Source organism: Pleurodeles waltl, chromosome 4_2 (genome assembly GCF_031143425.1).
Source record: "Pleurodeles waltl isolate 20211129_DDA chromosome 4_2, aPleWal1.hap1.20221129, whole genome shotgun sequence".
In the NCBI taxonomy this organism is placed as follows: Eukaryota; Metazoa; Chordata; class Amphibia; order Caudata; family Salamandridae; genus Pleurodeles; species Pleurodeles waltl.
In genome coordinates, this window is record NC_090443.1 from 403,308,003 (window position 1) to 404,461,435 (window position 1,153,433).

General features: G+C 43.9%; 2 protein-coding genes across 2 annotated transcripts; one reads left to right on the forward strand and one right to left on the reverse strand.

The window, feature by feature from the left end:
- Window positions 1–26,865: 26,865 nt before the first annotated feature.
- TNR (tenascin R) lies at window positions 26,866–874,321 on the forward strand. Its single transcript, XM_069231566.1, has 24 exons — window positions 26,866–27,072; window positions 260,979–261,073; window positions 522,398–522,503; window positions 626,238–626,797; window positions 630,324–630,800; window positions 662,599–662,862; window positions 680,859–680,974; window positions 681,560–681,710; window positions 745,068–745,337; window positions 753,271–753,456; window positions 770,482–770,571; window positions 772,608–772,871; window positions 790,306–790,572; window positions 792,048–792,167; window positions 800,592–800,735; window positions 801,636–801,755; window positions 812,053–812,196; window positions 820,256–820,386; window positions 829,192–829,330; window positions 846,704–846,855; window positions 852,152–852,248; window positions 853,383–853,544; window positions 857,652–857,815; window positions 869,496–874,321. The coding sequence occupies exons 4-24, from the start codon at window positions 626,299–626,301 to the stop codon at window positions 869,613–869,615; spliced, it is 4,077 nt and encodes a 1,358-aa protein (XP_069087667.1). The 5' UTR covers window positions 26,866–27,072; window positions 260,979–261,073; window positions 522,398–522,503; window positions 626,238–626,298; the 3' UTR covers window positions 869,616–874,321.
- LOC138293875 (uncharacterized) lies at window positions 149,462–149,968 on the reverse strand. The gene has a single exon (XM_069233174.1). It carries the CDS (start codon window positions 149,966–149,968, stop codon window positions 149,462–149,464), a length of 507 nt encoding a protein of 168 aa, XP_069089275.1.
- Window positions 874,322–1,153,433: the final 279,112 nt, after the last annotated feature.

Consider the following 1,153,433-nt stretch of genomic DNA (forward strand, 5'->3'; position numbering starts at 1 on the left):
GTGACAAAGTTAACCCTGTTGAGGGGAATAAAAGGAATATTCTTGAGCAGTGAGGTTGCATAATCTCCATGCGTCAACTAAAGAATTCTGGGAAATTATGAAGTGGAATTGCTTATGAGATTTATGTAGAAGAAAACAAAATTGAGACTTTCAGGTCAATAAAAAGGGTCCATTATCTGATTACAATCACCATCAAAAAAACAACTAATCTTTATACTACAAACATTTCTCAGTAATAGTAGGCCAAAACAAAAAATCCAGTTGAGTCCGACCATATACATTAGGAACAGTTAGCGGAATATCATTAATAACAAACTTTACAATCAGCCATCTACCTTCAGAATCATTTTCTTGAGACACAACAACACAATTTAAACTTTTGTGACAAAAAATAACTACTCCATTCTTTTTAGTAACAGTAGGAGAGACAAAGACTGATACCACCCAATTACGTTTCAGTTGTAATGCCTCATTTTCTGTAAGGTGAGTTTCTTGTAGAAGTACTAAATCTGGGTTATAAGAGGAAAAATGAGATAATATTTTCTGCCTTTTCACAGGATTAACAAAACCTTTCACATTCCAAGATATCATCCTGAATATAACCAACAAGAAATAAATATAAAACAACACAATCATTAATAATGCATGACTTGTAAATGAAGACAAAAAGACTTTCAGGTATAAGGAAAAGAAAAAAGGGAGAAAAAACACAGGAAATAGGAAAAAGACAAAAGAAAAAGGAAGGAAAAAGGGGTGAGGAATCAAGTGCAGAAAAAGATGACAGTACATCTCAGGTGTCGATTGATCAACGTAACTTAATAGGAAACAAGAAGTAATCAGGGCATGGCAACACACAGGAGACAGCACAACCAACACAAAGGAGCGGGTCACACCGGAACTTCACATGAGAACAAACGGGAAACGGAGCTATGGATGACTACGACGATTCTGTAAAGAGATTAAAGAAATATGGATTAAACCAGCAATAAACATTAATATATATTCATTTATGTCATATGAATCAAAAGCAAAAACATTTGGAGTGAATTTTTAATTTATCCTGAAGAGGAGGAGCCAGCAACATCCATCAAATCATTTGAGTGCCAATGAATACATTTTCTGAGGTCTGCAGGATCTTCTAAAGAGAATGTGTTATTCTGGACTGTAACTTCGAAAGTGCAAGGATAAAACAAACCATATCTTGCATCCAGAGAACGTAATGCAGGACAAAGTTCAAGGAAGACTTTTCTTCATTTAGTATTAGTTGTAGACACATCATGGGTCAAAAATAGTTTTGCACCAGACCATATAAGTTGTTTTTTTTGTTTTGGCTGCATTTAAAACTTGTAAAAGATCCTTGAACTTCAGAAACAAAATTATTACTCCTCGGGGTTTTGTTGGTGCAGAAATAGAAGGAAGACGGGGTCCCAGTCTATGGGCTTGCTGGATATTTAAGGTAGAAGATGAAGGTAAATCCAACAATTATGAAGTGAAGAAAGCAACTAGATCTCTACCCTCAATACCTTCTGGAAGACCATATAGGTGTAGGTTTTTACGCCTATTCCTGTTTTCAAGATCTTCAGCTTGTTTCTTTAGCATTGAAACATCCTTCTCAAGAGAAGCAATTTTAGAAGCGGACTCCTGTAAGGTGCTGACATTGTGTTCAACCAAGCTTATTCTAAATTCCGAGGAAGACCACTTATCATCAATATTTTGAATGTGAGCATTGGTTTCCTCAATAAATGGTCTCAAGGCTCTAATTTCCTCCAAGACAGTATCAGGAGAAACAGGAGATGTAGACTTCAAAGGGGAAGGAGGATCCTCCTTATGTCTTTTATTTGCCGAAGATGACAATGACGACTTCAAGGGTAGAAGGGTAGACGACACTTGACGAGTGGAGCTAAATTGAGCCATATCAACAGGAGATATTGAAGCTTCCATCAAAGGAAACATGAAAAACTGATCCGAGATAAAGGTAGTATTTGAAGAAGGTTTCATAGACTGCAAAAAGTTCCTGCTCTTTCCCATATTTGCCAAATTTGAGGAAAAGTCTGAAGATGCGAAAGACGAGCCAACAAGACCCCAAACTTAGTACTGAGAAAAAAATGACTGAAGTTCAACTAAAATAGTGATTCCTCAAACCTTCAAAGAGTACTTCCAAGTGAGACTGAGTATAAAGCGTGCGGGTTTCAAATATCTATTATAATTTCCCCAAAAAATGAAAGGGTTATAAAAATTGATGACAAACATGAGCAAAATGACCTTTCATGGTAATGAGAATTGAAGGAACAGCGCGCTGAAAAAAACCAAAATGGCGGCTGTGATAATTTTAGTCAGCAAAACTGCATTTTGAAAGTAATCAGTACCTTAAAAGGGATTAGACTCACACACATCCATCCCAGGCAGCTTCTGCCACAAAAGTGGTTTAAAAGAGTGATTCCATAATTGGCTATTTTGACTCTAGAAAAAGCTGCCGAAGCTCTGGTGCGGCGCAGAGCGCCGAGGTCAGGTGGCCATCTTAGGTGGCGCCCTAGCCACGCCCCTACTTTAACAGTTTTGAATGGCTATTTCTCCCTACCATGAAATGGTGGCAGATCCTACAAGATGGGAACAAGAGACGTAGGGGGTTATTCTAACTTTGGAGGAGGTGTTAATCCGTCCCAAAAGTGACGGAAAAGTGACGGATTTACCACCAGCCGTATTACGAGTCCATTATATCCTATGGAACTCGTAATACGGCTGGTGGTATATCCGTCACTTTACCGTCACTTTTGGGACGGATTAACACTCCTCCAAAGTTAGAATAACCCCCATAATGTGAACAGAATATAAGCAGCTATATTAGTTGTGTTTAACCTATAACATTTTATTTTCACACTCCATGTTTTTAGTGACTGTAATACGGGAAATGCAACCATGTAACAAGTCAAGCACGAAATGCCAAGGTTTGTTTCACTGGAAGAGCTTGATTATTTCAGAATGATTTATCTCTTTTCAGATCTTCCTTTACCAACTTCAGAAGTTTTCACACTGTGCCAGGAGGGTTAAAAATCTGTGAATTAAACAATGGACACCGATGGATTCAGCACGTAGTGCTATCTACCTAATGTGGTGTGCCCAACCATGGTACAATGTAATATTATTCACACTCAATACAGAACAAGGGAGGCAGAAAAGAAGGGTGGATGGTTCATTAAGACCAATGTAGAAAGCTGCCTTACAGTAGCACCACAAATGGCCGCAAGAGGGAAACAGATTGCAAAAAGTGACCCAGAAAATTGTTTTTTATGCTGGGGAACGTGGACAGCCCAAATGGCAAAATATAATTTTGACTATTGTTCCTAAAATTGTTGCGGTGGAATGGGAAAGCAAAGATATCACTCCTACACAAATGCTTAAATATGAGGAAAGAACAACAAGGTCCTTGCGCCCTATTCAGCAGCATGGCATTGCAAATATGACACCAGTTCAAGGGAAAAATACATGTTACTAAATTACACAGATCTTCAATACTCGTCGACATGTGCTTTAACCTATGCTCATGTAAAAAATTATCAAAATTAATGTTTAAGGCAGATCATCCTTATCCGATCAAAGCAACAAATACAAACTTAAAATAGAATTGATAAATACTTGTTTCTTTCTGTTTCAAAAGATCTCTTTAAGAGATTTTTTGTTATTTGCATTTTCCTGTTCTTTTTATTTTATTCTTTTTCAATCAGTTCATTATTTCATGTCAAAACATAGCCATCGGTCTACTTTCCGAGTTAGTCTACCGCTGCATAATCATTTTCAAACATATGCAGCCAGCACAGGAACATATGTAGCACAGTCATTTTTCGCATCACTTCGATACTTTTTCGGTGCTGCGAGGAATCATAAATCAAAGTCGTAGTGAAGTTAGTAATACATTCCTCTTCTTTGTAACGTCTTACAAATGAGATTACCCAGTACCTAACACTGATTATCTTCCCTTCAGGTGGAACTGTACCATTTCTAAAGTATATTTTAGTATTTTGAAACCCGTAATGATTCAATCAGTCTGTTTTGCGCAATGCTTGGTAAACTAAGACGGTATAAACCTAAAAGAAACACATTCAATGCTGTGCCTTTGAAATTAATATTAACATAAAAACACTCTCCGGTTTTGTATTGAAATCATTAAACTGGAAAAAAAGGTTCCCATCGTATGAAATGGAACTTGGCTGCCTTATAAAATCTAGTGATTTTCATTTTTTATGATGAAATAAAGGATCGTTTTATAATAATATACTAAAGAAGAAGAATAGAATAGGTAACCATAAATCACACAATATAAACGAGTGACAACCCGGAGCTAACTAAGGGTGGCCTAGTCTGCTTAAAAATGAAATAGCATTTACATTTTACTTCATTTATGTACTTATAGTTTAATATGCCGAGAACGAGGCCCTGGTCATTAGAGCGCCTTAAAAGAGCAAAACACACGAAATCATATTGTGTCGAAACAGTTACAAAAGATAACTAGTCAGCTAAGGTACTTTACAAATTTCACGGTGTAAACTGTGGCTTCTACCACAGTTCTACGGCTGGATGGGAAGTACTGGCTTTTGTTAAAGAGCATAGGGACAGCCATTTTCTGACACAAAATATGTTTTTTTAGAGCTTCAAAGGCTGAATGCCTCGTTAGATTGCGACTCCCCTTCAAACTCCTGTTAATGAATTGGTCGGAGTTTTCCAACTTCTCACAGTTTTCCACTTTCAATGATCAGCTCGTTTGCCCTGGGTGAAAAGGCCCAGTAAATACCAAGCAATGAAGAGTTTGGTGTGGAAACTCCCCAAATCTGCATGTTATATCTCACTGCAATAGTGAATACTTGTAATAGTCGCTGTTTATTGCACCTGTTAAATTCTGAACCCCAGGCCGTCAATATTTAAAGAGTGTGCTAAATAAGAACTTGATCTCTGCGGCTCTCCGAGTCGAGGCTGACAAGGTAGCGGTTTGTTAAATGTCAGTGTCTGGTATGCCATGCTTGGCTCCTCAGAAGGTAGAGAGAAAGAGGTGGATAAACTGGAACCTAGTTGGTCCCTGAAGGGCCTGCAGGGTCATGTGAGAGGGGGCTCAGTGGAGCTAGCTGGACTGGCATCCATGGTACCCAATAAGACAGGGTAGCAGGTGCTGAAAGGGGTTGCTCCTAAGTGCCGTGAGCAGCACCAAGGGATGATATGAACAGCATTGAGAGCTGTGGATGAGCTCAACACAAGCAGAACAGAGCAACCTTCCTACGTTTTGGCTTGACACCCAGGAAATTCTGGGATGAGCCTGACACGAAGACTGTAATCAACATGTTGACCAACTATCAGCTTGGGTACGAGGGAGTAGTGAAGGAAAAGTCAAGATCCTTCTTTCCAACATTCAGCGGGTCAGAGGTGTCAGAACTGTCTGCCTTCGCAAACGTTTTATAGCAGGGGTAGTACAGAGAGTCAGGAACTCTTAAGCAATGAAGTCCTGAGTAGATGGACCACCAGCTGTCAGCTACGATCTGGAAATGCCAAAATCATTGGGAACGCACCAAGGATTCTGATGTGGGTTCCAGTCCTCCAAGGTTCTGGCAGATAATCAAGATGAATGGTGATACCTGCTCATGGGTCCAGTCCTGCTCTGGTGTTAGAGCATCCACCCAACAAGACTTCTCATTGTGGTCAACCACAGAGTAGACTAGGCTGAGAGTGGTGCTTCTTTTTGCCAGAGTTTTATCTGGTGACTAGCTTTGAGGAGAGACGTGGAGAATTGTGACTGTGTCAGAATATTGGGGGTAAGGAGTCTTCTTCTGCTTCCTCTTATGACAAGGTGTCTTCTTCACTGACTCAGTTGCCTCTTGCACCCAGGGCAAGCCTCAACCCCAAGTGAGACAAAGAGTTAGATGGGTCTTGTCAGACTGAGAATGCATCAGACCACACCCAGAGGAGGAATTAAGCTCTGCTTCTGATGGCAGCAGACAGAGTCATGGATAGGGCTTTGCTTGATTTCCTGGTTCAATGAGTTAGCAGACCCATTCATAGAAGGAGAGACTGACGCAGTCCCATGATACAATGGCAGGGAAGGAATTCCACATTCAGATAGGGCATGGAATTCAAATGATGGAAATAGTAAAGGATTGGTCTCCAAAGGTCTCTTGGCTGCTTGGAGTTTAGCCCCTTTTATTTTGGCCTTGAGATCTGGATACAACTGGACTAGGTAGTCAGGTACTAGTGTGGAAGTGGCTGTGCAACCAGTTACTTTCTCCATCCTCCCAATTGCTTACACTACTTGTGTCAGTTCAGTAAGAGTGACCTTCTAATGTTGGAATCTTTGATGAAATGGAATGCTACCAAAGAAACAGCGATTCATGCCACATTTGCTGTTCAAGCCCTGTACTCACCTTTGACTGGCTTAATGATGAAATACAAGGTCCCATGCAGGCTAGGTTAGCCATTCATATGTGCATCCCAGATGATTCAGGCATGAGCTCTTATCTATGGTCACACACAGCCGTAGACGTGCACCAGATGATTGCTCTACAACCAGAAGCACAGGTAATGCAGCTCAGCTGCTGCAAATGTTGGGTGACATGACATAAATGGCTTGAATCCAGAGCATTAGTGCCTAATCTACTTGAGTTTCAACAAGATGAGAATAGAGAGTAAGAAACAGCAAAATAAGTGGGCCTCTGCTTAGAAAGTTGCTACCTGTGAGTGAAACATTTTGTGATCCATACCGATGGGGATACAATCAGGCAATGGAAAGACTGCACACTCAAATGTAAGGTTCATTAATCCACAGAAGGAAAATTCCCATACTGTGATATAGAAGAGATTGTCAGAGAAGGGCTAGCAAAGACATCTGCAGAGAATGAAGTAAAAGTCAGGACTGAGACGACCAGGAGACTCGAAAAAAGAGATAATAACACACACAGTGATACAGGTTACTGCAGGACCCATCACTAAAGACAAATATTTCTGTGTTATGAGAACCCTAACCTGTGAGGGACCAATGAAGTAACCAAACAAAGAAATACAGAGTACTAAGGAACAGCCAGGAACAGTTTCATGTGTGAGGGCTATTCCCTTGCAGACACAGCTCATATGCCTTCCCATTTTGGGAGTTCCTCACAGTTGTGAAATGAAGGATGTTCAACAAAATTGTGGGAGAATGATGGTGCAGACAGATTATTCTGAACAATGAAGATAAGATGAACAAGAATAGACAAGGTCACAAGAAGCAACCAGTGCCAGTCAAGTGACAAGGAGAGTCAGAAGCAGCCAAATTCAATATGACATCCAATTCAAAGTTCAACAGGTCATGGACAGGTCGCATCAAACCTAACAGAGCACAAAACCCAAGGAAGAAATGAGAGAAAGGTCATGACTGTTTCTTTTATCTCTTTTTTGGTGTTTGTGACACAAAAACACATTGAAACAGTTCAGGGGGATAGCACATATCCTATACAGTGCACAGTACAAACATTCACTTTGTGCATACATGTGGTGTCGTGAAAACTCTCAATCCTCCATCTTCACGGCCACCTCCCATGCATGTATTATGACAAGAGCTGTGATAACTTTGGCAGGGGCAGGACACAGAAAAGCAAAAGATCAGAGAAAGAGGGTAACCATCCCGCCATATGCCAACCGATGGAGGGTGGATCTCAGCGGACTGAGAGCCCCTTACAGAGGTGTATGCATGGAGAGATATGCACAGCAAGGAAATGCGTAGATCACAGTTAGAAACCCTAGTCCTTAGGAAGAACCCTATTGTCATTCCTTCCCAGTGGCCTTTCATCATCCTTGTGTCAGGCTCTTACCTTTTCACAGGAGTGGAATGGGCACAAAGAGAATTTCCTGCAAGTCTGACAGACCGTGAAGTCAATCAAGCCTGACTCACCGGGACGAAGGGATGAAGGCTGGACAATGTGAACTCTAGAATGTCACCTGGCGACATTAGATTCTTGCCTTCTCAGTGTCTACAGAAAAACAATAACAACTATTTAGTACTCAATAACCTAAAAAGTGAGTAGCATAAAAGATGACCCAATTCCCAATTACATAATATGCATTCCTCCTAGTAGTGAGCTGGGTATGTGTCAGGTTGTTTTCAGAGTTTTCTATATTTGCAAGAGAGAACTAGAATAGTTATGTGAGGGAATGTTGCTACAAACATGTATCCACTAGTATACAGCGAACAAGCCCTTCCAACACTCACCTATGTCTTAAGAGTGTGAAATATCATCAATTCTGGTTCTTAAATCAGAATTGTCTTCTGGAATGTAGAAGGTTAATATTGTTATATGTTGTATAATGCCACATATTTCATTCTTCGTCTTTCCTTGTTACATAATCAACCCTTTATATATATCAGATTTGCCTCAGTTTTTAACGCCCAAATAATAATTCAATACTATGGCCTTATGTTCAGGATTTCTGAAATCAATTGCTCCAATCAAGCTTTTTTAAGTCTTCATTTCATGCCATTGTTCGAGCTGCATATCCAGTCAAATTCCAGATGAGTCATTAATTGTGTAGCGAAGCGCTTACTGCCTGATAAAGGAGGTGAGCAGATTGCTGCTAACTTGTCCTTACTATTGCAGGAAGACAAGACTCTGCCAAGCACACCATGAAGAGGCGAAGAGTCCGACAAACCCGATGCCCAGGACATACTTGCGACAACTCCAGGAAGAACAAGCAGAGCCTAGGGACTGTGGAAAGTGGAAGACAGATGCCAGAGATGGACGCCGACAGGAGCGGTAAGTAGAAGAACACAGGTGTGTGATCAGGTAAGCAGGATTCCAGGAACTTGGGAGCAGCAGGAATGTAGCAGCCATACAGGATGATGAGCAGTCATCTAGGTGCAGTGCGCAGCCTTAAAGGTTATGCACTCCACCCCTTAAAGGAGCTGCTATAATCAGGATGCCCAACCCACTGTGTGTCTGACAGTACACCGCCCTAAGGTTCTCCCCTCAAGTTTAGATTTGTCTGGATAATGCTGAGGAAACATCCATCCCAAGCAGGGGGTGTCTACATGACATGCAGGCTCCGGGTGTGGTCTTCTGGTCTATAACCTTTCCAGTGAATCAAAACATACAGTCTGTGGTGTATTTGTTTTGATTCCAACATTGCCCCAACCTCATGAAACATGGGTGTACCCGCAACTGTGGAGGGAGCTCCTCTTTCATGGCTACATTATTGATTTTCTGGACCACCAGCTATGGGCCTATATACCTGGGCTGGAATTTCCGTGGCCCCTTTATATTGAGGTGTTATGTGGAAAGCCATACTTGATCTCCAATCTTATATACAGAGCTTTCCCCACGATGTACATCAGCGGTTTGTTTATGCATTAGTTTTCCCTGCTCTAATTTGGTTTGTGCTGTTTGCTGAATTGTTCTTAGCTGTTCTATTTAGTCTGAAAGTGCAGGGACCTCTATGGTACTGGATGTCTCTAACATGAGGAAATGAGGATGCAGACCATAATTGCACTGGAATGGGTTGACCTTTGTAGAGATATATTGTGCATTGTTATATGTGAACTCACAGCCCACAGAAAATTGTCCAAGTCTGCCGTATCATTTAACACTTGACACTGAATATATTGTACTAGGCACTTATTCACTCTCTCTGTTTGACCATCTGGGATGGTAGCCAGTAGATAAATGATCCTCTATTTGCAACACCTTACACAAGGCTCTCCAAAATTTTGAGACAAACTGGGGATCCCTGATCAGACATGACTATTGATGGTAACCCGTGCAAACGTACAACAGAGTGCAAAAAGGTTTTTGCAAGCATTTCAGAAGTAGGCAACCCTGGCAACGGTGTAAAGTGAGCCATTTTAGTCAGCATATCAACTGTAACTACTGTTGTATATCCCACTTTTGTCTTTGGTAAATCTGTTATGAAATCCATGTAGAGTGTATGCAAAGGGTGTGGAGGAATGGACAATGGATGTAACAATCGAGCCGGTGCGTGGTGTATGTCTTTGTTCTGAGCCCAAATGGTACAGCTACGCACAATTGCTTGGTGTCAGATGCAAGTGTGGGCCACCAGAAATGGTGGCGATCTAACTCAATAGTCTTTTTCTCCCATGGATGACCTGCTAGTAACTGTGTTTGACACCAGTGCAATGCCTGTTGTAAATCTGTTGTGGGTACAAATAAGCCATTCTGTATGGAGTACACATCATTAATTAACTTGATGTCTTGCCCTCGTATCATATCCTCTGCTTCTCTGGAACACTGTGCTGCAGCTACTTCATTCAAAAAGGTATTTTCTGACACTGTAGCTTCTAGGATACGGTCTGGGGATATTATTGAAGGGGATTCTGTTTTGTGCTCTTCAACTCCTTGTCGTATTTGTGACAAGGCATTGGCCTTCCCATGTTGTCTGCCAGATTTAAACTATTGCAAAATCATAAGCAGTAAAAAAGTGAGTCCATCTTAACTGTCTCATGGATAGGGCTTTGGCTGCTTTTAGAAAAGTTTAGTTCCTGTGATCTGTAATTACTGCGACTGCATGTAGAGCACCCATTAAATAATGTTGCCATTCCTCAAATCACTTTTAAATGGCCAATAGTTCTGTGTCTCCTACTGAGTAATTAACTTCTGCTGGATTACGTTTAATAGAATAGTAAGCTACAGGGTGAAGCTGGCCAGTTTCTTTGTTTCTCTGAGACAATACCCCTTTTACTACAGCATGAGATGCATCTGCTTCTTCTATAATAGGTTGGGAAGTGTCAGAATGTTGCAAAACTGGGGCTGTAACAAAAGCCTCTTTTAACTGTTGTAATACTCGCTCCACTGCCTCAGCCCAGTGAAATGCCTTCCCTTTGTTTTAGCAGCTGAGTTATATGGGTCCCCACCAAAGAGAAATGATCTATAAACCACTGGTAAAACTTGGCAAACCCTAGAAAACGTTGGACTTCCTTCACAGTTTTTGGAGACTGCCACTGTAAAATAGCCTTAATGTTAACGGGATACATACTAATTCCTTGTGAAGATAGAACATATCCCAAAAAGGAAACCTTAGTTACATGAAACTCACGTTTCTCCAGTTTGACATAGAGTTTGTTCCTCCATAGTTTCTGTAGGACACCTCTCACATGTTTCTGATGTTCTGTTATCAAAGGAAAGTAGATTAAGATATTGTCAAGATAAAACGCTACACATACATCCAGGAAATCCCTCAGGACTTCATTTATGAAGTATTGAGAGATTGCTGGGGCATTACACAATCGAAACCGCATTACCAGATAATCATATAAGCTGGATTTGGTTCAGAAGGCAGTCTTCCACTATTTCCCTCTCTCACTTGCACCAGATGATAGCTCCCCCCATAGATCTAATTTGGTAAACACTTGTGCATCCTTTACTTGAGCCAGTAAATTGGAGATAGAGGTAAAGGGTAGCAGTTCTTAACAGTGACATCATTAAGGGCGCTGTTGTCTGTGCAGGTGATCAACTCTCCCCCTTTCTTTGGTACAAAAAATAAAGAATAAGAGGCTAGAGAGTGGGGGGCCTGATTTTTTTAAAAAATATGTTTTTATTGCTGTATCCGCCAATTGGCAACATTCAAATAAAGTACAGTTGGTTACATTATGTTTCAGCGTACATTATACATAGTAATTATTTAGTTTGCACTTTCTACAAGTTCTATGTAAACACCCTGTCTCCCAACGGGGTACGACCGAGTGTACTTTTATGGTACGTAGTTGATTCGCCATGTGCAAGGTTATTAAAGAAACCAAGAGATATAGGAAGAAGATCTAAAGATAAGAGCTAGAGCGGTTAAGGTGAGCGCAGGCGGGGGGGGGAGCGGAGAGGAGGCAGAGAGAGCCAGGTGCCAGGGGGAGTGCAGCAACCATGTCCGGCCCCGTGGCATGTCCACATTCCAACCCAAGTATCACCGCCGCTCCCGCGCTCAACGGGACCACTTGGAGATAGCAGGGGTCCAGCCCGCGCTCGAAATGAGGGCGGCAGCGCAGGGACAGCAGACCGAGAGGGGGAGAACGGCGGCACCCCACACACACAGGGTCCATATCGTGCCTGTGCGTTCCAGCCCCCCAGCGATGCATCTTAGTGGGGGGCCTGATAAACCCTAAACATAGCGTTTCATCAAGATATTCTCTTAGATGGATGCTTTCTTTTTCAATTAGTGCATAGATCCTGCTACAAGGAAAATGTGCCCCTGGAATTAAATTAACCTGACAATCATTTCAGTGATGCAGGAGAAGAGTAGTAGCCTTATGTTTATCAAAAATATCAACTAGATCCTAATAGCATGGAGGAATCAGAGGACCAGCTGCCTCCAGGGATATTGCTGCAGTCTTTTCTTGACCTATGCTATGGACCTCTTTCATGCAGCATTTTTTGTAAAAGGAAGAGCAAAAGGTAACAGTACAACTCTTCCATTCAATTGTTGGATTGTGAGCCTTTAACCATGGTATTCCCTGGAAGTGCGGCTTGAATCAAATCAAAGTGTATGGACTCCTTGTGGTTTTCCTGTATGGTCAGCCTAATGGCAATGGTAGTCTGTGTTATAGGACCAGATTTTAATGCATTACCATCAATGGTCTTGGCGACGTCTACCTGACTTTTCTGTTCCCATGGAATACCACAGAGGAAAGCAAAGGCTTGAGCTATAAAGTTCCCGGGAGCCCCAGAATCTACAAGTAACTTGAAATCTACTGAGCCCCAATTCCAGGTCAAATGTACAGTCAAAAAGCAAATGATAGTACTGTTGTATACAAGATGTTTGAGCTAGGGTTTTTGAGGCTAAATCAATCTGTACTGCCGAAACACTTGCCCCCACAGATTTTGGTTGCCTTAGTTTCCCCATCGCACCTTTTACTTGGGTTTAACAGAACAATCATGTAAAAATGGCCTTTGTTGCCACAATACAGACAAGGTTTCAAAGCCCTACGTCTTTGTTGTTCATCTTCACTCAGTGGTCCTCTAAGGATCCCTATCTGCATGGACTCAGGTTCTTCAGTATTTTCTGGTTCTGATCTTTTTTCCCTGTAAACCACCAACTTAGGGGCAGATTTATGGAAAGTGGTGCTGCACCAAGTGCAGTGCCATTTTGCCTGCGCCCCTTAGTGCCCCCCTACCGGCACCATATGTGCGCCATTTTAAAAATATGGCGCAACATGGCGCAGGGTAGGGGGAAATAGTGTCATTTTTCATACGCTATTGATGTTCTCTGCAAGATTAGCGCTAAAATATTGGTGCTACTCCTACAGAGTATACAAGGGCCCATTGTAAATAATGGAAGCCTCCTTTTAATGCCTGCTCTGAGCAAGCGTTAAATATGCAGCACAAAATGACACAAGGAAATCTCTTAGATTTCTTTACGCCATTTTTTCGGCCCCCCCTAATGGGGTAATGCCCCCTTTGCATAGATTATACCTGGTGCAGGCCTAATGTAGGGCAACGGATTACAAAGTGGTGCAATGCATTCATTGCGCCAATTTGTAAATTTGACTCTAGGATTGTGGCCTCGTTGGGCCATATAAGCATAAGAAAAATGACTCTAATGTGGTGCAAGGTGGCGCTTATAAATATGCCCCTTAGTCCTTTCTCTCATCTATGTTCCATTAGACGATGGTCTAATTTCACTTCTAGGTCTACCAACTGACTACAGTTTTCTGGAGTGTCAACTACTTGAGCTAGTAAATCTTTCAATTTGTCCCTGTAACCCCCTATAAAACAAGAAACTTCTTTTACACTCTGGCCAACTAGACTCTGCTATTAATCTATTGAATGTAGTTATGTATGTCAATGGATCCTTGTTTCCCTGCACAAATTCAACAAGCCAATGTCTACAGATTGCATAAATGTGTGGTGATCAAACAGTCTTTTTAATTCCATCTTAAAGGCAGAATAATTGGATAGAACTGGATCGTCTCTCTCAACTAAGGATATTGACCATGTAGCAGCTGTACCACCCAAATAAGACAATATAAAAGCAACCTTAGATTAGTCATCAGGGAAACAGGCAGACTTACACATAAAGCTTAATTGATACTGATTAATGAAAGTTGCAAACTTGGTAGAGTCACTGAAAAAGCGTTCAGGAGGGACCAAGGGAATAGCAGGCAGCGTAGTGACCAGGATTACAGAAGCTCCTATTCCCGAACTAGGACTGACTGTAGCATACTGTGCAAAACTATCAGTGGATTTCCCACCCTGGTCTACGCCTGTAGAGCTGGGAGTACTGTCTGATATACTCCCCTCTCTGTGCAAGTACCTGTGTCTCTTTTTGAAGATTGCCAATCATATGAGCCAAATCTGCTATGGTGTCCTCATTTGCATCCATTTCAGTCAGGCGAAAACGTCAACATTGGCTCGTCGTTCTGTCAGGCTCTTACCTCGGCACAAAGAGAATTCCCTGAAAGCCTGACAGACCGTGAAGTCGATCAAGTCTGACTCACCGGGATGAAGGGATGAAGGCTGGGTAATGTGAACTCCAGTTTGTCACCTGACGACTTTGGATTCTTGCATTCTCAGTGTCTACAGAAAAACAATAAGAAGACAAGGAAGGGACAGGGTGATTAGTGGTCCAGTGTACAGACTCTCTAAATGCACGTAGAAAACAAAAAAGTACACTCTTCCAGAACACAAAGACAGGGGGGCCATGCTCTCAGGAGAAAGAGCCCTCACACACCCAAATGGGTGTCATGCTTCATCATCGGGGTGCTCCTCGTCAGACCAGCACTGCAATGTCTGACGGGCTCCCCGAAAGGGGGCTCTTTGCCAGAGTTCTTTTGTGTGGCTGCCGCAATTTAAATATAATGAACAATGCCCATTGGCAGACACTAATAGGAGAGAAAGAGATAATAAAATTGACTCAACACCTACAGTGACAACACAATTTTAATCGACTAAAGTAAGGTGTAGGCCAAGATTAAAAATAGACCAAAAGTGAAATATGAGTAGTCATGCTCAATCACTTTCAACAAGGAATACAAAAGAGGTCAAAAAAAGTTTAAAGAACCTCTAAAAAAGGGGTCAACATGTTTCACGTCTAGTGGTCCAGCCGGACCCATCGATGCTTCATCAGAACCAGGAATTACTTCTCCTATCACCAAATAATTTTTTTTTGATAATATGGTAATCCTAATAGATACATTCAAAGAAAGTCACTTACTTAAGAAAACTGTGTGTCTGGTCAAAAGTCAACAATGTTGGTCGCCCTGTAAAACAAGGGTTGTTAGATAACTAGTCACAAGTACTAATATATAAACCATGGTGATTACCCAAAATGTGGTAACTCATGTGGGTGAGTGCTCGCAGATGAAACGAACTTGTGATAATGGCAATCCCCAATTAAGAAATGAGGCTCCTTGGGACAGCACACGCCATGGCTGGATGCTGTTACTATCTGGAACAATAATAACATAGCACATAATGTCGAGAAACGATTGCTCAAATCAAACTGTAAGGGCTGTGTGTAACATAAAGTGCGACAAAAAAGCATCAAATTAACAGTACAAGCGACTCCATGTAATGCATTATAGAAAGGGGAAACCAGTCAAAAATATAGATTACTCCCTATATATAACATAACTCTCAACTAAGGTGTAGTCAGAGAATCACTCATCAAACGGGGTGGCATTAAAAGCACCATGTGATTGCAATTCTACAATCCATCGGTATACATATAACGTAGAACGGAGGGCTAAGTCTGTCGCTCAAGTTAGAAAGCCCCTCATCAACATGGTCAGGTACAGTGGAACAAGCGATGTAACTGAAAGGGACCAATGGCCCCGTGGGGCCTCGCAAAATAAATCCCTAGATATGCATGATTACGCACAGCCGAACTCAATGCTGCTTGAAATCCAGCAAGCCAAACGAGTCTAATGGCCGCTGTTAATCATAAAACAATGATTTCAGTGGAAATGTAAGAAGTACTTACAAACAAAGCTGCTAGAAGGAACAGTATCAAGGAAATAATGAAAAGAGTACTGTTACAAAGACACATTTGTCCAAGGAATCTCGACGTTCAAACCTCGTAGGTTAGTCCCCACTCTAAAGACCCAACGTTGTTCTATCCTAAATAGTGAACGTGGGATGTTAAATTGGATTCTTGGTGCGTTCAGAACGACCCACCATAAATCAGCTGGACTATGGGCTTTTTCCACAAAATGTGCACACAGTTTGGTGGTAAGGCGTGCACATCTTATGTTACTTCGATGCTCATTGATGCATATTTTCACTGGTCTGGTGGTCATGCCAATGTACCGGAGCTCACAAGGACACGTGATCATATAAATGCAGTTCCTGGTATTGCAAATAGTATGTTTAGTAAGACGCCATCGGCCGATGGGGTCTAGATCTAATGCCTGCAGTTTTTTTGTCAGGGGACAGACGTTACATAGGCCACAAGGGTAATGACCAACCACTGGTGGAAGACTCCACAAAATCGTTTGTGCAGAGTTATCCCCAGTAACCAGAGGACGGGTATGGACCACCTTGTCTTTAATGGTAGCAGTGCGCTTGAATGCAATAACAGGTTTGGGTAATGGGGTGTCGCCACTCTCAAGAATAGACCATCTTTTCGTATTCAATTTTTTTGTGTCATTAGATAGCGGGGTATACGTTGACACACAAGTCAAACGAGTCTGTAAGACCCTGTTCGTTGAAGCCAAAAGAGCCTCCCGGTGGTTATTTTTAGCCCTCTTATGGGCTTGATTAATGATTTTGGGGGGGTAGTGGCGTTCAGACAGTTTTTCTTGGTGGTCAATTGCCTGCGTCTCAAAATCTCGTGCTGAACGGCAGTTACGTCTTATACGTAAAAACTGACCGAAGGGCAAGTTATCACATAAACTTTTAGGGTGATGACTGTCAGAAAGAAGTAAACTGTTACGATCAGTTGGTTTATGATAAGTACAAGTGGATAATTTACCATTGTTAATACTGATCATAAGGTCAAGGAAGGGTAACTCTGTAGAAGACACTGCAGAAGTAAATTTCAAATAGGGATCAAGAGTGTTGATTGATTCAGTAAAGAGTTCCACCTCAATAAGTGGTCCCTGCCATACAATAAGAACATCATCAATATATCATCGCCAGAGCCCGATGTTCCTCTGAAAGGGGTTAATGGGAGACAGTATGAACTGTTTTTCAAAATCATACATGTAAAGTAAGGCTGAGGTCGGCGCAAATGTACTGCCCATTGAAGTTCCACAAATCTGATGGAAGAGCTTATCCTCAAACTGAAAGAAATTCTTCGTCATAGCAAGGGTTGCACAATGCATGATGAAAGGGATAGGGGCGGATAATGGGGCAGAACTCTCACGGAGAGCTGCTTCCACTACTTGCAGGGTAGCTTCCTGCGGTATGCTGGTGTACAACACCTCAACATCGAGGGTAATCAATCCATAGACATCCCCAGTGCTGTTAATCGACTCTATCAAGTACAGAACGTCTTTTGTGTCTTGCAAGTATGTGGAGGATCCCCTCACTATCGGTTGTAGAAAATGATCGCAAAATTTAGAAAGTGGTTCTAAAACAGAGCCGATCCCTGATACAATAGGTCTACCAGGTGGAGGCACTATCCCCTTGTGGATCTTGGGTAAACAATAAAAGTATGGGATACGTGGGTGGATAGTGTCTAGGAATTCTGCTTCTTTGTCAGAAATCCAAGAATTGTCTCGGACTTCCTCAATCATACTCCTGATCTGCATCTGGAGTCTCGGTGTAGGATCCATCATTATTTCAGCATAGTAAGTAGAGTCACTTAGTGAGCATAAGCATTCACGTCTGTAGTCATCTGTGTCCATGATGACTGTAGCCCCTCCCTTATCAGCCTGTTTAATTACTATAATCGAGTCAGTACTCAGAGTCTTCAGTGCAGATTTCTCTTTGGTGGAGATATTAATGTAAGGCTGTTTGGGTCGTAGTTTATTCAAATCAGACAAAACTGCCTTCTCAAAGGTTAGGACTTCACATGGTGTAGAGAAAGGAGGAGGGACGAAGGAAGATGGTCTTTTCAAACCAGAATCTGCAGGTAGATCCTCAGCCGTTTGTCTTTGAAAAAGAAAAATAACCGGATCTTCCTAAAAAATTGAGAGAGCTCACAGTTGAGACGGAAGAAGTCCTCCGTTGGGGTTGGTACGAAACATGTGGAGAACATTAGTTTCGTCTTCTGTGAGATGTTGGTTGGACAAATTGACCACTAAGTTCTCTGAGGTGGAGTCTTTCCTTGGCTCCTGGTCACCATCCGTGGTTCCTCCCTGGCCCATTGTACATGTCTTTTGTTTTCTACAGAAAAACAATAATAACTATTTAGTACTCAATAACCTAAAAGTGAGTAGAAATAAAGATGACCAATTCCCAATTATGTAATATTTATTTCTCCTAGTAGTGAGCTGGTTATGTGTCAGGTTGTTTTTAGAGTTCGCCATGTCTGCAAGAGAGAACTAGAATTGTTCTGTGAGGGAATACTGCTATGAACATGTATCAACTGATATTCAGTGAACAATCCCTTCCAACACTCACCTATGTTTTAACAGTATGAAATATCTACAATTCTGGTTCCTGAAATACAATTATCTTTTGGAATGTAAGAGGTTAATAGTCTTATACGTTGTATATTGTCACATAGTTCATTCCAATTCTTTCCATGTTACATGATCAATCCTTTATATGTATCAGATTTGCCTCAGTTTTAATGCCCAAATAATAATTCAATATTCTAGCCTTATTTTCAGGATTACTGCGATCAATTGCTCCAAACAAGCTCTTCAAAGTCCTCACTTCATGCCATTGTTCGAGCTACGTATCCAGTCAAACTTCAGATAAGTCATTAATTGCAAAGCGCTTACAGCACAATAGAGAAGGCAAACAGATTGCCGCTTACCTGTTGTCCTTACTATTGCTGGAGGACGAACCTTAACCAAGCACACCATGAAGAGGCGAAGAGTCAGACGAATCCAATGCCCAGGATGTACAGCAGAGCCTCGGGACCGCGGAGAGTGGAAGTAGGATGCCAGAGATAGACGCTGACAGGTGCTTTAAGTAGAAGAACGCAGGTGCGTGATCAGGTAAGCAGGATTCCAGGAACTTGGGAGCAGCAAGAACATGGCAGATGTACAGAATGACGAGCAGTCATTCGAGTGCAGTGCGCAGTCTTTAAGATTACATGCTCCACCCCTTAAAGGAGCTGCTTCAATCGGGATGCTGCACCTCCACGTGCCCAATACCTTGGCCTCCATACTTAAGATATATCTGTCCCAAATCATGGACTGTTGGAAATGGCCCTTTCTGCAGGGTTATCCCCAAACTTTTTGCCTTTCTCCTATTTTCTGACCCTCTATTTTTGGCTTTAGGACGCTGGGCAGTTTACCATTGCTAATCAGTGCTCAGGTGCATGTGCTCTCTCCCCTAAAATTTGGTATGATTGGCTTACACCTGTTTGGTATATTTAATTTACCTAGAAGTCCCTTGTTGAGTGGTAAGCCATATACCCAGGGCCTGTAAATTAAATGCTACTAGGGGGGCTGCAGCGCTGAATGCGCCACCCACAGAAGTAGCCTTTCAAACTTATCTCAAGCCTGCCACTGCAGTACCTGCGTTCGCAGTTTACTGCCACATTGACTTGTCAATTCAAACTTCTTGCCAAGGCCTAAACTCCCTTGTTACTAGACCTAAGTAGGTAGCCCTATGTGCTGTGTGCCGTGTATGTAAAAGGTAGGACGTGTACTGTGATGTTTTACATGTCCTAGTAGTAACAAACAGCCTATTTCCTTTCTCACTACTGTGAGGCCTGCTCCTCTCATAGGATAGCATTGGGAATTCCCTTATATATGGTTGAGGGGTAATTTCTGATCTAAAAAGAGTAGTGTGGGCATGTTTGGTATGTTTGGAATGGTAGTAAAAATCCTGCTTATTGGTGTAGTTGGATTTTACATTACTATTTTAGGAATTCCGCTTTCAGGAAATGGGCATTTCTCTGTGCTTATAACACTAGTGTTTTGCAGCCTGACTCCAATCCATGTCTAAGGCAGAGTGACAGCTACACTTTATACATACTTTCCAGTCAGCCACAACACAGAAGGGGCTGGGTGCGACAGAAGAGGCATTTGCATCCATCTGCATACTGATTGTCATCCTGGGCTGGGGAGAGGAAGGGCTGTTCACACCTTGAATGTCAACAGGCTGTGCCCTGTCATCACACAAATGGCTGATTTACTCCCTACTGATGGGTGGAGCCAGGGCTGGGTTGAAGGGGCTAAGTTACACTTGAAAGAGTTCCTTTGAAGTCACTCCTTGAACAAAGACGTTTGGGAGTATAATTACAGGGGCTCTGACCTCTTGATGAGAGAGCACTTTTGGAACTGGGACTTAAACTCTTTCAGAAGGACTGCTGTGCTTCACCAAAGGACTCATCTGGACTGCTCTTCTGTTGTTGCCCTGCTACCTGCTGGGTGGCAGAAAGGACGTTTGATTGCTTTTCTGCTTGTTGCCGTGCTGCCAGCTGCTCCCTGTCTTGGACTCAACTGTCCCTGTGGCTAAGAGGAACAGCCACTATTTGCTTTGGTGACCTGGCCTACTGCACCTCTAGTGCCCCCATCCAAGTGTGCTCCAAGGACTTGGCGGCCTGCCTTGTATCTTTTTTGGATGATGCATGGGGAGTTCGCCCTTGGCCCGTTGACTGCCTCATCAGTTGCAGCGTGTGGAGAGCACTCTATATCTCTAGGTGAGCTCTGTTTGTTAATCTGCGGTGCGTGGAGAATGCTCTGTCTCTCTTAGTGTGTGGAGAGTGCTTAATGTGGGCACTGCGCTGCTCCGAGGAGCACAGTGGCCTGCTCTCAGGCTGGTGTGCCCTTGTAGCCTGCACTTCAGTCTGACCAGGGCGAGGAGAGAGATTCAGCATCACCAGGTGACGTGCCTCCGCAGCAACCAAGAAGGGAGAGCAACAAGACTGACATTCTGCAGGTGCGGGTCATGTGTGCAAGACCCGTCAACCCTGAAGTTGTGGGTTCCAGCCGCCACCTGCATTGTGGTGGACTGTGCAGTGTCATGGCTGCCGCTCTGCAGGTGAGGGTCCTATGAGTGCTGGCGCCTCCGAGGACCCTGGTTCCCTGCTCACCTTCCTCGTGCGGTCCATGCCAAGGGCTGATATCCTAGTTAGCGCCCAGCCCCAAGGATACTGCTGTGTTGAGACCGATCATTCCGCTCTCACCCTCCACGTCTCCTGGGCCGGTTGGAAAAACCCCTGAGTTAGTTACATTCCCGAGCCGGCAAGGCTGCTTTGAAGCCTCGAGTGTTGAGCATTACATAAACCTGCTGATAGGAGCGCAGGGCTCCCGGTGCTCAAGTGGACTTGCCACTTTGGTTCTGTTCATGGCTACATTTTTGGTGGGCATGTACATGTTCGGGTCTGATGTTTTTATGTGTTCCATTCTAACTAACCTGTGACATTTTATGCCCCAAGTTTTGTGGATACATCCAATGTCCTTCTTTAGAGGTACCTACCTTGGAAAGTCACTGGGGGTTACTTACCTGCATAGTTCCCACAGTATTGATAGCTTCATGTGGTTCTCAAGGTTACCAGATTGTACATGTGCTATTCTCTAAATATATGGGCCATTACATGCACTACTGTGTGATATGTGTTTTTACCTTGCATTGTTTCTTATCATGAGTACTATCTGAATGACGTCATAATGTGTATCATTTGGACTTTTTGCAGTATCAGGATAACAAGTACCTCTTTGCAGCAATTGCATGTGATGCACAGTATCTAGGATTTATAATGTTCTTGGTCCACGAGATATATTTACAATATAACACCTATATTTTGTATATAATCCTGTGTGGGGTCTCTTTTGTGGTGCAGTTATTGTGTCACTGGCATGAGTGTGTCGCGCAAATGCTTTACACATGACCTCTGTGTATAAGCGTGTCTGCCAGCTCTGGTTCAAGCTACCAGGGCGTGAGCACAGGTTATCTTTGGTGTGCAACTTACTTGCTCTGACTAGAGTGGTGGGTTCTCCTGGCTTAGGTAGATACTCTGGCCAACCAGAAAACCCAGTCCTATCACCAGTGCCATGCTGGCCTTCCATGCCATTGCTGTCTGTCTCATAAAGACAACCGAGGCCAGTGCGGTAAACATGTCAGTGTGCCTTTCTCCCTTGGTTGTGGAGCGTGTGCCTAATATACAATATTCTTGAGTGAGAGGCAGAATTCTTTCTGTTACCTCCACCAGTGTTTCTCCAACTACACTGCACACCTCTCGTAGCATGGGGCAAGCCCTCATCATGTGATGGAAGTCTGAGGGTTGTGCATGGCAGTTGGGCATTCTGGTGAAGCCCCCACTAACATCCTGTGTATTCTCTGTGGTGTCAGGTAGGTTTGGTGTACGTAATCGAAAAAAATGTATAGCAGGATTACATATTCCTGTAAATCCCCTTCACATGTGTCATGGCAGCGCCCATTGTTTGTCAGTAAGATTGTTGCCCTGTACTGCCGACCATTTAGCCCTCGCCAGTAACACCACCCCGCAATGCTATCGCTTAGCGTGACCTCTCTGCTAACATCCCCAGGGTGATCGGGACCTGTAGCGGGAGCGATGTCCTCGGCTCAGTCCCCTTCATAGCACTTTGACCGCCCATCAGATGGCGTTATAGCCTAGGAAGCATCCCATTGAGATTCTGTGTCATCTCAGAAGGCTTGAAAAGATGGTAGAAGCCTCTCCTGATATAAATCCTCAGCCTGCAACAACGAGCCCGCCATACCTGCCACTTACCAAATCGGCACCTGGGGTGCAAACAGTGGGTATTCTTCTCTACCCCTGATATATTTCTGCCATCATGTGTGTGCTACTCTCATCATTCAGCTCTCATAATGGGCCAGGTGGGCATTGCACCATAGCCAAGTCAACATCCGCTCTCCTCCGGAGTGTGTGATGCATCACATTCTTTACTTTGAAAGGTGCCGTCCCCAACCACTGCATCAGCCACTGCAGCTGAGCTGCTATGTAGTATTACTCATAATCTGGGGCTCCCAGACCCCACTCCTCTATGGCACATAGGGGGTTATTACAACTTTGGAGGAGGTGTTAATTCGTCCCAAAAGTGACGGTAAAGTGACGGATATACCACCAGCCGTATTACGAGTCCATTATATCCTATGGAACTCGTAATACGGCTGGTGGTATATCCGTCACTTTACCGTCACTTTTGGGATGGATTAAAACCTCCTCCAAAGTTGTAATAACCCCCATTGTGTTGTTGGTAGCGCTATTCTCTATCTACCTCACCCCATCAAACCATACAGCATCCAATTCAACCCCTTGAAGAAGGATCCCGGCACCAGCAGGGGCAGATCTGAAAATAGGTATGGTAAACTTACATCTTTGGAATTGCCACATGACCCACTGGGGATAAGGGGAGCGACAGCCAGAAAGGGAGGGAACCGCAAGCCAATGTCACTGCCTTATCCAGGTTCCTGCATATTTAATCTGCATCAAGGTAATATATATTCACCCATAGGTATTTGATCATGTCAACCAGCCACTCCAGGCATGTGGGCATCATGTTTCTATGCCTTTGGTCCTCCATTCGCCCAAGTAGGAATAAACAGGAGTTGAACCAGTTTATGCGCAGTCCTGATAGGTCCCCAAATCTGTCTAGCATGGACACAATAGCCTCCAAGGATACTCTGGAATCACACAAGCGGATCAGGGCATCGTCTGCACATTAAGACTCAATATGCCATTCCTCAGCTGCGACCACTACCCACGTCTCCGCTTGAGTGCAGAGCCAGCCCACTAAGGGAGTCATAGCAAGTGCAAATATTAGCAGTGACAATGGGCATCCCTGCCTTGTGCCCCAACGTATTTCAAAGTTGTCTGATATATAGGTCCTAGTTTTGGCTTGTGCCGTCAGGTTGCTGTATAGGTTCTCTGTGCATCTCCGAAAGCTCAGGCCCATCCTCTGTCGCACCAGCACCCCAAGTAGGTATCTTCAGGGTGTTGCATGCCTTCTCTATATAGATGTGGGACCAGATTTATCAATGGTCTTGCGTTGCCCTGCTCCCTGCAAGGGAATGCAGAGTGGTGAAAAAAAAAAACTAAAATTTGACTTATCCAGCCATGCAAAGCCATCTTGCGTGGCCCTGCATGGCTGGATAAATCTAGAGCAAGGCAATGCAAATCACTGCCTTGCATTACGGTGCGGCAGGGAGGTCTTCCATGGATAGAGCATGGGAGTTCCCATGCATCCACCCATGGATTTTGGCGCATTCCCAGATTTACCATTATGGTAGACCTGGTAATACATCAAATTGATACGCCTCCCCAGGTGAGGCATAACGAAGAGAAAAACCTTAATTGTGCCTTGTTTTTTCTTCTTTCTAGGTGTGCTGCAGAAAAGGCCTCTCAAGATTGTGCATGAAGGTGTTTCTGCATTGGTGCTAGGCAGCCAAAAGTGCACCAACACTGGAAAAGGACAGGAATGCACCATATAGTGGTAAATATGATACATTCCTGCCCTTTAATGCAGAGCTGCGTGATGCGTAAAATAATGATAAACGTATGCCACAATGCAAAGTATCATATTACCCAGTTGACTGTCTATAACAGAAAGCCCCCCTCAGCAGTCAAGCAGATGCCAATGACTAGCTATGTTATATCAACTCTGGGTCCCCCCTTCACCAACCAGTCAGGCCCCTTTGTTATCTCAGCATTCCATTCTTGCTGGAATATAAAGAAAATACAAAAGTAGTCAATTAATTTAGCTCCAATAAATACTATTGCTTACTGAATTATGCCAAAAGACCATCAAAATAATGCTAGAAGTATTAAAACAAAACTGTGCTTCTAACAGCAAATTCACGCCCACTGACCACACTTACATAAAATATCTATCTATTTTTATTATTTTTCATTACATAAAACCAAATAGTCCAATATTCCAACTGCTTCTGTTCAGTTAACATTTCCCTTTTTGACTAATACCAAATCAAAATATAATGCAAGGAATTCTGTAATCCCTGTATAAACTTCAGTCTCCAGTTTCTTTATAACTGGTGACTCGTTACACACCAAGTCGCCGATTATAAAGAAAAGGCCTCAGAACTAGACTGTTACAGTCGAGTTCTGTTGTCACAATGCCTGCTGCCAGAGCCAGCAGCCCATGTGACAGGCAGATCAGGTTATGGAGCATAATTGAAGCAGCTGTTTAGCAAGGAAAACGGGAACATTGTTTTTCCTCCTTTTGCTCTTTTTGAATAGTTAACAATGCTAAGAAGAGAGAATATATTTATTTTTTGCACTTCTCAGATAGAGGAAAGCTAGAATCTATCTGCATGTTTCTACTCGGAGGTACTGCAGCTTTTAAAAAAATATATATATATGTCTACCTCTAACAAATATCTAACAGGTTTTTAATTTGTTTAATTTTGCACTAGAGGTTTTATTTGTATTCTTCATATTTGCAAACATGCACGCTCTTTCTTATGAAACAGCTACACACCAAGGTTTTAAGTGGTTTGTGGATAAGGTGACGGTGTGGCCATGTACTATGTGGGATAAAGTACCCCCTGAGCTGTATAATAAGGATTTTGCAAGTCAGCTCGGAGTTCCACAACCTTATGAAGCAACCCAGCCTTCAGCCTCGTTCCTCCATATTGTTATGGAACTCCAATGTGACTTGTAATAGCCTTATAATGTACTGCAGGGGGTACCTTATTCCCTATATATCAATTGCATTATTTTGAATTGGGTGGATGCTGGATTTTGAGCAGATATTCTATCCACTCTGTTTATAGTAAATAGAGAGGCCCAATGCACTCTAACTAAAATAGATGGAACATCTGCCACTATTTGGCAGATATCTTCATCCGCCAAACACCAAAGAAAAACTCAAAGACTTATTAAAGATAGGGGCAGTAGATTCCTGTGAATTAGATGCCTATGATGCCATTTTGGGTTCTGTTGACAATAGAAGAAAGTGACCATTGAGCTTGTGGCTTATAATTAGGAAGCATGAATTATGTGATTCTTTGGCCATGACTGCACATTGAAAGGCCCTTTGCAAAAGTTGCCTGGTCTCTTTTCAATTGCTTATTGGTGTATGTAGGCATTAAACTAGTACTAATGGGGTGAAACCTATAACCAGTATTAACGTGTAAAAATGACAAAATAATGAGGTAATACTATCACAAAATGTGCTGCATTACGCCACATAATTTTCCTTTTCTTGCTGCATGATTTAGTTAACCCTGCCACAAAATTTGGTCCTGCCACATAATTTGGTCCTCTCCCTTTCACGTATTGCCAGTGGCCCTGCTTATAATGTCACCCGGACTTTCCAAAGGCCACTGCATAGACGTGAAATTAACCATAATTGTGTCCTCTATGTATTGTGGTCTGTCTTATTCCATTGTAGTTCATCCTGACACACCATATCGCAGTGCATTGATTATATATTCACAAGCCATGGTCCAATCTGCCTGAGAGTGAAATAAAGAATTGTATTCGTGCTGCAGGAGAAATTTTTCCTTGGTGCACCAGCACAGCCCCCATGAGCACCGCTCTATATTTCAGTGATGAACAGTGGGGCTCTCGGTGGGGCACAGGACTTGCTGCACATCCCTAACCCCAGGACGGGGGGGGGCCTGCCGCAGGTGCACTTGCCGCAGTAGTTCCATCTTCATCTGCCACCTGGTTCCACTAGGGGGCAACCTGCCTGGGGAAACAACAATCTGGTAGAGAGGAGATGCGCGAGAGCATTAAGGGGAGGGAAGGAGGGGGGTGGGAGAGCCAAGCTATTGCAGGTTTCTAAACAGTCAATAACCGGCAGAGCTCCAGGCTGGAGGCACACACATGCTGAGAGGCAGAGAGGAGGGAACATGCAGCGCCTCCAGTGAGCAGCTCACAGCAGCAGCCCCGGGACCAGCAGCTGCGGCACAGCCTTCACCCTGCCTGCACATTTTGGGTCTTGCCTGAAAGGAGCTGGTTGTTGGTGGGAGAGTGTTCCCAGCTTGGCACAGCACCGAAGCCCTGGGTAGCCGAACCCAGCAGGAGAACTCCTGTACCTCCACCCCTCGTGAGGTAAGTCATGGGGCTGAGTTGTGCCTGACCCTCACATGTAATGTCATTCTATGTTGTGCCAGGGTGTGGCATGCAAAGCTATGCCATGTTTACTGTTATTTCACGCAGTGCTCTGCTATACTGTTACATTGTCTCTGTAAAGAGACGGGATGGCACTGGGATACCTCTGGAGCTCAGCGGGAGTAGTGTGAGGATAGTAGGCAAAGGGCATGTAGGGACTGGGGCAGCGTAGGGGGAATTTGGAGTCTTTGTTGTGCTTATTTTTCATATAGTGCTGCGAGCAGCTAGCATCTGTTCTGCGGCGTTCAACGCTGACGGGTGCCAACGCGAGTGACTGAGTTACTTTTTTATCGAGTGCACGTAGTGAGCCAAATTGCTTCAAGGCGCTTGAAAGTTTAATGCTTGTGAAAGGTGACAGATGCGGCGCGCTGAAGGGCGAGGTTTTCCGTCTATTCTCGTGGCCCTTATTCACACTCTCCACTGCCTTCAGACTGCCGGGACGGGTCCCCCGGGCTCCCCAAACTCTGTAGGTGTGTGTTTTTCCAGGTCCCTCACTCAGTCCATTTGCCTCCAAACTCCTCACGGTCCCTGCGTATGTGGCCCGAGGCCCTCCCACTCCTGTGCGCCCCAAGCTCCTCACACAGTCTGCCCTCATACCACTTGCTCAGTGAGTTAAGTGGAATGGTACATTTTTGGGGGCGGGCGGTCCAAAAGAGGTGCGGTGAAAAATGCACAGCTAGTTCTTTTGCAAGAGAGTAGTTATGGGGGTGCCCTCGAGTATGTGAATTAAAATCCTGTGCTTGTCAGAGTTTGTCAATTGACTGGTACTTGGGGTCTTATTTGTGTTTTCTACTAAAGCTTTAAAATACATCACAGAACAATCTACGCACAAGTATAAGATATGCCAAACCTTCTGGCTTTATTGTGAGCTCTGATTTTTTTCAGCATTAGAAAAGGTATCCTCTCCCATTGTCCACATCACTTTGCCCTGCAATCTCCCTCCCTGCTTTAGTCACTCCGGTCCCTTTTCCCCATATCTTTCTGAAGTTCCTCCATCTGCATGCCTCACACTTTATTTCCTAACTCTGTTGTTGTCTAGTGTTTTCACTCAGTCCTGCATGCACTTGCTTATCTCGCCTCCACTTTACCATCTCTTCGTAGTCGAACACAATTAAAAGTTGCATTTTCTTTTCTGTAGGGACTGTCAGTATTTCGGAAGCTGTGTACCTCCTTCACAGACTTTCCCATAGAATTGTAATGACATTTGACGCATACATGGCCACTGCTCTGTGAACTCTGCAGAGGGAAAGAATTGAATGAGCATGAGATCAGAACTCCTTTGTGAAAGTGACAGAAACTCTCAATTATTTCATCTTCTACTTCAAAGTTCTCAAGCGTGCCTCTTAGGAACACTTATCCACTCCTTGAACTCACCAGGCGCCTGGAGGCGAGGCAGTTTGCAGTATGCGATATAAAAGACTCCTATGTTGCGTGAAAAACAAAACTACCAGATCTGGGAAAAGAAAATACGCCTACGAAAAGGGCCCGATGCTCCATGCAGTATGAAGTGAAACTTGTGAAAACTAACATGGGCTGCATTACCGACTTTACATTGAGGGTTCTTTGCACACACGGTCCAAGCTCCTCAAATTGTTCTTGTACCCCCAAAACCCTCACTTTGTCTGTTACTATGCGTCTTTCACTTTCAGTTCAGTACCCCTGAACCCCTGGAATCGTCAGTTCAAAGCCTTAAGTCCCTATACTGCGAGGTCCTCTGCTACGAACCCCTCATCCTGACGGATACTGTGCCTTCAGCCCCTCACGCTGTCAGTCCCTGTGCCCCAAAACCCTCCCATTATAAGTGCGTTTGATCCTAAGCCTCTCACACTCAGTTCTTGCACACCTAAGCCCGTCACACTGTCATGTCAATGCTTGCCTAGGGGTCTCAGTCGTCTGGTGGCGGGACCAAAGGGGTGGGGTGAGACGGACCCTGTGCTGAAGACCGGCCAGTTGAGATTTTTGCATCGGCAGGTAGGGAGAAGCCTTGCCGGGGTGATCCGGGCACCGCTAAAGCCTGGCTGGGTAGATCCGTGCAATGCCGTCGTTTTGCCGTGGCTCAGTTCATCACCTTGGAGAGCGGCCGGCGCTGGCGCTCGTTCTGTGTCTGGTGGACAACAGCAGGGCGGGGAGGGGTCCTGCCACATGACATCAGAGACATCTCCCCTCCGGGGTGGCACGGTGCTGTGGCTGGGGTGCAGGGCTTATGGCTTCAGTAACAATACGACACGGGGATATGGTGGCATGTAACCAGCTCTCCAAATAGCGCCTGTTGCCACAGTCTTGGAGGATGTTGGCGCTCTACGCAGCACGTGTTACAAGCACCCAGGTTAGTGCTAGTGAGACATATCTCGGACCCGGAACGATGAGTCCACCGAGCTGTGCTTCAGATGCAGGATACTCGCAGTCTGTGCGCTGCTGCATGAACCCCCTCAGATATCCCGCCGGTGAGGGGGCAGGCGCGCGCCGATGGTAACCGCGAGGCGTATGCGGAGGGGCTGCGGGCTGCAGAAATTGTTGGGGCGGGTAGTGCGGCAGGCGTGGTCTGTGGCAGAGGAACTCGAGAGGTGACAGCGATGTCAGGGGATGCAGGATTCATGCGACTGGGCAGGGGCGATTTCCAGGAAGAAAGGGAGAAGGCAATCAGGGTACACGGGAGAGACCTGCAGGGGGAACAGGAGGAGCCGCGGGGCAGGATACACGGGAGAGATATGTAGAGACATTAACAGCAGCCGAGAGGCAGGGTGCACGGGAGAGATCTCAAGGGAGATAAGGTACAGCATGGGGCAGGGTCCAGGGAGAGATCAGAAGGAGCTTAATCGCAGCCGAGAGACAGTGTCCAGGGAGCGATCTGAAGAGATCCGAAGGGAGAGCAGGGCAAGATGCATGGAAGGGACATTAATAGCAGCCCCGTTATAGTGTGCACCGAAGAGATATCAAGGGAGAATTATAGCAGCCGAGAAGCGGGGTCTACAGAAGGGATTTTAAGGAAGATCACGTGTATCCGAGGGGCTGGGAGAGAGCAGGAGAAGCCGAGGAGCAGGATACAAGGGAGAGATCTGTGGCGAGATTAACAGCAGCCGAGATGTCGGATGAACAGAAAAGATCTTAAGGGAGATAAGGCACAGCAGAGGGGCAGGGTGCACGGGAGAGATCTGGAGGGATGGCAAGAGAAGCGAGAGGCGGGGTGCACGGGAGAGATCTGTGATGAGAGGCAGCCTACATCCCGGGTGCTGGTGCCTTCTTCAACCCTGTATAACTGCAGATTAATAGCAGCCGAGGGGGCAGGGTGCATCCAAGAGGCCCTAAGGGAGCCCAGCAGCAGCCGTGAAGCTGCTCACACCTCTAGAGATACCTAGTTATGAGGTAGCTCTGAGGATGTGGCGGAAGGCAGCTGGATTAGTGAACAGCTGGAGCGTGCCATGCGAAACAAGACGGGTCTCAGTAGCTGAAGACCGTGGAAACAAGACTTGGATTCTAATCCTGACTTACTCACTAAGGCCCATATTTATACTTTTTTAGTGCCGCATTTGCGTCATTCTTTGATGCAATAGCGGCGCAAACTTACAAAATGCAATTGAATTTTGTAAGTTTGCGCCGCTTTTGCGTCAAATATGGGCCTAAATCACAATTGTGTGATACTGGGCAGATCTTTTTACACTCCGCTTTATTTCTCAAATGCCAAGTAAATGGACAATTAGAAGGCTGAATCTCCTAGAAGCGGTCACCCTTCCGACACTACACAAATCTCCTTCCACCAGGAGTGGCTGGCAAGCATAAGAGGAAGAGCTGAATTCTTGAAAGAAAGGTGGCCATTTGGTATAGGCATGAGGACAGGCCACCAGGTCCAGGTGTAGTTGGACATAAAGATGATGAATGTAGGATTTCACATGTTTGGTGATATCAGTGAAGAGGTTTGAACTAGTAGCCAAGTCAACAAATTTATAAACATTACACTTTACTTCTGATCACCCATACCCAGGGCCACTGAAATAATGGAATTTTTAGGCTGCAATGTTTTCCAGATAAATATGGATGTTTCGTATTTACCACATAATCCATCATCTGCTGCATAGTTTGCAGATTTAAGCAAAAAACAATTAGCTAAAACTGATCAGAAGTCACTCAAAACAGCAACGTGTTGCACCGCAGAGTTGACTGGTCACCTTCTTGTTGTTTATTTCTGGTTTTAAGTGTTAACATGGCACTAATTGGATGAAACCTTTGCCCAGAAGACGTTGACGTGTAAAAATGCCAAAATAACGTGGTAATACTATCACAAAATGTGGCACATGATACCGCATAATTTCCCTTTTCTGGACATAATTTAGTGCTCTCCTGACACATACATCCCTCTGTTTCCTTGGTCCTTGTGTCTTCACCTGAGATACCGGCAGGTGTCGAAAGCAGGTTAAACATTTAGAATAAAAGATAGGGGAACCTGATTTTAGGGTTTGGAAGATTTGGTTACACTGTTGTTATAGAAAGTACAAAGCTGCAGGACGTTTTGAGAGACAGGTTGTGACAAATAACGTACTTGCAATAAGTTTGCAATGTTTAGGTTTGTCTTTATGAGTGCTACCTCTGATTTAATATGCCAAATCCTTTTGAAGATATAAGAATAAAGGACCAGGGAATGGTACCCAGGACTGGCTGCTTTGTAATTGGCTGAGCAAGGGGTTCATGTAAGCTTTACTACTCAAGAATGGACTTTTGCTTCCGCACAATATCCATCATGTGGCATCTGTTGTTTTAATTGGTTTGGTGCTGATAGAAACTAAGGCCCATATTTATACTTTTTTAGTGCCCTATTTGCGCCGCTTTTTGACGCAAAAACGACACAAACTTACAAAATACAATTGTATTTTGCAAGTTTACGCCGTTTTTGCGCCAAAAATTTATGCAAATGCGGCACTAAAAAAGTATAAATATGGGCCCAAGTTGTGTTTTTACGCCAATGTGCTTGCCCACCCATTGTAACATGCCACGCATTTTGAAGATCGTGTGCACCCACATTACAAAGATTTGTTGCATGTGAATTAAGGCAAACGATAAAAACGCTTAATCGCCCACCAAAGTGAATCAATGTGAACATGTCGCTTACTTTGTTGCAAAATGGAAAAACACAGTTTTTCTTTTGAAAGTGGCAGGGTAGGTTATATAAAAGTGGGCACAATGTAAACACCAATATATGTTTGGTGTAGAAAGTACAATTTGGTGCAGTGTTTATATGCAAATTCACAATGCCCTGGGGTTTGGAGTAGTATAACATATGTAGGGGCAAATGTTAAGAAAAATGGTGCTGCACACAGTGCAGCACCACTTTTCTTGCACCCCCTAACACCACCATGTTTGCGCCGTATTTAAAATTCAGTGCACCATGGTGGAAGTTAGGGGACTAGCGTCATCATGTTTCACTCTAGTCTGGAACTTTGTAGATGAGCCTCAAAAATATTGATGCTAATCCTGCAAAGCCCATTGTAATCAATGGAAGCCTCTTTTAAATGCCTGCTCTGAGCAGGCGTTAAAAGTGCTGAAAAATATTACTCAAAGAAATCTCTTAGATTTCCTTGCACCATTTGGTTCCTCCTACCCCATGGGGGAGCATCCGCTTTGCATACATTATGCGAGAGGCAGGCATAATATAGCACAGGGGGTTACAAAACAGTACAATGCATGCATTGTGTCACTTTGTAAATATGGCACGGGGATTTTGGCTTCATTGGACCACATTAGCATTAAAAAAACGATGCTAATGTGCCACAAGGATGCATTAGGTGCTCTTAAATATGCCCCATAGAGTGATAGACACTGAACAAGTATTTTATCACAGCACTACCGCCCACACTGCAGGAAGCCATGTGTTTCACACTACCGTTCTAATGCTGGCACTATTAACAATCCATGCTAATGTTATTATGCATACTGCAGCTGTGCAACTCTTTTATTTTAGCCTGCTTAAACGTTTATTCCTCCAAAAATATGAATTGCTTAGTTCCTGCCAAAATTATAGGTTAAATAATTATTCGTTTACACTTTTCCTGCCCCCCCAAATGTCCTTTTTCTTTTTTTGAGGGTTTTTTAGAGCGTTGATGATCTATGAAGAATCACGTACTTAACAAATTAACAATTAATTCAGTAATTCATTCATTATTGCTCCATGCTATTCTACCTTTGGAATGGCTTCTGACCTATTTGAAATTCTGACCTGATCCAAGCACTATGATTGTCAGACCACATTCAGCTTTGTTTATTCCTGACAGACGGAAATCAACAGGTGCAATGCATAGGCTGTGACTTTAACTTTGGACCAATAGTTGTAATAAATAAATGATCCTAAAGAGGACATTGTGCATAGAAAAACAATGGACAATGAACTGCATGCCTAATTTAGGAAAAAAAAAAAGTTTTTGTGACAACAGAGACAGTAAGGTCTCGCATTTGAAGACCTAGCAGTTCCCCACAGAGAAATTACACAAGGTAACATGGTCTCTGTCCCTAATTTAAGAAAACTTTCTTCTGGATCAAAAAGATGCCAGTGGCATCTATTAAAATTACCAGGAGATTCCCGGTATTACCAGTTAGCGGCCAGTTTTACCACAGTATCACCTGGTAATACCAGAGATAAACTCATAATGGTGTGGAGTGGATAAAATGTTGGGTAAGCCAATTACTGGCCATTGTTAACTCTCCACTTACTCACTGTGCACTTCTTAATCAAGGGGACATTTGATGAAGTAATTTGGCTTCTGAGTTCGTTGAGATGGTTCAAGAGAGTCACGCTTTGGCTTGCAAAAAACACAAATGCTGATGTTATGCGCCATATCGCCTTTTTGTGGATGTGAAATTGACTTTAATGTTATTTCACCACTGGTATGAATTTGGCCCTGTGAAATGAAAATGAGGAAATATTTCAGAGCTTAGTGCACCCATTTCATCGACTCAAGGATATTTATGGTGATTGCTGTGCTTATTCCATCCAATTGGATTTAGCGATGGGGAGCGCTGATGATGATGAGATGGAGGCAATATTCATTGATGGAGAGGACTGAGCGGGCTTTTGACGAATTATGGAGACCTCTTCAGATTTGTCAATGTGTAGTGTCACTCTACTGCAGTTTTTACATTTTCTTTGATGTGGTGTAATCTTTTGCAAATATTGAAATGTATCCCTCCCATGCTGCATGTACGCATTCAGCTATATGAGTGACTTGTTATGTGATAGCCTTGAAATGCGAACTAAATGTTGGGCTTGTGTGAAAATAATCAAAATAATGTTGCGTTTTTAAAGTAATATGGAAGGTTAGTGCCATAGTCTTAATTCAAGGAATCAGGAAGGATAACATTTTATTCTCCAAAACTGGAGTAGTCAATACAGAAATACTGCCAGCATTGAAAGATTTTGTTTGCATTTACATGCCCAGGTTTAGTAGAGTGTTGGTGATTGTTCGCAGTGAGCTCACTGCCTACAGTTGGTGATCACCCTCACAAGCATAGGTAATGGGTATTCACCAATATGTTTCATGCACATTGTACCGTTATTACAATTCCACACCCAGAGATGCTTCATACTTGTGCTGGAGCATTTTTGTATGCTCTAATTAGAGACTGATGAACCTTTGGATCCATGCATAGAGCACACCCAGGATGCCACCATGGGGTAGCCAAAATGCCTAAAAATGTCAAGTCAGATTAGCATAAGACAAACCAAATACTCAATATTCACAACAGAAGAATTTGATGTTCTGAGAATAAGCACTGGTCAAAACTTTTACACATTAATCAAATTAAAATCATCTTACTAAATTAGCTATGGGCAATCTGGATTTCTCCTTTAATACCTAAATCAATGCAAAAATAATTCTAACTAGAAAATACGAGGGCAAAAGACAAAAAAAATAAAACAGGACAAAAATGGTTTAAAAATTAGAATGGGGAAATGAAAAAGAAATGGAAGGTGTCAGCATTTCAGAAGCTCGGACAAGAGTCTTTTTAGAGAACCAAGTGTAAGCCTAAGCCACACCCAGCAAAGCACTGGGAAAATGAAGGGGAAAATCAGAGCTCTGTACCGCTCAAAGTCCAAGGAAATCTGCTCTCTATCGATTAGTGAACACCCTAGTTAGAACTGTAAATTCAGTTAGGAAATGTCTCTTTCGATCACACCACTTCGGGTTTGATCTGCTCCCTTCACACGGTGGAACTTGCAACAATACGGTACATTCCCAAGACATTCTTGGGGAGGTTGCTGTCCTTGGTCTCCTGTACATCTTTTGCAACAAGTATGAATAGTGGCAGTCTTCAAATTCTCGGTCTCTCCATGTACCTTCCCAAGGTTGTTTTCTCAGACTCTCTATGAATAATACAATGGCACATCTATTCCCAAAATAACAACTCATGTGAAAACACCTGCAATGAAATGACACATTAGTAGAAATGAAAAAAAGTTTCTCACATTAGGAAAATTCAGGCCTAGTAGAATCAAACTAAAGCAATACTTCAATACCACATTTTAATTCACATTGTTCTATGCATGTTGACTTTTGCATTATATAGTGCCACTTACATTCTCATTTAAGCTACATGTTACAGTTAATACAAACAAAAAGGGACAGTTAACACATGTAAATGAACATGATGGAGAACTACATTTCTCAACATTAATCAACAACATTAGTACACATGTTATAAAAATCAATGTTATTTTAATGATAAACATTCTCTAATAACACGAGGATAGTTATAAAATCAAAATAAATGATGACATTTTAATTAATATATTTATACCACACAATACATTTTCTCTAACACTTTAGTGAATGCACTTCATTAGTGAGTTTAAGTGCACCACTTTACATTAGACTAGAATAAGTTCACACATTAAGTTTTTGTTACGGTCACATATAGATCGACATTGTGACATAAAGGGTGACAGCCAATCCTCCGCTGCACCACTGGAGAATTTCATTGCCTTCTCCTGTAATTCATTGAGAAATTCAAAAATGTCAAAATCTTTCTTCAACTATGGAAGAGTGAGAGCAAATTTCTCACGTTTTTTTCCCACAAGCATTTGAGGAACTTGCTCCCTCTGTATATTCCCTGTTCGTTGATGGATTAGTTCCCTACTTCCCCCTCTTCAGTAGAATTACTAACTCCTGATAAATCTGACTCAGTGCCTGGTAATTTTATAGTTTCTAGACTACATTTTCAAATGTCGAAATCTCTTACTCCTTGACAATGATTGCACCAGAATAGGCTGAGGTATTTACTGTCGCCAGTAAATACTGATACCCCTGGGTGCAGAAGTTACCAAGACAGGTAAATACATCATATTCTGAGTTTTCTTAAAAACTAGGAATTACTTTCAGTAGTGACTCGAGGGGCGCTGAAGCGGCAGGGCGGTGCGCAGGGGGATGGGGGTCGGGGGAGGGAAGGGAATAAACATAAACATTTATTTAATTTAATAAAAAAAAAAAACACTTACCTTCCCTCGCTGCTCCTCTGTCCCCCGTCGCTGCTGCAGGCACAGGCTCCCAGCCTGCTCTGATGCCAATCCTGACGATGCTAAGAGCAGTGTCAGGATTGGCTGGGAGTGTCCAGCCAGGGCGCTCCCAGGCAGACTGGGAGCCTGTGCAGGCTCTCTCAAGCCCGACAAATGTGTTGCCTGGCTTGAGAGAGTCTACTGAGCATGTGTGTTTGGCCGGCCCGAGACAGTCGGCCAAACATACATGTGCAGTCCCCTCACTGCTCTTCATCCCTGTGGCCCCATCCCTTTTACCAGAATACGATCATAAACAAAGTTTATGAACGTTTACTGGAAAAAGTTTTGCAGCTGTCGCTGCTGGTGGGGAGGAGATGCTCCTTCGCCCAAACGGAGGAGCCGCCACTGATAACTTGCAGAATTGGTGCTTATGCACCAAATCCCGAATGTCTTAGCTTTTACTATCATTTTTGCCATGGTATATTTCAGCAGGTTTAAACTGCCAAAATGTACCTGGAGAAATTACCACACAACTCATAATTCTGATTCCTGTGCAAACGTCTGAACTGAACGGCTTCCTCATAAAGCATTGCCCTGGTATTGTAATTTAATTATTTGGAAGTAACCCATCGGGTCTCTTAAGAGGCAGCCACCTGCCAGAGGTGCACTCATGTATATTAACCATTAGCTCCCAGAACATATTTAAACAAAACCCAAGGCCACGCGGCATTGTTTTTCCATTCTGCCCCTCATTCTGCAGGTCCAGCTCCCATTAGTAAAGAAAGTTAGGGTATCTACCAACCACATCAAAGTACAAAAATATATAATTAGAAAACAACAGCAGAGCCCAGAGCAGAATGAGAGAAGATCAACTCTATCAGAAAAGCAGGGTTTCTGGTATGCAGCACCAAGGTGAAAGAGTAAAATAGATCAAGGATGCCTTTATTTTTTTTTAACAATTTCGATCCTTGAACGCAGCCTCTTACCTGAGCATGACGAATCGAGGGCAGGATTGGCACACTGCCTCATGTCGTGTCACAGTACCAACCAGTGTAGGAAGTTCTGGGACTTGCACTCGTTGATAGGACCTGGATGCCCCCAGTAGGGCCTCGTCCTCAACACCTGCCAAATATAAACCGACAAAGTCTGATTGTCTTTGGCATTGGGAACATTTATTATCAGATGATACTCATTTAGTACACACTTTGCAGGATTAATTAAATCATATAATAACTCATAAAAAACACAGCACATAACCTGTAAATCAAAATTATCAATCAGTCATCATTTTTTACACCCAATCAGGGATCCGGCCTTGTCCTGAACCATTGTTGGACCACACAGGTGATCCGTACCTGACCTGCTTCCTTGGGGGGCGGTTCCAACACCTCACTGTACCATGTCATCGTGCTCCAGGTTCTGCCCCCCAAACACCAATCCTCCATGGGGTGCAACGGGGTGGCCAGGAGCGGGAGCCCTATGCCCACCCCAGCAATCTGGGCCCCCTGGCCCCCAAGCTGGTGTATACATCTGTCGGTTGGTTCAGGACTGCAGGATCCTACTTTCGTTGTTATCCAGAGTACCCTGCCTTGGGCACCCCTCAGTTGCTTAGGGTGCATTTAGTATCTCATGTCACACCATGAGGGTGACCAGGGGCCCAGAGGTCCTTCGCCCTCCCCACCCCTGAACAAACAGTGAGCGAAGGCCCATATGTCCTCGATGAACCGATCTGTGCCCACATCCGATAAATACACCCCATCCTTATGGACCATGTCTGTGCCTTTGAGCAGTTTATGTGGGATATTCCATAAACGCTCCGGTCCCGGGCAACACCTCGCCAGTTCAGAGTTAAGACACCGCACAAACACATTCATTGGCCTATATTTTTTCTCTTGACCCCAGCTACGTCGGAGTACCATGTGCAACCATGCAATGGCGATGTTTGGAAATTCTTTGGACAGCTGTGATATTTCTGCTAAGTTTGCTTCTCTGGGTGCCTTGCGTCCCAGTCGAACAAGGTCATCTACTCCAATATGTAACACAATGAGGTCTGGAAACTGGAGTCCCTTGCACCCTCCCGCCATTCCTACGAGTTGTTTTAGCTGAGTAATTCTCCGACCGTCTATCCCACACCACTGGAAGGACATGTCATCAAATGACTCCGGTTTAGGCCTACGCAGCAGTTGTAACCTGAAGCCCACCGGATAAAGGAGTTCCCGAGCACCCACACCACATGTGGTGCCATGCTACTGAAACACAAGAAAACAGTGTGAGTGGGTTGTAAAGGCATGAGGCATAAGCACAACAAATGTAATATGTATTATTGCAAATCCGGCTGAATGTACCGCTTAAAGCAACCGGCGGACCATCGGCCAATCATTTTCACTTCCTCTGAGGACATGACAGCCTCTTCCAACCCGGTTGCTGCCCCTATGCAAAAAGAATGCAGCGAACAGCCCAGCGGGTCCACACCAGCTGCATCTAAAGCGTCAATCATTACTGCAGAAAATTTATACCAAGACAGGCATTCTCTGCCCTTGTGAATGAATAATGATGGGGCACCAGTGGCTCGGCGGACCGCCAGATATGACCCCAAGTGATCAAGTGGACATAAGGGGGAACCCGAAGCGACCCTTTCCCCTCCTAATCGGTTTTGGACCTATGCAACCAAATTGTTAGCCACCCTGAACCAATGCGTACATCAGCCAACTGCAGACCCCTGGTGAAATCGCTCTTGGATGAACCCACTAGCTCGCCCACCCGGAATGCACCATAAAAGGCTATAGTGAATGCTGGCGTGAATAATGTCACTTCAAATGAAGAAGTGCAAACTTTATCAAGACAGGACAAGAGGATACCTAAAACGTGGAGCAAAAGAGGGCATCTTCTGTCCTTCCGAGGGCCCTTCAGGTGAGCCCAACTAGCCACTACTCTTTTAATGACAAAAGAGTTTATTTGTGCCTCTCTGACCTGCAATTTTGCAGAAAAACGGATAGCAGCTAGCTGAGCCCTTGCACAGGAAACTGGTTTGCCTAACTCCCTAAGGTTCCCTAAGAAGAGAAAAATGGCCTCAGTTGAAAACCAGCTAGGCACATGAATAGTGCTCAAGAATGTTCTATACTCATGAAATGACTTTTCATATACCCTCCTAGTCCGACTCGCTAAAGATGCTGCAACTAATTCTGAGAGGGCGGGACTCCAATCTGCCACAGATATGCTGGAAACTTCATCATCTTCTCTGCCGTTTGCTGATGGTGCCTCTGAAAATCCTGCATCAATGAGTGAGACAAAGCATCAGATCAGCTGCATTGTTATGAATGCCTGGGACATGTCTTGCCCGGAATGTAATGTTGAACTGCAAACACAATAAAACCAAATGTTTCAACAACCTAAGGACCAAACCTACAAGAAGCGCCTTGCCTATTGATAGCCTTGACTACTGCCATGTTACTGATCTGTCTTTGAAAGCCAGGGCCTCTACTGTGACCGCCACCACAATGGGGAACAACTCCAAAAAAGGCACATTCTTTGTAATGCCCTGGGCATGCAACTCGGTTGGCCAATCCCCACTGCCCAATATGGCCCCAAAACCTACGCTCCCAGCAGCATCGGTGAACAGACGCAAAGGCGCACTGGATACAGGGCAGTTAGGCCATAAGATCACACTATTAAAATGTGCCAGAAAAGATGCCCAGATGTGTAGATTGTCCTTTACCTCAGAGGAAAGCCTCATGTAGTGATGTTTCTCCTTCAGATCAGACATTGCCCTAGCAATGGACAGTGGGAAAGGGCTAGCCATGGGGATAATTCTCAAGGCAAAGTTGAGCTGGCCCACCAAAACTTGAAGCTGGTGCAATGTGACTTTTTTCTGTGTTAAAACTGTGTCAATAGATTATCTAAGTGCCTTTATCTTATCTAGCGGGAGGCAACACTCACCAGCTACTGTGTCTATCTCGATGCTGAGAAACATCAGGCAGGTCACGGGGCCCACGTTTTTTTCAGTGGCAATGGGAACACCAAATTCCTCAAACATAGTCATCAATGCTCGTAAGGCCCACTGGCACCTCCTAGAACCGGAAGGACCCAAGACCAGGAAATCGTCAAGGTAATGAATGACGTCTTTATGGCCTGTGCGCATAGTGAAAATACACTACAGCATGGAGCTGAACTGCTCAAAATAGATACAGGACACGCTACATCCCATGGGTATGCACTTATAATAAAATTACCCTGCAAATTGGAAGCCCAGTAAATGATATTCATCAGGGTGCACAGGCAAAAGCCGGAAAGCAGATTCTATGTCTGTTTTCACTAAGAGGGCCCCCCGGCCAAGTCTGCGCAACCTCTCCAGATCATGGTCAACTGGTGCATAACGAACCAAACATAGCTGAGGGTCGATGGCCTTGTTGACAGAAGAACCGTGGGGGCTGAGAGGTTATGGATCAACCTGAACTGTCCCGGCTCCTTCTTGAGGACTACTCCCAAGGGGGAGCACACAAAGTCGCCCAGTGGTGGGGAATGGGAGGGACCCGCTATTCTTCCCAACAACCTCTCTTTCTCTACCTTCTTGACCACTACCTCCAGATGCCTCCGGGCTGACAATAAATTACTGCAATGCGGAATGGGGTCAAGGGCTGGGATCCTGAAACCAGCAGAAAAACCTTTGAACAATAACTCTGCTATGTCTTTTTGGGGGTATGACTGTAACCATGGAAGGATTCCTGAAAACAGTACTGGTGTGGTCAACGCATCTTCAGTTTGAAGGCTTACTCCCTTCTTTACCCTTCTCTTTGGGCTTCTTATTGCATTTGAGCTCTGGGTGGGATGCATGCCAGGAAAAGGAGCAATTATGCTTAAACTTGCAAGACCCCACAGGGCAAGAGCACACGTTCCTCTTGAATGCCCAGCAGTAGCCTTTTTTGTCCCCCGACTTTTGGTGCCGAAAAGGCTGTTTCCCCGTTATCTTGTTGTTCACACATTCCAACCAAACATTCCCTTCAGTCTAGTCCCAGCCTATGTCTGGATCCTCAACTTTCGCCCATCTGAAGTCCCTATCATACTCCAACCAAGCATTACCCCCATAAAGGTGATGCGCTTTCGTTACCTTACAGTAGTAAAATATCATTGATGGTGCCAACTCTGGTATCTTTTCCAGCATAACAGTCATGTACACGTTAAAACCAAACAGCCAATTTGTAATACTTTCTTCCATCTTAGTTTTTTTATCATTTGATGATGAACCCTTACCCTCCTCATCCTTCTGGTCCACTTCCCTCCTCTTTGCCCTAATGAGCAAAAAAAATCCACAAATTCCCCCTTCCAGATCCTGTCTTTCACATCTGAGGGGACATGGGATGACAACTTCCCCTGCCAGGATAATAATGTATTTTGACCCCCGGCTCTCCAAAAACACGCGCTCCCTGTCGCGCTTGCAGTGGTTTCAGTGGCCTTACCTGTTGCCGCTTCCAATTCAGCAGGGGACTTCAGACTCATAGGTGGAGGCCACTTTGGCTCTTATCTTTGTTAACTTTGCCTGCCACCCCGGGAAGACGCAACGCCACCACGGCATTGATCTGCCGCTTGAGCTCTACCAGTGGATTCTGCACTGAATCTGCGGGGGCCGAGGGGGCGGGAGGTAGTACCGGGGTGGAAAGGCCCTTTATTGAAGGTAGTTGCGGGGTAGCTGATATTAACACTTGTGCTGTTCCATCTTTCACCTGAGAAGTAACTGTTACATGAAGGGGTGTTAAACCCTGACTTGGAGTGACAACTGGCTGTGATGAGGGCACTTGCAATTGATCCTGAGCTGGATGGGGCAGTTGAACTAGGGGTGTGGCAAGCCCAGGCTAAGGAGAAGAAAGCGACCCAGAATAAACCCCAGGAGTTTTTGCTGCCAATGCTGCTATCGCCTGCCAGATATCCCCCACTATCGTTGTGAGACCCAGGGCATCTGCTGTCGGTGTAACCCTGACTTTTGACTGAGATGCTGATAAGCTGGGGTTACCTGGAGAGATATTACTAGTGAACTGAGAAGAACCCCCCCTTCCCTGAGCCCCGATGACGGAGACGGCGTGAGCGCCACTACGGCCGCTGCCACAGGTGGCAGCGCTTCAGAGGGACATACAGTGGGCTGCTGCGCCGAGCCCCGGGCCCTTCCCACTGAGTTAGTTGGGGCCTGTTTCTTAGCCCTGCGTTTGACTGGGAGGAAGGCGGAGCGGGGGGACATGGGATCGTCTGGGACCGTCCCCAGCCACCTTGGCCTCCTCCTTGTCTGATTCTGAATCCAAACTCTCGGCCCTGCCATCCCCTAACTTTGCCAGGACTACCCTCAATAAGTGCGACAGCTCGGGATCCTTACCCTACCTTTGCTTGAAGCCATGACCAGTTTAAGATGAGAGACACACTCCAACAAACAATTAACAGTAAACAACTTCAAAAACGATTTTTGTCTTTTTTTAAAGGTTTATCACCAGGTGAAGTTTGAACCCTAGACACAAGCAATGTTGAAAGCCAAGCAATGTTAATCCAAGCAGCTAACCACTAGACCAAGCACTGTATTCAAATGTAATATAAGGGCATTGTCACCAAAAGCCAGCCCAAAATTAAACATTCATAACCACAAGATCGCCCCCACCCTCCAAATTCCCAGACTTACCCAAATCCCAGCGAGCGTTCCTGGGCCCGGGCTGGGGCCAACGATGGTTGCGGATCCAATAAATGACTTGCTCCACCCTGTCACGTCAAAGAAGGCAGGCCAGTGCCAAGTGGGAAATAATCTGGAGGAAAATTAACACTTTGCCTGTAGGCCTGTGAAAGGTTAAGAAAAGGGGAGGTGTCGGGTGTTGGGTCAACCCAGGCTCGCAGGATTAAAAGCAGGCGATGGGTGAGCATAAAAAAGTATGGGATTGAGTTTATGTGGCGCCTCGTTCTTAGTGTGTGGTACGAATTGGGCAAGAGATTCTTTAACTGGTGTGGGTGACTTCTCATGAAATCTAGTTTAATTCAAAATGTTATTTAAAATAGGACAGCAGCACAGCAGACTCAGAAATGAAAACCACGCGGGAAGTATGGTACATGAACTTAGAACTATTACATTGGAAGTGATGTAGAACATCATAAATCAGATTTTTTCCCTGTCTTGATAAGAAGATTTGCATGATGTTTTCTTAAAAAAAAAACAGAATACATTCAGAAAATGTCTTCAACCCTGTCACCATCACCCGCTCACAAACTATAATCAGTCATGCAATGGGTACTGTCATATTTCCAGCCAATTTCATGGGGGTTTTTTTTCATTTTTTTTTACATCAATGCAAAATGAATCTTTCCACGTGTATCAAAATTGGCAATATAGCATTGGCATGATATTTGTTGAGAAAATCCTGACTATAAAAGGCTCCACGATAAAATAGACCTACTCTAGCCTACTTAAAATAATTACTACTCTCCACCTGCAGTTAGGCTTCAAAGACCCTTGGCATACCTAAATATATTTTAGTTTCATAAATAGAATTGAGATTCATTCTGAATTCCACATCCTATTTCACAGACATTTGACAGCTGGAAGATCTGGATTAGACATTGCACTCAGAATAGTGGAACATCTACAGTATGGTAAATGTACACTTTTGGAAATACATGGTCAGGAGCAGTAAAGGGGTATCATAGAAGCTGGGGCATGGTGGCCTTGGGAAATGCACAGACCATCTACAGACTCATAGGGGCATATTTAGGCGCCCCTATCACCACCAGGGCGTCACTGTTTGTGACGCCCCGTTGGTGCTATGCCCTGCGCCGTATTTACAAGGTGACGTTAAGCACTTTTTGTGGCTTAACGCCACCTTGTAAATACGGCCCCTTCCCATGCAGCCCTTTGCGTGAAAGGGGTGTGCAATGGGTGTTGCTGTGGGTATGCCACAGCAACACCCATTGCATTGTGATGCTGCCACAGATTTCTGAACTTTTGTAAACCTGAGGCAGCGCCAAAATCTAACGCCAACCAAGGGATGGCCTTGCCAAGGCGCAACAAGGGGGAATACGTTTATTCCTCCTTGTTTTTTGCTTTTCTATGTGTCCTGCATTCTGCAGCATGCATAGAAAGAGCAAAATGCCAGACATGTCTGTATATGTGTGGGAAGGTGTCTCTTCCTGCACATAAACAATAATTTCAAAATGACGCTTTGGCACTTCTGTGTGTGCTGCATTATGCAGCACACACACAAGTGCCAAATACCCATTAGTGATTGTTAACGTGCAGGAAGGGACACCTTCTCACACCTAAACAATCAAACCCCTCAACGCTGGCATCCTTGCATGATGGTTCAAGGATGCCTGCGTTGGCAGCTAAATTTAGCAGCAGTCCAGGGAACAAGACAGCGGTACACCGTATTTAATTAAATATGGCGCATCCCTGAATTGTGAAAATGACGGAGTGCATTGCTGACAAATTTGGTGCAGTGTCGCGTCTCACTTAATCATGCAGATTTTCACCGTAAAATAAAATGTACATGCTAAAATATTGACAAGTACTTCTCGAAATTTAGAAGTCACAAACTTCCAGGAACACTCATGGGAATGTTTTCAGTTCCTCCAAAATGTTTCAATCTACTTGAAGCATACAATTTAAAACTATAGGAGGATATTTCTGATTTTTAACGCTATGTTTTCAGAATCTGGTCCATAATATTGGCTAGCACACGACCAATAGGAACTTTCACTTAAAGTCAGCGTCTCCAACTTGTTCACCTCTCACATCGGCCCCAATTCCGATAGGTGTGGTACTAGCTACTATGGCATTGAATTCAGAGTTTTACCATCATTTAATGTATGTCCTTGCAATTTTCTCCAAGTAACTTTCTGCAGCTCAAACCCGCTGATATGTACCAGGGAAAAATGTCCATTAAATAATGATAAATGCACACAACTGTGCATTAAATATCAAAGTATGCATGTTATTTCCTATTAACCGAGTGGCAACTTGGAATAGATGGCATTCACCGCACACAGTAAATATCTCACCCTGTATTGTTGGTATTAACTGGTTGAAGTAAATACCCCACTTTCAATATGAAAATTGGTCTGTAATTCCACTAATCAATAAGAATCAATTGAATGACTTTCCTCTTTTATTTCAACTCTGTTCTGCATATTAGTGCTTTGTGGTGGCTAGATGAGAGCATACAATTCAAAATAAATTATATCAATAAAGATATAACTTGTTAAAATGATGGATGTAAAATATGCCCTGTGCTTAAAATATTTTGAAAGCAAACAAAATTATCCTTCAAATATATTGATATGCTTTGTACATCCCTTTCTGGTGTTCTTTTTCCATCTCACAAGATAAAACAGTTTACCAATGCATCATCACTGTAAATGATTAAATCATCAGTTAAAGTCCGAACAACCTCTTGAAATTATGTGTCAGAACAAATTGATAAAATGATGGTGCACCTTAACCTTTAAACTTTTTAGTTTTTCTAACCATTATATTGATTTTAAGAGTTATATGCCATTAAATTTGCATTCGAAATACTGACCAACAAAAATAGTGCATCAAGCATTTTGCCTACAACTACATAATCAACGTAGCCAAATATTTCCTATTCTTACGTCCACATTCAATTACTGAGACCCATCTTGTGATGTCATAACAAGGTCAATATAGCAGAAGTGATATATTTAAGGCTGATATTTCGTCTCTGATATATTGGATAATGCCAGTCCCCTTTCTAGCCTGTTACACATAGTTGCTTACGATCAACTGGAGAAGGACTTGATAAATTAGAAATGTCTCTTTTTCTTCTATGTTACTATTGATGGTGTGCTCCCTGAGGGAAACACCCGCAACAACGACTACGAAACTACGAAGTCGTGAAAAACAAAAGTGAAACAATGCTTTTGTTTTCCACGACTTCCTGGTTTTGGTACCTTAACCACGCATGTCTGAACCACGTACATGCGTGGTTAAGGTACAGAAGAAGGGAGTCGAAGTCGACGCGGTGAAGGAGGAGGTAAGTTGGGCTGGGTCTGGGGCTGTTTTTTTTGGGGTGGTGGGGTTGGGTGGGGGCTCGGGGTGATTAAGGTTTAGGGGCGGGGTCAGGGTTTAGGTTTAAGGGGTGGTTGGGGGTTGGGGTGTTTAGGTTTATGGGGCGGGGTGGGGACTCAGGTTCTTTTTAGTTTTTGGGGTGGGGTCGGGGACTGAGGGTGTTTGGGTTTAGGAGGGAGGGGGGGTCAGGGTTTAGGTTTAAGGGGTGGGTTGGGGTGTTTAGGTTTTAGGGGCGGGGACTCTGGGTATTTTTAGTTTTTGAGGTGAGGTGGGGGCAGGGGGTAATTAGGGTTTAGGGGGGCAACGGGGTCAGGGTTTAGGTTTAAGGGGTGAGTTGGGGGTTGGGGTGTTTAGGTTTTAGGGACGGGGTGGAGACTCGGGGTATTTTTAGTTTTTGGGGTGGGGGGCTGGGGGTGATTAGGGTTTGGGGGAGGGGGGACAGGGCTTAGGTTTAAGGGGTGGGTTGGGGGTTGGGGTGGTTTAGGTTTTAAGGGAGGGGGGACGGGGTTCTGGTAATTTTGGGGGTGGGGGGTTGGGGTAGTTGTGGGGATGGGTGGGTCGTGGTAATTTTTGGGAGTGGGGGTTAGGGGGGAAGCATGCTGGAACCGTGCATGCTGATTGCTAATGCCTTTACAAGGAATGCGTTTACAGCGGTAAAATCGTTGTAAACGCATTGGTGGTAAAGGCATTAGTGATTAGAACGAGGTCGTTGTTCCAACCTCATTTTTGAGCCACGGGTGCTTGAACCACCTGTGGTTCTGACATATAACCGCTCCCTGAATATCAAAGCTAGAATATCGTGGTTTGGAACAGAAATATTCAGGACAAAATATTGAAACTGAAGTATCGAATGGTAAGTAAGTAAAGATTTTCTATACCTAACTCCACTGTTATGTACCTTGACGCTATATATATATATATATATATATATATATATATATATATCAATACCCAACTGCACATCTACATACTTAAAGATCTTCAAGGTACGCAGATGTAGAGTTAGAAATAGGAATAGTAAATCTATACTTCCTCTATATGCAGTTAACTTTCAAGATTTTAGTTCTCGATATTCTATCCATGATATTCCTCTATCGCAACATTTATATGTTTGATTTTCAGCACTACAGTCACTATTGACATATAGCTACTCACTAATAATTTCTTACTAATATTCACCATTGTTGTTAATCTTTAAATAAATTACTTTTTATATTGTATGAGCCATTCAGTTAGTTATACATAGAAACGAGCAATCTATTTGGAATGTGATTTTTTGTTTTGAGTATGTAATCTACTCGGAAGATTGATTCATTTCCTTTTTCTAGCAATAAAAGAAAATTGGGTGAACCACAGGAAGAATGAAGGCTCTCTTTTAATGATGAACTCCATTTTGTGTTGGATAAACATCTAAAAATGTGTACAGATTTTTTGTCAATGTATGTGGATGTAACAAACTTGGGCCGGAGTTCCTTGGCAGAACAAACATATGGTTAGGAAATCATTTATCTTATGAACAGAATCCCAGTTACAACCTGTTAAAAATTAATGTAAGAAAATAGCTGGAGAATGAGTGGATCAATCAATGATTTTAGATAAGGGCTCGGGTCAGTACCGGAAACAGTTTTCAGACTTACCAGAAAGTGTTCTCCAACTGTAAAAACTACACAAAATTTGGCGAGAGTTTTTTTAATGTACATTCACAGGCTGTCAATCTATAGCATTCACACACACACACACATAACTATATTCACCCTAGAAAGGTTTTAACAGTTTTGTATCTGCCATTTTTACATAAAGGGTAGCTGTCTGGTACATAAATCAGGTGAGTGTTCTAAAGCTTTTCAGCCAATAAGAAAATAACTTGGTGTCTTTTTTTACTTTTCCTTCTCATTCATTGTGAGTGCCATGAAATCAGACAAACACCAAATCTCAAACAACAATTTCCTATTACCGTCTGGTAACAACATTTCCCCTGGCTGCTTTTTCGTCTGAGTTTCCAGGTAAACACAGAATAATGAGCTTGTATCGCTAATTCTTGAAAGTCGACTTTTTTGATCCTGGCGCATATTCTAGGTTCCTCAAGATACCTCACAGTTCCGGGCTCCTGGGGAAAATTCATGAAGATAGCACTCCTACCCTGTGCATGCTGTTTTGCCTTCCCATTAAATTCAATCCTTTCTTTAAAATGTGCCACCATGTAGATTAAACTCTCCATTATGAGGAGCCTACCAACTTAGGATCCCATTTGATTATTTCTGTACTCGCAGGAGTTCCCAAGAGCCATTCCTCTAATCTTGTTAACACTTGAGGCTATTGTTTATATACCAACCCATTCTAGAATGTTCTTCTCTACAGAAGGTGACTTAAGCCAATGTATTTGGATTATCCGGTTAATCCCCGCCTTGCTTACTCTGAATTTTGAGTTTAGTCCTGGCCTTGTTACATGCTGAAATCTGAAATAAGGTTTTTTATTGTAAGTTATGTTTTTACTGGAAAGCTTTATCCATGTTCCCTCCCCCTTAAATAGGCACTTTTGTTTCCAGCTATGAATAACATATCTGGATCTCCCCGACCCATCTAGTTTCAGATCAAATTAGCTTCTTCCAGTATTTGCAAATCTCTTGGAGGCAGCAGTAGCTCCTCAACTTTGGTTTTCCTCTGGGTGAGGGAGCCTGTAGGAGGACAGCTATGGAATCTGATCTTCCACATTTTTGGAGTCCCTGTATTTGGCGGTTGGGTGCAATGGAGGCACAGCCCTAATACTGCTGGACCAGTCAGCGGAGCTCAGCACCATTGCAACTAATTTTTGCTTCGTCATTTTAGCTGCATCTTTCTCAGCGGAAGAGTCCTTGACTTGCTCTGGTACCTCCTGAAGATCTTTGTCATGTCTCCAAATGACATCCACTGACTTGAAGGGCTCCAGTTAGCTCCTTTCAGTCTTGTTGCTCTATCTAGAGTCTTTAGCATGCTTCTCGGATTTTATGGATTGTACTTCTATGTGTAGAGTGATAATGCCCATAATCTGGTCAGATTGAGAGGGGAGGCTGGGTACATCACCATCTCTATTTCATAAATGTATAAGGGGTATTCAGAACTCACTGGGTGTTCATTGGCACAAAGTAATTGATGACAAAATCAAAGTCATGGAGCTGGGATGGGATAAAAAGAACACCTTCGCTGTCTAGTGGATCACAAAAACGTGCCCATGACACCACCTAACTGAAGTAGTAAAAGATCTTGGCTATAAAATCTATGTTGACCTCTTTCTCCACTTCCACATCACCCTAATCACCTCCTCTTGTAATTGCTGAAAACGTTTATGATCCGTGGCCGTAGATTACTGCATCTATAGCATTAGTCAGATTCAGGTTGGATTGTGGCAATTCCTTGTTAATTGGGTTCAAAAAGAGGTTGTTTATGCCCCTGATGTTATAGAGTACAGATGCTTGCCTCCTTACATGAGCCTGAAGGTGTGAACCCATTTCTTCACTGCATTGGCTTCCAAGGGGGACACATAGGTCACTTTATGATGCCATGTGTGCTACAAAAATCCATACATGGGAAGACACCTAATTCTATCCGGAGTAAATTGGCACCATAGCACACAACTATTTGCACAGCTCTTTGTCTCTGAGCCTGTTTTATAGTCCTCGGTCCTAACAGCAGTGCAAGGGTGGTCGCAACCTTGTGGATCTCACTCACTTGCAAGATGTATTTGGTGTGGCCGCCTCCAATTTAGCAAAAATATGAAAACCTGTTTTTTGCTCTCATCAACAAGCTTGATATTAAGATGGGTGGAGCAATATGCCCGGGTGTTATACCACTCCACCCAATTATAACCAGCCCTGAGTTCCTGCATCCAGATTTCTTGGCTGCGGGAACATTGAACCCGATTGTATTGGCTGAAAAACAGGCATGTAAAATCACATGAGGTTTAGGCTACAAGCGTAGGCCGGCCTCAGTCCCTGGTCCCTTTACCGACATAATCCCATGAAACGAAGGGAGAATGGAACACTCCCTCTTGCCAACCAACAACCTCTGCTGTCCCTTGCACCTTCCCTACCTCTTCATTCCCCGCCCCTGCCCCTTAATGGACTCTCACTTCCATTTAACACTTTCGTTGAGTAGGTGCTAAATGGAAGCCATTTGTCCGCTGAATGGAGACAACACATATAGATTAGGACACAGTAATTCTGGGTCCACATATTACTTCCCATTCCAGGGGCAAATTCTTGTAATAGCTGGATTTATGTCTGGAGATACCACCCACAAACAATATTTCTGGGCATATGGTATTCTGGCACATTACCACCTCGTAAAGTAGGGCTAAAACATTTGTGTAAATTCTGTACAACAGAGGAAGGTGGGGTTAGGGAAATTCTAGGTGAATTTCTGCTTTTGAAGGAAGCACTTATATTTATGACTTTGAAGAAGAAGTGATTGACCAAGAAACTGAATAACGACAATTGCCGGTTGCTAGAAAAACTGCAATATAAATACCTAGTTTAAAAAAAAACATTAGTAGCTTATCAGGTTTCCACACCCTTATGGTGTTTGCAGATAAGGGAACCTGGACACAATGAGACCAAGTGATTTGTACTTGTACAGAAGAAGGCAATGTGGGCTCGGAAATAAGGCTTCCTGGCTTGACCAGCAGGGTCGGCTTTAGTGGTGGTGGCCCCCAGTGCGACAGTCTTTTTTGACACCCCACCCCCTCACCTCATGACCACCTCTTAAGATTCCCTCACTGCCACCCGTCAAATGTGCCCCTCATCTCCCCATAGCCCCCCTTTAACATACATTCATTTGTTTGGAAGAGCTCGTAAAAGCTGGCTTTACTAATCCACTCAGCTATCCTTATAAAATAAAGTTCTGTTCTTTGCAGCAGGTACATTAACTCTCTGTGTTATTTTATGGTGAGTCAAAGCTGCCACTAGACAACACTCCCATCTCTCTCCCTAGCAGCAACATTAATCACAAGAGGTATCTTGACATTTTAATTGCTTCTTGAAGGCTGGACGCACAAGAAACTTTTCAGTAGGTGCTTTTAAATCACAAGTTTCATAGGTTATTGCTAAACACAGCGCACCCCTGAGGTCAGTGCCCCCCAATCCATGTCAGCACCCGGTGCAGCCGCACCGCTCGCACCATCCTAAAGCGGCCCTATTTACAGCTGACATCAGAGCGTGTTTAACTACAGTAGGGAAGGTTTCTCTTCTCTGTCTGTACTGTGGCATGTGGGCTAGGTCCAGGTACAGCAGTTGCCCACAGTCCAGCAGCCCGCTGGCCAGGAGGCACCGAAAAACTTGTAGCCTCTCTGAGTGGTATCCCTCCTGTGCATACTGCTCCGACAGACTTGTAATGCCAGACTCAGTGCCTCTGGAAATACATTTTGAAGGAGCTGTAGGTCACACAATAGGGACCATTACTACAATTATAGAAGTTAATCATTTCTGGCACGACAGATGCTATCGCCTGGAGCTTTGATGCAATGGTCTGTATGGTCCAGATTATTGCTTGCCTTAGGTTTGCGAAGTCTTGACTCGGGATAGACACATTTTAGACATTGGTGGTTCACATTTATGGATCATTACGATAAGGAAATAGCAATACTGGAGAGAGAAGTTAAAGGATGGAAAATGGTGAGTGTTTGGGAGCCAGTTAGGGAATGGTGAGATGTGATGATGGTAGTTTATGAAACATGAAGGCGAGGTTTTTGTAGTGATGGCTTGTTGGGTTTTACTAGATTTAGGGATAGTAGAATTAGGAGGGCATTATGGACATGATGTGCTACATCCAGTTCAAAAGATTGCGTTTAAGGAAATCTATAATATTGGTAATTTTGTGGTACTGTTTAATGGCTGTATGATATCTAAGCTGTTTGTTTTTCTACATAAAAGAGAAAAATACATTTAGGGTGTAAACAAAATGGAGTGATATGGGTATTTGTGGATAAAATGTGTGTTATGGCCATGCACCAGTCCTACTCATGTTTCTATTGACTCTATACCTCTGTTTGGAGACTGGACACTTCTGAGAGTAATGCCACAGTCAACACAACACAGGATAGGTTTAAGTGTATATAGATGGGGGCAACCAGTCTTGTATATATCTACTGCGCAACCCTAGCATTGCATCACTGTTCACTGAGCTAGATCAGGGGATAATTTAAGACAGTGGTCTTCAAACTATTTAATGCTGCGCCCCCACGTGAAAAAAATAATCGAGGCCCCGTCAAAATTTATCACAATTATTTTATTAAACTGGCAATGTTTAAATATGTCTAGACTTATTTAAACATTGCATCTAAGTTCTGTTACCGATTTAAAATTGCAATCAAATATGCGATTGCCAGACTTATTATTATGGTCAGGCAAGCTTTACGAACATGTAAAAGGATCCACAGTATGATTATTAGAAACAGGGGTGAGGGGGTTGAAGAATATTTGGAGTTCCTTCCCCTTTGACACCTTCTCCCAGCCAGGATATAAATGACAAAAGATGAAAGTGAAGGCCCATTACAGAGCGGCTAACTGCCGCTCACTAAAATAAAACACTGGTACAAGTATAACGCTTCTTTTGGCCAGAGCATGGAGAGCACCCCCCTCCCCCCCAGTTTGAAGACCCCTAATTAAAGATCACATATATCAAGCGAGAAAGGGGAAAGTGGCATTTTTTTTGGGTGGTGTTATTATGCATCACGTTTGCTAGTTAATATAGTGCAGTGTCCTGTCAACCCAGTTCGGGCCTCTCTGGCTTAGTTAGGAACCAAGAGGCTTCTTTACGATATAGGTTGGGGGTGCTGTTTGAAAAATCTACTTAAAACATCAGGCTTTCCCACATTTCTCAAATGCATGAGCGATATGGGAAAACCTGAAGTTCGGGTGGTGGTTGTTACCTATTTTGAGCATATAGTTGAATTAGCCTGGCTACCTTCATATTTTTTGTTTGCCCTGATTTCCACTCTGGTAAAGTCCTGGCACAGTATGTTGTGTTCACTTGCACAATAGGTTTCTGCATTTCCCACTTCCTGCTTGTAAAAGTGAATGTGGTTTGAAACATATTGCTGCTGATGCTTTGTGGCACCTCCGGAGCTTACTTGATCGTGTCCCAAAGCAGCTACCGTGGAGCACGGGAAGAATTTAGCCATCCAAGAAAATTGACCAGTGGTGTAGAACAGTCAACTTCATAATACGTTTTCAGGATCACCATAGACCATGTAAATAAACCCCTTTAGGTTCCTTGTATTTAAATTTATGTTGAGTGAATATTCTGAAAATCTGGCATGGATCCAGTCCTTCAGGGCCTATATTGAACATCCCTGCTCTATGTAGGACACATGTTGCTCATAACTACCTTGTGCTTTCAGTCTCCCAGAATGATGATGGCGGCTTCTTCACTGGAAAGGGCTGTAGGGTTTCAGATGGCAGAGGCGAGCCCCAGGTAGGCTTCTTGGCAACGCCCCATCATCACAACCTCATCCGCCCTCGGTGTTATCTCGGAATGAGTCCTGGCACTCTGGGAAGCACGTTCCTCGGGTTTCTCGGGGCCCTTTAATGCACTGGCAGTAATTCAGCTGTCATCTCCGCGGCGCGACCATGGCAATTTGAACAGCAGAGAGCAGCGCGTCGCCCTCCCAGCGTTAAACAGGTGGCGGCGGGCCCTGGCACCGACCACTGCATTTAAGCAGTTACCAAAGGAAAGATAAGGCGGCGCCGCGCAGTGTCTCCAAGAGCTGGAGCAGAAATAAATACGCTCCGTGATACATCTAAACACTCGCTAAATACCGCAGACCTATCCTCAATAAGCCGAATCACCCAACAGGATCCAGAGGAGTCCGCCAGGAAGTAATGCAGATGGCCTGGAACACTCAGAAGAATATTCAAAAGTGAACATGCTTGTCCATCCCATTGAAACTCAAGCTAAAACTGAAGTATATAGAGAATGCTGGAACTTTTACTGAGAAGCTGAAATACTCATAGAAATCTGGACAGTTCATAAAAGAATTTAAATATGCTTTCTGAGACTGATACATACTCATAGCAACTCGAATTATACCCTTAACATACATATTACATTCACAACAACTGAAACATTCGAAAGAACTGTAATTCACTTACAGGAAATGACCTATATCCAAAGAACTGAAATATGCACTTTACATATAATTTCCCTCATATATCTGGAAATGCAGTCACAGGCACTGTTAATTTAGTAACAACTGAAATATACGTTTTTCACATAAATTACACCTATAGATCTAGAAGTATACTCACGGGAACTGACATATACAAAACAGAATCTGAAATATACAATTAACATATAAATTACACTCATGGATCTGGAAATGAACTCAGAAACTGTTATGTAGTCAAATAATATGAAATATACACTTAACATTCATATTTACACTCACAGGAACGGAAATATACTCTTAGCATATAAACTACACTCACAGATACGAAAATACATTCTCAGGAACAGATTTATGTTCGCGTGAATTAAACAAATATAATTCAAGTCAAGTTGCATTTGTGAAGCGCGGCTTGTCACCCGTGAGGGTATCCAGGCGCTTGCTGTGGGACTAATTCGAACAGCCCGGTCTTTAATCTCATTAGCATAAGAAACATTCACAAGAGCTGAATGCACTCACAGGAACCAAACTATATTCACCACAATTAAAATACACAAACGGAATTTGAAATGTATTCTCAGCAAATTTATTAAACTGACTGAAACATCAACACACATTGAGTAACTGAAATGTCCTCACCGAAAATCAAATATTTCCGCAGAAACAGATACAGATAAAGTACAATCGTTCAAACACAAATCTGTCCAAATGACACATGTAGGAACTTATGTACATCAAATCAGCTGAAACTCATTCTAAGAAGCTCAACCACATGCTCAGAAACCTTGCATAAATAAACACTTGGAAACAGAATGATGTGCTCTGAGCCATTAAATGTTACCTCAGAAACTTAATAGCATAATAAGGGTCTAAATAAATATTTGGTAACTGAAATGCCGTCATAAAAATTTAAATGCACACACATAAAAAAGCAAAATGCACCACTGAATTTGAACTACAGCAACAACATTAAACAGAGTTGTAAATATACTCACAAGGTTAGGCAATAGAAGGCTAGCCTCAAATTAAGGGAAATATACTGAGGGGTATATTTATACTCTGTTTGCGCCGAATGTGCGTCAAAAATTTTGACCCACATTCGGCGCAAACCTTGCCCCATATTTAAACTCTGACGCCCGACCCCGCGGACGTCAAAATTCCACAGTGTTTGGATGCGGGAAACTGCCTTGTGTTGATAACATGCAAGGTAGACGTTCCAGCCCCAAAAATGACTTTAAGGCCTGTGCGCCTTATTTATACTCCTGCAGTATTTTGACGCACAGGAAGGGGTGGGCCTTAAAAAACAGCGCACAGCCTGATGTGCGCCGTTTTTTAACGCCTAGGTCAGGGCAGGCGTTAAGGGACCTGTGGGCTCGGAAGGAGTCCAGTGGTGCCCTCTCCTGCCCCCAGGGACACCCCTGCCACCCTCGCCTACCCATGGAGGACACCCAAGGATGGGGGGGCCCATCCCAGGTAAGTACAGGTAAGTTGAGGTAAGTATTTTTTAAACTTTTTTAAAGTGGCATACGGTGGCCTAATGTAGATTTTCCTAGTAAGTTATGACGGAAAGTCTTAATTTTATTAAAGACACGGAGGCGAATATTATGCTTCTCTATCTTGCTTTAATTTAACAACAGCAGTCAAGAAACTACGACTCCCATGAGGCTTGAAAACAGAGAAAGCCAATGGGAAAACAAAACGTAATAACTAACGCAACAATGAACATGTCAGAACATACGTAATCACTAAGCTTGACTGCGACCAACCCTCTTTCTTGATGCAAGAAGGTTACTCAGTATGAGAAAACAACGGAAAAATAGTCAGAACAATTGCAACTGCTAAAATTAGAGAACAAAGTTCTTGTATAAAGTTCAGGTAACAGTGGAATGAAGGAGAAATCCGGAGAGCAATAGGAAGACTCTGCTGGAACGAAGCTACTTGTCCAGAAGAAACGTCTGACACTTGTAAAACCATGGTCCGATCAGGTAGAAGGTTGAGATGTCGTGGAAGTTGCTGTGAGGGAGGGAAAGAAAAAGTCAAAATCAGGAGATTTTCCTTCCTGAGATGAGATAATACTCGCCTCCGTGTCTTTAATAAATTGAAGACTTTCCGTCATAACTTACTAGGAAAATCTACATTTTATGTCAAGACCGGAGGCTCGTATTATGCTTTTTTAAAGCATGTTTATCACCACTGAAGTTGCAGTATGTACAGGCTTACAATAAAATGTTCTGAAAACATTATCGTTACACCAATCGGCCGATCTCAGAATGTCTTCCAATCTGGAGCCAACCCAGAAAGCCATGGAAGCCATAGCTCCTGTAGAAGAGTGAGCCCCAAAAACAGAAGTACCTATACCCGCTAATGACATTACCCAGTGAACCCATCTGGCAAGAGTTGCCGAAGACACAGGCTTATGGGGTTTGCAAAAGGAAATAAGAAACTGGGAAAGAGAAGACGTTCTGAGATCAGCCGTGCGTTCTTCATAACATTAAAGACATTGTCCTACGCATAATTTGGGCTGATTGGGAAAATAAGGATAAAAAACTGTATGCAAATTAGTTTTGGTACGTTTATTAATGGAAAATATAACCCCGTAGGCGCAAATTGTCGAGAGGTAACATCTAAAGCTTTAACATCAGATAACCGTTTAATGCAAACTAGACAAAGCAACATAGTGAGCTTGGCAAAAAGCATTTTCAAAGAAATCTCAGAATTATCTTGCCACTATAAGAACAAATTCAATACGACATTGACATCCCAAATCTTAGAATATTTAGGCAGCGGAGGAATGGAAAATGTTACTCCCTTCAACAGACGGCAAAGTAGAGGGTGTTCTCCCACCGGCTTCCCATTGACATGAGCGTGATGAATAGAAACAGTGGATCTATACAAATTGATTGTCCTGTATGACTTACCTGCGCTAGCTTGCGCAGCCAAGAAATTAATTACATAATTTATATCTGTTTAAACTGGATTGAGGTCCCTTCCCACACACCAGCTTGGCCAAAGAGACCAGGCGGAATTGTATGCCTTCCTGGTACCTGGAGCCCAGGCCTTGCTGATGAGGTCCACAGCTACTTCCGAAATTGGGATGGAAGGTCGGGAAGTCCCAACACTTTCCAAGACGAAAGACTGAGTGAATTGTTTGGTGACTAGGGGGTGCGGGTTCCCAAGAGGGTACCGCCGAAGGGAAGGGAAAAGAGGAAGAAGAATGGGGAACTCGATTGACAATTCCAAGAGCGGGGGAAACCAAATCTGTGATTGCGAAAAGGGCACCACCAGCACTATGGTTGCCTTCTGGCATCTGACCTGGGCCAAGACCCTGGTGATCATTATGAATGGAGGAAAGGCATAATTGATTGCTTTGGACCAGTCCTGAAGGAAAGCGTTGGAGGCTAATGGTGAAGGATCCGGGCGCCAGCTGAAAAAGAGGGGTAGCTGAGATTTGAGGCGGGAAGCGAAGAGGTCTATGCCAAAAGGACCCCATTTGTGAAGAATAGAACGGAAAACCAAGGGATGGAGCTTCCAATCGCTGTAATCTCTAAGGAAACGTGAGTGCCAATCCGCTGTTTGGTTGAGAGACCCTGGAAGATATTCTGCCGAAAGAGATATCTCGTTGAGAAGGCAAAACTCCCTTAGGCTTTTTGCCAGGTCTGCTAACGGTTTTGATCTGGTTCCTCCTAGATGGTTTATGTAACGGACAGCTGAAACATTGTCCATGCGGAGGAGGATGGTACACTGCACCCTGTCCTTTGCCAGGCTTTTGATTGCAAAGGAGCCCGCAAGCATCTATAAATAATTGATGTGCAATTTGGACTCCTCTAATGACCATGTACCTCCAGTCGAGATTGGACCACAGCGGGCGCCCCAACCCGTCAGGCTTGCATCGGACTCTAACACAAGATCGGGGGCTGATGGAAAAATAGCCCTGCCATTCCAGGCGTCTAAATGGTCTATCCGCCACTGAAGTTCTAGACGAGATTCCTGATCGAGAATAATCATCTCCGAATAGGAAAATCCTCTTCAGAGATGACAGATTTTGAGCCTCTGAAGCGCCCGGTAATGCAGCAGACCCGGAAAAATGGCCTGAATCAAGGCAAACAGAAGGCCTGCTATCCTGGTCAGAGCGCTGAGAGAAATCTGAGATCTGCGGAGTGTTTTCAGAATCTCCGCCTTGATGGTATGTACTTTTTGTTGAGTAAGATGGAGTGTGGAGGAAGAGGAATCTGTCTCGAACCCTAAGAAATCGATCCTTTGAGATGGGAGAGTGTTTGACTTTTCGTTGTTGAGTAAAAAGCCTAGTTGGGAAAGGAGGGAGCAAGTTATTTGTAAGTGAGATAGAAGAGTGGAGCGGTCCTGATGTAATATAAGAATGTTGTCCAAATAAATCAACAATCTGATGCCCAAAGATCTGAGATGAGCTGTGACCGGTTTCATTAACTTGGTGAAACACCAAGGTGCTGAAGACAGGCCGAACAGAAGAGAAGAAAACTGGTACGTCTGACCTAGCCATTGGAACTGTAAATACTTCCTGTGAGTTGGATGAATGGGGACTGAAAGGTACGCGTCCTGAAGGTCCAGACGGACCATAAAGTCGAAGGGAAGAAGAAAGTCCCTTAGATGTAGAATGGTCTCCATTTCGAAATGCCGATATACGACAAACTGGTTGAAATTTCTGAGGTTTATGACTGGTCTGAATTTCTTGTTTTTCTTCTGAACCAAGAAGAAAGAACTGAGAAAACCGGAGGGATCTAGGTGGGATATTTGAATGGCTTGTTTTGTAAGAAGGGATTCGACTTCCTCTGAGATCAGAGCGGACATTTCTCCAGACAAATGTGAAGGAGGGGGAGCGTAAACCTGGTATGGATCTGAATAGAATTCTATCTGGTAGCCTACGACTGTGTCGAGGACCCATGGATCTGTAGTGAGAGTGCTCCTTTTGTGAATGAAATAACAAAGCAGACCCCCAACTGGAGGAAGGCCAGAAACAGGGCTTACCTTGATTGTTGTTGGAGCGGAAACCACTTTGCCCATGACCCCTGTAGCCTCTGCCTCTTTGGGGGTAGAACTGGGGTTTGAAGGATTGAGTCCCGTAGGAAGAGTATGATGAAGAGTATGAGGAGCCTCTGTTTCCTTGGAAGGATTGGCCGGTAGAGTGGCTCCTGCCTGTACCAGCCCTGGCAAAAACCTGTTGGTTGAAGACCTTTTTGATGTTTTGCTGTGCCTTGTCAATGGAGGCAAACGTGGAAACAAACTTTCCTAGATCCTTGATAAAAGAATCGCCGAACAGGCGTCCTTCAGCCTTATTTCCGGGATCCATGGTAGCCAGATTAGACAATTTGCGGTCTAATTTAAGGAGTAACCCTTTTCTTCTTTTGTGAATAATAGAGGCATTTGCATTCCCTAAGAGACAAAAGGCTCTTTGGGTCCATAAGGAAAGTTCCGCCGGATCAATTTCTGCATTGTCCATTTTCGCAGATTCTGCCAGATCCAAAATATGGGCCATTGGCCCGACCAAATCCAGAAGTTTTTCCTGGCAATTTGACCAGGCCTTGTCTACCCCTTTCCGAGGGTCTTTTCCAAATTTGGAGAAAAAGGTAAGGAGGGGTTGATCGATAGTTGGAGTTGAAGTGATACTGGAAAAAAGGGACAGTCTGGGACACTCTGATCTTAATTTGGCTCTCGTTTGCTTATCCAGGGGAGCCTTAACCTGGAAGCAATGTATTTGCCAACATGGGATGAAGGGGTCCATTCTGTGGAATTGGGGTGGTGAAGGAGGGAGGGATCGAACATGGGGTTACCATCCGAATCCAGAACAGTTTTGGCCAAAAAGGGGTCAGAAAGCTCCAATTTAGGCTTTTTTTAAGGGGAAGCCTGGATGGCGAAACCCAAATATCCGAGACGTCATCCGCCTCATCCGCATCACCGACATCATCGCCGGTACCTGAGATGTGAGAAATCACAATCTGTTTAGGCGCAGAGACAGTATGCTTTGTCTTAGTTTTACACTTCCCATAAACACCTTTTGAATTCCCCTCCTGAGTTGGAGGCCTGGGAGAAAACACGTCCTCAGTCAAGGGTGAAGAAACTTCACCAGTCAAAAATGCGCCATCGGATGGATTTTGCGTAGACAAATCCTTAAATTTTCTTTTTCTGCTATCCCCCGCAGAATGGGCCAGAAAGGATTTGTAGACCATGTTATGGACAGTGGTCTCAATATTTCTTTGACATTTTTGTCATGGTGGCTGAAACAGCCTTAGCCACAGCCTCATTAATGAAGGCTCCAATCTCATTGGAATCAGGTAAGGCAGAAGAATCCTGGCGTTCCATTTTCAGTAGGGAACAAGCAGCCCAGCAAAGTCAATGAATAGAAAAAACCCCGGACTGAAGGGGTTAAATAAATCAGGAAAAATGAAGGATAACCAACTAAGTACACGCCCCCAAGGCGTGACTGTTCAATTTGGAAGAGTCTCGGGGCGGAGAACTGATCCAGAAGAGTAGCGTGGGCTGGGAGGAACAGCCGAGGTACCCGGAGCCGAGGAAACGCGAGCGGCGAGCTGAGGGAGCAAAGCCTGGTAAACAGCACGCTGAAAGAATGTTGAACAAAGGCAGTTAGAAATGCCTCAGGCGGCGCGCAATGCGGGCGCCTTATTTAAAGAATGACGTTAGTCGGCGCTGTGGACTGGTCTGGGTCAAAAAAAAATATTCAAACCAGGCAGCGCCGGCATGGGGGAAAATGAGGGTTGTTCGTCAAAAAATGGTGCAAGTCAGATTTGAGGCAAAAATCATGCCTCAAACCAGACTTGCGCCATTTGTTTGACGCACAACCCCCATTGAAATGACTCCTGTCTTAGCAAAGACAGGAGTCATGCCCCCTTGCCCAATGGCCATGCCCAGGGGTCTTCTCAAACCGGATACGCGCCTTTTTTTGACGCAATAGCAAAATGTGCAAAGGAGCCCCAAAATGGATTCCAGAAGCCATGAGAGACCCCAGGAAGACTACAACCGACCAGGAACAATGAACAGGAACCAAGATCACAATGTGCAACTAATAGGAAGTCAGGAACATCACATTACAAATGCCACAACACAGACACACTAATTGTACAATATGTCATTGCAGAGGAGGATGGCTCTCCTGGTGATATACCTGTCCTGGACTTCCCTGATGACATGGATGACGAGCTGACAAACATTAGCCAGCAGACCCTCCAAGATGTCCTTGGAACCCTCCAGACCCCCACCTTCAGTCGCAAGGAGGAGCACAGAAGTAGCAGCCATCACAGAGGACCCCCCCACCACCCCAATAGTACGACCTGCCAGCTCCAACCCAGCTGAGGTCTCTGAGGACACTGGTACCACCTTTGAGAGGACTGTAGTTGGAGTACAACGGAAGCTGGCCAAGGAGGTGCGGTGGGGATGCAAAATATGGCAGCCAGCCTTGAGGGGATGCGTTCGTGCATGATGTCATCGGCAGAACAGGCAGCAGCCATGCAAGCGCTAACATCCATCCTGCAAGGACTACAACAAAGTGTAATGGAATTCACCACCGCAGTAAGGGAATTGCCACAACACCTGGCACCCCAAACCTTTCACTGTGTGCACAAATGCAATCATGACCACCTCAAGACCAACCTGGCTGCCTTCCACAGTGATGTAGCTGCTATACTCAAGAACCAACAGCTCCTCCTTGCTGCAATAATGCCCTTAATAGCCCCACAGTTGGCAGCTACATTAATTTCTGACTCCATGTCTTCAAACACTGAAGTGTGTGTTGCCCCTTCAAACCCACCACCACCAAGGGCAGAGGAGACGACACACACATCAGAAGATGAAGACATGGAACAGATCACCTTCACCTGTAGGAGCACACGGTAGCACAAGTCCATGCCACATGGGCGCAGATATCCTAGGTCCTGTGCTTGTTAACATGCCAGTCTTGCAACAGCTGTTCACATGCACTGTTCTCCAGCACACTGTTTACCTTGACACTATGCTCTGTGATTGTCTCTCACTACCTCATTGGCAATTCATGTTCATCTGCACTTTATAACACTTCACCCCAGCATGTCCAATGACATGTCCCATTGCACTTGTGTAGCATCACAATAGAAGGCGTCACACAAATGGACTCACAATCCTGGACTATGTAATTATTGCACTACAGCACTTTCAAATAAATAGCACTTATACAACCACTTTGTCTCTGTGTAATGTGACACATCAACTGTGTAGGAAATTAGTGATGTATGTCACATGTCAATGGCCATAGAATGTCAATACAACTGCGTTGAAAGATTGTGGGCTGATAACTATGCACTGGGTTCCGGATTGTATCATCATCTGCGCTTCCTGAGGCTTATTTCTGAAGTAAATTGAAAGCTAACAGTATAATGCTGTGTTGGACTGAAAAAGTCTGCTTCAAGGTATGTATAAGCTGAAAATCAATGTGTCCAAAATTCCCTTCGAGACAATCTTTATGTATATGACATCTGACTATAAAATTTCATCACACACACACACCATACAGCAGGAATGGATGTGTACGAGTGTATAGACAATTATGTAACCTGGGAGTACAATGTAAGAAATGATAGGTGTGAGTTATGTATACAATACTACATAAGATTATAACATCATTCAGCTTTTCAGGGTTCACATGAACATCAGGCTGCAGGCAGACGTACCACAGTGCCCAAGATTCCAAATCAGGTCTCAAACGATGACAGATTTAAAACACACAGCCAAACTTCACAACACATTGGGAAGCATAGTAACCTTGAGTTGTGGGTGCAATGGATGGCAGATGCATTGAGAAGTAGCTTTGGTGTAGCTGCCAATGTGACTGCACATTAGGAATTGTGAATAACCATGTCAATAATGGGATTCGGATGCAGGATGGTACACAAATGCAAATACTAAATTGACACTGTTCACCCATGCCAAGGCCCTGATCCCCAAGCATATGACACATACTGTAAAGGAGTACCTAAATATTTATTTAACAGTAAAAAAGGATAATAAAACAAGGAGAAACACCTTAACTAACCTGACCTATCCTAACTACACATTACCCACAACTGGCCCTAACTACCCTAATCTAAACTTACAGATCACATTTAACTAAATACTCTGAACATCAACCCCCCACACCTCTTATGTGACGGGACACATGTAGGACAACATATACTAACCTAAGCACATATTATCTTATCCTAAACAAATATATTTTTTTTGGCATTTATTTTTTATATTTATATATTTTTTAATGTTTTTTTTTTTATACACATAAACCCCAACATCATCTACCACCCACCCACCAAAAACACATGTAATAATATAAACCCCTCCACCCCCCAACCCACTTATACTAACTAATCTAACAGCCTACTCTAACCTAACACTAAGCCCCCTAAACCCACTAAAATAAGAACCAGGAAAGGGAAGGGAGGGGAGGGAATCATGGCTGCGGGTCCAAAAGTCACAAATTTGCCTTCCGCAGGATCTTCTTTATACCCCGCAGTCTCCTGCTATTGCGGGACACCTCCTGCTGCAGCCTGTCCATCCTGTGCAACATCCGTTGCATGTCACGTCTCATAGCTTGGAATTTGGCATTGTCTATCACTGCAGCTCGGGTTGTCTGTGTGCCACTAGTGGATGGTACTGCTGGTGCTGGTGCCGTGCTTGGAGGGGGAGGTGCAGGAGCTGCTGTCTGTGGGCCTGGAGCTGATGAGGTTCACAGACCTGCAACAGTGGCTGTCATTCTTTGTGTGACTGTGGTCTGAGCGGTTGTGCTGGTGGTGGTAGCTGTTGTGGGCAAGGATGGCACCCCTTGGGCAAATGCCCTCCAGACCCCTGTGGCTCTCTCATGGCGATAACACCGTGCCATATTGCGGAACTCAGACTCCACATCTAGTATGTGGCTGTAACGCCTCTCCCACCTCTGGAATTCCCTGATCTCATCGGCATTCATGTTGACAGCTGTAAAAATAGAGAAAGCCAAACATTAGTGATATCATTGTGTGATACATCTACAGATGATATTCTAAAACTTCCTCTAAATTAGCTTAAACAGTCCAAATCACAGTACAGATCATAGAATGTCCCTGAGGAATGACAGGCCAATGCAGCCTGCACATCTACTATCTAACAGCACAGCAATGCTCAAAAAGGTGTGTACCTACTTAAATGATCTGTGCATCATTGTACTGCCATTAGTCACATAACAAATGCTGTAAGTACTCCACATGTGACAGGCCAACTAATGACTATCTTCTGGATGACAATCAAGGCCCACAAGATCTGTGATTTGTAAATGGAATTTCCTGGACGGTATGCAGTTGCTAATCATGAGGGGGTATCCTAGGTTGGAACAAATGAATGTTGGAATTACATGTCTGTCCTCTACACTGGGATCCTCACACCAATGTACACATATTTCATAACCCTCACCCTGTGCCTCAGGGGGTGATGGACATGCAACACATACTTTCAAACATCAAGGACAGCCAGGAAGCTTTGGACAGCTGTCCATGGGTTTAGTCAGTCCACCACAGGTAAGGAGGGCTGCCAACTAGGATTGACTCAAACACTGGACAATCACATTCACATTTATGTTCCTAATTACGGACAATTGTCAACATCATTTGATCTCATTAACACCTTTACAAAAACAAGCACATAGATGCAAGCACCCATCTGAGCTTGAGATGCATGCACACCTATGACATTCTACTCAAGTGCCACATAAATGTAGCACGACATGTGGAGCTAGATGCTGCTAGGAAGTCAAATATACAGTCCTACATGTACATTAGTTAACAGGGAGGCTCTAGTCTGTGGGTAATACTTCGGCATCACTGGTCTGTGTGAATCAGGGTATGACTTGCTGACTAAATCATGAAAATGGCCACCACCAAATTTATCATTGGCATAAATGTAGCAACATATATCACCCTGTTCACCTGCCCATGCCTATAGCGCAGCACTAGAATCGCAAAATATAACTCTCTGCCACTGATTGTCCAACTCAAACATGGAACAAAATGTCAAACTCCAGGCAAGTCACATATCAGATCATGTGCCAGCATATCATACCTTGCAATGTGCCCAACACACAGGAGTCAATCACACAACAGCTGCAAACACAATACAGAACTAAAATATCAACACTTACTGGATATGTCTGGGTCTGCAAATCAAGCCACTTCTCCAATTGTGTAGGGGGCTGGTCCACCTGTAAAACATGGAAGGGTGAAATGTGCTCAATGTCTGCTCACTGTACAAAACTTGGAACAACAAATCACTGTGTGCGACATTTTATATGATAGAGCAGCACCTCAGGCATGTACACACCCCAACACAGATACTACTGCAAACATGTATTGACCCTGTCACTCCAGTGAGTGATAGACACACATATGCACACATGCACTGGCCCTAACAATCATGTGGTGCCAAACATGATTACTCAATGTTGTGCAGAATTATTTCTATAGGGTACTCCATTTCTTCATTTGTTGTTATGAGAGACATGCAAAGCCACATTCCAGGTGCACTGTAATACCAGTCACTCAGGTATTGTGGCTTGTGCATCAAGGGACAAAAAGTTACTGTGTGATGCTCATGTGGGTTGAGTTTAGTTCAGGAATTATTCTGCTTTCTATGGTCCATTATATGTGTGCCTGTGTTGTATGTAGGTGACAAATGCCACATTGGCAGTGTACCCAGAGCCTTATATGACCCCTATGACACCATAATGGCAGGGATCCTGTGTGTTACTTGATGACAATGTTACGTTAAACATGGATTGGCCATTTATCTAAATCAAAACAACAAAGAAATATATGCTGACAGTGTCTAATTTGATAATCCGTGACAGAATGCATGGGCACAGGTGTAGTCATTGCACCTGAAATGTGTTACTCAGGGCCCTGTGTACCTATATCAGGTATTGTAGATCACAGTTTGCCACATTCATCATCTTACATTTGCCAAGTTGGGTGATCAGTGGTTATACAACGAACTGACACTGTCCCCTAATTGAAACATGGTTTAGCAAATGTCCTACTGTGGCAATCTTGATGAGGTAGATCTCAATTTGTATGCACCTTGGGAATGGCAGCAGTCACAGGAATGCTAGTCTGCTGATCTTAGCATATACCCATGTCTGTGATAGCCTTCATACTGAGAAGTTAACAGTTGTACATATGCTGCACTAGATCAGCAGGGGTGTACCAAACGTAAAACTAGCAAACTATTTTGTCACTTTAAATGTATGACGGAAGCGGTCAAAGGTCCCTTGCACAACATCATGCAAATAAATAATTTGTGACCATGCATTCACAAAGTTCAGGGATCCCATGATGACCCATTAACTTATAAAAATTGCTTGGCTATAAAGTTACACAGATGGCAAATGCATCAGCTCTATACCAGCAATTGTGCCCAAGGCAAAATAAAACGCACAGGAACCATGAACATAGGGCCAGATTATATATATTTTTTTTATGTGTAGCATTTGCTTCATGTTTTTACGCTACAGCTATGGAAAGTGGCACCAAACATTTAGATATTATCAAGTGTGCATTACTTTGGCATCCATAATTAATTGAAATGCCGCACAAACCAAGTCAAAATATCAGCCTAAGATATTACCAGAGGTTAGAAAGATCTTTGTTCGTATGGCAATGAATACAGTTCAGACATGTATTCAAAATAATTGAGGACTACATTCATTCCTTGTATTAGCATGTGAAATACATCTCATTCCTGGTACACTCACGGGCCATGAATAATACATTTGTTTGTGCAGCATTACCATCATCTATTGACGTCAAAGCAGCACCAATTTACAAGATCAAGTTGTCTTTTGTAAGTTTGTGCAGCTTTTGCGTCAACAAATGACGATAATGCGTAGCAAATATTGTATAAATCAGGGCCACTGTATGTTCAACTTGCATTCCACATGTCCACAACCATTGCATGCAGCATGTCACCAAACTTGCTACTGTCACTACAGAGCATTTTACTGTACACATGAGTACTCACCAACAGGGCCACCAATCACCACACCCAGGTGGGCCAGCAGGTCTTGCCCTCTGGCCACAAGGTCAGCCCAGCGATGTTTGAGTTGGTGGTCGTTGCGCTGTCTGTTGAACACTCTCTTTAGGTGGAACAGCACCTTGGACCACCTGAGCCTCCTCACCTCGGTGTGATACCCCTGTATCACCCTGTCAAAATCCTCTAACATCAGGGGGAGGAAGTGGCACACCAGCCAAATGAAAGCCCCCAGCTCCTCCTCACCCATTATCCCCAGACGTGGCCTTCCCAACTTCACAAAAATAATAGGGATAGGAAAGGGAAAAGAGGGAAATACAGGGAAAGGAGTTATGAAAGTGAAATTTAAAGAACCCACAAACAGCCCAACAATACCCCAACTAACAATACTCACTACACACTCCCAACAGTACAAATACAAACTTAGACACAACAAATGACAAAAACACACTTACACTGATTTACAGAGACAATTACAAACACAACAGATGACAACTGAAATGGAACAGAAGAGCCAAAAGCACAATTTAGACAGCCACAACTCTATACACAGCCACACAGTCGAGAAGAATCACAGACTGCAAAGTGAAAGTGAAAGTACACCCACTGTACTATTTCTATAAACAGGATATCCTATTACATCACTTACTGTCTCAAATACAGTGTGTTTTTATTAAGATGCTTGTAATTTTATGACGCTTACGGGCTTTGCGTAAATATTTCTTCACGCATATGTTTAAAAATACCCCCGCATTCAAGGATCAATATATTTTTCATGGAAAATCAATTTCATGGGGTGCAGTGTTAAAATTAACGCTAGGGACCAATGGATGTATAATGGTTGTGAGTGTCATTTTTTAACGCATATGCGTCTTTTATGACGCTTTGCCGTCAAAATATCTGTCTTTCACAGTGTTTGTGTCATTTTTCACATTTTTAACATACATGAAGGCTATAACTACACAAAGATAGGCTGTTAGGGCCTGCTGTGTGTGTTCTAGTGTTTGGGCACATGTGGCAGACCACACTACTACGGACCATAATACTCATGTTGTTGTGCCGGATAAGCACTCTTAACTGACACAACAGCAACCCAAACATTTGGAATTAAAATTGGTATTCCCTAGTTTGAGCAGGTGGTGCATCAATAGAGAATAGCAAGGCTACGCAACTTAAATTATTCAGTCATGGCCTGTGTGTTTATGTCTGTGAATTGGCTATTTCAATTGTTGTTGGGTCTCTGTGTGAACGTCACAAGACGTGTTTTGCATAATGTGCTTGTATGCATGTGTTGTTATTGTGGATAACCATCAGATGCCATTCATTGAGGTACATCAGTCATGATATGTGTTTATCATATCTGTTGTGTCTTATGCTGTGTGAACTTCCCTGACTTTGGGGACCAAACATCTCCCATGACAAACTGTACACAGGATTGATAGAGGACGGTTGATAATGGCAATTTTACAAATGTAAGCCATCACATGTAATGGAATGGTGGATACCACGTTCTGGTCACTTGTGTTTATACTACCCATGAGTCCATCAGTTGAACATACTAGGTAGGTACAGTGTTTGTGACACAGAGTCTTAAATCCACTCCAAAAAAGTTATGGTACACCACAGTTTGAGTCATGTAAATGACCTATGTTTCTCCTGTGGCTGTGGAGGACCAGCAGACCTGCTTCATGTGTTCACATATTTCCAGTGTTTCAGTGCACTAAGGTGTCCAGTTCAAGTGTGTGGCCATGTGTACCCTGTGTCAGTATTGGCATCCATGTTGTCGCAGTTACGTGCAGGTGTAGTCATGAGTCTGTGGAGCCATTCCCTTATTAACAGAGTATCCTTCAAAGCAGATTTGAGCTAAAGTCAAAGAACAACTAACAACACACATGGGGATAGTCCAGCTATGGCACTGCAGAACTCTAATAAGGCTGACGACAGGGCAACCTTGGTGTGCTTAAAAACATTATGGATCAGTAATAGGAAACAGACAGCTTTCATCACATCATTTGGACACTAGGTGGCCTCTAAAATTCCCACTGCAACAGGGAACATCAGTGCCTCTGTGCTGATTAATCTCACAGCTAGTCACCACGCCAGCACCATCAAAAGGTGGCGGCAGAAGTGAATCTGCGTGTGGACCGTCAGGGCACAAACATGTTTTGTCCTTACATGCACATTGGCAACCCTTGTTTCTTGTGCTGGAGGCACCGTACCGATTCCATGCAGACAGCCATAACACACTGTCACTGTTTGGCACTAGTGAATACATGCGAAAGCAGACAAGGGAAGGGGGCTGGATTAGGCAATTTGAATACATGTCCCAGAACAGAATACGATAAGGAAACTGATTAAACTATACTATATAATTGAGGATGCATCATATACCTACCAGACACAATACCCCAGGAGGAAAGAGAGGGCATGGAAAGCAACTATGAGACAAATGTAGCCACAGGGAACCTCTATGGTTAATGCAAAGACAGGAACCAGTCGAGCTAACAGGATGCAGGCTCTGTCAGGAACTAACATGAACATGGCAAATACACAGTGAGCAGACTCTAACTATGAGAAAAGCTGGAGCAACACTGTGGGAACTAAATCTTTTTTTGTGCTGTGGTCTGCAACTTTACACAATCCCCCAACGGCTCTGTTACACAAGTGATTTGTACACCTGTGCACAACAAGGAGATTCAGAAAATGGCAGCTTCTAAGCAGTTCCAGGCAGCAGCAATGGCAGGGCAGGTTCAATTTGGCTGATCTGCATGGAAGTGCTCACAGGTGTGTGCAGCTTCAGTCTCTCACAAGTCCAGGATTTGAGAATCAAGTTCAAAGGACCAACTAGGCCTTTCACATGGAAAGCAATGGACAGCTGATTACAGGTCCTACCGACTACCAGGCAGTGCATTATCGGACCCTGAAGTCCATGCAGACTGATGAACTATGACTATGGCATGCCATACTGAAGAGGGAAGCACACAGGAGTCAGAATGCGAGTCTGGGTGTGTGTAGATGAAGATTCTCAGGGTACAGATAGTCCATTTACAGGGCCCCCTACAGAATGGTGGCCAGAGACTGAAAACATGGCAGTGGCAGGACTTATTACCTGGGATGGACTGCGCAGGGCATGTCTTGTGAGCAATGCTTGTCATCTCTGGGGCACTCATGCTATCCATTTTCTGCTTAGATAGACTCCTTGTCACACATGCTCCTTGCAAAGATAGATGATATCACACTTACTGCTGTCAAGGGTCTGGTCATACATTCCTGTTAGCAATGCAATAGCTCATGTATGAGACACTTTTTTTCCTTATGATTGATGGTGTCTTAGTTGTGTGTCATGTGCTGCAATGGACCATGTTGGCAACATGGATGTGTGTCATAACTGTGGTCGTCTGATATTGCCCTTCACATGTGAAATAGACAGGATATATGTCATTTGCACTGTGTGTGATGTTGGCTGTTCATTCATAACCATCAAATGTGTGGCTTTTTCAGTATCCTAATCAGTATTTCTGCAAGGCTCCATGAGGCTAAACTCTGATTATGATTCCTAGGGATTATGTGATGCATACAAATTACCCAGAGCATGATTGAGTGATGAAGGTAGGTGTTTAATGACATATGATAACAAAGTGGTGATGGTGACTATAGTTAAAAGAAGTTTTGTACAATGTGTTGTCTCTGACGCAATCCTGCTGCAGTGTTGGATGGTCCCCCTCATTTTCACAAACAGCATCCTCCTACTCTTCCTCTTCAGGCATTTGTGGGTCTGGTTCATAGAGGGGAATGTTCCTCCTTACCCAAAGGTTGTGCAGGATGGCACAGGTCAAAATGATCTTGCAGACCATTTCAGGTGAATATAGGAAGCTGCCTCCGGTGATCTTGAGGCACCGGAATCTGGACTTCAGGATGGCAAAAGTCCTCTCTACTATGGTGCGTGTCCTCCGATGTGCCTCATTATAGGCACGCTCTGATCCTGTGCTTGGGTTTGCAAATGGGGTCATGATCCATGGCTGGATCCCGTAACCCTGATCAGCTGAAAGAGTAAATGAGTGTAAATATTTGGATGTAGCTTGCACCTTGATTATCACTTTGCATGGCAGTTGTTATGTTGTGTCGTCTGTGACTCATCTGTGTTTGTGTTATTGTATGGGATCCTAGGCTTCTAGGTTGTTCTTTCTGCATTGGGTTGTTTAATTATCAAAACTGGTGTTTGGCTTATTGACCTAATATCATGTGCCTTCACTGGAGGTGATATGATACTTCCCCACACACAATAGATTCCACTGTGGTGGTAACACGGTTAAACTATGTGGCCTGAACATCCCATCCAATTCAACATATGTAATAGCATGTGATAAACAACAGTGAGGACCTTTGATTTGGCTAGGTGACAATGTACAACACATCTCCATAAGTTGGCAGCACTAAAGTGTTCAAAATTGACAATGTACAAATATCCCCTATGTGACAAGTTATAGGCAAACCTATTTTTGTGCCCTCACCGAGTTGGCTCATGTGCAAACGTGTACCTGCACTACTGAACCTGCTCCAGGTAAGCTGGCTAACTTGGTTGTGGGGGTGAATATTTAAGTGTCAGAAGGTCTATGTGCCTGTTCATCTTTTATGTATATGTGTAATTGTTTCAATCCGTATGTGTAGAAGTGTGCACTTTGCATTATTGTCACATCAATATGTGTTCATAGCACAGTCCACTTCCTTATTGCTAGCGGGCAATGTCACCCCAGGAGTGATGTGAGATGTTGGTACTGCCTTAATAATTCTATGTTACCTTCATTTGAGTCAGCATCATCATGCTATGTGTCTCATGGTGTTTGACCTGCAGCGAAACACATTACACACCCCTTACGCAGTATGTATTGCTTGGAAGGGTGTGTAATTGAGTGTTATAGATGTGATATTGGAAGATTCATCTACTAAGTTGTACTGCCAGTTAAGGCCATGTCATTGTCACTGTGTGGTTTTAAATTGGTCCCTTATGTCTCTGGAGTGGCATCTGTTGTTATTTGCATCTGTCATTTGTCCATAGGTGTGTATCCCATTGGGTCAGGATATCAAACATGACTAGCAGTGTCACAACCTCAGTGTCTTCCCAGCCACGTGTCAATGTAGTGGTGTATGTGTTGTGTGTCCTACAGGGTTTCTGTGCAGTGTGTATATAACTAGGTTTCTGTACTTACCAACAAGTAGGCCATTTCAATATCGTCCATCATGGAAGTGTTGATTGATGGTGCTGTGGCAGAAGATGAATTAATCATGTACACTCCCAGGATACTTTGCCACAATGTTGGTGATCAATCGCCGGTGATCCACAATGGCCTGCACTCTGATGGAGTGTGTGTGCTTCCTGTTGCGGTATAGATGCTCGATTGCAGCAGGTGGCACAATCCGTACATGTGTGCAGTCAATGGCACCAAGCACGTGTGGGAAGCCATTGATTTGATAGAAGCCCTGTTTGGTCTCCTACTCCTTCTGCTGTGTGTTTGGGAAGCTGATGTGGCGGGTGTGAGGGAGATGATGGCATCTAGTGCCTTGGGAAGGAAGGCAGAGAATGAGGGCTGTGAGATCCCGGCTACCAGGGCACCAGTGGTTTGAAAAGAGCCACTTGCCAACATGTGCAGGACAGCTAGCAGCTTGGTCTCTGGTGGAATGATGTGGGGTGTCTGCAAGCTGGGTGCCAACTGTGGCTCAATTTGGTGCAGCAGCTGCCGTATAGCTTGCCAGTTTAGTCTGTACCTCTAGATGATGTCATGTTCCCTGAGGCCCTGAAGGGTTGTCCTGGTCCTGAATATCCTCTCCTGCCTTCGGCGTTGCCTTTGGGGTCCCTGTTGGTGTGGTGGAAGCTGCTGCTGTTGCTCCTGTGCTCTGCGTCTTCGTGCATGCTGGATGAATAGCACCTCCATGTCTTCCTTTTTGAGCTCTGATGTTGCTTCTGTGGGTTTTCCTTAAGTACTGGCGTGTTTGCCCCATTTTAACGCCTGCCCTGACCCAGGCGTTAAATTTTAACGCAAATCGGGATGTGCGCCATTTTCCAGCTCTGCCTCCTAGCTGTGCGCCATTTTTGCGCAGTTGGATAAATATGGTGCATGGGTGTTTAAGTAATTTTTGGGACGGGAACGCCTACCTTGCATCTCATTAACGCAAGGTGGTTTCACGCATCCAGAAAATGACGCACAATGGGATATTTTGACGTTAGGCAGGTCTAGCATCAAAGTATAAATATGATGTTAGCTTTCCACCGAATGTGCATAAAAAAATGATGCAAATCCGGCGCAAGCAGAGTATAAATATGGGCCAAAGTTTTTGGAACTGAAAAGGGCTTCCTCTGTGTCTTCTTGCCGAAAGGGGTGAGGAAGGCAGTTCCTGATGGTGGAGCCACCAATGTTGCTGCCCAGGGGAAGACAGCTCTGGCGGCGATGGTGCGTTCAGAAACGGTGTCAAGGTGGGTGACCAACAATTTCACGTTTCGCTAAACTGCAGGGTTGCCAGGGATATTGGCCTCAAAATAAATCAATGAAATATATATATATAGCACAGAAGCTCCCTCAAAGAACAGTCCTCGGGGACGATTTATGGAAAGTGGCACTTCACTGTGTGCAGCCCCACTTTCCCTGCGCCCCTTAGCACCCATCTACCACCACCATGTGTGCGCCGTATTTAAAATACAGAGCACCATGTCGCAGGGTAGGGGGCAATAGCGTAATTTTTCATGATGCTATTGATGTACTCTGCAGGAGTAGTGCCAAAATATTATTAGTACATAGGGCCCCTGTCTAAAGAATTATTGCATGCATTGCCCCACCCTGTAAATAAGGCGCGGGGATTTTGGCCTCGTTGGGCCACATTAATTGTCAAAAACAATTACATTAATGTGGCGCAAGGTGGCGTTAGGGCATTATAAATATGCCCCAAGTGCTTTAGTAAGGAACATAGCATGCAAGTTATGGTTCTATCTAGAGTGGGCTTTGGTTTTTCCTATTTCACACAAAATATTCTTTTTATGCCTAACTATGAGACAGGCATGTTATGCCTAACCTGCCTAAGGTTTAGTTGCTGTTTACTGAATCACAATATTGTTTCATTGTTTTTTTACTGAAACCACTTGTTTGAGTAAATAGGCTGGGGGGTTAGGGGAAATAGGTCGGGGGAGGAAGGGTGCACTCCTCCTCCCCTTTAAAAAAATCAGCCAAATCCTGGCATTCCCATCACTTTCTAGGCTGATGGACAATGTGTTTTCATTACAATTGCACTTTGAAAAATGATCTGAAATTCTTGATGGAGGTGAATGCATCGTTGATTTATTGAAGTGACATCTATTCTGTAGTGACTGTCCAAGATGAGTGAGTTCTTTCTTGTGGTCTAATGGTTTAAGGGCAAAGTCCACTGTTCTCCCTTTTAATTGCTGCTGAGTATGCAAAGGCACCAAATCCCCTACAAGCTGTGCTCATTTGGCCCCGCCCCGCCACATTAGGAGTAAGCAATGGAGCTGGCTCCGGGTGAGTTGAGCAGAGGGCCTGGCTGCGCACTGTCTGGCATTTCTGGCCCGTGGGAGGTTTGCTGTACGTATGCTAATACAACATTACTTTACTTTACAAAACCTTAGAAAGTCACTGAAAAACACAAAGGTTGAATTAATGTTATAGTTAGGTGTGATAAAAGATCTGCTTTTGTTTAAAACAAACCTTAGAAATTGACTGAAAAAAACAAAGGTTCAAGTAACACTTTAGTTAGGTGAATATGTCAGTGACATCATTAATGTTTCAAACAAAAAAAAATACAGAAATTCACAAAGTTATAGTTAGCAGACCTAACTATACCTTGCACACGACCATGTACTGCTTATGACGTCACACATTACATCACTCACAACATGTTCAATGGCATCTTTTATGACATCCCTGATGACATCTCAAATGGTGATATTGATGGCATCACTGACCCCTAGCATGTGTGTTTACCAATGCTTAAGATGAATGGTTTATATATTTTCCCTAATGGAGTCTCAATTTCCTTAGTGTCTTTCACACTTATTATCACCAAAGGGCTCTGATACAGGGGTGTACTGCAGGCACCTGTAGTGCCGCAGGGCCCCAATCATTCAGGGTGCCCCCATTCAGACCAAGGCCAATCAGTATCTATGAGATACTTCACTCTGCAGAGGTATTCCATTATGCTACTGCTACAATACCCTCAAGGTTTTGAATGTGCCACATAAATATACACAACACGGTGTCCCACTGCCTTCCTTTAGGGTTCCAGAGCTCTCACGTTCAGGAGACTCCCAGTGACGTCTCACACACATCCCTGCACCATCCCCCACCCCTGGAGCTTGCTCAGCTAGTTCTCTTTCATTAGGCAAAGAGGCAGTGCGGGTGGAGTCTGAGCAGCTAATCTCCTAAGTGAGTAACAGCTCTCTCTGGCAGAGGCCTGAGCAGGACCTGCAAATGAGCATGGATGACAGGGATCTGAGGGAATGGAGGAGGAGGGAGCGGGAGGATAGAGTGAAGGCACTGATTGAGCAAAGAGGGTCACAAGAGAGCGAGGGAAATGAGGCAGGAGGGAATGAGAGAGAGAAAGAAATAGTGGGAAGAGGGCACAAAATCAGCAGAGGACAGCGACTGGGAGAGAAATAGAAACAATACATTGAGGTGAAAGAGGGCACAGAAGCAGCAGAGATGGGGGTGAACACAAAGCAGAGAGGAGAGGGCACTGGGTGGAGCGTGAGGTGAGAGAAATACAGAAAAGCGGGGTCACAGAAACAGCAGTGATGATATGGCTGGAGAGAGTCAGAGAGAGAGGGAGAGAAGGCAAAAAACAGGGAGGGAGGGTACAGAAACAGAGCGATCTCGGAACTAGTGTGAATAATAGTGAAGTAGCATTTCTAACAGTTCTTTCCTCAAAGATTGATGCCACATTGACCACAATCTGTGTCTTTGTATAGAAGGCATATTGGCGTAAATGCCCGACTTCACTATTATTGAAGTGGCGGGCCATATATTTTAAGAACTCAAGGAGGATTAACTTCCCCTGTGAATGTATCTGACTGGGATAATAGTCCATGGGCATTGGAATTTGTTCAGATTAAGGTGAAATGTATTGCAAAGAGTGACCATTTGATCTCTGGTTTAATGTTTGAGCCTCTTGATTTTGGTGAATAAGGAATAAGAAATAGAAACTCCTTTTTGGAGCTCTAATATTTATGTATAAGTCCCTACAAGGAACTTCTCATGTTACCTGTTGGTTTTTAATGTTTTTTATTCTGATCATTTGCGGGAGAATGTATTTACTGTCTTGTCCTGAAGAAGATGGCAATGATCTGTAAACTCCACTGAAACGCATCAACATATTTTGTGTCCTGAGTCTGTCTAACATTATGATGCAGTAGATGATAAATTTCATGTAACATCATGGGGCACATTTAAGATACCCTAGCGCTATAGTTACAAGGAGGTGTAATGCCACTTTTGTGTTGTTACACCTCCTTGTAAATATGGGCCCCTCTGATGAAGTTTTCTGCATCAGAGGGGCGTGCAATGGGTGGTTCTGTGGGCGTGCCACAGCAACACCCATTACATTTTGATGCTGCTTCAGATTTATCAGATTTCGTAAACCTGAGGCATCTCCAAAATCTAACACCACCCCAGGGGTGGCATTAGCAAGGCGCAACGAGGAGGAATACTTTTATTCCTCCTCGTTTTTTTCTTTTTCTATGTGTGCTGCGTTGTGCAGCACGCATAGAAAGAGCAAAATGCCAGACATGATTGTTTATGTGCAGGAAGGTGTCCCTTGCTGCACATAAACAATCATTTCAAAATGATGCTTCGGCACGTCTGTGTATGCTGCATTTTGCAGCACACACAGAAATACCAAATCGCCATTAGTGATTGTTTATGTGCAGGAAGGGACACCTTCTCACACCTAAACAATCAAATCCCACAACACTGGCATCCTTGCATGATGGTGCAAGGATGTCTACATTGACGCAGGCAGCTTAATTTAGCACCAGGGCAGGGGACAACATAGGGGTGCGCATTATTTAATTAAATACGGCGCATCCCTGCGTTGCGAAAATGACGGAGTGCGGCGCTGCAAATTTTGGCACACCATTGCGCACTGTCATTTTCTTTTAAATATGGGCCCATGTATCTTATTCAATGATTATAACAGATTAGTATCATTTGAATGGACAACTGTTAACTGTCTTATTTGTTTCTCCCTTTTCACCTTCTTAGTTTCCTAAGTAATTTGTTATATTTTTGTGCCATATTGTGGGGGTATGTTTTTATTCTACTATTTGAACATTTGTTGTGCCAAGTGTTTTTAACCTTTTCTGTGTTGAGAAGACTATTTAATTTATGTTGATATACATTTTTATGATTGATTTGTAATTGGGTACAGCATCTAGGAACACGCCATTAAAACTGTGCATTTTTATACTGTTATGGTACTGGTTTTGTCTGTAGACACTGAGTTGTGATGTAAGCCTAATGGATGTCTGAATAAGCACTTGAGGAATATAAGAGTGTAGACTATTGTTTTCAAGGGAAAAATTATATTTTATTGTTTAAGACGGTGCTCAATCCCCTTTGTTTGTGGGGCCCTTCTCTTTTGTTTCAATGGTTCCTGGTCCTGGCTCCAGACTAACTACAGATGGTATGCAGCCCTTTGTGTGGAGTAGATAGTGACATCTGGCTTCATCATATCATCCTTCTGTGAATTCAGACCCAAAATATTGTGCTTTACTCTCAAGATGTGTGTTTAATGCAGGCACCATCTTGGTTTCTAATCTACGGTGTTCAATCACAGTTTCTACTTCTTGAATTGCTACCTTCCATATTAGATGCAATACTGCATTTAAGACCCACAGAACATTTACAGCAGGGGTCTACAACTTTTCTTTAAGAATAGCTACTTATGTTCAAAAGCTACTGATATTATTAGTGGTGTAATAGTGTCTACATCAGACTAAATCACATTAGAGGCCCCCATATCCAAGATAACCAGCAGTTATTACCTCAGTGCATTGGGCATGGTTGTCAGCAGTAATGTAAAAAAGTTGCTTTGTTGATATGCAATGCCTCTACATTGGTAATACAGAACAGCTGCAGCTGGAATGTCTTTGGCATCAAGGTAATAATATTACTAATGCTCACATCTTCGTCTCCAATATATACCTTACAATTTCGACATACTTATATTAATTTGACAAAGCAAAAGCTTATATTTTAATATTGTGGTCTGCACTCTTGGGAGCTACTTATAAATAGCTGGAGAGCTGCCAGTACTCCAGGTACTTCTTCGTTGCAGAAGCCTAGTTTACACCATTTTCTAGCTTTGGTTTTCAGATCTGGACAGAATACTCCAGACAAGATTTGAAGACCCTTGACACGATTCACCGAATGTGGCTTACAGAGTTGGACACAATATTGCATATAGGACCTCCAGTATTACATGCTATTCCAGATGCAACCTCTAGAATTAGACATAATGCTGCACATGTGAACTGCAGAATAGACTCACTATTGCATTATCTGTTGAAAATGTGGTGCCTGAGGTTATGTTTCTTCTATAGTGCCATGAAACAATTGCATCAATGCACTAAGAAATAACATACCATAATACTGCGGATGTGACTTCTAGAACTGGGCACTGTACTGCAGATTAGAATTGCAATACCTTTACACAGTATTCCAAGCACAGACTCCAAAGTCTAATACTGCGAAGAGTAAATGTAGAATATTACAAAATATTTCAGGACAGTATATAGTGGTGCTCCTGTGCAGAATATTGTTCATAGAAACTGGAGATGTAAAACCCCAAAATGGGAACAATATTCTAGCTGTGTCCTCTTGAACTGGACTCAGTACCTTATATGTGTTCTCCACAATAGGGATAACACTCTGGGTATTACCTCCTGAACTGGATGTGGTGTTCAAGAAATGTCATCCAGATTCAGACTCAATACTCTGGCTGTGTCCATCAGAATCAGGATCAGAACTGTGGACGCAGCTTCCTAAACTGGACATAGGGGCTCATTCTGAGCCCGGCGGGCGGCGGGAGCCGCCCGCCTGGAGGGAGCCGCCAAATGGCCGCTCCGCGGTCGAAAGACCGCGGAGGCCATTCTGGCTTTCCCGCTGGGCTGGCGGGCGACCGCCAGAGGGCCGCCCGCCAGCCCAGCGGGAAACCCCTCCCCACGAGGAAGCCGGCTCCGAATGGAGCCGGCGGAGTGGGTATGTGCGACGGGTGCAGTGGCACCCGTCGCCTATTTCAGTGTCTGCACAGCAGACACTGAAATACAAAGTGGGGCCCTCTTACGGGGGCCCCTGCAGTGCCCATGCCATTGGCATGGGCACTGCAGGGGCCCCCAGGGGCCCCACGACACCCCTCACCGCCATCCTGTTCCTGGCGGTCGGAGCCACCAGGAACAGGATGGCGGTGAGGGGGTCGGAATCCCCCATGGCGGCGCAGCAAGCTGCGCCGCCATGGGGGATTCCCAGGGAAGCGGAAAACCAGCGGGAGACCGCCGGTTTTCCTTGTCTGACCGCGGCCAAACCGCCGCGGTCAGAATGCCCTGCAGGGCACCGCCAGCCTGTTGGCGGTGCTCCCGCATCTCCGGCCCCGGCGGTCCTTGACCGCTGGGGTCGGAATGACCCCCATAGTGTTCCAAATCTGGCTTGAATAATGCTCAAGTTGTGTCCACGAGAACTTGACACAATTCTTCGACACAAGCTTCACTAGTAATGTGTAGACAGTAACACAAGTTCACTTTCACTGTTAAATAGAACAGATGTTCTCTTGCACCTTTTGGAATCGGCTGAGACGGCAACCCATTCGAGAAGCTGCATAATGGCACATAACAGAAGAAGAAGGTGGATGTATGGATGCCACAAAGAGCCACAAAAAAGAGGACAATGCCTTGCAGCACAATAATCCTCCAAGATGAATTGTAGAGCTAGCAAACACTGCTCTGAAAGCATAGCCCAAAGGCAAAGAGTTTATGAAAAAGGGGATACAGGGAGCAACAAAATCTGCAGCAGGGACTGAAGAAGAGCTGACACAGGAAGAAAGGGCAAAGTCACAGGGTTAAAAAAGAAAATTTGTATATGCAGAAGCCACCATTCAATATGTTGGGTAGCCAGTTGAACTGCTGCTTGATATATACTTTGCGTGATCATCCAATTTAAACGGAAAGGAAGTCCAAAACCATAATAATGTAATGGATGATCATAAGCTGCCATATTGGAATGGAAAACGCCTGTGGAACAGGCCCAGCCCATTAACCTGATTACCTGCTCCCAGAAGCCAGACTGTGATCACAGATATCAATGCTCAAAGAACTGAACACGTTGCTACCCGACGAGGGACCATGCAGCTGTGCATCAGGGCACCACAAGCAACTGGTGACATCACAGAAAGCCAGAAAAACAGGAGCCATTGTAGATCTGTGCCAAGCAGCCAACTGATGCAGGAGCTGCAAACAATACCAATATATTAAGGGAGCAGGGGCAGCTTCTCCGCAATGGCGAAGGAGCATCACCCCAGTGGCTAAGAGCCAGCAGCTGAAAAATAAAACTATATTTTACGATTGTTTTATATTTTCGCTGCTGGCTCAGCCAGCATGTGCAGGGAGGGGCTGGGCTCGGCCATGGGACAGGGGAGGAGGAGTGGATTGCACTTAAATGTGCACTTAGGTGTCTTCAACCCAGCTGTGTTGCACAGCCGGGTTGGAGAACCTACACAGACTGCACTGTCTGAGTGGCAGAAGAAGAAACTCAGACCAATCCTGGGACTGCTCTCATGCTAGGTACAGCATGACAGCAGCGCCAGGATTGCATGAGGAGCCTGTGCTGGTGTCCCAGGACTCCTGGGACACCATCAGGAGGGAAAAGGAGCGAGGTGGCCGGTGGCGGCAGCACAGGTACGTTTCTTTTTATTATTATTTTATTTCCCCCATCCCTCCACCCGCCCCTCTCCTTCAGATTTGCGGCAGCCATCTCTACAAGGGAGGTTCAAAATCAGGATTCGTGCCTCACTCTGTGCCAACAGTTAAGTGATTGTGTGGCTGCCGTGTGATGACGCAAAGCTGTGCCAATATTAAGTACTTGCGGGCACAACAGCTAAAGCTCTCACTGAACTCACAATTCCTCTTGTTTTCTCAAGCAACCTTTCAAACTTATATACTGGCTTGGAGGTCATCAGTTATGGTGAGACACCGTGCATATTCATATGGTGGAACCAAGATAGCTGTGTAGCATTGCACTAGCCCATCAGGCACTCTGACACTGCCACATAGGCCAGCTTGGAGGGACCACTGAGTGGGGCAGTATTTTATTCCAAACTTCATATACTAAGGCCACTTTTTCTATTCATCAGAGAAAATGTGATGCATCAAGGCGGATTTCCTTGCTTGCTAATTGGCAGATCAGATTCTTATGCGCCAGTGTCACGTTCCAGGTGTTCCCAGTGAGAGATTTTCATGCACCAGGGACACTTTCTTGGTTTTCATGAACCAGCGTCAAGTCCTTAGCACATGAGAGAGGGATTCACATGCATCAGGACCACCTATGTGGTTTGCTGGGGAAGGGATTGTCTTGCAGATGTAAAACATTCCAGGTTTTTTCATTAACAAAGAAATTATGTTTTTTGTCTGAAGGGGGCCGTGTTGGCCTTGAAATAGAGACCCAGTCATCCCTTGAGCTAGTTTTGAGATTAACCAAAACAAAACCTAAATCTACAGCAAACAATTGCCCAGCTACTAACACCCCAATGAAGAAATAGACTCAGTAGAAAACAAGCATTGGCAATGTAATGGGTCTTGCATTTGCTCGACTTACAGCTATTAGCATTGTAAAGTCCTAACCAGACTTTATTGCCACATAAAATGAAAATTAACAGCAATACAGTTTTACATAAGCAAGTCGATTTAAAGCGCCACACCATGGGCGTGAAGGTGCACACAAAATGAAACAGAAGTTAGCTTGCAATCAAACGTATTGGCAAATGTGCAGCGAGATTGTGCAGCGTAGGAAATAAAAAGAAAAAGAGGTCCAGAAACGATGCTGAAAACATTGAGCCTTGTATGTTTTCAGTAGTTGACCGGTGCCCCCGAGGAGGGCTAACCACTGGAAAAGGCATGACGCATGCATGCCTTTCACAAATAAAATCAAGCGATTTTTGAAAAGCAAGCCCATGACCAATGAAACTGATGGGCATGTGGTGGGCATAGTTAAAAGCCCACAGAGAGATTACAGCAGGCCAGAGCGCATGCGCGCTGAACCCTAAAGAGCCATAAACCCCAGGAACTATCTTGATTAAGTTTGTTTTGTTTGTTTAATAGTCTCTGCACAAGATCATTGAGTCTAAGCACTTCTCAGGAAGAGGCAATGGTGCGTGTAATTACAGCACTACCTATGAGGTGAATACATATTTCTGTTTGTGGGGCATTGTCAAGTTCTGATCTGTTACAAGTTTACAGGAGTTTCTCTTATTACAATGCATGTCTGCTAGTAGTGGATACTTAGCTCTCAAACCAACATCATCACATACCTCTTAACTTAACACTCAACTAGATTTAATCGACTAAGTCCACCAGAATACAAATGTAATTTAACTGCCTATGTTTTTGCCTGAAGTGGCCAAATTCTTTGCTGAATATAACTGTTATTCTTACTAGACCGCAGTACAACATGGTACATACTTGCCTGCATGACCACTAGCAAAACTGCTTGCATGACCAGTCTGCATAACTGCCTGCATGCCCTTGTTTATTATGCTTAAGCATCCTTTCTTCCTTTTCACCTTATAGCATGAATAGGTATAGCACCATATATAGGATAAGAGCACAAATCTGGTCCTCACACACAAAATCAATACCACTCATAGGCCCACATGTCAGACACAACTTTCCATTCATTGCATTTCTGATGAGTAGCATGGACCCTGTCTACAGAGCACTTCAGTGCCTCTACAGAGCAACGAAGCACTAGATTACATTAAATCACTGTACAATACAATGAACTTTGATGTAATGGTTTAAGTGTATTGGACAACAAACAGTCCTTTGTAGTGCAATTATAGTATCACAAAACATACTACAAACTGCAAGTCACAAACTAGGTGCAGAATTTTACACCTCTTCATTACCCATACCTTTGTGTGTGGAGTTCTGCACACGTAATTATAGGTTTTAGTAGTAAAAGTGGGGAGGACATAGAGGAGTGGCTTAAAGAAGAGACTGACTTATTATAAGAGGGGGTCGCCTATGGAGGAGTTCAAGAGGTTTAGGGAGATTCAGGTAGGGGTTTGGGGAGGGACGTCATTCATCCACACAAAAGTAAGTCCATTACAATACTCATAGGGTGGAGAGAATAAACTTACTCTAAAGTATAGACTTACTTAAACGGCCTTAAATGTCCAAAATGTATAGCAGAACAAAGTCTCACTTCCCTAAATTCTGGGCTATGAATTGACATTTAAATATTTGCTTGATGATGGGCGTCATTGGGTGCCTGCGAAGTCTGTGGTGAACGGAGTTGTTTGTGCAATTGACCTGAAAGTCACACAACACCTAGAGGAGGCCTATTCCATTTGTTTAAATTCACAGCTCTTTACAATTTGAGCAGAAGCAGGAGCAGTATCATGTGAAAATCCACGTACGTGTAGCAGAAACCTGTCTGGGAAGCAATAGAATTCTGAACAGTGAGCAACCAAAAAGGGTAGAATTCAGATAATTTACACTGAGGTGGGTTAAAGTACGTTGTATTTTGGAGGCTTTACTCTCTTACAGGAAATATAGACAGAAATTGTAGAAGATTAGTCAGGGAGATTTATTTTCCCCCTTCACATGTACTGAAATGGGAGTCAGCTTCAGGTGGTAGAAAGCTAAATTAAAGCCATTTTTAGGTCGAGCCTAGACAGCGCTTGCACTGTCTTCAATATCTGTTGTATACAGTTTGTGGGGTAAGATTCCGCCCATTGTCTTTTTATTTGTTACTATGATTGTCTTCCAAAAAGTATTACTTGTTATTGGTTAATGTCCCCTTTTTCTCTCTCCTTACCGTCATTTGTTTCGACCCACGGAGCAGTGCCTTTCTCAATTGCAGGAGGGTTTGGGCAGCTGGGCAGTTTTGATGTCTAGGGGGGTGGCGTTTCAGGTCCTTGGACCTTAGAGGGAGATGGTCTCCCTTTCATTTTTCTTCCTTCTTGTATGTCTTTGTCTCTAGCAGATGATGCCCTGGCTTCTGTGCACCACTGTGCTCCTGAGGCGGTTACTTCTTTGGTCAGGTACTTTTAGGAGTTGAGCCTGATGGCCTTGTAGGTGACAAGGCTGATGTTGTAGATAATACAGAGCTGGAGGGCGAGCCAATTAAATTCCTTCTGTGCTGAGTTTCTGACATGCTCCAGAGCCTGGTCGTCCTCCACCAGAATTGTTGCACACAATGACCAGGATCCATGAATGAAACCACAATCAGGTGTGGAACTGCCTATGTGGCATTTGAGCAACTGACTGTGGGCTGCAGGCCAGCTGGTTAATTTCTGGCATAGAAAGGTACAAGGATTCTGTGCCAATGGAGTTCTGAAAGAATACCAGAGGGTGCAGCGCACCATTTTTTCTCATATGCAGAAACACCATTTGATGCTGCTGAGAAGTAAGGCAGAAGTATTGAAATATTTCTTGAGTTCCTCTTCAGAACTGTCTGTAAAACGTATGACCTTTTAGCCTATATATTGGGAAAACTGTGCTCTAAAATTAGTAGAGACGTCACAGTTTTACAAATGTTGTTCAAATATAGTCCTTGCGTGTGCTGTGGGTGAAAGAAAACATTCCTGGGGTTTAGTAATTGTTTAAAAGCCAATTTCGACTACCCATTCCTACATCCATGACGAGTGATTATCCTTCTAAAACTTGAAGAAAATGCCCTTAACGCCTACTCCCTCAATACTGCTAGCCACCACATCTCTGCAGACATTGTAAACCCAAGATACACAGCTTTGGACTTTGTAGTTGTAAGCACATCAATGGCAGAAGTCTAAAATCTAGATATTAGGGCTCTCCAGTCTATAACCCTGAATTTTATACCTCTACTTTCTCTCCCTAAACTCCATTTTGTATATACTTTTCTTGCTATACTATGTTGGTTTGAGTGAGCCTGGACTCTGGGGACCACACACACTGATGCCAGGCTCCACTTTGCCAGTCCAAGCACGGAGTTCTTGAATTAGTGAGAAGTAACAAGGCCGGATCTTCGTTGTGTGGTGCAAATCGATATTCAGAGCAACCGCAGTGTGTTTGAACACAGTCGTGCTCAGTGAAGTGCTCACAATCCCAGCCTTTGTGTGCAGTGATCAGAAACATGAGGTTTAACCAGTCATTTTGTCAATAACCGTGTTGCGCCTTGGTGGCAGGAGATGTAACCAGTCAAGCATCAAAAGTGCCTAGCACGGACGCTGATTAACTAGTATGCCAGGGATAGTGGGAGTGATGTCGTACTACATGCAATTATTAAGAAAGCAGAAAAACTGAAATTGTAGAAGAATAGTCAGGGAGATTTATTTCCCCTCCTTCACTTGTACTGAAATGGGAATCAACTTCAGGTGGCAGACAGCTAAATTAAAGCCATTTTTAGGTCGAACCTAGCGCTTGTGCTGTCTTCGATATCTGTTGTATACAGTTTGTGGGGAAATATTCCTCCCATTGTCTTTTTATTTGTTTCTATGATTGTCTTTCAAAAAGTGTAGCTTGTTATTGGTTAATGTCCCCTTTTTCTCTCTCCTTATCGTTTCCTCCCACAGATCAGGGCCTAACTTCTTGGTATCTTTCCGCTCTTGTTTGTATATGTTTGTTTTAGGGACTTCTTTTTCCCTTTCTGCATGTCTTGCCTTTGTCCACGATTTGTTTGCAGTTGCTTAACATTGATACTTGCCTTTGTTTGGTGACCCATATTTGATTGCTATTTTCTTACAGCTTATCAGCACGGCACCCGCTTCATGGCCACCGTGCTTTAGGTTTCACTATGATGGCTGCACGCCTAACTCTTGGCTACAAAGGCGTTGTGCTTCATGTTGTTTTCAAAATGTCTATCGTACGGCTTGCGGCCCTAAGTCACGCCCACTCACTTGGCAGTTTGCACACCGTACTGCACCTACGTCTCAGAAGGAGCCCCTCGATTGAATTATAGATTGAATTGTAGATTGTCGTACACAAGAACATTGCTTTCGTAGAAAACTTGCTTATTATTGATACTTGCCCTTGTTTGCTGACAGAACTAATTTAATGTGAATGATGATAATATATCATTGACAATGGCATCTAACTGCTTTCTCACTGTTACAAACTTGGAAAATGCTTCCCTGGAAGATGGACTTTTCATTGTCTACCGCTATGACATCTGGCCAGGAAACAATTTGCTGCTCAGTTCCGGGCCCTTTTCTTCTCAGAACTAGAGGAAGGTCTTGCAACTGGGGACCACCTGCTTCCCCTGCCAGTTACAGATGGCTGTGGCCTCAGGCTCTGGTGTGCACTGAGGATGCCCTGGCTGCCTTGCCAGGCGCCCGCATGTCCGGCCCAGTCCTGTACCCTGCACACCCTCGTCGTGCAGGAAGGTGAGAGCTGGATTGTAACAGCTGGCGGGGTGGCCTCCTTGCACATTCCTCTAAACATAGTGCTCTCATTGGCAAGCCTTTTCAGTGCAATCTGTTTAAAAGACAGTGATCTGGGGAGCAAACCCCACCCTTTTTGCTTTGTGTGTGTTTTGTAAGACTTGACTTGGCATTTGGTCTTAGCTACGTTATACTGCCTCAATGCATATTGCCTTCATGCTTTTCTCACTATGGGTCAGATGTAGGAAAAAGCCATATTGCGACTTGCAATTTGCGAGTCCGTGCGACTCGCAAATTGCAATTAGCAATTTGGTATGCAGAAAGGTGTCTCAGACACCTTCTGCAACTCGCAATGGGGTCGCAAAGACCCACCTCATTAATATTAATGAGGTGGGTCGCATTTTGCGACCCCATTGCGAGTATGAGCACTCACGGGGATGGTAGCCTGCTGGAGTCAGCAGACCACCATGTCCGTGACTGCTTTTTAATAAAACAGTTTTTTTTTTTCTATCTGCAGCCCGTTTTCCTTAAAGGACCACTACCAGCTCTGAAAAATTATTTTTGTGTCCATTCACAAAGGGGAAGGGGTCCCATGGGGACCCCTTCCCGTTTGCGACTGGGTTACCATCCACTTCAAGTGGATGGTAACTGCGATTCCATTTGCGACCGCTTTCGCGGTCGCAAATGAAATTGAATCGCATTGCGACTCGCAAATAGGAAGGGAACACCCCTTCATATTTGCGAGTCGGAAATGCATTTTGCGAGTCGGATCCGACTCGCAAAATACATTTCTGCATAGCAAAGAGGCTTTTGCGCCTCGCAAACGGCGTTTTTTGCTGTTTGCGAGGCGCAAACACTTTGCTACATCTGGCCCTATATGTCGCTTGAAGTGTGGAAAATACAGATCAGAAGCCCGATACGTCGTGTTTTTGATTAACAGGGTCTAATTTGTACTTGACGTACAGCTGTGTTTACTTGACGGGTTAGCAACCTGTGAAATTGCAGGCCTGTCTGCTTGCACTTCAATCCAGGTTTTGTCGCGCTGTGTTGTCTTTATTTCATCCTGAGCGTACAAGTGTGTGCAGAACGGTACTGGCAGAACATAGCACTAACGTGTCCTCGTGCTCTGCTGTCCTAAGTTAAGACCAGCCGCGAACAGGGAACTTCACCGTGTCTTGTCCCCAAGGTGGACTGAGCCACCGTGGCCCAGTCCCACAATGGGAGTGCCCCTCTTAGATGAGCACAGATGGCACATCTATTTAGTGCCTATGCTCCCCTGGTACCCCAGGGCAGTTTACACTGCGAGCAGAGGCCTATAATGTTGGCATGAGGTTTCAGGGCTCCAAAGTCCTCCACATTTCTTTCTCTGGTCGATGGCAGGAAGGGGTGCTTGCTCTTGGCCCAGCAATATGTGCAGCTACCAGGCTGGCGACTGTACTGCCTCAGAGGGTATGCTTTGGTGCTCTGTCTGGTCTGCTGTTACATGGCTGTGGTTTACATTCCTGTAGGTAGCAGGACCTTTTTCTCCTCCTTACATCACTGCACACTCCCTTTCGCACATTGCCCCTGGTGGAGGTGGGGCTCGACGATTTCTGGTGAAAATAGCTTCTGATGCGCCCTTCACTATTCTGCTTGGATAGTTGTTAGTGGCACAGCCTTGGCTTAGTCCTCCAGCTTCACTCTGCAAACACGGCTGAATGTTTTACAGCTGACCCCGGGCATTTTGCAGTCACTTTACCTCGATATCTGTATCCGCCATGTGTAAGCTTGTTGACGAACCATGAACTGAATGAAGAACGTAGTGGGTTCTTAATTAAGTCCCTATCTTATTACACTAGAACTCTGTCTGGTGGGATGGGCAGATATTACTGTCACAAGACATTCATAGCTCGGTACTCCTCTGTTTTGCTTTAGAAGCTGCTTTTATAAAAAAACATTTCAGATAGAAATAGAAACGCAAAGTTTGATTTTGGATGTGATTATAAAATAGCATCCTGTGTATCTTGGAATGGAACAACATGTTTGCATTGCATTTTTTTTTATCTTTGAGCTGTAGTGTTTTGTGGCGCGTGCAAATGAACAAAATGCAGACCATGCCTTTATAATAAACAAAGCATTTATTAACCATCTCTTTAGATAACCTTTATTTCTTTAACTCATATTTCTTGGTTATTTCAGCCATCTGTCTGCAAATCTCCAGACGCAGTTACTAAATTAACTTCATAGTGAGAGTGAACTGTTTCTTTTCACCACTGTATAGCGCCTCTTTCAGCCTTCACATCTTTACTTTGGAGGTGAGGCTGTCCATCTTCTGTGTCAGAGTGTGCTTTTTGTTTTAAAGTGCCACTTTACTCCTGCTCCATTCTAAACGGTACAGCTATCAAACAATATAATTACACAACACACCACATACGTCCAATCCACACCACAGAATTCCACATCATGCCACAAAATTAAACATCACACCACATTATTAAACTCCACTACATACCACTTCACAATACAAAATACCATTCCACATAATTACACTTCATGACACACAATCCCACTTCACATAATTCCTGTACACTCAATACCACATAATTACTATCCACATAATTCCACTGCACACCATGGCACATAATCCCACTACACAAATCCACTCCACACCACACAATTCCACCACACACAATTCCACAGCTCACAATTCCAATCCAACCCACATAATTCCACTCCACACCACAAACTTCCACTCCAAAGCAAAACACATGGGTAAAAGTCAGTGTCATTTACAACCCCAACAGCTGTAAATCTAGCTCTAACTCTCACAAATGCGAGACGTATTACATTGCAAATGCTTGTTGCCTTTGTAATGGAACTCTCCGACTAAATCGCGCCTGTTGACATTTATGTGTCTAGCACCCTTTGACCATTGATGAGAACGCAGGTTTGAACCCTTCACTTGTCTTTAGCCGGGCGCTAATGTCTTCTTCCTCGTGGGGAGCCTTGGGAAAGAGCGGGCAATTTAAACCTTATAGCTCTATTAACTTTTTGTAAATAGTTCATAACTTCTGTGTTCATGACCCCTGAGTTCAGGAGCAGCAAGGTCATCAGCGGCTTCCTTTGCCTACATCGTGTCAGCGAGAGCCAGGGGGATGTTCATCTGAGCTTCTGCAGCCTCCCAGGGACTATTAAATGTCATCGACAGAAATCCACCGGCAGTGAAAATTCACTGAAACCAGCACTCCATCCTGTAAAGAAATTTGTTTTTTGTTTTATTTCTGCTCATCTTACATTCCAGTAGTTTGCTACAAATAAAAGAGGGTTTTGGAGAGTTGCAATTTTTTTTCTTGAATTTAGCATTTCGGTGTAAAAGTGTGCAGTTTTGTAAAGTCGATCGGTTTTATGCTTTCCCAGCAGTGACATAAAAGTTATACCTTTTGTGACAAATTTTATCGAAAAAGTAGACATTTTCCACATACATTTTCCAATATGCATGAAAAAAAAAGCGAAAGGTGAACTTGCTGTGAAAAATGTAGCATTAATTTGCCATTGTGACAGGGTTTGATATGAATGAAAATTATCTTGCAATGCACAGAAAAGCTGCTTGGTGAAGGCAATCATACATCAGCAAACTTTGCGAAAAGCGGATATCAGAAATTTCGCAAAACGTTTGCAGTGTAACAAAGCATTTGCACACCTGTTGATTAAAACCACATTTTCTTCCTTTTTTGTATTTTCACAATGTGTATATGTTTGACCTGAATTGAGCTCTAATCAAACTCCACAGAGTGCAAAGGCCTTGCTTGCTCCTTAACAAATGTGATAGATATCATGTCTGCCTTAATAGAAGTGTATTACCTCCTCATCTGTCTTCCTCATCTCATTCCTTACTGAGGATATGACTATGACGCAGAGTAATACAAATTACTGGTATGTAATCTGAGCGTTATATCCTATAGCACATGTAATAAGGCAGCATGATATCTGTCATGTTTGTGACTAAATATCTATCTGCCAGATTCCCAATCAGGTCTGTACTCCAGACTTTTATCAGACAGCTTGCCAAGTACTCAGCTGAAGTCCAAAACGCAGGAGATAAATGGTTGTTTTTATAACTAGTACTCTGTCCAATAAACGCAATTTCCAAAAGTAACACATTTACTCAAATCAAATCAGGTATATCTTTATTCGGCCAATAAATATGACCATAAAAGCTCAATAAAAATCTAAAATACATGTAACCATCAAAGATATTTTAAACAGTTAAAAAATCATCACTAAAGCCATCCAATCAAAAGGTAAAATTCCTAAGCAGCGAAAAATTGAGAAATTTAAAATGTTAACATATTTCAACCAATGATCAATTGAAGTGCGTAAGATCTTCTCAGGGTAATAGCAACAACAATGAACTTGAGAACAGCAGTACATATTTTGATAGAAGAGAGGGATTGGAGGTAATTAAGTCCATCTTTATAAGAAGTGAAGTGTCTTGTTAAAAGAATTGGGTGCAGGAAGTGCAGGAGTGTGTTCGGAAAGAATCGTATAGTGTGCAAAAGAGCATGAAGGGCGGGGTGGATTGGCAGTAACAGCTTCACAAGGGCAACACGGGAGGGAGGTGTGCCAAGAGCATGCTGTGGGACAAGGCAATAAAAAATGGACAGTATTTAGAGGCAGATTTAAGAGCCCCTAGCGCCTCCGTGAGCCACATTGGTGTCATATTTGTTACGCTAATCTGGCCCAACGATGCCAAAATTGCTGCACCAACGGCCAGATGTATCAAAGGGTTTTACCCATTCTATGTCTATGGGAAAATGTTTTGGTACATATGGCCCCAAATGTACAAAGTGGCACAATACATGTATTGCACCACTTTGTAACTCCAGGCATAATGTATGCAAGGAGGGCGTTCTCCCATTATATATAAGAGATTTCTTTGCTTCATTTTTCTTGGCACTTTTCACGCTTGCTCAGAGCAGGCGTTAAAAGGAGGCACACCATTGTTTACAATGGACCCCAATGGGCTTTGCAGGATTAGCATCAACATTTTTGATTCTTATCCTACGAAGATCCGAACTAGCGTCAAAAAGTTTGACGCTAGTTCCTTAACTACTGCCATGGTGCGCCGTAACTTAGAAACGGCGCACACATGGTAGTGTTAGAGGGGGCGCTAAGGGGCGCAAGAAAAGTGACGCTGCACCGGGTGCAGGGCCATTTTTCTTAAATCTGGCCCTTAGTCTTAGCCTGGTAAAATAGAATTTATGCTGAGGGTTGATTATCCAGGTTAGATGTGGTTCCATACCCACAGTTGTAAATATTTGCATATACCTGGTTACTGATGGCATATCCAGGAAGCTTACGAGTCTAGACCCCTCAATATAAGACTCATAAGCCTCTTTAAACATTTTGGATTTGGAGCCAATAATAACTGGATTATCAAATAAATGTCTTCAACTCAGGCTGTAGAAGTTGCTTTTTATATAAACCAGCCATGTGATAGCTGGCATGTTTTCCAGGCTTATGCAATCTGCAAGCACCTGCCTTGAAAAGTTTGCATTTGGTGTGATCGATATTTTTAACCATAGGAGGAGAGGTGCCATGATAATTTGGTCCTCTATAAAATGTAGTCCTAGTTCCAAATGTGCAATGAAAGTTGCAGTGGCTCAAGAAATAGCCAAGAGCCTGCACAAAAACTATTTTCTACTGACTGGAGTTTCCCTATAGCAGGATAATCCCAGACTCCGGCTCCATAAGTGCCCACTGCCAAACATTTGCTTTTTTTTAAAGCTGAACCATCTCCCGTACCAGCTTTTGACCCAGCCTTTTTGCAAATCTGAAGATGGCTTTACCCGCTGCCTCCATTGATTGTGCCCTATGAGTCAATAACCTATTTCAGCGCCCATTTGTGTCCAATAAAATGCCTAAAAAAATAAAAATAAAAAATAGTAGCTACTTTAGCAATAGGCCTCCCTTCAATACATTTGTTTTGATTTAGTACTTTTAGGGCCATATGACATAATAAAGGGTTTTTGTTGGTTCATCTTTAGTTTGAGATTGGACATGAACTCATTAAAACCATTTAATAGCTTTTGTAGTCTGTTTGCTGCATTCACTAAAAAAAAACACACATCGTCTGTGTACAGCAAAACCAGAACTACCTGGGTGCCAATTCTAGGGACATCTTCACTACATGCTCTTAAGGCTGTTTCAAGGGAATTTATATACATTAAAAAAGGAAGGGAGCTAACATACAGCCCTGCCCAACCACCTTGGCCACCCTTACTGGTGCTGTGTGCGTTCACCAGTTTGTGAGTAAAGCACTCTAATTGAGGAGTCCCTTTGTAGGGGCCTGATAAGATCCAATAATAGGGTTTTGATACCAGCCTGTGTCATCAGCTTCCACAGCATTTCCCTATCCACCAGGTCAAAAGCACAGAAGAGGTCCATAATAGCCATATGCAAAACCCCTCTCCTGGCTTTGAAATATTTACCCAGGATGAGAGTGAGATTTAAGGCCTGCTCTACTGTGCCTAGATCTGGACGAAAACTGTAATTAAACTGGACTAAAAAAGGAGTTGGCCTCAGACTAGGGGCCAGATGTAGCAAAGGTTTTTACCCATTCTGTGTCAATGGGAAAAAGTGTTTGTACATATGGCCCTAGGATTCTAATTTGCCCAGGATAATACAGCCTAAAATCTTTGCTGCCTAATAGATCAGCGAGATTGTACGGTAGCCTGCAGGAGACTTCTGATCTTCTTTTTTATAATGGGAACTATTATGGATTCTCTCCACGAGGCGATCAGACTGCCCTTTAGTGACACCCTCAACACATTCATGACCAAGGGGGCCCAAAACTCTATATTTGTTTTGAACAGATCACATGGGACCCCATCAGGCCCAGGGGCCTTTTCATTTATAGTACTTATAATAACTTTGGTTACAGACAGTAAGTCTTTAAGAACAGCTATCCAATCTTCCTCCATGGGAAAGAGATCAAGTCTATTTTCTGTACCATCTGTGCCCTCCCTGTTATCTGCACTGAAAACAGAAGAAAAATAATTGACCCACTCTTGTGCCGGAATGTGGCAGGCCACCTCTGTAGGGTGATTGTCTGAGAAAAAAGGGTGATTAACTATTTTCTAGAATAATCTAGGGTTTTTCAGCTGGGCTGCTTTAGATAAATCCTCCCAAGCACTCCTCCTTATATTATCTTTCCTATAGGGCTTCTTTATAGTTTAACCGTGTAGCTTTGATATCAGTAGTGTTACGAGGAGTGGAGTTTGTGGCCGCCTTTAGGGCTTTTACGGCTGTGGTGCACTCATGGCCAAGCCATGAGTGGCCAGCTCCCTCCCTAAAAGATTTATCTAAAACAAGCCCATTTGATATAGCTCTTGAGATCCCCATGAAGTTTCCAAAATATTTGCAGCATCATCCACATAAAAGAGACAACCCATGACCTCTTTACAATGCGTAGTAACCAGATTATTAAAAAATGTATTTGGATCAATGGAGCTCCACTTTAAGCGACCCCCTTGTTCGCCGAATAACTAACAGGGCGTGTGATCTTAGTGGATTTACTTTCGGGCCAGATGGATTGAAGTGTTAAAATTAAAGAGTTATGACCACTGAATGGAAGTGAACACACCTCTTAATCTGAGAGGTGCTGAACCAAGTCCCTCGTTAATAGTACAAAATCGATCATAATGCTCTTGTCTCTGCCTGTAAATGTGGGTGGATTTTCTTTGCTACTGCCCTGGATATCAGACGAGAAAGTTAGGTTTAGTGGTAAGATCGATTTGTTAAGTGCATCACCATATGTCGAGTGTGTGAAATGACCTGTGTCAGCATCTTGTATATTAGTAAAGCCACATACCCGATCCTCATCACAGGGGCATTTAGAAATGTTAAAATCACCCCCCGATATGACTGATGTGTAAATACTACCCCTACCAACACACTCTGAGATTAGTTTGCCTAGCTCTTCAATTATAAATATTGGATGTGCCGAGAAGAAGTTAAAAACATTTACTCAATTTGTTTTTTCTCATGTTTCTTACATCGGGATTACTGTCTTCAGCACAACCACAGTAATAATTTCATTAAAGCCAGAAAGAGAAATTTATGAGCAAGAAGCCACTTCATTTCAATTTATGAAATATTAATTTCTGAAATAATTGGTCTTGAAACTTGAATCCCACTGGAGAGTTGTCTGCTTAAACTACTTGGCTTTGGACATTGATAAAAATGAATACCTACATTTTAGGCGACATCTTTTTTAAATCTAAGTTTTGGTACACCCCTACCGTAATATGGGTTGTGTTTCACAATTTCAATGTCGATACACAGTAATATTGATTTTTTCAATATTGACTACCACTTTATTGTTAAGTATACATAAAGAAGTATAGAGTTACTATTCTCATCACCATGCCTTTTACCTTCATGATACAGTGGTAGCCGATAATGTGGGGTCTAAGTTATTTCTGGTGAATATTTCAACAACAATATGGCGACCTCCGGCCGTGACGTCATATGCCATTCCTTCCTCCACTGATGAGTCCTACTTGTCAGGTGCTCAGGAAAATTGCTCTGGGTCTTTAAAGCTCTACCACGCAGATGGATACGACGTCCAAGCCACGTCTGTGAGGCGGCCATGTATCCTCGTGCTGTGCTGCACAGATTGCTGTACTAACAGGCACTAAAGCATTATGTATGCATATTTCACTGGTTACAAAGCAACACTTCTTCACCTGTTTGATGAGCTCCAAGCAAAGAGAAACATGCATTAGGATTTTTATTGAAGTAAATGAAATATGACGGAAATATTGATTACTTGAACAACTGCAGCGTCCATAATAATTTCACATATGAGAATTTTGAATACTGAAGCCTGGAATTGGAATGAAGTGTGAAAAAGGCAACTACAAAACCCACAATGCAATGAGAGACTAGACAATAATGTGATATGAAAGTCAAGGTACCCATTGCTTGGAACTGATGGAGGATTGTGGGAGCGGAACCGCAGATGACATTTTGGAGCCCCGTCTCTAAAACCCTGGGTCTGGTGAATGGCAAACACGACTCACGGGTTGTGCATGACTCGGAGCTGCAACCATTTTTAATGCCAAGGAAGCAGCAAGGGAGGGAGTTTTGTTTTCAAATCCGACTAAAATATTTGTTTACAACACAATGGTCGAATTATTTTGGCTAAAGATGCCAGTTTTAAAGAGAAACTCATGACTTATTGTGATACTTTGGGGTTAGGCACAGTAAACAGGGGCATAATTTATCTGCAGCAGTAAATCCCCCATGCACCTATAAGAAAATTGTGTTTTGTTCCCTCAAGGCCATTCAGCCCTGAAACCAGACCACTATACTTCACACTTCGAGTTACCAATCCTGGTGCTGAGATATCACTGCAAATGAGCGCGCTGAAGGGAAACAAGACAACAGTTCCCAGAATTCATTGGTTTGTTAAGTCAAAGCTGAGGCCCCCTGGTGACATGGGTCACGTTTCAGAGCTCAGTCTAATCCAGTGGAATTGTTTGATGCTGCGGCCATTACGTTTACAATATCATTATTATTGATTTGCTGCCTTTGCCAATTAATGCTTCACCATCTGCATAATCTGCAGATTTCAATAAAAAACGTTTCTCTCTCAAAAGGGCTGAACGTTTATCGTGAGTTCTGCTTATGGATTTTAATACAGCTTTTGACACTTTTCACATGGGCTAAAAACTGCTTTACGTTGTACAGTTCTGCTGGTGAGTGCTGTTTTCAGGCATCAAAGCAGAGAAAATGTCACCCAGATGTTGTTAATATCTGAATTGGGAAAGCACCTTTGTCTACAACTGGAAGCAAAGCCCCTACATACTTAAGTATCTTCCAACCATGGTGGAAAGAATTCCTCCATTAGTATTAAAATGGTTTGTTTCACAGCCAATGCCTACTCAAGGCTACTTCTTATTGTTTTCAAATAACAGCTAGAATAATAACCTGTATTTTATGGAAGAGTTCATGTGACAGATTTGCCATCTCCAGCCACTATAAATAACAGATGCTACTGTTATCCAAATCAATGGTACACTATTAACCTTCCTCAGAAAGTTGGAAAGCAGAGTTGCCCTTGCAGGGAATCAAATTCAGACCCCACAAGGCGGAGCAGAATCCTGCACTGAGCTTTTAACTCACTGAGCCAGCTAGCATCTTTCATAAATGAAGTCGTGTCGAGTAGCAGCTATTTCAGGAGAGTTCCAAGCGTTTTGCGTCACTACCTTAGGGCTGGTGTCTTGAATCTTACAGTACCTCTCGGTGAGACACAGTACACAATAAATAAGTAATGCATAGTAGTGTTCCCAGGCTGTTTCTTGTTCGTAAAACGTGCTGTTAGAAGTCCCAGCTTGTAAAAGGACCTGATATTGAGCTCTGGGCGACAGGTTTTTAATACATAGATGCACAGAATAAAACGTCTCTTATGAGAATATGCATTGTTATTCTGGAAGGAACAGCAAAAGATTACAAAAATCCCTTTCTTGGGATCCACGCAAAAGAAAATCTTAATTGGTGGCAAATCGCATTTTAAACACTATTTGGCGAATATGCATCAATTCGTGTCCTAAAAAAAACTCAATTTATCCTACTACATCAGTATCCATTTTTTATCTATACCTACCTGTTCTAAAATACAGTAAATGTGGCCATAATGGTTAGATAGTACTGCAGAATGCTCAACAAATTGTAACTTCAACAACAAAATGTGACACATAACTTAGTTTTTTGCCCCATTATTCTGCTAACCACATAACAAGCCACACAATTTGACCCTGCATTGACAAATTATTCCAGTAGACACAGTGTTGCTCTTGCAGGGACAGTGCAAAGAAAGGGGTCAGGAACTGCGCCGTTTGAATCACACCTTTCACTATTCCTAGTGTCCCACAGCAAAGGGTGTTTGATTTGGGTATGGCCAGACATGGCTCCTGTGCTCACTGTGCCACTGGATCCAAGCTACACCCGATTAACAAGCCACAGTCATGGGATCACGGTCTTGGGTTGCTTGTGTTCTGGTTCAGGGAGGATCTGGTGTGGTAGTTCATGCTAGACTTTATCTATTGAAGCAGGGTCTAGACTGATTTGTGTATGTCTGGGGCCAAACGTACGTGGCATGGTGAGCAAAAATATGATGTGTTGGAATGCTACCCCAGGAAATGCCAGTCGCTAGCATTATTGAAAGCATTATTCCCATTACCTTTTGTTTGTTTGATGTAATGCCCTAAGTGGCAAGGGTTTATGTCCAGATGTGGGCCCTGTGCTTACTGTGCTACTCGAAACATTGTACATCTGACTGATCAGCCCCAATCAGGGCAAAACCAGTCTTGGGTTGCTTGTGTTCCAGTTCAGAGAGGACCTGGCTCGGTGGTTGAGACTGGACTGTTCCTATAGGCGCATGGTCAAGAATAATTTGCATATCGCTGTGTCCAAATCTAGGTGGCATGGTGTGCAAAAGAACAATGGGTGGAATGCTAACACAAGCGATTGACAGCAGTTGAATTATTGCAAGCATCCCTGACATCACGTTTTGTGCGTTCAAAGGCATGTGACACAGTATCAAGTGATAAAATATAGACCTTCAACAATAGTAGTGTTATGTATCTGTATATTATCAGGAGTTACTGTTATTAAGTAATATATATATATATATTTATATATATATATATATATATATATATATATATATATATATATATATATTGCCAATATGTAGTTATAGTTAGGACCATGTTTTCGCAGAAAAATGTTTTTTGACATGCCTAGATCTTTGGCACCGTTTGACGAATCTTCATGAAATTTTTAAAAAAGAAGGTGTTGCAGTGATCCTTGTTGCGCATGGAAAGTTTCTGGGTGATCAGTCAAGCAGGGGCCGAGAAAACAGGGTGGGGGGGTCAAAAACATTGCATTTCCCATGTCAATTCCCATAGGACCTTTAGACAAGTCTACAGCCCGAACCACTGGACGGAATTACACCAAATTTGGCAGAAAGCTAGCTTTCTGTACACAGATTATTCTTTTGCTTATTTGGTGTAAATCTGTTTAATACTTTTTGAGAAATTTAGGGAAAACCAAATTTGTATCTCTGGCCCGAAGTATTTGCAAACAAAGACGAGTTCATGCAGGGAAATGCACAGCTTTGATTGTCTGCCAACACTTCAAAACAGGAAGTGTTGGCAGTCATTTTGGGACTCGGTTTCAGCCGAGTTCCAGTAGATAAGTAAAAAACATTAAAATAAAAGGGGCCAGGGTAGGGTCAACCTGACCCCTTAGCTCTGGTGGGGGACTCCCAGAGCAAAAAGCATTGTTTGAAATTATTTTTTGCGATGCAGGGAACAGGGATGAAATGCTTCAGCCAGCAGCGAGCAGCAGTTAAAGCAGCCCCCTGCTTGCTGAAACAATGGCACCATGAGGGAAGCCTAAAGGCTTTTCCTGCGGTGCCATATAGCCTGTAAGGGAAGTTTGTGTAACATAAAAAATAATAAAAAATAAATAAATGCATAAATAAATGGTGAACGTGGGGAGCCCATGAGGGCTCCCTCTCAGTCCCAGATAGCCCATAAAGGACAAAAAAAAAAAATCAACAAAAAAAAGACAATAGCTCAGTGTGAATGTTGCAAATCTTCCCACTGAGGGTTGAGGGTTCCAGTCCAGCTTCCCTCCTGTTTTTCAAAAACAGGAAATGTTTATGGCTCATACTGAAAGGTAACCTAACACTTTTTAAAAAACAAAGACATTTTTCTTTTTACATTTTCGAGAAATATCTCCTTGCAGGTATGCCAATTATCAAAGTCTAAAATCCTTTGGCCCAAATTTTAAAAAAAGTGACGTTGCAATTAAATGCAGAGCCACTTTTCGTGCGCCACTTAGAGCTTCCCTACCCCCACCATGTGTGCACTGTATTTAATATATGGCACACTATGGCGCAGGGTAGGGGTAATAGTGTCAAAATTTTTGACGCAATCGATGTACTGTGCAGGATTAACACCAAAACTTTGGCACAAATCCTGCAGAGAACATAGGGGCCCATTGAAAACATAGCATGCCCCCTTTTAATGCCTGCTCTGTGCAGGCATTAAAATAGCTGCTAAAAATGGTGCGTGGAATCTGCTAGATTCCACTGCACCATTTTTGTGGTCCTCCTAACGTTGGGAACGCCCCCTGGCATACGTTATGCCTGGTGCAGGCATAATGTAGTGCAAGGGGATAGAATGCATTGCGACACTTTATAACTATGGCGCTGTGAATTTGGCCTTGTTCGGCCACATTAGCATCATAAAAAAATCACGCTAATGTGGCGCAAGGAGGTGCTAGGCCCTCTTAAATTTGGGCCTACCTCTCCCTCTCACTCTCCTTCTCTCACTCTCTATCCATTTCTTTCAATCTTTTACCCCCTCAAACACTTATGCACCCACTCTCAGACCCACTCAGACACTCACGCACCCACTCACAGACCCACCCAGTCAGTTACGCACCCACTCAAACTGTTACAAACCCACACACAGACCCACTGACACCCTCATGCACCCACTCACAGACCTGCACACATATTGCCAAAAGGCCATGCACAGCATAGGATTGGGTGCCTAGGGGGGTTGGCCACTTGAACTGACTGCAAGCCAGCCCTTGCAGGCAATCCCTACTGTGCACGGGTGAAGGCCGTGCAAGGTGCAAGTCTGGGTGCTTAAAGGGGGTTGTGTGGCCAACCGCTGCCAAGCACGGCCAAAGGCCATGTGCGGTGGTGGTTAGAATAATGTATAATAATGAAAATTACTATAGGGGGTTGGCCCTGTGGCCAACCGTTGCTACGCATGGCCAAAGGCCCTGCACGGCTGTGGTTGGAATAACATATAGTAATGAAAATTCCTATACGTTAAAAAACATAGAAATTCACTGAAAAAAATCCAAAGGTTACTGGGACATTATAGTTAGGTTCTAAATCTACTCATACAAAACCATAGAAATTCAGCTATTACAGTTCTTTTAAGTAACTATAACTCAAGCCCTGAAGTAACTATAACTTGTGCCTTCGCCATGCACAGCTAAATAATCCACATATTATATCATTGAAGAAATTTTCTATCCCATGTCTCAATCCAATCCACCATTGTAGCATGGGGTCATCTGGTAGCCTTATGGCAGTATTATTGCATGTCAGGTTGAAAGATTAATACAGGGAGCAGATGGGGCAAGAAAATAACAGTATTTAGTTATATAAAGAAATTGTAGAGTATGATTATTAGATGGCTGCATGTTACCATTAATGCGATGTTCCACTCCTGGGCTTTTCATTTTGAAAATCATTTTTTACAGGTTTATAAGTTCGATTAGATTAACTGAAAGTGACTTCCAATACAATTCCCAGAATGCATTAGGTTGTTAACAAAAAAGACAGGGCTGGGGCACCGTGTCCTTGGTGACTATACTTGAAAGGGTCTGAAGGTAAGTTTACAAAAGACTGTGTTAGTAGTCTCATGGTTAAGGCTCTCTTTGCAAGCTTTCATTGATCTATGTGGTAGCTGATGAAATGGAAAGACAGAGAGAAGACCTAATGTTTTTGCAATGAGGGTAGAGCTAAAATAACAAAGAGTAAGAGGAAAGCCAACTATGTGTGTGCGGCATGGGACCTATGTACAAAGAGGAGCTGAAAATAGACACTATGGCCCTCATTCTGACCTTGGCGGTCTTTTCGCAAGACCGCCGAGTTACCGCCGCGGTGAAGACCGCCGACCGCGGCGGTATGCCGCTGTGCGCATTCTGACCGCTGGGAGCGTTCCGCCGGAAAACCGCCAGCAGCCACACTGGCGGTCGGCGGGAAAGTGGAGACTGGTCAACCTCCACCGCCACGCCAGCAGAACACCGCCCACAGAATTACGACCCACATTTCTGTGTGGCGGTCTTCTGTTGGCGGTCTTCTGTTGGCGGTCACCTCCCCATGGCTCCTGTCACCTCCCGGAGGACCAACGCACAAGGTAAGTTGATCGTCCGTGAGGGGAGGGGGTGGGGGGGTGTTGTGTGATGTGTGCGTGCATGGGGGTGTGCGTGGGAGTGTGTAGAGGGGGTGTGTGAGTGCGTGCATGCGGGCGGGGAGTGCTGCTGTGCCTATGGGCAATGTGTGTAGTTCGGCGGGTGCGCATGTCGGCATGTATGTGTGCGGGTATGTGTCCCCGTTGTGTATGTGTGTGTGTAGGGGGTGTGTATATGTGCATGTAGGGGGTGTGTGCATGTCGGGGTGCGTGTATGTGCATGTCGGGGTGGGGGTGGGGAGGGGGTTCGTACCACCTCTGGGGGGTGGCAGGGGGGTGGAGGGTGTGGGGGGAGGACTCGGGGGGGCAGTGGGGGGTGGGGGAGACCCCTATCAGTGCCAGGGAAGGAATTCCCTGGCCCGATAGTGCCTACCGCCATGGTTCGCATGGCGGTTCCCGACCGCCAGAAACCGCGGCGGTAAGCAGGGTCATGATACCGTTGGCGGTCTTGGGTCGACCACCGGACCGGAGTGCGCAGACTCCAGCCCGTCGGTCATGACCGCCGTGGCTGTCGGAGTGGGGAAGTGGCGGTCGGTCGCGGCGGTGACCGCCGCGGTCAGAATGCCATTTTTAATACCGCCGGTCTGTTCGCGGTCCGACCGCCGTCTCTCCGCCGACCGCCAAGGTCAGAATGAGGGCCTATGTCTGTATGTGTGATTAAACTTGCCACCTCACTCCATGTCCATAGGGGTCAGCCTAACGTCATGCATCTTTACCCCTATGATGCAGGGCCAGGTTACTTTGTTAGGTCTCGCTGATGGCAGTGCATGCTTTGTCGTTGCAAAATCTGTTGTTTTCTGTACAGTGGTCTTAGAGGCTGTCCATTGCTTTGCATTGGTTGACTTCATTTTCTCTCTTATTTTCTTGCTTCTTATTGGTCAATTCCTGTGGGCATCCTTCCTGTTTGTGTGTTTGATTCTTCCCTGGAGCATGGATACATGGATACATTACTTGTGTCCTTTCCCTGCTCATTTTGTTAGGCGCTACTTTTTTCTTTGTGTTTAAGCACTCTACTAGAGTTTGTTTTTTTCAGCAGACGCCATCGTGTACCTCTGCGCCCCAATGATCCACCCACCCTCATTTGTCCATGCTGCTGCTTGCCACCCACCCTCCCTTCTTTCCTCTATCCCTGGTGTTGCTTCTTAGCCAACACTCGTCTATGTTGCTGTTCACCCCAACTGGCTCTCCTGCCTCTTCGTTGCTGCTTGCCCCAACCTCGGTCTCTCCCTCCCTTGTCTATCTTGCAGGTTGATTTGCCCCTCACCCTCCATAGCTCATCTGTGTTGCTCCATGCCCCCACCCCTTTAAAAAACTGTTATGATGCAGACACTGCTGACTGTGTCATAGGATTGTATCCTTCCGCCAGCAATTTAAAAAAGGTGCTATGTTGCAGGCAGTGCTGGCTGCATCGTAACACTTTTTAAAACTTTCAGCCATGTTGCATTGCAGCCGCACTGTTGTACAATATGAGTAAACATTGACAAAACTAAAAGCTTTCGCTTTGTAGGGAAGACCTATTGGCTTTCCCAATCCTTGTTTATGGTGCCACCGGCTATGTCCCTATTTGGTTTGCCAGAAGTACAAGACTGGACCGTGAAAAAGAAATGTGACAATGCAGTTGTGACCATTGTATTTCCCTAATGTTTTTTAGGTAACAGCGGGTAAGCACAAATCTGCTGCCAGGGTTACAGCTGTCCTTTCTACAGGTGAAAGTTGGTAAAACATTTTTGCAGAAAGCCATAACGATGCCAACATGTTTTGTTAAGAGGCCTCGCACTTACCTATATGCTTATTTATTGCTGTGGTTGGGCAGCAACATATTAATCTGCCTGCTGTATCAAACATCCATGCACTTGTGTGGTCTGTTGGAATTCTAGAGGAATGGAGAATGATAGGATGATTAAGAAGGGTGTGACTTTTCTTGAATTTAGGGGTGGCTGGAGTGTTCACTCTCACTTTGGTTTGTACTGTGAACCGCCATCTTGAGCTGTTGGGTAAAGTACCCAGGAGATATTACGGGTTTGCAAATTGTCCACATTGTGAAGTATCTGTGGGATGGCCCAAGGGCTGGGGTGAAATTGGGGTGCCACTGGGACAGAAAATATGCCTATCAGAAGGAGAAAGTGACTTCCATTAGTGATTCAGGTAGCTGAAAAAGTGTACCACATCAAATCGGGGCAGTTTTTAACTTGTACAGACATGCAACATAGGTGTTTTGCAATGGGTTAGGACATTGCATGTGTCTTTGCTTGCTGCAGGCAATGTTTGTGGTAATATTATGAAAATGAACACTATAAATGGGCTCACTAGACCATAAAACAGGCCCACAAAAATAGAATTAACACAGCCCACGCACATTGACTTGTCTGACCAGCCCTTCTAGGAATGCTTGATTTTGCCTTATAGGCCAATCCAACCTTCTCATAGACGCCAACCAGTGCTTAATTTGTAAATAAAAACATGCTGGTGCCTAAAGCTCTCCTCTGAAACACTTGACTGCTGTAATTAAATGTGCCAGCATGAGGCAGTGTAATCCTGAAGCCATCTCGGGCCTCTTTAATCCATTTACAGCCATGCCGTGCCCCTTCAGCTCACTCTTGCAGCTTTCTGCTTCGCCCTTTGTGACGCTTTTTCGTTTTTCTCTTTCTCTGTCTTTCCCATATGTGTGTTTTTGCTGGCAGTAAATGCTTGAGGCAGAAAAATACGTGCTGGCCCGCAAAAATAAGTGCTGGTGCCCTGCACTGGAAACCACCAGCTCGAATTAAGCACTGGCGCCAACCCTCCTTTGAAAAAGTTTTACCTGGATGCTGATCAGACCCCGGGCTATTTTAAATCCCGATCGGACAGCTGCCCTAAGGGGCCAACACAAGCAGCAACAGGAGGGTGCAAGATTGCAAAAAAGGAACTAAAACTGATTTTATTAGTCTGGGAGGGCCTAAATGATAAACTTTCATTTTGCTTGTTCTGGAGCTACAGATGACACGGGGTAGTCAGCAAAATCCAACTGTATGACGTGAAGGCATTATAAATAATGCAGATGGCAGCAAAGAAACAGGTTGCTCAAAAGTCTGTAACTCACATAGGGCACAATGTTCGCTGTGGCCAGATACAATTCATGAATTTAGTCATTTTCTTTTATATCTCTGGAGGCACAGAGCATTATAAAACAGCCGCAAGGTGCAATGCTGGCAAAAAAACATCTAAATAATCTATAAATAAATAATGTATGCTTTTCCCTGAGTCTCGGAAAATGCTGAAAAAACTAGATTTAATACACTCCCAACAGGAAAACTGTTATTACTAGAAGGAGGCAGAAGGAAGAGAAGTTAGTAACCGTGCCTTGCAGTATGCAGGAATCAAAGGGTATTATTTATGAATGCACCAAAAGTTAGAGCCAATACAAAGAGTTTGTCCTCAGCTTTCCACAAATATATACAAAATACATTTGCCTCTCCACTTAGTTTATGACCCTTATCAAGATGCTTAACCTTGTTTCTAAGGGAGATGCACACATTTTTCTTTAGAAAAAGTAAAAAGGGCCTATTTTAATAGCATCGCAGGACTTTATCACCAATCGTGCTATTCGAGATACCTTGATAACAGTGTGGACTAATGTGTATGTTAATGTTTTATTTTGTAGTTTTTTATAGTGAGGACATGACCTAAAGACGCCAGCCTGACTTAGAAATGTGAGGTTATATATCTATGTTCTAAGTCAAGCAACAAGAAGCACAAGACACTCCTTTGGATTGAATGGTAATGTTAGAAATGGGGTCTTTTGTTCACAGTCAGCTTACCCCCTGTCCAAGCAAGACCCTCACTCTAGTCAGGGTAAAGGAGAATCACCCTCAGTTAACCCCCGCTCACCCCCTTGGTAGCTTGGCACGAGCAGGCAGGAGTAACTTCAGAAGCAATGTGTAAAGTATTTGTATCTTACATACACATATTCACTCACACGCATACATACACACATTCACTCACACGCATACATACATGCATTCACTCACATACATATATGCAGGCATTCACACACACAGACAACACCCACTCACACACGCACACACAACACCCCCCAACCTCCCACCCCCCCTCTCGGACGATTGACTTACCTTGTCCGGCGGGGAACGATAACAGGCGCTTCCACCTCCGGCAGTGCTCAGCCATCAGTACACCGCCAGGCCGTATTGCATGTCATAATTCGGCTGATGGAGTCCTTTTGGCGGGGCAGGGCCGGTGGTGGAACTGCCTGTGCACCTCCGACTGCCAGCACGACTACTGGATGATGTCTGCCAAATTGTGGCAGAAATCCTTCAGTACTCGTAACATGGTGGTTGGAGGAGCACAGGCAGTTCCACCACCGTCTTCTGGCATCTGTGGCTTCGGCGGTCTTGAGAAAAGACCACCAAAGTCATAATGAGGGCCTTAATCCTTAGAAAACAGTGAGAATGCTGTTGTTACACAAAGTACCTGGTTAGCGTAAAAATTAAAGGCGCACAGACCAGCGTGCGTCGGAAAAGGGAAGCGATGCGTCGATTCCTCACTCGCAAGTTAGGCTGTGCATCGATTCCTTCTCCGGTCGGTTCAGTGGGTCATCATTTTTCTCCCTCGCAAGAGAGCGATGCGTCGATTTCTGGATGGGGCACCTCGGATCTCCCCAGTCGGGTTGACTTGGACACCCAGGGAAGATGCATGGAAAATCTGGTCGCACCGTATGAGAAAAACGTGCTGCGTGGGGTTTGCAGCATTATTAGCCTCCGTAAGCGGGTGTTGCGCATCGTTTCTCCAGCCGCGATGCGTTGATCTCCCTGCAGCGATGCAGGTGAAGCGTTGATTTCAGCCGCGAAGCCACGGCGCTTCGTTTATCAGCCGCGTTGCAGAGGGTGCATCGAAACTTTTCCTGCACAGCGTATTGTGCGTGGATTTTCAGTTCTTGTCTGCCAACTTCACCTTTCAAGGGCCCAGGGACTGGATAGGGCACTACTTGGCAGGGCAGGAGTCTCAGTAGAGAGTCAGGTGCTGGCAAGGGAAGTCTTTGATGGCCCTGAGACTTCAACAACAGGAGGCAAGCTCAGTTCAAGCCCTTGGAGATTCTTCTCATGCAGGAATGCACAACAAAATCCAGTCTTTGTCCCCTTTCACAGGCAGAAGCAGCAACTGCAGGATAGCCCAACAAAGCACAGTCACAGGTAGGGGCAGCACTTCTCAGCTCCTCGGCTCTTCTCCTTGGCAGAGGTTCCTCTGGATTCCAGAAGTGATCTAATTGTCAGTGGTTTTGGGTCCACTACTTAAACCCCTTTCTGCCTTTGAAGTAGGCAAACTTCAAAGGAAAGTCTCTCTTGTTTGTAAGATCCTGCCTTGCCCAGGCCAGGCCCCAGACACATACCAGGGGATGGAGACTGCATTGTATGAGGGCAGGCACAGCCCTTTCAGGCATGAATGACCACTCCTCCTTTCCCTCCCAGCACAGATGGCTCATCAGGATATGCAGGCTACACCTCAGCTCCCTTTGTGTCACTTTCTAGAGGAGAGGTGCAAACAGCCCAACTGTCAAACTGACCCAGACAGGGAATCCACAAACAGGCAGAGTCACAGAATGGTTTAAGCTAGAAAATGCCTACTTTCTAAAAGTGGCATTTTCAAACACATGGGCAGTCATTCTGACCGCGGCGGTCGGCGGTCGCCGCCCGCAAAGCGGTTCACGCCGAAAGACCGCTCCGCGGTCAAAAGACCGCGGCGGCCATTCCGCCTTTCCCGCTGGGCCGGCGGGCGACCGCCAGAAGACCGCCGGCCGGCCCAGCGGGAAAGCCCCTTCAACAATGAAGCCGGCTCGGAATGGAGCCGGCGGAGTTGCAGGGGTGCGACGGGTGCAGTGGCACCCGTCGCGATTTTCACTGTCTGCAAAGCAGACAGTGAAAATCTTTGTGGGGCCCTGTTAGGGGCCCCCTGCACTGCCCATGCCAGTGGCATGGGCAGTGCAGGGGCCCCCAGGGGCCCCACGGCACCTGTTCCCGCCATCCTGGTTCTGGCAGTGGACACCGCCAGAAACAGGCTGGCGGGAAGGCGGTCGGAATCCCCATGGCGGTGCTGCAAGCAGCGCCGCCATGGCGGATTCCCTGGGCCAGTGGGAAACCGGCGCGAAACCGCCGGCTCCCCTTTTCTGACCGCGGCTTTACCGCCGCGGTCAGAATCGCCAAGGAAGCACCGCCAGCCTGTTGGCGGTGCTTCCGCCGCCCTCCGCCATGGCGGTCATGGACCGCCAGGGTCAGAATGACCCCCATAGTCTAGAAACAACCTTTACCAAAAGATGTATTTTTTAATTGTGAGCTCAGAGACCCTAAACTCCACAGTTCTACCTGCTCCCAAAGGGAATCTGCACTTTAATCATATTTAAAGGCAGCCTCCATGTTAACCTTTGAGAGAGATATGCCTTGCACAGTGAAACATGAATGTGGCAGTATTTCACTGTTAGGACATATAAAACACATTAGTATATTCCTACCTCAAACATATTCTGCACCCTACCCATGGGGCTACCTAGGGCCTACCTTAGGGGTACCTTAAATGTATGAAAAGGGAAGGTTTAGGCCTGGCAAGTGGGTACACTTGCCAAGTTGAACTGGCAGTTTCAAACTGCACAAACAGATACTGCAGTGGCAGGTCTGAGCCATGTTTGCAGGGCTACTCAAGTGGGTGGCGCAACCAGTGCTGCAAGGCCACTGGTAGCATTTGATTTACAGGCCCTGGGCACCTCTAGTGCACTGTACTAGGGACTTACTGGTAAATCAAATATGCCAATCATGGAAAGCCAATTACACATACATTTTACATAGGAGCACTTGCACTTTGGCACTGGATAGCAGTGGTAAAGTGCCCAGAGTATCAAAAACAGCAAAAACAGAGTCCAGCACAAGTCACCAACCTGGGAAACAGAGACAAAAATTTAGGTCTGCCAAGTCTAACAGGTAACGATTAACAAATAACCAAAATGATTAAATCAGATTTTTACAAAATATTGACAAGTTAGCAATGCAGGGAAAGAAAAATAGACAGAATATGGTGTGGCCACAATATTGTGGGTGAAATATCGACCTGCACCAATTTTGAGTCTACTGTATTGATTTTCACAGTGATTATCAAAGCTAGAAAATCGAGGTATACACAAATCAAGGAAAAAATGTCAAATCCAAAATATCAAAAAGCAAGTAAGTGCAGATGTTCTATACCTAACTTCACATGAACGTACCGTGATGCTATATATATCTTCAAGGTACGTAGATGTGGTATTAGGAATAGTCAATATATATATATATATATATATATATATATATATATATATATATATATATATATATACTTCAGTTACCACTCAATATTTGGTTTTCAATATTTTGTCCATGATATTCTTGTATATGGATATTCTTAGTCCGGTGGCATAACGAAACTTGAGGGGACCCCCTGCAAAATACATGGAGAGGCCCCCCCTCTGAACTCACTCAGGAGCTCTCAGGCCAGGGTAATCTGCCGAGGAGGGCCTCTGGAGCTCAGGGCCCCCTTACCCCGCAGGGGCTGCGGGGGCCTTTACTATGCCACTGTCTTAGCCTTGATATTTAGCAGTACAATCTTGTCAAACTGAGTAGATGTGGAGCTAGGAATAGTAAATACATGCTTCCCTTTATAAACTATCCTTGATAATATAGTGATAGTCAATACAGTGGACCCGATACGGTTGCAGGTGGAAATTGTTGTAGTCGCTATTGTGACACATTACCCAAAATATACATAATTACTACAGAATAACATGAGAGTAGGCTGGAATTAAATAAATATGTAAATCAGCATTGATATCTAAACTGAGTCAATAGTCAGATGAGAAAGACAGAAGGAGAAGAAAGAAAGGTGCAGTGAGTAAAAGAAGAGAAGGAAAGTGAGGAGGCAGGCTAAGTCAGATTTAGAATGTTGAGGATGAAAATGGGAACTAAAGAAATAAGAACCTTCAATTCAGTGGTCCACTTTATGCTGGATCATGGACAGGGATGGTTGGCAGTCCTTGCATGTTTCATGGTATGAGTAGCATCTGCCTAGTCATACCTTTACATAGACATGCCCAAAGGTTCATATATATAATTGATTTTAACTTAAGGACTTTTAATGGTTTACTTACAATTGATGAACATGACCTAAACACAGTAGACTGGAGTGCTGCCAGCAGATGTTTCCAAGAAATAAGAATTGATTCAAGCACTTCCATCCATTTCTTGTTTCTTGACTCACATAAGTTTCACCAAGAGGGTGTGAGAGAAGCATGTACTGGCAAGCATTCCTCCACCATCTGTGGACAAACAGCACATTACAGATGATGAAAAACGTGGTTGAATGGTTCTGGTTCTGAACAAAAGAACTGAGACCTAGAAATGCAGTTGGGTTTGCAGAATTCTGATTGGTTCAAAGTTGATTTTCATATGGTGGCTCGCCTTCTGTAATGGCAAGGACAAATTAAAAAGATCTAAGGAAGCTATCCTGAGAAATTTCCAGTGGAAAATAAATTTTGGCTTAAGGATTTCCATCCATAAATTTTTAAAGACTGGACTTTCAGTCAGCCTTGGCTGTCTCACCAGATTATACATAATTTACATACATAGAGGTATTTTGGTCGGAAGGCTTCATCCATTGGTTTGTTGAATTGCCAGTCACATTTTGCTTCCACCCACCAAAGCATACACCATGGGGCAGTGGGTCACTTTGCCCATTGGCTTACTTCACTTTAGGTTATTGGACAAAACTTATGCATGTTGTTCAGATTCACTTAAAAATAGTTCCTTTTAATTCAGGAGAAAGTTTTTAAAAAATTGTTTTTTTTTAAATTTTATTTTTGTACATTTAAAAATAGTTGTTTGTTTTGCTTGCAGTTTGAGTGTCCAATGAGATAACTTTTTATTTGTTGTCTCACTATTAAATGTGTTGTTTTAAAGAGTTTAAGTGACATTGTGACTTTATATTTTCCTGTAATAATAGACCATCATTGGATGATGATTTCTCCTTGTCACCTTCAGAAAAAACAAGCACTGTCAAAGCCAATAGGTCTTGCCTAGGAGACATGTCCTTGGCAAAGATTTTTTGCCATGCTGTATAGCAGCACAACTGTTATATATCATGGCTGAAAATAATGAAAAAAGTGCTAGGACATGCTTGTCACTTCATTTTGCAGGTGTGTGCACAAATTAATGCGTAAGCCAATGAGGCAACCACTTTTTTTTCTTTTTCTTTATCAATCTGAGATGGATTAGCAAATAAGAACATTTTCAAAATGCGCTTTTCTGATTTTGCACGAATGCACTTTTTTTTTTATATTGTGCTAATGTGTTTTATGAAAAAAGAGGGGCAGTTTGGGGTTGGGAGCGGCTGGGGGAAAGTGCAACACACAGGGAGGGAGGATGGTAGTGAAGCATGTCATTGGGGCAGAGAGGGACAAGCAAAAAACAACAATGGGGAAGCACACAGAGGATGGGGGTTGGGTTGACGAGAATGAAGAAGCGCACAGACAATGAAGGGTGGACGGGGGTAATGGGGAAATAAATGTACAATGGATGGGGAAGCACATGGATAATGAGGGGGAGGAAGAATGGCAATGGAAGGTGAGTGAGGAGTAAATAAGAAACAGTAGATATGGCGCTGTGCTGCTATCTTCGGTTCATGCAATGCAGACGTTTTGTGTGCTGTGCTGCATCATGTGACATTTTAGTAAACACAAGCCAGCTTTTTTTCTATGACTGCTTCAGTCTGTAGGATGTAACACACAAAAAAACTCTGAAATATCTGTTTGGAGAGTTATAAGACCTAAAAATGTAGGTGTGCCCCTTTAAGGAAATTACCTTCACTATTTTCTGAAATTGGAAGTTGTTGTCATCAGTGGTGAGCCCTGCAAGTGGATTGTTGTGTATACCCGACAGGGGAACCAAAAGCAGCATTGGCAAAAGGACTTAAACCAGCCTCCATCTTTCCACTTATGGCGCAACCTCTCTTTCCATTCATTCCTTCTCTTTCTACTTCTCTCCTCACTCTCTTTTCTCCCCCTCTACTTTCCCTATATTTTCCCCTCCACAGGCGCTGGAACGAGGGGTACAGGGGTGATGTTGCATGCTGGAGTTCAGAAGGTGAATGAGCAATGAAGATGCCTTTAAATTTTGTGTTTATCTTGTCACATTTGCTATGTGTTCAGAGACAAGTGTCAAACATCAGGGATGTCTTCTGGCAAATTGCTGCTTATTTGGAAACTGGTATTTACTTTTATTTCTCTGACTGCAGAAGTGAGACACTTTTGTAAAAGTGACCTAGATTCTGGGACACAGGAAGTGAAAGGAAAGGCTGCAGGATGTTCATTATTCTCCAACACACACCAACATACACATATTTCAAAATATATGAGGAATTAGGAAAAAACAAATGAAGCACGTTTTTTGTACTTCTGAAGTGTTCTGGAAACAAACAATTTAATAAGATCAAAACTAATCAAGTCACTTTACTTGATGATGTACAAATGATAAATATTTGCTGAAACACAATTTTCACACATTATCATTTGTGTGCTATATCATTTTATAGGTTAAACTGCATGTCTATGCAAACTTAGTGGCAATTTCAACAGAAATGTGCACTTTGTAAATTACAGTGCGCTACCACACCAGTGCTCCTAAATTCACCCCGGGCTACATACCACACCCTTACCACTTTGCTGATGAATGGGCGTGGCACATTTGCTACACTTGGATCTTTCAAAAGCCCTATAACTTTGAAAATTATTCCAACACTACTGTCCCCATACCTCTCCTCTCTCTTTTAAAGCCTCCCCGTTCCTGCCTAACTTCAGGCAGCTGGGAAAAGAAGCCCTGTCTTGGAGTTCTACACTTACCTATATAAACTCATCTTCTCAGTATTTTTGACACAATATTCTAGTACTACTATATTCTTCAGTCGCTATTAAGGTGGAATACCTTTTCAGGTTATGTCTGGTAACTGTTTCACTACCTAAACTAGTCGTCTTCTAGCTGCAAAATATCTTTGGTCCTGTTTTACACTTTTTGACTCTGGTAACGTGTCCACCATTGGAAAATAGTATTTAATACTGAAAAGGATTTCTTCATTATTCTGATCGTGCAAGGGAGCACACCTATTAAATGTAAATACCACACGGAAACCACATAGAAGACGCTGGTGTCTTAAGGAAAAAATACATTTTCAGTCACAAATTCTCTCTGGAACTCCAAACAGCTAATGTTAGCAGAAGGTAAACATGTCAACTCCTGTTGCATGCTTCGGAATAACATCATTCTTTGAAACAATGGAAAAATCTGTAACCTTTGCACTTCATTCACTGTTCTTTGTGATAAACACTATGGTGAAAAAAGCTCCCTTTTTAGGGTCGAGCCTGCGTTGCATGTGCTCGTGCATGCGTATCGCAGCAAGACTCTTTTGTATTTAGAAAAGGGCTCGGAGCCCTGTCAACTTCACGTCAGTGTTTTTTATTGGTTCGTGGGCTTCCCTAATAAAATCTGCTTGCTTTCATTAGTCGAAGGCACCCATATGTCATGCCTTTTCCGGTCGCAAGCCCTCTTGGAGCGCAGTGACCAAGTACAGAAAACATGCGAGGCTTGCTGTTTTCCATCGGGCTCGTGGACTTTTTTTTCTCTAATTTACGAGCGCTATCTCGCTTGGCAGAAGTCGAGCGCTTTACATACTTGATTTCACTTTTTCGGGTTGTGTACATTAATGCACTTTTGCCCGACAGGTGAAAAGTCGGGTTAAGAGTTTACAACGTGATCAGCTCTAACATGAGCAAACGCGAGAACTGTTGCATTGTAAATGCTTGTTTTACCTGCATCCTCTCCTCCAGCCGCTCCTTTTAAAGTGAGGTGTTTGAAGGGTGTGAAGTCAGTTGTTTCAACAAACCACTTTTCTTCATGATGACACAAATTATACGTATCGTCGCTACTGCAAAAATGCCGCGCCAGATTTATAAAAGTGGTACAATGCATGCAATGAGCCACTTAATAATCCCTGTGCCAGGTATAATGTATGCAAGGGGACGGTCCCCCATTAGGGTGGTCGAAAAAATGGCCTAAAAGATTTCTTTGCATTATTTTTTGTTGGCATTTTTAAAGCCTGCTCAGAGCAGGCATCATAAGGAGGCACACCATTTTTTATAATGGGCTCCTATGTACTGTTCACGGTTAGCGCTAAAATGTTGGTGCTAACTCCGAACAGTACATCAATAGCGTAAAAAATTATGCAGCTATTGCCCCCTAGCCTGCGCCATGGTGCATCGTATTTTAAATATGGCGCACACATGGTGGAGGTAGTGGGGCGCAAAGGGGTGCAAGGAAAGTGGCGCTGCCCTGGGTGCAGTGTCACTTTTCTTAAATCTGCCCCTATGTACAATAAGAAGAAAAAGGCAAGGAGAGCTAAGATATGCTGAAATGCAAATATGTGTGTATACATCCTGACCCATGCCTACAAGGCCTACACGATGCCGGACCAGCCTACCTCAACCACAGACTCACCTTCTACACTCCCACCAGATAACTCCGCTCCGCCAACCAGGCCCTCACCAAAGCCCCCGCATCCGAAGCACCACAGCCAGAGGTAGATCCTTCTCCCACATCGCCACCAAGGCCTGGAACACCCTCCCCATCCACCTCAGGTGATCTCCCACCCCATCTCAGTTCAGGAAGGACCTCAAGGCCTGGCTCTTCGACTGATCCTCATAACTCCCCCCCCTTTTCCTCCCCAGCGCTTTGAGACCCTCACGGGTGAATAGCCACTCCCTACAAGTCTCTGATTGATTGATTGATTGATCCTGATACACTGTTTGACTAATAGTTCAAATCATTTGATTCACTATTGGGTGGACAGTAGGTTGGCAATACCACTTCACCAAATCACTTTAATGAACAGCGACAACTGTGCAGTAAATATGGAAGCAATGCTCCTCTCTAACCCCCTTTTCTAGACCAATGAGCACATTTCTAGAAATGCAGATTTGCATTGTTTGTGTATTTATTTGCACTTTAATTTGTACATATGCCTCTGGTAAAAGCATCTAATGGAGTTAACTCTCCCCAAACATTTGCATCATTCTTGAACTCTTCCAATGTCGATAATGTAAATGCAATTGAGTTAGGTGATGTGTTACAGCTGTATTTACAGCGCTACAAAACCACAAGCCTGTGGTAGTCAACGCTTATATGAAAGTATAGTTATAATATAATGTGTAACAAAGGGCATCTAGTCCTACACGTGTTATACCAGACTACTTTGTAGATTCATCACAGAAACCCTAGGTAGACCTAATTCCACACCCTAAAATACACAATTTTTCATAGAGATTCATTGAGCAGTCTTTTAGTTTAATTTCTACGAATTAAGGGGCTAATTTACAAAGAAACGACGCAGCGTGGCACTGCAAGCCAGCTTGCTGCGCCGTGCTGCATCATTTTGAAAGCGTTGTATTTACAGAAATACAATGAATCCCTGTACTTTCCCTTGCGCTGGTGCACAACCTGCTGCCTCTGGCCAATGCACACACCCTTGCGCCATGGTGCAAAGGGTGTCTGTTTTGCAGGGATGATTGTTTATGGTCAGAAAGGAACACCTTTCTGCACATAAACAGCCATAAACGGAATTTTTCTCTTTCTATGTGTGCTGCAGAATTCAGCACACATAGAAAGAGGACACATGGGGAGAAATAATGTTATTTCTCCCTGTTGCGCCACTTTAACTCCACCTCTGAGGTGGTGTAGGAGTCTGATGCATTTGCAGCCTTGTAAATCTGGGAATGTGCAACATTCCATTGGTCTTGCATGGGAGTGCGTGAAAGGGGGCATATTTACAAGGCCATGAAAAGCCATGCAAGTTGGCTTTGCACGGCCTTGTAAACATGTACAGGCACACTGCGCCACTGGAGCAACAAAAAAAATGACGTTGCAGTGGTGCAGTGTGCCGCTAAGGGCTTGTAAATGAGGCCCTGAATTTCTTGAATGCTGTGATATCAGTCTTTCTTTAGTGGCAATTACTCTTTGTCTCGCTCCACAATGATGCAGGAAAAGGGGCGTCGTTCATCACCAGCATTCCTAAAGTTCACAAAGGAACTAATGCTTGCCTTTCAAGAAGCACCTCATCGCCAAACAGATCCACCACTTAGTTTTTGTTTCTGTTAGTCTTGCTATTGAATTAGCTATTCCCCTCTAGACAGCTGAGCATGATCTCGAACCGTTCCCCTGTACTTAGTCCCATACACTTGTTGTATAGTGCCTTGTACCTTCCAAATAAGATTGATACTATACACCTATAAAAGGAATGCCCTAGTGCTTCAGCTGTACACAACTTTCAATTTGGAGGAAAAAATATTAAACAAAACTTGTGCAAAAACATATGTGCCAACCTAAGTAAAAAAATCTTTGGTGGTCATTACGACATTGGCAATGAGTGATAAAGTGGCAGAAATACCACCAACAGGATGGCGGTAATTACTGCCAAATTAAGACCATGGCGGTGATAACTCCCATAGACAGCCAATGTACCACACCATCCGCCAATGCGTTAACACCACGCACCACGGCGGTAGCCATCAACAGCCAGGCGGAAGACAAGGTGCCGCCCACCATATCATGACACTGCAATCCACCATGATTTCCAGGGCGGAACCAATGCCATCAAAAGCCTGGCGGAAACACTGCAAAGACGACAAAAGACTCACCATCAGAGACACAGAAAAGAACAACACCGCCATGGAACCGGAACTGCAATTCTTCCCGATGCTCTTATACACCATGCTCCACCTGGAACACCAATGCAGACGAAGACGACGACGGTGAGTACAGCCGCCTAGCACACAAGGGAGGGAGGGAGGAAAAGGAGAATGACACAGAAACGCACGACACACACCAGACACACACACACCATACACACAACCAGCTGCAGACGTAAACAAATTTGCACATGACACACGGCATAATAATACAAGGACTACAGTACAGAAGTACGGAAAATGTATTTGCAAGGGAAAAGCCACCACAAAAACCAATTGGAAAAAACAAAGAGATATGTGCAATTGTCCACAATGGGCCAATGCACATTCCAAAGTACTAAGGGCTCACATGGCCACAGGGCACAGTCCCAGGCCCAACTTGTTTCCTGACAACATCCTCACAAAACTGAGCAGGGGCAGTATTATTGAAGTGGGAAGCCACCGCAGGGGGAAGGGGGGTGGAGGCACCTCAGCCGAAGTCGGGAACTTGCCCACTGGTGCTGAAAGGGGCTCCATGCCCATTTGCCAATGATGGGGACTACAAGGTCCCAGTCTCTGAGGTGGGGGACATGCCCACTGGTTCTGGAGGGAGCTCCATGCCCATTTCCCAATGCTGGGGAGTGAAAGGTCACAGTCTCTGAGGTCGGGGACTTAGCCAATTGTTCTGGAGGGGGCTCCTTGTACAGCAGTCCTTGGAGGGTGGCCTACATGTCTGCTGCTGGAGGTGGGGGCTGCACCATCAGAGCTGGAGGTGAGGGCTCCGTGACCACTGGTGGTGGTGGTGTTGGTACCCTGCCAGCCTCTGCTGGAGGTGAGGGCTGCAAAGTCTCAGCTGGTGAAGGTGCCTCCTGGGCATCCTCTACAGGAGGTGAGGGCTGCTGTGTCTCAGCTGTGGAAGGTGCCTTCTGGGCAGCCTCTGCTGGAGGCGAGGGCTGCTGTGTCTCAGCAGGGGGTGAGGGCTCAGTAACCACTGGTGGTGGTGGTGTTGGTACCCTGCCAGCATCTGCAGGAGATGAGGGCTGCTGTGTCTCAGCAGGGAAAGGGGCCTCCTGGGCAGCCTCTGTTGGAGGTGAGGGTTGTTGTGTCTCAGCTGGAGGTGAGGTCTTCTTCCCTTTCATGGCAGGAGGTGAGGGCTTCTTTCCTTTCATGGCAGGAGGTGAAGGCTTCTTCCCTTTCATGGCAAGAGGTGAGGGCTTCTTCCCTTTCATGGCAAGAGGTGAGGGCCTCTTCCTTTTCATGGCAGGAAGTGAGGGCTTTTGCCCTTTCATGGCAAGAGATGAGGGCTTCTTCCCTTTCCTGGCAGGAGGTGATGATTCCTTCCCCTTCCTGGCTGGTGGAGTGGGATCCTTACTCTTCCTGGCTGGTGGAGTGGACTTCTTCGCTGTCTTGCCTCCACGACACAGGAGGTGCCTCCACTGTCCCCATTGGCTGAGGTGCTGGGCTGGGTCGTTGGGACCCTGCTCTTACAGGCAGGACGGGGTGAGGAGGGGGAGGGAAGAAGTCAAGTTGGGCAAGGGAAAGCTTCTTAGGGACAGTGGGGCGGGATGAGAGAGGAGGAATAGGAATGGGAGTGCAGGTTGAGGGAGTGGTTGTTGGAGGAGTACGTCTGCTGGACTTGGGTGCAGGTGCATGGGCAGTGTGTTGATGTGAGGTGGATGGCTGTTGGGTGCCTGAGTGCCTGCGTTTGTGTCCTTTAGATGGGGGAGACAGACAGGGTGGGAGAGGACACAGGGGAGGCGTGGATGGATGTTGTGGAGGTCTCTGCCAGTGAGGTGTGTGTGCTGCTTGGTGTGGTGATGCTGGTGGTGGCTGTTGAAGCAGTGCATGCAGATGTGAGTGTGGACGTGACTGTGAGGGAGATGAAGGAGGAGGGGGAGACAGTGGAGGCAGTGCATGTGGTGGTGTGTGCAACTGTCTGGTGTTTGGGTGAGTGCTTGTGGACTTAAGTGTGGTACCTCTGTTTGACTCAGCCACTCTTGCGTGTTGTCTTGTGTGCATGCTCGTCTGTATGTGTGCATGGGATGGGTTGGGGTTGAGGAGACTGGGACTGGGAAGTGGTAGTTGGAGGGGGGACGGTAGGAACAGGGACAATGGCTGCCATCAGAGAGGAGGCCAGAGCCTGAATTGATCTCTGTTGGGCTGCCAATCCACTGTGGACGCCCTCCAGGAATGCATTGCATTGCTGCATCTAGAATGCCAGCCCCTGGATGGCATTCACAATGGTTGACTGCCCTACGGAGATGGATCTCAGGAGGTCAATAGCCTACTCACTCAGTGCAGCAGGGCTCACTGGGGCAGGGCCTGAGGTGCCTGGGGCGAAAGAGATGCCCACCCTCCGGGGTGAGCAGGCATTGGCAACTTGCTGAGGGGCTTACTGGGAGGGCGGTGCTGATATGGGGTGGCGGCTGTACCTGCAGCTGTGGTGGTCACAGAGGTGTCCGCCACCACCCGGGAGCTTCCACTGGTGGAGGTATCTGAGTCAGTGTTGTCACCTCCTGTCTCTGCTGTGGTTCTCCCCTCACCCTCCGTCCCACTTGTTCCCTCAGCGCCAGTGGACTCTGCCTCCTGGGTCCTGTGGGATGCAGCTCCCTCTGTCGCCGGTGCCCCTGCTCCTCCACCAGATGATGCTAATGTACACATGGACAGGATGAGAGAAGAAAAAAGGGGGGGGAGAGAGAGAGAAAGGGAACACAGGGTCAATTACAACACCAACACCACAGTTGCCATGCACAACACCTTCACACACAGGGATCAGGATTGAGCACTATGCATTGCACTGGCATTGATTTGTCTAGATGCCACAGCAGGATGACGGCCAAACACCGCCAACTGCACACCTCATGGGGCCCACAAAGCCCTGACTGACATGGAACGCAAACGAGCTAGGTTACCTGCATTTGCCATACACCCATTACCCTTGAGCTGGATCACGCTGCAATGTCTGGCCTGGCATTAAGGGGCACCCACTAACTCACACACACCACCAGGATCCCATGCCACCTATCAATTATTGTAGTAACGCCCACTGTACTCACCCCCTTGTGGCTGGTGTGATGCCCTCAAACGCCCATCCAGCTCTGGGTAGGCCACTGCCAGTATGCAGGCCACCATGGGGGTCAGGTTCCAACAGGCACCCCTTCCTTGTTGGGAGGCCATCCCCAGCTGGGCCTCCATGGTCTTCTGGGCCCAGCATTTCAGGTCCTCCCACCGTTTCCTGCAGTGGGTGCTCCGCCTGCTGTAGACCCCCAGGGTCCACACGTCCTTGGCGATGGCGCAATGGCACGTCACAATCCCTTCTTTTGATGGGCGCGGACCTGCAAAGGGAATGCAGACAGGAGGACACCATTACACATACAATCCAGCCTGTCACACATGTGGCCCAACAATCTTGTTTCCATCACCATTGACACACACACCATCCGCCACCCACCATGCACACTACCACCAGACATTCCCCCGATGACACGATGCTTGCACAAACATCTCCATGCATCTTTCCCACATGCATCGTGCCCAGGGTGTACTCACCTGTTGGTCTGGAGGCACATACAGAAGTCCATACTGGGGTAGGACCCCATCCACCAGTCGCTTCAACTCCTCCGAAGTGAAGGTAGGGTCCCTTTCCCCTGTTACACGGGCCATGGTAAGTTCCAGACACAGGTCACAGCAGCACATGCAGTGTAGGTTTTGTCCTGTGGAAAGTCAGGAAACAAGTGAGGATTTAGATAGGGAAAGGCAGTCACGTCTGCGGCGGTGTACACCGTCACCGCCGGCGCTGATCCCCATTGGCCACTGTACTCCATAGAGTCCCATATTAGCCAATGAGGAATTGCACAGCTGTGCAAGACTGCTGCGATGCCCAACATCAGTGGAGTTACCTCACTTCCACCTGTGCCAAGATACAGGGCAGGCGGACGCCATTTCAAGGTGGTGGACAACGATCAGATAAACCATAACTGCATCATTGCCTAAAATTGCACATACATTGCCATTCTCACTGCCCCATCACATTGATGCTGTATGTACACTAAGGTTGTGGTTCCATTGTTCAAATTGTGACAGCCTAGTCACTCTTGTGTCCCTTAGATACCTACCGCTGCGGATGTATAGGAGGAGGAGACAAACCCCAGTGTACAAACTCCTTGTGGACTTGGCTACACTGGAGGACAGACACATTATACTGACCTATAGACTGGACAGGGCCACAGTCACAGAGCAGTGTGCCCAATTGGAGCCTGGCCTGATATCAGTCATCCGTCATCCCACTGGGATCCCCCCCTCTTGTACAAGTAATATCAGTGCTTCATTTCCAGGCAACTGACTCTTTCCCAGTGACAGTGGGCTTGGCAGCAGGAATGTCACAGCCAATATTCTCAATCGTGATGGCAAGGGTTTTATCCGCCCTGGTGAAACACATGTGCAGCTACATTGTTTTCCTTCAGGTGGAAGATTTGGCCACTGTAAAGGCAGTGTTCTATTTAATGGGGCATATGCCCAATATTATTGGGCGATTGACTGTACACATATTGCATTCGTCCCCACGCCAGAATGAACAGGTGTTCAGGGATCTGAAGTGTTTCCACTCAATGAATGTGAAAATGATGTGCCTGGCGGACCAGTACATCCCCCACATCACTGCCAAGCATCCTGGGTTGGTGCATGAGGCCTTTGCCCTGAGGAATAGCAGCATCCCAAATGTGATGGCCCAATGACAGAGGCACAGGGTGTGGCTAATAGGTGAGCCAGAGACCCCACTCACTGTATGTCAGTATATGCCTTCAGGTGTTATCCCCATAGCACTGTGTTAGGCTAATGTGTCCCTCAATACTTGCAGGTGACTCTGGCTACCCAAACCTATCATGCCTGCTGACCCCTGTGAGAAATGCCAGGACAGGGGCTGAGAACCATTATAATGAGGCACATGGGTGAACCAGGCGAATAATCGAAAGGACCTTCGGCCGCCTGAAGGCCAGGTTCAGATGCCTCCATCTGACAGGTGGATCCCTGTGCTACTCACCCGGGAAAGTCTGCCAGATAGTAGTGCCATGCTGCATGTTACACAACCGTGCACTCAGATGACATGTGCCTTTTCTGCAGGAGGAGGAGACTGAAGATGCCCCTGTGGCAGCAGTGGACCCCGAGTAAAGTGAGGATGAGGAGGCAGAGGAAGAGGATCTGGACAACAGAACATCAGTTATACGTCAATACTTCCAATGACACAGGTGAGACAGTGGAACTGATCATTGCTCTGACTATTGATTTCATCTGTGTGACTGTAGCATGATGGCATTCGCTTCCTTTGCATCTCAACTTACTGTCACCTATGGCTTGTCATTTTACAGATGTTGGTGATATGACAACAGTGTCCTGATGTGATTACTACAGACAATTACAGGTCATTAATTGTATGCTATCACAGTGTTCATATCATTTGCACCTGATTCGACTGTTCCCCTGAATGCACATTCTCAACACATAAAATACTATCAGTCAAGTTGTGTTCCAGGGTATTTATTGTAGTGCTATAAAATTGAGAGTAAAGTGCAATGGAATGTGATGATGGTAAAGGAAGATCCAGGGTATTGTTCCAGTCTGTTTGTAGCACAGGTGCAGTGTCCAAGGGGCCATGGGAAGGGGAGCAAAGCTAGTTAAAAGTGGACAAGGTTACTTGGTGGTACACAAGGGGGAAAATCAGGAGAGTCTAATTTCCTGGCAGTGGTTTTGGTCTTGGCAAGTGTCTCTGGCTTCTGTCTGGGTCGCAGGGAACGTTTACGGGGTGGTTCACCTTCACTAGGGGGTGGGGTGCTGGTGGCTTGTTGGTCCTGTGGCGGGGCATCCTGCCCACTAGCTGCAGTGGAAGTGGTGGGCTGGTCAATAGACTGGCTAGTGGTAGGGGCCCGCTTGTGTGCTGCCGATTCTCTCATGATGTTAGCCATGTCTGCCAGCAACCCTGCTATGGAGATCATGGTGGTGTTGAGAGCCTGCAAGTCCTCTCTGATCTCCTGATGGTGTTCCTCCTGCAGGTGCTTGTTTTCCTGCATGTTGTCAAGGTTCTGGCCCATCGTGTCCTGGGATTGTTGGTAGACACCCAGGATCTTGGTGAGTGCCTCCTCAAGAGTCAGTTCCCTGGGCCTGTCCTCCCCCTGGCGCACAGCGGTCCTCCCAGTGTCCCTGTTCCCCTGTGCCTCTGTCCCCTGAACGGTGTGCCCACTGCCACTGATCCCAGGTCCCTGATTGTCTTGGGTGTGAGGTGTGAATTGGGGTCCCTGTACAGGTGGGCACACTGATGATTGACGTGTCCTGGGAAATGAGGTGTGGGGACGCTGGGTGGGTGCTGTGGTGTTGGAAACTGATGGACTGATGGGGGAGGCTCTGTGGTGGACTGTGAGTGGGATGGGGTGACAGACTGTCCAGCGGTCCCTGATGGGCCAGGTTGTTGATCCAGATCCTGAAGTCCAGAGACACTGTCATCACTGGGGGCATCTTCTGTTGGGTGACTGATTTGTTGTGGCACCTCCTCCCCTCTGACATTGGCTGGGGCACCTGCGGGGATGTAAGTGATGTATTATGCTTCATGCCTGTGACATATTGTACATCAATAGCTTCCCCTCTAGCCTTACTGTTGCCCTGCCAGTTTGGTTTGTGTATGTTGATGTATTTCGAGATTGTTAGTTCCCCTATGGTGTGCATGCTTTAGTGATGGGTGTCCATGCAGGGCTGAGAGGGCTGTCCATGCATTGGTATTGCATGCAGGGCTTGGAATTGGGGTTAGTCATATGTGTAGGTGCAGTGTGCGGGATGGAGTGGAATGATGGGAGTGAGGGTGTGAGATGGCAAGCAGGTATGGGGGTGGATAAGTAACAAATATTGACTCACCAGAGTCCAGTCCTCTGGCAACTCCAGTGAGTCCCTCAGGATGCAGTGAGCTGTGGGGGAGGAGGTGGGGGTCCACCGCCAGTCCTCTGTATGGCGAGCTGGTGCCTTGCTGCTATGGAACGTACCTTCACCTGTAGGTCATTCCACCTCTTCCTGATGTCGTCCCTTGTTCTTGGATGCTGTCCCACGGCGTTCACCCTGTCCACTATGCTCTACCATAGCTCCATCTTCCTGGCAATTGATATTTGCTGTACCTGTACTCCAAACAGCTGTGGCTCTACTCTGACTATTTCCTCCAGCATGACCCTCAACTCCTCATTTGTGAAACAGGGGTGCCTTTGTGGGGACATGGGTGTGGTGTGTATAAGTGTGTGGGTATTGGGTACTGTGGTTGGGTGTGCGTAGTGGGGTGCATGAGGGATGTATGGGTGTATGTGGAGTGTGTGTCTAGTTGTCGCAGTGGTCTTCGTGTCAGTCTGGTGGAAATGATTTGTATTCATAAAGGGTTGTGGGTGATGTGAGTGCGTGTTTTATAGTGCTGTGGGTGGGTGGGTGTGGTGTGTGTATGAGTGTAAGGTGTGTGTTTCTGGTATTGGCCAATGTTGTGCAGTTTAGTATTTGGGTGTCCATTCTGAGTGCACCAGTGTGTACCGCCAATGGTTTACCGCCGTTGAATGTCCGCTGTGGTGATTCGTGGGTCATGATGTAGTGGGCATTGTTTTGTTGGCGTAACGGTATGGTGCTGGCGCTGACACTTTAACACTGACCTTTGGGCTGGCGGATTTGTGTATGTGGCAGTATTCTGTTGGATTGGTGTGTGCGTGTGTGTCTTAACATGGCGAACGGATATTCGCCAGCTCGGCGGTATGTTGGCAGCCGTCACTGTGGTGGTAAGTGGAATTTACCACCAATGTCATAATGAGTGCCTTTTTGCCTTTAACTGTACACCTGAATGCTGTTTTGTAATATAATTTTTAATAAACTACCTGTCTACATTCCCAAACTTTTGACTTCTGTGGACCCTCACTTTATCAATACTGGAACCCAGGGACACTCATTGAATCATTATTTGAATCCGGGACCCCCCGGGTCATTACTGAAAACTGGGAACCTAATCTATTAATATTATTAAATTTTCTAAGCAGTCGCGGACCCCCTGGGCAGGCTTTGCAGACCCCCAAGGGTCCCCGGGCCACAGGCTGAGAACCAATGGTCTACTGTGTCCACAATATTGTGCGCTGAATACAGGTCGAATGAATTGATTCGAGTATATCCAACTTCAGGTCACACACTCACAATTATAATGCTGACAAATAATACTCTTTGTTCAAGATACGTGGCATTTTTAACTGCACATGATAATGCTCTATTAGCTGACAAAATAATCTAATAGAGTTTATTTACCCCACTTTAGGATTAAGAAACTACACTTGACATCTTCTAACTGTAGAGCCTGTAGACAGTCACCCAGACCTTTTTTCTAGGTCTGAATGAAATTTGAATTATACATCCTTTTTGCAAAATTGATGAAATTTTTCAAAATTAAGCATTAGGTAATTTCACTTACTTATTTGTTTCTTTTTTACTGGAGTGAGCACATTGTGTTAAAAAGTCTCTCAAGATGCCAGGGGAATATTGGTTTTCACAGAAAATGTCTTGCTGAGAGACATTTTCTACTCAAGCCAGCACCCTGCCTATGTATCACAATATTTCTTTACTCAGGTAAAACAAGGCAAGCGAGACAAGGGCAAATTACATTTTGCATTGAAAGTATAATTTTGTGAAATTTTCATGAAATGTCACTAAAATTGGTAATAAAATATAATGCTATATCTCCCAGCCCTAGTATTTCATATCAGTTTTTTCCAATTTTACCCAGATTATGCTATATCAACCTGTGAAACCGATGATGTGCCATATTCCATCTCTACAAAAGAAGTATGGTAGCCTTTATAAAGCAACTCTAAAGACATGATACAACACGATAAGAGGAAATGAAGGGTAGTTTTTCTGGCATAAGTGTTTCAGGAGTGACCCACGCTCTCATCAGGTTATGCAGAGGACGCTGATTGAGTGGTATTTTGCCATGACTGTGCGGTTCTCTCGTATAAGTAGATCTTAAGGTATGCAGAATTCGTTTAATCTGAATGCCTTCTACCAGGTACTCTTTCTACCCTATAATTTCGACCAGTACTCATTTGTGTAGTTAATGTATCTGGATGCATAATTTCGAACCTGCTAACAATATAATCAGTGACATATACAGGCCCCATTGTCTTGTTTTTAGATTAAATATTTGAGGACATATGTTGAACTAATATTTTTTTCTACTTCCAGAACTTTAAGAGAAGCAAATGTATTTAAAAATGAATTCCAATTGCTAGAAATCTTGACTTAGGTCGAAATCTGTATGTTTTTGTACCCTAGATACGTTTAGATTTCCTATAACTTAAAGAGGTGTTGCCATTTCTGTGATTTCAAGGATGCTATATTTCCAGTCTTTACCAGTCAACGCTCATTTCCTTCAGGATCACTAAACATTGAGGGGGTCATTCTAACTCTGGCGGGCGGCGGAGGCCGCCCGCCAGAGTTCCCGACAGAACACCGCTCCGCGGTCTGAAGACCGCCCCGGTGATTCTGTGTTTCCCGCTGGGCTGGTGGGCGACCGCCAGAAGGCCGCCCGCCAGCCCAGCGGGAAACCCCTTCCCACGAGGAAGCCGGCTCCGAATGGAGCCGGCGGAGTGGGAAGGTGCGACGGGTGCAGTTGCACCCGTCGCGAATTTCAGTGTCTGCTAAGCAGACACTGAAATTCTTTGTGGGGCCCTCTTATGGGGGCCCCTGCAGTGCCCATGCCATTGGCATGGGCACTGCAGGGGCCCCCAGGGGCCCCACGACACCCCATACCGCCATCCTGTTCCTGGCAGGCGAACCGCCAGGAACAGGATGGCGGTATGGGGTGTCAGAATCCCCATGGCGGCGCAGCAATCTGCGCCGCCATGGAGGATTCCTGAGGGCAGCGGAAAACCGGCGGGAGACCGCCGGTTTTCCCTTTCTGACCGCGGCCAAACCGCCGCGGTCAGAATGCCCTTGAGAGCACCGCCAGCCTGTTGGCGGTGCTCTCGTGGTCGTTGACCCTCAGAATGACCCCCTGAGTGTTTCTTTACATAATTATGCGCTCAAAGTAATAATGGTTACAATTTCCAACCAGTATTTTAGTCGTTAGTAAATAATTGAATGCCCTGACCTATGTATTAATATCTTAGTTTGTTAAATTTCAATTCAAAGTGGGATGCATTTTGACCTACTTCATGAATATTAATAAGGCAGGTTGCAAATTGTGACTTACTCCGATTGGAGGCCTTCACTGGAGTGGTGGCCTGCTAGGATCAACAGACCACCTTGTCTTTGACTGTCTTTCAATAAAGTAAGCTTTTTAAATGCTGTCCATTTTCCTTAAAGGAAATGGTGCTGTGCTTAAAAAGAAAATTTTACTTTTTATGAAAATTTGTTTGAAAATCGGCAGTGGTGTAGGGCTAACAAACTTTTTTTACATTGACCAACAGGAAGTCGGTTAATTTGGCAATGTTTTGTAACCAGATTTCGTCCACAAAACACTGGTACATCTAATACCAAATTGTTTTTTGAAGAGATGCCTACAACATATCCCTTCCAAATCGTTATTTGGTATGGAGTTTCAAAGCCATTTTTTGAGTCTGTAAAAATTAACTGACTCCTAAAATGACTTTAGTATACAGTAAAACATGTTTTTGCAGTCACAACCAACGATGCAGACTGACTGCAACCGTAAAAACGTTTTAGTACATCTGGTCATACGCTCTCAGGAGATCTTTAAGTTGATGTGGGGAGAAATTGACAAATTATACATTTCCGTGAACTTGACGGTCCTCTCTCAACTTCCTCTCTTTGATTTCCCAGCAGATCAATGGTGTCGGATTTCTGTTCAAGTTAAATAACATTGACAGAAGTATAGGCTTGAGAATGATCAAGAGTAATTGCCCCTTTTGCCTTATGTGCTAACACGAGGGGCCTGATGTACCAAACGATTTTACGGTTGCGAAGGTCAAATGTGAGTCTTTGCAGCTGCAAAATAGCTTTTTAAATGTACAAAACCCAAATTGTGATTCTGTAACATGTTAGTGAAGCACAATTTGGGTTTTAGAATAAACATAGAATGGGTGTTTGGAAGGGCGTGTAAAGGGTGCCCCTTCTGAATACTGATACTTTCGATTATGTGTTGTTTTGTCACCAAAAACCAGTTTCAAAACATTAATATTTTACCACCAAATCGAAATTGGTAGTAACCATTTGCAGACTGAATAGGGTCCTGGGAGCACTGCCTGCTAATAAAAACGTTTATAAAAGTATTTGTTCACTTGCATTCCATTTTCCTATGAGGAAAATAGGCTTCATTTAAAAAAAGAGATTGCTTTATTTAAAAGCAATCAAAGGCAAGGTGGGCTGCTAAACCTAGCAGGCCACCATGCCTGTGACTGTAACCAGTCGTAGAGGGTCCCAATTTGTGACAGAATTCCTGAATATCAATAAGGTAGGTCGCCTTGAGAACCACTACGAGCTAGTATTTTCTAAACTAACCCATTAATACATAAGTTTGGTTCACAAAATACAGATGCATGTGGTAGAAGTTGGTGTGCAAATTGCACCCAATTTTACTGAATCTATTTAGTAGATTCCTAATAAGAAATCACAAATTCCTATTTGATGAAATTTACAATTTTTTAATTGGAATTGTAGTACATCCGGCCCTAGGTGAGGTACACATGCAAGCGATTTGCAGGATTTCCTTGTAGCAATTTTGCTATTCATACTTAAAGTGATTGTGTTGCAACTTCTTGGATTAGCTAACGGGAAATATGCTCAGCTGCTGCCATTGTCAAAACCATAAATTCTCTGGAAGGATAGTGTACACTTTGTCTTTTATGCAGTGGAACTGGAATGTAACATTGATTTTACTTGTCGCTTTAACTGCCCTTGGCCAACATAATTGATTGGGTCGTCGATTACTAATTTTGTCTGGGTAATCTCATCAGGAATCAATTAGAGCATGCAAAGTAATCAGCAGAAATAAAGACTGCTGAGGGCACCAGGTCCAGCACAGGAGATGGCAACGTGACAGGGAAGCCACCCAGGCAGAATCCTGGCCGGCATAGAGGAGAGAGAACAGAGACCAGTAAACTACAAGCATCAGCAACAAGCATTGGAAAAGCCAAAAGGTCTCACCCACGCAAGAGTTATTGGCTTAGTCAATGTATTTTAGCCTCATTGTAGAGCAGCAGAGCTGAAGGTCTGCATGGCTGAAAATTATCCAAAAAACACACTATAACACAGCCAGTGCTGGTTGCGTCATAGCACTTTGTTTTCTTATGGCGGGTGGGCAACAGGGGATAGGGAATGGGAAACACTGTCTTCAAGAGGAAGGGCGTCAGGGACAGTGCAACAGGGTGAAAAAACACAGTGACGTGGCAAGTGCTGGCTTTATCCTAGCAGCTTCTGAGGGGGGTGGGTAACACAAGCAATGAGAGGGTACATGGTGGGACTGGAAGAAGCAACAAGGACAAGAGGGGTGTAACAGGGGGAAGAAGCAACATGGAAAACTGGGATGTGGTGAGAAAAATTTGAACATGGACAATTTCGGGTGGAAGCAGAAAGAAACAATACTGATAGGGGTTGTGGATGGGCGATGCAGCACAGACAAAGAGACTTAGGAGGGAAAAAGCAATGTGCACAAGGACAACATGAAGAAACATTTTTTTAAAGTACCTCAATCACAATGTGTTCAGTGGAGGTACATCAATCAAGATGAAGCAATCAGCGCTTGGTCCATGCTCCAGCCAAAACAGGAGAAGTGAACTTGGCACATGCAGGCCAATTAGAAGGCATCAAATAAGAGTGACAATGAAGCCAACGAATGGTAAGCAATGGGTGGGGTATAGTCACTTGTTTGTATACAATATCTATCACAAGTGAGAATGTATTTGGCAAATGCACTGCCACAGGTGAGACAGATAAAGTCCCTTTCTCAGAAAGGAGTTTCCTGCACAGAGTTCTACTGGAGAAAACAATGTGGTGTATGGAGCAGTGATATTAGACTTTTTTGCCTAGCTCCACTAAATGTTTGCTCAGTATTTGTTAGAAACTGGGTTTCTGATTGGCAGAGGTGTGCACCATGTCCAAGCAAGAAATACAATCTTAGTCAGGGGAAGGCAGATATACACCATAAAATAACCTTTGCTGACCATCTGGTAGCTTGGCACAGAGCAGGCAGGCTTAATTTAGGGGGCAATGTGTAAAGTATTTGTGCAACACTTAAAACAGTAAAACTGTGAAAACACCACACCACAATAAAAGACACCTGGTTAGAAAAATAGAGTCTAATTTTATGAGTAAAACAAGACCCAAATGGCAAAAATCCAATAAGTAGAAGTCGAGGCATGAAGTTTAAGATAAAAATTTGTTATAGTTCTTAGAAGGATAAAGCCCCAACCAGGGCTACCTGGTGGTGTTAGACCCGGTGAAATCCAAACGTTCAGGCTGACTGCAATGGAGTGTGGGTTGGATACAGTCCCAGACAAGTCCCACTGAAGAGTAAACTTCTCAAAGTTGAGCCAAGAGTTCCGCCCATGGGGAAGAAGTTTGGGGGGTGCAAGGGGAGCATTGTTGACAGTATTCTGCTGGTGCGAGGTGGCAGCCGGAAGCCGTGGGCGGGAGGACTGGAGCCTCGAGGTTGTAACCAGCGATGTTTGCTGTGTGAAGAGATGATTCCGGTGCCAGCTGGCCTGTTCGGGAAGAACTCAAAAGCTTGCTTTCAGGAGCCACAAAACCACTTTCAAGGTCCCAGGATTGGAGGGGAGTCTCCTGGGGGTCAGGAGCTGGTTGAAGACGGGCCCAGGAGGTATAGCAGTGGTGTTGGAAGTCTTTTGTGTCCCTGAGTCTTCAAAAGAACAGGAGGGACGCCAGCAAGCCTTTGGAGTCACTCTGGTTCTTGGTTGGAAAGATTCAGGTTCAATCCTTCTCACCACCATTCAAGGAGGGTAGCCGGTAGGAGATCAGCACAGCAAGCAGGAGTCCAGCACAGTCCAGGAGAGTGACAATCCTTTTATCAGCACAGCAGTCCTTCCTCCTGGCAGAGTATCCATAGGTCAAGAAGTATACTTATGTGGTAGGGTCAGAAGTCCAGTTTTTATACCCAGTGGTGCCTTTGAAGTGGGGGTTACTTCAAAGAGAGACTTTTGAAGTGCACAAAGTCCCTGCCCCTCATGCCCTGGCTCCAGACACCCTACAGGGGGCTATGCAGTCCTTTGTTGGTGCTCAGGATCGATGTGTGAGCTAAATTGTGATTCCAGAGACACCAAACTCAGGGGTACCATCTCCTCTCGATTGGAAATTACACTTAGAAAATGTAATAAGGCATCCCCAATGTTAACCTATGGGAGAAATAGGTCTTGCAGTAGTGAAAAACGAATTTAAGAGTTTTTCAGTAACTTGACATGTACAATTTAATAGGTACATGCCCAACTTTTAAAATACATCACACCCTGCCCTGGGAGCTATCCTTGGCCTTCCTTAGGGGTGACATATGTATTCAAAAAGGAGGTTTGGGCATGGCAAGAGGGTTAACTTTCCAGGTCGACATTGCAGTTTAAAACTGCACACACAGACTCTGCAATGGCAGAACTGAGTCATGTGTAAAGGGCTACTTAAGTGGGTGTCACAATCAGTGCTGCAGGCCCACTGATAGCAATTCATTTACCAGCCCTGGGCACATGTAGTGCACTTTACAGGGGACTTATAGGTAAATTAAAAATGCCAATTCTCTATAAGCCAATCGTGATATGTCATACGGAAAGAGCACATGCACTTTTGTGCTAGTCAGAGGGGGTACAGTGCCCAAAGTTCTAAAGCTAGCAAAAAAGAAGTCAGCAAACAGGAGGCCAGAAGGTTAAAAAGTCAGGGCAAACCACTCCAAGGACGCCAGGTCTAACTGTTTTTATTTTACTTTTTGGTTTTGGTTTTTTTCCCAACTGATGTTTATGTTGTGTCTGTGCACAGTTTTGGGTTATGTGTATCACAAAGTATGGAATTTATTGTCCAAATTACATTCGTAGGTGAGAGTTGCAGCTGTTTTAAAGAACAATCTCTGTAAGTTGAGCAGTGGTTTGGGACTCATCCATGGAATATGTAACCTATTTCCCAAAATTTATTTGTCGGATCATTTACAGCAAGGTTGATTTCATATATCAAAGTTGAACGTGCAGATGTCTAACTCAGCCAACAACACAGTTCCACTGCCTCATTTAGACGTGGGGGTCTGGTGAATTTCAATGGCCGAGCCTCAGATGGCTCTCCCATTGGAAACTCATTGGCAGTGGCTCCTGCAAAACAGGGATGTTTTATCACTTTGCAACCACTCTGCTTTATGGTTGAGAACAGGAAAATAAATATTTAAGAGGCCCATCGTAAAAAAGTGGGCCTTTCAAGAGCTGCTTTCCCCTACCATACATCATTGCGACCTAAGGTTAGCACAGTGCCTTGTGATATGGACACACATGTCTAGTGGAGCCCCGTGAAAGAAGGAACACAGTGTCCCTAAAACACCGACCTCTTATAAACAATTTAGGCAATTTCCCTTCTGTGTACCGCTTGTCCTAAGATGATATTTCTGCTGGATTTATCCTGTATGAAAACCTAAGCCCTACTTTTCTCACTCTTCAAGCTGTCAGTCCTAGGAGTGGGAGAGCCTGAGGTCTAAGCTTCATCATATCACTCCCCAGCTGCACCTACAATATCACACAGAGAAATATAGGTGAGTTAAAGAAAAGTACAGGGCGTTCTCAAGAATTTCAAATAGCCAAGAGCAAAGCTCTTGATTTTTTAAATGATTTTTTAGAGTTTTCCAAGGCACATGGACATATTGATATAGCAAAAATTGCTATATTTGAAAAGTACAGAGATGTGCATAGACACAGAACATTAAAAGATAGTGTTTACATAGCAGACTGCACACAGCGATGAAACATCTGTTACAAAAAGAGAAAGAAAAGAAGATGCCAACTGCTGTGTGCAACCTCCACAGCATAAATTGTTGAAAGAGGGGTAGGTATGGAGACAGACTAAGGGGCATATTTACAAGGAAGTGGTGCGGCGCTGCACCAAAATTGGCGGTGCCACACTGCGTCATTTCAGAAACACAGGGATGCGCCATATTTACATAAATACGGCACACCTGTGTTTCCCCTAGCGCTGGTGCCAACTTTAGCAGCTAGGCGCCAATGTAGGCATCCTTTCACCATAATGCAAGGGTGCCTGTGTTACAGGGATGATTTTTTTATGTGCAGGAAGCTGCCCCTTCCTGCACATATATAAACAATAATTGTGATTTGTTACTTTTATGCAGAATGCAGCACAAATAGAAGTAGCAAGACTTCATTATTTAAGGATTGTTTATGTGACACCTTCCTGCACATAGACAATCAGTAATGGCCTTTTAAGAAAGCAAAAACGAGGATAAATTAAAGCATTTCTCCTCGCTGCGCCATGCCAAAACCACCCCTGGGGTAGCGTTAGTTTTTGGGACTGCCTCAGATTTATGTTTCCTTGTAAATCTGGGGCAGTGTCAAAAAGCAATGGGTGTTGCATGGGTATGCCCACAGGAACACCCATTTCACACCCTTCAGCTGCAGGAAACTGCGTCAGGGAGGCCCATACTTACAAGGCGGCGCTAAGCCACAAAAAGTGGCTTAACTCCGCCTTGTAAATATGGCGCATGGCACAGCGCCACCGGAGCGTCACAAAAAGTGATGCTCTGATGGTGCTTGGGGCTTGTAAATATGCCCCTTAATGTATTTGTATCTGCATAGAACAGGCAAGGGTAAAGGTGATGCGAATGTTGCAGAAGAATTTGCAGGAACGGGGAGGGAGGGTGGGCTTGTTGCAGACCTATGGGATTTAGGGTACTTAAGGAGCAAGAGGGAGAGTGTACAGGGGGTGCAAACATGATTAATTCTAAGGTATAAGGGGACAGGCAATGTAAGTTCTGAAGGGTGGCGTGTCAGTATGGTTTGGTCACTGAGAGGGGCTGTCCTGAGACATTAGGCCAAGGAATTGTGTTAATAGTGTGTCCCACTCCAGGGGGAATGTGGTGTGCTTCTTCATAGTGGAGGGCAGTTCCCTCAGCAGTCCCCCATTTATGTACTGTGCCCAGCCAAGCTAACAATGGTGGAGCAGATGGGGCCCTCAATTGCACTGTAAGCGTCCTCTTAGTCAGCAGTAGAGGCAGGCCAGCGAAGCTTGTGCTGACAGTATGACTCTTTCTGTGCTTGAAGACACTCAGAGCACAGGCCTCCCATGAATATATCTCAGTGAGTTCAGTGACCTCTCAGAGAATATTGTAAATGTCCTGCCAGTAGGTGATCAGGGCAGGACAACAGCATATGGTGGAGGTACTCCTCCCCTGAGTTGCATCGGGGGCAACATAGTTCGACTGTTGGGAAATAGCATTTGAGTTAGGCTGGGGTTAAGTAAGGGCAGTGGAGGATGTGGAACTGAATATTTTTGAAGCTGGCATTTCTTGAGACAGTGTGGGGGAATTCCAAAGCCTGATCCCACCACCACGCCCGCTGACATTGGCATTCAAGGCCACTAGTTGGTGGAGGGGCCCCTCCTTTAAACATGTGGAATGTCCATACCTCATGCATGATGTGGGAGCCAGCCTTGTCAGATTCAAGTCACGCCGCCTCCCACATCACTCTCAGTATGGAAGGCAGAGAGTGTTCTGGGTGGTGGGGTCGCAAGTCGAGTTTCAAGCCTCCAGTGTGCGGGCTGACCCCTGACGTGTGCTGCACTGTCTCCTGGTGCCGACAGCCAGTGCCGGGGATGCCGCTCCTAGAACAACATATGGTGACATGGAGGCCTTCAGGCGGGCCGCCACACTGCAAGGCCGCTGCAGGGCCTCCAGCCCAATATTGAGGAGTGCAGATGGGGTTGTGTTCCGATCCCAGCCCTGGGGGCCCCCTGCAAGAATGCCATGTCAGTCCAGGGAGACCTTGTGGGTTGGTGTGGCGATCAGGGGAGTGCCACACCCCGAGGCAGGATGTGCACTGACATTTTGCAGGTCCACTGGTCCAGCTGAAGTGCTGTGTGTTTGATATGTCGCACCCCAAGTATAAAATGTCTGTCTGGAGCACCGGGCCTCAGGTCCAGGGTGAAGAGTCCACACTTCTGCAGGTGGTTGCGAGCATGGCCGTGAGGTGATGCATGAACTGCCTATGAGCCCTTTGCCTGGCTGCTGAAGCGGCACACCTCCAAGTCAGCTTCCAAGGATTTATGAGACTGGAAGGCTGTTGAGCAGTGAAATAACAGGCGTCGCTACACCATAGTTCTCTAGTGACGTATTGGTGGCACAGATTCCGGGACCAGGGTGTCAATTTGGCTGAGATGCAGGATGGATGGTACGCAGCACCATTAAAGCATGTTCACCATCTATGGCCTCTTGGCCATGCCCCCTAGATTTCTCTATGATGATACTTAGCCCCAGATTACGACAAAGTGGCGCAGCTCTGGCCTGCGCCAAAAATAGCAGTGCCTTGCTGCGCCACTTGCGTCCGATCTACAGGAATGTGGCGTACCGCTGTGTTTCCCCCTGCACCATTGCTGAATTAAGATGTCTGCCCCAATGCAGGTATCCTTGTACCATAGTGCAAGGGTGTCTGCGTTGAGGGAATAGATTGTTTATGTGCAGGAAGATGTCACTTCCTGCACATAAACAATCTACAGTGGTGATTTGACACTTCTATGTGTGCTGCGAAGAACCAAAGCGTCATTTCGAAATGATTGTTTATGGGCAGGAAGGAACATCAGAATGCAGCACACACATAGAAAGAGCAAAAACGTATTCCTCCTCTTTAAGCAATGCTAGCGCCGTCCCTGGGGTGGCTTTAGTGGATTACTGCCGCCTTGTAAATATGGTGCAGTGAAAAGCACCACTGCTTTGTGATGCTCCAGTGGCACTAGGGCCTTGTACATCTGGGCCTTAGATTGCTAATTTTTTCTTTGTTCACATTGTCCTAAACAACTTTGGGTCCCATGCTCACTGAAAAGAAATAAATTGGTACAATGGCTGTGAATAAACAGTGACCATTGTTACATCACAGCAGTGGAAAACACGCTTTGTTTTTCACTGCTGCAACTCAAGTGCAGTGTATAGCAGCATTTTGAAACGTCTGTTAGAAATAGAGAATGGACATAGGACCCATGTGTAGCACATTTTTTGATGGGTTGTATTGTCCTTTCCTTCTCTCCTGATTGATGCAAACGATTCCTCCCTAGTCTGAAATGAGGGTTCCTTGGGCATGCAGCTGTTTGGAGTGCTTGTCCAGTGTATGCATTTGTGACTGCTCTCACAGTGTGGAAGGCAGAGGCTTAGAGCTTGTGAGGACAAAGGTGTATGGACTTCAAGGTATGGAGGCCAAGTGAACCTGCAAGGGCCCAAGAAAGGGTCAGAAATGCGCAACTGCTCTTTGCCAAGTGCACACGGAGCTTGAAAGTACACCTGAGCAGACAGCTATGGAAGGAGCTGTGACATCCAGCTTCATTGGAGTGGATGAAAGTGACCTGCATCTGTTAGGAAGAATGGTACTTCCACCCAAGAACCTGAACTTAGTGAATTCTACAGGACTATGGGCCGGATGTGCAAAGCATTTTTTAGGCCCATTGGGAAGTTTGCGACCAGAAAAATGCTTTTTTCTATGTACCAAGCAAAACGTGACTCAGTAACTTGTTTACCAAATTGCATTTTGCGGTTCAATATTAGGAAGCGGCTTGTTTATGGCATCCCTTTCTAATACTGAATGGTACTGGCATGTAGGAATGTTTGCAACCGTGAATGGGGTTGCAAAACATTCGCAATTTCCATCAACTTCAAGTTGGTGGTAACACATCCGGCCCCTACTATGACACGGAGAGCGTATGCAGTGCTGTCCCCCCAGGCCACATCATTCTTTTAACTGTGAAGCCCTCCCTGGCCACCTTTCATCACCACTCCCTTGCTCACATTTAACCAGTGCTTAATTTGTAAATACAAACGTGCCGGTGCCCAAAGCCTTTCCCTTAAACAAGTGGCTGCTGCAATTAAATGTGCAAACACACATCTCGGGCCTCTTCAATCCATTTAAAGCCACTCCCTGCCCCTTCAGCTCACTCTTGCAGCTTTCTGCTTTCTGCCATTGTGACGCTTTTTTGTTTTTCTCTTCCTTCGTCTTTCCCATATGTGTCTTTTGCGCACAGTAAATGCTTGAGGCAGAAAAATAAGTGCTGGACCCCAAAATACGTGCTGGTGCTCCGCATCGGAAATAACAAGCACAAATTAAGCACTGCATTTAACACCATCGCTGAGCATGTGTTAATTATGAGCACTAATTCCCCCTTTATTAGGAACTCCGTGTGGAACTTCACCTGGCAAATCGAGGTATATACAGTTCCATGGGAATTCATTCCGAACATGCTTGTTTGGTACCAACCGGAATTTCTAGCCCCATTGTATCTCTGCACCTAGCTACACTTAGCTTGTAATAAAGGTCACTGTGGAGAGAGACAGTATGAAACAGAATACGAACAGAAATGTATGTTTCTAAGGTTATGTACGTCAGTCACGGCGTAGCTAGAATGCTATGGGCCCCAGTGCAAGCAATGCAAATGGCCCACTGCCTCATGGTTGGATAGTAAAATAGAACATTAACTGGGGTTAATGGGCCCTCTGGCCTCTGGGGCCAGTGCACCTTCTGCATCACTGGTAGCTACGTCCCTGGTGTACCTCTGAGTCTCTGCATACAGTCAGGTTGGAGGCTCCTGGTTTTTAAAGCCAATAATAGCCTGATATGAGGAGTTCCCAACTTCAACTTGCCTCTGCTTCACTACAAATAAATGGGGAATATATTAAATTCCTCGAATTTTCCTTTCAAAAGCTTCCACTTCCTAATTTGAAAATGTTGGTATGTATGGCCTGTGTTTCACCAGAGCTGCCCCATTTTAGTGTATTCATTGAATTCATTCTGGGGTTCTGCGATGCTCGCCTCGTGCACGGGAGGAGTTCTCCCCCCGGTTTCATATGCAACTATAATGCAGATTTTTGTCTCAGGCTCCTCCCGCCATGATGCCTCCAATTCACAAATGTTGACGGATATAAGAGTAGAACGCGGTCTCCGGGAGCGGAGAGATACGTTACTCACGACTGTGCCGAGCACACAAAGCGGGGCGGGGGCCTTTGTTAGAATATAATGCCTCTGCGCGGTTTACTCGCACTGTCGGCGCAGCAAACTCGAAAGAAAGGCCTCACGCCTCCAGGGTCTGCCAGAAAATGAGGGAATTGGCTCTGCGCGAGGCCCTCTGCCATTGATTTGTGTGTCAGCAATTCAAACGGGGATGCTATTTATGCCACCGCTGGGCTGATAATACAAATTTAAATTATGGGGAAAGAAAGAAAATATGAGAGAGAGAGAGGAAAACACGTTCTCTAGAGGTGGTGGTACAGGCAGGCATAGCAGGGAAAATAGGTGATGGAAAATGACACAGAGAGATTGCATTTCTCTTCACATTTGGAGTTGTGTGGGGGGGTACAGGGAAAGCGCCGCAGACCCATGGCATAGCTGTCACTGGTGCCGCAGGTGCAGTGGCACCGGGGCCAAGGGCTTTGAGAGGCCTATGCCCTCTTCAATCTAGGTATGGCTTTTACTACCCGACCAGGAGAAAGGGGCACATTTTCCTTGCTTGCAAAGGGGCCTACGCCACTTGTAACACATCCCAGCACAGACCAGACCAGCTTCCACACATTTTAACAGGGTTGGTGTAACTGTGCACAGCTCTCTAAGCATGAAAGTCTGGCTCACCAAATTATTAGCGAGCCCAGTCTCAAGTCGCATGATCAGACTGTTATAAGCATGTTACATGTAAAATGTAGTAGATCTGAAAACATCTTCCATTAGCCATTTTCTACATAGCGACCTTGTTCTATTAGTGTTACTATTGTAGTAGTAGTAGTAGTAGTTGTTTTAAAAACACGCACCCAACCTGTTTTAGTGTTTAAGTAATGGTACACTCCCTAGCCACCTTAGAATCCCGTGTCAGTGGATCGGCCGCAAGCTCACCTTAGAATGTTGATGTGGAAAGGCGAGTGCGGATGGCTGGGAGGAGTTCTTTACAATAAAAGAAGACTTACCCTATTTAAGGTTGTTAGTGTCGTTTACTACAACACTTAAATTGGCGACGAGGGTGTGATACTGCGCAGGGGGCAGTTGAACTCCTCACCCCTGTTCCTTCGTGCCATCGCCGGTGCTCTGTTCGCGTTAAAGGCGCTGGAACTCGAGGCAACTGGAGGGGCGGTGTTCCTTTTGAGACACGGGTGCGCCCACGCTCTGTTAGACGTGGTGGACCCCTCATCCGGCGCACCGTCATCTGTGTTTGTCGTCTGTAGGGTGTTTTGACCCTACACCTCTGAGGAAGGCTGCGTGTCTCTGGAGACACCGGAGCGCTTGCAGCCCGCTCAAAGAAGCACAGGTCTCACGCTGGTGCCTGTCGTCGGGCCCTTGAAGTCACATTTGTTGCGGATTGAACTCCGGGATGATGAAGTCAGTAGCGCTGGCTGTGGGGCGAAGTGGGACGATGCAACGTGCGGTGCCCACAGGTCATGGTGCATGCAGCGGCTCGGTGTCGGCGTCCAGCGGCGTCGGTGAGACCAGGGCTGCTTTGTGAAGCAGGGTAGTGCGACTTGCGATGTCACCAGGTCACAGTGAAGGCAGCAGCGTCATCATTGTTGAAGCGCTGTCATCAGTAGGCCCTAGACGGTTGTGCGGGACGGTGCTTTGTGACCCTCACGAGCAGTGTCCACAGGCAACAGTGCAGGCAGGGATGCCAGGTGACAGCACTGGAGTCGACTGGGCTGGTGTTGGTGGACCAGGGCTGCGGTGTGGGACGGTATGGTGCTTCATGTACCTCACAAGTGGTGTCCACAGGTCATGGTGCAAGCAGCGGCAAAGGTATCAGCAGGAGTGGCGTCATCGGGGATGCCCAGGCTGCGGTGTGAGCAATGCAATGCCGGAGTGCGGGGCCCACAGCTCGCAGTGCGAGCAGCGGCTTGGTGAAGCCATCCAATGACGGCGTCGGTGAGACCAGGGTCGCGGTGAAAAGCAGGGCAGTGCAGCTCCATGCGGCGTCAGCAGGTCACAGTACAGGCCAGCGGCATCATTGGTGGCGTCGCAGTGGTTTCTCCTCTTGAACAGCACAAAACACACAGTTCCCAGTACTGCAGGTTGAGCAAATTGAACTCTTTGGTGTCCCTGAGACTTCCAACAGGAGACAAGCTTTACTCCAAGCCCTTGGAGAACTTTCTCAAGCAGGACACACAGCAAAGTACACCCTTTGCACTCTTTTCAGGCAGAAGCAGCAACTGCAGGCCAGTCCACCAAAACAACACAGCAAATGGACAGTACTCCTCCTCCAACTCTTCTCTTGGGCAGAGGTTCCTCTTGATTGCAGAAAGATTCTAAAAGTCTGGGGTTTTGGGTCCCATACTTATACCCCTTTCTGTCTGTGAAGTTGGCAAACTTCAAAGCAAAGTCTCAAGTGTTTGTCAGATCCTTCCTTGTCCAGGCCAGGCCCCAGACAAACAACAGGGGGTTGAAGACTGCATTGTGTGAGGGCAGGCACAGTCCTTTCAGGTGTAAGTGACCACTCCTCCCTCCACTCTAGCTCAGATGGCTCATCAGGATATGCAGGCTACACCCCAGCTCCCTTTATGTCACTGTCTAGAAGAGAGGTGTAAACAGCCCAACTGTCAAACTGACCCAGATAGGGAATCCACAAACAGGCAGAGTCACAGAATAGTTTAAGCAAGAAAATGCCTTCTTTCTAAAAGTAGCATTTTCAAACTCACAATCCAAAAACCAACTAAAACATGTATTTTTAAGTTGTGAGTTCAGAGACCCTAAACTCCTTATTTATATCTGCTCTCAAAGGGAATCTACGCTTTAAAGTTATTTAAATGCTGCCACCATGGTAACCTATGAGAGAGATAGGCCTTGCAACAGTGAAATGCGAATTTGGCAGTATTTCACTGTTAGGACATGTAAAACACACCAGTACCTGTCCTACCTTTTAAATACACTGCATCCTGACCATGGGGCTACCTAGGGCCTACCTTAAGGGTGCCTTAAATGTATAAAAAGGGAAGGTTTAGGCCTGACAAAGCGGTACACTTGCCAAGTCGAATTGGCAGTTTAAAACTGCACACACAGACTCTGCAGTGGTAGGTCTGAGCCATGTTTACAGGGCTACTAATGTGGGTGGCACATCCAGTGCTGCAGGCCCACTAGTAGCATTTGATTTACAGTCCCTGGGCACCTCCAGTGCACTGTACTAGGGACATACCAGTAAATCAAATATGCCAATCATGAATAACCCAATCACCAATACAATTTACATAGGGAGCACTTGCACTTTAGCACTGATCAGCAGTGGTAAAGTGTGCAGAGACAATGAACCAGCAAAGCCAGTGTCCAATACACCATAAAAACAAGAGGTCAGAAGGCAAAAAGACAGGGGAGACACGCCAAAAAGCTGCCAGGTCTAACAGCCAAAAAACTCAGATTTTACTACAATTATATATAATATATACTTACTTATAGGGGCTTGCAGCCAGTCCTCTTCGTCCATTGGCATGTTAATTGTGTCATTCACATGTTTCTTCAACCCACTACAGCACACAGAATGGCATAGTGAGCCAGTCCACTTTAGCCATTGGTTAACTTCACAGCTAATGACAGCATTCTGCCTTTTCACAAGTAGCACATCCATACTCAATGTTGTTTCATTATTCCCATGTTACTACAACGGGAAACAAAACAATATTTTTGCTATTATCAACTTTTTTTTAGATTGATTTGGGTTCATCAGTTTCTCCAACTATAAAGTTGCACAAAAACAATGTTAAAGCAAAACAAGCATTGATAAAGCCAACAGGCTGGTGGCCAACACCTGACCTATTGGCTTTTAAAATACTTATTAGGTGAGCCCTCCTCTACATAATGTTCTTCTCTTCTTCCCTATGCCATTCTGCCTCCACATTTCCTGCCCCAATTGTGTCATCCCTTTATCTGTTTTCCTATTTCCATTTCACATTTAGGCGTATATTTACTAAGACTTTATGCTGTGTTTGCATCACAAAAGTGAAGCAAATTGATGCAAAATCTTTTTTTACCTATTTACTTTCCAGCGCAAAACTTGTTTGTGCTGGAAAGTACCCTAAAAGTAACATAAACAGCGTGAAGCACTGCTTTGCATTGCTTCGTGCCAAGGGGGCGTTACATGGGTGGTGCATGGGTGTTCCCATGCAACCACCCATGCTTGTTGATGCGGAACCCTATCTACTAACACTAGTAGACAGGGTTTTGCACCATAAATTTAAGCTGAAAAGCTGGTGTTAAAAGGAGAAATGTTTACATTTCTTTGTTCTTTTCTGATGTAGCATGCATGTTGCACTGTACATCACACATACAATGTAAGGAAAGTTTTAAAGAGTGTCCAGGCATATAATTTTGTACAGGAAGGACAACTTCATGTACGAAACCTATACTAGACTCACGCACACACCCAAGCACTAAGGCACAAAGGTGTGTGCATTTGGTTCAGCAGCTAACTGGCGCTAGGGAGAGGAGAGAGCTGTATTTCTGTAAATCACCCCTTCTTGGAATTGCCCCTCTCAATTCCTCCTACCTCCTCCTTATTCTTTTTCCTCCCGCCATCCTTCTTATTCTTTTTATACTATTCTCAACATTGCCTCCTTCTTGCTCTTCTTTCTCTCTCTGTAAAATCTTTTCAACTTCTCTCCTTTGCACTCTCTTTCTTACTTCTGTTGCTTCACTCTCTCTATCGTCTCTTCTTGTCTCTCTTCTTGTTTTCCTTTTTCCTGACCTCCTTTTGTCAATTCACTTTACTTCATTACTTTTCGCTTTTTTCATTGCTTTGCTGCTCTTTTATTCCTTTACCATCTTTATTTTCCTTATATGCTTTCCTCTCTACATTCTCTATCTTCCTTGCTTTGCCCCTACCCTATTTTATCTCTTTCTCTCACTGTCTCTCGAATTACCTTTTTTCTCTTTCACACGCAATCTTTTTTTCTCTATATCTCTTGTTTTTTCTAAGTTCCCATGTATCTATCTCTTCCTCTCTCCAATTTTCTTTTCCCTTTCTTTCTTCTATGATTTTTGCCACTCCTGGGTGGAATGCCAATTTGGACTGAAAGCAATTGCCTTTGTGATTCTTTAAAAAAACTCTCTCTCTCTCTCTCTTTCTCCAAAGCCAATAGGTCTGACCTTGGCAAGAACGCAATACTTTTATCATTTATTTTTTGCAAGATTACAATATGCAAAAAAGACAAAATAAAAAGGAGTCCACCAGCAGCCCAGACACACCAGCCCTAGCACTGAAGTGCACTGCTTTTTGAGGCAGCCTGCACATGTTATCAGACAAAATGACATAATTCACTAGTTAAGACAGCCCATGCTTTGGTGGGTCGAAGCAAAGTGTGAATGACACTTAAATAGACCACTGGAAGAAGAGGGCTGCATATATGATTGTCATTTTATTATTATTATTTTGGAAAACATGAAGCTGGAGAGACAGCTAAAGTTTTCTAAAAGTCAGACCTAACAAAAATGGAGCAAGAGTATTGGGCCAGGCCAGTATGAATTGATGGCAGGAAGTAGGGACACAATATTACAAAAGGCCAAAACTCACAAACTGTTTTTTTTTATGGGAGCTGGGGGCATGTAGGATTGGAAAGGGGCCAGTGAGCACTGGGGCAAAGGGATTAGCTGCAGCTGAAGGTTCTGGAAGCATGGGTGCTGGACACAAATGAACACCAACCTCCATCTAAAGACACAAAGCCCGGTCCAAGCACACCATCAAGGCTCCGAGATTTGAGGGGCAAGGCACACAAAGCAGTCAAAGACCACATCTCTGACCACAGCATGCACAACCTGGTTGATGGCGTACACTGCAGGGCCCGGTGACAGTGGAGACACCCGCTGAACTCTGGCACATGAGGGCTATCTGCTTAACACTGGCATGCGTAATGGACTCTGGATATGACGCCTGCTCACAATGTGGCTAAAAGTAAAGCCCTAAACCGAGATGAAAAATGAAGTCTACTTTTGGCGAGTTCAAGGAGCACGGATCTGTGGGGCACATTACAGCCAAAGGCAACATCATGAAATCAGAACTCAACAGCAATGGCCCAATGCCAGGCCCTGTGGGCTCTGGGGATAGAAAAAATGTGCAACAGGCATGTCTTTTGCACCGTGGAGACTTTGCGTTAAAGAATATAATAATAAAAACAAGGAAATTCACTGAAAATGCTTTATTAAGGGGAAAGTGTGAATGTTTACTCAGATCATAAAATATGTATGTTATGAAAAAAACACCCGAAAATCATTATTTGGGGTATGTAATGGCAGTGATTCAGAGTAAAAAAAATGATAGTTGCTAGTTTTGGTGAGCTGACTAGCCATAACTATGCCTGGTGCAATCCATATAATCTCCCATATGATGCTGTCGAAAACGGCCAAAACTTCACTGATGAAACCATTGTTACCATTATATATCACTTTATGGTTATCGATCAAATCCCTGAAGTCACATATGATTGTCCCTTTCCAAATGTGTTTGCTAATAGTTGAATACATCATCGTTTTCAGATGTATGCCTTGCTGGCACATCCAAATGTTGAGTGATACGAGAGCCTTTCAATGAAGATAATATCTGTTAGGGTATGTAGTCAATGCAGATATCTGATGCTATTGTAATGAACTGCAGCAGCCTTTATTTTGTATATACATCGATGACACGAGGAATGACCTCTGCGAAGACATTACTGATGCCTTTACTAATTGCACCGCCACTGACGTCGCCAACAACATCACTGAACCGTAAATGATTGCTCTTTTCTACATCTGTTTGCTGACACCTGAAATGTAGGAATTTTCCGCAGCCAAAAGCTGTCTCTTACAGGCTCCTGGAGCAGGGAGACTGTGTCCAAGCTGTGCCCGTCTTCTCTTTCTAATTTTACCGAGATGTGTAACTGCTGACAGAAGTGCTCCGTCACTGTAAACGCATTTTAATTAGTGGTGTCATCGATGATAAATGATGTCACCAGCAATGTTACTGAAGATGTAATTTCTGACGTTATCGGTGGCATCGTGTGTGTATCAAGGGCAGCGTTTGGCGAGTTATGGTTCAGTAGCTGGCCACAAGTGACAGCTTTCAGTCAAGTGGATTTTCATCGCAGTCATAATATCTAATAAAGTCAGGATTTAACAGAAATAATGCCTGGTATGACCTCTATAATAAATCTCACCTTACATAGGAAAACCTATTTTTTTCGCTATTAACTTTCATTCTGTTTGACAAATTTGCACAGATCTTTATAATTAATATTGCAGCTCACACGCTTGTTCGATCCTATTTAGGTGTAACCCAAAACATGATTTCTCCAACTTAACTCCAATGCGGATTTTGTGCCACGTGGTGCCAAAAAAACACTACTGGACTGAATGAGTTAATCCACTAAGTGGCCCTGATTTATACTTTTTGGTGCAAAACTGCACTAATGCAGTTTTGCACCAAACATTTTAGCACCGGCTTGCACTATTTCTGAGCACCAACTGGGCACCATATTTATGGAATGGTGCAAGCCAGTGCAAAGGGTAGGCTAGCGTAAAAAAAAAAAATATGACGTTAGCCGGGTGGGGCTGGTGGTATGGAAGAAGGGGGTTTTGCACCAAAAAATGACGTTAGGCAGCTTAGAGTAAAAACAAATTACTCTAACCAGCCTAGCGTCATTTTCTGACCCAAAACCTTCCATACCACATGACTACTGCCTTAGAAAAGACAGAAGTCATGCCAACCACCCCAGTGGCCAGCACAGGGGACCAGGGTCCCCTGGGCATAGCCATTGCACCCAATGCCATGTAGGGGATCCATTTCAGGGCCCCCAATGACACTTAAAAAAAAAATACTTACCTGTACTTACCTATACTTACCGGGGATGGGGGTCCCCCATCCTCTGCTGTCCCTCTAGTGTGGGTGGGGTTGTCCCTGGGGCCTGGGGAGGGCACCTGTGGGCTTATTCCAGGGTGTTCCACATGGAAACAGGCCCACAGGTCCCCTAACGCCTGCCCTGACTCAGGTGTTAAATAATGGTGCAAAGCAAGCTAAAATCACGCACGGGGGATAAATGTGGCTCTAAGGCCATAGAGTCATTTTTTGCACAGGAACGCCTACTTTGCATCTCATTGACGCAAAGTAGGTTTCCACATCCAAAAATGCCTTAACTCCATGAATTTGGCGCTAGACGGGTCCAGCGCCAAAGTATAAATATGGAGTTAGATTTGCACCAAATTTGCGTCAAAAAATGACACAAATTTGGCGCAAAACAAGTATAAATATACCCCTAAGTATTTCTTCTCTACTTTAAAATAAAAACGGTATAGATATCTTGGCAGAAAAATATTCAAAGTCTGTGAAAATAAGTAGATAAAAAAAAAGATGGATGGAAATGCTGTTTGATTTGGTATTTGGAGCTGACAGTTTTGTGAAGAAAGTAATTGGGACCATATAGTCCTATGTTTGGCACAATCCGATCAAGGGGGTTAAGCACACCAAGGGGGTGGAGATTCCTCCCTCCCCTAAAAATATTAATTGCAGGTGCAGGATCCATGAACTTCAAAAAAAAGCCTATGAACCAATATAATTATATGGATAATGTTAAACTATGCACCCAAAGACCTGTGGACTTACAAGAGGGACTAAATACAAAAAAAAAAAGAAAACAAAGCACAAAATGAGGCATGGCTGGAGACTGCATCCTGAGGGCACACAGGAATAAGGTACATGCCTATTATTTGTTTGACACAGCTGAAAGACATATCTAGCAGGTCCTGGTGGTATGGCATGGGTGAAGGCCAAACCTTTCCTCAAGTACCCTCTGGGCACAGATGAAGGCCATGTCAACTGGATACTAGGGAAGGGTACTTAGTGTGGGATGTGCCTTGAATCCACGCTATACCAAGTAGGGCTGAGCCCTATGAACATTTGGGATTAGGATCAGGAGGACGGGCTATGGCGTGGCCAAAGTCCACACACTGAGGTTTATATTGCAGGAACATCCTCAAAGGCCCTGCCATTACTATGGGTGGCATGGTTTGATCGGAGGCAGACCTGAAGACAGCACCATGTATCCAACACACGTCAAGGCCAGATTCAGTAACCAGTGCATAATACATGCTGGACACAGCCAAAGGTCATTTCAGGCAGACATTAGGGTGGAGGCAATAGGCACAGGGCATTATTAGCCACTGAAGATAGTTGACGATTATGCCAAGTAAGGTATCAGTCCAAGGGGACTGAGCTCAGTCCATAGTCGATGGCCACTTCCTGAATCCAGTACTGTTTGACATGGTAAAATGTAGTTAACCAATGGGTGCTCAAAGGCGGCTTCTTTGCACGTGGTCAGGAGGAAGATAACGTCCTGTGGCAAGTACTCACTCAAAGACCTGAGACCTGCACGCACTATTTGCTGTGCATGCCCGGATGTTGTGTCCAGTGCATGGTAGGGCAGATGGAACTAAAACCCATTCTTTGCAGCCAGGGGCCAATGGGCATTGTCGAAGGCCTTCCCCAGTGCAAACTGAGGTGCTGTGAGTACAGCACATGGTTTAAGGCTACGTCCTGTTACCAGTACCTTGTGGGCATGGGCAGGTGCTGGCGAGTGGGGGAGCGCTGAGCTTTTGGAAAGTATATTGTCACAAAACAAAATCAAATATTTGAGAAATCATATGTTAACCCATACACTCTCGAAATGTCATTGCGTTTCATGATGCATATTTAATTCATAAAGGGGGAGAGTTTAAATAATGTTTGGATAAATATTAAGATCAGTGTTTTTTCAATATTATACAAAATAACAAACTCCAGAAGAAACTTCACTAAAGGCTTTGATTCAAAACCTAAAACATTGAGAGTGGCCAGTTATGATGAGCTATGCAATCATAATACCCCATGTACTTTTTCTGAGCTCACACCTGAGCTTTCATTTAAAATCACAGATGGGTTAATTACTGGTAATACTGGGGCATCGGACATGGTGTGGCATGTTTCATCTTCGTCGGCAGAGTTACATAGACCTAAATCTCTGCAGGCCAAAACAGATGTTTTACAGATATAATATAAATGAAAAGGTTGCAGTAAAAGTGACCATGAACTGGCATTACGTGACGTAAATATCACGATAGTACCAGATATGCATTCTTGTTTAACAAGAGAGCCTTATATATGCTCAAGTCACTTTTTTTTAAAGTGGAATAATTCCCTCAATACAATAATATCTCAAATTAGCCATAACGTTCGGAATAATTCCCCTAAACTTTTCGAGCGTATTTAAATAATACAAAATTATAAATACGTAGTTTTATAATTTATAATGATAATTATTAAATTGAAACCGTTGTACATATTCTGCCTTTTTATTATCTCTCGCATCAATAATTTATCATGATCAGCCTTTGCTCTCTATGTCAAGTTGCAATGAAGACATACAATGACAATCCGTGGTATTGCTGCCTTACAGCTCCAGGTAACGCCATAAAAGGTCTATCTGTGATGACAGCAATGACGTCACACGTATGACACCCGTAATGGCATTACTGACGTCACGTGCAAAGTCACAAGCAGTGCTTTGGCGAGTTATGTTTGTGTAGCTCAGCTTATATTGTGAATTTCAGTATTTTATTTAAGTTTTTTGGGGGAATATATATATATTACTTTCTATCCTTCCTCTTTTCCGTTTCTCTTCTTTCCCATTTCTTTTACTGCTCATTTCATTCTCTCTTGACCTTATCTCTGTTTTGATTTTCTTCTATTCCTGTCTTTCTCTTAACTGTCTCGTTCACCACTCTCTTCCCACCTGTCCGCTTTCCCTTTCTGTTCTTTTTCTCTCGTTCTTCTACTTCTTCTCCTACTCGTGTGTTCACTCTTACCTTCTCCCTCCTATCTCCAGGTTTTTTCTTATCTCCTTTCCAACTCTTGCTTCTCTCTGTCTTCCTTATCTCTCCTCCTCCCCGCTTCCTTCTAGTCCCGTGTCTCTTTTCCATTTCTCTCCACTTCCCTTTCTCTAGCATCCTTCTCTTCCGCATATCTCTTCTTCTCTTCCTCGCCGCTTTCCTGTGTCCCTGTCTCCCATTTCTCTCCTTCTCCTCTCCCTCTCCAGCTTCCATTTCTCTTTCCCATTTCTCTTCTCTCCTTCTGTGCTCTTCTCCCTCTCCAGCTTCCTTCGATCCCAGTTTCTCCTTCGTATGTATCTCATTCTCTTCCTTTCCAGCTTCCTTCTTTTCCAGTTTCTCTTCCCCAATTCTCTCCTCCTCTCCTCCCTCGCGCTTCCTTCTGTTCCTGTTTCTCGTTCACATTGTTCTCCTTCTCTCCCGTCCCGCTTCCTTGGGTTCTCATTTCTCCTCGCTATTACTATCATTCTTTCCCTCTTCGGCTTCCGTCTTCCTCCGTCTCTTTTCCATCTGTCGGATTTTCTCACCTCCTCTCCAGCTTCCTTCTCTTCCCGTTTTTCTTTTCCATGTATCTGCTTTTCTCTCCTCCTCTCCCTTCTCTTCCCGTTTTTCTTTTCCATGTATCTGCTTTTCTCTCCTCCTCTCCCTTCACTTCCCGTTTTTCTTTTCCACTTCTCTCCCTTTCTCCCTCTTCAGCTCCATTCTCTTCCCGGTTCTCGATCCAGTTGCTCTGCTTTTCTCTCCTCCTCTCCCTGTTTTCCTATCCCATGCCTCTCCCTTTCTCTCCTCATTTCCCTTCCAGCTGCCTTCTCTTCCCGTTTCTCATTTCCGTTTCTCTCCTCTCCCCCCCTGCGGCTTCCTTCTGTTCCCGTCTCTTTCCCGTTTCTCTCCCTTCTCTCCCATTTCACCTCCCGCGCCTCTACGTATGTCTGTCTGTTTTGCAATTCTAGAGATGTCGCCTGCTGGCGGGGATTTATATTTAACCTCAATCATGAGCCGGCCTCCTGCTATTACAGCTGTAAGTGATTTTGGATGCATGGATGGATGGAGCGCCGCCGCGCTGCTGGGCCAGGTGCGAGGGAGCGGCGTCCGTGGATACAGCCCCCTCTCCTCTGTCACCGTCTCTCTGGCCCTCTCTCCCGCGCTGCTTTGTGGCTGAGGCTCTCTTTCTGGCTCTGTTGCACCTTTCCTCTGCCTCTCGCCCCCATTTCATCTCCGTCCTGCTCTCCCCCCCCCCTCTCTGCCGTGGCTCCCTTTGTGTCCCTCCCTGCCCCCTCCTCTGTCACTTATCTCTGGCTTTCCCTCCCCTGCTCTCCGGTCATAGTGACCGCCTTTCTGCCTCCATATTCCGCTTTCATTTACTTGTCATTGTCTCTGCCGCCGCACGCGCCTCCTGCGGTCTCTCTCCCTCGCTCTTCACCCTCCCCCCTCTCCCCCTCTCCCCTGTCGCTTCTCTGTTGCTTTCTATCATGGTCCCCACTCTGCCTCCACTTGTAGCTGTCCACAGTTACCCCCCTCTCGCTTCCTAATCCTTCTCTTTCTCACACTGTGCCGTCCCATCTACCTCGCCTCTGTCACTTTTTATCATTCTCTCGGCATAGTTCCATCTCTGCCTCTTCATGTGCTTGTTCACTGTCTCTTTCCGTTTCTCTTTACCCTTCGCCCTTTCTCTCTTGCTGGGGTCCGCTCTGTCTGTCCATCTACCGCTCCTCTGCCTCTTTTCTGTCGTTTTCTATCATTCTCTCGGCATAGTTTCCGCTTTGCCGCTGCATGTGCTCTCGCCCTCTTTCTCTCCGTGGTCTTGCCTGTCTTTCCATCTACCTCTCCTCTTCCCCTCGCCGTTTCTTCATCTTCTCCTCAGTCTCTGGCGCTCTTTCTGCTGCCCTTCCCTCTCTCTTTCTCTCCTGCTACCCTGCGCCTTGGCTGTTCCCTTCCCACCTTTGCCTCTCCCAGGCACTCGCTCTCTCTTCCCGCTCTGTCCGTCTTCTATGTTTGACTCTCGAAGCTTCATTCTCCCTTCACTCTCACATGGTACCTTTCTGGCTCTCCAATTCCTTCCCACTGTTCTCCGTCTCCCTCTTTCCGTCTCACCTGAGCTCCCATCTCCTCAGTCCCTCCGGCGCTCTCCTGCTTCTCTCCCACCACTGACTCTTCCATTTGTCTTTTTGTCTCTTGTTCCCTTTTCCTCCCTTCTTTGCTACATGTCACTCGCTCTCCTCTCACTATGCTTTCACTATCACTGCGTCTATCTTCTACCCCTTTTCCTTTCTGTCGGCAAACTGCCGCAATACCTTTCCTCTTCTCCATCCATCTCCCCATCTCCCTCTTCCCTCTACCCTTCTCTCTCCTACCCTGTAATGTCCCATCTCCTGCCTCTCACTCCCGCTCCTCCTTTCCGCCACAATCCCTACCAGAATATCTTGAATTTAATACTGACCTCCTAATTTATCTCTGGGTTGTGCGATGACGATATATTTACCTTTGAGGTTCACAGATGTGAAGTTCACAATTTTAAATCTGTGTATACCTGTGTATGCTTACTTTCATGATATGGTGTTAGTCAATATTTAAGGCACAATGGCACATATTTATAGGAAAATCATGGAGCACGACCCTGCGCCAAAATTGGCAGCGTTGCGCCCTGTCATTTTCACAACGCAGGGATGCGCCGTATTTTATTTGAATACGACGCATCACTGTGTTGTCCCCAGCGCTGGCTCTAAATTTAACTGCCAACGCCAATGCAGGCATCCCTGCACCAGTGTGCAAGTTTGTCTGTGTTGAGGGGTGTGTTTGTTTATGTGCGGGAAGGTGTCTTTTCCTGCACATGAACAATCACTAATGGCGATTTGGCACTTCTGTGTGGGCTGCCAAATCGTCATTAGTGATTGTTTATGTGCTGGAAGAGACACCTTCCTGCACATACACAATCATTCATGGCATTTTGCTCCTTCTATGCGTGCTGCAGAATGCAGCACACATAGAAAAAGCAAAAAAAAGAGGAGGAATACAAATATTCCTCCTCATTGCGCTTTGCTAACGCCACCCCTTGTGTCCGGTTCGATTTTGGCGGTGCCTCAGGTTTACGAAAACTCGTCAATCTGAGAAAGCGTCAAAATTCAATAGGTGTTGATGTGGCACGCCCACAGAAATACCCATTGCATGTCTCTTCCACGCAAAGGGCTGTGTGTGAAGGGGTCATATTTACAAGTTGGCCTTAAGCCACAAAAAGTGCTTAATGCCACCTTGTAAATACAGCGCAGGGCATAGCGCCACCAGAGCGTCATGAAAAGGTACGCTCCAGTGGTGGCACTAGGGGCTCATAAATATGCCCCAATGTTTTGGCAGGTCGCTATTTTTGCCCCCTGACACATTACTGTTCATTTGAAGCCTAGCTTCCTCAGTTGAGTAAACTGTGTGATCCTGGAAACGCAGTTTTCCTCCTTGTGGCTCAGCTTCCCTTATCAGCAACACAATGACATCTTCTACAGCACAGTCCTGCCTTGTGGGCACTTCGAGCGCCTGGGAAGAGAAACACAATGCTCCAGGGGTTACTTGGTCGTAAATCAACTGCAGAACATGAAGGGAAGCCAGTACTGGCAGGAAGCAGAGCCGAAACCGTGTGTTTTTTATTTTGCTTATCACACACGTTTTTATTGACGTTCCACATTAAAATAGGAGCAGCTTACATGTTCAGATAAGAATAAATCCCAGTGGAATAATAGACTCTCTGAAACCCATCCCTGGTTCTGACCTAATCGGCTCTGCGCCTGTGGCACCCTCTCCCATTGAGTTCCAGGTCTCTGCCATGTATTATCTTGTCTCATATGTCTTCTAAGCACTACATCAGAGCGGTCCTGCCGGTCCTACCTTTGCTAGCATTACTATTAAGAGTGGGGTTAACTTGCATAATTCAGTATAGTGTAATCATGCAGAATTACCTGAAAATTCTGCGATATTCCACTTCATGATGTGAAAAGAGTAATTCTGTGTTAAGCGCTATGTCTTAGTGCACAAATGCCCCCCGAGTTCAAATGTGCACAATAATGCATTTTATGCTACAAAATAGCGGTAAATGCAACAGAATATGAACAGTGGGCATGAGCACCTGCTTGCACCCGCTAAATGTGCTATTGAGATAGCATTTTCCCCCTACGTACTCCTAGCTCCTAGCATTTAGCACCATTTTTTGTAGAGCAAAATGTCTCCTTGCTTTTAAAATGGGTGTGAAAATGCATGTGCACTAAGAAATAGCACTAAATGGGTCTTGGGTACAGTTTCTCCCCAACTTACTATTAACAATTAGCGATATTTGCTTAGCGCGAAAGGCACCCTTGCATGCAAAATGGACGCAAAGCTGCATTTTGCGCTAAGCAATAGCACTAAATGCAGTAGAACAAAAATCGCGAGCGTGAGCAGGGTCACACACCTGCTAAATGTGCTCTTGAGGTAGATTTTTCAACCCAAATTACTCACAATTATGTGAGCAGTACTAATTGTGTAACCATCAGTAATTCTACATCACAGAGTAATGCAGAATTACCAAAATTACTCTGATTACTGTGGCATAATTGAAATTACGCCCAGGCCTAATTATTATTACTATTGCTCTTGTGAACTACTATCCATGTGGTAGTATGGCTTGGCCACATTGCTGGCACTTTCATGCCCTTAACATTTCAACACCTCGTCGGGGATAGTAACCTCTATATAAATGCACCTGCGGTACAGTACAATGTACTGGATTGTAATACACTCATATAATGTGCAAATTTAAATATGATCAAATTATAGGATCGCAGTAGGTTGTGGGTAGAATCACTAAATTAAGCGAATAGTTGAGGCATTGGTTGGAAACATGAAAAGCGTTGAAAACTAGGGCCCATATTTATACTTTTTTTTAGCGATGCATTTGTGTCATTTTTTATGGAAAAGCAGCGCAAACTTACAAAATACAAATGTATTTTGTAAGTTTGCGTTGACTTTGCGTCAAAAAACGAAGCAAATGCGGCGTTAAAAAAGTATAAATATTGGCCTAGAAGTTTTTTTCTGCTAGGTAGTTAAGGAGGTCTTGCTCTAAAAAACAGATTTCCTATTAATTAGTGCTGCTGCACGTGCAAAACTAAGTAGCGCTTAGCTGTGCAAATGATACTGTCGATCAACTTTCCAGCAAAACAATGAGATGAGTCCTTCACAAAATGGATTGCTTTGAGGAGGGCTATCTCCTCTATGGCCTAGTCAATGGGGGGACAGAACAGACTGGGGAAAACGCAGACACCCTCCGATTTTCAAACAAAACCAGATCTATAAAAATAGCATGACCAGCAATGTATGAAATTCTAGCGCCATATGAAACCAGGCACACGTGGACAAGCTTAATATGAAATGATATTCCTATGCTTAAGAGGTGCAGTTTCCGAGAAACTATACATTATATGTGGCTTAATCTTGGATGGCTGTCCTCCAGAGTGGTAGGGGAATATTGTGGCCAGAATATTGTGTGACGTAAACATTGTGACCTAAATATTATATACAAACATATTGCTGCCTTAAACTTAATATTAGTAAATCTACCCCCAAAGGGATGATATCTTTCAAAACTACATTTTAGGACACTATATTTGTGTCACATGACATTTCTGACTAGCATATTCTCGCATACAACCTGTCCTCACATTGAAATTTGTACTGAAGAGTGTAATTAATCTTGTTTTCACACTCTAATGCAACATTTAGCATCATGCAGAAAATAGCTTTAACACAAGCATGACCTATGCAGACCTGCCAGCCCACGCGCCTCTGCACTGATTGGCTGTCTTCACACAGTCACCTGGTGAGGAGCCGATATCACACTGCGTACACACAGTGAGCTGGAACTCTATCCAGAGAGCGAGTTTCCAGCTCATTGTCTGGAAGCTCTTCAAAGCTACCATCCAGTAGGGGGTTTACAACCTCACCAGGACCTCGGCAACAACCTCCACAGCATTTCAACTGTTTTTTTTGAAGGGTGGTGGGGTACGCATGGATAGTGCTGAGCCCTAAGCCCTTCCCACTGGTTGTGGTCCCCTCCACTACCGCTAACGTTGACCAGGGGATGACGAGCTCAAAATCCTATCCAAAACACCAGCCCCGCCGTTTCAAGGCCCTACTCCTGTAGTAGAATTGCTTTAAAAGTTTGCAGGTCTGCCTTTCACATAGTTATTGCACAACTCATACTAAAAATAGTGCTGCTCTGTTTTTCTATATTTACACTGAGCAGTGTGACAGATTTTCATGAACCGTAAACATGCAGAGCAGCAGGCAAATATTTTTAGGGGGTTCCAACTGCTTGTAAGAGGTGGCTACCCTCTTGAAAGTCCTTTCTTTCTTCAAAAACGTTTACTGCAAAAATGCAGTGGGGCAACAGGACTGCCAGCTCAGCCTTTGGTTTTGTAAGCATGGTCTCCAATCTGTTCAGTCTGGGCACGTAGGCCAATGTTTGCATGAATATAGACTGGGCCCATACAAACATTCCACGCTGTGTTACTGCCCTCAATGGACTAGTTCACTAATGGAATCTCAATGTCTCCTATAACACTTTTCACAGGTGAAGGGGTTTTTCCTTGACTTCATAGCCCTGATGTACAAACTAAGGCAAAGCCGTTGCTGTGTTTGCACATCCACTAGTCTGCGTGGCGTATTTTGTGCTTATTATTAAGACAGATTTGCTGATCCATTGCCGCAGAAAAGTTACTTTCAATAGGATTTACAGAAATTAGCTCCATTAATGTTAATAAAGCAGGATTATGTTTCAAATCTACCTAAAGGACTTGGCATGTAGGAATGAAGGCCTTTGGAGAACATCTGACCTCCATTCCTGCATTCCAAATCGCAAAATCGCGATTTTTTGTTGCAACTTTGTTTCTTAAAGGGACAGTGACTGCAGTCCAACCTGACATGATGAGAAGGACAGTGAGGACAGCATGCAGAAGTCTCATGGACCACTGAGCACTTCCACCAATGTCTACAGCCAACATCCACAAAGATAAAGCAGCTCCTCATGGAAAGCTTCCACTTTGCAAATGGATATCACCACTATTGTTACATGTCGGTATCCAAACAACAGTTTATGACTGCAACTGTGGCTGCAAACAGTTGTTACATCACATTGTATATGGTTAGGAGGACAGGATGCCCATTTACCCTCCCCTTTTCCTCATGACTGTAATGAGCGAAAGTGTACACAGAGCCGCAAAGACATTTGTGAATTCCAATGTGCCTTAGATACATCGGCCCTTTGAATTCAGTGATTGCAAAGCATATGCTTTTGTAATCGTAAACTTTGCAGCCACAGACCCAATGACTAGGCCCTATGTCTTTATTGTGTCAATGTCGGTGGCCATAAACTCTAACACGAAGCCAGCCATCTCCACTTGTCTACCTCCCCCAATATGTACCAGGCACATTTTAGTGAAGGTATCTCGGTATACACCTCGCACCTTCATGACAGGATCTTTAACTTCTTTCCACGGATCCACTATTCTTGGGCAAGTCTGCTGTATGTGTACAATAGGTACCACTAATACCATATGCTCTCCAATGCTGATGCCTGGACTTATATCACTGGATGCATATGTTCAAATTGCAATATGTTATGTTATATTGATTTATGTAGCACACAAATCACCCAAGAGGGTATCCAGATGCTTTAATGTTCGATAACAAATAAAATATTGCTGTATCCCGAAATGTGGGCAGGCTTGTCATGTGTATAGGTATTTTTCACTAGATAAAAAAACATAAACAGTGCACATTCCTTATTTTCTCTTTGGAAATATGTGGTCAGAGAACAGGAATATGACAATATGCTGTAGAACGCAGGATATTAAATGAACAGTCACCTATATATTTTCAACGTGACCTGGCCTCTTATGTGGAAGCATAGCCACTGGGACCAATTTTATTAACTAGGTGTATTATTTTTTCCTGCTAAAATAACGAGCTCAGGGCCACATTCAAATGTGAGGAAGGAATTCAGACAGGACAGTTTATTTGATCACCCGCTTCTCCCTGTCATGCCAGATGGCTACAAAAATGTCACTGTAGGACCACATATCCCTTTGTCTCTTTAGTAGTGCATTATTTACCTTCATTGTTACCCAAGATGCACAAATCTCTTTTACCTCATTGAAGGCAGAATAACACAATGTCAACCTTAGAAATGTCTAACACAAAATGCCTGTACAGTGAAACGCATCTTCAAACTCTCCTCCCATCCTGCTTCCAATCTCGAAAAAATTGTCTTTGGAATTCTGACTGGAAAACAGATTTATCAAATTGACTCACTTGTGCATCCATGATGGATTCTAAATAGAGAGGGTGGACCATCAGTTTGGTGGATAGAGTAGTCCACCACATTTGTGGTGAAGTACCCTGTTCAACCAAATTCTAAATACGTTCCTCATTCCTAGGCCTGCGTTACTCATCCCTGCAGAGACTTAGACAGAGCACTTACTTACTTCCCACCACACAGATCAAGGCACTGGTAACGCTGGATTATAAAGCTGGACACAGATAATTTCAACTACAAAACACTAATCGGATTATTACTGGGAAACTGTCTGGTTTAACTTGAGTATGGCAAACATAGGTGTATACAATTGACTCTTAACAAATAAGCATCACATACAGTATGATAGCAATTATTTACACTGCATTTCCCAGTAATGTAGACACTGATGTCAAATAATAGAGTGATCCCATCTCATCCCTTCAAGCAAATGAAGGCACCACAGTGTGAGCAAACTACGGTGCAGCTAGGAGGCAAAAGCCGCCAGCAGGCCAACCTTCTTCTAAAGCCAGACCCAATCCCAACGTGATTTTACAATAGTTTTAAATTACCAAAAGGCACCTTATGCTTGCCCATCATCTTTATGTATCCTTTGGGCCTTTTGTGCCACAGTGAATGTAGGTTATGGATATCCATGCCTTCCCTTCCCCTACACTGTCAGTGACCTCTTTGGTCTTAAGGCGCCCAATACAGATCTGAGAGAAACAGCCATGTTCATGTCCGAGAGATGTATCCAGACAGAGGTAAACCTACAGAGGCCAAAGCTGAATAACAGCCAGAAGAAGCAGCTATTCCATTTCTTGATTGGATTGTTGATTGCCTTCGGACACGCTGGATTTACCCTCCGGGAGCAAGAGATTATGCAGGACTATAAAACTTGAATGGTCAGGAACCTTTGGCGCCCCCCCCCCCCGCCCAATGGTGTCAGGTTTGGATAATGACGACTTACACGTCACTTAGGATCATTAATCTTTTGCAACCCGGAAGGAACACGGAGCCTGACCACCGCACTGCACCTGCACCGACAGTTGTTGATCTCAGGGGAAACGGGAAGAATGATTGACGGCGCGCGCACCGGCAGCTGTTTATCAAGGGGGATGACAGCGTGCCTTTCCGTCTCCCAGTCTTCCTCCTCGTGCCCAGTGTGCCTCCAGCGCCATGTCAGTGATTCCTCCCTCCCCACTCTTCCTGCACCTCTCACTATCTCTCCCTTCACTGCTCTGTCACTGATTCCTCTCTTCTCCACTCTTCCTCCCCGCCTCAGTACCTCTCTTACTACATTGTCCCTTCCCTCCCTCCCTGCTTCTCTCCATCTCTCTCTACTTACCGCACCTCTCTCCTTTTCCCCTTTCCTTTCCCCTTGATGAGGCGCACCCTTTATATTTTCCTATTTTTTTTTACCTAGCACCCCTCCCCCTTCTCTATTTAGTCTCTTTGTTTCTTCCTTTCCACCCTCCCCTACTGCTTTCTACTCTCTCCTTTCCTCCCAGTCACGTCCGCCGCCCCCTTTCTCTCCAGCACTCTCTTCTTCCACATCCATCGCGCCCTCCTATTGTGTCCGCCTCTTCTGTCTCCATTTCGTCCCGCTCCTCTGTCCATTGCATGACCCTTCTTTCTAATCTCGTTCAGTCTCTTTCTATCTTCCTCTCTCTTCTCTTTGCCCGTCTCTTCCCCTCCTCTTTCTTCATAACCTCTCACAAATCTCTTTCCGTCACTCCCTTATATTTTCTTGTCTTCTCCTCGCGATCACCCTCCCTCCCTTACTCTCTCTCTCTCTTTACACCCCCAACCCCCACCACCTCACTCTGTACCCACGCACCCTCAAGCGCCTTGCCCTGTGACCAGTGCTTTAAAGGGGGAAAAAAGTGCAGGTACTCATTAGCATCAGCTAGTAGTGTGGTGGGTGGGGCTAGGGGCGGGGCCAAAGCAAGACATGAGAATACTTTACGATTTATATACCCTTGCAGCGCATACCAAGACACATGAGAAATGTGTTTAAATAAACAGAACAAGTTACCTTGTTACAGGAAATGAAAGCGAAACACAATGATATTTTAACATTTCGTTTTGTAATATTAGCAGCTTCTTAATGCCATACTATTTGCTGTCGTTTTGCACAACACTATACATTCTTCAACATGCACACACACAGAAAGAAACAAACAGACCAACACACAAAGCATTCCACACAGTCCTGCTTAAAGTGTCCCGATTCTCCACCTCTTTCATTCGCTTTTTAAAAGACTCCAGTGGGATTAAAAGCCATTTTAAACTTCTTTCCTCCCATGGCTTTCTTGGTTGTGGCTGTCAGCGGAGCTGCCTCCATTCCTGTGTTTGAACTTACAGTAGTGTGAATGGGATTGACAGCAGAGGGCCTGAATGAACCCTGTTCTGTCAAACACAGCGTGATGGTGAATACCCAGGCATTAGGTACAGAATCCCTGCTGAATAGCTCAGCGGGGGTTGGCTCAGGGCTACAGAAGCACCTTAGCTGTCAGAGGCAGGTTCAACTCTGACAGTTCACCAGCACTAGCAGCTAATAAGCCTACCTTTCATGAGTACCGGTACTCTCCTAGGCAGCAGAGTAGTGCCGGTACTCAGAGTGAGAAAATTAAGAAGTGCCGGTACTCAATACCTGTGAGTACCGGCCCATTTAAAGCACTGGCTGTGACTGAATTCACTCCAGGGAGATTTACGCTTCTCACGCTGCATGTGATGCTCCCAGGCAGCCATTATCATGAATTATTCATGACCTCAGCAATAACAGTCTGGACACTAATACTGTGCTTTTATAGTCTTTTCGACTTTTTATGGAAAGCTTATTTTACTCTGCGTGTTAATTTTACCTGGAGTTTTAGCCACACCTGCCTATGAATTAATTGCATCAGGTAGTGTGAGGAGGAAATGGATAGAAAATGCCCATTCTTATTTCCTGACACCGCCCAACTATCATGACGCAGTGACCACCACATTTCCTTATATGCCTTATAGTGTAAAAGGCCATTTATTAGGACAGGAATGCAAGTAACATCAAAGATTTGAATAATTTTAACATTCTAAACTTTCCAGCTTCCTTTCCACACAGCCCCTTTGAAATGCCCACCTTTCCCTTTCGTTTCCCACTTTTGCCTCTGTTCACCCAGCCCCCACTTCAATTCACCTACTATCCACACTCTCCTTCCATACCGTCCCCATTCAGGCATTTCCCACACTGGCGTCCTTCACCTGCTTCTTTCTCCCCCCCCCGGAAGGGTGGACAGGCCCGCATCTGACTCTCCACCCCACCCAGCTACTACACGCTCTAAACTGGCAAACAAAAACTCAAATTAACCCCCCCAACTCTAAAAACATATGTCAAATTGCTCAAAACCATGCAGGGTAGGTGGCTGGCCAAACTTCCAGCAGCGCGTCAGCTACCAAGCAAAAGAGACTGACCCCTCCCCTACTCGAACTATTTATAGTCCAGCCCTAAACCCTCCCCTGCTTCCCCCCTCCAATCCTATCTTTGTGACCCTTCTAACGACATGAAGGATCCCATGGAGAGAATAGCCAGCGTCTCTGCTCTCCACGGGGCCCTTCATCGTGACACAATCACCACCACATTCTCGTATGGTGTAAAAGGCCATTTATTAGGACAGGATTGCAAGGAACATCAAACATTTGAATAATTTAAACATTCAAAACCTTCCTGCTTCCTTTCCACACCCCCTTTTTGAAATGCCCCACCTTTCACTTTCGTTCCCCACTTTTGCCTCTATTCATCCAGGCCCTACCTTTATTAACCTACTATCCACACTTTCCATCCAGGGCCTACCCATTTGAGCATCCCCCCACACTGTGATCCTTCACCTGCTTCTTCTTCCTCTTGAAAGGGTGGATAGGCCTGCACTTGACTCTCCATGCCCCCCCCGCTACTGCCACCGAGCAAAACCACTGGGGCTGTTTTGCTGCCCCACCAGTGAAACCACTGCAACACTGCAAACCTTTCAGGCAGTATCCCCGAACCACACCTTTTCACCCCACAACTCTCCCAACAAATCTTGTAATTCCAAAATGTAGTATGCATTGCCCATGTCCGAAAGGTGCACCCCATTATATCAAAATATACTGCCTCTTCCTCCTTGATCCCCTCATGCGCCAATACCTTGATGCCATGGGCCCAGCAAAAAACCCTCATTGCATGATTGAGTTTCCTCCTAGCCCTGTCAATTGCTTCATGCTTCATTGCTCCCCTCCATTTCCTCTGGGACACAAATTCTGTGCACACTAAACAAGTTTCAGCCATCCTCTGCCAAAGCAAGAAGAGGTCCCTTGCATGTGTTGCAGTAGGGTGAGCTCAGATAGGCGTACCAGATCATTCTCCCCCAAGTGAAGCACTAAAACATCAGGACAACCCTAATTTGGTATCATGGATGTCAAAAAGGTAGCAAATTGTCCCATCTCTACTGCTCTTCCCCCACCCCAAAACCTCATGACAACTGCCCGGCAATCCAAGAGAGAGTCCATAGATCTGCTTCTCCACATATTTTGCTGCTCAGTGTATGAAGGGATGCCTCAATTGCCACGTGATCACCTTGGACCTCTCCGAGCCACTCACACATCCTGTAAAAAGAAGCAATTTTCAGTATAGCGAACAAAACAGCCCCCCTTTTCCCATTCCCCCTGGGCACACCACCCCACGCACAAAACCGAACTCTCATACCCGCACATACCACTCACAACACTTCTAACGCCACCTTCCAATCTGCTTGATCTGTGTCCAATCCCACCAAAGCTGAGAAGCCGCATTTGCTGCCCCAATCTGGAATGAGTGGGTCTGAAAGTTACTTGCCTGACGTCCAATTCCCCACAAAGCCATCCTCAAAACAGCCAACAACTAAAATTCCATAAGCTTCTCACCATTCGTGTGACAGAACACGCCCTCATTCGCAGATACCATCCACGCATGATAGCTACCCCACTCATCGATCGGGCACACTTCACCTTTTCCTCCTTTACTCAACCACACCCATTTCCCTCTACCAAGCTCGTCCGTCTTGGACCTCTTTAGCCAAATGCCCAAACAGTCATCTTCCAATCGCACCTCCCTATGTTTCACGCCAACAGCCTTGCCCACCCACAACAATTCAGACACACGGAAAGCCCCAAAAAACATCCATATCATGCACATCCAAAAAAGGGCAACCTCATATCCATCTGTACAGCAAACAGGCAGCATGTTCAACAAATCCAGGAGTAATTCAAAAGTGATGGCCTCCCTCAATGCCTTACCTTGCCCTATTGTTTCTTTTCCCCACCCTTTTAACATTCTACCCAGAATGTCATCTTTAGCTGGGTCGAAACCAAAAGACAACTTCCTTTAGAATGACACCCCTACTAACTTGCCCCCGATCGTTGCAGGTGACAAACCCTTTTGAATCAAAAACAACACAAAACGTATCACTTGTGCCTCAAGTGCACTCTGATCCTGACTCCACCACTGCTCCTCAATTCCCTTAAAAGACTGAAACTCCAAACATGCCAGACGATAACTCCTCCAATTGGACTCCGCTAATGACTTCTCAACGAGCCTAAAGACCATCATGCCCCCCACTCCCAAATTTCCGCCGGGACCAACGTTTTGTGCTTGTTTGCACCAGGTGCCAAGCTGTGAAAACATTGCCATTGTGAACAAAACAGTGAATCAGTAATAGAATTGTTGATCCATGGAATGTGTGCTGCCTTAAATATGATGTTCAAAGTTAAACAACAAAGCATGAAATGCTGTAACAGCTGCAATCCCCTGTGATCCCTTGCTCTTTGCCTATTCACCAAGTCCACCACTGTCAAGTTGTCCACGTGAAACATTACTGTCCGATGAGCTAACTCCTCCTCCCACACCGCCAGCACCACCAGCAAAGGAAAAAGTTCCATGAAGGCTATACTGCCTTGAGCCAACCAACGTTGAGGCCAAGCTTCCACGCGCCATCTGCCATCCCAAAACAGGCTAAAACCAGAAACTTACACCAAGTCTAAGAAGATCTGAACCTCTTCCCAAAAAAACATGGAGAACCCATTAAACTGTGTAAGGAAAGCTTCCCAGACCCTGATGTCCGCTCTCATCCCCACAGAAATCAGAATCCGGTGATGGGGAAGTAATGTGCCCAACATAGCATGGCAAAACGTCCTGCCCCGTACCATCCTGCAAGCAAAATTCAGAAAGCCCAATAGTTGCTGAACTACCTTCAACTCAGCTTTGTGTAGCAACCGTAGGTGGCGAAGAAAAAACAAAATTTCTTCCCCTTTGTCCACTAGCAGTCGTGCTATGAGTGCATCAGTGTCCAATTCAATGTCCAGGAATGTTAGTACAGTATTTGGACCCTCAGTCTTTTCTGGAGCCAAAGAAACCCCCATTTTAAGTGCTAACTGCTGAAAACACCTCAACGCCCTGCCACATGCCCCAAACTCTGCCTTACCCACAAACAGGAAATCATCTAAGTAATGAGACTCTTCCCGATGATACCCACCCACCTTCGTGAAAACCCGCTGCAAAAATGTACTAAAAGCTTCAAACAAGGCACATGAGATAGTACAACCCATAGGGAGGACACTGTCCACATAGATATCCCCATCCAACTGCATGCCAAGCAATGAAAAATCCTCTGGGTGAATGGGCAAGAGTCGAATATCTGCCTTGATGTCACACTTAGCCAGCTCCGAAGCCCTACCACACTCCGAATAAGGTAAATGGCATCCTCAACCCATGCATAAAGCACTTGCATGTCCTCTGGCACAAAGAAATCATTCACTGACACCCCCTATGACCATGACAAATGGTGAATGAATCATCAAGTCCTCCATGGACCATTCAGAAAAAGGACCCACAATCCTCCCTTCACTATCCTCTTAGCTCAGTTTGGCTGACACCACATCTGGCAACTCCCTGGCTGACTGCAAATTGTCAGCCCACCGCTTCACACTCTGCACTTGATACGCCACCTGGAATCCTTCTCTGAAACCCCATTGCAATCTTAGTGTCACATTTTGATCAGGAGACAGGCGCAACCAGGGAGGCAACTTAGCAAGCCTAATTGGTGTAGGAACCCTTTGGCCCAGGAGTGCATGGAGCCCCACAACCCGAGATGCCCTCCATTGCTTTGCTGGACTAACAAGTGAGAAACACTGCATGACAGGATGCCTACCCCCACATTTTGAGCACTCGCATTTGGATTTACATGGGTGCCTCAAGCAGAAGGCTTTATTGAAATTCCAGCAGACTCTTGTAGTAGAAACACAGGGACGCTGTGTGCTACCCACCCCCACGTGGGTGAGACAGGGTTGAAAAGGCATATAAACCACCCATAGGCTACTTGCCGTGTGGGTCGATGGTGCAGAATGGGAGGACGCTATCCACTGCATCCACAATTCGGAATCTAAGTCCCCCACGGTTTCTCTGGGTTCACGCTCACCCTTGGCCTAAAGTCCTCATCATAGCTAAGCCATGCATGTCCCCCAAAGTGTATCTGAGCCTTACGGATGATATCCATGTACTTAAACAGTGCAATAGCACTATCTGGGTACTTGTCACAGTAAACGCTTGCATAAATAAGGAAAGCAGATGTCCAATTCTCCATTGTAATGGGAACACATGGCCTACCTGGCAACTCCCACTCTTCTTCTTTAGACCCTTCTTTTGCCTGTATGTCCCTGTGTAGGAGCTAAACTACATCTACGTATTCATACTTCCACATCCTGGCTTTTGTTTATTCAGCCATGTGAGAACCAAGGGGCATCGCCAAACCCATATGGAGAAGCAGTTTCTTAGGTCCCTCCCATCCTTCTCTTCGTCCTCTGCCTCTTCCTCAATTACTTTCTCCTTAGCTGCCTCAGTCACCGCATTCTCCTTAGCAGTTTTTTCACCCTGACTCTCTACCTGTACCGCCCCAGCACCAGGCGCCTCATGTATTGACTCATCCTCCACCCCAATAGACTTGAACTGTGTTGCATTAGAGGCACACTGTGGGGTAACCCACGCAGACCATCATTCACCCTTACCTTTTAGCCCTGTCTCTTTTGTCTCCTTTTCCCACACCGGCTTGTGACCTCATCCATAATCATCCCTACACGCATCCTCTGTTGCTCCCTTGACCACATTTGTCTCCTGTAAAACATCAGATGAAGAGGGAGTTGCGCCGCTTCTTGTATCTCCCCATCTTCCCACTCATCGCTGTCATCCTCATTATCGAGCTCCACTTCATTCTCCAAATCCATGTCATACCTCACATCCGCATACTCAGCATCCGATACACCATGCCGTGCCTCCTCACTGTGTTCCCCATGGTGCTTGCCATGTGTCAGTCATGACCACTCCCGCACCATAGGGAAGGCCGCCATAGGCCCCACTAGTTCTTTGGACCAATGTCCAGTGGCGTTTTGTACCCCGTTGGCATCGCCATCTGTCTGGCAGTCTCATCTACTGGCTTCAACTCGTGCCATATCCCTTTCTTTACACAATTGTGCCAATCTGTCCTTCGTCTCTGCCGGTAACCTATGCTTTTCCTGGATACTGGCTTCAATGTCCCCCGTGGACCAGTCTGTGGGTGCTACTTGGCGTGTCTCTTTGCCACTGAACCCTGTGTGCTCCCCAGGGCTCCCAATCCCCTCCTCAGAGAATGTCCTACAGCCTCCCCTCACCATGAAGGACTCCACCTCATCAAGCCTAGGCCCAACCCCCTGCCTGTCCTTTTTTTTGCTTTCTTTTTGCCCCCTGAGGCCAGGCCTGTCAATGAACCACACCCCCTGTCCCTGCCTGAGGAGAAGTCCAGGGGCAGCTCCCCCTCTGGGTGCTCAATCTGCTCCTGCCCTGGGGGTGTTCATCTCTACCAGTATCAGCCTCACAATGTCCTCTGTGGTCCCAGCCCCTCCAAGGTCAGCCCCATGCAATAAAGGGCCTTCCTGCGTGTTCTGTTGCCTCCCTGGACCTTCTTAAGAGCTGGGGGGGTGGATGCCCTGCATCCCCACCTCCTGCTGACTTCCTTTTGACTTTGCCCCAAGACGGCGAATGGCAATCGGCGACCACCACTGCCATGCTGTGAGTCGCTGCGCACGTAGGCCGCACCATGCCTAACCAGGCCTGGTCTAATAGCCAAGCCTGAGCCTAACATGCGAAGTGCAGCATGGACTGCCTATTTGTCATGTCCTGGTGCCATGATGCAACCAAATCCACTGAACAATAAAAACCCAACAATACGCTAACACGATTCCCTACCGCTGACACACGCCCAAACTTCCAGCAGCGCGTCAGCTGGCGCGCGGAAGAAGCTGATCCCTCCCTTACTTTAACTATATATAGTCCCACCCTGAACCCTCCCTTGTCTCCCCTTTAATTGTGCCCTTGTGGCGCTTGTAACGTCACGAAGGATCCTGTGGAGAGACTAGCCTAAGTCTCTGTTCTCCACGGGGCCCTTCATTCTAGAAGCGAGACTAAGCTTCTCTGACAATGCACCTCATGCCTGAATTGCAACGCCTATTATTCCGGTTCTGGGGCAGGAACACAGCTCTGCCAATACTCTACAATACTGCACTCCACGCCCCCATTGTTCTTTTATTGGCTTAGAAGCATGTCTGTCAATCAAACTTGTCTTTCCAGTACCAATGCCCACACTTAACTCCAATATTCAGCCTCATTCTGACACACTTTGCCCTTAGTCATCTTTTTCTGGAACACACACAGGAAATTCACTTAATGTTAACAATTACCCTGACAATTAAAAAAAAAAAAAAACAGAAAAAACCTTAAGAAGAACAACAAACTCTCTTTGCCTAAATCTCTCTGAGATAACAGCCCTTACTGGCTGAAAAAAGACCTCTGCATACCAGAGTGTGAGATCCAGCACAATCCACCTGTCAACTATTCCCGGAAACTCACTACAGAATTCTGTACAAAGTATTATCCCACCAAGAAATCCAGAGCAACATGAAAAGTTACTGTCTGTTGGCTGGGACCTACACCCTGCAGACTATCTACACACACTGAAGAACCAAAAACAGAGAGCGTTCGTGGCCAAATATTGGGCGAGTGACCTCACAGAGTAGATTGTAAAAGAGTGCAGAGGAAGACAAAATCTGCCATACAAGAGAACCGACTGTCATGGGAAAGAGATGACCTTCCACATATACTAAAACAGAAAGGTCAAGCAACAACAACAACAAAAAATAGGATCAGTGACTTGAAAAAAACGGGAAGACGAACACAGATGGTACATCCTGTCATGGAGAACAACAGAACAATCATAAAAGAAGGAAAATATTGCCCAACATCTGACACCATAGGAAACCTAAAAATTCGACTGAGTGGAAATGACAGCTCGGAGAAAACATTACCCCACCCCCCAAAGCAGAGTATCAGTGGAGCAAACCCATAGAAGCTCCTAGATGAACATACTCACTTTGGGATCCAGTGACCAAAGTACCAGACCATGACGGTTCAGAGACACATTCTCACACCCAGAGCCACATCATCACTGGTACAATCCCACAGAAGCTCTGGCAACATATCTGCACTTCGAGAACCAGTGTGTCACTGGTGCAAACCTGTAAGAGCTCATACAAGGCATTCCCCATTCTAGAACCAGAACATCACTGGTGCAAATCTGCAAGAGCTCAGATGGCAAGTTATCTCCAGTATCAGAATTTAACTGGTGCACATCCATAAAAGCTCAGAGAAATATTCTAACCTCCAGAACATGGATGCCATGATACAACCCTATCAAAACTATAAGAGCTAAGAAAACCCTTTCTCACCTCTAGATCCAGAGTGCCAATGGTGCAAACATGTAAACATGGAGAGAATATATTCTGACCAGATTGAGGGTTTGATTTGTGCGATCTCACAGAAGCTCAGATAAATATTCTCACCTTCAGAACACGTATGCTACAGATGCAACCCTACCAAGTCTATAAGAGCTCAGAGAACATATTTTCACCCCAAGATCCAGGATGTCACTGGTGCAAATCTGGAAGACATTTTACCTATAGAACTACAGCGTTACTGGTGCAAACCTGTATGAGCCCACAGAACGTATCCTCACATCCAGAACCAGTGTCACTGGTGGAAATAAATAGGAGCCAGAGACAAAAAAATCTCACTTCTAGAACTAGATACCACTCCTGTAAAACCATAAAAGCTCAGAGGAGAACATTTATGCCCCCAGACTAGAAAGATCCTGGTGCATGCCTATATGACTTCAAGGTACATATTTTCCCCTAGAGTGCATTCTCACCCCTAGAACTAGAATATCACTGGTGCAAACCTGTAAGGACTTCAGTAGTAATATTTTAACTTCCAGAATGTCAATATTATTGCTATGGTTAAAGCTGCATTGGGAATGGTCTTGTTGTGTGGTTGTAGGTTTGAAATTATTGAGGGCAGAATACTGAGTGGTCACAATATCATTGTTAGAATATCAAGGTCCAAAATATGGATATGTAAGTGATCTTGAAGGTACATAGATGTAGAGGTAAGGATAGTAAATCCATACCTTCCTCCAAGCACTCACCTCCTTGATGTTTTGGTTTTCAGTATTTTGTTTTTTGTTATTATTGCCACAATATTGTGACCACTTGATATTCTCTCCTCGATGTTCTGTTCTGATATGTACAATCTCCCTTCAGTGCTCGATGGTACAAGCCCAGTTGAGTCCAAAGCGTGGAGGACCTTAACTGATATTTTTCCATAACAATATGTGTTCCAGCCTAGGAGAAGTCCCAGGGTTCCTCACCTAAAAATTAGCATGAATAGTGCAAGGATCTTTGGATAATCCGAAGGCTGTTTGTTGTCTCTTTTCTTGTAGCTTAGCACTACCTTCTGGTGGTTCTTAAGTTCTTACTTTGCCTCATGAAGGGTCCTGCCATGAAAGGGGTATTTATGTAATATGATACTGTACTGTAATGCCATACTATAGTAATTCTAGTGACTGTGTAGCGACACAGTCTAGTGACATAGTAATGTTGTACTTCGCAGTGACATACTGTAGTGAATTACTGACATCATTAACAGAGTGACATTATATAAGGGATAAAGTCCCTCCTGCAGTACATTATAATGATATTGCAAGTCACAGAGTAGTTCCATAACCATATAGAAGAACGAGACCTAAGTTTGATTTGCTAGCAATGCAAGGGCGGCTCGTCCATGAGGGCACAGGGTCGTCGCCTCCCGCCAGAAGCAGCAGCTGCAAAACCTTGCAAGAAAATGATAATAAACTGTGTTTATTATCGTTTTCTTGTAAAGGGGAGGGGCATTGGAGGTGACGAGCAATGAGGGGAGTGCACATTCCTCGGTGTGCATGTATGTTTGGCCGACCGTCTCGGGCCGGCCAAACACACATGCGCAGTAGGCTCTCTCCAGCCCATCAACATAGTTGCCGGGCTGGCGAGAGCCTGCACAGGCTCCCAGTCCGCCTGGGAGCGCCCTGGCTGAGTGCTCCCAGACAAACCTGATGCTGCTTTGAGCAGCATGAGGATTGGCCGCAGGGTAGGCTGGGAGCCTGTGCCTGCAGCCTGGAGGGATGAGGGAAAGAGGAGCGGTGTGGTGGCAACGGAGGTAAGTTTTTATTTATATTTTTAATAAACTGTTCCCCGCCGTACCCACCCTGCCCCTTCATTTTCAGAGGGCAGCGAGCCGTGACTGTATTACTGTTACTATGTTTTTGAATTTGTTGCATAGTTTTTGAAATTGAAATAGCAAGATCCACTGACTTTATCTTTCTTTTAGTTCCAACAAGCTTTGGCAAAGCCAAAATGTCTGACTTTGTCAAACTAGTGCAAAGATTTTTGGGGGATTTTTTATTGCAAGAGTATGTCACAAAACTAAGAAGATAAATATGTGCCACTATCTAAATGTGGTCATGTTATGCTTGTCACTGCTGTGGTTGTTTTACTGGTGGCGCTTTTTAATAGCATTCTCTTCAGTTCTGTACTTGTTATTATTATTATTATTATTATTATTATTGTTCTTTTTAAAAGAGACAAAAAACAACATCTAATTGAGCATTCCATTCACAGGCAGCAAAAACGTTACACCATCGTTTAAAAACTTTCAAGCGTAAACTTTAAAAAGGTGAACAGGCAAAATAAGTAGCCAGTATTAAAAGTTAATATAAAAAATAAAATAAAAAGCACAATTTGAACCAGCTTTGCAACTAAAGAGAACGATCTATTTTTAAGTGGATGCAAAGAATGTGCACAGGCTGTGTGCAGTCATTCTAAGCGAAGTGAGCCAATGGATAAAGTGGACTCATCCGTTACCCCATGATTTATGCTGTGGTGGGTGGAAACAAAATGCAAATTACAATTTAATAAACCAATGAATGAAACCTACTGAGGTGCGTAACCCAAAATGATGCCCCTTCATGCAGAATGTGACAAGGGGCCCATGAGTCTCCCATATCTCACAGAAATACATTAGCTTTGAGCTTAAATGGGGGCCTAAAGATTTGGGGATTCTCTCAACTGTTGGGGTCCGCCTGTGCTAAATGTGCTGTAGGAGTCTGCGTTATGCCTCTGGTCTACTTACCAAAATCCTTCAATATATATATATATATATGATTCACCAAAAGTATTTACTGCACTCCATGAGGTTCAGTTGTGCATATTTATTCCGAGATAACAACCACCAACGCGTTTCGACTCCACAAGGAGTCTTGTTCACAGTGAATGAGTCCCTTTTCCCTTTTGCTATTTATACCCCAAAGTGCTACATCATACCCAGTGCATTATGGATAATATAGTGCCCAATTAAAACTGATTAAAACTAGATTCTCTATTTCTCTCTGTAGAAAAAAACAATAATGAAAAAAATAATAAAATAAAATAATAATATAATAAGTGCAGACTACAATAAAGATCCCTTACTCAACATATAATACTAATTGTGTATGCTCTGTCATCCTAATTCATAATTTTATAATTTTGTAATGCTATACTAATTATAATAGCTGCTGATTAATGTCTACTTTACAATTATCAGCGCTGTGCACATATGACACAATTTGCCCTTTGACATCCATTATATTTTTCATGTTGAAGCAATTACAGTCACTCTGGTGTTTTAACATTTTTGACTACAACATTCCTGAATGTCAGTGATGATCTTGAGAGATTTGATCAATTCAAAATTCTGATTTTATCAATTTTTTCTTATTTCAATCTACTCCTTCATTTTTGCCTATACACATATTTGTTCTCTCCCACTTTCTAACTTTCATTATTCAACTAGAATGTTGTGTACTTATAATAATGTTTTGTCAATGGCCCCCCGTGTATACACCAATCTTGTCATATATTTGACCATATTCCAGAATTACAAATGTACATGTAGTTCTTCATCCATGTTCAATCCATAAGGCATCTTAGTGCGGAGCTGGATGATAAGCTTGCTCTTCATTTGTCTTAGCTTTCGAGTTCTGTCTCCTCCTCTCTCACTTTTTTTCATTTGTGCAATGCCTAAAATCGAAGTGATCTCCAATCATTGGTATGTGAATTCGCAAAGTGTTTTGCCATTGTATAGTTCATATCTTTATTGGTTATGGCTCTTGTGTGTTCCAGAATCCTTTTCTTTAATGGACAGATTGTGCTGCCAATGTATCTCAAACCACATTCACATTCAAGCATATATACTACATATTGACTGTCGCACGTGATTCTTTGTAGAATGTGTGTGGCCTTGCCATTGTAGTCCATATAAGTTTTTGTGTTTCTTGCAATTTGACACACTTTGCATTTGTTACATTTATAAAAGCCAGTTGTTTCACTCTTCAGCCAATTCCTTGTAGTTGGTGCTTCATAGTGGCTTTTTATATATATATATATGTTATGTATGAGTTTGTTGGGAAAAATAATAGTCTGGTGAGACAGCTAAAGCTCTTTCAAAGGCTAGATGTAAAACTAAAAGCAAAAATGACATCCTATCCCGTATGCTTTTATCTGACAAGTCACCGTTTCCCAAATGTACAGCACTGATTTCACAAAAGCAACTTTCTGGTAATGACAAATATGGGCTGCTTAGCATGCAGTCTCTCTTAATATTTAATCCCCTTTCTGCTTCATTTGGAAAGGCAAGGCTGAATGCCCAAAGCAGCTTTCAGAGCATTACAGAAGGAGGAGGGTTATGCGCTAGTTGTCAAAGCCAGCGTGATCATGCAGCAAGCAGGGTTGAAACAGAACTAGATTGCAAGAAACTGACCCATTCTAATTATCTCTTGCTCTAGACATGTGTATCAAAGTTTGAGAAACCTGGGACCAGATTTATCAAGGACTTGCATTGACCTTTCAACACACAAGGCAACGCAACCCCTAAAGTAAGGTTTACTTTGCCACACAGAGCCACCTTGTATGACTCAGTGTGGCCTGGTAAATCTGGAATCACACAAGGACACGCATGCCACTACCTTGCAATACTCTACGTGGATAAGGCATTCCACGGATAGAGTGTGGGTGTTCCCATGCATCCAGCCATGGTTTCTGGCACTTTCCCAGATTTGCTAAGTCAACTAAATCTGGGAATGCATCAAAATGATACTCTTTCCCAGGTGAGGCGTAACAAGGAGAAAAATAATTATTTGTGCTGGTTCTTTCTTCTTTCTACAGAAAGAGGAAAATGCCTCTAGGATTCTTTTTATTCAGGAAGGTGTCTCTTTTTGCACCGCAACAATCCTGGCTGCAATGCCGGCACCCTTGCACCATGGTGCAAGAGGAGCCTACGTTATCGCTTGACAACTACAACTGCACCTACAGAGAGAGAGAGATCAGGAATTCGCAGTATCTTGGTAGATATGGTGCATTCCTGCTCTGTCCATTTGACGCAGCACAGTACGTTGTCTTTCTGCATTGCGCTGCGTCAAATCTTAGAAAATCTGGGCCCTGGGTTTTTCTTTGAAAGCTACTCTCTCCACAAATTGAAAATTGGACATGTACCACATCGATGCAACAATATGTAGCCTAGGCCTCTAGGCCTCTACATCTGTGGCTTTACGTGAAAGAGAGTACTTTGTGGTGATAACATCAGTGTCTTGCATCCACGTAGTGTCATATAGTAAAGAATGCAAATACTTACAAAGATACAAGCCTAGAGTCGAACAAGGGAGAATTGAACATTTAAAGGGACAGCCACCTCTGACAGGTCAAAGTGCTACAATAAAGCATAAAAATACAAACCTGACAGCATAACAATATAAAAAACAAGAAACCTAACCACATAAATCAAGAGGAATAATGAGAAATACGGGGAGGTAGAGATAGAGATCAACTCAAGGTGAAATCGAAACTACACAGAAGAGAGAGTGTGTCCTAAAGATAACTGACATGAGTCTAGAGTCTGGAACACCCAATCAGAAACAGATAGGCTACAGACCAGATTGTTAATGGCTAACTAGGTTAAACAGCAAAAAAGTGATGGATGGATGCTTGAATTAATATGAAGCACGTATAACAATTTATGCACATTCCATTTAAGTATGGCTCAAATGTGTAATTACAGAAGTGCACCAATAACTTCCAGGCTTTGCCCTGCTCAACTAGAACTGTTAGTTTACACCCTCTCTCAATGGGTTAACCAATGCATGAGAATGTGCAATTCTAGAAATAGGAGACAGGCAATGTCTGAGTAAATTAAGACTGCTTGGTGGTAAGAAAAAAAAAAAAGTCTTGTTGCTTTGGAGTTGCATAAAGCTAAATAAAAGGCAAGAGTCCAAGAGATTCATTCGAATGGCACTTTGAAGACAGTCCCCAGACATGATTGGCTATAGACGTGAATACTGCATCTGGCATTTTTACCAAAAACAGCAGTATGGTACTCTCAGTCTTTTCGTCAGACAGTGCCTTAATGCTTTTAGAGTCATGCCTCAATAACTTGCCCAGCCCAAATATTTTTTGAGACTTAAATACCTTCATTTCCAGTGTAATTAATAGGACTGTAAGTGCCAAAATGCAAAAGAAACACATGGAGTGGATGAGTTACTAATGCATGGGCTCTGGAAACTTGATATCTCTGGTCAGGAAGCAGGTGTGCTGGTGCCGATGGCAAAGGCTAAACCTGCAGCTGGTTGACAGGCCCACTGGTATTGATCCATATGTTGCATATAATAACTATGATCACTTGTAAGCAACTACCACAGTTCACTAGGAGCACCGAAAGCTAAAGAATCAAAGAGCACTTCAAATCGAAGCCTCCAAGCAATGCCAATGCTGGGCAGCTTGACCTATGACAGCCTGCCCCTCCCAGCTTTTTATTCAATCTCAATGTGCATTCTGGACTTCTAGTTTTATTTTTTACCTTTATAAGTACAGGGTTATAAAAATTCCCAGTTTCCGAAGTGCTTTTGGATAAAAAAAAAAACACAAGGAGTCACACATCTCATTGTTTTACTTGTCAGCTGTGCACAGCAATACTTTCACGACCTCCCATATTCTACTTAATTTTGTGAGGGAGCCTTGTTTTGCTGTTTGTATTACAGTTTGCATTGTGTATTGTATTGGTTTTGTTATCAGGTATGGCAAGAAAAGCTTGCAGAACTCTTGCACTGTTTGCTAGGGAGGTTTGCATACCTGTTTCCATGGCTGTACTTTTTAGGTCGAGCCTAGGCAGCGCGCATGCGCTGTCTGTAAGACCTGCTGTATTCAGTAAAAGGACTTTAAACCCACCTGCTGTTTATCACAGGTTGAATCCAGTGTTGCTCTTCTTTGCTGCCTCCCAATTGATTTGTGCACCTGATACGTCATTTCCGTTTCTAGCTGAGAAGCACTGACCAAGTACAGATTAATTCCACTTGATTAGTGCCTGCCCGCTGCAATGCAGGTACTATTTCTACTACTCCCCCGTCATTCCCCGTCCCCTCTTTTCGAAGTCATGTATTTTTTGCTTTCACACTATAGCAATATATTTTCTGATCCAGTTTTCATGGTTTTCAGGTGCCGCTGGCTGGCTTTAAAAGTACTTGTTTGAATCGCCAATTCTCTTGCTTGCGGATGCGATGAGTTTCAATAAAAAAAAACATATCTCGTTTGTGGTATTTCAGGACCACTAACACCTGTCTTCAATGAGTCTACGGGAAACACTGTGTGCGTTGGCATTTGTGATATCTACAAGGAATAATGCACACACGACCCATTAAGAGGAAGGGAAAGAAGGCACATGATACATGCTTTCATGAGTAGTTTACCATATTAAGAGTAGTACATAGGGGGAATGTGCATGCCTGCACTGCAACCAAGACAGGGTATTTTACGAGGATATTGCAGCAAAAACCTGCCGTCTGGCTAACGAGATTTCTGATTGCCCTTTTAATGCACGAGCATGACTCTAGGGTTAGATAAAATATTTAGTTTAACATTTGCAAATGGTTGCATTTTAAAGCAATGCACATCTTCTTATGATCATTCATCTGATGTAGTTGTTTTATTTATATGTTTATACGCTGTCCCTCGATGCACCGAAATATGCACACACAGGGGCCACACGCCCCTCTGTCTCCCTCTCTCTCATCACCCCCTGCTATGGTGTTCTGGTTAAGTTAGCAGTTGATAGAAAAACGCCTCGTTAAGCGTAAGTCTGGATTGGAGTAAACAGTGCTTGTTTGAAACACTAATTCTCTTGCTTGCGGATGCAGCCTGAGTTTTAATTTTAAAGAAAAACATCTCTTTTGTGGTATTTCAGGACCACTAACATATGACTACAATGACTCTATGGGAAACGCTATGTTCGTCGGCATTTGTGATATCTACAAAGAATAATGCGCACAAGACCCGATAAGAGGAGGGGAAGGATGCATTTGATATATGCTTTTTTATGTGTATTTTACCATATTGAGAGTAGTACATATGAGGAATATGCATGCCAGCACTACGATCAAGATGGGGTATGCCTCTAGTGTTGAATTAAATATTTAGTTAAAGAATTGCAAAGGCTGCATTTTGTTGTTGTTTTAGTTTTAGTTATATCTTTATATGGTGTCCCTATAATACATAAATACACTACACCACAATTCCACCACACACAATTCAACAACTAACAATTCCAATTCAATCCACATAATTCAACTCCATACCACATGCATCCACTCCAAACCAAAACACATGGATAAAAGGCATTATCATTTACAACACCAATAGCTCTAACTCTCACAAAAGTAAGACCTATTGCATTGCAAATGCTTGTTTTGTTAGATGAGGTTTCACATATTCTGCACATGTTGGAAATGTGTTCTCTGTATGCTGGGAATCTTGCATGGCTGCGGTCTGGGTTGTGCCTCTTTTGTGCCAGGGAAGCTTGATGGGTGGCCCTGTGTGCTATCCCATTCCTGCAGAAGAATGCTTGCATTGAAGTTGCCCTTTTCTGCATTTCTGTATGAGAAGTCTGAACTGCTGCTGCATGTGCTGTGCGCACACTGTGCGGGAGATTTATTAATACTAAATGTAATGCAGCCCACAAACCAAAGTTGCTTCACTGTGTTGGGTAAGGGGGAGGCAGCACTTCAGAGACATATTTATTACAAAAACGACATGCTGCTGCATAATTCTCTATGCTGGTGTACAACCAGGCTGGCTAGTGCCACATACAACATTTGCACCATGATTGCAGAGGTGGGTGCTTGATGTCTATCATAGAATTTGAAGTGAAGGCTTACCTTCCACTACAAAATCCTATGCCTAGACAACATTTAACACATTCTATACTTTGGATGTGGGCTGTACAGTGTAGCACATGTGTAATGTATGGAATGTTTGGAGAAATGTAAAACAACCCTCCAAGGTGGCTGCTGCTTCAAGGAGGTATTACTTTTTAATACATCATCATAAATCGGGGTTTGCATAAAAAAAATATACCTATTTGAGCTTATCTGCCCAAGCAAACACTTGTGCAACAGCTTCTTGATTCAAAGTGATCCAATGCAGTGTGGTAACTACCCTTCCAAGACTTTGCGCTGCTTTGTGTCACACACGAGGGAATCTTACAGTCCTACGCATTTGTTGTGTGTAAATGAAGCCTGCAATGGCGCTACATATACAGTGCACGTGGTATGTGTGAGAGTGGCTTGCACAGTTCTCCTTCTGCTAGACCCCTTCTCTGTGTGAGATAATATTGCACTTTTGCCCATTCTACTTATATTCAGCCTCATTTACAAGGCCGTTGCGCCACTGTTGCATAATTTTTTATGACGCAGCGGTGGGAAAAGCAGTGCTTTACACTGCTCCACATTTATAAACTGACACATTGGGCCCATTTTGGGTCAAATTTGTGAAGCCTGGCTTCGCATTATATATGCGCCAGGTATGATGTATGCAAGGTAGGCATTCCCACAGGAAAAGCCACGCAGAACTGATGCAGTGAAATTTGCAAAATTTCACTACGTCATTCTGTGACTTCATTGTGTCAGAATGTTCCTGCCTGCTCTGAGCAGGCATAAAACTGACACAGGGCTTTTCTCTATGGGAGCACTCCTCGCATTGCTAGAGCAGCATCCTTTTTTTGATGCCACAGATGCATCAGAGTTTCTGATACATCTGTGAAAATATGTGCCCTGGAGCTCTGTATTGTAAATATATAGCATCCATGGTGTCATTAGGGGGTCGCAAGAAATCTGACGCATCGGAGAACTATTTTTGTAATAAGTGCTCCTTGAGAGAAAATCCTAATTTTCTACTAACTTTGCTGTGGCTTTCTGTGCTATTTCATATGCTGTAGTGAAGCCTATGCCTGTCAGCTGTAATCTCAGTTCTCTGGCTTGAGCCTATAAATACACCAGGGGAAGTTACTAACCTGACAGACGTAGTGCTAAAGACAGACCAAAAAACACAAGAGAGAATCTGAAAATGAAGGAGATGGTATACTGTGAGGGGGAAAGGATAAAAGGAGAGTAAAACGAATAGGAAAGAAACAATAACGATTTAAAGGGGGAGGAGAAAGAAAGAATAACATAAGAGGGAGGGGATGAAAGGAGTGAGAAAAACGAAGAGAATAATGAATGCAGGGGTTTAAAAATAAAGCAGATGTAACGGCAAGAGTAAAAAAGAAGAAGTAACCAAGAAATGCAAAATGGTAAGGAAATATTTGAAATAGAAAGGAAATATCAAAGGGAACAATCGAGAGAGTAAGAAAAAGCTTTAAAAAATTGGGAAATGGAGCACGAACTGTAGACCATGAGAGTGAGAGAATGCTGGAGGAAGGCTGAAAAAAGAAGAGCGAGGAGGTATCCTGAGCACAGCAGACAAACAGGTGAGGAAGGATGGAGAGGGATGTAACAGGATGAGTAGAGGTATGGGATGGGACTGATAACAGATAGATGACAGGTGTGGTACATGGATAGAAAAGAAGACTTGAGTACACGGAAAGGAAAACTGTTATGGATGCAAGTAAGAGCAAAATGAGTGGAAACAGGCAAAGCTTGATGATGTCGGTGAGGCAAAGAGGGCAGTGGAAGTGAGCTAAACTGAAATTAAAAAGGCCAGAAATTGTGAGAAGTAAACTGGATGAAAAACTGAGGGGATAAAAAAGTGAGAAAGTTTCAGGGGTAAAAAGAAGGTGGTGCAATGGACGTTGAGCAATAATGGTGAAAGAATAAGAGGCATAAAGCTGGAAATGAGAGCCTAATAAGTGATAAATTATAAAAATTACGTCGTAATGGAGAGCTGAGGGTACAGAGGTTACAGTAGTTGAGATATGTAGATGAGAGAATCGAAGAATGGAGATGGAGTTATTGGTGGAAGCGGGAAGGAATGGTGGAGATGTAGAGATGGGGATAGTGGTGAGACAAAATGATCGGTAGAGACAGAGGTAAGAGACGAACTGGTAAGCATAAGGTGAACTAAATATATATAGGATGCATAGAAGCCCAAAAGAAATAAAGGCATGGCTAAGACTAAGAGAGAGAGAATTTAGGGAATAAAAGGTGACGTTTTGAGTGACTATGTGCTAAACGAGTGGGAGAGATGCATACATTTGAGAGTGAATGGGTGTCTGGAAGAGACGGATTTACGAGGAAAACATAGATGAAGCTCAAAGGGAAACTGGAATGAGCAAGGGAGGAGGACAGTGAAAGAAGCAAAAGTGGAAAAGAAAGAAAGAGAATGACAGGAAGAAGTGAAGGTAAAAGAAAGACTGGTAACAAATGAGGTAAGGAACAACAATAAAGCTGAAAGGTGTTCCTAAGTACAGATGTTGACGAGGTATGGTGAAACAATGAGACACCAGGTGATATGAGAGTGCAGAAATAATGGTGAAATGATAAGAAATAAAGATACTGATGACAACTAGGGCTCATATTTATACTTTTTGACGCAAAACTGAGCAAACTCAGTTTTGCGTAAAAAAGTATAGCGCCGGCCCGTGTAATTCCAGAGCACCAGCCGGGCACCAAATTTATGGAATCCCGCAAGCCAGCGCTAAGAATGGGCTAGTGTCTGGTAAAATGACATTAGCCGGATGGGGGTGGCGGTACTGGGGAAGGCCATTAACCAGCCTAGTGTCATTTCCTGACGCAAAACCATCCATATCACATGACTCCTGTCTTATAAAAGACAGGAGTAATGCCCACCACCCCAATGGCCATCACAGGGGACCAATGTCCCCTGGGCATGGCCATTGCACCCTGTGCCATGTAGGGGGGCCATTTCAGGGCCCCCAATGGCATTTAAATAAAAGTTTTGAAAATACTTACCTTTACTTACCCTTCTTACCTAGGATGGGGTCCCCCATCCTCTGGTGCCCTCAGGTGTAGGTGGGGGTGTTCCTGGGGCTTGGGGTGGGCACCTGTGGGCCCTGGAAATGGGTCCACAGGTCCCCTAACGCCCACTCTGACCAGGTGTTAAATAATGGCGCTAAGCAGGCTTACCGCCATTATTTAGGCCCGCCTCCCACCCCTGCACCTTTTTTGCATGGAGGATAAATAAGGCGGTATGGGCTTTGAGTCATTTTTTGGACGGGAATGCCGACCTTGCATTGCATTGAAGCAAGGTGGTTTCACACATCCCAAAAAAATGACATTAACTCCAATATTTTGACGGTAGATGGGTCTAGCGTTAAAATATAAAATGGAGTAAAACAAATTACGCAAATTCAGCGCTAACAGAGTATAAATATGCCCCTAGATTTGGAAGGATGGCATTGAGAAAAAAGTGATATAGATGATTTGACATAAGATGTATTGGTACATTGCAAATACAATTTTCAACATTTCTGCACCCTGGGTCCCAAACTTCACCATTGATTGATCTTTTTGAGCACTTTTAAGCATGCTCACCACACCCTACCATAATGCTGACACATGTTCTGCCCCTGTAGGGTGAAAATAATAATGACAGTTCAGCCCTACTTTTAAAACAGAGAACATCATTGAATAGGGTAGGGTGCTTGTATACTGATAAATGTCTACCTCTTTCTACCTATTTTGTATGCCAGGCTGTATCTGTTCCTTTGCCACTGCTTTGAGGAGCATTGTGTATATTATGATAACTTTCATGGTAATGTGTGCAATATTGTTATGAATTGCAAAGTGGCATAAAAATAGTGTTTGTTATAGTGAGGTAACATACACTTCAGGTCTTTCCCTCTAGCACCTTTAACTCAGGTATTGATTTATAACCATTAGCCTTGGTATCCTGGACAGCCTCACTCAATAAACGCAGACCAGGCATATATCTGTAAGCTATTGGTCCATTTCTGATTACTGTTTTATGCACACAGAACCTCTGAGAGGCCATTTGGCAGATTGCTATGGAGATGGAATTAGGAGCACTTCAAACAGTTATGCCGCACCCAGGGATATTTGAACAACTCGCCTATATATTAAATGTACTTAGCCATATAATGGGAATACCCTTGCATATGCTTTTATGTACAAGAAAATAAAATAACCCCAGATTTGATGTTATCATAAAGTAGTAACTGGCATAGAACAATAAATAGTGGCCACATATTTTCAAGCAATGCATGTAGGTGTGTTCACAGCATATAAAGCTTACAATGCATATACTGTGGCACTTCCAAAATTACTATGAGTGCCTCTACAAAGTAGTCTGTACATTTCTGGTTATTTCAGTTGCTGTAATAAGCATTGTTTGACACCAGTTTTAACTCACTCCTCTCGGAAAGTCTGTGTGGATGATATTTATGCGTCAGTCGCAAACTTAGTGGCATATTTATAAGCCCCTACCGCCACCTTGCGCCACAATAGCGTCTTTCTTTTTACGGTAATGTGTCCCAACGAGGCAAAAATCCTAGCGCCATATTTATAAAGTGGCGCAATGCATGTGTTAACGCGTCCCTTTATGATTACTTTACTCACTTTGGGACTCGTTTTAGGCCAATGAATCGTTTGACCCTGATTGAAGACAACTTAGGACGAGATAGCTAATCAGCATGTCAATCAATATGTCAATAACGTCATCAATATTTACAAGAATAAGACAATTCAATTTAGTCAAAGACATTAATAAGACTCAGAAACCACCATGACCTTGCAGTCATGAATAACCACACCAGTTTAGTATGAGTTTTGTGATATTTATTCCCTATTGGTTACAATTCTACTAGCACGTTTATTAATCTCAAAACCAAGAAACACATTAGCATAGTCACAATATGGCAACTCTGATAAGATTTCATCAAAGCAAGAATCACGAATATTAGAACATAACACGGCATCAACATGGATTATCCTCAGTAGAGTATCATTAACACATTATTCAACAAAGCATAGATTCAGTCATTTGTCTATTTGTGTCTGTTTAGTGAACCCTCTAACTAACCTCAAATTAGCATTGGCATGTTGGGCTTCATGCAAAACAATTTAGCAACACCAATTTGGAAAAACATCTAACTATGGTCCCTGTCAAAAGAGAAGCAGTTGGTACCTAGAAAGGAAAAGCAAACAGACAATCACAATTTCATTGTCAAATAGTTACCCTCCGTATTGAGTCAGCAAACAGATTCAGTCTTCGTCTTCAGGACATCAGTTGATTCGCCATCAGCCAGGAATTCAGCAAGTCGGGGAAAGGGGCACTTCCCTCATAAGGAGGTAAAGTGTAAGCAGGCAATATAAGGCAAGGATGGTTTTAAGAACCAAACAGCAAAGTCTCTATGCAGAGTAACAAAGTGTTTGGGTCATAGCAAAACGCGACAGCATCTCCCTCTCATTTATCTCCTAGTCTCCTATTCTAATTCACTTCCTTGTGTCAAGGGTTCTTTATCTCATTTTCGTTGTACATTCCCCTAAAATTTGGTTGGATGAGGGGTTGCACCCCACTATCTCCCTCCAATAGAGTTTCAATTATTTCATCAAATTGGTCACCCTATAACAGTTCTCACGTATTTTATTGGTCCTTATGATTGACGTCTTCAGCGGGTGGAATGTCCGGTATGATTTCATACTCTCGTGTTCCTTTGCACAGCTTCAGTCAGTGGCTCCATTGTCTGTACCGGTTTCGGCGACCTTGTACCTGCGAGTGGTCTACAGTGTTGCATTCAGCAAGAATGTTTCACTAAGCAAGCAGAATTTCATGAGAACGGATCTACTACAGTTACATTCATCTTCTAGTTTGGAAAAACAAGAGTTCATGTCCTTCAGTAAGTCAGCACACTGCACGTTAGAAAAACACATTTATTATGAAACCGGACAGCTAGGCCTCGACTCATGCTAACTAAGGCCCAGTGATTTATTAGCAGAAGTCTAACATTTAACCTTTCATTATTAGTATAAAATCACATTTTAATATAATATTTCATCAGTATTAGTCAGTTCCATTAGTCATTGTATACATTGACGGCCACTCCCCGTGGGCACATTTCAAGCACGTGTTTTAGCAAAACATATTAATACATTTTCTATGCGGCATTATTATACATTAGTTCATAATCATTTCATGTTAATATTGATTATATAAGCTATGCTCTCTCACATGCATGGCGCTACTTTGTAACCCCTCGTGCTACATTATCCCTGCGCCAGGCATAATGTATGCAAAGGGGGCATTCCTCAGTTAGGGAGGCCAAGAAAACGGCGCAAGGAAATCTAACAGATTTCCTTGTGTCATTTTGTATGGCACTTTTAACGGTTGCTCAGAGCAGGCATTAAAAGGGGGCTTCCATTATTCAGAATGGGCCCCTATGTACTCTGCAGAAGTAGCGCCAATATTTGGGTGCTCCTCCTGCAGAGTACATCAAAAGTGTCATTAAAAATGATACTATTCCCTCTACCCTGCACCATAGTGCGTCATATTTTAAATACTGTGCACATGTGGTGGCGGTAAGGCGGTGCTAAGGGGTGCACGGAAAGAGGCGCTGCACTCGGTGCAGCATCACTTTGCATAAATCTGCCCCTTAATTTACTCCAGGAACTCCCAGTTCCGGGTCGTGCACTTTGCTGACTTGAGGACAGATTTATGAAAAGTGGCGATGCACCTGGTTTAGCGCCACTTTTTATGCACCCTTAGCGCCCCCCTAAAGCCACCATGGTAGCGCCATATTTAAAATATGGCACAACATTATGGTAGTGATAGTGACTAGCGTCGTAATTTTTTATCTAGTCCGGCTCTTTGCAGGATTAGCATAAAAAATTATGACGCTAATCCTACAAAGCACCCAGAGGCCCATTGTAATCAATGAGAGCCTCTTTTTAACACCTGCACTTAGCAGGCGTTAAAAAATGCTGATAAAAATGGCACAAAGGAATCTCATAAATTCCTTTGTGCCATTTTTACGCCCCCCTAACGCCAGAACCCCCCCCTTGCATACATCATGCCTGGCACAGGTATAATGTGGCACAGGGGGTTACAAAGTAATATGGTGCAGCGTTTTTCCCCTTCAAACGCCATATTAGTGTAAAAAAATGTATGCCAATGTAGTGTTAGAAAGGGGCAAGTCCAGCATAAATGTGATGTTTTATGATTTGGATGTCTTTTACCTAGTAGCTGATATCCTACCCCAATTAAACAGTATTTCTTTACTATTGGAACATGGGTAGCCCGACAGCACGTGCGCGATTCTTTAAAAACTAAAATAAAGACTGAGTAAACTGCACATGGAAATAATGAAATCACAGCTTTTTAATCTAGGGGTGCAGTCCGTGATGATGCCAGTTTAATCTTCACTTGCTTTTAAATTAATTTCCCATATATCTGAACATCTTCAAAAAGTAACCCTCTAAAAACTTGTTCTGTGCTGATTTCATTGAGGTTAATTGTGCCCCTGAATCATTGAAAATCCTTCTTATATCCTAGACGGTGGCTTCCAGGAGGGAGGTGCCTGAGCGTGGCAAGTGGCAGCGTTGGGTGCACTCACAACACTTTGCAGGGGAGCTTAAGGTTTCCTTACGCCTTTGAGTTGTGAAGTATGAAGGTGACTGTTGTTGTTCAAATACATCATTAGTTGTGGCCTAGAAACAACTTTTGGTGTCTCACCACTCTCATATAATGACAAACAAATCATAAAAGACATAAACATATAAATATACGTACAGGAGGTTTTGGCCATCTCCATCCATCCATTGGTCTGTTCACGTTTAAAAGAAGTGCACTTCAGTGCCAGGTAAGTAGGACGATACTTTACTTTTCCAGTATTTTCTCTATCCATTAATACTTTTTTTGTTAGTTTTGAGTCAACCTTACATGTTTGAACTGTCTTTATTAAATTCAAAATAAAAAAGTAAAAAACAAGACCCCATACCTCCGCCGCCACCGCTTTATCTGCTCCTCTCGATTGTCTGCAGGCACAGGCTCCCAGCCTGCCCTGCACCAATCCTGACGCAGCTTAGAGCAGTGTAAGGATTGGCTGGGAATACCTAGCCACGGCGCTCCCAGGCAGACTAGGAGCCTGTGCAGGTTCTCTCCAGCCCGGCAACTGTGTTGCTGGACTGGAGAGAGCCTACTGCACATGTTTATTTGGCTGGCCTGAGAAGGCCGGCCAAACACACATGTGCTTTGAGGGGGAATCACCCCTGAGCCCGCCTCTTTTCCCAAAAAAACGAAAATAAACAGAGTTTATTATTGTTTTTTGAGAAAAGGTTTGCAGTTGCCGCTGCTGATAGGGTGGCGACGCTCCTCCGCCCTAATGGAAGAGCCGCCCCTGTTACATTCTTTGTCTTCCAGTAGCAGCGACAACACATTGTGGGAGATGTAGTGATTTTATTTTGACCATGTCTCGTAACTCTGATAACTTATGAAGGCTTCCAAGGAGTAACTTCCTTAACATCCTGCTCTTGGCGGCCAGCTTCTGTCATCTCCTAATGGCCATGATCAGGGACTTGGGTGCATATTTAAGAGCCCCTAGCGCCACCGGAACGTCACTTTCAGTGACGCTCAGGTGGTGCAGTGCACTGCACTGGATTTACAAGGTGGCATGAAGCCACTTATTGTGGCTTAGCACCACCTTGTAAATACAGCCCCTTCACAAGCAGTACTTTGAGTTGAAGGGGCCTTTAATGGGTGTTGCTGTGGGCATGCCACAGAAACACCCATTGCATTTTGACGCTGCCTCAGATTTACAAGATTTCGTAACCTGAGGCAGCACCAAAATCTAACGCAACCTAATGCTTTCATTTCTCCTTGTTTTTTGCTCTTTCTATGTGTGTTGCATTCTGCAGCATACATAGAAAGAGCAAATCGGTACTTAAGATTTTTTGTGTGCAGGAAGGTGGTCCTTCCTGCACAAAAACAATCTCCCCTCAATGCAGCCATCCTTGCACTATGGTGCAAGGGTGGTTGCGTCGGCATGCGGCAGCAAATCTTGCGCCGGGGCAGAGGGAAACACAAGGGTGTGCCATATTATTGTAAATATGGCACATCTCTGCATTTTGAGAATGACGGTGCACAATGCCGTCATTTTCACTTAAATCTGGCCCTTAATGTCATAGGTACACTAGTGTACAGAGTATGCTATTTTTGAGACTTTAGGGCAGTAAGCAAATATTAATACATCTGTCACTGCTAGATGCTCATCCTGATTTTGTGTTCACTGTGAGAAAAATTAGGTATCAGGGCTAATAACGCCCATGTCACGTGGTTAGGTGCATTTATCACATGCATTTACCCCCAGCATTTTTCACATGCATTTGCCTTCAGCATTTATCACATGCATTTACCCCCAGCATTTTCCACATGCATTTACCTCCAGCATTTATCACATGCATTTACTGCCAACAGTAATTTATGATTTTTCCTTGTTATGTAGTTGACATTACAGCAATGTTTTTACAGATAAATCTAAAATGCATCCAAATGGTAAAATGTATGGAAATTAATTTAGCATCTGTGCAGGACAGTAGATGACCCCATATTTGCATAAATGGAGTGCGCCATTAGCTTGGTCCCTGAAGAGAGCACACTGGTGCAGTGGTGCCGCCCACTGAGCAAGCAAAATGTGACACTTACTGCAAGGTAACATGAATAAGAAGTCTCCAATTTGCTTACATGTAGGCAATGTCACTAGGACAACAAGATTGTGAAAGTTTTTCTCCATAGTTCTGGTTTTACCACACTTGCTGAATATTCCACCCTCTGCTGCATAATTTTCAGATTTCAACACAACAAATTATGGGTAATATTTATGGAATTTGTGGCACAGGGCAGTGTAGCAAGTCACCGAAGAATTCTGCACATGCCTGTCCTTTCCCGAGCGCTGGTGCTCTTTAGGCAGCCTACCGCCAATGCATGCACCCTTTCACCATGGTGCAAGGGTGTTTGTGTTGCATGCAGGATTGCTTTTGTGCTTGAAGGGGCACCCTCCTGCACAAAAACAATCCTGAGAGGCTTTTTCTTCTTTCTATGGGCCACATTTACAAGGCCTCTGTGCCTCTTAGCGCCACATTTGTGTAACTTTTTTTACTCTAATGTGGCGTTAAGGAGGCTGTTGTCCTTCACCATATTTGCAAAGTGGTGCTATGCTTGCATGGCTACACTTTGCGACCCCTTGCACCACATTTTGCCTGCACCAGGCATAATGTACTGGCTGTGGTAGGCCCGTAAAAATGGCAGTGAAATTTACAGCATTTCACTGTGCCATTTTTAGTGTCATTTTTAACACCTGCTCAGAGCAGGTGTTAAAATGACAACCCCATTACTTTCAATGGGCCTTCGTTTACTTTTCTGGATTAGCGCCATTATTCATGGTGCTAATCCTGAAAAGTACCTCTATAACATCAAACATTATGACGCTATTGTCCTAACGTGCGCCATGGTGCGCCGTATTCTAAATACAGCGCTACCATGGTATCATTAGGTGCCGGTAGGGGGGGGGCAAGAAAAGTGGCACATCACAGCTGATGAGTCACTTTCTTGTAAAATGACCCCATATGTGCTGAAGAATGCAGCACACATAGAGAGTAAAACAAGCATTTGCAATGCAATTTGTTTTGCCTTTGCTTGAGTTAGAGCTATTGGCATTTCATAACTGGAGTTTTCTTGCCATATAAATTGGTCAGCCCTGCCTCATAATTATTTTTTTTCCTGCCATGTAATTCCACGGTCCCTACATATAACTGAAGCACTTCCATTTACCGTCTTCCTTCTTCTGCCTTGCTAATCACCACCCCACCATCAGAGTTGCCGGTCACCCAAACACATCAAGAGTGTTTTCACAGTCATGATGCAATAGGGATGGTAAATTGGCCTAAATTATGGTAATAATTGTAATAAGGAGAGATTGTTAAAACATATACGATTATCATACAATCTCTTTGCATTAGATTGTAATGTTCAAAACAGTCACTAGAGAGCACCACCCAAAAATATAATTTGTAAGTAACATGGCTATGCAACCATATTGCTAGCTCCTAGCGAGCATAACCCTATAAAAATAACACAGGAGAATGCAGTATTAATACTTTTTTAGTGCCACATTTGCATCATTGTTTGATGCAAAAGCAGTGCAAGTTATATTTTGTAAGTTTGTGCTGCTTTTGCATCAAAAAATTATTCAAATGCAGCGCTAAAAAAGCATAAATATGGGCCTTAGTACCTAGAGAGTTTTTATGGACTAGTAGATTTACTGCAATTACATTATATATAAGGCCTTTAAACAAAACTTCTCATAGCTATAAAACAAACATTCTAACCATGAAAAATCTTTTATTGACTTTGAATGGTGGGAGGGGTTATTATTTTGGAGCCCCACTAACATAGTATGGGGACCTAGCGATCAAGTAGACAGAAAGAGCACATTGTAGTCAATGTTTTGAAGTTGGTCCCATTGTCCTAGGACCACCACAGGCTGAGTTATGAGCAAAAATAATGTTTTGTAAAAGTAATGCTCTGCATAGCATTATGGTCAAGACTGATTTCCATATGACTGGGACCAAACTGGAATGGCATGGCAAGCAAAAAAAACTGATGGATTACACCCAGATCTGTGACTGGGAGAGAATGTTTGATTTGTTCTGCATTGTATCATCATCTGTTTTTTCCTTTTCTTGCCCTAAGTGGAAAGGGTATGCCCAGATGTGAGTCCTGTGCTTGCCATGCCACCAGATTCAAGCTAGCCCGGCTGATACCCTGAAAATGGTTCCAGGATGCTTGTTTCTGATTCTGAGAAGACCTGCCCTTGGCATTGGGGTTGGACTGTTCCCACGGAGAACAGGGTCAGGATTGATTTGCATATGGTTAGGTCGAAACGCGAATGGCATGGCAAGCAAAAGAAAGTGATGGATGAAACCCAGATCTTTGACTGGGGTGAATGTTTGATTTGTTCTGCATTCTGTCCATCATGTATTGTTTTTGCATTTGTTGCCTTTAGTGGGAAGGGTATGCCCAGATGTGGGTCCAATGCTTGTTATGCCACCATACTCAAGCTAGCTTGACTGGGGAAAGATTATTCCCTGAAAGTGGTCCCAAGGTGCTTGTTTTTGGGCCAAGCAGAACCTGCTCTGGCAGTTGGGGTAGGCATGTTCCCATGTGGAACTGGGTCAAGGCTGATTTGCATATGGCTGGGTCCAAGCTGAAATGGCATATCAACCAAAACAAATGATGGATTAGATCCAGATCTATGACTGAGGGTGAAAGTTTGATTTGTTCGGCATTCCGTCCATCTTCTGTTGTTTTTGCAAAACATTATAGGCCATGAATATTTTAATATGGTGATATGAATGTAATGGTTTTGAACAGCCCATAGAGAACACCACAATGAAAATAGTGTTTGTAAGAAACAGAGTAATGCATCTATATAGTTAGCCTCAAGAGGGAATAAACACAAAAAACAATGGCTATAAATAATGCAGAGTAACCATACATGTAGCCCCCAGAGAGCATAGTGCTTTTCATATTTTTAAGGGTAGCAGGTCTATAGCAATAATATTTCATACAAGGCCCTTACACAAGCTATTCTCAGCTGGAAACCAAAAGTTCCAACCATAAGGCTTCATAAAAGGATAGTGAATGGTGGGAGTAGTTATTATTATGGGGTCCCAAAGATGACCTAGACAGAAAGAGCACGCCATGCTGAATGTTTTGGTGGTGCTCCCATTGTCCTAGCACCACCACAGGCTGCGTTATGGGCAAAAATGTTTTGAAAACGAAGGCTTGCAAAGCATTATGGGTCTAGTTTTCCTGAGTGCAGTGAATACTGTAGTATTGGCTCTCCCGCTGTGACAGAAAAGCCGCTTACACTTTGAGGATTTCTGTTTCATGTAACGCATTTACCAATTTCAAGTGTTTTAAGGGGCGAGCCACAAGAAATGACTCTGATTAGGTAACTGTGAACAATATGACCAGCGCTTCCATACCACCATGCAGCACAAAGGGGTGAGAAAAAAAATGTTTGTCCACACTGAAGTATATCGCCAATGGTGTAATTATCAATGTAACAGGGGCAGGCGTGACAAAAACAGCCTCAAGGCTGGACAACTGTAAAGCAATTACCAATGATCAAGTGATTTTTTAAAGGCAAGCCCATGAAAGAGTGAAAATGATGAGCATGAATGGGCGTGGTTAAAAGCCCACAATACTTACAACAGGTCAAAACGCTTGCGCGTTTGACCTAGAAACGAGGAGAAATAAACGGTTCTTCTTGTTACGCCTCTCCTGGGGAGGTATATCTTTTGGCACAGTCCCAGGTTTACAAGTTCTTATAATTCTGGGAATGCATCCAAATCCATGGATGTTGCATGGGAACACCCATGCACACACCCATGGATCGCCTCCCTGTTGCAGAGCAATGTAATGCAGCGATTTGCACTGAGTTACATTACTCAAGATTTATGAAGTCACGCAGGGCCACACAAGGTGACCTTGCAAGGCTTCATAAATCTTACTCAAGGTTTGCGTTGCTCTCACAGTATGTTGTGTGGTGCAGGAGCAACGCTAATCAGGTCATAAATATGGCCCTTTGGGTCTCAATTATGAGGCCTGTGGTGCAGGGCCACACAGCAAGGGCCTTGCTGCGCCACCCTGTGTCACTGGGAAAGGGTAGAAATGCACTGTACCTACAAGATACAGCGCATTTCTGTCCTCTCCCCCTGCACTGGCACACAAATTGCTGCCTTGCACCAATACAGGCACCCATGCACCATAGGGTGCAATCTGGGATTGTGTCAGATTCCAGTGCGTGAAAGGGGTCCATATTTACATAGCAGCTTTGCATGGCCTTGTAAATATGGGCTGGCACACTGGGCCACTGGAGCTTAAAACAATGACGCTCCAGTGTGCTGCTAGGGCCTCGTAAATGAGGCCCTTTGTTTTTAGCTCAAATGGATCAAACATTATTAAAAGAAAACCATTCACCACTGGTTCAGCAGAGTGGCAGACTGTTTCCAAATAGTAATTGTCCAACTGCCAGCTGTTGATTGATGTACTCAGGCACTGATGAGGCAGAACCATTGTCCAAGAGTATTAATGTCCCCATCTTATGGTCTTAAGATGGGCTTTTGTCCGTAGCATGAAAACAGTTTTGACATATTTAAATGCCATGCAGATAAACTGGCACTAACGATTATTCTTTGTCTCAAACCTATTTGCTTTATTATTCGTGCAAATTCCTGTTAAACCAAGATACTGTTGACAAAGCAGTAGTTACTTCATGAGTGCAATCACAGTACAGACATAACCAAACATTTTAACTTACTCTCGTTTTATGGTCTGAAACCTTAAATCTTACAATGTATCCTAGTAAGACACTTAGGAGCATATTTATACGTTTTGATGCAAAACTGCACTAACGCAGTTTTGTGTCAAAAAGGTTAGCATCAGCTTGCACCATTCCTGAGCGGCAGCCGGGCACCATATTTATGGAATGGTGCAAGCTGGTGCAAAGGGTGGGCTAGCGTAAAAAAATAAATATGTTAGCCGGGTGGGGGTAGTGGTATGGGAGAAGTGGGTTTTGCACCAAAAAATTACGTTAGACTGGTTAGAGGCAAAAAAAAGCCTCTGGCCAGCCTAGCGTCATTTTCTGATGCAAAACCGTCCATACCACATGACTCCTGTCTTAGAAAAGACAGGAGTCATGCCCACCACCCCAATGACCAGCACAGGGGACCAGTGTCCCCTGGGCAGGGCCATTACACCCTGTGCCATGCAGGGGGTCCAAAGTTGGGCCCCCAATGGCACTTTAATTGAAAGAAAGAAATACTTACCTATACTTACCTGGGATAGGGCATATTTTTTTGCCGCTAAGCAGCCTAACATCATTTCAGACCCACTAGGGTCATTTTTACTAACGCCATCCCTGACCGGCTAACGTCTTTTTTGGATGCTAGGCATTCATAGCACCATCTTGCATCATTTAATAAATATGGCGCAAAGATGGCTATAAGGAATGGCGTTAGCCAGCATCAAGAAAAATGACACAAAACTGCATTAGCGCAGTTTTGCATAATTTTTCATAAATATGGGCCTAATATTATACATTTGTAATGTGCTGAGAACTATATTATGGACACACTAAAACCAAAATTGAAGACCATTTAAAAAGGGCTCACGTTTTTCTACTGGTACTGAGGACATGTAATCTTGTTTTGTGTGGAATGTAACATTGAGGGGCATAGTTATACTCTGTTTGCGCCGGATTTGCGTCATTTTTTTTACGCAAGTCTGGCGCAAACTTAACTCCATGATTATATTTTGGCGCTAGCGCCAAAATATTGGAGGTAAAGGGGGTCATTCTGACCCTGGTGGTCACCGACCGCCAGGGCCAACGACCGCGGAAGCACCGCCAACAGGTTGGCGGGGCTTCCTGGGCCATTCTGACCGCGGCGGTAAAGCCGCGGTCAGAAAAGGGGAACCAGCGGTTTCCCGACGGTTTTCCCCTGGCCCAGGGAATCCTCCATGGTGGCGCTGCTTGCAGCACCGCCATGGGGATTCCGACCCCCTTCCCGCCATCCCGTTCCTGGCGGTTTTTACCACCAGGAACAGGATGGCGGGAACGGGTGTCGTGGGGCCTCTGGGGGCCCCTGCACTGCCCATGCCACTGGCATGGGCAGTGCAGGGGCCCCCTAACAGGGCCCCATAATGATTTTCAGTGTCTGCTTTGCAGACACTGAAAATCGCGACGGGTGCCACTGCACCCGTCGCACCCCAGCAACTCCGCCGGCTCCATTCGGAGCCGGCTTCATCGTTGCTGGGTCTTTCCCGCTGGGCCGGCGGGCGGCCTTTTGGCAGTCGCCCGCCAGCCCAGCGGGAAAGCCAGAATGGCCGCCGCGGTCTTTTGACCGCGGTGCAGTCATTCGGCGGTTCAAGCCAGGCGGGCGGCTACCGCCGCCCGCCGCAGTTGGAATGACCACCAAAGTCATTTTTTGCCTGTGGAAAACTACCTTACATCTAAGAGATGCAAGGTAGGCATTCCCGGGCAAAAAATGACTCTAAGGCCCTAGCGCCTTATTTATCCTTCTGTGCAAAAATCAGGCATGGGGGGAGCGGTCAAAAAATGGTGCAAAGCTTGCTTTGCACCATTTTGTTATGCCTGGGTCAGGGCAGGCATTGGGGGACCTGTGGGCCTATTTTCATGGTGGAACACAATAGAATAAGCCCACAGGTGCCCTCCCCACGCTCCAGGGACACTCCCACCTACACCAGAGGGACAGTGGAGGATGGGGGACCCCATCCCAGGTAAGTATAGGTAAGTCCAGGTAAGAATTTGTTTTCATTTAAGTGTCATTGGGGGCCCTGAAATGGGCCCCCATATATGGCACTGTGTGCAATGGACATACCCAGGGGACCCTGGCAATGTTCCCTCTAATTAAATGTGTCCCTGTGCAGCAAGAGACCCTCTGTGTGCACGATTCCCCTAGTCATGTGCAAAATTTATTTTGCTAAGCTAGCGGTAGGCTTGAGAGCAAGATAGAAGTGGTATTACAAAGCATTTCTATTCTTCATTTAAATAGTACAATTGTAAGGTACTTTTACCAAACAAATTCAAAAAGCATATTGTTTTGTACACAAGTATCTTTCTGCATCACAAAACAAGCACAACTTCCTTCCAGATTCCTAGCTTTTTCGATTCTCTGGCTGCTTGTGAGCTCCCTGTCCAATAAATAAGGCGTTATTTTGACACATAGCACTAGCTCAGTTACCAAATGTAAAAATGATCACTATGGCTTGCTGAAAATCAAGGAAGTAGGAACGATGCTGAAAACACCAACAAACACAAGAAAGCCTTTTTCATATAGCCTACACTTTGAACGTTGTGCCTCAAATCTAGGTAGCTTTGCTGTGTAACTGACTTAGGGTGATAGATTAAAGGAGTTCATGCATCATGCCCTTGGTGAAGTGCCTACATAATATCACAGCAAATAAGAAGGCTGATGGCTTAGCCTAACACTTTAAATTAATGGCAATGTTTTAACTCAGCACACTAAGACCATACTATTGGCAATTCAGTGCTATGCATATTCTTTTAACATAACATAACACAGGAAAGAATTGCCTTGTGGAATCAGGACTAGTGAGAAGTTTCAGAAATTGGCAGCTGGCTGCAATAAGTTCATGTCTCTCTTAATTACACAGCTGCTCAAGGCAAAACTGTGTTGATAAAGCCTTTTAAGGGCTAGAACTACAACTTAAGTACCTAAACAGAAAAACAAATATTATTGTCAGTCTGTTAAGTATAGCTAATGTCATTCTTGGACTTCTTTAAATGAAGGATATTGTCAATTAAAATAAGTGGCTTGCAAAATACTCTAGCTGAATAAATTGGGAAGAATTGCGATACCTTTATCTGCCATGGTTAAGATACAACTTGGTGGTCTGTAAGTGCTAACTCATTATTACGAATTTATCAAAGGAGTAAGGAAATTAAGAGACTTGCTCTAGAGTTGGCAGGATGACATGTGAGACATGACACTGCTCCTTGAACCTGGTGATCCTTATTTCAAGTCCGAACCTCTTGGCCTTACAGTACCCTCTCAATGAAAATAAATTGTGTGCTTTCCGTGAACAATGACACACTATTTCAAATTTTTGGGAATTCATTTCCGAACTTGTAGGGCCACATTATGAGTTGCGTGTCAATTTAATAAGAAATACAGCACTTGGAAAATACAGATACCACTGTTGCAATAATTACTGGGTGAGGTATTACCTTCCTATGCCGATTTTTACAGCGCAGAATTGGGGACTATGCTATAATAACCCATGTTTCCCCCATTCTGAGCTGCAGAATTATGAATGTACAGTATTTTCCCTGTACAAATTACGTCACACTTTACCTGTCCACATTTTTGCAAGAGTTTCTTTTACTGTGTTAAACGTGAAATATATTCAAAAACTAAATGCACGATATGGATTACTTCAACGTTGTTTACATTCATTGTTTAGAAATCAATACTTTTTTGGGAAATAAGGTTAACTACATGAATATAGGGAACCATTTCAATGTACGTTTTTAATTGCCAACAGGTGTGAGAACCGGACCGACCCCGTCCACTTAAAGCCCTGCTCAGATGAATGCAGCCTGCATTCGGGTGCTAAATAGGAGCGGGACACAGTTACTAACCTAGCCGTCATTCAGCATCCTCGTGTTGTAATAGAAAGGCATTTAAAGTTATCTTGAACAGGAAATGTTCATTGCTTGCTTTAGTCTGTCACAAGCCCCTGGCCAACAATAAATCACGTATTTGTCAAAGGACAAATGATGGCCTTATGACATGCCTTGGTTTTGCTCCCCTCTAGGTTCAAGGTCTCCTCCCAGCAATTGTTGATGTTCCTCGTCATTAGCATTTCAAGGAAAAAGACGCATTTCTAAAGCCCCCAGTCAGCCAAACACCTGCAACACCTTCTAACAATTTACACTGTAAACAAAGGTGCCTTCGCACACGTCTGTCTGTCCATACTATCTTTAAACTGTGCTAAATGGAAGAAAGGAAGAAAGCAAGAAAGCGGCATCCCGTCAGCCTCTGCTTCAGTCCCATTCAGTCCCTCCATTCAACACTATGGTTTAGCCCTTGCATGCCCAGCCCTCCCGCCCTTCACAAGTCATGTGTGGAAATGGTGTAGCGAGGAAAAGGGCATCACTCCTTTCAGGCAGGACACTGGCGAGAATGCAAGGCACTGACTGTGCCTGCCTTTTCTTTGCCTTTCGTGCAGGCCTTATTGTATTTTAGGATCCTGCGTGCTCCTGACAATTAGGTGCCCGGAAGTTAATATGAACTTGTGCGGCCGCACAGCCGCGCACCATAAAGGGAACATAGGACCCTGGTCCCCTGTGCTGGCCATTGGGGTGGTGGGCATGACTCCTGTCATTTCTAAGACAGGAGTCATGTGGTATGGATGGTTTTGCGTCAGAAAATGACTCTAGGCAGGTTAGTCATTTTTTTTACTCTAACCTGCTTAATGTCATTTTTTGGTGCAAAACCCTCTTCTTCCTTACCGCCAGCCCCACCCGACTAACGTCATTTTTTTTTTTACGTTACCCTACCCTTTGCTCCGGCTTCCACTATTCCATAAATATGGTGCCCGGCTGGTGCACAGAAATGGTGCAAGCCGGTGCTAAACTTTTTGGTGCAAAACTGCGTTAGTGCAGTTTTGCACCAAAAAGTATAAATCAGGGCCTGAATGTTTTACCTAAACTTTTTTTACTTGGGGAAGTAGAAGGGTCAATATTATTTAAATGGCATTCCAGTAATTGAATGCAAAACACAATGGTAGTTTGCTGTTTTTTTTTTTAAGTATAGGTTTTTATTGGCAATTTACACTTCATCAAGACAACATGATAACAGATTCAGCAAGATGACAATAAAAAACATAAGATGTATGTTCAACATCAATTATGATCCCTCCCCACTCTTTACCCCACAACTTGCATCATGACGACCCCAGAGTACAGTGAGAAGTTAATCCTGTCAATTTTCCAAGACCACAACTTGCAGAATTCCTTACCCCATTCTCTGAGGTCGTAATACCACCCCCTGCTCCTGTGAGGACCTTCCTCCACTTACCACTCAGCTCATGGTGGATGAGAATCATGGGGGTTCAACAAGTCGGTCAATGGCCGCCCAAGCCCACAAATCATCTACAAGTCTAGTATCTCTATGGTTTTTCTGCATGTGGCACTCCTCTTAATTTGCCCATTCAGCCACGTCCTTCTTACACTCAAAGAGCGCTGGAAGCCTCGGGGACAGCCATCGTATAGCTATCCTTCACTTGGCCAGTGTGAGCCCCAGTGCTTAATTTGTAAATAAAAAGGTGCTGGTGTGCACAAAGCCCTCCTCTTAAACACGAGGCTGCTGCAATTAAATGTGTGAACACGGAATACTGAGGCAGTGTCATCCTGAAGCCATCTCGGGCCTATTCAGTCCATTTAAAGACCCTCCCTGCCCCTTCAGCTCACTCTTGCAGCTTTCTACTTTCTCCCTTTTTGACGCTTTTTCGTTTTTCTCTTCCTCCGTCTTTCCCATATGTGTCATTTGCTCGCAGCAAATGCTTGAGGCAGAAAAATAAGGCCGGCCCTAAAAAATAAGTGCCGGTGCTCAGCACCGGAAGCAACAAGCACAAATTAAGCACTGGTGAGCCCCCGCATTTAAAACTTCCTACTTAATTTCTTCTTATTTTTACTCTGGACCTGACCCAATAGGCATTGACTAACATCTCTAGGGGGGTCCCACCCAGAGGCCCCATAGAGGACAGCCAGAATCTCATCCCAGTATCCGATCACATCCAGGCACCTCCATATCATATGAATGAAGTCCGCATCCATGTGACTGCACTTAGGACAAGAGGAGGGCCTAACAGGGTACATTGTTTGCAAGGGAGACTTGAACTGCCTTATTTGGAGCTAAATTGTTTTGCCGCATAGTTGCAGCAAGAAGTACATTGGTTTGATGACAACGACAGTTGGAAATCTCTTCTGCTTGGAGGCACTTGTGGGGACTTTTCCCTACCTGAGCTCTTAATGATGGGCTCTGGAGCCGGCTGTGGTCTGACAGATGTGCATGAACAGAATCTCAGTGCCCATGTGCTTAGCCACTGAACCCATTACAGAACCAAAAAAGTTCCCATCATCTGTATTAGGTGGAAGAATTGTGGTCTTCCTGGCAACAAAGTTGACTCCAGGGGCCAACCAGATTAGAATGCCCCTAGCATAACTGGAAAAGTAGCAAAGAGCTGTCCCCTCCACCTGCATCTCAAGGAGGTCACGCAGTTCTCCCAGGTGTGTGTCTCTTGTAAAAATGCCACTGACACTCATAGGGATGCAAGTATGAATACACCCTACTTCTCTGATCAGGCTATCCCAACCCACATACATTCCAGGTCAATACTTTCCAGTCACCTCCCATGGTTCTCCAGTTCCTCAGTTCGAAAGCACCCCATATCACAACGCTGGAGGCTGGGATCATACTGACACACACTCCAGACATTCCAGTAAATAAGCTGCGAAGAGTCACCTCCAATCAACCAACACCTATACAACATAATGCTTAACAAATGTAGAAAATTAAACCCCCCTCCCACAGGCAGTGAGTACAAACAACTGGGTCCCCAGAACGTTCGGCCAAACTCTGACTCCCACCGTCCCACACCCTGACTTAAGAAAGAAATCGTAACTGCAAAAGTCACTTTGTGTTGTGAGCCTTGCATCCCACCAGGTGGCGAGGTGAAAGAAGCTCAAGCCCCCAGCAATGGGACCGCAACCCACATTGAGCCCCCCGCCAGCTAGTTCCATGCAACACCCCTCAAACAGCATTGTATAATGAAGCTCCATAAATGATGCATCCTGCAGAACCACCCATGAATGATAGATCCACACAGTATGTGAGCGTTAATATTTGCACACCAGACTAATATAGCGTATTCACATGCAAACTCTGAAGATTCACCCCCCAATGTGGTAACTACTCCAATTCAATCATGAAGGATCTAAGTAGTCATGCCAAACATTACCAATTGGCACCAGCTGTCGGTCTCTGCCATTGCTGTGATAGTCTGTACCTTCCAAGTGGCCCTGGAAGGATTCACCAGTGTCTGGCACACAGTTAGAACCTGTCAGGGTTCTGTTGGGTCACATCAGCACCCTCCCCATCTGCCGACTTCTGGTGCTGTGTGCAGAGTCTGCGGAGTGTTTTCAAAGCTGCGTGCAGCTCCAGGAGTTCCCACTGCCTCCTGATCTAGACTTAAGCCACAGCCCAGGGGGTGCATTGCCCAGGGTATCCTCTAAGAGTAGCAAAGAATAATGCCCGGCTCTCGTGTTGTACCCGCAGCTTGGCTGGGAACATGAGACTATTCTGAAGATCTCTTTCTTACAGTCTTTTTTTAACCCTCAAATAGTCTCTGCATGGGTTTTGGACCTTGTGAGTAAAATTTGGAAAGATCATAATGTTATTGTTTGCCCCACCAAACTCGAACATGTTGTAGTGTGGTGTCTCTAAAATTAAATAAATGGGCAACGGGTCTCGAGGACGCGCCCCAGGCTTGGGCAATGGTTTCAACGCTCAGTGTGCTCGCTCAATAGAAAATAATTTGGAGGGCTTTTTAGATTTAAGGACTGTGGTTATCCAGTCCTCTAAGAACAGTTCCGTGGATTGACCCTCAGCCTGTTCAGGAAGGCCAACAACACGTAGATTGTTCCTCCTGTTCATCCAAAGTAGCCACAAGTTACAAGTGACTGTAGATCAGAGACTGTTTTCTTAAGAGTGCTGATCTCCCATTGGAGTTCTGAAACCTGGTCCTCTGCTTCAGTGACCCTCTCTGACACCTTCCTAAAATTGGCATGCAATATGCCCACCTCAAGCGCCACAGCATCATTCCTGGCCAGCATTTGGTCCTGTGACCCTTTCATTTCTGCCATAAAATCAGCCAGGGTAAGGGCTGATTTATCTCCAGGAGGCATCAGTTTAATGAATTCCCTATCTGTACCCCCTTGCGGCAAGGGTAGTGCATAATTGTCAATTTTATTAGCCTGCACTCTTCTCAATTTTATCCTTTGCCATTACGGCCGTCCTCCAATAATGCAAAGCTACAGCCTCCACAGGCCAGCAGGCTGCCAATCCCCAGTCAGGTCAACACTCATTCAAAATGTCAAAGTCTCAGGGAAACATTTGTATGCCCCCACAGACCGGGGGTGCCCAAATTCCCCCAGCACATCAGGGAAAAGGGCATTCCCCCAGAGCAGGGCAGCAGGCACTGACTGGGCCACACACCTACAGACCACCCTGCAGTAACCAATTTCAAGGCCCAGGATAGGGGGGTTGTCCGCACAGTCTACACCCCCCACAATATCATTCACAAAGAAAACCGACCAGTAAAAGGCCCCAGAGAACCTATACGGCCTAACGCACCTCCAGGGTGAGGGTCAGCTCAGAACTGCAGCGAGGGCCCTGGAAATCACAGTCCAGCCTTCAGGCACTCCCTGCTGGGGGCCGCTTCTTCTAGCAGGATAGACCTTTACTCCCAATCGGGCCTCATGCTTCGGCACAGCACCAGTGCTCACCTCTCCATTTTTTTAGATTGACTGTGGCCTCCTCTACTTTTCCAGCTGTCAGGGAGCCAACACCTGCTCCATTCAGCCTGCTGACCACACCACGTCCGAGGCAGTCCTCCCATCCACGTCGCATCCCCGGCAGTCCTCTGCTGCAGGAAACCTGCAGCCTCTGAGCTCTTTCCTGGGTGGCGTCAGCTTCAGCAGCAGTCAGAGGTGCAGCGCAGGACTCCTCTGCGGTCCCCAGCTGCAGTCCGTCCTGTCAGAATACCAGAGCACCCCCCTCTCCTAGTGCCTCCGAAAGCACTGGGCCTGGCCACGAGGTAAAGGCAGTTTGCCACTGCACTCCCGTACGTTTGCATGTGCCCAAACCGTGAGGGGAATTGATGGGAGGACAAAGGAATCTCCGATGAGCAGCTTTTGGGGGGGAGCTATGGAGAAGTGTTACCGCTCGGCCATTTGCCGGGCCACGCCCCCAGTAGTTTGCTGGTTAATTATATTTTCAGTAGGATCTGGAGAATGTATATACTTTTCATTTTTTAGAAACCTTTGTTTTTTGCAAAGTGTGGGAATCCCTGTTGTATAAATGTGTGATAAAATGATAAAATAACCGGCATATATTTAGCCACACAATTTTCTGAAGATTTTGCCCTTTACTGCTGTTCGAAATTGGGTCTCTAGTTGGCAGAGGTATTCACCCTGTCCAAGTAGGAACCACAATCCTAGTCAGGGTAAGTCAGATACACAACCTAAATTAACCTGTGCTCACCCCCTGGTAGCTTGGAAGACAGCAGGCAGGCTTAACTTAGAAGGCAACATGTAAAGTGCTTGTGCAGCACACATGTAGTAACCACAGTGAACACACTACATGTATAGACAAATAGAGCTTGTTTATCTGTGTAAATCAAGACCAGAATGACAAAAATCCAATCAATTAATCAGAAGATATTATCATATTAGTAATTGATGCAAAAGTATTGCTTTGAGAATTTACGGGACACCTAACAAATGTTTTACAGTAATATTTTCACGATAGATGCAGTGAATGTCAATTGTGTCATAGTGATTCAGGTTAGCAAGAAGAAAATGTCTTGACTGAGTTCCCCGTTACTCAGGGGTAAGGTAATGTTCCCCGATGGTTTAAATCTGGAAAGTAAAAAAGGAATGCAGGCAAGTGTCAGGGTGGGGAGCCGCGTTGAAATGAAGGAAGCGCCAATGCACTCCTGCATAAAGTTCTATGGCAGTGGCTTCACCCACCCGGGCTGAGTTGGGCTGCTACGTTACTTCCTGACTGTGGGAAGAGCAGGAGACTTGAGTCCGGGATGTCAGCAGCTTTGCACTCTGAGCCCCACGCTTCCAGGTGGAGTTGCGGTGAAGCACGGCTCCCACCAAGACAGTTGGGCTGGTGGCACAGCAGTGTTGGTCCGGTCAGGCAGTCCCTTGTCGTAGTTTGACTCTTGATCTAGGCAAGATTGCTGGTTTAGGGATGACAGCACTATTGTTTGTAGGTGACTAGACCAATCCTACAACAAGTTGCAACTGTCGCCCAAACCCTCCCGGCTCACAAGCAGCACTTCAACAAAAAGTCAACCAGTAAAAGGTGATTTGTGGCAGCCTTTACGCATGGACTCAAGAGTGCGACATCTCAGGGGAGTCGCGGTTAAATGGAGAACTCCCTTTTTTCAATTTAGCAACATGTCTTAGTCACACACAAGCAATGAAGGAGATGCAGTGACGTTTTCAAAAGGTTTTATTACTAAAACTGCAATCTACTGTAAATTGCATGAGCTGCAATGATTAGGATAATAAACAATGCAAGAAACAGAATGGTAAAAATGAATGAGTCATGAATATAAAGACCCCCACCATCTTTCAATAACATGTGATATGAAATAAATGTAAAATAGGCCCTAATACTCTAGCATGATGAACCTAATCTCTAACCTAAACAGAGCTAGATGTGTTAAACCTAATCTACCAGTACCACGTCCTTGAGAAGAGCCCCCCTACCCTTGTTACCTTGGAATGAGGTCTCTAGATCAGACTCTGTGGGGACATAAAGGCTGGGCCTGCATCAAGGCAACGTGTAGCTTAGATAGCGTCAATGGCATCTGGTAGGAATCCCTTTGATTATCTTGTATGTGTGAGATGTATTTATACAGATCTGGTATGACCCCTGATGCATGTATGTTCCCACACAATAGATAAGATGGCATGCTTCGGGCAGCAATTATATACAACAATTCCCTGAAAAGGTACATTATGTTACTGTCACACGAAAGTGGGAAAGTACATGATGTGAATACCTAGGTATCTCTTTTATCTTTGACACTGATAGTGATGCCTGTACTGAAACTAAAGCATCTTCCTAACTATAAACATGGCAGCCACCTTGGAAGAAATAATTAAATAAATGTGCTAAAACAGAGCAAGCTAAGTAGGTTCAAAGTCACTAGGTGACGGGGCACAGGCCTGCAAGCTAGAAGGCTGAGCTAAACTCCTGATTCCCTTTAAAATTAAATAGGATCCACTCAAGCATTAGAGAATGGACCCAGCAGGTGAGCGCTCAGCCTGCTGGTCAAAGTCAAATCAGTGAGACAGTGCCCCCACAAAACCAGTAGTGGCTCACATCAGTGCAGCACACTTGGCCCCAGGGCAGCTCGCACTGGCATTGATCACAGGGGGAGTGCTGAGCTCAGTCTCCCAGCAGTATGAAGTCCGGCTGCTGATCCCACAGGGTGGCAAAGTTTTTGATGTCTCAGAGACCTCAGGGAAGAACAAGGTGCAAGCCAGCAAGCCCTTGGATGCCAGGTCGAACACCTGCCACATATCTTAGTCCACTCTGCTGCATATTTGGTCCTTTACTGCTGTATAATTTCAATGGCTGTGCAAACAAGGGATGTGGAAGAAGGTTTTAATAGCATAATTAGTAAAATGCTAAAATACCCTAGAACTTCAAAGGGAAGACACTGGCAGCATAACGGGTAACTAATGGAGAGGGCTGACAGGGGTCTCCAAGAGAAGCAATAGGAGCCAAACGAAGAACCTGATTTAGTGTTTGGCGGAGGAGTTTACTCCATCACAAATATGATGGCTATCCCATCTGCCGTATTTTAATTCCATTATAGCCTATGGAACTTGTAAAATGGTGGACGGGATATCCGTCACATTTGTGACGGAACAACCCCTCCAACAAACTTTAAATCAGTCCCGACGTCTGGTATGTCCTGGCATGATTTTGTTTTTTTTCAGAACCTTGAAGATGTATTATGAATTCAATGACTTCATTTACTTTTACAGCACACTGTACATAACAAATGTGTGTCTACTGGAGCCCTGTTCACAAAACTATTGGTGGATAACAAGTCATAAAAATAGCCCAATTGAGAACAGATTCCATGTACAGCTGTCTGTGGTATGGTGTTCCACGCATCTGATGCCACAGAGAAAAACCCCGGAATTCCTGGCGCCCGCCACTTCACTTCTAAACAGTGTTTTTTTTCTTGCAAATCACAGAGCTTTTCTTCCTTCCTCCACTTTCTTCTTCCTCGTTGCTCTAGTTCTATCACCAAATTCCATGTTTCTATAGCTTTCCCTAGCTTGCACTCTTGCTCTCTCTAGCATTATCTATTGCCCCTTACTAGCTTCCTCGTTTTGCTTTCACCATCCACCTATCCCCTTTAATCTGCCACACATTACACCACCTTCCTCATCTCATTTTATTTGTCTCTCTCCTTCTTTAACCCGCTATTCTTAATGTATGGCCTTATTCCTTTCAATTGCACTTACTTCTCTTGGCTTTTTGCAATATTATCCGTATCACTCGCTCCTTTCTGCCCTCACTCTATCCTTTCTTTTGCTCGCCCATTTGCTTCTATAATATTATCATTACTTATCTCTTGCTTACTGTTTTAATCCATCATTGTATTCCTCTCTCTTCCTCCATTGTCCACTCTTTCTTTTGTCTCATAGTTTAACCTTCTCTCTCCCACTCCCATAAATGTCCATGTCTTAGTTCCCAGAGTTGAGTTTATGAAGAAGTGACATTAAGAGATTTAACTGAAGTGAATTCAGGTGTGTACCTAATTGACAATGGTCATTTCACCCTTAATGCATTTTAATGGAAAGCTTAGGTTCTGTGTCTGTTCTTATATGGTATTTGTAACGAGCGAACCTGGCTGAAAGGCAGCTGAGGACGGCAAAGGGTCCAAGGCAGGGATCCTGTCAGAGAATGTATCTAGGGAGGTGTACTGGTGTTCTGACTGAGGGGGGGGGGGGGGGGATATTTACTAAGTTGTGATGTACCATTCTCGTTCAGGAGGTTATCTTTAACTCCTTTTTAAATCTGGGAGGATGTGCAGTCCTAGTGGATAGGAGGGATGTTGTTCTAGATCCTAGTATGTTAATTGATAGGACTAAGAGCCTATTTCTTTCTTTTTTGTACTTCTTCATCACAGGTCTGATGATGTCATGGCTGTGGGAGGGCCGAGTGCTACTGGAGGAAGGGAGCTTGTCAGTCAGGCAGAGGGGGCTGCCTGTTGTGTTGGCTTTGACACAACTGGCCTTGAAAGTGGCGCAGAGAGCAAAGGGATCCAGTGGAATTCCTTTGGGTTGCAGGTGCTATTATTATGTTTCAAGATTCACTGATAAGGCATGTTCCTGCCTTTAGAATGATTTCAAGTAGTGCTGGACATTCAGGTCTGAATGGGTTCCAGGAGGTGTTAGAGGTTTGGAGGCCTAAAGTCGGTTGTGTTTCATCAGCATATAGACAGAGTTTGATGCTGTTATCGATAAGTAGAGTTACCGAGGGTTTCATGGAGAGGTTGAAGATGATAGGGATCAAGATGGTTCCTTGGGGGACTCTGAAACTGATGGGGAGTTTCTGTTGTCGTAGGGAACCCATTTAATTAAACTGGTATTGGTTGGGAGGGGGGATAGGATGAGTACCAGTGTTGACATTACTGAATCTACTTGTTGTAGATGCAGGACCTGTATGAGTCATGCTGAGACAGACACACTCAAGGTCAGGCAGGATTTGAAACTTTGTGTTGTCACAATAAAATGCATGTGTTTTCATGCATAGCACATACAGGAAGCAACTAAGACACAAGGATAAAATTATCATAGAGTGTAGCCCTGCTGGAATGATAGGCTCTATGTGACATATTTCCATAGAGAATCGCCCATGTTAGTCCACTGCCTTCCATTTCCAACATGCCTTCGTGGCCACCCTTTGGAAATTCACAGGACAAAAAAATAAATCAACTTCACTCTAGAAAAATAGGAGTTGATTGATTTTTTAGTGAAAGGAATGGAGTGCTCAATTAGCCTAATGTATTACATTTTGAAGTCTCTCTGGATGATCTCAGGAAGCAGATGGACAAGTGGCAGAAGAAATTAGGCTCTTTAGATTGTTCCTTCCTCGAGTCCCTTGAAATAGGTTGAACGGTGTCATGTTCAGCAGGATTGCAAACTCAACACTGCAAAACGGTTTTTGATTTACATCACACACGTGTAACAATTGCTAAATGGGGGGTTAGGGGTCTGTTGGTATTCTCTGTCCGTGGTGTCAGCATCCAGAAGTGGATTTAATTCATATCATTTTTTGCCTACCCGCATTGGAGCTGCCTAGTTTTTTTAAAGACCCTTAGAGCTTGATACCGCTCTAACCCCTCAATTAGCACTTTTAGGGGTTCATAATGAGGTCGTTCCCAGGTCCTGCCAGCTGTTTATCTTTGTTGCTATGGTGGTGTTGCCCTTATGCATTGCATCGGCCTGGCTGGATCCTAGCTCACGGACCTTTCAGCAAAGGGTGACACGATTGCTGGCATTATTTAGTCTGGAAAAGTCTTTATATCTGCACAAGCTTAAGAAAACCAGGAAAAATGGTGGGCAAATCTGGCCACCATTGTGAGTTTGGGTTGATCTGCAGCTGGGTGTGTAGTGGTGTAAAAAGCAGCTAGAGTGGGTTCTCCTCTTATTAGATTTGATGGCTGTCCTTTCTTATGTGAGTGGCTAGGAGGTAGTCTGTAGGCGGGATGGAGGGGCTACAAGTTGGGCGGTAGGGAAAACACTAATGGGATTTTTTTGCCTGCTTTGTAAAATGTCTGGAGTGAATTAGCTTCAGAATCAAGCACATGTCTATTAGATATATCCTGTGTTAGATGGTCCAAATCCAGCGAAGAAGATAGAGGTTAGCTAGATCTGAGTTAATGACCCATGATAGTTGATATGTGTTGCACCTTATCGTCATGTTCTATTGCATCAGCAATTCATGCTGTAATAGGGTAATTAGTGAAGTATCTAGGGATGGGGAAGTAACGATATGCACTTTATGGATTCTATTCGGATGTTGTTTCCATTCTTGCTATCTATTACACTACTGATTTACTAAGATGATGAATTGTCAACTTATTTTATGTAAATGTCAACATCTTGTGGAGAAGGTAGACACAGGTTGCACTTTATAGATCACATTTTACGGACCTACAGTCCATTTCTCAGCAGGGTTTGTAGGGATGGTGGAAGCACTGTAAGCACTTTATTGATTACATGTTTGTTATTTATACTTGTAGCTTATTATGATACAAGATGGTTTATGTTTTGATTGTGCACAAAAGTATGTTGACCAATTTTGTATCAATTTTGGGTCTGGTGGTGTGGTGGCATTTGTTATCATATATTACCTTGTGTTTTAAATGTAATACATTTTTTTTTTTTTAAAGGAAATTCACAGGGTAGTAGCAACAGTGGTAGAATCTGCTATTTTATGATAAGTGCAAGCGTTTTTCTGTTGCTATTCAAGTTCTGTAAAACACACTCTGGTTGATAAAGGACAGATTCTCAACAGCTCTCCAAAGAAATCGCCACACTTAAAATAAGAACCTCTCTTTGTATAGCACTTGCTATAGCAGCAGTGTTGATGTTCTATGATATTGTTACATATTTCTTCAGTACATTTTCACCTAAGGGGGGTATTTTTTTTTACTTAGTTCTCTTGTTGGATCAAAATTCAATGTATTTCAATTTACATCTGTTCCTTGACGTATTTTACTTGCTAATGGTTTATCAAAGTGCTTCTTTGTCTGGTGTATATTTTCTCCCATGAACAGCCTGTTTTTTCTAGCATTTTCAAAAGATAACTTCGTGATAACCAAAGAAACAGAACAGCCATTATTGGGTGATGTGGAATTCAGCAAAGAAAGTCTCTCAAGTCATTTAAGTAAATTGTTGCGTGGATCATTTAAACGGAATGCTGAGTGACGGGATGTCTTTTAAAAAGTAAACATAGTGCCTTTCATCGAGCTAACACCACACCAAATGGAAATGTCACACTTACTTCGCAGGAGTTTCTGTGAACACATTTTCAGACTCCTGTCTTTAGGGGCGTTTTGCATATAGTGCAGGCAGTTTAGGCCAAGTTTCACGCGGTAAGAGGTCACTGGCACTTTGTCTATCCTGTCCCTACGATTCTCCTAACTTTAAATATTGCTAGTGCCCGGGCCACTAAGGACAATACAAATTGCTGTGTATGCTTCTGAATGTACCCTTGACTCTCAGTGATTTTCAATGAACATTCCCTGTCGACTAGATGGGGCTGATTGGTGCTTAATTTGTGCCCGGGCCCAAAGTTTTGCACAAAAGCCACAATGTTGGGGTGCCAAATACACAGGCTGTGTAGTTTTGATTTCACCTCATGCCTCTTTACCCCACCACTAACCACTCCCAGCACCTTTATTCCACTCTTGCTGGTTCTTTGCTTCCCCGCTTTCTCTCTTTGTCATGGTGTTTCTGTCTCTCTCTTCATTTTTTCCCCTTGGGTGTTTTCTCTCTGCTGCTCAGGGTCAAAGTCTGAGGAGCAAAAGTAATGCTGATCGCCCAAAATGAGTGCTAGTGGGCCACACCTGAAACCACCAGCTCAAATTAAGCTCTTAGTATGAAGGAATTCCCTGGTTACTACGTGCTGGCATAACGGGTAAACACTGGGCTATAAATGTATTATTACACTATCTACTCTTCTGTGTATTGATAACATTGTCTAACCTTTCCGCAAACAAAATTCCCAATCTTATGAGTTCAATGGAGGATCAGGACCAAATAATGTGAACAAAATATTAAGGTGGACAAGCCAGTGTAGTAACCAGCTAAGTAGACTGTGAACATAAGAAATACTGTGAAGGGACCTACAGAAATGCTCAAAGCTGCAAGTTTACTGAGAACCTTAATCTGAGCGCCTCCCTCTCTCCTTCAGATCACTTCACCCACCACAATGAGACGCACTGTGTCCCATAACAGAATAACCACACTACCACACAATAACCAATAGCTGCACCTTGGTGATCATCACGCACGACATGTAAACACCTCCCACATAGGATCAAAAAACAGAAAGACAACAGCCATCCAACCATACACCCTACACAGTGTAGCATGGAACCCATGTTGGCAAGCACTTCAGTGACCCACATGTGGGTGATAAGCACTGTACACATGATGCGGTACACTACCTACTCGTCCAGTGTCGTTGAGTGCGGGCAGGCAGTATTTAATGCCAGATAACTTCCGGGGCGGACATGTTCACCGGAGGAAATGCTCCTTTTCTCCTCCACCTGCCAGGACGGCTCCCCCTTCACTCGCCGTGAGCACTGGCTCGGGAGAGGTGCGCGCGCTGCCTTCACACACTGCTCACCACAGCCAGGAGCAGCCCACACTGACAGAGATGATTGGGAATTTAATGAGAGCTTTTCACCATCTCTGGGGACTGGTGTCAGGTTTGAGAACTTGAAAATTAAATGCTCTGGACCGCAGAGTGTCTCTCCTGTGTGAGAATGAACCGCTCGTGTTCCCTTTCTCTGTTGAAATGAGATGTCCTTGTTCCCTGTGTTTGTATCTGGTGTGCGATAATTGGACACAGTGGTTCGCTGTGTGCCTGGATGAAACCCTCTGTGTCTCGTCCCTCTTGGCAGGGCTTTAAGTGGACCGGGTCCTGCTGTGCGTGAGGACAGGCAGTTTATAAAAAAACTGAGTGTTGAAAGGGCCCTACTGGGTCCACTCCCACGGCTGCCCTTCAGGATGAAAAACTTGAACGCGGATTAAAAATACAAATTCTTATTCACACCCTTTAAAGCACTGTAAAGTGGCCATTAACACAATCTGGCTAGTGCCGCCTTGGTATGTGTTCTCTGCCCTGCTGGTTCTTGGCAGCGCCGTACAGGTGCTCGAATTCCTCTTTAACAATGCTTGTAATGGCAAGAACGGGGCTTCACTGCTGCGCCTAGCAGCATACCCTCTGTTCTGTAGCTCCAGACACACTGCCTGCTCATTAACAAACCCTACCTCCTAGGGTACCTCCGCACTCCTCAATTTTACATTGTGCTCGGCTGATAAAAATGGCATCCCACCCGCCATTTGTGAAAATACATTCGTAATACAATTACCAACTTTAAAAATGCACTTGCCAGTAGATGAGCTGAAAAATCATTAGACGTTTCATAGTAAAGCAAATAGGACTAGCAGAAATAAGTCGTTAATTGGACTTTCCACACAGTTTCAACAAACAAAATCTGAGAATCTTTAGTAAGGATTTTACATTTATTGACCATTACATTTTACAACTCCTGCTAAAGTCATATGTTTGAATGATGCACTATGTAATCACGAAACAAAGCACACTCACACTTAACTTGCTTTTTGGCATATATTCAACTAATGTGTTGTGTATCCTAAATGTTTGCAGTGGGCCCAGTTCAGTGTTTTCTATGCTATTGAAATGAAAGATGTTAGTCTAGAGCAGAGTGCAGATAATGGTATCCTTGTTCAAAATGGCTGCTAATATGTCTTAGCAAATTTGTTTTTCTTTTGTTGCTAGGTTATGGGGATACATGCGAATTTCAAACCAAAATGCTGAGAGTAAAGGTAGATGATGGTTTTTGATGGACCTACATACATGAGGTTGAACACTTTCAGAATGTCCCCTGGTGGTGTTCATTTCTTTACACAGGTTTCTCTTAGAAGTCTCAGTCTGTCCCTGCTCAAAGGTCATCACTGGCTGACTTCAGGCCCTGACCAAGGGATGGGTGCACGACAGAGAGAAGAAGAGCAGGCAGGATGAAGTACTAAAGTGGAGGACAGAGAGGAGGAGAACCGGTGGGTATACAGCAGCAGACCAGGCAAAGGTGGACTGTAAGGATGGGGGACCAGAACCAACAGGATGGCTAAGAAGAACAGACCACTCCACTAGTGAAATCATAACCAGGAGGACGAGGAGAACAACCCAGAAGACCACCAAGATTGGGGCCACCAAGAAGAACAGGTTGACATGGATCAAGGCCCTTACCACAAGACCAGACAGATTGGAAATGATTTTAGGCTATATTTATTAGGACATATCCACCATTATAGAGTCTATGCACTTGTAAATGGTTCATTATTATACTTTTTAGGCCATGGCCATTTTAGAGAGACACAACTGTTTCAGCACAGTCAGTTAGAATGAGACACTATGGCTTCCTGTGAGTGACTGTCTTGTGGATTGAGATGCTTTGGTTGTTGGTCCTTCTCTGTGAGACTGAGACACTCTAATTCCAATTGGTGGGCCTTTGGTCTGTGAAAGCGAGACACTGTGGTTTCTAATGTGTCTCCGCTGTGTTAGAGTGAAACACTCTGGTTTCCTGTAAGTCTCTACTTTAGTAGAATTAAAACCTTTTGTTCACTGTGTGCCTGAATGATACACTCTTCTTCCCTGTGAGTTTCTGCTCTATTAGAATGAGACACACTGGATGTGTGAGAAAGACACTCTCTTAATTCTACATTGGTGGGTCTATGCTGTGTGAGAACAAGATGCCCTGCGAGAATGAGACACTCTAATTTATTGTGCATCCCTGCTCTGAGACAGATTCCGGTTCCCTGTCGTTTGCTCTGTTAGAATGAGACATTCTGGACACTTGTCTCTCTCTGTGAGAATGGCAAACGCTCACCCAACTTGGGGAGCTGCGCATATGGTGGCAAACCAAGGCTGCAGCTGGTGGTTGCAGCGAGAAGCGCTGCAGCCTCTGATTGGGGCAGGATGCAATTGGCCAAGGGCATGGCGGTTGCTCTCCCTCGGGGCAAGGCAAGCCACGCCCATAAAATGAGTGGAGGGGCTGGGGACGTGGATGCTGCTCCCCAGGGCCCCGCTCAAGCGCTAAGGAATCCTTGGGCAGGTGGGCACCATGCACATGTGTACCCTATTAGGGGATGCCGGTGGGTGGGGTCCTCCCCTAAGGAGGGACCCATCCAGGTACATTATGACTGAGAAATGGAGGTTTCAGAGCAAAAGACACTGGTACCATTCTTGATCTCACTCAAAGCAAATTTTGTGGATGCGCAGGAACAGGTTTTAGATATGGTTAGGGAACATTAATGTATTAATGTCTCTGTTAAGGTTAGGCATCTGGTACCTGTAAATAAAACTATAAACATGATGGGTTACTGTGCATAATCATTAAAATGTGGTGTTTTGTATTTTTGTGTGTGAATAAATACGGCCGGTTTACGACGCTCTAACCCAAAAAAAGAAAATTGATTGTTGTGTCTTACCGCTGACTTTGGGCTAGGTAAAGGCCGCAAGTATGTTTTGGTGAGGGTTAAGTGCCTCATTTACTGTGTTTTGGTGCATGGCAGCATTGCAATACTTTTTGCTGTGCCACCCTGCATCAAAACAAAAGGGCAGGAATGTGCTGTATCTATAAGATACAATTCATTCCTGTCCTTGTCCCCTGCGCTGGTGCACAAATTGCTTCCTAGTGCCAACGCAGGTACCCTTGCACCAAGGTGCAAGGATGCCTGCTTTGAGGGGACGATTGTTTATGTGTTTTATTCTTTAAGGAAAACGGGATGCATTTCAAAATGAAAATGAAAAGTTTTCTTTTCATTTTTTCAGAATAGGCAGTGGTCCTTGGGACCACTGCCTGCTCCGAAAAAATATTTTTGCATGCATTCACAAAGGGGAAGGGGTCCCATAAGGACTCCTTCCTGTTTGAGAATGGGTTAGCACCAATTTGAAATTGGTGGTGTTGACGCAAATATGCTAATTAGGAATTATTAATGAATGTTTATGTGTTTTGATTAATGAAAAGTTAGTAGAGAAACTAATTATAGAGAAAATAAAGTGCATGTTCAAAATTGTGACTACGGGAAGTGGCAGCCACTCATACAAAGTTGTACTAAAATAACTAAAGATGTGTGAAATAATGAAAATGTGAAAGAATAATGTAGTAATATGTCATATTAAGATGTATAACCTATGCTTTGCATTAATTTGTAGAGTTAACTTAGCTTAGGTTAAGGCCTAGTCCTTTCCAGGCCTCACACAAGAAGCTGAAATTTTAATGCACTGCAGAGAAGCTGATGCATGATCTGTCCTTGAGTCACCCGATGTTAAAGTTGCTTAGCTAGACGTTTCTGTAATGTACCGACGGACAGGAGATGATGAAGTCAAATTGATACAACTATGTGTAGAGTAGGCTAAATGTATTTTCCCAGGACTTGAACAATGAGAGCACTGTCTGAAGAGGAACATGCAACATTTTCGATACCTGAAGAGCCGGATGATGAGGACATCGTACAGTGGACCAATCTGTGTACTGTGAAAGAAGAGAAATTAGAACTCATACATTTGAGAAATTAATTTTATAGGTGAGAGTCATATCTGCTGACTGACTGACCAATTAGGAAATAGGTGGATGGACTGAAAAACTCTAATAAAAAGTCATGACAAGGGGCTAGAACTTCAGAATGATGTGGCAGATGCGAGGGGAGAATTGATGACGTCAGGAGACACGGTTCGAGATTCTGTTCTTGGGCTCATACTCTTGAGAGCCTGATGCGTTACTGATAAATTGAAGACCTGAAGACGAAGACTGACTTTGTCGCTGATCCATTTAGTGGATAGGTAGCTATGACAATGTGACTGATTAACTTGTGCCTTTTCTTTTAGGTACCAACTGCGCTGTTTTATAGTTTTCCTTCTAGCTAGATGGTTTTCCAAATGTACGTTTTCTAAATTATTTTGCATGAAGTCCCACATGCCAATGCTAATCTGGGTTAGGTAGGCTTCCTATGGGTGACGTTTAACAGTGACAAATGACTGATGGACTGTTTTGCTGAACTCTGCTATTAATGCCATTGCATTCATCTTTATTTGCTTATGTTGATGCATTCAAGCATATGTTTCTTCAAGTTTCGATTAGTTTATGGTATTGATGATTATTAATGAACTAATTCTGTGTGGATTGAATAAAGTTGATCTATATTGATGACTTAGTATTGTGACTAATAAGGAAATAAAATTTGTTCAACGCTTTACAGAGTTCTGATTATGAATGAATTGATGGTATTAGTTGTATTGATTTTAAATGTTATTAATTGGTTACGCTGATTATTGATGCCATTAGTCACTACATAATTAGGACATTCCATGCGATCCAAAAGGTTCATCGGCCTATACGCGTCCCCTTGTAAGTTTACTTACGAAGGACCAGGCGCGCTAGCATTGGTATCTGCAATTGTTTTGCGACTTCATTCATGGTTACAGAACAATCATACATATCACTACGACTCGCAATTAGGAAGGGACGCCCCCGGGATGCCCCTTTCTAATTGCGAGTTGCAATCCCTATTTTGCGAGTCGGTAACTGCATACCGGCTTGCAAAATAAGGATAATACATCATGTCTGGCCTTTTTGTGGTCGCAAACAGTGATTTTCGCCTTTTGCGACCGCAAAAAGGCATCGTACATCGGGCCCAACGTTCGAACAATTGCATGCAGAAGAACCCTTTGTATGTGACTACCTCTATTGTTTTGCCGAGGACTGTGATTCTCCTTTTAGGTGTGTCTATATGATTCCTACCTGCTTGATCTAACGTGTGATTGATTCCTTGTAGAAGTTTAGTCTACTGTACATTCATTTCACATAGGCTGGTTCCTTTCTTCCCTTTTTTAAGTTTTGTAGTAGCATTTAATCCCAATAGACGGATACAATTTCAGTGTCAGAACAAGAGTGGTGTAAAGGAGAGGTCGTGACAAAATCCTTAACACTGTGTTCTACAAAGAGTTTGTCCATTGATATGTGTCATGCTGCAGTTAACACTCATGCAAGAGACCACACTGCTCCTGAGTTCACTGACACATTTCTTGGTAAATAATATAGTTGACAAAAGTATTTGTTTTAAAAATATACTTTACATAATATCATGCTCCTATACTCATAATAGTAAGCACCAGAATATCAGAAAAAATATTGTTGACACTGTCATCTAGAAATATAAAAAAAAAAAAAAATGAGAATAAATATATACTTTATTTTTATATTTAATATTTTATTTTTATATAAATATATACTTATATAAACAAACATATGTGTTTGTGTTTATATAAATATATATAGTGTAACATAACTAATAAAAGTATTTATAATATATATATATATATATATCACAATATATGTTAAAAATAAATACTTCTGTAGTTACAGAAAGTGATAACATGAGTGCCATGATTTGGAGAGCATTATTTATTAGCAGCAACAAGCTACCCAACCTGATTCGGAGAACACTCTCTTTGATCATGGGTCATAAAAACTACTGGGGTCTAAGAACGTTAAATATGTTATTCACACTCTAGTTTATGCAACAGTAGGGAAAGTGTTGGACTTCAGAAGGGTTAGATATACTATTCCCGTTCCAAACAGTGCACTAGTAAGGAAAGTGTTAAACTTCAGAAGAGTTAGATTTACTATCCCTATTCCAGTCACTGCAACAGTAGGGAAAGCTTTGGACATTGGAGGGGTTAACTTTACTATTTCTGCCCCAGACAGAGCAACAGTAGGAAAATGACAGACTTTGGAGGGGTACAATTTACTATTCCCACTCCAGTCTGTGCAACAGTAGGGAAAGCCTTGGACTTTCGATGGGTTACATTTATTACTCCCACTCTAAGATTATTAAATATAATATTCCCACTTTAATTAATGCAACAGTAGGGAAAATGATGGACTTCGGAGGAGTGAGATTTACTATTTCCACTCCAAACAGCACAGAATTAGGGAAAGTGTTGGACTTCAGGGGAGTTAGATTTACAATTCCTATTCCAGTCAGTGCAACATTAGGGAAAGCGCAGGACTTCAAAGGAATGAAATTTACTATTCCAACTCCAGTCTAAGTAACATTAGGAAAAGAGTTAGACGTTAGAGGGGTGACATTTACTATCCTGACTCCAAACAGCACAACACTAGGAAAGTGTTGGACTCCTGAGGGGGTAAAATTTACTATTCCTACTCCAGTCTGTGTTACAGTAGGGGAAGCATTGGACTTCAAATGGGTTCCATTTACTATTCCCACTCCAAATAGCATCACCGATAGGACAGTGTTGAACTTTGGAGAGGTTATTCCTACTGCATTCTAAGAAAGAATGGAGAAAATACTTCACTTTAAACATGTTAAATATATAAGTAACCCCATTTATGTAGAAAAAAATGAACTCTTAATCTAAAAAATTCTAATCAACATGAAAGAATTTATTAAAAAGTATAACCATTCAATTGACATACTATTCAATAATTATCAATTCATGAATAAATAATTGTTATTCAATTGTTATTCAATTATTAAGTAACTCCCCACCCTATACTTCTACAATCCTGGCAGTCTGCACCTAAAATAGAACTAAAAAATGTGTTATTGAAATATTATTCAACACTTCAAATCCAGTCACCAGTACCAAATACTCAGCACATAATATCAATCAATTGTTTGTGTTTCAGTGAAATTACACAAAGATCCTGGATTTTATTGCTATTTGATTCTTTATTACATCTTCTTATAGAAATATATTGATTGTAGCAAAAGCCAACATGTTTCAATCCACTTGGGACTTCTTTAGGGCTCTTTACTATAACATTTACTAGTATCATACGCAACGTGCACACTGCTTTGGACGCCATTTGGAAACAAACTATATTGGGGGACTATACCAGACAATTGCTTTACTACATTAAAGAATAAGAACTATTGTTTTGACATCAATACGTGTTTTTGGAAGGAGCCTTGAAGAAGTCCCAAGAGTAACGAAATGCATTGGCTATGGCTAAAATCAACATCATTTTGTGAGAAGATGCTTAATAAAGAATCGAATAGAAAGCAAATACGGGATCATCGTGTTATTACTATAAAACATGGACAAATGATTCATATTATGTGTCGATTACTTGGTACTGGTGACTGGATTTAGAGTATTGAGTGCTATTTCAGTAATCTTAGATGCACGGTGATTGCCTAATAGAGGGTCGATTGGTGGCTGGTCCCTCATACTCAAGTACCCAAATATTATTTTCTTTGTTGAATTAATCCAACACATATGAATGATAAGTGTGGTAGTGGTTGCCCCAGCCACGTATTGTAAAATAATATAAGTATTCCTTAATTTACATATTTAAAATCAATTAAATAATTAATTTACAAAAATAATTTGTTAAATCATTATTACTTAATTAACTCCGCACACTCTACCCCTACAAACCTAGCATCCTTTAACTAAAATAAGTAAAATAAATCAGTATTCCATGGTATATATAATTAAAAAATCAATTAAATAATTAATTAGCAACTAATAATAAGTTGTTAATTAATTATTACTTAATGTCCATCCCACCCTAGGCTCCTACAAACTTAGCAGTCCACAACTAAAATATGAGTAAAATATGTATTCCTTAAATTACATAATTAACAATCAATTAAATAAATAATTAGCAATTATTATTTGTTCATCAATTATTACTGAATTCATTTCCCACCCTATAATGCTACAAACCTAACAGTATGCAAATAACATATAACAAAAATGAATCTGTATTACATGATTTACATAATAAATATCACTCATATATTTAAATACAACATACTAAATAATTCATATTCACTTATTACCTACTTAACTTCCCATCCATTCTCCTACAATCCCAACAACTACCAACAACACTATAAATTACTATAAAAAAATTCTAAATCACTCAAAATTACATGCAATTTCCAAACAAAATTAACAACATTTATATAAGCAATAGTAATTCATCAAATTATTATCTCAACTAAAACATTAAAATAATTAAACTAGAAATGTTTCACCACTATATTACTGAATATTACATTAAAATCATTGATACATTTAAAATAATACTTACCTAAAAAAAATATTCTTGTTAATGATATTCTTGTGTCACAATATTTATACATGACAATATTTTTTTTCCCGTATTTCTGTCTCTGATATTTACAACTCAATATTTTGTTCAAACACCTTGTTCCTGTTTTATGGAAATCAGAATTTACCACTTGGGCACAGGTGACACTTGTTCTTTAAAAACAACAATTGGTCCATTACTGTGGGCTTTCTTTTGGTTTCATTCATAGCAGCGCTTCATTTTCTGAGCCAGCCTGTTGCTTATTGGTTGTGATGTTAGCCATGTAGCAAAGGCAGATCATGCTGTGCACCTGCCTCCAGCATCAGGCATTACAATACAAATCTATTCCATTTTGATCAGTCTTTCAGTACTCTATAGATCATTAGCTGCATGGCAAAATCAGTAGGTCAACAGATCAGAAATTGGAAAGATTCCAGACACAAAAGCTATTTTAAACAATTCTGAATTCAAAGTAAACTTGTTTGTTTGGATTCACTAGTGCAGTAAATGAAAATGAAAAGCACACATTAAAACAATTGGCCATGTGGAAATACGGATGCTTATTGTCTTTGTTAACAGCTCAAAAATCGTTCACACGGTACCATGATTTTATTGAAGGGTATCGTTCTCATGTATTAATTGACTCAAAAGATATGCTGCATTTTTTAAGGGTAGGTGGAGAGTAATAGGACACCTGCCAAAAATTGGCAGCTGCCCCACTGCTCACCAGTTGCATCCCTTACCTCATTCAGGGTTCTGAAAATAGAGGTTTTCCTGACAGTGGAATAGCTGTCAGCTCCGTTGTGAGGAAAATGTCATGAATACCCGAATCTCTCACTGCAGGACTATACTGAACTCCTGAGGAGTATTCACACCACACCTACCAAGTCTCACTGTCCCCAAACTATGCCTAAAACAGAGAGACAGAGCCCCGGGAGAAAGAAAAAGGAGAAGAGGTCCCATGTATGTATACTCCTATTTAAGCAAACATACATAACAATTGTAGTTCAGAATATAGAGCATAAGGATATTGTGGTCGTGGACAGAATATTGAGGGTCACAGTATTGAAAGGTAAGTGTCTATAGAGGATGTAGAGATTTAGGGCCATATGTACGAACACTTTTTCCCATAGACACAGAATGGGTAAAAACCTTTACTACATCTGGCCCTTAGGCCCATATTTATACATTTTTAGCACCGCATTTGTGTCATTTTTTGACGCAAAAGTGGCGCAAACGTACAAAATACAATTGCATTTTGTAAGTTTGTGCCGCTTTTGTGTCAAAAAGTGGCACAAATGTGGCGCTAAAAAGTATAAATATGGGCATTACTATTTTTAGCTGTACATTTATGCACCTTCAACATATATAAATCATCAAGGTACGTATATGTGGAGTTAGGTACTGAAAATCTCTACATAAATTTCTATATATTGGTCTCAGTATTCTGGTCACAATATTTTGTGCCATCGAGCTGCCCATCTTGATATTCCAGGGGCACCTTTTACATACCATATATATATATTATATATAGGTATTGGCTGCGTTCTTTTTTCATTTCTGCCTCTCCTTAAAATGGTAATATGGATAATAACTGATCTGTTTAAGACACTTCTGTATATTAACTCGCTTATGTTTGTATCTTTGCAATTTTAATAAATATCTAAAAGTGGGGTTTCAGAAACATAAATCATAAATAAAATCACTCTTGAAATCAAAAAGTGTGTCACAAGAAAGCAGTTATTGTCATCCAAATAAATTATTTAGCTAGTCTCCTGGGTTACTTCAATCAATACTACTTAAAGCTCAAGCTTATCTTTCTAAATAAAAGTTCCGTCAGACTTAATAAAGTCTTTTTATCAAAATTATCTTGAAATGTGACTTGCAAAAGCAGTTACACACCAAAGGTGTGGAGGGGGAACTAAGTTAAGGTGGGTGCGCTTACTTGAGGCTCAACCCAAGAGGAAATTAACTAATAGTCCAACAACTGGGTGTGCTCTCATGAGGCTCAACCCAAGAAGAAACATACTGATGGCTCCACAAGCATTCATCTATTGACTAGAATAGCAGAAATTCCACATTTTTGGAAGAGGTGATCTCACAGACTTAATAGTGCCATGCTTCATCATAGACCACCTCTCCCCACCCTGGGTAGGACAATGCCACCAGGGGAAACTCAACCTCTTGGTTCAGGCCTACCATAGGGAGTTCTTAGATAAAGCTTACTGGATAATACCGGGATCCAGATTACTAAAATTACCTAGTGGACTACCAGTGATTTACCTTCAATTAGGGTGTCCACTGATAGGATTAAAAACAAGAATCAATGCTAAGCATAAGTATAATGACTCAGCTCATCTTCAAAGAAGCCAACATGTTTCTGCCCACTCTAAAAGCCTACACTAATCTAGGGCATTCATCAGGGCTGTGGAACCCTATCTAAGTTAGAATGAAATGTTGCCAAACTATTTGTACAGTGGAATCAAATAACAAGAAACAAAGAACACACTCAGGGACTACCTGAGTGTATATGATCATCTGAGAACCTAGTTGGGATAGATCACAAATCAAAAAACAGGAAGACAAACTGTCATCATCTACAAGGAAACCAAATAGTGAACATGCAAGGAGTGAAAGACACTGCAAAACACTGCAAGCATGTTATTCAAAAAAGTGTTAAGGTAGAAACATGTAGCCCTATCATAGTTAGACTGAGCATGTTCTGAAAACACACAGCCTGGAGACATCCGTTATGCGTTGTGGATTTGTACGATGCTACATTATGGCACTGAGAAAAAAATGTGAGTTCGCTAAAACATTTTTACCCTATTTAGATGGGTTAAAGACCTCGAGTCTGGGACAGGGGCAATGCTTCTTGTAGTCACACACTGTAGGGAGGAGATGCTGATTCAATGGCATATCATAAGTGGTACAACAAAGGTTGAGTGGTAGAAAGCAAATCTTGTTGTCATCTACGTCAACATTAGGTTATGGAAAAGATACATAGACTATATACTATTGATTTGGAAGGGCACAAGGAGCGAGGCAATGGTCTACCCCAACTGGCTGAATGCACTCAACCCATACCTACACTTTACTATCACAAAAGGAGAGAAGGAACTCCCTTTTCTTGATCTATTCAGACAGGCTAGGAATGGAGTCCTTGAGACCCAGGTTTCTTACAAACCAACTAATAGGAATAACTTACTGAGACTCAAGGGCTTCCATCTGTGAGCTCTGAGAGAGAATCTACCAGTAGACCAATTCCTCCTCCTTAGAGGGAATTGTTCAAACATAGTTGAATATAACAGGCATGCACAAAAACTCCCCAAAAAGCTAGCAACCAAGAATTATCCAAGTCACATGATACAAAGAGCAAACAAGAGGGCTCCTAATAACAACAGAGTCCTGTTGAAACAACTACTTGAGTCCTTTCAAAAACAGACAGAGGAGAGATTGATCTGTGTATCTACTTTCAGTCCTCTGTCCAAAGATGTGCAGAAGATCATTAAAGACAAATGGAAGATTCTGACTTCAGGGGGTCTAAAATTCCCACAACCAATGCATGCTTTTAAAAGAGCAAAAAACATACGGCATATGGTAGTACATACATGACAGAGAAAGAGACCAACCATGGAGAGACCACAGAGCTTGTGGAACCTACCAGGCCCATCAGGACATTCTCCGTGTGGGAAATGCAGTGTTTGCAGATTTACGAAAAGAACCAACCACCTTGAGCTGGGACTCGGGACACCTTGGGAAGTGTGATCCTTATCGAACTGCAATAGCAAAAATGTAATTTACATAATCAAATGTCCCTGTGAACTGAGTGTGTTCTTTGTTCCTTATTGTTTGTTTCCGCTGTACAAATAGTTTGGCAACAGCCCTGATGAATGCCCTAGACAAGTATAGGATTTTAGAGTGGGCACAAACATGTTGGCTTCTTTGAAGATCAGCTGAATCACTATACTTATGACTAGCATTGATTCTTGTTTTTAATCATATCAGTGGACACCCTAACTAAAGGTAAATCACTGGTAGTCCACGATTAATTTTTAGTAATCTGGATTTCAGTATTATCCAGTAAGCTTTATGTAAGAACTCCTTCTGGTAGGCCCAAACCAAGATCCGCCCTGGTGGCATTGTCCTACCAAGGTGTGTAGAGGTAGTCTATGATGAAGCATGACACTATTAAGTGTGAGACCACCTCTTTCAAAAATGAGGAATTCCTGCTATTTTAGTCAATAGATGAATTCTTGTGGAACCATCAGTTTGTTTCTTCTTGGGTTGAGCCTCAAGAAAGCGCACCCACTTGTGGAACTATTAGTTAATTTTGTCTTGGGTTCAGCCTCAAGTAAGCACACCCATTTTAACTTAGTTCCCTCTCCACACCTTTGGTGTGTATTGGTTAGCTCTTGGGAGAACATGTAGAGGGTTGTGTTCCTCTCATCTGTCACCATTGTGTTAAACACTTGCAAAAACAGTTCAACAGAAGAAATTCTAAGTGAATTTCCTCTAGAAATACATTAACATATAACATCTCTTTATCTGACTCAATATTAGTTCTGAAAGGATGTGTTTTTTGCTGCAATTGATCACTGTAATCCAAAACGATGAAGTCTAAACAAATACAAAAGATTCTTCTGATGAAGATTCCCTACTGTAAATAAGGAATCAAAAACGCAGGGCCAAACATTGCCTACTTGAAGGTTATAACAGCAGATGGGATGTTTGCGGCTCTGTTCACCAGTTCCTGATATCTTTTACTCATTTTCTTTACAAACACTAGTTCTGATCTACCTTTCAATATGGCTGAAGACTTGCAGTATCGCCTCTCCTTTGATGCTGTTCTCAGGTTTTCAGGAGCACACTTCTTTCTCTTAATTCTTCTGGGCATTCTTCTTATCATGAGTAACGGAAACAGTAGATATTTGATTCCAGAAGTAGTCAAAGTATATTTTACACAATTATATTATTTTTCTTTCTCTCAATGATCTCGTGTTATGACATCTCCTGTTCCTGAATGAAAATCCTGTCATCAGAGCTTCTGCTATTGGAAATGATGTTGAAAAAGCTGCACTAATTTGGGTTGGACTGGGGGGCCTATCCAATGCCTAGCCTGCTGCCTTCTTTTCTTGTCCGGGTCGGACATGCAAACCATGGAATTCCCACACGGGAGAGCCACTTGAACGTCTGGCATGCGCTTGAAAGCTCCCAGCATGCCAAAGAAATTATTGTGTAACAAATAATTTCCTTTTTATACACATATATAAAAACATCTCGGTCTCAATATATCACAATTTCGCTAGTCTCCCTGTTTACATGAACATTACAGACAATTGACAGAAAATGATAGTCAGATATTCCACGTCCTGTCCTTACATCCAAAGATCAACACTACTCCCAATTTACATTTGAAGACAGCCCATTCCAAGTTTGAACTTGAACCCAAATTTTAGGAAAGAAATATAAATCATAGTATTTTTTAACATGAGCTGAGGCTGAACCAGCACATGTTTCGCGGCATCCTGTCACTTCTTTGGGGCTCTTGAAAATAGACTTTTCTCATATTACTCTACAATAAATGGGAAAGAAAAGCACATGTTATGTTAATGTAAACAGGGAAATTGGAGAAATGATGATTCAATAACTGTTGACATCAAGATGTTTTTATGTTTATGTGTAAAAAAGAAATTAATTGGGGTACATTACCAATAATTCTCAATGGTTAGTAGTTATTGCTTAATATAAGGTGAGCCATTGATTTGATTTGGAAATAATTAATTGCTTTCCTATTCTGGATACAGTACTAATGAGCTGGTCAGAAGGGTTACTGAGCTCAAAGGGATAAAGAAGCAAAGGGCCATAGCATGGTAACAACCCTACCATTTGTACTATAAAATGCAGTGTACACTGAAACACAAAGTTGATGGATTGCATTTTTGCAAAAGTCTCAGCCAATGGCAGTCTCTTTAGCTGCATCCAATTAAATTAATTTGCCCATTATGCCACAGCAGACAAGGACCAGTCTTATGCTAATCACACTTGGTCCTGTCATGCCAGATCCTATCTGCCAGGCAACACAGCAAACTGAAACCCATTTGACCTTCTTGTGACTCATAGGTGAAGAGCAACTTGAGTCCTATAGCAAAGTGAGGTCGTATATTCTTACAATGTGTACTTCTGAGAAGTTACACCAGAATCTGGTAGATCCAAAGCTTTCTAGTCCTAGAGAGTTGGTCAAGAGGGCTGATGAGTGGGTAAGGATTAGAGTACTTAGGAAAATCCTTCAGGAGTGATCCCAAGAAGGGCCACAGAAGGGAAAGGAGGGAGATGGTACGTCCACTAAATAGAATTCCTCAGAGCCCCAGAACCCTAAAAGAGAGAAGAACAAGACTCTTCAACTCTAGTAAACAGAGGGACCTAAGGCTGAAATGTATTTAGATAGTAGGCCCTGCTTTGACTGTCAGCAGGTTGGGCACAACAGACAGGACTCAGCTTGTCCCAAAAGAAAGGTTACCCATGAAATTGCCAGTGTAGCCTTAGAGGAGGATTCCTCTGATCAGGATATCCTAGTTGTTTCAAACGGGAAAAGGGCACAGAGTATGAGCTGGTGATTCCTCGGGATAGTAAGCACTTTCATCCCATCAAGGTGAATTGAATCCCAATCACTGTCCTGAGAGACACCTGTGAAAGTCACACCATTGTGCTTGAACGGTTAGTGTCTCCAGACCAGTATTTGACTGGAGAAACAAGAAGAGTAAGGGCTATTCCAGGTAAAGTTACTATTCGGCCCATGGCTTTGGAAACTGTAGAGATAATGGGTTCCCTTAGATGACCTCGGGTGGTAGTCAGTCAAGACTTCCCCCTTGATTTTCTCCTTGGTAATGACCTCCCAGAGGTTGGTCTGAGCTAAAGAAGGTAGTTGGCCAGTCCACTGCCTTACCCAAAGATTATGGAGGTGATGTCCCTAAGTCTATGAATAGTAGGCCCCTGATAAAAGGCAAGAAAAAGAAAGGTAGTAAAGGAAGGCAACTCTTAGAAAGAGACCCAGTGAGCCCAGGGAATTCTAACCCAACAAGGGATAACCAAAAGTTGTCACTGGTAAGGCCCTACCTGTTCCCCAAGAAATCCTTAAGACTCAGGCAGCTGATCAGTTTAAGAGTGGCACCCCTGAACTGTCAGGAGGAGTGGAAGGAGGGTGTCTGCCACAAGATGTGGTACCATCCCACTCAAAAAAGCAGAAGGGTACCCTGAGCCCAAAGTAACCCATACCATAGCACATCCACCTGTAAGTGGAGAATTAAGGTGTGGTTCTGTGCACTGACAGCTATCAGAAGCTTGTGCTGGGTGTTTGCCTTTATACCAACACTGTTCATAGCATGCTGGTTAGACCGCATGGCAGGTAGCAAGATAGCCCCCCTGACCCTGTTGGCCATGATGAGGTTACTCCAATGTTGGATAATCTCTCTGGGTATGTTAGGTGTTGCCCTGGCTAAGTTAAGGTACAGGGGGTAGGTACCTCGCTGCCTACGGTTAAAGTAAAGGAGGGAAACACAGAGTTAGCTAAAGTCCCATATAGAATGGATCCTGTCATAGTTGAGGTAGGTCAGTTCCACAGTGGGAATGACCCTGACAGAAGGATGCAAGGCAAGTGTAGGCCCTGCAATAGGACAGCCAGTTTCATACATCCTTCCTCACTGAATAGTCAGGAAGACTCACTAAGAGTGTGGTTGAGGTCCCTCAAATGCTTTAGCTGAGGGGGGTCATGTAAGGAAATAAGCTTTTTGCAGGCTTCTGCCACTTTTTGCCCCCTTTTGGACAAATAGCTGCTGATTTTTCTGATTCTAAAAGTGCACTGAGGCCTGCTGTCCAGACCTCAGTGACAGTGTTCAGTCCATTTACAAAAGATATGTCCCCAATTGGCAAGTAGTGGCTTACTTATAAGCCCCTAGTATATGGTTCCCAGCGCTTGTAAGGCAGGGTCCCCACAGGGCGGCAGCATTGGTTGTGTCACCCTATATGTGACAAAGTGAAAACATGGCCCTCAGCCTGCCACTGCAGACAGGAATGGCAGTGTCCCACGGCCAATTCTACTTTGCCATTACCATTAATGGTAAGGCCACCCTATCCCTTAACAAGGAAGGCCTAGAGAGCCCTATGGTAGGGAGCTGCCTTTTGTTAAGTAGGACATGTATTTTTAATATGTCTTAACAGCAACGTTTTCAAATTGTCATTTTGCTGTGGAAAAAGTTATTAGCCCCATTGGCTAACACAGGGTTTCTGAGTGGCATCCAAACCTGGGTAACTCCTGAATGGAACTACCTAACTGGGCCATGTAAGGTATCAAATTAATCATGGCATTAAATGTGATGATGGTCAGGTCGACATTTGGGGCACTTTTAAAGGCAAGCAACTTTTATAAAGTGGACACTTCATGCCCCAGCTAGTCCTGTGGCCTCACAAAGGCCCTGGCACACAGACAGCATTCTGACCCACTGAGGAGAATGACTCCCAGGCTCAGGAACAAAGTCAGTTGCCGCAGAGTGAGGTGTGAACTCCTCCCCCAGCATGGTCACTCAGGGTGTTAGCCCAAAAGCCGAGCTTCAAAGGGGAAGACACTTTTGAAGGACAAATGGTGATAACGCTGCAGAGGAAGCTCCCTTTTGTTTATGTAGATAAGTTAGAGACAGAAACAGAGAGGGAAAGCCAGTGTCAGATCCGGTTTCCCTGTGGCTGTGTCACCTCTGGAGCCATAGACTTCAGTACACCATGGATTTGGAGAGAGGACGAAAGGAAGACCACCTTGCAGCTGTTGGAAGACCATCAGGAGCATCCTTGGGCATCTTTTGCCTGTATCCCTCAGACTTAGTACCACTCCATTGTCTTCTATGGTGGCTGTCCTGAAAAGGTTGTATTTTGGCTTCAGAAATTGCTGTGGTGGCCAGGTAATAGCTGTCCACATTATCCTTACTGACCTCCTAGACCTCTGCCCTCTTGGAATTTGTCACCCAAAACAGGTCAGAGTTGTCAGACAAACTCTTTCAAACTTTTCAAAAGGTTTCAAACTTTTTGTTGGCCAAGGCTTGTTTGTCATTGATATAAAAGTTATTTAATGCATTAAATATCCATACCTCCAGATTCTCCGGTGGATTTTGATGATCAAGGACTCTAAAACTTCATAAACATATGCTCTATTTTTATAAACTTGTGATGTTTCTTGCTGTGTGACATTCTTAGTCCGTTGTTTGGTGCTGTTAAATGCTTTACACATAGTTCCTTTGCTGAGCCTTACCGTTCACAGTCACAGCTTCCCAGGGTTGATCTTGAGGTTAAGTAAATGAGCCTCACTGGACTCAAGATGGTATTTGTGAGTGTACTGCACGATAAGGCCCCATAGCCATATCATATAGTACACCCAAATCCTCACAGAAAGCATGTAACAATCTAGAAGGTGGCTTTGAGTGAGTTCAGGATGTTGGAGAGGTCTGTGTGGGAAATTGTGTTGAAGAATGACCAGTTAGTTTTTTCTGATTCTAAAAGTGCACTGAGGCCTGCTGTCCAGACCTCAGTGACAGTGTTCAGGCCATTTGCAAAAGATATGTTGAATTGGGAGTCCCCAATTGGCAAGTACTGGCTTACTTATAAGCCCCTAGTATATGGTTCCCAGCGCTTGTAAGACAGGGTCCCCACAGGGCGGCAGCATTGGTTGTGTCACCCCGTATGTGACAAAGTGAAAACATGGCCCTCAGCCTGCCACTGCATACTGGAATGGCAGTGTCACACGGCCAATTCTACTTTGCCATTACCATTAATGGTAAGGCCACCCTATCCCTTAACAAGGAAGGCCTAGAGAGCCCTATGGTAGGGAGCTGCCTTTTGTTAAGTAGGACATGTATTTTTAATATGTCTTAACAGCAACGTTTCCAAATTGTCATTTTGCTGTGGAAGAAGTTATTAGCCCCATTGGCTAACACAGGTTTTCTGAGTGGCATCCAAACCTGGGTAACTCCTGAATGGAACTACCTAACTGGGCCATGTAAGGTATCAAATTAATCATGGCATTAAATGTGATGATGGTCAGGTCGACATTTGTGTCACTTTTAAAGGCAAGCAACTTTTATAAAGTTAAATGCTTTACACATAGTTCCTTTGCTGAGCCTTACCGTTCACAGTCACAGCTTCCCAGGGTTGATCTTGAGGTTAAGTAAATGAGCCTCACTGGACTCAAGATGGTATTTGTGAGTGTACTGCACGATAAGGCCCCATAGCCATATCATATAGTACACCCAAATCCTCACAGAAAGCATGTAACAATCTAGAAGGTGGTTTTGAGTGAGTTCAGGATGTTGGAGAGGTCTGTGTGGGAAATTGTGTTGAAGAATGACCAGTTAGTGGTGTGGTAGTTGGGCATATGTGATGCTGTGAATGATGAACATAAATAGATAATGTTAAATACGATTTTGCTGATTTTCTTTGGGATGAAGAGGTTGATAGTGTTGCATCTATTGGCTGATGGTGGAAGAGCAGGCTCTAGGATACAGTGGACACACTAATTGATAGCATTGAGGAGGGGGTTGCTTCTGTTGATTTCTCAGTTGATGGTTGTCTTGTAGTAGGTGGATTTATCTGTGGTCAGGAAAGAATGATGGCTGGAGTGGCCATCAGTGGTACTCCCCCTCATCATGAAGTGGAGGGCTTTGATGCACTTTTGCCAGGCTGAGGAGGTCATGCCTACAGGACTGCGAAATCCTCAGTCTGGCAAAGTTCAGCTCAGGCAGCCAGGAGCCTGTGCATTTAGCACTTGTCTAGTTCCTGCCTGCCTGGCCTGCCTGGCTGCCTGACCTGAACAAGAAGAGTGCCTGCCAGGCAGACCTTTGCTCAGCCTGATAGACACTCTTTTTCTTTGGAAAAAGGTGAGAGGGTGTGGCCTGTCACCCGAATGGATGGGCTGCATCTGCTTCCTATTGTAGGTTTGTTTTTAATATACTATTGCAAACCAGGGTGCTGAGGGCTTAAGCTTGGAGGCACACGTTTCCAGACAAGCAACATTTTCTACATGTAGGTCATCATGTTTTGGCATGTGATGGTGGACACATGTCGTACATGATCCAGCCAGGGCCTGGTTTGTGTTTTTGAAAGAACAATCTATTCTGTATCTGTGGTAAGAGGCTATTTTGGTTTTGAGATTCATGATATGCTATGAGCTGAAATGGATACTAAGGATATGCAGCTTGCCTAATGGAAAGTTTGTTATAGTTCTAGAAAGGATACATCTGATGAAGAGTGTATCTCTTTAAATGGGAACAAGAAGGATGTTGTCTTGAACTTTTGAAACATTTGTTTCAGCGTATGGATTAATTTAATTGATTAAATAAACAGCAGGCACAACAATATAAGCAGCATTTCAAGTTTCTTTCACAAGGAGCTAGCAACACAACAGAAAAGTGACCTTCCCTCTCACACACAACACCGGAACAAAACAGGCAGTAACAATAAATGCCCATCTCTCACAGAAAAGAAGTACAACATGATCAGCAGCCATACAAGTTTCTGTAGCAGAGATGGATCCTCAAAAGTAGCATCATTGTCAACCTCCATTTCATGCACACAGAGAAAGTACAGGTCGGCCACCAACTTTATAGCTTTTGTTACCCTTCACATGCACACCAACATGGGTACAGCACAAGCAAATTTCTCCTGGTACAAACTTGCCTCAACATGACCAAGCAATGCACGCTTCCTTCACACAGACTTTACCACATTGAGTGCTCAATTTGTAAAAAGAACTATGGAGCAGATTAAGGAAAGTAGCACTGTACCCAGTCCAGTGCCACTTTCTTTGCACCCCTTAGCACCACCCTACTGCCACCACTTATACTTTTGTCACTTCAGCTGCTGTTTAGAAAGTTTCAAGGTGATCTGTCAAGTGGGGGCTGAGAAAAAGGGGGGTCCCACAACACTTTTTCCCTGTTCTATGTCAATGGGATTTTTCAAACTTTTTAACACGACCACAGCCCGAACCACTGAACGGAACTACACCAAATTTGGCTGAAAGTTAGGCGCTTTTTGTGAAATTAGACTTAAAATAATTTAGATATCTCTTGATACAAGGATCCTCCACGGATCCAGCTGTCCCCATGCTGATATCTGATTGGCTGCTAACACTTCAAGCAGGAAGTGTAGGCAGCCGAGGGCCAGGTTAGGGACATCCCCTCCCCTTATCTCTGGTGCTGGGGTCCCAGAGGTACCCCGCCAGAGCTTAAAATCTTTTTTTTTTTAAGTTAGAAAAACCTGTGGATCCGGATCTGCAGATTTTCTGGCGTCCTAAAAAAACAGGTGGTTTCCCACCCTTATCATAAAGCCCCTGGCTGGGCCAAGTCCAGGGGGCATGCAAAAAATAATGAGGTGGTTAAACGCGGCCCTCCTCCGGGGCCTGCCAAGGCCCCGGGAACAGCTATGTCCCTAGGGCAAAGAATTAGATGCACGTGCGTGCTGCGTGGCCCCCACCCACAGCCCTGGAGACCACCCCCTCCCAGGGGCTACGTAATTTGGTATGTGGAAGGGGTATGCAGACCCCTACAGTCCCAGGGACCACAACCTCCCTAAGGCACAAGTTTAAACCGAATGTGGGGGGACTGCCCTGCCCCCCAAGCCCTGGGGACCACCATCTCCCTGGGGTGAAAATGTATATGTGTGGGGGGGCACCCACCCGGGGGGCCACCCACTATCCCGCAGCCCTGGGGACAACCACCTCCCCGGGGCAAATATTTAGTTGTGTACGGAGGGGCCACGTGACCCCCCTGCAGCCCCGGGGACCACCACCTCATTGGGGCTAAAATACAATAATGAGAGGGGTCTGTTGTAGGCCCCAGGGACCACCACCTCCCCTGGTGCAATAATCATTAGAAGAGGGCCGCAAGGCCCTCCTTGAGGTGCCAATGATGGCCCTGGAGACCGCCAGAGCCAGCTCCTGCTACGTCCCAGGGTGCCGATCCCCAAGGACATAGCTGTTTGCTTTTGCTTGATGGGGGCTGGCAGAAAGCAGAGTTTTTATCTGTTTCCCTGCACGCAAATATGCGTAAAGGGAAACAGATGAAAACATTGCTCCCACAAGTAGGGAGCTGCTATTTAAAGTAGTTCCATTCTTGTGGGAGGATTGCTGGCTCCTGCATGGCGCGGGGAGTTGGCTAGGACTATGAGGGCCTTCAGGCTTCCCTCATGGTCCTTTGACTCTCTCTCTCTCCCATCCCATAATGGGATGTAAGAGAGAGTGATAGAGAGAGAGAGAGAGAGAGAGAGAGAGAGAGAGAGAGAGAGAGAGAGAGAGAGAGAGAGATTGTCACTAAAATAGCCTCTCCATACAATAACTTCAAAGAGTAAGACTAGCAAGATGTTTAGTTGGAATGTTATAGTTATGTTTGGATGCAGTACAGAACCGAGTCACTTTTAGGCTAAAGGTCAATGCTTTGTGCTATCATTCAGTAGGCTGAAGGTTCAAATCCCAGTGTGGCTTGGCAGTGTGTTTATTTATTTACTAGTTTTTGACTGTTTAACCTTTCTAGTGATGGGACACTCATGTTTCTTTCCAATCACTTCCATAGGTTGACTGTCATAGGTATGTCTGGAAGTAAGGAGTTACCTATGGACTATTGGTTAAGGTCACGGACCCTTGCAGTGAAAGTTGAGGGTTCTACTCCAGGTGTGTCTGCGGTCATTTCTTTTAAACTTCAAAAGTTTAGGGTTCATACTGAAAGGTGATCTAATTCTTTTTAATTGACAAACACATTTTTCTTTTCAATTTCACCAGAAATTTCTCATTCTAAGTATATGATTCATTAAAGCCTACTGAACTCTCCCTCTCTCTCTCTCACTCTCTTTCCCTCTCTATCTCAATTTCTTTCTTTCAATCTCTTTCTCCCACTCACACACCCACTCAGACCCTTATTCACCCACTCACAGACCCACTCAGACATTCAAGCACCCACACACAGACCCACTCAGACCCTCATGCTCCCACTCACAGCCCCACTCAGACCCTCACACACACACTCACAGACTCACTCTCGCACCTACTCACTGACCCACTCAGATTCTCACACACCCATTCACAAACCCACACAGACACTGAAACACCCACTCACATACCCACAAAGACACTGATGCACCCACTCTCTCACACCCATACAGACACTCCTACAGACACTATCACACCCAGATCCACTCTCTCACACCTATTCTCACACCCAGAGAGACAGGCCATGTCTAACTCCCATTACAAACGGCCGAAGGCTATGTGCAGCATGGGATTGGGTGGTTAGGGGGTTGGCCCAGAGAGGCAGGCTGTGTCCACCTCCTGCCACGCATGGCCAAACATTCTGTGCAGTGCGGGGTTAGATTATTAGGGGTGTTGGCTGCAGGCTCTGGCCACAGGCCAGGCCCTGCAGCTAACCCCTGCTGCGCACAGCCAAAGGTCATGCGGGGCACAGAGTTAGGTGGTTATACGGGGTTGGTCGCAAGGCCTGGCCACAGGCCAGACTTTTCAGCCGACCCCCGCCATGCATGGCCTTTGGCCTTGCAGGGTGATGGTTGGACTAATGTATAGTAATGAAAATTACTTTACGTGAAAAAATAAATAGAAGTTCACTGAAAAAAAACAAAGATTACAGGGACGTTATAGCTAGGAAATAGAATGAAAAAAACTTAGAAATTCACAGAAAAATCCAAAGGCTACAGGGACGTTAGAGTTAGGCTTAAATTTCAAAACCAGTGAAATTCAGCAGTTATAGATACTTCAGCTAACTATAACTTGCGCTGCCATAATACACTGCTTATGTCCTCACATATTACATCACTCATGACATGGTCAGTGACATCTAGCTATCTAGGGACACGGATCCTCTGTGGATCTGACAGTTCTCATGCTGATATGTGATTGGCTGTCAACCTCAGCCAGGAAGTGTTGGTGGCCTTTTTGGAACTTGTGCTCGGCTGCATCACAAAATAAAGTAAAAAAAGAGAAGGGGGCAGGGTAGGAATACCCCCAACACCTTGGCCTGGTGGCCAGGACCAAAAAGCATCTTTAAAAAAATTGTTGCCACGATAATTGCGGAGGGTCCACGAATATCGGCAAATGTTAAAAAATGTTTTAAAAAAAGACAAGTCCAGTCTCCTGCTCTTGTTTAAACCTCAACCCCCTTCCCCCTGGGTAAGCCAGGTCCCAGGGGCATATTGAAATATCTGTATCGGAGAGGGGGGTGCACTCCCACCTGCTGGGAGCGGACTTTGCATCTGTTTCTCTGCCCGCTTAAGTAGGCAGGAAAACACATGAAAAAATTGTTTCCACATGCAACAAGCAACATTTTTTGCTGCTCCCGTCGTGCAAGAGCAATGCTGACTCCCGCTGGAGACAGGGAGCTTGCAGGGACCACAAGAGCATTCAGGCTCCCTCGTGGCCCACAACAGTGCACACTGGGTGCCCTGGTTGGGGCCACAGCATCCAGCATGAAGTGGCTGTGCCCCAGGGGATGGGTTTCCCAGGGCCAAAATCTGCTCAGGGAGGGGAGTTGTGTGGCCCCCCTCCTCTGGCACTAATTGGCCGAGGCCCATGGGATGGGGTCCCTGGAGCCCAAATCAGCCAGGTGGTCGGTGTTATAGTGGCGGTAGTACCGCCAAAAGGCTGGCGGTACATACCGCCATATTATGACATTGGCGGTTTGGCAAAAGCCAAACCGCCACTGTACCACACCGACTGCCACGGCGGTAATGACCGCCGGGCTGGAGACTACAGTCTCCAGCCCGGCGGCCGTCACTAGACCGCCCACGGTAATATGACCCCGCCCACCGCCATGGTGTCTGTGGCTTTTATTACCCCCACGAAAACCATGGCGGTAGGCACTATCAGTGCCAGGGAATTCTCCAAAGCCCCCCTCCCCCTCCCCAGAGTCCTCACCCACCCTCCCCACCCCCCTTCCAACCCCCCCTTTTGACACCCCGACATACACACACCTACACACGCAGACATACACACGCATACACATGCGCATACCTACAGTCACCCATGCGTGCATACATCCATGCACACACACATCCACACACAGTGTCATACATACATGCACACACGCATTCACACATCACAACATACACGCACACTCACATCCATTCATGCACACACGCATTCCAAACACACCACACCCACATGCACGCACACAGAAACATGCACACACACCCCCACACACACACAACGCCCCCCCACCCCCCTCCCCTGCCGGAGCGCCCGACTTACCTGCTTGCAGGGGTCCTCCGGCAGGAGACAGGACGTGGCGCTGCTGCTGGCTGCAAGCAGAACACCACCAGGCCGTATCATGGATCATTATGCAGTCTGCGGCGCCTAGCGCCACCTTATCGCCGTCTGCCGCCATGATCGTAGCCGGAATTTCGCCATCCTTATAGTGGAATTACAGCTACGCTCATAATATGGCAGACGGTAGGTAGCCATGGCGATGGTCTTGTGGTGGCCGTCGCTGTGGCGGTAGGAGGCATTTACCAACTATGTCATAATGAGGGCCTATACTGCTAGAAGTGCAACTATCTTGCATCCCCTTCCAATAATTAGTCGGGCTCCAGGTGATGGGGACTCCAGGGTGCAATTGGCCTGGGGAGGGTGGATGTGCAGCCCCTTTCCACTTACAGTACTTGGCCAAGCCCTGGAGGATGGGGTACCGAGGGCTGAAATCAGCTTAGGGAGGGGGAGCTGTACTAACCTTCCTTCCCTTTTAAAATTGGTGGGCCCAAGGGTATGGTTCCCCGGGGATGTGATTGGCCTGGGGATGGGGGCTCCATGGGGGTTGGGCCACTGGCCCTGGCCACAGTCGAAGCACGGCAGCTGATCTCCTGCCGCGCATGGCTGAAGGCTGTGTGCAGGTGGGTGCCTACTGCGGGTTGGCTGCAGGGCCTGGTCGCAGTCAGGCCCTGCAGAGAAACCACAGCTGCGCAGGGCTGAGGCCTTTCATGGTGGGCTGGGTTGGTTTTGTCCATGCCCTGCGGCCAACTCCCACCACACAAGATTGGGTACCTATGTGGGGTTGGCCATGGGGCCTGTCCGCAGGCCAGACCCTGTGGCTAACCCCCGACCCCGCAGGGCCAAAGGCCTTGCTTGGTGTGGGTTTGGGTGCCTACAGGGGGTTGGCTACAGGGCCCAACTGCAGGCCGTGTGCATCGGGGGTTGGATTCATGCAAGGTAATTAAATATTACTTAACATTAAAAAAAACTAAATTCACTGAAAAAAACAAAGGTTACAGGGATATTATAATTAGGAAATAGAATTTAAAAAATCTTAGAAATTCACTAAAAAAGTAAAGGTTAGAGGGACGTTATAGTTAGGTTCAGATTTTACACACACAAAACAATAGAAATTAATTGCCTAAGGTAACTCTAAATCATGCCCTCACCATGCCCTACTACTTACCATTGTGTATGGTGGGGGCGTGGGTTATAGCTACCCTATTATTTAAATATAAAGGAGGAAAGAAATTCTGCTGAGTAACCAAATGGCTAGTTTTGATTCCACCTCATGGCTCCTAATTCCACCACCCACTTCCTGTATCTTTAGCTCAGACTTGAAGGCTCTTTTTTATCTATGATTTCTCTCTTTGTCACTGATTTCCTACATTTCTCTTCCTATTTCTTTCCTCCTTTTATGTCTTTCTCTCTCTTGCTCCTGGTCAAAGTTGATGACGAAAATAAGTTCCCGTCACCCTAATGAAAGTTGATGCCCACTAAGTGCTACCACAAACTAAGCTCTGGGGCAGCCACAAAGGTTGATTTGGAATTGTAATGCAACATTATGTTTTTTCCTTCAGCAGTCTAGAAATCCCACCCACTCCTAGTCAGAATGCTGTGCTTAAAGACTGATGCTGAAGCAGTGGATTTTTGCCGAAACAGCTCACGTCTCATAGCAGGAACCGGTTCAGTGATTAAAAAAATGTGATGATAGGTTCAGTGCTATGACGGGTTGCAGACCTGTTGGAACACTTTAACCTTTTTGGATTTTATCTTACAGAATTAATAAAAAATATTAGCAATGATTTTCAATGGATAGTAGGTATTGCTTAATATAAGGAGAGCCTTAGATGTGATTTTAGATTCATTTTGCAATACTTTTAGTACTTCTACAATAGAATAACTAGCTTTACTACAAAATGCATTTCTCATACATGCTGAGGTTCTGTGTGAAGATCTCCTGTCTGACTGTGGAGATCTCTGTACATGTAAGTATAGGTGTTAGTAGTAAATGCAGGAGGTACAGAGGGGAGAGGCCTGACAATGGAGCATACTTATGACTAAAGGAGAGAGGTTAAGGGAGGGTTAAGAAGAGATTTAGGAAGGGGTAGAGGTGTTCAGGGATGGACATATACCCATCTAAAAAGGAGTACACCAATTACTTGCCACAAACTGCCCTTCTATAGTTACTACAGTCAAAATAAACCCAAACTAGTTGTAAATGTGCTCCAGTTCAGAGCTGGAGTAAGTCCAGCACTGCAGAAGATTAACTAACACCACCGAAATTAATTAGTAAAATGCTTTGGGAACAGATGTTAAAATACATTGAATTATTCAAACTATTAAAGAATATAAAATTATTGTATCATTGTTAAGAAAGATTGTCTATAAATAAAACACTGCAGGGCCTGAAGTATTTTATTATTTCAAGGCAATACATAATACTGGCCCAGCATACCTCAACAAGTGCATCTGCTTTCACAAACCTTCCAGACACATCTGCTTCCCTGGATTCCTACTTGCACAAATCCCACACACGGAAAAGCAGATCAGGTGGTTGAGCCTTCTCCTGCATCGACCCTAAAGCATGGAATGAGAAGCCTCCTCCTCACCTTTTTAAATTCTGCAGGAAGCAAAAGATGGGCTTTTCCAATAGCCCCATTAGGCCCTTGCTGTGGCTTGACTCACACCTGCTCAACACCAGGCTACCCTCCCGCGTCATAGTGCGATCTAGAAATCGGCATAACATAACATAACTTTAAAAATGTAACATTATTATTTATTGAAAAACGTAATTACTTAATTTATTCTCTACATCACTATTATTAATCTTAATGTATAATAACAAATTTACTTTTTCCATTTGAGGCGGAAGTTTGTAATTTAAACTTTAAAAAAATGTAAGTTAATTTAATATATACAGACAAATTTAAATTATTAATTTAAAATTAAGTCATTAATGCTTTAGCTTTTTATATTGTTCTACATTTAAAATAAATATATAGAATTAATCGGTGTTACTATTTAACACCAAAATATTTTTTCTAATTTATTTGAAAGGTTTAATAAACATTTATGCTTTTTCCTGTACATTACCATAGCAAGATCTCTGCCTCGATTGCAGGCATCCTTGCCAAGTGTGCGGAACATCAAATATGTTTATAAGTCACTACTAGTAGTAAATTTACAGTCAAATTTGACTCTTTAACCTACACGAACCCTTATTTTAGGAGGTGGGCAACTGTAGGTCTACATTTTTGAAAAATCTTTCAATTATAAAGGGCCTAAAGTAGTAAAGTTACTCAATAGAATGAGAGTAAATTTACCTGTAGTAAATCTACACATGTCGATTTACCTATGTAAATAAGGCATATTATGTCACTGGAATGCCCAGATGTGATTCCCATTGCTCACCATGCCTAAGGACTGAAGTGGGTCCTCACTAATGCGATCCCACAAGATTGAAACTAGTCTGAAGTTTATTATGGTTCCACAGGAGCTTGTCTTGGCAGTTTGGACTGGAGTGTTCCTATTGAAGCAGAACCAAGTCTGATTTGTACAGGGTTGGTCCGTGTCTGGAGTGCACAGTGGACTAAAAGTTTGCGGACTGGAATGTAGTCAAAGGGAATGCTAGTGACTGAGATCTTTACCTGTGCTCTTTTCACTACCTTTATGTTTTTTTAAGAATGTAAGTGTGATGGGTATGCCTGATCGCTGTGCAGAAGGTTTCATTCTGTACCTCACTCATAAGGTTCAACAAGGCTGAAAGCTTTCTGGAGTTGTTTATGTTGCCAGTCACAAGGCGCCTGGCCTTTTAGGTCAGATGGGGCTTTTGCATTTGTAGTAGTACCAAGTCTCATTTATTTAAGGCTGGTCCGTGTCTTGAGTGGCTTGACTGACAAATAAACAAAAGACTGCCGGTCAAGGGATTGCTATTGTCTGAAACCTTTGTAAGCATTCCACACAACACTTGTGTGAGTAGGTATGAAGTTCTAAAAACGATGGGCATGCTCAAATGTGTTTTCCATGCTATGTGCACCAAAGGACTCGAGGAAAAAAATACACTGTATTGGTGAAGTATAATAAGGCTGTGTTTGCTTGTGTATCTGTTCAGATGAGACCTAGGGACAGAGGTACGAAAATGCAATTTTGCATTTCTTAAATAGCGACTTTATAGAAATCGCTATTTAAGAAATGCAAAATGCAATGTACTAAGATACTGATTTCCTAATAGCAATTCCTACATGGCTTTACTATTGGAACAGAATCCATCGCCTACCACTTTCTGCCTGATTTTATATAAAAAAAAATATTTGTATGTTTTTTATATTTTTATATTCTGGTGTCTCTCCTAGAGAGGAGGAAGTGATCTTTTAATTTCTCCTGTGTTTGCAGGTGAGACACATATAGCTCACCTGGTTGATGCCAGACTTGCAACAAGAGTTTTCTTTAGGAACAAAGTGCGCCCATCCAGATGCAATATTTTTGCCCCATACCTCTGAATTTTTTTTGTTCTTGCTATATGTGCCACACATTCAGAATATCAGTCGGGTGCTCTACTGTTTTTCCTAACACAGCAGAGTAGCAGGGATCATGGTTAATGTGTCTTCCTGTGAGTTTGTGAATAAGGGAATCCATTCATCTGGGTAAACTCCACTACCGACACCTACTCTTCTTTTTCATTACAATAAATTTGAATGCATAGACGGTGTAAAGCAACAAAGCTAGGATGCACACTCCCTAAAGCCTGGTGAGTCGTGTTCTCAAATACACAGAATATAGAAAAGACTGTTTTGTCTGTGTAGCTATGGGCTAAACAAGAGCGGGCTCATCCAGCATGTATGCACATTTGGACCTAATTCCATAGCTCATTGCTCCTGAGTGTCGGACGGCAGATGTTTCCCAAAACCCCTTTATGCCTGATGGCTTCAAAACACATCAGTAAGTATGCTCAATATTGTAAGACTTGTACAGGATTCCACCAGGAAGATTCTGCAGTGGAGATTACAGCGCTACCCAAAAGGCCTTATGGGCCGGACACGACCAGTGCAGCATCATTAAACAGGGGGACCAGCTAGGATGAATGAGGAACATTTGGAAAGATTTGGCCCCAGTTGTTGGGTTCGCCAGAGCCTCTTCAGACTCGGGGAAGGGGGTCACATGCCTCCCTCCCCTTTACTTTTGATAGAGCCATATATATATATATATATATATATATATATATATATATATATATATATATATATAAAGAGAGAGAGAGAGAGAGAGAGAGAGAGAGAGAGAGATATCACTGAAAAAAACTAAAGGTTAAAGTACAGTTATAGTTGGCTGAATTTCCACGTGACAGCATTAATGTTTAGAAGTAAAAACACCACACAAATTCAGCAGTTATGGTTAGCAGCACTAACTATAACTCACACCCCTACAATGCACTGCTGATGACCTCACATATGACATCACTCAATCACTCATGACATGTTCTGACATATATTATGACATCACTGGTGACACAATCAGGTGTGATCGCATTGGCAAAGTGGGAGGGGGAGGGGCTATTATTGTGAAACAGAATATGGAATGTGGGTGTACCCCTAATTTGTTCCCTGGCTTGGAGAGTTTGTTATATTCTATAAAGCTCTCTCATACTTTTACTTTCTGCAGACTATTGGTTTATCGCCCTCTGGGATCCCCCGCAAAGTTTTGGGAAAATATCCCTGTTATACTGACATAGGGGGTCATTCTAACCCTGGCGGTAAAAACCGCCAGGGCGAACGACCGCGGTAGCACCGCCAACAGGCTGGCGGTGCACCGCTGGGCATTCTGACCGCGGCGGTTCAGCCGCGGCCAGAAACGGAAAGTCGGCGGTGTCCCGCCGACTTTCCGCTGCCCTTGAGAATCCTCCATGGCGGCGGAGCGCGCTCCGCCGCCATGGGGATTCTGACACCCCCTACCGCCATCCTGTTCCTGGCGGTTCTCCCGCCGGGAATAGGATTGCGGTAGGGGGTGCCGCGGGGCCCCTGGGGGCCCCTGCAGTGCCCATGCCAATGGCATGGGCACTGCAGGGGCCCCCGTAAGAGGGCCCCAAAATGAATTTCAGTGTCTGCCTAGCAGACACTGAAATTCGCGACGGGTGCAACTGCACCCGTCGCACCTTCCCACTCCGCCGGCTCAATTCTGAGCCGGCGTCCTCGTGGGAAGGGTGTTTCCCGCTGGGCTGGCGGGCGGACTTTCGGCGGTCGCCCGCCAGCCCAGTGGGAAACCCAGAATGACCGCTGCGGTCTTTTGACCGCGGTACGGTCTTCTGGCGGTTCCCGCTTGGCGGGCGGCTACCGACGCCCGCCAAGCTCAGAATCACCCCCATAGTCTCCAGTCAGGTAACTTTACTTTACTGGGTGACTTAAATATCCTATATTGAGGACCCCTCCTGCCCCCAGGCAGTTAGCCTTTTGCAGGATTTGTCAGTGATTTATGTATCTCAGTTGGTCAGCTCCTCCACGCATAACAAGGGTCACATTTTAGACCCAATTTTTAGCACTCTATTGAATATGGAAGTAGAATCTCCCCTGCCAGTAGCATGGTCAAACCATTACACTGCCACATTTGCTATTCCTAAAATGGTGGAACTAACCCCTAGAGTCAATCTTCCTATGAAGAACTGACAATGGTCTAAAGTGAATATAACTAGCTGGGAACAGGCCCTAAGTAAATCAGCCCCAAACCTAACAGAGGCAAAAGTGGACTCTAAGTCCCACTCAGAATTTAAAAAACTGGATCAATAAAGCCCTTAATGATGCTATCCCGTTAGAAATGTGCAAGAAAATGAGATCACATGAAGAAATGCATTGGTTCTCTCAGGAATTGAGACAACTAATGAATCAATGTAAGGTACATGAAAGAAAGTGGCTAGCCAGTTACGATGAGGCATTTAAACAGACTTAAAAAGCATCCCTAAAATGTATCAGCATGCCATCCGGAGAGCCCGGTATTGGGTACCCATGCCCTTTAAAAATCTGGTGAATAGAATAGAATAGAATCTCTAATTTAGGCACGGGAAGGGGGGGCCCGGCCACCTTTTTTTTTCCGATCTCACAAGAGTCTCACAGAATTCCTGTATTTTTTGCTGGGGCCCCCATGGGGCCTACGGGGTCAGGGTATCCCTGCCCCATCTATCCTTTTTTTAACAACTTCAGGACAAGGGACTAAGGGGGACATTACAAGCTTGGCGGGCGGCTGTAACCGCCGTGTGGCCCCATTACAACATCCCCGCTGGGCCGGCGGGCGCAAACCTAGTTTACACCTGCCGGCCCAGCGGGGATGCGGCCGCATCATAGGAGCCGGCTCCTAATGGAGCCGGCGGTGTTGCGGGCGTGCGACGGGTGCAGTAGCACCCGTCGCGCTTTTCACTGTCTGCTATGCAGACAGTGAAAAGCTGCACTGGGCCCTGTTAGCGGGCCCCTGCACAGCCCATGCCAGTGGCATGGGCAGTGCAGGGGCCTGCAGGGGCCCCAGGACTCCCCTTACCGCCAGCCTCTTCCTGGCGGTGCAAACCACCAGAAACAGGCTGGCGGATAAGGGAGTCATAATCCCCAGGGCAGCGCTGCAGCTGATTGTCACCGCCGAGGCTAAAACGGCGGGAAACCGCCGGTCCCGGCGGTGCGACCGCGGCGCTACCGCCGTGGTCATAATATGGGTCTCCGTACCGCCAGCCTGTTGGCGGTACGGATGCCACTTTAGCCCTGGCGGTCTCCGTGTCCTGTGATGGCTACAAGAAAAAATTTACTTATGTTGCTAGCAGCCAATCAGAGCTCTCACTCCTGCAGGAGTTAGACTCCTGCGGGAGCGAGATGGCACAAAGCTCCCTGGGCCAATCAGAACATTCTATTTTTAATATGGTGATCCCGCAAGAGTCTTGGAGACTCCTGCGAGCCCAACTGATATACAATTATTTTGACCCTTGATTTCTCCAAAACTACTGAATGAATTTACATAAATCATAAGCAAAATTTGTGGACCAAGATCTAGCTTCCTGCCAAAGCAGGTATAATTCCGGTCAGCAGTTTTTGGTCAAAGCGGGTATAATTCAGATCAGCAGTTTTTGCTCTAGCCTGCCTTTAAGAAGTCTCAGCCCCCACTGAGCGGATTCCCTTGAAACTTTCCAGAAAGCAGCGGTAGTGGCTGAATGTTTTTTGGAACATTTTATGAAGATTCGTCAAATGGGGCCGTTAAATATGCCCCCTAGCGTCTCCATTGTTTCTGCTCACAGATTCCTAATGCTCAAAACCAGAGGATATTGTATGTGGAACCATGCTGGTAATTCAGAAAAAATCTTGCTTCAATATGTTATTCCTCGTTTAGCTAAAAACACTCATAATAGCACGGTGCAGTGGAGAAATCACTGTCCTCAATTGATGGTTCCAGCCGGGTATGTTCAGCCTCCATGAACCATGCACTTTCTCTCTTGTAATTTCAACAGGAAAGAGAAGGCTCTCAACAGAGGCGGTGGGATTTTAGGTAGTCTGGCAGTGCCGGATGAGTCAGTTTGACAGCCCAATGTGTGGGTCAGTTATGTGTTGTGGTGGGCCTGTTATGTGAATATGTATGTTTAATGACTAGTACCCAGTACCGTCAATTATATCTCAGAATATCAGGTGCAGACATATAAACATTGTTTACAAAATATGTTCCCATTGTGAGAAATTTTCCATTATTAACTAGGGTTGGGCGATTTTGGCAGAATATCATTCAGGGGACTTCAGCAATATTCTGGGGCATTCCGCAATGGGGCATTTGGTGCTATTTTCTTAGTGCAAAATGCACCCTCACGTCCAAAAATTATGCTAGGATGCATTTTGCACTAAGAAAATAGCATAGCTGAACACCACTCAGCTCCCTTACATACTCTGATGTAATGGTGTCACCATCGAGTACTATGCAGTGGTATGTAAGGGCACCGATGGGTATGCACTACTGTGGTTTCTAAAAAGGACCAGAAGAGACAGCAGTGGCTCTATATTAGAAAACCACAGCAGATTAAACTTTAATCTGCAGTGATTTTTAAACTCAGAGGCACTGCTCCCTCTTTCAGCCCCCTTCAGAAACAATTTACTGCAGATTAGTTTCACCGGAGGAGCGGTGGAATTTATAAGCAATTCCACCTTACAAGAGTAATGGAGAATTACCAAATTCCTCCAATTCTGCCAGCGGAATCAATAATTCCATTCAGCCTATTATTAGCTCCAAGCAATACTTTTATAGACCATATTTAGGACACTATGGGCCTGATTACTACCTTGGTGGATGGGATACTCCTTCACAAACGTGACACATATCTCATCCGCCGTATTACAAGTTTCAATATATACTATGGAACTTGTAAAACGGACAGGCTATCCGTCACATTTGTGAAGGAGTATCCCATCTGCCAAGGTCGTTATCAGGCCCCATATGTGTCTGATGATACTCTGGCAATGATAGTCTGGTACCAGACTGTAGCAGGCATCATTGTGCAGTTGATAGTAGGTTTCACTTGCACACACAGGACCACTGATTGGGGTTCTCAAATAGTATAGAAAGAGCTGAATTATGTACTATTAAGTGTGCAGAAACAGTTGGTGCAGTTTTAATTCCACCATGGCTGCTACACAGAGACCTTCTACACATTCCCAGATCTCCCACTCTATCCTGCCTATAGTTGCATGGTGCTTACTGCACCAATGAATGCCCATTGACAAATCCTACCTGAAGTGCCATCAGCAGCTAATTGGCACACCAGGGCTGCTACCCAGAGACCTTCTACACATGGCCCGATCTCGCACTCTATCCTGTCTATAGTTGCACGGGTGCTTACGGCACCAATGAAGGCCCATTGACAAATCCCATCTGAAGTACCATCAGCAGCTAATTGGCAGGAGGTTGATCATTGTGCTGTGGTTGCTTCTTGTGGTGAGACTCCTGACTAAGTATTGCTCAGTCAGGCAGACAAACAATATATTTCTTGCTATGCATTTTCATCCTTTTGTAACTTATTTATTTAAATGTTTCGAAAAAAATCTCTAGCGTTTAGTGGAAGAGACGAATTCCCATGAACAAACCATGTTCTCATCTTCACCACTACGAAACCCTCTATGCTGTACTCTCCAATAAATCAATATTCAAGCTTTTAACAGTCCTAGGCCATTTTACTTTTCTCCTGTTCAGTGTTAAACAACATGACCACATCATGCCTGTGTTGAACGCTATCCACCGGCTCCTTGTAAAGGAAAGATATTTTTTTGAGTTCATCGTCCTCATTTACAAAACATGACATGGCCAAGCTCAGAACTACCTGTCAAAGCTGTTTGTTCCTGATCCTCCCGAATGTCCTCCAATCTTAGCTTCCTGTCTACCCTTCTGACTTGTTACAAGAAATTCAGAGGAATGGCCTTTCACGTACAAGGTTCATCCCTGTGGAGCTCCCTATCTCTGGCTGTACACATGAAATCTGACTTTCTCAAATTCATACAATTGATAAATAAATTTCTTCAAGCAGATTTTTGACGAGCCCTACCCCCGATCTGCCTATATTCTCCTTCTTCCTCAGATCTGTTGAACAGATCCTAAACATGTTCCCTCCCTCCTTCATCCTACTCACTTTTCACCAAGTCTTTCGCCTTTCTAATATGCAGTTGATGTATCTCTTTTGTAAATAATGCAACTCCAAAAAATGCTCTTAGTTTCCAGAACTTTATCCATTTTCAGTGTTCTGTGTATCTAATTAACGCCACTCTGACGCTACCTCCAGGTTTTTTCCAGTGATTTACAAAAAGCAAAGTCCCATATTTATGGGATTTTGGAGGAAGGCAGCGCAGCAAGTCACCTTTATGTGTTTCATTTCATTTATTTATTTTATGTGTTATTATTGTTTGTGTAATTGTTAATAATATTTTTGAAAATAGTGTGCAATTTTAAGTGATTTATACATTTTAATTTTATTGTTAATAGTAATTTATAGTTTTGTAATGGGTTGCTAGATTTGTAGGGGTGTAAGGTTTGAAGTAAAGGATGTATACTTAATTAACCTTCAATTATTAATTTATTTTTAAAATATAATTAATGCAATGGTTAATTATAATTGTAATAGGATTATGAAAACATGTTCAGGGTGTTGTTAGATTTGTCATGGATAGGGTTGTCTATTTTGCTGTGTGTGAAAACCATTTTAAACTCTGCGCAAGTAAAGGTTATGTGTCACTTTTTTTATATAAAAGTGGGTGTATATGTACACACACATGCGCACACACACTCACACACCTACAACACACACCGTGCTTTACTTGTGTTTCTACTTACCACTTGTTATTAAAGTTGTGGGGTTTGAGTTTAGCAGCAATGTTAGTGGGACTTACGAGCACTCAGCTCAGTGGTACTTACTTTCTTCACCCTAGAAGGATGAAAGGTTGAGTTTGCAGCTATAAAATTCCAAACTTATCATCTCCAGAACGACCTCAGTTAGCCACATTAGGATTATTGATGACAGAGGTATTTTACCAGTTGTATCTGCCTGGCAAGTGTATCTACTAGTGAGTCAGGTTGAGGGGGTTAAGGCACCTGAGGCTCTGTTACCATCCAGCACCTCTTATAATGCTTGTGAGAAGGGGGTTATGACCATCTAATCCACCCGTTTTCCTTTTTTGCTTTTTCTTCACCTGGTTTTAGACATTTCACTATGGTGGAGCCGCATAACCGGGGGCTCACCCACAGTAAACTCATGGCAAATACCCTGTGCAGAGTCCTCCTTTTAATTTTAAGATAAGGTCGCTCTGGTGCAGCAAAGGGTAAGAGGCACTTTGCTATTAAAGGTGAACAACATCAACACACGTGTGAGGTGTGTGTGGGAAACTCCTGTTGTGCACAGCCCAGGAACTGCAAACAGGTAGCCTGTTGCAGAAAGGACTATGCAGGATTAGGTGTTGACCTGGGATAGGCCTTATAATGTGGGTGTACACACATAGGGAAAGTCAGTGTGGTTTACTGTCTTTTCTGCACTGACACACCATTATACACATATGGGGAAATCTGCCTAAGGGTGCATCTCTGATCCCCTTTGGTCTACAGACTCCAGAGTTGTACCAATGTACAGTGTAACCCGTCTGAAAAGAACTGTTTTGGAAAGTCCAAGGACATATCTGTACAGCATATGGGTCATCCAGGAATGTCACATTTTCCTGGTTGAACTCAGGATCAGAGCCTTTTGTCACCCTGCTGGGCTGGGTCAATTACTTTTCCTTCCAGCTGCAGGAACAATGGCCTTCCCAACAAAAGGAGCAATTAGCAGTGTTTTGGTCGGCTCCTGAGAAGGAATGGGGTGGGGCAGACTGCGCTGCATCAATCAGCCTGCTGTTACCATGTGCCTGAAAGGGCGCCTGCCCAAGGCCACTAAACAAAGGAGGGAGCCCAGACCACTGAAGCCAAACAAGGAGGGGGCTCCTTTGAAGATTAGCTGGGGAAGGCCATAGCAGTGATGTCAGCGAGGGGTGGAGCTGAGGCCCCCCACAGCACATATGGCAAGTGACTCCTGCGTGACGCCATTTTGAGCTAACCTAGAAGACAGTACAGGGAGGTTGGGACACTCCCACCTGCACTTAAAAGGTTGTGCACATGGGAGAGAGCTCTCTTGGGGGTACTTTTCTGCCGGACACTGAAAATGGAGGTAGCTGCATGGACAATTGGAAAGAGGAACCCCCTGATCTGCCATCTGGCCTAAGGACTCTAACTCCGGCTAATGCGGAGAACTTCCTAGGACCAGGGAAGCTGGTCCTCTCATACCACCTGGGGACCAGTTGGGGGAAAGACTGGACTTTTGTGCAAAAAGCAGAGGCCCAGAGGAACACATAGCGAAAGGCTGGCACAGGGAGCCAGTAAAACCACCTCCCTGCAAAGTTTGTCATGTTTGAGGCCAGGAGGCCTGAACAAAGCGCTCCAGCTGGCCAGGGCTTCCCACCAGTAGAAATACGAGACAAAGATCTTCCAAATCAAACCAACAGGGTCCGAGTTATGGCTGTTGGAAGTGCTGCCACCTCTGACCCCCTTTATTGGTGACAAAGTGAGTGGGGCTCTGCTGTCCTTTTCATCTTGATCCCCAGGTTGGGCCAGGATGTGGGGACTGCCCCTGAGAATCATGAATCTGAGAGGAATCGCTGTCATACTCCACCCCCGGCAGGAGAAGAAGGGGGGCGAGGACCCCATCCATGGGCCCTGAGCAGTAATGGTGGCAAGGGGGGGCTGTGTCACTCCCCCGCAGAAATCAGAGGAGGGACCCAGGACCACATCCTCGGGCCCCGAGTAGAGTAACAGGATGGAGGAGCACCGTTACTCTCCCCCACAAAGGTGGGAGGGGGCCCAGGGCCCAAATATTTCTCCTTGTTATGCCTCCCCTGGGGGGTAAGCCTAAGGTTTTGGCGCTTCCCCAGGTTTACGTGATTAAGTAAATCTGGGGCAGCATCAAAACATGGACTTCACTTTTATTTTTGTGCCCAGGCCGATTTTCTCTCCCAGTCTGACCTTGGCCCTCCAAGGGCTACAGGTGAGATGCGTTCTCAGCATCTGATATCACTGGGAGTCAAACAGCGCACTGAGCCATTTCTTCTGCTGAGGAGCTGCGGTAAATGGCCTCCATGTGTGTTCAGTTGCCTAGGGAGTTTGATTTTCTTTGGTTCTGCAGGTTTTGTGAACAGGGCAGATACATTCTATGAATTCCCGTGATCCATGTTCGTCCTCAGTTGAAATGATAAATCCTGATTCTGCATTTCTTCCACTGCCTTCCCATTTCTTTTAATGCTAACGATAATTAATTGCGGTTCATTGGTCCCTGGTTTTCCCATCACTTCTAAATCTGCGACAGGGGCTTCTTTTTCGAGTAAAGAAACCCGGTGTAGTGCTCCCTCGGCCGCATTTAACAACACTTCAATGAAAGACATTGTACTCTACACAACCAACAGGCTTTTTAAAAACCTTTTAGGTTTAACTTCTGAGTATGACTATTTGTTAAATGAAAAACAAGGGTGCAATAAATTAATTTAGTGTTGATCTACTAAAAGTATTAACGCCACTAAGCAACCCATCTCTAACAGGTCCTTATTTTTTTACATTTTCTCTAGTATTCTTAACACTTTTCCGTAATTTATACAATATATCGACTAAACAAAAGCGAATAGTTTTTAAAAGTTGGAGAATCACATCTTTGAGACAATCTTCTTTATTTAAATATAGTTTACTCGCAGTATAAATAGGGCGTAAGTATCACAATGTGTTCGTTATGTGATTGATCTCAAACACAAAATATACTTTCTTCATCAAAATGATAAAGTTATCTATCAGATGACAATGACGTCGCATAAAGTGGGGTCAAAGGAAATTACATCACAGGAAAATATGTCATAGTCGTGCATATCCATCATATCCGTCTTTTTAAATGGAATATACCTGTTTTACAGTAAAAGACGAGATTCAATCTCCGATGTATAGAATATATCACTGTAGACATACATGTACAACGTTTGAAATCATATCTAACCCACATATGCATGCCCACCTACTTATTCAGGGTTTGCGGCTGCTGGGTAGGTCTTCACCAGGCAATTGGCCACGGTAGTTCCTCGGCTCTCATTTTCCCAAGGGGCCCATTCCTTAATATAGGAGGGTCCAAACCTATTTAGTTTTGTTTGCGTAATTCTTTATATAAGTTATATTCCTTTTACTTACCTCACACTTTTGAGTTGTTTTTGTGAAGCTTAGGAGTTTTTTTGTTTTTTGGTCCTGAAGAAATGCCATTTGATCCTCATGGACAATATAGGCGTGAAACCTGTCGACCATTTTCTAGGGATGAAGGATTAATTTTTCTTCTCCTCACTTCTTTTTTGGTAGAGTGAAGGAACATTGTCTCCTTTCTCACTCCCCTTACTTTTAACCTTGACCTAGACCCCTCGCTTAAAAAAAACATACAGTTGGTAGGGTCTAGAGGCAATTTTAATCCATCCTCTCTAGCTTCCTCTTCTCCTCATAGGTCTGAATTTACACCTACAGTCAACCACGGCACAGATTCAAAAAGATCTCTGGCAAAGAGCTCCCTCGAGGGACCCGTCAGACATTGCAGCGCCAGCCCGACGAGGAGCAGGCCTTATGATGAAGCAAGACATCCATTGGGTGTGTGAGGGCCCTATCTTCAGTGCCCTTTCGACCTGTGGTTTTTCCCTGTGGAACAGTGTACCTTATTCATTTTGACTTAACTCTGGGAGAATGTGCACTGGACCATTTTGAAATCTCCCTGTCCCTCTAGGACTTTGTACACCTACTTATTTGTCAATGTAAATGTGTAAATGATTTTAGGAATACACAAACATATTTAATGAATAATGTCTGCATTTAAAAGCAATAATTTGCAAACTATGGAATAAGGAAGCAAATCTACATATTTACCTTGCAATTAAATATGATTCAGGGAATGCAGAGATTGCTTAAGAATATGTGTACTCTTTAAGGCGCCATTTATATTTGGATTTAAAAAGTATTATCGCGAATGAAGAAAAAGGCATTTATTTGTGATACATTTAAAATATGGTGTTGTGCAACAGGAACACAATGCAAATCAGAGTCCTTTATAGCCTTGTCACCGATATGAAGTGCTACATAAATTTGACAATATAATATAGCCCCTCTTAAACGTCATCCTCACTGTAAGGCAGCTTTATAAATACTGGAAATGTGAAAAGTGAAATTTTGAGGTAATTTGTTTTGTCAATTCCTAGCATATGAAGGTGTAACTGAACTTAAAAATAACTTAAATGTTACATTTTTAAGCAACACATTGGTTCTTTGCAGTTACAGTTAAAATTAGCAGTTTTCATTTAGTAAATAAAGGATGCATGGTGTAGATTTCTTTGAAATAGATATTTAATGTTAACATCTTTGTTACCTGATCATATTGTTCAACTAGCGTCACATCACAAACTTCATGTTCCCACATCTTTAAGGAATGAAGGGCTCAAAGTTGAGTATCATGCTCAACTAAAGTTCCAATGTGTGCCATTTCCAAGGATAAGGAGAATTGAACCAGAGGAGTGAAAAACAGCTTCTGAGGCAGTACTGCAATGTAGGATGTACAGAGTCTGATTCACAAAGGTAAATCTACACTTTTATGTAAAACATTTTTTTTTTGCTATTCACAGCGAGTTAATAGTAAGTTTACGACTGCAGAGACTCTGCAGTCGGGACGGAGAACTCCGCTCATAAAATGATAGATCAGGCCTATCTTTTTATGTGCGGAGTTCTCTGTCCCGACTGCGGACTCTCTGTAGTCGTAAACTTACTATTAACTAGTAGTTTATGAATGTCAAAAAGAATTTAAACTTATACTAATGTGTATGTTTACCTTGGTGGATCAGGCCCACAATGTTTCCATATAGGACCGGTGGTGGTGGAGGTGCCACAGAAAGGTGATGCCATGAGCCTTTGGTTCATAATAAATGGAACTCCCTAAGTCTCACTCAGATGTGGTCTAAGGGAGCATCACCCCTTTCTAAAATGAGCAGAGGGTCCCCAGAAACCCACACCTACATTTGAAGTGTGCCCTTTCTATTACTTAATTGCAATGCTTAATTTGTAAAAACGGAAAAAGTGCATCGGTTCAAGGATTTACTTATGAGTCCACAGCTGGAGCTGCCAAGGCTGTGTAGTCTTCATTTCACCGCATTCCACATCCCTACACTTCCACTTTTGCAGGTTCCTTTTCTATTCCTGCATTTTTTTCTTGTGTATTGTTTTTCTGTTTTTATTTTACTCTTTCTTCCTCCTTTTTCTGCCTTTCCTTCTTTTGCTCTGGGTCAAAGTCTGATGATGAAAAGTAAGTTCAGTTTCCTAACAAATAGGTGCTGATATCAACCATCAGTAACCACTGGCTCTAATTAAACACTTTGTGACTGGATCAATTCTACAGCTGTTTGATGCATATACCGTGACCCCAACAACTCCTCAAGTGCACATCCACACAAGAACAAGAACCCCTTCAAACACACACACAGACATACACTTTTATGAATGTTGACTGAATATTAAGATTGCAAATTACTAAACTTCACTTGATACAGGGTTCCTCCAAAAAAGAAAAAAGAAAGTAACAGAACGCAAATTTACACAAAACGTGTGTTTTTGACAGAACTCTACTACTTAAAGGGGCGTATTTTGCTTAGTTTTTCATGCATATTCTCACTCAGCACAAATAGACAACAAAAGACAAGCTCTGTGAATACGATTTACTAGAGCCCATCACTGCTTAATAATTAACCGGATCTAATAATGTGAAATGGGTCACACACTGCTAATTTAACAAGGGAGGTGAACACTACGTCGCTGGAAATAAGGCTCGTGTTATGCTATAATATATAAACATATAAATGTTAAAAAGTAAACTAGAAGCAAGCCTGCCTGCTTTTAGTTTTGAAATAAGCTATTTTGATGGCTGCCTGGTTGGTGTGCATGTCTTTTCGTGACTATTGTAGGCTTCAACCCTGCAGTCCTAAATGTACCACAACCCAAAACAAGCATTTGCATTGCAACGGGTCTCGCGTTTGCTCATGGTAGAGCTGAACGCGTTGTAAACTCCTAACCCGACTTTTCACCTATCGGGCAAAAGTGCATTTATATACGTAACCCGAAAAAGTGAAATTAACTATGTAAAGCGCTCGACTTCTGCCAAGCGAGATCGTGCTTGTAAATTAGAGAAAAAGAAGTCCTCTAGCCCGATGGAAAACACCGAGCCTCGCATGTTTTCTGTACTTGGTCGCTGCGCTCGAGGAGGGCTAGCCACTGGAAAAGGCATGAGTTATGCGTGCCTTCGACTAATGAAAGCAAGCAGTTTTTATTAGGCAAGCCCACGAACCAATAAAAAACACTGACGTGACGTTGACAGGGCTCTGAGCCCTTTTCTAAACACTAAAGCGTCTCGCTGCGATACGCATGCGCGGGCGCATGCAACTCAGGCTCGACCCTAAAAATGTGGTTGATATCATCAAAAACACAATTCTCTTTCCCTCTGCATTCCTTTTACAAATCAGTGTTCTCGTGTGTGTTAGTACAATTGGTTCAGTTGAAATGAACCAAGACCAAAACTTCCAAAATGCATTAGACTGCAGAAGGAATGCTCAGTGGTGGGAAATAAATAGTGGTCCTAATAAGTGGCGTTATTTGGTGACCTCAAAAAAGTGCGCGCGTTTATTTTGTACAATTCACTGTGGCAGCTGGAGGTCTTTAGCACAAAAACTACTGGAAAAAAGTAGTTAAATCGTTTTAATAGTCCCTTCCCCAGAGGGACAATTCTCATTCTTCTTAAACAAAGCTGCATAATGTCACGTAGGCGTAGCAGAAACTGTCTCGGCAGGGAAACAAACTATTTACATTAAATATGACAAATGCGTTCCGACTCGCCGTTACCACATTTGCAGCGTTTAGAGACTAGTGCAATACATACTGTGATAAAAGGAATGAAATCTGATCCTGGCAGCAGATATCACAAAGCAGCTTAACACAAAAGAGGAAGCGCGAGGGCAGGGGAAGCAGGCCTGTTTAGGTTTTCTTTTCTGTTTTCGCAGCAGATTGGGCCTCTAGGCTTGGCCACCAAAAATGTTCTTTTGCCTGTTGACAGAAATCATCTAGATGTTGTAACATCGCCGGCAAATAAAAAGTAGGCCATGCTCTTCTGTGTCATTACGACTGCAATCCTTCCACCCATCAGGGCCTGCTATTAAGAAAAGAAAATATGGCTGCCCACAACTAAAATAATGACCTACACACATACTCTCTCTCTCACACACACACACACACATTTTTTGGTCGAGCATAGCAGCTCTCAAGTGCTGCTCTTCTCACATTTTGTGATCTATTCTGTGGGCTTTAACCACGCCCATCTAACGCCCATCACTTTCATTGGTTCCTGGGCACGCCTTTCAAAAATCCCATGATGTCGTTGGTAAATGCTTTACTTTGTCCGGCCTTGAGGGTAGTTTGTTTCCACCTTGGAGACTGACCCTGCTACATGGATTATTGCACGATCAACCATGTACGTCAGTGTGGTGCACAATTTTTCTCTTTTGCCTAGCCGCTTTGCACTGCGTGGCCGTATGTTGTTTCTTCCTCGACCTTGTTTTCAGGCATCTTGCTGTTTCTTTGCGATGTTTGCAGTGTCTTTATTTTTTGTTTTATGTAGAGCGAACTAGACACAAAGATATTGGAATGCTTTATTATTTTTTTTTTTTGCAGTTTTAGGTAGCACAAACTCGACACAAAGGTATTGGAGCACTTTATTTGTTTATTTTTTTTGCTGTTTTATATAGCGCAAATGTTATACAAAGGTATTACAATGTTTTACATGAGCACCAGTTAAATTACATAAGAACACATTCATTTTTGGTAGCAAGGGGAGATTAAGTGATTTGCACAGAATCACAGGATGTTGAGCCAGTGCCGAGACTTGAACCATGTGCCCTAGCTCCAAAGTCGGCAGCTCTGGCCCATAGCCACATCCTCTCCCCTAGGGTTCTTTCTCTGGTGAGTGTTGAGGCAGTCTGGGAATGACTTGTTTTTTTTAAATAGCACTTGGTAACACAGGTTCCGCCATTTGTTAGCGCTGCAAAGCAGGTGCCAATCTTAACAAAATCGCTTTAACTCATTTGCGTCAATCTTGCAGAGATGAAAAAGTGAAAAAGCTATGTCAGGGTCGTAATCTGGAACATTCTCACTCTGTCAAGACCTCTGCAGTGGGTGCATTAACCAACTGACTGGATTAGAGCTTAACACTAGGCGATAGCACGTGCTCTTAATACCCTTTGGAGGGTCTCCAACCAAGCTCATAGGTGAGTTCTACTGTGAGCACAAAACTTACCACAGCCGCCTAGGAGCTCCTGCGCTCAACTTAAGAGAGATGGGATCTCTCCTTCGAGACCCAGAGAGCAGACACAGCCATTTAGGAGCTCTCGTGCTCCTCTTATGAGAACTAAGGTCTCTCATTGAAGACCCAGCGAGCAGACACAGCCGATTCACCAGCAGAGCAGCCCCCAGTCAACGGGAGGGTTCACGATCCCTTCCCGCGCGGGAGACCTGAACTGGTCCCTGCACTCACTCTTCTATACTCCACCTTCTCGCAATCATGGAGCGCAGCTGTTCTCCACTAGCCGCTCAGTACCCTCATACATGGGACCCGGGGTGTGTCTGGGGCCCTCCAGGGCCCTGGGAAGCTTCCTGGTGTCTAGACTGCAAGTCACCCTCTCTCTTCCTGCTCCCTGGGCTCGGCGGTGAACACACCTAAGCAGGTGCCTGCCGGTGCCCCGGCAACACTCTCCATAGTGATCCTCGCCCCGGGCACCACACAGAGCGAGCTTGCTCACACCTCTGAACTATATTCTCCCAGGGCTCTGGGGTTCATAAACCTCAGGGGCAGTAAACAACCACCAAAGCCTCTGTCAGCACTCAGCATGCGCTGATAGCAGAACTGAAGCACCTCTCACGTTCCGAGGTGGAAAGGGATTAGAGCGCTGTCCACGTGCTCCCTTGTCAAAATGAAGTGCTCCTCTCGTTCGGAGGCACCAGAAGGCAAAAGTGCCCTATCAGTACCTTCAGGAAAGATACAGGGGAACAGGGGGCACACCAACCAGCCCCTGGAGACAACAAAATGGCGCACAGGGCAGCAGGGACCAAGCAAGGAGGCCAGCACAAAGGTTTGCAGGCAGTCGTAGTTCCTCTTAGTGACCCAGCAGGTCACAGATCAGCACAACAGCAGAGGTCCAAAGGCTGTTCCTGGTGAGTCCCTCCAGCAGCATCCTGTGTCCAGTCCAGTAGTCCATTAGTGTCTCAAAATATGAGAAAAATCACCTGTACTTATACTCATTTTGCGCAGTCTCCACAAAAGGGGGAGAAGAGGTTCCAACCAGTACTAACTGGTTCCAGGAGTGTCCCCTCTCTCCTCCAGCACATGCTCCAGACATCAGTGGGGGGTAAGCCTTTACAAATGCAGGTGTGTCCCGCCTCTCCTTCTCTCAGCCCAGGAAGACCATTCAATATGCAGGTGCACCTCTGTGACACCTCCATCCTCCCTGTGTACAGGCTGTCTGAAAAGTATGCTTAAAGCCCAGCTATCACACTGCCCCAGACGTGGATTGGAGTCAAGCTGCAAAAAAACAGCGTCATAAGCAATGAGAAATGCACACTTTCTAAAAATGGCATTTCTATAATGGTAATAAAAAATCAACCTACACCAGTAAGCAGCATTTCTCACTACCATCACAAACATACCAAACATGTCTACGCTACCCCTCATAGATCAGATAATACCACCTAGACATAAGATAGGGTATTTCCAATGCAATCCTCTGAGCTAGGCAGCACTCCCAGCAGTGAGAATCCAAATAGACTGTTTGTCACTACCAGGACAGGCCACACAACCAGGCACATGGCCTGCCTTTGGCATACATAGCACCCTGCCCATAGGGCTAGCTAGGGCCTACCTTAGGTGTGAGTTAGCTGGAGTAAAAGGGGATTTTAAGGCCTGGCAAGTAACATTTGCCAGTCCCTGTGGCAGTAACCTGTGCACTCAGGCCCCGTGGTAGCAGGCCTGAGACAGATTTGAAGGGCTAGTTCTGTGGGTGGCACAAGCTGTGCTGCAGGCCCACTAGTAGCATTTAATTTACAGGCCCTGGGTATAGAGATCCCACTGTACAAGGGACTCACAGGTAAATTAAATGTGCCAATTAGGTGCAAACCAATGATACCGAATCTAGAAGAAATAGAACCTGCACTTTAGCACTGATCAGCAGCGATAAAGTGCTCCGAGTCCAAGAGCCAACAGGAAGAGGTCAGAAAAAATAGGAGGAGAAAGGCAAAAAGTTTGGGGATGACCCTGTCAAAAGGGCCAGGTCCAATAGCAGTGGTTAAGAGCAGAGTGGCATAGTTTGCCGTGGCATAGAGTGGAGTGGTGAAGAGTGGAGTAAAGTGGCATAGAGTGCAGTGTTGTAGAGTAGAATGTTTCAGAGTAGAATGAAGTGGTGCAGGGTAGAGAGAAGTTGCATAGAATGGCATAGCGTGTAATGGCATAAAGTTGTGTAGAGTTCAGTGGCACAGAGTGCAGTGGTGGAGAGTTGATTAGAGAGGAGTAGAGTGGATTGGCAGAAAGTGCAGGGGCATGGAGTTGAGTGGTACATAGTAAAGTTAATTGGCATAGAGTACAGTGGCGTTGAGTGAAGTTGTGCAGAGTAGATGACTTGGCCTAGACTGGAGTGGTGTAGGGTTCAGTGGCGAAGTGTGCACTGGTGTAAGTGCAGTGGTGTACAGTAGAGTGGAGAAGAATGCCTTGGCTTACAGTAGAGTGGTACAGGGTACAATAGAGAGGAGTAGCATGAAGTGGCATATAGGTCAGTGGCAGAGTGGAGCGATGCAGAGTGCAGAGGCATGGAGTGGTGTAAAGTGGAGAGGTGAAGAGTAGAGTGCAGCGGTGTGGAGTGGTGCAGAGTACAGTGGAGTGGCATAGAGTGGAGTATGCATGATATGGTAGCGCACTCCCATTACAGACAACACATTTTCAGTTGACATAACTATTACATTTGCACAGACATACAATTTACTAATAAAAAGTATACAGTGCACAATCGAAAATGTGTGGAAATTACATCACCTAGCGTAATGATTTGTTTTGATCATAATAACTTATTTAACACATTTCAGAAATAACAAAAATATGCTTTGTTTGTGTTCCTAATTCTGCTATTTTCTGAAATACTTACACAGTTCATTTAAATATTGTCAGGTGTTAGTACAAACATCTGCCCTAACCCCAGTATCCAGCAAGATTGTCACATAAATCCTCTCACTTTGAAGTCAGAGAAAAAAGGTAAGCAAGCCCCGTCAGAAGACAACACCTGACATTTGACCTCTGTCTTTAAATGCACAGCAAACGTGACAAGATAAGAACAAGATTTAAAGATCTGTTTACAGAAAGGGAGTTCGCGAAAGAATACAGTAAACACAATTTAGGCAACGGGAGGGACAAACTGAACCTAGATAGCCTAAAATAAAAATAAAGCCAGCAAATAGAAAGCCAAAAAATGTGAGTTACAAACCACAAGGCCAATGGTAATCAACAGGCAGAATGCATTCCTCAGTCAACTTTATGAAAGTCGCTAAGATGTCTTTAGCAAACCAGACAGCTGTGCATTCTAGTAGAGTGTGAACTAAAAATGGCTTACCTGAAGTTTAGACTGAGCGTAAGCACTGATGTTCTATGTAGAGATCATTGTTCAGTGGTGCTTGCTATGATGGCTAGAATAACATCACACATCTATAACACAGGGCTTCTTTCATAGGAGACAAGTATGTGATATGCCCTTCTTCCAACTACAGCACAGCCAGAAGGGGAGACAGGGATCTCCATGCATTCCCCGTACCACAATGTTCTTGAAATGGTCCATGAGTTTGTGTTGCAGGCTACCACATGAGCTGAAAAGTAGCATGTGATGGTCCCCCAACACACCTAACCATGGTTGGGAAAGCCTAAGTGTAGCATAATGCTCCTTATAGCAGTTTTCAGCGAGACTATGCCCAAGCAGGAGTACACACAGCATTAGCACAATGAAGCCTGACATCTCTTCACTGGGCTCTTATCAGCCTTCTTGAAGGAGTAATCAGCATCAGACAAAAGGGCAATCATGGCTCAGAAACTTTCTTACCTTCAACACAGAAACTGCAGCCCTTCCCCTAATCCCTACTCTCCCACTAAGCCCACTCTCCAAAGGCCAGTAATCACAAAGAACTAATCATCAGTTCCCTGCTAACATGGAATGTTAAAGGTAACCATGTCTCCAGCCCCCTCAATTCAGTGTCTGGATCTCCACACCCCAGCCACAGGAATGCAGGTAACAGGCTTTCACTGTCTATGGAATCTGTCTTCATGCTTTATCCTGTTCCATGGTAAACCAGGGGCATCCAAGATGGATCCCACTGGCTTCAGTATTCAGGCTCACATAAACAAAGAGGTGGGGTGCATCATTTTAACGCCTGCTCTGAGCAGGTGTTAAAAATGACGCCAAAAATAGTGCAGTGAAATCTTGTGGATTTCACTGCTCCATTTTTGCGGGCCTCTTAACTCGAGAACGCTCTCCTCACATACATTATGCCTGGCACATGCATAATGTGGCCCAAGGGGGTGCAAAGTGGTGCAATGCACGCATTGCGCCACTTTGTAAATCCGGCACTGCAAAAATGCCTTCCTAACGCCACATTAGCATGAAAAAAATGACGCTAATGTGGCGCAAGGAGGTGCTAGGTACTTGTAAATCTGCCCCAGAATCTGAGTACCTTACAGGTGTCACACACTCATTGTACACACATGCACACTCAATATGGACACAGCATGGTAGTAAAAGGTTTAAGCTCTTCACATAATAGCATAAAAGATGTCATGGCATAACCTATATATTCAGATGTATTATATGCTATCTATTACCATTTTTTAGTAGCGGAGGGGCATCATTACTTGGGGTGTGCGAGATCGAAATTCTAGTACTTTGCTTTTGCAGAATTTCATCAAAATGATGCAAAATTTGATGTAATTATACAAAATGCAAATCTGTCATTTTGTGCTATACTTTGGCATGAAGTAAATCCTCACATTATTTTTTTCATGGGGAAACATTAAAGTAAAGTACCATGCACACCTGCCACTCCTGTTCTGTTGTTCCCATGTGTTCATTGTAAATTTTTACAGTGAATGGCGGATTTATGATAATTTTTTGTCGCAAATGACGTGTAATTATGTGTTCCCGAAATAATGTGAATGACCCTGGCTTAATTTATCTTTTGCCCACGCCTAATTTTCATTCACTTGAGACTTCCCCTGCCTTAAGTCATGCCCCCGGGTTCAAAAATTAACAAAAATAACATATTATCCTGTGTGTATCTGCATAAGTAGTATGTAGCCAATGTACATAAATTACATAGATGCGAAGATATATACATCTTCAAGGAATGCAGATATGAAGTTAACAATAGTACATTTATCCTTATCTACATGCATTTACCTTCACAATATTGTGGTAATTGATATTCTGGATACAATATTATGTCAGGGTGATGTGTTGTCATTCATTGTTGTGACATACATCCTTTGTGTATTGAAGCAGCTTCTGCAGCATGCTGTATGTCTCAAATATAGTACAAATGTAGCAGTTGGAAAAAAATGATCTCGACAATTACTGCTAGAAAAACCTACCTGACATATTATGCATGCTTAACAAAAAATATAAGTAAGATTACTCAGTGAAACTAGGAGTATATTAGTGGATGTGTTCTGTTGCCTGGCTGTACTAGCTTGATCACCGCTTGCTAGTAACGTAGACATTGCACATGATTCCACCCCTCTCATTTGTCAGGCAGGGTCCCTGTCGCTGATGCGATGTGAGTGGCTTGGGTTGTGTAATTACAGCTCGGGCAACTGATGAGTTCTTGGGCTAGTAATTAAAGGACTTATTGATTCCTGGCTGTGGAAGCCCCGCCAGGTAGGAAAAAGCGGCAAGTGGGAAGGGGGGCGTGAAAGGACAGCGAAGATGGAATGGTGGTGAGGGGGAGTGCCAGATGGAAGATGAGGAATGAGCCGAAGAGTTAATTGAGAATGGGGTCTTAGAAGAGAAAACAACAATTTCCCACTGCATCTGTTGATGTTAGCTTCTTTCTGAAGAGTAAAACAATTACAGATGCTCACCCCCAGCAGCCTAATTTCAGACCACTAAAGGCAGTGGTGTAACGCATTATGAAGCAACTCCACCCCCCCTCAAAATGTGATGAAGGCCTCTTGAAACTCCTATATCTCACAAATATAAACGGTCAGCAGGGGCCTGTGTCACGCCCCTGACCAAAAAAGGAAAGTTTGTTCAGTTTCTGGGCGGGGTGCCAAAAGGTCTGTCTTAGTCTATGTAGTCTGGCACATGTGAGAAACTTTGTTTCAATTCTCTGAATCTAAGATTTCTGAGAGCAGTGAACTTCGCCCAAAGCCTACCAAAAGCACACCATTCTGTTTGAGCACCAGATTTCCTGTTGCAGGATGTTCCATGGGTGCAGGATGTCCTGTGGGCGGGACTTCCTGTGCAGTAAAATCCCAAGGAATTCAGCTTCTCCAGTCGCTGAAAAGCATTACATGGATCGGGAAGTAGGCAGGTTGGAGACTGAGGCAAGGGGGCAGATGATGGCAGAAAGGGCAGAAGGGATGAAGTGCTATATGGTGCACTGTACTGGGGTCCACGGACAGGGGATAGGGATTCCTGCTGAGAGGTGGCTTTTCCTCCATTTTGCAGGGGCAGGAAATGGTTTTGTGCTGCTGCAACCGTTCCAGAAACTGACACTCTATTTTTTTTGTTTAACTAGCAAGAATGTGGGAATTAGGGATTTTGTAAATTCACACTTCCGTACTTGTTCAGGAAACGATTCTCTACAACGCAGAGTGTTCTAGTCAGCCCTTTAAATGCCACATTTGATCGTAAATAAGTGGAGGCCCTAACTTGTATGCACGTAAATGTGATTAAAATGATATTAAATTGAACTGAATTAAGAATGGTGAGAGAAGGGAGTTGATTATGAGTAGACCGGGCCTTGGAAAGGCAATAGTGAAATATGGAAGAGAGACCCAGAAGTTCGAAACAGTAGGGTGGATCCAGATTCTGGGACAGCAGAGAAGCTAGGACACGTTCTAATTGGTACAAAGCTATTGGTTCTGATCCGTTAGATTTGCCTGTTCTAATTAGGGCTTCCCCTCTGGACAACATTTTTCTGGACAAACTTCTATTGACATCTGCATCTGATTCTCATCATGACAGAACTTGTGATTTCAACGAACCTCACTATTTTAATGGTACCCCATTTTCCTTTCTCTTCTTTACAGGTTCACCTTGCCCTTCTTTGATTTGCCTTGGAAGGAGGGACTGACGCCCGGGGGGTTGCAGTTACTGGTTCCCCATCAGATGCATTGCAGTGAATGTAAGTGCAGTGAAATGCCTCTGAATATTTTTCAAAAAATCAATGACATGATCTGGAACCCACGGGCCTCCATTCAAACAGTGATCGGCGCCCTCTATGCAGGAGTGCTCCTGAGGTTTACATGAAATTTGTGGCCAATGCAGCTTATATCAGGTGTCTCAGGAGCATATGTTATATTACTGGAGATTAGTCCATCCATCTCTCTTTTCACTGATCCATCCATACATCCACCCATCCATCCATCAGTTCATCCATCCGTTCTTTATTTCTGACTCTTTGATCTGAGCGTGCATATGAGAGCCTTGAGGTTACACAGCAGAGAAGGGTTCTTATTACTTCTTTAGAAACTGCTGTTCTCAGAGAAAGTTCAAATGACGATTATTTAAGATTGAAAATAAAAACGTATAAGAACAGGCTGGAACCAGTGAGACAACGAAAACACTCTACTACCTACAGAAAATCAAAGGCCATGGGCACTAAACACAGCTCTGGAACAAGATGCTCTTTTTGTGCTCCACTGTTTTGGCATTCCGCTGTTATGTGCATGTTTTACATGCATCATTCGACAAAACATTTTGTGACTTAACAATCGATTAACATTTTTTCCTGTAAAACAATTTTACTTTGTACTTGTAGCATACTCGTGCTAATGTTATGAACCCATGCGCTGTGTGAAGGGCAAAGCGAGTTTTCTTATCATTCTTAAAGCTCTGACTGTTCACTTTATTTGCAGTGGCTAAAAGCTCCTCAAGTGATTGCTTCTTTGTGACCTCCTGCTTATTGTTCTCAGTGAGTGTGTCTTTATTGTCTTAGCTTACGTCACCTTGTATTTATTTTTGTATCCTTGTCCGTCAGTCCTTGTTCCCTGCGTCCTTGGCATTAGTGTTGCTAAGGATTAAGCGTCGCTCTGCGCATGTACTTTTAGGACACGTCCTTTAGGAAGTGTCCAGGCCTAGAGAGCATTTTGCTCCCATGACATGCACAGGGGTCCTTACAGAAATTTGCATAAGGTGCATGTTTTTCATGAGAGTCTGAAAGTGACAAATCATTTAATGTCTATTATTATTGTTTGCTTATCAGTGATACTATATGGTATGAGTTGCAAAGCTGGACACTAGGACCTCACAGTTGTAGCCATGCTTAATTTGTAAAAGAATAAATGTTGGGGCCCATATTTTTCTATGAATTCCGTCAATGCACCTGCCGAACGTTGGGGTTACCGATACCAAAGCTGTGTAGTCTTTGTTTCATTTCACGCCTCTTTCATCATCAAATATGCACTGCCTGCCCTTATATCACACTCTTCTAAGTTCATTTTCATCCCTTTTTTCTCCTTTTGCCGGCGCCAGATTGCCAGTGGGTCACACCTGCAACCACTGGCTCAAATTAAGCATGGGTTGTATGACTCAATGAGCGCCGGCGATGCATGCAATGAAGTTTACTGCAAGATTCTGTGAGATGAGGGGACAGGCTGGGGTCATTCTTCATGGACAGTCCTCTCTCGCTCCCTATTTTCCTACATATCTCCCTCAGCCTTTTGTGTCCCTTTCTCCATCTCTCCTGCTCTATTGCTGTTGACATCGCTTTCTATATTTAAATTGCTTTTATTGGGTACATGGTTAGAAGATAGATTGGCAACAACCATATGAACCCCTTTAAATCCCAACATTACACCATGCACATTATTCATTAATAGCACATCTCTACAGTGACACAACAATACGTTTCCACCAGATAGTAATAGCCATACTCCGAAAGGTAGTCACTGGAGATTCAAAGGGGGAGAAAGGTAGGAAGGCAGACACAAACCATCTGACAGCTCAACAAATTATTCAACTATTGCAGCTAAGATCTTCCCCAAGGTATCTGGCCGAATGTTTAAGCCACCGCCCATCAACCACATTCGGTTCTTCTCCACATCCACCATCAATCTCTCACGCCCAGAGTCTGATTTAATACTCTCCAAAAAGTCTCTTGCTGCCTGGGGATCCATAAAAGCTTAGTTCGTACCATTTCTCTGCACCCAAAGTCTTGCTCGATACCTCAGGGAACCACCACAGTCCATCTCCATCAACTCCTTATTTACTGCTCGGGGTTCTGCCTGCCTGATTTTGTGGTATTGCCTAGGTCTGGGAAAAAAGTAAATTTTGCCCCTTAAAAATAAGCACTCTTTCTTTTGAGGCCACTTGCATGACCTCCTCCCTCTCCTGCAGAGAATCCAATGTCCAAACTTTTCCCCTTATGTACTCTTGTTGGCAGATAGAATACTCTGAGGATCTCCATTACCACATTTTTCCACATCTGACTGCAGGAAGTGCTGAACCACCTCTCTAACATCTTCCCCTTCCTACAGCCATGTGTCTCAAACATGGAAGCTCATAGAGAGTTGTTCAAAACTTTGACCTTCCTCTCCAGTTGGACCATGGCAGAGATGGCATACTTCTTGAAGCTCTCCTGATTCTTAGTTGCTTTGATATCGCCCTTAACAGTCTTCTTCATCATTGTCAGGCAGTGTCCTCCCCCCCCAACTTATACCTCACGTTGGCCATTTGTCCCCTTCAGCTCTTCCAGGCTGCCCCAAATGCAGTTACTTTACAGTCAATTCTTCTGACAGTGGCCTTCAGTTCTCCTAGCAGCCTATGGGTCAGCTTCTCTCTTAGGGTCAGGTCTGCCTCCGGAGGGACCTCAGGGTCTCCATACACCCAATCTGCCTGGGGTAGTGCCACGCAACATGTGTCCAAGGGTGTCTTTCTTATCCGTTGAGTCCTTGTGTTTGTATTCCTTGGGTTTGCATTCCTTTGGTGGCATAATGACTGAAATAAGTTGCCTTTGCTGGTCCTTGTGGGCTGAGAGTAGGGGAACTTCTATAGATTCACTATGGGCACACAGCTGTCATCAACTGAAGGCAGCCTGCACAGGCCCCCCAGGCCTTACCTGCCCCCACTTTGGCATTCACTGCTGCTGTCCGGGGTCATTGTGCTGCCAGACCAGGTGAGCCGCTGCAGGAGTCTTGCACCAACATTGGTCCTATGGAGGTTATCTTGTTTTTCACACATAATCCACCACTCTGGCATTCATCCTGCATTACCACAGGGGCTCTCTGGCTGCTGGCAGGAACTTCACACAGCTGTCCTAGAACTCTGTTTTGAAGGCAATAACTCCATCTGGAACCCTCTCCTTGTAGATGAAGGGGAGAGGATCACATCTAAAAGTTTCAGGGGCGAGCACAAAAATGTAAGGTCTAGTATAGGTTCATTCCATGCCGTGTCCTCTCCACCATTTCTAGGGACTTGACCATATCACCTTTCACCTACTGCAGCAGAACTGGGGCCTGAAGTGGGAGCTGTGTCGGAGCAACTACTGAAGCTATCTGCTTGGGAACCCGGAAGGCACCATCCCCCTGTATCACTGTCTAGATACATGCACATGTTTACAAATATAGCATGTTTGGGTACTGCCATCCAAAAGGAGTGGTTACGGAACCTGTGATCCAATAGGATACCATGTTATTTTACGGATATGACATCAATCTTATGAAATACAGATTTCAAGCAGAGTGAAGTTTACTCTCATTCTGATTTCCTTCCTTCCAACTAATTAGTCACTTAGCACGACAGTCTACATAGATAACAGAAGCCACATACCACTCTGCAGATTCATCAATGGACCTTATGAAAACGACACCTTCTTCATGAAAGCTTAGCAACACTTGCACATTCCAATCGCAACCAGGGTCCATTGTCATCTGTCTCTGATATAAGCACCCATCCGCCACTGCTCTACACTTCCCATGACCTCACACCAAGCGCAAATGGGTGTTGTGGCCCAAATTTATGTTACCCAAATGTGCTGTAGATGAAGCTTCTGTTCTTTGGCCAGGCCTTGTCCTCAGTGCCTGTATCCCAAGAAATACTTGGACATGACCACATTCCTACTGCACAGTTAGTGCACGTCCTGGAACTTGGCCAAACTCTGCACTTTGATTTTGAGTGGTATAGCCTGTTTTGAATAAAGAACCTAGCTTTTGTGCTTGGATTAACACTGGCAGGTGCCAACTTCTCTAAGCACTAATGGAAATGGTGAAGGACACAGAAATTCTGGCACATCATGAATGTCTGATCACCTGTGCTGCACCAAGATGCAGCTGGAGATAAGCTTGTAGACCTGCACAGACCGGCAGTCCCTTTGGATTGTTTGTACTCTCGAGCTGGGAAGAAGAAGGCTTCTGTTCTTCCCGAAGAAAGTTGCTAGAGAAGGCTCTTCATACAAATGCTGTTCTCTTTAAGGAACGTTTTGGAAAGAGCTTTCTAAGTAAGCCATCCAACATCTGGCTCTGTATGGAATGTATAGAGTGAATGGTTTCTGTGTGAGCTAGTGGTGGGATAGAGGGACTTGAGGGGCATTTCTGTCTCATTCCTCCAAATCTTGCACTACCATAGGTGTGCTTATATTGCAAAGTTGCGCAAGGTTGGTAGTGTTGCATTTTGTTAAAATACTCCTCCACCAGTTCAGTCCTTAGTGTTTAGAGCATTCTTGTACATACCTTTCAAGTGCTTTGTATTAGTGTTTCACAGAGCTATGATCGTTTTTTTAGAACTTTGTCTTGTACTAGAGAAGTGTGTGGTTGTCAAAACCAGCACATCATGCCTTGTATAAACGTTTCGACTCCTTATGAGGGCTAGTAGGTGCTATGTAAATGCATTACAATACAATTAAATCCAATACAATATGATATGATGGATTTGCCATGTATGTATTCTTCTTCAGGATTCAACACGCATTGTGAACCCTCTTGTTCAGGTGGATATTCAAGGGTTTAAAGATCTGGCCCAAAAAAGGTGAACCATCCTAAGGACGCTTTCTGTGCTTGGGAAGGGAATAATAACTAGAGACACGGGGTTTGATCCAGGGCCTGACTGGCCATACCGGGCATCTGCCACTTCCCCGGGAGTTACAATCATATTCTAGCACAGTGAGCCATGAACTGCCATCGAAGAGCTGCATGCAAACTACAGGTACAGGTTAGAAAGTTATGTTTTCCCCAATCTTTGATTATCCTAATTTTTCTAAAAAGGGTTTGTTTGGGTAGTAATAAGTTGTTAGTAAAGTCAACCCTCATCACTCTGTTACATTCTGAATCATAGGTTTATATTTCCACCAGACAAGCAATCTTACCAAATGCCTACCAGTATGGATGACATGAGAATCCTACCTTGTAGTCCCCTTTGTCTTATCTAACATTTTCTATACACTGATTTGTAAATGTATAATTCATTGTCTCTGTATGTGTGTGTGATGTAAAGTAGTCCAACACCCTTCGCTGGTAAGAGAGGTGAGATAAAAGAAATAAAATACACGTGAGAGAGGGCCTATGGAGAGATAAGAGGCACTGTTAGAGGGTGATGGTGAGGGAATCAATGAAGACCCCCAATAAAGATTGCAGTATCCTGGTGCTCTGTAAGGTCATCATTTACTATGCTTTTACAAATTGCTACAATTTAATAAAAAATGAAAATGTGCTGAAGAATGCACCATTTATGCAATTTTTTCCAAATCCCCTTGTGGGGTAGAGCCCCCAAAGACCCATTGTAGTGGTCAGGTTCGCTTGCTATGTACCCTGTAGGAATTGGTCTGACAAAATTTGCCAGGGCTGCTTTGAGATCCCAGTCAGCCCTACTTTGATCTCAGGTTCCTCCTTGGATGTTGGGGGTTGTAGCTTGTGGTGCACAAAGGTTGAGAATACAGCGTGGATTTTCCAAGGCGTTGCACAGCGCACTTAGGAGGAGGTATGCCTGGCCACAAGCCGCCCGTGAAGCAATCAAAGGTCCAGTGTGAAGTGGTCTCTATTCACTTCTTGGGAAAAAAATCCCACAATATATAAAGATGTGAGTATTATTTTCAACAAAAAATAACCGTTTGTTTCTTTTACATCGAATTTTAAAATACCAAGTGGAGCCCTCTCTCTCTTAATGTCTCCTAGGCCATCTCCAGCCCTCCTTCTCAGTTAATGGCCAGGAGGGCTCCGCAGGCAAAAGCTAATAGCGAGAACATCCTGACAACAAACCATCGAACCCTGACACCATGTTTATTCTTCCGGGCAATGGCAGGGCTGCCCGAGGGCCTTCTCTGATAGGCCATCATTCTCCAGACAGGCATGCTGGGAGCAGATTGCACGATTTATGAGCATTGAAGCTGACAGCAAATGGCCACCTCTGCTTTATCGGCGGCTCCTTCCTTGGCCTCCTATTGGCCACCGCTACCCACCCACCGTGCCTGTCTTCTGTGAGCATGATACGCATTCTTGTGAATTGTCTCCACACCGCTAGCATAACTTCTTTGTTTCAGTAAACAAGCTTAGCAAGTAAATATTTCAGAGAATTGATTTCCTTCCATCAGAGTCAGGCCGCTGAAGATTGTTTTGGGTCACACATATATGTTCCATTATGTTGCAGGCATTTCTGCTATTTATATGACCTTGAAAACGTTTTAGGTCTTGTCTGCAGACAGCCTAATGTCAAAGATCTATAGTATCAAATACATTAAAATATATACATGTAATGGTGTTTGGGTCAGCATTTGTTCTTGATTGAATGGCTCTCTTGTTTTGCAAACTTACTTGCTTTTTCGGCAATGTCAGTCCTCCCTATTTGTTGTTGGTTCCGCCTATGGATCATTTCTTCTTTACTGTGTTTTGTTCGGATGACTTTTGTCTTGTCACTGATTGTGTTGCGGGAACTATTTTGCTTATTCTTCTTGTATTCCCTAGGAGTGCATGTGTTTTCTTACTCTTGCCCTTCTGTGCTGATTACTCCCTCAAACCCCCTGTACTCTCTGTGTGGCCCCCATTATTCCATTGTTCCTCAGACAAGTATTTTTTTTAAATATGTGACTGACACCTGCTCTTCTGCTCCCCCTGCTACTCGGTGATATCGAGTTCCTCCTCCACACCCACAACTCTGTTGTCCCTCTTCCCCCCAGTTTTTTTTATTTTTTAACCAAATAATGTACTTTTCTTTTTTAGAGTGGCTGGAACCTGGAATTTGCTACCAGGCTATTCCTTTCTTTTTCATATTTTATTAATTTACTGATTTAAGATTGGTGGCTACCATCGTGGAGAGGATAAAAAAAATAGATGATGCGTGTGCATATTAACAGTGTCAGGCAGCAGCTGCTGTAGGCTCATGATGGATATATATACATCACTGCACATTTTTGTGCTGGTGCTGTTCAGCATCAGGAATAACTATTTTTCTCTTTTTGGATAGCTGAACAACATTGGTAAAAAACATTTGTAAAGCCAGTAGATGTACATTGACAAAGTCAAAGCCAAGACTGATTGACAAAACCCATTGGCAAAGCCAGTAGGTCTGAATTGGCAAAGACAAGACCTATTTGCTTTGTCAATGATTATTGAATCTGGGCACTCTTTACAGCTCTGAGACCAGAGTAATTGAGTCAAGGGATATTGTATTCGGATATATTTAGCAAAGTTTAGAGGTGAATCAGATTGCAAAAAAGAAGCCCCTTACGATGGAAATATTTTTTTCTGAAATATTTTCTGTTTTTAGCTAAACATTTGCAAAGCAGAAAATAAGCAAGCACCTGCGCCCATATCATCCTCTGCCAAACTTTCCCAGTGGAATTCCATCATATCTGGGCACAAGGGTAATAGAAGTAATCTGTATTGAGCATTTATAAAGAGAGCACAGTGAAATTAATCATTTTTAGGCCCTGAAATGCCTAAATGTCAAACCTTCAGGCTGAAGTTAAGTTTGTTGAGAAAGTAATTTCTCAGTGCATTCCCGAAAATAGATTTTCTTCTCCTGAAATGGGGTTATTGAGTCCTTTTGCCCTACGGTGAAGAGATGATTTTGACCATTTCTTGTGTAGTGGGCCACTTGAAGAGTGAGTAGTTGAGAGTTGCTGGAATGGAAGTGCCATTGACCATTGGGTAGGTGCTCTGGTACACCATGGTAAAAGATTTGAAGGATCTCTTTTAGGGAGCCTGTGTAGGGATTTTGTATATCCAATCTTTATTGAGCTTTAGAAAGGTTAAGAATCCAAAAACATCATGACATCGTATCATTAACATTATGAACCAGCACATGCTACAGTTAACACCGAGTGTTGCCACTCACATTATCTTGTCAAATAACATAGTGCTCCCTTATCATTAGTCCGATTGAGCACATCTTAAGAAAATTGAAGTAAAAGAAAAAACGAAGAGAAAAGAAAGCAAAATAGTGAAATACTTGAGCTAACTAACCCTGAATACAGCCTGACCTAAACTTTCCCTAGCTCAGATTTTCAGCATCATCGAATACACATCTCTACAAAGTATCCAAAAACTTAGCCGAATTTTTTGTGTGTGAACCATTGTTATTTGGATATAAAACAGTCTCAACTAACCTTAAATTTTGGCATCTGGTCATTCAAGTTATAGGTAATTTTTCAAAAGGTACCATATTAAGCATGGCGTGCAACTGCATATTGTATAAAGGAATCCTGTTCATTTCCCATAGTCACAGCATACCTAGTTTGGCTACTACCATTGAAGAAAAGAACCTCTCTTGTACTGGTGCATGATTACTGTGTTTTTTTTACACATTGTATGGGATTATCGTTTGGCTAGTTAAGGAGCCCAACAAACCTAGGTTATCTTTCCGGCTACCCCGAATCTGCCCCAATATTGTTGAAGTTGACGGCACTCCCATAATAAATGTACAATGTTGCGTTCAGGGTTTGCACAATGAGCAAGCTACTGAGGGACACAAGACTGCTATTCTCAGCTCCATGGTAGACCAGTACCATTTTTGCATTATACTGAAATAACCTAATTCTAATCTGGCCTCATGTAGGTATGTTGTTGTGTGTTAGAACACGTTCTTCCCATTCTTCATCTAAGCATTCTGTTTGCAGTCTAAACGAGCACCAGCCTTTCAATTTATAAACGGTAGGGCTTGAAAAGCCATGATTTACACAAGTACTATATATTCCTGACACGTCTCTTTTGTGTAGTCCTCACAATTGCATGAAATGTTTCTGGTCCCAGTACCGGCTTGAGTCAGTGTAATATTTCACATTGTTTCCAAAATCTGGAGGGTGGTAGCCTAAATACTTGCCGTAGTTCTGAGAAGGACCTAAGGTGTCCATCTATGGCTAGCTGGTCTATGAAAAGTATCCGCCTATTTCCCCCATCTCTCCTCAGTATTTTAGATCTGGGCATATGATTACCTCTTTACACCCTGCTTCTTGCATATTGGAGGGAGTGTATGATAGAGTTTGAGCTTTCTGATGCTCATACAATTTTCATATATAGTAACCTCAGCTCTCTTGCTTTACCTAGGATAGCTTTTTTCTGTATTGTTTTGTGTGCTACTGTCCCATTGCCTGGGTTTTACTCTGCCCAATGTCCACAACTGGAGCATTCTATATATTTTTTATTTTGCCCTGCTTGGCCGTGGCCATTATAACTGTCTATTCTATTGCCACACAAACCTAAGCAGGGATTACTTGAAATGCTGTCTGAGGTGTGCATGATTGAGAGGTGTTGGTACAATCTCATGCAGTGATGAATGACTCTCAAGACTTGGTTGCTCATGCAATTCTAGGGATGTGCCTGAAATATATTGTCTTTCTTTGTTGTGGGATTTCAGGAATAAATATTGTCGGTTTAATATTCGGGTCAAAGGAGAGATTAAGGACCGTGATAGGGAGAAACGTATTTGGCTAATTCATTTTAATCGAGATCTATGCCATCCAGGTTTCTACCATTGCTAATGCATGGAGCTGTCAGAGCAGTTGCGGTTTCAGGACATGAAGCTCTCTGTTCCCAGCTTTGGAGTGCACATCAACACTTTTGTTGTTCAAGGGTGAATTAATTGCACCAGACCCGGCAAATGTATTTCTATAATGCCCAGAAGAGAATATCCTTTATTATGGCATAGGGAAAGTAGGGGGCTCGAAATAATATTATGTTACAAGCAGTTGACATCTTGGGCTGGAAGTTCAATCCTACACACAGTCTGTGATGTGTAAATACATCAAATTAGTTTGGTGGTGTAAGCCCAGCTCTTATGACTGTTCTATGGTTTTTCGAGTATTATTAGTACAACTTCCACTCATGAACCCATCCCCCTCACTTTAGCAAATGTACCAGATTATGCCTTAGTTCAGATGATAAGTAATATTGTGGTTGGAAGAAGGGCTGCCTGTCATTTCCTTGTGAAGTAAGGAAACCAAGTATGGTGAGCAAACGATTGGTATTACAGTGAAGAAAACTAGTCACAGGTGTCATTAGTGGCATATAAATTCACAGTACTATGTAATTCCTCAAAAGCATAGTTTGAATCCTGTGCTTGAGTCACATTTTTGTCCAAACTAATATTTTGATTCCCATACCACTTTTAATTACCTTAGGGTAGTACCACATTTGCCTGATATGGAGACCAGTCTAAGGCGTTCAGGTTCACACTGCTGCGTCAAAAGCCCATTATATGGTCTGGCTTGACAGCCACCTGTCACCAGGCAATTATGTGAGCAACACAAAAGAGGGGCTTGGCCTCCACCCACATGTTGGGAACCAGGAGTACATGCTTTGATTGGGCAGAAGTTGTGTGCTTCCACAAGAAGTGCTTGTCTTTCTTACAGCCTTCATCACTTTGTTTATTTATCCAGCTTCCCAATCTTGAACTTTCAGAGGCACACATTTGACATTGGAATGATATTAAAATATATTAGATAACTAGATGATTTATGTTGTTTTTCTCTGGCAGCAGCACATATAGGAGGAGGGCAGCCATTAACCTACATTGATTTTAAGTCTGGTTTATAAGGCTTCACATGACTATAGCACATTCCCTTAAAACCAAACCTATAGACATTGCCAATGCTTGAAGTTTTGAGTGATGCCTGATATTCTGTTCCTGCTGTCATAGACTAGGTGCAGGAGGTAGATATAGCTCTTTGAGATGGCACATTCGGCGTAGGATTCAATGAGAGGTTTATTGTGTTATGGAACAGCTTCAATGTGCACACGAGCCGAGGAGAGCCAGCACTAATTTGACCTTCAATGTGGTGACAAACAGCACTTGTAGGGCTGAAAATATTTTTTTATCTGATTGGAGGCTTGTCTATCGAAAGCAAACTTCATTACAAATGCAAATGCCACTGGAATGAGGAATGAAAAATGGGAGTGTGGAGAATGTCTTGATGATCTCGTCTTGAAAGTAGAGCATTGGTGACATGTTTTTTTAAAGAAACACTCCAGGTTCACAGACTTGTCCATGACTGGCACACCACCACCAAAAGTAATATGGAATCTGGGATTGTGGGATATTCTTTCTTCTTGCCCTGAGATGGCGCCAGGTGTGCTTTGTCCGCTGAACTGTGATACATAGCAATGATTGTTTCAGTGTATAAAAAGGTCCATTCTGAATGACAGTACGGGGCAAGAGACCTATTGTGCAAGGCTAGCCGGAGGGCATTCTCTGCTCAGGTAAACCGATTGATTCACTGGTGGATGCATCGCCCTTCGCCCCTAAGACTGCACGGGCTCAGGGACTTGCAAGACTCAAGACCCTCTTACCTGTTGACTCAATGGCTTAGGTGATTGATACAAGGATCCAGTGCATATCACTGCTAAGACTGAATGATTTAAAGAACTGGTAGAGTGAAACAGAGAAGAGTACGTCTAGGCCTTGATGGGCTCAAGGGATTGGAACAGGGAACACCACCTCATATAAAATGTGAGGACCTGGTTCCTTCATCAGCATTTTGGTAGAAGCAGTACCTCCATCATTCTAACAGCATGAAAATTAAATGTTTCCCCATAAAACGCCCCTGTGTTCATGGTGGGAGCAGCTACAGGGACAGAAGACTGGGCTCCACAGTGGACATTTTGCCACATAAGTAGATCCTGGTATTAGACTCCCATAATGTGGGATGATATCCTGGACTCTCATAACAAATTCCCACCACACACTCGAAGTATGCTCCTAGGTTGTGGAGGAAATGTAAACATGTCTTCTGACTTGAATGCAATGGTACTCTCTGATACAAGAGACACTGGTGTAAAATATTTAGGGGATCAACCTTAATTGGACAGACCCTCTGATGACATTGTTGTTGGAATATAGTCTGATTAAATTGTGGTCCTAATGGGGCAATTGGTAACAACACCAGCAGTCGATACACAACAAACCATCACCTTATAAAGAAAGGAGTTGTTCAAAGCAGAGGGCAGTAAGTACACCTTTCTTTTTTGGCAGATTTCCCATAAGCACCGACCTCAAAACCAGGAGCAAAGCCTCTCACCTTGAAGACTGGATGATTGAAGGGATTAATTAGTTCACCAGTATCGAGCCTGTGACTTCTGGAACGGTATTTGAATGGGACTGGCACAAGAAGAATGCGTAATTTGTAAAAAAAAAAAAAAAAAAAAAAAAAAAAAAAAGTAAAGTGACCCAGAAGGAGCCCGTTGCTACCAAATGCTGGTGTTGTCAGATGCCATGGCTGATTAATCTTGAGTCCATCTCATGCCTCTTTCATAACATTCTCCGTCTTTCTCGATTTTCTAACTTCCCCTCATCAAAGTCTGATAACAGACAGTACTCCAAATCCCCCCCAAAAGATTACCTGTGCTTACCATCTGTAACCACCATCTGCACAAATTAAGCACTGCGGAGTCACCGTTTAGATCCCAGGCGCCCCCTACACCCCGCACTCCCAATAGCTCCAGTCATTTTGCAATTGGATGCTGCTCTCTTCCCAAAGCAACAATGCTTTTTTGTCGTTTCAATGCGCGGTAACTGAAAGCGGTAGAAGATCCAGCCACCGCTTCCGCGTTTTTCTTTTCTTCCCTTTCTTTTTAATCAGAGGAGGAGTGCGCTTTCAAAGCCCTCAAGATAAAAGTGAGATTTTCATTTGAAAGTTGCAGACGCAGCGCGGTGAGTGAGAGCTCACAAATGGATTGTTCATCATTTGAAGCGGCGGCCAAGCTGAGAGCATCTGCGGTCTTTCCCGCCTTTATCCTTTGGATTGATGTCACTGCGCCGACAAGAAGAAAGGCGGCGGAAGTTCACATCAGGGCCTCCGACCCCAGCTCTTTCTACTACTTAACGTTATTGTCATTACACCCGCCTAGCCCTCGTCTTCCTCCAATCAATGATCTGTTTTTGCTCTTGTCTGTAATCTCATTTGTAACATCACTTGCCATCAAAACAACTTAAGTTTGACAAAACATCTTTACTTATTCCCACTGTCAGCCGATTTCCACCTTCCTACATCTGTGCCTGAGCTAGTTTGGTGCCGTGCTTCAATCCAAAATAGCTGGATCTATTCCTAGATTTCAGAATAGCCAGTGACTATGCAAATCCTTCCCATTTAGGCACTCAGTGGGCCATGAAAGTGCGGTCCCCAGGTAAGGCCCTATTTACACAGGGACTGAAAGTATGGACTGTCGGGTAATCTCAACAACCCCCAACATTTTTCCCAGGCAAATCTTAACACGTCAACTGTAAATACTGAGATGTGGATTTTTTTTAATATGTACATTTTATTATTGCATGGCACACAGAAAGAACATTTAATGGCGCCACAGTTCTCCTTTCTTCCAATTTTGAGCTGTTGAATTTAGTGCATCAAACACTAGTTCTGCGTGTAATTCTTATTTCCAAAAGGAACACTTGAAATCAATAGTATTTGCCACACTCAGTATTTACTGCATCCTAGTATACTGATATTTAGGAAGTGCTGCAAATACCTCCTTCTATCCTTGCCCACTTGTAATCAAAACCTTACAATAATTATATGCAAATTTAGGACATATGACTTGGATCCGGCCCTGCCGGGCTTATGTTCAATGCCCTTGAGCAGAGCAATGTCATTCTGATAGTTTCAAGCTGTCCAGGCCTTGCGTGAGTAATTCATCTACTCCAGTCGTTGCCAGAAATTGTAGTCATAAAGTTATGATGAGAAACATAAACATCAACTACCTATAAGCAAAAAAATGGCAACAGAACTGAAGAGGCACTGATCTACAGGTGTTTGTACCTGCTATAACATATTGCAGGTTTTCAGCATTTTCCATGAAAGCTCCATCATGGAGGAGGTTTGGAGATACCCGTACCTGCCAGTAAAGTCCTAGGCTGATGTTGGGAGAAGGGGTGAAGAGTTCTCTTGAAAATATTTGCAAATGTAAACCCTATAGGGAAGCTACAGGCTGGCAACAGTTGTTTATAGGCATTTGTCAGTACAGTCACGCTGTTTCGAGGAATGAGTTTCACTCACCCGTAGTGTCACAATACTGTGACTCCTCCCACAACCTGTAAATAGGACCCTTAATTCATTCCATGGGTTTGTGGAGATGTGCGTATTGTGCTTTTGTCATTGTGGATGTGTATATCTGCCTATATTCCCAGCCTTCCTCCCTTGGGAGTCTACAAAAGATCACACTCTGACAGCCCATCCAGAGTGTTGGAAGTAGGCCTTGATATTGTCCTGCTTTCAGCAGAAAGAAACCAAAACATTCACAGTCTGTTGAAAATGTCCACATATAAGTAGGCTGGGCCTCAAAAGTTTGAACATTACAGAGGACTTGACTGGTGTGTGTAACTTGACCAACTCCCTTGAAGCCTGGAAAAATACTGACCGTCTGAACTGGTATCTCAAAGAGAGACCCTGACCTGACCTGGGTAAACATGCAGTCAATCCTGGTAATTGAGCTTCTGTATTTTCTTGAGGCTGAGGTTAAGCCTGAAGAAGTCTGCCAGTGGAGCTGCTATTCTGCTGACCTGCATGAAGAATCATCCACAAGAGACCACCCAACTAGAAAATCAAAGACCTAACACAGCCAACAAGATGGAGCTCATGCTATCCAATGACCATCTCAGCTGAGGCATCAGCGGTGGAGGCAAGCTGCCAGACTATAACTATGTGTATGTGAGCAGACCCTAGAAATGCTGGATGAGCCTGTTGTGCACAATTTCCTTATACAGTGAGGATCTCCCTTTTCTTTGTACCATCCTCAGCCCTCCACAGCATCTGTCTGGTGGAACGCCAAGTATGGGCAACCGACTCAGCTGTGGGTCCGAATGCTGGAAAAGTGCCATCTTCCAGGCCCATGTGCTCCCCGATCCCAAACTCCTAGATTGTGCTGCTACGATGTCTGAGGTTGGCTCTACCCTATGAGTCCAAATTACAAATATATTGTTTTGAGTTTGATTGATTTCCAAATACTTCATCTTCAAAAGTGACCAAGGAACCATTATCTTATGAGGCTTTCAACTAAGATACCAGAAATGCAACAATCCTAGCATTTATGAAGTCCCTAACCCTAAAGGAGGAACAACCAGATGACTTTGCAGCAATATCCCAGAGCATAAAAAAGGGAGACAGAATAGGGAGAAAGGAGGAGGAAAAGAAGTACAGGAAGATAGTGAGGAAGGCACTGCAAGAGTGAGATGAGGAGGCAAGAAGTGCAAGGTGGTGGGATGAAGAGGCGTAAAGTGGAATCAAGACTAGGCAACATTGTTGTTTTATACTGTTGTCACCAAAAGGAAAGTGATCATTAACATTATTTCACTTTAAATAGACGACATTTTCAATCATACACAAATGACTTCAGGGCGTTAATAGAACAGAGCAGTCAGCACAAAACTGGGTAAGATGGTATGAGTAAATACATAGGCTCACTGATACTAAATGATGCCAAATTTAAAAAAGTACTGCAAAGACAAAAGGGGAGCAAAAGACAGAAGAGAAAGGAGGAGAGAAAATAAGAAATGTTTCCAATAGAGAAGCAAGAGATGAAAGGACGTGCAAGAGTGAAATAACAGGACTGGAAGTGTGGCGTGGCGAAGGAAAGAGGCATGTGGTGGGATCAGGCCTGAGCAGCCTTAGTGTTTGGCAACTTCAAAATTTGGAAGCCCCAGTCGTGGAATTCTAATACATTCTGTGGGCATCTATACTCTTTTGTTTGTGCAAACTAAATATTGCCTGAAGAAAATTACTCTGCACCAGATAAGCGGTTGAGTGATTAAAAAATGTAATAACATTATTTTATTTTGTTAAGTTATTTTGCTAACCAAACCATTTCGGCTTTGTAGAGCTTTTCAAAGACTAAAAACTGCTCGATAAAAAAGACCCCAAAATCGTAAAACAAAGTAAAACCCCGCAGTGAATTCAGGCAACGTTTACTGAGGTGTTGGGGGGAATACGTGTTCATTAGTACGTTTACATAAGAACGGATAACGTGGTAAAAAACAGAGATATTCGTAAAGAGTTCCATAATGAATCAGTGCGGTTCCTAGCCCAGTATAAGATTGTAACATAATTTTCTTCTTCTAAAAATGAAGAGGTTCCAGACTAGGAATATGTAGGATAGATGATGCCTTCTGACCACGAAAGTAGCTGATTTTGGGCCCGTTAGGTGAGGCAGGTGAATAGCCCACATTACAGGTGGCACCTATGCCAGCCTTTCCACTTAACAGAAAAATCCTGAACTTTCTCCTTAGTGATGACTGAAAACACCCATTGTGTGAGGTCATTAATTGTTAGTACACAAAGGGAGAGTATAAGGGAGTATGAAAAGGCACCCATCGTACTCGACTCCCCAAACACAATACTAAGTCACACAAGAGAGTACGGGGTTTTTTGGAAATATAAATGGATTGGAAGTGTGCTAATTGCGTCACCATGCCAGTCCTAAATCTCAACTAGAGATACAACGCGGGGTGGTTCACGGTCTGTGGAGGGGGATTTCCTTTACGGACTAGGTGGTCTCACACACTATATAGTGTCATGCTTCATCATATGACCACCTAGCCCCACCCAGGTAGGGCAATACCACCTGGGCGGACTCAACCTCGCTGTTAAAGGAACAGGAGGGAGTGCGTAAATTTAGTTAGATTTCTGGAAAAATAGGGATCCAGCTATGCTATGGGAATAAAAACACCTACTCAGATACCAGGGTGAGTTTTAATAGAAGGTTCTGTGTGGTGTGTTTAAAAGGAATGGGAGACCAGTGTGAGAACAATAACTCACAAGGTCACCTATCTAGCCGACATGTTTCTGCCCTTGTGATTGAGCTATGGAGGGTCTCTGGGCATTCATCAGGGCGTTGGATCCCTGTTGCGGATGCTAATAGCGCGCTGCAGTTTAATTCGCAATAGTCAGCGGTCCTGACAGAGAGGTCGGTATAGGCGCACAGCGTGCGCCCACCTTTGATGCAAGTCTGACTATAAGGGGACGCTCCCTCTCCAGGATACCAGAGGCTAGTAGCCTTTATTGTTAGGGTTCTCCCCAGGTATTCCCTTGGCTAAGGTAGGCCCTTCCTTCCCTTCCCAAGTTTTTTCCTATTGCGAATTAAACTGCAGCGCGCTATTAGCATCCGCAACAGGGATCCAACGCCCTGATGAATGCCCCGAGACCCTCCATAGCTCAATCACAAGGGCAGAAACATGTCGGCTAGATAGGTGACCTTGTGAGTCATTGTTCTCACACTGGTCTCCCATTCCTTTTAAACACACCACACAGAACCTTCTATTAAAACTCACCCTGGTATCTGAGTAGGTGTTTTTATTCCCATAGCATAGCTGGATCCCTATTTTTCCAGAAATCTAACTAAATTTACGCACTCCCTCCTGTTCCTTTAACAGCGAGGTTGAGTCCGCCCAGGTGGTATTGCCCTACCTGGGTGGGGCTAGGTGGTCATATGATGAAGCATGACACTATATAGTGTGTGAGACCACCTAGTCCGTAAAGGAAATCCCCCTCCACAGACCGTGAACCACCCCGCGTTGTATCTCTAGTTGAGATTTAGGACTGGCATGGTGACGCAATTAGCACACTTCCAATCCATTTATATTTCCAAAAAACCCCGTACTCTCTTGTGTGACTTGGTCATTAATTGTACCCTTCTTAAAGTAGGCCCCACTCTGGAGGGAGGGCTCTATCTTCAAGAATATCATAAGCGATGACACAACTGCTATGCCCAGCTGGCACATATGCTCTATTGTCAAGGAATATTTTTTAGCCTGATGTAGATCCCACCAGGGATCAAGGCTACAGGGGTGGCTCCTTCGCAATGGCAAAGTAGCATCGCCCCCTGGCTAAGCCAGCAGCTGAAAAATAAAACAATAGTTTACTATTGTTTTATTTTTCAGCTGCTGGCTCGACCAGCAGCATGTGCAGGGAGGGGCGAGCTGGGCCATGGGAGGGAGGAGAGGGGAGGGGAATGGAGTGCTCTGAGTGCAAATGTGTTTTTGGCCGGACATCCTAGGCCGGCAAAACACACTCGCGCACCTAGGTTTCTCCAGCCCGGCTGTGTTACACAGCTGGGTTTGGAGAAATGGCACAGAATCCCATGCAGTGTCTGAGTGGCAGATCAAGCCGCTCAGACTAATCTTGGCGCTGCTCTCATGCTAGGCATAGCACGAGAGCAGCACCAGGATTGCATGGGGGAGCCTGTACTGATGTCCCAGGGACAACTGGCACATCAGAAGAGCAGAGGAGTGAGGCGGCAGGTGGCAGCATTAAGACAGGTATGTTTTTTTAAATTATATATTTTTTGTTTCATCGGTCTCTGTCCCAACCCCTGATACCCCCCCCAAATCTCCCCCCAAACCCTCCTGTTGGCCTACCCTTCCCCTTGAGATTTGCGGCAACCGCTGATGGAAGGAGCCACACTTAAGATGAAGTGCCCCTCAGAAGAGTGAGCAAATTTGAATTTGACTTTTAGTGCCAAAATGTGTCTCAAAATTGTTCTTCTCTGGATGCCAAGATGATAAAAACAAAATTAAGGTGTATAGCAGCACACCAGGAGCCATGACAAAGCCAGACTGGAAATTAAGAAATGCAAAAAAAGATAAAAACAGCAGCAACACATTCTCCATCTGTGCTAGCAGGATTTGCCATAGTATCCATACTAACATCATTTTTGACCCTAGCTTCTTGCAATTTATGAAGGAACTAAAGACACACCTCTACAGAGAATACTGTTCCTTACAAGGGGTGGGCGGGGAGCCCCGTCCACTGGTGGAGCTAATGGAGTTTTTGGCACTCTGTGCTCCACTTGGAGTGCGGAGTTCGTCCAAAAACTCCACTAGCCCACCAGCAGAGCGCATCTTGTGTGCACTGCAGCCCAGTTATGGGCTACACAGCGTAAGCGCAGACAGCCTGCACTTGTGCTGCGCAGCCCATAACTGGGCTGCAGTGCGCACTCTCCGCCTGACCAACGTTGGCGCAGCAGAATGGAGCTGCTGCCGGAACCAGCTCTGATCTACTAGGCCTCCCTCCACCGCCTGGAGCAGGGGGCAGAAGGAGGCAGAGCGCCAGGCCGCCGCAGATGAATAGAGGAGAGGAGGACCCCGGAGAGGACCCAGGTAAACCCTTGTTGTCTCTCTTCTCTTTGCACTGGTGCACAAACAAGGACTGAAACGGCAGCATTAGCTGCCTACTGTCCGACCTGAATTCAGGCCAGGGCCATAGGCAGTGAAAGCTGCAAATTCAGGCCTCTTGTGCACGGTCCTGCCCGTGTGCATTGCACACAGGACAGGTTGGTTCACAAGAGGTCCAACCCTGCTTAGCGCTTCCGAGATTGGGCTCATTCAGGACTCAGCAGGTCACGGAACTCCACCTCCGTGAAATTCCACAACGTTTTTAATCAACTCTGTGGAATTCCGTGAACTCCGCCTAGGCCTATCCCCTACACAAATGGAGCCTTCCTCTCTTAAAGTGTTCCACCTCTTGAAAATAATTATGAGCTCTACCTCAGTTCTCCATTGCAATCAAGTTATGCTTATCCTATACAAACACCACTATGTGCAAATGTGCAACTGTGCTCCGACTGTAATGGCTGAACTTCCCAAATTGCGGCTGCATGGGGATTATCAAGTGCTGCCTTTAGAAGACATTATGGAGGGGTGAGCTGTAGACAAATTCTGAAACAGTTTGGGTATTTGTGAGCCTCAGAACAGAAGCCTAGGCTGAAAATTGGAAATATCACTAATCTTCCATGTGAAGTTTAAATATCCTTAGAACCGCTTATTACTTTCCATTGTAAAGTCTTCTCCGCTGGGAGCCTCAGCATCACATTCTCCATCCTAAATGCTGGTTCTTGAGTTTAATGATTCCTAGGCACAGAGTTGTTCACAAAGCCTAAATTTATCATTTTATGCCGCCTTTGATATCCCTTGGTGGGTCTGTGATTAAGAGCTTGCAGTGAATGGAAGTGAATAATAATAATAATGTAGTGAGCATAAGAGATATTTATTTTCTTCTGGAAACCAGACATCAAGGGAAAAACGATTTACTTTAAGGTGTAAACAAGATATTGTTTAATATCTAAACTTCCCACAGAGATGCAAAATGCGTAGGAGAGAAAGGAAGCAGAAGAGAACAATAGCAGATCAAATGAGGGTGTTGAATAAGTGGTGCTGAAAAGAGGCAAAATCCTATTTTATCCAAGTTACCTCATGTTCCCGAGTGTTAAAACTATATTTAAAACGAGTATCCGATGTTGATCCAGGCTGGATTCATGCCCAATTTTCAATATTCAGTGGGTAAATCTACAAACACTCAATGTGAATAGAATTTACTTACAGGGTCATGAGTAGTCATAGAAATCTGGCGTTGATTGCAGTCAACTAAGGTTTATATGCTTCAGTGAGGACCAATTTTATGCAGAAAACATCTTAAATGCTTTAGTGAGAAAATTTCTCAAGGACCATTTTTATAAAGAAAACATTTATAGTGTCTAAAACTGAATGTTGGTATAATTCACGCAGCCTGCGCCTACAAAGTTACATCTAAGTGAGGCCTGCCCTGAAAAACTCCTGATCAGATCTGAGCCTGGTTAAATCCATGGTCAGATTTGAGAAAACAAAAAGCACAAGTGTCAGAGAACTTAAGGTAAGCCTCTTTCTCCTGAACCACGAACTTCGCTACAAAGGACAAAAACATGGATATGGTTAGTGCTTAATTTGTTAAAATTAAAATGCAGAGGCCCCTTTTTAAGGAGCCCATCACTGGTGCTCCCAAATGGCAGAGTTAGTCAATACCAAGGCAGCCTAATCTTGATTCCGCCTCATGCCCCTTTCTTCCACCACTTTACACTTCCTGTATCTTAGTCGCCTATTGCAGGCTTTTTTGCATGCTTTATTCCTTTCTCACTGATTTCCGACTTTCTCCTTCTTCTTCTTTCTCCCTTTTCTGACTTTTTCTCCTAACTTGGACTGGTGGTGGGAATGAGTCCCAGCCCTTACAAATAAGAGCTTGTTGCACCACCTGCACAAATTTAGCATGGGCTGAGTTAGATGGATGACTTGGGGTCGAGGGCCCATGGGTTTGGACTGATGGGAGTCTAGCTCTCCTGGATGAACCGATCTATCTTCACTCTAGATCCAGAAGGCTACTGAAAACTGGTGTGGTCAGACTGGCTTTCGACGTGAGTCTTGGATTCCAGCTGTAGGTGACCTTTTTTCTCAAGGTGTACTCATATGCTCATGTGAGTCATATAAAGTTCCCAGTATATGAAATATGGTTCTGCACAACCCAATAAAAGCAGTTGGGCTAGCAGCAGAAAAGCATAGACTCCCTGAGACTGGAAGAGGACATTCCACTAGGAATTGCCCCATGGATTTCTAGTAGAGAGACACATAGAAGGAGGATATTCCAATTGGATATGTCCCTTGAATTCTGATACCATGGAGGGCAGAGACTCTCAGTTACAGAGGGGACATTCTACTAGGAAGTGCCCCGTGGAAGTGCCCTTAGAGGGGCTTTATGGATTATGACACATGTATGAGTAGAAACACTCTGAAGCAGAGAGAGGACATCATACTAATGGTTTGTGATACTCCCTGCAGATCAAAGAGCCTTTGCTGTGAGACAGCTTTATGTCAGGAATTGCCCTGTGGGTTTTGGCACCACCCAGAGAGCAGAGCCCCCCCCCCCCCTCCCAAACACACACAATTGAGAGGGGATCTGCCCATGGACTGTGTTACTGCCATGGTAACGTGATTCCGTCCCACAGTGGAAGAACAGTCCACCAGAGAATTCCCTGTGTATTCCTAGAGGGGTGAAAGACGGATTGTATTCAAATAACATCAAACACTGTGACCATTAAGCTGCACTGATATCCCCGCAGAGGGTATTCATCCCACTGAGCTGACCGTATTTGATTGCTTTCATGTGCTACAAGCTAGGCTAAATGGTGCTGTAGAGCTCTGGGCTAATGACGTCTTTGAGTTTTGACAGCTATAATGCAACCAGTAATGTATTTCATATAATTTCCAAGTCCAGCTGATCAACTACAACACACACTAATCAACACCTCACATATTCCCTCTAATCAACAACCAAACGCACAGGCCCACTAGTGAACCAATCACACAGGCTCACTGTCCAAACACAACAGGACCACTATTTAACAACTAAAGGCACACAGACAGAATGATAAAAAAATTTGACTGATCAACATCAAAACACACAGAATAAGTAATCGACTACAACACAGAGCACACTGCACATGCTACAATAGAGAGCTGCTGATCAGTGACAGAGCACAGCCCCAGTCATCGACCAAACACAGACCCGCCGATCAACCAGAGTCACAGACGCGCTGAACAAACACACAGACTGACTGATCAATCTCAAAGTATAGACCCGCTGATGAACTAACCACACCCACACTGATCACACACACAGACCCATTGATCAACCAAAGACACAGAACACTCATCGACGAAGCAGGGAGACCACTGATCGACCACCAAGCACACAGACCCACCCTCTCCATGCGTCCTCCATTGTAATTGCTCAGTGAATTGGACTCTCTCATTTTGGGAAGTGAAAAGGTCACATGACACCACGAACCCTTCAGAGCCCCATCTAAAATTCAGACATCAGTTTTCACCGTGAAGACTGATAGCACCTAGAGACCGATGAATTATCCAAAGTATTGCACACACAAAATGTGCATCAGAACATAACGCGAGGCGCTGGCTTGCTCCCCAGGCAGGGCACTGTACTCCCTCCCCTGTCCCAGAGAGAGCAGCCAGTTCTCAGATGCTGCTGACTTTGCCTGGCACAGGGAATCTATTTTCTCTCACAGTATTAATCACCGCTGGAGGCCATCTCCCCCAGGACTCCCCTCAGCTCCCCCTGACTCTCCTCTAGCCTGCTCTGCGCTCCCTGTCTATTTTAGTACCTGGCTTCTTCCACCTTACCTTTCTAGAGATGCTACTTTTTTTCTTTCTTTGATTTGGTCTCCTTTATTCCTTTCTCTCAGATTTCGTTTTTCTTTCTTTCTTTCTCACTTCTTTCGTCGTCTTGTTCGCACTTTAAATCCATCCCTCCTTTATTCACCACATTCTCATTTTATTCCTTTCTCACTTCCTCTTTCTCTCCCTCCTTTCTTTTCTCATTTTATTCCTTTTCGCATTCTCTGTTTCTTTCTTTTCCCTTTTTCTGCTTCCTTTTTGTATCTGTCCCTCCATTTGTAAATTACCCCTTTCACTGTGCCTTCTTTCCTTCCACATTCCTTCTTGTTCCCCTTCCTTCTCCCTTAATCCTTTCTCCATTTTTCCTTCTTTTCTTCATTACATTTTTCCTTTCTCCCCGTTCCCTCTCCTTCCTTTATTTGTCCATTCTTCTTCGTCTCCGTCTTTCAGTCTTCCTATATCTGCTTGCCAACATTTTCTTTCCTATTTCCTGATTTTTCTCCCCCACTTCTTTTCGCTCAGCTGTGTTTCTTCCATTTCTTCTCCTTTCTCTACATTTCTGGTCCCACCTTTTTTTGTGCTCTCATTTGCTTTCTGGATAAATTTGATTCTCCCATCGTGCATGACATCTGGTCCCTTATCCCAGTTCTATCTTTAGAAGTCTGAGCAGAGTAGAGGATTTATACCAAGGGTCACTGGAATTATGCTGCATGAGAGGGCCAAAAGTATGCAGGAGGGTTTAGTAAATTATACCTCAGGAAAAGACAAATTATGCTGCATGATGTGGCACTTTTTGTAATAATATTACTTCATTATTTCAACATGCTTAAACTTCATAACACTGTTTGGGCATCGGTTGCACCTCACTTGTACTATTTTAATACCCCAAAGTAGCAAAAAGCAACAAAAAGGTGACCATTACAGTTTTTGCAAAGGGCCTTTCACTACACAGCAACATGCGTTGTTGCACTTTTATTAACCTTTGAACCGTTTGAGCTAGACTTTTTTTTTGGTTAAAATCTGCAGATTATGCAGCAGATGATGGATTATGTGGCAAATGCGAGATTATGTGAATATCGCCGCAGCGCACAATCACATAATCCCAGAGGCCCTGACTATACCTTTAAGAATGTAAATTGTTAATGGAGGCGTCCCACATTTTATTTCAAGACACCAGAGTAATGACGTGATCAGAGAGAGATGTGACGAAGTACCATGTTCTATGTGTGACACATTCAGCCTGTCATAGATTTTTAGGTCAGAGTATTTTGAATGCTGAGATTTCTAAACCCATACTTGCAGTGTTGAAATTGAAAGCGTAAGCAAAACTACAAGAATGCATCTGTCCGTTCTCTAAAAAGTCACATGACTGAAAGTGTCACACATAGCATGGATCATTTTAGTAGAGACGGATTTAAATGTGTCAACTCACACAGTGTTACTGCACATGAAATTGGCTCCCTTCACACTGTTGCCTGGTGAGGAGCCGATATCACATGGTGGCAGGAAAAACAAGCTGAAAGCCACTGTATTGGATTTACTTCTTGTCTTTGGATGTTCTGAACAGTGGATGTCCATTAAGGGATTTAAAACACCCCAGAATTTACACCAGCCCGGAAAGTGTTTTTTTAGAGGAGAGGAGTTTGCAGGGGTTAGGGGGCAGGAGTGTCTCTCAGGTAGTTCTCTGCACAAGGACCCACTCTTTCCAAAGCCCCGTCCCATCTTCACAAGATAAAATATTTTTAAAGTAGCAGGTATGTGCATTGTCTATAACCAGTGTTGCTTTAAACATGCCTCTCCCGTCCGAAGACACAACCGTCTCAACAAGTTCATTATTCTGGATTTAGAGAATGAGCAAAAATGTGCTTTTGTCCATGCTGGTGCACCAACACCTACCCCCTGCCAACCTACTGCTGCAACATTTTTGTTCTAAAATTATACTGCAGTCCACTGATGCTGGAGCTCTCTTATTGGTGAATTAGTTCCTCTTCTCCTTGTGTTGTAATTGTATTTTTATAGCGCCTACTACTCCTGACAAGGCATCAAAGCGTTTTTCAGCGAGTAGCACGATAATCCGGACCCCAAAAGGATTAGTGGTGGATTAGTATAGGGAAATATGAGTACATTATTAGAATTAGCATAGGGAGGTATGAGTTAATTTAAGTGGAGGACATGTGAGTCGTTTAATTTGATTTAATAGAATAATGGAAGAGTGAAGAATTCAGAAAGTGTTAATTGGAAGATCATAGTAGTACGATGAGGTTTGGGATAAGTAAAGGAGAGATGGAGGAGAGTAGAGTATGAAGAAAGGGATCAGGGAGATCATAGAAGTAAAATGAGGTTTGAGATGAGTCAAAGGAGAGATTCATGAGGGAGAATTTAGAAGGGTTGTTTAGGAGATCATAGTAGTAAACTAAGGTTTGGGGTGAGCCAAGAGGGGTAGAGGAGGGAACGTCTAGGAAGGATTATTTTGGAGATCATAGTAGCAGAATAAGGTTTAAGATGAGTCAAAGAGAGGAGATAGAGGATAGATTGATGGAGGTACAGGGTGAGACAGAGTAGTGCATTGGAGAGCGTGATTTTTTTACCTCCTTTTTTCTCTTGTACAGTAGAATTAAAGTAATAAATATATAGATGCATGATTACATAGTAAGGGAATATATGTCTAAGGAATATATTATATTGAGTTTTAAATTTAAATTGAATAAACACAGACTTTCAAGTGTTGCAGTATTTGAAGTTAATTTATTTGTGTACTTTTAGAACATTATTTTCTTTCCTCAATATTTCAATAGTGAAATGCTTGTAGATAAATAGTTAAGATACTATTTACCTATTTCGAAAGATAAACAAAAGCATACTCACAAGCATCTAATCCAACAATTTATATAGAAACTATTCAATTACCTAAAACATAGTTATTATACATATTTGTACAAAACAAATTACACATTTCTAGATATCTACATATAATCAAATTATAAATGTTTACATACACAGGGATATGCTAAATCTAGTAGTCTTCAGAAGATAGTTATTCGTGGATCTTATATTTGGGGGTAATGAATTCCATAGTTTGGCCGCTTGAACAGAGAAAGATACACCACCTATTGTCTTTTTCTTGTGTGGTAGGGTTTTGAGGTGAAGTGCCAATTTTGAGCGGAGGTTCCTTTGTTGAATGTATTTGGTTATTTTATTCCTGATGAAAAGCGATCCTGTTCCATGTATTGCTTTGTGGGTGATACAAAGCAGCTTGAAGGTGGATCTTCTGGCAACCGGTAAACAATGTAGGGCCGTCAAGTCAAGGGAGATGTGGGCTTGCGGCTTTACATGTAGGAGTAGTCTGGCAGCAGAGTTCTAAATCCATGGTCGTCTTTTCATAGTAGATAGAGATGATCCATGGTAGAGGCCCATTGGGGTAGTCCAGTTTAGACAGTAAAAGAGAGATAGTAGCCTCGACCTTGTGTGGAAATCAAAGGTGGGAGAAGAGGAGTCACAGACTTTTCATGGTGATAAAGTTTGATCTTGCTAATTGTATTCATTGTGATCTTGGAGCCCGTGGTAATTTCAAGTTTTTTAACTTCCTTAGATACTTTAGAAGATGGTCCCAGATCATCAGGCCAGGTGCAGAGTGGGTCATAATTTTTCCAGTCGCCACATGTGAGTATTTCAGTTTTGGAAGCATTCAGTTTGAGGTGGCTCCATGTCAACCACTGATCAATGGCTCTGAGGCAACTGAAGAGTTTTGAATTGCCAATGTCATTGGGGCATTCCAGTTTCATGATGAGATGCTATCATCTGCATAGTTAGCAGCATGTGAGATGAAATTCATTGATAATTGCCTGCAATAAATTCATGTAGATGCAGAAAAGCATGGGTGAGAGGATTGAGCCTTGAGGGACCCCTGAATTTGTGAAGTACTGTTTGGATGACAAGGGGGGAGTATGGATGACATTTGATCTGTTTTGAAAGTAGGATGTGATCCAGTCAAGAGCAGTCCCCTCTATGCCGGCTTTGTAGAGTTTTTGTATTAGGGTGTCATGGTCAACTGTGTCAAAGGCAGTTGAGAGGTCCAAGAGAAGTAGTGCAGCAGCACAATTGCATTCTACTGTGTTTTTAAGGTCATCTCAGACAGCGATGAGGGGAGATTATGTGCCTCTTCTTGGGCAAAATCCAGTTTGGTAGTCTGAAAGTATGGAACTATACTCAACGAATTGTGACATCTGGGCAAATGCTACTCTTTCTATCAGTTTGCCCAGGAAAGGTCCATTTAAAATTGGCCTATAGTTGTTGGGGTCATGCAGGTACATGTTTCTTTTCTTTTCTTTAATAATGGGAATATGTATGCCTCATTTAGGTCTTCAGGAAAGATTCCTGTAGTTAAAGAATTATTTATGATTCTTTTTACTGATGTGGCAGTAGAGGTAGATACAAGAATGTTCTTGAAAATGTGTGGTGGACAAGGGTCAGAAGAGCAGCTGGAAGGTATACTTGCTTTGATCAGATCAATAAATTCACTTTCTGATATTTGTTTGGAGGAATGCATAGGCTGGCTTGGCTTACTCTTGCAGGGCATTTTTGGAAACATGTTGGTGCTGGTGGCTTTTCTTTGTTTTAAATAGGAGTCAATGTGTCTGCCTTGGCTGTGTAGTGATTTGCCAGTTTGTCTGTGAATTCTTGAGTATTGGGATGAGTTCTTTACATGCATTTAGGTTTTTGAAATTCGGTGAGAATAAACGTCTTTATTTGCAGATTTAGCATTTTGAATTCTGTTTGAATAGTACTTTTTAAAAAAAAATTGATTGTTGATTTGTATATTCCATATTGATAAGTCTGCATAGGGGAAATTTATTTTGAATGCGGATTGATTTGAGCTAGGTTCGTTGCAGCCTTCTGGTTTGTTGTTTTATCTTATTTAGGGCCACATGTATGAACACAAATTTTTGTGAGTTCCTATTTGCGAATCAATGTGAATTGCAAATAGGAACCTGCAAATCCCCATGTACATACCATGTGAAGCATTCAATTGTGAGTCAGTAGTTAGTCGCATCGCAATTAGAGGATTTGCTAAAAGCGATTACCTAAATTTGCAAATGGCGTCGCAAATTGTGATTTGTGATGCAAACAGTGAACAGCACTGCAAAGTAGGAAAACCACTTCTTGTTCACGGGTAGTCACCTTTGAACCAAGAAGTACCTCACAGAACCTGCCTAGAGACCAGCCTGAGTGGAGGAAGACTGCAGCTGCCATTCACAGCACAGGTCCTACAACCCCAAGCAGCAGCAATGGTCAGCCAAACTGCAGAAAAAATACCCGGGGGAAGAAAAAGAAAACTAAAGTTCTCTGAAAAGGAGTTAGAGATACTCACAGAGGACTGCTGTGAGAACCATGATGTACTTTTTTGGAGGGCATCAATGATAGTTCCAGAGTCAAAGAAAAAGAAGATTTTGTTGGAATCCAAGCCAAAATAAATGCCATTGGCATCACACACACCACTCCATTGATGAAATTCGCAAGAGGTGGTATGACCTCAGGTCATGTACAAAAGAGAAGATGGCTCAGCGACTCACAGAATCCCGGGGAACTGGAGGCGGCTCCCAACAGTACCACCAACCACTGCACTTGGGACCATGGTGGAGACCACATTTGAGAAGAGGGATCTAGGGAGTATTGGAAGCATCAACAGTTCTGCACCAGGATCATCACAAAGTAAGTGTACAATATTTACTTTTGTCACAACTCAGACCCCAAAGCCATGTCCAAATTCCAATGGTCCAGTAGCATGCATCAGACATTTGTTTCCCAAATGTAAAGTATGTAACCATCACAGTGCATTATGGGTGATGTAGCCAATAAATTCAGCTTAGGAGTCAAATGCACATTTATTGAGGCAGACATCAGAAAGGGAAATAAAATGTATCACATTTGTCCCACCAACCCCCTGAGGTACAGAGAGAGGATGCTAATGTTGAGGGAGTGGATGATGCCAGCATGGAAGCAGAGGAACCCACCCCTATTGACAGCACAACCCTACCACACTGTAGCATGATGTCAATATCACCAGAACCTGCGGCAATGGAGGACAATGATGTCCCTCTGCCACCAAGTCCAATCCGACAGTCCACTGCCAGCCAAGACCAGCATCTTCTTTTGCGTGGGTGCAGGAGGCATTGTGAGGCACGTGATGCTGTTGAAGATGACGGCACTGCACAGGTGTTTGTTGGTTTAGAGGCATCACTGCTCCAAGGTGAATGCCTGCAAAACAGGCAGATAAAAATAATCAGCAGGAATATGCAGTGTATGCAGCAGAGCATGTCTGTAGTGAGCCTGACCACTGCCATTCAGGAACTGTGCCAGTAAATGAGGGCTGACCGTGCCCATCAGAGGCATCAGGATGGCAGAACTGTGGCTAGAACGGACCGGCTAAGTAATTCCATAGGTAGATCTCCCACTTCTACCAGTCTCTCCAGGAGAACTGTCACATTGCAGGTAGAAATGGGACACTTTAGCTGTGACATTTCCAGGGGCAAAGGACAGATCACTGCTGCCGCTGAACTGCTACAGATGGCACAGATTGCAAGAGGTGCAGAAGATGCCCCTCCGGATGGTGAAGAGAATTTCAGTGTGAGCAGCATATCGGCCATTGATGTCTGGGTCTTGTGCCGTAGTAGCAGCTGTATCCCTGTTGGTGAACATGCAAGGACAGGGCATGTTGGACCTAGCCGCAAAAAGCAGTAACACACTTATCTGTAGCTTGGCAGTTACACATGGCTATTATTTGTTTGGTGATGTAACCAGCACTATTTTGTATGTCACTTACCACTTGGAAACAAATAGTTCAGAATGACATGGCAAAAAGAGTAGCCTGACATTGAAGATTACTTTAGTTACATAAAATGTGTCTACTCGCATCATTTCTGTGAATGCAGTGTTACCCAAAACTTATCTTGCAAAGAAACGTGTTGCTATGTGATCCCATCAGCATCTCCCAATCACTGCTATGGTCCAAGCCTCAGGCTGTTACAGGTTGCAGCAATTTTGCATGAAACTTCTAAGGCATACTGGAGTACACCTCTACTTTTGTGAAGGCACCAGAATCTGGATTTGAGCATGCCAAAGGTACGTTCAATCACAGCTCTACTGCGGCGATGGGCGCTGTTGTATCGCCTCTCGTGGTCTGCAGGGGCTAGGTATGGGGTCAAGATCCAAGGTTGTAACGCATAAGCGCTGTCTCCTGGGGAAACAATGATAAGTGTGAGTATGGCAGTACCTGCTGTTAGACAGGCACAAATACGTGATTTGTGTTAAGGCATCACATCACCTAGTTAATATCCATCTTCAAACTCCCCATGTTACAGATGTTGGTATACTCCACTGTGCCTGAAGATGTATGCTTCAAGGGTGCTCCCTGGGTATTTGGCACTATATCTGTGATGACATGATGGGCATCACATACCACATGAATGTTGAAGGAATAGGTATTTTTCCTGTTTTGGAATAGGTATTCGAGATGTGACGGAGAACAAATGGGAACATGCGTCCCATCTACACACCCTAACATCCCCTACTGTCTCTTCCTCCACTGGGCAGCCAGGTATCGCATACTCACAGCAATCACATAAAGTATACCCATTGTTGAAACCCCTGATGCATTCCGGACCTCCTTTTATACTTTGCACACATTTGCCACCTGATTGGAATCAGTGTAAAATTGCATGTGCAAATGGGCATTTTTGCGACTAGTCGCAATTTGCAGCAGGCTCTAGCATATGGTTTGCGACTCCCAATAAGGATTCGGTATTTGCAATATTTGCGAGTTGCAAAAACCGTTTGCTATTGTTACCAACTCACAATTTGGTTGCATCGTTATTTTTGGCTACCAAATGGTGTCTGTACATGCCAAAACTCCACTTTTCGGGTCGCAAATAAGTTTGTGACCATTTTGCAAGTTGCAACACGTTAGTACATCTGGCACTTATTTCAATATGCTTATTTTTTTGTCCTGTTTTAGGGTTCTGAGTGGTAATATGATATTGAAAGCTTCCTGTAGCCACTCATAAAGCTTTTGAAAATAATTTTTTGTGTTTAGATCTGTGTTGGCTGTTAGTTGTGTTTCTAAGTATTCAAAATTGAGATTATACCATGGCCGATAGATGGATGCATGTAAGGTGGTCTTGGGTGTGTTGGTTTGTGGTGTTTCATGTTGGAAAGCTACCAAATGGTGTTCCGGCCATTCTGATCATGGGACTGATGCTTTGAAGGGTAATTAGTTCTGGGTTTGCAAAAATGACATCTAGGATGTGTCCAGCTTTGTGTTATGGGATTGTGTATGATCTGATGTAGGTTCAGTCTGACCAAATGTTTAGGTCTCCAAGAATGCAGGTTGGAGTATAGTGTTATAAGGTTTGAAACTGTGCCTGGAAACATGCGTGGGAATGTTGAATTACTAGGTGGTAGTCTGTAAAGGAGGAGGGCGTTACAGGAAGAAGTTGGTGTAGGGTTGCATCTGGTGATGAGGGTCTCACAACCTTGTATAGAAATGTCATCTGTTTTGCTGAGATTTATTGTTTGCTTGAATGTAAGAGCTAGTCCACCTCCTGTTTTGCCTCTATGATTTTGTGTGATGGTTTGCTAGCCTGGAGGAATGACTTCATGCAGCACTGGAGCAAGGTCATCTCTAAACCATGATTCAGGTATGAAGAGTAAGTCAGGTTGTGTGTCAGTGAGTAGGTCATAGATTTGGTGTTTGTTTTTAGAGAGTGATCAATCATTTATTAGTAGGCAGTTTAGAGGTTGTGTTTTGGTGGCGGTGTGACTTTGTTTTGTAGAAGAGTGAGCAGTATATTTTGAACTTGTAGCAGGTGTCATTAGTGCTGATATTAACTGTGTAAGGGTCACAATAGTGTTGTTTTTCTATACCATGTTCCTTGTCCAACAGGTTTAGAAGGCATTTTGTTTGGTATGTGTGTGTTGGTGGTGAAGATGGTGGTTGAGAGTGAGATGGTGAGTTGTGTTGTTTTTGTATAGTAGCCTTGTTGTGGAATAGACCTGGGGATGTGAAGTTGTGAAGAGTGGCACATTGTTTATTTTGTTTGGATCTGTTTAGGGTGGAAGGAGTATGGGTTAGGGTTGGTGGTGGAGCATGTGGGTCATATTTTAAGACTCTAAATTGTATAATGGATGCGAAGCAGGAGAGTGAATGTTGCTGTGTTGGGGTATTTGTGGTAGATGATGGTGAAGATAGAAAATTTGGGAGTAAGGTTGGGTCAGGGTTAGCATAGCTGTAAATTGGCTCCAGCTTAGGACTTCTTTTTTAGGGAAATTTAGTAGTTCGGAACTGCTGGATGATCCAGCTTGAAACAGTCATAGTAAAGGCTGTTTTCTTGGGTTGTGTCACTGCCCACAGGAACAAACAATAAGGGTTCACATGGAGGCCCTTTTAAGCTGGCCCATCTGGCAGTGCCAGACTGCAAAACTGTCTGAAAGGCCACTCCAACACTAATTGGCTCGATTTTATGTATGACACCATCTGCCGTTACAGGCTCTTTAGGTAAGAGCTCTTGGCATGCTGTGATTTTGTAGCTAATATAGTGTTCAAAGCAAAAGTGCAAGCTCCAGAATGCTACGTGGTGCTGGTCGATAAGCAAAAATACAAGGCCCCATAGCATGTATGTATTAGGAGCAATGAAGAACCTGGCAGAGTTTCATAATTTTGGGAGGATGCGTTTGATGAATATGTTTTTTGGTTCATGAGCATTATACCATCATCGGTGATCTTCATATAAGTCTTAAGCCATAGCTGCATCGATGCTCCCTTCGGCACGATGTGAACTATAGTCTCTGGTTCTTTATTAATGGCCACAATTGCTTGTTCCCTGCTTTATATTAGAAGCTGGACTTCTGTTACATAGCTCAAAAAATCCCCAGGCCCCACGTGTATTTATTTATTTATTTTTTAATTTTTTTTATTAACATTTTGTTATTCAATAAACAGTATCTCGGCTACAGCACCATCTCGTTTGCATCATATTTATGCGTAGCAGTGTTAACATCACCATTGTCTACATTGTGTAGTTGTTCTACCTCATTATTCGATAACCTTTATATTTTAAACTTATGTAGAAGCATAACATTAGTAGCACATCTTCTCTGCAGAATGTCCTGTTGGCTAGGCGCTGTATCGACATAGTACGCTAGGATTTATACAACACATTTAACTCGTATTAAACCATTATTAACTCAAACTTTAAACCTGATGGCATTGTGGGGGGTGGTAATTGTTTACGCAGGGGTATGCCATATCTTTGTCCTTTTTTTTTTTTTTAAAGTTTATATGATGTCAGTGCTCCTAAACTTTGTCTGATTTCAGGTGGGTGGGGTTCTCCCGTGTCCAATCTGTCTGTTACTCAATGTCCTGGGCTCTATTCATTAATGATCTGCCTCTTATTCAATCTCGGTCTCACCATTGCCCAACCTATCCACATCTTGGTGAATGTGGTAACGTCTCTTCCACCCCATTATTTACCCAGTTTCCCCTACTGCCGTTGCGTCTGTATCTGCGTCCGTTACTCTCACTATGTTGCTCCAGCTTGTCACTGCTATTTCCCATTCCTGTGCAATAGGGTGGCGACGCAGACCCTTCCCCTCCTCGCTCTTCAGAACCTGGAGTTCAGCCCTGGCCCATGTTGTAACATATTGTCTCCACCTGACCCGGGGGGGACGAAACTGTGCTTTCCAGTTCTTCGCAATTTGTCTCCTGTACAGAACCAGGGCCAGGTTCAGGAAGCGGATCTCCACCCTGCCCCGTGGTAGATCATCTCCATAGCCCAGTAAACATACGTCGGGAGTCAGATTCAGGTTCATATTGAGGAGTCTTGATAGGTCAGACATCACCTCGCCCCACCCCTGCTGGATCTCAGGACAGATCCATACGATGTGGTCAAAGTTTGCGTCTACGTTTTTACATCTAGAACACTTCCTAGGATCTCCCCCATAAATTACTGTTAATCTATGTGGGGTGAGGTACGTTCTGTGTAAGTAGTTGTATTGTATATAACGCAGTCGCGTGCTGCGAGCGACAATCCGGGGGTAAGCCAGGGTCCTGTTCCACTCCGCATCGGACGGTTCCTTACCGACTGTCCTCCCCCATCTTTCTCTCAGTGGCCGCAGGGAGTCTAGTGCATCCTCAATTTGAGCGCAACATAGTTTAGTGATCAGATGGGTCTCCTCACCTGATGCCAATAGGAGATGCAGCACCCTGTGGGTGGTCGGTTCTGCATTGACCGTGGTCCAGTGCGTTTTCAACGTGTGCATCAATTTATGGTATAGCAAGAACTGCCCCGGGGAGATTTCATCATCGACATGGTTAGCGAAGGATCTCAGTACTCCTTCATGAAACAGGTCTCCCATAGTTTCTATTCCCACTCTCCTCCAGGGTCCGATACTCAAGTCCCCCAGGTTCCTCCCTCCTGTTTCAGTCGCGAGAGCCGCTAGGGGTAGGGCCGGGAAGTACGGGGGGCCCACTCCCACCCTTTTTGCACATCTTTTCCAACACGCCAGTGCCACACTTGTCATCAGGCTGTGCGTGTGGGGGGGAGCTTCCTATTCGTCAATCGCGCGATTAACTGGTTAATATCCTCAGCCGCTGGGTCGGTGAATCTCTCCAGCTGGCCCTTACCTGTAAGCCATCTGGCTTCCCACTGCAGCTGAGATGCCTAGTAGTAGGCTTCAAAATCTGGGGCTCCTAGACCCCCTTGGCAAGTTGGTCTGCATAGTATCGAGAGCGAGATGCGTCTCCGACCATTATCCCATATAAGCTCCCTGAGTAGGGTATTAAGTTCCCGGAACGCTGCTGCCGGAATCAGAAGGGGCAAATTAGCGAAGTAATATAGGAGACGAGGTAGCATGACCATTTTAGATAATGTTATTCTGGCCATTATCGTTAATTTTAGTGACCGCCAGAACCCAACCGAGGACTTCAGGGATCGTAGCGCTCTACCCAGGTCACCCTCGCGCAAATCTGTCCTGTCGTGGAATACCTGTATACCCAAGTACTTGAAGGTTCGTGGGGCCCAGATCATATCCCCATGGCATGTTGTCGGGCGTTCACCACCCGATGACAGGGGGAACACACATGTTTTGCTACGGTTAAGGCATAGGCCAGAGATATTCCTATAGTTTTCCAACACTCCCAACGCCCATGGGAGGTCCCCCTCTCCGTCCCTAAGATAGACAAGTATATCGTCTGCATATAGCGAGATGATATGTTCTTGGTGTCCCCACTCCACTCCTCTGCCTACGCCGTCTTGTCGCATCTGGGACGCCAGCGGCTCGATGGCCAGGGCAAACAACAGTGGGGACAATGGGCAGCCCTGTCTGGTTCCCCTGTAAATTGGATAGGTGTTGGATACCGTCTTGCCTGTCCTCACTCTTGCCAGCGGTGACGTATATAGTAGGTCCACCCATCTGACCCAACCTTCACCCATTCCCATACGGAGCATCACTGCTCTTAAGTAGTCCCACCTAATCGAGTGTAACGCCTTCTCAAAGTCCACCGCTAGTAATACCCCCGCTGCGGGTCTCGCACCACTAGGCATATTCAGGACCACAAAGAGATGCCTCAGGTTCAAGGAGGTGCTGCGGTTCGGGACGAAACCATTCTGATCTTCATGTACAAGACTTGGTACATGGTTAAGCAGTTGGTTAGCCATGATCTTGCTTAGTATTTTGAAATCACTATTTAGCATTGACAAGGGGCGGAAATCGGTCACCGACGGCTGCTTTGTTTTGGTCTTAGGGAGTGGGATCACCAGTGCCTCTCTCATGGTGCCCAGCATTATCCCAATTCGTAGCGCTTCTGAGTACATCTCTACCAGCTGGGGAGCCAGCTGTTTCTCGAATTTTTTGTAGAAGTCCATGGGAAGGCCGTCTGTCCCGGGGGTCTTCCCAGGGGCTAGTTGCGCTATAGCTTCACTGACCTCCGCCAGCATTACTGGGCCCCCCAAGCTATCTCGATCTTCGACCGTCAAGCTCGGTGTGGGTATCTGTTGTAAATAATTATCAAAGACTTCCGTGCTGATTTCAGCCGGCTTCCCATAGAGATAGGTATAATATTCTTTGAAGGCGTTATTTACAGTACATGGTCCACTTCTGCCTATCCCTTCCTTATCCAGCACATTTGTTATGGGCTCGGCCTCCCCACCCGGTCTTACCAACCATGCTAGCATTTTCCCGGACCTACCCTCTTCAGACTGTAAGGAAGCGAAATATTTTTGTCTATTGTGGCATCTGAGTTGCTCTTCGACCTGTGAGTGGTCCCTTCTTGCCTGATTGTATTCCTCATTTCCTGCTGTGTCCGCCTCCTGTCCCAGTTCCCTCTCGTGTATTATCTTCTCCAGTCTGGTCAGTTCTCTTTCAAGTGTGCGACGTACTCCGGCTGATTGTCCCAGACAAAACCCCTTGTCACCACCTTAAGGGCTTCCCATTCCATTGATCTAGTGGTGGTGGATCCGCTGTTAGTTTGAATATGATCAATCAGATGCTGTCTCAGGGTGTCTCTATATGCTGGATCCTCAAGCGCTGCAGCTCCAGGCCAGTATGGGGGGGCCTAACCTCTGTCGCCCTCCATGTTACCAGTAGGGGATTGTGGTCGGACAATGTACGGCCTAGATATTCTGAGTGAACCATCCCCCGTGTAAGGTCTGCTGTGCACACCACCCTGTCAATTCTGGTATGGAGCCGGTGAAGGCCCGAATAGAATGAGTAGTCCCTGTCGTGCAAGTGGTGTTCCCGCCAGATATCCATTAGCCCCCATGAGGTCAACCATTCACTAAGCTTCCCGGCTATCTTACTTGTCATTGCACCCTGTAGCGGAGGAGTTGACCTATCCAAGTCTACATCTATTATACTATTGAAGTCCCCTCCGATCAGGAGCTCCCCTCTCCTCTGGTGGGTGAGGTGGCTCGATAATCTCGTCAGAAAGGGGATCTGGTCCTGGTTAGGGGCATACATGCAACATAGGACTATTGGTATACCTTGCAACCTTCCCTCCAGAATCACAAACCTCCCCTCCCGGTCTATGTTGGAGGCCTCTATCTCTAGGGGGACCCCCGCTCGGACCCAGATCATTACTCCCCTCGTGAATGCTGAGTCCTCTGTTGCGTACACCCGCCCCCTCCATCTGCGTCTCAGCCTCTCAGGTTCACCAGTCGGCAGGTGGGTCTCCTGCGACATTGCCACCTGTATATCCCTCCTTTTTAAGTAAGCCAGTATTTTGTGTCATTTGTTCGGTGACCCCATCCCCCTAACGTTCCACGTTAAGAAGTTGTATTCTGTCATGTTGATGTTTTACAGATTTATATTGGCTGCACTTTACCACCTTTACTTTCAGCTCTCCCCTGCTCGTTAATGGAATACTGCTGTTTTCCGACCATTCTCCATCTCTTGCCATCCTAACTTGTAACTGCCTATTCCAACTCCCCCTCCCCAGGGCGCCTCTCAAACAGTAGGCTGCCCAAAAAAAGAAAACCTGTGCAAAAGTGCAACTTGTATCAACTTTTAGGGCCAGATGTAGCAAACGATTGCGACTCGCAAACGGGCCGATTCGCAATTTGCGACAGTGCAAAATCGGAAATGGGATGCAAAAAGCCCATTTCCGACTCGCAAAAAGCGATGGGACCCGTTTGCGAGTCGCATCCGTTGCGACCCCATTTTGCGACCCGCAAATTGCAAGTCGCAATTTGCGAGTCGCAAACCTTATGCAATTGCAACTCGCAAATTGCGACTAGTCGCAAAAAGCCCAGTTTGCAAGTCGCATTTACCACTAACTCAGAGCAGGTGGTAACCATTACCAAAGTATAAAAGGAGACCCAGAAGGCATCTGGGTCACTCAAGATGGCGGACATATACCTGATAGCAGTGAGGAGGAGAGTCTACGCAGCCCAGCAGAGGAGGAGGAGGGGCCACAGACAGGAGAAGATATATAGAACAAGGCAGACCCTTTTCCAGCAAACTGAAGAGGAGATCTATGATAAATACCGCCTTAGCAGCGCTGCCATTCTAGAATTAATAGATTTACTAAAACCACAGCTAGAACACAAGACTCTGAGTGGCTGCGCCATCCCTACGCATGTGCAAGTACTATGCGCACTGCACCTCTTGGCCTCAGGGAGCTATCAGGGGGTCATTGCCGTGGCAGGTGGGGTATCCCAAAGTGCAGTGTCAAGGTTCCTCAGGGCATTCCTAGATGCCTTAGTAGCGCACAGGTCTCAGTTCATATACTTACCAAGGAATGAGGCAGAAATTAACAGCACGAAGCTGGACTTTTACCGCATTGCCCACTTCCCCCATGTCATTGGAAGTGTAGATGGGACACACATTCAAATATGCCCCCCTGCTAATCTGGAACATATTTTCCGCAACAGAAAGTGTACCCACTCACTCAACATACAGGTTGTTTGTGATGCCCATTACGTCATCACGGACATCGTAGCTAAGTTTCCAGGCAGTACCCATGACTCATACATTTTTAGACATAGTGGGATACATCAACGCCTGGAACGTGGGGAGTTTGGAGACGGATACCTCCTAGGTAGAGCTGCATACACCTTGCAGACATACACACAGGTCACTGTGCACGACTATCTGGACTTACTAACAGTGTACTTTTGTGCCCAACAGGTGACAGTGCATATGCTCTAAGGCCATGGATCATGACTCCATTTTTAACACCCAGCAATGATTCAGAGAGGCAATACAACAGTGCGCATAAGAGGACCAGGAACCTCATAGAGCGCACCTTCGGACTCCTGAAGGCAAGATTCCGATGCCTCCACCGCAGCGGAGGCGCCCTCCAATACACCCCCATTACCGCCTTCAAAATTGTGGTCGCATGCGCCATCCTCCACAACATAGCCACCAGACGTGGGCTACCTCTCACCCCTGCAGACCCAGATCCTGATGAGGAAGAGCAAGAACAACCACACCGCCATCATGGGGATAGGAGTCTAGCTAATCAAGGCAGACTGAGACGGGAACACATTGCAACGCAATATTTTGGACGGTACGTGTAAACTCCCACCATACTCACCCATTAACCAAACACTCCTTTTGTTAAGTGGAAGAAAAATAACTGTTTTAATAATGTAATGCATGAACTATATACAAGATGAAATTGTCCATGGGCAGGGAAATGCCAACCACTCATGTGGCACATTAAAGCCATGTGCCACATTTGTTTGTCCGGGCTGTTGGCTAACTTCTCCTGCCCCTCCTGCCAGCCTGGCTGGTCCCAGCCGCATCTATGGTGCTCTGCCTCCCACTCCTTAGCACCCTACTGTCAGTGGCAGATACACTGCTCACTGTGGAGCCCTCTTCACTATCTTGGGGTGTTTCCCCGGTGGCCCTCGACATCTCACGTGTCTCCATTAGTTCTATGATATGTGTGAGACGTCCCAGGCCCCTGGCAACATCCCCAGCAAAATGGCCCATCTCAATTTGCAGGCCAACTGTCCTCCTCGACAGGCCTGTTGTGTTGATGGCTAGCCTGCCGATTGATGTGGCCATCCTGTCCAGTCTTAACATAATCTGGCGATCCCTGCGCCGCCCTGCCTCTGCCTGACCCAGCAGTCCGGCCGCCAGTTCCCTGATGGCAGAGGCAATGTCCCCAGTGTTCTGGCACATCAGGTCCATCCGCCTGTTGAGGTGCCGCATGCTTGCATGGTTTTGTCTTTCAATGCGGTGCAGCACCCCACTGATCCTGCCCAATATTGTGTTCTGCAGGCGCTGACCCCGCAGCAGATGTGCCTCACTGCTGGTTGGAGGATGAATCCGGAAATCAGACGCTCTTGCCCTGCGACGCCTGCGCAGTGGTGGCTGCCCTGTCCTCGCACCTGTATCCTCCCTGGCTGTTGCTGGGGCAGCTCCTGGCGTTGCTGTTGCAGCAGGCGTTACAACTGCAGGAATGCTGCTGACTGTGCATGTGGGGGTGCTGGAGGGTCCTGGGGTGTCCTCCTGGGCCTGGGTGCTTGGGGTGTAGGGGGTGTCTTGCTGGAGACCTGTGGGACATGGGGAACACACTGTCAGTGTCTAGTATCTTTTGCACAATTCCTAATAAACATTTGCCTATGCACTGCCTATTGGACTACATTTCCCATAATGCATCATTCTGGCTTTTTCTACCCTGAAATGGAGCTAATTTGGTTGTGCATGCACATGTGTACATGGTGGGTGGGGTATGACATTGATAGGGGTACAGGCTTATCACATGGTACCCACCGGTTGATGTGCTGGGCTCTGAAGTGTCCAGGTCCCCAAATCCACACACTGCCTCCGGCTCAAAGGTTTGCTCAATCCTGTCTTCAAGGGGTGTGGGTGGTGGCACAGATGATGGTCCCCCTCCAGTGCCTCTCATCTCCCAGAGCCTTTCTGCCACCCTCTCCTTGGTCCGGGAGCGGAGGTCATACCACCTCTTCCTTATGTCCTCAATTGTCCTGTGGCTCACCCCCAGGGCATTGATTTTCTCTTGCATTTCCTGCCAAATTTTCTTTTTGGTGGCCTCTGGAACAGTGAGGGCAGCTCTCCCAAAGAGCTCATCATGGTGCTGACAACATTCTTCGGTCAGCACCTCAAGCTCCCTCTCAGAGAATTTCATTTTCCTTTTTCGGGGGGTTCCCTCCATGGCTGCTGCAGCTAGCTCAGTGTGCAGACTGGCAGTTGTAAAAGGGTGTGGTCCAGCCTCCTCCCAGGTGTATTTGTTAACTTCCTGGCTGTGATGTCATCATCATGTGCCAGGAAGTGTTTCCAGGGTGTTTTGGTGTGCTTTCTGGAGTGTTCTGCTGCACCTGCAAGCAATTTTGAGGGAACTCGCAATTTGCGATTCCAACTCGCTAATTGCGAGTTCGTTTTTTGCACACTCGCAAACAGCGACCTCGCAATCTGCGGACTCGCACACAGCGTTGCGAGTCCGGATGCGAGTCGCTAAATCGGACCGGTTTATTTCCTGGCATACCAAATTGCGAGTCGCATTTTGCGAGTCGCATTGACTCGCAAAATGCGACTCGCAATTTGTATTTTTCCTACATCTGGCCCTTAGTTGCTGTTCTTGCCAGTCTGCCTGTACGGGCGAGATTCTAGTAGGGGGTTGGCCCTGCACGGAGAGGCCTTTAGTACATCAGTTTCAGCCGCCCCGAGGTTGCCCAAGAAGCCTTCTGGCGTCAAAGTTTGTCTGCAGTCTGTGGTGTTACTACTGGGGCCTGCACAGAGCTGCCCGAGCCCCCCGTCGACGACATCACGGTTTTGTCCGATTCTCCTCCAGAGCACTCCAGGTGGGACCCCTCTCCACTCATACGGGCCGCTGCCTCCAGTGCCGCTCTTCTGCCACTCTCTTTCTGGTTCCGGGATGGTGCCATACGGGGGCGGCTTCGGGCACGTCGCCCTCTGGGGGGTCGGCGCAGTCCGCCTCCAACCGGACCCCCCCCCCGAGCCGCTCCGTCTGCACTCCACGGGCTTCCAGTAACTCCCATGCCTCCACAGGGGATTGAAGAAATTATGTTTTACCGTCTAGCATTACTTTCAGTCTAGCCGGGTATAGCAGCCAGTATTGAATGCCTTCATTCCTTAGGGACCTTTTGACTGCGATGTATGAGGCACGCTTGTTTTGTACCTCTACTGTGAAATCTGGAAAGAGAGTGACAACGCCATTTGCTACCTTAAATGGGCCCTCTTCTCGTGCCCTTTGCAATAAGATGTCCCGGTCTCTGTAGTGTAGTAGTCTTGCGATCACCACCCGAGGGGGCCTGCCCGGCGCCAGGGGTTTCGAGGGCACCCGATGTGCTCTTTTCAGGGCGTAGAAGGGAGTCAGCCGACCCGGCGCCACTGCTGTGCTCAACCATTTTTCAAGGAATTCCACCATATTCGATCCCTCGCCCCCCTATGGGAGACCCACCACCCGCACGTTATTCCGACGTCTTCTCCCCTCTGCATCCTCTGCTCTTTGCTCTAGGCCTGTCACTCTGTCTCTGAGGTGCATCATTTCGGCCTGCAGGTCTTTTTGTTTTGGCGCGATGTCAGCCAGTGTGGTTTCTGTCTCTTTGACTCTGTCTGATAACTTGTGGTGGTCAGCCCTCAGGAGGCCCAGCTCAACCGCGACCTGATTGATGTCGTGTTGCAGTGTCAATTTAGTGTCTACTATCGCGCCTAGTATTTTGTCCAGGGTGTCCTGCATTTTGATCTGCGGTGGGTCCTGCGCGTACCCCCCCTCTGTGCCCGGGGGCCTCCGCGCCATCCATGTCTCTAGCCTTGTGGTGGTTCTTAGGGGACATTGGGTGTACAGGTGATTGCTCCCCCAGGGGGCGAATCAGAGTCCAGTGTGCCAGTTCAGGGGTTCCTTCACCTAGAGCGCTCCCTCGCTCCGCTTCACCAGAGGCTCAGGGTGCGCTTCGTTTAGTCAGTAGGAACATTGCCGACCTGACCGTGGCAATCTCCACCTCAGGGCTTGATCCGGACCAGAGAGTCAAGGCGCCCGCTACAGACCAATGTCCTGGGGGTCTTTGCGCAAGGGATCGCGGACCGTCTCCCTCTTATCTCTGCGGGTGAGTCCCACCAGGCAGGCCATCCACCTCCAACGAGGCACCGTGGAACACCGCGCCACTGTGCCTTCCTTCTGGGTCGGTGACTGTCCGTCGATACTTGGTTCCTTAAGGGGCTCGCCCCTGCAAGGGCCACCCCAGGTTCCTCCACACCCCAGACGTTGCCAGGCGAACTCAGACGTCTCTCCTCCCGGGGCCCCTCAGGCAGGACCCCAGCCTCAGGGCAACCTCATCGCTCCCACAGGGAGCCATCCCAAGCCTTGTCGCTCACTAGCGGGTTTCTTGTGCCCGCCCCTCGCCTCATGCTGTCAGGGCCCCCAATGTTCTCCTCCGCCAGGGGGGGTACCCCAGCTGCCAGGTCCGGCCCTCCAACTTGAGCCGCCACTCTAGGCGCGTGTCTGCCTCAACAGGGCCTCCATTTCGACCTTGCCCTCAGCTTTGCCTCGGGGCCGGAGCAACCAGGTTTCTGTACCATTCGCCTTCGGTCCGCCTCCTCTAATTCCGGAGGAAGGGGGGGGCAGAGGGCCCGCCCACAGCTCGGGCCGCCGTCAACTCGGCCCCCGCGGCCGCGGGAGCACGAGGGCCTCCGATCCGGCAGTCCCGTCACTTTTTCAGTGGTCCCCCGTGGACCCCTCTGCTCGCCAGCGGGTCCCGGGAGGGAGAGGGGGGGCCGTCTCAATCTCCCGCTCCAGTTCGGCGGCGCATACACGAAAGCGCGCGGCCGCATGGCTGGCCGCGCACCGGCTCTCCCCTCTGCCCGGCTCCCAGCACCAGTGCAGAGGCAGGCCTCAGGTCCAGGGACCCACCGCACGCAACTGATGCGGCCAGGAGGGCTCGCTCCGGGCCCTGCCGACGCCCGGCTCACTTACGCGGGTCTTCGCTTCTTTCCAGGTTCAGTTTACCCCGGGGGTGGCGCAGGATAAAGGACGGAGATCCGGCCCCTCCGGAGCAGCAGAATTAGGCGTGCGCCATCTTCAGCCGCTTGGCCACGCCCCAGGCCCCATGTGTAGTTAATTCAAGTCTGGTTTTTTTTTATTTGCATTCTGGTACTTGCAATCTTTAATTTATGATAGAATAAAGAAACGTGCAAGTCCCAGAATGAAAAGAAAAGTCCTGGACTGGATAAGCTGCTCAAGCATAGATCTGAGAAACATGAGAGCTAGTAAGACACGGTGTGGGTGGTTTGGAAAGAAATGCCGGCCTCTGAGTGGTTCAATATATAAAAATGATAATTTATCTGCTATCAAATTGCCATTTCCAGTGTTATTCCAATTATTATAATATCATGTTCACCAGTCACTGATGAAATCTGCTGTTTGGTGCTCTCCACTGTGAAGGTTACTAGATAAATCCATACTACCTACGGCTCTGCACTCCGGTTTTCATTTAACAACCTAATGCATTGTGATAGTTGAAGTCCTAGTTCAATCCAATGTGTACAATTGAACCAAAACCCTCTAAATAATGATTTGGTGATATGCGGTAATCTGGATTCCTTACTTCGTGTGTAAAGCAGATTTCATTCTTTAAGGACATTGAGACCCTGGGATTCTCTTGGAAAGCAATTCCAACAGGTTGTTAAATGGAAAAACACAACCATTTAGCGTTGACATACTCGCAGCCACCTCCGTTCAGGAGTAAAATATTTCACCAAAAGGCTGCGATATGTTTCTTTAGTCTGCCAACACACACGGGAAAGCCATTTGTACTGCATGTTAACATGGATGTCTTTCAACATTTAATTTACTCACCATAAAGTCTATAGAAAACCAACTCTAGCTCTGAGCAGTACTTTGGAGTTTCTAAATGTGTTCCTGTGGCAGAGCTCTGAAGTTGACTTATCTGAGGCGCATGTAATTCATCCAATCTCCTTTTAGGTCTGGCGTTAGCCATGAGCTTTTGATTTCTCTAAATGATATATATTACATACTTACGGATTTTCAGGAACTTTCAGGCTGTCATCTAATCCATAGGTCAGTTATTGTAGCATTCATAGGTTCTTACTTCTCTATAGAATATAGCATGGAGCAGTGGACCTGCCCACTTGGTCTTGGGTTAACTTTATTGTGATTGACAGCTTTCAGTGCTTTCACAAGAAGTACATCCACACACAAAGTAGTCACCGTCAGTGCAAGGGCTGCTCTGGCAATGTGTGCTTTTTGAGACCAAAAATATTTTTGAATTTGGTCATTTTCTTTTTTTTTTTTGTATTAGCAAGGCAGCTCCACCTAGAATGAAGTTTTACTAAAAGTGTGATAAAACAAATCCAACGTTGGTAAAGTAAAAAATCGGCCAGCCAATGCCTGGCCTGTTGGCTTTGACAGTGCTAGTTTCTTTTTCGTTCTGGTACTAGTATTTGTAGTTCTATTTTCCCTTTTAACTGCATTGCTGTATGCCTAGATGAGCCGATAGCAGCTCACATTGAGAGCTGCACTGAGGTTCTGAACACCCTGCCCCAGGCTGAGTTAAGAGCATCCTGATGGTTGCCCAGCAACGCCTGTAGAATGACCAAATGTAAGAGAGGTGAAACCCAATCTCTATGAATATAGGGCCACATTTACAACAAACTGGTTCAGCACGGTGCTACTCCAAAATCAGCAGCGCAGTACTGCGCCAGTTTTAAAATGCAGGCATGCGCCGTATTTGCAAGAATACGGCACACCCCTGAATTTCCCCCTGCGCTAGTGCAAAATTTAGCTGCCAGCACTAATCCAGGCATCCATGCACCATAGTGCAAGGGTGTCTGCATTGAGGGGATTGATCGTTTACCTGCTGGAAGGTGTCCCTTCCTGCACATAAACAATCTACAATGGTGAATTGGCACTTCTGTGTGTGCTGTATAATGCAGGACACATAGAAGTACCAAACGTCATTTTTGAATGATTGTTTATGTGCCAGAAGGGACACCTTCCTGCTCATAAACAATCATTCATGTGGCTTTGTTCTTTCTATCACATAGAAAAAGCAAAAACGAGGAGAAATGAAAGTATTTCTCCTCGATGCGCCATGCTAACGCTACCCCTCGGATGGCATTAGTTTTTGGCGCTGTCACAGATTTACAGATTCTTGTAAATCTGGGGTAGGGTCAAAGGCAATGGGTGTTGCATTGGAACACCCACAGCAACACCCAATGCACGTCCCTCTGCCACAGAAAACTGCGTCAGGGGCATATTTACAAGGTGACGTTAAGCCACAAAAAGTGACTTAGCGCTGCCTTGTAAATATGCGTAATGCACAGTGCCACAGGAGCGCCACAAAAGAGACTCTCCGGTGGCGGTATGGGGCTTGTAAATATGCCCCTCAGTTTGTGTACAGGTGAACTGTGCTGAGAGAAGCACTATTTGTCTGAATTGAGAACAGAGGTGTTTTGTTTCTAATCTCTCCATGATGTATGTTCATTATAGACCATATTCATGTTACTGTGCCAATAATTTAAGATGAGGCTTGTGCTGCTCGCATCCCATGTCTCTTGACACTCACTAGTGGGTGGCGTAATACTATATTCATTTTCAGGACCGCTTTGTTGAAGGAGTTTTTGGAACCTGCGTCTCTCTGCATCTCACTTATAGTCATGTGCTGAATTTGTTCTGGCTTTTGCCACTGGTGCATTTAAAAGAGTTTATTGAGGTTGCTAGGGGTGCGTCATTTATCCCTTTCTCTGCTAAGCCTTTTCCCCTGCTGTGCTAAGCATTTTGTTTAGCTATTTGCGGTAGTTCATGCTTAAGCCACCATAACTTTTTGTCCACATGAGCTATCCATGCCAATTTACAACATCCTGCTCTTTCAAAAGGTACCCAGGGTTTGCAGATTCCCCTGGAGGGGACGGAAATATTAGCCAAAATACAGCTAAATTCAGGGTTTTGTGGGGAAAATGGGAAAAAAGTACTCCAGAAGAAAGCATCTATTTTTTTCCCCTGTAAATGGCATCATGAAGAGTTTATGATGCTAAAATCACCATCTTCCCAGCATTCAGGAATAGGCAGACTTGAATCAGAAAACCACATTTTCCAACACAATTTTGTCATTTTACTGGGACATAGTCCATCTTTCCTATTTTTGTGTTTTCAACCTCCTTCCAGTTAGTGGTAGAAATGGGTGTGAAACTAATGGTGGAAAGCTATACATTTCTGAAAAGTAGACAACATTCGGAATTCGGCAAGGGGTCACTTGTGCATCCGTTAAGGTTTTACTATAGCAAGTCAACAGTAGAAATAAAAAATATTGGAATTGAGTTGAAAAAAAAGCAGCTATTTGTGCCCATGTTTTCATCTGTAACTTCTTTTAACTATGACAGATTTTCAAAAGCCATATACTGTTGCGTCCGCTGGACCCTTCTGGTTGCGGGGATATATGGAACTTGTTGGTTCACCAAGAACTCAGCCAATAACTGAGTTGCACCTTGCAATGGTTTCTAATTGTGGACTGTGCATGCAACAATTAATTTGGTAAAATAGCGAATTAAAAATAGGTATCAAGTAAAACTATCTATTTCTAAAATGAGCATAAGAAATGGAGTTTAGAAGCAGTGGTTATTTGCACATCTCTGAATTTGGGGGTACCCATACTATCATGTTAATTGCAGGGCATTTCTCAAAATGACTTCTTTCTTACACACTGTCTTAAGTTTGGAAGGCGCAAATGCACAGAAAGACAAATGGTAAAAACACTTGCGCTCCTATTCTGTGTTCCCCCAAGTCTCCCGATACAAATGGGACCTCTCTTGTGTGGGTAGGCCTAGTGCCCGCGACACGAAATGGCCCAAAACGCAACGTGGACGCATCACATTTTTCCACCCGAAACGGACTTGTTTTTTGCAATGTGCCTAGCTGTGGTTCTTGGGCCCTAGCACAGACAGCACTAGGGAAACCTAACAAGCCTGTACATTTTTAAAAACTAGACACACAGGAGAATCCAGGGTGGGGTGATTCGTGTGGCACGCACCACATTTTTCTTCCCAGAATCCCTTGCAAACCTCAAAATTTGTCTAAAAAACACATTTCTTTGATGCAAAGTTCTGGAATCTGTAGGGAGCCACAAACTCCCTTCCACCCAGCATTTCCTCAACTCTCCCGATAAAAATGGTACCACACTTGTGTGAGTAGACTTAGTGCCTATGACAGGAAACTCCCCAAAACTCAGCGTGGACACATCACATTTTTCCACGGAAAACGGACTCATTTTTTACAATGTGCCTAGTTGTGGATTTTGGGTTCTAGCTCAGCCAGCACCCAGGGAAACCTAGCCAACCTGTACATTTTTGAAAACTAAACACCTAAGGAAATGCAGGACAGTGTGACTTGTGTGGCTCTTATTAGGTTTTCTTATCCACAATGCCCTGAAATCATCAATTTTTCTTAAATTTCTGTGATGGAAACTTCTGGAACCTGCAATAACCCACAAGATTCCTGCCATGCCACCCTACCTGTGCCAATGAAAACTCTGCCCCACCTGTGTGGCTGGGCCTATGCCACAACAGAAACAGATAAACCAAGGATAATGGGCGTGCTTGTTTTGAGACACATATTGACCTTGGTTGGATCCGTTCCTGCCTCTGGCTCTAGGTCCAGCCACACAAGTGAGGCAGACTTTTTATTGGCACAAATGGGGCAATGCTGGGTGGTACGACTTTTGTGGACTCCTGCAGATTTTGGAGGTTTTCATCTCAGAAATGTAGGGAAAATGCATGACTTCAGGCAAATTTTGAGTTTTGCAGGGGACTGTAGGTAAGAAAATGGTGTGGGGTGCATTTGAAGCACACCACCCTCTACTTCCCCAGATGTCTACTTTTCAGAAGTGACTGGGTCTGGTAGGCTTTTCCAGGTAGGAACACAAAAGGATGATGGACGGAGTGCTGAAACTTTTCAACCACTCACCCCCAGTCACAGATCTGGGTTTAATCTATCGTTCTTTTGTTCACCATGCCACCCCAGTTTGAACCCAGCCATATACAAATCAGTCTTGACCCTGTCCACATAGGAACAGTCCAGCCCGAGCTGCCAAGCAGGGATCCACTTCAGAAAGGTGCCATTGGAAAGCAGATATTCTGCCCTTTCCAACTATCCCTTTTCCATCTGGATTGGTGCTATGAGGGCTGAGATAGCCCAACGAGGATCGGTGCAGAGAAATTAAAATGGGACAATTGTCTCATTTCAGTTTTGTTTTCAGAGAAATGTCATCAGTGTGCCGCGTGTGCTGATGTAATTTCCCTGAAAACAAAGATACAGCATCGGGAGGCAGGGAAGCTTTTTCCCACATTCCGAAGCTGTTTCTTTTTGCATGGAAACTCCCTAGTGCCGGCACCAGAGGGATTTCCTGTGCTATGTACGTATTCAAATCCCCTCGGGCTCCATGAGGTCTTTGTTTTATTTATTAGAACATTCTGCCCTCTAGTGGCATAACATTCTAAAAGCCTTATAGCCCTCTATAGCTGGGTTATACCGGCATTAAAGTCCTGCTCCCTTGTTAAAGGCCCTCAGCTTTGGCTCGGGCCTTTAATGCTGGAGCGGGCCTTTAATGGCCGTTACAGCCCAATATGGCAGGCTTGAAGGCTACATTAGAGAAAAGAGAATGTTACACATGTGGCAGTAGTTTTTATCTCTTTCTCATAGGATGCTGCAGTGTTTCCTTTTCATTTTTCCCTGTGAAGTCTTGTTCCTTCTTAGACTGCTTCTGGGAATAGGGTCCTTGATTTCAGCATACCTTTTACACTGCTGGAGACACCTCTGGGTTTCCGTATCTCTCTTTTCACACTGGGTTTTGAGCCTGTTCTCTCCGGGTTTGCACTTGTTTCTGTCAACCAGTTTCGATCTATAGTTTGCCGTCACTAAGCCTTAACTTGGTGTTTTTTTCTCTGTGTTCTCTATTATGGGGTTTTCTGCTGGGCTGTAGGTCTTCAGCAAATCTTTAGCAGCATAGTTTCTTGTTTTTCTGTGGCTGCCCTTTCTAGGGGTATTGTGTTAGATTTGGGTTAATTGCTTTAGGTTTTTTGAACCTGGACTCCCTTTTTTAAATATGGCCTCCTCTGGGCACGGGGTGGTTGTTCAGTGGTGATGGTGATGTTGTTGCAAACACCCAGGTGAGGCATCTATGACTCCATTATGTTTTTGTGTTGTTTCCTTACTGCTTTTGTACACCCAGTAAAGTAGTACATTTGTATCCCTGTAATTCATATGAAGTGACAATTGTCTGTCTCTTGATGATTGATAGCAACAGATCCTCTTTTGCAAACTTTGTTTGGTCAACTTATATATGTTTAGAGTAATACAAAGGCTCCACATTCTTGTCCATCTTATGGTTTTTTAATCCACCACCAGAACCTCCCTGCCTATTTATTTCACTCTTGCAGGTTCCTGCCTTCTCCCCTTGCCACTATTATTCCATCTTTCTCTTCCACCTCCTTTCTCCCTTTTGTGTTTTTTTCTCTCTTGCTCAAAGTCCATTGAGGAAAAATAAGTGCTGGGCATCAAGAATGAGTGCTGTGGGACCAACCTTCAACCACTGGCTCAAATTAAGCACTGCTCCAGCCCAAATGGAATATCAATTTCCTAAATAAGCTGTGGTGCTTCATCCAGGAGGAGGTAGAGAGTTTGTTACGTCCCTGCTCCATCTCCAGGCACTTTGTAACTTATGCCCCCTCTCCTCAAGGAGGTGAAAGTAAAATTGCACTGGGATTCATGTTTGCCATTTAGTTGCTTCAAAGACATAGGCCCTCATTATGAACGTGGCGGCCTGGGCCGCATGCCAGCGGTAGCGGAAATTACCGCCATCGGAATGGCAGCCCAGACCGCCATATAATAGACGTGGCAAAACCGCCAGTGGCGTAACTCCACTACTGCCAGGCTTCTGCCGCCAGCCAGCCTGGCGATGGCAGAGTTACATATCCGACAGGGCAGTGCTGCAAGCAGCGCGTCCCGCCGGATAATGTACCTGATTCCACCAGCCTTTCCCCGGCGGTTTACCCAGCCAGGGAAAGGCTAGCAGAATGTCTGCCTCGGGCCCCAATGGAGGCCCCTGCACTGCCCATTCACTTGGCATGGGCAGTGCAGGGAGCCCCATGCACAGCCCCGTCATGCATGTCAATTTACGGGCAGTGATATGTGCGACGGGGACTGCTGCACCCGCTGCACTGCTACGTTGCCGCCAGCTCCGTGTGGAGCTGGCGTCAATGTACAGGCCCTGCATTCAGCTGGGCCGGCTGGCGGAAACACTGTTACTGCCCACCGGCCCAGCTGAATGTTCCTAATGTGGCCTGTGGGGTCTTCAACGCACTGGTGGTCTTTTGGAGACCGCCAGCACCGAACTCAGCGGGTTTTCCCGCCGAGTTCATAATGAGGGCCATAGTCACATCAGAGTGCAGCAAGTCCATCTCTCGCACAGGAAAGTCATCTCTGGGTGGCCAGATCTCAGATGCTTTTTAATTTGGTCTCTGCTATCTGTAAGTCAGAGGTGCCCAACCTGGGTCCAGGCGGGCTAGATTTATGCCAGATTTTCAGGATACTTACTGTGTAAAAGGGCTCAATTTAAATTGATTATATGTAAATTTATGCAAGGCCAGAGATACCCCTTTTGCAGTGCCTAATTTTTAAAATAATAAGTGCAGGTAGCCAAAGCTCAGATGAGAAGCCTACTGCCGATGCTATTATATGTTAGCACTCCGAATACCAAGGCTTCTACCTTGAATCTATCTCAGAACTCTTAATCCACTGCCAGACACCATGCCCTTTATCTCACTCATGCAGGCCCATACTTTCTCCCTTTGTGGCGTTTTTTCCGTCTTTCTCTTCCTCCTTCTTCCTTCTTTGAGCATTTTCACTCCCTTGTTCTCGTGAAATGTCTGATGAGGAAGGGCGGATCCCTAAAAATGAGTGCTAGTGGGCTCCTCTGACAACCACTGGCTCAAATTATGCACTGCCCTTCTGCCTCTCTGGCATGTTTCTGGTGGACTGGTTGGTTAGAAGACTGGTTTTAAGTGGTTTTCTGCAGCATTTTTCTGATTTTAACATGTTTGCCAAGACTTATTTTAGTTTGCATCCGGCCCTGAATTATATAATGCAGATATCCTGAATACTTTGCATGATGCTGCCCTCGTGAATAGCCAATCTGTAGGCACTGTAAATAGCAAATATTGTCATACATTTTAGCACTGGTCTCAGAAAGATGGAAGGCTGCGTTACCCTGGCTGAGAAGGACCTTCTCCCACCACGCCACCAAGACCTGAAACTCCCTCCCTATCCACCCCACGCTTTCACAATTCAGAAAGGACCACAAAACTTGGCTGTTAACCTGATCTCCTCTGACCTTCACTTACTGCTTTCCCCCCATTGCTTTGAGACCCTAACTGGTGAATAGCCCCGCTTTACAAGTACCAATTGATTGATTGGCAGGGATTTCACCTTGTGACCTGTAAATTGCAGTAATCAGTGGCAAGCACTTAACTTAAGCCATTCTTTTTCAGTGAAGAGACAGGTACGATGCTGCATTATCTACAGTGAGAAATTTATTTGAGGAAAAAACATTATTTTAATTAATATAATTTTGCAGAAAGTAGGGAAAGGGGAGTTAAAATGAGCAGTGAGTCTACAGTGTTAATAGAATGCTGCTCTTTGCAGAATGGTTGTGAATTTATGTATCTATTTTCCAGCATGAGCAATTGGGTCTAAACGAGGTCTGAAAAGGCCTAGAACAGGCACCGAGATAAATCTTAGGGTATGAGCATAGACTGAGCTGGAGACTGTAAAAGGTCTACAATGTCCGATCAGGCCTGGAAATGTGAGTTCTTGATGTGGCCAGCGTCGATAGCTGCTATCATAAATGTGCACGTCTGCCAGCATACACGCTAACATTTGACAACAAGCATTTGCAATGCAATGGGTCTCTCCTTTGCTCGAATTGCAGCTATTAGCGTTGTAAATTACTAACTGGACTTTTCTTGCCACATGAAATGAAAATTAAAAGTAAAACAGTTGACATAAGCAAGTCAATTCAGAGCGCCGCCCTGTGCGCGAAGAGAGAGACAAAAGGAAAAAGAAGTTCGCTCACTGTCAAAGTTATCGGCAAAAATGCAATTAGCCATGTAACAGGGTCGAAGGCCAAGGCAAGAACACAAACGAGTGATGGGCGTGCAGTGGGCGTGGTTAAAACCCAGATACATACCAACACGTCGGAAAAGCAGCGCTTGGGCACTGCTATGCTCGACCTAAGAAGTAAGTAAGAGATACAGAGAATATAATTAAGGGAAATTAATTACCATTTAGCTTCTGCTGAGCTTAATTTGTAAAAAAAAAAAAATGAAGGTTCCCAATTTTTTTCTTAGAAGACCATCATCCACTTTCATGACAGACACCTCCCACTTCCTCCTCTGCTGCTGCCCATGGAATCATGGACACTGCTGAATTGCAGTGAGCGAACGAATGAAGCCAGTACAAGTACCTGAAACAGGGCTCTGCGGGTGGGGTGTAAGTCCTGAGAAAAAATGTGGCCAAATGGTTCATTTTAAAGCACAATTTCACCTCAAATTGCTAAAAAATCAGAGGCCCTGAAAGGCCACACCTGTCATATTCCAGCGCTTTCATGGTCCAGTTTTTGCCTAGGGTATAAGGGCAGGTACTTTGTAAAATTATTGTATATCTCAATGCCTTCCTGCTAGTTTAAAGTTCTTAAAAATGTGTTGCCTAAGGAACATGTGAAGTAAAGTTCTGGATTGTATAGAGCAATGGTTCTTAACCTGTGGTCCAAGAGTCCATGGAGTCCGCGAGACCTACTCAGTTGGCCCCCATATTTTTACGTTTGTTTTAGCATAAATCTTCATTAGAAAATAGAGACCAGTGGTAAGAGAGCTGAGGATATATGCTAAACACCCTTGAATATGGAAATACCCAGCACTGCAGTACTGATGCCTCTGTGAAGCTTGAATACTGAAGATGCACTGCATTCCCAAGGCAGGTATAGACAGGTGCTTCCAGGCGGTACCACACATGAAATGCCAGTGCAAGCTTCCCTCACTAAGAGCACCTAAAGCACATGCAGAACAGGAGTAAGCTTATCTCACACAGAACAAGTATAGATTATGGAGGATCCGTGCAAGCTTCCCTTTGACTAAGTACAGCAAATGGAGCAGCACTGCAAGTGTCCCTCACACGGACCATGCAGAGCACATACAGAAGCTAAGCAAAGATCCCTTTCTTGGAATAAACTGAACACTTCAGAAGCAGTGCAAGCTTCCCTCACACACAGTTTACAGCATATAGAGAAATAGCACAATCTGCCATAACACACAGAAGAAGTACAACACACAGATGAGATGCTAACTTCCTTTTCAGACAGAACATGAGGTGGTAGCACAAGCATCTACCCTCAAACAATGCCAGCACATCACTTCCAGAGTGCAAGCTTCCTTCACACAGCATTTAACACAAATGCAAAAAGCAGTGCAAGCTTCTCTAAAACAATATTGAAAACTGTGGCCTGCAGATTTTTGTTGCTATCAGCTGGTGGGTCAGCCCATTTAAATATCCCAAACAGCTATAAAAATATTTTCACATGTTGACCTCGATCACCACCTTGTGAACTCCCTTATGGAAATTAGAATCAGACAGGTGCACATAAGGGTGATATATAAAATGGGAATGGTGGTTCATTGGGCTGAATGCTGTTTAAAGGAATGCTTTTGTTCTGCTCCAATACCTGAGTTTAGTAATTAGGAAAGCAGTGGATTGCCGCCTGGCCAATGTCCAATGAGGTGCAGCTGGGATCAGTACCACAAAATAACCAATTTGAAAATCAGATATACGAATACTACTTTAGTTCAGGTATATATATATATTTATATATACATAGAGAGAGAGAGAGAGAGAGAGAGAGAGAAAGGTAGTTCCTATTAGGTGTAGAGCAACCCCTTGTTATGGAGTACTCTAAAACAGCTCCAACGCTCTAAAACTGCTCACCTGAAATGTCTGTTTTTCTAGCTGAGTTTTTAAACTAAGAATTAGCACAGCGCAATCCATGGGGAGCTTGGAAAAGTGACAAAGCTTTTTGCCATTTATGTAGTAAAGTCTTGAAGCGTGAGATTAGCTAGTGCCATCCACATCCAGCTGAAAAATGAGAAAGACTTTTATCATTCCAGGCACAGTATTACAGCTTTGGATTGATAAAATATCATCCAAGGCAATTTGAAATTAATAAGAGCAGTCCCTGAAACGTGTTTCACTCTTATTAGAGCATATCAGAGAGGCACAACTTTGTCCAGACACAATGACGCATCCAAAATAAGTCAAAACAATGCCATTTCAGGCTATTAGTGCTCCATAAAGTATGCAAAAAGAGAAGGAGGGAACACCTGGTAGTGCCCAAGTTTTAGGCAGAGAGTATGGGTAAAGAGTAACTTATGTGATTCGCTTTAGCGTGATTGTGCAAAATTACAGAAAAATAATGCAAGAATACTTGGAATTACATGAAGAATTTAACTTATTGTTTAGTGCCATTATCCTAATGCAAAATGCACCCCACATCCAAAATAGACCCAAGGATGCAGTTTGCTCTATGAAAGTAGGGTTAAATGTACAGAAACAAGAACAGCAGCAGCCCGCAGCGGCTCATGCTCATTGAATTCATTATTCTTGTGCTACTATATTAGGATTTTTGTGTCAAACTACTCATAACTATGTGAACAGGCATAATTGAGTAATTGTCAGTAATTTCACATCAAAACAGTAATGCAATATCACCGAAATTACTTTGATTACTCTGGCGTGATTAAAAGTTTGCGCGGCCTATCGGACAGCAACTCCATCATATTGAACACTCTACAACACCACTGATACTGTAAAACTGCTCACCTCAAACACCTGTTTTAATAAAAGAGTTTTTAAGCACTGGATTAGCATAGTGCCATCCATGCCAAGCTAAAAAGGTGACAATCAGATTTGTTTTTTTTTACTGCAGGGCTCCTGCAGGAGGCCAGCAGCACAAGTCATTACTCTTTAAAAATATACATTTCTCTAAAGCAGCTGAACAGAACTACACCAAACCACAAAAGGCATGCTTTCTGGGTAAAATATCTAGCCTTCTGCCAAATTTGAAATTTAGTATACTTTTGTTCAGCATTTGTTTCTGTATAATTGTCTAATTTTTCCTATGGAAATTGCAAGGCAAAAAGATGTTTTGGGACCACCCCTTTTCTACAGGCCCCATTTGACGGATCACCCTGAAGCCTTCTAAGAAGGAGCTGAGGTGGATTAACTTCTTTTTTGGAAAGTTTTCTGAATATTTGTCAACCTTAATGGTACCATATGCATCAATAGGGTCTAACCTCTGCCCGGTCTGTTGACTCACAGTGTCCAGTGTGAACTTAGGCATGGACTCTGCTGTAATACAATAGGCAATGCTTGGTTAAATCTTCTTGAAACATGAAACATGACACTTTATTTGTATTTGGAGGAGCTTGGACTACTTCCGCTGGAAACTTGCTGAAGCTAGAACGGACTATGACCACCCCTAGTTACCACTCCCCTACCCTTCCACTGAGAAACCAGACCATACTGACAGGAGTAACCCACCCACCTCCCATTATCAAAGAACCAAGACACCAGGCCATTCCTGCATTTAGAGAATTCCCACATTCTCAGGTTGTATTTATCAACCTTGATAAACATGACAACAGAGCAATAAAAGACGGGGAGGTCTTAATCACATTTTGGTAAAACAACAGTATTTACAATCAATCAATAAAATTTGAATACATTGAATGAACAATTGCACACATTAAAATAAGAACTCAGCAGAGTAATGTTTGACCACCTCTTTATGTTCCTTTGCCCGGGGCTTCACCATATTTCGGATTTGCGAGACCATATCAGACAACCCAAACTGTTCCCTCAGAATAGAGGAAACCTGGGCCAGCAACCTGCTGGTCCCTCAGCCTAATAAATCAAACCTGAGTCACAAATAGGGAATTCCCCTGGCTAGCCATTCGGCATGGGCCAAACCTGGACCTCCCATTCCCTGAAATATCCCTCAGAGCACCATACAGTGATGCTAAAAGTCCCTGCAGGAGCAGACATCCCTAGCCCTTCACTCGAGTTACCTATCCCCGCCCCGAGAGGGACATTAGCTTAAGACCATTTCCCTTTTGGGTTTGCCTGCACCTATTTATGACGCCAAGGTTGTCCATCTGTTTTGCAGCCAAACAGAACCCCTCCTCTGTCCTACTGATTCAGGGGGATAGGTAGGTGGGAAAAGGGGCTCCAAGTGGCAAGGCGGGTGATGTTGGGGTCTGTCAGGGGCGACCAAGGGGCGCAAGGTTGGGGGCGCACGTGTGCCACAATCCGCGATGGCCGCCTGACCTCAGAGCTCCACACATCGTCGGACACTTGTTTACCGCTAAAGCTGTTTTCTTTCTTTTTTTTGCTGGCGCTTGGAGTATAATGGCTGTGGGATGTTTTGGTGAGCATTTTTTATGTTCTTGTGGTCGCCTAGCTAATTTTCTGACTCTTTAATTACACTTTTACATTTTTCCTCATGAGAGCGGCCATCTGAATAATTTTTGCTCATCATTACAATGTACTTATCTGTTTTTCCTTTGAATATTTGATGGCTCTGCTTGCAGTTTTTTGCGCAAGCCATGTACTTTATTTTTGCTGTCTCATCAACATTTATTTGGAGTTCCTGTGTCACTCGTCTCCTTATTGAAGGCTTTTATTTGTATGGGGGCAAACTAAAGAAAATAAAATCTCTGTCGCATCAGTTCTCCTCAACTGACAAACTCTCGCAGTTTTTACAATTGGACACTTCTGCTGCAGCGTCTTCTTCTTCCATGTCAAAGATGTCTTCCTCATCCTCTTCTTCGCCCATAGTTTCTCAGAATATTTCTACAACTACTCATAAAAGGGTCAAACAGAACCCACTTCACCAGTAAAATCTCTCTCACCGATCTTTCTTGAGCTTGACGAAATACGCGCATTGCGTCCTTTTATCGAAGAAACTAATTCTCGGGTACAAAATCTTGATACTAAGTAGTCTCAAATGGAAGGGAGGGTCTCTGCCTTGGAGCAAAGAGTCAGTAACGTGCAGGATGAAACACATAAAATTGCTAGTTTGGAGAAGGAAGTGGCAGCTTTGAAGACACTTGCGGAAGATTTGGGAAACAGAAACAGACGCAATAATCTTCACCTTTATGGATTACCGGAGGGTCTTGAAGGGAATGACCCAATTTTATTTTTCGCTTCCTTCTTTCCACAGTTGGTGGGCCTTCCATCTTCTACAGTATTGAACATGCAAAGGGCGCATCGCATTGGTCATCATCCTCCGCACTCCTCCACATCTAAACCAAGAGGTGTGATTATTTTCTTTCTTGAATTTACTGATTTACTCATTTGTTGAAAATTCTTAATGCTGTGAAAGCCAAAAAACAAATCTCTTGGCAGTGAAGTAAAACTTTCATCTCACAGGATGTGTCCAAAGCTAGAGCAAACAGGAGGAAATAATTTTTGGATCTTCGTCCACAACTTCATGACTTGGGAGCTAGTTTTGGATGATTCCATCCGTGTTTGTTCAAAGTGACACATCAAAATAAAACTACTTCATATACCTCCCCTGCAGTTCTTCATGATTTTCTAAGACTACACTCTACATTCCCTATGGAGACAGCTGGTCCCTCTACATGTTGACTATATACGTTTCTTAATCTATTATGCCCTTGTTCATTGTTCATTACAATACGATATAGTTGATGGTCCTTCATATGAAGTTTATACAGTATACTATATTGACGTGACTACAGGCCCTCTTTGTTAATGTATTGTTTTCTTTTCACAGGTTCCTGGTGTGTTTTATAATCATTAGTTTTGCTCGTAACTTTTGTCCGTTGATGCGTTCCGTTCCCTTGCTCTGCCGTCTTCAGTCTGTACTGTCGTCACCCCTCCCCTATTGTTCATTTATCTCAGGTATGTTTTTGCAGTCGTCTTTATTTGACATGTACTGTCTCTTCTTTTTTTCTTGAATATTTTCCATCTTTTTTCTTGTTGTTTTCCCTTTATTCTTCTCTCTTTTTGTTTTTCCTGGTTTCCCTTCCCCTATATGTATTTTCAGTTATTTATGGTACAAGACCTTTCATGTATATACATGGTTATGTGACGTAAAAATTCAAAGTTATTTCTTGGAATGTCAAAGGATTTATTAACCCAATTAAAAGGCAGAGAATTGTATCTCATTTAGCTAAATATAATCCAGACTTGGTTCTTTTACAAGAGACCCATTTGACAGATTCTGAAGCTCTGAAACTTAAAAAAGGTTGGGTGGGCAATGTTTTTACTTTTCCTTCATCTACAAAGAAAAATGGTGTAATTGTGCTCTGCCATAAAAAATTATCAGTTAAGGTTATTTCGCAAGACTCGGATTCAGATGGTAGATGGCTCTTTGTGAGGCTAGGTATTAATGGGATTATAATGACTGTCGGTAATATTTATGGTCCTAATAACTCAGATTATCTTTTTTGGCCTAATATTACCAAACAATGTTTGCATTATAATGATGAATTTTTTCTTCTTTGAGGGGATTGCAATCAAATTATTTATCTTTTTATAGATAGGCAATCTGTATTTAAATTTTCTCCCCATAAAATGCATAAACAATTTAAGGCATTTTTCACACAATGTAATTTAATTGATTCATGGAGAACTTGTAATCCTGATAGTAGGGATTTTTATTTTTCGTTTTATTCTCCACCACATGGTTCCTTATCTAGACTTGACCATATTTTTTGTTTCTAAATCACTAGCCCAAAATCTTATAAACTCCTCTATTGAACCAATGGTAATATCTGATCATGCTCCAGTCATCACAGATTTAGACTTGCTCCCGGTGCATCCCAAGTCTAATAGGTGACGATTTAATAATTCTTTGTTGCTTGATTCTAAATTTTCCACTTTCTTTGTTACCTTTGCAGAGGATTTTTTCCGATTTAATGATGATTCTCACGTTTCTCCGCAATTGATATGGGATTCGTTTAAGGCTGCGGCTCGTGGTCATATAATAAATTTTGTCTCTAATAAAAAGAAAACTTTTAATGCCCAGCATCAATCTCTGCTTCTCAAAATTAAACGGTTAGAACATCAATATTATTCTTCTTCCTCTAATTTTCATCTACAAGAGCTTATTTAAGCAAAAATGCAATTTAACAAAATCTCAACGGATAATGCCTCCTCTTTTCTTCTACGTAGTGGTGCCCGTTATTGTGGTGGTCAAAATAGATTGGGGAAACTTCTGGCTAATTATTTAAAAGTACGAAAGCAACGCCATACTGTGAAGTCTATAGTTACAGATACTGGTAAGTGCCTTTTTAAAGATGAAGATATCTTAGCTGAATTTGTTAATTATTACCAGACACTTTATACTCCTGAGTCAGTCCCGACCTCCTTGCAGACTGATGATTATTTAAAGAAAATGCCAAACCCTAATAAGACGCTTGTTGATGCTATTTCACTTGAAATAGATATTTCTTCGTTGGAACTTTTTAAAGCCCTTCAATCTCTAAAAAAAGATAAAACTCCTGGTCCAGATGGATTTACAGTGGAAATATTTCTACATTTTTCTGATATTTTACTTCCCAAACTTTTTCAGCTTTTTCAATTCTTCATGGGTTCTGGTTGTACGGGGGAAACATTTCAAGAAGCTTCGATTTGCTTAATTCCAAAGGAAGGTAAGGACCATACTTTCTGTAAAACTTATGGACCAATCTCTCTTCTCAATACAGATTATAAAATCTTTGCTAAATTATTAGCTTTACATCTTGATACCCTTTTACTTGCGCTGATAAGTAAGGAACAAACGGGTTTTGTCAAAGGTAGACTTGCTTCTGACAACTCTAGAACATTCTTCAATGTACTCAGCAAAGCTCCCACTCTTTTGTACTCTTTAGCAGCAATTTCCATAGATGCTGAGAAAGCGTTTGATCGGTTAGACTGGTCTTTTCTATTAAAAAGCTTTAGCCTGGCATGGTTTAGGGCCTCATTTCATTTCATTTATCTCTTTGCTTTATCAATCCCCAATGGCATCGATATTGGTAAATGGGAGATGGTCCAGGTACTTTGTATTACGCCGAGGTTTACGTCAAGGGTGTCCGCTGTCCCCACTCCTATTTATTCTAGCTCTAGAGCCCTTTCTATCCTGCATTAGAAATAACATTAAAATTGAGGGTTTCCATTATGGTGGGAAACACTTAAAATTAACGGCATATGCAGATGATACACTTTTATATATCTCAAATTCTGAACTCTCGATTCCGTTTCTACTTTGGGAGATTGAAGACTTTTCTTTGATTTCAGGTTATAAGATAAATTCGGATAAAACTGAAATCCTTCCTCTAACAAGATGTTGTTTTAGATCATCGTTTGATATTACTGGGTTTCACTGGAATTCTTCCAAGATTAAATATTTAGGTATTTGGTTCACCTCATCCATTAAAAAGTCAGTTGAAGTAAATATCTCAGATGCTTTAGAGAAGGTTGATAAATCGATCTTGTCATGGAATCCCTTTTTTCTATCTTGGTGGGGTCGTCTTGACTCTATCAAAATGATGATTTCTCCTAACATTTTATATATACTATCCATGATTCCGCTTCCTCTACCTGCTACTTTTTTTAAACAATTGGACTCCAGATTGTCTAAATTCCTCTGCAACAATAAGAAATCGAGAATTTCCCTTAGTCATCTTCGTCATTCTAAACAGGAGGGAGGAGCTAATTTTCCTGATTTCAGACTATAACACAAATCATCTTGTCTGCGTCAAGCTTCTAGATGGATCTCCCTGTCAGGTTCTATATTTACTCCCTTATGGTTGGATATAGAATGTTCTTTTCTTCTGCCTTTTTCCCCTCATGAGGTGCTATCCTTTTCTTATAATATTTCGCTTATCTCCTCCCCGCTTCTTAAACATACTTGTGCTCTTCTGCGTTCCCACTACTTACCTCCATCCGTCACTTACTCCTCTTTTCTGAATTCCCCTGTTTGGCATAATTGTTTCATCACTATCAATAAAAAAACTTTATTTTGGAAATCCTGGAGACAAAGGAATATAGCGTGGGTCAAGGATTTATTCTCCAATGATATTCCACTTTCTTTTTCACAATTCCAACTTCTATTTCATTGTCCCAATTTATTTATGCCTAAATATCTTCTTCTTATTAATATTATTCTTGATGTACTTTTTTCTTTGCCTTCCCCTCCTTCTTCTTCGGAAGTACCCTTTTCTTTGTCCTCCTTTCTTACCTCATATCCTAAGGCAACAAATATTTATAAACGTTTTCATTCTCCTGTTTTGACACGTCCTAAATCTAAAATTGAGTCTCAATGGGAATTGGATTTGGGATGTACCTGGACTGTTTCCTTTTGGAATAAGGTGTGGCATCGATATTATAAAATATCTAGATCAGCTTCTATCATACAGTCACTTTTCTTTCTTTACCACAGACTTTATTTTACCCCTTCTACTATAACAACATTTTCTGTATCCTCTATTTCAAACTGTTGGTCCTGCGATAGACCAAAGGGAGATCTTATGCATATCCTTTTTGAATGTACCCCCACTGTCTCTTTTTGGAGAAAAGTTTGGCGTCAGCTTACCTCCATTTTTCATTTGCGATCCCAATTATCTCCCTCAGTGCTTTTTCTGGGTAGCCTCTCTGCGGATATTGTTTCAGATGATGATAATTTAAAGCTGTTGGATCTCATGTTAGCTTTAGCCTTTCAGCAAATTACTCTTAATTGGAAAAATTAATCCAACATTTCCTATAAGGCTCGGTGGTGTAATGTTTGCCATACCATAGACTAGATATTGCTTTTACATCTTTATGCTGCCCCTCCATAAATAGAGATTTGTATTGGTTACCTTTGACTGATTATCTTAATGCTGTTGCTTGTAATTCTACTAATTGTACATTATCTGAAAATTTTAAGTCACCAGGAATTCTTTATTTCTCTGTTTTTAAGTGATTTTAAATTTAGCTTAACTTTATGCTTTATTGAATATCACTTTTTTCTTTTTTTTTTTTAGCTTTTTAAGATCCAGTGTACCTTTCTTATTTTAACTGGGCTTATTCCGTTTTCATTGTTTCTCCCCCATTTTATACTTTCAAATGTTAAACAGCTTTTACAATTCTTTTCAAAATTATATTACTATCATTGCGACAGATATCTTGTATTGTTATTATGTGACCCATATGTATTTTGATTTTATTAAAGCTGATTTACCTTTGAAAAAGGGGCGCAAGGTTACCCCTAGCAGGGCTGCCCCTGCTTATTCCTCCCCAGGTTGCCCCAGGTGGGCACTCTAGCGGACCGCAGCCCGCAGGCGGCCAATCAGGTCATGTGACAAGCCCACAAAAATCCAAAGCTTCAGCACTGTTTGCTGCAGGTTCGGACCAGTCCAGTCAGGCCCACATCTGTCCTGGGAGTGTGCCAGCCTGCTGCACTGGCCCCCGCTTTCAAAACCACTGTGCCATAGCAAGCCTGATGCTACTAAAAGAGGGAAAGTGCTTCCAATGGATCTGTCAATGAGTTATATTGTATGGCGAGTCTTATTGTTTTAAGTGCGAATGAAAGGGTACTGCTTACATTACGTGGAATATAGATTCTGTATCTGCAGTACAGGCATTGGGCATTTTAAAATGAACCCAGGAGCAAAGTTCCATACAGACTAAATAAATGCATATGCTAGTTCTCATTTATTGTTTGTTTAAAAGATTCTATCAAATAAATAAATCTCACTAGTTTTCCAATTGGAAGCAACAGTTAATATAAATAGGATAAACAGTGACTATAATAATAAATTGCTCATAAGAAATAATAACTGAGTAGTTCCCCTTTTAATGTCAGAAAAGGCACCACGTGGTATTATTCGTGGCACAGCGTTTAATTATTACATCTGTAAATATTCATGTAAAAAATACAGTTGCCATCAGCGGTTTGCACTTAGGGCCGTTTGAAGGTAATGGAATTGCGCCCCCTCCCGGGTATCCCTGGAACACAATCCAGTGGCAAACATGACCTATGCAACCATCAAGGAAAAGATGGGTGAGTCAAAAAAGAATAAACAAAACATGAATTACTAGGATCACCTTGGATGGGGAACAAAGTATAACATGGATGCTTTAAGTATACCTTTAGCTGAAGTGGCAAAGTCCAAGCTCTCTCCAAGATGGAAAACTGAAAGTGATGAAATGTCCTGAAGATGCTGTTAATTGCACCCCATGAGTGTCCGCCCACATTGCTACTACAGCTTTACACTTGCTGAGTCTCACTCTAAACAGGTGCCCACGGCAAGGGCTTGCTACTATTGATGCAGCAGGTGCAGTGCCACCGGACCAGAGCCCTGAGGGACCCATTGAACCCTGATAGTAGCTATACTTACGACTCCGGCTGCAGTCAAAGGGGCAATTTTCGTTGGTTTCATCACGAGCCAGGGCATCTCAGGGGTGATGATTTTTGTAGTGTGAGTGACGTAACAATTTAAATCAACATACATGCACCACTTACACACATAATGAAGGTCACACATGCAGAGGCAACGGCAATGAAAGAGGTGTCCCACACACAGAGTCTTCTTTAAAAAAGACACTGACTTTTATATTTCGGAGACTGATAGAAGGGAAGGGTATATTTAAACCATATGAAACCCTGTGACTGAAAGCGGTGCATTGGAAATGAAAGAGAGGCCGTTTTGTACATTGATCTGTATTGTGGTACATGCAGCACGTCATGGGGTACCACATGTTGGAATTCTTGGACATTGTGTTTTTTCACTAATGTGTGTCATGTCATAGCGCAAAGAATAAGGGGCTTATTTAAATGCCCCTTGCATCACCGCTGCGTCATTGTTGTGGACACAGCGGTGGTGCAAAGCAGTCCCCTATAATGTGCCACATTTACAAATGGCACAATGGGACCATTGCATCATTCTGTCAGGCCTTGCACCACAATATACCTGTGCAAGGTATAATGTAAGCAAGGTAGATGTTCCCCCATTAAAAGACACACAGAACTAGTGCAGTGAAACCTACAAGATTTCACTGCGTCGTTCTATGCCTTCACTGCATCAAAAATTTAACGCATGCTCAAAGCAGCAATTAAACTGACATTAGGCTTTTTAAAATGGGAGCCTTCCATGCATTGCTGGAGTTGTGTAATTTTTTTGATGCTGGTCCAGCAATGCGTCATTTTAGTGCCCCAGATGCATCAGAATTTCTGACGCATCTCTGGAAAATGTGCACAATGGAGCTCAGTATAGTAACTACAGAGCTACCATGGCATTGTTAGGGGGGTGCAGGGCACCACAAGAAATCAGATGCATCAGAGCTGACGTGTCAGATTCTTGTAAATGAGGCCTTAAGTTGCTCTGCAGCATTTACAAAGCCCAATCAGAGCAGCTGTCTGAAGGGAGAAAAGGAGATATGAGCATAGAGTCATGGAGGAGAGAGAAGGAGTTAAGAAAGTGGAGTGACAAAAGAGAGTGGAGGTGGGAGAAAAGAAGTGAGCAAAGAGGGAGTGAGAGAAAAGTAGGATGGAAAAGGAGGTGGTGAACAAGGGAAGGCAAAAGGGGGGAGAATGTGTGTAGAAGAGGGCAGAGAAGGCTGAAAGGGGAGATATGGGCAGGGAATGGAGGAGAGAAAAAGTTGTAGAAACAACAGTGAGACACGACCAAGCAGGATGAAGAAGATAGAGGCGAAGGGAAAAAAAGTAGGGGATGGGCACATGGAGGTCCCCAGGGAGGCAAGGTTCCCCCTCCCCCCTGGATTTAGGTACACAGTGCATCATCACACTATGGTCTCCGTAGTTTTACGCTGCCTGCACTAGTATGGCCCGTGCCAAAAACAGTCTGGGACGCCCCCCCTGAAAAAGTTTCTGCAGACGCCCATGGATGTGCAAGGAAGAGGTGGGTCGAAGAGAATAAAGGGAAGAGGAGTGAGGAGATGGGAAAAATGGTGGGGGAAAGAAGGGTTTAGAGAGTAGTGGAAAAGGAGGTGGTTGAGGAGGAGAGTTGAGGATGGATATAACGGCAAGACAATTTTGAGAAAAGGCTTCAATCACAACAGCTGTTGAAGAGGGCTTGCTGAGAGAGTTAACTCAGGGGCAAACTATTGGAATTATATAGGGAAAAGGAAGGGCACAAAAAGCGAAGGGGGGGGGGAATAACTTAAAGATAATAACAATGACCGCAAAGGAATGAGATGGGGAGAAGTGGCCTAACGGCAGGAGCTACCACTTTGGACAACACTTATCTAAGGATTGCATTGCCCTTGCGCCACGCAAGGTGAAGCAAGAGCAACACAATCCTTAAGTCAGATTTAACAAGCCATGCAAGGCCACCCTATGTGGCCCTGCACTGCTTGGTAAATCTGGAGTAATGCAAGGCCGTACAATTTGTTACCTTTTACATGTGTGGAGTGTGGGTGTTCCCGAAATTTACTGGGAATGCATCACAATTGCTTGTCTTCCTGATAAAGGTGCAATGAGGAGAAACATCTTTAATTCTCCTCTCTGTTTCTTCTTTCTAAGTGGGCTACATTCTGCAGTTAACTCAGAGAGAGGAAACATTCTCTAAATCCTCTAAGGATTGTTTTTGTGCAGGAGGGTGTCCCTTCCAGCAGAAAAACAATCCTGCCTACAACACAGTCACACTAGCTCAGTGGTGATAGGGTGCCAGTGTTGGTGCTACGTAGCATATAGTTCAGCAACACAAGGAGAGAGAAAGAATGCACCATATCTTCATAGATATGGCGCATTCCTGCCCTACCCATTTGACACAGTGCTGCCCAGCATTGTCTTGCTGCGTTGCCCTGCTTCAAATAATGATAAATATGGGCCTTTGGACTTAAAGAACTAGGTTTGAGTCCAGCTCCAGTTCACCATCCTGTGATTGTGGGAAAATCACTTAATCTTCTCATGCCTTAAAACAAAATTTGACCTAGTGTAATGTACGGATGCTTGTGCAGTTTTTTTTGTAGCGTTCTAATGCCCTTGTGCTAAGTTAGTGCTATATAAAAAGTGCACAAAAAATGAATTAAAATAAAAACTGTGAGAAAGAAAAATGAGCAAATAGAGTAGATACGTGAGTGCTGCCAGAAAGAAAAAAACAAGCATTGGCCTAGCCAATAGGTCTCGCCTTTGGAACTTTGTGTTTAGCCATGCAGCATTCAAATAACGCCTTCACTAACTGCAAAGCCTGGAGCAGCTTGTGGCACTCTTGAAAACAGCATCTGACATGTGACATTTGATCTTGATCTTTGAAAAGCAACTCAGATAGGTTTGGGCTCATCAGTAGGTTTCACCTTTTACCTTCTTTACCTGATTTTTGGCTTTGCTAATATTTTTTGCTGATACTGTTGCACATCGACAAAAAGGTCAAACAAGAAAAAGTGCTTATTTTCTGATATGAAGCAACATCAGCAAAAAAAACTTGCAGTGTGATGCAGCATCTTTTCTTCAATGCAGCTGAAGTCTGTAGAATAATAAAGAGGATTAAAAAAAAACACTTTACAGGGCCTTCGGGGATCGGAAACACAAACACTTTCTACGTACTTGAAATTGTAATTGCAGTTATGTAGCGCTATGAAACAGGTTACAGTCGGCTCGGGGGGAGGAGAGGTTTGGCGTGGTGAGCAGTGATGGGTGGGAGGCGATATTAGTGGGACGGCACAGAGAGATTTAAGATGTAATAAAATATGGATGTGGAAGTTGACCATGCACCCAGAGTGTAACACGAGCAGGAAAGGAAAACAAAATAGTCCTCCAACCGAACAGATAAACAAGGAAAGCATAAGGATACAGTACTCCTCTGGTGCTCCTTGTGAAGAAACAAAAGACAAAAAGGATGGACAAAGAGTAAGGACTGACCATTAGCATGCAAGGATTTTTAAAGCACACTGACATAGACAAATGAAAAGAAATGTGCGGACTTGAAGCCCACAAAGTATATACAACAGGTCGCTAAGCAACAGCACAAGTGCTGTCTATGCTCAACCTAAAAACACAAGATGCAAACTTGTGTGTGGTATAATCTCCTTGGGGTCCCTCTATGTAAGGGAGACTTTTTCTTCTTCAGTCTGAATAGCAAAACAACCTCCTGGGGTCAACTCCTTTCTGAAATAGGACAACGACAGACTTGAGGCAGGATTTCAGAACTTGCGGTGAAGATTTAATGTTATACATTTCAGGCAGTAGAGTTGTCCTGGGGTTACATGTAGGTAAAGCTGCTGTGTTAAAAGTCATCATTAAGCTTCTTGCAGTCAGGTGAAGGTTCTTGTTGCTAACAGCATCTTTCCTGCCTCTGCATCTCTATGACCCTCAGAATGTATTTATTCAGGGGCTGGTCTTCCAGTCCTCAGTTCTCTTCCTTGTTGCCCTTTTGTGACGACTCCCATGCTGATCTTGTGAATGATGGCAGGTGCTTTTACTGCCACGTACCAGTATAGACATGGAGCATAAAAGCAGCTGCCATAAAATCAAGCAGGATACAATATGTTAGCAACCTAAGTTTTCTGTGAACCTTCGAACTGGCCTCTGGGACTGAAATAAGCCTCCAGGCCCACCTGCCTCACAGGGGTTTGACCTTTTGGCAGAAGGCCCAGTCTTGTCACCTTAGGTATCTTTTTGAACTTGCACATGCATACTGCACAGCACAGATTAACCGGTGATCTTGCATTGAGGTGGAGGAGGTTTTAAGTGGGTGAAAGCTAAAATAGCTTGCTTCACTTCTAGCTTAAAAAGACATGAATCTCATGCCTAACATTGGGATTGTTGACATGTATTCAAGTAACACATTTAGCATAGACACAGAAAATGAAAATGTCAGCTGTGCGAGTATGCAAAATAAAACTCTGCCCAGGGTGTGGGAGAGGAACACACGAGAACGTAAGAATGTAGGACACAGTGGCACACCAGCTAATATTTACGGAGGAGCAGGTGCATGTGCATGAATGTGCATGTACTTCTCCCCATACATTTTTGTGTGTGGGAGTAGTCTTTAGAAGTAAGTATTTGTGTCCCTGGTTGTGTGTGGATTTGTATTTGTGTATGTGTGCATTCAAGCCATGATACTGAAAAGGAAACATAGACACATGAAAACACGCACAGGTAGTTAGCTAATTTTTAGGTCTCATCTATACAGCAGATGTGGGCTTAGAGGCTGCCCATTGCTTACCATTGGTTGGCTTCATTGTGTCACGCTCAGTTGCTTGCTTGTAAATGGTAAGTTGACATAGACTTCCTCTTTGTGTGTTTGTTCCTCCTGTGGAGCATAAATGCTTTACTTTTGTCCTTCCTCTTGCTCATTTATTCAGTGCTACTTTGGTTGTGTTTAAACACTCTACCAGCATGTTTGAAGAGGCAGGTTTTCACATTTACCTTCTTCACATGCTAAAGTGTTGGTCATTTGGTGAGTCCACTTTCATGGGGCAGTGACCGTGAAGGAGCTTCCATCAGACCTAATTTTCCCATGCCTTATGATGGCCAGCAGCACAGTTGTGTATTCCGTGTCTGCTGAAGTGAGAACCAACCTTGGGCATCACCTTCTCAGGATCATGACTACTTAATGGTGAGTAGGGTATCCATGCAAATTTACTGACAAACCTCCCTAGCATGTTCGTATTAGGAGCTGCTCACACCTGTGTTAATTGAAGGTGACCAGTTCCAGATGGTCCACTACAAGTTGCTAAACCTCTCTTGAACTCCTGTGGAGAAAGTCTGATGTGATTCGAGTTGTATCTTGAAATTGGCTATTATTACCTATTAACTTGAAATAGTTTTTTTTGCTTCTTTAACGAGTTGACTCCCCTTGTGCGTTTTTTTGCTGGACTTATATGTTCTGGAGTCCAAATCCATGTGGCACAATTGGATCCAACAGAAAAGTATTGTAACTTGTGACATGATTTGTCGACTAGATCTGTCCACATTCTAGGAGATGTTTTCACTCTATGTGCAAGGTTTAGAAAAGGGGTGGCCTGCATAGGGTAATGAGGGCTGCATGCTGGATTTACAACTTAGCACATAAAATATGGTTCTTGTTGACATAATCAGTATTATTCCTAATAATATGGCCTGGATCTGGGTCTTCTTTGCTTACATTTGGCAAATCTTATGTAGAAGGTACAAAGAATAATTCCAAAAATTCAGAAAATGTTCTGAGGTGTTGGCGCTGTCTGGGGCTGAATGAACATGGCTACACTGCTACAGTGGACAACCCTAAAAGAAAATTTAAAGGGCACTTATGTTATTGCAACTGACACTTTGGGACATTGAAGAAGATATGATTGTATTTTGTAGGTCACCAGGGGCTGCTCTAGTGGCCAATGAGCAGGGCTACTAGAATTATGCGATGATGCAGCCATGGCATTTCCACCTAATTATGTATTTGCCTTATTTGCCACCCAATCCATGATCTGCTGCACAATCTACACATTTTAACAAAAAAAAATTTCTAGCTCAAACGGATCAAAAGTTACTAAAATTGCCGTGAGGTGTTGCTACAGAGTGGAAGTCCAGATGTAAAGATTGACTGGTCACCACCTTTCAGTTGCTTACTACTGTATTTGGATGTTCAGCTGGTTAATAAGGTGAAACATTTTTCCAGACAGTTAGCATGTGTAAACATGATAAAATTATAAATACTATCAGAAAATGTGCAGCATTATGTGACATCATTCGCCTTTTCTTGCTGCATAATTTAGACAACCCTGCTGCAGAATTTGGTCGTCCTCTGCCACATAAAACCATGACCCTGTCAATGAGGTGTTGGCTGCACCAGCCGTTAAACTGAAGAGGCCATCAGAAGAGATGTTTGCTGGCTGTCAGCTTCCGTGTTTAAATGTCTTAATTTGGCGCCCAAAGTGTTGCAGCATGGTGGGAATAAATGTCAGACAGTGAGCTGACATTGCAGAAGTGGAGAAGAGCACATTCCTTCTGCACAAAATGCCACCTTCAGCGCTTTGGAAGTTCGCGCCATGAGATGCAAGCCTCGCGCTGGCACCAGCGGCGCGGATAGAGCCTGGTGCCACACACCACCTTTAAGAGCTTTCAAATACAGGCCTGGAAATGTCACGCGGTATTTTTAGAGCAATTTATTTTAGAGTGATGAGAACTTTACTGGTACTTTTATGTCTCTGTGACAATCTAACTGTGTGAGCATGATGCTGTGCCTGTATTTCACTTTTATGAGAGTATCCCAACCCCCGCCGCCCCCCCCTCCCACCCCTCCACCGGTGCGGGCGGGCGCGCGCGCGCTATCTCTCACACCCACACACACACATTTCCCTATCCTATGTCTTCCTCTGTCTCATGCTCTGCATCGCTCTATGTTGTGTCTCCCATAGAGGTGGGTGAGCAAATAAATTAGCAATGAGAAGCAGAGGTGAGCAAATGGTCTGGGGCCTGTCTCTAAGAGCCGGTGCATGAGCCGAGCCCTAAAAATATTTCCACGTAAATTGTGCAACAAACTTCACATAAAATATGATAAAGATATTTTGAAATTTTAAAAAGAGTATTTCTTTATCATGCCATGGAAGTTGTCTCTTTAATAGGTCACATTATATTACGGCACGAGATGTACTTATTAAAAATGAGTTTTGAAACATGAACTCAAAGTTACTCCTGCCCCTCCCTGACTACAAAGCCATTACCGAACCAAGAGGCAAGTCAGTTGTCATGTGTATCCTGAATGTGGCCCACAATCTTATAGTTAAGCAGAATTTCAGTCTGTTAAATCAAACATTATTCTAACCACTTATTTGAAGGTACTTTCATATGCGATAATGAAGAAAAACGAGGATCAAGGAAATAAGGTACTTATATAAGATCGCACAATTTGTTTATCCGGGAAAGGCAGGAATAATCCCATGTTTTCAGAGTTCACTTCTTGCAAATCAGCCATTAGGGTGTCTATGTGTCTCTCCTTTTTACCTCTGTTAACGATTTGCTTTGTAAATGATGGTAGAGCAAGGGAGGAAGGTAGAAGCTACATGAGAGGCTGGCTCGCTTTGGGCTTGAGGTTCTGTGAGGACCTCGAGCTGAGCCAGAGCCAGGCATCTAGTTCAAGGCCAGCTCGACCTTACAGTGGGTCTAAACCCTGTAGTCTTCCATCAGAACTGTTACCCAGAGCCATACAATCTTTCTCAAGACACTGGTAATTGCCTCTGTCTCTCTCTCAGGACACCCGTGCTTGCCTCAGTCTCTCTTTCAAGACACTCATTTTTGCCCCTGTTTCTCACCTCTCTTCTGCTGTCTAACTTTTCTGAAGTAGTTCTCATCTTTTGCTCTCTCTATTTGTCCCAATCTGTGTCTTTCTTGCCCTCTCTTTTACTCTTATATTTATAAATCTGTCTTAATTTCTCTCCGTCTCGCTGCTAGTCTCACACACTCTCTCTAGCAATCTGTCTCTATCGTCTTTTTCATTCACTCTTTGTCTCTCTCTTTTTCTTCCCTCTCGCTTTCTCTTGTCTTACTCTCAACCCCTGACTGGTGGGGTAACTGAATATGGGAGTCAGAATGACCCCTGACTTAATATCGAGTCCTAAGTATGCTTTACACACTGAGGGCACAATATTTATGTAATGGGATATTTCTGACTATAGTAACCTGACATACAATCCCGTGACCAGCACTGGTCCCACTGCTCAGAATGAAGGCCCTGGCCCTGATTAGGAGTTGAGCAGAATCCCATCCGGTGATTCTCGGCGCCTGAAATTACCATTAAAAGCCAATATATCCACATGCAATTTCGCCTATTTTGGGTTAAAACCATTGGAACGGGGAATAACTGCAGACATCGAATTACCCTGCGGTGTTCATCACAGTATTTCCAATTCTGGGGCTTCTGTAGGGGGTTGTGGTGGAGGGAAGATAGGGGTGTGAAGGGGACAATTAGTTAAAAGCAGGGGTGTAAGTGAAAAAAAAAGAGGTGGAGCGAAATCAAGGCTTGTCTTCTGTTGCAGTCAAAGCCTCAGGCAATTTTTATCCTCCAGAATTACCATTCGGTAAAAAGAAGCCCAGTGTTCCCACACCTTGGAAAACTGGGTACGGAAACACCGGTCCAGTTGTGATAAGGTGGCTCGGATTCTATGCGGGAATTCTGATTCTCCCAAGTGAAAATCAGGGTCCTTGTGTCTTATAGTGTGCTACACTGCGAGCTGTCTTAATTTTAGTCCATTTATATCCTGTCACCTCCAAAAGCCAGCCAGAGCAGAGCTCACTTTCAGACATTTGACAGGTCAGTGAGGTGCATCAGGTGGTGAAGGCGCGTGAACCATACAGCCTGACGCTTCTGGTCGCTATGAGCCTATCCCCTCCCTCACCACTGGCTTGAAGAGTTAAAAACATTTTGCCCCCTGAATCTGAGGATAGCTCCTAGTTTGGGGCTTTTTGGCTGCCCTGCTATACTATATAAAGCATTCATTATTTTCCTGTTCATTTAGCTATTGTAATTATCTCCATGCTATTTGGATGCCCTCTCTGGTGGGGGCTGTAGATTGCACCTCTGCTCAATAGAGCACAGCCTCAGACTTTGACCCAGAGAAAGAGAGGGAAAGTAAGAAAAGGAAAGGGGAGATTTGACCTAACTGCCAAAGTTGCCGCTGTTAGAATTGGGGAACCACGTTCATGTCACAGTGTTGCCTCAAACTCCTGGGATTCCAGGGCAATCATTTACTCTACCTGTCAGCAGCAGCTCCTCCGCTATGGCCAGCCAAACACACATGCACACTGAGCTCTCTCCAACCCGGCACTGTGTTGCGGGGTTGGAGACAGCAGAAAGAGGCTCCAAGTCTGCCTCAGAGCGCCATGCCAGGGCACTATAATCAATCCTAATACTGCTTTTATTCTGCCAGGAGCATGGGAGCAGCATTAGGATTGGTCGCAGGGCAGGCTGGGAGCCCGTGCCTGCAAGTGAGCCATCTGGGCAGCGGGGTGCAGTGCGGCAGCTCGCAGTAAGGTAATCTTTTTATTTTATTTTCATGCTGCCCCATTTGTTTTGTGTGTTCCCCCCTCCAGCCACGCACCGCCCCGCCCCTTTACCACATGGAGAGTCGCAACTGCTCCCCGTACCTTAAAAAATAATCTGACCTAATGTAATGTAATGTGGTGCTCATTTAAAATACTCCAATGACTTTGGTCTGACTTTGTTCTATATAAACCTGCAAGAAAAGAGAAAAATATAGGAAAACATTGACCATGGGAGATAAAAGGAATTAAAAAGATCTTACAAGAGTAAGACAGAGACAGGAAGTAGGTGCTAGTGGAAGGAAGACACATGAGGTGAAATCAAGACAAGGCAGCTTTGGTATGGGGCAAAGTGAACAAAACTTTGGACTTCTAGAATTATCTATTTATCTATTAATTACAAATTAAGCACAGTCTTCAAACTTGTATAAAAAGTGCTCTCCCTCAGTGCATTTCAGAAGCTTAGTGCTCACAATTGTCTCTCTAACTCAACATCTTCTAAGAACCCTGCTGAATTCTCATAAATTGTTGACAAATTTGAGTTGCATTACCGGGTAGCCACAGCTGTGGGTGACCCACAAATGTAATGCAGGCCAAGTAATAAATAGGGCCCACGGAATGGGCAGAATTTGGCAACTCTGCATCATTCTTGTAACACAGAGTTCCGGCCAAATGCCCCCAATCGCTATGTGGTGGAATTGTTTTCCCTCAAGACTCCGGAAATGCAAGCTAGCAAGCGAGATTTGGAATCTCCTTGTGTCGCCAACAGTCGTGGTCAGAGGGCTGCCCTCCAGTGGATTTGCTCCCACTTGAGTAGATTATGTACTCTAGCAGCAAAACCAACTCCAATGGCATCCCGTGGTGCTGTTTATACAATTTTTTCAGAGTTGCTCGAGCTGCTGGTGCTAAAGTGCAGTACTAGCCACCCAAATATGCATATTTTCTGCCCATTGGTAGAACACAGCGGAATCTCTAAAATATTTTTTGTAACTATGATGAATTTCACAGAATAAAACCTCACAAGTTCAATCCACCCCTGGTAATAAAGTGTTGGTGATTCTTATGGTCTTCTGTGAGCTTATTATTTAAGGGTTAAGTAGGTTAGGTGTGTTGTGGATTACCTAGTCCCCACCAATCAAAAACCAGGCAATCTCTTTAAGAGACTACCTGAAAAAGACATTGGTGGGATCATAATGAGATTTTCTAGTGAAATTATAACTAGTTAACATGACTGTGTAGTCCATTAAACCTCAACATGCAAAGAGGAGTTTCCCTCCTCTTCTCACCAATTTGTGGGTTCTAGCCCTTTAATAAAGATAGCAAGTCCATTGAGACTGAGCTAATACCATCAGCTCTTTGCAAGCATAAGCCAAGGCTGGCCAAATCAGTGGGAATATGAACACAGAAACCTGTAATGGAGTGAACCAGGGTGGGGGAAGGCAGTTAACATGGATTACAAGAGAAACCTGCAGGTCAAGAAAAAAATGAGTAATTTCTTGCGGAAATCAGTATAGTTAGGTTAAATTCTAGGTCTTATTTTCCCAATAAAGCTCTGAGGCACCTATAGTCTCACCTGTAGATTTTAGGTTCTTTTAGCAGCCGGAGCCCCAAAGTGAAACGGGCCACATCTGCAGATTTACCACAAAACTTGTAATTCCTGAGAGGGCCAGTAATTTGCTTACCGATATTATCAAGAGGGACCTTGTAATGGTCAGTGCACCAACCTCGTAATGAGGCCCATAGTCATCCCTGGGACCAGCACTTTGGTATCAGTGGAATATGAATCGAGTACAGCACTGGCAAAAAGCAAAGGCATTACTGACACCAAAATCTTGACATTAGGGTAGACATTGGCTACCAAATATCAATATTATTGGCAGACCAAGTAAAACATCACCGAACTGGACATATGACTGCAAACAAAAGCAGCAGTGCTGCTTTAGCGTATCTTAACTGAACGCCAAAGAAGTTGCAAAGTTCTTTCTTCGCAATCCTTTTACACTGAATGAGGACTGACAGCACTTTGTGGTGACCTTCATTTCTGCAAAAGGTTTGCACTGCCATCTTGGCTTGGGCTTTTTACATTAGCTTCTTTCTGTATAGCAGCCATCTTGAATTGGCCTGTTACCATTTGGAGTATGTATGTGGATGTACTTCAGATTTTCAAATTTTCCACATGGGATAAATTTACACATGATTAAATTGTATGCAGAAGACTATCATAGTTTATGATAGTCCTGAACATCTGGACTGGATCTGGCCCTTGTGGACCAATGTTGAACACCTCTGATGTATTAGTGTATTAGGCCTAAACATTGCTGTGCTTGGAAAAGGCACCCAGTGGCTAACACCAAGCATAGTATGCCCATATGTTTTATCTACATGCCCTGTGAATCACAGAATAGTCTCAGGATCTTTTTTGCTGCTGGTTGTAAGAGCTCTATTTGTCAGAAAATTACAGAAGACCACATTTTATGATTTTTGTAGAGCTATGCTTGACATTCAGCATTCTCCTAGCAGCTAGACAAGGGGCCTCCAAAACAAACATTGACAAATTACACATATGTACACCGAGACCAACACACCAAAAGACATCCATTTTTACCAAGTCCAACAGATATAGAGGCACTCATGTATACTGCACAACAAATACACAGTAATCGAGGCAAACAGCCATACATAACAAGGTACAGTAAGTGGCACAAGCTGATATCAATGGGCACATGTAAATTAGGGGGCATACTTTAATGTATAGTAGGGTGGCAGTGGTGATGTCTGAGAAGTCTCTTGATGTCCCCTGTCAGACATGAAAAACCTATTCAGTGCTAGACTTTTCTCTGCGTATTCAGACTTGCAGTGGGTCATAGATATCAAATATTCATGCAACAGCTGTGCTGCATGAAAGGGAGGTGGCAGGAAAATGTTGTATTTTCAACATTATATGGCACATGGTGCAAGGGTGTCTGCGTTGTAGTAGGCAGGGTTGCTTTTGTGCAGGAAGCGGCATCTTCCTGCAGAAAAACAATCCTCTGAGGCCTTTTCCTTTTTTATGTCTGCTGAAGAATGTAGCACACGTAGAGAGAGAAAACAACAAGGAGAAATAAGCATATTTCTCCTTATTCCACCTTCCCTGGGGAGGCATCGCATTTTGACGCATTCCCAGATCTACCACTAATGGTAAATCTCGGAGTGCGCCAAACTCCATGCATGGATGAGTGGGAACACCCAGGCTCTATCCATGGAACGCCTCCCTGGGGCAGGTTACACATTTACTAAGCCAAACGGGGCCACGCAAGTGGCTTTGCATTGAATGTAAAAGTAATTCTAGGTTTGGGGTGCAAGGGCAGCGCAGAACCATGATAAATATGCCCTGAAGTATTTTCTCATGACTAAGGCAGTATTCCAAAGTACCAGAAATGTCAGTAATGGCTCCTTGTACTTGACATTTTGGAAGACAAGAGCCTCTTCAAAAGGTGCCTTTTAATTTTATGTGGTGTATTGCCAGTTACCAGCCTTAAAGGAATAATGACATCTATGGGAACACTTCCAATATATTTGGTTTCACCCTGTGATTCCAGTTGCTTAAAGCCACTGAACTCTCTAAGCAACACTTTGGGTCAAATAAAAGAAATATGGGTAGTGTGAGATTTAGAATCATTGACTCCACTCGTATCTCCACCAGGCCTTGACTACCCATATTGAACACTGGGCATTTCCCTGGTGGGTTGGAGTGTTTAGAGGCTTTATTTGAGACACAAGAACACAGCTAGCATATTAAGGCACATATACAGACAGACTCAACTTATAAACTGCCAACATGCACCCGTGCATACGTACAGGAGACTCCTGAACATGTGAAACAGCTTTAGTCAGCTTTGGTTTTTGGCAGCAAACTTCTTTAGGTGATAGACTTGAGTCTATGTTGGCTTAACATATTAGTGAGTGAAAGTACAGTGTCACAATTGAGTTTTACATATTGTGCTCTAAAAATATATCAGCCAGAATGTGACTGCCAAAATATTGTAAAGTATCTACTTCACATCTTTGTAGCTTGAGAACCTGTTTTCAAGGCATAATGCTTTGAAGTTCAGAACAGTCAATCTGTAATTACCTACATTTAATTTACCTTTCCAATATTTGGGCAGATTATTATGCTAAATGTGACATTTTTATAGCAAACAATTTTTGGAGCATACTATTCTTGTGCTTGATATTCTGAGATGCAACTGTGAGTAAATTCTGCCTGGTTGCTGTGTGGTATTGTCTCCTCAAGAGCTGCTGTGGCTTGCAAGCAGCGGGGGGTGGCAAGCCTTGTGTGCCTTGCTGTTGGTCACATTGTTTCTTTGGACACATTAGGAGTGGGCCCGGGTGAAATGTTGATGTTCCCGGCGTAATTATGGTAAATTCGCATTACTGTTTTGACATATTATTGAAAACGATGCAATAACACCGATTCACGTACTTATGAATAACCTGGCAAACAAAATCGGACCACAGGAGCGCAGGAACAACGAGCTTAGCAAGCACAAGCACTAGCGGCTGCTGCTGTTCATATTCTATTGCATTTAGCGCTATTTTCTTAGCGCGGAAGGCATCCTCGGGTCCATTTTGGTGAAAATAGCTGTAAATAAGAGGTTACACTCATTTCTTTCCACATACTCCTGCGTAATTTTGATTTAATTGTGCATAATCATGCTACAACAAATTACATGAGTTACACCCCCCCCCTAATTAAGAGTTGGAGGTGTGCTATTCTCTAAGAAGGGATACTGCCTCACCTCATTTTGAGTTTTACCAGTTATAGGACCACATCCCGTAAAACCAAAAACTTTTCTGCTGGCGTTTTCCACCTGCTGGAGGAAGCCAGGGTCCTTCTGGGAACCAAAAGCAAAATGTCTGAGGAGCCGCCCCCGAAGCGGGAACTAAATATGAAAAAGGCCTTAGTATTTCCAGCTCCACATTTTCCGTGGCAGAGCTGGAGAAGCTGGAGGAGTCGATAATTCCGACCCTGGTATTTTACCTCTTATTTACCTGGCATCTTGGAATGAGTGCCTCTGTGTTGAGTCCTCACTTCATTTATTTTAGTTTTAATTCACTTTGTGTCCTCTCTCTTTCTGGCGTCTTTTCTATATATATTCATTCGCACTCCACCTCATCACTTGATATAGCTCTCTCTCTCTGTCTCTCTCTCTCTGTCTCTCTCTCTCTCGCTTGCACATCCTCGATTTCACTCGCTATCCATCGTTCTCAATCTCTCTCCCACCGGGGCCCATATTAGTCACATCGTTAATTAACTGCGCTGGTGCGAGCTCTATTAGATATTAAATGTTTGTCATAATCCAATTAAAAAATCCATCGCAGCAGAGTAGATTTCTCAAGATAGGGCAGATTGATACAATGTGCTACCTGCTTAGACTTGGTAATAGGGACGAGTGGTGATCCCATCGGGTGGGAGGAAAAGAACAGGAGAGAAATGGAGAATGAGGAATGTAGTGGGAAATTAGGGAGGAGGGACCAGAAGGCGAAGGAAGGGAATACCGTGAGAGTGGATAAACAATGGCAACAGCGAGGGAGAAGAGGAAAAGAAGAAAGCGAGAAGGGAGAGGGGACAGAGAGGGGCAGAGAGGAGGGAAAGAAGAAGAGCGAAAAAAACAAGGCGAGAGGAAAAAGAAGGAAGCGCGTAATAAGGAAGAGGAGCGAAGAGTAAGGAAAGGGGCAGGGAAGGAGTGAAAGAGGGAAAAGGAGAGGAGAATACTGAAAGAAGGAGAATAGGAAAGAAACCAAGAAGAAAGGAAAATGAAGGAAGGGCAGAATAGGGAAAAATAGCCTAGTGGAAGGAAGGGGAAAGAAAAGAACTGCAAGAGAGGAAAAGAGAGAACAAGGATGGAAATGGGTAGGAGAGGAGATCATTGGAGAAGGAGGAAACAGCAGGGGTAGAAGTGGAGTGGATTGGTAGAGATGCAGAGGGCGAAGGAGATGAGAGGAACATGGTGGAAAGATTATGAGGAACGTAAATAAGTAATTCCCATAATGGAGAAGAAAGAGCATGACAAAACTACCATCACAGTGACTCTTTACTACTAGTCTGTAGGCTTTCTGCTGTCATGAAGCTGTGGGTGTCAGCGTGACTAATTGTTGGAACTGAAACCTGATTTTACCACATCTTGCGAACTGAGGCCCATATTTATACTTTTTTAGCGCCACATTTGTGCCGCTTTTAGATGCGAAAACAGCACAAACTTACAAAATACAATTGTATTTTGCAACTTTGCGCCGGTTTTGTGTAAAAAAGTAACGCAAATGCAGCGCTAAAAAAGTATAAATATGGGCCTGAGTATCATGCATGCAGATGTGTCTTAAGCAGGGCCACTGGAATTATGCAACAAAAGAGGACACAATTATGTGGCAGGGTTGACTAAATAGTGCAGCAAGAAATGGCAATTTATGAGGCATAATGTAGCACCTTTTGAACAGTTTTAATACATTATTTTGTTTTGTTACACATTAACACTGTCTGGGCAAAGGTTCCACCTCACAAGTAACAGTACCTCCAATACGACAATAAGCAATTGAATCAACTTTTGCATTCATGGGTGCAGCGTTTTAGTAACTTTTTCTCCATTTGAGCTACAAACAATACTTTTTTTTGGTAAAAATACACATTTTGCAGCAGATGACGGATTGTGCAGGAAATCCACAAGTATGCAGAAAATGCCATAGACACAGAATCACATAATTCTAGTGGCCCAGGTCTTAAGTGAACATACACAGGGTTCCCTTCTTGAAAATTAGTCAGTTAGTGTTTTCTTTTAATTCACTGAGTAACTGGCACAACACCTTTTGAGAATGGAACAGAAAGTACAGTTTGGGAGTAACAGTCACCATTAACATTACTTTACTCTGCTCCTGCCTTTTCCCCTTTCTTAACTAATGTAGATTCAACAACTTCGAGGGAATATTGTTTGGTAGTAGGGGAGTTGAAAGCAAGACACAGAGTTGCTTTGGCTAAGTCAATCATGTTCCAGTGAGTTTCCTGATCGTACCACCAGAAGCCTAAAGTGCCTAACGCCTGCAAATGTAGGAAGAAGTCCATGTGGCCACATCATGTGTTTCTTTGATAGGCACATATATGGACTATACCTCTGAATTTACTCACAAATTAGGAATAGGTGATAACTGGGAACAGGATAAAGTTATATTTTTGTTGACTCAGCTACTCCCAGTCTGATTCTCTCCATTCATTAACAGCGCCTCACTAACCCCTAAAACATTAACTCAAGGCAAAATAACGGATTGGCTGCTTTTTTAAGACGTGAATTGGTAAGAGTGTGCACACATAGGAAGAAATAGATAGGCCTGTGTACAACGTTCTTCAGCATCTTAGGTGTGTGTCAGGAATATCGAAGACAGAATATCAAATATTGAAACCAGAATATCGAGGGACTAAATATCGAAAGGTAACTTTGTACAGACTTTCTAGACCTAACTCCACATGTATGTACTTTGGTGATATATAGATCTTCATGGTGTGTAGATGTGGAATTGGAAATAATTAATACTTACCCCCCTCTGTGTACTTACCTCTTGGATGTTTTGTCCCTCGATATTCTGGTCATGATATTAAGATCCTTCAAAATACTGCCTTCGATATTCGATGCCACAATCCAGCATATGTGGGAGTGTGTGGCAAAGCTGTATGGAGCAACTGTGGACACAGTCTATGGCCCTGCCAGCAGGTGGTGGTGATATCCCTTAGGAGAAACCCTGAACTATTACCATAAAGGTAACTTTATTCCTTTGCTTTTAAAAGCTTGTCAAACTGAATAATCATATCAATCAATGCACTACAAGTAGTAAGTCAAATTACCGCTCAATAGAATGGGCCTGATTCTCAAACACAATTGTGAATCTTTCACATGGGCTTCTTCCTGGCATGGATGCTAATTTGACAAAGGTTTTCAAATGTAATTGTGGAATTTTAGACGATCACAGACTTGCAGGAGTACTTCCGGAAACATTTTGTAAATTGCCAGTTATGTGCAGACAAAAGCACTTTTCCATGCATTATGGCACACTGTGTGTGTAACATCTTATGAGTGTAATTGGATTTTTAGAGGAAAATGTTTTCCCTGTGGAGGAACCCCTTACCCTCTGCCACTATCAATTTTGGGGCTGTAATACATTCTTAGTTCTGCCATTAAAGCAAATTTACTCTTGCCTTTGGTACTTTTCTGACTTTTTCCAAGGCGAGAATGATTGACAGGTTTGTGAATATTCCCAAACTTATAAGGGCATTCGCTGGCATTCGCTGTCTGGAATACACACTCCACTCCCCTGGAAAATCACACACACAATGGTAATATCACACTCTACTGGGGTAATACTATGCATACATAAATCATGCCTTAAGTGTGATTTAACGATGTTTTCTAAATTACAAACGTGAATTTACACTCATAAATCAAGATACAGCATTGTTCGACCTGCATTGCAGCTGCTGCTACTAGAAAGTGGGCAAGATATATAATTAATTCCTCATTTCCAAATTGGGATACCTTGGATCTCTGCATGGTGGCCTGATTGATCTTTATTTTATGTTGAGCATGACAGTTCAGTTAGTTAAGTGCTCAGGGCCTGATTAACAAAAGGACTTAGCCATGAGTGCAGTGACTACGCCCCGAGTGTGGAGAATCCGCATTCGTAACTTTACGAGTCGCAAGCCCTCACTGTAGATATGTGTGTGACCTACATGTCACAGTTAAAATACAGCATATTAACAATGTTTCCAATATGAGCTCATTTCATCTTACCTGAGTTTGCAGTATTTTTAGTGTATTTTGGATATTTTTGAATCCCACAAATTAGCTCAATATTAAATAATTTTAAACGTAATTGTTTTAAAGGGGTTATTATGCTTCATTAGGTAGCCCTTAGACTAAGTCAGATATATAGGCTCTACCAGAAAGTTCAAGCGATGCGTTGGTCAATGCTGCGGTTCTATAAGGAACTGAACCTCGTGGATGCAGACAGCTAAAAAAAAATCAAGAATTTATCAGGTAGGTGTGTTGCCAACTGTTGAAACACTAACGGCAACTATAGCAAGGATACCATGTTTGCAAAATGTCATTGTCTAACCAATATAGATAAGTTTTGATTGGGGTTTAATATTTGTCTTCTACCCAAGGTAGTGAAGATATTTAGGGGCATTTTTATACTTTTTGGTGCAAGACTGCACTAACGCAGTTTTGCACCAAAAAGTTTAGCACCGGCTTGGCCATTCCTGAGCACCAGCTGGGCACCATATTTATGGAATGGCGCAAGCTGGTGCAAAGGGTGGGCTAGCGTAAAAAATGAATGACGTTAGCCGGGTGGGGCTGGCGGTATGGGAGAAGGGCGTTTTGCACCAAAAAATGATGTTAGGCTGGTTAGAGTAGAAAAAGATGACTCTAACCAGCCTAGCGTCATTTTCTGATGCAAAATCATCCATACCACATGACCCCTGTCTTAGAAAAGACAGGAGTCATGCCCACCACCCCAATGGCCAGCATAGGGGACCAGTGTCCACTGGGCATGGTCATTGCATCCTGTGCCATGCAGGGGGCCCCAAGTTGGCCCCCAATGGCACTTTAATTTAAAAATAAAATACTTACCTATACTTACCCTACTTACCTGGGATGGGATCCCCCATCTTCTGGTGTCCCTCTGGTGTGGGTGGGGGTGTTCCTGGGGCTTGAGGAGGGCACCTGTGGACCCATGATATGGTGTTTAACCATGGAAATGGGTCCACAGGTCCCTTAATGCCTGGTCTGACCCATATGTTAAATATTGGTGCAAACCAAGCTTTGCACCATTATTTAGCCCCTCCTCCTACACGTGCGTCATTTTAGCGCAGGGGATAAATATGGGCCTATGGGTTTAGCACCATTTTTTAGATGGGAATGCCTACCTTGCATCTCATTGACGCAAGGTATTTTCACTCATCTATAAAATGGTGCAAACTCCAATATTTTGACGTTACATGTGACTAACGTCAAAATATAAATATGGAGTTAGTCTTGCACCGAATTTGCGTAAAAAATTACGCAAATTTGGCACAAATGGGGTATAAATATGCCCCTTAATTGTGTAGAATTAATCTGTTTTTTAATTAAAACCCCTTGATACCTATTGTTAGGCTTTTTGTGCCTGATAAGCAGGATCATTGGAATTATGTGACAGAAGAGGACCCAGTTATGTGGCAGGGTTTTCTAAATTATGAGACAAGAAAAGGCAAATTGTGTGGCATAATGCAATACATTTTGTGATTGTATTACCTCATTTTTTGTCACTTTTACACAGGCTGCAACTGTTTAGGCAAAGATTTCACCTAATTAGTAGCAATCTGACACCCAAATACAACAATAAGTAACATAAAGATGACCAGTCAACCTTTGTGAAGGGCTTTCCACTTTCCACTGCTCAGCAATACATATTGCGATGTTTTGATCAGTTTGAACTAGAAACAATGGCCAAGATTTAAGAGGGCCTAGCGCCATTCTAACGACACATTAGCATAATTTTTTACTGACGCTAATGTGGGGTTAGATGGCCAAAAACAGCACACCAAATTTTACAAAGGGGCATAATGTATTTTAAAGGGAGCGTACCCCCGTTAGGGGGGGGCAAAAAAATGGCGCACGAAGAGACTTCATTGCATAATTTTTTTGGCACTTGTAATGCCTGCTCTGGGCAGGCATTAAAAGGAGGCTCCCACGGGTTACAATAGGCCTCTGGGTGCTTTGCAGGATTAGCGTAAAAACCTTTGCTAATCATGCAAAGCACCGAACTAGCATAAAAAATTCTGAAGCTAGTTCCCTAACTACAGCCAGGGTGTGCCATATGTTAAATACGGTGCACACATGATGGTGTTGGGGGGAGCTAAGGGGTGCAAGAAAAGTGGCACAGCACTGGGTGCAGTGCTACTTTCCATAAATATGGCCGGATGTCTTTGTTCAAATCGGCAGATTATGTAGCAGATTATGTATTATGTGGAAAGTTAGCCAAGTACATAATTATGGGGAAAATACAGCAGGTGCAAAATCATATAATTCCAATGGCCCTGCTGCTATACAACTTCACTGCCCTGAACAACCTAATGTTATTTACAGAAACAAAACAATCAACTCCTTCCTTCATCCAGAGGTTTAGAAGTCCCGTTTAGTGGACCACTTTGTAGTTTATCACATCAAGTCTTTCATTTGTGTATTGTCTTTTAAGATAAACTATAATAATCCATAGCCAGAGAGGGGATTGTTTCCTGCATTGTCTCTTTCCTTATTCTGTATGATTATGCTGGGTAAGTCAATTCTAGAGGTGGGCGAAATACTCCATTCTGCCCATGGAATTGGCGGAATATTAGCCTCTCCATTACTCTTTAGCACAGAGCTCTGGCCAAATTCCACCACTTGCTACGTAGCAGATTTTTTCTCCTGTGCTCCAAAATATGCTCCAAAATATGCAAGCTGGCGAGCACGAGCAAGATTTTGTGTCCCCCTAGTGCAATATTCTAACGCAGGCAGTTGCAGGCGTTCACAAGCGGTTGCGGTCAGAGGGCTGCCGTCCAAGTAGATTTGCTGCAGCTTCAGTAGATTTTCTACTTGAGTTGCAGTAAAATCAACTTGAATTGCCCTGTGCACTTGTGCAGCGCATGGTGCAGTTTACGGTGATATTCAGTGCTGCTTGCACTACTGGTGCTAAATTGCAGTGTGAGATGCTTATTTTCTGCCCCTTGGCAAAATTGTGCAGAATCTTCCAGGGTTTTTCTCTAACTCTGTGGAATTCCATGGAGTGAAACTCTGCAAGTTCCGCCCACCCTTAGTCAATTCCCATTCTTGGGTCTCTGCCTCTTGTACTGTCACTACAATAAGAACTGAGTAAATAACAGATATTTGCTCACAGCAGTGGCCTTTTAACGCACCATTGATGTAAAATGTATACATAATGTTCCGTTATTAGTGAACTGTAAGTATACAGAAAAAACTCATTGTGTCTATGTTAATCATATATTTCAGTAAAAGAGAAGTTCTTATACATTACAGAGGTTGCAATGTTCTATAGTGATCTGCATAACACATATAACACAGTGCATAAGAAAGTACAAAACAGACACAAAAATCTTAACGTAGTATGAATGAAAAGCAGTAAAGAAGAAATAGACAATGTAAATCTAGATGAGGGCTCCTCTTTTTGTTTTGGGGTGTTAATTTACTCCTTCTCTCACTAGATCAACAAACATTGGCAAAGCCAACAGGTCTGACCTGCAGAGAGGTATTAGCTTTGTCAATGGTTTTTTTGCCATGTTATACAGCAGCGGAGCTACTGTACAGCATGGCTTAAAGTAAAAAAAAGTGCTATGCCATGTCCAGTGTTGTCTTAAGTGTGACATAAAAACAGCCACTTAACAATTACTTTTTTACAGAACTATCTCACCGTCCTTTTCATAGACATCACCTAAAAGCTGCAGCAGAGGGTGGAGGTGCCACAAAACATGGCTATGGGACACATTTGAGTAGCCAGGAAGGGCATTCATTGGTTGAAGGTGAGGGATCACGCCAAATTCTGGTGCCTGCACATTTTACAGACTGGCTAAATGGCCAAATCAGATCAAGCTCATCTACACCTATAGAAATCTCAGATCTACTGGTCAGACCCTAGGTACGTCTGACCTTTCTGGCCTTTGGCAGACCTGTCCACTTCAGAGCCAAAACTTTGGTACTCAGTTACCCCTTTCATTGGCTTTCTGTCAACGTTTCTTCCCCCTCAGATGCAAGAAATTGTTCTTTCGAGTTGGTATGACTGAGAGTTATCTTTCTGGCAGTGATCTACTTCTATATAAAGACATGCTGTGTCTCTGGAACCAGGGGATTTTGCAGGCACAGCGCTTTTTGCATAGTTATGAATTTGCTGCATTTGCCACCTGATCCATCAGCGAGATCCGCAGATTTAAACAAAAAATGTGTTCCTACTCAAACTGATCAAAAGTTATGCAAAACGCATCAACCTTTGTTGCTGCAAAGTGGATGTCCCTTGCTAAAGGTTGAGGGGGTCAAACTTCTATTGTTTATTGCTTTATTCTGATGTTACCATGGTACTAAATAGTTGAATTTCTGTCCAGAAATTGTTAAAGCATAAAAACGACAAACTAATGAAGTAATATTATCAGAAAAAAGTGCTGCAATATGCCTTTTTATGCCACATAATTCAGTCAACCCTGCCACATAACTTGGTCTTAACCTGTTTTAATTCCAATGTTCCCGGATACACCGGACAGCTTCAGTCTTTTCTGCTGGAAGCCGCCCTAAAATTTCTCACTCACGAATCTTTCTTCTCCTCTGGTGGCTGCTAGCGTTAACCTTCCCACCATGTCCTCTGAGTTGTTTGCAGGCAATAAGGTGCACAGCGGGTGGGTGGGTCTGTGTGCGCGCGCACGTATGTATGTGTGCGTGCGTGTGTTTGCTCGTAAAGAGAACAGACGGATGAAGCCTGGCAGAGGAAGAAACACATAGAGATTACAAAAGAGATAAATGTAAAGGGAAGTAAAGAGACACGGTGGGGGGGGGGGGGGGGTTGGAAAAATCGTTATGTAAAGAATAAGACAGTCACGAGGAAAGAGCAGAGTGAGAAAAAGAAGCAAGGGGAGGTAGTGAAAGTGGAAAGAAAGAGAAAGGGGGGATCGAAACAGAAATGGAAAAGAGAACGAAATCAGCTAAAGAGATATAAGGAAAATCGAGAGAGAAAATAAAAGAAAAAAGAAGGTGTGAGGAGAGGAGATGGAGACAGAAGTGAGGGAGGAAGGGGAGTGAAAATAGAACTACAAAAAGGGTTTGGCGAGAGAGAGAGAGCGCGCGAGCGAGGCAGAGAGAGAGAGAGGGAGAGAGAGAGAGCAAGGCAGAGAGAGAGAGAGCGAGAGAGAGAGAGCAAGGCAGAGAGAGAGAGAGAGAGAGAGAGAGAGAGAGAGAGCGCGCGAGCGAGGCAGAGAGAGAGAGAGAGGGAGAGAGAGAGAGCAAGGCAGAGAGAGAGAGAGAGAGAGAGAGCGCGCGAGCGAGGCAGAGAGGAGGGCCGGCAGAAGGCGGTGAGAGCACATCTGATGGGCATTGATTATAAATCTACGGCTGGGACATGGACTTAAAACAATCGATGAAGGAGTGTTTGTCAGCCAGTGATGTCTGACCCAACAAGTGTTTTAGCAAAATGTCAACAAACAGATGAGAGCAGGATGAAGAGGGTGCAGGAACACCGGGGGAGGGAGTGGGGTGAGGGTGGGACGAGCAGAGAGGACTAGAGGATGGAAAGGAGGGAGAGCAGACAGGAGTGGAGAGTGGACGGGAGTGGGCAGAAGAGGAAACAGGGAACGAGGACTGGAGAACAGTCATGAAGCGGGGACACACTGACAGAGCAGAGAAGACAGGAGCCAGAGCAGAGGCGAGTGGGTGGTGCCCGGGATCGAGAGAAGTCGAGAGTGGAAGAGGGAGAAGGGAAGGTGAAAGGAAGGGAAAGAACCGGAGACTGGACAAAGGGGGGTAAAGAGGCCAGAGAGCAGGACGGAAAGAGGACTGGATCATGCAAGGAAGGAGAGCAGAAGCTGAGACAAAAGACAGACTGCAGGGTGGGCAGGGGACGAGAGAAGAAACTGGGCAAAAAGACAGAGGGGGAGAACAGAAAGCGGGAAAAAGGCAAAGAAGAAGAGGAACACAAATATGAAGATAAAAAAGTGACAAAGGAGAGATAAAGAAAATGAATGGCATGCAGAACAGGAGGAATAGGAGGGTGAGCAAGAGGCGGTGGGTATTTAAATGAAAAGGCACAGAGAGAGGGAGGGGCACGAGGTGTGTGGGTGAATACGGATGGGGCACACGGGGAGAGAGGGCAGGAGATGGAATGGCTATGTGAATGGAAGAGAAATGAAGAAGAGACATACAGGAATGAGAAGGGGAAGGGAGGCTGCACACAGTCAGCTGGTGCTTATCACAGTGCCAAGGGTAAAATCTTTTACTTCCAGACCCTACTGAGAGCTGGTTTATGTTTCTTTTTCTTAAAACCTGAAGGAACTGAGAATCAGGATGCTTTTTGGAAAGAAGGCATTTATACATTTCTCTGAGACCGCTCTGCTGTTGGCTTGTCGCCCAACCCAAGCGCATATGCTTCAAAGTATGATCAGATTTCATAAGACCATAAATAAATCATTGAGCACATGATGGACATTCTGAAGCATTTCCCATTGAAGAGCCAGGAAAGTTTTGCTACATTAGAGTGTACAGATTACCACTGTCGCAATCAGACCATCTATGAGCCATGTGTACAAAAATCAGGTTTTGCTACTCGCAATTTGCAAGTCGCAAAACCTGATGTACAACAGTGTCAATGACACTGTTTGCGATTCCCAATGGGGTCGCAAATGACCTACCTCATGAAAATTCATGGGGTAGGTCGCAATTTACAACATTGGGAATGGCAGCCCTCACAGGGATGGTGGCCTGCTGGAGACAGCAGACCACCATGTCTGTGACTGCTTTTAAATAAAGCAGTTTTTAAAAAAATGCAGCCCGTTTTCCTCAAAGCAAAACGAGATGCATTTCAAAATCAAAAATGAAAAGTTTTCTTTTCATTTTTTCAGAGCAGGCAGTGGTCCGTGAGAAAAACTGGTGCTAACTGCGATTGTTTTGCAACTGCATGAGCGGTCACAAAGCAATCATACATACCATCTGGATTCGGTATTAGGAAGGGATGCCCTTGTCACGCCCCTTCCTAATACTGAATTACAAAACCCAAACTGCGATTTGGTAAAAGTTACTGAATCGCAGTTTGGGCTTTGTACATCCTAAATAGCATTTTTCAAGTCACAAATGGGCCGATTCGCGGTTTGCGACTTGAAAACTGCTTCGTACATCTGGCCCTATGTTCCTAACAGAAATAATGCAAGATTGTAAGATGCTCTGTATGAGGCATCGATCCACCTCCACGAACCACTTTTATCTTTAAGACAGATACCAGCTCCCAATGCTTATATGATACGATGCTGAGGTTAATAATTCAAAACAAAATAAAACAACATACAATATTTTACCTATGACTACATAAGGTAAGTATACGATTGCTATTTTTAACTCTATCCACATTTATTTTGCGACTATGCATATTTAAGATCCTAAAAAGACCCGTACTTACCTTGCAATGGAGGGGTTAGGTTGATGTAGTGCATACATTTTTGCCATGGGATATAACCTTCATATAGGGTGTGGTATACCAGTTTTGATCAACTATAAGCTTCAGATCCCTGATCTTCTCCAGTGGGCTGAGTCTAAAGTTACTTACTTGACAGCATATCATGCACTTTGTTGGTCAAACCACATCATCTGATTAAAAAAACCTGGCACTCTAAACACAATATAGAACCATATGTTCCTTTTTTATACATTTTTATTGAATAAGCAACAAGAAATTAAACAAATTAAATACAAGAGTTCAATAATTATGAGATGTGGTGTTAAGATATACTCAGTTTGGAGGAATATCCTTATCTTTTCTAGGAGAAGAGAAATAGACTGTTGTCCCACCAACCGTGGGAACATTGGAAGGCCAACCCCAGGAATCTCTCTGATTATTTATTGATTCATATTTCCTTCTATTGGCATTTAAATGCTTCTAGTGCCACAAATGCTCTGCTAAGACAGAATTGTCGATGGTGCCAGACCTTGGCCTTCAGTTATGAAGCCTTGCCCTTCTCCTTCAACTTCTGCAAAAGAATTGTGGAGCCAGCTGGACTTCAGTCTATCCTTTGAGCCTTACTTTTCGAAGGTCTCACGTGCCTGGCTATAACATCTAAAAACGTAGTAATATACTAACATTCATTGAAGGCAATGACAATTGAGAACATATTCCTGGTATTGAATAGTTGTTCAATCCCACCTTGAATATGGAAATTACATTCTCCTATCTGACCATTTCGAATCCTTACAACAAATTGAATTGACTCAAAATGCAACCATTAGCATAGTTTGTTTGGTACCCAGAGCCCAGCACCTAAAATAATTACACTGGCTCCAGCTCATTAAAGAATTGTCTTTAAGACTATGATCATCGTCCATCATGCCGTCTATCAGCATTTTCCAGACTTCATTTTATCTACATTTAAATGGCACAAGGCCTCTTGTAACTGTAGGTACAGTGATCAATTTTTGCTTGGTGACCCTAGAAGTAGAAGTACCATATTTGGTGATGTTGCTTTCTCTGTTGCTGCTGCTAGCCTGCAGTGGCATAATGCAAAATGAGGACCCCCCTGCCCCCCCCCGGAACCCCTCATCCACAGAATGTAATGAAGGGCCAGAGTCTCCCAAATCTCATATATATATTAACTGGCCTTAGGTTATATGGGAGGCCCCTGGAGGGTTGTGGGTCCCTTAATGAGTTGGGACCCCCTCTGCCGCTGCTAAGGCTGCAGGGACCTGCATTAAGCCCCTGCTAGCCTGTGAAACACAGTCTTTTTCCCTACGTTTTCAACCATCCCATACTTTTTTATGGAAACAATTGAAAATGTTTCTGGTTCCAAACCAGTTAAGGCATACTATTGTTGTATGTAGAGTTTGGTTTCCCCATGAGCCATAAAACATTGGTGCATGCACACTTTACAAGTAACCAGAGCAAAACATAATGTAACGCCACATAGCACGTGAATCCATGCGTTGTACACATAAATGGGCACAATAAGTAAAGTGCATTCCTGAAAGTGCTACGTAAATATATTGACTCTGCCCTTTAAGGCAATACTTTAAATGGGCAGGTACTGTCCGATACTGAGAACCTGCACTTCTTTAATTTCAAAGGAGGAGTACCTGCACTTCTCAGTACTGCTGCAATACCTTTAATGACAGAGTGCCAGCACTTTGTAGGAGCAAACAGGTACTCAGAAAATTGAGAACCTGCACTCCTATATTTCAATCTAAAGTACTGCTTTAAGGTGCAATCCGATTCACTGCGATTTCTTTTTGACTCAATCCATGGGAATTTTGTGGATAGCTGCAGGACTGCTACAGAGGAGAATGGGTATCAATAGGCCTTGTGGATCATTTCTATTTATCTCAATGACTTCAAAATATATTTAATCCAGATATTACTATAAATTGGTGGAGAAGGGAGGATTGGAGCTGCATTGCTAATCGCTAGATTTTCTTTTATTAGTTTCACTTAGTAGCAATGTTTACAGTTTTTGAGCACTCCAAAGTGGAAAAAATGGGGTACTGAAGCTTGGTGAGATAAAGGAATTTGCATAGGGTCGCATTGAGTTTGATGAAGATGGAAAGGCGTCATTCCAAGATACAGCCTCTGGTTCCATAGCTGTTATTTTAGCTGGTAGACCAAATGTATCCTCTAGCAAAACAGTATGTGGCCATTGAGTTCTGGAGACCATTGGAGAAGGTCATGTTGCTATGCCTACCAGCCACTGGCATAAGTCATCATGTGAGAGATCTTTCTGGGTTAGGTTTTTGTTTTATAACAGATATGAACATTCAAGTTTTCGAAAAATTATTGAAGCTCAGATGGTGGTACACTGTTGCCTTCTTGGTAACCGGAGACTCTTCTAGTGCCAGTCTGATTCTAACTCCTCAAACAAGCTTTCAGGGGTGACTAGTGAGAGTGGCACAAGGAGACACTGGTCCAACTCTAGATCCTCACATATGGCTGCTGAATGGCTGGTGAGCAAAGCATAAGGATACAGGCCTGCCAACTCATGCAGTGCCATCATGTCACACACAATTTCATGCCTCATCACACAGCCACACAGTGACAAGGCACAATCCCACGGTGAGTTGGAAACTAAGTGTATGTGAAATTGGCATTGGTTGCTTCCACTTAATTATGTGAAATTTCATCAAGTGTAGGCGAAATATGCATAAATCATATCTATCATTTAGCACAATATTTTAGCGTGAAATGTCAGTTTTGACTTAATGATGCCTTACACATTAAAAACGTGGAAAACAACCATGATGCTGCAATCAACAGCCATCCACATAGCAATCATAACACAAAATTAGACAAATTATGATGGCGTAATGTTAATTTCGCCAGGGTCTTCTGGAAACCCTTGCACAGAAGGGTGTTCCAACTAAGGTATAAATGCTCTGCACAGCTGGGCTCTGATTAAAACCTCCCTAAGACAAGGGAGCTGGAGTCAGATGAGTTACCTATTGCTGTGGTAGAGGGTACCTTTGGCTGTTTAGGCAGAGCAGGGCGTCCTAAACCCCACTCGCCATAGCCCTGCCCACTTGATGAAAGCCATGCTCCTTTCTACTTACACAGCTAAAAGCTTTCTTAGGTTTGCAGGTCTGAGGAGAAATCATACTTAGTCTAGGAGTCTAAACATGGTAATGAGGGTGCTGGTGACATAGAGGACAAGCAGCCGAAATCTGGAACTTTAAAGATGGCTGCTGGCGATAGAAACAGAGGTATCATATTTACTCTCTGACTATAAAGGTACTTTTTAGGGTGGCTGGTGATGAGGGGCAGGTTCGAAGGGAAGCAAGGAGGGACAATTCTGGCCCTAAAGCTTTCAAAATAGTTGATTTAATTCCAGGATACTCAACGTCTGTACTGGGGGCTGTTTGTGGCCCTCCTGAACATATTAGGTGGCCCTCTGGTGCACAGCAGCACTAGGCTGCTGTTTATTTGACTGTGCTGTAACATTCAGAACGATATTAGACAAATGGCAAACATTTATTTACACATCAACTGAAGTAACTGAAAAGAAGGAAAGGTGTCCCGCACCACTTATGTTTAGAACACCTTCAATTTTAAATACATCTTGCAACAATAATGTAAAAATAGGATAAAGTCTCTTCAAATTTCAAAAAATTGTATTGCAGAAGCCTATCACCTTAGTACATCAGAATATATAACTGCATTGAGGGGCATATATTAAAAGTGTCCGTTTTCAAACATGAATTTAGAAATAATCATGGCTCCCGCCTCATGACAACAATGCTATCAGTGAACCAAGAGGCAAGTCAGTTGTCATGTGCACCCTCTGGGTGTCGTATGTTGTTAATATACGTGGAACAACATTACAGTTTATTAAATCAAATACAAGGCACGTTATGTACAACGCACATCCTTGACTCATGTATGTCAAGGTGCTCTCATATGTGCTAAGGAAGAAAAAGGCAGCAAAGTTAAATTAAATAATTGGGTAGGATCACACAATTTGGTCAAGTTGGGAAACTGGGATTGATTCTTGGTTTCCTGGTTTCCCATTGTGCAGTTTTGCCACAACATATACATCTCTTACCTTCTCTTGCTTTCCATCAAAAGTTAATGTTTTGTATTTAATTCTTGATGCATGAGGGTTGGAGCATGGGTGGCAGACAAAAGCATCTTGAAGGCTTGGTTCATATTAGGGTTGAGGATCCAAGAGAATCTTGAGATGAGCTAGGCCTTTGGCTCTGCTTGGCTCGAGCCTTCAGTGCCTCATTCACCTCTATCACACAATGGCAGTTAGGAGAATAAAAGCATAGGAAGGATATGATCTGACCATCATCAAACAAGTTGGTGAAGCAGGAGTACCAACACCACAGCGCAGAACTCCTTGTTTCAAGATTCATAACTTTCTCACTGTGCCATATTTTAGTGAGTGAGCTATTGGACTAGGTGTTCTCTTGCCCTTGGGTAAAATCAGATGATTGTTAGGTTACAATCCTGTTTTCATATCACATACCTATTACCAGTATTTAGTTTGTGTTAAGTTTTTTGCATCCCTGATTAACAAAGATCAGAGAAATGTTGTTCACTTGTTAAATCTTGCAATGCACTCAAATGTAGTTGTGATAGAACTGCTAAACATATGTCTAAGGTGATAAGATTTGATGCCACTTCCTGTTTGGTCATGGGTTGTGATGTCAAGTGCGATTTCATGCTGTGATGTCATGTGCCATGATGTCACTTGCATGCTGCCTAACTTGGTGAGTCCCCTGACTCTTTTTTTTAGGACTAATGCCCTGCCCATGGGCCTCTCATCACAGTCTGCAGGGGGATCCTTCCATTTTGTGTTATGCCACTGCACCCACTCTCTACATCTACCTGCAGTTTCAGAAACCTTGCTGTTGGTACCAATCCCTACCCTAAACCTGCTGAATCTTACCAGTCACGTGTTACCATCGTACTGTAAGAACAGCGGTTCTTAACCTTTTGACTTCTGGGAACCCCCAATGAACACCTACTGGACACCAGGCACATCTACGATCTGAACCTCAAAACAAGACACAGAAATACAGAAACAAGTGTCCATTAAACAAATGCATACATTATGAATATTTGTTCAATACATAGACCAAAGATATACAAAAATCTAAGGCTCAAATTTAAGGATGGCCTTGTGCCATCTAACGCCACATTAGCTTCATTTTTCTGACGCTAATGTGGTGTTAGATTGCAAAAAATGCTGCGCCATATCTACAAAGTGGCGCAATGCCTGCATTGCACCACTTTGAGACCCTTTGCCCACATTCTGCCTGTGCCATGCATAATGTATGCAAAGGGGACGTTAAGGCACAATGAGTCCTGCAAAAATGGCGCAATGAAATCTTATAGATTTAATTGCGCCATTTTAGGCGTGATATTTTAGCGCCTGCTAAAAGCAGGTGTTAAAAGGATGCACCCATTGGAATCAAAGGGCACTTTGCTCCACTAGCGTCAGGATTTTTTAACGCTAGTGGAGCAAAGTGCAACAGTAGCGTAAAAAATGTTGACGCTATTGTTCCTATTATCTCCATGGTGCACCGTATCCTAAATACAGCGCGCACATTGTGTCATTAGGGAGGGGCAGGGGGGGGCAGAAGAAAAGTGGCGCTTCACGATGTGAAGGGCCACTTTTCTTAAATCGGGGCCTAAATTTTAATTAGAAGGTGGAAGCATTTTAGAATTTAGGTTTATTTCTGAAAGGCAAGTGATATGATGGATCACTAACACAATATCATGGGAAACACCATTGCCAAAAATATCACGTCAAAAATATTGTTTAAACACAATAATGTGCTCCTTTACTTATAATGGTAAGTAAAAAAAATCTGAAAAAAATATTGTTGACACTAATATCATCTAAAAATATACATAAAATCGTTTTTAATAAAAATAGAGTTTAAAATAGTAATTGTTAAATATTTTAGTGTATAAATTGAATACAATGTAAATTAAATAAATTCCAATAATATTTAATACTATATATAAATATATAGTTATATAAACACCCAAACATATATATAAATGTATACATAGTGTAATTTAATTAATACAAATATTTATTTTACATTATATTTTTAGTATTTTAAATGTATTAATATCATATGTGTATATATATATATATTCATATTACTACATGTAAAATATTAACCTCTCCCTCTTTCCCCTCTCTCTCTCTCTCTCGTTCTCTCTCTCTCTCTCTCTCTCTCTCTATATACATATATATTTATATATATTTTATGCACAATAAAACCATAAAAATTCTAAACAATTGAATACAATAAAATTAATGTAAATAGTTATAAATTCTTAACAATTGAAAAATCCAAAAAAACACATTTGATAAAAATACTATAAATATTACAATAAATAATAAAAAAAAAAACAAGAAGTGCTATAGCATCTATTTAGACAATATTATGAAAACTATTAAAGTCTAGGAATATTAAGTGTTCTATTCCCACTCTAGTTTACGCAGCAGTAGCGAAAGTGTTGGACTTCAGAGGGGTTCGATTTACCATTCCTACTCCAGTCACTGCAATAATAGGGAATGTTGAGATTTGGAGGAGTTACATTTACTGTTCCTATTCGAGTAAGGACAACAGTATTGAAAGTGTTGGACTTCGAAGGGGTGAAATTTACTATTTCCACTCTGGTCTACACAACAGTAGGAAAAGTAGCAAACCTCAGAGGGGTTAAATTTACTATTCCCACTACAAACAGGGCAAGAGTAGGCAAAGCATTGGATGTTGGTGGGGTAAAATGTATTACTTCCATACCAGTCAGCACAAGAATAGGGCAAGTGTTGGACTTTGGAGGGGTAAAATTTACTATTTCTTCTCCAGTCTGTGCAACAGTAGGGAAAGCGTTGGATTTTAGAGGAGTGAAATTTACTATTCTCACTCCAAGCAGGGCAGAACTATGGAAAGCATTGGACTTCAGAGAGGTAACATTTACTATTCCCACTCCAGTTAGCTCAACATTAGGGAAAGTGTTGAACATCTGAGCGGTAACATTTACCATTCTCAATCCAGTCTCTGCAGCACTAGGGGAAGCATTTTATTTTCGGAGGGTGAAATTCACTATTCCCACTGCAGTCTGTGCAAAAGAAAGGAAAGCATTGGATTTCAGAGAGGTGTAATCTACCATTCCCACTCCAAACATCACAACAGTAGTGAAAATGTTAAACTGCGAAGAGGTTAATTTTAGTATTTGTATTCATTCTGCAGTGTGAGCAAGAGTAGGGAAAATACTTCACTTCACTAAAAAAACAAAACTTACAGGAATGTTATAGGTAGGTTCAGGTTTTACACGCACAAAACCATAGAAATTCAGCTGTTATAGTTAGTGGTATTTCAAGTAACTATAACTCATGTCCTAAGGTATCTATAACTTGTGCCCTCACCATGCACAGTTTTCTCATCAATAAATGTACTGCAAATGTTACAGTGATATTATCAATGATGTCATAGAAGATGTCATGAATGATATAACAGCTGAATTTCTATGGTTTTGTGAAAGCATATCTATCTATCTATCTATCTATCTATCTATCTATCTATCTATCTATCTATCTATCTATCTATGTATAATATATGTATATATATATATATATATATATATATATGTATATATATATATATATATATATTTATGATATACATATACACATATACACACATATATGTGTGTATTAAAAATGGTTATTCAATTATTAATTGACTTCCCACCCTGTACCCCTACAAACCTAGCAGCCCACACCTAAAATATATTTCATAACTTACATATTTTAAATACATTAAATAATTAATTAACAATTAACAAACAATTGTTAATTGTTAATTATTTCTTAATTAGCTTCCCACCTTAGACCCCTACAGATCTAGCATCCTGCAACTAAAATAAATTAAAATAAATAGGTACTCCACCATTTACTTATTTAAAATTCACAAAATAATTCAATTATTAATTAACTTCCCACCCTGTACCTCTACAAACCAAGCAGCCCACACCTAAAATATATTTAATAACTTACAAATTTTAAATACATTAAATAATTAATTAACAATTAACAAACAATTGTTAATTATTACTTAATTAACCTCCCGCCCCATACCCATACACATTTAGCATCCCCCAACTAACATTTAAGTCAAATAAATCAGTATTTTATATTTTACATAATTAAAAATCATTTAATTCATTATTTAATAATATATTGCTACTTTTTTAGCACTTAACTAACTTTTCACCCTACACCCCTACAAACCTTGCAGTCAGCTAATAAAATCTAAGCAAAATTAATGCATAGTCCATAAATTACATAGTTACAAAGCAAGAAATAATTAAAAATAAACAATGACTTGTTAATTATTATTAGTTCATTAACTTTCCACCACATATCCCTATAAACCTAAAATCCCATAAAGAAGTTACAAACAAAATCAGTATTACAGAAAATACACAATAAATACCAATCATATAATTAAATAAAAGTTATTATATAATTCTTAATTACTTATTACCTAATTAACTACCCACCCTAGCAGCCTACAAACCCAACAATCGCTGACACTATAAATTACTATTAAACATTAATCAAAATTTGAAATCTCCTAAATTACGAGCAATATTTTAAAACCAATTAATAACATTTATATAAAAAGTAGCAGCACATAAATGAATATATCAAATAAAACACATTAAAATAATTGGAAAAAAATATTTGTAACCACTATATTAGTGGAATGATATTAAAAACATTGATATTATTTAAAATTATTTTACTTACCTCAAAAAATGATATTCTTGTCAATGATATTTGTTTCACAATATTTGTGTGTCACAATATTTAAGTTCTGATATTTCTGTCTCCCAATATTTTTAAATCAATATTTTGTCCGAACATTACTGTTTACTGAACTTGAGCTGCTCCGAAGAACCACTGCAGTAGAATGTTTAGGTACAGCACTGCAGTTCCGCTTGAGGTTAGGCATGCACTATAAAAATACTCACAAAAATAGAAAATGAAAATAAAATAGTGTATGCTACAGTTACGTCCACTGTACACAGAATTCCAATTCCAAAAGCAGCGCTTTTTCTGTCTGTTTTTAGATGCAGCTTTGCAGATTTATTTTACTTTGAGATTTTTTTTCAAATGAGCTGTGCACGTTTCCAAATCCGGGATGTTTCAGTGCCTGCTCCTTGAGAAGACTACCTGAATCTCTGCGTAGGCCCTATAAGGTTTATGGAGAGTTGGCCTATATCCTGAGGTTACTTTGCCACCAAAGTACAGGAAGGGTGCAAAATATAAACTTTTTAGGTGCAATAGGAGTGCCCCAGCAAGCAAATCTCTACTTTGCGTGGTATGTTGAAACTGTGTGCAATGTTAATGAACACATCTTTATGATCTTTGATTGCAATACATAGTATAAATGTGAAAATGTAATTGTTATATAATATTTACTCCCTTGTTAGTTTGACTGTGGGGCTCTTACTCTATTCATGGTAAACAAATTGCTTTTTGTACTTAATTTATGGAGCAGTGTGGTGGCCTTCTAAAGAGAGTGGCTTCTTTTGCCTTGGAACCTTGGGTCATTGGCTTGCAACATTGTCAATTACATTTTCAAACAGCCAACAGGAGTATTTTGTTGTCACCATTTTTCTATTGGCTGTCGTTCTGCCTCAATTGGAATGCTATCTCACTGTCTCCAAACAGGCCATCAGCGTTTGGGCGTGGGCAACGTAAGCATTTTCTGTAGCATCAGTATTTTAGATGATTTTCTTTGTACTTGCTCCACAGTACGCACACAATCATTGACAAACCAATGACATGAAGTACAAACATAAAATGCATTGGTTTTGCCACTGGATTGGTCATTAATAGTTATTGTTGTTTATGTAGAAACAAAGCCGGACTTCATCGTGAGACTTGCATTCTTCCATCAGGAGGACAGCACATTTGCAGTCAGTAGAGATCCCCTTTAGTAAGGACACCATAGATCAACGGGACCTTGTCATTATCATCTTGAAATTGCTGATGCAAGGTAAAACAAAGGTTCTGTCCTGGAAGACAATTTGTATGGAGAGATTTAGACGCTAGTACATGTCTGCAAAGAACCTGCTCATCTGTTGTACTTTATCACAATAAAGGCAAGAAAGGAAACAGCCCTTTCTTGAGTGATGGAGGGGATGTAAATTGCCAAGGGGATAGACCAGGAAAGGTCATTTTTGGGAAACAGTACACATCTCTGCATTTTCTGCTGCCTGGAGTTACTTTTGAGGTGACAATACTTTACCATTCTGAGCACTGCTACTTTAAGATTTGTGTATTAACTCTAAAAAGTCCATGAACTGTTCAAAGTACTTAAAATATGGTCCCAAGCAGTATAGTAATCTACTTCCTAACTTTTACAATTAGTTTTGTATGTTTGGTATTTTTTGTATGTAGTGCTTTAGGTCTTTTGAAACATATTACGTTGATCTGTTATTTTACAAATCTTGTATATTGTGTGGTTATAATACAGGAGCCTCTTGGCGCTTATGTGTTGGCTGTCTTCCAGAAGACGGCCAGTCGATCGCTGTTGATTGGGCAACTTGGTCTTCTTTAGCTTGTAAAACTCAAACTCATAAGATGTCAACTGAACAGAGGAGGGAAGCTGGTTTCAGGGGCAGATCCTTCTCTCAAGAAGATTTGCCTCCTCACCCTACCTGTGGAATTAAGACAGCATTAGGTGCCTGAGAGAGGTCTGGTACTAATTGTGAGTCTTCTACTTCCCAGTGAAGGGAAACAAGACCACAACTGACCCTTACCCGTTCCTGGGCCCAGTACTTCAGTTGGCCTGGTGTAGCCTACCTTCCTGCCAGAAATTGAGACTTCACCTCTCACCCCAGGTGTGGCACAGAGCCTCGCTGTCACTGCGTTTGATGTTTTAAGGAGGTGCGTTAATGTGATACCGCCAGGCTGATGGCTGCGTGTCACCAGAGACACAGTGCTCTAGTCTTGGGTTTTGTGTTCCAGGTTCACAGCAGTTAATCCAATTGTGCAAACACCTGAGCACAATAACACATGGAAGAAAAGTCTGGAAGTGGATAATTGTATGCTTGTTGACATGGAGCTATCTGGTAACCTTAATCAGGTACGTCTTCCCTGTGTTTTGGATAAAGGGGCGGTAGATGTGCAGCCCCTCTGGTGCCCCTAGCCACGTGCCTACAGCGCCTACAGTGCCTCTGGGGAAATCTGGCAGCAGGACAGCATCTCTTGCTTATGAAATGTAATCTACTCCCAGGTAGTTTCACAGCTCGCAGCCTGGATTCTGATTCTGAGGCGGGCTTCGCGGCCTGGGTTAATTACCAAGAAATCGATGCGTTGACTAGCGGGAGCGGCTGCTCTGGGATGGATAGGCAGGGCTGTGGCCGAGAGTGACAAGACCTGCCGCTTAGCATGATTGGGGAAGGCAGGAGGATGGGAGGCCACATGCAGGGGCCGGAGGGTGACAGATGGGTGAGCAAGAATTAAAGGGTCTAAAGGAAGCAAAATTATGGGCGGTCGTAGAAGATGTCTCACTCAACCAGTTCTTGAAATGTCAAGACCATCTTTCACTGGAGGTGGCAGGATCTGGGTTAAGTCGCTCATCGATCAATGCCCAGACGTTTCAAAACTGTGCAGCTTTGAACCAATCCCTGAGCTACCCAGGACTGCGGGTGACAGGCTCTGTACCCTTTTCACCAATATCCCGAACCTCCCAGTGCTAGCAAAGGTCAGCGATGTGCCAGTCCGGGGAGACAGGCTCAATCTCTCTCTGGCACCCCCTCGAGTTCATTCAGTGCTCAGATGATCTACATTTCTGTGTTTGTATGCCCTTACCCGTGCCATTAAATACTTACTTCAAGATGCAATAAACTTTGTATCCCCATTAAAGGGTCCGAGTTATACACCAGGCTCCTCATACACGTGACTCTCCCCTGAGCCCTTCAGTCTTGGACGAGTCGTGCTTTGAAACTCTGCATCACCCCTTCACACCTTTCTTTGTCTAGTGGAGAAAGGTGCTCTACGTCTGTACTGCTGTCCCAGGTATTTTCTGTTGTGGGTGTAAAAGGCTTGGGACCCTTGCAGCAATCTCTTGAAATACCCGGCCCTGGAGATGGCAGGCTGTGGTAATGCTTCGAGTCATTAGATCCAAAATGTGAAAGGCTCTGAATTCTTGTGCCAAACCTCCGACTCATCTAGCCATGCATGTGGCAGGATCTGTATTCTTGAACCAATGCCCTCACCCATCCAGCTCTATATCCTTCCACCAATATCCTGTTTTATTCAGCCTTAGAGGTGAGAGGTTGTGTATCCTTCCACCAATTCCTTGTCTCATCCCGCCCTAGAGGTGAGAGGCTCTGTAAACTTCCAGCAGTATCCTGTCTCATCAGCCCTAGAGGTGAGAGGCTATCTATCCTTACACCAACCCCCTGTCCAGCCTTAGAAGTGACAAGCCCTTCACCAATCCCCAGTATCATTCAGCCCTATTGAGGACAGGCTCTGTGAGCGTGAACTAATTCCCTTTCTCATGCAGCCTAGAGGTGACCTGCCCTTTGTCCTTGTACACATCCCCAGCCACTCCGGCCCTACAGTTAACAGCCTTGCTATCACTGTACCAACCCCGACCCATCAAGCCCGACAGGTGACATGTTCTGTGTACTTGCAGTATCCCCTCTCCCAGCCAGCCTTACAGGTGACAGGCTCCGCGTCCTTCAGGTACGCCCTGTTTCATCCATCCCTAGAGGTGACGGGCTCTTTGTCCTTATAGTAACCCTCTTTCTCTTCCATCCCTAGAGGTGACGGGCTCTGCGTCCTTCAGGTAGCCCTGTTTCATCCATCCCTAGAGGTGACAGGCTCTGTGTCCTTGTAGTAACCCCATTAACCCCCTCATTCATTCATCCATCCATCGAAGTGACAGGCTCTGTGTCCTTCTCTTAGCCCCATTTCTCTTGCAGCCTTACAGGTGACAGGCTGTGTCCTTCAGGTACGCCCTGTTTCATCCATCCCTAGAGGTGACGGGCTCTCTGTCCTTATAGTAACCCCCAGTCTCTTCCATCCTTAGAGGTGACGGGCTGTGTCCTTGTAGTAACTCCATTAACCCCTCGTTCATCCAGCCATCGAGGTGACAGACTGTGCCCTTCTTTTAACCCCCTCTCTCTTCCATCCCTAGAGGTGACGGGCTCTCTGTCCTTGTACTAACTCCATTAACCCCCTCATTCATTCACCCAGCCATCGAAGTGACAGGCTCTGTGTCCTTCTATTAACCCCCTCTCTCTTCCAGTCCTACGGGTGACAGGTTCCGTGTCCTTGTACGAATCCCCTGACCCAACCAGCCCTACAGGTGACAGGCTCTGCATGTGCTGAGCTATGCAGCCTGAGGATGACAAGTTCTGCAGTCCTGTGTCAATCGGCCTGTGCCCACCCAGACGGAGTCAGTACAAAGAAACTGCTGGGCTTGAGCTTTGTGGGCCACAGAGATAGAGTTCTGACCAGCGAGGAGATTGCAGATTAATATTAGCAGCACCTTGTCCCTCTCCATCACTGTGGATAGGCCGGAAATTGGTCCAGCTCCATTCCTATGCGCGGCACGTCCCCGTCAAAGCAGTAACGAAAGCTCCAGCATTAACTATGCTAGGCGATAACAGTAATCTCAACAAATGCCTAGTATTAAATATTGGATGGGAAGCACCTCCCCCACGCCCGGTAAAATGTGACTGAACATGGAGTGCGGCTTTTCTTAAAGGGGAAGGCGCAGGTTAGGGCAGGATCTGCAACAGTGACCCAGAGCTGTTAACAAAGCCAACCACGGAATACGGTGGGTAAAATATCGAAATGCAAAAATATCATAGCCAACATATCAGCCACAAGCATATTGTATAAGTAAGAATATATCTGTAAGTGTAGGTTTACTGTACTTACGTGTAAATGCCTTCACAATATATAAGAATATATTCAAGGTACATTGATGTGGAGTTAGGAATAGTGAATCTATACTTACCTACACGTACTTGAAGATGTTCCTATAATCAACATTTTGGCAATTATATTTTTGCATTTTATTATTTTGCCAGTGATACTGACACACAACCCTTCAGATTTGGTTCTTGAGAGACCTGGTAGGTAGGTGGGCATATGATGCAATATCTTTGAAGCAGTTAGATGTTAAATAGTTGAACTAGTATCTGTGGGAAACGTAAAGCAGAACCATTTTTTCTGAACTGATTAACGCGCTACCTAAACGTACAATTAACACTTCTATATTTGTTTTTTTCTCTTTTTTTCATCCTTCTCCTCAGTCGAACTCATGTAATTAGAACATTAAAACCAGAAATCAAATTATCAGCAGGCACCAGTTTGATTTCAATTTGTAAGGCACGCATTTCTCAAAGACGTTTTTTTTTTATCTGGCTCAGCATGATTTTGTATATATGTTTGGATTTTGTTTTAATTACAAGAAGGATATAAACGGACAAATCAATATACACTTTGCTTCCTAAACGTAAATGTTATGATAATTAGGTAGAGGAAATTGTATCAGAGAGAAGGAAAGGAGGTAAGAGGTGAAGGATGTGTTTTATACCCAAGGAACACAGCAAGTTTTAAACAAGCAAATAATATCATGTGGTATTGGTAAATACTTTGAAAGTCATTCTTCATATCAAATTACTTTTTAATATTTGCCACTTTTCTAGCATGGTGGGGATAGCGCTCTGCTATTCCGGTGCTTAAAAATGTTCCTAGAAAAACATACACTCAAGGAGGGCAGATTGTGGGGCATATTTAAGAGCCCCTGGCGCCTCCAGGTGCAACATTAACATATTTTGTTTTATGCTAATGTGGCCCTACGAGACCAAAATCCATGCGCCATATTTACAAAGTGGCACAATACAGGCATTGCACCACTTTGTAACCCTTTGCGCTACATTATGTCTGGGCCAGGCATAATGTATGCAAAGGGGGCGTTCCCCTGTTGGGGTGGGCAAAAAAATGGTGCAAAGAAATCTAACAGATTTCTTTGCGTCATTTTTTTCCTGCACTTTTAATGCCTGCTCAGAGCAGGCGTTAAAAGGAGGTACACCAATGATTACAATGGGCTTCAGTGAGCTTTGCAGGCTTAGCGTCAACACTTATTACGCTAATCCTGCAAAGCTCTGGACTAAGGTAAAACATTCTGATGCTAGTCCCTTAACTACCGCCATGGTGCGCCGTATTTTAAATTTGGCGCACACATGGTGGCTTTAGGGGGGCTTTAAGAGGTGCAAGAAAAGCAGCACTGCACCGTGTGCAGCACCAGTTTTCTTAAATATGCCCCTTAGTGTTTTGTTGATGTTGTGCTCAATAAACTGGACCAGCAACCCTTACCTACACCTGAGAACTACCTTAGAACTACCCAGGGTTCCTAGCTTTGATTTTCACCTTTTATTATATCTCACTGAGTACTCCACCTTGCTGATGAGATAGTAGGCTGAAACCAGGTTGGGATTGCTGGTATTCCTATCTGGAGGGGATGTGTCCTGGACGTTCAGGTTGGACTGTTTTGTTTGGAGCAGGATCAAGAATGAGTGCAGCACAGAGCTGGTCTCTGTTTAGGGTGGCAGAGTTGGGCGAAAAGGATGAATTGGAATGCAGCCAACTGATTATGTCTGGCTAAAAGAAATTCAAGCATTCATCCATTCACTTCATCATTCAATTCTTTTTAGGTCGAGCCCGCTAGAAAGAGCCAGCCCTGCCTTTTGTGCGATATATTGTAGCTTATCAAGAACATAGAAGGACTTGGAGCCCACCAACTACTTACCAGTGTTTAGATTTTGTAAGGACATGCCTTTTTTGCCATGAATGCCCCAAATGTTTTAGACTGACAATGCTGGGTTTTTGACTCCGAGAGTGCACTGAGGCCTGCTAACCAGACCTCAGTGACAGTGTTTTAACCCATTAAAAAACGTATGTTAAATTGCTACCTCCAATTGGCATAAGGTGACTTACCTATAAGTCCCTAGTATATGGTACCGAGGGCACCCAGGGCATGTAAGACAATGTGTCCTTCTAGGGCTGAAGCACTGATTGTTCCACCTTGTGTGTGACAAAGTAGAGAATGGCTCCCAGCCTGCCACTGCATTCTGGAGGAGCAGTTTTGAAAATGCTAGTTTGACCTTGCCAATTAAACCAATGGCACAGTTCCCACTTCCCTTAACAATAGATATGTCTCTCCTAAGGAAGGTCTGTGGAGCCCTTAGGAAAGAAGCAGTATATTATTAAGTAAGGCATATACTTTAAATATGTCCCAACAGCAAAACGTCCAAATTGGCATTTTTGCAGTGGAAAAATTAGCAGCCCCATTGGCTAACACAGAGCTACCAGCTGATCACTATGGCTGGGCGGAACTTGCAGAGTTGTACCCCTTGGAATTCCGCGGAGTTGGGTAAAAACTCCATAGAATTCTGTGGAGTTCCCCACATCCTGAATTTATTATGTCAGTAAGATTGCTGACATATATGTGATACGAAGGTCACACTTTTGAATCTCGGCAAGGCAAGTTTCATGATTCATCATTCTGAAGCCAGTAGATTGAGCTTATTCGGTGATAGTAACACGTTTTGTTTATAGTGCACTGAAACGTCTGAGGCTGCAGTTACAAAATTGCAGGTAAAGATGAGTGCCTGATGCATTGTTTTGAAAGAAAGACCATGGAAACAATGAGTATACAATAAATGATATGTTTTTCACAAAACATCAATATATTCAAATGTCAGCTTTTTGCACGTTGTGACTGTCACCATCCAATGCAAACATCAACTACGGCAGCAGACACGGAAATGAGTAACTTGGCATTTCAAGGGGAGGGGCTACATGACTCTTTTTTTATGTGCGTTTTTTTATACAGCTCATCCCTACTTGGCCTCACACTACTAATGTGCGATGTATAATTTAACAAATGCAAAATTACATAGGCAGCCAATACCTTACAGTATGTACGTTTGTCAATATCAGACTTGTGTAGTATTCAAATAGGCATTTTGGAGAATTATGTCAAAAATGATGAAAAGCAACAATGCACAGATTCCTCAGAGACTGCCTATACACGCTATTGATAAAAAGCGATAAAAAGGCCATCAGTAGATGTTAAACATTATTTATTTAGGCAATATATGTTGAGTTTTGATTTCTATTTCTTTTTCATTGATATGCCACTGCAGAGTTCAATGATTGGTGCGTGGGATAACATGCAGGACATGTTTACTCATTAAGTACAATGTGACTGTACTTTCCTAGCATACTACTGGCATCGAGTGCATACCGGAGTGGACTCAGGACTTTATTTCTCTGTTTGGCGCTTCTAAATGCTTTACATTAGCTCCTATCTTTAAGCCTTGGTGGTCAAATTCTTAGCTACCTATGGCTGAGCTAAAGGTTTTACAAATGAGCCTGACTGGACCCAAGACAGATGTGTGGGTGTATTACACAGCAAGGTCACACAACCACACCATATAATACAACACAACCCTCACAGCTTTCATGCTACTCTTATTTGTCTGCTTCTTATTGGTGTCCCAGCTTGTCAACCCGGTGTTTGTACCTTCCATGGAGCACTTCCTCTTTACCATCTCTTTGATTGGCTGACATCTCTGTTTCCACTGTTTGCTTTTCGAGCACTGCCTTTTTTTTTGTGCTTAGCACTCATTGAGAATGCATATGTTTTCAAGCTGTTTACCTTGTGTACTTCTCTCCCACTTTGTTGGCATTGCTTTCCCCAAGCGTTGCTTCTGCCCCCTTCATCCTCATCTGTCCTGCTTCCATGTTAGTTTGATGTCTTCCCAGTCCTCCCCATGTTGCTTCAGGCATCCTGTGTTGGTTTGTATCCCCACACCCTTCCGTGTGTTAGTTTGGAGTCCCCTCCCTCATCCTTGTGTTGTTTCCACCACCCCCAATTGCTTCCACTTCCACCATTAAACTCAGTAGGGCAACATTGTGTAGGTATTTGCAGGCATGGTGCTCACATGTGCAAACTGATGTGAGCGGTCTCCTGAAAGGCTTTTTTTAAAACACTTTAGGCATCCTGCATAGCATTGGGGGTGCTGTGCCACATGGGCCAACCACTGGGAAAAGAAACAGGTCCCTGGTACGAGAAATTTTGTATTGGCTTTGTCAATGCTTGTTATCTATATTGCCACACAACTGATCTTTGATGAGCGGTAGTAGCCCTTTTCCCCTGAAACCATACAGGCTTAGTTTTTCCTAAATCCAGTCTTCAATCTAGAAAACAGTTTACTCACAAAGTTAAATCAGCATTTTATTTTTACCTTGATTCCATTTACTTCCACAATTGGTTGTTTCTATGATCTTTCTAAAAAGAAGAGATTGTGAACTAAGGCGTCCTTCACTGGGTATCACAAGGGAGATTGTGAGTAATTGCATGCATTTAAATGCGTCAACCACACAACAGCCATTTTATAGCACTCTAGTATTAGAAGAGCACGTCAAATAGCCTATGAAATCGTTCAGCCTGCTTGGTATTCTTGGTTGGCATCTAATAACACCTCTTCAAAATCCTTTTTATCAGGATTTGATTAATTAATTAATTTTGAACCACTTTTGCTTTCCTATTTATTCTCTGGTTTACAGAGCTAGGAGTTGAAGTAGCATCTGTCACTGTTTGTCTTGGTATAGAGGGATTCTAACTGTGAAGCATCTTCTGTTTTGGCGATGCCACGTTTGATTTTGGGGATCAGCATCAGGTTGTCCATCGGAGGATGATTTATCATTTTGGACCCAATGGCCGTTGTCTTCAACAGCCATTGCCGTTTCCTGCAATACAACTGGGAAGGATTCTTAAAAGAATGATATATTTCACCCTTCTGCATAACCTAGTTGTGACATCATGCCAACCGTGGTGTTGTTGGGTGATGCAAGTCTGTATTGTTTGTATTCAGTCCCAGCTACTTCAATATTTGATTGTCCTGTGGTGTCCTGTGTTTGTAAATAATGTTGGCACAGGCACACAGCAATATGTAGATGGTCTTTATTTTTAATTTGGAACAAATTTGTGGTACATACCCTGATCAATAAGAATCTTGCCGAAAAAGTCTACTGTGCAAAATAATTCCATAACCATGTTTGCTTTAAAGGCTGTTTCAGTATTGTACAGGGTTGTGGACCCAGGTCTCTTTCGGCATTGTCAAGTACATCTATGTGTGGTGTGTGTGTAACAGGAAGATGGCATGATCAGCGGACAGGTGGTGGTGTGAATGACTTAATGGATCACAGGAGTTCCTCGTGAAAGGATCCTTTGGGGATGGTTGGAGCTGCTTGGTAGTTGAAAAAGGACCCACAGGGCAGTTTGGATGACTGGGGTTATTGATACCGTGATAGTCAAAGCCATGATGGCAAATCAGACAGCAGGGCAAATGGGTAAAAGCTTGAGGCATCGTCTTGCAAAATTAATTAACACAACTTGCCCTAGCACAATAAATAACAGAGTCTGCATCGCATTGGAGCATTCAGATTGCCAGCAGAAATACCTCTTTCTGTAACTTGGGACCAAGAGCCTCTGAGTGTTATTGTAGCCCCTGGCACACCCTGATGCATGATTTTGGCCGGCTGGGCAGCCTTAACTGAGGGTCACCTCAGCCCTCCTGATTTGTGCACAGTCCCTCAAAGAGGCTGAGAGGCTGGACACAGCAGGCGTGAACATTTAGCAGTCATTCGATCACTAAGGCAGAGTAGTGGGTGATGTGCGTTTTCTAGGGCTGTAGTAGTTGTACATGGTCATGCCCACACTGAAGGAGTGGTGGCGAGTGAGGGCTCACCTACCAGTGAGGAGAGTAGAAGATCCAACTACAACTATGATATATTCGTTTTTGCTATTGGTTGGCTCCAAGGAGCTACCAGATCCATTGCAACCCTGGGTCATGCCCAAAGTTATGAATTGAGTACCTGGGATGCTGTCTAGAACATCAATGCACCTTTGTAAAGATACTTGTCTAAAAGAACACAATCCAAAAGGGTATCTTGTGCGTTCATTTTTGCACATGTTCTCATAGATGGTTGTTGTGTGCTGGATGGCAATATTGAAGGAATTACTCGTTCTGGGTTGTGGAATACAACTTGTAGACCTTTCATCTATCAGGTTTTTTTGCTGGTACTTGACTTGCTTTGTGTCAAAAGTAGGCTAGGGTAAAATATCAATTACACCAAAGTAATCAGAGTAATTTTTGTAATTAAGCATTACTCTTTGGCGTAGAATTACTGATAACATGATTACCTCTGCTCATGTAATTAAGAGTATTTTGGGGGGAAAATCCTACCTCGAGAGGACATTTAGTGAGCACGAGAAGTCACACACGCTCCCTAAATGTGTTCTGCTTCATTTAGCGCTATTTCTTAGTGTTCATCTTGGATATAAGAGTGCATTTTGTGCCAAGAAAATAGAGCTAAATGTCAGGAGTAACTAAGTTAGGGGAAAACCCTACACCTAGAGCATATTGAGCGAGTGGCTGCTCGTGTTCGTTATTCATGTTCTGTTGCATTTAGCAATATTTCCTAGCACAAAATACACTCTGCATATATTTGTGATGCCAGTGGATATTTTTGTGGTAAGAAATAGTGCTAAATGCAGAATTACTCTTCTTACATAGTTATGCATAATCTTGTGGAATTCTTAGGTAGTTCCGCGTGATTATGCTACACTGAATTACGCAAGTTACGCCAACCCAGGTCAAAAGAATGTTGCCAAATCCAGCACTACTTAGATAAATTATGGCTGGAAGTGGGGCCATAAATAGTTAAGACATACATTGATTCATTCAGTTGAGCATTTATCTATATTGGCATAAATTCACTGTGTTTGACACTCATTCACGTGTGTAAGGCTGACACCAGTGAGCCGTGAGGAACATTATGGTGTGGCCAAGGACAAAATACTATCCTACTACTGAGTCAAAGGATCAGTAAGAAAAGCTTGGTATAGCCAGGAAGAGCTTTAAATCCACAGTGAGTTTTGCAAGGAAAAGAAGGTCAAAATTGACCAACAACTAAACTGAATAAACTGGATCCCTGTCCTGGTGAAGACCTCCTTGGAATTTTTGCCCCACACTATGAGATGAAATGTAACACATCAACAATTAGATGCTGAGTAGATTTTTGGATTTTTGAGAAACTTTCAGGCAGTTGCTATGGACTTCATAGAATACTGCGCAAAATCCTACACTTGCTCCCCCTTCTACCCAGAGGTTGCATGGGTCAGGCATTAATTCTCTCTCATCTGGACTACGGGAATAGGCTCTATTTGGGAGCATATAAAGCCATAACTAAGAAACTTCACTGGTACAGAATGCAGCAGCCCGCATCCTCCTCATTGTCTGAGGCATAATCCAACCCAGCAGGCCTTGATCACTCTTCTTTGGCTCCTGGTAGACCAGAGGATTAAATGTAAAGCCCCATGCTTAGTACACAGGACACTTCTAACTAATGGTCCTTTTCTACTACGACCTCTGATCTCACCCTACACCCCAAGCAGAATCCTTAGATATGCTAAGGTTGATTGGCTTTGGTTCCCTATATTTGGAAAGCAAGAAGGGGAGGGCACTCCTTTTGATACAACGTGGCCAAACTGTGGAATGCCCTCCCTTTCACAGTACGGCTCATTGATAACGAACTGATCTCCCGGAAACACCTAAGAATTTGGCTGTTTGGCAACTATCCCCTTCAGTGCGTGAGAGGCAGTCTATACTGCAGATGCTGGCACTAGGATACTCTCAAGTAGCCATATGCTCTGCAAATGTGCATAGAATAGAATCGAAAGTTTCACAAAAGTATGAAAAAAGAAAAATGCAAAGGAAGAACTGTAATTTCCATATTCTCCGCAGGACTGATTTATTTGTATTATTCAAAGTGGGATCTTGCCTGAACTGTCTTTTCAGTTCACTGGGTCCTTATTATTCATTGTGGATTAAGGGATTAGGCAGTTTATTTTTTTCAATTCGTTCGAGTTTTGTGTGAGGTTTACTGTGCATAAGATTTTTCTTTTGATTATCACCTGATTTTGTGGATTTTTCGTAGACTCATGCCATTTTGAATGTCATTAAATCTGCCTTTTAAATATGAATTTAAGCCAATGTAGATCTACTTTCGAGAGAGAAAATCAGTAGATGTCTTAGGCAAATTCGGCAGTACACCCATGGAATTCAGGGTTGTCAACACCCAGATCAATATCTATGAAACGTTTAGTATTACTACTACTTGTATAGGGGCCTCATCATCTCAAGTAAGTCACTACCTGTCTCCATAGATAGATGATCTGCTCCCCAGGATCCTGTAACCCATCACAAACTCTTAGGCTGTGATCCACTTGTAGCCTGTGCCTACTCGGCCTCCCATTTACTTAGCAGAAGCTTCTAATATGGATATGCCCGCAGGGTCAGATTGGGATCACAATTAGGCCAGGGCACTGCCAAAAAAGTGGCCTATTTCCACTGAGTGTGCTGTTTCGTGAAACACTATTTGGTTAGTCTCAGGGATCTCATTTTTAAATAAATGTTTATAAACAAGGCATTTTAAAGCTTATAGTGCCAGTAACATTGGTGAAGACTAGAAGCACTGCAGTTTTGAAAACTGAATACTTACTTTCAGTCTAAATGCCTTGCACCATGTATATAGAAACCCTTTACCAATCAACTATGTCCATGACTCTGATCATCACATTAATCAGAAATCTAGTACAAAGTTAAGGGGAAAGGGTTAGGCTAGAATCTCTTGGAACAGAGCTTATAATGATAAAAACAAGTGAAAGAGCAGCTATGAAACTCTTTCATGGAGAACAGAACCTCTAACGACCACCAGTGAAGAAATACATTTTTCATTTCAGCCATAAAACATGTTGCAAAACACTCAAAAGAATTAAATCTAGCTCCTTCAAAAAATTTGCACCTTGCCCTGAACATAAATATATTTGGCCCCAAGACGTGACTGTGCTAGCTCCACTATGATCCACTTGGTTGGACCTGTAATAACATAGATAGAGAAAAAATATCTATAAGTCAGATATGAGAAACAACATCTAATAAAATTTAGTACACTCACAAGTCTACCTTTCACCTGAATGAATGTAGATTTTGACCAAAGTATTATTTGGGACACCGCCATGACTGGAACCAAAAAATTAACATCTTTGCTTAATTGAGGACTAAACATCTTGCACAAGGTTGAAAGATACCTATTCTCAACTAACTTTCTGCTACGTATTGATCATTAAGCAAACCAGAAATCTCTGGGAAGAGAACCTACAATCACCAAGATTTCAATTCTCATGGATTCTTCTCTAGCCAATCCACAGTGAAGGGATATAGAACCTGCAAAAACAAAGAATAAAGAGAGTAATTACTTTTTAACATGCACAGTTGAAGTGTGGCCCTGTGGTGCTGCTGGGTTAGGAGAGTAACTGAACATAGATGGATAGGTGACCGCTCTGTAGTTCTGTAGGGGATTGTTGGGCCTGCCTTCTGCCAAGAGGCCTTAGGAGTTGGACGAGGCCACTGAAGGCCTTAGCATGGATTGCTTCCTCCTGGTAAAGGCAGGAAAAGGTTGGGGCCTAAAGAGATGGAGAAGTAGGCTGAAGCAGTAGTCTATTGCAGCTGGCCTTCTGTGTGCCTGAGAACTGGGCTGGGCAAGTATTTGCTTTGACCTCCTGCTGTTACTTCTGGATAAGATTCTCCTGGTGGCAGGCAGTGTAAAGTCCAACTTGAAGTTGTCTGATGCAACTTGCTGGCCAGCAGCTTTTATGTTTTTCACCTGGCTAACGTGAACATGGTAATCAAAAGATGGGATGGAAATCTATGAATTCTCACCCCCACTTCAATCCAGAAAGTGTGCCTTGCTGGCTGACTGAGAAAGGGGGTGTGGTCAGAGCTGCGAGACAGAAACCTACAGGCCTTCCATTTTCCCACTCATACAGGCAGCAGAGGGAGGGAGGAGTGTGGCCATATGAAGGTGAGGCAGGAAACTAGAATGTAATTTTCTGCTGGGGAGGGAAAGCAAAGCCACAAACATCACCCAACAATGTCCCCATTACAGGTAGAGGAGAATGTCACTGGAAAATATGAACACAACAAAATGTTGTTATCATAGCACAAGTCTAGGCCCTCCCTCAATAAAAAAAGCACACAAAAAACATAGAACCAGAATTGTGCATCTAACATGGAGCAAAGAATGACTTAAGTATCAGAGCGCAGCCTATGCAACATGGAAAACCCAGACAGTGAGGCACTAAGGTGAATTAAATGGAACTTCTCCATCAATGTTCACTGGAACACTTAATTTGTTGCACTCTCAAAAATGAGACATTAATTACATTTTGGCTAGGTGGGTGAGGTGAAATGGCAACAACACCCAATCTGGTTAGGTTTGCCACCTGGACAGTGTGTTACTACCACTGCTGGTATTTTAACATCCTAGCCAGTACAAAAATGAACCAAATCACCCAAATCCAGTCTTTTTTCCTCTTATCAATTAATGCTTTGAACAGTAAAAGTGAGGAAAAGCACTTTAAAATGTGTTCTAGCTGCTTTAATGATCTGTGACTGGTAGCCAGATCCACTAGGATTATGGGATTGTGTGGCTGCAGCTATTTTCAGATAGCTATAGATTTGTCACATGTGCCACACAATCCATCAGCAGCAGCATAATCTGCACATTTTACAAAAAGAATTGTTTCCGAGTCAAACGGTTCAAAAGTTACAAAAAATGCAGCAACATGTGTTGCCACACAGTGGAAGGTCTTTTGCAAAGGTAGACTGGTAACTTGTCTGTTGCGTATTGCTGCTACCTTTGTATTAAATGGGTTCTGATGAGTTGTAGCCAATGCCCAGACTGTGTTAACAAGTTTAAAAATAGCAAAATAATAAAGTAATACTATCACAAAACGTGTCACACTTTGCTGCGTAATTTGCCTTTTGTTGCCTCATAATTAACTCAAATCTGGCACATAACTTGGGCCTCCTCCGCCACATAATTCCAGTGGCTCTGCTTTTAGTTAAACTAACCAAAAGCAGAACAGCTGTGTCAAAAATACAGACGTTTTTATTTAACGAATCCTCTTTGTGTATGAACTCGGCTCAACAGCAAAACATTGCCTGGTAACTCAGTGAGACTTCTTTACTCTCTCCATCAAGTGCTCTCTGTGGAAACACAGGGCACTGAGACACTGGCCCATTTCCCAATGCCCGAGTGCCCGCTTTGCCAGTCCGACCCTGAATGCCCATCTTTCGGTTGTGGTGGCACAAATCCCAGGGACATCGGCATCCACAGGTTCTCCAGTCCTTAAATAACAATTATGGGCAATATGGTGCCACTTTCTATGCTTATAACACGGAGCTCCAAGGGGTATAGCTGGGAGAGGAACTTTTTTATTCACAAGGTGGCGGCGGGAGGGAAAGGGGCAGAAGAGCCTCTGATTGCCAACCGGGAGTGAACACAGAGGACTGACACTCACGTCTTCCTAAAGCTGAGTTACTTGGCCTACTTGGCCATCAAGCAGATGAATCTTGAGCCTAATAATAGCCCCAGACTTTATCAATAGCTTTTGCATGTTGATGTTCTCATCTTTGCACTGCAGTTGGCAATGTCTCAGTCACTTACTCAGCGTATATTTTGATCTCTACCTTGGCAGCCATGACCATTTCAGGGTAGAGGCATTTGTCTTCTCTAACTCGGAAGCAATCACAGTAACACTCTGGCCCATATTTAAGAAAAGGTGGTGCATCAGCTATGAAGCTCCACTTTTCACGTGCCCTCCTACTGTCACCTAGCAACACCATGGTCGCGCCGTATTTAGAATACGGCGCACCATGGCGGTCATTAGCACAATAGTGTCAACATTTTTTACGTTATTGTGGCACTTTGCTACACTAGCATTAAAAATGTTGATGCTGGTGTAGCAAAGAGCAAGGAGGTCCTTGGTTACTATGGGAGCATCATTTTATCGCCTGCTCTGAGCAGGCGTAAAAATGACACCAAAAATGGCACCGTGAAATCTTTTTATTTTCACTGTGCTATTTTTGCCGGCCTCCTAGCGCCAGAATGCTCCCCTTGCATACATGATGCCTGGCGCAGGCATAATGTAGCGCAAGGGGTTACAAAGTAGTGCAGTGCATTCATTTCTCCACTTTGTAAAGATGGCGCAGCAGAAAAGAAACTTTATCGCACCCTGAGTGTCCTAACAATTACGCAGCACTCAGGTGGCGCTAGGGGCTCCTAAATATGCCCCTCTGGGTTCTAGGCGTTTGAAAGAAACCCTGCTTGAAAACATACATTGTACCCTGCTCCCCTCATTCCTACGTATTTAATTATTGCGTTTATAAGTCAATACAAGGCACTAGTGGGCTAAGTGCCTTGGGTTGTGTGTACTTTCTGTAAAAACCTGACCTGCTGAAACCGGTTCTGACAGTTTTCTATCGGCCAGTTAATTTTGGAAAACTTTGAATTAAAAAGGCTTTTACAAGACTATTGAAAATCAATTCGGTGAAAGCCTTTATTGGTGAAACATATTTTCTTTCTTGCAGGTTTTTCTCTTGGCTGCTTTTTTTAAGGATGGGTGGGGGGCCTCACCCCTCCTCTCTTTCCTTTTCCCACCGCTCCTCCTTATAATTTTCTTTTCCCACCGCTCCTCCTTATAATTTTTCGAGTTAGTTCCCACATTAGCCCATGACTTTTCTCAGCTCCCTCTCCCTTTTAACAGTTCTGTTACCAGATCTCCCCCCAAATTCAGCCGGCCAATGCCCCACGCTCGCCACAAGATCGTGTCTCAGGGCTTTCTTCTTCGGTAACGACGCACGACTATGCGACCTGTGCATGACCTCACACAACACATTCACTCGATGCACTTTTTATTAAGTTTTAAAAAGATATTTGTTTAAACAATACGTTTTGAGCAAATATTGTAAACATGTTCCAGGCCCAGGATTCCTACCGAGGTCTGTAATTTCACCATATTTTCCATTTTATTTGAATAATCTGAACACATTCAAATGACAGACAGACAGAGATGATAGCCATGTTTCTTGTTTTAAACACTATTCTAATTTTTTAAAGTATAATAAATCATTTATTCAGGCATCGAGTTTATTTTTGTTAATTCTTACCAGTGTGGTTTTTCATCATATTGACATTTCCTTAGAATTGGTTTTCGTTATAGCTCTATTTTTTGAGGTTTTATCAGAATATGGGTGAACTGCACCGTGAACCTCAGGGCTTGAACCTCAGTTTCAAGTGGTGGCGCCATCTGCCAGAAGGAGTAGACGGGAGATAAGGAGTTGGAGCAGTACTTGCCTGACATGTAGCCGTCCTTTTGGCGTCACTTTCGGCGTGTTGTTGTACCTTCTTCTGTTCCTTGTTGAGTAAAACTTCTAGTACTCTCGAAGTTGTGTGTTCTGCGGCTGTGTAGTTCCACTGTTTGATTCCGACAGACCGGCTTGACCACTCTTCTTGGTGATTGGTTCAGTCGGAGTCACCTCCCCACGTGGGTTGGGTAGGTCTTGGTGATTGGTTCAGTCGGAGTCACCTCCCCAAGTGGGTTGGATAGGCTTGGCTGTGAGATTGCCTTCCTTGTCTCCTATTTTTATCCCTCTTCTTTGGATGAAACTCCCACATGGCTCCACTCAGGCCCTGTGAGGTCTGATTCTGTCTGTCTCACCTGATGAATACCCAGTACAAGACCTTTGCCCCTAAGCTTTGGGTGAGCATCAGACCCCTTTGTGATGCAGTGTGTTGCCAGGGCCCATTATGACATGGTGGCACAACAAGCTCTGGGCAACACATCAGGATGTGCAGTAATTGCTAATGTGGGATGACTGGCTGGGGCCACTCCTTCACAATGGTGAAGGAGCATCGCCCCCCTGGCAAAGCCAGGAGCTGAAAAATGAAACGATACATCAGTATCGTTTTTGTTTAGCTCCTGGCCCAGCCAGCTACATGTGAAGAGAGGGGTGGGTCTGGGCCATGGGAGCAGGTAGAGGGAAGGGGGAATGGAGTCTTTGCACTTGTAAGTGCGCATGTATGTTTGGCTGGCCGTCTACACAGCCAGGCTGGAGAAACTGCGCTGTGCAGTGCACTGTTTGAGAAGCCGATTAAGCCGCTGAGACCAATCATGGTGCTTCTCTCATGCTAGGTTTAGCATGAGAGCAGTGCCAGGATTGTTTGGGAGCCTGGGCCCCAGTGAATGGTGGGACACCAGAAGAAGAGCAGAGGAACGAGGCGGCAGTGACAGGAACAGGTCTTTTTTTTATTATTCTTTTATTCCCCCCTGTCCTTCCCCACACCCACCTGCCCCTCCCTTTGAGATTTGCACCAGCCACCGCTGATGGCTGGTTTATACTTCATCACATGAAGAAACACCTTGGAAAGTGTGCTGAGCACACAATTACACAAGTGCAGAAGTAGGGAAGCCGGAATTAAAGCCCATGTATCCTGATTTCACACCTGACAACGTATCTACTCTAAATCACATCTGGGCTTCAAAGAAAATGGAAAGGAGAACCTTCAGTCATGCATTCTCAAGCTAGTTATGTATTCCTTTAGCAGCCCAATGTGATCTAAGGTTGCTTGCCTCCCAGACTTTTAAAGAAGTAAAGAAGGGTGAAATTGATTTTTAATTGCCACTCACAGAATGGATATTTAGCAGCAGAGCAGTACTTTTACCGACTTCTAAAATAGGGTAACCAATCAGTACACCCAAACTAAGGTGATAACTCATTCGCAAAAGGGTAGAGGAACCCTTTGGCCCCTTTCCCCTTTGGGATTGTGAAAATGTTTCTGAGGGAGTAGACAATGGATCAGGGCAATGCTGCCAATTGTCAAAGAAACTTACAAAAAAAAACCTTTTTTTAAAGAAAAAAGAGCCTGTCAATTAAGGCAGCAGGCTGCTTTAAAACAGTGACAGAAATGAAGGCCTGCTGACCTTTGCACGCCACCATCCCTGTGACTGTGACCAATCGGATTGAGCCGCCATTTGCAATCTACCTAATGAGCATTATTAAGGTAGATAGGGTTACGGCTCAATAAAATTAAGAATTATGGGAGCTGAACTCTTATCACATAGGTCAGTCACAAAAAATACTGGCAGCAAACAGCGACTAGTTTTTGCGACCAGAATGAGTTTACATTTGGTTTCTAGATTATTAAGACTGAGGTTCCACATTTTATCTGCTTCTGTTTCAGACTGTAGGGGACAGTGCATTCCTAGGTAGAACCCCCTTGGTATCCTGGTGTGGCACATCAAAACTATTTATTGGCAGAGGGAAGCAGCCTTTCATGTACCCTCCCATTCGACAGAGACTGGCACAGAAGATGCTACTACCTAATGTAGGGGGCCTCCACCATGTAGTTAAAATTGTTCCCTAATTATTTCTTATCTCCATATCATTGAGGTTCTCAGGCCATGCTATCCACTGGGACATGCTTCCCATCTGTCACCCGCCCCGCCATCATTACAAATCCCTTCTCTGCAGACTGTCTACACTGTACATCCTCCAAATCAATATCTTAACACCGCTAAATCCAAGGACTGTAGCAGTGTCTCTGTTTAATTTGTTTACCATTGAGAGCACACACGTCCTACTTTTCTGGCGCCTTGGAGAATGAAGCTGTGCCTGCGACAGGTAGCGATCCAGAGTGATACTTCAAGGCGCGGTAACTCTGATGGCTTAGGGTGGAAATCCCTGCCGCTCAGCCCCTCATTACGCTGCCTTTGAAGAGACCATTGGACTGGTTTTGAGTTGAGAAAGCCGATCGTCTTTAGTTTTTGGTATCTTTTTTCATAGCATTTTTACAGCTTTGAATTGTACCTAAGTTTCTATACCTTTTATTTGACCGTCAACATGATTACAGCAGTGGTAAAGTACATCAGCTTAAAAGTTAAGCCCACTCAGGTCCTCTTCAGATATGAAGAAGAGAGGGATCATGTGAGGTCATATCACGTTTTGTTCTGCAGGTTTTATTAGTAGAGTTTTGTCCTTCAGATAAAAGACACTTTGACTTTCTTCCAGTTCATCTGTTTCTGATGTGAGTGCTCTGCATGATTTGTATGCACGAGTTTCCTACCTGAGTGATGCATTGTGGGATATAAGTGATTTCCGGGTGAGAGGATTCCATCAGCAGTCAACTGGAGGGTTGAGTTGCATATGAGCTTCAGTAGAGAAGACATCCTAACTCCTGTTGGAATGTAACAATGAGATTTACTGACAACCACTCTTTATTTACAACTGCAAATACTCAACAAATATGTTTCAGTGTACTTGTCCATGCATGGAAAGGATGAGATTCCAATGTGCGAATATAAGTACGGCCACCTGAACATAATAGCAATTGTGTGGAGTTTTCAGTAGAGCATGTGATGAAGGGCAGGGGAACCTAACTGGGGATATTTCACAAATTCCATGCTCACAATGAAGTTGAGAAAATATCTCAAGAGCTGCATGACGGACTTAAAGGTACATGACATGGCCCCCCCCATGAAAAGAAAGCGCACCCCACCCGTTACAAAAATGGTGCAGCGGTAGATTCCTCTAGATATGCCTGTCTTTTGTTTTGTTAGGTACATAACTGTGTTGAAGTGGTTGCAGGTTTGAAGTGCATAAATATGTACCAGGGGAGAGTGTAAATGTGAGTGTATGTGTGTGTATATGTATATTCAGTTATCAAAGGTTAGGTAAATGTATGTGAACGTAGATGATAGTAGGGGTGACTAAAAAACATAATTTCCCCGCATCAACGTACCACATAATCTATCACCTGCTGCACAATTTACAGCTTCTTGTAAAAAGATTTTTGTTTCTAGTCCAAATATATCAAATGTTATTAAAATGTTTGCACTTTGAAAAAGTTAGCTGGTCGTCTTTCAACTGCTGATTGTAGTATTTATGTGTTTAAGACTTGACAATTTTGCTAAAGTAGTGTGTGTAAATATCCCAATGAATGAAATGGAAGGGGGGATATCGCATGGAACCTAAAATGTAAATACTTTAATATTATTTGAAAATAGTGGAAATAAAGGCTCCTTCTGTTTCGCTATTCACACAAAAATATAAGCCCCGTGTGCTGCGGGAGCATCACTTTTTTTGACACTCCGTTGGCACAGACTACATAATCATAGCTGTGTGGCCATGCAAAGCCACTTTGGAGTAAGGCGCAACTCGCTGCATTGCCTTACTCTGCACAAGGGAGGTGTTCCATGGGCATTGCGTTGGGTTTTCCCACGCAACACTCGTGGATTTTGATGCTGCCCCAAATTTACAAAGTCACATAGACCTCGGGAAGCACCAAAACCTTACACCTCCCCAGGGCATGTGTAACAAGGATACATATTTTTATGCCTCCTTGTTGTTCCTCTTTCCATGCGCGCTGCATTCTGCAGCACACATGGAAAGAGGAAAACGCCTCTTGGGATTGTTTTTGTGCAGGAAGGCGCTCCTTCTTGCACAAAAACAACCCTGCATCCAACAGAATCACCGTTGCACCATAATGCAAGGGTACCTGCTTTGGTGCTAGACTACTGAAACTGTGCCAGCGCAGGAGGAAAGGACAGAAATAATCTGTATCACATAAATACGGTGCATTCCTGCCTTTTCACTTTGGTGTGGAGCAGTGCAGCAGGGTGACTTGCGCCAAATCCACATTAATAGGCCCCTAAGTATATAGAGTTACTTTTTATTTGCAATGTTTTCCTCCTTTTAGAAGGCTCAGGAAAAAGATTTTGAATTTTAGAAAATTATTGTACTGGGATAAAACAAGGCTAGTGGCACTGACAATTAAATGTGTAGAACGAACTGAAGCAAAAGTTGAGAAATAGTTCCAAATTCTTTGTGTTACAGTAATACAAGAGTTTTAACTAATCAAAACAATCAAATGTATAGGTCAAGCACAAATTCGAGTTTCTATCTTACAAGATAATACTCCAAATATTCTTTACAGCAGGTAGTCTTTGGACTCCTCAAAAAAGTGCTAACTGAACCAACATGTTCTGAAAATGCACCCGGTGAAAAAAAGTCAGGGAGGATGTTTCACTGTTAACCCTCTGGATTTTACTCCAACAAATCCTTTTTTCTGAACTTTTGTAATTTCTCTGGGGGGATAACTCAGATACAGCAAAATAGTATCGTTGTAGCAATAGTACCTTAAAGCTTGGTAAATACAAGTCCCACATTAGCAAAGCCACTGTCCCCAGCACTTGTTTAAAAAACAAATTGTTGAATTAATTTCTGATTACAGGATCTCTATTAAACCCTTTTGAAATCTAAGAATATCAACTAGTAATAATATCAGTTAGCTCCCTGTATGGAGTTGTGATTGTCTTATCCAACCAAAATACAAGAAGGGCTTGCATTAACAACCGTGTGTCTGCATTCTAAGTTCAGTGGCATGGACAGGAGGCAAATAGAGGCATTGCGGCTTGGCACATACATGTTTTGGATGAAATTAACAGAAACTGTGTTTTTGCCCACATGCTTTCAGGCGCTAACGGCCTTCTGGCCCATGATTGCATGTTGGCCAATGCAAGTGTTTTTGCTCTGACCAGAGCCTATTGCATAACATGCCAAACTCTGCTTCAAAAGGTATGCCTTCTTTAAAAAACAAAACATGTTTATACCTAAGGTAAAAAATACAGCATTTTTCTTTAATTTATCATGAGTTGCCAGTATTCCCTTTCATTTTAACCTTTCACCCTTGAATGTTGCATGAAAGCAAATACATGTCCACTCACTGCCTCCAGTTTACACTACATAAAACATTTGTGGTAAATAAATGAATAAGCGACGTCATCCACAGACCCGTTGTCAGAAGTATTTATTTTATGGGTCATGGGTTCCAGTCACATTACTATAAAATTGGGGCCCATGGGATGGGGGAAAGGTTCAACCCATAGAATCTCTTAAAAAAAACAAGCAACCTGGGTATATTTTCAGCACTGTGATCCATTTTTGAATGTTCTGGTAAATTGACAAATATTTCCCAAACTTAGGAAAAGATAAAACTTAACTCACAGTGGGCCAAAACACTTTTCAGCAGAGCTTCAAAGTTATACCTGTCATTACTGTGTTCATACCTTGCTAATTCTTCTTAGTAAAACTGGTCTGCCTTCAATGGGTCCTCACCGGCACTCTCAGCCCAGCTACCATACGTGTAATGGGACAATAGAAAGACTTCCCTGCCTATTGGCTACGCTTTAATGGGAGAGTATCACCACTTCTCAGAATAGTTACAAAACTTTTAATGGGAAAGGACAACACTTCTCAGAGTACTGGCTGTACTTTCAATCAGATAGTATCAAGATTTCTCAGCAGAGCTATAATACGTTTAATGGGATAATAGCAGAACTTCCCAGCGTATTTACTTTTTTATGAGATACTATCAACAGATCTAAGCTGATTTACTTTCCTTTTATTGGGAGTGGTGTACTGTATTTTAGCATTTCTATAGTGTTTTCTTACAATTGACACGGCCCCAAAATCAACACTCCTCAGGAGAGTATTAGATTTTTAATGGGACTGTCCCGGCCTTTCTTAGCAGAGCTGATATACTTTCTGTAAGACTGTCCCACAATTTCTCAGCAGAGCTGATATACTTTCTGTAAGACAGTCCCAGTATTTCTTAGCAGAGCTGATATACTTTCTGTAAGACAGCCCCAGCATTTCTCAGCAGAGCTGATATACTTTCTATAGGACAGTCCCAGCATTTCTCAGCAGAATCAATATACTTTCTATAAGACAGTCCCAGCATTTCTCAGCAGAATCAATATACTTTCTATAAGACAGCCCCAGCATTTCTCAGCAGAGCTGATATACTTTCTGTAGGACAGTACTCTCATTTCTTAGCAGAGCTTCTATCAGGTCTGCCATCGTATTGTTATGTATGGCTCTCATAGAGAGCCTCTATTGTTTATTTCAGTTTATCAGACTCATAACCCACTGTCATGACATAGCAATAGCTGATAACAAAACTGGTTACCCACAGCTGTGATGTCATGAAGGCCTTCCAGGCCAGGCTGACAGGGTTCTCTGAAACCCTGTCAGTGCAGCACTGTTTTTGTCTGCTTTGACTGAAAGCAGATAGCTCAGCTGCAGGAGGGGAAAGGAAGGCAGAGAAGGCGGTGGGGCTTGGTCAAAGATGCCACGTATTTTTTTTTTAACCTTTGGGACAGGGATACATCATAGAGGCCATGTTATGTATGCCTCTCCCATTACTCCTCTACCACTGTGTAGCAGTTGAAAGCAGGCGGAGATGATTTTGGAGGCCATATATAGCATAACATTATAGATGGGTAAAACGTGAATTACAGGGGTATTTTTCACTTCGGGGTTCTGAGTTACATCATAGACAACTCAGACTTCACTCTTGTTATGTATTTGATATAATCCAGAGCCCCTTGGTGAAAATCTTCCCTGTAATTCACTGTTTGCCCATCTATAATTTTATGTTATGTATGGATTATATTTTCCCTGGGATTTTAGAGTTGCTCCTGAGTATATGGTGTGAATTTACCACCCTGGTACAGGTGCCCATGGCACTGGCCATCAGTCTACAGAGCATGAGAGCAGGTACAGGTTGAAGAGCGGGAGATGTGGGGCCAAGAACTGTTCCTCGATGCTTGCAAGGGTCTCCTGGAGCTAAATACTGGTCTTGGAGATGCACGATGCTTGCACAATTTCCAACAAGGCTGCTTTGTAGTTTTTGACACTGAGAATTATAAACTTTTATTTGATACAGCTGATGTATATTTGATTCATTTTTGAAGTATGTAATTAATGCAACCTTAAGTTTCCAAAAACAAATTACATTTATTATTTTCTTAAAGGGGGCCAGGGCAGACGCTTCTTCACACCACAACAGTAGCTTGACCAGATTACTCCATGCCACTGGGACACAACTTTTCCAGTTCTGGGCTTTCTTTGGATCTATCAGTGCATTTTGGGAGTTGTAGTCTTGACTAGTTTTAATTGAGCCAGTTGGACTTACACACCTGACACCAATGATTTGTAAGCGCAATGTCCCGCAATGGGAAATTGGTGCCTGGTGACATGATGCTACCTGATTACCTTACTCAGCAGTTTAAGACTACAGCCCCAGAATTCAAAGACAAAAACTGGACTGGAGCAGCACATCATGCATAGACCTGCAAAACTTGACAGGACTGCAGGCCTGCTCCAGAGCTTTCAAATTCGTCAGCAGCTCATACGGTCCAGATTTTCGTCTTTGCTTTCTGTGACTGGTAGACCTGAATTTAGAATGGGATAAACAAGACTACAGATCCCAGAATGCAATGCACAGACCTGGACTGGATGAAGTACTCGCACATGGACCTGAGGACCCTGCGATCACTGCTGTTCCACTGGGTGTATACTGCCTTTGCTCAGCATATTCCCCTGCCCCTCCTCAAGCCACCAGTGTACACGCAGAGTAAAGATGTCTACCATGCTGGACCACTTCCCTCTGTTTCCAGTGTTTCCAGACAGCATGGAAGTACAGTGAAGGGACCTTGCGTTTGGAGATTTTGCGGAAGGGAGAGAGACAGACTGAGAAAGCGGAACCGAAAACAATGGGACATTGACTTACCCACAATCCTTTGGATTACCCGTCAATAGGGTTTGTGTTTCGAAATGAATACACTCAGCCACGTGCACAATTATCCACTAACCATGTTCCGAGCGCCATCTCACCCTTATTCGTGATATACTGCCGTGCAGGTGCAGTTCTGCTGACCCTTTAGTTCTGCTCACAGAAAGGGAAGAGTCTGTTCCTGAAAGGTATGTTTGCCAGCGGAGAGTTGTCCTTGCACACTGGCTTCTGGTGAATGCTGAGTTTATTATGAGGCACATTCTTATCTCAGACTGAGCAATTCATTTAAAAGCATATTTTTTTGACCTACCAGCTCTGTCTGCTGCCAGTGGCATTCGAGAGGGGCGAGGGACTCTAACACCCCAGCCCCCCCCCCCCCCCCCCCCCCCCCCGTCCTTCAGACTTGTCTGTGTTTCTCCAAGCCTTGCCACATCGTCCTTGCACTTATCATATGCCCTCTCCTCACTCTTCCCTGGCAGTCATCCGCTGCCCCCCGTCTCTCCTTTTCTTCTGACAAGCCATTCGTCAGAATCTCTTCTCTTACCAACGCTGCAAATGCCCGTGCGTGCTATGGACTTTAGGCGCTTTATTAAAATGTTCTTCTAGCATAAAATCGTGCCATTGCCTTCTTTCTAACACCATTTCAGTACACAGTACACAGGGGAGTGCCAGAATTCTGTATGTCACGGAAAGCGTGGCGGCCTGATCACAAACATGGTAGCAGAAGGGCGAGATACAGGTCTGACTGCGAACCAAAAATCAGAAATGTTTACTGAGCCTTTTGCATTCGTAGCCAGTCTACATGTTGATGAAAGGTGAATGAATATATGGGCAGTGGCCATTGCTTTAATTTGGCCAAGTGTATACCATATAGAACGAATGAATAAATGAATCTTTATTGCAGAGTTAATTCAAACCGTTGCAAAAACATAATTAAAAAGGACTCATCACATAAAAACACTATTAGATCAATATAAGAACCATTTGTGAAACTTTACATACCTGCTGTGGCAGCTAATCATGCTAATTACCATATCAAGTAAGAAAGGAATAAAGAGACCCATTAAAATTACGTAATAGTCTTCGCTGTCCACCTGATTAGTGAATCATGTTTTGCGGCATACCATATAGAGACTCACACTAGCCGTAGATTCATTACAGACATATACACAGAGCCACACATGATTGTGCATGGAGACGTAACTATATATGTTGAATCAAATGACACTTCATAGACTCAGCACGAAAAACTAAATGAAAATACGTATGGACATACAGTAATCCAAACGACACTACAAAAACGGAAATGAAAAAAAACAACATTCGTAAGTGTCCAACATATAGAATGCCACTTACAGCCCTTTGTTAGGTTGATCTCGTCTCGGGATGTGTAGTATGCTCTCTGTTGGCTTACAGCCCATCTCTTGCTTTGCATGTGTTTGTTAACTTGTCCTTTAAACATCCTTCCTTCCAAGTGGTTAATGTTTATTTTTTGTCCTGCCTTTTGTTTTTCATTCACGCCTGTGGAGCAGCTCCCCAGTACCTGTCGCCTTCCACTAATCCTGTTTTAGTGTCTGCCTCAGGTATTCTTTTTTTAATTGGGAAAAAGCGTTTCAGAGGAAAGTTTGTGTTTTGACTAGCTCTTACTCATCTCTTTCTCCCCCCACTCCCTAACCAGTCCATGCCGGTCTCTTCTTATACCCTACCCTGCTCACTGATGTTGCCGATTAGCTCATTAGCAGCATTCTGTATCGCCACTTTTAACACCCCCAGCATTATCCATGCTCCGCGCAGGTCTCCAGGGACTTTGCTCAAGGCTCTCCCATTTGCCCTACCTGGTCCACAGCATGTCGGCTGCAGCAGCCATCTTGGTGCCAAACCCAGAGCCTGACGTCCAGTACAACTTCTTGGGATTCCACATCTGGGCTATGCCATCTTGATTAGTTAGCAATCTAGCATCCATGGCACTACATTTAATTGAGGTCCGTAGGACTTTGGAAGCAGCCCCCTCCTCACCTGTGTTGCTTTCGTATCCATACCCCACCAAAGTCCATGTTGCTTTCCCATCCACCATCCCACCCTTCCCTGTGTTGCCTCTGCAGTCACCACCCAACCCTCCCCCTTGTTTTCTTTATTCTCCAACCAGAGTCTAGCCTCTCAGCTGCCCTCTAAACAGTCATACTCTGGTCCAAACATGCCCTGCGCAAGCCTCAAGGCTCTTTGATCCAGGCTCTCCCATCTGCAATCACCGCTTTCAAACCCCCCAGCATTTTCCATGCTCTGCACAGGCCTCCTGGGACTTTGCACGAGTCTCTTGCGTCTGCCTCACCCAGTCTGAAGCTTGTCAACTGCAGTGGCCATCCCGGTGCCAAACCCACAGCCTGACATCCAGAACAACTTACTCGCATTCCACAGTTGGGCTATGCCATCTTGTTTAGTTAGTAATTGGCATCCACGGTGCTACATTTAATCGCTAACCGTGGGACTTTGAAAGCAGCCTCACTCCTTGCCTGTGTTGCTTTCGTATCCATCCCCGACCCACCCCCATGCCGCTTTCGCATCCATCACCCCACCCTTCCCTGCGGTACCTGTGCACTCAGTGTCCAACCGTCCCCCTTGTTTTTATTTTCTAACCGGAGTCGAGCCTCTCGCCTGCAGCAGAAACAGCTCTACTCTGGTCCGAACATGCTCTGCACAGACGTTGTGGGACTTTGTTCCAGACTCTCCCATCGACCTCACCCAGTCTGCAGCTTGTGGCAATGCTGTTGGAATGAGGAACGCTGCTGCCCCTCATGCCCCATCCGTATATCACCCCCATCACTGGTACCATAGAGTTCCTTAAAAAGCAATTGTCAAAGCTCATAGGTCCCAAAGGCGAGACCTATTAGCAATGCCATTGCTTGTTTGTGAAAGCAGTTATAGATTTGAGCAGTCCATGCTGTCCCCAGTAGATGGTTGTGTTTTATTAAATTTAACCCACTGCCCTGAAGTGTAAACTCATTAAGGCTTCTTTTGGTATGTGGGTGCCCCTTATTTTTATCTTTCTCCTCCGCAGGCTGTACGTGCCGTGCCAGTTTGTTTCGACCTCCTTAGACAAGGGCTAACTGGTCCCTGGTATACAGTTGTCATTAACAAGTCCTCCCCCAAGGTCCTCAACAGGATCAAATCCCGTTTTTTATAAATATGTGTTGAACCAGGGCTGCCAGGACTGAGCCCTGGGAAACCACAAACACACAGACATTGGACCATGGCTGTCTGGGGCCTTCTCTTCCTGTCCTTTTGCTGGCAGAAGAGAAAAAAACTGTAGCTGCCCCCAACATGGTAAATGCTGTGGTTTACCATGGTTGTCCTATGGCCTAAGTTACTATTTATGCCAATTTATTAACCAAGGAATTCCTTCTTACTTTTTAGTTTTCATTGGGAAGTGTTTTCTAGCATTTGGCCCATGATTATGGTGCTATACAAACTCTTAAATACTGTATTGCCTGCTGATTTTGGTTATTCTGTATCTAGAAACATTCTATTCATGCATTTGTCAAGGGCCGAATTGTATTTCTCCGGTATTAGACTGTATCCTTAGTAAAACAGGTCACACCTATTGTGGAGGATTCTTACGTACACATCTTAGATCATACCCCTTTTACTGCCTTCTTTGATTGAACTTCTTGTGGAAAGTGGTAGAGACTATGGGTGGCAAGTTTAAGAACTTTGGGCCTTATTTAGATCTTGGCGGAGGGGTTACTCCGTCAGGAATGTGACTGATATCCCGTTTACTGTATTACAAATTCCTGAGGCTATAATGGAATTGTAATACCGCAGACAGGATATCAGTCATGTTGTGACAGAGTAACCCCCTCCACCAAGATCTAAATCAAGCCATTTGTCATTGAGTAAGAAGAGGCTGAGGCGAACGACCATGGACAGATCAGAGCTGTAACCCCATGTCACGTGAGACACCTTCTGCAGTCCTCTTTTTATAGCCAATGGAACTTTGCATCCCATACATTCCAGCATGCAACACTGGCTTGGGAAAAGGCTTCTGTTGACAGGCTAATGGCCTGCTAACACTACACTATGTGTATTGTTCATTCTTACTCCTGTACAACTACAATGTGCTGAAGCACATGCCACACATAGGCAGACCTAACAAGCAAAGCCAGTAGTTCACGCCTTTGGAGCCGACTGGCTTTACAAATGGTTTTTAGCCACACTGCACAGCATCCTCAGGGCTGTGCAGCATAGCTAAAGTTTAGGTGCCTGCACCATGCATGTACGTGCCTAAAAAATGCTGCAGACAATTTTTTCCTTTTTAGTAAAAAATCTGAGTTGCATTGGCAATTAAAAAGAAAATGAAACAAGCAAAAGCATTTTTTTTTTTGTATGTGGTTGGGGGAGGCGGAAGCAGCGCGGACAGAAGTATCGGGGGAGGCTGAAGTAACACAGAACATGGAAGCAATGTGGGGGAGGGAGACAAAGCAACGTGGGAAGTGGAAGCAACACAGGGCTGGGAGGTGAGGTGTGGTAAAGCAACACAGGGAGGGCAGGATGGGGCGGTAAGCAACATTGGATTCAGGGGAAAGCAACAAGGAAAGCACAGGGGGAAGCAACAACAGAGAGGGTGAAAGAGTGCATGCATGAGGGAAGCAAAAGAGGGCGTGAGGAAGCAATGGGGAGAAGCACATGGACAATAACAAGAGGGAGGTGTGGGGGAGGAGCACACTTGCAGTAGGAAGTAACAGAGTGCAAGGGGAGAGAAGTACATCAAGGCGACAGCTCGAAAACACATGCAACCTCTAGCAGTACTTCTCACAAAGAAAATAAAAGTAGTGCTTAAAAACCAAGCAGTGGAAGCAGAAATGCCAGCCAATCAAAAGAGATGTACAAAGCCCATGATGAGCTACACAACGTCTTGCAGCAGACAGCACATGAGCTGTCTAGGAGGCTCAGCCTAAACAAGGTGAGATGTTAAAGAGAAAAGGGAACAAAGTAAACCAAATGAGACCCCTGCACCCCACATGCAAACATGCATTCACGATGAAGGAAGTGGCCTGTCTTAACAACCTGAATTTAAGTAGATAGGGGCCATTTTCAAAATGACTATAAAACGTGTGCATTTGACTTACAGCTACCAACACTAGAACACTCATAATGGCAACACTGGGGTGAAACAAACATACAAGCTCACGCTCCTCACTGAAACACATTCGAAAGAAAGAGTGAACAAGCAGAAGGGTCACTATCAATAGCGCAGCCAGCAGGTGCAGTGGCACCAAGGGGCAGGGGCAGAATGGCCCTCTGCACTCGTTTTATTGCTGTTTTTTTCAAACCCTAATCACGGGGTGGTGGGGAAGTTCCCTTTTGCTATTTGGGCCCATGGTAACGACAAGAAAGACAAACATTATACAAGGGCAAATAAATAAATGCACATTAAAAATACATGCAGCCATTTCCAAGTACGAAAGAGCGGCAGTTTGGGGGCGAGCGTCTCCGTAAACCAGGCCGCCAGTGGCCTAACAGTGCACAGGTGCAGTGGCACCGGGGTCTTGTAGTCGAGGGGCCCTCTGCACCACAATTACGGCAATATACCAGTACATAATAGAGCACCTGGAGCTCATTTTGCTGGCTTGTTTGCATTGCGGCATCCTCGCTACCACACTCCGCGCAGCGCGGTTAAGGCGCCTGACAGCCTCATCAGAAGAGGAGACGCGGCGGCGGAGGCGCTCCTGAGACGGAGCGGAACGGCCCATTAAAATCTCTGGTACCTAAAATTATTCAATTACTCGTGCTTGCTGTTACGCTGCGTAGCTTTAATCAAGCTGCTACAACTAGCGGGAGCGGAGGGGAGGGGGCAAGTCTGACATCCCGGCATTTTAAACACGACGGTGTTGCCATATTTCAGAATTGGAAATGACCTATTTTGCATGGCATTACAGTATCCGCGCTCCTGTCCCCATCTCTCGAAACAATTGTATAATTAACATTTAAAGGATTAGGTTTAGAAAGGATGGGGGACAGCGCAGAAGAAAAGTCTATACAAAATCTAGCACGCCCCTGTCTGACTCGAGGATGACTGAAGTCAGATGTGAGGAGAATCGCTTGTTAAGCTTTTCGTTTTAGCGGCATGACATTTTGTTTCTTTCTATATCGATGTTTACTCCCATGTGGTAAAATCATTTTCGGCTAAGAAAGGGGCGAGGCTTTCATTTGTGCAGCAGGTGCAGGCATGTCTGGGTCCCGGGTGTAAGGACGCTTATTTCCACACTTCTTTGCGGCTCATGGTACCCTTGCTACGCATCAGCAGCTCGTTCGATGCCGCGGCCTGTTGCTGACATCAGGGCTGGTGCCTTGCGTGACGCCAGTAGATCAAGTCAGTGGAAATATTAGGGGAGAGTGAAATCAAATGACGCGGAGGAGTTGTGGGACTCAAGTCTAAGTTCTGGAATCAACATGTGATAATGACACACTTTTTGGGGAAGCCTTACACCCAGACAGTGGTTAATGTGTAAATAAAAAACGTGTCGGTGCCAAAAGCTCGCCCCTGAAACACGCGGCTGCTGCACGGAACACTGAGGCAACGTAATCCTGAAGTCATGTCGGGCATCCTTAAACACATTTACAGGCACTCACTGCCCCTCAGATTACTCTTGCAGCTTTCTTCTTTCTATCTTTGTACGCTTTTTTGTTTTTCTCTTCCTCCGTCTTTCCCAAATGTGCCTATTGCTCGCAGTAAATGATAGAGGCAGAAAAATAGGTGCTGGCCCTCAAAAATAAGTGTTGGTTCCCAGCTCCGGAAACCATTGTCTCAAATTAAGCATTGCACCCAGGGAAACATCTTGAGGAATCCAGTGTTAAGTGCCTTGCAACGGCTGCACATGTTTGCATACTCACAAAGCCTTGGAAGCTTTTGCATTTATACTAAAAACATCGTGTGCATCATATTATGGACTGTAAATGTATAGAGTTCTACTGCTGTCAGATATCCACCATTTCCACACTTACACCAGTAGCAACAACACCCCTTTTGTCGTTTCACATAATTACATTGTTACAAACAAGTGAGGAGTGCATTGTGACACAATATCTATTCAAAATAAAGACACGGTAAACCTGCTGAAAACATGTAGCTATTTTGGGGAATCCGTGAAGGGTCCCTTAAACTGAATCTATAAGATGTTTCTACTGGTGTTGGTTTGGGGGCAACAAGGCCTTATTGTAAAAACCCACCCTTTCCTGATACCAACATTTTAAAAACCTGCTGAAATTCACTAGAAGTTGAGAATGCCAGTTCCCAGGCAAAACGGAACCGCTTGTTTGTGAATTTGCTTTGTCACAAGACAGAAAAAGCATTGGAAAAGCAATTAGGTCTGGCTTTGACCACCAGCCTTCTGAAAATATTTTTTTTGTTTTGTCTTGTCATGGTTTTTGCAAAACGTTATTTTTCAGAAGCTGCTAGGCCCTTATTAATTCTGAAAATAAAAACAATGGCTTAAGGCAAGGGCCTGATTACGAGTTTGGTTGATGGTTTAGGCCATTGGCGAAATTCCAACCAGAGTTTCTGCCCGCTGGCTTAGCGGGAAACACCCTACAGCATTGTCTCCGGCTTGTAATCGAGCCGGCGGAAATGCTGTAGACTGCAGGGTGCACTAGCAGCCTTGCAATGTTCACTGTCTGCAAGGCAGACAGTGAACATTGAGATGGTGCTGGCCAGGGGGGCCTTTGAACTGCCCATGCGAAGTGCATGGGCAGTGCAGGGGCACCCCGGGGTCCCCTGCACGCGTTCTCCACCAGACTTTTCATGGTGGTGGTACCACCATGAAGTGCTGCCCTGGCGGATTAGGACCACCACAACTGCGCTGGCGGTCCAACCATGTCACAACTGATGCGGTCATAATACCGCAAGTATGGACTCATAATGAGGCCCAAAGAGTTTTTCTAGTCTAAAAAAAATACACATTACCATGGTACACCAGACACTGAAGAGAGCTACTTTGTTGTGGATGTACTCCTTGTGAAAGGGAAGCATACTGTAACTCTTAGTGAAGTTATTTAGTGGCTGAGGTGGGCTAACATTGCGCTTGATGCATGCTAGAGTGGGTGGACACAAAAAGGTGAATGACACAATCACAAACGGATGAAGTCTAGCTGAAAACCACTGTAAGTAACTGTTAGAAATGGGGTCTTTAGTTGGCAGTCAGTTTGCACCCTGTTCAAGTAGGGACCCTCACTCTAGTCAGGATAAGGGAGATACCCAGCTCAGATAACCCCTGCTCACCCCCTTGGTAGCTTGGCATGAGCAGTCAGGCTTGCCTCAGAAGCAATGTGTAAAGAATTTGCACATAATACACAGTAATACAATGAAAACACAACAAAAGAACACCATACCAGTTTTAGAAAAATAGCCAATATTTATCTATGTAAAACAAGACCCAAGCAAGAAAAATCCAAAATACAGTAATAAAGGCATGCATTTTGGAAGAATTAACGTAAAAATACAGTTTCTTGAAGTTGATAGCTTCGCCTGGTGCTCCCACTGTGTCGTGAACAACAAATCCAACAGTTTAGGCTGGCCATGGCATCGCGGGCCAGCTACAGTGTTGGGAAGACCCACATACAGTACCTTGGAAATGTAGGGCGTTGTGATCCATGTGATGAGATCCGGGGAGTGGCGTGGCTGGAGTCGCAGGCCTTGATTCAGGAGGTTGGTGCGGGGGCATCGGGCTCTTGAAGTCACATGCATTGCAGATCGGACTCCGGGCTGATGACGAAGTCAGGAGCGCTGGTGTTGATGGCACCGGGGCAGCGGTGCGAAGCGGTATGAAGCGATGTGTTGTGCCCACAGGTCACAGTGCAGGCAGTAGCTCAGTGACTGGTCCTGTGGCGTCGGTGAGACCAAGGCTGAGGATTGAAGCGAGGTAGTGCGACGTGCAGTGTCTTGAGGTCATGGTGCAGGTGTCGGCGTCGTTGTTGCAGAAGAGCTGTTGTCGGTAGGCCCAAGACAACTGTGCGGTGTGGATCGTGCTCCGTGCGGCACCCTTGGCTCGCGGTGCAAACAGGAGCATCTGTTGACAACCCTGGAGTTGAAGGAGCTGGCATCAGTGTACCGGGGCTGCGGTGCAGGATGGGACGGTGCTTCGCATACCTCATGAGCAGTGTCCCCAGGCCACGGTGCAGGCAGCAGCGTTGCTGTCAGCATGGAGCATCGTTGTTGGGTATGCCAAGGCTGCGTTGTGAGCAAGGTAATGCGGAGTGAGGGGCCCACAGGTAACGGTGCAAGCAGTGGCTCGGTGATGGCATCAGGTGGCGGCGTTGGTGAGACCTGGGTGGCGGTGCGACATGGGGCACGGCTCTATGTGGCATTGTCAGGTCACAGAGCAGTCAGTAGCGTCGTTGATGGCACTGCAGTGGTTTTTCTTCTGTTGCATCACGAAACACACAGTTCCCATTGCTGTCGGCAGAGGTAGTCTTTGATATCCCTTAGACTTCCAACAGGAGGCAAGCTCTACTCCAAGCCCTTGGAGAAACTTCACAAGCAGGATACACGGCAAAGTCCAGTCTTTGTCCTCGTTAATGCAGAAGCAGCAACTGCAGGCCAATCCAGCAAAGCACACACAGCAAAGGGGCAGTACTCCTACTCCAGCTCTTCTCCTTGACAGAGGTTCCTTTTGATCCAGAAGTGTTCTAAAAGTCTGGGGTTCTGGGTCCACTACTTACACCCTTTTCTGCCTTTGAAGTAGGCAAACCTCAAAGGAAAGTCTCTGTTGTTGACAAGATCCTGCCTTGCCCATGCCTAGCCCCAGACACAGTCCAGGGGGTTGGAGACTGCATAGTGTGAGGACAGGCACAGCCCTTTCAGGTGTAAGTGTTGGTTCCTCCCTCCCCACTCTAGCCCAGGAGACTCATCAGGATATGCAGGCTACACCATAGCACCCTTTGTGTCACTGTCTAGAGGAAATTCACAACAGCTCAACTGTCAGTCTGACCCAGACGTGGAATAAACAAGCAGGCAGAGGCACAGAATCTTTTAAGCAATAAAATGCCCCCTTTCAAAAAAATGCATTTTCAAACAGACAATAAAAAAAATAACTTTACAAAAATATGTGTTTTTAAATTGTGAGTTCAGAGACCCCAAACTCCATCCTCTATCTGCTCCCAAAGGGAAACTGCACTTTAAAGATATGTAAAGGCAGCCTCCCAGGTTAACCTAATAGAGGGATAGGCCTTGCAACAGTGAAAAACAGATTTGGAGGAAATTTCACTGTTAGAATATGTAAAACACATCAGTACATGTCCTACCTTATAGATACACTGCACCTTGCCTATGGGGGTACTTAGGGCCTACCTTAGAGGTGCCTTACATGTAGTAAAAGGGAAGGTTTGTGCCTGGCAAGTGGGTACACTTGCCAGGTTGAATTGGCAGTTTAAAACTGTGGACACAGACGCTGCAGTGGTAGGTCTGAGACTTGTTCACAAGGCTACTCATGTGGGTGGTACAACCAGTGCTTCAGGCCCACTAATAGCATTTCATTTACAGGTCCTGGGCACCTCTGATGCACTTGACTAGGAACCTACTAGTAAATCAAATGTACCAATCATTGATAAACCAATCACTGATACAATATACATAGGGACCACTTGCACTTTAGCACTGATCAGCAGTGGTAAAGTGCACAGAGACAATAAACCAGCAAAAACAAATCAGAAAAACTAGGAGGAACAAAGTGAAAAGTTTGGGGATTACCCTGCAATAAGGGCTATTTCCAGCAGTAACTATGAAATACATACTTTTAGAAAACACAGACCTAAAAAAGCCACCACTCTGGTACAAGTGTGTGGATGTGTACCTTATAAAAGAGCATAACGCAGTCACTCAAAGTGGCATTAACCAGTGGCTTAAGTAGGATTAACCAATGCTTCATGCTGTAGTGGGAGGAAGCAAAATAGGCATGAAACAACAACAGACCAATGGGTGAAGAGAGGTGTCCGAATCCCCCTTAAGTAAGTATATTAAGGTCTCATCAGGTCTTGGCTAACCCTAGGCTTAAAAAATAAAACTATTTCCATGCCAATTGACAGATTATTTTATGGCCAAAAGGCATGGTAGATCTAGAGCATGGATATTCAAAGTACGGTCCGCGGGCCTCATGCAGCCCCTCTGACCTTTACACGTGGCCCCTTCTGCAACAGGAGCACTGAACTCGGCACTAACAATAAAAATATTAAATACACACACAATCATTTATTTCAAACTTAATTGGTGTGAACAACAGCATGTAACTAGGGAGTCCTGCACTTAACTTTAGAAACACCATCATTTTTAAAGACATCTTCCAGAACAAGTGTAAAACTAAGACAGTCTCTTCAAAATTAAAAAAGTATATTTAGTTAACATGCAGAACCTTTTCGCCTTAGTACAATTTATCAGTGCATTGAGATGTATTCATTTAAAAGTGATCATTTTCAAACATAAATTTGGAAACGTAAATTCGGAAACATTAATTATTTCACTTACCCTGAGAACACCACCAATAGTAAATTAAAGAGGCAAGTCACTTGATATGTGCACTTTATGGGTAGCCTGGGTTCCCCTCATACATGAACAACATTATAGTTTATTAAATCAGACACAGAAGAAGGTTTTGCTCAGCGCACACCATGAATCATGTATTTCGAGTTCACAAAAAATGGGGACACAAAGGTTGGCTGGTCCAGTGTACTTCCTCCCTACTCATAACATGATAATCAAAAAGGTACACTGTTCCCAAAACAAATATAAAGATTCCAAAGGTGTCTACAATGGAATTACATCAGAAGCAAGGGCCCTCAGCTCTCATCATCAGGCTGGCACTGCAATGTCTGACGGGACCCTCAATGAGCTCACTAGGCCAAACTTCTGTGTAAAGTGAACAAACTAGTGGAGAGAAAAAAGAGTGAAAACAAACATAAAAATAAAATTGACTAAACTCTCCATTAAGGTGTAATAGTGCCCAGCTATGCTGACTTCTGTCAGCCACTGCAGGACTTAACCCTTACATTGCTGAGAAGAGATGCATCCATAGAGTCTGCCACAGGTCCTTCGCTCTTTTTTTCCGATCTATAAATCTGTTCTTCAGTGAAAAGCGTCTCGTAAGTCCCCAGGGACAGATGAATAAAACCAGCTAAGAACTTGAATAGGTGGCATATCTAAGCCCCTGCGACGTGTAGTCTCAGGTTTCGAATAGGGAAAGAAAGGTAGACTGTAAGTCCCTCAGAATCCAAAGTGCTGTTGTGGCTCAAAAACCGGGCTAAGGGGCCACGGGGGCTGAGACCACTGGTCTTTGCCTCGAGACGCTCCTTGCTTGGGCCTTCTCGTTCTCCGTACTAAATGAGGAGCTGAGAGACGGGGGCGGGAGAGATAGATGCCTTGAAGGTGAAGTGACATCTGTTGCTGGGTTCTTGGCACGTAGAGAGGGTGTTGAATATTTAAAGAAAAGGATGTTATTTTTCACGGTTGTGGGCTCCTTGGCACGTATACACTGCCGAGCTTGCTCCTGCAGCCCAATGTGCTTGTAAGTCTGTCCCCAGAGAGCTCTCATTGCTAAATACTTTCCTTCATGTCTGCGCCATCGTATTTACATCTGGTGACACGTTTATTTATACACGCGTTTTGCAAGCTGTTTGTGGCGGCTTTCTCGTCACAGGTGTTGCCTGTGTATGATGTTTGTTCTCTGCTGTGCCCAGGAGGAGACCCCCTGCCTATGCCCCCCATAAAGCAACACTGTTCTAGTAACACGTTTTTTTGTTTTGTTTTAAATAAAGCATACATTCGACACCTACTTGGCCTCCTGGAGTTTTGGTGCAGAGTGTGTGTGTAGTTGTGCGTTTAACCAGAATGGGGCATTTTTTTTTTTACCAGGTAGGGGGATGTGTGTGTGTGTGTGTGTGTGTTGGGGGGATGGTGGTGGGGGGAAGGGTTGGCAGGGAGGGGATGGCACCAGGGGAAATTTGGGGGAGGACATGTCCAGGCCCAAATGAGTGTGGTGCTGAGTGTAGGATTCTCCTTGGGGAATGCCTATAACGTCCCCCTATTTGATAACACCTGATTGATATTGAGATAAGTTCTATTTCGATGTCTATTTGTCCAGAAAAAAAAATGTTATAAAAAATAGAACAAGCACTGTCAAAGCCAATAGGCCTCGTCTACCAGACAAGTACTGTTGGAGTTTACAATATTTAGTCATGTTGTACAGCAGTGCAAAAAACTGTTTAGGCCTAAACCTAAAAAAGCATACATTTTAGGGTATACCATTTCCCAAATTGTTTGGAAAGTTGAACACAAAATGTGTGTTGTGGTCACACTAAACAAACCAGCATCATTCTCTGTGCACTTTGGCTTTAATAGCACTTTTTCTCCTTCTGGTGTCCTATTGCCCTGTGGACCTTATAAATATATATTTCATAGTCTATCTATTACATCAGAGGCTCATGTTTCAATAGATCGAATTCTCAGAGACTTATTATCATTATAACCGCGCAACATTTTCTGTTAAACTTGCCTAATTTGCACAATTTAGTATTTTGTAAATTGTAGGAAATGTCAGATATTATGCCTGTGCATGTTTTTACACAATGTTATGCTACTGACTCCTGGCTGTAGCAGATAGGCCCAAATTTAAGAAAAATGGTACTGCATCAAGTGCAGTGCTACTTTACTTGTGCCCCTTAGCGCCTCCCTCCTGCCACCATCTGTGCGCCGTATTTAATATACGGCACACCATGGCGCAGGGAAGGGCAATAGCGCCAAACTGTTGGTGCTAATCCTGCAGAGTACGAAGGTGCCTACTGAAAAAAACGGTATTCCCCCTTTTTAATGCCTGCTCTGTGCAGGCATTAAAAATAGCCACTAAAATGGTGCAGTGGAATCTCTTAGATTCCACTGCACCATTTTTGCATCCCCCCTAATGGGGGAACACCCTCCTAGCATACATTATGCCTGGCACAGGATTATGTGGCACAAGGGATTTGGGGGTGTATTTGTGTATTTTACATAGAAAACTGGCATTTGGTGCTATATTTTACCATGAAATGCATCCTCCTGACTATTTTTAGACAAAAGGACACATTCTGTTCTAAAGGAAAAGTGCAAAAAAAAAATACAAACACAGTGCATAACAGCTGTTCACGTTCTGTTGTTTACGTTGTTCCAGTGCGCTTACCGTAAAATGTTACCTAAATGGCCCGTAATTAAATGATGTACCATTCTAGCATCACTTTGGGAATTTCCTGTAACAGGAGTAACAAAACCTACCGAAATTACATGAGATTAAGCTGGTGTAACACACATTTCATCCAACAAACTCATCTCTTGGATTAGACTACCTTTCAAAGACTATCATTGAAAATGAAGTAACCATTGATTACGATTGCAACTAATTACTAAGGCCCCACTTGGACTGACAGCCAAGTATTGCTACACCACAATACAGAGCTCCTATTAAGATCATGAGACGGTTTACAATCAGATTATCTGCCAATGTAGGTTTCCCTTTATTCCCTCAAAGACATTCGATAAATTAGTAAATATCACAAATAAATGTTCACTCCAGATAGAGCGATACACATTCACCAAAAGTTGTAATACATGAAACTCTTTGTGAACACTGTACAGTCTCAGAAGCTGGCTATAGGCAATTTCCCATTCACAGAATACATACTCCAGCAGTTTGTGTCAACGCTAATCATACCTTATCATACCATTAGACCATGTTGCCATTTTTAATTTCATATTATTAACAAAGCCCACAATTAGCATGAAAAGAAATGGCAGGAAAGAGTGGTCATTAATTACAATTTTCTCAGAGGTAACATTGGAGGTATGCTGCAATAAATGTTTTATCCAACTATAATACACGGTAACTCCTCTGTTATTATTGAACTTTACCTATTATATTGAAGCTCATACACCAAAGAGGTGTGTTAGTTACCCCAGGCTATATACTCACCATTTCGTCCATTGCTTCCTACCAAAAAAAGAAATCATTTTAGACAATAAAATGTTTAATATCTGCCACTCAATTTATTTGCAAAATATGACAAAGGGAGCGGGTAATTACAGCCCTCTCTAAAAGGAGAGAAAGCTCAGCTTCCTAACTACCAACATTGAATGTCCACAAATCGGAAGAGAAAGTGAGAGTCACTTACATGACCCTGATTTGCTGGGTTGATATGCACAAGCAGTCCAAGGGCCAAAATGCAAAACATTTTTGACTGATGCTGTTTCATGGCCTGGGTGGTCAGTTCAGGTAGTGCTTGGTGCAAAACATTTCGCCACTGTACTATGAAAGCAAGTTTTTGAAGGTGGCAATGTGTGACAAGAATGTTTGTGCAGAATTGTTGTATGACTTTTTGTTGTGGTCATGATATGTGTGTTCTTTTGTTTTTTTTGTGCTGCACTATTACAATATGATATTGTGTTGAACTGTGGTTGTTGTATTGCGGTCTGTTTTTACTATTTTGTTGTGTTGCGCCCTCTTATGTTTTAATTATGTTATGTTGCTTTGTGTATGTTACTGTGCTCTGTTATATACTTTAGATATATCAATGCATTCTGCTATGTCTCCAGTCAAAAGCAGCGCAGAATATTTAAGTTCCAGTGACAATCATGTATTACTCAGTCAAGTGGTAAATTAGAACTGCTCCAGATCCTCGACTATTTAAGACACCAGTCAGTCCAAAACAGTGGCAGAGATTGTGGGCCGGGCCACAAAACATTTTTGACTGGGGCTATAAAGGTAATGCTTGCTCTGAACACCTTTTAACACCATATTATGAAATCAGGATTCTGGAGAGGTTAATGTGTGCCTAGAATGTTTGTGCAGGTTTGCTGTGTGATATTTGTTGATGACGGCGTTCTGTTGTTTTTGTGCTTTGTCTTTTTGTGCTGCATTATTGTGATGGCCTTTTGTTGCACTGCAGTTTTTGTGTTGGAATCTGGTTTGTCTGTTTTGTACTAATGTGCCATGGTATATTTGAATTGTGGTGTTATGTTACTATGCGTGTGTTATGATTAGTTATTTATCTTTTGCTAGGTCAACAAGCCAGGATATATTTCCCACCCAGAACAGTAAAAGTCTTTAATGTTCCCATAACAAGCAACCATTTGCCACATTCAAACGTGGTAAAGTAGTTCTGCTTCCTCTTGAACCACTTAAGGCAACAGCCAGCCCGAAACCGCCCCCACTGCCAGTGCTCACTTTATGTGATACAACCAAATGTCTTAAATTAGCACTTGCACTGCTCACGTGATGTGATGCAGCCCCGAGAATAAACTCGAGTGTGGGTGAGTGGGGGGAGTATTGTTAAAGTGCAATTCAAATCCCAGAAGCAATAAAGTAGTAATGGCCAGACAAGAGGTGTGTACCCCGTATATTTCAGAAAATTATTAATGAAACTTCACAATACAAAATATTGTGGCCAATATACCGAGTACAAACATTTTGTGAGGGTAAGTATACATAGGTAATTAGGTAGTTAAGGTATCCTAAGTTCTCACACTGTTCCTGTTTGTAAAGTTCTGAGAATATAGACAAGGTTACCCAAATTTGAGGATCAGTGAACCTTTTTTTCCAAAATGTGATACTTTGTATTGCTTAAGGTACTTTAAAGATGTTTGGAAACAAGGCAACAAATAATAAACACAATAGCAATAGTATCATAAGTACCTACAAGGCAAGAGATAGTATGCAAACGGTGGAGGAATAGTCTGGGGTACCAATTGGCACAGACGCAGTACCCTAGGAGCACCTGGGGCTCAGCATGGCTAATCAAAGTACCTGGATCTGGCTAGCCAACTGAGTGCTGCATTGCCAAAACAGGTGCTCAGAAACAGAAGGTGATAAATGTAATACAAGTTTTTGCACATGGGGTGAGCTTGACAAGCTGAGTCACAATCATCCCAAAGGTACCTGCAGGGTCGATTTCTTTGATAGCCTTTCTGCATCAATAGTATAGAAAGTAATGGGCTCAGGGGATGTCTACAGACATCAGCTGTTGTTGAGGCCAAATACATAGTTGCACTTCCAGTTTCAAGGTGATGGATTTAGTGAGTTTGGGTCTCCACGGTTTCTATGGGAGCAGGACTCCTTAGAACTTCCTAGGGACTTCTACACTGGGCGAGGATAAAAACAGTAACGCAGCAAGCAAACAGAGTCTCTCTACGATCTCAGTTTAGTTCTAGGAGGAAGTGGGCAGCACAGCTGCTTCATACTGTGGACACAAATCTGCAAGAAGGATGGCCTATACTTAGAAGTACAGAATATATTCAGTAAGCTGAGGGTAGTTCCAGATTATATACACAAAGATGGATGGTTGGTAGCAGATCAATGCCCGAACACAACAAATGTATCCTTTCAGTTCAAGAGTGCCAGCCAGTTTTTGCTATTCAGAGAATAATCTGGATTCCCAAAAACATCTGCCTCCATGCATGGGCTCAGGTTCAACCCACGAGTTACCCCCCTGCTGTGCAACTATTGGGATTCCCTCCAGACTATTGAAACAAAGGAAGAGCAGCTGTGATTCTGGTAGAGACCATCAGCACTTATTTTTAGGGGCAGGCACTTATTTTTTACACAAATGGGATAGAAGGAGGAAAAGAAAGATGGAAAAACCATCACCAAGGGAGAAAGCAGGAACCCACAAGAGTGAGATGAAGCACGTGGAGTGTTTGGCAGTGGATTAAAGAAGCCTGAGGTGGATTCAGGACTATGCAGTCTTCATATTCGGTGTGTTGAAATTTAATAGCGCTGACCGCAGGCTTCTCTCCTGAATTTTGAGCACCAGCAATCATTATTTTACAAACTAAGCACCGAAGAGCAAGAAGAAAAGTGGGATGGGGCTGTTCTCTGTGGGCAGCAGTCATCCTATCTTGCAGGTTCCATTCAAATTTTGAGCCAAATGTTCATAAACATTTATGGCTAACTCTAAGGTTATCATTCTGTTTTTGGAGCCTGTCACAATTCATATATAATAATGTTCACAAATGGTCATGCCAGTGATAGATACACATTATTATTTGTAAAAACTATAGTTCATCTACTAAATGTATTTGAAGTGAACAGTCTCAACTGGGAGACTAAGGAATTCAAAGTATGCGGTTCTGCCTCCAGGCAACTCCCATGGTTGCACCAAGTAGCCTAAAACCAATGCATTAGATACCATTGGCCAGGGCTCAGTCAGAACGTTGACTAGTCTTTCATGTGATAAGATGTAGAGCCCATTCGACTCTTTCTTCTCAGGGCTCACACATTCCTGACCCTGAGACACCTAATATTAAGATTGTATATTCCTAGACATTAGGAGCCCCATATACTGCACCAAAAACAATATCAAAACAGAACTTCATGAGGTATAGGCAAGTTTGCCTGTTGCACAACTTGTTGGGGACTTTTGTCCTTAAAACCTAATTCGAATACGCAGAATTCACACCAATAAAACGTTTTTCAATCTTTACATTTATTATGCAATGTAGAGAAGCTTCTAATTGGGTTGAGCATAGTTTTCAGATTTGTGATCTGCCACCTTAGCAACAGTCTCAATAACACATTTCATTCTATGCTGAATTTCCAATTATGACGGTCTAACAACTCCTTGCCTAGCAATCAATTGGGCAGGATATTGACAGCTGTTATGAGTGTATCATTTTTCTATGTAGTGCAATTTCAAATAGTCCGCCCGACCATTTCCCCGCAGCTGTCATCTCTTACTAACCTAATGGAATTTAGCAATTGTACTGGACACGCGCTTGTAGGAGATATCCCTTTTCGACTGATGAAGGCAAAAAAAATCAAGATTATTCCAGTGATTCATCAACACTAGCAAAACACGACAGTCACAAATGCACTTCCAGGGATATGAAGGTGAGCAGTGTTTGATCATCTTTAGACACCTTGTTATGTCCATTTAACTGCCCATGCTTTATAAGGTCATACTGACCAATATCTCATTAGTTGCTTATCTCTGGGTAAAAAAGAATAAACAAACATTGGCAAAGCCAATATGTCTCGCCTGTACACTAGCTATTGACTCTGGTGATCTGTTTTGCCATATTGTGCACCAGTGTGGCTGCTATCCAGCATGGCTAAAAGTTAGTGGAATGGAGTTTCGGGGGGGGGGGGTGGGGGTGGAGGCAGAGGTAAGAATGTAATAGAGTTAATTTGTTGGAGTGTCATAGAGTGGAGTGGGGGAGTTGAGTGCCGAAAAGTGGATTTGTTGGAGTGTTATAGAGTGGGAGTAGTGTGTTGGAGAGTTGACTAGAGGGGAGTAGAGTTCAGTGGTTCAGTGGCAGAGAGTGTCGCAGAGTGGAGTGGGATGAAGTAGGGTGTAGTGAGTTGGAGTGGCCTGAGTAATGGGGTAGATTGGATTGGAGAAGAGTGGGGTAGACTGGATTGGGGTAGAGTGGGGTAGATTAAGTGGAGCCGGGTATTAGTATGTGGTGGATTGGATTGAGTGCGGTGGATTGGATTGAGTGTGTGGATTGGACTGGGGTGGATTGGATCGGAGTGGGTATATTGGATTGAAGTGAGTTGGATTGTATTGTTGTGGGGTGGATTTGATTGGTATGGGGTAGATTGTTTGGAGAGGATGGGCTAAATTGGAATGCAGTAGATTAAGGTGGTTTGGAGTGGGATGGATTGGACTGGAGTAGGGTGATTAATGTGGACTGGATTGGACTGGAGTGGGGTAGATTAAAGTGGCTTGTTTAGGAGTGGGGTGGATTTGAATGCAGTGGTGTGCAGTGGGGTTGGATCAGAGAGGGGTGGATTGGATTAGGGTGTGGTGGTCCACAGTGGAATGGATTGGATTGCAGTGGAGGGGGGTTGATTGGACTGGAGTGTGTTGGATTGGATTGGGGTGGATTCTATTGGGGTGGATTGGAGTGGAGTGGACTGGAGTGTGGTGGTTTGCATTGAGGTGGGGTGGATTGGAGTGGGTTGGGTGGATGGATTTGATTGAGTGGGTCAGACTGAACTGGGATGAGGTGGGGTGGATTATAGTTGGGTGGATTGGAGTGGAGTGGATTGGTTTGTCATTGAGTGGGTTGGATTGAAGAGGACTGGATTGGAGTGGGGTGGATTGGAGTGGGTGGATTTGAGTGGAGTGAATTGGAGTGGAGTGGGTGGATTGAATGCAGTGGACTGAACTGGGATGGGGTGGGGTGGATTGAATTGGGGTAGAGTGGAATGGATTGGAGTAGAGTGGGATGGGTTGAAATGGGGTGAAGTAGACTGAAATGGGGGGGTTGGATTGGGGTGAGGTGGACAGCAGGGGTGGATTGTATTGGAGTGGGGTGGGGTGGATTGGATTGGGGTGGATTGGATTGGGATGAACTGGATTTGAGTATGGTGGACTGGAGTGGGGCGCATCAGATTGTGGTGGATCAAATTAGGGCGGATTAGATTGAGATGGTTCAAATTGGGTTGGATCAGATTGAGGTGGGTCAGATCTGGGTGGATCAGATTGGGGTGGATCAGATTGGGATGGATTGGATTGGGCTGAGTGGGGTGCATTGGACTGAGTGCAGTGGATCAAGGTGAGGTGGATTGGATTGAGTGTGGTGGATTGGGGTGGTGCGGGTGGATTGGATTGGAGTGAGGTGGATTGGGTAGCAGTGGACTTGATTAGAGTGGGGTGGATTGGAGTGGGTGGATTGGTTGGACTGGATCGGAGTGGGGTGCGTTGTATTGGAGTAGGGTGGGTTGGAATGGAGTGAGGGGGATGGGATGGATTGGAGTAGGGTGAGTTGAATTGGAGTGGGTTAGACTGGAGTGGGGTGGATGAGACCGGAGTGGATTGGGGTGCATTGGATTGGGGAGAGGTGTACTGGACTGGGGTGGGGTAGTTTATACTGGGCTGGATTGGGGTGGGCTGCTTTGGTGTGGAGTGGACGGGATTGTAGTTAGGTGGATTGCAGTGGTGTGACGTGAGATGGAGTGTGGTGGATTGGATTGGAGTGGAGCAAATAGCATTGGGGCAGTTTGGAGTGGGACAGATTTTTGGATTGAAGTGGGACAGCTAGAGTGGGGCAGATTGGAGTAGGGCAGATTGTAGTTTGGTGGATTAGAGTGGGGCAAATTGGATTGGATGGGAGTGGATGGGGTGGATTGGGATGGGGTGAATTTAGATGAAGTGGGTGGATTGGATTGGATTGGGGTGAGGTGGACTGGATCGGAGTGGGGCGTGTTGCTTTGAATTGGAGTGGGGCAGACTGGAGTGGGTAGAACTGGGGTGGGACAGATTGTTTTGGATTAAAGTGGGACAGACTGAAGTGGGGAGGATTGGAGTGGGACAGATTGTTTTGTATTGGAGTGGGGCAGATTGTTTTGGATTAAAGAGGGGCAGATTGGAGTAAAGCAGATTAGAGTGGGGCAGATTGTTTTGAATTGGAGTGGGCAGATTGTTTTGGATTGCAGTGGGGCAGATTGGAGTGAGGTAGATTGTTTTGGATTAGCATGCAACAGATTGCGAAGGAGCAGATTGTTTTTCAGTGGGCTGATTGGAGTGGGGCAGATTGTTTCGAGTAAAGTGGGGCAGATTGTTTTGGATTGATGTGGGACAGAATGAGTGGGGTCGATGGGAGTGCGTCATATTGTTTTGAATTGGATTGGGGCAGATTGTTTTGGGGAAGATTGTTTTGGATTGGAGTGGGGCAGATTGTTTTGGAGTGGTATGTATTGTTTTGGATTTGAGTGTGGCAAACTGGAGGGGGGGAGATTAGATTGGGGTGATTTGGGAGGAATGGAGTGGGGTGCATTGGAGTGGATTGGACCGGGGTAGGGCGAATTAGTGTGGGGCGAGGTGGGGTGGATTGGCGTACATTGCACTGGAGGGCATTGGAGGTGGGTGGATTGGGGTGCACTACATGATTATGTGTTAAAGCATCACTTCAGAAATTGCACATAATAAAGAAGCATTGTTTCTTTGCAATATTTAAAACAAGATAATCATCATCTTTTGAGAACAGCACCCACGAGTAAAACCAAACATGAGTGCAAAGTGAGAAAAGAAGACTTGGCAAAATAAAAGTTAACCATAGAAAATAAAACTTAGCAATTTTGTTTTTCCTGCTGGGCACTTTTTATGCCTGTCACATGCCTTCTGGCTAAGGGCATTAGAAGTTAACAAGAACAAAGACAGTACCTTAATTATGTCAGGAGCTGCGAACGGGCAGTGATTTAATTGAATCAATCACTTGGTCCCTGCTTCACAGAAAAGAACGGAAATGATACTTGGCCTTCAGTTGCCAATTTCAAGTACCATGCAGGCCAACAAATGGTTAGCAACAGACGGGCTCCAAATCCTTTTTGCTAACAACAGTGTCTCACAAGCAAGATATCTGCCCTAGCTCATAATATTGAATGCTCAACCTTAAAAACAGTAGGTGAAATTTCCTGCTAAAGGTAGGTTTTGGAAGAGAAACCACGAGTAAATCATGCCACAAATGCCTTTTATCAGCAAACCTTTAAACAATTTTTGAAGGTTTTACAGGTTTTACAGATTGTATAACACAAAGCAATTAACTCCCCTTCTGACCCAGTTCCAGTAGACCACTCTTTGATCCTTACTCCCACTCCACTTTTGAGACTAGATCTAAAATTAAAATATTTGCTACTTCTCAACACTTTATGACAGGGTAATAGTGGCAAGGTTCCAGAGAACTACCGAAAAACACCAATCACAATTTCACATTTTGACCGCCTTCTAATACCTTGAGCAACCGATCTCAATGAAAGCCCTAAAATAAATCATTCAGCAGCGGTTCCAACAATGGATAAAACATTTTCACAGGAGATTCTAGGGTAGATGCAAGCTTCTCTGTAGTAATAATGTGCCATAACCAGTGAAGCCACGCTTCCTGTGTTGGCACATCTGCTTTGCCCCAAAAAGCCATGATTCCCTCCCTGGCTAATAATAAGACATGATCAATTTAAGCTTCGTTATTGTATTCTATTTTATTGTTATAGTATTTATATAGTGCTTACTACCCATCACAAGGCGTCAAAGAGCTTTTCCGTGAGCAGCACGCTACTCTGAACCCAAAAGGAATTAGTGGTGGATTAGCATAGGGAAATATGAGTACAGTTTTAGTATTATTATGAGTTAATTTGAGCCACGGATATGTGAGTTTGTTAGTTGGATTGACTGGAGTAATGGAGGAGTAGAGGAGGGAAGAATCCAGAAGTGTTAATTGGGAGTTTATAGTAATAGGATTTAGGCTTGGGATGAGTAACGGGGGGATGGAGGAGGGAAGAGTCTGTGGAAAGGGTTAGGGAGATCATGGTAGCAGAAGGGGTTTTGGATGAGGTAAAGGTGAGATAAACGAGGGAGAATTTAGTAGGGTTGTTTGGGAGATCATGGTAGTAAACTAAGGTTTGTGTGAGTTAGATGTGGAAGAGGAGGGAAGAGCTTAGGCAGGGTTATTTAGGAGATGAAAGTAGTAGAATGGATTTGGGATGAGTCAGAATGGGAATGGAGGATAGATTGATAGAGACATGACATATGGTGATGTGTAGACAAGAGAGTAAAAGTATAATATTTTGTATTTATACATTTTATATATATATATATATACACACACACACATACATTTTTTTATCATTTTTTATTTAATTTATTTATTCTTTATTATTAATATATATTTGTTTTAGATTTATTTATAATTTTATTTTATTTATAGATTTTATTTTATTTAAATTTTATTCTTTATCTAGTACAGTAGGACTAGAGTAATAAATAAATAGTTATGTAAATACAGAGAATATATGTCCAAGGAATATAATAATGTGCATAATATGAGAAGAAAAGTAGTTTTGTTTAAACACTTTCAAGATTTGTAATATTTGACGTCAATTAATAAATGTACGTTTCTGACATTTATTTATCTTTAGTCAATTTTTGAATAGCCAAATGCCTATGATAATAAACATTTGATCAGTGTGATATAAAATGAGAGCAGGGATTCATAAGTATCTAACATAACAACTTATCTTGGAGCCATGCAATGACCTATGAACATGATAAGCATAGAATAACATACATATATATATATATATAAATATATATGTATATATACACACACATACATACACACATGAATACACACACATATATGCACATATATGTACATACATATACATATTTAAACCAGGAGTAAATATACATTAGTTAAACAGGTATAAAGAGTATGTGTGTAATTTATTGTTATGACATAGTAGCAATACATATTTCCTAATGAACTGTACATATCTAGAATATACACATAATCAGATAAAAAATATTTATCAACACAGGCATCTGCAGTCCATAGCTGTTTGAATATGGTGGTTATGAAGGAAAGAGCAAACTCTTGAGTAGTCTTCGTAAGACAAGATAGTTATCTGTGGATCTTATATTTGGGGGTAATGAATTCCATAGTTTGGCTGCTTGAACGGAGAAGGATGTACCACCTATAGACCTTTTCTTGCATGGTAATACAGTAACATTGCACTTAGAATTACTGAAACAAGATGGCTCAGTAATTCTGGGATGCATAGTTACCACATTTCTAAGTTGAAGAAAGGTAAATTATTGCAAAGTTGATGTTTACACAAGAATTTCAATGAGTTCAACATGCATTGTCAACATTCGGGGCTGTTTTCTGCAAGAGATCCCTCTAGGTTTTACCTGGCAAAACGCGTTCGTAGCAAGATACCAGGTTCTGGTATTCTCTTACATTTTGGAATCCCAGCTCGGCCAGAAACTTCCATTTCTGCCTCAGTCGGGATTTCGGGATTCTGATAATGAGGGCTTAGCAAACATGTTCACTTCCTAAGATTTCCACAATACTAGTTTCAAGGGAATAATCCAGTTCTCAGTTATACCCCGTATAAAATAATTAGACCTTCTAAGCTTTGGACATCTGCAAAAAACATGGAGTAGGGCCATCCACCTGCGCAGCCCCACAAGCCTGTTTTCACCTTGTTCCCTCGTCTTCATTACACCTTTACTTACCAGAGTTGTACTATGAGCTGTGCAAATAATTGAGGTGTTTCCTCATTCCCGATATTCTGAATGAGTATTTTTTTCCAGTATTCCTGGAAAATTTGCACTGGTAAATATTACCACCTTTGCCAAGACTTTCTTTTCTCCTGGAGAGATTAAAATAAATTCCCACAGAATGGATTGGTAAGAACTTGTGAAATTTGTTAGGCATCGAATACCATCGATGCACAAAGTGTTTTCCTCCAGCATATTGTGTTGCTTTGTGTATTGGCTCTTCTTATCCCAAAGATTTAAAGAGTGTGACATTGGGAAGGTGTAAGAGTACAAGAAAGTTGAAAATATGTGCAAGAAAGGAACAGTTATACTCTTGATGAATGAATTTGGGCAGACGGAAACTGAAATGTTTCCAGAGGCACTGGAACAGAGAAAAACTGTGTGTCTCCTTTGGTTCCTAAAAAACATTCCTTCTACTAAAGTTACTGGATGACTCAGCATCATGGAATGCAGGGGTTGTAGTGATAAATTATTTCAGCTAAATTATTTGGACCAACACAGTTGAAAACAATGATATTTAAAAAGTAAATAAATATATGATGAAGACTTGGGGCCAGATTTACAAGACTTTAGCTCCTCTAAGTGCCACACTAGCGTCATTTTTAATGCTAATGTGGCGTTAAGGAGGCCATTCTCGTTCACCGTATTTAAAAATGCATGAATTGCGCCACTTTGTAACCTCTTGCACCACATTATGTCTGCACTAGGCATAATGTATGCAAGGGGAGCGTTTCCACACAGGGCGGCCCGTAAAAATGGCACAGTGAAAATGACAACATTTCACTGTGCCATTTTTTAGCATCTTTATCAACGCCTGACGCACCCATTCATTTCATTGGGCTCCCTTTACTTTGCAAGATTAGTGCCACAAATTGTGGCGCTAATCCTGCAAAGTACCACAATATTGTCAAAATTCTTTGATGCTATTGTCCTAACGTGCACCCCTATGCACCATATTGTAAATATGGTGCACACATGGTGTCATTAGGGGGACGCAAGAAAAGTGGCACATCAAAGCTGATGCACCACTTTCTTGTAAATATGGCCCTAGATGTCCCTGATGACATAGAGTCATCGGTAACTTTACCCACAAGGTCTCTGACCCCTTTTAATCCCAGATGCAAAATAGACATCAGAGCACAAGACAGTTTGATTTATATTGGCATCCTTGCTCTGCTTGGTTCTTGATCGCAGAGTCATGGTTCCGTTCCCTTCAGTCATCATTGTGCTTCAGCCCTGGCTTGATTTCTGTGTCTCTTTGGCTCGTGGTTTGGCCACTGACACGTACCCAGCCAGCCACCCTGCTCTTGGTAATGTTCCAGTTTTCAACAAAGATGATCTTTGTGCTCTTCAATAAATGTGTCTATGTTGTTCTTCCAAAGGTGGACAATTTGTTTGGGAAGATTAGGGCATTTCTCAACGGGCTGGTGACCTTGAAAGGACAGTAGTCGAGTGTGGCACATCACTGATTCTACCCAGTTGTCTTATTGGTCATTCACAGCCATGCCCTATCAGGAAATCCAACAAGTTCTTGACACCTCTTCCCAACACTTTTCTATTTTTTAAGCATTTGGAACACCTTTATGCCCTTGTCTTGATTAAGATACTAAATATATCTCACTTGTTTAATTAACACAGCTTGATTAAAAGTCTGAACCAAGCACTTTTATTTAATTAAATTCCCTTGTAGTTCACCCCACTCCAATCCAACCCACCAACCCCAATGCAATCCACCCCACTCCAATCCACCCACCCCATTCAATCCACTACAATTTAATTCACCCACCCAAATTCAATCCAACCCACCCACCATGGTTCAATCCACCCCACTCCAATCCACTACATCCAATCCACCCCACTCCAGTCCAAACCACCCAATCCAATCCACCAACCCCTATTTCACTCCATCCCACTCCAATCCAATCCATCCCATCCAGTCCACCCCACTCCAACCCATCCCGCTGTAGTCCACTCCATTCCTCTCCAATCCAATCCACCCTACTCTACTCCAATCCATCCCACTCCACTCTATCTACCTCACTCTTCCCCAATACAGTCCACCACACCCCAATTCAATCCACTCTACCCAATACAATCCACCCCACCCCAGTCCCAGTTCGATCCACCCCACTCCAATCCAATCCATTCAGCCCACTCCAATCTACTCCAATCCAATCCACCCACTCCAGTCCAACCCACCCCTCTCTAATTCATTCCAATCCAATCTAATCCACCCCACTCCAATCCAATTCAATCTACCCCACTCCAATCCACTCCACACCACTCCAATCCAATCCATCCCACTTCAATCCAATCCGCCAACTCCAATCGACTCCAATCCCATCCAATCCACCCCTTCAGTCCAATCCAACCCACCACAAACCACCCCACTCTAATTCAATTCACTCCAATCCAATCAATTTCACCGCACTCCACACCACTCCACCCCACTCCAATTCACCCCACTTCAAACCACCCCTCTCCAATCCAATCCACTCAATCAATCCACTCTAATCCAATCCACCCCACTCCACCCCTGTCACTCAAACCAACCCACCCACTCCACCTGCCTCATTCCAATCTAATCCACAAACGTCAATCCACCCAACCCAATCCAATCCACCTCACCCCATTTCAAACCACCCACTCCTATCAAATCCACTCCATCCAGTCCACCCACTCCAATCCACCCTGCTCCACTAAATCCACATCACCCTACCCCAGTCCAATCCACCACACTCTCCTCCAATCCAATTCATCCCACTACCTCCATCCACTCCAACGCACTCCACCCTTTTCGCTCCACTCCTCCTCACTCTATGCCACTCCACTCTGTGACACTGCACTCTACTCCCCTCTACTCAACTCTACAACACTCTAGACCCCCTACTCCACTCTACGACACTGTACTCCAAGAAATCCCCTCCACAACACTCCACTCCCCGACTACACTCTACAACACACCCTGCCACTAACTTTTAACCTTGCTGAACAGCAGCCACTATGGTGTACAACATGGCAAAAGCACATTGCCAAAGCCAATAGCTCTTGTATAGGTGAGGCCTATTGGTGTTACTATTGCTTGTTATAATAATGTGAACAACTTCATGAAGTTCACTAAGTTGGTCAAAGTTTTAAAATTAATTTCATGAACCTGTCAGATCCTCTGCACAGCCTTTATCTTCCAGGCCTGCTTGTAGAACATCTTTTTGTAAAATCAAACACGGGCCCAGAGTTTTTTAGAACCTGCTGTTGGTGTTGCCAGATAACAAGGTTGCATAGTCCTGATTTACCTTAAGCCTCCTTCTTCCAACTCCCTACACGTTCTGTCTCTGTATTTGAAACTTAAATGTTCTTTTATCCCTGCTTTCTCCATTTGTTACTCTTTTCCTATAATTATATTCCTTCTTTCTCCATTTGTTACCTTTGTCTTCCACTGAGTCAAAGTCTGATGATGAAAAATTACTCTAGCCCCCCCAAAAACGAATGCCGTTCCCAATACCCCCTTCAAGTACTGGCACAAATTAAGCACTGGAGTATGTCAAACTTGGTTCGTGAAGAGGCTTGCTAGTAATAGAGATTCAATTCACATTTTCCACATGTGAGGAGAGGGGGTACACCAGCAAGTCATGATTTTATAAACCACCTCGGAATAATTTTGCCTACATACCGGCTTTATTGCCATTGTCAGCAGCAAAGCTCAATAAAACAGCAGAAGGTGAAATTCCCATTCATGTTCCTTCTTTTTCGACTGTAAATGGCAAATCACAAATCTTGATGTATCACCTAACTGAACGTCTTTAATTCTAACGTAGTGTGTTATATATTGGCATCATAAAGTCCTCTTGAAACAGGAATTAACCCACTTAGACTGACATGAACTTATCGGTTTCTCACAGGGTGGGGGGACCTGGATGCCTTATGTTAAATATTACCCTGCTTTTCTTCCAACAAGAGGCGGGAAAGCTACATTTTATAGCAAGACTCAGAGGGGAACATTATATAGGTTGAAATCTTTCTTTCTACACATTCAGCAAGACTTCCTAAATTACTCTGCAGGACTACGGATGCCCTACGCGTCTTAATATGAAGAGGTAGATGCCATGGCCTCTGTAGCAGGTTGAGCCTCACACACAGAGGTGTGAGTCCCTGGCCACCCTCACCACAGTGTTTCCCTGGGTGGATAGAGTGGGGAGGGCACTGGGTTACAACTCTTCTTGTATTAAACAAGTAACTCATCAGCTCTGCAGTGCTAGTCTTGCAATCTTTCGAATCCCTCACCAGGCACAACTTCTCATTCTCTGAAAGAGGGTCAATAAACAGTGGTTGGTAAAGTCGTAAGCCTTACATCTTTTTGTTAAAAGGAACACACAGCATGTGCTTGAAATTTCCTGTTTGATATTTCTAGAGTTTTCACATCCGATGATTTACTGGAGTACAGTAAGCACAGCAATCTAGTCACTTTACAAGCTTGTTTCTTCGAGTCTGAAGGGACATTTCTCTCTTCAATCTCCAATCAATGTAACACCGCATTTCCATTTCATTAAGGGTAGATACAAAGATGACAGAGGCTTTACTCTTCTCAAACGTCTGACCAGTGTCCTTAAAACATATTTAGTCCGATAGGAAAATTGTACACAGTGTTTTCGAAGTGGACGCACAACTATCCATATTTAACAGATCTACTTCTCCTTTGTTATTTGAACCATTATGCCATTGTTCACACAGTTGTTCACATCCCTTACGGACAGGAAATCCCAATCTCTGCTTTGCTTTTAAGTCAGACAACTTTTCGATTGTAGAATAAGATTCCTCTGTAAACAGAAATCCAAACATGTTTTACCAATGTTCTTCAGTCCAGTTGCCTGTGGGTCCCATCACTGATCATGTTAATAACACTTAGGCTTTAATCCTTTGTATTTACCACCCTTACACCATGTGTTTAATGGCTCAGATGACTTACCTTAATGGTGAAGCAGTATCTATTATTAACATAATACACATTTCACCTTCGTATGTGCAATTCTTCCCAATGAAATCTCTAGTGTAAACTTCACAGAACTGAAATTGAAAGCCTTCTCAGCTCCCGAACGCTTGCCTCAAGGGATCACTTCTGAACACTGAGCTCCTGAGCCCCTTTGATTTGCATGCAATTCCACCATCAAATCTGGAGCATCTCCAACAACGGTCCAAATATTGAATGCCTCTAGTGGTATAGCGCAATGCATGAGGATGCTTCAGAACCTTTCATAGACCCAGTGCCTTCAGAAGCAGCCATATTTTACAGTGCAGACACCAAGGGATATCGATCGCTGAATGAGAGTATTGCTACCACTCGTGTCAGACTCCTCAAACATACCTGATCCTGCACCAGGACTCTCACTAATTTTTACTCCAATTTCTTCAAAACACAGTATTGAGACTCTACCATGAATACAGGCAGCTGATCATTCTGCACATGGGCTACACTGGACCTTCTCATAATCAATACAAAAAAACAGAAAATGTAATAAGCGATAACTACATTTGTTTTATGAATTAATGTCATTCCTCGGCCATAGCCAAAATGTCCTCCCAGTAAAGTATTAACCTGATTCACCTAGCATACAAACATGTAAGGCTAGGCTCTTGTTGTGGTATAACTCCAAAGGGCTAACCACAAACACAATAGAACACAATTGAAACCCCATAGTACTCTTTGATTAAGACTAGAGTTAATCGAACACACACACACACACACACACACACATATATATATAATATAGATATATATTTATATGTACATTTATATATTCCTAAAACAAATATTAAAAACAATAATTTAACATTTTTAAATGTTTTAAACTTAAAATATTAGAGAAGTTGCATTTACTAACGCACTCTAGACTAAGCAACAGTATGGACAGTGTTGGACTTCAGAGGGTTCGATTTACTCTTCACACTTCAGTCCGAGCTACAGTAGGGAAAGTGCTGGGCTTCAGTAGGGTTAGATTTATTACTCACAATCACATCCAAGCAGCAGTACGGAAAGTGTTGGACTTTGGAGGGTTTAGTATTACTATTCCCACGCCAATCTAAGCAACAGTAGGGAATGTATGGAAGTTTGGTGGGGTTACATATAACATTCCAGCTTATAGCCATTAAAAACATTTAAAAACATTGCCACATAAAATTAGTTAAACATATTCAAAATAAAAAATATGCTGCATATCTTTAAAAATGTAATAAAAAATACATTTGCAAATAAAATAAGTTTAAATAAAGGTAAATAAAATTCACTCCCTTCTCTTTTACCTTAAAAGCACAAAATATAAATTAAATTATAAACAAAACAGTAATAAAATTAAAATACTACTTAAATAAAACAAATAAAATAGAAGGGAATAATACATGTAAAGTACATTTTACTACAATTAATGTAAAATACACTTATCAATTATATGATAAATAATTAGAAAATAACAATTTACCTAATAAATAATCAGTTACAATTTGCATAATGAATCAAAATGTTTTTTTAAAGAAAGGAATAAATAACAAATATAATTTGAATAACTTCCCACCCTTTTACCCGAGCAACCCAACAATCCTCTACCAAAATATAAATACTAATTCAATTATAAAAACAGCATATACATTACAAGTAGCAAAGTAAATTTAAATAAATAAAATCACTATTAAATAACTACAGTTAATTATCAATTAAGTATTCAAATTACAAAAATATTTAATATTAAAAATCAATAAATTATAATTTAATTAACACCCAGTCCTTTCTTCTACAAACCCAACAACTACTAATACATAATATATTATTAATAAAACTTTAACAAATCGAATTACACATTTCAATTTAAAATTATAAACTTCATAAAAAAAATTAGAAATTTATAATAATAAAATAAACACCTAAAACTTTGATTGTGGCACAAAGCTTGATAGTTAATAAGCTTCTTTAGGTTTGCTAAATAATTAGTCAAGGTGCAATGTAAATTATGTCTCATGGCTGTTGATAATAATGACCATTGCCAGTAGACAATTCACATGAAAACAGGAAGTATAAGAGAATAACCCATTATCTAAATAGAGGATTGATTTATTAGGGGGAATAGCATCTGGATCAGAAGGCATATATCAAATCAAACTTGTATAAAAAGCAGGAGACCTAAGATATGGTCCTCTGCCAAATGGAGTATTACAAGAATAGGTAAGTAGAAGTACTGCATGTATTTCAGGTCTGTCGCTAAGCATACATAATCTAAGTAGAAGAAGAACCAGTGCCTGCAGCACTTTTACAGTACAGCCTGAAGCATCTATTGTGAATCCTGAAAACACACTTTTCATGTACCAAGAGCAAATTGGACTTTTTGAAACGCACTATGAAACCAGAGATGTTAGTAAGTGCACCGCCACCTCAGTCTGCCAAACTAACCTGCTTGTGTCCTGGATAAAAATATAAGGGCCTGATTTAGAGTTTGGCGGGTGGGTTATTCCATCACAAACGTGACGGAGATCCCGTTCCCTGTATTATGATTGCCATAGTGACGGGTTAACCCCATCCACCAAACTCTAAATCATGCCCTAAATGTGGTCCAGGTAAATTGTTAACCTGAGACGGCAGGTACAGATCTATGTCAGAATAAAGATGACATTTAAAACAAATGCCTTTGCAATGAATTTGGAACAATGACACAGTCTTGGCAACGCAAGTCTTCACAATGTATTGTTTTACAACGAGTATTCCTTTACAACTAATGCCTTTACCAAGCTATTGTAAGTATTTTACAGGTAAGTATAAACCCTTTTTTAAATATATTTATGTGAGTATAATAGGTTTATACTTACTTATAAATTATTTACATTTCCGTTGTAAAAGCATACACGGCAAAATCATATACTCATTGTAACAGGTAAGTATAACCTACTTATATATATATATATATATATATATTCTCCACAAAACTTCGCCGTATCGCTGCCACTTCGACGCGGTTAGCTCGTGGAAGGGTGGCGAACCCCATACATTCCAACAAATTCCAGTGCCTGCTACTCACAATTAATTGAATAGTAGACCACGTACCACGGCTAAATTGGCAGCATGCCTTGTTTATTCACAAAATGGCAGAAAAAACTCAACGCGCTTTCGGAGCTCCTGCTCCTTGTTCACAAGTACACTCAATCAAAACGATTTGGAAGTCCATCAACACTTATTATGGACCTCCATTACAAGCCCATACATAACAATAGTAAAAGGACTAAAGTAGCAAGCTCTATAGTTTTCACTCACTAAATGTGTCGGCCATTTTGGAATGGACTTGTTCAACGGCCAAAATGTATACTAACCACTGTAAATCAAAACATTTCTCCAAACATTTGCACATCAATGTGACCCAATTAACTACCTGCTATTAGTCACACTGCTGATTTCAATACTTTTGATTAATACCTCAGAACATACAATTACCAGAATAAGCATAAATAAAAATATTACTAATACTTAACATAGCGCTCCCTGAGACTGTTCCCCACTCAATACAGGGAACAAGATATAATAGCTCTCCTGCCTCCATCCTATTCGGCCGTATTGATTCATCTCCTTGTAACACAAAAATATAATCCAAATCATATTTATTAACTATGTGCTTATTATGGTGTATGCAATATTGGTCACTCAGTTTTTATACAGAATGGACATAAAAATGCAAAAAGAAGATCTGCTTAATTCTCAGTCATACAATCATAATTCTTCTGCTCCATGAAATTATATTAGCCTAAATGAACTGAAAGTGCTTCATCCATATTCAATCCTTTCGGTTGAAGAGTCCTGTATTTAATGATTAATTTCGATTCCAGCCTCTGTAATTCTTTTTCTCTATTGCCACCTCTTATGCTGACAGGAATGCTTTCCAATACACAGAATTTTAACAAACTTGTATTTTTATCACGATGACTTCCAAAATGTTTCGCAACCAGATATTGTTTATCCTCATTCTTAACTGCTCTAAAATGTTCCAATATCCATTTTTTTGCTTTATGAATTGTACTGCCTATGTAAAATTTATCACGTGGGCAATACAATGCATATACTGAAAATTCCGTGTTGCAGGTTAGATGTTTCCTTATTGCAAAAGGTTTCATTTCCTTAGATAATACTATTTCTCGGCAACTGGTACTGAATCTGCATGCTTTGCATATACCACAGGTGAAAAAACCCTGTATGGATCTTTGTAAGTTCTTTACTGAAGACTGCACCAGATTTGCACATAACTGATCTTTCAATGAGGGACTCCTTCTAAAAGTCATTTGTGCTCTTTCCTCTACAAAATTTCTGATACTATCATCAGCTGTTAATATGTTCCAGTATTTATTCAAACTCCGTCTTACTTCCCATGATTGGTTGTGAAAATTTGTAATGAATCTAACAGATTGTTGGGCATCAGAACTCTTTCTACTCTGAGATTAATGCTTCATCTTGGTTAATAGATAAAATCTTTCTACAAGCACTTCCAATAATTTTTTCAGAGTAACCTCTTTCTAAAAACCTACTTCTCATGGTCTCCATTTCCCAACGGAAAGCCATCTCCTCACTGCAGTTTCTTCTTGCTCTAAGTAGCTCACCATATGGTATGCTCTCAATGAGCTTTTTTGGATGACAACTTCTAGCATGCAGTAAACTGTTGCCTGATGTTTTTTTACGAAACAATACACTGACCAGATTAGAACCTCGCACTTCCAGTTTAAGATCTAGGAATTCTATCTGAGTGGCATCGTTATGGGCTGTAAATCTTAAATTCAACTGGTTTTCATTTAATGCTTTAATAAATGCCTCAGCTTGTGCCTCACTTCCATTCCATATACAAAATATATTGTCAATGAACCGTACCCAAAGGACAATGTGTTCGTCAAATTGATGGATATTATACACCACCTGTTCCTCCCACCAGCCGAGGTACAAACCCGCATAGCTGGGAGCGAAACAGGTTCCCATTGCTGTCCCTTGGGTCTGTCTGTAAATCTTGTTATCAAAGATGAAGAAATTATTAGTTAAACATATATTCATCATGCTAAGTAGCATTTCAGTATGTTGTAAATAAGATGGTGATCTGGCTCTCAGAAAATAATGACTAGCTTGAATCCCAAACTTGTGTGGAATGGAGGTATAGAGACACTCAACATCCAAACTGACTAATAAATATTGTCCTTCCCATGTTATACCTTCAATTCTAGTTAGAAAATCACTTGTATCTCTGATATAAGATTGTAAAGGCTATACAAATGGCCGCAAGAAGTAATCTACATATCTAGAAGTGTTCTCTAGAGCACTGTCTCTAGATGAGACAATTGGTCTCCCAGGTGGATTACTAGGATCTTTGTGTAATTTAGGCAGTAAATAAAGTACTGGTAATTTTGGAAAATCACATTTCAAGAAGGAATATTCCTCATTCGTAATTTATGTCAACTCCTTCCAAGTATATCATTTTTCTAAGTAATTTCTGTGAGCTTGCATATATTTCTGCCTAGTTGTTACTTTTGACTGCTATTGTTTAATTGTCCTAAACCTTCCTGTAAATACTTATCTAGGGGCCAGATCACCACATTACCTCCTTTGTCAGATTGCTTTATAACAATATTCTGCATACTCCTTAACTCCTTAATGGCTTGTATTTGCCCCTTTTTCAAATTCTTGTGTCCAACTTCCTTCTTTTTATATATATACATCTCCCTTTTACCCATAAACCCTAAAAATACCCTTGGCACTCAAAAACCCATACTCACCCTAAAAGGACCACTACTACCCAAAAACTCACTCTCACTCTACCTAAACCCTAAACATTTCCTTGCCACCCAAACACCTTACCCACCCTAAATATACCCTTGCTATCCCAAAACCTATACTCATCCTAAACCCTAAAAATACGCTTTCAACCCCAAATAAACATACTCACCCTAAACCCTAAAAGTACCCCTACCACCAAAAAACTCATTTATATATATATATGTATATATATATATATATATATATATATATATATATATATATATATATATATATATATTTGTATATAATGAAGATAATTCACCCAAAGGCTTCCAATGCACACAGAGTGGGTGCTTCCCTTCCATGAGGGCGAAGCACGGTATGTACTGAAACAGATTCCTCAGCAATGAGAAAGAATACAGGGCACTCGTCGGGTGCGTTCTCATAGGCTGTTTATTAATTTATATATATATCCACAAAAGATTCTTTCACTCTCTTTGTTAGCCGGAAAAGAGATAAACCGCACTCAAAGGTCACTCTGCTGGTATGTGTCACCAACCTTGTTCACAGGCATGTTTACACAGTCTGTCACCAATGTTTATATCTCAATGCCATTTCTTAAACAAACATTTACTATTTCAAAAAACAATCTTGTGCCCATTATCTGAACAATAATGTGAAAAATGAGAGTAATTTTAAAAAATGCATGCATTATAAAGCTGCAGTTTGATACTATTTTTTCAATTGCTTTATGTCACATTTAATGGATTTTTGCCTGATATTCAGATCCTTTTGTGGTGCACTCTGTGTTTTGTAGTGCCATACATTGTTTTTTCTGTTTCTACCCTAGAAAAGACAGTTCATGATAGAGAGTATAAAACAAAACTCCTTCTGTTCTGAGAGTGCTTTGCGTTTATTTTTACATATCATTTGAACAGTATAAATAGGTATTTCCTATACGTGTGACTCACTGGATGCTACCCCTGTTCTCTACGTACGTTTTATGTGGCATAAGTTATTAATGGCAAAATGAAACCCTTTTCTATTTAAAAGACACCACGTATGGCTGCCCACATATCAATATGCTATTGTTGCTTAGCTGTTAGTATCTATTACTGCATTTCTATGTGACAAACTCTACTTGTGTGAAAACCAAACAATCTTCATATCTCATTTTTGCTGAGTTTGTCTTTTTTACAAGAGCACGAAATGAAACCAGTACTACACACTTGTATTTTATGTGAATTATTAATCTATATGTAATTCTTCATCAGGGTTCAACCCCGGGGCATCAGGGTATACATTTCTATGATATATTTTGATTTGTTTTGTCGAAGCAGTCCTTCACTATCCCCACCATGTTCCATTTTTGGGATATGATCGTTAGCGAGATATTTTAATAGTTCCCAGTCTCTCCGATGTTCCAGTTCCATATATTTTGCTACTGCGTAGCTTCTGTCCAACTTTACTGTTGCCTATATGTACATACGGTTTAGTACTGTTTGGGTGAATGAGTGGTTGTGTCAGTTGTTGTGTGAGTGAGTGGGTGCGTGTCAGTAGTTTTATGGGTCTGTGAATGAGTATAAATGTAGCTGTGTGTGGAAGTACAAGTGTTTGTATGGGGTAAGAGTGGGTGTGTGAGTGGTTCTGTTAATGATGCCATCAGTGATGTCATCAGTGATATTATTTGATATGTCATCAGTGATGTCATCAGTGATGTTAGTAACCATGTCTTGAGTGATGTAATATGTGAGGCCATAAGCAGTGCATTATGGGGGAACAAGATATAGTTAGCTCAGGTAACTATAACTGCTGAATTTCTTTGATTTTGTAGGTGTGAAATGTGAGCCTAACTATAATGTCCCTGTATCCTTTGTTTTTTAAATTGAATATTATATATATATATATATATATATATATATATATATATATATATATAGATAGATATAAAAATCACTTAATACATACCTGCAAAATACTTACAAATACATGTACATTTTTTACCATGAATATGCCTTTGCCATCCACGCCTTTACAATAACATTCATTGTATAGGTATCCGTGGTAAAGGCATACTCATGGTAAAATATTTAGTTGAAAAAACAGTCGCTGTAAAGACTGTTTTGTTTTAAAGCCTTTGTTGTAAAGGCTTTTGCGGTTCCGGTGTCGTTGTGAAGGCTTCCGTGGTTCCGGTGTTGTTAATAATGCTGTTTACCACCAGGTGCATATTCCTGTGACCACCAACACCATTGCTTTGGTAAAATCTCATGCAGCTGATCACAAACCAAAGAATATTTAAATGATCCCCTACTGATCCTCTCCCCTTGAAACTGGGTACGATTCTGATGTTATTGGCAAACTAGAATAGTCAGAAATGCATCTTTTAAGCCCAGTATTGTGATCCAATCTTCCTTGTACAAGGTGACTCTGAGGAGGTGATTCCCTCAATTTTTAAGTGCCTCTATGCTACCAATTCAGTCAATGGTCTGCATTTAATTAGTGGTCTAATTTCCTTTTTAGCCACCAGGGACAAGTTGCTGGGACATCTTCACTGTGCCTGTGCAAGGGGGGCAATCCTCGCAGGGAGGCCCGAAAAAATGGCATAGTGAAATTTACAAGATTTCACTGCGTCATTTGTTCCGTCATTTTTAAAGCCTGCTCACAGCAGGTGTTAAAATGGCGCACCCATTATATTCATTGGGCCTCCTCCCTGTGCTTTGCTGAAGTAGCGTAAACATTTTTTACGCTAGTGTAGCAAAGCACCTCAATAGCATCAAAAATGTTGATGCTGTTGTGCTAACGACCGCCGTGGTGCACTGTATTGTAAATATGCCGCAACCATGGCGTTGTTAGGTGCCAGTAGGGGGGGTGCAAGAAAAGTGGCACATCATCTATGATGCGCCACTTTCTTGTAAATATGTAAATATGCCCCTAAGTATCTGATGCTGTTTCTGAAAACTTAGAAAGTTTGCTGGACAGCTCTAGAGGGATATGAAAATACCTTATTCCCCAAAAGTATAGCTGCATTGACTTTTCTCCATCATTTGATAATTTTTAATGATTACGCTATCTTCGAGGGTACAAAGAGGGACTTCGCTGGTTTTAGTATGTTTTGTAGCCATGTTTGAATGATGCACAGGTGATTTCCTGTTGAATGCTATGAAACCAACCCATCTCCTTTCTGCAATTCTAAAACCCTGCTTCACAAAATCATTTTTAATATCACACTGAGCTTTCAGAATAGTGATTAAAGTAACCATGTACTTTCAAGCCCCATGTAAAATTAATCTATAAATAGCAACTCCTTCTCTAATGGAATGGGTTAACCTCACAACTTCCCAAACAGAGACACTTTGAATTATTTTAATCAAATTAGTTCTTCTCTCCATTCTCTCCCTTTCTGTTGAAATTACTGTCCTGGCAGTTTCCACCAAGCACATCGTCCTGATTGAAAGTGATGAGATAATTTTACAGCTTCAACCTTTTATTATGGATGTAAACCATCAACATCAAACCAACATAGATATATTGTCTTACTGCTAAACCACACACATTGGTTAAATGACCAAGAACATCTAATAGTCTACCCTAGCAGTTCTTCAAGTCACTTTCTACCCTTGGCTTGGATTCTTTCCATCCTTTTCTTAAGAAGAAAGCATCTTTGCATCCAGTTCCAAGGTCACCCACATTATCTTTCTTTGGCAAGATTGTTCTGAGAAATGTAGACTAAACCCCAGCTTTTGCTTAATTTTTGGAACTTGTCTTTGGATGTAGAGTGCTAAATAATCTGTGTTGGCTCTGTCAGTCAAAGGTGGCAGCATGCCTTTTGAGCATTAGGCTGTCTGTCCTATTTAGGACAGAACTCTAATTTATTGTCAGTCTGCTTTGAATTTTGGAGACAAGCAGGGAAATGTACAATGGCTGCCAAGCATAGGGAAAATTCCCCGCACATAAGGGCCTCCGTCTTTGTGAATTACAAAATTGAAAAAAATATGCAGAGTGGGGCATCGGCAGAAACATTGATGCCAGGGAGCCATCTCTAGATATAACAGACTGTTTTCCATCAGGTCAACAGAGCATAGGGCCTCCACTGACCTGTCAGGATGCCCAGACTATACACCGATGTCTAAATAAGATCCACAGTATATTTGAAGTATATTGGATGGTAAAGGGGGGGATGGGTATTAAAGGCAGGGAGTTAGGTCAGGATCACGTTCCTGAAGGACTTTCTAAAAAATTTGTAGGTTTAACTTAGAAATGATTCTTAGGCATGATCAAGACAAAATAAAGTATTTGTGCAATTGGCGACCTAATATGGATAGGGTAATGTTTGAAACAGGGTCTCTAGTTGTCAGTCAGTTTGCACCCTGCCCAAGTAGGGACCCTCATTCTAGTGAGGGTAAGGCTCTCACACACCTAAGATAACCCCTTGTCAGCTTGACACAAGCAGTCATGCTTATCTCAGAAGCAATGTGTTAAGTATTTGAACCTACACACAGTAACACAGTAAAAACACTACAAATGGACACCACAGTAGTTTAGAAGAATAGCCATTATTTATCTAAGTAAAACCAGACCAAAACAACGAAAATCCAACATACACAAGCAAAGATATGAATTTCTAAAGATTAAATCCCATTATAGCGCTTAGAACCACAATAGCTTCAGCTGGGGCTATCACAATGTTGTTGATGGAGTAATTCCCAACAGTCTGACGGCACTCCTGAATGAGTGTGGTGCTGGTCATGGAGTTTCATGGACCCCCAGATACAGTACCGTTTAAAGCGATGAAACAAAAATGTTGCACTGATTCAGGGAGGTGAGTCCTCGCTAGAGCCGGTGCTGCGTCGGTTCCTTACTGCTACCGGGGAGTTGAGGTGTCAGTTGCTTAATGTGAGGCAGGGGAAGTGATGCGTCAGTTTCTTATGGTTGCAGGGCAGGTGATGCGGCGTCGCCGGCGAGGCATTTGTCCCTTTTGACCTTGTGGGTTCGATGAATCCTGTGGGTCAGGATGCGATGTGACGACCTCTCGGGGTCACAGTCACACCACGGGCCTCAGGCGCCGCAGTGGAGTCCGGTGTCACACACATCAATGACACAGCACTCAGGACTCATGATGTTACAGGACTTCAGAGGTGCTGCAGCGGCGTCAGACCAGTGGGATCAGTTGCGTTCATCGCACTCCAGCAGGGATCACAGCTTTGGTGCAGGCAACGCTGCTGAGCCGAGCAGAGGCACCAGTTCTGGAGTCGTCTGGTGTTGATGTGCCTGGATCTTCTTGCTTTTCACCAGAATTCATTTCCAAGGGCCCATGAACTAGGGCACCACTTGGCAACCAGGGCTTTCAGCAAGAAAGCCCAGGTGCTGGCAGATGAAGTCTTTGATGTCCCTGAGACTTCTAACAGGAGGCAAGCTCTGTTCATGCCCTTGGACAATCTTGGAAAGCACAGTCCAGTCCTCTTACTCCCAGAGCAGACGTAGCAGCAGCAGGCCAGCAAATCAAAGCAACAGGCAGAGTGCCAGGTCCTCCTGAAGCATCCAGTTCTTCTCCCTGGCAGAATGTCCTCAGTCCAGAAGTATTCTGAAGTTGTGGGGTCAGCAGTCCAATACTTATACTCATTTCTGCCTTTGAAGCAGGCAATCTTCAAAGGAAAGTCTTTGTAGTGCACAAGACCCTGCCTCGCCCTGGCCCCAGACACACTCCAGAGGATTTGAGACTTCTTTGTGTAAGAACAGGCACAGCCCTATTCAGGTACATGTGTCAGCTCCTACCTCTACTCTAGCCCAGGAAGACCCATTAGGATATTCAGGACACACCTCAGCTCCCTTTGCATGATTGTCTAGAGTGAATTCACAAATAGCCCAACTGTCAGTCTGACACAGAAGTGTATTCCACGGCCAGGCAGTGGCACAGAATGGGTAAGCAAGAAAATGCTCACTTTCTAAAAGTGCCATTTTCAAACTTACAATTAAAAAAAGACCTTCACCAAAAGATGCATTTTTAAATTCTGAGTTCAGAGACCCCAAACTTCAGATCTCTATCTGCTCCCAATGGAAAATTACACTTAAAAAGATATTGCAAGGCAATCCCCATGGTATCCTATAGTAGAGATAGGCCTTGCAATAGTTTAAAACAAATTTAGCAATATTTGGACTGGTAAAACACACTAGTGCATGGCCTACCTTTTAAATACACTGCGCCCTGCCCATGGGGATGCCTTGGGCCTACCTTAGAGGTGACATACATGCAGTAAAAGGGAAGGTTTGGGCCTGGTAAGTTGGTGCACTTGCCAGGTCGAACAGACAGTTGAAAACTGCACACAGAAACACTGCAATGGCAGGTCTGAGACATGTTTACAGGGCCACTCATGTGGGTGGCACAATCAATGCTGCAGGCCCACTAGTAACATTTGAGTTACATGTCTTGGGCACCACTAGTGCACTTTACTTGGGACTTGATAGTAAATCAAATATGCCAAGTATAGAGAAAACCAATCACCAACCCAACTTAGGCAGAGAGCACTTGCACTTTAGCACTGATCAGCAGTGCTAAAGTGCTCAGAGTCCTAAAGTCAACACAACCGGGTCAGAAAAAGTAGGAGGAAGGAGGCAAGAAGTTTTGGGATGACCCTGCAAAAAGGTCCAGGTCCAACAGGCAGTCAAAATAATAGAGAGGAATTATGTGGCGTGTGCTCACATTGACAAAAACGGAGAATAGAGTAAGCTCAATGAAACAGTGAATTTTCTGTAATGCAACTTTAAAAAAAATCATTATACATTTTAAGGTTGTTTAGTTTGTTTGGGAGAGGACAGCAATATCATGCAGCATTAAAATACTTTTTTAATCTAAATTTCCTGAGGACATGAGCAGAAGACAACTACATATGCGGTGAAGTTTTTGGATTAAGTATTTTTTAGATCTAAATAATGTGCTTTCAAGGTATGGTTATCTAATTCTATGTGTACATTGGACTGAGGGTGATCTTCTCAGCATAGAGACATCTTGATATATAAACATTTACAACTGTCAAAAAAGAGCAAAAAGGGAGCAAGCCAAGGTCGTCTGCAGAAAATATGTTTTCTGGAACAATATAAAAATGTGACAGAAAAGGGCATAATTGTGTTTTTTTCAAAAAAAGGCATGACATTGAGGGGCTAGTACTAATTGGAAAAAACACTTTAAAAGTAATATGTAAAGTCTAAAACAAAAATGAAAAATGTGAACCCCACAACATTGCTATATTAGTATCCAGTGGGTCCATCAAACTGTGGGTCAAATTCCTTAGCAGACGGAGTGGTGAAAATATTAGAGTGGGTGCTACCTAGCTGCCTGCAAGCTGGGTTGATGCAAACTGCATGCTGGCAGATGCCAAAGCGGGAGTTAGAAAAGGGCTTCAGACTGGTAAGCAGGTCTTCCAATTATTTATTGTGTGTGCAAAATGTGCAACATATGTTTACATAAGTTAAATCCCTTAATGTTTGACCTTCATCGATTTAAAAGCAACCTTTGATCTGGTCAATAGGCCCAAAACGCTGGAGTATGTTCCATCATCTTGGAATTTAACCGGCCATGTTAATGGCCATAAAGGGCCTACATACTGCAACAAAGGCACACATCTATTACAGTCCAATGAAAGAAGACAATGGTACTTTTGAAATTCCATCAGGCCTGCAACCAATTTGTGATGTGGCCCTCTACTATTCTGAATATTTTTGAATGATGATGCTGCTTATTGGGGAGAATATAATATTGATGCCCGAATGTTGCTTCTCACTAGGGTGCCATTTTTATAATATGCAGGTAACACACTTTTAATGTCTCAACTGAAAACTCAATAAATAACTGATGGATAAATGTGCTAGTTTCTGCAGGAAAAAGAGCTGATTATTAATTTTTGTAAAACAAAGGTCCTATGGATGAAACTTGCCTTACTCCGTAGCAGACATTTCTACTTGAATGGTGTGCGGCTTGATGGAGTGAAATACTTTAACTTCTTAGGCATTAGGTTTAAGCACAATCTCAACAGGTATTCTAATATAGAAAAAGTATCACTTATACTTCAGATTCTTTTTAATACAATCTAACGTGGTTGCAAAAGCATTATTTTGTGCTGGGATCTGTTGTTACACCAAAGCTAGAGAATTACAGGTAATAGACAACAATGGTCTGCATTCCTGCACCCTCAACCATACTTAAATACCCTCTCCACCATGATCTGAACTACCTTTGTTATCTGACCCCCCATCTAAAACGATGCTTTGACTGCGTACAAACTTTGACCAACTTATATAATTTTTCTCATTTGGTAACTCCTGCATGCATCTACGTATGTAAACGCCACATATCCTGCTACTGTTGTTAAGCGCTCTAATGCCTTCTGGTCATGTACACGCTATATAATATTGCAAAATAATTAATTCCCTGCTGAAGTTGGACCCTGGTACTTTTCTAAGCTGGGCATTACACCCTTCATGGACACAGTTTCCTGATATGCAGTACTAAACTGTATCTGATTGAATAGGACCCACATTGTCAGTTTCTATTTAAGTTCTTTGCTAGAAGTGACATTTGTTTGGAAAGACATAAAAGATCTAATCACCCACTAGGAGTTTAGCTTTTCATGGGACTACCCATTACTAACTGGAGCTGACACTAAGGAGGCATATTAGCTACAGAAGTCTAGCATTTCAGCCAGTATAACTAAAATACCCCCTCCCCGCCACTGTCTAATTGCCTAGTGGTTAATTGTCTTGGGTGTGAGTTTTATCTTGCCCAGTTGCACAGGCAAGCACAACGTTTCCTATGTGTAAAATGTAGACTTGGGATCCTTTCAACCAGAACCTTTTGTGCAAAATGGGACTAACAACAATTAAGAAATTATGTTTATAATTGTAAATTGTAGCTTGGAAAACAGAGACACTATATTGCACTATATGCTATTTTGTACTAAACCCCAAGGGCCAAGGCGAAAATGGCTCCTTCCACTATCGAAGAATTATCCTGAAGCTTTGACATGAGGTTATTGGACATATGAATCATGATTCTATTTTTATTCTAGTTGCCCTTTTATGCATAGTTAATGCTGAAGAAGTATGTACAGTGACATTGTATTAGACATAAACATTTGTACTATTCTTCTATGTTTTTAAATGTCTTGAACCACTGCTTTTATCGTAAGTAAGAAAATTGTTATTTATGTTGTGATGTTGTGACTACGGCTGAAACATTAAAATGTATTAAGGGGGTCATTTTGACCCTGGCGGTCAGTGGTATTGTGTTGGTGGTACCGTCAACAGGCTGGCGGTACATACCGCCACATTATGACATTGGCGGGTTGGCTGAAACCAACCCACCAATGTACCACTCCGACCGCCATGCCGGTAGCAGCCGCCGCACTGGAGATAAGAATCTCCAGCCCGGTGGCCACTATTGTACTGCCTCAGGCATCCAGGGGGTCTTCCAGCAGGGGACGGGCTGCTGCTACCGCCAGCAGCGCCCACCAGGCCGTATTATTTTTCATAATATGGCTGGCGGCGGTCTATTGGCATGGCACTGCTGGTCGTAGCAGCACCACCTCAACGCCATCCGCCAGGATGGCCACAGCCGGATTTCCACCTTTGGAAATGGTAGCAGCGGCGATGGTCTTTCGGTGACTGTCGCCACAGCGGTAGGCGGCATTTACCGCCAATGTTTTAATGAGGGCCTATATATTGATATACCAACAACTAGGAGGTCAACAACATATCTATTGTAATCACAGGTTAGGAGGAGTTAAACATTCACAAATTATTTAGAGCGTTATTTATAGTTTGACAAAGATGGTACTCTGTTGCAAAGACAAAAGAGTACCCTCTCCATCAAACTAAAGTCCCATCCAGCTCATTTAGAGTCAAGCAGAATTGAAGTATGTCAGCAGCAAAGACTTCTCCAGCTCCACCACTGACAAGTACCTCTGACGGCCAGATTGGGTAAGAGCCATCAGAGGTTTGCTCATTTGATCACCTGCCCGATTTAGAGTGGGTGGCAAATGGCTGGTTTCCAGTGTTCTTTACCACCAAGTATAATCTCACAGTAAGGGGCAGTGAACGTTTGTAAATGGCCCCCAAGCCATGGGAGAAATCTCTCATGGTGAGGAATCATTGCTTTTTTATTTTCAAAAAGAAAATCCAGCTGTGGGATTTAGTTTTGGAAAAAAAAAAAATGTTGAATGTTTGTTGTCCTGTCCCGTCATGTTGGAGGAGCCATCCGCCAACCTTTCAATGCATTGACACTGAAGTGCGATGATGGCAGTTCCTGCCAATGCAAGAGATGTCTGCTAAAATGGCAGACATTTCTATATTTAGAACAATGGAGTACTTTATTCTGTTGCCCTGACATAGTAAATCCTGCCCTCCAAACTCTGAATCAAACCCTTAGTTATTTACTTACTTAGCTTTCATCATTTTATATGGCTCTTAACATGAACTTTAATGAACTCAATAACATAATTTTTTTAATCTCATCATAAGAACAAATGAGAGAAAATATCCAAGGTTATTCAGATTACTTTGTGATCAGCACATGGTTATTATGGACAATGTGAATAAGAGGTTCAATGGCAGAAACCAAGGGCCAGATTTACAAGGCCACAGCACCTCTTAGCGGAATCCGAGCATCATTTTTTTTTATGCTAATCTGGCATTAAGGAGGCCATTCTCCTTCACCGTATTTATAAAGTGGTGCAATGCTTGCACTGACAGGGGAGTCAACTAGCTTATTGCAAATGCACAATATTATGTGATGGCTTTGCAAGATGGGCACCTATTAGCCCACATAATCCTGTGTTAAATGGCACATTGTAAAGCAGGGACAGAGAATAGGCCTGGGTACTTTGCACAGCTGTAGACATATGGACTTAAGGAGACATACCCCTCTGTGCAGAATATTTCCCCAGCCTTCTAGAGGCCACAAAAGTACACAGTGTGTCAGGTGCAGGCAGCCAGTAGTACTGGGCAGCACCATTTTTAAAGCAAGAACAAGAAAAGCAGAGGTTTGGGGGGCACACCCTTTACACAAAACACACAACTACAGAGAGGTGAACCCCAGAAGGCAGTTATGGCTATTCGGGTCACGGACCGACTCCTTCAGCCTTTCTTCATAGGATGCCCCTTTTCTTTGAAAACAGAGGAGTTTGGAAGAAGAGAGGCAGGAATGGGGGAGTTAATACATTCGGAAAAAACAATTTTTTGGTGACGATTTCTCTGGTGCAGAGTGTGCGTTGGGGAATGTCCCATGGTGAAAAATCTATTCCTTAGTTGTGCTTATACAACTAAGAGAATGTGCATTCAGGCTCAACAATACCAACACAACACTTGAATCACGTAACAAGTAGAGCTTTCAAACCAATAGTAAAATAAAAAAGGGTACTTTATGATTAAAATGAAGAATCACATAACAAAAAGTGGATGCCACTTCAAAGATGTAGTGTTTCACAGTAACAGTTCCACTGCACACTTCTCAGTTTTGCATAGACAGCAAGATAAAGTTTCTGTTCACTATTCACAGGTGTACACTGGCGGCATCCTCTCTACCTTGAGCAGGGAGTGACTCCAAGATCCAGGATGCCTCTTGCTTTCAGTAAGGCCACAAGGACTGAATGTGATTAATTTGTATCATGCAGGCTAGCACATTTAATAGTTTCCAAAATTCACAGAGTTCCATTGGGGCCTGTGTCTATGACAGGCAGTCTTTGTTCCCTCTGAGTTGGCTAAAAAATAGCTGGGTCCCCACCCTTCCAAGTGTGAAATTTAGTTCTTGAACCACCTTCCCAGGTATAATCAGTCCTTGGTGCAGACACACCCAACTCCTCAGTCTTCCGGGGAGAGTTCTCCTTCAGGGCGCCAGTTCATAGTGAGGGAAGTTGGCTTTATCACTCATTACCAAATGCCATCAAAGAACTGTCACAAAGAACAGTGCATAACTAGTTACAATTGGTTAGCTTGTCTGCTCTAAAAGATGAGTTCTTTCTGATACCTCTCAATGCCCTCTCTCGCTCACCAAGTATGAGCAATTCCTTTTTAGGGTCGAGCCTGCGTTGCATGCGCTCGCGCATGCGTTTCGCAGCGAGACTCATTTGTATTTAGAAAAGGGCTCGGAGCCCTGTCAACTTCACGTCCGTGTTTTTTATTGGTTCGTGGCCTTCCCTAATAAAATCTGCTTGCTTTCATTAGTCGAAGGCACGCATATGTCATGCCTTTTCCGGTGGCTAGCCCTCCTCCAGCGCAGCGACCAAGTACAGAAAACATGCGAGGCTCGCTGTTTTCCATCGGGCTCGTGGACTTTTTTTTCTCTAATTTACGAGCCCGATCTCGCTTGGCAGAAGTCGAGCGCTTTACATACTTTATTTCACTTTTTCGGGTTATGTACATAAATGCACTTTTGCCCGATAGGTGAAAAGTCGGGTTAGGAGTTTACAACGCGATCAGCTCTAACATGAGCAAACGCGAGACCCGTTGCATTGTAAATGCTTGTGCTGTTCTAGCCTCTTACTTCCTTGTGCAGTACAAGAGCTAATAAATCTCCTTGACAGGTGAAGATGCTGATTTGATTCCCTTCCAAAAAGCACACATAGATTTTGGCAGATTGTGGCACAGTTTACGACTCCCATAATGCAGATTACATCAGTCTTTGGGCCTGATTTGGATTGTTGAGCAATCCACAGCCCAATAGTGATCTCTGCGCCTTCAGAGGAGCCACAATCATGACAATTCTACTAAAAGCACTGCATGCTCGGAGCACAGATGCCGTCTTTCAGGCTGCCTCGCACCAAACTTTTTTTGTATTTTTCAAGAAAGAACTCCCAAAGCGAGGGTCTGTTTTTGAAAAATGAAAAACAAATGACCCACACCCTGAGAATTTTCTCCCAGAGTGTGGTGGTTATTTTTCTTTTGTTTTCCTATCCAGTATCACTAGAGTTTTCTTGGTGGTGATGGACAGAAAAATAAAATATCAGACCATTAACATTAAACAAGTTACGGGTCTGATATCCTTACTTCAACATGCCCTATTCTATTAACTCAGCGGAGTAAGATTTCCAACAGGGGAGCCCACAAGGGCACCCCCATCAGGAAGATGACGGTCCCCTTGACTCTAAATACAGGGGGCTGACCGCAGGTTTGCCAGACAGGGCACTCCGCCACATTTGGGAGAGAGTGCTCTGCTTGGCGAACTCTAATTCGAGTGCTTTGTCTGACTGGTCTGACCAATATTATTTCCCTAGAAACTGACAGGCTCACAATCTTCAAATTCAAGTTCAAGTTCAAAATTCCAATTTAGGAATGGATCTGTATACTATCTTCATTTTATTAGAAGCCAGAAGATTCATATCCCTGAAACACATTTCTGCTGATTTAACCAGACTTTTCGGCCTAGTGTCTTCAGAGATCCTGGTGCATGCTATTTCCTCCTGGAAGTCAGTGTTAATAGAACCCCGTTTTCTTTATGGAAGAAATGCAAAATACTCCATTATACCTTTCTATGGTTGTGAAAATGTCATTTATCTGAAATCTTTCACTGCACACAATATTTTCATTTACAGAAAGACACCTTTTACAAGATTGCAACTGGAGCTCTTAGATTAAATTCCTCTGAATATCTAATATCCACCAGATGCCCTTAAACCCATGCTTTTCCTAGTTCACTAGTTCAAGTAGGTGATGCAAAAAGAGCATTTCAAGATTTAGCTCTTAATTTATGGCTTGCATAGCTTCTGGGCTGAGGCAGAATTGACAATGCTCTTAGGCCAAGTCTAAGTACCATTTGCAACAGCTTTTTAAGGTTGAGCACACAAGTGTTCTGTCCCTGTTGTAATCTCTCTTTGGGCTTTTACCCACACCCATGTCACGCCTGTCACTTTCGTTAGTTCGTGGGCTTGCCTTTTAAAATCTGCTTGAGTTCATTAGTGAAAGGCATACATATGTCATGCCTTTTCCGGTGTTTAGCCCTCCTCGAGTGCACCGGCCAACTACTGAAAACATAAGAGGCTTCATGTTTTCAGCCTGGTTTCAGCCATGCTTTATCTATTTATTTTCCATGCAGTGCGATTGTGCTGGGTTTTACATAGCGGGACCGCGCTCGTTTTTTTGGTTTTCAATTTCACTGAGATCGCGCTGGGTTTTACATAGCACAATTGTGCTAGTTTTTTTTCTTCCAGTTTATGTGGCAAGAAAAGTCAGTTAGCAGTTTACAACGCTAATAGCTCTAACTCGATCAAATACAAGACCCATTTCATTGCAATGCTTGTTTACAAATGTACCTTCTGTAGTACTCCCCATATGCTACAGAAAATGAATTTGACTACAAATTACAATTACTTTATGCCCCCACCAGATGGTGACCTAAGGCATCTGCTAACTTTGCCTCAGGGATGCTCCATCTCTGAGCAGAGAACTTATAAGAAAGGAACAGATAGAACCTCCATAGAATTTTTGGCTATCGAAGAATTTGGTATGCACCTTATGTTTCAATGTAAGATAGATGTGCTGGTCTGCCCTGCTGCATGTTCCAGTAAACAGAGGTGTTGCATCCAGGATGGCATGAGTTAAAGCATCTAGGTACTTTAATACATAATGCACTAGGAATTAGTGACCCAACGCTTCACTAAATGTGGGCAGTTCCAAAAGAACATCGTATGACCCTCGACCAGAGGTCAATAAAAAAGTATCTTGTAAGTTGCTTAACAGCCCTGTCCTGATGAAGGCTCAACATAATAATTTAGGAGCTGAAACACGCCAACACTAAACACACAGAGCTGACACTATGCAGAATACATACACAGATGTACTGCTTGTGTAAATTAAAATGCAGCTCATGAATAAAGTACATGTGTACTATACTTGTGTTTAAAATAATTAATTTGTGTTGCATCCAGTTCTTTAAATATTCTGTATGTACATGGGTTGGTGGTGCGTTCAGTGCAAATTTGGATGTTTTGACCTACACGGTGACCCTAAAAATTTCTAAGACCTCAGGTTTGTTTCATTTTGTTTCATTACACAGTAATAATTCTAAAAATGCTGACCTTAGGTGGGCATTAACCAATTTCTTTTAGTTTAGAAAGACATAAAACAGAATGCTATAACAAATGTTTCCTAACTTAAACATTTACTGTATTACATAAAATATCCTGTCCATTTAAACTACAGGGGCACACTTTATTGTTCATATTATTCAGCATGTACGCCAGAATAACTGCCAAAGATTGTATTCCCCTTCCAAGTCTCCATGTGACTTAACTAGGAAAGCAACTCCTCACTTCCTTCATCAGAAATTAGGTGGAAGTGTACAGAGCTAATGCTTCTAAATTATAGGTCAAATGTAATCCATTTTCTTTCTCAATATTTTGCACTTTTTCAAATGTGACGTTGGAATGAATCTAATAAATCCTTTGAACTTTTTTTGTGGATTTTTTGTGTCTTTGTTGGGGACAAAATGTATACTTTGTAATAATGTGCTTAGTGAGAATGACAAAGTTTTGTGACGTGGAGGTACATATCTTGAAGGTAGCTAGCCATACAGATTTGCTTTGTCCATAATGAAATTGTAATAAACTTTAGTGAATCCGTTAAACAACAAATAGCTATGGGGAGTCAATGGGATGATAATGAAATTCCTATTGTTATGAGTAATTTACAAATTATTGCACCAACTTCTAAATGAGAAGGTGTTTTGGTCCGATCAATTAGTGAAGTGGTGGCTCTCATTGTACCAAGGGGACTCCTGGATTTGGGCGGTAGCACCACCACGTTGTGTGGAACTTAGTCCAATTCCACACCTTGTGACAACTGTCAGTCTAACACTTTTGGCCAGCTAGCAGTACCTCACCAGTACCTGGAAGTGGTGGTGATTTGTGGCAACCGTGCGCATGACATTCTGACTTCTCAGGGGAAATCGTGGTGGAACAGATCTCATCCTTTTCCCTCAGTTATCTTCGTCTCACACAGGCAATGACAAACAGAAGCAAAGATTGGTCCAAAATGCTTTATTGAATCAATTGCGTTATAGATAACATAGTATGTACTGCAATGATTAGGATAATAAAACATAATAATAATAATGCAGTGACAAAAAAAAGTGAAACATAAGAAAGTCCCACCACAGTGTCAGGATGCTAGGTGTTGGAATTCCTACCTACGCCTCTAAAGTACTATTTTAGAGCACAGCAGTGCTAGCCCTAATCAGCCCTTAAGAATCCTAGGGAGACACCATCCCCCAAACCTGGATTTGGTAGTAGCGAAGAGGGCTGTTTGTTTACTGAGCGTTCCCTCTCATATGGGAAGAGAAAAGATGTCAAGTCTCAGCAGACAGCTGCAATGAAGAGACAGCCTGCGATGGCAATCTTCTGGCTGGAACTCTCCCTCTTATTCTCACATATAACACAGAGATTTTTATAATAAAACAGCTAATGTACTAGGAAAACTGCCCTAACTTAAAATATGTATGTTTCCGTGAAGTGGCAAAGATTGCAGTGTTCCATTTTGTGCCAGCAACATATTGGAGATAGCCTTGAGCAGAGCACTGAATGCGAACATCATAGTACAAAGAATGAAAATAGTTTCTGTGCTAAAAGTATGCAAGATAAAGGAAAATAAAACCTCACTATCAAAGAGAACTTCTGCTCAGAAATGTGAAAGGAATAAAATGAATTGTAACTACACTTAAGGGCATAGGCTGCAGGCCTATGGCTAACATAGTGTGCCCTTAAAAAGCTGCTAAGGTAACCTTACGACATTAGTATTCAGCTTTTTAATGGGGAAAATATTAGCAGAACCTTTGAGAAATGCCTGTACAATAGGCAATTGTTTGAGTCTGGAATGCTAATGGTAAATGGAGAGCAAATAATTCTTATACAATTCAACTACATTTGAATTATTGATACATTGCACAGTGCTTTTAGAGCTGTGGCTCTTCGTTGTTTCAGTGAAACTATAAGTTGCACTGAATGAAAAAATCCACATAATTGAACTAAAATTCTCTTTGATAAGATTACTTTTCATTTAAGCATTTAAGCAATGTGGAAAGAAGTGACTTTGTCCCTCATTTAATCTCAGATGTAGCACAGATGAACACTTAGAAAGGAGTGAAAATCTAGTAGTTTGCTAGGCAATCACACTCTGTAGTCTTATTTTGGAAATAAATGTCTTGATGAGTGACTGTTACCGTATAATTGGACATTTATGGCATTCGAAGAAAAAGGTAACATTGAAATCATTTGTTAGAATGGTCCAGAAACAAGATTTGCTGCTAGCCCCTGCCCTTTAGAAACCCTTAAGTAAAAATATTTTCACTATTCAAATTGTCATGTAGTGGCAATACACTATAAAAGCCTTTTGATAAAAGCATGTCCACATTTCTGGCCCGGTTCATCTTCAGCTATGGACATTTCAGAGTTAGTATAGTTTCTCATTAGAAATGTTTTATCAGCAGTATGGTTGCTGTCTAAAACTCAAATAGGTAACACTATCATTCCTATAATGGACAAATTGTTACACGGTGAAAAGCAATGTATTGTCTCAGGTTTATCCTATGTCTTCTGATGATACAGACTCTACATACTTTGTCACTCTCTCACAATTTGTCATGGACACTTTTGACCATGGAATTTAAGTTCAATATATTTTGCTAAGTGATCCACTGAGACTAATTCTATTGACTTCAAGGTGAAAAAGCAGGATGTATTAGTTTAAGAGTAGGAAGTGATGGTTGAAGAGTTAAATGTGTTTGGTAGAAGAACATGATAGTTTGTTTAAAGTTTGTTTAAAGAGAAGGCTGTGCTCATTGAAGAGTGAGATGTTTTGAAGAGTGGTGTGTATTGTTGAAGAGCAGGATGTATTGGTTGAAGACGGCAATGTGTTTGGCAGTAGAACATGATGGTTTGATCAAAGAGAGGGCTCTGTTGTTTGAAGAGCTGGATGTATTGGTAGGTCTGACAAATGGCACTGGTGAAGAGCAGGATTTGTTGGTTTATGAGCTGGTATAAGATTAAGTTGTGTTGTTTGAATAAATGTGTGTGTTCATCCAAGAGAATGATGTGTTGGTTGATAAATGGAATGTGCTGGTTTTTGAGTGGAATGTATTGGTCTAAGAGAGGGATAGGTTGGTCACAGAACAGAATGTGTTGATTGAAGAGAGGGATGTGCTAAAAAATGGAATCTATTTGTCAAAGAGAGACATATTGACCTAAGTGGGATGTGCTTTTCCAAGAGCAGTAGGTGCCAATGCTTCAGATAGTTGTGTTTTTCCAAGACAGGCATGTGTTGGTCCAAGACGAATATGTTCATTGAGGGTAGGTGTGTATTTTCCCAATGAAAAAGTGTGTTGAGCCTACATTGGGGGTATGATGGTTGGGGAATGAGGGATGCCTAAGTTTGTATTTTGTGGTATCTATTGAGTTGAGATGAAAAAGAATACTTTGGGCCTGATTTAGAGTTGGGAACAACACCCTGGCATTAGTATACATATATGAAACGTTAATAAACTATAGTCATTAGCAAAAAATAAACATGAAGACAAAAAAGAAATAGCATCACAAAAGTGACTGGTGTCCCCTGTGATCACACCAAGAAAACTTAAAGTACAGATTCATATATGTATATACAAATAAAATAAACAATTACGTTATATATCCAGTTATATATTCAGTAAAGCTGGATGAAAAAACTTGTAACAGTTCACGGCACAACATGAGTAAATGAGACACAAGGACCAAATCTGGCTGTTGAGATGCCAACAACGTTTCCAACTCTGCATGCTCTTTAAAGAGTTCTCATCAGAGGTTTCATTGAGATAATGGACAGAATGGGACACCGTCTGTAAAACTCACAAAAGAGAGCAATTCCCTTGATTCTGGGTTAGGTCTTGGAAGTGACCAGAATAATTCAAGTGTCACCAAATGGTATTACGGCTATCTGGTTGAGGGGCCCAAATATGTCATCTCTCAAACCACCAGGAATTTTGCACTAGCAGTCAAGTGAATTTGAAAGCAATGAAAAGAGAAAGCCCAGAGAGGATTGCGAATGGTAAGTTAGTGCAGTTGGGTGGCTACAGAAGATGCATGCATGCAGGAACGAAAGATGTGGAGGCAGCAATTAGCACTGTCTTGTGGCCCTAAGAGGTAGGCTGAATGTGGAAAGGGAGGTAGTAGCGCATACCATCACTGTCCTGCTGAAAACTAACTTTCCATTCGCAGTCCTCGCTAGTCTTTCTCTTCTGACCATTTAGTTGCATAGCTGCATCCTGCAAGCATGCACACACTCATGGCATGGCCTATGATGGGAAAGTGGCAGACCTCTCATCAAGGAGCTAGACTGAAGAGAAACCACACCTCATTAAGGGCCTCAAGAAATATGACCTCATCACTCTCACCCTGATGGAACTCCACTGGCTAGAATTGCTAGCCCATACCTTCTTCAAAATTAGCTGCATCAGCTCCAATGCCATCACAATCGACACTCCCTTCACTTTGGCTGACAAGCTAATCAGCTCTGTTGGCTCTCAGCACACCCGCAGCCCAGACATCATCAAATTAGAACAAAGAAGTGCTAAAATGTGCAGGACCACAAAAATAAAGGAACAAACTGCTTGGTAGATGTGCAACTGCCAGGTCTTTGCAAAAAAATATAATAAAACCAATTTAAAATAAAAAAGGAGGTGGGGATGTGGGGTGGGGAGCAACAGATGAGCAGCGGTGGGGTGAAGTAGGAACATAGATTGCAGTGTCTGGTGTGGAAAGGAACTGAACAGATGGGAGAGACCAAGGCAAAACATGCTTTCCAGGGGTGTGCTAAAACCCTAATAAAAAGTAGTTCCCTTATGACAACAGTGGAACGAAGGAAGTCATTCAGTCAGAAACATGGAAGCTCTATTGATAAGAGAAGCACAAGAGTATGAAGGAAAGCCATCGAGTAAAAGAAAGCCATCCAATCATGAGCAAGAGGTTGACATAATTCTCACTTTATTTATTTTTTGAAGGCTATAGGTTTTCGACAACTAACCATTAACGTTGCCTGTAGGCAAAACAAGGCAGTAGGCATTCGGGACCTAAGGATCTAGGATTTGGACCAATTTTCACAGGTCCTTAGGATGGTCCCAACACTATCCCAACTTAGGAAAGACCGTAAGACACATTTCCTTAGAAACACTACATCACAATGCTTTAACAAGCGATTTCTGCTCTAAGAATCCAGCTATTCCGCTGTTTCCCCATTGCAGTGCCACTGGAATTAGTCAATTTTTAAGTTTACTAATTATTTATTTACTACATACGTAGTCATCTGCTGCATAAACTGCAGAATTTTTTTTTTTTTAATCGTTCTGCTCAAAAGGATCAAAAGTTGCTTAAAGCACAACACGTTGCTGTGCAGTAGAAGGCCATTCACAAAGGCTGACAGCTCGTGTTTCTGTGGTTTATTTCTATAGTTAGGTGTCTAAGTGGTACTTATGAGATGAAACTTTTGCACAGAAAGTGTTAATGTGGGAGAATGGCCAAATAATGAGGAAAAACTAAAACAAAATGTTCCGCCGTACGCCTATCATCTGCCTTTTACTACTGCATAATTTAGTCAACACTGCTGCATAATGTGTCCCTCCCCCCATAATAATAATTTGGTGGCCCTGGCACTAATTCACGAACAACGCTGAAGTTGAGTAGGAGGGTGTGGCCTTCCAGGAGGAGGCAAGGACTGAAGGTAAAGGAGGGAGGGAAGGAGCCAAGAGCTGAGGTGAAAGGAGAGAAATGAGTGAGGCCTCACAGGACGTTGTACGAATGAGAGGCGGGTGAGACCTCGCGGGTGAAGCCAGGAGCCGAATGTGGAGAGCAGAAAAACTGGAGGCCTCCCAGGAGAGGGCAGAAGCTGGAGAGAGTGGAAGGAGTGAGGGCCTCGCCGTAGCTGCGGGAGCTGAATGGTACCTAGCAGTTGGATACGGAATATGGAAGCTTATTATTTCGCGTCCACAGTGTAAATAACAGCTTGATACACTTCCCTGGCTGCAGGACGCGTGAAAGGCGAAATGAGAAATGGGGAAAACCATAATGCCCGGGCTCCCAGTGTGTCGGGTCGCCACGGAGATCAAGACAGAAGTCTTGTTGTTATGGGGATCTCCATGGGAACTGTCAGGGAACGGCTGTTAGTGCGCTTTTAAGAAGTAGATGACCAGGTACCCCGTAGTTCCTCTTTGCTCTCTCACTGCCCTTGACATCCACCGGGTTTCTCGATCTAGTTATTTCCCATCTAGCCACTAAGCTGTGGTTCATCTCTGATCTCTGTCCTAATTCTGCTTCAGAGGTTCTACTACTGAGTATCGACCCACACTATCGTGATACAAGAATATCCAGGACAGAATATCGAGGGACAAAATATCAAAACGTCAGTGCACATACAGAAGTATAGCTTTACCATTTCTAATTTCAAAACTACATACCTTGAAGATCTATCTATCTATCTATCTATCTATCTATCTATCTATCTATCTATCTATCTATCTATCTATTTCTCTATCAGCGAGGCACATATATATCGAGTTAGGTATAGAGTATCTAGAGTAGACTAACGAGGCTGTCAATATTTTATTTCCAATATTTTGTGCTTGATAATATGTCCTATCTATATTCTGATGTAGTTATGCAGTGTGCACACAATGGAAAAGTGACTGATTACATACATGATAATCATATAGGTGGCCCTCATGATGTCGTCTGGTAAACAGTATCTCGGGGGAGTCCTGTGAGGGTACAGATCGCAGGATTACGAAAGGTTTCTGACAGGAACTTTCTAAATTATAATCATTTATTAAATATAATGTTTAGAGTGCAGATAATGTGCAAAAATAGTTCACCACGTAGGTAACGAGATGGCATATCCAAGAGGGTCGGTGTATCCAATAGGGAATATTTTCCAACGGGCCTAAGAAAGTCTGTTATTAAATACACTTGTTTAAAGATAATTGCATGTAAAACATTGTTGCATACTCCTGTTGATATGTCTGCGGGATTCACAAAATAAACATGCACATCAGCAAAGGTTTACATTTAAAATAGTTCTTTAAAGTAGAAACGTTATTAATGTGACATTAAGGATATGAACAGGTGTCACTCATCAGTGGTTCCTTGCATAGTATCCGAGAGGACATTCAGGATTCAACAAAACCTGCCACGAGTTTTAATTAGGCGACATAATGAGGGGAAGACATAACTATGGGTTCTGTTGAAGCACAGAAGGGGTCAAAGAACACACAAAAAGCAGATATGTGTGGGGTCATGCTTGACAAAGAGTAGCCATGCTAACTTGCTCTTCAGATATATGATAATGCACAGCCAACTGCATCTCTTAAGTCTGTAATGGGATAAGTGGCTCCGTGAGCCGGCGTGATGGTTTCTAGGTTGCTAGGGGCGCGCAATAGCATAATTGCCTTATTCTGCATGGCGGGGGGGGCTCTTTATGAAATCCAATGTACCCATAGCCTTTTCTCAAGAAGGAGGGGGAGTGCAGGTTGATCTACAGCAGCCGCTACACCATCTATTTCAACAGTGAGGTTTTGTAGTTGAAGTCCACTGTTAATCACCTCAACATAGTCTCCAAGGAGACTTTTCAGAACTGACTCACCAGGCAGAAAAGAATGCATTACAACCTTTCACATAAATCAAGACATTGGGTGAATAGACCCCTAAATGCTATTTCATATTCAACTTCTTATGTGTGTTTCAAATTACAATTTGAGTGCACAATACAACAAGAGAAGCTGTCAAGAATGTGTAACTTGCATATTAATGCCAATTAGACCAAAGCAGACAATCCCTTATAACAAGGTGTATCTCTGTAGTAGAGGCATATACTCCAGGGCCTGATTCACAAAGGTAGGACGGTCCTATCTTTTTATGTGTGGAAACTCCACAATCGTAAGTATACTACTGCTAAAATACCGTTGTGAATAGCAAACAATTGTAAACTTACACAAAAGTGTAAGTTTACCATTGTGAATCAGGCCCTACTTGTCTTCTTGAAAGTCTGGGAGGAAGAAATGCAGGGACCTCAGTGCCCTTTTTGCATTTTATAATTATATTTTTCGACACATATAATGAAAGCACTGCTGCATGAAAAGTAGGCCACAGTGGTTCAACTTTTGCTTTCAAACTCATGTCAATGAGTACTTTTAACACAATGATAACTACCACGCTAAAGCAGTTTTTGGTTAGTAGAGCATAAAGGTCTCTTCCTCGTATGTGTAATGGGTACTCCTTCATTTGCATAATGTCCATGTCCCTCCCAGTTTAGGTCAGTGGTGAGTGGCGAGGTCTGAATCTGGTAACTGTCAGCATTGGTCACTTGTTAGCAGATTGCACAAACTCCACCCTATTACTGAGCAATTAGTTAAACATTTGTTTGTGCGTGTGGTATAGTATGAGAATCCAGACTCCTTCAGAGCCTCAAACTGCTGACCTACAATTCTAATAATATACATTGTGGTTACGTTTTAGTTTTCATTAAACACACAAAAAGTGGTGGGAGGATGCTGTCAATAACTTTAGCCACTGTCAATCGCTTGGGGTAGCATTCCAACTCATCATTCTTTTGCCACCATGCCACCTCAGATTAGACTCATCTATATGGAAATCAGTTCTGGTCCTGTGCAGGTGGGAACCACTCAGCCAGATCTGTCAAGCCAGGTCCTCTCTGAACTGCAACACAAGCAACCCAAAACTGGCTTCATCCTGATTGGGGTTCTTCAGTCAGATATAACCTGGTTCTAGTGGCACAGTGTCTGGAAATAACGTTGGTCTTTAAGTGCGTTACATCAGATACACAAAAGATGATGGGATAATGCTTGCAATAAGTTTAACCACTGGCAATCACTCAGAGTAGATTCCAACCCATCATTCGCTTGCCTACTATGCCACTTCAGATTAGACCCAGCTTAATGCAAGTCAGTCTTGACACTGCTCCAATAGGCATCCCAAACTGCCATGCCAGGTCCCCTCTGAACCGGGACCCAAGCAGTCCAAGACAGGTTTTGCCCAGATTGGTGCTCTTTAGTTGGGTGTAGCTTGGTTCCAATGACAGAGTGAGCAAAGGTCTTATGTCTGGGCATACCCTTGGGCACTAGGGGCATTACATCAAATACAGAAAAGGTGATGGAAGTATGCTTGTGATAAGTCTAACAATTGGCAATTGCTCTGGGTAGCATTCCAGTGTTTTAGATTTGACATTCCTAGTACATTCACTAACTCTTGTCACATCAAAATGTGTTTTCTATAAAACTATTCAAATATTTCCTTCACTTACCCTCTTACCACTTGTGCCACCCAACACGTGACACTTTCCTTGCTTCACAATATATTTTCACAAAGCCATCTTATGTCAGCAAATGTTGCAATCCTTTTCAATTGCAGCACACTCTTTAAAGTGAGTAAAATGAAAATCCACTTCCCTAACGGAAATGGCAAATCATCCTTGCCTTTCTTTTCCATAACACATTCTTGTTTATTTATACTTGTAAGCAGAGTATTACACTTCACTTCCTCTCACAATTCTTCTAATTGCCAGCCTTCACCTATGGCACCGACTGATCAATTGCTTTAGCTCCTGAAATTAATTCCTCCAATGGTAGATGTTAATTACCTACAACATTTACAATGTTTTTCAGCAGCTGATTTCCTTACATCCAGATAGCACGAATGACAAATTATTATCAAATCCTAATAAGGCTTTTAAAAAATTGTTAAAAGTTCAACTTTCTCTTTATATACAACCCAAATCTCTCTAAAGCTATGCTATTGCCAGACTTAGTCCCATATTTATACTTTTTGACGCAAAACTGCGGCGAATCAGTTTTGTGTCAAGAATATTACTGCCGGCTAACGCCATTTCTGTGCGCCGTGCGGGCTTCAAATTTATACTTTGACGCACGGAGGCGCAAACCACATCTGTAAGTCATTTCCTTTGACGCACACCACAGCCTCACGTCGTAAAGGAAAATGATGTTAACGCAGCGGAAATGACTGTGAGCTGATTTACAACACCGCAAACCGGATATGCAGCGTTTTTTGACACAATAGCGTCAAAACGCGCCGCAAACACAGCAACTTGTGCAGAGGAGAGCCAAAATGGATCACAGATGCTTGCACAGACCCCAGGAAGATGACAACAGACCAGGAACCAGCCAGGAGGACCCACACAAGACCCAGGACAGGGAGAAGAAGAAAAGAAAGTGTCGCTTCAGTGCAGAGGAGCAGGAAATTCTGGTTAATGAGGTGATGGAACACCAGCACCAACTGTTTGTCACCTCAAAGTTGCCAATCAGTAGGAGAGAGGCAATATGGCAACAACTTATTGACAAGATTAACAGTGTGGAAGAAGTATGCAGAACAGTCATCGAGTGCAAGAAACGCTGGCATGACTGCAAGCGCAGGACCAAGGGAAAGATGGCCAGGAACAGGAAGGCAGCACTGCAGACTGGAGGTGGGAGTCCAGCACCACAGGAGGCCCTGGATCACATGGAGGAGATGGTTGCAGCCATCATCCCTGAGGAGATCGTCACAGGGACAGGACAGCGCAGACTACCAGGAGACAACGCACATGCAGGGTAAGTCGCATGGGGAATTAAAATGCACAAATGTTAACTGCCAGCAGGGGGGGAATACCTACTACAGAATGCATGTAAGTCATTATATACATGGAGTGGCATGGGCAAAGGGGCACGGCACCGGGCCATGGCCCATTCAGAGGAAACCTGGGGCACACCACTACACAACACCAACAACCTTTCCATGGGTGTATGCTGCCATGCCAACGATGTTGCAAAGGTAAAGCCAGGCCAGGAGGGAAGGGCACAACGTCAAACTGGCATCCCGTCACACGTCAGCCACTATACTCCCTACATTAACTAGGGCCCAATTAACAACCTCTAGCCATACCGACAACTGGAATGTAACATTGACAACAGTTGCCACTACCACCTCCGCCGTGTGTGCTGGTCAAGTAGCTAATGGCAGTAACGTCCCCATGGATCAACCACACCCAAATTAGAGGGTTTAGGATGACAACGTTAGCAATCCCCTGAAACAAGACAAATGTTCCAGTCCTGCCAAATGTGAATGTCCATAGTTGCTGCAAACATCAGCCAATGTCATCCACATTAGGAGGTACACAGCACTAATGTCACACCCATGCTGCATCTGTCAGGGTCCATCCTGTGCCTGGGTCCCAATGCAACATCCCAAATGTCATACTGCTCAGACAACAGCATTGAGGGGGAGGACACATGTAATTGGTCACAGAAATACACCTGCACAGTCAGAGGAGGAAATAGGACACTGCTACGACTATCAGGGCTATCCAATGTACCACACATTCCTCAACATCATCAGTACACATTACCAATGCTGACATCCATATTGTGCCATAACAATGATATACATAGTATACGCTACATTTCAATTACATATAGGTGGATGTGAAAGATCAGAGACTGGGGCAGGTCCAGATTGTTAAGTGTGCTGCTAGTGCCATCAGAGCACCCACAGCCAGTGAAAGGCCTCACCATGAGAATGGAAGTAGACGGAGGGTTGAGTAGGACAAGAAGGTGGCAAATCACTATTTGGCCAGAACCAACACCTAGAGGAGATGATGCTGACAAGTCCACAAACTGACCACAATACATATGACATGCAGGTGGGACATAGGCCTGGTAGAATGCCCATCTGAAAGACAAGAGCAATGAACAGGAACCAAGATCACAATGTGTAAATCATCACAAGGCAGGCATGTCACATTCCAAAGCCCACAACACTGACACACTAATTGTACTGTATTTCATTGCAGAGGATGATGGATCTCCTTCGCATATGCCTGTCCAGGACTACCCTGATGACATGGATGACGAGCTGACAAACATCAGCCAGCAGACCCTCCAAGAGGTCCTTGAAACCCTCCAGACCCCACCTTCAGTCACAAGGAGGAGCACAGATACAGCAGCCATCACAGAGGACCCACCCACCACCCCAATTGTACGACCTGCCAGCTCCAATACAGCTGAGGACTCTGACGACACTGGCACCAGCTTTGAGAGAACTGTAGTCGGAGTACAGCGGGAGCTTGCCAAGGAGGTGCGGGCGGGGATGCAAACTATGGCAGCCAGCCTAGAGGGGGTGCGTTCGTGCATGATGTCAACTGAAGAACAGGCAGCAGCTATGCAAGGGCGAACAACTATCTTGCAGGAAGTAGAAAAAAGGCTGAAGGAAATCAGCACAGGTGTATTACAGGAGACCCAACACCTACAACAGCAATCCTGTCAACGAGTGCACAAATGCAACATTGAACCCATCAGGGCCGACCTGGCTGCCTACCATCGTGATGTGGCTGCTATTCTTAAGAACCAGCAGATCCTCCTTGCAGCAGTACTGCCCTTAAGACCCCCACATGTAGCAGCTACCGGGATGTCTGACTCCACGTCTACACACACTGAGGTGTGTGTTGCCCCTTCACAACCACCACCACCAAGGGTAGAGGAGGCAACACACACATCAGAAGATGAAGACCAGGAACAGATCACCTTCACACGTAAGAGTACCCGGTAGCACTTGTCCCTGCCACATGGCCACCTATTACCAAGGTCCTGGGCTTTGTAACATGCCAGTCTTGCAACAACTGTACTCAAGAACTGTTCGTTCTGCAAACAACTGTTTATCTTGCCAGCCTGCCCAGTGATTGTCTCTCACTAACTCATTGGCAAATCCTGTCCCTCTGCACAGTCTGACACTTCACCCCAGCATGTCCAATGACATGTCCTTTTTCACTTGTGTAGGATCACAATGGAAGATGTCACTAGAATGGACTCACAATCATGGACAATGTACATATAGCACTACAGCACTTTTAAATAAATAGCACTTACACAACAACTTTGTCTCTGTGTAATGTGACACATCAACCATGCAGCAGATTAGTGAATTGTGCCTCCTGTCAATTATCATAGATTGTCAATACAACTGTCCTGAAATAATGTGGGCTGATAACTATGTACAGGGGCCTGGAATCTACCATACTCTGCCCTTCCTGAGGGATATTTCTGAGGAAAAGAGAAACTATACACCATAATGCTGTGTTGGACAGAATAACGCTTCCTCAAGGGATTTCAAAACCAGAAAATAGTGCCTTCAAATTGTTGCTTCAATGCAAAACTAACGTATGTGACATTTCCCACAAATTTAAGCTAACACACACCAAACTGCATGAATGGAGGTGTATGAGTTTACATCCAAATAAGTAATCATGCTGAACAGTGTAACAAATTATCTATGTGAGTTATGTACACTATACTACAAGAGAGCTTACTACCACTCACCTTATAAGGATTTCCTTGGACATCAGACTGCAGTCAGACTTAACACAGTGTCCCCAATACTAAATCTGGAAGCACAGTATGTGACATTGAAAACATACATCATGAAAAAACCACACTTTGGGATCCATAGTAACTGTGATTGGTGGTTGCAATGAATGGCCCAATCTTAGCTAAGTAGCTTTGGGGTAGCTGCCAAAGTTACAGCTCAGTTGGGATTTGTTTGCAGCATAGGACACAAAATCTAATACAAAAGAGACACTGTACACTCTGATCTACAAGCATTTGACACATACTGTAAAGGGTTATCTAGATATTTATTAAACAGTAAAAACAGATGTGAAAACTCGGGGAAAGACCTTACCTACCCTAATCTTCTCTAACTACTCATTACCCACAACTGTCCCTAACTAACCTAAGCTAAACTTACTTATCACATTTAACAAAGCGTTCTAAACATCAGCCCCCCGCCCCCTTATGAGACGGGATACATGGAGGACAACAGATACTAACCTAAACACATAGGGGGTCATTCTAACTCTGGCGGGCGGCGGAGGCCGCCCGCCAGAGTTCCCCCTCCAGAACACCGCTCCGCGGTCCGAAGACCGCCGCAGTGATTCTGTGTTTCCCGCTGGGCTGGCGGGCGACCGCCAGAAGGCCGCCCGCCAGCCCAGCGGGAAACCCCTTCCCACGAGGAAGCCGGCTCCGAATGGAGCCGGCGGAGTGGGAAGGGTGCGACGGGTGCAGTTGCACCCGTCGCGAATTTCAGTGTCTGCTAAGCAGACACTGAAATTCTTTGTGGGGCCCTCTTACGGGGGCCCCTGCAGTGCCCATGCCATTGGCATGGGCACTGCAGGGGCCCCCAGGGGCCCCACAACACCCCATACCGCCATCCTGTTCCTAGCGGCCGAACCGCCAGGAACAGGATGGCGGTATGGGGTGTCGGAATCCCCATGGCGGCGCAGCAAGCTGCGCCGCCATGGAGGATTCCTAAGGGCAGCGGAAAACCGGCGGGAGACTGCCGGTTTTCCCTTTCTGACCGCGGCCAAACCGCCGCGGTCAGAATGCCCTTGAGAGCACCGCCAGCCTGTTGGCGGTGCTCTCGCGGTCGTTGACCCTGGCGGTCAATGACCGCCAGGGTCAGAATGACCCCCATAGTATCCTATACTAAACAAATATATATATATATATATATATATATATATATATATATATATATATATATATATTTTTTTTTTTTAAACACAAGAACCCCAACATTGCCCCCCACCCACCCACACACATAAAAATAAACAGTAGAAACATTCAGGAGCCCCCACCCACTAACTCTAACTAAACTAACAGCCTATACTAACCAGGAAAGAGGAGGGAGGGGAGGGAATCATGTCCGTCTACATGTCTATAGGTTGGCCCTCCAGAGGGTCTTCTTGATGGAACGCACCCGCCGGTTGACCTGTCGCACCTCCTGCCGCAGTCTGCTCATCTTTCTAAGGACACGGTCCAATTTCCGTTGCATTTGTGAAAAAGCAGCAGGGTCAATAGCTGCAGAAGGGGTGGTCTGGGTGCCAGCCGAAGAAGTATGGGCCCGTGTTTTGTCAATGGCTTTAGGCTGCCCTGCAGGTGGTGCTGTGCTTGGTCCAGGAGCAGTTGCTGTGGATGGTCCTGCAAAGGTCCCAGCTGCTGGTGGTGCCATCTGGGTGGTAGTGGTGGTGGTGCTGGTGGTGGTTGTCGTAGGCAAAGAAGGGCCGCTTTGTGCAAATGCCCTCCAGGCTCCGGAGGCTCGTTCATGGCGATATCTGTGGGCCATGTTGCGGTACCCAGACTCGACATCAAGTATGTGACGGTATCTCATTGCCCGCCGTTGAAACTCCCTGACGTGGATGGGAGTCATAATTGCAGCTGTTAAGACAAATAGAAAAACTAACATTAGGTACTGCATTGTGTGAAACGGCACAAGAAGTAAATCAGACAATACATCTATTGTACTTGTAACAGCCCATATCATCATACAGATCATTGATTGGCCCTGAGGAAGTACATGGCAAGCCAGCCTACAAAGGTCCTATCACACATAGCACATCCAAACCCTACAAGATGGGTAACAACTGGCATGATTTTGGCATCATAGTTCTGCCAGTTGTCAGCTAAAAATCATGCTGCACATCCTCCACCACTGCCAGGGCTACAAATGTCATTGTATGGGATGGAAATCTTGGGCCACATGATCTGTGAGTTGTAAATGGACTTGGCAGTATAGTAAGCATGTGCTAATCATGAGTGTGCATACTAGATTCAGACAAGTGATTCACTGATTTACATATCTGTGTACCAAACTTGTGTCATCAGTCCTAGGCACACTATTCAAAACCCTATGCCTGTGTCTGAGGGGGGGTGGACTCTCAACTAATATTTTCAACAACAAGGACACCTAGGAAGCTTAGGAAAGCTGGACATGAGTTTGGCCCAGCACACACACCACAGGTAAGGAGGATCTCCAAATAAGAGACAGCTGACCCTTGACCAATCCCATCAACACTCATGTTTGGAAATGCAGACCTTTGTCCACATCATTTACTACCAGTAAGCCATGACTTACAACAAACAGAGAGATGCAAGAACACCTCTGGCCATGAGTTGCATGCACAACTAGGCTATTGCACTCAAGTTCCACATACTCGTAGCACTACATGTGGAACTACATGCTGCTAGGAAGTTTAACATACAGTTCAATAAGTACATAAGTGAATAGGGAAGCAGAAGTCTGTGGGTAAGCATTTGCCATCCCTATTCTGGGAGAATTCGGGTCTGACTGGCTGACTAATCCCCTAATATGGTCCAGTGCGACTTTTTCTGAATCAAGTTGTATCCACATGACTCCTCCCTATTCACATTGCCGTGCGTACAGGACTGACCTAGAATACCAAAATATGACAATACGATAAGGATTGGCCAACTCAAAGATGGTGATAAAATGATATTGCACTCATGGAACAAAACAAATGATTGGCCAGCGCATCACACCTTCCTATGTGTCCAACACACAGGAGTCCATCACACATCACCAGCAAACACAACACAAAACAGACATATCAACACTTACTGGAGTTGTATGGGTCCTCAAATCGAGCCACCTTGCCAACAGTGTAGGGTGCCGGTCCACCTGTAAGGCATGGAAGGGAGAAATGTGCTCAATGTCTGTGCACTGTACAACAATTCCAAAGACAAATACTATGTGTAAGATTATATCAGAAAGTAAAGCCTTTCAGACATGATGATACTGCATCCTACATACCACGGCAAACATGTACAGACCCAGGGACTCCAGTGAGTGATACACACTTATCTGCACACATGCAGTGGCCCTAACTATCATGTGGTGGCAAACATGCTCCTTCATTAAAGAGCAGACAAAATAATGAGTGTATTTGTCTCATCATGTGTGTCCATGAGAGACATCCAAAGCCACTTTCCGTGAGGACTGCATTACCAGTCACCCAGCCATTGTGACTATGACAAATTTATGACACACAGGTACAATGTATAGAGGGCGAGGGACAGTTGTTAGCCCTCATTTTTTTACAGTTTCTTCATTTGATTTGGCACAGCTATGATGAGTTGCACTAACCATAGAGATAACCCATGTGCATACCTTTAGCCAGCCATCCCTAATTGAAATGTGGCACTATAAACTCCAAATACCAGTCTAAGATGTTAGCTGAGCGCAGCTAGAACTTGTTACCTAAGTGTTCAAATCCAGATCAGACATGTATCCGAAATGAAAGAGGGGCACAACAATCCCTAATATTTTCGGAATTTCCATGATCGGTTTGCTTACGCACTCACTAAACACACATGAGACATATGTTTGCGCCACATTGCTATCATCAATTGACGTGAAGCCTGCACTAATTTTCAGCCTCCTGTTGTGTTTAGAAAGTCAGTCTAGCTGTTGCGTCAACAAATGACGGTAATGAGTTGGAAAATTCTATACCTCACAGGCAACTATGGCCTACATCTATACATAATTGGCTCCTGATTTGTGTTGCTGTCTGACACAAAGGCGGCACTAACTTACATAATACAAATGTATTCAGTAAGTTTGTGGAGCTCTTGGTTCCAAACAGCTCACAATTGTGGTCCTTAACAAAGTAGAAATATGACCCTGTATGTTTCAGTAGCATTCCACACACTCAACAACATTGCCGGCAGATATTGTAAAAATCAGAGGATGTCACTACAGAGCATTTAAACGTGCACATTAACATGATTTGTACTCACCAACAGGGCCACTAATCACAATCCCCAGGTGGTCCAGCAGATCTTGCTCCCTGGAGACAAGGTCAGCCCAGCGGTGCTTCAGCTGGTGGTTGTTTCTGGGTGTGTTGTAAATCCTTTGCAGATGATGGCACACCTTTGCCCACCGGAGCCTCGGTGCCTCAGTGTGATACCCCTGTATCATACGCCCACCTGCCTCAATCATCAGGGGTAGGAAATGGCACACCAGCCAAATGAACCCACCCAGCTCCTCCTCTCCCATCCTGCCAAGACGAGGCCTACCCAACATATTGGTACAAAAAGAGAAATAGGGGGTAAAGGGGAACAAAGGAGAATAGGGGGAAAGTAGGAGAGGAAAAATTCAAATAAACTACTAACACAGCCCGACTATACCCAAACTAACACTACCCACAACAGACTCCCAACCAAACAAAGACAATAGCTTACAACACAAATGACCACAAAAAACACTCAGACAGGATACTACAACAAGTTTTTAATCACAAAAAGACAATAAAAAGACCACACAAGAGACAAATTCACTAAATGCACAGAGACAAATTGAGACACAGCCACACAGTCAGGAAATATCACAGACTGCAAAGTGAAAGTGAAAGTACACCCACCGTACCTATTCTGTAAACAGGATATCCTATTACATCACTTCCTGCCTAAAATGGTGGGCGTTTTTATTGTCATGCGTCAAAATATTTTGACGCATACAGTCTGCACGTCATTTTTATCGACACACAGGAGTAGATTTAAGCCTGCATCCATATGTTTCTAAATTGTTTCAAACTTAACCAATTTTCGGAGGTACAGTGTGGAAGATACCGCTCAGGGCCAATGGTTCTTTCAGGGCATTATGGGTCATTTTTCTGCCCTAAGCGTCATTTTTTCGACTCATGTGCGTCATTTTTTTACGCGTATGCGGCAAAATTTCAGGCATTAACTGGGTTTGGGTCATTTTACCATTTTAATGGCATATTAAAGTTGTGACAATACTGAGATAGGCTGATTGCACCCACTTTGGGCATGACGGTGTATGGACACATCATACTACTGCGGACCATGATCCGCTACTTCATGTACAGGATTTTCACTCTTGACTGACGCAATAGATGGCCAAACGTGTGGCCCACATATATGTATTACACAAATTGGGCATGTTTGGTATCAGGAGAGGATAGCAAGGTGACGCACATAAGTACAATACCTCAATACCTAAGGCTCAATGTGTGTGCTTTGGCTACTAATATTGTTGTTGACCCACTGTGTGACCATCACAAGATGCATTATTGCAAATATGCTTGCATGATGTGGAGTCAATGTGTCCAACCCTCAGATGAAAGTCAGTGTGGAAATGAGAGAGGATATGTGTTAGTCATACATGTGGCAACAACTGCTGTGTGCACTTTCTAGTTTTTGGGTAACATAAACACCACAAATGACAAAGCATGCACCGGATAGATAGCAGACGGTTGTTCATGTCAATGAACCAAAACTTGGTCATCACATGTCCTGGGATTTTGGATACTGCTTCCTAGGCACTTGTTGGTGAACCCACCATGAGTCAGGCACATGTACATACTAAGTGGATACCGTGTTTGTGACACAGAGAGCCAAAGATAAGCCACGTTTGTAATGTCACGTCACAGTTGGGGTCATATAACTGAGCCACAACTCTCCTGTGGCAGTGGAGGACCAGCAGACCAAGCAGCACGTGGCCACATATTTCCAGTGATCAATTGCAAAGAGGTGTCTGGTTCATGTGTGTGGGCCAATGTTTATTCTGTATATTTTTAGGGGTCTATGTTTTCACAGTTACGTCCAGGTCTAATCATGAGTCTGTGGCGCCTATTCCTGTATCTACTGAGTATCCTTCGGAGATCAATGGAAGTAAAGCCAATGAGGATTTGAGAACCCACATGGGGATGGTCCTACCTTGTCACTGCAGACATGTTATGAGACTGTCAACAGGGCAACCTTGGATGTGTTGAGTAAGATCATGTCTCAGGATTCTTGTACCGGCAGGTGTCATTACAACACTTGTACACAGGTTGGCCTCTAAAATTCCCACTGCATCTGGGAACATCATAGCCTCTGTGCTGATTATTCTCGCAGCTATTCACCACGCTCGGCCCATCAATATGTTGTGAGCAATGTGAATCAGCGTGTGAACTGTCAGGGTCCTAACATGTATGGACTTTTCATGCACATTATCTGATGTTGCTGGTTCTGCTGGAAGCACCATACCCAGTCCCTGCATCCGGCCATGTTACACTGTCACAATTTGTCGCTCATGCATACATGAGACCCAGACAAGGGATAGGCCATGATTTGGATACTTGGAGACAAGTTCCCAACTATGGTACGATAAATAAGCAGATTATGCTATACAATGTATTTGAGTATGCATTGAAGAACAACCTGACAAAATACCCCAGGAGGAATGTGAGGGTTGGGAAAGCAACTATGATACATATGTAGCCACGAGGAACCTGTAGGGTAACGCACAGACAGGTGCCAGTCAGGCTAACAGGATGCAGGGTCAATCAGGATCCAGCAATTTCACAAGGTACATACTCAGTAGTCTGACTGAGACTGGTTGGAGGAGGAACAAGACAGTTGACATGGAAAACTGTGTTTGTCCTGTGTTTTGGAAGGTGACACATTAACCCAAGGGCTGTGTTACACAGCTGATTTTTATTGCAATGCATAACAGTGTAATCAATCAAATGGCAGCTTCTATGCTGTTCCAAGCATCTGCAATGGCAGTGCATGTTCAAATAGCTGGTCTGCATGGAGGTGCTCACAGGTGTGTGCTGCATCAGTCTCTCACAAGTCCTGTAGGTGAGATTCTAGTTGAAATGGCCAACAGTACCTTTTAGATGGGAAGCAATCTACAGGTGATAACAGGGCTTAGAGACTACAAGCCAGTGCATTATTTAACCTGACGTCCATACAGACAGATTTACAATGACTATGGCATACCATACTAAAGGGTGAAGCACACTGGGTTAAAATTGTTAGTCTGTGTGTGTGTAGAGGAGGGAATATCTGGGTACACATATTACCATTCCAGGGACCTCTTAAGACGGGTGGGGTGAGACCGGGAGAATGGGTGTGTCTGGACTTAGGACATAGGCTGACATGTACATGGAATGTCATGTGCGCAATGCTTGTCATAGGGTTGGCACTTGTGCTATCCAGGTTCTGCTTATATGGAATTCTAGTCACACATGGTCCTTGCAAAGATAGGTGATGTAACAGTTACTGCTGTCAAGGGCGTGGCCATACATTATTGTTACTGTTGCAATTGCACATCCACTGCCTCATGTATGATGCTTTTTGTTCTATTATTGACTGATGGTGTCTTAGTTGTGTGCCATATGCTGCAAAGAATCATGTTGCCAACATGTATGTGTGAAATAGATGTGGCCCTCTGCTATTGCCCTTTAAAGGTGAAATGTACAGGATATATGTAATTTACAGTGTGTGTGAATGTGACTGTTGATTAATACGCATCACAATTGCTTTGGAAATTTCTGTGTCCTGATTGGTATATCAGCAATGCTCCATGAGGCTACACTCTTATTCTGATAGTTAGAGATAAAGATGAGCAAAAATGATTACCCAGACCATGATATGGTGATTATTATAGGTGTTTATTTACATATGTTAATACAGTGGTGATGTTGAGTTGATTCAAAAGAAATTGTTGACAATATGTTGGTGCCTACGCAATCCTGCAGCTGTGTTTGGATGGTCCCCCTCATGTTGATGGCCAGCATCCTCCTCTTCCTCCTCTTCAGGCATTTGTGGCTCTGGTTCTAATAGGGGAATGTTCCTTCGTACACAAATGTTGTGCAGGATGGCACAGGTTAAAATTATCTTGCAGACCATTTCTGGTGAGTATAGGAGGCTGCCTCCAGTGATGTCGAGGCACCTGAATCTCGACTTCAGGATGCGAAAGGTCCTCTCGACTATGGTGCGTGTCCTCCTGTGTGCCTCATTGTAGGCACGCTCTGCTGCAGTGCTTGGGTTGCCAAATGGGGTCATAATCCATGGCTGGATCCCATACCCCTGATCAGCTGAAAGAGAAAATGATTGAGATCATGTTGATGTTGCTTGCCCCATTAATATCACCTTGCATGGCAGTAGTTCTCTTGTGTTGTCTGTGACTCATTTGTGTTTGTGTTATTGTGTCGATTCCTAGGCTTCTAGGATGTACCATCAGCATTGGGTTGTTTCCTTGGCTGAACGAGTGTTTGGCTGCTGACCGGTTGTCAGCAGTATATTTTGAGAGTTGCTGTACAGTATGTACTCCCTTGCATTGTGACTTGTGATACAGGTGTCCCTGTGTCTTCACTGGGGGTGAGATGATAGTTCCATACACAGAATCAATTCGACAGTGGTGGTAACACATTTGCATCTATGTACCCTGGACATCCCATACATTTTGACATATGCAATAGATTAATTTAACCATCAGTGAGACGCTTACATTTTGCAAGATGACAATTAGCCAAAATTCTCCATACGTTGTGATCATTGACGTCTTAACATTTGACTGTACACTAATTTCACATGTGTGACAAGTTCACTGCAGACCTATTTCTCTGCCCTTGGCAAGTTGACTCAGGTTGTAACGTCTACCTAGACTACTGCACATGGTCTAGTTCAGCTGGCTAACTTGGTTGTGAGGTTGTCGTTTTGAGTTTCAGAAGGTCCGTATGGCAGTACATCTGTTGTGTGTGTGTTCATTTGTCACAATGCATATGTGTAGGAATGCGCACTTTCCATATAGTACCATCAAGATGTGTTCTTCGCACAGTAGACAATGTGGGCAATGTGAGAGCAGGAGTGATGTGAGATATTGGAATGGCCTCAATGATTGCATGTGACCTTTATTGTAGTCATCATCATGCTGTGTGAGTCACAGTGTTTGACCTGTGGCAAATTACATTCCACACCCCTTACACAGTACGTATTGGATGGAAGGGTGTTTGATTGGGTGTTATTGATGTGTTATTGGAGTTTTATCTTCACAGATGTAATGCCAGTTGGCACCATGTGTTTGTCATTGTGTTGTTTTACATTTTCCCCTTGTGTCTGTGAAGTGGCATCAGTTTTTATTTGGAACGGTACTTTGTCCCTTGGTGTGTCTCCCATTGGGTGAGGATATCAAACATGCCTAGCGTTGTCACAACCTCAGTGTGTTCCTGTCCATATGTCGCTGTCGCGGTGTATGTGTTGTTTGTCCTGGAGGGTTGCTGTGCAGTGTGTATATAAGTAGGTTTCTGTACTTACCAACAAGTAGTCCATTTCCAGATCGTCCATCCTGGAAGTGTTGATTGATGGTACAGTGACGGAAGATGAATGAATTATGTACACTCTCAGGATACTTTGCCACGATGTTGGTGATCAATCCCTGGTGATCCACAATGGCCTGCACATTGATGGAGTGTGTGTGCTTCCTGTTGCTTTATAGATGTTCAGTTGCAGCAGGTGACACAAGGCGTACATGTGTGCAGTCAATGGCACCAAGGACGTGTGGAAATCCATTAATGAGGTAAAATCCCTGTTTGGTCTCCTGCTGCTTCTGCTGTGTGTTGGGGAAGCAGATGTGGCGGGTGTGAGTGTGATGATGGCATCCAGTACCTTGGGCAGGAAGGCAGAGAATGATGGCTGTGAGATCCCAGCAACCAGGGCGCCAGTGGTTTGAAAGGAGCCACATGCCAACATATGTAGTACAGCTAGCAGCTTGGTTTCTGATGGGATGGTGCGGGGTGTCTGCAAGCTGGGTGCCAACTGTGGCTCAATGTTGCGCAGCAGCTGCTGAATGGCTTGCCAGTTCAACCTGTACCTCTGGATGATGTCATGTTCCCTGAGGCCATGAAGGGTTGTCCTGGTGCGGAATATCCTCTCCTGCCTTCTGCATTGCCTTTGGGGTCCCTGCTGGTGTAGTGGAAGCTGCTGTTGCTGGTCCTGTGCTCTGCGTCTGCGTGCACACTGGATGAAAAGCACCTCCATGTCTTCCTTTTGGAGCTCTGCTGTTGCTTCTGTGTGTTTTCATTAAATACAGGTGTGTTTCCCCATTTTAACGCCTGCCCTGACCCAGGCGTTAATTTTTTACGCAAATCGGGCTGCGCGTCATTTTCCGACTCCGCCTCCCGGCCATGCGGGGTTTTTGCGCGGAAGCATAAATAAAGCGCACAGGTGTTTGTGTCCTTTTTGGGACGGGAACGCCTACCTTGAATATCATTAACGCAAGGCGGTTTCCCGCATCCAGAAAATGACACACACGGCAGGATTTTGACATCCGCGGGCTCGGGCATCAAAGTTAAAATATGGTGCACGGTTTGCGCCGAATGTGCGTCAAAATTTTTGTCGCACATTCGGCACAGACGGAGTATAAATATGCCCCTTATTTTTTTTTTTCAATTTGATTAGACCTTCATCTAACGCATTCCAATCCTTGCTGATGCTGCAGGTGCCAACCAAGGAATTCCTCCTGTCCTTCTGAACCTATAGACTGTAATACAAATTCACCTATGTCTTTCTATCATTTTTTTACAGCATGAGGTAGTTGAGTCTTCCTGTTTACCTATGAAAGTTTCACCTGAGAGTTTTCCACCTCCTCTCATATAATCTTTAGTAACAAAAATAGTTTTCGACTGCTAACTTGTGTAATGAATGATATTACAAACCTATCTGAAAAGACAACTAAAAGCCCACACTTCACCTGAAACACTATAGAAAGTTGGTTTGGTTCCATTCCTACTATCTCCACCAGTCTATTTATATGCATGCCCTTAATATCTGTGGTATTGGCCATTTTAATCTAACAGTAATTCCAGCTACCACTGTATATCATTATAGTAGTGTGCAGAGAAAGTCTAAGGATAAAAAATCAACTGGGAAGAAAAGTGCCTTGTGAAAGGAAGATAAAAAGTATACAATTCAGCTTTTGGTAATGGGTTAGATAATCAAGGACTGTTATCTTGCAGTTAACTATTTCTGATTTTGATTGAACGCCATTGTATCTCATTGTTAGAACATCCAAAAGTCACCCTAAATAAATTGCCTGTCTTCTTAAGTTTGAGTGTGCAAAAATGTGTAAATTTCTGATCTACGGTGTTTCATTTAGTCTAGAAGTGACCAAAATCGGGCTGTGGGTATGGAGTGGAAGTCTACAGAATAAAAGCATCTGAGCCCTCTTTGCAACCTTTTGCAATTTTCCTCAATCTGGAATTAAGCTCCCCAGCATTTTTTAGAGCGAATGTTCGACAGTTCAGTGCTTCATTCTCTTCTTGAGTCCCGAATAACCTAAATTTGTATTTTCATCATCTGTTCTACAGAAATCTTAATTTATACTAATCTAATAGGTTCATTTTGTTAATTGTTTATTGACACATTCCAGAAGAAGGAATTCTCCCTCAAAATAAACGTGTCTTCCAGCTGTTTTCTGTTTCTCTAATCTAATACATAACATAGCTCTTTTCAAAGTATTTTCACTGCTGGTGACTGAGCTCAGATTTGCCATGTGTACCTTGTTTCTTGGCCTGTGATATAAGAAATTGTCCTTACATTCTACCATTAAAATGATAAATTCTCCCAAGGTGCGTTTTTTAAAAGTGGGCCATCCCCAATTCCTTCAATAACTGATTGAGATCATATCAGCTGTTAAGTGTTCTAGTGCTCCCCCATTTATTCTACTATTTCTACTTAGTATTTTAAACATGCCAATCATTAGTTCAGGATCACTAATGAAAAGGCTTTAAAACAAAACTAATTTCGTTGTAGCTTAGGTCTGCATACAAAATGCCAAGCCATTTATTGGATAGAAAAAGCAAATGCCAGGCATTTAAATACAATTACTACAATTCCACGTAAACGACTATAATTCGGAAAGAATATGTTCAGCTAAAGCAAGCATCAGCACAGCCCATGTCATTTTTTAACATACGCTTTGCAGTATTTTACTTTTTATTGTTACACTAAGCAAATTAATCACACTAAAAGTGTTCTATGCCACTTTGCATAACACATTTTAAAATATGAAAAAATGTTTCCTCTTATCCAGAGTAGCTCAACACACAATTGGCTGTCAGTCATTTTTTATGTTAAGCATCGCTGTTTAAATCAGTAATACACAATTTCCTCACATAGACCATTTTAATTTCTCCCTTGACATGCACGTTTTTAACATTGCAATTTTTAGCCAGCTGTCCTACCTACACAATGACTTTTAAACCACGTAGCTTAGGGCCTGATTCATTATTTGGTGGCTGGAGTAATCTCCATTGGCCTGGTGGAGAAATCAATGTCCAGGAGGCCAAGAGTTTGCTGCCCACCAAAATTAGAAAAGGCTTCTAAGACGGTGGTAATTTCTAAAGCATTGGCAGAAACAGCCCTTGCGTTGATTCCTTTCAATGCTTTTTAAAGTTTGGCACACAGCCTCATCAACATGAAGGAGCCATCCATCAAACATATTTTTTTATTTTCAAAAGAAAATCCCCAAGTAAGATTTACTTTTTGAAAATAACTTCCCCTCGTGGGGGGCGTTAAAAAGTTGTCATTGCCCCCTACTGCCTGGGTGCTCTTGCAGTGATGGACAGTGAAAATCGACCTCAATGTCCACCCATCGAAATTAGGTGGGCGGTCATAGCGGTCATCCTCAGACAGTATTTACTCAGTCCACCCACCCTCAAGAGGGGTGTAACGATAGCAGGTATGGGGTAGTTTCCACCATTATCACACCTATGGCCTGCCCACATCTAAATTTGACATAATCATGGGGTTGAGAATACTATTCTTATAACCAAGATTTAAATCTGCCCCACAGTATTGTACTGAGGTGTATCATTGAATAGTTTCTTTCAAATTAGCAAAATAACATCTCAATTCATCAAGAAGTTTTTTTTATCCTAAACATAACATATAAAAATATACTAATGAGTTTAAGCTCAGTTTCCTGTGCCTGGCAGTTTACCACCAACCATATACCAACATCTTCTGCCAGAACTTACTGTCAACTGATGTGTATTCTTATTCATTTTTACCTCTACATAGCTCTGCCCTATATATATCAACAGATAAAGGCCCTCATTCTGACCCTGGCGGTCAAAGACCGCCAGGGCGGAGGACCGCGGGAGCACCGCCGACAGGCCGGCGGTGCTCCAATGGGGATTCCGACCGCGGCGGTAAAGCCGCGGTCGGACCGGCACCACTGGCGGGCTCCCGCCAGTGTACCGCCGCCCCATTGAATCCTCCACGGCGGTGCAGCTTGCTGCACCGCCGCGGGGATTCCGACCCCCCCTACCGCCATCCAGATGCCGGCGGTCCGACCGCCGGGATCCGGATGGCGGTAGGGGGGGTCGCGGGGCCCCTTGGGGCCCCTGCAGTGCCCATGCCACTGGCATGGGCATTGCAGGGGCCCCCGTAAGAGGGCCCCTACATGTATTTCACTGTCTGCTGTGCAGACAGTGAAATACGCGACGGGTGCAACTGCACCCGTCGCACAGCTTCCACTCCGCCGGCTCGATTCCGAGCCGGCTTCATCGTGGAAGCCTCTTTCCCGCTGGGCTGGCGGGCGGTCTGAAGGCGACCGCCCGCCAGCCCAGCGGGAAAGTCAGAATTACCGCCGCGGTCTTTCGACCGCGGAACGGTAACCTGACGGCGGGACTTTGGTGGGCGGCCTCCGCCGCCCGCCAAGGTCAGAATGAGGGCCAAAATGTCTGATGAGAAAGAACTCTTTAATGCTAAACATGATATTACCCTCAGTACTATTATCCATGAAGAAAACTGTCATGAATCCCTATGAATGCCTTCAAACCCTCTTCTTCAACATATATTTTCCAGACACTAGTATGTGTAGGGTTTTTTTACGCACTATTTGAAAGTTTTGGCAGTATTAATTTATTTTTGTGAAAGATATTGGCTCAAATAAACTTTATATGTCCTAAACGCCAATATATCTGTCTTACTTACAATATGTGTCATGCCACTAGCTTTAATTTTTGTCTGTGCCATTAAAGATTGATTGGAAATCCCAAATTGATTGGTAATATTAGTGCCACACCAACAACATGAGAGCTACGTAAGAGCAAACATTAAGATGCAGATGTGTATAGTCAAATTCAAAGTATTCAATATTTCTGCAGCACATAAATGACATAGATATTGTGCTAAATATATTCTCCTTGTAAATCATTATACCCTCTGCATTAATCAGACAATTTTGGAACCTGGGTGTAAGTCAAGATTTCATTATAAGCTCAGTCAATAGACGGAAGACCCTTATTATGTCTCTGCTCATTTCATTTCTTCCATAGTAGATTACTATTTATGGTGCAAATTGTCCTGAAAATGAAAGAAAGAAAAATAAATATATGCTTTCTGACTATGCGCATTTCTTGAAAAATAGATAGGAACATTACCTAGCCTTACAGCCCCACAACCCTTCAGAAATCCAGATTGCTCACTCTCTATTAGCTTCTCCACTGAAATGGAGCTCTTGCAATGATTTAATTGGTGTTTTGCAAACTGCTTCCTGTCAGAGGCGGCAAGCAGACAGAGTTTGCTTCACTCGATGGATCACTTCCTAGATGATGCATGGTAATGGTATCCTTCCATGATCTGGGTATAGTCACACCTATATGAATATCCTGATTACACAGATGATCTAGTTTTATTGCCTACCAACCTAAAATCATTTTGCACAACACAGAGCAGGCAGCATTGGAATAGTAGATACTGATTTGCTTGATGCTATTATTAAATTATTAAATCCTAAGTGTGTGATACTGGGAAGAGCCAATACAAAAAAAAAATTCTGAGAATCTGTGATTCTTACCTTTGCTCATAGATCTCAAGAAAAAAATGGATTTAAGGTATTGACTCTCAGTTAACTCATCTATGATACATTACACTCTAGAAAAAGAAATGTTAAGGGAAATGTTCACTAACTTCCACAATGGCTCAGGTTACTGATGTTCCATAGAGTCCATGACCGCATTTCACTTATTTAGTTGGGATTTGTTTTTTGTCTTACCAGCCTTTTGTGTAGCACTCTCTTCTTCTTATAGTCTTCACATAAAAACCTCCCAATCTAAGACTATGGGCCTGACTAGAGTTTGGCGTATGGGATATTCCATCACAAACTTGACAGCTATCCTATCCACCTTATTATAAGTGCCATATGAGATAATGAAACTGAAATATAGCAAACTGGATAACCATTGTCTTTGTGATGGAGTACCCCATCAGACAAACTCCAAAGCTGTCCCTAAGTTTAACCTCCTAACAATCTTTATCTATACCGATGTTTGAAAAATGTCTAGTTGATCTACAATGATTAGAAAACTTACAGAAAAACATTGCTCATCTAATTTCAATGTGTATCTGTTTTCACCTTTCTTTAAATGGCTAAATTAAGAAACCTATTTCAATATATGCTATCCTGAAGTTATATTATATTCTGCTGGTACTGTGGCATTGTATCTTCAGTATGTAACTCAGCTGTCATACGATGATGTGTTTTTAGTAGTGTTGGTGTTCTCCAAGATTGTGAATATTGTGTTTTGTCATTTTTAAGAGATGCAATGGTGAGCACTGGGTTCAGTTACAGGACATCTTTAAGGCTATGAGTGCCTTTCAGTCTTTCCCGTTGCTCAGGTATCTGGAGTCTGCCAAATTAGAAAAAGTGTATGTTCACACCAAAGAAAATGACAACATCTGTTGGAAAAAGATGCATACTGGAGATGGTATTGTTCACTGGTAAAAGAAAAGGACCTTGTATAGAAGTTAGATAAACATTCAGGAGCGCTACAGAGGTAGCCAAAACTGCAATTGATTCAACTCTAAACATGTTATTGTGTGTGATTAGCATGAAAATACAACTAAATGTCTTGTTGAAAAAGGGGTATGAACTCAAAACAAGTTTCCTTTTAGACTTGCGATATTCCCTAAGAGTGATTAAGTTCCACTCCTGTCTTTTGCAATTGGTGGTAGAATGAATGCTTAGATGCGTATTAGCCATGGTATATGTGTAATATAAGTTAATTTCAGAGCTATACAAGAGTGTTGTAGTCCTCTAAAAAGATCTCCTGTGCATCCTCTTTTTGATAGAATAAAACCTCAATGATACGTAGACAGAAGTGCCACCCTAGTAAGTTTGGATATTACTTGATGGGTTACAGGCAAACAGGACAGACTGAGTATCGTTTGTGTATAGTCTGTAATTTGGGGAGATAGCTCCACATTTTTAAAAGATTCAGTTGTTTCCAAAGGTAATCATACTATCCATAATTAGCTACTTTTGGACTGGGAAGTAGCAGGGTTTCAACAAGGGGGGTCTTACAGGCATGACTAAACTTGGACACAACATTTCACATAGCCATTATTTCACTATGTGCTGTTTACAACAATTTATGCAAACTCTGCACCCAGTGGGACAATATTTTTCCAAACAATGTTTAGGATACAATATGTCTGCTAGACAGTATTTTTTCTAATGCTATTCTGACATACAACTCTTCAGTACCTGGTCTGTCACCCAGATATGTATCAAAACGTTTTGCAGCGCAACTAAATAACCCTGTTTGACTAGGAATCGTAGTTATTTTTAATTATGTCTCAATTATCTTTGAAACAAGTATATGTATAGACACATTAGTTTATTGGAAATTAATATTTTGTAGGTGTTATTATATTATTCCTATTTTAAAGATATATATATATATATATATATATATATATATATATATGTATTGTGTTTGACTTTTATGGTTGCCAAAACGCTACTGAATAAAGTTTTATGAAATGAAAATGGAACTTGCTTGTATTGTATTTATATTAGAAACGATTGTGAGGCCATTGCATTTTAATGCATGGGCAGCCAAAAAACATATTGAAAACATAAAAGGGAGATTCAAAAAGAAAAAAAACGAAGTGTCAAAAGGCCAATTTATTTGGACAGTTCAGCCCTGGATTTCAAGTCTATAAAATACACTACAGTTAAACTCATTTGTCTGCATATTACCTGCACCCTGCTGCATTGGAAATGATTCAGATTCAACAATTCTCATTTCACCAACATGACACTCAGTTGTCGCTCATTTGTGTTTTGTAAGTTGCATGTTAGCATTCTAGCTTTTCGTTAGAAGCTTCAGTAAGAAGCTGTTGAATTAAATGTTAGGTTGCGGCTTCTGGCAGTACCTGCTTCACTTAGCATAAGAACACTCTTGTTTGTGAGACTGATGAGGAAGGAATCGGTCCGTTTATTTAAAATGTGTTCTCTTCTCAGCTTTATAGACCATTAACCCTCCTTCCCATTAAAAGAAATCACGGGAGGAAAAATGCCTTCTCTTAAACATGCTGTATCAGATTCCAAGAATGAATTAACATTTTTCATATGATTTAATTGCCCCGCCTTTCCTAAAATGAGCAGTCTGCCATTAAATAATTTTAATTTTGGTTAAAATTTGTAATCATCCTTTCCCTACATTTCCTTTCATTAATCTTTCACCCCAAAGCATTCCAATAGAAAGTTCATGTTACTCTTGGAGAAAAGCTGGCCGAGCCAATTTGCCAAAATGTATGCAACAGTTGCTCTTAATGTGAATGTCCACTCGTACATTACCAGGAGGAAACCCACCATCGAACAAATTGTTTTGTAAATTGCACCCCTAAATTCTAAGGTCTGATTTACAACACCATTATGACCCAGGTGGGAGGGCACTTTGAGAGGGCTTAAAGCTTCACCCAGGTCAACGCTCCATGGGAGTGCTCCTCCTCCACAACCACCATCTCCACCCTCCACCTCAACCACCTCAACCACAGTCCATAATAACATAGGAATGCCATTGGATTACATTGCTTAATTATCATCACCCAACTCAGTGGCTATACTTACAGTAACTAGGCGGCAGAAGAAACTAGTGACAGAATATACTTAAAATAAGAAGAGGGTAGGAAATGCGGGTGATGAACTAACCTTACCTGGGAGTACCTCCACCCAGACTCGATCCCAATCAATAGTAACACAGAAGTGCCCTTGACCATGGATTATATTGCTTATGAGTATTGCCCAATTCAGTGGCTCTCACATTATCACATTCATATGGATTTACGACTGAGACAGCCATCCAGGTTTCTGGTATGAATATTACACCCAGATGCCTGCAGAAGCACACAGTCTACTAAGTCATTATTTAAAAAAGCACTCATCCATAGGTAGAGCTAGTCCTATGAAGGGAGGCTAGTTACCATCCTAACAATGAGCATAAAGTGGTTAAAATGTTTGGGACCTCATTTACACATCAGTGGCCTAGCTGTCATTTGCTGTGGTGGCAGGAGCAAGGCCTACGTCACAGCACAGCAGTCGCAGCTGCGCTGTCAAAGGTAAACCAGACTTTTATAGTTGCCGACATTTTCTACTTGGAACAACTTCCATGGCGAGCCTATCATTATTTACATTGTTCCTTGATCTATAAGCACCAAAGAATCAGGCTATTTAGACCAATTACATTACCAGGGCCACTGGAAATATGCAATTCTGCAGCTACTGCGTTCTCCACATAACCAAAGGTTTGCTGCATTTGCCATATAAGCTTTTATCTGCCGCACATTCTGTAGTTGTTAACCCAAAAAATTGCTCCTTGCTCAAATGGATCAAAAATTGCTGCTGTGCAATGAAACGCCATTTGCAAAAGTTGACCAGTCGCTAATTGTTGTATATGGATGTTGAACTAGTACTAAAGATGTGAAGTCTTTGCCCAGACAGTGTTAATGTGTCAAAATAGTGAAGTAATGCTATCACAAAATGTGCTGCATTATGTATGCTTGGCAACATGTTAAAACTGGGAAGAGGGAGATTTTGACACAAAAATCGAGTGACTTCATTTTCCTCATTGACATACACTTAAACGGAGGCAATTTTTAGACGGGAGACAGCTAAAATAAAACCATTTTTGACCTCAAAATGGTGAGTCTCCCGCCTGAGTCGTGCCTGTTAGCATGTATGCACTATGCCACATAATTTGCCTTTTCTTGCCACATAATTTAGTGCTGCATCTTTTGGTCCAACCCTGCGGCATACTTCATGTGGCCTGAAGCATAACTAGTGTTCCACAAGTGCTGGGTATTTTCTTCCAGTGTTAAGAAGACATTTCAAGAGTTTTTCAAGCATCAGGTCCAACTGGGTATTCCTGATGACAGAGATGGGTTAAATTCGGCCCCGCTGCACCTGTCAATGAGCCCTTAAAACATTGGGGCTTATTTATAAGTCCTTTGCGCCACCAGAGTGTTACTTTTAGTGACACTCCGGTGGCGCTGTGCCATTTTCCATAATTACAAGGCAACGTTAAGCCAGTTTGCCCAGCTTAGCACCGCCTTGTAAATATGGGCCCCCCGTTAACGCAGTTTTCTGCGGCAGAGGGGTGTGCAATGGGTGTTGCTGTGGCCATCTACTGCAAAACTCATTGCATTTTGACGCTGCCCCAGATTTCTGAGGATTCGTAAACCTGAGGTATCACCAAAAACTAACGCCACACCAGTAGTGGCGTTAGAGAGGAGCACCAAGAAGAAATACTTTTATTTCTCCTCGTTTATGCTTTTTCTATGTGTGCTGCATTTTGCAGCACACATAGAAAGAGCAAAACGCCATGAGTGATTGTTTATGTGCGGGAAGGTGTCCCTTCCTGCACATAAACAATCATTAAATAATGATGATTTGATATTCCAATGAGTACTTCAGATTGCAGTACACATAGAACTAGCAAATCACCATTATTGATTATATACTGTATGTACAGGAAGGGACACCTCCCTGCACATGAACAATCATTCCCTGCAACGCAGGCATCCTTCCACTAAGGTGCAAGGGTGCCTGTGTTGGCACTAGGCAGCTAATATTAGCACCAGCGAAAACACAAGGTTGTGCTGTATTGTTTTAAATACAGGGCATCCTTGCGTTTCTGAAGTGGCGCAGTGCGGCTCTCCCAGTTCTGGTGTAGCAGCGCACTGCGCCACTTTTTAATTAATGAGGCCCATTGGGGCATATTTCCAAGCCCCTTGCGCCACCTTAGCACCTCCATAGCGTCATTTTTTTTAAGCTAAGATAGCGCTAAGGTGGCTTTTCTGCTGTGCCATATTAACTAAGTGGCGCAATGCTCCACCTTGTAAACCATTGCACCACATTATGTCTGTGTCAGACATAATATATGCCAGGAGGGCATTCCGACGCAGGAAGGTCCGAAAAAATGACAGAGTGAAATTTACAACATTTCACTGCTCCATTTTTTCCGTCATTCCTTCTCGGAGCAGGCATTAAATTGACACACCCAATATATTCAGTGAGCCTCCCTATCCTGGAGAAGTGTGGCTCAATGGTTAGAGAGGCAGACCCTGATGCAGAAATCTGGCCCGGGACCAGGGTTCAATTCCTGCCTCAGCAGGTCTTGGGCTCAATTTCCTTGGACCTGATAATTCTCGCATCGGTGCCTAATCTAATTCATGGGTCCCACTCTGTAACTCTGGGCAATAGCTTGCTTAATCTCCACAATGGGATGCCTGGCTTCACTTTGGAGGTTGCCCAGGAGTGGGCACCTCACAGGGAAAGCCAGGAGGGGTTCCACAGCGGTATGCCTACAGCGCCTTGAGTAGTGCGCTATACAAGTACGAAGTTTACAGTTTATGCTTTGCAGCACTCGAGTCAACATTTTTGACGCTAGTGTAGCAAAGCGAAAGACAGTAGCTTCAAAAATGTTGACGTTATTGTGCTAACGAAAGCCATGGTGCGCCATATTGTAACTACGTCTCAACCATGGTGTCGTTAGGTGCCGGTAGTGGGGGGGGGGGGGGGCACAAGAAAAGTGTTGCATCATCTATGATGCGCCACTTTCTTGTAAGTATGCCCCATTGTGTTTCATTTTAGGCTGCCCGCACCAGTGAGCAAGCATCTAAAGTTAAAAGGCAACGGCAAACGATGGGATTTTGTAATCCCTTCCTTGATTAGCCGGGCAAAGACGCCAGTTTCCAAAAAATCTCCCCTGCGCCTTGCAGTTTGTAGTGGTCCATAATATATTCCCTCCTGCTGTCGTGGCATCTGGAGTCAGCATGTGTTAGGGACAGTTTTCCGGGTTTGTGGATCATTAATTAAAAAGTGAGAAGGCTGTCCTGGCAAATCAAATAGGCAATGACAGCGAAAGGAAATATTTGTTTTTCGCATGTTATCGCCGGTTGTTATAACAGTCTCATTAAAAGTAAACTAGGGAATAGATCTTGCGTAGGAAGTTAGAATTTTTTAGTTTTAGGCCTAGCAGTGGGGGAGGCTAATCTTTCCATGAGATGAAAGGCTGATTTTGTTTTCACTTTTTTCGACGGGAGGGTGTGAACTAAACAGGGAGTGGGGGCTGAGTAGCATGGGCATGACATCACTTGGTGCGAAAATATCCCGGCAGAATGGGAAGGTGGGCCTGCGTGCATTTTATTGCCGAGTACGTAAAGGCACCTACAGCAGGGACGGGGCAATTATGCGACAGGGAGTACCAAATAATGTAGTACTGATGACTAGATTATGCTGCAAGAAAAGAAATATAATGTAGCATAGTGCTGCCCATTTTGTGATAGCAATAAACGATTATTTTGATATTTTTACTAGTGTTTACACAGTCTGGGCAAAGGTTTCAGATCATTAGTATCAGTTTGACGCCTAATTAAAGCAATAATCAGCAGAAAGAAGACCGCTCAACCTCCGCATAAACGCGTGTGGCCACATTTTTAGTAACTTTTTATCGTTTGAGCCAGAAAATGCATCACCAGAGTGCAGGAAGTGACAGACTGCACGGGGATTAACTAGCGTGCAGGGGGTGAGACTGCACATAGATTAACGCAGACTGGCCAGCACCAAAGCCCAGAGGTGGGGCATGGCCCATCTTCCCTACACCAGCTGCAGCTTTCTTAAAATTACATTTTGTCATTTCAGAACCTCCAGCAAGTTTACATTTTGTCACTGTGGGCGCACCGACGCTGTTTTCAACACGGCCAATTTTTTAGGCCATTTATTGTAATCTGGCACCCTCTTGTGGCCTCTTTTTTGGAACTGTAAACTAATGTCTTAGAGTGTCCTTAATATAGCGCCCCCCAAAAACCTCCAACTAAGAGGTACCCGCAATTTCGACGTTTTTATGGAAATTCCAGGTTGCGGGCTGTAGTGAAGCTGTGTAGAGGTGAGTTTGCACAAGTTTGGCCTGATGGGCAGCATGTTTCGTGGGCCAGCAAATATATTGCCTTTTAGTGGCGTAACGAATCTTGAGGGGGCTCCCCTGCAAAGTACCTGGAGGTGGACCCTTCCTCCGTACCCAATCAGGGTCCTGGCGCCCGTGCACACTGTATTGTGCTGAGGGGGGCCCCTGGAGCCCGCAGGAGTTGCGGGGGGCCGTTGTTACGCCACTGTTCCCTTCCAGTATACAGACTGCATGCATGTGCGCTCCAATATTTATGCAAATACGACGCACAACTGTTTCCCCTAGCGCTAAATTTAGCTGCCAGCGCAGGCATCCTTGCACCAAAGTGCAAGGATGTCTGCGTTTAAGTGAAGGTTTGAATATGTGCAGGAAGGTGGTCCTTCCTGCACCTAAACACTCTACAGTGGTGATTTGGCACTTCTATGTGTACTGCAAAATGCAGCACACATAGAAGCAGCAAACTGTAATTATTGAATGAGTGTTTATGTGCAGGAAGGGACATATTCCCGCACATAAACAATCAATCATGGTGTTTTGTTCTTTCTATGCGTGCTGCTGAATGTAGCACACATAGAAAAGGCAAAAACATGGAGAAATAAAAGTATTTTTTCCGTTGCACCATGCTAAAGCCACTTATGGGGTAGTGTTTTTTTGGCGCTGCCTCAGATTTCTGTTTCCTTGTAAATCTGGGGCAGCGTCAAAAGCAATGGGTGTTGTGGTGGAACGCCCACATCAACACCCAGTGCACGCCCCTCTGCAACAGAAAACTGCATTGGAGGGTCCCACATTTACAAGGTGGCGTTAAGCCACAAAAAGTGGCTTAACACCACCTTGTAAATATGGCGCAGTGCACAGCGCCACTGGAGTATCACAAAAAGTGATGGCCCAGCACCGCTAGAGACTTGTAAATATGCATCAAAAAGAGAGGGGGATTCGGAGGATTAATGGTCCAGTGTATACCCTCCAATGAAAGTTACTTTATAATGCAATCCACTGTTCCAAAAAGAAAGCGAAAAAAGGGGGTGAGTACTACAGAGTCCTATTTATTAGGAGCAAGAGTCCTCACACACCCAGTTGGGTGTCATGCTTCATCATCGGACGAGCTCCTCATCAGACCGGGGCTGCAATGACTGACGGGCACCTCCCATAGGGGGGCTCTTTGCCGGAGATCTGATGATGAAGCATGACACCCAACTGGGTGTGTGAGGACTCTTGCTCCTAATAAATAGGACTCCCTAATACTCACCCCCTTTTTTCGCTTTCTTTTTGGAACAGTGTATTGCATTATAAAGTAACTTGTAAATATGCCCCTTTTTGTCATGGTTGCACCACTTTTGTGATGCATCCATGACCTAAAATGCTAGTAGATATTTACAAAGCCATGCAAGCGGCGATTTTGGCCACCTTGAGTGGCTGTGTAAAAAAATGTAACACAATGCAGCTGCTTGCGCTGCATTGTGTTATATTTCATTCTGGGAGGTGTTCCATGAGTGGGACATGTGCGTTCCCATGCACCCACCCGTGGATTTCACACAGTGCCCGAATGTGCAACATTTGTGTAATTTGTTTTCATGCAAATATGTGAAATGCTGGTGAAATTATGTCGGGCATTTAGTGCTATATTTTAACGTGAATGTGCCCAGTTGCAAAAATGCATTTTGCACTAAAAAAGTCCAAAAAAACAAAAGCACTGCAGACAACAGCCGCTCTTATTCTAGTGTTTCATTGCATTCACGTTAATTTTTTACTGTGATTACGCATTCACAGTAAATTTTGTCTGCAAATGGCAAGTAATTGTGCAAAGTGTGGTTATGGCGCAATTTGGGAATTTCACATAACATGACTAATGTGTAAACCCCCATATTACACAAATTATGGTAGTGTAATTTAAATTCCACCCAGGCTTACAAGCAGTGAAGAAGTTGTCATTAGAGGTAGTCAAGGGGATTGGGATAACCGAAGGCATAAGTTGCAATATCACACAAAGTTCTTCTTTGGCTCTGATTACTAGTACCCCAGTTGGTGGTGAGTTACTTATTTGGTGCAATAAATATCACCAATTCTTTTTTACAGCACCACAGGCTATTTTGTGCTATTTTGCATCAAGGTGTTGTACCATGGACAGTACATAGGTGTTTCCATGCAAGCATCCATGAGTTTTGATACAAATCTCTATTTATCTTCATTGGTAGACAAGAATTTGTGCCAAAAATGAACATCTCCTCGAAGCAGGCATACCGTAGAGACAAGTTTTGTTTTTTTAAAACCTTTCTCACCTTGCATGCCTGTTGTATTGTACAGCACACATATGAAGTTATAAAAGTATCAAACTATGTCAAAGCATAGTATTTGGTATTGAAATGTTCCATTACAAAATCTGTGCTTGACATCACTCACACACCCATGAACTATGGTGTGTGCGTAGGTCACTCTGTTCCGCTCTCTCCCTTTCACGCAAACTAGCCCACCAACTTTGGTTACTGGGTTGCATGCAAATCTGCCCCCAAGATGTACTGCTGAAAATGGGGAATAACATGTAGGATTGGTGTGTTCTCCATAAAATTCTGCAGGTATCAGAATTTACTAGGTATTTATCCTCACGTAAATTGTAGCAGAATTAACCTGCTTGAATTTCCTTTTGAAACTGCAATGACAGCTGTGGTGGTGGGGATGTTTACTGAGCAAGTCATAATTCCAATCCCTGCACAAATACGGGTTTGCCTAGAAACTGGAATTTACAGGCCAACTTGTCATCAGGGCTTTTGTGGCCTTCATGTTCCGAACCTCTGCCATGACCACCAGAATCCCTTGCTTCTCCCCAAGGTAGCTGCTTGTCATAGGACTGACAATGCCCATATTTTGTGTGGAGGCAGCTGATCTACTCCACACTGCCCATAGTCCAATGCCTCAGACCAAGAACAGGGGTGTATTTGAGTTTACAGTTAGAATTGCTTACCCTTACATGGCTCCAAAATTTTGTGAGGTGAGGGACAATCTTTCAATTCTGCAGAGCACTAGGAAGGTGCGTCATCTTTGCAGAGGGTGTCTGAATGCCACTCCAGAGCAGAAGGCAGCTCTGATTTTGTCTGTAAAAAGAGCAATGAGGGTAAAGTTAGCAGAAGACTCCACCTCACCAAGGATACTAGGCTGCAGTTATGAATTTTTATTTGCATTCTGGAGGCTCTGCTCTTCTTTCACTTTACTTGATCCAATAGAACAAACACACCAGAAAACAATGATTTGTAATAGAAAAGCCCAGAATTAGAGCACTGTATCTTTGTTACCATGGTAACCACGAAGGGGGACATTCCTGTCTATCCCAACCTTTTGCCTCAAGGGCTACACACATGAATCTGCCTAGCTGATTGTCATGGTGCCTGCCAACACCTCATCTAGGTGACTACGGATACTTAAGGACCATTCAGCTTTGGGGCTGCCAGACCTGGTGTAGTGGAGAGTGTGGTGGCGTCCTTAGGTGCTTGAGCATATCAGTCTATCGGAGTCTTCTCTAAAGAATCCTGGGTAAATATTTAGCCAGAATACTATCTATGAGAGTTCTGGCACCATTGTTTTGTCTGGGAGCCCTCACCAAGGGGCACATTTAAGTGCTCCCTAGTGCCACCGGAGCGTCACTTTTTGTGACGCTCTGTTGGCACTAAGCACTGCTCCATATTTACAAGGAGGTGTAACACCACTTTTTTGTGGCGTTACGCATCCTTGTAAATATGGGCTCCTCCGACGTAGTTTTCTGCATCAGAGGGGCATGCAATGGGTATTGCTGTAGGCATTCCACCTAAACACCCATTGCTTTTGACGCTGCCTCAGATTTACGAGTTGTCGTAAACCTGAGGCAGCGTCAAAAACTAATGCCACCCCAGGGTTGGCGTTAGCATGTCAAAATGAGGAGGAATGCTTTTATTCCTCCTCATTGTTTGCTTTTTCTATGTGTGCTGCATTCTGCAGGAAGAAGAAAAATGCCATGGACGATTGTTTACGTGCAGAAAGGGACACCTTCCTGCACATAAACAATCATCCCAAATTACACTTTCGTACTTCTATGTGTGCAGCATTTTGCAGCACACATAGAAGTGCCAAATCACCATTATAGATTGTTTATGTGCAGGAAGGGAGACCTTCCTGCACGTAAACAATTGTCCATGGCATTTTGCTATCAATGTTGTTAGACTGTAAATGCATCAGGTAGCTAGTAAAAGATACCCGATGTGTGTTATTCTGTGTATTTCGTCGTCTGCCACAACAACATTTTATTTGTTGATTTATGGCTTTTTTTGATTTGGAAGTGCCTCATGCTTGGATGCCTTGGCATGTCATAAAGACAGAGTGCTATTCACTAATCGCACTTACTCATTCATTTGTTTCACTTTGCTGTCATGATTATATGTTGTTGCAATAGCAGCTTTTTTTGTTCGCAAAGTAAAGGCCTGCATAGACACAGAGGGCCATATTTATACTTTTTGACACACAACTGCGCCAACGCAGTTGTGCGTCAAACTTTGTAACGCCGGCTAACGCCATTCCAAAGCACCATGCGGGCGCCTTATTTATTGAATGACGTTAGCCGGCGCAGCTGACTGGTGTGCGTAAAAAAAAATGACCCACACCAGGCAGCGCCGGTGTAGGGGAAAATGGAGCTTGGGCGTCAAAAAATGGGGCAAGTCAGGTCTGAGGCAAAATATTGGCCTCAACCCGATTTGCGCCATTTTTTTTGACGCCCAACCCCCATTGAAATGACTCCTGTCTTAGCACAGACAGGAGTCATGCCCCCTTGCCCAATGGCCATGCCCAGGGGACTTATGTCCCCTGGGCATGGTCATTGGGCATAGTGGCATGTAGGGGGGCACAAATCAGGCCCCCCATGCCACAAAAAAAAACAAAAAAAATACTTACCTGAACTTACCTTAAGTTCCCTGGGATGCGTCCCTCCATCCTTGGGCGTCCTCCTGGGGTGGGCAAGGGTGGCAGGGGGTGTCCCTGGGGGCATGGGAGGGCACCTCTGGGCTCCTTCCGAGCCCACAGGTCCCTTAACGCCTGCCCTGACCAGGCGTTAAAAAATGACGCAAAAGCGGCTGGACGTCATTTTTTCTGGCCCGCCCACTCCCGTGCGTCATTTTTGCACGGGAGTTTAAATAAGGCGCACATGCCTTAGAGTCATTTTTTAGAAGGGAACGCCTACCTTGCATATCATTAACGCAAGGTAGGTGTCCACGCTAAAAAATGACGCAAACTCCAAGATCTTTGGCGCTAGACGGGTCTAACGCCAAAGTATAAATATGGAGTTAGCTTTGCGTAAAAAAAAACGACGCAAATCCGGCGCAAACAGAGTATAAATATGCCCCAGACTTTCTTAAGCACGCATTGCAAATTGTGGCACAACAAACTTTCCCTTCTGAATACTTGTTATAACTTTTCTATGCTAATGCAGTGTGTTCTGCAAAGGGACTCTATTCCCAGCTTCCAACCTATTGCAGTCCAAAATGTTGCTTATTTATGGTATGGTTTAATAACAGTAATTATATAATTCTTACTACCTAGACGAGGAGCTAAAGCGACTTGCAGATGGGTAGCACGCTGCTCCATTATTTCATACTTTGTCGTACATTCTGCCTGTTTATTGTGCAATTGCTTTTATACGGCATTTAAAAATGTTTACGTTTTGAATTATTTGCAGATGCTTCACAGTTAGAAGCCTTGGCATTGTAGTGTATTGGCAATAAGATGGCACTTTTTACCTCTTATGAGGTGCTGAGGTGGTGAAGTGCTAAGCTGATGGGTCCCATATCACTCTATGGGATACATACAACATTAGAGATACTTGTCATGAAAACTGAGTTGTTCATGCGGTTATCAAACAGCTGTCACACAGTTTGTAAATAGTTTGCCATTCTGTTGATAACAGAATCTGGTACATAAGCTGCCATGAACTGTCATGCAGTCTGTCATACCATATGTCCTTAAGATTTTACTCAGTCTGTCATTCAAGCATTAATTTAGGTGAAATCGTATACAGCCATGTACTGATCATGTAAGTGGCCATGCAAGTAGTGCTGCAAACATTTAGCTACATCCTGGCAATAGTGCTACTATGGTTGGACAGGCCTATAGGGCAATCATGCAATGCCCGATGGGCTGATATGACAGATCAGTGTTTGGGCCTGCTTTATAGGATTTTGTGGGCTAGTTTTGTTGCCAGGCAGATCTGTTTTCCCTGTTGATTTCCCTCATGTTACAGCAAGCATTGCCTGCAGCAAATACAAACACATGCAGTCGACCATACCTTGCAAAATACCCAAACAGCATGTCTTTACAAGTTCAAAACTGGCCTAATCTGCAAATGTAAGCCACTGTTTTAGCTATCTGTTTCATTAATAGGGGCTAATTTTTGTTTGGTTCCTTGGCCTATTTTTTGTCTCAGTCCGACCCTGAGTTCAACCACTGTAACATTATAGGTAGTAATCCCAGAAACAATACAAATTCAGTACCTGGAGGTTGTGCTAAGCCACCAGAACGTGCAGTATGGAGTCCTCATCCTGTGCCCCAACTCTACTGCCTGGGAGGACTCCTCGTGTCCCAGTACCCTCAGAACTGCCCCATCCCCTACCGACCATACACGCAACCTCGACAACATTCTCGACTCCATACCGTCTATGGCCCACCAAGTCAATGCCATTTCATTATCATGCTTCCACACTCTCTGCCTACTCTGGAAGATCTTCAAGTGGATCCCCATAGACTCGAGAAGAAGAGTCACCCAAGCACTCGTCAGCAGTAAACTCGACTATGGCAATGCACTTTATGGCGGAATCAACAAGAAACTCCAAACAAGACTTCAGAGAATACAGAACACCATGGCCAGACTGATCCTGGACATCCCCCACCACAGCCACATCTCCGCCCACCTGAGATACTTACACTGGCTCACTTCCCGTCAACAAACGCATCACTGTCAAACTCCTGACACACGCATACAAGGCCCTTCACAACATCGGACCTGCCTACCTTAACCACCTCCTCTCCTTCCACACACCTTCCAGGCAACTCCACTTTGCCCAAATGGCATCCCGCCACCATCCCCAGGATCTGGAAGAACAGGGCCGGAGGAAGATCCTTCTCCTACCTCGCCGTGCAGGCCTGGAACACGGTGTTGCTTCACCTCAGGCAGGCCCCCTCGCTGGCTCTGTTCAGGAAGGACCTTAAGACCTGGCACTTTGACTGTCCGAATTTCCCGTTCTAGCACCTTGAGATCCCCCCAGGGAATAGGTTGCACTCTATAAATATTTCATTGATTGATTTATATGCTGGGACATCATTAAGCTAACTTGAGATACCCTGGGTACTAGTCAAGTGTAACAGAGGCAACCAAATAGATAACTCTGGTTTAATCTGAGAAGTATTGAATTATTTGGTACACACAGTAGTCAGCTGAGGTCACATTTAGTAGTGTCTGCAGCAGGAGTGAGGTAGGTAAGGTAAAGAGACAGTGAGTGAGTAAGAGGTGTAAAAATAAGGGTCAAGGTAAAAAGTTCAACCTTTAGTCTAATTCCCAGTTTGTAAATGGTGTCACCCCTTTGTCATCAAGAGTTAGCAGTGGCAGGCAGATGTCAAACTTTGCTTGCTAGGGTCCACTCAAGAGCTTCAGGAGAGCAGCACATGGCATGCACAGCTTGCAGGCAGCCAGACAAACGCCCATTGTGTTCACTCAGGAGTAACAAATGAGCCACATATGCAGGCAGCCAAATAGATGCCACATGGTCCCATCCAAAAGTGCAGGAGGACCAATGTATGGTGTGCGCTGTACGGGTGGCCAGATATGTGCCCTTTGGGTTCACTCAGGAGTGACAGAGGAGCAGTATTTGCCATGCAGTGGTTAGAGCAGTGTTGACAGGCAGCCAGGATAAATAACAAATACAGTTTCCAGGAGCGAGAGAAGAGCAGCACATGATTCACACTGGTTAAAATCTGCAATATAAATGCCCATTAAGGAAACTCAAGTGCAACTGGGGTATAATTGGTCTATAAACATAGGCAACACAGCTATGTTAATTGTTATGAAGGTTGTCAATTATCAGGTTGTTTCTGGGTGGCACATGAGAAGTTTTTCTAGTAGGTCTTGAAGATGGTAGGGTGTTTGCGTAATTACTGGACATGCTGTGATTTGCATTGCAGGAGCAGAGCTTTCAGGCCCTAACCACCTCAAACACGGAAGTTACTTCTGGGAATCACACTTTACCTCAGAGACCCTTCACCAAAGGAAACCTCGGTCAGAAGGAGACTAGGAGATTTTCTTTCTAGGAAGCACTTACCTAAACTAAGGGGCTGATTAAGAGTTTGGCAGATAGAAACACCCATCTGCCAAACTCCCGATTGGGTGGTTCTGACAACCTCCCCGCCATCCCCAGTACAACTTTCCCACTGGGCTGACTAGCGGAAACCTTGTCCAGTGGGAAAGGTACAGGAGCATTGTTGTCGGCTCATAATAGAGCCGGCGGCAATGCTGCTGTACAAAGGGGGCACCAGCCTCCTCATGCGCATTTCGAGGGTTCTGAACAGGGGACACCTGCACTGCCCATGACTTGAGTATGAGCAGTGCAGGGGCCCTCTTCTGTGGTTCCCTGCACTTGTTCTCCACCAGCATTTTCATGGTGGTTGAACCGCTGGCTGGCGGAGAAAAAAGTTGTAATCAGCAGGGCAGTGCTGAAGTGAGTGCCGCCCTGGATGATTACAACCTGCACCGCCATCAGCCTGTCGAGATCTGAGATCCTGGCGGGGACGAGGGGAGTGCCCACCAACCTTGTAATGTGGTGGTCGGACCTTCACAGCCACCGTGGTCTGACAGCCACCGTGAGGTTGGCGGTCTTGAACCGCCAGCCTCGTAATCAGGCCCTAAATGCCAGGCCTATTACTTTCCAATTGCTTGTTTGCCTTTCGTTGTGAGAGGGAGAGAGACAGATAGAGCTTAGAGAGTGTCCAGAGGGAAATATTTCGTATTTCCTCACAATGCTAGCCCAGGCACCTCCTCACACAGGCTTTTGAAAGAGACATTTCTCACATCAAATGAAGCATGGTTGTGAAAGAGATTATGATCACTGCACTGTATGAAAAATCACTCATAGTCTGAAAGGAACCCACGGAAAGATGTGGAGAACAAACTAAACTGGAATTGTGCAAATCTGTCTTGTAATCAGCCGCAAAATCATGAGGTGCTGTAGCAAAACACGTGGTTTCGGCAGGCAAAGGATGAAAACAAAAGAGCATCCACAGAGGGTAGGCTTTCAGACTTGCCCTAATATATGCTATATACAGATGGAAGAAGCCTCAGCTATTTTTAATCCTCTAAAGCAGTGGTTATTAACCTGCAGTCTGGGGCCCCACTTGATGTCCACGACACCTATTGAGGGGGCCTTTGACTGCTTAGAAAATTAACTAATAGTAACAGATTTATAAGGTGTATGTAAAAAACTAAACAAAATGTTAAACTGAAATTTTTTAAATGGTCTGTAAATGTGAAGGAATTTGAAATTACATGCCAAGATTAAGTTGGTATCCTCTGATTGATTCATGGGAGCAGTCATACAGAATGTAGTATGGATGATGAGTGGCCTCAATTGAATTTAGAAAAGCTCCAGCCTCCCTACTAATTAACATTTTGCTTTTTTTAGATTTCCGAATTAAATAAAATATTTCATCATTTGTATATTTGTTTGATGAATTCTAGTTTTTATATTTTTATGTATTGTTTTGCATTTCAAATCATCAATACTGCTTAGTCCATGGTCCCCAGATTCCAATAATGACTCAGTAGAGGGCCCAGGATTCCAATAAAGATTCAGTAGATGCATCCCCGGATTCCCACAATGATTAAGTGGGGGTCCATAGAAGTAAAAAGGTTAAGAACCACTGCTGTAGAGTCCTTACAGACAACTTCTTATCACTTTCATGGTACAGCAAGAGCTGGATGGAATACCGAAGGGGGTGCTCAACTCGAACCAGTGAAGGAAGGGTCATGGTCCGATATTATTTCCTTGCTGTCCCCTTGAAATGTGGAATTTAGTTAAATTGCATCTCAAGCTGTCCTGTTTTCAGTTGTTACCTGAAATGGTTGTAGCTCACTACTTTCTTGTGAGGTCCATAGTCCCTGGTCTGCCTCCATGTTTATTCCATCACAAGGCTTTTTGACGGATATGGTTGTTCATCAGTGATCTCAGATTTCTTTTGAGCACATAGTGGGTGGCCTGCCCTTACAGGAATTCTTGTCCTCTGCCTGTTTAAGCCTGGTGTACAGTAAAATAACTTTGAATGGTATGCTTTGATCTACTGGGATCCAGTGGAGTACTGAGGAAGCATAATCCCTTCACCTGAAATAAGAGTGCAAATCCTGGATTGGGTTTATCAGCATTTCATTTTCCTGAGGTTGATAAAATCGATATCAATATCACTAAACATCAATTTCATAGTAGCTACTCTGGCTACCTAAAGGGCTTAGAAATACACAGAAGGTACAAAGTGCTTCATTCTTCATTCCCATCAACCAAAACTGATGTTTTGTTTGATGTATCTTGTGTCAGACCTTTGAATGTCGGGACTCTAATGGTAGAGAGTACGAGGCAACATTGCAGCCTGTCTCCTCCCAGCTCCATAGTCTCATCCTCACCTGCAGCCACTGATTCATTACCTTCTGCAACACTGGAATCTGTCTTCTACAGATTATGTGATTCAAGCACCAGTGGGTTCCCAAATTTCTCAAGACCTGAAATGGGCATTGCTAGGCCTGAGTGAAATGTAAGTCATGTTGTCGTAATGTGTGCAATTTTAGGAATATCATGTTATTATAGAAGATTCCCAAATTCCCAGAATTACTCCATTATGCCACTTCCCATAGCTATGTGCCATTTGCAGTAAAACTTTACAGCAAAGTGCGCCATGTGTGGTAAAAATTTACCACGAACTCAAGGAAACAACAGAACACTTACCGCTGTTGTTCACGGTGCTTTTGTTTAAATGCATCCTCGCTAAAAAACAGATGCCACAACGCATTCCACACTAAGATATGTCACAAAGTGATCGATTTGCATGTTATAACTATGCATAATTTCATATAATATTGCAAATACTGTGTTTAATTATGCAAAAGGAAATTATTAGTTTGTGCATCTTTAGTCATTGGTTTCTGCTTTTTGTTGACGTGGGTCTCATTGACTCCTTCATTTGGAATTAGCTGCAATTCATCGGGCTCTTCTTGCATTTGCCCCTCTTCTGAAGGAACTGGGAGTCAAAGTGAAAAGAGGCAAGCATGTCACTCAGATTTACGTAAGTTGCCAGGATGCAGCATGAGCTCCCAGGCTAGGAGCAATAACTCAATTGACCAGCCACTTGGCATAGTCCCATCTCCTTTTCCCTGACACCAGTGTATGTTCTAGGGAAGAGGAATGTGTGTGAGTTATCTGAGCAGTTTTCCTTTCATCACTCTCCCTTTCTCTGTGTCCCAGCCAGTTACAATCAGTAACAGAGAGGTTCAGTAATCCCTGGCTGGACCTATTTACCTAAGCCCAGAACACCCTTCTTCCTCATTATTGCTCTCCTCTGCCATGACAAGGGGAGTTGGCATGATATCGTTGATACGGCCCACAGGTATCCTTTATATGGTTCCTTAATTTCCTCTCTTGGCCAGGGTCCTTGGAAAAATATAAGAGAATCATCTGAGGTACTTCTGGTGGCTCCATGTTGGCTTTGGAGGACCTTGTTTCTGCTACTCTGGTAGCTTTCTGTGTAACTTCCTTGGTTGTTTCCAACAGCTCTATCCCATCTTTAAGCTTCTCTCTTGCCAGATCTGTCTCTCCAATGACTGCATCCGAAGGTCTAGTGCTTGAAAGACTATGCCTACAGGCTTTGGATTAGTCAGAAGATGTAGCTCATTCTATTCAACAATTTTCAACCATCCAAATGCCCAGACACACCTAAATGACATCGTTGTCATTGAAGACATTTCAAATGTTGATGTTTATCCAAAAACATTATTGTTTTTTCCTATTAACTAGATAATATTTTGGGTTTTCTCAGGGATATTTTTTGCTAGGATTAGCATTTTTCACCTTACGTAGCCATGGGCAGCTATTCATTCCTTTAGAAATTCTGAACTTAAGTCATTTAAGACTTCGCTCACCGAGCTTCTGTGAGGTTACTTTAATTGATGCTCAGTGGTTCATTTATCGGTTCTTCCATGACAGTTGCCTTTAGTTCTTCAGGGTCAACAGGGTTCTCATTTTGAACCATTGAAAATTGCACATCACATTTTTGACATCATTTTTAGTAGCCTTTACCTCTCAACATCATCTAGGAGAGATGGGTGTTTTGCTTTGCCATAAATCTTGTTGTTTGTTTTTTGCCAGGCAAGTGGATCCTGACCTGACTCAGTGTTTTATGCCTAAAGTAATTTCCAGTTTTATTGATCACAAGGTCAGATTCTTCTAGTATTTTTGTCTCACTGTCTTTGGATGAGGAAGTACAAATGCATATGTTAAATGTAAAAAAAAGGCACCTCTTTCAATCTGTTTAGCGAGAACAGCCTCTTTTCATCAGGTTGATGCACTAGTTGTCAATTTTGATCAGGCTTGTAACAGAGGGCATCCTTCCATATTTTATTGATGTTGTTTATTCCGGTTGGCAATGTCTGTGGTATACCAGGCAATCGAAACAGCTCTTCTGGCAAGGCTGAAGGTTGTTCTCTTAGAAGGATAACACATCCATTCATGATTAGCATTGGGTCCAAAGGTTTCACACATAACATTAAAACAGTAGAGCAGATAAAGTTGATACTAGAGGATGCCAGTCCAGAGTAGGTGATTCTCTAGTCTGTTACCCTTCTGGTACTGGGATTATTTAGAAGAGTGTGATTGGCAATAGTGTGAATGAAGCTGAGAAGTCCAGTAGAACCACATAGAGATATACCTATTGCAAAGCACTCTGAGTAGGCAATCACAGACTTGCAGGATAGCTATCTCCATGCCATGGTTGTGGCGAAATCAAGATTGTTTTTCAAAATTTCAGTTTGAAGTTGAATAGATGACTTTTTCTAAGATTTGTCCTATGAAACTTAATTTGAAAACTGGGCTTCGATTTTAAAAGTCTTATGGGTCTGTAATTGTTTTTTTTCAGAATCAAAGTGAAAACTCTTTGCTGAAGTGGTGAGTTAATGATTTTGAGAATTAATCATGCAGTGTCTTTAGCAAAGGATTTTAATAGTTTTATTGGAAATGGATCATAGGAGCATGAGCATGATTTTATAGCCACTATTATTTATAGCAGTGATTTAAGACTTATTCGTTTAAATGTTAATTAGGTACTTTTCATTCCCACAGTAGTTGGTAGAGTTCAGAGAATAGTTGACAATTTTTAAGAGAGTTTTAGGTCAGCTCAAGGCTTTTATCATCTTGTTCTTCAAGAATTTGGGTCTTCACACGAATCAATAGAACTTTGTGTGATTCGCTTTGATTTTTAGTGCTGTAACATTCATATGTTTAGAGTTTTCTCCATGATTTTTCAGTTTTTCTAGATTTGTTTGGCTGCATTGAGGGTAGAGTTGTACTATGGCACCATTGTTTTTTCCTTGGTTGGTTTCAGGCTTCGTGGAACAAAGTTATTTAACAGGCTCTTAATGGCTTGTGGTAGTTTGTCAGACCTTTTGTGGAAGAATGACTTTTTGATTTTCATGAGTTCTAATGAGAGTTGTTTGGTGGATATATCTTTTAAAGGTCACCTAAGGGTTATTGTATTTTTTGATTGACCTTTGTTGAGTGATGTTTCTGTAGCATGGAATTGTCAAATGATTTGACCAGTCGATGTTGATAGGGTTTTCAATTTATGATGATTAGGTGATAATATGTGGTGTAGTATGCTACCTGTGTTATTTGTTGGTAGTTCGATTGGTAGTTCGATTAGTTGGCTGGTTCCTGTAGATCACAAATTTCCTCAGGTTTCACTGCGAGGGAATTTTGTTGATGTGTCAAACATTTTGAAGTCCCCTAGTAAGATACTAGTGGTGTATAGTATCTGCATAGATGTGATTAGGCTGTTTACAAGTTTCAGGAAGATACGATTGTATCCATGGGGTTTGGGGGGTTGATAAGCGACATGGAAACAATGTGTGTTCCTTTTCTTTGGCCTGATAGTTATTGAGAGAAGTTCCAGAGAAGGGATACATTGTAGATACACAGGCTAAAGACAGCCTTGTTCATCAATATATTGATGGATAGATGATACACTGAAAGCAGGCGGTATAATGCTACATAATTGACTGGATGGATGGATGCTTGGTTGTTTGGTTGGATTGATGGGTGTATGGAAGGATTGATGAGCAGGAGGGTGGGCTGAAAGATAGATAGATAGATAGATAGATAGATAGATAGATAGATAGATAGATAGATAGATAGATAGATAGATAGATAGATAGATAGATAGATAGATAGATCACCCAACCCATGGCCTGATATAGAGAAAATACATATGCACTCACATAGCCTGATAGATTGATGGATATATAGATAGATATAAGTTTAGAAGATAGATGGGTCGATAAATGTAGAGAAGGAGACAGGTATAAGCTATACAATTATTGATACATACATAGAAGTCAGAGAGATAAGCAGAAATCTACAGCTAGCTAGAGAGAGAATATAATGGCATGCTTTGCATAGCTCCACACATCCCTAGGCCCAGTAACCCTCATTAGGGAGCATTTAAACAAGATTATGGCCCCAGGCTTCTGTACTGCTCTGTGCCAGGGGCGTCAAAGCTCATGCATATTTCATTAGCGGATTCATGCGCAGGGTCAGGGCCTTGACGTGTGGAGTGTGAGGAGGGCGCGGCCAAAGGGAGGTGGGAGAGAGTGAGTGCCGAGCAAGAAACTGGGAGAGACATATCTCCGCAGGGCATGAGAGCACCTCTCCCCGCTCCCCCGCACGCACAGATATGCAAGACTGCAATTAAGGCGGGCGGCTTCCGGGCTGTGCATTCATTTCCAGTCTCTAAACAGTGGAGAGGTTTGTTTGACGCTTGTCGTGTGAGGAAGGGGGAGGTTGGCATTCAGATAGCACACAGTCTGCAATGATAATGGCCCGGTATCCCTACGTGTGCAGTTGAGTCTGTCCTTCCATCTATGTCTGAGATTGCCACCCCAGGAGCGGATGTAGTTATAACTAATGCAGGAGGTGCAATGACACCGGGACCTGAGAGTATAAAACAATTATAGCTGCCATTTAATACCTATCAGGAGACAAAGGGCCCATTTTCCTTTCTTGTAGTAATGCCAGAGGTACTATTGCTACACCAAACCAGAGTCTCACAAATAATATATATTGATATGTTCATTGAGTTGTAGACTGGTCTCCCTTTAGGTTGGGTGATAATTAGGGGGGTGTGGAATGCACGTAATTTCCTTTTGCATAATTATGCAAAATTGCAGAAAAATTATGCAAATCTGTTTTAGTGCGAAATGCATCCTCATGTGAATTTGGATGCAAGGACACACGTGTCACTAACAAGAGCTATTTGTGTTCTGTCCATTTTGTTGTTCCTGTGCGTCCTCGATTTGATTTTTATCTGGACGAACTCCAAATGTGACAAATGGCTATTGGGATAATTTCGTGGAATTTCCCATAAAAAGCATAATACAAAATGCAGTTAATTACATGAATTATAGCTGCGGTATTCAAATTTTGTGTAGCACCAGTTACAGTTTGTTATTTGTGCTGTGGGTGTTTGATTTGGTGTCAGTGAGTGGTTTGGCCTGACAGCTTTATGGATTTCCTTAAGCATCTCTTAGGATACTGAAAAGATGGTTGCCCACTGTTTACAGATAAGCTAATCATGGCATTTTATCATATTTGAGTGGTGTTGAAGGTGGATGATTTTCTTTGCAATTTGTTCATAATTAGGCCTGGCTGAAATGTAAATTATGCCAGTGTAGTTTGTGTAATTTTGGGAAATTCATTTTATGCTTGTTACATGAAATTCCTGAAGCTACACTACTATGCCAGTTTGCGTCATGACATGCCATTTGCAGTACAAATTCACACTGAACACCGCCATTCAGGGTAAAAATATATTGCAAACACACTCGGATAACAGATGGTGCATATAACCCTTAATTATAACGCAAAATTACAGATTTGTAGCTTGCATAATTACGCATAATTTCGCGTAATTTCGCAGTGATTAAACAAAAACAAACTATGCAAAATATGCACACCCCTGTAAATATGTTTTTGCTGTGTGTGTGCGATGCAATGTCTAAAGTGTTTTTTGTTTGGAATACAGAAGTTTGGAAGAATGAGGTGTATGGGGTGTTTTGTTTATTGGATGTTTGTATTTAATTTGTTTGTGACATTCTCAGTAGGCGCTTTGAGAGAGGGATAAACCACATGGGACCATGTTACAGAAGTCCATTGAGAGGCGCCCTGAAATGCGGAGAGACAGCGATCTGCAGTCTTAGGTTCCATGCGGTCGGGAAACTGACATCAAAAAAATTCATTATTTCACACATTATGACATTACATAGCATAGGACATTGTTTGAAGTCCGTATGGATCACTATTGTGTTGCATATAATCCGGGTTGTGTAGTGCAGCAGGAGTATTACGAGGCCTGTTGTGATTGTGTTGTATCTGTGGTTTATGTAGTAAGTAGTTACATGTTAGGCTGTTCTCTATCTTATCTTTGGATGCATGAAAAATCTTGTTTCTTATGTTCTCCATTTTAGTGTAAGTAAGATTTTAATATATTATGTTGTAGAAAACATAGAGAGGCAAAAAAAAGAAAATGAGGAATGCATAGCTCCAATGTGTACACTGTAAGTATCAATGGTGTACGTGTGGGGTGATGCCTGATTAAGTGGCATACATTGCCAAAAAGCTCATAAAAGTGAACCAAAAATTATGTAACAAATCACGTTCTTATACATGCATACATCCACAGATGCATCCGGTATTCTGGGGCACACATACAAATAGAAAAATATACCACCAATGATAGGTTTTGTGCCAGATGGTATCCCCTACTGCACAAAAACTATTCTGACCACCACACTGGCACCCACCTGTGTGTGGTGGTACATGGCTGCCTGCTCCAGCACTAAGCTTCCACAGGTGCGCCAGCACAAGGAAAGAGCAAACGTGAGGCATATCTTAGTAAACATGGCACATGTATACTCTCTTTATCTCACACAACACAGTGCAGCAAGGGCCAGATGTATCAAGCTCTTTAACAGTCGCAAACAGCCCACTGGGTCATTTGAAACTGTTAAAAGACTTTTTGCCATGTAGTATCCCTATTTGGAGAGTTGGTTACCTGTTACTGACTCACAAAATAGGAATTGCTACTCGCTGTTGGGAAGGGGCGTGCTAAGGGTATTCCTTCCTCGTAGAGAGTCGCAGGGCCATGTATGGTTGTTTTGCGACCGTGAATGCAGTCGCAAAACAATCGCAGTTACCACCAACTTCAAGTTGGTGGTAACCCATTCGCAAACACCAAAGGGTACCCAAAGGACCCCTTCCCCTTTGTGAAGAGGGGTGCAAATGTTTTTTCAGAGCAGGTAGTGGCCCACTGACCATATTTTACACACCTTTTTTGTAGGAAGTCATATTCTCTTGAGCAGCGGCCACTGCAAATCTCAAGGGCAGGGGAGGGGGGGAACGGAGACAGAGGGGGGGAAATTTAAAAACAAACTTACCTTACCGCCGTCTCTGTCTCCTGCCACCTTGTGCTCCTCTTGCCTTCATGTGGTGTCCTAGCATTTGCTGGGACACCAGTACAGCCTCCCCAGCAATCCTGGCGCTGCTTTCATGCCAAACATGGCATGAAAGCAGCACCAGAATTGGTCACTGCCGTTCAGACACAAGTCAGGGGTCTGTGCAGTTCCTCCAGTCTGTCTGTGTACACAGCTGCATAACAAACAATGAGTCAAAAACCCTCTAACCCTTATGACCAGGGTAGTAAATGCAAATAGAATAGTGGTCAATGCAAGGGGGAAGTAACCTAGACTTCCGCGGTAATCCTATGACTAAAGTAATTCTATGCGTACAAACAATGTGACATCAATAGAAATTTATTACATTGTGTATTTCTTTAGACATGTTATTCCAGACATAAGGTGTTTATTTCTTTAAACATTTTATTCTAGACATAAACTTCGCATTTGTCTGAATAGGTGCTCCTAGTCAAAGCAGTGAAGGTGAAAAAAAGTGCAAAGAAGTGAAGGTGACATATACACAGTATGTACAAAGGGTGGTTTTAAGAATATTATGGACTTCTAGTGGCTCTGTCTGTCCAGGAAGCCCTGAAGACGCATAAAGGTCCTTTATATTTTATGTTCCACACTCAAAGATATGTCAACGTTTCGACCCAGTTGCAGAAACAAATCAAAATTGGGTCATCATCAAGACACGGAAATTTGAGCCGGTAGCACCTATGGGTAGTATAAATATCTAGGTTACTAAAGGTCTAAGTACTCTGAGTCAAATATTATTTAAGAGCAGGGATTAAGCACTCACCTAAAATCCAGTGTGGGAATAGAATCTGGTGGTCAGGGTCATCTTCCTGGGAGGGAAATGGCAATAGATGTGGTATTCTATTTATATAAGTGTATGGAGTATACTCATCTATTAGCTAATGACCACTTCCATGTAATTGCTTCACTGTGTCCCGAGGTCTGGGGGTCAAGTAATTATCTGGTGGTAGGTATTTGTATTCCAGGTCAAATACCTTTAGAGCGCCTTGCATTAATGAAATCCAGGGCTCACGTTATCTAAAATTAATAAAGGATGTGTGAAGTATCCAGTGTTTTAAGGGTGTACTAATCAAAGAAAGAAGAATTATAAATATATTATTATATATGGGTATTGAACACTTACTAGTCAAATTTATTCTGATGATATACTTTCAACGGGCCAGGGTAAACCGTCATGGAACTCCTGGCTGTGCACAATGGATTGTGTGTTATTCAGAAGCAAGCCACACGTAATAACGATGTGCTGGCTTAAGAATGCTTCGCTACCATCTTGGAGCGAGCATTCGCGCTAGGGATTGGTCTAGGATTTGACCAATCAACGTTCTGGTGCTGGTGATGTCAAGCGGCAATGCAATCATACGGCCGCCAGCCGGCGGACCAAGAAGGGGTGGGGGGGTTTGGGGGTTTTCTTTCTGGTCCGCCACGCGGGTATGTATGTATGTTTATGTGATTGGTCTAAGAATCGACCGATCAGCGTCCTGGGGCTTATGATGTCAAGTGGCTATGGAATCTTATGGCCGCCAGCCGGCAGACCCAGAAGGGAAGGTTCCCTTTCCGGTCCGCTATGTGCGTATGCATACATATATGATTATGGGCCGTGTAGACTATGCACGGAAAGGGGAAACACAGTCTATTCACTGTCTATCTGTACCACTAATGAAGAGATGTGTGGTAACTCTAGCCCACTGATGATCATGTCAGTCAAGTGTGGTCGCACCGAATGTAGCGTGGGTGCGCTACATAAGTGTCAAATAAGCGTGGTGATCATCACGCGAAGCATTATGTGTTCGTGCAATTTAGCATGAATAGATTAATGAGGAAATCGCACAGTATTTCCTCATTACTCTTTGGAGGGGACATATTTACTATTCCCACTCTAATGTAGGCAAAACTAGGGAAAGCACTGGACTTTTGAGTGGTGAGATTAATTATTCCCTCTTTAATATAAGCAAAGGTAACAACAGTTTTGTACTTTGGAGAGGTCAGATTTACTAGTCCCGCTCCAATGAGGGCAAAAGTAGGGATAGTGTTGAACTTTGGAATGGTCAGGTTGACTGTTCCTATTCCAATGTAAGCAACAGTCAGAAAAAATGTTGGACTTTGGAGGGATCAAAATTACTAGTTCTACTCCAAAACAAATACAATTAAATGTAAAAAATACAAATGCGATATTACAAAAAAAAGTGCAATTATTAAAAAATATTTAAAATATTTTAAATTAAAGCACACCCCTCATTGATAAACTTACAAACACATTTCTCGTAATATAAAATTAATTATTAAATAAAACACAGTTAAATGAATAATCAAGTATAAAAAATATAAAATTAACACAGTTTTATAACTAAATAAATTCATCACCCATTTAACAAAATCAACAGATAATTATAATAACAAATGTTAAAATAATTAATTTATATAACTCATTATCAATGAATTAAAAAATAAATTACAATAAGTAAATATAAATTTAAAACAATAATTTACTTTTCCCAGCATAATCTCCTATAAACCAATAACCACCATTGAATTAACAATTCAAAATTAAGAAATTTCCTATAAAAACGTACATACTATACTAAAACAAAATGAAACATAAATATTATTGTAATATCGATAACTAATATTTATCAAACCAATTAAAACATTATTTTATGTATGGAATAAAATGATGTTATATTGAACAATGTTTGAAAAAATATGATATTAAATAACTAAAATTATTATATTTGATAATTTTGACATCACAATATTTTTGACACATTATTTGTGACCCATGCTATTTGTTTATACAATATTTTATCACCCAATCTGCCGTCTTCTCCCATATCTCAGACAGGGCTTCTTGGTAACTGCACCTCCTTTGCTGCCACTCAGTGACGTTCACCTTCTGTCAAAGCTGTCAAATGTCTTGTATATTCACACATTAGTATTATCAACCCTATGCTAACAGCTCTTCCCAATACTATCCGTTCCACTGCCCATGCCATTCTTCATATTGCTGCCCCTTTCCCCTAAGGAGCCTACAAAAACTAGATCACATGCCAATCCCCCTACTCTTGCACTCCCTCAATGCCAACTGTTCTTCAAGACTCCTTACATTCTATGAAAAAGATCTTAACATATATCAGATGAGTTACTTAAGGGATAGGCTCCCCATCTGACGCATAACCTGCAACTACAGAAGCAAAGTTTCACCCTGCTCAGACCATTACCAATACATAGAATCCCAGACCCATCAAGAAAGCATTCTTGTTTCTGAGTTAAAGATTAGAGAATTCAGCCTTCTGGTTCCTACCTCGATGCTAATATATTTCCCATTTGCAAAAATCTCTGGTCATTCCTCTTCAAGACTTAGGTCACCAGTAAAACCGCCTTTGGGGCATCTGGATTTAAAGAATCCTATTATGCCTGTATATGAGCCCAACTGAGCATAGCATGTTGGCCCCGTATTCAACATAAAGTGCATCTGTTCTTGTGAGACACCAGGTAAGGCTTGGGTATCACCAAGTTAACCAGTTCACATATTCAGTTGGGGTGTACCTGACACCAGCTAACATGTACACATTACCTGAAATGTACACCTCACCAAGTAGAGCATACAAACCACCAGACATGGTGTACATATCTCAAGGTAAGGTGTACATTTCACCAAAGGTGATGTACTCACCCCTAGGATAGGGTGGTGTGTCTATCACCAGGTAGGGTGCGCATATCACCAGATATTTGGAATGAGAATATTCCACTCTGACTGCATCTCTAGGGTTCTACTTCACCAATCTCCCAATTTACCTCATCCAGCAGTTCTTCTAGGATTTATATTCTCTCCTGGAAGATGTAATATGGGCTGGTGGTCACAGGAGAGTTGCACTTGCTGCATTAAGGCTCCTAGTCGACCATGAAGGCATGGATTTCCTTCATTTTGAGGCATATTATTTAGCAGGTCAGCTGCAGTGGTTGGCCAGGTGACTCTTGGAAGCAGCTTTGGATGAGACTGATGCGGCTGACAGACCAATATGAATGACTGAAATATTAAATCTGGTTCTTAGTGGACTTTTCAGCATTCAAAGAAATGCAGGGCTGCTAAATCTTGGCCTCCTTCTGGCTAAGAGTGCAATTACACGTAAATGGAAGACACCCCTGGTACACTCTTCTGTATCATGGCACACTGTGGTTTTACATTGGGCCCATGAGTAAATTAAGGCCTTACACAAGGAATAGAATAAAGGCCTTCGCAAACGTTCAATAGCAGAGAGCTGGGATGTGTTATGGGTGGTACTTGCTGAGGAAACCAGAGATGACAGTCTACCCTCCTGAAACGCTAATGACATAGCACCTCACCGAATACCCAAAGTATTCCCCATGTGATATGGCTAGAACCCTTTCAAGCTCCAAGAGATACCAGACTTCCCCTATGGGAGACACACATATGGACTACAACCCCTCCCCACCTCCCATTTGAGTGCTCAGAACAAACCTCCTCTTTGTATTTTCCTTTAATATTGTTCATAGAATGGGGCTCCACAGATAGCTCTCCCCCTCCCCAACGCATTTTTAGGGTCGAGCCTGAGTCGCATGCGCTTGCAAGACGCTTTAGTAGATAGAAAAGGGCTCGGAGCCCCGTCCATGTTACGTCAGTGTCTTTCATTGGTTCGTGGGCTTGCCTTTCAAAATCTGCTTGCTTTCATTAGTGGAAGGCAGTCATATGTCATGACTTTTCCGGTGGTTAGACCTCCTCAGGTGCAGCGACCAAGTACTGAAAACATGCGAGGCTCGCTGTTTCCCGTCAGGTTTGTGGACTACTTTTTATCTTTTTTTCGAGCGCGCTCTCGCTTGGCAGAAGTCCAGCGCTTTGCATGACATCGACCCTGTTACATAGTTAATTTCACTTTTGCCGGTTACATACATAATTGCACTTTTGCATAATTGCACTTTTGTGGATAGGTTTCACTACGAGTGAACTGTAGCAGCGCAATCGCGCTCTTTTTTTTATTTTATTTTTCTACCTGCATGCAGTCTTCAACTGTCCTTACGAGTGAACTGTAGCAACGTGATTGCGCTGTTTCTTCCCATTTAATGTGGCAATAAAAGTCCGGTTGGGAGTTTACAACTGCTAGTAGCTGTAACTCGGAGAAATACGAGACCCGTTGCATTGCAAATGCTTGTTTAGACATGGGAAGACCATTATTTCCCACGACTCCAGTCCGCAACGTCAATTCCACTGTTACTCTCTATTAGCCCAGCTGTTCTTTAATGACCTGTTGTTATAATGCACAAATAAGCTTTGATTTATTAATTTCTTTATTAAGTTCTTCATTTTATAATATGTGGCGCACACTAGGTGACTGAGTTGTTTCATGATTCACATCCTGCCAGTAGCCCCGACGTCTTCGAGCCCAGTGTGTTCCATGCAGGGGATCATCATTTCTCACATGTTGTATTTCAAGGAACATTTCAGATATTCTTAATGTGCTAGTTTGTTAATCAATTTAGCAACAGCTTCGTGCCTTAGGTGTAAGAAGTATAACCAGTGAATTGCTTGTTAAAACCAACAAACCCAGTAAAAGTGATTGACAAAACCACAGGGACTTAGAAAATAATCACTATGCGGGATGAATTTTTCGGGAAACATCCTTTTTTACGACTTTTTTATTACAAAAGTCGTGGTTAACGAAAGCGTAACAACGCTTTTTTTAACCACGACTTTGTATTTTTGTGCCTTAACTACGTATGTTCTGAACGAACATGCGTGGTTAAGGTACAAAGAAGGGAGTTGGCGAAGGTAAGTGGTGGGTTTAGGTTTTGGGGTGGAGTTGGGGGGGTGGGGTGTTTTTGGTTTTGGGGAGGGGGTGGGGGGTCAGGGCGTTTTAGGTTTTGGGGTGGGGTTGGGTGGGTGGGGCGTTTTTGGTTTTGGGGAGGGGGTGGGGGGTCAGGGGGTTTTAGGTTTTGGGGTGGGGCGTTTTTGGTTTTGGGGAGGGGGTGGGGGTGGGGGGTTAGGGGGTTTTAGGTTTTGGGGTGGGGTTGGGGGGGTAGGGCGTTTTTGGTTTTGGGGAGGGGGTGGGGGGTCAGGGGTTTTTAGGTTTTGGGGTGGGGTTGGGGGGGTGGGGCGTTTTTGGTTTGGGGGAGTGGGTGGGGGGTCAGGGGGTTTTAGGTTTTGGGGTGGGGTTGGGGGGAGGGGCGTTTTTGGTTTTGGGGAGTGGGTGGGGGGTCAGGGGGTTTTAGGTTTTGGGGTGGGGTGGGGTGGGGTGTTTTTGGTTTTGGGGAGTGGGTGGGTGGTCAGGGGGTTTTAGGTTTTAGGGTGGGGTTGGGGGGTGGGGCATTTTTGGTTTTGGGGAGTGGGTGGGGGGTCAGCGGGTTTTAGGTTTTGGGGTGGGGTTGGAGGGGTGGGGTGAGGGATGTAGGGTGAATGGTGCCTATTGCTAATGATTTTATCAGGAATGCCTTTACAACTAAATATCATTGTTAAGGCATTCGTGGTAAAATCATTAGTAGTAAGGACGAGATCGGTGTTCCGACCTCGTTGTTAAGGTTAGTAGTTGTTTTTAGTTCGGTGTTCCGTCATATAATCACATTTTTCACCAGATAGGCTGTGCATGTCCCAGGGACAGAGTGCATATTATGAGGTGGTGCGCACATATCACCATTTAGGGTGTACTTATCACCAGTGATCTTTTGTTGTCTTTCACAGCACTACGGATATTCCATTTCTTTAGCCATGTCTTTTTCAAGTGTTCTTGTTTTTGTTAATTCTCTATTACTGGTGTGAGAAAATTAAGCCCCGGCACATTCCAAAAATAGTTCCAAGGTCTCAGTACTCTCTATAGTTGCTGAATATAGTTCTCTTTTAGAAAATGGATCACTGTTATTCCTCCACATTCCACCTTCCTTACAGTGTCTTATTTCAGTGCTGATTTTCTAGCTGTTGATATGTTTAAAAGTTTTTTGCTTTTTCTTTAATCGATCATCCTCAGTATTCAATTTCCAAATCGTTCATGCTGACCCACATGTGCGCTTCTTAATCTCAATGCATTTCACGCACAGTGCTTCTTCAGGAGCGTCCACACATCATCTGAATACCTGCCGCCCGCTGCACTGGGTTCTATGGCTCCTCCTCTGGCCACTACAGCTTTGGTGGAGGAGCATCGCCCTACTGCTAATGAGCCAGCACAAAAACAAAATGATAATATAGTATTATTATCATTTTATTTTTCTGCTGTCTAGGGCGGGGCGGGCCAGCATCCTTTGTGTCAGGAGGGTGGCAGAGTAGTGGTGCACTCCAACTGCGCATGCCAGTTTGGCCAGCTGTCTGAGGCTGGCCAAACTGACATGTGCGCTTAGAGCTCTGCCAGATGGAGACCACACCCACTCCCTCTCTGATTGACATTTCAGCCTACTGAGCAGCAACAGGATTGAGTGGGGAGTGGAGCAAAGGAAAGGAAGCACCGAGGCGGGAGCGGTAGAGGTGAGGGGCAGGTACTACATTTTTTTTACCTTTTTTTTATTACCCCCCCCTCTGTGCCACACGCTGCCCCGTCTGCCCTGCCTGGCAGCAGCCACTACTGGCTTTGGCATCATTTCCTGCCTACTGAACCATCACAAAGTGTACAGAATTAACAATGATTCATTTCCCAATTAGAAAAACGTATTCTGCAATTTAATAGGGCAGAGCGGAATATGAGAAAAATACTCACATCTTGCAAAAATGATTGTTAATATTGCATAGCACGGTGTACATATCCGCCAATAGGGTGCAGATATACTGTAACTCCTTTGTCACAGTGTTTAGTTTTGTGATTTATGAATCAGGTTCACAGTTTTATATTTTTTTCTGATTTATACAGATTAATAGAGACAGAAAAACATTTATATTGATGCATGATTTCATTTTTAAATACGGACAAATATGGGAAATTGGTCTTCTTTTTGAATGAACTTTGAAGGTGTCAACCCCCGACTGCTAGGCTATTAGCTATGTAATTTGTAGTCTGAAATATCGAATAGGAAATATCATATTACCTTAATATTGTAGCCAAAATATTGAGGGCCACAATAATGAAAGGTAAGTGCATATAGGGAAGTATACATTTACTGTTCTTAACTCCACATCTACGCATGATCAGGGCCAGCTTTAGGGCGGTGCAAGCAGGGTGGCCGCACTGGGTGCTGACCTGGATTGGGGGGCGCTGACCTAAGAGCAGCGCTGCGTCTAGCAATAAGTTTGAAACTTGCGATTTAAAAGCATCTGCTGCAGAGTTCCTTGTGCCTCCAGCTTCCACGCAGCAATTAGAATGTCAAGATACCTCTTGCTAGGGAGAGAGATGGGAGTTTCGTCTAGGGCAACTTTGACTCGTCATAAAGTAATCAGTCTTAATACACCTGCTGCAATGAACAGAACTATGTTTTATGTGAATAGCTGAGTGGATTAGTAAAGACAGCTTTTACAAGTGCTTTAAAATAAATGAATGTATGTGAAAGAGGGGCTATGGAGAGATGAGGGGCACATTTGCCAGGTGGTAGTGAGGTAATCCGAGGAGGTGGTCATGGGGTGGGGGTGCCAAAAAAGACTGGTATGAAAAATCTAAAATCTATACAGACTTATATGTTGATAACTTTAGCCTAAATATTTTGGTGGTTACTAAGGTATAACGATATTCTCTACTCGATATTCATGACCCACGGGAGCATCTAGACTTAAATGCAGTTGAGTTAAAAATTGTTTAGGTTTTCCAAAGAAGCTTCATTGAACTAAAATGTCAATGGCATATGACTGTAATACATGAGTGATGCATCATATATGATTTCTTACAGCGCTGAAGCCCACATCACATCAAAGTGCCAGTATTCCTTAAATGGTTACATAAAAGTAGAAGTATACAAGTTTCTGGTGATTTTTTCACAAAACCTAACATAATTAAAGGTGAATACAAATAAAAAGAGTAAACAATACATATGGATAATTGCAGACCTAAATGTCTAAAAAAATAACACCATGAAACCCCCGTGGTCAAGGCTAACAGCAAAGTGTGTCTTTCGCCGGCAGGATTATCCGGACTTCTAATTGTTTCTGTAGCTTCTGGAAAATATTCCTTGTAGTTTGAATTACCAGCTCAGCTCTTGCCCAGTGATCACCGTGATGCTGAAGCCATTATTGGCGAAGGATGCTTTTGTTGGTGTTGTAAATAAAAACACTTTTCTGTGGTCTTCCAACCTGACATTCCAGTTCGGAATTGGTTTCCTAGATCACTCAATCTGCCCTCCAGGTTTGCCTCTGCACATTTCGTCGTCCAGTCACTGAAATAGATTAACGCTTTCAATATGACTGTCATCCTATTTTAATCACAACTTGGCATATGTCATTAGCATTTTCAATGCCACATTTTGCTTGATGTACATCTTTTCCATACTGTTCCCGAGGCTTCAGAAAACGCCACTGCTTTGGGCGCTATCTACGCAAGGTCAATGAATGTGAGAAACATAGCAGCTGTATTTGGTTCCCTGGGGAGTCCCAGTTTAATTAAGGCTTAGCGGTAATTCACAGTTCTGAAGGAGAACGGGAATTAGACTTGAAGTAAAGCCAGCCATTCTGCCCTGCAGTTAGGGGTTTACTAAAACAAGATTACTTGACTTATTTACAAGCCCCTTGCGCCGTTGGAGCGGCACTTTTTTGCGATGCTGCGGCAGCACAAGCAGTTCCCTACTCCGCACCACCTTTACAAAATGGCGCAGTGGGCGCCATTGCGCCAATTTGTAAAGCCCTGCGCCACATTATACCTGCGCCAGGTTCAAGTTATGCAGGGTGGGCGTTCCTACGTTAAAAGCCACGCGGAACTGGTGCAGCAAAATGTTCTAAATTTTACTTCATCATTTTGCTCCTTCACAGCATCACTTTTTTAACGCCTGCTGAGTGCAGGCGTAAAAGTGACGCTGGGTTTTTTTTAACATTGGACGCTCCTAGCAATGCTGAAGTAGCATCAGATTACCGACGCTACTCCAGCAATGTGCCACATTTGCACCAACAGATGGCTAGAATTTCTGACACATCTGTGGAATCGTACGCCAGGGAGGCCTGGATCATAAATACAGCGCTAACATGGCATCGTTAAGGGGTCTGGGGCTAGCGCATAGATGCAGAGGCACCAGTTTCTAGTAAATGAGGTCCTTCGTTTTCCCTCTAAACGTCTTGAAATTGACTCGGAGGTATCTCACATGAAAATTGAATGGAAAGGAGTACCTTTGTTAAAAGAGAAATGCAAAGTACCGGTAGGAGACTAGTTAGAGGAGAAGATGGCTCCCGCAAGTCATTTTCTGTTCGCACCAGCGTCCAAAGGGGTCAATTTCACGACAGCGATATTCACAAACTTTCACATTATTCAAGTAGTCCATATTTTGCTAGTTTCTCAGGCACAGAAAAAGTACGCGCTGAGGGCTATCTGCAGTTTCTTTTTTCTGAACAAAACCGTCCGCAGTGACGTGTTGCAATTCTTCTTAAAGGAACTTGCAGCAGTAGAGCAAACATCTTTTAAAGCATGGTTTACATGTCAATGACCGATGGCGAAAACAATTCTTGAAATGCATGGTGACAATATGCTGCCCTGCACAGTATGGAAATTCAGCAATTAAAAAAAAAGTCACTTTTTTCTCAGCCGGTGAGACACACTAGCGCACGCACACTGGAGGGTGCTGTTACTGTGACTTTTCACAAGTGCTGTGGAATTTACGTGTGTTACTTATGACACATAGGAGGCAAAGTAATACATTATTAATGCACAGTTGCATATTAAAGCTTGCACAATCGCACCTACATTGACTTCGGAGGGGCATTTTGCTTAAAAATAACCTAGGTGGTTGAAAGCATGTGCTGCAGAGTTCTTCCTGTGTCCAGTAGTTTTCAGGCAACAATAAACCCTGTGGCATCTTTAGCTGAAGCGTCTTTCAAAAGACTTTCTGTGGCAGACTTCCCTTGCTACATGTAGGTTTCATGAATGTTGATTTAAAAGAAAAAATCCAGGATTTCTGGAACTGGCTTAGCACACCGGTAGGTCCCTGATTACATCGCGTGGTTGATCCATCGTTGTACCCTTAGGCCTGCAATTGCCTCGTGTAGGACTAAGGCAAGGATAAAGACTGGTAACTGCAAAAAGTCAAAAGGGCTCAGAGAATTATGCATTTGCTGCTCAACTATAAATCAGGCCCTTACTCATGAAACAAAAAGGGAAAGGAAAGGCCAAGAAGACATAATGAGGTTGCCACCAGAACCAGATAGCAGGTATTTTATTTTTAAAGATTGTCTGCGCTGTGTCATTTGTAAAAAAAAAAAAAAAAAACGGTTCCCAAAGCATTCCTGAGGAGACTTATGAGCTGGCAGGGAGGTGGGTCTTACCTGCAGATGCAGAGCATTATCTCCCAGGCTCTCTGACCACCTCTGCCAGCTGCCAGCGTCTGTGCTGTACAGTCAGCCGGGCCGGTGAGCAGCTGGAACACCAACTGAAACAGGGAGACAGAAAATGAGAAAGAAAGAGAGAGTTGCACTCCTACTTTTATTTCCATTTTGGTTCATTGAAATAGAAGCCAATACATTGAACTGATGAAATATAACTATATTGCCTGTCCACCTTCTATTTCTGTGAGTGGTGGAAATAAATGAATTACTAATTTGTTTCCTCCTGAAGCTCAGACCAGCCCTGGAATGGTGCAAGGAATGGAAAGGAGTCAATTTACCTTGCAATAAGTACAAGATGGGACTCTGGCAACCACTGGCAAAACGTAACCGCAGTATATGTGCCTTAAAATTCCAATGCCTGAAAACATCACAGTCTGCTACCCTAAATTCTGGTCCATTGAATAAAAAGTAGAAGGCCTTGTTTTAATTGTTTTGGGTAAGCAAGTCACCCAAGAGAAAGATGAAGTGCACTACTAACATCCTCAAAATTTTCAAAGACACTACTTATATTGTAGATATCCTACCCACAAGCATCTAGTACTGCTTCATCTGGGACTTAGTTATACCATACAAGGACACAGTGGGGCTGTATGACAAAATATTGCCTACAAAAGTATTGTGACAAAGTAATATTGTTTCAAACATATCATCAACAAAAATATAAAAAGTTGATATATTTTGTATGAAAACATATCATGTACCAGAATATTGTAAAAAAAAAAAAAAAACTAGGTAGGTATAGTTAGGACCTAGTTTCTATATAAAAAGCATTTTTTAACTTGCCTATATCTTTGATGCCGCTTGACGAATCTTCACACAACTTTCCCAAAAAATTCGCCAGTCCCATCAGCTGCTGTCTGGAATGTTAGGAGTGATCCGTCCTAGGAGGTGGAGAAAAATGGGGGGGGTCCCAAAACACATTTTCCCCATTAATTTTCCGTAGGGATTTTCAACAACGATAGAGCAAAAACTGCTGGACTGGATCGCACCAAATTTGGCAGGAAGGTAGGTTCTGGTCCAGAAAGAGTGCTTTTTTTGTTTTGTTGTACTTCCGTTCACTAGTTTTTGAGAAATGAAGGGGAAAACACATTTTTATATCTAGGGACATAAAGGATTTGCGAACCCTAACAATCTTGTGCTGAGATCTGATTGGGTGATAACACTAACAGAAGCTGTTGAAGTGTTGTCAGCCATCTTGGGACTCTGCTTCAGCCGAGTCCCCCCCAAAAACGTTTAAAAAAACACAAAAGGGGCCAGGCTACGAACACCCTGACCCCTTAGCTATGGTGGTGGGATCCCAAAGGGACCCTCCTAGGGCTCAAAAGCATTTGTAAAAAATGTTTATGAGCGGAGATGCAATAGATTCGCAACTCCGCTCGTAAAATTTCAGAAAATGAAGCATGGTCTCCTGCGCTTCGTTAGTCTAATGCCCCCGGGTGGCCCAAGTCACGGGGGAATTTTTTTTTTAAAAGGGGGGTCGGTCCTCCTGGCACCCTGCTGCCCTGGGGACCGCCACCTCCTCAAGGCTTTCATGTAATAGGCAGGGGGCCGTCTACCCCCCTCCCTGCTGTCCCGGGGACCACCACCTCCCTGTGGCATTGAGCTCATTTTATGCGGGGGCCTGTAGCCCCCTCACACTGCGGTAACCACCACCTCCTGGGAAAAGATGCATAGCATTTGTGGGGGGAGGGGCGCATGGCCCCTGTTGCCCCTGGGAACACCACCCCACAGGGCAAATCTTTGAAAAACATTATGACGTTCTAGTCACGCTCACCGTACTAAACCATAGAAATTCATGAGGCATAGTTAGAGTTACCTGAAGTAACTATAACTTGTGCATAAGTAACTGTAACACGCGCCCTCACCATGCACTGCGAATTATCCCACAAATAACGGCAATCATGCCATCTTTCATAACACCATTGATAATATCAATGTAATATTTGCAGTAACGTTTTTGACGAAAAAACAGTGCATGGCGGGGGTGCGAGTTATGGTTGCCTTAGGCCACAAGTTATAGTTATTTGAGGTAACTCTAACTATATATGGTGAATTTCTATGGTTTGCTACAGTTAAAATCTGAGCCTGACTATAATGTCCCTGTAACCTTTGGTTTTTAAGTGAATTTTAATGTTTTTTAAAATTCTAGTTCTTAACTATAACGTCCCTATAACTTTTGTATTTTTCAGTGTATATATATATATATATATATATATATATATATATATATATATCCTCAGGAGTATACTGCATTTAACCAGCGGACTGACTGAATGCTGGGGGGCACATTGTACCCTCGCGCCCAAGCATATATATCATCCAATTCCTCTGTCCTTTGTAACAAAGAGGCTCCACTCCGGGCAGTTTTTAATCTGTTTATTAAGATTTCAGCACTTTGGCAGAACTAGATGTCAGATGCATTTCGGCTCTCTTAGCCTTTGTCTCGATGCCTTCGCTTTCCAAACATGCCATATTTCAATGTCCTTTTTCTCTCCAAAAAAAAACAATGGACTACTCATCTGCGTTAAGTCGTCTCCATCTTTGAATATGTTACTATTTAAATTCTTTAATGCACAAAACAACATAAGTATTCGCCAAGATTTTTATTCTCATATAGCATCGCTTGTCTGCACTCGAAATTGTGTTATATGGATACTCTAGTGGGCAGTTTATCCAATAATTATAAATAAATCAACAGTTAAAGCCATCTTGTTGTGACCACCCTAACATAAATATAAGTACATGCTACAAAAAAAAACCTAATTTTACCTCAATTCCTTGATTTTAATTAGGTAACATGCTATCATTTCACATAGTATCATACTCATTTTGTTTTTCAACAGGAAATTTTCCAGTAATTAATAAGCGAGCCAGCAACTGATGTTGTGCCATCTTGATCGTGGTACATGTCTCATAAAATACACATTTGATGTTAGACATGTTCAAGTGCCTTTGCACTGCTGATTATGCCCAAGTGAGCTTTGTTTTTCTATTTCACCACACAATGCTGTGTCTTAGTGGAATAAAGACATTTGTCTCATGTTGTACCCAACAGATGTTGCTTTCCACCTTAACTTCTTATGTTTACATTCAGCCTATGGATTGAAACCATTATGACCCATTACAAACTGCCCCAGAAAAACAATTACACGTTTTATCACGATCGCTCAAATCTTTAATGTGTACTGATGCATCAACTCCCATTGGGCATCTCCATTCATGAGTAAAGTCCAAAATAGATAATGTAGTCAAATATACCAAACAAAAAACAATTGAAGTTTTGTTTCTTGTTCAATTATGATGTGGGATAACAGCGTCCTTGCTTTGACATCTAAAATTTATATTTTCCTATTCTTAATTGCGGCACAGATTGATCTACAATCAAACACACATAAAACAAGACAAAACAGAAAAGGATTTCGGAGTGCTTTGAACTTCTAAAAGCTAAAAAGTAATTCAAAACAACTAGAAGCAAAGACCATAATATACTTTTATACAGTCAATCACAGATATGTGTACATCTCTTCATCTATGTGGAGCCCATTGGGCTCCAAAACGTCTATTCTAAGAATATATTTGCATTCAAGTTGGAGTAATGCTCTTCTCTGTCACCTCCTGTGGGTGATTTAATAATGTGATCTTTGACATTAAGTGACATGAGACCAGGGTCACTGTTGCAAAAGGCTCTAAAATTCCTTACTACTTGATAGGTGTCATCCTGATTCATAATAGCCCACATATGCTGTAAAATGTGCTTATGCATCTGTAGTTTGGTACTCCCAATATACTTTTTGAGGCATGGACATTCCAGCAAATATATGGCATATACTGCCCTAGAATTCAGGGCATGTCTGATCTGGATTTTTTCTCTCAAATCTGTTACTATTTTTGTGATGTTCTTGCCATGTAGGCATGCCTTGCATTTACTGCACTTCTTAAATCGCTTAGTAGCTTTTAGCCATTGTGTCTTGTTTAAGTTCATGTAATTTTGGACCAAAATGTCTTTCATTAAGCGGGCCCTCCTTTAAGTGACCTGTGGTTTCTTACTAACGTCATGGCCAATCACTCGATCGTTCTTGATATAATGCCAGTGCTTCTTTAATGCTTGCCAAATCATATTGTGTTGCCGACTGTAAGTGGTGATAAACCTGCACTCTTTATTTCTGAACACTTGGGCCTCGTTCCTTGTGTTGAGATATTAATGTTTCTCTTTTTAGTAGTGCTACTCTGGTTTTTGTGCTGACCTATGTGTGTCCTCAGTGTAACCTCTGGCTCTCAATCTGTTGATCATGCTGGCTTGTGTGCTCTCAAAGGCTTCTTTGGAGCATCAAATTAGTTTCGCCCTCAAAAGCTCACCATACAGTGTGCTGTGTTTCAAAGGTAGGCGATGTGCGCTTCTGGCATGTAAGGTGGTGCTACCCACTGTATCTTTCCTATATACAGTAGTGGTGATTTCTGAGTTGACAACTGCAAGCCTAACATCTCAGAAATCTAATCTAGAGCTGTTGATACGGCTTGTGAATGTCAGGTTTAGATTATTGACATTAATCTGTCTAACAAACTTATCTGGAGTCTCCCTGCCTCTTTCTCACTGTATGGCTAGGTCTTCGATATATCTGACCCACAACACTAAGGGGGTCATTAAGAGTTTGGTGCGTGGCAGAGACCGCCGGCCAAACTCTTCCCGCCCTCAGACCGCCTGGGCAGCCTGAACCCCACGGGCCCTAATAGGACTTCACAGCAGGGCCGGCAGGCGGAAACTGTGTTTCCGCCCGCCGGCCCTTCGGTGAACAGGGCCTTAGCATTGACACTGGCTCCTACTGGAGCCGGCGTCAATGTAGCATTGCAGCAGGTGCAGCAGCGCCAGTCGCACATTCCACTACCCGTAATTCAGCATGGGCAGTGCAGGGGCCCCTAGGGTCCCCCAGAGTCCCTCATTCCACCAGCCTTGCCATGGCGGTGTGAACCTTTCAGTACCTGCCCCTCCCACCAGCCCATATGCAAATGCACATAGCTGGGGGTGAAGCAGGTACCCATTCCTGTCCCTTGTTTTTGTTGGAATAATTTATTGTTAAATAAAAAGATGTTGCGGCTAAGACACCACTGTATCATTTGTAGTAATATCCTGTTGTGTGTGTAAAATCATATAGGTCTTGCTCTCAAAGAATGTCTCACTGTACTTAAACCATCTGAGTCTTATACATGTACAGTGAAGTCACGTCCAGAGGAGAACATCTTCCCACTGTATATCAAATAGCCGCCTCAAGAAATCAGTGCTTTCCTTGATATATGAGGGCAAACTCAAAACCTGGGGTTGCAGGAAGTGATCCACATATTTGGTCAAATTCTCAAATAAACTGCCTATGGCAGATATGATTGGCCTCCATGGGGCACGTTCTCTGTTTTTGTGAATCATGGGAATCAAGTAAAATAAGGTAGTTTGGGGTTCAAGAAGTTATATTGACACTCAACAACTCTGCCTCCTGCCATTCTTTCAGCTCTGCATAAAATCTTTCTCTCATGCTTTCATAATCTGTCTTTACAATTCTCTTGTAAATGTAATGTCATTCAACTGTGAATATACTTCCATTAAGTACATGTCCTTGGGCCAAAGAACCACATTCCCCCATAAGAATTTCTAAGAACACAATCACTGTTATTCATCCACTTATTCATAACCTTTCTGAACATCATTGCCGAAGATGTCAATGTCTGCTTGAGTCTAATACCTGGTCTCTTAATTTCTTAAGTTCATTGATCATGTTTGCTGCAAACAAATCTTAGTAATCATGTTATTGTGAGTGATTGTGTTGTTAGAAAGTCTTAAAAGGGAGGCAATGTAGTGCTTTGTGGTGTATTGTGACCATCCATTGCACGTGCCATGATCTTTTACAGAATACTGCCTATTGCGTGATAGTGGGGCACAATAAGATATAAATCCTGAAATATTGGTGAATTATTGATGGTATAAGCAGATATTCATGACACATTTTGGGCATCCATACTATGATGGCTCCTACCCCTGCATTAAGCTCAGCGTGGCATAGTAGTCGTAACTCTTGTCATATATTGGACAACTGTGGCATGATCATTCCTACACCTAGCGTAATGGTGGCTTGAAATGCCTGACAAGTTATAGACATTCCATTCATGTGATGTTGATACACAGGTCTGCGAGTTGGAATATGTTCATGGGTGACACACTGCTACTTAGATCTTAAACGTATCTTTACTAAACAAAATAAAATAATAGGAATACAGAACACAACAGTAATTTTTTCTTGATAATTGTATACTTTTTAGTACCTTTTAGATTGTTTTCTGAAATGAAAACCTTGATTTTATAGCAAAACATGTATATTTTCAGAAATTGTTTGTAAATCAGACTAAGTGCCTGATTACGATCTTGGCGGATGGGGTTACTCTGTCACAAACGTGACGGATCTCCCGTTCACCAAATCAAAGTTCCATTATATTGTATGTAACTTGTAACATGGCGGACAGAATATCTGCCACGTTTGTGACAGAGTAGTCCACCCACCAAGATTGCAATCAGGCCTTACGTGTGTGAGACTTGTTGGTGTTTTTATATTGGTGCCAGAAGACACTTCTTGTTATGGCTATTATTTCCTAACCGGTCTAGGCATTTCATCACATAGTCTATACTTTTATGACATTTGTGGTCTGAGTCTGTAAGATGTGTAGCACTACCTCTCCTGCGTGAGCTAGTATGATTGGTCTACCTTTGCTATCTAGCGTCTGAGAGAGCAAGTAAAATGTAATTTTCCACCCTATCCCTTCCAAATACATTGTCAGCCATTGAAAATCACTTTATTGAATGTTGAAGTGAATGAAGATACTATACACATTTTAAAAAGTAGTAGGAATGTGAGATTGAATATCCAGGTTATTTTAACTGCCTCAAATACCGATAGATTATGTTTTGCAATTTTTAATGAACCAGTGGTGAAAATGCAGTGTTGACACCATGTTTTGTCAAAGTGAATTCCTAACAACCTTGGTGACTGGCATGCTTGCTTGGCACACTATTACAGTACAGGAACATTTCACAAGTATCCCTTCAGAACCTATGGTTGTGCAGTCAATTTAGGATGACATTACATTACATTACATTACATTACATTATTAAATGCACCGTTGAGCTACACTTTTACGGGGTTAGTGTGGTGGGGGAAAACCCCACCAAAGCAATTACATCTCACCCACTAACTGTGTGCAATTTGTATCAGTTAGTCATGCTCTACCACTGTTAGAATTCACCAATTCACCAACCATCACTGTTTAAGGTCACACTTTTTGTCATACCCCCAACCCACCTTGGAAATGTGACACCGCAGCTAACCACGGCACTATTTGAGGTACCTCTCCCGCTGGCTAACACCCCACTGTGTCACTCATTGATTCATTACTCAGTTGAAAGACTACAACCACCTAACTCTTGCCTAGAGTGATCTGCCCTGGGGCAATTCCATGTAAGCATCATCTTCATAATGTGTACTATCTACTACAAAGCAGCAAGAATTAGAACACCTGCATGTTTGTCAGGAAAAACACCCCTGAGACAGACAGTGCAACACAAAAGCAAAGCATTGACTAGACCCAAAATTAACACAAAGTGTAAAAAAAAGTGACAACTGTGAGTCAAGTCTTCTTCATCTATGCACCAAGAATCGAATAACATCCTTCAACATATCAACTTCACCTGTTGCTGCTGGGAATTGGAAAGAAGCTTAAGATTCATTGCACCAAGATGTATCTCAAGGACCATCGATGTGAATCCTCTGAGCCATCTCGTCTAGCAACAAGAACCGTCCTTTTCTTACAATTATGCAGTGTCTTGAATCCTTGCTTTCTCTTCCCAAGCATAATTCATATCCTTTAGTATTGCCACACAAGGCACTCCGCTCCTAAATTAGGGTTTCTGCTAATTACATACCAGTATAATCCAATGCAGAAAGAACACATGATGGAAGGAATGTGGAAGAAATCAAACATTCACTCCTGGTCATAGATCTGGGTTTAATCCATCAGCTTTTTGCTCGCCATGCCACTCCAGTTTCGACCCAATCACAGTCGTGGGCTGCTTCGCTCAAAAGGAGCATGGCGGGTGGGGGGTCACCTAAAATTTAATAAAATAAAGTTAAAAAAGACACTTACCTTTTTGGTGCAGTCCTGCCCCGCGCTCCTCTTCCCTGCTGGCTGCAGGCACAGGCTCCCAGCATGCCCTGCAGAGCAGCATCAGGATTGGCTGGGAGTGCCCAGCCAGGGCACTCCCATGCAGACTGGGAGCCTGTGCAGGCTCTCTCCAGCCCAGCAACCGTGTTGCTGGGCTGGAGAGAGCCATGTGCGCATGTGTGTTTGGCTGGTCCAAGACGGCCGGCCAGTCACACATGCGCTCTGAGTGTGAATGCTGCGGGAGTGCCGAGCACTCCCCCTCAGAGCACGTCACCCTCATAGCCCTGCCCTTTACAAGGAAATGATAACAAACACTGTTATCGTTTCCTTGTAAAGGTTTTGCAGCTGCCGCTCCTGGCGGGGGGAGCGACGCTCCTCCGCAATCATGGAGGAGCCACCCCTGCCCAATCATATGCTTATCAGTCTTGGCCCAGCTCCACATGGGAACAGTCAAGCCTGAAATGCCAGGCCACGTCCTCCCTGGACCAAAAACAAGCATTGTGGGGCTGGTTTCGTGGGTATCATCCCTTATCAGCCAGGATAGCTTGAATCTGGTGGCTTAGCAAGCCCTAGACTGATTTGCATATGGCTGAATCCAAACTTGGGTGACATGGGGAGCAGAAACAATGATGGATGCCCAGACGTGGGTCCCCTGTTCATTGTGACACTATATTCAAGCGAGCCTGTATGATGAGGGATGATACCCCAAAACTGGTCCCAGGATGTTTGTTTCTGGTCTAGGGATGAGCTGGATTGTTCCCATGGGGAGCAGGGTCAAGACTGATTTGCATATGGCTGGGTCCAAACTTGGGGGGCAAGATGAGCAGAAAAAAGGATGGATTAAACCCAGACCTGTGACTGGGGGGTGAATGCTTGATTTGATCTGCATTCTGTCAATTTTCTGTTCTTTCTGCTAGTATAACCCAATGCACCAGGCCTTTTCCGGGAGGCTAATCAACCCTTGTTATATTTAAAAGTGCGTGTACCAGAATATATGGACTAAGGAGCGTAATTATAATGCCCTAGTGACACCTTGCGCCACATTAACCTCATTATTTTTTATGTTAATGTGGCCTAATGAGGCCAAAATCCCTGCGCCGTATTTACAGGGTGGCGCAATGCATGCATTGCGCCACTCCGTAACCCTTTGTGCTACATTATGCCTGCGCCAGGCATAATGTATGCAAAGGGGGTGTTCCCCCATTAGGGGAGCCAGAAATATGGCGTAAGGAAATCTATGAGATTTCCTTGCGCCATTCTTTACCGCACTTTCAATGCCTGCTCAAGAGCAGGCATTAAAAGGGGGCTTCCATTCTTTGGAATGGGGCCCTATGTACTCTGTAGGAGTATCACCAATATTTTGGCACTACTTCTGAAGAATACTCCAATAGCGTCATGAGAAATTACGTTATTGCCCCTTAACCTGAGCCATGGTGTGCTGTATTTTAAATACAGCGCACACATGGTGGCGGGAGGGGGTGCTAAGGGGCACAGGGAAAGTGGCATTGCACAAGCAGCACCACTTTCCATAAATCTGCCCTTTGGTGCTTTTTCAGTGGTTGATGTTAAATGTATGTCTATGGACCTAATATTGCTTAACCTCTATGCCTTCTTGTTTTATCATCCTCAATCTTTTTTCTATAATAAGGACTAGTTTATTTGCTTTTGCCACTCCCCCTCCTTGAAGCCCCCTCCTCATCCGCCCGTTTCACTCTTCCTCAGTCTTTGAATCAGTAGATCGTATCACTGCGTTTGGCTCGCGTTTCCTTCTGAGGTGAAGCTCACTTCCAGGAACCCAAATTTGGGCTGATACTGCCCCGGAACTCTGGACTTCTGTTGTATTAAACCGTCCCCTTGGTGTTTAATGGCCTTGCAGAGCGCTCATTCGTATGCTATGTGATGTCACCGTGTCCCTGGTAGCGTTTTTTGTTACAGGCCTCATTATGAGTGGTTGTGAGGCTCTCTCTCCACTGTCTAATTTTCATTCAGTGCCTCTTCAGCCTGCTTTGTGCCGGAAGGTGGCAGGGAATACAAAGTCGTCCCCACCAAGGCGGATGTGTAATTTGCATCTGACAGAAAGCGCACTGTCTGGGTTAAGTGGGAAGGCCCTGAGGTGGTCCGAGCCGCGCCTGACATGATTGCGATGAAACATGACAAAGACGGTCCACGCGCAGCGCCTTGAGCGCAGCTGTCTCGCTACGCGCCAGATAATGAGCGGGGAGCGCCATCAAAGTCCTGGACACGTGACGGGACAGGCCAAGGAGAGTGAAGTGAGAAAAAAAGGTCAGGATAGAGATATGGGGCAGACGGATGGCGCGAGGGGTGTGTGGCTTAGTCATTAGCTCCCTAAGGCCATACGCAGGCTGTGCACAATGCGCATGAAGGCTCGATCAATGAGACAAAAAGTCGGGAAATGAAGGCTTCAGAGGCGCTGTGGCAGAGGAAGACCGAGAAAAGATACAATAGAGGTAGAGGGGAAGAGGAGAAAGCGACAGTGAAATAAGACAGCGGGATATGGAGGAAGGGTAGAGAATGGAACATGGAGTTGTGAAGATGAAGGAACGTAGACGGAAAACATTACAGAAGGGAGGGGCAAGCAGGACCAGAGGGGTGACCCATTAGGGGACCGGTGAAGCTCTGAATGGACATAAGTGAGGGGGAAAGGGGAGCAGAAGCTAACAGAAGTGAAAACCATGATATTTGTGTAGAGGACATTAAGTTATGAGGAAAGGAGGGTGGGTGGAGGGAAAAGGAAGAAGAGGAGTGGGAAAGAAGACTGGCAGTAGAAGGTTGATGTACAAAATGGAGAGGAAAGGATGAAGGAAGGGTGATGGGAAAAAGCAGAGATGAATTGAAGAGGAGTGGATGTGGAATGGATAGAGAGAGTGGAGCATGGAGCTGAGGGTGGTAAGAGTAAAGAAAACACGCACAATGAAGAGTAAAAAGGTTAGGAACAAAGGAAGGGATAAAATAAACTGTAGAGGATGAACAGGGTAAGATTGGACTGAGAAGTGACATAGAGGGAATATGGGACATGAAATAGAGATGGTTGAATGATGGGCATATACATGGTGGAATGCCACTGTCTCTCAATTTTTACTCGTTCTGTTTCATAATACTATTTCTTTGTTTCTAATTTTGCTGCTCTTTTTCTTCCTTATTTTCTTTGTTCTTAATCTTGCCTATGGCTCTGCTTTTTTAAACTTTTACCCTCCCTCTGCTTTTCTTCACTTCACTTTGCTTCAGTGCGAGGGCCTGGCCTTTTCTTCCCTTCCGTTTCACCCTTCTAACTGTTTTTACTTCTTTTTTACTTCTTTGACCCCTCGTTTCCGTTTTCCTGCATGGACCGCCCCCATAGGAGGGGTTTTGCTCACCCTCTACTTTCATTTTGAATATTTGTGAAACCACTGTGGACTGTGCTTGTAAATAATGAGGACCCAGAGTAGTGCATAATGTGTAAAAAAAAATAAAAAAATGTGGGGCTGAAAGTTTAGTTTTTCTTGGGAGTCCAGAGCTGCGAATACCAAAGTTGGCCAATACCAAGGCTGCATAGTCTTGGTTTCACCTCATACCTCTTACTTCTACCACCATACACATTCTCTCCATCTCTTTAGCTCACGCTTGCAGGTTGTTTTCATCTCTGCTTTCTCCATTTGTCAATGTGTTGCCACCCCTTTCTTTATTACTTTTTCACCTATCTACTCAGGCTCCTGTCCCAAAAATGAGTGCCTTTCACACAGGGCCACAGCTATCGATAGTGCAGCAGGAGCTGTGGCACTGGGGCCGCAAGGTGGGAGGGGTCAGTCTGCACTGCACTGGCTGCAGTTATTTTATTTACAAAGCCTGCCTGGGACCTTCCTCTGTGTTTACACGTCCAGGAGGGTGGGGTGAGCAGGGAATAAATGTGAAATGGAGAAAGAGAGAAAAAAGATTAAAGAGAAGGAGAAGGTAAAATATAGAAAGGAGGCTAGAAGAGGAAAAATGAACATAATGTGAACACAATAGGAGGAAATAAGGATGAGAAAGAAAGGAAGGAAAGAAGGATGAGCTAGAGGGGGAAGGGACGAGAAAAGGGCTTGAAATATAGATGTCAGAGGGAGATGGACGGAAGGAGATAAGGATGAGTGAGATATGGAAGGGGCATGAGTGAGAAAGGAATGGTAAAAAGGTGAGTGAAAGGGAGAAAGTATGAGAGGGGAGAGGGATGGACATGGAGAGGAGAGAACGAAAGACAAGATGAGGGAGTGGAACTTTGAGTTCTGTAAGCAGGGGAGCAGCTATCATTTGTGGAGAAAGTGGAGTGACACTTGGGTCCAGAGGTGTGAGGGGGCCACTGGACTCTTGTTATGTCTGTATTTTTATATTGCCGTGGGAGAGTAGGGAGTGTGTGGGTGAGAGAATGCTTTTCTTGCTTCCATTAGAGCCCATGAAACCCAGGCTACACCACTGCATTATTCCTGAATTGTTTCTCATGCCTGATTCCCAACATCTGTGTGCATCGTCATCACCGTATGAATATGATTCAACTACTTATCAAGTATGCAGAAACTGACAGAGTCAATCATGGAACAAATCAAACAGAAAAATAAATAGCTCAATAAAGAGGTTGATAAGGATTTAGAGAACTGGTTCAAAGAAAAAATAAAGAATGCATGGTCAAACAGGAAGGGATAATAAAATCTAAAAAACACAAAAATTTCAGAGGGACATGATGGAAAAATCCACACTTTTCAAGAAGGTTCAATAAAATAGGAAGACAACACTTAGGAGTAGTTAACAAGCTGAGACAAGATGTTTTATTAAGTGACCTGAGCTCCCACACAGGATCAGAATCGGATAGGGATGGTTCGCATCCACACACAGATACACTTAGACACTCATGCACCCACTCACAGACACTCATGCACCCACTCCAAGTCCCACTGACACCCTCATACACCTACTCACAGACCTGTGCCCTAAGATAACTATAACTCATACCCTCACCAGGCACTGCTAATTACCCCACAAATTACAGCACACATGACATCTTTGATAACATCCCTGTTAATGTCAATGTCATATTTGCAGTAAAATGTTTGAGGAAAAACCTGTGCATGGCGGTGGAGTGAGTTATAGTTACCTTAGGGCATGAGTTATAGTTACTTAAAATAACTCTAACTCTAACTGGTGAATTTCTATGGTTTGATACATGTAAAATGTGAGCCTAACTCTAACGTCCCTGTAACCTTTGGGTTACCCAGCGGTGGTCACCACTAGGTAGTTATAATTAGGACATAGTTTCTATAGAAAAAGCATTTCATTTACTCACTACAGGTGCAGTCTAGAAAGATTCGGGGTGATCCATCAAGCGGGGGCCGAGAAAAAGGGGGGGTCCCAAAATGTGTTTTTCCCATATTAATTTCAAAAGGATTTTGAACAGACCACATGTGGCAGAAAAGCAGCTTTAGTTATTTAGTGTAAATCCATTCAGCAGTTTTTGAGATAATAAAACAAATTCAACTTTGTATATATAGGGACACGAAGGCTTTACGATACCCTCTTGATCTTGTGCTGATATCTGATTGGCTGCCAACACTTCAGCTGTGAAGTGTTGACACCTATCTTGGGACTCGGCTTCAGCCGAGTCTCAGAAAAAATGTAAAAATAAAGAAAAGTTGCAGGGTAGGGACACCCTGACCCCTTAGCTCTGGTATTGGGTTCCCAGAGGCCCCACCTCCATGAGGCAATTGATTGCAAATAAGGGGAGCTGCAAGGCCCCCACACAGCCCTGGGGACTGATACCTCCCCAGGGCAAAAATAAAGGGGAAAGGGGTCCATTGCGGACCCCCGGGAACCACCACCTTCCTGGGGCTAAATTAAAGGTTGGATCCAATAATGGTCCTGGGGATCGCCACCCCTAAGGTCGGCTCCTGCTATTCTGGGGTGGCCACCCCCGGGAGATAGCTGTTTGCTCTGACTTGTCAGGAGCTTTGCAAACATTCAGCTTCCAGCAGACGAGAGCTGTCAAAGTGCACTTTTTTGACCGCTCCCCTTTTTCTAAGGCTCGCTTGATGGATCACCCCAAAACTTTCCATACACGACAAGAATTATTGGCACACTTTAAAAAAAAAAAATTGTGAAGCTTCGTCAAACAACACCAAAGATATAGGCAAGTCAAAAAATGCTTTTCCTATGGAGAAATGGTCTTAACTATAACCACCTACTGGCGACTGCCAGTAAGTAATATATATATTGCACTCTTGTTTTCCTACCCCTTAGCCAATGCGGAAAACAAAATGAGAAGTATATTTTCTGTCATGTTGCAACCAGCCAATTAGGGCCTTGTTTTTCCCCTGGATCCACAAATCCAGCCCCAGATCTGCAGGTCCGGATCCACGGATGATCGGCATCCCTATATATCTGTATTTTTAAAACTCTAATATCTCAGATACTACTAAACGGATTTACTCCAAATCACAAAAAGCATGCTTTCTGGACCAAGAGGTAGCTTTCTGCCAAATTTGGTGTAATTTCATTAAGTCATTCGGGCTGTAGTCATGTTCAAAAAGTTGAAAAATCTCATTGAAGTAGAATAGGGATAAAGTGTTTTTGGACCACCTATTTTCCTCGGCCCCTGCTTGGTGGATCTCCCCGAAACTTTCAAGATGGCAGCTGAACTGACCAAAATATAAGTTTTGAAAATTTTGTAAATATTCATCAATTGGCACCAAAGTTATTGGTAAAACAAAAAACACTACATCTATGGAAAAAAGGTCCTAACCCCACAAATTACAGCACCCATGACACCTTTGATATCATCATTTATAATATCACTGTAATATTTGCAGCTACATTTTTTACAAAAAAGCTGTGCACGGCAAGGGCATGAATTATAGTTACCCTAGGGCACAAGTTATAGTTACTTCAGATAACTCTAACTATAACTGGTGAATTGCTGTGGTTTTGTACGTTTAAAATGTGAGACTAACTAAAACGTATCTGACACCTTTGGTTTTTTAAGTGAATTTCTATGTTTTTTTAAAATTCTATTTATATATATATATATATATATATATATATATATATATATATATATATATATATGAGACAGTCGCCACTAGGTAGTTATAGTTAGGACCTAGTTTCTATAGCAAAAGCAGTTTTATACTTGCTTATATCTTTGGCTTTACTTGACAAATTGTCACAAAATTTCCCCCAAAAATTCAGTAGTTCAGTACTTCAGCTGCTGTCTGGAAAGCTTCGGGGTGATCCGTTAAGCAGGGTCTGAGAAAAAGGGGGATTAAAAAAGGTGTGTTTCCATTGTTAATTCAGATAGGGATTTTGAACAGCAATAGCGCCTGAACCCCTGGACAGAATTACACTAAATTTGGCAGAAAGGTAGATCTTGGTTCAGAAAGTGCCCTTTTTGTTATTTGGTGTATATTTGTTTAAAAGTTTTAGAGAAATTAAAGAAAATCCTAATTTGTATATATATATAGGGATGCAAAGGCTTCGTGAACCCTCCTGATCTCGTGCTGAGATCTGATTGCCTGCCAACACTTCAACAAGTAAGTGTTGGCAGCCATGTTGGGACTCGACTTCAGCCGAGTCCCAGAAAAAAAGATTAAAAAACACAAAAGGGGCTAGGGTAGGTACACCCTGAGCCCTTAGCTCTGGTGCTGGAGTCCCAGAGGGACCCCTGAAAGCAAAAAAGCATCTTTAAAAAAAAAATCTGCAGACATCGCAGTGGATCCTCCGAAAATTATTAAAAAAAAGCACAGACTCCCATGCTTGTTTCTGTGAGGCCCCCGGGTGGTCCAGGTCCTGGGGGCATGGAAATTTTCAATGTGGGAGGGCCGCCTAGCCCCCGGTAGCCCTGGGATCTCCGCATCCTCTGGGTACCTATCACAAACAGTGCCGGGGTCCACCCGGCACCCTCGCAGCCCCAGGGACCACCACCTCCCCGGGGTTCAATTGTAGCACAGTGTGGGGGGACCGTGCAGCCCCCCTGCAGCCCTGCAGACTGCTACCTCCATTGAGCTACAATAAAAGAGTGAAGGGGGGCAGTTTCGGACCCCCAAGCCCCGGGGACCACCACCTTCCTGGGACAATGCTTCTTTTAAGGGGGCCGCCCGGCCCCCCTCATGGAGCCAATAATGGCCCTGTGGACCACCAGCTCCCAAGGCCAGCTCATGCTATGCCCAAGGGTGTCCACCCCCGGGACATAGCTGTTTGCTGTGACTTGGTCGCAACAGCTCTCACTTCATGCGAGTGGAGGTTTCCTCTTTTTCCCTGCCTACCAAGATGTAGGCTGGGAAACAGGAAATATTGGTCTTGCAGAGAGGGAGCTGCTTTAGCAGCTCCCTCACTGTGCCAGCAGTGCCAGCTCTCACAGGAGGTGGTGAGCCAGCTGGGACCACGGGTCCACATTGTCACTAGGTGCCCTGGGGAGCACCCAGGTCACAAGGCTGGGCCATGGGGATAAGGTCCCAGGTGCCAAGATCGACTCTGGGGAGGAGGGCCATGCGGCCCACTACTGCTGTGGATGGTCAAAGGCTGTGGGCAGCATGGGTTTGGGTGGTTAGAGTTGTTGGCCGCAGGGACTGGCCCCTCCAGCACATGGCTGGGTGGTTATGAAGCGATTTATGAGTGGCAAGCATAAGTGTAATTTCCAGAAGACTGAAATAATCAACAAAAATTAAATAAACCAAACTTTGTCATCAGCCTAGCCTACCTGCAGATGATGCCCACACCAGTCCATCTTATAGCACTGATTGAGTCTTTTGACTGAATATTATGCCTGTCTGCGCATTATGCGCTCCTATCTACATAAATGTAGAGGTTAGACCAGGCCCTCCCTCCAGGGGCGTGGCTTTCAATAGTGCAGCAGGTACAGTGGCACCTGAGCACAAGGGATAGAGGAACAAATTCACCCCAGTTAGTGGCTGTTTTTCACTATCGAACCAGATTTTTAGGGGCCTGTTTTCTTTGCTACTGTTAGGGCTCATGACATCCTTGCTACATTACTGTGTGCCCACCATCTTTAACCATTGGCATAAATGTATCACTGGCCTATAGGTAGTCCACACAAGCATCCTTACCTCATACCTTGCCTAAAGGCTGCACGCTCAGATGACCTTATCTTATATATCACTCAGCGACTCTGGGTTTAGGTTCCTTTGCCTCACATATAGACCCCAAGTGGTGCTCTCAGGCTACCTTACCTCATTTGCAGCCCATAGGGAGTGCTCTCAGACTTCCATTCATCATATCTCATACAGGCTGCTGCTCTGCTTTTGCCAGGATCCAGACATTTCAAATACATTTTAAACAGCAAACACCCACAAACGCTGTAGCAGGAACCTCTGTAAACAAGTCCAGCTTTTACTCTAATGGGGAAAGTCCTATCTTATTACTTTTAATATCAGCTGAGATTTGTTTGTCTAATTTCTGATAAATAAACCATGATGCTTCTGGATGCAGGAACTTGAGATTTCTGACACCTCTTTGATGTGTGGAGAAGTGCTTGCACACACTGATTTCATTATCTGTCTCATTGAGCGTGTCATTGCTGACACCTCAAAGCATTGCTTTCATCAATGGAGTCAGATCCTGCCCTGGTGCCACAGTATGGAGGCTCAAAATGTTTTTAGAATAAAGAGATGTTTTGATGTTTCTGTAATAACCTGGTTGACACTCCCAGTAGCATATGCCTGCTGTCTGGGATAGATATCAAGATGTGGGATGGATACCAAGAGGTGGAGTTTGAGGACAGGGTTTGGGAGGATTACAAGGGAATCAAGGGAGCTCAGCATGTCCTCGGAGATGGTGTAGCAAACATATACAGAAAGACAGGATCCACTCCATATTTTCGAAAAATTCACATAAGATACATTTACCTCCAATAAAACTAAGTAGAGCTCATTTGCATAGTTGGTGGTTATCCTGAAAATTTGGCTTTCATCCAACGTTCCTGGATCTATAGTGGTTAGAATCAGGTGCATATTACAATCTCAAAGCTGGCAGAAGCCCGTGGAAGTCAGTCATGTGAAAACTTTGCAAAGCTAAGTAGGGTTGGGATAAAGTCAGCTACACATCTATCTCTCATTTGTCTCAGTCAAAGCACTACCCAGTTTGAAATAAGCCCTTCAGCGCAATAGAGCTTGACACGAGAAAGTAACATGTCAGGCACGCTCTCAAAAAACAGAAGTGCTTTACTTAATTGTTACAGGTTGGAGGTAGCCAGCACTCGTTTTTGGGACACAATTGTGGCCCAGAGTAAGAGGAAACACGACAGAAAAGAGAAACAGAAGTACTGTAGGAAGAGAAAGATAAAAAAAAGTAACTAAGGAGGAAAGAATAAATATAAAAGCACCTGCTGAGATTAAAAAGTAAGGTAGACGAAAAATGATTTATTTATGTCTCCTGTGGTAATATTAAACCCATAAATGGATTGTGAGGGTGTACTCATCCTTTTTAACCTAGGGTCAAGTATCTTCAGCGACCACAGAAGAGCCTCAACTATGGTTTGTGGCTTTCCTCAGGACCCCAACAAACTACCCACTCCTCTGCCATGTCCGTATTTAGTTTCACTGTATGTGTGGTACTCAGTGTGTGTAAAAATAATAAAAATGTTGACTAAACCGTACATATACATATATCAGCAGTCAGGATAGTACCCTATTTTAGCTATAAATAGGGCTTTATGGAAGATGGTGTCTGAAAAACCCTTTTCTACATGCTTTTAAATGATAGGATGTGAATATCTTCTAATTTTATAATACCTTTGTTAAAAGCGCTCAACTTTGTTTCTCAGTAGCCCCTATTGTGGTATCAGCAATTGCATTTTAATGTGGTGTGACTTTGCAATTGACTCTTTATAATGGGAGATGGCATGATTCACCTACAGATAAGGTGGAACTCCCACTGACAACTGTGTAGTTATTGTACGATCAGGTTCCATAGGAAGAGCGTTTTTTTGTTTCACAGGTAACTTTGGCGTTGTTTGACGAATCTTCACAAAACTTTAGAAAACAAAGTTTATCCACCTGAGTTCTTTCCTAGAAAGTTTAGGGTTGATTCGTCAAGCAGCAGCCAAGAAAAATGGGGGTCCCAAAACATATTTTCCCCCTGTTGTTCCCCATATGAATTTTAAGAAGCGTTTTGGAAAAAACGACTGAACATCATTAAACCAAATTTTGGCAGAAATCTAGATCTTTACTCAGAAAAGGTGCTTTTTGTGATTTAGTGTAAATGTGTTTGAGATGTGTTTGAAAAAATAAGCTTGAAAAATTAGAAATTTCAAGATGGTTGTGAGAACTCCAGCAGTACCACAAATTTAAAAAAATATATAATTTACTGAACACACCAAAGGTTGAAGTTACGTTATACTTTAAAGCAAAAAAGTTGGAGCACACACCAAGCATAGGTGTAGAGTTGTTTGAATATCAGCTAAGAGTTTCTCTAATGTTTGCCATTGAGTCCATTAATAAAATGTATTCTTTTTCAGGACCTGTCATGTTTTCACAAGTGTTTACGTAAAATGATGAACAGCTAAGAAGAACTGAGTAACCGTGTTTCCTCCTTTCTGACTTTATCAAGGCTGAAGACGTTTGGTAAGTTATAATGCCAATAATTGTGGGTCAACAGGTAAATAATTATTCATGTAGTTTCTTATTTTAATCAATGTTTTTATCACTTGAGGTAAGGTAAGTAGTGAACCAGGAGGTGTATAACTGGACAAGAGGTGGATTGGAAACACCAGCAGAGTTGGCTGAGTTTTGGCCACTCTGTGTTATGCTTGTAACATGGAGTTCTGGCTAAATTCCGCCAACCTTCACATGGAAGAGTTTTTTCTCATATACGGCTCGCCAATGGTAAGTTGGTGAGTGAGATTGGCATCCCCTAGCAAAGTTTTCTGTCACTTGGAGGGCACCCTACGTGACTTCTAAGACACGGATAGTTGTGGAAGGTCACAACTATTCACAGTCAGAAAGCTGTTGTTCGAGTAGAAAATCTATGTGAGTAGCAGCAAAATCAGCTTAAGAAGCTACGCCTGCTTGCACTCCACCAGGTGCCACTCAAGCTGATTTTTCAGCACAGAACAAGCTCCCGGCACTAAATCGTAGTATGAGACGTGTGGCATACTTATTTCTGCCCGTGTCTTGGAATATCGCAGAGTTTTTTTGTAACTCTTTTTTTAAACTGAGCAGTACATAATCAACACATAATGAAATATTTCAGCAAACAAAAATACAAAGTTAGCAAATGTATATCATAGAGCAGCTAAATCCATAAAATCAATATGAAGTGCAGACAAGAAAAGTGCCTAATATAGAAAATATTGTCAAATTACATACTTCAGAATAAAACATTTCATGCAATGAGAATAAAACCCGTAGTACTTGGCGAGATCGTACAAAGGGCAAGATGCTCAATAAAACAACCAGATAATGACTGCCTGATCAGTACATTACTAGGCAAACTGAAGAAGAGGTCTGGTGCACAGTGTGGCATAACCCCTCAAAAATCCTTTTACTGACTAGATTGAGTGCAGATATTTACCACGTCCCATCTATCTTTAACAGGAGTTATGGTTATGTATCTCACTATTTGCCCACACTCCTGAAAATCTCGAAAGACACCCCAACAGTTCTGCAAAAGGCTTCCGCTAATACTTTAGTCTTCTGCATTTTGGTCTGCTAGTGCTCCAACAATGGAATCTATGCCATTCTCCATTTTTGCAATATTAAACTACAGGCCACTGCAATACCAATAAACACCAGATGCTGGACATTTTTGTTGAACTTTTTAACAACATGGGAAGAACCAAATAATGAAAGTGTGGTCTTGGGAACTACTTGGAGTTAGGCAAAATCTATAAGCTCCTGAAATACTTTTTTCCAAAAATCATGTAAAAAAGATAGAAGACCAATTCCCTTCCTTGTTTAAATATCAGCAAAAAACATTGGTCGGGGATTGTATTTACAATCCTACGCAGCCCGTGAGGGGTATAGTAAGCCAACCATCTAGATAGAAAAGGCATCTTTTGAAAATATGTGGCATTCAAGGATTTATGGTGCATCTGTGAGATATAATGCCATTCCCCCTTAGTGATCACACAACCAGGTATTTGATGAATTTTGGCCAGCAGTTCATTTATCAAGTAAGATTTATTATTCTTACACAATGCCCGATACCAATTGCCTACTCCTGTTAATTTACTTTTAACTAAAAGGTGCGTCACTGCATGCACCTCTTGACTCATTTCTGAATATGCTGCAGTAAGTAGACTAATTATCTGTCTAAAGCTGAACGTTAGGCCCCCCAGCTTCAAACCCTAAGTGTAAAGTGATTTCATCCCATGTTAAGTGCCTTTCTCTCACAAGGAACTCTCCCAGTCTGGGGATACCTTTTTTCTTTTCCCGCCTTCCAGAATGATTTTAGGTAGGATGAGGCCTAGAAATTAGAAGTCTTCTAACAATGTAAAGGTGTAACAATCAGAGACCTGCCAACCCTCATAAAACTTCTTCATACGATATTCAAGAGAATGGAAGAACTTGCATCTTGTTATTTTTTGAAGTTTTACTATCTTTGAAAAGGAAGGCAAATCGAGTGCAGACTCGTTGACCATATGCCTCAGAATAAAATTGTCAAATATATCTGCGTCAACCATTGTTTGAACTAGATTGTCTAACAGAGCAGCTTGGTAATAAGTTCAGCAGTGGATTAGAGCAAGTCCCCTTCGAGATTTATCTAATTGTAAAACTGAAATTGAAGTCCTGGACCACTTATTATTCCAAATAAACGGATTGAATAATCGAGCGGGTTCTTTAAAATACGACTTATTTATTATGATAGGATGACTGGCCAGCAAAAATAACACTAGCGGAAGAATCAACATTTTTATTAAGGCCGCCCTATAAGGATAGAGTAAGAATCTTCTATCTGTTTAAAAACATTTTTATCTTTAAAAAAGTTGTTTTGTAATTCAAATCAAACAATAAGGAATAATTGTTGGCACCCTGGATACCCAGATATCTAATGGAGCATTGGCATGTATATTGTCACTGAAAATCTTGCAGAAGATTGATAGGAGATTAGTTAAACAGTAACATTTTTGTTTTAGCTTGGGTCACCTTGTAACTCCCAGCCCATGTATATTTCATGATGACATTTATCATACTTTGTATGTTTTCCTTATCAGATTTCAGGTAGAGTAGAATGTAATTGGCAAAAATGTTTATCTTGGACATGCCTATTAATGATAGAGCTATTGATTCATAGTTACAAATTCTTATTGCTAATGCCTCAATGGAAAAAGTATACAGTACTGGGGACATAGGGCAGCCCTGACTAGTGCCCCTACTGATTTTCACCACACCTGCTTCTTTGGCCACATATCACAAGTCTTGATAAAGATTTCTGTGCATTATAAAGTATTGCTTGGGGAGGCCAAATTTTCTAAGAATAAAAAAGAATGTGTCCCTATTGACCAGATCGGATACTTTTTCTGCGTCCATCATCAAGATGGTGGCCTTGTCCTCATTACAACAAAAATAGTGGATTACTTGAATTAAAAAACTAGTGTTCGCAGATATTTGCCAGCCTGGTAAAATAATGCTCCCGGGCCTTTTGGATCAGGTTTTTAGCCAATGGAATGGTATGTGCTGTCCAGATTTTGGTAAATAATTTATAATCTGAATTCAAAAGACTAATGGGTCTATATGAATTGGCATTGGTAGTACTTTTATCTTTTTTAAGAAAACTAACAATTACAGATTCCTTAAAAGCTCTTGGGATAGCCCTAACATTCCTAAACTGATTAAACAGTCTTACTAAAAAGGGAAGCAATTCCTTGGTAAAAAATGTAAACACTTCCGTGAAGATACCGTTGCTGCTGCAGGCCTTGGCATTAGGCATATTTGTAAGAGCACACGCAGCCTCAGCAACCTGTCTCTCTTTGTTCCCTTGCCACTTTCATTAAAATAATGGTCTTAAAAACTGTTCTAATCAGGATCTAGGAACAACCTCCACTTTCTCATACATTTATCCATAGATGTTGAACAAAAACCTCAGCGATCTTGCTACTTTCCTCTGTTAAAAGATAAGTATCTGGGTTCTCAATCATATCTATTACCTGCTTATTCTTTCTGAGTCTTGTATACCATGCAAGAAATTTGCTGATATGCTGGCTGTCCTCATAAGTTTTTCTGTTGAAATGCTTTATGGCTTTTATTCTTTTTGATTAGAAAGAAGCCACACATCTACTGTTTGGCTTTAAAAATCTGTTCTTTTTTTACCTCTATATTTCCCATAGACATGTTGGAATTTAGAGCATCATTCACCGCAGCTTGCATTGAACAGACTCGAGCATTGTACTCTTTGTTTTTGTGTGCCTGACATGGCCACGGAAAATAGCCTTAAAAGCCGCCCACACTATTAAGTCACTGGCTCTACCTCGGTTGAGCACAAAAAAACGGATAATAAAAGATCAGGTATTTTCTAGTCAAATTTGGTCCAAGCGCAGTGTGCAGTTGAGTCGCCATCTAGGCCTTTCTCTTTGCTGGATGTTTAACTGAAAATGGAGCAAGGCCACAGAGTGGTCTGAGAACGCATTAGCCCAGATGTTAGTCGCTGTGCACTTAATTGAATGTGTAAGGAGAAAGAAATCCAGTCGTGAGGCTAAATTAAATTGTCATGAGAAACAAGTGTATTCCATAAGTTGTGGATGTTCCACACACCATGGATCTTTCAGTAAAAAATCATGCTTCAATGTATCAAGGGCTTTTAGCATGCAAGGCTTCAGTTGTTTGTTTGCCCTATTGGAAGTGTCTAATCTTTCATTGGACCCTCAGCGGCCATTGCTAGATTGTGTAATTGTACTAATGGCTTGATGTCGTCGCTAAAAGGGACGTAATAATTTACCAGGTTTGAAAATTTGCCCATCAGGGCGGGGACAATCATCATGGCCAGGTGGACGTGATCCATGAACACTCCACTGAACACTGTGCTGATCTACATAATCTAATGCCATCCATGCGCTTTTCCTGTCGCCCTGGAGCAAAAACAACAGGCTGACTTATGCAGTACATCGAGGGCTCTGTTTCGTCTGCCTGAATGAAGAAATTATACCTGGAACACAATGACTTGCCATTGAGGCCTACGGCAATATGGCAGTAGTGATGATCCTGATGCGTCAAAGCAGCTAACGGACACCTACCACTGCCTGTCGCCACCAGAAGGTGCTCCACATACCAAACTACACATTATTGCAGCAATGTGTGCGGAACCTGTCTCCAGAGTGGGGAGAGCTGTCTTTTATCTCTGTTCCCTCCACTCAACTGCATGATGTCGGTGGCCCCACTTATACCGAGCCCGATATGCACAGAAAGGGCTACTGAACCCACATGACACCTCTCAGACTCGTACCTCCTTTGTGCAATGCTTCTGCAGCTGAAAAATTGGTGGTGGCAGGGAGGATCAGCAAGACGACGCTGAGTTCTAAGATGCTTGACCCTTTCATGGTGTCCTTCCTGAAACGCACTGTGAGCGTCTTCAGTGCAGAGACTGATCCTCCTCAGCTGCCTGGACACAGCCACTAAAGCGCTTCTTCATTAAACCTCCTTTATAGTTACTGGGCACTATTTGGCATGCTATGACCTAGCCTTGGACATTCCCCATCCCACTGGGTCAATCTGTTATGCCCACGCTCAGGCTGTAAACTACCCGGACCCTATAAGGGACTTTGTGCCATCTCTGGGAGGAGAGGAATACCTGGCTGTGCAGGGAAAGGGGATGCTGCCAATTTGAGGACTCCTGAAAGTGCTCACCCCTGCTTTCCCTGTATCAGCTGCAGGTCAAGTGACCCACCAATGAGGACTCAACTGATGAAACCCTGATGTTTGCCAAATACTTTCTCTAAGGAATGTTTCTTGTAGAGACAACTAACTTGTGACCTATTGCACTGCAAACCACATTTTTCTGTATGTCCCAGAAGAAAGCCCAAATGAACAGGATGTCTAGCTATTTCATTCCATCAGAAACTAGACCATCAATTATCGACCCCTCTACCGACACAACTATAGCTTTAACTAAGGAGGAGCTCCTCTTTTCATTGGGCAGGCATTGCTGCTTCCTTCGAATCTTTCAAAGCTGATGTCATTTCCCATATAATCCCCCTCCAACTGATATTGACTCGATCGGCACATGCACTCTTCACTTGGAAATAAAACATCAAGATATGGAGCAATGCTTAAGCCCGATAGAACACAACATGTAACAACTCCATTCTCAATTACACAGAGCTCTTCTGAAGTGCGAAGACTTAGAAAATCACTTCCAATGAGACAACATTCGGGTGAGGGGTCAGGAGGAGGGAAGCTAGGGACCTGATCTGGAGGCCTTCATGGTTTTCCTGTTCTTTGACTTACTTGGGTGCTTAGAATACGGAAGTGAAGCTGGAAAGGGTAAATTAAGTGGGCCCCTAAGTCTCCGGAGGAGTGAAACAACCGAGAGACATTTCTGCAAAACTGAGTTCCTTTAAAACCAAAGAAATTATTCTCCAGGCAGCCCAGCAACATTCCAAGGAGCAGACATGTTCCCTTTACCAAGATATTTCCCCTGCCACTTTAACACGACCTCTACAATTCAGACCGAACACAGAGGCCTTGCGTCAAGATCGTGTGAAATATCGCTGGACTTATCCTTTTGGCATAGCTTTTGCGCTTCATAGCAAACAACATCACTTCACAGAGTTCGAAGATGCAGCTTCATTACTGGGTCTTACTATATCCGTACCAACTGGTACAAAGGGGCATGGCAAAAGGGCCTCCTCAGATCCCTTCAACAACTCCATTGACAGCCCTACCACAGGAACATGGCATTCACGGAGGAAGGGAAACAAGACAGCAAGAAGTGAACTCTGGAACACACTCCTGGCTAATCCGACTTACCTTTGACGTCCTGAACCCCAAGAGGCTGTCCTGGTCTCACTCTTCATTCCCTTCCCTCTCTCCTAATTGTTCTGATGGGAGTTAGTGATTATGAGCACAATGCAACTCTCTGGTGGGAAATATCCTTCATAGCTATCTTGATTTCCTTACTTTACATGCTGTGATACCGGCTGAATATTCTAAGACTGAGCATCAGACAGTTTGTGATATATAGGCAAAATCTATAGGATGTTTTAGAGGATTTGTTTCCATTAATCCCATTAAAGACTCATTCTAAAATGGAACCGTTAGTTCACAGGGAGTGTAGACTCCCTGGTTCATGTTGTTTATTTTCTCTTGATTTTTATTTTTTTTATTGCATGGCTGCACTTGTGATATTCAAATGGGGGTAACCTGGTGGGGGAAGGATAATAATGTATTTAGAGATCACAAGATGGGGTTGTAGGACCGACAGGCTTCTCCACTTAAGAGTGGAAGTCTAAGGACCACCCCTTCCTAACGCCCTGGTATAGTAATTGATATCCTAACATGGAACATAAAGGGGCTCAATTCCCACACTCAGCGCCACCAAATCTGGATATATCCTCAACAGGCGCCTTGATATCATTTCCCTCAATGAAACACATCTCAAATGAAGTGACGATCACAGACTGAGGCACAAAGCACCCCCCCCCCACATATATAAATCATCTGCCACTACTAAACAGAATGGAGTTGCACTCCTTTTCCACACCTAGGTGAAAGTTAGCAAATCAGACAAAGGAAGAAGAATTCTGATGGTCAAGGGACTTATTAATGGCAGTCTTTGCACTATTGCCACGATTTATTCCCCTAACTCAGGTCAATCTGACACCCTCATTTCTTACCTCTCCCTACTGGGTGGTTTCATTGAGGGGGATAGTATACTGATGGGGGATTTCTAATTTAATATGGGACCCTAACCTGGACAGAACTCACCCCCACAGATCGCAAACTGGTATATTTATTAAAATCACACAACCTACACTCTTGCTAACTTGGCTTACTAGATGCCTGGAGGGCTCAGAATCCCACCACATGTGACTATACCTTTTCTCCCATACTCATAGAACCTATTCAAGACTTGATCACACCTTCATTAGCCAACACATGCACCACACTGTTAAACAGCCACTATACATGCTATTGCTCTCTCAGATCACACTCCAGTGGAAGTAATATTTGACTGCCACACCCCAAGCTCCACCTTCTCTAGATGGTTCTTCCTGAGTATTCCTATGTGTGACCGTCTTTTTCGTGACAAACTCCGTAAGACAACTAAAGAATATTTTCAACTGAACACACCCTGAGACACACTCACTCAACCACTTGGGATGCCTTTAAGGTGGTGGTACGAGGGAAATGTATATCCCTTATGACTACCCTGACCCAACAAAAAAATTAAGGAATGACAAATGCTAGAAACAGAACTTCTCAAGCTGAAAAAGCCCATAAGGCCTCACCCATCCTTACCCTTCAGAGAAAGTTTACTGCCCTAAGGGAAAAGATCAGGGCCATGTACGCGAATAGGGTGGAATTGACCCTTCTGCATCTCAAAAAGCCTACCTACAATTGTCGTAACAAAGTGGGGTCCCTCCTAGCGGGACAATTACAAGCTAAGCAAGAAAAAGAATACATATCTCAGATACAGGATGGGTCTGGGGTAGTTCACAGAGGAGGGGAGGGGAAAGCTCAGGCCTTTCAAACCTTCTACAAACAACTCTATACCTCAGAACAAATGGACAATGGGGAACAGTTAGCCTGCTTAGATGATGTTACCCTACCACAAATTTCCCTGACCCTCAAGGAAACCTTAAGTGATCCCATAACAAGGGAGGAGGTACAACCAGCAATATATTCCCTCCAGCTACATAAAGCACCTGGCCCTGAGAGATTCATTGCCTAGTTCTATACAATATTCAGTTCAGACCTAGGGCTACATGTACCAAAGTTCGCATTTGCATCTCACAAATTGTGAGTCAGAACGACTCGCAATTTGCGAGTCTCAAATCCGAAGGTAGTATAGTGTCATTGACACTAATAGCAATTCACAAGGGGGTCGCAAATGCCCACCTCATGATTCTTCATGAGGTAGATCGCAATATGCGACCCCCTTGGGAATGGCAACAATCACAGGGATGGTGGCCTGAGGGGGACAGCAGACCACCATGTCTGTGACTGCTTTTAAATAAAGCAGTTTTTTTGTTTAAATGCAGCCCGTTTTCCTTAAAGCACTGCCTGCTCTGAAAAAATGTTTCAGTGACATTCACAAAGGGGAAGGGGTCCCACAGGGACCCCTTCCCATTTGCGAATGGGTTAGCACCAGTGTGACACTGGTGCTAGCTGTGATTGTTTTGCGACCGCATTCCTGGTCACAAAACAGTCATACATGGGACTGCGAGTCGCAATTAGGAAGGGAACACCCCTTACTAATTGCGAGTCACAATCCTGTTTTTCAATTCGGTTAAAAGTTTACTGAATCGCAAAACTGGGTTTGTACATGGGAAAGTGCATTTTGCACATCACAAACAGCCAGATTCGCTGTTTGCGACGTGCAAAAGCCTTCGTACATGTACCCCCTAGTCCCTTACGTGAGCTTTTTAACCATGTAATGAATTCTCAAGAGTTGACTCCCTCGATGTGAGAAGCCCTGATTTCTGTCATTCCGCAGCCAGGGACTCTCAACTTTGCGCATCCTATTGGCCAATTGCTTTACTTAACCTTGTTGCTAAATTATACACTAAAATACTAGCCAGTAGACTGGAAGGAGCCATGCCGGAATCGATCCACCCAGATTAATCTGGCTTTATTAAAGGGAGACAAACCCATGACAACTTACACCGAGTAGTCCACTTAGTGGGGAAAGCTACTAAGAAGCACATCCCGATGGTTTTACCGGTGCTAGACACCAGTAAAGATTTTGAGAGTGAACTGGGCATTTCTGTTTCACACATTACGCCGCTTTGGGTTTGGGGAACAATTTATTGCTATACTACCGACTAATTATGCATGTCCCCACTCTAGAGTACGGATGAACGGAATGGCCTCTGACTATTTTGATCTGACTCGGGGAACGAGACAGGGGTGCCTCCTCTCTCCTTTACTCTTGACCCTCAGCATTGAACCTCTATAAAAATATGGGCCACACCTGTCTTTTGGCTCAGTTGAATACAAAATCTCTTTGTTTGCTGATGATATTTTGCTGTCCTACACCTCTACCCAGTCACTGCTCCAAGCTCAGCAGGCTGAACTCCAGTATTAATCTTCATAAATCCTTCTTGCTCAATCTAACTGTCCTACCTACAGAGACAGTAGAGATAGAATCCATCTCTTCCTTCCACTAAGCAAAAAAGGAAACAACTTATATAGGAATAAAGATCACACCCAAAGTGTCTGATTTGTATAAGGCGAATAACCCCCTCTTGCTATGGCAACTAAAAACAGGCCTCAAACGATGGGCTCCTTTATATTTAACTTGGCTTGGGTGCATTAACGTGATCAAAAATGACTGTACTTCCGCACGTACTGTATCTCTTTCAGGAGCTTCCTATTGAGGAATTTTCTCTACCACCCACTCGCTCATAACTAAACTAATCTGGCAAAATTGCAAGGCCCGACTTTCACGTAAACTTCTGATGCTCTCTAAAGATGCAGGTGGCTTGGCTCTACTGGCCTTGCTATCCTAATATAGCGCAGCCTAACTAGGGGCCAGATGTAGCAAAGGGTTTTACCCATTCTGTGTCTATGGGAAAATGTGTTCCTACATATGGCCCTAGGAGTCATATCTGAATGGTCCCTTAGGCAATCAGATAAGCACTGGCTGCAAATGGACCAGGCGATAGTGGGTAGGACAATTTGAGACATCCTATGGAAACCCAAACCTGATCGTCCACCTAATTCCTACTTAAGCACTCCAACTGCCACCACGTTGAAAGTGTGGGATACTGTAACTCGGTCAGAAGGACTGGGAACTTTTCTCTCTCCATATACCCCTATCAACTACAAGGTGGATGCCTTACTATCTTGGATTTATTTCATGGGTGGAACATGTTAACATTTGAAAATTGCAGCCCTAACTTTAATTTGCCCGCATCAGAAATTTACTACTACACTTAAGTGAAGCACTGGGTGCTACAACCAACTATAAGTTTGGCTGCTACCAAAGACTTCCTTCCTATAGAACAATTTGTACAAAGAGCAGGGTCAACCTGTGGGTGTATCGCCTTTCGATATTCCCTCTTGATGCCCACCTCTGGTGCCCCCACTCCCTGCCACATCTCACTCAGGGAACAAGCATTGAGGATATCTAAGCAACTATGCAGCGTGACAGCTCCAGATTCAACCACTCATTAGGTCTACACGAAGCACACTACAAAGTGATCTATGATTGGTACTTACAGCTGGCAAAACTCCAGAGAATGTTCCTAAACACATCTTGTTAGAAATGGGGTCTCTGGTTGGTCGTCAGTTTGCACTCTGTCCAAGCAGGGACCTTATCTCTAATCAGGGTAAAGGAGATACACAGCTCAGATAAACCCTGCTCACCCCCTTGGTAGCTTGGAACAAGCAGTTAGGCTTATCTCAGAAGTAATGTATAAGGTATTTGTACAAACACACACAGTAACACAGTGAAAACACCACAAAAGGACTCAACACCAGTTTAGAAAAATAGCCAATATTTATCTAAATCAAACAAGACCAAAACGACAAGAAATCCAACATATGCAAAGTTATACATTTTTAAAGATTAAAATTGAATATAGTGCTTAGAAACACAAATGCTTCAATTCAGACTTATCGCGGCATCATGATAGAGTCATTCCCAACAATCCGACGCCAATGGCGCTCTTCACAGAGTCACATGGACCCCCAGGTACAGTACCTTTGACAATGAAGAAACAGGTCGGTGCACGGAGTCAGGGAGGAGAAGTGTCGCTGGATTCAGTATGAGGCATCGGTCCCTGATGCTCCAGCGGGGTCGATGAATCCGGCAGGTCAAGAAGCGTTGGGCGACCTCACTGGGTCGCAGTCATGCCATGGGGCTGCTGGCGCCGTGACGGAGACAGATGTCACAGACGACGGTGACACAACATTTTGGGACCCACCTCGTCACGGAACTTTGGTGAGGCTGCGGGGGTGTCGGGCCTGCGGTGTCGGTCGGGGTCGTCACACTCCAGCGGGGACCATGGCTTTGGGGTGCAGGCAGGGGTGCATATTCGTGCAGCGGTGCTGGTTCTGGAGTCGTCAGGAGTCGATGTGCCTGAATCTTCCTGTTTTCTCACCAGAACTCACTTCCAAGGGCCCAGGAACTGGATTGACACCCCTTGGGAAATCCGGGTCCTCAGAAGGAGTACCCATGTGCTGGCAGGTAAAGTCTTTGATGTCCCTGGGACAGAGAGGCACACTCAGTCCAAGCCCTTGGAGAAACCTCACAAGCAGGATTTCAGAAAGCAAAGTCCAGTCCTTTCCCTATTAAGGCAGAAGCAGCAGCAGCAGGCCAGCACAGCAAAGCAACAGGTAGAGTGGCAGGTCCTCCTCAAGCATCAAGCTCCTCTCCTTGACAGAGATTCCTCTTGATCCAGAAGTAATCTGAAAATCTGTGGTTTTGGGTCCACTACGTATACCCAGTTCTGATTTTGAAGTAGGCAAACTTCAAAGGAAAGCATCTGTTGTTCACAACATCCTGCCAAGATCATGCCTTGCCTAGGCCTGGCCCCAGACACACACCAGGGGGTTGGAGACTGCATTGTGTGAGGACAGGCACAGAGCCCTTTCAGGTTTAAATGTCAGCTCCTTCTTTCCCACTCTAGCCCAGGACACTCATCAGGATATGCAGGCTACAACCTAGCTCCCTTTGTGTCACTGTCTAGAGGGAATTCACAACACCCCAACTGTCAGTCTGACCCAGACGTGGAATACACAAGCAGGCAGAGGCACAGAATGGTTAAGCAAGAAAATGCCCACTTTCTAAAAGTGGTATTTTCAAACAGACAATCTAAAAACTAACTCTACCAAAAGATTTATTTTTAAATTGTGAGTTCAGAGACCCCTAACTGCACATCTCTATCTGCTCCCAATGGGAAAGTAAACTTAAAAGATATTTAAAGGCAGTCCCCTTGTTAACCTATCAGAGTGATAGGCCTTGCAATAGTGAAAAACATATTTGGCAGTATTTCACTATCAGGACATGCCCTACCCTTTAAATACACTGCATCCTGCCCATGGGGCTACCTAGGGCCTACTTTAGGGGTGACGTACAAGTAGTAAAAGGGAAGGTTTGGGCCTGGCAAGTGGGTTTACCTGCCAAGTCGAATTGGCAGTTTAAAACTGCACACACAGACACTGCAGTGGCAGATGTGAGACATGTTTGCAGGGCTACTCATGTGGGTGGCACAATCAGTGCTGCAGGCTCACTAGTAGCATTTGATTTAAAGGCCCTGGGCACCTCTAGTGCACTTTACTAGGGACTTACTTGTAAATAAAATATGCCCATCATAGATAATCAGCCAGCAATACAATTTAAACAGCACTTTTGCACTGGTTAGCAGTGGTAAAGTGCCCAGAGTATCAAAACTAGCCAACTCGAATTGCAGCACAGGGTCCAAAAACAGGAGGTCAGAAGCAAAAAGAGCAGGGAAACCATGGCAAGATCTGCAAGGTCTAACACACCTGATCATTGCTGGAGGGTTTGTGGGCTCCTGGGTGATTTGTACCATATCTGGTGGGATTGCCATACAGCCCTATTGGCGTGAAATATTAGCCAAGTCCAAAGAGATTCCAGGATATCCAGTCTTCTGTTCCTCAGTATTCGCCCTGCTTGGTCTCCAGGACCCATCTCTCAAACATTAAATGCAAGGAGATCATTCTATCCTGTGGCTTTGTCTGGGGGCAACCAAAATGACCCTATCCTCGAATTGGAAGAAACCCGAGGCCTCCTCTATGTCGCAATGGCATGCTCACTTCTAGCATGCACTCAGGATGGAACATATGGCTGACATTTTAACAGGTACCTAGAAGAGTTTTCATTATATCTGGGGGCCAATGGTGCAATTTCTTTCATGAGGCCTCCAGCTTTTTTCCTGGCCCACACTCAAAAGAACACTCCACCTCTTCCAGACGTAGTGGCTCACCATCCCCAACCTCTTTCTAAATGTGGTCACCCAAACCACATAAATGTGTCCCCAGCCCACCAGAGCAGACCCCTTACTGAAACTAATTATCTCCAGCACTCCATCCATGCATGTTCAGTTGTTTTCTCTTATATTCCTTACTTTGGTTAATATGTAATTATTTAATATGTACCAGGGCACTGCTTGTTGTCATATGTGCTTCACCCGAATGACAATGTTGTATTGCTATTCTGTTTTTAACTTTGATATCTATATTGCATTGTGGCTATGACGTACTTGTGAAACTGATCCTGTTATTAGCCTCGAACTCTAATGATGGCGTTATGTGATATTGACAAAGTCATGTTTCCTCTGTGCCTTTGAAAACCAATAGAAACAGTTCGAGAACTTTTTTTTACCATGAATGACACCTTGACCCACAACCAACGTCTTTTATCATCCCTGATCATATCACGTATTTGTCAATCAATCATGTTAGCCAAGAAAGTTGCTACCCCCCTCATGGCAGCCGATGCATAAAATGAATGTGAACATCTTCAAGGAGCGAAGGACTTAAGACAATTATCCTCAAAGTTGGTTTCTTGAGGAAAAATCACTTCTGGCTTAAATGTTGACAGTCAACTCATTGTAGCATGATTTTTACACTTATTTAGCATCCCATTGGCTCTACATAGGGCAATCTTAACCTCTTGCGCCCTGGGGTTCACCAGAGCTTTGTCCTAATAGCCCCTTCCATTTCTTTTGCACATTGCTGCTAATTAAACTAGAATAAATAGACGGTACATTACAAAAAGGGATCTTAGTAATGTAACTGCTAATTTTCTCTGCTTGTGACCCACCCCACCACCACCCCAACAAACTACCCTGAAAGGGAGGTATGCCCACCATCTATTGGTCCCTTACTTGCGTCTTGGGAGCCCTGATGCTGCATCTGACTGCGCTTCGCTCAATCCCTCCGATGAATGACATAGTAATAAAGAAAGTGTTAAGTACAGACCCACAGGAAATCGTGCGTCACATGCCTGCGCATGCCTACCCTAAAGTTCAACAGACATGAGCCACTCAATCTTTCAGATGGTTCAACAATACCAGATATATAAGGGAGGAAATTGGTATGGCTTCAACAAGCAACCTGTACAATAATGAGCAGGACCCCACCCAGACTCGGATCGTCCAAATTGAAGAGGGAAAGTGCCTAAGTACCTGAGCGCACATAAATGTTATAGCAGCAAGACATAATGACATAGTAAAAAGGAAAGGAAAGTGCTGAGTGCAAGCCAAAAATCACACCCAGTTTTTTGGATGGTTCAACATTACCGGATATGTCATGGGGACAATCAGTACGGCTTCTAGGGCCAGATGTAGCAAAGCATTTGCGCCTCGCAAACGGCGAAAATCGCCGTTTGCGAGGCGCAAATGCCTCTTTGCAATGCAGAAATGCATATTGCGAGTCGGGACCGACTCGCAATATGCATTTCAGAATCGCAAATAGGAAGGGGTGTTCCCTTCCTATTTGCGATTCCGAGTGGAATGCAGTACCATTTGCGACCGCATATGCGGTCGCAAAGGGTATCGCAGTTACCATCCACTTCAAGTGGATGGTAACCCACTCGCAAATTGGAAGGGGTCCCCATGGGACCCCTTCCAGTTTGTGAATGGACCCAAAACATTTTTTTCAGGGCAGGTAGTGGTCCAAGGGACCACTGCCTGCCCTGAAAAAAAACCGAAACTAAAGGTTTCTTTTTTTTTTTTAAGTGCAGCTCGTTTTCCTTTAAGGAAAACGGGCTACACTTAAAAAAAAAAAAACTGCTTTATTGAAAGCAGTCACGAACATGGAGGTCTGCTGACGACAGCAGGCCTCCATGTTTGCGAGTGCCTAGACTAGCTATGGGGCCGCAATTAGCGACCCACCTCATGAATATTCATGAAGTGGGTCATTGCGACCCCATAGCGAGTTGCAGACGTTGTCTGAGACACCGTTCTGCATACCAATTTGCGAGTTGCAAATTGCGAGTCGGAATGACTCGCAATTTGCAACTCGCAAATTGGATTTTTCCTACATCTGGCCCCTAGTGCCTTAGTGCAAACAAATATTGTAGCAGCATTTGTCTCTTCCACAGGGTCAAAACAGGACTAGCGGCTGACGAGAACTGCCCTTAAAACCTCCGTGGGGGGGATGGGAAGAGGAAGAGAAAGAAAGAAGAGAAAAGAAAGAAAAGCAAACCAAATAAACCTCATTTATAATTGTGCACCACCCGCATGTCTTTTTAGCTCAGGACTTTCTGAAGGACATTTTGGGCCGCTTCCAGGGTGACACACAGATGAAATTGGCCCTTAAACAAAACTTTATATTTGAATTGCTGGACTATTGAAGCCTGAACCACAGCTGCCTTAAATTGTCCAATCACCGTAGGACGTCTCTCAGTCAGTGGGCTGCTGCAAAGGACATACCTCAGAAGACACGGATCTGTGTTTTATTGTCCATCAGGAAAGATTTCTTTCGAATTGCCTTGGTGAGAATACTCTCCTTGATGCGACAGTCTACAAACTTCACAGTTATCGTGGAGGGAAATTTTGCACTGACAATGCTCTGGGTGGGGACCCAGTGGGCCCTCATAATGGTAAGAGGGCCAGGGCTCTCTTGAGGATGTGTGACTTAATTAGTGTTTCCATAAACTACAGATTACGGCTGTGACCCCCAAATGTTCTGTGCCATCAAGGATCCCCACAAACGGGTAAGTCTGATCTTCTCGCATTATTTTCCATCTTGCCAATTTTGTTCTGAGAGTCACACAACTTTTTTTGAATAATATCAATATCCTTGTCCCAAACAAGTGAGCGAGCCTGAAGATCGGATACCCTTTGCTCTATCGCTTGTATTTGCTCCGGTATCTGCTGGATAAACTCATGTATTTTATTTAATCTTTGATGCAATGCTGCAGTTTCCTGAGCCAGTGTGATCCTAAGATTCCGAATTTCTGACATGAAGATTTCTAAAAGGGATTGGAAATGGCATGCTACTGGGTGGCTTGCATTAGTTGGACTAGGGGCCTGCATAGTAGAGGTGTGCCTTTATCTGTTTCTTTCTCTAGCTGAGATGGTAAATGCATGCTCTTCATTACCTGAGGGCTGCTCAAGAGTCCTTTTCAATGCAGATTTAAGCATAGACGAAGTTTGGTCCTGTACCAAACAGATCGAGGACCGATACTGAGTATAACTTAACTCTTCATCACCTGAAGACACAAATGCGAGCCCTAAAGTGGATTTGTCTGGCTCAGTAGCTACAACAGTCTCAACACAAATCATTTGAGGTTTTACAAACAGCAGATAGTCCTTCAAGCCCTTATCTTTTTCTTACATAGGGGGTCATTCCGACCCCGGCGGGCGGCGGAAGCCGCCCGACTGGCAGGAACCGCCAAAAGACCGTACCGCGGTCAAATGACCGCAGTGGTCATTCTGACTTTCCCGCTGGGCCGGCGGGCGACCGCCAGAAGGCCGCCCGCCGGCCCAGCGGGAAAGCCCCTTCAACAATGAAGCCAGCTCCGAATGGAGCCGGCGGAGTTGAAGGGGTGCGACGGGTGCAGTGGCACCCGTCACGATTTTCAGTGTCTGCACAGCAGACACTGAAAATCTTTATGGGGCCCTGTTAGGGGGCCCCACGACACCCGTTCCCGCCATCCTGTTCCTGGCGGTATTTACCACCAGGACCAGGATGGCGGGAAGGGGGTCGGAATCCCCATGGCGGTGCTGCAAGCAGCGCCGCCATAGCGGATTCCTTGGGCCAGGGGTAAACCGGCGGGAAACCGCTGGTTGCCCTTTTCTGACCGTGGCTTTACCACCGTGGTCAGAATGGCCCTGGAAGCACCGCCAGCCTGTTGGCGGTGCTTCCGCGGTCCCCGGCCCTGGCGGTCATGGACCGCCAGGGTCGGAATGACCCCCATAGTCCCTATGCTAGTACTCGTTATCACAGGATTGTTTCTTGTGTGACCACCACCAACTCCTTCCTCTGAGGGGCCACTGCCTGTCCCTGTGCCACTGGGGCTGGAAATCCTAGATGGGGTGGTGTCTCCTCTTCTTGCCCTTGCCAGGAACTGAAAGTAGCGTTCAAAGATGCCTCTAAAGCACTGCTTTGTGTAACTGGGGAACCACACAAGTCCAGAGCAGCTGGGGTTGCTAACTCCATACTGAAGCCCTGCAGGCTGCCTCTATGTAACGTTGCCTTTATCTCTTGGACTGAAGTAAGGTGCGTCTGCACAATGGGTCACTTCACTTTCTGGGTAAGAAGCACTGTACCCATGGCTTGGGTTGCTGCTCCTCTAGAAAACAATTGCCTCACAGTAGCCCTTCCTGGCTATAATACAGCTCAGGGGTGGGGGGATGGGGGCAGCACCAGTGCGTCAACACTACAGTGTCTTATATTTTTTTAGTTTTCTCCAACTTCTATTTATTTCTCTGGTGCGCGAAGGGCCTTCACTCCTTTCACTCTTTTGTTCCTTTATCTCCCAACCAGCGTTACAAGAGGAGAGAGACCAAACCAAGGGACCCTCAGCTGAGTAGCGAACAGGCGTGCAGACCACGACTCCTCAAGGCAGAGTGCCTCACTTACTGCAGCAAGGCACCTGGTGGCTCTCTCTGCATGGCTCCAATTCCCCTCAAGTTGGCCATCCAGTAGGTCGAGTTTCAGGGCCAAAACCCACTCGTCAGTGCCAACGACACTGGAAACGAGCAATCTCCCTGTCCTGCTCGCCTGCCATTCATTCAGCAGCAATAGCTGCCGGCTCCTTAGGAAAACATTGCCTCCCTGCACTCTTATTTTATTTTTTTTACTTCAGAAGAACTGGGGAAAGATTAATTTCAATGATCACTGGAGTAGGAGAGAGTCTCTTGTTAGCCTTTTACAACTCATTTTAGTTGGAGCAGATACAGCCTTATGTCAGCCTCTGAAAAGATGAGTTGGGAATGAGTCAGTCACATGTCTTACTTGCTGGAAGAAAGGCAGATTCTTATGCATCATCACCGGCCTATCAGAGGCACAGATCGGTAAGGAAGCAATCAGATTCCAACTTCCGACCGCTAACCACCAATGTTATTACCCATACAAAGGGGAGTAAGATAGTTGTGCTAATCAGCAAGCTGTCATCTTGAACTAGTGCCTGTTTGTGTGAGTAGGGCTGTGCATACATTTTACTTTTATTATGAGTGTAATCTTGCGTAGGCCCATATTGATGGTTTACAACTAACAAACGTAATTTCCTTCTTCCTCCTGCTTATGTCATTGGTATAATTTTCTCTTACGGGAGACTTGGTTCAAGCACAAATAGTGTTGCAAGGAATGTGAAACTGAATGTGGGTCACGGTCACACATGCTACACTATCAATTGTGACTGCATGACTTTAAAAATAGGATAGGCATACTTTAGAACTTAGTACTTTACAGGGGTGTGTCCTCTGCCTTCGCCCCTCTGGCCACGAGCCAGGAGATGAAAAATTAAATGATAGTTCCACTATCATTTCATTTTTAATCTTCCGGTCTCAGCCAGCAGTACATGGATGGGAGGGGCTGGGCCACAGGAGGTGGGTAAGATTAGAGGGTGCACCTAATTACGCCTGTGTGTTTAGCCGGCTGTCCCAGGCCAGCCAAACACACTTGTGCACTTAGTTTTCTCCAGCCCGGCAGAGTTTAACAGTCAGGCTGGAGAAACAGCACAGACCCCAGGGCTGTGTCTGAGCAGCAGTCCAAGCCGCTCAGACCAATCCTGGTGCTGCTTTCATGCTAGCTTTAGCATGAAAGCAGCACCAAGCTTGCTTTGGAGCCTGTGCTGGTGTCCCAGTAACTGTTGGGATACCACCGGAAGAGGAGCGGCGAGTGAGGTGGCAGAAGGTAAGTTTCTTTTTTTCAAAAAATGTTTTTGTTCTTTCCCCTGTCCTCTTCGCAGCCCCTACCCATCTCCCCCATTGAGATTTGCGGCGGCTGCTGCTGCTTCATAAGCGTGTTCAACCATGAGGCCATATAGCGTATGCAACAGTCATGCAGACACCTGCCCAAAGCAGCACGCATAAAACTTTTAGTTCTTTATCTCTACTTGGAGAAGCCCTCAAAACTTCACCCACCCAAAAAGCATAGACTGAATAGCATGCCTTTATCTCTCCCTGTTTAAAAAGTAGAAATTGCAATCAACAGGTCAATTTGGCTGGAAGTTCCTTTTGAGACAGCTGACGGTAGTATACTTTTAAAAATGTATCAGCTCATACAGTTAAAAACATTTATAATTTCTAGAGCTGTGCAAACTTTTTATTAGGTCATCAAAGTAACCCTTTAACTTACCTGTAATGTTTTATAGAGTTTCATGATATTCCTGTTTTCGCACAGTGAAGTGGATAAAATGCATATTACATTTGCTTACCAATATGTCTTGTAGTTCAACCCCAAACTTGCTTTTCATGCAATAGTTTATGAAACAAGGAAGAAGAACTGCTGTTTAGAATAAAGAACAAACCTCTCAACCCTCATAGTCCTTTATTTTTTTTTTTAGAAAAATATTTTTATTGTGTTTTTACATTGCAAACAACAAATATAACAAAACAAGCATTTGCAATACAAAATTGGAATGAAGCAATATATCACAGAGGAGTACAGTAGGAATACAAATAAAGTCTCATGTAGTCGTCAACTAATGTATTGGTAGGAGAAAGCAAGTGATAGTTTATGAGAAAGACAGGACGGTACTCCATGTATTCCGTAGTATGTGTAGTAAGGGAGGGGATAAAGATGAACTGGGGGGCAGAAGGGAGTATATGCAGGGTTTAGCAGTGGTGAGCATATGGTTATGAGGAAGTGGTGTAGGAGTTGTTGAGAGCATGATCAAGCCATAATCGGACAGAGACCAGGTAGGGCAGGTGATATGATGGAGGGGGGTGGGAGAGGAGTATCCTCTCCAGGTATCCGCTCCTACTCTAGGTCAGAAGTGGGAATAGCAGGTGGTTGATGGTCCAGTTCAGTGTGCTTGCTATGCAGTGCCTCGAGCATCTGTCATGTTTTGGGTATTGGAGAGTTCATTGTGTGGTACGTGGTGTTTAATCTTTTTCGACTAGTTCGAGGAATCAAGTGTATAATGTGGCCCATTGGTAGGGATGGGATGTTTGTGGAGATGTCACACCTCCTCATAGTGAAGGGCATCCTCCTCCATTCGCCCCCATTTGCGCAGTATCCCATGCCAGGCCATCACCGACGGAGCCTTCGGCGTTCACCAGTGAAAGGTAAGTATACATTTGGCTAGAAGAAGTGCCATCGCTGCAAATTGGACATGCAGTTTACATCGCTGTAGACTCTTGAAGACACCCAGGGCTGCCTTCTCACAGATGCGTAGATCCGTTAGTTCTGTGACCTCCTGCGAAATGTCATGTACTGCTTGCCGTTAGTGTTGCAGGGTCGGGCATTACGTCAGCATATGCATAAGATTTGCATCAGGAGTGTGACATCAGGGACAGTTTTCCTGTGCATTTGGACAATAGCGGTTTAAATGTGCAGGAGAAAGATAAGCTCAGTGTAGTATGAAGAACTGAATGTTTTTCGAGTGGGAGTTGCGTGAAACCTGTTGGTCATTTTCTAGTATTTGCGTCCATTCTTCATCATGAAGAGCTCTCTCAAAGTCGTCCTCCTACTTGTACTGAAGTGTAGGTGTTTGGGAGTTCACGGATGGCTTTATAGAGCCATTATATTTGATGACGGCTGTCGCCCCCCAAAAAGGAGTATTGCGTGTATTACTGGTTCGGTGGGAGGTTCAGTGTCAGGCAAACCCCACAGAGCTTGGAAGGTGGCCTGGAGCTGGTTGTCCCTGGGAAGGCCATAGTCCGTGGCCAGCTGCTCAAAGGTCAATATGGGGACCTCTGCATATATGTTACCCATAGTGGTTCCTGAGTGGTCAGTATAGTGCTGTAGTGCTCTGGGCTTGTAATGACTCATTCCCATTGTCCTTTATAGATGGGATTTCACTTTTGAATCAAGAAACAAGCAAAGCCAGTGACCCTGCAGCTGTTCTCGAAAGGAAGTCTGCTTTTAGCTTTAGTAATTAGCAGCAACACCTAAGAACTTATTCATAACGTACAGTCAGTTTGTTTAAAAGTGACTTTGTCAAAGACAGGCATTCCTCAAAGATAATAAAAAATCCTCCATGCAATTGTTCCCCTTTTGTACATAGTGTGAAGTAGCTGACACCCTATGAGAAATATAAAGCTCAAGATCTGGCTACTGCTGTATTATTCCAATGTTGCGACAGGTAACAGCATGTGTATTTGTGTGTGTGATTGCTAATAGTCTTTGAGAAATGGATTGGACTGGTAGTCACATTTAGAGTAGCAAGGCTTCTAGCCTAATCTTCCATTACTGTCACCTTTTACTTGGAATCACTGAACCTAAAAAGCGAGCCTTGTGCGCTGCCTCCCTTCCATGCAGTCCAGTTTCAAAGTCTACATAATAATGGAAGAATAAACCACTGGCAATTGCAAGACATTATATCACATGTAGCTACTAGAGAGCCGTGTGATAACACGTAAAATCTACATTCTGAATGAGTTGTGATGTCATGAATGTAACTGAAACACAGAAGTGTCCAACTATGGTCCAGAAGGACCAGCGCCTTTCCAGATTTTCAAGATAACCACCTACAATGTAAACAAGTAGTATTTTGATTAATTCTATGCCAATATATGTTTATGGATATCCTGAAAAACCTGGAATTACAATCTTGACGGATATCATGAAATCAGGTGTAGTATCAGCCTTCTTGGACCTAAATTGGATATTCCCATGATGCAGTCTGACGTGGGACAGTGGCTGGTAGTTTAATGCATGATACAAGCTGTGCACTCACAGCCATTTCAGTTTGCTTAAAAAAATGAAAAATGATAATTATGTACTTAACAAATCAAAGCTTTTTGTTAAACAAGTATTACAAGTGTCCTAGAAGTCTACAACCTCGGATTTAATACGTTTGTACAGGGATCACAACTAGAAGTGGGTTAGAGTTTAATGCAGCCAGTAATTACCAGATGTGATAAAGTCCATGCAACCCTGATACATGTCAAACCTGATGGACTTTAACAGAAGATACCTAGTAAATATTCGGACAAGGGGATTTCGGTGCAGAAAGCATGACAATCTTCATTTTAATTACAATTTAAAAGGGGAAAAGTCATTAGAGAGATTTACCTTACACCCTGGGTTATGTGATATTAACAGATGTGATACATTTTGCAGACCCCAGCATGGCACTCGTAAGCGTGATTGTACTGGGATCAGGTACACTGCACTACAAATACCACATCAGAAAGGATTACACTAGAGGCCATCCAATGCATATTTACCAGCAGTGATCACCTCAGAGCATCAGACAGGGATGCCAACAGTAATGTAAAAACATTCTGAATGAGTTGTAATGTCATGAATGTAACTGAAACACAGAAGTGTCCAACTATGGTCCAGAAGGCGGAAAAACTGGATCTCAACCGAAGCATGACTTTGAAATGTTTTTTAAAAAAATGCTATGAACATTTTTATAATATATATAACAGCAAGTTTCTCGTAACTCTTTCACTACATAATGAATTTAAGTGATAATATTACCAGTTCAGGACCCATATTGGGTTGAAAAGCTAAAAGGGAAAATATATCGTATATAGATGTACAGCTACTTCAGATCACAACAATATTGGTTGTTTATCTCTGTATAGTGTGTGACTACATGGTGGTGCTCCCACCCGGTTTTGACAAAAGCGAGTGATAATGAAAACTCGGTAAGTGCACACACGTATGCCTCCTCCATCTGTTTTTTGGACTTGGGTATTATGATTAAAATACACGGGTGGATCCTATAAATGTATACTTTGACCACCATTTTTAACATGGTAATTAGGGGATCTGAATGCACAGGTTGGATATTACATTTTTACACACATAAAGGTGATAATTTTGGAAATAATTAAATATTACTGGATACCCTATCTTATTGATTCTTTGGTATCTTGTTTATTTTTTCCTACAGATAACTGAGTGTGTTGACTAACGAGAAATGTTCTCAAAAGCACGCATAAGTGAGTCTCCTGACTGAATGACAGGTAGGGATACATATAAACAACTGGACAGGACGAAGGTCCTGATGAAGGCTGTATGACCCTAGGTGGCAATCTGAAATGGCCGAAACATGTTGACCCTCCTCAGATATTGGGGTGTACAGGTAACTAATCCCTGAAGACACCACCGATGAGATATTTTAACCCTGTCCAGGCTACGCTAGAATAAAATAGGACGAGTGATCAGCCTGAGACCGTTTTATTTTATTTTGTTTTCTGTTGTTCGTCTGTGGTCCCTGTGCCATTATTGTTGGACTTGTCTGATGTGCTTTATTATTTCCCCACCCGTACTGCTCCACTCCGAAGGGGATACATTTCTCTGAGTGTGTTAGCAGGGCCCTATGATGAAGCATGCCACAAATTATGGGTGAGGGCCGTTTTTCTACAAATAGATGCTGAACCAGTCTGGCTTTCACACCAGATGTTTTTCTGTCCTTTTGTGTGAAAATATATATAGCACAGGGAGATCGGACAGGAAAAAATTCCTCTCACCCCTTTGTAGTGTTTTGGTGTCATAGAACGGCCGCTGAGCCGTAGGGGTCTGGATTCTTTTATAGATAGTGGCAAATGTTCCCATTTAAAGGGAAAAAAAACAGGGTGGGAATATTTAGCACCACCAATATGGACAAACAAGGCTTATCTTACAATGACAAAGCTGTGGCTTCGATTCTCTCTGGTCCCTCTTTATTAGGAGATACCACCATTACCCAAGTCCTAACACAGATAGAAGGTTGGGGCACTCTTAATGATTTGAAAAAGACACAGGTCAAGACGATCCTTCATGGAACAATTCTTACAGAATACTTAAGAGCAAATGCAGCTCCTAAAGGATTATTGGTTACAAATGAACCTCTTATCTTTTTGGAGGACCCTCAGTTCAGGCGGGATTGGTCACTCATAGCCTGGAAATGTACTAGGGACTGGTTGATCTTAATTATCAACACAGCCAGGAAGATCTCAGATACCTTATAAATTAAAATCCAAGTGAGTGAACAATCCTTTAAAACACAAATCACGAGTTTTAAAAAGAAACTAGACGAAACCAACAGGGAAGTAGCTGAATATAAAGAATTCCTAGTGCAATCTAAAATTAATAAACTACAGAAAGATCTGAAAAAATTCTCTAAGGAGAAAGTCTACCCATATATCACTGACGAGTACGTGAAACAAAAAGAATTGGAGAATAAAATAGGTTCTAAACAAAATGAAAATGAAGATGATCCCTCCAGCTCAGGGAGCGAGGACAGTGATTGGGGTTTTAGACCCTGATGAAGGGGAAGGGGTAGGGGGAGATTCACGCATAGGGAATACACATACACCTATGGAAATTTCCCACCCCAACAACAACAATCCCCTGGACCTAATCAGGGTTTTGGCTGGCCACCCTTTTACCCACCAGTACATAGCTATCCACCCTATCAGTTTCAGCAAGGTAACTCCCCTTTTTTAGGATGAGGCAGGACAAGAGGATGAAACAGACAAAAAACAGGTCCAAGAGTACAATGGGATGACATAAATCAGCGAGTGACAAGGAGTATGTCCCGAGAATTCCTGCCCGGAACCAGCAAGGAATAGATCTCATTATGAATCTATCCAAAATTACCCGTACAGAAGCACAAGAACAAGTTCTCAATAAAGGCTTGGGGTATGTCCCCACAAATAAGATGGACAATTTAAAAATGAGACAAGAACTAGTGGAATTTTTTAGACGTATCCGTCTAAAAACATTTTTTATGGGAGTGCGGAGATCTCCCAATGACCGGGAGACACTGGCTTCCGACCAAAATCTACTTTTACTCCTAATCTAGCTCAATTACCTCAAGAGGTCACGGTTTTTGAGCGGGCAGTGATAAATGAGATAGAGGAACTGGGCAAAGAAGAAAAACGCCCCTTCATGAATCTGTCTAGATTGGAACAAAAGGCTTTGGAAGATTTAAATTCAAATCCAGCCATTGTCATAAAACCAGCGGATAAAGGAGGAGTCATTGTCATTCTTGATAGGGAAACATACCATCAAGAATGTATCCGACTCCTCTCTGACAATCGTAATTATCAAATTTTGAAATCCGATCCAACTCTGGACATCCAAAAGGAGATTAAGATTTTGGTGGAGGAAGCGATTAATAATGGGTGGGTGACAGAGAAGGAAGGCAGCTTTCTATACAGTAAGAGACCAGTTACTCCTTATTTTTACATCTTGCCCAAGGTTCATAAACCTAGTAGACCTCCCCCAGGTCATCCTATAGTATCCGGGACTGGATCGGTACTTGAACCTTTGTCACAATTTTGTGACTTCTTTTCAAAACTCATAGTATGGAAAAGTCCCTCTTATGTGAAAGACACATGGGATTTGTTGAATTTGATAAAAAACCTGGACTTTTAAGAAGAACAAGATTTTTTGGTGGGTTTGGATATAGAATCCCTATATACCAACATTCCCCAGATAGAGACATTAAGGGTGATTGAGGAGATCTTGTACCAGCAGAACTGGCACTATAATACACCCAGGGCATTTATTCTCGACCTAGCACGTCTGGCCCTTACAAAAAACTTTTTTGAATATGAAGGTACATTTTACCTGCAGACCCATGGTACATCTATGAGTAGTACGTTTACACCAAAGTTTGGCATGTTTATACGTATCAGACTTTGAATAAAAGTATGTTTTTTGGAATGATCCTTCTTGGCAGAAACATATTAGACTCTGGCGCCGTTTTATTGACGACGTCCTTCTAGTTTGGAGAGGGGAAAGACAGTAAATTGATGGGTTCATTCAGTTGCTTAATGAACGGGACCCACTTTTACTGTTCACAGCGACAATCTCAAAGGAAACGTTAGCTTTCCTTGACTTAGAGATCGTACCTGGGGACGGCCGACTGATTACCAAGGTTTATCACAAACCTACAGACAGGAATAATTTATTGTCCTTTAAAAGTTTCCATTCAAAGGCACTACGTGAAAACTTACCTTATGGACAATTTCTCCGGATTCGGAGAAACTGCCCAGAGATAAGAGATTTCAATAGGGAATCAAAGATTCTAACACAGAAATTGATACAAGATTATCCACTGAGAATAATTCAACAGGCTCAAAAAAGAGCTAGAAATTGCAATAGGGACACTCTCTTAGAAGAAAGGAGTAGAACACTGAATCAACGACTTATCTGTAACACTACTTTTAATACAGTTTCAAACCAAGTAAAAAGGATCATAAATAAGAATTGGCGAATCCTTAACAGTGATGGCCTAAACATAGAGAGGCCTAAGTTTTCTTTTAAGAAAAGTGCATACCTCCGAAATCTCTTAATTCACACTCGACCACTGCAAAAAACTGTAAATAATTCCCGGACACGAGGCAATATTTTACCAGTTAGAGGACACACAAAATGTGGATCTTGTAGTGTATGCCATCTCACAAAAAACACAAAGACAGTTGACGTAGGTTTGGATAAACCCTGGGTCCAGACGAAACATACCAACTGTATTACGGAGAATGTCATATATGTGATATGGTGTCCCTGTGGGCTCCTTTATGTAGGAATGACTACTCGAAAGGTAAAAACTAGGATCATGGAGCATAGAAGTAACATCAGATGTAAAAGAACAAACACCAAAATGACAGCACACTTCATTGAAAAGGCCCATGGATCAGATAACATGACCTGGACTGTTCTAGATAAACCCACCCCACCCAACAATGGCATTCACATAGGGAAATTCATATTCCACAATGAACAACGGTGGATTTACCGTACCAAAAATCATATTCAGGGATTAAATGATGATATACAGTGGAACCAATTGCTCAACCATTAATATTCTCATTATTGAACATATTTTAATGAGATAAGATGTACTGGTGTAGGTTCACCAGAATCAATAACCCAACAGAATGATTTATAACATACAAACCCCCCCTTTTTGGTAAAAAAAAGCCTTATATAATGCTCACAATCACATTTACCATCATAGTTGGTATTGGGCGTATATATTTACCTGCTTTATCCTGGAAAGTAGATTCTTTATCTAATATGGCCGCCATCTTTGCCGTCGATTTGACTAGACATTCTTTTCACTAAGGTAGGATCGGTTCGCGAACCTACCCAATATGGCCACCATGAAAATCCAACGTTCTAGCCTTTCATAATAAGGTACGACGGGAGTAACGTCATACCCGGAATTTCTTTTATCTGAATCCCGTCCCAGCGTTTTACTTCAACGCGGAGTCGGGGAGCGGCAATGACGGGCAGCGCCAGACCCTTGACGAAGTAAGGTGATAATACGGGGACGGGGCACGGAAAGGGGCATACTTTATTGAGCACACCTTGTCCGAGTGAGACGGTCACCCGGCTCCGGGTAGATCGCCCCGTATTGCTCGGTATGAGAGAATAAGAATAAATATGGGCTCTAAGAATAAAAGTTGAAGGGGCTGGCGGGTGGAAAAACTAGATCTCAGCCGTAGTTTGATATCAGAGAGGCTATGAACATTTATAATATATATAACAGCAAGTTTCTCGTAACTCTTTCACTACATAATGAATTTAAGTGATAATATTAGCAGTTCAGGACCCATATTGGGTTGAAAAGCTAAAAGGGAAAATATATTGTATAAAGATGTACAGCTACTTCAGATCACGACAATATTGGTTGTTTATCTCTATATAGTGTGTGACTACATGGTGGTGCTCCCACCCGGTTTTGACAAAAGCGAGTGATAATGAAAACTCGGTAAGTGCACACACGTATGCCTCCTCCATCTGTTTTTTGGACTTGGGTATTATGATGAAAAGACACGGGTGGATCCTATAAATGTATACTTTGACCACCATTTTTAACATGGTAATTAGGGGATCTGAATGCACAGGTTGGATATTAAATTTGTACACACATAAAGGTGATCATTTTGGAAATAATTAAATATTACTGGATACCCTATCTTATTGATTCTTTGGTGTCTTGTTTATTTTTTCCTAAAGATAACTGAGTGTGTTGACTAACAAGACATTTTCTCAAAAGCACGCATAAGTGAGTCTCCTGATTGAATGACAGGTAGGTATACATATAAACAATGGGACAGGACGAAGGTCCTGATGAAGGCCATATGACCCTAGGTGGCAATCTGAAATGGCCGAAACATGTTGACCCTGCTCAGATATTGGGGTGTACAGGTAACTAATACCTGAAGACACCACCAATGAGATAGTTTAACCCTGTCCAGGCTACACTAGAATAAAATAGGATGAGTGATCAGCCTGAGACAGTTTTATTTTATTTTGTTTTCTGTTGTTCGTCTCTGGTCCCTGTGCCATTATTGTTGGACTTGTCTGATGTGCTTTATGTTTCCCCACCCGTACTGCTCCACTCCGAAGGGGATACATTTCTTGGAGTGTGTTAGCAGGGCCCTATGATGAAGCATGCCACAAATTGTGGGTGAGGGCCTTTTTTCTACACATAGGTGCTGAACCAGTCTGGCTTTCACACCAGATGTTTTTCTGTCCTTTTGTTTGAAAATATATATAGTACAGGGAGGTTGGACAGGAAAATTTCCTCTCACCCCTTTGTAGTGTTTTGATAGCCCCCTTTTAATGCCTGCACTGAACAGGTGTTAAAAGTGCTGTGAAAAATGGGGCAAGGAAATCTCATATATTTCCTTGCGCCATTTTTTTACCCCCCAACGGGGAAACGCCCCCTTTTCATACATTATGCATGGCTCAGGCATAATGTAGCGCAAAGGGTAACAGAGTGCCGCAATGCATGCATGCGCCACTCTGTAAATACGGCCCAGGGATTTTGGCCTTCTTGGGCTACATTAACAACAAAAATAATGACGCTAATGTGGCACAAGGTGGCGCTGGGGGATAATAAATATGCCCCTAAATGCTGTGCTTTGGTTGCTACCCCATGCAAGTCCTCATTGCATGTTTCTGTAAATGCATACAGGAATAGTATTGTGTGTGCTATATGATCGTGTTTACTGGGGCCTTTATACTTAAAGATAAAAATACTTGTTTCTTTTATATCTGGACATAACAGACATAACACTGCAAGGTCATTAAAATTATTGTGCAGTATACCTGTGCTGCCGAAATCATTTTAATTCATAACTGTCGTGTCTATAGGCACGCAAACCTTTGGGACAATGTCACGTCCACGCTGTCTTGCTAGCACTGCGAGGAATGCGCATAACACTGCTTATTATTTTTTCTGGCGATAGTGCAGCGGTCGTGGTCACCCTTACTCCGCATCTTAACATTCTGACCACTCCCGCTTTCCATGCCTTAGTTATTACATTTTCACACGTGGCCCATGGGCCACAACAGAATCACACACAAGGAGGGGTTGCGTTCGCAACACCCCTTGTGGCATGAAAAACATGGTAGTGTTTGTGTCCTGGTTTCGTCACGGGCGCGAAACTACATCCCTCCCAAAATCACAAAACAAACAGTTTTAGACCAGCGGCCAAATTCATGTCGTCAATATTGTTACACCACTCAGCTACACCAAATAATCCTGCAGTCTAGTCGAAGGTGCTGGGTTGCTCCTTTAGCTGTAACGCGACTCAGCATCCTGTCTAGCAGGTGACACCAGCTCTCTGGGGCTTATGGTAGGTTACTGTCAGGCTCAGAGTCCTCATTGGGCAGAAGTCTCTCTGATTCAATGTCCTCCGACGCATCATCAGAATCCGCTGGACAGGGATCATTTTTTGTGGTTTCATCAGGCACCATCAAAGGAGGTTGAAACTTCTTAAACCACGAGATGTTGCGAGCGATCTGTTCAGATCCCCTTTTAGCCACCACAAGGGATCCTTAGTGCCTATTAACAGTCCAGGAGCGATCCTCAAACGGTAGTCAGAATTTACAGCCAGGGAATCTGTCCTGTACGAGGACTCGGTCTCCCACTTGCATGTTTGAATGACAGGATCGCCGGTGACAACTTGCCATATCATTAGATAGCTTCCTCCGGGAATATTCCATGTTTCCGTCCATCGGTTCAGGCGTCCAGGACTCATGGTGGGGAATGACATCTGTCACAACGCGGCCCATCGAGAGAAGACTCGGTGCTGCTCCCATTGTGGAATGTGGGGTCTGACGGTCATCACGGAGACAGGAATACACTGCTAGCTCCAGTGCTTTGCTCTTGGCAGATGCAATGTGGACCACTTTGTTCAGGGTCCTCATAAATCTTTCAACCTCCCCATTGGCTTGGGACCATCATGGTGTGATCTTTCTGTGTTTTATGCCAAGAGAGCATAGGTATTCTGCAAACTCCCTCCGTTGGAATGAGGGAGCATTGTCTGTCTTTATCTCTTTGACTATTCCATTGCTGGCAAATATCTTCTCCAGCTTTGGTATCACTTCGCCCGCTGTTAGTGCACTGGTCACTTTTACTTCAGGGTAATGGGAGTAGTCATCAATCAGTACCATCATATGCTTGCCATCAGGTAGGCTCCCAAAGTCGAGGCTGGCTGATATCAACGGTTTGTGAGGTCGTTTCTCGGTCTTTACTGGGACAGGCACACTAAGGGGGTCATTCCGACCCTGGCGGTCCATGACCGCCATGGTGGAGGGCAGCGGAAGCACCGCCAACAGGCTGGCGGTGCATCCTGGGCTATTCTGACCGCGGCGGTAAAGCCGCGGTCAGAAAAGGGGAACCAGCGGTTTCCCACCGGTTTTCCCCTGGCCCAGGGAATCCGCCATGGCGGCGCTGCTTGCAGCACCGCCACGGGGATTCCGACCCCCTTCCCGCCAGCCTGTTTCTGGCGGTTGTCACCGCCAGAACCAGGATGGCGGGAACGGGTGTCGTGGGGCCCCTGGGGGCCCCATACAGATTTTCACTGTCTGCTTAGCAGACAGTGAAAATCGCGACGGGTGCCACTGCACCCATCGCACCCCTGCAACTCCACCGGCTCCATTCGGAGCCGGCTTCCTCGTTGCAGGGGCTTTCCCACTGGGCCGGCGGGCGGCCTTTTGGCGGTCGCCCGCCGGCCCAGCGGGAAAGTTGGAATGACCGCCTCGGTCTTTTGACCGCGGGGCGGTCATTCGGCAGTAACCGTATGGCGGGCGGCGACCGCCGCCCGCCGCGGTCAGAATGACCGCCTAAGTTCCCTCATTGCTTGACACCAATGGCAGGAACGTACCAACTCTTCGACTCTGTCATCCATCAACGGAAACCACACTTTGGTTCTCAGTTGGCTCTTGGTTTTCACCATCCCTTGGTGGCCAGCATGAGCTAATTGGACCGCTCTGCTACCAAGGTTGGATGGAATCACTAGCCGGTGCCCTCGGAGAAGACCTCCATCGTTGCTGTCAATTCTTGTCGAACACGGTACAGCCCCTCCATGGACCTTTGCGCTTCTGGGGTGAGAGAACGCCACTGTTTCTGTCCGGTGTGCCAGGTATTAGTTGTTGTGGCTTGCAAGGCTCTCTGGAGGTCATCATCTGCTTGAGAGGCTTGCCGTATAGCTTCCACTGAGATGGGCAGGGGCCGGGACCTCTCCACCACACACCTCACATACTTTTCTGTCTCTAGAGCTTCACTTTCTTCAGCCTAGGGTGTCTTGAGAGGTAATCCGCCGGGTTATTCATTCCAGGGCGATACTTGACCTTGCAATTGTAGCATCCATTTTTCAATGCGCGGGCGGCTTGGAGGCTGTGCCATGAAACAATGGAATGAGCGGTTTGTGATCAGTGGTGACAATGAATGGGTGTCCGTACACATACAAATGAAAATGTTTGCAACCCAGTGAATAGCGATCGCTTCTCGCTCAATCTGGGAGTACCTTCTCTCAGTCTCCATCAAGGATCAGCTCGCGTATGCTACTGGGACCCATTCTTCTGCTTTAACTTTCTGTAGGAGCACCGCACCCAGCCCCGTCGGGCTGGCATCCATGGCCACGGTGGTCTCTCATTGGGGGTTGAAGTATCGCAGTGTGGTGTCTGCAGATAACGCTTCTTTTGTTGTCTTGAACGCGTCCTCCTGGGCCGAACCCCATGACCAAACCATGGTGTCTTTGGTCAGATCCCTCAGGGGTTGTGTTAACGACGTGAGATCCTTGATGAACCGGCCAGAGTAGTTCACCATGCCTAAGAAGCTTTGGACGTCTGTTATGTTCGTTGGAGGGAGGGCGTTCTTAATGTCTGCGACTTTGTCGTGGTCAAGAGCTACTCTTTCAGATGAGAACTTGTAGCCAAAAAATTTTATTCTGTTTTTCAAAAATTCACATTTCTCCCTATGAAGGGTGAGGCCAGAGTCATGGATGCGCTTAAGAACTTTCTTCAGCTGGGTATGATGTTCTTAAATGGTCTTTGCATATATCAGAATATCGTCACTGACATTGATGACACCTGCTAGGTCTCTCAGTAGCTCACGTATGGTATTTTGAAAAACTTCTGCCACACTAGAGATCCAGACGTTTAACCTTCTGTAACAGTGAAGTCGGACATGGGTGGAGAATGTCGTGATATACCTAGACTCCTCCGCCAGGACGAGCTGATGGTATCCAGACCTTAAATCGAGCTTTGAGAACCACTTTGCTTCACTCAGCTCTCCTATGAGGTCATCAATAGTAGAAGTAAAGTGTTGCTGTCTTTCTTTGGCAGCATTGGGTAGCCTCATATCGACACAAATCTTAACTTCCCCCGGCTGTTTAGGTTTCTTGGCCACTACGATTGGGGATACCCATTGTATGGGGCCTTCTACTTTCTCAATGATCCCCGCAGCTTCCAATTTCTTTAGTTCTCTTTCAACATTTGGTCTGAGGGGGAATGCTATTCATCGATGTCTCAGAGCTACTCTTTGGACGGACCGGTCTATATGTAGGGTGATTTCCTTGTTCTTTAGACACCCTATACCTTCAAAGAGTTGGGAGAATGATCAGTTTTGTGAGACCCATGTGAGATGGTAGCTCAGAATCTCCCTTTCATGGTGAGTGGTCAGACTTGCTCATATGCAAAAACTTTGATGTGAGTTGGCATTAGGGTTGGTAGCAGCTTTAGGGTCTGGTATGTCATCTGTGGCATGACGTTGATGGACGCACCATTGTCTACTATGGTCACGACTGGGCACCCTGCTACTCGCACCTTGCGCTTGGGCAGTCTTTCATTCCTCTGTGTAGCAGTGCTGACAGTGAATGAACCACTTGTGTCTCCTCTTCGTCATTGTCTATGTCACTGCCGCAGGACTGTACTTCAAGGGCAGTATTAACTGTGGTTTGGGCAAGTACTCCCTTCGCCGAGCTGCATACTTTGACAAAGTGATTGGGTTTTCCGCATCCTCCGCACTTATTACCCTTGGCTAGACAGTTGGACATGGGATGGGGCGACCTTCCGCATCTCCCACGTGTTCTCCGTGGTGGCGCTGGTCTCTGAGGTCTAGGTTTGGAGGAGGCAAGCATGACTGCAGCAGCTTGTTCGGCTTTGATCGGGCTCTGGAGAGCAGCTTCCATGTGGAAGGCTCTTGCTTTCGACAGTTCTGTTGTCCTCCCCATCGTCAGGATGTCTACAAGGGAGCGTCCTGATTCTTCTAGGATGCGTTCTCTTTGTTTGGATGATGTGCACCCCTGAATGATCTGGCCCCTAATTTCATCATTCTTGTTGTGGAACTCTCACGTACTTCTTTGAGGCTCATTAAAACTTATCAAAGGACTCTTCTGTGTGTGGCGGGGCTTGCCTAAATATGAACCTCTCGTAGTCGACGTTGACCATTGGTGCAAAATGTGCTTGCAATGCTGCGATGGATGTCAAGTGCGTCTTCGGCTCTGCCTAAACTACCGTTTTGGATATGCGATGTATGTCCTTCCCTCCTAAGTGCACTAGCATGGCTCTTTTCTGTGCATTTTCTATCTTTGTAGTATTGAAGAAGACCATTAGTCTCTCCACCCAGTCTTTCCACCTGGAAGCTTGTGCAGACAGGGCGCCCACCACTATGAATGGCTCTATGGGGGGCATGGAGTTCATTGTGCAGCCTCCGTGCTCCCAGTGGCTAACTTTCCATCAATTGTGTGGCAAAAGGTCTTTGCAGTGGCACACCCTGGTGTGCTGAGGGTAATACTGTACCGGGGTTAGTGTTCTTGGTGGCCTGTGAGGGTGGAACAGCCTGGCAGGGCACCCTTATGGGATTAGCTCAGTGTCCCTAATGTAATAAGGTGCTGTGCCTTTAAGAAATCTGAAGGAGCAGGAGGGGTTGTGGCCAGCAGACGTTCCTGGTGTTGGAGGGCCTCGTACCTGTAACACGCGGCAAGCCCAGGGAGGAGGCGCGGCCAGCAGCATCCTTCCGATTCACTGGAGCAGGCCTGAAACCTGAGCCTGTCCACCTCATAGCTATGGATGTTGGACGAGAGCTGCGCGACACCGGGGGATGAGGCATGAGCACTGCACGCTACGTGGTGTAGCTAGCGGCAGCCTCGCCGATTGGAGGTGAGTGGAAGAAGTTTCCTCATCGCCAGTGTCATCTCGATAGGCACGAAAAAAGTTTGGGGCAATGTCGCGTCCACACTTTCTTGCTAGCACTGCAAGGAATGCACATAACACTGCATATCATTTTTTCCAGCTATAGCGTATCTTACTATTCTGACCACTCCCGCTTGCCACACCTTATTTATCACATTTACACACGTGACCCATGGGCCACAACATAATCACATACAAGGAGGGGTTGCATCTGCAACACCCCTCGTGGCATGAATAACATGGTAGAATTTGCGTCCCCGTTTCGTCACGGGCGCGACACTACAACAACTAATCATTAAGAGTAAGACTTTACTGTTGGACCTGGTCACTAACGGAAAGTAAAAGCCTAAAAGAGGGTATATCCATTTCTTCAAGCTTGCAGTAATATCTGGGTGACTCCAGAGACAATGACAATACCTTTCACAGGGGGTGCCTGGTTGCAGTTCAGTCCCAGGGCCCTAGAGAAAAAAAAATGACCTGAGAGTAACTTTTTGTGAAGTACATAACCTTCAGGGAGATACTGTTTATCTTGAAAACATGCTACAGAGAACGAATCTTGTATTTTGGCAGCCATAAATCTCTTGAGATTCTAGCCTTTTTTGCCCCAGCGGATACTGAGCAAGCTGTTGTGATATGAATCCTTTACACGCTTTGTTCTGTGGGGAGATGAATCTTTCTCTTAAAGATCTTGTGAGTTGACCTGTACTATGATCACTCATAACACTTGAGTAATTGGTATTCTTTTATGTTTTTCAGAACACTCAATTTCTCCAGGTCCAGGCAAGGCAAATTTAGGAGCCCCGTGTTCTTAGCAACTGTGAATGTATTGCCCCCTTTCAGCTAATCCAACCTCTCATTTTGCCAAACAATGTTGTTTAAACTTTCAGAAACAGAGGCACACAAAAATAGACAAAAACGGCAGCTGCAAGGCGTGCACCAGCCAAATACCACAAAATGATAGCCTAACCAAGCATTGGTAAAGCCATTTTTTGTTCTACTTGGATCTCGAGCGCTTTGGTTTTACAACAATATTTTATGTGGCTTTCAGTGTCTATCTAACCATAAAAGGGATCAGGATATTACGGGGTCCAGTGTACAGTCTCCCTAATATTAATACCAATCCAAATGAGTATACTGTTCCACAGTCTCTAACCAGCCTGTTAATGTCATTGTATGAAAGACAGACTTATAGGGGCAGATTTATGTAAAGTGGCACTGCACCGAATGCAGCACCACTTTCCCAGCGCCCCTTAGCTCCCCCCTACTGCCACCATGTGTGCGCTGTATTTAAAATATGGCGCACCATGGCGCAAGGTGGGGGCAATAGCGTAATTTTTTATGACGCTATTGATGTACTCTGCAGGAGTAATGCCAAAATGTTGGCACTACTCCTGCAGAGTACATAAGGGCCCACTCTAAAGAATGGAAGCTCCCTTTTAATGCCTGCTCTGAGCAGGCTTTAAAAGTGCCATAACAAATGGTGCAACGAAATCTCATAGATTTCCATGCGCCTTTTTTTCGGCCACCCTAACGGGGGAACCCCCCCCTTTGTATACATTATACCTGGCTCAGGCATAATGTAGCACAAAGGGTTACAGAGTGGCACAATGCATGCATTGCACCACTCTGTAAATACGGCGCAGGGATATCGGCCTCGTTCTGCCACTTTAACGTCATAAATATTGACGTTAATGTGGTGCAAGGTGGCGCTAGAGGAGTATAAATATGCCCCATGGTGAGTTGCAGGATGCTGATTAGCCTAGTGTATAGTACAAAAATAAGACATATGGACATAGCACTTCATAGTATATCTTGGATTGTACGATTTTCATAATCTCAAATAAACAGCACTTCGTAACTGGCACTGCTTCTTAAACAGCGGAAATCGAAGCGCTGTTGTGATGATTTTCACCAGTTCTTTCAGTGATATGTGATAATATTCTCCTTTATCCCCTTCCTCTGAATTATTCCCCCTTCGTCTTTTTCCCTTTGTACATTTCCCTGGCCAGACAGAGACCCCCTCCTCCACTGAGCAGGAGAAATCGGAATCAGCAGGACACAAAAGGACAGAGAGGCAAAGAGAATGGTATAGTAAGACAGGTGGAGTAGAGGGAAAAGGGAGGTAAAGATAGAGATGTGCTAGGCAGATAGGTGATGTAGATAGAGAAAGATGGGGCAGTCAGAAAGAAAGATAGATAAAAATTTAGAGATAGTAGATAGGCCTAGAGATGATAGAGAAAGGTAGGTAGAGTGAGCTGTATGGTTTAGGAGTGAAGCAGCGTGGAAAAGAAAACTAGGTTTAGGGAGAATTAAATATAGAGAGAGGAAGGTGAGGAACACCAAGGGAAGAGGGGAGGTAGCAAGAGTGGAGCGCTAGAGAGCGGTAAAGTCAAAAGGTAAGCAGTCAGTGGTGAGGTAGTGAGAGTCATATAGAGAGATGTATGGTAAGAGAGAGTGGTGAGGTAGAATGTATGGCAAAATGGGAAGATGTGTTGAAAGGCAGCTGAGGTAAGAAGTATTGTGAGGCACTGATAAAGGTAAAGAGCGACTGGGGCGAAGGGTAGAAACAGAGAAAAGGTGCAGCGTGAAAAGTGGTGACGTAGAGACAGTGACATTTACATAGAAGTAGGGAGCGAGAGGGTGAGGGCGACAAAGGTACAAAGAGAGAGTGGTGATGTAGACAGATCCATAAAGAAAGGTGATGTAGAGAGGGTGAGCTGAAATAGAGAAGAAAGTGGTGAGAGACGACATGGGAAGTAACAACACATAGAGAAAAAGAGATGGATGTAGAAATGAAAGGTAGTGAAAAAGGAGCAAGCTAGTGAGAGGTAAGCTAGAGGGAGTGGGAATAGAAAAAAAAGAGGAGGGGGAGGTGAGATATCAAATGAATGTTGAGATAAATTGAGAAGTTAGTGGGATATATAGGTGGGTACATAGAGATGAGGTAGATAGAGAAATGAGCTTGAGAGCTGTAAACTTCATACTTGTATAGCTCACTACTCACCCGCAAGGGTCTCAAGGCACTGTACACATACCGCTGTGGAACCCCTCCTGGCTTTTCCCTGTGAGGTGCCTACTCCTGGGCAACCTCCAAGGTGAAGCCAGGAATCCCAGTGCTGTTGGGGCCATTGTGGAGATTAAGCAAGCTATTGGCCAGAGTGGGACCCATGAATTAGATTACGCACCAATGCTAGAATTATCAGGTCCGAGGAAATTGAGCCCAAGACCTGCCGAGGCAGGAAGTGAACCCTGGTCCCAGGCCAGATTTCTGCATCAGGGTCTGCCGCTCTAACCATTGAGCCACACTTCTCCACTGAGGTACGATGTGAGTTAGAGAGAGCTGGGATAGAGATAGAGTGGTGACGTATAGAGAAATGAAAAGAGTTCGATTTAGAGAGGGGAGATAAAGAGAAAGATGAGTATCAGAGAGGCTAAATAGATGAGATAAACAAGGAGGAGAAATGTAAAGACAGTGAGGTGAGGCAGAGAATGGCTGACACTGCTTGTGATAGAAATAGGTAAGATGGAGAGAGATGAAGAAAGATAGATATAGAGGTAAGTTAAAGACAGGGAGTATAAAGTTAGAGTTGAAGAGTGAGACACATAGTGGTAGAGAGAGAGAGGGGAAAATGTGAGTGGGGGTAGGTGGAGGTGAGTTAATGAGAGGTTTTTTTGAGAGAGACGTTAGGTAAACGTGAGGTGGACAGGGTTGAGCTAAGGTGTGTGGACAAAATATTGAGTTATAAATATTGAGAGACAGAAATACTGGAAAAAATATTGTGATACAAAAAGATTGTGATGCAGAAATATCATTGTCAAAAACATTTCCATTAGGTAATATTATTGTTAAGAATATCCTTGTTTTTAATATCGTATTCTCCAATATAGTTGTAAAAAATAATGTTTTAATTATTTTTATGTGTTTCAGTTCACATATTAATTTTATGTGTTACTTTTGTTTGTCTAATTTTTATTCATTTTTTAAATATACTTTGTCATTATACGTGCTTTAGAATTTTAGAATTTTAGAATTTTAAATGTAATTGCTAACAGTAATTTATAGTGCTGCAGCAGGTTGTTGGGTTTGTAAGGGGACAGGGTGGGAAGTTATTGAATAATAATAATTTAATTATTTTTAAGTATGTGATTGATATTAATTATGGGTTTTGTGTAACACTGATTACTTTTACTCATATTTAAGGTGTGGGTTGCTACATTTGTTGGGGTTTGGGGTGGGGTGTTAATTATGGAATAATTAACTAGCAATTAAATTAAATCTTAATGTATTATTAAATATTTAAATTGATTATAAAGTATGTAAATTGCATTGCATAAAAATCATATATTCTAGTTCAATTTAGGTGCCGGTTGCTGTGTTTGAAGAGGTATAGAGTGGGAAGTTAATGAGGTGATATTTATATATTTTAGTCACATTTTAGGTGTGGGCTGATGGGTTTGCAGAGATATTGGGGGTCAGTCTGACCCCGGTGGGCGGCGGGCGCTGCCCGCCGGGCGGAAACCGCCCAAACACCACCCTGCGGTCAGATGACCGCGGGGGGCATTCCGACTTTCCCGCTGGGCCGGCGGGTGATCTGCAAAAGATCGCCCGCCGGCCCAGCGGGAAAGCCCCAGCAAAGATGAAGCCGGCTCCGAATGGAGCCGGCGGATTTGCTGAGGTGCGACGGGTGCAGTGGCACCCGTCGTGATTTTCAGTGTCTGCCAAGCAGACACTGAAAATCTTGCTGGGGCCCTGTTAGGGGGCCCCTGCAATGCCCATGTCAGTGGCATGGGCAGTGCAGGGGGCCCCAGGGGCCCCACGATACCCATTCCCGCCAGCCTCTTCCTGGCGGTGTAAACCGCCAGGAACAGGCTGGCGGGAAGGAAGTCGGAATTTCCTTTGGCCAGGGGAAAACCGGCGGGAAACCGCCGGTTTCCCTTTTCTGACCGCGGCTTTACCGCCGCGGTCAGAATTGGCCAGGAAGCACCGCCAGCCTGTTGGCGGTGCTTCCGTGGTCGTTGGCCCTGGCGGTCAATGACCGCCAGGGTCAGAATGACCCCCATAGTGTGGGAAGTTAACTAAGTAATAATTAATAAGCATTTAATTATTAATTATGTAATTGATTAACAATTATGTAAAGTGTGTTATAGTTATTTATTTTAGTTAAATGTGGCTTGCTGGGTTTGTAGAGGTATAGGATTGCAAGCTAATTAAGTAATAATTACAAACTATTTGTTAATTGAATATGATAAATTACATTAAAGACTAGAGTGGAAATAATATATTAATTCATCCAAGGTCCTGCACTTTCTTTACTATTGCATAAACTGGAGTAGAAATAGTATATTTATTATTCCCAGTGCATTTACTAATATTGGTTAAATATATTTATTATTAATGTTTGTTTATAATTTATATGCTATACTATTTGTTTATATTTCTATTAGTTATTATTTTTTATAATAGTTTTTGCAAATGTATTTTTTAATTCTCTTTGTTTTATTTGTTTGGTAATTTATTTAATGTTATGGAATTGAATTGTTAGTATTTTAGTTCTCTCTCTCTCTCTCTCTCTCTCTCTCTCTCTCTCTCTCTCTCTCTCTCTCTCTCTCTCTCTCTCTATCTTTCTTTCCATCCATGGCTTCCAAAATTCTTCCAATAATCTTGTGAAAAAGGTTTTGTTAAAAAATTCTTGTGATTTGGTTCAACACCTGAGCGAATGTTTTATGAAGGTTTTGTACTATAATATATGTGCCAATTTGCTCTTCTGGTTTACACTTCACCCCTCATGGGAGCAGGAGCTGTACAAGCGTGTGCAACAAGATATATATATATATATATATATATATATGCATATATATATATATATATATATATATATATATATAAATACAGACTATATATGTGTGCTTATATAAGGACACATTTATATATATAATATTAAATATTAGTCAGATGTATTTAACTACCATTATATTTATGATGTACATATGGAGGTAGAGATGAGTAGAGATACAGTGAAAGGCAATATTTTAATTTAATTGCAAACTGCTGACAGTGAGAGGGTTAAAGTTGGGCAAGTCATGCCTGCCCAGCTGTTAAAGATAAAAATATGCACACTATTTGTAAGATTTCTGGCCTTTCAAATCATGTTACCAGGGGGCTCTTGAAATTTGGGTCCCTGAGCGATTGCCCACTTTACCCATGTTTTAAAATGGCCCTGCTTTTCGAGGGTTTGTGACAAAAGGTTTTCCTCTAAATATTCTAGAACTGAAGTAAGAATAGTAGTGTGGATCAGTTTGAATAGTGTTGGAGAAAGATTAGCTAAAATTTGAATGAAATGTTTAATTTTCTGGTATATTTTTGATATATTTAGCAAAACTGTGTTAATTAAAAAACTTCCAACAAAACACATTTCAACGATCTCATTTCTCTGAAGACATATCATGATGTGAATTTGTGCACCAGTATACTTTGTTCTATTAAGTTATTGTATCTTTTAAATTAAGAACCCGTGAAAATCGATAGACTGCTGGGACAGCACATCATTCTGAGAAATTTATAATCCAGTGCTAAAGAAAAGGCATGAAGAGACAAAAAGAGGTCAGCAATTCTGAAAAAAATTAGAGCGTGTGAATTTCCCAAACTCCAATGCGCCCGCAGAATGAAAGATATTGAAGGTGACGGCACATGTCACATTGTCCCTAGTTAAGATTTTTTTTAGAAATTGTTGTCAATATTGTGAGATAATTGACCGGCCCTTCCTGGGGCAAGGTCAGTGACCCAGATATTGATTGGCTGCCATGATCAATAATGTAATTAGCAAAGGCTCATGAGACAAGCAAAGGACTGAACAACATCAAAATTATAAAGGCCATTCCCTCAGCCTCTGGCAAACGATGATCGCTCAAAATGTGTCCTCCAAAATTATATTGCTGTTCCTGAGGACATATGGAGACTTCCGTGAAGGGAACATCCAGTGAATGATGCCACATTTTCAAAACCCAAGTAGAAGGCATCAAAGAAAGCAATAATCTATAATGTTTATTGTTGATGTTCATTACAAATGCAGGACTGGGTAAAGAGAACAGTTTCCTCTACAGTGGATGGCCCCTTTGAGGTTGAAATGGGCCTAAATATTTTCTTCTAAAGGACAAAGATAAAGTAGCGTCCCAAACATACATTATCCCTGCACTCTGCCATCTGCAAGGGCCTAGCTCCACTGCACATGGCCTTCAGCCGCATGGAGCGAGGGCAGGGTGCAGGGCCTGCATTTTGTCCTCTTTGGACACCCTAACCTTGTACACAGCCTTCAGCCATGTGAATGGCCCAACACCACTGGATGGGGTATTTGGCCATGTGCAGTGGGGGCACTTTCTACAGAAAACTGATCCCAAAGACCATGCTCAAATGGAGCAGTGTTTTGGGATTGGACATATGCATTATGCTCCAAAGGAGTTGTACCCCGCTGGACTCTGAAATGGGACAGAAATGCTTTGGGAACTGCATACTCATAATTGGATCTGCAGCCCCTTGACAGCGGCATCACTGACACGGCAACCCGTTACGAAGCGTCCTTGTACACAATCATGGTACCATGGTAGGAGCACTTGCTGCCAAAAGTCTGTGCTAGTACTACGAAACACACCAGGTATTTCTGAGATCCTGTGGTACCAGACACTGGTACCCCAAATCCTGGAACAAAATGTAACTTTCTAATTTTTTTAAACACAAGGGGGCCTTTGGGACCTACCCACAAAGGCTTGGGGTCAGGATGAGCTCACACTGTCCCCTTATGTGCCCTTTCAATTTCTTAATTCATGACTCAAGGCACAGTCCATGACTCCTGTAATGATGGCTGCAGCATTTTCTTCAAATATTAAGGCCAGCAGATCAGATTCTTTTTTTGCCACTGCTCTGCTGAAATGACCAACAGGAAAAAAAGCATTGTCGGCCAATCAAGTTTAGCCCCTTCATGCCCAACTGAGCACCTTTTTAAAATGCAGATTTTCACAAAAATACTGTGCAACAAAAGCACAATCCATGAGTAAAGGTCTAACTTTAAACAAAGTTTGGCGTAATTCTGTCCAGCCTTTTTTCTGTACCAGTGAACAGTCTTTCCTTTATGAATTAAAATGGGCTTTCACATTTTTGGGACTCACCTTTTTATTTGCCCTCACTTGACCAATCAACTCATGATAAACGTATTGTGAAGATTTTTCAAACAGCATCAGAGAAAATGCCTTTCCTATGTGCCACCAGTGTGTGGGGTGGGTGTGCGTGCGTGTGTGTGTGTGTGTGTGTATATATATATATATATATGTATATATATATATATATTACCTAGTAGCGGTTGCCACTAGGTAGTTACAGCTAGGACCAAGTTTCTATAGAAAGAGCGTTTTTTGTTTTGCTAATAACTTTGGTGCTGCTTGACGAATCTTCACGAACTTTACCAAGAAAATATGATGGTCACTTGAGCTGCTGTCTAGAAAGTTTCTGGGTGATCCACCTGGTGGGTGGGGGATTCGGATGGAGAAAAAGGTAGGGTCTCAAAACACTTTTTGCACATTCATTTTGCCTTAGGAAAAATTGAACAGCGATAGCGCCGAAACTACTGGATGGAATCATACCAAATTTGGCAGAAAGGTAGGTCCTGATAGAGAAAGCAACTTTTCTTGCTTTGGTGTAAATCTGTTCAGTAGTTTTTGAGAAATTAGGGGAACCCAAATTTGTATATCTAGGGACGCGAAGGATTCACTACCACTCCCGATCTTGTGCTGAGATCTGATTTGGCTGACAACACTTCACAAAGAAACCATTGAAGTGTTGTCATTCATCTTAGGACTCGGCTAAAGCTGAGTCCAAGAAAAAAAAGAATAAAAATACAAAAGGGGCCAGGGAACGAACACTCTGAACCCTTAGCTCTGGTGTCCTAAAGGACCCCCCCAGGGCTGAAAAGCATTCTTGAAAAAAAAGTTTTTCTGCGAATTTGCGATGTGGTCTCAAATCCACTATAAAAATAAAAAAAAGAAGGCTCCCGCGCCTGTCTTTAAATAAGCCCCAGGGTGGGACAGGTCCAGGGGGAACTTTTTTATGGAGGGCTTTCCGCCCCCCCCCCAGCTTTGGGGACCACCACCTCCCAGGGGCGAATAATGTAATGGGAGTGGGGGCGCACCCCCCACCTGCACCATGGTGACCACCCCCCGGGCAAAAATGCATTGTAACATGGTGAAGGCCCAATAGCCTCTCCCACTGCCCCGGGGACCATCACCTCTCTGAGGCAAACAACGTAATAGAAGCGGGCGGTGTGGTTTCCCTCGCTGTCCCGGGGGCCACCAGCTCCTCAAGGCTTCTTCTAAGTTGAAGGAGGGCTGCGAGGACCTCCTCCTGGAGCCACTGATGGCCCTGGGGACCACCACTCCCCAGGGCCAGCTCCTGCTATGTTCTGGGGTGCCCACCCCCAGAACATAGCTGTTTGCTGTGGCTTGGCTACAGCAAACATTTTGGTTGTTGACAGCGAGACCTGTCAAGCAGGTCCCGATGTAAAAAACCAAAGCTTTCATCTCTGTCTGGTGCACATAGGTATGTGTGCTGGGGACATTAAAGGTTTGCTTCAGCAACCACAGCGCTGCAGTGTTAAGCAGCTTTTTGGTTGCTGAAGCAATGACATTGCGGGGAAGGCTATTAGGCTTCACCTGTGGTTTCATTTAGCCTGTAAAGGTCTTGTTTCAAAATAGAAAAAAAAATAAAAAAACATGTAGGGACACGGGCTCCCCCCACGGTCCCTAAAAGCCCATAAAAGGCTAAAAAAAAGAGTAAAAGAGTCACAGACCTTCACACTGAGTTTTGAGGGTTCAAGTCCAGCCAGACTTGTTTCCCTCTTCTGTTTTTTTAATTTTTTACTACAAATGTTTAAGGCTCATACTGAGAGGTAATCTTTAATTTTTAAATGACAAATACATTTTTCTTTTTAATTTGTCCAGAAATATCTCATTCTAAGTATGTCATATATCAAAGCCTTGAAACTTTCCGTGCGCAACAAGAATCCCCAGGGGCACTTTTTTTGGAAACTTTCTTGCAGATTCGTCAAACAGTGCCATAGATATAGGCAAGTCAAAAAATGCTTTTCCTATGGAAACATAGCCCTAAATATAACTACCTTGAGGCGATCACCACTAGGCATTATTATATATATTTATATATTTTCTTGTTTTGTAAACATATATATATATATATATATATATATATATATATATATATATGTATATATATATATATATATATATATATATATATATATATATATATATATATTACCTAGTGGCGAACACCACTAGGTTGTTATAGGACCTAGTTTCTACATAAAAAGTGTTTTTTTACTTGCCTATATCTTTGGCGCCACTTGAAGAATCTTCAGGAAACGTTCCATAGAAAAACATTCTAAAACAATTTGCCAGTGACGTCAGCTGCTGTCTGGAAAGCTTCTGAGTGATTCACCCGGGTTGGTTGGGGGCAAGAAAAAGGGGGGGGCGGTCCCAAAACATGTTTTCCCAATTCATTTTTCCATAGGGATTTTGAACAGCGATAGCGCCAAAACACCAAATTTGGCAGAAAGGTACGTAAACTTCCAGAAACAGTGCTTTTTTTGTTTTTGTGTAATTCCACACTAATCACTCAGAGTTCGAGTCTAGCCGGACTCGCTTCCCTCTTTTTTATTTTTTTTAAAGTACACATTAATTACATTTTAAAAATGACAGATAAATTGTTTTTTTTTTATTGCACAGAAATATTTCATTCTAAATATATCATACATCAAAGCCTAAAAAACTATCACTCTCACACACTTTCTTTCTCTCTCTCTCTTTCTGTCTCTCTTTCAATCAATTTCTCAGACTCAGACCCTTACCCACCCACTCACAGACCCACTTGGACCCTCACACACCGACTCACAGACCTACTCAGAGCCTCATGCACACACACACACACCCCCAAGTCAGACCTTCATGCACCCAGTCACAGACCCACTCAGTTACGCACCCACTCACAGACCCATTCAGACTCTCACACACCCACTCACAGACCCACTGACAGCCTCATAAACCTACTGACAAACTCGCTGACAGCCTCATACACCCACTCACAGACCCGTGCAGACACTGACGCACCCATGAAAACATTGATGAATGCACTCTCACATCCAGACACTCTCACAGCCACTCTCACCTCCAGATACACCCTCTCACACCTATTCTGACACCCAGAGAGGCCGTGGCCAACTTCTGCAGCCCATGGTTAAAGGGCCATGCACAGCATGGGGTTGGGTAGTTAGCTCTGCACGGGCGAAGGCTGTCCATGGTGTAAGGATGGGTGCTTGTACAGGTGTGGCCTCAGGGCCTGGCCTGCTACCACCACGCATGGCGGAAGGCCATGGGCAGCTGTGGTTTGATTAACATATAGTTTTGTAAATTGCTGTACATTATAAAAACCATAGAAATTCACTGAAAAAAACGAAAGTTACAGGGATGTTATAATTGGGAAATATAATTTTTTTTAAACATAGAAATGCACTTAAAAACCAACGGTTACAGGGACGTTATAGTTAGACTCACATTTTAAACGTTCCAAACTATAGAAATTCACCAGTTATAGTTATAGTTATCTCAAGTAACTATAAGTTGTGTGCTAATGTAACTATAACTCTCACCCTCGCCATGCACTGCTAATTATCCCACAAATTACGGCACCCATGACATCTTTGAAAACATCCTTGATAATATCAATGTAATATTTGCAGTAAAAAAAAATAAGAAACAACTGTGCAGCTCGCTCTCTGCAAAAGCAATTGTTTCCTCTGTTTCAGAGTAAACCTCCGCTTGCAGTGAGGGAAAGCTGTTTGGCAGCCATCCTTCTGTGTGAGCAAAGTGTTTGCTTTGACTTGATCTGTCAATGCTGCTGCCAAGTCGGAGCAAACAGCTATGTCCCGGGTGGGTACCTCAGGACATAGTAGGAGCTGGCTCTCAGTGGTGGTGGTCCCCAGGGCCATCTATGGCTCCAAAAGGGGGACCAACTCAGCCCCCCTCCAATGTTCAATTTCTCCCCGGGGAGGTGGTGGTCCCCAGGGCGGAGGTCCGCAACAGACCAAATTCATCCCTGGGGAGATGGCGGTCCCTGGGGCTGTGGGGTGGGCACCCCCCATATTCAATTAGCATTAAGCCCCAGGGAGGTGACGGTCCAGAGGGCTACAGGTTGGGCCGCTCATCCCCCCTGCATTGTATTTATTTAAAGTCCCGGGAGGTGGCGGTCCTCAGGGCTGCAGGGAGGCGCACAACCTCTCCCACTGTATGTATTTAAAGCCCTGGAGAGAGATAAGCCCTGGAGAGAGGTCCCGTGCACCCCCTCCTTTTTTTAAACATGCTCCCGGGACCTGACCAACCTGAGGGCTTTAATCAAACAAGTGCGGGAGACCGCACTTGTCTTTTTGTTTTGTTTTTTCTCAATGACATCGTAAATTAATGGTAAAAGTTTTTTAGAAAGTGATTTTTTGCGAGAGCTTAGGGGCCAGGGTGTCCCTACCCTGACCCGTTTTCCTTTTTTTAAAAATTTTGTTTCGTGGGACTCAGCTGAAGCCGTGTCCCAAGGTGGCTATCAACACCTCTCTGGTTTGAAGTGTTGGCAGCCAATCAGCGCTTTGCATTTCTCTGCACAAGCTTGTCATTATTCGCAAAGTCGTCACGGCCAGAGTGTACAAATTAGGATTTCCTTTAATTTCTTGAAAACTATTGAACAGATTTATTCCGAATAACCAAAATGCATAATCTGCGTACAAAAAACTAGCTTTTCGCCAAATTTGGTGTAATTTCATTCAGCTATTCGGGTTGTAGTCGTGTTTAAAGCTCGTATGGGATTTAGCATGGGAAACACATGTTTTTTGACCCCTTCTTTTTCCCGCCCCCGTTTGACGGATCACACTCAAACCTTCCATGCACAACAAGAATCATGGGCACATTTTCTTGAGAACATGTTCCCAACTATAGCTACCTACTGGCAATCGTAGGTTATATATATATATATTTATTTTCATATCTATAGGTCTTCTTCCGTCTTTAACAGCGCACCAAAGTGTGAGATTTTCACATCACCACAACTTCACTCCCTAAAGGAAGATCATGACGCTGCACAGGATTGTTCAATTCATTGATTGATTTGTGTAATTAGTGACTCCCAAAGGAGCAAAGCAATACATAAATATATATATATTTTCTTTACCAGAAACCTTTGTTCTTGTTTTCCAGCAAAGGGAAAGACATCTACTGTGGTGCACAAAACGTTTACTGTGTATCTGCTGTTAAACGCGTTTTGTGGCGCCCGCGACCTTCATCTCTGACAAGGAGGCTGATTGCACTACCACATAAGAATAGCTTACAGCATGTGACATCATCATAAAAACAGTGAAAAGGCTAACCCAAGTGTATTAAAAGTCACCCGTATCATACACAGATATAAATGAATTTATTTCAATATCAGATGTAGGAAAATCTAGTAAACAAAAATAAATTAGCACAACTCTTACCAGAGTTAACAATTCAAATTTAGATGCCCCCTCACTCATATGTCAAGTACCTGCGGAGCCTCACCTGATGTTGCACGAACTGTTATTAATACAGAATGGGCTTTAAATAATGATTAAATAATCCACTGCTTCCACATTATCGTCAATTTCCACACGCTAAAGGAAAAAGCAATAGCTATACAAAAATTACTCTCAAGTGGGCCCCTATGATAAAATTCTGATACTAAAACCACTCATACTGCGCCCATCACCAAATGAGGTGCACACTTGAAAATTACTGAATGGCCTCTGAAATGAAAAAATTGTTTCATTGGAATGCATTTGAAACAATTTAGAACAAATGGGCATGCCAGTACAAATTCCTATGCAAATATTTTAGACTCAAATAATTATCAACATAACTGAAATCATTTTCCTCACATGAACAAATCAACCCTACAGCCTTATAAGAAAAATTAACAACATAGTGCAAAAAACGTATGAAACCCAAATAAACAAATGGACACAGTTAAATAAAACCCACCTCTAGGTCCTGCAGGGCATACAATAGTCACTACTGATACAAACGAGTATGTAAATCTTGCTCACAATTGAGGCCATTGGGGCTTTTTGTATTGAGCTCTGTTAGACCTGGCATCCTTGGCATGGTCTCCCCTGTCTCTTTTACCTCTGCTTCCCATGATTTGACTGTGTGCTGGACTCTGTCTCTACTGTTTTTGTTACTCTGGGCACTTTACCTCTGCTGACCAGTGATAAAGTGCAAGGGCTCCCCATGTAAGTTGTATGTGTACTTGGCTTTTCCATGATTGGCATTTTTGATTTACTAGTAAGTCCCTAGTAAAGTGCTCTAGAGGTGCCCAGGGCCTGTAAATCAAATGCTACTAGTGGGCTTGCAGCACTTATTGTGACACCCCATGAGTAGCCCTGTAAACATGTCTCAGACCTGCCACTGCAGTGTCTGTGTGAGCCGTTTTAAACTGACAATTTGACTTGGTAAGTTTACCCACTTGCCAAGCCCAAACCTTACCTTTTTATACATGTAAGACACCCCTAAGGTAGTCCCTAGGTAACCCCATGGGCAGGGTACAGTGTATGTTAAAGGTTGGACATGTACTGATGTTTTTACATTTCCTAACAGTGAAATACCGCCAACATTTGTTTTTCACTGTTGCATGGCCTATCTCTCTCATAGATTAACATGGGACTGCCTTTAAATATCCTTAAAATCTTGTTTCCCTTTGAGAGTAAATAGAGATTGGGAGTTTGGGGTCTCTGAACTCACAATATAAAAATACATCTTTTAGTGAAGTTGGTTTTAGATTGTTAGTTTGAAAATGCTACTTTGGGAAAGTAGGCATTTTCTTGCTTAAATCATTCTGTGACTCTTCCTGTTTGTGGATTCCCTTTCTGTGTCAGACTGATAGTTAGGCTGTTTGTCAATCTCCTCTAGACAGTGACATAAAGGGACCTGGGGTGTAGCCTGCATATCCTGACCAGCCATCTGAGCTAGAGTGGAGGGAGGAGTGGTCACTTACACCTGGATGGGCCGTGCCTGCTCTCTCACAACGCAGTCTCCAACCCCCTGGTGTGTGTTTGGGGCCAGGTGTGGGCAAGGCAGGATCTTGTGAACAACAGAGACTTTCCTTTGAAGTTTGCCTACTTCAAAGGCAGAAAGGGTTATAAGTAGTGGACCCAAACTCCAGAATTTGGATCACTTCTGGATTCAAGAGGAACCTCTGCCAAGGAGAAGAACTGAAGAGCTGAGACGTGCTGCCCCTGCCTGTGACTGTGCTTTGTTAGGCTATCCTGCAGTTGATGCTTCTACCTGTGAAAGGGGACAAAGACTAGACTTTGTTGTGCATTCCGACTTGAGAAGAATCTCCAAGGGCTTGGACTAAGCATGCCTCCTGGTTTGAAGTCTCAGGGCCATCAAAGACTTCCTCCGCCAGCCCCTGGACTCTCTGCTGAGACTCCTGCCCTGCCAAGTAGTACCCCATCCAGTCCATGGGCCCTTGAAAGGTGAAGTTGGCACAAGGACTAAAATCCACGCACAGAACCCAGTTTGGGGTACCACCTGAAAAGTGCCTGAAAAATGATGCGCCACCTGCTTCGCGGCTAGAATTGATGCATCACGACTAGAGAAATTATGCAATACCCATCTGCGACTGCTGATAACCGATGCAAACCTTACACAGCACAGTTTTTTAGCACTGTGCGACCTGATTTCTCACGCATTGTCGCTGGGCGTCAGTCATCATGAACCTGCACGGATCTGAGGTGCCCTGTCTGGAAATTGAGGCATTGCTCTCTTGCGAGGGAGAAAAACGACACATCGCCTACCCAACTGGAGAAGAAATGATGCAGCCTCACTTGTGTGTAAGGAATCAATGCATCGCTGACTTTTCCGACACACGCTATCCCGTGCGGCTTTATTTTTGACGCAAACCAGGTACTTTGTGGAAAATCGATGTTTCCATTGTTTACTATGGAGTAAGACTCTTGTTCTTTTGAAAATTAATATCTTGACTTGTGTATGTTGGGTTTTTGTCATTTTGATCTTGTTTGATTTGTGTGTGAGAAAACAGGGCTGATAGCTGAGGCTCCCTAACTTTTTGCCCTCATTTTCCACTTTTTGCTGGTGTGTTCCAGACTCTGAGGGTGCCCTGGGTACTGCTATCCAGTCCCAGGGACTGTGCTCTCTGTAAAATGAGTATGCAAATTAGACTAATTATAATTGTCTATGTCAACCTACCTATAAGTCCCTAGTGTATGGTAGAGCATGTTTGTTTAGGGACCCCAGCATACGTGGTGCACCCATAGAGCACTGCTGAGATGCCCAGGGTCATTTTAAAGGCAGGCCTGTGTTGCTGGCTGCTTTTAAACTAAAGTTATATGCAAATTAAACTTTGGAATTGAAAGTACCTCCAAAGTCTTAAACTACCTTATTTTTACATATACGTCGCTCCTAAGGTGTGTCCTAAGTGCCCCTAAGGTTGGGTGCCATGTAACTATAAGCAGGGACCTTATCAAAATTGCTTTGTAAGAGCGAGTGAGGTAGAATACCCAAATCAATTTTACCCTCACTGTAGTAAATGGCGTCAATAGGCCAAAATAGGGAGACTTTATTTTAATTAACAAAGTCCCCATAAGAGACAAATACCTTGAGTTTGTAATAATAAATCCCACAATTTGCCATTGTTGGATTTAATGATTTAACATAACTAGTTCAGGTAAAGAGTTTTAAAACTCTACCTGAAAGTTACCAACTTCAGCTCTGTGGTGCCCTTCTCTGATTGGCCAGCCTCTAGCAGCCTGGCCATGCTGCTTGATGAGGTGTGAAGTGCCCTGGGCTGAACACAAAGGATGTGCCTGGGGAGGAGATCTTCCTCAGCAGATGGTGAAACAGGAGGGGGGAAGCAGTCAAGCTGGACTTCAGAGGCAGAGAAGGACATTTGGAGCAGCTCAGGACCTCACCTGTTTCCTGCAACCCCAGACAAGTATGTGCTCTCTTGATTAGATCCACAGAGGGCAGGAGAGGGGTGTGTTTTGGATTTTTCACCACACCATTGTGTGGGCTCAGCCAGATCTAACCTCCAAAAAACAGTTTCAGCCATGATGGATTCTTGAAGGATGTTGCTCTCTGGGATTGATTTTTGCCACACTTCCCAGGAAGTGGTCATCAAAAGGGGAAGGAGTCTGCCTGTGATTGGACAGTTTCCCCCTCCCCCCGCTTTCCACCCCAGGAGCAAGGATACATTTGACAGAGCTGTACGCACACCTCAAATCCCTACAAGGAATAAGACAAAGAAGAAGAAGGACTGCCCTGCTGGACCCCTCACCTGCACACTGCACTCCGAAGGACTGCACCAGCTGCACACTTTGTCTTCACCACTAAAAGGACTTTGCCTGTCTTCTAGTGCTTCAAGAAGGCACTCCCTGTTTGCTACAGGTACAAAGGAGCTGCCCAGAATCCCCTGCATCAAGTTCTGCAGGCAAAGCCCAGCTGACCGGCGTCCAGTGGCCATTTGAGGACTCTGACCAGGTGCATTTTGGAAATTGTAGTCCCAAGTAGCAACTCAGAGCTTCTGGAACCTTAGATCAAGTTGTGGACACTTCAAGGACCCAAAAAGGACCACTGGAAGAAGATCCAGAAGTTTGGAGCAACTGCATAAGCTGAAGAGGTGCATTGTGGGAGTTGTAGTCCCAGACCCCAAAAGGCAAACCAGGTCCTCTGAACCCTTGGCTGGTGCTGTGGACCACTTTCCTAAATCATGAAACACATCTGAAAGTAAGTGTAACAGTGTTACCTCAAGGGTGGCCTGAACTCTGGACTTTGTCCCTGTCTAGTGTGTCCTTTTTTCACCCTTTGAGCGCTAGTTGCTTCTATGTGCTAGAAGACATGAATTCTTTAAAAATTCATATCGCCGGTTCCACTTATGTGATTTTAATCATTTTGGTGTCATTTTAAAGATAAAAATATAATCTATTTTTATAAATTGGTGATCGATTGTTATTGCGTTTTGTGCTTTACTTATTTACTGTTATGTGATTTTTAAATGCTTTACACCCTTGTCTCCTAAGTTAAGCCTTGTCGCTCATTGCCAAGCTACCAAGGGTTTAGATGGGTTTAATTTATTGAGACCTAACTGGACCTAAGTTGGGGTTAGTGACCTATTCCTAGTTGTAGGTACTTACCTGCCCTCACCAATAATCCACTTACCAACATGATTTAGCTAAATATTGCCTTTTTTTCTAAACTGGTGTGTTGGTCATTTTATAGTGTTTTCACTGTATTACTGTGTGTGTTGGTAAAAATACCTTACACATTGCTTTTGAGATAAGCCTGACTGCTTCGGCCAAGCTACCAATGGGGTGAGCAGGGGCTATCTTAAGTGTATATCCCCAATTTCTAACAAGCTCAAGGATGTATCTAGATTCCATCCTTCTAAGAGCTCATTCTCTCTGTCACCTTCTCTGCTATTCACAGCTATTGGATCAATAGCAAAGTAAACTAGTCCCTTAGTATTGTTCTGATGGATGGTATTGCCCAAAGTGTCTGGTCACTGAATAGGTCTGATCCTTGTTCCTAATAGGCCTTAAGTGTTGGAGTATTCTCTTGTGGGTTGGTAACACTGTGTAACCAGTATACATGAGATCACATTGACATTGGAGTGCATACACCACAAAGATGGTTTCACAATAGTAGGCACCTTTGTTTTTATATTTCCTGTGCATGAGAGGTGAAATATATTCTTTAATATTCTTGCCACAGACACAAGCTATACATCTCCTGCATTTTCTGACACCTGGATGTTGACTAAGCCAGGTTTTTTTTCTTTTTCTTGCTGACTTCTGGACTTCTTTTGACTAGGCTATCCCTCATGGATTTGGCTCTCCTGAAAGTTATTCATGGGACCAGTTTACACATAACAGATTCACTCCTAATCAGGTGCCAGTGTTTATAAAGAATAGAACACACTGCCCCTTCCTGATTGCTAAATTTAGTCATGAATCTACAATGAGGATCAAACTTGACCTGTTTGCTTTCCCTATTGCAAAACAGGATAGAGTCTCATGACTTTGAGCTTGCCCTTTGCGTCACTTCCTCAACACAGCCTTTAGTGTAATCGCTTTCTAAAAATCTTTGCAGTAACCCCTGTAGTGCTTGTTTTTCTTTCCCAGCCTGACTGCAGTTACGTTTTACTCTCAGGCTCTCTGCGTAAGGAATACTATGGATCAACTGCTGAGGGTGAAAGCTTGTGGCATGCAATAGTGTGTTACCGTCAGTCAGTTTTCTATACAATTTAGTGTGCAATCTATTCCCTTGACATAAACTGTAAGGTCTAGGAAATTCACCTCAGTCTGACTGATGGTACTTGTGAAATTTAAATTAAGGTCATTGTTGCAGATCCTTTTCCAAAACCCTTGACACTACCATTTGTACGCTTTTATACTATGAACAGTTCGTCAATGTACCTGCTCAAATGAATCATGTTCTCATCCCATTCAAGTTGATACTCATTACAGATCACCTACTCCTCCCACCAGCCCATGTGCAAATTTGCATAACTTTGGGAAAAGCAGGTTCCTATCGCTCCCCCTCTGATCTGATGGAAGAGTTCATTATTGAAGAGAAAAATATTACCTTCTAAGCATCTTTTAATCATGCTGAGGAGTATCTGTGTGTGTTTCCATAATCTTACAGGTCTACCTCCCAAAAAATGTTCTATAGCATGTGTCCCATCAGTGTGCTGAATGCTTGTGTATAAGGTTGTTACTAACAAATAATCGCTTTCCCAAGACAAATCATATATATTTTTTTTAAAGTCTGCATTATCCTGTATGAAAGAGGGTAAAGTTCTAAAAAAATGAAGACAGAAAATGATCAAAATATTTGGAGGTGTTTTCAAAAGTGATCCCTAAAGCTCAAATAATAGGATGCACTGGTGGATTAATTCTATCTTTATGCACTTTGGGTATTAGATAAAATACGGGTGTACGCGGATTATTTATTTTCAAAATCTGATACTCCTCATTGGAGAGAAGACCTTGCTCCCACCAATTGAGAAGGTCTGTGTTATAATCAGAATGAATTTTCTTCATCTCCTCATTTGTAGTCCTAGAGTATCAACTCCCAGTGTTAAGCTGTTTATGTGCTTCCCTTATGTATTTTACCTTAGACCATAGCAGTAAATTACGGCCTTTATCTGAATTCTGAACAATACAATCTGGATGTGAGTTTAGTTTATCAAGCAATGTTAAGAAATCTAGAAGCTCCTTTGATATGCCATGTGTTTTTTACTGGGCTACACATACAGATTCTTTAAATCTTGTATCACCAAATCATTGAAAATATCAATGGCATCTCTCAGCATATTTAGGGCAAAATTAGATCTCTTTTTAACGTTAGTAGGTGCTTCACTATAAATGTCAATGTCTATATGTATAGATTCACTGAAAAAAACAAAGGTTACAGGGATGTTATAGTTAAGTTCTGAATTTACTCATACAAAACCTTAGAAACTCACCAGCTATAGAGTTAGTTCAAGTAACTATAACTCGTGCTGTAAGGTAACTATAATTTGCTCCCCTGCCATGCACAGATTTTTATGAATAATTTTACAACAAATGTTATAGTGATATTATCAATGATATTATAATAGATATCATGAGTGTTGTAATATCCGGGGTAATTAGCAGTGCCTGGAGAGGGTGCGAGGTATAGTTACCTAGGGCATAAGTTATAGTTACTTGAAGGAACTCTAGCTATAACTAGTGAATTTCTAAGGTTTTGTACGAGTAAATTCCGAACCTAACTATAGCGTCCCCGTAACCTTTAGTTTTTTAAGTGAATTTCTGTGTTCTTTCTAATTCTATTTCCTAGCTATAGCGTCCCTATAACCTTTGATTTTTCAGTGATTTTTTAAATGTTTTTTAAACGTAAAGTAATTTTCTATATTATACGTTCATCATGACCTTTGGCTGTGCGCAGCAGTGGTTGGCTGTTGGCCCTGGCCCATGGCCAAGCCCTGAGGCCAAACTCCATAACCACCCAAACTTTTACCGCCCACAGCCTTTTGCCATGTGCAGTTTGGTTGTCTGCCAGACCCTTCTAACCACGCAAACACACACTGCGCAGGGCCTTTGGCAATGTGCAGTAGGAGTTGGCTGCAGGTCTGCGTGGCCCCCCTCCCCCAGATGGTTTCATCCCTGGGGACCCCATTCCCAGAGGCAAGGCCTTCAAAGTTGTTTTTTTTACCTTGTGACCCCCCTACCCCTGCCGATTTCAGTCCCGGGAGCCCTGGAAAATGACCACAGACACACATACAGTTGAACTCTCAACCTTCAGTGTATGGGTCTGAGACCTTAACCACAAGGCCAAAAGTGACTCCACAGCATGTGGTGTCCGGACTTAGCTATGACATTGAACCCAAAGATTTTGAGTGGAAGAAGAGTTCAGTGTTACATCACTAGGAATGTTGAATAGTCAAAACACTGAAAAATAAACAGACACACTGCCATGAGATACAATGATTTGAACCTCCAACTTAATGAGTGACAGTCCAAGAGCTTTACCATTAGGCCAGACCCTATTCTGCTGCGCCTCAAAATGTATGTCATTCCAGCAAAACGTTTTGCTGGAGTGAGGCTTTGAAGTCATTGCATGGAGTGACCATTGCAATAGCAATGGCTATCTCTCTCTCTCTTCTACTCCATTTTGGGATCGAAGAGAAACAGAGAGTGACAGAACCGCAGGGAGAGTCTCAAGGCCCCCGAGGCCCTAGCCGGCTCCCCTGTGTTCTGCAGGAGCAGGCATTGCTCAAACAAGCAGGAAGCTGTTTTAAATAGCAGCTCCCTGCTTGAGGGAGCCGTGTTTTCCTCTGTTTCCCTGCACGCATATTTGTGGGCAGGAAAATAGATGAAAACTTCACTTTCTGCAAGAAAGTGAAGTGTTTGCTCTGACTTGGTAGGATTATTATTAGTTAGAGTTAGAGTTATCTCAAGTAACTATAACTCGTGCCCTAAGGTAACTAAAAACTCGCACCCCCACCATGCAAATTTGTTTTGTCAAAAATATTACAACAAATATTACATTGATATTATCAATGATGTTATCAAAGATGTCATGAGTGCCGTAGTTTGTAGAGTAATTAGCAGTGCATGGAGAGGACATGAGTTACCTTAGGGCATGAGTTATAGTTACTTGAAATAACTATAACAGGTAAATTTCTATGGTTTGGTATGCTTAAAATGTGAGCCTAACTATAATGTCTCTATGAGCTTTGTTTTTTCAGTGAATTTCTATGTTTTTTTAAACATAAAGTAATTTAATTACTGTATGTTAATCCAACCACTGCCACACCTGGGGCCAGACCCTGCGGCCAACTCCTATAACCACCCAACCCTCCGCCAAACATGACCTTTGGCCGTGAGCAGTTGGGGTTGGCTGCAGAGGCTGGCTTCCAACCCCCTACAAGCACCATCACCTCTCCGGGGCTATATTTAATAAATACATGGGGATCACCTCCTCCACAGGGCTACATAATAAAAATAGTTAGGGGGGCACACATCTTTCCTTCTGGCCCTGGGGACCACCACCTCCCCGGAGCAACATAATACAAAAAGTTATGGGGGCTTTTCGGACGCCCCCTGAGTCCAGGGAACTTCCACCTCTGAGAACAACATTAAATAAATATATGAGGGGGCCCCACAGACCACCCCTGGGCCCTGGGGACTATCACCTACCCGGGGCTACATTATAGGCATTGTTAAGAGGGCCATGTGAATCCCTGGATCCTGGGCACCACCACCTCATAGGGCTACATCAAATAAATATAAGGGGGCCATACAACCACCTCCAGGGCCCAGGGGGCCACCACCTCTTTGGGACCAAATACCATAGGAAGGGGGGCTACATGCCCCCCCTCCCTAGGCCGATTTAGGCCCCAGGGATCCCATCCCCCGGGGCCCTGGCCACATCCTCCCAAGTGCTCTGAACCCACCCAGGGCACCCAGTAAAGTGCACTGGGGACCACGGCGGGAGCCTCAAGGCCCCTGCAGTCCCAGCTGGCTCCCCACATCCTGCAGGAGCTGACATGGCTCCTGCACACAGGGAGCTGCTATAACTGCTGCTCCCTGTGTGCGAGAGCAGTACTTTCAAAACTCTGTGTCCAGCAAGCAGGAGCATTTTTAAAGCTCCCGCTTGCTGAAAGCTGAGTGTTTGCTTCTGTTTGGCCAAGCAAACGGATACCTCCCAACGGTGGGCACCTCAGGTGGTACCAGGAACCTGACCCAGGGGTGGAGGGGGGATGGTGGTGGTCTCCAGGGACATAAATGGCTCCAGGAGGGGGCCTGCATGGTCCCCCTCCTCTGTTCAGCACAGGGCCGGCACCAGGGAGGTTGTGGTCCCCAGAGCTGCATGCGTCCCCCCTCTTTTTTTAAAAATGAATTAGCCCTGGGGAGGCCATGGTCCCCGGGGCCTGGTGTGTCTGTGCGGCCTGCATCTTTTTTTGAATTATAGCCTCTGGTAGGTGGTGGTCCCCAGGGCTCTGGGGGTCTGCGCCACAACCTGCTTTATTTTAATATTGTAGCCCTGGAGAGGTGGTGGTCTCCGGGGCACAGGGGGACCTCCATGGCCCCCTAAATAATTTAATTGTTGTAGGCCTGAGGAGGTGGTGGTCCCCAGGTCCTGGGGGTGGGGGGTCCGCACAACCCTCCCTGCATTATTTAATTTTTGTAGCCCCAGAGAGGTGGTGGTCCCTGTGGCCCATTGGAGTCAGTGCAGCCTCCTGCATCATTCTAATATTGTAGACCTGGAGAGGTGGGGGTCCCCTGGGCCCGGGGCGGTCTGTGCACCTCCCCCCATAAAACCTGAAATTGAGCCCCTGGGAGGTGGTGGTGCCCAGGGCTTCAATAAGCCCGTGGAAGGGGGTCCCATGAGCCCCCCTCCACTTTTTTTTTTAAATCTCAGCAATGTCCCCTGAACCTGGCCTTCTGGGGGCTCTTGAAACAAGAAGTGCAGGGGACCGTGCTTATTTTTTTAAAGTGTTTCTTAAAGTGTTTTTGAAAAAAAATTTGTGCCTTGGCAGGGTCCCAGAGGGGCCCCTGAGCCAAGGCTAGGGGCTCAAGGTATTCCTATCCTAACCCTTTTTACTTTTTTTGTGGATTGTTTTTTTGGGACTCGGCTGAAGCCTATGGGAAAATTAATGCGTTAACGTGTTTTGGGGCCCTACCTTTTTCTCTGCCCTGTGACAGATCACCCCAAAACTTTCAAGACATCAACTGAACTAACTGATGTTAGTTTTGAAAATTTCATGAACAATCGTCAAACGGCACCAATATTATTAGCAAAACAAAAAAAGCTTTTGCTATGGAAACTAGGTCCAAACTATTACTACCTAGTGGTGACTGCCAGTAGGTAATATAAATATATATATATATATTTATATATATATCTATTTCCTAGTGAACGTCGCCACTTGGCAGTTATAGTTAGGAACATATTGCCATAGAAAAAGCTTTTTTGACTTCCAAAAAAAGTGTGCCTGGTGATTCTAGTTGTGCCCAGAAAGTTTCAGGGTGATCCGTCAAGTGGAGGAAAAGGGTGGGGTAAAAAAAATGTGTTTTCCATGGTAATTCCTATAGACTGCATACATGCCTACAGCCCGAACTGCTAAACAGAATTGGACCAATTTTGGGGCAAAGGTAGGTATTGGTCTGCAGACAAGCCTTTTTCTTATTTGGTGTAAATCTGTTCAGTAGTTTAGGAGAAACTAAAGAAAATCCAAATTTGGATGCCTGAGGACGCAAAGTAATCATGTAAAATTCATGACTAGTTGCAAATGAACGCACAAATCGATGCACTGTCATTGGCTGGCCGCAACCTGAACAGAAAGTTGCGCCTGCCATTTCATCATTTGGACATGGTCCCTAGGGAAAAAAAACTGTGGGAAAGGTTGGATGTTACCTAGCCTAATGGGTGGGACATAGGGATTTTATTTGGACTTAGCATGAACATAAAATGCCGAAGAACGGTGTTTTTTGCTCGACACAAGATATTTACGAAGTTGTTGTGATGCTCAGCATGACCCCGCATAACGTTGTGACAAATTTGAGAATACAGTGAAAACAAACACAAAACAAAAAACACTCACACACACTCATTGACCTTGCCATACACTAGCAGAGGTAGTGATGCACATACTGAGAGACACAGTTGAAAGTTATGCACTTACTCAGAGATCCACTCAGACACTGACGTACCCACTCACACACCCAATCAGACTTATGCACCAACTCACAGACCCACTCAGAGATCCATGCACCCACTCACACACTCGCTTGAAGATTCATGCACCCACTCACAGATCCACTCAGAGACTGGTGCATCCACTCACAAATCCAACCAGACAGTGATACACCCACTCAGATACCCACTCAGAGACTCATGCACTCACTCACACACTCACTCAGAGATTCATGTATCCACTCACAGACCCACTCAGAGACTCATGCACCCACTCACAGGTCCACTGAGAGACTGGTGCACCCACTTACAGACCCACTGAGACAGTGATGTACCCACTAAGAGACCCATTCAGAGACACGTGCACCTACTCACCAACCCACTCAGAGGTATATGCACCCACTCACAGACTCACTCAGAGACTGACGCACCCACTCTCAGACCTGCTGAAACACTGACACATCCCCTCTCAGACTCACTCAGTCACTAACCCACCCACTCACAGACCCATTCAGAGACTCGTACCAACTCACAGACTCAGTCAGGTACTGATGCACACTCTCACACACTCACTCAGAGATTCATGCACACACTCAGAGACTCACTCAGAAACTGATGCACCCACTCAGAGACTGTGCACCGCAGTGGTTGGATTAATGTATAGTAATTAAAATTACGTTACGCTAAAAAAAACATAGAAATTTGCTTGAAAAAACAAAGGCCACAGGGATGTTAAAGTTAGAAAATAGAATTTAAATTTTCTTAGGAATTCACTGAAAAAAAAACAAAGGTTTCAGTAACACTCTAGTGAGGAAATAGAATTAAAAAAACATAGAAATTCACAAAAAAAACAAAGATTACAGGGACATTATAGTTAGGCTCAGATTTCACTCAGATAAAACCATTGAAATTTGGCAGTTATCGTTACCTGACCTAACTATAACTTACGCCCCCGCAATGCACTGCTTATGAACACACATATTACATCACTCATGACTTGGTCAGTGACATCACTGATGACATCACTTATGACATTTCAACTCCCGTGCTTTATCTTTTTCAAGCCCCTGGGTGGGCCAAGACCCAGAGGCAATGCTTATTGAATTGTGGGGGGGGGGGGCCCAGACCCCTACACAGCTCCAGGAACCACCACTTCCCTGGGGCTTATTTCAGTTTAAATGCAGGCTGCTGCCCAGCCCCATGGCAGTCCTGGGGACCACCACCTCCCCGGCAAATTGTGAGTAAGGGGAGCCACGTCCCCCCCCCGCCCGCAGCCCTGGGGACCATCACCTCCCCTGGGCAAATTTAAAAAGAAATAATGGTTCTTTTTCAGATCTCTTGCAGCCCTAGGGACCACCACATCCCTGGGGCATTGGTTATATTGTGTGCAGGGGGCTGCGTAGCCCCTCTGCAGCCTCGGAGACCACCAGCTCCCCAGGGCATAAAGTAAATTTGGTGTAGATGGGCCTCATGGCACCCCCTCACAGCCCCGGGGAACACCACCTCCCCAGGACATAAATTAAATGTGGTGCAGGGGCTGCACAGCCTCCCCACAGCTCCGGGCACCACCAACTCCCAAGGGCATTTATTTGATTGTGTGCTGGGAGGCCATGCCCCCTTCCTGCAGCTGCGAGGACCACCACCTCCCTGGGGCATTTAGTAAATTTGGTGTGGGGGCGTGGCCTTCCTGCAGCCCTGGGGACCACCACCGCTCCGGGGCATATGTAAAAAAAAAAAAAGAGATTGGGGGTCTGTTTCGGACCAGCTGCTGCCCTGGTGACCACCACCTCCCGGCCCCCCTCAAGGAGCCAATGGTGGCTCTGGGGACCTGGGGCTCCTGCTATGTCCTGGGGTGCCCACCTCCAAGACACTGCTGTGGCTTGATTTCGCCAAGTCACAACAAACACTCTGCTCTGATGAAAGGAGAGCTGTCAAACAGCTCTCGCTTCATCGGAACAGAGTATCCTTTGTCTGCCTGCCTGCAGAGATGCAGGCAGGCAGACAGAGGAAACACTGCTCTCACAGAGAGGGAGATGCTTTACAGATGTGACAGCAAGGTGTGGTGGGGAGCCAGCTGGGACTGTGGGGGCCTTCAGGCTCCCCCCATCATCCCCAACATTGAGACTAGGTGCCCTGGGGGGCACCCAGGTCACATGGCTGGACTCCAAGGGTTTGGGTCCCCGGAGCTGAGATTGGCCCAGGGGAGGGGGACCATGCGGCGCCCCTACCCCAAAAAAAGAAATAAATAATTAGGCTAGGCCCCAGGGAATGGAGTCCCTAGGGACAAGATCGGCCCAGAGAGGGAGGCTGTGTGCCCCCCCAAAAAAACTATTAGGCCAGGCCTCGGGAGATGGAGTTCCCTGGGGCTGAGACCAGCCTGGATTGGGGGCCGCCCTCCCCCATACAAAAATGTTACTTAGGTCAGGCCTCGGGTCCCTGGGGCAGAGATCGGCCTGGGGAGTGGAACCACGTGACCACCCTCCCCAACCCAAAAAAATGTAAGGTTTAGGCCAGGCCCCGGGGGATGGGATTCTCAGGCTGAGATCAGCCAGGGGGTGGGGCATGCAGCTCCCCCCCACAAAAATTAAATATTTGCACTGGGCCCCAGGAGATGGGGTCACTGGGCCGATATAACTCACACCCTAGCTATGCACTGCTAATTACCCCACGTATTACAGCACTCATGACCACTTATAGAATGTTATTAAAAATGCAAATAAAACATTAGTAGTCAAATTATTGAAGAACAATTGTGCATGGCTGGGGCATGAGTTATAGCTACCTTGGGGTGCACTATATAGTTACTTTAAATAACACTAACTCCTGAATTTCTATGGTTTTGTGCTATTAAATTCAGAACCTAACTATAACATCCCTGTAACTTTTCATTTTTTAAGTGAATACGTATATACATATATATAATATATATATATATATATATATATATACAACCATATATATACACATATATATAAATATTACCATATATATATATATATATATATATATATATATATATATATATATATATATATATATATATATATATATATATATCTTAACATTTAAAGAAGACATGAACTTCTTCCCTGAACCTCTCCCAAAAACAGGGACCTTTCATGATGTCTTGTAGCAAAAGAGTCAGAACATCAGGACAGCCCTTGAAAAACTGGGACTGTCTGGGCTAAGCTGGGATGTCTGGTCATTCTTGTTTCAGCTAGTACGGCTTTTCCTACCCTTCTCCAGTGCTTAATTTGTGCTTGCTGTTTCCGGTGCTGAGCACCAACACTTATTTGTGAGGGCCAGAGCTTATTCTTCTGCGTCAAGCATTTGCTGCGAGCAAAAGACACATATGGGAAAGACGGCGGAAGAGAAAAACGAAAAAGCGTCACAAAGGTCGAAAGCAGAAAGCTGCAAAAGTGATCTGAAGGGCAGGGAGTAGCTTTATATGGATTGAAGAGGCCTGAGATGGCTTCAGGATTACACTGCCTCAGTTTCCGTGTTCCCACATGTAATTGCAGCAGCCGCGTGTTTAACAGGAGGGCTTTGAGCACTGGCACGTTTTTATTTACAAATTAAGCACTGCCCTTCTCCCTACTTAATCAAGCGCTCAGCACATCTCAGCTGCTCCAACACGTCTCCTGCGCCGTTCTACATCCCCACACTTTTTACAGGTTCTATCGGCTACTCATCTATCATTTAATGATATCTCCGAAGCTGTGAAATGAAAACTGTTTGTCATATCATGAAACGTTTACAGCGAGCAGTGAAAAACATGAACCTCTTGGGGAAACCTTCCTCTATTGTAAAGAAGGCAGAAGAGGGAGGGTACAAGGTTCCCAATTACAGTGTCTGAGAGGAGCTTTCGCGGCCCCCCGGGACAGTTCGAGTGAAGTCCTGGAGCCCAGTGGGAGACATCTTACTACTGAACACATCAGGTCACTGTGCGATTTATACCTTCTTGCTACTGCAGTGGCTAAGGCACCTATAGAGATTGGCCTTTATTTTGTAAAACTCTTGCTTCCATACAGTACAAATGCATCTTCTGCATTCTTAAGTATCCTCAATCTGTTTATTTTCCACGTACTTGAATGTCATCTTTACGTCTTTCCTACAGACAGCTGAAAATACTTAAAAGTGGGGTTTGGTCCTGCCCATCGCATACCATTGATTTACTTTCTCATTTGCTTGCTTCTTATTTGATGACTTCTGTTTACATTCGATGAGCTACTTTTGATTTCCCTTTCAGCATTCCATCGGAGTCCATGTATTTTCTGGCTCTTGCTGCCTCCTCGAAATATCCACTCCTCCATGTGCACGGTTGCCCCTTCTTTCTCTCCGCCTTCCAGGTTGTCTTTTGCTTTTCCCTTCCTATCTCAACCTATCTCAGCTTTTTAAACAACATGGATGTTCTTATTCCTTTTCCCCCACCCTCACTCCTTTCTCAACGATATTCCCTATTTTCTACTTTTACATTAAACTGCCACTGTGCGGACAGATACAATGAAATAAGATCACTCATTAATTTTGAACGTCTAAAACTATTTTTCTTACACTGACTTTCACACACGTGTCATTGCCCTTCTCTTCTCTGGGATATTCCATTCTACTCTGTCCATCACCTGTAACTCATATAAGTATCCACTCTATAAACACAATTAATGGCCCCCATGCTTGCAATGACCTCAATTTGAGTCAACTACCCTACTACCCTCCTCAGTGAAATCCAATTTAGATCCCTCATTTTACTTGTTAACACTGGAATTCCTTCTTTCTCCTATGTTTTCATTCCCTACTCTTCGTACCACTTGTGCCTTTTCTTTGTTCCTACTGCATATTAATATGTTTAATCAGTACTTTAATTGGGATGAAAAAACTGGAGGGTCTCTCAAAGGAGCGTGGCTTAAAAACACCTAAGCTTAAAATCGGTGCTTAGTATACTGTAGCGGTGACTGGTATTTTGCTGCTTCTTTCTGTCATTGCATCCAGATATACAGTACAACAAGTAACATTTCACCAACAACAATCCAGGACTATTGGCTTTGTCAATGGTTGTTAACCCATTCGCTGCCCTGCCTTTTCCCCCTCCGGTGCCAAGACATTTTTTGGCTATTTGGGGCAGTTCGTGCTTAGACCCTCATAACTTTTTCTCCATATAAGCTACCTATGCCAAATTTGCGTCCTATTTTTCCAACATCCTAGGGATTCTAGAGGTACCAAGACTTTGTGGGTTGCCCCGAAGAAGACTAAGAAATTAGCCAAAATACAGCACAAATTTCGTTTTTTTTATAAACAATAGTAAAAAGGGCTGCAGAAGAAGGCTTGTTTTATGTTTTTCCCTGAAAATGGCATCAACAAAGGGTTTGTGGTGGTAAAATCACCACCTTCCCAGCTTTCAGGAACAGGCAGAGTTGAATTAGAAAACCCAATTTTTCAACACAATTTCGACATTTTACTGGGACATACTCAATTTTTACTATTTTGTGTGCTTTCAGCCTACTTCCAGTTAGTGACAGAAATGGGTGAGAAACCAATGCTGGATCCCAGAAAGCTAAACATTTCTGATAGGTAGACAAAATTCTGAATTCAGCAAGGGCACATTTGTGTAGATCCTACAAGTGTTTCCTACAGAAAATAACAGATGAATTAAAAGAATATTAAAATTTAAGGTAAAAAAACTGCAATTTTTCTCCACGTTTTACTCAGTAACTTTTTCCTGCGATGTCAGATTTTTTAAAGCAATATACCGTTACGTCTGCTGGACTCTTTTGGTTGCGGGGATATATAGGGCTTGTAGGTTCATCAAGAACCCTAGGCACCCAGAGCCAATAAATGAGCTGCACCTTGCAATGGGTTTTCATTCTATACCGGGTATACAGCAATTAATTTGCTGAAATATAAAAAGTGAAAAACAGGTATCAAGAAAAGATTTGCATTTCCAAAATAGGCACAGGATAAGGTGTTCAGCAGCAGTGGTTATTGGACCTCTCTGAATACTCTGGTTCCCATACTACCATGTGAATTACAAGGCATTTCTCAAATAGACATCTTTTTTACACATAGTCCTACATTTGGAAGAAACAAATTTAGAGAAAGACAAGAGGCAATAACACTTGTTTTGCTATTCTGTGTTCCCCTATGTCTCCAGATAAAAATGGTACCTCGCTTGCTTGGTTAGGCCTACTGCTCGCGACAGGAAACACAAAATGAACACATCACCTTTTGACATTGAAATCTGACATGTTTTTTGCAAAATGCCTAGCTGTAGATTTTGGCCTCTAGCTCAGCCGGCACCTAGGGAAACCTACCAAACCTGTGCATTTGTTAAAACAAGACACCTAGGAGATTCCAAGATGGGGTGACTTGTGGGGCTCTGTCCAGGTTCTGTTACCCAGAATCCTTTGCAAACCTCAAAATTTGGCCAAAAAAAAACACTTTTTCCTCTTATTTCGGTGACAGAAAGTTCTGGAATCTGAGAGGAGCCACAAATTTCCTTCCACCCAGCATTCCCCCAAGTCTCCCAATAAAAATGTTACCTCACTTGTGTGGGTAGGCCTAGCGCCCGCAACAGGAGATGCTCCAAAACACAACGTGGACACATCACATTTTCACAAAAAAAACAGAACTGTTTTTTACAAAGTGCCTAGCTGTGGATTTTGGATTCTAGATCAGCTGGCACCTAGGGAAACCTACCGAACCTGTGCATTTTTGAAAACTAGACACCTAGGGGAATCCAAGATGGGGTGACTTGTGGGGCTCTGACCAGTTTCTGTTACCCAGACTCCTTTGCAAACCTCAAAATGTGGCCACAAAAACACTTTTTCTTCACATTTCTGTGACAGAAAGTTCTGGAATCTGAGAGGAGCGTTCCCCCAAGTCTCCCAATAAAAATGATACCTCACTTGTGAGGGTGGCCCAGGTGCCTGCAACAGAAAAATGCCAAAAACATGTAGAGATTGAGGGGATAGCACAGTGACTTGATAAGCACCTATTTTTCTTTTATACATCTTTTAGGCTGACTCTGCTTTCGGGACCCACACAAGTGAGGTATCATTTTACTTGGAAGACTGAGGGGAATGCTGGGTGGTTGGAAATTTGTGCAGCAGCGGTAATCCTACAAAGAAAAGTGAGGAAAATATGCTTTTTAAAGCAAATTTTGAGGTTTGCAGAGGAGTCTGGGTAAGAAAATGTTGGGGGATCCAGGCAAGCCACACCTCCTTGGACTCCTTGACGTGTCTATTTTTATAACATGTCTGGGTTTGGTAGGTTTCCCTAGATGAAGGCTGCACCCGGGACCGAAACATAGGTGCCACCCCCCCCAAACACAGGTAGTTTTGCAATAGATCATTTTGATGTCTCCACGTACTTATGTGATGTTTCAAACACTAAAATTGTGAAAAGAAACACACTTAGGTTATGTTAAAAAGACCCCTCACCCACCAACCAAGTTGGTGGCATGCTTCATCATCGGGGTCGCACCCGAGACACCTAGCGTGTCACAGGTGTGCTGCGACACCTGATTACAGCGGAGCAGGTTTTGTCATTTTTACCACACATACTGGTTGGATTTGGCACGAGGGTGGGTGATGGTTCAGTGGATCAAATTTTATTAACAAGAGATTTCACAAAAATGAAATGCACTGTTAATAACTGAAAGGCCAAAAAACTGAACCAATGACTCACAGCTCGTGAGCTGTAAAGCCACGACAAGGCACCAACCGCTTTACAGTCTATTCACATACCTTTCATACATGACATGCACAAGACCATTCATGCCGCCAGCCACGGGCCCAGCACATTACAACACTCACATCGACAGACAGTGCCACTCAAGGGCCCATCGCTTTCATACGCCCACATGCCTGATACAGCAATCACACCAGATGATAAGTGTGTGGACTGGCGTTTGGCTGGCACCGCCAGCCAAGTGCCACTCCACGCACATGCCAGCCAAGTGCCACCCCTCTCACACTGCCAGCCAAGCGTCACCCCACGCACACCGCCAGCCAAGCGCCACCCCACACACACCGCCATCACTTTTTTGTTTGTTTTTAAACAACAAAGAAACCACTAATTATAAATAAATACAAAACTACAAACACAAAAACTCTACCTTATTACATGACAGTAATGCCAACCGTGAAACTGAACATATAAAAATATAAAACAGCAGTTTACACTCATGGAATTTCCCAATAATTCTTCTGCGTGTGGTAGCTCCTAAAACAGCCACCCACACACGTCCAGGCTTTGAAGGACAATCAGGGCAGTACATCCTAGTCTCCTTCCTGATACCTCTTCGAGCACAGACCCCACATCTCTTAGCAGGAAAGTTTTTTTGGGCCGTGGGAGGAATGTGCTCAGCAAAGTGACGATCTTTCAATCTAGCCACATCCTCCACCACTGCTTCTCTAGGAACACTTGTCTGTTCCAGCACTTCAAGGCTCGATATGATAGACTCCTGAAATTTCACAAATGTCATCCTTGACTCTGGAGAACTATCCTGAACCAACAAAAGCATTAAAAGTTGCCAAGTGGAACAGGTGAACCGCTAATTTCTTATACCAAACATAAGACTTACGAGCAGCAGGTTCCAACCTCTGATCTACTCTATCAACACCACCCATGTGCTTATTATAGTCTAAAATGCACACAGGTTTGCGCAGTTCAGCAACTCGACCCCAAACAGCCGCAGGTGAAGTACTCTCATCATGGATGGTAGTTAGCATGTACACATCCCTCCTGTCCACAAATTTCAGAGCTAGCAGCTCATCATTCTGCAAGGCACTGCACTGTCCCTTCTCAAGTTTTTTACAGACAAGCTCTCTTGAATAGCCTTTCCAATTAGAGCGGATTGTGCCACAAGCAACAGTGTCCACTCTGAACAACTCCTTGAACAACTGAACTCCAGTGTAGAAGTTATCTACATATAAATGGTGACCTTTGTTAAACAGTCGTCTACCAAGTTCTGACACAATTTTCTCACTAACTCCAAAAGTGGGTGGACATCCAGGGGGGTCAATATTGGAATCCCTACCAGTGTAGACCCAAAAATTATAAACATATGCTGTACTACTTTCAGACAGCATATACATCTTAATTCCATACTGTGCCCTCTTGCTAGGAATGTACTGCCTAAAAACCAAACAACCCTTGACAGGACCAATGACTCATCTACAGATATTTCTTTGCCTGGAACATAGATCTCTGAAAACCGATCTACCAAATGATCAAGGACAGGTCTAATCTTAAAAAGACAGTCAGAATCAGGGTGATCTAGTGGCAAGGCTAAAACATTATCTACAAAATGCAACATCTGAAGAAGAAGCTCATACCGGTTATGACTCATAATTGCAGGAAATATAGCAGTTGTCATCAGGGGACTAGTAGACCAATATGAAGACAGTGATGGCTTCCTTATCAGCCCCATCAAAAAAAATTAAACCCAAGAACTTTTTCAACTCTTCCAGATTTGAGGGAATACACTGGCTAGCTCTAGAGTATGGCCTAAGTCTGGCAGCGTTGTCCCTCAAATACTGCTCTGCATACAAATTAGTCTGCTCAACAATCTCTTCCAAAAATATATTGTCCATAAACAACTCAAAAAGGTTGACGGGCAAAAAGTTTTCCGTATTAACTCGACACCCTGGGAAACCAGTAAACGAAGGCAACTGTGGCTGCTCCATGTTTGGTGCAACCCACGTGTCAGGTCTTAAAATGGGAAGCCTTTCAGCCGCTGGCTGCTGCACCATTGGCACATCAGTGTCCTCCTCTAAAACAGGCCCTTCATCATTACTGAGAGTGGCTTCATCATCAGATGATTCCTCTCTGACAGAAAATTCACTTCCAGGATCTTGCACTTCCTCCTCTGCCTCAGATGCAGAGTCAGTCTCAAAATCATGGTCAGAAGACGTCTCAAAAAGCACACCAACAACCTGATGAGCGGTCATCCTACGGCTAGCCATGGTCCTTCCTACAAAAATTAACTGGACAAATGCACCACCAACAACCAGCACTGTGTAAGATAAGTAACAAACAAAGTGTAGCTTTATCACTAAGAGTTATAAACTCAAAAACTATACCGCTCACTTGCCTGAAAAAGCTTCACTCACCAGCAACTACTCTGCACAGCCACAGCAATCACCAATGATATCCCACTATAAAGAGTAAAAAAGCAAATTAGACATAAGACAACACAATAATCATTGTGCATAAATCTAAGGACAATTTCACACACAATCCTGCATTCAGTACACCACCTACAAACATGTCATTCATGCATGGGAAGAATACTCCTTTGGAGTAAATTTATTTACTTACCTAAAACATGCAACTACGCAACCCACAGGACAACCACTGCCAAAACTGCAACAAGCCACAGCAAAGGAAGCAAAAGCTTTGAACTAGAACAAAAAGAAGAAATAAACTGTTATTATCATAAATGCAAATACTTTGCTGGCTGACAAACACCCGCCACCAACCATTTTCAAATTTTCCCTTGTGTCTAGTGTTCTCAGCTTGGGGGCAGAAGGGCCTTAAAAAAATAGGCCAATCTGCCCCCAAGGGGGGCAGAAATGCCATAAAATATATTGCCCACTTTGGGGGGCAACCCTTGCCCAAGGGGGTGCCCCCCAACACCAAAAAACAAAAGAAAGAACAAACAAATCCCTGCCGTCTTCATGGTTTCTGCCCCCCTGGGGGCAGGAGGGCCTACAAAAAATAGGCTAATCTGCCCCCAAAGGGGGCAGAAATGGCCTAGATTACATTGCCCCGTTTAGGGGGGCAACCCTTGCCCAAGGGGCCACCCCCCACACAAAGCCCACAAACATGATCCTTGGCGCTAAATTGATTCTGCCCCCCTTGGGGGCAGAAAGGCCTAAAAAAATAGGTCTATCTGCCCCCAAGAGAGGCAGAACTGCCTAATAGTGCTTTTGGGCCCTTGGGGGCGACCCTTGCCCAAGGGGCCGCCCCCAACACAAAAGAATGAGCAACAAAAAACAATCCCTTGTTTCGAGGGGCTTTAGATCGGCCTAAAAATAAGGCCAATCGGCAAAAGATATATTGCCCCCAAAAAGAGAGCGATCCTTGCCCAAGGGGCCGCTGTCCCACGCAACAACAACACACAGTCACACACACTAATTCCCTGGTGTCTAGTGGGCATTCCTTCTGCCCGATGAGTGCTCAAAGAGACATTGAGGGAAAGGAAAACCCTTTCCTTTCCCTTGATGCCTCTTTCAGAGGGATCCCCCGCCCGCCCGGAGGTAAAACTTGCCTCCTTCCCTGAAGACGCACTGGAAGCAAATGGGTTCCAGCGCATCTTTGCACCCTTTCATGATGTCAGCACGCGATTGCGCGCTGACGTCATGGGGGGCAGGGGTGGAAGGGGATGCAATTCGCCTTCCAGCCCTGACCTGGCGAGGTGGGAGGGTGGCCTTCGGGGGGAGCGCTAGCGCTTCCCCCGAGGGCTGGTAAAGGGACGTAATGGTTACGTCCATGGCGCCTGAGAGGCGCAGCCATGGACGTAACCATTATGTCCATGGCGGTCAAGGGGTTAAGATAAATAAGCAACAACAATGACTTCGTTATATAAAATACCGGAAATGCTTCAGTTGTGAAATGATGAGACTGAAGTAACTATAGCGAGTCTTTGAAGTTACATCAAAGACAGTGAAGGGAGGTTCTGCTGCCCTCTTAAGATTTTTTTTTCACCCAGAGGGTGAGGGCAAAAATGGAGAGCCCGATGGGGGCCCGTCTCTGACCTGCTTTTTAGAACTGCCTGTGCTGAGCACCTGCAGGACCCGGCCCACTTGAAAAGCAGTTTTCGACCCTCTCAGGAGGCCACATTTGCCCCAGACATGCATTGATATCTCGAGAACCTATAAAGCAGATGGATCTCACATGAGTCTCACTGGAATGAGGCGAGTCTGTGTACGGCTCAGACATTCTAGATTTCTAGCAAGAGGCCCCTCAAACTGATTCTGAGGCATCCAGGCACATGACAAGACTGTGCCTACCAATATTCATTCCATTTTACACTACCCTTATGCAGAGAACATGGAGAGCAATTATAGCAGTGGTTATTAGAGCACTGCTACAGGCAAATATAAAAAATGAAAATTAAAAAAAAGCCATCATCTCTTAAAACCAAACTAAATCAATCCTATAATGTTGATGTTGTTGTGAGAGATATTCACCCAGCCTCACATACCTCTCCTATGATGAATACTGTGAGCGCAGTCCTCACATTTGTTTTAAGCCTAAAGGAAAGTAGCGCTCATGCTTAAGAATGTTTCTCAGCAGAATGATTCTCCTTTCTAGCCACCAGCTAAAACAGAGACTTATTATGCTGTGTGATCATCAGCAAAGATGCTTGATTCCTAAAATGATTGTGCGAATGAAATGTGAGAATTCGTGCATGTGTACAGAAAAATAATAAATAGCCAGGAGAATTTTATTTCCCAAAGGGCATGTGAATACCATTATCCAACAATACAGGTGAAATGAAAGACTGATAGACTTGTAAGAAAAACGTCATGCTCCTACATGCTTTCATAACACAACACAATATTTACAAAAAAAAATCTATGTTATGTAACCCTATCAAGGCAGATGTTAAAGTTCACGGGCAGCAATCCCATGCCTGAAAGTAACACTTGAGACAGTTTCATTTGTACTGTTAATTGCCAAGCACAGCACTTTGGTGAAAGTTTTTAGTAAATAAAATAAATGATAGTAAGTAGAGCAGTGGCAGATGAAAGCTCTGAACGTTAAAACACTTCGAGGCAGATAGGATAAAGTAAATTGAAAAGGATAGTATCTAGGTGCTTTGCACGGGGGTAGACAAATGTAATTTTCATCAGGTATGGCTAGAATAGTTGCTTTAAGAGCCCTCATTGGTATGTTTTAAAATGAATGAACAACACAAAAGGATGATGGACGGAGTGCTGAAAAATGCAAACACTCACCCCCAGTCACAGATCTGGGTTTAATCCATCGTTCTTTTGCTCACCATGCCACCCCAGTTTGGACCCAGCCATATGCAAATCAGTCTTGACCCTGTTCCTCATGGGAACAGCCCAGCCCGAACTGCCAAGCCAGGTCCTCACTGGACTGGAAACAAGCATCCTGGGACCGGTTTCAGGGTTTCACTCTTCATCAGCCAGGCTAGCTTGGCATTAAAATGAATGAACACCTGATGCCCAAAGGCACATGTGATTAAGATCTCAATTACCCCAGGATGAGGTATTTGCCATGCGTGGTAAGTATCTGATGAATTTTTATTGTGCAGTTATTAAAAACCCTTACACATAAAAGACAGTAAGCAACATAAAAGATGAAAAGTTAAAAGTACCTCATATTAAAAACATCAAACCTAAATCAGGACTGAAAGTAGATCAAATGGGCCGCTAGTACTGGGTGAATTCAGAGAACAGGTTCCTGTCCTTGACCCTCTAAGACAGGAACCAATCAATGTTGTGATTAATTAGGCTAGTTCCGATTCCAGCAGGCCTGGCCCCACTGTTGGCCCACAAGACTAGCCAGGTGTTAATGAGAAAGTAGTTCTCTAAGGTGCAACAAATGAAAAGCTGCGAAAGGCGTCAATGAGCCGGCCAAAAGCAAACAGTGTGTGCAGCTACGGCAAAGGGGTCTCAAACAGTTAAGCTGCTCAAATGCGGTGTGCAAAATTTGCTCAAGAGATTTGTCAGGCCTAGCTTGTATTCAGCAGTGTACCATGCAATGATAAAGCAAAACAGTAAGCAGAATATAAAAAAGTATAAAGTGCACACCAATACAGAAATGAAACTGTTACAGTGCAGCAGAGTGGTGATGTACTGTCAAGATGCTACAAAAGATGATTTGTCCATTTCTATTGTAACCATCCGGAGATATTTAACAGTTTTAACATTTAAAAACATATAACTGCCTGCCGATAGGTACGAACTCCAAGACGAATGAATTTGAGACGAAGAAAAAAAAATTCAACTGCAACATGGCAGAGTAGATGCATAAGATGTGAATTATAGTTTCTTCTCCTTGACCACAGAGATGACATTACATATCATGACATTCAGAACGCCGCCATGCTGAAAGGTGGCTGTGCATATTCTATTCGCCCAACCTTAGGGCCACCAACCTTGCCTTGATCCACAGAGAATAGGTAGAAGAAGTATAATTCTGCCTTTTGGTGGAAGCATAGGAGTTAATAACTGACCATGCATGGGAGTGCCTGCTTAACACTGCCAGGTCCTCTACTTTTGATAGTTTTTTTGCTCTTAAAGTTGATAATTTCTTAAAAGCTTGGTAAGAAATTCGACTACTCCAGGCACCAGTCAGTGAAAATTGTGTTAATTTGTTGCCTAGGCATTGCCGGTATGGTGATGAGAGGCCGGCTCCCTATACTTCATGCCAGGTTTGACCTTGCATTGAGCCTATGACAAAAATTGAGAAAGCAGTAGTCAGTTGCCCAGTATTGTTTTGTGATTCTAAATTCTAAAGTCCTATTTGCACAAACAAAGCTCTCTGAGGTAACTGGAGGACAGTTTTATAGATTCCAATAATTAGCTTATTGAGTCACCTAGCCTACTTACCTAAGGTTATTTTACTTCTGTAAGATAATGTTGGGACATTTTTTGCATTCATCACCTGGAGGAAAGGTCCAGACTTGGAACTTGAAGTTTAGTTGTGACAGCTTTAAGCTTTAACCTTTAAGTTGGAGGCTTTGTTGTTCAGAGCATGCAGATGGGGTGCAAATTATCCTTTACTGTCTAGAGGTATACCCAGATATTTATATTCATTACTGTGATGTAGCCATGCGCCATTGAACTTCCATCTACTGTGACAAGCTGTTTTTAAGCCAAAAGTAACTGTCATAGTTTTAGCTTGATTGACCTCCAGACCTTCCCTAGCTGTGTAGTCGCTTAGGGTGGTGAGCTGTCTCTGCAGACAGATCTTTGTCTGGCTGAAGAGCACAAGATCATCAGCATACAGCAGGTGAGATAACCACCGATCGCCTAGCTTGAGTGGATGACAATTTACCTCATCCAAGAGCTTCGACGGTTCAGCTACATAGAGATTAAAAAGCAGGAGACCGAGAACACACCCTTACTTCTGACCGGATTTTGTAAAGATCTTTCTTGAGACGTGCAAGTCGTCTCCTAATTTAACTTGCACCCAAGAGTTGGAATATAGCTATTCAGTTGCTCTTAACAAGGTGCAAGGTAGCCCCCAGTGCTGCAGTTTGCTCCAGAGAGGGCCTCTTGGAATACTGTCAAAAGCGATTTTAAAATCCAAGAATGTAGCATGAATTTATTCCTGAGTGCTTTGTTGCACAAGAGAGCCAGGGCCATCAAGTTTAAGGTAGTACCACATTTGTCTCTGAAGCCACATTGGTTCCTCCGGATGATCTGGTACTCCTCTGCCAATGCCCCAAGGTGGTAGACCTTGGCGTCATTGTCAATTAAAGCAATAAGACGATATTGATTGTTTGTTCTCAGGCAATAATCAACCAGAGGCGTAAGCGGTTTAGCCCAAAATGCTGAGTCAGATGTAAAGAGAGCTATAGGTAGCCCGTTGGGCCCAGGAGCCTCATCTTTCTGTATCTTTACCATCTTCGTAGCACAATAATCCTCTAACTGGCTGATGATACTGCGTCTGCACCAACCAAAGAGGCCCTTGCTGGCATTTCTGTGGCCTCAGGAAGGTCAGAGAGATTGGTTGGCATTCTGCAATCAAATTCAGGATCCTGATTATCGGCATGCAGAGAGAAATGAGCCATCAAGAACGAAACTCAAGCAGGTTCAGTATTATATGTGTTGGAGCCACTCTTGCGCCTAAATGTAACTTGATTAATCAGTGTCCATACTTTTTTGGGGTTCTTAGTTGCAAATAGGAATTGAGTCCAAAAACCCTAATTTCTTCCCTTTTTAGCCTACCAAATTGCTCTACTATAAAGTGGCCTTGCTTTTCTTATATTGAGTCTGGCAATAAGCGAGGAAGGCTGCTTGTCAAGGATAAGGATTTTACGATTAACTTCGTGTTTCAACATCTTCAAGGATCCCATCAGTTTAAATTTAGATAAGGCAGGCTCAGACAGCTTGCTGTGAGACGGAGGCTTGGCTTGAAACTCCTGTAGGATCCGACCTATGAAAAGCATCCACTGTCTCGTTGGGGAGAAGTTTTCAACAGTGAAAGCAGTAAATAGGGCATTATCTATGGCAAGGTGGACCAGTTGATTTCATAATCCCATTAAAGTAGTTTTAGGTTTTCGGTCCACATCCCTGAGCTGGAAGACAGCGGTTTCCAGTTTTAGCGGGCGAATGGAGAGCCTGATGTGCTGTGGTCTGTGATCACTATCAGAACTGGACCCTAGGGAGAAATATTCTCAATATATTTAAAAAGGCCGATTGTACAGAGGGTAAAGTCAATGTAAGAAGTAGTTTTCCCTGTGGCCCTCGTCAAGCCCGGTGAAATGTCTCCCTTGAAGCACCCGTTAACGAGCATGAGACCTATAGGATTGCACTCCGTTAAAAAGAACTCTGCTATCTTAATCCATCAATTTGCCCCTGGCACATTTTGAAATGAGAGATCATACTCTGCATCCAGGTTGTTGGCTTTTCGGTCTATTAGTCCCCCAAACAGATTGACATTAAGGCCCTCATTATGACTTTGGCGGTCTTTTACACAGACCGCTGAAGCTGCGACCATCATATTACAAGTACTGAGGGATTTCTGCCATAATTTGGGCAGAAATCCACCAGTAGTCATGCTGGCGGGCGGGGGCACAGGGGCGGTTCCACCACAGGACCTGCTCCGCCAAAAGGACCCCACCAGCCGTATTACAGGCAGCAATGTGATCTGGCGGTGTCCTTATGGCGGGGCGCTACCAGCAATGGAAGTGCCTGTTGCCTGCCGGACGACCTCCTCGACGGACAAGGTAAGACGATCGTCCGACGGGGCGGGTGAGGTGTTAGGGTGGGGGTGTTATGTGTGCATGTTTGCGTGGGTGTGGTCTGCATGTGTGAATGTAAGTATGTATGCGTGTGTGTATGGGTGTTTGTATGTGTGTGTGTACGGGTGTATGAATGCGTGTATGGACGCTTGTAAGTGAATGCATGTATGGATGCTTGTAAGTGAATGTGTGTATGGATGCTTGTAAGTGAATGCGTGTATGGATGTGTGTAAGTGAATGCGTGTATGTAAGTGTTGGTGAATGAGTGTATGTAAGTGTTGGTTAATGAGTGTATGGGGTGCATGTGGGTGTCTGTGTGCGTGTGCGTGTATGCAGGAAGGGGGTTCTGGGGGAGGGGTCTGCTATTCTGGTGGTGGGGTGGAAGGTTCTGGAATGGAAGTGGGTGTGGGGGGGTAATGGGCTTGCAGGGGGGGAGTCGTCTGCCGGTGACAGGAAATACATTTTATGTCACCAGTAGTCTTTCTGCCAGGGTTTTTGTGGCAGTGCTACCGCCTCGGAAATCCTGGTGGAAAGCCACCTCCTAATACTGCTGGTAGTCTTCATTGGACCGCCGGGTCGGAGATGCTAATCTTCAGCCCAGCGGGTCCAATCGCCCTGGCAGTAGGAACGGGTAGGTGGCGGTTTGCACAGGCCAAACCGCCACACTCGTATTCTGGCAGTCTTCACCGCTGGACTGTCGGTGGTGGGAACGCCACCGCGAATCTGGCTGTAGGTGTACTGCCAGACTCGTATTGAGGGCCTAAGTCTCCAGTTAACAAGATATCTGCTGATGGTAAATTTGACTTGAGTTCAATAAGGATTGATACTAGAGACCTGAGTTTCTCCTTTTTTCCACTTTTAGAAAGGTCGAATCACATTTGCACACAAGAATGATTTTTGTGAGCATGCTGCATGCTGAGATGGATTATTTGTGTCCACGTCACTTTCAGGGCGTTCCCTTCTGCTATATGATGGAAAGATGCAGAGATGTAGAGTAGACTGTTAGCCAGCCTACTGGGCGGCCGTACCTATGTCTTTTAATAGCTTGTTTCTGAAACTCGAAATAGCCATTCAAGAGGACAGTAGTTTGAGACCAGGTTTCTTGTAGCACAAGAGTATCAAAGCCCCTGCATTCCTTAATTGCTTCATAATCCTCCACTTTTTGTGTGAGACAAAGTATGAAAATACCTCATATCCAACTTTTTTTTACTTGGAAATGAAGCATATCATGAAGAATATGTATTTAACACACCAAATCCATGTTTAGACTTTTTGCCCGATACATTTTGGAAGGTTTGACCTGCTGGAATTTATAAGGGCAAAACTGCAAGGATTTGCTAATTATCACACAACTGGTAATTCCGATTCCTGAAGAATTTAAGCAGGTTATTGGAAGGGTGATGGTTTGACCACGTATTAAACGGAATAAAACACCCTCTGACATACATTTTAAGGACATCGCAAGTCACCTCTGAGTTCGTTGACCTTATAATAGAACTTTCTTTCAGCCTCCTTCATCTGTATTTTTACAGAAGTCCTTGGTGACTCATAATATCTTTATAATGTATGGCAGGGGCTACTTCATCCTATTTTTAATGTTGCAGTTTGCACCGTAAAAATGGTCAATAGGTTTACTGGGATGCTTAATAAATTTAAGACACGTTCTAGGCTCCTGCTGCTTCCGTGCTTCTCACATGGGACGTCCTGCAAACCATCATTCACCTCTGACACATAGACCTAGTACAGGCTGCACGCGCCGCTGTACTGAGGAACTGCCACTCAGGAACCACCAGGACGTTTAAATGTCACAGCGCAGGGCACACCAGCTGCAAATGGAAATCCGTGCCCTGCCTTCAGGGCACTGACGCGCTGAACGTGCGCGGTTTGAATTTTGAACAGGAGCGTGGTCGATGGTGGGCCTGGAGTCTTAGGTGTTACGATTTGTTGCAACCAACTGTGAAAGGCTTATGCTTTCTTGCTTTCAGGGGCAGGAAGAAACTCCTGAGTTTAGAGGATTACCAGCTCCCGTTGCGTGCTCCATGCTTGAATATCGGACGGGTTACGTCTGTCACTGACAGGAGAGCAATAGCCTCTGAAAAATAGGCCTATGTTGGGTCGCCTCATGCTCAGTGGTAACCTAAAGTCACAGTTTTATCTATGTTCCCAGAATTATAAAGAATCTTTCAAATATTTAATTTGCAATGTATCCTTCAAGTAGGCTGTCTAGTAGGCGGCGGTAATTGTGTGATCTGTCAACAGTAATGTGCTTTTAGGTCTTTTTGAGGATCTGAAAGTTTTCCAGTTTCAGCAGAGGAATGAGCAGTATAGTCCTGAACCTGGGACCCAAAAAAGTCTCGGATCCCCATTAACATTTAGCTGTATTTGAATATTGATTGTATTTTACTTTTTTTCTGGGTCTTTTCTCTTTTAGGGCCAGATGTACGACCATTTTGTTTTGTGACTCGCAATTTGCGATATTTTGCAAGTCGCGAATTGCATGTTGCAAAACAAAATGTACAACAGTGTACATATCAGGGGACCTGCCTCATCAATATTTACGAGGCAGTTCACAATTTACAACCCATTTATGAATGGCAACAACTACAGGGATGGTGGCCTGCTGGGGTCAGCAGACCAACATATCTATGAATTCTTTGCACATAATTTTTTTTGAATGCAACCTGTTTTCCTTAAAGGAATATGGGATTCATTTAAAAAACAAAAATGAAAAGTTTTCTTTTAATTTTTTCACAGTAGGCAGAGGTCTGTGGGACCACTGCCTGCTCTGAAAAAGTTTTGGTGCAAATGGGTTGCCATCAATTTGAAATTGGCAGTAACTGCGATTGTTTGGCAACCACATTCACAGTCACAAAACAATCATACATGTGCCTGCGTGTTGCAAATAGAAAAGGAAGCCCTTGGAAAGCCCCTTCCTAACTGAGAGTCCCAATCCCTATTTTGTGAGTCGGTGACATCATACCGACTCGTAAAATAGGGATAGCACATGCAACAAGGCCATTGCACGGTCGCAAAAAACGAATTTCGCACTTTGTGACTGCAAAATAGCTTTGTATATCTGGCCCAAAGTCACTTCAAGAGCACAGGCTGCGGATTCTTTGAAATCTCGACTGCACTCTGCTTTCTCTTTTCAGTTTCGGTTCTTTTCCTCAAGGAGGATCCTGTTAAAGCAGCACTCGTTCTCCCCCACGCTATTCAATTAAGGGGAGATATAGAGCAACCCCATGCAGCAAATTATTTTAAGTGAAGAATGTCACTTTGCTTTGTGGTTTAGTAGTATGGTAGATAAACAAGGGACATTAAAAATGTAAGGATATTTGGCTACGGAATCAAGAAGCATTAATGGCTTACAGATATTGACTCTCATCACGGCTGTGGTGGTGTCAGCACCGAAGGGCCGGTGGTGAATACCGCAAAATTAGGAGTTTGGCGGTTTGGCCAAAGCCAAACCGTTGAGCCTTCTCCCATCCTGCCACATTACTGAATTCCGACGAGCTGGAGGTGAGCACCTCCAGCACAGCAGATGTTGTGATAACGCTAGTTGTATCATGAGACGGTAGACCACCAGCATTTTTCTAGCAGTTGCACTGCCAGAAAAAGCTGGTGATCTAGCACCCTGGCGACAGGAATAAGCATTACTGTTGCCATGATACATTTGCACACACGTTTACATACCCACACACATGCACTCACACACTTCTACACACAAACAAGCACACCCCCACTCACACACGCAAACATGACATACACACCCATTCACACTGACAAACACAAACAATGCATACACGCACGCATTCTCTCCCCCCTCCCCATGCACATACATTCACACACACCCCTGCACTGCATATACGCACTTACCCGCGCTCCCTGTCCACTGACACAGATGCATCCGCTCTCCCCGTTCACTCACAAAAACACGCACCCCCTTCCCAGTTCATTCACACAAACATGCACCTTGTACCCCGTCCACCAACATACGCATGCACACGCATACACGCACTCACCCTTTCCATCTGCTCAATCGCACTCACGCACTCAATCACTCACACCCGCACACATAAAATCCATCTGTGCCTTACAGCCTGTCTCCAATCCACGTCTTGACTGGGCTGGTTGACAGCTCCCTTGTGGATTTCACCCAGACAACCACAAATACAAGATACTCAGTCACACCTTCACTCCCCTGCATATTGAATGAGTCTTCCTAGGCTGGGCGGGTGGTGGGCCTGACACCTACATTTCAAAGGCTAGTGGTCTGCCCTCACACAATGGACTGTCAAACCCCATACTGGGACCCTGGCAGACAGACCTGTTCTGACGGGGACCTTGTGCACTTCAAAACTACTCTTTGAAGTCTCCCCCACTTCAAAGGCATTTTTAGGTATATAAACTGGGTCCCTGACCCCACCAATTCAGACACTTCTGGACCTGAACCTGCAACCTGTCAAGAGGAACTGCATGGCTGCCCAAATGACTCATCTGGACTTCTTTGCTGTGAAGGACTGCTTCCCTGCTGTTGCCCTGCTGCCCTCTGACTTTGCTGAGAAGTGCTCTCCAAAGACTTGGATTGAGCTTGCCTCCTCTTTTCTGAAGTCTCAGCGCCAAAAAGACTTCATCTCTTCAAGGAAACTACTTATGCGCAGAAAAATCATGCACAGCCTGCCAGAAACGGCACACAGCCTGCCTTGCAACAAGAAAATTGCTGCACAGCCGAACCGGAACGACGCAGCCCAACTTAAAGAGCGAAGATCGACGCATCGCCTGCATTGCAACTGGAAAGTCGATGCACTGCCCTACTGGATCGACGCACAGCCGAGCCGGAACGACGCAGCCCAACTTCCTGAGTGAAGAACCGACACAGCGTCTGCTCTCCGATAGGAAATTTGACGCAACACCTACCGGATTGATGCAACGCCTTTTACTTCTTCCAGCACGCCCAGGATTTTCCCCGCATCATCCTTGAGCATCCAAAGATCCCTGCATCGCAGTGAGGAACCAAGCCTGCACACCGGAAGTCGACGCATAGCCCCTTGCAGTGTGGAAAGAAACAAAGAAAATCCAACGCACACCTTATTTTTCCACGCATCTCCTCCTCTGCGGTCACCGTGCGTAGTAATTTTGAGGCAAACCAGGTACTTTGTGCAAACAAGAGACAACTGTTGATTTCTAAGATTTAAGACTTTTTAATCTTGCAAAAGAGACATCTCAACTTGTGCTTATTGAATCTTTATCGTTTTGACCTTAATTTGACCAGATAAATATCTTATATTTTTCTAAACCTGTGTGGTGTATTTTTGTGGTGTTTTCACTGTGTTACTGTATGATTTATTGCACAAAGACTTTACACATTGCCTTTTAAATTAACCTTGATTGCTCAGTGCCAAGCTACCAGATGGTGGGGACAGGATAATTTGGATTGTGAGTGACTTACCCTGACTAGGACTGTGGTCCCTATTTGGACAAGGGTGAATACCCCTGCCAAATAGGACCCCATTTCTAACAATATTCATTTGGAGGGTTTTACAAATAGTATTTCTCTGTGCTTTGCTGTAATGGGACATACAGTGAAAAGAAAAAAACACCACCGAGTCATACATAATTAATATTAATCAGCTAAAAGCGATCTAGGATGTTGCTTTGTTTGATAACATCTGTGGGGGTTTTGAGATCTTTTGTGACACCTTTATTTAGAAGCCCCCTTTATTGTTTATAAGATCATTGTGCTGATCACTGTACTATAAAAAGCGCACTGCAGGGACAAAAGAACACGTGGTGTCACCAAGGCTAAAGGATGTCACTTCTTGTGATGTCCTTCAGGTTTAAGGTCATGCAAGTGCAAGTTCACTTCCTGTGGTGTAATTTGGGGGGGTCATGTGGCATCACTTCCACTACTCCTGGCATTTTGGCGAATTGACGTGCTAGACACTTTGTAGTACTTAGGTACTGCTGTAGTATTACTTTACATACTAGAATATGCAGTTTGTGAATAGGCTCTTAGTCTTCTAATTTTCGAAAATCTATGATTAATAAACTGTAATATTCTTGGCCTAACACCAGAAAGAAGCAGAATGTGTAATTTGAATTTACATATGAGCATGCAGAAATAGTTTGACTCCTTTGATTTGAAGGACACAGTTTTCAGTGCGGGCAAACAGCGCAGTGGGTCAGGCTCCTGCTTCACAGAAGTGAGAGTAATCTGCAGGTATGCATTGGAAGCCAGATGAACTTGCTGAAATCTTCATCTTTACGAGCTTCATAAAATGTGCAGGAGATGGTGGGAAAGTAATACCACGAACAGTTAAGGTGCTTATGCGAAGGCTCTATAAATAACTCCCACTTTAGCATCTAATTTTCAACAACTGCTTTAAAATTACTATTCCGACTCATTAAAAGGCAAATAATACTCTCCATTGTAGACAAATTATATAGGTTCTGTATTTTTGTATTTTTTGCACTCTGCTCCATGGAACCATTTACCCGCATACGGCAGATACAGAAATGTTATCCCCGCGCCCCCTCTCGCACTCCTCCGCGCGAAAACAATAGGTTCCAGGAAATTGCAAGGTTTTCTTTTATATTTTGGCATATGTTGCCCTAGTACCTCATTAGCAGAAATAATTACAGTCTGGACGATTACGTTACGCTAATTACAAAATAACGAGATTAACAGCTCTGTGGGCGCATCAGTTTGCAAAAATAAACATGGCGAAGAAAATTGGTATTTTGCGTAAATGGGTGGCCAGGGCGGAGGCAGCCTGCGTGGCTCTGGGGGAGGGATTTTTAAGTCGTGGGGGATCCGCAACAGAATAATAGAAAATTAATTCATCTTCCCTTTCTTATTACTTTAGCTAGTTCATGACAGCACATGGCAACCCTGTATGCGGTGCTGAACTCCGCAATAAGAAGGTCGATCTTGTAGTTCTCGTCCTGCGTTTGCACTGAAAATCTGGTTGAGCGCGCACCTGTGTAGGCAGAAACTAATGGGCGATTGTCTCTCTTGGAAATGGTCTACCAACAGAAATGTATTTATTACTTCTGTGCTGTTTTTGGGAACGCCAGATTTGGCCCTGTTGCCACCTTAGAACGCTTCCTTGTGACTATTTACAGGTTAAGTTCAGAGACTCATCTGATTGCAAAGTAATGATGCAGCAGGCTGGAAAATGTTAAAATCCAAGCGACAGGGGATTGGATCATTCATGTCTATTTAACTATTTATATGAATTACTGCAACCGGCTATTGGAAAGATTACCACAAAAGTGATACTGGTAAATCCTGGACTAGAGATCATTATCATTATAGATCCATGTGGCATGAACAGAGGAGCCTAAGTGCATCACAAAAAACGTATTGGAATTGTGATCATTAGTGTAATGGGGGCGGGGCCAGTGAGCATGGGGTCGGTGTCAAAGGCAGAGCTAAAAATAAGAAAATATTTTGAATCTGTGTTATTGGTCTTTCACCTTCAGGTAACTCCACATAAAATATTGCACACCTTAAATGAAACATAAATGCAAGTTAAACTAATCCGTGTGCCATGTAATAAGTTAAGGTATGAAACCTCTACTGGTTAATGTGATCACTATAGAGGTCGCAGTGTGTTATCAGAGAGCCACAGAACTGAACGCTGGTTGGTGCAGTGGGAAAGAGTGACACATTTTTACTGGTAGGAGGTCCCTGCCTGTGACAGAAAACACTGCAAATATGTAGTTCATTATTTTAAACTTGCATTACGCATAGTATATGACCCACTGCCCTAACATGTGCAAAACGATATAGGTGTAACATAATCTTCCAAAATATAAATATTAGTACTATGCAGACTGTAGTAACTGTGTACATTTTTATCACTGTTCTTTAAAAACATGCACTTCACAGCTCAGCTAGTGACATTACAATACCTCTCAAAAAGAATAAGGGCCTGATTTAGATGTTGGCGGATGGAATACTCCGTCTGTTGGACCTGGCCCTTTTTGCAGGGTCATCCCCATACTTTGTGCCTCCCTCCTCCTATTTTTTCTGACCTGTTTTTTTAGCTTTAGGATTCTGGGCACTTCACCACTGCTAACCAGTGCTAAAGTACATATGTTCTCTGTGTAAATTGTGAATCTGATTGGTTTTCCATGATTGGCATATTTGATTTTCTAGTTAGTACCTAGTAAAGTGCACTTTGTGTGCCCAGGGCCTGTAAATCAAATTCTACTAGTGGGCCTGCAGCACTGATTGTGCCACCCACATGAGTAGCCCTGTCAACATGTCTCAGACCTGCCAAGTGCAGTTTCCCATTGGGAGCAGATAGAAATTGAAGTTTGGGCTTTCTGAACTCAGAATTTATAAATACATCTTTTAGTAGAGTTGGTTTTTAGATTGTCTGTTTGAAAATTGCACTTTTAGAAAGTAGACATTTTTTTTCTTAACCATTCGGTGCCTCTGTCTGCCTGTGGAATCCACGTCTGGGTCAGACTGACAGCTGGGCTGTTTGTGAATTCACTCTAGATAGTGATACAAAGGGAGCTGAGGTGTGTCCTGCATATCCTGATGAGTCTTCCTGTGCTAGAGTGGGGAGAAAGGAGCTAACACCTGCACCTGAAAGGGCTTTGTCAATGCAGTCTCCAACCCCTTTGAGTGTGTCTTGGGGCAGGCCTGGGCAAGTCAGGATCTTTTAAACAATATAGACGTTCTGTTGTTTAGGCAGAAATTAGTATAAGTAGTGCACCCAAAACCCCAGACTTTTAGAACACTTCTGGATCAAGTGGAACCTCTGCCGAGGAAAAGAGCTAAAGAGCTGGACGAGGAGTACTGCCCTTTTGCTGTGTGTGCTTTGCTGGGTTGGCCTACAGATGCTGCTTCTGCATTAAAGAGGGCAAAGACTGGACTTCGTTGTGTATCCTGCTTGTGTAGTTTCTCCAAGGGCTTGCCTCCTGTTGGAAGTCTCAGGGATTTTAGAGACTTCCGATTCATTTGTCTATAGCATGGATACTCAAAGTACGGCCTGCAGGCCTCATGCAGCCCCTCTGACCTTTACATGCGGCTCCTTGGGCAACAGTAGCACTGGCAGCTGTTTGCTTGACTCTGCACTAACAATAAAAATATTAAATACACACACATCATTTATTTCAAACTTAATTGGTGTTAAAGAAAGGAAGTAACTAGGGACTCCTGCACTTAACTTTAGAAATGCCTTCATTTTTAAAGGCATCTTGCAGCACAAGTGTAAAACTAAGACAGTCTCTTTAAAATTCAAAAAGTGTATTTAGTTAACATGCAGAACCTTTTTGCCTTAGTACAATTTATTTTATCAGTGCCCTGAGATGTATTCCTTTAAAAGTGATAGTTTTCAAACATACATTTTGAAACATACATTTTGAAACATTAATTAGTTCCCTTATCCTGAGAACACAACCAATAGTAAATTGAAGAGGCCAGTCACTTGGTATGTGCACTTTATGGGTGCCCTGGGTTCCTATTATACATTAACAACATTATAGTTTATTAAATCAAACATAGAAGCAGGTTTTGTGCAGCGCACACCATTAATCGTATTTCCAGAAAAAGGAGTGAAGTGAGACTAAACAATTGCCTAGGATCACACAATTTGGAAAAGTGGGTAAGCTGAGATTCATTCCAGGTTTTCTGGTTTTCCGTTGTTTATTTCAGCCACTGGATGTATATCATTTGCTTCTCCTACACCTACCTTGCCACCAATCCCCCCAGCCACCCCACTTGACTGCCACAGCCCTGGCATCAATGCGGCCCCCAGGCGCGTCACAGACCAAACTTTATGGCCACTGGGAAAATGTTTGTGAGTACCCATGGTCTATAGCACCGAGAACTGTGTGTTTTGTGCTGCAACAGAAGAAAAACCACCACAAAGCCGTCAACAACACATTGCCTGCACGTTGACCTGATGACGCTGCATTGAGCTGTGCCCCTCTTTGCACCACGACCCTGTTCTCACCGATGCTGCCACCTAACGCCATCACCAAGCTGCTGCTTGCACGGTGACCTGTGGGCCCCGTATACCGCCATGTGCTCAAACCACAGCCTTGGTATTCCCAACGCCTTCGCTCTACGTTGACACAGATGCCGCTGTCTGCACCATGACCTGAGGGCACCGCTCGTGAGGTACACAAAGCACCATCTCGTCCTGTAGCGCAACGCCAACGCTCCTGACTTCGTCATCAGCCCAGAGTTCGATCTGCAAAGCGTGTGACTTATACAGCCCGACGACCCCTGCATCGACCTCTGGAACGGACGCCTGCCGACGCCAGCGACGCCGCACTCTGGATCTCATCACGAGGATCACAGAACCCTACATTTCGAAGGTACTGTTTGTGGGTCTTCCCAGAACTGTAGCCTGGCCGGCGACCCCGCGGTCAGCCTGAACTGTTGGATTTCTTGTTCACAACGCCGTGATATTCCTAGATAGAGCTATCGACTTCAAGGAACTGTATTTTTAAGTAATACTTGCAGAATTCATATCTTTATTACTGTATGTTTGAGTTTTCTCGTTTTGGTCTTGTTTTACACAGATGAATATTGGCTTTTTTTCTAAAACTGGTGTACCCATTGCTTCTGAGTTAAGCCTGACTGCTCATTCCAAGTTACCAGGCGGGTGAGCAGGGGTTATCTGAGCTGGGTATCCCTCTTGCCCTGAATAGAGTTAGAGTCCCTATTTGGACAGTGTGAAAACTGACTGCCAACTAGAGAACCCATTTCTAAAGCTGTCACAAATGTGACGGACATCCTTTCTACCGTGTTGCGATCCCCATAGGATATCATGGAAATGTAATACAGCAGACATGATATCTGTCACGTTATGATGGAGTATTCCCCTCCAGCAACATCTAAATCAGGCTCTAAATATTTCTCATCATGAAGCTTCAAGTGACTATCAATTGAAGCCAATACAGCTTCCAAGCAGCCTTTACATTTGCAGATTAGACAATTTGCACACATTAAAAAAAAATTCAGGAAGCTGGTACTCTGGCAAAAATACTTGTGTCCCTTTCTCAGCTTCACAGCAAAGGAGACTCTCTCCCACTTCTGCTGAGACATTTCAAATATTAACAGTCTTGAGGCAGTTGTCTTTTGCCATAAAGCTGGGTAACTATCTTTGTCAAATTAAAAGTATTGGCATGTCATGCCCGTCAGATCCTGTCCACTCCCTCCTCTGCATGAACACACTGAACAGCACAGGTTAGAGGTTGGGTTCATGTGGAAACATAGGAAGTAAAACATAGACTCCAAAATATAGATGCCTAATTCTCCACCTTACCCTGCCGTGCAGCCAATCCTGACGCTGCTCAAAGCAGCATTAAGACTGGCTGGAAGCGCCCAGCCAGGGTGCTTCCAGGCCGACTGGGAGCTTGTGCCTGCTCTCTCCAGCCCGGCAACTGTTTTGCCGGGCTGTAGAGTGCACACTGCGCATGTATGTGTTTGGCTGGCCCAAGATGGCTGGCCAAACACACATGTGCTCTGAGGGGCGAGCACAATGCACTCCCCTCACTGCTTGTCATCCCTAGTGCCCTGCCCCTTTCACAACTAAAGGATAATAAACATAAATATTATTCTTTTGTTGTGAAAGGTTTGCAGCTTCTGCTGCTGGCGGGGTGCGATGATCCTCCGCCATAGCGGAGGAGCCGCCACTGAATAGTTAACAAGGTACTTAGTGCAGCCTAAAGGTAAAGGTAAAATAAATAGATCAGTTCTGGTACATCTGTAAAAGCAGCACAGAGGTTAATATGGAAATAAATGTTTTAAACTGATGTCTTCAGGTCAGTTTTCAGAGTGTTTGAAGGGAGGGGGAGAAGGAGAGAGAGAGAGATAAAGAGGTATTTTTAGGTGGAGCGTGCAAGCGCTCTGGCCTGTTGTAATCTGTCTGTGGGCTTTGAACCGCGCCCACCGCATGCCCCTCACTATCACTTGTTCATGGACTTACCTTTCAAAAATTCTTTGTTATCATTGGTAAATGCTTTACGTTTGTCCCTCCTTGAGGCAGTTTTGTTACCGCCTTGGCCATTGACCCTGCTACATGGATAATTGCCAGTTTGCCGATACGTTTGACGGCAAGCAAACTTATTTTTCCTTTTGTGTCTCTCCTTTGCGCTCATGCTTAAATGGCTGTGACACTTTGAATCGGCTTGCTTATGTCAACTGTTTTACTTTACATTTTCAATTTATGTGGCAAGAAAAGTCCAGTTAGGCATTTCAACACTACCAGCTATAACTCCAGCAAACGCAAGACCCATTGCATTGCAAATGCTTGTTTATGTGGCCATTCCTCTTTCATTGTCACCTGTTAGTCATACTTTTATGTTTGGCTTGTCCCAGTTTTTACTTTTGAAACTTTGGTAACCTTGGTGTGCCCCCTTCAGTAATATGGATTGCATTAGCAGCACCAGCTGAGCACTCAAGGGAGTGTCATGGGGGTAGGGCCTATAGACCTATGCAAATGAGGGAATTGTTTGCTTTTCCTCATGCCATAATGCAGATGAGTGTGCACATTGAAAGAGGCTTCCAGTAGGCTCATTGACTGCACCAAAAAGAGGTGGCACATAGGCAGTGCTAATCTGAGTCTACTCCTTTAGAAGTGGTCACGGTCCCAGGCATCCCGCTGAAGGCCCTGGAGGGAGATCCCTGACCCCTCTAAAAGGGGGACTGGTTTGCTGCTTGTAATGAGATGTAAACCAGTGGCATCAAACAGCCTGCCTGCCTTTCACTAATGTGCTGTTCACAGAGTAGGAACAAGTTCATGCCTGCTCTAGGAACACAGCATTTACTGTGCTATGGTTAACTGTTAAATCCTGTGCCCAAGGCACACCCTTGAGGGTGCAACCTGGTGAAGAGTGGGTCAGGGCAACCAATCTGTAATGTGGCCCAATTTATTTACCTAATCTCACCATTCGAGACTGCCAGCGATCAGAAAAGGGACAAACCAAATAAAAGTGGCTGTCTGTACTACCGGGACAATGCCTGATCAGCTTCAGTTTATTGAGATTGTGATTTCTGACACTGAATTCTCTATTTTTATATAATGCTTAATACAAACAATGACACCCATCTTTCCTAGACAAAACCGCCCATTAACAAATAAATTACCATACCCCACCACAAGTGCCCAAATGTCACCCTGAAAGAGAGGGAGGAGAATGGGGAACACAATAAACCCTCTGTGTGCACAAGGGAAGACCCTTCCCCCTGCCCAGCCAATCAGCCCCCTAACCCCATGCTGGCTGACACCACCTTTCCAACGAGAGTGAGGGGGCAATCTCATATCCCCCAGCACCACACCACACTAGGAAAAACAGTGCATGCATGAACAACGTTGTGGTAGTGTATAAAAGGTCACTATAATGAAAACAGTTCCTAATGCCTAACACTTAACCCCTGGCACTTTGCCTCACAACTAATAAAACCCTGCCCTACTAATGCAATTAAAACACTAACTTCACCTCCCTTAAGTCTTCCATTAGGTAACGTTACAACCCTGTCTCAACAAGTAACCATTCCTTTTATCTCTGCAAATCCTGTCTCTTTCCTCTCCTTAAATCTTTTAGATCCTCAGGGCTCATATAGGCTCCCGACCCCCCTTGATACAAGGAAGGGACTGGCACCTTCATCAACCAGGGTTCTCCTGTGCTGACTTTAAATTCTTTGTTCTATGTCCTACTGTCAGACCTTTGAAACCCAAATGGAAACCAAATGCAAATCGTTCCTTCTACACAACTGCTGCTTCTGTAACGGAGTAAGTTGTAATCAGTATTCCAACTTTTCATGTTTATTTGGAGAACTAGCCTTTTGCCCCCACCACCTTTACTACCCAGACAGGTAGCTGAATCCTACACTCTCCTTGCAGCCCCTCTGCACTGCACAAAACGGTGCTTAGCCCCACATTTGGAGTACTTGTCTCTGAACCTGAAAAATTGCAGTTATACAGACCGTTGTTGAAAACCTAGTTGTGAACTGTGTACTTTGAAGCACTGGAATGTTACAAAGATTCTGGAGCTTTGGTTGGTGCATATTCTAGGTTGGTGACTTGAAAAATGTTTCCCTGGCAGGCTGAGGATGACTGTGGTCTCATTTTAGATTTTATAAACACCTTTTAAACTGAGCCAAAGCTTAGAAGCTAACTTCTGATGAAATGCTAAACTTTCTTTAGTCTTGTGGTGGGAAGCACAATAGGACAACATTATACAATCCTCAGGCCAATGGTATTGTTGAATGGGCCAACAGGCTTGCTAAGGGGAATGTTCAAGTGGCATATGCTGATAATGTACATGTTGAGAGAATGGCTTCTGAGATGGTTTGGTCGTATCAGACTACATTACAAGATGTCACTCAGAAGGCTCTGTTTGAATTGATGCATGAGAGAGTCCCTAGTACAAAGTTGACTCCACTGTGGTTGGTGAGGTAAACAAAGTAGAATTTGGTAATAAGAATGGAAGGTTCTAGGTTAATGACTGGGTCATGGTGAGGTCTGGGTGGTTGGGAGGAGATTTGATCAAATTTGAGGGACCATTTAAGATCAGGGAGGTCATAAGTATTCAATAGTTTTGGAGAATGATGAGAGATGCAATCATAGTAGGTATGCATCCTTCCAAAGAGAGGGGAAGTGTGAGAGGGAAAAGAGAAATGTAGTGGGTTCATTCTAATGACAGATGATGAACTGTGTACTACAAGGGGTGTGCATCAGAGCTCCTGTAGAAAGGGTAGTGGGGTTCTGGATGTTGTATCCAACTCAAGTTGATATGTGAAGGAAGAAAGTTGTCAGAGAAATCGAAGACCTCCAGCATTTGTACGCAATTACGTGAGTTAGATAATGTGTTAGCGTAGGTTGGAATATCATCTGTTGCTTTGTTATTTATCACTTACACATACATATTTGTTGCAATATGTGAAGAAGGAGGATATGTTGTACTGTGTATCATGATTCTGAAGTTTTGGCCAATATGCATTTTAGGTTGGTCAGTTGAGAGAGTTTCCCATGCCTGGCTGAGGATGACTGTGCTCCCATTGTGGCTCTGAATAAACACCAATTAAACTAAGCCAGTACGAGGAAGCTGTTTTCGTCACTACACCTACCATGGCCAACTGCGACCGGCCCACTTTCTGACACGTGCCCCTGTACTGCTGCACCCCCAGTGGGTGGGATGCCAAACGAAGGGTTGATAACGAAATGAAATGGTACTTGCTGAGTGGGCCTCGGGATCCAGCCCTGTCGGCATGATGAGGACGACCAGAAATCCTGATCTAACATTCCCCACCTCACTTCTTTATCCTCCAACATTCTCATCATGAATTCATCATATTGAACCCAAGCAATACTTCTCAAAGTTAAAGAAGCCTTACAGATTCCATCTGTGTTTTAAATAATGTGACACACTATTAAGGATGCTTCTTGCAATGCGCACTAGTTACATCAATAAAGGCAGAGGCTCAATTTTCAGTAGTTACTGGGACTGTAAGCCTCCTCAGCATTTGACATTCTTCCTGTTTATAGCCCTGATTCAGCTTGACCCTCTATGAAGCAGCTTTAAAACATTCACATATTTCAATATCCAATTTTCTTCCTTCTTCAATGTTAAACTAAATGCTACTTAATGCCTTTTCCTCTGATTTTCTTCTGTCTTCTGTGTCTCTTCCCAGTTCCTCTTGCTGTTTGCCTTCCTCATTCCCCACATCTGGCATTGGAGTGGCCCAGCCACATCACCTTCTTTTGCCTCCTATTATTGATTGACCCTAGCTATCAAGACCCATTCACATTTCTTTATCAATTTAACCTTCTGTAAGAAATGGGTTATTTGGTAAAGGGATAGTACCCACCACAAGTATTAATCACAGTGGTTGCCAGGGTGACCCAATAAAGCCACTAAATAAAACTGAGCTCAACCCCCTGGTAAGTATGGCACAGAGCAGACCGGCTTAGCTGAGAAGTAATGTGTAAATTATTTATACAGTACTAAAACAGTCATAAAGTAAACATCCCAAAACAAACTGAAAAAATAGAGTAAAATTTAATAAACAAAATGACACAATAAATTCAAAAATCCAATGAGGGATACCGGAGATATCCATTATTACAGTTCTTAGTAGACATAGCTGTGTTTGGACAAAATATAGATTTAAAAATATAAGGAGACAGAACTATCGAACATTAAATATTGCTAAGGTTTAAAATGCAGTTTTAAAATTTATTTTAATGTGGTTTTGTTCATATATTAATTTTATGTTACAATTGTTTATATAAATATATATATTTTTTTAAATAGCTTGTAATTTTAAGAGATTTTGAATTTTCTAGTATTCTTCTAATAGTAATTGAGAGTGTTATAGCGGGTTGATGTGTTTGTACCGGGATGAAGTGTGAAGTTAATTAGGTAATTATCATTTTAGAATTCTATGATCATTTTAATTAATTATATGATTGATATTTATTAAGCAATGTATGTAATACAGATTTATTTTCATTATATGTTATGTGTTGTTAGGTTTGTAGGGGTATAGGGTTAGCAGTTAATTAGGTGATAATTAATGAACAAAATATTAATAATTGTTAAATATTTAATTGACTTGAAGTGTGTAAAATATGGAATATTGATGTATTTATTTTACTTATGATTTAGTTGTGGGACACTTGGTTTGTAGGGGTATAGGGAGGGAAATCAAATAATAATTAATGAACTACTTATTATTATTTGTAAATTAATTATTTAATTGAATTTTAAATATGTAAAACGTGGAATTTCTTTTAGTTATAGTTTAGGTGTGGGCTGCTAAGTGTATAGGGGTACAGGGTAGGAATTTAATTGATTATTTATTGAATAACAATTTTTGATGAATTGATAATTACATTTTTATTGAATAGTAATTAGGTAAATTGATTTATTGTTTTTAGTTTTTGTAATACTCATATATATTTATGTTAATATTTAATGAGAGTTTAATATTTTTTTAACATTCAATGGGTTACTTATATATATAATAATGTGTTTAAAGTGAAGTATTTCCTCTAAACTGTAGTAGAATTAATAAAATTAACCTTTTTGCAGTTCAATTGTTTCCCTGCTAAGTTTCACCCCTCCAAAATCCAATGCTTTCCCTACTGTTGCAGAGACTGGGATGGGAATAGAAAATTTTACTCCTCCAAAGTCTAACGTTTCCCTATTGTTGCACTGATTGAAGTGGAATATTAATTTTCATCCCTCTGAAATGCAACACTTTCCTTTGCGTTGCACATGTTGGAGTAGAAATATCTGACTCCTTCTATAGCCAGCAAAAATAAGTTCCAGCCAAAATGCACTTACTATGGCTCTTTCCTCCACTGTGGTACTGGAATCCACACCTACACTTTTATAGATCGCCCACACAAATTCACCCTTCCCATGTGCTTCATGAATCCACCCTACCTTGTTGAAAACGTGCCATACCTCACTCCCAAAGCTCTGCCCTCCTTTTAACCATTTGCTCAAAACCACTTTCCACAACACTTTCCACGCTCACAAGACTGCAATTAATCAGTGGTCTCAGTAAAACACTCACATCTCTCCTTCTGTTACCTCCACATACTCTACCACAATCTCCAAATCCTCAATAGCCCACCAATCTACCTTGGCCCCCACTTCCCACCTGTCATGTTAGCCTTTCTGTCTTACCTATCCCCTCACTTCTTTAATTTATTCTCTCTCCTAATCTCCACACCCATTCACTTCTCCCAAACCTGTTTCTCTTCAACCTCATCCATCTTACCTATGCCCCTAGCCCCAATTCTATGTCTCTTTCTGTCATCCACTCCCCCATCCAAAAGCTCCTACCAGTAACCTCATAGCAGTTGTAAGGTAGGCTTCCACTGAACCATTCTTCTATTCAGACTGCTGACGTCGAGCCGTCACAGACACTGCCAGTTGATTTGCACTGCCCCATCTCAGCTACACATGCAGTTCCCTCACTCAGACCCAGACCACCAGCATTTGCTATCTCTGCCTCCCTCCTGCTGACCATTAATTTGCAACTCACCCTGGTCTTTTAACACATTATATTCCCTCTTTCCTTAGCCTTGCCCTTTCCTAGGCCCCCTTGTTTAGCTTTGTTCAGATCCCCCCTTATTTCCATTTCCCTTTTGCATCTTCATGACACATTTTCTTCAGGTTGTGCCAGTGGAGTGCCACCTGCTGGGCCCTAGACAATGCTGCACTTACCTTCTTCTCATCTCCTTTTCCAGCATCCACCACATTTTTGGTACTCTCACCCTGCCACTGCCTTCCTTAATGTACTCAGACTATGTACAGACCATTCCTGCAACTGACAGGAGCCACACCAGCCATCATCCCCCTCTACTGACCATCATGCCCACAGATCTGGGTGCCACGTTGCCTGCTCCTGTGCCATACGTTAACAACTGTGCTTTGCTCTTCCCACCTCCTGCCCTCAGTACCACTGGGGCAGGCCTCCACTGCAAAGTCACTCTGCCCCTGCTCATCACTCTACCCCTAAATTCTCTTTCAGTGCCTCTCATCCCCTCTAATTCCATTACCCTTTAGTTGGGAATGCATTGTCACTGCTGCTTGCCACCGCACCCCAAGGCTGTCTTATACGCCCCCAGCACCCTCACCCAGCCTCCCACAGCAGCTTAATAATCTCCTCCACCCTCACGTCCACTCCTACCATATTAAAACAATCCCTGACAACTCAGCACCCCTAACACCTGGAACTTTGCTCTTCCCTCACCCCCCCTGCTTCCTCGCCTGAATTACTCCTGTCCTAAACACACTCCTTCTTCCAGCCAACCACTAATGTCCCAGGACTACCTCCGATGGGGACATGATAAACCCTCTGAGTCCTAAGGGAAGGCAGGAAAGAGGAATCCTCTTTACGCACCCAACCAAAAGTCCTTTAATGCCGCCCCTTTGGGATGTTATCAGAACTGCCTAGGCAGTGTTCCATGGCAGAGCCATGGACTACCCATTTCCTGACTGCTTTCAGGCTATAGAGAACCATATTACACCTTATGCATGAAGTATATTTTTGTATTACCTGATTACTTGATTTTAGCACGGCTTAACAAGCTATGGAGCATTTGGACGTCATCCATTTAGTATTCATTGTTTGCGTGAGACTGTAGATAAGTCTGTCAAGTTTTGAGCAATGTGAGATTTTGTTGGGGATAATATGCTGATATTTAAAAGTGTTTTATGCAACTATCTGTATTATTATTTATTATAAGTCAATTTTTAAATGCAAGGCCAATAGTAAGGGAATTAAAACATGCATTCTCAAATGTACTTTTCTTACACAGTGCATTGTCAGTAGAGGGTAAATTTAATAAGACATACATAATTAAAGAAAAAAAGTACAAAGTGAGACAGCTAAACCTTTTTCTGACAGGTTTCTTCATTTACAATGTTTATTTCACACATTGGGGAGGATGATTGGTAGATGCTTGCATAAAGGATGAACCTGCAAGGGCTGGCTTATGAGGTGTGCTGTTTAATGTCATGAAAGCAGCAGAATTATTTTTTAGTAGCACTGAAACAAAGACAAAATGCTGTGCTATCTATCTACAAAGCTTTTCTATTAGCTTAAGGAAGCTAGATAGACTGCACATTCACAGTTAGGACTACCTTTTTTGTGAAATAAGAACTTAGGGCCAGATGTAGGAAGCATTTTGCATGGCGCAAACTGCGAAATTCGCAGTTTGCACCATGCAAAACGCGCATCGCAATGCACATTCCCATTTTGCGAGTCGGTACCGACTCGCAAAATGGGAATGCGACTCGCAAATAGGAAGGGGTGTTCCCTTCCTATTTGCGACTCGCACCGCGATGCAGAATTGCTTTGTGACCGCAAACGCAGTCGCAAAGCAATTCGCAGTTACCACCAGTGTCACACTGGTGGTAACCCATTTGCAAAAGGGAAGGGGTCCCCATGGGATCCCTTCCCCTTTGTGAATGTCGCCATTAATGTTTTTTCAGAGTCCAATGGACCACTGCCTACTCTGAAAAACCAAAACCAAATGGTTTCGTTATTTTTTTGTATTGCAACTCGTTTTCCTTTAAGGAAAGCGGGCTACAATACAAAAAAAAAAATGCTTTATTTAAAAAGCAGCCACATATATGGAGGTCTGCTTTCTCCAGCAGGCCACCATCCCTGTGAGTGCAGGGAATCCCAATGGGGTCGCAAAATGCGACCCACCTCATTAATGTTAATGAGGTGGGTCTGTGCGACCCCATTGAGATTCGCAGATGGTGTCTGAGACACCGTTATGAATCCGATTTTGCGAATCGGAAATTGCGAGTCCCATCGACTCGCAATTTCCGATTCGCAAAATCGGATTTTACTACATCTGGCCCTTAGAAACTACTGGCAAACATTCTGTATTTTCACCACTGCAAAATCTCATGTACAAAGGGCACTGGCAACTTTGTATGTTGAATGCGCTTCAAGTAAGTTCTTTGCAGCAACTGTTTGAGAACTGCAGAAAAAAATCTACATTTTTGTATGAGTTGTCTGCTGCATATTTCACAACTACAAAACTATAACTCGCTTTGCCATTAGCCATTTAATCCAGAATTGACTACAAATATGCACTGTGGATTTTCTAAATAGATTGTATGAGTTGAGCAAAACACCTGACAGTTATACTTGCAATGAAATTTCCAGAAATGAATTTGGAACAAATAGGAATGGAGTCGAATTGTAGAATTACAATGACAAGAATAATTGGTGAGAAACAGCAAAAACAAACCATTCACGTCCTATTCCAAAGTGGTGTCTAAAGAAGTATTGCATTCTTGTAGGTGGAACACAGGAAAACTACAGAAAAACCTGAAGTTGTATGTCAATAAGTATTGGTGATTTTGTGAGTGGGGTGCGAGCATATTAATGCTCAGCAAAGAGTATCTCACCCATGGAAGTCTGACAAATTCCTCCAAACCTCAGCATCTTTGTGTGAAAGGCTTAGAAAAACACACCCTTTTTGTGTTGTATCACAGCAGTTCCTGGACCTTTTTACCTCAAGGCACCCGCTTGTAACTAGTGTGAACACTTTGAGATGAAACAAGCCAGAAAGACCCTATCTTGGACCTATTTCTCCCATTCCTGCCTCAACCCCAAAGGAACCTGGACTTGCCTCTTACCATCATTTCCTTTGTCAAACAACTTTACTGACTCTCTCCTTCAAACCCTTCAATGATTTGAGGGGATCCAGCTATCCTTCAGAAATGACTGCAGCGAACCACTTATTGCGGAATGTTCGAAGTCAAGTGGTTAAATTGCGGAAGTGGTAGGTGTGTGTTATAATCCCATTTTCCAAAGTGTTTGATCCTACACAAGTCACTTACCACTGATTTGTTGATTTTTCATACAAGGCAGTGTGACAACCAAATGTCAGTACAGTGTTGTGCAAGGGGAAACCAGGAGAAACCCATATCTACTACGATTTGCCTGATGCTGCTGTCTCCCCCTGCACTGGTGCACAAACAGGCTGCTTTGTGTGACACATAGCCTTCCACCATGGGCAGAGGTGAGTGCACTGCCTAGCATAGGATTTGTACTGGAGACATATACTTCTAGAACAAATTCCTATGCCTAAACAAACTCATAAGTACCCCATGCATTGGATGTGTGCTGTGCAGTGCACCACACATTAAAGCTGGTTTTGTTTCGAAATAATCACATTTCTCCTTGTTAACATGGGCTTTAAGGAAGTGTTAGCATTTGATGCATAGCACAGTCCATCTATATTAGAAGATTGGACTTTGCTTCAAAACCTATTGGTATTGGCACTGATCCACTCCAATAACACCCTGTTGCCGTGAAGCTCAAAGGGCTTTTTATGCTGAAAAAAGGGCATATTTTCAGCTCAAAAAAAGTTTTATATTGGATAGTAACCACCCTTTTGAGATTTTGCAGCATATTTTAGAGCCCCTAGTGCCTTCTTGCGCCACATTAGCTTTTTTGTATGCTAATGTGGCCCAATGAGATAAAAATCGATGCACTCATTTTATAAAGTTGTGCAATGGATGCATTGCGCCACTTTATAACACTTTGCCCTACATTATGCCTGCGCAGGCATAATGTGTGCGAAAGGGGCATTCCCCCGGTAGGGGGGACCTAAAAAATGGTGCAAAGAAATCTACGAGATTTATTTGCGTCACTTTTTTCAGCACTTTTAATGCTTACTCACAGCAGGTGTTAAAAGGAGGTACACATTATTTACAATGGGCCTCAATGGGCTTTGCAGGATTAGCATCAACATTTTTTACACTAATCCTGCAAAGCTCCGATCTAGCTTCAAAACGCTAGTTTCCCTAACTACCACCATGGTGCGCCATATCTTAGATACGGTGCACACATGTGATACGCGCACACATGGTGGTTTTAGGGGGGCGCTAAGGGGCGCAAGGAAAGTGGCGCTGCAATGGGTGCCACACCACCTTCTTTAAATCATGCCTTTTTTGTCTCTTTGCTTTGAGTTGCGCGGCTTTGCACTGGCGTAAAGCTTTAGTAAATGTGGTCTTTAGTATCCCTGCCCTCTAATCCTAATCTGCTACATTTAGGAGTGGCTAGATACAGGCTGAACAGGTGCTGTTTATTCAAACTTGCGTTTTATCACAGAGGCAGCTTTAAAAAGGTAAAGTATTTAATCTGTTACATTGCATGGCTCAGGAAGGGAACTTCCTCAAATCGGTATTAATCAATTAATAACAAATCTTTTCCTGACATGTGAGACTGGCCACCCTGGGACCATGAAGGGATACAGCTGCAGAGTGCAGACACACCTCCTTATCAAGAACTACCATCAACTGGAATGCATTCCTCTCGCTTAAATTACTTCTTAAATTGAACAGAGCTAAAATCTAGTGTCAGCAGAGAGCCTTCGATGAAATAAAATGCACCCAGCAGAAAATCGGGTCAGCCAGTTACCAAATTCAATCAAACTCCAACAACGCGATGATTCAGCTGTTCGCCATTTACAACCTTTTCCAAAAAATCAACAAGCATTGGCAATGTCAATAGGTCTCGCTTTAAAGGATTGGTTTATGGTAATGTGATGCATTGCAAGTAAAGACTATGGGACTAGATATGTATTGGATGGAAGCAAAGAACTGTAGAATAGAATAATATTAGTACCAATTAAAAGGTCAGGTGGCAGTCGCACTGTAAAGCCAGGCCTAACATCACAATGTGGTGTGTGCCCCTGAAGGTTCAAGGTCAAGCAACTGGATGAACAAACAAAATGAACACAGCTGTGCGGAGGAGAAGGAACATTTTTGAGGAAGCACAAAACTTCTTCACGATCAAAACATGTACTCCTGACCCTCAACGTGTGGATGGAGCCAAAGCCGTGCTCCTGGTGATTCTCACATAATTGTCTGGTGACAGTTGCTCTGTCAAACCAGGCCATAAGGTCCTTAAATTATATATTCTTATAAAATATTTCTATTGTGAAAGTTCAGACATTGCCACCAGGGGTTTCATTATTAGCTCAGCTTCCACTTATGTGCAGTGCAGAACATGCACAATCGACACAACATATCCACAGATGCCCTCACACACAAAGCCACAGACCCCCCACCCCAGAAAGCTCAAGATCTGTTCAATTGGATCTGGGGTGCTGAGCAGTACTATGGTGAGTAATACTATGGTTGTCTATCACTCTGCATGGCCTGAATACTGTAATAACAGGGAAAAAGCCAAGGTGCCTTGTTTGGACTTGACTCTTGAGGGTAGCAAGGTCAAGCAGTCCAGGCATACCCAAGGAGATGCTGCGGCAGGACCTGGGTAGAAATTCAGATGATGTATGAAGCCAATAAATGAAAGACAGCAAACTTGCATGTGTAGCCAGTTTTTGTCTTTACAAAAAATAATGTGACTTTATATAAAAGGAGCCTAACAGAGTATTAAACGGAAGCATACATTTTAAACATGAAGTATCTAGTTTTGGGGACCGAGGTACATCCAGAAATGTAATAGAAAATGTAACCTACTTTTACATGCAGAGTTCACAGTGGTAAAAAAATGGATGATGTGTGCTCATCTTAGAGTCACAACAAATGGCAAACGTGGCAGGTGATCACTTTCAGAACAGAAGTTAATATTGTTGTTTATAAATCTCAGGCTTTCTACAGTAACACCAAATGGTTACCAGAGGTATAAACATATCCAGGTACAGAAAATCAATTGAACGGTGCAAAGAATCTTCCCCTTTCATGATCTGGCGCTTACCCTGCATTTAACTCCTGGTGCACTTGGGACGCTCAATTTCACGCAAAGGTTTCAGGCGAAACCCACCCCATCTTTGTCTTGTGCGAATCTGGCTGAGGGTTCAAATGATTTCACCAGTCCGGCTGGGTGGGGGGGGGGAGGGAGGTGGGTGGGCTTCATTATTATAGGGTCGGTATCTTACAACTGGTCAACCACAGTCAAGATTTTTAGCTGCTAGTCTACCACAGTAAAGAGACCTGTCATTTTCAGGGGGAGACCTCTTTCAGATACAATCCGCTAAGTATAGCTGCTGTTGTGGACCTTCTTCAGTTGAAAGAAGAGAAACTCTGGGGAAAGAGGAGTCTAGAATCAACTCTTCAGAGTGCTCAAGCCTGACATCCCGTGGCTTCTCAAACTCACCTGCCCACAGGCTGTCTCCAGTAGCTACCACTTCATAAGAGGGATTACTGTTATTGATGCCCCCTCTAGTGCCTAGTGGTGCACGTGTATGGTTTATCAACCTTCATTAATGCACTCACCAGTTTTTCACTTGTATCTGCTGTGTAGACTGGGGTTGTAAGTGAGCTTTCAGGGTACCTTTTTTGATGAGGCTGTAGCTACATTGTACCCATGTAGGTGGCCTGTACTAAATAATTTACCAAGGATTATCTATATCTATATGCATTTGTATATGTCTTGGTTAAATAGCCTCATGATGTCAATACTTCACGATTGAAGTTAGTCACACAAATGTGAGTTCATAAAAAAATGCCATTAAGTTGATAGATCTCAAAACTTAAATACTGAACAATCATGTCTCCATTTGTTACCCTTACTTCATTCTACCTCCAATTATGTGTTGATAGTCATTACTTGTCATAAGACTATGAAGGATCCCAAAGAATATCTAGTCTGCAGTTTTCCCTGTGCACATTAAAGTTCAGAAGACCTCATCTAGTCTCCAGCTTTAATTGAGAGGCCCCAGAACACTTTTTGCTGAGCTGGTTGACGGTAGGCTCCTTATTTACCCATAATCACATGTAAATGTGCTGTGCGTTGTGAGGATTTTGTAGCCTTTGGAACTTTGGCTTCTAACGGGTACAAAGGAGAAAGAACGCAGTTGATACTGCTTGAATTGCATAAGAACACATGTATAGTTTTAACTAAGAAAGATAGTAGTCTCTATCATAATTATCACATTTATTAAAGCATTTGAAATTGTTTTTTCTGGACTGATTTGACATAGACTTCTGGCCTCAGATGACATTGATTCCTCAATTTGAGGGGTACTGATTTATGTCCTCAAATTACATTGTTTTTCTGGACTTGCGAGAAATTGGCTTTAGCATCAGATGAAATTGTTTTCTAGACTGTATGGCATTGAGTTATGGTCTGAGATGACATTTTTCCCCTACCTGCAGGGCATTGATTTCTGGATCATTGTTTTGCTGTACTTGTATAGAATTGATTTCTGGCCTCAGGTAACATTGTTTTTCTGGACTTCCGTGCATTGTTTTCTTGCATTAGAGAATACTGGTTTTCTGGACTTGAAAGTAATTAATGTATGGCCTCAGATGACATTGATTTTCTTGATTTCTGGCCTCGGAAGAACACGTTTTTTTAGCAGTTACGTGGTAATGATCTCTGGCCTCAGATGACACTGCTTTTTGGTATTTGCACAACATTGTTTTCTAACATCATTTGCCCATCAGTTCCGATCTAAGTCATGCCTAGTTCCAATTTCAGATGTCATTTATTTTGGACATCAGACTCCATTGATTGCTCGATTTGACAACATTGATTTCTGACCTGAGATGACTTTAATTTCACTTCTTTGGCAATGGTAATTTCTGGTCTTGAATGACATTGATTGTGTAACTGCATCAAGTGTTTAGCACTCACTTTACTTTTTGGCTGACGTGATTTGCATCATTTACATCCTACCAGCACTCTAGTATACCACTGTATCAACTACGTTTGGCTTTTCAAAAAATATGTTTGAGTCCTGGGTTGTCTAACTGCAGCCTTGAAAATGGCTCCGGTGGAAGTTGCATAGGCCACAAGTGCAGCTACTAGCAGATGTTGGCTGGATTTTCGATTCATCAGGAATGCAACCTTTGAACTCTACTTGTAATTTTGCTTCTTATTCGTGTGTTAATGGCAGGACATTTTCTTGTGCTTTTTACAGGTGACCTCTGACACTGGCCGGATCAAAACTGAGTTAGAAGTCACCTTCATCTCCTGGGAAGATGGTGCCTGATGGGGGGACCTTGCTGCTAAGGAACTTATTTATCTGGTCCAATCTTCTTGCACTTGCCTCCATTATTAAGCCCCTTGTTGGACAAGTAGAAGTAACAACTGAGCGGGTAAAGACTCAGGGAGCTGAGGAGCTGGGTAACTTTGCCAACTACAGCTTACCCGCCAGAAACCAGCCGGTGGTCTTCAACCACATTTACAACATTAACGTTCCCTTGGATAGTCTCTGTTCGATGGGTCTTGATGCTTCGGAAGACCAGGTGGGGAGCACCGAAGAGGCCAGAGTGACCGAGTTTACTGAACAGACCTCTGACAGAGAAGGCCAAGTCTCCTTCACCCACAAAATCCAGCTTCCTAAGCCCGTCTGCAAGTGCACCACTTCCCCCCAGATCACCCAGAACTTGCTGAGCCGAATCGAGATGCTGGAGCGGGAGGTCTCTGCCTTGAGAGGCCAGTGCCCATCAAACTGCTGCCAGGACAGTGCGGCCACAGGTAATAGAGGTCCCTTTATTTAGAGATGGCCCAAGGACCTCCTGACCTGGCACCCAAGGATCGTGGTGGAGTCACCCAAATACAGTGGCATCCACTCCAGTCAAAGGTGCACAGCTTAGAATGATGTAGTAGTATTTTCAAACTGATACTCTGTCAGGCCTCCTATGTACACCTATTGGGAGGTTGTTGTCTTTGGTGATTGGTACTCATTAACTTATTCGTTTATTTGTATCCAATAAGTTATAGACTCTCCTGCCCTTAACTATTGAAGTCGGGTGCAGAGAATATCTGAAGTAAAACAACTTAGACTAGAACAGGGGTACTTTACGCTATCAAAATGCCTGGTAATTTGGCAAAGACGGCTAAACATCAAAATAGCCAATTTTGATCTAAGAGGGTGGTACTGCATTTTGAGCCGCTGTATTGGGATAACAGAAGGCCCAGCCGATCTGGATTGGGGTGCTCATTCACGGGGTCCAGTGCACGAATACCTAGTGATGCTCCAGGTTGGATTGGAATGCACTGACTGTTTTGTTAGTGACCCTCAGAAATCTGAGGCAATAGAAGAGCTGTGTTTTACTCTTGTGCCAAATTAGTAGGGGCTGCTCCATGTTGAAATAAGCTACTTAAAATTAGAAAATAAAGCTGAGCTAAAGTAGGAGAAATGTGCTTGATTCTGGATACGAGAATAGCAGGGTGTGCCACACTTAAGCATTGGCTGCATTTTTATTGTATGTTGTGTGTGTGTGTGTGTGTAACTGTACAGATAATATTTACATTACTTGTACTCACAGTTGAAGGCACATATACAGTAGATAAAGACATGTGCCCAAAATAGCATATTTTGGGTCAAGTGCCAAGGCTGGGATTGCAAAAGTATAAGTGCCACTGCCCCTAGTTTTGCTCAGAAGCCTGCGGCCGTTGCTATTGATGGTCAAGGTGAGGAATACCAAGGCGGCATTGTCTTGATTCTACCTCAGGAGGACTCTTTCTACCACCACCAGAAACTCTGTGCCACATTATCTCATGCATCTTTGTCATCTCTGCAATCTCCCTTTTTGACAATTTTCTGTCTTTCTCTTCCCCTTCTTTAATCCCTTTTTGTTTTTCTCTCTTGTTCCATCTCAAAGTTTGATGAGGAAAAATAAGTGTTGGTCCCAAAAATGACTGCCGGTGGGCCCTACCTGCAACCACTGCTCAAATTAAGCATTGACTTTACTTAGGAATCTATACTTTCCCAGTGTTCCCGATCCTTTAAATAATATCCGTTTTTTGATAGCCTCATATTCAGGAGTTTGTAGGCAAACTAAAACCTTGAATTCGAGGCAAGCTGCAGTGATAATCTTTGCTGCAATAAAGCACATCCATTTAAAGTGTCGAACTATACGATAGAAAACCTAGTCAGAAGTTCATTGCCACAATCTGATTTAGTTTGCATCATACAGTAAACCATGGTGACGTATTAAGGGGCAGATTTATAGAAAGTGGCGCTGCACCAAGTGCAGCGCAACTTTCCCTGCGCCCCTTATCACCCCCCTACTGCCACCATGCGTGCGCCGTATTTAAAATATAGCACACCATGGCTCAGGGTAGGGGGCAATAGCGTCATCCTTCATGACGCTATTGATGTACTCTGCAGGAGTAGTGCCAAAATATTGCCGCTACTCCTGCAGAGAACATAGGGGCCCATTATAAAGAATGGAAGGCCCCTTGTAACGTCTGCTCTTGAACAGGCATTAAAAGTGGCATCAAAAATAGGGTAAGGAAATCTCATAGATTTCCTTACGCCATTTTTCTGGCTGCCCTAACATGGAACGCCCCCTTTGCATACATTATGCCTGGCACAGGCTTAATGTAGCACAAAGGGTTACAGAGTGGCGCAATGCATACATTGCGCCACTCTGTAAATATGGCGTGGGTATTTTGGCCTCGTTGGGCCACAATAACGTCAAAATAAATGACATTAATGTGGCGCAAGGTAGCGCCACATATATAAATATGCCCCAAAATCTCATTGTCGTATACCACAGATAGAACTAGGAAACACTATTTTGGCTGTCGAGTTTAGTACTTTCCTAGTCTTAAACCTGAGTAAAATACAGACTGATAATTTTGAATAGAAACAGACATAGAGGAGATGTGGCAAGTTCAGACAATTATAAATCACACACATTTCAGAGATTACAGAAGTAAAAAAAAATATATATTTTTTTTTTTGATGGACCTAGTCTCAGGCGCTGGCTGGAACTCCAGGCTTTCCACCTTTGAATATAGGCATATTGTAATGACTTTGCTCCACCAACAGCCAGATCTCCCTGCTCCACTATGCTTAAGTTAAATGTCAGAACCACTGAAATTATATGATACTACAGCGTCTTCCACAAAATTATGAATTTGCCAGATTTGCAATATAATCCATCATTTGCTGCATAATTTGTAGATTTTAATAAAAAATGTTTCTCGATCAAGTGAGTCAAACGTTACTAAAAATTCAGCGATGTATTTTGCCACACAATGGAAGGCCCTTCTCAAAGGATGACTGGTAGCTTTTCATTTGTTAATTGCTGTATTTGGGTGTTAAACGAACACTAATGAGGTGAACTGTTTCCCCAGGCAGTATTAACGTGTAAAATAATTAATGAAGTAATAACATCACAAAATTTGCCGCTGGGTGCCACATAATTTGCCTTTTCATGCCTCATAATTTATTCAACCTCGCCTCTTAGTTTGGTCTTCCCAAGCTGCATAATGCCAGGGGCCCAAGTTATAAGGAACGATAGAGGTTGCTGGGACACAGCAAAGACTGAGTGGAGTGCATCTAGCCAAAAGTGTAATAGACACAGACTGTATACTGTTACTCATAAAAGATGTGAACTACTTCTGCACAGAACCTTCCCCTGTTATCTTCGTCCTCTGGGAAAGAAGGTTGAATGACCAGAGGTGTACACTGTAAATAAATGATGCTCTGATTCATTCCGGGGTTTTAGAATGACCACAGACTATCCTAATGGGTATGTACATTGGTCCTGAAAAATGTTCACTGGTGTTAGGCGTTATGCGTACTTACTTGAGGGCCTCGCAGTGTATGGTTGAAGCATGTATTGTTGACATTAGGGTGAAAGGCAGAGAACAAGTGTTGCTGGCTAGAAGTGGATGGACCCCTGGGCATAAAGTAATGGCCTCATGACATAGCAAAGGTGGTGTAGGTCATAATGCAATCAGGAAAATGAGCCCTCGCCCGTATTTGGGTAAATAAAATTCAGACAAAATGTTGGTGCAGTAGGTCTCTCACACTCCTGGACAAACTGCGCCAACGAATATGCTGCAGTCATTTTAATTACCCCTTAGATAGCCTGTATTGTTATGGTGACCTCTTATTGGATAATTGGATAATAGTTTTTAATTTGCTGAAAGTCTTAGTTGAGTGCATAGCATCTTGGCATTTATACTTTGCCAGTTTCTACTTTTTCAAAGAGTCACAACACTCCAACATTGATTTAATTCCCTTATGTTTCTGTGGCTACAGGTCGCTTGGATTTTGCCCTTCACTGCAGTGGCCATGGGAACTTCAGCCTGGACTCGTGCGGCTGCCTGTGCGATGAGGGCTGGGGCGGCAAGAACTGCTCGGAGCCCCACTGCCCCCTGGCCTGCTCCGGTCGGGGACTTTGCATAGACGGGGAGTGCGTATGCGACGCTGACTACGGTGGAGAGGCCTGCTCGGAACTGCGCTGCCCCACAGACTGCAGCTCGCACGGGTTGTGTATGGACGGAGAGTGCGTGTGTGAGGAGCCCTACACTGGGCCCGACTGCGCTGAGCTGCGCTGCCCCAACGACTGCTCGGGCAAGGGGCGCTGCGCCAACGGGACCTGCCTCTGCCTGGAGGGCTATGTGGGCGAAGACTGTGGCCGGCGCCGGTGCCTTAATGCCTGCAGCGGGCGAGGACTTTGCCGCCAGGGCGAGTGCTCCTGTGACGAGGGCTACATGGGCCCAGACTGCTCCGCAGGTATGAGTGAACGTGGGGGTGGGGGGGGGGGGAGGGCAAAGGGAGAGATCGGGGGTCCTGGGGGAAGAACAGTAAAAAGATGAGGGACCAGGGTACAGATGAGAAGGAGGAGGTAAATGGAGAGGGTGGGTGGAGGAGATGAGCGAGAGGAGGAAGAAGTAACTGTGGATAAAATATTTTCTAACTATCGCGTCAACATTTTTTCAATTCTATTAAGGACACAGAGGGGAGGATTATGCTTCTCTTTCTATGCTTATCAGAGCCTCTGGTCCTGACATAGAATTAAAAAGAAGTTTAAAGTGGAAGAAGAGAACGGTTAGACTGGAAAGAGGACAGAAGGAAGGAGGTGGAAAGAAGACGCTGAAGAAGGTGACGGAAAAGGTAGAACAAGAAAAACAGAAGAGATGTAAAGAAAGGAAGGGAAAGAAAGGGTAGAGAAGAATATATTAATGGGAGGGGAGGTTTGGGGAGAAGAGAGGTGGTAAGGGAGTAGAATTAAACATAAGAGAGTAAGAAGATAGAGGGAAGAGGTAGGAGATGTGGATGATAGAGTGAGGCGAAGGGTGAACGGAGGAGGAGACAGGGAGTAGTAGTGGATGGTTTGAGAATGTAAAGAGGAGAAGAGAGCCAGACGGATGGTGTGATGAAGGTAGGAGTGGTTAAGGAAGGACAAGAGAAGATGGTGGAAAGGAATTATAAACGGTATTAAAAGGGAAAAAATTCTAAATCGAAGAGGAGAGGGGTAGACAAGAGATTGGAGAGGGGTAGAAAGAAGGAGAGAAGTACATGAGAACATGAAAAATGAATAAAGGATAGGGTGAAGTAAGGATTCAAAAGCAAGGTAGAGGAGAAGAAAAGGCAGGAAAGGGGGAAACATGAAATAAAGACAAAAAAGGAGGGCAACATTACTAAGAGAAGAAAAGAAGGGGAAAGAAAGAGTTGATGGACAGTAGAAGGAATGGTTATTAGGGCTTGGGACGGGCAAGGAGGTATAATGCAAAGAATGAGGATAAGAAGTGAAAGCAGTTTATGTCAATGAGGAAGTATGCATGGGAAAGAGCAGAGAAAGGATTGAAATGGAAATAGGAAAGAAGTAAAATAGAAGACAAAAGAGGTGTTTAAGGCTTCTCCTTGCTAGATGTGGGAAGTGGAAGAGATTGTCACTCAAATGGGCTTTGTTTGAAAGATGGAGAAGATATAGCAGGTGAGAGGAAGTAGCAAATGATAGAGGTAAAGAAAAAGGAGCGAGGAAAGGGAGCGGAGGTGAAGAGATAATGGAGGTGTAAAAAACAAAGAAAACGAGAACAGAAAGAAAAATCATGGAGGAGTAGAGTTCGATTAGTAAGAGGGGTGGATGCAGAAAGGTATGTAGACAGACCTGAATAGCACCATGTAAGGAAAGGAAGCGAGTGGAGAAGTGAGGGAACAAGGAATCTTGGTCAGGGAAGGAAAGAAGGGTATTGTAATGAAATAGAAATTCTCAAACTAAAATTCCCGTGAACTAGAGATGATGTAGATTTGGGCTTTAGAAATTTACCTGCACAATTAATCAGCAGTTCATTTGTTGCTGATACATTAGGAGTCACCATGGTATGTATGGCAGTGTGATTCCTATACTGTGACTGTAGCACACAGGTTCAAGTTTGCTGCAACATGGTCAGAGCACACTTCTGTTCCTCATGCATGACACCTGCCTCACTTGCCTCCTTTTATGACACCTTTCCCTACAGCATCCTTCCAATAAACATGAAGACATGAACATTGAGCACCTCCATGACAGTACCATGGTGTGCCATTTCGTGAACTTTACTGCTACACAACCACAGCACGTCTGCCCCGCACACACAACACCCAATTCTTCTCATATGAAACACCCTCCAGACACGCTAGCACTGGCTTGTAAGGAGGTCTACAAAGATAAAGAGTTTTATACATCGACTTGTATTTATTTTGATTCCACAATACCAAATACCAGCAGACCGTCATCGTTATTTGAAGTAGAGTTCAGTGTAGTAAAGCTATTCCCTGTGTTTTCCTTGACAATAAATTGACTTTGAATATTCTGGAAATTATTGACTTTGATAGTTTAACTTAAAACTGTTTGTTGCGGTTAAGTGCAGATGCACAATATGCATATCAATAAGGATGACAAGCAAAGTATTGTTGTTAACACATACTGAACAAATTACAGAAACACAATTTTTAACAAAAGTGGCACTTTAGGCATTATGGTAGTACCATTCACGAACCAAACTCATTCTGAGTTTCTTAGAAGGCCATGAAATGTCATACAGATTGACATTACACTATAAAACAGAGAAGCACTAAAATGTGTTTTCAGGTTGTGACAGAAATACATACTCAAAAAGGGGCCAGTCACCCACCTAGCAGACCAGTATCTCTAAATTATGGTAGAGGTCACAAGGAACATAGTAAATAGCATTAGAAATCAACAGCTGATAATACTCCATGAAAACAATTGTCTGCAAACTACCAACCAGCCCCAAATTTCTTTTGGTCTTCCCAACACATGGAATTCTATTAAGGCTCGAATACATCATATCACACTAAGAAATGTGTCTTAAAGAAGGCTTTATTACATACACTACATATTCATGAAATAATGAAGAGGATGCCAAGTTAAGAATCGTAAATATGTACCTATTTTTAGGGTATAGTGGTAGTCAATATAGCGGTGCAATATTTTTGTAGTTTGATATTTCATTATTGGCATACGACCTAAAAGTTCAGCCATGATTGAGATAAAGAGAATGTGTAAAAAATTGTAAACATGATTAGAGACACATAAAGTCCTGGAAGAGTCTAAAAAAGATAAGACAAAGTCTCTATCATAAGATACCATTCCTCAGTGCTAGGTACACTCCAATATTCTCGCTGAAACTCATTTCCTTATGTCTTGTTTAAACAACTGGATTTCTGTCTAGTGGGTTTGCTAAGCTTTTTATCCATATTGGCCCCACTTTTCAATGGAAATGCTTTCTCTGTCATTAACCTGGTATATCCTTTTTTTTAGAGCCACCAGTTTTCAGCATTTCCAAAATCCAAGCTTTCATATCTGGGAATGGATTAGATTTCCACATTCTAAGAAACCACTATTTAGCCACAGTTAAAGACACAGCAAATCATCTCCTGCAGTGGTCATTCCTTGTAGGCATTTCTGTGAACTATGACTATTTTGGGCTACTTCAACCCTTTAAACTCAAATACCTCTTCAGGTAGCCATAACTATAATGCTGTGTAAAGAGCAGTGCACTTTATCAACGTGATTATTGGTTTTGTGCCCTCTGGGAGGCAAGCTACTGTTTACTAGCTAATCTAAGTCAATGCACACTTAGATCAAATTTAAGCAGATCACTTTGATCCTGTCCTAAGTAGCAGAGTGTGGTCCAAGCTGATAGCTTTTATCCCCGGTGCACAAGATATGAAGCAGCCATTCGTATGTTTCTAGCTTTTTTAAGAAAAACATTTGATTGGACAATGAAAAGCATAGCATTTTAGAAAAGCTATTCATCCATAGAACATTTTAAGGACAAAAAATAATCTGGTTCTGTCTTTGTCAATTTAAAAGGCGCAGTTTATTAGGAGAAGTTCAGATAAGGCAGTGGTGCATAAATATATGGTTGAAGCAATCTGGCTAAAGAATTGACTTCATGAAAGTGGTGTCCCCTGAGACTCTAGTCAGGCGAACGTCCCAAACCTTGACCTTCTCTTTCTCCTGTGGGAAACTCAACAGGCATTAAATGTGAGAGAAAGGGATGAGCTAAAGCGCCCTAATGAATGGAGCTAATTTGTATCTGCTTTATAGATAGGAATTCATCATTTTAAGCTTGCTGATACCACTAAAAACGGAGCCAGCCTTATGCAAACCAGTCTGCCCCTCTAATATTAACATTCCTGTCCAACGTACTAGCTCTGAATTGATAGAAACCTCCCCAGAAGGCAACACGTCATAGCTGAAATATCCAATACTTAGAATGCCGGGATGCTATGTTCTGAATGCAATGAAAAGACAATGCAGAACCAGGAATTTCAGTGCCTCTTTATGTTATCATTCATATACATCTGAGGGACCTTATTTCACACTATGCTGCCCTGCACTCATATGCCCCATTGTATGTACTCATGTCTCGTCATCACTCGGAACAGAAATTTATGTCCAGTGTCCAAGGATTGTGAGCTTTAGCGGTCTAATCACTTTGTTACAGCATAACAACCGCACCCCTGCTTAAAGAGAACTAACATCTGTGTTTGTTCTGGAAGTTTAGTGAATTTGGGGTTTCATCCATTGAGATCACCACGGCTGCACAGTTTGCTTCTGAAAGCATGGAGCTCAGTCTTCCACATCATTATGGTGTTGACTGGTGTATATTGAAAGTGGTCATCTTGGTGAAGATGCATATCTTTTTCCAAGGTACATAGCTTCTGAGGCCCTATGACTTGGGTGCCTTGACAAGGGTAATGGACCTTTGCACAGACATTATCAAGTCACCCTCTGTCATCATTTCCAGCACCTTCCATTCTGAAAGTGAGCATTGTTCTTGTCCTTTTGTGCTCTGCACTGTTTGAAATTCATCAGTCATTCTTGTCCCTTGGCCTTGGCTTCTGTTAACTGTGAGATGACAAAAGTCACTAATCCTAATTGTTCTTCTTGGCTATCTCTGCAGTTAGACTTCCTACTTACAGGGACTTTATAGTTAGGCTCCCATTTGAAATGCACAAAATCATAGAAATGCATCTGTTAGAGTTATCCCAAGTAACTATAACTCATGCCCTTAGGTAACTCACACCCTCACCATGCACTGCTATTTACCCCACAAATTACAGTGCTCATGACATTTTTGATAACATCATTGATAATATCAATGTCATATTTGCAGTAAAATTTTTGACAAAAAAACTGTGCATGATATTTGGTAGGATTAGACAGTACTGTCCTAGCTGGGACAGGACTCTGTCAGCCACTGACTTAACCTGAGCTATCAAGCAAGTCATTCTTGATGCAGATGACAACTGTGCATGCTTTTTCCTGACATGGTGTAGGTTACGTAGTTGTTGAGGTAAGTGGGAGATGACAGGGACTCAGTAAATGCAGGCATATACATCACTTACTTGTAATTAGAATTATTCTGGGCTGGTGTTTTATTGAGGATTATTGCTCACTATTGGTTCTCATAATCTGTGGAGGAGGTTTGGTCAACTATGATTGTTTGCATTGTTTTTAATTCTCATGACTGTGGCTAGGTCTGTATTTTATTGGTTTAATACTTGAAGGTGAAGTTTGAATGATTGACTTATACTTTGCAATTTGCAAAGAATGCAAGGAATTGAATATCTACTGTGCTACAGAACCTCTCAGGTCTCTGAGGAGTAGTGTGCCACGAAAACAGAACATAAAGAGGAAGGCATGTAATTGCTGAAATGGGTAGTAGGAAAGACAGTGCCATAGTGTGGGATGGTTCCCCCTACTGTTCTCACCCTTTCTAACAGCTTTCTATCCACAGTCAGTGTGGTAAGCAAACAGTTGGATATCACTTCCCTCTACACATCTACTGATAGGGAGTACATGGTATCGCCTAAGAAACTAGGAGGGATCATGGGTCGGAAACAGGGTCTCATGAAGTTGCTGGTCCACAGCATGGAATGGGCTCCAACAACAGAAGTTCAAGAGGCCACCAATCTTGCCCATTAAGTGTTGCAACACAGACTGCCTGACCCAGGTGATATCACTAACATGGTCGCTTGTCGGGCACATGTTGGTCCCAGCAATCCCTTGGGGTAGTTGCTTAAGAGCAGTTTAGTTTCCCAATGAACTTGAAGACTCAATGGAACATTTGTTCCAAGATGTGCCCCAACCTAATCAGGTTTGATCCAATATGATGGCAGAATCCTTCATGTGCACTATGTGGCTAGGCTATCCACAAAGGTTTGTCTATATTTTCTCATTTGACAATGAAGATATTTAAGCCAAATCTGATTTTTGAGTATTAACTTCGCTGTTTTACGTTCAGGTGCCCATACTACCACCATTGTCTTCTGGTTGTGTTGCAGTTTTTAGCCATCTCCTTACAGCCCAACCTACATGTTTCTTTAACCCTGATGTAGGCTAAAGAATGCACTACATCGCCACTGGCTGCCTTCTGCTTTACTCAATTTGCCCCTAGTTTATATCTCCTTTGAATGTATTGGTTCTTCCCCTTCCTGAATTCTTTTCTGAGCCATTCCTGGTGTTCTGTCTGTCTATTCCCTCCACTAGATCGTCATTGTGGCCTCCCTGTAATTCCTTCATATGCCCTCATCCTGTACCCAATCACGCTGTGTAAAAGTATTTCACAACTTTATCTTCTTCTTGTAAGGCTACTCCAAGAAATATAAGAAAAACCTTACACTAGTTAGCACTAATTTTGGGAAGGTCAGTTTGGCAAGTCAGTGGCAAGAGTGAACTTTTAGACAGCTGAATCTGACTCCAACTCCATGTCTTTTGTGAATGTTTTCTTCACCTTTTCACATTTCCATCCTCAGAGCAGATCCTCAGAGTTTTTATTCCCAAACAGAGAACAGGATAAAATTATTACTATTTCCACGATACAGAGATGATTGATCTTCGGGGAGTTTTACCTAGTTGGCCAACATGATGTGTACACCCTAGCTACTGTTCTCTTATGTATTACAATGTTGCATGCCCTCCATGTTATTTTTGTCCGCTCATCACCAAGCGACCCCTGGAGAGTGAATAATGCATTTTACAAGTGCACTAAGATAAAAAATATAAATAAATACATTTTCTGGCAAAGGTTTGATGACTTGAGTTGGACAAGGTTTTAGTTTGTACCAGAGGCTTTGGTGCTTCCAGGCCACTTTCTTCCTTTTTAAATCTTGCCTAAAACAGCATATGCGCTGTCTCTTGCAAGATTTTGTGTTACCTTACAGAGGACTTAGGGGCCACCTACTGCTTACAACTGGTCGGCTTCATTGTCAATCTCATTTGTTTGCTTCTTATTTGTCGGTTTCTGTAGGCTTCCATCCTATTTGCCTGGCTGTACCTTCACTGGAGGATGGATGCTTTACTTGTGTTCTTCCACTGCTTAATTTTCTTGGTGCTGCTTTTTTCTTTTTGTTTAATCACACTATGAGATTGCAGGTTCTCCAACTAGCTCCCTTGTGCACGTCTCCCGTGTACTGTTCATATGGTTGCTCTGCCTCCCCCATCCACTCTGTTGTTTGTGAAGTTACCCCGCCCTCCTTACCCACTCTCCTTTGTCCATGTGGTTGCCCTCAGTCTGTCTCACTGACCCTCTTTTGCCTGTCTGGTTTTAACACCCCGCCCAGCCTCTCTTGTCTGACTGCTTAACCCCACTATCCTCTATTGTCCATCAGCTTACATCCATTGTCTGTTTGCCCCATGCCCACCCTCTGTTGTCTGTGTGCTATACCACACACCCTCCATTGTCCATGTGCTTCACGATCCCCTCTCGCTTGTCCTTCTCTCCCTCTCTCCTTTCCTCTATGTTGCCTTGGGAGCACAAGACTAAAAATAAATAAAAGTGCAATGAAGTGGCTAGCGCAGGCCTCTCATTGTACTTTATTTTTATTACTTTTAGTGCCCACCATCCATTGTTCGTGTGTTCCTCCATCTCCTCTTGCCTGTCCTTCTCTGCCTTCCTCCGTGTTACCTTAGTGGAGCACGTGCATTACAATTAAAAAGAAGCGCTATGATGCAGGTAGCTCTGGCCATGTCATAGTGTTTTTTTAATTACTTTTAGCCAAGCATTGCTATAAAACATTGACGAATCCAATATCTCTCACAGGTGAGACGTTTTGGCTTTGCCAATGTTTGTTCTGAGTCTCCTGCAGATATTATCCTGGGAACGTACTCCGAAGCTCACAAGAAGGAGACTGCCACGTCCACATGATTTATGGCAGCAGCGAATGTCAACATAAGGAAACACTCACAATAAATGATGTGCTAACAAAGACAAACAACAAATGACACTTCTGAACAAAGACAGACAAAAATAACATACCAAGAATGACACACTTGAACAGATATATACAGCAAAATTATATATCTGAACAAAGGAAAAGAAAAAATGGCATATCTTAGAAAAAAATCGAATTTCAACAAAAGCACCGAACAAATGAGTTCTGAACAAATTGCATACCCCTCACATTCTTTCATTTGCAACCCCCTCTTTCCTCTCATCCACTTTATCTGGGCCTATCCGTAGCTGTCAGTCTGTTCTTTAGTTCGCTTCTGTACCTGGGCGTTCTCACCATGCAATTTGTTAGTAGGCGATTCTCCCCTAATTTGTCCTTCCCGCCTTCTGTCTGACATTGCGTTTCTTTTCTCGACTTTTTGTTCTAAGCTCCTTCTCGAATTCTCCCATTCCAAGGTATCTGCCCACGTTTTCGTCATCTCTCATTTTGCATTAATACTTTAGCTTCTTCAAGATCCCACTCCAACATCCACTCGGTTACCCCTCTCTTCTGTGTCTTTGTCTTCACCATCCTTCACTTCTCCTCTTCCTGCCACAATGTCACCGCTACTCCACACCCCTCTCTTCTCTTTTCCGCCTCTCTTCCTTCACCTCATTTCTAGCAAGTTGCATGTCTGCTTCTAGGCTCTAAAGAAGAGGAACATGTTCTGACCGTTCTCACTACTGTTGACTGTCTCATGTGTGCAAACACTGCCCTCAGTCCTGTATGCTGGCAATAGCTTCTTACTCAATCAACCAGAAAGCGCTTTGGGGCTATGTTCAGGATGAGGAAAGCGCTATAGAAATACTACAGTAGTAGCAGTAGTAGCGGTAGTAGTAGCAGTAAAACTTTATTTCGTCTGCAAGCCATAAAAGTACAGACATACAAGTAGAATAAAAAGACAGAACACACAGCCCTTCATCAATTAAAGCATTAATTCTGACTTCAAGTTACATAGGTTAGAGGAAGCATACATAAAATGTCTAAAAGCACAAATACCACAAATAAACATACATAGGTTTACCCTAAGCAAGAACATAATTCTAGCAGTCGTAAAGCATAATCCGATTAGGCACATTTGGATTAAGAGTACGCTTCATAGTTGGAAGCACTTTTTCACAAGGATAACAACAATGGACAGTTGAGAATGCGTTCATGGTTTAGCATACACAAGTCCAGAGCATGAAGGGTAAGTAATGGCCACAATCAGCAATGGCTCAAAAGCTGCAATAGTAGAAATAGGAGAAGAAATGCAAACAGAAGGAGAAAAAACTCTTTTGGGTCCGTTATGTGCTCCTAGTAGGGCATTGAAATGTCTTAATTGTTCAGGCTCCCCTTGAGATAGCGACCCTGTCTATGTCAGCTAACTATTCCAAGAGAATGGTGTCTAGCTTCTAACAAGAGTCCAAAGGATCCACAGTGGGTGATTATTAGCAAATTGTTTGTGAGATGCCAGCCTGAGGTATAAGGTCCAAGGAAAGATGTGGGTTCATACGTGACGTAATACGATTTCAGCCACTTTGGTTTGTAAAGTGTGACCAAGGCAATTTAATCCTGGGTCACTAGTGCCTTACTCTGTATGATGCACATCCTGCCCAGGAATTTTGCAACAGCGCAGGCGAGTGTAGGTCTAGGATCTGATCTAAATATTCTAAGGGCCACATCATGACGGCATGTACCCAATAGCCTGTAAACCGGCTTAATCCATGTTGATTGTGAGCAGGCATAAGCCGCGTAGGCAAATGGAAAATGCGCCACAGTTTATTTAGAGATTTTACAACATGGACAGAGTGTTGTATACTGCTCGTTGTTCTGGTCTACCCAGGTCCAGTAGGCCTTCTTTAATTGGTCTTTAGGTGGAATAAGGTCCAGGCATCAGGAGTTTAAAGCCTCCTGCAAGCCCAAAGCAAGCAGGGCTCTTTTGACATAGATAAGCCAGGCTATTTTTTGCGCTCAATCCAGCTCGACTACTTCCTTGAGCAGCTCAGTATAGGATGTGAGCTCTTCTGTAGTGAGAAGTCTCCTCCAAAACAGGAGTTGTCGTAGCCTGGCTATATCTTGTATTGTTTGCTGTCCAGATCTAGTCTTTGGGGTGTAAGGGAGTGCAAGCTGGCAGTAGTGGTAATTTCCTGAGGTACTTATTTGTTTTTATTAGTTCTGTTATGTTAGTGAGGCCCCACAATTCAGCTCCATAATGTGCCACGCCCACTGCCTTCGCATAATACTTCTGGAGGGCAGGTTTAACTGGTTTGCTTTGGTATGAGCAGTGTTCTTGGAGTAGGGCACCTACAACTTGCCGATGGTTCATACCCATTTTATCTATATGCGGTTTCCATGACATATTGCATGTCAGTTTAATGTTAAAATAGTCCAATGCCTCCACCCTCTCAAGTTCCTCCCCTCCTTTTGAATCTTCCCCTGGTAGGAGTTGTGTGGATTTATAACCACATATTTCGTCTTTATGGCATTTATCTCTAAACCACACATGGAACAAAACTCCTCAAACTGGTTTAACAATCTCTATAAGCCAATAGGGTTCTTAGAGACCAGCAGCGTGTCATTGGTGAAGAGTAGTGTGGGTAATTTTTCCTTAGCAAGGATAGGGGCATCCATGGTACTCTGGGAGAGAAAGTGTACAACTGCATTCAAGTATAAAGTAAATAGTGTTGGAGCGAGCATGCCTCCCTGGCTCACACCTTTGCTCACTGGGATTTAATCTGTGAGCTGCCCCTTTTCCCCTCAACAGATTTTGGCAAAATTATTCTCATGGAGTCGGATAACCAGGGCCAAGATCTCCTGTGGCATCCCCAGCTCATGCAGGGAATTCTAAAGATTCTGCTGTGGTACCAGGTCAAAAGCCGATTTCAGATCGACAAGGGCCACATAGAAATGGCCTCTGTTGATCAGAACTGCTTTCCAGTACAGTAGGAGAAACCTGAAGGCCTGGTCTATTGTGCTGGTATTCTCCCTGAATACAGCCTGCTGGGGAGTAAGGATATTTTTATCCTCAATCCAATCCTGGATTTTGGCTAAGATCGCCCAACAAAACACTTTTTGTACTGAGTCAATTAGACTAGTAGGCCTCTAATTTGTATGTAGATTTCAGTCACCCTTCTTATTAATGGGGACCACCTTATCTCCTTTTCATGATTGAGGAATGGGGCCCCCCTTGTTATTAAGTTTGAATGTTGGCGTATATACTTAGTCCACCCTTCTCTTTTGTGGAGAAATACATCCCTTGGTATGGTATCTGAGTCGGAAGCTTTGCTACGAACTATGGCATCAATAGAGATATCTCCCATGATCAGAAGGTTTTCCTGCCCAGAGGATGAAGATGGAATGATAAAACCCTGTGCAGAAGTCGACGTGTTATTGTTATATAGGCTTTGAAAGTGTTCAACCCACACAGAAGGTGCAATGTAATTTACTGGCTGAGATGATGCAGATTTTGCACCCCAGGTAACCAAAGACCAGAGTGACTTGGGTCCTTACTTAGACAGGCATTTGCTAGATCTCCCCATCTCACCTCATCCCAGTCTCTTCGGGCTTTAAGTTGAGCTATTTAGTAAGCCTTTCTTGCATTGCATATTATTCCCTTTTCTTTAGACCTTATTGCTAGAGTCAGCTGTTTCCTGCATAGTCTTGCCATTTGTATTGGGCACCACGAAATACTGGGCGGCATGCAGAAATGAGCATGTGGCACTTTCATCGATGCCATTCTCTTTGTTGATTCCCTATAGAGTCTCAATGGATGCTAGTAGGTCAAGGTAGATAAGGGAGAGGGTGTCTTGTTGGAGCTCGAAATGAGACCATTTTAAACGTTGTTTGTCTTTGGAAAGTGCAACATCCTTTTTAATTTGAGGGGCAGAGAGATTGGATTGCTACCTTCTGGTAAGTACCGTCATGGTGAAGCATAAGGTATTACAATCTCTTTTTAGTCTATCTTTCACTGCCATGTCAGTGATGGTTTGCCATAACTTCAGGTCCATCAAGACATTCTTCAACAGGGCTAGCACAATTCATTTTAGTATAGGTTGGACCCCTGAATTATCAGATTTTATTCTGCCATTGGCAGCTCTTAGCCCCATTTTCAGTGTTAGGGCTTTTAGCTAAAAGGCTGCCTGTGTCCATTTTTTTATCAGAGCCTAGTTCAACTGTGGTATGGCCCACAGCTCAGCTTCCTCTCTGGTAAGGGCAACATCCTCCCTTTCTAGGGACTCAACGTTTTCAATAAAATCCCTGCTAAGATGAGGTAAGGATACCAGTCTCTTGTATTCAGATAGTTTTCAAGGATTTATAAAGTCTTTGATGGTTTGCTTCCCTTAGAACCTGTAGCATAAATATTGAATAGCTCCATAGTCCTATTTTAGCAGTCTCTGGTATGGATGCCCTGGATATTAGGGCACTCTATGGGAATCTGATTGATTGTCCAATTAATAGATACCCTGACCAAAATTAACAGACCTCCAGAGGACCTACCTTGACAGCTAGGGATGGTGAGGACCCAGTAGTTGGTGTACCCTGCCTTGAACAAAGGTTCCTCCTCTGATTTCTCTATAAAATCATTCAAATCAGGAAGACCAGCCTTGGCCCTTAGTCCCACCAGGTTCCAGGTAATTATTATTGTCTCAGCAGAAAATCAAGGGGGAAATGAATGCTCTCCAGCAAGTGTGTCATCCATAGCTATATCCTCTGATCCACTGGGGTTGGCCATAGGGAGGTGCTTACTATTTCTTAGGGCAATTTCCAAGTTGTTACTTGAGTAAATCAAACCATGAAAACACAAGGAAGTGCCATTGGCACTTTCTTTATTATGTCGCCAAATATTGAAGGATGATGATTTTGGTTTCTGACTCACTGCCTTGGCCCTAAAGCATATACAGGAGTCACTAAGGCATGGCTAGGGGTGGCCAGAGAGCTGGGTTGGGACAGTCAATCGAAGTCCTCCAGTGAAGAGTCCCCTAAAGCTTGGCATTGATCTTTATGTGGGGCATGTGTTGGCCTGGTGTTCATCCAGTGGTATTTGAACTGAATGCTTGAGCCCAGGGGAGGGCTAGTTCTAGCATCAAGAGCCACCAGGTTGTCTGCCATTTTCCTTTTGGCCAAGATGAGCTTGATACAATCATGCTCAGAGCTGTTATTGAGAGTCTTTTTGAACTGACAATATCTTCTCTAATTAATACCCGACACCCCCTCATTAGTCTTAACCAATGAATAACTTTGGACCAGATATATCAAACATTTTTGTGATCTCAAATGGCCCAACGGGGCATTTGCGATCTCAAAAATGCATTTTGGATGTAACAAGTCCAATTTGCGATTCGGTAACTTGTTACCGAATTGCAAATTGGATTTGCGACTACATACCGATTTGGTATTAGGAAGGGGCTTGTCAAGTGTTTCCCTTTCTAATACTGAATCGCAGAGGTATGTATGATTGTTTTGAGACCATGAATGCGGTCACAAAACAATGGCAGTTACTACTAATTTCAAATTGGTGGTAACCCATTTTCAAAGGGGAAGTGGTCACCCAGGGCCCCCTTACCCTTTGTGAATGTATGCAAAAACGTTTTTTAAGAGCAGGCAGTGGTCCCATGGACCACTGTCTACTCTTAAAAAATTAAAAGAAAACTTTTCATTCTTCATTTTTAAACGCATCCCGTTTTCCTTTAAGGAAAACGGGCTGCATTTAAAAAAAAAGATTGCATTATTGCAAAGCAATCTCAGCCATGTTGGTCTGCTGAGCCCAGCAGGCCACCACCCCTATGATTGTAGCCATTCGCAACGGCTCGCATATGGCGACCTACCTCATGAATATTAATAAGGTAGGTCCATTTGCGAGTCCTTGCGAATCACAGTATGAAACTTCTGGAGTTTCATACATTCCAATAGCGATTACCTAATTGCTATTTGCTAAAAATCGCAATTAGGTAATCGCTATTGTGAAGAATGATACATCTGACCCTTTGTTTTTAAGTGAATCTGGCCCTTTGTGGCTGGTTGAAGAGAGAAGCTTTGGTACATTTATCATATAAACCTTACTGGTATTAGTTGATTCCCTATCATTATGACACAGTGCTGACCTGTCCTCGTTCTGCCACTTGCTATAACTCCCTGGGAGCGTGGCCCTTGTGATGTCCTTCCTTGTAGGATGTGGATGCGTGGAGTCTGCCCTCCTCATAGGGCTAGATTCTCCACTGCGAGCCCTCCACAAGATTTCCTTTGTAGTATACCACAATATAATGCAAGACAACACAATAATTAAATGGCTCTAGGGGAATTTATAAAGTAGGCTTCGGACTGTGAACTCAAGGGACTCTGCTGACAAAGGGGGAGGGGAGGGTGTATGTGATTAGTGCAGGGTGTGGAGAGTTCAATACCGGGAAGGATAGTGTGACCACACTAGTTTGTTTCCTGAAGCCATACCACACATGACCACATGGGGTCTTGCATTAAGCAACACTTAGGCCTGTGGGGGATCATAGTAGGTAGGTGTAATATCTATTGAAACAACCATGAAAAATCATACTTCCAAATTGAGATACGGAGAGTCCCTCAGGCAGAGCTTTTTTCAGCAACAATTAGTCAGTTATGACCTAAGAAGATCTTTCTTGACCTAGCATATCCTCCCCTACCACCGATGGACCCCTCAGCAGCTATTATGTCTCCTGAAGCCAGGATTGATGCCCATTTAGGCTCCTTTCCTCGGCCTCCACCTTGCATACTTGTACACCTAGCTACGCCCACATAGTTGCTGCATGTATTTACAAGGCACTGAGTGATTTGGGCTTGGCGGCTTCATGACAACTTACCATGCAGGTCTTCACTGCCTAGCCCAGCCTGCTAATGCAAATCAAGCCACTTAATATTAAAATTAAGGAGTAGCTCAGTCGGTTTTCTTGCAGTGCTGAAAGACGATGTTAAAAGGGGCACCCGTTGCTCTGTCTCCCTTGTCCCACTCATTCCTCCTTGCTTTATGATGTTTCTATGGGCTTCATGTACACCTCGGGACTCACCAGCACTAGTGATGCACAATTACGTCACTAGGAGTGATGTCTTTTGGGTTGGCATACCCTGAAGTACTATCGCACATTAATAGGATTGGATCTACTTTCCAGTCAAGGTTGTGATAAAAACGTTGCTGTATCTATTCTCTCTACAGGCACCTGGATGCATGTTTTCCAAAACACGAGCAATCTCAAGACCTTCACTGTGCTCTTCCGGGATTAGAAGCAGTGATTGTTTGAGGCAATGCCGGGGCTTACACTTAAAAACAATGCATGTATCACTGACGTGGAGATACCACCCCATAAAATAATAAGTACATGTCATGCAATGAAACACAAATTAAGGATTGCAAGGATTTGTTTGCATTCTTGTGCTGTTATCTTTTACATTTCGTGAAGCCATCAGCTGGTATCCGGGATGACACATGATGTCAAAGTCGATTACTTGTGCAATATTAAGAAATGTTAACATGGTTAAAGAGAGACCTTTGTCCAGAGGTGGTAAATGGTTCAGCCTGGCCTCCATGATTGAATGGTTAGTTTTATTAGTGTGTCTTGTGTACTGTCCCTTTGGTACGCTGTACCCTGTGCCGCATCCCCATTTTGAACTCCCTTCACCCCTCGCCCTCTACGAGGAGGCGTAAAATGAAGGATTTCGCACATTTAAACATGCAGCTGTCAACGCATAAACATTTGTAGATGTCTGCATGGTCGTATGTGTGCAGACTTGTAGACGTGCTGCTCTTGATACTAGCATGTAAAGAGCATGGTAGCACTGTCGAGGCCCCCGTAACCTGCAGCGAGAATTGGGGGCTGGGAGGTGCCAGAGCATGCTGACGTCATCAGACATACACCATGCTGCCATGAGCCCAATAGTGCATTGTAGCTCTACCCCTACAAGTAGAGCCACTGGAATTACACGGCAGGAGAGGGCCATGTTATGTGGCAGGTTTGAGTAAATTAGGCAGCAAGAAAAATATTATGGGGTGTAATGCAGCACATTTTATGATAGTATTACTACATTATTTTGTAGTTTTTACACTTGTTAACATTGTCTGGGAATTGGCTGCACCTCGTAAGTATCGCTTTGGCACGCAAATATAGCAAAAAGCAACAGAACGGTGACCAATCTACCTTTGCAAATGGCTTCCACTGAGCAGAAGCATGCGTTGCTGCATTTTTAGTAACTTTTGAACTGTTTGAGCTTGAAACCTTTTGTTTGTTAAAATATGCAGATTATGCAGCAGATGATGGATTATCTGGGAAATGGATGCTAGGATGCATTTTGCACTAAGAAATAGCACTAAATGCAACAGAACACAGGCATTTTGGTGTATGTAAAGTAGTACTCAGACAGTAGTCTTTCACATACTTTTACTTGCCTTTGTGATTTGGACCCAGAACATCTAAACTGGAATATGATGGTGACAGCCCGGAAATATTCATTTACAGTTAGTACAAATTGAAAAGAGTGTGCCTTCTTGCTCTTTTACTAAACTGGAGTTAGGCGTTTTGGAGCCCATCTACAAAGGCTTGTAAGAGTATGGAAAAGTGTACTCCTGTAGTACTACTTCCTATACTCGTAAATGCTTTGGTGAATCAGCCACATACAGTTTGCCATTGAATGAAGATAAGAGCTGGGTGGATGGGAAGTGGGAATCTCAGCCACTTGAAATTTAGCATATCTATAGCAGAAGGGTAGTCAAAGAGGGTTTTGGAGCCAAAAAGACCAACCTTGACATATGAACATATAGACAACCAGTCCTTCACAAATGCTCAATAAATAAATAAAAACGCATCACATCTATGACATGCTCACGGACACACAACCTGACTTACTATTCATAACGGAATCATGGTTGGGAGATGACATGGCCCCAGTATTGAATGAAGCCCTTCCTCTGTGCTATCAAACCATCACACAAAACCGTATAGGCAAGAGAGGAGGTAGACCAGCAATTATATTCAAACAAGCAATAAATCACACTAAAGCAGACAACATTTCCATACAAGGTTCTGGGGCCCTCCTTACCATATGTAGCCCTAATCCAACTTCCTCCTGTAACTTTATCCTCCTTTACAGACCTCTCCCTAACAACCCAACATTCCCAGACACTTTTCTAGATACAGTCTCAAACCTTATAATATTATACTCAAACCTATGCATTCTTGGGGACTTAAACATTTGGTTTGACAAACCCAATTTTCCATATCCAAAAGCTATCACCAATGGCCTAATTGCATTGAAACTACATCAGGTTGTACACAATCCCACACAAATCGCTGGACACATTCTAGATGTCACTTTTGCAAAGCCTGAACTAGTTACCGTTCATCGCATCACACCAATCACATGGTCAGACCACAATTTGATAACTTTCTTACATAAAAAACCACAAATCAACACACCCCATAGCAACATACATACATACATGCATCTTTCTACCATGGAACAAACTCAATTGTAAAGACTTAGAAACACAACTAACAGCCAAAACAGATCTTGATACAATTAATTCTGTTCTAAAACTTTATGAGTGGCTACAGGAAGCTTTCAATATCCTAATACCACTCAGAAAAACTAACCAAGACAAAAAGAAAAACAACACATTGGAGAAACGCAGAACTTAAAAAGATAAAGCAACAAATCAGGTTGCAACGGACCTGGCTCAAAACAAACAACATTCAAGACAAACTTCAGCACACAAGCTTAACAGAATATACAAATCATCAATCAAAAAAGCTAACAAATGGTACTGCTCAGACAGAATTCTAAATGCTAAATCTGCAACCTAAGAATTTTATACAATTGTAAATGAATTTCAAAAACCTAAATACATGGAAGGAAGTCATCCCCCCACTCAAGATTTCACAAACAAACTGGCAACTCATTACACAACCAAGGCAGACACATTGGACTCCTGTTTAAAACAGAGGAAAACCATGAGCACCAACCACTTACCTAAAATTCCCCTTCAAGAACAAACCAACCCAGCCTCTGCACTCCTTCAAACAAATATCACAAGGTGAATTCATGCATTTAGTCAAAGCAAGTAGGCCTTCTGGTTGCCCTTTTGACCCTTGTCCACCACATATCTTCAAGAACATCCTTTTATATGCTTCTTCTGCCACATCTGTAAGAAGAATCATCAATAACTCTTTAACTACAGGAACTTTTTCTGAAGACATGAAAAAGTCTGGTATTAAAGAAAACAAACCTAGATCCACAGGACCCCAACAACTACAGACCAATCACAAATTGACCTTTCCTGGACAAACTGATAGAAAGAGCAGCATTCGCCCAGATGTCACAATTCATTGAAAACAATTCCATAATTTCAGACTACCAAACTGGATTCTGACCAGAAGAGACACTGAACTGGCACTCATAGCAATCTGGGATGATCTTAAAAACACAGTCGACCGCAGTGGAGTTGCTGCACTACTTCTCTTGGACCTCTTGGCTGCTTTTGATACTGTTGACCCTGACACCCTAATTCAAAGACTCCACGAAGCCGGCATAGAAGGGACTGCTCTTGACTGAATTACATCCTACCTTCAAAACAGAACCAATATTATTTATTCTCTCCCCTTCTTGCCCAAACCCTACCTCACAAAAGCAGGAGTCCCCCAAGGATCAATCATCTCACCATTGCTTTTCAACATCTACATGATGTCATTACCAGAATTGATCAATAATTTTCAACTCACATGCTACAACTATGCAGATGACACACAAATATTACTTAAATTGAAATGACCCAAAGACATTGAAAACTCACAAATCTTCAGTTGCCTCAGAGCTGTTGATCAGTGGATGACTTGGAGCCATCACAAACTAAATGCTTCCAAAATGGAAATACTCACATATGGTGACTGGAAAAATTAGGACCCACTATGCGCCTGGCCTGACGATCTTGGACAACCTCCTCAATTATCCAAGGATGTTGAAAACCTTGGAATTACCATGGACTCCAAGTTAACAATGAATGCCCAAGTGGACAAATTAGCACAAACAAGCTTCATCACCTTGAAGACTCTGCGACACATCTTCCCGGCATCAGATTTCCACACATGGTACAGGCTAGTATCTCTCTTATACTATCCAAATTGGATTATGCCAATGGCCTTTACCATGGATCATCTCTATCTATTATGACAAAACTACAAAGTATTCAGAACTCTGCTGCCAGGCTACTATTACATGTAAAGCCGCAAGCCCACATCTCCCCTGCCTTGAGAGCACTACACTGGTTACCCGTTGCAAGAAGATCCACCTTCAAGCTGCTTTGTGTCACCCACAAAGCTATACATGGAACAGGACTGCTTTTTAACAGAAACAAAATAACCAAATACATTCAACAAAGAAACCTCCGCTCAAGATTGGCACCCCGCCTTAGAACACCACCATACAAGAAAAAGACAATAGGTGATACATCCTTCTCCGTCCAAGCAGCCAAACTATGGAATTCATTACCTCCAAATATAAGATCCACAGATGCATATCTTGCCTTCAGAAGACTACTCAAGAGTTGGCTCTTTCCTTCATAACTACCATATTCAAACAGCAATGGACTGCATATGCCTGTGTTGATAAATATCTATAATATGATTATATGTATAATCTAGATATGTGTAGTACTTTAGGAAATATGTATTGTTACTATGTCATAATAATAAATTATACACATACTATTTAAGCCTGTTTAACAAATGTATATTTACTCACGGATATATTTATATAGGTGTGTGTGTTTGTGTGTGTGTGTGCATGTGTGTGTGTATTTATATATATATATATATGTATATGTATAATAATATCTATATGTGTGTTTGTATATACATATATGTGTGCATATTATTCTATGCTTATAGCTCCTAGATAAGTTGTTATATTAGATAATTATGAATCCCTTCTTTTGTTTTTATATCACACTGAGGAAAGATAAATACATGTTAGAAAAGTACACTTATCAATTAACTTCAAATATTACAAATCTTGAAAGTCTGTGTTTATGCAATACTACTTTTCTTCTCATATTATTATACCCATTATTATATTCCTTTCACATATATTCCCTTACCATGTACTTACATATTTATTTATTACTCCAGTCCTACTGTACTAGAAAAAAATTAAATACAAATAAAAAAATATATATAAATAAAATGCAAGTTAAAAAATATATTAATAATAAATACAATAAATATATATATACACACATATATATGTATACATATATATGTATGTATATATATGTACATAAATATATATATATATATATATATATATATATGTATATATATAATGAATGAATACATTAAAAAATATATGCATTCACTCTCTTGTAAGCTTTATTCTGTCTCCCCATCACCCTATGTCTCTATCAATCTATCCTCCATCCCCACTCTGACTCATCACAAATCCATTCTACTACTTTCATCTCCAAAATAACCCTGCCTAAGCTCTTCCCTCCTGTAGCTCACCCTAAACCTCAGTTTACTACCATGATCTCCCAAACAACCCTACTAACTTCTCCCTCATTTATCTCACCTTTGACTCATCCAAAACCCCTCCTTCTACTGTGATCTCCCTAACCCTTTCCACAGACTCTTCCGTCCTCCATCTCTCCTTTACTCATCCCAAGCCTCATCCTATTACTATAAACTCCACTTCTGGATTCTTTCCTCCTCTATCCCTCCATTACTTTAGTCCAGTGATACTCATAGTATGGCCCGGGGGCCGCATGCGGCCCTCCTGACCTTTACATGCGGCCCAGCAGCACTGGGCTGCTCTTAGCTAGACTCAGCACCAACATTTAAAAAATGTAAATAAACAGTCAAGTATTTATTTAAGGTGAGTTGAAGGTTGAGATAAGAGAGGGGTTCTGTACAATGTAACATCAGAAACACCTTAATTTTTAAAGACATATTTGAAACAAAAATGTAAAAGCAGGATCAAGTCTGCTCAAAATTCAAAAAGTGTATTTCATTAACACGCAGAACCTTCACCTTAGTTCACCAGATTATATCAGTGCATTGAAGAAATATATTTTTTCAAAGTGATAATTTTCCAACCAGAATTTAGAAACATTCACTCCCCCATCTCCCACCCCGACAACAATGCCTTTGGTGAGCTAAGAGGCAAGTCAGCTATGTGCACTCTTTCAGTGGCCTAGGTTTCAAGTATACAAAAAAATTACAGTTTATTAAATCAAACACAAAAAGGTTTTGTGCAGCACACATCCTAAAGTCATGCGAGGTCCTCATATGTGATAATGAGCAAAAAGGAGGGAAAGTGAAATAAAACATTTGCATAGGATCACACAGTTTGGTTAAGGGGAGAAGCCGTGATTATTCCCAAGTTTATGGTTTCACGTTGTGCTATTCAGACACTAGAAGTATAGCTTTGCGTCCCTTGAGCCCACTTTACTACCAACCCCCGACTGCCACCCTGCTGCCATCAGTGCGGCCCTCGGTCACATCAAAGACCAAACTCTGCGGCCCCCGTGAAAATGTTTGCGAGTACCCATGCTTTAGTCAATCCAACTAACAAATTCACACATCCTCTGCTCAGATTTACTCATAATAATACTAATACTGTATTCATATTTCCTTATACTAATCCACTACTAATACCTTTGGGGTTCCGGAGTAGCATGCTACTCGCCAAAAAGCGCTTTGACGCCTCGTCAGGGGTAGTAAGCACTATGTAAGTACTATTATAATACAATACTTGGAAAGGAAATGTGTGTGGCCCTGAGAAAAGGTTCTCTGATATTGAGACTTTGTTTCAAAATCCCTGAGGCCTGAGGACAAGCCATGAGAGTTTCCAAATCAAGTATACTGTTTTGTGTTCCCACAACCCTCCAGATTGCTTTGTCTTCCATTCTCCTTCTTCATATCCCCAACATGAGGCCCTTACAATCACTTATGAACCATGCACCCTCATCTTCTCTCTTTTACTGTTAGAGTTGGGTGCTATTAGAAGATGTCAACTTGTCTCTGATAGTTTAAGCAAACTGTTACTACGTATGTGTATACTTATTCCCAAAGCGCCCTGTCAACCACTGGTATCTTAGTGCCAGGAAACCAATTAAAAGGCTAAAAAGGCACTTGAGGTGAATGGGGACAAAAAACAGACAAGGCAAAAAATACCCAGCTGGACTAGCAGACTATGTAGGTCTTCGGAGGCTCATCAATTGTCAGCAGCCAGCCGTGATCCAGAGGCCCAATAGGAGGTGTTTCCAGGTCTACAACCCAAGTACTTGAAAGACTCTATCACCCCAGGGTCCTTGCTTAAAACATAGAATTTTCAGCATAGCCAGCAAACCAGATTGCAAAAGCCTAACCATGTGAAAATTGCAAAAGAAATTCTGTTGTGAACACAGCACAAGACTTTAAAGAGAACTCGCTGTTTCTTCAAGTCAGTGAAGAACCCTCCTTCTTCCAAAATTGGTCAACTTTATGTGGACCACATACCAGTTTCATGGTCACAAATTTGAATGTACTGAAGTATTGCAGGAATGCTGATTTATAAGGAATGCTCATCATCCAGACACAAGGAGTCACAGCTTTGAAGAAGAATGTGAGTTGGGTAGGATTGAATGGTACAATCTTGTGAATCAGGAAGAAGAGGAGCTTTGAGCAGTAAAGGTTCCAAACCTTTAGGGTCAGGCTATATAAGATAGCACTTTATGTAAGATGATGCTGAGATTCTTTCCTTGCTGAACAGGAGTAGTTAAAGCACAAGAATTGGGACAGAACTCCTTGACCAAGAATGCCTTAGTTATATCTCCAAACATTTTGAGGAAATTGGTAGCAGTTCTGTCATGAGTGGCCAACAGACCCTATCCCACATGGCCAATACAGTTGATTGACATCTGAACTAACCTCATCTTAAGGCCAAATGACAGTACACATTCAGCTGGTGCATCCACAAAAAGATTCAAAGGAACAATGGACAGCGATTACCTCTTTAGTCTGCAGTAAAGAATGGAAACAGAAGAGTGAGAGCACTTGGTGCCAATCCCCGAGAAAAGATCTGAACCACTTAATAGCAAGGACTGCAATTTCTGTCTAAGCCAAGCAAATGATCTACCAGATGAAGCAGCAGTTGACCCTGAATGTCCTCATCCTAGGTGGGTCGCAGCTCATCCCTTGTGGCTGGCATTGTGGCTGGCAAAGTCAGGTTTAGACTAGCTGAAGAAACTAGAGAGCCACTTAGCCACACATGTTTTTCATTTGATAACAGATGTACGGCAGAAATGGGATGGTTTTATAGTTCTTCTGATCACCAGGATCCAGGTTGGATGTTTTCAGCAGTGGCAGGATCAGTCCGTCCCCTCTGACAGGACACATGGACAAAAGACAGGGCCAGCTACTAAGGCAGGCACTACAGCGGAGCTTAGATGCGTAAGATGGCGCTAGATAGGGGTCAGCCAGGGACTCCAATTTCAAACAGGCTACAGCCCGATGACTTTTTCATTGGTCAAAGTTGTGAGCACAGAAGTAGGAACGTAGAAACTTGTTATCCTTCTATAAGGCCTCACTTCAGGGACAGAGGCTGAATGAGCAATGAGCAGTTCCTGTGTCATTTTCCTTTGACCCTAGATGATCTTTCTAAACATAGCCTTTGTTTCTTTTTATTGCTTTGTGCATACCCATTTTGCCATTTGTCCCTGCCTTCGTCTCTCTCTCACCCAGCAGCATACAGAGGCAGTTTGTTGAACCATACGCTCCATTAAACGCCATATGCCTAATTCCTTCTACCCAGGAGCACCTTGGAACCACCACCTCCCAGGAGGAGGCGAACACCCTCCCAGATTTATCTCCCATGCCCTTTACTTTGCCTGTCCCCCGCCCCCTGAGTATGTGCACACTGGAGGCAGAGGGGGTTTCAGTAATTACGATAATGGAGTCTTAATCATGTTCTCTAATTGGCAGAGCTTTTAGTGAGTATTAGGAAGCATGCATGAACGGCTCGACGCCCCCACTAATTGTGCAGCGATTCGGTAGTTTTGGGGGCAGCGAGGGACACTGAGAGAATCGTACAAATTCATGTTCTAATTGTATGAGTGAAAAGGTCAACTCGATGCGCAGTTTAATAGTACAAACATGTACATTTCCATACTGCTCCGTCCCCGACATCCTGTGTGATTTGTGGCACATAGCAATGACAGCGATGTAGTCTACTAGTTAAATTTGGACAACGATGATATAGTATGAGGTTGAAAAATGTTGTAAAGCGCAACTTTTGTTCCATTGAGCATCTTGATGCTGCGGCACGGCACGCTACAGTGTACACCGAAGAAAAAAATGAGCAGTGATGAATGAATCGGTTACTTGTTGGTAATCTCCTTTACCTACATCATCCATTTTCCTCCACCCAGGCCTTACACCTAGAGCGTACTCCAGAACACTCTATTGAAAACAAAGCATTGCTATTAGAAACACAGTAGTGTTATGCAGCTCCCAGTAAAATATATTAAACCATTAGTGCAAAATCAAGTTAACGAACTTCTGAAAGTACTGTTGCACTAAAGCAAGAAGAGAAGCCTCATGCTCAAAGTATAGTGTGTAAAGAAAGTATGGGCAGTTGCCCAGGTGGGGGTAGCACAAAAGTCTTTTAAAGATGAACCCTTGAAGGATGAACACGAAGAAACCAGACTCCTGGTGGGTGCCCCTGAATACCGTGAGGAAAAGACACTCTTGCTTTCTGGTACTCTAAAGAAAAAACAGTTCGAGCCCAACAACTTAAGGTTGTAGTCATGGGGAGATTGCCCCTGTTTGCAAGGTCAAAAGGTACGAAAAAGAAAAATTGTTCTTTCCAGGTAAAAGGACAGGACCCATTGGGACTCCAAGGTGTGGAAAAGGTTCTGCTCCTCCGAGGAAAAAAAGCCTCTATCAGGAGTGAGCAGTTTACGACCCTCCGCTGACTTCATTACGAGCTCCTTTATTTGGGGGCCAAACATCTCTGCTCCACATAAAGGCAGGTGGCTTAAAAGAGCTTCTCTGACTTCCATGCCTTGCAGAACCAGAAGAAGAAGCAGCTGCTGAGAGGGAGTCATACTTGATATTAGAAAGGAACCTGACTTCTTGTTCCATTATAGCCAGTCTGGCATTAGTGTCCTCTCCTTGATCAAGTTCCTTAGCCAATGCATGGAAGTCCTGTAACAGTGACTGCACTGCATAAGATGCGTAAGCTCCCGCTCTGTTGGCAAAATTGGTGGCTTACCTGGACTTACCTGGGATGGGTCCCCCATCCTTAGGTGTCCTCCAGGTGTGGGTAGGGTTAGGTGGGAGTGTACCTGGGGGCAGGGAAGGGCACCTATGAGCCCATAGGTCCCCTAACACCTGCCCTGACCCAGGCGTCAAATAATGGCGCTATGCAAGCTTAGCGCCATTATTTAAGTCCCTCGTCCTTCTGTGCGTGATTTTTGCAGGGAAGGATAAATAAGGCGCTAAGGCTTTAGAGTCATTTTTTGCTCTGGAACACCTACCTTGCATCTCATTGACACAAGGTAGGTTTACACAGTAAAAAAATTATGTTAACTCCAATATTTTGATGCTAGACGGGTCTAGCGTCAAAATATAAATATGGAGTTAAGTTTGTGCTGGATTTGCGTAAAAAAACATGGCTCAAATCCAGCACAAACAGAGCATAAATATGCTCCTCAGTTTACAAATTGACGTATAGCTGGGATCGAAAACGGCCTTCATACTTAAGATTTTTAAATCCCACAGTGCCACGCTATGATGGCACAGCGTTCTCGTTTGCCACTTCTAGACTCTAAAATATAATGTTTATGAAATTGCAAGCAGACCATATTTTTCTCGGTCCATTTAATTGTTTCTAGACCTTTTTGAAATAGAATATTATTTTTTGAAATATTTGTCATGGATTTGAGCACCGATTTACCTCCGGATGAACCTTGCTTATAAAAGATATTTAAATTAATACAACTACACATATTTAAGTGGACCTTTACTCAAGCTGACCGATTGGCGTCACATCCTTGAGCATGTAGAATGGGTTATTCAGCGACTGCTCGCTAAAAAATTGTACACTGTGACCACTAGTCATTGTTCATGGCCAGGGATACAGACAGTAATTTCATACCCAGTCAAAGGTACACTTTTAGTTACCATTGATGACTTCAGAGCCAGGCTTTGAGTCCCAGTGTCAATTTTAACCATAGGTCTACTGCTCACATGCAGGAGTTTGTGCATGCTGAGGCCAAAATAAAGTGAAGATACTGGATTCACTTTCAGTTGTGTCACTCAGTGTAGGGGTACATGCCCTTTATAATGCAGAGGGACATTCCCATCCCAACAGTGTTAGTCATTATTTTGACCACAACATTTGTCAGCTAGATATTAAAATCTTGATATGCTAGTAGAAAAACGAGGAAAAACTAATGGAAACTCAAAATCTTCTTACTCAACAAGCTCTAGTATCCTTACTGGTACAATCACAGTCTCTATGCCTTGTTTAATAATTGTTTTAAACATTTTTAAAGGGTTGTTACCTTTAGAAACATGGATGTAACTTTTTGTGCACAATGCAGACTTCTTTTAACTTTTGAATTTGGCCTGAAATAAGTTGCACTCCGTCATACATGTTAGTAGTAAAAGTTCTTCAGAAAAACACATTTTACAAAAAATTACACCCGTAGCTTGAATTGAGACAAACATACTTAACCTTGTAGGAAAATCTAAAACAAATTCTACTAAATTAATAATGAATTTCACATTTCCTTACAAAACATTGAAAGGTCTTTCAAAGTAATTGTTAATTATTTCCCAGTGACCCACAGGATATCCACAGGACGTAAGTGAGAGAAATGACAGTCAACTCAATCTTTCACAAAAACTTCAACCAAATCATCATACTTGGTCACCAATAATCGTACTGATATGTGGTTCTTTGGTATAGCAATTACTTTGCTGCTCACTCTTCCGGGGCACAACTTTACCAACATGCATTGCAAATTCTTCTTCTGTTCCTTCCTATCCCTGATTTATGTAGACCATTACAAAGAAGCTTCCATTTCTTATCTTGCAGTTCTCTCATAATACCAACTTTTAGATCACCTTTTGATGCTTGCTGCTTCAATTTTTCTTAAGTAAAGCAATACCACAACAACCGTAAAAGAAACCCCACAATTTGTACCCTTAGTTATGAGGCCCTTTCCTGCGTTTAATGGATGATTCAATAAGACATTATCACATATGTCCATGCTACCACATACACAAACGTTTGTAACTTAGCTATATATCACCAACTTTTTCAGTCCTCTAGAAGTGCCACCACTATCCAGTAAATGCACAATAATTGTGTGATCTGTTCACTGCAAAAACCGTAGACCCACTACAAGAACAACCAAAAATATTAAACAGCCATGCAGCAGTCTAAAGTTTTCCTTTGAACTATGCTTTCTATATGAAATATTTGTTATGAAAACAGGCAAATTTATACTCTCAGCAGCATACCACTTATGCCAGAACATTAGGCAGAACCATTGAATGTACACCTACTGTTACAATACACTCCATTGCAACAGCAAAAGCCCTTTTGTCAGGAAACCTTCACCATCACATTTCAAAATGTTCTTCCTGCTCACAACCCTACACAAAGTGTGGTCCCTCTCTGTGTATTTTTAAAGAGTTATTGAGAATCCTGAAATAAATTGAACACAGTATTCATGTAGGATAACATTTTTCCTTGTTAAAGGGAAGACTTCCCTTTTTTTAATACTTTGATCAAATCAAGTTTCGCTTTAACTCGTTTACAATTAAGGTGACTCAAATGCTCTACAGCTTTAGCCAAAAACGTGCATATTGTCCCTTTGACTGCCTTATTTCTTGAACGTTAGCTAAAATTATATCTCAGATTAATACGGAATGCTAAAATGCAGTAGCAAATGACAGACATTCAAAAACATGACATTCACATAAGTCTGAAAAATAGTACAAGGAAAAGTTAGACAAATGGTTATTAAAGATATCTGAAGGCACTTTATGGTGAAATACAATCTAGATTTTAGTGTTATTTCAATCTAATTGTAACCAACCTTTAAGTCTGTGGTTGAAAAAAATGGTTGTCTCATCCAATGTAGTGATCATTTGCAAAATGTATGGAAGGGGATGACAGTCAATCAAAATAGAATTATTAAAAGGTCCTAATGACATCCATAATGCTAAATCTCCAGATTTAATTTTTAAGCAAGGAAGGGTTCTTGTTGTCTATGTTTCTTTGTACGCACAGTTGATTCAGCAAAGGTGTAAACTCATTACTAACATCCAAAGAAACATTACAAATGTTATGGTTTACCAAAATTGCATTTCCCTAAACTGATCTTGTAACACTTCAGCCAATTGCATTTCTTAATTTAGTTTGTAGTTTTATGCAGCACAACCTCCAAGATTTCAGTTACAAAGATCTTGAGAAATGAAGGATACTTTCTAATTAATCAAAAAATAAGAAAATGAATGTTAAAGAAATGTTGAGTAAAGGAGTGAACATAACAAGAAGCCATTTGTTTAAAAACAATAGCAGGATTTACTACACAGTGATAGAATGAATGAGGGTGAGTGGAAGAGCTGAATATAAAATTGAAAAGAAAAAAATGGGGAGAAGAGTGGCTTGAAGTAAGGTGTGCACTTAAAGTCTGATGTGCGCTGCTGTTGTCTGTATCCATGCTAAATTTGTTGTACTTATATTAAGGGCATATGCAATGGCTTTGAGGGGTCATATACCTTTGATGCCAGACATAGCCAAAAGTCACTTCCTGCATCCAGACACATACACCATATGGCCAAAACCATGCACAGGGAGTTCTGAAGGTTCTTAGGATACAGGGGTTATGGGAAATGTGTATCCATAAATATGTTGTGTGCTGAAAGCTCACTATGTACACCCAAAGTTGTGAGGAATGGGTTCTGTGGGCACAGTGGCTGGGGACAAATCTTCTCCACTTAACTGAAACCTGCGTCCAGAGAGTTCAGGTGGTGCAGTGGCTCTGCGTAAGTAAGGCATGACAGAAGACCATGCTCTGCACCCAGAAAAGCTGTGCTTTTGTTTTTTGATTCGATACTGGGTCAAAGCTTACCATAACAGAACTTAAAATAATCACTTTAAAAACGTTTGTTAAAGGGACATTATGGATCTTAAATTAGAAAACTAATGATATCTGCTAAAGAAAACACTGCAATTCCCCAAGACAAGCAGTTGAAGGTATGCTATTGTGATAACACAAAATCTAATAAACAATGCAAATCATCAATTATAGCGAGCTATGCAACGTAAGGGCCCAGCCCCAAACTAATAGCTTCACAAATGGCAGCAATTAAATCAATGGAGCAGAGATGGAAGTTAGGACATCACAAATAGAAGTAGCCCTCCTTCAAAAAATGTGTCACTTCAGTTACTAATTAAATACATTCTTCAGTTTAAATATTAGAAACATATTGGAATATAATCTTAGCTTAAAACACTGTGTTGTAGCTCACTACACAAGTTCCAGTATAAACAAAAACATACAAATTAGTTACAAAGTATGATGTGCTGTATTAATGGATTGAGCCAGAATGAGTATCACAATAGGTTGTGCCTAATGTTCTTGATTCAAACTAGTAACTTCATGTTATCCATGTTGTGGCTGTAACAAGAGATGAATTCAGACACACTGGTATGATAGCACATATGAGTCCAAACATAGGCCCTTATTATGACTTCGGCGGTCTTTTCACAAGACCGCCAAAGCCATGGGTGCCCGAAGACATCCAGTGCTGGCGGTCTTCTGACCACCATATTACGAGTACTGAAGGATTTTCGCTATAATTTGGGCGGAAATCCTTCAGTAGTTGTGCTGGTGATCGGAGGGGGAGGGGTGGTCCCACCCCACCAAAAGGACTCCACCAGCCGTATTACGACCTGTAATAAGGCCTGGCGGTGTCCATATGGCGGGGCGCTGCGGAAGCACCTGTTCCTGTTCCCTGCCGGACTACCTCTTCGTCTGCCAAGGTAAGTTGATCGTCTGACAGGGGATGGGGTGAAAGGGTGGGGGTGCTCTGTGTGTGTGTGTGTAAGTGGGTGTTGTCTGCATGTGTGAATGTAAGTGTGTATGCGTCTGTGTATGGATATTTGTATGCTGATGTGTATGGGTGTTTGAATGCGTGTGTGTATGGTTGTTTGAATGGGTGATTGAATGCATGTATGATTGTTGAAGTGAGTGCGTGTTGGAATGTTTGTGTGAATGCGTGTATGGATGTGTGTGAGTGAATGCATGTATGGATGCATGTGAGTGAATGCGTGTATGGATGCGTGTGAGTGCATGTATGGATGTGTGCAAGTGATTGCGTGTATGCATGCATGTGAGTGAATGCGTGTATGTAAGTATGGTGAATGAGTGTATGCGGGATGTGTTTGGGGGTGTGTACATGTTTATGAGGAGGGGGTGCAGGACTGGAAGGGGGATGGGGTGGGGAGTTCTGGTATGGAGGATGGGTGGGTGTGTATTGGGATTGCAGTGAGGTTTGGGGGAGTTGTCTGCTGGTCACAGGATAGACATTTCCACTGGTAGCCTTTCTGCCAGGGTTTTCGTGGCAGTGGTATCGCTGCGGAAACCCTAGTAGAAAGCCGACTCTTGATACCACTGGCGGTCTTCATTGGACTGCTGGGTCGGAGATGCTAATCTCCGGCCCCGGCTGTCCAATAGCCCTGACAGTACAGGCGGAGATGTGGCAGGTTGGCAGAGGCCAACCCACCACACTAATGTGGTGGTCTTCACTGTCGGCCCGTCGGCAGTGAGATCACCACGGTCATAATGAGGGCTATAGTATGGTTGTGGCCCAAGTGACAGTTGATGGCCAACACATGTTCCATTCCTCTGGAACATTTTGAAGCTGTGGGGAGTAAACAAGCAAGTTGGGATATTCAGAGATTGGCCACTTCTGGAAACTGAAATGGGAGCTCAGGCACACAGGACTGAAGTGTAGGACAAGGCTAAAGGCTAGGCTTTGCATCCAGGCACATTTGGTATGATTGGCATCCATGTTTGTACTTCTTGTGGAAGGTTTTGAACATGGCCTGGCCATTAGCACTTAGGTTACTGGTAAAATAAGTTCTGGACTCCTCAGTTATTCACACAGCTCTAATGGAAATTACAGGTTGCAAAGTATGCCTTTGGGCATTTATTTTATAGATCAAACAGTAAAAACATTGTAATTCACAATTCACAGTGGTAAAACTAAAGTACCAACTGAAACCAATAGACACCATTGACACTAATTATCAGCTCCTAAATGGACCCATATTTAAGTTACATAAAAAGGTATATGCTACTAAATTAATAGACCCCATTCCCAACTAAGGAACTGACTTTCCCTAATGAAGGAACTAATTCGTTAATCTGTACTTTTAATGGACAGGTTCTCACAGTTAATGAATAACTGCATTTCTTTAATTTGAAGTGGATAATACCAGCACTTATCATCAGTGATGCAATATTTACAATGGGAGGGTCCAGAGATGTCTTTGTTGCAAACCAGTGCTATGGAATAATGAGTACTTGTGCCACTATAATTCCATTTCAAGCAATGTCATCCATGCGCTCTCATTCAGGGCCATGCATGTACTGAAGACCTAAAGATCAAATGTGTGAAACGTTGTAAATATGCAATATGTGTTGTATCATCAGTTAAGTATACTACTAAAGTAGGACATTCTTAGTTATGAGTACACCATCTAACACACCTTGATGTCTGATATTTATCTTTTCTCGCCCAATAAGTTGCCCCGCCGAGGAATCTCAGAGTGACTGCTGTGAGTGACAGATCAGTGGATTTGGAATGGGGTGGATCCATGGCAGTGACGGAGTATGTGATCTCATACCATCCTGTAGCACCGAGTGGCGTACAGCTCCAGCAGCGGGTGCCGGGGGACTGGAGCACGGCTACCATCAAGGAGCTTGAACCTGGCCAAGCCTATAACGTCAGCTTGTGTGCAGTCATCAATGATATCATCAGCACCCCCGTCAGTGCCAATGTGACCACGTGTAAGTGCAACCTGCTGCATGTCAGTGTGTTCAGTGTGCCTTTAACGGGGTTGGATAAGAAGGGCTGAAGGTAGAGGGGCCCATATTTAAATGTTAATGTGTAGGTAAATGCCTCTTTTTGCATGTTCGCCCTTGTATTTTTGGACTAGTGCTGCTATTTATCAACTCTGAGAGTGCACAGAGGCCTGCTAACCAAACCTCAGTGTCAGTATCCTCACCCATTACAAAGTTTATGTCTAATTCGCTACCCTCAATTGGTAAAGACTGACTTATAAGCCCATAGTATATAGTACTCATAGCATGGCAGGCAGAGTGTCCACTCAGGGCTGCAGCACTAATTGTGCCACCTTGTGTGTGGCAAGGTACAAAATGGCTCCCAGCCTGCCACTGAAGACTGCGATCTAATGGCAAATCCCCCACTTCACATAACAATATATGTAACTCCCTCCTAAGAAAGCCCTATCAAGCCTTAAGGCAGGAGGCTGTATATTATTTAGTAGGACATGTATTTTTGTATCTGTCTTAAAAGCAACAATTCTAAATTGTTGCTTTTCGGTGGGAGGCTTAGTAGACCCATTGGCTAACACAGGGTTAGATACTGACCCCTCTGCCTGGCTAATTCCTCAATGGGACTACTCAGATGGGCACTGTAAGGTATTACATTAATTGTGGCATTAAAACTGACTTGATGTCCAAGTCGAATTTAATGTAATTATTAAGAAAATGCAACTGTTAGAAAGTTGCCACTCTGTGACCCAATTTGTCCAGTGGCCTCACGTGGTCACTGGCCACCAAACAGCTTTCTGCCCTCCTGGGGAGTAGTGTGAATGTCTACCGAGCTTAGGAACATTAACAACCTGCTACAATGTGAGGTGTCACCTCCCCTCTGCAGCAATCCAATTAGGATGTTAGCCTAAAAGATGAGCTTCAATGACAAAGCTGCTTTTGGTGGGCAAGTGACAATCACATTCCTGAGGGGCTACCCTTTGCTCAGGTAGATGGGCTTGTGACAGGGACAGAGAGGGGAGAACAGTGCCCAAACCAGTTTCCCCTGGGCATGTAGCCGACAGGTAGCCACACCTCTAGGGTGGGCTGCCAACTCCTAACATCTGAGACTGGGTCCTGACATCTTGATCTTGAGAGTAGGCACAATAGTGCACTCTAGGATTACCAGATGCCACATATAGCCAGAAAGTCGTCATTAAGACAGAGGTGACCTGGTAGCACATTTGCTAGTGACTGCATTATCCCCTCAGGGCACTTTCTCAGAATAAATATGTCTTCCTGGCACCCTGAAGCTCACTTCACAATGGAACTGAAACAAGGACCAAAAAAGAAATGCAATGCTGACCCATGGACTGCGCAAAGAGAGGCTGCACCATCTGCTGGACTGCACCTGCTGCACCTTGGGCTAGCAAAGAGAGAACAGTGCCTGTGGCTCCTGAAGTGACTGCAAGGGTCAGTCGGCTGGCCCCCAGAACCAGCAACAGGGTAATCAAAGCTGAAGACGCCTACCTCAGCAAGTCAGTAGCCACTTCAGAAGACTCTCCACTGACTGCCGCTGGGCACCCCAAGAAACAAATCCTCAATGGCCAAAAGTTGCACCCTAGTTAGCTGGACCTGGGAATAGCCCAGGAGCATTGTCTCAGCCCAGATTGGTCACCTAAGAAGGACGCCAACTTACATCAAAGGATATCGCTGGGACCGCAGAGTACGGAGACCAGTAGTGCAACTGGGCCTGGGCTACCACTGTCTTAAAGAGGACTTGGAGGGAGCTAAATTTCTGTGGCCAAAGTTGCCCCATCTATTTTTATACATTGGTGTCTGATTTCTTTATTGTTGTATGGCTTTCTCATTGGGTTGTTTAGTACTGTTCAATACTTTACACTAATTCACTTTTTTAAGCCTTGCTGCTTGAAGCAATAACTATGCAGGGTTGAGCTTAAGGTTTTACAAATTAGCCTAACTAGACCCAAGACAGTTTTTGCGAGTGTATTACACATTAAGGCCACACATCCATGCCATATAATACACCTATATCATCAGATTGGTGCCTCATAGTGGGATCCAGAACTCGTGTCTAGCTGTATCAGACAATTAATAAGTTAGCAACCACTGGAAGGACCTGCCAAGTCAACACTAAGCAAAAGGTTTTAAAAGTTTTAAAAGTTACCAAGCTCTGTATATCCAAAGCATTGTTTTTCAAAAGCTAAAAAGTCAACAACAAGTCTTCACAAAGTGGTAAAAAGTTTTGCAGGGTGTTCAAAGATGGAAAACTTGGAAAACGACTTGGCCATCCTGCCCACACTGATAATCAATGATTTGATGGTGCTGTGCAGGGACAGGAAAGTCAGCCCAGGAATCACTGACAAGAAGGAGGACCTTGAGTAGGCCCTCAGAGCCTGGGAAAAAGCAAGGAGAGCCCAGACCCCACTAGCAGATGAGATAATTCCTGACAGTGGGGATGAAGAGGACAGATCTCTTTGACAAATAGGGGGACAATGAGAGTGTGGCCCCATAATTTCACCAAGGCATGACTCCACATCTGGAAGTGCAAAAAGGTCCCCTTCAGTAAGGAGACCCAAGGTCCTAGAAGGCCAGCTCAGCCTCCTAGATATCCTAGATATCCAGTAGAGGAAGCTGGAAGAAAGGAGACTGGCCCTAAAAGAGATTAGGGTTAAGCTGGAGTTGAAATCCCAAAGACCTGGTGGCATCAACAAGGAACCAGTGGTGAATGCAGGGAGTGTCTATGATGCTCTCATAATGAGAAGGGTGCATTGGGATCGTGGGATTGTTAAACAAATCTCCATGTACATTGGATTGATAAATCAACTTGAAGAAATGTGATTTCACTTCATGTACAATAAATAACCATCTGATCAGCACTCGATTACTGGCAATACTTGATGGAAAAAGTTTAAAGGGCGATAAGTCTTGGGTTTGAGACACTGAAGTAATGCATAAAAGAGACACTGCTCAGTGTAGCGGTGCAGCATACAATGGTGGGTACCCAATATTGGGGCTACTTATTGTGGGAGTTGATGGCAACAGTAGGGTGAGTTAGGCTGCTGACACTGGAGGAAGGGATGGCAGAGTCATACACCCACATGAAGGAGCCACTCATTGAGCTATTTTGTCTCATCCCAGAAGAGTTCAGACAAAAATTCAGGAACACGCTCAGGGGATCAACTCAGACATGGGCATCCTTTGTAGATGTCTCTTTGAAGTCAGTGGGGGCGCTGGATGAAGGGCAACAAGGTGGATTTATTTTAGGGACTGTACAATTTTGAGCTAAAGGGACACATATTTACAAATTGCCCCTCAGAGAAGTTACACCAGCATCTGGTAGATTCTACATTATCTAGCCCTAAAGCGCTGGGGTAAATACCTGATGAATTAGTGTGCACCAGGGTGCCTAAGAAGTCTCAAGGTGGTGAACACAGGAAAGGAGGACAGAATTCCCCTTCATTGGAAAGATGGGGTGAAGCATAAAAGGGTCTGAGAATCCTTAAGAGTTCTCAAAAGGTGTATACGTAGCAGAACCTAGAGCCACATCCCAAATAAGATGGGGTACCTGGGAAAGAACTATGACCCTGCAAAGACTGGGATGCTCTATGACTGTAAACAGCCAAGACACAAGATCCTGGGTCTACCAAGAAGTCAGCCACTGGTAACCATCCCAAGGGAACTGGCAATGTAGGGATGGGGTGGAAGTTGTCCCTGGGGACTGCAGGGGTTACACTGAAGCCACTCTAGCCTCCTTGAATTGGGAGGAAGTTGAACATTTGGCCCAACTGCCTGTCAGCATCGTAAAGTGCAGGCAGTGGCCAAGAATCAATGGAACTGAATTTCAGGCCTTAGGTGATGCAGGTGCCAGCATTACCATGGTTACGGCAAAGCTGGTTTCCCCAGGTCAAATAATTTCTGATGATGTGCACCAGATAGTAAACTTTGACAATGGTACAAAGTCACATCCCACAGCAGTGTTAGAATCTGAGAGGGGAGGGGTAACTGGCCGTAAGAAGGTAGCTGTGTATCCTGCTCTGAGGATTTGGGTATATTATATGGTATGGCTGTAGGGCTTACCGTGGGATACACTTGCAAAAACTGTCTTGGGCCTAGTCAGGCTTTTTTGTGCAACCTTCAGCTCAAACCTGTGTAGCTGTGGCTTTGAGCAACAAGGTTTAACAAGGGAACTTAGCTTAAAGCATTGAACGGCACAAAACAATGGAATAAGAAAGGCACATGACACAAAAGAAATCGGACACCAATTTATAAAAATATAGTATCTTTTTAAGAATCTTTAGAGACCTTGATGAGCAACTGGAGGGTTCAGGAAATACAGATTTTAAAAGCTATTAACATTTATAAATGCAACCAGAAACAAGCACAGGTCAACAAAAAGTTTGTAAAACTTAGTTTGACTAAACCGGCTCAGCTTGGGTCACCAAATCTGATAGGATGGAGGTCTGGGGGGCCAATGGGGTAGACTTAGACAGTTACCTTGCCAACAGAGTGCTTTCCAGTCCAGTTCCAAACTTTACAACACAACAGCCATAGACTACAATTAAATGATCCTGATGCTGGAGATACAGGATGAAAAAATGCTCAAGGAAGCTCCAGTTGATGTGCTGTCAATGGAAGTGCCTTTGTGATAATTCCTCGGTTCACAGGTGATGTGGGGCAACTTTTGCCACAAATGTCGGAGGTCCCACGATGTCCTCTTCACAACAGTATCTGGCCAGCCGATGCTGGGCTACCAATTTCCTTGCACTGTGGTTAGGGCGAAATCCTTTCTTGGGGGCTATTGTCCCTCTTGGGTGACCAATCCAGCATCTGGGTCCAGCAGACTTGGGTGCAACTTTTGTCCATTGAAGATTGGTCTCTTGGAGTGCCCAGCGGCAGGTAGCAGCGAAACCTTTGCTGTGGCTACCAACTTGCCAGTTTGGGCCTCTTCAGATCTTGTGTCCCTGGAACTGGTTCCAGAAGATCAACTGACTGATCCTTAGAGTCATTACTTTGGCGCTGAGAATCAACTTTTCCCCAAGGCAGTAGCCACAGGCACTCTTCAAACTTTACTAGCCCAAAGGGCAGCAGGTGCAGTCCTTCAGACAGTGCAGCCTCTTTTTGTGCACTTTCAAGGGAAGCAGGGTAGTCCTCCTTCGCTCCTTGCCCCAAATTCAATGTGATCTGACTTGCAGGGCACCAGAGGTTCCATATTTATCCCAGGAAAGTGCTCAAGAGGACCGCATGGTCCCCTCCCTTCTGGTGATGATTTGCGTGCCATGTGTGACATCTGGCAATCCTAGAGTGTACTATTCTAGCCACTCTCAAAGTGTCTGAACTCCTCTTCGGTCATCAGGAGCTTGGTAGCCCACCGTACAGGTGTGGCTACTTGGGGGCTACACGCCCAGAAGAAAACCAGTTTGGTGAAAGGTTTTCCCTCTCTGTCCCTGTTTCTAACTTGTCTGCATGAACAAAAGGAAGTGTTATCACCAATTGCCCCTCAAAGGCAGCTTCCCCTTTGAAGCTTGTCTTTTGGGTTAACACCCCGAGTGGTTTTCCAGAGAGAGGAGGTACACCTCGCCCTTTGGCAGCTGCCTTTGTTCCTAAGCTTGGGAGTCATTCACATGTCTCCCCAGGTGGGCAGAAAGCTTTCTGTCAGTCTGAGCCCAAGTGAGGCCACTGGACCAGCTGGGGCACAGAGTGGCAACTTTCTAAAATTTGTAGAACTTTAATTGTGACATTAAACTCGACCAGGGGCATCAGGTTGGAATTTATGCCACAGTTAATTTGACACCTTACAGTACCAAGGTAGATAGTCCCATTCAGAAGTTAGCCCAGCTGGGGTGCCAGCCGGCAACTCTGTGTTAGCAGATGGGCCTACTAACCTTTCCCCAGTAAATTGACAATCTGAGGGGTTTTGCTGTTAGGACATATTTGAAAATATATGTCCCACTTAACAATATATAGCTCCCTGCTTTAGGGCTCCATAAGCCTTCCTTATGGGAGACTTGCACATAGGGTTAAGGGAAGTGGTGTCTTTCTCGTTAATTTAAATGGCAAAGTCGAACTAGCTGTGTAAACACTGCTTCTTCAATCTGTAGTGGCAGACTGGGACCCATTTTGTCCTCTGTCATACTCAAAGTGTCACAAACAGTGCTGCAGCCCTGGGTGGACACTCTGCATTATGTGCCTTAGGTGCCATAGACTAGGAATTTATAAGTAAGTCAGCACTTGCCACTTGGGTATAGATAATTAAACATACACTTTGTAATGAGTTAGGACACTGGCACTGAGGTCTGATTAGGAGGCCTCAGTGCACTTTGTCGAAAAACCAGCAGCATCAGCCCAGGATTTGGGGGTGAACATGCAGAAAGAGCCATTTTCTTACACCTGTCATCCCAGTGAAGTGTCTGCTGGGCAGCGACCTTGAAAACTTCTACCTGGGCAGAAGTGAAGAGACGCAAACATAGAGTAGTGCTGGGTCTCCCTAAGTAGGATTGTGTGTCTTCACCAGAGCACAAAAAGACCTTAGTGGAAAGGTGAGCAGCTTTGGTGCCTGGAAAATGGCCTAAGGCCCTAATTCCAAGAGGAAGAGCAGGAATTATGCCAAGGCCACTTCACAAAGTCCCCAGGCCCAAAAGGAGCCTAAACCTCAGGGGGAGGGTCTTGTGTCTTAGCAGGAGGCTGCTTCCCTGTGAGACTTGTCTGACTTGGCAGAACTCCAAGGAGGATGAGGGCCATCTAGAGAGGACTTGAGCCAGGGACAAAAGGCAAGTCACACTCTTGAAGGCCCGAGACTGTTGGCTGTCAAACAAGAGGAAGGTGATGTCACTGGAACTAATAAGGTGCACTGGGAGGAGGGAATCCTATACAGTGAGGCAAGCAACACCAAGCCAGGGCAAACAGGATAGTGGTAGTCCCCCAGCAGTACAGAAAATTCCTCCTTAACCTAGCCAATGACATCTCCTTAGCTGGACATCTAGGGCAGCTCAAGATTTGGGAAAGACTGGTCAATCACATCTACTGGCCTGAGACGTCAGAAAAAGTAAAAGGGTTTTGTCTCTCCTGTGTCACCTGTCAAGGCAGGTGGCAAACCAAATGCTCCCCTCACTCCTCTGTCTGTGGTGGGGATCCCTTTTGAGAGGATAGGGATTGACATTGTTGGTCCCCTGGATCCCTATATTGCCTCTGACAATAGGTGCATCCTGGTGGTAGTGGACCATTTTACCAGATACTCAGAAGCAATTCCCCTTAGAAAAGTTACTGCTCCTGCAGTAGCTAGAGCCCTACTTGACATCTTCACCAAGGTTGGATTACCTGAGGAAATCATCTCAGATAGAGGCACAAATTTCATGTCTGAATATTGAAAGCAATGTCGGATGAGTGTGGATTGACTTGTAAGTGCACTACCTTCTACCATCCCCAAGGAAATGGTCTTTTAGAAAGGTTCAACATTTGCTTGTGAAACTCCTCCCATGCCTGCTGTTTGCACGTGGGGGGGGGGTCCTTTGGAAAACAGTAGGTTTCAGTCCATTTGAGCTACTCTTTGGACACCCTGTAAGAGGTCCCTTGAGTTTAGTAAGAGAAGGTTGGAAAAGACCTCTCAAGGAGCCCAAATCAGACACTATGTACTAGGCCTTTGCTCAAGAACGGCTAAAAACAGGGAAAAAGCAGATAGCAACTTGGAAGCCAGCCAGGAGCTTGTCAAGCACTGGTGTGACCAGAAGTCTTCCAAGGCTGAGTATCAGCCTGGACAACTGGTGTGGGTCCTCCAGCCTGTGGCACCTAGTGCCCTCCAAGATAAGTGGATGGGGCCTTACCCTATCTTAGAGAACAAGGTTGAAGTCACATTGTGGTAGATTTGGGAACCCCAAGAAACCCGCATAAGGTGATACATATGAATAGGCTGTCACTGCATCGTGACAGAGCAGACATCACTATGCTTATGGTGACAGATGAAGGGGAAGAGGAGGAGCACGACCCTCTCCCAGACATACTGTCCACTAGTGTCAAGGATGGATCAGTGAAGGGAGTAGGTCTCTTCACTTTAACAGAACAAAAGCAAAAGGACTGATACAACCTGTTCAGTCAATTTGCTTACCTCTTTCCCTTGATCTTAGGTTTAAAAACATGGTGAACTTATAATGTGGACACCATGACAGTTTATTTGTCAAAGGTGAGATACACAGATTGTCAGACCAAGTCAAAGCTAGCATCAAAGCTGAGGTTGGAAAGATGTTGGAGTTAGGGGTGATTGAGTCCTCTAGTAGTCCATGGGCTAGCCCAGTAGCCTTGGTGCCTAAGCCAAGCTCCAAGGGAGGAAAGCTAGAAATGAGATTTTGTGTGGACTACAGAGGGCTTGAATGCAGTTACCAAGACTGATGCTCACCCCATTCCAAGAGCAGATGAGCTCATAGATAAGTTGGTGGGGCTGCAGAATATCTGAGCAGCTTTGACACGACTTCAGGTTATCGGTAGATAGCCCTCACATCAGAAGCCAAGGAGAGGTCTGTTATTTTGAACTCGTGAAGGCCACTTTCAATTCAAGATTGGATTCTTTGGATTGAAAACTGCAGCTGCTGCCTTCCAGAGGTTGGTGAAACAAGTATTTTCAGGTTTTGGAAGACTTTAGTGCACCATATCTGGATGATATTGCTGTCTTCAGTTCCACCTGGGAGGATCACCTGGTCCACCTCAGAGAAGTGCTTCACGCCCTTCAACAGCAGGGCTGACTATCAAAGCAAGTAAGTGCCAGATAGGCCAATTGTCAGTAGCGTACTGGGGCCACCAAGTGGGTGGAGGCCATGTATAGTCTCTCCAGCCCAAGAGCTAGACAATTCTCACTGGGGAAGCTTCTAAGACACAGACAAAAGTCAGAGCCTTTCTTGGTCTGACTAGATATTACAGAAGATTTGAGAAAGGGTATGGTACCATAGTGGTACCACTGACAGGGTTAACCTCCAAAAAGCAACCAGGGAAGTCATATGGACTGACGAATGTCAAAAGGCCTTTGATACCCTTAAGGAAGCTTTGCGCTCAGCACCTGTCATGGAGGCACCTGATTTTAGCAAGAGTTTTTGGTCCAAGCTAATGCTTCATGATATGGGATTAGGGAAATTCCACCACAGCTGAATGATCAGGGTCAGGATCAACCAGTTGCCTTTATCAGCAAGCACTTCTACCTAGAGAGCAGCGTTGGAGTGCCATCAAGAGGTAAGCCTTTGCTGTGGTTTGGTCCCTGAAGAAGCTGAGACTCTACCTACTTGGGACTCACTTCAGAGTTCAAACTGACAACAGACCTCTCAGATGGCTAATACAGATGAGAGAAGACAACCCCAAGCTGTTGAGATAGTCCATCTCCATAGAGGGTATGGACTTTACAGTGGAACACAGACTTGGGACTGACCATGCAGGTGCAGATGGCATTTCCAGGTTCTTCCCCCTGATGATAAGAACCACCCGCACAAGGGTAGTTACTCAGCACCTTTTCTCTGGAGAGGGACCATGTAAGGAAATGCCACTTTTTGGACGTTCACCCACACATTATTGGACTGATGCTATCGGTTTAGGGACTCTGTGAGTGCACTAAGGCCTGCTAACCAGATCTCAATTCCAGTGTTCTAACCCATTACAAAGTGTATGTCAAATTTGTTACCCCCAGTTGGAAGGACTGACTTACTTATACGTTCCTAGTATAAGGTACCCAAGGCATGTATGGCAGATTGTCCATCCAGGGCTGCAGCAGTCTTTGTGCCACCCTCAGTGTGACTGGGAACAAAATGGCCCCCAGCCTGCCACTGCAGACTAGAAGGGTAGTGGTCACACTGCTAGTTCACCTTTGCCATTCAAACCAAAGGCAAAGCCCCCAGGTCCCTTAACAATATATGTAAGCCTCCTGTAAGAAAGACCTATCTCCCACTAAGGCAGAGAGCTGTATTAAATAGCAGATGTATTTTTATATGTTTCTTAAGAGCATAAATTCTAAATTGCTGTATTGCTGTGGGAGAGTTAGTAGACCCATTGGCTAACTGAGGGGTCCGAATGACCCCTCAGCCTGGCTAACCTCTGAATGGGATTAATCAGCTGGGTGCTGTAAGGTCTCTTACTGATTGTGGCATTAAACCTGACTTGATGTCCAAGTCGAATATAATGTCACTATTAAAAAAATTCAACTTTTAAGAAATTTGCCACTCTGTGACCTAGTTTGTCCAGTGGCCTTACACGGTCACTGGTAATCAGACATATTTCTGCCCTCTTGGGGAGTAGTGTGAATGACTCTCAGACTTAGGAACAATAGCAGCCTGCTACAAGGTGAGGTGTCACCTCCCCTTTCCAGGACACCACACAGGGTGTTAGGCCAAATGGTCTGCTTCAATGGCAAGGCTGCCTTTGGTGGGCAGATAGAGATCACGCTCCTGAGGGGCTACCCTTTCTTCAGGTAGATGGGCTGGCGATGGGGTCAGAGAGAGGAGACCAGTGCCAAAACCGGTTTTCCTGTAGACATGTAGCCCACATTAGCCACACCTCGAGGTTGGGCTTCTAAGCTCCTAACATCCACAGAAAGGTCCGGACATCTTGAGTGTGGGCAGGATAGTGCACTTTGGGATTGCCAGATGCCACACATAGCCAAAAAGTCGGCACTAAGAAGGTGAGGACCTGGTATCTCATTAGCTAATGATCACATCGTCCCCCAGGCACTTTCTGAGAATAAATATGGCACCCTTTGCACCTTGAAAATCAGTTCAGGTTGGAACTGGAACAAGGACTGAAGAAGGACTGCCATGCTGACCCCTGGCCTTGTGCAAAGAGAGGCTGCACCATCTGCTGGATTGCACCTGCACCTTCTGCTAGCAAAGAGAGGATTGTGCCTGTAGCTCCTGGCTCAGGGAAAAGGCATTCCCCAGCCCCAGACCAAAGAAGTGCCTGCAAGGGTCAGTTGGTTGGCCCCCTGTAACCAGCATCAAGGTCATCAAAGCTGAAGTAGCCAACCTCAGGAAGTCATTAACCACTTCAGAAGATTCTCCACTGACTGCCGCTTGGTGCCCCATGAAACTAATCCTCAATGGTCAAAAGTTGTACCTGAGTCAGCTAGAACAGGGAATGTCATCTGAGTCCAGATTGGTCATACAAGACGGACACCAGTCTCCACCAAAGGATATCACTGGGACCGCAGTGTACAGAGACTGGAAGTCCGGCCACAGCTGGCCTTCCACTGCCTTAAAGAGGACTTCGCAGGATCCCAACCTCTGCTGTCAAAGTCAACCCACCTGACCCATGGACCGAGCAAGAACCTCAAAGACACCCCTGTTGACTGCTCAGCACCCACACCATCCTTGAGCATCTTCCATCTCATGTGTCCGCAGCATCAGGACTAGCCTATTGAAGTCTATGGCGGTCATATTGTAAAGTTTGGAACTGGACTGGAAAATGCTTTTGTGGTCAGGTAACTGTCCATCTCTTCCTCATTGGCCCTCCAGAGCATCCCCTATTGGATTTGGTCACCTAATTTGGGCCGGTGGGGTCAAACTCAATTCTTACCAACTATTCAAAAGTTTAGAAACTTTACAGTTAACACTGCTTGTTTAAAAATATCTATCTCTGGAACCCTCAGGTACATTTTACTCATCTTGAACTGTTGAATTTCTTTTGTGTTGTGTGGTTGTCTTATTTTGTTGTTTGGTGCTGTTAAATGCTTTACACTAGTTCCTTTGTTTAAGCCTTGATGCTCAATCCATTTCTACTCAGAGTTAGATGTTAAGGTTTTACAAACGAGCGCAACCGGACCCAAGATAAGTTTTTCAAGTGTTTCACACTGTAAGGCTGCATAGCCATATCATTTAATTCTCCCACATCCTCACATAATGTAATATCTCCTGCAGTCCATTGAGATTGAGATTTCTCCACTTCTATTACTCTAAGGGCCTAATTTAGAGTTTAACTGCCAAAAATACCTGACTACAATAAGCACTATCAGGGCAATCAGTGCATATACAGAGAAATGGAAATGTGTCCCATTTAGACTTTCTATTACGTCCATGCAGGCTGTAATACACTGATGGAGTTCTAGGGCTCTCATTACAAGTTTGTCGAATAGGGTGGAGTATTTCTCCTACATGGTAAATCTTTTTACCCTAGTGTGAGGCATCTACTCTGTGTGGTGAAAACCTCCTAGTCTGAGTGTCGTTTTGAACAGGAAACTAGGCATAACATGCAGAATTACTTTTTCACACACCAATTTGTGCTTGTTTTTCCTTGTTTTGGACCTTTATTGGCAGGTTTGATCTGCCTGAACTTATCTGAGGAAAAAGGCAAGGATGTAATCATTATCACACAAATTGTAATTTGGATTTCTGTGTAAAGACAAGTTTGCCCAGGGATCTGAATTTAGCCCTGGATCGTAATGGTGCATCAACCTAAACATTGTCTACTGATATAAATCTCACCCCTCGGATTTGGGATACAAGGGAAATATCACTAGAAATTATGTGTAGGGACGGAAAAGTCCTCTGTATGGTGAGAGACGTGTACCCAACTATATTGTTGTCTGGATCCCTAATGCAGATTTTTTGCCATAGGTGAACAAGGATCATGTGTGTGCACCATGACAAACACTGCAGTCCATGAGACAGGCCTATGTCTATGTTGGACCAGGAGGGATGTTCAAAGTGCTACCCTCATAAGGGTGGAAGGCTACTGCCTTCACCAGGAGTTAAACAGCACAAACGCGGTGGTGGTAGCATACTGTGTAGTAATCAGTAGTAATCAACACATCCTTTTTACCTTGTGTCACGGGAGTGAGGTCTACCGGCTCACTCATCTTTTTAAAAGTTCCACTGTTCTATGTTTACCATACCCCTGGCCTACATCAGGTTGATCAGGAAGCGTGTGCATGATGGAAACATGGTAAATGTTTATGCTGGCAGGGTGTGCTTTTCAAATAACACACTCTGATGCAGTACAGAGAGACTGCAGTACTGAACAGTGTACTCAGACTGAGTGTGTGTGTGTGCAGATAATATTCATAGGCAGTGGAGTGTGCTGGTAGAGTACTCTGAGTGCAGAAGTAAATAACATGGGGGACCTTGGGTTTCATTTTGGAAAGCCCAGGCCTCCCTGGTGAAAACATGAGTAGAGGAATTTTCCCCCAGACACATTTGCGTATTGCTGCATTCCTGTGAGCTGGATAGGACAAGCACTGGATGAAGGGAGAACCAGGCTCTCCCTGTGCATTTCAAAGGGTTCTTTAATTCAGTGATAGATCACAAGGAAGGGTCCTGGACGAAACTCAGGAACAGGGAGATGAGGCTGATAAGGGAATTATAAAGAGTAGGGCTGAGGGCCCAGGAGTAAACTTTTGATGTACATATCACTTTGGCTGAAATCCAGGTATGAACTCTGATCATGAATCATGTTGTGGGTTAATCAGCTTTAGAGTCCTTCTGGCTGTAAGAGACATCCTTCAGGAGGAAGAAGAAAGGGAAAAAGGTCAATTTCAGGGAAGCAAATACCACCATCAAAGATCCAGAAACTAAGTCACATCTTGTGTCTGGAAAAGGACTATAAGTAGGGAAGCTCTGAAAAAGTTGTGACCAGGACTAGAGGCCCAACCTGCTAGCCACCCTGATGGGTGAGAGGACATCACCCAGGGAAGCGAAGATCACCTGCCCTGTGTGCTTGCCAAGACCTGTGTGGTCATGAGGAAGAAGAGAGCATTGGAGAGAGCGAGGTCCAGAACACAGCCTGGTGTGAGGACTTTGTGTGAGGTGTGAGAAATTCAGCCCTGCACCAATCGGATCACAGCCCGTCTGTTGGACTTTATAGGCAACCCTGTATGCCAGGAGGGTCCACCGTGGACTGAGTCAAGGGGCAACTTGGGAGAAACCCACTCCCACACCAATCAGGCTGTCGTCCATGTCGTGTGCAGGATTAATTTGGTGACCGCATATGCCAGGAGGGGCTGCCTTGGATGCCAACATCCGGTCAGCGTGACCGGACTTGTAAGTGCTGTGTTAGTGACCCCGTATGCCACGATGCGCCTCCAGTAACGCCGAGGCCAAGCGTCTGGGTCATTGCCCTAGTCTGAGACAATGCTGCTGTGACCATGGTGGGACCAGCCCGCATTCTGTGGACCGCACCGAAGGAAGCCAGAGGATCAACAGAAAACAGCCGGGCCCCAGCCAGAGCAAAGAGACCATCCCTACAGAGGGGAAAGTGACTTACCGCAGAAACGCTGGAGCCACCCTGATTGTCCGAACCAGCTGGTAGTTTGACTCGAGTCAGAGAGCCTGCACTTGCCAGGCGTGACCACGTGCAGGTAGGCTTTCCCTACCATGAGCAGGACTGCTACACCACTGAAAGGTTCCATTCCATACCACCAGAATGAGTAAGCCAAGAACCGGCCCTTTGGGGCCCCAGGGGACACACTGCCATTGGTGCTGCAACCCCATTGACTGTAGTGACTGAACTTGCAAACAGAATCTGAGGGTAGAACTTTTGAGTGTGGCCTAAGAGTTTAAGCTCCCTGGATGCGTTCCTCAGTGAAAGGGGATTAACATCGAACCCTTTGCTCTAGAGGTGGGAGGACAGGCAGTGGCCTGACATCTACTAGAGCCCCAACATCAAGGGGGATTGTGCTACTGCTTTTGAATGTAATTTACCTTTCCATGTGTAAAGTTAGAATTAAAATACTTCTTTCTATATAAACACAAGTATTTGACTGGAAATTGATTTATTGTTTGAGCAGCTTGCACGCTGAGGTATGAGTCGTGTTCACTGATTTGTATCTGTGCTTCCCTCTGAAGGAGCCTTGACTGCTCATCCTACGCTATCTAACTGGGAGTCAGGTGCAGAAAGAGGTGCTTGGCCCAGTTCAGCGGGATCCATAGTAGGGTGGGCCCTAGGACATCAAGAGTAAAAGGCCTCAACCACCACGGTGCGGCTCAGTAACCCCTGCTTGCCCGTGGCCTTCTGAAGGGGGTTCTGACATGAGACATCTAGCAACCACTGATCCAGCACCATGATGACACTGCATGCTATGGTGGTTTAACGTAATCAACTGTCCAATCAAGAAGAGAGAGGGCAACCAAAAGTCTCAACTCCCAATAGAACAACACCTACAGGAAAGAAGCTGCAGTCAGGATGTCTCTATACAGCAGTGCTTAATTTGTGCTTGTTGTTTCCGGTGCTGAGCACCAGCACTTATTTTTTAGGGCCGGGGCTTATTCCTCTGCCTCAAGCATTTGCTGTGAGCAAAAGACACACACGGAAAAGACGGAGGAAGAGAAAAATGAAAAAGCGTCACAAAGAGAGAAAGTAGAAAGCTGCAAGAGTGAACTATAGGGGCAGGGAGTGGCTTTATATAGATTGAAGAGGCCCAAGATAGCTTCAGGATTACGCTGCCTGAGTATTCCGTGTTCACACATTTAATTGCAGCAGCCGCGTGTTTGAGGAGGGCTTTGGGCACCGGCACCTTATTATTTATAAATTAAGCACCGCTATACAGTGCCCCTGGTTTTATGGTGCTACTTCTGTGTACACCCTTTTTTAAATCAGGACTTCAATGTTAAAAACTTCAGGTGCCATGTTCCACCTCCATTACCCTCAGAGCTCAGGAGTGTTCAGGTTGAAGACTCTGCCCCCGCATTAATCCCTTTTTGGCCATTTGTAGATAGCATTGTAATTACGTACATACGTAGAAATATCATGTTATCGGATAAATAGTACTTTTCATGGAACCCGCCTCAAGCAGGGTTAAATTTGTTTCTTCATTCAGTCTTTAATAGAGGGAGTAGTGCCAGAAAGTGTTTTTAGCTAACAAACCTTTATACTTTGCCTCGAAGTTATGTGAAGCAGGGAAACTTTGCACTTCTTGCTGATTGCAAAGTTTGCCCACATATTTTTTCGGAGGCAATTCTCCTGTGCAAAGCCTAGTAATATAGCGGCTTTCACAAGCAACTTTAGTTAATATTTCTAGTAAAAAAAAAATTTAACTTCATGAATTCACAAAAATTGCAAAATAAAAAAAATAAAAACTCGGAATTATGTAGAGAAACACTTTGAAGCTTTGCACACCACCAGGATCAATAACTATGAAGGTGTGTTATGTTTGCATCCCAAACGTGTTCAAGATCCTCTTTGTACTAAGCCGTTTGAATAACAAGGGCCATATTATACAAAGCGCTCCTGGTGTGCATCGCACATTTGATGCCATTGTTTGCACCCATGGAAGAATTGGGTATTACAGAAGGGGCTGCAGATGTTTGTGAGACACCTCCTGTAGCATGGGTTGCAACAATTCAAGTTGGGTGCTAACAGGACCATGCAATTTGCATGGGGTGTGGTCCCATACAAATGAGGAAACTTAGGGGGTCATTCTGACCCTGGCGGTTATTGACCGCCAGGGTCAACGACTGCGGGAGCACCGCCAACAGGCTGGCGGTGCTCCCAAGGGCATGCTGACCGCAGCGGTATGGCCGCGGTCAGAAAGGGAAAACCGGCGGTCTCCCGCCGGTTTTCCGCTGCCCTGAGGAATCCTCAAGCTGCGCCGCCATGGGGATTCCGACCCCCTCACCGCCATCCTGTTCCTGGCGGTTTTGACCGCCAGGAACAGGATGGCGGTGAGGGGTGTCGTGGGGCCCCTGGGGCCAATGGCATGGGCACTGCAGGGGCCCCCGTAAGAGGGCCCCACTAAGATTTTCAGTGTCTGCTTTGCAGACACTGAAAATCGCGACGGGTGCAACTGCACCCGTCGCACCCTTCCCACTCGCCGGCTCCATTCGGAGCCGGCATCCTCGTGGGAAGGGGTTTCCCGCTGGGCTGGCGGGCGGCCTTCTGGCGGTCGCCCGCCAGCCCAGCGGGAAACACAGAATAACCGCGGCGGTCTTCTGACCGCGTAGCGGTATTCTGTTGGGGGAACTTTGGCGGGCGGCCTCCGCCGCCCGTCAAGGTTGGAATCACCCCCTTAATCCATTGCATCTGTGATCTCTGGCCCATAGATATGGTGCTCAGTCAATGCACCCCACAAGGCTCTTCTTGGAAGGAGCTCATGGGGGTGCAGGGACCTGGCAAGCATCCCTTTGCAGTTAGGTACAGTAACACACTACACCTGCCTGTGGAAGGTATCACGTCCCCTCTTGAAATTGAAGCCAGTCCTAATTCAGTGAAAGACTGAGTTGCTGTTGCAAACCGCAGCCTTTTCTTTACCTCACGTGCTCTCCTCAATGCAGGCATGAACTGTCTGAGATCATGTCTGAGATCTTGTCTGCGCTGCGAGCAGTGCATATTTTTTTGTAATCAAGGGTGGTGTGTCGGTCCACCAAGTGTAGGGTATGCCATAGTACAAACCAAGACATTGCGCCAGATGTGGAATTCAGGCCTAGGAGTAGTCCCCTTTTGAAATTTTTCGATTGCTTCAGGTTCTGTTCCATGCTTCACTCTCTTGAATTTTTATGCCGACTATTTCGCAAGTAATCTTTCCATATTGTAATGACATTCCCTGGTAGGTTTGTATGTCACAGAGTCTCTAGCTGGTTCGACTACGCTTGCCTCCTCTTCAAACCTTGTTGAAATGGGCGAGATGGAGATCACCTTTTGTGGGCAAGATACAGTTTGGCCTTTTTGAGCGAGCACTGGACCGGCCCTTTATGGAAATATGGAGAATTTCCTGATAGGCTGATGCTTGACTCAGGAGACCTGAATCAGAGTTATTTACATTTTCTGTATGTGCCCTCTCGCACACCTACCAGGCTTTCATAGGCATTTACATCCCTTGTCCTAAAAGACTTTAGTGAAAGATGGAAATTAGATTAAAAAAATCAATGCCTCTGAATGTCCAGTAAGCAACACACAAGTTACCAAAGCCAGTCAAAAACATGTAAATACTCCTACAGACCAAATTAAAAAAAATATGTCTACTCAGCAGATTGGCCTGGGAGGGAAAGGTCTATGTTGGCAAGAGGAGAATGACACTGTGTTTTTGCTCTGTTTTCCAGATCTCTCTGTACCAGAAGGGCTGCAGTTTAAAGCAATCACTGAGACCACGGTGGAGGTGCAGTGGGAACCATTTCCATTCTCATTTGACGGCTGGGAGATCAGCTTCATCCCCAAGGTGAGCAACACAGTGGGCCACCCACATAATGGTATGAGTAAAGGAAGAGATATCTATGTCCTCAGCACACTTGCTAAATTTAGAGCATCTGGGCCCAGATTTTCTATGGGTTTGCACATGTACTACATGATGCAAAATGGTACAAAGAGCAAGCATGCTGGAGGCCCTCCATTATAATCATATAACAGTTAAACAGCAAGTTTCCTACCCTCCCCCAGCCACAGATAAAGGAAGAGCAAGCTCACCTATGGTCCTCAGTCATAGATATGGGCATGATAGAAGAGTAAGCTCATTAGTGACATAAAACATTTGGCTAAGGTCCCCAACTGTAGAAGAAGAAATACAATAACGAGTTTCCTAAAAGCCGGAACTTGAAAATACACATAAACACATGGAAATGGTAAATTCTGAAGGTGACTGCTCAGCCCATAGAAACAGAAGTGAGATCCTGATGGGAAACTTTTCTTCTTACATTATTGGTGGGGCATCAATAAAAAAAAACATCTGAACTAATTAGCTGCATTTACTGTGACTATCAATCGGGTATTGCTGCTTGGATCTAATTTTTTACTTCTGTAATCTCAGAACAACGAAGGTGGAGTGACAGCCCAGCTTCCCAGTGATGTCACTTCCTTCAACCAAACAGGCCTAAAGCCTGGGGAGGAATACACAGTAAATGTGGTAGCCCTAAAAGAGCAAGCAAGGAGCTGGCCAGTCACTGCTAGCGTATCTACTGGTGAGTTGATCTTCTGTTTTTAGTTTTTAAAACAAACAGTGATCTGGTACCATTTGTTGTTCACAAGTTTTGAGAAGCGGAATGTAGTTTTGTGACTTTTGGTTGGTGAAGAGATGAGCATGTGGTGCTCTTAAAAATTGGTAATCTTGAGTACTGCTCTTATCGCAGGTGGGAGCTAATTCCACAGTTTGAGTCCAGCAACTGAGAATCCTCGGTCCCCAGGAATGGATTTATTCGAAGAGCAGTATTGGCCTCTATTGACAGAGTGGCACTTATAAACTTTCTACACAGGAGTAGGCCATGCTCTTGGCTTAGAGGTGTGGCTTTTAGTTGGGGAGTAGTTTCCCCAAATTCAAAGTTGGTTTTAGTTTAGGCATTCACAAGATTAAGTTAAGTAGCACAGTGAAATCATAGGCTGAAGTGTCCAATTCTACTTCTTCCTGAGGCAGGACGGCCCACTCTGCCTGGCTCAGTACACCACACACCAGGCAGACAGCTTAGAACCTGCTGCATACACAGTACAAAGGAGGACTAGTTCCCCCATTGGCACGGAAATTCTGTCAACTCAAGAACAGGTGCAGCAAGAGGGCAGGTGGTGAGTTGGTACTTTCTCCCATGAGGATTTGCATGCACAGGCTGGTTAGGGGACAGGGCAAAAGATAGCCATGATGATGTGCCAAACAACCTGTAAGTAAATACTATTTTTTGTGAAAAAGAATAGTGGAAAAAATAATTAAAAAAAACACATTTGAATACAGTGTTTAAGTATTCTTTTCTTTGACAAAAGAGCATCAGAGAGGGTAGAAAGAAAATGATTGTGAGAGGTAATGCTTATTTTCCTTGTAATGTGCCAATGACAGTTAATGGATGCAGTAGAACAGGACCTAGGCGCAACTTGATGCTGTATGTGATCGAGCATGTGTCGAATACACTAACCAGGTGAGTCCTGGGCTAAAGATTTTACCTTCTGACTTAGGGCCTCATTTAGATATTGGTGGATGGGTTACTCTGTCACTATGGTGACAGATATCCCATCCGCCAAAATCTAAATCCCATTATGTCCTATGGGATTTAGATTTTGTCAGACTGGATATCTGTCACCTTTGTGACAGAGTACCCCAACCCGGGTCACCCATAAACCAAGAGATAAAAGTCTGGTAGAACAAAAAGTCGGCTTTTCAGCAACCAGACAGTGGATACACAAGAATTGTTTTGGCATTCTGGCTCCCTCTTTTGAAGTGCACCCCAAGTGTCATAGGAAAACCCAGCAGACCTATCAAGCAGGCTTCGACACTGTAATTTTCCACTGTGATTGGAGCATGCCATGCTGGGGGAATAAAGGAAAGCCTATGCCCATATGTTAGCTAATAGTTGCCTGAGATAGCGGAGGCCTCTTTGAAGTGTGCCACAGCAAGTAAGGGGAAGCATCTATCTCAGGATGGTATGGTCAGTGGAAGCGAGGCAGTAGTAAGAGGAAGGAAGGTACAGATACAATGCTAGCAACCATGGCCTGCTGCAAATGGGCCGCAGTTGGCAAAGCTGATAGGAAGAAAGAAGCAGCCTTTTCGGGGGCAGACATTTTGCCGAGTGGATTTGGGCATAATGAAATTAAATCCCAGTGAAGGCAAGCAACACTCCAGCTTCTGATCACTGGTTTTGCGGGGAGGCATCTCCTGTGGTGACTATGCCCCTAGCAATAGGCATGTCTAGCATATCTCTTCAGTGCTAGTTTTAATATATTGTGGCCACAAAATAGATGTATGTCTTTTAGTATTATTTTATTATGTCATTAATCATGAACTCATCATAATTCCACTGTTATCACCTCCTGGAATATCACAAGGGCCAAAAGTCATGTGGCATCATGTCTTAAGACAATCAGCAGAAGGCACAGGTCATACCATGACACCTCATGTGATGTCATAGGAAGATGGTCCAAAAAAGGTATGTGCTGTCACTTCCACTGCTCTTAGTCTTGTGGTGAATTAATGCCAGTGGTCTAGATGTTGTACATAACTGTTTTCTGAGTTTCTGAGTGCACTGCAGTCGTCAAAGAAGTATTCTCAAAGCCCCTATCGACATGGATTTTTACGAAGGATAGATAGTAAGGTTAGAATTCTTCACTCTTGGAGTGAAGTCTGATTTTAAAAATGTAAAAAGAAGAGCCTTAAGTGGAAATGTGTGAATACTTAGAATGAAAAAAACGTTATCACTTTGTACAGAACTACTTAAAACTAACTAGATTGCTGAACTCTTGGAAATTGGCTGTAGGCATGAGGAGCTGAAGCCAAATAGATGTTTTCTTCTTCATAAAGCACCATATTAAGGCAGTTTGTAGGTCTGTGGTACCCTAAGTGGGATTCGCTGTGATTCTAATTTACCATCCGACCACCCAGAGTGCACATTTAGTCAAATACTTTGCAATGAATGAAGAATCAGATGAAAACTCTTATACCCTACAGAAAAGGCAGTGCATGTTGCAACTGGACAATAAGTCAGAGTCCAAGTCATAGCTCCCTGGTGTGGGGCAATCCTTTGAAGGGTGAAGGTGATTCATCTAGCATCCCTCTCTACCAACAAGCCCCCTGAGCAAGCATCCTATTTTCTGCTTTCTCCCTTCCCTATAAATTAGAGTGAACAGGAGACCATGATAAAAACAGAACCAATATAGACTTCTTTTTATCCAACCTTCTGCCTCAGTTATCTCCATTTCAGTATATACACACAGATCAAATGTTATTGTCGTGGTCAGCGTTTGAAAAGATTGCAAAGGAAACACTTTCCAGCTTTGAACACTCATATTCCTCATACTTCTGGCCACACCACAACCAGTTGAGTCAGGATACCTTTTGCTATGTTTGCACAAAGTGAGGCATATTTACTAAAGTTTCAAGCAATGCAGGGGAGCAAGCTGGGTTACTGCGTTGCGCGAAACAGAGGGAGCAGAAATGCACCATATCTGCTCAGATATGGTGCACTTCTGCTCCTGCTTTGTGCTGCTGCACTTGAGGCTGCCTGGCACCAATGCAGACTTTATGAGCTGGATTGTTTCTGTGCAAGAACTGGTACTTTTTGCACAAATACAGTCCTTTGGGGAATGTTCGGTTCTTATGTGTGAGGTGGAATGTATCATACATAGAAAAAGGAAATAACGAGGAGAACTGAAGATATTTCTCCTCATTACGTCTGTGTCTAGGAGGTGTACGATTTTGGCGCAATCCCAGATGTACTGACCTTAGTAAATCTGGGATTGTATCAAAATCCATGGGTAGATGCATGGGAACGCCCATGCTCCACCCATGAAACATCCCTTTGACGTAAAGTAACGCAAGGCAGTGCTATGCTCTGCACTGCGTTACTTTGAATTTACTAAACCACGCAAGCCCACACGAAGGGGAAACATCCTTTTTTATGACTTTTTTATTACGAAAGTCGTGGTTAACGAAAGCGTAACAACGCTTTTTTTAACCACGACTTTGTATTTTTGTGCCTTAACTACGTATGTTCTGAACAACGAACATGCGTGGTTAAGGTACAAAGAAGGGAGTTGGCGAAGGTAAGTGGTGGGTTTCGGTTTTGGGGTGGGGTTGGGGGGGTGGGGCGTTTTTGGTTTTGGGGAGGTGGTGGGGGGTCAGGGGTTTTTAGGTTTTGGGGTGGGGTTGGGGGGTGGGGGGTTTTTGGTTTTGGGGAGGGGGTGGGGGGTTAGGGGGTTTTAGATTTTGGGGTGGGGTTGGGGGGTGGAGCGTTTTTGGTTTTGGGGAGGGGGTGGGGGTTAGGGGGTTTTAGGTTTTGGGGTGGGGTTGGGGGGTGGGGCGTTTTTGGTTTTGGGGAGGGGGTTGGTGGTCAGGGGGTTTTAGGTTTTGGGGTGGGGTTGGGGGGTGGGGTGTTTTTGGTTTTGGGGAGGGGGGGGTCAGGGGGTTTTAGGTTTTGGGGTGGGGTTGGGGGGGTGGGGCGTTTTTGGTTTTGGGGAGGGGGTAGGGGGTTAGGGGGTTTTAGGTTTTGGGGTGGGGTTGGGGGGTGGGGCATTTTTAGTTTTGGGGAGGGGGTGGGGGGTTAGGGGTTTTAGGTTTTGGGGTGGGGTTGGGGGGTGGGGCGTTTTTGGTTTTGGGGAGGGGGTTGGGGGTCAGGGTTTTTAGGTTTTGGGGTGGGGTTGGGGGGGTTGACGCGTTTTTGGATTTGGGGAGTGGGTGGGGGGTCAGGGGGTTTTAGGTTTTGGGGTGGGGTTGGAGGGGGTGGGGCGTTTTTGGTTTTGGGGAGTGGGTGGGGGGTCAGGGGGTTTTAGGTTTTAGGGTGGGGTTGGGGGGGTGGGGCGTTTTTGGTTTTGGGGAGTGGGTAGGTGGTCAGGGGGTTTTAGGTTTTAGGGTGGGGTTGAGGAGTGGGGCGTTTTTGGTTTTGGGGAGTGGGTGGGGGGTCAGCAGGTTTTATGTTTTGGGGTGGGGTTGGGGGGGTGGGGTGAGGGATGTAGGGTGAATGGTGCCTATTGCTAATGATTTTATCAGGAATGCCTTTACAACGAAATATCGTTGTTAAGGCATTCGTGGTAAAATCATTAGTAGTAAGGACGAGGTCGGTGTTCCGACCTCGTTGTTAAGGTTAGTAGTTATTTTTAATTCGGTGTTCCGTCATATAATCCACACGAAGTGGCTTTGCATAGCTTAGTAAATCCCAGATGAGGACTTGTGTTGGCTTGCAATGACTTGCGCCATACAAGGACAACCCAAGTCCTTAGTAAATCGGGGCCAGTATTTTGTTGTCAGTGCCTCAAAGCAAAGACTCTGAATGTCATGAGCCAGTGGTGCCCAACCTTTTGACTTCTCTGGACCCCCACTTTATCGTTACTGGAACCCAGGGGCCCCCACTGAATCAATATTGGAATCCGGGTACCCTTCCACTGAGTCATTACTGAAAGCTGGGAACCTAATCTGTTAATATTATTTCATTTTCCAAGCGTTCCCGTACCCCCTGAGGAGGCTTTGCGGACCCCAGCAGTCCCCGGACCACAGGTTGGGAGCCACTGTCATGAGAAATTGCCCTCCAAAAACAAAAAACACATGACATTAACGTAATTCAGTTCAAAATACCTTCAACAGAAATGTTAAGTTCATATTATTCATTGGGAAGTTGATGACACCTCCCTGGAAGGCAACCCCAGACTTCTTATGCAGCAGTTTATGATGAAGGAGTGATTTATTGAATATGTTATTAGTTCATAACTTTTTTTCAAATTTGTGAATTGCCGTGAATACAATTTTCCTTAAAGTAATTCATTCCCTTCAGAGCACTTTTATTTCAGACCCTAGGCGTTTTGCAACTGAAGCCAAGATTGTTTTTCCCTATGGCAGACAGTGTGTACGTTATCTATTTAGGTTTCTTCTGCAGGAAGATAATGTCTAGCCACCGTGTTGTTTTGCTACCTGTCCAAGCTGGTTACAGAATATCACTTCATCAGAAATCCTATTAAAAAGTCTGTGCAATTAAGTTGCTGGAAAGGAGACCAACTCTTTAATGCATGCCGACATACCACAGAAACCGCATGATAACAGTTTGCTCATTTAATCCTTTTGGTTCCATCAATTTGAGCATGAAGATCTACTTAGTTAGCTTTTGCAGAGATTGCTTCTTTCTGGTAGGTCTACATACTGGTTCTGCAGCCTTCTCAATAGCCGTGAATGGCAGATAGATGAGACAGATACACTATTATGTTCTGCGCCGAGCAACAGAAGCACTAAAGGCTGCAGAGGTAAATGTTCTGACATTTCCCTTAATGCCAATTTTCTGCTGTTTTCAAGAGCCGTTACCAGGTGAATTGCTCTAGAAAATGGTGATATATGATGTGGGTCTCCCAGTGCTTGTCTGCAAATATTATAATTTTTAATTAGCCAAATTATTATTTCTCATTTAGATCAATTACAAAAATAATATTTCTGTCTATGTATTCTTCTGAAGGGCAAATAGATAAACACACATATCAGAGCTCCAGGCTGCACGGTACCACATTTACATCTGCTACATCTCTCCTTGCTAATTAAACATTTTCATGGTTCAGTTGCTAATTAACATCATAACAGTCCCATTATGATGGGAGGAAGCATATCTTCATTTTAATATTTCTTGATTAAACTGACTTTCAGAGAGGCATAATTATGAATAGATGTTCTCCCAGGAGCTGTTTGGGGAAATAGTTGGAGGAAGTTTCTTGCTACTCGCTTTCAAAGAGTTCCACTGAGCTTTCGGGTTTTATTCCTGTGTTTCTTTACTGGGTACTAGAGACACCCCAATGGAGGAGTGATACAAAATGGTTCTGACTGTGCCATTGTCAATGAAATACAGTGAAACCACTGGATGCATACCGGGAGGGGAGAGGGGGGGCAATGTTCTGCATCATTCTTCTGTCCACAGATCATCCAGTAGACCCAGTGCTTTATTTGTAAAACAATAGATAAATAAATAAATAAAATAAGTACCCAGCCCAAGGTCATTTTTGAGAAGCCATAGTGGCTGCCACCACCTATTGCCCAAGCCAGCTCTGCTTTATTGCTAATGTCATCACTATTTCTAACCATCCCACTCATATAAGTGGGACATTTTATAATATTCCAGACCACGTTATGTTTAATGATAGAAAGGACTTGCTGAATTTATTACTTTGTTGTATATGTTGATTTGTGAAATACTCTGCTGAATTACTTCATTAACAAATAGACAGACGGCACCACCGTGTGGTGGTTTGTCATAAATAGAGAGTGCAGGTGCTGAGCACCGTCAAACACTGGCACAAATTAAGCACTTTGAGAACCTGTAAAGTATTCTTTGATCAACACCCAAAAGGTAGCTAGCCTGTGTACGTAGCTCTCAGCTTAATCAGTATCAACATAGTTATCATTGGTGTAGGAATAGAGGTTCTTATTCAGCATCATTAAGTATGTTCTTAATGTCTTTATAGCATACAGTTTGCATTGGAATGTAGGACAGTGAGTAGCAGATTTTGCCCCCGTTCACAGAGAGTGCTTTACCCATAACCATTTTCTTTTTCACTTAGACTTCATCACATTAGCATCATTAAAAGTAAACCATTACAAACGTTGTCCAAAAAGAGCTGGCAGATTGATCTGTAGAATTCGTTGTGATTGGTTAAGAGAAAGGAACACAAGTGTTATGGACCAGCATTGGTGGTTATATTTCTTAGATGCTATTTTGGCATCATTTGTTTCTATTGGTTGGTCACTAGGATAAACAACGTGCATTTTCAGAGGGCACTTTGTGACAAACCTTTCCTTCCTTATTTGTTTGATCCACATCAGTGCGAGAATGGCAGATGGTAAACATGCCCTTACTTTTAAATCAGGACTCTGTGTATTACCCTTCTTCTGGGATTGCAATTTTTAAAAACACAGGAACAGTTTTCATCTTGAAAAATTTAGAGAGATATGTAAGGTAAAATAATTAAAAATAACTTGTGTAATGAATCTTTTTCTTATTGTCTAAATGATAAAATATCTTTGTGTAAAAGCAGGGCTGTAAAACTCAAATCCCATGAACATGAAATGCATGTTTAGCATAGTAATACAACTTCAGTGCTTAAGGTGTCTTCTTCTATTTTTCATCTTACTATGGATGAGTGAAGAATGCCGTTCGGCTCCGCGAGTTGAGTGCGGAGTGCAGAAAAACTCTGCAAAGCGACACGGAACAGAGTTTGTTCTTTCTCACAGCTTGGTGAGCAGGAGAAATCGGTAAGTTGGCGAGCAAGATTTCTGAACATGGGCGAACGTGGCAGATCACTACCGTTCAGGTTGAAAAAGCTCCCGCTTGTTGGGGAAGCAGCCACTCGAGTAGAAAATCTACTCGGGCAGCAGAAACAAGTTAACACCCTCTGGAGATCCATGTGATACTGTTCATGCTAATTTTACAGCATGGGAGAAACTCCTAGTGCTGGAAATCCATGCAAACAGTGCAACTTACCCAAACTCTGCCATTCACGGACCTGCGTGTAGTGAGGCAGAGTTTTTTCAGCACTTCGCGGAGTTCCATGTAGCGGAACTACGTGAACTATGTCCAGGTCTACATCTTATGACATGCCAAAATGCATTTCATTTGTTTGAAAGCAAAAATATGAAAGTAGGAGTATTTCTGGTTCTCTGCTTCCATTTAACAACTCAGTGCATTCTGGTAGATGTATTTTTAATTTGTTTCAATTAGCCAAAATATTTGATACCAATGATTTGTGAATGGAAAGTTCATGGCTGTACATAGATGTCTGCAGATATGTTGCCTTCTTTTGCATATTTTTGCTTTTTGCGGCCATTTCTTTGAATGTGTGGTTGTGTATGTGTGTGTGTTTGTGGATGATGCGTATCTGTGTGTAAGTGCAGGCGTTATATAAAAATAAAATGTACTGCCTTTGCCAATTTTTGTTTTATATTGGAAAACAATTATGTTCTCTGCAGCCATTGACATCAATGGCAGCTTGTCTAATATTCTATAGTGCTATACAAATATAGTAAGGGCCACCATATTTAATACCCTGAATATAAACACTTAACACTTGAACCCAGAACAGCTTCAGAATGTGGAGTATGTCTTCTGCCCATACTCCACCATTCACTAGAAGTGGAGTGTTTTTTCATGACCACCTACCAGGAGCTTATTTCTGTGGTCAATGGGAATAATAACTTGCACAATTGTTGCTAAGGATCCTCAGCTTAGCTAGCAATTTTCTTTGGAACCTACAGTTTTTTTTTACATCAGTTTACTTGATACTCCAGTGACAGATTAGTGGCAGTGGGGGGCCTTGTGGAACAGATGACAAATATTCGGTAGGGTGCAAAGTATTATCCCCCTTAACTTTTGAAAGCCTGCTCTTTATGAAGAATTTAAACCAACCATTTTAACACTCCTCAATGTCACAGCTACTTCTTGAAGGCTTTGTCCCCCATGTCCAATATGACAGACAGGCCCAGCATTACCAAGAGGGAAGCTGCACCCATATCCATCCTCCTGAGAAGTTGTTTTCTCATGTACAGCTGTGCGGTCTATGTCCCCCTTCCTAGTGTATTGGACCCTTTTTAGTTTGAATGGGAATCAGGAGTTTAGCTTAGCCTTTGGCTTACAGGCCCATACCTCCATCACCTAGTGACATTTAACCTACTTAGCTTGCTCTGTTTTAGCACATTTATTTGATTATTTCTTCCAAGATGGTTTCCATGTTTATAGTTAGGAAGATGTTTTGGTTTCACGTTATCAGTGCCACTCTGTAAAGGTGTCACTATCAGCGTCAAAGATAAATGAGATACGTAGGTATTTACATCATGTACTTTCCCACTTTCGTGTGACAGTAACATAATGTACCTTTTCTGGGAATTGTTTATATAATTGCTGCCTCAAGCATGCCTTCTTATCTATTGTTTGGAAACATACTTGCGTCAGGGGTCCTACAAGATCTGTATCAATACATCGCACACAAACAAGATAATCAGAGGGAGCCCTACCAGATGCCATCAACGCTATCTACGCTACACATCGCCTTGATGCTGACCCAGTCTTCGTGTCACCACGAAGTCTGCTCTAGAGACCTCATTCCAAGGTAATGAGGGTTAGGGGCTCTTCTCATGGACATTGTACTGGCAGAGTAGGTTTAACACACATAGCTCTCTTTAGGTTAGAGATTAGGTTCTCATGCTAAGGCATTAGGGTCTATTTCACACCTGCTTTACATTTTATGTGGGGTCTTTGTATTCATGACTCTCGTTTTTACATTTCTCTTTCTTGCATTGTTCATTATCCTAATCATTGCAGCCCTTGTAATTTACAATATATTGCAGTATTGTTAATAAAACCTATTGAAAACTTTACTGCATCTCCTTCATTGCCTGTGTATGACTGAGAAATGTTGTTCATGTGAGACAAGTTAACCACGACCTCCCTGAGATGTCGCACTCTTGAGTCTGTGCGTAATGGCTGCTACAAATCACCTTTTACTGTATGGGTTTTTGGTGAGGTACTGCTTGTGAGCCAGGAGTGTTGGACCGACAGTTGCGACTTCTTGTAGGTTTGGCCTAGTCGCCAACAAACAAAAGTGCAAGCATCCCTAAACCGGCAGTCCTGCCTAGAGCAAGTCAAACTACAACACTAGTTTAAGATCCCATTACCAATTTTGTTTCTTCCCTATTTTTGTTCTAGTTGCCTACCTAACTACATAGTCACAGTATTTATTATTTTTCTCAGTGCCAATCTAGGTTAGTTTACATTGTAGACTGTAAGTGTTTCCACTTTATTCTCTTCTCTTCTTACATGTGGTCCAGTTTTCATTCTTTTTCACTTTGTGTAAAATGTTGAATTGGTGTATTTTTAATATTAAAAGAAAAACTACATTTTTTTACAATTATTTGGTGAGAATTCCATAGTTCGAACATGTGGTGATGTTGCTAATTTACGGTGGAATTAGGAAGGGGCAAGATAAGCCAGCCATCAGATTCTACAACTGTATGTAATAAAGAGGTATTAAAACCTGCCCCACATATGAGGGAGGTTGCAACTCACTGAAAGCACTGCTTGTAGGGCATCATCCCTGTCAATCTAATTTGAAGTGAGTCATTTGATGCTTATGTTTGTAGATACAAAATTGTTGTCTTTTTGTGGAGAGTAGGATCCAATATGTTATTGACACTTCTCAAGACAGACTGGCTTTCTCACAGTTGTCACAGAAAGCCTGCTTCTGCAATTGTCAGAGACCTTAGTTCCTGATTAACATTTGAGGGGCTAAGACATTATTGGTTGAATTTGCTTCGGACTGATTTTGCTTGATGAATATTGCCACCCAATACATAAAATGATATACCACATGACTTTTTGACTGACTACAGACATTACAGTTAAAACGTTACTCAGCGTGTCTTGCACGTTCTCTTCTCCCACGTACTGCACTATCACCTTGCCAATGCTATTAACACCATTATCGGAAATGTTTCACATGTCCAAAGTGTACAATAACATTAACTTACCTACTGAATTGATTAAAACTATTCTTAACTAATGATATTAATACTTCTCCTCGGTGATCACAGCTTAAGTATGGAACATTTTTGAGCATAGGATATAGAGACTGAGTTCCTAAGTGTATTTCTAACATAGGGGCACATAGACGTATGTAGCTGTACACAACAACTAAATAATACTAAGACTAAAATCCAAAGAAATACTCTATATGTACATACTATAGTGCACAGATTTCTTGGTACACAGGACTGCCCTACTAAAGAGAAGTACCATGTCCCTAATCACACCCTGGCAATCGAAAACATTTTCTTGAGTTTGTAACTGATCATTTAACTTCCTAATACATATATGTTTATACCTATTCTTATTTATGTCTCGCGAGAAGGAAACTGCCAGCATAGTCCTACATAGTATGCTCATATTAATGTCATCATTGTATGTCTTTGGAACCCCACAGACAACTCCTTACACTTTCTGATTTTTACTTTACTATTTTATTTAAATAAGCTAAAATCATTTGATTAGGCAATGACATTTCCAAACACAGGCTGTTAACAATAGAAGGAATGTTTATCTTATGACCATCGTGTCACTGGTCAGTTTGGGGGCCACACCAGATTAGACTAGATCTCCTCATCCCCCGGAATAATGTGTGTCACAGTCCCTCCAGGGTGTCTTTCACTCATCCAGATTCAGAGTGTTACAGAGAGTTATGTGTCAGAAAACTCTTCCAGAGAAAGTCTTACCGCATGGTCTGGGTTACTTGCCATTAGTGGTCACTTTCTGTCATGGCTGACTTGCTTTGTTTTTTGCAGGACTGAGTTACTTTTTCTCCGTCCTCATTTTCCAAAGGGCTAAATTATTTCTCTCCATTCTTGCATTTGCTACGGGGCTGAGCTAATATTACTAAATTACTTTTCCTCATGGGCAGAGTTATCTTGTGTTAGTGTTTAATTATACTTTGTAACAGAATTTCTGAGTATGGATTTTTTCATTCCCTTGGGATTTGAATTAGTTACTTATTCTACATTCTTAATTACATTTCCTAGGAGGTTGATTTATCTTGTAGCATTCATCACGTTTCCTTCAGAATTGTGTTACTTTTTAACAGTGTTGACATTTTTCCAGGGGGCCGAGTTACTTTTTATTGACACTTCCATGTATTCATCTGCTACATGTTTGAGTAAAAATACTGACATTTCCTCAGGTATGAGTTAATTTATAATAATGTTTAGATTTTCTCTAGCGCTGAGTTTCGTTTGAAGAATGTTTACATTTGCTGAGATGCTGAGATATTTTCAATTGATATTTATATTTTGTCAGTGGCTGTCCTACTTCATATAAATCTTTATATTTTATTAGAACCAGCTTCTTTAGATGTGCATTTAAATGTCTTCAGGGTCTGAGTACATTTTTCTTTTTTGCTGTTATTTTTTTGAGGCTTTTCCATTGTGGTATTCTGTGGAAGAATGTACTTTCAATAGACTGCAACATATTAATAACACATTCAAAAGTAGGTTAATATTCACAACGCTTTCCCACTGCGTAAGCCATGTTTACGTTCCTAAAAATTACAGAACTAAGAATCATTACTGACAGACGAATCTCAAAGCCAGCTCTGCCTTTAGAATTGGACTCTGCTTGTAGATTTTTCAGATTTGTGTCACCAAGAACCATAGTTGGAGCTGTTCCCAATGGAGGCATGTAGATTGTTGTCAGGTACGTGCCATGTAAACAGGGGCGTAGCTTCAGAAAATGAATTTTACTGATAAATAGTCGGGTACAGTTGCTTTCAGTGGGGTATGGGGAGATGTCTGCCGGACATCACCAGGAATTTTTACTTTCATTCAGATAAAAACGGGCATACACTCTCTCATTATCGGTTTTTAAAGTTGTCAAAAATGTTGGTTATTTTACATAATATTGTGTTTTCTCTCTTAGGCCCTGATTTATACCTTTTTTTGCGCCGCATGAGCGTCATTTTTTGATGCAAAAGCGGCGCAAACTTACAAAATATGCAGCGCAAACTTACAAAATACAGCTGTATTTTGTAAGTTTGCGCCGCTTTTGCGTCACAAAATGACGCTCATGCAGTGCAAAAGAAGTATAAATCAGGGCCTTAGTACCCTTACCAATCCGGGTTCCTCTCCCTTTCCACTGCCCCTTAGGCCCCTCCAATGCACCCTGCTTGCCTGTAATGTATTTTTACATTATATGCCAGTCTGATCGTCGGAAAATCTAAAGCTCACCCCACCCAATCTTACTGACTAAGCTTCGACCCTGCATGTAAATAAGGTGAACAACTATGCAGTGGGTCTTTGTGGGTATCCTCTGACATTTATGTTTTCTTTCCCGCAATTATCTGCAGGTCCCTGCTTAGGGCTCATTTAATTCCTGTAGCCACAACTGTCATTCAACAGTGTGTTTTGCCTCACTGACAGAGGAGGACCTGGCCACGTCTCCACCACACAACAATGTTGTGATGGCAGAGCCTGTTTAGGATCCACTATAAGCAAAAACACCGTCCCTTGCTGTTAAAATAGAGCATGGGAATGCAGACAAGCCCAGACACAATGTCTGCCATTTATGTCAGTATTTCCATTAACCCTCTATCGGGAAATTACCATCTGAAGGATCCTGGAATAAATGGGGCAGCTACTGCGGGATTTACCCAATATTACTCTTTATCTCCAGATGGTAGTTGGAAGTGAACACTGCACAGAAAATAAGGCCCATATTTATACTTTTTTAGTGCAGCATTTGTGTCATTTTTTGACACAAAAGTGGCACAAACTTGCAAAATACAACTGTATTTTGTAAATTTGCGCCATTTTTGCATAAAAAAACGGTGCAAATGCAGCGCTAAAAAAGTATAAATATGGGCCTAAGTGTCATGATAATAAAAGAGAAAAACATAAATATTTTATTTTTCCAACTCCACATATGCAAATTTTCTTTGCCAAAATTCTGGCAGGTCAGTCAAGAGTATCCTGGAGGAAGAAATGGAACTTGGCCATACCCTGAACAATCAATATCAAATATGTGGCCTGGCTTGTCCCTTCCAGAAAGGACAAGCCAGGCCTTGTCTCTTCAGGAGGGAATGTAAACATACACCTAAAGAAAGTGGGTCCTTACCAGCAGAGCATTTTTTGTTCCCAGTATATTACATGGGCGTAATGCAAGTCCATGCCGCTTCTGCAGTGTAGGAAAACCCCCAACCCTTCAGGGGAGCCCTGTTCAGCCCAAGACCAATGTATATCTGTCAGATATTGGACACTAAAGGTCCGCTCTTCACATTCTGCAGGAGGAGAGGCGGTCCTTTTGCATTATACCACTGGTCCATTATGTGTCCAGTCGTTTGGAGACATACCCACATTATACCACTTGGAAAAACATCAAGGCCGAGCCCTCTATTATGACAAGCAAGTGAGCTACCTCTCTGCTCCTTCCATCCAAAAGTTTAGAAAAATGTATCAATCAGTAGGTATCTGTATATCAAAAAAGTAATAATTTGCTTGACCCCTCACCATCAGGTTCGGATTCTTCCACAGAACAGAACCCACCCTCTTTGCCTTGATTAATGATCTTTGAATGCTGCTGGACAAAGGACACTCCATTGCCCTCATTCTTTTAGTCCTGTGAGCAGAATTCGATACTGTCTCCCACCCTATTCTGGTGCAAAGGCTCTTTGTATTAGGAATCTACAAAGAAAAAATGGAATGGCTTGGGGCCTTCTTTATATGCCTCCATACTTATTAACACCATGGCCTGTGCCCTGTGGAGTCCTTCACGGCTCCTCCTTGATATCCGCACTGTTCAATGTTTATATATATTTGCATCCCTGGTCCCCTCTTTGACTTGCTGTCATGCACAGATGACACGCAGATCATTGTATCAGTATGAGATAGCCTAGAGGAGACTATTCTCAAATTCTGCTCTTGCCTGAGTGCTGTCACCGAGTAGAGGAACGACCATTGATTCAATCTAAATAATTATAAATCTGAGATCCTTCTTTTTGGCTGAAATTCTGGGATCTAGTCATCTTCCTGGTAGCCAAACAAACCTGATCCCCTCCCTGACCCAACCACTTTGGCAAAACAATCTGTGGATTCTTTTACATGAGAAACTATCTTTTCCCAAACTGATCACCTGGGTGTACTCTACCTGCTTCATTCTTCTGCATATGTTTAGGACATTTTCATAATACTTTACTTAAATGTCCATTCTCTAATTACACCCCATGTGGACTATCACAATGCCATTCAACTCGGTCTTCCTGAGCACCTAACCTATTGCTTACAGTTTATGCAATGTTCAGTTTCTAGGCTAGTTCTTAACATGAGATTCCATGCCCCTATAGCCTCTCATCTAAAACTTTCCATTCGCATCCTATGGTGAATCACTACCAGTTCAAAGCACTTTACTTTGTTCATTGGACCATTGATAATTCTGGACTTGCATGTCTGAAAGATACATTTAAATGCCACTGTCGTCACTGTGATGTAAGATCTGCCACTGGTGTTTTGGTCATGACTCAGCTATCAAAAAGAACAGGACTTGGGGGCTGTGCTTTTTCTTTGACTGGAGCTAAGCTTTGGAACAGCCTCTCATTCTTAAAAACTTCCAAGACCTTTTCCGATATTCAGGAAGATGTTTAAATCTTTGCTGTTTTGTTAATTTTGTGCCTACTGCCTGTAGACTGATGCTGTTCCTTTTCCCCCCTCAGCTCCACCACAACCTTTATAATAATCTTCTTACACTGTAAGGTCCTACTACATGACAGAAGACAGATATATTGATGTATTCTGAACGGATGAGCAGAGGAATATTCTAAAACAAGGGGCCAACAGTAAATTAGGAGCCATGTTTGTCTTAGCGTTGGTAGTTCTGTAATATTTTTCGTTCTCGCCAATCTCCTTGCCTTTCTGTGGAACATTCACTTCTCCCCTTCTACTAACTTCAAAAATCACTTTATCCCATTGCTAAATGGAAGATCCGAGGACCGTCATAGACTGTCAGCTCTGCAAACTTTATTGTTCTGATCAAGGTCGGTCTCTTACTGTTTTCTACACTTATCCTCTTGGGTTTGCCTATGTCATGAGTAAGCTCATGGAGGTATTGTTTGTTTGTTTATATATTTATTTATTGATTTGTTTTATATCATTCTGACAGTGCCTTTTTCACCCATCTAGCTTTCAGTGGGCTGCACAATGAACATCAATACAAGAATGAGAAATTGTATTCAATTGAATAATTTCAAGGGTAACTAGAGTAGAGAGAGTGATTACTGATTAAATAAGAGATACATGCATAAGACATGCAAAAAGGTGGGATCATGATAAAGAAATTGTGCTGGCTGGTGTGGCTCTTTTCCCTGATTCATATACTTTGCACTCACAATCGAAGTTTACATTACATCATCTTATGCTCTTTCTGAAAATGTTTTTTAAATGTATGCTTTCCAGAAAGGGTTTTCATATCTGAAATGGCAAAGAAATGTAATTTGTTATTTAAATTTTTCATTCAAATGGGTGGATGAAGAAAAGACTAGTGAAAGTCAATTATTTTTTAAGAAACGTAAAAAGATATTTTTTTACAATTTTTCAACACGCTTGCAGACTTTATGCTATGTAGAGCCTCCAAATATGTGATTATTAAAAGGCAAATAAGCCAGAAATTTTGTGAATGGTCTACCTTTGTGGATATATATTCCAGAACTAGGATGGAACTTACTTCTTTGCCTGTGATATCCTTAGCCACCGACACCATAGCTCCCCTGAAGTGCACCGCCAAAATGAAGCCCACCAAGCAGGCCATGTGTTCACCCGGGACCCCTAAGTCTCAAACGCCACTGCAAGAAATTAGAGCAACACTGGGACAGCAACAAGACCCCCACCAACCTCGACTCTTTCATAGCTTCAACAGTTACCACCACAGAATCAGGGAGACCAAGAAAGAAGTTCTCAACATATGCATCGAGGTCAGCACCAACCACGCAAAAGAACTATTCAGTATCATCAGAGAATTCTCCTGTCCATCCATCACAGAAAACACAATCCACCCCTCCAAAGTCCTCTGCAACACACTCTCAGAATTCTTTCACCACAAGATCGCTGACATCTACAGCAGCTTTGTCCCCTAGCCCTCCAACCTTGACCACCTCCACACCCCAACCCACACCTCCCCACCCCACCGGGTCTCCAAATGGAAACAGCTCTCCACTGAAGACACCATCGCTATCATGACCTCCATCCACTCCAGATCCCCCACTGACCCATGCCTGCACCGCATTTACCTTCTAGGAAGAGAAGTAATCAGAGCCTCCCTCACAGAAATCCTAAACTCCTCTCCACAGCTTCTGTCCCTGATGCCTGGCAGCACGCCGAGGTCAGGTCCCTCTTGAAGAAACCCTCAGCTGACCCTAACGAGCTCAAGAACCACCAACCTATCTCACTCATCCCTTTCCCTGCCAAAGACCTAGAAAAAGCCATCAATCGCCAGCTCTTGGACTTCCTCGAAGTCAGCGGCTTACTCAACCCTTCCCAATCAGTCTTTTGGCCTAATCACAGTACCAAGACTGCCCTGATTGCAGCAGCCGATGATATCAGACACCTCCTCGACCTCAGAGGAACAGTGGCCTTTACCCTCCTTGACCTATCTGCAGCATTCAACATCATCTCCCACCACACCCTCATCACCATACTCCACAGCATTGACATCCAAGACAATACACTCCACTGGATTGCTTCCTTCCTCTCTGGCCGAACGCAGAGGATCCTCCTCCCCTTCATCTCTGCACCTCCGCAGGATGTCATCTGCAGTGTTCCCCACGGCTCCTCCCTCAGTCCCACCCTTTTCAACATCTACATGACCCCACTGGCTGACATTGCACGCACCCACGATTTGAACATCATCTCTTATGTGGATGCCACCCAGCTAGTCCTATCTCTCACCGATGACACCTCCACCACACAATATAACTTCCAAAACACCATGACCAAAATCGCCACCTGGATGATGGCCAACTGCCTTAAGATAAATTCAGATAAGAAAGAGACCCTCATCTTCTGGATCAAGCCCTCCCCCTGGGATGACACATGGTGGCCCACCACTCTAGGCCCCTCTTCTACCTCTACCAACCACACACACAGTCTCTGCACTATCCTGGACACCCAACTCACCATGAAACAACAGATCAAGGCTGTCTCCTGTTCCAGCTTCCACATCCTCTGCATGCTCGGCAAGATCTTCTGATGGATCCCCATTGCGACCAGGAAGACAGTCACCCAGGTCCTCATCTCCAGCAGCCTCGACTACGACAACGCACTCTACACCTGAACCATGAAGCACCTCCTGAACCACCTCCAGACCATCCAGAATGCAGCATCGAGACTCATCCTCGACCTCCCCCGAAGAACTAGCATTTATCCCCACCGCAGGGCCCGCCACTGGCTCCCCATCCAGCAAAGGTGCCACTTCAAGCTCCTCACTCACATCTACAAGGCCCTCCATTACACTGGACCTGCCTATATCAACAAACTCATCACTTTCCACCGACCCACCAGAGAGCTCCACTTAGCCAACCTCACCCTGGTCTATGTCCCCTGGATCCATTGGGAATGCCTCGGTGCCTGCTCCTTCTCCCACCTCGCTGCCAAGTCCTGGAAAGACCTCCTTCTCCACCTGTGCACCTCCCATTCTCTGGAAGACTTCAGAAGGCAGCTCAAGACATGGCTTTTTGACCTCCATCACCAGCTGGCCAAGGCTCACAGACTCCTCCCAGCACCTGGAGACCCCTCGGGTGACAAGCTTGCGCTTTACAATCTACAAATCTTCGTGATTGATTGATTTGAATTGTGAAAAACGTTCTAAATATCTGCAATGCTTAGGACTATTACAACGTTCATGCAAATGTAGAATTTTTTTTTGAGAAGTGTATCATTTGTTTATAATGGTCCATAGTTTGTAGCCTTTACCCACCACATATGCTTGCAACCCCAGCCACTTGAATTTACAGTTCCAATCTCGTTCCCGGAGAAGATTCATTACGTTCTCGGAAACATCTTCGGATTCAGATACAGAGCATTTACCCGAGTCCTTTTCCGGTCCCTCTCATCCTACCACTCAACCTTTTTTCGACAGAGGTGGACGCAGAGGCAGAGGGGGAGGTACCCAGGTCAGATTTCAATACCAAGATCAGAACAGAGACCCTTATATCCCTCAAGGAGAATTTCAGACCAGGAAAAGACTATACAGAAGGTAATGGGTGAGGGTCCAGATATCATTCCAGTTTATAATTTGTCCACCTATGCTCTTTCAGATATAGAACAAGAGGTATTAAATAAAGGTTTATCCTTTGTCCCGACCAAACTTCAGGATCCAGTTGACACTAAAACTGAGGTATTAAAATTCTTACGTAAGGTTTGGTTACGGGCTTTTTTTCAAGATAACAAAGACTTTATGCATCCTAATGAAGCCAATTTGAGTGGCTTACATTTAAAATCTACTTTTTGCCCTGATTCCATCCATATGCCACATGAAGTACTAATTTTTGAAGATGTGGTCCTTCGGGAAATTGATCTACTGAATACCACCAAAATATCGTTTAAGTCTAATTGCTCTAAAGAAGAAAATAGTGCCATTCGCTCCTTGTCAGGAAATGAGAATATTGTCATTAAGCCCGCCGATAAAAGGGGCGGTATTGTGATATTAGATAAAGACAAATACAGTATGGAAATACGTCGTCAACTTAACAACAAGGACCACTATCGCTTGATAAAAGAAGATCCCATACCTAGATTAACATCAATCATTACTACCATCACTGATGAGGCACTTACAGAAGAGTGGATTTGTAAGAAAGAATATGATTTTCTTAATCAAAAACAATCACGCATTCCCCTCCTCTATATTCTTCCGAAGATACATAAAGACGCTTCTAATCCCCCGGGGAGACCAATCATCACCGCATGTGGTTCCTTACTGGAACCTTTGGCCCAATATGTGGACTTTTTTCTAAAACCATTAGTTTACAAGACGAAAGCATATGTGCGGGACTCGATGCATATGATTAATATTCTTGAAGGCAAGCCCTTCAATGAAAAAACACAACTATTGGTGACTCTCGATATAGAAGCACTTTACACCAATATCCCTCAAAACGAGGCTTTACAAATCATGGATATATACTTAGATCAAAGACCTCTCCCTCATAAGGTGCCTTCGTCCTTTATACTGGCCCTCGCCTCTCTGTGTTTAAAAAATAATGTATTTTCATTCGATAATGAAATGTATTTGCAAATAAAGGGGGTTGCGATGGGTTGCAACTTTGCCCCTGAAATTGCAAATCTTGTGATGTCATTTTTCGAAGACAAATGGATTTTTGCCTTAAATAATCCCTTTCAGAAACATATCATAACATGGCTAAGATATACTGACGACATCTGTATGATTTGGGAAGGAAATCATGACGCCTTGCTTTTGTTCTACGACTGGATCAATCATTTAACACCTGATCTTAATTTCACGATTGCTTCAGACTCCAAACGTATTAATTTTTTGGACCTGTGGATTGAATCTTCCGAAGGTCACATTTCTATGAGTCTATACAAAAAGCCCACTGATAGGAATACATTACTCCACTTTTCAAGTAATCATTCTCGTACTTTGAAGGAGAATTTACCCTACGGCCAATTCCTCCGAATTCGCCGTAATTGTACTACTAAAGATGATTATTTAAAAAATGCAGAAGCCCTTATTTCTAGATTGTTGAATAGGGGCTATCCCCAAAAAATTGTTAAAGGTGCATGTAAACGAGCCTGGTATACCCCTCGGGAACATTTGCTAGTACCAAAAAGAAAAAATAAGCTCTGTCCCCTGACATGTATACTCACATATAACCCGAAAGCAAATCGGGTGAGAGCCATTATTGAAAAAAATTGGAAGTTGCTTTTTTCTTTAGGTATAGACAAACCGCTTTTTGCTTTTAAAAGAAGCTGTAACATCTATGATGCCTTAGTACACGCTCCATTTACTTTGAACAATAAGAAGAAAGATGACTTAAGAACTATGGGCCAGATGTAGCAAAAAAGCAATTTGCGACTTGCAAATTGCGAGTCCCTGCGACTCGCAATTTGCAAGTCGCAAATTGCTATGCAGTACAGTGTCTCAGACACCGACTGCAACTCGCAATGGGGTCGCAATGACCCACCTCATGAATATTCATGAGGTGGGTCGCAAATTGCGGCCCCATTGCGAGTATAGGCACTCGCTAACATGGAGGCCTGCTGACGTCAGCAGACCTCCATGTTAGCGACCTGCTTTTAAATAAAGCAGTTTTTTTTTTTTTTAAATGTAGCCCGTTTTCCCTAAGGGAAAACGAGCTGCATTTCAAAAAAATCCGAAACCTTTTGTTTCAGTTTTTTCAGGGCAGGGAGTGGTCCCTTGGACCACTCCCTGCCCTGAAAAAATGTTTTGGGGTCCAGTCTCAAACTGGAAGGGGTCCCATGGGGACCCCTTCCAATTTGCGAGTGGGTTACCATCCACTTGAAGTGGATGGTAACTGCGACTCCATTTGCGACCGCGTACGCGGTCGCAAATGGAGTTGCATACCACTGCGACTCGCAAATAGGAAGGGAACACCCCTTCCTATTTGCGATTCGGAAATGCATTTTGCGAGTCGGTAACGACTCGCAAAATGCATTTCTGCATAGGAAACACGCATTTGCGAGTCGCAAACGGCAGATTTTGCCGTTTGCGACTCGCAAAATGTTTCCTACATCTGGCCCTATGTTATCTTTACCTCCGATTTTGGGCCATTTTCCATGTACTAATTGCTTAGCTTGCCAGTATACATAAAAAACTACACAGGTACAGCTGAACGGAAAAGTACACCACCAACAGTGTTTTTCAAATTGCAACACTCGTTATGTGATTTACTGTATTACATGCCCTTGCCTACTAACTTATATTGGCCAGACAACACAACCGGCCAAAACACGGATATTACAACATATGTCCCGGATCAGATGCAGAGTTCGAGGTGCCCCTTTAGTTGACCACTAAATTGAGCAGGATCATCGTCCCGAGGACATTAAATGGTCTATTCTATATGTAGTCGATAAAATAAAAACAGACACTGTACGAGCATCCATTTTGGATAAAATGGAAGCTCGCCTAATAGACAGATTTGGCACGGCCAGATATGGCCTAAATGATCTGTCAGAAATGTGGGCATTAATTAAAGTGTAACTGTGTTACAAGCAGTTACGCTACAGTCTCTAGTTACACTGATATTCTTATTGCACATCATGAGCCTTAATACATAATAGCCTACTTATAATTCTTTGCAAGATGACACTTCTTCAGCTGTTACAGATCTAAATGTCTGTCCTTAACATCAACCATGTTAAAAGCCCCATATTCTATGTTGGGCACCTTACAAACGCTTAAATGTTGTGCAGTCTTAAATGTTTCTATTATACTTATAATTAACAACATTTCAATACTTGTTAATTGTGTAAAGATCAGTTTATCTAGTAGATGCTGTTATTGCGATTAGATGTTGTGGCACATGTTACAAGTGTGTAGTGTAAGGTTTGGCTTATCTGCTGTATGTTTCTATTGCAATTAGATGTTATGTTGCATATTACAAAATGGCCACCATATTTGTAGTACTACATATTAAAAAATGGCCCTCATATTTCGTAGTAAGGACGCGTTTTCGTTAGTCCTTTGTCAGTTTCAATCCATGAGCCTACGTAACTTTAAATATGGCCTTGATAGCACTTCAGTTACATAGACGCTAGTTCAGCGTCTCCCTTCATGTTATTCGAACCTCGACTAAGCTGGCTATTTCAAATTCGGGCCACAAAGGTAAGCGCTTCGCGCTTTTTATGCACGTGTCGCAGAGGAGCGTTGTTTTAGATGCCAGCTCCTAAGTTATTACCTTTATTTTTAATTCACACAGCATTGATTCAGTTACAACCCCGTTTTGCTACAACTCCGTTTTTCTACCCAAGGTCAGTCTTTTGAGTTACGTACGATCTTGTGATTTCTTTATCGTATATATGGTTATCGTATGTCTATCGCTTAGACTATTTTTTGGGGGACATTTGAGAGTGGTCTTTTTCTGATATTTGACTAAGTATTTAAGTTGGTTTTCATTGTGTAGTTTATTCTAGTTTATTGTAATTTCTAAAAAAATGGTCCTGCTTTAGGGTTCTGCTATATAGTGTTGTATATATTTGTACATATAATAATGTTTTCACTATATTAATTATAGGAATTACTGAGCACTATTAAGGTGTTGGTGAACAGGAGCGGGCTTTACCTACTCCTGGTGTAAATGGCTGTTTATATGTTGGTTTATTGTGTGTGGTAATTTTGGTGTATTATAATTGTTTAGGCACTGTTGCTTTTGTCCTGAGGAGGCCGTACTTGATAAGGCCGAAACGCGTTGACTATATCATACGAAGGAGTGACTGTTGGAATCTTGAATTGGACTGAATAATTCGGGGAATGGATTGAACTTTCATCTCAGTGAATAATTGTCTTCACTATATAGGATATTCCCTCCCCACAACAGTCACCACCTGGAACCACGACTGCTTGCCACTAGATGGTTTAGCAGCATTTCTTTTTATGTATCACAGTGCTTTTTGTTAGTTTTACTTTTTTTGTTAGTTTTACTTTTTATACATGTGTTATGGTTATGTATTTGGACTTTAGGATTTAACCTATTTATCTGGAATAAAGAAATTATTTTTCAGTAAAAAATTAAGGTTTTTGCTTAGATAATTAACATAGATCTATCCCTGCTGGATACTTTGTTTTTTTTGCTTTGCATTCGATTAGTGGGCATTCCATATCCTCTTGATAGACTAAAATGCTGACCAGTCCCCTCTCTTACTTAAGCCAGGAATGTCCAATGTGGCACAGAATTGCTAGATCTATGGCAGATGTTTAGAGCATCCACAGAAGATATATTTACATGCAGTCCATATGAATGGAATTAATGACAGCGATAGTGGCAATCAGCAGCTACTGCGGGGGAAGGGTTCTTGATGGATCTCTTTTGTCTGCAACGCAGCAGATAAAGGCTCATAAGGTTGGTGAGTATGTGAGTGAAAAGATGGATGTAAGGATGGATGTGTGAGTACAAGGGTGGATGGATGGATTACTGAAAGGGTGGGTGGATGGAAGGATGGATGAACAGATGGATGAGTGAAATGAAGAAAAGATGGATGAATGCGTGAGCGAAAAGATGGATAGATGAGTGAGTGAAAAGATAGATGAATGAGTGAAAAGATAGATGATGAATAAGTGAACGAATAGATGGCTGAGTGAAAGGGTGGGTAAATGACTGAAAGACAGGATGATGAATGGATGTGTGAAATGATGAATGATTTAAAAAATAGGTGGGCGGATGAGTGAAAATGTGAATGTAAGGATGGATGAGTGAAGGAATAGATGGATGAATGATAAAGAGAGTTGCAGAATGCAGCACACATGGAAAGAGGAAAAAACGAGCAGAAATAAAAATATTTCTCCTCGTTACACCACCCCTGTGGTGACGTAAGGTTTTGGTGCTGCCCCAGATTTACGTCTGTTGGAAAATGGGTTATTGGTAGGGCAGGTAGGTACCTACACCTAGCAACAAGCCACTAACCTCCACATAGGTACAGTTAGGTCTCAGTAAATTAATCCCAGCTCAACCCTTGGTAGCTTGGCAACGAGCGTCAAGGCTTAATTTAGGAGACAAAGTGTAAAGCATTCAAATATCACAAAACAGTAATTAAATAAAACACAGGAAACAGTTTAAAAATCCAAAACCAATTTATAAAAATAGTTTATATTTTTATCTTTAAAATGACACAAAAACGATTAAAATCGGTTCAGGGGAACCGGAGATATGAATTTTTAAAGTATTATTATTTTTCTAGCGCTTAGAAACAAAAAGCGCCAATCGGGTCATCTGGTTGCACCAGGACCGGGACAAAGTCAAAGTTTCAGGCCGACCGCGATGGAGCCCTGCTCGGCTACAAGTCGCGGGAGGCCTCGGTTGAAAAGTTACCTTCTGACTTAGTCTTTATTTTGAAGTTTTTTCTTCACCGGGACGAACCTGCCAGTTGAATCCGACCTCCTGGAGCCCTTGTCCGGATACGCGATGTGGGTTTCCTCGGTGGAGACTTTTACCTTCGGACTTAGTCGTTTTTTCGAGATGAAAATCCTTCGACCGGGGTAAACCTGGATCTTGATCCGACGTCCATGGAGCCCTTCTCGGATACGATGGCTGGGAGGTCCCGGTCAACTTTTTACGTTCGGACGTAGTCTCTTTTTTGGATGTTTTTCTTTACCGGGACGAACCACGAAGTCAGGCCGGGTCGCGGTTGAGGCAAGCCGGCTAGAATTTCCGCGGCGGGTCGGTCCCTCTCTGGAGCTTTTTTCCCAAAATTCTCAAATCTTTTCCAAACTTCTGGGGCTTCACCCAGATGTTCTTTTAAGGTTCTTTTGGGATCCACAGCTCACCCCAAGGGTCCAGAAGTTCTGTGATGGTCCTTGGGGGGTGCGGACTTCAACTCCCAGAATGCACCTGGCGCAAACTCCTTTTTGGCCACTGGACAGTGGTCAGCTGGTCGCTTTCTTCAGGAGTTGGTGCAGGGGACTCTGGTTTAGCAATTTTTCACCTGTAGCAAACAGGGAGTCCCTCCTTGAACCAGTTGAAGCCAGGCAAAGTCCTTCTTGTGGTGAAGCCCAAGTGTGCAGCTGGTGCAGTCCTTCTGAGTGCAGGGTCCAGGTGCAGGCCAGGGGTCCAGCAGGGCAGTCCTTCTTCTTCTTTAGTTCCTTTCTTGTTGAATTCTGGAGGGGATCTGAGGCGTGGGTGCAGGTCTGCCAGTTTTATCCTTGCTCCTGGGTGAAAAGCAGGGGGGCCCTGGTTCTCCAATCAGGGACAGGGTCGTCCCCCTGTGATGACCACTTCCTGGGAAGTGTGGCAAAAATCCATCCCAGAAGGCAACAGTCTCTAAAAATCCAACATGGATGAATCTGATTTTTGGAGGTTACATCTGGCTGAGCCCACCCACTGGTGTGGCTAAAAATCATAAACACACCCCTCTCCTGCCCTCTCCTAATCTAATCAAGGGGGCACCTAATTGTCTGGGGTTGCAGGATGTGGGGGTGTTGCTGGGTGCTTCAAATGTCCTTCTCTGCCTTTGAAGACCAGTTTGGCCGCCCTCCCCCTTCCTGCCTCACCATCTGCTGAGGGGAGATTCTCTCCCCCAAGCACATTCCTTTGTGTGAAGCCTGGCCACTTCACACCTCATCAAGGCAGCCTGGCAGAAGCTGCTGCAGGCTGGCCAATCAGAGCACAGCAGCAAAAACAATGCAGAGCTGAAATTGGCAACTTTTTAGGTAAAGTCTAAACTTTTTACCTGAACAAGTTATATTAAATCCAACAACTGGAAGTTGTAGGATTTATTACAACAATTAATTTGATACCAAATTCTTGGTATGCAACATTTAAGGAGACTTTAAAATTTAAAATAAAGTCTGCCCATTCTAGCCTATGAAGGCCATTTACTTCAATGAGGGAAACACAAATTTGGCTGTTTTTACCTCACCAGGGCTTATAAATCTATTTTTATAAAGTCCCTGCTTATAGTTACATGGCACCCAGCCCTAGGGGCACATAGGGCACACCATAGGGGTGACTTATATGTAAAAATAAGGTAGTTTAAGACTTTGGAAGTACCTTTAATTCCAAAGTCGAATTTGCATATAATTTTAATTTAAAAGCAGCCAGCAAGGCAGGCCTGCCTTTAAAATGACACTGGGCACCTCAGCAGTGCACCTAGGTGTGCACCACCTATGATGTGGTCCCTAAACCTACATGCCCTACCATATACTAGGGACTTATAGGTAGGTTAACTTAGCCAATTATAATTAGCCTAATTTGCATATCCATTTTACACAGAGCACAGGCCCTGGGACTGGTTAGCAGTACCCAGGGCACCATCAGAGTCAGGAAAACACCAGCAAAAAGTGGAAAATGGGGGCAAAAAGTTATGGGGCCTCTGCAATCAGCCCTGTTTTCTCACACAAGCCCCCCCCCCCCCCAGCCCACACGCCCAGGAGACTCAGCCCAACCCTGGGAGAGTCTTCCTGGCTTGTTAGGCGAGGAAGACAGTGAAGAAAACTGGCTGTCCCTTTGCAGGGCCTACTCTGCCTTATATCCTCCTGTCAGGGTCACTCCCTCTGGGTAGTGAAGCCATCCCAACAGTAAAAGGACCCAACTGAAACTGAAACTTCCCTCTAGGGGGGTCTTCCTCCTCTCTCTCTGCCAACTTGGGTAGTGAGGTGCCCACCTTCCCTACTCCAAACTTTGCTAGGGCAACACCTAGCTTACCCAAAGAGGTCACCCAACACTTGAGCAACCCCACCATGACCAATAGGGTCAGGGGGCCTACTTTGCTATTGGCCCTGGGGTCTGCCTCCCAGGTTAAGTACATTGCTGCCAGGAAGGCTAGCACCCAGCAGAGGCTACTGACAGCTGTCAGTACCCAGAACCACACCCTAAGCTCTCCACTGACAGGTGGCTGAGCTGCTTTAGGAGCATCTTTGGGGTCCTGGCACCCCTCTTGCTGTCTAGAGTGGGGGGCTACCACCTCCTGTGGCAGACACCCTCCTTCCACTCTCCCTTCTGTCAGTGCAGGGGCAACACCTTGCATCTGGACAGCTGCCTGACTACTCAGGACTTCCTTGGGGTCAGGTGAGGCCTCACCAGTGCCAACTCTGGGCTCCCCCCTTACTGGGGCAGAAGGCCCTTGGCTCCCTGGAACTCTCTTTAAGAGTGGCCTACCCTTCCTTTTCTTCTTTCCTTTTCTTGGGGACCCCTGTCTCCTAACTGCAGGGACTGACTCCCCAGGACTTTGGGTTGGGGGGGCGCCCTGGGCGACCACCCCATCTGTGACCAGACTCACCTCTGAGAGGTCATTGCCCAGGATACAATCTAGGGGAAGGTCAGCACTGACTACCACCCTAATCCAGTCAAGGATACCCTCCCTCTCTAGGGGCACTATGGCTACAGGTTTGGAGGTGACCTCCCCTGTGGCTATCCTGACTTTCTTTGTCTTTCCTGGGACATACATGTCTGGGGTCACTAACCGGTCACTCACTACAGTGTGACTGGCACAGGTGTCTCTCAGGCCAGTGGTAGGGATCCCATTCACTTGAATGTGGTGGAAGTGCCTACTCCCACCCTCAGGGATCACCAGCTTACCATCTGGTCCTGTCTCCCAGCTCAATGCTAAGAGGACTTCATCATCTGAGGAATCCTCCTCCATGGCTACACTGGACAGCCCAGTGCTAACCACCTTTTTTGGACAGGCTGCATCTCCTCTGAAGTGACCTGTCTGCTGACAGTCAAAGCAAGCCCTACTGTCCAAGAGCTTTTTTAACCCTGGGTCTAACTATCTCTGCTGGTCAGAGTGGGATTTACTCTCCTCCTTCTTAGGGTTCTGGGGTACAGAGGGAGTCTCTGTGGTGGGCTTACCACCTCCCTCCGTAGGTTTTTGGGGACCTGTCCCACCCTTCTTGGAGTCTCCCCCCTGGGACTTGACAACCACCCTGGTTCTCAACCACTCATCAGCTGCCTCCCCTAGCTCTCTAGGGTTGGTCTGCTTAGAGTCCACTAGATGCTGGCGTAACCTTTCTTGGGTACAATTGGTCAAGATGTGCTCTCTCATGATCAGATTGTATAACCCCTCATAAGTATCTACTTTGTTACCAATAATCCAGCCCTCTAGTGCCTTTAGTGAAATGTCCACAAAGTCAACCCAAGACTGGGTACTGACCTTCTGGGTGTCCCTGAACTTCATTCTATATTGCTCTGGGGTCAGACCAAACTTCTTGGCTAAGCACCTCTTTATACTAGGGTATGAATCTGCCTCCTCCCCCCTTAAGGTCAGAAGCCTATCCCTCCCTGAGTTGGGGACCAACTCCCACAAAAGGGAACCCCAGTATTGAGGCCTAACCCTTCTCATTTGGAGTGCCCTCTCAAAGGCCCCCAGCCACTTATCTATGTCATCCCCCTCTACATAAGCAGGAACTACCCCCTTGGGTAATCTGGGGCAAACTCCCCCACCCATGGACACCTCAGCTTCTTTATCGCTGCTTCCATCTCTTTTCTCTTTGTATGCCCACTTTTTCTTTTCTAGGGCCAGCTTCTCTGCTTCCAAAGCTATGTATGCTAGCTGGGCCTCCAGCTCTCTTTCTCTGATGAATGGGTTCTCTCCTCCTGAAAGGACCCCTTTCCCACCACTAGCTTTGGATCTGCCCCTAGTGACTGTATTTACTGAGGACCGTTCTTCCTCATCCTCACTTGGGCTCAGATGCCTTCCCTCCCCTGAGTGGTTAGAGCTTGCATCCTCCCTTCTTTCTCCCTCCTCTGGAGCTTCTTCTGACTCTACCTCTTGGGCCTCAGCCCATGCTGTCAGGGATGTGATCAGGATTTGCTTCCTGAGATCAGTGGTTGCAGGCAACCCTCTTTCAATACACAACCCCCTAAGCTGGACTACTGTCAGTGTGGGTAGGCTAGCCAGATCAAGCTCCATGGTTCCCTGGTTTTGTGTCAACAAAAACTTTTTGCAAAAATTGGAAACAAGAATTTAGAAAAATTACAAAAATTCAATAATTGAAATTAATCCAAATTAAAAATTAAAAACAATTTTTGCACTAGGACAATTTAAAGGATTTTTAATTTGTTTTACCTAAAACTGTAACGTGATATTGAACACAAGTACAGGATCCCGTCGCTGCTTCCAATTATGTTGGAAAATGGGTTATTGGTATGGCAGGTAGGTACCTACACCTAGCAACAAGCCACTAACCTCCACATAGGTACAGTTAGGTCTCAGTAAATTAATCCCAGCTCAACCCTTGGTAGCTTGGCAACGAGCGTCAAGGCTTAATTTAGGAGACAAAGTGTAAAGCATTCAAATATCACAAAACAGTAATTAAATAAAACACAGGAAACAGTTTAAAAATCCAAAACCAATTTATAAAAATAGTTTATATTTTTATCTTTAAAATGACACAAAAACTATTAAAATCGGTTCAGGGGAACCGGAGATATGAATTTTTAAAGTATTATTATTTTTCTAGCGCTTAGAAACAAAAAGCGTCAATCGGGTCATCTGGTTGCACCAGGACCGGGACAAAGTCAAAGTTTCAGGCCGACCGCGATGGAGCCCTGCTCGGCTACAAGTCGCGGGAGGCCTCGGTTGAAAAGTTACCTTCTGACTTAGTCTTTATTTTGAAGTTTTTTCTTCACCGGGACGAACCTGCCAGTTGAATCCGACCTCCTGGAGCCCTTGTCCGGATACGCGATGTGGGTTTCCTCGGTGGAGACTTTTACCTTCGGACTTAGTCGTTTTTTCGAGATGAAAATCCTTCGACCGGGGTAAACCTGGATCTTGATCCGACGTCCATGGAGCCCTTCTCGGATACGATGGCTGGGAGGTCCCGGTCAACTTTTTACGTTCGGACTTAGTCTCTTTTTTGGATGTTTTTCTTTACCGGGACGAACCACGAAGTCAGGCCGGGTTGAGGCAAGCCGGCTAGAATTTCCGCGGCGGGTCGGTCCCTCTCTGGAGCTTTTTTCCCAAAATTCTCAAATCTTTTCCAAACTTCTGGAGCTTCACCCAGATGTTCTTTTAAGGTTCTTTTGGGGTCCACAGCTCACCCCAAGGGTCCAGAAGTTCTGTGATGGTCCTTGGGGGGTGCGGACTTCAACTCCCAGAATGCACCTGGCGCAAACTCCTTTTTGGCCACTGGACAGTGGTCAGCTGGTCGCTTTCTTCAGGAGTTGGTGCAGGGGACTCTGGTTTAGCAATTTTTCACCTGTAGCAAACAGGGAGTCCCTCCTTGAACCAGTTGAAGCCAGGCAAAGTCCTTCTTGTGGTGAAGCCCAAGTGTGCAGCTGGTGCAGTCCTTCTGAGTGCAGGGTCCAGGTGCAGGCCAGAGGTCCAGCAGGGCAGTCCTTCTTCTTCTTTAGTTCCTTTCTTGTTGAATTCTGGAGGGGATCTGAGGCGTGGGTGCAGGTCTGCCAGTTTTATCCTTGCTCCTGGGTGAAAAGCAGGGGGGCCCTGGTTCTCCAATCAGGGACAGGGTCGTCCCCCTGTGATGACCACTTCCTGGGAAGTGTGGCAAAAATCCATCCCAGAAGGCAACAGTCTCTAAAAATCCAACATGGATGAATCTGATTTTTGGAGGTTACATCTGGCTGAGCCCACCCACTGGTGTGGCTAAAAATCATAAACACACCCCTCTCCTGCCCTCTCCTAATCTAATCAAGGGGGCACCTAATTGTCTGGGGTTGCAGGATGTGGGGGTGTTGCTGGGTGCTTCAAATGTCCTTCTCTGCCTTTGAAGACCAGTTTGGCCGCCCTCCCCCTTCCTGCCTCACCATCTGCTGAGGGGAGATTCTCTCCCCCAAGCACATTCCTTTGTGTGAAGCCTGGCCACTTCACACCTCATCAAGGCAGCCTGGCAGAAGCTGCTGCAGGCTGGCCAATCAGAGCACAGCAGCAAAAACAATGCAGAGCTGAAATTGGCAACTTTTTAGGTAAAGTCTAAACTTTTTACCTGAACAAGTTATATTAAATCCAACAACTGGAAGTTGTAGGATTTATTACAACAATTAATTTGATACCAAATTCTTGGTATGCAACATTTAAGGAGACTTTAAAATTTAAAATAAAGTCTGCCCATTCTAGCCTATGAAGGCCATTTACTTCAATGAGGGAAACACGAATTTGGCTGTTTTTACCTCACCAGGGCTTATAAATCTATTTTTATAAAGTCCCTGCTTATAGTTACATGGCACCCAGCCCTAGGGGCACATAGGGCACACCATAGGGGTGACTTATATGTAAAAATAAGGTAGTTTAAGACTTTGGAAGTACCTTTAATTCCAAAGTCGAATTTGCATATAATTTTAATTTAAAAGCAGCCAGCAAGGCAGGCCTGCCTTTAAAATGACACTGGGCACCTCAGCAGTGCACCTAGGTGTGCACCACCTATGATGTGGTCCCTAAACCTACATGCCCTACCATATACTAGGGACTTATAGGTAGGTTAACTTAGCCAATTATAATTAGCCTAATTTGCATATCCATTTTACACAGAGCACAGGCCCTGGGACTGGTTAGCAGTACCCAGGGCACCATCAGAGTCAGGAAAACACCAGCAAAAAGTGGAAAATGGGGGCAAAAAGTTATGGGGCCTCTGCAATCAGCCCTGTTTTCTCACACAACCCCCCCCCCCCCCCAGCCCACACGCCCAGGAGACTCAGCCCAACCCTGGGAGAGTCTTCCTGGCTTGTTAGGCGAGGAAGACAGTGAAGAAAACTGGCTGTCCCTTTGCAGGGCCTACTCTGCCTTATATCCTCCTGTCAGGGTCACTCCCTCTGGGTAGTGAAGCCATCCCAACAGTAAAAGGACCCAACTGAAACTGAAACTTCCCTCTAGGGGGGTCTTCCTCCTCTCTCTCTGCCAACTTGGGTAGTGAGGTGCCCACCTTCCCTACTCCAAACTTTGCTAGGGCAACACCTAGCTTACCCAAAGAGGTCACCCAACACTTGAGCAACCCCACCATGACCAATAGGGTCAGGGGGCCTACTTTGCTATTGGCCCTGGGGTCTGCCTCCCAGGTTAAGTACATTGCTGCCAGGAAGGCTAGCACCCAGCAGAGGCTACTGACAGCTGTCAGTACCCAGAACCACACCCTAAGCTCTCCACTGACAGGTGGCTGAGCTGCTTTAGGGGCATCTTTGGGGTCCTGGCACCCCTCTTGCTGTCTAGAGTGGGGGGCTACCACCTCCTGTGGCAGACACCCTCCTTCCACTCTCCCTTCTGTCAGTGCAGGGGCAACACCTTGCATCTGGACAGCTGCCTGACTACTCAGGACTTCCTTGGGGTCAGGTGAGGCCTCACCAGTGCCAACTCTGGGCTCCCCCCTTACTGGGGCAGAAGGCCCTTGGCTCCCTGGAACTCTCTTTAAGAGTGGCCTACCCTTCCTTTTCTTCTTTCCTTTTCTTGGGGACCCCTGTCTCCTAACTGCAGGGACTGACTCCCCAGGACTTTGGGTTGGGGGGGCGCCCTGGGCGACCACCCCATCTGTGACCAGACTCACCTCTGAGAGGTCATTGCCCAGGATACAATCTAGGGGAAGGTCAGCACTGACTACCACCCTAATCCAGTCAAGGATACCCTCCCTCTCTAGGGGCACTATGGCTACAGGTTTGGAGGTGACCTCCCCTGTGGCTATCCTGACTTTCTTTGTCTTTCCTGGGACATACATGTCTGGGGTCACTAACCGGTCACTCACTACAGTGTGACTGGCACAGGTGTCTCTCAGGCCAGTGGTAGGGATCCCATTCACTTGAATGTGGTGGAAGTGCCTACTCCCACCCTCAGGGATCACCAGCTTACCATCTGGTCCTGTCTCCCAGCTCAATGCTAAGAGGACTTCATCATCTGAGGAATCCTCCTCCATGGCTACACTGGACAGCCCAGTGCTAACCACCTTCTTTGGACAGGCTGCATCTCCTCTGAAGTGACCTGTCTGCTGACAGTCAAAGCAAGCCCTACTGTCCAAGAGCTTTTTTAACCCTGGGTCTAACTATCTCTGCTGGTCAGAGTGGGATTTACTCTCCTCCTTCTTAGGGTTCTGGGGTACAGAGGGAGTCTCTGTGGTGGGCTTACCACCTCCCTCCTTAGGTTTTTGGGGACCTGTCCCACCCTTCTTGGAGTCTCCCCCCTGGGACTTGACAACCACCCTGGTTCTCAACCACTCATCAGCTGCCTCCCCTAGCTCTCTAGGGTTGGTCTGCTTAGAGTCCACTAGATGCTGGCGTAACCTTTCTTGGGTACAATTGGTCAAGATGTGCTCTCTCATGATCAGATTGTATAACCCCTCATAAGTATCTACTTTGTTACCAATAATCCAGCCCTCTAGTGCCTTTAGTGAAATGTCCACAAAGTCAACCCAAGACTGGGTACTGACCTTCTGGGTGTCCCTGAACTTCATTCTATATTGCTCTGGGGTCAGACCAAACTTCTTGGCTAAGCACCTCTTTATACTAGGGTATGAATCTGCCTCCTCCCCCCTTAAGGTCAGAAGCCTATCCCTCCCTGAGTTGGGGACCAACTCCCACAAAAGGGAACCCCAGTATTGAGGCCTAACCCTTCTCATTTGGAGTGCCCTCTCAAAGGCCCCCAGCCACTTATCTATGTCATCCCCCTCTACATAAGCAGGAACTACCCCCTTGGGTAATCTGGGGCAAACTCCCCCACCCATGGACACCTCAGCTTCTTTATCGCTGCTTCCATCTCTTTTCTCTTTGTATGCCCACTTTTTCTTTTCTAGGGCCAGCTTCTCTGCTTCCAAAGCTATGTATGCTAGCTGGGCCTCCAGCTCTCTTTCTCTGATGAATGGGTTCTCTCCTCCTGAAAGGACCCCTTTCCCACCACTAGCTTTGGATCTGCCCCTAGTGACTGTATTTACTGAGGACCGTTCTTCCTCATCCTCACTTGGGCTCAGATGCCTTCCCTCCCCTGAGTGGTTAGAGCTTGCATCCTCCCTTCTTTCTCCCTCCTCTGGAGCTTCTTCTGACTCTACCTCTTGGGCCTCAGCCCATGCTGTCAGGGATGTGATCAGGATTTGCTTCCTGAGATCAGTGGTTGCAGGCAACCCTCTTTCAATACACAACCCCCTAAGCTGGACTACTGTCAGTGTGGGTAGGCTAGCCAGATCAAGCTCCATGGTTCCCTGGTTTTGTGTCAACAAAAACTTTTTGCAAAAATTGGAAACAAGAATTTAGAAAAATTACAAAAATTCAATAATTGAAATTAATCCAAATTAAAAATTAAAAACAATTTTTGCACTAGGACAATTTAAAGGATTTTTAATTTGTTTTACCTAAAACTGTAACGTGATATTGAACACAAGTACAGGATCCCGTCGCTGCTTCCAATTATGTTGGAAAATGGGTTATTGGTATGGCAGGTAGGTACCTACACCTAGCAACAAGCCACTAACCTCCACATAGGTACAGTTAGGTCTCAGTAAATTAATCCCAGCTCAACCCTTGGTAGCTTGGCAACGAGCGTCAAGGCTTAATTTAGGAGACAAAGTGTAAAGCATTCAAATATCACAAAACAGTAATTAAATAAAACACAGGAAACAGTTTAAAAATCCAAAACCAATTTATAAAAATAGTTTATATTTTTATCTTTAAAATGACACAAAAACGATTAAAATCGGTTCAGGGGAACCGGAGATATGAATTTTTAAAGTATTATTATTTTTCTAGCGCTTAGAAACAAAAAGCGCCAATCGGGTCATCTGGTTGCACCAGGACCGGGACAAAGTCAAAGTTTCAGGCCGACCGCGATGGAGCCCTGCTCGGCTACAAGTCGCGGGAGGCCTCGGTTGAAAAGTTACCTTCTGACTTAGTCTTTATTTTGAAGTTTTTTCTTCACCGGGACGAACCTGCCAGTTGAATCCGACCTCCTGGAGCCCTTGTCCGGATACGCGATGTGGGTTTCCTCGGTGGAGACTTTTACCTTCGGACTTAGTCGTTTTTTCGAGATGAAAATCCTTCGACCGGGGTAAACCTGGATCTTGATCCGACGTCCATGGAGCCCTTCTCGGATACGATGGCTGGGAGGTCCCGGTCAACTTTTTACGTTCGGACTTAGTCTCTTTTTTGGATGTTTTTCTTTACCGGGACGAACCACGAAGTCAGGCCGGGTCGCGGTTGAGGCAAGCCGGCTAGAATTTCCGCGGCGGGTCGGTCCCTCTCTGGAGCTTTTTTCCCAAAATTCTCAAATCTTTTCCAAACTTCTGGAGCTTCACCCAGATGTTCTTTTAAGGTTCTTTTGGGGTCCACAGCTCACCCCAAGGGTCCAGAAGTTCTGTGATGGTCCTTGGGGGGTGCGGACTTCAACTCCCAGAATGCACCTGGCGCAAACTCCTTTTTGGCCACTGGACAGTGGTCAGCTGGTCGCTTTCTTCAGGAGTTGGTGCAGGGGACTCTGGTTTAGCAATTTTTCACCTGTAGCAAACAGGGAGTTCCTCCTTGAACCAGTTGAAGCCAGGCAAAGTCCTTCTTGTGGTGAAGCCCAAGTGTGCAGCTGGTGCAGTCCTTCTGAGTGCAGGGTCCAGGTGCAGGCCAGGGGTCCAGCAGGGCAGTCCTTCTTCTTCTTTAGTTCCTTTCTTGTTGAATTCTGGAGGGGATCTGAGGCGTGGGTGCAGGTCTGCCAGTTTTATCCTTGCTCCTGGGTGAAAAGCAGGGGGGCCCTGGTTCTCCAATCAGGGACAGGGTCGTCCCCCTGTGATGACCACTTCCTGGGAAGTGTGGCAAAAATCCATCCCAGAAGGCAACAGTCTCTAAAAATCCAACATGGATGAATCTGATTTTTGGAGGTTACATCTGGCTGAGCCCACCCACTGGTGTGGCTAAAAATCATAAACACACCCCTCTCCTGCCCTCTCCTAATCTAATCAAGGGGGCACCTAATTGTCTGGGGTTGCAGGATGTGGGGGTGTTGCTGGGTGCTTCAAATGTCCTTCTCTGCCTTTGAAGACCAGTTTGGCCGCCCTCCCCCTTCCTGCCTCACCATCTGCTGAGGGGAGATTCTCTCCCCCAAGCACATTCCTTTGTGCGAAGCCTGGCCACTTCACACCTCATCAAGGCAGCCTGGCAGAAGCTGCTGCAGGCTGGCCAATCAGAGCACAGCAGCAAAAACAATGCAGAGCTGAAATTGGCAACTTTTTAGGTAAAGTCTAAACTTTTTACCTGAACAAGTTATATTAAATCCAACAACTGGAAGTTGTAGGATTTATTACAACAATTAATTTGATACCAAATTCTTGGTATGCAACATTTAAGGAGACTTTAAAATGTAAAATAAAGTCTGCCCATTCTAGCCTATGAAGGCCATTTACTTCAATGAGGGAAAAACGAATTTGGCTGTTTTTACCTCACCAGGGCTTATAAATCTATTTTTATAAAGTCCCTGCTTATAGTTACATGGCACCCAGCCCTAGGGGCACATAGGGCACACCTTAGGGGTGACTTATATGTAAAAATAAGGTAGTTTAAGACTTTGGAAGTACCTTTATTTCCAAAGTCGAATTTGCATATAATTTTAATTTAAAAGCAGCCAGCAAGGCAGGCCTGCCTTTAAAATGACACTGGGCACCTCAGCAGTGCACCTAGGTGTGCACCACCTATGCTGTGGTCCCTAAACCTACATGCCCTACCATATACTAGGGACTTACAGGTAGGTTAACTTAGCCAATTATAATTAGCCTAATTTGCATATCCATTTTACACAGAGCACAGGCCCTGGGACTGGTTAGCAGTACCCAGGGCACCATCAGAGTCAGGAAAACACCAGCAAAAAGTGGAAAATGGGGGCAAAAAGTTATGGGGCCTCTGCAATCAGCCCTGTTTTCTCACAACGTCACTTAGTAAATCTGGGTCAGTGTCAAAATCCATGGGTGTTGCGTGGAAAAACCCACCACAAAGCCCATGGAACGCTCTCCTGATACCGTGTGAAGGCAACACAGTGACTTGCACTGCTTTGCCTTACTCCATGTTATGGGGCCATGAAAAGCCATGCAGAGTGGCTTTATGTGGCCTCATAGATATGTTTGAGAAACTTTCACCACTGGATCATCACAAAAAGTGGTTCTCCAGCAACACAAGCCTCTCGTAAATATGCCCCTTAGTTCAAAGTGGGGGAGGTATTTTGATTTTCCAGCTACTTCTTTGCGGACTATTGTTGGATAACCCTAAGAACCGTTACACACTTCACTGTGACATTTTAAGTTGTAGCACACAAAAAGAGGTTGTTTTTGTAATAGATCTTGTGACTGGCACGTCTTGGGGCTCTGAGACAGTTGAGGTCATTCTGGACATAAAAATTAATTAACGGTTACTTTTCAGAAGTGTAACTTATAGTGATGTCATTCATTTGTCTTAATAGCCTCTGTGTAGTTGGTTTATTCTTCTGAAACCTGTAATGGATGATTTTGCATATATTGTGGACTATCCAACTGAGTCCCAAAATTGGAAATAAACATAAAAGTGAAAATGAGAAAACAGTTGTGATGTGTGGTTCTAGGCAAAGAAAAATTTAATAATTTACATTGGAGTATGAGTGACCCCCCCCCCGCCACTCCCCACAAGCCAAGGATTTATTAAGAGCTTGCACTACCCTTGCGTCACTCATGGCAATGCAAACCCTTAAATAAGATTTACTATGCCACACAGAGCCGCCATGCATGGTGCTACATGGCATAATAAATCTAGAGTAACGCAAGGCAGTGACCTTGCAAGACTCTGAGTGGGCAAGGCATTCCATGGGTCGAGTATTGGTGTCCCCACGCATCCACCCATGGTTTTTGTTGCATTCGCAGATTTACTGGTAAACCTGGAAATGTTTCAAACTGATATGCCTTCCCAGGTAAGGCATAACGGGGAGAAATATGTTTATTTCTCGTTATTTCCTCTTTCTGTGTGTCCTGCATTTCACAACACACAAAGAAAGAAAAACATGCCTCTGTTGATTCTTTTTGTGCAGGAATGTGTCCCTTCCTGTGCAACAACAATCCTGGCTGTAAAGCAGGCAGCCTTGTACCATGGCACAAGGGTGCCTGAACTGGTGCTTGGCAGCCACAAGTGCTTCACCAAAAAGAGAGAGCAGGAATGCCCCATATCCTAGTACACGTGGTACATTTCCATTTGACAGAGCACAATGCAGCAAGTTGTCTTGCTGCATGGCGCTACATCAAATGTTAGTAAATCTGAGCCTAAATTAAAATGTCCACCTCCTCGAGAGAACCTTCCCACCACCAGTGAATGGTTTATTTTATCAATAGGTTGTGCTTTTGTCAGTAGTAGATAAGAGGAAGTAATATAAGGTTTTTCCTGAGTTTAATTGCCCTAGGGTTGTAGCAGGAAAGATTACCTGGCTGAAGTCCCAGAGAGGTCAGAAGTAGGTTAATGCCTGCAGAGTGGCATTGACTTAACTCCTCTCAGAGGAGTGCTGTTGGAGTAACCCTGACATTTTGAGTAGGTGTTTCTTACAGTGGCCCTCTGTTCCATTGACCTTTAATATTTATAGACTCAGTTGTTGCACGTCTTTCCATTTCATTCTGGGTTGCGCTTGTGCGTCTAAGGCTCCTTCTTGGTAAGGTCTTAGCACTTGCTCACTTTGGGTTCTGCATTACAGCTCCACAGTTTTGTTCTATTTATGCTTACGAGTGACACCTCTCCATTTTTCAGGTAAAGTTTGTTTTGATAATAGGCTTCAGCAAGTAAAAAATCAAATTTCTCTCTTTGAAAATGTTTTCGTTTATTCCACGTCATGAAAGTCCTCCCATTTTGATTTTCAAATGTTTCTCAAAAACTGCGATTTGATCGCCCATGCAGGAATTCATCTTTTTTAGAGGGTAAATTCCAGGGGCTAACCTCGCCGTACCACCACACAACAGGATATTACTTGCATCTCTTGTCACCCACTTGTCCTCTCCATTTAGGATTATTGAATGGCGATTTGGTTGTATTTTTCTTCATCCTTTGACCAGTGTTTTTTTTTGTATAGATGCCTAATTTGGTCCTACTTTGGGCTATGAGTTAGCTGGGTACACCCACATTTGGGATAATTCAAGCGTATCATCATCGCATATCTGAACGGATCAGGAATTATTTGATTTTATTTTATCCCTGGTGTGGATGGCAGAGAGTACATAGATGTCACAGGGCATATCCCTTCCACAGCTGGTCTGTAGTGTACCACTCCTACAGCCCAGGGTATGAGGGAAGCCAGGTCTGCACCAGTGTCAAGGTTTTTTTTCTGCTCCCCGGGACAGCCTCTCAGAACGGGTATTTTAGGGCCTGGTGTGTGGAAAAAGGAGATGAAAACAATGATACTATTGTACAGGAATGTTTTACCTATGTGTCACAATTGTGCTGTTTTAAGGTCTCGTGAATCCTATGATGTGTGCTTTTCTTGGGGTTTTCAGAAAAACGAGTAATAAGTAAAACTAAGTGTTTTTTTTCCAAGGCAAGGCTTTGGTCTCTGGTGGGTTCCTTTGTGCTGGCACCATGGCCGCCAGGTAAGTCTTGAGATGAAAGTTCCTCAAGATGCTGGGAGACCATGCCTTGGTACTCACTTAGCTTAAGGTGGCATGGACTCGGCTGTCAGATTGTAGGACCACTGCCTCGCACATCTACTCTGTGGTTTAATTCGTTGAAAACAATTATTCCCCTTGGCCAATGATTCCCCCTAACACAAAGTTCTATTGTCATGAGTTATCACCTCAGAATTACGACATACCCTTAAGGTTAACATACAAATTATTATTATTATGCCATTATGTCGACCACCAATTGAGGGTGTAGGGGGCTATGAAGACAAAAGGCGGGCGTACCCTAGTGAAAATATCAGGAGACATGGGCTCTAATTCCAGCATCCCCATTTGAACATGTATGGGTGGTCTTGTGCAAATCGAGTAATCTTACTATGCCTTAGTTATTATTATTTGCAAAAAACAGGAACAATAAAAAGGTGGAACTTCAGTTTTAAGGGCTATATATATCTCGAGAAAACTCATTTTACATGACAGGAAGTTGGTTTGGTGATTTACCTGCTTGATGTTGATAATAGCGAAATAGAGGTCACCTGCTAAGTTGCTACAAGGGATAACTCAGCCTTTTCATCATTCCGAGATCCGTAAGCCATCAGCACTTTTTTTATTAAGAAGGCTAAGAAAAGAGCAATGTGCTGCAGCAAGCTCTATATAAAAACCAAGTTATTTTTTTTATTGCTGGTATTATTCCGCTTCAGATGCGATGCTAAGCAAATTCCCTTGCTCAATTGCCCAGGTTGACTCGAGTAGAGCACAGTCATATTACACCATGACAGGCCTCCAGGCCTCCCCACATACAATTTCCACAACAGAGCATAAGCTTTTACGGACTCTTTTAGGATTGGGTCTTTGAAAGTGATTACTGCAATTTATGTCTCTCTCTGGGAGCACTATTCTAGAAACTGCCAGACGCAGCTCGCCTGCTCTGTGTTTCAAAGGGCCTCGCTCTTCAATCTACACAGTCTTGGTGGAAAAGTAGACTTTAAATGTTTCCTTTCATCTGCCGATATTCTGTTATGCTTGGTTATGTTGGTAGCATGCTAAAAACACCTCGGTACCTTCCACAGTCTTATCCTATTTGTACAATATTACTTTGTATACTGCTGGACTATTGAGTAGGGAATACTGTGATACCTTAACGTCGTAGCCAAAATATTAATGACCAAATATACAAGTTCATATAGGTATAACAAGTATAGATCTACTATTCGTGACTATTTTTTATAACAGTTGGTATAAATATAATTTCAATGCCTGGCTGAAGTAATTCTTCCATTTAAAAGTGGATTGGCAGCCCTTACCTTACTCCATAGCTTGATACATATATGTATATATATATATAGATTCACTGAAAAAAACAAAGGGTACAGGAAATTTATAGTTAGGAAACAGAATTTCAAAAAACATAGAAATTAACTTAAGAAACAAAAGTTACAGGGAACTTATAGTTCGGTTCTGAATTTTCTGGTATAAAACCTCAGAAATTCACCAGTTATAGTTATTTCAAGTAACTATAACTCATGCCCCAGAAGGCCGTGCATGACGCTGATTATTTGTTCAAATGTGCGTGCTAAGAAAACATAGAAACTCACTGAAAAAAAAAAAAGTTATGGGGCTGCCTTCGATACAGTGTCCCACCGCACCCTTTAAGTCAGACTCCACACAACAGGCATACGTGGCAAGGCCCTTTGGTGGATACACTCCTTCCTGATAGAGAGAGCGCAGAGAGCCAGACTCCCACCATGCCTATCAGAACCTACAGATCTCAGCTGTGGAGTGCCCCAAGGATCCTCGTTGAGTCCCACGCTTTTCAACATCTACATGGCCCCGCTCTCCCCAATCGTAAGAAACTACAGATTGAATATTGTCTCCTATGCCAATGACATCCAGCTGATCATCTACCTGACTGTAAAACCCGCAGCTGCCAAGAAGAACTTCCAAGACGGGATGGAAGCAGTTGCCAACTGGATGAAGTAGAGCTGCCTTAAGGTAAACTGACAATACCGAGATCCTAATCCTGGGAACCTCCTCCTCAGCCTGGGATGACTCCTGGTGGCCCTCAACACTTGGCAGCCCCCCACCCCTACACACCATGCATTTACACCTCAGCGTCATCCTCGGCTCAGCACTCAACATGACAAGACAGGCCAACTCCATCCCCTCCATGTATTTCCACACCCTTCGACTCCTACAGTAGATCTTTAGATGGATACCAAACAACTGCTGCAAAACTGTGACACATGCCCTGATCATAAGCAGATTTGACTACCACAATGCCCTCTATGCCGGAACCACCAAAAAGAACCTGAGCAACCTACAACAAATCAAGAACCCCTCTGCCAGACTCATACTGTTCGTCCGCCACCGAGAACACATCACAGGACACCTGAGAGATCGCCACTGACTCCACGTCGAGAAGAGGATCAACTTCAAGCTCCTCGGACACACTTACAGAGCCCTCCACAACCTTGGACCCAGCTACCTCAACAACTGCATCACCTTTTACTCCGTTGCCAGATTTCTTCGCTCCTCCCAGCAGTTGCTCACCACCGTACCACGCATAAGGAAGTCCTCGGCTGGAGGGGATTGTTCATCTACCTTGTGACAAAATGTTAGAACACCCTACCTCTCCACCTCAGACAGCCGCCATCGCTACTTCAATTCAGGAAGGACCTCAAGACTTGGCTCTTCGATTGAACCCTGAGGACCTACCTTACAGTGCCTTGAGACCCTACGGATGAGTAGCACACTTTAAAAATGTTGATTGATTGATTGACAGTATTGTTAGGTTCTGAATTTACTCTCACAAAATAATTTAAATTCAGCAGTTATAGTTATGGTTAACGCAAGTAACTATAACTTGTGCCCTAAGGTCACCATGCACATCTAATTACTCCACATATTACATCATTGATGGCACCTTCTATGTCATCTTGCTATCATCACTGCAACATTTGCAATAATTTTATTGATGAGAAAACTTTGCATGGCTGGACATGAGTTATAGTTACCTTAGGGCGCGAGTTATAGTTACTTGAGTTAACCTTAACTATGACTGCTGAATTTCAGTGGTTTTGTGCGGGTAAATCCAGAACCTAACTATAACGTCCCTGTAACCTTTGGTTTATTCAGTGAATTTTATATATATATAGGCAAGCTACATGTATTTGATGTTAGGTTTACAGAACGTGTACGTACTTACATGTATAACAATATTCTCTAGTTAAAATGTAGGATCCACGTTGTAGGATCTGGATTGAGATTTAAAAAAAGAATGACACCCTTGAACTGTCACTAATTTTTTCACTCTGAAAAATACATTCATTTACAAGTCCTCAGTGAATAAAAGTATTCCATAATTTCCATCACAATTTCGTGTTTTGCATAATCGTTACTATCCTTTTTGTATTTATCCAAATGCACCATAAATAATCCCCCAATCTTAAATTATTGCTGAGCATTACTTACTCTACCGAGGGTTATCTGTGTGCTCATTATTTTGCTTGTAAATTGTTAATGATTTCTGGTATGTCAAAATATGTGCTTTGAGGCTGGTGCATTAAGGGATGTATTCAAATATGATGCCTGACTAGTGGTGTTTAGCTGTTGCACCATGTTAACTTGACATCTTATATTTTCGCTTGTGGCACTACTGGAAAAGATGCTCTGCCTTCAAAGAAACTATAAGGTGCTGACTATTTTTTATAACAGTTGGTATGAATATCATTTCAATGCCTGACTGAAGTAATTCTTCAATTTAAAAGTGGATTGGCAGCCCTTACCTCCCTCGTGCACCATTAAAGCCAATTGCGTTGGAACTTTCATGTCTGAAGGGAAATTTTAACACCTGTTAATGAGCGTTTCAGATTCAATCACTGTCAAAAATTCCCCTCTGGTGATGGCATGCGTGGACTGCTGCAATGTATTTAAAACCGGCCTCCCCAAAAACCTGTTGCTAGGCTGAAGAGAGTGCAAAAACAGGCAGCCAGAATATGGCTTCACAGTCATATTAAAACAACTTGAAAACACCATTGGCTCCTGATGGAACCAGAATAAAGTGTGAAATAATCTGTGCCATGCACAAAGCATACTTGGCTGAATGGCCTGGCTAATTTAAAAACAAACTGGCTTGTAACTATGTGTCAATCAGGAATTTGAGGTTAGCTTCCTCTCAGCTGATCCAGCGAGGTTATTTCAAAAGATGGCCAAATCTTCAATGCAGGAAACTCTGAACACCGATTTTTTTCCTTATGGGGTTCAACGCGAGACATCTACTTTCTGGGAAATTATTTTAGGAGACGAGATTTACGCCCTCTATCAAATTCGGCTGGATCCTAACTCCATTAACATAGTGTTTATTTGTTAGTATGTCTGTTTATTTCCTTGCCAGTGTTCCTTAGTGACCAAGGAGATGTGTCAGTATTATATAGCAGGGGCGGGGAGTGAAGAAGGGTTTCCTGTTCAGGGCGACGGTTTTGGGATCCAATAAACATATGCCATAGATATTACTCCTGTAAACGATATATTATACTGCAAAATTCTTTGAATTTACAATATGTGGAATTTATTATTCATGTTAGCACTAATTATGCAGAAAATCCATCATTTCTCAATTAACATCATCAGGGTGGGTACACTCCAATTATGTAACATATGTATATTCAAGACGTGAAAACGTAGGAGCAAAACAATGTTGCTGAATTGTGTGTGTAACAGCTTTATATACATACACAAGACAGATATGCATATATATTCAGACTTTACAGCAGATAATCATCACAGTTCCCTACATCTTTAGTAATTCATCGGACTTTCTTAGTCATCTTGGTCATTTATAACACCCATATTTATATTTGGTGACTCCCACAATAGATTAAATCCCACATGAGGGCAAGATGAAGGTATCTAGAATCAGTGTAGGTCTCCAGAGATCCCTAGTGTTTATATTGCACCATGTTGCTCCTCAGATGGTCCTTGCCCATGTATTTCCATCTCCTGGGAATGGAACTTATATTCATGGAGAGCTTCTCAGAGCAGAAAAACATTTTATAGTCAAGACAGAGATACAGTTCACCATCAGTGCTCTATGGACCAAAACTGCAAAAGAGAAAAATTGCTTGTGGAGTGATCGCCACATTTTTGTTCATATAGAGCCCGTCACCTTATGTGGATCAGCCTAGTGTTCTCTCACCTGTGTTCTGATGATATGGCCCTTCATCCCTATGATCTGAAAAAAAAATACCTAACAAAAAAATTAAAGGGAGTTCGAGCAAACCCATATGTTCCATTAGTGAAGTCAGGAATGCTTTTTGGAAGAGTTACTGGTCTTTTCGGTAATGAATCACTTACTTAGCTTAAGACAGGGTCGGATTGGCCTATAGGCAATCAAGCAGTGCCTGATGGGCTGGTCTGACAGATCAATGTGTGGGTGTATTGTTTAGCAGTTTCGGAGCCTATTTTATGGCCAGATTGGTCGGTTTTGTACTGTTTATTTCCCTGATATCACCACAAACATTTCTTGAAGACAAGTGCACACATTCTCTCATACCTTGCAAAATACCCATACTGCTTGTCTTTAAAAGCTCAAAACTGGCCTGATTTGCTAATGAAGGCCACTTTTTTAGCTATTGGGTTGACTAATCAAGTGCACTTTTATTTTGGTGGTAATGCTACATACTAAGCAGTTCCCACATTTCTTATGTCCCACTGTCGGGGGAAGACCAACCATTGATCTCAGAGATGTTTCTGATCTCGCTTTCTCGGTGTTGGATCTGACAGTGTTACCTTCAATGGTGCTGCTGCTTTTGGAAGATAAAATTGGTTCCTTTATTGAGGGGCCCATGTTCCTCATATTGTGCCAGTTCTTGCAGATTATTTAGAGTTCAATGTAGTCACACACACTATCTGGGTGTTCACCTTCTTCTCATGTGGCTGTACTAAACACTCTTTCGGATTATACCATGCACACTTGAGAAATCTTCGCAGTAGTCATTTTGGATAATTACAGTTGCATAATTTCTCCATCAACATCTGAGAACTTGTAATATTTCTGTTTGCAATGTTTTCTTCTTCAACCTAAGATATTGGCTCCATGGAATTTTGTTTTTTAGATTTAGATTTTGTGTTGACACTATCAACAAAACTGTATAAATAAATCCCCGTCCACTTGTAAATGAGACCCACTATGTTCTGCACACAAGTAGCTATCGAATAACTCTGTGACCTCTACTAGCATTAGGATAAGCATGTACTGAATTGCAATGTTTCATTTGTTACCATGGTCGTACGAAAGATGAAAAATAATGTAATGGCCATGCATGGCAGTGGCGGCTCAGCCGTTTTGGAGGAGGTGCGTTGCACCCCCGCCAGCAGCGCAGCTGCAAAACCTTTTAAAGAAAACAATAATAAACTATGTTTAATATTGTTTTCTTTAAAAGGGGTGGGGCCACGGGGGTGACGTCCACTGAGGGGGAGTGCTCAGCACTCCCCCTTCACAGCGCATGTGTGTTTGGCCGTCCGTCAAACAGTTGCTGGGCTGGAGAGGTCTGCCTGGGAGCACCCTGGCTGGGCGCTCTGAGCCAATCCTGATGCTGCTCTGAGCAGTGTCAGGATTGGTGCAAGGCAGGCTGGGAGCCTGTCCTTGCAGATGCAGAGGAGCGTCAAGGGACAGAGGAGCGGCAGAAGAGGTAATTGTTTATTTAAATTTATTTTTATTAAATGTAATGTTCATTCCTTCCCACCTCCCCCTCTCCCGCGCCTCCCCACCCCGCCCTGCCCCGCCCCTTCTGCGGCCCTCGAGCCGATATTGATGCATGGTGCACTGGATTTACCTAAAAGCTAGCCTTATGTATAGCTTCTGTGTGCCTGTATGTCTGTTGGCTTATATACAGATGTTGGCATGTCTATTGATCTAAAAGCAAGAGTGTATATGTGTCTCTATAATTATGTGCATAAATGTTTGTATGTCTGTTGACCTCTGCTCTAATTACAGTACCTTGTTATTCTCAGTGTAGGGTTAACTGCATGTCTATTAATCTGACTGCATCTATGTATGTGCTTTCCTCATGGTCGGTGCATACCTGTGTGTTGTTCTGTGTGTTCATACAGTCTGCTCGTCGGTTGCCTGTCTCTCCATTCCCCTGTCCAGTCGTCCATCCATGTGCGCTTGTATGCATGTTGTCTGTGACTCTGAGGTTGTGACCGTGTGTATGGTTGACTGTCTGTTTGCATCTATGTGCACGTGTCCGCATATGGCTGTGTATTTTCTGTGTGCATGTATGTCTGCTGCCTTGTGTAAGTGAGTGCTAGTTTTTCTATTGGTCTATGCTGCATTGGTGAAATGGGTGAATGTATGTGTGTTGCTGGTTTGTATGTTGGTCTATGTGCATAGGTGCCCGTGTGTCTGTTGTAAGTGGTAATTGTGCCTGTGGGCATGCTGTTGATGGTTTCTGTGCATAGAGGCCCGTGTACCTGCTGGAATGTGTTTGTGATAGTTTTATGTTGGTCTGCGTAGAGGTGCCTTTTCTGTCTGTCGCTGGTATGCTTAGATGATTTTTGGTCTGTATGTGCGGATGTTTGTTTGTCTGTGTGTAGATGCTATGCACAAGCCAAACCTATAAGCTTTATTAGTATTTTGTTTGAAGTTATGACACATCTTCATAATCATAGCGGACCTTTCCAGCCTAACTTTAATGTTTGCCTACGGGGTTGCTTTCACACCCTAATTCAAGAGTTATGGTCACTATAATTGTTATTTTTATAAAAGGTTCCTAGTAGGCTGTTTGGCAACATGGATCTCCTCTGCCTTGTTGTGCACCACTGCAAACCACATCACTCTTTTCTGTACATTCAAGTATATTTAAGAGTGCAACACTCGCTCTTAAAAAGTTATTTGACTCTGAAGAAACAATAGAGAACATGAATATTGGACTAATTTTCACATTCACATTTCACACTCGGAATCCAGTGAGGAATTGGCTAACTTCAGATTTCTGTTGTTATTTACAAAACATATTACCTTTAGACCTCAATGCATGTCCATGGCTAGGGCCAACCCTTGTGTGTGTTGTGATTGGTAGCCTAAACTTTGAGATACAGGTAGGTAAAAGGAACATAACAGTAATAGGTTCTCCTCTCATCTTGTAACTCATGTTGTGTGTGTTTTTGCTTCTCGCACTATTTTTGGGGTATTTCCATCTACATTGTCCAATTCATTGAGAGGCTCACTAGGGCTACTATCCCTGTGGTGCAATAAGGCATTATGCAATATGTTCTTAATAGTCAATGGACATAGGCAGTGATTCCTGTGCCATCTTCAGTGTTTTTTAATGCTCGTATACGTTTTTCAACATTTAAAGCAGCCAGTGATGTGTGATGTGATTACGATGGGCATCCATTTATTATACAAAAGCAGCAAAATTGTGACTGTGCAGCAGGGGCCCGTTCTCCGCTTTTAGTGGCACTGATGTGCCCTTGATTGCAGATGTCTTGTCTAGTGCTGGGATCACTAGTTGCACTCAATGGATTATAGAAATTCAGCAAATGGGTAGTGTGAGTAATGATGTCCTACAAACAATGTAGTGTCGTTCTGGCAGATCGAGATGGTCAGTGCTGCCCTTGTGCCATGTGCTGGCTGGACGTGGCATTATGACAGGGGCTGGGTCATGTGTCTGGTCCGATGCCTGGTACCAGGTGCATCTGCCAACTCCTTGTTCCAGCAACACCTCCACAGTTTATCTCTGAGAAGAATGTTCCTCTCTGACTCTTATTGCTGATGTGTATGTGCAAGTGTGACTAGTGTAGCAACAAAACTGTAAAGCCACATTTTTTTCCTTCAATAGCACTCCCTGTAGGGTTGCTGATAGTTTTTGTTGGAGTTATGCTAGTTTCCATAATACCCCGTTTGTTTGCGGCGTTGTAATCCGGCAACGATTTCTGGAACCTATCCATGTATGTGATTTGTAACTTTGACATGTTGAGCATCGACCATTGTGGATCAGAATAACAAACAATGAGGTAAGATCGCCTGTGATGCGAGTTAATTACACAATACTGTGATTGAGCCACATAAAATCCAGGTATCTCGCATGATGGAATGCATCCAGATTTGGCATACCTAGGCACCTGAGAATGTGAAAAATGGCTTTGTCCTAATGCACGCTAAGAGACCTGTCACATATGGCATAAAAGTAAAAGGCTGAAATCCACGAGTTAAGAAACATTCCATCTGCCTACATATCACATGCATCAAAATAACGCTGAAGTCATTTGCTAGATGCTCACTTCCGCTCTATGATCAACTTCTTAGCAGTCTTACCACACTCAGCACAGGACTGTAATGGCCCGCGACCAACCTCCAAATGGCCCACCAGCGCCGTGTTGTGCTAAGAATATTTGCATGTACAGCATATCTAGATTCGCAACATCAGTGTTTAAGTTCACGGTCCATTTAGTTTGGAAGATGTCGTTAAAAAGAAAAAAAACATGCCCAAGCTCGTTAATGTGCCTTATGTTAGAAATAGCACTGATATTGCCCATGAAGTTAGGGTGCTGTAGGCATCGTCGAGCTAACTCATCAGTTTACTTGAAATAACACTTTTGGATTTAGTGGTAAAGAAATGACCAAGACAAATGAAAAAGGAGAACCATGAGCCGATATACCCAATCCAACAGAAAAGCCACTGATTCCTTCAAGCGCTTTGGCCCATTGGGTGCTCTAATGACTGATGCCCTCCGGTCGCCAGGACTAATCCTCCAAGCTTCATTTCTTCAGAAGATTGACTGCTGGGCACTGGAGCAGCTGCCGCTGTGCTAATGGCCCACCTCAGGGCGGCCGGGGCGACGGAACAGCTGGCACTGTCAGCATAGCGCATACTACCGCTGTCAGGGTAATGTCCTACAAAGTAGATGGATGAGGGCGGACTGACCGTTAACTCAATGAAGCTAATACCATATGGGCTTGGCTGTATTAAAGGATATGGGTCCGGTCCCTTGCTGTTTAAGGGCATTTTGCCTGCTGGATCAGGACTTCTTCACTGCAGGTGTTCACGTTCTTCCTTATTAGCATCTCAAAACGAACCAACATGTTGATGAAGGTGGGGAAGGGCACTGCCTGTGTTCCAGTTCTTGCTTCTGAACCCCCATGTAAAAAACATTTGCATCTCAGGGACACCTCGGAACTGCTCTTGTGTACAGTAACCAGGACTACAAGAGGGAAATTCCACCTGGCACTTCTACGCACAGTAGGGATGTTCAAGACTTCACCACATCCTAGCTGGCCTCTCACAGCTTCCAGTTCACCCCTGGGTGGGAAAAAACACATAGGGCCTTATTTAGAGTTTAGCAAATGGGATATTTCGACATAAAAGTGCATAATAGCCTAAAGCATTCATAATATAGTGGATGTGATATTCGTCACAATTTGACTGAGAATCTTGTCCACCAAACACTAAGGGACATATTTATAAGCCCCTAGCGTCACCTTGTGCCACATTAGCGTAATTTTTCTTTTTTACACTAATGTGGCCCAACGAGGCCAAAGTCCTCACGCCATAACTACAAAGTAGCACAATGCATGCATTGCGCCACTTTGTAACCCTTTGCGCTACATTATGCCTGGCCAGGCATAAGGTGTGCAAAGGGGGTGTTCCCCCGTTAGTGGGGCTGAAAAAATGGTGCAAGGAAAACTAACAGATTTCCTTGCATTATTTTTAAGGCACTTTTAACGCCTGCACAGACCAGGCGTTAAAAAGGGGCTTCCATTATTTACAATGGGCCCCTAGGTATTCTGCAGGAGTAGCACCAGTATTCTAGCACTACTCCTGTAGAGTGCATCAATAGCATCATGAAAAATGACACTATTGCCCTCTACCCTGCGCCATGGTGCCCCGTATTCTAAATACGGTGCTAACATGGTGGCGGTAGGGGGTCGGTAAAGGGCACAAGAAAAGTGGCGCAGCACACAGTGCAGCGCCACTTTTCGTAAATATGCCCCTAAATAAATAAGGTAATTACTCTTGCCTTCTATCTTCTCTTCGTGTATCTTGAGAACAGCTCCCAGGAACCTCCTCCTGTTTGAAGAACCCCAACAGCTAGAGTCTGGTGTGCCTGGCAGTGGTAGCTAGACTGCTTTGTATACATTCCATTGTCATGTACTGTATTGACCTTTCTGTAAGCCTAGGACATGAAGTGAGGTGTTTGAATTTTGTTTACTGTCTGTAGTTTCCACTCCTTGACCTTCCTCCCTCAGCTGATAGGTAGTGAAAGAAGGCTGTTGAGAAACCAAACAGCCTGTTTGACACTACTTGGAAAGGCCACACAATAAGGCACATGTCCTACTGCTTACCCACACAGCACTGTGCTCATGGATCTAGCTAGGGCCTACCTTAGGGATGACTTATATGTAGTAAAAGGGGAGTTCCAGGCCTGGCAAGTAAATTTAGAAGCCAGGTCCCTGTAGCAGTAAACTGTGCATGCAGGCCCTGTGGTGGCAGGCCTGAGACAGGTTTGAAAGGCTACCTATGTGGGTGGCGCAAGCTGCACTGCAGTCCCACTAATAGCATTTAATTTACAGGTCCGGGTTATAAGGAATACTACTGTACAAGGGACTTACAGTTAAATTAAATAAGCCAATCAGGTGTAAGCCAATCATGCCAAGTTTAGAAGGGAGAGCACATGCACTTTAGCGCTGATCAACAGTGATGAAGTGGCCAGAGTCCGAGAGCCAACAGAATGAGGTCAGAAAAAAATAGAAGGAGGAAGGCAAAAAGTTTGGGAATAACCCTGCAAAAAGGGCCAAGTCCAACACAACCCCTCACTAGCCTAAAACCAAGGGAGACCAATCAATACCTTGATGGGCTTCCATGGTTGGGGCGATAGAACGTGGACCAAGGCCAGCAACTGGAGGGGCACGTTCCACTTCTACACCAATCTGATCACAGTTGGATCCCTTTGTCAATGCTTCCCAGACAACCTAGGCTAACCCAATGGGGCTCCCTAGTAGCTGGTGGCCAGAGTCAGGCCACTCAGGGGCCTCTGGTTGCTTAAATCTCTCTGAGTGGGGAGCAGTAACCCCAGGTGCATAGCATCCTCTCTCCACTCCACTTCCCACCAGTTCAGGGGTTCTACCCTGCCACTGGTCCTCCAGCCTAGGGTCTGCACCCATAGACTGGACTATGCCCCCCCCCTTCTAGGGTCCCGCATCCTTCTCATAGGAGTGGTACCTCTAGAATCCTGAACTGTCAGGGCGCTGGGTAAAGCCGTCCGGCACAATTCTCCCACAAGCCCGCAGTCACCAGCCTGCAAGTGGCCTCCCAATTCAGAGTCTGCACCCTTGGATTGAATCGGGGTCAGAGGTGAGTTTCTCCGCCTCCTGCCCTTCCTTTCAGAGTTCTGCATCCCCCACCTTGGAGAGTACCCCTAAAAGTTACTGGGTGGGACGATTGGGCCAACCGCCCCGCAGGGTGCCAGAGTTTACCCCCTGAACCTGACCTTCCAGCCTAGGGTCTGTGCCCTTAGACTGGGCCACTGCCTGGAAACCCAGGACTTCCTGGGGAGTATTTCTACCCCCCACCCTGACCCCTGCCCATCTAGCAAAGCATGAAGCCCCCCCAGACTAGAAATGGTATCACCAGGTTCATTCCTGGGGGACTCTGACCTCAGAGCTGACCCCTGACCCTCCAGGTTCTTCACTGGGGACTGCCACCCCCTTTCAACCCCTCATCTGGCCTCATGCCTCCTCCAATCTGGAGTGGTACTACCAGACACCAGGACTTGCAGCACACTGGTGACAGCACCCGAGTCCTCCTGACATTATGGGGTCCCTCTCAGTGGATGGTCTCATGGTACAAGCTAGGCTCTCCCCTGGTGTTCTCTCATGGAACCCTCCAGGTGCTAGGACTGGGTCTTGGACATCCTGGGACTCAGCCCACCCCAATTCCCTCTTCGCTGAGACTGGATATGGGATCACTTACCCATCGCACTACACAGGGACCAACCTGGGACACTGCAAGCCTCCCCCACCTTACCTGGTTGGTGAATACCTAAGCCACTCCCTTCAAGAACACCCCCAAATGCCTTTCCAGACCTTCCAGCACTCACCAAGAAGTCTGCCTCCTTTGCAGGCTCCCTGGGATTAGAGATCTGGTGTAGCCCTGGAAAACAACAACGAAGCAGGTGCTCTCTGGCAATCAGACTAAACAGTCCTTCAGAATTGTCTGGTGTGCTAATCTTCACCCATCCATCCAGTGCCATGCACCAATCCTCCACAAACTCCACCCCAGACTGGTGAGACAGCTTCCTGCGGCCCTGAACCTCAATCTGTATTCCTCAAAGGTGAAGCCATACTTTCTTATCAGTGCCTCCTTCATAGGGAGATACTCCTTCCTGTCACTGCCTTCCAGGGCCAGTAGGGCATCCCTTCCCTCCTCAGGAATATAGCTCTCCAGGCCAGTCCTCTAATCCTTCTCAGGGACCCTGCATGCTATTAGCGCTTCCTCATATTCACACAACCACTGATATATGTCCTCCCTCTTTTGGAACTCAGGCACCAAGTCTGTGGGCATGTGGGTATATTGCTGCCACTACTGGACTCCACCTGCAGTGTTGGTGAGTCCAGACCTTTCAGACACTCTAACAGGTCAAAAACCCCTGTAGATCTCAAGAAGGTGGGAGTCTTTGATTTCCTGGGCAGAATGTGTTACTTTTTGCCAATGCTGAGAGAAAGATAGGACTAGGCATTGACTGCACAGTATGAGTTGGTCAAACATATAGGGCCAGATTTACTAAATTCTCATGCAGTGCAGAAACCAAAAATGCTATGCTGTGTTTGCGTGAGAAGGAGGGAGCAGGAGGGCACCATATGTACAGAGATATGTCTCTCTCCTTCCCTCTCCCTAGCGCTGGCACATAATTTTGCTGCGGAGTGCCAAGCACACACTTTTGAGCCATAGTGCAAGGGTGCATTTTTGAGTCTATCATTGGTTTTGTAGTTGAAGAGTACCCATCCAGTATATAATACTGTGCCTAGACTACTTTTAAAGCTTGTAGTCAATTTACAGCCCAATTCAAGTTTTGCGCTGGAAAGTACATAACAAATAAAATGTTGTGCTAGTTTGGTTCACTTTTGCAATGCAAACACAAACCTAAATGTTGTTAAAACTGGCCCATAGACCCTCACGTATTCAACACATTTCTCCATAGACAGAGAATAGGTAAAACCCTTTGATGCACCAGGCCCACATCTCATTGTGCAGTGGGGCATGAACCTACGTCTTAAGTCCCTTCTCAAAGGCTGGTTGCCGGGGGTATTAATACATTTTTTCTGCCTGTTTCTTCTTGGTTGTTATATTACCTTTGTGTCACAGAAGCATACAGGCATGCCAGTGGGCCCTTGATAGTAGGTTCTGTGGTGCATGGGAAGGCACAGTAGTGTCACTCAGCCACCACATTATTTTTGATTTATTATCCAATAACCAGAAGTAGTCTCTTTAATGTTGGAAGCAAGGATGTTTTATCGCTTCCACAAGGAATAAATATTTAGCATATGATAGAGAGTAAGAGAGAGAGGTGTGAGGATAAGAATAATGGAACAGAGAAAGATGAGTGGAACAAGAGAGTTGAGGTAGAAAGGAAGGAGTAGTAGAAAGATGTAGAGATGGGGTGGAAGAGAGGCACAAGGAATAGCCTCTTTTGCATAATCTTCTAGGTCTTGTCGCCTTGGACACAGTACTGTCTATTATAACATTATAGAGAAAATTTAGCTTGTGGAGCGCGACCTACAAACAAGAAAATAAATATAGAGACAGTGTTTAGAGGGATGATAGAGAGGGGAGAGATAGAGGAAGATGTGAGACAGAACTGGAGGTAGTGGTAGGGAGAACTGATCTAGGGAATAAGAGGGTGTGACAGAGTGAAAGTGGTAAAAGAGTGAGAGAGAGCACAGATAGAGCCAAAAGGCTCTAGGATAGGCAGAAATAAGAAAAGGTGGAACAGAGGTGGGGTAGAGCAAAGAGAGGAGAGTAGACATAGAGATGCGGTTGAGAGATAAAGATAAGGCAGAGAGAGAAGTGGAGAGTAGAAAAATTAGATGACGTAGAGATCAAGGGTTGAGATAGATTGCAAAAGCTATAGGCAGTCAGCAGTGTAGCACAGTGTAGAGGGAGAGAGATACAATTTGGTAATGAAAGATGAGTAGATAGCATGAGACTTGAGAAAGAGTGTGGTGATGTTTGGATAGAAATAAGGTAGAGAGAAAGCAATATGGTAAAGTGCTTAGGTAAAAGTGAGAGTGGTGAGGTAGAAAAATATAAGGTATACAGTTGTAGGACTAAATAACAGTAAAGGCAGATAGAGGTATGCCAGTTAGAAAAAGAAAGGAAGAGAGGCATGCCAGAGATAGATATAGAGACTTACAGGTGTGAGAGAGGTAGAAAGAGAGAAAGGTAAAAGTTGAGAGGTGACAAGAGTGGTGTGGTAAAAAGTAAGAGGTATAGTGAGAGGTGTGGAAGAGAGACAAAAGATTATGTACAGTGAAAAGGGGAGACTCAGTGAAAGAGGAGCGAAAGACAGAATTGAGAGGTAGATAGAGCTGTGAGGTAGAGAAGAGAGAAGTAAGAAGAATAGAGGTAGAGAAAGAATGAGATGAATAAGAGAGGTGAGGTACTGAGTTTGAGAGAGGTTGGGATTAGAGATAGGGGCCAGCAAGACACAGAAAGAAAGATGAGAAAGAGAGAAGTTAAGTGAGACGGAGAAACAGTGAGATAGAGGGGTGAGTAAAGTGAGATAAATGAAGAAGAAAGAGAGAGAGGTGTTTTAGAGAAGATGTACAAATAGAGAGGGTGGTGAGGTAGAGGGACATCAGGTGATTAAATGCAGGATGAGAAGAAAGAAAGGTGAGGCAGAGAGAGAGTTCACATAGAGAGGAAGTAGAAGACAAGCAGGGATTTTTGAGAATAAATGTACCGCAGAGGTAGGCAACACACCTAGTGGTTGAGGTAAAAAGAGGTAGATATAGAAGGAGGGAAGGTGAAAGGCAGTCCATTTCTTTCTGAAATGAGTACTGCAGTGTTGAACCAGTGGCATTTGATAGCAAAATGAAGCTAATAAAATCACTCAGAATTTATTTTTTTTGTAAATATGAACACACATTCAATATGAATAGTTATTGCAAGGGTTTATTTTTGATGACATCCCTGTGACTAACATTTTGCGTTCTGGATTGAAGGCCTAGTCCAACACCTTATTTTATTTTGAGCCCATATGCAAGTGTTAAGTTCTTTAGGTGCAGTGATTTTATTAAATCATGCAATAAGTGAGCAGAATGAGAGTTTGAATGAGAGGGGACTGTAAAGAGATATAGCAGTGGAAAGAGAGATTGAGGTAAAGTGAGGAAAGGGACGAGGTAGTTGGAAGAGAAGAGGGAAAACTAAAGAATTAAGACGTTGGTAAAACAGAGAGTTTTAATCAGAGAGGGGGAGCATTAGTCGGGTGATACAGAGGAAAAGTCGAGGAGGCAAGAGTGAGGTAGAAAGGTTTGAGGCACAAAGACAAATGTTATAGAGACAGAGATGAGATAAGCAGAGATAGAGCTGGTATAGAGACAACAAGTGAGAAAAAGAGAAGCAGAAAACGTACGGAATATGAAAGGTAGAGGTAGAGGGAGGTAAATATAAAGAAAGGGAGTTGGGTTAGGTGGGGTGGAGATAAAGATAGACACAGATGTGACCTAGAGATGAATGTGAGTGAAGAAAGGTGGTGTACAAAAAGAAGTGAGGCAGAGCGATGGGGCATAAAGGTAGAGGGGACAAATAGAGAGGAAGGTCTAAGCTAAAAGCCAAATGTGTTCCGTTGGAGAGAGAGAAAGAAGCAGAGAGAGGATTTGAGAGAGAGAAAGAAGTAAAGAGAGAGTTAGCTAAAAAGGTACAGTGAGCAAGATACAATGAAGTACAGAGAGGTAAGACAGAAAAAGGTGGAGTCCAAGAGGTAAGGTATAGAGAAATAGACAGGTGATGTAAAAATAGATTGAAAGGTGGGTACAAAGAATAAAAGGGAGACGTGAGTGACTGAGAAAAAGCAAGACTAGAGATAATAAGAAGTGAGGTAAAGAGAGTTGAAAGTGTGGCAAGGTAGCCATGACTAGAGGCAGGAACGCAACAGAGAGATGTGGTAAAAGGGAATAAAAGGGAGAGGGGAAAGGTAGAGACAGAGGTAAAGAAAGGATGGGGATAGAGTTGTAGAGTAGTAAACTGGAAAAAGAGGTGGAAGTAGGGTAGAAAGGAAGAGGTATGGGCTGATGTGATTTAAAGAAAGGAGGGGTGAAGTAGTGCGAAGCATAGGCAGAGTTGAAAGCAAGTGAGGTAGAGAGGCATATGCGAGATAGAGAGGGATAGATAGAAGTAGTGATAGAGAGGTGAAGTAGCACTGCAGATAGAAGCAGCAAAGGAACATCAGTAAGAGAGGTGAGGTAAAAGAAAGGATAAGGTTAAGGGAGATGTGAGGTATGGAGAGGGAAGAAGAGATATAGGGCCAGATTTAATGGAAAATTATGGTGCACGGTGCTGCGCCAAATTTGGCAGTGTGGTGCACCATAATTTTCACAATGCAGGGATGCGCTGTATTTAATTGAATATGGTGCATCCCTGTGTTTACCACTGCGCTGGTGCTAAATGTGCTGCCATGCGCCAATGCAGCCACCCTTGCACCATAGTGCAAGGATGGCTGCGTTGAGGGGAAGATTAAAACACCTTCCTGCACAAAAATAATCTTAGATGGTGATTTGCTCTTTCTATGTGTGCTGCAAAAGAGCCAAAAATGAGGAGAAATGAAAGCATTTTTCCAAAGTCACCCTTGGGGTGGCATTAGATTTTTGGGTTGCTCAGGTGTACGAAAACTTGTAAATCTGGAGCAGCTTCAAAATGCAGTGAATGTTGCTATGGCATGCCCCCAGCAACACCCATTGCAAGCTCCTTCCATGCAAAGTGCTGCGTGAGAAGGGGCCGTATTTACAAGGTTGCGTTAAATCGCAAAATGTGGCGTAACACCGCTTTGTAAATACAGCGGAGTGCATAGCGCCATTGGAGAGTCATGAAAAGTGACGCTCCGGTGGCACTAGAGGCTCTTAAATATGCCCCAAAGGATCTTATAGTGCCCCTCATTGGACTGAGAGTGGAAGATGCCCCTCCTACAATGAATCAATCAATCAGCATTTTTTTAAAGCGTGCTACTCACCTGTAAGGTGTCAAGGCGCTGTGGGGTAGGTCCTCAAGATTCAGTCAAAGAGCCAGGTCTTAAGATCCTTCCTGAATTGAAGTAGCCATGGCGACTGCCTGGTGTGGAGAAGCAGGGTGTTCCAGCATTTTGCCGCAAGATAGGTGAAGGATCTCCCTCTAGCTGAGGACTTCCTTATGCGGAGTACAGCGGTAAGTGACTGCTGGGAGGAGCAGAGAGGTCCGGCAGGGGAGTAAAAGGTGATGTGGTGGTTGAGGTAGCTGGGTCCTAGGTTGTGGAGGTCCCTGTAAACGTGTACGAGGAGCTTGAAGTTGATCCTTTTCTCGACAGGGAACCAGTGAAGAGCTCTCAGGTATCCTGTGATGTGGTCTCGGCGGGGGTTGTGCAGGATGAGTCTGGCAGAGGGGTTTGGGATTTATTGTACCTTGCTCCAGTGGCCCTGCATATAATTAAAGCACTTCCATTTACCTTCTTTCTGTATCTGCAGCAAAAATGTAAGATGTTGCCATTTAGCATCCTAATTTGAATCTGCCATGCCAATTCCAATAGAATACCACTTTCACCACCCCATCATCAGAGTTGCTGGCTGGCTAACACAAAAAAGACACAAAACAGCCACAGAGGAGAAATAAACTAGAAGGGTCACCCAAACATATCAAGGCCCATATTTATACTCTGCTGGCGCTGGATTTACGTAATTTTTTTTTACGCAAATTCAGCGCAAAATTAAGACCATATTTACACTTTGACACTAGACCCCGCTAACGTCAAAATATCTCAGTGTGCGTCCTTTTCTGGATATGTGAAACCGCCTTGCATTAATGACATGCAAGGTAGGCATTCCCGTCCAAAAAGTTACTTAAACACCTGTGCGCCATATTTATCCAACTGGGCAAAAATGGCGCACAGCTGGGAGGTGGAGCTGGAAAATGACATATATCCCGATTTGCGTAAAAAAGTAACGCCTGGGTCAGGGCAGGCGTTAAGGGACCTGTGGGCTCTTTTCCATGGTTGGAGACCATGGAAGCAGTCCGCAGGTGCCCTTTCCTGCACCCAGGGACAAACCCTGCCACCCTAGTCCACACCTGGAGGACACCCATGGATGGGTGGACCCATCCATTGTGAGTGCAGGTAAGTGCAAGTAAGTATTTTTTTTAATTTATTTTAAGTGGCATAGGGGGGGCCTAACTTAGGTCCATCTACATGCCACTGTGCCCAATGGTCATGCCCAGGGGACAGATGTCCCCTGGGCAGGGGCATGACTCCTGTCTTTGCTAAGACAGGAGTCATTTCCATGGGGGTTGTACTTCAAAAAATGACGCTCGTCAGGTTAGAGTCATTTTTTTTTTCTCTAACCTGACTTGCACCATTCTTTGACGCACAACCCCCAGTCTTCCCTATTCCTCCGCTGCCCGGTTAGAGTCATTTATTTTGACGCTAACCAGGCCGCAGTGCCGACTACCGTCATTCCTTAAATATGACACCCGGCTGGCGCATTGGAATGTCGGTAGCCGGCGTTAAACTTTTTGATGCAAACCTGCGATGCTGCAGGTTTGCATCAAAAAGTATAAATATGGGCCCGAGAGTGTTCAAACAGTCATAGTGTAATAAGGATGTTAAGATGGACTGAACTATGGTCATAATTGTAATAAGAAGAGATTGTTAAAACTTATACAATCATCATATAAACCATCATCAGAAACAACCTTCTGGCATTAGACTGTAATGCTCAAAACAGCCCCTGGAGGGCACCATAAAAAAATATAATTTGTAAGAAACATGGTCATGTAACCATATTGTTAGCCCCTATAGGGGATAACCTCATGAAGAAAAACAGGAAAAAGTAATGCAGTGTAACCAAATACTTAATCCCAAGAGAGTGTTTTTAGAGCTAGCAGGCCTACTGCAATGATATTATTATACATAAAAACAAAACTTATTTCACCTGTAAAACAAAGGTTGTAGCTATTAGGATGCTTAAAAGACACTGAATGGTGGTGGGGGTTATTATTTTGGGGTCCCCACTAACCTAGTGTGGGGACCCAGAGATGGTGTAGACAGATGGAGTATTTTTAAAAGGATTACCATTGCTCTAGGACCACCTGCTAATATTATAGTATGTTGACTGCAATACTCAGAACAGCCCCTAAAGAATACCACAATAATAATGGCATAGACAGAAAGAGCACATTCTGGTCAATGTTTTGATGTTGGTCCCACTGTCCTAGGACCGCCACCAGCTGAATTATGAGTAAACATGTTTGTAAAAGTAATGCCCTACAAAGCATTAGGGGTCACATTTACATGCCATGAATATTTTAGTATGTTGATATGACTGTAATGCTTAGAACGGCCACCAAAGGACACCACAATGAAAATAGTGTTTATAAGAAACATGGTCATAGTTAGCTCCTAGGGAACATAACCACACAAAAAGGAAAAGTCAATAAGTAATTAAAGCGCCATATGTACAAACACATTTTCCCATAGACACAAAATGGGTAAAACCCTTTGCTACATCTGGCCCTTAACGTAACCATATATTAAAAAGAAAGCCTATAACAACAATATTACAAACAAAGCCCTTAAAACACAAGCTATTTCCATCTATAAAACAACATTCCCAGCCATGAGAGAACTTAAACAGACCCTGAATGGTGGGAGGGGTTAATATTTTGGAGCCCCCACTAACCTAGTGTGGGGACCCAAAGATGATGTAGAGAGAAAGAGCAGAGCACAATGTTGTGAACGTTTTGGCGGTGGTCTCCTTGTCCTACACCCACCACAGGAGTTATGAGCAAAAAACATTTTGTAAAAGTAATGCCCTGCAAAGCATTATGGGTCGAGTTTTCTTGAGTACAGTGAATATAGTAGTATTGTCTCTCCCGCTGTGCCGGGAGAGCCACTTTTACTTTGAGGATGTCTGTTTTACGTAAAACATTCACCAATTTCAAGTGTGTTAAGGGTAGAGCCCCAAGAAAAGACTCTTGATTAGGTGACTGTGAAAAATGTGACCAGTGCTCCAATGCTGCCGATCTAGTTCATGCTGTTGTGTCTGTGAGCGATGTGAGTGCCATGGTTGCCATGCAGCACAAAGGGGAAAGACAAAAGAAGAAATGTTTGCCCATTCTGAAGTATATTGGCAATCAGGCAATAATCCATGTAACGGGGGGAGTCAACAAGGCATGACAAAAACAGCCTCAAGGCGGGACAAATGTAAAGCATTTACCAATGACATCAAGTGATTTTTGAAAGGCAAGCCCACGAACGAGTAAAAGTGATGGGCGTGACATGGGCGTGGTTAAAAGCCCACAATACTTAAAACAGGTCAAAGCACTGGCGCACTCGACCTATAAAGAGTCATTATGCATTCCACTGTAGAGAAGAGAGAGCCACCAGTCGTGTAATATGGAAATTCCCAGCGACCCTCGCCCAGAGCAGATGTTTTTAAGTTTAAAGGTTCAAAGCTTTTGGCACTGAAAACGCCACGTGGCACCCCATCCCACAGCACTACATCTGCACCTCTGTTTGTATCAAAGAATTACCTTCTTCCTGCATGACCTCTAGGGGGGAACCCTCCAACATTTTTAGATCCATTTTTACTTTTATTCTTTTGGTGCATTTTCCCACATGACGCATCTTTACTTCTACTCTCTTTTCCTATTAAGCTTTCCTTGTGTTCATTCAATCTGTCCCAGGTCTCTTTTCATGCCCCCACTTCCTTCCCTCTACAGTACACTCCTGTCAACTGCTGTTTTCTGCTCTCCCAGTTTGTAATTGGCCTCCCTTTGCTGTTTAATTCTCCCGCCAGTATCTCAAACTGCTCTGAGCTGACCGAAACACGGCATGTTAAATATCTCAATTACAAAATAAAATAGATATATCCAGATAACTTAAATAACAACCATCTGGACTATTCAGCTTGTTGCCATAAAAATACATTAAAGTTAAATAGCGACCAGTCGCTTACAGGAGTATTGAACCGTTCCCGTAACTTACAATGGAACTCTGTGAATAATAGAATGTCCTATGATGTTAAATGTATGTTAGTTCCAAGAGCATGAAATAAAAAAACATGAGCCACCGAAGAAACTGAACAATGGTTAGAAGAAAACCTCCATGGATAGCTCTATTAAATAAAAATCTTAGAACCAATGGGATCGAATAAACAAATCGATTGCGTGCTTGGTATTTTGCCACAGGCATTGACTAGAGCATCCTTTCTCCTGCATGCTTATTGATTAGTTAATTGTTAATTAGCTTGTGGGGATATAATGTAATACAGTGGCAATTAATGATAATAACGAGGAAGAAATGCATAGCTATTCAGAGGGGTTTTATACTTTGTTGATACTCCCTTTGTCCTTTAGAAAATTATGCTGGCTCACTGAGCATTATCCTTTATTTAGTTAAATGGATTACGGATTGCGTCGGAGGAGTCAGAGCAAAGGCTGCTCCTTAAGGGGCTGCATTGGTTCCAAAGGTGTGCTTGATGTAACATAATAGAGATTTATAATGGTACCACCAGTTATGTATACAGCTGAGGAGCCACAAGACTAGGGTATATATTTTTCCTATTAATATGCTGCTCTTTTCTTCTCCTTCGTCTTCTTTTTTCATCTTCTTCTTCTTCTTATTATTATTATTAATATTATCATTATTATTATTAGTAGTAGTATTATCATTATTATTATTGTTATTATTATTATGTTTGCTGATGTTATTTTTCCTTCTTCTTATTTCTTCTTATTCTTCTTTTACTTCTCTTCCCTTCTTCTTCATTATTACTTACAGCTTTCTGGTGTCATTGTCCTTATAGTGTTGGCAGATGAGTTGACTATCCTCTGAAGGGTCTTTTGGAGGCATTGTATTGGTGTACTTGTCCTAAATATTCCCTCATTTGCTTTTCTCATTCAGTCATCGATGGCCCTTCTCAAATCCTGGTGCGCGATGTCTCTGACACAGTGGCCTTCGTCGAGTGGACCCCGCCTCGTGCCAAGATCGACTTTATTTTGCTCAAGTACGGGCTGGCAAGCAGGGAGGGTGGGCAAACCACCTTCCGGCTGCAGCCGCCACTGAGCCAATATTCCATGCAGGCGCTGCGGCCCGGCTCTCACTATGAGGTCTCTGTCAGCGGTGTGCGAGGGAGCACCGAGACCAAACCTGTCTCCACAAGCTTCACAACAGGTATGGAAAAGGTGCCATATCTCACAGTCATTTGGGAAACTCCTTCCTAGGCCATCTGAAGAAATAAAATACCTTCAAGGGATAATACAACTCCTTCCTGAGTTATCTGTAGAACAAAACTTTTCCCTCGGTCAAAATTCCTTCCTGGGTCATCTGGGGGCAATCTTGACTTTTACTCTAGTATTGTACATTATTTCATGTATGGGGAGGCAACTGGCAAGATGTCATTGTGCAAATGATTGTCTTCTTGTGAACAAAGATCTAGGATTGTGTCTTACAATGTACTATACCTCAAAGTACGGAATAAATGTCAACTCTGTGACCAAAGTCAAATGAAGAACCGGGTTGGTTTAATAACTAAAACTTTCGAACCTTGGAATGATAAAGAAATACCTTTATAAGAGTCTAAGAAACTTTCTCATAAATGTGTGCTCCCTCGTACATTCAATTGCTTTGATTTTCATTACCTTAATTTTGTTATCTATACATAAACAAACAGAAAAGAGCAACAGATTATCGTCAAGAAAGTTTAACTTAGAATTGTAAAACAACATTTTCAGATTATTTATAATATTTTTTCTGGCAACAAAGGGAAAAAACAAAAAGCACGTGATGAGTAAGAATTGCAACTAACAGAATTAGGGAGAACAACTCATTTACTACAGATACAATTGGCAAAGTAACCTCTTGCATTATGCTATTAGAAAGTTCAGCTGCTATTAATCCCTCTCTTATTCATAACGCTTCTCATATTGTCAATATGTGACTAGACTCCAGACTCACTTATGTCTCCTACTTCTAGGACGTGTCTCTACATTTCCTCCACGTGTTGCAGACTTTCTCGTATTTATTGGCCAGCAGCCACCCTCACATGCATGCTTCTCTGCAAGCAGAACCAATCAACGCCTAAACACAATGGACTGAAAGGCTCCCCCAGAAACTTTCAATGTCTCGACAGGTCACCATAAGCCCCAAGTCATACAGCACTTTACTATTGCTGGATCCAGTGGTGTAACAAAACTTGAGGGGGCTCCCTGGCACAGTACATGGAGAGTCCCCTCATCCAGACTCAATCAGGAGCTAACAGTTCAGGGTACTGTGCTAAGGGGGACCCCTGGATCTCAGAAGCCCCCTGCACCGTGAGGGCTGTGGGGGCTAATGTTACACCACTGGCTCGGTCATGAGTCATCACTCCATACTCCATACACATCACTTTCCATTCTGTCTTCCATCTCCTCTAAATTCACCACCCAACAGTTTCAATCTCTTCTAGATGGCCATGGTTTTGTTAATCAGTGTTCTTTCAATCTTAGGCACAGCCTTCTGTGGTAACAGGGCCTCTAACAGCACTCTGTGCTCTTAAGGTGCACCATCTAGGTCTCTCTGGCCATAAGTACCCATTTTGCACAGAACAATACTACATACCTGAATATATTTCTGTTTGTCAGACTGAAGTCCTTTTGCAGTTGTGTGCCAATTTTCTGGCCCCATTGCCCCATACATACCTGTACGGCGAACCTTATTGTGTCCATTGACTAAAACTCATGCGGTGTCCCATCTCTGTCAGTCATCAACCTATCCATAGTAGAGTGCAGACTATGAATGTGTGTTCCGAGTCTATTTCCTTTGTGGCTGTCATCCGTGGTCTAATTGCCATGTCTGTCTGGGGATCTTGTGCATAACCTGAGTAGTGCCAGACAGAGCAGCCAAGTAGACCTAGACTCATAGTGATCATCTGTCCATCTTGGAGCGAAGGATCTTTCTGGGGCAAGAAGGTCCATTCATTTACATTCACGGTATGCAATGTACAATAATACTTTTACTAATGAGGGAGTGAAGTGTCTCTATTACAGACTCCATGTGCCAATATTTCCAACGCAATTCTTGAAGAGCCCAGATCCCAGCAAAATACATATTATCTTATTTACATTTTAGAAAAGGGTCTCGTGCACCCAGCATGGCATAGTCTAAATCAGGCAAAAGAAAATACAGAAGGACAATCTTTTTACAAAGCTCTGATACACAGCATTGAAAGAGGTGATGTCCTCCGGTGTTTCACATCTCTCAGAAACTCCTCCAGGACTGTGTAAATTGGATTTCTGGAATATAGTTTAATCCATGCCACAGATACACCTAAATACTTCAAGCATTACTTTGAAGTGTAATAAGTAAATGATGTTGCATGGGTTCATCCAATTTAAGGCTAAAACTGTGGGACAGTTAAAAAAATTTGGAACAAATATATAATTCTGTCAATAGTAGCCTCTCGGTCTGAAATATGCAATAGTAGGTCATCTGCATATAGCTATAGTCTAACATTGATTAGTTTTCCAGTTTAGGGCCTCTAATTAGGGCATCCTTCCTGACTCAACATGTTAATGGCCCCAGCGCAAGAGAAAATACATTAAGTGAGAGAGGGTACCCCTGTTAGAAGAACATAATTTTGACAATATTCTGTTCACCCTCGCTTTGGCCATGGGAGAAAAGTACAGTTTTGGCCAGGTACTAGAAGTGCAGCCTGAAGCCCGTTTTTTTCAAGGAACACCATTAAATGAGGTCACTCAACTGAATCGAAAACCTTAGTCACATCTAGAGACAACTTTGCTGCAGGTTCTGAAACTTTAGTCTGTGCAGCTAAAAAGCCATCTGTGATTGTGTCTAGTGCTCCTGCCTGGTGTAAATGCAGACTGATCTGAATGAATTAGCAATGTCTTAATGTTGTTCATGCACCTGGCAAGTATTATGGCCAGTATTTCAATGTTCACATTCAGAAGAATATGGATCTATATGACATCGAGTCCGTCCTGCACTTTCTTTCTTTATGTATTGGGACTATGGGGGTCATTATGAACAAGGCGGGATTCCCCACTGTGTTCATGCTGGCGGTCTAAACACAGACCGCCAGTCCGTTGAAGACCACGCCGGCCATATAATAAACATTCCACAGGGCCGGCCGGTGGAAACAGTGTTTCTGCCAGTCGGCCCTGTGGAATGCTGGGCCAGGACATTGCCAATGGCTCCACATGGAGCCGTCGTCAATGCCGCAGTGCGGTGGGTGCAGCAGCACCTGTCGCGCATATCACTGCCCATAAATTGGGCAGTGACATGCGCGACGGGGCTGTGCACAGGGGCCCCTGCACTGCCCAAGCCAAGTGCATGGGCAGTGCAGGGGCCCCCAGGGGGGCCCGCAGCACCCCTTCCGCCAGCCTTTCCCTGGCGTGGGAAACCACCAGGGAAAGGCTGGAGGAAAACAGGTTCTTTATCTGGAAGCGCAGCCCTGTCGGATAGAGAAATCTGCCATTGTCAGGCTGCCTGTCGGCAGTAGCCTGCGGGTGGTGGAGGTCTGCCTGTGGCGGTCTTCCTTTGTTAGTAATATGGCGGTCCAGACCGCAATGCCGGTGGTGGTCTGGACTGCCATGTTCATAATGACCCCCTATATTTGTCAGCCTTCGGTCATAACTGAGACATTCCTCCTAGCTAGCCTGTCCAAACATTAGGAGGTCCACTTTCTTGTTGGACAGACGCTTGAAAAATGAGGGTGGGAGTCATTTAGGGCCGGGGACCTTAGCACTTTCCATTTGTGAAATAGGTCCTGAGACCATCTCAGCTGCCAACACCCCAATGAGCTATTCACAATCAGTGATAGAAAGGTGCGACAAGAATCCTAGATAAATTCCAACATGCTCGAGTCCTCTACTGTTGAACTTGTGGTGAAGAATGTCTCAATGTTGTCTGCAAATGCCCCAACTATCTCAGTGCTGTGAGTCAAGGAATACCATTGCTCGTCTGGCACTGCCCCAGTCCATCCACGGCCTTCATGCTAGCACTTTCCTGCTTTACCAGAGTGCTGCCTTCAGTGGAGCAGTAACAGCACTCATTTACCCACTGCTTCTCACCAGACTTTTCAAACAACTCTTTTCTTTATTTATTGATTTATAATCTTACTGTTGCGCAGATCTAGCCACATAAGCAGAAGCACATTTAAAGATAACAGAGGGGCCTGAGATCTTACCAAAAACAGATGTAAAAGGGAGAAGATTTAAGGTGTAAAATGCAGCAATCATCAGTGTTTAATGGGTCCCCTGATAGCTCTGGGCCCCGGTGTCACTGCTCTTTCTGCCCCAATGGTAGCTGCACCCCTTGGTGAAGTGATGTCGCTGCGGACCTAGGACGGGGAAATAAAAAGCTGCATCAAAAAAAGAAATACATCTTTACAAGAAAGGGAATATGTCTGATGCCCTAGTGATCCAAGATAAACAGGTTGTGTATACGTGTTTATCTGTTCATTGTTCTGACACAAGTACCATTGATATAAAAAGCTTTGAATTCCACAGATGTATTCACAAAAGCCAGAGGGCTAAATAAATGATTTTTCCTGGTATAATGGATAACTGGAAATTGAATTACCTGTGGGCATTCCCATTTTTTCAAGATACGTTCATTGAAGGTCATGGAAATCTGCAGATTAGTCATTGCACTTTATAGCTCTCAGAAGAGAAATCACTCACTAAATGGCTGCCAGGGTTGCGCCGGACATGGTTTATAATGGCGAAATGTTTCTATTCTGCTGCACATTATAGTAGGTGTCTTTTCCTCATTTCTCTTATTTTCCATCTACAGCACACATAATGGAGGGCATTTTACATTCACCACGTCTTCATCTTCCTTCTTCCCAGAGCATATCCACTACATCACTCAGAGAAAATAGGGTAAACCGTGTCTTTTGTTGTTGAACTTACCTAAGAGGTGTTAGGATTTGACTTAAAGTGACCCCGCCTTCAAATGATTGTATTACTCAGAAATTTTCTGGCAACCGAGTTGAGGCTAACAAAGGGGGCGTTGCCCATTGAGGATCAGCATACCCGCAGATATCCCAAGATCAGGAGCTGCATCAGGTCTATACAGCTGCTTACATGATCATACGGATGTGGTTTTCTTGGAACATCACATTGGATAGTTTATGTGATGTTTTTTCCTCACCATTCTGTTCGAATTGTTTGGTAACGTAAAGTTACAGCAATAACTTACAAAATCATGTCAAGTTCACCTATACATTTATAGGTTCCTCAAGGGTACTGAGGGGCATGCAAGAGGTTAGGGGATGGTACTAGAGGCCTGTTCAACAGGAAGAGCCAGAAACAAATTCATACATTAATTTTAAAATAAATATATTCAGATGTCACTTTGACGCATAAAGTTACAGGTATGTAACATTCTCACTAAAATCGAAAAACCCGAGTTGTGCCGCATGAAAATAAAAGCATCACAATGTTTTATGTGTGCACCCTGTCTTTAGTAACTGTTATTCTCCTTCTGGGCTTCCATTGCTTTGAGCAACTTTCAGATTTATATTTCCGCCCATCTGTTACAGCACAGTCGCATCACAATGTTTTATGTATGTACCCTTTTTTCTATAGCCATTTTTTTCTTTCTGGTCTTTCATTGCTTTGCATACCTCAAAGTTGTATTTTTTACTACATCTGTTACATCATATCTCCATGTACCCTGTTTTCAGTAGCCCTTTTTAAGTCGAGCCTAGCAGTGCCCATGCACTGTTCTCTTGGCATACTGTAATCTACTCTGTGGGCTTTAACCACTCCCATCTTATGCCGATCACTTTCATTCGTTCCTTGGCTTGTATATAGCACAAACTCAATCAGAAGTGAGTACCACTTACCTACAAGTTTAGCAGTTGAAAACTACACAAACTGGTGCTTTTCAAACAGAAAAAAACACAGAAATTCTCAACGCGGCTCTCCTGGCACAGCGTGAGAGACAATACTACAACATTCACTACACTCGGGAAACTCACCCATAATGCTTTGCGGGGCATTTCTTTTAAAAAACATTTTTGCCCATAACTCAGCCTGTGGTGGTTCTACAACAATGGGATCACCACCAAAACGTTCAACACAATGTGCTCTTTATGTCTAGGTCATCTCCCACAATTCAGTGTCTTTTTAAGTTCTCTCATCGCTGGAACTTTTGTTTTACAGCTGGGGGTAATGTGTGTATTTAAGGGCCTTGTTTGTAATATTATTGTAGTAAGCCTGAAAACGTGTAAGGCACTATGCCCTCTAGGGGCTAAATATATGGTTACACTACTTTATATTCTGCCATTCGTTTTTCATGTGGTTTTGCTCTATAGGGGCTGACTATATGGTTACATGACCAGGTTTCTTACAAATGCTATTTTTACTGTGGTGGTCTCTAGGGACTGTTCTGAGCATTACAGTCAAGCTACTACAATATTCGCTGCACTCGGAAAGTCGCCCCATAATGCTGTGTAGGGCATTTCTTTTACAAAACATTTTACCCATAACTCACTGGGTGGTGGTCCTAGGACAATGGGACCACAATCAAAATATTCAGCACGACACACTCTTTCTGTCTAGGCCATCCCTGAGTCCCCACACTAGGTTGGGGGATCCCAAAATGATAACCCCTCCCACCATCCAGTGTCTTTTTAAGTTCTCTCATGGCTGGAACTTTTGATTTACAGCTGGGAGTAGTTTGTGTTTTAAGGGATTTGTCCGTAATATTATTCTAGTAGGCTTGCTAGGCCTGAAAATGTGCAACTCACTACATCCTCTAGAGGCAAAATATATGATTACGCTGCATTACATTCTGCTATTCTGTTTTCATGTGGTTATGCTTTCTAGGGACTGACTATATGGTTAAATGACCAATCTTTCTTACAAATGCTATTATTATTGTGGTGTCCTATAGGTGCTGTTTTGAGCATTACAGTGCAATGCCAAGTGTATGAAGGGATGCACAAACACAAAGTTTATTTTTGATAAAGGTTTTTATTGTGTTTACATGATGATTGTATATGTTTTATTGTTCTCTCCTTATTGCAATTATGACCATGATTCATGCCAACTTAACACCCTTATTACATTATGACTGTTTGAACACTTTTGATATGTTTGGATGATCCTTCTAGGGGTCACCAGTGGTTGCATGATGCCAGTTATGGCATGTTCCATCTGCCAATGTAATTTACTGCATGGCTAAATACTTATAAGGTCCCAAAGGTGAGACCTATTGGCTAGTCCAATGCTTATTGCTTTTCTAGCTTTTCATTGGTTTGTGCACCTTGCAGTTTTATGTTTCAGTTCATCTTTTACATCTCAATTGCAGGTTTCAATAACCCAGTGCTTCATAGTCAGTGCAGTTATTCATGTGGAATTACATTTCCTCATATCTAGATTCAGGGTAACTTCTAATATATTTTTTGCTCCATCTTGAGCAAAGCTGTTTTTTCTGTAGTGGCATATACAGCACAGTAGACACTCAAACTACACATGGAGCTAGGTGGGAAGTAGGAGGGAAACCCCTTGAGTTGAAACCAGTGCTCGTAAACAAAATCCTGAATACAGAAACCTACTGTACAGCTTCGCCCAGTGCTTAATTTGTAAAATAATAAGGGCCAGTGCTCAAAGTTTTTACATGCTTCCCAAAACACTGTGGCCAATGCATTCAAAGGTCGAGGTGCAGAATGCCAAGACTGTATAGTCTTCATCACACTCCCTGCCCCTTCATTTCACTCATGCAGATTCCTTTTCTTCCCTGCTTTCGCCCTTTTACATAGTTTTTCTGTCTTTCTTTTTGTCCTCATTTCCTCCTTTTGTGTTTTTTCCCTTTTGTCCTGGTTTGAAGTCTGGTGGGTAAAAACCAAAGCACCAGTCCCCATAAATGAGCATTGGTGGGCCCCACCTCCAACCAGCACTTCAAATCAAGCAATGGCTTAACACAAACAAACCTACATCAACGCTTTTGAGGTGGACTCCAGTTCATGCAACCACCAGCCAGCTTTAGCGTCCCTTGGCATGAAAGAGAGTGTTGGCCAATGTCTCCTTCTATGGTGCTAGGGATAGTATGGATCTCTTATTGTGTCCTCTGCTCGCTTTATTGTGTTTTGCCCCAGAGATTGATGCCCCGAAGAACCTGCGTGTGGGCGCAAGGGGGTCATCCAGCCTGGAGTTGGAGTGGGACAACAGCGAGACGGAGGTGCGCAGCTACAAGGTGGTCTACAGCACGCTGGCTGGGGAGCAGTACCATGAGCTCAGGGTGCCCAAGAATGCTGGACCCACCACCAAAGCTGCCCTCAATGGTGAGCACTGTGGGCTCATTTGTCCACAATTAAATAGAATCCAATGGAACATCAGAATTCAACAATTTCTCTTCACAATGACCATTCACCTGGCAACCCTTTTATTCCTTTCTAGATTGTATTTCTTTGTGATTTGTAATACATATGCTACAAACCCCTTTTCGAATATATTGAGCCATACATTTAAATTGAAATGTACTCACAGTTTGTTCGTTGAAACACTACCTCAAGCCTTCCTCATGAAAACATGTTCTCCATCCCTCTCTGTGGTGCCTTGGGTGTCAGATCACTTAGGGGACGGAACACTCAGCCTTCCTTTGTTGGAGGCCATACTATTGCCAATAACTTCCTATCCCAAACAACATCACCTAAAGAATATGTTTGTGGTGTGGTGGCGTTTGTGTGGTACTAGAAGAGCTGTGATTTTCTAGGAAGGGGAATTGCTAGGAATCTGTTCTTTTCAGAGCTAAGAATTTGGAGAAATCCAAAACATAGCTACCATTAGTGCAGCAGGTGGGTGTGTACCCTGAATATCAAAAACAGAATAACGATATCACAGAGGACAAAATAATGAAATCGAAGTACCAACATGTAAGTAAGAATAGATTTTCTATACCCAACTTCACAGATATGTACCTTGGAGATTATATCTTCAAGGTGCGTAGATTTTGAGGTAGGAATGATAAGTCTATACTTCACTATATGCATTTACTGTTCAATATTTTGTTGGGGTGGGCATAACTCACATAATTCTGTGTAGCATACTGATGCGGAATTACCTAAAAAATGTGTGAGACTGTGGAATTATGTGAGAAGAATAACCCTGCATTTAGCTCTCTTTTCTTAACACAAAAATGCCCCCTCACATCCAAAATGAACGTGAGGATACATTTGGTGCTAATAAATAGTGCTAAATGCTACAGAACATGAATAGAGCATGAGCAGCTGCTCACTATCACTAAATGTGCACTTGGGGTAAGATTTTTCCCCAATTTACTCCCGACATTTAGCACTCGTTGCACGCAAGGATGCATTTTCCTCTAAGGAAATAGCGCTAAATGCAACAGAACATAAACAGCAACACAAGCAGCTGCTCATACCCCCAAATGTGTTCATGTTGCAGGATTCTTTCCCCCAAATTACTCTTAATTACTTGAGTGATCATAATTTCGTTATTAGCAGAAATTCTGCATCAAAACATATCATGGAATTACCAAAATTACTCTGAATACTCAGCGTAATTAAAAGTACTCCCAGGCCTAATATTGTGTCCCTAGATATTCTGTCCACAATATTGTCATAAGTCAATATTCTGGGGTCGATATTAAGTAGTACAACCTATCAGGTGGAATTGGGAGTGCGGTTGAGTGGCTTAGGGCTCTCTGGGGCCCGAAGGACCCCAATTATGACAGCCTTTATCTATTCACCCAGCTTAGTAGGGCCAGTTTTTCTTTCAAGCATTAATGCTAATTGCCCATTAGCTATGCCATCTTGGAGGAAGAGTTTTAAGTGAGAAGGTAGGCAGTAGCCTTGGAAAGAAGGTCAGGAGTATTTCTAGCAAGAAGTTGAGGAGTATTCTAGGATAAAAACATAAGGCTTATGGTAAGTGAAATTTCCAGAACTGTTTCATAAGAGAAAGGAAATAATATTCAGCCAAGAAAGTAGGGAACATTCTAACAGAGTAGAACTCTATTCGAGAAGGTGAAGAGTTACAGTTGAGAAGATGGGTTTATACAATTGAGAGGGTGTCGAGTATTCTAGGTGAGGGGGTCAGGAGTATTTCATGTGACAAGGCAATTTGTGTTGGTGTGTTGGAGTGCTGTGGTGAAGAGTACTCTAAATGAGAAGGTGAGGAGTATTCTTGACTTGAAGATGAGCAGTATTCCAGATGAGAAAGTGAACAGCATTCCAGATTAGAAGGTGAGCATTATTCTGGGCCTGAAGATGTTTTGTATTCAAGGCAAGGATGTGTGGAGTCTTTCCAATGTTAAGGTGAAGAGAAGAACCTTTTAGCTGAGGAGTATTCATAATGAAAAGGAGAGGAGTATTCTTGTTAATACCTTTTGGAATATTCCACACTAAAAAGTGGAGAGTATTCTGGGTGTAAGGAGTATTCTAGCTTAGGTGTATTCTAGGGCAGAAGTGTATTCTAGGTGATAAGAGGCAAAGAGTATTCCATGTGAGAACTTGAGGGGCGTTCCAAGTGAGACGTGAGAAGTGTTCATGGTGAAAAGGGGAGAATTGTACTTGGCAAAAATATCAGAAATATTCTGAGTGTGAAAAGAAGTAGTCTGAATAAGAAGATAAGGAGTATTCTAGGTGCAAAGGTGAAGAATGTTCTATATGAGAAAGTGAGAAGCATTTCAGGTGAGACTGTAAGGGCCCAAGGTGGGAATGCAAAGACTGTTCTACTTAGGAAGTTGAGGAGCATGGCAAGAAAGAAGGTGAGAAGTATTCCTAGTGAGGAAAATCCCTGATGATAAGGTGAGGAGTATTTTAAGTGTGTAATACTTCATGTGAGAAGGCGTTAGATTAGAAAAGAGAGATGAGTTGGACATGTGGTCTTAAGGCGCAAGGGTAGTACAGTTATTGTAGGAAATGTCGACCAGCACAGAGTTTTGACCCCTTGTGATTGGTGATGACCGCTGCAAACAGTCCGTTTTTGACAATCAGCTGAAATTAATCTTGGTGTAAAGGTAATTCATCTGCATTGATGTATTTTTATGTTTTATTTCTGGGTGACCAACTTCCCACATTGTGTTTGCTTCTGGTCTTTTGCTAGATAGTGCAATATATGCAGTGTTTGTAGTTGGAGCAACCAGGCTTCTGGATTTACCAGATTGGTCCCAGTTTTTCATAAACTGTTCTGTCAAATCTCAGTGATTTTAGCACATCCTAGTTTTTTTAGAGGGTCGAAGGAATACAGAGAGGGTCAAATTTTCTTGAGTTCCAGTTCAGACTTCGTTACCAGCCCCTCGCAAAATGACTATCCATTAACAAATATGATGCCATATGTAGAAGTTGGAATTTATGATAAGCCTTGTCAATTAGGTAATTCTCTGCCCATTGGGTTGATGCAAAATGTGACCTAACATCCAGGGCGTTCGACTTTGGAACTGAGGAACCAGGTCTGAGTCCAGTGTCAGCTCCTCATCCTGTGAATCTTGGCAAATTACTTGATCTCCTCGTGCCTTATATGTAAAAAATGACCGTGTATAAAGTAGTCTGTTGCTCATGTAAAGCACCAGTTAATTTGTGCTATATAAAATAGTAAGAAATACTAAGAATAAATGTCCCATTTTTTTATTTTCAGAATTTAGTTAACCTATTAAGTTGTGCTGGTGGTTGCCACTAGTACCCAATCTGGGACTCTGAGCCAGAGTAAGAGTGGTAAAGGGAGAAAATAAAAGAGAGCATTGGCAATGCCAATAAGTCTGGCTTTGAAAAATGTTTATGTAGTTTAAAAGGTTAGGTGACATCAGCACTATCAAGCCAGACCTAAACATCCATGTAGGTTAATGACTGCCCTCTTCCCATCTGTGTTGCTGGCTGAGAAAAACACCATAAATTATTTAATTATCTAAGCACTTTAATAGCATTACAATGTCATGTGTATGTCCCTGAAATGTCAACCTCAAGCATCTGGGTGAATAACCAAAATGATCACAACTATGTGGCGGGCAAGCACTTTTTTGTGGAAGCACACAACTTCTGGTCAATTAAAACATGTACTCCTAGCACCAAACATGTGGGTGAAGTGAAAGTCCTGCTCTTGTGATTCTCACATAATTGTCCGATGACAGCTGCACTGTCAAGCAAGACCATCAAAAGGGAGAAAGCAGAGATGAAAAAAGACCTGTAAAAGAGAGAGAAAGAGACCTGAAGCTTGTGATGATGAAGCGAGAGGGATGGGGTGAAGTGGTGACTAACCAGAGACTCTCCCGAGAGGCAAGAGGCCCTGGCACCAGACTCTGTGAAGTCAATCTCTGGATTGAGCCCATCACAAAAATAACCCTGAGACAGAAGAAGAAAGAATTGGATGAAAATAAATTTCAGGGTCCCTGATAAGTGGATGTCAGCTCAGAGATGTGAAGATATAAGCGAAGCTGTATAGGGACTGCCGCAGCTGCGAAGCAGCCCCCGACTCAAGAGAGCACCTTCAGTTATTAATGCCTGCCTATTTTGACCACATGAATGTGAGAGCAGGCCTAGAAATATGATTCATTTATACTGTCACTTCAGACGGAATTGGCCTCACTGAGCGTCTGCACTCTGCCATCTCTTGGCCTCCTTTTTTTCAGCCTCTAGCCAGCTCATGGACTCGCTCTCTTCATTTCGGAATGCCTCACTATGTGCATCACTTTGCACATTCACATTTCACTTTTACAAATACCTGCCCTTTTCTCCCTAGTTCCACTTCCTCCCTCTGACTGCCGCTCTCACTTACATACTCTGTTAATCAATTTCCTGCGCTTCCTTTCTCTCCTCTCTTTCTTTCTTTCCACTGTCTCTCCATCTCCTGCTCTGTCTCAGAGAGGGCAATCTAGAAGTGCCAGAAAGGCTGGTCAGTGTGTGGCCCTTAATTTAGCATTTGTGGGACTTTTTTTTATCGGCTAGAGGTTTAGCCCCAGATTTAAGAAGCCTTTGTGTTGTTTTTGGGTCACCCAAGATGACGCAAGGGAAACACAATGTCTTTTGTAATATTTACAGAGTGACGTCAGGCATGATTTGCTTAGCTTTGTAAACAAATGCAACACAAGGTAGCTGCTTGTTCTGCATGAAGTTGCATTTCAACATGGGATGGGTAGAGTATGAATTTCCCATGCATCCACTTACGGATTTGGGCTCATTCCCAGATTCTCAAAGGCATCTAAACCTGGGAATTCATCAAAATGTTGTACCTTTCTAAGTGAGGTGTAACAAAGAGAAATATCTTTCTTCCTCCTAGGTATTTCCACTTGCCTCATTTGGTTCATTCTGCAGTACACACAGAAAGAGGAAAAAGAGGAAAATGCCTCTAAGGATTGTATTTGTGCATGAAATTGTCCTTACCTGCAGAAAAACACAATCATGTCTGTAGCTCTGGCATTCGTGCACTATGTTGCAATGGTGCCTGCATTGGCGCTAGGGAGCACACAGTCCGCTAGCGCAAGCAGAAAGCAGAAGAGCACCATATCTTTGTAAATATGGAGCATTTCTGTTCTCTTCCTTTCACGCAATGCAGTGCAGCAACTTTGCTTGCTATACTGCATTGCGTGAAAGATGAGTAAATATGGCCCCTGCTTTATACTGTTGACCTCTCTGATTTTTTTTCTGCACACATTTTATTGCATTTCCGTATTGTAACAACAGTCATATTGCATATTATCAAATTTGAATAATGTCATAGCAACTTACAATCAGGATCTATTGCGTATCATACTTTAACTGTTTTCAAAGACATCAACGAGGGGTAGCATGGTTGCATTCCTATCAACTCCCCCTTAACCCTCTTCCTCCCACCCATGAAATAAAGCTATAGTAAAGGCTAGGTCGATTACCCAGACCCGAGACTTTTCCACTTAAAAAGCCCATGGTGTACAGTTAGCTTTATGTTCTCTATAGTATGTCAGGTTATGGAGGGGGTCTAGCGTTCTTCTTCACCCCAAACCATTGTTTGCCCCTCAAGTCTTTCTAATGGCATATCCCACCCCAGAGCACTAGGTGTTTTGCGCAGCCCTCTGTACTCTTCCCTACACAGTGCACCACTCTCCGCCAACCCCCATCCCTCCAGTGAGCCACTCGAGGAGGCATGGGAGAATTCAATCATCTTGTTATTAAACATTTGGCCAGTAGCAATGCCAGATCAGTGAACAGAGTGGATACCTTCGCCTTTTTGGGCTGAGGGTAAAGGCCTAGGATGCAGGAATCAGGGGTTCGCCAGTGAGAATTTCCTGTAAGATATATCAGGGACCGGGCTGTCTCTTCCCAGTATCTGGCCAGGGCTGGACAGTGCCAGAGCATATGAAGCAAGTCCGCCCCACCCTGTGACAACGGGGGCAATCCGCTGCATCGCCAGGAAACATCTTATTTATCTGGCGTGGGGTGAAATATGCTCTGTGAAAGATAGAGAACTGAATAAAATTTGAACCTAGCATTGCAGGTCACTGTTTTAGGGAACATCAGTACAAATTCCAATTCCTTGACGGTAGTACCAATGGACGAACCAGCCTCCCATTTGTTATGCAGAGGCACCAGCAAGGTCCCTGTGTGTATTTTGATTCCCCGGTATAGCCATCTAATTAAGTGGGAGCCATGGCCCATAGTGTGCAGTGCCTTAAGGAGTTTGTGTGTGTTCGGTTCTTTCCCTTCAGGTGCCCAGTACTGGTGTACATAGTGTTCGATGCTAGCATGTATTAGAAATAAATTGTCAGGCAATCCATGGATATTTATACAATCAGAGTGTGACATTAGCATCCCGTCCGTGAACAGTCCTGTGTGTCAGTGGTTCAGGTTGTTCCCACGCTGCTAATTGCCATGATGTTAACGCGCCCAGAGTAAGTGGTAATCCCCGCAGTGGTATACTCGGGGGAATGTGGCAGGAGTGTGCGTGTATTTCAGAGACAGTTGCCAGTATTGCAGCGCCACACGCAGAGGTAGAGGGGAGGAACCGGATGTCATGTCCCGGGACATAATAATCTGTGTAATTGTCCATACTGTTGACCTCCCTGATATTACCACAAACATTGCCTGCAGCAAGCACACATGCATGCAATCTCCCAGACCTCATAAAAACTCCTACAAGTTCAAAACAGTCCTGATATGCAAATGCGGGCCACTTTTTTGCTATTATAGTCACTGATAGGGGCCACTTATATTTTGGTGAGCAGACCTATTTTCTGGCCGACCCTTCTGTACTTCTTTTTCCCCATCTCCCTCTCCCTCCTTATCATTATCTCTCTTTCCATCTCCCTACCTCCCCTCTATTGCTTTCTGCCTGCCTTAACTCTTGTTTCTACCGCCCTATCTACAACACTCTCTCTCTCTCCTTCGCTCTCTATCTTTCCTGCTTCTCGTCTTCTCTCCATTCCGTCTTCCCCCTTCCCTTTCCTCTCTCCCTCCCAGTCTCAAATTCTCCCTCCCTCCTCTCCATCACTCTCTTTCCACCTCTTCCCCCATGATCTCTGAGATTCTCCTTCCCTCACTCTAGGCCTCCCTCTTCACTAGTCATTGATCTCCTCTCTTGCAACCTTTACTACTGCTCTACTTAAACAAAAACAAAAAAATGCAATGCCCCGAACTAAATCACATCCAGACAAGAAGGACACGACGATCAGTGATTGAAAAACAGGCTACTCGAACAGCTCCAATGTGATAGGAGTGTAATTATCAGGGGTTCAGCCGGTGCAGTGGCGCCGGGGGCCCAGAGAGGAAGGGAGAGCCATTCTTCCTTCGCCAGTGGCAGTTTTTTTTTTTTTTTTTAAATGGCTGTCCGAAGATCTGTCTGAAGCCTTCCTCAGTGTTTACTCTTTTTTTTTGGTGTGTGGGGGAATCAAGGAAATAATAGCAACAGTCTCGGCTGGGGCCAGCACTGGCACGGGCAGGGTGCCACGGACCTTAATACAAGCAAGGTAAGTTGTCTCCATACCCCTGCAGTTACGTCGAAAAAGACAGCCGGACCTGAGGAATGGAGGGCCTCACACACTACGGGCCACGGTGCCACTGCACCTACTGCATGAATTATAGCTATGTAGCTACTCAAAAACGTATTCATATATCCGTAATATCGATTTAGAATTTGCTTTATTCCCTTAAAATTAGCATCAGTTTCACACAGAGATCTTTCTCCTCCAGTTTCATAAACACCCGGTTCTTCTAGCTTGAGACTCCGTGCACTCGCCCTCTTACGCTCGCTCCACGTCTTCCACTGTCAACACACCGGGTGCCGTCTCTAATTCACACCTTCCACCTCTCTGTTCTCCACTCAGCTTCTCCTCTCTAACTCCCATCACATAGTCCTTTATTTCTCACCTCGGTCTTCCAGCTCCTATCTCCACCGTCTCCTACAGCTTTCACTCCAGCCTTGTCAGCTTACTGCTTCTCACGCTTGATTTGACTTTAAGCCTCCGTACTGTCTGTGAACTATGGCCCCTCTTTTCTTCACCCATTGCTGCCCTCGTCTGCCTCTCTACACATTTCCATTCCTGCTGTCATTTCTTTGCACTCTCACTGTGGTTCTTTATTATCTTCACTTCTACTTAATAACCAGGCTCTCTCCTTACCCTCTTTATATCACTTTGTTCTTTTTTCTAAACATATTTCCTGTACCCTTTCTATCTCACCCCATCACTCTGCTCATCCCTTCTCTCTCTATATATGACTCAGTAGACTTACTCTCACTCCTTTCTCAGTTCTCTCCTTCTCTCTTGCCCTTCACTCTGTCTTAACCTGCTCTCTTTTCTCTTTCCCTCAGTTCTCTTAGGGCCAGATGTAGCAAAGGTCTCTCACACCCTATAAGGACTTTTCTTGACTCTCACCCTATGACATGTTTTTTTCTTTTTCTCTCATTCTGACTCAGTTCTCTCCATCTCTCACACCTCACCACTCTGGACTCTTCCACCCGTCTCTGTTCTGTTACTTCCTACTGTAGGTTTTGTAAAGTGCGCTACCCTGACGCTCTCACAACCTGTCACTCGGCTCCACCATTGCCTTTCACTCCATCACTCCGTTCTCTGCTGTCTGGTCCTACCACTGTGTGCTTCTCCTTTCCCTTCCTTGTCACCCCAGTCCCTCCTCTTTCTCTGTCCCTTCCTTTTCATGTCATCGTTCCTCTTCTCTCACCCTGTCACTCTCGCTCATCATTACTTGTATCATATTGGGGTAATATCACTTCTGCACTCCATCGTGTTATTCGCCTTTTCACTTTCTTCTAAACCTGTTCATATATATTTTGCTTCCTACCACTGCCATACACTTCCTTCCCTCCCCATACACACCTTTAAGCTCCCACATCTCTTCCCAGCCCTCGTCTCCCGACTTCTCCCCCCACTGTTTCATTTCTCTCCCTCCCTCATTTCACATGGCGTGCAGATGTGTTTGAGGCTCTTGGCTCCAGGGGGACAGTGCTGCACAGTGCCAATTATTAAAATGGCGGGAACTCTGAGTGGTGTATAATGAGATGGGCAGAGAGCACGGGGAACCTGTGGTCGCTCTGCTCTTCTGAGATTTAACAGCGTGAAGCATGGACGGGGTAGACACCGCTGCAAACAGTTGTGCCAGGCGGAGGATTGGAGTTGGTTTTAGGCTAGGGTGTGCTGGCACACATGTCTGCAAGTGCCAGGCGTTTAGGACTCCTCGTGCTCTCAGTGATTGGGGTTAGCAAGCAGAATGCATTTTATTCTACTGCATGAAGTAGTGCAGATCGGGAAAAATCACACGCAGCCAGGAGCGTTTCTTTGGAGGAGGGGAGGGAACACTCCCCCCCAAAAAATAAAAAATCAGACAGGTAACACGTCTCTGGTCACTGAGTGGTCGTGCCCTCTCAGGCATGAGTTATAGTATGTGTCCGGTGACTGCTCCCCTGACATCATCACAGGCCCAAGGACGGGGCGTAGGTAAGATCTAAATCGGTATGATGAATGAAATGGGAGTCAGACTCTAATTTAAGTCAGCTATTTGGGGCTGTTGGCATAGGCAACCACCCTGCTCCCTTCTTCCTGAAGTCCCTTGGTCCAAATTGTAGCCAGGTCTCTGCATCCCCTGTAGCCTGTTGATTTCAAGCAGTGGGTTGGTGGTGGTCGAGTTTTACCAGGGATTGATGATTCGGGCTGCTGCTCTACTTTCACAGAAAAAAGTACAGCCTCTACTGTAAGCAAAAATGTCTTTAATGCTGTTTGATTGTGTGTGTATGTGTGTTTGTTCGTGAGTGTGTGTAGGTATGTGTGCACCTGTGTGTATGTTTGTGTGTGTGCATATATGAGTGTGTCTCAGTTAACGTGTGAGCACATGGGTGAGCGTATGTATACACGAGTATATGCATTTGAGTCAGTGTGTGCACAAGTGTGTTTGCACATAAATGTGTGTGTGTGTGTGGGGGCACATGGGTGTGTGTTTGTGCAAGCATATGTGAATGTACAGGTGTGTGTGCATGAGAGTGTTCATTTAAGCGTGTGTGCATAAGAGCAGGTGTATGTGCATGTGAGTGTGCACCTGAATATGTGTGTGAACATGTAAGTTTGCACAGCAGTGTGTGAGTTTGCATTCACAGCAGTGTGTGTGCATGAAAATGTGCATATAAGTGTGTGTGTGGACGTGTGTGTGTGGATGTGTGTATAGGAATCTGTGTTTAAATCCTGTCATGTCCACTCAGTCTTTCATTCCTCTGAGATCAATGAAAGGAGCATCATTAGTTTGGATAAGAAAAAACATCTGTTATTCAGTACCAAAGTACCGAAAGGCCTATATGAATGTTAATGTCTGTCATCATTAGTGTGTATGTGTGTGTGTGGGCGCGCATGCACGTGAGTGCTTGTGTCTGCATGTGTCACAATGGCTGGTATGCACCCAGCATTGATTGAGTGCATTGAAAAAAGCGTTTTATTTGCCAGATGAATGGGTTTTAGGAGCGGAAGGAATGCTTCATCCACCAATGGAATTGATGGAATTTGGCAACTCCACATTACTGTTGTAATGTGGAGTTCCGGCCAGTTCCACCAATCACCTCATGGTGGAATTTTCGCAGTGAGGTTCCAGCAAGCGAGTGAGATTTGGCATTCCATAGTGTCATTTTCTAACGTGGGCTGTCACGAGTGCTTGCAAGGGCTGAAAGGGCTGCTCTTCAAGTAGATATGCTGTTGTACAAGTAGATTTTCCACTCGAGAGGCAGAAAAATCAACTTAAAAGGTCACGCTTTTGCACAATGCATGGTCTCATTTTTCAGCGCTGCTCGTGCTACTGGTGCTATATTGCAGCTCAAGCAGCGCGACATGCATATTTCCACCGATTAGTGGAACTTTGCAGAATCTAGCAGACCTTTTTGTAACCCAGCAGAATTCTCCAGAGCGAAACTGCACGTTCTGCCCACCTCTTTTGTTTTCTCAGTGTAGGGAGCTAGGTGCTTTTTCATCTGTGTCCACATGCATGTTAATCCAGACTATAATAGTAGGGGCACTGCACGTCAGGAGGCTGTTGACAAAGCTCTGTGTGAGTCACTGAGGCATGAAACATGGTTCTGCTCCAGATGACTCTTTGATTGCTGAAGGGTGCCTGATGTGACAACAGCATCCCAAACAGGAGATCCTTAGTAAACAGTCCAGAAATGCCTGCCCACTGCACACTGTAAATTGCTGATGTTACCTAAATATGGGAAAGTGGTGATCACAGAGCTGATCCAGCTATCTCCTGCATCAACCAAAGAAACTTTGAGGGTTGTTTTGAATGGGTGAATGCAAGATAGTCCTACAAAATTGACAGATACACCTTCCACCCAATTTAAGTGTTTAAAAATGTATATTTAGAGTGTATGTATTTGTATACACTGTTTATATGACGGATGGGACATCTGTCAACTCTTGGCAATTGTCTGTCATCTGCCAGAAGCTAAATATCTTCCTTTATCCTTCTAGCCCCCACAAGATTCCTATCCTCTAACTCCATCATGCTAAACATCATGCCAATGGATTGAGATCTTCCCTAGGAACACTTTAGAAGTATAGAATGCACATTACTAGAGACCCCCTCTGAGCCTTGATCAAGAGTTATCTGATTCCCTTCTGGTGTGCTCAGGTTGTCTTGGAAGGTACTGAACCTATCCAAAACTGTGCCATGAACCCTTCCTGACCCACAGACCAAACAGATGTTCAGCCATGAACACTGGTTTCCAAAATATCAGGATCAGCAGGCCATCAGCAGCAGCAAACACTAGGCTACCATAACACCAACATGTTTTGAACATGACAGTACACTTTAAAAATATAAATCCGTGAACATCCCAGTACCTAAGGAACTCACGAAAAAGGCAATAATTGCTGACCACTTTCAAGCTACTATCTACCATTCACATGGCTATCTAAAGCAAGGCACGAGGCTGCCTGCAAAGTTTACCCTTCTTTTATTTAGCACTAGCTGGAGTGCATGCTCTGTTGGATCATTTCATACAGACTTGGTTTCTTGGTCAGACAGGGGGTTCACAAAGGGCAGCTCTGGAAACATTTGCTTGGCAACCCAGTAGCCATCTGCTTCTTCTGGGTTGCTCCTTTACCGGACACAGCTGCTGGGCTTCTCCTCAGGAAGGTAGCTGCTGTGGGGGAAGTGCATCCTTCTCCTCTCTACAGCATGCTGGCACCCAGGTCTCAGGTAGACCCACATTTTCTCCTGCAGGATTTGCAGAGGATCAGATTTCAGGTGATGTCCACTTGCCTCTGGAATACTAGATATCAATGATACCATTCCTGGATCACAACAGCTCTTTGTGTACTCTACAGAGTCCCTGGTCAATGAAACTGTTTGGAACTGATGCAAAGTGGGAAGTTTTGGGTCCCACATTTATAAATACTTCCCAGGCAGGGGAAATGGATCCACTGGCCACAGTTCAGGAACTAGTTTGGGGAGTTTATTTTTCATACCTTCATCTTCTTTCTGCAGTGAAGACAATTATTTGTGTAAGGTGATGGCTCACAGGGCTAGCTGTGATGGCGCAGGCTCCAAGCAGGTGTGTCCATAGCATGAGCACAATAACTATGAAGTCCTGCACTTGGCTTTCATTAGTCTTCCTGGATGGAACACACAGGGAAAGACGAAAGGCCCAGGTTCTGCCTAGAAACACCCTTCCCTCTAAAATCACCAACTTTGCAGTGCTCATGAAGGATTAGTCAGCAGACCCCTTCTTAAACTGCCACATGGAATTTCTAAAAGCAATACTGTATCTCACCTTTGCTTCAATGTGTGGACCAACGCCCAGTGCTTAATTTGAACCAATGGTTTCCGGTACTCAGTACTGGCACTTAATTGCCAACACCAGGCGCTTGCAAAAGTCTGCTATGTGCTCGCACTGTCTGTCTAATTTAGAGATGAGCATAACAACAGCTGTTTATTAATTCAGTATACATTAAAAATGACTTTTGCCAACATCCAAGCCATTCTCACAGCTTAGCGGGGGCTTCAGTAGTCTGAAAAGTCACACTTGTAGGAGTGTGGTTGTTAGTAGTTGATATTATCATTGGCACCACTTCCAGAAGCAATGTGTGGTGCAAGCTACAGTAGCCTCTGATGAGAGCCCTGGCATTTACTTTTTTGTGTTTTACAAATTAAGCACTGACTACACCCTGCAGCTTAGGAATGTAGGCAATGCACTTCCACTGTCTGCAGAAGCTGTCTCAACATCATCACCTTCCATATCAAAACAGGGGCAATCCAAGAAGGCTCTCACTGACTAAACCATATACACACTCACAACAATATGGAATCTGGCTAGCATGCATTGCACACACAAACTGCGCGTGACATACAGAGAGGGATCTTATCTCTGTGGCTGGACATGACACGCAAACAAGCAGAACTTTAAGTAAGTGGGGCAGAAGGCGTTGTGCTCTTTCTTAGAGCCTGCAAAAAGGAAATGTCCAACCACTGTAAAATAAAAAGCAGTATGTTACCATTACCACTCACTGTACATGTCCCAGAGACATACACAGTAGCCTTGTGTCAGTTAAGGAATGCACTTGTACCGTGCAGACCTTGTCTTCAGAGCTAGCCCCTGGGTGTCATGGTCAATATCAGGCTGGACCACAACACGCACACAGGAGTTTGTGGCTGCTGGGCCAAAAGAAAGTCAGGATACCAGATATATTCATAGTTACCTCAGGTACCTGAGGTAATTCAGGCCAGAGGTACACATCCATCCATCATGAAGGGGACAATCACATCCCCACTAGGCACACTGTCTTGAGGGCACATCCTGCATCTTCTCTTCATGATATTGAGACCTGAGCCATGCAGGCATTTATGTGACAGACTTCGACTATGAAAGATCATTTAAAGGTCAGACGGTGACCAGTGCAGCATCCTTATGTGTACCTAAGCGCCTGCAGTCCTTGCTGCTGACTTTTAGCCCCAATGCATGTGGTTCAGCGGCTGTTTTTTTCTGAAGGCTGGCATGCAACTGCACCACTTATTTCAGTGTAGGATGTCTCAAAGAGGCAGACATCGACTGGTATAGACTTTTAGAGATAAATAAAAGAACCCCACCTAGCTGCCACAGCCCAAAGATTGTCCCTCGAACGTCTTATGCAGCTCTGCATCCCTGAGAGAGCTAACATGCTCAACTTGCGGCCACCATCACTTGATACCAAAGAAGGTGGGACAGATTTATAACCTGATTCTGATGTGTAGCATGGTAACTTTGCGGTGATGGTGTATGTTTCAGGACCCTCTGCTCTAAGTGCTTATTCAGCAAAGAGGGGTCTGGAACACCATGGAAATGCTCTGCTGCGTGGCTATAACATGCCCATACAGCGCGCTCCTTAGCCTCATCTATCTCACTCCATTGCTCTCCTTGTGTGTCTCTCTGCCTTTGTCCCAAATTCTTTCCTTTTTTCGCAGCCAGTCAGTCGCTCTTCATTTGACTTTCTCTCAATTTATCACAATCACCATCTCTTCCTAATCTATAATTTATCTCTCTCCATCAATCTCAAGATTTCTCTCTCCACCCTTTCTCTCCCTCCATCTTTAGCTCTTTCGCCATTAGTCTCGCTCCATTTTGATCACTTCATCCATCTGTATGTCATCTTCCTCTTTTTTTCACTTGTATTTACTTCTCTTTGCCAAACTATCACTCTTTCTCCCCTTTGCCATCTCCATGACTCTCCCTCCCCTTTTCCCAGTTGCCTCCTTTCTATCTTTCAATCTTTAGCTCCTCGCTCTCTTTCTCTGTCGCTTACTTTCTTTCGCTCCTGGTCACTCTCTCCCCAGTTTAAATTCTCCTTTGTTCTTTCTTTCTAGATTATTTCTCTCTGCTAATGTCTCACTTTTTCCAATCTCCGTTATATTTTTTACACACGGGGTAAGTAAAAGATCAAGGGGCAGATTTATCAATGCCAGTCCGAAATCACAAGAAATGATGGAAACAGTTGCAGAGTGTTTATAAAATACTTATTTTTAGCAGAACATAGTTGCACTGGAAAATGACTAGAAGTAATGCGAAAAATACTTATTGCTACTTTGAGTTACTTTGTATCAAGGGAGTGTCCAATGGGTGCTACATGATTGTTCCCACACTACCATCTGTGGTTTGTGAAACAAAGCTCTTACTACTAACGATGGTAGAGAGGACTTTGCACCAAAAATACCCACCCCTTGAGGTCTGCAGCTCATATAATGTGGGAAAAGTTTTAAAGAATGTCTAAGCCTAGTATTTTATACTGGAAGGATACCCTTCCAGTTCAAGCCTATTCTAGATATCATTCACACCCCTTTGCACTAAATGCATGGCTCTAGGCATCTTGTTTGTGCGCTATGGCTTGGGAAGAACGCATCAGTGCCATGGTTTAGTAGATGTGGCTCTGCAATGGTCTCCCCCACTAGCACAAGCCAGCACAGCAACTTTGGTTTCTGGGCAGCATTATACTGCTTTTCAATATGTCTGTCCTCAACAGTTTAATTCCTCTCATGATGTTTTTGGCCAGGTCACTGACAGTACACAGGCACACTCCTCTAAATTCTAAAGTTCTTACATCCAGTATTCAGGGATAGAGACCTGGGTTTTCAATATTGCAACACAGCAGCAGCTCACTAACATTACTGCAAATAATATCTGTGACCCCTTCCCATTTCTCATATGTAAGGCCCTGTTTTAATCTGAAAGAAGCTTTTTTATGGATGTTGCATGAAACATAAACACAACATTTCTCTGCAAATTTCCTGTTGTAGACTCCCACATATCACCCGTATTAAAAATAAATTAAAGGGAAACGGTATTTAAAGCAATCTATTTAAGAATTATTCCAGGTCCTCAAGGTAAGACTCTGTACAATAGAGTTGGCTCTATCGGGAGGGGGGGACACATCTCTGGTCCTCTGGTTTGTTGGAAAACTCTCCCAGTGATCTGCATCCTGGCAGAGAATGACCAACAAAGAGCAAAGGGGCTGAAAATATCAACTGGATAATTCAACTCTTGACAAAATGAGTGGTAGAGGCAGGGAGCAATAATTACAAAATGGAGCCTGGGGAGGAAAAAATCATGTGCCACTAAGCAAAGAGCCGGTGTCAGCTGGGAAGACTTCTCAAGAGTGGGTAGTGGCATGCTGGGAAGTGCTAATACCAGAGGGGATGAGAACGGAGTGGAAGAGAGTGAATAACAGTTGTTTGCTGGAAAGGGGATCATAACTGGCTAGCAAGAGAGAGGACTGGGAACTACCTTGAGAAGAGGAGATTAAGGGCCTGATTCTAACTTTGGAGGACGGTGTTAAACCGTCCCAAAAGTGGCGGATATACCACCTACCGTATTACGAGTCCATTATATCCTATGGAACTCGTAATACGGTAGGTGGTATATCCGCCACTTTTGGGACGGTTTAACACCGTCCTCCAAAGTTAGAATCAGGCCCTAAGTCTTGCCTGGAAAAGAGAAAAGCAGGCCCTAGTTGGGAAAATGAACAGGACTTGCAAACAAAATGGTTGGTGGCAGGGCCTCGTGCTTATTTATTTAAAGTATTTTCAGAGAGATAATTGTCCCCTTGTTGATACTTCAGAGAAATAGCCCGAAAATCGTCACTGAGCAGGTGTGGAGTTGAATTGAACTGTAGGGTACTCTCTGATTGGCAGAACTCTGTACCTCAAAGATGGACTTCAACTTCCAGCATGCATTAGGTTTGTTTAATCAAAGGGCTAGAGAATTAGGTCCCCAGTGACCCTGGTATGTGATCATATTACTTTCAATTCCATCACCCTTTCCTACATTGCCTCCCACTCCCAAATCCTTCACATTTACCCCCCACCCACCAATGGGTATTGCCACCCACTCACATCACCTTGCCGTTTTGCTCCTGTTTGCAGATCTGGTGCCAGGAACAGAGTATGGCATTGGCATTTCTGGACTTCTTGATGACCAGGAGAGCCTGCCGGCCACCATCAATGCTAGGACAGGTGAGTAAAGCACAGCAGGTTGTGGTTAGGAAAACTTAAGAGTAATAAGCAATATATTTTTCATAATGGGGCTGTAACATGAATGTGCCATGGTTCAGGGGTTCAGGCACCCTATTTTACCTGGCACTGTCGGAATGAGAGAAATGAAATAAACAAAGTAACGTCCTAATCTGTGTGTGCTTAGGTCTTCCAAACGCACTTCGTTTTTGGTAGAGAAAGCCCAAATACATTTTCCGAAGGAGAAGGAGTCGGCCTCTTTGTGAGAGTTTGCTAGGTGCATGATTTATAATTGGTATACTCGGCGTTCCTTTATTGTAATTTGCATTGTGGGGTGTGTACTGTAAGGTTTTGGTGACCCAGACAATCGCCTTGTTATTAGGAGAGAAAGAGTTCTTCAATATCCATGCACTGTTCCATAGTACACAAAAAGAAAAAGGCTCGGATTTAGATCTCGGTAGATGGGTTACTCTGTCTGAACGGTGACGAATATCCGGTCCGCTGAAATATAAATCCCATTATACCCTATGGAATTTATATTTCAGCGGGTGAGATACCCGTCACCATTATGACAGAGTCCGCCGAGATCTAAATCAAATCCTTAGTATGCATTATGCCACTTCTGCCGTATGTGGGCATCTACCACAGGTGCTTTTATAGACCACGCAAGGGGTTTGGAAGATCACCCACATGTTCACAGGGCCAGAAGAGAGACTCCAGGGTCAGGAAGGTACCATTGATTTTTTTCTTGTGGTTCCCATCTAGGGCCTGGTGAAATATGTGTTACTCAGGCATAATCTTGTGTGATTTCAGCAAATTCACGTTACACTAGCTAAGCGAAATTCCTGAAATCATGCTGTTATGTCAACTCATGTTATTAAGCACCGTTAGAGGCAAAAAATTAGCACGAGCCCACAAGAACATTGCCAACGACCAGAATGCAAGTGGCTGCTATTTTCAGCACCTGTGTTTTTGTGCATAGTGCTTGCTGCTCTACTCTGATGCCACCTTGGTAAGATGAACAAAGAGATAAGGTCAAAGGTCAGAATAGGCAGGTTTAGGTGACTACTATTTAGAAGAGTCCTTATTGTGTCAAATATTGCTACTAAGTTTTGTGTTGATGTTAGGGTGATTGATTGACTCCTATCATGGGCTGAGTTGTTGGCTAGATGTGGAGGTTTTTGATGTGTTTGGTTTGAAGGGACAATAGTTCTGTTTTGGAGTAATTTAGCCTTAGAAAGCTTTCCTTATCCATGGTGTCGCTACCATTGGTGCAGCAGGTGCAGTGAAACTAGGGCCAAAGCCCTGAGGTGCTCATCAAACCTTGGTAATTGCTGAATTTCACTACCCCACCAACAGTCAAAGGGGCCATTTTCCTTGATTGCACTGGAGCCTATTGCATCCTTGCTCTGCTACGGCAGTTATCCATACCTGTATGGCAGATTCCTGGGGGTTGGCACTGGTTTTGCTTTGTTTTAATATGAGAGCCTAGTTGTATCCTATCAGGAGTGGGATTATAGAGTTGTGGCCGAAGATTCTGCTAATCTTCTTGAGAGGGTGGTAGATGTTATACTGCAGCAAGGTACCTTGTATGACACTTGATAAAAAATCAGGTGGCTGGCATAGAATGCAAATGCGAGATCTTTGGAAAAGCAAGGATGAAAAAGAGTAAAAGGCAGGAGACCTGCAACATCCAAGAGACTGTGACGGAGCATCCTTTAGCCAATAGCGTTGAATACAGCACTGAGGTCTCTACAAGTTAGTAGGCATACCTCAACTCATTCTACAGAGCTGATTTGAGGATGTTATCAAATATATCAAAGAAGGTATTTGCAGGAATCCTCAGCTCACAGGTTTATTTTGGATGGGACATGATAACTAGATTCTGAAATATGAGGTAAAGATGGACTAGCTACTAGCACGTTTACTCTCAAGTTGGAGGAACTTTTGGTATGGTAAGTTGTACCGTGCCCCACAGATGTGTAAGTAGTAGGCACTGATATTTATAACTTGCACATGCTTGTATATCCCATACGCAGAACTAGACAGTCCTCGTGATCTTATGGTGACGGCATCTACAGAGACATCCATCACTCTCCAATGGACCAAGGCTCAGGGCCCAATTGATCACTACCGGGTCACCTTTACAGCTGCTTCCGGCATGGCCTCCGAGGTCACGGTGCCCGAGGACACATCAGAGTTTAACCTTTCTGACTTGGAGCCAGGCACGGAGTATACTATTTCTGTGCTGGCAGAGAGGGGTCGGCAGCAGAGCTCCGAAATCACCGTGGACGCCTTCACAGGTACTGTAAAGAAGTAGTAACAAGGAGATGTGTTATTATGCTATGGTGTTTCTTGATACTCAAACTGAATCTTCTCTAGAGCGGGGCATCAGAAGATAGGACTGACGGCAGAAGATTGAAGAGAAGCTAATAAGTGACATATAAAACCTTGCAATCTGAAAATATAAGCAGATTCAAAAGAGGTACAAAGTAACCAGAGCAACAAGGCACCTTTAATGTTATTGCATTTAGCAATAGATGACCTAGATTTAATAAAACAGTACAGTACTTTTTTTATTGCTAAGCAGACTATGCCTCGAATTCAGTAAAGAACATTAAGGGGGTCATTCCGACCCCGGCGGGCGGCGGGTGCCGCCCACCGGGCGGAAACCGCCCAAACACCGCCCCGCGGTCAAATGACCGCGGGGAGCATTTTGACTTTCCCGCTGGGCCGGCGGGCGATCTTCAAAAGATCGCCCGCCGGGCCAGTGGGAAAACCCCAGCAAAGATGAAGCCGGCTCCGAATGGAGCCGGTGGATTTGCTGGGGTGCGACGGGTGCAGTTGCACCCGTCACGATTTTCAGTGTCTGCTATGCAGACACTGAAAATCTTGTTGGGGCCCTGTTAGGGGGCCCCTGCAGTGCCCATGCCAGCAGCATGGGCACTGCAGGGGCCCCCAGGGGCCCCACAACACCCTTTCCCGCCAGCCTGGTTCTGGAAGGTGGTCGGAATCCCCATGGCGGCGCTGCATGGAGGATTCCCTGGGGCAGGGGAAAACCGGCGGGAAACCGCTGGTTCCCCTTTTCTGACCGCGGCTTTACCGCTGCGGTCAGAATGCCCCGGAAGCACCGCCAGCCTGTTGGCGCTGCTTCCTCTGCCCTCTGCCCTGGCGGTGAGACACCACCAGGGTCAGAATGAGGGCCAAAATCTTTCTGTTTCCTTCCGTAGGGTACCTTGCAGTCATTTATGTTGTATGCTATAGAAAGTGGATTGTGGAGGGATGGACAGACAGGGTGTATTTTTTAATAGAGCAGAGGTGCCGTGGTACCCCTGTCTTTCCCTACAAAAGTGTGGGTAGGTAGGCCCATATTCCTTGCATTACGGCCTATGGCTCCCTTGCCAATGGTAGACAATTGTAAGTATTTGACCAGGATTTGGCAGGAGGGGAGTACGTGGGGGCGTTGTGCTTACAGACTGTACTTGAAGGTCAGATAACGGGAGAGCTTGCTGGTGATCACTGAGGACAATTCCGTCTGAAGTGACAGTACAGATGAATCATATTTCAACTCCTGCTCTCACATTCATGTAGTCGAAATGAGCAGGCATTAATAATTGAAAATGCTCTCTTGGGCCGGGGGCTACTCTGCAGCTGTCGCAGCCCCTGAACACGGGCGCTTATATCTTCACATCACTGACACTACCATTCTCTTATCAGGAAATATATTTCCATCAAATTCCTTCTTCCTCCGCGCCAGCCTGGGTTACTTTTGTGATGGGCTCAGTCTCGACCTCTCGAGCCCAATCAACAAAGGAAGAGTCCACGCGGATGTAAGAACATCTCATCCCGTTTCTGACGTCTGGCAGCCATTGTACTGCTGTGAAAATACTGAATGAATGCCTGAACAAGGTTGTGCAGTCTATATATGTATATATATATATATATATATATATTTATACATATACATATATATAGATAACCAAGAATTTTCACTGCACTCCACGAAGTATCAATGATGTGTATTTTATTTAAGTAACAACCACCAACGCGTTTCAACTCCCCATGGAGTCTTGACTGTGAACAAGACTCCATGGGGAGTTGAAACGCGTTGGTGGTTGTTACTTAAATAAAAAATTATTGGTTATTTATATATTTCGAGATTGGTCCTCTCTGTCACTGGGCACCGGCAGTTGAGTGCGCCGCCCAGCAACTCTCAGACCATTTTGTTCCACAATATATATATATACACACACACACACACAGAGGGCTGGCTTTAGGGCGGTGCGACTGGTGCGGAGCCACTGGGTGCTGACCTGAAAGTGGGCACTGACCTCAAGGGGGGCCACTGTGTTTAGCAATAAGGTACGATTTAAAAGCACTTGCTGCTGAGTTCCTTTGCATCCAGTTTTCAGGCAACAATAAAAAGGTGAAGATAACTCATGTGATTAATGGTCCTGCTAGAGAGAGATATGGATGGATTTTGTCTCGTGGCAATTTTGAGTGCCATAAAGTAGCTCAGAGGGTAAAAATACCTGCTGCAAACAACAGATCTGTATTTTATGTTGATAGCTGAGCGGACTAGTAAAGTCAGCCTTTATCAGTGCTTTAAAACAAATGAATCTATGTGAGAGAGGGGCTATGGAGAGATGAGTGGCACCTTTGCCAGGTGATAGTGAGGGAACGCGTGCACACACACACACCTGGAGCTCAGCCATGAAAACTAAAGTTTTCTCAACTTTGATATGACGGTCACCTGACTTTATGCCATCAAGCATACGCTTTCCACTCAGGGTCATTTAATCTACAAATAATTGATACCAGGGAATATTTACAATAATACGACATTCTGTTTGGGTTTGAGCTGCCTGCAAACTGGCACCATGTGCCATATTACGAAAATAAAATGCGCTGTCTCCAGTGCATGCACAAACTTGCACCTGCATAGGCTGCAGCACGAACAGTGGACTGGAAGTTTACAGCCATTGGTCTACCATTCAGTCTAACCAGTTTAGCCTGCTTTTACACAGTGTCTCCCAGCAGGCGAGGGCAATGTTACTGCCCACACTATCAGGGTCATACTTGGGAGGTACCTGGCACCCCCAAGCCTCCCTTCCAGGGGGATATCTGGAGGGAGGGGGGTGCACTGACTGTGTGCTGCTTCAGGCCTTTCGAAGGGGCCCAATCATTTCACCTCCCAGCGGCCTGTTTGTCCCTGGTCCTCTGCCTGTAATATGGCATGGGTGCAGGGACAATCGCATTCCCTCCTTTGCACAGGCAACACCCCCATGCAAATGATGGAAAACAGTTTTGTGATTTTACTGGCACAAGATGTGCACCAACTCGATCCATACTACAAGAGGAGCTGCACGAGTCTCTGCGGCCCCTTATTTATCACCAAAGAGCAGTGGCGGTGCACAAACAGGAATAAACATCTGTTGCACCCCATGGGCACTTTCTGTAACATGGCTCCTGGTATTTTAGTGCAAGTAGTCCGATGATGAAAATCATGATCTCAACACCCCGAAAGCACTAGTTTGTCACATGAAAGTTCAAGGAAGCGTCCAACTGCTCGTTGAAAAACAAAAAAGGAGACATGTAAGGCAACATCATTAGTTTTTCTACACTTAAGGTAATTATAGGAAAGATAGAATTTCTTGGCAACTTTTTACACTTTCTGAGTTACAGTTAAAACTGACTTTAATTAAATTGATTGAATCTTTTTGCGACAAATGTCTAACTTCTTTTCAGTGTGTTTAATTGTGCTCTACAGATTCTGGTTTACTTCTTCATGTTTACAAATAGCCTTTCTCTTCCACGTGAAAGAGCAATATACCAAGGAATTCAGGGCCTGATTTAGAGTTTGGCAGATGGAGTTACTCCTCACAAACGTGACGGATATCCTGTCCATCATATTACTATCTCATTATATCCTATGGGAATCGTAATACGGCAGACAGGATATCCGTCATGCTTGTGATGGAGTAACCTGTCTGCCAAACTCTAAATCAGGCCCTACGTGTTTTGTGGGAAGGGTGACTGTGCAGCCTTGGAACTCAGAGGTGGGCAGGTATTACAGGTAATAAAGTACCCCGCTGTATGTTATAAGGATAGTGGATGTCACCTCAGAGTTCCATTACCTTAGAAAGATACTTCCCCTTCGGCCCTGTTCCTGTTCAGCTATATGGTCATGAAACACCTTGGTGACTCACAGTATTCTATAATGTATAACAGGGTACTTTATTCCCTATAATACATGGCCACACCTTGGAGTTCCGTGCCCTTATAAAGGAAGACACCATTCAGCCTCCTTTGTCAATATGGTCATGGAACTCCTTGGTGAATTGCAATATCCTTATGATGTTCAAGAGTGTGTACTTTATCCCATATATTCTTATTAGATTGGGTTCGGCATTTACAGTACTGATTGACAGACTAGCTTATGTGTTTCTTCTGAATGACTTTTTCAAGGATGTGCAAACATACTTGAGAATACAACATAAGCATGTGGCATTAGTAATTAAAAAACATACCCCCAAACATCATTCAGCCAATCAATCAGTTTTTGTAAAGCGCGGTTACTCACCCATAAGGGTCTCAAGACGATGGGTGCTCAAACTAGACTATTACAAATAGCAACCAGAAACTTGTAATTTAAGCCACTGTGTGCTTGGCCATCTTTCAGGCAAAAAAGGTGTTTTATCCAAAATGCCAAAGCGCTGTGCTTTAGGGGTTCTCTTTCAGTAGCGCACCACCTCTGTTCCCTGGGGAGTAACCTCCTACTTATGAAGGCTACAGGTTGGTCTAGGCACGCCTTATCTAACTGTGGAATAGGTACAAAGTCCTTGAGGTAAAAGGTATGGGGTGGGCCAGAGGAAGGAATCTCAAGAATATGAAGCCAGAAATCTGCCTATATAAGAAAGGGGCTAGATATAGTATAAGTGAATGTGTAACCTGGACGAAGGTAGCACTCATATTACATCACATTTTAAGTACTTGCCTATTGACTTATTTCGAGTTTGAACCACTTACACTGCTTGCAGTGGCAATTACATTCCAAGCTCTAGATTTTGGTGATTGACCAGCTGGTTCAGTATTTCTTTCTTGTGACTGTGATGAATTTATGGGTAAAGGCAGAATAGATCTCTCTACAGGCCCCCTCTGAACTGGAATTAAAGCAACCCAGGAGTGGCTACACTATAGTTAGCCTACCTGGCGTGGCAGTTCAGGCTGTCCCCTTTGGAGCAGGGTCAAGACTGTTTTTCATATATCTGGGACCAAAGTGAAGTAGCAAAGTGTTCAAAACAATGATGGACTGGGATGTGGCCTGAATAATTACCAGTGGCCAAGATTAATTCAAGCACCTGATCCATCACTGTATCCTTCAGTGTAATCCACTTGCATGACAGTTCTTTAAATCATAATGCTGGCACTGATGTTCAATAACAATATATACTGATCTTTATGAGACCATTCTAGAATCTTCATCAATAGGACTACTGATAGAGTAGCTGTTGCAGTCTAGCTGAAAACACTTGTGGCCAATCCAAAGTGTTCTGTTGTTTTTTTAGGGTGAGCATAGCAGCGAGCAAGTGTTGCTTTTCCGACATGTTGCTATCTATGTGGGCTTTTAACAACATCCACCTCACGCCCACCACTTTCACTCATTCATGATCTTGCCTTTAAAAAATCCTTTGATGGCATTGGTAACTGCTTTACGTTTGTCTCTCCTTGGGGCGGTTTTGTTACCACCTTGGGGACCGACCCTGATATATGGATAATTGCACATTTTCCAATACGTCTGACCGCGAGCGAACTTCTTTTTCCTTTTTTGCCTCTCCTTCGCGCTCATAGCGGCGGTGGAGCTTTGAATTTACTTGCTTATGTCAACTGTTTTACTTTTCATTTTCAATTTATGTGGAAGGAAAAGTCCAGTTAGGAATTTACAACGCTAATAGCTCTAACTCGAGCAAACACGAGATCCATTGCATTGCAAATTCTTGTTATTTATAGTATCTGGTGATGTATGACACTATTGATCATGAAATAGGAAGTCGATTTTGGGAGGAAAGAAAGGTGAGTTTTCAGAGTTACTTTATTCTCACCTAATTTTGCATATAGTGCCATCTAAAAAGGCTATCTTCCACAAGGGTGCTCAATGTCAACCTTGAGCATTAGATTGAATGGCGGACCCTTGAATTTGTAAAGGACTACATGTAATTTCGAAAGAGAGAAAATTGTCTCTACAGGTGTGCAAAGTTGCTAAAAAAGGCGGACCCTTGAATTTGTAAAGGACTGCATTTCATTTGGAAAGAGGGAGATACTTGTCTCTAGGGGTGTGCAAATTTGCTTAATTTGTTTCCTCATAAAGTATACATAGTTCTCATAGAAACTCTGCCTCCTTATAAAAATAAGGAAATTTTTCAGTGTTATTTATTGTAGCATCCTGATTTTGACACTTCATGTGAAAACCGAAAGCATGAACCCTGACAAAAAACTGATTAGCCAAGGAGAAAAAGTCACACAGAGAACTCTGCTAGAGAAACACAGCTCATGTGACACACATCCATTTTCACAATTCCATCCAGACAGTTCTAGTCCAACCATCTGTCACATCCAGATCCATCCATTTTCTGTAAATTGGAGGAAGACTGTGGCCAGCTAAAATCATCTAACACGACCCACATCTGGGGCCAGATTTATCAAGGTTTCAAAGCCCTGTACTGCGTGAAAGTGAGAGGGCAGAAATGTGCCATATTTACCAATATACGGTGCATTCCTGTTGTCTGTTCCAGGAGTGGTTTGCAGTGCATTACAGGCAGGACTGTTTTGTGCAGGAAGGACATCGTCTTGCACAAAAACAATCTTCTAAGTCCCTAAGGCTTTATCCGCTTTCTAAGTATGATTCAGAATGTAGCACACTTAGAAAGAGAGAACAAGATAATTCTCCTTGTTGCACCTCCTCCAGGAAGGTTTAGCAGTGTGACGCATTCCCAAGTTTACCAATGTTGGTAAATCTGTAAATGTACCAAAATCGATGAGTGGATGCATAGGAACACCTACGCTCCACCCATGGAATGCCTTCCTAGGGCACTGTAATGCAAGGCAGTGACTTGGCATGCCTTGTTTTACTCCAGATTTACCAAGCAAGGCAGGGCCATGCAAGGTGGCTTTGTGTTAGTTGATAAATCTAACTTAGGCCCATATTTATACTTTTTGATGCAAATCAGAGCTAGCGCAGATTTGCGTCAAAAAGTTTAACGCCGGCTAACTCCATTCCAATGCACCAGCCGAACACCTTATTTATGGAATGACGGTAGCCGGCGCTGCAGCCTGGTTAGCGTCAAAATCAATGATGGTAACCGGGCAGTGGAAGCGAAGGGAAGACTGGGGGTTGTGCTCCAAAGAATGGTGCAAGTCAGGTTAGAGTCAAAAATATTGGCTCTAACCTGACCAGTGCCATTTTTTGACGCACTACCCCCATGGAAATGACTACTGTGTTAGCAAAGACAGGAGTTATGCCCCCCTGCCCAATGGTCATGCCCAGGCGACATCTGTCCCCTGGGCATGGCCATTGGGCACAGTGGCATGTAGGGGGGCCCAAGTTAGGCCCCCCATGCCACTTAAATTAAAAAAATATATAATACTTACCTGCACTTACCTGCACTCACCATAGATGGGTCCCCCCATCCATGGGTGTTCTCCAAGGGTGGGAGAGGGTGGCAGGGGGTGTCCCTGGGTGCAGGGAAGGGCACCTGTGGACTGCTTCCATGGTCTCCCACCATGAAAATGAGCCCACAGGACCCCTAACGCCTGCCCTGACCCAGGCGTTAAAAAACGGCACAAATCCGGCTTGGCGCCATGTTTTAAGGCCCGTCTCCTCCTGTGCATCATTTTGCTGCCGGAGAATAAATAAGGCGCACATGCCTTAGAGTCATTTTTTGAACGAGAACGCCTACCTTGCATGCCATTATCGCAAGGTAGGTTTTCACGTACAAAAATTGGCGCACACTCCATAACTTTGGCGCTGGATGGGTCTAGCGCCAAAGTATAAATATGGAGTTAAGTTTGCGCCGAATTTGCACCAAAATAAATTACGCAAATCCAGCGCAAACAGTGTATAAATATGGGCCTTAGTGTGTTGGCCTTGCAACACCCTTTGTGATGAAATCCTTTGATAAATCTGGCCATGGGTTTTTACTGTTTCTGTGAGACATTTCTGCCCCAACCATGTCTTACAGCAGAAAAGCTACGTGGGTAGAGTGACAATGTAAGAAAAATTTAGAATTTCACAAAATGTGGGTACCTTAGTTATCGTATATATATTTGTGAAATTACTCTTTCCTATTAAAAATCCCTAATGGCTCTAGTGTTCTTAATGGAGAGTACATTTTCCTAAGGCCTGAAAACTTTATCATAGGTAATACAAAAAAGAATACTTGACAAGGACAATTTTTGTAGGATATTCTGGGTAGCCAAATTATCATTCTCTTAAACCAGTGGTTCGGAACCCGTGGTCCGAGGAACCCTGGGGTTCCGTGAAGACTACACAGGGGGTCCAAACTGTTTAGAGAATTAAATATTATTAACAGATTAATAAAATGTATATAAATAAGCAAAATGTAAAAATTAAAAAATTAAAACTTCTGTCATTGTGAAGGAATTTGACATTAGAGGCTAAAAATTAATGGGCATATTTATGTAGCTTTCCCACAGTGCAGCACAGCAAGCCACATGCTGTACTGGGATGCATGAAAGGGAAAGGGCAGGAATGTGCCGCATTTAACATAATACAATGTATTCCTGTCCTATCCTTGCACTTGCGCCCCTTGGCTGCCTTATCCTGTGATGCAAGGGTGCCTGCAATGCAGACAGGGTTGTTTTTGTGCAGGAAAGGACACTTTCCACCGCAAAACTAATCCTCTGAAGCCTTTTCCTCTTTCTATGGTTCCTATCTATGTGGCGCAAGGGCAATGCCAAACTTTCATAAATATGCCCCATAGTTAGTATACTAAAATTGAATCATGGGAGCAGTGCAAGTGCATCAAATAGAATATAGTACATATAAAAAGTGGCATTAAATGAATTTAGAAAATACATTTATATTGACATTTTTATTTTTTTAAATACTTTGTGGACATTTCATAATTTTTTCATTTGTTTGATGATTACTTGTTTCTGTATTTTTAATGTACTGTTTTCTTGTTCCTACTCATATTAAAATGTTTATTTGTGAATATTTCATAATTTGTTTGATGTGTGTGTGTGTTTGTATTTTTAGTGTATTGTTTTGTGGTTCATAGCACAGAAAATGCTTCAGCCAAGGTCCCTGGTTTCCAGTAATGAGTCAGTGGGGATCCACAGATGTCAAGAGGTTAAGAACCAATGATCTAAGCACTTTATGAGCTTAAACTGGTGATAAAGAGGCAGTATATCAGAACAAACATTTCTTGATGTTTGTGTATTGATATCCGTTGTGAAAGAATATGGTAAAATCTATTAAAGTTGAAAGCATAAGTGAACATTATGGGCACTGGCATTTTTCCTAATCTAATAGTGCAAATGCATATTCACATATGAATACTGTAGGAGGCAGACACTTAAGGTCAGTGATTAAGATGAGGGGTAGCATGCTGCCTTACATCCTGAAAAGGAGGTTTGGCTTTTATGGCAGTCTCTTGTGTGGTCAGTATTGGAGGGTAAGCAGATGAGGAAAACCTAAACACCAATATCGCCCAGCTTAAAAAATTGGATTTCTGGTGGTCCTGGATGCCTTCAGCTCAAGTATCATCAATGCTAGAAGGGGAATGGGTGCATCAGTAAAAAGCAAAGTTCTGATCAGCTTTTTAAAAACATACATTCCATTTGCAATTGGATCGTAATACCTAGAAGAAATGTTTCTGAATTTTACGTTTAGTACAGCCTTTTAAACTCATTCTTTTTCTTTAGTCCCACCCCTTTCACCATTGCTTCAATATATGGATCTCATAATCTGTATCTCATTATTTGCATGATGTGCTAACAATGCTGAACAGAAAGCTGTTCTTGTAGAGTGTTTACTTTCAGATGAGCAGATGTTCTACATAACCACATTTCATGGTGGTATCCTTGTGTCAAAATATCTTGCACAATAGCTTCTGTCCAATAATGAAATTGGGGTAGATATTCTCGCCATCATGACTGTCTTCAAATGTTGCTTCTTGTCTTTTGTTATGAACTCTGCCAGATGTTCTATAGATTCCAATATGGAACTATCATACCTTCCCACAAAATCAGAAGTGATAGCAGCTCTAACAATGGTAAAACTGAAAAGATAAATCTCACTAATCACTGCCTCTGATGGAACTAAAGAGTCTAAAGAAGTAGAATACTTATTTATTGCTGAAAAATCATCTAAGGCTTAGGTCCATTGATTCTAAGGAAAAGTTGGTCTTGTTCAAGAGCTCAGTATGTCTTTCAGGTGTAGACTGAAAGCTTTAATTAATCCTCGCATCAAAATGTTTTATTTGTTGGGCTTCAGAATATCCCAGAATCAGACTAATGCAAGCTTAATTTTGAGGCTCACAGATGTGGTGTTTCAAAGATAATTGAGATTTGAGCTTCAAACACTGTTTTATAGGTTCAGTTTACTGCCTGGTCTCCTCATGACTTTGTTAAACGTTTTCATGGTCATCGTTTGGAGAATCTGATGATGGCAGAGAAGCTGAATTTATTGATGAAAACTGCCTGCAATCCAAACTAGGGCATTGCCTTCTGGAATTCCAAAGCATTTCTTCAGGATTGGGGGGGTCCACTTGGTCTCAATGCTGTGTGGCATATTCGCAGTAATCTGTACTTCTCTTATGAATGCTTTCTTGAATGAGATTCCCTTGGCCATGGTCAGGGGACGAGCTCTATGTTGAGTGAGAAAATTGGCAAAGCTGATACTATCCGCTTTGATTCCCAAGGCATTGGAAGATGACCTGAAAGGACTAATAATTTTGATTGTCCTCTCCGAACCCTCAATATCAACTCCCTTGTCTGCAGTCGTGGTGTTAAAGAATAGAGATCTCAGAAAAGAAACTGCCTGCATTTTGTTCCTTAATAGCCCTCACTGTTGAAGGAGACCAAAATTACTAATGCTGTTTCAAAGATGATTTTGTAGCTAGAAAGCTCTCTGCTTTGAGACTCTTGATGTGGAAGCTCTCTCTACATTGAGCAGCAGACACGGCAGAAATGGTGTAGGCTTTCTGAGTGCTATTTGATGGCATAAAGAGTAGGGCCCAAGTGGTCTAATATAGGGGCCGTTTTGTTGCTCCGAGACCCTATTACAGCAATAGGAACTCCAATCCATTGTCGTGAGAGCCCTGCAATGTTTTCTCAGCATATAAGGCAGGGCCTGCCCATACTCTCACTTTTTGTACATCAGCTTTCTAAATGACTAGATTTCACATTTATGACACCCATCAGTGGTGCGACTGCCAAGAATATAACCAAACATCTCCCCAAAGCAATGCAAATCTAAAAGGAAGGCAAATGAAGCATAGAACTCGTTGATATTATATAGGGAGCTACAAATGAAAAATGCTAATATATGTTTTTGATTAGTTTCTCATTATAATCTGGCTGTTTGAGAAAAGGCAATGTTGAATAGGCATAAAGTTTTTTTAAATTTTTGTAAAGAAATATTTCTCTTTATAAAATGTATTCTAGGATCTATATACAAAGATATTTCAGGTTTTCTGGTCGCTATGTTCTTGACAGTCTTCTCCACAAGTTAACATTTCCTTCTCAGCAAGTAACGAAAACCCTGAAGAATATCTCAGTGGGTTAAGAGTTCATTCTCTGAGTACTCACTTTGACCAGTTCAGAAGAATAAAAGACATAGCATCCTTGCCTAGATTTAAACATTTGACTTCATTGATATACACAGATCTCTTCAGTTGGTTCAGTCACCCTAAAAACTACATAATGGAAGTTTTGTTTGCATAGGAACTGTTAGCAGTCCGTCTTTCTTCCAAGAGCAGGTCTTAACATCAGTTAACATCACTGGCCAACATGGGTGGAGCAGAGAGGGGGTACTTTTTTAGGTCGACCTTACCAGACAGCTTAAGCTGTCTGGTTGCATAAGATATACTGTAGGATTACCAAGATCATAGAAAGTCTTGCAGCCCGCCCATTGCTTACCATTAGTTGGCTTCATTGCCACTCTCATTGGCTTGCTTGAGCATCTTGTGTTTTTCCCTTACCTGAATCATAACCTCTTTACTTCTGTGCTTCCTCTGCTCAGTTTTATGGAACTTTTTTTTTCTTTTTGCTCCAGAAGTCAATGAGAGTGCATGCTTTCCAGCGCTCTCCCTATGTATCATCCACAGGCTTCCATGTTGTGTCTCCCTCACGTGCTTCTTCCCTGCTTAATTACCAGCTTCCTGCACCACTTGCCCCAGCTTCCCCCTCCTCAGCTCTTCCATTGCTCTCCACACTCACCATGGCACCTTACTGCTTGTTTTTCCTCCTTGCCACCTTTCTCTGTTGCTCCCTCAGCCCTTGCTCAATAATGTTTACTCCCCATGTTGTCTTCTCCCCGTACGCAAGCCACTTTTTCTTTCCCACCCCTTTGACATTATTTTTTTTTTTTAATATGGAGGGCCCAACAGCTGCAGTTTGCTTCCAGGATGTTCATTCCTCAAAAAGATCTTTTGTCTTTAACTTATTATTTTTTACCTTTCTGCTCCAATATTGGCCTCTGCCATCCTAGAACAGTAAATAAAAATTAATGGTGGCCATGTAATGTCACATGCATCATCAGGCTGGCCACTGGGCAGGCCTTTTATTCCATTCGGCATTTCCACAGTGGGGTGGAGCCCTTGGAGGCTGCTCCTGGTGCCTCTGTCACTTTCCCCAGCTGCCCCAGGTTAACTGTAGCATACACAGGATGCTTCAAGAGATAGAGCGAGAGGAAGTGGTAGGGAGAAAGCATTCAGAGTGGGACATTAGAGAGATGTGAGAAAGAGCAAATGAATGGACAATGGAGGCAACAAAAAAGGAGCAAGGCTTGAGTCAGCATTTTTGCCATCCTTGCTTTTGGTTACCCAGCCCGACCTTGAGTATTGATAGTCATAAAACTAGACCACTACAGTGGTGTTTGGTGAGATATTAAATGGAGGGGCACAAAATAAACATTATATATAAAAAATAAAAAGCGTTCACTTTCCCTACACTGCCGGTAGCACGTCCCCAATATTCTGCAGCACGTCCTCGATGTTGCTGGCTGCGAACTCCAGGTCGAGCACAAGGTCCCACAGCAAACTCCGTTTTCCAATCAAGATGCTGCTCTCATGCTGTTAAGCAGCATGAGTGAAGCGTATGGATTGGCTGTAGCTGGCTGCCTCAGTGCTCCAAAAAGCACTGGAGGACTGTGCGTGCTCTCCAACCCAGCTGTCTAATATAGCTGGGTTGGAGTGGTTTGAATTGCGCATGTCGGTTTGGCCGTAGCAAGGTAGCCAATGTTCCCACTTCAAACTGAATCAGCAGCAGTGACGCACTGGCTCTGCCCACACACTCCGTTTGCTGGCAGAGAGTAAACAATAAAATGTCAATAAAATAATTGTATTGCCATCTTATCTTCCACACTTTCTGCTCAGCCGTGTGGAGAGGGGAGGCGACACTCCTCAGCTCTTATGGAGGGACCGATGCTGGTGCACTATATAAACTATCCCTAGTTTCAGGCACCAGTTGTTTGAAAATGAAATGAAACTATGGAAGGGGCTCTGCAGAAGAGCATTGGCTGTGTCACATTCACAGTGTGTTGATGCAGCTACTGCAGGTCCAAGTACTTACCGCAGCAGGAGGACACTGTGGAGCTGTGTGCTACTGGGAGGCTGGGAGCTCTTCTTGGCATCCATCTGCTTTACAATCTGCTGGCTCTGTGATGAGGTACAGCTGCTGCACACACTTTCAACTTGTATCCTGGACAGTGTTTACCATACGATTAATTTAATCCATTTATTGTATCACCCAGTGGGTCAAGTGGGAATGTACCTTTGAGGCTGAGTTATTGCTGGTGTGTGTTTGAATACTGCCAGTGTTCCAGAGTGGAAAGCCCAAGGGAACTGTTTACTATCACTTTGAATTAATAAATAAGCATTGTAAAATTAAAATCAACTAGCACAGCAAAATAACAAGGCAGATAGTTGTTGATATTTGCACATCTGGTGACTGTGCATAAACAAACCATTGCAGTATCCTATTGGGCGCGTTCCTGCTTTTTAATTTCTGGCTAGAACAGCTGACAGAGACATCTGACAAAGTTTGTACAATGTAGCGCATAGTGGCTGAGTTACTATTTCTATTATTTTAAATAGTTGCTACCATTTGCATTGCACACAATACCGGCTGTTCATTTACATAGCTGTCAATTGGCCCCATGTTCCTAGAACCATGTTTTTAGAACCACAATCCATTTTTTAGAGCGACAAACTTTCGTGCCCCACTTAGCTTTAATGGATATGAGGCTGGAGATTTTTTAATATAATTACAGCACTGTGTCATAGCCCACTGTCATTTACGAACAGCACATTTTCCATTGAAATGGTCACTAAATTTGCACAGACATACAGTTTTACTGATAAAACCACACAGACAAATAATATTGCTTGGAAATCAGGTTTTGGCGAATATTTATCATTTCTGCATCACCAAGTAAAGAGTCTGGAATTGTTTTGATCCAATTCAAATCTTTGTTTCCACCACACTTTAGAATTACAGAAAATATGATAATTTTTTGTTTTCCTAACTGCTGTATGTGTACAGTTCATTTAGAGGTATCTAGAATTTGTTGTTGTATTGTGTTTTACAAAAAAGTGACATCTGACAGCCTTTCCTTTCACATTCCTAGTACCCCAGCAAATTTGTCACATAATTCACTTTACGTTTTTTTATCTCTGGTTGCAAAGTGGGAGCAGTTTGTAAACACCAATCCTCATGTTGAAAAAGTACATTTGTCAGAAGACATAGCCTGACATTTGACCTCTGACTTTGAAGCACAGCAAATGTGACAAGATAAATACAGAATTTAAGGGGCATCTGTATTTTTTGTTTGAACTTTTGTAACCACCATAAATTGGCTCCTGATCCATCCACAGTTTGGAAACAGTGTCCTAAAGTGACTTCCAGGCAGTGTTGCTTTTTCTGTCTGCAGTAGTTTGCATGATGAGGCCCTTCATGTATAATACTTCTGAGTGAAACTGCCTATCATAACATAGAGTAAATTAAAAGCTACCCAGTTATTTATTTTTGTTTAATTTGTGCAACATCATCATTGTAATTGCACGGAATCACTTTATATTAAGTTTTTTTCATATGAGCGCATGCTTTATGACAAATGGATTTTTTTGCTGACACTGTTCAGCATCAGCAACAACCATTTTTTTCCTTTTTGGCAGATGCTGTTAAGTACCTGCAAAAAGCATTGGCAAAGCCAACGTGTTAGCTGATGCTTATCTAAGGCGAGTTTGATTGGCTTTGTCAATGCTTGTTGTTACTATACTAATGCACAATTACCATCTGGCATTACCACACCACACATATTAAGCACACAGTAATGCAGCATGCAATAATACAGAGAAACAAACACATTAACATTTTCTAGTCAGTTGCCGTGAAGTTAAATAAGGGGATGCATCACATTGTTATGAGATTTATCAAATACTTCTATGAGAAATTTTCAAATATATCTAGATATGTTACAGATCCAAAATACAAGTCCACAATCAAATGTAAACTGGAACTCATACTGATGCAAGAATCTTCTTTAAATGAAACCCATTTCTTTACCCACAACCTCTATCCCAATTGTGCACACTCTCCGCAGGCTATGGTATGTCTTTTACCATTTGTAGTATTTCCCACCATAAATTATTAAGAAGCATTTTCCCTTTCTACAGATCCTCCAGGGGCATGACGCAGGCCCCTGCAGCTCTTGTGGCACAGGTGGTCCCTCACACCCTTTGTGGGGCCTTCAACCTTTCAGGGGACCCCCATTCAGCTAAAATCCAGTGAATATCTGTGAGATATGGGAGACTCAGAGGTCTCTCATCACATTCTATGGGGGACCCATCATTCTGCGGTACAGCACTGTGACAATCTGGTCTGGTTTGCCCCCTTCCTGATCCCCAGGTCCTACCTACCCAATCCCTCCTTTTCTTCTTTGTAGCAATTCCTGTGCCTGTAGGATCTCATTTTTTACCAGTATCAGTCCAGAAGCCAAATGTTCTTTTGGAGTGTTGGGACGAGGGCACAAGTTAGGGTTACACGTGGGTACACGCCATCCATCCACTAATTTCACAGGGTGGACGATGTCCACCCTGCAAGAAGTGGGCCCTACTGAAATATACTGAACATGTCCCGGCGCAATTTTTCAGACACCGGGACACATTCAGCAGCACCTGCACCTTATCTGCTTTTATTTCAAGCAGTAACGTGCAGGCGGCAAGGGGACTTTCATGTTTCAGACTCCAGCTGGGCCCATAACGAAAGTTGAATTTAAGGGGCCGTCAGGCCTCCTTTTGTTCCACTTTCCTGACTAGGTGCTATCTGATCCTCACACCTAGATGCAAATACAAGGGGTGGGAAACAAAGACACACAGCTTGTTGTTATCACTTCGCAAATATTGGCGAGGCATGCTTTTTACAGTGTTCAATCCATCTAGATAAGAGATGAGTATGCACTGTGAGAATGTTAGATGTGTAGGTCTGTTCCAGTATTTACACAAATATCAATTCAACCACTATTTTGTTTTATTTATTTTGTAGCGCTACTCATCCCAATGCAAGGTGTCAGAGTGCTTTACATCACACATACACATTATTCATTGACAATAAATCCTATAAATGTGTAAATCAATGTACAAGATGTGTTACATAAGACAGTGAGAGTCGTAAGGTATAGGAGTCACATGTCTTTCATAGCTTGCTGTGCTATATTAGAAGGATTAAAATGTTCAAAGTGTGAGTAACAAAAGCATGTCTGTGTTAACTCACTCACCTAACTACATAAAATAAAAATTTGCCATCTGCATGTTAGATGATCTGCTTTGCAGGAAATGCATTAACCCTATACGCTACTTTGATTCAAAACTGGGACTAGAAACACATAGGTCTTGCAAACAAATGTGTTATCCTGCAAAGTTATCTTACCATTATTATTGTTCCCTGGAATGTACTGGTCACACAAGGGTCTCTGCAGTATGTGCCTTAACCCCATAAAATATTTTGAAATGCAGACTTTGTCACCAGTTAAGCAGAATAGATTTACTACTACGTTTCTCCTTGTTGCCAGCTTCTTTGTGGCAGAGTTTTAAAAAAAAAATGTATAAATTGAGGCCCACATTTTGTGTCGTGGTGCGTCACGTTCTTGGCACAACCAGCAAACAAAATCTTATCTGTGAAATCTCATAATGTTCTCAAATGTACTCATGATAGACGTGAAACGTGTGCGAAGAGTTAAGATCTCATGTCACTTCTTGTGATGTCACTTTCTGTGAGGTCATGGGTTATGATGTCGCTTCCTGTGATGCCGTGATGTCGCACTGTGATGTCACACACCACAATGGCACTTGCTTACTGCCTAATTTGGTTAGTTCCCACACTTCTTGTTTTTCGGATCTGTGCCCTGGTTGAGACTCCGACAAGCTGATGGTTTGTGAAGATTGTTATGCATCTGTTACCTTGGTTACAAGAACCATTTCCTTTGTTTGCCAGGGTTCCGGCCAATCACGCTGCTACACTTCTCTCGCATCACTTCTTCCAGTGTGAATGTGTCCTGGACCGACCCCTCACCTCCGGCAGATCGTTTCCTCCTCAGCTACAACCCCAAGGAGCACGGGGAGGCACTGCAGGTCACACTGGATGCGTCCCAGAGACACACCACTCTCACCGGCCTACGACCGTCAACGGAGTACATGGTGGCCCTGGTGGCCGTGCATGGAGTGGTCGCCTCCGAGCCCGCAGTGGGCTCAGTCACTACAGGTGAGCAAAGAATGACCCCGGTCATTGGGAGCCAGGGTCTGCTATCTGCACAAGAAGATAATGTCAGGATGTAACTTTTATGTTCGCTATTAAACTGCCCAGACCAGATTAAATCAGAATCTGAACTCCGCATGGATCTCTCAGTGCACTTCAATCCTGTGAAAGGCATAAGCTTTTTCAGTACTGAGTCCAAAGCAGCCCTCTGCCGATGTACCTCAGTCATGCAGTGCGTGGCCCATTGTTTTCCGAGCAGAGTCCGTCATGATTGGCTCTGTCTCTACTAATTTAATTATGTCTGAGAAGTAAGGACTTCCCCCATCCAGTACCAAGCTACATTGGCAGAGAGTACCACTTACACATGGGATGAAGCCCCTTTTCTTCCATTGTGTAACAAAGGACATCTAGAAAAGACCTCTGTTTCACTGGTGGCCGGAAATGCTGAATGTAAAACTAGGAAGAACAGAGGATTTTAAGATGTAAGGAAACTCACTGGCCCGCATGGAGGGGTGGTAATAGAAAGGTGAAAGGGGATAGGCTTATTCATTCTTGTGCCGTAGGGGTAGTAACCTACCAAGTGCTTCATCTCTCACCCTCGTGTGTGCAGGGAGCAGCTGTGGCTGTTGTCTGACCCATGACCTGACTGATGCTTATTCGCCTAAGGGAAAGGCGGGACTTGGCGAGTTAGCCCCTTCTCAAAATGTTGACCTCTTTTGGCCTAGCAGAAGGATGTGGAATATATAACTTTAATATTGCACAGTTTCTTCACAGGCAGCAAAGCTTGGATATTCGTCTCCTACAGCAATAGGCAGTATCCCTGTCTTTAAATAAGGTGCATGACTACCATTGTATCATCATCTCACATTCCTAATTTTGCATCATTCTATTCCTCTGAGAGCATCTTTACCTTTTAACATGTTGCCATATGAATAACTGAGCCTTCTCACATACCCTCCTTCTTTTGGTCTATATTCACCCAGTTCACCACTGTCCCTCTGGCTGTGTTGGTACTATGCAGCTGCATTTGTGTGTTAGTCCTACTGCCTCCCCACCCAAATTAGCTTTCTTAAACAACAAACCATCCAAATAGGTATCTGCCACTAGCAGAATATCAACTATAAAACCTGACACAAGATCTCCACAGTGAATTATAACTACCAGATAAGTCCAATTATATTGTATGTGCCTTTCTCCCATGACACCGATGTGCTTTGCACCACAAGACAAGATAAAAGCGCCGCTTTACTTATGCACAACACTATGAATCTTCCTACATAAGGCACAGCACATAAAGCACCCATGCACTCCCCCACAGTGTACCTTGCTATCCATCTGAAAATGTGCAGCTGTGCCCGACAAGCCAATATGAAGCCCTATATACATGCTACAGTACAGTACAATGTTGACAGCTTCTGCTAATAAGATCATATTTAATCTGATTGATCCTTCTTGGCTTCTTGTGCTGCTGGGTCCCACAGGGATGGACCCGCCAAGGGAACTTACTGTGGGAAATGTGACAGAGGAGTCAGTCACTATCACCTGGAGCCCTCCCATAACCTCCTTCGACCACTACCGCTTGTCCTACCAGTCAGCTCAAGGTAAGCCCACAGTGCATTACTTTTTTATGTACAGAATTTCTAAGTGCCAGCAACATAGCCATCTCTTGCTACTACAAAGCTGCATAGAAATGGTTCTTAACCAGGGGTCTGCAGAACCCCAAAGGTCACAGACGCCTACTCAATGGGGTCCACATTTGTTTAGAAAATGAAATATTATTAAATAATAAAATGTACATACATAAAAAAGCAAAATTGAAAGTTGAACATTTTAACATGCTTTTTACTTGAGAAGGAGTTTGAAATAAGAGGCTGGTACAAAGTGGGTTCTGCCCACATTATCTCCCTTCATTTTTCGCTTTTGACTTTCCATTTTGTGGCTTTTTATTGCGAGTGAGCTTTACTATCAGAGTGTCCCTCACAATAAATTTACGGCAAAGGGACTGAGTGTGCTAACTGTCAGAGCCTTCCTTTTAAGATAAGGTTGCTGCTGCCCAGCTAGGGTAATAGGCTCTGGGCTGGTTACACATGAATATATGTGCACACACATGTTCACAGCTTGTGTGAGACTACCATCTGGCACAGCCTGGTATCTGTGCACAGGTAATCTACTACAGAAGAGACGTTTCAAGGGTTGGGGACTGACCTTTGGTCGACCTTATAATGTTTGTGAGATTTTATAATGTAATTCTGCAGTGCTTACTCAAGGTCAATTGTTCTTACCCCTCATAGCACAATATAAGAGAAATCCGCACTAAGGCACAGTTTTGCCTCACTTAGCCCTACATGGTCCAGTGAGTTATCAATCTAGGGGTGAACATATACTCAAGTAGATTTATAGTTCCTGATATCCTAACTGCACTCGTTATAGCATTTTAAGAATTGTCTATTTTCCTTGGCTCACCCAAAATCAGATTTCAGGCCTTTGCTTCGCTTTGCTGGGCCATGTTAACTACTCTACTCTTCAGCTCCAAGATCAAAGGCTTCCCCACACAATAGAGTCATTAACAGTGGGTGACCCAATTCCTAGGAAAGAAAGAAATCGGAAGCAAAGTTGCATCTGTCAGGATCTGTCAACTAGCTTTTCACATTGCACTTGGGCTGGGACAACCCAAGTCCACAGAAACCAAGGAGCATGGAGACCTCTGTAGCCAACACAGGAGGGGCTCACTGATGAAGTGGTGGTGGGATTGGGGAATTAGGCAGCTGTGTCAGTTAGGGGTGGAGCTGAGGGTCTGAGGGAAGCTCTTTCCACAGACAACTTGAAGTAGCCATATTAGATTATCCCAGAATGCTGTGCAGGAGTATTGGGACAGGGATGGAGTGATGATGTGGAATCCTAGGAATGACCAGGGATGTATGACTTCTAGACCTTTCTACCCTCACTTTTAAATGCCTGCACGAGGGGGAGACAGAAGAGAATACACTGGACTTCGGAGCAAGGACAGCAAAAGAATACACATCTGGAAGGAGAATCCACCTGATGACCTGCGAGTCTGGATTTTGGAATTTTCACTCCAGCTGACCCTCAGGACTAGGATGGGACCCTACAGGCCCAATAGCATCATTATTCAGCTCAGTACAATTGGGAAGAATGGACCTCCTGGAGGACCCTCAAGGGCTCCCTGGGATTTCTGTAGTCTTAACACTTGACTCCAGTGACACACAGATGCCATTCAAGAAGCCAGGAGGCTCTCTGGGACTTGAGGAGTGGGCAGGGATGGTGTTCTGATGGCTGACTGTGGAGTGGCTGTGGTAGATGCCCCCCAGGCTGGAGAGAGCACCAGGAGCCCAGGCAGAACACAGGGTTGGCACAGGACGTAGTAAATATCCAGCCCTCGATGAAAAGAACCCCTTTAGAGGCCAGGAGGCCTGAAGAAAAAGTCCCTGGTGGCTAAGGCAGGCTGCCAGGGGCAAAATAAACTAAGATTGTCAAAATATGCTATATGGGGCTAGCAAATAGAGAGGACAAACCCTGGTGCCTCGAGGAACCGGTGCAAAACAAAACCACATGTTACTTTGCCACATTCCCAACAGACTCCCCTAGGGAGGCAAAACCCCCCAGGAGTCAGTGCATTCCCATTATTTTCAAACTTAACAGGGAGGCGAAGTATGTGTGCCCACTCCTCCAACCATCTTGCGGGATCCTGTCTTTAGTGCCCTATGGAATTCAGGTGTCCTGGGGGACCCCATCCCAGTGGGACACGAGAAGTCAAAGGAGGCATCAAGGAGAGCATCATCAAACTCAGGTTTTCCCAGGCTGGGCTGCCTGCCGCTCCCTGCCAGTGACTGGGGGTAGTAGGGGAAAAACAGCCCCTACAACTAACCGCCTATGGGGACACAGGCAAGAGAAGAGGATCCTGCTGGCTCCTGTGACTGCATCAGGAATAGAGTTGACCAGGTCGAAGCTTGCTGGGTAGCGTGGGAGTGCGTTCCCTATGCTGCCCCAAAAAATGAAATGGCCCCACCTGGGTGCCTAGTGGACATGGGCACCTACTAAGAAACAAATTAAGGAATGTGCGGAGGCCCCATTCCAAAGAGAAGCAGCTAACTGTGGAAGAAAGCTGCTCATCTAAGATGCATGTGATGAGCCAGGGATTGACCCATAAGCCCTCGCTTGTGCTGGAAATTAAGATATGTGCCGTGGGCCTCTTTGTAGTGCCCCATGAAGGAAAAGGTGCACCACCAATGTTTTAGTGGATGTTTGGGGGATGCATGGCATGCAGAAGCTCCCAAGAATTGATTGTTGACACTACCCACATTAACTTCAATTGTGGATCACAAAATATATTGCATAGTGGTACTTTCCCCATTGACTTCACAAGTACATTTGTGAATTATAATGTGTGACTGCTTTAACTAATGTGGTGACACCCTAACAAAGCCAGTAAGCCTGCTTTGTTGATAATGACAATAATTGGTGAGGGTGTTGTGGTTGTAGTGTCCAGGACCCACTAGAAGTGTAACAGGATATTCGGGTGTCACCAAAGGTATTTTCACCTACCTGATTGTACATATTTGTAAAAATGAATAGCATTTAGTAGTGTGTGCACTGACTGAAAAATGATTTATTGAGTGTTGATGTGTAGCAACCAGCTGCAGTTACCAGCCCACAGCACCTCCCCTGAGTAGGGCATGGGCTGCTCCACGTCGCTACCCTGGACGAGTCAAATGCAACAATGGGATACATGGTTTCCAGTAAAAAGACAGATGCAGACTTACTACTTATGAAGGACTCACATCCTTCACAACTAATAATGTGATTTCTTAAAGATGAAAAATTAAAGTTGATATCATTATTGATACATGGGAACAGCACAAGTACTGCAAACAGAATCTAGTGTGGACAATCAGTGGCGTCAATGGAAGCAATGGTATGAGCTGACAAAGTATGCATTAGGAGCAAAACAAGACAAGGCAGTATGCTAGACCATAACATATTGATTTGTCTTTTAGCAATTAAAACAAATTGTTCTGTAATTTTGTGAGGTTCAAATCATAACAACTTCCTAGGCTTGGGTCCCTGAGTTCCAGTAGTGATTCAGTAATAGTACACAGAAGTCAAAAGGTTAATAACTGCTGTTGTAGAGGATTAAACCTCAGCTTCTGTTGCACTTTAAGAATCAATGTTCTTTTGTATTCCTGCTTTTACAGGATGGTGTGAGTCTGTCTCATTGTAAGTGAAAGACTTGATTTAAGTTTGGAATATTGCCTTGAGACACCATGCTTGAGCAGGTGAATGATGGCACTCTAGTGCTGATCAGAAATTATAAAGAAAAATGTGATGCATATTTAGGTGTCACCGGTATGCTCATGCAGAAAGCCCATTGACCTCTCCCACATCCCACAGAGATGTGCTGAGAAACAATCAATCAATAAATCAATCAATTTTATTTATTTATGATAAGGAACTCCCATGGAGGCCCACATAAAACATATTATACAGACAAGAGAAAGACCATGAAATAACCTAAAACCTCACGAGCAGTTTGCATACCCCAGTTCTTACAAAATAATTCAATACTTTAATACAATTTTTAAAAACTGTAAAAAAAAAGTTAAAAATTCTACACCAAAACGATACACTTGAAGGGACAAAAAAGGCCTGAAGTACTTCTGATAGAGTACGTAAAGAGAGTTGAAGGCAGATTGGGTGTAACCATCTACGACAATATGCCAGCAAGGCTGGGCAAAAACAACATGGTTCAGGTCTTGGATGCCATTGTGACAGAAATTACAAATCGCCGGAGAGCCATACCTTCTTGTCATTAATATACTGAGTGGGAGCAACCCTTGCCGTAATAGAAGCCAGAACCGTCTAATCCCATGTGGCAGGTGCCAAATAAAATAGGGCTGCATTTCCTTCAATAGTACAGTATCTATTACAGTTTGGAAGCCCTGCCTGTGTGCACAGGCCTTTTTATCCAAGCAAATGCCTACAGACCAAGTTGCTTGTCTAAGGATGGCTTTAGCTGTAACAGAGAGAGTGTAAAAAACAAAGTCAGGATCTAAATCAGAGTTAGGATCTAAATGTAGGGACTATGACATATGTGAAATTCCTGACAATAGTGTATTTTGCCCTTCTACTAGCCAAGATGTCTTTCTTTAACAAAGACCTCAAAGAATCGTCACCCCTTATCTCCAGACTAACCACCCAGCTTATAACCCCAGCCAAAACTATTTTCCCTAAAAAATGTATGAGTTTACCCTTTCTAGTCTCTGTGTTCTCAATGACCAGCTGAATTTGTAATACTTACATATCTTCCTGCCATGGAAGCACAGAATTTTACTTTTAGAGCAGTTTATTTTTAGAAAGTGGGCCTCTGTAAACTGGTGTAAGGCCTGCAGGTGGTTACTTAACCTTTTTGGCATGCGATCCAAAATGATTATATCATCAGCAGAAAGTAAACAGGTTATCAGCCTCCCCCTCCCAATGTGGGGGCAAAACCCTCGCTCCTTGTTAAGTAGCAGGGTAAATCTGAAATGTACAGGGAAAACAGCAAGGGACCAACATACAACCTTGTTTTAGACCATTCTGGGTTGGGATTTCATGAGACAAGCCACTATCTCCACTTAACAGCACCCTACACCAGGTAGAGGAATGGAGTGCAATCACCAAATCTAGCAGGATACTTGGCGTACCTAATCTTGAAAGCTTTCTCCGTAGCGTGGCCCGATCTACTTTATCAAATACCATAGAGAAATCAAGAAAGGCTGCAAAAACCACCCCCTTTCATGGAGACCTATTTCTCATATATTATCTGGAGGGCCGAGATGTTACCAATTGTTCCATGTTTTTTTCTGAAGTCAGATTGCCCCAAAGGGATGATTTTATTTCTTTCTGCCCAGTCACTGATATGGTAAAGCAAGCATTTAGCAAATATTTTGCCAACCACATCAAGTAGAGTGATCTGGCAGTAGTTCCCAGGGCAATTACGGTTCCCCTTCTTAAATAATGGAACAATAATACTGCCCTTCCAAGACAAAGGCCTTTTCCTACTTGTATAACAGCACTGAAAGACCTGGAACAAGATTTTACTCCAATTAAGAGCATCATGTTTAATAACCAATTTAGGAATTTCCTCTGGACCCATTACAGCCGAACTACACCTGAGAAACAGCTGAGAAACAGAAGCAGGTATTGAAAGATATGAGTTCAGATTTTCAACAGTGCTACATTTGTGCCAGTGTTTGCAGGAGGCGGACACTTGTGGCACTTATTTTGGGGGGCCAGAACTTACTTTTCATTTACCAGAATTAGAACCAGAGCAAAACAGAGAAAAGGGAAAAGGGAGAAGGAAGAGTAAGATAGGAAAACTGTGACAAAGGGATGACATAAAATCTGTAATTGGAAAATTAAGGAGGCAAGAAGTGTAGGTGGGAAAAAAGCAGCATGAAGTGGAATAAAAACTAGGCAGTCCTGATCTTCAGCAACCACAGACTTTGGGAATGCGTTGGTAAGCTACTGAGAAAGACTTCGGGTTGCTGTGCTTATTTTTGATCAAATAAGCACTGGTTCATAGGCATTAAATTGCTGGGTTGAGAAGCTCACTAGTATTAGAAGTGTCCTTGGCCTAAGGGATAAGATAAAACTGTAAACATTAGGAGCCTGAGCTTGCTACCCGCACTCATGAACAGCTGGGTATTTTAATTTGTACTTTTTCCTGACCCACAAGTTTGTTCCTCTATTTATTTTACTTCTTACTCCACATTCTCTCTTTCACAGGTCACATTGCAGTCCCTCACAGTGTAAGATAGTGAATAGGAAGTCTAAAGGGGACAAACTCCATAGGGTCGGTGACTTCTCAGTAACTTCCATCCCGGATGTATTTTTCATTTCAAGAGGTTCAGTTCCCCAGGCACAGGGTCAAAGGAAAGTCACAAATGAGTTTGCTAGTAGGAAGTCAGGCTTATAGTCCAACATATTAAGAAGATTAAAATATATCCCCAAAATATCCTGTGCTGTCTTGGCTAGAAGTGATGTGCCCACCTTCCTTCACAAAGAACATTTTTGTGTACCCTACCCCATACCTATTCCCTGCTTTTTCATACACATCAACATGGAGTGGCAGCTGCTACGTCAGACTTGTCCTTGCTGTGCATGACCTCTGCAGTCATCAAGCCAATGGCAGTAGCAGAAAGTAAACAGGGCTTCAAGAGCTGCTCACATTGCGTAGTTTGCACTCCTTGCCCATCCCCGCCCCTCAGTCACTAGTAGAGGGTAGTTAAGGGCTTCATTACAAGGTCTCCGTTATTTTCCCTTATCACTCCATCCACCTGAAGTTACTGATCGCTGGAGCACTGGAAACACTGGTGGCAGTGCTAACAGAAGTTACAGGTGGCACACTAGTCGTCCCCTTAGAAATAAAGAATTACCAGAAGAATTTGTGATTTTGGCCCTGATTTCCCTGGTAATGTCTCTTTTTCTCCAGTATGTCACATACAGATTCTGTCTGTTTTCAGCAAGTTTATCCTGATTCAGCCAATAACTCCTGTTACTGGCCTAGCCGGGATTAGTGGGAACTTTATAATGCGGCCCCAAGACCATGGCTATGGACTACCGGATGATGCCATTTAAGGGTCAAGTAGTGCATGGTGTCTCTGCCACTTCTCGTGAGGTTCATTATTGTCAATTTCCCTTATTTTATGGCAATAGGACATTTACTTCATTGTTTCCCTTTTTTAACCATGCTTGTTTTTTGTGTACTGCTTATTTACCCTATTTTGTGCCTGAACCATCATATGGGTATAGGTTGACCAGTGTTAAGCAAATTTGCCAATTGCTGAACCACTGACAGCAGCCTCTCCTATTAAACGAAACCTTCCAAGAGCCTGTTGTGGCTTGCCTTTAAATAATGGTCAAGTAAGATGCTTGTGTGCGTCTTCTCCTGCTCCCATAATTAGGTATTTCCACATCTACCTCTGAGAAGCACTACACTCACTAGAAAACTTGGAAATTCACCAATATTTATTTAGGGGACAGGTTCTCTATGTGCTTCCAAAGACATAGTAGGGGATCCTTTCTCCTGTACAGCAACACATACCAATCTGAAGGCATTTTAAATGAATGTCCTCTGAGTCACCCCAGGAATCACCCTAATCACTGTGTACAACACACCCCTATTACTTAGCATCAACCTTTGGAAAGGGTGTTCTTCATCTTTATCCTTATGAGTTGCATCAGAAGAGTGAGCTTATTTCTACTAGTGTCAGACTCAAAATCATCATCATTAGTGTCCAGTGGAGAAGACCTACCTTTCTGGGGGTAATGAAGGTCCACTTCTTCCAAGATAGTGTTGGTTATCAACAGACATCTGTTAATAGCGATTTGCTGCACATGTAGAGCCTCCATTTTGGGCAAGTAAAATCAGGGATTTGATCTGAGTGTTTCCAGAAGGTAGCATGTGTGTGATTTTATTGTTTAGCATTTGCTTTGTGGCAGTGTACTAACATGGAGCTAAAAGGTTCTTAACAGAAGCACCACAAACAGAAGAACACTTAGGCAGCTCAGTGTGACTATCCTACTGATGACTTTGGCATAGAAACAAACCTAACATTCCTATAGGCCAAGGTTGTATGCCGCTGTATTGAGGTCAACAAAACAGACCTACTATAATCATGTATACAGTACATCTCCCACCACTACATCATCAAAGTAGTATATATATACTATTTTTAACTCTATATTTACTGACCATTAGGTGTAGTGGCTAAGTCAACGTAGTAGATGTTATAATGTTGTCTTGCAATCTATTGCATGTAATACAGTTAGCAATACTTGAGGAAAGGGTGTGCGTTGAGACAGTCTCATGTCTTATGTCTTCTACTGTCTTTCCTAGTCACCCTGTTTTTTAATCATGTGTACTTCCCCTCGTTGTCTGGTTATACTTCTCAGTTGGTGGCTTACATCTTTATGTTCTTGATGGGGACTGAAATACAATGAAAATGCCTTGTCTCAATGTGCAGGACGAGTGGATAGTGCGGTTCTTGGAAACGATGTGACGGAGTACACCCTGAGCAGCCTGCAGCCAGCCACTGAGTACGATATCAACCTGAACAGCATGCGCGGGCACGAAGAAAGTGAACATGTGTCTATCGTCATCCAGACAGGTGAGGAGTGGGTAGGATTATACTACAAAAGCTGCCTGGAACAGTAGGCCCATTGCTCTGTAGAATGACTGCATGTGAAAGTTTGCTTAATTTAATGCAGATGTGTTTGCACTATATTTCTAATATTTTGATGAATGATGTCAAAAGTTTGGTGGATGCCCATCAAACCCAACTGTACACCAAACCTTTAGTGCATCGAAAGGAACCACCATGAAAGCAGTTTATTTCAATGTATGGAGAAGACAGCTGTGCTGGCAGCCATTTCTAAATTTGACAGGCAGAGTACCATTGAGATGTTACAGGCTATGTCCTCTGTTATCCTGTCAGACACTTCTCAATCTGCCAACATCTAAGTCGTGAATAAAGTTTCTCTATAAGTACATACTTTTTAACACCGCCCCACCGCTATTTTTTAAAATGACTAGTTGAAGCCTATATTCTTTAAATGTAGGGGCAACACCCTGCTAATTAAAAAGAAGAATGCCACTACCACTGTATCAGAATCAATACCCTTTAAACCACAATGAGCTGTCAGGCATTGGGAAGTGCTTCCAAATAAGTTTTGAATCAGTCCTAGCTGGGAAAGAAAAGACACGTTAGGTGAAGTTATTTCTTTTTAAGTAGAAGTGACTAAAGAGATCACTCTCACACATCTAGCAGATGTACTTTGATGACAACAAGAAACAGGTAAGCACACTGTGCCTAGGTTCAATGATTAAAGTTCAAGTAATTGTATCCATATATTTATTGACTGACTAGATGCGTCACAAAATAAATAAAATATGCCATTCTGTGCTCATTCCGTTCTGCCAATTTTGCCATCCTATATTTTACCACCTTTGCTGACATGCTTTTCTTCCGCTCTTCACATGCGCTAATGGCCTATTCATTTTCTTACAGCTCTGGACAACCCAATGGGCTTGATGGCAACTAATATCACTCCAACAGAAGCTGTTTTGCGGTGGACCCCACCTCAGACTGATGTGGAAAACTATGTCATTGTGCTAACACACTACCCGGGTGAGGATTATAGTGTTTTTATGTCTCCTGGGTGACAATTTTCCTTTGTACAGTGGTAAAAACGTGAAAGGGAAGCTTCCATCAAACACAATCGTGGGTATGTTGGCTTGGACCATGGAAGGTGCACCACCCTTTACCTAAAGTCCATGCCCAGTGTAACTACATCTATTGGGTCGGTACATCTATGTAAAACCTGTCTTTTGTTTGTTCCTGATTACTGATTCAGAATGGCTGATGCAAGCCTGGTGCAGAAAATTCACACTTCATAATGCCCATGACGCGGGTGTTTCTGCTTGAAGAAAGTCCCAGTGTTCTCTGCTGTGAGAAGCTTCACTTTCCACAAAAAGCTATGTCTGAAGAGCAGCTTGAGAAGGGCACCTAAAAGAAAACCAACGCAAACCTGTTCTACAGTATGAGACAGTTGATATAGATATCGCATCCGGAAAATGTATATAAAAGTGGGATCCAAACCACCCCAGTTTGTTCAGTTTCTATGTTTTTCACGACCAAGAAAGGCAGTGGTCTGCAAAGTACTTGAAGGGCTTCTGTATGAGCAGGGCTGGGGACTGCCTGACAACCTCCACCATAGGTGAGTGGGCATCACCTGAAATTTTTACTTTTTGCTGAAGTAGATGAGGGCCTGAGTAGTGCCTAGAAGTCTGCCCCTGCCTACTGAGGAAGGAAGGAGTGTGTCTGGCCCTGCAGGAAGAGACTGTCCAGAAGGAGAATTCCAGCATGTTCCCAGTGCAAAGAAAACTCAGACTAAGTGGACTCCCTGAGAGAGCAAAGCCAGAATTGATCAGTTCTTGAAGTGGGTCACCTGTCTCTCGCTGCGCCTCCCATTGAGATTTGTACCCAAAAGACTGCTTAGATTTTACAATTTGTGTGTCCCCCTGGCAGCCGCTCTGGGTTTAGGAAGGCTAGAACTGCCCAGAACACACACTCCCTTACCCATTGTGCCGGTGGGAGTTGCAATCAGCAAGAAAAGAACCACAACTGTGAAACATATCACGATTGCTACGACAAGACGTGCTGAGCTACATTTGGCCAGTAACTCTGTTCAGAATGGAGGCCCTGGAGGCTGAACTCTGGGTCTGTTCTTAGCTCTCCCCACCTCAACAGTTAAAGAACCTATAAACGAGTACAGGGGACTGCCAGCTGAGGTTTAAACAGCGAACCTTCGATGTGTTGACTCAAACACAAGGAGTTGAGACTGTTTTTGCCCACATCAACAATGGGGGATAAAAATTAGCACACTGATAATTTATCTGAAACTTTGGGGGACATAATAATCACCAGTGCCTAATCCATCCTCAGTCAATGACTACTGAGGACTATAACTAATAGGGTCGAACAGGCTGGAGTGAACACCGGGGGGATTGGGGATGCACTATTCACAGATTGGATTGTGTGGGATTTTGGATTACTGTGTCATTGAAAGTAATTTCTTTCACAAAAAGAACCAGCACTGGGTTGGACATTAAGTTATTGTTGCTGTTGGTTGATTGCTGCGTTCTGAGCCCTTGCCCCCTCACACTACCTCCTGTAAAAACTTGTGACCTATTGTCCATGATACTCTGAGAGTTCAGTGTGGAAAGGGTTGTACTTGGCCCACTTTGCAGAGCCCTAGTAGGACAGAACACAGCACGTCAGTGGCAAAATTACCTCAGCCACCATGGTTACGCCCAGTTGCCCCTGTCTGCCCTAGAGCCCCCGCATCCCCCCAATAGAGGTCTGACAACCACAATCCAGGACTTCAAATATGATGCAAGAATTAGTTGCTGATTTGTGGCCTTGCCCACTTCCGGGGTCAGTACACGATCGGGCATGGTCGCCACGCCCCTTAAAAAGAGAAGGGAGACAGCACGTGCCGCCACGAGCGCACCACTCTTTTTGCCTCCCCAGGACAGGATGGCCATGCCTGGCACCATTCCCAGTGCACAGAGGCCGAAGTGCTTCACATGACCTCGCCCCAGTGGCGTAGCGTGAGTTGTCAGCACCCGGGGCAAGGCAAGTAATTTGCACCCCCTAACCCGGGGCAAGGCAAGTAATTTGCGCCCCCTAACCCGTGGATTTAGTCTCTTCCAAGATGTTGCGCCCGGTGCAGCCGGCCCCCCCTGCACCCCCACGCTACGCCACTGCCTCGCCCAACTGCTAGTTGTGTCTTGCAGTTAAAATTGCACTGCTATGCCTCCTTGTATTCTACTGACACCGGCAGTACAGCACAGATTACTAGTACCAAGAAAGCCAAACATGGTAAATTAACAGCACCATTTTGTCTTTATCCTGATTCACATATTCAAAAAACATTACCAAGCCTTACTGCGTCATATAGGACTGAATTCATACAAAAAGTTGTAAATCTCTACCATCAGAGTTAATCCATTCAATGAGTATAGAATAACGACTTTTTGCAAAACAATTACCCGAAGTACTCTTGGAAAACTGCATAAATCGCAAGTTCCAGGTGTACTTTGGAAATCTTTTTGTGAATTCCTTTTCAGTCTTTGTGTTTGCATTTCCGCTGGCATTCTTTTCTCTACTGGAAAAATATATTCCGTGTCGAAATCCCCCTTCTCCTTAACTACCACCATTTCTGGGAAAGTTACCCTTCCTTTAAGACTACGGAAGGGCATTTACTCTAGATTCTATGTCTTGACAGGAGAAAATCTACGACTATTTCCAGGGGAGGAAGGGGTCGGAGAGGAAATTAAGAATACCCATGAATTTGCCTGAGTTTCCAAGAACACCCTGCCCTGAAAGGACCTATCCCCACCTGCTGAATGTTACTTACTCTCACATAATATTACACGTATCATGGGGTAATACTATGCGGTCCTTAATTTGTGCTTGTTGTTTCCGGTGCTGAGCACCGGCACTTATTTTTGAGGGCCAGGGCTTATTTTTCTGCCTCAAGCATTTACTGCGAGCAAAATACATACATGGGAAAGGAGGAAGAGAAAAACGAAAACGCGTCACAAAGGGAGCACGTAGAAAGATGCTACATTGAGCTGAAAGGGCGGAGTGTGGCTTTATGTGGATTAAAGAAGAGATGGCTTTAGGATTCCGCCGCCTCAGTATTCCGTGTTCCCACAGTGCGTGTTTAAAAGCAGGGCTTTGGGCACCGGCACGTTTTTATTTACAAGTTAAGCACTGATATTATGTGTAAGCAGAAGGATTTATGACAGCAAGACCATCTTCTGTAACTGCCTTACGTTTGTAAATCCAGCCCTTTCTGTGTGTAAATCAAATTTAAATATGCAAATCGCTTTGTGAATCTCGCCTAAAATGTCTATGATGATAGCGGTGTTGCTGTTAACAAAGAACATTATGAGGATCTGCTGATCAGAGCTTCGATGCTTGGCACGTCTAACTCCGCCTTTCACCCTTCATAAGGTGAGGAGAGCGTACTTTTGAAACCCCTGTGATCAAGGTCGAAGAAACAATTCAGTTCCCTGTGTGAGCTTTATAAATAGTTATTATGTGCGTGACTGGCCTGTTTACATAGGTTCTAGGGACTTGAGTCTTTCGAATTTCAGGTTTCAGGGAAAGCCAAACACAGCTCGTCTCCCTAGAGCTTAGTTCATTTCCATTCAGCACTTTTCATCATCCACGTTTTCTTGCCACTCTGGAGACTCCATATTGTATGCAAAAAGCTTATCCATAGTGCTAATCTCTGCATAAATGTCGAAGCGTGCATATCCACAAAATAGTCTCTCCCTTCCGTGAGTTCTTATAAATGTCTAATCCATCTCTTTCTTGAAGACATCTCAACCCCCTCTAGTATTGAAGGCAGAAAGCTTGCAACATCTGTTCAATTTTCAAAGAACTAGTTAGACATCCTTTTATACATTTTGTTGTCTTTCTCCCTTTGATAAGATGTTAAAATTGTTTTAAGAAGCTTTTTGAAACTGCTTGATAAGCAGATTGTCAGGTATCTGTTTAGTGTATGTCAGATCCACTTTGGAAGATTGTTTTTGACTCTTGTCATGTCATTTTAGGTCTGTCTTGACAGTGCAGCAGTAAAGTGATCTATTGCTTTCAATTTTCGTAAAAGACACATTTAGTTGACATTAACTCCCCCCAGAAGAGTATTGTCTGTCGGCTTATTTAACTGGCTGTTTGATATTTTTTCCGCCTCTTATGGAGTGCTTGCATTGCAGTGCTCCAGGGACTATTTTACATTTCAAAATCACTCTGACTCCTAACACATTAAAAATCATTATTTTGTAGATGCATTGTGGATAGGAAACAATTGTCTTTCTAGTGTGTTTTTTTTCACTACAGAAGAGTTTAAAATATTTTAGTGAGGGCTCAAAATACAAGCCTGGCCTTTTGGCTGTACTCTTCATTTTTCCAATAGAACAATTGCTACAGTGATTTATATGCAGGTATTCACGCTATCCTTAAACATCGATTCACCAGGTGAGTGAGCAATTAATGAGTAATTGTGACAAAATCTTTAAATTATTTACATCAACATTTTGCAGAACTGACTTTAGCAATAAAAGTCCACTGCAATACCTATGCAGGCTTGCCAAATGTGTATGATTAAGAACTGTTGTGGGGCATATTTGATGAATGGATGGTGAATTAAGGGGCCATATATATGTTTGGTTGTATTTCAACATTTGGTATCCCCTAAAATGTATACATTTATATTTTATTTAGAAGGTTTTGTACAGTGCTAAGGTACATTGGATAGTACCGAAATAACCCGATTGTGAATAGCGTAAACTAACTGCTTTCCCAGGGCATTGGAAAATTTCACATTAATGGGAAAAATCTGCAGATTTGGTGTGGTAAAATTGAGTCCACACGTTATCCTTCCAACCAGAAAATATTCATAATGAAGGGGGATGTAAATTGCCCCAGGACAAATCTCATTAATGTTTTTTCATTGAACTGTTTTACCACTCCCTGTTCAGTGTAGAATATTAATATTTAAGCCAGATACCCTGTTACATAAATATAGTGTCCTAAATATCTACAAAAATATTGCCCCATTGAAATTAGTAATAGAAAATCTACAGCCAGTGGAATCATATGTCACACAATATTTTTATATGCCGTATTCGTAACTACTGGCAGCAAATGTGGTTGTGCAAAGTGAGTCCCGAAGTCCACGTGACTGTAGCAATGCTTCATTTTAGCTGGTGGTTCTCTGTGCTCGGTACTGGCACTTAGTTGACAACACCAGCACTTATAACAGTCCTCCACATGGTGGGGAGACTGTTTGCCTAATTTTGAGATGAACACAATGCTTGTTTACCTATTCAATATTCTAACACTGCTGCCCATTCTTATAGCTTTGAGTGGCCTTGAATAGCCTGCATCGTCACACATGTAGGAGTGTGATAGTAAATGTGTTGCTACTGTCCTTGGCAACGCTGGCAAGGACAATGTATAGTGCAAGCTGCAGTGCCTCCTGACGAGGACCTTGGCACTTATGTTTTTTACAAATTAAGCACTGGAGTGTAGTAAACAGACAACACAGGAAACAAAATAAGTTTTCATCACCATTCCTGAAATTTCTAATGTCGTAGTTTGACTCTTGCTCTAGGCAAGACTGCTGGTTTAAGGATGACAGTACTTATATTTGTAGGCGGCTATGCCAATCCTACAACACATCGTAACTGTCATCCCAACCCTCCAGGCTCACAAGCAGCACCTCACCAAAAGCCCAAATAGTAAAAGGTGATTTGTGGCAGCCTTTACGCATGGACTCAAGAGTATGACATGTCAGGGAGTCTCGTAGTTAAACGGAGATGACCCCTTTCTCATATTAACAACATGTTTCAATCAAACACAGGTAATGAAGAAGATGCAGTAAGGTTTCAATAGGTTTTATTTAACAAAACTGCAATCTACAATAAGTTGCATGTGCTGCAATGATTAGGATAATGAACAATGCAAGAAACAGAATGGTAAAGACAAGAGTCATTAATACAAAGACCCCAACCATCTTGCAATGACATGGAATGACATGAGATATGAAATATGTCCTAATACCCTAATGTCATGTACCTAATCTCTAACGTAAACGAGAGCTAGGTGTGTTAAATCTAATCTGCCAATGCCATGTCGATGAAAAGAGCCCCCCAACCCTTGTTTCCTTGGAATGAGGTCTCTAGATCAGACTCCGTAGGGACACGAAGACTGGGTCAGCATCAAGGCGACATGCAGCATCAATAGCAGCGATGGCTTCTGATCGGAATCCCTCTGACTATCTATCTAAGTGAGGTGCATTTATACAGGTCTGCTCGGACCCCTAATGTAGGTCTGTTCCCAAACAATAGATAACAAGAGGTGCTTGGGACGACACCTACAGTTTGTTTATCTTTGTCGCTTCATATTGATGCCTTAGTGCGGTGGCACTGATAACATGAAACTTAACATTGGCCTGCATGTAGGTATTGTGAGGGTGGAAGACTCCATCCTTCATCACTCCACTCACACCCGCGCAAGCCGCTGAATATTGATGTTTGGTACCTACAGCTGGTTTTGCTGAACAATCAGTGTAAATGACAGCTTGATATCTGTCAAGTGGCAAAATATCTAGAGTAGCAGGGTACAACTGTTTGTATTGGAGAAATCCTTGTGTCTGAAGTTTTGGATCAAAAATGTAGTCAACATCGGTGGCAGTCAGGGAGGTTGCCCACTGAATCCAATGTGCATGTAATGCTTTAGCATTAGGAACGCTTGCTTTGGTGACGGCCTCTAAGGCTGGCACTGGGGTAATGTCAATAATGCGTATCCCTTGGGCAAGTGGCCTCTCCTTAATGACAGCCATCTGAACTGCAGTCAGAATTTTTTCTGTATGTGCAAAACGTTGTTCTGCATTAGAGTATAAATGTGATTTATATGCTATGGGCACTGTGTCGCCCTCGTTAAAGGTGACATAACTGAGCCCAATGGCACCAGCAATTATTCTGATGACCACATTTCCTAAAGATGCATGTGTGTTCAACTGTCCAGTGTCTGCTAGAAAAATCAGGGCATATTAAGTCATAAAGTGGCTTGATACATTGTTCATAGTCAGGAATGTAAGTTCTGCCAAAGTTGAAGAAACCAAGTAAAGACTGTAGTTTCTTGAGAGTGTTGGGTAGGTGCAGTTGAGCACATTTTTCTAGAAAGTGCAGGGCCAAGCTCTTCCCCTTGTTTGATAGCTCGTATCCCAGGAACAATACACTGAGAAAAGTTATTTTAGTTTTTCTAAAGTTGAATTTGTAGCCAAGGGCTGCGAATCCTAAAACGATCCGATCGACCCTGGCAAGATGAATGTTGAGGTCATCCTCTGTGAGATAGATGTCATTCACATAGGACAACTCCTCGGGATCAATATCGTGTAATATTGATGTTACACGGGCTGAGAACAGTCCTTGTCTGTTTTGTAGCCTTGGGGCAAACGGCAAAAGCTCACCAAAAACCCAAATAGTAAAAAGTGATTTGTGGCAGCCTTTACGCATGGACTCAAGAGTATGACATCACAGGGAGTGTTGTGGTTAAACAGAGAGTACCCCTTTCTCACATTAACAACATGCCTCAACCAAACACAGGTAATGAAGAAGATGCAGTAAGGTTTCAATATGTTTTATTTAACAAAACTGCAATCTTCGATACGTTGCATGGGCTGCAATGATTAGGATAATGAATAATGCAAGAAACAGAATGGTAAAGACAAGAGTCTTTAATACAAAGACTCCCACCATCTTGCAATAACATGGAATGACATAAGATGTGAAATATGTCCCAATATTCTAATGTCATGTACCTAATCTCTAACCTAAAAGAGAGCTTGGTGTGTTAAACCTAATCTGCCAATGCCATGTCCATTAGAGGTGCCCTCCAACCCTCATTACCTTGGAATGAGGTCTCTAGCTCAGACGCTGTAGGGACCCGAAGACTGGGTCAGCATCAAGGCGACGTGCAGCATCAATAGCAGCAATGGCATCTGGTCATCTGTACGGAATCCCTCTGACTATCGTTCTAAGTGAGGTGCATTTGTACGGATCTGCTCGGACCCCTGACGTAGGTCTGTTCCTAAACAATAGATAGGAAGACATGCTTAGGATGGCAATTAATGTAAACAATTCCCTCGAAGGCATGAAGAGGGAAAGTACCTAATGTGAACACCTACAGTTTGTTTATCTTTGTCGCTTGATATTGACGCCTTAGCGTGGTGGCGTGGAACTAAACATTGGCCTAACTAGAAACAAGGCAACCATTTTAAAAGATATAATTAAATAAATGCCCTAAAACAGAGCAAGCTAAGTAGGGTAAAAATCACTAGGTGACGGGGGGCATGAGTCTGCAAGCCAAAAGCTAAGCTAACTCCTGTTTCCCATTAAAACAAGATAGCATTCACTACACAAAGTTACATCTAGTGGTACAAACGAAGAATATTAGGGCACGTGCAACACACAGCATATGCAATACGCGGTTAGTTACTGAGATGCGGCCTAATTGCCAGAGAAGTCGACTTTGCAACTGGGAAGTTGGGCTCAAATTTCTGTGTCAGCTCAACATCCTGTGATTCTGGGCTTAATCTGCCTGTCCTAAAAAATGAATCTGAATTTATGTAACATAAACTGGTGTTCGTGTAGAGAACTCGGGTGCTCTTGGGCTACGTTCATAATATATAAAAACTGCAAAAAAAGAATGCTTTTTGATCCAATGAAATGGGTTTGGGTACAGTGCACAATATGTAAATGTAAGTACAGGACTGCTCTTCTGAAAGCTGAATTTTCTAATCCCAAGGCTGCCTAGTCTTGATTCTGGTCAAAGTCTGGTGAGAAAAAAAGTCCTTGTCTCCAAAAATGAATGCCTAATAGGAGTCATTATATTTTTGTTCTCTATTTTTGTTATCTATTTTGCATTATATAACCTTGATGTATGTATATACTACATAGTCAGTTTATATGTGACATTTTCATTTACTGATTATATTTACCCTTTAAAGGTCACCTTAGAGTAGTATTTTATTCAAAGATCACAACCCTCATTGCAGGACTTGAGCTGTTACTGTGAGGTAATACCATCTACGGAAATACCTAAACCACTGGATTTGTTTTCTGATGCCGTATTACCTTCCATTCAGGTAGCAGTGGGGACTAATGTGGGGATGCCATACACCATCTGCTGTTCCAAGCTGCAAAGCTCAGAATTTTCTGCTTCTCGCCACACAAATGTCACCATGTTGAACCAAGTGAAACTTGAGCAGACTGAAACAGCCAGGTCCGTGTGGTAATTGTTCACTGATTGTAATCAGAATTAGGTGCAAATATTCATTAGCATCCATGTCAATAGTACCCTCCACTCAGGCACTGGAGGGTGTGCTTGAGGGGTTGTATTTTCCGCTTTTCAAGTTTCTACACTGCAACATTACCAAACATTCCTTTGAGGTTGCCCTTAGGGAGCACTGATAGAGATTCTAGAGTTGGGGGGGGAAAGGTGGCGCTCCTAGAAGTGACAGTCTAAGGGGCATTGGCTGAGATTTACTAATTTTTCACACAATCTGGTGCTACATCCACATTTGCTGCACTGTGCAAGGGGAGAATCTCAGCACAGAGACATACCCATTAAGATCACTCTGCTGCTGCTGTCGTCTCTTCTCCCTTCCCTCAAATACGACTGCCTAGTGGAATACACAGCCTAACACCAAGGTGCAGTGGTGAGTGTGTAATGTATAGCATAGTACCTGTAGGTAGGCTTACCCTTCCAGTACAGTCTACTATGTGTAGAAAACTCAGCAGGAACGCACACTCTGAAGCACACATGCAATGTGCTGAATGTGTATGAGAAATCAACAGTTCCCCTTGTTTACACTACCTTTATGTAGGCTGCAGTTTTTGACATGCTAGATATCAAGACAGCATTCTTATTTTAATTATTTTACAGACGATTGTCCATGGTAATTCTCTGAGACATTTTTGTTACTGCTATCTTGTTGGTTACTACACACATTAACAAGCTTCCTCTTCATCTAGGACAATGTAGGTCAAGAAGAGCTGAGTTTATGTCCAGTTTTCAAGGTAACAGCTGACTATGTGTAATAAGTAGGTAGAGTCATTTGATTTAAAGTAATCTTATGTGGTTTAAAAACTGGCATAGGTGCAACCTTTGTTGAGCTACTTTGGATTCCCCTTATCTACGGAGTGGTGAGACCTGATGAAGTCTCACATTCTGATGCACAATGTTTTCTGTATTTGAGTGTTCTGGTTCCAGAAGCTGTCTATGTTCACTTGATTCCTAAACGTGTCAAGCCATAACCACTCTTTGTTACATCTGATTCCAGTTGCCGGAGAGACGATTCTAGTCGACGGTGCTAACCAGGAGTGCCAGCTCACTGGTCTCATTCCTAGAACCAGTTACTCTGCCACCATGTTTGCCACCCATGGGCCACTCACAAGCAGGACCATTATTACCAACTTTACTACTGGTATGTATCTTCTGACTCACTACTTGTACTTAACCAAGACAAGTACGTGTTCAATCCAACGTATGTTTGCCTCTGCGTTATGAAGAGATATCCTTTAGTGAAGGGCTGCTGGGAGCTTTTTAAAATGTAGATTTTCACACGTGATATATCTTTTCTCCTGCCCATTACAGTCGATTGTTCCTCATTTAAAAAAAACTTAATCTCCGAGGTAGAAGGGTACCAGGAACCACAAAACTACTGGATATTTGTCCCTGAGCCAGCACAATTTTGGAAACAATGTTTATTTGCATAAATGTTCTTCCATCTGTTTAATTATCCTAATTAAAGTTAGTTGATCTTGCTCTGACATAGAAAATATACTGCCAGTAAAACCAATTAGTTAGAGAAGTCTATCAAAGCCATTATGCTATTTCAATTCCAGGAATTGGCGAAATTGCAACAGTTGTATTTCATGTCACATATAATTTTCTTGGAATATATATTTACTGCATGAGATACGTGTCGCTCGTGCCTACAGTGGTATTTCCCTGCTAGGCTGTGTATAAAGCCACTCATGATACCTGAAAGAGACTGTCTTGAGCAGAAAATTGTCTTGAGACCGAGGCACAGTTTCTGCAAGGCATTTTTGGCTTGAACCATTGCCCACCCACTGAAAACCACGCAAAACAGTGTAAATGGCTTAGAAAGAAAAGTATATGAAATACATATTACTGGTATTTCTCAAACTAGCAATTGCATAATTAAAATTTCATCCAGCCCTAAATAATCTTTCTCTGCGTTTCTTTTTATTGAATCAGTATAGTAACTTCATCGAGGCTCTGTTCTCTCCACATCATGTACCATCTGTTACTTTCTTCTATATCCATTGAAGTGGTTGTGGGTCCGGGTGCAGTAACAGAATGCTGGTCACTTACTCCATGGAATGTTTTGTCAACCCAACACAGCTGGCCCACACCACCTTGGCATCCATAGACCTCAGTAATGTTTTCATACCTCTTTGCCCGTGGCCTCTCAGATTGGCACAACAGTCAATAGAGCAGGGGCGGCTCCTCCGTTAGGGTGGGGGAGCATCACCCCCCCTCCGGCAGCAGAAGCTGCAAAACTTTCACAACAACGGGATAATAAACATAGTTTATCCTATTGTTGTGAATGAAAGGGGCGGGGCTACCGGTGTGACGAGCAATGGGAGGAATGCTCAGCACTCCCCCTCACTGCGCATGTATGTTTGGCCGGCAGTCTCGGGCAGGCCAAACACACATATGCAGTAGGGTCTCTCCAGCCCAGCAACACAGTTGCCGTGCTGGAGAGAGCCTAAATAGGCTCCCGGTCTTCCTGGGAGCGCCCAGACAGGGCGCTCCCAGCAAATCCTGACACTGCCTTAAGCAGTGTCAGTTTTGGCCGCAGGGCAGGCTGAGAGCCTGTGTCTGTGTGCAGCCAGCAGGGAAGAGGAGCATGGTGCAGGACAGCATGGAAAAGGTAAGTGTTTATTGATTTTTTTTAAATTTAATTTAAATAAATTTGATATCCCCTCTGCCCTGTCCCCCCCCGTGCGCCGCACCTGCCCCGCTCCTTTTGATTGAAGCGAGCCGCGACTGCAATGGAGTCGAGCTGGACATCCCTGGTACAGAAGGCATGTTGAAGTTTTGTTGTCATACATTCATGCTTCCTGTTGGTAAAGTCCCAGCCGCACCCTGTTGGAGGCAATATGGTTGACACACAGATTACTTCACTCAAATGTAACCATCCACATTTCCAAGAAGATTGATTTTCCCATTTAAGCTCAATATCTGGATTTAGTATCACTTTTCAGATTCTGGTAAAACAATATTATTCAGTGGGCAACCCCGAAAACTAACGAACTGGGGCCCATATTTATACTTTTTTAGCGCCGCATTTGCGCCCCTTTTTGACACAAAAGCGGCGCAAACTTACAAAATACAATTGTATTTTGTAAGTTTGCGCAGTTTTTGCGCCCAAAAGTGGCGCAAAAATGGCGCTAAAAAAGTATAAATATGGACCTGGGTATTTAAATGATGTCAAAGAATAGCTGGGTCCTTTGGATCGATTCACAACTAGTAATAGTTTTGTGGATCCAAGTCACAAGCTAGAGCAGGCCCCTCAGCTTAGTAAATTTACAGAAAGACATACCCTTGAGCAGCATATGTCTGCGAACATATGAACTGTATTTGTGATCACTGAATTCTGTATCTGTGCACATATCACCTTGTCTCTCTTTCACCTTCACTACGTTTACACCAGGAGCACCATTTCACAATTTGTGTCTTTCTGCAAATTTGTATTAACCTAAAATATATGTCTTTATGTTATGATATCATTTGTTTTTTCGTGTTATTCAACTGCGAGTCTGCTGTAGCTTGTGACTAGGCTTCCTGAATCGATTCTGGTAGGCAGTATAGAGGGAAAAATATTGAATGGTCACAGTATCGTGACCAGTATATCAAAAGACAAAGGGCCATATTTATACTTTTTGACGCACAACTGCGCCAACGCAGTTGTGCGTCAAAAATTTTAACGCCGGCTAACGCCATTCCAAAGCGCCATGCGGGCGCCTTATTTATTGAACGACGTTAGCCGGCGCAGCTGACTGGTGTGCGTCAAAAAAAATGACTCACACCAGGCAGCGCTGGCGTAGGGGAAAATGGAGCTTGGGCGTCAAAAAATGGGGCAAGTCAGGTCTGAGGCAAAATTTTGCCCTCAACCCAATTTGCGCCATTTTTTTTTACGCCCAACCCCCATTGAAATGACTCCTGTCTTAGCACAGACAGGAGTCATGCCCCCTTGCCCAATGGCCATGCCCAGGGGACTTATGTCCCCTGGGCATGGCCATTGGGCATAGTGGCATGTAGGGGGGCACAAATCAGGCCCCGCTATGCCACAAAAAAAAAAAAATAATACTTATCTGAACTTACCTTAAGTTCCCTGGGATGGGTCCCTCCATCCTTGGGCGTCCTCCTGGGGTGGGCAAGGGTGGCAGGGGGTGTCCCTGGGGGCATGGGAGGGCACCTCTGGGCTCCTTCCGAGCCCACAGGTCCCTTAACGCCTGCCCTGACCAGGCGTTAAAAAATGACGAAAACACGGCTGGACGTCATTTTTTAAGGCCCGCCCACTCCCGTGCGTCATTTTTGCACGGGAGTTTAATTAAGGCGCACATGCCTTAGAGTCATTTTTTAGAAGGGAACGCCTACCTTGCATATCATTAACGCAAGGTAGGTGTCCACGCTAAAAAATGACGCAAACTCCAAGATCTTTGGCGCTAGACGGGTCTAACGCCAAAGTATAAATATGGAGTTAGCTTTGCGTCGGATTTGCGTAAAAAAAAACACGACGCAAATCCGGCGCAAACAGAGTATAAATATGCCCCAAAATATTGAACAGGTATGTGCACAGAGGGAGGTAAGTATTTTTAAATCAACATCTATGTATCTTGAAGATATATAAATCACCATGGTATGTATGGGTGGAATTAGGTGTAGAAAATGTATACAAACTTACATTTCAATACACCCAAACCCCTGAAACAATTTTTGGTCATAACCGAATTAGAAGGAACAGAACCGACTATATTTTGACACTTTCCAGATTCCTTCATGAGGTTTGCTGAAGAAGACTGAACACGGTGCTGGAGACTATGACAAAGTATGTCAGTGCGAAGGCCCTAGCGGATAAAAGGGCCTTTTGTATCAGTGCTGTTTTCTTATATTACCCGCACGAGAAGAAACAGCAGACACCAGTACCCGGTCATAATTTCAAATTCAACAATCGATCAAAACTGCAAACACCAAAAATATCTACTGCCATCATTTGTATTTGCACTTATTATCTGCATATCAGAATGTAAGCTGGAGAGAAATTGTCAAACCACACCAAAAGGTACTTGCCCCAAGTGTGGGACACCTTTAGTGACAAGCGTTAGTCATCCCAATTTTAGAATAAGCGAGAAAGCTCTTTTTAGAGATTTTTCACTTACAAATATAATGACATTATGCTATGTTAATATGAACAGTTTGCTGATATAATTTTAGTAGATAAAGGTTGCTGTCTCAAGTATGAGGTTAAACTCCGTCTCCATTGTAGGCCATTTCCGGGATTGTGGCACTTCTTACAAGCGCAGGCCACGCAGTGCTGATCCTTACTACCTCTGCATGCATGTCCCAGTGCGTCTGACACAAGAACTCCATCAAATGATGTGTTGCTGGAAATATAGCTAACATTTCAAACTGTTTCACAAATGAGCAGGGTGATGAGCGTTTGTGAGTAATTTGTACACTGAGTGGGAAACAGGCAGAGATTAATCTATGGATTTACGGGTGTATGGATTTATAGATGCCTACATGGATTTACTGACAGACAGATATATATAGATTATAGACAGGTAATACATATATTCATTTTTAAAGAAGATAAATGTACAGATAGTTTTGTAAATTGAGATAGATAGATAGATAGATAGATAGATAGATAGATAGATAGATAGATAGATAGATAGATAGATTGTACTGTAATTGCCTTTACATGGCACTTACTACCTCTGAGGGATCAAACGATGGATGGATGTTGGAAACGATTTAGTGAGCAGTATTTTATTTGAATTACAACCTAATATCTGGTCTCTATTCGGATAATTCGGGTAGCGTGCTCTAATCATTCACTGATCAAATTTGTGTTCAGGATGCCCACTGCCAAAAATCAGCCTAGCAAGCTAAATAAAATGGGCAGGAAACAGCAACTTTCTCTATAGGCTCCTTTAATAATGTGAGTTCTCATAACCGCTTCTCTAATAATTCAGAGCCGGAACATTCTACCTTTCGTGCCTGGAGTTCAAACTCACGAGAACATTTTTATCACCTAAATCCCGTACTTCCGCCTTGTTTCAGACTAGCCCACAGCCTAATAAATGCCGCCAAAGCCGCCGAATATGCACAGCTGCACAACTATAAACCCAATCTCAAAGCCAAGTGTAAGTCTTAATTAAACTCCTATCAAGCACGTCAATCAAGCATGCTGTTCTTTCTATCCAGAATGTTATCTGCTAATAACAAGCTTATAGAGATATTTAAAACCCTGGAAGAACTAAGTGATACTTCAACGTGTTTTGCGGTGATCGAACCCCCCCACGATTTTTGTGATCCGATAGACTCTTTCTTTGATGAGAAATCAGTAGTGTGATGAAATACTGTCAACAAAACTATATGCAACAAAAATGTATTGTTTCTATTTTAATATTTATATTGTACATGTGTTTTTCATATTTTTGAATATGTAGTGTTTGTAACTACAATTATTAATAATAATTAATATGTTTAATAATTCTATGTATTTTAATATTCCGTTTATTCCGTTTGCATTTATTTTAAAGTATATATTTTATGTGTGTAATTTATTAATTTTTTTAATATAGTTTCTAGATTTTGTATCCATATTTTTTTTAATGTAATATGTTTAATGTTAACATATTCTAAAGTTAATATAATAGCTAAGACTGATATACCTACTTATTTTATGATGATATTATAGCCATCTACACTTTTATAGTCAATATTTTTGGATTTACACACAATCTCACAACATATCACTCTGGGAGACAGCCGACCTTTTGTTTGTTGTACCACTTTCCTGTTTGGTGTTTCCGGTTGAAGTTTTGTAGTCCTGATGATGACCCTTTACTAAGGTGCTCCAAGGGTCGAAATATCGACATTTGATTACAATTAACTGGTTCTTGGAAGAAGCTATTTAAAGGATTTCAACACATTTTTATCTTTGCTAGTTTTTTATCTGATATGCTGAAACAAGGCATTTGTATATATTTTAATTTTGTATAAACACTTATGCACTTTCTTCCTCACTAAATCACTTGCACTGTGTCGCATCAACAGTAGGAGCACCTACGTCAATGAAGTATTAACATTTTGATACAGAAGTGACGTCTGATTAAAAAGATTTTTTTCCTTAATAATACATTTGTTTTATATCCTACCTTATCGATTGGAGTTGTAGTCCAAACCATTGCTGTTGAATTCTAGGAATATACTCCCCACTGCAGGACTGATTGGGTGCTATTATTCAATATTTTTTGGGCAAACTTTTTCACAATATTTTTGTCTGTGATATTTGGGGCAAATATTGATTTTGGGCAGACAGTTTCTGGCCTGCTGAGCTTACTGCTACATCTCCTGCACTAAAAACTCTCGGGGTTAAGCTTGAGGATAAACTTACTGTGGCCTAGTGTGGCCTCTCAAGAGTTATCTGTGGTTGCAGCTTCCAGGTTAGAAAATAACAGAAACTTTATCCATTCCTATCAACAGATGACGATAGCTGTCCTAATTGTGTTGAGACTAGACTACTGTACGTTGCTGCAGTCAGGCATTAAAAAACTCTCTGACTCACCAGCTTTAATGCATTCTAAATGAGAATTAAACCGCTAGATTGGTTTTAGTGTCCCCATTATTTTCCAGAGCATCCCAGCTTCTTCAGCTTCATTGGCTGCCAATTGGTTCCAGGATTCAATTTAGGATCTTGTGGTTATCTCTTAAAAGATTCCACAATTTACACCCTCATTTTAAATCTCTATGGCTTAGCCTATATAGCCCCCAACTAGAGCCTTTCATTTTGCAAGTGTCCCTCTGTTAAAAGTCTCATAAATATGCAAAACCATTATGTGTGGCAGATCATTCTCCTATATTGCTCCCAAAGCTTGGAATAAACTTCCTCTGTCCTAAAGATCTACTGTTTCCCATCCTTTGCATAGGAAAAACCTGAAACATATCTATTTTAGCTAGTTGTCAGCTGCACCTTCTTCTAGTGTCTCGCTGTACAAGAACTATAGAAACACTCCTAAATTTAAAAAAACATGCGTATCTATGGATGTAAATTATGGTAGTTATCAGTGTCACATCGTGAAAAATGGTTAATCTACTGGTGATGCTCTAGTTGTAGCAAATATCCTGCCATGATTCCTGCACCTAATTGAGTTGGACCCAAAAGGTGTCTGATTTGTCTCTGAAATCTTTTTAAGCAATTCCAGGTAACAGGGAATATCAATATCCTTGGAGATATCTAGGGTTACACAATAGTCTTTTCTCTAGCTTGTCAAGATATATATACAGTCATTACATAAGTGGCTTGTGAAAATGGGAACATTTTCACCATTATGAAGCATGCTCTCTTGTGATCTTCATTGTCATGGTAGGGGCATTTAGTCAGATTTGGTATATTATTGAATATTGGATGGGTGCGAACTAGCACATCCTCAAGGAAGCAAAACTGAAATTCCATCTGATTGCCCCAGACAGTAATACCCTGCATCTGTGAGAAATGTATTAACTCCCTTACAAACTGTGACAACTCCAAGGTTTTACCTATGACTCACTGACGTCTTTGGAATATCAAGGTCAACATTTCTTCCACTAACTTGCACATGTTTCACAAGCATGGTATTTTGGCATCTGTTTATTTGAGTATCTCAAATAAGGCTTCAAGACTTTAGCATAGGAGAGGAGCATAAACACAAATAGTACAGTTAACTGGTGCTTGAGAGAACAAATATGGCTGGATTCCATTGTTAATTCAAATTATTTCACTCACAAAGAGCCAGGGACCCTATATTCACCTTCTCTAAAATGGCACATATGTTTTCATTGAGTCTCAGCTCCACAATACAGCAGACTCTCAAAGATCTACAATGGGTCACTTTCTTCATTATGATGAGGACTTCCTTGAGGTCCAAAGACTAATAACATACATTTTGATACCCTACTGACTCATAATTCACCCCAAATATGACAATTTATGGACTGCATACCTAAAATGTAGTAATCTCTTTGGGAATAGCTTGTTGGTGTCATTAATACATATTTCAAGGGGGATCTTATATTGACATTGAGAGGTTTTAAGGTTGTTATCTATACAGAAATTTAAATCTGTGACTTCCATGTTACTCACATATCTCTACAGCAGGCATTCAAAATGCGCAGCTGTCTCACTGTCATTCATTATGTTAACATATGAATTTACCACCATTTGTGTCCGTCTTCTCTTGCAGGCTTAGATGCCCCAACAAACTTGACAGCCTCTGAGGTGACTCGCAGAAGTGCCCTTATTTCCTGGCAGCATCCGGTGGGAGACATTGAAAATTATATCCTGACATACAGACCTACCAACGGCAGCCGGAAGGTAGGAGTTCATCATGGTCAGAAAAGAGACGTGGGGAGAATAGGTAAAGATGAGGACGACACATTGGTTAATAAAGTGAAAACAAAAGGAGAGGGTAGAAGAGGGATGTGAAGGGTAGAGAGACTTGTAGAAAGGGAGATGCGTTGGTGAGGGGAAATAGGCAGTGCTTAATTTGTAAATAATAATGTGCCGGTGCCCAAAGCCCTCCTGTTAAACATGCAGCTGCTGCAATTAAATGTTCGAACACGGAACACTGAGGCAGCGTAATCCTGAATCCATCTTGGGCCTCGTCAATACATTTAAAGCCACTCCCTGCCCCTTCAGCTCACCCCTGCAGCTTTCTACTTTCTATCATTGTGACACTTTTTCGTTTTTCTCTTCCTCCATCTTGCCCAAATGTGTCTTTTGCTCGCAGCAAATGCTTGAGGCAGAAGACTAAACGCCGGCCCTCAAAAATAAGTGCTGGTGCTCAGCACCGGAAACAACAAGCACAAATTAAGTACTGGAAATAGGAGAAGGATAGAGGGACATAAGAAGAGGGAGTGCAGATTCACTGGGAATGTTTGGGGGGCAAGCAGAAGGAAGTGGTTGGGAAAGAGGAAGGGAACAGACAGAAGAGGAGAGTAGTAGAAGTCATGGAAGTGAGTATGGAAGCATTAGGCAACAGTGGGAAATAGATAGATAGATAGATAGATAGATAGATAGATAGATAGATAGATAGATAGATAGATAGATAGATAGATAGATAGATAGATAGATAGATAGATAGATAGATAGATAGATAGAACCTCTGTGTGGTTCTGGGGCATGGTTGGCTCTCTTTGGTGGGGGTTCTGGATTCCGGCTGAACCAAGCTGTACTCCATCAAAAGACTGTCCTGTCACTTGTTACTGCTGAGACAGAGATTATGGGTAGCTCCTGGAAACATTATTGGGGCAGACTTCCTCTAGGAATACTGAAGATTCTGAAATGGAGATTGTGGGTGCTGATTCCTAACATGATTAGAGCAGCCTACCTTCAAGTGTATCCTATACCACACTAGTGCAGAGCCCCTTTTCTTAGTATTGGGGATGCTTAAAAAGAGATTGGAACATTCTTAAGTGCAGGCTGCCTTAGGAAAGTGAGATTATGGCTTCCTGCTGGTGCCATCAACAGTGTAATCTTTCTTTAAAACAGTGAAGTTTCTGTCACACAGATTGTGAGCAGCACGTGGTGACATCACTAAAGCTACTTGAAATTTATTTTACTAGTTGTTTTGTAATCACAATCCAATAGATCCTTCTTAACCATCAGGCAAGCACAGATATAGTCCAATTTACCAACTTGAGCAGAAAGAGTAGACAGTCTGTGACCCATGTATCTCCCACTAAGAGGCAGATTTATACTCTGTTTGCAGCAACTTTGTGTCATTTTCTTTACTGCAAATTCAGTGCAAACCTAACTCCATATTTATATTTTGATGTTAGAAACATCTAACGTAAAAATATAGGAGTTTGCGCCATTTTTTGGATGTGTGGACCTATCTTGTGTCAATGAGATGCAAGTTAGGCGTTCCCATCTAAAAAATTGTGCTATCCCTATAGCCCCATATTTATCCCTGTGCTAATATGATGCACGGATAGGAGGAGGGGCCAAATAATGGTGCAAAGCCTGCTTTGCACCATTATTTAATGCCTGGGTCAGACCAGGCATTAGGGGACCTGTGGACCAATTTCCATGGGTAAACACCATGGAATGGGTCCACAGGTGCCCTCCCCGAGCCCCAGGAACACCCCCAACCAAACCAGAGGGACACTGGAGGATGGGGGACCCTATCCCAGGTAAGTCTGGGTACGTATTTTTTTTTTTTGCCATCAGGGGCCCTAACTTGGAGCCTCCTGCATGGCACGGGGTGCAATGGCCATGTCCAGGGGACACTTGTCCCCTGTGCTGGCCAGTGGGGTGGTTGGCATGACTCCTGTCTTTCCTAAGACAGGAGTCATGTTTTTGGTGGTTGTGCGCCAGGAAATGGTGCTAGTCTGGTTAAAGGCATTTTAGTTTGCCTCTAACTGGGCTAGCGTCATTTTTTGATGCACAACCACCTCCTTCCCTACCGCCACCCCCACCCCTCTAGCTTCTTCTTTTAAGACGCTATCCCACATTTAGCTCTGGCTTGCACCATTCCTTTGATATGGTGCCCAGCTGGCGCTGTGGAATGGCACAAGTTTTGCTGCAAAAAGTATAAATCAGGCCCTAAGTACCTGGGGATTATGCACAATTGCCAACAATCAAATTCTGACAAGGTTTGTCTGGAATACATTTATACTTAGAGTGTGTTGCTGGTATTCTTTTCTCCAATAGATGTAAACACACATGAAATCCACTCTGACATTAAAGGGATTTATTAAATAGAACAGCTCTATTTTAGTGCAAAATATATGCAAATATGTAATTAGTTATGTAAAACGTATGGTAATTAATATAAAGGCACAACGTGAATACAGAATGAAAACTAACAGCATAATTTGTGACAATCTTTGATACATTTCTTTTTCTAATTTCCCTTGCTAATGTCTACATTGGCATCAAAATATTGCCAAAAGATAAGAGCTTCCCACATGGTGCACACAAATACCTGCTCACTTCCCGTATTTTTCTAGTCTGTTGCCTGTCCTTTGATAGGCTTGCTCTTCCTTTATGTTATGTCCATGTTCTGAAAAGAATGAGATAGTAAGCAAGGAAGCATGATCTTGACGCAGACGATTTGTGAAAGAAGCTCTCTTTGGAATGTCTGAAGCAACTCTTTCATCAAAAAGCTTGTGAACACACTTTATATAGAGTTTTTTAACTTTAGTTTGGGAACAGATCTGCGATCTGTGATGTAAGGTAAAGTGTGTGAGTTTCCATGAAAAGTTATCTAAGACTACTGTGCCTGTCTTTCAATGTCACATGAATATAAAACATACAAACTAGAAACACGTTCAACAAATAACAAAACATTATTATACTGTAAATGCACATAAATGAAACAGCAGAGAGGAGTTATACATTACAAACTATGTGAGACCTTAGGAAAAATAAGCCTAACAAGCAAATGTACATTGAGGGCTACCCAGAGGCAGAAATAAGGCAGAGCATATAAGTACACCCTTAGAGCAGTGGTTCCCAGCCTTTTCACTTCTGTGGACCCCCACATTATCATTGCTGGAACCCGGGGACCCCCACGGAATCATTATTGGAATCTGGGGACCCCCTATTGAGTCATTACTGAAAGCTGGGGACCTAATCTGTTAATATTATTTAATTTTCTAAGCAGTCGCGGACCCCCTGAAGAGGCTTTGCGGACCCCAAGGGGTCCCTGGACCACAGGTTGGGAACCACTGCCTTAGAGTATTGAAGTTTATTAAATGGAGATTGTGAGCGACTAGTGGTGATATCTTTAAGCAAACCTTTCTCAAAAAGTATTTAAGGCTATGAAATTGAGACTGAGGCAGGTGATATTCTTAAGGCAGGCGCCTATTCTGATCATTGAAGGCTCTGAAAAGGAGATTTTGGGAGGCACCTGATGACAGCCTATGATTATACGTAAACCAATCAAATGTGAGGGGGTCTCCTCTGTCATTTCTTGAAGGGAGCTGTAGCCTCATGGAAGAGTCATATCTCTAAAGGCCTACCTACTCATAATCGTCTTCAGAGTCAAAGGTAAAGCAGGTCGATGCTTCTGTGCCTTCTGAAGAATTCTCCAGGTCCACAGTGTGTTCTGTCTTCCCTCACTTGCACGTGAATGAGAATTTCTAATAACTAAAGTAATGGGCTATGTCTTCCTCACAACCAGAACTGGTAATAAACTATAGTAATGCACATTTTGTGTGATACATTATTTTCTTTACATCAACTTGGGGTTACCAGTAACCACATTAATCACATATCATTTTTGGCATTGTCTGTATTTGAATCATGGAGCAGTTTCTGAACCCAGGAATGAATGCAAATTCTATGCTGTGCACAATAAAGATGCCCTAATGTTTGTGGGAGGTTTTCCAGCCCAATACTGCATTGCTGACTTTCAGAAAAGGCCTCTAAGACCAAGATACCAAGTGGGCAAGCTGCTCTTAAAGTGAGTTCGGAAGTACTTTCTGACACAAAATTAGGTAGGAAAACGTTGAGCATAAAAAAGGTAGAGGTGTGCGGAAATAGAGTTACATGTGAGATGACAGGAGAATAAAGAGCTGAGAGGAGACAACTGAGAACTAGAGGGAGGAGAGAAAAAGAGGGGAGGAGGGAGGCACAGACATCAGGAGACTGGAGAATGGTGGTTGAAGGGAAATAGATTGGAGGTGAGAGGAGTGAAAATAAGAGGAACTGGTGTTGGCCGGGAGAAAGGGAGATTAGTGACAGAAGAAACCAAGAAGGATGGATATTAGAGAAGAATACAAGCACATATGGGCGGTGGAGTGGGAAGAGAATTGCATTAAAGTCACCTGGAAAGTGACAATGAAAGCGGATACTATTGCAGGCCACGGAATGAGGGGTGCCTGTGAAAGGGAAAGAGACTGAAAGTGAGGAGGGATGTAGAGCAATGGTGACACCAAAGGGGAATGGAGCTGAAGTGAGGTGGAGAGCTGATGTGGAAAGGAAGTAGGGGCCATATATACGAACACTTTTTCCCATAGACACAGAATGGGTAAAAACCTTTGCTACATCTGGCCCTAGATTCGGGTTGTAGAGAAATGTAGAGTGGTGGTAACATGGATATATAATTGAGTGGAAGTGAGGAGGAGAGCAAGGATGAGAAGACAGGAGTTCAGAAGTATAGAGGACTGTAGAGTGGCAGTGCCATCGTAAAGGCTTTTCGGGCTCCGTGCAAGACATATTTAGAGGCCCTCTGTTCAGAACAAGTTTGAATTTTTGAACCTTTTTTTAAGTCTTCCAAGACCTCGCAATGCCATACAGTATTGTTTTATACATTAAGGGGCATACTTATGAATGGCTTGCACTTCCAGAGTGTCATTTTGTTTAACTTGTGGTGGCACAAGTCTTTCAACCATATTTATGAGGCCACACAAATCCACTTTGCGTGGCTTTGCATGGCCTCAGAGCTATGGAATAAGACAAAGTAATGAAAATCATTGCGCTGCCTTACTCTGCACCAGGGGGTCCTCCATGGGCGTTGCAGTGGGTTTTCCCACACTTCACCACTGGATTTTGACACTGACCCATATTTACTTAATCATGTAAATCTGGGGAAGCGCCAAAACCTTGCGCCTCCCCAGAGCCGGTGTATCGAGAAGAAATATTTTTGTTTCTCCTCACGTTTTCCTCTTTCCATGTGTGCTGCATTCTACAGCACACATAGAAAGAGGAAAATGCCTCTCTGGATTGTTTATGTGCAGGAAGATGCCCCTTCCTGTGCAAAAACAATCCTGTATGCAACACAAGAACTGTTGCACCATCGTGCAAGGTTGCCTGAATTGGCCCTAGGCAGCCAAGTGTGCACGAGTGCGAAGAGAAAGGACAGGAATGCACCATATTTCATAAATACGGTGGATTTTTGCCCTTTCACATTGGCGTAGGGCAGCACAGCAAGAAGTCTTGCGGCACTTCCCTGCATGAATTCCCCAGAAATATAGGCCTTAACTTTCAGATAACGGCAGCATGCAAAAACAGCTAAAAGCACAAGCTACCTAGCGTCCACCAGCAAAATAGCACTACAGAAAGTTTAAACGAGCACTGATAAACCATTTCTTTTTGCACATGAATCTATATTTTTATGCCACAACTACAGTGTTGGTAGAACCTAATAAGGGGACTTGGCAGCTGTTTAGTGAACTAGTGCATAATATTAAATTAAGACATATGCACATAGCCCTGAAATTGTAGCATTAATTGCTAAATATACTTATTATTCAGAAATAAATTGCTATCTTCAAATAGCTTTCATGTTGCAACAGAGGAAAGCAAACATTGGTCCAAGGACTTTCACCAATCCATCATATGAAAATTGTATTACTTTTTCCTTAAATTTCTTCCACTGCCTTCTTATGTGTAGACTTATTTAGCTAGATGGACAGTGACATTTGACTCTTCCCAGTAAAAGAATTAGGAAGGGGTAAGAGGCAGGATTGTGGGAGAGAAGTTAAAAGAATGGTATAGAGGAAGAGGTGAAGTAGAAGGATGATGGGGATACATTTAGAGATGAGGTAGAGAAACAGGTGAAGTATAGGCAGATATAATGTAAAGATGAAATGGTGAAGTATAGTGAAAGAAGGAGAAGTAGAAACAAGCAGAGAAAGAAATGGGGAGCAATAGGTATTGTTTTAGAGTATGAGATAGAGAAAGCTAGAGGTGAGGGAGGGGCAGTAGGGAGAACAAGTGGGGGTAGGTCACTAGGAGAGGTTAGTGAGAGAGGGAGCAAAGTTAGGTAGAAATAGGGGTTCATTGGAGAAAGGCAGTGGCAGAGAGATGCAGAGGTGCACAGGTCATTTAATAAGAAAAGCATAGAGAGATGCAAGCTGGAAAGAGAGCAGTGAGGAAGAGGAATGAACAAAATGATAAGATGTATAGAAAGAGAGGTCATATAAATCAAGTAAAGAGAGTAGAGAGGCAGCGAATATATGCAGGGAACAAAGAGGAGAGGTAGAGAGTAATTTGATGTAAAGGTGGTAGAGAGATAGCGATGTAGAGATAGGCACAGAAAGTTGTGGAGAGGGAGGTGTTGGGCCGCGAGAAAGGGTAGGAGCGACATAGTGAATGGATATTTGGGGTGGGAAGGGAGCGCATTACAGACAGAGGGCCTGCTTGTGATGTGGTCGGTGTATTTAGACCCGTTCATAACCCCCTTTTACACAGTTCGCAATTACAAGGCGAAAGGTACTTAACGTATCCGATAATATCTCATGGCTTATTACATTTCTCTTGCTGCGGAATTTTAACAGGTAAAATCATACAGCATTTACTATATCATGATGATTTTAGTGCGTTAAACACCAACATCTGCATATTATTCCCTATAAACTTAGAAAATGTGCTATTTATTACACCAGATAAATATCGCACCCCGTGGTATTGTTATTTATCAGGTGCGCTAAATAGCACCTACACTTATAATCAGAGCTGTAGGCTCTGATTGCAAGTTTGTGGGAATAAAGGTGCTATTTATCACACCTGATAGATAACAGTGTCCTGGGGTGTGTCGTTTTATTGGTATGGTAACTAGCATCTATCACGAGTTTTTGGGGAATAACATGGACCTTGTGCTTAATGTTCTGAAATCTGCCTAGTATGCTAAATACCGTGCACTGTTCACCTTTTAAACTCCAGGCTTGACTGGCCGAAATTTAATGAAGAGAGATACTTAACAGACCTGGTAATTACACAATGCTGTAAATTCCATCGAGCTCGGAAATCCGATCCCTGAGCAAACAGGGGTTTACAAAGGGGGCTGAAAATTGTGATCAATTTATAATGAATGCCAATGAGGTATGTAGGGTGGCAAGAGATGAGATGGGGGAGATGAGATGGAGGGAGATGAGAAGGGGGTGTAGGGGAGAGAGGAAGAGAGGAGCTAAAGTGAGAAGGAAGATGGGCTGAGAAGTGGGGGTCAGAGAGACAGATGGCCGTAGAGCGGTGGTGCGATGAGATGTGAGGTGAGGCGACAGGATATCACAGGCTACGGCCGTTAGGAGTTAGGGCAGCGGGGACGAGGCTGCAGGTGAAGAGGCTTGAAGAAGCAGGAAGGCGCGTACACTCCGTGCTGCTTTCAGATTAGTGCTGTAATCAGGAGATTGCAGAGCGCGCGCTATCTGCAGATTACACTGCAGTGATAATTATGCACTCGTCCAGACGCCCTCTTGTTTGACTGCAAGATGCTAACGAGTCTCTATCTGCCCATATTGGTCCCCGTGGCGAGTGTTTGTTTTCCGACGGCTGCGCGGCTCTTGCATTTTCATTTCTCACCTGTGGCTGGACTCCCTTTCGCCTCCTCTCTTTGAAGCTGTCTCTGATGACCTTCTGGGGATCCGAGTCTGCGATAAGCCCTCGGTCTGAGCAGAACGTGCAGGCTCAGAAGGGCCATCGGGATGAAAGGCTATTTTTTCGAGGAAGTGTTATGAAAAGAAGTGTCTGGGTGCCATGCTGATAGGAGCCAGCTCTCATCTGCAGATAACATACGAGCTAGAGGTGGCACTTTCTAAATGCACCTTTGTTCTTTGTAATCTTTGTAATTTGCATTCTCTTACCAACTGTCTTTTATTTCTTTTTCTTCCTTCCTTTTTTCTTCATTCATTTTTATCTTCTGTTCATTCTTCCACTTCCATTCTTCCCTTCCTCACACCCTGGCCGTGATTTTCCCTTCCATTACACTTCCTCGCCTCCCCTCCCTTCTCTTCTGCGCTTCGCTTCTTCCTTTTCCTCTCTTCTTGTATTCACTCCATACTTTCTCCCTCCCTTACTTAATTTTTCTTCCGTTCTTCTTTCCCTTTCCTTTTTTCCTCTTTCCATTTACGCGCCCTTCCTTCATTAATCCCCATCATCCGTTTCCTTCTTCAATCCTGACCTCTTGCGTCTTTGCTTACTTTCTCTGTGCCCCCTCCCTTTCACTTCTTTTCTGTCTTTCTTACTTCTTGTCTCCTTTCACCTCTTTCCCCCTTTCTAATATCCATTCCCCACGCCCCTCTGATACATCATTCAACCTTCATTTTCTGCCCTTTCCTTCCTCGCTTTGCTCTTCTCATTCCTTTGTTATCCTCCCTCGCATCCTGCCACCATTCCGTCTGCACTTCATCACTCTCTCCTTCCGAACCTCCAATGATCCCCACGCCCGGCCAGACCCAAGAATTGATAGTAGATGCTGAGGACACCTGGATCCGCCTCGAGGGTCTCTCGGAGAGCAGTGAATACACCGTGAGGCTGCTGGCTGTGGACGGGGCAACGAGGAGTGGCGTCACCTCCACTGTGTTTACCACAAGTGAGAATCGCAGGGTTTGAGGTCCCTTATAAATCCTTGCTTTCAGAGAAGTTTTGTCTGGGGGCGGAAAGGCTCGGAGGCGGGAGCATCGTACACACGTGCCCAGGGTTGGACTGGGACAAACAAAGGCCGGGGCACCAAAATAAAAGCGGCCCCATTAGAGTACCTGACAGCTAAAAAGTGGTAATATTAGGGAAATCAACAGTAAAAAGTAATCCACCTGGTTATAAAACCGGTCCACAAATCTTAAAATACCCGCCCACTCTCTGTGGCAGACCAGCCTCTCAAGCACTGGCTGATTGCCCTGTTGGCCAGTCCTACCCTGCAAGTGCTTTCACAGAAGTCCTGTTTGAGGTATCAAGTCTTTGAGTCAGAAGCTTCCAAGATACGTGCTTTTATAAATTTCTACTTTGTGGATACCGAGGGCTGGGAGAGCTATCCTCCTAGACATGTCCCTTCAGAGAAGTCATGTCTTGGGTACCAAGGCTTAAGGGCGGGACCCTTCTTTAGATGTGCATTAACAGAAATCTTGTCTGGAGGCACTAAGGCTTGATGGATGAACTCTCCTGGACATGTATCACCACAGAAATCTTGTCAGGGGTAGTTATTCACAGTGAAGGGCTACTCCTAGTAGTGGCGGCTGGTGATCTTTAAAAGTGGTGGGGCTTAATACATGCCAGGAGTTCACTCCATTGTTTTCTAAATTTGCCTTGGGAGTTGCCCATTTATTAAGAATTGCCTTCATTGTGCCAATGGCAACATTTTGCTATGGGTACCCCCTAAGGGAATAATTACATACAATATTAAAGTACCAGCATTTTGTCACTGGAATTGCCCACATACTCTGGATGGCCTATATGTCAAAAAATAACCTTTAGTATTTCAGAGGTAGAATTTCATCACGTTTGCTTCCCTCAACCTGTCCACTCCTCCCCAATATGCCATGGCTGCCATATCTAAGACAAATAATTGTCTCCAGTGTGCTAGCACCAGCATTTTGCCACAAGATCTATTATGTCAAGTATTTCTTCCAGTATTTCAGGGTTCTGCAGTGTGCTGTGGGTCTCCTACCTTATGCCAAGAATTACCTCCACAGCCCCAGCAAAAAATGTTGCCACGGGTGCCCCATGCCAAGAATTTCCTCCAGTATGCAAGCACCAGCATTTTTCCACAGGGGCCGTTCAAAGAATTACTTCTAGTATGTCACAGCCTGCATTTTGATATGGGTGCCCATTCTGATGCATGAATTATCTCCCAAAAGGCAGCAGCAGCATGTTACCTTGGGTGCCGTCATAAGCCCAGAATTATATTGAGTATGCGATGGCCAGCAGCAGACTCGCAATCATAAAAATGCACACAAACACACTTACTCACTTCCACCCTCTCAATCATACTCACTCTATTTTGCAAACTCTCTTCCCCCTCTCTCATTGTAACTCACACTCTCTCACTCATACTCACTTCCACTCACAGGGCCTCACACACAAATATACTCACACTCACTGGTTCTCACTATTACTTACAAACACACGCTCACCATTTCACAGTCAATGACCCTGGACCCTGGTGCAACTTGCAGCTCCTGCTGTTCATTGATAGCTACACTCCTAATGCCATTCCACACCCTATCTCAATTTCCAATCAATCACTCCTTATAATACATTCACACTCCTTCACCCGCTCCCTAGCACTAACTTACACTAATTCACACACTCTCTCAAACACAGATTCCCACTCACTTTCATTCTCATTCACTCTCAAATACATTCACACACACTCTAACACAATCTTAATCACTGTCAGTCACTCACCATCACACTCACATGTATGCACACATGCACAGAGCAACTTGGAGGCTCCGTGGCAGCAGCAGAGCTGGAATCTGGTGCTGGGCTTTAGAACCAGCAGGTAGTGATGCTCAATGAGGAATCAAAGAGAGCTCCAAGGCCAGGTTTAAGTAGACCCACTTTATCAAGCCCTCTCCCAGCTTCTTGATTCCACTGGAAGCACAGCCCAATGAGACGATGGGACAGTGCTTGGGATCATGCCCCTGCAGCACTGTATGGCTTCTCATTGGCCTCAGGGATTCATTGATGTGCACCATGAGAGACACATTTTAGCAGACGTATTGTGCTGCCTGAGGCATGTCTAGTATGTCTGCTAAAAAAAGATTGTGGCTATGTGAGGTATTCGTAGTTGAGCTAGGCCCCTCAGACATGCACAATACAGACATCCAGCTACAGAGTGTTGTATTTTGAAACAACACTCTGTGGCTGGATTGTGCTTCAGCCCACTCAGCCCTTTCCTCCTCCTCCTGTCACCAGGAGCCTGGAGAGGAGGCAGAGAGGGCCGACCTGCTGCACTGACAGTGTTCATAAAAACATAAAACTCAGTGTTTTCATGAAGGCTGTTCAGTTAACTATGTAGCTGCAGAGGCACGAGGTAGAGAGTGGTGGCTTACAGGAGGCAGTGCCACACCTCTTCTCCCCTGATAAAGAGCTGCGGCTGACTTCTACACATATCATTTCACAAAGTCATGTTTAGGGTACCAAGGTTCTGGATGGGACCCACTTAGACACATCCTGGTAGGATGGAATTTTCTCCTGGATGGTAAACAGGGAAGTACCCCTGTCCTTCGTGACCCAACTACAAGTGAAACAGATATCCTTATTTTTATTGGCATAGCTGACATGGTAAGCTAGCACGTGGGCTGAGGCCTACACCTCTTCAGGGTGATTTCAATGCCCACAACCTGTTCTGTAACCTGGAACAGCACAACAGTTGTGCCCTCTTTACTGATATGAGACTACTGTCCATGTCATGGGCATTTGACATACAGTGGTTGTGTCAGCATACTGATATTTTTGTGGATTGACAATACTGAGCAGACCTTTTTTCCATTTTAGGAGGGGCGCAGCTCACTTGCTCCACTCATATAAAGTTCCATTTAGATGAAACACCAAGGACTTTGCACCAACATCCTGTGTGTGCAGGGTGTGTGTATATATGGTATGGGTAGTAAGATTCTAAGTTGTGATGAGTGTGTGTTTGCTGGGATTAGTGGGATCCATTTTGCTTAGCTGCTGGTTTGACATGGCCCAAGGTGGAAGATAGGATACAGATGCCTCAGACAGTAGAAGTGGATTGCTTGCATTCCTGTAGCTTAAAGGAGGAGACTCACACTGAAGTGAGAGAGAAAGGAGACAGGGATACCTTTAGAAATTCTATGAGGAACTTTTAGCAGGGAATTGCTGATTAGCCGTTCCAAAGCACTGCCATTTGATGTATGGTAAGGGAGAAGGACTAAGTCGTCACATTCTGTTGTAAACGGTAAAGAAGGTTCTAGAGGGCCTGCCCTATTTTCTTTCCCTGATTGCTACTTAAGAAAGGCTGATGACAGCCAGGTGTAGAGTCTTCACATGCCATTGTGCCCTTGTTTTGGAATACTCTTGCTTGGAGTGCCAGCATCACCATTATCTTCTGTGAAAGCTATCACTTTGCACAAAGGCTGTGTCTGCACTGCAGCCCAAAATTATTTTTGATAGGGAACAACCCCAACTGGTTCCACTGCTTGAGACAGTGGATCAACAACCCATGTATGAAACATGATTATAAGTAGGGTTCCAAACCATCTGACATTTTACAAGTCCCAAGTTCTGTTTGACCAAGGAACAGAGTTCTCTTCAGAGTATTCAATGAGTGGCTGTTAACTAGGGCTCATGCCTGTATGACAGCCAGTTTCCCAGAGATGAGAGGAATTCACCTGAAGCCTCCACAACTTGCTGGTGAAGCAGTAGGTCTGCCTACTACCTAGAAGCCTGCCCATTTGCTCAAAGATGCTAGGAGAGTGTCTGGTCCTTCAACGGAAGAGACTCTAGGAGGAGAGGCCCATTTGTGTTTATGGTGTACCTAGAAGAAAGTGATATGTTGAGCAGTGTGACTGACTCCAACCTGAGCTGAGAGGGGTCATAGAGTCTCCCTGCATAGTTCATGTGAAGAACTGTGTAAAGCAACAACAACCTCCTAATTCCCAGTGTGTTGTCCAGCATCTCTGTTATGACCCGATGGGCCTGTTTTGTTGCTGTGGGTGTGCTTTGTGGCTGTTGTAGTGGAGAGACTCTCTAACAGCCTGGAGGCTTCAACTGCTAAAGACTGGTGACTGTTGAACCAGGCGTGCCATGCTGTTTTCCTCATGATGTGATCCGAGAGGCGAGGCCACTGCATGAACCCTACTCCCACTGACAGAGATGCCACAGCCCTTCTCTGCTGACAACCACAACCCCATATGAGAGTAAAGGGCACACAGCAACCACCACAGTGCTGAGCTGCTTTGCATGAACAGGTAAACACAATTGCTCCTTGAGTGACTTTGTGCTAGGATCATCTTTAGCACAGAAGACTGATCTAGAATATTGCTAATGGGGCCTGAAGATTTTGGAGCACAGAACATTGTCAATTGAAAAGATTGGGAACACTGAACTGCTAACTGATTGAGTCACTGATACACAAAACTTTCTGGTTATTTGTACACTTCCAGACCATTAAAGGTACAGCCAGCATTTTAAGACCATTTCTGATTGTCAGCATCTCCCTGCAAACATGTGAGTTGTTTTGGTTCTTGGCTTCCAACCAAGTTGTATGCATTACCCATCCCTCACATTTATTGCTTTCTTCCCTCTCTGTTCCCTTGTTTGATTCCCTTTTAATCCCACTTTCACAATACTGTGCTTTGTTGTGCTTAGTACTTTCTGATATGGTTTGCAGTGGCATCCTCGAGTCCTCACCTGGTATCTGCGTCTACTCAAGGGCTCATCTGCTGCTGAAGCCAGTCATCCTGCATCACTACTACATCTTATGAGCTCACTTTGGCAAGGGCACTTAAACCTATTTGTGGTCCTTTGTTTCTACTGCAGTTGTTTAACTCATCTTCCATTCTTCTAGCACCAAGGTTGTTCTGTTCCATCCCTCACCTATAATAAATCCAATCCAAGAGTGAGATCCAGTGCAGTGTTTCTCTCTTACCCCTTACCCTTCCCCCCAATTCCTACTGTAAATTGTGAACCATTTTTCAACTCTGCATAGTATTGAAGGATGGTAGGGACGCTCAGCATGTCTGCTCATCAGGTACCTGACAGGTTGCCATTCTACCCAACTGGAAACTCCATTCAATCAGTGGTTCAAGCCAATATACATAAAGAATTAGGCACCACCCCTCGAGAATAGGCGCTGTTGCTAAACCAATTAATAAAGTGAAGCCTATTCCGACTACCACTGCTACTTTCTCTCGAACTTCAGAAGACATTTCCACAAGTACTCATAATAGCACCAAAAATAGCAGAAATTCAGGAATAGGCACTGAAAGAAATGTGCTTTCATTTAACAGCTTAGTTTTAGTGCCACCTGAGAAGTTCAAAGGAGGCCCTCATCAGTTTAAGAGTTTTTTTTAAATCACAGTGGCAGCTTGATACTTTTAAGTAGCATTTGCATTATTTTATTTAAAGAAAGATGCCCCCACAGAGGGTTCGACTGCTGATTTGCATCAATGCCCTTGGATAACTAACTGAAATCAATTGTTCACACACCTTAAGGCCATTATTGGTAAAAAGATCACAACCCAATCAGCTCAAGCCAGCATATTGACAATAAATGAAATATGTTAGTTATATTAGTCGGAAGCAACCAGAACCAATGAGGCTGCAACAGGGGTGTTTTATCATGGTCTGCAGGAAGCCTTAAAATACACCTTATCTCCAGTAGTAAATCAACCTACTCCTGCCACATCTGTCATGGACCTAACCCTCAGAATAGATGCTCAACAGATGTCTTGCAAGGCTGAGAGGAGAGATCTGTGATTACTAATACTTTGGAACCTGTTGAAATCCCCGGAAAGACTTTTACTACAGAAGAGAATGACTGAAGGAGAAAGGCAGGACTGTGCTTTTACTGCAGAAAGATGGGCAATTTTGTTTGGGTTTGTCTATAGCTGCCCGGAAACATACCAGTTAATCCCTTAGAGATGAACAAGGGATGAGCAATAGAGTAATTGAAGTGCCTAATATTAATAGAGCCCAATATATTTTACAAGTCCTTTTGACGACACCAGGAGGCCCAATTTCCATTTGTGCACTAACACACTCTGGGGCCTCTGGGTACTCCATGGGTTATAAATTGCAGATGGCCCTGCAGATTCTAATTACTAAAATGTATCTCCTTAGGGAATACATGGAAATGACCAAACACCATTAACCTAAAGAGTAGTTATAAAGGAAACACTGCCGCTTTTCATCGCAACAAAAACTGGTCCTGTGGAACAGCTTCAATTTGATCTTATTGATGTACTGATGCACCTGCATAGTCCTAACAAAAGCAAGGCTGCAACAACACAATCCTAATGTCAGTTGGGAAGCTCAGGCTATTAAATTATTATCTAGGTATTGTGCAGAATACATGTTCCAGAATTTTATGAAAGAGAAAACTAATTTGTTATCCTGCTTTGCTCTGCAGAAATCCTTTCTCACATCTGAAGAGGAGAGGAAGTAGTAAATTAAGATCGTCCTTTACCACCCTCAAATATGAATATCTTAAATGTTTTCAGCAAAAAAGGAGCTGCCTTCACACAAGAGTATAACAGTATGATAGAGTTAGTGCCAGCAAACCTACTCCACGCAGACTAATGTATGCATTAATGGTGACGGAAGATGAAATATCATGTCAACACAAGGAAGAAACCCTGAAGAAGATTTGTATCTGGCACTCAGCTTCCTCAGCTGAAGCTCCCATATTCTTCATGGCCAAGGCAAATGGAGAATATTGACCATGTACTGATTATTGAGAATTATGGAACCATTATGTTTTTCCTGTCATCTCAGTTTTCCTAATTATGGCCAAAACACTAACAATCTTAACTAAACTTGATCTGTGAGGATCGTTCAATCTGGGAAGAACAGGCCAGGGAACAAGTAGAAACTGCCTTCCAATACCCTATACATTAAATTCACGTATTTAGTAATGCCACCCAGCCTTTTTAATGCTCCAAAGCGCTTCCAATGTTTCATTAACAATAGCTTCTGTTTTCTCTTGAAGGATTACATATTGGTCTACTAGATAACATCCTAATGTACTCTGACACATTACAGCCAAATCACCTTTGGTCTAAGAAATTCTCACCTGACTGAGGAAACATTCATTATATGCTAAAGCAGAAAATATTTTGTTTGAAGTCTCCAACATCATCCCTTAGTTATTAAGAATGCAGAGCAAATAACCAATATGGATTCTTCCAAAGTGAAAGCAGTTTAATAATGGCAAACTCCTTGATCCATCAAGGAAGTACAAAGGTTCATCAGGTTTGATACATTTTTTAAGCAGTTCATTAACAACTTCTTGACAATCACCCAGCCCTTCATCCAGTAGACAAAGCATGTTTTTTCTTTTTGTTGATCAGGAGTAAGCCTTTCAAAATCTTAAGACAGCCCATACATACTGAACATCCAGATGAGCCCCTGTAGGAGCACTGTTATCCCCAAAAAAGTCTGAGACTGGTAAGGCTGATGCACTCTCTTAACAAACTGATGACTGTAAAACTAGCACTGCTATCTCTGTTCTTGCAGTAGCCACCCCAGATTCATCTAATTTTCTAGCATTAGTCAGGCAAACTCAACATTGATATTCAGCAATGGATCTTTCAGGAGCCTTCCAGAAGGTCTTTAAACAAAAAGTATTCCTATACCGAGAAGAAGCCATAGATCATTCTTGCAACAGGACTCAGCAAACAGTGATGAAATGGTGCCATGACATAACTGGACACCGGGACAGAGGAACACAAAATGAAACTTATCAGTTGATGCATTTGGTGGCCCTTTTCTCAAAATATCGATAAAGGAGTATATTCAGAAATGCGTCATATGTATTCAAGTCAAGTTTTTCTATATGCCTGCAGCAGGAGAATTGCCACCCAGTGCAACTCTGAAATAACCATGGATCATGAATTCAATGAAATTAATTGTAGATTTATCTCTTTTCAGTGGTTACACAGCAGTGCTGGTTGTCTTGGATTACTTTACTAAATTGGGACATTTCATTCCACTCAGGAACTCCAGATTGTAGCAGCTACATTCATCATGATCACATCTTTCATTTAAATGGTCTTCCAGAAACTATTGTCACATATAGAAGAACTCAACAAACAGCTCTCACTTGGAATGACCTAATGAGGATAGTAAGGCCCAGACTCTGAAAGCTGTCACCTAAGGCAGAACAGCAGGCAAAAATGCTGTGCTGCACCACAATGGGAGAGCAGGAACGCACCATTTTCACATAGAAATGCCTCTCTCCTACCCTCTGCCTAGCATTGGCACTGATTTCAGCTGCCCTGCTCCACGCGCTCACCTTAGCGCCATAGTGGTAGGGTGTGTGCGTGAGTCCAGCATAGGTTTTGTACAGGAAGGGTATCCTTTCTGTACAAAATACTATGCCTGAACAAGTGTAAATGCTTTGCCTACTTCATATGTGTGTTGTACAATGCAGCACACATGCAAAGTCAGAAAAACACAGAGAAATGAAAACATTTCTCTGTTTAATGCCTACTTTTCAGTTGAGTTAATTTGTGGCACTAACCCATTTCTACTGATGTTTCAGAATGCGGTTTAGCGCCAACAAAAAGGATGGCAGCACAGGTACACCCATGTACCAACCACATAAGGGCCCCTTAATGCAAAGTAATGCAAAGCAATGTTTCACGCTGCTTTGCATTACTTTGCCAGACAAACCAATGCAAATCCCAATTTGTGTTGGTTTGTGAATCCCCCAAAAAGTTTAGTGTTGGTTGGTTTAGCGTTACAAAAGTAACATAAACCAACGCTAAACCTTTGAGAATCTGATCTGAGGTACAAGGCATTTCAGGTCTACTATGTACCGTCTGCAAAAGATTGGACAGACAGAGCAGCTGTAGAACAATATTTGCAATGTTTCTTGATGGATCATCAAAATGTCACTTACTAGTGGTTGGCAGTGGCAGAATTCACATACAAAAACTCTCTACAATATTCATTAGAAAAATCTCTATTCTTTTTCTGTTTTGGGGTCCATTCTCAAATGTGGCTTTTGAAGAGCACTGCATCCACAGTTCCCTCAATAACTATTCTTCTGAAGCAACTTCAGACTATACAGAGGGCTGCACATCAACATCTGTAGCAAACCAAAACACAAGTAGGGCACCTGCATACAGAAGGGGGGGGGGAGGGTGGAACCAGTACCGAACAGTTTCAGGGCCTCTTTATAGATTAATGTCTCAATGTGTAGGTCCCTTTGCTGTAACAGGGAAGCTGGGCACCTCATCAGGTTCAACTCCATCATTACTTGCAGATTTAGAAATGGACATGAAGTACAGTTGTCATTCAAATCGCGTTGGCACATTTAACCCATATTCCAGATGTCCAGAGTTAAGGTTGTCATCTCAGATGTAACAAACATTTCTTCCCCAGTGTTGATAAGCAGCGTATGAGGTGGAGAAGTATTGCAGACTCAAGTGTACGTTAAGGTCAATTTCAATATCTGGTGGCTTGGAAAGGGCTACAATATATCTGAAAGATCATGGGATCCTGCAGATTTTGTTCACATCTCTCGACTCAAGAAGTTTCATAGGTACTTCCCTTTAAATCATGGTCTGCATACTTGTCCTTAAGGGACGGTCTTCAGGGTTGAGTTACTTTCAGAAATCATGTTCAGCACAAGCAGTTGAAGAAGCATAGGGCTAATGGGGACTGGCAATTGTGTAGAACAGGACAATGGAAGCTAAAGAAGTTGGAAAAACTGCAGAACTAACTGACTGACTTACTGATAAACTCACGTCTTGTTAATTGGTACATTTCAGGGACATTGAAGGTACAACCAGTATTTAAAACAATTTCTGACTTGCAATTTGCACCTGGCAACATGTTGTGAACAGGAGCGTGGCTTGGTCAGAAAGCTTGATGGGATGTGAGCTTCAGATTTCCCTTAAAAATCATTCTGGGATATAATGTCAAAATACATTATTCTGTGAGAGTGACCTAAAGGGCAGTGAGAACGCAGAGAAATGTGGACTAGTAGGACTACTAAGTGAGAGAAACACAATATTCAACCCCTTGAGGGCTTTCAAAACAGAGATGAGTAGGTGTGTGTGTTTTTGTCAGTGTGCATACAAAAATCACATGTGAAACCCAACAGACACCTCTCACCATACCTAAGTAAAAGCACATGTGCCCACCTATTCATCAGAAAAAAACATTTATGAGGGGGGAGTAACACCCCAAACCCTTCCCCGTGAAACTACGCCCTGGTTGTGAGTTGTTGTGGCTCTTCGCTTCAAACCAGTTTGTACCTGTTATCTGTCCTTTACTTTTATTAGTTTCACTCTTTCCCTGTTCCCTTGTGTACGGTTGCCTTTTAGTCCTCCTTTCCTAACATTATGTTTTATTATACTCCATACCTTGAGGTATCTATCGCCTGCTTACCTCTTCAGCTACCGACCAGCCACATTTGTGGTGGTGTCCTGGGGTCCTCAGCTGATATTCTGGTCTGCTCAAGGGCTCAAATAAGCAACATGTGCTGCTGAAATTGGCAAGCTTCTATATCTGATGGGTTCACTCCCACTAGTAGCCTTATACTTACTTGTTCTCCTTTGTTTCCCCTACAGGTGATTTAGTGATCTTCCATTACTCAAGCTCGGAGGCTGTTGTATGCCATCCCTCGCCAGTGAGGAACACATTACGAGAGTGAGATCCAGTTCAGTGTTTCTCTCCCACTCTCCTTCCCTGTTTTCCCTCAATTCCTACTGCAGCCGTGTCAACCATATTTCACACCTGCATAGGTCTTCAGGGATGGCAGGGTTTTCAGCCCATCTGTTCATCAGGAGCCTGGCACTTAGAGACTGAGGGCCTGATTTAGAACCTGGCAGACCAGATATTCTGTCACAACGATGACAGATATCCAGTCCACCGAAATCTAAATCCCATTATATTCTATGGGATTTAGATTTCAGCTGATGGGATATTCGTCACCATTGTGATGGGGTAACCCGTCTGTCATGTTCTAAAGCAGGCCCTGAGTCTTCCACTAGAACTACACATTGAAAGGAGTACCGAGTGGTGATACGAACTCTGTTACAACATGTAAACCAAACTGGCCTACAGGTCCCCTCATTTATCGATGACCTGCATGAACCAAGTTGTGAACCTACACCTGAGATTATTTTCGCCCTACATTTTCATGCACTTCTGTGGTCACTGCAGTAGGTTAAGAGCGACACCCACTGTATAAGACCACTGTAGACTGGGAGGGGATTGCCACCACTGAACTAGGACATGGTCGTGGGAGTGACTACATACTATAAGAATTGGTTTATTCTGTAGTGTTGTAGAACACGATGGATGATCCCCACAGTACTTTTTTTCTTATATTATTAAAATGCATGTTTTTTCAAGCCAAGCACTGGTGTAGACTGTATGTTGTTGTGTCTGGTGGTTGACTTCTGAGCTCTAAGGGCCTCATTTACAAGGCCTTTGCGTCACCATTGCGTCATTTATTTTTTACGCAGCAGTGGCGCTAGCAGTACACTGCACTGCTCCAGATTTACAAAATGATGCATTGGGCCCAGTGCATAATTTGTAAACCCTTGTGTCACATTATACCTGTGCCACGTATAATGTATGCAGGGTAGGCGTTCCCACGCGAAAAGCCATGCAGAACAGACGCAGTGAAACGTACGTTTCTCTGCGTCATTCTGGGACTTCACTACGTCAGAATTTTTTGATGCTAGCCGAACAATGCTCTGTATTGTAAATAGAGTGCATGCATGGCATCGTTAGGGGATCGTAGGGCAGTGCAAGAAATCTGAGGCATCGGGCCAATGCTTCAGATTCTTGTAAATTAGGTCCTGGGTCTCTACCCTCCACATTATTTCCCTGAGAAGCATTTGACTGCTCGACCTCGCTATGCTGAGAGTCTTGTGTGGAAAAGGGTCTATTTGTCCCAGTTTGCGGACCCTAACCACAGGGTTGTGGCCTAGTAACCCCTGTTTGACTGGGTCCTCTGAATAGGGTTTATAGATCCCTTCATAGAAGTCTTGTTTGGGGTTATTAGCACTAGATGCTTCTAGGCTCCTGTCTTCCCAGAAGTCGTGACTGGGGCATCAAGGCTCACGTGGGGATCCTCCTATATAGGTACCTTTACACAAGTCTTGTTCAACGGTATTAAGACATGGGGGTAGTGTTGCATTTAAGCATCATTATTTCTTGAATCACATTTCTGGGGATATGTTGACTAATCTTCTGTATCAGTTCAATAGGAAGGCTTTTTGTCTAAAGGATATTTGTAATTTTTAAAAGAACATCACAAATAAAATCACAAGTTATACCCCATATTCTATGCTTGGACAACCAACGCAATGACTAATTAACCCTGAACTCAATAGCCTTGCTGTGCTATGCACACATATAAAATTCCATCTTTTTCTAATATTGAACCACATCTACTATATATATCTACTGGGCTTGTCAAAGCATAAACCAGTCATAAACTTGGAAGATCAAACCACAAAGATTGAGATAATTTAGCCAGATGGTGTCATACGGCTTATAATGGATAAATCTCAGAATGACTTATTATCTACGTAATTCATATGCAATTTAAAACGTGTTATTATGTAGCAGTGTTAATGGTTACAGATTTTTGTTTATTGAGTACATTTTAACAGTGTAATTATTTTTCTCATTAAAGAGCACTTTCAGCTAGGCCTTTCTTTAATGTTTAATAATGACATAATTTGATTTCAGTGAGTGCAATTTTCTAATATATTCAAATTTCCTACTAACTGTAAACATAATTTTAGTGTTATTATTATTTTTATCTAAACACAAATAAAGCAAATCTAGCATTCCTCTTTTTTCTCTTTAATAACACAAGTTCATCCACATTATTCTTTTTAGTATTCCTGTTTTTCTTGTTAATAATACTGTTTAGCATTTTTTTTATAACTAAAAGCATTTAAAGCTTATAAACGGAGGAAATTGATCTCACTGAATTCCAGCAAGGCAGGCTGGACCTTTTATAATTTCAAAGGCAGTGAGCTCCATGAATCTGGGCAATATCTTCTGTCACCCTCGGCACTGAGGAACTACAGAACTGCAATTTGAAGTGCTGTATCAAAGCACATAAACGATGATGATGATAATAATTCTAACAATAATACTAATAAATATAATTGGCATTATCATTATTATTAGAATTCTTATTATTTATGTCAATTACCATTATTATTATTATGCCAAGCAGTCTTTCTTTCCCCTTATTTCTCTGTGCTCACATATAGACATATATTTCATAAATGGTATATATATATATATATATATATATATATATATATATACACACATATATATACATATATATATATATATATATATATATATATATATATATATATATATATATATATATATATATATATATATATATGTGTTACCTAGTGATGGTCGCCACTAGGTAGTAATAGTTACAAACTAGTTTCTATATAAAAACGTTTTTTTATTTGCCTATATCTTTGGCGCCGCTTGACGAATATTCACAAAACTTTCCCCCAAAAATTGCCAGTCCCATCAGCTGCTGCCTGGAAAGTTTTGAGGTGATCCGTTCAGGGAGGGCCAAGAAAAGAGGGGGTCCCAAAACACATTTTTTTTCCCCATTATTTTTTTCCTTGGGATTTTGAACAGCGATAGCACAAAAAACACTGGATAAAGTTACACCAAATGTGGCCGGAAAGTAGGTCTGGGTCCAGAAAGTGTGCTTTTTTTGTTTTGGTGTTATTCCATTCAGTAGTTTTTGAGAAATTAAGGGGAAAATAAATGTGTATATCTACGGATGCGAAGAATTTGCGACCCCTAACGATCTCGTGCTGAGATCTGATTGGCTGATAGCACTTCAACAACTGAAGCTTATCTGAGCCCCCCACCCCCAAAAAAAAATGTGAAAAAAAACAAAAGAGGCCAGGGTACGAACACCCCGACCCCTTAGATCTGGTGGTGGGGTCCCAAAAGGACCTCCCCCCCAGGGCTAAAAAGCCCTTTTTTTTTTAACGAGCGGTGACGCTTTGTTAGCCTAATGCCCCCAGTGGGTCTAGTCCCAGGGCCTTTTAAAAAAAAAAAAGAAAAAAGTGAGGTGGCCTCCTGGACCCCCCCCCCCGCAGTCCCAGGGACCACCACCTCCCTGGGGCGATCTCTTGATTAATGCAGGGGGGCCATGTGACTCCCCTCCGCTGCCCCAGGAACCACCAGCCCCTGGGGAAAATGTTTGCAAAAAGAAAGGGGGTCCCTATGGGATCCCCGCACCCTGGGGACCAACACCCCCCAGGGCTAAGTTGTCATCAGAGGGGGGCGAATTATAGTTACTTTAGGGCACGAGTTATAGTTACTTGAGGTAACTCTAACTATAACTGGTGAATTTCTATGGTTTTGTATGTTTAAAACGTGAGCCTAACTATTACTTCCCTGTAACCTTTGGTTTTTTTAAAGTGAATTTCTATGTATTTTTTAAAATATATATATATATATATATATATAAAGCCTACTGGTGGTAGCCAGCAGGTAGTTATAGTTAGGTAACTATAACTCACGCCTTTGCTATGCGCTGCTAATTACCCCACAGATTACAGCACCTGAGACTACTTTGATACCATCATTGATAATATCACTGCAATATTTGCTATAAATCTTTTGACGAAAAAACTGTGCATGGTGGGGGCACGAGTTATAGTTACTTTAGGGCACAAGTATGGTTTTGTATGTTTAAAATGTAAGCCTAACTTGAGATAACTATAAGTATAACAGGTGAATTTCTATGGTTTTGTACGTTTAAAATGTGAGCCTAATTATAACGTCCCTGTAACCTCTGGGTTTTTTAAGTGAAAAAAAATACATATACAAAATAAAATTACTACTAATAATAATAAGTATTGTAATTAATTTACTGTTGTCATCAGTATTTTTATGATGGTTATTATTATTATTATTATTATTGTTATTATTATTATTATTATTATTATTATTATTATTATTATGTTGTGAGTGTCCTCCCAGAAGTAGTATGGTAATTCAAAAATAGGATTTAAGAATGTGTGATTGAGTATATTGATCTACACTTGACAGTGCTGACTTGCGGAAAGTCGCCCCATCGAGGATGGCACTCAGAGTCAAGGCTTACTTTACATCTCTGCTACTGCTGTGTCTAAGCCCAATGCCCTTCGTTTTACTGAGTTACGTAATGGGTTCCATACATCTCCTTCTGGACATCTAACATTAACCAGCCTAATGCAGGACTGTATCTGTTCCTTGTGAAAAGGAAGGTTTACTTCTGATACCATAAGAACACAGGACTTGAGTTAGAGTTTTCTACTTCTTTTAGTTGAGGGAGTGGTAAATCGTATTTATTGGAGGCTTCTTGACTGGTGATAATTCCTCTGACAGCCTTAACTCCTCCACTGTGGGGCAGGGCCAAAACTGATTTCCACGTGGTTGGACCCTATCTGTAAAAGAACAGACAAGATAAACATTAATGTACTGAAATGTGGTCTAGCATGATTACTACTAGCTGAGATAAATTCAAGCGTTCCTCCCATCACTGCTTTTGGTTAGAAAAACAAGATTAGTTGAAAGTGTCCCCTACCACACTGAACCACCTAGCTGTACTCCACAGTCATAATAGGTGGCTCCTAGGACATTACCAACAAACAAGCACCAGATTGCCAGCACAATCTACACACCCCCATGACTGATTTTGTTTCCTCTGGGTACCCAGGCACGTTCTGTTTGATTTTTAGGTTTGGGGTTAGCCAAAAACTTTTGATTTTAGTAGAATTAAATACATAACATACTTACCCACAAGGGCTTAGAACTAGCCCTTGTCTTTCCCTGGTCTTTTGTTGTGTTATTCCCATTTTAACTCCACCCATTACATCATACAGCATAAGGCAGGGGGTCAGCCCTCTTAAGCCATTCAGTAACTTCACTATGAGTGACAGCATTCTGCTCTTTCACAAGGTATACATCCATACACAAAGTAGTTCAACCAGGGACTAATTTGTCAATGTGTGTTTTTTGCAACAAAAAAACTTCGATTTTTATCTAATTTTTTTTAAATATTGCCAAAGGCCTTGCAGCTCCTCTAATAATACATTTTTACAAAAGCCCTGAGAAAAACACAATTTGTATCAACAAAGCCAAAGGTTTGAAGCCAATGACAGACCTGTTTGCTTCGCCAATGTTTGGTTTATATGTTCTGGGCCGTCAAAGTAGAACAGCCTTGCTGTACATAGATGTTTTCAAAATATTTTCCATGTTTCCGAACCTTTAGCCTTGTTGTGCATGTTTCAGATTTCCGTGGGGTAGTAGAGTCTTGCCTCACAAAGATACCTGTGCATAATCTATATGCATTTTAGAACTGGATAGTACACAGGAGCCCTCTGTCCCTTTACCTATGCTATGGGATATAAATCGGAGATCTTTATAACCTTCCATATACTTTCAACGTGTATCAGTGCCATCTATAATCCATAACAATGATCGGTTGCATAAACATTTTCCTGCATAAATGAAATCCCTCTGCAAATTACTAGTCTACATAATTCAAAGCTATCTATTACAGCTCTGTATGATAATACAGTTTCCCTCTAGATACTTGGTTATACATTAATTTTTATATCTATCTATCTATATATCTATATATATATATATATATATATATATATATATATATATATATATATATATATATATATATATATATATATATATATATATATTTATTTATAACCTTACTCTCTACAATCACCATTATATGTTATATGTGTAAAAAGCCTTATTGGCCACAAAGACACATTCAGCGCAGTGACCTATTATTTATTCTGCATGTATGAAAGCACTCTCTGACAATACAGCCTATGTATAGATGCTTTCTGTCTATTCTATATTTTACAGCTCTCTATGGTAATAGTCTCTCTAAACAATATGAATTAAAGACTACCATCATAATAAAGTCTCATTTACTCAGTTGCCCTTATGATATTTTACAATTGTAAAACCCTTGCAGGTAAGAAGGCCACATTTACCGTTACATATATAATATTCTCTGTTATTATTTCCCTTAAAGATGCTACAGCCGCACTCCTCATAGTCATATCATATTTCATACCTAGGTTTCCCCTGTAAAAAAGCCATAGTTTGACCAGTTGCCTATACATTAATATGTATGCATCAGTTGTCTGTTATTCCCCATTATTGTTCAGTACTATTGACCATCTGTTGTTTTACCCATTGACGTCTATTCTTTATTATCATTGTGCAGGAGGTCGGGTCTTTGCTCTGCCTCAAGACTGTTCTCAGCACCTGATGAATGGGGACACTATGAGTGGAGTCTACAGTATCACTATCAACGGTGACATAAGCCAGAGGGTTCAAGTGTACTGTGACATGACGACGGATGGAGGCGGATGGATTGTGAGTATGAGCTACACATGCAGATACTATGGTGGCACCACCAAAGAAAACACAAAACCAAGACAAGAGGACGGGAGTGAGCTGGGATCTTGTTTCTCACCTCTGTGGGGTTGCTTGGAGCTCCCAATAGTCTGTAACAGTCAGTGAGACCACTTGTAGTGACCAACTTCTGCAGTCACAAACAAACTGCTGTCAAGGTGGGGACCTTGTTGTCGGCAGATGCTGCCAGCACTGAAACCCCAAAAGTACTGCTGCCAGAGGAGCCAGGCGCACCTGGTTGGGTTAATGGCAAGTGTGCCGCTGGCCCCTCCCAAACAGCTGCATAGTGCAGCATGCCTCTTCTCAACAGAAAAGGCTCTTCACTGTACCTTCTAAACAATAAACATACTGTATTTTATACCCCCTCAAGGCCAGACTGTGTGCTATCCCATTCACAAGAGACCAGGCAGTGTGCTAAGGACTCTAAATAATACTAGAATATGTGTTGTGCACTCTCAAAGTTAGTATTTTCCATGCTCTCAACATAAGGTAACCCTTTGCCACATCAACAACACTGCACTTGTCCAGCCTCAGTTAACTGCCCACACAACTACCCACACTGCAGTGATACTCCCTGCTTGCTGTCCCAGGCACACTATCTTGTGCAGAGGATAGGCCATGTGTGCAATAGTACCCATATATATTATTGACAATGTACAGTGCATGCCTACTCAAAGTTTCCACATGCAGCTATTTAAACATTCCATGCTACCGCCAATGTCAGATGTGCTTCTGGTGAAATAAAAACGCTGCGTCTGAATTATTCTGTAAACACTAGCAAGCAGTCTCCCAAAAACGACTATGTTGCCAAAGTATATTAAAAATGCTAACAAAAATATTGAACATTTGTGAAAACAATGGAAAATAGCAACTATACTTCACAAAAAAAATTGAAGATATGAAACCATAAATACGTAAAATAGTCCTTGAGGAATATCTTATAAATCGTCTGCAGTAATAACGTAGGTTCAGAATACACATCAAAACCAAGACTACGTGGCATCAGCTATCCATTCTTCGCTTTTTAAAGCCCTTCCTAATAGAAGATGACTTAAAAACAGCTCTACTGGTACTAATTCCTCTAGATCTAATAATGGCAGTGCTCTACTTGCCGAGGTTCTTCGGAATCATTTGACATCCATGATGAGCGCTCTCCAGGAAGAAGCATGCATCACAAAAGCACTTTGGATATCTGACAAGTTTCTACTATTGTGGGAACTCCATTTTCTCTAGCTTCATTATTGCTTTCCACACAATTACAGCGGAATTCTGACTAAAATTACCACTGCTTATTACTTGGTGACCAAGAAGAAGGCATCTAAAGGGTTGACACGCAGCAGCAACATTGCTACACTTGACTCCGGAATGTGCAGGAAGGAAATATCAGATACTAGATCACTTCCTGCTAAGGTCCAAGCGTATGGGTCTCTATCCTAGTTGGAGTCTGCCAAGCTCAAACCTACTACAACTCAGAAGTGTGCAAAACTCTACACCTTAAGTAACACATTTTCATGGTGTAACTTCATGTTTTGAAGGCATAACTGATGAGTGACTCCAACTGCTGCCTGCTAAATATCAACTCCTGATCACCACTTCACCTCTCAGTGTCACTCAAACTGTAGACCCTTTAAACACCCTGAACCTTCCCTTTTGTTGTTAACTATAATTATGTGTTAACTTCCATTCCTATCTTCGCTTAATACTCCCATGCAACCGTAATCCTCCCCACCACTATTGCATTGTGTTGTTTGTATCTAGGTTTGCCCTTTTATACATTCACATAGATGCAGGCAATTGTCTCACGGTACTCCATTATATTATTCAACGGAGTTTTAATTGCTCTAAAACATCTGTACTTGGTGCTACAAATAAAACAGAGGTGTCCATCATAGGTCCAGCAGAGTCATTGCTATGCCACACTTTCAGGATTCACACAATAGATATACATAAAATGAATCTCATAAAGATCATTCCAAGTCCTAAAAGTGTGGCATGTATCCAACCTTCCAGGACCTTGTAGGAAACTCCTACGCTAAAGTTGGAACTGATTGCACAGTGCCTCTTTGGCTGCATCTGCTTAGCGGCAACTTTTGATTTAAGGAATGTAGCACAATAATCCCTGGATGCTGCCAAAATTGAATTTGGACACTTGGAATTATGCTATCATCAATAGCTATACCCTCGGGTGTCATACCACAACATCAAGTGCAGAATAACTGACCTGCAAAATATAACGTGCTGAATATTGACTCCTCCAATATTATCAAGGTAAGTGTCTATTAGTTAGTATAGATGTACTATTATTTACTTCACAACTATGCACACAGGCACTTTAAATAACTTCAATGTACAAAAATGCAGAGAAAAGAATAGTACACTTATACTACTATATATATTTGTATGTAAAATTGTCTTACACAAAAATAGCTTCTGATATAAATATTGTGCCCTAAATATCATTTACAAAAATCTCATTCTATATTATTAACTATATTTAGGCAACATTTCTCTAAAAGTTATTTCAGATAAAATATTTATGTCAGACAATATTCTAACTACTATATTCTGGGTAATAATAATATTTTGATTGACTTATTTTGACAATATAGTGATATTCAACATTTGATATCAATAATGTGATTTACAACCTATCCTAAAGGTTGCCTCTTTAGAAAATAGCACTCAGATCTTTTCCATTTTGATTGTGTACTCATAAATCTCAGCATACACATTTAAATTCTATTTGAGATTTTGTCGCCTTAATATATGCCTTTTTTGGCCCTGCAAAAAAATAAAATCTACCATCTCATTATTCTTTATAACTGCTTCTGGGTGTTGTATTTTAAGTTCTCTCACTTTGATTACTTTGATTAGATAAACAATGTTTGTCTCAACACCTTCCTTTTGCTTAATAACATAGCAACTAATTATAATACCCTGTTGTACAGTGTACAAGCATTCCATGTCATAAGAGTGTTTTTGGAGGCAGCATTCTATTTTTTATGTAAATATGCACAACATTTAGAGGAAAATTGAGGAAGTAAGATTGTTCTTGGCTGTATTGAATCATCCAAAAAAGATGGTCAAATAGTGTGGGTTTTTTGGCTTGTTGAAAGGCTCAACCAGCATTTCCTAACATTGAAATATTTGCGCTCCACCATTCAGCAAGTCTATTGCAAATGTTTGTGAAGTCCTTTGCCAAGTTTTCAGGTACACATTTTGTCACATACTTGTCCCATTCCTGCGGATCTCAATTACACCATGTTTTAGAGTTGTCAAAAGCAAGAAACAGTCACCAAAAGACATGGAAATGCCAATAGTGAGTGAAACATTAAGGCCCATAGTTATGAAAAATGGCACACAACTGAGCTAACACAGTTGTGCTTCATTTTTTTAACACCGGCTAACGCCATTCCCTAATGCCATCCATGCACCATATTTATAAAATGACGCACAATGACTCAAAGGAAAGGATAGCCTCTCAAAAAAAGACGCTAGCTGGAAAGGGATGGTGCTAGGGGAAATGACGCTAGTGGGTCAGAAATTATGTTAGACTGGCTAGCGGCAACATCTTTGCTGCTAGTCAGCCTGGTAACATTTTTTGGCGCACAAGCAGCCCAAAAAATTGACTCCTGTATAAGTTTAGACAGGAGTCATTACCCCTACCCCAATGTCCACCACTGCGGAACAGTGTGCCCTGGGCAAGCCCTACATATCCAGTGCCAGGCAGGGGGCCCCATGTAAGGGGTCCCGAACGGCACACCATAGACATACACAAACACTTACCTGCAACTTACCTGGGATGGGCTCCCTCCTCCTGTAGTGTCCCTATGGTGTGGGTGGTGGTGTTGCTGGGGGTTTGGATGGGCATCTTTGTGCCCATTCCATGGTTTTGCCCATATAAATGGGCCTACCTGCACTTTAACGCCTGTTCTGACCAGGCATTAAATAATGACGCTAAACAGGCTTAGCACCATTATTTAGGCCCCCTCCCAGGTGCGCGCCGTTTCTGCATCGGGAGTTAAACATGGCACTGGGGGGCTAGCGTCATTTTTAAGACAGGAAAGCCTACCTTTTATCTCATTGACACAAGGTGGATTAGCGCATCCTAAAAATGGCGCTAACTCCAACATTTTGACTCTAGGTGGGTCTAGCGTCAAAATTTAAATATGGAGTTAGGGTGGCGTCACTTTAGCGTAAAAAATTACGCTAAGGCGTGCAAACATTTCATAAATATGGGCCTAACAGTGCATGCATTTGGCCAGTCGTGTGAGCAAGAGCTGACAAATAGTGTCCATCATGACTTACAAAAACACGTACAGCACTAAATGACACCCATTCCTACAGCTAGGCCACTAGGTAAGGTTTCAAAAACAAGTGAAGTTCTCTCCACTCCCAGTGACAAGAAATGTAAGGGTACATGAATGCTAAATTCTATACCAACATTATTTAAAACATTTAGGGGCTTTAAATGGCTGGAAGGATAAAAACCTTATTTAATAAGAAATGTAAATATTGGTCCATATTAAATTAGATTTTTAAATTGCAACATACAACAAGTAATTTTAGGATACACCATTTGTGATGACAATTTAGCTTTTCATTGAATTACCCCCAAAAAAATTTCATGCAAAAATCAACTATGCAATTAAGCAAAAATCATTTACCAGGTAAATAAACAACAGTTTTATTACTTTGCTTGAACCAATGTGAAAAGGTGCTCATGCATAATAAAAACGAGCTTCAGATGTGATTGGCTTCTCCTTCAAAGAATAACGGATGAAAGCCTCCTCAGGGGGTCCGCGACTGCTTAGAAAATTAAATAATATTAGCAGATTAGGTCCACAGATTTTAGTAATGACTGAGTGGGAGGTCCCCGGATTCTAATATTGATTCTGTGGGGGTCCTCGGGTTCCTGTAATGATAAAGTAGGGGTCCACAGAAGTCAAAAGGTTGGGAACCACTGTTCCAGATGATTTGTAGCCCCTTCTGATAGAAATAAAATGGGTGTTCCAGGCTAGATTCCATTAGAAGGAAAAAGTAGTGTTTATGCTTACCCACACAGTGGTGCCTGCTAATAGTTGTTCACTGGCAGAACAGAGTAAACAATGTTATAATTACGCCTGTACATGCTTAGCGCAATTTTCTTGGAGATGCGTGTTAGGGAAGCCTTCTTAGCACTGCCAGTAGTTACTTTCCATCTCGCTGAAAGCAGATATCTGAACAATTTCTTCTCTCCCACCTGAACACTTCTCAGGTCTTCCAGAGGAGACAGAATGGTCTTACAGATTTCTTCCGGAAATGGGCAGACTACCGCTCTGGATTTGGTAACCTCGAAGATGAGTTTTGGCTAGGTAAGTTACTGCTTACATCTGCCTTTTTTAAAAACATATTGTGAAGAGAGATCGAGACGACTCACAGAATGCACAGTGAAAAGTTAAGGTCTCTTTCGCGCTTAAATAACACATTTTTCTTTCACAAGACATTTTATTTACATAGAGATAAAACCTCATGTCACATACAATAGTTCTATTTACTATTCTTAACTCTACTGAGGTAAGTGTAATTAAAATAGTAGTTATATGCTTACCTTAAAATGTAGGAATTAGGTTGATGTAGAGGAAACAAAGTAATTGTCACCTATCTTTTTATGTGCGGAGACTCCACACTCGTAAATTCCTTTGTCGATGGCTAACAATCGTAAACTTACACAAACATGTTGCTTTACCTTTGTGAATCAGGGACACAATGTCTGAAGACTTCTCACACATTTTTCTTTCAGATATGTAATAAGTAGACATGTCGTTTTATAAATGCATTTTGAATTTTCAGTACATTTAAAATGCTTATGGTTATCTAAAGTGTATTCAGTATTTGAATTTCAGGCATCTTTATGACTAACACTTGGTTTTGTATCCACTAGCATTCAAACCCTAAAAAGACTGTCTAATGAAAACACATGTATTACTTACGTGTAACATAACTGAGGCTTCTATCACTCAGAAACATCTGCATCCTTTGCTGGTGAATCAGTCTGCGAGCGGTCAAGCTGCATTTTGGCAACAAAATTATTTAATTATAATAAATGGCTATCTCTGACAACAATTTGAATGGCATCAAATCTCTTAAACACAGATATTTTGAGATGATTGTATGTCAGAATATCACTACCATAAATATTGTCTGATATGAACATTGTGTCATAAATATTGTTTACAAAATATCATCCTGTAGGGTGTAGATCTACTATCATTAACTCCAATTGGGGTAATATTTTTCCAAATCACATTTAGGACTTGTTATGCTTGTCAAAAGATATTATGACAATGACATCATGCATTTTGAGATATTTTGTACATTTGACATTTATAAAACTTTGATAAGTTCAGCTCCTTTGTTACCACAGGTTCTCATGTGTACATTTATATAAACAACTTTCACTAACTTGTCCCAGTCTTTGACATTTTCCCCACTATTCTTCCATGCAGGGCTGGAAAACTTGCACAAGATCACATCCCAGGGTCGGTACGAGCTCCGCATAGACATGCGTGATGGACAGGAGGCAGTGTATGCCTACTACGACAAATTCTCCATTGGAGATGCCAGTAGCATGTACAAGCTGCGCTTAGGGGATTTTAATGGCACTTCTGGTAGGTAATTTCCAGTAATAAAGAGCACAGTTAACATTATGGATTAACTTTTAGGGGAGGTGATTACATGGCTCTTTGTGACTAGCACACCGTCCTTCCAATCCAGGATGGTGTTGTGTGCAAAATGAACTTAGACTGCATCATGCAGAATGCATTACTTTGGTAATTAAAAGTCCAGGTCTGAAAGCTTGTGACCCAATTTAGAGTTTGATGGGCAGGGTACTTTGTCAGAAATGTGGCAGAGTACCCTGCCTGCCAAACCAGCACCTCCCAGCCCTATTTAGGGTCAGGAGAACTGCTGGCTTTCCACCAATGGAGATCCCATTCGCTCTGTCGACAGAAAACTTACTCCAATAGCCTGAATGAGCAGGGGCTGTCAGGGGTAGGGCACCACACTGCCCACTTGTTTAGGATGGACAGTATAGTGTCCATTCTTTCATTGGTGGCCGGCAGCTTTAGGAGGGAGGTGGGGCAGGCGGGGCACACACACACACACACACACACACTCATTCTTTCACACACAGACACGCACACACGCACATCCATTAACAACACTCATACCATTCAAACATGCACGCACGCACCAAACATTCATTTTAAAACATCACACACACTCATTCTTTCACACACGCACGCACGCACATCTATTAACAACATTCATACCATTCAAACATGCACGCGTGCACCAAACATTCAATTTGAAACATCACACACACACTTACCTTCGGCCTCCAGGTCCCAGGAGGGTTGGAACTGCTGCCTTCCCTCATTCCCCTGAGGGAAGGCAGCAGTCCCAGCCTCGTCACAGAGTGGGATGGGGTCAGTGAGACTGCTGACCCCACCCCACTCTGTGACGAAGTGTCACTGATTGACACTTGCCCTGGGCACTTCAGGGCTTAAACTGAAGCGCCCAGGGAGAGTGTCAGTTGGTGACTCTTTCCTCGTCACCCAGGGGAGGGCCTCGAGGCACCTTTGCTGGGCTGAGGAGGTCACGCCCATAGGAGCTGTGATCTCCTCAGCCCAGCGAAGTTCAGCTCAGGCAGCCAGGAGTCTGCGCAAATCGCGCATGTCTGCTCCTGGCTGCCTGACCTGAACATGAAGAGTGTCTGTCAGGCTGACCTTTGTTCAGCCTGACAGACGGTTTCATGGGGGGCAAAAGGTGAGGGGGCGTGGCGCCTCCGCCCTAAAGGACGGGCCACCACTGCTTTCTTTCCTGGTAAAAGCCAGTGGCAATGGACATGAAACATCAAATAGTGACCTCCACATATGGGGAACATCTCTTTAGGTGTGAAGGCCATTACTGATTTGTTTTTCTATAACAAACTTCCAGTCTGTGAGCTTGTTTTTGAAAAACAAACCTTAGTAAACTTTGGTGAACATTTGTCGAAACCAAAGGCAGCCATCTACCAAATGTTTTATACCTTGACAGGAGCCACCATGATGTGGCTCCTGTCAAGGTGCAGAGATCACCTTTGGGCCATCGGATATTTGTTGGGCGGTAGTCTGTCTTGGTGGCACACGTAATGTCCTTTGCCACCCTGATGGACTGTACTCCTTCTGCCAAACTATAGATTATGCCATTTGTGTCCTGTAAACATAAAGCCCAATATCAACCTCAGAGAGTCAAGGGATATTGGTGTCCAGATCAGTCTGTTCTTGAGAGGGGATGGAGAGCAGAAATACAATTCTAGGCTATAAGAGAAAAAAAACTCTGAATATGTGTTGCTAGTGTAAAGATGAACCTTTCAGAGAATGGGGATGATTGTTTCAAAGACAGAAATATGTGGACAAGCTAATACAGAAAGGCACTAGTGAAGTATAAGGTTTTGTAATAAGGGAGCAGGAAGAGCAGGACCTGCAGAAAGAGGCCGGTAGACCAGAGGTAAAAGAAGGCCAGAAACAGCTAAGGAGAGGCAGGACAAATACAGGGAGTGCACTGAGATCAAGAACTGCTGAGGCAAAGTAGGGAGGATGGGGAAAGGCATGGAACGCAGGAAATGCTCAGAAGAGGATGAAGTGGAAAAGGAGAGATAGTGGAGGAGAGAGCACAGGAAGCATGGAATGCTGATTTGACACAGTGAATAGTGTGAAGAAATAGAGTGTTTCAAGAGTGAATGGAGGGGTAAGTGGGTAGTTTAGGACTGCTAGTATGTGCAGGAGAGACCAGAGGGGATAAGGCAGCTGAAAAGATAGGCAAGCAGGAGATAATAGACCACATAATACATGTTTTCATTTTACATAGACGTACCTGACTCAATACTGGGAAGCAGTCATAATCAGGTACTGAAAAAGAGCTAAAGGGCCTGATTCACAAAGGTAAACTTACACTTTTGTGTACATTTATGATGTTTTACAATTTAAAAAATTGTATGAGTAGTATCTTTATGACTTCCTATCATTTTATGTGAGGAGTCTCCACCGTGAGTGCGGAAACTCCGCAGTCATAAAGGTACTACTCATAAAATTACTTTGAGAAATCCAAAAAATCATAAACTTACACACAAGGGTAAGCTTACTTGTGTGAAACAGGCCCATTGTCACCATAGATTTAGAGCCCAATACTCTTTTGTTTGGTATTATACCTGCAGCAACCTGATTAAGAAAAAGTGTGCACACTTTATATTGGTACTTGCCAAGCAACAAATAGCAATACACTGGCTGTTTGTGCGAACCCTTAACATAGAGGACTGGAAAACGATACAGCAGAAGGGACATCTGTTGAAGAAAAACCCATACGTATGTTGAAACAGATTATAAAAAATACACAACGATCTTACACACTGGAACAAACTCTACCACCAGACTACGGTGAACTATATGTAGGTTATGCTGTATATGCAGTTATTGGCTTAATACGTTGTTGAAATCAAATGAATGACTATATATTAAGGGCCATATTTATGACAACAAGTCACCTTGCTGCGCTTCACTGCACTGCATCACTGGGAAAGGTCAGGAATGCTCTGAATTTAAGGCAATACAGCGCATTCCTGTCCTTTCCCTTCACTGGCGCATAATAGGCTGCCTAGCGACAACACAGGCACCCATGCTCCATGGTGCAAGGGTGCCTGCCATGCAAGCAGGATTGGTTTTGCACAGGAAGGGGTACCTTCATGCCCAAAACCAATCTCCTGAGGCTTTTTCCTCTTTTTATGTGTGCTGCAAAATGCAGCACACATAGAAAGAGGAACAAAATGAGGAGAAATAAAGATCTTTCTCCTTGTTATGCCCCTTCTTTTGGGGGTGGGGAGGGCGGGTTCTGGAGCATTCCAAGGTTTACCCATTCTTGTAAATCTGGGATGCGTTAAAATCCATGGATGTTCTGTGGGAACACCCAAAAAACACCCATGGAAACACCTCCATGGCGAAGAGTAAATGCAATGCAGCAATTTTTCATTTTTCCTTTGCGTTGCTCTTGCACCACATCGCATGGTGCAAGAACGATGCAAATTGGCTCACAAGTTGACCCTTATTGTATGGTCATTATACATGGGACTCTTACATGCTGTATGCCACTGATGCTACGTCAAACATGTGATTGTCACAAACAGTTTGCCGATGCTTGGTGTTTTCTGAAAAAAAACGGTGTATTTGTTTTATCATGTTTACAAAGGAGAAAAATAACTTACCAACCAAGCCCATAAGGTAATCAAGCCATATTTAAAAGCTATAGTTAACCAAGAACCATGGGACCTGATTCACAAAGGTAAACTTAGACCAAAAATCTACGTTTAGACCTAAAACCTATCTTTACTCATAGTAAAGTTAGACCTTTGGTCTGAATTTAGACTTTTGGTCTAAACTTTAACCAAAATTCTAAACTTATATCAAAAGTCTGACTTTACTCGTAGTAAAGTTAGATGTTAAATCTAAACTTAGACTTTTGGTCTAAGTTTACCTTTGTGAATCAAGCCCTACTAGTTCATGTTCGTGAAATGCCTTGTGATCTAATTGCATTGCTATATGTTGCTGGATTAGCATCTTTCAATTTCCCACGGACCAAGATAGAAGGTGTTAAAATTAACAATATAGTTATTTGGTGCAACATTTCATTCTTTTAATCAAAGGCCATCACTTTTACAATGACACATTCTCCTTTCCCGGCAGGGGATTCCCTCTCATACCACCAGGGGCGCCCATTCTCCACCAAGGACAGAGACAATGATGTTGCTGTCACCAACTGTGCCATGTCCTATAAAGGAGCCTGGTGGTTCAAGAACTGCCACCGCACCAACCTGAATGGAAAATATGGGGAATCTCGACATAGCCAGGTGAGATCATTGGAGTATGTTGTCTATTTTTGCAGCAAAACTGTCTTGCATGTCCTTGAACTCAGATTGCCTCTTTGAACAAACAGCATGCTATAGTAGGGTAACTTCATGCACAAGGCTTGGCACCTTCTACATGATATCCCACTGGTGTCAGCGTGTTTTATACTGCCAGCAATCAGTGTTTTATATTTAAAAGCCCTTGTATTGGCATTTCACCCACAACCTAATATACTACTCTTTATGGAAGTTAAAGAACAGTACACATGAAATTATCACAGTTGCTAATCAGAACTCTCCATGAAAGATTGCGGTTCACTTTACCTACTTTGCCTTTCATTGTGAGATTTTGTGATGCACCCAGCAAAATTAACTCCAGTGAATGTCTTCAAGGTTTCTTGAACAAGAATGTGCCAATGGCATATGACCCTGGATTCAGACCAATAGAACGAGTTATTCAGAAATATATAGCATGTGCCTTTGGAGTGGTAAAAAAAATTAAATCAAATCCTTGACATGATGTTTCTGTCTTGGTGGACTGTTGAGTAAAAGTGGAACACATCGCTAAGCAAAGCTTAGAAACTTTCTGAAAGGATGTGTATGTTGGCATTATGTTATGATTTTCTGTTTGGGTTGAAATGTTGTCTTTTAGGATTGGATTTATATTAGCCAATGTAGGGATATTTCCCAAATTTACAAGAAAGAAGGCTGTTATTGGGACAGTGTCCCACGCACTATACGCTCATCCTAAGAGATTCCTGACTTCCTATTTGCTGGCTTTATTTGCTTTATGATGTTCAGCTTGAGTTTGTCACTTCCATTGCCCAAACCTTGTTTACTGTATTCTTTCATTAATTTGCTTTCTGTAAACAGGCCTGTAAATCTTGTTCATATCTCATCACATTTGGTGTGCATTCAAAGACAGAGGTCAAATGTCAAACTCTCTCTTTCAGGGAGCTTGGTGTTTATTTTTCTTTCTCTGACTTCAAAGTGAGAGTAATTATGTGACAATCCTGCTGAGTACCCAAGCCGGAGGAGAGGGTGTATATCTTTGTTTATTAGCACACAACAAAAAAGTGAACTGTGCTGATGTTTCAGAATATATCAAAATTAGTACAAATTGAGCATTTTTTGGTATCCTGAAGTGTAGTGGAAACAAATATTTGAATATAATCAAAACACATCAATAAACTAGGTGATGATATTTTCACACCTTATCGTTTGTGTGCAGTAAAAGCATATTTCGACACAATTGTAATGGTAATTTCTTATGAAAATGTGTTGTCTGTAATTGCAGTGCACTACCACACCATGCACACTCCACACTATGTGACTCTACTCCACTCTACGCCATGCCACTCCATTCAATGACAGGCAACTCTACACCCTCCCCTTTAAGACATTCTGCAACATGCCACGTCACTCCAATCTATGCAACTCACTCTATGACACAACATGCCACTCCAGTGTATGCCCCTCCACTCGTCACCACTTACCCCACTCCACTGTACCACAATTCAGTCTGACCCACTCCACTGCAATCTAACCCACTCCACACCAATGTACCCCAGTCTACTCCACCCCCTCCACTTCGCTACAATCTACCCCACTCCACCCAATCTACCCCCTTCAGTCAACCCCACTCTAACCCAATCTACCCCACTCCACGACAATCTATCCCAGTCCACTTTAAGACGATCCAATGTACCCCACTCCACTACAATCTCTCCCAATCAATCTACCCTACTCCACTCCACCCAAATCTACCCCACTCCACTCCAATCTACCCCAGTCCACTCCACTCAAATCCACCCCAATCTATCCCACCCCACTCCAATCTACCTCAATCCACCCCACTCCAATGCAGCCTCACCCAACTGACTCCAATTTACCCCACTCTACGCTGCTCCACTCCACTCCACTCAACCCCAGTCCAATGTACCCTACTCCATTCCAATTGACCTGACTCCACTATAACCTCCACTGTAATCTATCAACTCCTCTCTACCACAGTCTACCCCACTCCAATCTAACACACTCCACTCCAATCTACCACACTCCAATCCACCCAATCTACCCCACTCCACTCCTGTCTGCCCCTGTCTACCCCACTCCACTCACCCACACTCCAGTCAACCCAAATCTATCCCACTCCACTTCACTCTAATCTGTCCCACTCCTACCTACGACACTCCACTCAAATCTGCCCCACTCCACTCCAATTTAACTCAATCCATCCCACTCCAATCTACAGCACCCCACTACACCCCAACGTACCCCACTCCAACCTACCCCAATCCAATCTACCGCACTCCATTGCAATCTACCCTACTCTAATCCATCCAATGTGCCCCACTCCACCCTAGCCTACAGCACTCCACTCCACTCCAATCTACCCCACTCCACTCTTCCTCAATCTATCTCACTCCACTCCAATTTCTACTGGATTCCAATCTATCCAACTCCAAACCACCCCTCTCCACTCCAATCTATCCGACTCGACTTTACCCCAATCTACACCACTCCAATCTACCCACTCCCATCCACCCAATTTACCCCACTCCACTCTACCCCATCCTACCTCACACCATTCTTTTCTACCCAGTCTACCCCATTCCACTCCAATCTACCCTACTCCACCCTAATCTACCCCACTCCGCCATAATCTACTCCACTCAATCCACACAATCTAGCAAACTCCAGTCTACCCTCAATCTAGCAAACTCCATTCTACTCTATCCAATTTACCCCACTTCATTTCACTCTATACTACCACATGCCCCTCTCCAGTCCAATCTAATCCATTGCATTCTTCCCCACTCCAATCTATGCCACCCCACTCCACCCCAAACTACCCTACTCGAGTCTACCCCATCCAATCTGCTCCATGCCAATCTACCCCACTCTAACCTATCCCAATCTACTCCACTCCAATCTAACCCACCCTAATCCAATCAACCCCACTCTAATCTACCCCACTCCAGTCTATCCCACCCCATCCAAATCTACCCCACACCACTTTATCCAACTCCACCGTACACCACTCCAATCAGCCCTACTCCACTCTAATCAACCCCTCTCTAAGCTACTCTACTCCTATCTATCTCACTCCAATCTGGCCACTCCACTCCAATCTACCTGACCATAATCCACCCAATCTATCTCACTCCAATCTGTCCCACTCCACTCTACCCCACTCCACCATAATCTGCTCCACTGCACTCCAGTCTACTCCTGTCCACTTCAGTCTACCCCACTCCACTTCAGTCTACCCCTATCCACTGAATGTATCTCTTCCTCTATTTACCCCTTCCACTCCAATCTACTGCATAACAGTCTACCCCACTCCAATGTACCCCACACCACTTCATTCTACCCCAATCTACTCCACTCCACCCTAATATACCCCAATTCAATCTATCCTACTCCCCCACTCCAATCTACCTGACCCAATCTACCCCAACCTACACCACTCTAGCCCAGTCTACCCACTCTACCCCAATCTACCCCACTCCACCGTACTCCAATCTGCCCCACCCAATCCTAATCTACCCCACACCAATCCAATCTACCCCAATCTACACCACTCCAAAGTACCACAATCTACTCCCACTCCATTCCATTCTATTTTACTATAATCCATCAAATCTACCCCACTCCAATCTACTCCACCCAATTTACCCAACTGCACTCTGATCTACCCAATCAATCCCACTCTTCCGCAATCTACCTCACTCCACTCTACCCCAATATATTCCAATTCCCTCTACCCCACTGTACCCTGATCTACCCTACTCCTATCTACCCCACTCAAGTCTTGGCACTCTAATATACTACCACCTACTCCACTTCACCCCACTGTAACCCAATTTACCTCAATTCAATCTACCCCACTCGAATCTACCATGCTAATCTACCCAACTTCCTCACTTCAATCTACCCCACTCCAATTTACCCCATTCCACCTCTCTACTGTCTACCCCAATCCACCCCACTCCATTCCATCTACTCACTCCACTCTCACCCATTGAATTCTACCCCAATCTACCCCTTCCCAGTGTACCCCACTTCACCCCACTCCACATTAACTTCTAGCAATGCTGAACAGAAGCCACACTGGTGTACAACAGGGCTAAAACACATTGCCAAAGCCAATAGTTCTCTTATAGGTGAGACCTATTGTCTTTGCCAATGCTTGTTTAAAATACAGTGCCCTAAAAATATCAAAGGCAAGACATCAGTATATATATATATATATTTATATTTATATATATATATATAAGCTGCATCACAAGACCTGAAACCCTAGGGGGGGTGGAGCGCATGCCAGAGGATCACACTGGCAGAGCAATACAAATCCAAAATGAAAAAGTAAAACGCTCACTCAGATGCGATGCAACAGATGATTTTACTCTGAACAAAAACAAACTTCTACTCGTGTAACAAACAATTAAATACCCAATGTGCACTAATAATAACTAACACAAACAAAGGACAGCAAAATGTAATTTGTTTGTTACACGAGTAGAAGTTTACCAGTGATCAAGAAGACAAGTTCTCTGAAACGCGTTGGGTTGTCACTGCACAATTAAGAAAATAAATTGGAGGAGAAGTGGTATTGACTGTTTTTCCATGTGGGAACACCGCAATATCGGTGAACGCTGAAGGAAAGCGAAATTGATGTGTGTATGCCTGTAGGTGGTTATAGTTAGGGCCTAGTTTCATTAGAAAAAGCATTTTTTGACTTGCCTATGTATATAGTTGGCACCGTTTGACGAATCTTCATGAAATTATTCAAAAAAGTGTTCTCGATAATCTTGTTGTACATGGGAAGTTTCGAGGTGATCCCTTAAGCAGGGGCCAAGAAAAAGGAGGGGTCAAAAAAAGTGCATTTCCCATTATAATTCTCATAGGGATTTTGAAAATTACTACAGCCTGAATGAGTGGATGGAATTACACTAAATTTGATAGAAAGGTAGCTTTTGGTCCAGAAAAAAGACTTTTTGTTGTTTGGTGTAAATCCATTCATACATTTTTGAGATATTAACAAAAAACTAAGGAGTATATTTACAATAAAATGGTGCAGCGTGGCACTGCACCTCCAATATTGGCAGCACCCCAGTGCGTCACTTTAGAAATGCAGGGATGGGCCTTATTTACAAAAATACGGTGCACCCGTATGTTTCCCCGAGCGCTGGTGCTAATTTAGCTGCCTAGCCCCAACACAGGCCCCCTTGCAAGGGTACCTCATTGCAGGGACTGATTGCTTATGTCCAGGAGGGATCAGCTTTAAGCCCTGATGTTCCCAGGGCTGAGTGTCAATCAGTGATCGTCGCAGAGTGGGGTAGGGTCAGCTTTCTCACTGACCCCCATCCCACTCTGTGACAAGTTTGAGACTGATACTTTCCCTCATTGACTCACCTAAGGTCATTCAATGAGGTAAGGCAGCAGTCCCAGCCATCCTGGGACCTCCGAGGCTTAGGACTGCTGCCTTCCTTCATTGGCTAAACTAAGGTCAACCCATGAGGGAAGGTAGCATTCCCAATCCTCCTGGCACCTCCGAGGCTGAGCTGCAGGTAAGTGTTTTTTTTTTTTTTTTAATGAATGTTTGGTGTATGATTGCATGTATGTCTGAATATTTTTTAGTGTTGTGACTCAATGGGTGTGTGAGTGCATGTGTGTGTGAATGAATGTGTATGTGTGCGTGAGTGTCCAGTCCACTACTAGGGGTGGGTGGAGCTCACAGAGCTTTACTCTGTGAAATTCCGCAGAGTTATCTAAAAACTCAGTGATATTCTGTGGAGATCTGCGTGTGGCAGAATGTCGCCTGCCCTCCGTCACAAACTTGCTACGGATGGCCAAGCACAACCCCTGTCTTGCAGTAGCCTTGCACTTGCTTCTTTTGCACTTGCACACAGCCTCAGGCCTCTCTTTCTTTTAAGGGCCCAGCACTAGTTCAGTGCGCCTGTCTGCTAATTCACCATTCCCACCCCACACCCAGCCACTCATGTGCTTTGGGTTCTGTTCACTATTGAGCCACATTTTTTTTTTTTATAAATGCGATTAACCAAATAGAACCATAATTAACGGGATGTGCGTTATATGGTGGACCCCTCTTATTAAGGACAACTTGGGCAAGTTAGCAGTGTTACATTGTGTTTGTAATGTCACCATGAATGTCTGGCGTCCCAGACACTTCACTGTCCCAGTCCCCACCTCCTGCTGTCAATGTGGACAATCGTCACCAGGTAACTAGCAATGGCTCTACTTACTCTTTTTTAGTCCTCCTCCCTGTACACACGCTCTCGGCGCTTCATATTTTGGATACTAATATTCTCTTTGTAAACTTAAAAGATAAATGAGAATTAAAAACATGAAATTTAGGGTGGCGCCCATCTTTCAGGAGTTGTGTACCCACCTGTCCCATGCAGTGTATTCTTCTAACACCAATAATGTTTTATATCTTTCTACGATATTTTTTGTCTCACATTGTTTGCAGATAATTTAAAAAAATACCACAAACCTTAATCCGGTGTTTCTCGTGACTGTTCAAACGCCATTTGGAGCGCAGACTTCTTACCAGAAACAGAAAGACACTGGTGGTCAGACGTACCAATATTTCGACCAATCATTTGCATTTTAATGGGTTCCTACTGCCATACCTGCTTTGCACAGACCACGGTTGATTGATACCTATAAAGCAGGTTCCCTCTGTGTACAGTAGCTTTGAATTTCGTGGTCTTTTACCAATGTGGGAGCCCATTCAAAAACAGGGAAGCGTAGCAGTTCAGGTTAACCTTTTTTTATGTCCCATGGCAGGCGGCGGCACTTTTAACACTTCATGTAATATATGTACCTGCAACAGCATCAATAAAATAGTCGGTTCTCCCTGTTAACAATATATTGCGAGATACTTGATCAAGATACCAAAAGCATGATAAACATACACAGGTAGGAAACAAGAAGAGATGGAGTTGTTGTTTAAAATCTGAATTATTTTCGGCGGTGCTTTAATACCAATTTAGACCAATTGTAAAAAGAAAGTAAAATAAAAAACTATGGGCCAGATTTACTAAAAAGTGGCTCAGCACGGTGCTGCGCCAAAATTGGCAGTGCTGCGCTGTGTCACTTTAGAAACGCAGAGATGTGCCATATTTATCAGAATACGGTGCACCCCTGCGTTTCCCCCTGCACTGGTGCTAAATTGAGCTGCCTAGCGCCAACGCAGGCATCCTTGAACCATTGTGCAAGGATGTCTGCGTTGAGGGGTTTGATTGTTTATGTGTGGGAAGGTGTCCCTTCCTGCACATAAACAATCACTAATGGCGATTTGGCACTTCTGTGTGCTGCAGAATGCAGCACACAGAAGTTCCAAAGCATCATTTTGAAATGATTGTTTATGTGCAGGAAGGGACACCTGCCCGCACATAAACAATCATTTCTGCCATTTTTCTCCTTCTATGCATGCTGCAGAATGCAGCACACATAGAAAAAGCAAAAAAAAGGGGAAGGAATAAAAATATTCCTCCTTGTTGTGCCTTGCTAACACCACCCCTAGGGTGGCGTTAGATTTTGGTGCTGCCGCAGGTTTTCAAAAACTCGTAAATCTGAGGCAGTGTCAAAATGCAATGGGTGTTGCTATGGCACGCCCACAGCAACACCCATTGTATGCCCTTCCACGCAAAGGGCTGTGTGTGAAGGGGCCATATTTACGATGTGGTGGTTAGCCACCAAAAGTGTCTTAACGCCACCTTGTAAATACAGCAGAGGGCATTGCGCTACTGGAGTATCACAATAAGTGACACTCTGGTGGCGCTAGGGGCTCTTAAATATGCCCCTACGTGTGCAGAAGGATTCCGGGCGTGCAACAGTAAGAGTACAGTGAATTGCCACATCAGAAACCTGGATCAAATAGTACAGCAAACCAGCTCACATGCTTCCTACTGGGCTCTAAGGGCCTCTCTCAGGCCACACACTTCTTTATGTGGCAGGGCTGCTGGACTAACACTCAGCAGCTGACGGCTGCTCAAAATCTTTTAAAACCTAACATGAGACGAACTTCTAGTAAGACCCTCCCCGGGTAACCACATTCAAAAAGACAATCCCCTTCGGATTGCAGATGCTGGGCATTCGAGGGGTCTGCAGGATCTCGTGCAGAGTCTGTCTGGTTGTTGTCTACCTTTCTCTCAAAATTGCCTTTCCATTACTCAGTACCCCCACTCAGCGCCCTACCTCCTCAGACATGTTCCAGGATGACAGAGGCTGATGTATATAAACTTTAAGTCAGTCTACGACTGGTAGAAAGGGGTACTCACTCAGGGAAGAATGTAAGGCACGCATGCAGCTTCTTTCTCCTGGTCTTCCCGCAAGGTGAAGGCGACTGGGAAAATGGAAATGCGAAATAGCCTTACGGACACACAGCTTTTTTCTACGACACATGACACGGAAGTGCTGGCAAGTAGTGGCTTGTGGGAAAATGCGTTGCTTGCACTGTTTCAAAAAGGACTGAGGAGAGGAAATGAAAAATGAGTTCCAAACTTGAGGCGAGTGTAAAAAAAAGCAGCCCAATTTTCAGTTTTCTTTTGGAAAGTAATGGGCCACATGTATTTTCATGGTCAGAAGCACATGACAGTAAACTCTGCTCCGCCCCCGGGCTATTCAAATTTTTTGCCGAATTCCACGAGTGCCAAAAACTCCTCTGCCAGCAGAGCAGAGCTCACCGCCTACCCCTAAAAATTACCAGCCGCCGCTGGTAATCAGCATCCCCAGCCTTGATAGCACCTGCCATGGGCTTCCATGCAAAACTTTGGGGCCTGGCATTTATTCTTTAGCAAATTAAGCATCATTTTACAATATGCTACGATCAGCGTTCCTGGTTAAGATACTTTTGTCAGCCTCTTTCATGTTTAGTCACTGAAGAATTAGCAAATAAAATAAAACATACATACTGTTCATTTTTTTTATTGAACTGTGTAATATAGCATAGTTCCACCAAATCGCTATTATTGTGTTTTACGTACAATAAAACACACGTGCGGTAATAAATGCCAATGATGAGGTCAGAGAGGATTGATCAGTCATAAGGAACCTCAAACGTATTTCTAGCAAAGTCACAAAAGTTTAAGTTTGAATAGTTTTTTAAATTAGAGAAGTGGCCATGTAAAGAGTTCAAAATGTTTGGTGCAGCACCAGTGAAATTCTGATTGAGCACTTTGGAGATTTGAAATCTCAGCAATTCCACATGTGAAGATGTCTTCGTCGTGGGATCTCTTTCTTCACCGGAGATGGTAAGTGGGCCAGAGAGAGTGGTTAACTTAGTTGAAGGGCTGTGAGGCGTTCATTTTAAATTAAACACTCGCTTCAATGTGGTTGGTTTCTTTGGATTCTGGCCGTGGTCTTGGAATAGAGGATGCCTTGAGGAAATGAGAATTGAAGAAAATCTGCGAGCACGTTGTTGGCAAGTTCCAAGCAACCAGAAAATAGGGTGCTTTTCTCATGATGATCAGAGTAAGAGTCGGATCTTTATGAGAGTTAAGCTGGAAACAGATTTGGGTAGTTTGGGGAAGCGTGGAATGAGTGAGAGGGGTGCTACTGAGATGCATTAGGAAGGAGGTGAAGCCTTCCTCCATGATCTTGTGAGAATCCTCTGGTTAAAACTGTTTTTCTACGTGGCGGTACTGAGGAGGAGCTGAATTTAATGAATAGCCAGTGTTGCAGTCCCATAATGCTAGAGGAGAGGGTTAGGAAATTGCTTATGGAAAACATGTTTAGGTTGAAGCCGATGTTATCTACATATATATGAGTGGCTTGTTAATTCCATAGGTCCTGGTAACTAAGCAGATCGGAATTATTATTTTAGCAGAAAAGTGGTATTTCACTTAGAGGTTTCACATGTTTCATGCAGTCGAATACTGGGGAAACATACCTAAATTAGCAGGTTAAATTTGATTCCAAATTTTAGTCCCCCAAAACATTGTATCTTGATAAATCCGGGTTGAGTGGGGGTATCAGATATTTTCATATGCCACTCACATTTAGGGCCACAGTGGAGAATAGACTCCTTAGGCTTAAGTGATAAACTCGAGGCAATAATGGCAGGAAGCATGTTGTGTTTTGTTCATGGAAAGAACCAGCAAAACAATGTTACTGTATAAAAGATGATAGATGTAAGACGCGTCTATTGAAGATATAGTGCTGAAGCACTATGCCATTATAGTGGAGTTTGTTGAAGAGAATCTGCTATAGAGAACCCCTACAAGAGTTTAAGTACTGTTCTGCCGTTGCAAGCCTTGTACGTCCGACTCCTCTGCAAAAAAGGACATTTTTTCCTCCTCACCCAACACAATTCATGCCTCACACTGACTATAATGCTTTCCTTACACGTCACCCTCACCAAAACCCTAAGTCTACTTTAGCCCTTCCTGCCCCTTTTTCCTTAATTTAACACTAACTCTAACCCTACCCCGACATTAAAATTCACCTTCACTTTAAGCCTTACTCTTACCCGTCCCAAACCCTCCCTCTGTACCCAAACCCTTCTGTAACCCTAAACTAGACAGTCCAACGCTAAATCCTATCCTAACATTAACTCTAAGTCCAAGAATCACTCTTTAATGGTAAATAACTGTAACCTCTCTCTCTTAACTCTACAACTACAGGTAATACTCACAGTAACTTCAAACCTAATCTTAACCCTTATTTTAACCACACCATAACAAACTGATTACTCTACTCTGGCTGTATAACAAAAATTCCTCTTTTACACTCAATAATGGCATGAATTGTTTGTTGTAAAAACTTTCCATTGTGGGGAATCTCGGTGATGGTTTTCTGTGTTCAGTATTGTTGCCATAACATACTTTCACGTGCTGGATATCTACTCCAAACACATTCGTAATAGATTTCCCATTTACTCACTTGTGACACGGCTGAGATTTTCCTCCACACAGTTGTAATCATTCAACTGCTATCACCACTTCAGAGAGTGATGCACATGTTGACAACGACCCAAACTCTAAGTGCACCAAATCAAACATTTCCATCCTATTAAACGTGATACCTCACCATGAGAGGGTTATCATCACATTTACTTATATTTATGCTGTTTCTTACACCAGAGAGAAAGGTTCACCAATCAGAGCCAGTCACTGTACACCTGACATCGTGGGAGTGAGCTGTGGACGCTCTGCTTATAATCACAATTCTGACATGAGTCAGGGTTCCGCAAATATTATCTACTGTTCTACTTTGATAAATAAATTAATTTTACTTAGTGATGGCCTTCTCTTCTTTGCTGGTACCATACATGACAGACCCACACCACCTTTGTTTAATTCCGATTCAAGTATAGAGGGGGGAAATTTTATAGATGCGGTCTGTGCCTCACTTCTCATAGCGGAATGTTTTCTAGATTTCCATTGTTTGCACCAAATGAGAAGGTTTTTCATTGACAGTTCAAGCTTAAATATAAGACATAGCATTTGATTGTTTCATGTACAAAGCCTCTGTCCCACCTTCTCAGTGAAAAACAATTTCACACCTGCTATGTAGAATCTAATATTCTAGTACAACTATATTAAAACTCGCTCAGCTAGTTAGTCGTCTCGTGATTTGTGATTCTTAAACTGCTGTTACACAATGCCTCAGACCTCCATTACTCCTCTCTCATTCCCTCTTCTTTTAGGGTATTAACTGGTATCATTGGAAAGGCCACGAATTTTCCATACCCTTTGTGGAGATGAAGACCCGTCCCTTCAACCACCGCAGTCTTGTTGGAAAAACACGAAGGTCCACGCAGAAGTGAGACAGGAGATGCCAGGACCCACTAAGGCCCCACCTCCTTTTACCTGTGATTAGTTTGTTATTTGATCATTTGGAATTCAAGACATTCATCGTGACGACTTGCTGTCTGCACATGGGGGGGTGGAGAATGTTGAACCAAATGAAGAGGTGATTAAGGCAGTGCTCTCCTTTTAACTGTTCAGTTGTCAAATTGTTCTCAGCTCACCAAAAGGAATGTTTATGGTTGTGTCCTTCAGATAGCACTTGTTGAGTGATAAGGCCTTCTGAATTGTTACCCTCTCCCTTATCATCACAAAGAGGAACCTCATAGACATCTCCTTTCATTAACTGACAAGCCCATATAGAGCCATGCTAAACAAGGTTTGATTATTTTGGGGGAAGGGTCAGAGGATGCTATTGACACTTATGTAAAAGCTGTGGATGGATTTTGGAAGCTGATATAAGGATGAATTCGGAAAGGGAAAAAAGGGAAACTATGAAGGCCAACTGTCCTTCTCCGCCCATTATGAGATCAGGAAATCAGGTGTCTTTCTCGATCAACACTACCCCTGAAAACTGCATGCCACCAAGTCAAAGAGAGGTGGCATTCTCCTCCGCTTACTAACAAATGAGCTAACACAGAGCTAACCTACTACCAGCGTAACTTCCCATTTTCACAGGCACTATCTCCCGAAAGAGGCCTTGCATCGTTCTCTACCACCACTCAATCCATGTAGAGCTAATGTCCCTCTTTACTACCAGTAGCCCATGGAGGCCTAAGGTTCCTCTCTGTCACTGCTCGCTGACAGAGGGATATTCTCTCGATCTTCACCACTAATTTACAGACAACTGTCAACTCTCTTTTGCTCTTTCACCACTTAATCAAGGAAAGGTAGACCTTTACTATTCAACTAGTAACCCAAGGATAACTTAAGGCCGTTTCTACCAATAATACCCTAAGGGGACCTAGTGTACTTGTCTACAATTACTAACCAAAGGAGTACTGGTATCCAGCTCTGCCTACCATTAAGCTAAGGTGCACATGCTCCATTCTCCACCTTCCACTCATCCAAGGAGAGAACGCACTTCTCGACCACTATGAACTCAAGGAGAACTAGCATCCTTCTCAATCACCACTAATTAAAGGTGAGCTAGAGTTATTCTCCATCTCCATTTACCCAGAAGAATTATAGGTAATTTCTTTCACCGCCACCCAGGGAAAGCAAATGTCTCTAAAATCATTAATTTAAGCAACAATAGCATTTCTATCACCAAAACCTAAAGGAGAAATAAAAGCCTTGTATTCCACTCTAACCCAAGGTGAGCTAGAGTCCTTCTCTTTCCCATCTTGAAGGAGAGCTTGTGGCTCCATCTATCAGCCCTAATCCAAGAACAACTAGCATTGTTCTCCACCACCATGAACTCCATGTCAGTTAGCGTCTTTTTGTGCAACCACTGACCCAAGTAGACCTACCATTATTGTCTTCTACCGCTAATTTCACAAGATGTTTCCATTCTCTGCTTACTGCTAGTGCTAGCAGCTCCAGATTCCTTCTCTACCACCACTAACCCAGAACCTTCAAAAGTGTCATTTATCAGAGAATGAGGCCTCTTTCAACCAAGTAAAATGTACCTTTCTTTCAAGCACTGAGCAAGGAGATCCATACTGGCTCTTCCAATAAATGTCAAGTAGATGTCTTGTCTAACCCCACCAAACTTAGAAGTGTATCTTGTGATTGCTAGAAACCACAAGATACACCAGTAGAGTGCCCAGATGCACTCTAGCGTAGAGTGTCAGATCCCAGGTGGATGACATTGTTCATTGCTCGTCCTCTTTGCCTTCAAACCTAGCTCCTGAGACAAGCAGTTGCTGATTTGTAGTTGGCTCCTCAGCAATTAGCAATCACTTACAAACGTTTTTGTGCCAATATTTCTGGTGTGAGCTAATGTTAATGTTAATATACATTCCATATAATGGCATGTCTCTCCACCATCCTCAGCCTGGATAAGCAAAATGTGAGTATCTGTTTGCCAAAGAAACTCAGGGGCATATTTACAAGACCCTAGAGCCACTGGAGCATCACTTTTTGTGACTCTCCAGTGGCACTGTGCTCTGCGCCGTAGTTACAAGGCAAGGTTATAGCCACTTTTTGTAGGCTAAATATGGTCTCTTCACAAGCAGCACTTTGGGTGGAAGGGGCATGTAATGGGTGTTGCTGTGGGCATTCCACTGCAACATCCATTGCATTTTGACACTGCCCCAGACTTATGAGATTGCGTAAATCTGAGGCAGTGCCAAAAACTAACGCCAACCCAGGGGTGGTGTTAGCATGGTGCAACTGGGAGAAATGCTTTTATCTCTCCCCGTTTTTTGCTCTATGTGTGCTGCATAGAAAGAGCAAATCGCCATTGAAATTGTTTTTGTGCAGGAAGGTGTCCCTTCCTGCACAAAAACAATCTCCCCTACAATGCAACCATCCTTGCACCATTGCGCAAGGGTGGCTGTGTTGGTGCTCAGCAGCACATTTAGTGCCAGCGCAGGGGGAAGCACAGGGGTGCATTGTATTCTTGTTAATATGGTGTATTACTACATTTCTAAAGTGACGCAGTGCGGCGCTGCCAGTTTCGGCGCAGCACCTCGCTGCACCACCTTATTGCAAAAATGCCCCCCAGTGTTTTTCTTGTGACCCTGGAGTTTCACTCTCCCTCAGCTGCTCGTTAGACCAGCACTATTAACAGACAATCTAAGAACCATGATTATAAGATTCTTAGTAAAGGATAATCCTCCACCTTACTTCATTAACATAACAAGATGCCACTCAAAAGTTTGATTCATTGCCAAAGGAGGCACACCTCTTTTCTCAGCAATATAATGAGTGAAGTTACATTAGTATTGACTGCAAGTAATAAAATACAAGCCATATCGGGTTATGGCTCACTCTCATGCAGACATACGAACTCTATATGTCTGCCTTGCATGTCAAAACCCTCTTCATAAGGCGCTAGTGTTTTACTCCCAGGCACACTTTTTACCATGATCTTTATTTTCTTCAAATGATGTTCACTGTCCATGCAGTTGTCCATATTTCTGAAAAAGCAATGCTTCTTTACATTTATTCATACACTCCTCAAAACCTGTTCTAGGTCAAATAAGTGAAGCTTGCTTCTGTTCGGTAATGCATACCTCTTCACAGTAGATATTTCTATGGGTCTCAGGATCCTTTCAAACCATTGATCAAAAAGAATAATTGGTTGCTTCATCACTTTGTGTGCCAAATGATTTCCACCTGCGCCCCCTAAGCGGGTTTCCATCCTGAGTTTACCTTGTATATTCCATTTTTGTTCCTTGGACCTCCCATGATCCATCTAGTTTTTCCTTTAAACATCCTTTTTCCTCCCTGAGCACATTTTCTTTAATTCTTGTGTGATCACCGAGAGAAAAGACCTGGAATTCAGTAAGACAGGAGGATTCTTTATTTATTGAAACTACGTCCCCAGATATTCTAGCTATATTTGCCCACTTCATGGGGTCCAACAATACCTTTAGCTTACATCGAGGCTCCCAACACCTCTCACAAATGTTCAACCTTGCCAAGAGTTGTTTCTATTTCCGTTCTGTAAATATGCTACCTCCTTTCCTAACTCTCAGGTCCAGACTTCCCTCTGGATACTGGGAGAAGTCAATATTAATTCCCGACTCGTGAAACACATCCTAACCTTCGCAATTACCATTATCAAACAACATAACAAAATCACCCTAATACCGATAGAAAAGAACCAGACCACCCAGCATTTACTTAGAAGAGTCTCTGTTAGTCAACCATTTGGCAATGGAAAGCTCATGTATTAGACTATTGATTTCATATCCCCTCATGTTCTATGACTCCAGCAATGTTTACATGAGCACCACATCTTAAAGTGCTAAATTGTTCAAATAGATTCTCATGGGTGCATCCCTATTGCCAGGGTATTGCATTGAAGGCACACCTTTCCTGTCCGACCTCTCTTGCTGCCTGCCCTTGAGGAGTAGTTCTTCAGCAATTCTTCTTCTGTTCTTTACAAATGGGCTGCAGCCAAAAGTGCATTTGATGACAAGTAGCTATAATTAGTGAATGCTGGCAAAATCGTTCACAAACACAGCACAGTGGCATCAAACACCGAGCAAGGTCCTTAGACCTGTTTCACACTGATGACTACAGTAACCATGTTTTCCTTCCCAGTAAGGACCATGGTAATTCCACAGAGTGACCAGCAGTTGGCTAGAGAGATCCTAAACACATTTTCTGCATTAACTAATTCCTCTCTAATTCTCGGCCCTTCTTTCCCTCTCCTCAACTCTTTTACCTCTACCTTGTCCTCAGCATTTTTATGTATTTCCTTCTTCAGCTGTCCAATACCATTGTCTGTTGCCACCCTGTCCCGGCCCTCCATGATGGCCTCTTTGTAAACTTTTTGAGAAGTCCTCTCTTACTGCCTTTGTACATACATTACTCTGGAATTGTGCTTGTTATTTAAGAAAACTGAGGATTCAGAATCCTTTGTAAACATTTTGATGAACTAAAACCAACAAGAACCCTTAAAATGACGTAGCTTTGAGAATTTGGATCTACGATTGTTAACCATAGCTGCTAACCAGCATTTTTGATCCGTATTACTCTTAGCCTATGTATAGTTCCTTTTTTTAATGCATTTTCTATACGTTAATAAAATTTTCCACTGGGATGGATGGATCTGTGTTGGTGTCTTTTTTGTCAGTGAAAAAATCAATGCATGAGAGAATGGAAGAGAGACCGAGAAAGAAATGAAAGAGCAGAAGGAAAGGGTGGCCTCTAATAGAGGGTGTAAACACCTCTCTTGCACCATCTTAAAGGCTGTGTTATGAACTGTATCCGGGGTAATGCCAGAAGTAAAGTGGTTCAAACATCTTATTCTAATCCTTAAAGAGTTCAGCTGACTCTCACTGGAAGCCTAGATGTGGTGCAAAATTTCCTACTTGGCCTACATGCCAGCTACTTTAAAAATGATGCTAATTTGGCAGTAAATAAAACCATTTCTGGAGACCCACAAACATGTAGGAAACATTCTCTTTTGTCTGAGATTCTGAACTAAAAAAAACACTAAAACCAAAAATATTTTTTTCTTGCTTTGCCCACTCTCTGCAATAATTAGCCCTGCAACTTGAGAATGCCCCTTTCTTTCATAGAAATTTGAAAAAATGCAAAACCCCATTCTATCTGTATTGCTTTTTGTACAATAGCTTGATTAATTATGTATTAATATTATTTGATGAGGTACATCTAGAGCTTCACACGTAGGCCTGGAAAAAAATGAGTTATAACCCAGGTAGAGGAGAGAGAGTTCGACTATAACATAGGATACGTTCTTCCTAGGGTCAAGCTCATTCACCAAAGGTGTCCCACACCCTCACTATAAGGCACCATTCCACAGTGTAAATGAGTCCCAATAAGAGACGCCACAGAAGCCTTCTAGGTTATTTTTGTTAGACCCTCACCCACTCTATCACTGGCATGCTTCATCATCAGCTTTTACCGAGGTCCCTATACCAGGGGGGGCTCAACCATATTCCAGAGAGCTCTTTGGATATTTTGGATATTTTCTGATTGGTGTCTTTCTACATAAAAATACCTGTGGGTCACCTAGATATCCTTTTACTGATAAGGGCCTAAGAGATAAAAAAAATCAAAAAGGGGTGTCATAGGAATGTAGTGTCTCTACAACGTCTATAAAGTCAACATTGTCAGCCTTCTAAATGTGGCCTCCATGTTTCCAAGGCTTTTGTCAGGACTTAGGGCCTGATTTAGAGTTTGGCAGACGGGTTACTCTGTCACGAACATGACGGATATTTAGTCCGCTGTATTACGATGTCCATAGTATGTAATGGAATTGTAATGTGGCGGACTGGATATCCATCCCATTTGTGATAGAGTAACCCCATCCGCCAAAATCTAAATCAGGCCCTTAGTCTAATGAACCAGATCTTTTTTTTAATGTATCATCAACGGTCCAACCCCTAATAGTCAGGACACACAACATGCAACATTTTAACATGCAAAGACAATTACTTGCCCTCATTTTGGTAAGTTCATCTGTTATTGTGGGATATAGTTAAACATCATAAGCGGGGTGTATGCCTCTGGACTCACACAGGCATAGGTCTCTTGAGGACTGTGCCTCCTGGCCATTTAGGATAGGACTGCTGACGGTATAAAAAAAAGACAGATTTAGGGCATTAGATACAACTTCATTTTTCTAGTCCATCAAAATGTTCAAGTTAACCTTGGGTAAATTAGGGTTCCATCCTTTAAATTAAATTCTTCACTCATTTAACATACAAGGCAGAATCTTGCTCAGTGCGAGCAGTTCTTGCAGGTCTTGAAGACAGTGAGGTGTGCATCTATTTGTGAGCGGAGACAGTCATGCTATAAGGTAACTTGATAGGTTCTAGTTTCACGGTGGATCTCTCTTGTTATATGTATTTGCTCCTCTTTATTTAAGGGCATAGCTTTGAGGAATATTTGGGCAGGGTGATTGACAGTTGCCCATGATCGTCCTTGTGTCTGAGTAGTATTTTTATGATTTTTACGATTCTGGTTAGGGACTCTACAACCTACATCTTCTCACTATTAATAAGTTGCAAAACATTTTAATCCAGCCAGGACTGGGATGTTCTATTCTATATATTTTGTTAAACAAACTTTGCTAGGGGAATGCATGCACACTTATATAACCAGATAATGACAAATAACCCATAATGACTAATGACCTGTTCCTCTGACATTGCATTAAGGCTCAAGCTTCCCCATTTTAACCCCAGAATATATCAAATAGTATCCTGTCGCCCTCTGTCTGGTCTATACCCCTTCCTCAAAATCCCTTTTGATGACGTACTTATTTAAATCTAAGTTGCAAGCAACAATTTAGCCGGATCTGGCCAAGAACAGCAGATTGTCCCACATTTAGCTGAATGTGGCGTAACAGCCACAGCTGCTTACTTTGGAGCTGGAAAAGTAGGTTTGAGTCTTGGTGTTGGCTCAACATCCTGGGCAAATCACTTAGGCCCGTATTTATACTTTTTTTGCGCCGCATTTGGCGCAAAACGGCGCAAACCTACAAAATACAATGGTATTTTGCAAGTTTGCGCCGTTTTTGCGTCAAAAAACGACGCAAATGCGGCGCAAAAAAAGTATAACTACGGGCCTTAATGTGACTGTGCCTACCAGAAAATGAATGTGTCTGTGCGTAACGTAACTGGTGCTCATGTAATGTGCTCCAATACCTTTGAGTCAAGTGTGGGCTACATAAAACTGCAAAAAAACAAAAAGTGTCCTAAGTCTTGTGGACAAGTCACCTCCCTATGCTGTATGGCCATATGTTTCAACAGTTGTATCCTTACAGGGAACAACATGTCTACATTCTGATAAAAGCCACTGAGCTCTTGGCGTGGGCTGTATGTCAAAATAACTAGCTCTTCACATCGACCTAGAAAAATACTGAATGCATAATCTTTGCACCCAATTCAGTTATACAAAGGGGCTGCTAGTGGCTGCATACCTCTTCACCTTTGACATATCTATGTCAATAATCAACAATTTTTTCTTTAAAACCATTTTTACAAACGTTTGTTTGCATGAAATCCAAGTATCCAAAACTGTGAAAGCTTGAAACTTAAATGGTCTATTTTAGGGTGGATATGCCCTTGTGCGTACAGTGACAGTTTGCCTTTTATTTCTCGAATGTGACTGTGTGATTCTAAAATTCTCTTTTCGCCCTGTTCCTCGTTCCAACATCACTGTGCAATGAATTCTGGGGGCCAACGTTGGGAATTCTACCTCTGGCACTGCTCGTCTCCTTCTGCAAACTTTCTTTTTAAGTGGAAGAGCCCTGCAAGCTGTTACTCAATCCCTTGAAGTTGTGTTGTGCTCCTGGCCATTACCTTCACATTCACTTCCTCTTTTCAGTCATGACAGCTGACATGTGTTCACCTCTCCACTGAAGGGTTGCCACCTGGCCATCCTATGGGGCATATTTACAAGCCCCTTGTGCCACCTTAGTGTCATTTTTATAATGCTAAGATGGTGTTAAGGAGGCCTTTCTCCCGCGCCATATTTACAAAGTGGTGCAATGCTTGCATTGCGTCACTTTGTAAAACCTTGCACCACATTATGCCTGCGCCAGGCATAATGTATGCCAGGAGGGTGTTCCGACGCAGGGAGGCCCGGAAAAATGGGGCATTGAAATTCACGGCATTTCACTGTGACATTTTTTCTCTCATTTTTAACGCCTGCGCAGAGCAGGCGTTAAAATTATGCACCCATTCTAATCAGTAGGTCTCCTTGTGCTTTGCTACACTAGTGTAAACATTTTTGATGCTTGTCTAGCAAAGCCCCACAATAGCATCAAACATTTTGATGCTATCGTCCTAACGACTGCCATGGTTGTGCTGTATTGTAAATAAGGCATGTTAGATGGAGCAGGTGCGACGCAAGAAAAGTGGCACAGTGGAACCGATGTGCCATTCTCTTGTAAATATGCCCCTATGTTTTTGAGGCAAGGCCAGTAACAATACTATGGAAAGCAGTGAAATCCAGTATTTATCTCCTTTTCTTTTCCTCCTAAAACATACATCTAAAACAGCAATCACATCTGTTGCAAAAAAATTAAAAGCTCTCTAAATTGTTTCAAAATGATTATTAGAGCAAAAGGGGGGCTAATTTCCATGTTACGAAATAAACCTGACAATTTTTCATTAAAAGAGCAAAAGGGCAGTAGTTTTTATTAAGATGGAGAAAACCTACTCTCCAGAGAGGCACTTTTTTGCTTGGACGTATGAATCAAAACATTCTAGTTCTTCTTACGCCCGTAATAGGCATATAATAGTTGGGCACCTGCAATCTCTGTATTAAATACTGAGTCTAATTTCCTTATTACAATTGATAGGTCATTGCAGGGAAGACATAATATCTGCATGTTTCCACACTTGTCAGAGCTACAACATTTTATAACCCAGTCTTGTTTCTCTATATGGTCATGTAACTCCTTATAATGCTATTGTAAGAGATAATTTTTTTCACTTCTAAAAGGGTTTCCTGCCGAGAGACACATCATGTTTTGTCTGTTACCATATTAAGTGAGCAGACTAATGGTCATGGGGAAGGCAGGACTTGAATCATCTTACTGTTCCATAATTTCTACAGAGGACTCCTAGAACAGTGGTCTCCAAACTTTTCAGAAATAAGAGCTACTTATGTTCAATAAAATCATCCCCAGCTATTAATACTATTAGTGTTGTAACAGCCCGGCCTAGTTTCCCAGGTCCATGCATGATGTGATACTCCAGTCCATTTTTTTTCTTTGAAATCTGGGACGTGTAGTCTTGCTTAATCCATTATAAAGCAGGACTACAAGTCACAGAATTAGAAAAAACATAGAAATGGAGCAATACATCACTCATGGACCTGGGAAGCATAGCAGCTATGTTGTAATAGTGACCACGTCAGCCAAAATTACATTAGTGGCCATCCTGTACCAGAAGTGCTCACCTCAGTACAGGGGTGCCAGCAGCAATGTAAAAGAAGTTTTATCAATTTGGAATGTCTCTACATGGGTAAGACATATAAGCCATAGAAGTAATGCCCCTGGCACAAAGGTAATATTAATTAGTGATATGTCTCTCCAACACCACCTGATTTATTACTCAATTATCTGCTTTAAATTTATCTTGGAAATTGTGAGTTCTGAAAATACACACATTTTCGTTTCAAATACATTCATTTAAATTTGGTACACATACATTAATTCAGCTTAGCAAAAATCTCTAATTTGGTAGGCTAAGCTGCATACAAGAGAACTATTTATAGGTAGCTGAAGACCAATCAGTAGCTCACAAGCTACTCGTGGAAGAATCTTGCTCTAGAAGATGGTGAACCAGTGTTACCATATTCCCTAAATATTTATTCTATGCTAAAGGCCTTGACTGGTGTACTTCTATCAATCCAGAAGACTGTACCTCAACAGATGCAGTGGATACATGGATAGAGTGTTCTCTTAAAAAGGATTAGGTTGACCATAGTAGGGCTTAAGGACAGGAACATATATAGCATTGACTGCTCTGACTGAGAATCTACAGGGAGCTATTGGAGAAAAAGATTGTTCTGCATTACTAGAACAAATGGAGCAACAAGCTAGGCTGCTTCCAGACATCTCTTGTGATGGATTGCAGACCCTTGCACTGGCTTCTGGAGCAGCAGTAGATGCACATAGACCCGAAGATGAGAGACTGGAAAGCGGGTGCCAAAGAAAAAGCTGCTTTAATAAGATTCCTTTCGTGGGCCTAAAGCTGTCTGGTATCAGATAGATCAATGAAACAAAAAATAATCCTGACCATTGTAAAGCAGAATGGTGTCCAGGTCCAGTTGATGGATGTGTCTGAGACTTTTTGGCAGTCTGGGAATCCACCACATCAGACCAGTGTGTATTGGGCTTAGGTTGCTCTGGCTATGCTCTCGACTTTGTATTCATGTCTCCAGATTCGAGCATTGTCCTTCTTCAAAATAAGGTATTTGTACATGTTGCTTAGACAGAGAGAGGATTAGGAGTTTATTCCATCCAATTTCTTGTGGAAAAGATCACAGGAGTATTTATCATTCTCCTAGATCTATAGGAAATCAATACATGGGTTACTCTTCACTTCAAGATAAACTATCTAGAAAAACATCATCCCATTGACAATGAAATTCTTGGCAACTCTGAAATTACAAGATGCTTAAATTCCACATTCCAGTGAAACTATGGCACCAGAGATCTGTGAGAGTTTTGTGGTACATCATCAGACCTTCCAGTATGGTGTACTTCCTTTCGACCTAAGAGTAATCACCAATGATGTGGTTCTATTGATGCAGCAGCTTCATAATAGGGATATAAAGATCTATCCACACTTAGACGATTGGCTGAATCATTCATCATTCAGGGCAGGGAACGGGCAGAGCATCACATGACACATGGATCAAATACTTTCTATGTTCTAGGAACATCTTTATTAACTTTGGGGCATATTTGGGGCATATTTACAAGCCCCTTGCACCACCTTACATCACATTAGCGTCATTTTTTCATGCTAATGCGGCGGTAAGGTGGCCTTTTTATCGTGCCATATTTACAAAGTGACGTAATGCATGCTTTGTGCACTTTGTAACCCATTGCGCCGCATTATGCCTGTACGAGGCATAATGTATGCAAGAGAGGGAGTTTCCCCCTTAGGAGGCCCATAAAAATGGCGCGATGAAATTTGCAAGCTTTCACTGCGCCATTTTCAGTGTCATTTTCAACTCCTGCCTAAGACAGGCGTTAAAATGATGCTCACATTGTTTTCAATGGGCCTCCCTCTACTTTGCATGATTAGCGCCATCATATTTGGCACTAATCCTGCAAAGCGTCACAGTAGCGTAACTTGTTTTGACTGTATTGTCCTAACAACCACCATATTGTAAATACAGTGCAACCATGGTGTCGTTAGGTGTCGGTAGGGGCACACAAGAAAAGTGGCGCATCGGGACTGATGTGCCACTTTCATGTAAATATGCCCCTTAAAGTCTTAACTCGTACCTGATCAGGATGTGGAGTTCACTGGAGCTTGAATTCAAACCGGTATGGGCCTAGAGATGCTGCTAAAATGCAGGATTCAGAAGCTTTAAAGTTATGTGGAGGCCTTACTCATGGAGGACGCTTCAAGAGTCATGGCATGGTCACAAGTTGCGTGGGGCATGGCTTTTTCTCAGGGAGTGATGCCACTAGCCACATTTTAACTAGGTTTAGTGGTACGTTCGTTTGTAGCATCATGAAAACCAACATCACAAAAAATCAGGAGCAGGATTCCCATCATCCCGTCTATCAAGCAGGAGTCAACATGGCAGTTAGAAGTGTCTCATCTTTGGAAAATGGGTGTCCCTGCATCTTCCTAATCCCAGGATTCTGACCACAGATGCCAGTGGGCACATTCTCTCTTTTGGGAATTCAGGGACGTTCAGTGAGAGGCATAGCTGCCACTGGGAAAAGGTTGAGGGAGCGTCTCTGAAACTTGGAGCTGCTACAAGTAGTTTGTTTTCCTTTTTTATTGTTACTACCATAGAACTGTAATCTGATTATCTAAGCAAAGCCCAATCTGTATATTCAATGTGCGTCTCAGTAAGGCATAACATTCGAGGCTTATAAAAACGTACTGTTTCTTTAACTAATCATCTTTTGGCAGGGCTAGTTAATTATCTTACATTCCAGTGCATACATTTTGGTGACATGATTTCTTTAACCTAAGTAGCCAGTAGTCAGAAAGTTGGTGATTGTCAAAATAAGTGTAAGGTCCCTGATCACCCCCAGGGCAAATATAGTATCTCATGTTTTCGAAGCTGACCTGTGATACCATCTCCTTATTATTTTCACCTTTAGGGATCCCACTCTCCCACCACCACCCTCACTTCAGTCCCCATTGTCCATCCTGCCATGCCTGCCCCACCCTAGATTGACCCTGCCCCCACCTGTTGCCATCACGAAAGGACCACAGTTCGCCACTCCTCACAAGCGTATGATGAGACATGCTAAAAAAGAAAGTAAAAAATAAGTAAATCATGAATAAATGGCGACACCATATGTGTTTACACCCTAGAGTAAGAGGTTCACATCCCTATAATCCTAGTAAAATATGAATCACCTAAATCATTAAGTCATCGCAGGTCATAGTAGGTAAGCTGGATATGACCCTCCTCATCAGTAATTAATGCCTCGAGCTTCTGACCTGGGGTAAATCAGAATTAATAATAAGCCTGAGTCACACCCAGTCACATCCTACCAAGACTTCCACCTCTCCCAGCCTTCCAGCCCAGCTACCCGAATCACACACAAGCAGTCATGCCCCATCTTCCACCCCATGCAGTCATAATTCAATTGCAGCAATCAGAAGCATTGGCTCTATGGTCCAACCCAAGCCACACTAAATAGAGTTAGAGGAGCTGCCAAAAGTGAAGACAGTCTCATCAGTCACATTACCCGCATTGATGATGGTGTCTGGGGCACACGTCTTCCCAGCAGATTTAGATTTCCTGGGCCATCATATTAACAGCTCCTTATCCTCTGTCTCTTAATTACACACATACATTGTGGCATAGTAAGTCACTTTCAGCCGGGCTGGTTCCTGAAGAAAAATCTGAGCCCCAGGCTCTCTTATCGGTGCAATAGGTTTCCTGAGCTTCTATTTGTGATCAACTATATAATGGCAAAAGTCAGACCTCACAAACAACTTGACCGTATCAACAGTGATTGAGGTGCAGGGCTTGGCTCTAGAATACATCTCCTGCTGGAGAATAAAATTACCAATGTAAATCAAAATAGGTTGTAGTTTTCTTTAGCTGAGATGCGATATGCTATTCTGCTGGAGCGAGAACCACACATTCTTTGTTTTCTACTCACTGTTTTCTCGGTTTCTACTTTCCTCTGCTCTAGTTCTTTAATGTGGTGAATGGTTTGGCCGATATCTTGTGCTATTTAATATACAATCTATTGTATCTTTGCATTATTACTTCTAATCTCTACAAAGTGAGTTTTAGATTCCTTCTTGTGTTCCTGAATTAATCAAAAATGCACCGTGATAAAGGGAAGACAGTCACTGTTGGAGGTTGGATGGTCCCCACAGATTGCTTTGTTAGCTCTTTCACCGTGCATCAGCCCCTGTGATTTGATTGACTGACCCACTAATTAGGGTTGCAGTCCCACTCATTTGTGAGCAAAGAGACATATTGGGATGGTCTTGCTCCCTAGCATCTGCAATGCATTTTATGCTGGAGTTGCTCTTTCCTTGCTGACTTGGGCCTTTCATGCACCAGGTGTACTGTTCCCCTAAATGTCTTCTTGACATATTTTTCCTTTATCCTTATCTTGGGATGCATCATTCTCATCACTAACGTACTCAAGTTTGTAATATTTGTCTGAGCAGGAATGGAACCTCAGGAGTCTGATTGCCGTGTATTCAAGAAGTAATGGATGAAATGTTTGAATTCATCTCAGTCACTGTTAATTACTTAGGGTTGCAACCCAGCCTATCTCAGTTTGTGGTTATTTTGCATACCATGCCACCTCAGTTTGGTCCCAGCTATATGCAAATTAGTATTTTCCGTGCTCCTATGGGAACAGTCCAGCCTGAACTGCCAAGCCAGGTCCTCTCTGAACTGCAACACAAGCAACCCAGGACTGGTTTCACCCTTGTTATGGGCTCATTAGCTGGGTATAGTTTGGTTCTTGTGACACAGTGTGCATGGGGCCCATGTCTGGGCACACCTTTCCCACTCAGGGTGACTTTTTAAGGTATACAAAAAGCAAACTAAAACCGGCTATACTGTGGCAGCTCAACATCGAGCCACCATCTTTTTCACCTTTTCCTTCATGAGTAAGAGCTACAGCTAGCAATTACATCCACTTTTGTCAAACACTACCTATTGTAATAGTAGGGAACAGGGTTCCGAGGATCTTTCTCTTGCTATGTAAATACATATTCTGAATTTCCAAAATAAGATTTGGTTCTGGAATATGTTTCTGCACAGGCCTACGGGTTTAGCATCACCTGCATGGATTTTTTCTTTATAGATGTGGACCGGTCTTCCTTGGCATAGGCAGTGGTGTAATGAAACTTGAAGTTTCCCCCGCAAAATACATGGAGCGTCCCCCCCCACACTTCAGACTCAGTCAGGAACACTCAGCCAGGGGCCCACCGCCCATGCATTGTGCTGGAGGGGGCCCTCTGGAGCTCAGGAGCTGCAGGGGCTATTGTTACGCCACTGGGTGTAGCATTGCTATTCCTCATTTGTCGTGATGTAACAAGGAAGTGGATGAGGGGATAATGTTTTAATTACTTACCAGTAAATCCATTACACTGAGTCGATTCTATCTCATTGCAGTCCATAAGTCGCTGATTCGGGATTTCTGTGGTGTGTTCTGGATAAGTGGTTCTAGTACACACATAAAAAAGGGAGAAGAAGGAGCTAGAATGTTAGTTAAATAAGGTGTCAACGCAATTGAGTACTTGCTTGGAGAATTTGGCTCAGTTCACTTGTTATGACTGGAATTGAGAAAGAATGGACTCAGATTATTGGAATTTCTGCTAGGTAACCAAAACGTGCTCTAGTTATCCAGCCCAATGTGTTCTGAGGCACCCTGCATCCCTCTGATATCCTGCCTCCTTGCTTAGATCCACATTTACAGTCCGGTCCTGCACATTCTTCACTGCATGATGTATATCAGTTTACATTTTTTCATCTATTTAGATTTTTAAAGTTTAGACTTTTTCTTTCGAAACGTGACTTAATACTCCATTTTAACACACTCTCAAGCTGGGGTACCTAACTGTTCTCTCTGGTCTGAAGGCTACCATCCACCCACGGTCTTTGTGCTATTGTCAACACCTCTTCTATATTGTTGTAAAGTGCCCCTTTTGAATGGTCACCCCCACCTTTTGCTGCTTGATGCTGTTGTTTTTTATCTGAAAATGCACTGTGGCCTGCTAATCAGACCCCAGTGCCAGTGCTCATTCCTTAAATTGTACAGTGATTTGATAAACCCAATTAGAAAAGGACAATACCATGCCTGTAAGGCCCTAGTAAATGGTACCAGTGGTACCCAGGGCAGGGATGGTAAAGGGGTCACCAGGGCTGCAGCACTGATTTTGCCACCTTGCTCGACCTCAATAAAAGCAAAGGCTGCAGAGCTGCCATGTCAGCCTGCACGAGCAGCTTTCATGATCAAGTTTGATTCTGCCCACACCAGGTGCAGGCAAAGTCCCTTCACTGCCCACAGCACAGGTCAGTCCCCCTTAAACCAGGCTTTCTAGAGCCCAGGACGCAGGGTGCACTGTGTTATGAGTGTGGACATATATGCACAAGCATATATGACACTGTGATAGCATTTAAAACTTAATGCTACTGCAAGTGACCGATAGTCCATAGGATAACAATGGCTGGCAATCGCGCAAACCCCAGGTGTCCAGCTCCATGATGGCCTGACCAAATTCCCCCACGTTTGGTGTCAAACACCATGTTTTTTAACCCTGAACATAATTCTCGTGCCCAGGTTTACCTAACATGTACCCAGGTGGGTCCTCAAATGATGCCCACCAAATTTACCAGCTTTCTCCTGCCTTGGCGGGCTTCCCCGAATGTTTGCCAAGACAAAAGTATGCCCTCCTACTGGTTGTCCTAGCACTTCCCTAGGACGTAGGCAAAGGATCTAGGCAGGAAGGAGGTCACACCTCCTCCCTCCTCGGATGGCTAGTGTTTACAGTGACCAAGACGGTGAGCCTCAAAGGATTTTCACCCCTTTTGATACATGACCTCCTGTGCCCCACTCCAGGACAAAGCCCTTCCCGCCCTGTCCAAGCTGACAGGCAGGAAAATTATGTTTGCAGGAGGTGTATTCCCCCAGAAGACTAGCCACACTTCTAGGGTGGGCTAGGAGCTCTGTACAGCTGAGAGGGTCCTGCCATCTTAGCAAACCCTGAATTAGTGGATTTGGGGTAGAAAAGTGATGTATTCCCACAGGAAGTTGTCACTACAGGGGGGGCTAGCCACATGGATCAGTAGCCCATTGGCCACTGTCCTCCACACCATTAACACCCCCTAAATTAGGGTTTAAGGGGCTCCTCCCGCACCAGAACCTCAATTCTGACTTTGAATCTCAGAAGATGCCATCACCGACAACAAGTCTTTGGTCTCCGATGCAGCGCAAAGATAGGACACTTAAATTTCTTGAGGAGAATGTATACTGAAACTGTGTGTTCAATGTGTGCCCGTGGCAAAAGATCATTGCTCCCAGCAAGAGGGACTCCAGTGGATGCCAGAAACTGAAGTAGACTTCCATGACTGATGGAACCAGTCACCTGCAACCTGCAGAAAAATTGTTGTGCTGTGTCACAAGAAATGTAACCCATCGGACCTGACTTGAGTGAGCCCAAAGAAAAACAGTGCCCTGCACCCAGGATTTGCAGAGAAACTCATACCAAGTTTTGAGCCACTACATCACTGCGGTTGACCTCCACCCAACGAAGTACCCATGGATTACTTTTGCTGCTGCGAAGGCTTGTCGGTCGCCAGCCCGTTAACTCACCCTTTCCCGGACATCACTGACTCCACAGCAACTCCCAGTAATAGTGATAGATGGCGGCAATGACCCTACTGCTGAGATCCTGCATTCTGAGAAGGTGACTTAGACAAAGTGGCAAAGCATCTTTCCCTCAACCCTCCCGTGATTGACAGCTCCAAGCTACCTCTGCACCCAAAGCCGCCAGACATGGTAGCAAAGTTCCAGCTGTGGAATCTGGGTCATGGGACCCCAAAGACCTCTACTCCCCAAGGGTAGAGTTTAGATCCATCTCATAGTGTGTTTTTGTTAAGTGCTGCAGTTTTGACAGCGCCCGCTGATCCTGTCGTCACTAAGGACTGTCAGAGCACCTCTGCACTTGGACTCCCTGGGAAAGGTAACAAAGTACTTTCTGTTGAAACTTGATCTAGGGACCCGCAAGACCTTAACCCCAGATCGGTTCCACGGAACTCACCCTACAGGTGACCAATTGCTTACTTTGTTTTCTCTTGTTGACCTCAATGGTAGATTTTGACAGGTCTACAAAGTACTGATTTATTTAATACTTTAAACAAGGATAACTGCGGTTATCTGCAATGTATCAACTTGGTTTTGATGTCTACATTTATACAAAAAACTGCTTTCTTTTTATAAATTGGTGTCAGATTTCTTTTGAGTTGTGTCAATTACTTATCATCCATGTTGCTGTTGTGAAATGCTTAAGAAGTTCCTCTAAGTAGCCTGACTGCTCTTTGCCACTCTATAAGGACTCAGCTAAGGTTTACTGGTGTGAATCCGAGGTCCACTTCTGTTTAACATGCTAGTATTACATGGTAAGACCCCCAGTAATACCACATATTACTGCCACCTTGCTACATATATCATATATTGTGTGCAAAGGTTCATTGAAAATGTTCAACTTTTTTGTCCTCTTTCACCCTGTTTTCGTACTCTGATCGTGTTCTCATAACTCACACTGCATCATTTTTCTCACATTACAGCAGACAGCTTCCATGATCGTGTCATATAAAGGGGCACAAGGTTGGCACAATGAGGAAAAATGGAAAACACATTCTGAGAAACTCATACAGTAAAGGGGGAACTTACCTATGGCAGTACACCAAAATCTGAGAAAACGGCTAAATCCATCAGTATCTGAACATGGATTGGGAATGGCCTACTACATAACATAAGAAAAAGGCAAACAGTGATGCAAATTCTAAAGGATATCATATACCATAAGGCTAGTTACATTTTGTAGAGACAAAATGGGTTACTATAGATAAAAGGAAATGATAATTAGAGGTACAGTTATTGTGATACAAACATTTTTCAAAAACCACAATAATAGCTACAAAAGCTGATCTGACTGAAAGATGGGCTGTAGCTACATGAAATATTGGAGGAACAATTAGAACAATAGTTATAATATATGATCCATGTATTGCTGATCTCTCAAACTTAGATGAAAATGAACTTGAAATAGTCAAATTGAAGCCTCCTTATATTATTGCTGGGGACTGAAAATAGACATCTGATTGTATAGATCAATTCAGTACGAGATGGTTAAACTTATCCAGTACTTAATTTGAGCCGGTGGTTTCTGGCGGCGCCCACCAGCATTTAATTTTGGGGCCAGAGGTTGGGCCCAGCAGCACTTAAGTTTTCTTATTAGCCATTGGCCGAGAGCAAGAGAGGGGAAACATAAAAACTGGAAAGAAGGAAGCAAAGACGAAAACACAAGAGGGAAATCAGACTCCTGAAAGACTGAGATAAAGTGGCAGGGAGTGTCTGGCAGTGGATTAAAGAAGCATGAGGTGGATTTAAGACTATGCAGTCTTGGTAGCACAGGGACATTTAATAGCACCGAACACTTTCTTTTGAATAGTGCTGTGGGCACCAGCACTCATTATGTTGCAAATTAAGCACTGCTTATGCCCTGAACTGAAAAAAGACATTAAAAGCAAATTGCAAGTTAATAATTTATAATATCATATCTGAAGTTAAATCCACAAATGTCAGGTTATACTTTTCATTCTAAGAGATATAGGCCCTCATTATGACATTGGCTGCAAATGCCGCCTACCGCCACGGCCACCAACATACAGTCACCATGGCTACCGACAGTCCATGGAATTATGACAGTAGACAGAATACCACCAGAAGGCTGGTGAAATTCCGTCAACAGTCATGGCGGTGGACAGCGGTAAGGTGGCAAGGCTGCCAGCAGCAGCGCCACGCCAGCAAAACACCACCTACCATATCATGTTCCATGTTACGGCTTGGTGGTGTTTTGCTGCCAGACGCTGCTGCTGGCAGCAGTGCCGCGTCCCGTCTCCTGGCAGAGGATGCCCTGCAAGCAGGTAAGTCGGGTTCTCCAACAGGAGAGGGGGGTGAGGGGTGTTGTGTACTTGAGTGGGGGTGTGTGTATGACTGTGTGAATGCATGCATGCGTGTGTAATGTGTGTGTGCATGAGTGGGTGTGAGTATACATGCATGTTGTGTCATGAGATTGCGTGTGTGCCTGGGTGTATGTTCGAGAGTGTTGCTGTGAGTGTGTATGAATGTATGAATGCGTGAGTGAATGAGTGTATGCATGTGCGTATGGGTGTTTATGTATGTGCTTGTCTGTGTGTACATGTGCCAGGGGTCCGGAGAGGGAGGGGAGGGTGGTGGGGGATTCTGGGGAGGGGGCAGGGGAGACCCCTATCAGTGCCACAGAAGGAATTCCCTGGCACTGATAGTGTCTACCCCCATGGTTTCAGTGGCGGTACCGAAACCACTGAAACCATGGCAGTGGGCGGGATCATAATGCCTTGGGCGGCATAGTGACGGCCGCCGGGCTGGAGACTGAAGCCTCCAGCCCGGTAGTCGTTACCGCCGTGGCGGTCGGTGTGGTACATTGACGATTTGGCTTTGGCCAAACCGCTAATGTCATAATAGTGAAGGTAGATACCGCCAGCCTGGTGGCGGCAATACCTCCACTATTCCACCGACCGCCAGGTTTGTAATGAGGGCCATAATTCATATTCTAAAATCCACAATTATTTGGTTTCATTATGCTTAAATGAAGATATCACAAAAAATAGACTTTCTTTTCATAATTTATTAGATCATACTATGACCATACTATACATTATTTTTACTTCACGTCCCAAAATCCCTTGGATTGAACTCTTGAATGATCAGTTATAAAGGATCATGAATTTCTGGAACTGATTAAAAACCGGAAGAAGGAATTGTTTGAAAGGAACGTAGACCACACGTATCTTTCAAGTATAGGACTGTTATAAGGCTTACTCAAGGAGCATTATTACTGAATAGACATTAATTTTATAATTTGCAACAAACATAAGAAAGGAAGAGAAATATTAACAGTGACTATTAAAAAACTGCAAACACAAATAGGACGAAAGACCTTACAACAAAAAAGTCTTACAGGGAAAATGCCAGATTTCCACAAAATGTATGCTGAAAGGGGAATTCAGCCAACAAAGAACAACTAGTCGATGAGCAGGAAAAGTAGAAAGACATTGGCATGGCAGACAACACACATGCAAAACAGACGCTGCATTAAAGAAAGCGACATAATGGACAGCAATTACATTCTGAAAAAGCAATAAAAGATGCATCTGTTTTATGCACCTGTAATCAGTTTGTTCAGCGCAATTTATAAGACTTCGTGTAACATTCAATACTGACAGTACTTCTTCTAACGTGGAAAGGGAACATGCCCTTATGAGTTAACCGAAGAAGTATGGAAGTTTGGCAGAGTTATTTTGGGGGGCACTCTTCATTCTTTGGAAGGAAGTGTTTGAACAAGTAATGCACTGAAACCATGAGAAGGAGTTCCTATTGAATGTCCAGAGCCAAACAAATACTCAAATGTATGTTCTTCATGAAAACCAATTTTCTTTCTCAAGTCAGACAAATAAACGGTATAACAAACTAATGACTGAGAGATAACAAAATACACCGGAAACAATAATTCACACAGATAAACAGTGTTTTATTAACTACAGCGATATAGAGAAAATAAATCGAAATTGTTAGCTTGCATGGATTTAGCTAATTGTACAACCAAACCATTGTCAGTAAAGTCGGCAGATGCCGAGAAAGCATTCGATTAATTAGGCTGGGAAACACTTCGAGATACTGTGTCACCAGATTGTAATTCGGTTTTACTATAGGAGTAATAGAAGCTATGTATCACATTACTTATACACTTCTATTTATAAATGGCCAATGAAGTAAGGAGCTACTGATGCATGGAAGGACAAGAGAGAAATGTTCTGTCTCAATTGCTGTTCTTGACCTTTATAAAAAATAATGATGTGAGAGGTGAACCATGAAGGATTAAATCAATCCTACATATGTTATCCATAAATCAAAGGGTTTTAATTTCTGTTATACTACAAGCAGGGCCATTGGAATTATGCATCAGGAGAGGAACAAACTATGCATCGGGAATGACTAAATTATGCACCAAGAAAAGCTAATTTATGTGGCATAATGCAGTATATTTAGTGATAGTGTAACCTCATTATTTTGACCTTTGAACCCATGTTAACAATATCTGGGCAAAGGTTTCACCTCCTTAGTGCGAGTTTGACAACCAAATACACCAACAGGCAACAATACAGAGAACAATCAACCTTTGTGAAGGGCTTTCCACAGCAAGATGTGTCTCTGTGCTTTTAGTAACTTTTAAGCTACAAACACTTTTTTTGTTTTGCAGATTATGCATCCGGTGATGGATTATGTAACAAATAGTTCAAGTCCACAACATTTCATAAAATGCAGAGGCCACAAATAATAATAATAATTCCAGTGGCCCTGACTGTAAGCTAAATGGTGGACAAAATATTGAGTTAAGAATATTGGAAAACAGAAATAAAAAAAATATATATAAATCGTGAGACAAAAATTTCATGGTATAGAATATTTTGTATTGATAAATAATATAATTTTAAAGAGTATCGTTGCTTTAACTATCGTTTTCAGTCATATAGTTGTAACAAATATAATTTGTAATTATTTTAATGTATTTTAGTTAATATGTTAATTTTATGTATTAGTCTTATTGGTATAATTATTATTACGTTTTTAAAAATATAGTTTGTAATTGTAAGTGAATTTGTATTTTATTTATTAATAATTTGTAGTGTTGGTGGTTTAGTGGCAAGATAGGAAGGGATGTTATTTAAATTTAAAAATATATTTATTTTAATATTACTTTGTTTTGTATAAGTAATCACTTTTCATTGATTATTAATTATGTAAATGTTATATGATATATTTTGAATTTAAAATTGAGGATTTAATTTTAATTTTATTTTATTATTAGTAATAGTAAGTTATACTTTAGTAGAGGGCTGTTGTATAGGTAGAGGTAGGGACCTTCATAAAGGAATAATTATTTATAAGTTATTATTAATTAGTTTTCAATGTTGTTTCTTTTGTATTAGCTATGTCGCAGATTTCTAGTACCCAGTTCCATTCCCTATCCCTTTTTTCCAGCCAGGCTATTAATTTGCTCGCTTTATCACCCACGTTGAAGAGGCGACATTGAGTCATCAATGCATAGATGCGGGCCCTTTATTCAGTCAAGTCCCTCAATTCATGTTGATTAAGATAGAGCTTGAGATGTAATCTGGAGATATCCTCCCCCTGAATCGAGTAGTTGATAGCTAAGATCTCGTGCTCTAATGGCTCTACCTGGAGTTTACATTCCTTCTACTTGCCCCAGCTAGGACTTGAGCAAGGCCACGGGTCACTGCCTTAAGGGCTTCCCAGAGGACACAGCAAGATGCCACTGTGCCTTTGATATCCAGGAAGTATTGGTCCTCCGATCTCGAACATTGTACCTAATGGGTTTTTCTTTTAGGAGCCATGGGCCATTCCATGGGGGAATCCGGGGCATCCCACAGGGACCAAATAAAAGCACCTCCATGAGGGAATGGTCATAGATGTCATGCGCTTTGAAGTTGGCCTCTCTAAATTGTGAGAAATGGAGAAGGATAGTGAAGACATAGTCTAGTTGGGAGCGACTCCCGCGGGCCGCAGAAAGATGTGTAAACAAGCATTTGGTAGGGTTGTGAGCCCTCCAAGAGTCAAGCAACCCCAGAGCATCTGTGAAGGCCCTATGAGATCCGGGGTCCCCTCCTCCAGCCAGTACAGACTTCCTATCCAAGTCAGGGTCCACATGTGTGCGTTCATGTCTCCCCCAAGAATGAATATACCAGGTGGCATCTGCAACAGTGTGGCACTAAGAGAGAGTTTTGGTGTGTAAGTGCGCCGGTTCGTATACAGAGCATATGTTATGAATAAATCCCTCCCATGTGCCTGCGTGCACCACAAACTTCCCCAGAGGGTCATGCCATGTGTTGTGCAGAACATGAGGAACAGAGGTTTTGATAAGAATCAAAACCCCTCTCGAATTTGAGGTAAACCTTGCATGGGCCAATAGCTTATAACCAAATCTGTAAAGTGCCTTATAGCGGTTTCCCCTGAGGTGCATCTCTTGTAGGTAAGGGGCATGTCTTCAGAGGTACTGCATCACCACCATTCATTTAATTTGACTAACCAGTCCATTAGCGTTCTGGGTAAGGATTTTTAGTCTTGGGTCGAAACAGGTCGTCATGTTACACCTGAGTTGTGGAAAGGCCCTCCACATGGCCTCTACAGGACCAATTGGGAGTGAGGTCTGTCGCCCCACCTGTGAATTACGAAACATAGGGATAAGTCCGTTCCACCAAGTCAAGCTGGAAAATGTTGCTTATGTCAGATTATTTCTATCCTTGTGTCTAGTTTTCAAATGTTAATCAAGTATTTAATTGATTGTCAACTATTTAAATAGTTTTATACTGCTGAGGATTGCTCAGTTTGTTAGGGAATCGGGTGGGAAGGTAAATAAAAGAAAATGTAATTTTATTTAATGCTATTTTTTAAAATTAATAATTCATTAATATTCTATTAGTAATTATGTAATTCACACAATTTATTAATGATTTTGTAATTGTACTGTTTTATTTTTTTCATATGTATTTTAATTTGTATACGTTTATTACACATGTATTTTTTAATGCTGTGTTAGTTATTATTGCACTCCCTTCGGAACAATGATATAGAAGAATTCATGGTGCAGCTAGTTGAAGGCCTTTTGAAATGTAATAATCATCAGTTAAATTTGTATGAATGGCTAAAAATAGAGATTGTTAAACACAGTGGACTGGCTGTGTCATGGGTGTCTCCTGGGGGCAATCTTTTCCCATATATATTTAAAGATGTTCTTTAGAAGTTAACTTTGGTGTCCTCATATGTACTTATGGGTGGAAATTCTCCAGTTTCCATTCTGCTTTTTGCACATTAGGCAAAATGAAAGCCATAGTTATGGGGTCAAAATATACTTCAAGACAACCCTTCAAAGTTGATGGGGAAAATTTGAATTTATTATCTCCTTTTATTATTTAGGTATTAGAGTCTGAGTTTCTCATTCATAGAATCTATGGATAGCAAACGTTTTTTATCATCTTTAATGTTTTATCCTGAACGCTAGTAGTATTTTGAAGTTCATATCTCAATTTGGGTGCCATTTTGTCAATAATATTTAGGAAGTTTGTTTATCAGAGTAAATTGATAGCAGTTACCACAAATGGTGCTGAGTTGTTTCAACATATATGTTGCAGTTGTGAGGTCAGGTCAAAAAATAGGTTTTTGAGGAGCCTTATCCAATTACAAACAGTTCACTCATTGGCCTCTTAGGAGCCTGGAACTTCCACTGCAGGATACTGGGATGGTGGTCGGTATTCTCACCAAATCCTCAAGGCAAGTGTGGACTGTTGGGTAATGGTGGGGCCCGGGGGCGTCCCCAAATCTCTCTGCCATTGGAGACAGGGCACTGACGTCCCCTCTGCCCTGCACCACTCCGGATCTGAAGACACCCTGCCGTGCAGTGAGGGAACGGGGCACACTCCAGATATCAGAACCATGCAGCCCTCACACCTTGCCCCCCTTATTGGTGTGGACCAGCCTGAACTGGAGATGCCCCTTGGCAAACCCAATGGCAAATCCACAGGCAACACTGCACAAGAATTACTCTTCTCGGAAGCTCTCCTTCAGCCCTGCTCTATGGCTGCCGCAAAGGGAATGCCAGCGACGGGTCTGACTGAGGCCCCCACTGGCCCAGCGCAGGATTCCACCATGGAACATATCCTCCGGGAAGTCACAGTTGTAGGCCGTTGGCTGGAGGGAAGGGACTCCAACATCTCTGCGCCCATGGCTGAGACCAAATCCAGGATATCGCAGGATTCCAGAGCCGTGTGGCGGGTTGGGAGCACTGTGTCAAGGTGGTCGAAGACCAACTCAACACCATACTGGAGCGAGACCAGGAACTACTCTTCCTCCGTGGCAAAGTCTTTGACTTGGAAGACAGGAGCTGCAGAGACAATGTCCGCTGTGTTGGTTTCCCAGAACACACAGAGGGGTCAAATATCAAAGACTTCCTCCAGAGTACCCTCCCTACACTCTTTGGTCCCAAGATTGATACCTTCCTGGAGCTCCAGAGTGCTCACCGCTTGGGTCTGATGCAGCATGGTGGTTCATCACGGGCTTGCCCCATCATCACCTGCTTTCTGCGCCACAAGCAGGTCAGGCAGCTCCTCACCACGGCACACTCTCATGGTCCCTATAGCTGCAAAGGACACAAGATACGCATTGCTACTGACTTCTTAAGCGAGACCAATGATCATCGCAAGGCTTTCCTATCTCTCTGACCCTGGCTTCCTCAAATGGACATAAAGTACGGTCTGTTCGAATCAGTCTAGATGCGGATCATCAAAGATGGCAATTCAAAGCACTTATTTGACCCAGAAGACCTGCGTCCCTTCCTGGATGGCCTCTCAACCTAAACCATTAACACAGTTCCCCCAGACTCATTCACAATGCTGCAGGGTAACTCTCCGTCATCCCTGCCTCACCCCACCGCCCCCAGACAGGCATCAGCACAACAACAGAGGATCACGCCATAAAAGCAGCGATCCTAAGAAAGCAGCACAATCCCACAATGACAGAGCTCAGGCGTTGAAGGCAGTGGCGCACCTCACTCAGTCCCAGGACAGGGACAAATCACGGTCCCCGCTGAAACCTACCCCCATTTCAGACTGCAATAACTACATTTCACTGCCTGCCCAGGCTTATGCCTTGGTGTGGATCGACGAAAGCTGTGTCCAGTGCTCACTGTACGCCTGAGTATTCAGTTGCATGCTTATACATGATATGGTCATTCTAGGCAATGCCCTGCTTTAAATGCACCCCTATTGATAGCTGTGTTGCACCTTGCTGAATACAGTACCACTTTGCACCTAGGATGCTAGGTTCCAGAGACTTCCCATACCTTCCACTCCTACCACCAAGCAGGAGCGCTTGTTAGTTGCTATTATTTAGTGTCTTGAAATGTGTTGTTGAATTCTGCTCCTCTATGTGCAGGGAGGTTGTTTCAAATGTTCTAATGTTTAAAAGTTAATGTTGTAACACTTGTCCAGTACACCTGGGGGATCGGTCCTATATTCCACTATCCCCTCCTTGATACCTCTCTTACCTGGGAAACCGCCGTTACCCGGAAGCACCACTCAATGAGGCCCGTACAACCTTGACTGTCCCAGTATTCAAATCTAACGAGCCTGCATTTTCCCTTTCCACTTTGGTTTCCTCTGTTCCCCTCCTTCCCCTGCTGCAGCCTGTAATGCAGTATCACAAGTGCCTTTTTATCATTCATGTGGAGGGTCTCAAACAGGGCTCTAATTTCCCAGACCCTCATGACTCTGGGGGACCACCCCAAGGGTTTCTCTGCCTAGTCCCTCGGCCCCACTGGGCCCTTCCTCCACCCTTACCCTCGACCATACTTTATCCTCTTAGCACACCCAGCCTCCTGAAGTGGTCCATTCTGGTACGCTGGGTCCACAAGCTCGGACCATTGGTCTACAGGCCTAAGTCTTTGGGGCCTTGTTACGGCACACTGTTGGGTATTTAGTCACCCTTACTGATTTTCTGCTCTCTTCACTGGACCACTTTTTTCACTGATTTTTTTTCACCCCCCTGTTCTATTCTATTTCATCTCATTTTTGTTTCGCTATATGCATTCCCTGCAGCCCCACCCCGGACCTGGTCCGAAGGCTCTCCCCCCTCGACAACTTATCTAACCCCCCCCCATGCCTCTTTTCCCCTTCCTGGCTAGGTGCTTCCCACCCTTCCTCTCCCTCTGTTCCCCCTACGTCCACCACATCCCCCCATCATGGCAACAGCTAGCCCAGTCTCTCACGCCCCCCACTCTCTCCATGAACTCTTGTGGAACGTTAACAGGCTGAAACCTTACGTGAAATGCAACCTCCAAACGAATTGGGCAGATGTGGCCCTACTTCTTGAGACCCACCTCGGCGACCTTGAATCCATTAAATTGAGCCCGGACTGGGTGGGAAGGTGATCCACAGCAGTTGCCCGGAACCGGTGGTGGCAGGAGGCGGGACAGCAAGGAGGCGTGGAGTTGCAATTCTGCTCCGTACGATCTTACCCACCACTGTCATCAAAATGTGGTCTGATCCGGACAGCAGGTATGTTTTTGTGAAGCTGAAAATTGGGGACAGATCGATCTGCATAGACTCCGCCTATGCGCCTACCAGCTCTAAATGCTCTTTCTTCCTCCAACTCAACCACCTCCTTGTAGAGATCAGAGCTTTCAGGTACTTAATCGGGGGCTATTGGAATCTTGCCCAGGACGCTGTGCTTGACAGAACTGGCCCCTTGGATGTAGGTAATAACTCGGATAGAGCCCTACTTGGGGATTTGATCTCGGACCTTGGACTGTTGGATCATTAGAGGCTCACCCACCCGGGGGACAGGGAGTACACCTTCCTCTTGTTGGTACACGGCACCCAATTGCGGCTGGATTACTTCCTCGTCTCGCAGCAATTGGTGGATCACATTCAGGTCTCTCATATCTTGGAAACCGCACTTTCCAATCATGCTCCAGTCCTACTATCCATGGACTTGGGTCTCACCACTCCGGGTCACAAACCCTGGCACCTGTCCATGCAATAATATCACACCTCCAGGGTAAATCCCAACTGATGGTGCATGTCTCCACATATCTAGACATGGGCTCGTTACATCCATGGGATATTGTTGGTAGGCGAAAAGCAACCGTCCAGGGGCAAATGATGAGGGACTGGCTAATACACTGAGGGTGGCTGGCCAGAAAGAATTGAAGGCTGACTTGTCTCTCATCCACCTATACGTAGTCTGCCCCTCGCTGCCTGTGCACTGCCGTTTAGAATAAATCAGAGTGGCTCTCAATTAACTATTCACTTCAAGGTGGAATACACATTACAGCGTCTGAAAGGCGTCACTATGAGCAGGTAGAGAAGGTTGGACGGCACAGGCAAATCCCGCTATTGATTTTTCCAGTGATGCAGTACTCACTCACCCACTGGACATCATCAGTGAGTTTGCGGCCAAACTCTATACACCCTGGAGACAGTGACCAATGCCGATGAGGTGGAGGCACTGATACCCTGTCTGTCAAGTGAAGGTCGGGCCTTATTTGACAGTGAGATCAGTAAAGCCAAGATAGTGCATGCCATAGCCAAGCTCCCATACCATAAGGCCCCCGGAGCAGCTTACCTGCGGAATTTTTATAAGTGGGTTGGAGAGAATGGGGTTGACTACCTCTACTCTTCCAGGAGGCTGATCAGGCAGATTCCCTGGGCTCTATCTCCAACAGGGCAGTAATAGCGGTCCTCCCACCGTTGGGGAAGGACTCCCTCTTGTGTGGCAGCTACCGACCAATCACTCTTTCAAACAGAGATGTAAAAGTGTTCACCAGTGTCCTAGCGGCCTGCCTTCACAAGGTCATCCCGTCCATGAAACAACACAGCCCAGTGGGATTCTCACCGGGAATCACCTCCAGAAACCACCTCCACACTCTGTCCCGTGTCCTTTAGGGGGCCAGAGACTTGCTGGATGAGGCTTTGGCACGCTCCCTCGATTTTGAAAAGGAATTTGACCACATAAAATGGGGATATCTGTTTGCTGCCTTGCAGAAGTTCGGATTAGGAGATCAATTCATAGCCAAGGTCCACTCATTATATGATCTCCAGCCCAGGTCAATTGTGGTGGCTTTCTGTCTGACCTTTTCCCTATGTGGAGGGGGAGCGGCAAGGCTGCCCACTCTCGCCACTTTTGTTTCTGTTGGCTATGGTACCCCTGTCAGCCACCATCTATCAATCACCTCTTCTCACCGGCATACTCCTCTGGAGGTGGGGGACGTCCAAACTCTAACTGTATGCGGACAATATCCTACTGACCCTGATGGACCTACATCGCTGTCTTCCGTCCTTACTGGAGATCATAGACAACTTCACAACCCTATCCGGCTACCAGGTGAAATGGACAAGAGCGAGGATGTTCCCCTATCAACCATTTTCACAAGCGTGTCTATCCATGGTTATCTCTTCCGATGGACACCATCCCATCTTAAGTACCTGGGCATCCTTGTCAGTAGGGGACTAGACCTCATGGTGGTGAATAAACAAGATCCCCTTATTCCTCTTTTGAAACTGGACTTTGAGAAGTGGTCACATTTGGGGTTATCTATGTGGGTTGAGTGCATGTTGCCATGGTTCACTTATGTGCTGGGCATGCTCCCTCTCCTGGTGTCCCTGACAACCCTTCGCCTTATAGATGCAAGGATCCCTGCCTATGCATGGGGTTCCTTCCACCCCTGTTTGGCATCTGCCAAGCTCAAGGCATTCCACTCGAGTTTGGGGCATGGGGCTCCCTTCTATTGAACAGTGGCCCAGATTTAAGAAAAGTGACGCTACACATCATGTAGCGCCACTTTTCTTGCACCCCCCCCAATGCCACCATGTGTGAGCCATACTTGGCGGTATTAGGAACAAAAGAGTCAAAATATTTGACGCTATTGTGGCGCTTTGCTCAACTAGCGTAAATAATTCAGACCCTAGAGGAGCAAAGTGCAAGGAGGCCCATTTATTCCAATGGGTGTGTCCTTTTAATGCCTACTTTTAGCATGCGTTAAAGCATGATGCAAAAAATGGTGCAATGAAATGTTGTAGATTTAATTGCATCATTTTTGCGGGCCTCCTTTCGCCGGAACACTCCCTTTGCATACATTATATATGGCGCATGCATAATGTGGTTGCAAAGGGTCGCAAAGTGGCACAATGCATGAATTGCGCCACTTTGTAGATATGGTGCAGCGTTTTTGGCAATCTAACCACAAATTAGCTCAGAAAAATTACGCTAATGTGGCTATAGATGGTGCAAGACCATCCTTAAATTTGGGCCAGCATGCCTTGGCCCTCCACCTTTCACAACCAGCATACATGCTCCCTGAAACACCGGACCCACCACAGTGGGTCACCACTGAGTGACTATTACTTTCTAGCCACAGTGGCCTTGACCCTATATACAAGCATAATCCCTTTCAGCTCCCATCATGCCAAATCGAAGCTCCAGGCCATGCACAAAGCCTGGCTTAAGGCACACCACCTTCTCGGTGTACATCCCCACTTTCACACGCCGGCCCACAAATGGGGCAAAGACTGCCTGCGTATTGGAGGAGAGACCCTCAACTGGGCACAATGGTGCACGGCAGGCATTCACAGCGTAGACCAGATTCTGTCTGTTGGTGACCTAAAGAAGTTCAGGTGCCTGCAAGAGGAATTTGGCCTTTCGCCCCAGCAGGCATGGTGACACCTACAGCTGAAGCACTGCCTATGGCGCAGTATAGGAGCCTGTCCATGGAATCTCCAGACCTCACCCATGGTATCATATTTGAGGACTCGGGCCACTTCAGAGGGGTGATGTCAGACCTATATGAGGTTCTCATAGGCCATCATTTCTTGCAATCCCTCCTCGACAATCTCTGCACCAAATGGAAATCCCGTTTGGCGATGGAATTTGAGAAGGAGGATTGGACAGTTATAATGGAGGCTCTGGACAGGGGCATGCGTGAAGCCCACCTTAAATTTTGCCTCTTTAAGACACTCTAGGAATGGCACTGGTCGCCAGCAAAACTACACAGGGCGGGCATATGTCTCATGCAAATTGCTGGCGATGCTCAGCTACCCGTTGCAACCTCGCACACATCCTTTGTGAATGTTCCTGGATTTAGCCCTTCAGGAAGGCCGTCGGAGCCACCCTGGGAGCATCCATGACACGTGCGGAACTCCTCTGCCCCTCCTTACTTCTTCTACATGACATGGGGGACTCTCCAGATCTTTCCTGTCCACAACACCGCCTCCTGCATATGGCCCTTGTGACTATCAAAAACTGCTTCCTCCACCATTGAGGATCCCCCACTCCACTCTCGCCAAAGGAATGGAGAGTGGCAATGGTCCAGACAGCAGCCCATGAATGCTTAATTTAGCAGTTGCAGTACCAATCGGCATTGCCGACAGCCTGTATCTCTCCAAAGACGTTCAACATTGATGAAATCCTGGCACTTTATCTACTACCCCTCCTAACTCACCTCCATCCTCCCAACCCACCTCCTCCCTTCTTCTCCCTATTCTCTCCTTGTTGCGTCCCCTCTTCTGCTACTTCCCCCTCCACCTCTCTTATCCCTCCCCTCCCATTGCAGTGCTCCTTTGCCCCCTCTCTTCTTCTCTCCTCCCTTCTTCCCTCTGCCCCCATTCTCTTTCCCTTCGCTCCTCCCCTCAACCCCTCCCTTCCTTCCCTCCTCCCCTCCCCTCTCAGACCTGCCCAGATACCATGACATAATCCAAACCTATCTTATTCCTGTCCCTGTCACTGCCTCAGGACCTGCATGCTCCCACCCTGCTGAATGCCCCATAGCCATCGGCCCGGATTACCTCTGCCCCTTTCAGTGGTACCACTGGAGCCCTTGCTCCCCAATTTCTGGCTTTTACATCTACGCACCCCAACATGCAATATGTGTTTCTCTCCTCTCCTCCCCTCCTCACCTCTACCCCCTCACCCTCCCAACTCTTATCCCAATCACCTCCCTCCACGTCCCCCACCCACAGTGCATTTTGCTTACCATTTTTTTTTCTGCTTTGTATTGTAATGTAATCCAAGACAGTTGTTATTTCCTCCTCCCCAATTAAAAATTACAACACAAAAAAGTTAAATTTATTAGAAATATTGTGGCTTACAGGAATATTTGACAATGAATTGATAGCATTATAATGAGTTCATCGTCAGGAGGCTGGTTGAGCTATGTGTGGTTTTATCCCTAATGCATGGCTAAGAAGCTTTTGAAAATGCTGAGATCAGCACACTGGAAGAGGGAAAGACTGAGGGACTGATATAGTGTGAGCCAGGCAGTTAGACAGTGCAACCAAGGCCCTCTCTTCTCCATGCTCAAAACAGGACCTCCCACTCAATTCAGAGATGCCCAGCAGGAATAATTTGTTGTGAAATTGTTTCCATCGATGTGGCTGGAGCACTTTGCCAAAACTGTAATATCGTTCTCACCAGCTGTGTCTTTGCAGCTCATGCTACATTGTTTGGGTTTCATAGAAACAAATCTGAACTAAACTACTAAAGTGGTAGGTTGTTTCTGCTTAAGACACACATTTTTCCCTGTCCCAAAATCAAAGTCCTATGGTGAATGAACAATAAATCGAAGTTTTATGAGACAACCAACTGAAGATGTCCTTTGGAAACCCTTGGTCAACAAAAATACAAATAAGGCGAGGCACAAGCAGATTTGGTGGAAACCCTCCTCATTTATGTAGGGGTCCTTCTCTGTCAAACTCGAAAAGACCACATTGCCTTTATCCAGAGGGCATACTCAAGTGGAAAGGGGCAAACCTATCTGACTTTAAAACCTAGAAGGAAACAAATACTAGGATTTCTCCTACACCTTTAAGGAGATTATTTCTAATGTTTATTATCATTGCTGAGGAAGGGGCATCATGACCAATGTGAGGCTTAGTCTCTCTTGAGTTATGGCCATTTCCCACACTGATACATATGTATATATTTTCAAGTTCACAGATGTGGAATTAAGCATTAAGTCTATCCTACAAACAGTTACCTTACCAATAGTTTGGTATCCAATACTTTGGCTACAAATCTTTTTGTGCTCAATTGTTTGACACACAACTCCTCTGTTTGTGCAGCCAATTGTTTTTTTTTTTACATATAATGCAGCATTTTAGTAATTAAACTGTATACAAGTGGGGTTCTTGGAGAGCATGAACCCTCAAATGAATCACTTCATGGCACTCTCAAATTTGACAATCAAGGTAATAAGCATAGTAAGTTAAATTGATTTTTCTGGGTTTAAATAATTTGATCAAATGTGGAAGCTGGGATTTTTGTTGAGGTTTCCTAGTTATACGTAGTGCAGTCTATTCATAGGATTAATATTTCCTCTCTCAAGGTTAACACCAAAGTACATTGCTTGGTATGTCATTGTCTTTCATGAGCTAAATGGGCTTTATTATCCCATTTAGAATCAAAAGTAGGGGTATCCAACTTTTTAATTTTGCTGGCATAGTCAGCCAAAATCAGACAATTTTACTCTTCTGAAGATGGGTGAAGTTGTCTAAATTCACCCAAGGCAAATATTTTGTATTGCTGGTCTGTGTTTCCTGCAAAACTCCTGCTGTATGTCTAGCTCTAGGGAAATAGCATGCCTGCTATCACTCAAAACTGATACCCCTGAGTGACAACAGGGAAGCAGAATGGACACCACTCAAAGAACTACAGGATCCTTTGTTCCCACTACTAACGCCTTGCCTGGGACTAGCAACAAGGGAAGGGCTCAACTTGTTGGAATAGTGACTGCAGAGTCGTGCCCTCACAGCCCTGAGTGGCAGCAGGAATGTTCCCACTGCAGCATTTTCATTTTTTTAAATGGTCAACGTTATTCTTTGAAAAGCTAGCAATTTTTAAATAAAATAAAAATATTTTTGAACAACCACGCTTCCGATCTTTGCACAGACCCAATAAAAAAGGGCAAAAATCTGAAAAAAGAATGAGTACTAAACATATGCTATGCAATTTTGCAAACTACATGGATTATATTAGCATCTGAGCTATCACCCATAGTAATACACAGCAATTATAAGAAAATCCCCTCTTTTTACATGATCACTCCCCTTTTTGGTGACTGATGCTGCTGTTTGTTAGCTCTGTGCACCTGGACCCTACCAACCAAGACTCAGTGCATGTGCTATGACCTCTAAAACATGTTGAAAATGGTGATATTCCTAACTAGCATTCTTAACTTACCCAAGCATATCTAGTATATGCTACAAAGTGAACCCTGGCCTGCAAATTAAATGCCACTATTGGACAGCAGCATCTATTCTACAGCCACTACAGTTACAATGTAAAACATGGCTCCAGGCCTCCCAACACTGCCTGGATGTGGCAGTTTGAAAACTGTACTTCAGGCTGTCAAAATGAATCCCTTTGAAAGGTTCAGGCCTTGCTTTCAGATATTAATTAGTCATTCATATATAGGCTTTATAATGCATGGCATTTAAAACTAGGACATTTAGACATGCAATGTGAAGAGTCCCCAAACAGTTTATTCACAGTAGTAAAGGTGGCTGTTCCAAAGGAAAGCACTTGACTGCATTATTACATTTAATAATGTTACTTCTGGTTAGGAAACAGCTAGACATATATTTCAAAGGCTATTTGTAATAGTTATTTCATACCCAATGTAATGGTAAAATGGAATTTGTAATTTACTGTGAAGAAAAAAGGTACTTTTAGAAAGTTACCTTTTTCCTGGCTAAAGCTTCTGGAGGTCCCTTTGTGTGAATTCCACCTAGCAGCTGAATAAATCTCTTAAAGAGGTGTGAAAACTGCTTCCAGAGCAGGACAACGGCTTTGGGTGTGGTAAGTGTTTCTGTTCCTGTGGCAGGTTTTCCAACTGGTTAACTTCACCTTGAACTAAGGGAAGTCCCACCACACACTCACATGAGGCTATTCCAAGCCTTTATCAAAAGTCAACATAATTCAAAATGATAAATCCAAAATACACTTCAGGTTGTTAATTTCAATTGATCTCTGTGTTTGTTTCTCCAAACAGTAAACCAACTATAGTTGAGCTTTCTAAAAATAAAATAGTTTACCAATAGCCTTGCACTATGAAAATAATTATTTTTTAACATTTTGATCAAATGCCCCCATCCCCAAAGTATTTTGGGCATCTAAGCCCTTCATCAGAGGGAATGACTGTAAACCAGAAAAACTAAGAAAAAAATATATCAAAATCCAAACATAAAAGAGTCCTTCCAATACACAAAACAAGTTCAAGTAATTCAACCTTAATTCTAAAAGAACCAAAACAAAAAATGATAAGATCCTTTGAATCACTGTGCAAAACAAACAAGTACAACATGACATGATTGAGCTGGTATATTGCTGTGCTTATAAACTTCAAACTCAACATATACTTAAATCTCTAAAACTTTTTATGTCGTGTTCATCACGATCTGTGCATCATGACTCTACTAGAGGGCCATGCTACTGCATGCAATCAATGGGAAACTATCATTCAAACCAGCTCGTTGTGAACTTGTACAGCACAATTACAACAAAGTTAAAACAAAACGCTAGCCCACATTTCTAATATGTTACAATAATACACAAGTGAAGTGACTTTCAATTAATTTCCCCATGCACGCCTTATTGCTAATAATATTAAATCTGCATGACTGCAAGGTGAACACAGCTTAGCGTACTTACTGAACTGACCTTGCCGATGAGAGACCATAACTTGGCTGTGCTATTATGGCCCAGATTTAAGAGGGCCTAGAGCCTCCTTGCGCCACATTAGCATCATTTTTTTAACTCTAATGTGGCCCAACAAGGCCAAAATCACAGGGCCAGATTTACAAAGTGGCACAATGCATACATTGTGCCACTTTGTAACCCCTTGCGCCACATTATGCTTGCGCCAGGGTAGAGCTAAGAAAACTATACGTACTTCTGCAGATGCTAGATTGGATGCTGACCATAAAAGGTGGAGAATGTACATGACAGAAGGGGTCAAGCTGTATCCAGACTTGACTACCATTGTGGTCGAAGAAGAAGGGGAAAAATTATTTAAAAATAAAAGGTGAAGAAATCAAAAGGGCATGATGACATGAGTGTAGACAGTGATGATTCTGGAGACAGGCTTTTGGACGTTTTATTGTCTGATAGTCTACCCCCGTATAGTGAAGTTAGAAGCGAAGGGGGAAACAATAGAACTCATAGCAGTGGCACAGGTACCTTTCCCACTTCCCCAGCTAAGACAACTCCTAGTCCCATGGGACCCATTCCAGTTAATGTGCCTTGTGAACCAAGAAGCTAGGGTTTGAGAAAAACGTGTTGCAGTCAATGCCATTGTAATTACTGTTGATGCTCTCACAGTCCCAGTTACTATTGGCCCTGTAGTTCCTATGTATAAATCTGAAGGATCTGGGAGGAATACATAAAATTTGGCTGTACCTAATTATACTGAAAGACAGAGTAGAGAAATAGCCCAGATACTAGGGAGTTTGTTCCTTTGATTCCTCCGTGTGGAGGGAGTGCAGATGGCGTTGATAATGGCAGGGTGCACTTCAATAGGTTCTTATCAGAAAGTACCCACCAACACTACTCCCGTATGGTAACCGCCTTTGGATTTGGGGGATGGTTCTCATTGAAACTATTCCACACTTAAGATTCCTGAGGTGACTTCACCATTAGTAATGAGGAAATATCAGGAGATCATTACATTCTTGAAAGGGAAGGTGCCTCTACAAGATGTTGATTGGTTCAAGACTGACAGGACGACTCAAGAGTCAAAGGAGTCGATCCATGCTTACTATGAAAGGTTGTTACAGGCATTCAAACAGCATAGTGGTATGGAGACCTTAGAAGCTAAGGATATGGGACCTTTTGTGACCGGGCTGAGGCCAAGGATAAGTATGATGATCCAAAATAATCTGATTTGTTGGCAGAATAAGTCCATTGATAACATTTTACGCTATGCAAAATACTGCCATGAGGAGATAGAGATGAAGCAGAAAAACCTCTAGAAAAAGCTGATGGTTGCTTGAATGAAAGAAGATCAAAGAACTAGCAAGATGTAATTAGCTGTAAATAATGTGGGTGCAATGCAAGAGGTATTCTAACAACCACAAAATCCAATGCCAGGTAGAGGTCGAGGAGTTCCCATAGATCCTGGTGCAGGAATGGATGTAAATAGTCTAAAAAGATCAACTCCTTGTTACCACTGCAATAAGTTGGGACAGTGGAAGCAGGAATGTCATTTGAATCCAGCTAATCAAGTCCAAAATGCAGGGTTTGTGCCTTCTCAGAATAATAATTCTAATCAGATGCAGGGTGTCCAAAGACCCAGGAGACAAAACTTGAATGCGTCCCAAGCTCCAATATTGCAAATACCTCAACCTCTGATGCCACAGCAAAATGCTGTTGGGTTGTCAGAACATAAATCAGGGTCTGAGGATGAATACGAATCAGACGCAGGATAATAATCCATTTCAACAATTACCTTTGTTTGATTCAAATGAGGGAGATGGCTCTGATCAGTCAGCCTGACGGTGCCTAAGAGGGGAGGAAGACTGTGTACTTGGATCAGCCTTAGAGGAAGACCAGAGTGGACTATTCATAGATAGTGAAGTGGATGGCTGTCCTGTGTCACTTCTGGTTGACACTGGTGCTATCCGTTCTGCTCTAAGAACAATAGAAGTTTCATGCCTACCCCTCTTGGTAAGAACAGTCCAAGTTTGTGATGTAGAGAATAAGCAAATGACAGCTCAATCATTGTGAAAATAGGATCTTTGGAGGACAATCACAGGTTTATATTGTGTGACCACAACCCAGTGAACCTCTTGGGAAGAGACTTGCTTACAAAGCTGAATTTTGTTATCTTTTATACCCCAAATGGAATTGAGACTCAGACTCAGGATGAAGATGCTTTCTCAAGGAATGAATCTTGTAGCACATTATTGACTTTGTTAATGGCTGGTGATTTGCTTTCAGATTTGAGAGAAACATGAGAAGCATGAAGTGTGTGATTTCTCAGGAAAAGATATCGGACTGATAAAAGGTGTAGAACCTGCCTAAATAACTGTTAAACCTAATGCTGAATTCCAGAGACCCACACAGTACAATTTGACCTCTGAAGCAATTGCTGGAATAACTCCTGTAATCGAGTCCCTGATACAGAAGGGAATGCTGAGGGAGTTATTTTGGAGTTCTTGTAACTCTCTTCCCTTATGGGTCTTCAGAAACCAAATGACACGTAACGAATTGTACAGTATCTTAGAAAATTAATAATGTTGTTCCTGGTTGCCCTGTGATCCTGAATCCAGCAGTATTATTGTTTCATATTCCAATTGAGGCTGAGTGGTTCACTTTCATTGACTTCTGTCAGTCCTTATTTTTTATACTGTTGCAGGAGGATAGCCGATTCCTCTTCGCATTTCAGCTCGGAAACAGGCTTTTGGCATGGTGCCGAGCTCCACAAGAATATACTGAGTCTCTATTGATTTTCAATCAGATTTAAAAAAAAACCTTGGGCCCATATTTATACTTTGTTGGCGCCACATTTACGTAATTCTTTGATGCAAAAGTGGCGCAAACTTACAAAATATGCCACTTTTCCATCAAAAAATGACACACATGCAGCACAAAACAAATATAAATATGGGCCTTGGTATCTTTGATAATGCCTTGCAATTCAGTCCTGATTCAGTACATTGACGACCTGATGGTGGTGATGAATGCTTAAGAGGCTTGCAAACAAGATACTATTGTATAACTAAACCACCTGGCTGAGAATGGACATTAAGTATCTCCAGGAAAGTTACAATAATGTCAGAAAGAAGTTCAATATCTGGGACACCGCATTGAGAAAGGAATGAGAAAAGTGTCACAAGAGAGGATTTCAGCCGTATTGAAAATGAGACTGCAGCTACACAGAGGGAAGTCTGAATTGTTTAGGGTATCGTGGGCTACAGTAAATAGTGGATACTCAACTTTTCCCTGGTGGCTAAGCCTTTCGCAGAGGCTTACACATAAGGATGTGTCTGATCCAATACCATGAGACAACAATTTCCTTGTTGCGTTCCTAGAGCTGAGAGAATGTCTCTGTTGTGCCCCAACTCTAGTGATGCCCAATTATAATAAATCTTTTCCACTTTTCTACAGTGAGAGGGAGGACTGTGCTCTCTCAGTGCTGACTCAAACGCATGTAAATGCGAAGAGACCAGTGGCATATTTTACACCCATATTAGATCTTGTTGCTTCTGCTTTGCCTGGATGTATAAAATCAGTAGCAGTGGTCAGCAATAGTATCAAGAGGTTTGAAAATATGAGTATGGTCACCTATTAACTGTGTATGTGCCCCATTCCAGAATGCAGCACCAGACAAGCAGTCAACTGTCTAAATATGAGCAAGTGATCCTGGCTGCAGAGAAGGTGACAATCAAACATTGCAGGATTTCAAATCCTACTACTCTGTACCCCAGTAGTGGGTCAAGGAACCAATGAAGGTTGTGAAGAGGACCACTATTGTCTTGATGTTACTGAACTGTGAACCAAGCTGAGACGAGATAGAAGAGATGAACCATTACCTGAACGTGATGATGTCCTTTCTGCTGATGGTTCATGCTTGAGAGACAGTGGGGGATGTTTAAGAACAGCCTAGGCTGTCTGTATCCTTTCTGGAGTTGTTGAAGCTTCCTGGCTTCAAGGAATATTCTCTGCCCAACTGGCCAAGTTGATTGCTCTTTCTGAAATGGACAATCTTTACTGATAGTCAATACAGCTTTGGTGTTGTTCATGACTTCTGGCAACTGTAGTCTCAGCGAGGGTTTATGATGTCCTCTGGATCTCCAATCCAGAACGCCAAACAAGTGAGAAACTTTCTTGATGCACTACAATTGCCTTAACAGTGGTCAACTGCCCTGCCCATCATTCTGGAGATGGTCATATTGCATTGGGCAATAGGTACACCAACAAGGTTGTCAATTATTGTGTTCATAATGTTTGTACATTTAGTGGTGAATTCACAAATGAGGGAATGAGTAAGACTAACTTTAACCTCTTTTTGACAACAGCTGATACCTGGGGTGAGGTGAAAAGGCTTCAAGAGGAAGTGTCTGAAGAGGAACAACAGAGTTGGGTTACAGCAGGTTGTGTAAAAGAGATCTTGACATTTGGGTTTCAATGGATAGGCGACCAGTGTTACCAAACAGCTTGTTACCTTCTATGACTAGACATTTCCATGGTCAAACTCATATCAGTAAGGACAGAATGGTGAAGTTGTTCAGGTAGACCTGGTTTAATCCCAAATTCAGATCGAAGGCTGAAGCATTATGTCATAGGTGTGTTGTGTGTCAACAGAACAATGTTGGAAAAAGAACTGCAGTCACATTGCGCCACATAGGAAGGTCAGGAGGGTATTTTAACAGGGTGCAGATGGATTTTATTGAGATGCCTATGTGCAATGGATTGAGGTATTTTTTGGTCATTGTATGCATCTTTTCCCGTTCTGTGGAAGCATACCCAACTAGGCAAAATGATAGTCTTACTGTAGCCAAACTACTGTTGAGGGAACTAATTTCCAGATTTGTTTTTCCAACTTCTTTGGAATCAGATCGAGGAACTAATTTTAAAGATGAGGTCCTGAACTTATTGTTTGCAGTATTGCAAATGGAACAAAGATTGCATTGCAACTACAGATCTGAGGCTTTAGGTCTTGTTGCGCAAGCGAATGGCACGCTGAAATCAAGATTGGCAAAAGTGTGTGCTTTGACACCTTTGAAATGGCCTGATGCTTTGCCTCTACTGTTGATGTGTCTTCGGACTGCACCTGATCGAAAGACTGGACTGTTTCCCCACAAAATCCTGATGAGGAGAGCGAGAGACTGCCGGCAATTCCTGCAAATGCACTTGTGAATATAACAGATAATATGGTCCTAGACTATTCTAAGGGACTGACTGATGTAGTGCATTCTTTGTCTCATCAGGTTGAGCAGTCATAGCCCCCACAACAAGAACAAAGCTATGATCTCAGTCCCAGAGATTGTCTGTTGGTGAAAAAAAACACATTAATAAAATGTGTCTGGAACCCCGTTGTAGTGGGTCATACCAGGTAATCCTGGTTATGATGACTGCTCTGAAGTGTGGAGGTTTTCCCAATTGGACACATGTTTCCCACACTCATAGAGTTGAATGTCCCCTTGATATGACAGCACCTGTTCCAGAATAACCGGTATACAAGAGTGACAACAGGGGCAGGTCAGTCAAGTTCTCTGGGACCAACCTGAGTTGGAAACAGCACCTGAGCAAGCTGAAGATGGTCTTGAATAAGTCACATCTGATTCTGAAGCAGAAACAATTGAATCCTTTCCTGTGGTGAACGAGTCAAACTCAGAATCAGACCCTGGAGAAGGAATGAGTGCTGGAAGAAAGTGAGTAAAAGCTGGAGACCGTTGGCCCAAAAGACAAGAGTGGGAAAAAGTGAGTTTGCCTAAAAGATATGTGCCACTGATGATGGCTGAAAGGAATGGGAACTCTGACGTGAGTAAAAGTGAGACAAGGGTGTGGCACTGAGAAGATCGAAAAGGACAAGTGTGTCTAGTCATAGGGATTCTTCACAAGAGTGGCCTAATTTGCAAATGACACAGCCCCAGTTGAAGAATTCTATAAATATTGGGATTGATATACAGGTTCGGATGACCCTACATGAACTGAACATTGTGGTTGAACTGTATCTTGAATTTTCACTGTCATCTATGAGCTTAGTTTGTGTGCACGTTAGAGAAATTTATATTGATTGGGATTGGGAATTTGGAAGATTTCGTAGGCCCCAGGAGAAGGAGAAAGAGGGTTGTCACTTAGAAGAACATAGAGTTGTGACGCCGTGCACTACTGCGGCGTCTCTTCATCAAACTGGGGTCAGGCCGGCGTTCTGCATTTCCGAGCGCCGGCACCGCCGCGGCCTGTTTTTCCGTCTGCATTTTTCTGCAGTGCAGTCCAGGAGCACATTTCGTGCCCTGGGTCGCTTCGCAACCCCTGCCAGCCTCCCAGATTTTTCCCTTACTTACTTCCTTGGGTTTTTCCTCTTCTTGTCTCCTTTTACTTTTTCTTTTTCTTCTGTCTTCGTTTCTTCTTTTTCTTGGTGTCCATGTTGTCTTCCTACTTGATTTTCTTCTTCCCAGCATGCCTTTTTCCTTTTCCTTTTCTACTTGGTCTCTTTTCCTATTATTTTCTATATTGTCTTTCCCAATCCAAGATGGTGTCTGGCGCCTCTGAGAGGGCAATTGGTGCAGTCTTACTTCAGAAACAAGAAGAGAATGGTTTCTAACATCCTATTTTCTACTTAACACACATACTGACAGAAGCCAAATGCAATTATTCTGTGTTAGAAAGGGAATTACTTGCTCTCAAGGCTGCCTGTAAAGAATGGAGACATTTCCTAATGGATACCAAAGAACCGTTTGAAGCAAGAACTGATCATCGTAATTTACAATGTCTCCAGAATTTCCAAAGTTGAAACAGCCATCAAGCAAGATGGGCCCTCTTTTTTAGCCAATATGACTTCAGTGTAACCTACATTCCTGGATCTCAGAACTTAGTAACTGATGCACTATCCCGTCGCTATCCAGAAAGCGTTAACACTTCCTCTCCAAATATAATCGAATCCAGCCAAATCATTGGGGTTACTCTGTCCTTTCTTGATCGTGTTAAATCAGAATACCAGTATCTTCCACTAGAAGAATGGAGTCCTCAACTTGAAAAGGATCAGGACTATTTCTATTATCAAGACACCCTATTTTTGCCAACTAAGAAAGTACAGACCAGGGCTTTACAGATGTGCTATGATTCTCCCGTAGCTGGACATTGTGGAATTAAAAAGACACAGGAGTTGCTTCTACGTTCTTTTTGGTGGCCTACTCTTAGGAATGATGCCGAATCCTATATAACATCATGGCCTGTATGTGCCCAAACCAAGACACCTCAGACCAAGCCAGCAGGATTATAGATGCCCCTGCCTGTTCCCTCTGCTTCATGGCACACCCTGTCTACAGATTTCATATGTTTCTTACTCTCTTTTTCAGGGAATCATGTCATCATGGTACCTGTTGATTCTTTTACCAAGATGATGCATTTCACACCCTTAAAGAAATTACCTACAGCTCAACAAATGAGTCATATATTCATGCAAGATATTTTTCGCCTACATGGCCTTCCACAAGTGATTATTTCAGACCAAGGATCGCAATATGTTTCACATTTTTGGAAGGCTTTTTGTGCTTTACTGCATATTGATGTCTCCCTTTCATCAGGATTTCACCCACAAACTAACGGTGAAACTGAACTCTTGAATCAGGGACTCCAACAGTATTTACGTTGTTTCTGTAATGACACTCAAAATAACTGGCTGGATTTCCTTTCTTTAGCTGAGTTTTCCTACAATAATACAGTGAATAGTGCAACAGGATCAAAACCCTTTTATTGCACCTACGGTTTTCATCCCAAGACTTTTTCCACCATTCCTTGTGTGCAGTTACATAATTTGCATGACGACTCTACCATATTCAAGACCTGATCCGTATTACTCTCTCGGCTTCCAAACAAACTATGAAAAGAAAGGCTGATTGCCAACATCGGGTAGCACAATCTTATCAACCAGGAGACAAAATGGCAGCTTCCGTCTAAATTTCTGCCCTTTCGTTTTTCTCAAAACAAGTTCAAACCCCGCTTTTATGGTCCTTTTCGCATACTGCAGTTATTGCATCTGTTGCTGTTCAGCCACATTTACCACAGGTTTGGAAGGTTCATCCAGTTTTTCATGTCTCACAGCTTAAACCTTTTGTTCCTGATCCATACCATAGGTGTTTTCAATGTACTCCTCCCCTTTCTGTGGAAGGCCATCCTGAATATGAGGTACAAGAGATCTGTGATTCACGAATCTTTCGGAACAAACTACAATTCCTGATGCACTGGAAAGGTTATCCCTGCAGTGACTGTTCATGAGACAATGCTTCCTCAGTCCATGCACCCCGTTTGGTTCGCACTTTCTTCTCTCTTTTTCTTGACAAGCCTAGGTCCTCAGGAAGGTGGCCTATTGTGACGCCGTGCACTACCGCGGCGTCTCTTCATCAAACCGTGGTCGGGCCAGCGGTCCGCGTTTCGGAGCGCCGCCTCTGCCCTGCCACGGCCTGTTTTTCTGTCTGCATTTTTCTGCGGTGCGGCCCAGGAGGCACATTTCCTGCCCTGGGACGCATCGCAGCCCCTGCCAGCCTCCCAGATTTTTCCCTTACTTACTTCCTTGGGTTTTTCCTCTTCTTTTCTGCTTTTTCTTTTTCTTTTTCGTCTGTCTTCGTTTCTTCTTTTTCTTGGTGTCCATGCTGTCTTCCTCCTTGGTGTTCTTCTTCCAAGCATGCCTTTTTCCTTTTCCTTTTCTACTTGGTCTCTTTTCCTATTCTTTTCTATATGGTCTTTCCCAATCCAAGATGGTGTTGTACTTTCTTCCTGTTGTGTCACTTCCTGTTTTCTGGTACATAAGCACTTCAGTTCCTTTCTTCCTTGTGTTGCAAACACTTCTGCTTTGGTGGTGATCCTCGCTCCTGTTTTCCGTGTTTTCTGTGTTCCTGTTTTTCCTGCAGGATGATATCCTATTTTTTCCTTTTTTCATTGTCTCTTTTTCCTCTTTTTCAGGAGTTCCTGTGGTAGAGGTTTTTTCCCAAATGTGTTTTTTTTTTCCTCTGGGACTCTTTCTGGAGGGTATGGCCTGCCATGGTGTCTTTTCCAGTCAGCAGCACCGTGGCTACTGGAAAGGGTCGCTCCCATCTTGGCCAGTCCAGAACCAGTAAAAGACCGGGTGTTCCTTCAAGTTCTTCAGCCAACGGTGGTAAGAGACGTGCAGAACGTGACAGGAATAGGGCTAGGGAAGTCTCACAAAGATTTGCATGTTGCTAATAAACAAACTTTGGACTTTTTGAACTCTCTTGCTGTTTGCATAGGTGAAACCAATGAAGGAGTATTTTATCATTGCTTGCTTATTTAAAGATACATCTGCTTCTAAAGACGTAATAGAGCCAAACCAGAAAGTTAGATATAAATACATAGTAGCTGCTTTGGTGCTTGGAGTTTTTTCTTCTACACATTCTGAAGAGAGTGATTCCCTGTTTACTCATAGTCCTAAGGATAATAATCACTATATGTTAATTGAGAAAGCATTACATTTAGATGAGTCTAGAGGAGATTATTCAGCTTCAAATTGTTTTATGAATATCTCAATCCAATGGATGCAATGGATTGCTATATCTGTACACAGTTACCTGCTTCTGCATCACAAGGTATCAGTTATCATTACATGACATACGGTATTTCCTGCAGTTTACCATTGAGTCTTTTTTATAACTAGGGAAGTTTCCATTATTATTTCTCAAATTATGACCTAGTGTTGGAAAATATTCCCTTGTTAAAGCATCTGAATAAAAATCCTTATTTTAAACGCCCTGAAATTGCAGAGAAATATTTTGCATCATTGAATGCTTTAGACACTGCATTTGAACATAGACATAATTTAACCTGTTCAATGACTGAGATAGAAAAGACATTTCTAAATTTGGTAGAAGATCAAAGGAGGGAATTAGAAGCCAAATCCAAAACATATACAGATCTTAGAGCACAACACAAATGTAAGAAAGAGGAAATAAAACATCAAGTGCAAGGGACTTTGCCAGCTTTGACTTTGTACTGGGGCCCTAAAGGGAAGCTGTGCATACACAATGAACAGAGCTATATAGACCCATTGTTTATAGGGAAAAGTGGTTGTGAGCATGTTTTTGATGTCAGGGGAAAGAGTAAACTCCTTTTGGATGGAAATGATCCTATGATCACTGAAGTTTATTTTACTTGTGTACAGCATGCATATTTTAAGTTGCCCAAAGGGTGGCATGGTATGCGTTATCTAGCAATAGTGCTCTCAAAGATTTATCATGTGGAACACCTTGAAGGTCCTGTGTGGAAGATAAAAGCTCTCTTTTATTTCTTTTTTCCATATTCTGCTCATTTCCCTAGTCCTTCGCCCGTTCCCTGTAGCTGCTGCCCCGCCCCCTCCTTGTAGCATTCTCCTCCTCCCCTCCCGCCGCCCAGCTGATCGTCTCCTCCCACCTCACTCCCCTTCTTAATGGTGACTGCTGCAAGGCTGCACCGCTGAGGTGCTGAAGGCGCGCCAAAGGCAAGCCCGTCTGTGCCTGGACCGTGCCCAGCGCCACGAGCCCTGGTCCCTGCACCATCCATCGGTACGATGTCAGCACCCTGCACGGCCTCAACACTTTAGGCTCGGCTGCATGCCACCACGCCTCTCTGAATCACACGTGAAGGCCCTTTCTCCTGCTGCAATTGTGCCATCACCTGCCTTCCCACACCACAACACCCCACCCTGAGCCCAGCCTCACCACTTTTTCCACCCAAAAATCCAGGATATATACGAAGGGTTTGAGAGCCAAATCCCACCTCCACCGCTCCCCTGCACCACCACAGACCCCCCCCAGCCAAAGCTGAGCCAATGGACCCCTATTTCCAAGGAAGACACCCAAAAGCGCATGAACCTTATCCACTCTGGGGCACCCTCTGACCCGTGCCCACACCACATCTTCAACCGAGCCAGCGCCACCAACACCCCCAAACTATGCCGGACAATTAACCACTACTAAAGAAACTATGCGCTGATCCTAGTGATACGAAAAACTACAGACCCATTTCCAGCCAGAGTAACTGGGAAGGCCATCACACGCAACTCACAGAATTCCTAGAGTCAAACCACATCCTGGATCCCTTCCAATCTGGCTTTAGGAGCAACTCCAGCACTGAAACTGCCCTCCTCACAGCCATGGATAACATTCGCACCATATTGGACCATGGAGACAAAGCTGCCCTCATCCTCCTCGACCTCTCTGCCGCTTTCTACACTGTGTCCCGCACCACTCTATGCACCAGACTTCACGACGCCGGCATCCGCAACAAGGTCCTGGAGTGGATCCGCTCCTTCCTCACCAGAAGGACCTAGAGAGTCAGACTCCCGCCGTTCATCTCAGAACCTACAGAAACCTGCTGTGGAGTACCCTAGGGCTCCTCTCTGAGCCCTGCCATCTTCAATATCGCCAAAATCTTTAGACAGCACAAACTCAACATAGTCTCCCATGCCAACCATACACAGCTAATTCTCTCCCTCACCGACGACCCACCAACAGCTAAGAGCAACTTCCACAATGGAATGAGAGCAGTTGCCAACTGGATGAAAAACTGCTGCCTTAAGCTCAACTCGGACAAGACAGAGATCCTCATCCTGTGTCCTACTCCCTCCGCCTGGGATGACTCCTGGTGGCCAGCTGCCCTTGGAAGCGCCCCCCCCATCCACTGACCATGCACGCAACCTGGGCATCATCTTGGACTCCATACTGTCCATGACCCGCCAAATCAACGCCTTCTCATCGGCATGCTTCCACACTCTCTGCCTTCTCTGGAAGATTTTCAAGTGGATCCCCACCAAGGCAAGGAGGACGATCAGCATCAGACTCAACTATGGCAATGCTCTCTTTGCCAGAATCACCCACCCCAAACAAGCCCCATCGCTGAATCAGTTCAAGAAGGACTTCAAGACCTGGCTCTTCAACTGACCGGCATCCTTACGACAGTGCCTTGGGACCCCATGGGTGATAAGCTGTGCTATGCAAATCACTGACTGGTTGGTTGATTGATAGATTGAAAGCTAGAACTCGATGAGGAGCAAGCACTGTAGAAATAGTAGGGGATGTCTTTGGTGCATTGAGTTCATAAGTGGGAGTGATTCTGAATGACATGAAGATCAGAAGGTTGTCTACAGTAATGGGTAAGTTCGCTACTGGCACTGCAAGTTCATTGTTGTTGTATAGTGATAAGATCAATGGTTTTGCAAAATTGGCTTGCTCTAGATGTGTTGCTCAAAAAGGAAGGCAGTCTGTCAGACGCTGAAGGTTCAACGATGTTGTACCTATATTCTAGATAAAAGCAAGGATTTTCAGGATATATCTGGAATATTTCTGAGTTGACAAAGGATTTGAAAGAGTTGGAAGTGACTGGAGCATGGGAAGCAATTGGAAAGGGAATTTCTGCAGTAGGCAAGTGGTTTGGAATTTTGGGAAATGGAATTGTAGGCTTTGTGCTGAAACCATTGTTGAGTATTTCAACCATGGGAATAGTTCTGTTGGTTGGATACAAAATCTTCCAGAGAATGAGGGTTCAAAAAGGTAGAAAGTGAAAAAAAGCAGAGGTTGAGATAGAACATAATCAATGTAAATATTGTGAAGATATGAAACAATTGGAGGAATTTAGACAAAAGTTGTTTAAAACAACCAGGTTTTAGAGAGAGTCTCATTCAAGAACACATTGGGTTTATGATGACCCTAAGGGCCTGATTTAAGAAAAGTGGTGCTGCACCCAGTGCAGCACTACTTTTCTTGCACTACTGAACCCCCCCCAAATGCCACCATGTGTGCACCATATCTAAGATACAGTGCACTATGGTGGTAGTTAGGAAACTAGCATTTCAATTTTTGACACTAGTTTGGAACTTTGCAGGATTAGCGTAAAAAATGTTGATGCTAATCCTGCAAAGCCCATTGAGGCCCATAAAAAACAATGGTGTGCCTGCTTTCCACGCCTGCTCTAAGCAGGTGTAAAAAGTGGGGAAAAAAATTATGCAAAGCAATCTTTAGATTTCTTTGTGCCATTTTTTGGCCCCTCCAATGGGGGAGCGCCCCCTTTGCATACATTATGCCTGGTGCAGGAATAATGTTGTGCCAGGTGTTACAACGTAGTACTATGCATGCATTGCCCCACTTTGCAAATTTGGGCCCATATTTATACTTTTTTAGCGCCGCATTTGCACCGCTTTTTGACACAAAAACGGCGCAAACTTACAAGTTTGCGCCGTTTTTGCGTCAAAAAGCGGCGCAAATGCAGTGCTAAAAAAGTATAAATATGGGCCTTGATGTGGCAATTTTGGCCTCTTTGGGCCACATTAGCATCAGAGAAAATGATGCTAATGTGATGCAGGGAAGAGCTAGGAGCTCTTAAGTCTGCCCCTAAGAGTCAACAGAGGGAGGGTTGGGAAAGCATAACCTGGCAGTACATTATGGGGGTCATTCTGACTTCGGCGGGCGGCGGAGGCCGCCCGCCAAAGTTCCCCCGACAGAATACCGCAGCGCGGTCAAAAGACCGCCGCAGTAATTCTGAGTTTCCCGCTGGGCCGGCGGGCGACCGCCAGAAGACCGCCTGCCCGCCCAGCGGGAAACCCCCTTCCACGAGGATGCCGGCTCCGAATGGAGCCGGCGGAGTGGAAAGGGTGCGACGGGTGCAGTTGCACCCGTCGCGATTTTCATTGTCTGCTATGCAGACACTGAAAATCTTTGTGGGGCCCTGTTAGGGGGCCCCTGCAGTGCCCATGCCATTGGCATGGGCACTGCAGGGGCCCTCAGGGGCCCCACAACACCCATTCCCGCCAGCAAGGTTCTGGCGGTCAAAACCGCCAGAACCAGGCTGGCGGGAAGGGGGTCGGAATCGGCAGCGCCGCCATGGAGGATTCCTCAGGCCAGGGGAAAACCGGCGGGAAACCGCCGGTTTCCCTATTCTGACCGCGGCGGAATTGGCCTGGATGCACCACCAGCCTGTTGGCGGTGCATCCGCGGTCCCCGGCCCTGGCGGTCTATGACCGCCAGGGCCGGAATGACCCCCTATGTCTCTTAAAACATTAAATGAAGGGGTGGTTATTTTCCTGTATAACGTGAAAGTTTTTTCCATTTAACCATATTGCACTTAAATGCATACAACAAAGTGCACAGATCAATATAATGTTTCATGAATGCCACATTTAATCATAATTTAAAACATTTTATGCTATATTTTTTTAAGCACTATTATTAATTATGATCATTTTATATTCAGTATAAGAAGATGTACAGAAACCATTTATTTGAAAGTGTACTTGTGCATATTTAGCTTGGCCGGAGTGAAGGCTCACATTTTTCCTGTGTTTTAATTTTCAATGTGAAGTTTGCTTATTGCATATTTTTCTTAAGCTGCAGGTGCTTAAACTTATAAGGAGACTATTGTGTGTGAGATATAAGAAAGTCTGAGAGAAGAGTTACAAGGATGGAAGGAGGCAGTTATTGTTTTGATATTCCTGAGCCTGAGGGTGCATCAAGGCCATAAAGAAGAAACGTAAAGGAGATACTGTTACCAATTATCTGTTTGAAGTATGATTTTGATTTTCAGAGGAAGAGATCGACAACTATGTCATTTTTGGAAGGATTGAGCTTTAAGTGTGGTTTAGATAGTGAAAGGTTCAGACCCCTTTATTTCTTTGAGTAGAGCAGACCCCTTTATTCCTTTGAGCAGTATACCAGAATTCTACCATTCCATTTTGCCTGTTGTCATCCTCATTTAAAGGATTCATTAAGGTGAAACTATTGATGCTGAAACTGCTGAAGGGGACTCCATTCCCCGTAACTCTGCACTGTGCTCTTGGAGAGGGGCTGACCTGCTGCCCTGCGCTATAGCAGCACTTTGAGATTTGCGGGGTGCTGGAGTGGGTATGGGACACTGACTTTGCTGCAAGGGGACTCCATTCCCCTTAACTCTGCACTGTGACCTGGAAAAGGGTTGACCTACGCTATAACAGCGATCTGAGATCCGCAGGAGGCTGAAATTGCTGAAGGGGACTGCATTAACCAAAACTCTGTGCTGTGCCCTGGAGGAGGGGTTCGCCTGCTGACCTGCGCGATAACAGCTTTATGAGATATGCACGGGACATATCGGGGCACTTGCCCAGGCGAAGACTGGGTCAAGAGCAGGCCCGTCTTCACCGGTCATCAGCTGCAAGAGGCTAAGCTGAGCATCCTCTCTTGATCCGAGGGTTTGAGGCCACTGTTATAAGGCCACCTCGTTCCTCACAGTTGGATGGAAAAGTGAAGCTATGTATTCCTGACATCTGTTCCAACGGTCTCACACGCTGTTGTTGGGATGGAACTTGGTACCCCAACTGCTCTGTGACTTGAGAAGGACCGTGCTGATTATTTTAACCTAATTTTGTGGTTGCCAACCTCTTAGGTTTTATGTCAGCTGGATTGATCTAGGTGATTGTTATCTCCATCAATGTGCAAGTCGCAAGTGGTGCTGCATTCCTAGGTAACTAACAAGGAGGTTTTCTTACAGGGGGACTGAGTATTGAACCATTGCAAGAACTCCCCAAAGCGCCTTTATATTTCCATCCAGGTTGCTCCCTTCCAATTTATGGACAAATGATTTGACTGCTATTGATTAGGGTGACATAATCTGATTTTTAGTGGATTTTCATTCTATTTTATCATCATATTTTTGGGGCAAACTCCTGTTCTATAACTTTGACTTCAGATCTTACTGGTTGCCTGCTCTTCTCTAAGGTCACATGGAGTTTAGCACGTACTGGGGGATATGAGAGATAGGTGAGCCTTTTTGGGAACCTCTAGTGTATTGGTGAGCTTGTTCATATATCCACATTTTATTTTATTTTCAAATCATGGGTAAACAGAGGGCGGTAGATGCTTCCCCCACTCTCACCAAACCCAATAATTGTGCCAGAAGCACAAGGAATTCAAGTACCTTCAGTCAAATTAATGATCTGATTGGGGAGGCTGAGATAATATGGAACCCCCCAACTGACCGAAGGTCCCTCGAAAAGTTGAAAAACGGCAATACCTGATATTGTTGGGGAAAAAGTCTGACAAATTTTGGAGCAGCAAGAGCAAGCCTCATGTAAGCCCGGGGTCTGTAAAAGCTATAACAACGGATTGCAATTTGCCTAGTGCTTCATTGGTGCGCCCTCCTCCCCTACTTCAACCAAAGGTGGTTTTCTCCAATAGGTTTGCCTCACTATTGGAGACTGTAGAGGGAAACCATTACTGGCTGCTTGTGGGGAAAAAGAGGCTAGTATTATTACCCGGTCTCATGATGTGACAACTAACTTGTATGAAACTGTCCTGGCTCTACAAAATGAAATAGTTGACCTAAAAGGAGTGGATGAATCCTTAGAATCAAACTGAAAGCAGTTACTGAGATACTAACACAGGCTATTAAATCACATGGGCATTAGAGCTAGCTCTACCTCTCTCTTGCCCCCAAACTGTTTAATTTGTGGTCTCTCCCATCGGAGTAGACAATAGGAGACCCTGGATATATGAGGGATATCATCAGATCATCCAGATCCTTCCCGTCAAACTACCAGGTACTATGGCAGACAAAGGGGGGAGGGTGTCGGCAGGTTTTTAGAAGCGATCTTAATATCGCTGATCCTAATTGTGCATTGCACTACAGTGGAATTTCAGCTCAGGGACCTTGGGGCCCGTCTTTTAGAGGGGGTGTACAGGGTGGCCTATTGACTAGGCCTAGGTGAAATGTTCAGAGTCGCACTATGCAGAACTCCGCGGAGTGGCAAAAAAACTCCACCAAGCTATGCAGAGTTCAGCAGGTGGGCGGAGTTGCTTGTTGCGCCCGTTTGCATTACGTTTTACATCAAACGCAATGCAAATTCTGTACTCACATTCAAAATCATGCGCAAAAGGCACCACGTGGTTCACATGGCCGCGCCCATCTTGTTTTTCACTCTGTTTATGGTGCTGGGCCTGTTTTTTTCATTCCTTCATAATCTCTTCAAACCTCCGGCTTCCTAATTAATCTACCCCTAATTTTTGTTTATTGTATTAGTGTGTCTTTTTTGTGTCAGTGTATTTTTATGTTGTTTTTAATTTTTTGTGTTTTTTGTGACTTTTGTATTTTTGTTTAATTTTCCTGTTACTTCCTTAGTTGTTTCTTCGTTCCTTCCTTACTTCCTCTCTTCTTTCCTTCACCCCACCACCCAGCAGCATGGCAGAGTAGGGTGGCACCAGCGAACAGTGTAGTGGCAGCCCCAGCCCCATCCCCGGACAGTCAGCAGCAGCCACCTACCCTGTGGGTGGCGGCACCACCAAGGGGTGCAGCCCCGGCCCATCTTTTGTGAGGAGGAGGTGGCAGCACTGGTTTTCTACATGCAGTGCCACTTTCCCTCCATGCTGGCAACAGGTGTCATACCTGGGAGCAATTACCCACTGCATTAGCTGCATTGGGCTAAGGTTGTCAGGTGTGTTTAGGGCACCAACCAGGTCCAGCGCACTACCCAGCAGGTAATGTTCGGCTGAGCAGATTTCATCGACCACAAGCAGGACCTTCTTGACCTGCTAGGCATGGAGATTCCGGGGCTCAGTGAGTATTAACTATATTATGGAGTTTGTGTTCTACAGTGCAAACTTTTTTTTCTGTATAGCATACTGCTCACACTCAGAGGTAAGTGACATTTAGTTTACGTTAAGAATATTATTTATTATGTGATCCACTTGGAGCTAGCCAGGTGCTCGGCGCTACATTATCGTACTCGTAGGCACTAGCTTTGGCTTATTAGTTAAGAAGCCATTGCAATGTAGACTCCTCTGTCTTCCTGTCACCATAGTGAATTAGTGATATCAGAGAGATAGCATTCTATGTGATTTTCTTTATGTAGCTTGTAAAGTCCCAAGCTATTTCACAGTGAAGTATAGTACTAGTATGCATCTATGCATTGCAAAAAATGGAGACTGAGTTGGTCCATCAAAGGGATGAGAAATGAGACTAGAATCAAAGATCATTCATTGCAATGCATTACTTCCTAATGTAGCTTTTAGTAAGGAAATCTGGACTAGGGATTTTAGGATTATAGCCAACTCAACGATAGTTAATCATATTAGTACGATAGGCGATTTGATCTAAGTACAACATTACTGCATTTGTATATATCATAATTTTGTGGAGATTAACTGTACCACTAACCTATTTGTTTATTTTCTTTATTTCCTGTATCAGCACCCAAGGGCAAGAAGAGGGGCGCCACAGAGGCGGGTCCTGCAGGAGCTGGGGGCACCAACCACCAGCACCAATGCTGAGGGCACTGTTCATCCCAGTAAGTCCTATTATTTAATTTTATTATTAGAAGTGCAGTATGGTTCAATTTGTGCCTTCAGTGTTGGCTGTGCAATGTGTGTCTGCTTCAGTTAATACAGCATTTGCAAAGTTTTCAATGTATTGCAAATAGAACACACAAGGTGTGTTGTTTTCCCTTCACCCACACAGTCACCTCTTAATACTTCACTCCTTTATTCTTTCCTAGGTTACACTTTCCCAGCCTACCAAACAAATTGAAAAATCCATTCTTGGCCTGCACCACATTTTTATGACTATGTAATGTGTTTCCAAAATACATTTCATGGTTTCCCATAACAGATTTATTTTACGCCTGTTCAGATTTTTCTCTTTAGACTTTCATCTATACAGTGACTGAATTAGCAAAAGCTTAGGGAAAAATAATCGATGATCAGTGTCACCCCTCTATTCTATAGCAAATGCTCTACGTACCTGCCTAATCCCTCTGCCTTACTCTGTAGTAGAGTAAGTCAAGATTCCTTTCCTTACTACCCAGAGAATGAATTTGTTGAAAAGAATTTGTGGTGTTGGGCAAGGCCAGTGAGTAAAGTGGGACTAGTAAGTGCCAAATTTGATTTCAAGTTTGGCGTAAGGGATACTCTATGGCGAACATGCCAATTACAATCTATATAGCCATTTTCTTTCCCTGTAGTGCAGTGCATCGTTTTCCCCACCATCTACTTATGGCAGACAGGATAAATATATCCACATTTTATACATGACGTGTGTGACTCATCTTATTTATTCATCTGCCTCTTTGGAATCAGGGTAGAAACTAAAATAAAGGCATTTGCGGAAGAGCAGGTCCATTGCAATTAAAGATAGATAATTGTCAACTTCAACTGCCCCAGTTGTAGACAGTAGCAAAGAACTCAAAGCACTGACTAGCATGCCTCTATTAATTTGGCACAACTTGTACTCCATAGTGTATAATTCATTAGTCATAAATGAGAGGTAATTCATTGTTATTTTTCCACTAATAGTGTCTCTTTAGTTACTAGAAAAGCCTGTAAAAGAAATAAATGGTTTTTTTTTTAATCTGGTGTTATTTTGCCTTATTTCTTTTCTACCAAACGAATAAGTTACTTACCCTCGGTAACGCTTTTTCTGGTGGATACAGTAACTACCTGTGGATTCCTCACCAAAACAATTCTCCCCTCGCGCCAGCCTTCGACGGAAATTTCTTCTAGCTCTGCACGTCGACGATGACGTCACAATCGCCCGACTCCACGCGACGCCATATGACGTCATCTAGGCAATAAGAAGCCAACGTCGACTTGCAGACGTCAGTTATCACAATTTTTACGTGCCATAGAGGCGAACAGGTTAAACCTAAAGAGCACACACTAATCTCAGAATAGACAAAAATAAAACATTTAATATAATAAAATATATATCACAGTTATGAATGCTCAATTCGAGGTAGAAATAAATAAATATTTATATGTACAACTCCAGCCCAAAATGTCCTTTTCACTATCTTAGATTGCAAAGGAAAAGTATATACAATGAATACAACCATATGCATGTGAAAGCTATATACATATATATATACAAGTCCAAGGATGCGCACCCAAAGAGATCCTGGTTTGACCAGTCAGGCAACGGGGAGGTGGGTGGGACCGTGAGGAATCCACAGGTAGTTACTGTATCCACCAGAAAAAGCGTTACCGAAGGTAAGTAACTTATTCTTCTGATGGATACACCTACCTGTGGATTCCTCACCAAAAGAATAGAGTCCCCAAGCAGTATAACCTCCGGTGGTGGGTGCCCGAATGGTCAAACCAAGAAATCTTGCAGCACCGAGCGAGCAAAATGGCCATCCCTCCTGACCTCAGAGTCCAAACAGTAATGCTTGGCAAAAGTATGGAGGGATGCCCAGGTCGCTGCCCTGCAGATGTCAGCCACAGGAACACCTCTAGCCAAAGCCGATGAAGCTGCTTTGGCCCTGGTGGAATGGGCACAAAGCCCCACAGGTGGATCTCTCTTCACCAAAGAATAGCAGATCTTAATACATAGAATGACCCACCTGGATAGCGTTCTCTTGTGGACCGCTCTACCTTTCCTCTTCCCAACGGAGAGCTGTTCATCCTGTCTGAACTCTTTCGTCCTGGCGACGTAGAAGCTCAGTGCTCTTCGCGGATCCAGCCGGTGGAGCCTCTCTTCCTCCTTGGATGGGTGAGGTGGAGGGTAAAAGGAAGAGAGAGTAATTGACTGCCCCCGGTGAAAGGGTGTAACAACCTTCGGAAAGCCGCCTTGGTCCTCAACACCACTTTGTCCTTGAAGAAGGAAAGGAATGGGGTTTCTACAGTTAGAGCCTGAAGCTCACTAACCCTTCTGGCAGATGTTATTGCCACCAGGAAAACAGTTTTAAATACTAGAAACCGTAAAGAACAAGAGTGCATGGGTTCAAACGGGGCCCCCATAAGAAAAGTTAAAACCAAGTTAAGGTCCCACTGAGGCATAACGAATGGCGTGGGCGGATACTTATTAGTGAGTCCCTTTAGAAACTTTAAAACAATTGGTGATTTAAAGGATGGTTGATCAGGAAGGCACAGAAAAGCAGATAGTGCAGACAGATAACCCTTAACAGTGGCAACTGAAAAATCTTTCTGTGCAAAAGAGCGCAAATGACAAAATGTCAGATAAACCAGCTCCTAAAGGATCTAAACTATTCTCTCCACACCAGCTTGTAAACTTAGCCCAACGATTTGCATAGATTGACTTGGTGGAGTGTCGCCTGGCCGATAGAATAACTTCCACCACATCTGGATGGAGAGAAAAGGAACTCAGATTGCCCCGTTCAATCTCCAGGCATGAAGATGCAGGCTCTGGAGGTGGGGGTGTAGAATCTGCCCCTGCGACTGCGAGAGGAGGTCCACCCTGCAAGGGAGACGGAGCGGAGGGCATTGAGAGAGTTGGAGTAGGTCCGAATACCACACCCTTCTCGGCCAGTCCGGAGCTATTAAGATGACTTGAGCTCAGTCCTGGCGGATTTTCCTGAGAACTCGAGGAATCAAGGGTATGGGGGGGAAACGCGTAAAGCAACTGACCCTTCCAGGACATCTGAAACGCGTCCCCCAGAGCTCCTTGCACCGGATACTGGAGACTGCAAAACAGTGGACTGCGCATTCTCTTGAGTTGCAAACAGATCTATTTGTGGATATCCCCACATCTGGAAGATATACAGAACTAGATCTGGATGAAGACGCCACTCGTGGTCGACCGAGATGTGTCGACTGAGAATGTCTGCACGCACATTCAGGACTCCGGCCAAATGATGTGCAATCAAGCAGATCTTGTGGTCCTGAAGCCAGGACCAGAGTCGAAGAGCTTCTCTGCAGAGAAGATACAACCCCACTCCTCCCTGTTTGTTTATATACCACACCGCGGTCATGTTGTCCGTTAGAACCTGGACTGACTGACCGCGAATGGAAGGGAGGAAGGCTTTGAGTGCCAGCCGTACTGCCCGCAATTCTAACAGATTGATGTGTAATCTCTGTTCTACTGGAGACCAAAGGCCTTTGATCTCCAGGTCCCCCAGATGAGTTCCCCACCCTAGAGTGGAAGCATCCGTTACCACTGAGGCCACTGGTGGGGGTAGCGAGAACGACCTTCCTTGAGACAGTTTGTCGACCGCTGCCCACCATTGAAGATCCATAGCAGTGTCTCTGGAGATCTTTATCGAGTCCTCGAGATCCCCTTTGTGCTGAAACCACTGCCTGCGGACGCACCACTGGAGAGCCCTCATGTGCCAGCGTGCATGAGTGACCAAAAGTATGCAAGAAGCAAACAGACCGAGCAGACGAAGGACTTTGAGGATTGGAACTACCGCTCCATTTCGAAACATTGGAACCAAAGCCTGTATGTCCTGAACCCGCTGTGGCGGAGGAAAGGCCCGATTTAATGTTGTGTCCAATACTGCCCCTATGAACAGGAGGCGTTGAGAGGGCTCCAGGTGAGACTTGGGTACATTGACTGAAAACCCCAGGTCGTACAACAATTGAGTCGTCGACTGGAGATGGCACCGCACGAGCTCTGGAGTACTGGCTTTGATCAACCAATCGTCCAGATAGGGAAACACAGCGATCCCTTTTCTTCTGAGCTCTGCTGCTACCACCGCCATCACCTTCGTGAAGACTCGAGGTGCTGAAGTAAGACCAAACGGGAGGACCGCAAACTGATAATGTTGTGATCCCACCACAAAACGGAGATACTTCCTGTGCGATCTGAGGGTCGGAATATGAAAATACGCGTCCTGCAAATCGACCGACACCATCCAGTCTCCTTCGTTCAATGCCAAAAGAACCTGTGAGAGGGTCAGCATTTTGAACTTTTCCTGTTTGAGGAACCAATTCAAAATCCTCAAGTCCAAAATCGGTCTCAGCCGACCATCCTTCTTGGGAATCAGAAAGTATCTTGAATAGCACCCCTGACCCCTCTCTTGCTCGGGAACCAACTCTATTGCACCTTTTTGTAATAGGGATAATACCTCCTGCTGTAACAGGAGAAAATGGTCTTCCGAACAGAAGGATGGGCGGGGAGGGAGGGTGGGAGGAAATTCCCGAGCGTACCCCCTCTTCACAATGTCGATGACCCAGGAGTCTGATGTTATGACCTCCCACATTGGAAGAAAAAGGGTAAGTCTGCTTTCCTTGCTGCACCCCTCCCGAGGAAGAGGAAGAGGCTCCTCTCGTACGGACTCTGCCCCTGCCCCTGAAGGATCTGTAAGGCAGGGTAGAAGCAGTTTGTTGTGGTCCTTGCAGTCTTCCTCGAAAGGAACCACAACCAAATCCTTTAAATTTCCTAAAGCCTCTAAAGGAGGATGAGGCCGACGACTGGAGTCCCAAGGATCTAGCTGTCGCTTTGCTCTCTTTAAAACGTTCTAAGGCTGAGTCAGCCTTAGAACCGAATAGCTTTTCCCCATCAAATGGAAGATCAAGTAGCGTAGCCTGCACGTCCGTCGAGAAGCCCGATGATCTAAGCCAAGGCTGCCTCCTAGAGACTATGGTCGTGCCCAAAGCCCTAGCCACTGAGTCCGAAGTGTCCAAACCAGACTGGATTACTTGCGTCGCAGCCACTTGAGCATCCGAAAAGAGTTGCAGCATCTCCTGTGACACATTAGGATTGCCCTTTGCCTCTTCCATAAGGGCATGTATGTAACGTCCCAGTATGCATGTAGCATTGGAAGATTTCAGGGCCATACTGCACGATGAAAATTTCTTTTTAGCAGTATGGTCCATCTTTTTCGACTCTCTATCAGCAGGAACCCCAGGAAACGAACCAGACGAGGATCTGGAGGAACATGAAGCTTGGACCACAAGGCTCTCCGGAGTTGGCTGCCTGGAAAGAAACACCGGATCCCCAGGTGCCGTCCGGTAACGCCGAGCCACCGCTCTGTTGACCGCAGCGGTGGATACAGGTTTCATCCAAATATCCTTAATAGGGTCCAGCAGAGCCTCATTGAATGGAAGAAGAGGCTCAGCAGAAGTAGATGTCGGATGGAGGACCTCTGTCAGTAAATTTCTCCTAACCTCCGCGGTAGGAAGAGTAATATCCAAAAAGTCTGCAGCCTTACGTACGACTTTATGGAAAGAAGCTGCTTCCTCTGTGACCTCTCCAGGGGAAGCTAGATCCCATTCCGGGATAGTGTCAAGGCCACTAGCTGAGTCCAGACCCTGGAAGTCACCTGAGGGCTCTACAACTTCTCCTTCCTCCAGGTGCTGCCTCGCATACTCGTCCTCCTCCAAGAGACGAAGGGCCAGGCGCCTTGATCTAAGTCTTGACTCCAAGCCTGGAGTCGACAAGGCGTCGGCCGACGCCGAAGATCTCCGTCGGTGCCGAACCTCGGATTCGTCCGAAGCCGGAGGCTCCGGCTCCAAAGCGTTCTTGGACGTCGATCGGATCCGAGGCGAATCCGACGGCGCCGTAACAGGTGTAGCCATCTTGAGCGACGTCGTAGACATCGGCGCCGCTTCAGATGCAGCAGACATAAACGGGGTGAACGGCGCCGACTTGCAAGACGCCGGAACACCCAAGTCATAGGCCAAAGGACCAGACGGACCTGCACGACTTCCACCCGGCGTCAAGGAAGCAAAGATGTTCTACATAGCGTTTAAAAACGCTGCAGGATCCGATCCCGGAATCGGGAAAGCCGGGTACTGCTGCTGCACCGGTGCCGGCAAAGCTGCCGAAGAAGGCCCAGGTAACTCCTGGCCAGGAGAACTCCCAGGTCTCTGGGGAGGCTCGACCTCAAAGACCGACCCAGGTGACGTCGGGGTCGTCGGAGGTGGAGGGGTGACGGTCGGGCTTATCTCCCACGTTGCCCGACGCCGAGCCGACGGAGAAGCCAATCTAGATCTGGACCGCCTCTTGCTCGATCGGCGCCGAGATCCATGACGGCACCGAGAGTCACTATGGTGGTGACGAGACCTTGAGGATCTCGACGTAGACTCCCTCCTATGACGCTTCTCCTTCTTCTTCCTGGACCGGGCCATGAATAACTTTGCCTCCCTCTCCTTAAGTGCCTTAGGGTTCATGCGTTGGCACGAACCGCATGCCTCGACCTCATGGTCAGAACTAAGACACCAAAGGCAGTTTTCGTGGGGGTCGGTAACCGACATCCGACCCCCGCACTGGCTACAAGGTTTAAAGCCGGATTTTCTAGGCTGCGACATCGTAACCGCTGTTGGAAACAGTAGCTCCCTGTGAGCCTCGAAGAATTAACCGTTATTCTGGCACGGAAAAAAGGGAACTGACGTCTGCACGTCGACGTTGCCTTCTTATTGCCTAGATGACGTCATGTGGCGTCGCGTGGAGTCGGGCGATTGTGACGTCATCGTCGACGTGCAGAGCTAGAAGAACTTTCCGTCCAAGGCTGGCGCGAGGGGAGAATTCTTTTGGTGAGGAATCCACAGGTAGGTGTATCCATCAGAAAGTAAGTGTTTTTTTGTGAGACATATGTGGGTAAATTAATAAAATTGGCCCTTTGACTATCCTTTACATCAAATTCCAATGTCCCTAGGGAACCGGCAATGTAGTGCTACTGTGTCACCTACTACCTATTTTTGAAGAAGTGTTTGTTCTGAGCATTGTTTACAATTTGTCTTTTTTATTTTTTATTTTCTCAATATAGCTACTCCTTCTGACTGACCACCAACCAGGCAGGGGATAGTGACCCCTCTGGGGCTGCAGAAGCTGGAAAACATCCAGGCCAAAAACTGGTGGCTGGTGGTCCTGGAGGAGGAAGAGGGTGAAATAGCTGCCCCAGGCCCAGGACCCAGCTCATCAGCACGCCAGCCCCAGCCATCCGGCCACTACATCGCCGGCACCATGGCCAGCTGCCAACGTTGCTATGCTAACAGGGAAGACAAGAGATACCACTACCACCATGCAAACTCCAACTGCAGGATTAATCAAAGGGTTTTCCTTCACTGTCAACTAGATTTGAAAGAAAACAGAAAGTTAGTTGGTCAAATTATATCATAACTTTAGGAAGATTGAGACCAGACTACCACAGTGACAATATTTGACACACAAATAAGAAGACCAGATATGATAATAAAAACTAGCAACATCAACTTCTGAGCAATGGTGAGCAGCTAGTATTTGAAAACGAAACCTAGGAAATGAAATCATGGAGTAAGGAAAAATGGGCTCAGAGTCAAGAGTGGTTGGACATGGTTAAGCGTTTACACAGCACACAACACAAGGCCTGAATGATGAAGTTGATGGGGCCAGTGTGGAATATTTCTCAGGTAATAGAAGGCCAAGTAGTAACTTGGTGTCGTTTCCCCCCCTCACTCCGGCAAGTGTGTGGTCCGTTTATGGTGTAAAATTAAGCCACACCTCAATAAATCACACAGCCTGGGGGAAGAGGGTTAGGGGTTCAATGAATGGATGGGAAAGGGGATTTGTGGAAAGGTGTGACAAAGACTAACACTATACAAAAGAAACCATGACAATATTTATCTGGGAGCCGAGCAGCACACCATCATCAATCCGTTGTGAAAAGGAAAAGTATGATACAGTTCATTTAAATTTATTGCAAACAGTCCTTCTGCCCCAGAGAGACCCAAGATACTATATATCTCTATATTTTATGTCTTTTAGGTTTGAAAAATACAAATTACGGAGAATTGAAGTTAACCCACCCAGTTCTAAGAATTCTGACTGTTAAAAGGAATATTATACTGTATTGCCAAACTGGGTGGTGCATCTCCATTCTTCTTGAAATGTCCAACACTCTTGGGTGACTGGTTGAACTTGTCCGTAGGTAAGCTGGAGTCCTGAGCTTTCGCCAAGTTTTGTTTGTGCAGGAGAGAACTAGGAGAAGGCCTGCATATTGAAAAAACTGTAACTGTATTATAGAGTAAAGGAGAAGGACAAAAGGAAGCACTGTAAGCTTCATGAGGAGTGAGTAGTGTACCAAGAAGACTCAGAGACAGAGCAAGAACATAACAGGTGTTTGACTTTTGAGCCAGCATTACAGCAAACACATACTAAGCAGCATTTTCCACCAACTCAACTCTCGCCAGTCCACAGAGCTGAGTGAGTTCTAGGCCTCAGAGTCTTCACCATCATCATGGTTCCTCTTTGAAGTCGATAACCTTCTCCTTCTAACTGTTGAGTTAGTCCTAACCTAAGTCCTTCCACCCTCCTCGTCCTGATTCTGAGGAACTCGATCACAGTCCCAAAACAAGCATGGTAGACCTGTAATGTCATTAGTGCACTGCTGTTGATTAACAAATAGAGAAAGAGAACTGGAATATTTTGTGTAGATTTGTGTTTGGCAACTGAAGTGACTGGTCTGTTCTGAGGATCCGGAAAAAAGGAGAGAACCCTGCAGGTACATTTCACTAAGCTTGAAAGATCAATCACTTTCAAGAAAAAATGATCACCTATCTGCAAATCATCAGAATCAAGTTTACAAATTTGTTGAATATCTTCCCTCCCTGTCAGCCACCACATACATCATCAGTCATCACTTACAATCACTCAATACATCACCACTCATTGGTGCAATAGTTAGTAGTTACCTCTTCCAATCTAAGCATGGTGGTTGAAAAAAATAATATCTCCTCCATTGGTAGCAAGTAGCAACACATTGGAATTTGGCATTAGCACTGGCAGTCTTTTAATCAATGATCTTCTGGGGCAGCCCTGTTAGGAAATGTTGACAAAGGATAGGCAATGAATGTAAAGGAGGTAGGCATCATCTCCAATGTACTGAAGTGAATGTGGGGGCTTTTTCACTGCACACTAGTCCAACTCCAATTGGGCCATATAATATGTGACTACAAAACTGCAGGGCAGCATAGATCTGACACAAATATAATGCTCCACTAGCGTTCTTTTTTTTTTGTTGCACAGAAAGAAGTTCAATGAGAAATAATTAAAAAAGTCTATGGTGGCACTGGCATACTCAGTCCGGGGAGCAAAGTTCATCCTCATTGGTGCATTTTCCCATACCAGTACACCAATGGGTTTTGATCCACATACACCTCTTTTGGGTCATCCAGATACTCCTGGAACATCCTCTGAAGTGTCATTGGTGCTGCCACTTGCTCAACCTCTTATGACTTCACATCTGCACTGGACTTAAGACCTGCTACTTGAAACCAAGCCAATTGCAGAGATTGGGTCTGATTCTTCTGATGCTGTTTTTGCCGGCGTTCTTGTTGCTGGTGTAGGTTGCTATGAGATAAGACTGCCCTCTCTGGAACATGAAGGCAGACCCCAGAACCACAGAATGGGGCTCTAAGGCCCATATTTATACTTTTTTAGTGCCGCATTTGCACTGCTTTTGCATAAAAAATTGACACAAATGTGGCGCTAAAAAAGTATAAATATGGGCCTAAGTTCCAGCCATTCTTCTTCCAATTCTTTGGGTTGCTCAACAATCCACCTCTTGTATTTTGAAACACCCCCTTCAGAAGAAGGAATGAAGGAGGAAATATTGTTTTGTAGCTTGGATCAAGTAGGGTGGCACAGATGTACTCTTTGGACTTGATAATATTATTTAGCAGCCCTGCATTACAAATCAAGAGATAGCTTAGGCTTTCAACCAAGCCCTGCACTTGTGGGTTTTCGTTCACACCTCCGAATGCAAACCTTTCAGATACCTTCTTTAGCTGGTCCTGTAGCAGATGCAACAATGGCATAGGTTGGTCCCTTGTACTGTCCCCCTTACTAACTTCCTGTGTGAAAACCTCAAAAGGGAGCAGCATCAGGCATTTGCTAGGCCCCATTTGTCCGCATCCATGGTCATAGCTTTTCTACTTGCATCCCCTCTTCTTAGAATAACATAGTCATTGATCTCTATGTACTGCTCAGATGTTGAAACATATAATAGGTTGAGTTCCAACGTGTTGGCACCTCCTGTATCAGGGCTTTAACTAGTACTCTGTTTCCATGCTGAATAATCTGCAGATGTTTCCTGGCTCTAAATGAATGGCTGAATAGAGTGCAGATATGTCTGCTGGTTGTCAGTATGTTGCTGACTATGTCTTTTTTTTTTTTTAAAGTCTTGCACAACTAGGTTGATGCAGTGTGGTACACACAGGACCCTGAAATTGCCACCATCTGCCATGGCCTTGACAATGTTACCGCCATTGTCCATGACAACAAATGCAATTCAGAGACATCTGAGTTGCAGCCTTTCAGACACCTTGCTATTAAAATCGTCCTAGATGTTTGCAGCTGTGTGTGATTTCTCCATGGCAAATATGGCTACTGCTGCATGCCACAGAACGCTCTTAAAACTTTCTTCAGGGCAAAGACCTGCAGATAGCTTTTGCTTTATCTTCACAGAGATCCAGTGTGCAGTGATGCACATGTAAACAGTCTCCTGACAACTGGTCCACATGCCTGTCGTCAGGTGGATAGTATAGACTACACTTTGCTGTGAAACTTGCCCAACCAATTTCAGCACACCGTGATACAGCACTGGTACAACAACTCTGGCAAAATAGGTCTGACTCAGAACCTTCCATTCTGGGGAGATGGCTGCCACAAACTCTAAGAATCACACTCCTTCCACAAAAGAAAAAAGGGAGGAGGTCCAGCGCAAGCATTTTTGCCAGCTTCCCATTGTTCCCACCATTAGGTGGTTGCGGTCATAGAGCCCCTCCTGTCTAAACATCCCCATAATTGTACCCTAGATTTCTTCTTTTGTGTGGCCACTGACGCAGGCAACTTTTGAGATGTAGGCAGTAATAGACTCAATGCGCGTTGTGCTACAGTTAAAGTATGCCATGGTGTTACCATAGGACTCTGACTCTTCCTGTGCCATTATGAGGTCGCTGAGGCGGGTGATTCTGGCACACTGCTGGGGACTGGGCTGCTTTTCATGAGGATGTCACCCTCTTCTTCCTCACCTTCCACTGTGATTTGACCAGTTGTAGCTGATATTTCCTGGCTCCCCTCACCTTCACCATTGCATCCACATTGAGTCATTTTTTTAAGGTGCTCATCATAACCGAATTGTATGATGTTTTCTCATATGGGTCCCATGGCCTCCAGTACCATGATGTGAACCAGGCTTACCTCAACGAACACTTGTATGGCAAATGGAGCATATTGCAATGTTCTCTTGTTTGCTAACCGTAAAAAAGTCCCAAACTGTGGAGGAGTACTTTCTTATGGGGCCACTGCCAATGCCTGAAGAAGCACTGGAGGTAGGAGGTTGAGTTGATTGCATCTCTGCAGTGCATACTTCTGATGAGGAACAGGTTGGTGCAGGTCCCTGCTGGGACCTTACAAATATGGGAGCTGGTGATGCTGCCTGTGCCACATCCCACAGAGTAGGTTGTATAGTAAAGTCGGACTCCTCTGTACCAGCTCCCCCAATGACTCGCTTGTCATCATCATCCTACTCATCATCATCCACTTCCATGATTCTAGGGCTTTCTGGAACTTTTCTTTTCCCATGCCTCTCCTGGCATCTCCCAGACTCTTCCGGAGTCCACTCCATGTCCCTATCATCGTCAATAGAACTGGTGCTTGGAGAAGATGGTGGAGTAGTACCCTTCCTTGTTCTTGCTGGAGATCTGGGAGCCACTGATTCTAGAAGAGGAGGTTCTTGCTCAGCAGGAATCTCAACCTCCTGTTCTGCTCCAACTTCGGGAAGATCTACTATTAATGGCTGTGGCTGCTGTCCACTTTGCACTGCTTCCTGAAATGATTGCGTACTACTTTGCGAAAGGGAAAAATCCAATTCAATGTCACTTCTTGTCGGCATCGTCATGATTGCGGTGGCTAATTCACTGACAGACATGGTCTTGGGGTTAGTTTAAAGTGGTGCTGTTCATGCTGGAGTGCACTCCCAGGTTCCTCCCCAGAGGCCAGTGTGACAGGCACACATCTCCTGAAAAAGGTTGCCATTGGCACGCCACTGCTTAAAAGCTACTTCTTCTCACTTACCATTTTGTTGGGACCACCTTTCTTGTGGACCATCTTAAGCTTTAAGTCCTTTAAGTCAGCAGTGGCACGAGGATGCCCAACTGAAAGTGTTTGGAGGACTGAAGTAGCTGTAAGGCCTTCTCTTTGGCAGTACTGGGAGTGATGTGAGGTCTCTTCTCTTGTGCACTTAAAAGCAACCAAATGCAATCTTAGTGCAGTTGGTTACTTATGTAATAAATACCAATTTAATCAAACATTGTAAAGTCAAACCACACCACTACACCATAAAATGTAATTTCAAATAAGGCAGCACAACATGCAGTTATAGCTCTTTGCTTTATCTCCATCTGTTTTAAAGGAGACACCTGTGGTAGTCAGAGGGAGGTACATGGGTAAATGGAATAATCCTTTAAAAAACCTGCGGTGGAAGGTGGTTTAGGTGAAATTAAATAATCCTTAAAAAATTTATAATGCTGCTGATTTGCCTGCAGTGTGCCACAGCCAGCGTGTCCAGGAGGAAATGGAATTACTAACGAAACTAAATGCTGTAGTGCAGCTGTGTGCCTTTGGTGGACAGAAGGATGGATGGAGGAAAGGATGTGGATCGTTGGAGACAAAATGCTGAATTAAATAAAATGAAATAAAATATTAAAAATGTAAACAAATCTAAACACATGTAAAAAAATTAAAAAATAAAATAAATAAAATAGAAACTAAAAAAAAAATAGAAACTTGAAATAAACAAATGATCAATAATTAACAATGTTTGTCGGTAAGCCTATGCAAAGACACACTGGCTGGATAGACACAAATGGCTGCCAGCCACATGGTAAAACAACAGCAAGGAGCACCAAGGCATGGCAAACAAATAATACATACAAGCCTCTGGCAAAGAGACACTGACTAGATGAACAAAATTGCTGCAACCTACATGGTCAAACAACAGCAAGGAGCAAGAAGGTATGGCAAACAAATAATACATGCAAGCCTCTGGCAAAGAGACACTGGCTAGATGGACAAAATTGTTGCGAGCCACAGGGTCAAACAACAACAGCAAGGAGGCATGGGGAACAAAGAAAGAACGTATGCAAGCCTATGGCAAAGTAACACTGGCTGCATGCACAAAATGGCTATCATCCACATGGTCAAACAACAATAAGAAGGAGCAAGGAGGCATGGCAAACAAAAAACACATGCAATGTCATGTAATTCGAGATTTATAGAGCGCGTTCTTACTCAAAGAGCATCGAAGCGCTGGGAAGAAAGCACGTGGTAAAAAAATAAAAAGAGAATAAGAAAATAACGGGAATAAGAAAGATAGAAAAACATCCAATAAAAGAAACAGAAACAAAATAAATCAAAAACCCTGATCTTAATGTACCAAAAAAGTTAACGAGGAAAGAGCCAAGTTTTTACCATTTTCCTAAATTTCATATAACCTGGTTCATGCCTAATATTCTGAGGGAGAGAGTTCCATCCTCTGGCAGCAGCCACTCTAAAAGCTCTGTCTCCCCATTTGGCTTTATGTGTACGAGGGACCTGAATCAAGTGAGCTTGGGAAGACCTCAAGCTTCTTTTAGGTACACGCAGGAGGAGTCTGGAAGTCAAGTACTGTGGTCCTGTTCCATGAACTGCCTTAAAAGTAAGACAGAGCGACTTAAACTGGATACGCTGCACCACTGGTAACCAATGTAATTTCCTGAGACTCTCTCTAGCTGATATGCATCGCGGGAGATTAAGGACCGCCCTGACAGCGGAATTCTGAACTAATTGGAGTCTTTTAATCAGCCCCTTATCCAAATTAAGGAACAGTGCATTACAGTAGTCTATCTTGGACATCACCAATGCCAGGATAGCAGATACTCTCCATTCATGTAACAGATAGGGGAAGATTTTTCTGAGCATTTTAATTGACCATAAACTGATGTTTACCACATGATTAATCAGTTTTTTAAAAGACAGATGTTCGTCGAACAAGATGCCTAGGGTTCTGGTAACAGTAGTGGACACAGGGCAGTTACCACATTCAGAGGGCCACCACAGTGAGTTCCATAAATTCTTTCCAGGTCCAAAACATAAAACTTCAGTTTTGGTGGCATTCATTCTTAGCCAATTGGTCTTCATCCATTTACTCACTGCCAACATACAATTACTGAACCGATCTGCAACCTCCTCCCATGGCTGATTAATAGGAATAATAAGCTGGGAGTCGTCAGCATAAGAAGATGGAATGAAGCCAAAAGTACGAATTAGGCTAGCCAAAGGCGCTACATACACATTAAACAATGTGGGGCTGAGGGAAGATCCCTGAGGAATCCCACACGGCAGAAGATAAGGCATAGTTTTAAAATCACCACAGCTAACTGTGGTCCATCTATTTGTAAGAAAATACTTCAAAAGTTTAAGCGCCTGGTCCCTCAACCCCACATGATGCAAACGGGACATTAATAATGTAGGAGAGATAGTGTCGAAGGCTGCAGATAAATCTAAAAGAACCAAAACGGCCCCCTTGCCTTCATCAACCATCCTTCGAATAGTATCAGAGGAAGAGATTAGGGCAGTTTCAGTGCTATGCCCTTTTCTGAACCCGTGTTGGGAGATATCAAGAGCCTCCGCTTTTGTTAAAAACTCAATCAATTCAGAGTTCCAATTTTTTTCTAAAATCTTTGCCAAAAACGGGAGACGCGCTATTGGCCGCAAGTTACTCATGTCCTGATTATCCCCCTCTGGTTTTTTCTTGAGGGGTACTACTATCGTTTCCTTCCAGATAGATGGGTACTCCCCAGACATAGCTACCTCTTGGTAAATGGGGACCAACATCCGTGCCATTAAATCCGGAACCAAGTGAAAAATAGAAGGAGGACACGGATCAAGAGGAGAGCCAGATTTAATTTCAAGAATCTTCTTTTTGATAGTATCCATGGAAGGGGGTTGGAAATATGACATTAGTGACTGACCATCTGCTGTAGCACTCTCTGTTATCGTGGGGGGTAATACTTCGGGAATGATCTGGGTATCAAAGTTGCTATGTATTTGCAATATCTTATTTTCAAAATGAAAAGCAACTTTGTCACAGAAATCCTGAGAGTTTTCTAGGCCAGCCGGCTTCATGGGGACAGTTAGGGCCTTAATAGTCTTAAAAAGTTCCCCGGGGGCATTAATTGCCTCCTTTACTTTGGTAGTATAAAATTTAGATTTAGCCATAAATTGTGCTGCTTTATAAGCCTTTAGGGTGGACTTAAGGGCCACCCTTTCCTCAGGTACTGGATTAAGTTTCCACCGCCTTTCCTGCTGTCGGTACTTTCTTTGAAGGAGTTTGAGGTCTTTTGTAAACCAAGGGTGACCTGGTTTCTTCTGACTATTGGGTCTTCTAATTACAGGAGGTACCATTTCTTCCATGGCCATTTCCACTCCTTTCAGAAAGCTATCAATCAGGGGCAAGGCCATAGCTTTAGCCTTATCGCAGCCAGCTTCTAAAGCTGGGTCTAATTCCTCTACTTTAACCTGTTTCCATAACCTGACTACCTTGTTCTTTTCCACGTTAGCAGCCCCAACATTCTTTGAGGCGAGTTTAAATTTCAGCAGATGATGATCCGTCCAACTCAACTGTATCATGGTTACCTCCACCTGTTGAGTAGCTCGTACAAACACCCCATCCAGAATATGCCCTGCAATATGGGTGGCTGACGAGACTCTGGAGGTCCAATCCAGGGCCTCCATGAAGTCAATGAATTCACGGATCTTAGGAGTTGACGTCTCATCAAAGTGCATATTAAAATCGCCCAATATCACAGCTTTTGAAGACAGAACCATAGGTTCTATTAGCTTAGGCCAAGACTGTAGAAAATTTTTAGTCGGTCCTGGTGGGCGATATATCAACAGACCCTCTAGTAGTACCTCACTGTTTTGAGAAATTGTAAATGTCATTGCCTCACACGATTCTGTAGAGGAACTAATGCATGTGCATGCCAACGTAGACCTATAGATAATGGCCAGACCACCCCCCCTGTTCTGAGGTCTATCAAGTCTGTAGAAGGTAAAACCTGGTGGAGAGGCGACAATAAAATCTGGGTCCGATTCTACTTTACCCCAGGTTTCAGTAATAAATAGACAATCAATCTGCCAATGATCGATCATTTCGCAGATTTCCTGTTTATGTTTGGGAAGGGACCTAGCATTTATTAAGGCATACTGAAAGCTGTAATTATAAAATGCCTTCTGTTTAATTTTTTTCTCTCCCAACCCTGCCGGCTTAATGTCTTGATTTCTTACCGTTGTTGCCTCTATGGGGACTTGAATATCCCAATTACAAGTTTCACAGGTCCAAATAGGTCCACCCTTCCTTAAAGGCTTAGATACTATATTGTTAGTAGGTTTAGGCAATGGTTTACTATATTCTTCCTCTCCCCTAGATACTGCACAACTGTGAAAAAGGGCAGCATTTCTGGCCCCAGGGCCTGGTCGGGCGCGGACGGGCGCAGACGGGCTTGCCTTTGTCGCGCCCGTTGCGCGGTCGCTCCTTCCGGCACATTTATGCCTGCAGGAACGAGGCCCAGCCCAAAATCGTCTTCCTAACACTAGACCGCTAACTTGCGGTCCCAGCAGGAAGGAGGGCTCTTACTGACCCAAGTCATAGACTGATGCAAGTCTATGGTAAAGAGTTACTGGCTGGATGGACAAAATGGCTGCCAGCCACATGGTCAAACAACAACTGCAAACAAGGAGGCATGGAGAACAAAGAACACATGCAAGCCTATGGACAAAGACTACACAAAATGGCCCCTGGCCACACAGCATAGAGAAAAAAGACAAACAGTGGACGGTGACAAACACACACACACATGCACACACAGGCACACACTGGCCATAAGGAGGCATGGTAGTAACACTGAAGAAAATACTAACATTAATTCAGCAAGACAAAACATGAAGATTAACTGAGCTATAACAGTATACACATCCTCCTATGCGATCAAATACTACCAATATTACCATACAACATATACACTTTTTGCAAACAAAATGAAATGCAAAAATAGCCAACATTTTTAATTTAATCCAATGAAATCCCTGCCCAAAATTAAGTTTTAAAAACATATACCACTGAGATATTTATTTCATGCACTGATTGCTAGTAGTACTGGGCCTACTGGCTAGATGGCCCTTTAGAAATCTAGGCCACATAGTAAAATAATATTGGACATGTTACAATCATGTAGAAAATGACACTCCACTATAAAATCAAATCAAAGCACAAAGAAATATTGAGGCATGCCCCAGCATGTGACCAGGAGATGGACAAAGCACTGGGAAGAGCCTGCTGGGCAGGTACAGGAAGTTTGAGTCTCTGGGCCACTTCCTTCCTGTTTGAAAAAAAAGACTTCTCAATCTAAAAAACAACTTGAAGGGTCCATTGGAGAAAAAAATCCACTCAAAAACTACTTTTTGACTATGAGAGGGACTGTTTTGGCTGCTGTCAAAGCGGAAAGTAGTGCGATAAATGCAAGGTCTTGCACGCGCAGCCAGAAACAGTGCGATTGAACGCAAAGTCTTGCGCTCGCTAGCGGACCGGGAGTATCGTAGTGCTTTCGAGAGAGCACTAAAACCCAAACTTGTACGTGCAAACGAACTTAGCAGCGGATTGCGGAATTCGGGAACTCTGTGCTTCTCCGCGGAGCGCGAAGTGCTCGAATTCTGCAAACTATGCCAGCAGAGCCGATTTCTAAGCCTGGGCCTACTATTGACAATGGACACTTGTAGATTTATCTATGGAGGGAGTCATGTTTGGGCTAAATTGAGCAGGGGTTATCCCATCTTCAAGTTGGCTAACATCCCAAAGTTGGGAAAAGATTGCTTTGAGAACTGGGAGTCCCTACACAATAAAGTATTATATTGGCTAAGAAGCAATTATAGCTGCAAGTCAATTATAGCGCAAGACATTTTGAGTGCCAGCAGAGTAAGGACTGCACAACACCACTGAGGTTGCGATACGTTCTAGTGAGATTCTAGATGGCCTACTGGCAATTTAAAAATGTGACTTCCAAACGACCAGCATAGGGATCCAGCTCACTGTTACCAACAGTACAGGGCTTGTTGGTTGTTCAACACTTTGTAACAGCACAGGGATGATGATTGTCCAAGTCTGGGGTAGGGTGGCCCCAGAAGGAAACCGCACCTAAGTGGTGTAAAATGCCTGCAATCCATAGCCATTCTTCCATATTTGTCCCAATGAAGTTGGTACTATAGTCCAGGTGTTGCAGTCAGAGGTAGAGACAAATGTTCCTCCCAGGGGGAATGATTACATGTTGGGTACTGTGGCCAAACAACCTGGGTTTGTCAGCTAGCTGCAGATTTCTTCCCTGAAATCTTGCTGGGTTATGCAGCAAGCTGGCTGATCCTCATTGGGGCAATTATATCAACTCCTTCCTTCTTTCACCCTTCTAGGAGACATGGGCTTTAGAACTGCTCCATTGGTTGGGTCATGTCACCCACTAAGTGAGTACACTGCCCTCTTCATCTGGTTGTCCCTCTGAGGGCCTTTTGATGTAGGTACACATTTTAGTTAATTTGGCCAATGAGAAGCTGACCATTGGGTCTCCTGATGTGTTAGGGCTGTCCATAAGGGCAAGCAATGGGTCAATAATTAACATGTATAACATCTTTAATTACAGTGTGCCTTCTAGGAGTGGTTCCCCCCAAAAAAAAATTCTAGATAATCATTTGGAGTCTCTGTCCTGTAAAACTGAAGCTCACTCATGCAAGTAACTTTAAAAACACTTATGAGACATTGGATTTTATTACGTTAGTCACCGAACCTGAAGATGAAGCTCAGTCCTTTCTGAAACTGAATGCTCCCCCTTTGAAATCCTGCTCTGCTAGGGCCATGCAACTAGCTCTCCTTACTATCGTTCGTAGGGTGCGGGCTCGTAATGGTAGAGTTGTTTCTGATGTGGACAGAGCTTACATGTTTCACACAGGTACACTGAAAAGTAGAATTGATTATATAGTGCTGTCGCTAAACCTATGGGATTTTCTGGAGGACTTCTGTTTAACCAAGAGTAGCAGGCAACGACACTCCTCTGCATCTAACGCTTAAAGCGGGGTTGTTTAAGATCACCGACCAGAACAGAATATACAAGAATGTTATTGTTGGGGACTCTAAGAGGGCAAAAATGTGTTCTTGCCCTACATGGTTTCCTTCAATTTATGATCTTTTTGCCTCAGTCTCACACCTTATGAGGATGTTGATACGCATGCTATTCCTATTCCTACCATTCATGACCAACTGTTTGGCTTTGTAAGTCAGTTCTTTGAGGCTGAGGTGGGTACAGGCAATTTGAAAAGAGATGCCACTGAGTCGGTCCCTTGGTTTTCTAGGAATTGCAGACAGGCCAAAGCTTGGTTGTTAATTCCTATAAAATCTTTCAACCACCTGTTGATTCTTGAGACCAGGCACCATTATAAGGAGGTGCTAGTGGTTAGCAAGAAGAACTGAGATGATCAAAATTGGCAGGGCCTGCTAGAAGCTTCTTATAGGAAAGACACAGCTTCTTTTTAGCAAATGATTGCCCATGGCAGTCTGGACGTCCATACCCTAACTGGTTATCATACCCCACAACAAGTAATGGTCCAACATGTCACTAAGCCATATTCTTCCTCTTCTCTGGACCAGCTCCCCTGTAGTGTTGAGTCATGTACACAGGTTAACAGCATTTACCATGGTGCTTGACGTAGACTTTTTTCCCGTGCTGACAACAAAAAGGCAATAGTGTCTTTGAAGCCTGGGAGAGCTCCTGATCTTGGTTGAATTCCATGTGACCTGCATCGCTCAGAGTTAGAGATTTGGGCCACATATATAAACAACCTGTCTAATGCTATCATGTCAGAAGCGCCCTTCTTCCAGATTCTTGGCTTGGAGCTGTTAGTATACCAATCTTCAAGAAGGTTGCCAGATCTGATCCTGGCAATTATAGGCCTATTAGCTTAATTGATGTTCTCCAAAAGGTGTTTTGCCAATATGTCTTAGCCAAACGTCAGGAGTTGATTTTTGATGAACATGTTTGTTTCCCCTTCCAGGCTGGATTTAGATCCAATGTTGGAACAGTGGACCAAGTCTTCAGGTTCATGTTGATTCTATGGAAACATATCAGGATCCAGAAGGATCATCTCTATGTTGCCTTCATTGAACAGTGGGCTGCTTTTAATCTGGGCCCCAGACTTTGTCTCTGGAACTCTCTTGTGTCAATGAGGGCACCTTCCTCCTTTGTAGGGATCTTGGAGAGATAACAAGATCCACAAGAATAATTATGCTCAAGTAAGGTGGGGGCAAGAGTGGTGCGTTAACAGAGAGGATTAGTGGCACCTGAGGGGTTTGGCAGGGTTGGGGACCTCTGTCAACACTCTTCTCCCTGTATATAAATGATGTATTTAACCATCTAAATGACTGTATACACATTGCTGCCAAACTTGTTGGTATTTCTGTCCCCAGTGTGTTGTTTGCTGATGATACCCTGCTTGTTTTGAGAACCCCTGTGTGAATTCAGGATTTATTAAATAAAATCCATGACATTTGCAATCTTAGGGGGCTAGAGATTAATGTATGCTGGTTGAGGAAGTCAATCATTTTGATTACTTGGGAGTTAGAATAAGCTGCTCCCTATCGTGGACTGCCCATATTGAGAAGAGTAGTAGGGCTATCATGATGCTTAGACCAGCTGCTATTGAAATAATGCATAGGGCCACTTCCCAGATAGCTGTTTACCCAGCCATAGAAGTGTACAATGCTGCTGCTCAGATGAATGCATTGTACGGGGCAGAGGTTTATGGTATGGCTTCTTTAGATTTCCCTATCATGAGAGAAGAATACTTTGCAAGATCTTTATTTTCCTTACCCCAGTCTATTCCACTTGTAGCTATATATCTTGATATTGTCTTAAATCGTATTGGTGACTTGGTAGTGCTGAGACCCTTAGTCTATTCAGACAGGATCTGGTCTACTTCGGAACTGGAAACCTATAGGCAAGGCCTCAGAGAACTTGTGAAGCTGGATAGGAACCTGATCATCCTATGGCTGGCCCATGTTAAAAAATGGCTTTATTCCCTAGGCCTGGAAGCTTTGTGGATCAACCCTTCCTCTATTAAGTCTTCATTTAAAGTTCTCTTGAAGGAACTACTTTGGGGGTATATAAATGCCGAATTCTCATGGAACTTGGATAAATGACAACCTTACTGACAGGTTTTTGATTTAAAAGCCTTCTCTGAAGTTTGAAGTTTACTTAGACGAGGTCAATCCATACTGAGCCAAGACATTGTTTATTAAGTTTAGGGTTTGCATCCTTTCATTGAACAGCTACACATGTAAAAGGAATAAGCTATCCTGACAAATAATTCTGCACCTTATGTTTAGATCAGGTTGGAATCATTGAACATGGTTTATTTAGCTGTCTGCTATATAAATGTGCCAGAACAAAATGAGTGAAACCTTAGTGCTGTAAACTGGGGTTCCGGCATTACCTTCATATTCTTAGTTTTGATACGAGCATGGCAATGGTTTTCTGCATGAATTGATTTTTGCGTGTAGTAGGCATGATAAGGAAAGACCTGGGGCTCCCATTGTAGTATATGCTGCTCTTGTACCCTCTGGCACCAATCTAAATTTTAGCTGGTTTACTCAGAGATGGGAGACCATGATATAGATTGAACAATTGCTTTCTTAGTCTTCTTATATTGTCTTTTTATCTGTTTTAGCATAGATTTGCATTTGTAGCACTTGCACTTCATTTATTTAGGTCAATCAGTGTAACCAAGGTGGCCAAGGATCTGTATACTGTATTGGGTTGCAAGAATTATCATGCCTGGGCATACTGCTCCAGGGGAGGTTATACTTGCATTTTTAACTTTTATACTTATGTGTGTTGCTATTCTGTAATTTTAGTGCTCAAGTGATGACCTTGTATGAGATATTTAGTTGTTTTATATTACTTGTCTGGTCTTTGTGACTAAAAAGTATTATTACTACTACTGCTACTACTATTACTACTATTACTACTTCAGCTTATACTGGTGCACAAGGAAAAGTAACTCCGAAAATGACAAAACAAACTGGAGTATTTAAAAAATGTACACTCCAACATTCCAAACTTTTTAATCCCAATACGTGTAGTGCTCCAGTGGTAGTCCTATGGTAGGATAACCATTTGGGCTGTCCCAGGAACTTGATTCAGTTCAAAGAGGTCTACCCATTCACAAGTGAATGTTAGCTCACATCTGGGCAGGGGCCGTCTTTGTTGCCCAGAAAGGCAAGCACCAATCACAATATGAGAGAAGCTAACCTCAGAACTGGTTTGAACTGACCACAGAGGAGGGGTTGCTGACTTTCCTGGACACACCTCTGGGATGGGAACCCAGACTGTGCACAAGGGGAGAGGATTTCCCCATGTGGGATTTGGGCAGAGAAGGGCATTGTAGAAAAAGGCACACAGGATCTACTGCAAAGGTGGGTAGAGTTATCTGGGAACTTTTTTTCCTATTTGTTAGGGAAGGACCAGGAGTCTCCCTCAACCAAAGGCCAGTACCAGCCATTATTGTGGCATCTCTGGGCACAACCTTCCGAACATTACTGGACCTGCAAAAGGCAGAAGGACTTCACCTGCTGTTGAGACCTGCGAGGAGAAATGAAAGACTGGGCCTACTCCCACTTCTACCCAGGACAATGAAGTGGATTCCATGGGTCAATTGGCTGACCTCCTGCTAAGCTATAGAGACACAATAATCTGAAAGTAGTTCCTTTTCCTGAAGAGCCCAGTTGAGCAGTCCCAATAGGACCTGCCCGGAACCTTGCTAGTGGCTTCTGGTGGAGTGAGTCTTAACCCCCAAGTGCTGTCCCTGAGGTCCGTGGAACCTTCACTGTGTCAAAATATACATCTCTTAACATGCTGAAAAACCTGTGATTTAAAAACATTTTGGGCCTCAAAGACCTATAGAGGACCAGGACAAACCTGCCAAGTGAATTGGACAAAGTTGCATTGCCGCTGAGCCAAAGATTTGAGTTTCTCCTGCTTGAAGCTTTTTGGCAACAACAAATCTGTTTCAGGGGGATGTTGCACAGAAGGTATCTGACCTCATGGAGCCCAGTTCGGCTGCAGCTTGCTGCCTTATACCGATGGAAAAATCCAAGCTCCAAAAAAGTGACTCATTATAAGTTTGGCAGTCGGACCACCAGACTTCAATGCTGATGATCTTAAATACCGCTGTATTATGAGTTATGCAGGTAAGACCGCCGACCGCCAACCAAAAAAGGCAGACTGCCAGAGGCACTGAGGCTCGGAAATAGGCAGACCAAATTCTAGCCCGACAGCACAGTGACCAACCACTGACCGCATTACAAGTCCAAAGTCACAGTAGCGGGCACCCATGGCTGTCCGAACCATGGTGGTTCGCAGTCACCAAAGTAATATACAACCGCACATTGGATGGGTTTTAAAACAACACAGCTGACACACATTGCAACACTGAACACACCTGTAAAGGGCACTATAAATCACAACCCTTCACATACCACAATCCTTTGCATTTTCACAGCAAGACCCAGCAAAACAGACTGAATTTGTCACACACTGCACAGTTACTAGCCCCATTTTTTTTCATTATTCCATACAACACCCTGCACACACTTATGTCCAGCAACACCCTTCTGCACTACCCTCTTTAGTAAGTCACCGTCACTCTTCTAAATTTTTAATTTTTTGTTTTTTTTCGACCATGTCACGATCTACAAATTCTGGTTTCACAGATGAAGAGTTAAGAGTCATGGTGGATGGAATCATAAGAGTAGAGGCACAATTGTTTGGAGCGCAAGTCCAGAACACTCCTCCCAGTAGAAAAATGGAAATGTGGGATAGGATAGTTGACAGAGTGAATGCTGTGGGCACCACCCTGCGCACAAGAAGAAGTGGAATGACCTCAGTCACAAGGTCCGTTCCTTGTCTCCAGGCACTATTTGCGTCCAAGAAGACTGGTGGTGGCCCTCCCAGTGACCCATTACAACTCTAACCCTGGGAGGAGAAGGTATTGGCCATCCTGCATCCTGAGGGCTTGACAGGAATACCTGGGGAAGTGGAGTCTGGTAAATCAAAACACTAAAAATGCCACCAAAATGCTATGTCAGGCAAGGTCACTGCTCACCTTTTGCCACCTTCACTGTCACTCCACTCACGAGCCCAGTGTCCACCTGTCCAAAGATCCCTGTCTGGCATCTCACAATTGAAGTGTACTGACCTGGGGGGATAACATCTGTGTATAGTGTGTGTATTACAGGGAATTACATGATTACAACTCCCAGCAGGCACTGTTCTACAACTCCAAAAATCAGCCCAGTGTTTCCTTCTCTGAATACCCTTGTTTGAAACTCCTAATTGAAGTGTGCCCACTTAGGAGGATAACCTTTGCCAAGTGTGTGTAATACAGGGACTGAGATGACTACAACCCCCAGCTGTACTGTTCTACAACTCAAACACCAGACCAGTATTTCCTTCTCCAAATACCCTTGTTTAAAACTCCTAATTGAACTGTACCCACTTGGGAGGATAATATTTGCCAAGTGTGTGTAGTACAGGGACTGACATGACTACAACTCCCAGCAGGCACTGATCCACAACTCAAAACACCAGACCAGTATTTCCTTCTCCAAATACTCTTGTTTGAAACTCCCAATTGAAGTGTACCCACCTGGGGGGATAACATTTGTCAAGTGTGTGCAGTACAGGGACTGACATGACTACAGCTCCTAGCAGGCACTGTTACTGTTCCTCAAATCACAAACTCCCAAATCTAATGTACTCACCTTGGAGGATAATATCTGAATAGTGTTTCTAGTACAGGGACCGACATGACTGCTCAGGCCATGAGGCACTGTTACTCTACTCAGCCAGCCTTGTGTCGTTTTCATCAAATACCTTGTTTGTTAACTCCCAATTGTAGTTTACTGACATGGGAGGATAACATTTGTATAGTGTGTGTACTAGAGAGAGAGGCGTGACTGCAACTCCAAGCAGGTACAGTTTCTGTAACTCCAACCACCAGTACAGTGTTGCCTTCTTTAAAGACCCCTGTGTCTCAACTCTCTATTGACGTGTACTTACCTGGGAGGAAACCATTTGTATAATGTGTATAGCAGAGGGAGTTACATGACTGCACCTCACAGGAGGCTTTTTTACTGTTACCCAATCACCAGTCCAGGGTTCTCTTCTCCAAAAACATGTTTTTGAACTCACACATGAAGTGTACTCACCTGGAGGGATGACAGTTGTCAAGTGTATGAAGTAGAGGGAGTGATATGACTGCCAAGGCCAGGAGACTGTGTCTCACCAACTCCAACCACAAGCACAGTGTTTACTTGTCCAAATACCTTTGTTTGCCAACTCTCAATGTAAGTGTACCCACCTGAGAGGATAACATTTGTGTACTGTGTGTAGTACAGAGAGTAAAATGACTGCAACTCAGAGAAGACCCAGTTTCTGTACCTCCAATCACTAGCACAGTTCCCACTTGTCACAATGCATCTGTTAGTGAACTCTCAATCGACTTTTGCTCACCTGGGAGGGTCCAAGCTGCAGATCATGATCAAATCAGAGATGTGTCTTACTACAAGTTCCATCTTGACATGCTGACCCAAGATGAAAATATTGAGGACAGAAAGGACCCCTTACCCTGTGTGTAAAACAAGGCCCCAAAGGCCTCAATAGGCATCACCAGAATGCGTTTGGCAGCAGACACATTCACAAAGCATTGACATCATGATGACTCCAATCACATATACAACAAACCCCTGGGTCTGCCTGCATCACAATCAACTAGTCCTCAAAATGGTAAAAGCCACATCCTGCCCAGCTACTGTTTTGCCTGCACTGGTGGCAAGATGTATCCATCCCATCCATTACAAGTGCCTATTACCTGTACGATTCGGCAGCTGCTTCACTTAAATGGAACTGGCATGCTTCACAAATGTCAGGTCAATACAACAATTTCATAGGTACTTTTCACAATAGGATAACCTTCAAATCAACTAGGTACAAGGGCTTCGCAAAATGTCACTGTAAACCTTTGGAGGTAGATGTCACAATACAACCAGTAACATTGTATCTTTCACATCAACAGGCTGACCTGCCACTGGGCACACAGAGGCCATAGAAGAGACTGCCACTACCACCATGGTTGAAGCCCTCAGTGAAAAAGACGCTCTTAGACGTCTGGACGTGGAGGATGGTTCAGGCCCATCTGAACAACCAGGTCAGACCACCAACAGTGAGTCTCACTGTACCCACATGAACACCTTCCAGCCCGGTTGCCTCGACATCACAGGCAGCCATTTGCACCCAAACCTGTGTCCATAGGACAGTGCCTACTATCTTGTGCCCCCCAGTCCAGGATCCTGAGTTGCAACACAACACCTTGGACAATGATGGTCCTGGAACCAGTGGGAGGGTGCACCCTGTGTCAAGGGCACAGGCCCGTGGGGGTAGGGTGTGTGGGAGGGAAGCTGTAGGCCAGCGGGGTGAGGCCACTTGGGCTGCCATCAGCCAGGACTTCATCAGCCATGTCTTGGGTGTCTATCAGGAGTCCCAAGGTGTGACGTGTGTGGTACTTGCAAAACTCTGGGAGATCAATCAGCTTCAGACGAACATCCATAGGGATATGCATGAGCAGTGGGAGGCCTACAATACCAACATGACCTCACAACAATCCACCCCTTTCTTCGGCACAGCAACACCAGGCCCTTCACTGGTGCCAGCCACTGGAAGGGAGGCCCTCTCAGGAGAAGAACCCGCCCCAGTCAACCCTGCCTCTGTAGCAGCAGAATCCCCCCACACACAAGTAAATGGGGACGTCCAGCAAGGCCTCCAGGTGGTGCAGATGGCAAGACACCCACAACTTCCAGCAAGCGACCTCTTCCTAAAGAACCTCCTTTGTGTGTCACATATTCAGTTTGTTGACTGTTCTTCACCCACCTTCCACTTCTTATGGGAGGAGTAAGCTGGACTGTGGCCTTACAGTTGTGTGGCATCTACTCCAGTGATTTCATCCACCATGCCTGAACCCCTTACTGTTCTTTTCAAGCATGCCCCAATATGAATTTAAAGCACATTTGTTTAATAAATCCACCTATCACAAAGTCATTGTCTGCTTGCTTCTTTTCCACATATTGCTATGTAGAGATGCAAGACCGTGTGAGGCAAATGAGGGAGTCACAAGATACGAAGGCAAGGAGGGAAATGTTACAGGTACAGTATCCTGCTTAGGATCACTACCAACACACACAAACACATTCCTGCAAGTGTCTGGTGACACCAAACATTTTATTACAGTGTACAGCACATAAGCTGTCCATATGTTGTGCCTGTCATAGCCAAGAATGGCTGACTCATTGTGGCAAGGTACACATACCAAGGTACAGCCCCCCATACCATGGAAGGAATGGCCTTGTCAGACATTGGTGGTCATTCTGACCCTGGCGGTCTTTGACCGCCAGGGCGGAGGACCGCGGGAGCACCGCCGACAGGCCGGCGGTGCTCCAATGGGGATTCCGACCGCGGCGGTAAAGCCGCGGTCGGACCGGCACCACTGGCGGGGTCCCGCCAGTGTACCGCCGCCCCATTGAATCCTCCGCGGCGGCGCAGCTTGCTGCACCGCCGCGGGGATTCCGACCCCCCCTACCGCCATCCAGATCCCGGCGGTCGGACCGCCGAGATCCGGATGGCGGTAGGGGGGGTCGCGGGGCCCCTGGGGGCCCCTGCAGTGCCCATGCCACTGGCATGGGCATTGCAGGGGCCCCCGTAAGAGGGCCCCTACATGTATTTCACTGTCTGCTGCGCAGACAGTGAAATACGCGACGGGTGCAACTGCACCCGTCGCACAGCTTCCACTCCGCCAGCTCGATTCCGAGCCGGCTTCATCGTGGAAGCCTCTTTCCCGCTGGGCTGGCTGGCGGTCTGAAGGCGACCGCCCGCCAGCCCAGCGGGAAAGTCAGAATTACCGCCGCGGTCTTTCGACCGCGGAACGGTAACCTGACGGCGGGACTTTGGCAGGCGGCCTCCGCCGCCCGCCAAGGTCAGAATGAGGGCCATTGTCCTGTAGACTAGGCTAACAGAAAAGTGAATGGTCTCACCGGCTTAAGCCTTATCACTTACCAAACCAAAGTAATCCAATATCATATAAACCAAGGTACAGACAGAGGGCAGTACAACAGTCCCTGATCACAAGTCCATCATAATCTACATAACATGTCAATGTTGTGACACAGGCACTGTGGTCTACAATGATGAAACACATCTACAGCTACATATAGGTCATACAAGAATAGAGTTTAGCTAATATGAAGGGTGAATGCCTTGCTAGCAATTGATGAAAATATATTTAATACCACATGATCACACACATGATGCAATTGTCATAACACAGCACAATCAAATGTGCACTTCTGACCTTCCACCCAAAAACTGTTCAAGTTGCCTTAGCACAGGTCTCATACATCCCAAATCTGTGACCTACATTACCTGGAACAATCCATGTCCACTTCCAATGTTGAAACAGCATCAGATACCTGCCAATGTTACAACTCTGAAATGCCCACATGAGGATGTCATGGTGAAGGGACCTGAACAAAGACATAACAAAGAGTATAGGCTTGAAGAAATTCCCATCACACAATTCATATGGCAAACATCTGGAAAGGAAATTACATTGCAATGAGACTGACACAAACAATGTAGCTACATCAAGGTGGGGCTATGTTAAAGGCTAATCCTTCAGGCATTCTTTGGCTGAATATTGCAGAGTATTAGCTCCCCAGATGTTGCCACAATACTCAACTCCACAAATTCTAGCAACTACAGTTCTTCGTACAGTCACAGTCATTATGTCACATGACATACTTACACTCAAGAAAGGTAGCTATTTATGAGATCTTCCAGCAAGTCAGTTCCTTCCTATTTACCACTATCATCCTCACTAGGCATTTCAGGAATCTCACCCGGTGGCACTGCAGTCTACCCCTCCTCTGGGATGTATGGGATAATTCTCCACAGGGCAATGTTGTGGAACATGCAGCATGCCACTGTGATCTCACACACTTTTCCAGTTGAGTACAGGAAGGCTCCACCAGTCCAGTCAAGACAGCAGAATATGGCCTTCAGGAGCCCAAAAGCCCACTCCATTACCCACCTTAATCTTACATGGGCCTCATTGAAGCGGACTTCCCCTGGCATAGCTAGATTCCTTATTGGCATAAACAACCGAGGACGGTTTGGATATGCAGAGTCTCCTGTTAAGGAATGGGACATATGTGCAACACTGAGTCCCTCTTGTGGCACCAGACATTGCACACACACAAACAGGACAGATGTGACTTGCCAACCAGCCAGGTCCTCTCTGGGTACATTTGTGACATCAGCTGGGGAATAGTGCTGTTCCGCATAATGAAGGAATCATGGGCTGAACCCGGATAAGAGGCACAGATCTGTGAAATGTATAGGTGCACGTTGATGGAAAGGAAGTTCTTTCTGTTGCAGTATACTTGTTCATTGGCTTGTGGTGGGACCAGGACAACATGTGTGCCATCAATGGCCCCCACCACATGTGGCAGGCATGCAAAACCATAAACGTCAGCCTTCACATGGGCTAAATCCTCATGACAGCGAAACTGGATGTAGCTGTGTAGTGTTTCAACATTGCTGAGAGGACATCTTCAAAACCAGGCTGAACCAGGCTGAACATAGTTTGGGACATGCAGAATCACTCACTTGACTCCTGACACTGCTGCCAGCAAGACCTCGTCTACCTGAGCTGCTGTGTACCACTTCTGGGAGCAATCATGCCACGTCCAGCAGGTGATAGAACCCCTGCCTTCTCTCCAGAGGAGCTGGAGAGGTTAGTGGAAGAGGTCCTACCACTGTATGGACAGCTCTATGGTGCACAAAAGGAACAGATAAGTACCTCATGTGCAGTTTTATACGTACTTCCCCATCCTTTCCCTCCTCACAGGCTAAAATGTGGCCATGTGTGCCAGGTTGACTACTCATGTGACCGTAGGTGCAGTCTGTGTGGCATCAATAGGCGGGACAATGTGCAGGTATTGGGGGCCAGTGCCACATGTCAAGTATATTCACATTGTGTTATGTGGGTATTTTGGGTTGCTAGATCCTCCTTGTGATGGATGCACATAACTAGCTGAAGAGACTTTACTGCCATCCACTGACGTCTCTTTCCTCATGATTGTGGTATATGCCAGACAACATGTATGTACATGACATCATGAACTGACCATGCATGTTGTATGATTCAGTTGTGAGCAATGTGAGCAATGTGTATGGTGCCACAGAGATTTCTTCATACATCTGTCCTTGCTAAATTGTTGTTTGAAGGCATGTCATGACTCCCTTTGCTCTTCAGGTTGCCAAACGCACCACATTCCAATTTGCTGTGGCTACATGATATGCTGTCATGCATGGAAGTGATAGGAATGGAGTGTCATGTGAGTTCTGTCTGCTCAGCCTTCAGAGACCAGGGCCTGTCACACGTATCTCCCAGTATGGGTGGAGCCACTGTGGCTATACAACTGTGGCACTGTGCTCACTCCCTGTATCCCAGCAGATCCTGACAAATGGGCAATATGAGGCTCTGGTGTAAAGTTCTGCCCAGAATGCCTAATTTCTTTGATTAGATTATGAATGGGTCCAGAGGTAAGTTAGTAATCTAGTCCACATGTGCAGTTAGAATAATTATCAATGTGTGTCTTTGACTCTTGATAGGTCTCTTAGTTCCACAGCCCTGTTGCCACCTTTACACAGGTCATATTTGTCCTGTGCAGGCTTATTGCATAAATAACATTCCCACAGTGTGTTGATTCCTGGGAGGCCATGATATGTGACTCGGTAGCTTGGTGAGATGGCAGAAATTGGACAATACAAGCCTTTGTTTGTTCAATGCCAGCTCTGTAGTATGGACAACTATGCCCAAAAGTATGTTCTGTGGTACAGGTACATAACACAGAACCCCACCACTTGAAATGGTATGAGTCAGCATTTGTTAGGCCACATGTCCACATATGGACAGGGTAATCACTATCTGTACCCACCATGCCAGTCCCTTCATTTTATAATGTTTGAGTTTGTACTCTGGCAGCTGCCTGTAGGGACTGTATGCAGAGAGTCATTCTCACACAGTGTGAATGTGTTGGTCCATTCATGCAAATGGAATTTACCCTTCAGAAGCCACAGAGGTGTGATGTATCTCATAGTGGCTCACATCTCAGTCAGGTTGCTAAAGCATGGCCCACATGTCAATAAGCGTGCTTAGTCATTGTAGGGCCTGAGCAGGGTGATGGGTTGGTCTGCAGATTGAGAAATGTATGTCTGTAGTCATGTCCCTGTACTTATTGGCTTGTATGTGTCACTCTTGGGGAGTATTGACAAATAGGAAAGTTCGAGCTTGATGTTACTGGCATGTATGTGACTCAAACATTTGTGATGAGACTTGTGAACATGAGCTCTTGATTTGCCTTTTGCATCTATGTAGGTCAGCGCCCAAAGAAGGGAATATGGAGAGCTATTGCCAAGAAGGTAGGGGTCCACAGCCGGAAGAGCTCCCACTGCAGAAAATGGTGGGAGGATCTGAGACACTGGGCCTGGAAGATTGCGGAGGCCCAGCTGGTGCTGTCCTCCCCTTATGGGCGGGGTGCCCATTGGACTATGACGCCCTAATGGCCGGCATTCCAGGAGTGGCCTATCCGGAGCTTGATGGGTGTTTGAGGACAGCACAGCAGCCACAAGGGGGTGAGTATAGGGCATATTCCTGCCTTTCCCATTGACAAGTGATTGTGTTAGGTTCTGAATGATTCCCCTGACAATTAGGGTTGAGCCATGTGTCACACAGTAGATGAGTGATTATTTGTATAAACATGTCATGTGTTGTACACTGATGTGCCTTGCTGATTGTCTCAGTGACCTAGGATATGACTGAGTGGAGTCCACAAACCACATGCTCTCCAGGGACGTCATATGGCTGGGTTCATTGATCAATCAAGTACTGTTTGTTGTTGTAGTGTGTGCAATTTCTATGCAACAGTCCACTACTTCCAAATGTTCCAGGCCACAGGTAAGTAGGTGATGGATCACTGTCCTCTTCCATTGTCTGGGCAAATATGTATATAGGCATCTGCCACTCAGAAGCTAGTTGTCTTTAGTGTATGATGGGTGCTGATGTCTCACTGCAGTTTGTAATGTGAAGTTGTCCAACATCCATTTGACAGGGATTACATTGTTCTTTGGATGCAGCTATGGATCACTACTTTCACTTGGTAAGTGGAGAATGTCCATTGAAATGATTTCTATGCCATCACTGTTGCCAACATTCCTTGTGCCTGCATGTCAGCATGTGTCCCTTTCTCTTTAGGAAACATTTGTGAGCTGCAGTTTCATGCATGGTCTACCTATGTTAATGGGATGGTGTCTGTATTCCTTCACATATACGTGCATGGCACACTGTTTGTGGAATAGGACATTTACAATGGGGATACATTTCATGCTGTGACACATACAGGAGAATGTCACCATTGCTTATTGGCTGACACATACTCTCACCCATCATATCATACCATTTGACATGTACAATTGCAGAAGCAATAAGGGACACAACAGGTAGGCCTAGAGATTGGAGCCACAATGTGAATATCTATGCCCTTGATGTGGCATCAGGTGGGAAAGTGTACTGCACATGTGTAATGGGTAAGGTTTGTGCCCTGACTGTTGGCATGCATCATAGCGTGACTTGCAGTTATGTAGAAAACACATGTATTTGGGTACCGGCATTCACCCACAGGCATTTACATGGGTTTGTTGCATAACTAAAATGTGGAGAGTGATGTAGCTTCCAAATGGGCAACATGTTGAGGGCATTCAACAAGTACTTGCAAGTCTCAGGGCCTCTCCAACATTCAAGGGACTAATGACTTCTGCTGATGCACTCAGAGTAGTAAGGGGTGCCAGACATTAGTGGTGATTACCCTGGGGCTTGCTGATTCATTGTGTTGTGAATTTTCGGGACATCTCTCCCTGACATATTGCACATGATCTCTACAGTGTCCATTTCCATGCCACATGTGTGGCCTATCTGAGCAATATTAAAATTACCTCCATGACTATACTGGGGCAAATTTCACTCGATGGAGTGTGCATTGTTGACATATTTTCATTGTGACATGGGTATTTCCATGTCACCTTCTCCAGGATATTTTACTATTGCCATAAACATGGCATGGCTTTTTATGATCTTTTCATATTGTTGGGTCATCATGTATGTGACAAATAGATGTATGCATGACCTTGTGTGGGATCTGTAAAAATGCATTTTGCATTGGCCTCTATTGAATGCCAAAAGATGACTGTGGACTGCTCCACGGGGCAAACCTTTGAGGGTGGTGGTGTCTTCTACTTGTTGAATGGTCATTGTGATTGAAAAACTTCAGCCATGCAATTGTAGTTGTCTAAGATCCTTATTTTCCTGTGGGGAACTGTTGACAGTTCAAATGGTATGCATGCATATGGTATGTCACATGTATGGCCCACTTAGGTGGAGTTTGTTGCTGGAGCCTACTTGACATCATGGTACTGTATATCAATCCGAGCTGTTGTTCAAGTGTAATCATGGTCTCTTTGTATTTGCAGCATCAGTATCGGCAAGCGAAGGATGCAGGGCACAGCCGAGCGGGGAAGCATCTGGTCACAGGACCTTGGGTCAAGACACCACTGACACAGAGGGACTCAGTGGCCTGGAGGGTGAGAGGAGTGCCACGGGGGAGGCTGCGACATCATCATCATCGGATTCTTCCTCCAGTGGACACTCCCTAGTGGAGGCAGACCCATTGGGGCATCCCCCGTATTATCCTTGTCTGCCACCCCCCATTCTATCACCGTCCTCCATGTTGCTCCCCACCCAGTTGGCTGTGCCAACTCACCAAAGAGGGTGGGTGTCTCCTTTGCCACAGGCACCTCTGCCCCAGCCCCTATTATCCCTGTTGCCCTCAGTGAGGAGACTATTGACCTCCTGAGAAGTATCTCTGTGGGTCAGACATATATTGAGAATTCCATCCAGGGATTGGCAAGTTAGCTGCAACAGACAAATGCTTTCCTGGAAGGCATTTATGGTGTAAACTCTGGCCTACCGAGATCTTTTCAGACTCTGGCCTCCACACTGATGGCAGCCAGTCACTCCCCACCTTCTGTCCCCCCTCCACCTCTCTCTTCCTACTCCAAATCCCCCCTTCCCCTACCTACCCAAAGCACACAGACACATCCGCATGCATCCACATCAACACACGAGGAGCACACACAAATACAAGCGCCACATACCACACCAGCACACAAGCAAACAACATCCACCCATAGAAACAGCAACAGTCATAACTTCCCTTGACAGCGCCACCACTCCCAGCATCACAAACAAAATATCCAGCATACCCACAGGCACCACACCAACAGTCAGTGAAACACCCGGCACACCCATTATGCCCACATGCAACACCCCAGCAGACCCCCAGACATCCATCACAAGCAACACACCCACAGACACCATAACTACAGACAAACAGACATCCACCACATCCAACATACCCGCAGTGACCACCCCAACAGCCACACACACATCCACCACTCCATTCCCAGCACCTTCACCTATCCGACACACAACAGCACTCAATCATCAGCCCAACAGACACCTACCAAACACAGGCATACCTCCCAGAAGTATGCACCCACCACATCCACACCAACACAGCAGACAACCACTGCCTCGACCTCCAAATCCTGACCCCTTTCTGATGACCATCCCTGTGTTCCTAGGAAAGTTTTGTGCTTGATCTTAACCTTTCCTCTGTTCCCTCCACCCCATCCCAAACCGAAGAGGCCCCCACCCACCTCTCAGTTCCTCCCTTCCACCTCCAAGGCCTCCCCTGCCCCCCTGCAAGCACCCATATCTCTCCTCCCAAGAAGACGCCCATCCCTCCCAAAAAGAAAACCACCTCTCCCAAGCCCAAATCCAAACTCTCTATTCCAAATCTGACCCACCCCCCCAAGCGTGGTCCCTGATGTGCCTGCATAACCCTTGATCCCCTTTCATGTGGAGGTTCCCTGGCAGTTGGGAGTCAAGTGTTGGCACAAAACCATGCTATTGCTATGATTTGAATGGACTGGCCAATGGCCTTAGACTTATCAGCTCCACTATTTAATAACCCCACAGAGTTGCTGTTGTTTTAGTACACTTTTTTGTGCAATTCTTTTTCTACCTTAATATTTTCCTGAGTAACTTATGTTGTGTGCCTACAGTTGTATGTGTGTCAGCCTGTTTGCTGATCCATTTGCTGTTGTTTGCAGTGTCTGACTTTGTGGGCAGTGTGTCCCCCAAGACAAAACTATATATTGAGAGTATGGCTATGTGTGTGTAAATGCAATGGTGGTGGCATAGCATTGTGTACTGTTTGTTATGGTACGTCTTTAATCTTGTGTGGTTCAATTTGAGCATGTATGGGGTTAGACTTGTCCCCCCAGTAAGGATTATGGATTAATCTAATGTGTGTCAGCTTGAGTTTTGTTTGTGCAGACATGGAGTGTGTTGAATTGTGCTACCTTTGTTTTCATTTGACTGTGCATGTGTCCATTTAGCTATGTGTACCTTGCAGCTACTTCATGTGGATGTATGTCCCGTGCAGTTGGAGTTGTATGTGCTTTGTTGACTTGCACTTCCAGTTTGTGCAGATAGGCATATCATTTGGGTCTACTACAGTTTGTCCTTGTGACACATGTAGGGCCATTTCCTGTGCACATGTTGTTTTAGGGGTGTGTACAAAGTGATGTGTCCCAGTGCAACCTCTTTCCCTGAGTGCTCCTGATGCTGCCATCCCTATTGTGCAAGTATTGTTAGCACAGTGCTCTTTGTCTATTGGTCTCTCTGTCTATTGTTCATGCCATTGTCCTTACATTGTTCTGTGATGCAGCTGATATGTGTGTCCATTGCAGGGCAGTTTACTGGGTGTGGTGTTTGTGTTCCATGCCACATCCATACATATGTGTGTTGTATGTGATGACTGTCCATTGCCTGGGAGGAATGTGAGTTGTATTTGTATATGTGATGTTGGTGTGTTGTTGGCAATGTGTAAGACAATGTTGTGTAGCCTTCACTATCCCTGTACCTGAGATGTGTGGATGTGTGTTTTTGTGTAGTGCTGCTGTACAGTGTGAGTGACCTGCCCAAAGGGGGAGTATTGTGACTGTGAATGTGTCCATCCTTAGGTGTGATTTAGACTGTGCACACAATGAAATGTGTACTTGGTGCCTGTAGCGTGACCCCCATATGATGTGGATGACGGCGCAACAATCTGTTGTTACGGCTAATAACACGGGCTGGTGTGTGTACTCGCAGTCGGTTGTGCCACGGCGTTGTGTAGATTTTGTTCTCCATCGATCATCAACAACAGTGGCAGGACGTGAGAGATGGGCTCCATGATGGCAACGGACATGTAAAGCTGCCTATAGTTAAAGTCTCCCTTTATAATCCCCGTTTCTGCATACTGAGACATGGTGGTTGGACTGCTACAGTCACACTGGCGGTGTGCAACCTTGTAATGTGTCCAATGGAAACGCTGTACCTGCCTTTTTGTGCTGCCTTGTGACCACGATGGTCTGTGCCGCTTGGTGGTGCCGGCAGAACCACAATGGTCTATTGTGTCAGAGTCACCAGATCCTCGGGGTCTGTGCACGTTCCCAACACTTCCACCACAAGACAGCTCCAATACTCTGATTAGATTTGTCACAGAGTCTAAGAGAGTCCAAGTGGGGAAAAGGGGATTAGGAAGGGAACAGCTGGGAAGGAGACCTGTAGGAAGCAAAAAGGTTAAACCACACAACATCAAAGTAACCTCTCATGAAATCAGTACTAGGCTATGACTCTAAGCATCGTCATTCTGAAAACATGAACAACCTAAGAATAGACTTAAAATGACTAGGCTTCAAGATGACTGAATACCTGTGAGGGAATCAAGAAAGGTTAAATTAAACTTTCAAAATTAAGTACTTTCTTTTGCATGAGCATCAGGAAACAATCTGAATAAGTTCTGAACCATCATATGAATCTTTTTTTAAGAATACATATCAGGAACACACAACATTCCATCTAGAACTCTGACCGTTTTGTTTTCTCTCAAAATGTTGGAACATGAATTAAGCAAGAGGAAAGAATCGCGCGTCTTGCCGATTCAAATGCCACCATGTAACTGCCAAGGAATGGTAGCGTACAATGAATAACATGAATTAAGCACGAGGAGAGAATCGCGCGTCTTGCCGATTCGAATGCCACCTTGTAACTGTCTAGGAATGGTAGCGCACAATGAATAACATGAATTAAGCACGAGGAGAGAATCGCGCTTCTTGCTGATTCGAATGCCACCATGTAACTGTCAAGGAATGGTAGTGCACAATGAATAACATGAATTAAAAAACGAGGAAAGAATCGCGCGTCTTGCCGATTCGAATGCCACCATGCAACTGCCAAGGAATGGTAGCGCACAATGAATAACATGAATTAAACACGAGGGAAGAATCACGCGTCTTGCCGATTCGAGTGCCACCATGTAACTGCCAAGGAATGGTAGCGCACAATGAATAACATGAATTAAACACGAGGAAAGAATTGCGCGCCTTGCCGATTCGAATGCCACCAGGTAAATGCCAAGGAATGGTAGCGCACAATGAATATCAAGGGTTAAATCACTAGAAAGTGAATGGCGCATCTTGCCAATTCGAATGCCACCATTTAAATGCCTAGGAATGGTAGCGCACAATGAATATCAAGGGTTAAATCACTAGAAAGCGAATCGCGCATCTTGCCGTTTCGAATGCCGCCATGTAAAAGCCTAGGAATGGTAGCGCACAATTAATAACATGAATTAAACACGGAAAAAGAATTGCGCGTCTTGCCGATTCTAATAACAGCATGCAAATGCCACGAAACATCCAAGCGCACATTCACACACAAAAGAGTAATTGTTTGTCATGTAAGAATAAGGCCCAAGAATTCAACCGTACTCGATAACGGGGTCGGGGGCCCAGCCCAACCTCCGTCTTACCGCCCTGCTTAAGAATCACCAATGTAGTATGAAGGGCAGAGGCCTGGAAGATCAAAGTAGGCCACCGGAACAGGCGCTCAGGAAGTTGCTGCTGCTCTGCACCGGGACCTCTGAATAGTGAGCACGTGGGGCTGGGCTGGCTCCCTTTTATAGAGTCTTGGCCCAGCCCACAACCACACCCAGGCATGCTGCAGAGAAAACTTCAAGAAAGCCCTGGAAAGGGACCACACCCTGACACACTCTGAAAGCCTGCAGCAATACATTGCAAATGAACAGTATTTATAAGCACCTTAAAAATAAGTCTTTAGGATTGAACTCTGCAATGCAAAAGGTTAAACAACAACATATTAGCATAATGCATAAATTACATTGTCTTGAGAGTGCTGGGTTTTTGCATTCTAGTCGCCTGTAGAGCGTGCACTGCCCTGGTGTTGACAGTACTCCCCTCTCCCAGACACGCTCTAGGGCCTGGTTTGTCTGGATTGAGACGATGAAAGCGCATCACAAGTACTGGAGCATGAATATCAGATGCGGAAACCCATGAGCTACTTTCAGGGCCATAACCTTTCCATGAGATTAAGGGGGTCATTACAACATTGCCGGTAAAAGCCTCTTACCGCCGTGCAGAAGACAGCCAACACACCGCCGCGGAATTCCACCACAGCTATTATGACCCACATCTCGAAATCCGACAAAATTCAGACACCCACACAAGTCCGCCACATCAAAGGTCAGTGAGAAACTGGCGGAAAAAAAACCTCCACCGTCACGCCAACAGAAATACGCCCACGCTATCACGACCCACAAATCCACGCAGCGGTCTTTCAACCGCGGTATTCCATTGGCGGTACACACCGCCGCGCTCAAAATACACACACTTCTACAAAACACCGCCACATTGGACAATTCGAAATACACACACCTGATACACATACACACACCACTCCCACACAACCATTCCAATATAAAACACACACCCACATCACCCACAAACCCCTACGACCACTATTACAGAGAGAAGGCCATAGAGAGACACCACCATCCACAAACTAGCATCCACAGGCACACAACACCATCACCCACATAACTTCCACGTACCTCACACTACACACCACTACATATCAGCACACTTATCAGCACACACACCACCCCACACATCACCTACACCACCCCATGGCACGGCAAAGACACCCCAGGTTCTCGGAGGAGGAGCTCAGGGTCATGGTGGAGGAAATCGTCCTGGTAGAGTCACAGCTATTTGGAGCACAGGTGCAGCACACCTCAATTGCAAGGAAGATGGAGCTATGGCGAAGAATAGTTGACAGGGTCAACACAGTGGGACAACACCCAAGAAATCGGGACGACATCAGGAAGAGGTGGAACGACCTACGGGGGAAGGTGCGTTCCGTGGTCTCCAGACACCACCTGGCGGTTCAGCGGACTGGCGGCGGACCCCCACCTCCTCACTTACAACTAACAACATGGGAGGAGCAGGTCTTGCCGATTCTGCATCCTGAGGGCCTCGCAGGAATCGGTGGAGGAATGGACTCTGGTAAGACAAACCTTTAACTACCATATCCCCCACCCTACCTGCATGCTATCACATACCACCACCCTCTCCCCCTCCCCTATCCCTCCAACTCCTCACAAATGTACCAATATCACAAACTACACATCCCAACACCAAGCCATGCATGCAACACCAACGCATGGACACCCATCACTAAAGCATGCCCACTGCACATACCCATACACCCCCCTAAACCATCATCACACAAGCCCCCACACAGGAATGCAAGCACTGGGGTACACGGTCACCCACCCGTTGCACACCATGACACACACAGATACAATAAACATGCTTTTCCACCCCTGCAGGACCACTACCCAATGTCACCAGACAGGAGGGTCCAGACATCTCCACCCCACCCACAGAAGAGGCCCACAGTGATGACAGCAGCTCTGTCCAACTGGATCTAGATGACCAGCCTGGACCATCGTGGGCCTCGGGACAGTCGGTTCCCCTCACACAGGCACAGGCCACCACAGACCTTCCACCCTCTGGTAACACCAGCACAGCACCCACCCAGCGGGCCCATACCTCCGTCCTCAGGACACGTCAATCAGCTGTGTGTCCACCACTACAGGGAACCCAGGATAACCCACCACCCCAACACCAACAGGGACCTGGGGGCAGTGGTAGTGTGCAAACGGTCCAGGGGGCAGAGGCCCAGAAACACAGGGGAACTGGGAGGGCTGCTGTGCGACAGGGGGCGGACAGGCCAAGGGAACCTACTCTCAACGAGGCCCTCTCCTCCATCATGGGAGCATACCACCACTCCCAGGAGACGATGGCAACGGTCCTGGCCAAGTTTCAGGAGACCCAGCGCATGCAGGAGGAACAGTATTTGGGGTTCAGGGAGGAACTCAGAACCATCAGCTCCGCCCTGGGCACCATCGTAGGGGTGCTGAAGGAAATACTCAACACCAGCATGGACGATGAACTGGCCACCACCTCCGCCGGCGCTAGTGGACAGGAGGCACCGCCACAGGACCACCACACCAGCACCCCACCCCCTGCAGATGGAGAATCACCCCGCAAGCGGTCCCTGAGATCCAGGAACAAGACAGAGCATGATGCCAAGACCCCCACCAAGAAATGAGACCACCCTGATTGTCAACCCACTGTCCCACTTTGTCACCCGGTCCATTTTGGAACTGCCCGAGCTCCACTTCCTATGCTCATATGGGCAATGCACCTATGAGACAAATAGACTGGACTCTGCCATGGACACTCCTCCGCCATCACCCCTCACCATTTAACTTCCCCCTCCAATATTTTGTATGTAAATAAACACACCTAAAGCACCAAAAGATCTGGAGTCTGTCTGTGATTTTGAAATAGTGTATTTGCAATTACAGTGACAACATTTCCAGGAAATAGTAATGTCAACATACCTATGTCACAAAGCTCTAGTCCATGAGGAATCTAAGCAGATGACACACGTTGGGAACCACACCTGTGAAACCGTAAGGGAAAGTGGCAACTCAGTGACCATACACTGGGTGAAATCGACAGACAGGATAGAGGTAGAAGTGTAAAAGTACTTGTAGTAGGCAGGAATGTATTCTCACCTGTGTTTCACTGGAAATATTGCTGGATGACTGAGTCCCTGTTGTCAATGTCTTCTTCCTCTGCTTCCTCCTCATCACTGTCCACAGGCTCCACAGCTGCCACAACACCGCCATCTGGACCATCCTCCTGCAGAAAAGGCACCTGTCGTCCCAAAGCCAAGTTATGAAGCATACAGCAGGCCACGATGATCTGGCACACCTTCTTTAGTGAGTAGAATAGGGATCCACCTGTCATATGGAGGCACCTAAACCTGGCCTTCAGGATGCCGAAGGTGCATTCGATCACCCTCCTAGTCTGCCCATGGGCCTTATTGTAGCGTTCCTCTGCCCTGGTCCTGGGATTCCTCACTGGGGTCAGTAGCCATGACAGGTTGGGGTAACCAGAGTCACCTAATAGCCACACACGGTGCCTCAGTAGTTGACCCATCACATAAGGGATGCTGCTATTCCGCATGATGTAGGCGTCATGTACTGAGCCAGGGAACATGGCATTCACATGGGAGATGTACTGGTCTGCCAAACATACCATCTGTACATTCATCGAATGATAACTCTTCCGGTTCCTGTACACCTGTTCACTCCTGTGGGGGGGGCCAAAGCCACATGGGTCCCATCAATGGCACCTATGATGTTGGGGATATGTCCAAGGGCATAGAAGTCACCTTTCACTGTAGGCAAGTCCTCCACCTGAGGGAAAACGATGTAGCTCTGCATGTGTTGCAGCAGGGCAGACAACACTCTGGACAACACGTTGGAAAACATAGGCTGGGACATCCCTGATGCCATGGCCACAGTTGTTTGAAAAGACCGACTTGCAAGGAAATGGAGCACTGATAGCACCTGCACTTGAGGGGGGATTCTTGTGGGATGGCGGATTGCTGACATCAGGTCTGGCTCCAACTGGGTACACAGTTCCTGGATTGTGGCACGGTCAAACCTGTAGGTGATGATCACATTTCTTTCCTCCATTGTCGACAGGTCCACCAGCGGTCAGTACACCGGAGGATTCCGCCATCTCCTCACATGTCCCAGCGGACGGTGCCTATGAAGGACAACAGCGAGCAGAGTCAAACAACTCAGAGGTATGTACCCACAGTCTACACAGAACACGATTCATACACAAAATCTGGCCTGTATGTGTGTTGAGAGTAGGCCTAGGTATGTGTGACACAGTTGGTAATTAGGCCATGTAGGCCCCTGAAATGGCGGCTGCCTGACCTCTAAAGTGGGACAATTGGATGTGAGGTAACTGCGCTGACGTTGTACACCGTCGCGGTAGGCGGTCAAAGACCGCAGCGCAATGCTGCATTGGTTAACATTGGACCCTATGGGTCCCAGGAGCCAATGATGATGTACGCCGGCGGTGATGGTACGCACCGCCGCGGACGTGACCTCCGCGTACGTGACCGCCATTTTCTATCTGTTGAATCACTCGATACCTGATCTTCGACAGGAGAGGACCTACACTGCAAGTGCTGCTGTGACCTCGGTCTGGAAGAGACAATGGCTCGTGTGTCTGGGGAAAGGGCCCCTGCCTTCACATCGGAGGAGTTGGAGAAGCTCGTCGACGGGGTCCTCCCCCAGTACACGCTACTCTACGGTCCTCCAGACCAACACGTAAGTACACATTGAGCATGTTGTATGGGCTATGCCTGTGTGGAGAGGGCTGGTTGTAAGAAGGAAGGAGTTCTGCGTGCATGAAAGACGGTGGGGGCATGTGCCACATGGCAAGGGTAGGGATGGGGGCCGCTCACTTTGACGGTGCAGTTGTTAATGACTTCTCTTCTTCCCCTGTACATTTCATGTAGGTCAGCGCCCACCAGAAGAAGGATATTTGGCGTGCCATCGCCAAGGACGTCCGGACCCTGGGGGTCCACCACAGACGGAGCACCCACTGCCGGAAGAGATGGGAGGACATTCGCCGCTGGAGCAAGAAGACGGCGGAGGCTCAGCTGGGGATGGACTCCCAACGTGGGAGCGGTGCCCGTCGAACCATGACCCCCTGCTGTTCCGGATCCTGGCGGTGGCCTACCCTGAGTTGGATGGGCGCTTGAGGGCATCACAGCAGACACAAGGGGGTGAGTACACTCTCATTCTGCTGACTTTGCGTGCAGTGGAGGTGTCTGGGTGGGGGAGGAGGGATGTGGGTTTCCCTAGGGCAGGGCGAGTTCCTTAGGCTAGGCCCCTTCGTAAGGCACAGCCAGTCCCCCCCCCTGTGAAGCACCAGAAGTTGGCCAGTGCCCGGCGGGAGAGGGGGAAGACTCCAGCCACCCAAGCCGCTCACAGGGGTCCCGGGGGGAGTGTGGACTCAGCTGTGACTCCTCCCAAGGTGGGGAAGGGGCAGAAGAAACCTGCAAAGTCTGGGTGGACCAGCATGGCGGAGAAGACCGCCACCATCCCCGCTGGCCAGGAGGCCACCGCCAGCCCCATCGTCGCTGTCCAGGAGGACCCCGCCAGCCACAGCCCAGCTGCCTAGGAGGGCCCCGCCAGCCACAGCCCAGCTACACAGGAGGGCCCCGCCAGCCCCAGCCCAGCTGCCCAGGAGGGCCCCGCCAGCCACAGCCCAGCTGCCCAGGAGGGCCCCGCCAGCCACAGCCCAGCTGGGCAATGAAGGACCGCCAGCCCCAGCCCAGCTGGGCAATGAAGGACCGTCAAGTCAAGCACCGCTGAACAGGGAATGGACTGCTGAACAGGGCAAGGACCGCCAAGTCAAGCACCGCTGAACAGGGCAAGCACCGCTGAACAGGGCAAGGACCGCCAAGTCAAGCACCGCTGAACAGGGCAAGCACCGCTGAAGAGGGCAAGGACCGCCACGTCAAGCACCGCTGAAAAGGGAATGGACCGCTGAACAGGGCAAGGACCGCCAAGTCAAGCACTGCTGAACAGGGAATGGACCGCTGAACAGGGCAAGGACCGCCAAGTCAAGCACTGCTGAAAAGGGAATGGACCGCTGAACAGGGCAAGGACTGCTAAAGTCAATCACCGCTGAACAGGGCAAGCACTGCTGAACAGGGCAAGGACCGCCAAGTCAAGCACCGCTGAACAGGGAATGGACCGCTGAACAGGGCAAGGACCGCCAAGTCAAGCACCGCTGAACAGGGCAAGCACCGCAGAACAGGGCAAGGACCGCCAAGTCAAGCACCGCTGAACAGTGAATGGACCGCTGAACAGGGCAAGGACCGCCAAGTCAAGCACCGCTGAACAGGGCAAGCACCGCTGAACATGGCAAGGACCGCCAAATCAAGTACCGCTAGCCCATGAGCGGCAGGGGCAGTGAAGCAACAGGGACCGTCACGGGCTGAGTGATGCACTCTGGGCACCAGTCCCCCTCCAGAACCAGTGGAGACTTGCATTCACTCCATCTGTCCTGCACAGGATGAAGCACTCTGGGCACCAGTCCCCCTCCAGAACCAGTGGAGACATGTATCCACTCCGTCTGTCCTGCACAGGATGAAGCACTCTGGGCACCAGTCCCCCTCCAGAACCAGTGGAGTATCCCATCCACTACCTCAGTCCTTGGCAGGATGAAGCACTCTGGGCACCAGTCCCCCTCCAGAACCAGTGGAGACTTGCATCCACTTCGTCTGTCCTGCACAGGATGAAGCACTCTGGGCACCAGTCCCCCTCCAGAACCAGTGGAGACTTGCATCCACTCCGTCTGTCCTGCACAGGATGGAGCACTCTGGGCACTAGTCCCCCTCCAGAACCAGTGGAGACTTGCATCCACTCTGTCTGTCCTGCCCAGGATGGAGCACTCTGGGCACCAGTCCCCCTCCAGAACCAGTGAGGACTTGCATCCACTCCGTCTGTCCTGCACAGGATGAAGCACTCTGGGCGCCAGTCCCCCTCCAGAACCAGTGGAGTATCCCATCCACTACCTCAGTCCTTGACAGGATGAAGCACTCTGGGCACCAGTCCCCCTCCAGAACCAGAGGAGACTTGCATCCACTTCGTCTGTCCTGCACAGGATGAAGCACTCTGGGCACCAGTCCCCCTCCAGAACCAGTGGAGACTTGCATCCACTCTGTCTGTCCTGCACAGGATGAAGCACTCTGGGCACCAGTCCCCCTCCAGAACCAGTGGAGACTTGCATCCACTTCGTCTGTCCTGCACAGGATGAAGCACTCTGGGCACCAGTCCCCCTCCAGAACCAGTGGAGACATGGATCCACTCTGTCTGTCCTGCACAGGATGAAGCACTCTGGGCACCAGTCCCCCTCCATAACCAGTGGAGTATCCCATCCACTACCTCAGTCCTTGGCAGGATGAAGCACTCTGGGCACCAGTCCCCCTCCAGAACGTTGAGACTTGCATCCACTTCGTCTGTCCTGCACAGGATGAAGCACTCTGGGCACCAGTCCCCCTCCAGAACCAGTGGAGACTTGCATCCACGTTGTCTGTCCTGCACAGGATGAAGCACTTTGGGCACCAGTCCCCCTCCAGAACCAGTGGAGACTTGCATCCACTCCGTCTGTCCTGCACAGGATGAAGCACTCTGGGCACCAGTCCCCCTCCAGAACCAGTGGAGTATCCCATCCACTACCTCAGTCCTTGGCAGGATGAAGCACTCTGGGCACAAAGCCCCCTCCAGAACCAGTGGAGACTGTTATCCACTTGAGAGACTGTGGCTTTGCACTCCCCAGGATAAAGCAGTGGGCAAACCACCCACTGTAGAGACTTGAGAGACTGTGGCTTTGCACTCCCCAGGATGATACAGTGGGCAAACCACCCACTGTAGAGACTTGAGAGACTGTGGCTTTGCACTCCCCAGGATGAAGCAGTGGGCAAACCACCCACTGTAGAGACTTGAGAGACTGTGGCTTTGCACTCCCCAGGATGAAGCAGTGGGCAAGCCACCCACTGTAGAGACTTGAGAGACTGTGGCTTTGCACTCCCCAGGATGAAGCAGTGGGCAAACCACCCACTGGAGAGACTTGAGAGACTGTGGCTTTGCACTCCCCAGGATACATCAATGGGCATGGAGCCCCCTCGTGGATCTGGCGTCGTGCACTCATCCGGCTGATGTGCCCCCCCTTCCCTTCCCCCTGAGGTGCCTGTTGTATTTCTATCTGATGCCCCTGCAGTGTTTTCTCCGTCATGTTCGGGTATCTTGTGTGGGTCTCGCCCATGCATTTTGGGACCAGGGGTCCACGGACTATGAATGGTGCATTACCTGGACTACTATTCATGGTGTATATTTTGTTAATAGTGTATATATGTATATTTTTGCTTACTCTATTTTGATATATTACAATGGTTACACTCATTTCCTTTTGTCTTTGCATTCTTCCGGGGCGGTTGGGGGGTGTTACTGTAATGTTTGGATATGCATTGGTGTGTGTGTTGTAGTGGGTGAGGGTGGGGGTGGGGGTTGGGGTGTTGCGTGTGTGTGTCCCTGTTTTTTGCCTCCCCCCTCCCATATGTCGTAGGTGCAGTACTCACCGTGGTCTTCGCTGCAGGCATTGGTGCTCCTGGTACAGGAGCAGGAAGACTAGCGCAGGAAGAATATGGAGTTCCGGCTCCATGGTGTCGTTGTTCCTCGTGGAGTGTGTAGAGGTGAGCGTTTTCCCTTTGAAATGCCTGTTTCCGCCGTGTTTTTATCCGCGGTGAATCCGCCCCGGAAAAGGTGGCGGATTGGCCTGTCATAATAGTGTGGGCGGTACATTGTCTCCCGCCTGTCTGTTGGCGGTGACCGCCGTGGTGGTCGGAGTGTTAAAGTGGCTGTCTTTGTTGGCGGTTTCCGCCACGGTCGTAATTCCAAAAATTTTACCACCGGCCTGTTGGCGGTCTTACCGCCGCTTTAACACCGTCCGCCAGGGTTGTAATGACCACCTAAGTACCATAGGTTACGCCCTCTCAGTTTAGAATCCAACACTTTCTTGACTTCGTATTCTTCTTCCCCCTGTACTAGAACAGGAGCTGGATGAGGGCGGACCTTTTGGACTTCCTTTTTCAAGAGGGAAGTGTGGAACACTGGATGAATCCGGAATGATCTTGGCAATTGCAGTTTATAGGTCACAGGATTGATTTGCTGAAGGACAGTGGAAGGACGTATGAATTTGGGGTTGAACATGTGCTTCTTCTTTAAGTCTATATGTTTTGTGGAAAGCCACACTTTGTCACCTGGTTGATACTGCGGTCCCTCACAATGTTTCTTGTCATAATGCTTTTTGTATTTTTGTTTGGCTTTTTCTAAATGCTGTTGAATCAGTTTCTGGGTTTTATGCAAATGTTGAATGGTTTCTGACACAGCTGGAGTAAGAGAACTTTCTTGAGGGATTGTGATGGGCAAGGTGTCAGGATGATAGCCGAACAAACCAAAAAAGGGTATAACGCCAGTAGAAGTGTGGAAGGAGTTATTGTAGGCTAACTCAGCTAACCAGAGCATTGATGTCCAAGAATGAAGTGCTTTTTCAGCGTAAGCACGTAGGTATTGCTTCAAAGTCTGATTTAGTCTCTCCGTTTGACCATCTGTTTGAGGATGATGGCTAGTTGATAATGTAGATGTCACTTGGAGTGTTTTACACCATGTCTTCCAGAAATTGGAGGCAAATTGCGACCCCCGATCGGAGAGGATCACTTTCGTTAGTCCATGATAACAAACCACTCTATTCAGTAAAATAGTTGCCAGTTCACTAGAGGTGGGCAATTTCTTACAGGCAATGAAATGTCCATATTTCGTGAGACTATCTACTACCACTAGAATTACTGAATGCTGTTGAACCACTGGCAGACCGGTAATAAAGTCTAAGGAAATGTGCTCCCACAGACGACTTGGGGTTGGGAGTGGGTGTAACAACCCTTTTGTTTTGAATGACCTGTTTTAGTGCGAGTACAGACTTCGCAGTTGTTTACCATTGCTTTTACATCTTTTGTTAGGGTAGGCCACCTAAATAGCGTTGGATTAATTCAAGAGTTTTAGGAGTACCTGGGTGACCTGCCGTAGGTATAACATGCAACCAATTAAACACTATCTTGCAAAGCTTGGTAGTGGGCACGAACAAACGAGCGTCATGAAAGGGTAGTCCTTGCTTGATTGACCTTTTGGGATCTGCTTGGGCCCATGTCTGCCATTTCTCAACAGTGAAAGAATTGCGGATGTCTTCAAAGAAATCTTCAGATTTTATGATACATAGGACCTTGTCAGGAGCAATGATAGCTCTGGAGGTTTGAACTGCAGGCAACGTGGTAGACTCTTGGCAGGACAAGGCGTCAGCTTTGCGATTATCTTTACCAGGCCGGAATGTTACCACAAAATCAAATTCGGCAAAAAACAGCATCCAGCGTAATTGCCGAGGAGTCAAAAGTCTGGCAGAACTCATAAATTGAAGATTGCGATGATCAGTGTATACTGTGACAGTGTATTTGGCGCCCAACAAATGATGTCTCCATTCTTTAAAGGCATCACGAATCGCCAGAAGCTCTTTTTCAGCAATGACATAGTTCTGTTCGGCTTCATTCAACTTCCGAGACATGTAAGCTACAGGATGAAGTTGACCAGTGTCTTTGTTTCGTTGCGACAAGACTGCTCCAATTGCCACGTCTGAAGCATCAGCTTCCACTATGAAAGGTCAATCCGCATCAGGGTGAGTCAAGACTGGGGCAGTGGAGAAAGCTTCCTTCAAAGTTGAAAAGGCTTGGTCAGCTTCTGGGGACCATACACATTTTTCTTTCTTTCTTAATAGCTTAGTGATTGGAGCCACTGTCTGGGAGAAATGATTTATGAACCTTCGGTAAAAATTTGCAAACCCCAGGAAACATTGTACATCACGAACAGTCTTTGGGGTGGGCCAATCAGATACGGCTTTTACTTTCTTTTCTGCCATCACCATACCTTGAGGGGTAAGGATAACCTCTAAAAACTCAACTGTGGTAACATGAAACTCATACTTGGTTAGTTTGCAATATAAATGGTGTTTTTGAAGGGCTGCAAGAATTTTCTTGACATGTTGGACATGTTCATTTTCATTGTCTGAGTAGATCAAAATGTCATTGATGTAAACTATGGCAAATATGTTGAGGTACTCTCTAGGAACGTCATTCAAGAAAAATTGAAATGCTGCTGCAGCATTACACAGACCAAAAAGCATGACGGTGTACTCAAACAGGCCATATCTTGTCTTGAACGCTGTTTTCCTTTCGTCACCCTCTCTCATTCTGACCAAATGATAAGCACCTTGAAGGTCAAGCTTCGTGTAGATTTTTGCTTTCTTTACTTGTTCCAGTAAGACCAGAATTAGAGGCAAAGGATATTTATTCTTGATGGTGACTTTGTTCAATCCCCTATAGTCGATACAAGTTCGAAGTTCTCCATTCTCCTTTGGAACAAAAAACAAAGGAGAAGCTGCAGGAAACTTAGAGGGGCAGATGAAACCATTGTCCAAGAATTGATCTAGGTGCTTTCGTACATGTTGATTTTCATGTTCTGACAGGGCATACACACGACAGTTGGGAAGTATCGCACCTGGGACTAGATCAATTTGACAGTCATAAGATCTATGAGGAGATAAGTTCTCTGCTTCTTTCTCAATGAATACATCTTCGTAAGATGAATACTGTTTGGGCAACTGAACTTCTTTCCTCGCAGCAGTAGCTATGTAAGAGTTGCAAACTTTTGATTCTTGAACCTTTTGGAGACATTGCTCTTTACATAGCGCAGATGAGAACACGACTTTTCATTCTGCCCAATTAATCTCTGGATTGTGATGAGTTAACCATGGCAAACCAAGGATAATCCCATACTGGGAGCATGGATCACGTCAAGGATAAGTTTCTCTTTATGTTTCTTTCTTTGAGTTTTAGCTTCACAAATCACCGACAAGGGAACATTCTGAAGAGTTACCAGACCTCCAGTCAAGAGTTTTCCATTGACTGCCTGGATGATTTCTGGGGTCTTCTTTTCAATCCATGGGATCCCCCATGCACGAACCAATTGGGCGTCAACAAAGTTCCGGGTAGCCCCAGAATCGACTAGAGCCTTCTTGAGATAGGTCTTTTTCTTAACCTGAACTCTTATTCCCAGTTTGAGATGTCTAGATTGTGAAGGGTCCACAGTGACACCCAAGAGCAACCCTTCTCTGCATCTTGGGTGCTTTAGTTTTCCAACTTGACTGGTGCATTGGCTGCAACCTTCTGAACTGGACCTCGCTTGCTCTTTGGTTTGATTGGACAATCTTTGGCAAAATGACCCTTCAGCCCACAATAGAGACATTGTCCATTCTTTCTGCATAGGTCCTTTTCCTCTTTGGTCAAAGGTCTCCTGATGGTTCCAATTTCCATCGGTTCCGCCACTCTTTCTTTCGGAGTTCTTGAGTCTCTGTTATCGTGAACATGCCAGGAATATTTTTCAGTCTTTTTGCGCGTTCCTTTTCGTTCTGTTAAACAATGATCAAGCCTCAAGACAAGGTTTATTAATTCTTGACAGTCTGTAGGTTGCGGGTCGATTTGCACTAAGATATCTTTAAGCTCCTCTTTGAGTCCCTTGTAAAACAAGGCCGCTTGTTTTTCCTCAGGCCAGGATTTCTCAGCAACCAGCCAATTAAAGTTGGCTAAATATGACACGAAGAGGGTCATTATGACCTTGGCGGGCGGCATCAGCTGCCCGCCAAGATCGGACCGCCATTGCGGCCGCACTCCCGCCGCGGCCATTTGGAAATCCCCGCTTGGCTGGCGGGCGGAAACCTGGTTTCCGCCCGCGGGCCCAGCAGGGATCTCGGCCGCAACACAGGAGCCGGCTCCAAATGGAGTCGGCGGTGTTGCGGCTGTGCGACAGGTGCAGTTGCACCCGTCGTGCTTTTCACTGTCTGCTATGCAGACAGTGTAAAGCTCCATGGGGCCCTGTCAGGGGGCCCCTGCACTGCCCATGCCGGTGGCATGGGCAGTGCAGGGGCCCCCAGGTGCCCCGCGACTCCCCTTTCCGCCAGCCTTTTCCTGGTGGTTCAAACCGCCAGGAAAAGGCTGGCGGAAAGGGGACTCGTAATCCCCTGGGCTCGCTGCTAGCAGCGCTGGCCAGGCGGATTATCACCGCCGGGGCAAATGTGGCGGAATACCGCGGTCGTAATAGGCCAGGAAGCACCACCAGCCTGTTGGCGGTGCTTCCGTCATTTTAGCCCTGGCGGTCTCGTACCGCCAGGGTCAAAATGACCCCCATAGTCCTGATTCCCTTGGCGTCAGTCTAATAATTCACTATCTGCTGACAGTGTTACAGTTCTACGATCAAAAACTCGCTCAAACTCCCGAACAAAATTTCTCCAGTTGTACAGCAGAGGGCTATCTTTACACACTAGAGGAATAGCCCAGGTAGCTGCATCTCCAGACAGATATGATAACAAGAAAGCTACTTTGGACTGGGCATCGGGGAAAGTATGTGGTCTGCAGGTGAAGTGTAGTTCCACTTGAACCAGGAAAGATTGCGCTTTCAAGGGGTCACCTGAGAAACGTTCTGGGGGAGCTAAAGGAATGGCTGAAGGAACATTGAGGGAAATGTTTGTCGGATTACCTCCAGAAGTCTGAGAAGAAGTACCTGGCCAAGACACACCTGTGGGACTTTGTCCCTTCTTCTCTACCTTATCCTGTAACTGACTCACTCTCTCAGCTAGGCTAGTTGCCAAATCTTTTGATGATACCACCTCTGCCTGGAGCTGGGTAATAGCCTTAACTAGCTTGTCCAGTGTGGCCATGCTGAGAACATACACAAACCAGGAGGATAATAATATGTGGGCTCACTATTCTGTCAGAGTCACCAGATCCTCGGGGTCTGTGCACGTTCCCAACACTTCCACCACAAGACAGCTCCAATACTCTGATTAGATTTGTCACAGAGTCTAAGAGAGTCCAAGTGGGGAAAAGGGGATTAGGAAGGGAACAGCTGGGAAGGAGACCTGTAGGAAGCAAAAAGGTTAAAACACACAACATCAAAGTTACCTCTCATGAAATCAGTACTAGGCTATGACTCTAAGCATTGTCATTCTGAAAACATGAACAACCTAAGAATAGACTTAACATGACTAGGCTTCAAGATGACTGAATACCTGTGAGGGAATCAATAAAGGTTAAATGAAACTTTCAAATTCAAGTACTTTCGTTTGCATGAGCATCAGGAAACAATCTGAATAAGTTCTGAACCATCATATGAATCTTTTTTAAGAATACATATCAGGAACTCACAACATTCCATCTAGTACTCTGACCTTTTTGTTTTCTCTCAAAATGTTGGAACATGAATTGCGCACATTGCCGATTTTTACATAGATAGTGAACACCATAGAAGGATTGTGCACCATGAATATCACAACGTAGATTCAAGGAATAAATCACGCAACTTGTCAATTTGAGTACCACCAAGTAAATGCCTTGGGATGGTAGCGCACAATGAATAGCATGAATTAAGCACGAGGAAAGAATCGCGCATCTTGCGGATTCGAATGCCACCATGTAACTGCCAAGGTATGGTAGCGTACAATGAATAACATGAATTAAGCACGAGGAGAGAATCGCGCGTCTTGCCGATTCGAATGCCACCATGTAACTGTCTAGGAATGGTAGGGCACAATGAATAACATGAATTAAGCACGAGGAGAGAATTGCGCGTCTTGCCGATTCGAATGCCACCATGTAACTGTCAAGGAATGGTAGCGCACAATGAATGACATGAATTAAAACACGAGGAAAGAATTGCGCGTCTTGCCGATTCGAATGCCACCATGTAACTGCCAAGGAATGGTAGCGCACAATGAATAACATGAATTAAATACGAGGGAAGAATCGCGCGTCTTGCTGATTCGAATGCCGCCATGTAAATGCCAAGGAATGGTAGCGCACAATGAATATCAAGGGTTAAATCACTAGAAAGGGAATTGCGCATCTTGCCGATTCAAATGCCACCATGTAAATGCCTAGGAATGGTAGCGCACAATGAATATCAAGGGTTAAATCACTAGAAAGCGAATCGCGCATCTTGCCGATTCGAATGCCACCATATAAATGCCTAGGAATGGTAGCGCACAATGAATAACATGAATTAAACACGGAAAAAGAATTGCGCATCTTGCCGATTCTAATAACAGCATGCAAATGCCACGAAACATCCAGGCGCACATTCACACACGCAAGAGTAATTGTTTGTCATGTAAGAATAAGGCCCAAGAATTAGAGCGTACTCGATAATGGGGTCGGGGGCCCAGCACAACCTCCGTCTTACCGCCCTGCTTAAGAATCACCAATGTAGTATGAATGGCAGAGGCCTGGAAGATCAAAGTAGGACACCGGAACAGGAGCTCAGGAAGTTGCTGCTGCTCTGCACCGGGACCTCTGAATAGTGAGCACCTGGAGCTGGGATGGCTCCCTTTTATAGAGTTTTGGCCCAGCCCACAACCACACCCAGGCATGCTGCAGGGAAAACTTCTAGAAGGCCCTGGAAAGGGACTACACCCTCACACACTCTGAAAGCCTGCAGCAATACATTGCAAATGAACAGTATTTATAAGCACCTTAAAAATAAGTCTTCAGGATTGAACTCTGCACTGCAAAAGGTTAAACAACAACATATCAGCATAATGCATAAATTACATTGTCTTGAGAGTGCTGGGTTTTTGCATTCTAGTCGCCCGTGGAGCGCGAACTGCCCTGGTGTTGAAACTTTGCTATATAGGCCAACATGACTCATACTACGGTGGTCCAACCGCCATCCCAAAGGTGGTCTAACCGCCACTGCTGCCATGGCCATTGATGGACTGTCAAACTCGTAATGAGCCCCTAAGTCTGTATATCGAAATCTTTACCAATCACCAAAACTATCCAGCTATCAAAGGACCTTTATTAGGCATACATTTTTAATTTCTCTTGCATGGAACTTTCCTCCCATAAGTCAACGGCTTCGTCAGGACCTCATTCAGTCGCTATCCAGCCTTGTGGAGCACTTCTGAGCCACAGCCTGCTGCCTTGCCCTGCTGAGGATTTATGACCTTCTTTTCAGAGACTAAACTAAAAGACATAGCTACTGACTGGGTGGAACCTGGTTTCTATTTCCGACCTGCACTACATTACAGTTGACCTTAAATCACACCTAGGTCTCGGACAAGCAAGTAGCTCTTAACTGTTTTTTGGCACTATCTTTATTTATAATTAAAAAAATTCATATGCCCAGTTCCCCCTTATTAGATTTTTTTCATTTTGGTGTCATTGTGATCATTAAACTATTTTCTACTTTTAGGTTGAGCGTTCGACCTCATGTATAATTTTAATATACTTCTTATGTTTTAAAGCAATTTCATGTGCTGGTTGCAATGTCCTTTAAACATTCTTTCTCCCTAGTGGTCAGTTTTGCCTTTTTCTCCCTTCTTTTTCTGTTTCAGAGCAATAACCAATTACTGTATTATTCCACTTTGGTTTCTTTATCTGTTGCTTTGACGGACTACTTTGGCATTTCTTTGGTGCCCCCTTTTCACTGTGGGTGTTTTAGGCTGGTATCTGCCTGTGTTTTATTGATTGCAGCATTCCATTCCTCCCACCTGCTCCCATGTCACTGACATTTGTTTTGGCTTTATCCCAGTGCTGCCCTTACCTCTGGCTCCTAAAATAAGCTTATTTTACAAAAGGAGCACCCGGTCATTTAGCTCACTGCTCCCGAAAGCCACAAAAAGCCCTTTTTGGTATAATGTAGCTAAACCTAGAAGCAATGATGTGAAACTGCGTAGCTTCGCATCTGGAGTCTTTCTTCCAGTCCCCTCCCTGCCACCACTCAGGACACAGGGCATTGCTTATCTCCTTTATTGGGGTCATAAATCTTCTCAGTTTGCTCTGCTATTGTTAACTTCATTAGAGCTTTGTTGAAATTCAAGGCAAGAATGCTTGAAAGACTTCATTCTGTTAAAATAAAAAGAAAATACTTTTCCAGCATTATTTTCCATCGTCTCTCCTCAAGGACTTGTGATTTCTGATATCAGTAGCCACCACTGACGACCAAAACATGACAGGAAAAGACGAAATTATGAGACAGGGTTGACCAGTTTATGAGGCAAGAAAAGTCCAGTTATGAATTTAGAATGCCACTAGCTCTAACTCAATAAAATGCAAGAAGATATTGCATTGCAAATGCTTGTTATAAATTGCAGTGGGATTTATTGTGCTGCGATTTCAAAATTTTTAACTTTCATACCTCTACATGCTTTGCACATTTTTTTTAACTTAAGCCTGTCTGCTCTGTGCCATAACATCCAGAGGTTGAGCTCAGGTTTAAATTATTGAAACCTTTACTGGACCAAAACAAGAAAAGTCATATAATTACTTGTGGTGGACTTCTATCCACTGCAATTAATAATCCATTTTCTTAGCTATTATCACTGTCTTTGTCTCACTTCACCAAAATATGATTTATAAAGGCCCAGGACCCAACAGCAGTATTTAAATAGGTCAGCAAAACAAAAGCAAAGAGGTGACTAACCCTTTAGTGGAACACATGTGAAATGCAGCTCAGCTGCAGACTGTAGATGTACTTCCATTTGTGTGATTTGCATCTAAACTTTAATTTCAATGGAAAGGTCTAGCAGAAAAAAACTCTCTTTCAGATTCTAATTATGCCCTTGTATCACAGAAATGCTAGTTGTGATTCTTGGACTCTTTTTGGCCTGTCAATCATGTGGGACAAGGAACGTGGGACATTCAACCTTACGCACACTAGAATCTAGGTTGGCTTATCACCCATCTAATGCTGTATATCATGAAGGAATCTCCCTTAAGCTGTTTGCAATATTTTTGCTTCTTTCCAATTTTTAGCATTTACTAGAAAAATATCCACTGCATGATTCCATCACATTTGCAGGGGATAGGCATTTCTGGAGAGGGGAGGGCATTTGAAAAGGCCCAAACACAACACATGTGGGTGAACCTACCATGTCTGTGAAGGACTCTTAAATGGAGTTAGTAAAAACCAAGCCTCTCACAGGGGGATTGAAATATACTCTTTTGAAGGTTGTCCACCACTGTGAAAGGGTTCCAGCTGCTGTTGTGCTCCCTCTGACATTGTAACGTTTTTGCAGAAGTCCTCAAACAGGAGGTGCAAACCCCTTTGGTGGGCTCCAGTTAATGTCAGGGAGTAAGCAATAGCCACCAAGAGCATTTGTTATGCTCCTAGAGGACAGCATTATACTTAAAGCAGTGTTGTGTTTTAGAGAAAATAAGCATAGTAGCAGTCAGCCACTCTTTGATGGGCCATCAATAATGTATTTTTCATGCATTTGCTGGCTGTAAGTGTCAAGATATGTAGAAGAGTGGTGGAGGGCACCAAGTAATCTTTAAAGCCCCCTTATTTCTTATAAAGAGTCATTCTGTGGATGTTTTTAAGTTTTTAGGAAGTCCAGGCTACCACTAGCGTGGCAATAATGTATTTGATCGCATTTTTAAAAGGATAACTTAACATAAAGGAGATGTCTAAATTGCTACATTTTACACAGACAATGTGAGTCATTTGGGTGGACTGGGGCCACTAATGTTTTTTTAAATGAAGGTGGCATGAAATTAAAACGATTGAAGACAATTGCGTTTCTGGGTTCCTTTGTAAAGAATGCCAATTCCGTGTGACCCATGATGACATTTTGTGAGATGGTAGCTCTGACTTCTCCATAATAATTATCATTAGAAAATGTAATGTCATTTTGGGATGCTGCAACTACATTATTGCACAACAAGAGTTGCTCAGCATGGAAAAGTTTGAAGGCCACATATGTAAACAGAGTGCTAGTGTAGACAGGGACAGCAAAACTGTAGATCGTTGCACAACTTAGATGTAGAAATACCTTCATTATTTGTCCAATAAAATATTACTGAATTGTCTATGAATTGTCTCCAAGTGAAACTTAGCTTGGTAGGGAGAAGAGGAGTGGCAGTGTTCACGTTAGGCCTAAATTAGCAGATGAGCAGCCTGAGGCCTTGATGTTGTTAGCCAACAGTTATTATTTGTAGTTAGACAACTGGGCATTTGCCAGATGAGGTTAATAGTAGGCCTGGACGAAAAACTCTGCTCTGCTGGTGGAGTTTGCAGAATTCAGCAGCTGTGCGTTCCGTGGAGAACACAGAGTTACTGATAGACTCCGCACTCCACAATGGAGCGGAGTTTTTACCCTGTTGGTGTGTGCTTGATGTCATTTCACCCACGAGAGAAGCGAGACAGGAGACTTCCGGTCACTCACGAGCACAAACAAGATTTTGTACTCCCCTGCGTCATTTAGCGCTGTGCCAGAGGCTTCCGGTGCATTTTTTGTGACGGAGGCGAGAGCGAGAGGGCGCGATCGCCACGGCTGCAACCTGGCAAAGCTCAAGCAGCTAAAATCTCCTCAAAATGACAACTTCGAGGTAAAAATCTTCTCTAATAGACCGTTCTCGTTGATTTTTTTGTGCAAGGAGTACTTTTTTAATTAACTTTTTTTTTCAACAACAGGAATGTCCCCAAAGACTCCAACTTCCTGTTCCTGTCCAGCAGGCTCCTCCCAGTGCTTTGTCCATCTCCTGGTCACTTTTCACTTGGATTTCGAGTTGGAAGGATCACTTTTTTCTCTCCTGGATGTATCATTGGATTTAAGGACTTTGATGTATTTGAGATTTCACAAGTAAGTTAAAAAAACATGTATAAGGGTGTTGTACAACTAGTTTGTTTGATAGAGGGCATGCACCAAGATTTATCTGAACTTTTATTCGATTTTCAAATTTTTTGTGGTGGGTGGCCTGCATTTGGGGCCTTGTTATAGGTTTACTTGTAATTTTTCTTCTATAAAGGGAAAATGTTTTACAGTTCACTACATTTTCTCCATGTTTTGTTTTGGAAATTTGCAATATTAATTTAATTCACTATGTTAATGTAAGCAGCCTTGTCTACTAACGAAACAGGCTTTCCAGCTATAGGACCAGTAGTAGTCATGGGTGCATGATGAAACAACTGTTTGTGATGTCTGTTGAACTGAAACACCATGGATGGCATTGGATTAAATATAATAAATTGTTGTCTGTCGGTATTTCATGTTTTTTCTGCAAACAGTGTATGGTGGGGTAATGTAATACATTTGATGCCCTTGTATGATGTGTTTTGTTGTTGTAAAATGTTTAGCCCCTTTAATTTTCGTTTTTTGAATTACTGACTTAATGCTGTTTTTTTTTTCTCCTGTACCATTGCCTTCTTTGTTTGGCCAGTGTGTGAGAGTGTTTGTCATTAGCTACCATTTGTCTTTCTTCCACATGCCATGTGGCATGGGTCCCTTTTTGTATAGTCAATTATAGTCCTATACCAATATATGTTTTTTGTTTTCTATTCCTCTTGCTTGTTGTTTCACCATGTGGCTGGCGGCCATTTTGTGTAGGCAGCTAGTGTGCTTTTAGGCCTGCATGTGTTCTTCTTTGTTCTGGTGGCCATGCCTCCTTGCTGGTTGTTGTTTGGACCATTTGGCTGGCAGGCATTTGGTGGAGGCAGCCAGTGTGCTTTTAGGCCTACATGTGTTCTTCTTTGTTGTGGTGGCCATGTCTCCTTACTGGTTGTTGTGGTTTGACCATGTGTCTGGTGGCCATTTTGTGTATGCAGCCAGTGTGCTTTTTTTAGGCTTGCATTTCTTTGTTGTGGAGGCCATGGCTCCTTGCTGGTTGTTGTTTGACCATGTGGCTGGCGGCCATTTTGTGTAGATAATCAGTGTGCTTTTAGGCCTGCATGTGCTCTTCTTTGTTGTGGAGGCCATGTCTCCTTGCTGGTTGTAGTTTGACCATGTGCTGGCAGCCATTTTGTCTAGGCAGCCAGTGTGCTTTTAGGCCTTCGTGTGTTTTTCTTTGTTGTGGTGGCCATGCCTCCTTGCTGGTTGTTACTGTTTGACCATGTGGCCGGCGGCCATTTTGTGGAGGCAGCCAGTGTGCTTTTTTAGGCCTGCATATCTTTGTTGTGGTGGCCATGGTTCTTTGCTAGTTGTTGTTTGACCATGTGGCTGGTGGCCATTTTGTGTAGGCAGCCAGTGTGCTTTTTTAGGCCTGCATATCTTTGTTGTGGTGGCCATGGTTCTTAGCTAGTTGTTGTTTCACCATGTGGCATGCGCCCATTTTGGGTAGGCAGCTAGTGTGCTTTTAGGCCTGCCTGTGTTCTTCTTTGTTGTGGTGGCCATGCCTCCTTGCTGATTGTTGTGTGGACCATGTGGCTGGCAGCCATTTGGTGTAGACAGCCAGTGTGCTTTTAGACCTGCATGTGTTCTTCTTTTTTGTGGAGGCCATGTCTCCTTGCTGGTTGTTGTGGTTTGACCATGTGTCTGGTGGCCATTTTGTGTAGTCAGCCAGTGTGCTTTTTTAGGCCTGCATATCTTTGTTGTGGTGGCCATGGTTCTTTGCTAGTTGTTGTTTGACCATGTGGCTGGTGGCCATTTTGTGTAGGCAGCCAGTGTGCTTTTTTAGGCCTGCATATCTTTGTTGTGGTAGCCATGGTTCTTTGCTAGTTGTTGTTTCACCATGTGGCATGCGGTCATTTTGTGTAGGCAGCTAGTGTGCTTTTAGGCCTACATGTGTTCTTCTTTGTTGTGGTGGCCATGCCTCCTTGCTGGTTGTTGTTTGACCATGTGGCTGGTAGCCATTTTGTGTAGGCAGCCAGTGTGCTTTTTTAGGCATGCATATCTTTGTTGTGGTAGCCATGGTTCTTTGCTAGTTGTTGTTTCACCATGTGGCATGCGGCCATTTTGTGTAGGCAGCTAGTGTGCTTTTAGGCCTACATGTGTTGTTCTTTGTTGTGGTGGCCATGGCTCCTTGCTGGTTGTTGTTTTACCATGTGGCTGGCGGCCATTTTGTGTAGATAATCAGTGTGCTTTTAGGCCTGCATGTGTTCTTCTTTGTTGTGGAGGCCATGTCTCCTTGCTGGTTGTTGTTTGACCATGTGGCTGGCGGCCATTTTGTCTAGGCAGCCAGTGTTCTTTTAGGCCTGCGTGTGTTTTTCTTTGTTGTGGTGGCATGTCTCCTTGCTGGTTGTTGCTGTCTGACCATGTGGCTTTTCGTCAATTTTGTGTGTTATGCTTGAGGCCTAGGAGGTCATCAATGATTATTACTAATTGTACTGTACGAACAATGTTTTACATTTGATTATATACTTTTTTTTAATTTTTCACTTGCACCGCTCCTTGCCTCCCAATTCCTTGTGGTTTTTCATGGTAGTTCCCTTCCCCTAGTAGATCTGCAATTGTATTTTCTTGATTTTTATTCTTTTTTCTTATAAGTTGCTTCACAAACTTTCTTTTATTTAATTTAATAATAATTAATAATAATTATTATCATTTTTTTCTCTAATTTTTCTTGATGTTAGATTTTGTTTATAAAAAGAAAATACATTTTTTCAATTGTCATTATTTATTATTTAATATATATATATTTTTTCCTTTTTCCCCATTAGCCCCATGTCTGCCATAGGTGTACAGCTGCACAATGCTACATTATTCAAGGATTATTCCACTTGTCACCAGCACCTCTCTGAGTGCCATATGCCAACTTGATGCACATAAAACTAACAGTTACATTCTGTATGTTGTAGTTGTTGCTCTTTTTATCCTTCGTGAGTGTACATGATGAAAGTTAAAGTTGGGTGGTTTTACAAATGGATAATTACACTGTATTATTTAATATTTATTTATAATTTAAGTAACCACTAAATGATATAGTTTCTACTACTAATGCAACTGCAACAGTGCCACGTTCCACTGATATATTTCTTGCATGTCTACTTTTAGGGACACAAAGAAAAAGAGACATCACCCGCAGTACTGCCAGACAGAAGGCCAGAAGTGCAGGACGTGATGCGTGACCACACACACGACCACACAGACATCTCTTCAGCTTGTGAAGCTGAGTTCTGCTGCCAACTGACAGCTTCAAGATGGCCCCAAAGAAAGGTGCTACCAAGAAAGCGGCCAGTGATGAGGAGGAGCTTCCTGCACTGGTATGTCACCCCAGACCTTTTTTGGACAAAAATATGTGCCTGCCGCACCCGCCTCTGGGGAGTAAGCTGGGAGTAGCACTCCCGCATCAGTGGCCTCTATCCAAATTAGGCCCAAACCCCTGTCTGGCACAGAGGCAGCCTCTCTAATCACAGCAACACCGATGAGCAGTGACGTTGAATTGGACTTATCTCTTTTTTAAAGTAGTACCCAATCGTTGCCGGAAACTCAGCTCAGTGGACAAAAACAGACACCTCCAGCAACAGCAGCTCCTCCTGAAGTAGGAGCACATCAGGCTATTGAGCTTCATGCTAAGGAAGTCAAATGAGCCCCTCTTTCACAAGATCAACTGTATTCCAGATCTCTGCCATCTTCTTATTCAAGCTCACCTTCTGATGATCAAGACTCACTTGGATGCCACCTCAGTCTGAGACATGCCAGGATAGGCAAGGAGTGAAAAGGAAGGTTCCTGAAAGCCTTAGAGTTATGGATGAAGAAGAGGAGGATGAAAATTAGTGTGACGACGAGCCTGTCATCATGGATGTTAGCTCTGTCACAGTGGAGTCCGACATTACCCCATCTTCTCAACCTGATCTGAGGGATGTGGCACAGATGCCACCACCAGCACCTCCACCAGCTTCAATATTTACGGGCCCCAGCTGCGACCTATATCCACAGTCACCTCAGTAGAAGTAGACACTGCAGTGAGGCAAACTTCATCAAAACAACACCCACCTACCGCCACTTCTTCCGACATTGGCAGTGGCACCAGCGTTAGAAAGCTGACCTCCCCAGTTTGGGACTTCTTTACAGTTAGTGAAAAGGAGCCGAACATTGCCATATGCTCCATTTGCCGAGCAAGTTTTATTTGGGGTAAGCTTGCTAAAAACTATGGTACCGAAGGCCAAACAACCCATTTGAAAAAAACACCATGCACTCTGATGGGAGGCCCGCCTTAGCAGCCAAAAACCAGTAAGTGGTGTTGGTGAAGGTGGTGAAAGCAGGGAATCTGATCCGATCATGGTGGAAGGTGAAAGTGAAGAAAAGGGTGACATTTTCATTACACAAATCAGCCCTGTCCCTAACAGTGTAGTATCATCGCCACCATCAGCAACATCTCAATGGCACAAGAAGACTCAGAGTCGGGTCAGAACACAAGGCAAGAACATACATAGACTGACCCGCTGAGATGCACATTGAGCCTACCACCACCTTCTGCTTTGAAGTCGCCTGCATCAGTGGCACCAGTAGAGAAAAACATCCAGGCTACTATTACTGCATGTTTAGGCAGGAGGAGCAGTAGGAACGCAAAAACCCCACAGCACCTTTATACAACAGGAAGCTGGCTAAAATGTAAGCATTGGACATCCCACCTTTTTCTTTTAAGGAACGGTTTTCTAGAATTTCTAGTGGCCATCTGCCCGAAATAGAAGGTTCCCCGCTGGACCTATTTTGCCAGAGTTGCTGTTCACATGCTACATCAAGATGTGCTGGAATTAGTTTGACAAACTTTGCAGCAGAATGCTGTCCACACAATCCACCTGAAGACAGACATGTGGACCGGTTTCCAAGTCACTGATAACATGTGCATCAATGCACACTGGATCTCTTTTGTAGTGATTAGAGAAATGATATCTGTAGGTGTTGACACTGGTGACATTATTAATGGTGCTCGGAAGCATGCAACGGTAGCCATGTTTGCAATGGAGAAATCCCATACAGCTGCAAACATCTTGGATGACCTAATGACAAGGTCTTTGAATGGCTGTGCCGCAAAGGGCTTAACATTGGATTTGTTTGCCACGGACAATGGCAGTAATATAGTTAAGGCCATGTTAGATGGTGGCTATTTCAGGGTCCTGTGTTTAGCACACTGCATAAACATCATTGTACAGGAGTTTCTCAAAAAAGAATCCAGAGTCAGCAACTTACTGTCTACATGCAGAAGAATCTGCACTCATCTTAGCCATTCTTTTAAAGTCCACACGCTGTTGAGGATTATCCTGCGTAATAATGGAATGCTTGTTAAAGCACTCAAACAGGAGGTGCCAACACATTGGAATTCAATGTATTACATGTTGCAACATCTGTTTGAGCAGTGCAGACTGATCAATGAATATGTCTTGCAAAGAGGGGGTACAACTGTGAAAGGCATGATCATTGAGATGAACCAATTTAGTCTAGTCAAATGATTGACAGAGATGCTGCTTCCTTTTAACATTTACACATGGGAAGTCAGCAAGGAGGACTGTACCATGGGCCAAGCTATCCCATTGTTGCACATGCTGCAGAAACAACTAAAGGAGGTGTCTTAAATGTACGCAGGTGTGGATGAAAAAACAGATGTGCAGGAGTTGGCGGAGAGCTTAATCCTTTGCTTATCTGTTAATACAAGGCCGCAAAGAGACATTGTGTCATCCAAACATTACATCTGTGACACAGTTTTTGACCCAGGGTACAAACAATTACTAGCCACTTGAATTTCTTTTTCAGACGGGGATGTTCAACCTAAAAGACGAGGATTGCTGAGCAAGTCAGCGTCCTAGAAAAAAATGGCTGGGAATTAGAGACGCATTCACTGGAAGAATCTAGGGTGCAGTCTACAACTTCCATAGAACCTGTGGACACTGCTGTTCGCTCACAGCAGCCAAAACCAACACCTGCCACAACAGGAACAAGTGCAATAGCCCCAAAATCTGAATTGGATTGGTTTCTAAAGGCAGAGGCGAAGGCAAAAGAGGTCGAGGAAGGTGGAGCACCAATGATTATTGAGAGGATGTTCAAGGCCTACCTGGATGACCCAACAGAGGTCTATCTGAATTAAAAACCATTGGTGTATTTGTATGGGAAAAGGTGCCAATGGCCAGTGCTCAGCAAGCGGGCAATAAAATATCTGGCTTGCCTTGTAGCCATGGTGTCTGCTGAGCGTGTGTTCAGTGCACCTGGTGCGGTTGTCACAGTGAGAAGGACCAGTCTTTTGACCCAAAACATTGAGAGATTGACCATGATCATAATGAATCAGCACTTTATACCCCCGAACTACAGCATGCCTGAAGTACAACAGGAGGTGGATGAGAGTGATTGGTCAGACTCAGGTCATGGTAGTATGTTAGCTGACCAACTTCTGGGTGAACCACCTGAGTCTGAGGATGAACTCTACTTCTCTGACTACTTAGTGGACCTGGGCCACCATAGAACTTTCTTCTTTCTTCTATTGAGAACTGCTTTGAGAACAAAAAGGACATAGCTAGCTGGGGGAACATTATTATTCTATATCGTTTGTTTCTGTCTCAATGACTAAGAAACTGCAACCTTTGTCGGCACATGTATGGTTTGATTTTGTGAGTGTGCATTGAAGAAGGCCCCCTCTAACCACCAACATCACTTCAAGGAGATTTGAGAGACAATGATTGCCTTCTTCCTGTGCCTATCTTTCCTTTTATACCCTAAAAAGACTGCCCCAGATATTTGATTTACAACTTACTGGTCAATGTGTGTTTCTTTTTGTGGATCAAAGAGGATCAGCAATGAACGACCATGCTTGATTGGAACAGATAAGTCATGCTATATGCCCAACTGAGTGATATGAGGGATTCTAGTTTCAATGTTGAGAGAGCTTATGTGACTCATGCCTAGTGGTGGAAGATAGTAAGAGCGGGTGTTTATGATTAACTATAATTATTAAGCGTGATTGTGTTTGTGTCGTGAATGATTTACAATGTTGGTAGCCTAGTAATAATGGGTGTTTTTTTTTCATGAAGGTGATTTTTTTTCTTTCCCCTTTGACACTTAGCGAGATTAGTTTGCTGGGGGTTTCACACTGATTTATTTTCTAGTGCTTTGTTTTCTGGTACACATACCCCGACAAGTCAATTTAGCTAACAAACACAAATCTAGTCTACACAAAAAAAAAAAGTCATGTTTCTCTTGTTGTTAAACACAGCTATGCACTACAGGTCGCTCTATCTCAGTTGGGTCAGGAGACTGTAACTCTGGGGAGCAATTGGTATGGAGTTGGACATAATCTTTAATCAGAGTCAGGAGGTTGATGGAAGGACTCAGAGTGTTAATTGACAACTTAAACAACTGCCAGAAGAGGGAAGTTATCAACTTCATCAAAATCAACATGGATGATGATGAGTCTAACAGGCCTACTCCAATACGTGGACTGGTGGTGAGAGGCGCGCCGATTACTTGATTTGGGAAATGCAATGCTGCTGCCTGTGTATGCTGCAGCTGCAAATTGGAAACTATGTGGTTGGGCAGGGTGCCTGTTATTGTAGGTAATTGGAGGAGACAGACAGGAGATGGATGATGTCACATTATGCACATGCTCTAGGCCAAATGTTATGATGATCATGACAGTTGCGAGTTTGATCATCCCGATACATGCAGTCACTTGTCTGTAATTGTTGGTTGTTGTAACTGCTCTCATTTAGTTGATCACACATCTATCATAAAATGAATGATTGCAAAAGACTTTGCTCTTGTTCTGTCACCTCTGAGTCTTCTTGGTACAATACTCCTCATCTAGCTTACCTTCCATTCTATCCTTCTTGATTCCCCTATATCATGATAATCATTTCTGTTTTACAATCCGCAGGCTTTCTCTTCTCCTGCACCATAACACTTATGCTTACCTCATCAGACTGCTTCAGGCAGGCAGTCAAGAAGAGTGACGGGGCAATCCAAAAACAATGCAGATGCACTACCCGATTTGGCATTATAGGCTAGTATCATTTTTCTTCCAATAATCTGTTTTTAGATCTGTGTTAGCTTCATCCCAACATTAATTATGTTTACTATTTTGTAAATGTACTTGACAGAACATTTTTAGATAAACAATAACCTGGATCTATCTGGGGCTGACGGATTGTAAACTTAATTGTGTCAAACATACTCATTTATTTTTTCTATTCCTCCCACAACAGGTTACTGATCATTGTCCAGATGAATATTGTGTTTATGTAGTGTTTGTCTTTTTTGTCACACCTTTCCCTAAATCCCTTTCCCATCCTTTTATCAAATCCCTAACCCTCTTCTCCCGGGCTGTGCGATTTATTGAGGTGTTACTTAATAATTTACACCATTGGTTAATCACACACTTGGTGGGGTGGATGTGGTGGAAGCAACACCAACTCAGTGCGCAGGATCTTCATTTGTGTTCACCTAGGTGCAGTGGGACCTTGCTTCCGATGACTTGACTGTTAGTGAGCTAGCATGCTTCTATTACACCACCATGGCACCTTGGAAACCATGCAGCCTTTGGTTTATCTATTCAGGTAAGGGAACTATGAAGCAATGTTGTACTTTTAGTTTAGGCAATATAATAGGCAATGGAAAATCTCTCCCCCTTCACTGCTTATGGGTCAAATATAGTTGCAGAATGCAGTGCATAGTAGTAGGACAAGGGTACCTAACTGCATAATTAATTGTTAAACACTATCACCAGATTTTAAAATATGCTGCACTAAAAGGCATACGCTATCAGCAGATTTTAAAAACACTCCTTGCAAAAATGCAGCAGTTCGAAGTAAAACACCCCAAAAAAGATTTTAGGCATACTTAACAATAAATAAATATTTATTAACCCCCGTCCCTAACAACAAGAATAGAAACCCACCCCTACCCCCAAAACAAATCTCCCTTTCGCCTAACCAATTTCCAAAGTTAGTAAACCAAGGCCCAGATTTAAGAGGGCCTAGCACCATATATCACCACATTAGCGTCATTTTGTTACGCTAATGTGGAGATATTATGGCAAAAGCACTGTGCCATATTTATAAAGTGGTGCATGCATTGTGCCACTTTGTAACCCCTTGCGCCATATTATACCTGCGCAGGCATAATGCATGCAAGGGGGGTGTTCCCCCATTACATGGCCCGCAAAAATGGCGTAATTAAATCTAAAAGATTTCTTTGCATCATTTCTAGCGGCATTTTTAACACCTGCACATAGCTGGCGCTAAAAGGAGGTACACCATTGTTTTCAATGGGCCTCAATGTGCTTTGCAGGATTAGTGTCAACATTTTTTACTCTAATCCTACAAAGCGCCAAACTAGCATAAAAAATGTTAACCGTAGTTCCCTAACTACCGCCATGGTGCGCCATATGTTAATTACGGGGCACACATGGTGGCGTTAGGGGGGCACTAAAGGGTTCAAGAAAAGTGGTGCTGCATTGGAAGCAGTGCCATTTTTCTTAAATTCAGCCCTAAATGTTCAATTGTCCATAAAGTCCAAAACTACCAGCCCCAAAAACCCATTCCCACCCTCTTCACCCACAAGTTACAACCGCCAAAATAAAAGGTTAAAAAAGGGTTGAAGAGGGCACTAACAGCGGGCCAGGAGTTGTTTGAGGAGCCCTTCTATGCATGCCTGCCTGGCTTCTATTTGCACCAGCCTTCTAAGGACGCAGCATTGGAAAGCGGTGTCCGAGGGAGGCAGCAGTGATGGAATGGCAGGGGGTGTTTGCCCTGGATCTGTGACACTGGTGTTGACCGTGGGCTGGAGGAGCTGGGGGCTAGTTGGGGCCCTCAGCATTAGCAGCAGCTGCTGCTTGCGCCTTCTCCTCGAGCACCACCAGTTGCTGATATTCTGCTCTCATGGCCTCCAGCTTCTGCTGCCGCAGCCGGGCTGCTATTTCCTGCCGTGATGGTGGACCAGCAGGGATACCTAGGATAGCTACATCAAGAAAGAAAAAGAGAAATTGTAAACCATTCTCTGAGCAAAAAACTTGTTTAAAATCATGTAGTGGCACAGTAGCAGTACATTTGCTGGTTACCTCAGGGCATTTGATTTTGAGGTGATTAGAGTCACAGCCATTATGCACTGTGGAGTACAAGTATTCTTTTCTCTCCTGCTCTGCTAAATTAATAGAGACATGCTAGCTCAGCTGGCACCCTAGTCGTACGCATTACTGTCTGCAGCCAAGGCAGCTGTACTACAAAATTATTTTTTTCCAATGGCCCTGCTGTTCTCCTAAATTAATGTCTTTCAATTGTACCTGGACAACAGGGCGGATGAATACTAAGAATGATAGACGCCACGTACTATAATAAAATCAATCATGCAGACATCCTGTCTGGCATAAGTAGACGGTGGGAAAAGCGATGTACTGTGGTACAAGGAAAGGATTAAGGAATGGGGTATATATATATCTGTATATAGATAGTATTTGGCATGCATTTATCACTAACTATCCCATCCACGAAAGTCAAGGCAGTTACTTAGTCTCACTTTACTCACTGTCCTCATCACCCACCTCCACCACACTTTGTACTAATTACTTTTTCCCAAAAAATACATTTGCTTTGCAGTAAGGAAAGTAATCCTAACTTACTTGACTATAGGGTAAGGTAGAGGGGATTAAGATTGGCAGGTAGAGTACGCGCTTTAGTGATCAATTCATCATCATCATCATGTGCCTAAGGTTTGTCTAGTAGGGTGAGTCACTGTGGTTGGCAAATGTTGAAAGGGAAAATTGGAACACAAGTAAATCATTATTGAAGCTATAATGAATTTTATTTATATATCACTTAGCTAGAAAAATGTGGCACGAGCAAAGAATGGATTTTTCAAATTATTCGGAAGGCTGGGACAGAATTTAAGAAAGATTAAAGGAGGGAAGTACTAGAAAGTGACTGAGTGAGTGGGCACTGGGAGGGAAGGGAAACACTCCTTGTTTTTGCATTGCCGTGCATTGAAAACTGTTTGACACATTAACACTACTTAAGCAGATGCACATTGCACAGCCAGCATTGCAGTGACAATTCAGCTGAATTGAACCATGCAGCTGTTTATCATGGGTGCCACTGGTGAAAGGCCATAGAGAGGGAGGGAAGTGATGGTTGATGCATGCTGGGATACATATTACCTGCCTCGCTTGAAAAATACTGTGAGTCAAGGGAATAGTCAGAAATACCACCCAACCCTTTGAATCAAATCTTTTATAAACCATTCCAAGCAAGTAAAGTAGGTGAGAAGAACACCCCTATCCAGAAAAGCGCCCTTGTTTCTTCATTCAAGCATTTATCTATTCATTATTGTGGATTTGTTCTTCTAGTACTCTTATTCTTCACCCTTGGCTTTGATACACATCATTTAAACTTTACATTCTCTGATCCAGTCTTTCACTATTTAAAACCATCCAAATTCCAAACATGACTCTCAACTAACCTTTCACCAACATACATTTACCCAATATTCACCCATGCATCCTTTCACCCATTCACCCATCCATGAGATCCAACCTACCTGAGGATTCCGTTCACTCATCTAGGCAGGCATCCTTTCACCCATACCCTTTCACCCACCTGGACAGGCATCCTTTCACCCTTTAATCCATCCTTCACCCTCCTATGCATCCTATCATCATCACCCACCTGCATGACTATTATGCACCCTTTTGCCCACACATCTTTTCACTCATTATATTTCACCCATCCTTTCTCCTTCCATCCTTCTTTCAGTTTTCCAAAACACATCATAGTTAAAGTTCATTTTATGAACCTCAGTCTGCTGAGTTGCAGATAGAAGAGGCCATTATACTTAACTTCCGCTGTATTTGCTAAAGCATGGTGTTGATGAGTGAGTCAACAACAATAGTACACCCTTGCAGTGACTATTTTACTAATTGCCAATAAGCAAGCAATATGACTTACCACCACCTTTGCCGCTGCCAAGACTACCCCTCCATCCACTGTCACTATTGGCCCAGATACTGGCGGTCGGTGCGGCTAGAAAAAACATTACACATTTTAGATGCCAGATACGCCTCCCCCTATTGTTTTTTTTTTAATATAGCAAAATACAACCGCAATACATGATATAAATCACTATATTTTGGTTAGAGAATTATCTTCTATCAAACTATCAGGTGGGCATTTTGTTATTTGGCATTTTTTTTTTAAGCTAGGTAGTCAAGCAAAACAAACCCTTTTTGTAATGGAGGGGCAGAGCTAGCTATTGATGAAACTGAGTTTTTCAAGAGAAATAAAAGGCTGCCAGAATTGATCAATGAAGGACGTATGGTCTTGGTAGGCTAATGCAATGGTGCCATCCTCCTTATACTTCCAACCATGGTGCACGGTCATCAACTGCTGGTGTACTACAATAATACATACATAACATTGGAGGGTCCAAACAATTACATGACCATGTTCAAAAACACTTTTTTTTACTGATTGAGTTGGAGAAAGAAAATTAAAGTCTTTTCAAGAAACACGCATAGAATACCTTACATGGGCATGCTATCTTCATTACAAGGGTTCTCTGAGCCTTACCACCAGTCCGCAAGATATATAAGGGGGGAGAGAAAGCTCACTGACAAAGCAGAAGAAAGGAAGCCATAGACAGACTAGTACAGCCAGACAGTTTCAAGTAAAGAAACTTGAATTATACAAAATAAGAATTTGCTAAACAGATAAATCAAAGAGGAGTCAGGCACAGTAACAAATAATTCTAAATGTGGAGTGGCAAAAGTTAGGGAAATAAATATTGATATTAACAACAACAGGAGGACTTACTGGTGCCTTCAGAGCCATCTGCCCTGGCACTTGTAGAGGGGGCATCTTCAGTTCCTTTAACCACCTGATCAGCCCACTTCTTGGCCCTGGATGCTGGAGGATGTAAGGAAAAAAAAGAAAAGATTAGTGGTACAGTGAATAAATAACCCCTTCAAGAATATTATTTTTTTAAAGGAAAAGACAAGCGCAGTAACATTTCAAAATCAGAGTACCTGTAAAATAATATTAGTATCGTGGACCATCCTATTCCAAATTTCCTAACTCTATTCCAAATTTCCTAAACTACATTTTGGAATTACAAATAAAATGCAATGAATGATTTCTACAGTTCTCATCTCATTCTCAATCTCTCAATGCATATCACTATGAAATTGCTTGGCAGTTGGCACTGAACGAGCTGCAAAAATAAAGGCACATAGAAGTGATAGACCATTCTAACTCCCTAATACTAATACTAACTATCAGTAACTTAGACAGGACAGGAACACAGAAGGAGTCTCTGCATTACTTCTTAACCAGCCCAAGGAAGTGCAAACAACAAGTACAATTAGGTAGCACCAAGCATCTGTCTAGATGATGAGACGATCACATAATATTATATTTGTAACATAAAGTTAACTTACCTGCGTGTGAGCAACATGCTTGCTATTTGCAAAGAAACTATAGCATAGAACACAACTAATGATTAATTATTACTCACTGAGCCCCGCAACCTCTACGCCTAACAGATCCAGCAGGTCCATTTCACGGTGCATGATATCGACCCACCAGTGCGTTAGCCATTGCTGTGTGCGCCGGACCACAGAGCTGTGGTGCACAGCCCGGCGCACCCTCTCCCAGCTGTGTTGGCCCACCTGGAGGTGGCACCCACTCCCAGGCCTGCCGCCTGCTGCAAACTAGAGGGGAGGTGGTGCTGAACATAAAAAACCAACGCAGCCACCTCCACCTCCGAAAAAATGGTGCGGGACTGCACCCCTTCACAGAGGTGCCGCCCACAAGGAAGGCGTCTACCAGTGGTGGTTGGGGGCCTGAAACCGCTGCTCCCCTGCTCTGACATGGCACTGGGTACTTGGGGGGAAGAGATAAAGAAATGAAAAAAGGAAGGAAAAAAGAAAGTAAAGCAAAGGACGTAAAAATAAAAAAGTTGCAAAGAAAGATTTTTGGGAAAAAAGTTAAAATATAAAAACACAAAGAGAAAAGGTAATATAATAAACAAATATTGGGGGAAAATTAGTTTTAAAAGTATGGGATGGGACAGATTGAAAAGGGATAAAAACTAGGCCACAGCACTATAACAAAGCAAAAACCAAGATGGCTGGGCCCATGCAAACCACGTGGTGCAGTTCACGTGAGAATTCTAACACAAGGGCGGTCTTCGCGTTGCCAGTGATGTAAAACTTCACGCAAACGGGAGTAACAAGAAGCTCCACCCACTAGCGAAACTCCGTGTAGCGCGATGGAGGTTTTTTGCAACTTCGAAGAGCTCAAAGTAGCGCGACTATGCGAACTCCGCTCAGGCTCAGTTTATAGATAGTTTAGATGGGTAAGCTCACCAAGACTGAAGCCTGACTTGGATCATAAGTTAGGCTCTGTCCCATCCATGGAGACTGGCACACCCAAAAAGTTGCCCAGACAGTGCTACTGGGACGAGTGAGCCTGCAACTGATTTGAAAAGGCATTTCATGCAGCTCCTGCAGTTTGTAGATACCTGTGCAGTGTGTTCACAAGGAAAAACATCTCATATAGCTCCTGAAAACTTACTTTAATACATTCCAGTCCCACCAGTACCATGGCACACAGTTTCCCTTGATGGCATAGTAGAATTAACTCGTGCTCCTTAAGGATATGACACAATCTTAGTACCAGTGGGCCACTTAACCAAGATTTCACCCAGGATTACCTTCTGCTAAGAGAGTATCCGAGGTGTTAATTGAAGCAGTCATTCAATTACATGGAGTCTCTACAGTCCTTATCTCGGATAGGGACTCACAGTTTATCTCAAATTTTTAAGTCTCTTTGTAACCTCATAAGAATGGAAGTTAGATTATCTCCTAGTGATCACCCTCAAACAGATGAACAGGTTGAAAGAATAAATCTGTGTTTTGTGCAATACTTGAATTCTCAGACTATAGAGGATGGTTTTAATTGGGGACACTTTATGGAAAGCCAAATTTGCATACAAAAATTATATTAATGAATCTCTTGGGTGGTCTCTATTTCGTTGTATGCTTGGTTTACACTCTAGAATGATAAACACAGAATTTCATACACCAGAATTAGTACATGTAGTGAATGAATTTCATGAACATCTTATGGATATTACAGAAAACGCTCAAAATAATTTAGCACAGGCTAAGCAAAGATACAAGGCTTATCCAAACTGGCATACATGTCCATGAAACACCTATAACATAGGTGACCAATTGTGATTATTCACAAAATAATGTACAAATATTGACCTGAAAAGTATTTTATGGGGTTGCAACTAATTTCAACTTAAATTTGTTGGAACCTTCAACAATCTCAAGATTGTCAGCCCAGTAGTCATCAAGTTAGAATTGTCCCACTTCTTCACCAATACAAGCAGTATTTCACATTTCATTGATTAAACCAGGAACTGAAGAAACACATTTACACCTGTGCCACCCCCTCTTCAGGTGGGATATGAAGTGAAGGCTATGCTACATTCAAAGAGGATAAGAGGTCATCTTTACCATCTCATTGACTGAAAGTGGCATGGTCATGAGAGTATGACTGGGAAGCCTGCAGGGCATGTACATGCACCAAGATTACAGAAACAGTTTAATCAGCAATTCTTAGCAAGACCCAAGTCTGTGGGGAGAATCCTGGCGAGGTGTTCTGTTCCAGTTGCCTAGACAATGGTACCAGCACAAGCTGGTCCGTGGCTGGTACACTGAGTTGCATCAGTTGCTTCCTGACATCAATCTCTGGATCACGTTCTTGGGAGGGTCTTAGCCCTTGAGAGAATGGCAGACATTGTTAGGACACAGCTATAGTAAAAGCTGCATCCACACAACTCTAAACCCCTACTATTTTTTCTCCTTACCGTAACCTTGGTTATAATAAATTTACCATTGGTTGCCGCCCACACTGGAGTCTGCTGATTCTTGTTTTGACGTACCTGCCTCAATGGAGTCTTCCGTTCTTCTTGTCTGTCCACAGTAACCCACACCAGATATTTGAAAACCTGTAAAAATAAAAAACCACACAAACTGATGTCTGCCAGGATATAACTGCTATTTAAACTCGTGCTACACTTTGGCGTGACTATTACTTATTGTCCTGGGCTTTCGCAATGCTTTTTGCATAAGGATATTGTTGTTCTCTGAAAAAGAGACAAATGATAAATTCACAAGCAAGGAAGTTTGTTTTCCCAAATTTAAGGATCTAGCTGATTTGTTTCTCATTATTTTTACAAAGAAAACACTATACAAAAAAAATAGCTTTGATTTTATGATGCCTGGGCCACTGACCTTTTAAAGAGGAACCATGCCTTTTGAATTATAAAAGAAAAAATAAGTGAAATTGTGGATGAATGATTATTAATGTCTGGATTAAATAACTAATACTGTGATGAGGTGCTATAAGTGAGGTAATCAGTAGGGGAAAGTTAAGGAAGTGTTCTGGCAGGAATAGAACACTGGTGTCTCCAATACTCTAGAAGTAAGTATGTGACCATTTTTCTTTTAGATATACTAATAAAAAGAGAAACAATCCTGAAGCTCTAGTTAATGCTGTTCTGGTTGGGAAAAGGGAACAGTAGGTAAGGTCTAGGGAAGGTTATGCTAGAACTACAAAATTGGGCATTGCTAATGTAGCTTAGTCTTAAGACGTTACAACATAGTACACATATATAACTCTACTTCTTCTTTTAGTGAAGAATACACATGAACTTTCCCACCAGTTTTTAAGACAGACATCAAAACAGAAAACATGGAAGGGACGCCTATGCGGAGAGTGGCCGGGCATACCAGAGGACGTCTCTCTTTTTCTCAAAGTCCCATTCCTCTTTCCCCTGGCAACTGGTCGGGTTTGGAAGGCAAAACTGCATTTATGCTTTGGCAGTTTCTGGGGATATGGGAAAATATCTTCTTTGATCCGGTCTCACTCCTACAGGATCACACAACTTATCACAATGAGGCTCAGTTGTTACAGAATAGCAGGCCCATATATACTACCCTGATGGAATGAGATGGAATCTCAGAATCTGACCTTATCTGAGGTCGTTAATTTACCAATTAAATGAAAAAAAGACAATGGGGATTAACATCAAACCATACAACAGTAGCAAAATGAGATACAACAATTGTCACAAAGATTATGGCCCTTATTACAAGTTTGGTGGTCGGATGAGCTGACCGACAAACTTGCGGGGATGAGACCATCAACCTGGGGGCTTCACCCCCAGTATTATTACGAAGTTCCCACCGGGCTGACCTGTATTACAACATTTTCACTGGTCTGCCCGGCCAGGACAGTGCTGCGGTATTGGTCTCGCCTCCCGAGGCCAATGCCGTAGCACAACAGTACCTCGGAATGAGAACTGTCTGCAAAGCACATTCTGAAGGTCTTGGGCAGAGGGGCCGCTGCACTGCCCACGACATGGCCCCTCTGAGGACCCCTGCACTTCCTTTCCGCCAGCCTTCTCATGGCGGTTAAACCGCCGTGAAGAGGCTAGCTAAAAGTAGGACTTGTGATCAGCACTGCAGTGCTGGACTCAGTGCCACCGCGGCTGGCCACGAGTCTAACCACCGTCAGCCCGTCGGGAACCATGTTGCTGGTGTGGATGATGGTCCCCTGGTAGTCCGATTGCCAGGGTCGTAATGTGGTGGTCAGATCGCTTGGAGTGAGGCGGTCCAACTGCCACTGCAAAGCTGGCAGTCTCAAGACTGCCAGCCTTGTTTTGAGGCCCTAAATGACTTACAGAATTGATCTAGTCCTATCATGGCTTATCAAAGTGGAAAGCAATCTATGGCTGGAGGTGGAAAACCTATATCTGCACTAAAACCACCTTTGTTCACACAAATTCTAATGCCAAACCTGAAGAAAACCCTGGTGCCAATGGAGAAGTGGGCTCAATGCCAGTAGTTCATGTAATTACTTCTCATGCATTCCATTTAGCCTCCCAGAGCACTCCTTTAGAGAACCAACTAAGAGGCATATTTATGAAAAGTGGTGCATCATGTCATGATGTGCCACTTTTTCTTGCACCTCATTGCGCCCCCTAATTCCACCATGTGTGCATCATATTTATAATACAGTGCACCATAGCGCACATTAGGGAACTAGCATCAAAAATGTTGACACTAGTTTGGCGCTTTGCAGGATTAGTGCCAAAAATATTGGCGCTAATCCTAAAAAATGAAGGGAGGCTCATTAAAAGCAATGGGAGCCTGATTTTAATACCTGCTTTAGGCAGGCGTTAAAAACAACGCTAGAAATGTTGCATTGGAATCTCATAGATTCCACTGCACCATTTTTCTGGGCCTCCTAATGCCGAAACACCACCTTGCATACATTATGACTGGTGCAGGAATAATGTGGCGCAAGGGTTTACAAAGCGGCGCAATGTGTGCATTGCGCCACTTTGTACATATGGTGCAGCGATTTTGCTAATCTAACGCCACATTAGCAAAAAACTAAGGGGGTCAGACCGCCGGGGCCAGGGTCGGCGGGAGCACCGCCGACAGACCGGCGGTGCCCCGCAGGGCATTCTGACCGCGGCGGTTCGGCCGCGGTCAGATGCGGGAAACCGGCGGTCTCCTGCCGGTTTCCCGCCGTCCTGCAGAATCCCCCATGGCGGCGGAGCGCGCTCCGCCGCCATGGGGATTCTGACACCCCCTACCGCCATCCTGTAACAGGATGGCGGTAGGGGGTGCCGTGGGGCCCCTGGGGGCCCCTGCAGTGCCCATGCCTATGGCATGGGCACTGCAGGGGCCCCCGTAAGAGGGCCCCACAAAGTATTTCAGTGTCTGCCATGCAGACACTGAAATACGCGACGGGTGCCACTGCACCCGTCGCACCCCTGCAACTCCGCCGGCTCCATTCGGAGCCAGCATCCTCGTTGCAGGGGCATTTCCGCTGGGCCGGCGGGCGCTCTTTTGGAGAGCGCCCGCCGGCCCAGCGGAAATGTAAGAATGGCCGCCGCGGTCTTTTGACCGCGGTGCGGTCATTTGTCGGCGGGACTTTGGCGGGCGGCCTCCGCCGCCCGCCATAGTCAGAATCAGGGCCTAAATTATGTGAATGTGGTGCAAGGTGCCACAAGGGGCTTCCTAAATCTGGCCCTAAGCTTGCTACCTTCTCAGAAAATATATTGAATACAGGGTTGTAAATCAAGTTATCAAGTTACTGGTAAAAACAAAAACACCCCTTGCTCTTATTTCCTATCTTTCTTGGATCAGGTCAATAGAGCAACCATATCAGCAAATAGACTTGAGAGGGGCATATCATGTGGTAGGTGTCCCGGGGGGGGGAGGGTGAGTGGAAGACTAATTTTAGGACCAACTCTGGTCTATAAGAATACCTAGTCATGCATTTTGGGGTGAGTAATCCCCAGCCCCGTTCCAATATTTCCTTAAGGAAGTTCTTCATGAATTCATCGATGTCTGTGCAGTGGTCTATACTGACAAAATGTTAATCTATTCCAGTTCTGTTACAGAACTCACTGGTCATGTGAGGTCTATCTCACAGAAGTTGTGAGATAATCATCTCTTCGTAAAATTGGAGAAGTGGATTTGTTATTTCACCCACAAGCATTTACATGGATAGAAAGACAGTTGAAGCCATAGAACATTGGAAAGCCACAAAGTCAATACTTCCACATGCATTTTATGAACAAGTTTCTGCGACAGTTTCCCCTATCACACGGTTACGTAAAAAAGAGCATAAAATTTAGAGGGATCCTGAAGCCGAAAATGTTTTTCAAATTTTAAAAAGAAAATTCTTTACTGCACGGCTCCTAAGCCACCTAGAACAATCCTGACCTTTCGTTGTTAAAGCTTACGCATCACAAAATGAAATTGGAGGGGTTCTGTCAAAGCGTAAACCAACTATGAGGCATTTGCATCGAGTGACTTATTTTTCTCACATGTTAACCCCAGAAGAGGGTAATTATGTAGTCAACGACAGAGAATTACTAGCCTATACCTTCTTGGTGGCCAACATACGGTAACTATCTTGACGGGCCACCATAATCGACATTTTTAAAGACTGCTTGTGCCATTTCTATCAGGCAATTATGTTGGGCACAATTTTTCAGAGATTATGACTTTGTAATCACTTTTCATCCCAGAAAGAAGAATGGTAAGGGAAATGCCTTGTCCTGTTATGGGTACGCACCAACAGAACATCCATATGACCCTTCTATAATACCTGTTGATCGATTATGATCGATCAGTGTGAGCCATGTCCATTACAGGATTTACGATTCAGCTCCAAATGGAGCAAGAATCTAATAAAAAGTGTAAGGGTTATAAAGTAATACTATGAGTTCCAGTAAATGATAAGTTCTCTGTAAATGTTGCACTGTGTCTTCCTACAAGCACATTACAGGTACAAGCATTACACTGTAGTAAATAAAGTCGATTAGCAGCACCTTCTGAGGAAAAAAGACATTCAACCTGTTAAAATGTCCAACAGTTTGTAAATACCTGTGCTGTATATGCACAAGTAAAGGCATGTCATGTAGCTCCTGCAGGCTTGCTTCAACTCATTCCAGTCCCACCACACCATGGCACACTCTTTCCCTTGACTTCGTAGACGTCATAGTAAAATAACCTTGTACTCCTGAATAACACAACACAATCTTGGTAACAGTGGACCAATTTACCAAGATGGCGCATTTTACCACATTAAAAGGATTACTTTCTGGTAAGTGACTAACCGAGGTCTTCGTTTAATTCAGATGAGGGCTCGAAGTTTTATCCTATTTTTGGAAATCGATTTGTAAACTGGAAAGACATAATAACATGGGGGAACAAGTGTGATTATTCACAAAATATAGAAGAAATATAGGTCTGAAAAAATCTTAAGGGTCGCAACTAAGTTTGCTGGAACTTTTCAGATTACCAACATTGTCAGCACAGTAGCCATCAACTTAGCATTACCTCATTTCTTTACCGGTACACAGACTATGTTATGTTATGTTTCATTAACTAAACCAGTAACTGAAAGTTACCCTGTGGCCAACCCTTGCTATGCCTGAACGATTAAGATTAAGATTAGTTTACCTTAAGAAAAATAGAGAAATTCACAGAAAAAAAACAAAGGTTACAGGGACGTTATAGTTTGGCTCACATTTTAAACATAAAAAACCATTGAAATTCAGCTGTTGAAATAACTAGAACTTGTGCCATAAGGTCACTATAACTTGCACCTCGTCATTTATTGCTAATTACCCCAGGTATTACAGCACGCATGGCATCTTCTATGACATCATTGATAATATCACTGTTACATTTGCAGCAAAATTATTGATGAGAAAACTGTGCATGGTGGGGGCGTGTGTTTTTTATATATATATATATATATATACACATACAGACACACCAAAGCTTCGCCGTATCGTCGCCCTTAAATGCGGTTGGCTCATGGGAGGGTGGCGAACCGCAAATACTTCCACAAAAACCCTATGCCTGCTGTTTACTTTCACTGGAAAAGTAGACAACGTCCCATAGCTCAAATTACTTGGCATGTGTTATTTTATTCCAAATGGCAGAAACAACTCAACGCGTTTCGGAGCTCCTGCTCCTTGTTCACGAGTTTGAAAAATTAACATATATATATGCATTCTGTCATATAATTGTGGCTGATACACTCCATTGAGTCAGTTTCATCCCAATGTCAAAAATAGAACAGTATTCTTGCCAGAGTCTTAGCCCTAGTACACAGAAGTCATATTTGAGACACGCTAGAGTAAAAGCTGTGTCTGCACAACTCAAAACACCTGCTATTTTTAATCCTTACCTGGTTTGTATGATGGAACAATGCATGCCATTACCATGCATGCCTTTACAACGTGGGCTTAACAACGCATAAGTCTTTACAACGCATGTCTATACCAGGCAAACTTTTACCACACAAATACATTTACTATGCATACCTTTACAAAGCAAATGTATGTATTTCTAAGCAAACAGCCACCTCCTGAGGTTGGGCACCTCCGAAGCTAGCAGGAGCCGGCCCTGGGGTTGGTGGGCCCCAGGGCCATGTATGGCTCCATGGGTGAAGGTGGGCGCATGGCCCCACTCCTTCACTCAATTTTGCCCTGGGGAGGTTGTAGTCCCCTGTGCCGTGGTACGCATCGGACCCCCTTCTTTAAAGTTATGCATTGCCCTGGGGAGGTGGCGGTCCCCGGGGTGCAGGGGGTCATGCTGGCTCCCCCACATACATAACATTTATTGCCCTGGGGAGGTGGCAGTCTCCGGGGCATGGGGAGCTGCGTGGCCCCCCACATACATTACATAAATTGCTCCAGGGAGACGGTGTTCCCCATGGCACGAGGGTCATGCGCCCCCCCCCCCAAACATAATTAGTTGCCCCGGGAGGTGGTGGTCCCCTGGGTGTGAGGGGAGCTGCATGGGCCCCTGGGCATACATTATATGCATTGCCCTGGGTAAGCAGAGGTCCCCTGGGGCTATTCAAAGCCCAAGGCCCTGCACCCCCTCCTATATTTTGTGAATGCCCCTGGCCCATCTCCGTACTTTTGATCCTTGATAACATAGGCCCTCATTACAACCCTGGCGTCGGTGTTAAAGCGGCGGTAATACCGCAAACAGGCCGGCGGGGAAAAAATGTAACTAAGACCATGGCGGAAACCGCCAACATAGACAGTCACTTTAACACTCCGACCACCACGACGGTAGAAACAAACACTGCGGCAGTAACCACCAACAGACAGGCGGAAGACAATGTACCGCCCACCGTATCACAAGAGGCCTATCCGCCACCTTTTCCAAGACGGAACCAACGCGAACAAAAACGTGGCGGAAACAGTACACAGAAGGGAAAACACTTACCTCTCCACACCCCACGAGGAACCAGGACACCATGGAGCCCGAATTGCAGGTACTGCTGATGTTGGTCTTCCTTCTCCTCTATCAGGAGCACCAAAGATGGCAGCGACAACCACAGTGAGTACTACACCTACAACACAGGGGAAGGGGTATGGGGGAGGGAAAAGAGAGTGACACACACATGCAACACACAACATGCAACACCCCCACCCTCACCCACACCATACACACAAATACATGCAGCAACAGTACACATACACCCCCTGGAAGAACACAAGGACAAAAGGAAATTATTTGAATGAATGTAATCATGTGAAATCTCATTATCAAAGTTCAAAATCCAGTAAATGCAATCATGTACACCAACTACACAAGTCTGGATAGTGCACCAATCATTGTCGGTGGACCACTGGGCCAAAATGCATGGGCGAAGCCCACACTAGATACCTGACTGGAAACGGAGAGAACACTGGAGGGGCATCAGATCGAAATGAAACAGGCACTTCAGGGGGATGGGGAGGGGGCACCTCAGCCAGATGAACGCACGACTCCACTGCTGCATGAGGGGGCTCCATGCCCACTGCTTTATCCTGGGGAGTACAAAGCCACAGTCTCTCAAGTCTCTCCAGTGGGTGGTTTGCCCACTGTTTTATCCTGGGGAGTGCAAAGCCACAGTCTCTCAAGTCTCTCCAGTGGGTGGTTTGCCCACTGCTTTGTCCTGGGGAGTGCAAAGCCACAGTCTCTCAAGTCTCTCCAGTGGGTGGTTTGCCCACTGCTTTATCCTGGTGAGTGCAAAGCCACAGTCTCTCAAGTCTCTCCAGTGGGTGGTTTGCCCACTGCTTTATCCTGGGGAGTGCAAAGCCACAGTCTCTCAAGTGGATGTAATTCTCCACTGGTTCTGGAGGGGGCCTGGTGCCCAGAGTGCTTCATCCTGCCAAGGACTGAGGTAGTGGATGTATCTCTCCACTGGTTCTGGAGGGGGCCTAGTGCCCAGAGTGCTTCATCCTGCCAAGGACTGATGTAGTGGATGTGATTCTCCACTGGTTCTGGAGGGGGCCTGGTGCCCAGAGTGCTTCATCCTGCCAAGGACTGAGGTAGTGGATGTGATTCTCCACTGGTTCTGGAGGGGGCATGGTGGCTAGGGTGCTCCACGTGCAGTGTTGCCGGTTCAATTCATTCACCTGGGTGTGCGTGGCACGACATTGGTGAGGTACAGGTAGCATGATACGCCATGGAGGCAGCGACATACCCCACACTGCTGCGGCTTCGCATTCCACCTGCAGGTGCCAACAGTTATGACAGTAATACTTCATGGAAACTGCCAGGGTCCTGGAACTCACCACCAGCCTCGGACGACTGATCACTTTGGATGGTAGGCATGTCAGCGGTGGTGCCACTGTCCGAGGACGTCGCGGGGCCGCTGGCAGTACTTGCGGCGGTGTCTGTGGTGGCGGTGCTGGTGGCGGTGTCTGTGGTGGCAGTGCTGGCGGGGGGCTCTGTGGTGGTGGTGCTGGCAGCGGGGTCTGTGGTGGCGGGGCTGGCAGCAGGGCATTTGTCAGCACCTGCTGAGGGAGAAAGCAGGATGTCTCCTGCAGCCTCGGACGGCTGCCCACCGGGGAAGAGGCTGGGGACTGTCGCAGCGGCTGTAGACGTGCCGGAGGTGGTGCAGGTGGCGGTGTTCGCTGCAATACAGGTGGATGTGGACAGAAGGTGTGACACTGGTCCCTCAATCTGTGCCACCATGCCCTTTTCTGACCAGCCCTTCTGTTTTTGGCCCTTCCCCACCTTTGATGGTGGCGCAGTTGTCTTGCCACTATCCCCTTTCGTTTTCGTGGACCATTTGTGGCTAGTGGTTTCGGCTTCTCCCTCCGGGATGTGGGCACCTTTTTCACCTTGGCAGGTGGTGGAATGTCCTTGCCCTCGCTACGTGGCACACTGGCAGCCCTGATGGTTGGCGCACTCCATGACCCGCAGTTGCTGGCACCACTGTGCCTGGGGATATGATGGCTGAGGTGCTGGGCTGGGACCTGGAAAGCCTGGCCCTAGGGGAAGGACGGGGGGAGGTGTAGGGAAGAGGTCAATGTTAGCCAGGAAACGTTTTTTAGACACACTGGGACGGGTAGATGGAGGGGGTTTGGGAGTGGAGGAAGAGGTAGTGGTTGTGGGAGGTGTACGTCTGCTGAATTTGGGTGAAGGTGCATGGGCTGGAGGCTGGAGGCTGTTGTGAGGTGGATGGCTGTTGGGTGGGTGTGTGCCTGCGTTTGTGTACTTTGGGATGAAGTCTCACAGACACACTGGGAGAGGACATTGGGGATGTGTGAATGGTAGTGGGGTGGTGATTGCACGTGAGGGGTGTGTGGTGATGGGTGTTCTGGTGATGGAGGTAGTGGCTGAGGATGTAGTGCATGCAAGTGTGAGTGCAGACGAGACTGGGAAGGAGGAAGGAGACCTGGAGGAGGGGACACAGTGGAGGAAATGGATGTTGGTATGTGTGCATGGGTATGTTGCTTGTGTGAGTGCCTGTGGGATGTGTGGTGCTTATGTTTGCCTGAGCCACTCTTGTGTGTTGATGTGTGTGCATGCTGGTCTGATGGTGTGCTTGGGATAGGCAGAAGTACAGGGGATTGGGTCTGGGTGGAGGAGGTTGGAGGGGGGAGGCTGGACACAGGGACAATGTCTGCCATCAGTTCTGAGGCCAGAGCCTGAAATGCTCTCTGTTGGGCTGCCTGGCCAGAATGAATGCCCTCTAGTCATGCATTTGTTTGTTGCAAATGCCTCTCAACACCCTGGATGGCATTCAGAATGGTAGACTGTCCAACAGTGAGGGATCTCAGGAGGTCAATAGACTCTGGGCCTGAGGTGCCTGGGACGAAGGAGATGCCCACCCTCCTGGGTGAGCGGGCACGGGACAGACACTGAGGGGCTGCTGGGAGGGCGGTGCTGGTAAGGGGGGGTGGCGGCTGTACCTGTTGATGCAGTGGGCACAGAGGGGCCTGCCACCGCAAGGGAGCTCCCATCAGAGGAGGAGGCGCTGTCGCTGGTCTCTGCTTCTGTCCCCACCGTGAAGCTCCCCTCGCCCTCTGTCCCACTGGTGGCTTCAGACTCCATAGCTTCACCCTCCAGGGCCAAGTGGGATGCAGCTCCCTCCTGCTCCAGTGCCAATGCTCCTCCTCCTGATGATGCTATTGCACACAAGAACAGGGAGACCAAAAAAGGGGGGGGAGGAGACAGAAGAAAGACATGTTCAGTGCATGCAACACCACTGACTAGGTGTAGATGGCTCTTTCCACTAGTGGGGTTGGGGTGCCACATAGCCTGCCTCACAAGGAACCTTGCCTACCAAGATCGCCCTGGCCTAGGGGAACCCACTGCCCACCTCCCCCGCCCAGACACCTCGTAATGCGCGCAGAGTCAGCTGAATGAGAGTGTACTCACCCCCTTGTTGCTGCTGTGATGCCCTCAAGCGCCCATCCAATTCCGGATAGGCCACCGCCGAGATCCGGAACATCAGGGGGGTCATGGTGCGATGGGCCCCCTCCCACGTTGGGAGGCGATCCCCAGCTGGGCCTCCGTCGTCTTCTTGCTCCAGCGGCGCAGGTCCTCCAATCTTTTACGGCAGTGGGTGCTCCGTCTGTGGTAGACCCCCAGGGTCCGGACGTCCTTGGCGATGGCACGCCAAATAGCCTTCTTCTGGTGGGCGCTGACCTAGAGGAATGGTACAGGGGGAAAGGACATTACTCACCCGGCCGGACTGTCATACTCATTGCCCACCCGTTCCCACCCGTGCCATGACGCACATACACTCACCATCCTCACATGTAGGCCTCAGCCCCCCATGTATCTTCCAGCCACACCACTCAAAGCAGGCATTGCCCATTCAGCATGCTCACAGTGTACTCACCGGTTTGTCTGGAGGATCGTACAGTTGCGTGTACTGAGGGAGGACCCCATCCACTAGCTTCTCCAACTCCTCCGAAGTGAAGGCAGGGGCCCGTTCCCCAGACACTGTAGCCATCGTCGCTTCCAGACACAGGTCACAGCAGCACTTACAGTGTAGGTCCTCTCCTGTTGAAGGTCAGGTATCAAGTGAGTGAACAGACAGAAAATGGCGGTCACGTCCGCGGCGGTGCGTACCGTCACCGTCGGCTTACATCGTCATTGGCTCCTCGGACTCATAGGGCCCAATGTTCACCAATGCTAAATTGCGCCGCGGTCTTTGACCGCCCACCGCGACAGTGTACAGCGCCAGCGCAGTTACCTTATATCCCCTTGTCCCACCTTACAGGTCAGGCAGCCGCCATTTCAGGGGGCCCCATGGCATTGATAATAACTGCGTCACACCTATCTAGGCCTGGAATACACACAGTTACAGGCACATTGCGGATTAATAAATTTCTGCAAATGACATTTTGTGATACCTCAGTGTTGGCTGACTCTCTGCTCACTGTTCTCCTCCATAGGGCACGTCTGCTGGGGCAGGTGATGAGATGGTGGCATCCTCCGGTGTACATACCCCTGGTGGACCTGTCAACAATGGAAGAGAGATACATCATAGTCACATACAGACTTGATCGTGCAACAATCCAGGAACTGTGTGCCCAGTTGGAGTCAGACCTGATGTCAGCTATCCGCCATCCCACAGGGATACCCCCTCTAGTGCAAGTCCTGTCAGTACTCCATTTCCTGGCAAGTGGTTCCTTTCAAACAACAGTGGCCATTGCATCAGGGATGTCCCAGCCAATGTTCTCTAACGTGTTGTCTGCCCTGCTGAAATACATGCGCAGCTACATTGTGTTCCCTCAGGTGCAGGATTTGCCCACAGTGGAAGGTGACTTCTATGCCCTGGGACAGATCCCCAACATCATTGGTGCCATTGATGGGACACATATGGCATTAGTACTCCCACGCAGGAGTGAACAGGTGTACAGAAACCGGAAGAGCTACCATTCGATGAATGTGCAGATGGTGTGTTTGGCAGACCAGTACATCTCCCATGTGAATGCCAGGTTTCCTGGCTCAGTGCATGGCGCTTACATTTTGAGGAATAGCAGTATCCCTCATGTGATGGGGCAACTCCAGAGGCACAGTGTGTAGCTAATAGGTGAGGCCAAGGACCCAATACAGTGTGAATAGGTGTCTGGGTATGGGGTTGTCCCTAAGGGTTAGTGTGTGTCTAACAGTTGTCCCTCGATATTTGCAGGTGACTCTGGTTACCCCAACCTGTCATGGGTACTGACCCCAGCGAAGAATCCCAGGACAAAGGCAGAGGAACGCTACAATGAGGCACATGGGCGAACTAGGAGGGTGATCGAACGCACCTTCGGCCTCTTGAAGGCCAGATTCCGGTGCCTCCATATGACAGGTGGTTCCCTCTACTACTCACCAAAGAAGAAGTGCCAGATGATCGTGGCCTGCTGTATGCTGCACAACCTGGCTTTGAGACGGCAGGTGCCTTTTCTGCAGGAGGATGGGCCAGCTGGTGGTCTTGTGGCAGCTGTGGAGCCTGTGGACAGTGAAGAAGAGGAGGCAGAAGAGGAGGATATAGACAACCGAAACAACATAATCATGTAATACTTCCAGTGAGACACAAGTAAGAAGATGTCACTGCCTCCCACATCTCATACAATTGTTGGAGCTAGCATAAATCTGTCCTTTTTACTCAGTGTATGGACCCTGACTTGTGACTTTGCTTTTCCATTTCACAGATGTGGGTCCCACTTTGTGCCCTCTGCTATATTTCCTCCTGGCCTACAGCTGTGTTACAACGGTATGTGCACAAGTAAATTGATTGTTTTGTCATTGAAGTGTGTTTATTTCTGTGTTAATAAGTGGAGGGGGTTGTAAAATGGGCTGGGACGGATGGTGGAGGAATGTTCATGGCAGAGTTAGTCTATTTGTTTCACAGGTGCATTGTCCAAAGGGGCATAGGAAGTGGAGCAATGGCAATTTAAGGATGGACAGGGTGACGAAGTGGGACAGAAGGGTGACATTCAGGGGGGGTCTTATTTCCAGGCGGGGGTCTTGGCAATATTCTCTGTCTTGATCCTGGATCTCAGGGACCGTTTGCGGGGTGGTTCTCCATCTGCAGGGGGTGGGGTGCTGGTGTTGTGTTCCTGTGGCAGTGCCTCCTGTCCACTAGCGCCGGTAGAGGTGGAGGGCTGTTCATCGTCCAGGCTAGTGTCAGGGGCCCCTTGTTGTGCCACTGTGTCCCTCCTGGTGTTGACAAGGTCTTGCAGCACCCCTGCAATGGTGACCAGGGTGTTGTTAATGGACTTCAAGTCCTCCCTGATCCCAAGGTAGTGTTCCTCCTGCAGCTGCTGGGTCTCCTGAAACTTGGCCAGTACCGTTGCCATCGTCTCCTGGGAATGATGGTAAGCTCCCATGATGTTGGAGAGGGCCTCGTGGAGAGTGGGTTCCCTGGGCCTGTCCTCCCCCTGTCGCACAGCAGTACTCCCAGCTTCCCTGTTGTCCTGTGCCTCTGTCCCCTGAACCGTGTGCCCATTGCCACTGCCCCCAGGTCCCTGATCGTCCTGTGTTAGTGGGGTTGTCTGGGTTCCCTGTAGTGGTGGACACAGTGCTGATTGACGTGTCCTGGGGACAGAGGGATGGGCCAGCTGGGTGGGTGCCGCGCTGGTGTTTCCTGAGGGGGGAGGCTCTGTGGTGGTTTGTGACTGTGTCAGGAGGACCGACTGTCCTGAGGTCCCTGATGGGACAGGCTGGTCATCTTGATCCAGTTGTGCAGAGCTGCTGTCATCACTGTGGGTCTCTTCTGTGGGGGGACTGGATATGTCTAGCACCTCCTGTCCAGTGACATTGGGTAAGGGTCCTGTAGGGGTGTAAAAGCATGATTATTGCATCTGTGCGTGCCATTGTGTGCAATGGGTGAGTGACCCTCTACTCCAGTGCTTGCATTCTTGGCTTGGTCCTTGTGTGATAGTTGGTTTGGGGTCTGTGTGGGTATCTGTGCTGGACATGCTTTGGTGATGGGTGTCTATGCATTGGTGTTATATGCAGGGCTTGTTTTTGGGATGTGTGGGTTGTGTTGGTGGGGTATCTGTGGGTTGTTGGGGTGATGGGTGTGAGGGTAAGGGTGGGGTATGTGATGGCATACAGGTAGGGTGGGGGATAAAGTAGTAAAGATTTGCCTTACCAGAGTCCAGTCCTCCTGCTACTCCTGCGAGGCCCTCAGGATGCAGTATTGCCAAGACTTGCTCCTCCCATGTTGTTAGTTGTGGGGGAGGAGGTGGGGGTCCACCGCCAGTCCTCTCTACTGCAATCTGGTGTCTGGAGACCACGGAACGCACCTTTCCCCGTAGGTCGTTCCACCTCTTCCTGATGTCATCCCTAGTTCTTGGATGCTGTCCCAATGCGTTGACCCTGTCGACAATTTTCCACCATAGCTCCATCTTCCTTGCAATGGATGTCTGCTGCACCTGTGATCCGAATAGCTGTGGCTCTACCCGGACGATTTCCTCCACCATGACCCTGAGCTCCTCCTCAGAGAACCTGGGGTGTCTTTGAGGTGCCATGATGTGGTGTGGGTGATATGTGAGATGGTGTGTGTTGTGATGTGTGAGAGGATGTGTTGTTGTTGTTGTTGTTTGAGGTACGTGGATGTTGTGAAAGTGATGGTGTTGTGTGTCTGTGGATGCTGGTGTTGTTTAAGGTAGTGTCTCTCTCTGGCCTGCTTTCAAATTTCTGGTAGTAAGGGTTTGTTGCTAATGTGGGGGGTGTTTTATATTGGATTGGGTGTGTGGGTGTGGTGTGTGTATTTCGAATTGTCCAATGTGGTGGTGTTTTGTATATGTGTGTGTATTTGGAGCGCGGCGGTGTGTACCGCCAATGGTTTACCGCAGTTGAAAGTCCACCACGTTGATTCGTGGGTCGTGATAGTGTGGGCATATTCTTGTTGGCGTGATGGTGTCGGTTTTGGTATCGCCAGTTTATCACTGACCTTTGGTGTGGCAGACTTGTGTGGGTGTCTGTATTGTGGCGGATTCCGAGCTGTGGGTCGTAATACCTTTAGCGGAATTTCGTGGCTGCAGCGGTATGTTGGCGGTCTTCTGCACGGCAGTAAGCGGGATTTACCGCCAGGGTTGTAATGAGGGCCAGAATCTAAAACCTTCTGTGAAACCCCAAAGCAAAACTTTTGCATCCAACTTCTTAAGATAAAATTGCAACCAATACTGTATGATCTCCAATTTACTAGGAGTATGGCCTCTTACCCGCCATATGCTGCATGTGGCCCCCTCCCCTGTAACCTCCTCTACCATGCGCACCTTGCCATCCCCAATGCATCCCTCCGAAACCTTGGTAAGCAGGATGTCTACCTCCACAACTGGAGCAGTCATGCCAAAATTTACATTGCTATTGTGAACACACACCACTGTTGAATGACCAGCATGTCCCATTCTGAGGAAGCTGTCCTCTCGACGCATTCCCCACCATATATTGGGTGGGATGACCCTGAAAGGGCTTATATTTCAAAGGCAAACCACTAGCAGTGTGTGTTACTGGTGCGTTCCTCGCAGTCAGAAGCCACTGCATCCATAATTCATTATCAATCTCCCCACATTCCTTGTCTGGATAAATGGCCATCCTTGCTCTTAACTCCTCATTATATCTGAAACATCCAAATCTGCCATAATCGATTTGAGCCCTCCGTACAATATCCATATACTTGTAATAAAGCTACACACCTTTCTGGATAAAGCCCACAAAAAACGCTTGCATGTATCAAAAAGGCTGGAGTCCAGTTCTTAATAGCAGTAGGTACTTTGGGCCTAAATGCTAATTCCCACTCCTCTTCTTTGGAACCTTCCTTGGCCTGAACTTCCCTGTGAAGGAGCTTAAAAACATTAATAAATTCACCTTTCGATATCTTATCCTTCATATTCTGAGTGAGATGCGCCCCCAAAGGCATCAACACTCCCATGTATGGCAGTTTTTTGTTTTTCACGCTACCCCCAGTACCCTCATTTACAGCAATATTCTCTTGAACCTGACTTTTACCGACTTGACTCAAGTCCGACTTACCTGAACCCATCTCTGTTCCACTTACCACCTGTGTTGAAAGCTCAATGAGACCATCACTTTTGTCACTTATATCCGTTTGAATCCCCATGTCTTTACCCAAAGCCTTTGACCCAATTTCAGACCTCCCAAATTGGGACTCTTCTCCCCTTTCCGCATGTACTCTTCTCTCGTCACCTTGAGGTAAGTTTCCAGCCGTGATAGTATTTCGACTTTCTCCAACCCGACATTCGCTCCGGACCGCCTTCCTTGTCGTCTCCTGAAAAACACCAAAACTCCTTCCCCCATTAGCTTTTAACTGGTCCCTGAAACCTTTATGCACCCCTTTCTGTTGCACAATTTCTCCTTCCTCCGGATCATCCCGATCATTATAATGTAAGACTTCATCAACACAGCCAGCTCCCTGGCTGGAAGAGGGCTTTGCAGGCACCAACTGTTGAACATCTTGATAACCTTGACCATACGTATCCCCCGATGTCAGGTGAGCCGCTCTGTGGCTCGCCCTCTCTTCCATCCGGTGTCCTGGGGTGCCCGAAACCCCACTGGCATCCTCTGATTACCTGCTGGCCAACCAAGCCACATTGACAATGACTGCTCCTCATGCACGCCCATTGCATGAGTGCCGTCTCACCCAGTCTGCGATACCTCTGGCCCTGGCTGCCAAAAATCCAACCGTACTTGCATCATGCCTGCCTTTCCACTAGCATCCGTCTCACCATAAAGCGTACCTCTCATGCCTACACCACCTCTGTCTACAAATTCAACATGCTGCCCTGGCTTAAATATAGTCTGGTTATTAACGTCCCATTCCTGCACCTTATTTAGCATGGGACTAACCAATCTGGGAATAAACTGTATCATCCTACCATCTTGCAGAACGACTGTCATATTAATCAATTCAATACCTGAATTAATACTCCCTTGCTCCGTATGCACTTCACCCTCTTCATCTGACACAACAGTAACTGTTTCCTGATTTCCTGCAGTAGGTGCCGCCATCTTTAATGCAGCCCCTAACGGTCATTCCTCTAATGCCAGTTGTTTTCGAGGGGAGAAGAGCTTGTTTTTTTGGTTTCTGTGGAGACGCGCATAACAGCCGGTGACGCGCATTCACCAACCTGTCTTGTAAAAGATCCTTCCTGCATTCATCCTTCAATATTTTAAAGCCTGGACAAACTTGCTAGACTTCTACATAATGTAAGTCACACACCTACGCTATCAATACCTAAACAAACCTCCAAATCCAAATGTGTAATCTAAGGCCTACCTCACACACAACTTCAAACGCCTATAATGGGTGTGACAAAAATGGCCAAAGATGCTGCCCATACCTTGCCCCCTATATATATAAACCCCACTTAATCCCGCCCTTCCGTTAAAAATACACCAATCCCCGAACCTGCGTGGTGGATTCTACCACTGATGCCAGTTCAGCCCGGGGGGAGACCGGGCAAGCCATCGCTCCCCCCAACCCCCCATTATTAATTCTTACCTGAACCTCGGATGTGAGGAGTTTCCTGGCGGTTCTCGCCTATGCCAGAGACTGCTTCTTCTTGTTTCAACATTCCATACTTGTTATCTGTCTGCACTAGCCTATGAAAGATATTTGAAAGCCTGTGGAAAAAACAAGGCAAATCACCAACAGATGTCTGCCAGGATATAATAGTTATACAAACTTTTGCTGTGCTTTGGAGTGATTGCATTCCTTACTTTCCTGGGCTCCCTTGACGCCTTTTGCATATATTTGTTGTTCCTTGAAAAAGAGACAAAAGATAAATTATCAAGCAAGGACATTTGTTTTCACAAACGGAAAGAACCAGTTGATTTGTTTCTCAAGGCATTTTCAAAGAAAAAGACTTTACAACAAACATTTTTTGGTTTTATAATGTCTGGCCCCCTGACCTTTTCGGAGGGAGGCATACCTTTTGAACTATAAAAGTACAATTAGACTGTAGAGTTTTGTGAGGAATGATTATTAATTACTTAATGAAATAACTGATACTGCAATGGTGTCTCATAAGTGAGGTAATCAAAAGCAGAGAGTTTGGGAAGTGTTCTAGCAGAGGTAGGACACTGGTGTTTCCAATGCTCTGGGAATAAATATCTTACCTTTTTCTTTTATACATACTATTGTATTGTATTGTATTGTATTGTATTGTATTGTATTGTAATAGTATTTATATAGCGCTTACTACCCCTGACGAGGCGTCAAAGCATTTTTCGTGAGTAGCACGCTACTCTGGAACCCAACAAGAATTAGTGATGGATTAGTATCGGGAAATAATGAGTACAGTTTTAGTATTATTATGAGTTAATTTGAGCCGCGGATATGAGAGTTTGTTAGTTAGATTGACTGGAATAATGGAGGGGTGGAGGAGGAAAGAAATCCAGAAGTGTTAATTGGGAGTATATCCTTAATTTACTCAACCCAAAGGCTTGGGATGAGTAAAGGGAGATCCAGGAGGGAAGAGTATGTGGAAGGGTTAGGGAGAGCATAGTAGCAGGGTGAGATAAATGCAGGAGAATTTAGTAGGGTTGTGTGGGAAGTCACGGTAGTAGAGTGAGGGTTGGTGAGTTAGATGTGGAAGCGGAGGGAAGAGCTTAGGCAGAGTTATTTAGGAGATGAAAGTAGTAGAAAGGATCTGGGATGAGCCAGAGTGAGAATGGAGGATAGTTTGATAGAGACATGACATATGATGATGGGTAGATAAGTGTGATGAGATGAGAGCAGGAATTCATAGATATCTAGTATAACAACCCACCCAGGAGCCATGCAATGATCACGAACATGCCAAGCACAGAAACAACATATATACATACATACATATATATATATATATATATATATATATATATATATATATATATATATACATATACACACACACATGAATACACACATATATGCACATACAATACATAATTAGAACCATGGGTAAAATATACTTAGTCAAACAGGTTTAAAGAGTGTGTGTGCATTTTATTGTTATGACATATTAGCGATACATATTTTCTAAAGAAATTATACATAATTAGGAATATACACATAATCTGAAAAAAATATTTATCAACATAGGCATATGCAGTTCATAGTTGTTTGAATATGGTGGTTATGAAGGAAAGAGCCAACTCTTGAGTAGTTTTCTGAAGACAAGAAAGTTATCTGTGGCTCTTATAGTTGGGGGCAATGAATTCCATAGTTTGGCTGCTTGAACGGAGAAGGATGTACCACCTATAGTCTTTTTCTTGTATGGTGGTGTTCTAAGGCAGGGTGTCAATCTTGAGCGGAGGTTTCTTTGTTGTATGTATTTGGTTATTTTGTTTCTGATAAAAAGCGGTCCTGTTCCATGTATAGCTGTGTGGGTGATATAAAGAAGCTTGAAAGTGCATCTTCTGGCAACGGATAACCAGTGTAGTGCTCTCAAGGCAGGGGAGATGTGGGCTTGGGGCTTTACATGTAATAGTAGCCTGGCTGCGGAATGCTGGATACGTTGTAGTTTTTTCATAACAGATAGAGATGATCCATGGTAGAGGCCATTGGCATAATCCAGTTTGGATAGTACAAGCGAGATAGTAGCTTGAACCTTGTGTGGAAATCCGAGGTGGGGGAAGATGCGTCGTAAAGTCTTCAAGGTGATGAAGCTTGTTCGTGCAAATTTGTCCACTTGGGCATTCATAGTTAACTTGGAATCCATGGTGATTCCTAGGTTTTTAACTTCCTTGGATAATTGAGGAGGTGGTCCGAGATCATCAGGCCAGACGCACAGAGGGTCATAATTTTTCCAGTCACCACATATGAGTATTTCTGCTTTGGAGGTATTTAGTTTGAGATGGCTCCAGGTCATCCACTGATCAACGGCTCTGAGGCAACTGAAGATTTGTGAGCTTTCAATGTTTTTTGGACATTCTAATTTAAGTAGTATTTATGTGTCATCTGCATAGTTGTAGCATGTGAGTTGGAAATCATTGATCAGTTCTGGTAAAGATATCATGTAGATGTTGAAAAGCAAAGGTGAGATGGTTGACCCTTGGGGGACCCCTGCTTTTGTGAGGTAGGGTTCAGACGAGAAGGGGGGCGAGTGGATGATATTAGATCTTTTTTGAAGATAGGAAGTGATCCAGTCGAGAGCAATCCCTTGTATGCCGGCTTTGTGGAGTCTTTGAATTAGGGTGTCATGGTCAACCGTATCAAACGCAGCTGAGAGGTCCAAGAGAAGTAGTGCAGCAACTCCATTTTGGTCGACTGTGTTTTTAAGATCATCCCAGATTGCCATGAGTGCCGATTCAGTGCTTCTTCCTGGGCGCAATCCAGTTTGGAAGTCTGAAAGTATAGAATTGTCTTTAATGAATTGTGACGTCTGGGCGAATGCTGCTCTTTCTATCAATTTGCCCAGGAAAGGTCCATTTGTGATTGGTCTGAAAGTTGTCGGGGTCTTGCGGGTCTAGGTTTTATTTTTTTTAATAAAGGTTGTATGTATGCTTTTTTCAGGTCTACAGGAAAAGTTCCTAAAGTTAAAGAGTTGTTGATGATTCTTCTTACAGGTGTGGCAGCAGAAGTAGATAGAAGAATGTTCTTGAAGATTTGTGGTGGGCAAGGGTCAGAAGGGCAAACCGAAGGTCTGCTTGCTTTGACCAAATCCATAAATTCATCCTGGGATATTTGTTTGAAGGACTGTAGAGGTTGGGTTGGTTTATTCTTAGAGGGTATTTTCGGAAAGGGGTTGGTGCTGATGTTTTTCTTCTGTTTTAAATAGGAGTCCAATGTGTCTACCTCGGTTGTGTAGTGAGTTGCCAATTTGTTTGTGAAATCTTGAGTAGTGGGATGCCTTCCTTCCATGCATGTAGGTTTTCGAAATTCATTGAGAATTTTATAAAATTCCTTGGTTGTAGATTGAGCATTTTGAATTCTGTCTGAGTAGTACCTTTTTTTAGCTTTTTTGATTGATGATTTGTATATCCTGTTACGTTTGTGTAGCTGCAGTTTGTCTTGACTGTTGTTTGTCTTGAGCCAGGTCTGCTGCAACTTTCTGATTTGTTGCTTTCTCTTTTTAAGTTCTGTGTTTCTCCAAGGTGTTGGTTTTCTTTTGTCGTGTTTAGTTTTTCTGAGTGGTATTAGGATATCAAAAGCTTCCTGTAGCCACTCATAAAGTTTTTGCACAGAATTAATTGTATCTAGATCTGTGTTGGCTGTTAGTTGTGTTTCTAAGTCATCCAAATTGAGTTTCCTCCATGGTCGATAGGTTTATGTATGTAAGTAGTTGTGGGGTGTGTTGATTTGTGGAGTTGTATGTTGGAAAGTTATCAAATGGTGGTCTGACCAAGTGATTGGCGTGATGCTATGAACAGTAACTAGTTCAGGCTTAGCAAAAATTACATCTAGGATGTGACCAGCGATGTGTGTGGGATTGTGTACAATCTGATGTAGGTTCAATAAGACTAGGCCAGTGGTGATAGCTTTTGGATGGGGCATATTGGGTTTGTCAAACCAAATGTTTAGATCCCCAAGAATGCATAGGTTGGAGTATAGTGTAATAAGGTTTGAGACTGTGTCTAGAAAAGCATCTGGGAATGTGGAGTTGTTAGATGGAGGTCTGTAAAGGAGGAGAAAGTTACAGGAGGAAGTTGGAGTAGGGTGGCATCTGGTAAGGAGGGCTTCACAACCTTGTATGGAGATGTTGTCTGTTTTACTGAGGTTAAATGCCTGTTTGAATATAATAGCTAGTCCACCTCCTCTCTTGCCTATACGGTTTTGTGTGATGGTTTGATAGCCTGGAGGAACGGCTTCGTGCAACACTGGGGCCATGTCATCTCCCAACCAGGATTCAGTTATGAATAGTAAGTCAGGTTGTGTGTCTGTGAGCAGGTCGTAGATGTGGTGCTTGTTTTTTTAGAGTGATCGAGCATTTATGAGCTGGCAGTTTAGAAAAGGTGTGTTAGTCGTAGGGTTGTTTTGTTTAGGAGAAGGGTAAGTAGTATAATGTGAGCTTGAAGCAGGAGTGTTGTTAGTTGTGATAACTGTTTGAGGCTCACAATAGTCTTGCTTTTCAATATAGTGTTCCTCTTCCAGCAGGTTAAGGAGGCATTTTGTTGGGTCTGTGTGTGTGGGTGGTGGACTTGGTGACTGAGAGAGCAATGAGGAGTGCATTGTTTTTTGTAGGGTAGTTTTATTAAGTAATAGACAAGGGGATGCGAGGTTGCTATGAGTGGCATGTTTTTTATTTTGTTTGCGTTTGTTTAGTGTGGATGGAGTATGGGTTAGGGGTGGTGGAGGAGCATGTGGATCATGATGTAAGCCTCTAAATTGTGCAATGGAGGAGAGGCGAGTGAATGAAAGTTGCTGGGTTGGGGTGCTTGTGGTAGGTCTTTGTGAAGAGTGAGAAAGTAGGGGTGGAGATAGGATGGAATTTGTATTCTTTGTGTAGTCCTGAGGGTGGGAGTGGGTATGACGATAAGTGTAATGTAAGTTTGTGTTGCTTTGATGTGCTGACGTTTGTGGTCGGTACTGTTTTTGTGGAATAGTGAGAGGGGATATTGGTGTAGTTGTTTTTGGTGAGGGATTTGTATGTGAGTTAGTGCTGGTGTGTGGAATTTGAGTGTTAGATGGGGTGTTGATGTGTTTTGGAGATTAATGTACGAGGTGTGTAAGAGGTGATGGATGTGTGTCAGGGGAGTTAGTGTTAGTTGTGATGACTGGAAGAGGTAATATGTGTGGTGGAGTGAAATGTGGGGATTGTATGGTTGTGTGTAATTGGTGAAGAGAGGGGAAGAGTGTTTGCAGATGGTGTGTTTGAAGGCATGGTTTGGGCATTGTTATGATGGCAGGTGGTCTGTGTGGAGCAAACAGCGGATAGTGTTGTTGGTTAGTATGAGCAGAGAGTGTGTATCTGGAAGGCTGAGACTGAGAGAGATGTATACTGTAGTTTTGTGTTGTGTGGGTGATGGCAGGTTGTGTTAGTGGGAGTGGACAGAGTAGTGTTTGCTGTGAGAAGGCAGGTGTTTGACTGTAGTAGTTGTGGGGGATATGTGTATATGTGTTGTATAAAGGGTATTGTGTTGCGTGATGGGGCAATGCAATGTCTGTGGTCACTTTGTGATGCATGAGTTGGATGCCTTTGTAGAATATGTGTTTGCATGTTGAGGGATGTGTAGGGGCTGGAACCATTTCTGGTCCACTGAGAACTGGGCAGCATTTCTGGCCCTAGTCCCTAGTCCCTACCTGTCCCGAACAAGCCCAAACCGGCAGCTGCCCTTGTCCACTCCGCCCTTTGCCTCTACCCCCGGGCTGAGACGCCCTGAGTCCTAGGCTTAAATAGCCCTACTGGCCAATAAGAAGCTGGTCCTAACCCTAGCCAATCCAATTTCAAGCCCTGATTCAAACAACTAATGGGAGACCCAGCCCTAATCACCAATCATAGCCCTATTCCTGACCACCAATCACAGCCCCAGCCCTAAAACCAGCAACCAATCAGAATCACAGCCCTATCCACCAATCACAGCCCTTGAACCAACAGCCAATCAGAATCTCAGCCCTATCCACCAATCACAGCCCTAGAACCAACAGCCAATCAGATTCTCAGCCCTATCCACCAATCACAGCCCTAGAACCAACAGCCAATCATATTCTCAGCCCTAGAACCACCAGCCAATCAGATTCCCAGCCCTATCCACCAAACATAATCCTAGCCCTGGAGCCAGCAACCAATGAAAGACCATCTTCCAACAACCTATCACAACAACATATGCAACAACCAATTGGAACTTATATAAGGAGAAAGTTAACTGAAGTCCAGTACCTGTGGTCAGGGGAAAGGCAACTGCTGCTCTATTCAGAATCTCCTTGGATACAGACAGGCTGAAACCACACTTCCAAGCTAGCAGAGTCCACTTTCCAGGTACGGGAGAGATTGTTTAAGAAACAAACACTGGAATACTGCTGGGGGCGCACTCTGAAATCGGGCTTTTTTAAAGGCAAAAATACAGGGGGGCAGACAGTTTTTAAGCACAATTTAAATCACAGAAACAGATTAAATCAGTCTCCTAAAAACACACTCTGCAAGATCTATGTAGCCTTTTTACTTAGAAGAGAAAAAGGTGGGGGGCACAAACTAGCAAGGCAATTCACACAGTCACTATTAACAAGGGGCAGCAATCCTGAGGCTAACCATAATGTCTTCCATGTGGGAAAGAAGGAAGAGTAGGTAAGGGCTTGGCAGGGTGGGTTGGGGGGACCATCACTAGAGAACTAGTGATGTGATAATGTAGCTTAGTCTTAAGAAGTTATACTGAAGTCACAGAAGGCACGCCTGCGTGAAGAGTGGAAAGGCAGACCAGAGGACATTTCTTTTTTTCTCAAAAACCTATTTCCATTTTCTCTGGGAACTGGTCCGGTGTAAAGTGCAAATAGGTGTCCACGATGTGGCAGTGTCTGGAGGGTATGGAAACTATCTACTTTGATTAAGTCTCACTCCTACAGGATCACACAATTTATCAGGTTTGTGCTCAGCTGTTACACCCAGACACTGCCCTTTTTCTAATTAATATACATTATTATATATATATATATATATATATATATATATATATATATATATATATATACATATACATATGTACTGCCCTTTTTCTAATTGATTTATATATATATATATATATATATACACATATATATATATATATATATATATAGTTATATTACAGAGTGTTGGTAGGCACTCAGTAGTTATAGTTAGGGTGACCAGAGACTGAAAACTTTGCAGCATTTGATCAAGGGGGTGCAAAGGTGAAAGAAAAAAGTGGGTCAGAAAGCAAGCTTGAAATCCAATGCATTTTACATAGACTTTTCATTTTGCATAGAGTCAAAACGGACTGCTGGATTTTGCTAAAATTTGCTATCAGATATTACGGTGTGCAGATTATTCTTTTGGGTACTGCAGGTAAGTAAAGTAAGTATCTCTAAAGTTACACAGTTTTTCAACTTAGTGATAACGTGTAGCATAACACTACTAAAAGTAGCATTGAAGCCCAAAAAGTCAACTAAACTGCATATGTAAAGTTTCAGATTTAGTACATGAACAACTGAGAGACCTATTTATGGCCACATGCTAATGGAAACCTATAAACAAATAAATAACAAATAGAATACATCTTAATCTACATAAGATTCATTTGCATGCTCTAGCTCACAAAATATACTCGACCCAACAAGCCAAACAAAAACAATCTTTCTTATGCACCCCTCAGAAGCTAAATGAAAAATTGAACTAGCAGTGAGCCACACAAAATACTATTTGGAGGACATGATAATTGTCCACTAGCAAAAAAAAACATTTACATTTTTATAACAATAATTGCCTTTCATTCACTTAAGCCTTCATATGTAGCACAATCCTACTAAAAGTAGCAAGGAGGCCCAATGAATAAACTAGACGGCAGATATAATGGGCCTTATCCTGAGTCTGGCGGTTACTTGACCGCCAGACTTGTGGCGGCTCTGAGCTCCATATTATGACCATGGCGGTCGTGCTGCGGTCGGACAGTCAGCACCGCCATGATCAGAGATCCCGGCGGTCTGGTCCTAATTTGTCAGGGCAGCACTACAAGCAGCGCTGCCCTGGGGATTACAACCTCGTTCTCCGTCAGAGATTTCATGGTGGTAACATTGCCATCAAAAGGCTGGTGGAGAACGGGTGCAGAGGGCCCCCGGTGGGGGCTGGCACTGCCCATACACCTTGCATGGGCAGTGCAGTGGTCTCCCTGGCCAGCACCATCGCAATGTCCACTGTCTGCTTTGCAAACAGTGAACATTGCGCGGGTGCTGGTGCACCCTGCATCCTACAGCATTGCTGCTGGCTCGATTACGAGCCGGAGACAATGCTGTAAGGTGTTTCCCACTAGGTGGAAACTCAAGTTTCCGCACACTGACCCAGCGGGAAACTCTTAATGGGCCTGGTGGGGAGACAGCTACTATGGTGGCAACCTCCCCATTGGAAGTTCATCAGATGGCCTAAACCGTCCGCCGAACTCGTAATGCTGCCCAAAGTATCATGTTTACTAAATGCAAAACTGAAAGATCCATTTATGGTCACATGCTAATGGAAATCTATAAACAAATACATAACAAAAAGAATACATCTTAGTCCACATACGTTTTCTTTGTATGATTTCTGGCTCACAAAATAAAACTATGCCCAACAAGTCAAACAAAAATCATCTTCCTAATGTACTTCTATGCAACAAAATGGAAAAGTGACCTAACAATGAGCTACACAAACTACTACATGGGGGACATGATAATAGGTTAATCTGAAAAAATATCATATTTTTAATTTTTATAACAAAAATTGACTTTCCTTCACTTTGGGCTTCCCATGTAGCACAATCCTCTTAAAAGGAACAAGAAAGGCCAAAAGTAAACTAGACGGCATTTGGAAAGTCAGAGTTACTCCGTAAACAACGAAAATACAAGTTTATGGTCACATGATTATAGAAAACAACAAACAAATACAATAGATAAAAAGAAAGAAATCACATTAAATCTGATCGTAGTTATAGTTAGTATTTCCAAAGATAGAAATTTCTTGCATATTAGTTCCCTAATAACTTTCCACCCGTTAGACGAATCACCACAAAACCTTGCAGACCTATATCGTTTTCTACATTTAGAGATGATATACATTTTTGTGGGGAATCATTAAAGGAGTGCCAAGATAAAAGTGGGTACCAAATTGTGTTTTTCCACCAATCCATTTTCCATAGACTACTGTATTAGATGCAGCACAAAAACGGCTGAATGGATCTACATGAAATTTGGCAGAATTATACATTATGTTGCAGAGATGATTCTTTTTGGGTACTGCAACTAAGTAGGGTCTGATTTTTTTTCCAGTTATAAGGCATTTTAACTTAGTGATATCTGTCACCTCTGTACTTTTGCAAAATTCAACAAAAGTTTGTGAAACTACGATGGTACATAGCCATAAACCTATTTAAAAATATATAAAAATGTGTAAATACTTTCCTCTACCTATTTCTACTTGAATAAAGTGGTAATAGTTAGGGGCCTACTAATTAGCTATATCTAAGGCTCTAACACTGAACACAACCAAAGTGTAGTAAAAACAATATGGTTTCTTTTCATTCTCTAAAAACAGCCATTACCCAATTTTATGCTGGCTTGTCATCGTCTTGAATCACTGTATACTGCAAAGTTATCACTGTATAACATGGCTCAAAATATCACTAAGGCCTAAGTGTATTATTGGATTGCATTACCCTTGCATCACTCATGGTACTGCATGGGAAATGCAATACCTAAGTTAGATTAACAAAGGAACAAAAGGTCATCATGTGTGGCCCTGCGTTAATTGGTAAATCTGGGAAACACAAGGCAGTGCAATTTGCTGCTTTGCGTTACTCTCCACACCATAATCTACATTACTGCTTAATTTCACATACATCCATATGCCACGCCACGATAGCCACTCTACTAGATGCTATTCCACTCTATGCCACTCCACTCTACTCCACTCCACTCTATGCCTCTCCACTGTACGATGCTCCACTCTATGCCACTCTATTTTTCACTATTACACTGTATGCAAGACCACTGTATGCCACTTCAGTCAACGTCACTCCACTCTACGCCACTACACTGGACATTACTACACTATGGTGGTCATTCTAACCCTGGCGGTAAAAACCGCCAGGGCGAATGACCGCGGTAGCACCGCCAACAGGCTGGCGGTGCACCGCTGGGCATTCTGACCGCGGCGGCTCTGCCGCGGTCAGAAGCGGGAAACCGGCGGTCTCCCGCCGGTTTCCCGCTGCCCTGCAGAATCCCCCATGGTGGCGGACCGCGCTCCGCCGCCATGGGGATTCTGACACCCCCTACCGCCATACTGTTCCTGGCGGGTCTCCCGCCAGGAACAGGATGGCAGTAGGGGGTGCCGCGGGGCCCCTGGGGGCCCCTGCAGTGCCCATGCCATGCCCAATGCAGTGCCCATGCCCAATGGCATGGGCACTGCAGGGGCCCCCGTAAGCGGGCCCCAAAAGGAATTTCAGTGTCTGCTTTGCAGACACTGAAATTCGCGATGGGTGCTACTGCACCCGTCGCACTCCAGCAAGTCCGCCGGCTCCATTCGGAGCCGGCTTAATTGTTGCTGGGTCTTTCCCGCTGTGCTGGCGGGCGGCCTTTTGGCAGTCGCCCGCCGGCACAGCGGGAAAGCCAGAATGGCCGCCGCGGTGCGGTCATTTGGCGGTAACCGCATGGCGGGCGGCGATCGCTGCCCGCCGCGGTTAGAATCACCGCCTATATGCCATTCCACTCTACGTCATTCTACTGTATGCCACTTCAATATACTCTATTCCATTTCATTTCATGTTTTTATAGAGCGCGTGGCTACCCAAGTTCAGGCTTCCCAGTGCTTACAGAACTGGTGAGGGAACATAATATATTAATTAAAAAGAGAGGTTTTCAATTCCTTCCTTAATATTACAAGCTTTCTATTAGACCTAAGGTGAATGGGAGTGTTTCAGAGTCTGGATACCAAAAAAGCAAATGAACAACATCCTCCTCTTGCTCTCCTAATTCTGGGAGCAGTTAGCAGTTGCTCTGTGGACCCTTACGGAGTGATGAGATGCAGAAGGATATGAGGGCTGGGTGTGTATTTTACCTTGGGGGCAATGTACAGAGCATTAAAATCTATACTTTTTACTATTGGCAACCAATGCACATTTGCAAGGGCCAGGCGAGCTGATTGAATTTGGGAAAACCCAATAGTACTTGTGCTTTTTGGTGATACAGGAGGGACTACTTAGATAGAGAGAGTTGCCATAATCAAGGTGAGAGAGTACAAGATCTTGAACCACTATCGTTCTGGTTTCAAAAGGAAGCCACTTGAGTGTCTCTCTAAAGGCTCTGAGAAGGTCAAAACATGTCTCTGTCACTCTCCTTGCCGGAGAGGCCATCGTCAGATCTTTATGCAGTATGACCCTCATACTCTTTATCCAGACACAGGGGCTAGATGAGTTGGTCCCATAGCGATGGGTTATTTCCAATCACCATGATCTCTATTTTTTCCCTGTTTAGTTTGAGACAGTTCATTATTATCCAACTGGACATCTGTTCAACCTTTATTATGCAAATTAATTCAAGCAATACAAAAGAAGCAAAGTTACTAAGAACTAAGAATAGAACAATCTGTTACCCAAATTGCCCCTAAACATAACAAACTAAAAAATCCTTGTAAATAACAAAGGACTAGACTACTTAGTTTTAATAGCCAAATCCATCCTCTAAAACACATGTAAACCTACCAAAACCTCAAAAACTACAACATACTTTAAACCAATAAACAAAATGTATGTTTTTATATATTAATGATATACATATTTTATTAAATCAGAAAAATAATTATATAAAATGAAAAAATAAACACTAATATAATAAAAATATGGCTCTTAATCATTTAAAAATATAAATTACTAAAAAACGAACCAACTTAAAAACAATCCAAACCATCACAATTTATAAAAGCTACATGTAATCCAGAAGGCTGGCACACGTCTTTCATGCACCTTGTCTTGATCTGGACCAATACACCCTTACCTGTCTGTATATAGCATTTGATTCTTTGATGCATGTGGCGTGTGTTGGAAGTATGGGGCTGGGTCCCAAGTTCTGCACTTGGATAAAACTGCTTTACGCACAACCACTGGTGCGAGTAGGCATGAGGTGCCTAGTGTCGGAGGTGTTACATCTTCAGTGTGGAACCCGACAGGGATGCAGGGAAGCCCTCACCCCCTTTGCTGTTTGCCCTGGCTATGGAGCTGGTGGTGTGCAGGTTGCGAGAAGTGTTGCATGGCTGAGGCATACAGGTAAGGCAGGCGACCCATGCTGTGTTGTTATATGGGGATGGCCATGGTTTATTTGCGTCAGCCAGCCACTTTAGCCCTGATCCCTTTGAACGTGATGAAGAAATTTGGTGAGCTCTCAGGACTATGCATGAACCAGTCGAAATCTGCATTGTTCCTGATGGGACTGAGGCTGCCCGGTTTCCGGAGTCGAGGCTGCCCTGGACTACGGATAGTTTTTGGTGACTTGACATGCAAGTCATGCACTGAGTTCAGCAGTGCCACACTGTAAACATGGGGTATGCGATTGCTAATCTCAGGCCGTTCATTACATTTTCAAATACTCTCAAATTTTCCCGGAAGGGGAAAAACACCCTTATAAAAATGGTCCTTCTGCCCCGTTGCCTGTATATATTGCAGGGAACTATGAACGAGATTCCCCATGGTGTCTTAGCAGAACTAGACAAGCTTCTGGTGGACCGCTAATGGGTGGGAAAACGATGTAGGATTGGGCTTGCCACGCTGAAGCTGGAGTGGGATAAGGGCAGGGTGGAAGTACCAGACCTCGAAAATGTACTACCTTGCATGGCACCTACAGCATGCAGTTCACTGGTACAATGAGAAGCCCAACTGGGAGAAACCCCTACTGGCTGGTAGTATTGGGACTGCCGGCCTCTGTGCCCTGCTGGTGCATGGCTGTAGAACACCAGGACTAAGACCACATGTACTGAGATTGGTTTTCAGGCTGTGGGAGCATGCAGTGAAGGTAGTGCTCTGCAGAGTGCCCTAGGCCCCCGAGCTGGCAGTGTGGAAAATCTAACCTTTAGTTCAGACAGCTCAGTCTATGGTAATAACTTGCTGTTGGGAGAGGGGTTCTATCACCCTTGGTAATTTATAGCCATCGGGCTGGTTTATTACTCTACAGGAGGTGACCAAGACATTTGGCCTGGGATCGGGTCTCTCCAATATGCCAAGATGGCTGCCCCAGCCCAAGAAATATGGCTGTGGTTTCCAGATACCCCTGAACCTACCCAGACACTCATTACACTGTAATCACTGGCGGGCAGTCAGAGACTTATTATTCATATATATACCACACCTTGCGGCCAGACAAGCCCGGGCCTTCCCTTGGGGTTGAGTGGAAGTGGTAACAGGTGGGGACTTTACAATAACAACAGAAAAATGGACCAGGATACATAGGGGAGTGTGGGAAGTCTCAGTTAATGCGCGATTCATACTTTCACTATATAATATTGGGCAATCCCTAGAGAAGTAAAACAATGTCTATTTGGGCTAGCTCCTGCCGGAAAAAAAGCTCAGTAGGAAATTTGCACTCCTGTGACTGACTCTTGCTAAACAATGCATAGCCATTAGATAGCTGAGCGTGAGGCCCCCCTCGGGGAAGGAATGGCTGTGATTCCTGATGAAATGGGCTGGGGTGGAGAAGGCTCATATGAAGAACGTAAGGAGCGATGACAGCCTGCTGGAGGACCTGTTGCCGTGGGAAGTCATGGTCCAAGACCTAACTGGCGATGGTGTTGCTCCCCTACAACTGTGGCGAGCAAGAGAGCCAGGGGAACTTCTCAGGTATTGCGCTTCCGAGTTGAGGTGGGGTTGTGAGGTGAGCGCGACTGTTGGATATAAGCTCTGGAAAGTGCTGTGGGGGTTAAAATTTAATGTCTGGTATCCTCCACAATGTGAAATATGTAGAGAGCAGAGCAGTGGGGAATGGGGTGGGCTTGTAAATGTAAATTGGTTTAGTTGGATTCATTTTATGTTGTGTTTTGAATGGACTTCTAGGCATTTGGAGTTATGCACCGTGAGGACACCTACATTGTGGACACATACCACAATATTGATCATACCGTGGGAGGCTAAATTGTTGAACATTGTCATGATGGATGGTAGTAACATACATAATTCGGATAGGTGTAACACTAAAATGCCAATAAAAATTATATTAAAAAAATACAACACATAATCCAAACATCTCCACATAATAAAAGCATAAACATAGCAAAAACAATATATATCATTTCCACCCACAACAAAAAATCAGTAGAACATTTACCATTTTGTAGCTAATCTATAAAAAATGAAGAAAATGATTCCGAAAAGCCCAAAAAAGGAAAAAGTATAAATAATCCAATCGAAATCCCGCAAAGCAATCCAAAGTGTGCAGGTTCCATAAAAAACAGAAAAAGTGTTTAAATAAAGAATTACAAAAAAAAGAAATTGAATTAAAAACAAGTGGCTTATAATAAAACAACATTGATTTGCTTTAAAAAAAATGGTAAACTCCGAATTCCCATCAAAATCGTTCATAGATAAAAACATGTAAAAGAAAAATAAAACCCCTACCCACACAATACATAACATTTCCCAAATATACACATATATTACATTTAATGATTAAAAGATAAGAAACATTACATATTTTAACAGAAGTAATGCTATGTAAAAAAACATGATACGACAAAATAGTGCAACACACTTAGAAAAACACATCTAAATATACTATAAACTCCCAAACAACAATATACCCAACTTTTAAACATTCATCCTAGATCAGTACCTACCCACGAAACCCTCAAACAACTCTATAAAAAGGGTTTACCTGTTCCGACAAACAGCAACACCTAACCATGACTTGGTTCCTGAAAAAAAGATTTTAAAAAACTCCAATAGGCTGCAAAATAGAAGGCAGCAGTAAACAAAATGGCTGTGAAATGAAATTTTTTAAAAAAGACAAGCTCCCCTTAGAAATCAATGGAAAATATATTTAAAATGTTTTACAATGTAACAAAATGTAAACAAAATATATATATATTATATATATGTTGACCAATAGTGTAAACAAAGTTGCAAAATGTGTAAAGAATAAACTAAATATTTACATAAAATATATACAATTATTTTTATATATACTAATATTAAAATGATGTCCAATAAAGTTTTAAAATGTGCAAAAATGATCTTCAATGTAAAATTAAATGTGAACATATAAAAAATTTACAAATGTTATAAAATATGATTAAGTTCATTTTTTACAAATAAAAATAAATTATTTGATTTACTTGATTTTGTAATTGCTATTAGTTTTATTTAAAAATGTATTTTCTAAAGTGTAAAACTGTATAATAAATAAAAATTATCAAAAAGTAAAATTTAAAAAATATGTCACATCTTTTTATTATACCAAATGTGAAAATCGTATACACTAAAAAGGTGACATTTACTATTCGTACCCCAACCTAAACCAATTTGGGGAAGGTTTTGGAAACTAAAAAGTTGACATTTAATACTCTCACTCCACTCTAAACCAACCTGGGTAAGGTGTAAAACATTAAAGAGGTGCATTTATTATTCCCACTCCAAATTAAATCAACTTGGGGAAGGTGTTGGGCACTAGAAGATTGACATTCACTATTCCCACTGCAGCCTAACCATATTGGGAAGGTGTTGAACAGTATAGGGATGACATTTACTATTCCCACACCAGTCAAACCATATTGTGGAAGGTATTGGACACTAAAGGGGTGACATTTACTCTTTCCATTCCAAACTAAACCAACTTGGAGAAGGAGTTGGACACTCAAGGGGTAACATTTACAATTTACCATTCCCACTCCAATCTAAGCCAACTTGGGGAAAGTGTTGGACACTAAGGGCCGCATTATGAGTTTGGCGGTCAGCCACGATAAGGCTGGTAGTCCGACCACCGCAACTTTGGCAGATGGACCAGTGGGTTATGAGCTTGGCAACCGGACGGCTGGATTATGAGCTTGGCGATCGGACCACCAGAAGACCACCAGCAGACCGCCGGCACCGCCATGGACAGTGCGGCAGGGACCATGGCAGTCCTGACCATGGCGGCCAATGTTGGAGATCCCGGCATTGGGACTGCCATAGCCTTTATGATCTGCATGACCGCCAAGCTTTCAATGGTGAACCCACTGCAGTGGAAAGCTTGGTGGTCAAGCAGGCAAGGGCTCCAAAACGTGGGGCCTGAGAGGGTACGGCCCCATGGAGGGTACAGCCCCATGGAGGGTGAGGCCGGGGCCCGTGTGGACCCCCCCAAAAATGTGTGGTTTGGGTCACACTGTGTCCCATGCACAACATGGTGCATGGGCACAGTCTGCCCATCATGCCAACAGGTAGGGAAGCATGACCAGCAGTAGCTCCATTATACTGCCCCTTGCCTCCCCCCACCAGTCACACCAGCCCTGTAGGGAACTCGTAATCCAGTGTTCTTGGGACCATCAGCCTGGTGTCATTCAAAAGACCCTCAACAAGGCAGTTCTGCAGGCTGACCACCAAACTCGTAATGAGGCCCTGACCATATTGGTTAAGGTGTTGGACACCAAAGGGGTGACATTTATTATTCCCACTCCAACATACACCAACTTAGGGAAGGAGTTGGACACTAAACGGGTGACCTTTGCTATTCCAACTACAACCTACACCAACTTAGAGAAGGTATTGGACACTAAAGGGGTGACATCTACTATTTTCACTCTAATGTACACTAACTTGGGGAAGGTGTTGGACACTAAAGGGCGACATCTACTATCCCCATTCCCATCTAAACCAGCTCATAGAAGGTAGTGGACACTAAAGGAGTGACATTTACTATTCCCACTTTGATATAAACCAACTTGGGGATGGTGTTGGACACTAAGAGGGTGACATTTACTATTCCTACTCCAGCCTAACCATATTGGGGAAGGTGTGGGACAGTAATGGCGTGACATTTACTATTCTCACTCCAGTCTAACTATATTCGGGAAGGTGTCGGACCCTAAAGGGGTGATATTTACTATTCCCACTCTAAACTAAACCACCTTGGGTGGGGTGTTGGACACTAAAGGGGTGACATTTACTATTCCCACTCCAAACTAAACCAACTTGTCAAGATATAAACACATGTTACTTACAATATTATGGCCCACATCACAACCGTGGTGGTAAATGCCGCAGACAGCCGTGCTGACGGCCGCCAACATACTGAGCCCGCAGCGGTATTCCGCTATAGGTATTATGACCCACACAGAGAATTCCGCCACTATACAGACACCCACACAAGTCCGCCAGCCCAAAGGTTAGTGATAAACTGGCGATAGCAAAACCCACACCGTTACGCCAACAGGAATACGCCCACAGTATCACGACCCACGAATCACTGCGGCGGTCTTTCAAACTCAGTGAACCATTGGCGGTACACACCACTGCGCTCAAAATACACACACATTTACAAAACACCACCACATTGGACAATTCAAACTACACACACCTGACACATATACACACACCACACCCACACACTCACACCACTATAAAACACACACCCACATTACCCACAACCCATTCAACGAAAAAGAAGATTGCTAACACAGAGAGACACAAGCCAGGAGCACCCACTCAATCTGAGCCACAGAACACCATCACCCATATACCATCCACGCACATCACAGCATACACCCCAACACAGCACCCCACACATCCTCACACATATCACTCACACCACATCCATGGTACCCCAAAGACACCCCAGGTTTTCAGAGGAGGAGCTAAGGGTCATGGTGTAGGAAATCATCCAGGTAGAGCCACATCTATTCGGATCACAGGTGCAGCAGAAGTTCATTGGTAGGAAGAAGGAGCTATGGCGGAGAATCGTGGACAGGGTCAACGCCGTGGGACAGCACCCCAGAACAAGGGATGACATCAGGACATCAGGAAGAAGTGGAACAACCTACGGGGGAAGGTGCGTTCCATGGTTGCAAGACACCAGGTAGCAGTATAGAGGACTGGCGGTAGACCGCCACCTCCTCCACCACAACTAACAACATGGGAGGAGCAAGTCTTGGCAACAATGCATCCTGAGGGCCTCACAGGAGTAGCAGGAGGACTGGACTCTGGTAAGTCAAATTTTTACTACTTTATCCCCCCTTCCCTACCTGCATGCCATCACAAATTCCTACTACTACCCTCACCCCCATCACTCCACCACCTCACACATACCCCACCATCACAACCCACTGATCCCAATACCAAGCCCTGCATGTAACACCAATGCATGGAACCCCAACACAGACCTGCATGGATACCCATCACCACAGCATGCCCAGTAGAGAGACTCACCCAGCCCACAAAATCACCACTCACACAAGGCCAAGCTGACAGGGAAATCACAATCATACAGGGAAACACACCCGTGCACAAGATGGCACACGCAGATACAATAACACTGCATTTGCATCCCCACATGACCCATAAGCAACGTCACCAGAGAGGAGGTGCCAGGTACATCCAGTCCCCCCTCTGAAGAGACCTGCAGTGAAGACAGCAGCTCTGCACTCCTGGATCATGATGACCAACCTGGCCCATCCGGGACCGCTGGACAGTAGGTTCCCTTGCCACAGTCCCAACCCACCACAGAGCCTCCCCCCTCAGGAAACACCAGCACAGCACCCACCCAGTGGGCCCATGCCACTGTCCCCAGGACACGTCAATCAGCAGTGTGTTCACAACTACAGAGACCCCAGCCAACCCCCACAAACACAGGATGATCAGGGACCTGTGGTCCGTGGCAGTGGGCACACAGTTCAGGGGACAGAGGCACAGGACAACAGGGAAGCTGGGAGGACTGCTGTGCGACAGGGGGAGGACAGGCCCAGGGAACCCACTCTCAACGAGGCACTCTCCAACATCCTGGGAGCATACCACCATTCCCAGGAGAGGATGGGCCTGATACTGGCCAAGTTGCAGGAGACCCAGCGGCTGCAGTAGGGACAGTATCTGGGGATCAGGGATGACCTAAAAAACATCTACACCATTCTGGTCACCATTGCAGGGGTGCTGGCTGACATGGGCAAGACCCTTAGGGAGGCAGTGGTACAACAACGGGTGCCTGGCACTAGCCTAACCGATGAACAGCCTTCCACCTCCGCTGGTGCTAGTGGACAGGAGGCTCAGCCACAGGAACAACAGGGCACCAGAACCCCACCCCCTGCAGAAGGACAACCACCCTGCAAACGGTCCTTGCCATCCAGGCAGAAGCCAGAGAACATTGCCTAGACCCCGCCAGGAAATAAGACTCTCCTGATTGTCACCCTCCTGTCCACCTTGAACTGCCATCACTCCCCTTCCTATGTCCCATTGGACAATGCACCTGTGATACCAAGAGACTGGACTCTACCATAGACTTCCCTCCACCATCAGCCCAGCCCATTGCACATCCCCCTCTACTTATGAGCACTTAAATAAACACCATTGGAACAAATACTAATCTGGAGTCTGTCAAATGATTCACCTATGTATTAGTACAACATTATCAAAGCATTGCAACTCAAATGTACAGTGAAATATACTTTGGAATGACCTTTGGTGGGCAGCAGTACACATAGCAGGAGCCAGAGTGGGACACAGAGATCTGAAAATAGAGATGCCAAAGGGTACAGTCAGTGGCCATAGACATAAGGAAACAGGCTGCCATGCACAATGTCCAACATAAAACTGAAATGTAAAGTGAACTTACAGTGTCTTACCTGTGTGTCACTGGAAGTACTGCTGAATTATATTGCTCCTGTTGCGAACATCTTCTTCCTCTGCCTCCTCTTCCTCACTGTCCACAGGCTCCACCGCTGTCACAAGACCATCTTCAGGCACATCCTCCTGCAGAAAATGCACCTGGCGTCTCAAGGCCAGGTTGTGCAACATGCAACATGCAACGATGATCTGGCACACCTTCTTGGGTGAGTAGTACAGGGAGCCACCTGTCAGATGGAGGCACCGGAACCTGGCCTTCAGGAAGCTGAAGGTCCTTTCAAAAATCCTCCTTGTATGCCCATAAGCTTCATTGTAACGTTCCTCTGCCCTTATCCTGGCATTCCTCACTGGGGTCAGTAGCCATAAGAGGTTGGGGTAACCAGAGTCACCTGTAAATATCGAGGGACAACTGTTAGACAAACACTAACCCTTAGGGACAACTCCATCCCCAGACACCTACTCATAGTGTGTGGAGACCTTGGGCTCACCTATTAGCCACACCCGGTGCCTCTGGAGTTTCCCCATCACATTTGGGATGCTGCTATTCCTCAAGATAAAGGCGTCATGCACAGAGCCAGGCTATTTGGCATTGACATGGGAGATGTACTGGTCCGCCAAACACACCATCTGCGTTGAGTGGTAGCTTTTTCTACTCCTGAAAACTTCTTCATTTCTCCGGGGGGGGGGGACAAATGCCACATGTGTACCATCAATGGCACCAATGATGTTGGGGATATGTCCCAGGGCATAAAAGTCAGCTTTCACTGTGGCCAAATCCTCCACCTGGGGGAACATGATGTAGCTGCGCATGTGTTTCAGCAGGGCTGACAACACTCTGGTCAACACATTGGAGAACATTGGCTTGAACATCCCTGATGCCATGGCCACTGTTGTTTGGAAGGAACCACTAGCCAGGAAATGAAGCACTGACAGGACCTGCACTAGAGGGGGGATACCTGTGGGTTGGCGGATAGCTGACATCAGGTCTGGCTCCAATTGTGCACACAGTTCTATGATTGTGGCACGATCAAGTCTGTAAGTAATGATAATGTGTCTATCCTCCATTGTCGCAAGGTCCACCAGGGGTCTGTACACGGGAAGATGCCACCATCTCATAGTCAGCCTCAGCAGTTGAAGCCTATGGAACAAAACGGCGAGCAGAGGGTCATATTCCCACATCTATTGCACTAATGATGATTTGTTTACTTTACAGAAACAAGATGTGAATCCGACAATCAGTTGCTGTGCCAATGTCTGCTGTGACGCAGTTAGGTGCCATGCCCTGTGCCCCCTGAAATGGCGAAGACCACCATGCAACTTCGCATTGGTTATCATTGGGCCCTATGGGTTCTAAGAGCCAATGGCGATGTACGCCTGCGGTGACGGTACGTACCACCACAGACGTCACCGTCATTTTCTATCTGTTCACTCACTTGATACCTGACCTTCAACAGGAGAGGACCTACACTACAAGTGCTGCTGTGAACTGTGTCTGGAAGCGACAATGGCTCATGTGTCTGGGGAAAGGGCCCCTGCCTTCACTGCGGAGGAGTTGGAGAAACTGGTGGATAGGGTCCTACCCCAGTACACGTTACTCTACGGTCCTCTAGACAAACAGGTGAGTACACTGTGAGCATGATGTGTGGGCCATAAATGTATGGAGTGCTGTGTATGTAAGCCACATGTAGGGGGGGCAGCAGCGTCCTGGCCAGAGTGCTGCATGTAAGGTGGTCAATGTATGTGTGTTAGGGGATGGGAGGGATATGGTGGGCCATGAGTGTGATGGTCCGGACTGTTGACTAATTCCCTTTTCTGCTGCCTTTTCTACGAAAGTCAGCACCCACCAGAAAAAGGGTATTTGGCGTGCCATCGCCAAGGAGGTGGGGGCCCTGGGGGTCTTTGACAGGCGGAGCACCCACTGCCACAAGAGGTGGGAGGACCTGCACCGCTGGGCAAAGAAGATGGCGGAGGCCCAGCTGGGGCTGGCCTCCCAACGAGGAAGGGGTGCCCGTCGCACCATGACCCCCCTGATGTTCTGCATCCTGGGGGTGGCCTATCCGGAGTTGGATGGGCGCTTGAAGGCATCACAGCAGCCACATGGGGGTGAGTACAGATTCTGAATCCTGACTTTGCGCGCATTAAGAGGTACCTGGGGGGGGCTATGGGTGCCCCTAGGCCAGGGCAAAGATGGCACAGTAGGTCCCTTGTTGGACAGGCTCAGAAGCACTCCTACCCCAATAGTGTTAGTGGGCATCTACTACTGGGCAGGGTCCTGTGGGATTCAGGTGTGCAGGTAATGGCGTTCGGCATTGTAACCCATGGGCTGGTGACTATCTTAGTAAATGGTTGGGCATGGCCTAGTGCATAGGGCTGCTCCCTGTGTGTTGTGTACACCAACGGTAGTGTTGTTGCTGGCATTGACCAAGTGTATCCTCTGTCTCCCCCCCCTTTTTGTTTTGTCACCCTGTCCTTGTGTGCATTAGCATCATCTGGTGGAGGAGCAGAGGCACCAGCGACGGGGGGAGCTGCATCCCACATGGGTCTGGAGGCCGAATCAACCGACGGTGAGGGCACCAGTGGGATGGAGGGCGAGGGGACCACCACGACGGTGAGAGGAGGGGAGACCACAGACAGTGACTCCTGCTCTGATGGAAGCTCCCTGGCGGTGGCGGACACCACTGTGCCCACCCCAACAACAGGTACAGCCGCCACCCCCTACAAGCAGCGCCCTCCCAGCAGCCCTTCAGTGTGTTTCCCGTGCCCGCTCACCCAGGAGGGTGGGCATCTCTTTCTCCCCAGGCACCTTGGGCCCTGCCCCAGTCAGCCCTGTTGCCCTCAGTGAGGAGGCTATTTACCTCCTGAGATCCCTCACTGTTGGGCAGTCAACCATTTTGAATGCCATCCAGGGTGTCGATAGGCATTTGCAACAAACAAATGCATACCTGGAGGGCATTCACTCTGGCGTGGCGGCCCAACAGAGAGCATTTCAGGCTCTGTCCTCCGCACTGATGGCAGCCATTGTTCCTGTCTCCAGCCTCTCCCCTCCAACTTCCTCTACCCAGTCCCAATCCCCTCAACCCCAGCCTATCCCAAGCACACCTTCAGACCAGCATTCACCCAAATCAACACACAGAACTGGCTCAGGCAAACACAAGCACCACACATCATCCCACAGGCACTGACACAAGCAACATCCCCATGCAGACACACCAACATCCACTGTCTCCACTGTGTACCCCTCCTCCTAGTTGTCCACCTCCCTCCTAGTAGCGTCTCTACTCACACCTGCATGCACTACATCCTCATCCATTACCTCCATCACCAGCACGCCCATCACTACTCACCCTTCACTGGCAGTCACCACCCCCACATCCATGCACGCATCCCCTGTGTCCTCTCCCAGTGTGTCTGTGACCCCTCCTCCCAAAGTACACAAACGCAAGCACCCACCCGCCCAACAGCCATCCACCTCACAACAGCATCCAGCCAATGCACCTTCACCCAAACTCAGCAGACATACACCTCCTACAACCACTCCCTCTTCCTCCACTCTCATACCCTCTCCCTCTTCCCACCCCAGTGTGTCTAAAAAGCTTTTCCTGGCAAACATTGACCTCTTCCCTACCCCTCCCCACCGTCCCTCCCCTCAGGCCAGGGTGTCCAGAACCCGGGCCAGCACCTCAGCCACCAAGTCGGCGTCCGCTGTGGTACCTGCAAATCACAGAGGCTCAAAGGGGGCAACTGTCAGCCCAGCCAGAGTGCCATCAACCCCTGCAAAGAACAAAACCATTCCGCCACCTGCCAAGGTGAAGAAGGGGACAGCATGCAGCAAGGGCAAGGAGCATGAACCACCCAGCAAGGCCTCCTCCAAAACTCCAGCTGCCACAGCCAAGGTCACAACAGCATCTGCCAAGGTGAGGAAGGGGCAGAAAACCCAAGACAAGGCACTTCAGCCGTCGTAGGCTGCAGGTGAGCGCCTGGTGCCCACCAGAACAACCGCCAGCCCCGCCACCTGCACCATGGGCAGCACCGCCAGCAGCCTCGCCGCAAGCACCGCCACCTGCACCGCCGCTAGCACCACTACTGTCAGCAGCAGCATCCCCAGTGGGCAGCCGTTCGAGGCTGCAGGAGAAGGGCTGGAGCCTCCCTCCACCACTGGCAACACCAGCACCTGCACCACGGCCAGCACTGCCAGCAGCCCCGCTGCAAGCACCGCCACCTGCACTGCTGACAGTAGGACCACTGTAGGAGGCTGGCCTGGCTTGTAGTGGGTACCAGAGGTACTTACACCTTGTGCCAGGTCCAGTTATCCCTTATTAGTGTAGAAGAGGTGTTTCTAGCAGCTTAGACTGATAGAAGGTAGCAATGGCAAAGCAGCTTAGGCTGAACTAGGAGACATGTAAAGCTCCTACTATACCACTGGTGTCATATGCACAATATCATAAGAAAACACAATACACAGATATACAAAAAATAAAGGTACTTTATTTTCTGACAATATGCCAAAAGTATCTCAGTGAGTACCCTCAGTATGAGGATGAGAAATATAAACATGATATATGTACACAAACCAAAATTATGCACATAATAGCAAAAGGAAGTAATGCAAGCAATGTAAAGTTACAGTAGATTGCAATAGGAGCACATAGGTATAGGGGCAACACAAACCATATACTCCAAAAGTGGAATGCGAACCACGAATGGACCCCAAACCTATGTGAGCTTGTAGAGGGCCGCTGGGACTGTAAGAAAACAGTGAGGGTTAGAAAAATAGCCCACCCCAAGACCTTGAAAGGTAGGTGTAAATTGCACCTAATACCCCCAGAGAGCACAGAAGTCGTGATAGGGGGATTCTGCAAGGAGAACAAACACCAGCAATGCACAACAGTGGATTTCCGGACCTGAGTACCTGTAAGACAAGGGGACCAAGTCCAAGAGTCGCGACAGTGTTGAGAGTGGGCAGGAGCCCAAGAAATGCCAGCTGAGGGTGCAAGGAAGCTGCCACCTGTTGGAAGAAGCTTGGTGTTCTGCAAGAACAAAGAGGACTAGGAACTTCCCCTTTGGAGGATAGATGTCCGATGTCGTGAAGAAACTTGCAGAGGTATTCCCACGCAGAAAGACCGCAAACAAGCCTTGCTAGCTGCAAGGGTCACGGTTAGGGTTTTTGGATGCTGCTGTGGCCCAGGAGGGACCAGGATGTTGCCACTTGGATGAGGAGACAGAGGGGGTCCTCAGCAAGTCAGGGAGTCCTCCCAGAAGCAGGCAGCACCCGCAGAAGTACCTGAACAGGCTCTTGAAAGAAGAGTGAACCGGAGTCAATGCGAAGTCACAAAAGGGAGTCCCACGACGCCGGAGGACAACTCAGAAGGTTGTGCACTGCAGGTTAGAGTGTCGGGGACCCAAGCTTGGCTGTGCACAAAGGAAATCCTGGAAGAGTGCACAGGAGCCGGAGCAGCTGCAAATCACGCAGTACCCAGCAATGTAGTCTTGCGTGGGGAGGCAAAGACTTAACTCCACCAAACTTGGACTGAAGAGTCACTGGACTGTGGGAGTCACTTGGACAGAGTTGCTGAGTTCCAGGGACCACGCTCGTTGTGCTGAGAGGGGACCCAGAGGACCGGTGATGCAGTCTTTTGTTGCCTGCAGTTGCAGGGGGAAGATTCCGTCGACCCACGGGAGATTTCTTCAGAGTTCCTGGTGCAAGAAGTAGGCAGGCTACCCCCAAAGCATGCACCACCTGGAAACAGTCGAGAAAGCCGGCAGGATGAAGCGATACAAGGTTGCTAGTAGTCGTCTTGCTACTTTGTTGCGGTTTTGCAGGCGTCCTGAGTAGTCAGCGGCTGATCCTTTGGCAGAAGGTGAAGAGGGAGATGCAGATGAACTCTGGTGAGCTCTTGCATTCGTTGTCTGGTGAGATTCCCAAAGCAGAGAGCCTAAATAGCCAGAAAAGGAGGTTTGGCTACCTAGGAAGGAGGATTGGCTACTAAGAGAGGTAAGAGCCTATCAGAAGGAGTCTCTGACGTCACCTGCTGGCACTGGCCACTCAGAGCAGTCCAGTGTGCCAGCAACACCTCTGAATCCAAGATGGCAGAGGTCTGGGGCACACTGGAGGAGCTCTGGGCACCTCCCCTGGGAGGTGCAGGTCAGGGGAGTGGTCACTCCCCTTTTCTTTGTCCAGTTTTGCGCCAGAGCAGGGCTGGGGGATCCCTGAACCGGTGTAGGCTGGCTTATGCAGAGATGGGCAGCATCTGTGCCCGTCAAAGCATTTCCAGAGGCTGGGGGAGGTTACTCCTCCCCAGCCTTCACACCTATTTGCAAAGGGAGAGGGTGTTACACCCTCTCTCAGAGGAAATACTTTGTTCTGCCTTCCTGGGCCAGGGCTGCCTGAACCTGTCTGAGGGGTTGGCAGCAGCAGCAGCTGCAGTGGAGACCCCGAAAAGGCAGTTTGGCAGTACCCAGGTTCTGTGCTAGAGACCCGGGGGATCATGGAATTGTGGGGTGACAATTCCATGATCTTAGACATGTTACATGGCCATGTTCGGAGTTACCATTGTGACGCTGTACATAGGTAGTGACCTATGTATAGTGCACGCGTGTAATGGTGTCCCCGCACTCACAAAGTCCGGGGAATTTGCCCTGAACAATGTGGGGGTACCTTGGCTAGTGCCAGGGTGCCCTCACACTAAGTAACTTTGTACCCAACCTTCGCCAGGTGAAGGTTAGACATATAGGTGACTTATAAGTTACTGAAGTGCAGTGGTAAATGGCTGTGAAATAACATGGACGTTATTTCACTCAGGCTGCAGTGGCAGGCCTGTGTAAGAATTGTCAGATCTCCCTATGGGAGGCAAAAGAAATGCTGCAGCCCGTAGGGATCTCCTGGAACGCCAATACCCTGGGTACCTCAGTACCATATACTAGGGAATTATATGGGTGTACCAGTATGCCAATGTGATTTGGTGAAATTGGTCACTAGACTGTTAGTGACAATTTGGAAAGCAGAGAGAGCATAACCACTGAGGTTCTGGATAGCAGAGCCTCAGTGAGACAGTTAGTCATCACACAGGGAACACATACAGGGCACATACTTATGAGCACTGGGGCCCTGCCTGGCACGGTCCCAGTGACACATAGACTAAAACAACATATATACAGTGAAATATGGGGGTAACATGCCAGGCAAGATGGTACTTTCCTACAACCACTACCAGCAGCAATAGCCCCAGTGGGCAGCCGTCCGAGGCTTCCACTCACCCCCTCCTTGGCAGGATGAAGCACACTGGGCACAATGCCCCCTCCAGAACCAGTAGAGATATGCATCCACTCACCCCCTCCTTGGCAGGCTGAAGCACACTGGGCAGAAGGCCCCCTCCAGAACCAGAAGCCATCCACTAGAGAGACTGTGGCTTTGCACTTCCCAGGACCAAGCAGTGGGTAAACCACCCACTAGAGACACTGTGGCTTTGCACTCCCCAGGACCAAGCATTGGGCAAACCACCCACTTGAGAGACTGTGGCTTTGCACTCCCCAGGACATCGCTGTGGGCATGGAGGCCCCTCCAGGAGCAGTGGCGTTGTCCCATCTTCTGGCTGAGGTGCCCCCCTCCCCGTTCCCCTGAGGTGCCTGTGTGTTTTCGACCTGATGCCCCAGCAGTGTTCTCTCCATATTGAGGCAGAAGTCAAGTGTGGGCTTGGCCCATGATTTTTGGCCCAGTGTCCCACGGACATTTGGGAAGGACAATGTACAGCCTTAGGTACATATTGTATATTTTTGTAAATACTGTTTTTCTATTCGTTACGTATATCTGCCCATTTCTAATATATCACTGATTTGACTCACTTAATTTTGTCCTTGCGTTCTTCCAGGGGGTTACAGGGTGTAAATGTAATGTTGTTGCATGTGTTTGTGTGTATGGTGTTGTTGTGGTGAGGGTGGGGGTGAGGGGTGGCGTGCTGCGTGTGTGTGTCACTCTCTTTTTCCTCCCCCTCCCGTGTGTACTAGGTGCAGTACTCACTGTGGTCGTCGCTGCCGCCTTTGGTATTCCTGGTAGATGAGGAGGTAGACCAGCATGGGCAGGACCTGTAACTTGGGATCCATGGCATCCTGGTTCTTCGTTGAGTGTCGAGAGGTGAGTGGTTTCCCTTCTGTGTTCTGTTTCCGCCGTGCTTTTGATGGCATTAGTACTGCCCCGGAAAAGCTGGTGGATTGGCGGATTGTGATGGGGTGGGCGGTACATTGTCTTCCGCCTGTCTGTTGGCGGTGTCCGCCGTGGTGTTTGTTGCTACCGCCGTGGCGGTCGGAGTGTGAAAGTGACTGTCTGTGTTGGCGGTTTCCGCCGTGGTCGTGATCCCATTTATTTTAACCGTTGGCCTATTGGCGGTATTACCACCGCTTTAACACCAACCACCAGGGTTGTAATGAGGGCCTATATTTTTAAAAAGCACAATTCACAATTAATATTACAAATTATCACCCTTTCCTACATTCTATATTTTAAAAATAATAAAATTATAAGACACTAATTTAAACCACTAACATTTATATACAAGCTTGAATTTCAAAAATAACATTTAGATTTTATTCAAGATCAGAATTTTTAATGTTTAATGAATGTTATCTACCATTCATAAATGTAAAACACTAGAATTACATTTGTTACAAATGAGCAAATATTGTAAATAAATTGTATAACAAATGTTTATTTTTTTTACATTGGATTACTTTTGTTCTATATATTTTCTAAATGTTAAATATTTTAGAAAATTATAATAATTTTATTTTAAAACATAGTATATGTAACTTCATCTAAATAAATCCAAATATAATACTTTGCAAAAATATTAGAAAAAGATTTTAAAATGTATAAAAATATTACATTTTTATTTTCAAAAAATATCATTAGAATATATCTTATTTCAAATAGAAAAATATCAAAATAAATTTGGAAATTCATGTAGTGAAATATGTTTACATTTTAAAAAACTGCATATTTTAAAAATTATTACATTTAAATTAAAAAGTAAAATATAAGGTCCAGATGTAGGAAAAATAAAAATTGCGAGTCGCATTTTGCGAGTCAATGCGACTCGCAAAATGCGACTCGCAATTTGGTATGCCAGGAAATAAACCGGTCCGATTTAGCGACTCGCATCCGGACTCGCAACGCTGTGTGCGAGTCCGCAGATTGCGAGGTCGCTGTTTGCGAGTGTGCAAAAAACGAACTCGCAATTAGCGAGTTGGAGTCGCAAATTGCGAGTTCCCTCAAAATTGCTTGCAGGTGCAGCAGAACACTCCAGAAAGCACACCAAAACACTCTGGAAACACTTCCTGGCACATGATGATGACATCACAGCCAGGAAGTTAACAAATACACCTGGGAGGAGGCTGGACCACACCCTTTTACAACTGCCAGTCTGCACACTGAGCTAGCTGCAGCAGCCATGGAGGGAACCCCCCGAAAAAGGAAAATTAAATTCTCTGAGAGGGAGCTTGAGGTGCTGACCGAAGAATGTTGTCAGCACCATGATGAGCTCTTTGGGAGAGCTGCCCTCACTGTTCCAGAGGCCACCAAAAAGAAAATCTGGCAGGAAATGCAAGAGAAAATCAATGCCCTGGGGGTGAGCCACCGGACAATTGAGGACATAAGGAAGAGGTGGTATGACCTCCGCTCCCGGACCAAGGAGAGGGTGGCAGAAAGGCTCCGGGAGATGAGAGGCACTGGAGGGGGACCATCATCTGTGCCACCACCCACACCCCTTGAAGACAGGATTGAGCAAACCTTTGAGCCGGAGGCAGTGTGTGGATTTGGGGACCTGGACACTTCAGAGCCCAGCACATCAACCGGTGAGTACCATGTGATAAGCCTGTACCCCTATCAATGTCATACCCCACCCACCATGTACACATGTGCATGCACAACCAAATTAGCTCCATTTCAGGGTAGAAAAAGCCAGAATGATGCATTATGGGAAATGTAGTCCAATAGGCAGTGCATAGGCAAATGTTTATTAGGAATTGTGCAAAAGATACTAGACACTGACAGTGTGTTCCCCATGTCCCACAGGTCTCCTGCAAGACACGCCCTACACCCCAAGCACCCAGGCCCAGGAGGACACCCCAGGACCCTCCAGCACCCCCACATGCACAGTCAGCAGCATTCCTGCAGTTGTAACGCCTGCTGCAACAGCAACGCCAGGAGCTGCCCCAGCAACAGCCAGGGAGGATACAGGTGCGATGACAGGGCAGCCACCACTGCGCAGGCGTCGCAGGGCAAGAGCGTCTGATTTCCGGATTCATCCTCCAACCAGCAGTGAGGCACATCTGCTGCGGGGTCAGCGCCTGCAGAACACAATATTGGGCAGGATCAGTGGGGTGCTGCACCGCATTGAAAGACAAAACCATGCAAGCATGCAGCACCTCAACAGGCGGATGGACCTGATGTGCCAGAACACTGGGGACATTGCCTCTGCCATCAGGGAACTGGCGGCCGGACTGCTGGGTCAGGCAGAGGCTGGGCGGCGCAGGGATCGGCAGATTATGTTAAGACTGGACAGGATGGCCACATCAATCGGCAGGCTAGCCATCAACACAACAGGCCTGTTGAGGAGGACAGTTGGCCTGCAAATTGAGATGGGCCATTTTGCTGGGGATGTTGCCAGGGGCCTGGGACGTCTCACACATATCATAGAACTAATGGAGACACGTGAGATGTCGAGGGCCACCGGGGAAACACCCCAAGATAGTGAAGAGGGCTCCACAGTGAGCAGTGTATATGCCACTGACAGTAGGGTGCTAAGGAGTGGGAGGCAGAGCACCATAGATGCGGCTGGGACCAGCCAGGCTGGCAGGAGGGGCAGGAGAAGTTAGCCAACAGCCCGGACAAACAAATGTGGCACATGGCTTTAATGTGCCACATGAGTGGTTGGCATTTCCCTGCCCATGGACAATTTCATCTTGTATATAGTTCATGCATTACATTATTAAAACAGTTATTTTTCTTCCACTTAACAAAAGGAGTGTTTGGTTAATGGGTGAGTATGGTGGGAGTTTACACGTACCGTCCAAAATATTGCGTTGCAATGTGTTCCTGTCTCAGTCTGCCTTGATTAGCTAGACTCCTATCCCCATGATGGCGGTGTGGTTGTTCTTGCTCTTCCTCATCAGGATCTGGGTCTGCAGGGGTGAGAGGTAGCCCACGTCTGGTGGCTATGTTGTGGAGGATGGCGCATGCGACCACAATTTTGAAGGCGGTAATGGGGGTGTATTGGAGGGCGCCTCCGCTGCGGTGGAGGCATCGGAATCTTGCCTTCAGGAGTCCGAAGGTGCGCTCTATGAGGTTCCTGGTCCTCTTATGCGCACTGTTGTATTGCCTCTCTGAATCATTGCTGGGTGTTAAAAATGGAGTCATGATCCATGGCCTTAGAGCATATGCACTGTCACCTGTTGGGCACAAAAGTACACTGTTAGTAAGTCCAGATAGTCGTGCACAGTGACCTGTGTGTATGTCTGCAAGGTGTATGCAGCTCTACCTAGGAGGTATCCGTCTCCAAACTCCCCACGTTCCAGGCGTTGATGTATCCCACTATGTCTAAAAATGTATGAGTCATGGGTACTGCCTGGAAACTTAGCTACGATGTCCGTGATGACGTAATGGGCATCACAAACAACCTGTATGTTGAGTGAGTGGGTACACTTTCTGTTGCGGAAAATATGTTCCAGATTAGCGGGGGGCATATTTGAATGTGTGTCCCATCTACACATCCAATGACATGGGGGAAGTGGGCAATGCGGTAAAAGTCCAGCTTCGTGCTGTTAATTTCTGCCTCATTCCTTGGTAAGTATATGAACTGAGACCTGTGCGCTACTAAGGCATCTAGGAATGCCCTGAGGAACCTTGACACTGCACTTTGGGATACCCCACCTGCCACGGCAATGACCCCCTGATAGCTCCCTGAGGCCAAGAGGTGCAGTGCGCATAGTACTTGCACATGCGTAGGGATGGCGCAGTCACGCAGAGTCTTGTGTTCTAGCTGTGGTTTTAGTAAATCTATTAATTCTAGAATGGCAGCGCTGCTAAGGCGGTATTTATCATACATCTCCTCTTCAGTTTGCTGGAAAAGGGTCTGCCTTGTTCTATATATCTTCTCCTGTCTGTGGCCCCTCCTCCTCCTCTGCTGGGCTGCGTAGACTCTCCTCCTCACTGCTATCAGGTATATGTCCGCCATCTTGAGTGACCCAGATGCCTTCTGGGTCTCCTTTTATACTTTGGCAATGGTTACCACCTGCTTTGAGTTAGTGGTAAATGCGACTTGCAAACTGGGTTTTTTGCGACTAGTCGCAATTTGCGAGTTGCAATTGCATATGGGTTGCGACTCGCAAATTGCGACTCGCACATTGCGGGTCGCAAAAGGGGGTCGCAACGGGTGCGACTCGCAAACGGGGCGCATCGCTTTTTGCGAGTCGGAAATGGGCTTTTTGCATCCCATTTCCGATTTTGCACTGTCGCAAATTGCGATTCGGCCCGTTTGCGAGTCGCAAACGTTTGCTACATCTGGCCCTAGATCTTTTAAAGATCTTCTCAACCTTTTCCACTATTAACTCAACATCCTGTTACTAAACTAAAATGAAAAAATATACTAAAGTACATTTACAGTTTTAAAAACCTGCTTATTTTAAAAGTTATTCAATTGAATTTAAAAGCTAAAATATAAATCTTTTAAAAATCTTCCCACCATTAGCCACTATTAACTCAACATCCTGCTACTAAACACCACCTTTTTGAATAATTAATAAAAATATATGCAAACAATTAAAAATAGAAATTTAAACAATTCAATAAATAAAAAATCTTCTAAAACAAAAAAAATGAAAAATAAAGTTTAAAAACACAGAACAGAAATGCAATACATTACTTACTATTTAAAAATAAAAGACAATATTATATCCAACTATATTTACTACATCAACAATTTTTACATTGATATTATAAATATTACTAAATCAATAATTTTAACTTCGATATTCCTTAACACGGTATATGAGAAGTCCACAGATTCTTGACAAGCTATTTCTTCAGCATGATATTTTTTATCTGATATTTTGTCCAAACACCCTAAACCACTTCACTGTACTCCACTTCACTGAATGCTACTACACTACACGCTATTACACTTAACGTCAATCCACTGTACACTACTACAATGTATGCTATTATACTCCACACTGCTCCATTGTATACCACTTTAGAGTAGGCTACTTCACTCTACGCTATTCCACTCTATGCCACTCCAGTGACCGCTCCTCCACTCTACAAAAATATACTGCACTCTATGCCACTCTACTGGACACTACTCCATTCTATCACCATACACTCCACTATCCAGATTTGCACTTGACTCTATGCCCGTACACTCAATTGTACAAAACAGTTTTCCACTGTAAAATATTCCAATGTAGTCTACTCCAATTTAGGGTAAACCACTCTACGCAAATACAGTGTATGCCACTTCACTGTATGGTGGAGTGTATGACACTCTCGTCCGTTCTATATAACCCCACTCTATAAAAGTCTACCACACTTTATGGCACTCTGACATTTTACTCCACTCTATCCCCGGACACTCCATTGTTCAACTCTGTACTCCACTCTATACCCATACACACCAATGTACAACACTCTATTCTGCTATATGACTCTTTCTATGCGACACAGCACTCCATTCTACAGCACAAGACCCCATTCCAGTTTATACCAGTTTACTACCTACACTACAGTACACTCCACTTCATGCCACTCTACTCTGTGACCCACCATGAAAAGGCTGGTGTAGAACCAGGTTGTAATCAGCAGGGTGGCGCTGCATGCAGAGCCGCCCTGGCTGATTGCAACCTGCACCCACCGTCGGCAGAGACGGCGGTACCTTGGTGGGCGGACTGCCAGGGCCTTAATGTGGCAGATGGACCGCCACTGCAGCGGCGGTCCAGACTGCCACTGATTGTCTGGTGGTCTAGTGACCGCCAGACTCATAATTAGGCCCAGTATTATATCATTCATACCAATAATTATAACTTCTCAAATGACATTATTTGTCACAACACAGTACAGCGTAGAGTGGTGACTTATAGTAAGTGTTCTCTGGTTAGTGAGCTAAAAAGAGTGTGCAGAGAGATCCAAAACTTATCATAATGTGAATCTGGTGGATACATTTAAAATGAAAGTTATAACTATAACTTTAGAGTTTTTAAAATGTGAGTAGTTTAAACTTGATTGGTATGGAGAAAATAAGATTTCCTAACTATAACTAAGCTTTATCCTTTGTTTTTTTCATTCATATACATATATCTATATATCTAAATACATATATCTATCTATATACATATATCTATATATATCTATGTCTATACCTACATATACAGAGAGAGACAGACATATATATATATATATACATATATATATATATATATTGAGAAAGCTGAGCTGATTGCAGAGCCCCTTAAATTTGTATCCCCATTTGTCACTTATGCTGGTGTTTTCCTGACTCTGACGGTGCCCTGGGCACTGCTAAACAGTCCAAGGGCCTGTGCTCTGATTAAAATGATTTTGCAAATTAGGCTAATTATAATTGGCTTTGTCAACCTACCTATTACTCCCCAGTACATGGTAGGGCATGTAGGTTTATGGACCCCAGCATAGGTAGAGCACCTAAAGGTGCACTGCTGTGGTGCCCAGGGTCATTTTAAAGGTAGGCCTGACTTGCTGGTTGCTTTTAAGTCAAAGTTAACCCAAAATTTGACTTTGGGATTAAAGTTACTTCCAGGTCTTAAACTGCCTTATTTTTACATATACAGCACCCCTCAGGTGTATCCTAGTTGCCCCCAGGGTTGGGTACAGTGTAACTATAAGCCGGGACTCAATAAAATATGTTTTATAAGCCCTGTTGAGGGAAATAAAGCTACATTTCTTTTCCCCGATTGTAGTGAATGGGCTCCATAAGCTAACACGGGGAAACTTTATTTTTAATTATTAAAGTCTCAAAAGGAGCTAGATATTCCCCCGCCCCTGCTTTCCACCCCAGGAGCAAGGATACACATGGCAGAGCTGCACCCACACCTCAAATCCCTACCAGGAAAAAAGTCAAGAAGAAGACAGACTGCCCTGCTGGATCCCTGACTTGCACCTGAACGCTGCACTCTGAAGAACTGCACCAGCTGTTCTCTTGGGCTTCACCACAAAAAGGACTTTGCCTGTCTTCAACTGGTTCAAGAAGGGACTCCCTGTTTGCTACAGGCAGAAAATAGCTTACCAGAGTCCCCTGCATCAAGCCCTGAAGAAACTGACCAGCTGACCAGTGTCTAGTGGTCATTTCTGGATTTGAATCAGGTGCATTCTGAGATTTGGAGTCCTAACCCTCAAGGAGCATCTCAGAGCTTCTGGAACCTTGGGGTGACTTGTGGGCACCTTAAGGACCTTCAAAAACCTTCTGGAAGAAGATCCAGAAGTTTGGAGAAGATCAGAGAACTTTTAGAAAAAAGCTCCATAAATGGACCGACTTGACGTTGTGAGTCAAGCCGGCTTACGTCGACCATGACCCGGCCTGATTTGCAGGCTCGTCCCATGAAAAGCTCCAGAGCCCCAGATGTCCAGGATTTCACTGGAGGCTCCTGGAAAGGCAATCTGACAACGTTGACTTGGTATTGGCTTGCTTTGGAGAGTCATCCGACGTCGGAGAGAAAAAGCTCCAAAAACATTTCTAAGCCCGAACATAGAAAGTTGACCAAGGCTTCCTGTGCAGCGTATCCGAGGACGGCTCTAGGGAGGTTGGATCCAATTTGAATTTCAGGCCGAATGAAGATTTCTGTCCCGAAAAATCATCTAAGTCCGAGGACAGAATTCTTCACCAAGGTCTCCTGTGGCGCATATCCGAAGAGGGCTCCAGGGAAGTCAGATCCGAATTGTGACTTCGTCCCGGTGAAGAAAATCTTCAAGAAAAAGACCCTGTAGCGAGCAGGGCTCCATCACAGCCAGCCTCAAATTTTGACTTGGCCTCGGTCGAGTACAACCAGATGTCCAGATTGCCACTTTTGTTTTCTAAGCATTAGAATACATTGAGGGTCTCATTACGAGTTTGGTGGTCTGAAGGTAAGACCGCCGCAGTGGTGACTGCCAAAAGACAGCCATGTTGGCGGTCATCTGACTGCCGTATTAAGAGTCACACTGTGAAGTCTACCAAAAAACAGCCAAAACCCGAAAACCACCAGGACACCTGACCACCAGCACTGCCAGCCCGACAAAATTCCACCCATCAGATTACAATCCACAAATCACGACAGCGGTTCTACCATGGCAGAAAACCACTGGCGGAGCGAACCGCGGCGGTCTCAACTCACATCACACAGAACACCACACAACATTGGACAGTTTGAATACCCCACACCTGACATATATCCACATACTTGACGCACCTACACACTGCACTACATAACACACCCCTACACCACCCACAATCCTTTCCAAACACAGTGCCACTCACAGCCACACAGAAGGAATAACTAGCCAAGAGGTAGCAAGAAAACATTTTTGTCACCTATACACATTTCACCATGCATACATCCTACACCTGCACAACATACACAACACACGTTATTATCACACAAAATAAACAACAATCTTCATCTATTCACATAACAGTACCTACACCTCATCACATGTTTTTGTTACACTACCTCACCATCTTTACCACCACTACTATGTCCTGTAGGAGGCTGGCCTGGCTTGTAGTGGGTACCAAAGGTACTTACACCTTGTGCCAGGTCCAGTTATCCCTTATTAGTGTAGAAGAGGTGTTTCTAGCAGCTTAGACTGATAGAAGGTAGCTATGGCAAAGCAGCTTAGGCTGAACTAGGAGACATGCAAAGCTCCTACTATACTACTTACATCATATGCACAATATCATAAGAAAACACAATACACAGAGTTACTAAAAATAAAGGTACTTAATTTTTATGACAATATGCCAAAAGTATCCCAGTGAGTATCCTCAGTAAGAAGATAAGATATATACACAAGTTATATGTACACAAACCCAAATCAGGTAAGTAAGAGCAAGAAAAGTAATGCAAACAGTGTAGAATTACAATAGGTTGCAATAGGAGCACATAGGAATAGGGGCAACACAAACCATATACTCCAAAAGTGGAATGCGAACCACGAATGGACCCCATACCTCTGTGAGCTTGTAGAGGGTTGCTGGGACTGTAAAAAAACAGTGAGGGTTAGAAAAATGCCCCACCCCAAGACCCTGAAAAGTAGGAGTAAAGTACACCTACTACCCCCAAAGAGCACAGAAGTCGTGATAGGGGGGATTCTGCATGAAGAACAAACACCAGCAGTGCATTGACAACGGATTTCCGGACCTGAGTACCTGTAAGACAAGGGGACCAAGTCCAATAGTCGTGACAGTGTCCGGGGGGGCAGGAGCCCAGGAAACTCCAGCTGAAGGTGGAAGGAAGCTGCCACCATTTGGAAGAAGCTTAGAGTTCTGCAAGAAAGAAGAGGACTAGGAACTTCTCCTTTGGAAGACAGATGTCCCACGTCGCGATGAAGCTTGCAGAGGTGTTCCCACGCAGAGAGACCGCACACAAACCTTGCTAGCTGCAAGGGTCATGGTAGAGGTTTTTGGGTGCAGCTGAGGACCAGGAAGGACCAGGATGTCGCCTTTTGGAGGAGGAAACAGAGGGGACACTCAGCAACTCAGAGAGCCCTCACAGAAGCAGGCAGCACCCGCAGAAGTACCTCAACAGGCACAAGAAAAGTGAACCGGAGTCCATGCGAAGTCACAAAAGGGAGTCCCACGATGCCGGAGGACAACTCAGACGGTTGTGCACTGCAGGACGGAGTGCCGGGGACCCAGGCTTGGCTGCGCACGAAGAAAATCCTGGAAGAGTGCACAGGAGCCGGAGCAGCTGCAAATAACGCAGTACACAGCTTTGCAGTCTAGCGTGGGGAGGCAAGGACTTACTTCCACCAAACTTGGACTGAAGAGTCACTGGACTGTGGGAGTCACTTGGACAGAGTAGCTGTGTTCCAGGGACCACACTCGTCGGAATGAGAGGGGACCCAGAGGACCAGTGTTACAGTCTTTTAGTGCCTGCGTTAGCAGGGGGAAGATTCCGTCGACCCACTGGAGATTTCTTCTGAGCTTCTGGTGCAGGGTGAAGGCAGGCTACCCCCAGAGCATGCACCACCAGGAAACAGCCGAGAAAGCCGGCAGGATTAGGCGCTACAATGTTGCTGGTAGTCGTCTTGCTACTTTGTTGCGATTTTGCAGGCGTCCTGATGCAGTCAGCGGTCGATCCTTTGTAGAAAGTAAAGAGGGAGATGCAGAGGAACTATGGTGAGCTCTTGCATTCATTATCTGAAGAATTCCCCCAAGCAGAGACCCTAAATAGCCAGAAAAGGAGGTTTGGCTACCAGGTTAGGAGGATTGGCTACCAAGAGAGGTAAGAGCCTATCAGAAGGAGCCTCTGACGTCACCTGCTGGCACTGGCCACTCAGAGCAGTCCAGTGTGCCCCCAACACCTCTGTTTCCAAGATGACAGAGGTCTGGGACACACTGGAGGAGCTCTGGGCACCTCCCCTGGGAGGTACTGGTCAGGGGAGTGGTCACTCCCCTTTCCTTTGTCCAGTTTCGCGCCAGAGCAGGGCTGGGGGATCCCTGAACCGGTGTAGACTGGCTTATGCAGAGATGGGCACCATCTGTGCCCATCAAAGCATTTCCAGAGGCTAAGGGAGGCTACTCCTCCCCAGCCCTTCACACCTATTTCCAAAGGTAGAGGGTGTAACACCCTCTCTCAGAGCAAATCCTTTGTTCTGCCTTCCTGGGCCAGGGCTGCCTGGACCCCAGGAGGGCAGATACCTGTCTGAGGGGTTGGCAGCAGCTGCAGTGGAGACCCCGGAAAGGCAGTTTGGCAGTACCTGGGTTCTGTGCTAGAGACCCGGGGGATCATGGAATTGTCCCCCCAATACCAGAATGGTATTGGGGGGACAATTCCATGATCTAAGACATGTTACATGGCCATGTTCGGAGTTACCATTGTGAAGCTATACATAGGTAGTGAGTGACCTATATATAGTGCACGCGTGTAATGGTGTCCCCGCACTCACAAAGTCCGGGGAATTTGCCCTGAACGATGTGGGGGCACCTTGGATAGTGCCAGGGTGCCCACACACTAAGTACCTTTGCACCCAACCTTCACCAGGTGAAGGTTAGACATATAGGTCACTAATAAGTTACTTATGTGCAGTGGTAAATGGCTGTGAAATAACGTGGACGTTATTTCACACAGGCTGCAGTGGCAGGCCTGTGTAAGAATTGTCAGAGCTCCCCATGGGTGGCAAAAGAAATGCTGCAGCCCATAGGGATCTCCTGGAACCCCAATACCCTGGGTACCTCAGTACCATATACAAGGGAATTATATGGGTGTACCAGTATGCCAATGTGAATTGGTAAATTTAGTCACTAGCCTGTTAGTGACAAATTTGGAAAGCAGAGAGAGCATAACCACTGAGGTTCTGGATAGCAGAGCCTCAGTGAGACAGTTAGGCATCACACAGGGAACACATACAGGGCACATACTTATGAGCACTAGGGCCCTGCCTGGCAGGGTCCCAGTGACACATAGACTAAAACAACATATACACAGTGAAATATGGGGGTAACATGCCAGGCAAGATGGTACTTTCCTACATGTCCCCACAAAAACACCCACGTTTCACAGATGATGAGTTTAGGGTGATGGTGGACAAAATTGTCATGGTAAAGCCACACCTTTTTATAGCATAGGTTCAGCAAACATCACTAGACAGGAAAATTGAGTTGTGGCAAAGAATAGTCGACAGGGTCAATTCTGTAGCCAGCTATCCATGCACAAGAGATGACATCAGGAAGAGATGGAACAACCTCTGGGGTAGATGTGTTCCATGGCATTCAGGCACCAGCTGGCAGTACTCAAAATGGGCAGTGGACCCCCATCTCCTACCCCTTCTTTCACATCTTGGGAGGAGAAGGTCTTCGATACCCTTCATCCTGAGGGCCTAACAGGAGTACCTGGGGGAGTGGAGTCGGGTAAGTCCCTAGAACATTCAAGTCACTAAATGTTTTGTCTTGCATGCTCCCTCACCACCTTTCCCCACTACAATTACCAAATCACCCACCACCCTTCTGTGCCAAATGTACAAATACCCCTCACTGGCATGTCACATGTCCACTAAACACACCTGCCACCACATCCCTTGGGATTGGCATGTTAAGTCCTGTGAACGGAAAGCACTACAACTCCCAGAAGGCAACATTCCACCATAAAGAAAACCAGAACAGTGCACCAAATTTCAGATACCCTGCATGTGAAACTAACAATCAATGTAACCCATCATTAATGTTCTATGTTGAAACAGTTTATGGCAATGAGAGCAATGCAATGACCCACTCCAGCTACCATTACAAGTAAGTCACAGCTACAGCTACAGCTGAGTGCCTAATCAAACTTCACCTAGAAGGAAGATTCCAAAGAATGAAATGTACTCACCTAGGATGAACATCTAGATGCCAAAGTGGATGCACATGCAGTATATCCAGATAGAGGTCAATGGCAATAACATACTCCTGTACTGTGTCCTTACTCTGACACTATTGTGCATTGATCAGCTTTTAGTGCCATGTATCATGCCATACACTTCACTAGGCAAAAAAGTTTATCACTCATGTCATTAATTAGAGTACATAAGAGGGTATCAGCAGTCATATAACTATGTGTATGGTATTGAAATACTTGAGTCTCATTTTGTTCTAACAGAATTGTGAGCAGCTGTCAATGTCATTTCTGGGGACCATGTTAAGGCAGTGTGTCCATTTCACACAACATCACTACTACTCAAACTTAAACATAATGTTGTATCACTTACAGCCACTGTGTGTTCCGCTTCTCCCACAGGTAACCTTGTCAATGTCACCATGGAGAGGACTTCCACAACCCCTCTGGATGAAGGCCCCTGTGAGAACAACACACCTGGATGTTTGGACAATGACGACAAAGCTGGCTCATAAGGGACAACTGGTCAGTCAACAGCTGTCAGCCCCACCCTGCCCACATTGACTCGTCCCAGCCCTGTTGCTTCAACATGTCATGCAACCATTTGCCCCCAAGCCTGTGTTCCATGGACTGTTTCTTCCATTGTGTGCCCCCTAGTAGAGGTACCTGAGTCTCGTCTTGTCACCCCTGACAATGATGGACCTGCCACCACTGGGAGTGGGCACTCTGTGCAATCTCCTGATTGCTTCCCCTTGTGTACCACAGAGACATCCTGTTGACTGTTCGGATACCCAACTAAATTTTCATATGGTGCAAGGACACCAGACTTGTCTTTCCAAATGGTATAGCAGCTACCCTGATGATTTCATCCACCATGACTAAAACATTCTCTGTGTACTTTCTGTTATTTTATTTTCAATCCACATATATTGTTTTGCACTCCCCACTAAATACAACTTTAAAACAGGTACTATGCAAGAGTCATGTATCAACCATGTGCAACTGTCATGTGGGACTCCTATTGGCCCAATATGTCCCTCTGTATTGTACAACCTTTATTATGGACATCACATGTGTAATCTACACCCAGGAGATTCATAACATTGGGATTGTACTATATACATAACCCACATCAGCTGTATTGTACATTTCCACACATTTATTAGTGGGTTGGCAATCAGGAGATAGAGTAGTACTGTTGATGACTTCAGAATCTCAGCTTAGTTGTTATACACTAATAACCCACAGGATACAGCAGTTTGGGACATGTCAGTATTTCTACAAGCCAGGAGGCAAACAGATTGGTGCTTTATATCACCAGGTAAACCCTTATCACATTTCTACATCTTAGCTTCCTAATAATCATACCCCATGATAAAGACAGAGATCGGTACTGATGTCCCCAGTTCTGGAACCTTTTACTTACCATGGTCAGGTACATGTAGGCTTGGCACTCACTTATGCCAGTCCTCAGAGACATGCACATTGGTCAGCAAAGTATTAACACACTGACAGCTATGTACAAGGTAGGTCCCATATAACAGAAACCGTTATGATGGTAGAGGCTCTGGTTCAACAATCCCATATGTGTCAGACACATATGGACACACACATGGCACCATTTGACCACCTCCAGTACCAAACCGGTATTCTTGTATGAAAATCGCACTTCCATCCCAGTGTCCTAACAGTCTGGCCATATATGTCACACTCCACATACTCATGCTAATCAGTACCTGGTTTCATCCATGTCCATGTCCCATGTCTGCTGAAAATCCCATCTGCCTCTGACACTGTCTGTGATTTGCCATTGAGGATGAGCCAAACAGAAACTCAGCAAATTTGTGAATGTTAAAGATAAGGGGTAGGTCATATTTGTAAACATGCATTTATTTTGACAAATCATTTGTACAAGTGTTACTTTGCTTGTGCAGTAACAAATCATGACAGTTACCACACTGTTCAGTACACAATACCAACTAACAATGAGTCATTGGCATTGGAGCAACCTAAGACGTCAGAAATGATGGTAAATAGGAGGTGACAAGCCAGGCATCAATTATAGACGACAAAATTGAATATCACCTTTAAGAACACACCACATACCTTTAGACAGTTGAGGTACTGTTTGATGAGATCTGCCCTGATGCCTCCAGCTTCATCTTCATCAGGTCATCCTCACTTGCCAAATCTGCATTTCCACCCACAGGCTCTGCTGGCACCCCTTCAGGATGCAGTAGGCAACAATAATTTGACATTCCTTTTTGGGTGAGTAGAGGAGGGCTCCTCCAAATTTGTCCAAGCTGTGAAACCTTGCCTTAAGGAGCCCAAAAGTCCATCCTACGACATGCCTTGTCCTCTAGTGTGCCTCATTGAAGACGACTTCCCCTGGCGTGGTTGGGTACCTTACTGGTGTCAATAACCAAGAACAGTTTGGATAGCTATATTACCTGTAAGGAATACGTATAACAACACAAACATATATCTTGGACATGCACATTTGTGATAGCAAGAGAAAAACTTTGCAGACACACATGTCAGATGTGACTTACCAACCAGCCAGGCCCGCTCTGTGCAGAGTCATCAGCAGTGGGATATTGCTGTTCCACATGATAAAGAAATCATGGACTGATCTGGGATACTTTGCATATACTTGTGAAATGTACTGGTCTGCCAAACACACCACTTGGATGTTGATGGAGTGGTAGTTTTTCCTGTACCTATATACCTGTTCTTTGGTACTGGGGGGAAACAAGGCTACATGGGTGCCATCTATGGCTCCAACCACATGTGGAATGTGTCCCAAAGCATAATACTCTGCCTTCACATAGGCCAAATCCGCACATTGGGGAAACCTGATGTAGCTGTTCAGATGTTTCAACAATGCAGACAGTACAGCCTTCAAAACCAGACTGGACATGGGCTGAGACATTTCTGACTTAGGGCCACTGTATTCTGAAAGGACCTAGTGACCAGGAAGTTAAGCACTGACATGACTTGAATGAGGGGAAGCATGCTATTGGGATTGTGAATGGCAGGTACAGATCGGGCTCCAACTGATGACATAGATTCATGTTTGTATGCCTAATCAGGCAATATATTTCCATAATGTTTCTCTCCTCCATGGTGTGCAGGTCTATTAGTGGGAGGTACACTAGAGGTTGTCTTCCTCTCCTCATGCCAGGATAACTATGTAGGACAGAAACAGATTGTAGGTGAATTTCAAAATGTACACATAGTGAATATGTATATTTACAAGTCACACATATCTCCATATGATGTCAGATGAAACATGATATTTGATGTACAGCATATTGCCATGCATTCTATGTCAGTTCCCTTTGATGCATCTTCACTAAACCCTCAGAAGTACTTCATATGCATATATATGTGACTGGCAGTGTTTGATAGTCCAACCTAGTTTACACGTGAGACATCTTTGTTGTAACTATACTGCATTGGCATTGCAAATATGCTGTTGCGTATTGATTTTCATTCCCATTATCAGCCATACCTCTTTTACACAGCTTGTACTACACACATGCACATTGAGACTAATAAACATGGAAGCAGCACTTAAAACGTGTTCATACAATATAGTTTATAGTAAATGACTCACCTTCCATTACTTTACCATCCACAGATTTGCCTCAAAATGGCACCCTCCTGACCTACTGTACTGGATATGAGGAAGTGACCTGACTCCGCCGGCGAATTTCATGGCGGTAAGTGGTTACAAACACGGTGGACATTGCCATTGGAACACATTGCTGCCTTTGGTGGACTTGGGCCAATGACAACATCCGACGGCGGTGACGGTTATGTACGTAGCGGACGTGACCTCCATCTTCTACGAAATCCCTCACTTAAGTCCTGACACTGCTGCCAGCAAGACCTCCACTACCTGAGTTGATGTGTATTGCCTCTGGGAGCTGCCACATCCTGTAGGTGATAGGGCCCCAGTCTTCACTCCAGAAGAGCTTGACAAGCTAGTGGATTAGGTCCTACCCCTGTATGAACAGTTATATTGTGCACCAGAGAAGCAGGTGAGTTCAATGGTATACCAATGTGTGAAAGGTGGAGTGTATGATGGTGTACATGAAATGTGCAGTAGTAAAGGATTGGTCAATCATGTGTGGGTGTATGGTTATGTGTACATGTGCATATGCAGACATACAGTAGTAATACATGGTAGATAGTGTGTAATATACCTTCCTCTATACACAACATAGATTGTAGCATGTCCAACAATATTGGTGTGAGAAATGTTAATGGTGACATACCATGCTATGGACAATCACATGGCCTGGTCATATGTGTCTAGTGAGTACCTGGTACTGATCATGCATGTTGTATGGGTGACTCCACTTCACACATGGGCTGGCTGCAGATGAAAAATTGGGAAGGATTTTGATCTGAGAGGAAGGGAATGTTTGCTTACTTTCAGTGACTGAAGTGTTCTGACCACTTGTGTTGGTATAGTGTATGTGGACATAACTTTCTCCTTTTGTCTGTGTCATCAATGCAGGTCAACACCCATCAAAAAAAGGGAATCTGGCGTGCCATCGCCAAGTAAGTGCAGACCCTTGGGGTCCACAAACGGAGGAGCACCCACTGTAGGAAGTGGTGGGAGGACCTGAGGCGCTGGGCCTGGAAGACCCCAGAGGCCCAGCTGGGGATGTCCTCCCAACAAGGGAGGAGTGCCTGTCAGATCTTGACCCACCTAATGGCCCGCATTTTGGAGGTGGTCTAGCAGGAGGATGGGAGTTTGAGGGCAGCACAGCAGCCACAGGTAACGACTACACACAAGTACCTCCCTCTGCTAGTTCAGTGTATAATGTGTAAGTATTTGAGCTGTGACAATGTGGTAAATGGTAAAGCCCAAGGGTCCTCTAGGACCACATCTAGGTGTACACTTAATAACATTGCTAAACAGTGTGGACATTCTATTGTGTATAGGGACATAAAGCTCACTTATGTTAACCTTATTGTATTAAAACATGTGGTGATGCACATGTGAATGTGTCATATGTGTACCACTATGCTGCTCTATATGTCACCTGCTGGGCCATCCTTCCCACCTACTCGTCCATACTCTAGATATCCTGTTGATAAGTTGTCCAGGTCTTTGGTCTCTGTCCTTCCCTGCTCCACTGGATCTACCTCTATGTGCAACATAGGGACTGACAAGTAAGAAACAGGCTAATAATTCATGAGTTGTGAGCCAGATGTAAAGTTCATGTGAGGGTGTGATCTCAAACTGAAAATTCACTTGGCATACTAGTTACACTTACTCAGAGGTGTGATGAGGTGTCCCCATTGTTAAGTGTGGACTGTACATTGGCAAATGTGATGTTTAATCAGGGTGGACATCCTACATGAAGAAAAGCATGGTGGTAATTCTACATTCCTAGTGCAAGACATATCATTGACATGTGAGTTCAGATTATTTGTAGTATGTAATGGTATTGTGAAGGTAAGTGACTAGCCTGTTAGTCCCCTAGCCAATGTATTGTGGGCATGTTACATTGGGCAGGAGGTCTACTATATAGGTACAATATACACTGTTTTTGTCAACATAATGTGTACATTGGTGATACCTGCCATTTTTAAGATTTGTGCTCCAAGTTGGACATACTTAGTTTTGCTATTCTGATTCCATTTTGTAGGATTTTAGTATGGCTAAGCTCAATTATTCTGACTTCATTGTGTTGCAGGTGTTGTAGTTGACATTTACATGTTGGTGGAATGGTAGGTGTTATTGGTCAAATTGCTGGACTCTAGCTCTATGTCTCAATCGTAGTTACTTAAGAAGTTGTTTATGTCAGTGTAACTTTACTCCAAAGATGTAAGGTTACTCATGTCTGAAGTGCTGATAGTGATGTTGGTATTTTGATATTGTTAATTTGAGGTTGATACTCATCATGATTGGTAGAACTGTATGTGGCTTTCATGCACACAACAGGTGCCCATTATATTGAAGGGGCTGGTATGCTCCCTGGGGTTGTCTGTGGGTAAATGGTGTGTGCTAAGTAGGCCCCTATTGCTGTACATGATTTTGTTTTCTATGTGAGAATGACTAAGATGACTAGGCTCACAAAGTAGGTCTGAACTTTTGCAAAAACACACTTGATACATGTGTTGTTGAAATGGATTTGAATTCTATTATTCTCCACATTTAGATATGCCAAATGGAGTAGGTGCATGTGTGTTTTTTTGCCATTGTGAATGTTATATACACAGTTACATGTTATGAATGTGATTGCTGAGCAACATGCTGTGTTGTAATTGGAATGTGATGAGGTAACTTTCATAGAACATGATATCTGGTAATGGACTGAACATGGGTAGATTTGGAGAATGTATGAATTTGAAATCAAAGTTCACACAAACTCCCATTGTTGTTTCACAGTAATGCTCTGTATATGGACACACTTTTGATATTGACAAATAATCTTGTGCAGGAATAGTTTGTGTCATAGCTGTACTGATAGTATGGTGATGTAGTGGTCATATAGTTGACCTATGTTGCGTGTGACATTGGTGTCATATAAGGTTGTGGAGAGTAGGTTGTTGGCACATGGTGGTGGCTCCATTTGATTCCTACCTGTGGTTGTTTTACACATTGATGTGATGTTACTGTTGTGTATGGTGTAATCTATGTGTATGTTAAGAAAGTGATGACCCTACCTCTCTCTCTGTTTCTCAGCATCGGCAGGCGAAGGAGATAGGGCATGGCCAAGTGGGGGAGCAGCTGGCCATGGGGCCCGAAGTCATGATACCATCGACACGTGGAACCCAGTGGCCCGGAGGGCAAGGGGAGTTCAACGGGGAAGACAGAATCCAGTGCTTCATCTTCAGAATCCTCCTCCAGTGGACACTCCTTGGCGGTGGCAGACCCATCTGGAACCACCCCAGCACCATCTAAGTCCGCCACACCTCTTACTGCCACCGTTCTCCCTGTAGCTCCCAACCCACTTGGCTGTGCCTGCTGACCCACGAAGGTGGGCGTCTCCTTTGCCGCAGGCACCTCTGCCCCTGGCAGCCCTGCTGCCCTCAGTGAGGAGGCTATTGACCTCCTGAGATCCACCTCTGTGGGTCAATTGACCATCGTGAATGCTGTCCAGAGACTTGGAACTCAGATCCAACAGAGTAATGTGTTCCTGGAGGGCATTCATGGTGCACTGGTGGGCCTACAGAGATCCTTTCAGGCTCTGGCCTCCACACTGACGGCAGCCAGTCACCCTTTGTCTACCATACCCCCTCCACCTTCCTCTTCCTGATCCCGAAAGCATCACCAAAAGACACACCACTGGCATGCACAAGCAACATTCAGATCACACAGCAACAGTCACAACCTGCCCTGACACCCCCACCACCCCGACATCACTGACAGCACACCTGTCACATCTGCATACATCACACCAACAATCACAGATCCACCACTATACCAATCCTACCCAGAGAGCACCACAGCATACGCTCAGACATCAACCCCATCCACCACACCCGCAGACACCACAACCACTGGCAACCCTACATGCAGCCCATCCACCATATCTGCAGTTACCACTCCAACAGACATTTACCCACCCACCATGGCATCCCCAAGCAACTCCAACCCCCCTCATCCCAAGGCACATAAACGCCATCACCCACCCACCCAACAGACGCCCACCACACACAAACATACCTTGCACAAACATGCACCAAAGACATCCGCACCAACACCTTAGACAACCAAACCCTTTCGCTATGACTGTCCCCGTGTGTCTAAAAAAACTTTCCGTTCTGAGTTTGCTCTTTTCCCCACTCCTCTCCCACCTCGTGATACCCCTAGATGTTCAGTGTCCCATCCCAAGTCCAGCCCTTCCACCTCCAAGACCTCCCCTGCCTCATTGCAAGTACTAATGCCCCTCCCCTGCCAAGAAGTCTACCCCTCCCAAAAAACCCAAACCTCCCCTAAACCTAAAACAAAGACAACCCCCCCTCCCAAGCCAGATCACAACCCCCACTCCTAAACCTAAACCCAAACCCCCCTTGTGCCACCTCTCCAGATAACACCTGAGGTGCCTGCTTGCCCCCTTAATGCCCCTACCGGTGGAGGCTACATGGAAGTCAGGAGTCAAGTTCGGGGCACACACTTGTGCACTCTGTGCATCAATACTGTTATATTTTGGACTGCCCTATGGCCTTTGGATTGCACATTTCTTATGTATTTTAATATATTAGAACCAACCTGTTGTTGGTTTATTGGGTGCATCTTTGTCATGCATTTCTTTCTTTGGTATGTAGTAGTTCCTGGCTGATATTAGATGTGTGTCTGTACATCTGTGTGTGTGGTGCTTGTGCTACCTGTGTTTGTTTAGCCAGTATGTAAGGTTCTGTGCAGTTCTGTTATCTGACAGTGCTAAGGTGTGTGTTGTGTGACGGCCATTTGTGTGTTCGAGACATTTTGTTGTGTTGGTATTGAGTGGTGTTTGTGTTTATGTGTTTCTTGGTGTGTTGTGTGGCTCTGTGGGCTTTGACTATATACGGAGATTGGAGATGATGCGGTTGTGTTGTAGTTGTGACATATTGTGGCGTTGTGTGGTACTGTGGGGGGGTGGGTGGGCCTGTGCCATGTTTCCGTGCGTACCTGTGTGTGTTTGTGACGTGTGTGTGTGTGTGTGTGTGAGTGAGTGGTGGCCATGGCATGGTTGTTGTGTACGTGCAGTTGTGTGTGTGGCTGTTTGTGAGTATGAATGTCAGTGTGCTGTTACATGTGAGTGTCGCCCTCATATCTCCATCTCGAACGTATGTTGTGTAAGTGTACAAAGATTGACAATGTACAACATTGACAGGTAAGTATGTGTATTTACAGTTGCTATTACTGCAGTTTCCAAAGTCTTTGGGCGAGCAGGAGCAGTAGGATTACGTGTAGTTCTGGTTCCATGGCAGCTCAGGAGGAGTATAGCTTCCTGAAGGTGAGTGTCTCCTTTTATGCTGTTTGGTTCCGCCTGGGTTTTAATGGTGGTGCGACAGTGGCAGAAACCTTAGCGGTGTGCAACCTCGTAATCTGTCTGACAGAAACGTGGTCTCCCCCGGCCTGCAGGTGACTACCATCGTCCTTGGCGGTCAGACCACAGTGGCGGTGCTTTGGCTGTATTCTATTGTGAATACCACCATGGTCATCATTTGGTGGTCTTCTCCGCCAGCCTGTTGGCTGTCGACCACCACCACCAACCAGGAGGTCCTAAGACCGCCAAAGTTGTAATGAGGATAAAAATATTGGGGGTCATTACAACATTGGCGGGTGTCAGCCGCCGCCCGCCAAGTTTTAACCGCTGTGTGGCCGTCAATGCGGCCGCACTCCCGCGGTGCCCATTATGACAACCCCGCAGGGCCGGCGGGCGGAAACAGAGTTTCCGCCCGCCGGCCCAGCAGGGATGTGGGCCGCAACATGGGAGCCGGCTCCAAATGGAGCTGGCGGTGTTGCGGCCGTGCGACGGGTGCAGTTGCACCCGTCACGTTTTTCACTGTCTGCATAGCACGGGCCCTGTCAGGGCAGAATTGTGAGCAGCTGTCAATGTCATTTCTGGGGACCATGTTAAGGCAGTGTGTCCATTTCACACAACATCACTACTACTCAAACTTAAACATAATGTTGTATCACTTACAGCCACTGTGTGTTCCGCTTCTCCCACAGGTAACCTTGTCAATATCACCATGGAGAGGACTTCCACAACCCCTCTGGATGAAGGCCCCTGTGAGAACAACACACCTGGATGTTTGGACAATGACGACAAAGCTGGCTCATAAGGGACAACTGGTCAGTCAACAGCTGTCAGCCCCACCCTGCCCACATTGACTCCTCCCAGCCCTGTTGCTTCAACATGTCATGCAACCATTTGCCCCCAAGCCTGTGTTCCATGGACTGTTTCTTCCATTGTGTGCCCCCTAGTAGAGGTACCTGAGTCTCCTCTTGTCACCCCTGACAATGATGGACCTGCCACCACTGGGAGTGGGCACTCTGTGCAATCTTCTGATTGCTTCCCCTTGTGTACCACAGAGACATCCTGTTGACTGTTCGGATACCCAACTAAATTTTCATATGGTGCAAGGACACCAGACTTGTCTTTCCAAATGGTATAGCAGCTACCCTGATGATTTCATCCACCATGACTAAAACATTCTCTGTGTACTTTCTGTTATTTTATTTTCAATCCACATATATTGTTTTGCACTCCCCACTAAATACAACTTTAAAACAGGTACTATGCAAGAGTCATGTATCAACCATGTGCAACTGTCATGTGGGACTCCTATTGGCCCAATATGTCCCTCTGTATTGTACAACCTTTATTATGGACATCACATGTGTAATCTACACCCAGGAGATTCATAACATTGGGATTGTACTATATACATAACCCACATCAGCTGTATTGTACATTTCCACACATTTATTAGTGGGTTGGCAATCAGGAGATAGAGTAGTACTGTTGATGACTTCAGAATCTCAGCTTAGTTGTTATACACTAATAACCCACAGGATACAGCAGTTTGGGACATGTCAGTATTTCTACAAGCCAGGAGGCAAACAGATTGGTGCTTTATATCACCAGGTAAACCCTTATCACATTTCTACATCTTAGCTTCCTAATAATCATACCCCATGATAAAGACAGAGATCGGTACTGATGTCCCCAGTTCTGGAACCTTTTACTTACCATGGTCAGGTACATGTAGGCTTGGCACTCACTTATGCCAGTCCTCAGAGACATGCACATTGGTCAGCAAAGTATTAACACACTGACAGCTATGTACAAGGTAGGTCCCATATAACAGAAACCGTTATGATGGTAGAGGCTCTGGTTCAACAATCCCATATGTGTCAGACACATATGGACACACACATGGCACCATTTGACCACCTCCAGTACCAAACCGGTATTCTTGTATGAAAATCGCACTTCCATCCCAGTGTCCTAACAGTCTGGCCATATATGTCACACTCCACATACTCATGCTAATCAGTACCTGGTTTCATCCATGTCCATGTCCCATGTCTGCTGAAAATCCCATCTGCCTCTGACACTGTCTGTGATTTGCCATTGAGGATGAGCCAAACAGAAACTCAGCAAATTTGTGAATGTTAAAGATAAGGGGTAGGACATATTTGTAAACATGCATTTATTTTGACAAATCATTTGTACAAGTGTTACTTTGCTTGTGCAGTAACAAATCATGACAGTTACCACACTGTTCAGTACACAATACCAACTAACAATGAGTCATTGGCATTGGAGCAACCTAAGACGTCAGAAATGATGGTAAATAGGAGGTGACAAGCCAGGCATCAATTATAGACGACAAAATTGAATATCACCTTTAAGAACACACCACATACCTTTAGACAGTTGAGGTACTGTTTGATGAGATCTGCCCTGATGCCTCCAGCTTCATCTTCATCAGGTCATCCTCACTTGCCAAATCTGCATTTCCACCCACAGGCTCTGCTGGCACCCCTTCAGGATGCAGTAGGCAACAATAATTTGACATTCCTTTTTGGGTGAGTAGAGGAGGGCTCCTCCAAATTTGTCCAAGCTGTGAAACCTTGCCTTCAGGAGCCCAAAAGTCCATCCTACGACATGCCTTGTCCTCTAGTGTGCCTCATTGAAGACGACTTCCCCTGGCGTGGTTGGGTATCTTACTGGTGTCAATAACCAAGAACAGTTTGGATAGCTATATTACCTGTAAGGAATACGTATAACAACACAAACATATATCTTGGACATGCACATTTGTGATAGCAGGAGAAAAACTTTGCAGACACACATGTCAGATGTGACTTACCAACCAGCCAGGCCCGCTCTGTGCAGAGTCATCAGCAGTGGGATATTGCTGTTCCACATGATAAAGAAATCATGGACTGATCTGGGATACTTTGCATATACTTGTGAAATGTACTGGTCTGCCAAACACACCACTTGGATGTTGATGGAGTGGTAGTTTTTCCTGTACCTATATACCTGTTCTTTGGTACTGGGGGGAAACAAGGCTACATGGGTGCCATCTATGGCTCCAACCACATGTGGAATGTGTCCCAAAGCATAATACTCTGCCTTCACATAGGCCAAATCCGCACATTGGGGAAACCTGATGTAGCTGTTCAGATGTTTCAACAATGCAGACAGTACAGCCTTCAAAACCAGACTGGACATGGGCTGAGACATTTCTGACTTAGGGCCACTGTATTCTGAAAGGACCTAGTGACCAGGAAGTTAAGCACTGACATGACTTGAATGAGGGGAAGCATGCTATTGGGATTGTGAATGGCAGGTACAGATCGGGCTCCAACTGACGACATAGATTCATGTTTGTATGCCTAATCAGGCAATATATTTCCATAATGTTTCTCTCCTCCATGGTGTGCAGGTCTATTAGTGGGCGGTACACTAGAGGTTGTCTTCCTCTCCTCATGCCAGGATAACTATGTAGGACAGAAACAGATTGTAGGTGAATTTCAAAATGTACACATAGTGAATATGTATATTTACAAGTCACACATATCTCCATATGATGTCAGATGAAACATGATATTTGATGTACAGCATATTGCCATGCATTCTATGTCAGTTCCCTTTGATGCAGCTTCACTAAACCCTCAGAAGTACTTCATATGGATATATATGTGACTGGCAGTGTTTGATAGTCCAACCTAGTTTATACGTGAGACATCTTTGTTGTAACTATACTGCATTGGCATTGCAAATATGCTGTTGCGTATTGATTTTCATTCCCATTATCAGCCATACCTCTTTTACACAGCTTGTACTACACACATGCACATTGAGACTAATAAACATGGAAGCAGCACTTAAAACGTGTTCATACAATATAGTTTATAGTAAATGACTCACCTTCCATTACTTTACCATCCACAGATTTGCCTCAAAATGGCACCCTCCTGACCTACTGTACTGGATATGAGGAAGTGACCTGACTCCGCCGGCGAATTTCATGGCGGTAAGTGGTTACAAACACGGTGGACATTGCCATTGGAACACATTGCTGCCTTTGGTGGACTTGGGCCAATGACAACATCCAACGGCGGTGACGGTTATGTACGTGGCGGACGTGACCTCCATCTTCTACGAAATCCCTCACTTAAGTCCTGACACTGCTGCCAGCAAGACCTCCACTACCTGAGTTGATGTGTACTGCCTCTGGGAGCTGCCACATCCTGTAGGTGATAGGGCCCCAGTCTTCACTCCAGAAGAGCTTGACAAGCTAGTGGATTAGGTCCTACCCCTGTATGAACAGTTATATTGTGCACCAGAGAAGCAGGTGAGTTCAATGGTATACCAATGTGTGAAAGGTGGAGTGTATGATGGTGTACATGAAATGTGCAGTAGTAAAGGATTGGTCAATCATGTGTGGGTGTATGGTTATGTGTACATGTGCATATGCAGACATACAGTAGTAATACATGGTAGATAGTGTGTAATATACCTTCCTCTATACACAACATAGATTGTAGCATGTCCAACAATATTGGTGTGAGAAATGTTAATGGTGACATACCATGCTATGGACAATCACATGGCCTGGTCATATGTGTCTAGTGAGTACCTGGTACTGATCATGCATGTTGTATGGGTGACTCCACTTCACACATGGGCTGGCTGCAGATGAAAAATTGGGAAGGATTTTGATCTGAGAGGAAGGGAATGTTTGCTTACTTTCAGTGACTGAAGTGTTCTGACCACTTGTGTTGGTATAGTGCATGTGGACATAACTTTCTCCTTTTGTCTGTGTCATCAATGCAGGTCAACACCCATCAAAAAAAGGGAATCTGGCGTGCCATCGCCAAGTAAGTGCAGACCCTTGGGGTCCACAAACGGAGGAGCACCCACTGTAGGAAGTGGTGGGAGGACCTGAGGCGCTGGGCCTGGAAGACCCCAGAGGCCCAGCTGGGGATGTCCTCCCAACAAGGGAGGAGTGCCTGTCAGATCTTGACCCACCTAATGGCCCGCATTTTGGAGGTGGTCTAGCAGGAGGATGGGAGTTTGAGGGCAGCACAGCAGCCACAGGTAACGACTACACACAAGTACCTCCCTCTGCTAGTTCAGTGTATAATGTGTAAGTATTTCAGCTGTGACAATGTGGTAAATGGTAAAGCCTAAGGGTCCTCTAGGACCACATCTAGGTGTACACTTAATAACATTGCTAAACAGTGTGGACATTCTATTGTGTATAGGGACATAAAGCTCACTTATGTTAACCTTATTGTATTAAAACATGTGGTGATGCACATGTGAATGTGTCATATGTGTACCACTATGCTGCTCTATATGTCACCTGCTGGGCCATCCTTCCCACCTACTCGTCCATACTCTAGATATCCTGTTGATAAGTTGTCCAGGTCTTTGGTCTCTGTCCTTCCCTGCTCCACTGGATCTACCTCTATGTGCAACATAGGGACTGACAAGTAAGAAACAGGCTAATAATTCATGAGTTGTGAGCCAGATGTAAAGTTCATGTGAGGGTGTGATCTCAAACTGAAAATTCACTTGGCATACTAGTTACACTTACTCAGAGGTGTGATGAGGTGTCCCCATTGTTAAGTGTGGACTGTACATTGGCAAATGTGATGTTTAATCAGGGTGGACATCCTACATGAAGAAAAGCATGGTGGTAATTCTACATTCCTAGTGCAAGACATATCATTGACATGTGAGTTCAGATTATTTGTAGTATGTAATGGTATTGTGAAGGTAAGTGACTAGCCTGTTAGTCCCCTAGCCAATGTATTGTGGGCATGTTACATTGGGCAGGAGGTCTACTATATAGGTACAATATACACTGTTTTTGTCAACATAATGTGTACATTGGTGATACCTGCCATTTTTAAGATTTGTGCTCCAAGTTGGACATACTTAGTTTTGCTATTCTGATTCCATTTTGTAGGATTTTAGTATGGCTAAGCTCAATTATTCTGACTTCATTGTGTTGCAGGTGTTGTAGTTGACATTTACATGTTGGTGGAATGGTAGGTGTTATTGGTCAAATTGCTGGACTCTAGCTCTATGTCTCAATCGTAATTACTTAAGAAGTTGTTTATGTCAGTGTAACTTTACTCCAAAGATGTAAGGTTACTCATGTCTGAAGTGCTGATAGTGATGTTGGTATTTTGATATTGTTAATTTGAGGTTGATACTCATCATGATTGGTAGAACTGTATGTGGCTTTCATGCACACAACAGGTGCCCATTATATTGAAGGTGCTGGTATGCTCTCTGGGGTTGTCTGTGGGTAAATGGTGTGTGCTAAGTAGGCCCCTATTGCTGTACATGATTTTGTTTTCTATGTGAGAATGACTAAGATGACTAGGCTCACAAAGTAGGTCTGAACTTTTGCAAAAACACACTTGATACATGTGTTGTTGAAATGGATTTGAATTCTATTATTCTCCACATTTAGATATGCCAAATGGAGTAGGTGCATGTGTGTTTTTTTGCCATTGTGAATGTTATATACACAGTTACATGTTATGAATGTGATTGCTGAGCAACATGCTGTGTTGTAATTGGAATGTGATGAGGTAACTTTCATAGAACATGATATCTGGTAATGGACTGAACATGGGTAGATTTGGAGAATGTATGAATTTGAAATCAAAGTTCACACAAACTCCCATTGTTGTTTCACAGTAATGCTCTGTATATGGACACACTTTTGATATTGACAAATAATCTTGTGCAGGAATAGTTTGTGTCATAGCTGTACTGATAGTATGGTGATGTAGTGGTCATATAGTTGACCTATGTTGCGTTTGACATTGGTGTCATATAAGGTTGTGGAGAGTATGTTGTTGGCACATGGTGGTGGCTCCATTTGATTCCTACCTGTGGTTGTTTTACACATTGATGTGATGTTACTGTTGTGTATGGTGTAATCTATGTGTATGTTAAGAAAGTGATGACCCTACCTCTCTCTCTGTTTCTCAGCATCGGCAGGCGAAGGAGATAGGGCATGGCCAAGTGGGGGAGCAGCTGGCCATGGGGCCCGATGTCATGATACCATCGACACGTGGAACCCAGTGGCCCGGAGGGCAAGGGGAGTTCAACGGGGAAGACAGAATCCAGTGCTTCATCTTCAGAATCCTCCTCCAGTGGACACTCCTTGGCGGTGGCAGACCCATCTGGAACCACCCCAGCACCATCTAAGTCCGCCACACCTCTTACTGCCACCGTTCTCCCTGTAGCTCCCAACCCACTTGGCTGTGCCTGCTGACCCACGAGGGTGGGCGTCTCCTTTGCCGCAGGCACCTCTGCCCCTGGCCCTGTCAGCCCTGCTGCCCTCAGTGAGGAGGCTATTGACCTCCTGAGATCCACCTCTGTGGGTCAATTGACCATCGTGAATGCTGTCCAGAGACTTGGAACTCAGATCCAACAGAGTAATGTGTTCCTGGAGGGCATTCATGGTGCACTGGTGGGCCTACAGAGATCCTTTCAGGCTCTGGCCTCCACACTGACGGCAGCCAGTCACCCTTTGTCTACCATACCCCCTCCACCTTCCTCTTCCTGATCCCGAAAGCATCACCAAAAGACACACCACTGGCATGCACACAAGCAACATTCAGATCACACAGCAACAGTCACAACCTGCCCTGACACCCCCACCACCCCCGACATCACTGACAGCACACCTGTCACATCTGCATACATCACACCAACAATCACAGATCCACCACTATACCAATCCTACCCAGAGAGCACCACAGCATACGCTCAGACATCAACTCCATCCACCACACCCGCAGACACCACAACCACTGGCAACCCTACATGCAGCCCATCCACCATATCTGCAGTTACCACTCCAACAGACATTTACCCACCCACCATGGCATCCCCAAGCAACTCCAACCCCCCTCATCCCAAGGCACATAAACGCCATCACCCACCCACCCAACAGACACCCACCACACACAAACATACCTTGCACAAACATGCACCAAAGACATCCGCACCAACACCTTAGACAACCAAACCCTTTCGCTATGACTGTCCCCGTGTGTCTAAAAAAGCTTTCCGTTCTGAGTTTGCTCTTTTCCCCACTCCTCTCCCACCTCGTGATACCCCTAGATGTTCAGTGTCCCATCCCAAGTCCAGCCCTTCCACCTCCAAGACCTCCCCTGCCTCATTGCAAGTACTAATGCCCCTCCCCTGCCAAGAAGTCTACCCCTCCCAAAAAAACCAAACCTCCCCTAAACCTAAAACAAAGACAAACCCCCCTCCCAAGCCAGATCACAACCCCCACTCCTAAACCTAAACCCAAACCCCCCTTGTGCCACCTCCCCAGATAACACCTGAGGTGCCTGCTTGCCCCCTTAATGCCCCTACCGGTGGAGGCTACATGGAAGTCAGGAGTCAAGTTCGGGGCACACACTTGTGCACTCTGTGCATCAATACTGTTATATTTTGGACTGCCCTATGGCCTTTGGATTGCACATTTCTTATGTATTTTAATATATTAGAACCAACCTGTTGTTGGTTTATTGGGTGCATCTTTGTCATGCATTTCTTTCTTTGGTATGTAGTAGTTCCTGGCTGATATTAGATGTGTGTCTGTACATCTGTGTGTGTGGTGCTTGTGCTACCTGTGTTTGTTTAGCCAGTATGTAAGGTTCTGTGCAGTTCTGTTGTCTGACAGTGCTAAGGTGTGTGTTGTGTGACGGCCATTTGTGTGTTCGAGACATTTTGTTGTGTTGGTATTGAGTGGTGTTTGTGTTTATGTGTTTCTTGGTGTGTTGTGTGGCTCTGTGGGCTTTGACTATATACGGAGATTGGAGATGATGCGGTTGTGTTGTAGTTGTGACATATTGTGGCGTTGTGTGGTACTGTGGGGGGGTGGGTGGGCCTGTGCCATGTTTCCGTGCGTACCTGTGTGTGTTTGTGACGTGTGTGTGTGTGTGTGTGTGAGTGAGTGGTGGCCATGGCATGGTTGTTGTGTACGTGCAGTTGTGTGTGTGGCTGTATGTGAGTATGAATGTCAGTGTGCTGTTACATGTGAGTGTCGCCCTGATATCTCCATCTCGAACGTATGTTGTGTAAGTGTACAAAGATTGACAATGTACAACATTGACAGGTAAGTGTGTGTATTTACAGTTGCTATTACTGCAGTTTCCAAAGTCTTTGGTCGAGCAGGAGCAGTGGGATTACGTGTAGTTCTGGTTCCATGGCAGCTCTGGAGGAGTATAGCTTCCTGAAGGTGAGTGTCTCCTTTTATGCTGTTTGGTTCCGCCTGGGTTTTAATGGTGGTGCGACAGTGGCAGAAACCTTAGCGGTGTGCAACCTCGCAATCTGTCTGACAGAAACGTGGTCTCCCCCGGCCTGCAGGTGACTACCATCGTCCTTGGCGGTCAGACCACAGTGGCGGTGCTTTGGCTGTATTCTATTGTGAATACCACCATGGTCATTATTTGGTGGTCTTCTCCGCCAGCCTGTTGGCTGTCGACCACCACCACCAACCAGGAGGTCCTAAGACCGCCAAAGTTGTAATGAGGATAAAAATATTGGGGGTCATTACAACATTGGCGGGTGTCAGCCGCCGCCCGCCAAGTTTTAACCGCTGTGTGGCCGTCAATGCGGCCGCACTCCCGCGGTGCCCATTATGACAACCCCGCAGGGCCGGCGGGCGGAAACAGAGTTTCCGCCCGCCGGCCCAGCAGGGATGTGGGCCGCAACATGGGAGCCGGCTCCAAATGGAGCTGGCGGTGTTGCGGCCGTGCGACGGGTGCAGTTGCACCCGTCACGTTTTTCACTGTCTGCATAGCAGACAGTGAAAAGCTGCACAGGCCCTGTCAGGGGGCCCCTGCACTGCCCATGCCAGTGGCATGGGCAGTGCAGGGGTCTCCAGGGGCCCCGCGACTCCCCGTACCGCCAGCTTTTTCCTGGCGGTTCAAACCACCAGGAAAAGGCTGGCGGTAGGGGGACTCGTAATCCGCAGCGCTGCCCTGGCGGATTATCACCGCCGGGGCAAATGTGGCGGGAAACCGCCGGCCCCGGCGGTGCGACCGCGGCACTACCGCCGCGGTCATAATCCCCTCTGAAGCACCGCCAGCCTATTGGCGGTCTCGGACCGCCAGGGTTGTAATGAGGGCCATAGTCTATCTTTATAAATTGGTGTAGGATTTTTATTGTGTTTTATGTTTTACTTATTTACTGTTTTGCAATTTTTAAATGCTTTACAAACCTGTCTCCTAAATGAAGCCTAACTGCTTGTTGCCAAGCTACCAAAGGTTGAGCTGGGATTAATTTATTGAGACCTAACTGGACCTAGTGGGGGTGAGTGGCCTATTGCTAAGGGTAGGTACTTACCTGCCCTTACCAATAATCCACTTCACTTATATATATATATATATATATATATATATATATATATAGAGAGAGAGAGAGAGAGAGTGAGCGAGAGAGAGAGAGATAGATAGATGTAGATATATATACATATATATATATATATATATATTTACCTAGATTTAACTTGCAATGTAGTAGTAAGGCTGATATAATGGCCTGTACCATTTTTAGGTCGATATTTCTGCCACAATATAGTAGCAGAAGACCCATAGAACAGGCTAAGCATTCATCAAATCTGGAGTTTTAATCCAGAATATCTACAAGAAAATCTTTCCAGAGCTCAGCTCCCCTCTTCATTGCTGTTCATGAAGCCTGGTCAATGCGAGAGCCCAATTACCTCTTTGGTTTGCTTATAAGCTATTTGCCTTCGTTGATGGGTTGAGCCTTTCCCATAATCTGTATCTTTCTTAAGGCAAGGAAAGCTAGTATTTACATAAACGCCAAGTGTCCTGCTCGCCTTTAACTTTGTACATTTTTCTAGAAAGACTACTTGCATCAGCTTCATTTAAAATGTGATGTGTGTATTTATATAGCAGTGTACTAATTAAGTTCCCCGAAGATTTTAACACAAAGCCGTGTCCTTTGGTATGAAATGCGAGACAAGATGATATTCATCCAGGGGTTGAGTTTCATAATGTGCAACCAGTAATCCGGGATTTAAATCCCACCACCTCACTCTGATCCAGTTTGGTGATCATAAACAATTATTTTACTTCACTCTGCCTACTTTTTGTTGACTTTCACGTTTAAGAGCCCCTTTGAGTAATTAACATCAGAATGTGCGCTATGCCACAGCATCTTGTATGTACGATTTAACAGGCTGTCAGGTTGCTCCATCTATAATAAGAAAAGGTAATTTGCAGGTGCATAATACAACTGTCTTGACTCTTGGTTCACTAACACCATTGTCGTCATGACAGACGGAAACAAGCATTAGGGTAGCCAGTAGGTTTGGATTTAATTTTCTAGAACTTGAAATGTTTTTTCATATTAAATGTTTTCGCATTTCACGTCATTAACATCTAAACATGCAAATTATATTAAATGTGTATTATTCATGTTTGGATGTAGGCCTATGCTTAATGTTTAACGTTAGTTGCCATCTTGCTTCATGACAGGTGAACTTTTATTTCTAGGCAGAGTTCAAGTACAAATTAACAAACTCAATGTTCCTATGCTTGCTTTCTTATGTGAAATGTTTTCTGTTACTGATAATCAAAGACTTATAATTGGTTGTAACAGTACACCTGCAGAGGACAGGCAGGTCCAATCTATCTCCTTTTTTTGCAGAGAAGGTGTATTCTGGCGGATCTTGAGCAACTAATGAGTTCAAGACTGTTCCTTTTCACAGTAACCTGACTGGCTTGCTTTATGCGAACTATGTGTAGGTGTGCCAGCTGTTAAAATTGTGTGATTTAACTGAGTGTAGAGAAGGTTACCGTTCAGAATGCTAATAGAATGCTTAATGAGCAGAGCAGAGTAGGAGACATGATTTACTTACCTGTTGATTTTCAGGCAACTTTATGATAGGTCTTCCTCTTACTTATATCACTTTGATTGATTTCAACTTCATATTAACCACTGAATTCATTCAGTGATTACTGATTTGCAAGAACTTGATGACTTGCTTTCTGTAAGATTTAACCTTCAATAAACCTTTATAGTTTGAAACTTAGCCACTGTCTGTCCTCCGTGTGAAGCAAAATGTACTTCATGTAATTTAAATATATTGATTAATCAGATAGCACTTTCTGGGCCCCAAATGTGCACAAAGAAAAGCGCTAATACGTTTGAAGAGTAAGCACATTTAAGCCAGAGAAAAAGTGAAAGGCAGACTGTATTGTAGGCTCCCTTAGCTTTTATAGTCCTAATTTGTTTGTATTTCAAATAAAAAGGGTTTGATTGCAAAATAGTCCCTCATGTAGTTCATTGCAAGCACTAGAGTGGAGGTGCAGGATATATCCAAACAGCCTGGTCTCCGATTAATACTCCACTTGTCAGAGCCAAGACGTAGTAGACAAACGTCAATCCACTGGCTGAATCAGTCTAGTGAAGAAAGTCGAAAGGGACGGCCCAGATCCGACTTTATGCATAGTGTAAGCATTAGGTTTGTTACACAGCTGCTCTGTCAACCCAGACCTAACAATAATTTGCAATGCAATAGGTCTCACATTTACTTGAGTTGGAGCTATTGGCGTTGTAAATGCATAACTGGACTTTTTTGCCACATTAATTGGTCAACCCTGCTGCATGTTTTGGTCCTTTCTGCCACATAATTCCAGAGGGCCTGCATATAACTAAAAGGCCAGTAGGTCTACTGGAATATTTTTTAAGCAAGGCCCTTAAAACACAAACTACTCCCCGGTGCAAAACATTTTTTCTTGGCAGTTGGCACAGGTGACATTGCCTGCGGGGTAATGAATAAATAACTGTACTCTAACAAAATGCCCATGATTTTTCACACATTTGAGGAGAGCAACATCACATGACATTAATGATCCACAGTCAGTCTTGAACTGAAATATTATCAAATATTGACCATTGTACAGCATAATCAACTGTAAGCTCTCCTTGAGGTTCGTTTTATGAATACACACACAAACAGCTCACGTTTCACAGACTCAAATGTGTGTAGTTCATCTAGTCAGATTTCTGCTTTGTACTGGCAGCCTGTATCACATTATAAAAATAAAACTACAAGTCCCAGAATGCAAAGCAGAAACATAAATTAAATGAGAGAATCACGCATCGATTTAGGGAGCTGGACAACTCTCCGAATACTACTTCAAGGGCTGGTTTCCAGCTTGTATCAAACTATAAAAAAATATACAAGTCCCAGAATGTATATGTGTGCTGCATGAAATGACTACTAAGCAGATTAGAGTGCATATAATGTAAAAAATGTCAAAATAACTCTGGTGATTAATGTTCTTTCTGAAGAGAGAACATACTTTTGTCTAATGAAAGCTTGGACTCATAAGGTAGTGCAGAGTGTTAATGTTCTATCTGGAGAGAGAATGTACTTTTGTCTAATCTAAGTTTGAACTCATTATAAGGTAGCAGAGGGTTAATGTGCCTGCTGCAAAGAACATGTGCTAGGCAAATCATAAAGTGCATATAATGTAAAAATGTAAAAATACCTCTGGCAATTTATGTTCTTTCTGGAGAGAGAATGTACTTTTGTCTAGTGGAAGCTTGGAGTCATCATACGGTAGACCAGAGAGTTAATGTACCTGCTGCAAATAACATGTGCTACGCAAATCACAAAGGGCATGTAATGTAAAAATGTCAAACTAACTCTGGCGAATTATGTTTTTTCTGGAGACAGAACATGCTTTTGTCTAGTAGAAGCTTGAAGTCATCATAAGGTAGCGGAGAGGATTAATATGCTTGCTGCAAAGAACGTGTACTAAGCTGATCAGAGTACATATGATGTAAAAGTGTCAAAATAACTCTGGCGTTTTAATGTTCCTTCTGGAGACAAAACGTACTTTTGAATAATGAAAGCTTTAACTCATTATAAGGTTGCACAGAGGTTTAATGTTCTTTCTGGAGAGATAACACATTTTTGTCTAGTGGAAGCTCGGACTCATTATAGGATAGCGCACAGGGTTGCTGCATAGAGCTGTACTAGGCAAATCACAAAGTGCATATAATGTAGAAATGTCAAAATAACTCTGGCGATGTAAGTTTTTTCTGGAGAAAGTGTACTTTTGTCTAGTGTAAGCTTGGAGTCATCATAAGGTAGCACAGAGAGTTAATGTGCCTGCTGCAAAGAGCGTGTACTCAGCAAATCACAAAGTGTATGTAATGTAAAAAATTCAAAATAACTCTGGAAATGTATGTTCTTTCTGGAGCAAGAATGTAGTTTTGTCTAGTGGAAGCTTGGAGTTCCCATAAGGTAGCGCAGAGGGTTAATATGCCTGCTGCAAAGAATGTGTACTAGGCAAATTACAAAGTGCATGTAATGTAAAAATGTAAAAATAACTCTGGTGATTAATGTTCTTTCTGGAGAGAGAATGTACTTTTTTCTAGTGGAAGCTTGGAGTCACCATAAATTAGCGAACAGGGTTAATATGCCTGCTGCAAAGAACGTGTAGTAGGCAAGTCACAGAGTGCATATAATGTAGAAATGTCAAAATAGCTGTGGTGATTTATGTTCTTTCTGGAGAGAGAATGTACTTTTGTCTAGGGGAAGCTTGGACTCATTATAAGTTAGCACAGAGGGTTAATGTGCCTGCTACAAAGAGCATGTGCTAGGCAAATCACATAGTGCACTTATTGTAAAAATGTGCAACTATCTCTGCCAATTTATGTTCTTTCTGGATCAGAGTGCATAAAATGTAAAAATGATACCACCGATTGATTTGCGCTCTGAGCAGCCTTAGAGCACAGACAGAAGAAACAAGCATTTGCAATGCAACGGGTCTTGCATTTGCTCGAATTAGAGTTATTAGTGTTGTAAACTCCTAACCCGACTTTTCTTGCACATAAATTGAAAATGAAAAGTAGAACAGTTTCACATAAGCGGACCGATTCACAGTGCCACGGCCGTCATGAGCATCATCGTGAAGGAGAGACACAAAAAGAAAAAGAAGTTCGCTTGAAGTCAAACTTATTGGCAAAAGTGCAGTTAGCCATGTAACAGGGGTGATGGCCAAGGCGTAACAAAACTTCCCCAAGGAGGGACAAATGTAAACCATTTACCAATGTCATCAAAGGATTTTTGATGGGCAAGCCCATCAACGAGTGTATCTGGCGTGCTTAAAAGTCCAGATACATACCAACACGTTGGAAAAGCAGCACCTCCGCGCTGCTATGCTCGACCTAAAAAGAAGTACACCCACACTGAAGTATACTGACAATCATGCAATTATCCCTGTAACAGGGTCGTTATCCAAGGCGGTGGCCAAACCGCCCCAAGGCGGGACAAAAGTAAAGCATTTACCAATACCTTTAAGTGATTTTTCAAAGGGAAGCCCCCAAACCAATGAAAGTGATGGGCGTGAGATGAGCGTGGTTAAAAACCCACAATAGTTACAATAGTTCTGCGCTTGTGCGCTCGACCTAAAATGGAAGGTTGTATACGTTCACATTAAAAAAAGTAACACCTGAAATAAATGTCACTCAGTTTACTGGCATAATCACTTGTATTAAACTGAGCCTCTTGCGAACATTATGCACTTCTATGAATTTTAAAAAGTTTTTATCATATTTATACGTGACGCTCGTTGAACGATTAATTCGCCAAGGATTGCTTGGCTGCTGTGCTGCCTTTAGGACCAAGTCAGACTCTTGGTCTGGCCAATAAGCCACAGTTTCCTTGTATTTTCGTGTTGTTAATGAATACCACTAGACCAGTTTAGAAGTACCATGCCATTTTCTAATCACCTAACCACTTAAGGGTTGTATCTGCCATTTGTTAGACGTGGTTCTACGCTCCCTCAGAAATGTTCGAAACCAGCAGCGGATCACGCTCCTGTCTCCAGGGAAAAAGTAATAGATTTATGACAAGAAAAAAAACAACCTTGTTACCCAATGAAGCTTGTGCACTCCCCGCTAACGCCTGAGCCGGTCACGCTGCAGCCAATTAGCACAGAAGGATGGCTCATTTATTCCGCTCTGGAGTTAAGGTAATTAAAGTGTCATAGATACGCTCATTACCATAATTAACAGGGAATTCTCTGCGTTTCGTTTTTTTTCTTCAATCCTCAAATTTAAACGCTATGAATAGACGCGAAAGCGCAAACGCGTCGATCGGCAGGGCACGGTCGTTTCCCAGCAGTGATTTCAACAATTTGCATAATAATGAGGCAACGCTGAGGAAGACCCGTAGACGACCATAAAAAAGTGTGGGACTGTCTGTTGCATGAAGGAGGGAGAGGAGAGGGAATTCTTGGAGGAAGCAGAGAAACTGTGGTGCCTGCTATGCAGAAGAAACGATTAAGCGTCCATCACATCATGGGAGCAAACTGTTTCATTTCTGTAAATTGGATTATTTTTGTGCTCTCCTGTAGCCTGCGGGCAATGCTCGTGGCGGCGTTTACTGGTGGTTGGCCTTGCTCGAAGTACTTATTTTTAAATAACACCTGTGCTTATGTTTGTGTAATGTGCAGTGTGCAATGCACTGAGGCAGACAGCACTCCTGGCACTTCTACTTCTGAGTCAGTAGCTGTACCCCAACATCCTGCCCTAGGAGGTGGTGTCGTGAATGACCAAAGACCCTCCCTTGTTATTTTTGTTGGGACGTGGCTCACCTAAGGGACTACTGCAAAAGCAAATGAATGGGCCACAGGGCACTGGAACAAGAGGGCAGCTGTTGCCCACACCTGACTAGCCCTGTGTCCAGCACAATACCAGGGAAAGAGGGCATCCGTGATAGGGGCAGAGTTCAGATCTAGCCACTGGTGCCCTTATGTCTGAAAGATCTGTCTGAATGCATGTTCTCGCAAGGACAGTGAATGTCTAGACGCAACTCCCCTAGTTGAGGATGTCTGCAGGACAGTTCTCCAACCCTTGATTGTATGTCTTTCATAGCCACCCCTCTTTCATTTGTGTGACTCATCATCAGACGTGGGTGAGATAAACTGTGGAAATTGTGTTTTCTTTTGACAACGCTTCCTCTAATGCTTGTACTATTTTGAAGGTGGTGGGGGAAACGAATGGGGTTAGCAGTTGGAGTCAGTGTCCACATGGGCTCCTCCCTTTTTACTACAGCTTTGCACGTTGTTCTACCAGACCACAGTCTCTTTAATTCCTAAATGACCTTGAAAATACGGCTGTGACTCCTGGTCAACCAAGCACAGGTGATTAATAGGCCTGATCAGACGAGGCAGAGTCATGGCTCCACTAGCTGATGCAGATGAGAGGGCTAGGTGAACAGGGGTAGCACCCAGGGTGGCATTTCCCCCTGTTAATAACCGGGTTAGAAGTCAGGGACCTGCTAAAAGGGGGGAGTAGAGGTAAGGGACTTGCTGGGGATGAGAGTGCAACTTCTGGGAGCCCCTCACAGCCTCCGTCAGTGGCCAGCACCAACAATGTTGTTGTGCAAGGGGGGATTTCGGCAGTGATGGTGCCAACACGAGTGGCAGCATTGTACAGAATGGGAATAGTTGCATGGCAATTAAAGTGACACTTGCAGGGAATGTGACCGAACCTGATGTGGTGGCTAATTTAGTAAGTGTTCTGCCCTGGCTATCCAAGATGGGGATGTTGTCTTCTTCCATGATGATTAGTGCTTTGGCCAGTGTGGCCGAGTGTGATAGTGTTGAGAGGGCCAGAAGATTAATGGCACATCTTGATGGTTCGGGAGAGCCGGGGGCACAGGCTCAAGCAGGCATTTCTCCTGTGACAGGGGCCAGTGGGCCATCCCACATTGTTCATGCAGCACAGGTGGTGCAGGGGCGGTTGCAGGTACCAGGGCATCATTGCTGAGCATTGGGCTGGTGGATGTTAGTTCTCAGTATGACCAGTTAGGCAGACATGTCCCATTGGAGATAAAAGAAAAAAATTGTAATAGGAGTTATGCTGATATGTGTGAACTGATTATGGATAGGCCTGAAAGAGGGCAAGTGGTGCAAGGGGCGCTCTCATTCTAGGGAATATTGTCATTGGCCTTGCGAAAAGAGAGTGAAGGAGACACTCTTGAACTGGGTGAAGTGTTTTTTTTTTTCAAGCTATCATAGCGGAATGTTTCCCAGACATAGGTGCGCAATTAGCCTGCTACTAGAACAGGAGAGTGTGTGTGCATGATGAGTTTGGTGGTACGGCTTGGAGGGACTATGATAAGGAGTTTCATAGAATTAAGGCCACCAGGCCCACACTGGCATGAGACCAGATAGACGTAAACATCTAGTTGTGCTTTATGAAGCTGCAGCGTCTTGAGGCCACCCCTAGCCAGCGCTTTTGGACGGGTGTGGGGGCGAACAGCAACCCAGGTGGGGGGCGAAGAAGGACTCTTGTTGGGATTTCAACAAAAGATCCTGCACCAGACCCCTTGTGACATGCAAGTTTAAGCATTGCTGTTCCATCTGTGGCTTGCCATCCCACCTGAGATACAATGTTTCAAGAAATCCAAGAACAGAGGTACTAAAAAGCAGGAATGACCACAACCTTATGAACAAGTCTCCTTCCACAGTTAATTGGAACACAATGGTGTCATGGCTGTATGTCCATACTAACCCTGCGGAAGTACAGGCACTGTATGAGGGTTTTAAGGATGGCTTTAGGCTCCCAGCAGAGGTGTGTGTAGGTGTAGCAACTAGCAAGAATCAACAGTCTCTCAGGTCTTATCATGGCATCGCCAGGGCTAAGATTCTCAAGGAAATGAACCTGGGGAAGGTGGCAGGCCTCTTCATGGCTGTCCCGTTTGAAAACTTTGAATGCTGTCCCCTGTGGATAGCCCCTAAGACAGAGCCATGGGAGTACAGATTGATACACAACATTTCTGCACCCAAAGGACAGTCGGTAAATGAAGCAATTGATGGGACCTTGTGCTCTGTTAAGTATGCCTTTCTTAATCAGGCAATCAGGATGCTGTAGGAGCTGGGGACAGGAACGCTGCTAGCAACGTCATATATTGAATCTGCTTTCTGGCTGCTTCCTGTGCACCCGGACAATTTTCTCTTGATGGGTTTTCAGTTTAAAGGCTCCTTTTACTTCGACAAATGTATACTCATGGGCTGCTTGGTCTCCTATGCATTACTTCAACAAGTTTGGCACTTTCCTGGAATGGGTCTTTAGACAGAGGTCTGGGCATCAGTGGATGTTGCATTACTCGGATGACTTCTTGTTCTTGGGCCTTCTCAGTAAGGGAGAGTGTGCAAGGCCACTGCAGTCATTTCAAGAGTTGATGGGAAATTTTGGGGTGCCCCTGGTGCAGGGTAAGCCCTGTGGGCCAGCCACAACTACCGAATTCCTGGGTATTTGAATGAACTCAGTGGTAGGTAAATCTAGGCACCCCTGGAAAAAAAAGTTCCAGCCTTTTCCCCTGACCTAAGGGACTACTTGGGGTCTAAGAAAGTGACTCTGCATCTGTTACAGGTAGTGGTCAGGCAGGTGAATTTCGCTCTTTGCATCATCCCCTTGGGCCACCCATTCTAATGGTTAATTTTTCAAGCTATGTCTGGCTAGAAAACGAAACACCACCATACTAGATTATCGTCAGAGGGTCGGCAGGATATGATGATATGGGAGGTATTTTTGCAGGACTTCAAAGGGACAATAGTGTGGCCTAGCCCCACCAGGTTTAATGAGGCGATAGGTCTGTTTACAGATGCAGCAGGCAGTCAACATTTCTGCACCATTCTTGGTCCCGAGTGGTGTGCTTAGAAGTGGCTGAAGTGGCAAAGGTCCTTTGAAAAGACGTGGCAGGATTAGCACACATGGGTGTGATCTCAGAAGCACTAGAGTGTGTCGGGGGTCATTGTGGCCACATAGGGACCACACACATAAAAGGCAGTGCGAGGTAGGGAGCAGGTCTCTTTTACCACTCACTGCCCTGCAAGATGATCACCACATCGGACGCCACACTACTTCAGAGACCTGGCCTGGATTTTTGTTGTCTCACCCACCATCCCCAGAGCAATTGGGCACTGGGCAGAGGACCATTTGGGTTTGTGTTGTGCTGAGAGGGTTTTATGACAATTACTAACTGACTGTTTCATTGATGCTTATATGGTGTCATGGTGATGATCTGTGGTGTGTCTAACCACCTTTTTTCTTGCAGGTATGGCTGATATGTAGTATTTATGTTTCTTGCATAGTGGGTGAGGTAATGATTATTGGGGCAGTTCAGGTACATGCAAGGCATCCTTTTAGACCAAAGTGACAGAGGTTACTGTGCATAAAAATGGATTAAAAGTTGTGTTTTTGTATGTATGTATGTGTCAATAAATATGGCTGGTGGTCTTTCAACCTCTAACCAAAGTTGTCTTGTTCTGATGTTTTGACATTATCTGAAGGAGGTATTGTGGGTAGCAGGAGGGTCTGAGGGTGGGGTTGCTAAGGGACATCAACGCCTGCCTGGCTATGTAAACTCTCCCTAAGGTTTCATTGCAGATTGGAGTCTAGTTCGAGTTGTGAAGATTTACTATTGATGGTGTAAAGATACATTGAAAGAGTTCTGCCTTAATGTGTTGTCCTGTAGGGTACTGTGTGGTACTGTGTGGTTCGTCTGGGTACTGAGAGATCTCTTTAACACAGTGATGCCCAGTATATGACATAACTGTGTTTGGTTGGATGTGTGCTCAATTTTCTCACCAGAATGTAGTGTTGACTAAAACATTCAGTTAGGAAGGTGAAATACAGTTATATGGCATATCTGTGCTGTATTTGTATGTTTATGGTGTACACTTATGATGTGGCACCCTATACTGGGTCCAGGCAAACCTTAGTGATAGTGTTTTGGTGCCTAGATAACCAAAGCTCTCTAAGGGTAGATGTGGAGAGAAGCTCCGGATTATCAAGGAGGAGTGTAAAGCACATACAATTCCACAGTAGTCAAAGCAGTGGCTGTCACACAAGAAAGAACCACAACAGGTGGTACAAAAAATAAAGTATTCTTTATTACAACACTACTACTATACTAACGTTGGTATAGCTCCACTTGGAGATATCGACACACAAAATATGCAATTAAAAACAAGTAGGAAAAGCATAGAAATATGAGGGACCCTATGGGGGGGAATCATATACTAAGAAAGTGGTATAGGACTGGAGGTGCCCAACCAAGGTAAGTGTGTTAGAATCCCAAGGGCTGGGGATGTAAGAAATTACCAGAGGTAAGTATCAGAAGTCCCACAGCCCCCTGGGTGCAGAGTAGTTATCGAGCCGGGTGTCCCTTAGGCTAGCATAGGATCATCGTGGTTGGAATTTTCAGGATTCAGGTCCCTTCTCAGAGGACCCAGATTAAACCAGTTGGTACAAACAAGGTTGGAAAGTACCCCCACCCATGGATACCCAGAAGATTGGAGTACCTACACCAAGGAGCCCAGGTGCATTAGGGCGAAGTGATGTCAGAAGCCCTCATTGGAGTCAATGGGAGCCTTGGTTGTCGTGACCCTTGGACCAGGTCGGTGGAACACAAGGGTGGATTCCAGACATTAAAACCTGAAAAAGAAGGGGACAGTGTCCAGACCACTCGGAGATGTGATACCCACCCTCCTAGAGGTGAAGTTCCTGCAGGTCGGTGAAGGAAAAAATCCAGCTGCAGAGTCCAGGAAGATCCTTGGAGTCACCCAAGAGCTGTTGTATGTCAGTCGCCAGATTGCAGGAGGGTCAGTAGTCAGCAGGACCACCAAAAAGCATTAGCAAATTCAAGAAGAATTTGCAGGAAGTTTCCAGTATTTTGGGGACCAGCAAGTTCCAGGAGACTCGACCTTTGGAGGGGAGTCAGGGCTGGCCCTCAGCACACAGGAGAACCAGGAAGAATCATTAGATCCCCCATGAGTGACCCACTGGCAGCAGGCACAGGAGTCGTAGGAAGGCCTCAGCAGCACAACAAAACAGGAGTCCCACATGGCAGGAGCTGCAGAGTAGAGCTGAACTTGGAAATGCAGAGTGCTGAAGGCTGGGGCTTCTTGGAGCTCGAAGATCTCCTGGAGGAAAAGTCAGCAAGCCTTGGTAAGAGCAAACGTTGCGGTGCACAGGAATTCCATACCAGTGGCTGCAGCAAGGGCACACCATCTCCCAAGTTGGTCAGAAGACATGTTGGACCTGGAGAACACCGCAGAACCACTACCTGTGTTGTAGAGCCTTTCAATGTTTGTGGGACAGCAGGATCCATCAGCCAGTCCTTGTCATCTTAAGGTGCCTGTGGATGCAGGGGAGTGACTCCTTCACTCCAAGGGAATTTCCTTCTTGCTTCTTGGTGTAAACAGAGCCCTTGTGACCCTGGAGGATGCACAGCCATGGATGTTGCAGAATTCTTGCATGAGACGGAGAAACAATGTTGCAGTGGGAGCCCTCCCAACTGGATAGTCTTGTTTCGGTTCCTATGACAGATCAGCAGCCGTTCCGGAGGCCAGGAGGACCCACCCTCGGGGGAGCACTCAGGTAACCCTAAAAGGGGGTTGGTCACTATCTGCGGTGACCCACCTATCAGAGGGGACCAGGGACTTCATCTGCCTGGCTTAACCAGTCAGTTGTTCCCAGGGGCCTCTGCACATCTTGTTTCAAAGATGGCAGAATCAACCGGCCACCTGGCAGAGCTCTGTGCACCTCCCTAGGAGAGGAGCTGGACAAGGAGGGTGGTCACTCCCCTGTCCTTTGCATGGTTTTGAGCCAGAGTGGGAACTGGGGTTTTCTGCACTGGTGTGAACCGGTTTATGCAAGAAGGGCTCCAAATGAGTCCTTCAAAGCAGTCTGGTGGCGGCGAGAGCCACCCCACCCCAGCTCAGAGATCCCTTTTCAAAGGGACAGGTGGTCACACCTCTACCCTTCAGGAAATCCTTTGTTCTGCCTTTCCCTGCTTGAGTTAGGCTCAGAAGCAGGAGGGCAGAACAGTGTCTGGGGGTCTGCAACAGCGCAGGCTCCAAGGCAGACCCTGCAAGGCTGTACAGACATATCTGGCGGATCCTCTAAGGATGAACCCCCAGAGTACATGGGATCATGCAGCTAACACTGGAATTGGTGTAGTTGCATGATGCCAACATGTTTGATACCAAATATGCCTAGGTTTGGTGAAGCTATTATGTAGTTGGACTACTTGTGTTGACCAGTGTCCACTACATACCTTAAAATGGCTTCCCCGCACTTACAAAGCCCAGGGAATAGAGTCTGGGATTTGTAGGGGCACCAGTGCTCATTGCCCTTGGGCTGAAGGGCCTACCAGAGGTGTGACTTACAGTGTCCAAGTGCAGGGACTGCGATATAGGCAAGCCTTATATCTAAAGTGCAAGTTGCATTCACCATTTCATGCAGGCTGCAAAGGCAGGCCTGCAGACACAGTTTTCATGGACTCCCATGGGTGGCATAATACACCCTTGTGTACCAATGCCCTGGGTACATAACCATATACTAGGGACTTACAGTATGCCAATTGTAGGGTGTAAAAGTTACCAAACAACCAAATTTAGAAGAGAGCGTACGGACACTGGGGTCCTGGTTAGCAGGAGTCCAGTGTACTACAGTCTAAACACACTGTTTCTTGGTATTGAGTGCTAATGGAAGTTCTGAGATACTCACTTTAGGTTGATGGTTGTATTGGGTGTATATGGTATGTTCCTCCTAAGGTGTTCTGCTATATATCGGAAGTCCACCTTGAGCAATGCAAACCGTACTAAAACATTAGGGGCCTGATTTAGAGATTGGTGGTATCACCACCAAATTGCCGCCGTCACAGACCCAAAACCACTGTCAATTCAACGATGTTCCGCCCGTCATACTTAGATGTATTGCGGCTGAGGCGCAGGCCGCCCCGACAGAGTGCTCTTCCTAGCCGTCAGGCTGGCAGGTTCCCACCGACACTGTGTAGATGTTATAGTACTGCAGGTGATGTGCTGGTGGTGGATTGCTCACGGAGGGAGCCCGTTGCTGGACCCAATGGACATTGTACAACGGAAGGGGCAATGGAATAGAGGTAAGTCAAGCACACACACTGTACCTTAGCCATGTGTGTCCCCCTGCACAATACACTACACAACACACCATATACACACTATAATCTATTGCCATACCAAAACCACACGTCACGTACATGCCGAAAACACACATTGCCATACATCCATAACAGAACACACACATAATTAAAACTGTACACAAACACCACACAATCAAAACAATCAACAAAACTGCACACTCATCTACACAAATGCACTCACACACAAGCACAACTACACACATCATGAAAACCACACAACACTCACCTGAATGTTGCACACAGCACAACAACACACAACCAAATATACACAACAACATCGAGACCACATGCAAGTGACACCCATACACACACAATCACATTACCCACTCCAGCTCCCTGTGCCTCAACCAGCCTATCGAAATGCACACACACACATAGACTTACTGACTCACATGCACAACTGGAAGCAGTTAGAAGAGTGTCAGTGGTCCCGAGCTCATATGCCGTGACCACACAACGTACACAGCCAATGCAGGTTCCCTACCTTTAAGTCTGGTGAGGAGAGGGGTCATGTTTTCTCCATGGTCCAGTGGCAGAAGCAATGGAAGGTCTTATCCAGTCATGTTCAGTTAAAAACTAAACTGGAATGGGGAGAAAAGGTAGGTTTGTGCTTAATTTATCCTCAAATCCGACAATTCGGGTGTGAAGGTTGGACCGCCACAGTGGTAAGTGCTTGGTGGTAAGGTACATCCAAATCTGCTTGGCGGTAAGGGTGGCTTGAGTCTTTGGTACTGCCAACATCTAAATTGGGTGGACGGACCGCCAAGGCGGCATCGGCAGTGGTACTGGTACCACCACGATCTAATTCAGGCTCTATGTTATTTAGTTTAGATAGTGATCATTATTAGGGCTGTGTGAAATTTGTCCAATTTTCTTTCGCGTAGTTACACAAAATTATGTGTAATTATGTGAAATGCAAATCTGTCATTTTGTGCTATATTGTAGCATGAAATGTGTCCTTGTGTCAGTTTTTAGGAGGACAATGTATTTAATAAAAGCACTTCAAACATCAACCGTTAATGCTCTGTTTTTACCAGTGCATTCGCTGTAAATGTTTACTGCGAATGAAGCGTAGTGATGTAAAGTGGCATGATGGCATCATTTCATGAATTTTGTGTAACATGAGTAACATGTAATCCCCACAATTAAGCAAATTACACCAGTGCAATTTAAATTTCGCCCACGCCTAATTAGCTTTTAAATATCAGACATTACAATCTCCTAGTGCCCCCAGCATCTGTTGTTAAAGCAAGGTAACAAATCAATCTCAGGGTCAGGCCCTTGCCTCTGGAATGGTATCTGCAAGGCACCTAACTTTATGAACTTCACTTCAAAATTAAAATCCCACTCGTTTCAGCTACATCTCTAACAAAATTATATGTGTGCTCTCTGCCTCCATATTAAAATATAAAAGAGCTCCATCTGTCCGCTTCATACCATAATTCAACCAGAAAATACTGCTTCTCTGAAACATGGTAATTTTCAATGAACTCTAAAAGCTTTTTGTAACCTCCCCCCTTGTTTTGATGTAATGTCATGTATTTCTGTTCCCTCTCACAAATCACCTAGAATCAATTAAGGTATGCACCGTGGGCCATGCACTCAAAATCAACTAAAACAAACGGCATGCTTTTTGCAGGACTTTTTTTTCTTTTGATAAAAAGAATGTATGGTGGCTGATCAGTTAGACTACCACCAGGTAGTCCACTTAGCAGAGGTATTTAAGTACAAAGTTGATTGTCTGCTTACATTTCTGATAAAGATGTTTTAATAATTCTCAACCCAACATTAATTTCTTAGCTATTGGTTTAAGAACCATGCTTTTTGACTGGCAATTTTGTACCCTCCCCTTGTCATGACTAGGTCCACTGGAATTATGCAGCAGAGGAGCACCAAATTATGGGCAGGGTTAGCTAAATTATGCAGCAAGTCGAAGTGTTGTCAGTCTATCAAATCTCAGTATGAGATCGGGAGGGTTCACAGAGCCTTCATGTCCCTATATAAAGAAACTTGGATTTTCTTTATTTCTCAAAAACTACTGAACGAGTTCACACAAAATATGAAAAAGGTAGCTTTCTGGACCAAGAGCTATCTTTCTGCCAAATTTAGTATAATCCCATCCAGTGGTTCTGGCGCTTTTGCTGTTAAAAATCCCTATGGAAAAATGCATGGGGAAAAAAGTGTTTTGGGACCCTCCCTTTTTCTCGGCCTCCGCTTCACGGATCACCACAAAACTTCCCAGACAGCAGCTGAACCCACTGAAGTACAAGGTGGTTTTTTGGAAAACTTTGTCAAGATTCGCCAACCGGTGCCAAAATTATAGGCAAGTAAAAAAACACTTTTTCTATAGAGACTAGGTCCTAACTATAACTTCCTAGTGGCGACTGCCACTTGTATTTTTTATATATGTATATATATACATATATATATATATATATATATATATATATATATATATATATATATATATATATTGGCAGTAAGTAGTTATAGTTAGGCCCTAATGTCCATTTAAAAAAGTTTTTTGACTTGGCTATATTTTTGGCATCATTTGACAAATCTTCATTAAATTTTACAAAAAAGTGTGCCCAAGGGCCTTGTTATGGATGGAAAGTTTCAGGGTGATTCGTCAAGCAGGGCCTGGGAAAAAGGGTGTCAAAAAAGAGCACCTTCCATGTTAATTCCCATAGACTCTTTAGACACACCTGCAGCCCGATCCACTGGACGGAATTACACCACATTTAGCAAAAAGGTAGCCTTTGGTCCGCAGATGAGTCTTTTTTTATTTGGTGTAAATCCATTCAGTAGTTTAGAAGAAATTAGAGGAAATCCAAATTGTGTATATCTACGAATTCGCGAATACTAGCAATCTCATGCATAGAGAGACTTGGCTTAAGTCGAGTCTCAAAGAAAAATGAAAAAAAAAAGAAACGGGGCAGGGTATCGCTACCCTACCCCCCTAGCCTTGGTGCAGGGGTCCTCCAGGGACCCCCCTGGCTAAAAAGCATTTTTTTAAATCACAGTGAAAATCACGACTATTCATGAATTTTGCTGTGACCCACGCTTTCTTTTATTTTTGCCCCTGGGTGGGCCAGGTCCTGGGGGCATAATATTTGAAGAATGGGGGTGCAAGGGGATCCCACCTTGGGCTTACTAAATTCCCGGGCACTGCCACCTCCTTGGGGCTATGGTATAAATTATGCAGGGGGCGTGCAGTCCCCCCACACCCTGGTGACCACCAATTTCCCTGGGCAAAACACTTTTATAATAATAGAGGCAACATTTACATTATGGAAGTGGGCCGCATGCCCCCCCTTGTGGAGTCATATATGGCCCTGGAGATCGCACTCCCCCCCAGGACTGGCTCCTGCTACCTCTCGAGGTGCTGACAGCTCCCACTAAGCAAAAGCAAACATAACTCCGCTGTTAGAAATCGGTTCTCTAGTTGGCAGAGACTTGCACTCTGTCCAGGTAGGGACCACAATCCTAGTCAGGGCAAGTAAGATACACACTAGATGTTTACCTATGCTCACCCTCTGGGAGCTTGGCACAAAGCAGTCAGGCTGAACTGAGGCAATGTGTAAAGTATTTCTGCACACATACACACATAGTAAAATAGTGAAAACACCACAAAAGGACTCCACATCAGTTTATAAATATAGTCAATATTTATCTGAGTCTAACAGACCAAAACGACAGAAATGGAACATATACAAGTCAAGTTATGAATTTTCAAAGGTTAGATCAAAATTCTGTCCTTAGAAGACAATAACTCCAACCGGAACTATCAGATTGCGCTGGACAGGGCAAATTCAGAAGTAAAGTCCGGCCGTAATAGAGCAGGCCGGGTACAGGAGTCAAGCAGACCCGCTGACAGTCCCTTTGTTTCATCAATGCTTGGTAACGATGCGTTGATCCAGAGGAGGGGAAGTGTCGCGATTGCAGGCGATGCATCATTTCTTCATCGGACAACGTTGTTGATACATCGATGTCCAGAAGCAATGAGTACTGGTTCCGCTGCTTTGGTGCTGCGTGCGCCAAGCCGGGGCTGTGTTGTAAGTCGGGGTTATTGTGTTGCACAGTCGGTGGGTGGTGTCTGTGGCTTTGGCGCATCTACAGTGGGATGCGTTGGTTCCAAGTGACGTGCCGGTGTTGTTGCATCAGTTATTGTGATGCAGCACCACATTCACCTCAAAGGGCCCAGGACTGGATTTGGCATCACTTGGCAGAGCAGGACTTACAACAGAGGAGCCCAGGTGTTGGCAGCAAGATGCAGATGAAGTCTTTGATATCCCTGAGACTTCGGAAACAGGAGGCAAGCTCAGTCAGGCCCTTAGAGAAACTTTAGATTGCAAGATGTAGATAGTTAGTTAGATCCAGTCCTTTCACTCCCAGGCAAGAGGTAGCAGGCCAACACAGCAGAGCAAACAGCAAAGTGGCAGTCCCTCCTGACAGCCCCGTGGTCCTTCTTCCTGGTAGAATGTCCTCAGTCCAGAACTGCTCTGAGTATATGGTGTCAGAGCACCGTACTTATACCCAAATGTGCCTTTGAAGTGGGGGGGATGACTTCAGAGAGTTGTTTTGAAGTGTCCTAGCTCCATTTCAGCCCAGTGCTGTCTGCCAGAAGGTTTGTAGGGGGCAGTTATCAGTCCTTTCGTGTGGTCAGGTCACTACCCTTTGAAGTGTGAGTGAGAACCCCTCCACTCTTCCTGACCAGGAAGACCAATCAGATCAGTATGCAGATGGGATGCAGTGGAAGTTGAGTGTCCTGTATTTATGGTTGTCTGGATGAAATGGACAAAGGTAGCTATCACCTAACCTTCCACAGATCAGACGTGGATTGGAGATTAAAGCAAAGGATGGTTAAAGTAAGAAAATGCCTATGTTCTAGAAGTGGCATTTTCGGACCTGCGATTTAAAAGCCACTTTAACCAAAATATGTATTTTTAAATTGTGAGTCAAGAGATACCAAACTCTATTTGTCTATCTTTTACCAATTGGAAATTACACTTAAAAGATGTTTTCAGGCAGTCCACATAGTAGCCTATGGGGGAGATAGTCCTGCAATAGTGAAAAACAAATTTAAGAATTTTTCACTACCTGGACATGTTAAACTTTAAAGTACATGTCCAACATTTTAAATACACTGTACCATGGCCTTGGGGATAACCGGGGAATACCTTATGGGCATCTTACATGTAATAAAAAGGAAGGTTTGGGACAGTCCAGTGGGTACACTTGGCAGGTCGACATGGCAGTTTAAACTGCGCACACAGACTCTACATTGGCAGGCCTGAGACATGTTTGAAAGGCTACTCTGGTGGTTAGCACAATCAGTGCTGCAGGCCCACTAGTAGCATTTGACCTACAGGCCCTGGGCACACATAGTGCACTTTACTAGGAACTTACCAGTAAATCAAATATGCCAGTCTTGGAGAAGCCAATGTTACCATGTTTTAGACACAGAGCCCGTGCACTTTAGCACTGAATAGTAGTGGTAAAGTGCCCAGAGTTCTAAAGCCAACAAAAACAGGGTCATAAAAAGAGTAGGAGGAAGGCAAAAAGTCTAGGGATGACCCAGCAGAAAGGGCCATTTCCAACACAAGCCCCCTCCAGCCTAGAGCCAGGGTTCACTAATCAATACCTTGATGGGCTTCCCTGCTTAGGGTGATAGAACATGAACAATGGTCCACTACTGCAGGGGCACTTGTCAGCTATATGCCTCTGGGAACCCAGTTGGATCCCTCTGTCTATACTCTCGGGCCCATTGAACTGACCCATGGGGAACCGTTCTACTCATTTTTGGACCTCATCGGAGCAGCACCTAACCCTAATTTGATCACAGATGCATTCCAGTAGACAGGCAGTACCACCTTGGCCAACAAAGTAATGTAGCCCATTCCATCCCTTGGGTCTGACTTCTGTTCTCAACCCAGGGAAAACTCTGTCCAGAAGGTCAATAACCAACACAGGCCACTGACAGCTGTCAGTGTCAAGAGCCAAGTTTTAAATACAGAGTCCATGCACTTTAGCAGTGGATAGCAGTGGTAAAGTGCCCAGAGTCCTGAATCCAACAAAAACAGGATCAGAGAAAGAGGAAAGTAAAAATCTTGAGGATGACCCTGCAGAAAGGGCCTTTTTCCACATCCGCTTTCAGCAAGTGGGAGCTGTCCAACAGTTCCCACTTGCTGATTGTGGAGTTTTCATCCCTTTCCCTGCACGCAAATATGCATGCAGGAAAAGATATAAAACCATTTCTCCCGCAATTAGGGACCTGCTATTTAAAGTAGCTCCCTGCTTTCGAGAGCAATGCGGGCTCCTGCAGGAGACGGGAGTCAGCTCGGGCCATGGGGTCCCTAAGGCTCCCCCCGCACTCCCCCCAAATTAAAAAAATATATAAGGTGGAACTGCAGATCTACAGTTACACCGTGAACATTTTCTGATGAAAATACTCAAGGAACAATCACATTGGCAAAGTTGCGGACACACAAGGTCACTGGTGACATTTCCTTGATGCCTTTTACACAGTTGTAGTGTAGGTTATGCACTACACATTTACCCAACAAGTTAGCACTTATTAATTAGCCACTAGAAAGTATTCCATTGGGTAGACACTTTGCACAAAATGGAGGCCTTTTCTTTGATAAATAAGGAGGGCAGGATTCATTCTGGCAGGATGCTCATCTCACAGAAATTAAACCTCAACAGGAAGCACTTACAGATACAAACAAAGCAGGTATCCACGTTGAAGCTCCACTTCTGTAAAGTTCGAATGATCCTGACTTCGTACGCATGGCCAAGGCAAAGCAAGTGTGTTTTCTCTACATTTCTACCTTGAAAAGGTATCTGTAATCCTTGATGAAGATGTTTGCATCTTTCTCTTTTACAAGTGCAATATCTCATGTAGTGACTGTAACAAGTGGATTCTTTCTTGTCAACCTCTGGTTGTGCGCAACGCAGGGTTGGGTGATTATAGGGGGTTGGCCACAGGGCCTGGCCTGTGGGCAGGCCCTGCAGCCAACCCAGTTATTGAGTTAACACATAGTAATTAAAATTACTTCACTGAAAAAACAAGGGTTAAATGGACATCATAGATAGGAAATACAATTTAGAAAAGCATTGAAATTCACTTAAAAAAACAAAAGTTACAGAGACGTTATAGTTAGGCTCACATTTTAAACATACAAAACCATAGAAATTCACCTGCTACAGTTAGAGTTATCTCAAGTAGCTATAACCTGTGCCCTAGGGTAACTATAACTCCACCCTCGCCATGCACCACTAACTACCCTAGAAATTACAGCACTCATGTCATCTTTGATAACATCATTGATAATAACAATGTATTATTTGCAGCAAAGTTTTTCATGAAAAAGCTGTACATGGTGAGGGTGCAAGTTAATGTTAGTTTTGCTGTGTGCGTCGGAAGTTGGCCACAGAGCCTGTCTCTCTGGGTGTGAAAGCAGGTGTGAGAGGGTGTCTCTGGGTGTGAGACTGGGTGTGAGAGTGTCAGTCTGGGTGTGAGAGTGGGTGTGAGAGGGTCTATGTGGCTGCGAGAGTGGGTGTGAGAGTGTCTGGGTGTGAGGGTAGGTGTAATATGGTGTCTCTTGGTGTGGCAGTGGGTGTGGGATCGTCTCTGTGAGTAGATGTGTAAGTGTCTGTGTGAGTCTGTGAGTGTATGTGTGAGAGTCTGAGTGGGCCTATGAGTGGGCATGTAAATTGATGAGTGGGTCTGTGAGTGGGTGCATGAATGTCCAGATGGGTCTGTGTGTGAGTGCGTGAGTCTGAGTGGGTCTGTGAGTGGGTGCGTGAGTGCCTGAGTGGGTCTGTGAGTGGGTGCGTGAGTTTCTGAGTGGATCTGTGAGTGGATGCTTGAGTCTCTGAGTGGGTCTGTGAGTGGGTGTGTGAGTCTTTGAGGCGGTCTGTGAGTGGGTCCATGAGTCTCTGAGTTGGTCTGTGAGTGGGTGTGTGGGTGTGTAAGTGGTCTGTGAGTGGGTGCATGAGTCTCTAAGTGGGTTTGAAAGTGGGTGCATGAGTATCTGAGTGAGTACCTGAGTGCGTCTGTGAGTGGGTGTGCGAGTACTGTGTGGATGTGTCAGTAGCTGTGTGAGTAACTGTTGCACAAAGGAACCTCACCTCCCCTTTTATCCAACAAGAGTGGGTCCACAGCTCTGCATGAAATATTTAATAAAGTGGAGTTCTTTCAGTCTCCTCGGGTAAATGTCTAGTATGTATTCTACACTACACCTGTGTAATGGAGCACAAGAAAATGTCACCAGTGACCTTGTGTGTGGTGTGGCAACGATTGTTCCTGTTACCTGTTTCTCTGGAATTAAGTGATAACATGCATCCTCCTAAAGAGAGGCCAGCGAGACTACAAAGATGTAAAACTCCACCAAACCAGGGTCTTTCCTCTTATCTATATGAAGTAAGTGTGTCTTTGTTTTGTGGAGATGTCCACTTAGGCCTCGCCATCAAGAACACAACATCACAATGCACTGGGGGACCCTCTTGGGTGTCTTTGTAGTCTTGTTTACCTCTCTTTAGGAGGATTCGTGTTATCACAGAATTCTGGAGAAAAATGCATGAGGAACAATCACATTGCCAAACGCACACAAGGCCACTGGAGACATTTCCTCGTGGCCCATTAGGAAGCTGTAGTGTAGAATACACACTGGACATTTATGCAACAAAGCAGTACTTACTTACTAACTAGTAGAAAGTATGCCAGTTTGGTAGACATTTTGTGCAAAACTGTGGACCCTTGTTGGATAAACGAGCAGATGAGCTTCCTTTCTGGCTATAATGCTAATTACACAGAAATTAAACCTCACCAGGTATCACTTTCAAATATGAACATAGTAGGTGCCCCAATTGAAGCTCCACTTCTGTAAACGACAAATTATCCTAACTCCTGGGCTTGGCAAAGGCTAAGCAAGTTTGTTTACTCTGTGATTCCATATTGAAAAATGATCTGAAATCTTTCATGGAGGTGAATACATCTTTGATCTATTGGAGCGCAATCTGTATGTGACTGACGAGTTGGTCCTTTCTTGTCCTCTCCTGGAGGGACCATACTGTCCCCCTCCTCCAGCTGATTTCGGCCCTGAGGACCCCATCCCTCGGGGCAAATCTCTATTCAATGGGAGACGCAAAGTCTCCCTCCCCCGTCCGATTTCGGACTTGGGGACCCCATTCCCCCGGGCCCACCTCTATTCAATGGGGGATGCCTGGCCCCCTCCCCTGGCCGATCTCAGACCCGGGGACCCCACCCCTCGGGCCCAGCCTTAATTAAATGGAGAAGGGAGGCCACATTTTGGCCGTGGGACTCCATCCTTCTGGCCCGGCTGTCTCTTCTTGGTGCACTCCAGTGCCCAGTGTGCAATGGGACCACGGGGTGCCTAAAGGCCCTCGCGGTCCCAGCCTGTCCCCGCCTCCTGCAGGAGCCAGCATTGCTCTCACAGACAGGGAGCTGCTAAACATATAGCTCCCTGTCTGTGAGAGCAATCATGTCCTGTATTCCTGCCCGCATCTCTGAATGGAGGTAAACAGATGAAACCTCAGCTCGCAGCAAGTGAGAGCTGTTTGACAGCTCTCGCTTGCTGGGAGCAGAGTTGTGTTTGCTCTGACTTGGTGGGAGCTATCAAAGCTCCTGCCAACTCAGGGCAAACAGCTATGTCCCTCCACCCTCCCAGCCCAGGAAGACCCATTCAAAATGCAGATGTATGCAAGTGAGGCTGAGTATCCTGTGTTTGGGGTGTGTCTGAGTGAATGCACAAGGAGCTGTCAACTAAGCCCAGCCAGACGTGGATTGTAAGGCACAGAAAGATTTAAGTGCAAAGAAATGCTCACTTTCTAAAAGTGGCATTTTTAAAATAGTAATATTAAATTCAACTTCACCAGTCAGCAGGATTTGATATTACCATTCTGGCCATACTAAATATGACCTTCCTACTCCTTTCAGATCAGCAGCTACCACTTCAATACTGTATGAGGGCAGCCCCAATGTTAGCCTATGAAGGGAGCAGGCCTCACAGTAGTGCAAAAACGAATTTAGGAGTTTTACACTACCAGTACATGTAAACTACACAGGTACATGTCCTGCCTTTCACCCACACAGCACCCTGCTCTAGGGGTTACCTAGGGCACACATTAGAGTTGACTTATATGTGGAGAAAGGGGAGGTTTAGGCTTGGCAAGTACTTTTAAATGCCAAGTCGAGGTGACAGTGAAACTGCACACACAGGCCTTGCAATGGCAGGCCTGAGACAAGTAGCATTTAATCTACAGGCCCTAGGCACATAGAGTGCACATTAGTAGGGACTTATAAGTAAATTAAATAGTCCAATCAGGTATGATTCAAGGTTACCATGTTTTAAGGGAGAGAGCATATGCACTTTAGCACTGGTTAGCAGTGGTAAAGTGCGCAGAGTCTAAAAGCCAGCAAAAACAGTGTCCAAAAAGTGGAGGGAGGCAGGCAAAAAGTTAAGGGTGACCACCCTAAGGCTGTCAGGTCTAACAGTAATGTATACATTTACTAAAAAAAACAAAAGTTACAGGGATGTTATAGTTAGGTTCTGAATTTACTTGTACAATACCATAAAAATTCAGCAGCTATAATTAGAGTTCTTTCAAGTAACTATAACTCCCACCCTAAGGTAACTTTAACTCACGCCCTTGCCATGCACAGATTTTTTTATCAATAATTGTATTGCAAATGTTGCAGTAATAATATGCCATAGAAGATGTCATCAGTGATATAATATGTGGAATAATAAACTGTGCATGGCGATGGCGCAAGTTATAGTTACTTGAAAGAAAAACCATGAGTCTGTGGTTTGTCTTTCAAATTTTTTCACATCTGCGAGTATTTTGCGAATTATATTTTGCAAATAATTCACGATAATTTGTGAATTTTCACAAATACAGCTCATGGTGATGCAAAATTATTTTAAACCCATAATTTGCCCCTAAAACACACCTGTTTCACACTCCTGGGTTCAGGGTACCTTCACCCTGACCCCTTATGCCACTTTCAATTAGGAATTTCTGGGGACCGTGAATTAAACGGAGTGAGCTCATTTCTAGTCAGGTTGTAGTCAGCCAATTACAGCACTTCTTTTTGCATGCGCATTCAGGAAAATTCACGAATTTCTGCAAAATATTCACAAAATAATTGCGAAGTCACCGCGTCCAGAGACATGCAAATTTGGATTTCCCTAAATTTCTCATAATCTACTGAACAGATTTAAACCAAATAAGCAAAAGCACAATCTGCGAACCTGCCAAACTTGGTGTAATTCCATCCAGTGGTTCGGGCTGTAGTCACGTTCAAATGCCCTATGGGAATTATCAAGAGAATCACAACTTTTAGCTTGCAAAGTACCTCCTCTCTCTTTCACCAAGGCACTGCCCACTCATGTATATATATATATATTCCACCTCTCTTTGTGGCCTATGCCGGTTAGCTACCTGAACACCAGCAGTGCCTCCTGTGGTGCCACGCCGCAGTGGCTAATTACACCTCAAGTCTCCTCCTTTGGTAAAAGACCACAGGCACTCCGTGAACATGCCATTAAACTCTTTTTGAAAAATGGGAAAAAAGGAATGCATTTCAGTGATGCTGCCTTCAACAGCCTATGTACACCGCCATCATGCTGACCTATTTCAACCAATCGTAAAAAAATACTCATAGTGCCCTTATTTATAAAAACAAAAAATGTTCAACAATTTTTAAATGCTTTTAACTTATTATTAAAACATCAGACATCCTCTTCAGACAATCAGTGTGGTTTAGGAGCGACCATATTTTCCCAATCAAAAAAATTTCTCCTCGAGCATTTATATCCATCGTTGCTCAAACCCAGGCTTGCCAGTCATAACAAACAGGAGCTGTGTGTAACATGGGCACTTCTATAATATTCTCCCACAATTTCACTTCGGAGAGGTTACTCAAAAATTTCAATGTCTTATCGTAGTCTCAACAATTACCACATTGAAGCCCAAGTGGGCGAGTTGTATTACTATGTTTGTCATCCTACCCCTCTCGCCAGACCATTCTGATATCTTTTTCCACCTGTTCCTTTCCTTTCTATAAAATGTTTTTCAAAGATATTAATAGCTCCTTTAATCCTCCAGGATGTCTGGCCTGCTTCCAGATTTTTTCACGTTTGCTAGAAGCTTAAAACTAACTAAACTACACAAAGGGGGTCATTATGATCCGGGCGGACGGCGGTAAAATGGAGAAAAATACTGTCAACAGGCTGGCAGTACTTTTCCCCATATTAAGACATTGGCGGTTTGGCTCAAGCCATACCGCCAATGTACCACACCGTCTGCCACGGCGGCAATGGCCGCCAGGCTGGAGACTTCAGTCTCCAGCCTGGTGGCTGTCACTAGCCTGCCAGCGGGATTATGACCCCGTCTACCGCTTGGTTTTCATGGCAACCTTACCGCCACGAAAACCATGGCGGTAGGCACTATCAGTGACAGGGAATCCCTTCCCTGTCACTGATGGGGTCTTTCCCACCCCCTCCTCCTCCCCTGGTTTCCCCCCACCCCTCTTTCCTCTCCAGACCCCCCTTTCATTCATGCACCTCCATGCACACAAGCATTCACACATGCATTCACACACTCATTCTCACATTCAAGCACGCATGCAGACATCCATTCACACACACATCCACACACACTTACATATATACAGGCACACATGCATACACACAACACAACATACACGCACTCACACATCCATACCTGCATACACACACAACACGCAACACACACCCACATTCACGCATGCACAGACATCCACACACAGCCCAACCCACACACATACAACACACCCCACACCCCTCCCCTGACGGAGCACCTGACTTACCTTTCTTGAGAGGGTCCTCCGGCAGGAGACAGGACGGGGTTCTGCTACCAGCAGCAGCGTCCGCCAGCAGAAAACTGCCAGTCCGTATCATGTGTCATGATACGGTCTGCAGCAGTCTACTGGTGTGGCGCTGCTGCTGGCAGCAGCGCCACCTTACCGCCATCCGCCGGCATGGCCACAGCCAGATTTCCGCCATCCTTCTAGCGGAAATCGGTCTGTGGTCATAATCCGGCTGACGACTGGTAGCCGCGGTGACAGTCCTTTAATGGCCATCACCACGGCGGTAGGAGGTATATACTGCCAATGTTATAATGATGCCCAAAGTTTTGGGATGATCTGTCAAGCAGGAACCAGCAACAAGGGAGGTCCCAAAATGCACTGCCACAATAATTTTTCCTTAGGAAAATTAAACAACGATACTGCAAAAACTGCTGAATGAAATTACACCAGATTTGGCAGAAAGCAAATTGTTAGCCCAGAAATGTGCATTTTGTTATTTGGTGTAAATCTGTTCAGTAGTTTTTGAGAAATTAAGGGTCATAAACGTATATTTCACACCATGAAGGAATGGTAGAGCAGACAAATCTTAGGATAAGGTGTGATTGGCTGCCACCACATAAACAAAGATGTGGTGGCAGCATTTTGGGAATCAGGGATTAAGGGCAGACAGATTACTCTGTCACAATTATGAGCAATACCCCATCTGCCGAAATCTAAAAATCATTTTTTTTAAACGGTTTTAGATTTTGATGGACGGGATATCCGTCACCGTTGTGATGAAGTAGCCCATCTGCCAATATCGAAATCAGGCCCTAAGTCCCAAGTCCTGAAAAAAAGGTAAAGAAAAAGTTAAAAAAGAACCCCCCCCCCCCCGGGCGGGCCAGAGGAAGGCTGTACAATCAAGTTTATAGGGGAGGGAGGCCTGTGGTCCTCCTCCCAGAGGATCCTTGAGGTCTCAGAGAACACATCCCCTGGGGGCGCTATTCATATAATGGGGAGGGGAGTGCGCGGCCACCCTTTCTGTGGCTCTTAGAGGCCTTGGACCTTAAACCCAGGGCCGTTTGCAAAATAAATCAGAGAGGGGCACCGCATTTCCCCTCCTCAAGCTTTGAACAGGCCCTGGGAACCCCATTCCCAGGGGCCAGTTTATTTTTAGGGTGGGGGCATCAGACCCCCCCCCCCCTTTGAGCCATACACTGGCTTTGAGAACCCCCAGGGCCTCATCCAGCAGTTTCCCAGGGATCCCCTCCCCAAGGACACTGTAATTCCTTGCCTGGGAGAGTGTGGGCATACCCTTCGACAAAGTCAGTAGGTCTGCCTTACAATGACACCCTTAACACCGTTACATCACAGAGTCAAAAGGAAAGGGCAACCAACCCCACGCTGCACATGGCCTTCAGGAGTCAGTATTGGGTTTGTCGCAGTGCCTCATCACAGGCCAGATACTGCACCCATCCCTACGCCTCAGACAACAATGGACATCTTACTTTCCATTAAAAAAATCAAAAAAGATTAAAGTGATAGTTAAAGTTAGGAATTGTAAATATATCTTACTTTAAATTAAAAAATACTTACAAAGTAACTGAAAAAAAAACAAGGTTAAAGAGACATTATTGTTGGGTGAAGATATACATAACTAGAACCAGTTAATTTCAGTGGTGTTTGTTTAAAACGGTGTGTTTAAGCTGACATTTTCACCTAACTACAATGTCCCTTTAACCTTTGTTTGTTTCAATATATATATCTCTTGCTCTCTTTCTCTCCATATATATATATATGTATATTCACTGCCTCCTAATATTGAAAAAAAGACAGACTATCCGTGTATGCAGTGAAGATTCCAATTTTAATCCATTTGCAGATAAACAGAAAAAAGCAGATCGCGTTTTGGCAAACTCATTGCCTTTGTCAACCTGCTTGCCTCCATCTTGCCAAGCCCTTTAACCCACGACATGACATTCACTGTTCACACCAAGTGGTATTTAAAATCCGATCTTTTGCAGCTGGACTGAGATAAATTCAGTAATGCAATAAATGACATTTGTTCATGACTTGATACTCAAAAAATAATGCATACTCAATATTTCTAATATCATCTCATCGCAACTTTTCATAACACCCTGAAAGGTTGTAAAATAAACCGCCTATCCTTGTAATACAATATTTCCATACCGGTACAGATTATAAAGCATACCCTAGTTCATAAATTATCAACATACCATACCTAAATTCTAAAGTACACACAATAAAATTCGTTCTGCATAGTTTCTGTACTATAACATCTCCTCTCTCCATATATCGCTGATGGGTTATCAAATAAACTACACGTCATTGTTTACTATCCCTCCATTATAAAACAATCCTTCAACTTAAATGAAATACATCATTCATCCCACCATATTAAGCGGGCAAAATCCTACCCCTGACTATACACTTAGACGGGAATGATATAATAGCTCTTTCACCTCCTTTTTGTTTTGTTCCAGCCCTGCAAAAACATGGTTAAGTGATGCATCGTCTGCAAGCTGTGTGCAGAGCTTGAAATGCATCAAAAGTTCAGTACATCGGCAACCCAGGTGTGAGAAATGACACATTGGCACTGGCATATAAACAGAACATACCCAAAGCACTTTGGCAGGCTCAACTATGTCATGGAGGTGCTAATACTTCAACTAGAAGTAGCGAGAAGGCCACAACCACCTCTACTACCACCACATAGGCAACACAGAATAAGGAGTGTAGGTACCCCCAGAGGACTACTTTCATTAACCTCAGGGAGAAAGAGGTCATCACCTACTACAAACTCAGGAGGGTGTCCATCATAAGGCTTCTGAACCAGATTGCACAAGGCTGCAGGCAACATATCAGAAGTCCACCAACATGCAGGTCAAGATGATGGCACACGTGCTGGTACCTGGGTCATTCCAGACTACCACAGCCAGAGTGGCAGGAATCCCTCAGCCATCTTTTTCTGCCTTCCAACCCTCCATCCTGGATGTTATCATCAGTCTCCCACCCCAGTAACTCATATCCCCTAAAACACAGTAATAACAACTGGACACAAAGTAAGGATTTTATGCCGTAGCTGGCTCTTCACACGTCTTGGGGGCTATGGACTGTACACAAGTGCAACAGGTGCGTCCTGCTGCAACATCACACCTGTACAGCAATAGGAAGCACACATGCTCTATAAACATACAGGCAATTGTGGACCATCTGGGGGATGTTCATAAATGTGCTAGCCAAGTACCCTGTGAGTGTTTATGATACCTACCTCTTCAGGCACTCATCATTGAGTGCTTCCAGAATGGGAGATTTGGGAATGGCCTACTGGTTGGTCAGTACATCTGAATTACATGAAAGACCAAATAATAGTAAATCGACAAAATAGCCATCTATGTGTTTGATGACTGTGACAGTGCATTTGTACGAGAGGAGTGCCTAATATTTGCACCATACATCATGGCACATGTGCAATGCAACCCCGCAAGTCACACATGTTAAGACACTAGGAAAAATGAAGTTTTGCATCACTGTTAGTAAGGAAGGTCTTCCATGGATGTTGTCTATGTGTCCACATGTAACTCCCATAGTTCATGAGACATGTCATGTATCCCACACCAGGTAAACTATGAAATGATTCAAATGAATTGCCTTCCCCAGGTCATATGTACCATGGAAAAATTACTAAAGTCAACCAACACACTCTTGCCACTTATGTGTGCTGCATTCTGTGGCACACAGACATAGACTGTCAGGCCTCCAAGGGTTCATGCTGTGCAGGAAGGTGCCCCCTTATGCACAACGTAAATCCTACATGAAATGGAGCCATACAGTCACATGTTGCAATAGTGCCTGTCTCGGTGCTACGCAGCCTATTGTGAGCCAGTGCAGCTTGACAACTCAGAACTGTGCTTTATGGCCTAAAATATGCCCTACAGTGCCCTTTCTTAGTGAGGCAGTGCAGTGCTGATAATTCACTTCCTGTAATGTCCAGTGCCACATTTCTAATTATCTGAACCCTTGTGTCCTGTCCAGATAGCGGCCCGACGCACTTCAGCATATAGGCAATGATGTTCCACATTGACATTCACTCCCTAATCTATAAATGGCAGTAACTACTGAACATCAGTGACTACTACTGTCACATTTCAATCTGAGTAAATGAATGTTACCACATCATCTGCACTAGGTAACAAAATTAAAAATAAAACATGTTGTAGGCATGAAAATTCAATATTAGTCCCAAGCCAACACAATGGAGAAGTGTGAGAGAAGAGTCTCCTCAATGGCGTACTTATTTTCCATATCAGTCAAGACTCATAATTTTCAGACTATTGAGAAAAAGTATTTTGTAAATTAGTAAGTGAGTCACACTTGTCAGTATACTTGTATGTTCACTTAAATGTCAGGAATATTAATTTTGAAAGGCCTTGTGTGCCGTCCAATGTCAGTGTAGGCCCAAGACATGGATAAAAGTTTCACAAATTGACATCAACAGTACAAAAACAACATATATCTCAGCCATACTGACAATCCACACAGAGACATACACTCCGGTATATAGCCACATCGACAGATGCAAACAGTGTGCTGATACACCTGTTCTGGGGTAATTTGGCCAAAGGAAAGCAATATGAACACAGCAATGTGCAAGTCACAAACACTAAAACTATGTGGCCAAATATGGCATTCAACAATCATCAAAAAAGATTGTAATGAAACCTGGACAAGGAACCAGAGTGTACTCAGGATACCTATCTCAACATTCCCTTGACACAATCAAAGATATTAGAACCATTGCAAATAGGTACACAACGCACAACAATTTACAGTATAACACATATGTGTGAAGACCAATGTTGTTGTACAGACTCCCGTTATAGTAATGAGACTGCTGGATTTGGGCCGCAGCACTATCATGCGCGGGTGACTGAGTCTGGTCCTGCGTCGTGTGACAGCTGTCAGCCTGATCCTTCCAGCCAGCTAGCAGCATATCACCAGTACCCAAGAGTAAAGGGGATTTGTGGCAAACCTTCATATGACATCTACATTTCTCAGGGAAATCGTGGTGGAACAGATATTACTTTTTCTCAGTCACATATGTCTTACACATACAAAGGAAAAACAGAAGCAGGACTAGGTTCAATAGGTTTCATTGAATCAATTGCATTCTATGTAAAAAGGCATGTATCGCAATTATAAGGACGACAAAGCATAATAAAAGCAAGGCAGTGACAAGGAAAGTGAAATATAAGAAAAGTCCCACCATACCATCACAACAATGGTTCTAGAATCCCCACATGCACTACTAATATACTATACAAAAGCATGGCAGTATGAGCCCTAATCTGCCAATTGGGCCCCCCTGGAAGAAACCCTTCCCCCATACCGGTTATTGTAGTTAAAGAAGAGGTCTATTAATCTACTGAGAATCCTCTCACATGGAGGGAGAGAATGTGTCAGGTCTCAGAAGAAATTGCAATGGTGACTTGCAGCATATGATAGCAACTGGTTGGAATTTCCCTCTATCGTGTAAGGGGAAATGAGGTGTTTTATAATAAAACATCTGGTTTAAAACTGCCCTGACGTGACAACACGTATATGTCTGTGTATGGGAGTTGAGGACATGATGAACACTTTGTGCCTGCAATAACTCCTAACTTATCATGTTCAGGCTTGAATGAATCGCAGAATGAAAATGTTGTTCAGAGAAAAGAATAACAGAATTCTGTAAGTAAGGACAAGCTGATAAAATAATAAAAACATCTCCACTAAAATAAAGCTTTTGATAAAATAAGAAGAAGAATAAAAATGCAGGTCTCAGAGTGAAAGGGCACAACCTGCAGGCCTAGGCTAAAATGACGTGCATGTGTAATAGCTAGAGTAACTTCATGACACCCTCCCAATTGTTGGTTCAAAGTGTAGAGGTCCCTTATATAGCCTAAAACAAAAAACTGTCATTTCTACATCGATATCCTTAAAATCAAGTCTAAAATGTATAGAATGAAGTGTCTATGTTGGCAAGCAAATAGATTAAAAAGTGGGTTAAATTAAAACTGGTCAATTTAGAGTTTAAAAACATATCAATCAAAATAGGGCTAAATGTCAGCAGTTCAGCAATAATCATGGTCCTTTATAAAATCACCAATTTCATTAATTATAATAGAATCCAGGAAAGACCTCACTTTGGCAGATGTTAATGAAACCAATTCATTGACAAAGAAGGAGGGAGAACACTCATGTTCCATTGCCTCAGCTCCAGCTGAGGTGGCAGCATCCCATGTGGTGCCAGGTGTTGTAGCACCAAGATCCACTTGGTCCTCAAAGGCAACTTGTAGGAATCTTCCCGCAAAACAAATAATCTCAATGTGCAGGTCTGGTAATGAGCTCTCAGCAAGAACATCAACAGATCAGTATTCAAAGAACGTAAGAGCTACGTAGCAAGACATACTTCTCGTACATGCTTGAAAGGGCACCACAAACAGTGATAGAGAGGCTGCACATAGTTCAAAATCAGTCTGAATGACAGAGACCAGCTGCACTCCAGCTCTTCCAGGAGTGGTGCTCCAAAGTATTGCATCATGTGTTCACGACATAGTTGGGCTGGTGGAAGTACCATCAGTCCTCCTTGTTGAGAAGGGGCAGCCATTGCGAAGAAAGTTTAACAACAGCAAATTACTGCCAATTAATGCCCAAGTAATAGGAATTTCCCCGAAAACACTTAAGAAAATAGAGTGTATGGCTGAAGGTATGATGCCAAATATAGAGGAAAAGGTGTTGACAAAAATGGAACCAACAGCCTTAAATAAATGTACAATCCCAACAGTATTTGAGGTGTTAAAAATGTGCCCAACTTATTCACCGAAGTGTTTAGGAAAGTTAGTATTTAAGAAGGACTATATCTCTGCAGATGACCTCGCTACTTGGAGAGCATAGGTCTCACTGTCAGATGTAAGCACCACTTGTTTTTGAAACAAAAGAGTTATTAGTCTGCTTAGCTTGTCAAAATTTACATTTGAAGTAGCAATATGAGGCCATATCTTTGCTACTTTCGTCTATTGCATTGGAGGAAAAAGCACATTACCGCAACAGGTGACAATGTGGGAGACCGAAACGACATAGACAATTCCGGCTTGCATTCCACAACAGTTCATTTTGTTCAGAACCACATAGCTCCCGTTCGAGGGCACTGGAATGCCGACAAATCAAAGAGACAGGAACTTCCTTCAGGTAACATGCTAAATTTGCTACTGACACACTACTTGCTCAGTGCAAGGACAGCTGTTTACAAATCATTAAATGTCTCACAGAAGGCTCTTGCCTCTTTCATGCCATTGAAACATTTGTACAAGACGGCAGCTTCCGTGCCTCATGAATGTAACTATCTCCTAGCCTTTCATATCCACCTACAGGAATGTCCTTCAAGCACGAGGTGAATTGAAGTGTGGAAATAGACAGATTGATAACCCCATGAATTAACCAGACAGCAGATGGTATTTCTGCCACAGTAAGAGACAACTTTTCCAACTTTTCGATGTTAAGCATAACGTAAGTCGCTTCTTTCATAGCCATTATTTGTTGCTGTCACATGAGATTAAATTTGTCGAACAGGTCTTTTGAGCAAAAATATGGCCATGGCACGCAACCACTTTTTAGGACTTGTAATGTCCAATCTAACTGCATAATGGACACTAGTTAGCTTTGTCTATGCTGTAAAGATGACATGCCATTTTGTATAATGTCGATCTCAGAAGAAATGATGTTACTGAGCGTGTATATGCGGTTGGACAAGGTGTTCATTCCATTATCTACAATGGCTAATGCTTTCTGTAAGTTTTCCTGATCTATTTGCCTTAACAGGGCTGCAGCTTCTATATGGGAAAGTCTCCAAATTTCAATATAAATTGCATATTAGAAGTGCTTTTTGTGGTTTTCTGGAGCCCAACAGGAAATCTTGTAAATCTATATCTTCGGATAGGAGACTGAGGTGGTCCTTTACGACTGCTAGTGTGAAAGATTTCAGCCACTGTTGGCATCATTTTTCTACACTATAGCCCTCATTATGACCCCATTGGTTCGAAGACCGCAAGGGCCACGGTGGCGGTCTCACTGACGATGGGCCGGCGGTGAAGACTGCCACATTATGAGTGTGGTAGGTTGGCCTCTGCCAACCCGCCACATCCACGCCTGTACCACCAGGGTGGTTGGACAGTCGGGCCGGAGATTAGCATCTCCGATCCGGTGGTCCATTGAAGACCGCCGGCAGTATCATGAGTCGGCTTTCCTTGTGGAAAGGCTACTGGTGACAGGAAATTTCTTTCCTGTCACCGGCAGACGACTCCACCACCCCCCTGCAATCACTACACCTCCCTTCCTCCATACCAGAACTCCCCCACCCCCTTCCATACCAGAAACCCCCACCCCCTTCCATATCAGAAACCTCCTCCCCCTACCAGAACAGCACGACCCTCCGCCACCCCTTCCATACAGAACCCTACTCCCCCACCACCTACCAGAACAGCACCACCCTCCCCTCACACCCCCTTCCATACCAGCACCCCCTCCCTCACCCCCTTCAATACCTTCAATACCAGCACCTCCTCCCCCACATACACGCACGCGTACACCCACAAGCACCCCACATAGACTCATTCACCAACACTTACAAACATACATTAACTCACACGCATCTATACACACATTCACACACATGCATCCATACATACTTTCACACACACGTGCATCCATACATGCATTCACACATATGCATCCATACACGCATTAACACACATGCATCCATACACGCATTCACACACATGCATTCACACACACGCATACACACATGCAGACAACACCCACTCACACACGCACACACAACACCCCCACCCCTCTCCCCATCAGACGATCGACTTACTTTGTCCTCTGAGGAGGTCGTCCGGCAGGGAACGACAATAGACACTTCCTCTGCCAGCAGCGCCCCACCATCAGGACACTGCCAGACCGTATTACAGGTTGTATTACGGCTCGTGGAGTCCTTTTGGCAAGGCGGGGCCTGTGGTGTAACCACCAAGGTGCCTCCAACCGGCAGCATGACTACTGGAAATTGTGTCAGAAATCCTTCAGTAGTCATAACATGGTGGTCGGAAGACCGCCGGCACTGGCGGTCTTCTGGCACCTGTGGCTTTGGCGGTCTGCTGAAAAGACCATCAAAGTCATAATGTGGGCCTGTATGTGGTGACAATATCAGAGTGTGTGATGATGTATAACAAGGGACAGAACGGCTTGCTCTAAAAAAACCCTGTGGAGTTTCCAAAATGTGCATGATAATCATTTGTGTTCGTTGCCCACACTAACCACCCGTCAGGACCTGAAAGTGTTGAGTTAAATGTTCCTTTCTGGACCCACCCATTGAGCAGTTCTTTAGTGACATTAAACATTTTCTGCCAATTATTAAATTTAGCTGGTAAGGGAACAGTGGTAGCATTAATTTTCTTAATTTTCGCCAAGCCCACACAACTAGTTTTGCTGTATAGTGTTGTTTAAAAACATAATTTGCAACAGAATAAAGCGTGCTCTAAACAAAGCTTCCCTTCCCTATATTTGCCAAAATTTAGTTCCCCAAACACTTTTTAAGTCAATCAATTTTAACCAATATTCATAGTTTTCTATCGTCAACTGGGAAACAAAGGAATCAGAATAAATCAATCTGGGATCTGTTAACAAAACATTTTTCAGTTTCATAGGGAGTAATTTGAAAAAATAAGACTCGGCATTTGTTACATCGTGCCCAGTAAAATATGTAAATTTTTCCATAAATGTTTTAGAAGTCCTCACTATGGGGTGTGGGGGGTCGGACAATGTTCCTATTACATTAATTATAAACAGCTCTCACTGTACTAGCTTTATGTATGAAATGATGTCCGTGGTGAGTAGACATAACATATCACCATAATTAGCAGTTGATAGATAAACATCTTCACATTCAAATACAGTATAATATTCAAGCTCAGAAAGCATAGAATCAACTGTTTTTACATCCCAATCATTAGAAACTACTCCCAGTGTTATAATATCATTTAACAAAACTTTAAATACATATGGCGTTTGAAGGATCTCCGTCGGCCCAAAGACATCAAAGGATACTTTATTCCAAACAATCACATCAGGAATTATTATAGCTCAAATGTTCACTAGGGCCAAGTTTCTCCAGATCTTATATGAAGACAAATGTGGTTTTAGGACCTTATCCACTAGTTCAACAGCAAAGCGTTCAGGAAGATAATGACCATGTATCAGTAAAAAGAAAATGATGACAAAACCAATCCAGAGAAGAAAGGCAAGCACAGTTATTAGGACTCATAGATAGCTCCATGGACGAACCAGACAGTTAGTTTTAAGGTAAGTGAACAGCTTACATGCTCTTGATACATGTACTACAGACAAAGTAGAGGAATCAGTGAAAGAATCATTGATGTCTGCAAAATATCCAGAAGCAGTTTGTGCAAATATTGGAGCCAATGTCAGAAAGGTTGAACTGACAGATGTGTTCCTTGGTGGTTCATAGTAAACCTCTCCATCTGTTTGTGTTGAATTCGAATAACACTGCTCAGAAGTGTGATCATATCTTGTCACAGAAGAAGTTACTAGTACTAATGAAATATCATTTTCCACTCTCCTTAAGCTCAGGTAAGTGTCAGCATTCTTGGCTAAAACTTGTAGAGGTACATCCTGATTTGTAGTGAGAGCGGTTCAAGAACTACTCAGAAGTCCTCTAGGTCTGCTGTGCAGGATCAGCCACATGGTTTAACTAGACATTGTCGCTAGAGAAAAAGAGGTTTCCTTTAGAACCAGGCAGCGGTGGTAAGATGACAGTTCTGGTACCGTGTATTTCCAGGACTGTAACCGGTGCTCAATATGAAGGGCTAAATTCTTGTTTCACAGCAACTTTTCCTTGCACCAGATGCTCAACTTTTGGAATCCAGCTGGCCAATACTACTGGTGTGTCCCTCATTCCCAAGGTGGCAGCAAATGCAGATGAGTTTTAATCACAGAATTGCTGTAATTCCTCCATGACAGTGACAGGTTCATTTATGTGAAAAGGTGTGTCTGCCGCCACTGCGCCAGAGCCATCAAGATCCAGGACATATATGGTATGCCGAACAGAACCTTGTAGAGGGTGCAACCTCCCAGGGACCTTCTAAGCAGATTATTAAGTACTTTCTGGCCCCCTTATAGGTGATTAAGCCAACTACAACCCATACCTAATACTCTTGCTGTTAAGAATTGCTTTAAGTCTATGTTCTTTTCGCTCCACTATACCGTTACCCTTGGGATGATAGGGAAACCAGTAATGCAGTTGGACCCCCATTGTCATCATGGTGTCCCTCAATGCCCTTGAGGCAAAAGCAGGTCCCTGGTCTAAATGAAATGCGCAACTGCATATGTACAGATAAAGACAAATGTTTAATAACAATTTAAGTGCCAGCTGATCATTGTGTCCATACCCATAGGGAGCAAGAGTCGACAGCCATTAAGATGTATTTGTATGCACCATCAGGTGTCAAAGGGCCACAGTGGTCCAAGTACACACATTGTAGTGGTTTGTTGGAAATTAGGAGGGGTGTCTGCGGTGGGAGCTTGACGGTGGATTCTTTTACCTGTTGATAGATGTCACAACAAAGGACACACTGTTTGGTCTGTTTATAGATCTGGCTACCTGTTGCATTTTTGCAATAAGGAAACAGTAGCCACCACACCAGCATGGGCAGAAGCAACTCCTTCATGTGCTGTTTTTATCAACTCTGGTCTCTGATCCTGTTTGGGGCTCACACAATCACCCGCGCCTGGTATTGTTTCAAAGGGAATTATGTGGTAGGGACTACAGCCTCAACCTCAGATCTAGAGCCGGGGAAGCCCTGAATTCATCTTGAATTTGTTTCAACACTTTTGGAAGATTTGCAAGTGTCGGTGTACAGTGTGCAATAGTGTAGAGTACAGCAAATACTACACCCAATGTGGCGCAGTTATCCACAAGGGAACCACCCCAAATTGCAAGCACATTGTGAGAATTCTTTGTTTATCTTGGGGTCCCGTATGGGGAAACACTGCTTCTAAAATATTTACTTTTTATGGTAACCAAAACAAAAGTTCTTCACACTTTGTGAGCACCTTACACAGGATTGAAAGTACTGTCGCAGGATTAATGCCTGCTGTGACCATATGTGGTTGTGCTAGAGCAGTTCTTGCTGGGGCAGTATTTTATGTTTGCATCACAAATTGTATTAAGCGTCTATATATTTGTACTAAACCATTATACAGGCGGTGCACTTCCACTACTGTCATGGTGTTGGCATTAGGGTGTGATGTATCTGTGGCCATGTAGGACATTCATTACTTAAAGGCCCTAGGCCCAGATTTATACTTTATTTGTGCCGCATTTGCGTAGCAAAAATGGTGTAAATGCGGCACAAAAAAGTATAAATCTGGCCCCTAGTTAACATTTGTGGAACGTGTGGTAGGGGGCCATCAAGCCAATTTTGGTGTTCTTGATTAGATAGAGGTGTTTATAAGTACGCATGTGCTCTGTATTTTGTGTGGGTGCATTAGCAGGAGTGTAATGATGAAATGCATGTGTGTTCCCATCCACTGCTGGAAAGGTGACCCAAGAATAAAAATGTTCAGTTCTATATGCTGGATTTGCATCGACTACAAATGTAACTGCTCCTCCCTCCACTGTGAGGCCCACATTTATTAAATTATTTGTGAAGGGGTTCCGCCATGTTGCAATATTTCAAAGTTATACAGTTCAGAGATAGACACCAACTGGGGATTTAACCCTTTCAAAGGTTCAAGCTTGAACAACCTACAGCAGAAAATAGGTGCTACCTACCTTAGCTGAAGAGGTTGTCCCTAAGACCACAGACATCTCTGTAATAGGTACCTAGGGTGTCTTCAGCATGCAGTGAAACAGAGATACTTGGGAGATTCGCAATTCAGTGCCTAACCAACATTAGAGGTGCCATGTCATAGAGACTCTCGCTATAGTCACAAGACTGCTGGATTTGGGTGGCAGCACCATCAAGAGCAGAGTACTGAGTCTGATCCTTCACTGTGTGACAGCTGTTGGCCTCACCATTCTGACCAGCTAGAAGCACCTTACCAGTACCCGAGAGTAAAGGTGATTTGTGGCAGCCCTTCACATGATATCTAGATTTCTCAGGCAAATCGTGATGGAACAGATCTTATCCTTTCTCTTAGTTACATATGTCTCACACATACAAAGGCAAAACAGATGCAGGACTAGGCTCCATACGTTTTATTAAATCAACTGCATTCTATGGAAAAAGGCATGTAGTGCAATTATAAGGATGATAAAACATAATAGAAGCAAGGCAGTGACATGGAAAGTGAAACATATTTCTATACAAGAGCATGGCTGTGTAAGCCCTAATCTGCCCATCAGGCTCCCCCCAGAAAAAAACATTCCCCCATACCTGTTAAAAATAGAGGTCTGTTTGGTCTACTGAGAATCGTCCCACATGGAGGGAGAGAATGCATCAGGTCTCAGCAGAAACTGCAAATGCGACGTGCAGCGTACAATGGCAACTGGTTAGAATTTCCCTCTATCATGTAGGGGCAGTGAGGTGTTTTATAATATATTATACATTTTGTTTTGTTTCCACGGGTTCTCATCTATCTAGACTGTTAGATGCGTAGCTTTTTAGTAAGTCAACTCAGAATTCCTTACACAAATCCCCTGACACAATGTAGTACGTAGTGTAGCTTAGGAGAAGTTTATTGTATTGGTCCTGATGAAACGCCATTTGATCCGTAGGGACTTAGGTGTGAAACATGTTGACCTTTACTACTGGTTGAAGGAAGACTCTATTTTCACCCCCCTGTGTTTTGGTAGAGTGGTGAAACATTATCTCCATTCTACTCCCTAGTGTTTTGTAACCTTGACCGAGACCCTTTATGATCAATACAATATAGGTTTTTGAGGTTGTCGAGCCAATTTTAACTTTACTCTTTCCAGCTCCTTTTTGCCTGTAATTTTAAATGTATCCCCACTTGCTCTAACCACGGCACGCACTACCAATTAAGATCTCTGGCAAAGAGCCCCCTTGTGGGGCCCGTCAGACATTGCAGTGTCAGTCTGATGAGGAGCAAGCCCTATGATGAAGCATGACATCCAATGGATGTGTGAGGGCTCTTGCTTCTATTTTTATAAGTGCCAAGTGGACCCTTGTCTTCTCTTGTGGAACAGTGTACCTTTATGATTTGTATTACTATTAGGGAGGCTGTACACTGGACCAGATAATCTCCCTGTCCCTCTCATGGTTATATAGATTTGCACAGAGGCTCAGCTGTGGGACATTGAGCTTTACTCTCCTACTAATTGTAGCTCTAGCGCCCTAAAATGGAGGATTTCCAGGGGCTGAGTTTCGATGATGACATTGTGACTGCCATACTTCAAACTCCCTCTATTCTTGGTAATGATGGTACTAGTCCCTCTGGGAGTCTAAAGGAGGACTAGGATAAGTTAACCTCTTTAAAACGAGATCTGATTAAAACAATACTACACAGAACCATCATGACTGAATATCTTTGGGCCAACATTGCTCCGAATGGACTGATCGTGACCAATGTGCCTAGAATCTTCCTGCAAGACATGATCTTTAGGAAAGACTGGGCCTAAATCCCTTGGAAATGTACTAGGGACTGGCTGGTCCTCAATATTAACACATCAAAGAGATTAGCCGACTCCATTACCATTGAGATCAACTTGGCAGAAAATATGTTGAAAACAACTTTGTCCCTATCAGCATTCAAAAGTCGTCTAGCTGAGATCAACACTAAGTTGAATGAAACAAAAGAGTATTTGACTCAACAGAAAATTACCAAATTCCAAAAAGACATTACCAAGTTCAGTAAAGAAAAGGTATATCCTTACATTAAAGACGACTATGAGGTCGACACTCAATCATGTTCCTCTGAGGAATCTGTCTCTTCCTACAGGAAACCACAGACTTACAGCAGCAGTTCCTCTTCAGATGGGTGAAGAATAGACGAGGGTGTACCACAACCCTATTATAATCTACCTGGGTTCCCTGTACATCAACCACTGCCATGGCAACCTCCTTATCTGTTCTATCAACCACGCCCAATGATGCCTTACGTGCCCTTTTTTGACAGAGGCTGAGGCAGGAGAAGAGGCAGGCACAGAGGAAGAGGGCGACATGTACACTGGGCAAAGGAAAAAACACACAATGGTGACCAGTATCCAAGGCAAGAACCAGTCAATGAGAACTTAGTTGTCAACCTGTCTTCAAGACAGCTTTCCACAGATGAAGTCAGTGCTTTGAATAAAGGGCTAGGCTCTGTGCCAACCCCCAAGGAAGATTTATTTTGTCTCAATTGTGAGCTCTCTCAATTTTTTTAGAAAAATCCATCTACATTTCTTCTTTAGGGACAAACCTCTGGAGTAACGTAGGGAGGACTCTGGACTTAGAAATCCATCTTCTTTCATTCCTCCTACTTCAGCAATGGCCTGCAGGCTTCTCCATTTGAAAAGGCAGTCCTAACAGATGTGAGTAAACCGCGCCCCAAACATGCTTTTGTTAACATTCCCAGAAGGGAGAGAGATGCTCTTAAAACATTAGCACTTGACTCAAGTATTGTAATTAAACCGGCAGACAAGGGCGGAACAATCATAGTCCTTGATTCTCAGGAGTATAGACAGCAATGCTTATGTCTCTTGAGTGATTCAACATACTATGCCCCTATTACGAGATCCCATTGAGAGATTACAACTTCAAATACGTACTATGATTAATGAAGCAGAAACCAATGCAAGGATATCTCATAAGGAGGCCGAATTTTTGGAGACTTCCCATCCTCGTACTCCGTACTTTTATTGCCTTCCTAAGATCTATAAGGGTAGACTGCCTCCATCGGGATGCCCCATTGTCTCAGGAATAGGATCTGTCCTAGAACCCCTCTCCACCTTCTGTGACCACCTACTCCAACCTATTGTAAGGGAGACCTCTATGTTTTTGAAAGACACCAAAGATGTCCTCAATCTCATTACCTCTATCAATGCCACTGAGTAATGAATGCCCTGATAAGCCTTGACGTGGAAGCTTTGTACACTAACATACCCCAAGAAGCAACATTACGGGTGGTTGAAGATGTTCTGACTAGCAGCATGTGGACTTCTCCTACACCAATTTACTCTATTGTGCAATGTGCATCCTTAGCTCTGTCTGAAAATTGTTTCCAGTTGGAAGACCAGCTCTATCACCAGATATGCAGGACATCTATGGGTAGCACCTTTGTGCCCAGCTTGGCCTGCCCTTTATATGTATCATTTTGAACAATGATTTATACTCAACAACACGAATCCGTTTGTTGATAACATCAGACTATGGCGTCGATATATCAACAACATCTTGATCATTTGGCGGGGTCAGACACAGAAGATTGATTCATTCACAGCCTGGATTAATGGACTTGATCCCTTCTTAAGGTTCACCTCGACTGTTTCAGTGACCAGGATTTATTTTCTGGATCTCATGATGATCATCAACCAGGGCAAATTGGAGACCTGTACCTATCACAAGACAACAGATCGCAATAGTCTACTACTATATGAAAGTCACCATCCTAAGTCATTGCGGAATAATTTACTGTATGGTCAATTTCTGCCGCTACGCCGCAATTGCAGTAACATTTTGATTTTTGAAGCACAAGCTGATGACCTCTTAGCAAAGTTGCATGAAAGACACTATCCACGCCAAATAATTAACACAGCTCGCAAACGAGCACGCAACAATCACATAGAGGCATTATTGACAACTGAACCTAAGAATCCTGAAACTCGATTAACTTGTGTTTCTACATACACCCCTTTGTCGAACACCATAAAAAACTTATTAATAATCCATGGTCTATACTCAGAAGTGGTAGGGTGTTAATACTTAAACATTTGTTTGCCTTTAAGAGGACAAGAAATATAAAGGACTTGGTAGTGCACACCTGCCCTATGACTGTCCGCTCAGAACCTAGTCAGGTAACACTGTGGAAACTTCCACCAGTATTAGGTCATCATCCTGGTAGTAGCTGCAATGTTTGTTCACTGACCAAACGGGCCAATGCTTTAGATTTGGAACCTATAGGCGGATGGTGCCTCTTGAAACACACTAATTGCAATACTCGTAATTGCATTTACATGATTATGTGTCCCTGCCATTTACGTTATATTCGAATAACCACTAGACCATTGAAGGTTAGGCTCAACGAGCACCTCAGTAACATTAGATGTGGACGTTCTACCACTAAACTAAGGTGGTCATTATGACATTGGCGGTGACTGTTAAAGTGGTGGATACCACCAACTGGTTGGCGGTAATTACTGCCAAATTAAGACCATGGCGGTAAGAACTCCTATAGACTGCCAATGTACCACATCAACCACCAGGGTGTTAACACCATGCACCACGGCGGTAGCCATCCATAGCCAGGCGGAAGACAAGGTACCGCCCACCATATTATGACACATCAAACCGCCATGATTTACTGAGCGTACCAACGCCATCAACAGCCTGGCAGAAACACATCACAGAAGACCAAAGACTCACCAACAGAGACACAGAGAAGATCAATGCCACCATGGAACCAGAACTTTAAGTCTTCCTGGAACACTAACACCGAAGAAGACGACGATGATAAATACAGCCGCCTAGCATATAAGGGAGTGAGGGAGGAAAAGGAGAGTGACACAGACACACACCCAATACACACCATTCACACACACCATACACACAACCAGCTGCAGAGGAAAAACAATGGCCACACAGCATAATAATACAAGGACTACAGGTCGGCAGTACTGAGATTGTAATTGCATGTCAACAGCCACCATATGAACAAATTGGAGAACAAAGATATAAGAACAATTGTCCAGAAAGGGCCAATGCCCAGTCCAATGTACATAAGGCCCACATGTCCACAGGGCAAAGTCCAAGCTACAACTTGATCCTGACTAACTCCGCACAAAACTGTGCAGGGGCAACATCTTGGAAGTGGACAGGCACATCCGGGGGAAGGGGGCTCCTCAGCTGAAGTCAGGAACTTGCCCACTGATTCTGGAGGGGGCTCCATGCCCATTTATCTTTGCTTGGGAGTGCAAGGTCACAGTCTCTGAGGCGGGGAACATGCCCACTGCTTCTGGAGGGGGCTCAATGCCCATTTCAAATTGCTGGGGAGTGCAAGGTCACAGTATCTGAGGTGGGGAACTTGCCCACTGGCTCTGGAGGGGGCTCCATGCCCATTTCTCTTTTCTGGGTAGTGCAAGGTCACAGTTTCTGAGGTGTGGAACATGCCCACTGCTTCTGGAGGGGGCCCCTAGTACAACAGTCCCTGGTGGCCTACGTGCCCTCTGCTGGAGGTGAGGGCTGCTACGTCTCTGCTGGGGGAGGTGTCTCCTGGGCAGCCTCTGCTGGAGGTGAGAGCAGCTGTGTTTCAGCTGGAGGTGAGGGTTTCTTGCCTTTCATTGGTGGTTGAGTGGGAACCATTACTGTCATTAGTGGTTGAGTGGGAACCTCTTCTGTCATTGGTGGTTGCTCTTCTGTCATTGGTGGTTGAGTGGGAACCGCTGCTGTCATTGGTGGGTGAGTCGGAACCTCTGCTGTCATTGGTGGTTGAGTGAGAACCTTACCCCTCCTGGCGAGTGGAGTGGGATCCTTCCCTTTCCTGGCTGGTGGAGTGGGATCCTTCCTTTTCCTGGCTGGTGGAGTGGGATCCTTCACTTTACTGGCTGGTGGAGTGAGATCCTTTATTGTCTTGCCTTCAGGACTGGGAGGTGCCTCCACTGCCCTGTGGACTGTTTGGCTGAGGTGCTGGACTGGGTCGTTCAGACCCTGCTCTTACGGGCAGGACAGGGCGGGGTGGGAGGGAAGAAGTCAGGTTGGGCAAGGAAAAGCTTCTTAGGGACGGTGGGGCGGGATGAGGGAGGAGGGATGGGAGTGGAGATTGAGGGAGTGGTTGTTGGAGTAGTATGTCTGCTGGACTTGGGTGCAAGTGCATGGGCAGTGTACAGATGTGAGGTGGATGGCTGTTGGGTGTCTGAGTGCCTGCGTTTGTGTCCTTTAGGAGGGAGGACAAACAGGGTGGGAGAAGACACAGGGGACGCGTGGATGGATGTTGTGGAGGTGTCTGCAAGTGAGGTGTGTGTGCTGCTTGGTGTGGTGAAGCTAGTGGTGGCTGTTGAAGCAGTGCATGCAGGTGTGAGTGTGGACGTGACTGTGAGGGAGGTGAAGGAGGAGGAGGAGGGGAAGACAGTGGAGGCAGTGGATGTGGATGTGTGTGCAACTGTCTGTTGTTTGTGTGAGTGCTTCTTGACTGAAGTGTGGTGCCTGTTTTTGACTGTGCCACTCTTGTGTGAAGTCTTGTGTGCACGCTCGTCTGTAAGTGTACATGGGATGGGTTGGGGTTGAGGAGACTGGGACTGGGAAGTGGTAGTTGGAGGGAAGACGGTAGGAACATGGACAATGGCTGCCATCAGAGAGGAGGTCAGAGCCTGAATTGATCTCTGTTGGGCTGCCAATCCACAGTGAATGCCCTCCAGGAATGCATTGCATTGCTGCATCTGGGATGCCAGCCCTTGGATGGCATTCACAATGGTTGACTGCCCTACAGAGATGGATCTCAGGAGGTCAATAGCTTCCTCACTCAGAGCAGCAGGGCTCACTGGGGCAGGCCCTGAGGTGCCTGGGGCAAAGGAGATGCCCACCCTCCTGGGTGAGTGGGCACTGGCAACTTGCTGAGGGGCTACTGGGAAGGCGGTGCTGGTATGGGGGTGGTGGCTGTACCTGCAGCTGCGGTGGTCACAGAAGTGTCTGCAACCACCAGGGAGCTCCCATTGGAGGAGGAATCAGAGTCTGTGTTGTCACCTCCTGTCTCTGCCGTGGTGCTCCCCTCACCCTCCTTCCCACTGGTTCCCTCGGCGTTGGACTCTGCCTCTTGGGTCCTGTGGGATGCAGCTCCCTCTGTCGCTGGTGCTCATGCTCCTCCGCCAGACAATGCTAATGCATACATGAACAGGATGACAGAAGGAGAAAGGTGGGTAAATATGATAAATATAGCCGCCTAGCATATAAGGGAGTGAGGGAGGAAAAGGAGAGTGACACAGACACACACCCAATACACACCATTCACACACACCATACACACAACCAGCTGCAGAGGAAAAACAATGGCCACACAGCATAATAATACAAGGACTACAGGTCGGCAGTACTGAGATTGTAATTGCATGTCAACAGCCACCATATGAACCAATTGGAGAACAAAGATATAAGAACAATTGTCCAGAAAGGGCCAATGCCCAGTCCAATGTACATAAGGCCCACATGTCCACAGGGCAAAGTCCAAGCCCCAACTTGATTCTGACTAACTCCGCACAAAACTGTGCAGGGGCAACATCTTGGAAGTGGACAGGTACATCCGGGGGAAGGGGGCTCCTCAGCTGAAGTCAGGAACTTGCCCACTGATTCTGGAGGGGGCTCCATGCCCATTTATCTTTGCTTGGGAGTGCAAGGTCACAGTCTCTGAGGCGGGGAACATGCCCACTGCTTCTGGAGGGGGCTCAATGCCCATTTCAAATTGCTGGGGAGTGCAAGGTCACAGTATCTGAGGTGGGGAACTTGCCCACTGGCTCTGGAGGGGGCTCCATGCCCATTTCTCTTTTCTGGGTAGTGCAAGGTCACAGTTTCTGAGGTGTGGAACATGCCCACTGCTTCTGGAGGGGGCCCCTAGTACAACAGTCCCTGGTGGCCTACGTGCCCTCTGCTGGAGGTGAGGGCTGCTACGTCTCTGCTGGGGGAGGTGTCTCCTGGGCAGCCTCTGCTGGAGGTGAGAGCAGCTGTGTTTCAGCTGGAGGTGAGGGTTTCTTGCCTTTCATTGGTGGTTGAGTGGGAACCATTACTGTCATTAGTGGTTGAGTGGGAACCTCTTCTGTCATTGGTGGTTGCTCTTCTGTCATTGGTGGTTGAGTGGGAACCGCTGCTGTCATTGGTGGGTGAGTCGGAACCTCTGCTGTCATTGGTGGTTGAGTGAGAACCTTACCCCTCCTGGCGAGTGGAGTGGGATCCTTCCCTTTCCTGGCTGGTGGAGTGGGATCCTTCCTTTTCCTGGCTGGTGGAGTGATATCCTTCACTTTACTGGCTGGTGGAGTGAGATCCTTTATTGTCTTGCCTTCAGGACTGGGAGGTGCCTCCACTGCCCTGTGGACTGTTTGGCTGAGGTGCTGGACTGGGTCGTTTGGACCCTGCTCTTACGGGTAGGACAGGGCGGAGGGGGAGGGAAGAAGTCAGGTTGGGCAAGGAAAAGCTTCTTAGGGACGGTGGGGCGGGATGAGGGAGGAGGGATGGGAGTGGAGATTGAGGGAGTGGTTGTTGGAGTAGTACGTCTGCTGGACTTGGGTGCAAGTGCATGGGCAGTGTACAGATGTGAGGTGGATGGCTGTTGGGTGTCTGAGTGCCTGCGTTTGTGTCCTTTAGGAGGGAGGACAAACAGGGTGGGAGAAGACACAGGGGACGCGTGGATGGATGTTGTGGAGGTGTCTGCAAGTGAGGTGTGTGTGCTGCTTGGTGTGGTGATGCTAGTGGTGGCTGTTGAAGCAGTGCATGCAGGTGTGAGTGTGGACGTGACTGTGAGGGAGGTGAAGGAGGTGAAGGAGGAGGAGGAGGGGAAGACAGTGGAGGCAGTGGATGTGGATGTGTGTGCAACTGTCTGTTGTTTGTGTGAGTGCTTCTTGACTGAAGTGTGGTGCCTGTTTTTGACTGTGCCACTCTTGTGTGAAGTCTTGTGTGCACGCTCGTCTGTAAGTGTACATGGGATGGGTTGGGGTTGAGGAGACTGGGACTGGGAAGTGGTAGTTGGAGGGAAGACGGTAGGAACATGGACAATGGCTGCCATCAGAGAGGAGGTCAGAGCCTGAATTGATCTCTGTTGGGCTGCCAATCCACCGTGAATGCCCTCCAGGAATGCATTGCATTGCTGCATCTGGGATGCCAGCCCTTGGATGGCATTCACAATGGTTGACTGCCCTACAGAGATGGATCTCAGGAGGTCAATAGCTTCCTCACTCAGAGCAGCAGGGCTCACTGGGGCAGGCCCTGAGGTGCCTGGGGCAAAGGAGATGCCCACCCTCCTGGGTGAGTGGGCACTGGCAACTTGCTGAGGGGCTACTGGGAAGGCGGTGCTGGTATGGGGGTGGTGGCTGTACCTGCAGCTGCGGTGGTCACAGAAGTGTCTGCAACCACCAGGGAGCTCGCATTGGAGGAGGAATCAGAGTCTGTGTTGTCACCTCCTGTCTCTGCCGTGGTGCTCCCCTCACCCTCCTTCCCACTGGTTCCCTCGGCGTTGGACTCTGCCTCTTGGGTCCTGTGGGATGCAGCTCCCTCTGTCGCTGGTGCTGATGCTCCTCCGCCAGACAATGCTAATGCATACATGAACAGGATGACAGAAGGAGAAAGGTGGGTAAATATGATAAATATAGCCGCCTAGCATATAAGGGAGTGAGGGAGGAAAAGGAGAGTGACACAGACACACACCCAATACACACCATTCACACACACCATACACACAACCAGCTGCAGAGGAAAAACAATGGCCACACAGCATAATAATACAAGGACTACAGGTCGGCAGTACTGAGATTGTAATTGCATGTCAACAGCCACCATATGAACCAATTGGAGAACAAAGATATAAGAACAATTGTCCAGAAAGGGCCAATGCCCAGTCCAATGTACATAAGGCCCACATGTCCACAGGGCAAAGTCCAAGCCCCAACTTGATTCTGACTAACTCCGCACAAAACTGTGCAGGGGCAACATCTTGGAAGTGGACAGGCACATCCGGGGGAAGGGGGCTCCTCAGCTGAAGTCAGGAACTTGCCCACTGATTCTGGAGGGGGCTCCATGCCCATTTATCTTTGCTTGGGAGTGCAAGGTCACAGTCTCTGAGGCGGGGAACATGCCCACTGCTTCTGGAGGGGGCTCAATGCCCATTTCAAATTGCTGGGGAGTGCAAGGTCACAGTATCTGAGGTGGGGAACTTGCCCACTGGCTCTGGAGGGGGCTCCATGCCCATTTCTCTTTTCTGGGTAGTGCAAGGTCACAGTTTCTGAGGTGTGGAACATGCCCACTGCTTCTGGAGGGGGCCCCTAGTACAACAGTCCCTGGTGGCCTACGTGCCCTCTGCTGGAGGTGAGGGCTGCTACGTCTCTGCTGGGGGAGGTGTCTCCTGGGCAGCCTCTGCTGGAGGTGAGAGCAGCTGTGTTTCAGCTGGAGGTGAGGGTTTCTTGCCTTTCATTGGTGGTTGAGTGGGAACCATTACTGTCATTAGTGGTTGAGTGGGAACCTCTTCTGTCATTGGTGGTTGCTCTTCTGTCATTGGTGGTTGAGTGGGAACTGCTGCTGTCATTGGTGGGTGAGTCGGAACCTCTGCTGTCATTGGTGGTTGAGTGAGAACCTTACCCCTCCTGGCGAGTGGAGTGGGATCCTTCTCTTTCCTGGCTGGTGGAGTGGGATCCTTCCTTTTCCTGGCTGGTTGAGTGGGATCCTTCACTTTACTGGCTGGTGGAGTGAGATCCTTTATTGTCTTGCCTTCAGGACTGGGAGGTGCCTCCACTGCCCTGTGGACTGTTTGGCTGAGGTGCTGGACTGAGTCGTTCGGACCCTGCTCTTACGGGCAGGACAGGGCGGAGGGGGAGGGAAGAAGTCAGGTTGGGCAAGGAAAAGCTTCTTAGGGACGGTGGGGCGGGATGAGGGAGGAGGGATGGGAGTGGAGATTGAGGGAGTGGTTGTTGGAGTACTACGTCTGCTGGACTTGGGTGCAAGTGCATGGGCAGTGTACTGATGTGAGGTGGATGGCTGTTGGGTGTCTGAGTGCCTGCGTTTGTGTCCTTTAGGAGGGAGGACAAACAGGGTGGGAGAAGACACAGGGGACGCGTGGATGGATGTTGTGGAGGTGTCTGCAAGTGAGGTGTGTGTGCTGCTTGGTGTGGTGATGCTAGTGGTGGCTGTTGAAGCAGTGCATGCAGGTGTGAGTGTGGACGTGACTGTGAGGGAGGTGAAGGAGGAGGAGGAGGGGAAGACAGTGGAGGCAGTGGATGTGGATGTGTGTGCAACTGTCTGTTGTTTGTGTGAGTGCTTCTTGACTGAAGTGTGGTGCCTGTTTTTGACTGTGCCACTCTTGTGTGAAGTCTTGTGTGCACCCTCGTCTGTAAGTGTACATGGGATGGGTTGGGGTTGAGGAGACTGGGACTGGGAAGTGGTAGTTGGAGGGAAGACGGTAGGAACATGGACAATGGCTGCCATCAGAGAGGAGGTCAGAGCCTGAATTGATCTCTGTTGGGCTGCCAATCCACCGTGAATGCCCTCCAGGAATGCATTGCATTGCTGCATCTGGGATGCCAGCCCTTGGATGGCATTCACAATGGTTGACTGCCCTACAGAGATGGATCTCAGGAGGTCAATAGCTTCCTCATTTAGAGCAGCAGGGCTCACTGGGGCAGGCCCTGAGGTGCCTGGGGCAAAGGAGATGCCCACCCTCCTGGGTGAGTGGGCACTGGCAACTTGCTGAGGGGCTACTGGGAAGGCGGTGCTGGTATGGGGGTGGTGGCTGTACCTGCAGCTGCGGTGGTCACAGAAGTGTCTGCAACCACCAGGGAGCTCCCATCGGAGGAGGAATCAGAGTCTGTGTTGTCACCTCCTGTCTCTGCCGTGGTGCTCCCCTCACCCTCCTTCCCACTGGTTCCCTCGGCGTTGGACTCTGCCTCTTGGGTCCTGTGGGATGCAGCTCCCTCTGTCGCCTGTGCTCATGCTCCTCCGCCAGACAATGCTAATGCATACATGAACAGGATGACAGAAGGAGAAAGGTGGGGGAGGGAGGGAAAGGGGGCACTGGGTCAATTACAGCACCAAGACCACAGTTGGCATACACAGCACCGTCACACACAGGGATCAGGCTTGAGCACGATGCATTGCTCTGGCATTCAATTGGCTATATGCCACAGCAAGATGAGGGCCAAACACTGCCAACTGCACCCCTCCTGGGACCCACAAAGCCCTGACTGACATGGAATGCAACCGAGCTAGGTTACATGCATTTGCCATACATCCATTACCCTTGAGCTGGATCACGCTGCAATGTTTGTCCTGGCATTAAGGGGCAGCCACTAACTCACACCCACCTCCCGCATCATATGCCATGTACCAATTATTGTAGTAATGCCCACTGTACTCACCCCTTGTGGTTTCTGTGATGCCCTCAAGCGCCCATCCAACTCTGGGTAGGTCACCGCCAGTATGCAGGCCATGAGGGGGGTTAGGTTCTGACGGGCACCCCTTCCTCTTTGGGAGGCCATCCCCAGCTGGGCCTCCATGGTCTTCCGTACCCAGTGAGTCAGGTCCTGCCACTGTTTCCTGCAGTGGGTGCTCCACCTGCTGTAGACCCCCAGGGTCTGCACGTCCTTGGTGATGGCATGCCACAATCCCTTTTTTTGATGGGCACTGACCTGCAGAGGTAATACAGACAGGAGGACAGCATTACACATACAATCCAACCTGTCACACATATGGCCCACAAATCCCGTTTCTAACTCCATTGGCACACACATCGCCCGGCGCTCACCCTGTACACTACCACATCCCCCTCCCACAAATGACACGATGCCTGCACACACATCTCCATGCAACCTTCCCACATGCATCGTGCTCAAGGTGTACTCACCTGCTGGTCTGGAGGCCCATACAGATGTTCATACTGGGGTAGGACCCCATCCACCAACTGCTCCAACTCCATCGAAGTGAAGGCAGGGGCCCTTTCCCCGGTCACACGGGCCAAAGGTAGGTTCCAGACATAGGTCACAGCAGCACACGCAGTGTAGGTGTTGTCCTGTGGAAAGTCAGGAATCAAGTGCAGTTATAGACAGAAAATGGCAGTGACATCTGCATGGGTGTACACCATCACTGCCGCAGGGGATCCCCATTGGCCACTGTACTTCATAGAGCCCCATATTAGCTAATGAGGAATTGCGCGGTGGTGCAAGACCGCCTTCCGCTACGACACCCACTTCCACCTATCCCTAGATACAGGACAGGCGGTCGCCATTTCATGGAGGTGGACTACACTCAGATCTTCCATAACCACGTCATTGCAGAAAATTGCACATACATTGCCATTCCCACTGTCCCATCACATTAATGCTGTATACACTCTGAGGTGGTGCTTCCATTGTTCAAATTGTGACAGCCTAGTCACTCTTGTGTCCCTTAGATACCTACCACTGCGGATGAATAGGAGGAGGAGACAAATTCCCGTGTACAGACTCCTTGTGGACTTGGCTACCCTGGAGGACAGGCACATAATACTCACCTATAGACTGGACAGGGCCACAATCACAGAGCTGTGTGCCCAATTGGAGCCTGACCTGTTATCAGCTATCCTACCATCCCTCTAGGATCCCCCCTCTTGTGCAGGTCCTATCAGTGCTCCATTTCCTGGCAACTGGTTCTTTCCAAGTGACAGTGGGCTTGGCAGCAGGAATGTCACAGCCAATGTTCTCAATCGTGCTGGCAAGGGTATTGTCTGCCTTGGTGAAACACATGTGCAGCTACATTACTTTCCCCCAGGTGGAAGATTTGGCCACTGTGAAGGCAGGATTCTATGCAATGAGACATATACCCAATATTATTGGGGTGATTGACAGTACACATATTGCGTTTGTCCCCCTGCCGCCAGAATGAACCGGTGTTCAGGAATCGGAAGAGTTTCCACTCACTGAATGTGCAAATGGTGTGCCTGGCGGACCAGTACATCTCCCATGTCACTGCCAAGTATTCTGGTTGGGTGCATGACGCCTTCGTTTTGAGGAATAGCAGCATCCCAAATGTGATGGCACAACTACAGAGGCACAGGGTGTGGCTAATAGGAGAGCCAGAGTCCCCACCCACTGTATGTCAGTGCATGCCTTCAGGTGTTATCCCCATAGCATTGTGTAAGACTAATGTTTGTCCCTCAATATTTGCAGGTGACTCTGGCTACCCAAACCTATTGTGGCTCCTCACCCCTGTGAGGAATGCCAAGACAGGGGCTGAGAACCGTTATAATGATACACATGGGGGAACCAGGAGAGTAATCGAAAGGACCTTCGGAAACCTGAAGGCCAGGTTCAGATGCCTGCATCTGACAGGTGGATCCCTGTGCTACTCACCCGAGAATGTCTGCAAGATAGTAGTGGCATGCTGCATGTTGAACAACCTGGCCCTCAGACGACATGTGCCTTTTATGCAGGAGGAGGAGACTGGAGATGACCCTGTGGCAGCAGTGGGCCCTGAGGATAGTGAGGATGAGGAGGCAGAGGATGAGGATGTGGACAAAAGAACATCAGTTATACGTCAATACTTCCAATGAGACACAGGTGAGACAGTGGAACTGACCATTACTATGACTATTGATTTATCTGTGTGGCTGAAGCATGAAGGCATTAACTTCCTTTGTATCTCAACTTACTGTCACCTATGGCTTGTCATTTTACTGATGTTGGTGATAAGACAACAGTGTCCTGATGTGTTTTCTACAGAAAGCTACAGATCATTAGTTGTATGCTATCACACTGTTCAGATCATTTGCACTAGATGTGACTGTTCCCACAAATGCACACTTTCAACACATACAACAGGTTCACTCAAGTTGTGTTCAAGGGTGTTTATTGTAGTGAAAATAATTGAATGAAAAGTGCAATGGAAAGGGGTGATGGTCGAGGAAAGTCCAAGGTATTATTCCAGTCTGTTTGTAGCACAGGTCCAGTGTCCAAGGGGCCATAGGAAGGGGAGCAAAGGTAGTTCAGACTGGACAAGGTGATAGGGTGGGACACAAGGGGGACAATCAGAAGAGTCTCATTTCCTGGCGGTGGTCTTGGTCTTTGCAAGTGTCTCTGGCTTGTGTCTGGGTCGCAGGGAACGTTTGCGGGTGGTTCACCTTCTGCAGGGGGAGGGGTGCTGGTGGCCTGTGGGTCCTGTGGCAGAGCATCCTGCCCACCAGCTGCAGTGGAAGTGGAGGGCTGGTCAATAGACTGGCTAGTGGTAGGGGCCCACTGGTGTGCTGTCGATTACCTCATGATGTTGGCCATGTCTGCCAGCACCCCTGCTATGGAGAGCATGGTGGTGTTGAGAGCCTGCAAGTCCTCCCTAATCTCCTGATGGTGTTCCTCCTGCAGCCGCTTGTTCTCCTGCATGTTGGTAAGGATCTGGCCCATCGTGTCCTGGGATTGTTGGTAGGCTCCCAGGATCTTGGTGAGTGCCTCCTGGAGAGTCAATTCCCTGGGCCTGTCCTCCCCCTGGCGCGCAGCGGTTCTCCCGGTATTCCTGTTGGCCTGTGCCTGTGTCCCCGGAACAGTGTGCCCACTGCCACTGTGCACAGGTCCCTGATTGTCTTGGGGGCGAGGTGTGGACTTGGGTCCCTGTACAGGTGGGCACACTGCTGATTGATGTGTCCTGGGGACAGAGGTGTGGGGACGCTGGGTGGGTGCTGTGGTGTTTGATACTGATGAGGAAGGCTCTGTGGTTGAGTGGGAGTGGGCTGGGGTGACCGACTGACCAGTGGTCCTTGATGGGCATGGTAGTTCCCATCCAGGTCCAGAAGTCTAGAGTTACTGTCATCACTGGGGACATCTGGTGGGGACTGGTTTGTCGTGGCACCTCCGCTCCGCTGACATTGACTAGGGCACCTGTGGGGATGTAAGTGCTGTATTATGCTTCTTGTCTGTGACATATTGTACATCCCTAGTTTCCCCTCTTTCGTTGCTGTTGCCCTTCCTCCTTTGTTTGTGTATGGTGATGTATTGTAGGATTGTTAGTTCCCTTATGCTGTGCATGCTTTTGTGAAGGGTGTCCATGCAGGGCTGGGAGGGCTGTCCATGCATTGGTATCGCATGCAGGGCTTGGCATTGGGGTTAACCTTATGTGTAGGTGCAGTGTGTGGGAGTCTTCCTTCAACCACTAGTAAAGGTCAACATGTTTCACACCTAAGAAGTCCCTATGGATCAAATGGCGTTTCATAAGGACCAATGCAATAAACGTCTCCTAAGCTAAACTATGTACCACATTGTGTCAGGGGATTTGTGTAAGGAATTGTGAGTTGAGATAGACCATGCACATCTTTCGATATGACACATAGAACACGATGAGACATGTAGAATACAATGTGCTAATCTAAATGTAATTTATATTGTCCAATACTGGTAGAAATGTGTATGAGTAATTCAGTACACATAACAGACGTGTACTTGATTGTGAGTCAATCAGTTACAATGATCATTGCCTTAATTTTCTATTTTTGTCTTTTCAGGTGACCAAGGATATGGTCTGCACCCATGGGTCATGACCCCATTTGCACATCCCCTGACAGAGGCAGAGCGCAACTACAATCAGGCACTGGGCAAGACCAAGGGTATTGTGGAGCAGACTTTCAGGGTCCTGAAGTTTCGCTTCTGGTGCTTGGACATGTCCGGGGGAGATTGCTATCCTCTCCCCATGGTCTACAAAATGATCCTACGGTGGTGTATACTGCACAGCATCTGTGTGAGGACAAATGTACCATGGGATGTGGGCCATGAGGACCAAGAAGCACAGGATGAGGTTGAAGATGAGGATAGAGGGGAAAATGTTGCCACAATTCCGGGTACCCTGAGAATAAACCTCATTATTCAGAACTTTTTCACTGAAATGTGCTATAGCTTGAGAGCCATAAATTGTTTGTGATTTTTGTGAATGATTCTTCAAAAATGTAAATAAATGTATGCAATTTCATTTCACAGTCACTGTAAACATCAAACACTCACATCTCTCCTAATACAATTTGGCCCATCATAAAGATCTGTAGCTAGGTATTACACTCACCCCAAGAGAATATCATGTAGACCAAAATATGTGTGCATATTAACAACATGTGTCAAACGCATGTGCTTTGGGAAGACATACACCAAACAGAGGTAGCAATGTGTATCAGTGTGCACATGTTGTGAGTATGTGTGCTGCTACAGTGTACTGACTGTCAGACATTCTAACACAATACAAAGGGAGTGTAGATATAAACAGTGTGCATTGACTGAGTGTGTTGTAAGTCTTGATATTTGTTCCGTCCTGACACTTGTGAAGGCCAGTTTAGTGACCTCATTGTCCTATGACTGTGAACAAAGGCCCATATGATGTGCGTGGGGACACAGTGCAATCCAGGTTGTCTCCCCATGCTACACCAATGTTTGTAAGCACATAGGAAAATCATTGTGGTATCTTACATAATACATATAAATGTTGAGTCTTGATCTGTGCCGGTGCTGGATTTGCTACCTAGGCCCAATACAGGCACACTTGACCCTTTTTGGCAAGGATGCAACTGTTACATGAAGGAATGGATGTGACCGTATTGGTGTGTCTTACTCTTAAACAATGCTGTGACTTCTACTGCTCCACCTATGTGTGCTGATGAAAACGGGAGACAGAAAATTAAAGAACAAAAAAGATGCCAAGGTATAACTACATGCTATATCAATTGTATCAAGTTAGCATGCACTGATGCATTCCAGGTTACAGTGGCGTAATCTGTCAGTAAATGTACATAGGACCATATGATGTGAATGGCTACCTACATTCTAAGTTTAGGAAACCCCTCTCTGTTGCAGAATAATGTGATGCATGGAAATGGTAAACATATTCCTACTTGGAAGTCATCACACTTGTTCGGCATACTCAAGCTATCCTCGTGATAATCAAACTATAGGCTAATATTTTTTGCAAACACAGGTGTATTGTGCATGCCCCATACATATGTTACCCGCCACCAAACCCAGACAGCGGATGTGTGTGAACCAGAACATTTTATGGTGGTTGTTGGGTATTTTTGGACCTAATTTAGATATTGGCGGACGGTTACTCTATTATACCGGTAACGGATATCCTGTATGCCAAATTCTAAATCCCATTCATCCTAAAAGTTTTAGATTTCGGTTAATGGGATATCCATCACCGTTGTGATGTAGTAACCCATCCGTCATTATCCAAATCAGCCCCCTAGCCTGGTAAATGATGTCTGCCACACAATAACAGGTGTCATATTGGCCTAGCCGCATACCTTTCATATCTATACTGTCAGTCTGTTGGCTGGATGGCACATACACTGTACACTGGCTGAAGCAACCAGTGTATGTCATTCTAAGGGTGTGTTTGAGTTTGTAACACATCCCATGGTAGGAATGCAGACATGATTTTAAACTTTGTGCATAATCATGTATAACAATGTGTATATATTTTGCATAGAACTGCAAAGTCTGTGAAAGAAAAAAGGCCTGCTACACAGCTACCTAAGTGCGGCCAAGCATAATACAAACTACAACACATGAAATTGATGAAAAGGTCTCCACAATTAACAACATGTATGTGTATTTCACCAAAATATATTGGGGGTCATTCTGACCCCGGCGGGCGGCGGGAGCCGCCCGCCTGGAGGGAACCGCCAGAATACCGCTGCGTGGTCAAAAGACCGCCGCGGTATTCTGGGTTTCCCACTGGGCTGGCGGGCGACCGCCAAAAGGCCGCCCGCCAGCCCAGTGGGAAACACCCCTCCATGAGGATGCCGGCTCCGAATGGAGCCGGCGGAGTGGAGGATGTGCGACGGGTGCAGTAGCACCCGTCGCGAATTTCAGTGTCTGCTGAGCAGACACTGAAATTCAAAGTGGGGCCCTCTTACGGGGGCCCCACAACACCCCTCACCGCCATCCTGTTCCTGGCGGGCGGAACCGCCAGGAACAGGATGGCGGTGAGGGGGTCGGAATCCCCATGGCGGCGCAGCAAGCTGCGCCGCCATGGCGGATTCCCATGGGCAGCGGAAAGTCGGCGGTACACCGCCGACTTTCCGCTTCTGCCCGCGGCTGTACCGCCGCGGTCAGAATGCCCGGCGGAGCACCGCCAGCCTGTTGGCGGTGCTACCGCCGACCCCGGCGGTCCTTGACCGCCGGGGTCAGAATGACCCCCATTGTCAGTTATAATGTCTGCACCATGAACGCAATGAGTCACACATATGAGCACTGTTAACATACACATGCAACACATCTCAAGTCTTCAAGCTTGTCAGGCAAGAAAGGATGAGCAAGAAAAGTGAGCCCAGGAAATGTTTACCTGCATTGCTCAATTCACTACACTGTACCACTCACAATAGGCTACTTACATCAATCAAAGCACACACATTGCCCATTTGCATGACGCATTGGACCTGGAGCGTCGTACGGAAGTCACGCATCAATGCATTGGAATGCATTGTGCGTTAATCGCGCATTGGCCATTTCTCTATTAATGCCTCAGAAAAAACGACGCATTTGTAGAAAATGTGTAGCATTCACCCAAGAAATGACAGAATGGCTCTGCCATGCTACAATCTAGCTGTGAAGTTACTTTCACTAACGGCCTTTTGGTCTGTGCTGGCTGGTGGAGGCGTTTGGTGTGTGCTCTTGTCCTTGATTGCGAATTTTGGCCTTGTCGGTGTCTGTGCTGTCCATGTTGTGTTAAAATATTGTTATTTGTACACTGTATTTGTCTTTTGTGTTGTTTTGGTCACTGTATTGTTGGGTGTATGTCTATCTAGGGGTTTGTTGTTTTTGAGGTTAGGGTTATGGGTTAGGTTCAGTTTAGTTACAGATAAGGGTGGGATTTTATGTAAGGAAATTCTGGGATAGGCAGATCATAAAATCTGTCTGAGGAGGATTTTGAGGCCCTGCTTTGGCTGCTTGTCCACCATGGCCCCAACATGATATCAACAGGGGTAGGGTGAGTCAAGGTTAACATACCAGAGAGTGAAAGGTACAGTGGGAGAAGGCCCAGTACCACGTAAGCCGTATCTCTGGAGTTGACTGCACTATCCACCAACTGAAGCACAGATGGGCAGATGTGGTGAGCTGGGAGACTGATCTGATTGATCTTCTTGGATTGGAGTATGTACATATATTTCATAAGCTTGTAGCTGTGTGTCTTTAGCAAAAATATGGTAGTGATCTTTCAACTGGAAGGTTCAGATATTTTCATTATTGTATTCCATATTACAGGCTAACACAGTTAAATGCAAAAACCATGCCCCAGCTGCCTGTTCACATTGATCTATCAATAGCCCCAACAGACCACGCAGTGCAGGGGAGGACAAGACGTAGTGGAGGACCCCTCCAATACTGTGCAGGGAGTCTTGTCCCGTGGCCTGCAAGTTCATTACTGGCTCAAGACCTTGGGGGCCATCCACCATGTATGTTGCAGGGAAGCACACTCACATTTCATCACACCACAGGCTGGATAGGGTGTTTAGTTCACCCAAATTAATTTCACATACATGTATTTGGAAACATGCTCACAATTAACAAATGAGCCTGTACATGGTATGAATGGTTAATGTGTATTTACCCTGAACTTGTAACAGGTATGTAGCTAAGTAAAGGAGAAAAACAAGCATGTTTACTGTCTGATGTGTGAATCATTGTTCAGAATATGTATAGAGCTGAGAAGGCCCCAGCAAAATTAATATCTTGGACAATGTAGTCTGTCAAATTTGACTTTTCATGTAGCCATTAAATGTATGCATCCTTGCACAATGTAGCAAGAAAGGATGATTTTGCACATTGGCTGTATTCTGGTCACCAGACACATGATGTACCATCTTTTTGTCTTGTAGGTGGACCTGTACCATACACAACTTCTGAGGTTGACCCTTGAGGAAAACAGCACTACTAGTGAGTGTCACCTTAATGCTTTCTTTGCACTGTAAGGATTGTGTGTGATCTCTGAAATTGGTAGCATTGACATGTGTAAGGGGTATCATCATTAGCCTGTAAAAAAAGTTCCTTACATTAAAATCACAAATGATGTAGTGTAAAATGGCATGTGCAATAGATGGAGACAAATGTCATTGTGCATGTATTGCCACAGTATGCAGGCCCACATGATTGATGGCTCATAATCTGCTATAGTAATGTCTGGCCAGCTATGGTGTAGATGATTATGGCACATGTACCATTAACAGCCCCAATACCAACAGATGATCATAAGTTCAACTGTCTAGCATCCATACCATGGATGAAAGTAACAAATGTTTCCCAAAAATATATGACAGAAATGTTGAATTAGATAGGCTGGGATTTTCAATAGACTGCATGTTTGCCAAAGTCCAAATTTGAGCATGGCACAGGTGGGGTTGGGTTGTAACATGTATCCCAGACAACATTACCAATTATCAACATTACAGGCTTATAGGAAACTATTCACAGTGAAAATCTTTTCAAATTTAATAGTCCTACTATTGTGTGTTCACATCATACTATTTCCATACGTGCAGAATATGCTTCTCATCGTTACCATAATTGGTACAGTGTGAAAGATTAAAGGCATGGTCAGACATTCATGCCATTCAAAAACTAAAATGTTTTGGGATCCATACATGTACCAGTTGCTAGGCGTCTAACCAAATTTAGGAATCAGATAAACTTGTGTGACTGTGAGCAGGCTAGGCATCAGAAAACAACATTCCATCTTAGGATAGGTGCTGCATATGTATTTCCGAGGTGGCAAAGTTAAAATGTATAATTTATTAAAGTAATCTAAGCGGACAAATGGTATATCCCTGTGTACTGCTGTGAATGTGTCCATAGTAATCATTTACTTTGGTTTAACACTTAGGCCACATTTATCAAATATGGCAACTGTATGTAGTAAAATGTGTGTTTTGACCACTGACTTTGTGATGCACCACTTTGTAACTGGACTAGCTGTCCAGTGTTCACCAGTTACAGACTACATTTTGTATTCAGTTTAGCCTTAGGTTCATTCTGCCTATTGACTTTATCATAGCATTAGACACTGCCATGTTAAAGGCTGCTAGTACTTTTCTGTCTTGTTTTCGTGCTCTTTCTCACCGAAGAGCTAGGACATATTATCACCGAAGAGCTAGTACATAATATGGAGGAGTTAGTCAGTCAGCATGATAAAGATGTACTATACAGATGTTTATGGTATGGCAGGGAATGGCTTAGGCTCGGAAAAGACACCTTGGGAAACTGGCCAGTTCCAACCTGTTTCTTTCAACCCTGACCTAAACTAACCAGCATGTTTGAATTGCGAAATGAGTTTTTTTTTCCAGAAAGCTCCTTTTGGTTTTTTAAGATATAAAAAGACCCAGTGCGACAGAGAGAGGGTGAGTGGCCTCAATCAGGATTTTAGACGTCGGATGCCTGATATCTTTCCCGTGAGGGTAAAGATCTCTTTCTCTTTCTCTTTCGCGTTCAAATGGGGTCATCATCTTGCTGGCATGAGAAAGATGAAGGACTTGGCAGGCCCAAGGTGATGCATTTTTACTTCATTATTTGCTTTGCATTATAATATAAATACATATACTTGCTGTGTACATTGCAGTGGAGAATCATTTTGGTATGTTTTCCTTTCATTGCTGGGACTATTTTTAAACATGTGCTTTCAACATGCTGATCTCCTTTTAGGAACCTCATGGTGAAATAATAAATGTCTTCTTTGAACTAAGATGTGCATTCCAGAGATTCTTGTCAGCTCGGTCATCAGTGAAAAGCAAAACACTGTAATCCCTTCCTCATGGGTATCTGAGCATCCCTCAGAGTACAGCATATCATTGACATGTGAGATGGTGTGACAGAGGACTATTTTTCAAAATGTCATGGTGGTTTTAAGGATAAAGGATAGAAATTCTATTAGAACAGGACTTAGGACGATTCAACTTCAGTCTGCCGGTCTGATACACATCGCTAGTGTAGTTGTCCACATGGCAATGTATGGACATTTTGCCTGAAAGGTCCTGACAGGCTGTGAGGATTCCTACCTCAGTGCAGACAGAAAAGGTATGGGTAGATGTGGGACATGTGGGACATGTCATCAGTCTACATATGGTATTAACTCATGGTCTAATATATACTCAATGCTTTTTTAGTGTTTTATTTTAAAGAAACAATGTGTAAAGAAACACTTGCATGTCTGCACTGTGTTGTCAGCACACAGCCCACTACACAGTACGCCTACTGCTGGTATTACCCCTACTGACTCCCATCAAACATGTCACCCTTGATTCATAGTTGGAGAATACCTGCAAGATACAGCACAAGGTAATTCTACAGCATGCATGCACACACTGCTTACATGACTATGGTATTATGTAATGTGCATCAAGGAACAAATCCTTGCTGACATGTACGGACAAACACTAGGATATGTCAAGGTCCCCAGGGTATTGCTTGAAATTTATTACATGAGCTATGTAATAGGGTTCCAAAAGGTCTGTTTGAATAGAGATAGCTAACCACCCTACATCAATGATTCAACAACCTGGCACAAAGTCAGTCTATGCTGCAATGTATGTGGCCTTGTGTATTTGCCATATCAGTTAATCAATGCTGAGGCACAATACCTGAACTAGCTAGACGTTACTCATTTCACAAAGGTTATTGAACATAGCATATACCCTGTTGCATGCTGCATAATTAACACCAGGGATTCCCTAGGTGGACCATGTGTACCATTCCATTATTATGGTTATATGATTATTTGTGCCGACTGCCATTTCATATACCTACAATGCCAGCACCTGAGTATGTTTGCATTGTTAAATTAGGACAAGTATATGTTCCTTGTGAAGCTTGGTAATTTTTGGTTCACTACATGTTGTTTTGGCCAGACATGCCACATGTGATGTTTTCTGAAATTAAGCCTATTATTGATGCCAACATGTACAAGTTCAGCTTTGTCTGATACATATTTCCTTCCTCTGCACCAGACAACATGACTGCAGAACAGAAGGCATATACAATCAGGTTGGAGAGGTGCCGCCACCTCAGGCACGTTGCCTGGGCCTAAAGGCACATTGGAAGGTTGTACATAGAAGGGATGGCAGCCGGGACCTGAAAGTTCAGAACTCAAGGCCAACAAGGACTGGCCGGGGGAAGCACCAGCCAGGATGTGGACGTACACCATCATGAAGGAGCAGTGGTTGTTCCAGGAACATCAACAGATCAGCCGGCTTACGCACCACAGTAATTGAACATGACCCCAGGAGTTCCTTCGGATTTTGAAACCCAGGCCCTGAAAGATCTTGCAGACCTGAAACAAAGGATGGCTGGAATGGTGTCCAAACTTGCTACAATGCAGCATATGATGCATACATTGCAGTAGTCTGTGGACAGGATTAGCGCACAGAAAATAGCCCTCCCTCAGACATTTTGGCCCATATTTATACTGTTTTTAGCACCTCATTTGCGGCATTTTTTTATGCAAAAGTGGCACAAACTAACAAAATACAATTATATTTGTAAGTTTGCACCGCTTTTGCGTCAAAAAATGACGCAAATGCAGCGCTAAAAAAGTATAAATATGGCCATTAGCCTTTCCCCTGTTTTTTGTATCTTGGTTTTATAGATTAGTATTTTAGCATATGTTAGAATAGGTTGTAGCACCAGGATAGGTTAGTCTAGTAAAGTAAGTTTAATGTTTGATTAGTGAGTTGGTAGAATTTTTTAGTTGGTGCGGAGTTTGATGTTTAGGATGTGTTTATAAACAATACAAAACAAATAAAAAAATAAAATACAAAAATATATATTTGTTTAGGTTTTAATGTTTAACTTACTTGTGTATAGTTAATGTTTGTATTGTGTGACTATGTGTATTAAGTGGGGTACATTTGATGTTTAACATGTCTGTTGTGGCATATGTGTTGAGTAGTTTAAGTTAAGGTACGTTAAGATAGAGTTAGGTTAATGTAGTGTAGGTTACTTAGCATAGGTTAGTTTAGTCACAGTTTATATAAATAAGTTAGTGTAGTATAGGTCATTTTAGATTTAATTATTTTAATAAACAAGATTTTCCACTTTCACAACTGCTTAATGATTAACTGCGTAGGAGACGTCATATATGCTTAGGTTGTTTTAAGCACATGCTGTAGGATTTCCATGCAGTGTTTGCATATATGTGTAACTTTGTGAAACACCTATGGACAAGAGTCTGTCAATTTTGCAATAGAGATACTTAGGGGATCTTCAATCATGATTGTGCACTGTGTGTGGCCCTCTTGCTATGTTTGGACACACTGGCCAAAGAAGGTAGTCACCAATTAACACACTGTTATGCTACATCTATTGCATTGATAATTATGTCAACCCAGAGTCACTAATCAAGGATGTGTTGGTTCACACACTGATGCCAGCCACTTACACACTCATCCTTGTACCATTTTATCACCACATCAGTGTTGTTTGCTGTCTAGTATCCATGGCAGTACCCCCCACCTGACCAGAAAGTCCATTCACCCTTACCATTTACTGATTGCTAATTGTGGCACTTCATGCTTGTGATCTTGAGTAATTTCTTGCTAGTTTAGATGCACATAGGGCTGATATTATCTATTTCCCTAGTCAAGTGTAGCCCTGGGTCTATGACACACAGTTTTCTTTATATAGTAGGTAGAGCCTTTAGGGTCACCGCATCCACCACGATCTACTTAGTCCAATCACTAACAGACATACAACACGTTAGAAATGGGGTCTTTGGTTGGCAGTCAGGTTACCACCTGACCCTCACCCTAGTCAGGGTAAAAGAGAATCACCCTCAGCTAACCCCTGCTCACCCCCTTGGTAGCTTGCCACGAGCAGGCAGGCTTAACTTCAGAGTGCTAGGTGTGAAGTATTTGTACCAACACATACAGTAACTGAATGAAAACACTACAAAATGACACAACGCAGGTTTAGAAAAATAGAAAATATTTATCTACACAAAACAAGACCAAAATGACAAAAATCCACCACACACAAGTCAAGTTATTAATTAAAAAGCAAAAAGAGTCTACATGTCCTTTTAAACACAACGCTAACACTGTTAGCGTGAAAATGTACCTGGGTCGCGTCAAAATATTCCACACGGGCGAGTGTGCGTCGAAAAAGGTAAGCGGTTTGTCGATTTCTTACCTGCACGTGAGGTCATGCGTTGTTTCTCCTTCTCCAGACTGAGTCCATGGGAGATACATGTCGTGACTTGTGGAGGAGGAGTGTGTGCCAGTGAGGAGGAGTTCCACATTGCCATTAGAGAAGAAAGGCCACATTGACAGTCCACAAATGAATGAGAGCAACAGATGGGCAAACACAAACAAGACAGTGCCGGGTGACAAGGGCGATTACATGTTACTCAACACAGGTCCAATGTGAAACAGGACAAGGGCCACAGACAAATGTTATTGGGAAGTACTCTGCCTGAAAGTGGGAAAGTCCACTTCTTCTTCGTCTGTCGTGTGTACTGCCTCCCATAAGGGTGGTGGTGTATGTGCAGAAAGCATATGAAGCACACACACATCAGGAGCTAAAGATATGGCTTCCTTGTCCCCAGCAGCATTTGCAACAAGGAAGACAGCACAGCGCTAAGAATGGTCTGTTGGCTTGTCAGAACAGCAACAATGTCACAGTGAAAGGCGCCCATTGTTATAATATAGGAGTCCTGCTTCCACTCCATAGATTGAAAGATGGTGCAGATAGGTCCCAGCTAGGTGGCAACCTCACTGGTGTCTCATTGGCAGGGTTGTTATTTCCTCTGCCTCATGACATCAGTGATGTCAGCCAGGGACTGTTCCAATCCCTGGAGTTGTCTGTAGGGCTTCCTATTGTATCAGAGGTTTTCTTATTGGGACTGAGGTACCTACCGACTCCTTCTAGAGCACCCACAATGGGCTCCATCCCCGCCCACACCTCATCCAACATCTGCCGCTGGACTCTTACCGCTTGGCATTGTAAAACAACCTGTGGGTCCTCAGAGTACAGAGCTGGCCTGGGACTTGCCAATGGTGTAGGTCCATTTGTAGGCAGTTCCTCTGGTGACCCAATGATGCTGTCAGCCCCTCCCACACCCAAAGAAGGTGATACAATGTAGTCCAGGATTTGCTGATATGTGTCTTCGTCCATGGATAGCAGGATGTCAAGGGTAGCAGGGTGGTCATCCTGGACAAGCAGCTGATCAGGAGGAGGAGTTTCTCCCTCTGCAATAAAATGGATATATATGACAATGTTCATCAATGCTACATGTTGACAGGAGTAATGTGACTGACATACAGTATTTATCCTCATTCACTTTCATCTCAACATTGATGTATAGTACCTATGTGACTTGTATGTATTGAGAGGAAGTGGCACTGTAGTTGCCTTTGAGATGGCAGTATCTGTGCATTATTCTCATGCAACTGTGTGACAAGGTTGTTTGTTTGTGTCATACCACACATTGCATCACAGTTATACAGCTTGCTGGCCTGTCATGCCAGAGCAGGTAAGTTGAAGTAAAGTACACATCGACCTTGGAGATTAGCTCTTCTTTTTTACAATGGCTATACTTAATGTTATCTCATGCATTTACAGCACTACTAAGCGCATTGCACCAACATTGCCCTAAGTCACCAGGGTGCCAAGCATTCCATCTGGCCACTACTAAGGCCACAGCTTCTGTGAAAGTGATGTGTGTTGTTTGATGAGATTAGCTCTTCTTTTTTACAATGGCTATACTTAATGTTATCTCATGTATTTACAGCACTACTAAGCGCATTGCACCAAAATTGCCCTAAGTCACCAGGGTGCCAAGCATTCCATCTGGCCACTACTAAGGCCACAGCTTCTGTGAAAGTGATGTGTGTTGTTTGATGTATTCATTTGATCCTGCTGTTAGCCTTACACACACTACACCATAGTGGTATTCCTGATGTGCTGTCTTGCATAGACATTGTATCTTCATGTGGGCAAGGTTCATATTGGTCATGCATCCACACTATTCCACACAGCTAGCAAACGTGTTACACTGCCGGAATGTGTATGTGCATGTACTTACCATGGTTGTTCTATCTGTGAAAACAGTAGCTAGTGTGTGCTAACTCTGAAGGGATATGCACAGTCAAACTAGGTAGATAGCTAGCGCTGACGCTCTCCCCATATCATCAATGCCAGAGCTGGTTATCTGCTGAGTATCATACATTGTTAGACTCAGCCCCACTCACTTGAATGTGTACATGACTCCTCTGGCAATCCCTCATTTAGGCTCAGTGACTCCAGTTACTGTCACACACAGATGGAAGCCTGATCATACATTGACTCACATGTGATGAAGAAGTTACAATTAGATTCATCACTTCCAATTGCCTAACATGGCTGCTCTGTATTTGTGAGCTATGTATCAAGCTGTACCCACACATGCTAGTACTTTTGATGTTCTTTGATGTACCTACACTGGTTTGCCACACAACCAAACCCATACTTCTCAGCCTCAAACCATCACAGAATCCTGCCCGAAGTTGTGGCAACCTAGCTCATCCTGCCACTTCTGTATTCCCAGTTTGTCATCCTCCTGCTTTGACATGTCTAGCCTGGTACGAGATTCCTTCTTCCATCTCCCTCCTGACACTTGCTACATCTTCTCCTGGTCTGCCTCACATGTGGGGTGTAGTACACCTATGCCCTCTTCTATGCCATCCCTTCCCAGCTGCGACAGATGTGTGACACTATCAGACACAGCAGCACATGTGTATTGCTTAGGCTACCATGCAGTACAAACGCCATTTATCACCTCCTTGCTATGCAATGTGCCCCCATTTAAACAGTGTCAGTTCAATGTGTTCAGCCTAACCTACATTGAACATCACTATCAGGAGCCCACCAGTCTCACACACCATCTATTGTTCGAAGAGACACACGTCCCTATTTTATGCATCACTTGCACACACCCCCTGAGATGTTTAAATATAATCTGAGTTAGGGTGTTGGCTACCATGGCAGGCTACACTTGTGTGCTTATACCCCACACATCAGTGCAGCTCTGTGCAATGCAGTTTCATGCTAGGGACTTTGGGGCAGATTTGCAAGCCACATGCACTGCCAGGTCAACACTTGTTTTGACACTCTAGTGGCGCTGAGTGCAGACCCATGTCTATGGGGCCACACAAAGGCAATTTGAAGGAATTTTCATGGCCTCATAGATATGGAGTAAGGCAAGGCAGGTCAAATGGCTATGTTGCCTTACTCTGCATCAAGGAGGCATTCCATGGGTATTGTGGTGGGTTTTTCAACGCATCCACTATAGATTTTGACACATTACCAGATTTACAGGGATGTGTAAACCTGAAAATATGTCAAAACCATATGCCTCCCCAAGGCAGATGTAACAAGGAGAAAGACATTTATTTATCCTCATTTGTGCCTCTTTCCATGTGTGCTGCATTCTGCAGCACAGATAGAAAGAGTAAAATGCCTCCATGGATTGTGTTTGTGCAGGATGAGTTCCCAAAGACAATCCTGCATACAATGCAGGCACCCTTCCACCATGTTTCAAGGGTGCCTGTATTTGCACTAGGCAGCCATAAGGGCGCCAGTGCTGGGGGAAGGAACAACAATGCACCATATTTTGTAAATATAGTGCATTTCTGCACTTTCCCTGTAGTGCAGGGCAGGACAGCATGGCCACTTGCTGTGCTGCCCTGCGCCACTATTGTTGTACCCTCTGGACATGACTCTTCACATGGTCCTATGCAGCGGTACTTCACATGCCCAACACCCGACTTCCCTCTCAGGTGAGGAAATGATCCTGTGACAACCCCATTCCATTGCTTTACAGTCCAGATTTGGCTGCCTGGCCCCAAGAGAAACCCACTAGCCCCATGGTGCAACCATTATCCAAGTCAGGGGGGGCAGGGTTCCAGTGTCTTGCAATGTTGTGGTGTTCCAGTCCAGATCTTATGTTTGGTATTGTGGGACTCGTAGTCCTGGATACTGATGTTATACATTGCCCAACAAATCCCAATATCCAGCGGTGAAGTAGGACCGGTGCAGCACATCACACATGCACTAAACACACATAACGGATGTGGGCTGGGCTGTGCAATATGTGAGTGGTTATTTTAAGTTACATTTCTATGATGTGTGACTGGACATGTGGCCATTTCCATCCTTTTCCCTTACACTCAGTGCAGTGCAGCACAGAAAGGTAGCATACTGCGCTACTGAGCCTGAAACAATTGGAGATATTGTCCCTTTTTGCCACTTACCCTGTAGGTCTTGTTGGACCTCATAGGCAGTCAGGTCCTTTCACTCATGCCACCAACACGTGACCACAGCAATGCATCAGTTCTTGAAAATATACCCCAAGGTGTCTAAGAGATAACTACTGTGAAGAAAATAAATGTGTATTGTTTTTAACAAATTATTATGATCTCGCTGGACACTTGCGGGATCGTGAATAACAAAAGGGGTAGATGAGTTCTGAATACACTTCATCAGTAGAAATGCTTACTGTGGTCACTGTTTTTGGAAGGAAGTGTGTAAGAGATAAGTACTGTGATGAGTGGATTGTTAATTCTTATTTTCAAAAAAAGTTAGGATCTTTTGAGACTCTTGCAGGATTGTAAACAGTAGAAAGGAGTAGGTGATCTTTGATACACTGTAGTATGCACATTTGGTATTGTAAGAAGAAATATTACTGGAGATGGTGTTTGTTACAGTGTACAGTTTATGACCATCAGCTTTGTAAGAGTTGTGAGTAGAGTATAGTCTCTTTCCACACCCTTCTATTCACACCCATTACCAGAGACAGGGGTGTTAGCAAAGAGGACAGTCCCTCGACAGAGCATACTATGCACAACTGTAATCCAAGAGAGAGGTCTCTAACGGAGAGGCCATTTTCCCTCCACACACCCTGCTATGCACACCCGTCATCTGAGACAGAGTTATGACAGAATAGGTCAGTCCATGTACACAGATTAATATGCACACCTGTCAAATAAGAGGTCTGCCAGGACAGGCTAGTCCATGTACATGCCCTACTATGCACAGTCATCATCTGGGACAGGGGTTAACAGGAGAGGCTAGGTAGTCCATGTATACAACCTACTACACACCCATCATCTGAGACAGAGGTCTCACTGGAAAGGCCAGTCTCTCTTGACGCACCCTCCTATACACACCCATTATCTAAGAGAGAGGTCTGACAGGAAAAGTTAGTCCAGTGTATTTAACTTAATTCTAATTACACAGTCTTGCGAGTGGGTTGCAAGAGCCAAATAGGAAGCACAGTTCCCGCGGAGTGCATGCATGGGATTGTGTGTCTAGCTTCCCTGAGCGTCTCGCGAGAGCCATCATTTGGAAAAAAATAGAAAAATTCAACTACCTTTTATTCACTACACTATTATTATACATTAGCATTAAATAGTAACTGAAAACATGATAAAGAACCATATAGAACAGATGACAATAACAGTTAGAGGTTTAGGACCTTGCGAGTATCTCTCTCTCTCTTTATATATATATATATATATATATATATATATATATATATATATATATATATATATATATATATTCATTTACTCGTCCCACTAGTACAGCAGAACACTCAACGGGTGCTGTTCGTGAGGGTGAACTTGCAGCATTAAATTATCCTCCAAGAAATTAATGGGTACTCAAAGAGGTCCTCAAACTTCTAAAGTTTTATTTGAAATGACAAACAAACGTTTCAGTTACATGCCTTTCTCAATGTTTGCAATCCAATGAGGCGTACATGATTAAATTCACACCAGTTCATTCCCATTGGTTGTCTAAAGTTTAACATAACAAGAGGGCTAGCACACTTCGTCCTCTCTTTTGTTTTTTGCCTCTTGTACGCTCTCCTTTTTAAAAGTACGATTGTCCAATATTTACAAGGTCAATGCATGAATAAGGTGGAATGAGAGTTGTTCCTGATGTTGTTCCTGATGATGCATAGTCACCTACAATTGCATTTTGATTAATAATATAACAAATATTTTCACAAATCATGATCACAGCACGTAATACATGATTATCATATTCAACACAATTGCACCTCGAATAACCTTATCACTTTCAGCAATTAATTTGGGAAATTAAAAAAGTTGTTAATCTCACCATTAATTCAAATTATAAATGACAGTATCTAAATAAACTCCAATTATATGTAATCAAAACAGTGCCATAAACAACTTTCCTTGCTACATTAAGCCCTAAATAGGCTAGTCTGTGATAACAATGGACTCATAAAATCATAAAAGTTATTGTACATTTCATCATGAAATCCAATTCAACATTGGCAGTATCCCAGGTTCTTTTGATCACATATAATAAAGGCAGCAGCTTACACTCGAGTTATTGTGAATATTACCGTTGTTGTTTACTTGTGTAAAGTAATCATGCATGCAATCTATGAGGCAGTAGAAAAGGGGATCCACTAATGAGGGATAACATTGGAAAGGGGAGAACCTCCTTTTTCCACCAATACCTCCACCATGCTCAGGGAGATGAGATATGCCACTGAGCTTATGTAGTGAAAGTGAAATGATTGAAATCGGTGCATTTCACTTTCAGTGTAATGACATCAGCGTCGTCATTAAAAATAAAAATACAGCCTCGGGTTGTTGGGGAACCTGACATGAAAATATAAAAAGGAAATTCCTCTGGTGTGAGCATCAGAGTTTTCTTCACAGCCCTTCCCAGCGTCGACCAATGGCCGACGGACCCACTAGGGAAGGAATGCAGGTGTCGCTGATACCCACACTTAAGTGGATAATGCTAGTGGTTCTGACAATGGAAAATCTGGTGGAGTGGTTTGAGGACTGTCATTTAGATGATGGAAACCATATTTCACGAGGACCCGTTACATTTTTATACCACAACATTTTGTGCAATTAAAACACCCAGGTATTTTCTAAATTACACAGCAAGAAAAGGCAAATAATCTTGTAGTACATGAAAAAGGCAGTAGCCAAACCTTTATAGTGGAATTATATTGCTATTCTTGCTTGAATCTATCTGTTAGGTTCACTTCTTTCTTGGCTTGATATACACACACAAAGCATTTTAGACTTTTGCATGTATAGCTTTACCATAGTCTTTCGTGAATTCTCCCAATTTTATCATTTTACAAAGAGCGTCCTGGATGGAAGAAATGTTTCATCCTCTCTTTGTTTGTTTTTAATTGTGAAATACAAGTGTGCTTGTTCCTTCTGCATTTTTTAAATAATAACATTTGTTTGAAGCTCCTTGTTAAGAATCCTTTTGTCTAAAAAAAAAAAAACACGGCAGACTTCAACGCGCAATGAAATTTACATTTCAATGATGACCAGAATAATGATGGAACCAATTGTAATTAAAAATATTGTACAAAGAGCACGGAGTTTACGTGGCCTTTTTGGAATTTGGTTCGCTGGAGCCGAGAATCCATTTTCTTTGAGAGGAAGACTATTTCCGTGCTAGTAGCACACCACAAAATTATGACCCCTGTAGAATGTAATGATTGTTTGGAGTGCCTCATATCTCACAGATATTGATTGGCATTGTGCTGAATTGGACTCCCCTGAAGATTTGGAAGCTTCTCTAGGGCTGGAGATCCGCCTGCGCCAAATGGCTGCAGGAGATTGACTTTCACCCCTGTTCTGTGCTTGTGAAAGGTACAATTGGAGCAACAGAAGATATCATCGATTCTTAGACGCTACACCAAAGTGCACCCATGTATTGGTATATTTGGGGGCATACACAGTCAACTTGCAAATCTGAAAAATGTGTTTACATTTTTGTGAACTTTTTATCCACATCACCTTCTCATCCCATGCCTTGCTGGGGTTTCCAGCTGCAGGATGACATATGGATGTCATGTGGCTGGGAAACAGCCTGGTTGTGTCCGCATGTGGTCAGGAAATCTTGGCATCAGCAAAGTCAGAAAACTTTGCTCTGCTTTACCCATACGCAGGTTACAAATTCAACTAACTTCAAGGGGGGAACATTTTACTTTGCCCCATCGATAGTATTTTGGGAAATGCCACTTTTCCAATGACTCTATCCCTGCCGAAACAGTAGAAAACACTATCATTATTTATACATTCATTTGAATTTGATCTATCTATCTATCTATCTATCTATCTATCTATCTATCTATCTATCTATCTATCTTTCTTACGCATATATATGCCTGCGTGTGCATGATAAAAAATAATACAATTGTTATTATTTTAAATGTTATAGTACACTTATTTTAAAAAGTAAATTGAACTTTTAATCATTATTAACATATTAAAACAATTTAAATAATTCAACACATCATAACTTTTAACAAAATGTAATACATATTTACAATAAAATGTCCGTGAGTGAAGGTTTTTTTAAAATTATTGTTGAACAACATAAAATAAATTAATATATTTAAAATAATGAATTACTTAAAACACATTTAAGTTAATGAGTCAATGTTCTGTAATATTTTATTTTGTTAGTTCTAGGTTATTAACAAATATTTAAATGAATTAACATTTACATTACAAATTAAAATATAATCCATTTTTTTATAATGAAAAACTATAATCATTTCGCTATACTTTCCAATGGAAAGCTGTCCACCATGGTGGCAGAAATCACCTATTTGTGCAAAGTAACTAGTAAGGACTTTTCACTAAAACATTTAGTAGGATGCTCTACACCCTGATTTCAGAGAATGAGGCGTGTAAGTTTACTCTAAGTGTATACCTACACTCAGAAATGGTGAACAGCAAAAAAGTGTAGTTACAAATAAGTGCAGTAGTAAATATACAATGGAGTAAATATACACATGTATATGTACATTTGTGAAAAGGCCCCAAAGTTTGTTATACCTCTATGTCAGAGATCTCTAACCTTTTCTGGATTAAAGGCTACTTATGTTTAATTGAAATCATACCAAGCTACTAGTGTTTTCAGTGTAGCAATAGTGACCATGTCAGCCAAGATCACATTAGTGGCCACCACATGCAAGATTACCAGCAATGATAACCTATTTGCATCAGGAATAGTTGCCAGCAGTACTGTAAAAAGGGCATTAACAATTTGGAATGTCTCTACATGATTAACACATGACAGTCACAGCTTCAATGCCCCTGGCACCAAGGCAATAGTATTAGTAATAAATATCACCAGTGCCACGTAATTTATTACTTAAATAATAGCTGTAAATATATTGTGGAAATTTAACTATTTTTCTTCAAATATCAGCATATGAGTTCTTGCAGATACACATATTTTGATCCTGAATACGCAGTTATCAATTCAGGGAGATATATGTTAATTCCACTAAACAAACACTTCTAATTTAGTAGGCCGGGCTGCACAGGAGAGCTACTTATAGGTATCTGGAGAGCGACCCGTAGCTCACAAGTTACTCATTAGAGAAGCCTGCTCTAAGTATTTACATTGTGTTGAGGTGTTGCACAACATTAGGTTCAGGATGGGCTGCTTAGGCTGTAAATGTGTACACTATATGACACCTGCCTACATGCACCGCAGTATTACTCCACCATATATTCTGCCAAACAAAGATAAAGACCTTCTAAAAGAGCATGTATTTAGCCCAAAGGAAGACCTATTGTTTTCTGTGTAGTCTCATAGTATCTGGAACTTGCTTACTTTAGAAATTTGACCAGTTAGCCCACTAACAGCCTTTAAGAAAAAGCAAACATTTCTCTATTACACCAGAGCCAAGAGACCCACTGACTTAGTGAGCACTAAATAGATGGAGTGAGCCACTCAGGTATATTTTGGATTACTGTGAGTCTGTGTATTTGAGAGTGTGTATGTGTCTCCTTGTGTATTGGGATTTTGTGACATTAATTTGTGTCAGAAAGAGTGAAAAAAACAGGGATACACCTTTAAGTATAGGGCCAGAGATTACATTATAAACCGAGTCATGCGTGCACAAATGTTTTTCTGAGGCAGTTTCCACGATGGTGTTTGCCGTGGTGGGAGATACTGGCTAACTGTGAACTAAGACTGCGGGTATGTGCTTGCTTGTCTCTTGGCATTTGGTTCATGTGTTCCACATGTTGGAATCCAAACCCCTTCTAAGAGGTGGTCTTTGAACGTAAGGGTTGTCATTTCGTTCCCAAATACGATGAAAAGTAGAGTGTAGTAAGGGTCAAGCAACAGGCACTTTTAGATTTCTGGATACAGCCTAAGAAATATTTGCTATATTATTGAATTCACATACAGAGCTCCTCCATGGTGACCAGGAACCTGTGGAAACGCGAGGAGAGCATTTCCAGAATGTAATCTTGAAATTGCCTAAGCATATACCAACAGATCAAATGTATGATTTTGTGGTATGCACCAAATGTGTCTAAGAACTTACAAACAGAACTGGGCCACGTTATTTAAGTCCACAAGTAGTTTCAGCCTACTCTGAAATATGACGCCCCATAGATTTAGCAAGGGAGGCAACTGTCCGCTGTTCACCGTGGTGAGGGAAAAGAGGGGAAGGCCTTGAGTTCCCTTTTCAGTGGTTTTAGATTGAAATTGTTTCATGCCATTGTGCACTGCTGTTGTATCAGGAAGTTGGCAAGGTGTACAACATTTTGTGCCACTGAAATCAGGTTGGATGCTTAGCTATCATTTGCATATTGGTATATGCATAGTCCCATAAAGGGCCTTTGGAACAATACACAATGGAGGACCAAATTATATGGCAGTGAGTGACAAAATTATGTTGCAAGGAAAATCAAATTACTCAGCATAGTACAAGACATTCTGTGGCAGTACTGTTTAGCTACTTTGCCATTTTAAAACCCATTAATACTGTCTGGGCAAAAAATTCACCTCTAGTACTTTTTTAGTATCTGAACACAGAAATCATCTACTGGAAGGTGATCTGTCAACCTGAGATCCTTATCTTTTCTCTTCGGTGGTGAGTTCCACATGCTCCTGCACACTTTAAGGTTGCTGTAGGTCTTCAAAAATCACTATTGGGTGACCGGGTCTTCAAATATGTTGTCATCCCTGGAGCCCCTGCATGAAGCTTAGCAAAGAAATGCTTTGTTCGGTCTTCATTAAAGCCACGCACCCGTTGTGTTTTGTTTTTAAAAAGGGTGAGAGCTATATACAGTCTATTTTCCAAGCGAATTGATCTAGTCAGTTAATTGTTACTAAGCTTCACGAGTGTAATTAAGGTGCTAACCATGGACTCTTCTATTACATGCGGCTGAGATTGAGGTGGGAACCTCAGCCCACGTCTTAAATGTTGACCATAGTCATTTTATCTTTCCCTATGGGTGTGCGAAGATGCATAATTTTATTTGCAATCTTTCAAAGGTCTATGGAAAAGTTTCAGATTTTACAAGGATTTTTCGCTTATACTTCCATGTGAAAACCATGACTTTTGCAGCAATTTATGTTGCACATAACCTAGTTTAAGACTAACAAGACGTTTCTGCAAAAGATGTAATTCACACAAAGCAGTTAGTATTTTCTGGTACTCAATGCCGTTAAGCACTGAAAAGTCTTACAAAAGATAAACTTGCACAGAAAATCTTTGCAATTATTGTATAGAAAACGTCAAAAAAGGTAAATTTGCACAGTAAAAGTTTGCTTCTATACTCTAGTTTGTGTTGAAGTAGAGAAAAATGATCTCACTATGTCCTGAGAACTATCTTGCAATGGAAGAAAAAATGTTCTCTGGCAAGAATAAACAGTGACACTTTGCAGACTTTGTGTAGGGCAAAAGTCAGAGAATTCACAAAACTTTAAAATAGAAAAAAACTTGGCAGTCTTCCTCATTTTTCGACTGGAAGGTCACAGGATACAGTAACATTTTCAGACCAGGTTAACATTACTTTCCAACAGCTTTATCCAAGTCATAACCCAGTCTAGCATGTGCCCAATGCCTTGTGGAGTGTTTCAGCTAACCGCAAAAACAAAAGTTGTGTAGAATGTTCATACTCTGGTGCTCTAATATTGCTGGCCGACTCCCACCAAACGGTAACGTCCCAAGTACCATGATCTTAGTAACTCTGTTTTTCCTGAATTTTAGTTATTAATTTAAATGATTTTCGAAGTCAGGTCAATATCCTTTTAAGAATCCTCGCACAAACATCTTGTTGGTTAGGGGCGTAAAGTTGGCTCACAAAACTTTCAAACTTTTCAAACTTCAGTGGGTGAATTAGCACTGGTCTAAGGACTTCATGCACTGATACTGCGGCTCCTTCTCCCCCATTCTCTGACCTACTGCCTAAGGTAATTGAAAGCTGGTGGCCAAGGGGTTGAGTGTATCAAGTATGTCTTGATGTTTGTATCTGCACTATGTTATTGTTTTTCCCAGGACAGAAAGTTTAAGTTGCTTGGCTGTAGGTGTTGTTCACCGGTATTGATGTCTTTAACATCTTCAAGTAGCCAATGACTGAGGCAGCGTGGGTTCTACACATGCTTGGAGTTAAAAGGGCTTTGAATCATCCTGTCAGTAAGACAAGGTCCCCAAAGCCACCAACTCTACTGTTCCTAGCATATGGTGAGATGAGGTAACATAATTCGTTGTAAATCCAAACAAAGCCTAA

Bases quoted from the DNA above. Each gene is read 5' to 3' on its own strand.
- LOC138293875 (XM_069233174.1), bottom strand. From the start codon at position 149,968: ATGGAAAAGAAAAACGGGAAGAGAAGGGAGAGGAGGAGAGAAAAGCAG.
- TNR (XM_069231566.1), top strand. From the start codon at position 626,299: ATGGTGCCTGATGGGGGGACCTTGCTGCTAAGGAACTTATTTATCTGG. The intron at 812,197-820,255 runs GTATGTATCTTC...CTTCTCTTGCAG, and splicing joins TATTACCAACTTTACTACTG to GCTTAGATGCCCCAACAAAC. The intron at 852,249-853,382 runs GTAAGTTACTGC...TCTTCCATGCAG, and splicing joins CGAAGATGAGTTTTGGCTAG to GGCTGGAAAACTTGCACAAG.